The sequence below is a fragment of the Aquila chrysaetos genome, chromosome 4 (genome assembly GCF_900496995.4).
Source record: "Aquila chrysaetos chrysaetos chromosome 4, bAquChr1.4, whole genome shotgun sequence".
NCBI lineage: Eukaryota > Metazoa > Chordata > Aves > Accipitriformes > Accipitridae > Aquila > Aquila chrysaetos.
In genome coordinates, this window is record NC_044007.1 from 2716590 (window position 1) to 3870022 (window position 1153433).

General features: G+C 41.5%; 1 protein-coding gene and 1 long non-coding RNA gene across 22 annotated transcripts; one reads left to right on the forward strand and one right to left on the reverse strand.

The window, feature by feature from the left end:
* Positions 1-4249: 4249 nt before the first annotated feature.
* LOC121233274 lies at positions 4250-26495 on the reverse strand. Its single transcript, XR_005932298.1, has 3 exons — positions 26459-26495; positions 13042-13047; positions 4250-4368 (listed from the first exon to the last, which is right to left on the reverse strand). It is a non-coding gene; the product is annotated as an uncharacterized LOC121233274 (long non-coding RNA).
* Positions 26496-113629: 87134 nt separating this feature from the next.
* On the forward strand, positions 113630-602362 carry TSNARE1 (t-SNARE domain containing 1). 21 transcript variants are annotated; one of them, XM_041123100.1, is made up of 17 exons: positions 113638-113692; positions 115519-118107; positions 119089-119171; positions 119261-119418; positions 130878-130971; positions 160158-160208; positions 225805-225927; positions 282233-282310; positions 290553-290622; positions 333972-334062; positions 337934-338008; positions 339536-339592; positions 369713-369880; positions 408821-408893; positions 421807-421889; positions 535736-535851; positions 601448-602362. In XM_041123100.1, the coding sequence occupies exons 7-16, from the start codon at positions 225843-225845 to the stop codon at positions 535829-535831; spliced, it is 876 nt and encodes a 291-aa protein (XP_040979034.1). In that variant the 5' UTR covers positions 113638-113692; positions 115519-118107; positions 119089-119171; positions 119261-119418; positions 130878-130971; positions 160158-160208; positions 225805-225842; the 3' UTR covers positions 535832-535851; positions 601448-602362. The 21 variants fall into 21 exon arrangements, with proteins under 21 accessions (XP_029868039.1, XP_029868045.1, XP_029868044.1 ...); XM_041123105.1 differs by lacking the exon at positions 113638-113692 and adding an exon at positions 113797-113814; XM_030012178.2 differs by lacking the exon at positions 113638-113692 and adding an exon at positions 206302-206383 and having other exon boundaries at positions 114626-118107.
* The last annotated feature ends 551071 nt before the right edge of the window (positions 602363-1153433 follow it).

A 1153433-nucleotide genomic window follows, 5' to 3' on the forward strand; every position in this document is an offset into this window, starting at 1 on the left:
TCGTGAGGACCCACGTGGAGTCCTGCGATCAGCTCTGGGGTCCCCAGCATAAGAAAGACATGGAACTGTTAAAACGGGTCCTGATGAAGCCACAAAAATGATCAGAGGGCTGGAACGCTTCTTCTATGAAGAAAGGCTGAGAGAGTTGGCATTGTTGAGCCTGGAGAAGAGAAGGCTCTGGGGAGAACTTAATGCAGCCTTTCAATACTTAAAGGGGGCTTCTAAGAAAGACGGTGAAAGACTTTACCAAGGCCTGTAGTGACAGGACAAGGGGAAATGGTTTTAAACTGAAAGTGTGTAGATTTTAGATTGGACATAAGGCAGGCATTTTTTATGATGAGGGTGGTGAGACACTAGAACAGGTTGCCCAGAGAATTACCATCATGGGAACTGTTCGAGGTCAGGTTGGATCCAGTGATGTCCCTGCCCATGGCAGAGGGGTTGGACTAGATGATCTTTGAAGACCCCTTCCAACCCAAACCATTTGATGATTCTATGTGAGCAAGACACCCCAAGTTCCCTGTACAGGAAGTGGAATTTGGGGACAAATTTTCTGTTCCTAACACAGATGCCTATAATAGGTCAGGTCACAGACTAACTTCCATGGACTGCCAATTGACTTTGTCTGGAGCATTGATACCTCACTCATATAGAGACCTACATTCTGAATACATAATACCGGATTTAGTCACGTTAACATAGGCATGTAGTGCAGCTTCAAACACTGATAGCACCTGACGACAGTCCAGAAGAGTGCGTGTCTTCTGTAGGTCCTATGTCATCTCTGCCAGCCCTGTTCAGATGCCTTGGACACCCTGGGAACTCCCAAAGAGAGGAAAACTTCCATGTATTTGCAAGTGAACCCCACCTCTGAACCTAGGTGAGATGCACCACATACATGGCACCTAAAGTTCTAATGGGCACAAGATTTTTCAGGCAGTGATAAAATCTTCCTGTTCTTTGCACAGTGCAAAGGACAGTAGGCTATAAGTTAGGATGGCAGATCTGGTCACATTAATTTTAGCTGTGATAATAATAATAATTACAAGAACTCAGATGTTCAAGTTCAGCCCCTGAGAGACTGTGACCACAGAAGTCTAACAGCAAGAAACAGCCCCATCTGCTTTCCCATCTGAAATTAGCTGGAAATAGTCTTGTTATCCATTTGGCCCAAGTATGTCATCTGAAACCGCTTCTTAACATACGCTTTTCAAAATACATTAGCTTTGTTTTACAGGGTTTTGGGAAAACAATTTCCCATCACGATTTGCAAAGTCATCAAAATCTCAACCTTCTTGAAGAATGCGCTGATTTCAATTCAATGTTGCTTAGAAAAAGCTTTTACATAATGCATTTTAGCATTTAGTTGTTAGAGTTGTTCCATTTGAAATATATTTTAGGATACATTGTTTATTCTGATTTATTTTATGTTATAACCTTATTTATTATGTTCTCTTTTATTCCGCATTTATGTTCACGTTTAATTTTATATTCACTTTCTTATTTTAATTCCATACTCTACAGTTTTATCTAGTAAAAATGAAATACTAGAAGTCAAACAAAAATAAATGTTGAAATAGTTTCAGTGATATATTCTCGTTGACCAAAAACGTGATGCTTTTTTAAATGCACGAGAGGGAAAAATCAAAACATAGCATTATATTTCAGATTGCAATGAAAAAAAAATCAGACCTACTGAATTTCCTATAAAGCTGAGACTTGATAGTTCTACCAGCTCACTATACATGCTGATATATTTATTTAATCACACAAATATAAAAGTCTTTTTTTCTAATACTGACATTGGTTATGTCATTAAAAACTGATTTACAAATATTTTTGATTTTGTGAATAAACACTCCATTTTGTTGTGATTTTTTGAATTGTACCATTATTATGTCTGCATATTTGGTGTTGAATGTTTACACTCACTGGTTTTGAATCCTCTTCAATCTGATTCTACATACATCCTACCTCTTGTTAAAAGAACTAAAGAGCACACAGATACTGCATAAGCTTATGTGGCATTTGCTATTCCTTATCCTCAGGCTGAAAACATTGATTTCCTCAGTAAGGGAGAAGAAGCAGAACAATGCAAATTTTGCTAATTAGCTATACACAAATTCAGAAGAAGAAATAAAAGTCTGAGCACAACCACGCACCGACGATTGTGTGAGATCTTTCTGTTGCCTGTAACTATTCAGCAAGTATTTAGTTGACAAATGCATTTGGTGAGAGTCAGGACTCATGCATCACCAGTGTTTTAACCAAAATATGAGTAGTAAACCTATCTCCAGCTTATCCTTCCTTACACTGCTGGCTCGGACAAAACCCTTGAAGTACAGTAATCTGCCTTCCTATATCCCGATGAACAGAGCATTAGGTAGAGATCTGCTTTTGTTTATGATTGCTTTTTAATGTCTTTTCACTACAGCAGATAGACCTGACGTCATTAAGCCTGTTGTTATTATATTTTGAAAGGATTACTAAACACATAATTGATATCAGTTTTCCTTCCGTTATAGATTTGGAAAGTTTGGTGGTATTAATATAAGCATTTTTTTCAAAATATTCTGTGAGATAAGCGAACAAAACTGTCTTATTTCATTACTTTAGTCAATGCTGATATGTGCTTTGGTTTGCTTTTGCTTTCCTTTTCTGGACACAGCATTGTTTCATGAAACACTAAACTTTATGCAGATATTGAAAAGCCAATAAAGTTGAATGCTGAGAAGAATCAATGGAGAAAGACGTCAGGGAAAGCCACTTCCAGCTGACAGGCTACTGCAAGGGCTCTCCTGGTCTCACTCCTTTTTCATATGCACTAATGAATCCTCTTTTTCTTTTCTTTCTTCAGATCTCTCTTGAAATGCCCAGTTTTCCAAAAGCTGCTGCGTGAAGATAGCATCCAGTCATTCCTACATCACTAAGATGAGGAACTCAGACAGACATAGATGGACAGACAACCACCGCAGGCATTTTGTATGAACTCACACCGGAGTTGCACGGCTCTTTCCGTCCAACATGGGCAAGCAGGAGCAGGCAAAGCTGGTCCTGACTTATCTCAGAACCTGCGCCACGGTTCCCACACCCTGGGGAAAGGGACTTATCTGGTTTAGAGGACGGACATGTGAAATAGGTTGGGTGAGAGGGCAGAGAAGGAGGCTCTGATGCATCCACGGTACATCTAATGGTATATCTGGAGGTGCCTTTTCCAGTTCCCCAGCAAAGCCCAGCCCTCCACACAAGGTTTTGAATTATAATGCAAAGCTGGAGGCGAAGGAGGCAGCACGGCGTACGGCAAATCCCACTGCAAAAACCGCCGTGTTCTGCTAGATCTCTCCTTCGAGTCATTTGGAAAGGTGTGCCTCTTTATATTAGGCAAAGAGGAAATGGGGAAAGACAGCAAAAATCATAAAAACAAGTGCCAAACCCTCAAGGCAAGAGGGATATTGCACAGAAGCAGCTGTGCCCACTGCAGAAACACCTTTCCACAGCTCGGAGGCTCAGCAAAGACTCTCTAATGGAAGCAGCAGGGGCTTCCAGCAGCAGCGAGGACAGCTTAATGCAAAGGTTATTTGTGTTTCCTCTTTCAATCTCATTTTCCAGCCTGGGGAGTGAACTCCCAAACGTGTTTGACACGTTTCCGTTTCCATTTCTCAAAGCCAAGCTTTTCATGCCAGCTGCTCCTCGCTCCATCTGATCCACTGGCAATATTTCCCCAGGACAAACTGGAGTCACCTGCCCACGATGCCCCAGGAGGAGTCCTCACAAAAGGCACTCAACTGTGCATTAATTTGTGGGGACTGCTCACTTCGGTCCCAAGCTGGTGCAGGCTGGTGCCCTGAACTGTGAAAGACCCAGAACTATTAACACTGATTTACATCCTACCTCACCTAGCAGAGCTGCGTATTTGTATTCACCTCAGCACGGTGGAAATGTCTCATGTGTTCTGAATCATGCTCAACTATACAGGAATACTGAGCATGCATTTAAATTTACCACAGTGATAATTTCGCATTTACTTGGATTTGGTAGGTGGAGGCTGCTCATAAGTGTTCCCTTCGCACTGAGTATATACGTACTCTTTTGCTGTCTCCTACCTCCTCCTTTGCCTTGGTTTCCCTCATCTTTCAGAGTATTTGGATCATGGAGAAACCCAAGCAATCCTGGCCCCTTAGGTGCAATTTGGATGCAGTTTTCTCCAAAGGGGATGTTAGCATGGTAAAATCATAGAATTGTTTAGGTTGGAAAAGATCTTTAAGGTCATCAGGTCCAGCCATAAACCTAACACTGCCAAATCCACCACTAAACTGTGTCCCTAAGTGCCCCATCTACACGTCTTTTAAATACCTCCAGGGATGGTGACTCAGCCACTTTCCTGGGCCACGATGACCACACTGAGGCTCTAACCCAGCACCGAGCAAATGGCTAATGATGGGGACAGTCAAGAAAGTGAGAATTCACTTAAATGGTGTGCATATTGAGTTTTAAATCCTTCCACTGCCCACCACCTTCTAACAAAGACCCTCGTGTCATCCATTCAATGCACAAGACTTTCATTCCCTGAGAGGTGAAGCTACTGGTAAATCATCTATTTAACCAGAGGGAGGCTGACCATTAGAAAATGGTAATAAATCATCCTGTGATTTAAAATCTGAATTTAATTTCAGACACATGCAACAAAAAAGGGGAGGAGGGGAGATGGACCATTAAGAAACTGCTATTTTGTTTCCAAAGCAATTGAGCAGCATTTAATGAGGACTAGCAGGGACAGATATTCAAGAAAGCAGCACAGTTTGCTGCAAAACAAACTGATGGAAAGCAGCTCCTGTATGTTGCTGATGGCTCCATCCAGATGCCTTTGTGCTGCTTCACTGCTTACACTTCCACTTCCAAATTCACCTGTCCCAGGGAAAGACACAGCCTCATCCATCCTGTCACCTGGAAGCAGTCCTTGGAGGGAGGTGTTTCCTGAACTACTCCAAGTCTTGTTTTGGAAGGCAAGGGGTTGTCTCCCAAGAAGAAAAGTCCAGAGTGCAGCAAGATTTAGAGATATCAGGACTCGGGAGTAAACTGTGGAGCTCAGTTATTTGATAGGACAGAAAGTCTCCTATGATCCCAAGTAATTTACCCGCTCAGCCAGCATTAGCACAGACTGAGTCAGGAGTAGAACTCACAGTATTTGCTCAGAAAGAGGATCTGCAGGTAGCTGAATGTGGGGTGCCTGTACGAACCGGAGAGGTTCCCCTTGTTCTCACTATCTCACAGGAGAAAGGTTTTGCCTTGAGAACAAGAACACCATAAACCTCAAACATCTTTACCTTTTTTTTTTTTTTTTCCTGCAAGATGCAAAATGAAACTGCTCATATTACGTTTTCTCAGAAAATACTTTCTTGTTCCCTGCCAAGGTGGACTGGAGAAGGCCAAGGCTCGAGCAAATTGAAATCTCCAGGTATCTAACAGTCATTTCAGCTTCTCCACATGGTCCTTCACATTACTGGGGTTTCTGCAGTTGGGTTGTTGTTTCAGTTGGCATCTCCAATCATTTTTATTTCTTGAACAAAAACGCAGCAGAAATGTTCAGCCCTGTATCCTATGGATGCCGATCAGCAGTGAGAAGGGAGAAAGACCTGTCTGGGCAGCCTTTGGTGAGAAAGGCAAGACGACCATTATCAAAATATTCCTTGAGTGTCATTTCTTTTAACATATTCCAATTTTCTAGCCCCACTACTTTTGCATTAACTACTTCCATATGAGCAAACGAGAAAATGAACAGGAGCTTCTGGTTCACGCATTACCACCAACTAGCGGATAGCTTCTGTGTTCAGCAACTACCCACTCACATGATGTCTGAAGCTGTCTGTATATTATTCCCTCAAGTACCAGGAATGTTCCTATATATCTAAATTCAGCTTAGAATTTGCTGTGGTTTGTGCAGCGATTAATGGAAGGTCTGAGCTTATTTCGTGCCTTCAGCATCATAATCAGTTTACTTGGGGATTCTCTTCTAGGATTAACAACTTTGCAAAAATTGTTACGTCAGACACAGTTCCCAGGGGTACAAATGCCATTTTTGACATGATTAACTGAGGAAAGTTGCAATTATAAATAGACATACACGGGGCTGGCAGGAACTAAGAAACTGTGTTACAAAGGGATGCTCAAAGCTTGTTTTTACCCTAACTGACAGTTTCTGTCACCCTTATGAGCACTGTGTTTCTTGGGCATTGCCCATAATTTAGTTGAACTCCTGAGACCAGGTCTTTTGCTAGTGTAAATTAAAATCTGTGCTCAGTTTGCATTGGGAAAGGCCAGCTGATGTCTTCACACCAAAATATTGCATGTTGCATTGCAAATTGCCCGACACTTTAAGCAGAGATGAACTCCAACTTATTCCATTGCTGTTACACCCACTTTCATGTGGTGTGAAGTGCAGCAGATTTCAGGATATTTCATTTTAGAGGACTGAATTTTAATGAGACTATCTGTTAACCTCTACAGTCCCAGCTCTATCAGAGACACTGTAATTCAATACAAACTCACTCTGACAACTATCTGGTCTCCCCAGAGAAATTTCTGCCTATTGAGAGGTCCAAAAGGACTGTAATGACTCCTGTATTGTTCCTCAAGCACCATATAAAGGTGTCTTTGTATGCTGCTTGCAGGATAACGCCACCTTTGGGGATGGGCAATAGATGCTCTGAGCTTTCTAGAGTAGGTGGCCTTTCTCTCCCCTCAGTTAATTTGAAAGATCTGCATCTAGTTCAGATCCCTTGCTGGGAGTGCAAGTCAGCCCATGTATCTCAGCTGCCCATGAGCTGAATGAGCCTTTGGAGGTGCCCGTCTGTATCCATTTGCTATGGAGGAAACTTAGGTCACCAGTTCAAATAGATATATAGCTAAGTTTCAGTGGCACAAGTGGAATTAGATGTCACCCACAACACAGGGCAGGAATTGCACCCCAAGATCCGGGCAGTCCCTTTCCACCCCTCAGAGCTGGGCTCAGCATGTTCTTCAACTGCAGCTACTGATCCAGGGTTTGGATCAGCTGGGATCATGGACCAAAGGCTCACCGGTTCAGCACATATCCAGAACCATCTCCTACAGCCTCCCAAAAGGCTCCATGGGAAGGTTTTAGAGGGAAGATTTTCTGTCAAGCCATTTCTGGGAGCCCTTTCTGCAATAGAAAATGTCTGCTGTCATCCATTTATGAAAAACACATAGCATAATGGATCGGAGTGTCAAATGAGCCTCTGTACTCTTCTGCAAACAAAAATAATAGCACCTTACACACAGATAAAAGGAAAAGTAGGAGTAAAGCAAGCTGCCCAGCCCATGACTGAGATACAACAATTTCACAGAGCCTTCTTTCTTGCTTTTTTTCACTTCCAGGTCACTTCCTGGACCTTTACGCACATTTTCTTCAATCAGCTTTTGCTTCAGTCACAGAAAAAAAATGTACAAACAAAACTTGATGGCCAGGGTGATGCTGTTGAGCAGAGCTCGCCCTGCCAGCTTGCTATTTCTGGCTGGATCCTTTTAAACTTGTGGATGGCTCTGTAAGCCTTATTTACACTTATTTACTAAACTCCATCTGACAGAAAACACAGCAGCTTTTCTCCCCTCCTCTCCATCGCTCTGCAGAAGGACTCATGCAGGCAGAACCACAGTGCCCACTGAATGGCAGAAAATGTGATGGGAATGGGTGTGAATCCTTGCTGCTAGAAGAACAGAAGAGAAAAAGGAGCAATATATGTTCAGACGTTTTCAGAGAGACCTCTGTAAGAGACCCCTGCAAACTCAAATGAGGACAGCGATGCTTCACACTGGGTGAATACAGTACCCTCTTCTGATTCAGGCTTTTTTCCTAGAGTGGAGGGTGGCCCACTTAGAGGCAGAACAGACCAGCTGTTTAGCAACACAAAGCAACACCAAAAACCAGTGCCAGGCAGCAAAGAGAAATTCTGCATAGAAATGAAATGGCTGGGAAAACTGGATCAGGTAGGATGTAATTTCTCAGCAGAGTGCAATCACAGCACCTGCAGGAACACCATTAATCCAATAAAAACGACCACCTGCTTTGCTGAACTCAAGAGTACTCTGAGCACCGTGGTGTCTCCCAGGGACTTTGCAGTAAAAATAACATGAAGCTGGTGCACACCCAGACAGGTCCTAGAGCAGCCCCCCAAAACCTTTGGGTTTCTCTCTGCAGAGTTCATCACTCATGGCTTGGATAGGCTCCTACAATACGGTAGTCAACGAGTTCTTGTGTGAGATATGTTCTTCCAAACTACGGCAGAGACCTCATGGCTCTTTCAGTTTTGAAGCTCCAAGCGTGGCATGATCCAAACAAATCCACAGAGAAAAGGGAACATGTACCATCACTAAGCCATGAAGATTCTCAAGGGTTCATCATCAGTTGTCTTTATAAAAATTTCTTATGTCTTTTCCTTTACAGGACACCAATGTCTACATACATCTCCCACAAGGGCTTTCAGCCTCCTTGTTATTTCAGGTAGGTATAAATCCAAAGTAAATATGATTAGGGCAAAGAAAAGTCACAGGGAGATCATTAAAAGTCTTTTGAAGAGTTACCATATCACTAAGATTGCTTTAAAGTCAGGCCAAGGCTGGAGGAGATCTGCAGAACACAAAGGTATGGTTTTGATGGGTACCTTTCCAATGCGTGGCCTTACCCCAAGAGTGACATTTAAACTTAGTTAAAAGGCATATACATACGCTTGGCATATACATTTGGCATATTCAGACCCCTTCCACAAGTCACCTCCAATTAAACATTAATTAGCTGCAACATAGCAGGCCTTCTGCTGCTTAGTTAAAAGGACACAAATGTACTTAAAAATGGGTTTCTCACTGGTATCTAATTTTGCACAGAACAAAAGACGACTGATGTGCTGCTGATCAGGGTTCCAGTTCCTGAAAGAACACCTCCATCAATGATGTAATTACATAGTAATTTGGAGCTAACATACACTTGTTTTTCCCCAGACATGTTTTTTCCTTCTTCCTCCAAGTTTTGTCGAGGTAAAATTTAAAGCCTTATCTGGATGCATTACTCCCCAGTTAGAGGAATCTCTCCAGCCAAGTATGGAGCAAAATGAAGTTTTGGATGCATCAAAATTACCATTGTGGTTTCCCTCTTCTCTCCTCCCTCTTGCCCAGCAGTGTGCCAGATCATTGGAATTTCAGCCAGAGTTGGTACTTATCTGCATTTAAAAAACATGATTACTTTTGGCATAAGGGGCTTTGGGAGTTTCAGTGCAGCTTTTGAAATCAGAAAGATGCTCTTACCTTCGTAGTACAGTGACTTTCAAAGCAAAACAGTGGCTGGTGGGTTTTAAAACAACTCCACAGCACACAATGCAACTCCACAGCACTCGCACAACGATGGGACAGTTTTCTATACACCGATAGGTTAACCAATGCAGGGAATGCTGAAGGACATGGAAAATTATTCATCTATACCACTAGGTATAGATGGTCCCTGGCATGGCTTTTGCCCTCTAGCAACTACCACCACTCCTCGAAGGCCATTCTTTGCACAACTTGCTTCTTCTAGAGACCACGTGGCAGCAGGACTTGAAGAGTCAGGAGCTTCCTCTGCTCTCCTGGTCTGCATCCACTTGGGCAAGTCGTAGGAGTTCAAGCACACATCACAAGTCATCTTCCTGGTCAGATCCCTGAGGACAGCAGAAAATGGATTTAATTTGAAACCAACATTCTACAACTTTTTAATAGAATCATAGAAACATAGAATCATTTAGGTTGGAAAAGACCTTCAAGATCATCGAGTCCAACCATCAACGATGCCCACTAAACCATGTTCTGAATAATAACCAATAACTAATGAAAGGTGCACTGGCCAGGGCAATTGTGGAAATAGAGAAATCACTGGAATAAATGAACAAAAAGCCCTGTTTTACTGGAAGCATTTCTGTAGTGAAACCAACTGCAGAGACACGAAACAATCTTGCCAGTAATGGATAGCATTTATCACGTCCACAGATTCATGGAGCCATTATGGACACCTAAGGCTGCTAACAATATGGGGGACGGGGGGAGTTACACTAAAGGCCAACATATGGCAGTAAATCTGGAATAGCTGAACATTGTGATAAGTTCACAGTAATAATACAAGATGCTTCTAGAAAATTTTGGGGGCCATGCCTTTCCAGTTGCCCTGTAAAGAGGCATCAAGGTAGGGGATTAAAAACATCTTCTCGGCAATGATTTACATGCAAAAAATGTGAAATGCAGTTTTAAGAGCAGATTTCTTGCAACTATTTCTAAAAATTAGGCATCTACTCTAAAGCAGGCTTCTGTGACAGTCAGCAGAGACAGACAGTCACCTCTGGACATCACTTCTCAGAAGTAGGGTGACCAATCTCCGGAGGAGCCTTGTTCCTTCCAGTGATCACCCAGGGAAACTAAGCTGTGTGAACATCATGAAGCTTGAAAAGGACAGCGTATTTTGATTACAAGATCATGGAAGAGAAAATTGATGTTTTAATTTTTATTTTACTGATTATTTTTACTGGAACTCTGTTTGCCTTAGTCATGCAACCCTCAAAGGCATGCGAGGAAATAATTAAGGCATAATCTCTTTTGCTTGGTAAAATACGGAGCAATAAACGGCTGTTAAGATTGATGAGGGGCTGAAGCAAAGCACAAGCCTGGGGTAGATTTCACCTTGCTATTTCTCAGGATGATGCAAAGAAATTGAAGTCGGGCAGGCAAATCACATGCCAAATTGGGAAAAATAAGCCCCGTGCACAGCTCCTTTCCTTGGGGTGAGTCTGAATAGTTCTGTAGTGTTTCTGCTTCATGCTGTCCAGAAGAACTGGACCAAAATCAGTTTCTTTGAATAGATGAACACACTTAAAGGGAAAATATAACTGAAAACCCAAGGTGAAATATTCATGTACATTGAAATATATGTTTTTGGAGCCAGCTAACAGTCTGGAAAACCACTTCTGTCTGCCATAAAGCTGCATCAAAGAGTTGTGGGGCCAGGACTGATGCCAGAAATCAATCAAGAGTTTTGAGTGCCAGGCTGAAGTGCAAGCGGGGTCATGAATAACCCATGTAGGATGGAGAGGACACAAGGAAGGTTGCACAGGGCAGAAGTGGTTGTCAAACAATGCAGGTGAAACCACTGAAAATGGGAAATACCTTCTCCAGAAAGATTCTACATCTTGCAGATGAACAAGTAATCCTGCCCTATGCCAAAATGGCTTTCCCTCTCTTCTCTTTCCCTTTCCCTTTCCTTTTCCCCTTCCTTTCCCTTTTTAAGAGTTTACAAAGTTATTCCATTTTGGGAGAGGGTATGTTAGTTCATCAGCTGCCTGCCCACATGGCTGAATACCTGCTTACCTGCCTTCTCCTCCCACTCTTGGGGGGGCTCCTGCTGTCCAGCTACCTGCCTGAAGGCAAAAGTATAAATGACAAAGATCGTGGAGGCTGGCAGGCAAGGACCATCACTTCAGTTTTTCCTGACAGACAAACCATGCATTTGCTGCAAAAATAGGTGTGAGAAACAGTCACATGAAAATGTCAATGTCGAAAAAAACACCTTTTTTTTTTTTCCCCTTAGAAAAAAGGGCATCAGTATGGCTGTACATTCACAGTCCCGTCACTGATGGAGTCCACTGCGTGTCTCTACTTCTGGGCACACCTGTGTAAAATATTCTGACATAATGACTCCCATTCTGTGATCTTGATCCCGTGTGATCTACAAGCTCATACTAAGAAGTCTGCAGGTTATCTACGGAAACACAGTGAAGTGTATAGTGTTGCGAATGTAAACTCTGATGGCAAGCCAAGTTGTGCTGCTAGAGTAATATTAGTATGTGGCTGGTCTGAAAAGTGATCATTGTAGCAAACAGTGACAGTCTGTCTTTCCCCCTTCTTGATCCCACAACAAGCATAAAATATACTCCCTTGAAAGATTTCATATTTCACTTGTGGAAGGGATGACTTCTAAACCCAGCGAAAGCAGCTGCTGTGGAAGGTGAATATTCCTGCCACCTACGGCTTCACGTTTCCCTCCCTCATATTCTTGTCACGCTTCCCTTCTTATCTGTGGGTCAAGAATTAATATAAAACAATAAAGAGAAAGACAACTTCCTATTGATCTGGAAAATAAACTGGAAGCCACAAAGTGGAGGGAACAAAAAGTTGCAATGCTCCATTCAAAAAAAGATAGACAACACTGCTGTGGTGCCTTTGAAAGCTAACTCAGCAACTACGTGTAGCTGGACCTTCTTCTACAGGTTGTGGCAAAGGAGGAAGCTGAAAGGAGGAGGAAGGTGCATGAAATAAACTAACTTTGAAAAATAAGTGTGTCCCAGATCTGAAAGGATGAGGACACCTACGACAGGGACACTCAACTTGAAGCCTTCCTGGAGATTGATGGAAGCAATCTTTTTTAACACATGAGGAAAGCGCTTGGATTTGATCAGCGGCACTTAGAGATCTCCAAACTGAATCAAACTCTTGCTGTTTTCTTGATTCTTACCTCCTCCTCCCCTTTCTGATTCCCATGAGAAACCCAGCAGTAGCAAAGGGGAGAGCCCAACCTGCTGCTGGTGTAACTCAGCTTCACCCCGTGGGTCTGGGGGGAGCTGACCTGAGTTGTCCTCATGAGATTGAGCCACACAAACTACATGCAGAGGGGAAGGCTCAGGCAGTCTGAGCTGATGCAATTTACTCCCTGAGAGGACGGTATGGAGAGGTTATTACAACTTGCAGCTTTCTATACACTCCTGCCAGACACATCTATCGCTTCACCTCACTGAACTGCATCATTTAAAAACCCTTCAACTCAGTGGTCTTTTAGTCCATATGGGGTGTAATTTAGCATTGACTTCCATTAGCTTCAGGGGAGCTACACAAATTGTGCCAGCCGAGATCTGTCCTTCAATAGTCCATTAGATCCAATAACCCAGGTAGGAAACTGCTCTGTACATCAGACCCATCTTTACTACATTCCTTCTCCTCTACCCTTCTTTTATACACCACCACCTCCACAGTACTGGAGTTGTGCTGGGCTCACACTATAGTGGCAGAGAAAAAAAATCAAGTGCTCTGTTTGAAAAATAGGATTTGTTTTCCTTCCCGCTTTTGTTTCCCTTGAAGGCCCAACACTATCCTGGCATTCTGAATTGGGGATGAAACAAAACCAGTTAGGGAATGGGATACATGAGGAAAAGCCAGCCAATCTGCAGAGGATCAGAGAGATCATTTCTCACATAAGTGTCCACAGAAATGAGAAGTAATGAGCTAAGCCTCAACAGCTTTTCATAATACAAGGCATTGGGCAGCTGGTCAGGTGAAGAAAAAAAACCAACCAACAAACCAACCCTCCTTTTTTTCTTCTTTCCTTTTATTTTTAGCCAGAAAATGTGTTTAGTCCAGGGTGAGGAAATCTGTCATGTTGGTTAGATTCTCCTTACCACAGCAACACTCTGAAAAGGACAGCTACTCCAAATGGGTCACTTCTCCCATCAACCACAGAGTGAGCACAGCAGTGGCTGATTAACAGCATGGGGTAAAAGCCATGTAGGGTAAGGATGAGGAGAAATCTTGCTCAGAAATGAAGCTGTGGGAGAAATGAAATGGGTTGGGTGTAATTTTCCAGGATGAAAATGGGTTGGGTGTAATTTTTCCAGCCATGACAGCAGCAATGAGCCCATAAGTTCACAATTCTGTGCTGTTTCTGTTCTACTTGCAAACACTGGTCACATCTATGACCTAAGATAGTCCAGATATAGGCTCACAATTATGTTCAGTCAGTCTGTGAGGGTGTCAGGGAGTTAGGACAGAAACATATCACATAAAAAGAGAATCTACAGAGAGAAGGATGTCCATGAAGTGGTCACTCCACTGGAGATTGTTTTAGCCGTGTCACGATAGCCAAGGGAAGGGTATTCATATCCCCCAACTTTAGGTATTTACCTAGGTCATAGAATCATAGAATGGTTTGGGTTGGAAGGGACCTTAAAGATCATTCAGTTCCAACCCCTCTGCCATGGCCAGGGACACCTTCCACCAGACCAGGTTGCTCAAAGCCCCATCCAACCTGGTCTTGAACACTTCCAGGGATGGGGCATCCACAACTTCTCTGGGCAACCTAGTCCAGTGTGTCACCACCCTCTGTTGACCCGAGTCACCAGATCTCCACAGTCTCCCCTACAGCTGATGGTGAGAAACTATAGGTGGGATTCATCTTATCTGTCTTCAGGTGTCTACATCTGCACTGGTTTTCTGGCCTACTGTAATAGTGGAGATCTAGTCAAAAGAGTCAATAGAGGTAATGCCACAGGTCTGCCCATGCTAGGGTAGATGCCTACCTTTTGTCAGATAAATCATGCCTTGAACGTGGCTCAGTAAAGAGAGCCTGGGGTGCTCAGATGGAGACACCGATATTGCAGATATCCATCCTAGGTCAGATGGATTTTATGAATGGAAGGTTATTTGGAGAAGGTGTCTGGCCTGGGTGTGATCTTTCTGAAGAAGCCTTAGTTCACTCCAATGACTCCAAAGGAGACCTTGGGTGACCAGCTGGCTGATATGTGTTTCCTAATTTGAACACAGAACTGTACCCGCAAACATCAGTTTAAAATCAGGGCTCATCTCTCTGACATCTGATCCAACACAAGCCACCAAATACCACTCAGTAATGACTTTACTCGGAAAAATTATTACGGTTCCCTCCTTGCGCATGGAAATGACTGTAGTGCCTGAACTGTTAGGTGTCTGCCACAGCACCTCAAAAGCTTCCAGACTCACAGATCTAACAGGGAAGGGTTTTCTTCTTGAAATAAAGCTTTTTTTTTTTTCCCCCAAGACATACAATTAATTCCAGTATGACTCAACTACTCAACACCCAATTGAGTAAGAGAGGAGTAAGTATAATCATTAAAAGACAACATATGTAATATCAGTAAAAGAAAACCAGAGGAGAGATTCAATACAAAATTAAATCCTGAAATCTAAGTCACATCATATGAATCTTAAGGTATCCTGGGACTAGATCTGCCTAGCTTGAAAGGGTGATTTCAACTTGCAGCCTTTATTTACAAGAACTGCACTCTAATGTCCAGCAAGTGAGATGTGGATTCATGCTTATGAGCCGCCTGGCAAATACTTACGCACCTCCCACAAAACCCCTCTAATTAAATGTTAATTAAATGCAACACATTAGGCTTAGCAGACACTCTGTTGCTGAGTTATATACATACACTGCAGACACGCTAATGAAATACTTGACTTTGATTTACGAACATGAATGCAGCTAGAACTGGGTTTCGCGCTGGTATCTAATTCTGCGCAAAACAAAGGAGGCCGCTGGTGCCTCTGCTAATGGTTCCAGCTTTTTAATGAATACTTCCTGCGATGATGTAATTACACAGTAACTTACAGACAGGAAAGGGACACAAGCAGTGAAATGCCTTGCATGAAGGGAACCTCCTCTCCTGGCAATGCAAAAAGATTTTATCGGGTCTCCAGCAGCAAACGCCCTTCAGCCACCGCAGTGATCTCATTTCAGTCCTCATTGCTCTTGCTGCCATCGCAAAACCTATACTTGATCTAGAGGGAAAGAAACAGCAGGTATAGCTTGTATTGGGTCATGCCACTTACAGTCAAGATGATGAAGGGCTACAGGTGAAAATCAAGAGAAAATCAGAGGTGTCATACTTCAGGAGTGAACCCATTTATGCAGATGACTCCTGATAGAGCTTCTCAATGCCATATTCACTCATTACACATACAAAATCATTAACATATTATTAACCTTTATTCACCTTGAAAGTAAGGAAATATACCTAATCCTGGCTCAAGTGTAGAGTAATCTCAAAATTGCCTCCTTTTAATTTTTTTTTCCCACTTGACCCCTTACACTTCCAGTGCAGAGACTGGCTGGCAATTTCAGAAGAGAAACTCTAAGATACTTCTCCTTATTCCCATCAAGCAATGTGTAGCCTGGTATATGGAACAACTAAAACTCTACAGTTTTAGGATTTATAATATTACTGATTTTCTCCTGGGCTTTTCTGTGGAATTGTCCTTTAGTATCCAGAAGGGGATGTAGAACCTGTATTACAACTCCTCAGTGATAATCAACACCTAGCACAGAGTATGCATCCATGGGGTATCCACCCTCACCACAAAATACACTGGCAGAGGAACAGCTTTTTCACAGGTTTCACATAAAAAGCCCTCCAAAGCTCTGAGACTACTGGAGGGTATCCACCTGCCAGGGAAACCTCCAATTCTCCTTCCTGAGGGCTGTTCTTAGTTCTTGTGCAATGACCCACCCAGCAAAAATGCAGAGCGAATTGCTCCGTGCCAAATTTGTGAGGCTTTAGACACAGGGATAATAAACTCAGGCAGAGTTTGTGCTTCTGCACTGCTGTCAGTAACTGGATTGGTACTTTAAATCTTAGCTTAGGTATCTCCTTCCTCCACTGTGACTATTTTATTTTCAAGCCTATATCTCCTTCTCCTTAAAAATATATGGCTTATTCCTCAATGTGGAGAAGAGTATTGCTCTCCAAGCAAGCCTAGCAATACAGACAAGAGAAACTTGAAAATAACAACCCTTGCTGAAGTGGTAGGAGGCTGAAGTCACTCATGTTGCGTGGTACTTTGAGATTCCCAGAATGGAAGACATGGCTGAAATGCACATTAACATCTCAGGGACAAAGAGGAGAGATCAGATGAAATAATGATAAGAAAAGGCAAAATTAATGAGTTCCTTGCCTCCCTAAGGGTAGGCTGTGCTGATTTTATGAATGTGAGAACCTATTCTTGGCCTTACACAAGCATCTGTGAAAAATGTGTCACTGTTGCATCCGTGTATGTGTATCCTGTCAAAAAGAGTGAGAGTGGGGAAATTTAGTGCACCTGACACATTCTGCAGGAAGGCTTGTGGAACCGATCACATCTTTCTGGAGGGCTCTGTGTACACCGCAGCTAACTAAAGGACCAGCAAGGTCAGAGACTACCTTGGATGTAGTCCTAGAAAACCATCCAGGCGCACTAAATAAAACAGAAGCCAGTAAGCATCTGGGGAGAAGTGATCTTAATGCATTCGGATCAGAGATGTCGCCAGCAGAAGGCTCAAGCAGCAAAGCTCAGAACATAAAACCATGGGAAGCTTTACCTTAAACAGAGGTCCTTACCTGTGAGGAAACATAAACAGATATTGAAAACATCTAATTATTTCAGCCTTTCCATAATGATAAGTGGAAGAGAGGGAGTTTCCTTGGGAAGTGCCCCCCCAACAGCAAAAGGCGCTGTTGTATGAAGAAGGTGCAAAAATGCAAACTGGTAAATGCTGCATTAGCAATACTATAACAAAGCCTTTCTGGACATTCAGACACCTTACTAGTTAGCGTGGAGCTGTAAGCCCATAGCTCACAAGCTGTGCCTAGCCTGTGAGAGATCAGACCACTCTATACCAATGGACAGAAACTATTTTTAAAGTATTAGCTGAGCCATTGTAGACATCTCCTCCAGGATGAGAAGGTTCACACCAGGCAGTGTCTCTGCACTGTTCAGAGGGCAGACAAATGCTACCCTCGGTCCCTGTAAATCACCCACTTTCTTTTTGGCAAGACCAGATGCCATGTAAAAGATTTCAGTTCTTCAAGGGACACTATACACTAGTTTTGGCTCCAAAAGAAATACAGCACTTCATATTTGGGGCTAAAAAGGCAGCTTAATTAGGTATAGTCAGCCAGGAGTAGAATGTACCATTGAACTCAACTCATGAGCTTCACAGACCAGTTACCAAATTATGCTGGTTATTTAGGAAAGTGAGAGAGTTCTTGTCTCATCCACAAGTCATGCCTGTTTCAAAATATTCCTTGATTTTTGAGACGTATGGCCTGAATATTAAGCAATCCCATTAAGGTACCTTTTTTTCCCTTGAAATAGTTAGGTTTTTTCCTTCTCTACATGGAATTAGTTCTTTGATTTTATTTTTTTCCCCTCTGAAAGCATCATAATATATTGCTTGATCGCAAAGTACTTAGAAGACATGTGTATCAGATTTCCCTTAAGTAGATTTCTGGAGAGGAAAACAGTCAGTGGCTTTAAAAACTGACTGGTCCACCTACTGCTCAGACTCATTTACTACCAGGATGGGAAGAACTGAAAGAAGCAATAAAGGGTGATAGCATCTAAGTTAATTCCAGTGAAATCTAAATGTTAAACACAACAACGGAAGTAAATGCTGCTCGTCTATCTGGTGAGGGGCACAGTGAGAAATTAAATAAAAAACTATAAAACACATAAGAAAATGGACAAGTGAATTGCACAGTATGAATGAGGTATGCTAACAAATCAATGGCCACCCAGGACTTCAGACTGGTCACCATGAAGTTATTCTCAACTTTACAGCAGCAGCAAGGAGTCAAACCTAGAGGTGGTAGGTCCGAAGCCGATGAGCGTTGGAGTAGGCTGTCAATGGCATGAGAGTACAGGGCAATGCTTTGCCTCTGGTACTACACAGTCTGTGGTCTACAGGGCAAGAGTTATGATTCCCCATCAAAGACAGAAGTGGAATTCATAAATCAGCAAACTCAAAACATTGTATGAAGAGAAAGTCACTGGTTCCATGGACATGGGAAATGTTGAAACCTAGGTTCCTGTGAAACTGTATCTCACAATATCTTAGATGGTTACGCTAAAATTGCAGTTTGAATTCAACCCTATTGGATGTCATGCAGAAAGAGAAAGAGATTTTCTGAATGCCTGGTTTATGGATAAAGCTTGAACCAGAATTCATGCTCTGTTAGACACCAGAGGGGAACAGGACAGCAACCATACTTTGGTGTCTATGATAGCCAGGACCATTCTCCCAGTGGAACCACTAACTATGCCACTCTTCTCTACCTGGAATTCCATTAATTTTCACCCAAGCTTGTGAAAAATTTAATATTTTCCTTCTGTCAGATTTCACTTAAATTCGCAAATGGACTCAAAAGTCATGAGAAGGGAACAACTGACAGGCTTAAGTATGTAGTCTCAGCTGACCAAGTCTAGCTAAGCAGAATCCATCAGTGGTGAGTTATGACACCCAGAGCTGCAGAGGCTGCCAGGACAAGAAAGAAGCATTGAGACCGAGCTCATATTTGGGAGAGAAATATCAAAACAGAAGTATCTGTGTAAGCAGGCTGAGGTGCAGGGGAAGGACTTAAAAGGAGGTAAGTCTGAAGAAGACACAAAACTGGGAGGGATGGCTGAGACGCCAGAGAGTTGTGCTGCCATCCAGAGAGACCTTGACAGGCTGAAGAAATGGGCTGACAAGAACCTTATGACATTCAAGAAGGGGAGGTGCAAAGTCCTGCAGCTGGGGACGAACTGGTACCATGCACCAGTACATGCTGAGGAACACCCAGCTAAAAAGAAGCTTGGCAGAACACAACCTGGGCATCCTGGTGGACACCAAGTTGAATATGAGCCAGCAATGTGCCCTTGCAGCAAAGGTGGTAAGTGGTATCCTCGGCTCCATCAGAAAAAAAGCTCCATCAGGAAAATAGAGAAGTTGGTAATGCACGCTATTGCAGTAAACCAAACTGGAGATGACTGGAGCATTGACTGAAGTCTGGACTGTGGAGGATAGCGATTTCCTATGAAAAGGGTAGGGAACTAAAGGAAGAGAGAGAAAAAAGGCCTTCCAACAGGGATGAAAGGAGGTGGTCAGTGAGGAAGAAAATGGCCACATTGATTTTTAGAATTAGAAAGGGGGTAGAGAAGATGGTTCATAACAGTAAAGCCTGTGCGAGGCAGTTCTGTGATGTGTTTGGATAATGCTGGCCAAGGGACCAGAGTTCCCAGGAATCATGAGGGAGCAGAAGTTAATTTTGGGGATGGAAAGAATTTGGTACTTTGTCAGGATGCACAGCACAACTATTAAAAAAAATACCAACCGCAATACAACAAAATACCAAAGAAGGAGATGTATTGTCGGGGCAAGAGAGACATGGGAATTTTTGTGGGTGTTAAAATTGCTTTTTTCCATTTTAAGGGAGTAACCAGTGGTCGGCTCTAACAATAACACACTGAATCTTTCATGTTGTCCACAACCAATTATGCCCAGAAACTGGGTGCGGTGTGACCAATTTAATAACAGAGGTGTCAGCTGCCTGCAGACAACCTGCGATTAGGCTTGGCTTCATCACACCTACCTACGAAATGGGCACCCACTAAGCTAGCTGGTCTTGGCTCCTTCCCTGCTCAACAGAACAAGATCAGCACCTATAGAGGTGATTCATCTTCCTCTCTCCCCACATCTGATCTCCCTCCCAGTTTATGGTGGGATGAATCACCCTACGGAGATATCATTCAAGCTCTAACAGATATTGAGGAAACCTACCTGACTGTCTTAATAAATGGTATAACTCTTAGTTGGTTAAAAGTGTAAATCCAGCCTAGATGACGACTTAGTTGCCACGGTGGATTCTCTCCATCTGGAACATGAGTTTTCTGAGTTTATGAGATGGGGATTACCCCATCACAGCTCTATCCCAGGTGGCAGGAGGAGCCTTCAATCCAAACAGAACCCCATCCCCACAGGAAAAGCACTACTTTATCCAACTGCAGCTTATAGCTCAGATCTCTTGATATTGCTAAGATATCATTTAGAGCTACAGGAAAGAAAAGGCCATCAACTTTTTGGCAGTCAGAGCCAATGTGTTGCTTGTTTTTCCTGTGGACATCGGTGTGTGCTACATTGCTATCAAATTTTGGGGAAAGAGGGAAGACACAGAAAGCTTCAGAGACTCATCTTCAATGTAATTTGCAGATACTCTGCATTAGTAATTTCCATACAAATGACCTTGAGGAAAATATTAATAATACGATGATGAATCATTTGCATACACTGCTAAGTATGTTGTCAGTTCAAACAAGAGAGTTTGTCCAGAGCTCTTTGTCAGCAGAGAAGCATAACAAGCTCTGTGACTAACTCTTACATTGAAAATCCCAGCTGATATCTGAAAACATTGGCAAAAAGCTTGACTTTTTTGCAAGATTTTTTGAATGTCAGGTCGCAATGAGAGGGAATGGGATTTGGGCGCTGAAAAAATATTACTCAGTGTTCAGAGTTTAATTTCACTCTATTTTCACCTTTCTTCTCCTGATAATTTCTTGCATGCTGTAGCATTTCTAAGCATCAGAAAAAGCAGATTTCCTGATTTTGAGAATCTGAACTTCACAAATACATTCCAGTTGTGCTTTCCTTAAAATGCACTAAAATCTGAACTTAATTTTTAGCAATCAGTTATGCAGAACAGAACAAAACACCAAACAAGCCTTGACCACACAATTTCAGGTATTTTAACTGTTCTGTACCTCTCCCTGCAACAGATCTATGATAATTTATTCCAGGTGATTTAGAAACTTTTGAAAATTCCATCCAAAGTTGAAAAAAATCTATGCTGTAGACTTACAATTTTCTTCTCCCTTCTTGGTATAACTTTCCCTGTGGTAATTACACTTATTATGGGCATAGAAAGGACAGTCTCAAACATGAAATATGTGCTTTGTATGCTAAAAGGGCTAATTTCTTAAAGCTGAGAAAAATTTTGAGAGAAATTGACATAAGTGTAGACAGGAAATTGTGAATGAAAATTGAGAGTCTTTTAGGAATAATTTATTAGATGGCCAAAAGCCAAGCATCCGCAATCAAGGCAGAGGATAACTTTGACTAAAAAGCCATTATGATTTTCTGACAAAGTGAAAACATCAAGTAGAAATATCTATATATAGGCATCTTATCTTTGTGTCTGTGTGCCTTTATTATGTCTAATTGCTTCCTTACTTCTACTGTGTATACATGTATTTTTTTCATGCAAATGAAAAAATATGTATTTATTTTTCATAGAATCACAGAATGGTTTGGGTTGGAAGGCTCCTTCAAAGATCATCTAGTTCAACCACCCTGCCATGGGCAGGGACACCTTTCACTAGATCAGGTTGCTCAAAGCCCCATCCAACCTGGCCTTGAACACTTCCCATGATGGGGCATCCCAACTTCTCTGGGCAACCTGGTCTCATCACCCTCATCGTAACAAATTTCTTCCTTATGTCCAATCTAATTAAAACCATTGCCCCTTGTCCTGTCACTACAGGCCTTGGTAAAGTCTTTCACCGTCTTTCTTAGAAGCCCCCTTTAAGTATTGAAAGGCTGCATTAAGATCTCCCCAGAGCCTTCTCTTCTCCAGGCTCAACAATGCCAACTCTCTCAGCCCATCTTCATAGGAGAAGCGTTCCAGCTCTCTGATCATCTTCGTGGCCTCATCAGGACTCGTTCCAACAGGTCCATGTCCTTCTTATGCTGGGGACCCCAGAGCTGATCGCAGGACTCCACGTGGGTCCTCACAAGAGCAGAGTAGAGGGGGAGAATCACTTCCCTTGACCTGCTGGCCACACTGCTTTTTAGCAGCCCAGGAGACAATTGGCTTTCTGGGCTGCAAGTGCACATTGCCAGCTCATGTCCAAATTTTCATCCACCAGTGTCCCCAAGTCCTTCTTTGCAGGGCTGATCTCAATCAATTCATAACCTAGTCTGTATGGATATCAGGGATTGTTCTGACCCAGGTGCAGGACCTTGCATTTGACCTTTTTACGTACTGGGTTTTTTTAATTTACTTTACTTGGCCTTTATTTATTTACTTATAAATCCCAGATCACAGAGGGCAAACAGAAAAGGACAATTAAAGTTTTCAGAAAGAATAAGTAAGATGGGGAAATCCCAAAGTGGAAGGAAAGTTTTAAAATATACCAGAATAAGAATGATGCCAAGAATGCCAAAGGCCAACAATCTGACCACCTCCAACTAATGGCATTATAGAAGAAGGATAAGTCTTGAATAAACATTTCTGTTCTATATTAGGAGATCTCAACATTTGTTGAGATTTTCAGCCTTGGTAATGTAAAGTTTTCACACATCTTGGAATCCCAGAGACACTTCAGGAGGCTTGGTAAGAGTTATGGCTACTGTCACACCCTAAAAGGGCAAACCTGAAATTATAGACTGCTTAACCTGACATCAATTGCAAACACAACATTAAAATATAGCTGTTAGTTGGTAAAGAACAGAAGGATGGGCATATAACTAGTGTCAGTCAACACGGTTTTGTGGTAAAGAAGCACTGCAAAAAACTCATTCTGATTTCATTCTTTCAGGGCGTTTGCTAGAAGTGATTTCAGAGGAAGTACAGACATCTTTAAGGAATTTGGCTTAGTGATCACAGAATGAGAGTCACTGAAGTTGTAAAGGACCTCTTGAGATCATCTAGTCCAACCATCCACTCAAGCAGGGTCAGCTAGAGCAGGTTGCCCTGGACCACGTCCCATCAGGTTTTAAATATCTCTATCGATGAAGACTCAAGTGATGGATGACACTGACATTCAAAACCAGACCCAAACAGTATCATGTTTACCATGTTAAATGGATTGTAAGATAGCTGATTGACAGACAGTGGGAAATCATTGTTTGATAGATCTGCTTCTAACAAGATTCTACAGGAATCAGTCTTGGGCCTGCACTGATCCTCTATTTTCATCAGCAGTCTGAAAATAAATATAAAATTAATTATGTTCAAATTTGCAAACAACAGTAAGTTGAGAAACAGTGGTGGGTGATGGGGCTGGGGCAGTCCCATAGGGCAGCCTGGGCCCATTAGTCACCTGTGCCCATTCCAGTAAAATGCAGCTGCATCCAACCAAATGCCAAGAACAAGGAGCATGGGCTGAGCTTACAGGACAGAATCTGGTTTTCTAGCTCATGGGGGCTGTGAGCAGCGTTTTGGGAGCTGAATGGCATTCAGCCATGACTTCCCAACACCATGTTGTGGCAAGAGCAGCCTTTAGCTGGATGACCAAGGGAGAAGTGACTGGGAGACAAAAGCAATGCTATATTTATAGATAAAGTTGGTCAAGATGGTACTGCTGAATTTGCGTCAATTTGTTGCCCATCCTTTTCAAAAGGTCACTGGAGGTTCTGGAAAATACTGCACTGTAAGTTAAGATGTAGAGAAAGATTCCTTATTAAATGTGACATAAAGAGGTCATGCTGTTTATCAAAAAAAAAAAAAAATGCAGTGCCCAGGTTGTGGCATAGATGTACCTGCATCAGAGGAAATTGTGGGTGCTCAAGTTTCTTTAATCTAGCAAAGAAAGGCAAAACAAATACCAAAAGCAGAAAGCCGAAGAAGAAATCCAAATTAGAGGAAAGGCACACATTATTAATGGTGATTAATCACTGAAACAAACTATCTAGGGAAGAGGCAGAATCTCATCTCCTGATGTTTTCAGAGCAAATGTATTTGCTTTCTCAGGCAAGATGGTTTCAGTAAACATATGCTATTGGCTTTGAAACAGGAGGAACCAGCACAATTTAAGAAAGTGTTCAAAAAAAAGTGACCTAATGACCCCTATTCTCTTATCTTTTCTTCTAAGGCTTGTATAAGTCTATGAATCTTTACCTAATTAGCTATATTCAGTCATTAAAGAGGTAATGAGAACACCCTGGTTACATCAGAATCAAGATACATTTGCATAAGACACCTCCAAACAAGCACAAAAGTCTTCCAGACAAAAATTGAGTATTAACTGACAAGTGAAGGGGGAAAAAGATCCTTTTTCTATGTCCCATTGATTTTTATTCTCATTTTGTCTCACGGAGTTTCTCCTGACCTGGGCATCTTTGATCTGAGATGGTGTATGTTTCCACACCTGTCATTTTGCTTGAAAACCTTTTAAAAAATTGATATTCACTCAAATGTAAGATTTCCTCAGCTTGCTGTTTATTGCAGAAGTTGAATGCAATGCCTGATTTATTTCTTAGTCTGAGTGCTCAACACTGCTTAGAAACATCACTTTGAAGATGTCCCAGATGGTCACCCAAAGGTAGTGGATATGTTCAGATGACTAGGTGGAGAGAGTCATATATTGGTATTTTTGATAGCAGCACAAACATTAAGGGCTGTCATATAATATCTCTGCATGAGTTGGTTTATGTTAACATGATCTCAGAGAAAATTATATAAAGCCAAAAATTATATCATCATTGTTATTATGATATTATTAAATAATGCCAAAATTAGCATTTTAAGCCTCTTTCTTCCCTTAACTAGCTAATCTCCACCCAGAACATTGCCCTGTAACAATATATAATGCTAAGGCTGGCAGGCTGAGAACAGAATAATTCTGGGGGTTGGAGCATTAATTAAGAGCAACTGGATTCTGATTTATTCTATTCCCATTCATCAACACGGCTTAGGTGCTAGCTTTCTGATTTGGTTTCTGCTGTTTACCTCAATTTCTTTGGCTTGTTAGTAGACCATCCAGGATTCCTAAGCAGTCTCCCACCTAAATACTAGCCAGGCCTTGAACAGGTTCATTTCCAAGAACGGATGAAAGTAGCACAGTCGTTGCAAAATGGGCATAGGCCAAAACATTCAATGCTCACAGCCAACTGCTCATGAACCGTCTACAAACCAAGAGTTATTGGCAGGCAGCGTATGGCAAATATGTTGCTCTTCAGAAAACTGTGATCTCTTTGTAGGCCACTTTTAAGTAGAGAAACGGGCCAAATGGTTTGTTATGAATTATATACACCATTTCTATATGTCACCAGATGTGTTTCAGTGTAAAATCACCAGTCCATAATGATTAGTTAGCAAGCTGGATATGAGGAGAGCTTGGACAGGCATTTGCAGCTAGCTGGTTTTTAAACCCTTGCCAAGCTAAATCAAATTATGCCCAGATATCAAACTGTGCCTAATGAACACCAGTGCTGATAATGAGCACCTGTATTCTTCACTGATATATCTCAGTGTTGCAACAAAGTTTCATCGGGAAGAGTAATTATTGTGAGCGGCCATAACAGTGACTAGTGCAATTGCTCCAGTAATTGCCAGCCACCATAATGCCACTGATGGCAAGAGAGATGAGGAAGAGTGGCAAAAGGTTGCCACTGTGCTAAATACAGATCTGGATTCATACCACCCCTTGCCATGCTCAGAGGGTATCCTTACTCTTGTTTGTAGGCTTCAGCTTTATATCATCACAGGAAATTTTGGCAAATTTCCTCTAGCTTTGTGCACTATAGCTCACCGCAGACCAAATTTTAGCCCTTCACTCTTGAATTCAGTGAAGTATCTTCCAATTTAGAAATATGGACGGACAGTCACCACATAAGCTGTAAGCTCCTGCCAGCCTCTTCATACAGTTTTATCTCTATAACAAAACAAAAGTTCATAAAATCATAGAATCCTAGAATTGTTTATGTTGGAAAAGACCTTTAGGATCATTGAGTCCAAGCGTAAACCTAACACTGTCCAGTCCACCACTAAACCGTGTCCCTAAGTGCTGTGCCTACATGTCTTCTAAATACCTCCAGGGATGGTGACTCCACCACTTCCCTGGGCAGCCTGTTCCAGTGCTTGACAACCCTTGCGGGGAAGAAATTTTTTCTAATATCTAATCTAAACCTCCCCTGGTACAACTTGAGGTCCTTTCCTCTCGTCCTATCACTTGTTACTAGGGGAAAGAGACTGACATCCACCTCACTACAACCTCCTTTCAGGTAGTTGTAGAGAGCGATAAGGTCTCCCCTCAGCCTCCTTTTCTCCAGGCTAAACAACCCCAGTTCCCTCAGCCGCTCCTCATAAGTCTTGTTCTCCAGACCCTTCACCAGCTTCGTTGCCCTTCTCTGGACACGCTCCAGCACCTCCATGTCTTTCTCGTAGCGAGGGGCCCAAAACTGAACACAGTATTTGAGGTGTGGCCTCACCAGTGCCGAGTACAGGAGGACGATCACCTCCCTGCTCCTGCTGGCCACACTATTTCTGATACAAGCCAGGATGTTATTGGCCTTCTTGGCCACGCGGGCACACTGCTGGCTCATATTCAGCTGGCTGTCACCCAACACCCCCAGGTTCTCTTCCACCAGGCAGCTTTCCAGCCACTAAAGTCTTCAGAAAAGACTTAGCTTAGAGGGGTATAAGTTCAAGCAAAAGCTTGCATACTAGATTCGTACATAAGATAACTTCAATGAGAGCAATCTTCCTGAAAAGCACAGAGGCCATAAGAAACCTTGAAATAATTAGAAAACTGGAAAAGAGGGATGTGTCCATCCAATAGCCTGGAAAGTTGTGTTGATCTGTTAGGGCTCCCCAAAGCAGCAGCAACAGGTTGCCAAGAAGATGCCCCACCATTTCAGTCAGTATCTCAACAACAAACGCTTCTGGTCCGTACCTGGATGGAGATGCGCAGTGTTCTTTGAAAGGACTGTGCTACCACCAAGGGTGGGCGACCACCAGCCCCATGCGTATCGCGTACTGTCTTGGCAGTTCAATGGGGGGAGCACTGGGGAACTCAAAATCCCTGCAAAGCCAACTGTATAGAACACAAGGATATCAAAAAAACCCCCAGCATTCACTCTCGCTCATGCCATACTTTCTGCTGCAATAGCAGGTTGATTGATGCTGGGGTGTTCACCCAGGCTGGAAGGTGAACTTTGTCTTCAGGCTTATATAGCCTGATTTTAATTTAAGGTTTCTCTTTCTCCCTTGTGGGTTCCTCTCCCTGCCCTGCTCTGTGAGTTCACTGGATTTTATGAGTTATGCTAATCAGTCTGCTGCGTCTGTGCTAATTCATCATCTGGGCTCCAGCGGGTGGATGAAACTTGACGGCTGTGCTCCTTACTCTGTACCCCACAGCTTCCAGCAGTCTGAAAGAAGAGGGTGCTGGGTAGGGCTAGACCTGCTGAGCAAAGGTGAAGGGGGACTACTTGGCAGAATAGAAAGGGCAAAGGGACGCCCATTTCTCTCCATCATCTTGGAAGTGGATCTCCTCTCTCCGTGCAACTTTTCCTCAAGACACAACAATCCTCCTGAAGTCCGATTTGAGGATGGGGTGTTGGGGAGCTTCTGAGAGCAGCATCAGTGTCAACAAGCTGTCAGGAACTAGCCTTATTCATCATGGTTATTGGGTAACTGCCAAGGACCCTACAGTAATTCGGTTGAGTTTCTTCTCTGCTAAATGAGTTTACAGTGATGAATAGTGTTTTCTTGGTAATTTAATAATATTAATGGGATCTCATTAGGTTGGCATTCATTTACATTCTTGAAGGTGTATCCCCTGCTGGCAGTCTTTGGAAAGACTGGGGTGGACAGGAAAACCAATATCCTAATTCATTCACATCCCTAAATACTTCCAATGAGGTAAAGGTTTTAAAGCACTTTATTGGTTCGGTTTATTTAATTTACATTGCTCTTTGTGTACTGTGGTTTTATTTCCTACACAGGCAGTAAAACCAATATTGTTTAGTCGAAAGTGCCCTCAAGAAAGATGGTATTAGAGTTGGAAATAGATATCAAAATGGCCAGAATTATTATTATTATTATCATCCAAGAATCAAATGATGGAAATGCAATAATTCACTCAAAATAAATCCATCTTCTACCAGAGCACAAGTAACCTATCCGTATGATATAAGCGGCACTGATAGCACTGGTAGCTGTCATCTCAGTCAGTGCTCCAGCTATTGAACAGGGAACTGGCAGAAAGAAGGTATTCATACTGTTTGTTTTGATCTCTCTGAAAAAGATCCTCTTTTTTACTTTCATTAAATTACATATCTCTCTGCATGAAACCCTCTTCTCTTTTTTGCCTCACAGGACGCATGAAGGTACGAATCATCCTATGACATTATCAATAGGAATAACAGTATCAGGGCAAAGAATCGTTCAAGAAGTGAAGGTACTACCATGAGCCATGATGCTCCAGAAGTTTCACAGTGGCAAAGTGAAGGGGAAATTTAAGTTAAAACATATTTTTCAAAAAGAAATACCTCAAATTTCTGAGCTTCATGTTCTCACTGGCCTCTTAGGTGAAGGTAGCCAGATCATAACATTGAGTGCAACTTTATTTTCTGGGCAAATGAGGAGCTTCTGCAGAATATTCCTTTGGAGACTAGTACAGAAGGTATTAGCTTTCACCCGTGTGCTCTCGCCTCATTGAATTTCTTCCAAATTTTCCTATTCATATAATTTCTCAATACCTTTAAAAAATCCTTACTTCTGGAAGCTCATACTACAGTCAATTGGAAAATTCCTGATTTTAGAGTGAAGCTCTTCTTTTCAGTAAATATTTATTTCCATTTTGAAAAAAAAAACCTTAATAAAAATTGAAATTTCAACTTTTTCATCTTTTTAATTCTTTTTATGCTGCATGGTGCTGAATATAATTTTCGGTGGGGAAGACTTAAACAAGCTATTTCTGTGTTAGAATGTAAAAAAAAGTATAGACAAAAGAAGGGATATTTTTAATAAAACACATTATTAGATAAAAATACTCCCACATTTTTCATCACAAATTTCAGATAAAATTTTTTTTATGCCAGCTGTAGTTTACCTCTAATACCAGAATAAAAACCCTATCATGCTAAAAACCTCCACATCCTCAGAGCTCATATTTCATGCCATTTTTGCACCAGAAGAGTGAATAATTCAGCAGATTGGAGTAATGAATCATTTTCTCATCCCAAGGTGGCTGCTGCTCACGATGATTAATACTGATTTATTTATTACTCGTGACAGTCTCAACCAGGTCAGGGCCTCACTATGTGACATACTGTATGGGATATACTAAATAAACAGCTCCTGCCCCAAAGAGCTTGCAGTGTAAGTTTTTGGGTTTTAGGTCCTCACCAGTGGATAACTGGCCTTAGGGAGCAGCCAACCTTTACCCACACCAGCCATGGAGAATAGAATAGAATGGAATAGAATAGAATAGAATAGAATAGCATAGCATGGTGATGGGTGGAGGGGAAAAGATAAGCTCATTGCATAGAATCCTTGCCAGTTTATACTACCTTTGATAAACACCAGACACTTATTTTTTTCAGCAGCCTCACCTCATGTCACCTGGTAAAAAATGGATGACAAGATGTTTTTTGCAAAGAAGGATCCTGGAAAGAGGCTTCTGTAGGCTTCCTGACAGTGCTGTCAGGAGTTGCAGTTACATTATTCAGCTACCCATGCCTGGATGTCTTTAGGGTTTTTGACAGTCTGAAGTCCCTGGTCAACAAGGAACACAGAGCTGAAACACAGGCTATGTGCAATCCCATTTCTCCACATTTACTAATCCTTTTAAAGAAAGACCGATATGTTTTCAATATACTAGCCCACTGATCCATGTAAATGCCATCAATTATATTATGGTCTCTTTACAAAGATAACAGTTTGCACCCAGAAAGAGAAGCGAGCACTGGTCAACTGCAAGACAATCAGAACCACTGCACCTTCTCAAAATAGCATGATGGACGGTACTTTCCAACAACAGGCTGTCTAGTAATAGCAAAAAAAGGAAAAAAAAAAAATCGTTTATTTGCTTCTAAGTGGAAAGTATATCTTAGGAGCTCCCATTTTCACACAAACACTGAAGAAGCCTGTTATTACTATTACTATTATTATTATTTCATTATTATTGCTACTATTACTATGAATTAATATTATTAATTTTATTAAGTTAAGCATTACTATTCTTGTTTCCCAAGCAGAGATTACATAGGCTATTGTCAAACAAAAAGGATAAAGATATAAAGAAGAGGAAGCCTGTCTTTGTCTCCTGCTCTGTTTGGTCCATGACGCAGGACTGCACTGATCTCCCTGGCACCCCTCCAGCCCAGCCAGATGCTCTTTCCACACCAGAACAAGGGAAGGACGGGGTGGCTGGCATCTTTTAGAGAAGTGCTGCTTTACTTCTCATCCTGACATTGCACTCAGCTATAGCTCTGAATTCATCCAGCCTCATACGTGACACCTGCTACTGCTGTACTGAGTGGTGTGTGATACTTTTTTACCCAGAGTCTCATCATCCTGCCTTCTTTGACAGGTGCTTTTATCTAGTCATCTTTGGGGGAGGAAGGGGGAAGCTCACCTAAATTCAAGTTAGCAGAGTTTATTCACAATTCTCTTTCTCATCCTTGTCACTCCATAATGAGGAATGGGATTTCTCTTCAGGAATCCTTTGCAATTTTGTCCCTGGAGAAGAAGATGATCTCAAGGGAGTCTGACTCACACGTGCTCAGTTCACATGTAAGTGAAGCGATATCTGCAGACTGGGACCAAGTCTCATCTTTAAAATAGGATGGTTTAGCTGTGGAATGAAGTCCTCTTGTCTGTGGGTGATGACCCTGTAAAGGCATCACCCTGGAGGAGAAAGATAACTTTATAATTCAAGAGTATCTGTCCAAAAATATTCAGGAACTGTAACTACAGGGCTACACCAGTGATGCATCGATACAGGCAGAGTGTGCCTCCTCCACTCTTTCCTGCTCAAACAAGCATCATTCATCATGTTGTCCTACACTAGAGAGGGACAATTCAGCACTGCAAATGCCTCTAGTCAGTGATTACAATAACAGGGATATTATTTCTCAAATAAAGTAATTTCAGCCTGCAGTTTCTGCTAGAGAGCCCAAATAAGAGTTGTGTCAATTTATCCTGGTCAATAATTTCTCCCTAAAAAAGAAATGCTGTTCCAAGTTCATGTTTATACTCTAAACTTGGTGTGTCCTGTATCTTTAGGGAATGGCTAGAGCTGGGACTGCCTATTTGTTGTTCTTTATCTCACCTGTCTCCTTTCTGCACTATTTACTATTACAGTGTTAAGGTCTTTTGGGGTTTTAAGATTTTGTTTCTTCTCAGTTTCTAGACCTTTATTTTATTTTTTTTTTTTTGGTGGAGGGTCTCCAGACCCCTTCTCACCACTTTTCTCCAGAAAAATTTATCTTCAGACACACATTCAGCCACCAACTTTATGCAAGGGCACCATAAAAATACTCCTCTGTCAGCTACATTCCAAATGGATATCTCATCCTTTCTCTTTAACATCAACCCATAAATGTCCTATTGTCTACTCAAATTAAGCTAATTTTTATTTTTTCACAGGACTTCCTCCCTCTCCTGTATGCTTCAGCTGAAAACTCCAAACACCAGCAAACCAACACAGTATTTTCCATTGTCTCCTTCCTTAATGTCTGTGGCAAACACCATTTTCTCAGCTATCATACAGACCCTGAATGTCTATCAGCTTCAGAGTAGATCTGTTGCTGACCTGCCCATCCAAGGTATACCTCAGTTTTGTGGATTCGCCTTGAATAAGGGCCCAATAATTTTTGGCCCCTGCTGCTAAACGAGTGGCCCAAGGTCTCTCACATCTTCCCCAGGGCATTTATCTGTGCTTCCATCACATATAACATTGTGAAAGTCACTTTGTCAGGCTATTTTAACACATCTCTGTTGCCCCCACCAGTTCCCCTTCCCTGAACATAAAACGTACTGTGTAGTGTGTTAAACAGCGTCCTGCTCCTCACCTCCCTGATCTTCTGCTATCACCTCTTTGGCAAGGTGCAAACTTGCTTCCTCATGGACAAGATTCCTTCCTACCCAGGAGCCCTGTGCCCCTCTCTGGTGTGAGCATCAGCCTGAGAACCCAGGAGTAACCGAGTCCTGATATGTAAGACACAATTCATCTCACCCATCTTGTGAAGCCTATCATATAACCATCTATACCACAGCTCATTGCTGAGAGGTTCCCTGTATAGTCAGTGGGGAAAAAAAGAAAAAAAAAAAAAAAGATACTCCAGGGTCGAACTGACACTTTATTTTGAGACATCTATTCTTAACAAGAGGAATTGTACTCGGTTCTACAACACTCCACTGACTATATTGACTGTATCTCCCCCAATTATAGTGGAGCTGAGGGCAACTGTTTCCTGTGAAGACACCACATGTAGATGAAACCTGCTTATATTACCAAGTGTAAAAAGAATTTGTTGCTGTCAAGTGCACAATTTTTTTTTTTTTTTTTTCCACAGTGAGGTGAAAACATTTAACTTCCTTGCAGGAAGAAGCCACTGGCAAGGTGTAAGCTCTGAATACCAATCCAGAAATAACACTTGAAGAACTGACTGCTTCCTTGGGAATGAGAGTGCAGACAGAAAATTTATGTGCATTCAGCCTGGGCCTTTTATTCAGCATCCACAACAATTTCCACACAGGACATTTTGGGTTAATTAGGTCAGCTCGGATTAGTCACAGCTCTCTTAATGAATGTTTTTAAATAGGTTTCTCTTCTTAGGGCTGTATGGAATTAGTAAGAGTCTAGTCAAAATACATGCACATAACAGCCTTTTCTGGGCTAGGGCTTTAGAAAGTTTATTTAGAGAAAGCCATTAAAAAAGCCAACTTCTGGTTCAGCTCCCCCTGAGCACAAGGAAATAAATAGTGTCCCTGTAGTGCTACGATGTGTTTCTGGAAGTAAACAAAATAAAGGATACTTGCCCTCTCTGCCCTTTGACTTCAGACCTCTAGACCAGACTGATGGCTCGTTGCCCATACACTCAATAAAATGTGACCATTATTACAGTCTGTAAAATAGAGCACTAAGGTCATACTGCCCTACAGAAGATACTCAGAGGAGGAAAAAAAGGTCTTTTTTTATGGGTTTTTTTTTAAACCTGAATGCTGTTTGATGTCACCCATACCAGCCTAGACCCTTCATTGTCCCCAGCCATCACACTGACCACTGCAACTCAGAAACAGCCTGAACAGATGAAAAAGATTTTGAGGGATCTTATAGGCCCATATCTAGGTGTGCTCCTTGTGTGTGTCCCGGTGCTACATCCCAGAAATCTGGGGATCCAGCTAACACAAAACCCATTAGGAGCATCTTCTAGATATCTGCAGGAGACCCAGTGGCCACTGTGTTCATAGTGGGGTAATGACACAGTTGGGCGCCATGGAATATCCTTCAAACCTGGCTACTCTCAAGACAGTGCCATCAAAGACTCTCAATGACAATGGTCCTCCTACTCCTTTAGCTGATCTTGCAGGTGTTTCAGCACGGCCAGGAGTTTGTCACGTGTGCATTAGGGCTGGGTGAGGCTGTTGTCCCCATGGGCACACTCCCTCTGGATGGATATGATGGTAGTCCTGCCAGCTCTAGCTCTTGGGCTGTGGTGAATCTGCAGAGAAAGCTGGCCAGAGCACTGTCATGCCTTGTTGCATTTTGCCTCATCCCCACAAACAGGCAATAAGTAATAGTCAAGGCCATTTCTAATGAAATTGTTGTGTCTCTAAACCAAGAACATCTTCTGTATGTACTGGGGGACAAAGAGAGAAGGAATGGGGTTAAAAGTGCTAGTGTGAAGCCTGGGACACGATCTGACCCATTGCCCATTTCTGTTCCCTCTGACCCTTTGGGTAGCCCATGCCTCTTATTCTTCTTCTTGTCTTGCTTGGGATCCCCTCCAAAGTCCCTTCACATCTAGCTTTCATTGAGAAAGGTGACCCAGAAACTGTCCCACCAGTGCTTCGCCCCTGTCCCTCAGCATTGGCCTAAGAAGGTTGTGCCTATCTCATTCTCAGCGCCTTTGGGATGGAAACAGGACACGGTGGCTGTTAGCACTTTCTGAGGCAGTGGTTGAGGAGGTCTAGCTGTCCATCAAACCATCACCTCCCCTGGGGTCTGCCAGCCCACCAACAGTGGCACAACATCACTCTCTGGAAGAAGATCCCTCAACCTGAGAAGGAATCGCCAACCTTGGCCGCATTGTAGGTCTCTCTCAGTTTTTTAACTCCACCCACATGCTGTTTGCAATCTTGCCAAGGCATACCTTAATGTCAGTGGGTGTTTACAAGTTCTCTTTCAGTAACCATGATCCTGTGCATATTTTTCTTCCAAATGGAGAGGAGAAGATAAGTATCCTCCTCCCAGTTGCAGCCCGGGTTACAACCTCGTCTGGTGGGTATGCTATATGGTGGTAAACAAAAAAGAGAGATTTTTTTGCCTTTGCTGTGAAGATTTGAAGTGACTAACCATGAACAAAGTCAGGCTCAGTACTTCCCATGAACAAGAGGTTCCTGGGACAGAGAAGGGGCAACGCAAACAGGAGTGACCCTGAGTGCAGGTCTTCCCTGCTGCATGGGTGAGCTCAGTGGATGAACTCATGTGCACGATGGTGTAGGGAAATAAAGCCCCAAGCCTTATTTCTGCCGGGGTTCTCTCCCAGCATAGAGGAGAAGCACTCCTGAGATCAGCACTGGGAGTAATCACTTTAGAGGATGATATTCGGGGATTGCATAGCTGCAACCCTCAATAACCCCTACAATGAACACTACAGACCCCCATCCATCCTATGTTCATCTGAAGGCAACTTATCAAACCTCAAACACTTCTGAATCCTGGCAGACAGCTAGGTGTAGTCCTTCTCCCAAAGCTTTCAAACATGACACAGAGGAGTGGGTAGTCTACCAAGAATCACGCAGCCCTCCAAATGGGTGTGATGGAGCCAGTAGGAGAAGAGTGAATGTCCTTCCATCTGCACTCCTAAGATGTATAAAACAACCTAAAGGCAAAAAATTGCTTTTAAAATAGCCTTTCAGTCTCATTCATTGCAGCAGGGAGAGGAGCCATCTGTCTGCTACTGACAGTCCTCCTCAATCCATCACACACTTTGGGAGTCATTTTCACAGAACAGAGTCAAAGAGCTCAGATACCTTCATGCCAGCTTTATACAACTGTTACAGATGTGTTCAGCACAATAAAACAACATCAAATAAAATGAGAAAGCAAAATGCATAAATAAAATACACAGATATAACGTGACAAGAAATGATGTTCCAAAAACATGCAGCATGGTTTATGCAGTCCTAAAAATTATGGTCACTACTATTGTGAACTGAAGTGGTTCCCTGAGTTCAGTTTTACATCTACCTTGTTTAACAGTGGCAACTCCTATCTTATTCCTGGTAATGGGGCGCAGTCCACGATGCCACCATAAAACAGCTTGGGAGGGAGTCCAGGGGAGTGGGGGGTAAGAAAGAAAAGTATCATCTTCTGCATACACCAGTCACAGGGATGTACTGGGGTCTTCTGGCTCTTTCTGGCAAATAGAAACCTTTTAGCTTCTGGAATAAATTTCTTCCTGTCTCATTGGATCATGCACTGACATGAAATTTTACAGGTTTAGCACAAAGCTGAGTAAACATAGAGAAGTTACTATGGTTCAGCAGCTATGTGCTAATCCCTGGGTGACATGCACGCAAGTGTCCAGGAAAGGTCTTTAGAAGTGGACCCCCTCCTGAGTGCTGCAAAGACCACCCGAAGTTGCTAAAAGGGTCAGGTGCTGGATGAGGGCGAGTTGCGCGAGCATCCTTCGAGCTCCTGCTGCGAACCCGATGCCCCCCACCCCATTTTCAGACCTTGTGTTCTCAGACACGGCGGGGTGCGCTGCCACCGGGAAGTGACAGCTTCGGGGTGACCTCAAGAAACCAGCTGGAAACATCTCAGGTGTGTATTTTTAGCATGCTACGCCTGGAAAGTCAGGTCTGGGATTTACTATTAGAAAGGCAAAGGAGGAGTGGGAGTGGGGAGAGGGGAAAGCAGAGTACGTCTGGTAAGGAATGAACAGCCATCAAATGATCAACGTGTGGGTACCTGAGACATGAGCTTGTGCCCCAGCTTTAGCATCTTCCCCCTTTTTCACATCGACGAAAATGAAGGAAGGACTAAAGTAAATCTTCAGGGGTGTTTAATGAAGAAATGGAAGTTTTGGGAAGGGAGCTGCAGCCCCCTTAGATTTCCTCATAACCTCATCCTGATTTTTCCACCCAGACCTCCGCAAAGGGCATTAAGCTCTTGACCCACCAAGGGAGTGTTTCTGGCTCTCACTCCCTATGTTTGCCATTACTGTCATTTATAAAGGGAGTTTTCAGGATGGGGTAGGAATGCACCTCGCTATCCAAGACCCCCCAGACAGCAACAATAGGATGGTTTGTGGCCTGGGACTGATGTGATTTGAAGGTCCGGAGGGCCTTCATGCTATGGGGTGAGGTGTCCGTCGCCAAGAGAACAGCCAGAAGAGTTTAAGCATGGGAGAAATGGGAGGAGCAGGAGTGTAGAGAAGGGATGAATGTCATGCCCTGTCTGTAATTAGGGCACAGAATAAAATACAGTAATTCATTTGAATACAGAAACTGCCACGGAGCACAAGGCTGGTGAGCAGTCCTTGGGCACAACAGGGTTATAACTGGTGGATCAATGGGAGTCACAGACCAGCACGGAGGGGTCCCTAAGAGGTGACTCAGAAAAACTCATCTTCACCAGCAATGCCTACGTATAAACTTTCTGAATTTCTCCACTTTTTTAGAGGGCCATAAATTATCACTCCCCTGGAGATTCACGTTTCCCCCTGGGGTGAAACAGGCAGCAGCCCGTGGCCCCCCGTGGGATATGCATCAGGTACTCTGAAGTCTCAGCTGGGAGTTGAAATATAGGGAGAGACTTCTAAGAAAAGTCTTGATACCGAGCTGGTAAAACCTTCAAGCCTGTTGTAAACAGAAAGAATCTCTTGAAACAGTCACAGCCAGAAGGTTTTTGGTGGTGATTCACGGGTAGTGGTACAGTGAGAAAAACAGTTGTTTGTGGGTTTATTTCAAGTGGGTGGGATAAAGCCAGTGATGGAGACAAGGCATGAGGAGTGCTGGGGATAGCAGTGTCAGAGGCATAATGTCCATGGGAGACACTCGGGAAGTAAGTCTTCTACTAAGTGGCACTACTACAACCCCCCCTAAAAGCAGGCTGTTTCTTGACCTTGCGAAAACCGTCTGTCAGAGCCCCCCGTCTTCCACTCTGCCTCCACTTCTCCTTGGTTATTAACCACCCCCAGAGAGTTCAGGAAGTCCTCCGAATACCTGAACCTCAGGCAGAGAATTTCAGAGCTTTGCACGTAAAAAAAAAAGTGACAGGAGGGGTGTGAAACTGAGCAACACATGGTATTTTGCTGGCTGAGACTTGATGTGCCTTGGATTCAGAAGTGGTCCTGATTAATACTCATCCTGCATTTACAAAATTAAATTAGGTTGCTTAAAATTAAAAATACATATTTATTTTAACCAGCCTGGGTATTCTGAATGAACTGAAAAGGAAAGAGGATGGGATATTACAAATGAGACAATTAAGCAAAGCAAGCAGGAGAAATTGTATAAATTACAGTCCTGTGATGAAACGGTGCTTTGATGCAAGGGAGGGGAGCTGGCGAGGACTCCAGTCACCAGAGATGGAAAGTGTTGGGGAGGGGTGGTGGGAAAGGAGTTAAAGAAGAAAGAAAAAAAAATAACTATGAGAAAATCCATTAGTATTGATTTAAGGAGGTAATCAAGGGGAAACAGTCGCAAACGGACAGGATGGAGTGGTAATGGTAACACACGAACACTGTAATGCTCGGGGCCTCGCACAGCTCTTTCGACTGCAGAACTATACTTCTGGGAGAGCCTTGGTCCAACCCTGGTACCTCCTGGCCTGGCTGGATTCCCAGCACCTGCCAGGTGTGATGAAGCTCCTGGGTGTGAAACAGGATTAGATCAGACCTGAAAGCTCTTCCCTTGGACAATGCTCAGGTCGGAACCATAAGCAAATGAAAAGAGCAGGAGTGAAGGTGGTTGCTGCGGTTGGAAGCGAGCCAACGGGAGAAGAAACCCAGCAGCATTCAGACCAGCACCAGTGTGTTTTGCAAAAGATTGCCATTTTCGGAACAAGTAAAATTCCCAGCAAACCCAGCATATCGCTCTCCCTCCCCTGCACGGATCACAGACCCCCGTTACAGCAAAACACCTGTGAAGAAAATATTCCCAGGAAGGCTGCAGCTTTTCCAAGGAACAATAATGACCCATTGACTTTTCCATATGGCATTTGGGATTGTTTGCTTTTCCCCAGCAGGAGAAGACAAAGCTGGTCATGGACAGTATTCGCAGCTTGCTGGAGACTAGAGATGCCTGGCACGTTGCAGAATCTGGCCCCAGACACGCGAACTGTTCCTGAATACAAAGCAAACTAGCTTTCCTCTTGAATATACTGAAAATGTTTCCCTTGGTTTTCTACAAGGAAGAAAACGCCAGGGTGCTCTTGCAAGAATGCAGGCGTATACACAAAGCTTGACATATTCCCTTAAAAATATACTTTTGCTGCACAAAGAGCTCTTAAGTATGCAAGTTTTACTGCTGTGAAGTAGGTCCTAGACACTGGGGGGTGCAGGTCCCTCTGATGGGGGGGGACATGGCATGGAGGGAGCCTAGATCAGTCAGCCTAGCTCAACTAGAAGAGTCTCTGCACTTTGTTGCCCATGAAGGTGACTTTAAACTCAAATCTGCCCTCTTATCACTGCTATTTGACTGTATGGGTGCGGTTGGGCAATTTCTATGCATGCTTGAAATACATGGTTTACATTCACTTCTTGAACAATTCAGCATAGTTATATTTTGGTTACAACCAAATCAAATCTCTTTGGGATTATTTTTTCAAAGGGAAAAAATAATTACTGTGCAGATGCCTGGGCTGTCATTGGAGGAGAGTTAGAGACCTCTGAGTAAGGCATGAGCTGGATTAAAGGAGTATATGGGCCTTCTATACGGATTTGTATTTCACCTACCTGACCAGCAGACATTTTCACCTTCCACAAGTCCCATTGTAGGTGCTAGATCCTAAAGTCACATTTTCCACTGTACCCAACTTTCTCTTTTTAATGGTGGATCAGGAAAATAAAAGCCTCAGGACACCTGGCTTCTAGTTCTGTATCGCTCACAAACTGCACAACCTGCCGCATCTCAATTTTTCCAAAGTTCAAACTGGAATGGAAGAACTCAACTAACCAGTATACGAGCATTGTGGATCAGTTTCTATGAGGGTGACAATTCAACAAATGGATGTCAGTGTCTTCTTTGATAAAATCCTGACTTTTTCAAAGAGCATCCTATTTCCCAAATGTGGGAGAAGCAGTGAAAAGGTAGTTTCTTCACTCTTGAGAGCCAAAATTGGGTTCTCAGGGAGCTGTGTCCTCAGCACTGTCTGCCTGTTTCTGTCCTGGGACATATTTATTCTGCCACTCTTGCTTCCTCTCTGGGTTTTCCCTTTCCATTTTCCTCATCCCTCCAAATATGTAGTATCAGTTTTGCAAATAGCCCTTCAGAAACCCTTTTTAGTCCTTCTATACTTATTGGCATATGAGTGTTTTGGTTTGGGGTTTTGATTTTTTTTATCCTGTGGATCAGTGACTTGGGAAGTAGATTCTATTACCTCTAGCTGTGTTATAGATGAAGGGGCATTTAAGCGCTCCTTCTATTTCTCTTGAGAGATGGGTTCTTTGCAGACCTGTTAACTGTAGGTCTGAGAAGAGATCTACTTGATCACTGAATATCAGTACTGTTGAACACAACATTTACTTTCTTTCAGAGCTTCCTGCGAACCCCAGTTTAGCTATCTACTGCACAAATATATATAAATACATATATAACTACTATATAAATGCAAAGTGGTATTATGAAAGGGAGAAGAGAATTGCCATATCAATCTAAATAATATGCTGTTAACTGTCAGAGAGCAAGCACACTTTCTGCTAACAGGTTTTTCTAATTCTAGAGGAAGAATAACAAGGCTGGAGGCTGGAAGACATTTAGCAGCAAATACGAAAATGGGTTTGTTTGTTCTCATTCTTTGTTCCTTTAAACTCTCTGTGCTTTGCTGCATGCCTGTTTTACAAAGCCGCAAAGCACTTTCACCCTACAGCAAGCCCTAAAAGCAATTTCACATGGCCAGCAGAGCTGAAGGAGGGAGTGAAGGGGAAACAGATTGACTTTTCTATACAAGAAAATGGAACAAGGCATGGAGAGACCTGGGAGACAGGGAGGCATCATGAACCAAGAATGTAGCCGCAGGTCTGTATCTCCTAGGGCCTGGCTTTTGCTCCCTTTAACTGGTTTGTGCTGATATATATTAATTTGGATATCTGGATATCTTTTGGGGTCAAATACTTTGTGGTGAGGGAGTTATACTCTGTGCAACAAAAACCTGGTTGCTTAGATGGGTTTCTGCCTGCTCCTCCTGCCAACAGAACGTAGAGATCCTCCACGCTGCTCTGCCTTTATCAACCAAAAGCCACACAAGAAACCAGGTGAGGCTGAAAATCCAGCACAGTGCTGTGGTCAAGCAACTGGGTGACAGTTTTCTTCTGGCCTAAGCATGGGTCTGCATTGCAGCCTCCTATTTTAATATCAAATGTCCTCTCTTCAAAACCTGACATGGTGTCGATTGAAAGGTTAAAGGCACCTTGGTTTTATACTTTTTTTACTTTTTTACTTTACCTTTTTTTTTTTACTTACATAGGGTATTTAGAAAGGAAAGGGAAGCAATACTGCAGTGAACCGATGTGTTTAGAGATGTGAAGCAGACAAAAGGTGCCGTCAATCATTTTGCTTCACGAGCAACAGAAGGTAGAGAGATGCTCCATGAACAACAGTAGTAGCTGAATCAGCGCTTAAGACAATTTATGGGTGTTCTCTGTGATTAAATTGCCACATGTCTAGTGCCATATAAGAGTACTATAAAGAAACAACAATAATGGGAAGACACTATAGAGATGTCCAGCTCAGATCCAGAGATGGTCTAATGCAAGTAGTCAGTGTTGTACCTCAGCTAACAACCCCTGACACTTCTCAGGTTATTCTGGCCTCCTCAACAGCTCTTCTCCATGTTTCAGCATCTTCCTATTATTTCAAGCAGGGATATCCCATTTTTATATCCTGATAGGTGAAGAGCAAGAGGAGTAAGCCAAATGTCATGTCACGTTCTTTGTTACATGGTGGGACTTGCAGGGATGTGCAGCATAGTCTCTGTATATATGAAAAAGAGATGTTCCACAGGAGAACTTAGATACTGTGATGTGAGGATCTGAAAGGTCCAAGCTGATGATGATGGTCATGTTTCAGATCTGGAGGATATATAGGATGCTGATACCTATCATTAAAAAACAGTGAGTGAGGAGGATTGTGGCTGAGGGAGATTAAAAGCTTTGCTTTGGTCATATTAGACTGATTTGAGGTTAGCCAAAAGGAGATGTGAGAGGGAGACAGCACGTATGACTAGTTTGGACAGAAGTTTTAATATTCATCTCATTTAACTTAAGATATCTGTACTACAGACTGCCCCCCTCTCAGTTAAGCATTGAGTATCCTTACAGCTGATGGAGAGACACAAGTATTTTTCAGTGCTTTTCATCGCCTCCTCAGAGAGAGCTCTGAAGTATGTCTGAAGAACCGTGTCCCATAAGTACCTGTTTATTCCCATTGACTACAAAAAGCATTTTCATTAATAGCTCAGATGCAGAACTGTCTCTTGTATCTGTATAAAATCAGGCAAGATTAACCCCACCTTAGGAGACCATCTGATGAAAAAGAAATTCTTGAAGAAGCTACACAGGGATGACAATCAAAATGGCAGATGACAGTAGCAGGGCCACAAGCTGGTGGAAATCCCCAACCAGCTGGAGGATAAGGAGAATCCTTCACAAGAGCCATGAGAGGGGTAGAAGACAACAGTCATGGAAATTAAAAGAGGACAAGAAGACTCCATGAGGAACGAAGAGTAAGGTGCAGTGCTGAGCCTTAGCTTTGACTTGGGAAACGTCCTTGAAGACTTCTGAAGAAGTCATTTCAGCACTTAGGGCAGTCATTGGACTACAGAATCTTGGGTGGAATTGGCAGAGAGGAACTCCACACCTTGAAAACAAACATTCAGGGAGGTTGGAGATGAATAGTAACAAACGAAGCACCTATTCTTTTCAGAAAAACAAATAAAATAAAGCCTTCTATCTGTTATCATAAATACATACCTGAGGTAAGTAACTAAATAAATAAAAGTGTGGCCCGGTACAAGCATCATCTTTCTATACAGTAGCTCACCTTTTGAAAATCACTGATACCACAGAAGTGTACTAGACTGGAATAATGTCTGGACTTGGGCAAAGGACAAGGTAGAAACTTCCCCACAAATATAAACTGGATTTTTCAAATTTATCAGCATCCCTTTGTTCAAATGGTCCCTAATGTGGATGTAATTGGTTATATTTTAAGTAGTTTTGGGAACAGTCTTTAATAATGTTCATCATTGAAGGCCCTGATCAGGAGTAAAAAGTTGTGAATCCACTTACTGGCTGTGGCACCAACTCCTTCTGTAGTATCAGCTTAATATATTAAAAACTCTCTGCCTCAGTTTCCAATTGCTAAACAGGTGTTCTGTTTCTTTCTCCTGCTTGTTTGGTCTAGAAATGCTCTGGGTTACTTCAGTATGTAGAGCAGCACAATCCTGATCTCATCTGGGGTCCTGGAAGCACCATGTTATAAATAACAACCATAACCAATTTCCTGCAGTCTTACTAAAAAGTTTTTTTTTCCTTCTGCCTGTCTCCATATACATATGTATGAATATTAATCCTGCCAAAAGAAGAGGGAAAAAAAAAAAAAAGGCAGAGAGAGGGGTAATAAAAATTCAGTACATCAAGCTGACTTTTCTTGATTTACAATAGGTAATTATCATTCTTTACGCATGGCTGGTCTCCTGTTGTGAGAAAGCAGAGCAGGTGGAGCACTGCTTGTCCGATATCCTTCCTCCTGACAATTGCCTCCACCTGCAAACTCCCCATGCACCTGCCTGAGAGAGGCATTGTCAAGACCAGACGGAAGGATGGGTGAGAAAGATAGATGGAGGTATCTGAACAGAGGCAGCTGGAAAAGTTGGGTTTGCCCACACTTGGGTAGACTTGAAATCTTCCTTAGCATCCACTTTCTTACTTAACTTGCCATTGCGATGGCTCTATCTTTTAACTGTGGGGGTAAAAAAAAAAAAAGCAGTAAAATTAAAGGTCATAAAAGAAGTGTGGAATGATAATTGGAATTATTCAGGTAATGGATTAAAACTATTACAAGTACTATGATCTAAATCTGAATGGTGGGGGAGGGGGAAGAGGGGAGTAAACTAATAGAACTTGGAATTGATTTTCAAAGAATACTAAAAATTATTACCAGTAAAATTTACAAGCGCTGTAGATCACGCTCACTGCTGCCTTATTTGTAACAGAAATATCCAATTCCAAAATGAATTGGTCTGTGCTAAAACTAACTCTTGCTGATGGTGGCAAGTTGTTAATTAAATGACACTTTTGTGCTGTTCATTTTGAAAGTCTCTGGAAAGATAACCTGAAGTTCTCAGCTTCTGAAATGAGGGAGGAGAGGTGAGCAAGCACAGAGTTTTAAAGACTCCAGGGGAAGAAAAAAAAATTTCCCTTCAGGGATATGATCACCAGGATAGGATTTTCTCACATAGCCACACCATGCTAGGATTTTCTCACGCAGCCAACACGGAGCAGGGGTTAAATGCTTAGAAAGGAAATAAATGGATGTACAAGGGATGGTGTTCACAATCCAGAATTGCATGGTATTCTCGCAGAGAAAGTTACGTCAGCAGAAGAGCTATTTTGTGAGTAGTTCACAGTGGCTCCTGGGTGCCCACGGACCTAAAGGCTTGGTTTTCCAGTGAAATGTGGGATGCAGTATTGTCCCTAAATTCCATGGGGACTATATAGAATCATAGAATCCCAGAACCATAGAACAGTTTGGATTGGAAGGGACCTTTAAAGGTCATCTAGTCCAACACCCCTGCCATGAGCAGGGACATCTTCAACTAGATCAGGTTGCTCAGAGCCCCGTCCAACCTGACCTGGAATGTTTCCAGGGATGGGGCATCGACCACCAGGTCTCTGGGCAACCTGTTCCAGTGTTTCACCACCCTCATTGTAAAAAATTTCTTCCTTAGATCTAGTCTGAATCTACCCTCTTTTAGTTTAAAACCATTACGCCTTGTCCTATTGCTACAGGGCCTACTAAAAGGTCTGTCCCCGTCTTTCTTAGAAGCCCCCTTTAAGTATTGAAAGGCTGCAATGAGGTCTTCCCAGAGCCTTCCCTTCTCCAGGCTGAACAACCCCAACTTTCTCAGCCTTTCCTCATAGCAGAGGTGTTCCAGCCCTCTGATCATCCTCATGGCCCTCCTCTGGACCTGCTGCAATAGGTCCATGTCCTTCTTATGTTGGGGGCCCCAGAGCTGGATGCAGTACTCCAGGTGGGATCTCACCAGAACAGAGTAGATAGGGAAAAATCCCCTCCCTCGACCTGCTGGCCACGCTGCTTTGGATGCAGCCCAGGATACGGTTGGCTTTCTGGGCTGCAAGCGCACATTGTCGGCTCATGTCCAAATTTTCATCCACCAGTACCCCCAAGTCCTTCTCTGCAGGGCTGCATTACATATACATATGTAATGCTACACATGTGTGTAAAGCCTTGGTTGGAGGAAGGTCTAGGTGTCCTGGTGCCCAAACTAACTCCATATCAGTTAATTGCATTGTGCCTTGGGTAATTCCTTCTGTGCTTTCCACTGGATATCCCCATTTGACTTGATAAATCTGTGGCTACATGAGCATGAGTAGTCCCAATGATCTTTAATCATGCATGCTTATGGTGGGGCTGAGCAGTAAGTTTCACAGAGGGGACTCAGAAGACATAGAGGCAAGTCATGCATAAAACCTGTCTCAAAAAGGACTTGAGCCTGTCACCAAAGTGTTGGCTTAGTATCTTGAACCTCTTCACAGCATTTTAGTATACTTCCAGCCCCAACCATTGTAAACAATCTTCCTCTGTCCTTAGAAAGGACCTCTTATGGCCACGCCAACCTGAACTCTTACAAGAATCACTTATAGGGATGGCTATAGCCTTTGTTTCCACACCTGTAGATCTGCGATTCAAAGGATTCCCTCACATTTGGATAAAAATCAGATCAGGAGGTAAAAAAATTACCTTTGCCATAAAGCACCTTCCCCGTGAGGTCAGTGAAGCCATGTCCTTGTCTGCCAGAAGAGATACTAGCCCGAAGAATATTTTGGTTCCCTGTAAGCAGTTGAAATCCAGTCCCATGCATGTAGCAAGGGGAAGATATTGCCTTTCAGATATCCCTCCTCCCATTCAAATTCCCACACAGGGACACAGTAACTGGCCCTACCAGGTGATCCTACAACTATCACCCACTGAAACAGATCCAGCCGAGCATTTTCTTTTTTTTGGTTTTTTTTTTTTGTTTTCTTTTGTTTTCTTTATGCAGTTCTGCTCCTTAGGTCACACATGTCTGCCAAACTCTCCATTTACATGCTGATCTTGACAGCCTGCCCCAGCTCTGTTCTCTGCAGCATTCACAGGGAAAAATGAAATATAGCTCGAGTAGTTCAGCTTACTCATGGAGCAGCTCGTTCCTCACTTACAGGCAATATATATTTCACAGCGGGGATCTTATCTCTTTAATTTTACTACCTTTATTTATTTATTTCATACAATGTCACAGGTTTTTCACTTGTTTATTTTTTTTGTGTAGGGGGACAGTTTTAGTGATGGCAGCAAGGATGGGAGGAACTTTACTAGGAATAAGAGAGAAGCTACCGGCTGTCTCTCCATCTTCTATCCCATATACTAAGTGATAAAACCTCCGTAGTCAGTGCTTTCTTTGGCTTGGAATTTACTCAAAGTTTTACCATCAGACCTCCCAGTTTCCTGTACCCATGGGAGAGGAAGACAGAATTAGAAGCCACGTAAGCAAATAGGATATACCCAAGTCCATGGGACCATGCAACTGAAGGTGCTGAGCAAGTTCACCAATGTCATGGTGAGGCCACTCTCTAGCATATATGAAAGGTCAAGGCGATCAAAGGATTTTCTGATGTCTGGAAAAAGGCAAATGTCACAACCAGCTTAGAGAAAGGCAAAAAGGAGGATCTAGGTAGCTGCAGGGCAGTCATCTTACCCTCAGTCTCTGGAAAGGCTACAGAGCAAATCCTCCTGGAAACTATAGAAACACAAAAGACAAAAGTGTCTAAGAGCAGCCAGAATGAATTTATCACGGGCAAGTCATGCAGGACCAACATGATTGCCTTCTATCAAGATATGACTAGCTCCAAGGAAACAGAGAGCAGGTGTGGTTTACCTTGACTTTAACAAGGGTTTCAAGTGTCTCCCATAATACTCTTGGAGATGTATTGGAGAGATATGGACTAGGTAAGTGGGCTAAGAGGCGGGTAGAAAATTGACAGGGCCATTGGGTTCAAAGGGTAGTGGTCAGCTGTATGAAATCCACGTGCTGGCCAGTTGGATTCTTCTCCTCTAATTGAGTAAATCGCACCTGGATTGCCATGTCAAGTGTGGTTGGGAGTCAGGATCAATCCTAAGTGCAGGACAAGTTAGGTAACAGTCTATTTTTATCCCGCCAGTGACACAGGATTGTAAAAGTCAGTGCTATTACGCTAGGTGTTTGGTAAAACACAATACACCTCGCATTGTGAGCAACCAGAAAATGCTGATTAGAAACTCAAAAGCAGTGTAATAACTTGTGATGAAAAGGGAAAGTGATAACAACTGAGCTGAATAATGATATCTGAAGTGTGGAGAAGCCATACAGGATAAACTGAAGACATCAATTAAAAAGCCATGCACTTTGGGATAGAAAAAAAAAAAAAAAAAGCAATGATATGGGGCCCAGTGCTAGGTAAAGATGGCCTGCTTATAATGTCTAAGAAAAAGTGAACAGTAACTATTTCTTTTTATCCCTTTGGAATAACAATAACAGGGGAAAATTAATATCACCTTTGGGTGTCAAAGCTTTCTGCAGTCATTCAGAAACCAAGAGCATTGTAATGCATATCTACTGATAGAAATACATGGAATGTTTAGGCAGAGTGACTTACACCCTGAAATTCTGCAAGATAGGGCAAATAACTGCATTACCTTTTGGGGTCAGCTTTTGAGAAACCTTCAAATGTGAGAGAAAATGCAGAATGCGTGTGAGTGAGGATGTCACATGTCTGCTGAACTGGAATTAAATTGATCTGGTGTTGCAAATCTGCCATGTGCAGTCTTCTGCCTTCACTACAGAGGAGCAAACCTTCTCAAAGCATTTGATTTAGTAGTGATGACAAAATTAGCAGTTGGAGATATTGGTAAAGTACATGGTAAATAGATTAAATAGCTAAATTATTAACGACTAGCCATCAGTGGGGAAAAAGAGGTGTTTCTAGTGGGATACAGAGGGGTGATTTCTACACAGCATGTGCACCACCACCAACAGCATTACTGAAAATGTGTGGTCTGCTTCAGTGAACTGGTAAATCAAGAAGGGCATGTCCAGCCCTGGAGAGAGCTACCTTCATCGCTGGACGAGCCAATGACCATGACTCAATGCAATGCTGTGGCAAAAAGACTTAATTCAGTCCTTGGTTTTAGAGAGTGGAGAATATGAATAAAACTTTTATTGATGTCCGCTGTTCCTCTCTTGCTTCTCTCTTTTTTTTTTTTTTTTATTTTTTTGTCAGGAGGCAAAGAGGAATGCAGAAAAGCAGAAAGAAGGAAAGGACAGAAAAATTGCAAATTGAATGCTGATGCATTTTTCTAAAGGCTTCTCCAGATATCACTAAACCCAGGAAAATTTGAAAATTACAAACAATGGGTTTTTTTTGTTTGTTTGAGGAAAAAAAAGTCATTTTTATCTAAAAGAAAACTTTGGAAGAAAATATTGCAAATAGCTGTACTGAGGACTCTGGAAGCAAGACTGAACTTAATGCCAAGGAAGGCTCTGTAGAAAGTAAATGAGGCACCAAAAGACTTTATAATTGCCCCATTAGCCTTCTTCCATCTTTTACATCTATGACACAATCAACACGGGCACCCTGTGAGTCTGAAAGAAAGGGTTTTTACTTGCTTGCAGGTTGATGCTATCAACTAGCTATAGTACAAGCTATCCAATCTGCACTAAACTCTCCTGGCCCAGTTAATTTCTGCTGCAATGGGACAGACAGCAGCCTCAAAGGAATTTATCATTTCCTTCCATCCAGAAAAATACGGGAACGAAGGGCATAGAGTCACTGCCAAGGAGTTGCACGGTTGTCATTTAAACTGTAATTCACCCACAGCCAACGGAGGAGCATCAGCCTTGTTGGGCCTGGAGTTGCAGGATTAATGGAGCTGAAGCGGAGCAGAAGCTTTTTACATGCAATTCAGGAAATGTCTAGACTTTGTGAGAAACCTGTTAAATTAGAGTGGCAGGATGCTGGGAACAGGGAAGCTCTTCTTGCTCTTGGCAAGAGGATCAGTTGGTGGAGGGGGGGTGAAGCAGTAGGATTGATTGCTGGGGGGTGTCTGGTCGTTGCTATTTGGAGACTGATGGAGTAGTTGGCAAGGTGAAGCATTATCTGACTCAGGACTCTTGACTCTAAATAACGGTGGGGCGTGGCTAGAAGGGAAATCATTTGGGGACATCTCATATGAAATTGTAGCCCTATGGCAAAATTGTTGTTGACCCCAGCAGCAGCTGAGGAGGGAGGAAGAAGGACTGCTAAGGTTGATTGGATCAGAGAAATCATTTTAGGGTCTCCTTTCAACAGGCATCCATCCTGCTTTATCTTGACTTCTGTTCAAGCTTTCCCCAGCTGAGGCTTTATAACAAGCACAAGAAAAGCAAGTCACCAAAAGCCAGCTAGACCAAGGTACCGGCAAGTATGGTTGCCCCATGCAACCCGGTGGTCATCTATTACTCCATTTAAGACAGCATGCATAGTAACCTTCCAAGTGGCCAAGAATTTCCACTATTTCAACCTGTGCTTGCTACTTGAAAACCCTTGCTGTTTCCTCTCATCCCTGCTTAGTTCCCAGACTTGTGTTATTATCTTGGTTCCTGTGCTACCTCCAAATCTTCAGTTTATCAGAACCAATTATGTCAGACAATTACAGTTGTTTTCCCAAGACAGGGTGATGGGTCTTGTGAGCAGAAGAGAAGCAGCACAGGTTACACGCTGGCATTAGAAAGACTATGGTCAGTATTTCATATGATGTTTTCCTAAGGAAGATAAGGAAGTGTGATGAAGATGAATGTGAAAAAGTGGGTACTCGCAGAGTGATGATGGCTGTCATGCTGTCAAAATGAATGCAGGCATCTAATAGGAACCTGCAGGAGCCTGCTCAGATACACATTCAGGAGCATAGCTTACAAGACACACACTCATCTTTGCCCAAGGCTACCTATACACTTTTTTGAGCCCTGGCAAGGTCTCTTACCCAGCTGCGGTTCTGAGCATCACACTTCAAAAAATGCGCAGCATCAGCAAAAGCTGGTCAGGGGAGAGCTGGGAGTAAAGTGCCAGAAAGCTGCCTTCAAGGTTTCTTGGCCATGTGATGCTTGGCCTTTTAACAGTGTTACCCCAGCGTGAAAACACCAGTGCTCCCATACCCTCCATGAAGGGCTTAGCCCTGCTTTAAGAAGGAAGCTCTTATGTCAAAAAGAATTTAATCCGGACACATTTTGGGGCCCTTCAAAGGTGGTTCTCCATCTGTGGCTCACAGGACATCACCCAGGAAAGCTGCTAAAGAAATGTTTTCAGAACAAAGGAGATGAGGGAGATCCTGGGGAAAAGTTCTCAGAAACTCTACTCTTCAGATTTGGTCCTGCACACAAAAAAGGAGGAGAAAGACTAAACCAAAGAAAGACTATATAAAAAAAATAATAATCTTGCAGTCCCATTTTCTCAAACGTACTTAACTGAATGTTTAACCAGCATGCATTGTCCCTCAGGGCAACAGACCCAAAATTGCAAGTAAAGAGGCCAACTCGTTAGTTAGAAGCCTTCCAGGAAAAAAGTGACATTCCTCTGACACAAGGTAAACATTTTTGGGATGAACCAGGGATGACCCTGTAGTTGCCATACCTCCTTTCTCTGGGGGTGGAAAATGAAGTGAGAGAGAAGAAGATGGGAGTGGGGGTTTCCGTGGAGCTTAAAAAAAAGTGAAAGACGCTGTTCAACTCGTATGGGCTGCTTTGCATAATTAGTGCTTTGATTGGGGATGGAAGCCCAAGCGATGCAGAGATTCAAGCTGGAAATCATAGGGAGGGGAATGTTTGAGGGCCTGACAGACCCACATAGTCTGATCTACCAAAGCAAATCGGTCATTTCCTAAATCTTTTATAGAAGACACCAGGGAATGGGCCTCTTTCTTCACCACCTGCTCTCATTCTGTCACTGCTCTTTTAATTTTCTTTATCTATAACGTTAATAATCCTAAAGGTATTTTTAGTGGGTTCCCTAGGAGATATATCTCTTCCAGTCTATGTGTTTCCTTGAATACCAATAGTTGAATATCCTGATATCATGATTATCTGCTAAAAGTGATTTAACTTTTTTTTTATATAGTTTCCCACTAAAAATATCCAATAAAATTTGTTTTCTAAATTACCTCCATCCTGTGAAAGTGTCTGTGACAGAAAATAGTTTTTAAAATGTCATTTGTTGCTGTTAAATTTTCAAATTAACTGCAAGTTTAATGAGAATTATTGCTCCAGACAATCCCATATGAGATCTTCCAAACTTATATCTGTTGATATTTGCCAGCTACTATCGTCTTTCATAAATCAGAATGCAGAAATATTCAGTAGTTTTAAATGTGAAAGCTCATTTGTTTGTTCATTTACAAAAAAGAAAAAAAGTCAAGAAAAGCCTCTTTTTACTGAATAGGCATTTATTCAGCAAAATGTTCAAACCTCTGCTGTTCTTCACCATTTTCTCATCATGACTAACTTGAGCAACTGTGCATTAGGTGTATATTTTGTCATATTACTACTACCTATTTTTTTCCAGGCCACATACATCCATGTTCTTGAAACCTACCCCTCGTTAACACAGCGCTCACAACTGGGCACGTTCGTCTGACTTCAGTCTCTTAAACATCTTTGAGCCCGTGACAGCAGCACTTCGCCCACGGCCATGCACGCTTTGTGCATGACACTATCTCAAGGCTTTTCTGGTGACCCAAATAAATCCACCAGGACTTCACGTCACAGCCCATTGCAATGGATTCTCATTGATTATTGAGATATGATTTTCCCCTCCAGAGCACACTCTGCATTGCTTATTTTCTCTATTGCACTTCTGCAACCAATTTTCCTTCTATGGAAATCATACCTTCCCGGGTAGCCTGTCCCAGGCTCATTTGATACCTTTATAAAGCTACACCTTGGTATTGAAGGTGCATGTTTCTATGCCAGAATAACTATAATTAGTAATTCCATGAGCAAACTGGAATCTAGAAATATTCTTCCAGTATACTCTGCATGAAAAAAATTGTACTGCATCACATTGCTATTATATTAATTCACTGCATTCAGACTCTGGTAGCATCCAGACACTATATCAACATATTGCTAAAGGACAAACCCTTCCCCAAAGAGCTTAATTCTGTACCAGTTTTATCATATTGCTGAACATCAATTATGCTCCAGCTGCTCTCTCCACAAAGGTAATAACTATGTTCTTTCCAGACAGGGTCTCGGGCAGCTTTCTCATATCTAAAATAAAAAGTCTTTAGAAGACTGATTTGATTTCAGATTGTCGCGGGACTGGAGAAGCACTGACCTTGCACTTTTAGGATTTGGCATAGAGGAGTATGAAACAGCACCAAAACTTGTTCTCCAGGGACAACCTATCTGTTCCCTTCCCCCCAACACCCTTCATGAAAGCTTTCTCCACCTGATATTTCCTGGGAAGGCAAAGACTTTCAGGAGAAGAAAGAGGGGACAGGTAGAGCAGAGACGATAAGACAGCAGTGATATAAAATGAAGCTACAAGGTGCCCTCAGCCCTGCATAATCAATGTCCTAAATCAGCCAAAACATTCTGTCTGGGTTCAGAAAAAGCAGCACTTTCAGGAGGCGCTTTGTTTGCCTACTGCTTGGCCAGAGAGAAATTTGACAGTTCAGAGCAGTAGCTCAAACTAACAAGTGTCTGTGTCCTCAGTCTGCAGGAGAGGCAACAAGCAGGCAGTGAATTTATGTGCTAGTGAAAATCACCTTATTATTTTCAGCAGTAAATTAAACTCTGCAGACTAAGCACTCACACACTTTGGCTCACAAGCATCAAGGCACACTGAAATGTAAGAGTGCATGCATATCGATATTGAAATAATTGCATAAGAACACATATAAGCCCTGAGAAATGCATTCACAAGGTCATGTGCAGGTAAGGATAAATCCCTGGATAAAGATGCAAATCAGTAACGCGAAATCTCGGACAACTGCTATGCAGCTGCATGGCTGTGGGGAAACATCTTTTTCTAATAGTAATAACCAAGCCAATGACTTCCTCAAAATAAGGGATTCGTTCAAACATGGGGGACCTTGTTTCAAGAAAGTTGTTACTTATTTATTCTAATAACTGGTCAGACTCATTCCTTCAGATATCTACTAATAACAGACTTGCTAGGCTAGAAACAAGCTGATGCTCATCTATGGACAGCACCAGCTGAGATGATAACTCTTTCAACCCACATAATTAAAAGAACTGGGTTTTTTTTAAAGAAACTTAAGGCTCAGATCTGTGGTCCTTTCAGTATGTTCCCACCTGTCAGCTGGGCTGTGGTAACTATCAGTCTGTATGCTTTCCATCTTCACTGCGGCTCGAGCTAAATGAAAGTAAATCCCGGTGGTATTGGGCTAAGAGCACACTCAAACCCAGTTACTGCAGCTGAGCTCATAGGCTTACTGCTCCCCTCGGTCTCAATACCAGGTCTACTCAGGGACCTCTGCTATCTCTGTGGATACAGACTCATACAGAGTTGCAGGAGATGCTGAAATGTGGCTCAGTAAAGGAATTGGTAAGTCCTACATGTACAGGGTCTTTTATCTTCACCAGCACTCAACTCATTCAACAATGCCAAAACAGCTAAAATGAGTTGGTAGCTGCAGAAGGGCATATTAGCATCAATATGCTGGCTTTAACTGCATTTTTTTGTTTTGTTTTGTTTTGTTTTGCACCAAAATAGCTTGCCTACATATGGCAGAGATCATCCCAGTGATTTATCTCTCTCATTGACTTCCTACTTCCACAGCTGATGAAGATGTGGAGAGGAAGTTCATGTAAGCATCAGAAAGAGGCAAATTGGGTTTTCATGGCCCCATGCTACTTTATCCAATTACAGTTTCCCATGTGAGGGCATCCCACTGGGGTCTCACCCTTGGATTCACTCTTCTTAATGACATTCAATCATTTTGTGCTGAAGACAGTCATTTTCATAGCTGCTTGCATAATAAATTCAGAGTTACATGCTCACTGGTTCTCTAATTATACCCCATTCCTGCAAAACAAAATGATTAAACTGAGTTTCGACTGAAGAAATTGTGAGTCAGCAGTTTTATTTTACTGAGAAAGTTTGAATGTATTTGGTTTTGGTTTTGATATTTTCTTTTGCAGATTGGAAGCTCACTGTATTTAAAGGTTAAAACTTAGAAAATTATTGGGCCAGTCGATAATTGTCCATTGAGTTTGTGGGATATTCTGTATTCTACTCCTGGCCTAAAATGATCTCAGTGACCTTGGGAAAGTTAATCTGCATTGACTTTGACGTTTGTGATACAGTGCTACTCAGACATAGCAGGACCCATTTGAACTAAAAGAGTTTGAGACCTGGAGACAGCATAGCTCCTGCAGCAAAACAAAAAAATCATTCAATAGATGCCTGGTAGATAATAGAACATGAACTATTCATCTATATTTAGGTTAGTCCAATCACACACCTCAACATAATCTAAAACTGGTAAATTTTCATGTTTGTGAGATTACTAGAGAAGTAAATCTGGGAAGCTCTGGAGGAGGTGGTGGAAACCATCAGACCTGTGATCACAGTGATTAGGGTTCCTACTATTTTAGGGAACCTGTGCTGAATATTGCAACTGACTGTTGGCTCAGAGGTTTTCTGAGCATCTTTGATTGTCACACATTATTGAAATTGCCCTTACTTCATTGGTTCTGCAGTGGGTGATACAGGTTGAGGATGTAATTCTGGGTGTAAAGGCACTGGAATCAGTCATTCCAGGTGCTGGTTGTGCCAACTAATTGCAAGCCATAAGATAAACGTGGTTCAGAGCCTAAATCCAGTTGAAGTTGGGAAAAAATAATCCAAGGGATAGACACAAACAATAAAGCTTCATTAGGAGTGGTCGGCCAGCCTTCCTAATACATTCCCCAATGTCATACCACCCTTCTGTAAACGGTCCCAAAGCCCTCCAACACTGCTGACCACAGGAGCTTCAAGATCTAGGAAAGCATTGTCACATCCAGAATGAATGCAACAGGAAGGGAAAAACATAATCCTGTGGCCATGCTACGGTCACCCAACCAGCCCTTACCGCTGCCCATATGCCATGCAAGGGAACCTCTTCAGTTAATCATTTGCGTACACAAGCAAGAAACGAGGAACACAGAAGATGGATGCTTAACTTACAGGTCTTCCCTGCATAAACAAGTGATAGTCCTCCCTTTCAATGTGAAAATTTTGGTTAAAGCCCCCTGTACAATCAAAATTGGAGGATTTTGTAGACACAAGCTACACATGCTGACATGGTTTCTACTGCAGCTCAGGAAGACATTTCCAAAATATCCTTAAATTACCTCACTTGGATAGAGCCAGGAGTGTGTCTGTGGTAGCTGGGAGCTCAGTGTGGGTTTCATCACCTAAGATCAATTAAGTTTTCCCAGCAAGTGTCACTGCATCTATTGCAGTTTCTCTATCTGAGCAGGCCACTTTGATACACTCCTCTGCAGAGGTAGCAGAGCAGACTAGTCCTGAGGTGGGATTCATCTCACCCAACGTATGGGATGGGTTTTGCCTGATCAAATAAGGATGGAAATGAGATGACTAACGTCCTAAGAACCCCTGGTTCTACTGACTCACTCTTCCCTGACCATAAAGGGACCCAGCAGTGACAGCCTCTGATATTGGCACTTCCAGTCTAGACACCCATGGTTAGTCATGCAAATCCTGCCCTAATCAAGCCCAACTCACTTAACCCAACTTCTTTTCACACCCATACAGAATATATCAACCCTTACGCATCCATTTTCCTTCTCTCAACATTGGCAAAGACGTGCTTTCATGTAGTTATTATGGTAGACATTAATGGGGGAAAAGAATCCACCTCCTATTCCTGCTGCCAGGGTATTTCATACCTTAGTAGGGTCCTCATGAGTTGAGGTTGTGCTCTTTAACCTTGCTGCGATGCATGGCAGCTTAGACCACGTACTGTCTGGGGGAGCCTGGTTTGTATAACCAGCATTCACATCCATCTTGTGCGAACTCGGTGAGTATAGGACTAAGATCAATAAGCCTGATATAACCCAGGTAAACAGGTAAAGCAGTAGGAGTTTGTCTTCTGGGAGGGCAGTGGGTACGTCTGCTGTGGGTACATCACCCTGGGCTGAAGTTGCTGGTGGTTGCAATGGCAAAATGGTTTTGATGTCCCCTCCGTGTCTCATTGCAGATCTTCTCCTTAAATGTCACACTTCCAGCTCCTTTTTTTTAAGGCCCTACTGGAAAGCTCCTTAGTCCTTGTGGGCATGTCAATAAATGAACAAAGTTAATCGTGATCATTACTGTGTGGATAGAGGATCTACGCCATCACTGTTTGTTTCCTACCGCTGGCTTCTGTCACCACCCATCCCTCATCTTTGTTGCCTTTCGACGTTGTAAATTCTTCACAGCACAGAACTTGCTCTCTAATTTGTCTGTTAAATGTCTAGTCTACAAATTAGTCCCAGCCATCCTCATTAACAATAGCTTGTACTTATTCCTTCATAAACTGATGGATGAAAAGCTCTATAAAAGTGCAAAAAAATAGTATTTCCCCCAAGAGGAGGGTTTGCAATGTCATTGCTCAAAGAAAGCCAGCAGACTTTCCCATCTAACTGAAATCCACCAGAGCACAACTCTGTCGCCAGAAGCATATTTTGTTTTCCTCTCTCTTTTTTTAATTTTACTTTATCTTCTGATTGATTCGTTTATGAAATTAAAGCAGATTATGATTTTAACTCTTTGGTTTTAGAGCCATGAGCAACAAAAGCTACTAGCACTGCCATCTGCAAATTGCAAGAGACATAAAACAGTGTAAAAGAAAGGAAAAATAAGTGTTTTCCACTTAGCAGTATATTTCCGCAGAAGATTAATTTGCTGTCTGACACTCGATGCTTATTGTTTGCAAACTCCATATCTGCAACTGCACATCAAGCTGAAAAGTATCATCTAATCAAAGAGGGGATAAACTAACAAGAAACCGTTCACGTATGTCTTCCTTTCAGGTTATCCATGGACACGCATGCTAAAAGTGTCACAAGAACAGAGGGCCGCTAACCCGGCACACATCTGTGTCCATAACAGCCTCCTCGGACAAACTGTGATTCACTGACCTTTACCTCAGTCGAGACAAAGAAGTGCTGATGCCGTTGCACAAAGACTCGAGACAACACCCAGTCCTTGAGTACAGCTCTGCCAATTCGTATTCCAGAAAGAGGTGTTCAAGTGGGAATAGAAGAGAAAGTCTAAAAGGGGGAGCAAGTGAAAAGGAGATCCTTTGGGTCACAACATGCCTGATTTTTAAGATGTCGTGACTAAGGTGAGAAGTTGACATAGTGGTCCAGGAAATTCCTCTTCCCCGCCTTCCCATATATGTAAGACATTACGAAAAGGGTGAACCAGCAGTACAGCCTTGAGTACACTGCAGAAAAAGAGTACATTTTTTTTAAATCTAGACTTGTTTGAACTCTATTAAATCTTTGCTTCACTGGTTCTAAGCCTGTCCAAGCCAATCTGAATGATTATTGTTATTATTAACAGAGCGCAAAGTGAGAAAAGAGAAGGTTTTTTTATTTAAATAGGTTATTCTTCCTGCAGCTGGCTGTGCTGCAGAGGCCTGGCAATGGTTCATGTTACAGGCATTACCGATTCCTTAGAGCTTTTCATGGGAGAAGCTTACTTAGACATTCTCATCAACTCTTCTCTCCCCTATTTATTGTCCAAAGATTGGATGATGTCCTCTTATAGCACTAATTGCATTTTTAGATGCTATCTGTGCAGTTCTATCTTCATGTTAGGATTTTCCTGTGGTATTTCTGTTTCCTGCTGTTTACCAAATAAATAATTTTTGTGGTTTCAATGAGACTTTCCTCTCCTTTCCTACCTGGTAGAGAAAAGTCAGCTGTGACTGTATAAATCTGTAAGAATTCAGCATGAAAAACTTAAATAAAAATACATTAAAATGAAAATACTCGGTTTGATCAAAAAACAATTTCAGCCCATGTCCTGACTGAGAGTGGTTACAGAAGAATACAAAAACAAGGTAGGCAGATGCTGATACTCCCCAGTATATTAACCCTTAATAGATTTTTTTTTTCCCATGAATTTTTCCCTAGAAACAGCATCGTCCTGTGGCAAGGAGTGCCACAGCTTAACCACATGCTGCCTGTGAAGAATCTACTCCATTCCCCGTCACTGCCTCCACATCCATCATGATTTTAGCCTGACAAACCCCCTCCCCAAAATGTCTCTTTTCAAGACTCAAGTGTGCACATCTATTTAATCCTTTTCTATTGCAGCTGGTCCTTACCATCCTTCTGTCATCTTCTCTGAGCCTTTTCCACAGCTGCTAGAGCCTTTTGAGAAGGAAGGACAAGAACCACACACAGTTTTCAAGATGCAGGTCCAAAATGCATTTCTTCAGTGGCATTACGATGATTTCTGTTTGGTTTTCTATTCCCTCCTTAATAATCCTTAACATTCAATTTCCTTTTTTGATTGCTATAGTGCAATAAGCTCATAATTTCATTCCACTGTCCATTATAAGCCCCAAATGTCATTCCTCAGTAGCAATAATCAGCTCAGAGCCCATCACTGTGCACGCAGAATTAGAACTGCTGTTTTCCTTGTGTGCAATGCTCGTATTTAATGCCACTGAATTTCACGTGATGTTTTGTTGCCCAGCCATCCAGTACAGCAAGATAATGCCAAAACTCTTCACAGATGGTGAAGCCGCAAGTGTGGGGCTGATGCACAAGGGAAGGTGAGCTGAAACCCAAGGGTGACAGCAAGGCAGGGATAGACCACACCATCAAGGTGTAGTGATTTACCTATATGTGGGATTTTCTGGGTAAAATTCACTGCCCCTTCACTGCTCCCTTAGGGGGAGAGCTGGAGTTTGATCCTTTCTGGTTCAAACACACCACTCTTTTTTTTTTTTTTTTTTTTTTGATAGTACAGCCTTATTTCAAGATGAGTGTTTGAACTTTGCAGTCTAATCAAGCAGTTTACATGTGGCCAGCTGACAGCGATAACTCAGCATCCTGATTTTGCAGTTCATTTCAATGGGAAGTATCTGACATACCAGATCGCCTTGTGTGTTTCTACTAAAGTATCTTAGTAGCTGTGTTTGTCTCCATGTCAGAGAGTGTTACAGAGAAAATCTTAATGCTCTGAACTTATTGTCTCAGACAACTATAAAATCCTTCCTTGTAGCCAGATTAAGTTACCTACACATCTAGTTCCCTACAAATCTAGTCCTTTGAGATAGGTGATGTTAGGGCTTTTTCACGCTGGACCCCAGGAATCCTTGAGGGAAGAACTGTGCATCATGTCTTCTGGTTGATGATATCACCAGAAGTTTAGATAAAGGCTTCACGTGGTGGTAGACCTGTCGGCTAGTAGGTGAGAGAAATGTGGATGCCAAAAGCAAGGTACAGGCAAGCTTTCCCTCGTGATTAGCAGCTAGGACAGCAACTCCCGGATCCCCAGGACCTCATACATGGAGATGTCTGTGGCTGGGACAGTAAGTGCCACAATTTGGGGGCCGGTTTGCACATCGGTGTGGGCACAGCTGTTCAAGTGATGCACTGAGAAGCCACACAGGCTGCATGACACTGGGGAGACAGCTCAGTCCTGTCCGAGCGCTGCCACTCATTTTAATGAATGGGATCCTCTCCACCGATGACAGTCAGCGGATGCTGACAAGGCAGCGTGAGCTGAACTGACAAACCTTTTGTTCTCCCGACCTGACAAATGCTTCTTCTCAGATGTTTTTAGTCGATGTCAAAAATTCAGAACAGAGCTATGACTGCATAAATGGGAAGAGGTAGCCAAAAGGTGTTGGATTTACTATGCTTGCTGTGGAATGATTGCTGGAGGTGACTTAGTGATATGTCCCCCTCTTAAGGGAAGGTGAAACTCCAGGGTGGAACGCGGTGGCTATACACGACATCTGTTCCATAATAATTCCCTAAGCAAAATCACCTGCAACCTTAGATGTTAGCAACACCAGGGGAGCTTGGGATGCTGACTCTAAAAGAAGCAACATGGAGGGTGGAGCGGAGTGGAGATACCGCAGCCAGGCTCTGTGATATTGCTGCAGGGATGGGGAACTGGAACTACTGGAACAAGAATGGAAGGTCCCTGCATTGAATCCACTGAAGCAAGGAGGTGAAATAATGGGGGTTCTAACGCTATTGTCTTACTTCTCATTTATATCATAAGTGCCCAGTTCTGGAGTAGTGACACGTTAAATCATGTTCTCTGGGTGAATTTTGCTCATTATAATCTCATTATAATACCAAAACACACCTCCGTCCCAAAAGTTACCCACCTCCAGGGTGCGACCACCATTCACTGAGCATGCTCTCTGAATTTTTTCTAGCATTTACCTTTAAAAGCAAAGCGAGAGAACTTTATGCCAATCAAAATAAAGGTATGTATGACTAGAGACACTCAAGCTCCACCTAAAAAATAAGAAAATATAAAAGGGCTTAAGGGAGGAGGAATGTTAGGGAAGACACCATCATAGAGAACTTGGGAGGACATCGCTGACTTCTGGGATCAGTCGAAGGGCTCAACCTCTCTTCCACCCCCATACGGACACCTATTGCGTGACATTTGAACCCTCATTTATACTGAATGCTTCCCCGGGAAACTTAGAAATCTCTATAGAGTTTTTCCATAATTTAGTGTGCTTATATTATTATTTGCATGTGCTTTGCAGACAGTGTATTTATCACCGGCAATCCAAAAGAACCTGTACTGTTGCTTTAATAAACTGTGCTGCTCATTAATCTAGCCGTGATAGTTCATTAACACAACGAAACTCCCTAAGTCTGGTAATTCTAGTGCGTTGAACGTGGCTAAGCCGAGACTGCAGTAAGCTATTAGTGCATCTGTCATCGTGATAGTTCAACATATTGAACGCGACTGGACTTAAAGCATTGAATTGGACATCACTCAGAAATTAAATCTAGCTGCCCCCAGCCCCTCTGACATCTGAGGATAAGCTGGAATGCAAGGGGGTTTATTTTCTGCCAAACTTCATTACGCTTTAACGCAACACTTGTCCAACGTGAAGGCAAATTACTAGAGATACGCATCGGTCCACTCTTCCAGTCTTTGTGCTGATTGCTTTACTAGGTAAAGGTGTTAACAGGGCCCAGCTCCTCTTTGTCGAGGGATTACAGAATAGCTCTCCACACAGCAGGTCAGTGAAAAGCTTTGGTTCACAGAGCATGAGGCACACACACTGAAAGTGCAACGGTCAGAGCATCCTCCATGGGGAAAATGCGCCTGTGAGATCTGCTTCTATAAAAGACCGTATTATCTTCATATTGTTCCCCCTTTAGTAATAATGCAAGATTCACCCCAGGGGAAGTAGAAGAACATTGCCCCAGCACCATTTAAAGGGATTTGGTAGAACAGGTAGGAAAATTATTCTTGTGATAAGAAAGCGCATACAGAGTCGGGCATTTGGAAATGTGCTGAAAGCTGGGTTATTACAATGCTGGTACTAATGACTACAATACATCATTTCAACTTGTTTATTTTTCTTTCTTTAATTTCCAGATTATCCGGCTGTTGCTTATCCCCCACCCATTCTGGGAGTAAACAAAGACATCATGTGCCTAAGCTGCAAAAAAAGTTACTTTCAGCAGCAATTTAACTTGTGGGGTTTTTTTCTCTCTTTTTCAGAAAAGCCAATCTCTCAACTTTACCTTTTGGGTTTACCTTTTCAATTTTATCTTTCAATTTTGCTTTGCAATTTTACCTTTGTAACATCTCAATGATTTATGAAAGTATTATTTCTGTTCTAGAAATAGGGGAAATAGTGGCAAAGGGTAGTTGAAATCTCTTGCATAAAGTCCCAGGGGATGTCTCTGAGAGGGCTCAGAGGAGAAGCTGCTTCTCTGGAGTCCCAGCTCAGAGCACTCAACATGACCCAAACAACGGGCTCAGACTAGATTCCAGGAAGAGGGGATTTTTCCCACACCTTACCAAGATCCCAGGCATAGGAATCTTCTGGCATTGCTATGGTAGATTCGGCTTTCCTTGCCCTTCTCCCAGCTTCTTGGAGAAGTCCTGCAACGCACTGCCAACCCCAGCTACAAAAACTGTATGCAACTCTTTGTCAGCTGAATAGCTCAAGAGAATATAGGAAAATTTCCCGGAAAACCCCAGTAAGAGTCCAGCGGTCTTGGCAAGACTGCCCAAAGGCCCTCTGTAAAAAAATACAGAAGATCTGGATCTATCTGCCACTTTTTCATTCTGTGCTTTGGAAGTTACCTCCTTTTGTCACGCTCACAAAGGCTTTCGCATTTTTGTCAAGGAGCAGCTCTGTTTTGAAAGGGCCGTGAATCACATCCATCAATCTTCAAGAGAAAAATAATCAACAGATGGTCATTAAAGATCAGGAGGTGGAAGAGAAAATGAGCTCTCTTTTCCCCTTGGTTATGCTTCTTTAACGCAGTCATGCGTTCCGCTGCATCCAGCCTAGCAGGAAACACATGACAACACCAACGCTTTGCGTATGGTGCCAGAATCAGCACATGAAGCTCCAGCCTCAATCAGAGAAGAGTATATACCCCTACTAACCAGAAGGAGAAAGAAAGGAGTGGTTTCGGGCCACATAAAAGAAATACTGGATTGCTGAGAACCAGAGTACGGTCTCTGTACTTGGTGTGCAACCTGCAGCTGTCTCTCAACCTGCCATCTTCCATTCCCAACAACAAGCCACATCCATTTTTAATGCCAACAGGTGTGAGGGAGAAGCCTCAAAATGCAAATTAGACATCTCCTATGCAGATATTTTCATCTGAGCTTGCAGTGAGCCTTAGAGGTGTCACTTAATCAGTCATCACAATAAGGGATTAACTCAGATGATGAATGTGAATTCTGACAATTTTTGCTTGGGCAGCTTATTTTTTAAGCCCAGAACATTACGAAGGATGGACTTTATCTTTGAATATCTATTAACTCTCCTTTGCTTTATGTCTATACTATGCTGGCCCTAACCAAGATGGGAACTCAGAGCACACCAGAACTTGCTCCCTCATTGCCCTTGGAGACTGCCTGAAGTCAAGTTGCTAATGATCCTGGAGAAAGATGTTTTAGGGGCCCTTTTAAGTCAGATTATCCAAGTCTAGAGGAATAGGGTCATTGTCCATGCCAACTGGAAGCTGTTTGATGCTCTTATGACAGCTAAAAACTGATCAGAAAATGATGGCCCTTTCCTAAAAAAAACTCTTAGGCAGGTGAGGAGGGATTTGAGGTTAGCGTTTTTGTTTGGTTGGTGATTGGGCTTTATTTCTGGAAAAACTCACTGCAAATACTAAAACTTTCTCTCAAAAGTGTTTCTTCAAAGATCTCTTTTTGGTTGATGTCTAAAGAAGGGAGAAGTTCCTGGTGGGGGACCCACAGACAAGGTCCTGTAAAATCCTTTCACTGACAAAGTTCTTACTGTTGGTGGGGGAAAAAAAAAAAACACCCCCACCCCCCCCCCCAAAAAAAAAATGCAAAGCAAAAAAAATAGAAAACTTCAAGCAGGACAGAAGGCAACCTGTAAAATCACTTATTTATGGGAAGTAATGCATATTCAGGGGATATTTTTGAGCATCTTATTGGGAAAAATCATCTTTTAATTTCCAGCAGATCTTGGAAAATAATTTATGTCCTCCATTTCCATCTACACAGTCCTTCATTTACTCTGTCATCAGAGGAGGGGCATGCTATATTTCTGACGCAGGGAGGTATGTTGAGAGTTTCTGTCTTTTGATTCCTTTTTTTTAATACATGCCTGAAAACTAGCATGCCTTTTATTCTCTGTCTCACACCTACACAGCATGCTCTTGTCCAAAAGATAGATACCACAACATGAAGCAACATGCAAAGGATGAGGAGTGCTTCCTGGGTACATCGTTGTAGCTTGGACATTTGTTTCAGCCAGAGTTTTCCACCCGAGTATGGAAAGAATTCAGGTTGCAAGTATTTCATCCCAACCTGCAACCTGCTCTTCCCACAACAGTGGGGTGAGCACTCACATTGCAGAGTCCCTCGGGGGTCACTGTAAAAGCAAGCCCCCCAAGTAGTTTCCCCATCATTTTTGTCCTGCTCTTGAGAAGGATGCTTTTGTTTTCTTCATGTTTTACCTGCTCCCAGTGGTTCTCCACTTCAAAATGCATATTGGATCAGGAAAAAAATTTGTTTCAGATCATCACTCCCAGTTCCCGAAACCCACCTGAATCACCCCGACATCAGTGTCTGTCATGAGTTAAGCATGGGATGGAACCACACACAGTCTGTTCAAGACACTGAGACCATGGAAACGCTCCTGACGAGAGCTGCTACTTGGGCCGAAGGAAGCTTGTCCACCTCTGTTGCCCAAGATACATAACATGAGGGATTTCAGGTGTCAGACATCACCCCCCGTAAGGTTGCTGACAATTTTGGTTAACAGAAAAACTTAAAAAAGACCGGAAATGGGCAATTGTGGAGTTTTCTCAATGAGTTCTAAACACTCTGAATTGGGAGCATGGATCTCAGGTGGGATTCCATGGGACCAAACCACCTTCACAACCTTTCATTGCCTTTGGAAGCCAACCCAGCTGTGGAAGAAGGACAGTTCAGTTCAATTTCCTCCTCCAGTGTGGACAGTGAGATGACGAGGACCGAGGGCCATACAGTGCAGGGCTGCTGCTTCAGAGTTTAGACATAGTCTGGGTTTAAAAGGCCCTTTAAAGGGCTGAGGAAGACGACAGAGATTGTAATGAAAGCTGCATCCTATTGCTGTAATCAGCCACTTTAAGAAGGCATCCACAGCCCTCCAGAAGCAAACTGGGCACTAGTTTCTTGCTTCTAGGAAGATCATCTACCCTGCAATAAATCCTATGGTTAAACAGGCTCCAGGCCTTCAAGAGAATCATTAGGGGTTTTTGAATTGCTGTACCATCCTGCCCACCACCCCACCCTGGGAAAGACTGTCCAAATCTGGGCACTTAAAATTGCCAGCTGTTTTACAAATGATGGCTGGAGGGCCACAGGCCAGGGAAAGACTGCAATAATCTGTAGGCAATGTGTATCACAAGGAGAAGGGTACCTGACAGAGAGGACAGAGGGGGATGGTTTACTACCTCTGAGATGTGGGAAGAGCTAGAAGAGAATGAAAAACTAGGTAGCTTCCAGCCTGTCTCCTGTGCTCTGTAGCCTCCCTGTTCACAGATTTTAGTGATGGGAGAAACTAGAATGGATAGAGGAATTCTTTTCACTTTGCTTTCCCATCATGCTCATGACAGTTAGACCACTAACAAGAATGGTTTAGGTGTAATATCCCACTCCTCACTCCACACAGTCTCAAAACCAGTCTTTCCATTGTGCCTTCTCCTCCCCTTAGCATCAGCTTTTCCATGTTCAGAACAGAATACCCACTCCCATGCCACCTGATACTTCTTCCACCTATTTGGAAGTGTTTCCCCAGAGCCCCTCTACTTGTGGGGCGCATTTAAATGATACAGAGCAGCCACTGCATCGAAAATATGCATCCTTTGGCATGGAAGCAGCAGCTAAAATTAGGCTGTAGTTTGAAAGTGTAGAAGGGAGAGAATCTCAGGCTAGTTATCTAGTTCTTTTACAGCTTCTTGAGTCACCCATGTGGAAGCAAGCAGCTGCTGGGCGACACAGAGTGATACATACACTGCAGTGGAAAGACACCGGTGCTAACAATAGCTCATACGCACGGAGCGTCTTTCACGATCCAGCTTCAAAAATTATCAAGAAGATGTACAGCACATATTTGGAGTACTTCATCCACCCCTGCAGTGATGTGGAAGAAAGGTCGGATGAACAGACTCCCAAAACATCTGCAGGCTTTGAAGAAGGCCATTCCTGCTCAACAGTGCTCAAAAAACCCTGCAGCAACACCAAAGCTTGAGTCAGCGAACTCTTGAGTAACTTTTCTCACCTGAATAGGTCCAGAAAAAGTCAATAAAGAGCTTTAAATAAACATGCTTTTAAATTAGTGGCTTCCAAAAACTTCCTCATCTCTGCATGTCTGAGCATAGTTAGGAATAGCCCCCAAATCTGGATGTGAACCAGAGCTTAGTCAATATTCCTGAGTTATGTTTCATGTCTCACCTTTTTCTTCGCCTTCTGTCACTGGTGCTCATAAACAGCACAGCCTGATTTCTGATCTCAGTTTCACTCCAGCAAAGAAATTATGTCAATTTTCAATGTGTAAAACTTGATTCACAGGAGACAAAGCAAAGCAAGACACAACCCTACTGCATAATGGACATGTGTTGTACTCATCTGAAGTTCCTGCTCCTATGTAGTTACTTCCCCCCCCCTCCCCAAATTCATTATTCTTCATTCAGGAGAGGCAGCCAAACTGTGCTGCAAACTATTCCAACACAAAGATATTTGCTAGGTAATTACTGCTATTTAAATTATTCTACATATACCATACAGCATGAATGGCAGGTATTAAAATGCAGAGATGACTTAATAAGTTATAGTTACCCAGATGTGTCATTCTTCTAATAATGTGAAAAAGTGTTGTTATATTTCAGACTTACCAGGTGTACAGTAAATAAAATTAGTATATTATATTTCAAAATCCCTGTAAGCGATATTGTCCCTGTTGTTAGAATTAAGATAAATGACACCAATAAAATAAGCAGGTTAGCATATATTATTTTCTTTGGTGTTGAATCAAAAGCATATGTAACTTGTTGATATACATATTAAAATCAATGTGAATAAAAAAAAATTCCCATTAAAATGAATGATTAAAGAGGCAAAATCACAGTGAAGGAGAATTGGACAGCTCGGAGAGGAAGGGGCAAAGAATTTCTAGCACCTGAGTTTCTGTTGAGGCTGCACAGCAAATATTTGCACAACAGGGAATTTAGCTGCTACTCAGATACACCTTAACTGATCCACTGATGGACCTCAAGCAAAACAAACAAGACACCCGGAGTGTAATGGCATTTTAAGACTCTATTTTGCAGCTAGTGCTACGCAGTTATCTTTCTTGATCAGTTATGAACGCAAGGAAAATATGGGATTGCTTTGGCTCCTCGCAGCTGAGACTGAAGCTGGTGAATAACCGGGCAAGCTGGGTTTATCCCAGTACAATCTGTTTCAATTCGTCTCAATGCAAGGTCAGGTTTTAACAAAAAAATCAAAATTACAGGCAGGGAAGGGGATTGTGCCTTGCAAAACACATTCAGCCAGGCATGCAGAGTCCTGTTGAACAGTAGCAAGCTAAAATAGGAAATACAGCCTTGGATGTCTAACCAGGGAAACCCTGAGTGGAGGTTATTATAGAGTTATAATAATATAGAGTTATTAATGCAACCAGCTCTAAAATCCCATGTCTGCTCCTGCTATCCCCCACTGTAGAGGGGGCTGATAAACTGGAGTGGGTTCACAGCAGAGTGAGAAGAGTGAGGCAGGACCTGAAAAGCTGGAGGGATCACGGAGACTGAAAGAAAAGGGGAATTGGATCATCCACGTTCGTGTGTTGCAAGCAAACCATGCCGCGCTCCTCTGTTGGGTGAGATAAAGAAGCTGCTGCTCTCTTTAGGCAGCTCACTGTCAAACATTTTAAGTTAGACCTACTGCCGGGGGTGTCAATGTGCATCTCTGTTTTGAGGATGGTTTGGTAGAGGCATGGCAGGAGTCAGGTGAGCATCTCCCATTCAACACATGCACGGACATAAAAAGTGAGTTTTCTTCCCCCTTCTCTGTGTGTTTGGTACAGTCATGGATTTCAGGGCTGTGACTTTGTTATAGTTTCTTTTGGAAAGCTGGACTCTATCATGTTATGAGAAAGAGTGGGATTTCACAGCCTTTCATATATGGGAGAGCAACATCATTGCCCTTTAATGTGTACTGGTTTAGAAATAAAAAAAAAAAAAGGTATCTAACTTGGAGATTTCACTGGAATTATTTTCTCAGAGAAAATTCAGTTTCTGGAGTATCAATTATTTTTCTATGGGAAAAAAATTAAACTTTGCCCCAAATGTTCTATATTCTGCTGCTGCTGTATTTGGCTTTCATTCAGGATTTTCAGGACTGCTTAGGCTCCCATCTTTTCCAAAGCTGGCAGACTGGGTTTCAGGCTCCTCAGTGAGCTTCAGACATGCTTCAAAAAGATTTAAAGGGAGTCCCTTCACAACTTCTTCTAAACTGAGTGTGAGAGTTCCCATTCCACAGGAGATTTGAGTTTCATTCCATTTCAGAATAATTATCTCTAAAAAGAAAACGGAGGGGAATTTTCCGTGGAATTCCCAGGGAGTTCCGGTTTTTGAGCCAAATCTATAGATAGATGTAGTTTATTCCATGCTCAGAAATAAACTGTGAATCTTTCTAGCCAGTAAGGAGGATCCCTCAAGACTACAACTTCATAGAGGAGTCCAAACCGCACAGAAATAGATGGGCTGCTCCTCTCAGTTAAATCCTTGGCAGAGATCCCACCCCTAATTCAATGGTATTTGCAGCAAATCCACCCCTTTCTAGATTGCATCCTCCTCAGGATGGCAGAGCAGTCTAGTCTGAAAAAAAAGGTGCAAATATACACATACATTTCTACTGTTTTCAATATATTTCTTGGTTTAATAAAGGATATTGCCTCCACCTACAACTCATGTATTGCCTACAACATGGATAGGGGTACGCCAGTACTACTGGGATACCCCAGAAGTACTACCATTTGGGTATGGAAGATACTGAATTTTAGATGGGGACTACAAGACATGGAGAAGAAAGCAGCCAAACGGAACAGGGCCACCTACTTCCTAAACTTAGGTAAGAAACATCACACCCTCCACTGGTTATTTAGTTTCAAAATTTGCTGTTTCAACTCCAGACCTGAAGGAGAGCTGGTGGCTTTAGCCTGAAGTCCCAGGTGTGGCAAGCAGCATCGAAAATGTGAGCCTTCTCTATTCCGAAGCCAATGGTTTTAGGCTTCAAATCCAGTCAAGAAACTGCAGTGAAGAGAAGCCCTTAAGGCAGAAGTCAAGTTAAAGGAACCATATCTATGTTCTTATGCCCCTAAGCCTTTACAACTACAAAGCACCACTAATACATTAATGAACTATTAACTTTATTATTTACTTTAAATTCCTAACACCTCTACGTAGACAAGTTGCTAGATTGTTGGAGCTGGCTATGCCAGACTATATGGTTGAGGGAATACAGCATCTCTCTGTGCCTGTATTTGAAGGTGGTGAGGGATAAATTCAGCTCTGAAAACTGCCTAGCCCAGGACGTATGTGAATTTTGAGGCCCGGCTCAGGGGAAAGAGAGCCAAGGTGATGGAGAGCACCATGCTGAGGTGGCTCCATGCCTTCTCCGTGCTGGCTTGCATGATGCATGAGGCTGTGCAGGTCAGCTTCTGTGTGTAGGCATGTCCTGGGACAGTTCAATTCCTCTGTGTATCCTGGAGCCCTTGATACTAAAATCCAGCTCCTGGATGCCCTCTGTTGCTCAGCCCTTCTCTGAGGGCCTCCCAGCCCATTTGTTGCCTCTTAGCAAGCTCTTTTGGATCTCTGCCTCAGGCAACAGCAACTTCTGCTTTCAGTTAAGCCTTGGTTCAGCTCTTAGTTTTCTTCAAAGAGGGATTGTTACAGGAAAACCAAGCAAATCAACTGGGCCTCAGTTCACCTCCACAAGAACCCCACCTGGCTGCTTCTCCCTGCCTCGTGATCCACATTAAACGTTGGAATAAAAAATCATTCTTTATTCCACGCAGGCAGCAGGCTTGAGTCACGTGGACATGCCTGTTACCAGAGGCAGTGCCTGGATGGGATGCAGAAACACAAACAATCCCTCTGTACTGTATGATAATCAACAAAAATTAGCTGCCTAAGGGAACCAGGAAACTCTGCCATGAATGCAGCAGTTAGAGACTGAGCCTATTTATTTAACAGGTGTCCCCTGAGCTGGGATGCCAGACTCTGTTTGCCAAATTTGCAGAGAGAGGAAGACAGCTTGAATAAATACGGGCAAGAGGGGAACAGTCCTGAAGCCATTTTCGTTGTGTTTTTCTTTTTTCTTTTCAACAACTTTTTTATTGTAAGAAAGTATACGCTAGTTCTTGGCTGCACATATTCAGAAAGAAGAAGCCGTGTGAATATCCAGTTTCCTTCCTTATAGCGGTGCATGGTCCAGCTCAGCCATAGAGCAAAGTTAGCACTGCTGGATGGCTTCATGATTGGTTTGTTTGTTCAGTTTAATTAAAATACAGTATGGGGTATGTTTTGGATGTGAACCCATCCCAGGCTGTTAGGGACCCAAAGCCAACAACGGCAGGCTGCTGTGTCTAAATGATCTCCTTCCCCATTCCTGTGCAGTGGAAATTTGCCTCCAAACACAAGTTGCCGTGTCTGGTGCTGCAGCGTCGAGAAACCTTGGGATGGATCAGATGTCACGGCACCGCGCGTTGCACACACAGCATCTGGGCGGTCTTTGCTCTGGTTTTTTGGAGTGTTTTCGTTCAGTCTGGACACAAGGGGTGGGTAGTGACAGAGAGGAGCTGCAGCTGACATTTATGCCACCTCTCAAATGGAGGACAAAGCCAAGCAGCTCATAAAGGGTTTTTGGTGATGTCCAGAGAAAGGAAGCCCAAGTGAATGCTGAACTTCATTCTGGGCAGGTCTCCCCAGGCAACTCTTCTGCCATATATCCCCCGTTGCCTTGCAGTCATGTCAGAAAGCCAACAGAAGGCAGAAGAGTCAGCAGACACATCACAGAAAGGCGACTGCAGCAGCCCTGGCTAACAGCACAAGATGAAGACAGTGAGTAGAGGAAACGATCTGCTCATCTGGTGAAAAATTCTCAGATAACATCCCAACCAATCCCACAAAAAAAAAAGTAAGCGGCAGGGAAAAAAGCTTTCTCCAACCAGAGGTTTCTGCCTGAGAAAGAGTGAATTTCCAGAGACTGTCGAAACTTTTACTGACTGCTCCTTACAAGCTGTAGTAAATGTTTGCCGACTGCACTGGTGGGCTGAGAGATAATCTGATAAATAAACAAGACGACATCTAGTTTCCAATTTTTTTTTCACTTCGTTCTAGCGTACAAGGCACTGGCCCTGCAATATTAGTTACATAAAGTACGCAGATTTCCCGGCTGCTGCCAGCAGTCCCCAAGTCATTTCTTGCTGATTTCAGTCACGAACAGGGCTGACATTTACATGTCGTATAGCCAGAGCAGACATATGAGAGATGTTCATCTCCACGGCAAGACAGAGATGTGAAGGTCTTGCTCATGCCTCCTTCCTCCAGCAGCTGCAAGCTGAACGGACAACAGCGTGAGCCAAAAGCTGCCTGAGGTATCACTCAGTGGTGGCATCTGCGTGGGGCTTGAAGTAGTCTTAAATGCAGGATGGAGAGCAGCTCACCTAAGCCCTGCACCACAAATATTTTTGCCCCCGGGTCATGCACAGCAAAGGGGAATGCAAAGACATTTGCAACGATGCAGAATGAAGAGCGAGCAGCTTTTGCCTTTAGGCTTTGCTGGTGCAACAAGTGTGCAGCACAGGGCTGAATTCCCCTTCTGCTCAGCTGGAAAGCTTGGAAGAGCCCAGTCCTGCTCTTCGGTGGCTGAACTCATCCACAGATCCATTCGGGCTGCTCCCCACGTTGTGTTGCCCTGAGCCTCTGTGGCTCTAATCACCCACAACAGCTCCTCGTGGGTGACGATGAAATCTTGGCCTGCCCAAGGTCTGCTCAGCTAACTCACGCTGGAAAACCAGAAGCCAGGGCAGGGAAACCATACACCGTGCTCCTGCCAGCTGTGATTAAAGAAATAAGGATGAAATGATTCACGTCGCTCCCCAGTTTTTATCCTGAAAATCCCAGCAAAGCCTGCATACTTCTTGAACTATGCTGCAGGGAAGAGAAATGAAGATCTCTCTATACCAATAGAAAGCTAAAATAGCTGTGTGTTTCATGGACCTCGCTAAAATGACATTGCCAGTCCCAATCCACAGTCTAGTAAAAGGCTGTGTAATTAATTCAAGACACCCAAAGTGTTTTCACCCAAATTATCAAGCCTATGGGAGAGGTTTAAGACTGCATTACAAATTCATAGGTCTGGGAGAGATCTCAAGAGGTTGCATAGTTTATTTTCCTGTCCCAAAGCAAGATACAGTATTTCTAGGGCACTGTTGATGGATCTTTGTTTAAACCGTTTTTTGCAAGGCCTCCCATGATGGAAATGTTGCAGGCAATTCATTCCAGTGTTTTGCAGTCCTGACCATTGGAAAATCTCTCCTAATACCTAACAACCATCTTCCTCACAGCAGTTTAAACCCATTGTGCTTTTTCTTATGCACTGTGAACACGAAGAACTGATTTCTTCTCCTCTGACAAACAGTCCTTCATGGATTTGAACAGTGCTACCATATTCTGCTCAGCCCTCTTTCCTCTGAAGGAGATAATGATTTCAGTATTTCCCACTGGTAGTTTTTCCCCGTTGGCTACTCTTGTGGTTCCCGCTAGATATTCCTGAAGTAGGACAAATCTTTCTGGAAATGGAGTGTCCCACTTTATATACTCTTCTCCGACCAAGGTTTTACCAGGGATGAGCAGAGCATCGCTGGCAGGTTACACAGCGTAGTACAGCATTCGACTTTTTCACAACAGCATGATGTGTTGATTTGGGGGCAGGTTGTGATTCATTAGAAACTCCAGATATGGGTTTAGGTTTTTTGGGGGTTGTTTTTTTTTTTTTTTCTTCTGAGAACTGATCAATTGTTCCCAGCCTTGGATCCACATTAGTGAAATTAATTAGGAAATCACTGAGGTTAAACTTCCTCAAGGTACTCTGGGTAAGGCCATGCTGGAAGGAAACCAGGCTATAGGGTGAGTGGAGGAACATTTAATTCCTTGCTATAAATTTGCCATCATGGCCAGGACCTGAATCTACCTTACCCAGTCTCAGATTGACTGATAATGGGGCTTTAGGGGAAATTTTAAGAAAGAGAGTATAAAGTGAATCTCATCTGTTTTGCTCTCCTACATTCCAGTGCTCAGTGGTTTTGCTAGAGTATTCTGGATTAGGTACTTAGTTGCTAGTCCTGAGCCTCTTCTCTACTGATTTTTCTAAACAAGTTCCATGATTTGTTTAAAGGAACTTCTTTATGTTTGTTTTAAACCTGCTATCTGATCATTTCATTAGTGCCCCTGGGTTGTCATGGTATGAGACATAATGAATAACCATTGCTTACTCACCCTTGCTGTACTCATCATCGCTTCGTAAATGTACACAGAACGGCTCTCTGCTGCGATGAGAATTCCTGCTTAGCCACTCCTCATATTAAAACTGTTCCACATCTCCAATCATCCTTCTTTTTACCTTTTCTAAATCTACTACATCCTTTTTTATATGGCATGAATGGAAGTACACACAGTGTCCCAGATTTAGGTGCACTAGGGATTTATATACACACTTTTAAAGTGAAGCTCTGTTTTCTATCCATTTCCTAGTAAGTTCTAGGATTTTATTCACATTCTTTGCTTGTGCTGAGCAGTGAGATGGCATATGAAAGCACTATCTGCAACGACTCCAAGATCTCTTTCCTGAGGGGTTGGTGCTAATTTAGAGTAGATCATTGTGTATGCAGTTATCAGCTTTTCATTTCCCTCCTGGCTGTTACTCGGCGTTAGCTCAGGCTCAGAGGGTTTGTAGGTAATGTTCTGAGTCACCAAACAGCCTGGGTCCTCACCCAAAAAGATCCCATGCCCCACCTGGAGCTTCCTAGTTTATTATGTGGGCTCAGACTTTCACACAGTTGAAAGGGTAGACATACACTTGGTTACTTACATGGACCCTTTTCTCTGCTATTAATTGAAAGTAAACCCAGAGATGAGAGAAAGTGCATCTTTCCACAGCCCCTGCCACTTCAAGCCTAGTCAAAATCTGATCAATTGGGCTAATTTCACTGAGAGGTGGAACTTCTATTACCACCTCCTGTGTTATGAAAGAGATGAGAGAAATTGCACCATCTACTACATCTTCTAGACCAGAAGCCTTTTCATACAACTGGGGAACATGGCAGGAATAAGCACAGCAAAGATTTCCATGACACTGAATCATGCGCATGCTGGAGATCTGCTGTTCCTAGTTCAAATCAAAAGAGAAAAAAAAATCAAGATGTATTCCCTCAGTTCATTACAGTGTCAGTCATAGCCTGCAGAGGTGAGAAACTGGCTGTTAGATAATATTATGTCACCTCTGAAAATTTAGAAGCTAAGTGGAGGAAGGGGGAGCAAAGGAAAGGTCACATTTACCCAGCAGATGCTCAGCTACAGTCTGACAACTCAGAACCACCAAGTCCTAGCCAATTTTGTAATTCCTCTTTTTCCTCCAAATTTTCCCTCTCCCACAAGGAATTTGAGATCACACGGATACTTCTTTGTTTAGCATTCAAAGGGTATCAGCCTTGGAAACTTCACTGTGAGTTTCTTCTAAGCTCACAAGCCTAAGTCCTGGAGCACAAGGGCTGCTCATCCCTGGAAGTTCATTGATGATCCTCATAGAAAGGAGCCCAGTTAGTCCCACCAATGGGGATGTTTGTTCTTAGAGGCACCTTGACACTAATACCGAGACATGATCCCCCTCACCAGCATGGCCTGGCCGTGCCGTTAAGTGCTACCAAGGAGTAAGCAAGATGAGATGGACATACAGGACCTCAACCTACCCATGGATCCATAAACGCCAAGTCTATTCTGGATGCATTAAGGTGAGATGACTGCTAAATGAGTTGAGGTCCCCTTCCCAAGCTAGCAGAACTGGCATGTTATGGTATTTCTCAACCAAGTTTTAGTTTTACAGCCTCATGCTACTGCCTCTTACTATCTTAAAGACGGTTCAGCCTGTGTTATTCTTTCCTCCATAGCTACTGCTACCATGGCAGGAGTTCCTCTCTCCATCCACCTCTGATTGCTATTCTGGACCTCCTTGAAGTGGAGAAGAGGAGCTGAACTCTATCCAGGGATGTTCTCTGTAATTCTGGGCACTTCTGCATACCCGACATTGGGAAAACACACAGGAGAGTGTCTGACATTTCCAATACCCTTTGTTTAGCTGTTGAGAATCCCACTGTAAGGACAAATCTCAGACCTAGCACATGGGGCCATAATGTCATTGCGTTTTCATAGCCCTGTCTATACTTTTGCAATCAGCCTTTGGCTTCTAACTTGAAACAGATGGGAAAAAAAAAGGTGTCTCACATATGTGTTCATGTAGAAAAGCAATGAGTCCTGACACAGCCAAGGTCTCGCTCGTTCAACTGCATCCACATTTTTTGAGTGTGCTATGCCCATTTATGAGCATGCTATCCAGGCATGAGTTTCGAAACGCCAACACACAATGCGCTGCAGTTAAGAGGATGCTGAACGTCTTTCAATGCCCTGGCTTTTTGCATACTGAGAATCTCAGCTGGGATGTTAACGACCTCATTTGCTTTTAGAAAGTGGGTCTTTCTAGCCAGGATCCCTGCTACTACGCAGAGACAGAGAGAGGAGGTCTAGGGAAATAGCTGTATTGCTTAGGAACAGAAAGGCATGGTTCCAGCAAGAAGCCTAACAGGTGACCTGGGGCCAAAACAAAACCACAACCTATAGAGCTCCCTGGCTGGGAAAGAGTGCAGAGAGATTGCAGGATTATATTCTAGGAGCAGATCAGAGCTCAGTAGAGAGAGGGTGGCAGGAGTGTCCCAGAGAGACAGGAGGGGATAAAATATGCAGAAGTACTGTTGAGTACTTGAGACAGGAAACTGCTAATCGGGAGATTTAACATCTCTTCCTAAATCTGTCATGGCAAGAGCTAGTGAGCATTAATCAGTCAGGGCATTCATCCCTCCTGTGCCTCTGCTCCCCTGCCTGGCAAAGAGGGATGGCACCAGTTTCGCAGGGACCTTCACTTGCTCACAATTCCCCCAATGAAAGGGTCTGTCAACAGGTTCAATATTATTCCGAGTGCCAACACCTCTCACACCATGCTGGATGGGCTACCTTGAAATCTGTGGTGTGCATATTTGCAGCTACCCTGTTTCGGCTGATGTGGGGAGTAAGGACCATGTGATTTTTTTTTTCTTTTTTAAAAGGATAAGCATAACATTTACCCAGACTGCAACATCATCGTGATACAAGGCAGCAGCAGCAGCAGCACAGAAAATTAGCTTAATTTCCAGACTGAATCCAAAGAAAGAAACAGTTACAGGTGTGCAAGTTTGAAGACGAGCTCCAGCCTGTTAAGAGACATAGCTTTCTGGGGGTGAAAACTCCCCTGTAACTATAGCTGCACCGCAGAACTTGCAAACAGACTTCTTTTTCTCACCTCTGCTCTGTCAACAAACATGTAGAAACCTACATCCAGATCTCTCGAAAAGTCAATTTTCCAGGGCTCCATGTTACAGAAACCCAAGTGCACATGTATGTGGGTGTATGGATGTAGGTGGTAATTTAAGGGTCTCGCCATAATCAACTCTTCTGGGAAAATTTAAAATACCATCCTCCTGTGGGTGGGGATTTGAGGACCTTCTTCTAGCAAATTAGAAGCTTTTTTTTTCAGTGCATGCGTGGGTGGTGAAACTGGGCTCACCTTCGGCAGCTTCGATGTAAAAATAAAACTTGTAAGACATTTAAATCTTCAGAGAGGATTTCAGACCTTCCTGCAGACAAATTAGCAATGAATATCTTACGCACATGTAGAATACACAGAGCAGTAGAGATACGGCGCTGGTTATTATTAGCACAATATTAATATCTCTGGAGGTTCAAACTTAGACAGAGGTGTTGGTGTGCAGGACACTGCAGACACCGTAAGTGGGGCTAGCCAATTTTTCTTTTAATTTATTTTAGTTTTAGTTTTTTACTCACTGATTGACTTTTTGCTTATTCTTTATCCCCCCTACACATTACCCATTGCACTTTTGCTCACACTGAAAAGCTTCATGAATCTCGGTCAAAGTTCCAGGTTAATTTCAAGTAAAATAAATAAGTAAATTAGAAGATAATGGGACCTTTAGTCTTCTACTCAGCAACTCACTGGTAGGGAGAGGTCCTCAGTGTCTGATCATAGGGACATTTATCTCATCAGTACAGATACAGACCTTCTTTAGCTCTTGTGCTCGTTGTAGACATGGCCCAGCAAGAAACATAAAGCCCATATGATGACTGCATGGTGGTCAGTAAGAAAGAAAATAGAGCAAACATTGAATCTATAAGCTGCAACTGGTTTTAAATATTACCTCAATCTGGTCATCGTTTCATCACTGACACACCATGACAACTAAGGCTAGTCAAGAATCATGCTCCCACGTAACAGTGTTATTGGAAAGTATTTATCCATGAAAAAATTCCAAATTATTTGTATTTGAGTCAATGTGGAACAGGTGAATCACTTTTGCCTGGCTCTGGTACAGCTTCTTACTGACCAATTTTGCTATATACTGCTTTAGAATGAAAACTTTGAAATGTATCAGAGTTAATAAAGACAATGATAAAAGTCATGGCTGACTAAGAACAGTAAAAGCAGTGTTAATTAATAATAATTTCAATAATAGGAAGTTGGTGGGAAATCATTTAGAACCCAGAACTGAATTATAGACAATTTTAAAAAGGTTCCAGTCACAACTTCAGATCCAGCCCCCTTTCTCCTTTTGGGGGATTTTGAATGTTGGATTTAAACTTCACATTGAAGACCCATTTGCAAACCCAGAAACAAACATTCCTCAGTTACTGTTCAAAATTAAATATGGCTCTAGATCAGTTCCAAAGTGGGCAATGTCTTACCCAGTACTCTGGCCGAGACTTCCACACAGTTTTCTCATGCAGCAAACCCTGTGAGAACTAAAAGCAGTGTGATGCTGAAAACAAAATCCAAATCATATCTCCCTCCTAAGCATACTCCCTTTGCCCATAAAATGCAGAAATTGTTTTCTAGAAGAAAAGGCTTATCTAAGTAGATCGCTACTAAGGGGTGGCTGTGTGCGCAAAGAGGGGACTGGAGGCAGAGGAATGGGAAAACAAAGACCCTGGATTGTGGTTTTGGAAAGACTTAGGAACACCCTTGTATCTGGTGGCTGACTGCCTTTCCAAATCAGCAATATCACGAGGTTAATAAGCACAGAATTGGAAACTTGTCAGTGACACAAGATCCAGTAGCACAATCACCAGCAGTCTCCATTGACCAGAAATGAGTTGGGATGTTTGAACTCCACTCGTATTCTAGAGAGAATCCTGTTGAACCCAGATGAGATTCACCCTTGGATGGAAAGCTTTCAGTGCTTGTGTCTTATTTTGGGTCAGCCCTTGCTGGGATTTTTCTAAGCTGCCTTACATCTTTAACCAGCCACACTTTTTTTTTTTTTTTTTTTAAGTTAAAGGAAAGAGAGATGTTTTCCAGTGGGATTTGCAGTTTCTGATGAGTAGAAATGGATAGCTGCTGAGGCCATCATTCATATCTTTAGTCTGCTCAGCTCTTCTTCTGGAACACAAATGTGCTGTAGCTATACGATAAAGCTGAATGCCTGAGTTTAAGTACCCAAAGTGACTCCCACCTGCACGAGGTTAAGATCATTTCAGAGCAAAAGACTTACCTAACATTTCTGTGAACTCAAAAGTTTGAAGCGAGAAAAGAAAGGGAAGGCATTTCCTTGAATTTGAATGGACACACTGCTAGCTCAAGAGTTTCTCCTGGAGGATTGTCAAGATTCACTGTGTCTTTGAGATTCCGAAGAATGCCAGTGCATCAGCTTTGTCCCCATAATGTAGCTTCCAGTAAAATCAGTTTGAAAGTCAGGCGTGCACGGCATGATAAAGTCTATTTCTCACAGTGTATTTTTCTCACAGCGTATTTTTCTTCCAGATACATTTCTGGCAAATATAATAAAATAAATCAGCTACTCCTAACAAAGAGAAGTATCATTAATGAAGGCAGTTTTGACAACTGTAGAAAAAATGGGATTTCAGAGGCTTTTATTTCATTGTTACGAAAACAAACAAAACAAAACAGAAAACACTGACAGAAACAACGTGTCAGCATTTGGGAAGGGGAAGGTGAGGGAAGGTAGGGAAGGAGGAAGCCGAATATGATATTGACTCTAGGGGACAATAACATATCTCGGAGAACGAAAAGAGGGACACTATGATATTTACTGCAGATGACTTGGAAATTATGATTTTTATTAAGTTTGCTTAACTTTAGCCCTGATATATATGAGCACCACGTAACTACTCTAATCATTGTCATTGCCAAGTCACTGCTACCTTGCTCTCCCGGACTGTTTGACCTAGCTCTCTACAATCTGTCCTCCTGCATCTAGATGAGAAACTCCTGAAGACCAGGACCACCCTTCCATTTTCTGAGCATGTCACTGTTTGTTTATGGCATCCCTTATACACCTGGTTTCTAGAAAAATGTCTGGAAAACATTAAGCAGTAAAACCAAAAAAAGATGCTTAGGGGCTGTTACTCTCCATGAGCTATAACAGACACCTTAGCATCCAGCAAAACAGTCGAGTTTGTGTGCTACAAAAGGTATATGTCTGTAACTACTACGATTAGACAAGACTGGAAAAGATTGATCTAGTGAACAGCAGAATCAGAAGTATATTGCAAAGTAGCTAAATCACTTCTGAGGTCCCACCTTCTTACTACTGCATTAATTTAGGGTACTTCACATCAGTCACCTAAAAAAGGAAAGCATCCAAAAAACTAAGCATTTCTTAAATGGCTGAAAATTATTTGGACAACCCGGTGTAAGTCAAAGTTACAGGCAGGAGAGATAGCGGGGAGTTTGCTCAAGACAAGATATGAGCTATAGACAAAAGAAATGGGAAGCATGGTTGTACATTTCATTAATGCTTCCTAGGAGGCAGCGGAGTCTTAAGTTGACGTATAGCAAAAATATTTTCATTTCATATTTTGGCAGCTTTCTGGGTTAAAAATTGTTTCTTGTCATGTGTGTGTCCTGTCAGCACAACAATCCCTTGCCATGGGGTTGGCAATTCTGATGTCCACAAACTGCAGTGAATAATGACCACATGCTCAGTTCAGTGGCAGAGACTCAACCAAGTTTACTGTCCATAAGGAACAGCCCTAATGCCTGTGATTCAGCAGACAAGGTGCTAAAATGCACGGCAAGATACAGACACAACAGCACCGACCTGTACGATTTTACAGAACTGCTCATCGTGTACCATCCTCCCTTCTTCATTAACACATTTGTGTGTAGACAGCCCATCTATTGGTCACAGCTTCTACAGAGCCTGTTTTGACTTATGATTTCAGCAAAGTTTGTCTGTAATTATATGTACTAATCAATGCTTCAGGCGAAGCATACAGAATAAAGGACAATGTTACTAGAGGTATTTTAGGGAAATACATTTTCTATTAATATATCATGTCCCTTTCTCTGAAGTGAACCTGGTATTGCCCTCAAATATACCACTGAATTATTACAAGCTTCACGTAACAAAAGGTCTCTGTCTAAGATATTTCATAAAACATTCATTTTTAAATCCATTGAGAGGGTTTTTTTACAGATATGAGGGATTTAACCTTAATAGAATTAGTATTTATCAGCTTCTGGAACTTTTTTACACAAAGAAAAGATTATTTTCATAGCTGCCTTGAAAATAAAAATGGATATGACAAATTCCATGAGATTTTAAAAAATGAAAAAAAAAAGGGATTTTAAGAAAAAACATCCGATCATTTCTGAATGCATGATTCTTGAGGCATGTAAACACACTCTGCTTAATCTCTCACTTCTATCTCCTTGCTGATCCCACTTATTTCATAATGTTTATGACATCCTGAAAAATATAACTTTGTTTTTTAAGAATATATATAAATTAGATTAAGAACACTGCATTCCATGAAAACAAATGTCAGGTATTTCAGAAGTAGTTTATGTTGCTGAATAAAACTTTTTTTTTTTTTTCTGCTTTGCTATCACATTCTTTCTAGGTAAGAGATAAATTTATGACCAATTTTTCATAATATTTTATTATAATTTTTCTTTTTGTTACTATGTTATGCCTAATTTTCAGTGCAAGATCAGGTTATTCTAAGCTTTAACGTTAATTCATAAAACCCAGATAGACTTTTAACACATTTCAAAAGACACATTAACACTCCGTGATTGTAAGTGACTCTGCCCTCCTCAGTTTTGTCTTCTTTAAAGAACTTACTTAGAAAATTAAATTGAGCAACTCTCCCATAACATACAAAAGAAGGGGTTTATGCCAGGAAAACACATTAAAATGTATTGTCATTCACAGCATAAAGAAAACCACCTTTTGTGGATGTATGTAAGCATTTTCCTGGTTTCAAGAATCACATGATGAAATATCTCCTGTATATTTTAAACTCCTCTTGGAGGATTAAGAAAGGTCATTAAGAAATTCTGTACAGCATTCAAGGCCTGGTTGATGTGATTGTGAGGCTTCTGCTTATCATCCTTGAAAAATAACAGTGATCAGGGAAGATCCCTGATGACTGGAAAAAGGCTGATCTTAAAAAAAAAAAAAAAAGGTATATCTTAAAAAAAAACAAAACTAAAACCAAGTAAAACCCGACAAAATAAAACCAGCAGTAAGGAGAACATTAGGAAGTATAAGTCACTCCATGTCACCCCCATCTCTGGAAAAATCATGGAGTCCAACAGCAAGGACAAATGGTGACTGAGGGCCCTAATTGCCTTCTGCGACAAAATGGATGGCTGGGTGGGTGAAAGAAGATTGGTAGATGTCATACGTCTTGTACTTAATATGACTTTAAACATCACTTTTCACTGCATTCTCATGTGAAGGCTGAAGCAGTGGATGAACAGGCTGTCAAGTAGGTTGAAAATTGGCTGGACCGTCTTGCTCAAAGGACAGCGATCAATGGCTGAGTGTCTGGCTGGCAGCTCGTAGCAAGAAGAACAGCCGGGGCTGATACTGTCCTCCATCTTCCTCAGTGACCTGGATGAAGACACAGTGCACTCTCAGCAAATTTAAGGATGGCACTAAACTAAGAGGAAGGATTGACCTGCTGAGACTTGGCAGAGCCTTGACCCAAAGGAAACACAATAAACTTGCAGACTGGACCAATATCATGATGTTCGGCAAGGAAGAGTGTGAAGTTCTGCATCTGGGACAAAATCATCCCACACCTTAGTCCAGGCAGGGACCTGACTGGCTGGGTATAGCCCTGCTGAAAAAGGACCAGGGAATTATGACGGATGCCAGGTTGAACATCAGCTAACAGCGCACTCTGATGCAAGCAGTCAAACCATGTCCAGCACTAAATTGAAAAGAATCTGGCCAGCAGAATGAAGGGGAGTTCTTATCTCCCTCTTCCTGGCATTGGTAAGACTGCACCTGGAATACTGCATCCAGTTTTGGATTCTTCATTCAAAAGCATGTGGAGAAACTGAAGAGGGTCCAGAAGACATCTCCTATGATAGAGGCCTACAGCACAGATACTATGAAAACAGATTTAGAGCTGGGTTTTTTCAGCCTGATGAAGAGGTGGCTAAAGGGTGACCAAGTAGCTGTCCATAACTTATGAACTACAGTTATATGGACGATGAGGACAAACTATTCTTGGTAGTGCTAGATGAAACAATGGAAGACAATGTCATCGAACTGTAGCTTGGAGGGTTCATGTTGGACATCTGAAAAAAACCCAAACCAGAACTAAATCCAAAACCAAAACCAAAGCCCTCACTAGAAAAGTAGTGCAACCTCAGAACAGTTCACTAGAGAGGCCACAGAAGTCTCAAGACTTGACTAGGAGAAGTCATTGCTGACTTGATCGAGTGTTGGCAACTGTCCTGCTTCAGGCAGGAAGCTGCACTAGATGCCTTCCCCGAGTGTCTTCCAAGCAACATTTCTGTGAAATTCTCTCACAATCCAAGTCTGAAATGGAGGCAAGAACCTTGAAAACCAAAATTCTTTCAAAAAAGTAATCTTGGGATAAATTTCATAAACATAATAGATAATGATGTTGAATATTCAGTAGACATATCATACTACCTGTTGTCCATATCTTTAAAAGCTTAATTTTTCAGGAATTTTTCAGATCTCAGCCTTCAGTATTTTACATGAATAATTAACATCCTCTCTCTATGTCCAGGAGATGCTAACCACTTTATCACTTCTCGTGCTTCCCACATCACTGTGGCTCCACAAACACTTGCCAGCTTTTCTTTCATATTCTTCAATTGGTTAACGTAAGTGAGTTTAACTCTGAATGATTCCCCACTTCTATTTAGCTTGGAAGGCTGCTGATTCTACTCTACATTTAAAGAAAACTTTGTGTGCCTAAAAGCTCATGGGGTTTTTGTTTCTTTTTTTTTTCTCAGTTATGTCAGATTGTCTAAGAAAAGACATTATCTCTCACTGCAAACTTTGCTTGCTTCATATTTTCAGATGACCACAGATCAACAACATTACTCGTACCATGAAAGTTGGTATTAGCTTTGTCATCTGCAAATGACGACACATTGTGAAGTCAATTGACTTTAATACACTTCCTGCATTTTCAAGCATTTCTAATGAATTTTTACTCTTGTATTGAAAATTATTATGCAGACGATAGATCACTTCTCTTTCTACTGTATAGGAATGAACATCTGCCAGAAACATTTTAACATTTCCATGGTTTAAAGCACCAGTGGCCACAGAGAAAAATACACCCTCTTCAACCAAGCCTTTAATGATTCTTTTGATTGAAAATGGAGCTAGCATATTACCAGAAATATGTAATGCTTTTATTCTACAAAGATATATTATTTAACAATGGGTGAATTTTGCAGAACAACTCTATTTAATTTGTTCTTTCAATCTAATGACCCATATGAATGATTGTAGATACTATTGTGGCACATAAGTTGCTTCTGTCAAAGCCAGAATGTGTAATTTTCTTCACATCTTCATCAGGAAAAACATTTCAAGTGCTTAGAGACCCTGTACAAAAATTGTTTTATAAGTTACTTTGTTTGCATGCTGCCTTACATCTGATGGTCAAGTATGAACGATTAAGAAAAGTCTTCTGCATCAGCTACAGTAGTCATAGTAATAATCGCTACTGCTGATGATCCATGCAAATTTGTATCTCCAGTGAGTGTAAAGTCTCTTCTTTATAGATGCTAAATCTCATTTTGTTGGAGGAGTGTTACCATCTAAAGCATTGTCGAGTCATGGTCCGTGTAATTCATCAAAATCCACACATAAGTAATAATTAAACATAGCTGTTGACAAGGATCTCACTGCCAGCCTTGGACCAACTGTTGTCGAGGCCCTGCATACGCCAATTAGGTCTTAACGCCCTTCACCAGCTTTGCCCGGGGCCTCCACCCACGCATCTTCTTGCTCTTGCCCCAAGAGCTGCATTTAAATTCTGACGTGTCTGAGATTGTGAGTAACCCTGCGTTCAGCTGGGCACCTCACTGCTCCTGAACGATTGACCTTGGACCTGCCTCAGGACTATGGTCCTGCCTGGTGGTCTGGGCTTTCAGCTGAACCTGGTGACTGTCACTGGTAGCTCTGTTTGCTTTCCTTGGACCCTGTGGGCCTGGTCCCCCTGTTGAAGAGGTCTCTGCCTATCTTGCTGTCACCCTCAGCCTCCAATTTGCCTTTCCTTGTGGAGCAGCCCTAGTCTTGCTTCTACCCTGACAACTCTGGCCCTCTTCGGTCCTGCGCCAAGCATGGTGGAGCTTGGCCCTCAAGGTGTGCAGGATCTTACCCCTCAGGACACCCCTCTAGCTTCATACTGACCTTCACACCCTGCAGAAGATTATGGTCAGCATGCAAAGGCACGTCACACCCCTGTGGGCTTCTCTTACTCCAATTGTTCGACTCCGTTGTGCAGTCTGAGTGAGAATACTTTTCTCAGTCCTGCCTTTCTCAAATTGACCATCTCAGAGCTTCTATCCAGACCTTCTCCAACCATTTGAATCGAGACCACTTCTTTTTGTAGTTCAGACATGGTCCTGCTAATCCATGCTGGATCTGCATTGCATTCACACTAAAGCTATTGGGCTTGGAAGAATGTTTCCAGAGACTTGTGATAAGGCTCCTACCCAAAACTGTTTAGGACCCATCAGAAAGATCTCACTTGCCACCACCTCTTGAGGCTTTAACCGACAAATAACCTCATTGCATCTTTGCAAGGAAACATTCTGGTCTGCATCTCTGGTGAGCATCTGCTACCTACCAAGCTGTTAATGGGCCTCTCACAGATCTGTTTCCTTGCATGCAATTTCTTTACTTGAGAAAAAAGTGCCAAAGCAGATTTATGGGGTAATATCACATTTTGACAGGCAAAGTCCATGATTTTTATTCCCAGAGTGTAATTCAGTACTGCTGAGGACGACATGAATGGACTTTTCTTGAAGTAATTTGTAAAGGCTTGGGCTCACTTGTGTTAAAAGGTTTCTCAAGGCAGATTTTACACTGAAAAGTGTCATAAGCAGCTACTCTGCTTAAGTTCTGTTCTGCAAAAGTTTGGTTGATGATTAAGCTGATCTTTTACTTAGCTAGAAGAAATTAATTAAATAAATAGACTTATTATTTAAAGAAAGGGAGAGCTTGCCATCTTTAGGGAGGTCTTCCAGAAATAAGGGATAACCCTTTAAAAACAGGATGGTTAGTCAAGTTAACGTCTCTCTTCATCTTTCCCTAACTAAAGACTCCCTAAGCCTATAATAATGTCTTTTATTCTCAAATATAACCTGTCCTGGAGGACCTGCAGAAAGTTACCAGCCTGTGTGATGCTTTGTACCCACACGTTCCTCATCAGAGTCCCACCTCAGTGGGCATTCTCTCTCGCTGCTAACATCACAGTTCTCTGCTCCTTTGGGAGGGCACTGGGGGTGCTGTCCTCCGTAGGACATTCCTCTTCAGCAGTAGCTTCCCACGTATTTGTTGCAGTAGCAGGAAAGTGAGGTCAAGGAACCTCTCAGTATGAAACTAAATCACAGATGCAGCCCTGGTTGTGTTTATCTCAGCAGTTCCTGTTATGTTTGGGAGTCCCTGGCACCACTGGCAGTGGAATGGGTTCATCTGCGTCTACGTTGCCATATGCCATAGTACCTCGCAGACCACCTACAGACGTTGCGAAGTTCCTCCTATGATTGACCTTTAGAGGAAGGTGGGGAGGCAGACTAGAATGACTTGAAGCATTTGTGACTTCCATCCAACAGGCTTAAAATCCTGTGATCAAAATATCAACACAGATAAACGTTCTTCTTCAACTTCTGGTTTTTAGCTTTTAGATGAATTCACGTCCCACTTTCAAGACTCTTTCCCTCAAAATGAAAATTGTAAATTTTGTTCTTATTTTATTCAATAGAAGCTGAGACCTGTATGTAATAATTTTTTTCAAATCTCACAAGAGGCTTGATTTTGTCGTGACACTTGGCAACATTCTGATAAAAAGCCCCTATACTCAATGGGAATCTTTAGAGTGTTTTGGATCGGATCCACAAATAGTATGTGGAATGTGAAAACTTAAATTACAGGACATCTAAACTTTTAATACATTAATGGTATAACTGGCTCAAATGAGCTAAGAAGCAGTTCTTTGGTCCTTGTTTTTCTAATCCGTGTTTAAATATATTTTTGAAAAAAGGATAAAAGCTGAATGGCTTCTTCATATTGGAGTTAATTAATATTGTAGGTGGAATGGTTTGTCTTGGCTTCATGTTTTTTTCCTCCCTCTGTCAACAAACCAGCTCATATACCAACTATGATTCCCTTTAATAAACTAAAATAGAAGCAAATACACTGTTATCATACACTATTCTTGTTCTGAACATGTATAATATAGCCCTTCATCTGTGGGTTTTAATGTCTCTCATGTACAAAAGATCATTTAACTAACCTAAAAATTTTCATTTGAATGCCTCTTTATTGTAATTCCATTATAAAAATGTATAAAAAATAAAATTTATTAGATATATGCATGCACATAAACATGTCTCAATATGCAAATCTTTTTTTTTCTTGCATGCACCTTAACCTGTGCATTAAAAAAAATATGGATGCATACATTTATATTTCAACTTATCTGTTGGAGGTACAGAACGTACACAGGTCTCCTTAACAATATAGCTGCAGGTGTTCAAAACCATAGATAATGTATTCAGGTAGCAATAAGTAAGTATTAAAAAAAATATGTAAAACAGGATATGTTGGCCACAGTTGTCTTAGTTATAGTGTGAGAGAGGAAGATCTGACTTCTTGTGGTTCAGGATTGAATGACCCATTCTGTGTCTTTCTGGATCTCAAATTAGGATGGAAATTCCTCACTTTACAAAAAAGAGATCTCTCCACCAAATTGACGTTGTCGTGGTAGCACCTGGATTTGGACAGGTCTTTCCTGGGTCAAGATTTCCACAGCTAAGTGAAGTGACTGTGAGGGAATGTAAGCAAGGCAATGTAAGGTTTAATGTGTAAGACATCGAGTCTGGTGTAAATGTGTAATCGCACCCCGGATAAAGCTGATATCCATGTAACAAATAATTATGATGAGAAATAAAAAGATTGTCAGGTGCTGAAAAAGCTATACTTGTACTGGACTGAATCGATCTGATTATACAATTTAAGATCATCAAATACTGTACAGGCATAGTGACAATGTGAGTTATAAAGATGAAAATAGGTGATCCACAAGTTTTTTCTAACTGACATCATCTTGCCATTGCATATGTCATCATGATATATATCACCACCTATCTGTGCTCTCTAGAATGAAAATTTTCTAAAGAAACCCATAAGAGATTACCTTTTTCTAAAAAAGTATGGGAAAGGGGAATTTGGAGCATAAGTTCAGTTTCCTCTGGATTTCCAGCCAACTAGTTAACTCACATGGTAAATGACAACCTGGACTGGAGGGTCAAAAGTGACTGAATGGTGTGATAACACTTATTAACATGAGCCAAGGCTGGTAGCGCAATGGGATAACCTCGTACTAAAGAGATCTTTGCTTTTTATTAAGCTTGAACAATGCAACTTCCATATTCTTTTTTTCTTGATGTGAGTTTGCATGAGCAGTTTAAATATGAAATAAGTGACTGGCCTTTTCTTTGGTGACCTCAGATGGCAGGCAGACTGTTAAAAAAAAGCCCACCGAAATGAGGATGATGGCGATTTAATTGTCAGGAAATGGCACGTGCTGGAATGAAATCCTTTTCTCTTTGCTGGAGTTATAAAGATGAACATGAGATCGGGACAGCATTTTTGGATGCCTGTGTATCAGTACATTGAACTGTCTGGGAATGTCCTCAGGCACCAGAACATGATCCATCTATATTAGCAAAAGGTTGGAGAGGTCCTTGGCGTGCCTTTGGCATGTGCCAGCGAGGCTCTCCAAACACCTCCCAGGCACAGTTCAGGCATAAGTGTGTTCCAGGGTTCATGCCCATTTGGCAGTTTGCATACAGCCACCCTGCATCTAAACAGGTTCCTAGCACAGAGGTAGCTCGTGATGAGCCAGTTGCCCTTATTGCCCAGGAAATTTTCCAAGTACATTTAATTTTTGAGTGCAGACAGTATCTCCCAGGAAAAAAAAAGCATATTGCATCTGCAGCTTCTATCTCTGCAAGCTGATGGGAATTTCTGCTCTCGCTTTGCTGGTTGCAAAAGTCTGCAAGGGGCCCTAATTCAGAAAAGGATGTGTTTATGTGCATAGCTAAATCATAGCCCATACAGATAAAAGGCCTTAGGCTTTATCTAACTTTCCTTCAATATTAATGGCAACTTGAATTATTTTCCCCCTACAAAAGCTGACAGCAAAAGTCTGACGTTTCAGAAGGCAGGCTGAGGATGATGGGCACAAGGAGCACTTGCAGCCATACCCCTTATTTTACTTTCCCCAGTGTATGACAATTATAAAGGGTCAAATCCTAACCCTATACTGAGGTTGAGTGGGACTTAAATTATTTCAAAGAGATTGCTAGGGATAAAAAGCACTATTCAGTGGATTGCTGTACGCAGTAAAAATGAAGAGCAGGTTTTTCTGTCCCAGGGCAGAGATATTGAAGACTTCTTCAGAAGTAGGCACCTAGCACTATTAGAGTCCTAGCCTGTAGTTTTCTTCCTGGCAGAGCCTCGTAGTGACAGCTGTGACTCACACACACAATAGGTTACAAGACCTTCTCCGAAAATAGAAGCTGAAGCATAACAGACTGCAGTAGTAACCCGCTCGAGTTAATGAGGGAGATTTGTTCAGCGTGTGTAACATTTCTTGTTCTATGATTAAAGGAATGATTTGGCAGTAAATGTGCTATGAATGAGCTGACAAGACTGTATGCACCAACCAGCAAATGACTGCAATATGCCATTTTTATTAGAGCATGCGTCAGCAATGAATATTTATTTAGAAGTGGATTTCCAAGAGATGCAATGGACCTAAAGGTCATCGACTCCCAAAGCTTTTGGACTTTTTAATATAGAGCTATCTTTCTTTTCTAGAATAGATGAGTAACCCCTCTGCTTCACTATTCCTCCCAAATTCCCTTGAAAATTATTTTGTTCTCATCTTGCTGTCCACATTGGTTCAAAGAAAAGGGGGGAGGGGTGGTGTGTGGTGGGTTGACCCTGGCTGGACACCAGTGCCCATCAAAGCTGCTCTATCACTCCCCCTCCTCAACTGTGCAGGGGAGAAAAAATATAATGAAAAGCTCATGAGTCGAAATAAGGACAGGGAAAGATCACTCACCAACTACTGTCACAGGCAAAACAGACTCGACTTGGGAAAAATTAATTTAATTTATTACCAATCAAATCAGAGTAGAATAATGAGAAATAAAACCAAACCTTAGAATACCTTCCCCCCACCCCTTCCTCCTTCCTGGCTCAACTCCACTCTCAATTTTCTCTACCTCCTCCCCAGCAGCGCAGAGGGATGGGGAATGAGGGTTGGCGTCGGTTCGTCACATATTGTCTCTGCCGCTCCTTCCTCCTCAGGGGGAGGACTCCTCACTCGTCCCCTGCTCCGCCGTGGGGTCCCTCCCACAGGAGACAGTCCTTCATGAACTTCTCCAATGTGGGTCCTTCCCACAGGCTGCAGTTCTTCATGAACTGCTCCAGCGTGGGTCCCTTCCCACGGGCTGCAGTCCTTCAGGCACTGACTGCTCCAGCGTGGGTCCCCTGCAGGGTTGCGGAGGCACAGGACATCACACACAGACCAATGTGATCAGGTGAAGCCCACTTTACTAGAGCATCAGACATCATTTTATACCTTGGTTACATCCGTACATGCGTTTAGCTATTTTACTATTGGTTACACACATTATTCACGCACTGTCCACGCGTCCAGTTGCACTTAATGATTGGTTATATCAACACTGTACACGCGCATAAACATAAAACTTAATTGGTTATACTAACTAAAACATGCGAGACTTGTCTCAGTCTAATTGGTCAAGATAAACTGCTGAATTGAGGTTGTTTGTGCCAAGTTCTCTTTATCATGGAATGCGCACCTGTGTTTTTCTAATTGGTATCTTTCTTATTTTTGTCTTCTTGTTTATTCTGTTCAAGGGCTTCTAAAGGCGTCTGGAATGCTCTTGTGACCGTTAGCTAAATATGTTCCCACAACACAGGGCCACAAGTCCTGCCAGGATCCTGCTCCAGCGCGGGCTTCCCAGGGGGTCACAGCCTCCTTCGGGCATCCCCCTGCTCCGGCGTGGGGTCCTCCCCGGGCTGCAGGTGGAGATCTGCTCCCCCGTGGACCTCCCTGGGCTGCAGGGGGACAGCCTGCCTCACCGTGGTCTTCCCCACGGGCTGCAGGGGAATCTCTGCTCTGGTGCCTGGAGCACCTCCTCCCCTCCTTCTGCACTGACCTGGGGGTCTGCAGGGTTGTTTCTCTCACATGTTCTCACTCCTTTCTTCTGGCTGCAATTGCACAGTTTGTTTGGGGTTTTTCCCCCCCTTCTTAAATCTGTTATCCTAGAGGGGCTACCACTGTCACTGATGGGCTCAGCCTTGGCCAGTGGCAGGTCTGTCATGGAGCCGGCTGGCATTGGCTTTATCAGACATAGGGGAAGCTTCTAGCAGCTTCTCACAGAAGCCACCCCTGTAGCCCCCCCCGCTACCAAAACCTTGCCACGCAAACCCAGTACATGGTGTTTGTTTGTTTGTTTTTTATACAGCTTCAAAGAGATAGTCTTTGGGGATAGAAGCAGCAAAGAACAAGGGTAGAGGGAGACACCAAGGCTGAAAGTAATTTTCTGGGGCTTCTCACCTTCTCAGGTACATTCTTTGTCCCCAATTTGTGAACCTCTGCCCTAGTCCTTTCCTCTGCACCAAGGCAGAATCAAGGATAACTACACCACTCCAGAGCATGTTTGCCTCAGGTCTTCTAATAAACATCCAAGGAGTTTTCACAGCCTCTCTAGACAACATTCACTCTTCATTTTCTTTTATGGCATTTAATTTCTCTTCTTTGCTGGAAGTTGAACAGATTTCTTGTTGTTCTAGTCACCAAGGGCACAGAACTATTGATCTCCATACTCTCCCTCTCCTTTGTTGGAAGAGCATGTACCCGGCTTCCTTTAGGTTTCTCTTTTCTAGGCTAAACAAATGTAACTGCTTCACTTTTTCTTCACGTGTTGTTTTCACATCCTCTTCTCATTTTCACTGTTACTCTCCAGGGGTTTTTTAGTATGTGTGGACTCTCGATATTTCTACTGAGCCTTTTTTCAGGGAGCTGCCACTGCTGAAATTCATCAGATTACTCAAGCCTGTGGCTTTCCATTATCCAGTGAAAGAAGAAAAAATGTGATACTGACCTGCAGAGAATTCTGCAGCTTAACTCCTAGAAACCACCTCTAAGGAAAGAGAAGATAATTTCATCTCATTGGCCTAACTGCTCCTTTATCTCTTTGCTAAGACTGCTGAAAAGCCTGAAAAATGATCAGAGGGCTTTATAGTAGGGACAATGGACTGAGACTGTGGAGAAATGAACCCCCAAACTCACTAGAAATCAACTTGTCCCATCCTCTTAGCTCAATACTCTTGGATAAATGCTTTGCCCCTCTCCAGCAAGGAACCTGAGCAAAGCTGGGAGATGGGCAGACTTCCTCAGCCCAGGGATGGGCATTATCCAGTGCCCACCACAATGGTCTTGCTCTCCCAGTGCCCTCTGTGCTCAGCGAGTGGGATGGCAGTTCTGATCCTCCTTATGCTTATGTCCTTCAAGGCCTCTGTGTAGACACTTTTTAGCCCTGAGAAAGGTCTTCGTTGCTAAGGGAGTCGCAGGATTTACAAAGTCAATGACCTGTGGTCTTAGGATGCCCAGAGGTGGGTCTCATGTATAATGGAGCAGTCATCTATGCCATCAGGTCAATTAATGCAAGGAATTATTCTGCATTTTGATAATCAGGTCCATAGCTGCACTGAGATGTGGGTATTAGTCTTCATAACACCTGTCCGAAGCTTAAGTTCGCTGCTTGGCAGCAGCAAATTTCAGGTGGAAGGTAGAGTTACTTAGCACTCCAGTCCACATCCATTTCTGCTTCCAGACCAAGGAGGCAGCCTACAACCCATGGGAGAAAAAGTTTTTGCCTTGCCCATTTGAAGCACTTTAAAGGGGAAAAGCCAAATGCAACATCCTGCCACTGCCAAAACCAGAAACACCTGTATTCATTGCCACTGCGCGAACAGAAGCGTTGTCTCACAGTGAGTTCTGGCAAGCTGTATTGCAGGGAAATAAAGGTTTTTCTTAGCAATCCAGGTTTAGAAGAAATCCTTAGGGGAATAGAAGAAAATTTTGAAGACAAAATAGAAGGCAATTTTTTTTTTTCAAGACAGGCATCTTTTCTAGAGCATCCTGTTTAGTGCTGCCTTTGAGATATAACAGAGGATATGACCATTCAGCAGATGGTCAAAGCCCTGAACGCCTTTTGCATGTTGCTGGCTCAAGCCTACCCCTTATTCTCAGTGTCTTTTGTGAGTTATAACAGCTTATGTAAGAGGAGGCTAGCTTGAGAAGAGAGATTTTCAAATGCAGTCCCTACCCTCAGGGAAAAAAAAAAGAAAAAAGAAGCAATGAAAAACAAGTTGACAGAAAAATCTGACCACGGATGGTATGAAGCTTTTCTTCAGCCGTCTGGGGAAAAAAATAAAAAAAAAAAAAATCAGGTGTCCCAGGTGTTTTAAGGTATCAATCTCATATGATATTATTTAAAGCAATGAAGACAGTCTCCGAAAAGTTTGCTGAGATGCTCAGATGCTGACACTGAGCGACAGTAAGGAAATTCCATCCCCAGATAATTTTACTGTGATTTCCTCCAACCTGACATAATATTTCTTATTATGAAGTCCCTCAGAAGTGCGTACCATAAGCCAGGTAAAGCCAGTCAGCCTACAGGTATGCAGAGTAGGAATAGCTGTTCTGTGAAGCTGTCTGTAGAGGCAGTAAACCACAATGGTGATGTAGCGTGCCAAAGTCTGAGATATTATTATTCTTTTAATTAAATTCAAGTATGCTCTGCAGATACTATTTACTTTCTCTGATTACTGTACACAGACTTGTGTAAAAGGCATTAGGAAGTACTAAGTGGGGATGGTTACCAGCACAGCTATCTAAGCCAATAGGGAACATCTGGATCATGAAAGTTTTAGGGAGATAAAGATCATGAAAAGTGACAGAGTTGGAAGATAAGTCTACATCCTGAATTCAGGGATGACACTCCTAGTTTACTGCAGAGGACAGCAAGGCTGTGAGTCATGAAGATGTAGGGAGCTGATTTAACCCTTTAGAGGATGTGAGTAAGGCAGAACTGTGAATTAACCAGTCCTTCTTCCCTCTTTTCAAAAGATTGGACAGTAGGACATCCTTTGGGGCTATATAACTATAAAATCTAATCATCATAATCATGCTTAAGGACTTGTACACAAAGCAGGGACTGTGAGAAATTATGCACACTTTCTGGTGGAGGGAGCTCATAGAAGGGGAGTAGTTTACAACGGCAATGAAGTAAAACCAAAAGGAATGCATACAGAGATCCCAGGACAAGGTGAAGAGGAAAGGTTACATGTGAACATAAAAAAAAATCTACCAGGGAACATGAGACCTGATCCCGACCTTGTCCTGGGGATTGACTTCCCAGCTCCTGGGACCTGCCTCATCCCCATAAACTTGCCTGGCGATCTGGACTCTTGGTTGAACCTGGCCACGATCTGCTTGGCTCACTTTGCGTGGGGATGTAGCTGGTGAAGCTCCTGCCTGGCCAGCCGTGTTATGGAGCTCAGCTGCCAGCTCCCCATGGCTTAGGGAGAAGCTGACCCTTGCTGCTCTCTGACAGCCCCATTGAGTGAGTTGCTGAGGGATGGCAAGAAGGAAGCCATGGATGCAATGGGAAATTCCATTTAATCAGCCACTAAGAGACAGTTAAGAAGTTAAGCCAAGATACATGGCTAAAACAGCAGAGCTTGCACTCTCCCCAGAAGAAATACAGCTGTATCTTTTAACAGGTCTTCCGCATCTTGGTGATGGATGCCCAGAGAAAGATAGCAGGAGCTGCCACCTTCTTTACAGGAAGACCCATCACCCATGGCCTTGTGCACAGAGGAGCTTTCACAACCCTCTCCTTCTCCTGACCCCAGGGTAGGACCTCCTTCACTGGTTATTCTTTGCAGCCTTGCCAGAAGCCAGCGAAGTATCAGTGGGAAGTTGAGCTCAGGCCATTTTATCTTGGGCTCCTGCCATGCTGGGACAGCTGAAGGGAGCAGATGCTTGCAAGGCAGATGATCACCTTCAGGAAGGTCTGGGGAGACCTTGCAGAGGCCTTGGAGTAGCCCCCAGGGGCCTGTGAGAGGCAGGAGTTTCTTTCCATATCCAGTTTGTTATGGGGTAAGGACATCCCTGGACAGCAAGAAGGGCAAGGGTGGTGGGTTCAGGGCCCCCCCACCCCAAGAACACTGTGTGTCGCCTACAGCAGCATGGGTATGGAGAGGACCCAAAGCCAGTGATTCTGAGCCACCAGAGCTACACAAGATAGGGAAGGTTTGAAAGTGCTCCTCCAACTCACAGGGTGCATTGGAAGAGCTGGTCTTCTTGCCATCTCCTACCTCCTCTGTCACCCAAGGAGTGAAGGACATGACCAGGAGCTCATGCGGTGTCACTGCTGAGGCCACGGTGACATGGGAGCTCCAGCGCTGATGCCTAAGGAAGCAAAGGCTTCTGGGAAACTCTGGAATTTGGCTTGTACAGGCTGATTGTACAAACAGCTCTTTCTGTAACATGTCCAGATTTACACTTTTGGAGAGGAGATGCACCCAGGGAGGTGACATAGGAGCCTGGTGCTCTTCTAGCTATCTACAAAATGACTTTGCACACTTGTGGTAGAGCCTGAATGAGCTCCTAGTACTCTGAGAAAGGTGTAACTTACAGGAGTGGGTGGAATTGCACTGAAGTGGTTGGAGGGGAAGGTACAGGACAGCTACTGTATCAAATGACCCAGAGGATGAGCAGCCATGGAAAAGGAAGGGGATACACCTTGCACAGCTCCAGTAAACAGTACTTTCATATGCACGCATAGCAATCCCTCCTCTGTTGACCTTCTTTAACAGACAGCTAGTTAAGGGGAATATTTTTTCATGTACTACATGACTGAAATGTAGAAATCATCACCTCAAGCTGTTGCATAGAGGAAAGTAGATTCAAATGCAGTCAGATGCATTCATGTAAGGAAGGTCTTCTGAGGGTTACTCATGATGAAGACGTGATTATATCCTGGCTCAGGATGTCCCTAAGTCACAGACTGCCAGAGGACAGAAGATCTTCATTTTACACCTGTCCCATTCTTAATTTTTTTTCCTGTGCATCCACCTGCCACATCTTTCTTTTGTCGTTGAACGTAGGGAGCCAAACTTTGCCAGCTTCTGCCCTTCTTGACTTCTTGGGACTCTGCACATCTCAAAGAGAATCTTAGTAGCCACATGGTCTCCAAATGAAGAACTACAGATGAAGCCACCCTTCCACAGTGCATGCAGTCACTATCTCGAGAAGTTATCATGTGTTACATACACAAGAGTTGCTTAGGTGTTACAGCATAGAGCTCATTAGCACATACCAGTAGGGAAGCTTGACCCTCAATGGCACCCACTATCTGCCCCTCTATTCCTATTTCTTACTCTCCTTATTTCCTTATTTCTTACTCTCACTGGTATCTTCAAGCCCTGCTCAATCCAGCATGCTAGGACTTTGAGCAGTACTAAAAGGAAAAGCCTTCCTGCCCATAACATCCCCTTCTCTCCACACAGCACGCATGAGAGACAGTGGAGCTACCCAAATCTAGAGGTTATGGAGGTACTACAAGTGGGAAAAAAAAAAAAAAAAAGAGAAAACAAAGAACCCCACATTTTTAGGAGTAATCAAAAAGACGTCTTTCTAATAAACCAGGGTGTATCTGCATGTGGTGTAAAATTACTGTTGCTTCATTAACTCTTAATAAGAAGCAAAGCTTTTGTGATGTACATCAGTCACAATCTTAATGCAGAGCTCTCAAATGCTTATCTTGATTTTTATGGCATTTCCCACAAAATCCTTTCCCTGAAAGAAGAGCTATATTTCAAATTCAGGAGGTCAGTTTCTTTTTGGGGAACTTAGACTGAGCGATGAACTTTAAATGGGAGTCTAGAAACAGCCTAAATGTGGAGACAAAAAGATTGCTGTTCTGGGAACACTTCCTACTAACCTTATAATTGCCAGAACCAAGAAAAGCACAATTGGAGTCAAGTACTTCTACCCCCTTATGGGGCAGGGAGGACACCATCATTATAACTAAAGACTAAGTCTTAAGCTTCCCAAAAAACATATAATAAATCAATGTCCTTTCCCTTGTTTTAATTTCACACACAAGATTTATGAACCTGTATATTTAGACTGTTTATTTAGAGCTCTGGCATGCAGGCTACTCTTGGCACAATAAGAGAGCTTTCTCTGAATGTATGTTCTGATGCTGTTTTGATTTGGCTTCATTTTAATGATTTAAATTAAAGAATCCATCACTGCCTTCCAAAGATCATCTCAAAGTTAGCAAGGTCAAAGGCATGTTTTGTGTCAGTCTCAGTTCGGCTACAGCACCATGTTTGAACTACACCTGATTCCATGAATGGCAAAATCTGTTCTTTCTCTGTAACATCCCTTTGGTTCCTTCATTAAATCTCAGCCTTCTGTTGGTCTTCTGCATGTCCCCCTGCCTTGTGCTCTCATTTCTTCTCTTCTGCAAGGCACTCTTGGCGTGTAACCAGGTGCCACCTTGGAGCTGAACCAGGGGAGAACACAGTTGTGCTCTTCAACTCCTCCCACCAAAGACCATCCTTCTGCCTGACTCAACAAAATGAGAATAAATACAGGTGTGTGTACAGTTTTTGAATTCTTTTTGAATTGCTATCTTTCCTTTTAAACTACTAAACCTCTCTGATAGCAGCCCTCAGCCTTTTGCATATCAAGAATATTCCTTGCTTACACACACCATGGATACCACAAGGACTGTCCTCTCTCATCACTATGGGAATACAAGGGAGTTAGGACAGTTTTCTCCTCCGCATCCCTTTTTATCCGAACAAGGACTGATGTTCTGCAATTTTTTCAGCCTGACTGTTCAGTGGATCACTTCTTTTCACATGACATGGCCCAAGTCCTGGTAGAATTTAATATCATTGACTGTCACTTGAATGGGGGTTTCTGAAAAACATTAAACATATGTAAATACTAAGTTACATTTATTATTTTTGCTTTTAGTATTTTCCTTTTCGCAATCAATGTTAAAAATATATCTAGCTTTTTTGACGGCTCTGTGAACCCTTCTGAAATCTTCCCAGGAGGACTGTATTATCACTCCCCCACTGACTGTGACTGTTGGGTCACAGTGACCTGGTGGCACCCAGCTTGCAGCAACCGTAAGAGAGAGAATTTTCCTCAAGATGCTTCTGGAAACACCATAGAGTATTTGTCAAGATGGTTCAATAAATGACATTTTGATCTCTCTCATTGGGGAAAGCCTTTCTCCTTGCTTTTTCACAGTTGATCCCACATAAGGAGTACTCCTTGAGTGGGATGAACTGTTAAGAGCAAGGACAAACATGTTCCTCTTAGCTAACCTGTGGAATGTATCTTTGATGTGGATAACACACTGGAGTGTAAGGAGATGTAAGTTTAGATTGTCTAGAAGAAAGAAATACATTTCTCTTATAACATTGTCTATTGTTGTTCATTATTTGACTGTTGAGTAAAATATCTGTGCCTTGAAGAAATGCATTTTCCCCTTATCAGTGTAGGGTTTTTTTGTAATTTCAGGAGGGTGATAAGGAGGTTATATATGGTTCTAGGTGAGACATTTAACCTTATATTGTATTTCAATCATTCAGTAAACTGACAAAGGGGTTGAGTAAATTATCCTTTACAACAACAAGAGTGCAATGTCACTGCTGAGTAAGGTCTCCTGACTGGTTCTGAACATTTCCTTTGGCTACACCGTGTGAGCGAGCATGTAAATCGTTTTGTGCAAGTACACCAGGTTAGCCTTGCACTGAAAAACTTCTTGTTCTGCTGAAACATTTAGTCAGAGAAACTGGAAAAGGAAAGGACAGCTCAACAAGGACATGATGCCCTCCCCTCTTGTTTGACAAATTTCCTTTGATTGCAACTGAGGTTTCAGTCCAGCAGGTAGAAATACAAAACACAAACAAGAGATTTTTCTCCTCACTTATGTAGACTTAGCCTGGACATTAATGGCTTTGCTTAGATTCATCCTTGTTCGTTTTTGATGGCAGTGGTTCAACTAAAATTAGAATCACCCTGGGCTCCCAAGAGTCTCTGTGTAGAAAAAGAGTTGCCTTCAGAGCATGGCTCAGCTCATTTATCCTCACAGACATCTCCTCCACCTAAAGATGAGTAGAAACCTTCCTGCCTGGAACCAACATTAGACCTCAAAGTCCCACTCATGACTCATCTAAGATAGGTTTGTACCATGCAACAGAGAAGCTGTCAGAGACACAGATCAGTAAATGCAGCATCATGCAGACATCTCAGTTCAGGACTGAAGGTGACACAGCTGAGCTCAATATATCCAGAATCTTTCTGGGCAATCAAGACCCATTCTGTATTACAGCTGGTGTCATATCTGGTGGTATCTTTCAGTTTCTTAATAAATCTACCTGGAAGTAAGGTCTTTTTTTCCCATTATTGGGATTAGGACACTGTCCTAGACCCTTCCGCCTTAATTCTTAAGACTTTCCAGACTAAATACCTCCATGTCCAACGTAGACCAATTTATTCTTGCAACGGTGTTCTCTCTCTGCTTAAAGAGTCCTTCTCTGATCCTTGAGTTCACTCATATTTAAAGAATAATCATATTCCCTCTCAGCTTTCATTTTCCTAGGCTGTATAAAACACAAACACTTCTAGGCTTTTCCTATCTGGTAACCTCTCCATACCACTGATGGTCCCAGATGAACATCACGGCACCAACTTGAAGTCATATTTCTTGTTTGTGGGAGCCAAGGATTTTGCACACTGTTGTGTAAGAGGCCTGACTTCAGTCTCGTCAAAGACCTCTCCTGAGAACACCTCAGCTGAGGCATCCCTAGGATGTTTGCTTTTTCAGGGCTGTATCATTCTGTGATCAACAAACACAGCATGCCCTTTTTACTCCCTCATTTTCCACTGACAAGCTCCAGCTTTATAGCCGATTCTCTTGTTATCAATCCCCACATGCACGACCTTACTCTTTGTACAGTTATGTTTTTCAGTTCTCCATCCAATCCACCTCACTAATACACCAGTCCTCTTCTCAATTGCCTATACCTCCCAGCTTTGTGTTGTCCACAAAATTCATTACTAATTCTCTATTTTTTTAGCCAGGGTCACCAGTGGAAACATTAAATAAGATTAGTCTGAAGACAGAGCATTGTGAAACTCCACTAAAAACTGCCCTGCAAACTACAAGTTTTCTTCTCTACAGAATCCCAGGTCATTTCTCTTTAGTAGTTACTTGCCACATTAGTATTTTGGAAATGATCCACATTTTCTCCAGTTAATAATATCCCACGTGGCACAATATTGATATTGCTTCATTGAAGTCTAAGTGGATTATGTCTAAAGCATTTTTCCTATCCAGAAGAATTGGTTATCCTTTTTAAGGAAAGATATCTGACACAAACAGCCTTTGATAAATCTGTATTTCCTCTCATCTTGATTTATTTTCACCTCCTTATGGTTGTTTCTTTTCTTTAATTATTTATTCATTTTAGTTTTCTTGAAGGTTTATTCTAAAGCTTGCATATTTGTGGGCTTGGGTGGTTGCTTTTCTGCTCTCAGATATGGACGCTGTATTTATTATTTGACATACAGATGGAGCCACCCCCAACTTCATACATTTATTAAAGAGCTTTGAGATGGAGCACTGATACCCTGAGCAAGCTCTTTCAAATATCAAGAATGCTGATTACCCAGCTCCATATCTCTTCCCTTCTCCCTAGCTAAATGAAACTAGTTTAGAGAGTTTTGTTTCCACTTTGGTAATAGAAATTTCCATGTCCACAGTCCTCTTCCCATTAATCATCTTGTCTTTCCTTAGCAGGTTCTACATCAGAGTCCTTACAGAAAACTGAGCTGAAGTAGACCTTTAACTGCAGGGTCATATTTCCATTATCTTTCATATCTGCCCTATATTTCTTATTCCACACTTTCTTTCTGTTTTCATGTTAAAATACTGGAGAAATCCTCGCTCCCTATTTTAATTTTCTTTGCCAGGATTAATTTGAATTTACTTTTAGCAATGCCCATGCTATCCCTGCATTTTTGAGCTCTAAAATGCAGTTTCCTCTACTGATCTTTTTTTCTCTTTGTAAGGTCTCTGCTTGCTCCCACTTTTCTATTAAGGTGATTTCAGCTGGAGCAGTCTCCCTTCTGAGGAGCCTAATGAACTTCACCTTTGCAAAACACAGGTTGGTCAGCTATAGTTGGTTTTTTTTCACCTGCCAGAAGACAGAGATTTGCTGGCCCTTGTAATTGTTGGCCTAAAATGGGACACATCTCCTCCATCCTCTACTGTTATATTACCTCCTATATTTCACGAAAGTCTAATAGAAATGTTTAAAATAAATGAATTATTTCAGAAGTAGCGGATTGAAGACAAAAAGAAAGCAACCACTGTTCGTACTTATGAACGCATCACTTTTTATTGCTTCTGAAATAAATTACCACTGCACCATGTAAGATCTTCTAATTATTGAAGTTTCCACAATCACATGGGGCTACGATGCCATTCAGAGAAAATGGCCAGTGTTAGGGTACAGTTTCATGCCATGCCTAATTTGGTCCAGCTTCAGGCTGCTGCTAAAGAGGTGATCCCCATTCTTTCAGCTAACACCACCTACGTAACTGCTCAAACGCATGGGAAGGCATAGGAATATGCAGCCAGCGTCAGCTGAGAAGTGGAAGGAGCACGACCAGCTCTTCTTCTGGTGGCAGCCCACACTGAGATCAGATTATAATGCAGAGCAGCACACTAAATCAAGGGCATTTAAAATACTTTAAATAAATGGATCAGTTCACCCACATTTACTTCTGTTGTTTTTGAAATTATATCACTTTAAGGTCAAGAGGTCTGGCTCATTCAAGCAGCGGTTCATTAATATCTTAAGCTAGTGGACTATGAAAAACATTTTGTGAAGTTAATCATTCTCCCTTTTGGTATATATCATCCTGATGAATGCACGTATCCTTACTACCATTTCTCTTCCTGTACCTAGCCCAAGTACTGTATTATCTCAATGGCCTGCAGGTGTGTAGATTTGTATCTCATTTTATCAAATCCGTCTGATAAAAAGAAAATGGATACTCTAACTCATTAAAATGAGGGAGCCAGCCTCATTCTGATTTCACATCCTTTAATCAGGCTGATCAATAGACTTCAGCTCCAATCTCCAAACAGATAAATAACTAAGTAAAACAATTTCAAAAAAAAGTTTTATTCTTACAATATACAAGTAAATGAAAACACTAATTTCGATTTTATATAAAGCCTTCAGCATAAATTATTCAAAAGCACTTTGTGAACTGACATAGGAAATTGATCCAAAGCTTATTGACTCGACAGAAGTCCTTCCATTGACTTCACATTAACTTTGGACCAGAACTGAAATGTAGCTGACCCACTGCTGAAGTACAGCCACTTCTGATCAGTGGTAGAGGGGCTATTCAACCGCATATCAACGCCAATCATCACGTAAAACTTTGGGACATGTTAACTTAATGAGCTACATTGTTCATTTAAATTCCTGGTGAAATTTAAGCAGGCAGAATTTCCCCTTCAGCTCATTACTTGGCCTAAGCCTAAGACTAACATGCCCTTTCTTAACCATCCTCATCTGTCCTTCTTGACTGCCAGTGATAGGGAGTTTTAACTAATTCAGGATGGAGGGATTCTCCATAATGTAGTATCCCTCTGGCCAAACTGGAGCATCTGTTCAGTTCTGAAGCAGAGGAAAGTTTACCTTGTGGATGCCTTTTTTGCAGCATCCAGCCTCTTCCTTGGAGGTCTGCCATCAATGATAGCTTTGAAATGGCTGAATAACTAGTACATTTTAAGGAAGTAAATTTAGTAAAGGTAGGTATGAGGTACGAAAGATGCCCAGACACTGCGGCACAAATCCAGGTCTAATGTCCTAGGGTTGCAAGGCCAAGTCTCAGTGCTACTGTGTGTCCTCTCCACTTAGATGCACTGCACAGACCTGTACTCATCTCTCCCACTCACACAATAAAAAGTACAAAGCTGTTGTAATGAGAGGCAGGGTCTATTTGCATTTAGCATTTATTTAATTTATTTAAAAGGATGTTCAGTCTGAAAAGAATCAGTGATAAAACCTCTCCTATAAAACATACAGCTGTAGCTCACTACAATAGTTAGTAAAAACTCATTTTTAACAGGCAAGGCAAAGCAATTTTACAGTCCCTAGGCAATCTATTCAAGAGCAAGGATGAGGCACAGCAACATTACAAAGGGCATCCACTGTGGGAGGTAACCTCTATTATTTGGTAGGACACACCCTCTAGGAAAAAAGCTCTTCCCAATGAGGATTAGGGAAATTCAAGCAAATTCCACCCGTTAACTCCCTCTTCTTTATCATGTCAAACATGAGTGTTTTGTTTTAACTTTAAAGGTCCTCTGCAGTACATCCTTACACCCTCTCTACCCTTTCTTCCAAGAGGTTGCCTAGGATCCTCTCTTTAATGAGCTACAATGTCATGTTTCTTTTTGGCTGTTCCTTATTGGCTTTATGAAGTTTGAAGGCCTTTTTTCTGCACAAAGGCACAGCTTTGCCTAGCAGGATAGAAAGCAGATTTAACCCAGCTGCATGATTAGCACATTTTTCTAGGACATGGGAATAGTAGATTGGAAACCTCCCAACCTGAGAGACTTGAGACCAAGCCACCTACTTCCTAAGCAAGCAAGCTGATTTCTATTATATTACAAAAAGAACAGATTTTGAATTACTAGACAGTCAGGACAGTGTCATTTGTGATCATCACACGCACCCAGAACATGCTTTTGAGATGAGCTTCACTGGGCTGTTTGAGAAAAGAGTGCCGATGTCATGAATCTCATGAAGTGCTGGGAAGGAACTGCTCATCTCCACTGAGACAGCAGCCCCTCTGGATATGCACAGGAGAAAGTTTTAGATGTCTAACGTTTAATAGCAAAAGCATTAGTATTTATGGACACAGGTGCCTAAAAAAACCCAAAGAAACCTTTTTGCCAAAAAGGACTGTCATGGTTTAACCGCAGACGGCAACTGAGCACCACACAGCTGCTTGCTCACTCACCCCCGGTGGGATGGGGGAGAGAATCAGAAGAGTAACAGTGAGAAAACGCCATCACTCCAAACGTTCCCCTCTTCCTTCTTCTTCCCCCAGATTTATATGCTGAGCGTGATGTCATATGGTCTGGAATATCCCTTTGGTCAGTTGGGGTCAGCTGTCCCAGTTGTGTCCCCATCCCCTCCCAACTTCTTGTGCACCCCCAGCCTACTTGCTGGTGGGGTGGGGTGAGAAGCAGAAAAGGTCTTGACTCTGTGTAAGTACTGTTTAGCAGTAACTGAAACATCACTGTGTTATCAACACTCTTTTCATCACAAGTCCGAAATATAGCCCCGTACCAGCTATGATGAAGAAAATTAACTCTATCCCAGCCAAAACCAGCACATCGTAATAGTTTTGTAAAGTAACCATCTCAACCTTCCTTGTGAAATAGGACCTAATTGCCAAAATTTCTTAACGTGGATCTCATCTCCAGTGCTAGAAGCAACAAGAGATCCAGTCAGTATTGGCAACCTGTACTACAAGCACCTTGTTAGCCAAAGTGCTTCGTGTGGGTCTGTGTGATATCTTGTTGTCTTATTTCTTGCTCCCACTATTGCTATATGCAGTCACGACACTGAGAAATTTTAGGAGAGATTTAGTAACATAAATAAGGGCAATGGAAAGCATATTTCCATGATCACAGACTATCTGCCAGCCATTCAGATGGGAAGGGAGGAGCTGATTCAAGCTGCTAAATTTAATTAAAGCATATGCTCTTGGGCTTTGCAGTTGAATATCCTTAAATCTCCCTCACTTTGTCTCCTTTCCAGGTCATAATAAATTTTAAATCACACTGAAAGGTTCTTGTTTCATTATCACGCAATATTTTTTCTAAAATTTGTTTTTTGCCCCCCTCTCCACTTCCTCCAGAAAAATCATACAGAAACCCTCATTAATAAGGTATTAAGACCACTTTCAAGAGGACAGCAAAATTAAGATGCTTGGAGGATCAATCAGGAAAGAAGTTACCACTTATTAAAGGTATTAAAAAATATAAGACAATACCATTCATTTTTATAACATGCAAAGGTAGCTGGGAGATTAGAAGCAGCAAGTGATGAGGAGTCTGTGGTCATGGCCCAAATGGGTATCAATGACACAGGCAAGGGAGGTCCTGCCTGTGGAGGCAAAATTTAGGCTCCTGGAAAAGAAACCAAAGAGAAGGACCTCTACAGTAGTGTTCTCTGAAATGCTCCCGTATCTCTTGCAGGTCCAGGGAGAGTGGTGGAGAGGCAGAGTATGAATGTAAGATGGTTTCAGGCTCATCTGACACATGTAGAGCATCGAAAGCCAGTACAGGAAAGACAGAGTTCATCTGAGGCATTGTCACTTAAAATCAAGAAGGCTGTGAGTGAGCTTTAAAAGTGAGGAGTGAGGGAAGCCAAGCAGTGCACAAGAGCATATGGTTGGGGATGACATTTCTAAAGATGAAGACACAAACATAGGTACCCCTCAATGAAAAATAGGTCACAGGAAGTAAATTATGAAACAGAAAATGGAAAACAAATAGATTGACATTTGAAAAGGTTGTCAAGAGAGGAACTAAAGTGGCAGTACATGTGTTACTATGCAAATGCTGGAAACCTCAGAAACAAAGACAGTGGAACTGGCCTTTTTGAGCCTGAACGAAGAGATGGATATACATGTGTCAAAAACTTGGTAGAAGGAAAACAATCAAAGGGACACTATATCAGATGAGCTATATGGGGGAAAAAGAGAGCAAAACATGTCATCAAAAATCTCTATGAATTGAAACTCCAGGCCAAGAAGGAACAATACAGCCTTGGGTCAATAGACCTCACTGCTCACCAGTACAGCGGCACTGATGCCAACAGAGAAAAAAAAAAAAAAAAAAAAAAAAAAAGGAGGTAGGAAAGGCAGGAAATACAAAGTATTGGGTGACTTTAGTTACCACCATGGAGACAGAGCAAAGGTCACATCTGGGTCTGAAGCAGCAGCTGATTACTGATCCCAGAAGAAGATATGTAACCCCTGGGTTGATATAAAAATCTAGTTCAACATCTCATCATGAAGACAACATCCTGCAGCAGATTCCACAACATACGTTGCGCCAACATGCCTATGGGAGCAACAGGGGCCAAGCAGTCCACCAAAGTTTTGTCCAAATTCAGCAGCTGGATTGTGTAAAAATAAGCTCTTAAAAAAAGTTAAAAGGGGAAGTTAGAGGAATTAAATCCTTACAGGTGTTGACAGTACTGAAGGATGTTGAGTAGGCTGTTGAGTAGTTGCCACTGGTATACCACTGTTTTTCTCTTAGAAAAGCCTGGAGAAAAAAGTAAGCCAGCATAGTTGAACAGAAGGGTAAAGGCTGCTATTAGAAATAAGATGGCATCCTTCAAAAAGCTAACGCTGTATTCAAAAAAAGCAAACAGAATTGGGAACTGTAGCAGATTAAAAGTAAAAATATAATGAGGCAGGCCAAAGGTGATTGAGCAACCAATGAAAGCAACCACCACTAATATTAAATTTTTCTTTCAATGCATCAAGAGTGAAAAGCCTACCTGTAAGACCAATTGATAGCAACTGTATGCAAGAATCCCTTGCAGAGAAAAAGGTCACTGCAGAGTACCCAAGTGAATTCTTTGCACCGGTGTTTACTACAGAAGAAACAGGGGTAATAAACAACCCAGGTCCTCTTTGAGGAGAGGATTCAGCCAAAAGCCTGCCTGAAATTGAACCAAAGGTACAGATTGAAAAGACAGAATAAACCCAGACAAAACAGCAGGGCTAGATATATTTACCCAAGAGTCTTACAGAAAATAAAAAATTAAGTATCTGAATTATTAACACCAATGTGCAATGTTTCCCTTAAAACTTCCCTGGTACGTGAAGACTGGAGAGGATCCAGGAGAGATCCAGGGAACTACAAACTTATAAACCTGACATCTGAACCAAATTAGCTGAAACTTTGATGAAGGAAGGTAAAAAGATTTCACTTCGGGTTAATTGCACCTTACAGATCTCTTGATTTTTTTAATAGGTTAACAAAGCTTGTGGGTTTCAATAACCCAGTAAATAAAATGTTCGTGGATTTCCAAAAAAGTTTTAACAAAAGGTGTTTAAAGGACATAAGCAGCCATGGGAAAAGATTATCCTCTCATCTTGTCTTGACCAATATAAATAATCTTTCAAAGATAAGAAGCAGAGGGTAGGAGTAACAATTCACTTTCTTCTAGCACAAGGACTAATGTCTTCAAATGAAGCTAATGGGATTCAAAATGAGACAAAGAAGGTGGTCCTTCATGCAGCAAGTAGCAGACATGAAAAATATGAATGAACTTCTTCATGGGCTTAAATCTGGGTGGATAGCTGGAGGAAGGAATCAGCAAGGACCACAACAAGATCAGGAAATCTCTGAGCTGAGAATAGTTGGAGACTGGTAAAGTGGTCATAAACATCTCCTCTGTGCTTGCTTTTCTGGCATCCATTTACGGATGATGGTAGAAGGAGATGAGCTAAAAGCACCTGGGTCTGAAACAACACCGATTTTTAAAAAAATTCTTATGTTAAAACAGAATGGGTTTGAATTTCTTATAGGCTTGATCAATACAGCCCTTCCCCCTGACATTGTCCAAATCACAGAATATATAGGGCTGGGAGAGGTTTGAGGAGATAATTTGGTTTATCCCCCAAATCATCTGAATCATCACATAAAAAACTTCCACAGATGATTTGTGATTCAATCGGGTTTTGAAAACTTCCAGCAGCAGAATGTCCAGGCCTTCTCAGGTAGTTTGTACAATTGCTTTACTATCCTTAGTACTGGATAGCACTTTTTCATATCTAAATTAAATCTCCCAGCAATCCAAGCCAATCTAAGCCAATGGCTTCTTGACCTGTCCTCAGTGGGCATGGACAATAGTTTTTTCTGTTTCTTTTTGTAGTGAGCCTTCACATATCTGAGAAGTTACTCCCATTTCCCCAGATCTTCTATCTTCTAGATTCAACAAGCTCATCTCTTTCAATTTTGTTCATAATTACATTGTCTAGATCTTGGATCTTTCTTGCTGTTTTTTTGTGGACTTTCTTTCACTGTCTTATAGTGTGGACAGAAGCCTTGACAGAAGTTCAGCTGAGTCCTTATAAACACTGGAAAAAGTACATTTGCTTTTGTCAGTGAATCCCAAAAACCTAGTATTCATCTTTGGTCATTTTAAAAATTTTCTCTCTGAAATGGAAGATTTTATTACATTTCTCAGCACAGCATTATTATTTAAAAGTGATTGTGCAGTGGCACTTGCAGACCGAACAGAGTGGGAATCTGTTGTAAGAGATGTAGCACAAATGTGTAGAAAAGAATAATCTTTTTCCTTCCAAAATATATAATTTGTGAGACCAGAGGCAGAAAGGACAATTCTTGACTAATCAGTGGTAGTAACTGCAGCTCTAATAACAATAACCAAACAGAGACTTCATTCCGATAGTGGGAATTTAACCTTAAAATCAGGCAATGAAACAAACATTTATGTTTGTAGAATTATACCAGAAATAGACGTTTTAAATCCAGACCGTTTTCTTATTTTCTAGGTACCTATGTACCTACTTGTATTTCAGGGTTCCTTGTTCTGCATGATGTGCTTATTTGTTTCACAAGTGGTTCATAAAAAGGAAGTTTTCAGTTATGCTTTGGATACTGTGATGCCTTTAGATGTCACGGGGAAGAACTAGCTACTAAGACTGAGAGCTGCAATCTCCCTCAATTCACTCTCTGCGATGCTCTTCTTTCATCCTTCGTACCTATAACTTGTGTACCACGGCTCCTCTGCATCAGCCAATTTTCCCTCCTGATTACACAGGTGCAGCAGGAACCGCATTACCGAACCGAGCAAATTATCAGTGGTGCTTTGTCATGGAGTTAAGTGGAATGAGGGATTTGTTCTAACCTCCAAGTTTTCCTCCCCACCAGCTTGGTTTAGCCTTGTTCCTTCTCCGTTGTGTTACGTCTGTTGCACTCAGCATGTGCTCCTTTAGCTCTGTCAACATTAGTTTCAATTGCCACTTGTCATCCCTGCTCAGAGCGGTGAGGAGCTCAATTTACTATCTCTAGCTTTCCTAAGCAAAGCTGATCACTAGGATTACTGAGAGTATCGGACACGCTTTATTGATGAGGTGATTGACTTATCACTGCCTCGGATACAAAGTTTTTTATATTGGCTTGGGGCTTTTATTTGCCTAATTCAGACACAAAAATACATTTCTAGAAAAGGAAGGGTCAAATCTAGCGATGCTAAGATAAACCCAGGCGTAATGCCACTAAAATCCGCAGGTATTGCAGATATACCCAGGTGTAACTGATGCAGGAATGCTGTGCAAAGTATTGAAAATTGGCTCTTTACGGCTCGTGATTCCTCCTTGTGACGTACCGGACCTGCCAGATAGTCACCAGCTTGGGACACGTATTGCTGCCATTGCAGTACTTGATGAAAACATCTGTTTTATGTCAGAATCTGCTAGGTCCCGGAATTCAAGTCTCTCTTGGACTTTAAATACACTGAAATAAGGTTGTTCAGGGATTAGCTGGCATTCTGCAGCCTCTTTTTATTGTTGCTATAATATCTTTTTTATTAAATTGCTCACAGGTAACAACATACAGATATGCTGTGATAAGCTCTCTGAGCTATACTGTTTTCAGAGAATCTTAGGTCACTGTCATGGATCTCTGGAAATAGGAAATAAGAATCGGACTTGTTTTTGTGAAGCATTCAGACCAACTTCTATTTGTTCCTGTGCTCCTTGCAGTTGACTGGTTTGGTATATAAGGCACTTGGCTGGAAAACAGCATTTTTGTCAAAGAAAAAAGCACTCTTCCAACTGTGCGATTGTCCAATTAATCCAGGATTGAAAAGTTAAGTACTGCTAAAAAACCAGCTATATTTTGTCCAGCAGTCCTCAGAAAAGCTGTAACTGCAGCTGAAGTACTGAAAATAGCAGGAAAAAATAGCAAAAGGAGGTAGTAATCTGGTGTGTGTGTGTGTGTGTGTGAATAGTTTCTCACTGAGATCTGAAAAGAAGTTGGAGCAAATGGAGAAAGAAACTTCTGAAAAGAAGGGTTTTTTTTTTGCAGAAGTGGAGACTTCTTAAGCACAGGAGAAAATAAAAAACTACTCTAAATAAATAGTTCCTAGACTATTTTAAAATTGGGAGAAATTTATTTCTACATACTCCAGACAAGTATTCAGGCTTTCTTCTTCACGTTATTGTAATGGTAAGTTGCTCTTTATTCTTCCCTTACTGCTGCATTAGAAAAGCTTTGCTGCTGTGTTTACATGGATATTGGGAGTGACATAGCAACTGTGTGCTAATAGGATAAATTAAGCACTCATTGAAACTTTCTTGTGATATGTTATTTAATTACCTCTTTTCCTGAACCTATCAACATTTCCAGTCAATCCAAAATAGAAATTGGATAGCGGATAGAAATTAATAGCGGCTTTGATTTTATAAGAAGTGGTGTTAAGATCACAAAACAAATTATAACCTAAGAAATCCACATCATGGTCCTTTACTTTTCACGCAAGTTACTTTTTGTGTTCTCCTGTTTTGTGGAAAAGTCCTGCAGTATTTAATAGGAATGAAAGCCCACTGGGTTATATGTAAGTATGTAATAGGATGCAATACAAATTTATGTTTGTTTTTTTTTTTTCTCCTTAAACTGACATTCAGTAGGAGAGAGATTGTTCTTTTAATATTCTCTAAGATATTTGACTATCATAGTTTATCATTTTTCTATAAAATCCTTGATAATGTTTTCATAAGGACATGACTTGCTTTATATGTCAAACAAATAAACTCATTAGACAACATAAAGAAATGACAGTGGCAACAGAGGTTGTGAAAAGCCAGGAGGTATCATTATAGTGAAACTAAATCAACACAGCTTAGGAAAAAGTAACCGAGAAGACAACAGGATAACCTTTTTATAAATACTTTAATAGCATAGCTATTAAAAGGTTATGATTTATGATTCACAAAACAAACCAGTGAACCAAAAGGAAACTCCTTCCAAACACTGGAAGAAATCCCCTAAAGACACAGTCAGCCTAACTGGATAATCACCTCAGCAGGAAAGGGGTGAAAGCATCATTGCTGAGTTTATTTAAATTCAGGTAGAGATCCTCTGATGCATCCCATTTCATCTTTGTAGAGGAATCAGGGCAGTTTTCCAAAGCAGAAACAGGTTGACAACTTCACCCCTGAGTCACCTTCGCCAAACTCCTCCAGGAATCCAGGTCTGACCTCTGTGAGTTTCACTCACCCGGGAATGGAATTACTGCTTCTACCTTGGGAAATGCCACACAGCAGCTGGCAAATGGGAAATCTCCTCCCAGTAAAAGCCGACAAACATGGAGATAAAACTGTTTAAATAAAGTTTTGGCCCTTCGGGCTTTTGGTCCCCATACAGCTGACTGTATATTTTCCAGATTTATAGATGCTATTGCTATGGGATGGAACAAAGCTGTTAATTGGTTTTGGGTTTCTTTTTTTTTTTTCTCAATTCAGAGAAAGCATCATCTTAGATGATGCAAGATGCCTTGCCTGCTTATGTAAAAGGCCTGATTTCCACACCATGCCAAGAACCTACCCTTGCCCATTTTGAAAGCTATAACAGATCAATAAGCAGCTGGTAATAACAAGGACCAGTCCCAGTGCACACAATATGAAGGTTTGCAGAAGCCCAAATCCCTTAGAAAAATGTCCTAAGAGAACGCACGGTATTGTTATTGTATGAGTAACACGCTTATTGATTAAGCAGTATTTCGTCAGCTACAAAATGCAAAAACAGCAAGATGCAGACTGCAAACCAAAGCAATCATATGAGTTTTATCTCACTGTAATTTTTATGATTGCTGTCCCTTGGAATACTTTGTCTGTGTCTTATATTGGCACATGTTTATATATTTCTTATTTACTTTCATGAGGCTCACACTGAAAGTAAATATGATTTATACTGAAAATTACTGAAAATTTTGCACAGTGGTTTTGAACCGTAATCTATGCTTCTTGCAGGATTAACCTGCTCTTCCTTCCCCCCTAACCGCCCCCCAAAACCACCCGGCCAGACACAGTGTGTTGCACATGTAACTGTAGTCAGAGGATTTTGCAGACGGCAAGCAGACAGCTGTTATTTCGTTATCAATGCCTTTTTACAGCCATTTTCCTAAGGGATCTTCTTTAGAGTCCACAGAAATAAATGATTTACCAATGCAGCAAAAGATCGAGGAAACTGCTCTGACAGCGCTTTGGTGCTGTAAAACCCTAAAGTTTATGGTGGCTCAGGTGGCCCCTCAGCCCTTTTAAAACTTTTTTTGGCAGGGCTACTGCTGCAGAACTACATTTCTGAAAAGGCAGCTGGCTTGTCAACCCCTTGTTAAAATGAATTGTTGTTTAAAGGCCCTATCAAGAAAATCCTTGCTTTGTAACTCCCTTTGCAAAGCCAACCACCACGTAAAGCTGCCGTCACTTTGGAAATAAAAAGCAAACCCCTCCCAGGTACAGCGTGAGTTGGACCAAACGCCCTGTGCGCCGGACTGCCCTATCAAGGCACTTTTTTGGTAAACCTCCAGTCTCGGTCTGCAACTCGTGGTGTTTTGAACAGCGTTAGTAGCTTTAGTAGCAGCCAGCCGGCGATTTTTATTTATTTCTGTTCCTGCGTGCGCTGTGCTAGGCACTGTGTGACTACAAGAGGGCACAAACCTGTCCTCAAAGAGCTTATGCTGCTCTCCCTAATCTGTTAACGATTAAAGGAGAATCGGCTCATCCAGTGCTGGAGTCTGAAGGGCTCCTCAGCTGATGAAATCAAAGGGCTAAGCACATCTAAACTTTTAGAGTCCCACCCTCATCAAAGGCTAACCACATCACTCAGAGTCCCACCCTGGGGCTGGTCCCTGCGGCTGGACACCAGAGGGGAAGTAGCTGAGATGTTCAGACCACTGTTTTCAATAATGATATATAGGAGGGGAGTACCAGGGCTGGTGGGGTATGGCAGGAGAGAGGGAAGGGAAGGTGCAAGGGACCGGGCAGGGGAAGTACCTTGCTACCTTACAGGCCAGAGGAGACTGGACACGGGGATCCCAAAGGGAGGGGAAGAGCGGCAGGGAGCCCGTGCCGCCACAGCAGGCTGAGGGGATGGCGGGCGGCCCCCAGGGAGGGGAAGCCCGCCTTGGGAAGGAGGGGAGCGCGGCTGCAGGGGGAAGGTGGAGACCCGGCGAGCCTCAGGACGCCCGGCGGGTCCTCACAGACAGGAGAGCAGAGGCAGGAGGGGAGGGAGAAGCCGAACGATTCCTGTGAGGGCCGCGGGCGGTAGCGCCCTGAGGCGGGAAGCGCTGAGGGAGACGAGGGAGACGCCGGGGCTGAGGGACGGTGGGCGGGACTGTAGGGGGGGTGGAGCCCGCCACTCTCGTCTCCTTCCCTCCGGTGATTGGTCGTCGGGGAAAAGGGGGCGCGGCGCGGCGTCGCGTTGCCTGCTGGGAGTCGTAGTCCGGGGCGGGTGAGTACCTGCGGGTCTGGGACTCCAGCGGGAGGGGCGGGGTGAGGGGAGGCGGCCACGTGGTCGGGGCGGGCCCGCCTTGGGGGGGTGGTGGTGGTGGGGGGGGGGGGGTGTCACGTGATGTTTGGGTGCCGGCGGCACGGCGCAGCCTCGCGGCGGCAGGTGAGGGGCGCGCGCGGCGGCGCGTGCTGGGCCTTTCCCGCTTCCCCCCCCCCCCCTCCCTCCCCTCCCCTCCCCGAGCGTGACAGGGCCGTGACAGGATCGTGACAGGGGCTGTGACAGGGGTATGGCACGGCTAGGGGGGGTGTGGGGAGTGTGATTTAGGGACGTGCTGGCCTTGAACGGGGGGGGGCAGCGTGGGAACGGGGCTGGTTCTGCAAAGGGAGGGGGTGTGTGGGTGGGTGTGCAAGGTGGGGACAGGGCTGGCCTTGCACGGGGTGGGTGTGTGGGGGAGTGTGTGTGTGTGTGTGTGTGTTCGTCTTGGGGACGGGGCTGGTTGTTGTGCAGCGTGTGTGTGTGTTCATCCTGGGGACGGGGCTGGCCTGGTGTGGGTGTGTGTGCAGCCCGGGGATGGGGCTGGCCTTCCACAGGGTGTTTAATGTGCAGCTTGGGGGTAAGGTTGGCGTTGCACAGGGCGTGTGTGCAGCCTGGGGACAGGGCTGGCCTGGCACAGGCGGGGTGTGTGTGTTCACCTTGGGGACAGGGCTGGCCTTGCACAAGCGTGTGTGTGTGTAGCCTGGGGATACGGTTGGCCTTGCACAAGCATGTGTGTGTGTAGCCTGGGGATACGGTTGGCCTTGCACAAGCGTGTGTGTGTAGCCTGGGGATAAGGCTGGCCTTGCACAAGGGGGTGTGTGTGTAGCCTGGGGATACAGTTGGCCTTGCACAAGGGTGTGCGTGTGTAGCTCGGGGACAGGGCTGGCCTGGCTATAGAGTGTGTGTGCAGCTTGGGGACGGGGCTGGCCTTGCACAAGGGTGTGTGTGTTCATCTTGGGGACAGGGCTGGCCTGGTGTGGGTGTGTGTGCAGCCTGGGGACAGGGCTGGCCTGGCACAAGGGTGTGTGTGTGTGTTCATCTTGGGGACAGGGCTGGCCTGGTGTGGGTGTGTGTGCAGCCTGGGGACGGGGCTGGCCTGGCACAAGGGTGTGCATGCGCAATGTGGGGACAGGGCTGGCCCTGCACAAGGGTGTGTGTGCATCCTGGGGACAGGGTTGGAGTTGCACAGGGCGTGTGTGCAGCTTGGGGATGAGGCTGGCCTGGCACAGGGTGTGTGTGTGTGCAGCTCGGGGACAGGGCTGGCCTTCCACAGGGTGTTTATGTGCATCCTGGGGATACGGTTGGCATTGCACAGGGTGTGTGTGCAGCCTGGGGACAGGGCTGGCCTGGCACAGGGTGTGTGTGTTCATCTTGGGGACAGGGCTGGCCTGGTGTGGGTGTGTGTGCAGCCTGGGGACGGGGCTGGCCTTGCACAAGGGTGTGTGTGTAGCCTGGGGATACGGTTGGCATTGCACAGGGTGTGCGTGTGTAGCTCGGGGACAGGGCTGGCCTTGCACAGGGTGTGTGTGTGTGCAGCCTTGGGGTAAGGCTGGCCTTACATGGGGCTGTATGTGTTGCTTAGGGAGACGGCTTGCACACAGAGGTCTGTGTTTGCAACCTGGGAGCAGGGCTGGCCTTGCGCAGGGGTGCGACCAAGGCGGGACATGCGTGCCAAGGGTGCTGTGCTCTCCCAAGGACTGTGCTTGTGTCTCGTGTGGCCGGTGACTGGGCAAAGATGGGAGGTCCCCGCGCCTGCTTTGCCACCAGCAGTCGGCATGACACTGTCCCGTGGTTGCTTAACACAATGAAAGGTTGATGCGTCGACCTCCGGTGTGATGGCAACATTGGGAACTGCTCCGTGACCCATGTTATAGTTAAATAACAGGTTTTGGCTCAGTTTTAACCTCACATAGGGTATAATGGTATTTATTTATTTTTTTTTTTCCTTCCAGGCTAATTCAGGAAGCTTTAACCATAAATGAGTCAGTGAGATGGACTTGAAGTGGAAGGAGAGGAAATAAAACTACTTTTAAATGTATAAAGCACCACTTTCTGCAGTAGTCCTTGGCTGACTGCAGAAACTTTTTTTTGTTGCTTTTGTACTTCAACATGTTTGTGGTTCGATGCTTTTAGTAAAAGCTCGCCCTAGCTGCATGGTACAATTAACCTGCAGCATCTGGCGCTGGAGTGGACTTTGCTGGGGAAATCTTGTGTTTCCACTGAACTGCTTGGTGTCTTTGTGTGCGTATCAAAAAGCAGAGGGTTTGGAAACCTAAAAGCACGCTTTCATTCTTCCACCATCACACTGAATACAGGCTGCAAAACCTCTGCTTCTTTGCATTTGAAGTATTCCGTGACATTTGCAGCTCGAGATGCGTCCTCGTGTCTGGGAGTGCTGCAGAAACAAGTGGTCGTCTGTTTTGCAAAGCCGGGGATAACGTGCGTGGCGTGGTGGTCTGAAGTTTTGCTCTTTGTGCTTCATCCTGCTAAATCCTAAATTTTTACTAGCTGTGTGGTGTGTGGACTGGGAAGGCTGGACTAAACTACGAGGGTTTTTCCCCTTTTTTTTCTTCATCCAGTAGCAATAGCAATAAGGTTCGTATTTTATCCAGCTTTTACCCCTTTTTCCAGGCTGGTATTTCCCTTTGCAATGGGGCTGTGAATATGCAGTGCCCCATCTTGCCTTGTTGGTACCTGTATCGCCTTGGTCCAGGAGCTGATGCAGATAGTTCAGGTCTTTAGATCACCTGTGACTCAGGCTAGCTGCTGTCTGGCCCCTCCATGCCTTCCTGCTCTGCGACCTTCTCCAGCTGCAATGTCCTTTTCCATCTCATCTCACCTCCAGGTGGGTCTCTGGGCTTTTTCTGGGGTGCTAATGATGTGCTGATTCCTTCTCTCCAGCCATCAGCCAAGTGACAAATAACCCCTGTTGCTCTCTCTGAAGCCTCCCGCCCTGCTGGTTTGCTTGTGTCTATTAATGCAATTAAAAAAACAAAAAAACACAACCGCTGCTGATGTGGCTTTGACAGACATCGGAGAGGCTGAGCAGTGTGCAACCACATGTCCTGCTGCAATCCCGGCTCCTTGGTTAGTTCTTCATCTCTGTTACCTCCTCCCATCGTGTCTAAAATAAGACTGAGCTTTTGGATATGATGCCTCCCTCCTAGAGGGGTGTTGGCAAATGCTGGGTTCAGAGGAGTTTTGCAGCATAACGCTGTGCTGCTGCAGTTTTCCTGGCATCCAGGGTTGCCTCTTGTGCGATGGCTGCAAGTTATTTAGCTGAGGTTGGCTACAGAGACTGGTAGAACAGAGATTTTAATATTAAAGTCTTTTATTCCCATGCTCTCTTGTGCAAGAAACCTTATTCCTTTTCTCACAACTCTCTTGATCTATATATTTTTAAAAAAAATTTTTTTTTTTAAATTATTTTAAATCTCTCATCATTTGCTCCTCACCATGTGACTCTCCAGTGTGACCAGGTCTCCCAGCCAGCAAGATGCCTGCACTGGGGCTGGAGACTCTTTACTGAGAGTGGAGGAGAAATAATACTTCTGTGTCTTGATAAATTTGCAAATCGATATTACAGCACTTAAAATCTAATTTAAAAAAAAAAAAAGTAGGCAAGCTGAAAATGAATGAGTCTGTGCTTCCCCTTGCTTATAAATATATATCAAATGGTATTTTGAATTGCTGGTTCTTCTGGGAATTCAGGGATATTTAAAGAGCAAGTGTGAAAGGGTAAATAATATCAAGATAAAAATAATACTTTTGATTCCCTGCCTGTACCATAAACACATTCTGCTAGATGAAAATGGAAAGAACTTTTAAAAAAATTTAATTTATTTTTCCCGTCTTTGTTATCCTCTTTTCTACACTTCAGCTAGTTTGGGCAGCGGGGTGGGTAGGTGGCTCTTGCTTGGCTTTTTATGGGTCGTCTGAGGGTTGCTGGTGCTGCAGGGACCGCGGAAATCCGTGACACCTGAGGGCTTTGTGTGGGCAGGAGGAGCATCTTGCCTGTGTTTTATGTAGGGTTGGAGTCATCACCATCGGGGCAAAGGCTGCTTGCACTGGGAAGGACTTGAGCATCCAGGTCTGATCCCCATGAGGCATGATGGGTGGATGGAGGACTGGGTCCTTCCACCCAGGACATGGTTGGTGGTGTCTTTCTGACCATAAAAGCAGATGTGTTTGCCTACGGCATGATCTATTTGGTTTAATTGTAATGCAGATACTTAAGCATGAGCTTAACGCACAAAATGAAGCATTGGAGTGTGCCTATGTGCTGGCGCTTGCTGGGGAAATGTTGCAAAACTTGTCCTCCAGCAGCATCACCAACCCTTCAAATTGCATTTTATTCTTTTGCAGCATACTTTTTGACATGTGCAAATACAAAATCTGGCCACAAACTTGTGTTGGCGTTGCCAGCAGCAGCGTTAAGTGTTACAAGGATGAAGGAAAGCTCGTGCCCGTCGCTTGATGTTGGGTGCCCAGAAAGCTATGGCTAAAATTTGCACTGTCGCCCTACTGCAAAGGAACTGGAAGTATGTCTTTTGCTGTCAGAAAGGTTATTTGTGGTTTTTAATAATACACTGTGTTTCCAAAGGAATATGGTCAAGATAAGAATCCTACCCTCTTTTTTTTTCTGCTTGCCTTGCAAATGATGGTATGCAAGATTAAAATAATGCAAAAGAGTTAAATTAATCTGATTTAACACTTGCAGGGAGGCTTCTATTTAAAACTCTTCTTTTTTCTTCATAGTGTCACTAGTCAGGAAATTCAGTAGGCAGGTGCCATCTCTTTGTTGCAGTGCATGGGCACGTCTCTGCTCTTCAGTGTTTCTGATGATGGAAAAAATAGCATTTAACTTAAGAAAAAAAAAAAGGAGCAGGATGAATTATTTTTTTTCCCCATGTCCGCTTTGCTTGCAGTGCCATTAGAAGACAAAGATTGCATTGGTGATCAGTTGCTTTTTCAATTCTATACTGAAGATGGGTACAAAAAAAAAGAAGAAATTGTGTATCAGCAGGTGTTTTTTAATGCTGTATTGCTGGAATTCAGAGCTGTAGGAAAAAACTCTCCTAAGGGCAGTTTAGGTTTGTTTGGCTACTCATCTGCTGGGATGCTGAAAGCAAAATCTGCAAAACATTTTCCAGCCTCTCCTTGAATGAAGTTGAACTCAGCTGCAATACCTATACTTACTTTTTTTTGGTAAATTCACTTTTTTTTTCTTTTTTTTTAAAGTAAATGCTTGTGTTGGGTTAGGCTGTGATTTCTTTGCTATCTCTGTAATCTCTTCCCTAAATAAAAGCAGAAAATAACTGCAAAATGGTTTATGCTTTTCATTGTGTAGTGTTTGTTTTGTTCTTGTTCCGCTGTCACCCCCGCTGCAAAGCCACACGTTGCAAAAATGTGATTTTTTCGAGGTTATTGGGGACTTTATTTGTCCTACTTCCCCTGCTGCATACATTTATTATGATTGTAGTCGTGAATAACTTGGCCATGTATTTTTTTCCCCCCTATAGGACTCCTCCATCATCTGGTGCATGGAGTAAAGGCGTGCAGGAGAGAGCCGTGCTGTAGGATTTTATTCCAACCCTGTTGTGCTGTAGGTTGCCATAGTCCTTATTTCTGTAAAATAAAACATTTTCTTCTTCCATGAGGGATTTTGATCATGCTTGGTCCTTTTTTTTCCAGTTTATAATGAATCTTCTTGTGATGCTTCCGAGTGGAGGAGGGAGGTGGCTTCTTCATTTTTCTGCATGTGAAAACCAGGCAGATTTGGAGGTGTTGTGACCCAGATTTTTGGATTAACCCATTTCTTTGCTGTGTGAGATGCCAGAGACTCGAGTATGGTATGAGGGAACTCCCAAACTTGCTATTAATGGCTGCTTTGTAAAAAAAGTCATATGAGCAGATAGCTCCGGAGCTCTGTGCTGGAGGCATATACAACCATGAATGCTGTTTTTTCTTAATTTTTCTTTTTTCCCCTGAAATTCCCTTATTTATTTATTGCTGTGTGACGTCTCATGACTATGACCACAGTCCTCATGCAATGGAGCTCACTGTCCAGCTCATGTGCCCCAATCTGGGGGTGTCTTGCGGGGGAAAAATTCTCCCAGGCTGTTTGGAGAATATTTGGACGATGTCTCACTGGGTTTGCAAGCTGTGCAACGGTGGCTTTGAGTTTAGGTAAAACTAACTGTAGGGAAAGTCCAATCTGTGCTCTGCAAAGGCAGAAGTTTTCATGCAAAAAACGCCGCTTCTCGTTGAAATTTCCCCCTTGAATTTAGTCCTTGGTTAGGTAACCAGTATTGAAATTTTTAATGGAAATAGATTTGTTTGGAAAACATATTAGCATCTAAAAAAAAGGGCTTTTTATCAGAGGGAACAGTGGTTGCAACTAACTGTAGATAATTGCAATTACGTTTGAGCTGAATTATTAGCAAATACTTTGCAGCATTCCATGTCCCGGCCTGGAGATGTTAGTTATGCTCTGCGTTCTTCTAATTTTGGAGAGGGGAGAAAAAACGCTGTCGTGCATCTGTTTGGCGATGGGGAAGGTCGATGATGCTGCAGGAGCTGTGCTGACTCGCTGGGTAACACCTTGTTTAATATAATGCTGTACATGACATATTTTCTTTGTTTGCTATTTATTGACCTTCATCCACCCGGAAACGGGAGCTGCAGACAGCGATCCCTTGAGTTTGTGTAATGTTGCCATTGCTTCTGTCGAAGCATCCCTCTTCCAACATGTGGGCTTGATGTTTTTTGAAGGAGCATAATGCAGATTATTTACTTACAGTGCTGGTTGTGCACAGGCACTTGTTCAACATCCCGCCGGTGACTGAAAGTCCCTTCTATTTGCCATGGATCTTTATTAATGAGAAAGCAATTTTTTTTTTAATGGTAATTAAAACAGCCTGAAGTTAACTCTAATGACCTGCATTTTCTATTCCCAGCTGGCAAAAAAAAAAAAAAAATCATGTGGCTGTATAAGAGTACGTGCTTTGCATTAAGGCGTAGATCTATCTATGGCGTTTTTTACCATCTTCCATGTAGCTGCACCGTTCTGTTGGGAGCTGCAGATCTTGAGCTTTTCCTTCTTGCAGAATGAAGCAAGAGCTATACCTTAAAGCAGCCTTTGGCTCCCCCCCCCCCCCCCCCCCCCCAAAACAATTGATTTATGATCCCTTGTGACACTATTAGCTCTCTCACAAGAACCTCCTAATTTCTAAAATACCTAATTTATACAACTTTAAACATACTGCTAAATACCTTGAGATGTGATTTATTTTCCCAAATGTTTTGATGTCTTCTGTCATCTGCCTGATGTATCCCCAGCCACTCTCTTACCTGAGTGCCTGTTACTGCTGGAGAGACCCTAATGTCAGTCCCATCAAATATTCTGCTGCAGGTCGTGGCCAGGAGCAGATACTCAGCGCAAAAAGCATGAGAAATGAAAGTTGTATACGTGTGTGTATATATATATATATATAAAATAACAATTAATAATATAGCATATCAGAAAAAATATATATCATATATATTATAATAATAGTGCATGTGTTTTTGTTTGCTTTTATGCGCTGTTTGTTTTGCTTTTGTTTTAAAGAATTGAAAATTTCAGTCTTTTTTTCTGTTGAAGCTGCTGTGGACAGAGCAGCGGGATCAGTGTGGGCAGGATCAGGCCACGGTAAATAAGCATAGCTGTGATCAGGGAAGCGTGCCCGGCCTGCTAACGCTCACCATTCTCTTGCGTACCATCTTATACAGGTTGTAAAGTTATCCAGACTTGTAGTGACGGTGAAGAATCAAGTCATTTTACTAGGACTACTTTTACTAATGATAAATAATGAAGGAAAAAAAAAAAAAAAAAGGTCGTACTTGTGTTAAGGCCACTGCATGTTAGTGGCTCGATTTCTCAGTGTCAATGACCTTCAACTTCCATTAACTGCAAGTGCCCAAAGATGGAAGTAGGTGGTAAAATGTGGGCGTTGAAGCCCCAGAAATGCTGTCCTAAGCTTTTTGACACTTCTGTTTTAGAGAACAGCTGCATGCTTTCCAAAGCCCTTTTAAGTATTGATCATGCACCACAGGGAAGTTTCATAGGTATGGGTTGTTTTTCTAAAAATGTAATGGGTTGCTGTCCTAGCCGAGTGCCAAAACCGGTCCCTTGGACATGCATCTTAGCAAGTGGTGTAAACAGTGCTGCAATATTACAGTAAAACAGGATGCTCTGACTGACTGGCCTTTGAATTTGAAAAAGCAGACTGACAGTCGTACTACAGATACTTTCCTGATTATCATCTTTAGAGCTTCAAGCAGATGGGTTTCTTTTCTCCAAACATGGGGCAGTGGAAAATATTTCAGTCCTGTGTTGGTTTTTTTTTTAACTCCCCTCATGGAAATACCTGCAGTTTAATTGTAAAGATCCTCTTCTTTGTGCGTGGAACCCAAGATGTGCTTATTTTTTTCTCTCTGCACATTATTTGGACGTATCTTTGTTTCCTTTTGTATATAGAGCTATCCCATGGGGTCTGAGGTCTACAGGCTTGTTCTTCTCTCTTTGTCAAGTTCCTTTCCTAACACATTGTGTTTGTTATCCTTTTTTAAATTAATCACAATTTAGTATAATCCCATACTTAGAAACAGGGCTGTGGGTCCTAGTCCTGTTTACAAGTCATTTGAACATAGCATATAAAGAGAGTATATATATATATTTAAAGAGGGCCACTCGCCTCCTGCCTCCCTGCACCTTCTGGCTTTGGCTGTGCCTTTTCCTTTGGCTCCTGGTAAGACCAGAAAGAATTTTCATGTTTTCCTTGGTGGTTGGTTCGTGGGCTTGAGATGCTGCTGGCTTCTTCAGCCCCATTGGGGTGCAATATCCTTCTGCTGGGAGGGTTCACCTTTTGCTGCTTTTCTTTGCTGGCAGAGAGAAGAGCGAGAACATAAAGCTTTGCTTTTTGCAAGCAAATTGCGTTACAAAATCTGTGATTCTTCCTGGGTTGGAGCAATAATCTAACTCCTTGGAAGCAGGTGGTGGCCTTCAGGGTAAGGCGATGAGTGGTCTTCACCAGTCTTTTACATACAGATGGAGCCCCTTGGCTGCCTTCCTCTACAACAGCTTTGGTGGAGGAAGACTTGTGGACCTGATGTCCTCCTTGCACCTCTCCCATAGCGCAGACAGGCAGGTAGTTATCATGGTCAGATAAGGGCTGTGTGGATGCCATCTTGATGGACGTCATCTCAAAGCCTAACAGCCCTGTGATAAAGCCCTGGTAGTTGACTGAAGCAATGTTTTCTGGTGGTTCATTGTGCTCCATATGCATTACTTGTCTTCCTGGGCAGACTGAGGGTGGTTATTTTGCCTGGCTGGCTGCATGGCACTTTGCAAAGTTGCTCTCCTAAGCTGACGAGGGTGACCCTGCACTTGTTGATTTCATAGCCGGGCTCCAGTGCTGGCTCCCTGCGATGCATCTCAGAAGTAACTCTGGGTTTTGGTTTCATTTCCTGGACCTGTTGACACTTTGCCAAAAAATAATTACAACCTCCGAGACAGGAGTTTGCTGGGGAGGGGGGCACAGAAAAACCTGCAATCCATGTTTTTTTGTGTGCTTTCATCAACACGGCGCTGCTAGTGGGACCAGCATCTCCCTTCTGGGGCATGAATCAGGCTGTGCTCGCGTTCGCCTGGCATCTCTCCTGTTCTGTGCATGAGGTTTCTTTCCCTTCTTCTGTTCAGCATCATCTTAAATTCATGTCCCGGGCGATGCCTCCCTCGCCTGCTTTATTACCTCTTAATGTGTTTTCCCAAGTATATCTTGCACTCGGATAAACCTCTCCTGCTTTCCTTGACTGCAAAACTGGCTCTTTCTGCAGCCGTCCTCCTCCAGCTGCTGTGTGCATTCTTCCTCCATCCATGCAGAGGTACTTTTCTGCTTCTTGGCATGTTTTTCGAGCACTTAGGAGCCTGTGCATCTTCCTCGAGAGGCGGATGGATGCCGTCGCTCCTGGTTTTGCATCCGAGCCGGCATTAGCTGTGGTCATGTGTGGAGCCGGTGGGGAAGGCAAGAGTATTTTTAGCGTGCACTTCTGTGTGCCGCTCAGGGGGCCGCCCACAGTTGAGTATTAAAATAATAGTGGGGACATTGGGTAAGCTCTGCAGCAAAATGTTGATATGCAAATTGCCATCTTAAGAGCAAACCTCAAGGCGATTTTTGGCAATGCACGCAAGGCTCCAAAGCAGTGTGTTTTGAATAAAGATTACAACAAGGGATTTCACCCAGAGGGCACGCTCGTCTCATTTATTCTGAAGCTTAGCAGAGCTGGTAATTCAGTGTTGGAAGCCAACAGGGTGAAACGTATGCACCTTTAAAAAGGTATTAGATTAGCATTGGCAAAACAAAATGTAACGTCAACTCTGTAACTTGAATTTCCAGGGTTGCAGAAGCAATAAATCTGGTTGCGTTTCATTTGCAGGTAATTCCCGGGCACTGTCCAGGGAAGCAGTGGCTCTGATGGCTGCAGAGTTGGTTTGGGAGGTTTGGAGGTATTATCTGGTAATAAATGAGCTTGTGCCAGCTGACTCAATGCTGCTTTGACTTTTATCTTCAAGTTGGTGATAGGCAGCTTGGCTGTTTGAAACCTTGCAATAAGAAATCGGATAAAACATGAATCGCCTTTTTTTTGTTTTATTTTCCTGGTTACTGAGTTCATGGTGGCACTACTGGGAAGGAAACAGCAGTAAATTAGGAGAACCAAATCAGTGGTTTCACGGTTCTTGCTTTGAGACTGTCCAAGCTGGTCCTTTGTCCATCAGTACAAGTCAGAGGTACCATTTCTCCTTCTTTCTGCTCCCAAGCTCACTTGTATTCAACAGCTACAGCTGAGCAGCTATGTGGGTTTTTGCGTAGGTAAAGCAGTTATCCTGCTTCAGTAAGGACAAGGGGCACTGAGGGAGATCAAGAGAAGCTATTATATGCCATGGGACCATGGGCCAAAAGTCGCTTTATTTGATATTTGAGGACTGAAATGCAGGTGGCAGTTTTAACCTCTTGGCAGTACCTTTGGCACTGGCATATCTTCTTTTCTTATCCACTCTTGCCTAATATTCATGTTTTATCCTTGATCCTACTTTTGAACATTATTTGACTTGTGGTGTCTCTTTGTCTCATTAAATGATGCATTTAAAATGTTCTTGATGAATTGAACGCTAGCAAGAGCTCAGCTCCTTTCCTTCCTCTCACACACATCCCTCATAACTAGGTTACAACCACAGTTACTCAGTGGTACCTGTGTGCCGCTGATGGGTTTATTTCGGTAGATGTTTCCTGGACAGAGTTCACCAAGTTTTTTCACTGTGGACCTCAGCCATTAGATAGGAGGGCTTTTGTCTCTTGCATGTGATTTCTCAGGGACTTAAATTATCTGAGCTAAGGTGTGCATTGGACTTGTACACCCCATCAAATCATCATAGGCCGTGGTTAGACTTGAGTAAAGCCAATGTGCCCAACAGAACAGTGGAAGAACATGGCCTGGAGCTTGGTTTTCCTCATTGTACATTTCCTCATTTCAACATCACACTGACGTCAGCATTTTAGAAGTCTTGGTTGACTTCTTAAGAGGTCAGTTGAAATTTTTGGTTGAAATTGAGGAATCCGTGCCCAAATCTGCCATGTTTTCTATAATGACTTTTTAGGTACTGGTAGTAAGAGGTAACAGTGTGTGAGTGCTACTCTGCTTGTTTAGGGTATAACTGCTGAATGAATAAATTTCATACAGGTTGTCATGGTTTAACCCCAGCCAGCAACTAAGCCCCACACAACCACTCGCTCACTCCCAGCCAGTGGGATGGGGGAGAGAATCGGAAGAGTAACAGTGAGAAAACTCATCAGTTGAGATAAAGACAGTTTAATAGGTAAAGCAAAAGCCTCACGCACAAGTAAAGCAAACCAAGGAATTCATTCCCCACTCCCCATGGGCAGGCAGGTGTTCAGCCATTTCCAGGAAAACAGGGCTCCATCATGCGTAACAGTTACTTGGGAAGACAGACGCCATCACTCCGAATGTTCCGCTCTTCCTTCTTCTCCCCAGCTTTATATGCTGAGCATGACGTCCTATGGTCTGGAATATCCCTTGGGTCAGTTGGGGTCAGCTGTCCCAGCTGTGTCGCCTCCCAACTTCTTGTGCCCCCCCAGCCTGCTCGGTGGTGGGGTGGGGTGAGAAGCAGCAAAGCCGTTGACTCTGGGTAAGCACTGCTCAGTGGTAGCTCAGACATCGCTGTATTATCAACACTGTGTTCATCACAAGTCCGAAACATAGCCCTATACCAGCTACTGTGAAGAAAATTAACTCTACCCCAGCCAAAACCAGGACACAGGTTTAGTTTAATTGCTTGCAAATTGAGAGTTTTAAGAGACAGAGGCTGGTGGAGTTGCCCCAGTGAGGTGACCAGCTGGGAAGTGGATTTGAGTCCTTCCGTTTATTCCAATTCTTGATGAGCGAATACTGTGGTTCTTCAAGAAAAACTAATTTTGTAGGTGTTTTCGTTATTCTTATATTGTGAAGCCTGGGCATTGTTGGGGGAAAGAAGAGTTTGTATCACAATAAATACGTTGCTCTAGGTTGGAAACTGGCAGTAAATGAGGCAACTTCTTGTGGTTTTGGGGTTTTGTTTGTTTGGTGTGGGTTTTTTTTTTTTTTTTTTAGCTCCCTGAGACTGGTACAAATCTGTACCTTTTACAGGCTGGAGGGGGACGATCTTCAGTGGAAATAAAATAAAAGCAGTTGGTAGCTAATTTTTCTTTCTTTCAGTGTAGCATGGGAGAACCAGGTGGCTGAGACTTTGTGGGAACAAGTTCTCCTGACTTTGATACAAGTTTGTGTTGATCAGCTCTTAGTTCACTTGTGTCCTTTTACTTTAATTATATGTTCCAACACCATAAGACTTTTAAATATCAAATTTTGAGGGTGTTCTCTGCCAAAACTGCATGGTTTAAATGCAGATCCTGTTGGCAGGCATCTCGGGAGCTGTTGACTTCCCTCCTTTGTAACCCCGTCCTCTCTTGCCTGTTTTTTTCCTCCTTAAAAGTCAAACAGCATTTGATAAAATAGCAGAGCCTTTTAAAACATTAAAAGAAAGTATATAGAAACTCAGAAAGTGGTGGTCCTATGAGTGTGTAGCCCTGTGAAGATCACCGTGTCCTGCTTGCATCTTGACAGTGCTGAATGAGTAAAAGAAAAACATCTTCCTAGATTGGTTCAGGCACATCTTGAATCTTCTTTTTGTCTGTCCTTTGCTGCATCCTGTGTCTCTGTGACATTAAACACCAGCTTCTGGTTACGTCTTCCAGAGCCCTTCTTGTGCTGCCTTATGCCTCATTGAGATGTTGACTCTTCCCTCCAAGGTCATGAATCTCTGCTCCTGACTTTGAAATGTTCCAAGTCTCTGTCGCTCTGTTTTTCTTCCCTCTTGATGACGTTACCCATGAACATTTGTAGGATGCGCTTAATTTTCCCCACACCTTGGTTTTTTGATGGTGTATCTTCAGGGAACCTCACAGCCAACTGTCATGCTGGTGTTTCTGTCTCTGCATTTCCTGATGTTTCCCATCCAATCTATGTTCAACTCTGTCTGCATTCAATCTCCTATTTTAAGGTCTTTAATGCAGGAATCATCTTCTTACTCTGTATTTGTACAGCATTTAATGTGATGAAGATGTGATTCCAAAGTGATGCCATTGATAATGCCTTTCAAATTGCTTTTGTGGTGGTTAATGATCTTGGGAATGCTGTCCTTTTATACATATAAATATGTGTGTGTGTGTGTGTGTGTAAATATATATATGAAAATATATGTTGGCCAGGGACAAAAGTTAAGACATTGTAGCATGTTAACATTTGAAAATCTCACAAATAATGAAAACTATATATTTTTTTCTGTCCCTATCTTGGCTCCTTTGGTAGTTATGATATCAGCTGCTTTGTGTGGGAAAACTGACATGGTGAACTCTGATCTCATGGGGTAAGAAACATTTTTTGTAAAGCTCTGCATTTAGACTAATTCTGTCTGCCATACAATGTGCCGAGGATTTGTGATCCTCAGCAGGCATTTGACAGATCTTAACTAGTTATGCTATGTCTTGTCAATCAAAATTAAACGCCTACCTACTCCTTCCTACTTTCTCTATCTTCCAGCTTTTTTATTTAGGTTGGTCATTAAAATTGCTTATAACCATAGAAACGAGGAAAACCCGCCCCTTACATTCCAGATCTTTAGCGTGATATTCCTGTACTGACATCATGTGAGTTATATACACTATGGCTTAAAAAAAACCCCAAAAACCTGCAGGTAGGCAGAGTTGTCATTAATTCCTCCCTATAGTGGAGTTGTTCCTATGGATGCCAACCAAAGATCGTTTCCCTCTTGCATTCCTGTACAGTGTCCAGCATAAGGAGAGATCCCTGCTGCGGAGAAACCACCTGATGAGATGGAGTTGGAGAAGAAAAGAAATAGATCCATGGGGTGGGAAGGGTGGGAGGATGAAGGAGAAGATGGGTCGGCAAGAAGTCACGTGTGCGACGTATTGCGTGTTGATAATTTCAATATTGGTTTTCATCCTCGTAGGGCTGCCTGCACCATTGGGTGCTCTGAGAGACGGGCATAATATTGATACTTCTGTAAAACTGGGCCACCAGGTTTCTATGCTTAAGGACCTGAATCCCCACTTGGCAGGATGGGATATGTTATGGCTTAGCGCGTTCTGAAAAATTAAAATGATTGCTGATTTTTGCTTGTAGAGGCAGTTTAAAAATGCCTGACCCAAGGCTACAGGAAGGTGATAGAAATTTTTACCTTAGGAGCCATGCGCATCCTGAGATTTCAGTGCTGGACTCTGTGTTCTGGACAAATAATGCTGTCTTCATTTAGAGCAGGTTTACTCCATGTGGGATTGCTTGAGACAAGATTTCTGACTTTTTTTCCCCACCTTAAGTTGCACTAAATCACACGAATATTAGGTTTTGTTTCTTTTTTTAACAAATGAAAGGAGTAAACTCGCTCAGTTTTGCTCTTTTTATGAATTATGCGAACTTGGTAGTACGTGGAAAGCGATACAGGTGGTCAAGGAGTGACTTTCTTGGGTACATGATGGCAGGGCTGGAGGGATCCTCTGCTGCTTGCACTTTGCTGGGACCTCTGAACGCACTGAGATGTGGCATGCATCAGAGAAGGGGAAAGTACAGTCCTGGCGTTAGAGCAGGTCGATGCGTATTTTAGCTGCCCGCCAAGCAGTTAACTCTGCTTTTACGTTTTTCTACTTGATTTCAAAAAAACAAAACAAACCCACAAAACCCAGAAGAAACAATCCCAAGACTGTTGAATGTTGGTACATAGACTTTCCGTTTAGTTGCCAATGTGTAGATGTGAAGCAGTAGACAGTGGTACTTCGTATTGATGCTTCCTTAGATGTGTTACAGGAGGAATAGGATTTGTACAAGGAATCCTACATCTCTGTGGTGACAACGCACATGCTTTGCGTGTTGCTGTACAGTGATGACAAAGAGGGAAGGCTGTCTCCTTGAGAAATCGCAGCATGTCTTGGTGTTTGGAAGGTCTCCAGGATGGAGATGTGGATTGTTCCTGAAGTAGTTGGATGTGGGAGTTTCATCGTTCTCTCTATAGGAAGGCTTGTCTCTTGGGAAGATGAATTTTGACCTTTGGCCAGAGAAATAATAAGGAAGAAGTGTTGTGTGATGTAGCATGACAAGGTGTTGCTGAGCAACATCTTAAAATTTCAAGGTCTTACTTATTTACCCTGTCTTCGAAAGCTGGTGGCAGGTACTGTACTTTATCTAAAAGGCTTTTAATGATTTTTTTTTTTCATGTGTTGGAGCTTCTGCTGTTGGCTTTTGAGGATGTTGAAATAGATTGTGTTAATCAAAGAAGAGGAAAGGGTAATTGTGTGGTTTTTCTAAAGGTATGAAAACTCAGGGCAGGAGCTCCTTCAGCATCCTTTGCTCCTCTCTCCAGCTCCAGTGTCATCCCATGTGATTTGAGTTTCTCCACCATCCCATCACAAGGAGGGATAAGAAAGCTTTGATGATAAGTCTGGAAGACTGAGTCCTGCGTGATGATGCTCTTCCTGCTTAAAACAAACCAACCAGCCAAAATTTTCAGCAGTTTGATTAAAACACTTTATTTGAGAAATAATTACTGTAAAAAGAGCGTAATACTTCTACGTCCTTAACTTTACACAGTGTAAAAATGCCTCTACCTCAGTTGCCTAAGCCATTCTTTTTCTTTTTTTCTATTTTATTTTTTATTAAAGCATAATAAACCACATTAAAATCATGTTCAATTCCTTCTGAAGCATTAGTTTCCAAATTTGGGACAAAAAAATTCAGTTAAGTGCGTGCGTGGGAAATGGGTTTATTACATCATTAACTAGAGTCTCCAGAGTTATCTGAGCTATCAGATCTTTACGGACGCTCTTCTAAAATACGCAGTTGTATATCTGTCTATATAGATCTGTTATCTTTGCCTATTGCTCTATACACAAGCATGTGCGCGTGCACTCTTGTATGAATAATGTTCCCCAAAGTAGTAATTTATTTTTTCCTCTTTCTATGTATTTTTAGTTAAAAATCAATTATAAAGATACCATAATGATTTTTCAGTCTTCTGCTAACTTTGCTTTATAACAGATTGCCTGCCGTTACAAAGGCATGAGTCTTCTGTGCAGCTTTGTGTTACACCATCCTAGTGAAGGTTTTGCTCTTCTGTGGTCAGACCTCTTCCAGTGCTGGGTCCACTTGGTTGTCCCAGTTGCGTGCTTCTAGCTCAGCAATCCCTTTAGTCTCATGGGCTTTCTTTTTGTAGGAAAAATGCTGACAGATCCTGCTTAACTGGCTAAGACTGAATATAAAATACGAGATCGCTAAGCAGGGGGAAATGACAGTTATGTGAAATCAGAAATTGCAGAAAATGAAAATTAGTTGCTGTATCTCACTGGGCATCCCCTAATGTTTGCACTCTGAAATTAAAGGGAAGGAGTGGGGTTTTTTTAATGTGTGTGCTACATTGTTGAGAGATATTGTGTAGGCCAAAAGCAAAGCTTGCCTAATATATATATTTTTTTTCTTTAAGAAATTCACGGGGTGTGAAAACTCCCAAAGGCAGTCGAATCTAAAGATATGGCTAAAACCTCAGTCTTGGGAATGCCTGCGCTTCAGACTGAGGAAAACACAGCAGATAAAAACCTGTATGAACTTTTCACTCCTGATTTTCATTTTTTTCCTTTTCCCTGAACAGAGACAATACTGCTGAGACGGGCCTTGGGTCCTTTGAGCTATTGCTGCCTAGTGCCAAACAAGTGGCTCCACAAGACAAGGGAATAAAATTGTGGGTGAGATATTTTTTGCTCTTTTTCTTTGGTAATCCTTCCTGTTTCAGGTTCGTTCTTTTGTTTTGATTGTTTTTCTCCATATCCCTTCAACCCATTGGAGATGATGCTATGTTTTGTAGACCCAGCCTCTGGAGTGGGTGTGCAGGAACGTTGTGGGCTCAGCGCTTGCAGGTGTTCGCCTCTGGATGGCGTTTTCTGCGCTTGTGGTGGTTTCCTTGTTTTAAGTGGTTAATGTTGGGTGATCTCCATCCAAATTCTTCCCCTGACAGCTGATCTTGCCTGATTTGGCTGGTTTATTAAGCTCTGGAATGGCCCACACTCATGGTGCATTGGCTTTGAGTTGGGCTTTCTGGCCAAAGCAAGTATTAATGGGTGCTCTCTGCTAGGAACAGATGGTCAGTGAAAGTTTCATTTTTCAAGGCATAACAGACTGTATTTGTAAAACCTGTGGAGTTAGCAGCAGAAGTAGTTTTCTTAAACTACATCTGTTTTTCCCACCTGGAATACCATTAACAGTAATTTGTATCGTGGCTAGAGTAGTTGTTTCATGTACTCCAGCTTAATAGTAGGAAATAAGTCTTTTCTTGGGTTTTTTTCGTTTGGTGTCTGTACCTTCTTCATAGAATACTTTAGAAAGTATTCTAGAACTAGAAAAAAGGAAGGGTTTTATATTTTTATCTGAATCTATTGGTTATCTTGCACTTAATTCTTATTCCAGAAATCACGATCTTTGAAATAAGTCCTTAAAAAAGATTTTATTTCTCTACCTCCATTTTCAATACCATGGGGAGCATTGGCATATTCCAGCCCCGTTTCGTATACAGAGCTAAACAGATTTGTAACATTCAGTAAATAGTATGCAAAAAGTATGCCTATTAACATCCTGAGTAATCACCAACAACAGAGTAAATATGAGGTTAATGAGATTAACAGGAAAGAGGAACATAAGCATTTGAGTGCACCTCCCCATGGCCCGGTAGCCGGTAGCAGCTCCATTTCTGTTGACAAGCCCAGCACGGCTATAGACGCAGTAGTGATTTTGCTGCTGTTCCCCATACAATGCTTAATGAGTTCCTACTGCTGGCGTTTTTCTTTAGATACTGTATAATATTATTAAATCCCACTCCTTGCAAGAGGATTTGAGCTTTTATTTTTTTTTTAAATAAATCTTTATTTTTATTTTTTCCCTTTTTGTTTCTAGTGCTGAGGCTCGGTGATAAGGTGGCTGATTAGCCCTTGTCTTCTGAAGTCTTCTCCCAGGCATCTGGTACCCTCCTAGATGTCTCCTCAAGGCCACCAGAGAAATTGGCCCAAGTCTTTTCTGGGGAGCATGCTACCATCAGAATATTGTACTCAGAAGTGCATTGAGATGTAACCCTTATTTTCTTATCCCAAGCTCCATCTTGACTTGATTTCAGTTCTCCTTTGCCCTTCTCTTTCCAAGTGCTCCATCACAGGCTCTCCATTAAGTCTTGCAGGGAGATAAAGACCCATTTCCAAGCAAAACCATGACTTTTTTCTACTGTAGTATCTCTCAAGCCCTGTCTCTTTTCCAGGTTAGTGGGTTTTCTGCACATGGTGCTCTCTGTCCATCTTCCTCTAGCATCTTCTGGCAGTTGTCAATGTTTTCTTAATGTCACTACCTCAGAATTGTTTATCTGAGCTTTTTCCACCCAAAACTGCATATGCGTGGTTGAATCAAAGCTCTAGGCACCGACTCCCCTTACTGGTCAGTTGACAAACTGCAACCTATTTTTTTCTGTTTTAAATAAAAATGCCTTACCAAGAAATCTATTTTGTTTACTCAAGATAAGTCTTGTACTTATGAACCTAGCTTTTCTTTTTATGGTGGTTCTGATTAAACCATGAACCTTCAACTTAAACAATTCAGGTAGAGTATGGGCACTGCATATTGCCTAAATGAATTATTTGCCTCTTAGCTTTTGTTTTTATTTGTTGGGGGTTTTTTTTGTTGGTTTTTTTTGGTTGGTTTTGGGTTTTTCTTGTTGTTTGTTTTGGGTTTTTTTTGTGTTGCAAGTTATTTTCCTCCTCTTTCAATTGAGTAGGGCAGTGATTTCTCTCTCCTGTCAGCTCTTTTGCATTTGGGTGTGAGGATGACTATTGTCCCCTATCACAGCTTTGCCTGGGGCTGAGATTTTCTTTCCAGACTGTGTTGCTGGAAGTCAGCCCAACGTCTTGGCATTGGCTGGGCAAAGTAGAAGAGCGCTCCAGCGCTTCACCAATGCTATGGGAGGGAGGAGATATAATTCCACCAAATTGCTGTCCAACAACACAGCTTGGAAAGGTCCTCTGGGTTTGTCTTGACGTGATGGTGTAATGGTTTGCTGCTGTCTAGAGAACTAATAGTCGCAGAATCATAGAATAGTTTGGGTTGGAAGGCCCTTCAAAGGTCATCTTGTCCAACCCCGCTGCAGTGAGCAGGAACATCTTCAACTAGATCAGGTTGCTCAGGGCCCCGTCCAACCTGACCTGGAATGTTTCCAAGGATGGGGCATCTGCCACCTCTGGTCCAGTGTTTCACCACCATCATCGTAACAAATTTCTTCCTTAGAAAGTAAGAAGGTGGGATTTTGATGGGAACAGTTCTTCCCTTGCCGTGTGAAGACATGATATATATAGGGCAGTCTGAGGGAGAAGAAAGTAGGTCTTGAGTTTGCATGGTGGGATGACCTCTCTCCCCTTTCTCCCAGTTCCCATTACAGCCTCAGTGCTGAGGCTTTGGCCATGAGTCACATCACTGGTCAGCATGCAGAGAGCTTGCGCTGATGCTTCCAGATGTTGCAGTGTAGTTGGGACAGAGAGGTTGCTGATACGCAGGACAGCAAGACCTCCATAAGGGGAGGAAGGTGTTAAAAGCCACAGCACGATTGCTTGTATTTTCATTTTGATCTCTTTGCAAACAGAAAAGTGATAGAAACAGCAAATGTGTGTATGTGAGTGCAAGGGAGGGACTTGCACATATTTCTGTGTGAGGGCAGGGGAAACTATTCAGCTTGCTACAGCATGTTACTAATATTTGTGTATGAGCACTTAAAATTTTGCAAGAGGTGTTAAGACTTGAGAAATCTGTTTTGTTACCTCGTAAGTGCATGATTAAACCTTCTGCATTTTCTTCTTTATCGCTGTGGGAATCTTTAAGTCGTTATGCTTGTTTTCTTTAGAAATCATATTAAAAGCAAAGAGTAGCTTCATTATTTATTTATTTATTTTTGGAAAGCACTTCTCTGCCTGTTTTATGCAAAAGCACTTTAATTGATCTTTCATGCAGTTGAGAATAGGACAGAGAAGAAAATACTTAATTCAACGTGTAATTCTTTCTGGTTTTGCCTCAAAATAAGAAACCACTTTGCTAAGATTTATGTATTTAAACAGTTTATGCACACGGTGCAGCTATGTTTTATCTGCCTACTGCAGCAGGCTGATGCAAAGAAAAGCCTTGATCAATGGTATGAAGTGGTTCAGGATAACTTCCAAACTGTTCCAGTGATAAACACGGTGCCAGTTTCTTGCTACCTTGATTATAATTGTTGTATCATTTTACATTTGTGATTTATTTTTTTTTAATTTAATCTACTTGAAGGTTAAAAATTAAAATGATGCAAGTCCATTTCTTGCTGTGCTATACTGAAGCAGCATAACACCCCGTTAAACCAAGAGTATTTCCTATGCATTTTGCAGCACTAGGTTGCTTCGGAGGCAGGTGAGGTGACTGTGCCTTGTGTTTAATGCTCCTAGATAGACAATACGGCATTACGGAGTTTATGCAAGCCTGGCAATTGAACACAGATTGCCTGAATTGCAAAGCGTCACTTCAGAGTCAACCCTTCCCTCCTGTCTATTTAAGGTGAAACAACTGGGGGGATTCGATGCTGTTGTACACTTACCTTCAAGGTTTGAGGTCTGAGCTTCTTTAGTCTGCACATGCTTGCTGAGTCAGGAATATTTATAGGCTGGAATCACCTTGCTTTGGCTCCGTTGTAGTCAAAGGTCAAATAAAACGGCGCATATCAGGTCTTGTTCAGTGTTCATGATTTGTTGTGGCGGAGATGTGGATGACACACACGTGCTAATGCACACCTCCATGGTTTTCTCTTTCAGTACTAAAAATTTATGGGAGTATCTGGACATGGTCTGGAAGAGTCAGCTGAGAGACTGTGTGTGAAAGCTCTCCCTAAAATAATGCGCTGTATCCTGTCATGGTGTGCTGAAGCTGGAGCTTGATGGAGGTGTATGGCAGGATGCCATGGGAATCATGGAGAAGGGGCTGAGCCTGAACACCCCATCAGAAACCTTTTCCTTGCATGTAGACAGAGTAGAGCCGCACAAATAAGTGTCCTGCTGTTGAAGGTCCAGCTGGTAATCATTGAGTTTGGGCATTGCTGTAGGATATAGGTATTGTGAGCTGGAAGATGTGCAAGTGCAAGACAAGAAGGTTGGTTCCTGACTTGGGTAACTTCAAATTTATTGGAGAGTAAAAGGAAGCGAGGAGACGATGATCAGTATTGGAACCAGTTGGGAGGCTGGAAGGAAAGCCCAGCTCACAGCAAGGGTGTTTCAGGGCAGTAGGTCTTGAGGAAGTCTGATGTCCCACACAGACAGCTTTGGGAAGCCCTCTAGAGCCTGGGAAGACTGTGGAGATGTGGACCATGGGGTTGTTGGCACCTTCCTGTGCTGGTGAGTTTGTCCGTGCAATTGAGTTAAAATACTTGGAAGAGATTAAACTTTTCAGAATTTGTGTGAATGTGTCAAGTAAGTGAAACCCCTTATTGAAATAGCTTTTGATAGTTTGGAGGTTTTCAGCTGCATTTGTTTGAAATATGCTGTGTGCCATGCCTTAAGAGTGCATTTTCAATATATTTTTGGGTCCCTCTTATTTAATATTGAGGTTGAGAAAGAACAGCCCCTGTCTGCCTGCCCCCCCCCAAAAAAAAAAGGATGAGAAAAAGTGAGAAGTACGCAAAAAGAGCTTGTCATGAAACCTAAATTCACTTAGAAACATCTAGTTTAGAAAGGCATCTTTAGAAGCTCGTCCTGTACTTTTATTGCAAGGATGGTGTTATACTGCTGTACTATATCAGAGAACTGCGTAACAACAACTTCTCTGTCCTGAATGACTGCCTAGAGCTGTAGGTTTTTCTGTTTAACCCGACAAATATTTTAGCTTGGTGTCTCCAGGGGTAAAATGAAGGAGTAGCTGCTCTGAGGGATTAATACGGAGTGAATTAGATGTTTGTAAAAGGCATTAAAGGCTGCAATCGCTGTAGCAGGATTGCATCCCAGTGTTCGAAATGGGAGGTGAGATGCTGCAGTGCATCCTCCTGTTGCAGATCCTCCTGCTGATGGACCTGGCTGCTGTGGGTGAAGCACTGGTCTGGTGCAAACGTGGGGACATCCATCTGGATTGCAGGCTGAAGACAGCTGGTTATTTGTTTAATATGTGCTTAGATGAAAGGTGCTTAGACCAGATGAAAAGGGGGAAAAAACCAAAACCCAAGCCAGCCCCCATATCCCTCATGTTTCCCAGCATCCGTCATAAAAATAGTTGTAAAAAACTTCAGGGATGAAGGACCGCAAGCCAAATGCTTGTGCTCGCCACAAGGATGCTGTTTCTTGACCCCAGAAGCTGCATCCCAATGTCTTCCCCATGGCTCCCAGCCACAAGGCAGGAATAACGCAGCCCACTGGGCAAGAAGATGCCCCAGGGCTAGCTCGCCAAGTAGAGGATGGTGGTGTCCTCTGAATGTCCCGCTCCTACAGCATCACCACACAGGTCCAGGATGGGAGCCAGGCAACATCTTTGATCTAGGTAGCTACTAGCTGGGGTTATTGAGACCCATTTTCCCACTATCAGGGTTATTCTGGTGACCCAGCAATGCTTGGAGCAGCCCAGCCCTTGTTCTCCTGGCTGGGCTTGGTGCTGTTTTTTTGCCACCTTCTCAGAAATTGCTCTCAACTCAGCTTGCTTTTTTTAGACACGTGCTTTCATCATTTGTAATACTAAAGGCTTTCCTGCAATGGAGGAGTTTTTGGCTGTTATTTTTAACTGAATGTTTCATTGATCTGATTTACAGCATAAGCTGCTGGCCGCTGTATTAGCAAGAGAGCAGAGAGCCAGTCGTGGTGTGGGGCGGGGAAGGAGCAGTGTGGGGAGGTCTTGAGTTATCTCCCTTGTCAGAGCTAATGCATCACAGAGCTGCAGCCCAAAGATGCCTTTTTTTTGCATCATTTTAAGCCAGTAAATGTGAGGGCTCCACTCACTTTTAAGTGCATCCATGGACTTCAGCCCTATCCAACCTTTTGGCATTGGCGTGCTGGCGTCTGTGTGGTAAGCCAGTTCCAGAGCCTGATTCATTCAAAACAAAACCCTGCCAAAAATAAATAAAAAAATGACTTAAATTCTAAGTAGATGTGACGTAGTCTTAGCTCTGTGAGGCAGCTTGCTTCTCTCGCTTGGGTTGAATGAATCTCGCTTGCACCCCAGCTGAAGAGGTTGAGTGCCAGCCAGTGGGACATGGTGGGACCTTGGTTGGTGTGGTAGGGTGGAAAGTGGTTCCTTCTGGGCAGTGCCGTTGTCTGTGATGTGGAGTGCAAAGCCTTCATTGCTGATTCTTTGCTACGTGGTGAGTGGAAACCAGAGCTAGGAGCACCTGAAACCTTCAATGACAGGTTTGAGCGTTCAGCTCAGTCCTAACCAAGTGCGTAAATAAAGCTGGAGGCCTGAGGAATGGGTTATTTTTCTACTTGGTGAACCAGAAAATTGAATACAAATACAGTGTTTGGGGCACGGGTATGAAAGTGAGAACAGATGAGCACCATTAAGTTGTTTTCAGAAATGGAATTTTTTTTTCATAGTCTGAAGTCTCTCACTTCCTTTAAGGCTTTCTCCTGTCGCTGTCTTTCTGCCTCTTCCACTTTAGTAGGCTGGGTGAGTTAATCACATCAGAGAAAAGAGTACAGTTCACTGATTTTCTCCTCTACCCAGCCATCAATGAACATGTTCATGAAGCACGTAAGGACTTAATATCTCATGTCCTCAAGGGAAACACAGGAAAATTCACTGATTATCTATTTTTTTGGTATCATCCAGTCAACCAGTTAGTACGTGTCCAGGTCTAGGTTACCCATGTGCGCTGCTTGCTGCCTCTCTGGTACTTGGGAGGATGCTTGGGAGAAAGAATTGAGATATGGATGGGGCTTGAAGCAGCAGAGGGGAAGTGTCCATGGATACAGGGAGGATGTGGAGAGATTGTGATGGAAGCGTCATGGGGATAGAGAGTAGGGGAGCAGGGGTTATCATGGCAGGAGGCATTTTGTAGGTGACATGGGCAGGGATGCTCAGCTCCACTGTTGGCTTTGAGAACATATTGCTCTGCAGTACTCGGTGCTGTGCAGTGTAGGGATGTATAGTTCTGTCACTGCGAAGACATGTGTTGAGCAAACAAAATGGACTTGGAGACTCTTCAGTTGAAGGGAAGTGTTTCTTTTTTCAAGATACTATTCTGAAAGTTGGATGTTTAGGACATTGTCCTTAGTCTTCCTGATCCAAAATAGCTGAATTGCCTGACATTCAATATAGTTGGTAAATGCTCTCTCTTCCCCTGGAGGTGGAACTGAAGAAATGGTAATGTCAGGGAACCTAATTATGAAAAGTAGCACCTGTGTAAGGTCAGGGTGGCTATCTTTATTTTGGAGATCCTGAATTGTTTTGTGGTGAGTGTGTCTATGTGGATGGTCCAAAGTTAGAGAGGAAAGTGTGGTGAGATTCAGCCTGTCCTGTTAGATTGAGCTTCTTCATATTTTCCTGTTTTCTTCTTTGGCTCAGCATTAAACTCCCAACTGGAGTTTGGACCATGAAGGACCCACTGAAGTCAATGACACGGTGCTGTGTGTCAGTTGTCTGCTGATGGTATGCAATGCAGATCTCCATCGTGTTCTTCCAACAGAACCACGTAAAGAGTTTCTCCTTTATTTGAGAAACTGTATTTTCATTGGATGATAGTGTTCAGAAGGGAAGAAGTGAACTCTCTACATTGTTTATCTCCTGTAGCATTTGCAAAAAGGCTGAAAGCTGAAGTCTAGCCAGCTCAGGGCAGCAATCCTTTGCGCTTTGCTGGAGCGAGATCCTGCCTACCGAGACTTCTGCGCTAAAAAGAATGAGCCAGCTGGGAGATAGGAGATAACTCCAAATTGTGTTGGAGTATGGCTTCTGTGTTGGTGTGTATGGCTTTGCCAAGGAGGATGTTCCTGTCGCGCTGGGTGCTACTATTGATGGCACTAATGCAAATCTCATATGGTTCATCATAAGATGTTCTGGGCCTCTGAAGATGAGTATGCTCACTTGTCTGGGGTGAGGAAGGCTCTTGCATACCCAGACTTGCTCTCTGGTTGCTCTTTTCCCTGAATCCCTGATTTAGCCCCTTTTTCTGTTGAGATGTTGTTTGTAAACTTTTCTGTTACCATCCGCTAGCTTCAATTTACCTGTGACCTTTCTTGCAGCCTGAATGCAGTGTTCTTGGTACTGTGAGCAATATAAACTGTCTTAAATTATACCTCTTGCCCTCCATCCATCTCAGTTTAGTTTTGCAGGAGGATCGTGCATTATCACTTGGAGTTTGCTTTCAGAATTGAGGATGGTGATAAATAAATGCTGGTGGTAGAAACTGGAGAACATGGACTTCTTTAGCTAGCTCAGTGTGTAGAAAAGAAAGAAGAATGGGGTTTTAATTTTTTTTCTTCATGTATGCCTTGGATAGACCTCTATGTCTTCTTCAACCTATGTTTTCTGGGATTGTAGGCAAAGACGCTCATGTCAGCTGATTTTCCTATCTCACAACTGGAAATGCCAATTAGGGTCATTGCAATGAAGGCAGCTGTGACTTGGTTAGAAGCTGGACTAAGGCAAACTCTGCCATGTGTGCTTGCCTTTGCACGCTTCCTCTGCACCTGGAATTGTTTCCATCTCCATGAGATGACTTTTGATTGGAAACCCACAGGTGTGTTGCTGTATTTTTCTTAGTAATCTCTGGCACTCCTTAATTTTTACACTAGAGTTTAGTGGAAGGGCTGTTGAGATCCAGCTGTGTTGGCATTCATCAATTTTGTTCTGACTTGACTGCAAACAAGACTGTTAGATGGCAAAAATCTTTAAAATAGAAAAGCAAATTCATGCAATGAATGATGTAGATCTAGTTTTTTGGAGTAAAGTGACAAAAATCGTGTCATTGTTTTAACGGAAGTACACCTTTCTGTTAGTCCCCTTTTCTACTTAACTATGGTCCTAATTTCTTGATCAAATGGGAGAGTAATGTGAGTGGATGCATTTGTCAGAGCATGACAGGTTTATATTGGAAACACACTGTGTAATTTGCTGGTTGGGCACTGTATACTTGGGGAGCAAGAACACAGTCTTCAGGCCTCTGGTTCTGGGACGTCTGCTTCTCACAGGAGGTTTTTGGGCAGCTATATATTCCTACTCTGGTGCTTGTCAGACTACGTATATGTGAGGAAACCCAAGTGGCTGAAGTGACTTCAGGGCTGGAGCAATAGCGACTGGCTACACTACTGTTGACTACACCACCAAGACTGGCCTTGCTGTTGGTGGTGACACCAACTAGGATGTCACAAAAGAAATGGCTAAAATACAAGCCTCGGAAGGAGGATCTCCATCTGCTTTCCACAGTCCATCTGCTGAAGAGCAAGTAGAAGGCGCCTGGTTTCCTACAGATGTGCTTTTTACCTCCTGACACATCTTCTGCCACTTGCCATCTCTAGTTGCTACCCCCACTGCTAGAGAAATTATAACTTTGGCTAGTTGCCCATTTATTTACTCATTCGTAATCCACATGCTGGGTAGTTGCCTCAAGTGTTGTGTTTTGGTCTACTTCTCCACGCTGGTGTTCCCTTATCTTTCTTTCTTTGATTCAGCCTTTAATATTTCACTCAGCTTTTGGGGTGGTAGTTATGTTTTAGGATTCTTTTCTTTTTTCTCCAATTTGATTGAAGCTGGCCAACAGCTTCAGGTTACAGGAGCAGCTGAAAGGGCAGGAGAATGGGACCAATAAATGGGGAAGTCAGCGTAGACCACTGATGGTTCTTGTATCGCTGTAATTCTTTGTGGTGATCATCATCACGTTGCTGGGAAAGGCTGAGAAAGTGGCATCTGTCACTCCATGACCATGGGAGGCTGGCCATTTTGTTTGCAAATACGGGAAAACTATAGGATGACTGTCTGGAGGCAGTGCCATGGTAACAAGTAGTAAAGACTTCTCTGTCTGCTCCAGAAGTTCTCCTGGTGGGGAAAGTCAAGAAATGCATCTCCTGTGACTTCTGCATCCCTTGTGACACAGCATCTCTCTTTACTTTTGGTAGCCTATTTGTGGAAGTATTCAGGGAACATATTCTCCTGCATATTCTCCCATCTGTCTTTCTCCCAAATTCACTGGCCTTGGTGTATGCTTAAGAATAGACTTGCTTTTTGTGTTATGTTGAGAAGGCAGTTAAGAATTTATTTTTTGACCTTCCTGTGTTTAGATGATAATATTTTTAGTATCTTATATGATGGCTGTTTCTGAGTCGATTTGCAGTTTGGACTTCCTTTTCCCATTTAAATGCAGAGGGGAAAGCTTGATCAACATCTTAATCCGAAAGATATTTCGGGGTGTTCTGTCACCCGGACCAGGCTGTGCAAGAGCCCTTTTCGTGGCATGTAATTACCCTTTTACATTGTTTATAAAAGACTTTTTCAAGAATAGATGAACTGGGCTTGTGGCATTTACCAGTCCACAAGAATGTACAGTCGCTTGGCTGGACAGACCCTGAATAAGCATGCAAAAGGGAGCCCAAAATATCACCCTTACCCTACCCCCAAAAATGTGTGAAATGGGGAGGAAGAGATTGTTTCTCCATGTAAAGTTGTTATTAAAATTAATTTTTTAATTGGCTTCTCCACAGTATCAGTGATTAGATGGGCTTTTTCTTCTATTTGCCACTTATCCCATCTTAAGCTTGCTGGCAGTTAACTAGCTAGGGACGGTCTTTTCTAAAGAAGGGATAATATAGGCAAGAGCATCTCGAACGATCTTAAGATTGTAAGATATGGAAAAAGCTTCCTATAAAATTATATCTATTTGGGATGTGGTGTATCTCTTGAATGCAGTGTAATTGGACCACATTCAGCTGTGTAACTTTTGACATGGTTTGGCATCTGGTTCTCTGAAGGCTTAATGGTGCCTTTAATTATAAGTAGTCTAGGAATTGCCTAGTGAGACACAGGATTCATTTAGCTCAAGAATTGCTCTTTTGGATGGTGACCAGTAATAGCGTGCTCAAAAGAAGAGAAAGTAATTTCCTGATATGCAAATGTGGTGATAATTTCTCCCTGGGTTTCTCCTAATGGTTAATCATTAAGGCTGGCTTAAGCATTTGCTTTACAACTTAGTTGTGACAACTTTGGCTGGTCTTGTTATGCATTTCCCTGTGCCTTTGGATGCTTGAGTTATTGGCCTCCACAATCTGTGCTACAGTTCAATTACTCAAAAAATTTCACTTATCTTTTGAAAATTTCCTGACTTTTCATTTTTTTGTGGGAGATTCCCTGTTTTTTTCTGGTATGTGGTAGAAAGCACAGAGTAGCCAGATGTCTTCTCTAAACTATTCCTTATTGAGTTCATTTCTGCTGTGTTTGGTGTCAGTCTCCTTTCTAATCAAACTCATTCCTTCAGTGTGTCTCCCTCCTTCTCCCCTGTCACCATGGGGCAAGGAGCGTATTTACTGCTCAGCTTTCCTCTTTACTTTTGTGAGCTCCTTCTCTATGGAAAAGAACAGGATCCAAATGATACTGCACCACTAATTTTACCTTGTAATGTTATGTTATAATAACCTATAATAATTACATTTTACATTATAATTATATCTATATTATTCTGTCTTCTGTCCTAGGCATCCTATTGCTTACCTGAAAGTAGTAGCCTTGGGCAAAGTTACTTTTTGAGCTGCCAGTGGTGACATCCAGTTCTTTTTTGTTGGTTTGTGTTAGGACTGTGCATGTTGTAACACTTCCTCTCTATCGTCGCTTTGCATTTATTGAGCCTAGTGTGGCTAATTCTAAGACGTATCAAAATAAATTTCCTGAATGCTTTATGTAAGAGGAAAAATGAACTTGCATGTTCAAGGAGGCAGTGAATTGGCATTTGGGGTCCATGAGCTGCTGTGAGGGTCTTGATGTGTTGTCCCCTTCTTTGCTCCTCAGTTGATGTCCCCCGTGATCTTGGGTGGGTTGTGCTTGCTTCTGCGGCCAGGCTCAAGTAGTGATGAGACCAGTCCTAAGGGACTTGAAGAAGTTACTGGAGACCCATGACTCCCTCCATGGTCAGTGGATCTCCTTTGGGGATGCTTTGGTCTCCCTTCCTTCACTGTAGAGAAGCCAAACTGGATTCCTAGACACAACACTTCGGTTACATGGGTGAGCTTGACTGCAGAACGGCTTTTTTGCCCTTCCCTTTTCCCTAATGCATTCAGGGAATTTAAAATGAATTAATGTTAGCGTTTACTGCTTTCAGATGTGCTTACTCAGCACTCTGGCTGCTGTTCGTACCTCCGCAACCCTCTTCCTTGCACGTTCCAATCCTTTGAACGCTCAGAACATCTTTGACAAAGTGTTTAATTAGCTGTGTTACAGTCTCGCTGCCTAGACTTGGCAATATTCGTGATTCTGCTTATGTTTGCTTCCTCCTAAACTGAAGCCACGGCCAGAGAAATGACGGTCAGAATTCCTGGTTGAAGCTCACCGGTCGTTGAGTGTGGGCCCGGCAGAAAAGGACCTGGGGGTGTTGGTTGACAGCCGGCTGAATATGAGCCAGCAGTGTGCCCAGGTGGCCAAGAAGGCCAACGGCATCCTGGCCTGTATCAGAAATAGTGTGGCCAGCAGGAGCAGGGAGGTGATCGTCCTCCTGTACTTGTCACTGGTGAGGCCGCACCTTGAGTCCTGTGTTCAGTTTTGGGCCCCTTGCTACAGGAAAGATATTGAGGTGCTGGAGCATGTCCAGAGAAGGGCAAAGTAGGTGGTGAAGGGTCTAGAGAACAAGTCCTGTGAGGAGCGGCTGAGGGAACTGGGGTTGTTTAGCCTGGAGAAAAGGAGGCTGAGGGGAGACCTGATCGCTCTCTACAACTACCTGAAAGGAGGTTGTAGTGAGGTGGGTGTCGATCTCTTTTCTGAAGTAGCAATTGACAGGACAAGAGGAAATGGCCTCAAGTTGCGCCAGGGGAATTTAGATTGGATATTAGGAAAAATTTCTTTACTGAAAGGGTTGTCAGGCATTGGAACAGGCTGCCCAGGGAAGTGATTGAGTCACCATCCCTGGAGGTATTAAAAAAGTGTGTAGACAAGGCACTTCAGAACATGGTTTAGTGGGCATGGTTGACAGTTGGACTCAATGATCTTAAAGGTCTTTTCCAACCTAAATGATTCTATGATTTTATGACCTGGAGTCCCTCTGAGCTCGTGCATCACCCATGGAGCTGTTTTGAGCTTTCATCTGTGCTGCTCGTGATGGTTTGTCCACATTAGAGAAACTCAGTGGAAAATTTTCTGCCATTGGTAGCTCTAAAATCAAGACAGCAGCATTAACTGCATTCAAAGTTATGACTTGGAGCAGGCTACCTTCATTTTAAACCCCATGTGTTGAATTCCTTTGCAGAAAGCATCTTGTTGATACAGTAATTCCCAAGCTAGATCCTGGCTAGAAGTTGCGACACCAACCGTTAAGGTCATCTTTCCACTTTGGGACAAATGCGGTCATTTGAAGGATCCTCCACGTTTCTTCAGTGCCTTTCACTTTGATCTGGGAACACTTTTTTTTATCCAGCCTCCTGGCATCTTTGCGAGGAAGGGAGGTATTGAGAGAGAATAATTTATAGGACTTCGTGGCATAATGCCATTTTGTTACAGTGTAATCATGCTTGAAATATTCAATAGAGCATCGTTCTCAATTTAATGGGGAAGATTGGTGTTGGATTATGTCCCATGTGATTTTTTTTTTTCCAAAGTTTTCTTGCTGCATATGAGATAAATAAATGATTATATCTGCTTTCTTAATAGCTGGTATCAGAAGTGAAGTGCTTCAATTAAAATATTTTTTTGTTTCCCCAAAAAAGACTGTTTTATTAGCTTACGTCCTTACATTTTTTCCCCCTCTTTAAATAATCCTAAAATCTGGATACAAATTGTTTCCTTCTGCCCACACTCTGGATAAAACATCTATTTCCAAAAATAGCAGAATGATGTTACGTTTCATTTGCTGTAGGAAGAAAAATTGCAAGTTGGAGGTGAACAGCAGAGTGAAAGTTCCTTGAGAAGATAGGAATTGCTTTTTCTCTTTTCTTTTTCTTTTTTTTTTTTTTTTTTTTTTTTTTTTTTTGTTGTCAGATCTGTACCACCTGTGCCTGTGACCTGGTGATGTAGCTATTACTGGGCGGGTGGATGGACAACAGAGAAAGGGCTGTAAGAGCACGAGCAGAGTATTTCTGCATTTTGGGAGGCTACAGAGTTCACTTCCCCATCAAAACAGGGCTTAGAGAAATGAATGCTGTTAAGAGGACCATTTTTGATGATTTTCAAAATCAATCTGGATCAAAATTCAATCAATTTCTGGAAAAATTGGAATGCCCTTCCATCCAGCCTAGGTAAAATAAAGGTAATTCAAGGCAGCTTGAATATCTCTTTCTCAGAGATTTTCAGCAGATATTCTGTTTTAAAACCTGATGATCTTCCTGATTATTTGGAGATGTACATACAGTACCTGCTGCCCTGTTACTGAATGGAGAGGCTCAGATTTAGTATCGTCAGTGCTTTCTTGTTCAGTGTGGTGTTCCTCATCCTAATTTCTGGGGAAGAAAGTACTCTTCATAGTCAAAAAGGGACACTGGAATAGATAAAGTGTTCCCATATGGTAATTCTTGCGCTCCAAAGTTAGGAAGAACCTTTGATCAGTCCTCTGCATGATTATCTTAATATCACGAAGGCTGATAATGTAAATGGAGATTTCAAGCTTGACCTGATTCATAAATAGGATAAGTTAAAATGATGAACATGATTGAGTTATTTGCCGCAGCTGCTTCTAGGGCTGGATTGATTTGAATTTGTGCTGACAAGGCGTTGAGACCACTGGGAAGGACATCCCTGAGCTTATTAACAGAGTAAGCTGTTCTTCCTCCGGGGAAGGAGGAGCACTGGGAGCAGAGCGAGGTGCGAAGGGTGGGTAGATGGTGGTGGGCTGGCTGGGCTCCGAATCCTTCGTCTAATAGTAATGCTATTCTCCATCACTATCCTTTGACGTCAGTAGGAGCATTCCTATATCTGAAATAGACTGCTTTATTTCAAAATCAGGTGTTTAGACTAGTGGGTTTTTTTTGCACCTTGGGGTTTCTTTTGGAGGGCAGGCAGGAGGGGAAAGCCAGCAGTAAAACAACTACTTGCCTTACTCTCATTAATTATAACAGGAGCAAAGAAATTCCTCCTTGTACTGCAAGCCAACATAAACCCCAGAAAAACAAGAGTCCTCAACCTGTTGTGCTTAATGAATGTTCTTGGTGAACTTGGTGAACTGTATTCTCTGTAGTCTCCTCTGGTCCCGTGCTGCTGCCCAACCTGTTCTGCCTACAAAGGAAGGCCAGGGCAGGGCCTGGAAGGGTTTGGACCAATTTTTTCACCCAGTAGCAGCAGTACCGGGTGCTGATTCTGCCACTAAATCAATAGCTGATTTGCTATTGCTTCAACCTCAGCACCCTCAGAAGACCAAACCACAATAAGGCTTTTGCAGAGTCTCCTGCAATAATTTGGTCTGCTTTTAGTAAAATATTAAATTAATATAATAACTTTTCTTGAATGATGTGTTCCTTGTACTGCCACTATAGTTGGTGCATCTCAGTGTCTGTTTCTTTTTTTGCACGGTTCTGTGGGCTCAGGATTGTGGCTGGTGAAGTATTTTCAGGAAAACAATTGGAGTGTGGCCACTTAAATACTGATTTATTGGTAAAGACTTGGGTCTTTATTCGGGTTTGGGTTATTTGTATGTTCTGGCAAGATTTCTGTCGGCAAAAGATTCCCCGGTCCCTGTCAGGATTTTGTCTCAAACCCAGACATTGTGAAATGCTCATCTGCAATGTGCAGGACCCAAGTTGGATCCATGCTTTGGAAATCTCTCTTCTGCATCTCAGTTGCGTATCTGAACATCGGACTCAAATTGGTTTTCCTTCTCATGTCTTAAGATTGCACCTATGTCTAACTTTCATCATAGTTTAAATCAGGTCTGAAAGCTTTGACATCGCAGGAATTCATGGTTGTGAACCTGCCTGGAGAATCTCTTGCCTGCTGGCTCTTGCTGTTGGTGGAGAAGGAGCATCTCAGCGGGGATAGCTATACTGAGTAGGATAGAGGGTGCTGTCTTGTATCCTACAGGTACACATCTACTTTTCATGGTTGTACGCTCTTCCATTTCTTTTGACTCCAGACCCAGTTCTGTTTTCAGCCCATCTTGGTTACCCTATTTTCCATGGAAAGCAGATGCTCCACTGATCTATTGAACTGAAGACTCTTGCGTCATCTGCCAGATTTCCTTCAGCTGTATAGACAGCATGTCTGTAATGATCCTTTGAAAACAAGATGTATCATCATAGCTAGAGGTGAGAAGAGTCTTCCCATGATAGACACAAGGTCCTAACCTTTCTTCCTGGCTGGCATTGGTGCCGATGCCACTGGTGATCTGACAGCCTTTGAAAATCATCTCCCTAATCTGATGAGACCTCGTAGCTAACATTTAGGTCTGTCCTTCTGGGACATTGCAAGTGAAAAGGGTTATTTTTTCACAACTACAAGAGTGTAGAATATGAAAACATATATTTATAGTGTGTCTATATAAAAATATATATTATATGTGTGTGTATAAATCTATATTTTATATATATGTTATATATACATAAAAATATATAAACAATATATAATACTGGGGTTTTTTTGCATTGACAAGTTAAAGTAGCAACAGGGGAGAATTGCCTGAAATAGAGCACCACTAAGTCAAATTGATTTTTGCCATTTCCTATCCATTATAAGCCCAATTTAACCCCCTCATTTCCAGCCTTTGCTCTGAACCAACCACCTGAGTGCTGGACCCGCAATGAGCAAGTTCTGGGCGAGAGTTAATTATTGCAGCTCACTTAGGTACAAGTGTGAGAGGCTTTGGAGACAGAGGCAAACTTACCCTGAAAACCTTACAAACAGAAAGCCCCAAAGGATTTGACTTTCTGGTTTATTGGTTCTGCTGTAACTGGCTGTATTTTTGTAAAAATAGCATCTCCTGTTGTCAATTTGCAAAGGAAAAGATGGTCCATTTCTGGCCTGGAGTACAGGGTACACCAGCTTTTGGCTGTCTTCTCACATCTGAGTAGGGGCTCAAAATGTGTCATTTGCTACTCTCTATTTTTGTCATCATTAATATTCTTGCATTCTCAGTTTGTCCTTTAAATAACACAGTTGCGTATCTATCTTGACATTAACCTTGTATAGGCACGTGTCCACAGAATTGCAGTGTGTTTGCTCTGTAAGTATTCATCCCTATCCATATATCTCATCTACCAACTCCGCTTTACTTAACCTGCAAAGAATTAAAGCACTTAATGGCTGGAAGCTTTGGCAACATGAATTAAAAGCCTTTTATAAATCAGTGTTCAGTAGTCTTCAGCGCACTGTGTAAAGGTAAATAGCTACTGCGTCTCCCCCTCCTGCTGCTTCATGGCTATGTCCTTGTGTTAAGTTTTCGTTAAACCTCCTTCTTATTGTGTTTCCTCTGTAAATCCTGCAAGTTTTAACGGGCCCCTAAATCTTGCAATGTGGTATAGAAGATATCCTGTGTTTACTTGTTTGTTACTTTTAAGAGAGTCATTTGTATTTGATGGGCTTTGCACAGCTCTCTGTATATATATACATTTTTTTTTCTTTGCACAGCTCCCTATATATATATCTTGTATATCTTTTTTTTTTTTTTTTTTTTTTTAAATTCTAAAAAGCTTGTTCTGTGCCAGGTTAACTTCCTCAACCTGTTGTGAAATGATACCTTGTTATTATCAGAGAGTCGGGATTTAAATGCACATTCAACGTACCTTGCAGTTTAATGCACTGCTGCAGAGGCATTGCAATAGCTGTTCCCATTTCTGCTCCTCGCTTGTACAGCGCATGAGATCATCTGATTGTCTTTAACTTCTCCCACATCCGAGCAAACCTGGTGTTGGTGAATACAGCAACCCCAGCTTGGCTGATGTGCACTGATTTGCAAGATTGAGTTTTACCTGGTGCGCTTCAGCTTTGGGAGGGGGATGTTACTGCCTGCGCGCTTCTATAGGCATCTGAATTACAGCCCCATTTATTATTTTTTTCCTCCCCATCTCTTTCCAGGACTGCTGCTTTTTCTGGGACTTTTTAAAAAAGAAAAAGTGAATTTCTTCCTACACAAAAATCAGAGCAGTGTCTGGTGCTGGGAAGGCCTTTTACAAACGCTGTGCAGCACTGCTGCTGGGAACGGCCTCCCATAGCAACCTTCAGCTTGAAAGCTAAAATCACGTCACCCCATATGACAGCTTTATTACTAGATTGGCATGTGAACCCTCTGGAAGCAGTCTAGGTGGCAGTGAAAAAGTTCCCCTAGATTCTGTCTTTAGTTTGTTTATTTTATTTTATTTTATTTTATTTTATTTTATTTTATTTTATATTTTGTGGGTTTTTTTAATCACTCTGATTTTTGGGTTTTTTTGTTTTTTTTTTTTTAAACATTTTCTTTCTCAGGTAGAATAAATGTAGAAAAGTGAGATGCACCATTCTAGGTAAGATAGAAGATCTCTGCCATAAGGTATGACACGTGAGCGTGACCATCACCACAGCAATTTCAAGTCCTCCACTGCTACACAAGGACAAGATGAAGCCCTTGGTGGAAAGCCATGGCAATAATGGAACTGTGCTCAGGGTGTGCTTTTTTGGGGATTTGTGTTTACTGCAGTAGTGCTAGGGAGCTCCAAAGGGTTAGAGTCCTTCTCACCCAAGGACTGAACAAATGGGTGGCAAGAGCTTGAAGGCAACGCATTTGCCATCAGCACAGCATCCGTCTGGCAGTTAGCAGGTAGCTTTTGAAGACATGAAGATGGATGGTGCAACATCCTCTGTGTGGTACCTTGGGCTTTTGCCTGCCGTCCTTGGATAGCGGGTGCTGGGCAGGTGGTCAGTCAAGGGGTCTGGCACTGTAGGTCAAAGCCTGAACCAGTCGTCGGTGGGGCTGCGCAGTAGCCGTTCTGCTCTTACCATCCCTAAAGAGATTTGAGTTGGCAAACTGAGTGTTTCTTGTGTTAGGAAGTTCTAATTTCCTCAGTCTGAGCTTCATGGGGCTGATGAGCTTGGCCCCAGGTGGGTCTGGAGTACGCTTCTGGATTTTGCTCGAGTCTCATCTCCCTTTGCTTTCACGGTAGAGGTTATTCTGGTCCTGATCCATCAGCACTCAACATAAATCAAGAGCGTGCTGACACACATGCTGTTCCTGTTGTCCAGCATCTCAGCAGACTTGTGTCACACCTTTGTGCTGGTTATTGGCTTGCTTCCTCAAAGCTTCTGTTGATGAAGGGAGGCCTTGAGGGGTGGATGAAGGTTTTGGAGAGCTGGGGAGGACTCCTGAGAGCAGTTATGGTACCAAACCAGGACATTCCAGACCCAGTCTGAGATAAGGCTGGTGATGGGACCGTTTGTCACCTGGGCTTTTCATTGAGCTTGGCATTGCTGATCTGATGGACTCTTCCTCCCCACCAGAAAACCAATTACAAAAGAGCTGCTTGCAGTCTTCACCCACCCACGTGGACACATGTGGCTCTCTCCGAGCTGGTGGCTGCTGGGGCTTCTCTGGCTGCAAGGGTAAGAGAGACAAAATGCCTCAAGCTGTTGAAGATACCAACTTCTGTGACCTCCCTTGATTGTATTTTGGCAGTGCAGAGATAGTCCCATCGGTACTCGTGAACCACCAAGTCCACGGGAGGAGCAGCATCCCTCCTGCTCGCTACTGGAGCTCCGGATTTCTTTTCCCAAGCTCTTTTGGGGAGTAAGAAAGCTTGGAGAGTTATTTTTGGGTGGAGGAGAGGGGGTGGCTTTCTGTGCTGGCTGTAAGCAAGGAGACAGCCGGACTCAGACCCCAGGAAAGCTATCGTGATAGAGAAAAGGTTTTGGAGCCCATGTGAGGAGCTGCCTCGCTTTATCTGTGGCTCCCTCAAAAGCTTTTCAAGCTTTTCTAAGAGGCTTTGTGAGTGTCTCCATCCTCGCTTTAAATCCTGTTCCTCTCCATCCCTTTGCACTTTATAGAGAAGCAAGAAGTGACTCATTATACAGCCTACGAGGAAACTTTAATGAATAAATGCATTTAAGAAAAAGAAGAAAAGAAAAAAAGAAAACAGAGTGTTCCTGTCTGGGGCAGAGTGATGCTTTTGCTGTCTTGAACTCTGAAAGAATAAGTTAGGCTGCTGCTTTTTATTAGCTTTTAATTAATTGAGTTACTTCAGTGCTGTTGTTAAGACTGACTTTGTTGGGACTAGAGCTGCGGGTTTGTTTTTGGTTTTGTTTGTTTTTTTTTTTAATTTGGTTTTAATTTGCTTGAAACATCAAGAGCAAAATTTGCAAATCTCCCAGCTATTTCCCTTCTTCCCCCTTCAAACCTCCTTGGTGCTGGCAGCATCCCACAGGGAGGAGGACCAGTTCAGTGCCCTGCGGTGTTTCTGGGCATCCTTGGCGCTAATCGGAGCAAAGCAGTGTCTTTTGAAGCACCTGAGTGTCTTGGAGGTTGATGGGAGCCTCTCACCTTTCAGAGGAGCTATGCTTTTCTGCCAAGTCCCTGAAATAAATATGTTTATTTAGCTTTCTTCCTTTGCTGCTCTGATGGAGGGAACCTTTGTGACACTTTTCACTTTTTCTCCGGTAATAAAATAACCACATATACCTGCCGTTTTAAAAATAGACCTTGTGCATCCCCTTTCTTGCTTCTGCATCTTCTGTTCTGGTTGGGATCTCTCTGCTCGAGACTCCTGAACAGAGCAGGGTGACAGTGTATGTATATATTTATATAATTCATGCGTTGTGTGAATTACATAAATATATAGAATTTATTTATAAAATTAATAAAATTATATAATTCACACAATGCATGAATTTTGCAGTACATAGGAACAATAGGGTCAGTCAGCTGGGGCTGGTGGTAATAACTGGGAATTACACTTGGTTTTATTTAAAGGTGGTTCTTCGTTTTGAAGGTTTTCTTTGAATTCAAAAGCTCGTTAGTGCTCTGCTTCTTCTCCATAAGCTCCAAGTCTCTTCTCTTTGTTTAAATACAGGAAAGCAATGTTTTCAAAGGGAGGGAAGAGGGTGAGAAAGAAGTGTGGGTGCTCCTCTGAGATGGAGCTGATCCATTTTTATCTTGTTATATATCATTTTTACTTAATGCTGTTATATTATTTCAGCTGTGCCTGGTTTTCAGATTCGATGCAGATATGAAGTTGCTATAACAACATGATGATTCATATAATGCTAGCAACAATCTGCTGGGATTTATTTTTCTATCGTGACGACTTAGATGTTTTTGGTGGGGATTTCTGTCTATTTTCAGATAGACTGCGCCATTAGCTCTCTGCAATGATGCGCTTTCGATTACCTGGACTCAAGGTAGTAGCACCTTCAGCATGTCAGGTGTGCAACCACAGCATCTGGCACCTTGTACCTCTGGTTAGGTGGTTTTCCATCTCATTCCTTCTTGCAGAGGTAGAGCTGATAAACTGATTACTTCTGAGATCCTCCTGATCCACGTCCTTTAAAAAATAGAGAGGCACAAGTTAAGAGCGCTTGAATTTCTCCTGGAAAAATATTGGCAAGATCTTTATTACCACCTAAAGGTCCTCTGAAGTCACTGAGCAGTTAATGGGGTAGATCCAGAGGATTTGCTAATAAATTTGTGCCTTTTTTTATTATTTTATTCTTTAAATTTCAGTCTGCAATAACAAAAATGCTTTTGTGGGGTCTTTTAGTAGAAAAAAATGTCCAGAATTAAGGATGACTGATTTTTCTGTGGAAGACAGCAGATTTTACAGAAATACCCACTGAATGCTGGGTTTTAAACTGCTTCTCCCTTGCAAAGAGCAGTCGTGATGGGAAATGTTTCAAGGTACCTCCAAAGATTTTTGTCAGCTTCTCAGTTCAAATCTGAAACTTAAGCAATGGAAATAAATGCCTTCAGCATCCTGAAGCCTCACGCTAAGAACTCTCTCCTCTTCTCTCTCTCTTCTTCCCCAATGTTGAGAATTTCAGATAACACATCTGCAAATGGAGCCATGTGCCCTGGCACCTTTTTTAGAGTTTTGGGGTTTTCCTTTTTTTTTCTTTTCCCCTCTAAATGAAACCTTTTCTTTTCTGACTAACAAATCTAGGATTACTTGATGTTGGTTTTTTTGTTGGTTTGTTTTTTTATTTCTTTCTACATGTAGAACTGTAGCAGGGCTTGATGCCTTTTGGGAAAGTGCTGTTCCTCCTTGCAAATCCCCGTGCTGATCTGAAAACCATCCGGAGGTGGTAACGTGCTTTTGTCCAGCCTGCTTGTTGAACTGGTGTCTCTCTATCTTGCCCAGCAACTGGAATGCAGTTGATCCTGTAAAAAGGTCTGGGCTTTCTGTCCTGCCTAATTGTGTTAAATTGCATTTGCATCCTAAAGAGAGCGACTGGGAGAGGATGTTGAAGACTTATATGCATTTTTAAATTCACAAATGCCATCAGTGGAGTCAAAAGCATCAGATAACTGACTCTAAAGGCCTTGCTGAAATGCACTGATGCCTTTATGTCTTTGAGAGTTGTCTTCCCCTGTGCCGACTCTCCAGTTCCTACACGTGTTGCTGTCGGCTGTATTAGGGGTAAGGAGGAATCGTAACTGAGAAAACAGCCGGTGTTGGAAATGTGCCGGGGGGGCTGGAATATCTCTACACCATCAAGTGAATTTTGCAGTTTTGCAGGGGTCACATTCTGACACCTGGCTTTGCTGCTGTGGTAGGACTTTTGTTGCAGAGCAAGAAGCTGTTTACAGATCTGTCTTCCTGCATCAGAGGAAATAGCTTCTCCTGGTGCTTCTGTGCATGCGCATTACCAATCCCCACTCTACTTTTTCAACAATTGGGTATTTGGGCAATAAAAATGCAATAAAAATGGAGGCAGTGGAAAATATATACCAGTAAATTATAACTTTTTCTGGAGATGTGTTCGAAAAGTTTAAAGCTTGTGAAGCAGGCAAGCCAGCATAGTATATGAGATATTGCAGGCATCACTAAGGGATGTTGCCTTCACTTTGTTCCTAGGCATAGTTTTTTATCCCTTGACCATGTTGATGCTTCTGAACTGATGGCGTGCAGCCTCTTCCATGCAGCAAATTACAGATTTCTCCTCCCATGACCTCCTCTGCGCATGGGATGAGGACCTTCATGTTTGGCTTGGTGGCTCCTTGGATGCTGCGGCGGAACAGAGGAAACCTCCTTCTGTTCGTCACAGCTGGGACAGTCCTGCAATTTTAGCTTCTGGTTCTTGGTACTGTTGCTGCTTCTTGTCTGTGTTTTCTCATGGGCACGTTGCAGAGCTGTGCCGGTGGTGGTTAGTGTGAGACCGGTGGTCTGGAACAGAAGACAGTGTCTCACCCAGCTACTTGGGTGCGTGTGTGTGTTTCTGTGATGGGTAGAAGAGGACTCTCCCTCTGAGTCATGCAATTCCTATTTCCTTCTATAGGCTGCTAAAATCAGTCAAGGGACAGGGAGGGAAGAAATGGAAAGTGTCTCCGTATTTCAAGAGAAAAAGCAACCACTCCTCCGTGGCGGTTATTTTAGCAGCAGTTTGCATCTCAATTTCAACCCCAAAATATGCATCAAGTGCAGGCAGTTGTGTTTGCTGAGCCAGAAGGTGTCTGAGAGGGTGTCAGTTTTCTTGCTGTGGTCCTGATAGTGTGAGGAACCATGAAGGGATTGTCAACCATGTGCATGAGGGAGGTAATTTGAAAAAAAAAAATTCTCGTGGGGTTTGCAGCAAGACCTTGGAAATGACTTGACTTGCCATATTGGTGCCTGGCTGTTGAACAGGGTTTTCACAACGGGGCACTGACTGCCTTGAGGGCTGTGGGTTAGCATCTGTCCCGATGCTTCCTCTTACAGAGCTGCTCATCTCAGCTGGAGTTGCAGACTCCTAAGGCCAGGTGTAGCATGGTTATCAGGGTTTTTCTCTGGTCTGGTAGTGCAGCATTACAGCTTTGCCTGAAACCTCTCTGTAGGGTAAGCAGCTGATGTGCATGGTGGGTGGAGATGCATTCACAGATGGTTCGCAGAAGCTCCTTCTACTTAGGGATGCCCAACCTTGTGACATGTCACGGTGTTGCAGCCCTTGAACTCTGTATTTGCTTCCATCTGCTCCTTAGGTATTTTACTAAGGTCGTTTCAGTTTTCTCCTGGCTTCTAGTTTTACTTCTCTTGTGTCAGTGTCGTGGCAAAGCCAGAACATGCATAAGACCTTCAGCAATGGTTTCTGAGAGAACACTCGTTGCCTTTTGCTGCTCCAGAATACCAGAAAACCAGTCATCTTCTGGTCCTCCCATGTCCATTTGTATTGGAGGATGACTATTGTCCATGTGCAGGGAGGAAACAGTGGTCTAAAGGCAGCCTTCTTGTGTCTCAAGCAGCAGCTGGTCTGCTGGAACAGGCGTTGTGGTGGAGCTGGAACCCTGCTTTGAAGTCTTTTAGCAGCAGAGTGATGCTCTTGCTGCTGCAAATGCAGCTTCCCATTAGCTCTTTCAGCTGTCAGGAGTCTCTTGACGTGACGCAGGGAAGTTTCCGCATGATGAATTTCAGGGAGTGAGGCGAGGCCGGGTGTACATTTTAATTTTAGTTCTGCATGACGGAAGATGCTTGCGAGCCCATCATATTAATTTCAAAAGCTCTTCGGTATTGTGGTTATTTTGCTGGAATGATACAGTGGGTTGACTGGGGAATAAGCAAGCAAAGCAGGAATTTGGGGAACAGTAAAACCAACTATGCAGACATAAGTTAGCTTGCACAGCCTGTCAGTAACCACCTGCATATCTTCCTTGACCCGGTTCCTACCCCTAGGAAAGAGGTTCTGACCCTGAACGGTCTTTGCATCCTCAGTCTTTTGGACTGTAGTTACTGGATTGGAAAGACTCCAGTTGTCCAGCTCTCTAGCTCAGCCATCTTCCACTGGTCCCATCTGCTAATTCATCCTCCAGGAGAAACAAAGTCGATGTCATGCCAGCAGGAACTGTCGTAAGCTATTTTCATGTCTAGTGCCTGGGCATGGTATAGGGGAAGGCACGGAGAATTCCCAGAAAGGCAGTTGAGTAATGGAAGGTGATGGGTCCAGATGGAGCAGAGACTTCTTCAGAAAAGGGCTCCTCTTCCTCCCCTCCGGTTTCCATGCAACTGAGCTTTGACAGCGTTAAAACTTCAGGTAACCTCCTTTGCTTGCTCAAAATGGGGAGCTGGTTGCAATCCACTTACATCATATCAAGCTGGGAGGAACGTGGCATCGGTATGGGCAGTTGGTCCCTGTAGTGCATGTAGGACCGTGCACGAAGACACAAGGTGGCCCGGGAGCGAGGATGTGAACATTGGAGTGAGGAACCCTGGGTTGGTCTCTCTGCATCAAAAGTTTTGTTAGTAATACAGGTGTACAGGGCAGTGTCTTTGACTGTTGTTTGTCTTGGGACTGTCCTGGTTTCCACCCCCGAGGCTATTTAGGTTTTATGGGGATGGTGTATATCTGACAGGCATGGGTTGTGTTGCAGCTTGGGGACGTTCCTGGAGAACCCACCAGGCAAACTCCTCTAGATAGCAGCTGTATTGGACACTGTACAAGTGAGAGGAGATCTGTGCCTCCACCTCATGGTTTTGTTGTTGTTTTTTTTTTAATAAATACTGTGTTTGTGTGCTTGGATGGCATTTTCCATTCAAAAAGGGAGGGAAGGAATGAACGTGTTGCCCACACCCAAGGTGCTGGGCACATTACTCAGGAGAATTACTCATAAAACTGCAACCTCATTATCCAACTATGAAGGATTTCTTCCACCAATTTCCTTGGTCTGGCCACAATCCTGAAATGAATCTCACCTAAACAGTCAGTAGCATTTCCTCTGTCAGTGCAGGCACAAATCATTTTGTTTCGTGGCTGAATGCTTCAGACAAAGAATAAAAAAGTGTGTGTGTGGGGGAAGCCCAAAGTATAATACTTAAGTGGGTGCATTTGCTCTGGGTTTTAGAAAAGGATGTCTCCATCCCAATTCCAAGCAGATGATGGAGTACATCCCCTGGAAGCCCTGGATGTATTGCCATGATGTTGTCATCACAGTGTGTATCAGGATCTAGGGGTTGAATCCGTTGTGACTTTGGCCTCATTAGAGTTGCTCTTCCTCCTGCCATCTGAAGCTTTGGTGTGTGGTTCTTCCAGCCTCCCTGCCTTTCTTGTTGAATCTTAACATGTTTCCGTCTGTCATCTCCTGCACCAGGTTTCCTGTTCCCAATCTTTGGCCATCACCACGAACGGCTGACATTGCTCTTGGGCTCGCTCATCCTGCCTGAACAGCGGGATGCTTTTCACAACGTTTGCTTTCCATATGGATCTCCCCTCTCCAAGTCTGCTGTTTTGCTCTGCTGGGGAAAAACACAGCTGCCCTGGGGTTTGTTTTGTACATGCAAGTGTAGGTGGAGCAGATTGGAGAAGACTCAAAGCACCTGGGTGACTGGTGAGCTGTGTGGTTGAGGTGGTTTCCCCCCTGTAAACATCTCAGGAGGAGGGGATAGCTTACTGTTTTGGGTAGCAGATGGGATCTGGAATTATTGTGCCCTTGTGGGCACTGGTAGGATGAGCTGATTTTTGGATCTTGTTGCTTGGGAGAGCCAGTGTGAGGCTTCAGGCTCTCTTATGTGCATGCTCCTGTATTTATTTCTCCTGATGGAGAATCACCTGGGTTTTAGCTGCTCTTAGCAATTTCCTGCAGTAAATGGGGATGGTGAGCATGTGATGGTTGAAATCCAGACTTATGTGCATCTCTTGCTGATGTTAAGATTCAGAAGGCTGGGGGTCTCTTACGTGCTCTTCATCATACTCTTCCTAAATTTCTTTTCCTGTCAGCTGAAGTCACAAATTCCCAGCGCTCAGCCTCTGCTGCTTGTTTTCCTTCCTAAAGAAAGGGGGTGAAGGATGGGTGCTTTGGTATGCCCAGCAGAAAAAGCTTCCTTATAACCAGAGCAGTGATGATGTTGATCAACAAGAAGTTGGAACTAGGATGTCCTAGGCAATACAAGGCAAACTGCCAGGCTGCACATCACCTTGTCCTGCCTGTTAATATCTAAGAAGCTGATAACACTTCTTCTGTCAGCTGCTAGCTATGGTTGGAGGCTTTTTAAAAGTTTCCATTTGCCCCATGGGATAGTTTTACCTTGCCGAGAGGACATGAGAGTGCTGTTAGGGATGTCCCAGGTGTAGGATGCTGAAGGATGTGGATTACCACTCATCTGCTCATGAAGACTATGGTAAACAGGAGGGGATGGAGCGGGAGGATTGAGCTGAGTTGCCTGATGGTGATTTTGATAGGTTAAATGGGCAGGTAGTTGGGAATTACATCCTCGAGCTGTAACAACTCAATAAGATCAATGTTTACAAAACACCTCGCACAATTTGATCCAAATCTTGATTAAACCTCTAGGGTGGTTGTCCCTAGCCTGAAGCGCTTGGTAACACATACATTGGTTGAGCTACCTTTTGATGTTTCTTGCAGCCAGCAACAAGAAGCTGCTGATACAGGAGGGGAAAGTCTGCTGTCACAGTGTGTAATTGGCTTGGTATGTTTGCACAGAGGTCACCGAAGGCTGGGATTGCTGCTCCGGGCAGATACAAATCATTGCTGCAATTTTATCTCTGAATTTTTCTGCCTGGGGAAATTGCATCCATTTTTTTAGAGAGCTTTGTATATATAGAGCATGCATATAGGAAGTATATAGCATTTATATAGGAAGTGTTTATTAAAGCCTTAAAAATACTGTTGTATTCAGCATACAGTGACCAGAGCAGTATAGGAACTAAACGCAGTGTGTAAAGAAGAGCATCCTTGTTGGCATTAATTGAACAAAGCAAGTAGGTGCTTTAATTAAAAGGCCTTTTGTGATAACAGACTGATGAATGGACACTGCATTTCTTTGTAATGGAGAAAATTAGGAAATACTGCATACTTAATAGCCATTGCAAGGTAGATGGATACATTAAGGAATCTACAATTTATCTGTCTAATGCTCATCTTGCACCATCTGAGTGTCTGCGGGTAAAACGATACAGCTTGTGGGTACAGCTCTGGGTTGCATCCTGAAAGCTGCCTGATGCTGGGCAAATGTAGGACCTGCCTCTTGGGGTTGCACCAGCACTTTTTCCTTGCAGGATAATTGGGTGCTTTTATAGCCAAGGGATGTTGTTTCTAGAAGGAGAGTCCTTAGAATAAAAGCTGAAAATGGAAGTTCTTGCAAGGTAGGTGTGTATGTACGTGTGTGCAAGCAAGCATGAGAGAGAAACAACCTGCTGGTGAGAAATGCAAAGATCTTGATTCACCAAGGCTCTCCATGTTCTCTCAAATTTGACGTAAACTGAAATGCTTAACTGGATTGTGGCCAGAGTGTTCCTCCCACAGCAGGTTCAGGATCTTAAGGAAGACAGGACAGTTAAGTGACTCCCCTTTCCCACTGCATGTTTTAGTTAGTTATTTTTTGCAGGTATCTTGCAACTGATTATAACCCTCTACTTCTGCACCTTTGCTAACCTGGAAATCTTAAAACCTTTTAGCAGTTTTAGAGGTTCATATCCCCTTTCTTTTCAAAGGGAGGTGCTGTTCCCATACTCAGCAGTGGTATTTTGAGGATTCAATGCTTGCTTTTGTACCTGTTTGTACAGCCCAGCTCAGAGGCTGCAGGTTGTTGCTGGACCCCAGAGCTCATGGCACTGATGGTGTCCATGTCCTTAGCCATGACAGTGAAATAGTTTTCTTCCCAGTACTAATCAGTTGTCTTGCTTTTTCTTCCAGATTAAAAGAAAGTCTTGTGTGACCAAGGGATCAGGACTTAGGAAGCAATTGGTAAGAGCATCTCTGCAGGAGAGGGTCACCTGCATGTGGAAGGATGGGGCTCGGGGAGATGCAAATAAAATTTTGCCCTTGAGAAATGTTTTTTTCCTGGCTTTCATTTATAGAAGCTTCACCCTCTTTTGGACTCAGTTGCAAAAAGGGAGAGCTGGTTTATGAAAGTTTTGATGGTGAGGCTGGGGAGGGAGTCCCTGTCTCAGAGCTTTAGTGATATTTTCATGTTCTCCCCATGTTGTCATTGTGCTGGTCTTTTGATGGTTTCCTGTCTTTGATCTCCAGAGCTAGCTATGTACAGAAAAAAATGAAATATGGAGAATGGCAGCGTTTTGAAACACGGGTGCTTAAAAATGCGATGCAGAATTAGAATCATAGAACAGTTTGGGTTGGAAGGGACCTTTAAAGGTCATCTCGTCCAGCGCCCCTGCGATGAGCAGGGACATCTTCAACTAGATCATGTTGCTCAGAGCTCCGTCCAACCTGACCTTGAATGTTTCCAGGGATGGGGCATCGACCACAAGATCTCTGGGCAACCTGTTCCAGTGTTTCACCACCCTCATTGTAAAAAAACTTCTCCCTTATGTTTAGTCTGAATCTACCCTCTTTTAGTTTAAAACCATTACCCCTTGTCCTATCACTACATGCCCTGCTAAAAAGTCTGTCCCCAAATCCGCAAATTCGCTGAAGTGACCAAGAACCATATTGTTCTATAGGTCTTAGGGTTTAACTTCATGTTCCTCATCTTGGAAACTCTTGCCAGGGTGAGCAAAGCCTTGTTGGTCTCCTGTGCAGTGTGAAAGGCAAGCAGGGGAGTACTGGTTCCATGCCACGCTGGTGGGATGTGCATGAATCCCTTGGATGCTCACTGGTCTGCTGCCAGGGGACTTGCTGACTGCTCCAGCAGCATGTTCACATGCTGCAGCTCCATTCTTGGTCGGGACAGCTGAAGCCAAGCTCCCTTGGCTTTTCCTGGGACTATTCTTTTGTTTTCCCTCCCATCTGGTTTACCCCCACTTGCAGGTGTAGGGTGCTGCTGTGGATTTACAAGATTCCTCCATGGCGTCCCTTGAGACAGCAACTCTGATTCATCACCTGCAAGGCTCGTGTATGGGGATAGAGCAGAGCTTTGAGTAATTTTCATGTTACCTGCGGCAGCACTGGTGCTGAATCAGTGGGACGGGTGCCCCTTTTGATATGGGTGATGTTTCCCTAAATATCAGTGCTTATTGCCCCTGGATCTCCTTGCAGCAGTACTGAGTAAAGAGCATTAGTGCTCCTACTGCTGCCTGAATAGTCCCTCAGCATCACGTTTGGCTGGAGAGAGATAACATAAATTGTCCTCCTACAAGGATCCGGGCTGAAAACTAGAGGATTTGGCTTTCAGTACAAGTTAGTCGTGCCTTAAAACAAATTTTGCTGAAGGCGTCTTTTCTCAGCTTTATAGCTTTCCCTTTCCCTCTCTTGCTTTGATGTGCACTTTCTTCTGTGTGGCAGAAAGGACCAGCTGCATGGGAATATGGCCTGGACCAATGGGTTAGAAAGCTGTAGTCTACCCGGTGGTGGGGCAGATTGTTTTAGCAGTGAGGGGGGAAATAACTGTTGTGGCATCTCTGTATCTCTGACCCATCTTGCTCTCGCTGGACTGGGAGTCACAAGCCTGGTGCAGGGTGTTGTTTGGTGGTGTGAATTATGAAGAATGCCAAATGTGATGAATGTGAAAGGTCCTTCGTGCTTTGAGAGATGTGTTGATGGTGTCAGCCAAGCCAGGGTCAAGATATTTATCTCCCACCGGCTGTCGTGATGGTCCTTGGCTATGTTGACAGCGTGTTGGCCCCCGTTGATTTGTTGACCTGTCCAACTTCGTAACTGTTTCTGTGGTGTCTTTGTGCTCTTTGACACTTGTTGATCGCCCTCTCCCCACTGTGTGTGTACCGTGGGTGTGGTGCTCTGCCCATGTACATGCTGTATGATGAGGAAAGTGGGTGGGAACTGTTTGGGGAGGGTGACCCCAGCTGCAGGTTGGGTATGGGATACTCTTGAAAGCCTTGCTGTTTGGTAACTACACGTTGGTCCTTTGGGAGGGAAGCTACACATTGGTCCTTTGGGAGCGAAGCTACACAAGGACATCTCTTGCAGCAGAGAGGCCGTATCTCCTCCTGTTCGGATTTGCTGTTTTTCACCTCGTGCTACCCTTAAAGTCAAGGCAGCGGACTTGTTTTTAGCTCCTTGATCTGTCCCAAGCGAGCGCTGGTGAAGGCACATTTGCTGGAAGGGTTGTACAGGGTGCAAGCACAGCGTGCTCCTTGGCCCCAGCCTGCTTCATCCACGTGGCCAAGTGTTTGCCAGAGGCTGCTGAGGTCCGGAGAGGCCACTCTATGCTAAGTACACCAGCAGGTTCTCCCTGGGGATGTTGTTCAACTGGCCTGACCCATGCTTCAGCCATTCAGGCAATGCAAGTAAGAGGTTGACTGGGGCTAAGACTGTGCATGGATTCGTGTCCGGCTGGGAGCAGTAAGCATCAGCTTCAGTGCTCGAACTTTTCTTGTGTGACCAAGTGGTTTTCTTTCTTCTTGTCTCTGATTGGTCATTTGTGCTTTCAGGTAGAGGCATGGTGATTGGAAAAATTGTGTTTTTATCGGTGCATAAAAATACATAAGCGTGCACACAACTATATATAAGAGATACCTTTGCTAAAGCAAGTGGAGATGTAACATCCATGTGTTGATGCCCTTGTTGTGCCCAGGTCCTTGCCAGATCTTGTTGCATTTTCTCATTATCCCTGTCCTGATCTTTGCAAGTGTTGCTGTTGAGCCTCACAAATATTTTCCATGTGGATACCCTTTTTGTTTCTAGGGGTGCTAAGGAATTGGGGATGTTGTTTGTCCAAGGGCACATACAAGGGCTCAGAGCTAGTGACGTGGACTTGCTGGTGGACTTGGGTTGCTGTTGCTCCTCTCCTAGTGTGCTGCTCCGTATCCTCATTCCACATGTGGTTCCCGGCTGTGGCGTTGCTCCGTGGGATGCTGTCAAGTGTGTATGGAAGGCAAAAGGAGCCATTATGCAACACCCTTGTGTGGCTGTCCCAGCTGTCAGCATGTGATGTGAACGGTGCGGTGACCCAAAAAAGCTTCTCCCTGGGTGGTGGGTTAATCTGGTACCTACCCACGCCTGCCTTTGTCTGGATGTCCTGATGTTTAGCATTCCGTACACCACCCACCTTAGAGCAATGGGCAGCGTCGCCAGGCTGTTAGCATATTTTCTGTTTTTTTCAAACCAGTTTCTTGGCCAGCGTTTCAGCACTGGGGTGGTTTCTGGCCAGATTTCACCCATGTGGTGGTCCCTGCTCAGTGAGCAGGGCTGGCTTCGCCTCCGCAAAGCCTGCGGCTCCCGTCTTGCTGCTTTTTCCCTGCATCCCAGCGCTTGCATTCCTGCAAGCGAACGAGATAACTGCCGTGTCTTTTTTGTAGCAAACTCTCCTCAAAGTGACAACCGTGGGCAAAAGCATGTTGATGTGGTGCATTGGGCTTGCTGATTCACTGGGCCGTCACCCTAATCCCTTTAGCGTTGAAAGAGATTGAAGAGCGTTACCGCTCTGAGCTTCCTCGGTTGTCTTTCATGAGAAACGCTGCCTCCAAGAAACCCAGGATCTGCTCAAATTCCCCAGTCTTCCCCGAAGAAGTAGGGAGGTGTTCTCCCACGTTGGCAATGTGGTTTGGCTTTGGCAGAGCAGAACATGCAACTAGAGGGAAAGCTTTCCATGCTTGGACGCGAGTGTTGCTTTCTGGCTGCGGGAGGTGTCTCACGCACCGCATTGGAAAAAGTTTCTTGTGTTTTGGGAGTGCTCCTGAGATGGGGAAAACCTGGGTGTTAAGGAAGGATTTATCTTTTTTTTTTTGAGATGTGGGGGAATACAGGGAAGTGAAATTACAGTTATTGCAGTAGCTATTGCTAAGGACAGCTCCTGGATGTTTGTCAACTTTAAAAATGAGCTTAATCTCCACTGCCTTTTAAGGGATTGATGAGAGCTTTCCTGTGCTGTTCAGGTGTTTGGACCAAGCACTGGCACCTGAAAATGCATTAACTACGGAAAGCCAATGTTGTGCCCAATTCTTATCCTTCTGTGGCATCGTAAGTCTGCTGGTGGCTGCTGCCATCACCTGTTTTCCAGCCTGTCAATGTCCTCTTTTGCAGCTCAAGTGGGACGGGGGAAAGATGAGACTGTCCTTGACCTCCCTCTGTCAAATGGCTACCAACTTCAGGTTGGGATGCTATGACAGAGTTGTTGATTTAGCTTTATTTATTTCTGTATTTATTTATTTGAAGAAGTGGAGGGATTTTTTTTTTTTTTTATTCTCTTTTGACCTGGAATTTCTGGAAACTCAGGCTCCACAGTCAAGAGCGGGTGCCTCCTTGTCTTAAAAGCGAAGACATCTGTGCAACCACCTTAATTTCTAGAGTGAGCTGCCAGTGAATCTGTCCTGTGTCAGGGCAGACTTGGAGGCTGCAGCCAAAGTTTTTCAGTGCACATCAGTGTATTTTGAATTATCTGTATCCCTGGGCCTTACAACTTTTCTCTTCTCTCCCCATTGCCAGCTTTGGAATTTTTTTGTGTGTTTTAAAAACACCTCCTCCACACATGGGCAGGTTTCTGTGCTGGTTTGGGACAGCAGCCAGCATTTCTACAGCTGGTGCGTTGAGCGTTGTGCAAGGTTTCTGCAAAAGAGGCAGATCCAGATGTCCCTTTTTTTTCCTAAGCAGCGCAGAAGAAGCTGATGTGAGTTACTTCTGCATTTAGAGATCCAAAAAGCCGAATGTATTTATTTTTTAGCTGAATTGTGTGGCAGCTCTCCAGGCTACTTGCTGCAAATTCAAGGTTATTTTATGGAGCCATGGTGGGGATCTTTCCTCTTCTTTCTCTCCTCTCGCAGTATGTAAGGATGGAGATACTGTGTGAGGGGTGGTGTTAGAGCAGGTGCTCTGAGGGATGTGGATCGCAAGGAGCAATTGTGTGTAGTTTGGAAGAGGATTTTGTTGGCAGCTACAGAGCAAAGGGAGACAGGCAGTGATTGCACAGGAATGGCCTCCAGAACCCCCAAAATACTGACCCAGCATCAAACAGAAAGACAAGGAAACCCTGTGGCACTATCCAAATCTGTTGTTATACTAATTCCAAGGGAAAGGACATCACTCTCTTCTAAAATGACAATTTTTCTATGAAATTTGAAATGGTGGTGAAACCTTGAAATTCTTGGTGACTTGCCAACTCAACTCCTCTTCCCACCTTCATCTTCCAGCCAGGTACAACCTATAACAGGGAAGGAGAGTTCACAAAATCAAGCAGGGCCGTGCTAATGAAGAGGAGAGGCAATGGTATGGTACCTGTCATTGAGGGAGAGCATTTCTGCATTTGAAGATGGCTTGAATCAATGTTTGCTGTTCTGCAGGTTGGCTCATGTCATCAGTCCTTGTCTCGTCAACAGTATAATTGCCTGAGATGATCTGCTCTGGCTCAAGCTGACCAGCTGGGAAGGATCTTGTCTTAGAAACTTTTGAGTTAGTAGTATATTTTGAGTTAGAAGAAAAAATGTGCTCTGTCTGTTTTGAGAGAGCAGCTGGGAAGCAGAATAAATAAATCCTTCATTTTTTGAAAAGAAACAGAAAAAAAAAAAAAACCAAAACCAGAAAGAAATAAAGAAAACCTGCAAACAGAGAGCTGAAAAGGCTCAACTTCAGTGCTGTTGAGTGTGAATAATATTCTGAAGCCCTCATTGCGATCAAAGCATCTTTGCCAAATGCAAAATATTGTCTGTGCCCGCCAGCGTTGTTGCTTCTCAACAAGGTGCAGTTGTTCAGTAAGTAGTTACAATTTTGGGGGAAAATATCTAGAAGTGATTAAAAAGTAATTTAAAATGTCTGTGCTTTCCCATTAAGCTTTTGCCAGTGGCATTAAACAGTCTGTTTCTTCCTCTGCGCTTACAACAAGCCTATTGTCACGCTGTAGGCATTTTTATGATAAAAAAATAACATCATGTATCGACCAAAGCTCAGTTAACTAAAGCAAGTGGAAGACCTCCCTTGGCAAACAACAACCTGCGGCTGGGGATGTTGATTTCTCTAGGGATTAGCAAATTTGGCATATCAGTGTATTTTTTAAATAACTCCATAGCCTTACAGTGCTGGTTAGGGAAAGGGTATTATTTCCATTCTTTCCCTGCCCCTTAAATTGGACGAGGAAAACCATGTGTTAAATACTTTTTTTTTTCTTCCAATTGCAATAGAGCAACAAGGATAACAAAAAAAAATAAACCAAAAAAAAAAAAGGCAGTAAGCAGCTGGGGCAGACTGTGGAGTTGAGGGGATACAGGTGTGTTAATGCTTTCCTGGGTCTGAAAAATGCCTACTTTGCCCATTATAGGAAACATAAGGTTGCATCCCCAAAGGCATTTGCCATGTGTTGCACCCATGTAATAATATAAGTGGTATAAGTTATAATACAAGAGCTTGTGTGAGGAGCTTGAAAATGCTCAGAAGCCTTCTGGATGGGGTCCGGAGGTGCTGCTTTCATTGGGTATTTTGGGCAACTTTTGGGTCACATCTTTTCACATCCCTCTTGGCCTTTGCTAGATGTTGTAAGTGCTTTTCCAAACCACACGTTAACTCAATGGAGTTTCAGTGAAGTGAAGGGTTTCTTAGAGTCAGCTAGATCTTGTTGGTGGGGTTGGACTTTGTTAGACATGGGGGAGTGACCTGAATAAAACATTACTGGGCTTATGGGGGTTGTTCCTAGTGACTGCTGTCTTCAGTCTAGAGAGGACTCTGGACTTCAGCTCCATGGGATTCCTTGGACCTGCTCTCCTTGAACCTCTTCTGTTGTGAAAAGTTGGCTGAAGGCAACAAATGATGCATTATAAGCATTGACATCCCTACTGTCTGTTATGGTAAACGGGTATTTTCCATATGCTAATGGCTTGATGTCTGGTTTTCAGGTATCATCCCAAAACCTTTTTTTTACCTTCTGTGTTTGCTTCCCTAAATAATCACTGAAGGAAGAAAAAAGCTTGGAGGGTGCTGCCATAGCTGGCGTGCAAGGTACTATATAAAGCAAGGCTGTCTTGGACAGCATCCCTCATCCCATCGGTGCAGCGGTTGGTCGGTTTGTTGGCTCCCAGCCTGCGAGTGCTTTCTGGCAGTTCGGTTCTTTGGCCAGAGCTACTCTTTTCATTAATGAAATCTGAGGACTGTTATGCTGAAATGCTGTCCTTCTCCACCTGTGCTTCCCTCCCTTGCCTTTAGTTCTTCTTTGGATGTGTGCTTTCTTAGGACAGGGAGGCTACGAGTCTACAGTGAAGAGAAGTGAAAGCAGGTGAAACAAAGAAGCTCAACGCTGGAAAGCTCTACAAGACATGAAAACCTGTTCTTGCACAATGGTGGTTCCCAAATACTTCTGCTGAACCCCCAGCACATGCTGTTGAGCCATATTTCCATGATGGATGCCCATTGGGCTGTGCTGGATGTGGGAGTCAAGGCAGTGGGGAATTTTTAGAAGACGACAGTTGAAATGCTGTTCCTTGGCTGATCTGCATTTTGCCCAGACCTGCGCTGTAAAGGCTGGTGGCCTTGGCTGGGCTAAGTGGTCTAGTTGGCATACTTTCTCTTTTCTCTCACAACCACTCTCATGCATGGCATCTCTGGTAAAGAACTCAAATTGTCTTCTAAGAAGTGTATTTACAATAAACTATGTAATCTCTGCTGCTGCTATAGGGTAGCCATAATTAAAAGCAAACCATGGGAGTTTACTGTCTAAATTAGCAGGTAATTACATAAGGTGAAAGAGGAATGGGGGTGGGGGGAGGAGAATCTATAGGCTAATGGGTTATTTGTAATATACTCTAATAATTTTATTTTGTAATCTAATTATAAGAAAACAAGGGGAGGAAAAAAGTTGGGTAGTAATCAGAGGAGCTGACTCATAATATTGAAAAGATAAACAATTTTCTCCCCCCCCCCCCCCCAAAAGAGTGTGTTTTGAAATTGCTTTTGAAAGTTAATATTTACAGGACTGAAAGCTGATAGACTTTCTATTATGTTGTAACTAATCTTGATGGCAAGGAGCTTTCTGACTCTGTCACACCCAGTTAAATCAGATTTGGCAATGCTGTGATTGGGTTTGTAAGTATCTAACGTTAGCCAAGAAGTGCACTGGCAGAGACCCGTGCTATGAACTCACCTATAATTTTGCCATGTTTTCTGCAGTAGCATCTCCCTCTAATGAGCATAAAACAAACAAAATCCCAACTTTTGAAAAGTCATGACCTGGATAAAACTAACCTTAACTTTTCTGTCTTTTATGATTAAGTTCTTCTGTGGCTTTTTTGTCCTGTTTCTTACTGCAGATGTTCTGAGGAAACACTGAGCTTTGGTATAAAAAACAACCCTGTGTTTGTCTAAAAGCTCTAGATCTGTTGACTTAAAGTAATTACACCTTTATTTTAGTATATTAAATATAAATATATGTCCAGCAGACCTTTAGATAACGTAACAGCTTTAGTGGTGGCACTTAATTTCATTCCTGAGCAGAGGTGTAAGCTGTAGGGCTGCTTTGTCTCTAAGCACACATAGTTGTATGAGCTTTTCAATCCCACTGCTCAAATGGAAAACTGGGAGGGTTGTCCCCTATGGAAAGACATCAGTGAGCATGTGAGAGAGTTAGGAAAAGAGTCTCAGGAGGTTTAGAGAGTATCTGCTCCCTTATTTTTTAGTTGGCAAGAGTTTTGCACTGTTGTGGATCTTCTTGCTGTTAGTGGATTTTTAAACTTGTTGGCAGTCTCATTTGCCTGCATGTCCTCAGCCAGCATCTTGGATATCTTGTAATTGGGGTTATGATCAAGGCAGAGCTATTTCAGGTTATGCCTTTGTGGTTGCATCCACAGGTCCGGATCGTCGTGCTCTTCTTGTTGGATTAGCCCAGCTTATGGGAAATAACTGGCTGTTAATAGTGTGTTAATTCACCAGGTGTGTGTTCATCCTGGTGCTTAAATGTGTCTTCACTACTGCCAAGCTGAAAGCATCACTGTTGCAGCATTGAAAAAAATCTGTTGTTGAAAAGATATCCTGGTCTGCTTGATCTCTTCCATGTTTGTGATGGACATGTGTCCATTGCTTGTTGGCCGTGGGGAGCCTTGCTGGTTCTCAGCCTTCAAAGAAGCTCCTTTCCTGACCTAGAAATGCAGCCCTTACATTAGCCATTCACCACACATAGTCTGACGAGGCACATTAAAAACTACATAGAACTTTAATCAGTTTTTAAATACTATAGCTCCTTGCCAGCCCTGCACTCAGTGTGAGGGAAGCAGCTCTTGGCAGTGGTGGATAAGGGCAGCTGTTCTGCCTGGATGTCTGTGGCAAAGCGCTATTTTATGAACTCCTTTGCTTTTGGCTATCGGCAGTGCATGCTCCGCAAGTTTAATTTTGCTCAGCCTCCGTGATGTGTTGAAGGTGGTGTCACTTGGCTCCGTGACACAGGTGTTTTACCTTCTCCAGCTGAGGAAGAACGGGCTGAGTGTGGTGGTTGGAGGTGCTGAGGGAGATGCTCTGAGCTGGACATGCAGCTGAAGCCTCCACCCGCAGTTGAGCATTCAGGCATCTGCTCATTGCCTGCATGAGCCAGAAAGGACTGTCCACCCCTTTGCTTCCTTTCAGAGACTGCCACAACACACAACACCGTCGTCTTGTCTCTCTAACTTTCCGCCTACATATCACAACTTGGCCACTGCTGCCTCGCAGTTGGACACAACATAAATTTATACAGAGGAGGAAAGAACCCAACTCCTGTGGGAGGTCTAAGGCTGTGGACTTTTATCTTTCTGAACAAATTTCTAGTTTGCAGGCCTCTTAACCATTGTCCGGTCTTCCCTGTGTGCTCAGTAGAGATGTCTGGGCAATAGCCTTGTTTTTCTTGGCTCCTTGCCCAAAGTAATTCATGGGCCTCTAGGGTGTCTGGGAAGGAGAAGCTGGAAGCTGTAATCTTAAGTTTCAGTGCCCAAAAGCAGGAGAAATGCTGCTGTTTTGGGACTGCTGTAATTATGTGCAAGCATGTTTTGGTGCATCTATAGTACTGCTGTGGCTGTTGCCTGTGTGGTCCAACCTCATCACCTGGGCATGCTGGTGGAGGTGCCCATCCTTAATGTCCATCATCTCACATTGGTTTAATCTGCATTTTGCTCTTCCTGTTGAGATGGGATATGGTGGTTTTCTGACCCTTTACATGTGGGAGCGCCCACAGCAGGACTATTTCAGGATATCAGGTGTTTGTTCGTGGTTGGGTATTGCTCTGTCTGTTAGTAGAATGAGCTGCAGAGAGCTGTGTGAAGTGGCAGCCCACAGCTTTGGTGTTTTCTCCTACTGGAGCCCTCTTTGAGACCTTTCTGAAGGACTTTGGGTATTTGGGCTTGCTGCTATAGCTGTGCCATGCAGCTGTACTCGTAGCTGTAGGGAACAGCTGTTGTTAGGGCACCTTTTGAAATATTCACATTTAATAGCTATTCAAGGCATGGCTGAGCTCTGAAATACTGTGGAGAACTGCTGTGGTTTCAGCCCAGCCGGCAACAAAGCACCATGCAGCCACTTGCTCACTCCTCCCCTGCCGGCCATGGTGTGATGAGGAGAAAATATAAAGCAAGGCTTGTGGGTTGAGACAAGAACAGGGAGGGATCACTCCCCACTTATGGTCATGGGCAAAAGACAGGCTCAACTTGAGGAAGAAACAAAATCAATTTAATTTACTACCAATCAAGTCAAAACAAGGATATTAGGAAGTAAAACCCAACCTGAGAACACCTTCCCCCCACCCCTCCCTCCTTCCCGCCTCAACTCCACTCCCGGTTCTCTCCACCTCCTCCCACCCCGCGTCGGGGAATGGGGGTTGGGGTCAGTTCCTCACACCTTGTCTCTGCCGCTCCTTCCTCCTCAGGGGGAGGAGGACTCCTCACTCGTCCCCTGCTCCACCGTGGGGTCCCTCCCACGGGAGACAGTCCTTCATGAATTGCTCTGGCGTGGGTCCTTTCCGTGGGCTGCAGTCCTTCAGGCACAGCCTGCTCCAGCGCGGGCTTTCCCCTGGAGTCCTGGCCATCCTGGGGGGCATCCATCCCCCTGCTCCGGCGTGGGCTCCTCTCTCCCCGGGCTGCAGGTGGGCATCTGCTCCCCCGCTGCCCTCCATGGGCTGGGGGGGGGACAGCCTGCCCTCTGGTCTCACCACGGGCTGCGGGGGCATCCCCTCCTCCCCGCCTTCCTCACTGACCTCGGGATCTGCACAGGGGTTCCTCTCACATTCCAATCCCCTCACTCACTGCAGGTTCCCCTTCTTAAATCTGTTCTCCCAGAGGCGCTACCACCATCACTGATGGCCTCAGCCTGGGCCAGAGGCGGGTCCGACTTGGAGCCTGGGGAGCTTCTAGCAGCTTCTCACAGGAGCCACCCCTGCGGCCTCTCCCCTGCTACCAAAAACTGCACCACACAAACCCAAAACAAGAACCTAAATGGAAATGGAGTGACAACATAGCTAAAACTTTTTGGCTTTTGTTCTTATTGAGCCAGCTGGCTTTTGCGTGTTGGCTGGTCTGCTTGCTTAGACTGCTGACGTTCATCTTCTCTCTTGACTGTCACATTCAATGTAGTGGAAATGTTAATCCTGACTGCGGTCACAATGCAAAGAATGATCTTCCAGTAAAAGCACATATAGAAGCCATCTTATGAATCTGTTTAGGTCTGAAGAACAAATCTGTACCTGATGCTGTTCATGTTTTCTCATGTTATGCTATGAAGTCCCATCCCACCAGGCTGCGGAAGCTGGTTTGTGTTGTCTCCTACATCTACAGAATCCGCACAAGACAACTTCAGAGGGTCCTTCTCTTTCTTAGTTCATGGAAGAGGGCTCCTGTTGGGTTTGAGGGGTTTTTAGTGGTCATATGTGGTGTGTGGGAAGAATGACCTGATTTCCTGTCACATCTCCAGTCTGGGCTGGTCAACATCCCCTTGTTTGGACTTGGCAAAGTCTGTAGACTCTCTGAGTTATCCCTCAACAGTTTGGAACATGGAGATGTCCTTTATTGTCCTTTATTTCCAGGCCATAACTGTGTAGGCTCTAAGCCATAATCACAATTCCTTGAAGTTTTAAGCAGCTATCTCATTCTGCTTGATCTCCTATATGTGCTGTCACGTCTGCCTGTCAGGGTGTTCCCAGCTGAATTGGGGCTCCATGTTGCTACAAGATTTTCTGGTCACCTTCTCTCCTTCTCCCTTACCTTCCATTTGCTCGACCGTAAAGCTGTTTCTTTTTTTTGGTGGCTTTTCTGAGAGCTTGGACTCTTCTTTGTTTTTCTTTCAAGTCCAATTCACTCTGGGTAAGGCAGAGCTGGTGGCAAAGTTGCCCTCACTTTTTGAAGTTTGTCCTTCGTGTCCAGGACGCTTTTGTAAATGGTGACATTTTGCTGGCTTCAAGTTATATGGCGAGCAGCAGAGCTGTCGTTCCTGCAGGATTGTCCATGCAAACTCAGCAACATCTTGTTAGACCTGTGCTGGCGTCATTTACCTGTTAAAAGCAGTTTGGGAATCACTGCATGGTCTGTAGGGCAATACTTTGCCAGAGTATAAAAGTCTCAATGCAGACATGGATGGCAGAGATTCCTGTGCCGGTGGTGAATGTGGAGTGTCAAGGAGACACAAAACCCCAACCAGTGTTTTGCAGTTCTCCAGAGTGGTTTTTCTATTAGTGTATCTGATGAGGCTGAAGGAAATATTTTTGGTTATTTAACTGATGGTCTATTTTGGTGACATTTTCCATAGGAAGGGGAACAGGGGCCTGACTTGAAATATCTTCCGTGAGGGCTAACGTCTGGAGTGGAACATTTTTCAGTCCCACACATTATTATTATTTTTTTTTTACTGCTTTTTGGATGGATGGGCTGAAGGGCAAATGGGTTGATGGATACTGTGTGCTCCCAAGTCAACAGCAAACTTGGAATAGTACACTAAGTTTGGGTATCTAAATCTGGAATTCAATTCTTCCAGTCCCAGGACCCACACATGTCGCTCCAGTTGGGTGATGCTTTGACTCTTGGGTGGTGCTCCAAATCTGGTTCTTTCACAGAGAAGGACACAGCCTATAAAACTGACCCAGTTGCTCTACATGGAGCTTGAGCATGTGTGAATAGTGCTCTCCCACCCAGGGAAAGCGTGTCAGGTTCATGGTGGCACATTTGATGTGTACATGCACCGTTGAGCATCTGACCTCTACTGCTCTTCTGCAGAAATATTTTGTCAGGACTTTTTTTTTTTTTCTCCCCCTGTATTTGATGAACAATGTACAAACTTCAGAAGCATTTGATTGAATGATAAGATTTACCTCTGAAGCGGAGCTTTTGTGTATGAGCGAACCTGTATTGGGATAGTTGGAAGGAAAGTTCGTAATACCACCAAAGTCTTTAAAACTATGAACCTGCTGTCCTCCCTTCACCCCAATTTCTCAGGTGTGACAAGCTTGAAAGCTAGAAACCTCTCTTTGACTACACAGTAGACATGACATGGCGAATATATTTTTTGGAAAATGAGGAACAACTGGTATATTACTGAAGGGAAAATACTACTGATGCTACATTACTGAAGGAAGTCCCGCTGTTGCTTTTTTTTTTTCCCCAGAAGCTACAGAATTTACTGCACTGTTAATGTACTGAAAGAAAACGGTAATAAATTAGTCTCTGTAGCCAATCATACTTGTAGTACAGAAGTGCTCATATTTATGAGTGGTCAAACATGCAATAGTGTCCAGAGATGTATAGCAGTGTTTACAATAGACCATAGCACTATATGATTTATCACAGTGCACTACATAGCAGGCTATAATGTGCATTGTAATTAGTGTAATGTACCCTGTAATAGCTGTGAAATAAATTCTGCACTGAAGCTTTCAGCCCCAAAACACAGGATCTAATGCAGATTCCACAAAGATAAAGGGGAAAAAAAATCATCTAACGTCATAAAGGCCTTAAGGTGAACTCTGAAGTACCTATGTACATAATCTATAGGTCTCAAGTTTGTGGGCAAAATGTCTGTTACCCTTGCAGTGGGCACCCCTTTCCTTCCATGACACAGAGTTTTTCTCTGCCCCACAGGCTCATTCTTCCTGTGTCAATCAAGGTGGGACTGGGAGGTCCTCACTGATTAATTAATTAGCCACCCCCACATCTTTGCTTGCACCTTCTTGGTGTAGCTTTTTTTAGCACTTGGAAGTTTTAGAGAGAGGATGGCTGGAGATCACGTTTTGAAGCTCTGTGAGCATCTTCTAGTTCCTTATCTGTGGTGCAGCTGGTATTTAAATGTACCAAACCCCATCATTTTCAGGTGGGAGTGGGTCTCCACTTGGACTTCTAAAACATCTTCTGGTGCATTGCTGAATGATGCAGCCAAAATCAGCATTTTTGTTTTTTTTTTACTCTTGGAGGTCCTGTATGACTATGTCATGGTCAAATACTAATGTTACCTAACGTTACACTACTAAAGTACTGTCAAGTACTAATGTTACTAGTTTGTAGACAAGGGACCTGGTTCCTGAAGGGCTTTCGCTCTGAAGTGGTGTCAAGAAGGACTAAGCTGAGATGCCCTCTGAGTGCTTGCAGAAAAGGAGTTTTCTAGTTGATGTAGGATGGAGTTTATTTCATTACTTACTATCTCTCTATCTAGTATAAGGGCTTTATTTTTATTTTTATAAAGAACCTTTATTATTTAGATCCTTATTAGGACAGAATTTCATTTTTGGGGCTCGTGCTGTGGTTTTGTTTTTCTTTTTTTTTCTTTTTTTTCTTTTTTCCTTCTCTCACTATCTGGCTTTCGCTGCATAGATCATGAGTATTTGATTGGGGGTGGAAGAGTCAAACAAAAGCAAATTTATTTTGTCTGTCAGACTTCCTCTTCGTAATATTCTTCTCTATGTAAAAGATGACACAAAATCAATCTCCTGGTTACCTTCGCCATTCTGCTTGCAGCAGCTTTTGCTCAATGATCATTATTTTTTGTTTGGTTGCATTTTATTCTTTAATGTGTTTTCAAATACATCATCAAATAACAATACTTGCGAAGGAGGAGATCCTCCTTCCATTTGAAGGTCTGAGTGCAGATGTGAATTCATATGGCCTTTTTCTAACCTTTTGTGATCATGTTGTAGTGGTTTTTTTAGATAGGGATACAAGGGGAAGGAGTTGAGTGACAGTCAAGAATGAAGAACAAGGATATTTTATTGCAGAATGGGAGGTGACTTCTGTGTTCTTTTTCAAGCAATAAATTTGTGAAAGCTTCTTCCAAATATCCTTTAGTTTGTGCTCCCATTCTGTTAACTTTTCTTTTCCATCCTGCTCCTTCACCTTTTCAGGTTCTCCATCGTTTTTGTGAGGGACTATGAAAGCAGATGCATGGTTGTAAGTGAAGTGAACCGAAACATGAATTCTTAAAACTACTGTTCCACTGATGTAATTCACTTTTTCCTGCATGCTTTAATTCAATACAAGTTCTTTCATACTATAATTTTTAATTTTAATAGACTTTTTTGAGAGCCTTTATATTTGTAGAGTTCTGGATTCAGCAAAGAAAAAAAAAAAAGAAAAAAAATAGAGTGGATATCATTGAGCTTCTAACCAGAACTGAATGAACTAGTCAAAATATTTTGTAGTCAAAACTTTGCAGGACCTTCTCATTTCCCCCCACATAATAAAGACTAAATATTAACTCCATGATTTGAGGTAATTTGATCTGTAAAGACTGGGGAAAGTATTTTTGTTGAGAAAGTATTAGAGAACTGACTGATGGCAAAGGGTGATGAACAGGAGCACTTGGAGCCAAAGTGAGCCCCACCAGCAAGAAGATATGGAGGCTGGTGATTTAACCCCCAGTTGGTTTCCTAGAAAGTCATTCTTCACATAAAAGTCCAAATCAGTGAATTTTAAGCCCAAACTTGGTGAAGGACCTAAATATGAATCTGAACATGAGTCAGCAGAGTGTCATTGTGCCAGAGAAGGTCAACCATATCCCATGTTAATAAAAGTATAGCCAGCAGGTCAGAGGAGATGATCCTTCCCCTCTGTTTGACACTTGTGAGGCTGCATTTGGACACTGTCCAGTTTTAGGCTTCCCAGTACAATAGAGACATTGGTATGTTGAAGCATCTCCAGGGGAGGCCACCAAGGTGTCTAGGGGTTGGAGCCCAGGACGTACGAGAAGGGATGGTGAGAACTGGGTTTATTCAGCCTGAAGAGGAGATGTCAGAGGGGGAGCTTATTTTTGTCTGCATCTTACCATCACTGTTTTTGAGGACTGGAGCAGGGACCTGGAGAGGTTGTGAGATCTCCATTCTTGGAGATACCCAAAACTTTACTGCATAAGGCCTGAGCAACTGTAACTGGAGCTACTTGGAGGAGGAGGAGGACAGACATAGAGACTTCTAGAGGTCACTTCCAACCTAAATTATTCTGTGACTCTAAGTTTGCCTTATGTTAGGGGGCAATGTCAGGGTGTTCCTACTCCATGGAGTGAATCTGCAGAGATTTACCCAAAGTTTGGTAGGAAATTGCTGGTCTCTAGAACTCCTCTGATGGTAACTGTGAAATTATCCTTCTTTCAGTTCTTCCCTTAAGCTATTGAAGAGATTTTATTTCTTGAACAGGTATTCCCAGACTGGGAGTTTCAGTTCTCTAAGTAGGATTGGAAGCTGGGTGAAAGCGTGGCTGTTGGGGTGATGAGACAGCAGTCAGAAAATGGGTTATCAACACAAAAGAGACGTCTTCTGTAGAGTGATCCGGGAACTGATGATATGCAGTAGCATTCATCCTCTTGCTCCAAGATTTTTGTAATCAATTTATATTTAGCACTGTCTTCTGATGTGTCTTGTTGATCTTTTTGGTGAGTGCCGGTTGCATTTGCATTTGTAGATCTAAAAAGCTTCTCGTGGTGTTTTTTGGTTGTTTTTTTTTTTTCTTAACATGCAAGGTGATATCAGTTTCTGTAAAATGACAAGCTAAAATATTATAAGTTTCCAGCTTTTGAAGATATCTTAGTTCTTGTGGAGATGAACGGCTCTCCTAAAGGTGTTACAACTCACTTCTGAAATTGGAAACCACAAGATTTTCTTAAGATTTCTCCCTTCTCTAGCAATGATTAATTACTGCTGCTGTAACCAAATGGATTGAATGGCCTGATGTAAATCCAAACACGTGGAGACCTTTGCTCATCTTTAATCATCTGCTGTCCAGTGCCGTGGTGGAATAAATTATTATTGTTATTATAAGAGCTACAATTCATCTTCCTGCAACCAAGTCTCATAGCCAAATTTTTATATTTTTTTCTTCCTTGAGACATAGTAGTCTTTTTTTTTCCTTTTTTTCTTTTCTTCCCCTTTTTTTTTTTTCTTCTTTTTTTTTTTTTTCTTTTTCTCTACCAATATAAATGAAATTAAGAGTGTTTGCAGTGGTCCTGTAGCCATACAGTTACTGCTCATCACAATCTGATTGCAGTGGTTTCTATTCAAAATGACCCCAAATATAATAGCTCTGTGTATGCTTCCTTCTGCTCTTGAATATTTCATTTTTAAGCAAACACTCCTCCTTTCCCTTCTTCATATCACTTCCCTTGATGCATTGGCAAGAGCTGGTATGAACACACAGGTGTTTTGTCCTGATGAGATATTTGGCAGGTCTTTATTAGCCTTTTCAGTGTCATTCTCCTGATGTGAGCCGAGGATCAGAAGCTGGGTTATTTTAGGGGACTTCTAAGACAAAATGTAAGCTGCCTTAATTCCCTTTCTTCCTCTGTGTATGCAAGGGCTACATTGTGGAAGCCACTGGAATTATATCTCTTAACAATATAGCCTTTCATCTTTTTCAAGCTGTAATATATATATAATCCAACTGGTTGGTTTATTACATTTTTGTAGCTGTCAAATTTTTACAAAGATTAAACTGGGAGGAAAAATGCCTTCAGAGTGAGATCTCGGAAGGTGTGAAACAGCCTCTGAGGAGAGGCACTGGAAGCACTGCAGCTTGAGTTATTGCAAAGTCCAGAGGATGGCAAAATACCCCCTGGGGACATTGATGTCTGGGTGACCTGGCTGGGATGGATTAGCTCATGCTGGGCGTCATCTTCTCCAGATGCAGGTGCTCACAGGATGATGGGTCCTGCTGAGAGGAGAATTGGCTATTGCCAACGAGTCTGTTGGATTCACAATGTCTTTGAGATATGTTTCCTATAAAACAGCTTAAGCCTCTACGTGCTAGTAGGCTGCAGGGTGCGTTCCCATTTATCGATGGCTTCTAAATGGTTAATTACTGATATTCCCTTGCTTGTTTAAAGGATTTAATTGCCCTCTCTCCAGGGAGACCTTATGGAGCCTTCCAATCCTTAAAGTGGGCTTAAAAGAAAGATGGGGACAGACTTATTAATAGGGCCTGTTGCGATAGGATGGGAGGTAATAGTTTTAACCTAAAAGAGGGGAGATTCAGACTAGATAAAAGGAAGATATTTGTTATGATGAGGGTGGTGAAACACTGCACAGGTTGCCCACAGAGGTGGTCGATGCCCCATCCCTGGAGACACTCCAGGTCAGGTTGGACGGGGCTCTGAGCAACCTGGTCTAGTTGAAGATGTCCCTGCTCATTGCAGGGGGGTTGGACGAGATGGCCTTTAAAGGTCCCTTCCACCCCAAACCATTCTATGATTCTATTATTTACCATATTATTCCCTCGTGCTTCTGTGTGGTCTTAACCCATTTCCCGGGTAGGCAGCTGAGACAGACTTTGCTCAGTGTTCTGTAGCAGAGCTGGCAGGGGTAGCACATCCTCACCTCTTCCAGGCAAATGGGTTGGTTTGCAGGTGAGTTGGCCAATATTTATCCTCTTTCCTAATAGAACAGCCTAGATGAGTGTCAGTAGGTGCTCTGATAACCTGTTGCTAAAGGTTTGCTGATCGCTTAAGTATTTTTAAATGTGATTTTTCTTTATTCTGAAGGACAGTTCATTTTGAGGTAAGCTGAGCCCCTGAGGGTATCTCTGGGTACCCATTTTTTCATTTTTGTGTGTGAACAGGACTTCTGCAAGGATTTAAGGGGTTGTGCAGGTGGTCTTATGAGTACTGGCTCAGGGCTAAAATGGGTGGACGAAATGCTGATTGGTGCAATATAGCTCTTGGAAGCAAGAGCTGACAGTTGTTTTTCACACTTTCAAGGTTTTCCTGATGGAGATGCTACCTTTAACTCTGGTTTTGTGCAATCTGTGCAGGCATACTCAGGTTCTGCTTACCAAAGCCCCCTTCCTGCAAAGATTGACTTTCTTTTTCCATTTCGAGGAAAGAATGTCTTTTCATAGATGATGGGAATGTGGGGAATAAATGATGCAGCAGCAGATTTGAAGCTTGTTTCTGTAAATGGTAAGGGCAAATTCAGCACTGAAAAAAAAATAGTTTTAATATACATCTTTTTGGAGTCTTGAGCTTCATTTGAGTGGTTGTACAAATGTAAGCAAGAAGCATGTCATTTCTAAAGAACTCAACAGCCTAGCGTTGCTTTTCCCTAGCAAAGCTAAATATATTGTACGGTGTCTGAGACCTCTTTTTCTCTATGCCAGAGAATTTTCTCTTCTTTATACATTACTCCACTTTACCGCAGGGGCTTCCTTTGAATCACGCAAGACCTGATTAATCCCTTATTCCCATATAGATATGAATCCTGACTGGATCAACTCATCACCATATTTCAAGGTAATAAATTGACCTCTGTCCATGTTATCACATGAGGTTCTTCCAGAGACAATCCTTACCATGTAAAAAAGTTAATTTTGCTTTTTGTGATTATTGAAGAACTGGGGCACCATTTGCAAAAGTATGTCCTGAATGCTTTTTAAAACCATATCTTCCAAAAAAAATTGTCTAGCTCTCTGTATTATTTGATCTCTTATCTGTTACCTTCACTGTAGAAAGTGCATTGCTGCATTTCAGTGATAACCTTATTCCTGTATATCTGAAGCAGTATTGCTTTAGGTTTCTGTAGTGCCTTTCATCGTAGCATCTCCAGCAGCTTTGCAAGTGTGCTGGAAAGTAGGTCAGTGTTATTCTCGTTTATAATATAGAGGCTGAGTCTTTAGGTTTCTCTGTAACCAATATTTTGTTGTTTGCAAGTGGCTCTAGCTGGGGACAAGTTGCTGATTTCTTAGCTTCATTTTGCAGTTATGAACCTCCCCCTCCTTTCCCCTGTGCAATTGCAAACCACTTCTGAGATGTTTGAGGAGAGGCCCGCTGTCGTATCAGCTGGTACCCAACTTGCATGTTGGGCTTTTTTTGTGGTGTTGTTCTCTACAAAATCCCTTCACCTTTGTCTCCAGGAATGCTCAGCACTGCGTAGAGTGGGGAGTAGAATGTGAAAAATTATCTCAAATGCAGCAAATAACTTGACCTTTCCTTGTGTTTGTTATAGACGTGAATCCTGTCTGGATCAGCTCATCACCATATTTTAAGCTAATAAATTGAGCTCCGTGCAGATTATCGCATGGGGTTCTTCCAGAGACAATCCTTACTATGTAAAAAGGTTAATTTTGCTTTTTGTGATTATTAAAGGTCTGGGGCACAATTTGCAAATAAACTTGACCTTTCCTTGTGTTTGTTTTTCTTTGCATTTTATAATTATTTTTTAAGTTCTGTAGTTGCCCAGGAGAGGCCGATTCATCAGTTGGAGGTGAAGGAGCCGTCCTGCAGGAGGACCTGTATCAGTCCCTGTTATAACTCATGCTCTTGTCTAATTCATTGCCTTTACCAAAGTGTTGCAAAAATCATTTGAATGGTTTACCCAGAAGCTGTCTGCTTCCATCGTGTTCCCATCTTGAAGTGCCCTTATCTTTTATGAGTGGTCTGCTGCTAAATTCAGCTGGCCCCCCCCCATCTCCGTACACTCCCCTGCCCATTTTCCCTCCTTTCTTTTCAGCAGAAGTAAAGCAGTGGTTGCCTTTCCTTGGAGATCACAAGTAAAATATTGGAAAATAACCTGCTTATGGTATTATCATCCCAGAAGGATCAGCATTCTGGAATTTCTTTTGAAGCTGTGCAGATACTCTGATCCCTTACAGAGTACTGGGTGTTTTATAATGCTAATGGATGTGTGTAACGAGGCTTGGGTTTATTGAAAGATGAGGTCTGTGGTGCACTCTGCACCCATCTCTTGGAAGAAGAACTGGAAAACGACATTTTGGTGTGTTTAGCACCTGGTTAGGCAAAATACATGGTGTTTTGAGGAGCAGTTTTGAGTGGTCCTTGAATAGGCAGATAGAAAGACTTCTGTGAAATTTGTAGCAGTTCAGACATGGTAGAGTTAATTGGGGTCATTGTATCTCATTTTAAGCTACTTTTATGATGTTTTTGTAGACTGTTTAATGTAGATGGTGTCTACAAGAGCCATCCACAAGAGCATCTACTTCTCTGGCTCTACTCCGTTTCCACCCTTTTTCCACCTACTGTATGCTATTAACCACCCAGTTACCCTCGAAAGGAACGGGAAGAGTGTTTCTAAGGGTCCCATGTCTGTATGATAACAGAGATTTTGTTAGATGAAAATGTCCAGATGAATTTAGGATGTGGATTGCACAAGCAGCCCACCCGTTTCACGCTGTCTCTGAAATGCCTGACTCCAAAGCTGGCAACCAGAGAGGATTTACAAGATTGAATAAGACCGGTCTTCTCTGATTGGACTTTATATGTGATCTAGAGGAGCTACATGGAGGTCCTTTGGACTTCTAGATGCCTTTAGAATTTCACGTTTTAGATTGCTGGGCAGAAAGACTTGGTGTCATGGTGTCTTCAGTAAGAGACAAAGTAGTCCATAGGGCGCAGGCTGAAAAACACTGAGCTGAAGTAATTTGAAGTTAAGTGGAAAGCATCTAGTACTCTCAGTAAATTTTGGGATAGGCCCCTGTTGCCTGTGAATAACTATATGCCACTGCTTGCAGCTAGGTTGGAAAGTTGGACTCCAAACATGTTCCTGAGAAGCAATCTGCTTTATTTTCTGGCCAAAAGATATCAACGTCTATTCCATTTTTGGTCCATTTCTGTTGCTTCTAGAAGCAGTGATGATGTGTTGATTCCCAGAACATGCACTTACTGTGGATTGCAAAGGCGTGACATCTACTGATGCATCAAAATGTCCCTGTTATGCATTAAAATGTGCTTTGTTTGGCTGTGTGTATTAAAATCGGTCTTCTCCCCTTTTCCCCCAAGATCAAAAAGCTTCAGGGAATTACAAAGTTGTAAACAACTACAGTTCTGTTCATAAATTGAATAGTAAATAACTAAATCTAGAGAAGTTTGCTTTTCCCTGCCACAGAGTTGTAGTTGGTTTTGGGGTAGGACATAACAGCAGTGTAAATTAATAAGTTTGCTAGTTACATCTAACCTATTTGGAAAGTTAATGCATGAAAATAAAAAGTAGAAGCGTCAGACTCTTTTGAGATATGTACTACCCTGGTCCTGTCCCTTCTTTGTGTGGAGTTACCATCCTGGACATGAATTGTTGTCCAGAGTGGTACATCTCAACAACAAGTCTAATAAGGACATTTAATGAATATAATAATATATGTCTCAAGGTCACCAGTGCTACACCAGAAAGAATACAGATCATGCTGTTTAAAAGGGCTTCAAGATAGGTTGCAAACTACAAGTCAGATTTATTTCTTTGAAAATAATTATCATCCTTGCAGGCAAGAGAAGGTGCCTGCAGAGAGCTCCGTCCATGGCAGACTTGCTGTTTTAAAGACTCTGCGCTTGTTTTAAATAACATAATTCCATGCCAAAAAGCTATTGCTCTTAGGTAATTTAAAAGTTGATATTTTTTTGCCTTTTTTTTTTTTTTTTAAATCAATTAGCAGAATAAAAATGTCACTGCTATATATAGGCTGTAGAAACTCGATGTTAGTTTTCGACAGGATGTTCTTCTAAGTGAACACAGCTAAGGACGGAGCCGCCGAAGGAGGCGGATGGATGCTGAGCTGCCTGTTGGAAAAAGCCAAATTCAGCCTTTGATTATTATTTTTCACCATATTACATCATCGCTCCCCAAACTTCAGTTCCTCTGTCCTTTGTGCGCTGTAGATTGTCAGTCGATTTAAATAGCATCCTCTTTGTGCTTGGGGAGAGGGGGAGGTTGAGAGATTCCCATTTGAGTTGCCTCAGATTTGTAGGGTTTTTCAGAGCATGAATACTCAGCCCAGGGATGTCTGTCAGGAGGGAAGTAGTTTTGGTGGCTGAGTATATAATGCTTTTGTTATAATATCTTTTGCTTTTTAATTCCTGTTGCAAAGGGCTTGTTCCTCCTGTTAAACACGTGGCTTTTTGGCACCACAGCTACCTTCATGTGACAGCATGCAGATAAGCTGGAGGGCAGGTAGTGAAGGTTTACTGCAAGCAGATACTGCTCTCAGCCCCCCTAAATGTTCTCATCCTGCAAATAATCCACATTTTTCTCTCGCTACCCATGCAACATAAACCCCAGCTTTTCCTTGACCCTGGTATTTTCCTCCTAATTGCACAGCACTTTGCACAGTGTCAGACATCTGTGTGGCATGTAAAATCTTCCTTGCTTACCTTTAGAGAGGCTGTCTCTTGGTTTGTCTTGTTAGTTGCTGTCTTAAGAAGCAAACCTAGACAAACATGCTAGGGGATTTGGGCAAGGATGATGCTGGTAGTGATCAATTACGATTAGCCTGTCTGCAATTGCAAACTTGATACTGGGAGTGGGTTATTCTTGGAAGAGATGAATGGGGGAGGAATACTTATCTAGAGAATATAGAGAGACGATCTGGTGATTGCATGGCTGCTAGAAGCCCGTGGTAATGTGGATTGAGATGGCTGGTCCCAAACAAGCTGGGGGTTGAGAAGTGTTGGAGCAGCGAGAGGTAAGCACTGATTTGCTGGGCACACCAAGGTGGAGGCCAGTTACTGTGTTCACTTGAATAGGTGTTTTGTTTTCTTATTGTTTTGGTTTGGTTTTGGGCTTTTTTTTGAGAACTCTTCCTTGTATCCCAAGCACCATGTTTGCTGGGCAGTATTGCTGCTGTGGGAACCTGCAGATGTGAGTTCACGCCTGCAGATCCCTGTAGCTGTGTGTTTGCATGCTGGAACTTCATTTTTACTCAAAATGTGATTGTGGGTCTGCATGTGTTCATGTGGTTATGGGGAAGATTTTATTTGCTACTTGAAAAAGAGGTGATTTCTGCTGAGGAAATCGAACTGGTAATGGATAGGCTTTCTTGCCACTGGTGCACCTTGGAGATGCAGCTCTGGAACCCTTCACCTCCTACCCCACCATCCCTTTGCCCTAGTCTCTTTTTTGCTTCTTTTATATCTAAAAGTAGATAAGTACAAAAATCTTGGAAATAAGTAAAACAGTTTGCTGGGAAATAGCCAGCTGTTACCCACAGCAGGCAGGATTAAAGTGCATCTGGCTTTTAGTCCCTCTCTGGTCTGGAAAATGATTCATTTCATCCCAGAGCAGACACCTGAAATAAGGTGCTTGACTCCATCAAAGTTTGCAACCAACCAAACAAAGCAAGAAAGCCAAGATTTAAACTACTTGATATTATTCATCTTCCGCTCTTGTAGTCATAGGCTAATGTATTTACATATTTTGTGTTGTGTGGTGAGTGAAGGGTTATTCTGTGAAATAGTTCCTTGTTAGAAGGAGAAAAAATTATATGAAGGGAATGTGCTAATGCTGTTTCCATGTGGGATGCCTTTGTGGTTATCCCAGCCCCACCAGGACACACACACACATGCAGAGCCCCAGCCAAACAACAAAACCACTTATTTTTCAGCTTAAAAGTCAAAGCAGGGTTTATCCACTCTTTAGGGAATAAGGAATTTTCTATTCTGATCTTGGACGTTTCTATCACATCAGCATCCTTGTTACCCGAGAGATAAAATCCAAGTGGGATTCAACTTAAGGATTAAAAAAAAAAAAAAAAAGAAAAAAGAAAAAGACAACTTTTCAGTTTGTAAGATTAAGTGGTGGAACTGATGTCATGGTGGGAAGGTTATCACAAATGCAGGACACCTATTGCAAGTCAATATCTTTCTGGTGCATGCCGATGCCAGGGACTCTCCGGTTCCTTGTGATGAATGTGAATAAAAGTGGCTCTTGTTATAAATGGGCTTTTCCGTGAGACTTTTGTAAAAGGGGCACACCAGAAGGTTTGCTTATTTTGTGGTTTGACCATTGATGCTTCACGTCTGCATCCCCAACCGGTGTTTGGGGAGATGTTTGCTGTGTGAGTGCGGTGGGTTGTGTACACTGTGCTGTCCATCTCCCCTCCCACAAGGAGGACTCCCAGGTTGCTGCGCTGGAGCATTGCCTCCTTGTCCCGCCAGCCCCGTGTTGGTGGAAGGTTTCTTCATTAGCCCAGCCTGACAAAACGCTAAGATTACTCCTGGGTTTAAGGGATGCAATGCGCTTCCTCTGGCTGCAGGATGGTCTTTTAAAAGTGAAATAACCACATCAAAACTTCTCAAATCCTGCTGTGTCAAAGGTTTGATCTATCTTTTTCTTCCCTCTCTGGGTCCGTTGACTGTGGAATATTTCCTTAGGTTTTGGGTTTGGTTTTTTTTCCTCGCCCATCTCCCACAGAGCAATCCACTACAGCTGATCTGGGCTGTGCAAACTGCTTTTCGTCTGAAAGAGCACCAGATAAGACTCATGCTTTGCATCCAGGCCATTATCCTTAACCAGCTGAAGACGGTTCAACATTGACCCATGGGAAATAATTTATTTCAGCTTCCAGCCACACCTTTTTCATAACACCACTGACCCAAAAAGCCAAGAAATGTCACCGAGACTGAGCATGCCTCTCCTGCTTGCCATGGCTTTTCAGCTGGGTGGTGCTTCTGGATACCACCTTTTCTCTGGCGGAGCTTACAGCTTGGTTTCTGCTAGCTGTGGCCAGTTTTATAACCATTGGGTTGTGATGGTACCCCTGATGGTCTCACCTGGTGAAGCTGTGGAATGGCCCTTGGGGGAAACCATGTCCAGGGAGAAGTGTCTTGAGATGGAAATGAAGTTTGGAGGTGAGAAGGTCCATCTGGAGAAACAGGCCCTGGTAGACCTCATACTCCTGTTGAGATGCCTTCATGATGCTGATGTGTCTGGTTGTTCCCATATGCATTGCCATTTCCCAGGAGGCATCCGGTGTCTCATCTTTCTATGCCAACTTCTGACTCCGTTGGGAGGTGATGTCTCTATGACAGCTGGCACAGAGGGGCCTCAGCCCACCCTGCAGGACCTACTTGCAACTGTAATTTAGGCACCAGCAAGATGATGGTGATTACTGGAGAACTGTGTAAATTCATAGGATTTTATTGCTCAAGTCAAAATAGAGAGAGGTAGTGAGGGTGGTTGGCTGGGTGGAGTTTATTAATTCATAATTTATGGCTTGTTTGCTGTTTTCCCACGTGTGAATTAGTAGTTTTTTTCTTTAAACCCTATTTGAACTTGGTTATCCTCAATCGCTTCCTCTAAAAATTTCTCGAAGCTCATATCATGATAGATTATTCGCGAGCGGTTCACTGCCGGTAGCAGATATCTGAAAATGGAAACATTTTGCCTGAAAATGCAAGTGATGCTGTACACTCGTGTTGCCTGGCCGGACAGATATGAATTACAGTTCTAGATTGCTCTTGACCTTGTGGTAGGATGTGCCTCACTGTTTACTGAACCTGGATGCTGCTATGAATGATCCTGCTAGTAAATGAGTTTGGGAGGGTGTTGCAGAAGGCAGGGCAGCAGTGAGGCTTCCCAAGCAAGGCAACAGCCCCGTGGGTATTTGCGGTGGTTGCTCAGAAGTTTTGTCCTTGCCTTGCTCTTGTTGTTGGCTTGTTTGTGCGGGTATTTTTATTTTGCTCAAAGTTCATTGAAGGCTTTGCTGGAAGAGCCCCTTCAGCCATAACCTTTAAAACTGCCATCTGAAGTACGGCGGTAGTCAGAAAAGCAACTCTCTGGAAGTGACACAGTGGCATACGGTTGAGAATTTCATCCCTCTCCATTCTCCAAGTGTGCCTTGTTTGTGCAATGAAAATCTGAATTTAATTTGTATTTCCCCTCCGCCCCTTTCTAAAATGTCAGTGCTCTGCATCCACCCTGAGATTTTGGCACATCTGATGAAGTTCAAGGCAAAGGAGGCTCCTGTCTCTGTGGTGGCACTCACTTTTACTCCACCAATGGGAGAAAAAGTTAATGGCTCTGACTCAGAGGAAGCGAATGCATTTGGTAAATGGTGTTTTACACAACCTGGCTTTTGCTGCAGGAGCCCACCTGCTGCGGTGGCCGCAGATGTCCGGTGCCAGAGGCAGATGTAGCACCAGCATCCAGACAGCCCCGTGTCCTGCAAAACTCACCTTTACAGAACCCCCCCCACCGTCACCTTGACATGCTTATCAATTCTTCTTCTCTAATTAAGGCTCTGCTGTGCTTCATCTGCATCACGCTTGGCCAGGGGGACCAGAACGGCTTCTCTCCGTTGTCCGGTTGGTGTAAACCATGATGCTCAGGACAGGCAGCTCCTGCCCCTGATGCTGAAGGTGTTGAGGCTGGAGCTGTGCTGGCAAAGCACACGAGAGTAGCAGGATTTATTCAAGGCAGGCATGTGCTGCTGAGTACCTGATCTCTCTGTCCTTGTCCCCTGCAGCTCTGTAATAGAGTGGCTTAGGTGTTATAATTACATTATGCCTCCCTCCCCCTTCTGTTTCCCTCCCTGCTCCTTCCACCCATCTTCGATGTTTAATATATGCAAGTTCTGCTGCAAAGGAAACTCAGAATAAAAAAACCCTCCGAAGTGGTAGAGACAGGAGGGGAATCCCATTGCTCTTTGCATCATTCCCACCCATTTTTGGGGAAAGGATGGCAAATCTCCTTGCAGTTAACATGTCTTTAGCTGTGAAATAGGGCTTCATAAATGCAGCCAATGAATGGGGTAGGAAGAGAGCTGGGATGTTCCGTCACTTTGCTCAAGCATCCCAAGTGACCAAGGATGAAGGTGAGTGAGGAGCAGAGGGTCTCTCTGGTTAACCTGCTGCTGCTCAAGCCATTAAGCCAAACATGTTTGGTATGAAGTTACCCAAATATGTGTTTATATTTGCACACATTTTATTTATTATATTTTATATATAGGATATACATTTTATATAATATATATTTGCACACATTTATTTACTTACTCATTTTTATTCCCTTCCCTGTTGATTTGAATCTACTTGCATGTTGGTGCTGCTTGGTCCTTCTCTGCAGCGTGTTCTTCTGTACAGCTCTCCATGAGGTGATGCATGTTGAGCTTGGAAGTATAGCTGGGAGGGTAATTGGTGCCAAAAGAAATCACGGGTGATTGCTCAGTGCAGCCTGACTGGCTGGGAAATACAACCTTTCCTTATTTTTGGTGGCTTGTTTGTTGTCGTTAGTTCTTCTTTGTATTTTTTTGTTTGTTTTGTTTTGTTTTTCTTACATGCAGAGCAAAATAAGCACAGAGATGTGCAGCTCCTCTGAATGTGAGCAAATCCCAAGAAGTTTCCCAGGAGCAAGAAATATCGGCATTTGCCAGCACCTGCCGTCATTGGAGGATGCTCCATAGGCAATAACGTGACTTGCTTTGTTGCTTCTGTCTCATCAGCAGGTTTTTAATTAATATGTAAAAGGTCCTACATAAAGCTTTTTTTCTTTTTTTTTCTTTTTTTTTTTTTCCCCCACTCCCCATCTGTCAATATAGAACTGGTGAAAGCTTCAGGCCATGAAAAATGCCCTGAAGATTGGGATGGCAGCCAGGTCAAGGACAGGAGTTGCCTCCCTAATTACTTCTTTTCCATCTACAATTCTTTGCCTGTTAGTCCAGCACCTTTAAAAAACTGTCACTGCAGTGCGTTGATTTTTAACTCAGAATAATCTTTAACAATCCCTGTCATTTTATATTTATACGACATTTTTTATCTGGCAGTGTTCTGTAATTCACCCATCACATACAGAAGCAGCAATTCTGTCAGGAAGAAACAACATACCAAAAGCTGGATTTTCTTTTTAATTGAGGTTTCTAACCTTAATTACAGCAGGCTGTTGGTCCAGCAAACTTTTTGCTTGAGGAGGAAATCCATCGACAGCATTTTCACTTCATTGAAAGACATAAAAATGAAACCCTGGACATTATGTTCTTGTTTGCTAATGCAGAGAAATAGCAATTTGGAGTATGAATAATGTAAAAGGGATGCGGTGGTTTGTGGGTGAAGTGAGCCAGTTCTGCTTGCTGAAGCAGGCTGAAAGTTCACCGAGAAAGAAGCACCTCTTCTCATGAACGAACTAAGAAAAATGCATCTGGATGTTATTTTTAATAACAGACGTGACATTTTGGAGCTCCTGGATGGCCACGTGGGAATCCAAGGTGCATGCAGAGAGACTGTAAAATGGAGTTATTCACCAATAAAAAGTAGTATTAGAGGTGGTCTTCCATTCTGAAGTTCTGGAGAGGTTCTTATGGAAGTGAAATAGGGAGATTTGGGCTTTATTGGTTACTCTATATACCCACTACTGCATCTTCCCACCAAAATAACAGCTTTTTTTAGAGCAACTATGGAACGATACGTAGAAAGGCTGATAGTTTTATAAATCATGAATTTGTTGAGTATGGCTAAAACTTGGATTTTTACAGGGACAGAGAGGAAAGAGGAACAATACAGTGACAACCTGTGGAGGTTGGAAGGTTCTATTTCTTTTTTTAGTTTTTCTTTTTTTTTTTTTTTTTTTTCCCTAATTTCATTTTCACCTATCCTTGTCTTTTCTTTCTCAAAGATGTAGTTTGTGTGCAGTCTTTGGGTTCATTTCGCTGCTTGGGAAATTACTGGCACGTCTGAGCACCTTTAGTGAGCAGCGATGCGGGAGTGCAGCTTGCTCAGCATGCATTAAATACAGCGGCAAACAGAGTCTCTGACGAGTTAGGTACTGCTTGTCTGGAGCGTTGTGATCTGAGTCAGTATCTTTCTACAGATTTAAAATACTCAGTTCAGCTGAGCACTTAACTTCCACAATGGTCTCTTGGGGGTTTTTGAGCATTAAAGGATGGTAAAACTGCTATTTTTTATGCATTTGCTTAATTATTTGAATGCCTGCAAATGAATTTAGTTTTGCATGAAATGCTGTTGCACACAGGACGTTGATTGGCGGCATCTTCATGATATGGGTTTTCATTAAATCCCCTTTTCCCTCCTTTGCTCTGTAACCTGGTTAGCAGCTCATGGGTGGGCATTGCTGTTGCATGGACGAGGCTGTGCATGGTGGAGACATGGACAATGTCTGTAGGGCAAAGTGGGAGAGTAGATAAATGTCCTCAGGAAAATGTCATCCTGCTTTTATTTACTCTTTCTCTTTCTCTTCCTTTCTTCTTTTCCTCCATGGGAAGCCAAATGTAGATGGAGAGGGATGTGCACTTAGAGCACGGTGGTCTAAGGGACGTGGGATGGAGCCATGTATCGTATTTTTGCCCCCAGGTCTGCACTGTTTTGCTCTTCAGCATACTGGCACAGCAGGGAGCTAACGATGCAGCCCATGGGGATGCTTCACCACTGCCTGTGGTGTTTGCCACTTGCTTTGCTGTCCTCTTGCAGACTGGAAAACACAATCTTATACGGGGTAGCTCTCCGGCCAGCAGAAGTATTTGAACATCTGGAGCTTCATTCTTGCTGCTCCATCAGCAGCTCCCTGCATATTTTTTTTTTTTTTTTATGCCCTTCTTCCCCAATCCCCTACCTCCAATCATCTTCACTGCTGATAAAAATGAATTACTGCTTAAAATTTATAAATCTGTTTGTCACACTGTGGTGGTGTATGGGAGCTAAATGTGGTGAAGAAGAGGAATTGGGGAATTCTGCTTTTGAGAAGAAATTTGGTAGGACTGGTGTTAATGGATGTGTCACTTGATGGGGATGTTCAAACCACTGGCACTAACTTGCTTAGGAAAGAGTGAGCTGATAAAAGGTGAGTGGAAGGTACTGTATGTCAGAGAAGTCAGAACTTGCAGTGGAGTTTGAGCTGAAAATTGCAAGATCTTGATTGCTATGGGTTGGGTTTTTCAACCTTCCCCTAGTGCTCTTTCCCATCTGGAGGTTGCTGGGGACAGAGAAGTCAAAGCAGGTTATGCAAGTTTTTTGTAGTCTGCAAGAAATAAAACAAAACCAAGAAACAAACAAAAAACCAACAACCCCCCCCAAAAACTAACCCACACCCCACCCCTCCTCCCCCCAGTATCTTCTTGTAGTCAATAATAATTCTCACTGGTTTCTGCAGACCATAGACTACCACGTTTAATAGGGAAAATGTGTTACAACCCACGCAATGTAATTGTGTGCCTCCTCATTCTAGATACATAATCTAGCATAAAATTATCCAGAAATGTGGGTTCAGGGAAAGAATGCGATGGTGGAACAGGAAGACAGTAAATTCACAGGAGAGAGAAGGTGTTTGCGCACCTCCAGCCATGGACATTACAACCAGTAGGATAAACTGCAGAAGGAATTAGTGGATTCAGTAATTTTTGATACTCTTGCTTGGGGCTGGACTTTTACTTTGGAAGATACCTTATGTTCACACAAATGAGTTAAAAGGCAATAAATGGGAATTGGACAAGCTTTTAAAGTTCTAGAAGAGAGCAAACTAAACTGTCTATTTTAAATTTAAGTTTATGAAATCCTGGAGTAAAGCTGCCTGGACTAATTTCACTGGACCAAGGGAAGTTGTGCTGCATGTAGCTAGAATGGCACTTAAATAACTCATTATATATCCATGCTTTAAGAATCAAACATGGTGATTTTATGTGCATTTGTATCATGGCCCATATCATCACTTACAGGTAAACATAACGTAGATGAATAAGAAATTTTTCCTTATTACCTTGCTTTTAAGGTGGATGAATCTGAACTTGAGCAATTTGCAGCAGAGCAGATCTGAGTAGCTATCATTTTCACATTAATAGCCAAAATCAAAGCTGGGGTGAATGCAAATTTGTGGATTTTAATTTTTTTTTTTTTTATTGTATCTCTGCTGTTTTCTGCTATTAAGGCCTTTCAGTATTTTTTTTTTTGTGTGCAATTCATCGTAGCTCTGTTTTGCCTCTTTTTAAAAAGGCAACCTGGAGATCCCAGGTGCTATATAACCACAGGAGAAAAAAAGCAGCTTCCATGTGAAAGTGTTCATTTCAGATGGTGGAGAAATGTTTTAAAGGGTGCTCATATGTTGAATATCTTGATGTTGCAAGAGAGGAAGGGATAGGTTGCAAAGAGATTTGCAAGTGCGAAATGCTGTCTTGTATGGGAATGGGGAGCAAATGGAAGAATGGTAGGGTTAGATGTCAGGGTAAGGGAAAAATGATTTTTGCATGAACACTCTGGATTTTGTAAAGCTGGGTAAGTTGCATATATCAAAGCTGGAGAAACAGGGGTTGCAATAGTTGGAAGATGAGGTTGTGGGAGCAGCCCTCCTTCCCTGTGCCATGAGGCCACAAACCCAAATGGGCGCTGCAGGAGGTGACCAGGTTCCTGCCAGAACTGGAAACTGGCCCTTGAGGAGTACTCAAGAAAAGAAACTTCCTCTAATCTTGGTAACATTTGAGATGGTCATCACAACTGAGGTAGCTGTATACACCTAGGTGGGTCTGGAAGGTGCGTGCATGATTTGTGTCTTTGTGGATGGAAACAAGAGGGGAGGAGGAGAGGACAGAGCTGGGAAACTGGAGGAGCAGGTCACAACAAGAGAGTCAATGGATGTGTGAGGCAGGAGCTAGATCGGGAGAAGAGTCATAGGAACAGAGTTAAGCATTTGGACATTGTTGAACAGGAGCTTTCTAATTTTACCTTTCAGCTGCTGTTTTTTATACCTGTTGCTGCCTGTGGTGGATTAGCCTCTGCAAACAGCCAAGCACCCACCCAGCCGCTCACTTCCCCCCATCCCCAGCTGGATGAGAGGAGAAGATAGGATAAGAAAGCTCATGGGTCAAGATAAAGACAGGGAGATCACTTACCAATTACCATCATGGACAAAACAGACTCGACTTGGGAAAAAATAAATTTATTGCAAATTAAAATAGATCTGGGTAGTGAGAAACAAAGATAAAATTAAACCCACACCTTCCCTCCATACCCCAGATTTTTTCCCAGGCCCAATGTCACCCCTTCACTCCCGACCCCTCTCCCCCCGAGGGGCAGCACAGGGGCTGGGGACAGGGGTTGCGGTCCATCCCCCCCAGCCCCTCTCGGCCGCTCCTCCCTCCTCACACGTCTCCCTGCTCCAGCGCGGGCCCTTCCCCGGGCTGCAGTCCTTCAGGGACAACCTGCTCCCGCCCGGGCTCTCCACGGCCGCAGCTCCTGCAGGAAATATCCCCAACACCTGGACATGGACACCCAGTACATGTCCTTTGGTGTTAATCTCATCTAACGAAGCTTTGAAATAGCCCTGATGTGGGGAAAAAGGGCTTTTAAGGGAGTTTTGCTCTGTGGTTTCTCTCAGGAGGAGCAGAGAGGAAGCTGATATGCCTGTATAACATAGGAACTGCAACTCTTGGTGTGAAAGGACAGGCTTTATAGCCTTTCTATCCTATTCACTGTATGCCACATGAAGAACCTTTAAACTTCATGCCTCATGTCTTTATTTTGGAAATACTATCTTTCCATCGTTGTTCTTGTTCAGGTATGGCAGGACCTGCCTGCTAACATGTCGATGCAAATGAAAAATCTCACCTGGAAGGGGGAGAGATGGAACCACGAACTGGTTTTAAAAACTAAGGTAAAACCTTCTGCCTCCCCTGTGGATGGTTTGAACGAAGCAGAGGTTGCACAGAGTCCTGGCTCTGCCACGCAACACCCACTGCAGACCTAAGGTGCCAAGAACACCTCTACAGGGGCAGAAAGGCTGATTTTTATCTAAATTAGAAAATAGGCAAAATAAAAAGGGCATCAGCAAGAAGCCAAAACTTGTTCCTTTAAATCTTACCTAAAAGTTGCTCCGTGTGCTTTTGAGGTATCCCCTGAGTGACCAGGTCTCCTAGACGGTTGTTCCCACCTGGTCGGATGAAGCTTGCTTCAAGCATCTAGAGCCCTGACTTGCCTTCATTTGCTCTTTTGGATCTGCAAGGCTGAACTTTGTCTTTCCTTTTCCTCTTTTTGAGGACTTAAGGGCCCCCTCCCTTCCCTGGATGAGCTGTTGCTCATGTGCTTCCCAGCCTGGTGAAATCTCTTCTGGAGCCGTGGGTCCAGCTGTAAAATGAATAAAATGAGATGGTGGTTTTATATAGCATCTTTCAGGCTCTGAGTATCCCATGGCACTCCTCAGAGCAGTGAGCTCGAAGCTGTTGTGCTGAAAACCAAAACAGCAGCCCTTAACTTGGGCATGGGCATGGTGGATTTTGACAGATGGAAAGGACCTAGCAGTCTCCCAGGCTGGTGGCCAAGAGCACAGAGGTTTCCAGTGGCACGCTCTTCACCATCTGGCCATGTCCTGTGTCTCAGTGGGTTTTTTCTAATCATTCTTCTGCTGTCTGTCTCCATATCTTTCTTTGAGAATGCATAAATCAAGGTTTTTAGATGAGGGTCATCAGAGTGGTTTAGATGGTGGGCTAGAACTCATTTGGGTTTGGTTCCTGGTTTGTGGGTGGTTTTGGGGCCTCAGGAACCACTGGGAAATAAATAGGAGTGCCCTTAAAGTAGGGGAGAAGAGTGGGAAGATTTCCTTAGAAGGCACCCAAACCTCTGCTGGTGGAAGACAATAGGAAAAGGGCAGAAAGGAGTCGATTTGGCCCAGAAATGGGAAGTTTGGTGAGAAGACTACTTGAAAGCACATGCTGTGTGTGAAGCCAGACTGTACGAATTTAGGGAAGTGATCGTCCCCCTGTACTCGGCCCTGGTGAGGCCGCACCTTGAATACTGTGTTCAGTTTTGGGCCCCTCACTACAAGAAAGGCATGGAGGTGCTGGAGCGTGTCCAGAGAAGAGCAACAAAGCTGGTGAAAGGTCTGAAGAACAAGTCTTATGAGAAGCAGCTGAGGGAGCGGGGGTTGTTTAGCCTGGAGAAAAGGAGGCTGAGGGGAGACCTGATCGCTCTCTACAACTACCTGAAAGGAGGTTGTAGCCAGGTGGTTGTCGGTCTCTTCTTCCAAGTAACAAGCAATAGGACAAGAGGGAATGCCCTCAAGTTGTGCCAGGGGAGGTTTAGATTGGATATTAGGAAAAACTTCTTCCCCGCAAGGGTTGTCAAGCATTGGAACAGGCTGCCCAGGGAAGTGGTGGAGTCACCATCCCTGGAGGTATTTAAAAGATGTGTAGACGTGGTGCTTAGGGACATGGTTTAGTGGTGGAGTTGGCAGTGTTAGGTTTGCGGTTGGACTCGGTGGTTGTAAAGGTCTTTTCCAACCTAAATGGTTCCATGATTCTCTTCTATGTTTCTATGAATAGGAGTGAAGCCAAAGATGGGTTTGACAGTTGGGAGAGCCATGTTGATGGGACCCATCTAGTTGTGCTTCTGCGCAGTGGTTTGCAAGCTGGGACCGTGCTGCTCCCCTGGTGCCTGATGTGTCACGGAGAGCCAACTCGTCCACTCTTCTGCCTCTGCATCTGTCATTCCTCCTGGCCTTGAAGCACATTTGGGTCCTGCTGGTGATAGTTTCTACGTGGATCAGATTTTGCCCCTTGTCTGGTATAGCTGCATTTTGAGGAGTTTTGTCTGAGGGCAGTGTTGTCCCGATTCTTGCAAATACAGATGTTGGGATCCTTTGTGCATCTTTACACATCGACATATAGAAAAAGTGACAAGCCTGTACTTTTGTTTCCCTTTTACCTCCACTGTAAATTCAAACCCTGTGTAACAACATCCCAGCCTCCTTTCTAGGTCCCAGAGCTGCTGTAATGAAGAAAACCAGCAGTCGTTTCAAGCTGTGACCTAAAATAGGATCTGTCTGTCCAAATTTTCTAAGTTTCTCTACGTGTAAATCCCCCATTCTAATGAATCCATTCTTATTTTTCTTTTTTCTTTTTTTTTTTTTTAAATTTACTTTCTTTTTTTTCCCTTCCTGGTGCTGTATTTACTACACTAGATAATGTTAAGGGTTTTATGTATTCTTGCATAAGAGATTTTTGTTTATACTTGTGCTTTCCTGGAAAAAAACACTCTACTAGGTGAGATATCAAGAATATTGTAAACTCCCATTATCAAACAAATTTTGTGCAAAGATGAGAAAGATGTATGTTTGTAATACAATAATTTAGGTAGACCAGCACTAATGCAAAGTTGAACATTGTTGTTTCTTTGCATTCCGTTTCTAAATTTAAAAAAAATAAAGGAGCAAACAGCAAAAAACCCCGAATGAATGAACAAAAAACCCTTTTAATATTTAATGGAGAAGAGTAAGGATGCGATTTATTTGTATAATTTAAACATTTCCACAAAGACAGAAGCAAGTGTAGAATGTAAATAGCTCCTGGGGAAGAGGATGATTTCTTTTTTACGGACTTCAGACAGAAAAGCTGGTGTGTTGGTAGGCACTGCTGTTGACTCCAGCCACCGGTTCAAGACAAACCTCCAGAAGAGAGGTTACTGATCCAGAGAGCATAGCTTGGAAAACCTGACAAGCTTAGTGGCAAAGGAGACTTTTTTTGTTTTTTTAGCCTGGATTCCTGGGACATAAGCTCATGATTTTCTGCTGAACATCAGTTTTTCACTTAAATTGTCTTTGCTGCTGCAAGGACCAAAGGACAATATTCTGGATGTAAGTGAAGTCGGAAGGCTGTGCTAGAAGGCAGTGTGCTTGCCATGTGATTTGGCATTTTGGGGAGGATCTGGAGGAAGGTGATGCTTCTTTCTTTTAGGAGCTTCAGTTTTTGTGTGCCAAGGGAGCGAGTTCTTGAACTGGTCACAGTAACCTAGTCTGAATTAACCTCTTATCCCTTCTTGTCAACTGGAGATTTTACGGGGCTTTTCAGTGGTTTTAGTTTCTGTCCTGTGGTTCCTATTTCTCATTGGTAGGAGGAATGGAAATATGTTTGATATGGAGCAGGTCTATCCCACCTGTGCCCAGGGGAAGCAATGATTTTGCAAGAGAAAAGTGCTGGCAATTGCCTCCAAAATAATTTGTTTTGAAAAGAGCGTTACTTGGCAGCCTTTCCACGCTGGGACGTGCTTGGGACCCAAGGCTCATGGCCCTCCTGACTTGAATGACTGAACTCTGACATTGGGTTTAAAGAGCATCACAAAATGGAATTTGAAGATAATGCTATAAAAAAGAAGGGTGGAAGAAGTGGCATACTCTCAAAGGCTTTTGCTTTCATTTTCATAGACATTCATAATTTAGTTGAAAATGGGAACTGGGCAAGTTTCAAGATGCTGGAGTTGATGGGAAGTGATTTATTAAAAGATGAGGGTTAGTGGGCTTCCTGAGACAGGAGGTTGTTTCAGGGATTTTTGTAATTAATATTTTTCTATTTTTATTACTTGCTAAAATACTTCAGGTGTGTTCATGTGTAGTTTCTGTGCACCAAAAGAAGGTCTGTCGGTGCAAGCTCAGGGCTAGTGTGCTTTGCCCCCATAAGGTACCTCAAAGGAGACACCTGAATTAAGCAGTTAATTTGGTATCTATAACAAAGGAAAGGCAGGAGGAGGAGAAGCAAAGGCAGAGAAGTGAAATGAGTGGGCAGGACAGAGATGGGGAAAGATACTTGTCACAGCTGGAATCAGCCTACCGTACTGCAAAGAGAATGAAGGAAATGCTGGAGAAACATGATCCCAAAGAAAATTCATTTGTGCCCCAAATCCACTTGTTTCACTCAAAATAATGTTGGGCTACCAGAGAATAATCAAGTTAGCTCAGCTCTGATCAGGAACATCAGTGGCAGAATCACCATCCTAGAGAAAATGTTGTTGAAATAGCACCCAAATGCTAACGAAGATGTTGCTACGCACTTTGCAGCCATGGAAAGGCTGGGTGACGCTGCTTGAAGCCACCCCAGATCTTTTCTCTCTCTTCCAAAAAATCCACCAAGGCAGTTATGAGCTTTGCATCCATGTATGTGCTGAGCTTTGCCACTGAGTGTAGCTCCAGTTATTTCAGTGGCAGCGGAGAAGCAGATTATAAAGCCAGAAGGAATCACTCTCATTATCTCATCTGACCTTTTATATAGCGAATACCCTAAGTCTTTTTTTCCTTCAGTTATTTTCCCTCTGAACTAAATCATATCTTTTAAGTGGGGGAGGGAAATATAAACTTTGATTATATCTCATTGCTGTTTTATTTTTTTACATCTCCACAGCAGATTTTTTTCAATGGTAATGATCCCTCCTGATGGAAATTTTCACCTGGTTTCTGATTTGTGACCAAGTTTAAAGTTCAGTCTATGGTGAGTTGGCTTGTTTGGCTAATCAAAGAGTCAGTTAAAGATTATTTCCATACAATGATGATGAATACATAAACATTTAGATAAAGTTGCACCAAAATGTATCTTTAATTAAGCTAAACATATCACAGTCATGGAAAAACTCTGCATTTCCAATATTTGAATATTTCTCTGGCTTCTCTTTTGATGCTTGGTCAATGTTTCATAGAACTTGGCTGTAGTTGGACTCAGTGTGGCCATGACTGGGGGCAGCGCTGGGAAGCGTGGAAGTGACCTCCCCATGTCGGTGACCTGTTGGCACAACATTTTTAACCAATTCCACTGATCCTTGCACAACCTTAAACTGTTTCTGCAAAGTCATTGATAAAAACGACCTGGGGCCAGCAAAGAATCCATTCCCATTGGACTATTCTGGAAACATGTCCCATCTCTGGTAATTGCATGCATGTCATTATAGCCTGATATCTTGTGATTGATGAGGTTTTTTATTCTGAGATGCATTGGTTTTCTTTGGTCACTCAAGACAGTGCTCCGCCTCGTGGACTTCGGTGTTGACATCCTTATCAGTGTGACTTGTGATCTTGTGGATGAAAACACGTCACCGAGTTCAATAAACCATGGTTTCCATAAATCCATACTGATTTGAATATTTAATAAGTGTTTCTCATGGCTGAGCATTAGGTTACCAGTAGTTGGAGAACAAACACATTGAGCTATCCCTTGCTGGAGAGAAAGCAAGGGTTAAGTTTTCCATTGCATCAGGAAATTAAAATATTCTCCTTTAATAATTGAGTCCAGCATCAGCTGTTTCTTCTTATTTTTTCTTTTTTTTTTTTTTTTTTCCTCGCTTCTTTTCCTGGATTTGTTGTTAGGCTGGCAGGCCATTAATGAGCACTGTATTATCTGCTTTACCCTTAGCTTTGATTCAACGTTAGCTTTTCTTCTGGAATTCCCTTGATTTTTTCCAAATGGTGTCACAAATCAGCACTAATGAGCCAAATCGCTGCTTGCCCTGCTCTTTCACAGTGTTGGTGCTTATGTTACTGAGGCTTGCTGAATTTAATCACATATGAGCTGCTATTTTTGAATTTTCCTGAGCAACTGATGGGGTGTACAATAATTTCCACTGGCTTTCAGTGAAATTTTGTATTTGAATGTTTTCCAGATATTTTGCAAAGGTGTAGAAAAAAGTTACAAACATTCCTGATTTTCCTGTGTTATTTTTGAGTTCAGCCTCTCCTGTCCTGTCCTGCACCAGCTCCATTGTGAAAGTTAGCTTTCCCCTCCCCGCCCTTTATTTTTTTAACTTAATTGGGTTTTCTTGTCCGTAGATTTCTTGGGGTTTTTTTTTTGTTGGTGGGGAGGGGAGGTTGTGGGTTTTGTTTGGTTCATTGGTTGGTTTTCCTTCTTTTTTTCCCCCAAGTTCATATATGAGCATATGCTTTTAGAGTGTTTTGTACAATTCTTTACCCCATGTAAGAGGGGTTGCCGTCTTCCCTAACTGAGAATTGTGTACATCCAGGAAGGGATACCTGTGAAATTCCTGCATGTTGTTGATATTTTTATCACCTTTTACACATCCAGTTACCCTTTTCTTTTTCTACTTACAGGCCTTTGTAAAACAGGCCTTTTAAAACCAGCAAGGGTTTATATTACTGTTTTAGATTTTTTTTTTTTAATACATTTTTTTTAAGTGACCAAGTCACAATTACCCAAGCAGCCACTAATTTTCAGTTCTTTGATCAACTCCTCTATATCAAGATGAGGTCTAACACAAAATTCCCTTGAGCAGTGCACAATGCTTTCTGAGGTAGGAAACTTGTCAGCTGTAATATTAAATAATTCTAGGGATGTTTTAGTCCTGGCAGCAGGAGACTTCAAGCATATGCCAGTCAGACTGAAGTCCCTTAAGAGAACATTTTTCCTTACACTTCATAGGCAAGTGCTGGTCTTCGCTGGTGTGTCTTCTTATTCTGCATGCTGCTTGGTTTGTCAGTGGTGTGGAAATACTGTCACGTGGGGGTTTGAATGCTCTTGCTTTGTTGGTCCCTCCTGAAGAGGTTATAGCCTGGAAAAGTCATGTCCTGAGTATGCAAAGGCCTCTCCACGTTTTGATGGTATCCATCCATATGGGGCCATCAAAGCTTCCCTAATGGGAGAGCTGACCTTCAGTCTAGACTGCGAACAGAAATTGTGACCATCTGATTGCTCTTTTGAGGAGCTGATGGGTGAAATAACTCAGTCCTGTCTGAAAGGTTGATGCTGATCTACTGAATCAACCCTTTTTATGAAATTCTTTCCTTTTCTGATGGTTGTACTGAACTGTAATGAAGCTTTCATCCCCGTCTACAACGTTGGCTGAAAAGGTCTTGGTTGACTTAGTCATGTCATGCATCAAAAAATTATTCAAGTGCTTTTGAATTTTACTTCATTAAGTGAAAAAGTTTGACACATTTCTGCAAAGGACAGTGGATGTGGTTTCTGGTTTTCCCGGTGGGTAAAACAGCGGGAGAGGTTGTGATGGACTACGATAGTGGAGAATTCTGGCAGAATTAAGAAAGGGAGAAACTCTCTGGAGACCACAGCTTGAAATCGCAGGCTGGTGTTTACCCTCTCCAGATGATTTTGGGTTGTGGCCGATGGGGCTTCTCTTTATTTGGGATTCTTGTGCCTCTGTTTGGTTCATTATAGGCTTCTTTTAGAGAGGAACAAATCCATACTGCAGTTAGAATAACATATTGAGACTCATGTGAGAAATCAAAATGTTTTAAAGAGATGCTGAAAGGTGTCTCATTTTCCAGTTATTTTAGAAGTTATTTAGCTTATAAAATTGAAATTAATATAAGTTTGTATGTTGTAATTTTAAATACATAGATTTACATATATGCAAAACCAAAATGTTTTTCACTGAAGGAGAAACTTGTGTGTGCAGAACTGCTGGAGAAGAGCTAGAGAATGAAATGCCTGAAAGATAACCAAGTCTTTTCCCTTCAGAAAATGCAGTTTTCAGACCGTTCAGGTTTTGCAAAGTAAAGTCAGTCTTGAGTTTCCAGCTCCTGAGAGTCCTTCAACTTTAATTTATCTGTGTTGACTTCTGTGACAGAGAGAGTAGGTGTACGTGAGCATTTTGTTTTAACTAATGCCCCTTCAGAGCAGCATCTGGATGCTACACTGGTGTTGGGATAGGTTGTGAGGATTCTTAAAATAGTGAGTAGGTGCAAGGAGGAAGAAAAAACAGCATCTTCTCTGAGGGTCTGTTGTCTGCCTGCACCTCAGGACAGTGCAAGATGTCTGTATAGGGAAGATTTTTAACCCTGCAAATTGAAAAGCTAGATTTTGTTCCAGTGGGTTTGGGGGTTTTGTAGTTTTTAATAACTTGTCATGGTTTAACCCCAGCCAGCAATTAAGCACCACGCAGCTGCTCACTCACTTCCCCCCACCCAGTGGGATGGGAGAAAGAATCAGGGGGAAAAAAAGGAAAAATTGTGGGTTGAGATAAGAACAGTTTAATAGGACAGAAAGGAAGAAACTAATAATTATAATAATAACAATAATAAAATGACAATAATAATAATAATAATAATAATAATAATAATAAAAGGATTGGAATATACAAAACAAGTGATGCACAATGTAATTGCTCACCGCTCACCACTCACTGACCGATGCCCAGTTAGTTCCCCAGCAGCAATCCGCCCTCCCCAGCCCCACTCCCCCCAGTTTATATACTGGGCATGATGTCACATGGTACAGAATATCCTGTTGGCCAGTTTGGGTCAGCTGCCCTGGCTGTGTCCCCTCCCAACTTCTTGTGCCCCTCCAGCCTTCTTGCTGGCTGGGCATGAGAAGCTGAAAAATCCTTGACTTAGCATAAACACTATTTAGCAACAACTGAAAACTTCAGTGAGTTATCAACATTATTCTGGTACTAAATTCAAAATATAACAATACACCAACTGCTAGAAAGAAAATTAACTCTATCCCAGCCAAAACCAGGGCAAACTTTTGAACCCTGAATTCTCAGAACCGTCAGTTGAGCTTGAAGAGTTCCCTATGTATACATCAGGCACTGTTAGCTCTTGTACCTTTTTTTTTAATTAAATAGCCACTAAAGGAAGGCTGTGCACGCTCTTGCAAACTGCTGTATAACACTTAGAGTATCTTGTTCTTCTTGTGTTCTCGTTTGGACCAGCATGGAGAGAAATGCCTTGAGGGCTTATCTGTGTTCTCTTTATTCTTCTATATTTGTAAATATATACACAACTAGGAAGATGGAAAGAAAAAGGAGGTTTGCAGGAGAGTGAACTAAATCACTGAAAAATGATACCACAGAGGAACGCGAGCAGAAGCAGCAAGGGTCAGCCTGCCTTAATGAAATTACATCGTCTGACGTTGTTATTTTAGGAGCTATTCCACCTCACCGTGCCTGAGCGCCAGTTAAATCAGGGAGGCTGAATTGGTTTGATGTACTCCGAGACAATATCCTGATACAGGAGGGATACCTTAATGGTTAAGGTTAACTCATACCAGTGGCTGCTGTTATGTTTTGACAGCGAACATGCTGTTCGCTGTGCTCTTTCTACCCTTAGATAAGGGAACATCATGAACAGTGTGGCTGCGATGGGAATGTGCTGATTATTGCCATGTTTTTAATAGTGGCCGTTGCGTATGGGAGTTACGTCTTTCATAAAGTGCTTGGCTAAACTTGCTTCTTTTTTTGTTTTTTCTTTTTTTGTTTTGTTTTTTTTTTTTTAAATAAGTGATGTTTTTGAAGAAGCGCACTTGAATTTGGTTGCCATGGCATATGAGTGAGGTCTAATACAGCTCCTAGAAAGCACAGCCTTGACGGTAAGGATGGATATTACAGCTGAGAACCTGGAGAGCTGATTCCAGTCCTCATCTGTCTGAAGCATCTATGGGGAGCAGAATGGTCTCCTAAGGAGACGGTACACACCACGGTGGGATAAGGAATAGCTGTGTGCCTTTCTGAGTGCAGCCAACACATAGAGACATCTATATCGCTGTGTAATACCTTCTTTGAGATAAATGCCATGAAAAGCCTGCAATGCTGGACAAATTTGCTCTGCCATATGCTTGTGGAGGAGTATTTTTCTGAAGCTTTTATGTATGACTGGTAATCATAGATTGGTTTAGAGAGACATTTCTGAAAGTGTGAAGGGAAAGGAAGGGCAGCATGCTAATTTGACTTAATTGTAGTGCTTATCAAGTCAACATCCAGTGGAGACCAACTCATTATGTAGTCTCTTCTTTTGCTTGTATAAAGCATAATGCTGCATTGAACAACGAATCCAAGGTCAGCTTTAAAAAAACTGGGACACGCCCCTAACATCTCATGTGTTGTAGATTCTTATCTCATGCTGTAATATGTGAAATGGTTTTGGAAACAGACCACAGTGTGGGGTTTTTTTTGTTTTGGTTGGTTGTTTTTTTTCCCCCTTTAATCTGCAAATACATGAGAGGAGATAGTTCTTTAAGCTGCATAGAGCTGAGAACACCCAACAGAGATCAAAATTCAGGTTTAACACATGCATTGTTACGGAAGGAATTCGTCTTTTAAGATCTTTGACTCCCTTACTGAGGACAGGGAGAAGAACAAAGATGCCTAGCCTTGAGCAAGAGATCTGAGAGCCGTGACCTGGACCTTCATCCCCTCGTTTCAGCCCACTGCCTTCACCTTGTTACCTTTTACATCAAATCCACAAGTACCAAGCACTACCTGGATGCACACCCTGAAACAAAAGGGTTGAATTACTGATGTCGTTGCTGATGCTCAGTCACATCCTTCTCCAAAAGTCCTACCAGGACCAATGGGATTATTTGCAGTTTAAAGGGCTGCTCCATGTTCCTCTGCTGTATCATCTACAGGACCACAAAAAATATAAAGTCAATCTGCATGTCACGTATACATAAACTGCTCCCTCCTTCGGGGGGAGCTGAGGTCCGGCAGTCTGTGTGTAGGCAAATGGAACATATGTTTTTAGGAGCAGAAAATTGCAAACTTTTTGGCTGATCTTAAATGAAAAAGTGGATACTTTGCCCTTATGACACTTGATGAAGTATCTTTTGGTATCTAGAGACAGCACTGTCATGGGACTAGGCTGTTAATTTATTGTGTTGAATGATGGTGGTATCAGCCTGTGCTTATCTGAGCTAAGCCTATTTTAATGAACAAACTCTTGAAGCTGGAATTTAGGAAACAACTTTGGGCTAAATTAAGCAAAGGGACAATATCTCTTTTCACAGAATTTTAGAATCAACATTGATTAATTGGAGTTACTTGCAGTAATTACAGCCGAGATTAAAGTCTGTTGTGGGTTGGTTGTTTTTTTTTTTTTTTCCTACATAACATTATTATATCTTCTGTGAGGGTTTAACAAAAAAAAAAAAAAAAAAAAGACAGGTGGAGAGCCTTTGGTTTCCACCTCATCAAAAAGAAACGTAAGTTTTGGTGACAGAAGATCTGTAAATATTTTATAGAATTCAGCCGGGAATCCATCTGGACCAGATTTCTTTTTTTAGCCTTTCGTTCTTTTATAGTTTCCCTTAATTTTATCTGCAGAGAGCGGCTATGTCAACTTTTTGAATTGACTATTTGAAAATGGATTTCAAAACGTTTCCCCGCAAAATAACGACCTGGTAGAGGCATGTGTTTCCTTAGAGCAATTTAAAGTGGAACTATCCATCCCTGCTGGAGCTTGCAAATACTCTGTTTTGCAATGAAACAATTTATTCTGAATCATCTGCAATATGTACAGTGCCTGGCAAAATTTAATTGATGCAGTTGTTTATGATACTTAGTTGAAATAGCAACAATATCTTCTGATTTTTATGAGCATGTAATCATTAGGGGCCAGATTCTCATACCTTTCATGGATAACAATTTAATCCTTGGATTAAGGCAGCACAAAGAGGGAGGCACTGTTCAATTTGAATAAATATTTCTGATCTCATTGTGGAACAAAACCATTAGACACAACTCTGTGCACCCTCCCTGTGCTCCCATGAACTTAATTGCCTGAATTGTTTGGTTTTTATTTGACCTTAAACTATTTCAGTTATGCTCCAGTTGCAGTGTTTTCATTTCCTTCCTTATAACATAGTGAGACTGGGTTTTGATTTGAAAGGTACAACAGATAAGCTTTTCCATCTTTTTTAAATTTAAAGCCAGAGTTTTCATCTTTGCATAGCTGACTTGTCTTTTAAGGTTTTTTTTTTCTTGGTTGGTTGGTTGGTTGGGTTTTTTTTCCAAGTTGAATGTGATTTAGTCAGGTTATTTACCAAGGGGAGTATAAATGCGGGAGAAGAGGAGCCATGAGCTTGTGACTGGTTCTGGAAACTAAGAGGTGTCCTTGGACTTTCTGTGGTGGGTCTTCAGAAGAGCTTTATGTGCTTTGGGACTCACCAGCCACCGTGTTCCCGAAGAGGTCTCCAAAGAGGTGCAGCTCTTCAGGGGAGGTGGGAGGGGACACGGACCTTGTGTCCTTGGGAAGATCCGTGTTGGGGAGCCATGCCCTATGGCTGTGATCGGTTCAGCCAAGGATTTTATTCTGGTCTGAAGCCACGTAAGGCCCATAGGGTCTCCAGTTCTCTCTTCTTTCCCTTGCTTTCAGAAGTTTGGACTTTCCTGTGGTTTATTCACAGAAGGAGGAAAGTGGCCAAACCCGTTAGAGATCTCCCAGATCCTCCACTGAGGTAAGAGGGGAAACAAAAACAAAAACCTGTGGAAAGGGTGGAGACTCCTCCAACATTTGTCCAATTCGTTTTTGCACAGGGCTTCTTTCATTCCCTTTGTCTCTTTTTTTTGTGTGGGGACTGTGGTGTCAAATCTCCTCCGTTCACCATTTCTTTTTTGGACATTTCCTGCACAGGCTATTTCATGCTTTTCACCTCATTCTTGAGTTTTCAGTTTCATTTTCCAATCAAAACACTTTTCGCTGTCAGTGGCACCTTACAGCTGTAATTTCTGTAGATTATTTTGTGTCTGTGTAGATTTGTATGGCTTCCCAAACCTTTGAATGTAACACAAGCAAACGGTGCAATAGAACATTTGAAATACAAGTTCTTTTGGTCCATGTCCCAACTCCATTACAGAGTCTCCTTCATTTTATGTTTTATATATTTCATTTTCAGAACAATGCTTTCTTCAGGCTGAAAAAGTTTGTGAGACAAAAAATGTAAGTTAAAAACTGATTGCATACATACAAAGAGCAAGAGGAAACAATTCTCAAATATGGATCCTATCCTTTGCGTAGAATCAAGCCACTAAAACCAAAACCAAACAATAAAAAATGGGGCCAGCGAGATCAGGCAAGCTTGGATAGAGAATAAAAAAAATCTTGTGTGGGAGTATGTATTTCTACTCAATATTGCAGTTCTGTGTAACGATGTTGTAAAGGAAATGTCTGCGTGATGAACGTGCTGTGTGCACTACCATCACAGGCTCAGAGCAGATACAGCAGAACAGGGTCCATCTCTCGCCTCACCTTATTTGGGACCTAAATATTTTTATAGCTTATAACCACTTTGATTCACGTGCATCCTTTACAGGTATGCAGTTATACAACATAATTACAATATTTCTGTTAAGAGCCATGAAATGAAGCACAACACAGATGCATCTTTTGCACACTTTTCATCAGATGTGAACCTAGCATCTGTTAGTTCCTTGTGCCCGTTCCTGACTTTAGTCTCCAAAGACTGTTTACCTTCATAAATGCACAGATGGATTTAGATTTGAGCCTTCCTGAACACAGAAGGATGCTCAGCCACCAGACTTTGGTGGTTGATGGGACCCTGGCGATGCTCTTGCTTTCTCCGTTCTCCTAAGTATTTCTCTTTACTCCTAGGTGACACAGATCTGGTGATTCTCGATAATATGGTTATCTTGAAATATGGCTCTTAAGGTTGGGTCTAACCTATTTTATAAGGCGAAAATACTGGAGTTGAGTGGAGGGTGTACTCACCATGGCCATGGGAAGAGGCAAGACACAGCCGCTGATGAAAAGGGGCAAATTTCAAGTATCCTAGCAGCTCAAACTATCCAGTTCTGTGCTTACCTGAAGGATTTCCTTCTGGTATTGTCATACAAAGAGACAAACTAGGTCAGGACACAGATGTGTTTATGCAAAGTGGACCAAATCCAGTCCAGTTATGTGATTAGTTATGGCTGTTTTGTGAAGAGCATGAGAACAGGGCAAAGAGAGCAAGGCTTCTCCCAGTGTTTCCCCATGTTCCCTGAGTCAAAGGTGGTACATTTAATATGGCATGATGGATTTTTTTTTCTTTTTTTTTCTTCTTCTTCTCATAGTCCTATTACATTTTTAAGCCTGTGTAAGATTTTAGCATCCAGAGCAGCCTGTGGCATGGAGTTCTTGATTACCTAGACTTTACACGAAGGAGTATCTCCTTTTTTTCATTCCTGTCTTCTCCTGGATTTGCTTCATTACTCCCCAGTTCTTGCACTGGAAAAAGAGGGGGTGGTTTGCCTTTTCCAGGTGACTCAGGACTTCTTGGGGTGTTATTTTATGGGCTTTTCCCCCACCTCATCATTTTTTTCCCACCCTAAAGAGACCTCACCTGTTTAGTTCTTCTACTGTATTAGGAGGAAAGTGGTAGAATTAGATAAAGCACAGAAACGAGAGGTGAAGATGAGACATTTAAAGGTAAATTTTATTTTTTTTTTATCTCTTGTATGTTTATCCTTCCCAGGAGCTGCCATCCTCCTCCACTCCCTCTCTTTACTGAAAAGTAGGCACCTCCTGCGTATTTTGACTTGTTCTCCAGTCTTCACTGACTGGACTGACTTCTCTACCAGTAGCCATGGGTGCTCAGATACCTTTTGCACACACTGAGATTTAGGTGCCTTAATTTGGAGCCGGTTCCCACTCTTGGGCCAGCCCAGAAGGCTGTGTATCACCAGTCAGGTCTACCAGCCCCACACGTGCCTCACAGTGCATCTCAGATGGTAGTTGGCACCTATATTTAGACAATTGCATCCCACACTGTGTGTCCTGTCTCATCAGGCTCTTAGACATGGCTAACTGTGTAAAAAATACAAACTGCTTTTTTGGTGGAAAATGTTGCAGTCTGTATTTTTAAGGGCAACTTTGCGCTTACGTGCAGGGTTTGATAGTCAGCTGTTTTGCTTTGGCTTGTTCAGGGCTTGGAGTTCTTCTTGCATGAGTCACGCGCTGAAGCGAAGCTGCTTTTTCTCCTTGATATTTGCACTTGGTTCCCTTTGGTGCCATCATGTGCTACACGAGCTTATCAGCAGGAAGGAGTCCCAAAGTGTGCGGCGAATGATACCAACGCTGGGAAATGAGCTGAAACAGGGCTTTTTATGGTCTCTGGGTCATAACTGATTGGAGGCTGTGTCAGAGGAGACCTGACCGATACGGTTTTCTTAGCATGATGGTGGATGTACCCCAAAATGTATCTGTCATTAGGGTGAAAGAAAGCTGGGAAGGTGATGAGTTTAGCTCTCCGCAGGCTGCCTCATGCTGTTAGCTGTCTCTGCTGTCTCCCCAGAAAACGCTTTCTGAGTGGAGCTGGTCTGGAGAAGACAAGCTCCTTTGACAACACATATTTACACATCCAGACGCTTTGTGCGTGCTTTCTTGTCATCCTTGCCTGTAAGCCTTCAAACGCGGTGAAATCTCTTTTCTCCTGCTATGCTAATCCTGCGCTTGCTTACCGTGCTCTGCTGCAGGCAGGAGATGTGGCAGGAGGCTCCGTTCCATCGTGGAGAGCCTTCCCTCCCCGGCTGATGAGGGGTGGTTGTTAGTGTGTTTTCCTACGATCTAGGCAAATTTGTTGCTGTGTTTTTCTGCAGCATCCCTGTGGTGAATGTCTGTGGTCAAAAACATCTCTATTGCTTGCTCCTCTTCAGGCCACATTACTTAATTTTCATCCTGTTGCCTTGTTACAAGCAACCCCAGCAATTCCTTGCCTGCCTGTGACTTTGCACCTACTGAGGAGCATCCCTTGCTTTAAAAACTTATTATTTTTTGATGGCTTTTATTTGGGGAGGGGGAAGGTTGAAATAAAGCTAGTCAAGGTGCTCACCCTCCCTCCTGACTTATGGAGATTGTGTTGTGCTTTAAAAATACAGGCAGAAAGTCCTTCTGTAAACAGCAGATCGGTGTGATATTAAGGATCACTTGAAATAATTAAGGGATCAACCATGTTCTCCATCAGTGAGGGGTCTTGGCAAAGGTGAAAGAGTTGGAAAATTGGACACGCTTTTTTTTTTTTTCTCCAATGGGTACAGTGGCCCAATGCAGGTTCAATGGAGGTTTTTCAGCAAAATCACTTCAGTTTGGCAGGAAAATTGGCTCACGGCCATTGCTGCCTCCAGGCTGTGATTCACAGCGGGTGACCACAGGAACCAGTGCAATCCCGAGGATCTTTCTTGCATTTTCTCATTGTTGGAGCGCATGTATTTTTGCTACTTGGTTTTACTTTATCTCACAGCATGGCCATTGTTTGGAAGTCTTTTGTAGTCTTGTGTGAAGATACATAGTTGGAGTCACTGTAGAAGCACAATGAGCAGAGCAAGGAATAGAAACATCAAAAGGGCTCTTGTCAGCAGAGGCTGGTGGTGTGTACAAGCTGGCCCTCCTTGCCTCTTCACGAGCTAGATGATTTGTATAAAGAGGGGAAGGCGATGAGTATTTATTTGGATGCAGTATTCCTAAGGTGTTTTGCATGGGTGCATAAGTAAATGTGGCCGCTGTGGTTTTTTGACCTTTCTTTGAGGTTATTCATGGGGGAAGGCAAGGACTAATGATTTCATAGTTACATGATGGTTACAGAGTAGTTGGTTCCGTGCTCACGTTCCAGCTAGTCACTGCTTGGGGTTGTGTTGAACTATTTTCTCCTCTCTATATCCCTGAAATATTTGCAGATATCTCTATTTCTCACCTTGGTTGCGTGGGTTTGTGGGTCCCTCTTTCTACCTTTTCAAAGGTGGCCTTTGCTTCCAGGGCATTCTGGGGATTCCCCAAGCCACCCTTCAGCTCCTGCCAAGGCTCAGCATCTTGAGTTGGTGGTTGACCTGGGCTGCCCACTTTCACTGACATTTGATTTTTTAATGTGTTTCATTTTGCCTTCCTGAGTGCTGACCTCTCACTGGAAAGAAACTTGAAAACAGCTGCACAGCATCTCATTGGTTTTCTTTCAGTTCCCACTTAAAATAACCCAACACCAAAAACCCCAAGCAGAACACCCCCCCCCCCCCCCCCCCCAAACTTTTTCTCCCCAGACATTAGGCTTTGGAGACTGCTGTACATCATATGGCCAGTGTGATAGTTTTTCAATTCTCTCCTTTCCACAACCATCTCTTGACTTCATTTACACCGTGCTTAATTGACTTTGTCATCTCCCGTGGTCTTGGTAGGAAACCTGAAATGAAGATACCAAGTTGTTTATTGTTTCTTGACGAATCGCAACCAAAGGTAGTAGATTCTTGAATTTCCCACAGTGTACTGTGTCTTTTCAATAGACCATGCTGTTTCTCATTTAGCCTTCTGCAGGATTTATTTATGATATGACTACCAGTGAACGTTGGTGTAGATGAGAACTTAGGCTGATGTATATTCTGATCGTGTGTGTTGAATAGCAGTATTTCTACTTTGGGAAGTGGTACAAAGGAAACGAGTGGTGTTGGGTTATGGGGGAGCAGGGTCCTGGGATTTAGGAATCTATTACTTAATTCATGCATCCCATTTTACCCTGCATCTCCTTCCCCTAAAGCATTGCAGGTCTGTCAGTCAAGACGTTCCTGTGGACACAAAACTGGTTGCCATCGTCAGATGTGTTTTTCCTTATCCTGTTGAAATCCAATATAAATTTATAAATGCTATTTCTAATTTCATTAAGCTGACATAGCGTGTTGCAGGTGGTCTTTATCCATTCATGCATGTACATCTTTTATAATCAATAAGTTTACTCTAACTTCACAGTAGCAAACTAGACATCAGTTCCTTCTTCTTTGTGTTCCTCCTCCCAGTTTTTTTTACAGCAAATAGATATTAATATTCATCTTTTGTAACCAGTGAAAAAGCAGATGAAACCTGGATTCTGAACTGACTGGAAATTTAATTTTGCTGTTCACTGAAATATGTAATACTTCTGTGTTTGTCTAGCATATGGATAGATTAAGACTGTTCTACATGCAAGGTTCACAAAAAGTAGACAACGTGGCACAAAACAGCAAATAGAAGAAGGCAATACAGGAAAAAAAAGAAAGAAAACCCTTGGTGGATTAGAACAGGAACTGTTTCAGAGCATTTGTACTAGGGAAATTCAGGGCTGGAAGCTGTGTAGATCATCTTCTCCTGCAAGAGCCAGAAGAAATGTTGTTTAACCATTATATTAATGTCAGTTTAAAAAATAGGAAGGGTGACATCACATCTCGATCTAAGTGAGCTAATAGTGACCTGGCACTGGGTCATCTGAGCACTGCCATCTGTATAGCCTGGAGTTGAACAGTAGAAAGTGTTGCATACACCTCGGTGGCGGTAGGCTCCAAAACATCTTTGGTCTCCCAAAAACAGTCTTCCTTCTTTTCTCTTGATCTAAATACCTAGGTATCAAGGAAGCCTGATTGCTTCTCCAGGTGAAAAGATATTTGGGTCCTGAGGGTTGACCTTGCTAGTGCAGTCACTTTGTCATTTATCACACTCAGCTGCTGCTTTTGGGAACCCAACTGTTTCAGTATGTGCTGCCTTGTGCTTTGAAGATGGAAGGCATCCATCTTTCCATGGCATCTGTGATCCTTTTGACGGAAGACTTTTTCTAGCAGCCCTAAATAGCTACTTTTACTCTCAAGAAGTTTATACGGCTTAAATGGGGGGTCTATGAATCTGAGATTCCCAAGCTAAACAAAATATATCTAGTCCTTATTCTTGGCATCTGCCTAAGGCCAACCTGTCTCTGATGCCACTTAGCAGGATTTGAAGACTGTCTTCAGTTCTTTTGTGAGAAGACATGCGGTCAGGTCAATGGGGAAGAAATGTCTGTGTATTGAAGTGGCAACTGGGACTGACATGAAGGGAGCACAACAGGCTTCCAGACTGCTTGCCTTACCTCTGTTCTTCGTGTCTGATACGCGGACATTTGTGTAACGTGAAATGTATACAGATGATTTGCAGGCATTCATTCCTTCCCATCTCTGTTGTTTATGATTTCCTTCTCCTTTGCGTTGCACAACAGTCCATCAGATCTTAAGTCCTCTAACATCAATAGGAGGTCTTAGATGGAGCCTTTGCAAGCTTGGTGGGGCTGGAGGTGCCTTGTGATTGACAAGAAAGGGTCTGGTGTACCTGATGGGTGCTGTTAGCTGCAAACCTTGGGATTGACTGACTGATTAAAGAAGGGGTTAGGCAGAAACTGTTCATGTTTAGGTTTGTGTCGTGTTGCTGAGCTGGTGGAAAAACGAGATTAAGTGAAGGTTGCGATCAAGTGCACTGAGGCCAGCCAGAGCTCTTAGTGTCATCCCAATTAGAAGCACAGCCAACCATCTCTATTTGTGGCTCAGTATATATCTCCATAAAATGTCATGGATGTCTTATCTTGCTATCGGACTTCACAGCCTATCCTGATAGTATCTGTTCCTGAGACAAAGTGTTCTGCTCCTGGAGATGTCGACAATGGCAGCTGTACTGCAGGGGAGAAAAACTAAATCTGTTAGAAAGTGATCAGATGCTTTCCTGAAATAAGGCTTTGATGAGGAAGAATGCGAAAAGAGAATTTTTCTCATTGTTTCTTAGCAAATCTCCAGAATAGCAGAAGCAGCTCATTTCTGAGATAATCTGTGCTGTTTTTACTTTGCAACTACTCCACGATGCCTTAAGGCTGTGGGCGTTTGCTTCGCTCTGTAGTACACTTCAGCTGGAGGAGGATAGACAAGAGCGTGCTTCAGTGTGTTGAATCAGGTTGTTTACAGTCATAAGTGACGTTGTACCTGTCAAGTACTACATATGTGTCTCTAGAAGTTTCTGGAATTCAGAATTCAATTTGTACAAGGTCTGATTATAGATATAATGTCCTGGGCTTTTTTTGTTGTTGTTGTTGCCACCATATTTTGTGCCATGTCAACCTAGGCTAGACAGTGTGCTCCTCAGGCCATGGGGACAGAGATGACTTCACTCTCCAAGGACCTTCCATCAGCATTAAAACTTAATTGGGAAGCAAAGTGGGAAGAAGCATCTGTATTGCTGCATCCCCAGCCCTGCTGTGTGCAGGGCATCGCTCCTGGACCGCTCTCCTGCCAGTCATTTCTTCAGCTCCTGAGCACTGCTTCCTTGCCTTGCCTGCCCAAAGCCACCCGAGAACATGACGTTAATATTACAAACATCAGAAAAAGATCCAGAGGAGCATAAATTACCTCAAAGACACAGAATGAAAAGGAAGAAGGTTATCCCCTGCAGCTATTCTGATTGACCTCTGACAGTCATGTTATGAGGCTCAGCGAGCACTTGGGGATTTGTGAAATTACACCAACTCAATGTTAAAACCATTGATTTAAAAAAAAAAAAAGGTGCTTCAACAGCAGAGCTTGTTCATAAATTCAGGCTCTCTGAGAAAGAGGTATTTTTCCAGGTGAGCAGCATAAGGGTTTATTGAGTTTTGTTTTTAATAATTGAGAAGAACCCTGAGAAGGGAAGCTAAAAAGCGGCATGTCTGTGACACAAATGACAGCGTCTAGTCTGGGGAACAAACTGTTAGAGGGGATTTGGAAAAGCAGCACGCTTTGCAAATACGCCCTTTCATCTCACGGCTTCAAAATCTTCCATATTAACCAAGTTAATCCTGGTACTCTGCAAATAGGAGGGCTCTGTATCTGTCTGTCCATTTTACAGGCAGGGAAATGGAGGCAGCGCTGTGGCAAGCAAGAAAATGCTGAGTATTCTCACTTATTGTGATTTGTTTTCGTGGTTTAACCAGGACATTGGTGCGTGCTGGTAAACAAGTCTCCTAGTGAGAAATGAAAGGGGGGTCAATCTGTTTAGTTCATCTGAGGGAAGAGGCAACAGAGATCAAACAGCAAAGTTCAAGAGGGGAGAAGGCGCAGCTTTCCTAACGGAGTGGCTGGGGCTGATCTTTCATTAACTGGAGCCTCCGAGAGGCTCTTATGGAAAGAGGTGACCTGGTCTGACCAGAAACTGTAGGGGTTGATGCGTAAAGATGATTTGTGTGAAATGATCTGCTCTCTCTTTATGAAGGTCAGGCTGGTTGGTACAAGGATTTTATCTGGGTTAAAAACCTCAGAAAATTGTAACTCTAGTTGTTCATCCAGAAATGGAGGTGTCATGATCGCTAATCACTTCTGAAGCCCTCAGTGAAGGCACGTCTCCATCAGCAAAACAGTGGTAAAGCTGGGAATAGAATAGAAGAGTGCCATTGCTCTCACCACCCCCTGCATTCATTAATGGCAGGTAATTATTATCCAAATTGTCTGTGATTTTATTTTTCTAGAGCTGAACAGTAAACAGAAACAGTCTGCTTTGTGGTAGCAGTGCCATTCCCCAGGCAGGAGAAATCTGGTGAGGAGTCCAGCAGCACCAACAGCTCACTCTGAAATTCAGGGCAAGGAATTCACCTGGATGCCTGGTCTTGGCTTCAGCTGGCTGTTAGCCTGCCAGAAGGTCCCACTGAATCCATAGCCAAGTTCCTAATTCTCTTTCCTGAGGAATCTGGAGGTCCTCCCCACCATGTGATGGACCTGTCCCGAAAAGAGTGAATGCTCAGCCTGGGATGCATGCAAATGCAAGACTGGAAGTTGTTTGTGAGTCTGGAAGTTCTGTGTCTGCCACCACTTTTGCATTAGATCACATTGCCTATGTGACCTCTTCCTCCCATCCCATAAACAGCCACCACTGCACTTTGATAATACAGCTGGTTAGATACCAAGGAGGGACTCCAGTTTATGGATGTCAAATGCCAGAGGTTTCCCAGAGAGGTTGTGTAGTCTCCATCCTTGAAGATATTTAAAACCCAGCTGGACACAATCCTGGGCAACCTGCTCTAGCTGATCCTGCTTTGAGCTGGGGCAGTTGGCCTAGATGGTCTCCTCAACTGTTCTGTGATGTTGGCCCATTTCTCCAGCCTGTTCAGGTCCCATCGTTCTGGATGGCAGCACGACCCTCTGGTGTATCAGCCACTCCTCCGAGTTTGGTGTCATCAACAAACTTGCTGAGGATACACTCTGCCTCATCATCCAGATCATTAATGAAGATGTTAAACAGGACTGGATGCAGTATTGGCCCCTGACCAGCATTGGCTGCTCTTATCTCCAGGTGTAAGAAGACCCTCCCTACATTGCCTTTTCCCAGAGGTGCTTTGTCCTTGCATGTAGGCTCTCCCAGTGTCTCACTTCATCTTTCCTGCTTTGGTTTAGAGCTATTCCCTTGTCTTGTCCAACACAAATGAAGAGAATGTTTTCCTCTCTTTCTTTTTGCAGCAGCTTTGCACAGATTTGAAGTCTCAAGTTTTCCCATCAATCCTCCCTTCTATGGGCAAAGCAACCCCATTTACTCAGTCTTTCCTAGCAGGTCGTGTTGTCTTGACCTCTTGTCATTCTCTAAGTTCCCTCTAGACTCTCTTCAGTCTCTGGCAAAATCTTTGCTAGAGGTTGTTGCCTACAGCTGAGGACTCTGCAGTGTGGGGTCAAGCAAAAGGTTTACTTCACCTGTCTAGAAGATTGTAATCCTATTTATACATCCCATGATAATGTCTGCCACTTTTACAGGAAACGTCATTGTGGATTTATGTTCAGCTTGCAGTCTATAGCATCCCTCCATCCTTGGAGGCCATCTTGGGCGTAGCGATCATAAAATGATAGAGGTCAATTCTCAGAGAAGTAAGGAGGGGAGTTAGCAGAACTGCCACCTTGGACTTCTGGAGGGCAGACTTCAGCCTGTTTAGGAGCCTGGCTGACAGAGTCCCGTGGGAGGCAGTCCTGAAGGTCAAAGGAGTCCAGGAAGGCTGGACATTCTTCAAGAAGGAAATCTTAAAGGCGCAGGAGCAGGCCGTCCCCGTGTGCCAAAAGACAAGCTGGCAGGGAAGAAGACCGGCCTGGCTGAACAGAGAGCTTTGGCTGGAAGTCAGGGGAAAAAAAGAGAGCTGGAAGAAGGGGCAGACAACTCAGAAGCTGACACACTACAAAGGTGTTGTGAGGTTATGCATGGAGAAAATTAGAAGAGCCAAAGCCCAGCTAGAACTTAATCTGGCTACTGCTGTAAAAGGCAATAAAAACTGTTTCTATAAATAGATTAGCAACAAAAAGAGGGCTAAGGACAATCTCCATCCTTTATCGGGTGCGGGGGGGGAACATAATGACAAAGGGTGAGGAAAAGGCTGAGGTACTTAATGCCTTCTTTGCCTCAGTCTTTAATAGTAAGACCAATTGTTCTTGGGGTACCGAGCCCCCTGAGCTGGAAGACAGGGATGGAGATCAGAATGAAGCCCCCATAATGCAAGGGGAAGTGGTTAGTGACCTGCTACACCACTTAGACACACACAAGTCTATGGGGCCGGATGGGATCCACCCAAGGGTACTGAGGGAGCTGGCAGAAGTGCTCACCAAGCCACTTCCAATCATTTATCAGCAGTCCTGGCTAACTGGGGAGGACTCAGTTGTCTAGAGGTTAGCAAATGTGACACCATCTACAAGAAGGGCTGGAAGGAAGTTCCAGGGAACTACAGACCTGTCAGCCTGACCTCGGTGCTGGGAAGGTTATGGACCACATCATCTTGAGTGCTATCACGTGGCACGTACAGGACAACCAGGTGATCAGACCCAGTCAGCATGAGTTTATGAGAGGCAGGTCCTGCTTGACTGACCCGATCTCCTTCTATGACCAGGTGACCCGCTTAGTGGATGAGGGAAGGGCTGTGGATGTCGTCTACCTAGACTTCAGTAAAGGCTTTCACACCATTTCCCAGAGCATTCTCCTGGACAAACTGGCTGCTTATGGCTTGGACAGGCATACTCTTCACTGCGTAAAAAACTGGCTGGATGGCCGAGCCCAAAGAGTGGTGGTGAATGGAGTTAAATCCAGTTCGTTGCCGGTCACAAGTGGTGTTCCCCAGGGCTCAGTTCTGTTTGGTATCTTTATAAATGATCTGGGCGAGGGGATCGAGTGCACCCACAGTTAAGTTTGCAGAAGACACCAGGTTGGGTGGGAGTGTTGATCTGCTTGAGGGAAGGAAGGCTCTACAGAGGGATTTGGACAGGTTGGATCAATGGGCTGAGGCCAACTGTATGAGGTTCAACAAGGCCAAGAGCTGGGTCCTGCACATGGGTCACAGCAACCCCATGCAGCGCTACAGGCTTGGGGAAGAGCGGCTGGAAAGTTGCCTGGCAGAGAAAGACCTGGGGGTGCTGGTTGACAGCCGGCTGAGTATAAGGCAGCAGTGTGCCCAGGTGGCCAAGAAGGCCAACAGCATCCTGGCCTGTATCAGAAATAGTGTGGCCAGCAGGAGCAGGGAAGTGATCGTCCTCCTGTATGTGGCACTGGTGAGGCCGCACCTCAAATACTGTGTTCAGTTTTGGGCCTCTCACTACAAGAAAGACATTTGGGTGCTGCAGTGTGTCCAAAGAACAACGAAGCTGCTGAAGGGTTTAGAGCACAAGTCCTGTGAGGAGCGGCTGAGGGAACTGGGGTTGTTTAGTCTGGAGAAAAGGAGGCTGATGGGAGACCTTATCACTCTCTACAACGACCTGAAAGGGCTTTGTAGCAAGGTGGGTATCAGTGTCCTTTCTCAAGTAACAAGTGATAGGACATGAGGAAATGGCTTCAAGCTGCACCAGGGGAAGTTTAGATTGGATATTAGGAAAAATTTCTTCCCCAAAAGGGTTGTTAGGCATTGGAACAGGCTGCCCAGGAAAGTGGTTAAGTCACCATCCCTGGAGGTATTTAAACGCCATGTAGAGCTGGTGCTTAGGGACATGGTTTAGTGGTGGACTTGGCAGTGTTAGGTTAACGATTGGACTTGATGATCTTAAAGGTCTTTTCCAACCTAAATGATTCTGTGATTCTATTATTCTCTGCAGCACTGGCCAGTTGTTCCCCATCATCTGTTCATGCATGTTTGCTGCTTCTCAGTTCAGGTCCTTGCAGCTGACCCAAATTATGTAACATCTTATTTTCTTTGTCAGACATCAACATCACTTCTGGTTTGTTAGTATTGTTCTGAATGCTGAAGTTTTCATATAACCTCCCTGTTTGGTGTCGTGTGTGCGCTTAATAAGGCTAATCCCTGTTCCATCACCCAGCTCACTGCTCAAAATACAAATGGAGAGAGCAGAGCTTGGTGGACCCCACACAGTTTCTTCTTTGGTTATGACAATAGTCCACTGGGTGCATTTTTCTAATTAGAAAAAATTCACCTGCACCTCCAATCCATCTCACACCATGCAAGGAAACCCCCAATAGCGTAAAGCTGTAATATCTGCTGTATTTGTGCTAACTCCACTGCCTGCTAACTTGTTGCATAAAGAAGTTAACATTGGTTTGATATGACCTGTTGCCAGATGCATGCTGGTTGTTACTCTGTTTTTTACCATCAGATACTTGCAGTGAATTTATTCCAGTATTTTTGCAGGAGACAGAAATGAAGGTTATGCGTCACAATTTTCTTACTCCTCTTTTCTCCACCCATTTAGTAAATAGGCCCAGTAAGGGTCCTGCAGTCTGCCAAGGGGGCCATGAATGGCTCTGAAGCTGTTTCAGGCACTGCTTCATGTATCATAGTAGGAAAATTGCTGAATCCTAGAGCCACTGAGGTGGGAAGGAGCCTCTGGAGGTCATCTTGTCCGACCCCCCTCCTCAGAGCAGGATCACCTAGAGCCAGTTGCTCAGGCCCATGTTCAGTCAAGGCTTGAATATCTCCAAGGATAGCGGCTCCACAAGTTCTCTGCACAACCTGTGCCAGTGTTCGACCATCCTCACAATAAAAAAAAAAAAAACCAAAACAAAAAAAACCAAACCAAACAAACAGCTTTTTTTCTCTTCTAAGTGGAATTTCCGGTATTTCAGTTCATCCCCATCGCCTCTTGTCCTGTCAGTGAGCACCAATGAGAAGAGTCTGGGTCCATTATGTTTGCTTCCTCCCATTAGACATTTATACTCATTAATAAACCCCACCTGAGCCTTCCCTTCTCCAGGCTGAACAGACCCAGCTCCTTCAGCCTCTTCTCATGTATCACATGCTCCCATCCCTTAATCAACTTCATGACCCTTTGCTGGATTCGCTCCAATATATCCATCTGTCCTCCTTTTCCTTTTCTTTCCAGTATGCTCATGTCTTTCTCAGTCAAACTCAACTTTAAAAAAAATCTAACTTGTTTGAAGTACTCTCTAACCTATTTCTTCTATGCTGAAACCTTACCTTTCATTCCTACTACTAATTATGCTGGCTATCTGAATGTCCTTCTAAATGGAGACTGATGTGTATAGGGGAACTCTTTAAATAATTTTGCCTGCCAGTATCTTTCCCAATCCAAGAAACATGGACTAACCCTTTCCTTGAGATCCTACATCCTACTATTATATTCACTGCATGACTGACTTCTACAGGATATACAAAGCAAGAAGTAGTTGCATGTCATTAAAATACAAATTCATGCCTCTGGCAGGATGGATGTCCTTTTAGTCTGGCTTAGGCATGGTTGTTCCTTCATTTGTATTTTAGGTGATGAGGATAAAGCTGTGATAAAATATTTTTCTTTTTTTTTCTTTTTTTTTTTTTTATTTTTTTCTGTATCTAGCATGTCAGGCAGTGCTTGTTCCAATTTGTACAAACTGCTTTCACAGTAAATTGGACAAGTCTCCCTGAGGAGCAGTAGACAAAAGACTTGGGAGGTGCCATGGGGATGGGGAGGGAAATGCTTTTATTGCCAATCAAATTAAAGGTATTTAGATCTGCTGTTAAATTTTCCTGTAAATATATTTACTGTGCGGTAGGAGTGTGGTTCCGGAGCTGTGTGAATAAAGGATATTTCAATGGCTTAGTAGGATGGGGTGGGAGGTGGTTGTTTCTAAAAAGGTTGTTTAAACGAAACCAAAATATTTCATTTTCAGTTCTTTCTTTTTTTTTCCCTTACAGGGAGAAAAAGTTTTAAAATGGAAGCATGCTTTGAAAATTATAAATCAACATGAAACATTTGGAGCGCTCTAAAAGCCTTCCTTCTCTCCCCCTTTCACAGCACTCTGTTGGGGGAAAAAATAGATGCATTCACTCTTTGCCAAAGAAACACTTGCCCAGTTGTAATCAAGTCATTTTACAACATGGTGTAGACTTTTACTCCACGTTTGTTGTATGTGGCCTTGGGGAAGTTGTGGCAGCAAATGCTTCCACTTGCGTATCTCTAAAAGGACAGGATGGCTCAGGATCAACCTCTGTACAGAGGCAGTTCTTCAAGCTGTTTCATTGTCCCACTTCCCTGCTTACAGCAGTCTTAATCTGTAGCCACGCTGGGAGGTAAAGAAAATAAGATAAGGAGTTATCCGTGCCCACAGATTTTCCTGTAACTGTCTTTTATGGGCCCTTATTTTCCCAGGTAAGGGTCTTGCTCGATCTTGGGTTGCAATTTGCAATGGAGGTTGTGTTACTGTGGTAGTTGTGGGCTAAGCTGAGACCTGGGAGAGGCAAGATTTGTTCCCAAGTCCCTTGCAGACTCCCCAAGTCAATCTTCATCTGTTTCTTGTAGTGTTTAGTGGTTGCAAAGAACTTCCATCAAGACATCATAGATTACATTTTTGTGATGCTTATAGTTTTTTATGCTTGACAGGATCCATTGTTGTGGTGTTGTCTTGGAGATCCTTGGTTCGCAGATGGCTTCTTTTAACTTTCCCTCTCATTTACTTCATTTTCTGTCTTCTCAATGCACACACAAATAGAGGCACTCATCCTCGCTCTGGCTACTTGGGCTATCGCAGGTTGGCTACCATAGGTTTGGACTGAAGGCCTTAGGGTTTAACGTTGCAATGAAGTCCTCGCCTTGCCCGTGCTCCGCCTTGGACTTATCTACAGACTGCAGTCCCTTAGGGGTGTACCTGCTCCGAGTGGAGCCTTATCTATGCGCCAGTTTCTCCAGGGGCATACCTGCTGCCACAGAGACTTATCCACAGCTACAGTCGCTTTGAGGTGTACCTGTTCCAGCGTGGTTTTCTCCATGGGCCACAATGCCTTCAGAGCTGTACCTGCTCCAGCGTGGCCTTACCCACAGCCACAGTCCCTTCAGAAGTAAACCTGCTCCAACTTGACCTTACCCATGGCTGCAGTCCCTCCAGGGGTGTACCTGCTCTGTCGTGGGCTTACCCATGGCCACACACTTCGAGGGGCTCCAGCATAGCCTCATGCACAGCCACTGATGCTTCAAGGTGTACGTTCTCCAACATGGATTTATCCTTGTGCCACAATCCCTTCAGAGGTATACCTGCTGTGGCACAGACATAACCATGGCCAAAGATGCTTCGGGGTGTCCTGCTCCTGCGTGGGCTCATCCACAGGTCACAGTCCCTTCAACTCAAGTTCACACTGCAGTTTCAGCCTGTCCATTACAGCAGCACAGAAACAGCAGCGATGCCCTGGCCATCTGCCAGCCCAGGCGCATCACCATTGCTGTTATCAAAATGTTCCCAGGCACAGCAGAGTAAGATGATAAGCACTACAGCAGTACAGCGACAGCGAGAGAAAAAGCAGCTACTAACGAGCACTAGACTCCAGTATACAGTAAGGCAAGCAAGCCCCGTGGCAAGCACAGGAGCCTGCCAATTAATAGCTAAACAGCAATAACAGCTATAAATTTGATCTAGCACATTCCAAGCAAATCTGTCATTATCTTGAGCCCTTTAAGGCCCACATTGGGTGCCAAAAAGGACTGTCATGGTTTAACCCCAGCCGGCAGCTAAGCCCCACACACCCACTCGCTCACTGCCCCGGGTGGGATGGGGGAGAGAATTGGAAGGGTAAAAGTGAGAAAACTCATGGGTTGAGATAAAGACAGTTTAATAGGTAAAGCAAAAGCTGCACTGAAGCAAAGCAAAACAAGGAATTCATTCCCCTCTCCCCATGGGCAGGCAGGTGTTCAGCCATTTCCAGGAAAGCAGGGCTCCATCATGCGTAACAGTTACTTGGGAAGACAGACGCCATCACTCCGAATGTTCCCCTTTTCCTTCTTCTTCCCCCAGCTTTATATGCTGAGCATGACGTCCTATGGTCTGGAATATCCCTTGGGTCAGTTGGGGTCAGCTGTCCCAGTTGTGTCCCCTCCCAACTTCTTGTGCCCCTCCAGCCTACTTGGTGGTGGGATGAGAAGCAGCAAAGCCCTTGGCTCTGGGTAAGCACTGCTCAGCAATAACGAAAACATCCCTGTATTATCAACACTGTGTTCATCACAAGTCCGAACCATAGCCCCATACTAGCTGCTGTGAAGAAAATCAACTCTAACCCAGCCAAAACCAGCACAGTATCCAAGCCCAGGATGGAGCATCTCATGTCATCCAGCCTTACACCCCAACATCTTTCTCAGTACAGGAAAGACATGGACCTGTTGGAGTGAGTCCGGAGGAGGGCCACTAAAATGATCAGAGGGCTGGGATACTTATCCTATGAGGAAAGGCTGAGAGAGTTGGGTTTGTTCAGTCCGGAGAAAAGAAGGCTTTGGGGAGACCTTATTGCAGCCTTTCAGTACTTAAAGGGGGTGTTTTGGGTTTGTGTGGCGGGGGTTTTGGTGGCAGGGGAGGGGCCGCAGGGCCGGCTCCTGTGAGAAGCTGCTAGAAGCTTCCCTGGCTCCAAGTCAGACCCACCTGTGGCCCAGGCTGAGCCCATCAGTGACAGTGGTAACACCTGTGGGAGAACAGATTTAAGAAGGGGAAACCTGCAGTGAGTGAGGGGATCGGAATGGGAGAGGAACCCCTCTGCAGACCCCGAGGTCAGTGAGGAAGGTGGGGAGGAGGGGATGCCCCCACAGCCCCTGGTGAGACCAGAGGGCAGGCTGTCCCCCCCCCAGCCCATGGAGGGCAGCAGGGGAGCAGATGCCCACCTGCAGCCCGGGGAGAGAGGAGCCCAGGCCGGAGCAGGGGGATGGATGCCCCACAAGATGGCCGCCGCTCCCTGGGGAAGCCCGCGCTGGAGCAGGCTGGGACTGAAGGACTGCGGCCCGGGGAAAGGACTCATGTTGGAGAAGTTCGTGAAGGACTGTCTCCCGTGGGAGGGACCCCACGGTGGAGCAGGGGACAAGTGAGGAGTCCTCCTCCCCCTGAGGAGGAAGGAGCGGCAGAGACAAGGTGTGAGGAACTGACCCCAACCCCCATTCCCCGTAGAGAGAACCGGGAGTGGAGTTGAGGTGGGAAGGAGGGAGGGGTGGGGGGAAGCTGTTCTCAGGTTGGGTTTTACTTCTCATTATCCTTGTTCCTTGTTTTGATTTGATTGGTAGTATTTTAAACTGATTTTGTTTCCTCCCCAAGTTGAGTCTGGTTTTTGCCCATGACCATAAGTGGGGAGTGATCCCTCCCTGTCTTTGTCTCAACCCACGAGCTTTTCTTTATATTTTCTCCTCATCCCGCCAGAGCTGGAGAGGGAGGAGTGAGCGAGTGGCTGTGTGGTGCTTTGTTACCAGCTGGCTGAAATGATGACAGGATGCTTATAAGAAAGATGTGGATAAATCTTTTAGCAGGGCCTGTAGCAGTAGGACAACGAGTAATGGTTTTAAACTGAAAGAGGGTAGATTCTGACTAGATGTAAGGAAGACATTTTATAATGAGGGTGGTGAAACACTGCACAGGTTGCCCAGAGAGGTGGTCAATGCCCCATCCCTGGAGACATTCCAGGTCAGGTTGGACGGGGCTCTGAGCAACCTGATCCAGTTGAAGATGTCCCTGCTCATTGCAGGGGGGTTGGACTAGATGACCTTTGAAGGTCCCTTCCAACCCAAACCATTCGATGATTCTGTGGTACTGCCATCGCACTGAAGGGATTGCACGTGCTTGTTGGAGAGGGTGGTTTGTTGGCCCAATTTTTTTGTTTTTCCTTCAGTTTACAAATAACATTTATAAGACAGAGCAACTCCCTACATGGAGGGCAGGTGGTATTCCCAGTCATCTCACACCAGCGTGTCCTCTCCACTGGACTCTCCCATGCTGCTATACTGCAGCATCACTGCCTGGTGAAGGGCTACCCTGTAGGCAGTGTTGTCGTCTTTTTTTGGGGAATAAGTCTCTATCCTCAGCCTCCAGATTTTCCCTGTTTGGAGCATTTTTTCACAGTCTTGGTGTAAGGAAGCAGCAGCCAGGTTTGATCCTGTATCATGCCCCAACTGACACAGCACCTTTATCTCTTCTCTTCCTCTGTAGTCATCATCTCCATGCCTTAGGTTTGAACCAGTTTTAATATCAAAGTACTGGGACTCTGCTGATATGCTGGAGGGTATCTGGGGCCCATGGTGAGACACCGCCTGTGGATGGGGAGGTGGGAAGGGGGAATAAGTAGTCTTTCTCTGGCAGTGCTGCATTGATTTCATCCTGCTGCTGCTACCTTACTACCTTAGGCCTTGCAGGCCTTACAGCTTTTTTTTTTTTTTTTTTTTTTTTAAACCAGCAAGGAAAAATAACTCTGGCTCCAATATTTATACTAGAGGCCCAGGAGCTTATAATATAGCAGTAAACTGTCTCTTTTGAGAGCTCATCAAGACTGCAGTATGATGGATAGACTTCTAGCCAGCTGCGTAGTGGTAATGTTCCAGAAGACAACATTACCTTTTTTTTGATCGAGTGCCTAGTCTTTGCCTACCAGCTCAGGATCTCAAAGCACTTTGTGAACAGTGAGGAATTAAAAGTCTTGCCGTGGCTGAATCAGATAAATGGTTGCCCTTTATCACTGGAGAAAATAAGGCGCAGGGAAGTCAAATAACTTGTTTGCCCCCAAGATCAGCAGTAGTCCAGGAGACCTGGATTTTAGTGCTTTTATTTTTTGCAGGTGGGCATCCTGAAATTTGGAGATAGTCCTGTATTTTTTCATTTGCCTTCCCCCCCCCTTTTTTCTTAGAATACTGGGGTTTAACTGACTTTTAACAGTGTTGTATCTGTCTTTTTCTGTTTTCTTAGGTTTGAAGTATAATCCCACATCTGTTGCTATCTAGAAAATGTCTTATGGATCCATTGATGGGAGTGGATTTGGGAGCAGGAATCCATTTGGAGGCCCTTCGAGACAAGGCTATCAACCCCTCGGTAAGGTATTGATCCCTTGCTGTAATTTATTCTACTTGACTGTCTGGGGACTGAAGTTTTACCTGCTCATGTTCAGTGTGGCTGATGTATAAATATAACATTATCTCCAGAGGTCATTTCTGATAGTGATTTTCAAAGGTGAAACCCAAAGTTTTGTTGAGTTCAGTTTGGATGGTGAGGCACCACGTTTTACCATGCTCAGGACTTGAGGCTGCAATGTGGAAGAACAGCGCTGATGAGGATTTTGGAGGTTTTTGGGGGGGATTACAAGAAGAAACATAGTATATTCTCTAGACCTGCTCATGACTTTCCTTATCTACCCGTCACCTTTGCAAGAAGTTTGTCCAAATGGTTGCTCTCTGGCTGGCTGTAGGCACACAGATGATTGGAGTAGATAGGAAGATGCGCAAAGGGCAGCGGGCTGTGCTTCTACAGAGGGTAACTTAACTGCTGTGGAGGCTGCTTGAATCTGGGAAATGTGCTTGGATATGGCAGCAAGGTCAAAAACTTGCTCGGGAAATGCTGAAACCATAAACAGTATCTTGCAAATTACTATGGATTCTATTTTTGTGGCATGTTTTTAAGAAAAGACCAGATGTGCTTTACTTACGTGTTCCCCCTTGCCCCAGAGGACTCTAGAAATGCTAAAGTAGAGAGAGAAAAGCATCCAGCTGTCAACGTGTGTATGTGAAATGGTCCCAAATGTGCAAGTCAAAGCTGTGCTTCATAAAAGCAAATTCAAAATGTCCCTGTCATAACATGGAGCGCAGCTAATGATTATAACCTCCTGCTTTTGTGTGTTGAAGGCATTGGCTCTACTCTGTCCCCTTCTTGACACAGGCAAGTTGTAGGAGACATCCTTTGCCAGAAGAACACTGGGTAGTGCAACAGTTGTCCCTGTTGACATGGGGCTGGCTCATGCACAGAGGTGGAAGGTAGGTCTCATCCTGCCCACTTCTGAGCTGCTGTTCAAGAGGCCAGCCCACATGGGCATGGGCAGATAAGACCACATCTCTAGCTGCCCAGTTGTGCACCGGATCCCAATCCAGGTGGGCAATTGCTGTAGGGCTTGATCTGGGTTAATCTAGTCTGGGTTTCATCAAGGCTTGTTAGCTGGAGCATATTCTTGTATTTAATTTGGGTCCTGGGTCTGGCTTGCCCTGCAGGGTGAGGCTGCAGTGGCTACAGCGTAGACACGACTGAGAGTTCAGACCTCTGCAGAAGCATCAGGAAAGGAGATCTTGTAACATGGCAAAGGGCTGTGTTATCGCTTTGCACCAGGGAAGAACATCACTCCTCTCTTAAATTGCCTTTGATTTCGGCTGGGCTGTTCATTAATACAGCCTGACTTGGTTTTCAAGTTTTGAGGGCTGCAAATGTTCTTCAGGAAACATTTTGTTGTTTTGAAAATAGCAGTTCCCCCCAGATGGAAATATAAAAGCAGCATAGAGTTTTGTCTTGGTTTTCTGTTTTCTTATGAGTTTGGGTGTAATTATGATTATTTTTTTTTTGAACAGGGAAAAGGTATTGAAGTAAGGGCAAGTTGTCTGTTCAGTTCTAAATAGTGATTTTTAGGCTATTCTACAAGGCAAAATTAAAGGCATAAAAGCAAGGAAGAATGGGATACTTGGGCACAATGAAACAACCATAAGAAAAGAGAATTGAAATGAGGACTAGACAAATGATGAATCTCGGTGCATTGTAGTTTAGGTTAAAAAACTATGAATACTTATTGTGCTGTATGAAAGGACCACTATTTTTAATGCAAATGCACAGAACAATTCAAGACACTTGCAATCTCTAAATATTTGGAGATACCTCATTGTGCCCACCTTGCCCATCGTTTGGCGGTTACCGATGTGATGCTGAAGCCACCCTCAGTGGATTGCAAAAAGCAGCTGATGTAGAAACATCAGCTTTCTCAAGACAGCCACGGTCTGTCGGCTGCCTGGCCGGAGCCTGTTAACGTGTTGGCTTATGTCTTGGAGTTGAGTGCTGGGTTGCCCTTCATGCATGCACAGATCGTCTTGGGTGGCATTGCGATGGACCGAGGTCCACCAGGGTTGATTTTCCCAGCAGGCCAAAATTGGTTGCGGACTTGCTAAATACCGAGTTGGTCCCTTGGCTAGGCGTCCCTGTGGAAAGGATTGCAAGGGAGGGAACCTGATTGCGTTGGCAGAGGGCAACTTGGAGAAACTCTTCTCCATCCTGTGTGTCTCAAATCGGAGATGTTCATCTGAACCTGCGTAGCTCCCAATGCCCCTTCGCCGTGGGAGACCGAGCAACACATGCCGGATGTCTTTTGTTGTAGTATCCCCAAATATTGTCATTAATTAATTGTCAGGAGACGGTAATGCAACACTAATCATCTGCCTCCTGCTTCTGAAAGACGGATGACTGGCTTGCTAAGAAAAACTGCCCGCTGTATTAGATCATGATATGGCTGGAACAAAAGAGCGTGGCCTTCCTGCCGGCGTACGTATGTCTGCTCACAGAGGGGGGCAGACCTTGATGGACATGTTCTGTGTGTGCTCTAAACCTCTTTTTATGTCTGATAAATAAATAAAAACAGTGTCCCTGCATCCCTGCAGATAGTTACTGTCCAACAGTAGCGTGTGGTCCAGCAGTAATATTCAGGCATCCAACAGAAAACCCTGAGATCCTGCAACAATAAAGGTGATGGGGGTGGCACTGCTTTATAGCCTTTCGGTAATAAATTGGCATGGAAGTCACATACAAAGAAAAAACAGGTTTCGGCAGCCCCAGCTCACCCAAGGAGCTGGAGGCCTGTCACGGCAAGTGGTCGCAGGGTGGGATGTAGGAAAGAACAACTGCTGGGGACTTCGTATTTGAAATCTTTAATTTCCTGAAAGAGAGCAAAGAAAAGGGGGCTCAGATTTTGTATGTTGGGTTTTTTTGTTTGTTGGTGTTTTTTTTTTTTTTAATAAAGGGTGATACTACCAGGAGGGTGTCCTCTCTCCTAATACCCATCTGTCCATCTTGGCTGAGTTTCCTCCCTGCTCAATCCAAATGCACTGCCCAGGCTGGGAAGGATTAATTACTTGAAGGTGCTTCCCTTGGCCCTGGGTTGATGTGATGATGGATGGACTTACAGCCCATCATTGGGCCACGTGGCAGTTGCCCTTGCTGACCAGCCTAATTAGAGAGATCCACAGGCTCTGTTTGCAGCAGTTTTGGGAGGAATCCTGGAGGCAGTTTTGGGGGGAATTTGGTTTGCCTGGGACCCCTGGGTGTCAGAAAACTGGTTCAAACTCTGCTTTTGATGGTGTTGCTGGATATCCAGGATTTTTTTGTAAAAAAAGCAAGTACACTTTTTTTTTTTCCCCTATCAGAAATTGTTGGCAGGAAAGAGAGGTCACGCTTAGCAAAGCTCAAATGTTCTGTAGCCTTAACCAGGGAGCGCCCTAAGGTGTGTCACAAGGAAGACCACCATGATTACTTGGAGAGTAGCAGTTTCAGGGCTTGACAGTGTCATCCCACAGCCACTGAAGAACAGTGAAGAGGGGCAAGTGGAGGCGTAAGCCATGTCCCTGCTTTGCAGCTGTGAGTTATGACCTTCTCCAGCAGCATCTGCATTTCATGTCCTTGTTCTGCTCCCAAAAATTCATGTAAAACCAAGTGTTTCCCTGTTTCCTTGTAGGAGCTTCTCTGGGCTTCAGCTGTGCATTGGTGTTGCATGGAGAAGTTGGAAAGTAGGTAGTAGAAAGTTGTTGGGGTTTTTTGGTTTTGTTTTTATTTTTTAACCTGAGAAATGAAAAAATTGACGTGACTTCAAAAGATTTTTTTTTAAGTAATGTAACACATCTAAAATAAACAGAGACCAAACACTGTACAGCAGTAGGAGTTAAACCCTGAATTCTTACAATTTTGATGTGTGCAACATGCACTCTCTATCATGTTCAACCTATCTTCCCCAAACCATCTTTTTGTGGGGAAAGTGAACAAAACCCGCTATACAGAGGAAGGCATAGAGGTCAGGGAATTCAAATAGCTTGAATTAAAATGCCACAAGCCAGGAAATCTTTAACACTGCTTTTATTAACCTTACTGTGCCCTGGACATTAAAAGCCAGGTTTGAAAGGGTGAGGGTAATTTCATATTCCAGAGGTGCAGTGTTTCTAGGTACACTGAAGAGACTGTTGGGTCAGTGCTTAATTTTACTGTGACTTCATCTAGACCATTTTTCCTTCAGTTGCTCATGAAGATATCGTGTGGGACACTGGCCAAAGTTGTACTCAAGATATATCGCAAATGTGTCTTTCTCCTTGTCTGCTAGGTTGGTTATCTTGTCACAGAACAAAATTAGATTGGTCCGTGCAAGTTGTTCTTGGCAGTGGTTGCTGGGTATATATCACCTAATTATCATCTTGATACTTAGCAATTGTTAAATGATTTGTTCTAACATTTTTCCAGGAATCGGGTCTATAATTTTCTTTGCCCTCCCCTCTCTACCACCTACCTGCTTCTGTGGTGCACCAACCAACTCTTGGGTGGAAAGTCACATGTAAGTGCTGGCAATGCTGTCTCTGTCCCGTCTTAGCAGTTGGACCATCCTTCTGTCCTCTCCAATCCTATTTCACTCTTTTTCTAGCAGTTTTGGAAAGTGATTTGTCCTTAAAAAAACATTATGGGGTTCATTGTTGCGTCCAGGTTGGCAAAGCCAGAGGGCTCATGTGCTGCATGGGAGGGTGTTGTTCATACCAGTCACGACCCTTCTGGTGGGATAGGGATGGCAAGAGCTCTGCTGGAGACCCAGGACCAGTGGCTAAAGGTGAGGTAGATGTTCTGCAGACAAAACTCACTCAAAAGCTCGTGTATGAGCAAGCACTGTGGCTTGACCACCATGCGGTCTCATTGCAGCTCTGGGTCTGATGGCAAACCATGGGAAGGAATCCACTGCCAGCTTCACATCTTGATACTGCAAAGTACTGAAGCACATAACAAACTCTTAAGTACACAAGGAGTCCCCCTGAGGTTAATTAACATTAAGCAGGTGGTTAATCCTTTTGCTATATTGGGACCTGAATACTGCTTTGTTTTTGCATTAGATTCTCAAATGACTTCCAATACTTGCAATGTTTTGTTAAAGGGACACTGAAACCCTTGGTCATTGCAGCATACGGTGTGGTCCAAAGGGTCTGGAAGGTGGTCTAGGTCCGGTTGTGGCAACTATTCCTCACTGGAGCAATGAGGGACCCAACCGTGCACTTAAATGTCCTTAGTATAGAGTGTTAGAAAGAGTTAAAAGTAGTGGAAGAAAGCAAGAACAAAATCTTTGAGTCTTTTAGGGAGATTTAAAGCTACAGTGCAATATTAAGGGTGGTGTTTTATTTTAAAAAAATTAAAGCCTTTAGAACTGAAGGATTGCACCATGTCTTGGTCACGTTCAGTAATATAACGAAAGCGTGCTTTTGGGATGGAGTCCTGTCAAGTGTAGAATGGAAGGTGCTTTCTCTATCACCTTTTATCTGCTGTGCGTAGATGGGTTCACAAATATTACTCCAAGCTTACCACCTGGACTGTAAAGAAAGGGGTCTTGCCTCTATTTTATACAGCACTGAACAATAAAATGGCTTGTCAAATGTTCTGTAAAAAGTTTCTGAGAATCTTAATGATTGACTTCTGCTTCTAAGTCTTGGGTCCTGTCATATTTTCTTGAATTTATGGGGACACAGAAGTAGAGGACGCAGGCGTCATAATAAATAAGTCATTAATTGGCCTGAAATAAAGTGCAAGTCAAAGTCTAGATGTAAACAATACAAAAAAATCATAATAAGATGATCTCTCCCACTAGACAACCTCAAAAAGCTTTTTGTGGCATCTACAGAGGAATTATTTCATATTTTTTCTTTGCTATTGTGCAAGACTTCCAAACATTTTAAATCTATTTCCTTAGTCCAGTTTCATTAAATTTAGAGGATATTCTCTGTTTTACATCCAGATCTTAGAGATCTTAGCAGTTATTTAATGAATTAACAAGCCTAAGCATAACAAGACATATTAAAGAATAATGAACAACATGTCTTATAGCAAAAGGAATTGCCAGGAGAATTAACTTTCATACACAAATTAACTTTGAAACTGTTTGTTTTGAAAACCTTTGCCCTATCGCTTCTAGCACTTTTAACATTACAATAAATGTTTCACTATAATCTCAGTATTTCAGGGAAGTTAAGTGGTTATGCATTTATTCATATAACTAGCAAAACCAGAAGACACCATTGGAATAAAAAAGTGTTTTAATGAAATATGTGAGGGTGAGCTGACACCTTCATAGCACTTAAAAAAAACCCCAAACAAACCAAAATTCTCTTGGGTAAAGAAACTTTTTTTTTTCCTACCAATTTTATTTGTTAGTCTTGGTCATCCAAAGCCATTTTACTGTATACGTGCAAAGATCATGCTGGTGGTCCCAATCTTTAACAGAAAATCAGAAAGCAAAGACGCTGGCCTCTCCTTAGGCATCGTTCAGCTGGAAATGCATTTAAACATCTCATCCTCTCAGAATAGCTTGCTCCATTTTCCACTCAATTACGGTCAAATTAGAAGTAGTTTAAGATCCTTTCCCTGCAGTCTGCTCGTCATATGGGTAGAGGTACCTTGATAGGGAAAGCAGAGCAGAATGAACGTGCTGGTGGTTCCTTTAGCTTCCCAGTGGGTGCCTGGTCGTGAACCCTGGACCTGAGGCTGTCCTCCTGGGATGTCTTTCCAGGTGGATGTATTTCCCTAAAGGAGACTGTCCTGTGCTTTAGTTTCAGCTCCTGAAATTAATACAGCTCAATGCTTTTTGCTTCTGGCTGCTCTTGCAGCTGCTGATCTCTGGCAGAGCCAGTAAGCAAAGGCTTTTCCTCGTCTCAGATGCAGAGCGAAGAAAATTTAAGTTTTATTAAAAAATAAAGCTCAGCTATTGCCTCATGCAAAGTTTGTATCAGCTCTTGTTTAAGCTATTCAGACCTGGACGAGACACCAATGCTCCCGAGATTTCTTTAATACTGTCAGTTCAATCCAATTCTTCTTTGCCAATTTTCTCAGTTGCTCAAGAGCACTTCTCCAGTTAGGAGAGCAGAGAGGTCTTTGCTTTAGAGCCCTTGACCAACAAGCCATGAGTGAGTGCTTGACTGTATTCCTGCAAGTGCTGCAAGGCTTCCTTAACATTTTCTATACCCCTGGTCTTGCACCTTGTGCTTTGCATCCTCTTCTTTGCATCTTGGCAGCATCAGATGCTTGGATCAGGAGCCTTTTTTCTTAAACTGTGCCTACAAATAAGTCTACCTGAAGCGAGACACAGCCAAAATTGAGCAGTAGGGTTACTCCGTGACCTTGTATGAACATCTGTCCGTGCTTGCTGAATGGGGATCCATGGGAAATAGGCTGAGGTTGGAGCTCCTCTTCTGCAGCTGTTTGCTTTTCCATCAGAGCTGTCTCACCGTGCACATCCCAGCACTCGCCTGTGTCTTGCTGTGCCATGCAGATGTACTAGAAGGGAGGCTACGGTCTGAAATCAGTGGTAGATCGGGTCAGAGCTTATTCCCAGGTTTGTTCATGATTTGCTGTGCTCAGGGCTGCTGGGGCAGTGTCTGCATCCCAGTTCGGGTCATCCAGTCGTCTCCTCAGGGAGAAAGCAGAATCAGGCTCCAGACAGGCTAAATACTCCAGCCAGCATTTTTCCTGAGGTTCTGCAACTCCTTTGCTGCTACATGAAGGGGAGAGCCCCCAAATTTGACTGGAAAAGGTGGTGTCCAGGAGCAGGCTGTCATTGCTAGCACAGGTTTATCCAGTCCATGTTGGATACCTTCTTCAGAAGGTGCTGGCAGTTCTTACTGCCCTTATAGCTTGCTAGAAGGTCTCTCTTTTTTTTTTTTTTTTTCTTCTTTTTTTTTTTTTGTGCACATCAGGAAACCAAGTGAGGTTGAAATTAAATTTGGCTTGGTCTGTCCTAGTTTGGATTGCAAGGATGATAATGTGCAGTGAGTGATCAAGTGCATGCTCCGTCTCCTCTGCTAATGCTTTAGTAAACCCAGTAAATTTGGGAATGGACATTACTGGGCATTGGAAGGAGAGCTAGAATAATATCTGGCACGATTTTCCTTTGTCTCAAGTATTCCCCAGGTACAAATCAGACATTGGCACAGCTCAGGTTGTTAGCATGAGTGAGACTGTGCTGCAACACCCTGATCCTTGGCTGCTAAGCAAACTTTATATTAACAGGGATTATTTTTTTGTGTTGCAGAATTTCTGCTTGGGGTTTTGACTGTTAAGAGTGACCAAATCCAAAGAATCTGAAACCTGGGATAAAGTTTAGGAAGGGAAAACTTAACCTCTGCTTCCTGTGCTGTTGTAATATGGAAAGTGAGTGCTGCAGGGCACACTGGGTGAGTTGGAGCTCAGTGTATTTGTCAGGTTGGGGTGTATTTACATCCAGTGTTATGGGCAAAAAAGTAAATATATATAAACTAGCAAAACCTCTGTGCATGAATGCAGCTCGTAGCCCAGCAAGTCATTGACCTTTCGGAGAGCACATACGTGTCCAGGCCCTGCTCCATCCCTCCTGCTCCTGCCTGCAGATCTCTGAGCCTCCAAGGAGGGGGATTTTTCTCCTCATTTGCTTGCACAGCCCTGGAGAAGCCCACAGCATCGCTTGGGAATATGTGGCTGAGTCACCTACTCCTCTTAAAAGAAAAGAGGTTATGTACTCCTCTACCTATTTGTAAGACAGAGCTAAGGTATGCATTTTTAAATGGATAAACAGGAATTTGTTTTAAACCTAGGTGGTACCTAATAGCCAATCTATTGTAAAATTTCTATGCTGGGATTAATTCCTGTTTGACACATATATTGCTCTTTTTTTCTTGAAAGCATGTCCAAAATACTGAGGCTGGAAGCTGCGGTCCACTGGTTTTCAGTACGGAATGAAGAACACTTTTTTTTTTTGATGTGGGAGGAAAATCCTGTTAAACTTTAAGGTTCTGGACTTGAAAGTGTTGAACTTCTGAGTCTTGATCACCTCTGCCACTGCTCTGTAGTGTGGTGTTGTGCAAATCTCTTAACTTCCCTGTTTTCTTGTTTTCTTCCTCTCCTGCTGCCTAGTATTGTCTAATTAATTAAATTCTTAAGGATGGAGAATAAGTTTTTCTTAATCGATTAGAAGAATGGAATTTAGCATTATTTGTGTATGTGTGCTTTTTTCTTTTTCTCTTTGAAGGCACAAATGGAGTTTTATAATATTTGTTCCTAGCAGCAAAATGGGAATGGAGATTTATATAGATACTGAAATACTGTAGTGGTGGGTTGCTGTTCTGAAACCTAACTACAGTGTTGTATTTATTTGCACTATGCGAGGGTAGACATAGCCAACCCCAAAATGGGTTACACAAGCAGAATATGGGTTGAGTAGAAAAAAAAAGAATAAAGCTTTTATCCATGCTCTCAGTCCAGAAATATAATTTCTAATTCTCTTCCAGATTGATGTTTGCTTGGAGACAGACACTGGCAGCTAGAAGTGGGCAGGGATTAAAGATCAACAGTGAGGAAGGACACAACAGATGTAAGCAGGTAGATTGAGGATTAGGGTGAATTAGCGTGGATGGAAAGCACTTAGGAACAAGGGGGGATTTAAAATTGGAAGTTAAGATGTACGTGTTGCAGATCGTCCCTGAATTTCTCTGTTAGACTTGGATATTAATGGTTGGGATTCACGAGCACCTTTAGTGGCTGTTGGTGTGCCTGAAGGTAATGACAGTCCCCACAGATGGTTGTAGTGGGGTGGAACAAGCGGCTTGCATAGGTTTTGAGGTGTGCAAGTGATTGTATAGGTGTTTCTAAACCCAATTTCCCAATGGTTCCTGATCCCAAGCTGGAAAAGACAGGGTGAAGAAGGAGGAATAAATCAAAGCCCTGCTGATTTATACATAAATGCCCAAATGCAATGAGCTTAGCCAGGAAAATAGCACAAAGTTGGTTGCACTTGATAGCTCTCCACCTGCTCACCCCTTGTACTGCTGAACCATGGTATGGTGGTGGGAAAAGCAAGTGGAAAGCTCACGGTCTCTTGCCCCTGCGGCGGCTGGAGGATAGCTCTGCCCTCTCCCATCCCAGCGGTGTTTAATCCCCTGCAGAAAATTAGTTTTATCCTCATTTGATGGATGAGGGATTTGGGTCGTGGAAGGATTCCTGCTCACAAACTGAACCCATTGCCTGCTCTGTTTCCCTTGGGGATTATATCCTAAGGTTTGAAGCTGGCATGATTTCCATGGAAAAGGCTTTCTCCTCCCCATTCCTGAGCTGCGGAGTTTTCCTTAGCCAGAGTCCCTTGCTATTAAATCTTGGTTATTCCCTTAAAACTGGGACTGCTTTAGCCAATGCAGTTTCTTGGCTTGCGATTCACAGGGCTTGCTCTCATCTAGCACTGGCCATCCTTTGAGCTGAGCTGTTTCTGTCCTGGGCTCATGCTTCAGCAGAACTGCACATGAGCTTTGCTACTGGGATTTTTGAACATCTGCACAGTAGAAAACCAACAAGGTGTAAATTTGCTTTTACATTTTAAAGGAATTACTTGAAAAAAACCAAAACTTGCTAGTGGACAGTCATGTAGATGTAGGTTTTCTTTCTCTTCTTTTAGCAGAACTGGTTAACAGCTATCTTCCATGGATGCTCCTCTCTCTTCTCGCTGGATGGTTTCTTAGTCTGGAGAAGCACTTGAAGAAAGCATAATTTTTTCTGTCCTGTAACTGTGGGAGTTTGGTACGGGTTGTCATCACAGACACTCTGACTTGCCTGCAACTTCTTCCCTTGGCTGAGATGGAAATGAAGCATCTGGAGAGTGAAGTAGGGCAGGTTTTGCCCTTCAGGGTACTGCTTCTGCATACGTGGATGTCAGGGCTGGAGAAAACAGTGTCGAAGACTTGAAGACAGTCTTAAAGAACCATAGATCATGCTGTTAGTAATGCCTCTTCAAGCTATGAAGAGCAGGGCCTGTCTCTCACAACCTTTAGCTGTGACATCCCAAGCAGTACGTGCATTATATTCTCTGGTTTCCATGCCTTTCTGCAATGCACGTGCTTTCTTGCCCCAAATAACTAATTTTTTTTTTTGAGGCCAGGGTCAGAGACTGACACTTCTTGTTGTTTCAAAACTATTTGCCATTGTCATCCATGTCCCAGTCCACAGAGTCATGGGGGTTGGACAGAATGGCTCTTGTCTGGTAACACTGGGGAGTGTCCGCAGTTCTTCCAAATCGCAGAGCAGCTTCCTTGGGCTAACATACCATTTTTAGTTTTAACTGGGCTTAGTCTCTCTGAAAAACTTGAACCTTTTGTCCCTGGCAAAGACCCACACATCTAGCAGCCAGGCGTGCTGCCGTCTCACCAGATGGCCGGCAGGGCAGTGGCCAACACAACTGTGTCACATCTCCTCTGCTTGGCAGCACACGTTCCCAGGTGACCATCACCATCCGCTTTGAACTTAAAACACACCTAGGGACTGACCAAACTGATGTGCCGGCTTTAATCCAGCCCTGCATAGCAGTAACTTCATTGAACGTCCTGGAAATAATGCCCTCTACTGCTTTATAAGCAGGTGGGACTTGATGAGAAGGTCCTTGTCTTTGAAATGTGCTGGGTGAGCAGGAGGCTGGCTTTGGGGTGTCCTCCTATCCCGACCCCAGGGTGGTTTCATGCAACATCTTTAGATGAACCAAGTAGGAACAGGTTATTGGGATGTCTGTTTCTTACCTTTCTCTGGCTGCTGAGGGCCACAGTGGGATCATGATACTTTTTTTTTTTTTTTCTTTCTATATGAACACATCCTAAGTACATTAAAGATGCTTTAATTCCTTCTAAACCCAGTATTTTTAATGGGAGTTAAGCTTATACTCTGAAGTGGGAGACAGGTGATAATTCTTGGGAGGTACGGTACCAGGATTAAAATATTCAAAAGTGGCCTTTTTTACAGCCTATATCCCATTTTCAGAAACACTTTTAAGGTCAGATCTCACAGGTCTCCAGGTACTTGATGATGCAGGTGGGGATGTGGGAGTGGATAGTCCAAGGCTTCTTTCTGCTCTGGAAGGCTTTTAAGGGTATCTTGAAATACTACCTTTCAACCAAAGGCTCTTTTATAGCTAGTCAAACCTGAGAGGTCCTAAGTCCCTTGGTGCCCAGAAATGTGCTGAAACAAGATACTTCACAGAAATATTTCTGTGTGTTTGGCCATTCCTTGCTTTGAAAGCTTCACCCAGAGAGATTTGGGAGTGGGTTTGCAGAGAGACAAAGATCTTCCCCTAGATGTGGAAGTACATGCCCATTGTGCAGACACATGGAAGGACCTTGTTTGGTTAGGTAGGGAATTTTATTTTATTTTTTTCCCAAAATGCTTTGCTCAGGTCCTTAGTGGAGAGCAGAAGAAGACTGAAGAGCTGACCACAGCCATGCTGCATAAAATACTGTATATCCTCTATTCCTTCTCCTCTCCTAATAGAGATATAGAAATGGAAACAAAGATACAGCTGACAAAGCAGAGGGAGAAAGTTATGTAAAGAAGATTTTTAAAAGTCATAAATCTGTCTTTTGGGGCTGGGAATAGCACAGGCAATGAACTTGCATGTGAAACACATCTGTTGTGTATGAAGCTGTGTGGAGGCAAGACCACTGGGAATCCTGTTACCCCAAAAAAGAGGTTTTGAAGGGGAAAATCAGTCCTGGGTGCCTGAAAATTTCAGACCTACCAAAATTGTCCACGTGTATGGAGGCAACCAAAGTGATGGGCTGAGCAAAATGAGACTTCTGTATCACTTTCTCCCACTCATCCCCCACACCTCTTTTTTATTATTATTTTCACTTCTGTAAGATGGTATAAAACAGAGATTTATAAAGAGGGTTTGCTGTAAAGTACAGTTTCAAAGAACTTGGGTTTATGACAAAATACCACAAAAAAACCTTTATTGCAATCATGTAGTAGTCAGTATTTTAGATTTATTTCAAGTACTGCAAGAGTTAAGCAGGTTGGGAAAGAGGAGTTGTCTGCTGCTTTTCCTGAAGTGCTTTACCAGCCAGACAGTAGCCAGATGGCTGTGCTTTTGAACAATACATAGATAATACCAAGCCAGGATCTAATAACAATAAAATCACTAAAACTATATAGAATGTGCATATCTAGGGGGTATGGATATATAGTATATGTATACGTGTGTGTAAGTATGTTTTTGAAATGTGATTTGGAGTTTTCAGTCATACCATGATTTCATACCTCTCCTTTTATAGTCTTACTGCTAAAACAAAGTGCTACCTATTTTTTAATTGTGGATTTGGTAACAGAATTTCAGTATTTTTACAGAGATTTTTTTTTTACTTCTTCATGGGGTTTTCACACTTACTGCTCATCAGTGAAGAAGAAACCAGGCCCTGTTGACATCCTGATAGGGAGAAAAAATGCATGCTTATGTACAAGGTTAATAAGAAAACAGCCACTGTTGCAACCAAGAGTTCCCTTTTGGGTGATTTAACTTCCTGGAGATCAGAGAGTTTGGACTGCTTTGGATTTGGGGGATGCCTGACATCCCCCCACAACAAGATGAGGGCCGTTAATTGAGTTGTTAGTGTGTCTTATGTCAATGCTTTTTTTTCCCCTCCATACCCCCAGATTCGACCAGGTAAGAATCCAGCTTTATTTTATTTTATTTTATTTTATTATTTTATTTTATTTTATTTTAGTCTAATTGGTGGCAGAAGTGTTGCTTGGCTTGGTGCTGTTCTCCAACTCTTGTTTCTGGTTGAACATCCTATGCTCTTTGGTCCATCTCTTTTTTTTTATTGCTGTGTTTTACTTCTTCCAGGCATGTCTGAGACCTCTTCAAAGCTGAGCTGAGGGGGGACGAGGAGCGGGCCAGCATTTCAGCATCAAGCTAGACGGTGGCAGTGCCTGTCTGCAATAGAAAGCCTTGCAAGCGCTCCTTGTAGCATCTCTCCTCCTTGGCATTTGCATCAGGGTGGCTGTGAGTCAGGCAGAAGGGATTCCTTGCTGGCGGCGGGGGGCTTTCACTGCCATAGCACAATGTGAATTCCTCTTCTTGGCTAAAAAAAAAAGCCAGCCTGCTTTTGGGGAGAAATGCTGGGTGTTCTGCTTGATTTGCTGTCTCTTTCGTAACTATTTCTAAAAATCCCACCCCCTCCATATCCATTGATTTAGGCACAGCAGGGACTCAGCTATTCTTCCTCCCCCCAAAAAATCTTTTTTTTTTCCTTTTTTTTTTTCTTTTCCTCAGTTGTTTTCCTCCTCCTTATCTCAGTCCCTTTCTCCTCACTTGCCCATGCTGCTTTTCTTGGCCAGGTTTCCCAAGGCGAAGACAATGACATTGTTTTACAGTGCCGTATAAATACTTTTCCTAGTTTGGCACAAGCATATTTATGTCTGCGTCCCCGTCGGTGCAGACTGCAGAACGGCTTCGTGCACAAACCCAACAATTAATCTGAGATTGCCTGGAGCAGGCTCCAGCTCTGAGCCGCGTCTCCACGGGAAGCGTGGGTGGTGCAGTCCTCAACCACCAACACAAACCCTTCCCTGTGCTGAAACGGGCACTCGCGTTGGTCGGTTTTAGGAAGTCCATTCCATCTTCTCATCTAAGATGGGCACTATTACGTGTAGGCTTAGATGGATTGTCCCATGTTAAGCTGAGTGTGGCAATATGTTGTTGTCATCCCTTGAAGCCTTGTGAAAAGGAGACGCGTGTCGTTTGTATTCTTGTGAGTGAGCTGCATTTTTAGCACAGTAAATAGATTTTTCTCCTATGTCTACCTGCAGAAGGATATGGGAATTGCTGTCCTCCAGAGAGAGTTCTTTTGGCCAAGGTTGTCATGATTATTTCTCATGAAACTGTAGAAACCCTAAACATGGTGTTTAAAGGCTGGTTTGTTGACTTGTATTTTCAAGTCTATGACCATGGCTTACTGGATTACCTTCAATAAGTCAAGCATAGAATAATAGAACCGTTTAGGTTGGAAAAGACCTTTAAGATCATCGAGTCCAACCGTTAACACAACACCATCAAGTCCACCACTAAACCATGTCCCTAAACACCACATCTACATGTCTTTTAAATACCTCCAGGGATGGTCACTCAACCACTTCCCTGGGCAGCCTGTTCCAATGCTTGAGAACTCTTTCAGTGAAGAAGCTTTTCCTAATATCCAATCTAAACCTCCCCTGGAGCAGCTTGAGGCCATTTCCTCTCATTCAATCACTTGTTACTTGGGAAAAGACACTGATACCCACCTCGCTACAACCTCCTTTCATGTAGTTGTAGAGAGCGATAAGGTCTCCCCCGAGCTTCCTTTGCTCCAGACTTAACAACCCCAGTTTCCTCAGCCGCTCCTCATAAGACTTATTCTCTAGACCCTTCACCAGCTTCGTTGCCCTTTTTGGACAAGCTCCAGCACCTCAATGTCTTTCTTGTAGTGGGGGACCCAAAACTGAACACAGGACTCAAGGTGCAGCCTCACCAGTGCCACGTACAGGAGGACAATCACTTCCCTGCTCCTGCTGGCCACACTATTTCTGATACAGGCCAGGATGCCGTTGGCCTTCTTGGCCACCTGGGCACACTGCTGGCTCATACTCAGCCGGCTGTTGACCAGCACCCCCAGGTCATTTTCCACCAGGTAGCTTTCCAGCCACTCTTCCCCAAGCTTGTCGCGTTGCATGGGGTTGTTGTGACCCAAGTGCAGGACCCAGCTCTTGGCCTTGTTGAACCTCATACAATTGGCCTCGGCCCATCGATCCAAACTGCCCAGATCCCTCTGTAGAGCCTTCCTTCCCTCAAGCAGATCAACACTCCTGCCCAGCCTGGTGCCATCTGCAAACTTAACTGTGGGTGTGGTCGATCCCCTTGCCCAGATAGTTGATAAAGTTGTTAAAGAGAACTGGCATTAATACTGAGCCCTGGGGAACACCACTTGTGACTGGCAACGAACTGGATTTAACTCCATTCACCACCACTCTTTGGGCTCGGCCATCCAGCCAGCTTTTTACCCAGCAAAGAGTATGCCTGTCCAAGCCATGAGCAGCCAGTTCCTCCAGGAGAATTCTGTGGGAAATAGTGTCAAAGGCTTTACTAAAGCATCTTCATGTGTGTCTTGCTTCCTCGACGTGGAAGAGGGGAGGGAGGAGAAGGTTGTCACTGCTTCCCTGGAAGGTTTCCCTCCCTGCCCAGCCTGCAGGCAGGAGAGTGGCCAGGAGACCAGCTGCAGGGTTAGGAGACTTTGTATGTTGTTACATTTCTTCTGCTGCTCTTTTTAAAGGCATATTTATTTGCCTGGGATGGTTTTTGGGTGCTGATCTGCCTTTAAGCAGTGACTGTGTCAGATCTACTAAGTTAAGCAGGAAAGGAGGGGAAACTTCTACAGAGAGTCAGAAAATAAAGGTGATTTAGTGGCTGCTAGTCCTAATGGGTTATAACGCAGAGGTCCTGACAAATACTTAAAGGAGCAAAGATGTCAGATTCCAGCATGAGAAATAACTTAATTCCTGGGAGGAGGCTCTACCAGGCCTTTTAATGACCCCCAGTGGCCGAGATCAGTTTTATCTCATCTGCAGCTTTGCAGAAACACGTAGCCATGGAAGAAAGGCTTTGCAGCAAAAGTCACGTAGAGAACTTCACTATACAGGAGCCAAGCGCCGAGAAATAACATGGCGATTAGCACAATCTTGGGACCCAACCAGAGTTTCCTTGCTGCAGCCCTGTAACCATCACTGCAACATGCGAATGTTTCCCTGTCGGCCTGAGCTCAGCTTCCTCTGCCTGTGCCTGGATTTAGAAGATCAAAAAATAGATCAGGATATTGGCTGTGTCTTTTGGGAGGAGCGTCACCGGGTTTGAAGATGCAATCATTTAAAAATAAAGAAATGAAGGTTGGTGTGCTGGAATGCAGGAGCTGTTCCACAGCTTTTTTTCTTTTTATTTTCCTTTTTTAATATACATGATAAATAGTCTTCAAACTTCAGTGCTTCAGAGGAACCCTGAAACTAATTCTGCATGTGGATGTTCTGGCAGGCTAAATGCTTTGCTTTTTTTTAGAGAGGATGTTTCCAGTCCCAGGTTAAAAGTTAGGAAAGGTAAAATACCTACTGATACCTGCAGACACCATGAATTCACATTTTTGGCTGGTTTTCTGCAATTTTCATCAGCTCAGTGTGAGGATCAGCATAGGTGGCAGGATAGTAGCGGCGGTTTTGGTAAATTTTTGTTGTGAAACCATCCCGTGCACGGCCAACAAACCACCTTGGGTATGTCGACGGTGGCTGCGATTGGGAAGGTGGTGATATGGGGATAGGGAACACCAGGAAGCAAATTAAAGTAGCTTTCCTGGGACACCCTGGTTTCTGCCTTGGCCCAGAGCTCCATGCAGAGGTGGATCTGGCAGCAAACACATCAGCTTACCACGTTTTCCATTTATTTCACAACCTAAATATGGGGGAGATGGGAGATGATGCTTACTCACTGTAGGGGAAGAGCTTCTTGCACTGCTTCACCTTTTGCTTTGTCCAGCAGAAGATAGGGATTATTCACTAGTTGTTTGTGTTTCTTTCTCCTCCGCAGCTGCTGTTCCCTGCTAAAATAGATATCGAACTTGTGATTGCTCTGTTCACAGATAACTTTTAAAACTCGCTGCTTCAGGCATCGAGAAAGACAGACATTTGAGCAGGGAGGCTTGAGAAATAGATGGAAGTGCTTGAGTTTGTAGACATCTTGTTCTTCCCTGGTGACTTGCACACATGAGGCACTTTAAAACACAAGGCTCTATAATCACATAGTCTAATTTGAAACCATGTGGATAGCTTATTTTTTATGCTTTGGGATATAACTGTTAGGGAGTTGTTTTGGTTGGTTGGTCCAGAGTTGCTCACGGAAGACTCAAGCTACCCATCAATGTGTGAAACTTGCTATGGGAAGGTGTCACCATGGCCAAAAGTTCATCTGATCACAAACTATTTCTGTGGCCCCAAGGAATATACACAACTGTAATGGTGAATATTTAAGGATAAGGAGATTAGAAACTTCTGCTTCAAGGTATAAAAAAAAAAACAAACCTCCTAAAAAATGAAGGCTTTGAAGGATCATTCCCACATAGGTTATCTCTCCATTTCTATAGCTTCTCTGTAGGTCCCAGAAGCAGGTATTGAAACACATTAACTTCTGATCTGGTTGATTAGTTCAGATCTTATATAATACCTGTGCTTGTCTTGCGAAAAGTTTTGTTTGAGGAAAAGTTTTCTAAATTCTCCGCTGGAAGATGCTTTGGAAGGGCAAGGAGGATAAAGAGAATAAAGAATCAGTGGATGTCTGCAGAACAGCATTGTATAAATTTAGGGAGGTTAGGCAAAAAAGAAGAATCTTTTACACAAGTGGTTACAGTATCTGGTTGGAACTTTATCAATGAATAATGAAGGAGGCTGCAGAGGACTTCCTCTGTGCCTTCATCGGAGATTTATCTTATGGTAGTTTATGAGACTCACTGGTGCACTCATGAGGAGGTTTAGAAAAGATTTCACGTTAGTGCTGTGTGTGCAAAAGGAAAGAAATGGGGATGGAGGAGAAAGACGGAGAGAATGGGTATGGCAACCCCATACTGCAGAGCAGCCATAAAACTGTCGGGAAATGGGACTGTCATCCTCAAGGCAGAAGAAATGGAGAACAGCAGGTTGGCTTGTCTGCATATTTTAATTTCTTTGCAGTAATTAGGGACAGACCAAGGTAAAGTTGCAGCCCCACTTGGGTAAAAGTAACTTTCCTGGACAAGCTGTGCAAAACATTGCCCAGTGTTAGTGCAACTACCTGAAGATCAGAGGAGAAATATTTTGTGCACAGTGAGTTTCCCACCCCTGAGACTGGAGCGCTAAGACACCCTCACTTATTTTGCTAATAGGAAAACAAGACCATTGTGGGACAGAGCAGAGTGCTCATTTAGACATGATCTCCTGATATTCCTGATGATTACATTTTATGCAGGATCAAATACTGACCATCTTCTGAAGCTTTCATACTAATTCTTCAAGGTCAACTTCTTGTGTCCGGAAAGGACCCAGCTGAATGGTAAATTTTGCTTGACTGAAATCTGCAAAGCATAACCCATGTCCTTGCATCTGCAGTGACATAATTTTGCTCTGGGATTTTGGAGCAGGCACACACAAGTAGATTGTAATATAGCAGGCATGTTTGATATCCTGTCTTAAATCCCAGACTATTAACTTAATTAATATTGTAGGCTCTTAACACCTTTCCCTACTCGTGAGTTACCTTGCGTGAGACTGGAAAATGATGCTGCTTCACCTTTCCTGGCCTTGTAGAGGCAGAAATGTGTGCCATTTGGTCTGTATTAATTATTTCACTCTCAAGGTCCTAATCTGTCTTTGACAGAGCGCTCCACGTGGGCTTTTAGCTCTGGGGTTAAGCCGCTCCCTCACTTTATGCCAGGGGCAGTTGCGCTTTGCCAGTATATATAGTGGTAGATGTGCAGATGTACAAGACCAAACCCTACGTTCTAACTGTTGCAAGGGTATTTTAAAGGGTAAATGATTTTTTTTTCCCGCAGTGTAAAGCTGGATAATATAATTGTGCACTCTTTTTAGCTAGAGTAGTGCTGTCGTCTGGCATAACCAGCCTAGAGATTTGCAAGTGAGAGTGCAAGTGTTGATTTTCTTAGGGAGATGCTGGTGCAGAAAAAGATGCAAAATTACTCCAATTGATTTGCTGTTTGTGTGGACAAATGGGAGGGTAAGATGGTTAAACTGCCGTCTGACATGGAGATTAAATTCAGTTCAGGCAGTGCAGTGATGTGTCACTGAAGATAAACTATTTTGAATAGGTGATTCCTTAATCGGATGCTTTTAGGTATCTCCAAAGTGTTCAGTTTAGGTCTGCAGCTTGTCTGAAAATATTTAGGGCCTGGAAGAAGTCTCCCCATTTTTCAGTAAGAAGGTCTCCATCTCTTCATCCATAGGGAGAGGAGAGGAGGGGGTGGGAAATGCAGAAACTTGATTTGTCCTAGTGTTCAGGACAAGACTGAAGAGTTGGATAACCCGAGGTCTTGCTTCAGCCCTGACACTACCTCCCTCTCCATTTCTGGGCAAAAAACTGAAGCAGCGCTTCTTTCCATAATGGTGTTGATAACTCATGTTACATGTTGCTCTTTCGTTTGTAATTTTGAAGCATATTGAGGATCTTGCTGTGATTATGAAAATTGCAAAGAAATATTTATGTGTTTCCAAGCTGTCAGACTGGGGCAACAGGGAAGGAGGAAAAACCTGCCACCTTCTTCTTTGGGATCTCAAGGCTGGTAGAGGACAGGAGAACTGGGGTGTCCAGTCTCCTGCCGGACATTTTACCTCTTGTTAATTCCCTCACTCCCAAGTGCGTTTCATCATCATAAAGGTCTCGTCGCAGATTTTGCTTTGAGTGCTAAAAGCTTTGCTCCCCTCTGCCTTCCTCCGTGATTTAAAAGCCACAGATGCTGATACATCTCTGAGACAGAATCTATTACACTTTTCCTGCCAAGCAGAGCTATGGCGCTTGCTTTATTTCCCTCCTCCTAACACTCAATTTGTTCTTTGTCGGTGCTCAGCTGGCCACATTGCTGAGCGCCAGCAGGACTCCCTCCGTGCAGTGGTTCCTATTAGCTTTCCCCTTCTTAATTTCATTATCCATTTCTAATGGTATTTTAATGTCTGAGCTGAATTTACAGTACCGAGGACTTTGTGCACCTTCTCTTTCTCCAGAAGTGTTTCAGGGAGGGCTTGATTGACCATCCACCACTTTACTCATGCCATAGAGAAGAATGGGTCTCCAGGATTAGAAATGCATTTATTGGTCTTTTTTTTTTATTTCTTGGATGTGGATGGTGGAGCATTCATGTGTGTGTCCTGAGCTTCCTACCAGTTTGTAGCAATTGCCCATTTTCCTTCTTTGAATCTCAAATTACCGAACACTTGATTGCATGTATGTCGAGAAAGTCTTTGTCCACTTGTATCTGTTCAGGTGTAAGTAGCATCTTTCTCAGACTGCTCAACAAGCATTGCTTGCAAACATTGCATCATTTACCTTTTCCTTCATTTCTCTTTATAAATAAAGAATTCAGTAGTTCTAAAACTCAGTTCCTACTTTTTGTTTTGTTTTGGTTTTTTCCCTATTTATTCCCCTGGTCTTTCTCTGAGCATCCTTTGGCCTTCATCCCAGCCGTAGAGTGGGACAACAAGTTGCCCCTTGGCCTGGGGAGCCCACCGCACCTCTCTAAACAAATTAGTACATGATCTATTCTCTGGCAAGGTTTTTTACAGCTAATCTGCCTGTTTTTTGATGGAAGCAGCCAGTATGTTTATCTCCAACTCTTCCCTGGGGTCTTTGAGAGCCACAGACCTGCCAAGAGGGTAGGTGGCTCCCAAAGTTACCACGGCGCAGCACAAGGGCCGCAGTCATTGATATTGGTTTAATATTCATATGAACATATGCTTTTTTTATTAGTCACTAAATCTGTCAGTGGTGAAATTGAGGCGTTCCACATTTTAAAGGTAATTAAAGACTGAGTGCTTCATAAAACATGATGCAGCCTGTGGGGTCCTGGCAAGGTACTGAGCGTTGTGTGCAGTTGCCAAAAGGACACCAGATGTTGACAGGAAAACCAAGCTCTTTCCCTTCCCATGTTCTGCTAGACTTAAGGGGTCCTGAAATGAAGCCTGACAACATAGTGTGACAGCAGGTGATGAGATGAGTCTGGTGTTATTCAAGCTAGAGGCATCTTCATGGCCAAGAGCAGCCCTGTCGTCCATCCCCACCGAAGCTGTCCATCATGCTTCTACGTGTTCCTGGTCATCAGCCTTCAATTACTTTTCCAGGGAGATTAATTTAGATCTCAGCATTGAGAAATGCTCCCTGAAGTGTAACACAATCTTTCCTTTAAGTTTTGTTCTTTCATATTTACCGTTTCTTGCTCTGATCCTCCCCAGGTGACTTCTCCTCCATAATGTTGGCCTAACAAAGCGTGGCTGCAGGAAGGTCTTGAGACTCACCTTTTGCCTCTAATGGCATTAGCTTGAATTAGCCTTGTGTGCTGCAGAAAGTGAGACTGAACATCCCATGGCAAGATGAATAAATGTGATAGTTGTATGGCGTGACGCAGGGATGACTGTGCCTGGGGATCTTAATGGAAAACAGAGAAATGTTCCAATTTTTGCAGAAGAGACAAAGACAGCAAGCCCTCTTGCTGTTGGACTTCTGACATGGTGAGAGAGGTACCACTGCAGTGCATCATCTCTTCCCTTTATCATCTTTTGTCTCATATAAAGTGAGAGCAATGGCAAAAACATAATTTCTCAGGTATGAAACCTTGCGTGCCCATATTTTATAGGGTTAAAGCAAACAAGCAAAGAAATAAAAACCCCAACCAGAGCTATCTGCTTTCTGGGAACCTTCTTGCTTTTGCTTTACAGCTCCGGCTGGGAAATTTGGGTGTAGTTTTGAGAGGGGAAAAGTAGTTTACTCAAAGGGCCAACTGCCATAAAGTGGGAAATAAGAAAATGAAAACTGTTAATATTTATGTGAACACCAGTGACCAAAACTAACATGGGGGGATCAGTATTAATTCACTGGAAAATAGAGATTATAGCTGTTTCTATCATCTCTTTTGGCTGAGCTTCTGGTGCATTTATTCATTGCTTTATATTCTCAGCAAAGACTTACACTTACAAGTTGTGTTTTCCCACCACAGAGGGACAGGCAGTGAAAACAGAGTAGGATGGGTAGTGCTGTCTTTTGGAAAGGCAAATACAGAAAAGATCTTGCTGATGCTTAAGGTGTGCTGTTGTGATACTGAGGTTTGTTAAAGCAAAGTCTGGGAATGTAATATGTGTGATCAGTTTCATCAGGTATTTCCTGGACCACAGAGGGGATTTAGCTGAATTCTTTTAAAGGGAATTACTATTTTTTTCCCCAGTATAACTGATACCCGTGTGCTGCAAATAAGTCTTCTTTTCACAGATAGCTGCAGCACAGGAGCTTTGGGATGAATTTCCCCTTCCATCGCATGCAATGCTGCTCCATAGCAAGAGGAGAGGGAATGGGGTGGGGGATATTTTTTAAACACTATTTATGTTGGTTATAAATATGCTCAGCAGCGTTTGTTAACGCTTAAGAAAACCACGAGTGTTAAGCACTCGACCAAAGCAAGGCACTATGTTGCAAATGCATCTCTCCCCCTGGAGAGAAGAAAACAGAGGTGTAAGTGGCTTTATGAGAAGCAATATCAAGTCACTTTTTGTGCACTTTGCTGGAGGGCTGCTCTAAGAAACTGCAGACCGTACAGCTCTCAGCTCTCATTTTCACATGTCTTTAGCCATTGGGGAGGCTAATTTGGTATGTTCTCCTAATGGGGCACGAGACCCTGTGAACCACCAGCTCACCTGCCTGTTTAGGATGGTTGCATTTAGTTTAGTGCTGCTCCTAAGCTAATACAGGCAGGGTTGTTAAGCTTGGACGTGCTTTCCTAATGTGGCTACAAATCTTCAGTGTGCATCTGGCAGGTTTGTGTCTCTTTGGTGGAGAAGAGACCACGTGTAGGTCTCGTCTGCCCACCAGCATTTTTAATGGTTATCATAAAGTGGTCCATTCAGAGCAGTGAGACATGCAGCCGGGTCTGAAAATAGTGAAAAGTTGATGGATCAGAGCCATTTATCATGTACTGTAAGGAAAGAAAGGGGGGAGGTAAGAAAAGTGGCACCAGCACAGTACAGGTGCTTCCTCTCAGTCTCCATCAGTGCTGCCAAATATGCCAATAAAATTAAGTCCTTGCCTTTGGAGCCTCTGGAGGAGTCATTGAAGGTGGCCAGTCTTCTTCCCCATGCTTTATCAATGCAAAAAATGACTAGACACTAATTAGAGCAACCTGCAAAAAAACCCCAAAAATGAGAGGTCAAAAGAATAGCCGTGTTTTGGGGGCAAAATTTGTTTCCAGCACTAGGGGAGGAAAAATTGCCATTACTTGTGCTTTGCCCACAGCCAAGAGGCATGCAAAGAAATATATGTAATGCATGTATTTGGGTATATCAGATATTAGGCTTTGTTCTTTGCATAGAAGAACTGGTAGGACTTAAATGTGCTCAAAATAGACAAGGTCGCTCATTTCTTCAAAAGTGTAGTTTCCAGGAGAGGGTTGTATATGTCCCCCTCTCAAGGACACCAGTGTGGTGTGAGTGTAATTTCCATTTTGAGAAAATAGATTTCATAGACTGGATAGAGAAAGATAGGCCTGGCTGCCTAAAAAGAATAAATACCATATTATTGAATGCCTGCTTTTAATCCTGTCTTTTTGTACTGGGGCTCCAGTCTTGCTTCACACATGAGTAAGCTTGTTATTCTTGGAGGAACTGTTAATAGACATATGTCTGCGGGATTGGGCCCCCCTGAAAGAGCAGATTTAATTATACGCATGGCAAGTTCATGTACTTGCTTGAACAAAGAAACATCCAGTGTAAGCTCTTCTGGGGAGGAAGCATTTAATCATGCGTTTTTTGTACAGTGCTCGGCGTGATGGAACGTCAGGGAGCAATTCATTCCCAGCACCGGTGCAAAAATGGTGATTAATAAAATTATAACCATTTATACTTCTAATACTAGGTTTTAACTACTCTGGTTGTGTCTTTCCTTGATTCAGGAGATAGTACAATTATTTTCATATATGTGAAGCTCAGATAATATGATAGCTCAAATGCTTACTCTCTAGTTGCTGATTTAATTATACGAAATGTCAAGTTAGTTTAAGAAATACTTGGGGAAACCCCTACCTCTGTCAACCAGGAATATGCCAACTTGTACCTTACTATTAAAAAAAAAATCAGACCAGAGAGCAACACATGCACAACGTCTGTGTGCGGTGTAAGGCATCTTGAATATTATAGCAAAATTGAGACAATAGATATGACTTTCTTTTATATTTTGAAAGGTGAATAAAACAGCTTTGTGTTGCTCACAGTGTGTATCATAGATGCCTTTTTATTGCTGATGAGTTTCAAACATGGTGAACAAAAGTAGAATTTGGGACTTTGGTTGGGGGGAAAAAGCATTCACTAGGTGGTTAGTTAACTTCTCAGCAGTGCGAAGCCTCGTATGTTTGTGATCTCTTCCTCAAGAAAATGGACTTCTGATCTAGAAGAAAGGCCTGGGTGAATAAAAGGAATGGATATGCTCTTTGCTGAGATTAAAGAATGTGGTAGGTTTTTTTTTCCCTCTTGCGCTCCAAAGGCTTTGAAGCGCAGGAAAGCCACATCAGTTTAACAAGTTGCCGTTTATTAGCAGAACTGTGGTTTGTCTGCTGAACCCGATGCAAATGTGAGATAAAACACACTCACCTAAATCTTTCACATGGTTGTAAGCAAGTCTAATTTATCTTGGTTTGTTTTTGGCTAAGAGCACAGATGCTGTTAGTTACATCAGCTCAATGATACAACTTGGTTGTGCGTTGAAGTCGTGGTCCTAAATACTGACAGCAATTGCTCTCTTTTCTCACAAAGAACTCAGTTTGAAACTGCACAAGCTATTCTGCAAATATCCCCACTGAATCTGATTTTGTGAGAGTGATTATTAAGTTTTAGATGTGTCTTTATGGTTGGACATACCTTTGTGCAAGAAGTGAATGGTGCCTGGATCACATCCTTCGGCAAAAGCCAGGTGATTCCATCAGTCTTCAGGAGTTTACTTTGATGTAAACTACTTTTGAGATGCAAAATATTTGGAAATCTCTTCTGAACGCAAGGCTGAATTTAGTAACATCCCTGTGGTATTATTGGATAAACAAGCACTTTATGCACCAGTATCATAAAAGTGTTTGAAGGAATAATTGCTTACTATTTTGGGGTACAGCTTAAGTACAAAAATATTAATACAAAGTGAGGAACTTTGTCAATGTTTAAGAAATACCTCACTAGACTTGGGAAGATAAGTGTCTTGTTAAGAAGAACAGACAATAGCTTCTTTTACTAATCAAGGACAAAGACTTCCTGAATTTTAAGAAAGCTATCTAGAAAACTGAAAGACTTCTACATAGACATTAAGAGTAATTTTGGTACTCTTTGAATAACAGTTTTGTCTTCTCTGTAGTTTCTTGCAAGATCAGTGATCTCTGGATGGGGGCTAAATACAAGGAATAGTTACAACATCATTAACAGTGGAAATTTGCATATGTCCTGATATGAGACAAAAGTGGTTACAAGGCTCTTCAGCATGCATTGCTGTTCTCTGCATGGTATTAAAGGTACTAACACCAGCTCTGGATGGGTATTTTAGTCCAGCCAAACCTCTGGAAAAGATGTCTATCATCAGTACTAATAAGGGAAGAGATGTATTTTTTATAATAAGCCAATGCTACCATTTCTGCTCCTCTGAAGGCACAGATTTATTTTGGGGAGCTGAGGAGCCCTAGTTTCTGTTTCTCAGATCTTTGGTAGTCATCATTTTAGCAAGTTCTGAAAATGTAATATAAAGGATCAACAGTCTCTTCTAGTTTAAATTACTGGGTCGTTTGACATAACAGTGAAATTTCTGGTGAGTTGTTTAAGGTTGTCTAATAAGAATGAATTCATGTTCCTGGACTTCTGAATGAGTTCGAGTTGGAAATACGGTTCCTTAAATCAGGGTTAATTTGACCCATTTATGAGAAAATAAGTTATTTGTAGAGGCACAGTGTACTTCAGCCTTGCTTTCGCTAGCAGAAAGCATTCCCAGCAGAGGAGGTGCCTTTCACAGGTCTGGTCTCAAAGGCAGGAGAAGGTGCCAAGAGCCATCACATGGTGCAAAAGTCAACGTAATTGTCATTGGGAATGCTGTAGGTCATCTGTGCTGTTGTGTGTCTGTGTGTATCCGTATGATGTTAGCTGTTCTCCCTCGCCTTACAGTTCTTTAATCATGTCCTTGGTTGTTACCTCCTTTAATATATGTAAGATGTTGAGAATCAATTCCCAAATTTGACATTACAGGACATTTCTGTGTGTATATAATCATATAATTAATATATATTATGGGTTTTTTTTTCTTTGTTTGTCATACGTTTTCTTTTTTTGTGAATTTGTTTAGGGTGCAATAACCTAGAATACTGTATTAAAGCTCCTGTTTCTAGTCCTGCAGACCCTGGTGAGACTTCTGACTGATCATTTGGCTGGTGCACGGGCTGAGTCATCCTCCCAGCCCATGCTTATGACCAGCATCGCAGAAGCCAGCCTATTTGTACAAGCAGCTTCAGAGAGATAAAAGCAATGGAAGAACTCTGTAGCAGGAAAAGAAAAAAAAAAAAAAGGAAAAAAAAGTCATTTTTTTCAAGTCTTAAGTGATGGGAAAACCAAACCTATCAAAAAGATGTATTTTTCAAGTCTGAAGTGATGTGAAATCCTGTAAAAAAAAATAATATGGGTTTATACCTAGGTTGTAGATAGATAGTTATTTCATAGGTAATCACCTGAGTTCAATCAAGAAAGCACAAAAAACCCCTAAAATATCTATTATCTCCTTGCCCTCAGACCTCTTTCACTCCTTTTCCCATCAAGCCAGTTTTTAGGGTAGCTGAGAACCAGGTTAATAACTTCAGATATTTCAAGCCAAATTTGGGGATTTGGGTGTGTCAAACATCTCTGCTCCTACAGCCATGGAGACTTGCAAGTTTGCTTTTGTTCTGGCAGTTGGAGAATTCACGGTGAGTGCTTTCATAGTCCTGAAGTGCATTTTGGACAGACTTGCAAACCCTTGGAGGAGCCTGGAAACTTTTTGTGCTCATCACTGCCACACTCCATATTTAATTGCATGACTTCACGCACATCATTTTGGGCTCAGACTGACCCCTGAGAAATTTTATCATGTTTTTGTACGTGGTTGGCTGCAGGTGTCCAGCTCGGCTCTGGAGGTTATTCTCTCCCAAGTGAGCACTATAGCATGTGGCTTGCACCTGAGTGTTATCTTAAAGCACCAACAAAAGAGAGTTTCTATGAATATTTTGGGCTGTTACTGGCACCACCCATCTGCCCAGGGAGTAAGCCACACCAGTGGCCAACCGCTGGGGTAAAACAGTGTATGCTCCTGCCGCTGTTTGCTTTAGTGCGTGTGAGTCAGAGCCTTTAATTCTCTTTGCTACAGTTCCCTCAGTAAATTAGGGATAATTATTGCCTTCCTCACAACTCTGAGGTATATTGGAAAGTAAGGTTTGGAAATACATTTTTATTTTCAGACCCGGTTGTTATAAGATTAGAACTTCCTCCTATTTTTTCTCATCGTTCCTGCAGTTATTGTTGCAAAGTATTGCGTTATCTGGTAGCCACCCTGGCAGTCTCCGGTGCTTGCTCATCTCCTGTTTTTTGTTGTTCATGGAAGGGTATCTTCTTTTAAGGGAGGAATTTCTGGAAGGCCTTTGGGCAGAATCTGATGCAGAAAGGCTGCACTCACTTTCCGTGGATGGTGGTAGCACAGGCTGGAAGTTGAAGCTGAAGCTTTTTTGTTTGCTGTGCACTTTAAGTGGAGCTCATGGCTGCTAACAGCAAACCAGAAGGCTTTCCTTTTAAATGGTTAAAAACTCAATTAGGTGTTTCTCTTTAGTAAAATAGTCTGTAATGAAATGAGTGTTGCAAGCTCTTGGAGGGGAGTGTGCCCCAAAGAGAGAAGTGGAAGACAGAAATAGAGCTTCAGCAAACGTGCTGAACTTGTTCATCTTTAGGTGAGGTTTATGGCTAAACACACACACACACACACACACTGATAAAGATGAGGCGGTGATGCTGTCTGCCTCAGTGACTGAAAACATTTAATTAATAGATTTTAAATGCTTTAATATTGATAGAGAAAAATAAACCTTTCCTTGATGTTACTGTGTCTCTTCTCATGTGGCAGCACAATCCTCAACTTGTCTATTTTTTTTCAGATATGTAAGTATTGAAGTATTGATTTCAATATTTCTTCTTTGGATCCAGTGCATTAGCAGCAAAGCTCACCTTCATATGTCAGATGCAGGCGTCCCTGAGGGACCTAGTTAGGAAGAAGATAGCCCGAGTGTGTCTGAGGAATTCAGCAAGGATAAGCTGGCTCCAGCACATCCCTTTCAGCAGGCAGCAGCAACAGCTTCGGTCCTGCAGGGCTGTCCATCCTCGAGTTGGAAATTTAACATTCTATACCACATTCCATAGCATTAAGCACAATCTGTAAAGGTACTGGAGTGGATTCTGACCGTGGTGGGTTGACCCTGGCTGGACACCAGTGCCCACCAAAGCTGCTCTATCACTCCCCCTCCTCAGTTGGGCAGGGGAGAGAAAATACAATGAAAGGCTCATGAGTCTTGAGTGATTGGTGAGTGATTCAGTGTTGGCTATTGCAAAGCTGTCTTGTTCCTTTTAGCGGAGAAGGGGATATATCCCATGTTTACCTCTGCAAACTGATGCATTGATAATCCGGTTTTATTTTATGTGCCTTACTCTTAATAAAATATGGATAAACATCTGAGAGATGCTCAAAAGAGAGAAGTAAAGCTGGGCACTTGCTGGTCTGCATTTGGTGAGCCTGGGGAGTGGCAGTGTGGCATGATGATATGATTTGTCAGGAAGAGGCCTCCAGACAACAGCAGGAACAGCACTGCGTGCCAGAAGACCAGCTCCAAATAATGCCCTGCTGCAGAGTCTGATTTTTTCCCTTTGCTTTGAAGTTTTCTCTGCCGCCCACTCAATATCCTTCAGAAGCTGACTGCCGGGAGCTGACTAATGCAATGGTGTTTGTCCTTCACTATGTCATAATGAAAAGTAGCTTTGGTTCATTGAATCTGGAAGTTAAGTTCTCATCGGAGACCTGAGTGGGCTCAACCTTCCTCAACGATCTTCTCATTTGCTACATCTCATGTTCACGTATTGGTTTTAATAAATAGATAGCTGCAGAGTTTGTAGTCCTGCTGCCCAGGCCGATGTTTTGCCCAAGGCAGAGTGTGGTCCAACCCTGCGTGCGGCAGAAGACATGAAGACGGTCTACACAGTGGGCTCACATGGCAGGGGATGGTGGAAACAGTGCGTGGGGAGGGAAGGACACGCCGTCTTGCATAAGGCCAGCGGTCCGTGTAGTCTAAGAGTGACTGAGCACTGGCACAGGTTGCCCAAAGAGTTTGGGGAGTCTCCATCGGGAGAGTTATTCAAAAGCTGTCTGAATATGGTCCAGGACAACTGGATCTAGGTGGCCTTGCTTGAGCAAGGGGGTTGGACCAGATGGCCTCTAGAAGTCCCTTCCAACCTCAACCGTTCTGTGAGTCTGTGATTCTGCTCTTGACATCATTCACACGGCATCTTGGCAGAAGGTACAAAAGCTGGCTGTATGCCCTGTGGAGAGATGTTTTGCTGGTGAATGGTGGCCAGGCTGAGAATTATAGTTCTGTTGCCAGTCTTTTATCTGCTCCCTCTTGCACTTCGTGGAGGTCTTCTCTTGTCCATGGAAACACACGAAAGCAAACTGAAAACAAATATGAAGGCCATGCAATAAATCAGTGGCTGAGCAGGAACTGGTGTGGGAGTGCCCAGCTCTGCCTGTTGATGATAGTAGGGCAGTTTCCACTCTTTCATGCTTCTTACATTCTTTTCAACAGCATGATGACAGATTTCTCTTTCCACCTGGTTATGTCTCTTGAGTACCCCTCCCTAAAGAGCTGAAATACATCTGTAGATCAAATGCAGTCTTGCCATTCTGCATTAGACCATGCTCCTTCTGCTGGGACAGCAGGCTGATCCTAACTGAGGGCAGCATGTATTTTCTGCCTGGTTTCTGTTTCAGTGTTGCAGATTCTGTGCTGAGCACATAAAGGATGTGGGCATTGCAGGATTTAGGTTTGCCTACACTTACTGTAGAACAGGTCTTCAAGTAGAGTTAATGAAGCTGTGATCTGCCCCTGTGGAAATAAATAATAATTTTCCCATGGTTAGTGCCTTTCATCCAAACATCTCAGCCACTCTACAAACATTAATGAATTTAACCTTCATGCCACCCCAGGGCAATAGTCCAGTATTTATCATCACTATTTTATGGATGCAGTAGCCAACTCACAGAGAAGTGAATCAATTTTCCTGACGTGCTATCAGACAGGAATAAAATATGGGAGTTTTTGGCTTCTAGGTCTATAGACTAAGACATTTTCCTTCTTTCTTTGTAAGACATCCAGAAGGGGATTTACTGCTTTGTAGATAAGGAGATGTCTCTTTTCAGGTCTTGACTGGGAAAGAAAGAGGTGCCTGTGAAATCTTTCAGAGAGGACACATCTGAACTACCAAGAGGTCCATGGCAGACCTGTACGCAATAGCTTGTAAGGAGTTGTCAATTCTAGCACTTAATGTGTGAGGGACAATCTGGGTTTTTTGGATAGCACCACAATAAAAATGTTAAGGCCAATTAATAAGAAAGGCCCTCAAGCAAAGTTAGAGTTCTATGGAGAGATCAGTGTCAATCTCTATTCTGCACTGATAATAAATCACCGCTGGGATCTGTTACACTGGAATAGTCTTTTAAGAAATTACGAACAAGCTTTGTTGTTTTAATAGCATTAAAATGAGAGTAGGCAATGAAGGTAGGTGTGTGCAGGGGCATTTCTGTGCTGCCTCCCTCCTTGGGAGGGGACTAGCTGACCTGGAGAGTCTTTTTCCCTTTTATGATTCATCGAGTAGGTTGTTCAGTTGGCATTTGCACTGTTGACCTGTTGGCTCGGAAAGATATTGAATTATCTTCCTTCAGGTTATTGTATGGCTCACCCTACAAGCACGTGCAGAGCAAGCAGCAGTATGGTAGAAGTAGTAGAAATCTCTCAAAAGCTATTTAGAGCCCTTCATGTTGCAAACCTTTTTCTTTCATTTTTTCCTTCATTCCCTTTTTTCTCCCCTGAAGAGTTGCTAAGGATTTAGAGCTACAAGGTTTGTGGCAATGGTATTTCACTAACAAAGTGGTTCTCTGCACAGTTTTTGGGTAGCAACTTCATCTTTATTCTGATATTGAGCCCATTTCCTGGCTGTGAAGACTGAGTCGTGTTTGGTCTCCACACATCATATGAAGGTAGCAGCTGTCATGTTCAGAACAAACAGAAGGAGAGGAGCCTCAGTCAGCTCCAATTATGTCATTGAACCCCTTGTTGCAGTTTGTTACAGGTCCTGAAAGTGTATGTGGCTTTGAGGGGAGACTAAACATGGTGGAGTACTCTGCAGAAAGCAGTTTTTGCTCAAGAAGTCCCTGAGATGCAAGTGGTTGGTAGCTGGGAAGGTGCTTGTGCAGTAGCATGTGTGCTTTCCACCTTCTTACTCTTTCCAGGAATCTGCTGTTCACCACTACTGTAGACCTTTGATCTTCCCCAACATGCCAGTTCTTCTTTTGTAGGTCAGTTGAGTCAGTTCCTGGCCACCCATCCTCAGAGGCAACCAGTTGTGTTGAGAACTTCACTAGTGTGGATGCACAACCCATGCCCGCTTGATGCAGTAGCTTGGCCACAGCACTGTCTACAAGGGCATGTAGCATCAGGAGGAAAAGGTGGTGCTAGGGGAGGTCTGAGTCAGCCAAATGAACCTTTTTATACAGCAGTTTCTCTTTTACTGCCCATCCACTTGCTCTTTGACCATGAGAAAAGGCAGAGTAAACCCAGCCTTTCTCAGTAAGGGGATGGAGAGGAAAATACTTAATTAGCAAGACAATATGCCCTGCAGGTCGCTGCAGTAAAACGTTAATTGAGCAAGCCTTCTTCAGAAATCGTACATATTTAGTTAAATGTTTAGTACTCTGTGTTTTTGCACTAATTAACAATGTTCAGTGTTGTGCTGACAGTAATAAAACTTCTTAGCATGATTTTTTCAAAAAAGCCAAGTGGAGAGATGATGGTCTTGTCTGCAAGCACAACTTGTTACCATGCATACGTGCGTGCCTCTATAGTGAGGAGGTGCTGAACAATACCTAGGTTTAGTCCATGGTATTGGTTTCAGCAGCAGAGATTTGGGCAACAGAAAGTGGGAATACGCTCCATAGGTCATTTTGTTGCTGCCTGCTTGGGGTAGATTAACTTCCCTCTCAGCATCCCTACTTTAATTTTGCACAAAGCTCCAATCAGGCTTAGAGAGTTAATATTTGCATGGGACAGGGATGGAGGGGTAGCCTTTTGTAAGATGTACAATTGCCAAATAGAGGTAAGAAGGTCTAAATTTTTATTTCTCTCTTGGCAGGTTCCAACATGGTAGAGACCTCCCCTCCATTTGGTTTTTGTTGTCATTTTTACAAAGGCACTATTGTTTTGCAATACAATGGCATGGGTGGCAAGGGACAAAGTGGCTCAGACAGCTCAGAACAGGAAGATTAGCTTTGCAGGATGGTTATTATTTTATTATTTAGCCAGGCAAGCATTGTCATTTGGAAGGTGGGGGGAGAGAGAGAAGAGAGAGAAGAGAGAGATGTTATCAACAAAACTGATTTTTTTTTTTTTCTTTTATCCTTTTGTCTGTCAGAATAAAATAAATGTCTTTTCTTGAAGAAATATATATTTTTCTTGATTTCTAGAGGATAAACTTGAAGTTTAATTAGATTTAGTGGTGCAGTATTACTTCTCATCTGCTGATCACTTTAATTAAATTATTGCAAGGATTGGAAAGTATTAATCTAGTGGTTGGAGAACCGAGCAAGCGCTTGGGAAGTTTTATGCAGTGATTCTTACCTTGAAACAAATTCTCTGTAACCATACCTGGCTCTATGATTCTGTTTTCCTTCCTACGTGTGCTAATAATGTGTTTTCCTGGGATATCAAGAAGATGGTATAATACCTAGAAGTGCGTGAAACATGTAAGACATTATGGAAATTATGTCCTACATTCATCAGAATGACACGCACATTAAAAACCCAACAATTTCATTAACAACACACTTTGGATTTTCATGAGAAATTTGGAGGTTTTAGCAAAGATTTAATAGCAGGTGCTTTTAATGTGCTCTCATTCTAGGACATCTCAGGAAAATATGTGCAATGAAAAAGTAATATGCTATAAAACATGTTTTACGTGTATCGGGATGTATACATAGCCACATGACGTGCATATAACTACTGTAAGATGAAGAATTATTACTAATATTCTAACACTAACAAATGAACGGAGGAATTTAGATAATTTCTTTAATTTACTGCCTTGCTTTGAAATTCGTAAAATAAAGTGTTGGGTTTTGGGGGATTCTTTGGGTTGTTTTTTTTAAGGCAGTGGGGGATGAACAGATCCTTACTTCATAGTGGTGGAGTTTCAGTCTATATTGGTAAATACTGTTATGATGCATCCTGCTGTTGAATGCAAGAGCCTGTGCCCTATGTATGTTAAATCCGCTGAAACTAATGGCAATATCTCCAGGCTCTTCCAGGTTTATCAGAATATAGAGCCTGAGAGACTGTACAATGCCTAGTTGTATTCTCACCAAAACCAATTTGTCACAGTTTTCTGTTCTGCTTTTCATAGTTTCTTGCGGCTATTGGATAGGGAAGATGTCTTGCAAGTCCCTAGAGCGACTGTATATAATGCATAATTCTATCGTATACAATGCAGTGTAATACAAAATAATGCACATCTCTATTTTGGTTGCATTGCTGTCTTGGTATGTATTCTGCTGAACTCCAGCTCCTGTGGTTTCACCTGGTTCCCCTTTACTCTTATGAGCCACTCTGTGTTGTGGTAGAGGAAGAGTTTGTCCATCCCAAAGGAGACTGTAGCTTGCCAAAAAAGCAAGGGCTTCAGATGTCACAAGGAAAGGGAGCTGCACCTATAAACCAGATGAATTATTTTATATCTATTGATGTGAGGTGCCAGGAAATATGTTTATTAGTATTGATTCGGACTACAAACATCTGCAATGGTTGTTCCTTCACTGCCTTTTGCCATTGCCTGCTGTCAGTGGCAGGTTGCATGGGCATCTTTTCCAGCGGGACTTCTTACCGATGGGCAGCCAGGTTGGAGTGACAAGCTGTGAGACAGTAAGCACGGGGAAGTTTTCGTCGCTCTGCTGCAGCTTTAATTAGCTCGCTCTCTTGAGCCGATTGCCTGACAGCGAATCTCCTACGTAGGCTTGCCTCCTAAATTGTGTTCATATGGACATGATGGGCAGACATGCTTGGCACAGCAACACCTTTCCAGCAAGGTGGCCGGTTGTTGCTGTAGAGCATAAATGAGCCGTAGGAATAAGGGGCTGCAGTTGTCCGTGAACGAGGCTGCCTAATCTAGGAAAAGCATCAATGGGATCTTTACTTAATACTCATTTTGGCACATAAAGGACCATTTCCCTCAGCACGTGACAGATGGGCAGTGGCCTTTCCTCTGCCCCCACCCAGAGGTCTCCCTGGCAGGGCTGGGAACCTGCATCTCAGACAGATTGATTGGTCTGTCCCGTCGTCAAATCAAGCTCGAGTCAAAGTTGCTTGATTGACTTAACTGTAATGCAAGTATTGCCAAATCTAATACGTGGGAATTAAATGGCAATTATCCATTTATTTGAGCTGGCTTCTTCCTCCCTCTGTGTTTCAGCTGTCTTTCGGCTTGCAGGCTGCTTTCCTAATTTGAATGTTACTTAGAGCGGTGCTGCCAGCTCTGGCTGAGTAGAGGGCTGGGGGCAGCTCTTGATGCCCAGCGGTCGGGGGAAGGCTGCACATACCAAGCTGAAGACACGTTTACTTGGAGGACTTCCAAACCCACCTCTGTGGCGTGGACATCCCGACTCAGGGAGGTTTGCCTTGCGTATGCATGGTGCTGCTCTCTGCACCTCGGGTGTGTCTTCCATCCCCTACCTGAGGTGGGCTGGTTTCGTCAAGAAAATTGCTCGCCATGAGATGGCATGAAGATGGGTGAAGAGGAGGTGCAGTCAGATGGTAGCTAAGCAAGGGACAGGAAACCTTTGCAGGCTTTTTCAGGGATCTTTACGGGTTTTCTCTAAAAAGACCAGCATTTGATACAGATGTTTGTGTGCTGGAGCCTGGGCTGGACCACATTGCTGTACATTAGGTTGTCCAACCTTGATGTAGCTAACATCTGACCTGGGTTCAGATGCCAGCCAGGGCTTAGAAAGCTCTTCTATCTCATCCTGTGTCTTGAAGCTCACCAGCTGCCGGGATTTGTTTTCTAGCGATACCAAAATGCACCCAGGGAAGGTAGGACTGTGGATCCTTCATGCATGCAGCAAACATATTTCTTCTTTGGTATTGCTTTTTTTTTAATAAGCTGTTTTCCAGGCAGTGCCTCACCAGCATATAATTATTTTGACTGCAGGTGATTTTTCCTGTAGCCTCTGTTTGAGTTTTTCACCGTTTAGAATAGAGGCGCTCGCTGTTTCAGGAATAGTCTGTTCTCCACATCCCACCGCCCCTGTCCACATCCTAGGCTTTAGCATCAGTGCAAGAAAAAAGGAGTTTTGTTATAGCTGTAAAAATCAATGCTGTGGTGTGTAATCAAGTGCCAGCACAGGAGCATCCCTTGGGGTCTTCTGGAGCATCTTCAACACAGATGCCACATCCCAAGGGCTTGATTTGAAGAGAACCAGGGTAATCTGTTCCTCCGCTGGTGTGATGCTATGGGCTGCTGGCGTACATGGGGTCTATGAACCTGTTTCCCATGGGAAGAGGGATTTTTGGTGATTCCTCACATTGCTGTTTAATGGGGGAGTACACAAAACTTAGGGAGAATTTCATCATTGCTGTGCAAAGTATCATTCGTAATGGCATGACAGGAGCTCAACGTTCAAAAAGAAATAGGATTGTGCCTTTCCTCATGCCGTGGCTTATAGTGCAACACTAAATATCCGTGCTGTAATTATCGTGTGCAAAATACTACCCTGTAGCGGTCAGATGAATCTTGCTTATGGCCATCGAGCTTGAGCATGAAGCAGCCAATTCCTGTGTGAGGACAGAGTGACTGTAATAGAGCTCTGATTGAATTAACAAGCTTAAAAATTGTACGAGGGCAGGGTATTCAGATGCCAGTGCATGGAGACACTTTGTTTTTCAAAGAAACCAACGTTGTTCGAGCAATGTTACCCTCCGACTTTTTAATGGAGGCACAAGAATTTTATCTTTCCTTGTGTGTGAAGTTTGATTTTTTTTTTTTTTTTTTTTTTTTTTACTATGTTTTAAGACAATGGCATGGAAGTCCCCAGACATAATCCCAGCTCATTTAGACAAAGCATGCTTTTAATGGTGCATGCCTGCTGGAAGATTCTCCTTTTTAAAGTGTTGTTTTCCACATACTCAGCCAGTTTATAGGTGCAAAACTATACTGGAAGTTTTGAAATTCTGTTATTTAGCTGTGATCTTGGGTGGAAATTTGTCTAGTCTTGGCATTAACAGTAAGCAGCATTATATTTTTTTCTGGCATGTCATTCAGCTCTCGCAATCATGGATTTTAAAACTAGAAGGGATCATGAGATTATGATGCCGGGAAGCTGCCTGGCGGAAAAGGACCTGGGGGTGCTGGTTGACAGCCGGCTGGATACGAGCCGTCAGTGTGCCCAGGTGGCCAAGAAGGCCAACGGCATCCTGGCCTGTATCAGAAATAGTGTGGCCAGCAGGAGCAGGAAGGTGATCGTCCTCCTGTACTCGACGCTGGTGAGGCCACACCTCAAATACTGTGTTTGGTTTTGGGCCCCTCGCTACAAGAAAGGCATTGAGGTGCTGGAGCGTGTCCAAAGAGCAATGAAGCTGGTGAAGGGTCTAGAGAACAAGTCCTGTGAGGAGCGGCTGAGGGAACTGGGGTTGTTTAGCCTGGAGAAAAGAGGCTGAAGGGAGACCTTATTGCTCTCTACTACTACCTGAAAGGAGGTTGTAGCCAGGTGGGTTTCGGTCTCTTCTCCCAAGAAACGAGCAATAGGACAAGAGAAAACGCCCTCAAGTTGTGCCAAGGGAGGTTTAGATTGGATATTAGGAAAAATTTCTTCACGGAAAGGGTTGTCAAGCACTGGAACAGGCTGCCCAGGGAAGTGGTGGAGTCACCATCCCTGGAGGTATTTAAAAGACACGTAGACGTGCTTAGGGACATGGTTTAGTGGTGGACTTGGCAGAGTTAGGTTAACGGTTGGACTCGATGATCTTAAAGGTCTTTTCCAACCTAAATGATTCTATGAATCTGTGATTCTTTTTTGTCACTCTTTTTGGATCATCTGTACGCTAAGAATTTACTGCAGTATTATTCAGTGTGTATTCAGGTCCTTGCATCAGGAGGTCATCCGGATTTACTTGCAGCATGGGTGGGAGGTGCTCCATCCCATTTTCAGCCAGGGGAACTGGAAGCCAAAGCTGTTACCCCCTTACTCTTGCAGGCAGGATCAGAGGGATTATCCCCCTCCAACCTCCATAGAAACAGGAAACGGGATTCACCAGAGCAGGGAGAGAACTTCAGATGTTGCATGTCATCTGTGCAGTGCTGGGACCGGGACTGGGACCGGGACTGGGACCATTACCCTGCTCTTGCTTACAGCTTGAGCATACCATGGCCTGCAGTCTGGGGAAGCCTTGTGTTCCTTCTGCTTGCAAAAATAACTCCAAAACCGGTATGTGGCAGCCCAGAGACCAGAGCGGTTCTGCTTCATGTTACCATGGGTGCCTGGCATGGGTTTGTGGGGAGAGAGGTGGATACAAAAGAAGCCCTCACAACTCAAGTGAGATCCCAGTCAGGGTCATGCATGCGCGTTTTAGCTGCACCAAACCCAGGAATCAAGCAGCCTTGTATGAGTTGGAGCATTTCGGTGGATGCCAATCCCCAGCAAGCACATCTTGCCTCATTTAAATGTTTGGGAACAGAAGAGGTTTGGGATTTGGTAGGCCAAAATGCTCTTGCTCTGGAGCAACATCGGTACCAGCATGGACCAGAGCACTACTCGCTATGCTGTTAGCAAATCTCAACCTACATAAATTTACCCCAGGCTTGTTCCCATAGGTCTCATGCCTTTGCACTGTAAACTGATCCACAGTGTCTAAAGAGACTATGCTTAGCATGTTGGCTAATATTTTGGTTATTTTATACATATCTTGTCTTTGATTAAGCGCAGGTGGCTGAGGGGTGTGTGCATGTGTGCACCTGTGTGTGCGTATGTGGGTTTTTTTTCTCTTTTTATGACTTCAGAATGTTAGACACTAAGACAAAACCAATTAGGTTTCTAGTTAATTCCTAGCGGCATCGTTACAGAGGTTTTCCTCCTGAATATGCAAGCTTTTCCTCCCAGATGTGCACACAACACCTTTCCAAGAAAGATGTGTTTTAGAGATGTCATTCTCCTTATAAATTGCTTCTCTCTTGGTGCGCTCTAATTATAGAAGCTGCAATGATGTGTGTGCACGCATGAAGGTGGCAGCAGGTATTTCAGATAAAATCAATTCACTTAAACTAACTGATGTTAACTGCTTGGGCTGCTCGTTACAATGAACTGGAAGAGAAGTGCTGATTGACCTCCTCTTCAGATCTCAGGGGGGCTGTTAAACCATCTCAAGTGTGGAATTAGCACAGTGCAGGGAGTGGGACAGGAGTTCGAGTGAGTGAGACTGCCAAACTGTTTTCCACCTGTTTTGGGGGCAGTTACCAGATGATGAACTTTCCAACCAGACCGTGAACTCACTGGAACTGAATGGGTGCTTAGGGGTTGATCCTTACCTTCTAGACAAGCCTTCAAGACCTTCAAGATTTCTTTTCTGTGTATCCAACAGGAGATATTTTCTGTTTTCAGGGAGAATTGGTTACTGTGACTTTTGCATGCCGAGTGTGGTCTTGTCCATGCTCTCCTGGACTTCATTCATCCAATGCTGACCAGCAGTGGAGAAGTCGGTCTGCAAAGCATCTCCTTTCACAGCAGATCCATGTGCCCCACTAGTCTACATGATCTGTCTTGTGGTCACCCAGTGGGGCTGGTGCCAGGATAATACCTGGGAGCTGCAAGATGATGAAAAGTCTGTGGGAGGCAACTTTTCACCACTTAAGGATTGCTGGTTGCCCCTGAGCAGCATGATTTTACTCATATGAGCAGCAATGTAGCCCAATTCCTGCAGAGGTTCTGCTGCCTGGTGCTGGTCCCCTCTGCACAGCGCAGTGCGGTGGAAGGGAGTCAGGATATGAATCCAAAAGAATACTATAGTACTCCTGATCCTTGGGTCTTCATCAATGTTTCTTTTAGGGAAGAAGATGAATGACTTGTTGAGGAGTCATAGAATGGTTGAGGTTGGAAAGGACCTCTGGAGGTCATCTAGTGCGACCTCCCTGCTCAAGCAGGGCCAGGTTGCTCAAGACCATGTCCAGATGGCAAGTGGAAGGATGGGCTGAAGCTTGCTACAGGTGAGCAGCGGCACTGGGGATGCACGATCCCGGCAACAGAGATGGAGAGAGTTTTGGGGGCCCTTCAGTTTCAACCTGCTCTTCCGGAGGAGCAGAGAGGAGGGGATTTTGCCCAAGGAGGTATGTGGCATGTCTCAGTCTCCCTGAGCTGCTTCATGAGATCTGCATGGCAGTGGCTGCTGCTGACTTTAGAAGTGGTGGGTGGAAAACCATTCAGTAAGAGGCTGAGGGAGTGAAGGAAAGGAGAAGGAGGCAAAAGGAGATGAAAAGAAGGAGAAGGCAGTCCAGCATCCCCAGACAGACACCAAGATAGGTCCCCATCGAGCGGCCACTATTGGCTTGTGGATGGATAAACTCCCTGCCCCAACCACGCTAGGCACAGACTCTAGCTGCTCGCACCCAACCATTTAACACTGGTTGATGCAACAGCAGCATGAGGGAACGTGAGGGAACAGGGATTTGGCAGCAGTCCTGTTTCTTCTGCTAGAACATTGTATTTTATTATTGTAACCCTGGTGTCGATGAAAATCCAGAGAGCCATTGCTGGCAACACACTGCTGACGTGTTCAGGTTTACCATTAATAATAGTATACACAAAAGGCAAAGGTTTTATACATGCAGAAAGTCAGGGTGTTAACCCTTTTATAGCATTTGCTAGGGAGTGTGCGTGGGGAAGGGTTTCTTTGACCTCAGCTGTAGCAACATGTTGTAGAAAGAGTGTCAGAAAATGATTGCGGCACTTTGCAAGGATGTTTGAAGAGAAGCTACAAGAGGAAGAGGGACATGGAAGAGTTCAAAATGCTATTTCTTAGGTTTGCTGACAAAATGCCCTAAAATGAATGTCCACTTTGGGATTCCTTGAGATTTTCCAGAGGGACTACAGGATTAGCTCCTGTGGAGGTTGCGCATCTCCAGGAGTTTTGCCCTTGGTGCCAAAACCTTTCAGATATGTTTTGTTCTTCACCACTTCGCTATGTCTTGTATGTGCATTTCTCTCTGCATGAGCAGTGGTACTGGTACTCAGTGAGGTGATGTAAATAATTGATTTTTATTTACTTTTTAAGTTTTTCCTCCTTATGGCTGGTAAATATGTTTAGAATTTATCTGAAAATGAAAAAAGGAAAGAAGAGTTGCACTGTCTGAAATATTTTGGGAAAAAACCCTCTTTTTTTCTAGTTTTCTTGTTCTTTGGGGGTTTAAATGTGGGAAAATTTCGAGAATACACAGTATTTTGGTTCAAAATGTCAAAACATTCCCCTTTGAAAGCTTGCAGTGGGCTGCTTCAACTACGGTAAAAGGAGGAAGAAAAAAAACTTGCAGCTGAAACCAGCTTACTGATTCTGTCATTTGTATCTGTTGACCTAAACCAGAATGCTTTAGCTAATAAACCAGTTGTCTAAAAAATTTAATTCAGCCTTTTCTTCATCAGTTTCCTGTCACTTCCACTTTCTCATACTCATCAGTATCGCAGTGCTGTGGATTTTTTTTTTTAGGCAAATACTTCAACCCATGTCTCAGTTTTATTTTGGAATAAAGGGAGAAAGTCTGTGTTCAAGTACATAATAGAGTCTTTTCGATTAAGATGAAGAGCAAAATCTGGTCTGTAGATATTTAATGAGTCATGCTGAGAATGAGAAAGAGAGCAAAGTTCTGCTGAATTAAACAGCAAAAGGCCAGTTTTTGTCTCACAACTGAATGCACAGATGTGCCTGAGGATGGATCAGTCCTCCTGCGCGTTAGGGCTGTGCCCCAGTGCATTAAAAATGCTGCTGTTTTACCCATAGGGAAGGGATATTCTTGCTTTTACAGAGGTGCAGAGGGCATTATAATAATCTCTAATAAACATTAACACCCATGCAGTCTTTCTTTTTTTTTTTTTTTTTTTTTGGTGTGTGTGTGCAAGCATGGGTATAAAGTTCATTGTCCAAGTCACGTTAGACATGGAGTAACTACATATCTTCTGTAGCTTTACATTAACTTCTAATAAACTTCTCTTTTATTTTTTATTTTATTTTTTAGCACTTTCATGGGCTGTATTGTTCTGCATGGATTAGAGGTTGCCTTGTACATTAACAGGTCCATGAGGATATGCCTGAAATCGTCGTTGAAACAGCAAAGTATTTTTTTTCTAATTAACAAATAGCAGTAAGATGAAGTTGCCCTCTACTTCTGTCTTGGGAGATGAGGAAGGACTGTTGCTGAGGGAGTGTGCCTCTGTATATGAAAAATAAAAGACTAATTCTGTAACGTTTGCCCACATTGACCATCTCACTAGCGACAAATAATATGAAGACTTGCCAGTAACTTGCTCAGGGTCAGAGAACTCAAAATCTGGTCCATGTGAAACCCAGGGAGAGGGAGCTGAGCCTGTGCCTTTTGTACTAGTCTTTCCTTCCCAGTGGACAACTACAGCAGTAGTTGTGTAACAAGAAACAGGACATTTTATGGCCATTGCTACAACCTCTGCTGACCACTTGCAGATCCCACAAGCTGTGGAGGAGCATATCTGCATACAATGTTCCACAGAAAAAAAACCAGGAGACTTCCAAAAGTTATGCGAGATAGTACTTCATCTTCATCCCTGAATGGCCTATGGGGTTTTGTACGTATGAATTATAAAAGTCTGTATGGGTTTTATGATTTCTTCCAAAAGAGTTAGTTCCTTGAGCCAGATGGATTCTATTATGGTTAATCTTAGGCAAACAAAAGTAATTTTCCATCCTCCATTCAGTAAATGTTGGGAAGGTGCATAAATTATCATGCATAAATTATCAGTATATTTTTCTTATTTAAACATATAGATAAAGGCTACCAATAAATGGCAAAGGGTGTATTGCACTTTTTCGTTTCTCTTTAGGACATCTACTAAGTTACCTTCTCCTTTTTTGCTGGAGAATTGAAGCTCTCCAGAAGAGGAAGGTGCATCAGTTGGTACTTTTGTTCTGAACTTGGAAATCTGCTCCAGCACTTGCAATACAATCCATCTGCAAAACACTCTTTTTCCCCCTAGATAGATGCCAGCTGTCGCATTGCTCGGTTGCTGTTTCCCATTGCATCCACTTTGTCTCTGTTTCAGTAACTTCTGCTATCCTGTCATCCCAGATCTCACTTAATCTCCCTGGAGCTTCTGGTTTGTAAAAACTCTTCATGCAGATCTCAATGCTGCAAGGGCTCTCCAAGAATGTTGCATTTACTTACTGCAGGTGCCATTTTTCTTCTGTATCCTTGAGATATAGTCTGAAATTTTAGTCCTGACCAACAAAGGAAGTGATGAAGAGGAAGGAAATGGGGAAAAGAAGGCATTTCCTACACTAGAGCTTCTACAACCTTGTGCTGGAACAAGCATGGTTGACTCTGAAGCGAGCTTGGGGGTCCAGCATCACATCATTTTCCTGCAGAGCTCTCATGCATGTGTTTTCCCGTTGTCCTACGCCTTCTGTATGGACTTGGAAATGCCAAGGGGCTGGGGAGAGACCAATTGACTTTGTTGGGTACCAGTGGCCAGAGCAGTGAGGAGAGCACTCCCTTCTCCCACCGCACTGTTCATCTCCATCTATGTGTCACCACTGTTGATGCACTGAGTCTCATCTCTGTCGTTGTTCCTGGTAGATTAGTGACTCATCCCAACCCTGGAACCTCGCCGGTACGGTGGTAGTAAGGATAATCTCATGAATTATACATATTAACTGCTGGGATCACACATTCTTAGTCATTTTTATTACAATATGCTTTTTATCCAATATGCTTTGGGGGTCTTTCTGTTAATTGAGTACATTTCAGGATTTTGTATATAGAATCCGTAATTTACAAGGAGTGAAAAAAATATTTACCTGGATGTTTTCAACTGGAAAGCTGTGGTAAGCTAATATTTTTAAAGGTTGATGTCTTTCATTCATATGGCTAATTTTTCTGATACCACTTCCTTGCATCACATGGACTTAATCAGAAAAAAAAAAAAAAAATCATCTCCATTTTGTAATTAATAGCCTGGATATTTTAAAAGATACTTTGCAAGGCAATTAGTGCTGAGTGCATCAATAAGACCAGAATAGAGACTGATTAAGAGCTAGTTTAAAAATAAAAACAGTGTTTTGTAATTTATATCACCGATAAATCTTTAAATAACGACATTTCAAAAATATTTGGATTCTTCATCTTTTTTTTGGCTGTTTTCACATTACATTTCCAACAGCTCGGGCAGTGAGTGTAAGATTAATCCTTTCCACTTTGTTTTTCAGTCAATTCCTTTGCATTTTCACATACTGTTGGTGCTGGTGTCTGTGTTTGCATTAGCATAGGACTGCAGACTATCCTAGGAATATAGCAGCGCAAACAAAAACCTGCCTTCACTCAGGTTTTATTTATATGCTCATACCACATCGTCGTTAAAAAAAAAAAACAAACAAAACAAAACTGTCAAACATCTTAAATTGCCTTTTTTTTTTAATGACTCCGGCATCCTTTTAAAAATACAGGCAGGCACCACCTTAATGCTTGCTTCTGCTACTGCTTTGGAGCATGAAGAAGGGAACATGATTAGACTTTCCATCATGGAAAGCAGGAAGCAATAGGATTAGATAGGGAAATTTTGCAAATGAATTGGTATTTTCCAGTACATTGATTTATTTCAATCAAAAATGAATTGTCTTTTTAACTATCTCCTAATCCACTACCAGAAAAAAGAAAAAAAAAAAAGAATCAAAGTGCTTTGTTTTATTTAAAAGCTACTTAACTGAGTCTTGGTAATACGTCAGAATTATGCAAAACCTTTTAAAGTTTGCCTCCCCTTTGCTTAAAAATTGAGAAAAACTCTTAATTGTAAAACTGTCCAACCAAAGCCAAAATTCCACACTGCCAGAATTAGCAGCAGCTTAATCCATTGCACAGTTCCGCTCTGCACTTATTCTTCATAAAATTTTGCTTAAAATTTTAAGTCTATTTTGCAGTTAACCATCACAGAAAATCAACATTCTCCCTAATTCTCCTGTCTGAACAAGAGCACCTCAGCCAATGTGGATGTCAGTGGTGAAAGTAATTCTCTGAATTCTCTGAATTACTTCATTAATTTTATAGAGATTTGAGCAGGTGAAACAGGACTGAGAATCCCACTAACTCATTTCCCATGGGCTGCCAAGCTCGCCTGACCTTCAAATCACTCTTAACCGTCATATTGCCGCCATGAAGTGATAGGCTTTTTATTCTAGTAACAGTCTTGTGAGTCTTTGACATTTCCTTCTACTAAATCAACAGAAGCTGCTGGTTTTCATGTTGTAGAAATTAGAAGGCGGTGTGGTGGTTTTTTTTGTTTGTTTGTTTGGTTTTTTTGTTTGTTTAGTTGGTTGGTTTTTATTTTTATTTTTTTCACTGCTGCCTAAAAAGGAGTATAGGATGAGAACAGTTTTTTCTAGCAGCAATATGGTTTAATGCAGATGTAAAGAATATCTGGTTTTGTACTGCAGGCCACTACTTACTTTCTAGCATCTTTAATAAGTTTGAGAAGAAAAGACTGAAAACCACAAACTGTAACTTGCTGCTGGAAAAGATCTGATATATTTCTAGTGTCCTTGCAAAAGCAGGGAACTTGTTAATAATAAATTAAAATAAACCGTAAGGGTAGTAAAGTACCAAGTTTGTTGGTTGGGTGGGACTTTTTTGTTGAGTTTTGTTGGGTAGCTCCCCACCACCGTGAGCTGGAAGCAGCCTCTGTCCAGCATCTCTGCTTCATCTCACCCCTTTTCTTTTACTGTGTGGTGTATCCCATTTTCTGGGACACTATATCCCAGCAACTTTCTCTAATGCTATTTCTGATGCTGTCTGGGATTTCTCTGCTCCTTGTCAAGATTGTATGTGCAGTCGCTCCAGGCTTTCGGTCATAGCTTTGCCGTTCAGTCGCAAAGTCTACCTTCAGAGCTGGAGCAAATTTGGTCAGGGCTGCTATGGCTCACATCTGGCCGCACGGAACGACATGCTCACCAAAGTGGACACATTTCCACTTGGCCAAGAGTGAGTACCTGGTGGGGGCAGAATGAATTTTTGTGTCTCAGGGTTGGCTCTAGAGACAACTTCTTGTCTCGGTGGACTACTTGGATATTTCTCTTGCTTGCCTTAATACTGTGTGAGTGGGTTTGGGGGGCTGTTTTTGTTGATTACTACTATGAGAATGGTGGAGATGTACCCTCTGGGACATGGATCCAAAGCGGTTCAGCAAAGCTGAACAATGCGTTGTCAAGACAGCTGCAGATCTCCTTGGCCAGGCTCCCTATACGTGAGCTGATATGCTGGCACTGCCTGCAGTCATACTCTCCTGGACACCCAGGGTGAGCTGCAGGGCTGAGAAAATACCAACACTAGCTGTGCACCTAGAGTGTCTCATTGCTTTCTTCTTCAGCAGTTTCTTATTAGCATATATGCTAAAGAACAAAACAAAAGAGAATAAAAACATCTTAACTAGAAGTAACGCAAAGCAAATCTGATTAAATCTTGATTGCACTGTAAAAAGATAACTAATGGTTCCTTTTCTTTGTGAACCGCTTCTTAGGTGTACACAGATTTGCATTTTTGTGGCTGAGGACTTGGTACTGTGTTTGGAGTTGCAGGGGAAGGTTTCCCTCATGGCTGGGCAGGGAGGACGGGAATATGGCAAAGCACCCTGGGTATAATGCTGCATCCAAGTGGCTTAGGAACAAACTTCTTTTGGCTGATTTAAAATGAAAGTGCACAGATTGCATGCAGCCCCTTTCCTCAGCGAGGTCATGGAGAAGATGATGTCTTAATTCTGTATCTTCTTCAATTTCTGAGATTGACTTTCACTGCAAGTTAATGCTCACCCTTTACCTTCTCCTGATTTCTGTAAGGGATGCTTCTCCATGCCTGGACTGTCCATTGCAATGCCTCCTGTGCCACCAGAGCACAGACACTTGCCAAGCTGCAAAGTTTTGGTCCCACTGCCCTAGACCTCACTTACGTGGGAAGCTTTTGTATGAATAGCCTTTTTCCTTGGCTTCTTAGGCTTTCCTTGGGATAGGCTCTACATTTATTATTCCTCTCAGAGATATGTATTGTATATATATTTATAGCTTCATTTTTTTTCCTAGGATCTTCCAAGAAAGAGCCATGCCGAGCTCCAGTTAAGACTTACTAGCTCTACCAGCAACACTTGTGCTGGGGACACCGGGCACTGCAGTTACTTCTCTGGGGACGTGTTAACTAAAGCACAAATCTCAGAGGCTTTAAAAAGCTTAATGTGTTGAAACTCTACTTCAGACAGCCCAAGAAAAAAAAATGCATGCCTATGTGGGATCCTTACAAACCTGAAATGATTCTCCCTGCCTGCTTTACCTCCTTGGTCTTGTCCACTCATTGGATTTGGGCCCTGCACTTAACTCGGCTTAGAAATTATAAAATCTCCGTCTCCTCTGGTGAACTTGCTATTACTGTGGTAGGTCTTTCAAAGAAAAAAAAATCTGTTCTGTTAAAGAGATGTGTTTTTTTCTCTCATTTTCACTATATTTTTTCTGCTAGTGTAGCTGGTGGGGAATTAAGTTGGGAGTAAGGTACTTCTTCAGGGCAAGGCTGTGGGGTGAGAAATGTACTGGCTTCTTGGTTTTCCCATAGGGAGAGGAGGAGGAGGCAGGTACTTCACTACCTAAACACATCTCCCTTTCAGATGGGTAGGCCGAAATGGGTTCTTCCAGCTGAGATGCCTTCAGGTAAAGCTTCCTTTCTAAAACTAGGAAAATTTTATTGTGTATGTTCAGGAGAACTTGGTCAAACCAGCAAGGCAATTTCAAAAAAATGAATAGGAGTTTATAAGTGTTAATGCAAGCAGAGACCCCGAGTTAACCCGTAGGTAATTGAATTCTTGAATACACTGACCCCACTGTGTGAGAATGGGGGTTGGAAGAGGATTGATGCTAACACCGGCCTCGTCCCATTTGTAAAATGTATAATCCCCTCGGTGCCCCCCTCTTTGTGCTGTGGCCATGCCGAGGAGACCCAGGTCTTTTGTACAAGTCGCTGCACAAATCTGTAGCAAAGAGCTTCAGAGCGTTGCCATGTGAAACAGCATCACGTTTTCCAATGCTGATGAAAAGCATGTTGCCTGATGAGTGTGATTTTTGCTTACATTTCCCTTTATCACTTATTTCACTCAAACTTCAACAGGAGGAAATAAAAACCTCCTAAGCTTGCATGCCAGAAGCAACTTTGCAACATTAGACACGATGCTGCTTCTTTCATTCCCTTCCATTTCCCTTTCTATTTTAAGCTCTTTTCCTTGAGGAAAGGAGCCTTGTCCAAACACGCTCTTGGCTGATCCTTTCTATGCTGGTATTTGTTGAAGATTTTTGACCAGTTTCAACAGAAGAGCAGAGGTCATGAGGATAAATGAGGTTCCTCTGTGTTTTATACGACATGGAAAGGCAGTTGAAGACCCAAACGGTGTTCTCGCTGGGGAAGGGACCGAGGTTCTGGTATGAGATATGGGATCAGACAGTGGGAGAGTCCACAGGGAGGAGCACCCTGGGAAGCTGTTGAGTACTGGTGCTAGAGGACTTGTCTGGGCTGGGTGTAGGTGGCTGTGCATCCACCAGTTCTTGCTTGTCGGTGTTCTGTAGCATTTTCTTTTTCCCGTGACAATCCGCTTCTTTGTCTTTACTCTTTCTTTTTTTCCTTTGTATCCTTCATCTTCTACCTCTTCATTTTTTCATCAGTTGTTGCGGAAAAGCTAAAATAAAGACAGGAATTTAGCATTTTGCTCCAGAACAAATCTTTTACTTTTGGGCCAGCAGCCAGAAATCAATCTTTTTCTCTCCCTTGAGTTCATTTCCTAGTGCTAGAGGCACATGGCTCTCGTTGTGGATCATAGTCTTCAATAAAAAGTTACCCTCTTGGATAACAAAGGTCAATGCTATGAAAACTCTTCAAGGGGGGAACTGAAGCCTCGCAACGGCTCCCCTGGTCCTGGGGAAGAAACAAGGTGCTTGATGGGTGAGACTTATCCATTCAGCTGGGTTGTGAAGGGGTTAAGCCACAGGGCTGAGTGCAGTTATACTTAATCCTTGTTGCTAGAGGTAAACTGGGGATTTGGGGTGAATGGTTTGAAATCATAGTGAGCAGGTTGCTCCCTACCTGCATGTACTCCTTGTAGGAGTTTCATGGTACAAAAGAGGAGTTTGGATACCAAGTAACTTCCTTCTGGAAATTTATTCAGGAAAGGATGATATAACTTCAGTTAAAGCTTTCAAAGGAGCAAAGATGCAGGTGCAGGAAATCTGTCACTGTCTTTTACAGAACAGAGACATAGCTCTTGGTGGTGCATTGGGGATAAATGCATTACAATTCTGAGGCGTTGAGCTGCTTTGCTACAGCCACGTTAAGTATTTTAAGTAGAAAGATTGAATGCTTGTCCTGTTTTTCCTCTTTTCCCTTTTTATTGGAGTTACTGTAATTATTGCCTGCTTTTTTCTGCAACTTTTGAGTTATTTTGGGTTTGCTACAAAATTGAGTTCAGGGAGGCAATTGACTTCACCTGGCTGCAGAAAAGCCATTAGGAGCTTCAAATTAGTGTGAAATAATTAATAGGCAAGGAAGATTAACATGAGGAACACAGGCAGTTTTCATTAACATTAAGCGAAAGGATGTTCCTGTAGGTACCTTTACTATGCGTGTTGTCCTGGAACTCTAGCTATTCCCTTTGGATATTAATTATATCCAGATCACTAGAGATAAGACCCTGTACGCCTGCTCAGGCTTCTCATTTGGCTTGTCTTGAAGAGGAACCAAAAGACATTTTCGCTTGCCAGCTTGCTCAGATTTCTCCTTCCCCTGCCACAACTGCTGTCGGTGGCGGTTGGAGCTGACGACTGTCACAGCACCTGAGAGCCGCAGGGATGCCCGTGTGCATCAGCAGCATTTTCTCCCTCCTGAGTAGGATGGAGGGGAAGCAAACCACGAGCTCCCATGTTCTATTTTGCTCCAAGCACTGACATCGCATCCTTCCACTGGCCAGTCCTCATCCCAGGTGTCTCCAGTAGACAGAGGTGTGATGAATTAGAGATTATAATTGCACTGAAATGTGGAAAGCAATGCACTCTGAGTCTCCACTGGAATAGTGGTTACAAAAATCATGTGTAAGGCTTGCATGGATTTTTAAGGTTCTCAACCACTCTCTACAACTACTTGAAAGGAGGTTGTAACAAGGTAAGTGTTGGTCTCTTCTCCCAGGTAGCAAGTGATAGGACAAGAGGAAATGGCCTCAAGTTGTGCCAGGGGAGGTTTAGATTGGATATTAGGAAAAATTTCTTCACTGAAAGGGTTGTCAAGCATTGGAACAGGCTGCCCAGGGAAGTGGTTGAATCACCATCCCTGAAGGTATTTAACAGATGTGTAGATGTGGTGCTTAGGGACATGGTTGAGTGGTGGATTGGTGGATTTAGCAGTGTTAGGTTTATGTTTAGACTTGATGATTTTAAAGGTCTTTTCCAACCCAAATGATTCTATGGTTCTATGATTCAGTTTCTTCTTCTTATTTCTTTTTTTTTTTTTTTTTTTTTTTTTTTTTGCATTGGTCCAAAGTCCTAGGGGTAGCACAGAGGTCGAGATACCACCTCTGCATAGTAGGTAGGTGTGAGATGGTGTTGCGTGTCTGGATTTAAACCTGGTGTGGTCTCACTGATTTTTGCCTAGAGGAAGCAATTTCTGGGATAAACTATCCCTGGAACAGCTCCTGAGTTTGTCTTGGCAATACAGAGCTGGACAGCCAGCTAACAATAAAACATGGTTTGTTCCCTTGCTCTGTTTTATTTACCAATGGACATATTCCCTTCAAGTTTTATTTTGAGGCAGTTTGCTGGGATGACAAGATGGGAAGGGTTAACAGCACAGGGAAGGCAGCAAAGCTTGGCTGTGATGATGTCCCCTCCTCCTCCTCCCTCTCCATCCTTTCTCAGTGCACTGTCATCATCGGACAAGGAATATCGCTTACTGCACACATGCAGTTATCTTATGATGAGACACCATTTTCAGCAGTGATGGTTGCAACTATTTTTCATGTGAAGGAAAGGGATTTTTAGTGCAATAAATAAAATAAGCACATGGACAACAACAACAGAAAACAGAACCCAAAGAAAAGCCAATACATGGAATTCAAGGACTGCAGCAAGGTAGATTATGAGGCAGTGGCTCTTTCTCAATGTATTGGGTTTACATGTCAAGGTTTTGGTAGCGGGGGAAGCTGCAGGGGTATTTTCTGTGAGAAGGTGCCAGAAGCTGCCTCCATGCAACCAAGAGAGAGGAGTGGGAACATGTGAGAGAAACAGCCCTGCAGACCCCCAGGTCAGTGCAGAAGGAGAGGAGGAGGTCCTCCAGGCGCCGGAGCAGAGATTCCCCTGCAGCCCGTGGGGAAGACCCCGGTGAGGCAGGCTGTCCCCCTGCAGCCCAGGGAGGTCCACGGGGGAGCAGATCTCCACCTGCAGCCCGGGGAGGACCCCACGCTGGAGCAGGTGTATGCCTGAAGGATGCTGTGACCCCATGGGAAGCCCGCGCTGGAGCAGGCTCCTGGCAGGACCTGTGGATCCATGAAGAGAGGAGCCCACACTGGAGCAGTCCATTCCTGAAGGACTGCAGCCCATGGAAAGGAGACATGTAAGGGACCCACACTGAAGCAGTTCATAAAGAACTGCAGCCTGTGGGAAGGACCCACGTTGCAGAAGTTCATGGAGGACTGTCTCCCGTGGGAGGGACCCCACGGTGGAGCAGGGGAAGAGTGTGAGGTGGAAGGAACGGCAGAGACAGCGTGTGAACTGACCACAACCTCTATTCTCTGTCCCTCTGTGCCGCTCAGGGGGAGGATATGTGGAAAATTGGGAGTGGAGTTGAGCCCAGGAAGAAGTGAGGGGTGGAGGAAGGTGTTTTAAGATTTGGTTTTATTTCTCATTATCCTACTCTGACTTGATTGGTAGTAAATTAAACCAATTTTCCCCAAGTTGAGTCTGTTTTGCCCGTGGTGGTAATTGGTGAGTGATCTCTCCCTGTCCTTATCTTGACCCGCGAGCCTTTCATCATATTTTCTCTCCCCTGTCCAGCTGAGGAGGGGAATGATAGACCGGCTTTGGTGGGCACCTGGTGTCCAGCCAAGATTAACCCACCACACTCAAGCTGTTTCTTAAGTTCACATTCACATCTGAGGTCTCCCATTGCAGTTGACCAGAGCATATGTGAACACACCTTGCTTTGGTAGAGCATGTACTTAAAAGCTCATGCTTTCCATTTGTTGTACCTACCTGGGCATCTGTGTAGCTTTTCAGGAAAAAGAAAGAAGAATTCAGTAAGAAAATACCAGAAATGCCAGTATTAACTGCTGCTGCTTTAGCAATTGCAATAAATATAACAGGGCATCATTGTTTGCTAGGTGGGGAGAAGGTTGAGCTGGTATCAGAAGAAGTTGGGTTGTCCTGTCTCCTGCCAAGGGGATTCTGCTGGAAAGCAAATGAGGAAAATAACTGGAAACTGTAAAAATGTTTTTGGCAATATCCAGTTACGGAAGCATAGGAGAAACAATTTGCACACAGGATTCTGTAACATATGCACCGCAAACTCTTCACAGCTTTCAGGACCCACAGTGTAAGTAAAAGCCACATTTTCCCAGTTGTGGCCCTGAATTCTGTTAGTGTTGGGGCATACAAAGTATTTACTGGGTATCGGCAACCTCATACTCCTTCTTGGGGAATCGTAATATTTTAGCACTCGCTTTATGTGGTCAAAGACATTTAGTTTTTTATTAGACACAAATGTACTTCACATTCACTTTCTTTCGCAGCCTTGGTATGTCTTCACTTAGCTTGGCAGTACAGATGCATTTTTGCTTTGCTTTCTGCTGCTGTTTTTAAATTGTTTTGCTTGTCTGCTTGAACTGCTGAATCCTCCATGAATAGTTACAACATCTCTGCTTGATGTGTGGAAGCTTGAAATTGGAGCTGTTAAAACAACCTCCTTGTTACTACTTTCTTTTATTTTCTAAAACAAAAACAAAATAAAACCAGAACTGGCAACATGCTGTAACATGAAATAAAAGTCCAGGGGCAGGAAACTGCAAGCCAGATTCAATGCAGTTTTCCAAGATAAGCCATTCTCCAAGCATTGCATTTTCAAAGTAATTGTTTGGAAAGTCTGACCAAAGGTTGTATCTGCCTTTGTTTTTTCATTTAATTTGCACTTGTTTGAGTTGTGGGGGGTGATATGGTGTGCTCTGTTAGATATTTATGGATTGAGATTTCAGGCCTTCGAGGGCAAGTTCATCATCTCACAGTCCTCTTGCATTTGGCTAAAATAAATATACTGAGGCTTAAAATGTTAACTATTTCCATGTCTTCAGAGTATAATCCTCACACATTGTCCTGTTGCGTTTTGCCTCTTTTCCGTTAGGCATATGTGGTACAAGGTGAGCAAATTGGTCTTCCCTTGGCCACCCAGGGGAGGTTGGATAAATCCCACCCTCCCAAATTAGCACCTGAATTTCTGGGTAGTTTTTAACTATGGACCAGCTCTGGACACACAGTGTTGCTTGGTGTTTCTTTCTTACGGTGTTGCAGGAACTCCAAAATGCAGGCGTGCGCAGTCTGTGCGAGGAAATTGGTGCTTCTCCTGCCTTTTGCAACATTTGGGATATTTCATCTTCACTTTTGGAATGGTTTTGGCATTTTAAATGACTCCCCAGAGGTACCCGCTGGATGCTGTGAATCTGCAGGAGTGTCCCCATGTGGGAACTCATTGAAATCTGCAGTCCATATTATTTTGGGGGGTTAATGCAATACTGTTTCTAGCTGGGTGCTTATAATTGAGGACTTGAAGGAGTTTCCATCCCTTGGTTTGGTTGCGTCATGGTTCATCTGAGGCTTCATTCAGTAAAGTACCTAAGTGCATATGGATCAGGATCACTGGGCCAGGCTAGAAATCTGTTGGGCAAATTCAGTGTTTCTAAGGAAAGAATGGAAATAAATAGGTCGATAAACCCTCCTCTCCCCCACAGAACCCCCCACCCATCCAAATACCTCTATCAAAAAAATGATCAGACCAGTCTTCTCAGCACATGCAATTGGAAATTTATCCAAGCTGAAGCCATATCCTGACCACCCATTGTCACTTATTACTAACCTGGAACGTGTCAGAACACTGAAAAACCTTCTGAAACTGGGGTCAGCGCAGTCTGTAAAGATCTGAAAGTCTTATCCTGTGCTGCTCTTTTGTCAGTGATTTAACAAAATCTGGATCTTGTTAGTAACAAGTGAAATTCCTGCGGGACAAGTAAGCCCAGGCTAATTTCTGGTGTTATATAGCCTCATATATAAAGCAAAGGAAAGAAGTGTCTGGGACAGCTGATTTAGGAGGAACTGCAGGAAGAGAAGAGTGGGAAAATCTCTAGCAACGAGCCCCTGTGCATTTGGATTAAACACCATTTAATGCCCTGGATTTGTGTCAACCTGACAGACTGATCCAAGACTTTATTTACGGCTGGTACAGGGCTGAATCATCTCACGTGAGTGCTGCACGGGTGAGATGTGTGAGACGCAGTGGAAAATCCCCAGATTGTGCTTTTTGGATGTGGAGCTTTTCCTCAAGCACCGTGAGATGCATCCTCAGGACTAACCTGAGCAGTGCATCAAGCTGGTTCTCGTTTTGTTTAATATTCATGGTTTTCGCCTTGCTCCATCACTGACCTTCTGCTCTGCCAAATGCAGGTTGGGTGCATGGTGTTTTAACAGCTTAGTGAAATCTGATTAATGGGTGCAAAATATGTCGCAGTTACAGTCTGCTGATTTGAAAATATGAATCGTAGCTCCTGTTTGAGTTCCTGTAATGCTTCGGCTCAGAGGAGCGGCTTGCTGGTAGCAGTGGCTGTTTGAATGCACTGTAGTGTGTCAGATGGACGAGCCCTGCGGTGCTTTTGGACTCGACCAAAGTTTCAGGTAGAGCAGCTTCTGGGAAACCTACAAAAGCTGACCCAGGTGGGAGGCAGAATGGGGCTAAACCATGGGAAAATCTGCTGTAAAGCTGTTGCCATAAAGCTGGTGCCAAAGACATGAGTGTTTTGCTGGTGACTATTACCAATCAAAACCCAAATGCATCTTTAAAGCTTATTTAAGTGATGTATCCTTTCTCTGTAATATAGCCCAGTCCAACCTCGCATCACTCCCTCTCTGGGGATGATGAAGCTGTGGAGGAGCTCAGGATAGTTTCAGGGGGTTTAAAGTTGGGAAATGAAGCTAACAAAAAAAGTCCCTAACCCCAAACATTCAAACCCTGACTTCAGGGTTCTCCTTGTAGGGCAGATTTGGGTGACTTTGCCAAAGTGGGACCTTGGGAGTGAAGCTGAAAGAAATCACCTGGGCAGCAGCAATAGCAATTTATGGCACTGACTCATTGGCCCTTGCCATTGGGCTTTCAGGAAGAAATAGGGAGAAGGGGAGCCTCTCTTGGGGGCTGGAAGATGAATGTGTGGAGGACCCATCTGGGCTTCCATCTCCTTCCTACCCCAAAAGCTTTGAGCCTACGGAGCAGTTGCACTCTCCTCACTGCTTCCTCCGCTTTTCTGAAGGCAGGACCTGCTCGGATGGCCTCCTGCTCTGGAAAGCAATGGTTAACCGTGCTGTTGTGTCTGCTGTTTCTCGTTCGTTTGTGGCTCTAATATTCCCACTTAAATGAGCAGAAATCATTTACGATCATCAATTGCTAATAATTCCTACAAATGCTGTCTTAATTCACATGGGCTTTATCTGCCCCGTGGTCAGACACTGTGTAACGCTACATCAGACCACCTACTTGGGCTAAATTTCTGCAGCGAGGAAGAACCTTGCATCCCCCTTCAAAGGATCAGCTGGGAGGTGAGCCCCTTTCCAAGTGATCTGTGGTCTCCAGTATTAATATATCTTCTCCCTTTTTGTCTCCACAGCCACCCAGATTGATCCCAGTGAACTACAGGAACTTTTTCAGGAGACTTCAGCCAATGTCTTCCGAATTAACTCCAACGGTGCGTATAATGAAAGGTTTCCTAGTCAATTGTGTGCTGTCCTGCTGATGACTCGTGTGCGTGTACACAGTGTATGGCAGCCCCTGTTGTCAGAGAGCAAATATTAATGCAGTTTTTCTGCTGCTGCATCTCACAAGCACCACCACACGTCCAATACACAGTTCTTTATAAGATGTAAAAATATTCCACCATATGTTCCATTAAACAGGCACGGATATATTCCAATACTTGCTGAGACCACATCCTTTTCTATTTTTAATTGTGTCATCTGTTACAATAGGGAGTTAGAGCGCAGAAAGGTGGAACAAGCCAGACTAGTTTTCTAATATGTTGCAGCACTACTATGTTCAGACCCTGTCATATGAGCTTGCAAAACATCTATCTCCCTTATAAAAACACCAACACCAAAATTCTTCTGTTATTTTTCACTCTGTGGTTTGAGCGGGGATGCTATTCCTGCTCATGTCTCCCCAGACCCTAGAGATGCAGAGTGCTTCCCTCCTTTACAGACATGCTTTGGCTCAGCAGTTTTGTTGGGTTGGGCTGGAGGGATGTATTTTGCAGATAGATAGATATAAACTAACATTGCTGAATGGTAGTTAATGTCATGGTATCCCAGTTCTAAAATACACTGGTGTCAGACAAGGATCTAAAACTATCGGGTGCTGATTTTACGGTGGACCTTGAAATTGCTTCTGAATCACTGGGACAGCTTCTCTGTCTGGTCTGTTCTGTGTCTATGGGGATTAGGTAACAGAGAGGGCTGGCCTACGTGTAAAGAAAGGATCTTGGTGCCTCCTTATTTCTCTAATTATTCCCCTACGTGTCTCGGGTAAGGCCCCAGTCCTTGTAGCAAGGAATCCTTGCTAGAAGAAGGATGGGAAGTAAAACTTCTAAAGCATTGTCATCTCTTCTTTAGAGGAATTGTGTATGCTCCATCTGCCAGGAAAAATCAAGCACCAATTTTTCTATGATTACGAGGGATTGGTAAGTTTGAGTTTACTTTTGACAATCAACACCTTGAGTTCAGGACCTCCTGCAACATGGATGTAGCTCGCCCCAAGCGCCCCAATGTGAGACTTATTGCTGCTCTCCCCTGTTCCAGAAGGTGAAGACCTGAAACCAATGTAGGCTCTGTGAAGTTATTCAAGTGCCTGGCTTGCTGTAAAATCAGGAGAAAAATAATTATTCACACTTTCCCTTGTGCCTTGGGATGGAATAACCCTGTGTGACAGGACAGGATGGTTGCTGGCTGGCTATAAAGCTATTTTGAAGAAAAGATCTTGGGGTACTGGTCAACCGCAAGTTGAACATGAATTAACAGAAATCATGTTCTTGTCTGTAATTACCAAATGGGAGACTGTAGAGTAGGTGGTGCCATATCGTCTTAGATGTGCACGGTGGAAAGATGAGAGGCAAAGGGCATCTGAAACATAGGACATTCCAACTCAATATGAGGAAAAAGATTCTGACCATCAGGGTGCTCGACCAGTGCAACAGGAGCCCAGAGAGGCTGAGAGATCTCCGTCCTTCAAGATATTCAGAGCTGGATGAGACCCTGAACAACTTGCTCTTAAGTGGACATTCTCTGAGCAGGAGGTTGGACTAGAAACCTCCAGAGATGCCCTCCAACTTGCAGGAGGCAAGTCTATGATTCTTCAGTAGTTTGTCAAAATCTCTATTACTGCACATACAAGATGATTCTGAATGGGTCAAAAGCAAAGTGGGAAATGCACACTTCATGTTTGTTTATTTTTTGTTATTTTTCAGAGGAGTAACTGATAGATGCATTCTACAAGCAGTTGGTTAAAACACTTGTTATTCCTAGTTTTTTGGCAAACTGCTTGGATACCGCAACTTCAACAGCTTTCTTCACAGAGCAGAATCCAAGAAATTCAGCTGTTGAAAGTCCCCTTTGGGTTGCCAGTGATATTTGTCGACTGGGATACTGGAGAGCAGTGGTGGGATTGATGGTGCTTAGGGTGAAGGACAACCATGCGCTGCAGAAGGTGGAGAAATTCGTAGAATCAGAGAATGGTTGTAGTGGGAAGGGACCTCCTGAGGTCATCTTGTCCAACCCCTTTGCTCATGCAGGGCCGCTTGGAGCTGGTTGTCCAGGACCATGTCCAGTTGGTGTTTGAATGTCTCCAAGGATGGAGACTCCACAACCTCTCAGGACAACCTGTGCCAGTGCTCAGTCACCCTCACAGGAAAAAAGTGTTTCCTGATGTACAGAGCGAATTTCCTGCATTTCATTTTATGCCCATTGCCTCTGGTCCTGTCATTGGGCACCACTGAAAAGATCCTGGCTCCATCTTCTTTGCTCCCTCCCTTCAGGTATTTATATACATTAATAAGATCCCCCCCTCAGCCATCTCTTCTCCAGGCTGAACAGTTCCAGCTCTTTCAGCCTTTCCTCACAGGAGAGATGCTTCAGACCTTTAATCAACTTTGTGGCCCTTTGCTGGACTCTCTCCAGTATGTCCCTGTCTCTCTTGTACTGAGGAGCCCAGAACTGGACACGGGACTCCAGGTGTGACCTCACCAGTGCTGAGTAGATGGGAAGGATCACCTCCCTTGACCTGCTGGCAATGTTTTGCCTAATGCAGCCCACGATACCATTCACCGTCTTTGTGGCAAGGTCCCATTGCTGGCTCACGTTCAGCTTGGTGTCCACCAGGAGCCCCAGGCCCTTTTTCCTGAGCTTTTCCTTGAGAAAACTCCAATGGTGTGACCGGGGCTTGTGGCCACTGTGGCAGCTTGAACCTCCCAGCTGTGATCGCTGATACTTTGCTTACAGATGGGTGTATAACCGTATTATAACTCACAAAAATACCTGTATTAGCATCAATCTTGGTTGCTCCAGCACTAATAGTTTTACCTTGACAACAGTAGTGATGAATGGTAGTAGGATGTCTGCTACCAAACCAAGGGCTCAGTCTGAAGTTTTCCAACCTGCTCACAAGTCTGTGTGCTATTAATACCCAAACTAGCCAGGTTAGGGTTGACTTGACATGTCTGTGCTGTATTCACAACTCTGGCTGTAGTGGAGTTTATCCTGAGAAACCTTTAAGATGAGTGGTGCATCTTTTTTGAAATGCCCCAATCCAATTTCTCTTTTTATTCTGTGTTAGAATTGCTTTAATCCCTTCAATTAGGTTTTGAGCAATTTCTGGTGGTCTTTGTTTCTCCTCTGGAGATGGTGTAGAGTGTGTGATGGTGTGCTTGCTGTTAAGAGTTGCCTGTATTGAGGGCTCTGAGAAGCAGGTAACGACAGTGCCTGTACTTAAAACTATTTTGCAGAATTGGAGAGGGTACAAAGAAGAGCTATGACAACTGTTTGAAGTCTGCAAATCAGACTTTAAAATGCATGCTATGCGAACTTCTGTTTGAGACATCTAAGAGGACTTGATCATGGTGTGTAAGTACCTCTCTGGGAAGAAAGACATCAAATAGATAGCATAGGGCTCATTAATCTAACATTCTTGCACATAACGAGATCAGGAGATAGGAGTCAAAGCTAGACAAATTCAATCTTTCTGTATGAGGATAACTAGCCATTAGAACTGCTTATTGAGGGGACATGATGGATCTGGCATTGCTTCGAACCTTTAAATCAAGATTCGAATGTCTTTTTATAAGATATACTTCAGTCCAGCTACAGTCTACGGTCTTGATGTAGGAGTGATGGGACAAAATTTTATGGTAGGAAATCAGATTGGATAATCAGAAGTGCTCTCTCTGGCCTTTAAAATCTATGAATCTATGAATTTATAATGCTTTTTAAAGTGCTTTTAGGTTGAAGAAATGCCCATAAGATACTCTACTGTTGTTGCTCTGTTCACCACCCATATTGTTTTTTGTCTGCTAAAGTCAGTTTCATTCAGTTTGTGTGTGGTTTCTTCACGGCTTTTCCCCCAAAAGTGAGTACAGCTTTTCAGGAAAGGAATGCTGAGTGTACTGCTAAGGTTTGGCAGAGCTAATCCACATTAGGTAAAGAACTTTGTAGGGTTATAAAATGGGAAAAGATGCCCATGATCCTTTCTGCCCTGTACAGCTGTACCATATGGTCTCTTGAGGAAACTCAGCAAGCTCTGCCTCCGAGCGTGTAGCAAAAGTCAGTGCTGTTGTTTGTGTACGACCACGCAAGCGGCTGAGCAAGGAACGAGCAGCTGCATTGCAGATGCTCACCAGATGATGGTTTGCACTCCGCTTGTGCTGAGCGTGGTGTGTTGAACGTCCTATAGGGTTGCATAAATCCAATCACAGCTCCTCTTTTCCTTCTTTTCTTGCCTTACCCCAGACTCTTTCAGGTTTTCCAGGTTCCCATTGTGTCTGGAGACCAAACCGTGCACCTGTAATGCTCTTCTCCCTCTTGGGATGCTAAAGATGTCACGAGCTCCCCATGCTATGCTTCTGTTGTTTAGATTCTCAAAATGCCAGGTTGTGGGCAGTCTCGGCTATGTTTTTTTCTGTCTTTGGGGAATGACTTTTTAATGAAACAAGAAGTCACCTTTTTACTGGGATTTTAAAGCAGTGTTGATTTTTATTGAGTAACGCTACAGAAGTAATAAACACTGCATGCTTTGTCCCTCTTTGCTCTCCTTAGTCTTTTTGCAGAACTCTGAGCCTTTGGGATGATTTAAATTCTTCTTGGGCAGTTCAGGACTTGTCTCCTGACCAAGGGGGATCTTTACAATTCTGAGCTGATCTTGGCTGATCTCACATATAAATGCCTCCTGGTCCCTTTTTCTGATATGAAAATGGAAATCTTCCTCATGTGTTGAATAAAAATCTTAGCCAGGACAGTTGGTTCTGTTTATGTGCTATTGAATCACTCTCCTGCCAGGTTGTGAGCTTACAAACTTTTTTTTAGCCCATCTCTAACTGAAGTGTCAAGGGGCAGAAGGAGTTTTTTTTCCTATTCTTTGCATCTGCTTTCTTTCTCTAATTCTTTGGCGGCTGTCCCTGTTGAGCATAGGGAAGGTTGTCTGATAGTGCTTTGACTTATGCAAGTTTTATGGGGTTCTTTGTTCAGTTGATTTTTCCTTTCAGGGGAAAAAAAAACCCACAAAAAGAAGCTCAAATACTGGCTGAATTTGTCTTATTGATGGCTTTTTTTCTACTTACTTTTATTAACGTTTTGCATTTCTTTCAGTGTACAGCTTTTAGCTGCCTCTCAGTAAATGCCTTATAAATAAGTAAAATAAACAACAGTTGTAAAAGGGGTTGGTTTGGTGCATCTTGTCTAGAGGGCTGATCAGTGGAGGATATACTGGAGGACTCAGACTTGTTCTGGCCAGATGGAGAACCTGAGTGCTCTAATGGGTCTCTTCCCTCTCTAATTCCTGTTACTTGCTCATTAATGACTCCCCGTGACAGGTTGGTGCCATGCGCAGTCCCATTACCTTGATCTGAGAGGCTGAGCAAAGGATTTTTCAGCATCTCCCAGGTGTGATAAAGTCTCTATTGCCATCTCAGGATGGTTTCTTATCCCCCATTGATTTTAAGGATTGCAACGGCATAGACAACTGGTGCCAAACTCTCGGTTTATGTAAATCGGTGCAGCTCCAACAGCAGTGATCTCTTCTGAATGTGCCTCATCCTAGAGGACTAGCGTATGCCTTTTAAAAACTAAGTGTACATGGCTTTTAAAGTAAGATATCTGTTTTAACACTGGCTTCCCAGCATCTCTCCAGCGCATGTTGACGCCTTGCTCCTTTGGTAGAGTTACTGCTCGCGTGTCCAGAACTGGTAAATTGAGAGGGATTTTCCACATCCAGCACAGGAACTACACAGATTTTGATAGAGCAATTCTTGGTCAAAGCAAGTTAGATTTACCCCAAAATAGCTCAGTCTCCCTGAGATCTAGGAGACTCAAGTTGGAGTCTCAGTCCTCCTATTTCCCAGGTAAGAGGCATATCAAATGCCAAACTTCGGCTATTCCAAAGTCCATATCTTGTCCTTTTAGGATAACTAACCTTTATGTAAGTGTGTAAATATTATGCTCAAATTAGAATATTAGATAAAATTTTAGGATGGGGACTTAAACCTGACTCATTTTCTTACCTGACTGACAAGTGCTTTCCTCCTCTTTTGCATTCCTGTCTCAGATTCTTTTGCGTGTATGTTTATTTTCCAAAATATTTAACAAATGTGAAAGGTCTTGGGTTTGCCTCAGTGTAAAATGACGTGTGCGAAGCCTTGAACAGTCTTTTGCAATAGGAAAACTGCTTCCTACTCCAGTCTTCTCCACAGGAGGCAGTAGCAAAGGTCTGAACTGGTTTTGAAGAGAACTGCCTGCATATTAGATCTGTCTTCCATCAACTTCATCTTCATTTGTAGGAAGACACTGGCAGAATAGCTTTCACTTTGAAATGTCCCGATTTTGCAGCTCAGGTTAGAAAGGTGCCTGGATGCTGTAGCCGCTGTTTTCCTTTCTGGACTTACACACATGACATTAACACGTTCTTAGAAATTCAGTGTCCTCACAAGTGCTTTTTCTACCTTGACTTGCTGTCCGTTCTCCAAGGACCACGCTCTGCTTTGTTCTGAAGGGTTGATGGGCCCAGAAGTATTTTTAGATGATGCCAAATTTTGTCTTTGAAACAGACAGTATATAGATTGCATGGGAGATTGATTTGTTAGCATTGTGGAGGAGGGAAGAGAGGGAATTATAATGTCTGTGAGATCTCTGCAGGATCAATGCTGTTCTAGAGAAGCAAATGGTTATTAGTGAAAACTTTCAATTTATTCTTTAAAACATTGTGCATCCGGCAAAGGATAATAATTATTAGCTCAGTTATAGACAATACCTTGAGGCTTTATCTTACTGAATTGCCAAACTCTACACCAAAATCTGTTATTGAGATCTAGCAAGTGGGGTGAAAATACATGGTGGTATTCAAGCTTGTTTTGAACACTCATGTTGTCCAGGCACATTAGTTACTTTTTATGCTGTTTAGTGACTCTTGCTGTCAACCCAGAGAAGCCCAAAAGAGAAGAGGGGATTTTGTCTGTCAGTAGAAAAATAATTGACTTGTTCAAAGTTACAAGCCAAGTCCAAGTCTGCAGAGTCATTAAAATAGTGGATTTCTTCAATTTCTATGGAAATAATTGAGCCATGTTTCTAATCTGTTCTTTTTTCCTTCCTTAAATATTGAAGCGTGACTGATAACGGGTTATGAGTTTTTACAACTGGAAGCGTCCTGAGAAAATCCCACATGTAAATATCAAGAATGTAATTTATTTAGCATCTTTCATTGTGGAAGATCTTGAAGTTCTTTGCAAACTTGATACACTAAGTCCAAAAGTAGTGACCTGCTGTTAATTTGAGGGTGAATTTGAGACAGTGAACATTCAAGGGTGTAAAAAGGAAACAGTACTCCTAGATTTCTGCTACTTTTTTATACACACACACACACACACACACACACACACATTGCTTAAATCTGAAGTCACTGCGTATTGCAAAACAAACCATGTTTCCAGCTTCCAGCTGCTCTTAGGGTAGAGTATTCTCCTCTCCTGACGGAAAAGCCCAAGAAACTCTCTGGCTCAAACACAGGAGATGATTACAGCGAAGCACTCCATTTTATCTGAGCCAAAACGTAGAAAAGATTTTGAGTGTTAAAGTCTTGAACAATGAGATAGAAGATATCAGAATGGACAACAGTGTTCTGCCTCTTATTCAGAGCAATGAATAGTTATTATGCAATTTCTTGCCTCTTCCTTGAGGGCACGTTTCCAGCTGGAGATGCTCCGTGCCCAGTTCTGTGGGGCCCCAAGGCATGGACCTCCTGAGGAGGATAAGCAGTGGTTTCCCACTCCCAAGAGCGCTGCCCCGATCTCCTGGCAGAAAGCACAACTGCCTCCAGCCCCGGGAATTTCATGCAGTTGCTGTAATATGAAGAGTTAGAAAGTTTGGGGCTGGAAGAGTCAGAGAACTGTGCAAGGTCCATGGGATGGAGGTTTTCTTGCTGTTATAAGGAGTCATACCTCGTCATGTCATGGCGCGATATGTGGATTCACCATTTATGCATCCAAGGGACCCAATTTATCCATTTTGGGGTAATGGCTCTTGCTAGATGTTGTCCCCTTTGTCTCATGAGTTAATTGTCCAAACACTACTTCATTGTATTGTTTAAAAAATAAAAGATAAAAAAATGAATGAAAATCTAACTTTTTTTTCTCTGAAAAAAGTGTACTGCTGCTTTATCTTTTCTTTCTCTGCTGTTGACAGTGACCTCTCTGGAAAGAAGCCTTCGATCTCTGGGGACCTCAAATGATACTCAAGAACTGCAGGATGGACTGTGAGTTTGTTTTGAATTGCTGCAGATCTCTCTTTGTCCTAGCCTTTTCATTTTATTCCTCATCTATCCTCACCCTTTCTTCTGTCCTTTTTTATATCTGGACACTTTTTTGTCAGGTTTACTTCGTTTTTTTCCTTTCTGTCGGTGATTAATGATTGTAGGACGTGTATTGATCGTATAAAGCTTTGCTTGTGCTGGTTTCAGGTGGCAGAGAATGGTAGGCAGATAACAGAAAATTATGGCCCACAGTGAAAGAGGGTTTTCTGTGCTTGTGTATGTGTTGTTATTTTTTGTTGTTCATTGTTTTTTGTTGTTGGGGTTTTTTTATTTATTTTTAATGTGAAGCCAGAGTAGGATGCTTGTGTAGCTTTCTCCTTTTTTTTTTCTCCCCCCGCCTCACACTTTGCCAAAGACCATGAACCCAAGAGGAGAAAAATTGAGAAGGAGCAAGAAGATATTTTATAGGCGGAAAAGTGTGTTGCGGTGTTGAAACCTGCATCACACAGCACAACACTGAGAAAATGAAACTTCAGTTTCACTTGCAAAAGATACAGTTCATTAAATTCTCTCTTCTAGATATGTGTATACACAAACACGCACAGTTAGTTTTCATTGTACGCATGCTAATTAGAGAATTAAAATGGCTTTTCCAAATGTAGCACAATTTATTAAAGCTGCTTCCCTTAATGCAGCTTGCATGCAAAAATCAAGTACTTGGGATGTGGCTCTGATTTCGTGTATATGACTGCAGTTCCTGCTGAGATTCGGCTGTGAACAAAGGGGAGAATTTGGTTTCTATTTCTTTATATTGGCTTTATACACTGTAATTTGCCTGATGGACTTGACTGACCTTCTCAATGCAATATAAACTCTCAGACAGTTTTGCAGTGTCTCCTTCTCTCTCCAATCCATTGCTTTCACCAGTGCATCAGATCTGCCCTAATTCACATATACTCTGTTTTGCAAACTTGAGGATTAAAAATAGTAATAGTAATAATAGTCGGAAGATTTGGAACTAAATTTAGGAGATTGGAGAGGAAGTAAGAGTAAAAAGTCAGTCTGTGGTGATAGATGTAATCAGGAAAGATGTTTACATGTACAGAATTCTTTGTAGCATAAACCACCTTAGTAACTGCTGGAGATCCTTAACCCAGGAAAGCCTTTCGATCACGCAGAGCAGCTATTGTGCTTGCACACCTAAACTATTCTTTTTTTTTTATTTAAGAATCAATTCCTTGACTCTTCAGAGCATTTCAAAAACATGCGTACATAATTTTCTTCTTTCCTGAGCAGTTACATAAATAGATGCATAATGCACTAATTGCAATAATTATTTTTGATCTCGGAATTATCATTAATTGTCCAGATAGCTAAATGCAGCTTATTTTTATTTTAACTGTTTTTCCCTGCCCCTGCCGTCAGCCCCAGAATTCCTCCAGCTGTCTCCTTCCGCTCTCCTGGTTCATCCCCTCTCCCCATGCTCTAGCAGAAGGCCTCTCCTGATTTCTCCCATTTGGCTCATTGCATCTCCGGACCGAACAGTTCCAGGGTGCCAAGCCGAGGAGGACAAGCAGCTCTTTTCCCCTCAGTTCTCCCATTCTTTTGTCCTGTCCTAACACTGATGTGTCCTTCCCATTGCCCCTTATTTCATCGCCAGATGCATGCAAGCAGCCTTGAATGCTCTACAAGTATCTCTGCCTGTCTCTCATGAGAGCTGCACCAGCAAAAAGCAGTGTGCCATGAATCATGAGAGCTGGCAGTGCTGCATATATCTCCATGTTCAGGAACAAGCAGAGGGTCAGCTCTTCAGGTGAGAACTTTGGGGCAGCGTTTTCTGCTTCCCCGGCTGCAAATCATGGCTTAATCTTCCTCCTTTGCCACTTGACCCCTTTCCTTCAAAGGCTGATGCATGTTTCTCCTTGAACATCCTCTAACTTGGAAGCTGGTTGAGGAGCAACGAGTGAACATTTGGTAGGCTTATAGCCTTGGCTATTAGAAAAACAATAGTGTTTGTGGGTATCTAAATAGTAAAAGTGCCACACTTTCAACTTTCGTACTAATTAGGTGACTGTCACTCTGCCTAAAATAAGACTGTTAGGCAAATGGGGGGAGGCAGAATATTTGGGAATAGGGCTTCATGGTGCATAGTGGTCCTGCCACATAGGATATTTAGCTACCATAGACTGTATACTGCAAAAGTATTTGCTTACCTAGCTGCAGGGTCCTGCTAAAACAGAAAAAACCAAAGTTGCCTGACTCCTTTTAAAATTCATGCAGGCTTTCTGCCTCAGGCACAGGACTTACAAGGGCATGAGATGAGGGCAGGCTTCTTACTGTCAAATTGGGCTACTCCCTTTTCTGAAATGGTTTCTCTCCCTTTGATAGCTGAGTCATACAGAGTAAGGACTTTATCTGTGGCCAGTGAATTTGGGAGAGTTCATCCCAAATGGAGTGCCAGCTCTAGTCAGCGAGACAAACTTGGCTGCTGATGTGTGATTAGGGTATATATGAGACCTAACAGTGAATAATCTTGGTCAAAGCTCTTCCCCGAGCCAGCACAAATACTTGTGTGCTGCGTTCTTGGAGCTAGAAGTCTTGGCCGGTGAAACATAAAAAAAAAACCATAAGAAGTTTTAGATGGAGTTGGCTGAATGCAACTGACCCTGGATTAATCGGGAAGGGAATGGGAGCAAAAGGAAAAAAGGTCCATGGAGCTGGGGTGAGGAGCTAGGGCCAGTAGGCAATGCTGACGGCTTTCTCCAGTGATGCTTGGCTGCAAACAGCTTGTTAAGTACTGATATGTTGCAGGAAAAATCAACTGATTTTTTTGTTTTTTTCCCTCTGATCTTTGGTTTAATAATCCAAGCTCCCAAGGCATTTATCTGCCTCCTTAGCCAGAGGGTGTGGGATGAGGGGGTTCTCCAACATTAGGCACTGAAGATATCTAGATTGTAATTTAAGCAAATAAAATTAAATGCCCAGATAAAGCACTGCCTCCAAGAGACAGTGAAAACCAGTCTCTATTCTTGTGAGTGGGCATGTCTGGTTAGTCTCCCAGCACCCTCAAAAAAAGAGGCTGGAAATGAAAACAACCCTGTAACCTGGGCAATGCTTTCTGAGAAGTACGATAAGCTCCTCTGTATCAGTCTTGCCCACATTTGTTCATTCCTGACCCAACACATCAGGGGTGAAGGATGCCTTTGCCCAGCTGAACACAGAGGCTTGGGTCCAGAGGCATCCCCTTTTAAATGTTACTGTAAGGATAAGGCTTGCCTGTGTACCACCAGATATTTTTTTTCCTGAGAACAAAATTTAATAATAAAAAAAGTAAAGCTAGCATTGTTTTTAAGAAAAAAAAAAATTAAAAAAAAAAATAGTCCTGCATTTTTTCACAACCTGACCCAGTCTTATTGTGACCCCAAGAAAAGAAAGGTGGTCATGCAGGTTGCAAGTAGCATTTGATGGCTACCTCGAAGCCATGAGACTGAGCTTTTAGTGCTGTGAAGGGTCCTTGATGCCCTTTCTGTGGAGGCTGGTTGACCACAGCAGTGATCCGTGCTCTCCAAACCAAGTTTCCTGCATTTCTTATTTCAGTGAGGAGCATATCTCCTTGTTGGACATTTGACCTTAGCTCATTGCATGTGCAAGGTCAAGAACAATATTGCATTGAGTTATAGTTAGAGCTTACTACTCTTTTTTAAGTGTGTCTGGGATGTAGCCCATGAGTCTTCACTCTGTGGCATTTTTGGATCCTTTACCAGTCACTAGCAGAAGAATGTGCTTGTTTAGGGAGGAGTTATAAGAAGGATATTGTGGGGGATTTTAGCACTAATGAGGTTTTCGAGTGTGTCCATACTGCAAAATGTGTTGATTTCTCCTCAAGCGAGGAAAATCCCAAATTTTATCTTCTGCCTCCCTTCTCCCATTGCCATTAATTTAAAAGAAAAAAAAGTGCACATTATTGAAATACGTAGGGTTTTTTCCTGCAACTGAGAGAGGGCTCAGCTCTATATCTGTACAGTGTGAGAAAATAAACCTGCTTTTCTGATTGAATTGATATAGCAATCCTGGTTAAGATGGTGCACAGCAGAGAATTCCTATGGCCACAGCCTGAATGTCCCATCTGAGCAGTATTAGTGAATATATACCCAGGAAGGGCTCACTGTGGAACACTGACGAAGCGCATGCTTTTTGATGTATAGTACTTTAATGATTTTATTAGGGCTATGCTGCAGAACTGATTACAGTGCAGGACTGCAAAGGAGTTTCAAAGTATTTTCCAAATGGAAAGCTCAATTTGAGGTCTGAGCTGCTTCGGGGTGAGAAAGGCAATGGTCATGGAAGAGGCCAAAAGTGCAGCTTTTGGATTGCTGCTCATATCTGCCTTTTGGCCAAACATTAACTTCACAGGGCACCTGTTTTCCCTGGGCATGCAAGTTGTGCCAGAATACATACGTAGTTTGCCATATTCTTTGCTGGGACTAGAGGGAACTCCATCTTCCTCACCCTTCTGCAGGCAATTTGCCACATCACCAGCAAAAATTTGGGGGGGGTGAGTAAAATCACTTCTTCAGCTTATTTTGCCACCACACAACCCTGAAATCAAGTGATACCTATGGTGAAGCACTGCCAATGCGACATGTGCAGCGTGCCCCATTTGGGATGCTCTTGGGAAGAGAAGCATCCCTATCCAACCTTGAAGTGTCTGTGAACAGCGAGAGTCAACTAAAGAATGACAATGAGCTCTTAGCGCACGCTGGCTCAGTCCGAGGTGGTTTACTGGATTTGTAGAAGTACTTTTGAAACACGTTGACATTCAGGACATAATCGTTAAGTGTGTGATGGATTGGACCCAGCCATGGCGCTTGCGTGGCACAGGTTGTTTGTATCACCTACGTTGTGGATAAGACACCTAAAGGTAGGTGTCTACGTGAGCCTACGTGAGCTTTATCTATGGTGTCTGTCAAGCTTCAAGTTCATCCTGATAAGATAGATGACTCTTGAGGCTACTGAAATGTCCCAGGGTGTCTGAGACATATATGTGGGGCTGGCAGTTTTGGCACAGGACCTGCTGTTCATTCACTTCTGAAATAACAGCGTTAGGCGAGGTGCCACGCTAGGACATCTCAAGTGACACTAGGTGTCCCTCCGAACCAAATGAGAGAATTCCCACTGGTAGTTTACCTTCAGGGTGAATGATTAAGACAACTCAGTTTCTTCCCACCTAACTGACGTTGCACTAAGCAGCATAGTAACCCTTGGCTATTTTGTGAGTTGTGGGGTCAGTGGTACCTTAGCTGGACTGAAACGATCTTTGGACGTACCCAGCTTTCTCTGTGTGTGCTCCAGGGAGGTTGAATGGTTGTCCTCATGGCTAGGAGCCTCACCAACCTGCTGGGGAGGCTGATGAATCCATGCTCCTCAGCTTTTCCGAACTGACATAAAACAATAAAGGCTTTTTTCTCAGTTCATTTTCTCATTTATGTGTATTGTTTCCTTTTCCCTTTCCTATCTTACCCTTATGTTTGATAAGTTGGAGGTATAGCTTAAAGCTTTTTAAAAAAGCTTCTGTTAAAAAGGTTTTAATTCCTCTGGAATGCAGTTTCATTTAGAGCAGAAAGATATTTTAAAGTTGTAATTTACTGAAAGAAGATTTTTTTTAAAGTAAATCAGACAGAAGCTTTTAAGTGTCAGCATGTTTAATTAAGGGTAGGATTTAACAATATTTTATATGGTTTTGTTATACTGCTTGTATAAGCTTAAAAAAAAAAAAAAAAGATTTCCATAAATATTTTGAAATGTCGTTTTGATTCTGTTAATATGTTAAACCCTTCAAAGTAATACCTTCCCTGTTCAACTCAAGCGGTCGGATTAACTTTATCTATCCCCCATTTATCGCTCCTGGCATCAATTTCTGACATGAAAAACCTTCTAGGTTTGGCAGTAAAAATGGGTTGCCAGATTGCAACATTTGCATTTAACTGTATAATACACTTGCCGCATTAATAACTGTATTTATGTGACAGCCCTTAAGAATCCCAGAGCTCCAGATATATGACATGTCTGTGACAAATTACAAAAGCTGGTGATGAACTGCAGAACTCTTCAATGATGATAAATTCATCTGCTTTTGACCACCTTCCCTGCTTAGAGAGGACCTTGGAGTATCCATTCACATGCCTGAAGAGTTTCTAATGGTCACTACAAATCAATCTGTCAGAGAAGTTTTTCTTATCTGTGTTTTCCTCCCAGATTGCCCTTGCCAGAGGTCTGAAGTGGCCAGAAACCTTGGCCAAAGCAGTAGCGTCTTCCCGCGTCAAGATAGCCTTTGGAAGTAGGCTGTGAATTTTAAGCCATGCTGTGATGGAGCAATGATTAGTTATTTGTGGCAAGTGATGGATGCTTCAGGAGATGCAAGCATGGGGACAAGGAAAGATGGCATCTGGGGAATAAGCGACTGTCTCCTCTTGAAGGTCTTTTACTGCCGCTGCATCTTAAGTCATTTTTTTCATGCTTTCATGTCTCAGCTTGAGGTTTCTGATCTCTCCTCGGTGTCGTGATGAGTCAAGGAAACAAGACCATGGAAGCCCACTTGCTGCTGGTGTCTCTGCAAGTGAAAACTGGGTTGCATGGGAGCCCCAGCCTTCCCACATATCCTTGTTCCCATCTCCAGTTTGCAGATTTGCCCACCAGCTTTAGGTCCAGCTGGTTAAACACCACAGCTGTAACATCTTGATAGGACAAGAGGAAATGGCCTCAAGTTGCGCCAGGGGAGGTTTAGATTGGATATGAGGAAAAATATCTTCACCAAAAGGGTTATCAAGCATTGGAACAGGCTGTCCAGGGAAGTGATTGAATCACCATCCCTGGAGGTGTTCAAAAAACGTGTAGACGTGGCACATCAGGACATGGTTTAGTGGGCATGGTGGTGTTAGGTTGACGGTTGGACTCGATGATCTTAAAGGTCTTTTCCAACCTAAACGATTCTATGATTCTGTAGCCTTCAGCGGAGGTGAGGAACAGGAAAAGTTGGTTACCACGGTGTGAGCACAGGTCCTTGTATCTTGACTCCAAGGAAACAGGGTCCGCAGTAATGTCCCACAGTCTTTATGCCATTCAGAGCACAGATCTGGGTAAACAGAGAGATGACTTGTCTTCTACCAGTGACTAGCTCTTGTAAAAATAAGCCTTCTCCCCACCCCATGCACTCCTTTTGATTTGGTGCCTCAGGTGAAAAGTGTACGCTCCCATTTTGGAAGCCAACTGCATCCTCCAGCAAGCACTCTATTTGTAGCAAGAAAATTTTATGCTACCAGAAGTGTAGCTGGATATTGCTCTGTGTAAAAAATACTGTCATGCTTGGTCTTTTCATAAATTTATTCTAAGATGTTTATCTGGGAAATGCTGAACTCACACTGATGTTATTTTATTTTTTGTTTTATGGGTGACAGTAGAAGGAATAAATAAATAGAATAAACTGCTGCCTCCCTTTTCATCCCTTGGACCACCATGATAACAGCAATACTTTTTCTAATTTTTCAGAAGCCTTTCTGAGCTTAATCATTGAAAAATATACAGATCTCACCTCCTATTATTACCCCAAATACTAGCTTCTTAATTATGGGTTTACTTCTTTTTGCCATTCTCATGAGTTAGAAATGAAATGTAGTATTTGACTAGGTTAAAGATCGGCATTCTGAGTCAACAGAGAAAATTCATCCTGCCTCACCTCCGAAAACAAACCAACTTCAAATATTCTGCCTCTTTCCCCCTGCAGAGTTAGAGATAGTGAAAGGCGAGTTCACATTCTGTTAGCATAGCCTGCAGAGGGCAAATAATTTTTTATTTGGGTTGAAATATCCACGGGCAGGAAGTTTATCTAATGACTTGAGATCCTGATTGGAGTGACTTGCCTCTGGATTTATAAGTACAAGTTTTGTAAACTTTTTTAGACAAAAAAAAAATATTCCTGGAGGTGGGACAGGATGGCTGCATGTTTACGGTAAATTTTCATGCCCATAGTTACACGTTCAGTGATGCAGTTCATACTGATTGACTAGAGGGACCTGTGGGATGAAGTTTGTTTAATAATTCATATATGCAGGCATGGAGTATGTGGTTGTCAGGGCTGAGCATCCATTCTGCCATGGAGTCCTTCAGGGGTCTGACACACTAATCCAAACATGCTAATGTTTATTGGAACACTTCTATTGGCTTTGTGTAAGGTCTCGTTTATTCCCTGAGCCTTGTGCTGGCCATAAAGCCAGGAGCAGCGGTCCCGTCAACAAGAATGAAGTTTGTTGGGATCTGTGGCTTCAGAAGATCTGTTCAGTCGCATTTCTGCAGGCTATCTGTGGAAGCAATTAGCATCCTCTGGAAGGATCGCTGGGTTTGAGGGGGGAAAAAAAGAAAGAAAAAAATGAGAGTCCAATTTCAGAGAACAGTACGAGGATCTGCCAAGCCATTGCTTGCTGCAAAAGTCACCCTGGCTTGCTAATATCACTGCGTTTTTTCACTGCAGTGCTCTAATGGATGATTCCTTTCACACCATGCTCAATCAGGACCATAATAAACCCTCTGCGCAGAGACGCCCATCCATCTTCCCATTGCAGCAGGCACCACCAGGGGTTAATCAAATCTTTGGGCAATTTGTGTGGACATCAGATGTTTTAACGGAGTAGGGAGATGGTTTTTGGCAAGTAACACTTCCACAGAGCAGTAATGGGAGATCAGAAGGAGATCTTATAGGGGATTTGGTTTAAACCTCATTCCCTACCTTGTTTGAAGTGGAACTAAGTAAGCCAGATGAGGATGCTCTTTGGGAAAATGTCTTGGAGGAAGTGAATAATGCCAGATGAAAACTACAAAGAAAAGAAAAGAGAAGCCAAGGCTGCTTTAAAGAAAGTATAGTTTTAATACAGCATTGGCTGGTTGTTAGTAATGTCACAGCTTTTGGAATTTAGCGTGTGACTTAATAGATTTATTCCAGAAAATGCTTGTGATCAGCCATGGGTCCACGACCTCCTCTTGAATAACAAAGCTGAAGGTCAAGTGTTCGACAAACATGTGTGTTTTATTTTGAAGAAAGTTAAACCTCAAGGGGATTATATGTGTTTGCCAGGGCATTTTATATTGCTGTCTCCTTATATTCTCTCTCTGTTCACAAAACACAGATGCAATTTGTACATGGAGAGCTTGCCTGTTCGCATCCTGTGATCTTCATGCATTCAGTCTTGCAGAATAATGAACAAGTAATGTCATGCTTCTTTCCTAGATTGCAATGTCACAAAATGGGAATTTTCTTTCTAGATTTAAGATAATGAGGGGAAGAAAAATCTTGGTTCCCCAGTACACGTCCTTAGGGGTTAAACTAGCTGACAAGGAATTTTCATCCTCCTTTAAAAGTATTTTATTAATATTAACACAGTAAATAAGTGCAGAAGGTTAAGACAGTACACGTGACCTCCTGCACTTTGCAACAGTAAACAGTTCAATAAAGTTTGAGTGTTTGAGTACCACGAGTGTTGTGCCACTTGGTCCCATGGCAACAACCACATTACGAAAGGTGCAAACAAAGAAAGCAAACTTTTGCTTTTTTACTCTTTTTTTTTGCTCTTTAACAAAAATGTTAAAGCATTCAAAAGGTAGAGCACTGAATAAGTGTTTTGTTTCAACTGTATTTCTCCTTTTCTTTCTCTGAAGCTGCAGGAAACAGTAACCCTGTGCGCCAAAGTCTTGCCTGACACCCTTTTAGATGGTGTTAAAAATGGTAGTATCCTCCCTTTTGGGTGAAAAATGGAGAAATCTGTTGCCGTGAGAGGAGGAGATTGTGGCTGGAGTCCAGTCTTGCTTCTTGGAGGTGAAACCTGGAGTGAAAGAGAAATACAAACATAGCAGGAGAAGAAGGAGCAGCAGCTTTTGTTTCTGGTGCTGACTCCCAAGAGGTGCAAACTGAAAATCCTGGGTATTGCCAAAAATAGTATGTAGCTGATCTGTGCTGTCTAGTAAGTTTGTACCACCCTTGAGCCAAAATGCTACTTCTAGATGCCTTTTTGAGCATGGCTTTATGCAGGACGTCAGAGGAAGCTGATGGAGATGACTAAGCAAAGATGCAACAGGAAAGGGATGATACAGGTTGCCGTAAGTTTGATCAACACAAACGATGCTGCCTGCAGGATGGGGGGAGGTAAATTAGGGTCACTCATTCAGGTGAATCTGTCCTTGGTGGAGGGAAGGAGATGAGAGCAGAAAGTCAGCCTTGCATTGCGGACACGGGTGCAGATGCAGATCCCGCACCTCGAATACTGTGTTCAGTTTTGGGCCTCTCACCACAAGAAAGACATGGAGGTGCTGGAGCGTGTCCAGAGAAGGGCTACAAAGCAGGTGAAGGGTCTGGAGAACAAGTCTTATGAGGAGCACCTGAGGGAACTGGGGTTGTTTAGTCTGGAGAAAAGGAAACTGAGAGGAGACCTTATCGCTCTCTACAACTACCCGAAAGGGGGTTGTAGCGAGGTGGGCATCACTGTCTTTTCCCAAGTAACAAGTGATTGGATATGAGGAAATGGCTTCAAGCTGCTCCAGGGGAGGTTTAGATTGGATATTAGGAAAAATTTCTTCCCCGAAAGGGTTGTCAAGCACTGGAACACGCTGCCCAGGGAAGTGGTTGAGTGACCATCCCTGGAGGTATTTAAACGACATGTAGATGTGGTGCTTAGGGACATGGTTTAGTGGTGGATTTGGCAGTGTTAGGTTAGTGGTTGGACTTGATGATCTTAAAGGTCTTTTCCAACCTAAATGATTCTGTGATTCTATGGTTCTATGACAGTGCAAATTCAGCTGAACCAGCAGAAGTTGGGGTTGTATTGGCAGAGAGCGGTGCTGACGTGGGTTGGGCACTATTAAAACTGTTGTCTGTGGGTGGACTCCCAAGAACTGAACGAGGTTCGTGAAATGGATACTTTGAGGGCTTCCTGGTTATGTGCGGGATTGCAGTGTCTTTCCCTTGTGAAGATCTAAGTGCACTTGTTCCCTTCCAGTATAACAACCCAGTAACAAACTCTGATGCCTGCCATTTTTGTTGTGTTTTTATGGTACTGCACATGATAGCAGTTGTGGTATTATACAGCAAGGTTAGAGATAAAACCATCTCAACTGGTTCAACTGGTGCTGATGGATCATTTCTGTACATAGACCATTTAACCGTCTGAGCTAGCAGATTGCAAATGGGATTTAACATGGGTTAGTATTAGCTGCTGAGATGTTTGAGAGGATGGGCAAAACAGCTGAGTTATTTGCCAAAAAGCAGGTTACAGCAGCAAGTTGAGAGGAGATTTAGATTATAGTGTTGATAAAGCTCCTCAACCTCTCCTGCTTGATTTGCGTCTGGAGTAGAGGGAATATCCAGCTATGTCACATTGTCTGAGAACATAAATGAAAGAAAGTAAGATTATTGAATTTCTGAGCATGGCAAATTCCCCCAAGCCCTGTAGAATAATGTATTTTAGCGATGCTGTACAGTTTATAAAGGTCAGTTTGCACTTCAATTACAAATCTAGGTTTAAAGGTTATAAAGGACACAGGAAAAAATAGTGATTTATTTTTTTTTCCTTTGTAATTACCTCTTGGAATGCTGATAATATTTCAGACTCATTTGTAAAAAGATTTCACAGTACTATAGCAACAGGCATTTTAAAAGACTCAGTAGAAATGCTGAAAATGTAGGTCCTAGTTTTATTTCTCCATTTTGCAGATGGATAAAATAAGCCTCCTGAATTTTTAAGGTTTTACAGTAAATTAATCACAAAGTTGGGAAGCAATCTTGTATGAAAGGTTCAGTCAAATAGCAAACCGAGTTTAATTAAAAAGAAGCCACATTTTTTTTCTTTTTTTAAAAATTTTTTTTCTTATCCTTTTTTACCAGCATTCTTGTTGTTAATCTTTTTTATTGAATATGATTCCACAAAGAGCTGGGTGTTTACATCCTGGCTAAATCTAGAGTTGACCGGGATGGCAAGAGAAAAGATTTCTGGCAATGAGGAAATGACCAGAGAAAGGAATAACCTTTTTTTCCTGTATAGATATGACTGGAGTACGACAAGAAATGTTAGTTTTAAGTAGGTGAGTAGATGCCTGTGCATTTTACCCAGGTGCTCCCGTACCACGGATAGCAGCTGTCCCATAGCTCCGTATATGGCTCTTCTTTTTCTTGGCTATGCCTGAGTGAGCACGCTGTTAACAAGCCATAAAAAGAGAAAGCTGGGGCACAGGGTAAAGGTTACTACATTACAGGACCAGACCATGCAAATTATCACACTGAAGAGTGAATTTGAGTAGATCCAGCTAAATTATTGCATTTCTCAGGCTGGTAGAGGGAGATTTTTTTTCCTCTTGTACCAGCCGAGGAAAGCTCCCTCCCTTGACACGTGTGCTGCAGTCTATTTTATGTGCGTCTTCGTTCAACCAATTATGCCTGAGAGATGGACAATTAAAAAAGCATCTGTTTTTACGGCAAGAGCACTGCTGCCTCTGGCATTTTGCGTGCCATAGCAGTTTTCTACATAGGGGAGGAAGATGAGGGAGGGAAAATGGGGTCATAAGGAAATAAAAAAGAAAAAAGAAAAAGGAGAAAACTTGGAAGATGCTCTTCTAAAAGCTGTCGGCTGTGCATGTACCTCCTGAGCTGCCTGGCTTTGTTTAAGCAGCAAAACGTTTGACAAATGGATTGACAATGGGATTAATGGGAAGCTGGTCTCTGCAGTTTGCTGCTGATGCTCTTGGGATGAGCAGTTGGGTTGCAGCACTTGAAACACGTTTGGACATCAGACTGGGCACGTGTCACCCAACACAACAGGAGCACAGCCTCTGAGAAGAGTCAGGATGCTTCTGCCCATTCTACCTCTGGCAAAACAAGGGATGGATGCATGCTTTGGGTGGAGGTGTTGGACTTCAGGACTGTGGCTTTTCCTTATCCTGCCTTGTAGGAGACGTCACGTGGCTCATTGCTGTGGGAGGAGAGCCAAGCCAAAAGATGTAGAGCAATATTTGTCTTGTGTTTTCACATATCCAAGGTGCTTTGGTTGGGGGGCTGGCACATGAGGCAGCTTAATGCCAGGAAATGATCTCAGCTTTGCCAACTGACTTTAAGCAGAAGTCATGGCCAAACCCACCTGTTTCCTATAATACAGCTCTTCCCACTGTGGTTTCTTCTGTATAGGCAGCTGTGGGCTTTTGGATCAGATCCCTTCCCAGATCTAAGATCACTTGCACACTGAGCCAGGAGAATTTGGGAGATGGGGTATAATGTTGCCACCCAGTAATCCCAGTCACACCCATAGAGCCATAGCCATTGCCTTAGAGAGCAGTGCTCCAAGTACACGTCATATATGCTGTTTAGTGCGTATTAGTCACAGCCAAGGAAATGTCTGCTATATTTCATCCTAATTTTTATGAAGCCACTGGGGCTCAGTTTCTTTCTGCTCAAGCAGTGTAACCAACAAGCATTATTTTAGCGTTTAACTGTTTTTTTCCAAGTACATAACTATAGATAAACTGTGTATGTAAGTGTATATATGTATGTGCCTATGTACACTGTGTAGACACCCTTACATAAATATGTAAAACACTTTATTAGCTATATATAATAATAATTTGGTGTTGCACTTCCAAATGTCTTGTGTGTTGGCGTGAGAAGTATCTGTCTGCCAGACAGACACAGGAATTGAGGCATGGAAGGAGATGAAATGCAAAAATATTGGAATTTTGGTTTTTTATTTATCTAAACCCCTATTCAGCAGCTGTCATTTAAGGGACACAGTTTTGCGGCCAATGGAGCTATTACAGTGCCTGATCCTGCTGCAATAGTTTCTGCTGCCACTGAGAAGGTTTCCTCCTGCTCCGCGTTGCAACATACATGTAACATAGATAAGAATAAGAGCAGAGATCGCTCTATGTGGATAAGCAGGATACACAGTCATAGAGTTATACACCTCCTCTTCCTTTTCAAATGTGTAAAATTCATTAAATATTGAATATTTTAGTGTTGGGATCTTCCCTCATTCAAGACTGCTGACCCTCTCTTTTTAATCTGTTGTTTAGAAATGAAATGAGTATGTACAGTACTCTTCTCACACTTGTCAACTGGCAAGATGATGGATAAAGAGGAGAAAAGAGATGCTCATGCTTGTCAGTGATGCTTATATCCTGCTAAAAGCAAACCACGTTATATTTGCTTGTGAAGATATTCGTTAATCCAGATGCTAGATCACAGAGTGATTGTGCATCTCTTAGAAAGCCAGAGCATCTCTTATTGCAGTTGTCCAGATTTCCTTTTCAGACAAAGTACATTTTCCCTAGACTGGTCCGAGCAATTTTCCCAATCTACCCATCCAAATAATATACTTAAAACCATATATGCACCTGCTTCCCTCGCTGCATTCAGCGGGGGCTGCAAGATAGAGAGTGCTGGGAAGATCTGGTTTATGCATGAGCTGCTGTGCCTGCTCAGCAAAAGGAGATTATTCCCGTGCAGATGGGTAGCGTTACCGAAAAGTGCACCTTGGTGGCCTGCCTCTCTAGTCTCCTCCCTTGGTATTTTGCAGGACTTGAGGCGAACGACAAGTACTCCTGAGTGAAGTAATTTATTGCTGTGTAATTGCATGGAGTAGTGAGTGTACTCCTATTGTTTAGAGGTTTGCTGCTTCTGGGGAATTTTCTCTTAGACTGTCTTCAAATTGATCTTTTTCCTAGATTTTTTGGGGGAATGGTCAAGTTCAAGACGTAAGTCTTTGTTGACTCAGCCCTAACTTACTTTTTCTAAAGCATTAAGAAATCATTCAGTGCTGATTAGGATTAAAAAAAAAAGTGATGAGAATAAAGATGTGGCCCAAAGAGCTGGTTCTTCTGTTGTGTAATGCAGGATGCTCTGAATTGGTCACCAGAAGTGGTCCTTGGGGGGTCGTGGCCAAATCTGCTGCTTTTGCGTGTTGATTGACACCTGAGTAGGAGTACTTATGGAGTCGGATGGAGCTCAAGGGGAGCCAGAATATACCCAAATACCATTAGGGTATGGCAACTTGCTCTCCCCACCCCTTGCAAAAAGAAAATGGGAAGAGAAAGAGTATAAGCAGGCAAACTTACCACCTCTGTGGTGCCTTATATGTGAATATTGCCCTGGAAAGGAGACTTCACTTGAGTGTCCCATGAGAGGCTCAGCAGTTTTTGATGTGACATTCCTCTCTGAGGTTTCTCTGTACAGACAGTGTCTTATTAACATTAGTATGAGCTGTTGAACCTATCAGGAAAATGTGGTAGCTTAATAAATGATGATACAGGCAGCATTTTATTCATAAATGATGGTGCGTATGAAGGCACAAAGAGGGGAGTAGGAGCTGAAGGAGGCATTAAATCTGGCATTTCTAGAGTGGGAAAATCATCAGCATGAGGGGGAGCTGGAACATGATGGACTGTTTATTGTGAGAGAGGAGAGATTTATGACGAGCGTGTGAACGGCTCACTGTTTTCCCCATCGCCTCCTGTTCTCATGGAGGAATAGAGTTTCTAGCTGAAATCAAAGTTTGCCTAAGCAAGAACAAAACACTGTTCAGAGCAACCAGGAAAAATAAATAATGTAAGTAAAGAACCTCATATTACATTTTAAACTACCCTTGGCACAGTGTAAGATGATTGTAAAATTGCAAAGATGCCTAGAAAACACAAACTCTGAATAATTCTTGGGTGAACTGAAGAACAGGATTGACTTCAAAAGAATGCTATACATAATAAAGCTGAATAAAATACAGAAAGCTGACTCTATCCTTTCATACGTACCCATAAGCATTCATGTTTGCTTTTTTCATGCCCTTCTTCCCTCTCCCTCAGTTGGCTTAATGAAAATTGCTGCCTTTCTTCATGAACTTTCTTGCCTTACGCAAATATGACTGCATAGCTTTTATAGCTCAATACTTTCCACCTTGGTGGATGCAGTAGCACATCTGCGCTCTGATCTACCTGCCTTATCATTTGCATCGTTATTTATTATAGTTGTGAATTTGCTTTATTTTCTTGCGCACTTTTTTTGGATGGTTTTCTGACCCAAAGATTTAATATAGTCACGTCTTACGGATTTCTTAATTAAATGCCGATTTCATAGGTACATTAGTTCCCTGTCACCACTGATGACTAGTTTTATAAATGGTTCACTTAAATAAAGCTTTAAGATCTGATCAAAGCATATGCATAGAAGTAGGTGTCTGTTCACCTGAGGTTTGTCAGGGGTTTGTATGTGGCTGTCTGTATAGATTAGTAAGGTGGTTCTGTATTTAAAGGGGTGCTGCGCAGTCTATAAATGTCAGAGGGCTTGGGAAAAGTGTACACTATTTGTAATGAGTTGCATTTTTCTTCAGTTATGGGTTAGGGTTTTTTTTTGTGGGTTTGTTTGGTGGGTTTATTTTAGGAGTGGAGTAATTTTTAATCCAATTTACTTGTCACAGCTGTGATTACTCAATATGGGAAACAACAACGAACAGATTATTTTTAATCCTTTTTTTAATCATTTTCCCTTCAGTTTTGTGCTGTTAACACATGGCTGCAGAGTCTGAGCTGTGTATATTGTAGAACATTTAACTCTGACTTCTGAAATCTAGATTGGTGAGAATAAGGACAAACAAACAAAAAACCATGCAATCCTTTCTGATTACCTGTGAAGCCTGCAGACTGGCCTCAAGGCCATTCCAACACCCATTTTATTCAGGGGAGAGGTGTTAAGAAAAAAAATGTTCTGTACGTCTATGGTACTTGAGGGTAGTAAAGCAATTCCTCTCTGAAAGCTTTTAACCTTATTCTTTACTGCATTTTTGTGTATATTCCAAAATTATTTTATTATTAAACAATTTTTAACAATGTCTTAAAAATGCTGCGGTGCAAAATGACTAATTTGGTGTGTCACCACCTTCCTTTTTGCTCTTGAATTTTCAGGGAGAGAAACGGAGGAGCCCTGACCACCCCATGCCCCTAACAAAGCAAGTGACACCAACACCGATTCGGGCTTTAAGCTTTTACATGATGTTGAAACCTCCCTTTTTAAAGATGCAGGTTCAGTGGTCCACGTTATTTTAGCCATTCTCTCTCCAAGCACCTTTCTAAGGGGAAAACAGGAATGCATGGGTAAAGGAGGATATGTGAAACCCAGTGTCCCTCCCTCTGCTCCTTCCCAACCTCCGGATTTGAGCTCTTTGCCTTCTGACTAGGAAGCATTACCGTTCTTTCAGCAACATTATTGTAAGTTAGCTAAAAGCCTGTTTTGCCCCGTTCTGCCAGATTTTGCACGGGCAGGGATGCTGCAGGAGGGAGTTCAGTGTGTGTAGCTATACACCACAGCAGCGATGTGCATGGTGGGTGTGCAGCACTCCTTAATGTCGTAATTAGGCGATGCCTGATTTAAACACCCTAAAAAAGGCCTGCTGTCATTTATTTGCTTGTTTATTTTCAGACTTTATTTATTTGTTTGCTTTGATAAATAACCTGACTAGTTTGAAAATGTGCATAGTAAAAAGCCTGTATTGCTGCAGTCCCTCTGGGATGTCCCTGCCCCGTCACGGGTCTCTGCTATTCCTTAGATAAAAAACTCTGTTATTGACAAATAGTTTCTTGTGTAAATGTATCTTTTAAAAAAAACAACCAAAGAACATTAAAATTGAGATAAATTATATAACAACACGGCAACAAATGTTCTATAAAAAAAGGATTGGGTCTACCCTTCAGCCTGGTGAAGTAGCTGGGCTTAAATTTGGTGTTTGACTTGAGTCCTTGGCTAAGGCCAGTGTTTCTGGGTGAAATATTGCAAGCGAAGTTCCAAGCCTAAAATAATTCATCGCGGCCTGAGCATTTGTTTTTGGCACATACCTAAATTTCTCTCTATCCTGCCTTCATTGCGGTGATGTCCAAGATCCTGGTATTTATTACGGTTTTAGTCAGCAGTCCTTTGAATATCAAAATAAGGTATGTAAAACTCCTACAATGTTTACTTCATTGGGACAGCAGCTGTGCTAGAAGCAGTTGTAATTGTAATAAGAATGAGAAAGATTGCTGGGAGGTATTTTAGTCACTGTCAGAATCAGTATTTCACTTTCAAAACAGGGCTGTGTCTCTCAGGTCAGCACTATAGCAGTAGTCTGGGGACTGAAGGATGCAGCAGAATATATCGAGCCCATCAATTTGTATGGCAATGTGTCCCTGGCATCTTCCAGAGACCCCAACCTTGCAACACCATCACGTTGTGCGTTTTGTTATTCCCCCAAAACCTTGTTGGGGCAAAAGGGAGCACACCATTTATATGGTTTTATTGTTAGTCCAGTTAATGTTTTAACAGCCTGATTGTCCAAGTTACCTAATTACTACAGAAAGGTTCATTAATAATAATTATAATTGTTATTACCGGTACTTTTGTCTTGTTGGTTCCCAGTTATTCAGGTTTTCTGTTCTCTTTTGTCTGTCTAAAGTTGTGTTTATGTGGTTCACAAGGTAGCACTGCTGTCAGGACCATTGACGAACCATGATGAGTTGTGTTTACAGACTAGGATGTTGGGTACCATCTCATGTTTGCACTCATCCACACCTCGTTCTACTCTAGAGTCATAGACAGAATAGCTACTTGTTAGTACTATAAACTGATGCTAAACTAGAACAAATTTGGGCAGCGGCAATTGTGCAGACAATTGTTATTGCAGCTAAAATAAGCTCAGATGAGCTCAGGTCAAGAGAAGCTCAGACAAGTCCTTGAGACCCTGCACTGCCAGGTCAGGCCAAAGCCTGGGGCTTTTTACTAAATAATGGCAAAATCATATTTACTGACTACCCTTCTAGTCAGAGCGGCAAGCAGAAACAACAAATATTGGCGTGACTAATAAAAAAATGTGACCTGTTTGTTCATAGCTAGTAGGCAAATTACCATAACCAAGATTATCCCAGAAAACAGGATTGAGGCTAATTTTGAGACTCTGTTAAGAGTTAGGGTCAGTACAATAAATGAGACTGTGTTATGTCCAGTCCTTCCAGATTTGGGAGCTGATTTTCAAATGAATGAATGACTCTGAGTGACCAATATGTCCCTAATTAGAAATGTCTTCTGAGAACCAGGCATTATAGTTCTGCGAAGGTGTAAACCTGTTGACACCTCTGGAGTGTATCCCCTTTTTCCAGAGTTATTCATTAAATCTGAGGGCAAGAAGCAAATGGTACTTGCTATTCAACATGTGGCATAAGTAACGAAAAAGTCTTCTATAGATTCCTTTATTGTCAAAACCTCTTCCTCTTCAAGTGGGTGTAAGTAATATTGGCACATGTATGTATCCCTGAACAAAAAGAAGGGTGTGCACTAGAAAAAAACGTTGAGGTCTTGCTTTGTTTAATTAAGGCTGGAAATGTGATGAAGTAAAGATGAGATATAAACCTCGGTGTATACTTGTGGTTACAAAGCCTAGCTTGGACTTGACTTACCTGTGTTATGTTTATATTTTGGTCGTTTAAACTATGCGACTAGAAGGTGGTGTGAAGGCAGAGGTGGGGAAGAAAGTGGGGAGGGAGAAGAGAGGGCAGGAGATGGATGCCGTGTGCTGATTTTCCTGCATGAGAGCCAGGTCTTCACGAATGTGTTGCACCAGGATAATCGATAGCTGCTTGTAGTTTAGCAGCCAGCCCCATCTGCTCTTGTGAATGATGCATAGAGATGGTTGCAAAGCCCTGAAGAACTTTGTGCGTCTTTGAAGCTGGCCTTACATCAAGCTGAGAGCTTGACCAAATGACCCCCGGTGGTCCCATCCAACCTAAATTATTCCATGATTCTAAGATAAAGTATCAAATACTGCTATTTTCCTATGAGGTCTCATCTCTGTTGCCCATGCACATGGACGACTATGTTGCAGAGAAGCTCTGTCACATGGAATTTGATGAGGCCACCTTAATAAAAGATTTTCTTGACCAAAGGGTTATACTGATCAGTCATGTCTCAGGTATGCAAGTGAAGTTGCAGCCAGAATTTTGTGGGTGAATAGAGATTATTTGGCACTTTTAACTTTAATCTTTGCAAATCTATCCAGTCCTCCTGAATAAGTTTATGTGCCTCATCACTGTGCTATCTAACCCTTGTTAAAATTCTCAGAACGTGTGAATGAGGATTGGGACGGTTGTTGAAGCACCCTGAAGAGGTACACGGGTTGCATTGGTTTCGATGACAAATTTTGCTCCAGATTTACCTAGATGATGGGGGTAGGGTGGTTTTTAAAATGGTCTGGCTGTTTTTTCTTAGGCATAGATGGGGACAATGGTGACATTTAGAGGACTTTTGTAAAGTTTTAATGATGCATATGATGAGCCTTGGGTACAAGCTGCTTGAAGGTGGAATAATTAAAGCATACTTGGAAAGGTTGTCATGTGCAACTCACAGTAATACAGATTTATTCTGGTTTATCCCCACCCTTTTGTTGTCGATTCAGCTTTGTGCTTTTGTGTGTTTTGTCCCACCTTCCCCCGCTGGGTTTTGCTTTTGCTTTCAGAAATGGCAAGTAGACAAAAGATGATGGAGATGATTGATGGCGATATTTGAGATTTGGGCAATAAACTGTTTCTTCCTCTCACACACAGCTTCTCATTCATCCCTGTTTTAATTCAACATCTGACTCCTTTGCGTCTCCAAAATGGCCCCCCCCCCCCCAGAAGAAAAAGAAGAGGCTATCCTTGGCCTCTCTGCTGTCACCACAAGCTGATGCTTGTTTGGAGAGGTTTTTGTTGTGTTGTTTTTTTTTTTTTTCTTTCTGGGAGTCTTCTGGAGTTTTCTTCATTTTTTTGATGCTTCTTCCAATTCCTCCTATATTTCTTGATTTACTCCAAAGGATCTTTCAGTGTCTTCCCCTGGGACTTTTGATTGCCCTGGCACTGAATTAAACTATTAGGAAGTTATTAAACTAATGGGAGTTAAAACATTTTGTCTTTCTCTGCCTAGCAGCGTGGTATTCAAACTCTGTATAATCATCTGCACACACTGAATTTTAAATTTCATATAAAAATATAATTTGTTAATTAAACTTTATCTGTCACGTACATTAGACTAATGCTTGCGGCTCATTACTCGTCTGAGGACAGTCTGGGTGGCGATCAATCACTTTGGGTTGCAAACGGGTTTGTGACGACTAACCTCCATAATCCAGTCTTTGAGGGATATGGGAGGAGAAGGCTTTTCTTCTCCAGGGGCTACTTGAAAGCAAAGTGTGAGCTAATGCAATGCTGGACTGAAAGCCCTGGTGTGTATTCACAAAAGACAAATAGGATGGCATTGATCTCTGAAGAGGAGGGAAGAGGAACACTTCTGCCACCCAATTAGTCACTGTGGCGTTTTCCGCGAAGAAATGTCTCTTACTGAAATCACGGATTCATAAAAGCCAGCTCCAGTCATGTGAATGTTGAGTTGCACCTGAAACAAACCCTGTCGGCTGAATGCAGCTCTTCATGGAATACAGCTTGTTTGATGTGAGAGGTGGTGCTGAGGATTTAATGTGTTCAGAGTGGTGAATACAGCAAAGAAAAATCAACAGGGCCGAAGCAACCAACGATGCCTGCCTGAGGAACTAGACATTTCCATGCTCCCTCATCCAACGTCTCCCACCATCTTTCACTTCCTCGAAGGTTGTGACATGCCAGCGTGGGCGGACATAAATTTCGTGGCTTATCTGAAACGCCAAGTTTTTGTGACCTTGGCTGCCTTTCAGAGACCAAATTGGAGGTCCTTAGCACACCATGCCCCTTCTTCCCCTTCATGCACGGCTGAGTTGTGTCGATGTCCACGCTCCTTGCCTTGCCACCTCCTGCGCAGATTGAACAGGGGAGAAGGCAGTGAGGGGAACCTGCCAGTTTTGCAAATGAGCTTCCTCTGCAGAGCCTCAAATTAGAGGTGGCTTTTCTTTTTACATTCATTTTCTTGTATTAACGGAAAGGAAAAAAATAGTTGTGAAGCTGTATGTGTTAGCAGCCTTAATGCTGGATTTGCAGAGCAAGTCAGAAAAGTAGTACTTTGTGCTGAGTGTGTGGGGGTATAAAATGAGGAGGAGGAGGACTGTGGTAGCAGACCAAGCTTAGGCTTTGCCTTGTAAAGGCAGGTATTTGAGTACTGTGCGGTTCAGCAGGACCTGGTCTAGCACAGACTGGGTATTAAAGAGCTCATGTTGCTTTCATTGGGCTTGTATGTAGAATTGGCATCTTTTATTAGACCAAGTGTTAGAGCTGGAAAAATAAATGAGCTTTCTTCAGATGTACAAGAACTCTCTTGTAGACCTAAAGCTTCTTCCAGCTCTACCACTCATTTTGATAAAAAATATTACCTCTGCCTAAAAATGTTGTCTTACATATGTTCTCAGACCATCAAAACTACAGCAAATTACTACTTGTTACCTTGGGAAAGGAGGGAGATTGTCCTGGGTATTCTAGGAGAAAAACCTCCTTTTTCTGCAAGTGGTTGGGGCTGTTGTGTTTCCTGGGTGGGACTGTATTGCAGTGCTGCTGGGGCTGCAGAAGATCCCTTTGGGAAACCTTTGCTTGCAAAGTCCTCTGCAAATACATCCTTCATATGAAATGTAACTTATATGGTGGAAAATCTAAGGCAAGTTTCAGATTTTAAGTCTGTCAACTGAACTATCGCATGCCTCTCTTCTCTTGGACTGGGTGGTTGAAGCCAAGAGGAGGAGTAGGACAATAAATTACTTGGGGGGGCATAGATTACCTGAGGGAGGAAAGGAGATTGTCTCATGTTAAATGGCAGAGGGAAAAAATAACAGCTAATCCTTGCTCTATTGAGCAGAGGCAGCTAAGGTGTGTTTACAGGGAGTGGTGACAAGTATAATAACCAGTTACAGCGCACTCCCAGGTATGAGTCGCTCAGTCTAACGTCACCGGGATATTAACTGGTAGAAGAAATAATAGTAACCATAGGATATCATCATGTGAATCTCATGCAGCACTTTGCATTCCTCCTTCCCTTTGCCCTTCCCTTCCCTTGTGGAGCTGAAAACAAACCCAAAGCTTCTGGTATAGGACTTGTCCTGATGCTTTCCATCTCATTTAAAAGTTAGCAGGAATGTCTAAAAGCTGTCCTAACTCTCCTTAAGCACCATCTGATGGGAGAAGCAAATTAGTAACCTTAACATTGTCCTCGAATTGAACAGCAAATTGCTGGCTAAAGGCTCTCTCTCTGGATTAACAGGTCACTAACATTAGCACTAATGTGCATCCGCACACCCGGCCCCAGCAGTGAGCAGAGGTGGCACTTACGTGGGTGGTGATTGCCAGCATAAAAAGAAGAGTAGATGACACAAGAGCTCATTTTGCAGCTAGCAAAGCTTGGAGGTTTAGGGAGGCGGTAAAAGAAGGAAAACAACCTTGGAGTTGTATTTGGAAATGTGGAGGAACTGCAAGATTTCAGGTTTGGTAGTTTATATTTTCTTGTGTTCTTGAAAGAACTTCTTCAAACAAAGGTGTTGAGTGGTTGATTGGGGACAGTTCAGAAGAGGCTCAGGGCTCTGTTTTACATTCAATTCCAAGCAGTGGCTGCTGGAGACATCATTGCCCTGTGTCTCCTTTGTCCCATGCTGGGGTCAAAGCTGGCAGAGGAAAATATTTTTGCCGTTGTTGCAGTTCATCACACGGCTTTTTAGCATGAACACAATTAGTTTAATTCTGTCTTTTAACTGAATCCTGGAGATACTTTTCTCTCTCCCACCACCGGTGACCTTCCACAGGAGTGTGCAAGGGACAGGTAGGGCCATGAACGAGATGAACTTGTGGAGTTGGTCAGTCGAGTTTGTTCATCAGGCTCCTCCTGTTTTCTTCCATTATCCTATATCATATTCTGTTTACCTGCTGCCATTTTAACTTTTTGGGAAATTCCACGGGTAGTAGTTGCTTGGTTTGTGTAAGGACATCAAAACATGAAGACTCTCTAAAATACTGTATTTGCTTAAAAAAAGCAACCTGCAAAAAAAATCCAACAGAGATGTTCTTTATCTTCATTCTGTGGGGGATTGAGAAACCCTACTGATGTTGCCAAAGCTATTTTAAGCTATGAGAACACAATACATTTGAAAGTTTAATTGCTTGCTGAATAATGTAAGCTGTCAAAATAAATACTCAAGGTCTTGCATAAGGGAGAACATTAAAAAAAAAAAAGACAACGCAGAAATGTGAAGTCAATGAGAAGTGGAATCACACTTTACCCCAGCATTAGCAGCACCTTTATTTCTGCAGTCAGTAATTGCAGCAACAAAGAGCCAGCAAAGGTTTCAGGGGTAATACTCTTTATTTTCTAAAGTATTTAGAAATCTGCTGGCTGGCTCCCATAAGTGTAACTGCTCAGTGATAACCTCCCTTTCCCAAAGCTGACGGGTATGCCGGCTGCCTTTTCTTCTGGCTAACCAGAAGGAACGGTTAAGCTCCATTATGCAGATGATAAAAGCTCTCACCCTGCAGAATGCAAAAGAAAAGCAACTGGAGGGGTGGCCGTGAAAGCACTCAGATGGACAGGAGGCTTTAGGGCACAGAGCTTGCCAGAGAGGCAGCTTGAAAAGAAACCGATGGCTGGTTTAGTGTGGTTGGTTGTGGGGTTTTTTTTCCTCATTTTATTGCACTTGACGAACAGGTCTTTGTGCATGTTCTTTCTAAAGAGACAGGATTGCATCAGCAGTATACCAACTCTTAAAACAATTTCTTTTCAATAGGCAGAATGAGGAAAACCTCTCCCTTTCCCTGCAGAATCCAGGGAAACACGCACATTGAAGGGGGTTTTTTTTTTGGCAGGTCACTCCAATTTAGGCTAAGGTTGGTGAAGAAGCATAGCAAAGCTAGCAAGGATTGATGCTCTCAGCTGATAGGAAGCTGAGCTTAGAAACATTTAGCAAGAAACACGGAATAAATGAAGAATTTTCACTGCTTGTTGTTCTGCAAATGGATTTTAATACCTAAGGTTTTGAGTGACGTTAATTAAGACTCTTAAATTCCTTTAATTAAGCTGTATCTGTGGGTTGGGCTGGTGGTCCATAATAATAGCGCTTTTTACCAGTGTGTTGTGCACAAAGAGATGTGTTGTTTCCTCATGTCCTGTTGCTGCCAATAGCAGACATTTCCACTTATCTCATTAGTCCCAGGAACGATACTCATGTGTGGAGGGGACAAAGTGCCATATGTTCCTGTCTGCCTGCTGCAGGTAAAGATGTGCTACCGAGGTGTCGAGTCCCTGACACCGTTGGAGGCAGAAGATGACTTCTGTGAAGCTGAGCACCCGCGGAGGATGTTCAGCCACTCACACACCTGGGAAGAGTCATTTAGGGGCTGTGAGGGCATTTGTCCCTTGTGGTGCATTATATATCAGCAGTCCGGTATGGCTTGTCCAACAAGCATAGTGTTCTGGTGTATTCCTCTCATATTCAGGGAGAAATATCTCTTAACTGAATTTCGTGGTACTCGTTCATAAATGTAATTATAAGTAAGTAATTTGTAAGTAATTGTATTGTTCAGGGCTGAAATTCAGGAAAGTTGTTGGGTTTGGTTTTTTGTTTGTTTTGTTTTTTTTTTTTTTTAATCCAAATGAATTGAAGGTTTTCTCTTTCAAAGAGCAGCTAGGAAAGGTTTGCACTGAGTATTTCTTTCAGTACTGGCAGGTACGTGACTGCTTATATGTGCTGAAGCCTGCCAGCAAAAGGGCTTCCTCTGCATTTCTCTTCTCTTAACATCACGTCTTTCCCTTCTTAAGTCCCGCTGGGAAACCCAGATGAACTTCATTGATGGAGAGCACTGTGAGGCTGGGTGAGGGTCTTATCAAGAGTCCATCTGGTTATATATAGACCACACGGGAGGCATTGCTGCCATACATTGCCTAGTTGTCCGGGTTTGGATCTGCCTGGCATATACCGTGTCTCCTCTGGGTTATACAGCCTGCTGCCCTTTTCATGGAAGAGGGGACTCAAGGGAGAATGATAAATGCCCAGGTCTCACTCTGTTGAAGAACTAAATGCTCCCTTGTCACCTAAAAACATCATCTGTATTTCCCAAATCCCTCTGCCTCTCCTCCCCCAGTACACACACAGACACATACACCCAAGAGGAATTTTCCTCCACGGTCTACTGAGTTTGAAAGGCAGGATAAGGACTGTGACAGCTCTCTGCAAAGTTAACGGGAATCAAAACTGAGCATTTCTAATGGATTTTCTCTGTGTTTGCTATCAGGCCTGATCCTAATAAGGGATTCCACTAGTCAGCACTAACTGCCTGTAAAAATATTTCTACTAAAATTCAGAGCTGGCACAAAGATCAGTGAAGCTACTGAGGAGGCTGGAGGAGCTGTACACGGTGTTAGGCTGAGCCCTTCCTAGCAACACGTTTCTGCGTAGCCAAACACAAAGTTATTGCTAAGAGAAAGTGAGATTAACCATGCTTATAAAACAGGGAAGCATGTTGCAAAGGAGTGACGTGATGTGGGTCAAGGAACTCGGCGGGAATTCCCAAGGACGGCATTCACAGGTGTATAAACATTTAACTAGTGAGTTTGGAGCGGGAAGATGATTTTTTTGTCTCTCTGTAACTAAGGAATTGTGCACAAGGGCAGAGTGGAATATTTTCAGTGTTCACAATTTTAAAGGATTTTGGTGAAACTATAAAAAAGGATCCAAAGGAAACACAAGAAATAACTGAGATCTAGAAAAAAAAAAAAGGTGTTTCTCAGTGAGCCTTGTAGCACAGTCTGTTTTGTTTATCAGAAATGAGGCTGAGAAGTGACTTGATTACAGAGTACAAGCACCTTCGAGGGGAAAAGTAGTAGCATCTAAAGAGCTCTTAAATCTAGCAGGAAGAGGAGTGATAAGAAGAGACACCAAAAAAATTAAAGCAAAAAAATGCAATTAAAAAAATAGTCTTGAGTGTGCTTAACCAGGGAAACTAGCCACTGAGGCTTTGGTTAGCTACACTTGACTCCACTTGTGAAATGAAAGAGAGGTTGAGCAAGTATCTGAAAGGCTTTTGAACTGTTTTTTCCAAGGAGATGGTCACAGAATAGACGGAAATGTTCCAACCCTGTGAAGGTGGGCAGATGCTGGAGGTGAGCAGATCTCCTTTCCCACCGGGAGGGATTAACATGTTTCAGCAGAGATGTTTTCACTGAGCTGGTCACACGTATTTACGTCAAGCTCTTTAGTCAACCAAGAGAAATAGACACTTCCATGACATATAGTTGCCTGTGTTTGATTGGATTATTCCCATTTGGTGGCTGTATCCAGGCATGATCAGTTCTTTATTTTATCCTTCCCCTTTCTTTTTAATTTACAAAATTAATCTGCCACTATATCGCCAGGAAGTAAATAATTTAGTATTATTTACAGAGTGTGGGTTAGATAATGGTTTGCACTAGTGGACTGAACTAGAAGCCCATCTCCCACCTCTTGTTTTGTGATGACCCATCAGATCACCAGTTATGGTTTCCCACATGAACTGAACTAAACTGGATGATGTAAAATGGCTCTTTATGTTTCTGCTAAGCCACAAATTTTCTGTGGTGCCTCTTTGAATCTTCCTTTTAATAGCCACGAGGTGGGTCGTGGGAAGCTGTAATTAAAATATAGAACACAAATTTCAGGAGGTTAAAGGAGAGGCTGTATGCAGAGAGCACCTGGAAACGAGTAAGAAAAATTGTAACAAGGCCAGAAGGGCATATAGTGGAGAACCCTGTCCCCTTTTGTTCTCAGACATCTTGGATTATAAATAGAAGATAATGGAATGCAGCATCCTGCAGGAACCGTGAATAATTAGATGACTGATGTACAAAAGCAAGTGGAGGTCACGCAGATAAACTAAAATAATGCTTGAATTTATTGGGGAAAAAAATGACTTGGAAGGGACTTTGGCTCACTTCTTGTTTTAATGGTAGGAAAACAAAATATATAAATCCTGAAAAGCAAAAGCTCAATTCAAGACACCAGTGCAAATCGAGAGTAATTCCATTAAAGCTAATGGAATTACGTCAGTGTAAGACCGGAGGTAAGTTCAGCCCCAATTACATCTTGGTCCTGAAATGAGATTTCGATATTGTTTGCTAGTATTTGTATTGCAGCGAGAGCCCAAATGAGAGCATCATTTTGCTGTACTGTGTGATGTTCCAGTCCCAATAGACAAGGTACACAAAACAAGAGAAAAGAAGCAGAAATTAGTTCTGTGTATAACAGAACGGGGAACTGAGGCAGAGAAGAAGCCAAAATGGTAACACAGAAGCAACCTGGCTCATTAATGCATTTTTAAAAATAGTATTTTAAAAGGAAAAACAAATGCCTTGCTGTCTGTGGGATCAGTGTACACCTGGCCAGTGATATCACTGCAGAGGAAAGCTTGTCCTTGGGGTCCATTATGAAACAGAAAACAAAAAAAGAGTGTAGAAAAGGACATCTGATGTGAAACAGTTGGATGTGTGGCTGGAAGGTAGCAGGTTTTGGTGACCTGAGTTTTTTGATCTTTGTATAAAGAAGAGACCAGCAGAAAATGCAGGGTACAAAACCATCTCCTTTTTAAGGCTATTTCCTCATGCTTTTAAAAAATCTTTCTGTTCCTCTAATCAACATCTGAAGGAATACTTATATCAGCTAGTACCATCACAGTGTTAAATTTCATCTTGTTCTGCAGGTAAGGAACAGTTATTTTTTTTAACACAAGAAATTGATTTTGTTGAATAGGGAACATGGAAAAAGCCAACGTCTATGAAAGAGGTTTTGTTATGGTCAGTGCTTTCTCCTGAACCCACAGTTTTATTACTTTTTTATTATTATTACTTAACATCTGTGTGGTTTCAGAGGGACACTAAGATGCTCTGGGTTTTTAACAATGACCTGAAATACCTTGAATTTCCCCCAACCATCCCATCTGCAAACACATTTTCTAAAGAGTCCCTGACAGCTGTTACTGTGCTGTTGGGCTCTCCTTAACAAAGACCGTTGTCTAAACTCTGGTAAACTTTTTATAATCTCTAATTTACTGTGCTGGACAGTACCAGGCTGGTTGGGGAATAGTAAAGGAGTTGTTTTGACTTAAATGACTACCAGGGCTCTCAGTGTGACACAGGAAACATAACATGATATTTCAGTCTGATTTAACAATAAAATTATGGACTTCTCTTAGCACTGTATCACTGTTTCGTGATGGCTAATTCCCAACTACATAGAGGTAGTGACTCTTACAGCTTGGACTAAAGCCTAATAGTGAGGACGGGTAGGTGTAGCTGAACAGATGAAATTTTGGACACGCCTCAGCTTGGAAATGTGAGCCAAGGGGAATTGAAGACGTGCTGTCTTTGATATTAAAAGGGAAGTTCATAAATTACTGGAATGTCTGTTTTAAAGATTGATTCTATTTTGGTCCATGAGGGAGAGAGTAGGTGATTTGACTGGTAGATTAATTGATCTTTTTCTTTTCAAGTAATTTCGCTTACTGTTTTTCAACCACTTTGCATTTGGAGAGCTACCACGCCAACACTGAGAGTTTTACAAAGGCAGCTAACCAGGCAGGGGAGGCAGAAGGGAAGAGGAATATTTCTGCAATATTTTTCTCTCCATTAAGAAAAAAGTCCCTAAAATGATATAATGACTGCTTGAGAAGTTGGGAGTGAAATCTCTTTCCCCATCAGTTTCCCTGCTACACATCCAGACATTTGACAAGTTGATTTTGTAACATTGCTCAAAAGCTGCTGCTGTGGATTGCTGCTTTTCTATTCTCAGGGATACAGTCCCAAAGACCTTCCTTTGTAGTTCTCTCTGACATCTTTCAACCTCCAAAATAATAAAAATAAAGCATACTTCCAAAGTGACATTAATTTAATACGTTAATGTAAGAGATTGATATGGAGTAATCAAATGAATGCATCTGATTCAGGAAGTTCCTTTTATGGAAGTTTTTAGGGCAGATAAGATCCCTTGGTGATAGAAATTCTGTATTTTCTGCAAGAGATAGTAAAAGAGCCCCTTTCTTTAAGTCCGTTTGTTAGGCAATGCATTTTAGAACTAAAAATGAGATCCTGCCAGCGTGATAGAGGAGATGCATCAGAGAGGCACATCCAACCATCATACTGTGAATGAGCCGACACTGGTTGCATGAGGCTCCTTTGAGCTGTTGGCTAAGTGCTCTCTTCCACAGCCACCAAAGAAAAAGTGTCCTCGTTGCTGGAGAGAAGAGGAAGAGGAGATATGGCATCATGCCGCACTGTGTCTGCAGATGGATGAGAAGCAGGTGATAAGGACCCATCTGGGTGACAAGTAGGAGCACAGATTATGAGGCACCTCTACAGCAGAAAATTATGTCTCATGGAGGGTGTAAAGTTTGCCAAAATTTTGCTGAATTGAAATGGAGATTGCCTGTGACAGCGAAGTCAAAGTAACGTGCCGAGTTGGGAATGGCTGCAGCTGTGTTCAGGACCACCATGGGCTACCTTTAGCATGGGACTGTAAGGTGGGCATAAAGACTCAGGTCTGGCAATGCATTTGGTCTAGCAAAGCATAGACCCACAGTCTGATGCAGTTGCTTAGAGGAGCATACAACCACAAAATATCCAGCTAATGTTAGGCTAATGGGATGAAATGTATGAGCAGAATATTTGTATTTGGCAAGCGCAGCTAAAAATATCCAGTTCTCTTAACTGTTCCATGTAGCAGTGACTTAATTTATTTTTCTTTTTTGTCATTAATACAGGAAAGTAGATAATCAGGAAGCAATGATTTTATTTTTTTTTTAATTTATTTTTTTAGATTGCATGATTGCTTCAGGGCTTTCCAAACATCTTGATAAACTCTGCTGACTGACCAGAGACAGCCCTCAGAGGCTGGAAATTCCCCTTGGACTGAAGCAGTTGAGAAAAGAGTGATAACTTCGGGGAAAAACATCAGTCCAGTGAACTGAGCAGAGCTCATCAAATCGCAAGATAGTGTTGGTTGGAATGGTCTTCTGGATGTCATCTGGTCCAAGCCCCTGCTCAAGAGCAAGGCCAACTCTGAGCAGATTGCTGGGAGCCTTGTTGTGTGATAGAGATCTTAGTCAAGGAAACCAGGGTTCATTAATGTCTTATAATTGACTCATGCTTACTTCATGCCTTCATTTGGCTCTACCTTCACATCTTCTCAACAAATTTGGGACAGGAGGAAGAGACCCAGGTGAATGCTTCAATCAGAAGACATGATATAACTTGTGGGTTGGCAGCAACAGAACTGTTTTGGGAGGTTCTCTGTGCAGGAACCCATCAGCCTGGATAGGAAGAGAGCTTTCAGAGCAGGAGATCTGCCTGTCTCCATTGAACAGGTATTTCTAAACCTGTGGAAGGAACAGACAGTAAGTTCCTACAAGCCTTTAAGTAAATAGAGAACCACACTCTGTATTTTGGTACCTACAGGGTGATGCAGTCCTGGATGATAGGTGATTAAATGGCTGGCTTGGATGTCATGTAAGTTAGTAGTTACGAATCTGGATCTCATCTAACATTTATATATTGTACAATTGGACAGAATCCTGAAAATAGACCCAAGAACTGGTTTGTGATATCTGGCTGATTTGATGTCAGTGAAAGAATTAACACCAGATGGTAATGGGTCCCATTTGGAATAACATCAAAATGACCTAGAATCCAGTATAAGAGAGGTGCTTAGTCCCCAAAAAGCCAAGGGATTTAATGAATGTGGCAGTACCATCTCCTAACCAGTCCAGGATTAAAGGTGAAAGGACAGGAGACATGTTTCCTTTCAGCATGGGAAAGTCTGTTTCCTAATCTAATGGATTATCCTCACCCTTTAATTTTTATGGTTTTATTTAGACAACTATGAGATTATTAATTCAGATCACTCAAAAGCGGTCCAGGAGTTTGGAGTTGGCATGTGACTCCTGGTGCTACCACAGTGCACACCACTTGAAAGATTTAAGTTAGCTGGCAAACAAATAGGAGGGAAAAATGTCTGTCTTCTGCTTATGAACCAAGCCAGCATCATTTACCCAAGATCTCATGTCCCTGAAGTTCTCCAAATTTTCATTGTACTCCAGAAGTCAGTTTTCAGCTGAACAAACTTTTCTGTACATTTGGGAAAGAAAGAAAAAAAACCCTATATTTAGGATCTCTCCCCTTAGCTTCTTGCATTTCAGTCTGACCCTGTTTTGATGTAAGATCCCTTTATTTTAAAAGGAAAGGTCAGTCACATGCTTCAGTAACACCAGTCCTGTGGTGCATTGGATCTTTAATGGATATTGCTGCTTTATTCATTTCAGTAACTTTTCAGCTGGACCCATGCGCACAACCCTTTTGCAGCTCTTGCATAAACCTAGCATGCTTACCATTTTGTATGAAAGTCTGTTTTTAAGCACTAAGACTGCAAGAAAACATGTTTGGGCTGATTCGTCTGCTTCTACAGTGTGCTGAGTGTGGCTTTCTCTGTTTTCTTTTCTTTTTGTGTCCCCACCTGCACAAATGCAATGTGATTTTCACAACATGATCATAAATATATGATTTCCTAGCTTAGTTACATTTCCAATAGCTTGTGTTGAAGCAAGGCGACAGAGAATCAGTCCCTGGAATATTTTATTCTGCAGATAAGCGTCAGTTCAGGGAGAGGAGAAATATTATTGATCTTTCATCAGGTAATTTTCTTCTTTCAAGTACCTGAACTGGACTCTTAACAGCGGTTCTTAAGCTGAATCCATTTTCCCCCTAGAGAACAAATTTGCTATCAGCAGCAGACGTTTCTGATAACGGGACTTACAGTTTTCACATTTGAATGGATAGGAACAATTGGATATTTCCATTGTCCCTCACTGTAAACAGAGAGTTGCTGTATCTGAGTTCATTATATGCTTGGTCCATTGCCTTCTGCCAGCAGAAAAAGATAGTCTTGCCTTACCTGAAACAAACTCAGAGCCTGTTGATTTATAATGAACTTCCTCAGGCCTTTTATTGTGTTTGTTTATCCTATTATATATTTGTGCCCCATTCTTACTAGGGAAGTATCTCTTTGATGTTTAATTTTTTGGACCACTGGCAGTGCATTTTAATTGTTGCTCTCCCTCTGGAGGTACACGTCCTTCTGGCCACAGCCTAAGATGCTTTGTCATGGACCATGGATGGTGATTTGCACGATTCCTGTAATAGCAATGCCTTTTGGGTGCTAGTGCAAAATTTATTGCCCCACAAAATAGGGTCTTCATTCACATGGCCGCTCTTGCGGGTGTTTTATTGGCCAATAAAGTGCCTTGTGTTTTTGTAATCTAACTGCTAGGCTGTTTTATGATCTGATGTCAGCTGGAGGGTGGTGGGGAGGAGCGACTTGTGGTACATTGGGAATTACACATTATTGTCACCTGAGAATCTGAAGGATCTTTAAGCTGATGAAATGTGGGGCTGATGAGCAGAGAAGCCTCACCAGTAGCATTTCTTTTAAGATTTTGTCTCTTTTTTGGAAACTTAATCATTCCTAAAAAGAGACAGAGACATCTTACCGCCTGCTAAATTCAAGTGTTGCTAGAAAGGCGATGCAAGGCATAGTGAAACATGAGTTGAATGGAAAGGACAATGAAGGAGATAGGAAGAAAAGTATTCAGAGATCAAGAACTCTATATTTTGAGTGTATTGCACTCTGTGCGGGATAAATATATTAATTTCCCTTGCACTTCACAGCTTGCCCTTATGTTCAGAATGTTGCAGAGATGTCAGATTTAAAGAGGCATATGAAGTATATGGGATAGAGCAATAGGTGGTAAGTAGGCTGCTGAGATCCATTTCTCTTCCCAGCACAATTCCTTTTAGTCATCTCCGTGCTTTTTGAGAACGAAGTGCAATATGAAAACAAATAAAGCTGCAACAAAAAATCCTTCTCTCAAGCAAACATATTTTCAAGCTGTTTTCTGCCATATATTATTTTCACTTTTTTCTTTTCTCCTCTCTCTTGCTAAAAAAAAATCAGAAAAAAATAGATCATGGCATAAGTGCCTCAAGGGAATGTGTTCAGAAAGCGCCAACACTGTTACCAACTTCAACTTTTACGCTTCACTTTGTACTTTAAAACATCTCTTTCCTCCGGCTGGCTTCCCTATCTGCTTACCACTGTACTTGTACTCCCAAATCCCTTCTAGGACAGGAACAGGAGGAAAGAGAGAAAATAAGACCAAGATGTGCAGCAGTTAAGGCCACTCTGTTTGCTCTTCCTGGGGTTGATGGAGCTGGTCACAAAGGTAAAACATACCCAGTATCAGCAGAAAAAATGCCGTTAGTTAGAGCAGAGGTTCCCAACCCATGGTACGTGAAGCAGCCAGATGTCATACTCAGGAGCAATGGGAGCGACCGCCTTGGAAAGGAGCTGGGAAGGTAACGTTTGAGGCTTCCCAGTCTGATCCCAGTATCATTGTATAAGGGAGGCTGAGAGCTACACCTCTGGCTCAGGACATGGGCGTGGGTGTACAAACGGGGTGAATTTTAGGTGGGTGAGGAGGTGGTTTGGGCATATCAGAGGAGATGAGATCAGAGGAGCAGAGTGAGAAGTGCTGGTATCTTGGTCTCGGATGCTGGAGTTGTGCAGGTGAAGGGTGTGAGGGGCCATGCTTTACAAGTGCATGGCGATGGGATGGGGCAGGAGATCATGTCCTGGCTCAGGGGATGGGGTTGGGGTTATGTTTTGAGAATACGTGGATTTGTGATAAGGCATAGGAGTTTAGAGGGATGGATATATAGTAGAAATATAGCAGTAAACTGTTGGCGTGAGTTTATTTTTTGTTTTAGGAATTGGAGAACATGGGGGTGGTGTTTGGTTTTGGTGAAGTGGGTATTGTTGGGTGTGTGGAAATGGTAGGGACAGAAAATCTAGTTCCTTCTTTGTACGACACGTAGGAGTGATGGTTAAGACCAGGAAGGTGAGATGTGGGGGAGCGGGGCAGGTATTATAGGGTCCAATTTGGGAACATGAGCATGTTTGAACACATAAAAGAACTATACTAAGATCATGGGTTTTGCGGACAGAAAGGTGCAGTTGTGTAGCGTGTGGTACATCTGGGAAGATGTATGGAAATCCCAGGTGACTAAATCCAAAATCGTCATGTCTCATCTGAATTGAGTTTCCAGGTGGAAAAGAAAGAGATGTCAAGAGAAACACAGGCTGTGGGATCTGTACGCACCTGTCTTGGAAGCCAAAAGCTATGCCACTGCCTCTGCCAGTGATGGTACTGAAGTAAATTAAATAGATCAGCAGTTTGCTAAATGCTCAGTTCCTTTGTGTGATACTTCACTGTTAGTGGATTATGCATCTGTCTTCAACATCTGTTGTAAATGCCGGTCCATTTTCATTGTCCAGACAGCTTAACTAATTGATATTTACAGTGCAACATTTATTAACTTCAATATGAAGGTTTAGGAAGGCTTTCTTCAGTGCCTAAAAGGTGGATTTCTAACAAACCTGACGTCCCACTGGCTTTTGGTGCTGTTCTTTTGAAATAGTGTCTTCACATTACCCGTTAAGGAAATCAGCGTGTAGCAAACCATCCTCCAAGCTGGTCCATGAGCTTTATGGTGACATTTCCTTCATTTGTCATCTGGGATGGGGTGGGGAGGTCAGTGTAACTTCATCAGTTGTGTTTCCTTTGCTGACCTGCTTCCTTCTGAAACCCATAGCACTTGATTCCTGCCGTGGTTCAACACGAAGCCTTCGTGTTTGTGCACTGCCGCAAGGCTTCTTGGATGTTTGTCTGTTGATTCTTAAAGCTGAGCTTCTTGGAGATGATAAAGCACCTGGTTTTGCACTTTAGACTGCAAAAAATATTGGTTGGTCATTGCCTTTTTTAGATTTCTTGCTAGTCAAAGGGTGCACATTTTTCATAGGTTTATAAGACAGCCTGTTTGCTACACATTGACAATTTCAGTGGTACAATCACTGCTAATGCCTTTTCTTTCTCACTTAAATCCTGATCGAGGAACTGGGTTTAGGCACATCGCTTAATTTAAGTATACACATAGGAGCATTTGTGCTTTAATACCCCTAACTAGAAATACACAAATAACAACAGCAAGCTGAAAGGTGTCTCGAGCTGTTTGTTTGCCTTTGATTTCTTGCTCACTTCACAAAATAACAAAACACCTTGCAGTCGTTTGAATGAAATGGATTCATTTTTCAATTAAAATTGGCTGTTTTTAAGCAAAGTTGGCTTTTTTTTTAAATAAAACCTGTATTTTCTGGGGTAAAAATGCCTACATCTCAGAAATCTGTGTGATTTATTCCCTTTTTGCAGATGTTTGCTCTGGATGTTCTTGCCACCGAAAAATTTTGGGGCAAGAAAACACATGAAATAGCAAAGGCAACTTTTAAAATCAGAATAAAGCTTCAAAATATCTACATCTCTGTTCACCAAAACTTTTCATACTCCAAGGTACAGAGTGCTGGCTCTTTTATTAATGATGGTTTCAGTGTAGTTTCTCAAGGAGAGCTAAAGCAATCGATCACTCATTCTCATCAGTAAAGTGCCCTTCATCTTTACTTTTCACAGTGCCATACCGAGTATTAAATGCATGTTAAATGCTAAAACCAAGAGAGCGAGTGCGGGAAGGATAATAGGCTAAATTAATCTGCACCGCAATTTATCTCATGTCCATTTGTCCCTGTCTTTCCTACATACATGTGTGCGTGTAGGACACGTTCTTGCACACTGGTGCACGCACACTCACTCATCAAGTCTATTCAGATTGCTTCGTGGGTTAGAATCTGTGCATACAGTGAGAGGGATGTATTGCCCTATCACTGATAACACGGCAGCATGTCATATTATTGAAAAAAACCATCCAGCAATGACAGAAAACCTGACGTAGTGAGAAGCAGTGCTCTTAACATCACCTGTGACCCTAAAACTCTATAGGACTGCTAGCTAGACACGGGGATGTAGCCGCTGGGATTAACGTTAAAATAAAATACATAGGACTGCCAGCTCCTGCCGTGACATGCAGAGCCTGCGCGTGTCCCTGGCTCAGCCCCACACTCAGTAAGCTCTTGCCATCGAGGGTTTTAAGGCTGGGAAATTCCTAAATAGGGAGACACGGGCTTCTTTTGTTTCTGATTCTACTCTGAAATGCAGGAGCTAATTTCTACAGGAGTATAAATTATGAGAAAATGTATTTAAGCAGCTACATCAGTCCTCTTTTTCATCTGCATGAAGTCCTTGGGATTCAATATATTGTTTATTGCATTTTGTGTCTGTAGCTTCCAGCCTGTGTTCTGCAACAGGCAAGTGATGAGAGGAAGTTTGCATACACTAGAGTCCACATACATAGGGTTTCCAAAAAGATTTAGAGGTTAAAAACATAAGACAACATCCATGTCTCTGCAAATTTCAGGGAAGGGGGACAGTTTCTAACACTCTTTTATGGTATATAAAATGTTTTCTTTGTCTGTGGACTACATGCAGGACTCAGAAAGTGTGTAGTTCTCCCTGTCTCTCCCTGCAAGTTGACTGGCTCCATTAACTCCTGCCACAGAGCCCTAAATGCAGCAACCCTGAGCCTTAGGTGGGCAAAATGCTTCTGAAAAACCTGGAAGGATGGCTCTGATCCAAGCTTCAGCAAAAAGCTGCAATAAATTACTGGAAGAAAGGCACGGTGACAACTATATGTAGGTTGTATGTCGCTTAGTTGCTTTCTGGTATTGTTATAGGCACCTTTGGCTATGCCGCTGAGAATTGCTGCAGGGATACATCCCGGTAACCTTTCCGTGATAGATTTTAAGCCGTGGTCCACTTGTTAATGCAGAAATGCGAAAGGCACGACAGAATTAGAAAGCACAGGCAAAGCAATCAGAATAGTCACGGTTTGATGCCATTTATCTTAGGGCGCTAAAAGGATTGTTGGGGCAATACTGGAAACACTGGAAAATATTAAGAGCTCATGGAGGGCAGTTGAGGTCCTCGGGCTGGAAAGGGAGGGACTTGCTTGCTTTTTGCAGAAATCTGGTGCAGGAAAATGGTCTGCTTCTGTACAACCTAAGTTGCAAGAATAGTTGAAAAGAAATAAGCAGTTTATCAGCACCTGGAGGAAAAAAAAATGACTATCATGATCAGTAGGCACCAGGGTTCATCAAAATGAAATTGTGGTGAATTAAATTAATTTCTGTCTCTGATAAGCTAAGAGGCTTACTGGATAATGAGAGAGAGGGAGGTGTAATATAGCTCCGTGTTAGCAAGGCGTTTACAAAGGATCCAAGGGGCTCTTTTATTAGGAAAGAAAGTGGAACTTGTCAAATTAAAACTTACTTGGGAATAGTATGGGTGGGAGAAGGAAAAATAACTTGAGAGGTGACTAATGGCAGTGACATTGTTAAGCTGCTTCCCGTGGGGTCCTGTTTTGAGTGCTCTCTGAGCTGTCAGTAATGACTTGACAGATGGAGTCTGAGGCGACGCTGAACCAATCTGTAGGTGTTGTGGGCTTAAGAGCGGGTCTTATATACTGTCCTGGAGATAATTTAGTTGAAAAACACAAACCTGAATTTCTGGTAGCAAGTCAGTGAGTAACTAGCTGCTTGCAAAGACGGATCAAATTCTGTAGGGGAGCAAGCATTCTCCTTATTATACTAAAAAACTGCTTCTTCATTTTTTATTATTTTTTTTTAAGAAGCAATGCAAAAAAAAGGTGCCTGATAGGTATTGAAAATACCATGGAAAGTTTTGCTAAGGTTTGCATTTCTGTGAGGAAATTTGTGAGGACTGCTATCTGACTACAATTCATATGTTTTAATCCAGAACTGCTGAACAAAGTAGCTGCTAGCCTATCGCCACGTTCATCTCTAGAGATGACACAACACCCATGCTGGGTGGATTTGAAATAACTCCCCTTTTCTTCCCACACAACCACAGACCATCCCCTAAGCTCCCTAAAGAAAAATAGCACCACATCTCCTAATACTTTCAAGTGACAGGCAAATTGGAAATCTATGATGCTTTTATTATAGAATATTGTGCAGCTTGAAACTTGGAAGTAGCAGTCTGTTTTTCTCCTGACTTTTACTCTGCTGGATGATTTACACCTATGCAAAGGGGTTTGCTGACAGATCAGAATTAGAGCTCTTATTTTGCTCTGTTGTAAACGATTCCTCAACATGCACAATCAGGTCCTAAAGAAGAAAGGGAAAAAAAAGAGTTGTGAGTTGCAGTTTGGAGCCAGAACAAGTAGATTTTGCCTTTCTTCCTTTGGTGACTGTAACGGTAAAGATACTTCAGGGCTTGGTGGAACAACCTTTCCTCCTAGCTCATCTTTCTGCTTTGTTTACACCTGCAATAAATAGTTATGGATGAGAGGTGCCCACTGCGTTCATCGTGCAGAAGCAGAGCAGCCCTAGAGGATGAGGTGTGGGCCTGTCTATGGGCAGTAAGTTATAGCAGTCTAATGCACCATAAGTTTCCATCCTATAGATAAGTGTTTGCTAATACAACTGTTGAACGCATCAACCTGGATCATCCATTTCTGGAAATATCCTTAGCTCTGCTGTAAGATCATCCTGGCTGTGTAGGAGCCACCCAAAAGTGGTGGGTTACCGCTGATCAGCTCCCACAGATATCAGTCCTTCACAAAATCCAGCTCTAAGACAGGGAAGAGGTTGGCTAAAGTCTTATGGTGTGGACAATTTCCTTATGCATACTTGATGCACCTTTACGTATTTATGTCTCCAACAGCAATGGAATATATGTGTAAACGCAGATACTCAACCTATTTCTGCTGAAGCCACAGATCATGCAGCTCAGTGCTCTGCTCCACATACTATAATTTTTACCCCTTTTTGTACAAGAAAACTGCAGTAAGGATTACAGCGGCTGTGCAAAAGACAAGTATATGGTTTAACTTATGCTGAGCTACGTGGCTCAACTGTAGCCAAACCTACCTGACCACCCAGCTCTTAAATGCATAAAACTACTCCATTGCTAGGCAGCTGCACTGTGCCAAAGGGGATAGTAAATCTAATGATGTTTAAGCCACTACAGTAAAGGTATCTTTGATCTGTACCTGGAAAAGCTTACTATTGCTCTTATATTAGGGATCAGATGAAAGTGAAATAAACCATATCCTGTATTATAAATGGAAATGCTTTTCTTCTGCTGGAACTAGAAAACAAAGCTCTTTGGGATTATTATGAGTGGCAGCAGGCATGGTGAGGCAGAGGGAAGTCTTTTTCCCTTGTCGATCTTTGCGGTTGCATTTGGGGTCTGATTATTTTTTGTTGACTTGGTCATTCATCAAGTGTCTCAAAGAAATGGTACAAACAGTAGTTAAGCTCCTTCATTCTGTCCCTGCGGAGAAGGGAAGCAGCCGTCATCGCATCTGCCTCTTTGCTATGCTCATTGTAAAACTGGATAAATAAATTAGAGATATGATCGTTCAAAGAACAAACTGTAAGCAGCTGCGCGCTGGTGATTATGGATTCGGTGGACCATACTTCTCGGGTAAAGAAAACAGCAGCCATAGGAAACTCTTAGGCAGCAGTGTGGCACCTCTTGTATTATTTAGTGCATTGTCTTTACAATCTTTGTGCATACAGAAATGCACAGCAAGAGATGTTATTCTTCCTAAGAGATGCCCTTTTTTTTTTTTTTTTACTCTTAGAGTGCTTATTTTCAGAGTAGCGCTGTAGACAGATAAGTCTTTTACATCATTTATATTTTAGATTCTCCGTATCTCCATAGACTGAGTATTTAACTTACTGTTGTGTGGAGGACTTTTTCAGAAGCAAATTTTATTCATCAGAGACACCCCTTTAATTAACTTCCACACTTCCATGGGGAGAGGAATATAAAGAAAGATAATAATAATAATAATAATAATAATAATAATAATAATAATAATAATAGTGACATATCTTGTTACCATTACATATTATAATAAAATGCTGCAGGGAGTGGAGTTTCAAGGCCTCTTTTTTAATGAAGATCTTAATAGCATTTAATGTAAATTAAATATAATCACTATCTGATTCCTAAGCTGAAGAATAAGAAGTTAATTGTGTCGACAGCATAGTGGGAAGTGCCAAAATCAAGCACCAGCATGTTGGTTAAAGTGTGTTTTGAATTAAGAGGTGGAAGGCAGAACTTTTATTTTTCATACTCATGCTCCCAGTTATTTTGCAGCAGTTCAGTGCAAAGTTTGTGCGCAGCGTGGATTTATTACATAAGATTTCTAACATGAAATTTACATTAGAATGCAAATGAAGGAGACTTTATTTAACTTTAGAGATTGGGAAGGATCAGACGCATGAGCCTAACAAGCCACTTTACTTTGGGGATGGGGAGTTGCTGGTATGTAAATCCCTGACTCGTTCTGTGGGCAGATAATTTAATGAGGTCTGCAAAATGATTGGACGTCAACTCCAGCATCTTGCATTGCATTAAGAGGAATTAGTTGTCTAAGTCTCAGTTTTGAAACTGCTGCTTATGGAATTCATGCACTTGGTGGCAAGATTTACTTGATTAAAAGATTGGGGATCAGGCTAACTGTGTACTCCTCAAGGTAGGTGATGTGACAGGATTCAATTCCCAGCTCCCTATCTTGCGATGACAGTGTGGAATACCTGTCTGTGGTAGATATGACCTCTTCCATCTCAAATTAAAAGTGATGTAATTAGTCAGCCGGTGCAGTGGGTCCTGGGATCATAAATAAATGAAATGCATTTTGATGAATGAATGCAGAAATGGTATCTTAATTTAACTAAGGAGAGCTGAGAATAACTAGTTATTGGATCCAGCCTTGTCTTCATATGAGATTATTTCTCTTTCCTGCATGGTACCAAAGGAGTCCATGCCTCCTGTGTGCTTGTTCAACCCTTAACATACATCTGAATTACTGTTCTGCAGCTAAGAGTTGTTATCCTCGTGGTACGCTTCAGGTACACTTGCATACCTGGTAGGTACAATGCATAAAATTAAGCGTCCTTTTATCCTTAGACAGCTTTCCCACCTGAGCTGTCTGCACAGAGATCTTAATTCAGTGGAAAAAACCTGCCAAACTTTGCTATGGGGGTGAATATCGCAGTTCGTGATGCCTATGTCCATCTTCCCTGACTAGATGGAAATGACAGTCAGTGGAGTGCTTGTGGAGAGGTCTCAATTTATTTGTAGTTAAGGTTGCATTTGGTAAAGACTGTTTGGGGGCTGGCCTTCTTCCTCAAAGGAGGTGCTGAAGGAGTTGATATAAGTCTTGAAAGAGCTGGTCTCCATCAGTAGACAGAGAAGCAAGAAGGAGCTAAAGAGCCAGGATGGGCCATGGGTATTCAGGACAGAAAGGCCATAAATAGTCATCTTAATATTTTTTAATCAGAGCACTTCTATTCACTCCACAGCCCACCCACCCTGAAAAAAAAGCACTGACAAATGAGTCTTTTCAATACAACCGTGGCTCAAATGTGTCCTCTAAGGGAGAAAAAAGATTATTTTCTCCAGGTGTCTCTCAAGACTTTCTAGATTTTTTTGACTGAGGCATTATGGAAAACCACCCCTTTCTGACTAAAAAGATGTGAAGTGTTCCCTGGGGAAGCTTAGAGGCTGAAAATGCCCCATTGACCTTATAAAGCTTGAGAGCTGGATTGAGCTAATAAATACATTTAGGCAGCATTTATGTCTCTTCCCTCTACTTTGTGTGGTCCCAAACAGCAAAGCCAGCAACCAGTGCTTACAAGAAATAATGGTACTGGAATTTGGGTTGTAAAGGAGAGGGACAACCATGACTGGAGAGGGGACTGGTTTGGCTCCCTGCCTGCCTGTTTCAGTGCTTGTAAAGCAACACTGCACCTTCGCGTTAATAGTGCTTTCCTGGAGATACTATGTCATGAGCAGGTAGATGATCGTGGTAAGTAAATTTGTCCTGCTCAATTTCTATCTCTTCAAATTTCTCTTCTGAGTACAAAATTTTCCTGGGCAAGCTATCAGGTAACTCCCCAGTCCCATCTCTTTTTGCTATAAAACCCTTCTTTCGACAATTTTAGCGGCAGTACCAACAATCTGTGACGGCCTCGTTACCTGTCCACCCCCTATTTTCACCTTGTCTTCCCCCATTGACTTTGCAGGTCCACAGCCATTGTCTTTGTGCTGATCACAAAGGAAGATTTTGGGCAGCTCCTCGCTAGTATTTTCTACAGCCTTCTGGCTGCCATTGCTGGTCAAGACCCTGGACTCGCGTAGTCCTACTGTGGTTCCATGTGCTGTGTGTTGCGTTGTCTCAGTTGCTCTGCAGCTTGATAAATTTCTGTAAGTGTCTCTTTATGCAATTAATTTCAATTGCAATCCCCATCATCTCTTCTCTTCTGCAGGCATGCAACCCAGCAGGAGACTAATAAAACCATCACGACTAGCACCAAAGCCATCAAGCAGCTGTCTGAGGTTGTCAGAGGCTCATCCAGGGTACGTGTCATTCAAGATGCTGTTGGGGGAGAGTGCTGGGTCTTATGGAGGGAGGAATAGTGGAAAAAGAAGTGGTAGTGGGTGCTTTAAAGCTGTTGAGCAACATGTCTTGGTTTTAACTTCCTTTCCTGTTACACAATAAGCATAGCTTGCATTTATAAATGACCAATGGGAAAACAGCTGCAGAAACCAGTTCTTCTCCCAGAACTGGATCATGTGGAATTGGAAATGAAGAACTCAGCATCAAAGCCTTGACTAGCTCCCACCCATCTCAGGGTCTCACTCAGTTTGGGTGAAAGTCCTACAGAAATCATCTGGCTCCACGTGGGTTTGGCACTGGTTAAAGACTCAGTTGTGCAGTGGGTGCACTGGGTGCAGATGAGTTTGGAAGTGCGTTGAAGTGTCCGGAAAGGGGAAAGCAGTGGAATATCTCTGGATATGACATTCGTTCAGTGCTGTATGCTAGTGCGTAGGCAGCGGTGGGGATAGATAATTACAGGCGGTGGCCAGATCAGAGCAGGACTTTGAATTACAATTTACCCCACAGCAACCCCATGTGTTGTACAACTCACATGAACATCATTGTCACAGGGGTAGAGGGATCCCCATCCCCTGGTCCCCAGTCCAGCAAATGGAGAAACAGAACATTTCTGACCTTTCCACAAAGACCTTTATACCCCATATGTTCCTGCTGACTTTGGCCTGTGGTATGCATCGTGGGGAAGAACAGAAACATACTGGGGGTGGGCAAACTCCAGCTGGTGTGAGAGTTGAGGAGAAGTTTCACCCACATAACAGGTGATTCAGCAACTGAGATGAGAATACGGACAATTCTTTTCTACTTCATTCTGCCTAGCGGTTTCCTGTCACGTTCTTGCCTCCAGCATCCATATAGTTTCCGAGTCAGGAATTTACCTGAGTTGGTGTTTTATCCTCACTCACTCCCTGCCATTTTCCAAGGTCCTGTATCACTTCAACTCTGTTCTCACTGTCCTTCCACCTAGAAAAAACACTGCTTTAAATACACCACACATCTCTGTCCAAGTGTTTTTTACAGCCTGGATTTGTGTCACTTACCAACAGGCATATGAGATAAGGACTGAAGAGCTGAATCACCCCAGGCTACCTTTGTAACCTGTGGAGGACCAAGGACAATTCAGCCCACCTAAAAAAATGAATGGGTGATGGTCTGCTCCAGAGAACGGGGAGAAAAGCCTGGAATGACTGTTCTCCATACGTAGACACTGACCTTATGCAAGCATCAATCTTAATACTTTGATCTTTTTTAACATGTTGCTTTGATTAGTGATGGACTACAAGGACTGCTTTTTCCTTTTTCTTGCATACTCTGAGAATAATTACATCAGAGCTTGATGAAACAGAAGGTGCTTTCTTGGAGGTATGGGGATCTGGACGTTTTTGTGCTGATCTCCTGGCTCCGTTTTGTGACATAAATTGGGTCCCCAAGGGAATCAGGCAAGGTCACCTTAATCCCAATTATCGTGCCACACGTGAATGTCATTCTTTGCCCTTGAAGCCCATGTAGTGTCCACTGGGGACTGTCAGGAGTATAGCTTTTACTGTCATGGGGAGAAAAATTGCTAAGTTAAAGGGAGAATATTTAAGAGCTGAAGGAAATAGACATACAAACAATTATAGTAATATGAGGAATAAACTTGCCTCTCTCTATTGGCATCACATAATAACTTTTTCTGCTCCCTGGTCAATTAATTTAACAGATTTTATTTTTTTAACTCTTCTTTTCTAACAGTGTGCAGTTTAAATAATTAAACCTCCAAGTTTTGATATAAAGCCTGTAGCCCTCATCCCTTATATAGAATAAATAGATCTGGCAGGTATTGGCTGCTGGTGGTAATTCCCTCTTGGGGATCTGGGTAGCACTGCAAACTTTTCTCCCATAAAATTTCTCACAGCCTGAAAAGCCTTTCATTAATTTAGAGCTTTATAGTCAGTCCTTTCTGATCCATTATTCTGTGTATTGCTTTGCATGCACACATGGACAAAAAATATTTTTTTTTTCTTTCTTCCTTATTTTCTACCAGTAATGCACTGCCAACAAGGTGCACTGTGGGTTTCTCCTGCTTCCCTTGAAGCTCCAAGTGCTGCTGAAGCTATTTGAGTCAGGATGCCCAACTGAGCAAATTGGTAGTATTTCAGGAGCAAAGATACTCATGTAAGCGGATCAGTGTAGTACAAGACAGGACACTGATGTAAAATAGCACATGGCTATTTTAGGGCTTCCTTTCAAACTAGTCTCGAAGGACTGGGGAAGTTTAGATTGGATATCAGGAAAAATTTCTTCACTGAAAGGGTTGTCAAGCACCAGAACAGGCTGCCCAGGGAAGTGGCTGAGTCACCACCCCTGGCGGTATTTAAAAGACGTGTAGATGTGGTGCTTAGGGACATGGTTTAGTGGTGGATTTGGCAGTGCTAGGTTAGTGGTTGGACTCGATGATCTTAAAGGTCTTTTCCAACCTATATGGTTCTATGATTCTATGATTCTATGACTTAAATAGAGACACATATCTGGAATTCCAGGTTTTTGTAGGATGAGTGCTGGACAATTAGATCAGCTCTCCAGGGTGGCAATCTTATCTTCTTTTGCATATGTAACAAATATAAGGTTTATAGACCTTTATCTGTAGAATGGGAATAATACTTGCCCTGTTTTAAAAAACGTTTTAAATCTTTGGATGAAGAACTGTAAGACTGGGATATTCTTCTGTGTACGAAAATACTACCATTAAAAATTAAAGATATTTATCCTATCCTTTATAAAATTTACTTTTGTATTCTTAAGCAGTTGCCTGAAACAGCTGAAATTGCTGTAAAGAATATTTCTGCTTAGGAGCTTCAGTGTAGATTGGGTTTTGTTTGCTACTTGTTTTTTAAGGTGATGCCTCACTTCCTTGCAGTTCATTCCCCTCTGTAAAACCTGGACATGTGAGTTCCTGCACACCTGACATCTGAGATCCAGGAGGTAGAATAGTTCCAGAAGAATTTTCATTGCCTGACACAGTTTGGGTTTGGTCACTCCATCTAAGAGCTGCGATTTTGCAGCATGTTGGATAGTTACGTCACTTTTTTTTAAAACATAGATCGGTATCTTGCTGGGGGAAGCTCCAAAGAGAAAGGCAGTGACATTTGGGTACATGTTTTGAAAAAACATGGAGATAAGTTGGTTTCTTACAATCAGGTCCTAAGCCAGGCAGAAGGAAGGTTGTTGTGGCTGATGGACCTCTCAAGTCCAGTAAATCACCCATTACCATCAAATGAGGTGATGAACTCCATCATTGGGTATCATCCAAATAATGGACTTTTTGATAGCAGGATCCCGTGGGTTATCATCTCCAGCAGATAATCCGAGGCTGGATTTTAGGAAGTAGAAGCAGGATACCATCTTACAACCATTCTGTTCTGTTGATGGCAGTAAGGTATTCACTTGCTTGCGTTTCACAGTCTTTAAGAACTGGTATTGAAGTGAGACCCCCTTCATGCAGTAAGCAGGACAGCAAAACGTCCCACTATATATCCCTGCCACAGAAGGTGTCCGGCTCAGATAGCAGACCACACAGCAGTCATGACTTGAGTGCTATCTTGAATATCCAAGGTGCCATTTTTTTTAATTTCTTTGGCCTGAAAGATCAAAGCATCTTGTGCTCCCTTCCTAAAATAAAACCTTGTAGTGTCCTGGCAGCCCCAGTGAAATTGAGATTTTAGAATACTGTTTGTGCCCGCTTTGTTTACTTGGTGTCTCCCACCAGGACTGTTTCCCGTGGTCACAGGTAGAGTCTACTACTGGATTTATATTTACAGATCTGCTAACCAGGCCTCTGTTTTTCCAAAACAGCAAGAACGGCTTCAGCTGGACAGGCTGAAGAACCAGCTGTCTGATGCCATCCAGAGATACGGAGCTGTACAGAAGGTGAGGGTCTCTCTTGCTTCCACTCTTCTGCACGTGAGTTTGGGAATGCGAGCGTGGCTCCCAGGAACGTGGAGCATCTCCACAGAACTGCTCACGTGTAGTTTCCTCCCTCTTTTCTTACTTTATCAGTCAAGCAGTGTATCGTTACATTGGAATATGCGCACGCATGCGACTGCAGAACAATTCAGCAGCAATGGAAAAGAAAAAAAAGTGCTTTTGCCAGCTGTGTAGCTGGTAGGACCTTCAGTGGTACCCCTGGATTAGGCATGATTTATTTTGGTGTGTCTTCACTGTCAGGGGAGAAGGAGAAGCGATAGCACAGTGCCCCTTTCACCTTTTCTGCTTACAGAAAATGTGCGGGCAACGTTGCTAATTGAAAGGTTAACCCACGTTACAGCTCTGCTGTGTTATATGGCTTTGTCAGAAGATTTCCAAACACATCTTGTGGGTTGGACCTGTCACCAAGATCAAGCTGTTTAATAAAACAAACAAAACTTGAACTCCAGCTCCTTAATTTGCTTCTTGCTTTCCCGCTTTACCCTGGAGAGGCTCTACTGATGAGCAGATTTGCTTTGCTTTTAAACACTGTAGTAATGATTTAAATTTACCATCCTCAGACTGCTTCTCTCCCCTGCAGTAACAAGCTTGAACATATACCTGGCTTAATTGAAACACAACCTGGACAAACTCTGGCTGCTTTCTTATGCTAGTTCAGTGAACTTGACCCATGCCTGCAACACATGGGAAGAATATATTGTAATTATATAGGTGTAATGAAATTTACATGCACTTAACAATGTATCGCTATTAGAAAGACTCTGTACTGATTGTTTTCCCAACACTTGCTGCCTATGGTTTATAAATAAATAAATAAATAAATAAATAAAAGCGCGCACATAAAAATGCACTTCAACAGCATGGATTTTATGTAATAGCATTGCATTATCTCTAGTGCAATCTCGTATTTTTAATTATTTTCTGTTCTATTCAGAAACTTAGGTGTGGGGTCTTTAAATGAAATTTTTATCTCTTAAATGAAAAGTTGGAAGGATTCAGGTAAAGGGCTCCACCCCCATATACACACACATTTTTTTATGTTTTTTTTTTTATATTCACAAGTACAATCCATCTGAACTATACATGTAGGTTTGTTTTTTTTTTTTTAAAAAAAAACCCGTCATCAATTCAGAAGTGCCAAAATTAGCCACTGCAGTTTGTGAATGCCCGGTTGCGTCAGGAAACCAATCTGAGTGGTAAATTGCTACTTATCCACGTCCTAGCTGTCATTTCTTAAATGTGTGTTTCAGTTGATAACCTTGTCATTCTGGAAGCTTTGAAGACTTTTAATTCTTGCAAGACCAAACTTTTCAATGTGGTTATACTCCCTTTCTTTTTCTAAGTAATAAGAGCTTTCTCTATGTCTTTTTTCTTTAAAAAGCAGAAGAAATAGCTTCATATGATTCCTTCCCTAAATATTTGGACTGTCTTTTCTCAGCCATTTTCCCTCTTTTTTTTCCATTTTTACAGAAAATAGCAGAGAAATCCAAAGCTTTGCTTCCTACTGGGCAGAGAAGTACCAAACAGGTAAGTTCATGTGTGTCTCTGTGTTTGACAGTAAGAACATTGCTAAAAAAAGGGCTGTTTTCTAACCCCACTAATGATGCTGAAGAGCATGGTGCTCCCCCACTGCCTACACTGAAGCCAGTGAGGTGGTTTTCAAATAGAGATGTACGACCTCTTTGGAGGTGGAAGATACGGGAACCAGGAAAAAAAGACGTATGTAAGACCTGTTTAACTATTCTCTGCTTTTCTGTTCTCATGGGGCTGTTTTTCCATTCTTAATGGGAGTTTTGTCTACTCTGAAATATATCCAAGAGCAGTCCTGTACCCCCTTCCCTGGGAACTGGGCTCATAGGCAAGTGAAATCACTCCAAGTACAATTTCGTAGAAGGAAGCGAGAGGAGTTTTTATCAAACCTCTGTCCTCAGTTTTAAGAGGGATCATGCAGTCTACATTAACTATTATAGACATATGCAAATAGAGCCTTTTTTTCTCTTTTGAATCATATTAAGGACTTTGAATAAATACTATATGTAATCAGTGTATATACATTATAGTTTTGTGCTTATATTTAGTTTCATATGTACATGCATGTGTATGTATATATAAAATATAATTAAATGTATGTGTGCCTGTGCACATATGTACATGATTAAGAGTGTAAAGATATATATGTGTATATACATATATATATGCATATGTGAGTAGTCTTTCACAAATAGTAATGCAAAATACTATATATGTAAATAGCAATGCAAAATACTATGTATGTAATATGTGTGTATGTGTGTATAAGAAATCTCCACAGATTTCAATGAAAGGTTTGAAGCCAGGAGATCAGTTAGCTGCAGAGATCAGGTTGGCCTTTCAAGTCCCCCACACTAAAAAGCTTTAAGGTATTTGCAATTGATATCATGCCACCAAAAAACGAAACTCTATGCCTAGTTTCAGTGATTATTTCTGACATTCTTGATACTCTTGTCTTTTCTTTTAAGGGGCAGTCAGCAGATTTTCTGCTTTCCTAATGAATCTTCATTCCCTACCTTGTGCCGCCTGGTTTTTATATCCTCCTTAACATGTATATAAGAAGTAATTGTTCTTTGTAACATTAATGCTTCTCTGTAAAGAAAGGTGGAATGATGCCACCAAAGACCCTACCATTAGGGCAAGTCAATGGCCCAAAGCTTTAATATTAGCTAGGTTTCAAGCAATTACAATTCTGCATCAGACCTTCTTGTTACTTAGTTGGGTTTAGGTGGTAGTGCCATGAAACTAAAAGGGCTTTGTGTTCCAAAGGGCTAATCTGTTCCTTTACCCTTCTTGAGAGTTCCCACTGCCACCTTTGGAGAGCTTGTGCACAGATGTTGCTTTTCAGCTATGCGTTTATAAAAATGTTACAGCTTATTTTTGTCCACCAGCTGGTGATCTGTATTGAACATGGGGATGGTGCATGGTCACAAATAGCATATTCTTGAATGGTGGTCAAATGCACCAGGCGTCATTTATTGGTTTTGATGGTTGAGCTCAGAGATAAGGGAGGTTATTTTGTGCAAATTAGCTGTGATTTCTTTTCATGCCATCTATATTACATCACTTCTTGTGCTTGTAACCAACTTTGCTAGACTGCTGTTAGTGGAGTGGATTGCAGAGGTGGGAACAGCTCTGGTCTTGCCTGGACTACCACATGTTTGCATGGCCGTGGCTGTTCCATATAATGTGGGACACTGCTGGCCATTAACCAGTGCAAATAGGATGAAGAGGGCTAATTATTGCATAGCTGTTGTGCATCCCTGCACCTGGAGTAAGTCTGGATGCAGTCAACTTTTTTGGTATATTGAAAATGGTTGATGACTCCAAAACCAACCTTCTCTGGAAATAAGCGGAGTTTTAATGGGGGAAAAAACCAAGATGTCGGACAAAAGTACTCAAATCTTGGAGGCAAGTGATGGTGGGGTTGGAAGTAAATGGAAGCTGGAGGAAGAACAGGACGGAGACAAACCCCTTTGCCTTAAAACAGGTAAGAATCCAAGCATTAGGAGGCTGTAGCAGTAACAATTTGGTGTGGGTCAGGCAGCATCAGCAGAAATTGTGTTAAACTGGATCAGCCGCAGATTGTTTCTCCTTGTAGCTGTCACTTGCAAGTGAATGCTGGTGGTTGGCTTCAGTGCATTATGAAAAAGAAGGGGGTTGTAGTATGTCCTTGGGGAGAGGCTTCTGGCTCAGAAATAGGCTTGATCATGCCCAAGAGCACATACTTTTCATGCAGTGACATTTGCTTGGGCTGGGGACACGTGAGGTTTCATGCAAACTGCTTGAAAAGGATGAAAGTTAATTCACATCTGTTTCAGCTTTCCTATACGTTTGCAGCTTCACACGTCTTCTTTTCTTCCTCCTTCAAGTACAGAAAGAGAGAAATTGAATGTAGAAAACCTGCTGAAGGGAATGCAGTGGTGTGCTTGTTTTGTACTTATTATTATTTTACCAGCTGCAGATTGGTCAGGACATGCAAAATTATAATTCCCACAGCAACTGTAACCTGACCACTATGTGCATATATTAAGGCATTAAAGTTAACACCCTATACAGTAATGCAAAATACTACATATGTTCAGAGGACCTGATTTATGGGTCTTGTGAGACTGCATAGTGAACTTCTTGACTTGGTGCAGATCCAGTCTTGATTCAAATACCGCTTGCCTGCAGGGCTTTGTTTTATTTTATTTATACTTTAATTTATTACAGCAAATTGTAAGAGGTTTGAAGAATGCTAGTTTTTCTGTATGCATGTCCCTATATTCCTTCTCTGCTATTGGTGGGTGGGAAAGGTAAGATGTTTGGTAACACAAACTCTAATAATTTCCCTTTAGGGAGTAATTGATTCCCTAGACCCACATAACAGGTAAAAATTGGAAAGTAAAGCTTTGGGAAAATTATTCTCCTGCCCATTGTGGTTTGCTGTAAGTACTGTTTAATTGAGTTTATTTGTTTATAAAAGCAAAATAAAGGCATTGATCCAAAATTCCTTGAAGCCTGAAGTTATATAAATTCTTAATCAAATATGTGTTTGTAGGAATGTATTTGTGTGTAGCCAAATCGATGTAGTTCTATAGGTGCGTTACTGCATATATTGAAAGACACAAATTTTTACTACACTAAATGATCATTGTTGAACGTGAGTTGCGGCAACTATTTAAAAAAAAAGCCCTTTCCCTTGAACCTGTGAAAGCAATTTTAAATATTCACCCAGTGGCCAAAATGAGACCTCCGAAGTCTCATTAAGGGAGTGCACAGGGGAATCCTGGAAAGCAGCTTTCCATTTATGAGAACTGCTGTTGCAGCACACAGCAGAGACAGTGATGTATTTGGGGATACGGTCGCCTCTGGTTCCTGCTTACGTATGGGGCAGACGTACCTCAAATCCCACCTTCTCGCCCTGCACAGACGTACCTTGGTGTGAAGCAGTTCTTCCTTCCAGGTAGAGAGTCTGCTGTAGGAGAGGGAGTATTTCAGGTGTCCCCCGTAGCAGTGGGACAGTGGTCAAGTGGTAGGAGATGTTGGACAGCTGAGTAGACCCGTCCTCTTGGGCTAAGTCCATCCCACAGCGCAACAGTTGGGTATAATAAAATATGATAATGTTCTAACAGCACAGAATAGATTATCCATAATATGAAAATAATAAATGATAGCCTGCAGAAAATCCACAAAATAGCCAATAATCCCTCTGAACATAGAAGAGGAAAAGAATCCTTCTTTTTAATTCTTTTTAATTATTGTGCATCTAACTTCATCTGCTTCCCATAAAAAGAAGAATATGTTATTGTGCCCATGACTGAATAAGTTCAAGCGATATTAAACCGAGCAGCAGACTAGGCTGACAAGCTGAGGGCTCCTAAGGGTCCGTTCCTGGCGGTGCCTAGCAGGGACAGCCCAGTTTCGGCATCCTTATGGCATCTGCAACATGTCTTTGGGCCACCTCCATCTTTCCTGGATCCTCGCTGACCACACTTAGCCATCTATCTTCCCAACTAATGAGGAGGAGAGTGGGCTTTCTCACCATGTAGACTTTGTGGGTGGTTCCCCAAAGGGAGTGGGAGAAGGGGAAGCACAGTTCTGTTTTAGCTGAGAATTGAGTTTTAAACTAAAACCACACCAAAAATCTGAACAGACTTTTTTTTTTTTTTAGAGGAAACTTTCCTGACAATTTTTAGAAATTAAAATTACAGTAATTGTCATAGTGTAATGGCACCCCTCTTCATTTCCTGCTGCTCACGGGGAGAGGGAAGGATAATTACTGCTCTGGAACATGGCAGTTGCCAAAAGAGATGCCTTTGTTTCTTATTCCGTAAGCCTACTTGACCCGTCTCTCAAAGGTCAGTAAATTATGTTTCTTAGGAGTACAAGAATGGGTAATAAACCTCTATTTGCATATACAAGCTTTTTTCTCCTGACTGCATCAGTTTATTCGTGCTTTAAATGGACTTCCTTCTCACATCATTTCTCTCTTTCTTCCTGTGTTTATGAAGTTGTTCTTTTTATGTGATTAGAGTAAAATTCTCATTTTGGGGCAGCAAGATCCAATTCTTGTCTTTATGGGAGAATAATTTTTTGGCAATAATATCTGCATAAACTGCATATATGTATGTGTGTGTGTAATGACTCTAGTTATTTGGGCTTCTATTTTTACAGGGTCCTTATCATGGTAGATGCTGTATAAGCACAGCTATTAGATTGTGCCACCCTGAGGATCTCGCAGGCTAAGCAAACACCAACAGGCTATTTTGAATGATAATTAACGAGGAGTTTTTAATGCAGTAGGTGCTCTTCGTGCTGGAAGTCCAAAACTCAGTTTGAAACTGGCTTCAACATTCGGGAGAGGTTGATGTGTGTATTTTTCTGAAATGCAAAATTGAATTTCTCACAATCAAAATACAGCTTTTGCCCCGACAAATGGAGCTTTTTTATTTACGCATTTATCTTATTGACTCTAACATCTTATCTTCGAACTCATCCCAGTTCCTAATGTTCCAGTCTGGCCGGTATATCTTAGGAAATCAAGCCTTAGCTTTGGTGATAATGTATCTTGCATGTGTGGTAGTAATTGCTATGTCTTTTCAAGGTCATTTTGTATGCAGCTACTTCTGTAAAAAGTGTTATTTCAATAATGTCAACTTTGGTTTAAATGACTGTGCATCCATTAAAAGCCATATTCTAATCAACCCACTCCTCTGTTCCTAGGGCTGTCAATATGGAGCATTTAAATCACACGGCTATTTTTTCTTGACTTTATTTAAGTGTGGGCTTTTGTTTGTTTTGTGGGTTTTTTTTAAGGCGATCATTAAAGCAATTTTTTTTTTTTTTTCTTTTTCTGCCTGTTTGAGAGTAGGGAAATAGATTCTCATACAGGTATTTAATAAGTGGCTGGAAATACATTCATACTTGATTTGCTTTATTTGCTCCCTATATTCCTGAGGGAGATGGAATCTATTCTAATGGCCCAAAGCACTGTCCTTGCACTGCTTCCAGTGGGTCTGAGAGGGGAAGGTCTTTTCTGCTCAGCATGCCCGTGATCTTGTAAAAAAATGCCAGTGGGCTTTATAGACACAGTACTTCACTAACTAACCATTAAACTCCCTTTCCGCTGTGTCAGGGCTGCAGCACTTTGCAACTGTAAGGGTTAAAATGAAGAATCCTCCGTTCTTAAGGGCAATAAAACCTGCACCACAGCCCTTAGGAAAACACCCGTATTCCTCGTGCTGCTTGTGCCTGCACGCAGGTTTTATGGGGCAACGGGAGTGCTCAGGACTTCAGTGTTGCATGTAAAAACGTGTAAGAAAACCCCCAGATCCTGCTATATCTTTAAAGGAGGTAATTTGCAAAGGCTAGAGGCGTGAGCTTCCAATAACGTATAGCCCCTTATTCTACAAAAGGAGAAAAATAATGAAAAACCAAATCTATATAAAGACCAAATCTGTATAACCACATCTGGGGGGAACTTGCCGTTTCCTAAATCGCCCAAACAATTTGAGCACTGTGGATTTTCCTTAACAATCCCCTATCGAGTGCCTGTCATGGGATAAGCCTGCTTTGCTTGCCTGTGTCTGCTGATGTAGCTAGAAACTGCAGCTGCCTATATCAGCACCTGAGCAAAGGATTTTGTATTCATTAGCTGGGTTTTCTGGTTGGTTGAGGTTTTTTTTTTTTGTTTGGTTGTTTGTTTCTTTGTGGGTGTTTCTTTGTTTTTTTTTTTTTTTCTTCTTCCTTTTGTTTGAGTGAGAAAGGACAGAGGTTTTGATGTGGGCAGAGGATGAAGGCAGGGGAAGGGTTTCTTTTGTATGAAGCCTCCTCCACAGCAGCTCGCTGGCTTCACACGCCATGCTGATGCCGCTCTCCTCTACCCCAGCTCTGAGTCACTACCTGAGCCGTCTCGCAAACCGAAGGGTTGTTTTGTCTGGAATGAGCCAGCCTCACCGCCCAGCTCTGCAAGCGCTTGCTTATTATGCTCCCAAATCCTGGGGCCACTTTCCATCACCCCACGCCACCGAGGACCCTGCCAGGAGGACTACGCGTGGCAAACGGTTGACGCTGGGGTTGCGTGGAGGCGTTTGAGGTCACGGGATGAAACGCTGGCGTGAACGTGCCTTGTTAATGGGAGAGAGCGCTTTGACGGAGAGCCAATCTATATTGTGCCCAGAGGCTCGGACAGATAACATAACTCAACCGGTACCCACATTATTATTCTTCCATAGCCAGTGACAGCTCTGCAAATATTTTTCACCATTGCTTGTGATAGCTGCCGAGGTAGTTGCAGTTCTCCTTTCTCCTCCCAGCTCTTAAAGGATGTTGCAAGTACCCATGTCTTCCTGCCAAATCAGGGTCATCCGTGGAAGGGATCTCTGCGCCTGTAAAGATGGGAAAAACCTTTCTCGCCTGTTGCGTTGGGTCTGGCCGTGTTTTCAAGGAGTGCTGGCTCCTGTTTTCTCATGAGTACTGCTTTTTGCACAGTGCGTGTGGGCAGCGCATTGCTGCGTGGTCCCGGTCAGCACTGCTGACATGGATGTGTGTATCTATAGATATATCTATATGGCTGTATATCCATAGCTATCTACATCTTCCTATATATAAATAAAATTAAAAATAAAAAAAGTATAAAAATAAATGTATATAGTGACAGGTGTGGCCAGTTGAGTAGATACTCACCTTGGTTGGAGAGCTTTGTCCTTGCATGCAGCTTTTCTGGGCAGTAAGGGTCACCTTTGGCAGCACTGTCAGATCTGGGCTGACAGCAGTGTAAGAGGAGAGCAAACGCAGGGCAAGATCCCAGAGCTGGTGAAATGGAGGCTGGGTCTGCAGGACATGTGTGGCCATGATGGCAGTAGTATAATTATAAAAAATGAACCTCTGCATCAGTCTGCAAGCTTGAGTTTTGTTCACTCTATAGCCTTTTCTCCCCTATATATTCCTATTTTTTTTTTCCCGTGCAGGTGCTTGATGATATAAGTGAGTGGTTTTGCACACTGCAAGTGGAAGTGGTTTCTGCTGGTGTGATGGGGATGCTCGTTCGACCTCATCCACCTCCCCTCCTTCAACCCCACCTTGCAGAAGTTGCACTGCAAGAGTCTAAATTGACTTTTGCCCTGGCAAAGATCACGCAGTAACTGGAGAAACAAATGTGAAACCTTACCGAGTGTGTCACCTTGCTCCAAAGTGAATGCAGTGTTATTTAATACATTTAAACCCCCCTGTGGAGATGGATTATTGAGAGGAAGGAAATTGTATTCTTCTAAACCCACTTTGATGGCTGCATTTATCACATGATTAAATGTGAACGGCAATGGTATTTTCCCATGAAAAAAATGTATTTGGAAATAGGTTAACCCTTGCTTCACCAGGGTGAAGACAAAAGTAATATTTAGTGACTTTTCTAGGGCTCCATCTGATTTGTTTTCAGGGTCTCGATAACCAACGTTATATCCACCATATAATTCAAAGATATTTAACCCCTTTCACTCTTATGTAGAGGGCAGTGCTGTTACCTCCCCTATACTGTATATCATCTGTGAAATGGCATGCGATGCTCCAGCTATTGCACATAGCAGCCCCCAAATTGACCTGGCATAGTAAGACAGACTTGCTATCTCAGACAATTTCAATTGATCACAATTATTTCTGATTTACTGCAAACACAAGGAAACACAGGACCAGGCTTATAATTTGGATTCTTTATTCTGTTACTTAGTCCTGGTGCCCAGCTGAAAACTGTAATCCAAGTTTGTGTTATTTTGCCAAATTAAACTTCCACTGATGTTTCAGTTTGTTACGGAGTTTCCTCTTCACTTTTAATGATAACCCAGGATGCTCAAATGCCTTTGGAGTGAAATCATAGAGCTGGATATATCAGAGAGGTAATTTATATACAGTTTCTTTATAAAGTACACCAGGATCTGTAAGATGTAGCATGTGCTGCAGATGATGTTTCAAGTAGTTATTTTTGAGCTGAGAGCAATAGCCTGTGTGAGAAGTAAAATAAATGTGTTCACCTAAACACAGATGGTGGTTCTCCCTCAAAACTCTCACAAGCTTCTCAATTTGAGAAGGCACCTGTGTAGCAAATAATTCCCTTAAGTTTAAGAGACGTCGTCAGCTATGTCCGACTGTCCCAAATCTGAAATGAGGTGGTGGTTCACAACACGTGCCATGGGCAAACCCTGCCGAAAATTCCCAGGATATGCTCCCCATAGATGGGAATGAAATGGGAGTTGGACTCAATGATCCTATGGGTCCCCTCCAACTTGAGATATTCTACAATTTCTATAAATGAAAAGACTGAGCCGTGAGTGTTGCTCATCACTGCTACTGTCAGGAGCAAATCAACTTTGCATGGCTGGTACCTGCTTAGCATCGCCCGTGTGCCCCTTCATGCCTGTAGACTGTGGGTGAATCCTGGGGGAAGTGATGGAGCCGAGCTATCACAGGTGTTCTCCTCTTGCGGGTGTTCAAACCGGCAATTTGTCATTTCAGCAGCAAGACGACAAGAATGCATCATACTGTTTCCCCTGCAGTAAAGCACAGTAGTGCTTTGCAGTGTCCCTTTCCTTATTCCCTCTTTAATTAAAGCTGTGTTACTATGCGGTACACTGGGATGAGCATTAGGCATTCGGTCAGTCTGACAAGCCTTGCATCAAATGAGTTTGGTGCAAGAGGACTTTTTCCCTGCTCCCTAAATCAGCTAAGGCCTCAATCTCTTGTCTCTCTGTGCTCAACTTGAGTACTCATCTTCTCCAGCTACTGGAAGGGAGCTGGGAATGGTAGAGCAAGGAAGGTTTTTCCTCATGGGTCCTTTTCCCACATGGATCATTCAGATATCTTACACAAATGCAGTATTTCCCATGATGAAAGAGAAATAGGTCATTGCACCTATTTATTTATTTATTTATTTCCACATGATGGGTCAGAGCCTTGTGAAAAGAGACAGTTGTGCTGCGGTCAGAGAAGCACTGCCCAGAGGTACCGAGCTAAGGAAAGCTGACCTTCTGCCCCTGTTTGTGCGACTTCCCAAAGTAAAACTCAGACCACAGACAGGAGATTCCCAAGGTCCTCCTTGGCATAGAGGCCAAGACGTGGAGAAACCTATAGAGGCTATACTTCTGCATGGAGAAACTGGCTGGAAATAGGACAAAAAAGGCTTATTTCCGTGAACCCAGTTTTTCATGGGACAAAGCTGAAGATCCAGCTTCCAATTTGTGCAAACCCTGGATCTGTTGTGAGTAGTGGTTAGCATATCTCACTTGGATAAAACGAAAATCTTCAGTATTTTATTTTCTACCTTTGCTCAGCCTGTAAGCTCCTGAATGAAATAAAACTATTGAAGTAGTTCCTAGAACATTAACTCAATATTACATTTGATACAACTGAATCTCTTGATCTGCAGAGTCCCTTGCTTTAAGAAGGAATTTCCCTTCCCTTCCCTTCCCTTCCCTTCCCTTCCCTTCCCTTCCCTTCCCTTCCCTTCCCTTCCCTTCCCTTCCTTTCCTCTTCCCCTTCCCTTTTTTTTCTGTATGGGAGTACGTTCGCGTGAAGAACTTAGTAGTGGTATCCTGAGAAACAGAGATGATTGCTCTAAAAAAACCCCAGCAAACAAAAATAAGCAATCGAAGCATCTGCTTGCAAGCACAGCTGATTTCTGGTGAGTGAGGAAGGTGTTTTCTCCCTTTCTGTGCCCAGCAGTTTGTAATTGGTTAGGTGATTTAAGGAAAGAGAGTGGGAACATGGCTTTTGTGTGCAGCAGGACATACTGACCTCTTCTGGAAGCTGAGGACTGGGAAGTTTGATGGCCCTATTGTGTGAGCTACTTCATTGAACCCTATATTCAAACATGATTAAAAACACCACTGAAGAGCCGGGCACAGAAAAAAAAAAAAAAAAAGCCTTTTCCAGCAGTTGCTGGGGATGGGGCGAGGGAAGCTGTGGATGCTGCACACTTCGGAGTGCCATCTGCTGGCATAGGACTCACTTAATCGGATACAGGAGCCTTGTTTTAATAGCACTTAGGTGAGAACGGCAGCAGAGAAGGCTTGATGACCCATCGATGGTTGTTGTCAATTAACACCCTTGAGATGAGGATAAAATCTGTACAGAGTTGGGGTGGGTTAGGATGTTTTACGTTACTTATGAAGACAGAGTCCCTGCTTACTAGATAGTGGAAAAATGCAGTAAGTAACCACGTGCTACATGTCCCCTCTCTGTACTAGGTAGAACATATGTATTAAATAGAGTTGAAATAGGTATGATATTAATGCATTTGTGTGTATACATGCATAATTTTGTCAGGTTCCTAAGGAGGAGAAATTTTAGCTTTAGGTCACATCTGCTGGGAAGCATCAGGGAGTTTGCCAGTTTTTAGTCTCAGCTAGTCTGGTGGTCATCTGTGGTGGAGTCCACAGGGCTGTGCAGGTTCTCCCTCTCCCCAGTTCACATCATTTTGGCACCCCAGTCTCAGACTGGGAAAAAGTGGGGCATGAGGGAGGGTTTTGCAGAAAAGTAGAGGGGGGGAAAGGACTTTTTATTTACAGAGCACCACATTTTTTGTTTAAAAATGCTGAGTTTAGGATCTGCATTTTTTTCTTTTGTTTTTATATGTTTTGTCCCTCATACCTCTCATTTTACAAAGGTGCATCTTTTGCCTGCGGGATGTCATTTGTGTTCTTGTCCTATACCAGTCGTGCTTATTTTGAGATGCATTTTATTTTGAGCTTGATGATACCCAACATTATAAAACTTTTATGCCTCCTAGCACTGCTTGCTGCTTCCAAACCTACAGGCATTGTCCTCCCGTAGAGACCTGAGTTCACACAAAATCCCTTTAATCACCCTTTTGTCATCTTGACTCTCTGCTTCTGCGCTCTTGAATCTCACAGCTCTTCCCCTTCCCAGCTGTAAGAAGCTGGAAAACATTACAGAATAGAAACTGGCCACCAAAAGAAAAGGACAGGTTGAAAGAAGTGTGGTATGGAGGTTTGTGTGGGGTTTTTGTAAATTTATTAGGCTTCTTTATTTGCAAACAGGTGATTGTATATAAGACTTCATATGAAACAGGGGGAGATGAGTTAGGAAACTCGCCAATGCTGAATTTTAGTAGCTGGCCCTGCAGATCTCAAACACTTTGCAAATTAAGTTATTTCAACTTTACGGGGGAAAGAACCCATCCCCATTTTACAGAAAAAGCAGAGGTAGGATGGAGATTGTAGGTTGAACAGCAAGATATACTAAGCTCAACAGATTTGCCTTTGTCACTGTTTTAAACACAAAGCTTTTGTTCCCAGAGTAACCCATGCCATGGGTTGTCTGCTTTGTTGTGTCTTGGGCATTTTTTGTTTGGTTGGTTTGGTTTTCATGACACTCAGAAGGAAGTGGAGATTGGTGGGTCTGGAGGTGTGTACAAAGAATAGGTTGAGTAGCTATCAAATGCAAGGACTTTTTGACATGCAAGGAGTCTGCAGCATTTATGTGTTTTGTGGGTTTGTTTATCCACTGCTTAACATTGGGGTATGAAGTATGGGATTAGGAGTAGACCTTACAAGTTAAGTCAGATACTTTTGGGTAGCCCCTCAGTGAGTTTGAAAGCTCCTGTCTGTGAGAGTAGAGGAACTGGGCCATGGTGTCCTCATGGTGTGGGGATTTGAGGAACATACCCTGTTGCTTTCAGTAGGGTTGTGTTCTCATTAGCCTTGCTTAGAGCAGGAAAGATGGAAGGGAGAATGCAAGTATTTCAGTGAGACTCATATGACTTCTTCATGGAAGTCACATAGCCACTGTAGACATTGACAGGAAGGCATTTTGCAAAAGGAGTGATGTGCTGCATTGCTCTATTCATTTCCCTGACTTTCTACTGAAGAGCCAAGGAATGAGTGAGGTATTTCATGTTTATCCAACATCATTACATTTAACATATCTGAGCTTTCTTTTGATATCCTCTGTTAATTCCCAGCATCACAGCAGGAAACAAATTAATCTCCTTGTTCCCTGGTGCAAATATTTGGTGATAAGGTTACTGATAAGCTCTAAATTTTCTTTCATAGTTTCTGAATGCAAAGTTATACATGAACTTCCTTACATACCATGGCAACTGGTTCCTCTTGGCAGGTTGCTTCACTGACTATGATAAAGATGACTTTGGCTTCATTTCAGGACAAGTGATGTGACAAGACCGCTTGTCTGCAAAATCTTTACCATCAGGAAAATTCCTTGCACTATGATTCACTCATGCCATATGTGGGGGAATTAAATTCTGGGTGAGATGCATGAAGGAAACCCCACAGGAGAAGAAATGATTTGGCAGCTGATCCATAGAGCTCTTTCAGCCACCTCTAAAGAAAATGCTGTGATGCCAGTATCAGCTTCATTACACATCTGGGCTTGACTCATCTGAATAAAGAATAAAGAAACCCAAAGAAATAATTAAAGTTCATTATTGCATGTATATGAAATAGCATTATTAAAGTATCTACCTCACATTTATTTATATCCCTTCTTCCTGACAGAGCCTGACATGTTTCGCAAACACCACTGAATGATTATATATTCTTTGCCCAAAATCTGAGGATGTTGCTCTGCATTTTATTCATCACTTTTCAGTCAAAATTTATGTTCCTGCACAATCCGTACATTTTCTGAGATCTCTTTGTGTAGGTACATTACTCATGAGACCTACCAGGCATATTTAGAATAAATCGGGGTGGAAGGGCTCAAATTTCTTTCTGAGAAAGTCAACATTTTCTGAGGAGTGCCGGACTGGGCACTGCCACTGCATGACAGGGTGAGACTGGAGGCGAAGAATACCACCATCATCACTAAAATCCAGTAGACATGTTTTGGTTAGCAGGATGGAGTTATCAATGATGACACTTAGCCAGGACAACTGAACTAACATGACTCCTCTTGGAAAAATTCCTGGGACTTTAGGTGGTACCCAATGCTCAGAGCCTTTTGTAAAACTCAGCCAAATCTAGTTTCCTACAGAATTAAAGCATGTGTCAACATCCTTAGGAGACTGGCCCAGGACATACCTCAAGGGGTTGTCTCTTAGTTACGATCAGACTGGTCTCATCCCCTTCTGTTTGCCAAATGAGACCCGAAAATAAGTGAAAAAGGTATGGATTAGATATGTGGCTTTGGCATATTAGCACAGCTGTGTTTGAGCTAAGCAGCAGCAGGGGTAAAAGCATGGGTGGTGGAAGCAAATAGAAAGTCTCCAGCAGAAAGGTAATGTAAACCCATCAGGGACTTTAAAACGCTGAGCCAGATCGATGCTCCTTTACTGTTGGAAAGTGTCACCTCCCTCAGCAGGCAGTGTCAGTGGTTCAGAGAGTGCTTTCCATGGAGAAAGTCAGTGTGCAGCCTAACGATTATGATAAAATATGCAGTGATATTATGGACTCAGTCAGCTTCCACAATTTGGTATGGAAAATATATGTCCAACTTTAACTGTGCCAATAATTTCCTCACTCGATCCAATCTCAGATCACTAGAGAGTTTAGTATTTCTCTGGAAAGAGAGTTTTTTCCAATGCTTTTCTTTTACCCATTTTTTAATCTCTATTACTAGAATCCCCTGTGGTAAGAAAGCTTCCTTTCCAGAAGGTAGGCAGGATGTTGGTTTATCTTCAGAAATTAGTGGCAAATACTTCTTCAGGAGAAAACAGAGAATTCTGTCTGTAAATGGGATTTGCTGCTCAACCACTGTGGACTTTACTCCCCAATAGTTGGCTTGTGTATGGTAACTTAAGGAGCAACAACAGTAATGCATAGGCTTCCCTAATGGCTACACTGGTTTTGGAAAGATTCCCTGCCTTCCTTCTCCCACCCTTGCTTCTGAAATATGTCAGCACTACTGAGGGTTTAATTCCTATGAGGAAGATCTGCAGATGGTCCTATCTCAGACCCTGTCTTACCTGAGTGGGAGATCTGTGCATTATAGAAGCATCCTGGGTCTGCCTTTGGCTTCCTTTCAATTCACGTCCGTGCCTTCTTTCCTCTTTGTCCCACGCTCCCCCTTTCTGAGCATCTTCTGTGTTCTTCATTCACTCTTGCTGGTCCTTGCTCTCTTTTTGATAAGTTGTCCCTCTTTCGCTGTCACTCTCTCTCCTTCTCCCCAATCTTGTGCTCATGCCATTCCCCTTTGTAGAAGTTTTGGCAAAGAATTGAGAGCGAAGAACATTGAAGCCATTTCCTTGACATGTATACTCCTTTTATAGCATGTGATATGATCAGTTGCATTTCTGCCCATAACCATACTATTAATGTTTAATTTGTGCTTATTGACATAATGATACCTATTGTGAGACTAACAATATAAATATGCTCCAGGAACAGCTAGGAAAACAAGATAAGAGTGTCTCAATGCCCAGGGGACATACACAGGATGGAGAGTAATAGTGAATGTTATGTATTTTGCTCATCAACAATTTTTCAGTGAAAGAGGATTTAAAAACCGCAGCACTTTTCAGCATATTAAGTAAGTGGTGCTGAAGCGAATTGGGATTAGCTTGTGTAGTGACTCCTTTCTATGTTGTAGCAAACTACCTCTGATTCAAGCTTAGTTTATGAAGTTCCTCTCCTCAGTGGAGCCTGTGGAGGTCCAAAGTCTTCTTTGCAAATATTGCTCTCTTCATATTTGAAAATTTGAAGGGATATGAAACAGGGTTGATCCGGGATCGGGAGTTGGAATGGCAGAACAGTCTGTTTCTGCCTGGTTTCTACACTGTCCTTTAGGAGAACAGGGTAGCCTATTTGGAGAGAAGAGTAGCAACCTTCGTAACTCAAAAGTACAGTTGTATGTCATGCTAAAATGTAACCAGCCAAAATGAAACAAATAGGTTTGGTACAAGTGTTTTGAATAAACAGTTAAATATCATAAAGCTGAATAGAGGTGGTAAATAACTTTTGAGGAGTCACCATAAGCTTCACTAGGATCAAAATTCAACCCTCAGCAACTAAATCCCAGGACCTATAACTCTGTTTTCTTGCTGATATTCTTTTTCCTGGTCAGAGTCCCTCCTTGTTGTAACATGAAAGCTCAGCCTGGAGCTTGGGAGAGAGGAAGGTGGAATTTGTGAGGAAGCCAACTTTAACACAGCGGCTTCCCCACTGCGGTACATCCCTCTTGGTCCATATTGGGCCTCCCTTGATTGATTTAAATTGACCTTCAGGCTTCTTCTTGCCTCTTGCTTTGTTCTGAGCACTAAATCCTGGAGAAGCAAAGACCTCTTGTCTGACCTCAGCACATTTCATGGATAATCTCCGTGTCTGTTCCGTAACGTCTTCAAAAGACACAGCACTGAGCATCCGCTTTCTCCTCTCTCCCCACCACTGGTTTGTTTCTAATGAAATATTTATTAAGAGAATGATATTTGCAGGCAGAGAAGGAGATAATTCATGCGAGCAATCAGCTCTGGGTTAACTGGAGAATGAAAATGTCTTGGACCATAGCAAAAACTCATAATCAAAGGGCTCCCCAGCTATCCATCAAACAATCAATTACTGTATCCATTAGTCCCCTTTCACCACACATTAGAACAATTTACTAGACGTGCTAATGTTCGGGTCATTGCTCCTTAAGGATGAGCAAATAGCGGAGGGACCTATCAAAGTTTTGATGCAGTGTGATCTTATGCAGTGTGAATATATAGCTTAGATCACTTCATATCCTCATGGTATTATTAAGTCTATTAAGGACCTGGTCTATGAGGGAGGTGCTGGTTGCCTCCAGATCTCACCAGCTGGAGGAAACTTGTCAAAAGTAATTCAGCATTTCATACGGTTCAGCCTTCTGTGTGGTGAGATAGAAGGTCATTCTGTGTGAAACATGAATAAACAAACCACACATCAGTAAAACAGTGGTGGTTTTGTCAATTCTTGGTTGTGCTGACCAGATATTTGCAAACATGTTTTCTACTCTTAAATGTGCCGTGTGTGGGAAAACAGGATTTCTCCATGAAGAGGGAATCCAGGCCGTTCTATGGCACCACCCCAGATCTGTCTTGCCTCCCTGTCCTCATCCAGTACTGGATAAATCTAGTGGGATCAAAAACCATGCATGCCGAAGGAATGTCTGGTAATTATTTCACAGTGCAGATTTCTACCTCTGAAGGCAACATGACTCTTTCTACAATCAGTTGAGAGAAATAGACATATCTTAGTGTACTCATGGGAGCTGAGTAGGATGAATTGTTCTCTAGGAAAAAAAAAAAAAAAAGCCTGTGAGGGTTTTGGTGGGGTTTTTGTATTGTTTTCTTTTCTTTGTTCTTTTTTTCGATACTGTCCCTTGGCCACACCTGAGCATGTGACGTGTAGGTCTCTACTTCTGAGCCTGACATTCAAGGCTCCCTTTATAGTCCACGACAGAATCTCATGTTAAGTAGCTGTCAATCTTTTTAATCTGGAGGATACAGCTCTTATCTCCATTGACTTTATTGACCATGTCTCCACTGAATATAATGGGAGTCTTAATAAGGAGCTTAGAGGTCAGTGCTTCCAGTATGGGTACGTAAAGCTTGGTGAGGTGGATTTCTGGCAGTTCAATTTGGCTGATGAATTCAAATGAAGATATCTACTGTGTAAACCTCTCAAATTAGTGTTAAGAGGGATCCCACTTACATGTCTATACCTCTAGTCATGAACCATCATCTGCCTAATTTATCCCTCTTTCCCTGAATGGGACTCTTGATATCTGATGAGGCAAACCGGCATCTAACTTTAGAAACTCTGTTAACAGCATATAGCTCCTTGGCTTTATTAGCAGTTTATAGCTCCTTAAAAAGTCAGTGGAGAAAAGGCAAAAAAAATGAAGCAAGGACATAACTTTATTGAGTTGAACTACCTGCTGGAGAACTCCTCTTCACTGTTTTGAGTAGACAGGGAGCAGAATGAAATAAATTCCCTGCAAACACCCTTCCTGTGGTTCACTGTGCTCCCTTTCTCCCCCAACCATTCGTGGCTCCTTGGACAGAGAGAAGGGACAGTGCCAATGGGGGTATGCCTGCACCCATGCGCGCACCCATAGGTGTTAGTGAGGAGCGTCTTGGGCAGTGCAAAGTCTTAGGTTATGTGATGAAAAGCTCATCTCCACACACACACAAAGGAGCACCGAGGAACAATATGTTACATACTAGAAACTAGTGTGCGCCACTGCCTGCACACGTGCTGTGTGACCTGGAGGAGCTCATTGCTGAGGCTGTAGGTCCCGATTTCCAAAAGGAGTAAGTAAAAAAAAGAGAGCATTTTGCGTAATAAGTAGTTATTTCATAAGGCATTATGAAGCTTGAGGTGTAATCTAGTCTTCAAAGGAATAGCAGAAAGCTGTCATCTTTCTGCTGAAAGGATCCTATTCCAGCGTGGGTTTGGAGCCAGAGGTCTATTTTGGGGAGTAAAATATGATTTTAATTCAGTGAGTATGTACTAGCGTTTCAGAATCAGTTCATTTTTCCTTTATTACTGTAGGAATAGAAAAAGTCCATATTTGAGTCCTCTGAGACTAGGTCGAATAGTTTGGAAAATTACCAGGAGGCAACCAATCAACCAACCAACCAAAGCCCCATACATCAGTTTTCAGAGTAGACTTTAACATGTGACAAAATTCCCCCTGTGTTTGGGTGAAAGTTTCCAACAGAAATGTATTTTTATGGCACAAGCAATGAAGTCCTGGAGTTTATGGCTTGGGAAGGGTATTGGTATATACAGAGAGAATAAAAAAGAATACGAACAGGGCAAGTAAAATAACATGAGGTATATAGTCTATAAACATCAGATGAGAAAATGAGGGAGCTAAATTAAGTAGTCTAGAAGAAAGTATCAATAGAGACATGATTACAGTCTATAAATACTTTCAAGGTGAAAATACAAATGAAGACCAGGTGAATTATTCACCATGTTAAATGATAGAAGTCAGAATGGCCTGATGTTAGGAAAGAAACATGTAGGTTAAGTGCTAAAGCTAATAAAAAACAGTTGTGTGGATGGTTAATGCCCCATCAGTTTGGAAAGTCAATAGCACAGTTAAAACATAAGTAAAATAAATAATAATAATAGTCCAATAAAAATGTGTAGTGGAAATTATCTGCATATTTATCTGTGGCCTCTCCTGCCTCTGACACAGTTAAGACATTGTCCTGATGTTAACTGGAATAATGCACAGATTTTTGGACAATTTTGTTACATGTCACGTTCTGGAAGCGCTGAGCTGAAAACCTTTCAGCATTTTTTATCTTAATCCTTTCCCTGAATGTTTTATTTTGCAAACATTTTAGGTAGCTTTTCAATCCTCATGAAAGCCTTCATCAAGCCTGTATGCTAACCGTGCGGTATGGGACTGAACGCTTGAGCTAAAGAAAGGTTAGCATCTCTGTAAACGTATATCACAGAGACAGCATGGAGCACATGAGGATAATAAAGCTGGTCTGCATTGCTTTCCTTTGCTGGCACTTCCTATTTCTTGTCGCTGTTTGGAAGGTTAAATTCACTTCGTCTTGCCCTATAAAGAACTCATACAGGATAAATTAGCAAACTGCCGAATTCTTCCTATTTCATTCTCCCTGGACAAAACCAATTCAGAAACAAGATTTTGTTCCCTTTAACAATGTTTACACTTCTCCTTTTCATTATTTCACTTCGCAGGCATTTTGGTCACAAATATGCATTTGTGACTAAATTTACCTAATATCTTTAGTTTCTCTTTCTTGAGACATTGTCTAGATCCGTATACCTGTATCATTAGTCTTGAGGAAGAATATAATTTTTTTTGCTGCTGTTCTTGTGGTTTTCTTTAAACCACTAAATATCCTGACTTCACTTGACTTGAAATTCGAGTTGTCACTCTTCCTTTTTCTTGAGATTGAAGGTCATATCCTCCAGATAAAGTTTACTAGTTGTTAAATACTTCCAGTAAAACAGTGTCCTCTGATCCTTGTCACTCCTTGCTGTCACAGCACACAGAAACCAGGGCAAGCATTAATTCCCTTCAATTAAACATATTTTTTTAAGGTTATTTACAGATTGGGAGATTAGACTATGTTAGACAGGCACTATCGCTGGTCAGGAGAAAGAACCAGACTCATTCCCTCCTGCATGGATGTCTGGGACAGGTAGGAGGAATGGGCACTGGGAAAGTCCCCATTGATGTTTCTGGACTTTAGAGGGAGCACTCTTAGAGGGACAGCAGCCATTTCACCAATTTAGTTGAAAATATGATCTTTATTTCACTGAATGTATCACTTTATGAACAAATGCTACAGACCTTTTGATTGCAGAAGTCCCTGTCTAACTAGGCTCTGCTGTGCAGTACTCTGCCATAATTATACACTTAAGAATGCACTACTAGAATCAAATGCTAATTTCCAAGTATCTTCCTTTTCTCCCAGCACTGCCAATTGGATGATTGTGTCCCGTGAGCTGGAACACATCATGTTTGGAGGGAAAGCAAAAAAAAAAAAAAAGAAAAAGTTTGGTAGGAAGCATGGGGAGCTAATAAAAAGAATTTCTGTTTGTTAGTTTATACACTTGCAGCACACGCCTTATTAGCTCGAGAAGATATGCCACTAAGAGAGACCAAAGAACTTGCTCCCTAAGCAATTCTTGATTGCAGCACACAGAAACAGCAAGTAACGTTGAAAAAAGCTGGTTGGTCTTGCTAAAGACCTATTTTGTTATCTAAGTTTAAGCCCAAAAAGACTGTGCTTTCCTGGCATTGGTTATTTTCTTGACCCAAGAGGAACAGCAGAACCTCTATAATAAGATGCGCTCTTCCAGATCCAGCTGAGCTGGCTGAAAACACAACCCACTCAAGCTGTGTTGGGATTGTCTTCATGGCTTTCCTAGCAGGATGGGCTTTGTGATTGCTCCCAAGTCCATCTCTAGCAAAACCAGTGGAGAAACATCCATCCACCTGTTTTTCAGGTCACCTGCTTGTATAACTGATGTGGGATAAGGGGCTTTCACAAAAACTACGTGCCAGGATCACTAGCCTGGATTTATCCTTCGTTAAATAATCTAAAAAGGGACCGTAGAAAAAAGGCAGGCAAATCTTCAATCCTACCTGTTTTGGGAAGTAACCCAACATAATTACCCAGTCTGTGTTAATGATTACTTCCTCCATCATCTTCACGGTGGTTTTGCTTTCCTAAATCTCATTTTAATTGAGGTGCTTATGACAGCTTCAGTTCTGGTCAGTTTTGATCAAAAAGCTCAGTCTAACTAGATCTCCCTAGAGATAGAAAGTTTTCATCGAATATGTTGAAAAGAGAAGCTAGGGCGAGCCCTTTACATGCTGTCTGGCCATGGTGAACGGGTTCGCCAGAGGTTGACCACAGATCATGTCACTGATCCCTCACAGCTTGTTGTATAGCAGTGCTGCTAGATAGTCCCAAATTGGATTTTCAATATTTTCATTTCGATTCAGTTGGTGTCTCTTGTTTCACTGCAGATGTCTGTCATTTTGTATCTTTTTAACGTTTTTATTACCTTTGTTTGTATTTTAATTAAAACCAAAAATGTCCTGAAGAAAAACAATTAAGGGTTTGTGTATAGTATTAGTGTAATACTTAACAAGCAGCTGCCTGCAATCAGGCTTGGATCAATAGGCTTCACTGTAGCAAATTTACAGGTAAATTAAAAAAAAAAAAAAAAAAGAGGTTTACATGGCATCAAGGAAGCGTGAACTTTTGTTCCCTCTTCTCCCATCACTGCTGGGCACATGTGAAGGGTCTGTCAAAGGCACTTGCATGTCGAACTTCCCAACTTCTGGTTTTGATCCATTTGGTTTCACTGCTGACGCCATGCCATGCAGTGTGCGCTGCTGACTTCACACTTGCTTGGAGTGCCTTCTTCAGATGGGACAAATCCTGACCTAGACTCCACAGACTTGATTTTCTTTCTATTGAGAGGTTGTTTGCTCAGGTGGAGACACCACATGGGAGTCACCAGTTAATTACTCAGATGGACTCAGCCTGGCTCTGACTCTTTTGCTTAATCATTTTGAGTAAATCACTTTGACTTTATGTTTTCAGGTTACCAGCCCGTGACAACCCCCGTGTTTTGTTCTGAGTTAGTGCTGAAAAAAATTTGCTGTGAAGTGGACCACAGGTCTGAGGATCCTTTGAGATAGAAGACAGACCATTTATGTCTTGATGCCTCATGTTGAAATCTGATGGATAATAGAAAGCTGCTGAGAAAAGCCTGTAAGTGAAAATAGGTTATGTTTTCCTGCAGAGGCACTGCTCTTGTCCCAGTGCATAGCTCGTCATTTCTGTGCTGCAGCTTCTTGCTGTTTTCTCAGTACAATGTTGGTATTATTCGAGATGGGGCTCTTCTGTGGATGGTGCCAGAAGTGGTGGTGGGGTGAATGGGTGTTGCCCCATCCTGCCGCTCAAAGCTCAACCCCCACTTTGCTCCTCCTCTCCCACAAAGGTGGACCCCACTCTCACAAAGAGGCAGGAGCCTTGTCTTGTCTCCCCATCCCCATCCTCGTCAGCTGACCACCTACCCTGACAAGGCTCAGCAAAGCTCCTCCAGATGAGTGGCAAAAAGCTGCCTCTGATTTTTGTCCTGATTTGGGATCAAGCTTTTGGGCAGTAGCTGAGGTTTTGTGAAAGCAGACGGTGCAGGGGCTGTAAAATGGGCAGATATTTTGTAGAGCAGTCACTAAATGAGAGTGTTCCTCAGTCCCAGGCTGTGAACATTTGCTTGGTCACTGAGCAGTCCGCTGAAACCCTGCCAAAGGCCAGTAACCAAAAGAGATTAAAAGATTGATGCCAAAGAGGTTTTGTGGAAGTCAACCATGTTTCTGAAAAAAAGTGGCTGAGCACTCCAAAAGCAAAATACAAAATACAAAAGCAGTCAATTTCTTGAAAGAAAAACACATACTTTTTATTTCCAGCATCTTCCTACTTTTCCGCTGCTCCACATTACAGAGTGGCACTGTGCCCTGACTAGGGGTTGTCTCTGCTGCAGGAAATCGAGCTGAATTTGGCTCTTGCCTCCACATGAACCCAGGAGAAAGACTTCTCGCTTTTTTTTTTTTTTGCACTAGATGGGTGTTAACGAGTGACTCATTCTCCTTCTTGTTTGCCTTTCCAGCAGGAACGTGCTCACCAGCTGTGCGGCACGTACGTTGGGAGGCAGAGACAACGCGGTCCTTTCTAGACAGTCTTGATGTGTCTGTGAGCTCTTGCAAGTGTGGTCCATTTACACAAATGCTGGGTGCTTCAGATGTTCAGCGAGGGAGCTGTGAGCAGGGGAATTTTCTGCTTAGCATCAGGATCTAGTGACGACGTACAATACAGCTCTCAGACAGCAGTGCCAGCCAAAACATTGTGCCAGCAGCAGAGTTGTGCAGAGACAGAGAATTATGAGAATATAATTCAGACAGCTAGGAAAGGGCAGGAACAGCTTTAGGAATGCGATGCGTTGCTGTAAAAATACCAGTGAATGCTCTCTCCTTCATGACAATCTTAAAGGAATGTTTATCCACTTGCTTTGCATGTATAGAGATGCCACCTAAAGCTGGTGATAGCACAGGCAGTTGGCTTTGAGAAGGGTGGGTGTAGACATGTGCAATCAGACTTAAGTCATTCAATGAAATGGGTTTGAAAAGAAAAGGATGTTAGATTACAGAGAGGGGAAATTTATACCTCTTTTCACTGTTGCTGTTTCATTTCGCTCACATCGCCACGGGACCATATATTTGCATGGTAGATAAAGTTGCCAAATGAAGAGGAAAAAAAGGAGAAGAGCTGGAAATAGGAACAGGACAAACTGCCCCTTCCTTTCCTTATGGGGCATCTGTAAAAATTATGCAAGGTAAAAATACATGACAAAATGTAGCCCTCACGATCAACTGAAGTTTGCCCTAGAAGCTGATGATCTCCATGAGCAAAATATCAGTTTCAACCCCACCATCTAAGCCTGGTAGGAAGGGCATTCCTCCTAAATTTGGTCTTCACCTTGGGGTGAAAATATGCTGTGCTTCTTAAAAGCACATTGGTTATCAGAGAGCTAAACCTCAGGCCCCTGGCTTATTTTCTTTTTTTTCATCTACCACAGACATGTCATTTAATTCTCTCACCCTGAGTTCAGTAAGATCGACTCTGAACTAGAGCAGCCTTAGGTGATGAGGTCAGGATTGCTCAGAATGAATTTGGTGAAGTAATAAAGTCTTAAAGGAAAAATAAAGACGAAAAAACCAGTAGGAGGTGTGAACTAGGTACTCTGTTACTAAGTCTCTTCTAGTTCCAGGAAACTAAATGGATTTTCTTAGTCTTCATGACTGCAGAGACTTGAACGATTAAATTTATAAATGCTGAAAAGCGAAGTAGCGAAATAGTTTCTGCTATTACATTTTCCCTAAAATTACTAATTTCTTGCAGATTCTGTAGCAGGAAGCTGGTAGAAATGGTGATTTTCTTGCTCAATTTCAGGTTTACATCATTCAAAAGTAAACAACTTGATCAAGAATGAAGACAGAAACACATGAGAGATTCTAGTTAATTTAAATAAAAATGCACTTCAACCCTTCCCTTTATGCTAATTTCCCCATACTGTTTTTTCTCATGCTACATTGGTGCAGGGTAATCAAATTTACATAACTTGAAGAAAATGCTGAACGGATTTCTGTATTTGCCCATGTTAGTGGTGCATGCAGGAAAGATTGAAAATATTCTACTTAAAAGTTGTCCTTGTTACGGTAGTTTTAAAGGCACCCATGTTTGAGTGAAAAGGAAGAGCAACCAATGGTTAATTTGTGATTGCCGTAAGATAACAGAGCTCAGATTACCAATCACTGCTGCGATCTTCTGTGTGAAAGGTAATGCAAAGTTGTAATATCACTATTTCACTCCTCTAAAAGATTTAGAAGTCCCAGGCTGCTTGTTCTGTGCCTGCCTGAGGCCTTTCTACCTGTAATTGCTTTGGGCTTTTGCTTGGCGAGATACAGCTCTAAATCTCATTGAGTCTGCAAGGTTAGTTGTTTTGGAAGCATGGTTTGAGAAAGATCATCTAATCTGATTTATCTGTCTTCTTAACCTAGCTGTACATTGTAGATAGGCAGGCCAAACTGGCTGCTCCGTGCCATTTTTGTCCTGGACAGCTTGCAGTGCCAACGTGCTATTAAAAATGTGTCAGGCACAGGCAGGCAGCATAACTACAGCAGTATTCTGCACAGTGGCCCTCCATGTAAAGTATTTTATTGATCTTTAATGCAGGCACTCCGGCCTCATTATTCTACATGCAATAAAACGTGAATCTCTAAGCTTGGATGCTAGTGAGAATAGGATATCCTCATAAAGCGTAGCCTGGTTGTTTATATGTCTATACATACTATAAAGCAAGAGATAAACATCTCTGCATTTGCATTTTGTTTGAAAGCCAGAGCCAAAATGTTACCCAAGGAGATGTGATAGTTTGCAGGAGGGGTGGGAGGTGTGTTGATTACTGCTTGAGCTGGCCGTATCCCTGCTAGAGGTGGAGAAGGCTTCTGGAGATTGGAGGAGACGGAGCAGCCTTCCTTGCTTTACTACCTGAGTCATGTAAGACCTCTAAAATACTCTATTTTCATGGTTGCAGAAGATTTCCTTGGAACAAGCTGCAGTATGTAGTACAAAATTAGCTTATGTGAGTGAGACTTCTTTTACCTGTGCTCATATAAATCGGGAGGTAACAATGAATTTGTGAACCGTGCTGTGCATATCAAAGGCAGTCTTAAGTGTCTTACAGCCAAGTGATGACGAGGACAGCTCTAACGGCTTGAAATGAGCATGCGAGTGCAGAAGTAGTCAGAAAAGAAGGAACTTGTGCTCCTTCTTACTCTCCAGAATTAGGTTTTCAGTCCAGTTAGGAGACCCACCTTCCCCACTTTGACGGTACCAACGGCTCTGTCACATCCATCCTAAGATACTCTGTTTGTATCCTCTTCCCGTGTTTTCACACACGGTCAGAAATGAAACCCTCCTCTCCAGGACAAGCCTCCTGGCTGAAGTTGGAGTGGATGGAGATGGTGTAGAAAGGGGTTCACATTGTCTAATTTCAGGCACTGAGCTCACGTAAGTCTCCTTTTCAACTGCCCTCACACCAAAGTTAAAGGTAGAAGTGTGTGAATGCCTTCCTCAGCCCTTCATCCTCCTGTCCCAGTAGTATGTCATTCATCTGGTGGAGAGAGTCTGTAAATCCAGCTCTACTAAATCTTAATTATTTACATCGACTTTTACAGTTCTTTTTGGAGAGACTGTGAGAGGCCCATCTTATTGCAGCTGACATTGGGCACCTTAATTATCTGACTTGTAACTAACCTGAGCTGGAGGGAGCGTATGTGTGTGTCTCCCTCTTTCTCTTTGTCGTATAATTTTTCTCTATATCTTCAGGTTTTGATGAGGTGTGGAAAAGAAATTTTCCTTTGAAATCACTAAACATTTCACGGGCAGTAAGAGCCATTTCTCATCCATCTCCAGTCAACAGTTTGTGTCCTTAATTTCTGATAAGGGAACAACCTTGTAATGAGCAATCAGAAATGGCATCGTTAAAGTTAGAGATGTAAAAGGGAGCTACAGGACTGAGACGGTACCAGCACACATCTTGCTGCTACAGGAGATTCCCTAACTCTCTGAAGATAAACCGTGAAGGCTGGTTGATGTTATATTATATTTCTGCTTCTGGGTGGAATAAAGAACTTATGGGAACTAGAAGAGAGGTCATTTCAATCCCTTGCTCGGTGATTTTTCTGTGACATGGGTTGTAAGACTTGTGATATTGCTGTGTACAAGGAGAAGAACTTGTGTGTGTTAATGCTCCTTTTCTGTCCCTTCTAATGTACAAATGGGGAGTGAGGCAGGCACAGGGCTGCGAGGGGGTCATCTCTGGAGGGGTCTCAGACATGCAACTTCTGATGCAAAGATTTTACTGCTGGTAAAGTACAGATACTGGCAGAAGTTGCCACCATCCAGATAAAACCTTTTTTTAATTTTTTTTTTTTTTCTCCTTTTCTCTACCGGCAGCTGCATATAGCATCTCCCCATTGGTAGAATAAATCTGATAAAAAAGTGTAGTTGTAAGCAGCAACGATTTTATCCTAGTGAAAAGATCTTATCCAACAGAAAAAATGTTCTGCCTGGGCATAATTTTTCAGATGTGATGAATAACAGCATAGTATGACCCTCAGTCCTAAGAATTTAATTTTAAAACAACTACTGAGCATATCAGATATAGTCAACTTTTTCTCTCCTATCTTTTTTTTCACAGGCAGAGTTTGGTTTATAGATACATCTTGACAAAAATCTGCCATAGGCAAATTTCAACAAAAGAACAACTTCAAACACATCCAATTAACAATTTATGAAAGGGAATCCAACAGAAAATTACACAGAGATTCACAGGGCATAAAATTTGGCACTAAATCAAATTTAGTGTGGAAATGCCTGTATAGGGAGTTATGGCCCCTTCCAGTGCATTGTCAAAAGGAACTTTATCTGTGGAGGCTCAGAGAGTGCCCTCCATCGTATCTTTTCTTGCTATAAATAAAGTATTTTGTCAGACATGGCAATGAGCACAACTCAAAAGGGAACAGAGACAACTGATAAACCAAGCTATATGCAGTTTTCAGTCAGAAGTATTAAAAGTCATTAGATTTCTTCACACTTCTGAATCTAGGATTTGTTCGCTTTATCACAGAAATGAGGGGCTCTGTACCATCAACAAACACAAAATCACTTTTAATTTGTTAGCACAGCCAGCCACCATACGTACCCTGATAGCAGGTCATGGTGACTATATTTAATGTTACTATGGAGCCATTTTTGTGTCTGGAAGGCAATTTCAGCCCCCCCTGCATCCTGTTGTTTCCTGATTTACTCACTCATTCAGCAGCCGTGGTTTGGTTTTCTCAAAAGATGTTAAGGATAAAAACTCATGTAATTGCCTTCAGCAGCTCTGAAATTAACTTAAGCCACTACTTTGTTTAGAGAAAAACATCTGTGTCTAGACCATTATCTATTTAAACACAGGAATAGCCGGCTTTTGTAAGAGATGACTGAGCAGCATCACCTGCATTGCACTATTTGGATTATTTGGGGGGGGCAAGTTACTTACAGATACCAGGACCAACAAGTGGGGATGACTAATAGAGTTGATGCAGGCCAAGATCAAGCATATTTGTGATACAACTGTGGTATTACATGGACTAATATAATTTGGAAAGTTGGTTGCTGTACTGCTAGCTCTCCTGTTAATCCTGTGCTTCCACATCAGAACAGAAAACATCTGAAAACTTGTGAATTTATTATCTTCCACTGAAATGCATATCTGCGTAGGAAAGCATGGTTTTAAGTGTCCATTCATGTGCCAGGTCCGTGGCACAGTGTCCTTGCTGTGACCGTAGTGCAAGAATTTCATTAGGTCGCTGTTTTCCTGTGTCTTCAGAGGGCAGACGCTTGGGCTCTTCCAGCCTACTTGGCGTTGTGCAGTATAACTGCCTCTGCATGTCATAGTTAGGCCACTGGTGAAGATGAGAGGACACCTTTGTCACTACAAATGAGGCATTAGAATACCCCAAGGGTTTTTTTCTTGAGTCCATTAATACATGCTTTTGGCACTGAAACACTCTACCAGGTAAGTTAGTGTCCAAGGCACGTAATAATTAGTGAATAAAACACCCCCAGAGTATCTTAATCCTATTAAAATGTGTCTTTTAAAGTGTAAATGAATTTTTAACCTAATTTTAAATGATGATTTTCTTCCCGTAACACACCCTTTCTCTGTAGATAACAGATCCCAGGGAAGCAGAAGGTGAAACAAAGTATGACATTAATGTCAAAGTTTTTAATAATTCTGTTTATATTTTTTAAAGATGCTTCATTCTTTGCTGCTGATTTTTCTGTATGCCTCTGCTTCTTCCATCACCCCACTCCCTTCATCACATTGTATAATTTTCCTTGTCTGCAGCTAGATGATGGTGATAATAATAATGAATTAATTTTGTAAGGCAAAGTCTAGGTTTATGCAACTGCAAAAATTCTTTAGTTTCTAAATGCAGAAATTATACACTTTTTAAAGAATTAAAGAAGAGTTAAAGCGTTAAATAAGCATTTCCAGATGCTTGATATTCTTCAAAATCTAGCCAGCTAGATTGTCTAAATGTGATTGCAAGAGTTAAATATTACCCATTTTCTCTACACCTCCTTCACAGTTCCTCCAAGGCAGATCTCTAAGCAAAAAAGGAAGAAGTAAAACACATTATAAGTGACTTTTTTTTTCTCATTCCCGTGCATCCCTCATGCATACTTGGTTAGGCTTCTCATTCTTGCCGTTGTGATTTGGCATTGTTTCCACTGCAACTTCCAGTTCAGTCCTCCTAGTCCTCCCAGTTCTCCCGTCCTTCTGGGCCCTTCTGGCCAGTGCCGATGGCCTTGCTTCTTAGTCACCCTGTGGGAATTCAGGGCATTACAGATCTCTGAAAACAGCCACAGCAAGACAGCAAAGGCCTTTATTTCTCAGGCAGAAATCATTGAAAAGCCCCAGGGTTTGTGCTTCAGATAAGCCCAGATTCAGAGAACTGAACATCCCCCTGAATTCTTGCGCTTGTTTTCTCCTGTAGCTTTCAGAGACTTTGGGGACATTTAGGTCAAGAATGTGCTGTAGTGACTGCCATTTCTTCTTTCAGAAGCACTTGGATTGCTTTTTTATTGTAAGTTTTGATTAGGAGTCAAAGCTCAGCTCAAGGCCAGTTTAAAGGACCATGTGCATTGTTTGAAGTGAAATACTCATGCAGTTGTAGGATTGGAGTCTTCAGCAGTGCCTATTAGTTTAGAACGTCAGCTTAGCCTCCTGATTCTCCAAACCAACCTTGTATCACTTCATTCGCTGAGCCCAGTCTAGACTGAACCTAACATCTCTATAGGCACAGAAGCTAAAGGCTGGAAGGAGAAGACCCCGTTAAACCTCTGCCCCTGCCTCCAGTGTAGATGCAGCTGGATCATGAACAGGCTCTTAAAATCTGGATCTGAATACAAGCACAGCTCCCAAAGGCAGTGTGAATATCTAGCTACCTAGAAAATGGTATCTCATGTGTCAGCAAGATCAGGTCCACTCTATAGAATAAATACCGTGTAACTGTGAGTAGCACAAACTGATGACTCTGAAGTCACATTACTATAATAATTTTCCCTTTTTTTAGCTGTATTTAGTTTATCTCTTAAGTAGACAAGGTAGGATCCTTTGTTATGTTGAACGTTGCAAGTTGGATCATAAAGTCTTCAAGACAAATGCATAGGCTTTATGTCTGCCTGAGAAAGTATCTAATTCCAGAAGAATTTGCAGGAAAATCAACAAGGTAAATGTGTCATTTTTCAGATGCATGTAAATGTTTTGTTCTGTCAGAACTGTTGGAAAATTGAATTTGGTTGCTGCGGCTCAAATGTAGCTCAGGAGATCTGGCTTCGGGTCCTAACACTTCTTTCGAGACTCGATATGTTTCCTTTCATGTAACTTACTCTTCACCTTTTCACCACTGTTTACGTGATCTATTATATTAATATTTTCTTTTCCCATAAGAAGGCTGTGTAAAACCGGACAACATTTACACTTCCTTTGCTTTCTTTCCGTTCTCCCATCTCAGCAGAGCCCGAGGGCCCCCTTCTCTGACCTACCTGATGATGAGAAGATCTTTAACGGAGGAGATGGCATGTGGCAGAACCAGAGCCAGGATCAAGCCTTGCTCTCAGAAATCACAGAAGAGGATCTGGAGGCCATCCGTCAGCGGGAAGAGGCCATTCAGCAGATTGAGGTCAGTAACTTTCTCCCTTCGTGGGCTTGTGAGCTGGAAGTGCAGATTCCTTGTGTTGCGCATTGCTCAACATGATGAAAGAAATGCTGATTTACATTCCTGCCAGTACAGTATCACTAAAAGTGGGAGAGATTATCAAGTGTTTCTAAAAATGGAAATCAGTGGCAGAAGGAAGAATTAGAAATCCATATGACCTGTAATGAAATAACAAGAATCAATTAATTCTCATGGGCTAATGTTTGGGTTTTTTTTTTTCAGTGAGTCTTCCATAACAGAGTCGGTAGTGAGATAGTTTAATTGAGCTTGGTTCTGCAGCAAAACAACTTTCTTGGTGCACGCAAACTTGAAACTGGAATTTGTCACAGACAGAAAATATTCAGCTTTGCCATTAGAGAGAATAATAGGTAGATGAAAGGAAATAACTTGTTAACTTTTTCAAATAATTCAATATTTTTGCTTTATCAAAGTATTTGAATGTTCTTAGTGTAGTTAAAAGAAGACATACTATTTTTATTCCCTTTTTTTTAGAAGTGCTATAAATAAAATATGAAAAAAAGGAACAAAAAGAGGTCTGAATAAGTTAAACATCCCACATTTTTCTTTTTATACTTCTCTTTTTATGCTTTTGGGAAACTCTTGTTACTCAAATTTAAGCAATAAATGAGTAAAACCAAAACATTTTAAATCTTTCTAATTTGTATGCTTTACAGGCCTAAACTCAAGACGAACCAAAAAAAGAGGGCTTCAGAATAATCAGAACATTTAATTAAGGGCTATACTTTGTCCTTTAATTGGATTCAGCTAATTTTATCAGAATAGATTTTCGTTGTGGTATAGCAGGAATTGTGATTAAGTTAACAGTGCAAAAAGGGGACAAATGTTCCCGCTGTAGACTGGTGCTTTGAGGCTTTGACCTCTGTTTGCAAACAGTGATAGCTACATATGATTCAACGCTGTAAGTAAGAAATTTTGATAGTTTTACAGGAGTCGGTCGAGGTTACTGTATGTCTAATTTCTGTTACGGTTTGCTGAATAGAGATGATGGAGCTTTGTGGGCTCGCGTGCATTACTAGGGATGAAATTGTTAAAGTATATTCTCACACTGGATATCCTTGGGTGTGAATTGTCCTTTCATGCTTGAGGAATGTCTTTGCATCCACCAGGACAAACTCTAGGAAACTTTGTTACAAGAAAATGCGTATTTTGGGATGTTCCTGCAGTTTGATGTTCAAGAAGGATGGTAGCAAAGGTATTTCTGAAATGGTGTTGTGGACACAAAGGATATTGTTGCGATCCTTTTGTTTGAAATATAGTCACTGCCTTTTTCTTTCCTTCTTTATGTTGTCCCCTGTCCTCCCCAGAAAAAGAACACATTTAGTGTTTTCCCCTTCGGCAGTGGAGAATGATAAACCCCAAGCCAGCCTCAAGCACGCCAACTTTGGAAAATCAAGAGATTTAGTCATGTCTCCTTAGAGAGATCTTTATTTTGCTGGTTAAATCCCATTTCTGTGCCACAATCTGATATCTCTGCATCACGCCACACTGGAGCACATGGCCATGGTGGGGTAATTCAGGCAAGTTAAGTGAATCCAGTCCCAGCCCTACATAACTTCTAAATAAATACAGCACTCACGTATCATGCAGGTTGCGTATCTATTGATTTGGTAGATCCTGTATACCTTTCTGCCTAATATGAATTTACCTCTGAATATCTTATTTAACTTCTGCAGTTAATAACTTATTCAACTTAAGCAGTTAATGTTGTTCAGCCTTCTGCTTCCCAAGTATGTGTGCACTTTCTTTTTACCTGTTTGCTCCCCATCTCCTGCATCCATTTTGCTTTGCTATCCGAGATCCATGTTCAGCCTGTAAGGAGGACTGCATTCCACAAGCATTATTTCAAATGTAGCTTAAACATTTCTCCTCAGGAGAAAAACATTTAGGACCAATAGTATTTTATTTAACATCTCTTTTGAAAGAAATATAATGAAAATGAAATAGATTTTTGGACTGCATCATAATTCTCCCCAGCTGTATTTGAATAAGCAGATGGTGCTTTTAAATCATCATTTTCACTGGGTTTTGTTTTTCTGTTTGTTGACCCACATGAACATATTTCTTGTGAAAGGACTCGTCTTCCACATTAAAACTTCCCTGATTTCATTAGAAGTTGTGGGTATACAGAGAAGGGACTCACTGAGCTCATAGTTACCCTTACAACTTTTTTCCAGTATGTTTTCAAAACCAAGAAGTAACCAAGAAGGTTAAAAATGAAATATTATTCCTAAATGTCAAACACAACTAATAAACTAAATTTATTGCCAAATTGATGTACAGCATTTGTTCTCCTTTGCTCTTTGGGGACCAGAATGAAGAATAGAGCTGTGCAAAACTTATCTTATGCAAGTAGATTGGTCTTGCTGGGATTTTTACGTTTCTGCATACCTGGGACCAGAAACATGTAGATCTTAAGCAGCACAGAACATCGTATCTTCTGGGCCACACTGATTAGTACACAACTTTGGAGAAGCTCATGGTGCTGGTACCAGTAATGGGCCCTTTTTTTTAAGAGACATTGAATTTTCCCTTTTTGCAAGAACAGATATAAAACCTTTTTATTGCTAAAGAAATGAGGAAATAAATTCTCCTCCTGTCTTGTGTCCTGAAAAACAGATATAAAATTGTGCCCATAATAGACATCTTCTTAATGTTCCAATGACTCTTTCCCACTTGTGTGTTTTCCACATCTCCAGAATCTCTTCAGAGGTTCAGGTTAATGGGACATTGTTCTCTGTCATGAACGTCCCTTGAGGCACTTTTCAGCGTTCACAGTTTCCACCTAGAAAGATAACAGCCATGTCAAAAGTTCAGCTGGCTGTTCATTTTATTTAAATGTGCTTCTTTTGCTATTGCTTGCAGATTAAAAATAGAGAAGTCTGCAAGGGAGATGTCTCGCCAAAACCTTACATTTTGGATAAAGATCTTTATTACTTGGAAATGTCAAAATCTGGTAGGACACAGGAGCCTTGACACAAGTGTTATTTCTTAAAATATTGCTTTGAACTGTTATATAAAACCTATTTTAACTTGAACTGTATTGGCAGTGAATAATAGATGCCATAACAACTTTATATATAGCACTGTAAAATGTGCCATCAGAAATACATGAGCTGAACTGTAATGTGCATTGTCAGTGCTCAGTGCTGGCACAAGCTCTGTCATAGCAAATATATATAATTTAGCATCCCGTGCCTTTCATTGGCACCTGTGGTCATGTGAAAAATGGAAGGAGGTAAAACTTTGAGAAGAAATGGATAACCATTGAATGGAGAACTTCAGAATTTCATCTGGTGACTGGAAAGACCTAAAAAAAAAGATGCTAAATGCCATATTGATTCAGAAAGCCTCCAGCGATCCTCCCCATGCAGACAGCTTCTCCAGAGGTGACGAGAAAGGAAGATGAGACAAACCCCTCCCAGACCCTACCACCACTTCCTTGGAGTCACCACCAGGCCATCCCACCTCCTCCACAATCCTCCTTCCTTTCTTATAGCAGTCTTCCATCCCACTCCTGTGCCTCGCGGGCTGCTAACACAGCAGTGGGCGTTCTCCTACCATGAAGAGTGGGGAATAACTGAGACAGAAGTAGACCAGGGAAAGGGCAGATTTGGAGAGCAGGGCTTATACTCCTGGTATTGGGAACGGTTGTCCCTGAAACAGCAAGGCTCACTTCATCTATCCTGACTTCCCTACACGCCTTTTTGTCTCTGCCCCCACAGGAGGAGCAGCAGCAATAAGAGCTCAGTCCATAGAGGTAGGCAGCTGCCCATTTTGACCAAACCTGACACTACCAGGACTAACCACATCACCTCTCAACCCTGAAAACCAGCAGATGCCATTCAGTTTATACAGATAATTGCAGTTACCAAACTACTTAGCAGTCAGGAAGGCAGTCATTCGGATCGAATGAATACAAGGTAAGTCTAGCTGAAACACAGTTTAATGATTAATCGCCAGGGGATGGACAGGCGTTGGAAACTGGAGACCATCAGTTACAGATGCCTGTGCAGCCATGGAGAGTCCCTCAGTGGAAGGGTGCTAGGAAAGCATTTGGAGAAACTAGTTCAAGTGTCTACTCTGCCATCAATTCCTTATGTGCCCTGGGCACTGATTGTACTGATCTTAAGTCACTTACCTATAAAACGAGACTGAAAGCTTCATCCTACATCTCAGAGGGAATTGGGGGAATAAGTTGTTTAGCATGTTCCTTCCTAATTTCGGTCAGAAGACACAGTAAATAGCAAGAAGGATCCACCCTGTTCCCTGGGGTTATTTCCACAGATTTCTATTTCTTTCTTTTTGTATTTATGCAGAACTCAGGCATTATTGGCTGATGTGAGAAGGTGGACAGTTTTCTCCAGTAATATATGGTCATCAGAGCATGACAGCCAATGCTGCCTGGTGATGCTTTGCTAAATTTTGGCAAGTGAATATATGGCGAGAATACCTCCGTCCAGTTTCTAATCATCAGTTGAGTATATCCTGAAGAAAGCAAAACACATCAACAGAGCTTCATTTTAGCTGATGCTTCTCTTGGCAAAAAAAGAAGAGTTGGACAGGGTGTGGCAACAAGTGTCAGGGAATTGCTTTTATTTTTAGGAAAGGTAGTTCTCTTTGGGTCGGTGTTGAGAAATGTTGATGTTCATTCCCTATCTGTTTTGAAGTGATAATGCCAGCCTCCATGCCTGTCAGTCAAGCATTTATAAGCAGACAGAAAATGAAATACAATAAAAATAAAACAAAAAAAGCCCCACAGAGCCTGTCAGAGTGTGTTTGTTAGTTCAAACATGTTCCTAGTTCACTCATTACTGCGTATCATTTCTTGCTGAGGGGTATTTTCAGTAAAATGTCTCACTGATGCTAGCAGTTTAGAAGGTTTAATGCAAGCTATTTTATATTTTTCATCAGCTTCAATAGTCCAGAGTTTTGACTTATGAGGGCTCTGCCTGCCTCTTCACAGCAACTTTTCAACTCAGAGTAATGTATAAATAACACGATATCATGACAAGCACCGTAAGTGAGAGATCCGGTTCTGCGTGAGTGTCAAACAGCACTCTTTTCATGGCAGCATGGTGGAGCCTAATTATCACGAGTGGCAGAGCTGCCTGCGAGGTTGACATGGCCATCCCTGGGACTCAATATTGAGTTGTTCCCTAAAGAATCCCCTCAAGTATTTTGGCCAGTCTAATTTAAAATGACCCAAGCTGTAGGACTGCCACCATTTATTTCAGGAGACTATTTCACGGTCCAGCAGGCTTCAGTGTTGATGAAATGCTTCCCTCTGTTCTTGCTAAAGATCCCTTTCTCATTCTCAGCTCTTTACACCTAGCGAAACTCTGCTGGACCCTGCAAATAATTCTTCTTCCCCTTTGGCCTTTAAACTCCTCAAATGCTAACAGTTATCCTCCTCTTCACAAGTCAGTCTCCCTTGCTTTTCAGTCACTTCAGTGCTTTGTTCTCAATAATTTCCCATTTGTTAGTTCCTTTCTCCTACAGCAGCAGACTGTATACAGAATCTTGGTGTTGTACCAAAGCTGAACAGAAGAAATGTGTAAAAAGCCCCATGGATTCAATTCAGAGGTTACAAGTGCTGATCGAAAATTTCTAGATAATTTCTACACTAGTAAATTACCGAGGACACTAGAACTGACTCATTAAACTTCTAAATTGTTAGAGCTCAGCCTGGCACACTTTTGACCCAGATTAGCCAGTGCTTGCCTAAATATTGACACAGTTTGAGAGTTAACATGTTCTCCATAAGCAGTTTCAATGCAGCCACCCTGTTCAGAGGGTAAGGGGACTTAATGATGTGGATGCAATGAAGTGCCTACCTGCACTTTCAGTGCCTGAGAACAGGCATCTTCCATGTCCGTGTACAGCTGCAGCCCTATTGATTTGATGATTTGATCACAAAAATTTCCTTTAGTCTTCACTGACATTTAGGGAAGAGGAGGAGTAAGGTGAATTAAGGGTAAATTCTGGGGAAACTGTGGAAGCCGGAGGGCAAAATAAGTGATATGTGAAAATAACAGCTGGCTTCTTTGAAAATGTGGAGAAGCCTTAGCAAGTACTGAGAACAGAAAGCAGTCTGTCCCAGCAGACTCATGCAGTGACTGTTTTCGTTGCATATTGATTTGCCCGTGCCTCCCCTCTTTGTCCCCTTGTGGCCTCCACAACTTACGCATTGCTCTGAACCGCAATTATCTGCCTTCACGTCAAAACCCTTCATAGGCAATCCACACAACCTTAACACGTTGCCTTCACACTGCCAGTGTCGTGCCAGTCACCGCTGAAAAAGGAGTTTCAGAGGCTCTGCCCTGAAGGGGCCAGTGCCGTTTTGGTGTTTTCAGGGTCATTTTGACTCACTCCCTGTTTCACTCCAGGTGATGCTCTCTCAAGCATCATCATTAAACATGTGCTAGTTAACTTCCAGGCTTCCTTGTGGAGCAAGTCTGCTTGCTGAAAAACATTCAAATGTTCTGGCTTCTATGATAAAGACAGTTTTAGAATCATAGAATAGAATCATAGAATCATTTAGCTAGGAAAAGACCCTTAAGGTCATTGTGTCCAACCATTAACCTAACACTACCAAGTCCACCACTAAACCATGTCCCTAAGCGTCTTTGAAATACCTCCTGGGGTCGTGACTCAACCACTTCCCTGGGCAGCCTGTTCCAGTGCTTGACAACCCTTTTGGTGAGGAAATTTTTCCTAATATCCAATCTGAACTTCCTCTGGCGCAACTTGAGGCCGTTTCCTCTCGTCCTATCACTTGTTCCTTGGGAAAACAGACTGACACCTCCTTTCAAGCAGTTGTAGAGAGCGATCAGCTCTCCCCTCAGCCTCCTTTTCTCTAGGCTAAACAACCCCAGTTCCCTCAGCCGCTCCTCATAAGACTTGTGCTCCAGGCCCCTCACCAGCTTGGTTGCCCTTCTCTGGACACGCTCCAGCACCTCAATGTCTTTCTCGTAGCGAGGGGCCCAAAACTGAACACAGTATTTGAGGTGCGGCCTCACCAGTGCCGAGTACAGGGGGACAATCACCTCCCTGCTCCTGCTGGCCACACTATTTTTGATACAAGCCAGGATGCTATTAGCCTTCTTGGCCACCTGAGCACACTCCCTGGCTCTTATTTTGGTGGGAATCATGTAGTTGCACTCACATATTGTGTTTTAGTTCACTTCTCAGAGCACTCTTGGAGCTCACAAATTAAATTCATGTGGGATGAAACTCTGTTAAAAGATGTATTGCAAGCATCCACCTCATGGACTCTGACCAATAATAGACAATCAGTCTACAGGAACAGGCTGGAGCTAGTGTGAATTAAAATTTCATGGATACTTTGGATATTGGGTCCCCAGCACCAGCTGTTTTTCTCTGTACGTCTGTGCCTGCTGCTCTGCAATACTTGCCAGTGCAGGTACAGACTTAGTTCTTTCCAGAGCAACTGAGAGATAATCTGCTTCTTGGTCTTCTCCAAAAAGCCAGTGTAATTACATATTACCTTAAGTTTGGCTTTTTCCATCCAGAACAGTTCCCAGTGCTGCCTGAGAGTGCCATATACTTTTTTTATCATGTCCTAGAGCCCAGAACATCATCATACTAGAGGATTTTCAGTGTCATGCTAGAAGAAAATTGCTCCAACAAGCTGTGACCCAAGTCTCTTATGATACCTACCACCTTGCACAGAGAAAACAAATATAAGATAACATTTCTGGGCTAAAGGGGCATTTCATGGGACCCAGAGGAGATCCAAGTGAAGTGTTCTGCAATGTGAACATAGCTAGTCAGTTCTGCTAGCCTCGCACAGTGTGGCGTTCCACCAACGCATACGAAATGGCTGAGGAGTCAGGATCCTTTCCCTGCTGCAGCCCACGGAGTATGACAACTCAGTAACAACCTGGAGAATCGTATAGGTGGCAGTTACATGCTAAAATAGCAAACACAAAAGTCACATCCACCGACAGAGTTCTTGCTGTATTTCCTTCTCTTTCCGTTTCCACTGTTTATTAAATGCTACTGTTATAAGTATATCGGTATACATCCATCTTGCCCATAAACCCAATACATCCAGACACAGAGGCAAGAGATGAAATACCACTGGGTAATACATTGCAAAAATTCTCTCATCATCTCCTTTCTGCTCACACATCATTTTTGCTAGGACTACTTGCAAAAGTCCAAACTTTTTCTTATTGGATGGCTAAAACTGTATTTCTTCCTTTCCTCACAGAAATGATTAGAACTTGCGTATTTTTGCAATCAGTATTTCATCAGGGATATGTGGACAACCTAGGATCTCACTTTGCAAGACAGAGAGGATTCAGGGATACATAACATTTATTTTTAGCCCTAGACATTTCTTATGTCTCAGGTGTAACCTTATGACAATACTGTGGGTAACGAAGTAATTTAACTAAATTGGAGAGGCTTCCACTGTGTGCTAAAGATAATTTTCCTTTTCTGACTTAGATTCCCAGCACCTTATCCAAAGACTGTTAGTGTCAGAGAGTCTTGCCCTAAACCCTTTTCTTCATGCACTCTTCCTTTCAGTGAGTTTGCATGAAGCAGCTAGTAATGAAAGCCTTGATTCAGCAGATCACTTATGTATGTCTTAAGAGCTTTGCTGAATAGGGATGGACTTTAGCACCTAGTAAAAGTGAAGTATTTCCTCTGCAGAAGGAGAAAATAGTGCTGACACACGTTATTTGCTAATAATCTGAATTTTAGGCAGACACATCTGCATATATATCTCCACAGAAATTGAGCTGAGTTAAAGACTTGTATATTGACTGTCAACGTACATGGATAAGGTAGAGAGCCGGAGAGAGATCTCTAGTGCTTGCGATGAAATAGTGTTTCTTCTGCAAATCCTCTCGCTTAAGTGTTAATATTTCCTTTGTTAAAAGGATGTGTTGCTTTCCTTCTCCATTTACTGCAGTTTTGCTTATTTTTTTTGTTGCCAGATGATGACTCTCTCAATAAAGGTAATATCTTGCTCCTATTTCTGTTAGCACAGACAGTACAAACATCATATGCCTCATCGATACAGCTTTTCTTGTGGATGTGATTTGCTGCCCGAAAGGGGAATTACCACTCTCACCTATTACTTAGGTTAGAGCAGTTCACTCTCTAGTTCTCTGGTGCTAATTAATAATAATGTAGATCAATCAGCCAGGTTCCCCTAGCAGTGCTCTCCAGAGCTGTTACTGCAGATTTGACTTCTTGCCTTCCTGGATTGAGTGCTGTGTTTTCTTTTTTATTTCTTTTTGGTAAGGAAATCATAATTTTCCCCAGTCTAGATGGAGAGAATAACAACAGGTTAGTCTTACGTTATGAATAGATAAAAGCTCATGTGGCAAAGCCCTGGAGCATCCCATCAAGACCCCGCTGGTTGGAGAGGGAGTCAGCCCTCCCTGAACAACTCAGGAGAGAGGAAAGTGAACAAAATGTATTGAAAAGACCCTACAGAGATAACAAGGGAAGAGATCACTGAGAAGGTGATTGAAATCTACATTTCACAGCAAGACCAGTTCATGTTCCCTCCTATTTACCAAAAGGTGCCTGGTTCTTTATAAATTAGCTTTGACAATAATATTCTCCCATATCCTCACAGAAATTAGACTGAAAATCACAGACAATTTTAACAGTATTAACAATGAATATCAAATTTTAGAGGCTGTTGCCAAAGACAGTGTTAGTTTATGCCCTCTGCACTATGCACGCTCATATTCTTCATGTATTCTTTAATACTTTTAATTGCTTCTTTATAAAAGAGGATGTTACAGAACTGTATTTCCCCACCACCCTGTTCACCATCTATCTACCCAGTGCATCTCCTCTGGTTGTCATTTCCTTCCCTGCATTGAAGTCTCCTGTTCCCCTTTGTATTGAGGCTACCAGACATCACACTTGAGGCAGAAACACTGTTAAGACCCACCCAGGTGCTATGGAGAAATGCAAATTTTAATGTAAATATTTTAATGTATTTTTTTTCAATGCAAATTTTTAGCTAGACCCCTGAGCAACATGGTCTGACCTGATAGTTGGCCATGCTGTGAGTGAGAGGCTGAACTAGGGCTCTCCTGTGGTCCCTTCAAACCTGAATTATCCTGTGATCCTGTGATCCCATTATCTCTCCATCTCCTCTGACTGCACCACTGAGGGCTACCAAAAGTTCATGTGTTAACCTTGCTTCAATCTAAAGACAAGACTTCTCTATTTCCTGGCCTGTGTGAGGTCACAAGTCATTCTCATTCTCCCTCCTCTTCCATTTATTGCCACCTCAGGCAGGGGTTCATGCTTTTCTTCCCCTTTCACACCACATTTGTCATTTATTTGGGAGAATAGTTAGGATATTAGGATGTCAGCATCCTTTTCTCCACCAGGTGGATGGGTAGAAGTCAGCAAAGGCTGATGTGCAGGGCAGTGTCCGTGCCTATGTCTGCACCTCCCTGGAAGAGTAGTCCTCTGAGGTGGCCCTGTCCCCAGTGGGTCCGTGTCACATCAACGGCGTTACTCTGTGGACATCCCATGGACAATGTGTCCATATGCTCTGGCTGGTCCTGAGTCTGCACTGACATGTTTGCAATGACTGTGGATAATGATGCTGATCTTACGAGTAACCATTGGAGCTGCCCTTCGCTGGTCATGCAAACAGATCTGTCTGCTCTATAGACCGTTAAAGAAATAATCTGAAAGTGTAGCTATGGAGAGAAAATGGTGGATGCCTCATGGTGGCATTCACCTGACCAGATGCAGATATCTTAAGAGTAGGCATTTCTGCATAAACTGTTGCTTAGAGTCTGTTTATATAAGGGAGGGAAATAGGGATTAGAGGTGAATAGAAATAGGGTTAGATTAGGCTCTGGGAATGTTCTGAATGCAAGACCAGAAGTTGGGTATTTCTAAGCTGATGTTTGTTGATTGTGGGTCTCTGTGTACTTTTAAAGGACACTGAAACACTGCCACATTCTCCTTCCTTCCTAAGGTATTATGTGTATTGTTTCCATTTTTGTCCCTTTTGCCAAATCTTAGTTGTAATGGACTGTGCCTCTTGTGCGACTTTCTCCCCCATGCTCCTGCGAGCATCTCTTGTGAGTCCTTCACAAACCAGAATGAACGTGCTCTATCTGTGCCCCCAGCTGACACAAAAATCACACTCCCATGCATCAAGCTCACCAGAAGTCCTTACTTACTAAGGGGAGAGATATATTAACCAAGATTCAGCAGACTGCTAGCGTGGTGCTATCACCATTGAACGTGCTGGATTAGCTCAAATAGATGCATCCTTGCTGAGCACTTCTTTAAGCACTTTTTTTCCTGAGCAGTATTCCTTTTTGAGGAATAGATCCCAACAGAGTATGTTGGAATCATTGCTTTCCTACCATGTTTATTAATTCATTAGTCAAGTAGAGAAAAGAAGCAAAGAATGGATAGCATAAAAGTTGCCTAAGAAGTCTGAATAAGTCAAGGGCTGACAAAAACATTCCTAGTGCTCAGTAGGGTGTTGCTAGTCTCATAAAACTTGTAGAAGCGCGTGGTTTAGCCTGAGATGTTAAACCTCAGACGCAAAACAATAGCTTTTGAATATTCCTTCCCTTTCTGGAAATGTTATAAACATACGAGCACCTGGGTTGATGGTGTGTTCTCCCCTGTGCATTTCCAATACATATTGGAAGTCCATTACGAGCAAAAGAGGGGACTATTCTGATGCAGAAGGTTTAAGCACTTTCAACAGGGTCACGTTTTCAGAAGAATTGAAATCTGTCTTCTCCAGCGGCAAGTGGAATGTAGATGTGGTGGGGTCAGCCACGTACTGGAAGTTTAGTTGCTTTATTTAGGAAGGGAACTGGAAACTAATGCTTTAAAACATCCGTTTGCTCATGTAGGGATCAAAATCCACATTTTTTTGACAATGTGGCTTCTTGTTGATATAAAGAACAAAGTTGAATTATCTTCCAATTTAGAGGTGAGGGATCGCTGTTGAAGGATGGGAGATGGATGGGCTTTGGGTCAAAGATCAAAACATATCCAGCCAGTTTTTTGTAATGTTACTCTCAACATCTTCTACTGAGCCATCAGGGACTAAATGGACTTTTCTGGATCACTATAAGCATTCTCTTGAATGTCTAAGGCTTCCTTCTCTCCATGTATCTGCAGCTGGCAGCGCTGCTACAGCAATAAACACGTACTTAGCTTTAACTTTGCCTTTGGTGCTGGTGATTTTTTTGAGCAAAAGTTCCTGAGTCCCATCTTTCCTTGTCAGTTCTTGCCCATGCAGCCCACGAGGGATCAAAGCTGCTGCAGATTTCTTACTGTGCTCCTATCCCCATTTCACAGCTGGGGAAACTGAGACATTATGGATTGTTTCTCTGCCAGTGGAGCTCCATAGAAATGTAAATGCCTTGTCTAAGACCCGGGAAAGAGTCAGCATCACTGCCAGGATTAAAAAGCTGCTTGTTCTGTACTTCCGCGCCGAATTCCCTTCAGAGTGTGCTGTGATGAGAGATCCAAATACAAGATCTGGTGTATTTGGCTTTTAATTTTTCTCCCCTTATTTGAATTACTAGGCAGATGGAACGTGCTCCTGTTCACAAAACACACTGTCATCTATCCAGCTTGGATGAAGCTCAAGGAAAATGCTAATCATCATTTGTAACTGAAGGCAGATCTCCCCTACAGAGGGAGCTTGCTGTGCTCTGAAGTTTCGCCCATGATATCATGACTTTATCAAGAGAAGCTAAATAGCCGCCCGTCTCTCCGAGAGCGCATAGCAGATTGCACTGTCAAAGAGAAAGATAACTTCTTGCCCTCTGAAAAATCTTGAGATCTGAAGATGAGGCTATAGGAGGGAGGGCAGGGAGGAAAAGAGCTGCTCCGATACTTGTACACATAAAACACACCTGGGGGAAAACTTGGAGGAGTGTCGGCTCTGTCAGACAATGTCCTGTTAAGCTCTTAAAAGATGAATGATCTCCTGAGTGCCCTGGGACTGACAGATAGATGTCCACGGGGGATTCAGGTACAGCCTCAGAGCTGAGTGCTGGAGACTTCGATTAGAGTATGCTGATTTTATGAATGATGGTCTGCTGCTGGCTGCATTCACAAAAGGGGTCTGTGTTCAAAGCCCGTGTACATACAGGGGCATTTTGCTCCTGTCGAGCTTCTTGGCGGACACCTTTCTCCCCTGGAAATGATGGGAGCCCAGATATCTGGCAATGATGAGGAGGAACAACTTTAAATCTCATCCGGTGCTGAGAGCTCTTGCACTCTCTTTAAGAAGACGACTGCTATTTTCTCATGTAAGAAAAATCTCGTCTTAATGTGCGAGACGAATTTTTGAGGAAAGCAGTTACTGTCTCTTTGCCTGGCTGGTTTTAGGGATTGGCCATAAATTCAGAGGTTTTGAGGAATTTTGAATCTTTTCAGCTTCTCTGTCCACTGTGCTGACCGGGTTTCTGGTGAACCAAAGTGCTGTTGGAAAGCTTCAATTTGCCAGGCATGAAATTAATTTGGTGGCTTGGTCTCAGCCAAGAAATTGGCTGGAGCTGATCATTGCAGCAGAGTGCAATGTAACCTATGCGCTCTCCCCATTGCCCAAAACATACATAACAAATGCTCCTGGAGCGTCTCCGTCCCTGTGTTTTTCAGGAATTTGGGTCTTTGTTGACAAAACTCAGATGAGAGCAGAAGTGCCTTTTTATTCTTGGGATTTTTTGCATGGGCGGTGGAGAGTGATATTGAAGGGAGGGTGGGAGACTAGTAAGGAGGCAAAGTGAAGGATGTCTAGATCTGCAATCATTTAGCAGAATATCATATTTAGTCTCATTTCTAGAGTCCCTATAAACACTGCCATGCAAATTTCTGCTCTTCAACCTGATTTGATTAGCAGGTGCTGCCAGCAGCCAGGGCCAAAAGGCACTCAGTTAGCATCAGTCCCTGTATTTGGCTTTATCCTTTAAAATAGCCCTAAAGATGAAAAAGATGCTCTCTGGAGCATTTTGGTTGTCATAGGAGGCATTTCTCTCCTTCCTCTTTGTTCCTTGCTAACTGCAGCTGAACAATAAAAAGAGGCAAAATAATTAAGAGCAAACCCCATGACTTCTCTGTCTCCCTGATTTCAGCTCATGCTTATAAATATAAGTCTCAGCGCTGGGGTGCAAGGACTTTTGGGATTAGGTCCTCCCACCCGGAGTGTACCTGGAGGAAATAAAAGGAAACCTTGCACCTTTGCACATTGGTGCCGATTGCTTAAGAGGGAGTAATCTCCTACTGATGTCTGACAGGGATAAGCCGTGTTCCTTCAGTTGTTTCCTCTGTTGTTCTTTCCAGTTTATATCACTGTGAAGGGTTAAGGAAGGTGACTTCAGGTGTTGCCATTAGAAAGTCAAATTGCAAAAATAAAGCATTAAAAATAAATGCCACAGAGGAATTGCTGAGCCAGTGAATAAAGAGCTTTAAATGCAAACAGGGAACTAGCTGTGCGTTTCTCTACCAGTCATCTGTCTCCCTATCTAAGGATTAAGGACTCTGCGTCTTTTAGTCCTGAGTCTTCCCATTTAACTCCAGGTGCTGCTGAATGTCACAACTTTTTACAACTCACCTATTAAGATTTAGAGGAACTTCCTTCCTTTTATTTGGACCACAGTAGAAAGATTATTACTTCTTCTGAGATGTCACCTCGTAGGAAAGAGACCCAAGGACAGTCTCTCATAAATCAGTGGGTGTTAAATACAGGTCATCTTCCCCCAAACACACTTTAGGAATTTGGTGAGCGAGCTAATTTGCTTATAGGATAGATCCCAGCTACTGGAAAGTGATATAGATCAACTGACTTCAATGCTGATTTCTACAAGCTGTAAATGAACTGGTGTCTCATTTTGAATGACTTTCAAACACCTCCAAAGAAAAGCGTGAACAGCATTTCTTTCATGCACAGCTCTCCTCTCCCCTGAGTGTTTTTGCAGAAGCACAAGGTATTTTACAACCACACTCAAACAGATCCTGCCACACTAGATCGTCTTTCAACATTTTTCTCTCCTTGTCCCTTCCTCAAGGTACCATGTTATTCCCCCTATATCTCAGGGCGCAGCGGTCCTTCCCCGTTGTCCCAGTCCCATGTCTGTGACACTGGTACTTTACCCTGGATATTTGTTGGGGAGGGGGAAAGCAGTCAGATGGAGCATTTTTCTGGTTCCTTCCTGCTGTGTGCTGCTGGGGCTGGGAAGACCTCATGGGATCGCAGTCCTTGCTGTGGGCACAGGGCAGCCAAGAAGGACTTGGGGGCTGGAAGCTGTGCAACACAGAGGAGGTCTGGGCCAGGCTGAGGGGCACGATGGATATCTCCAATACCACAGTAGCATCATCACCTCCTAATTGGGGAGAGTGCCATTTCATGCATTTTTACAGTTCTGATGTCCCCAGGGCACCAGTGCATCCCCACGAGACGCATGCAGTTGTTACACCATGGTGAACAGTCTTGGCTTCAAATCTATCTCTCTCTGAGCTTTCTTTTCTTTTCCCCATCCCTCCATTTCCCCTGAAACAGCAGTATTAATTTTGCAGCACTCTGCGTGGGAGTGGTGAGGTTTGGGTTAAACACTATTATATTAATACCTCTTGCTAATCTTTTTTTCCCCAATGCCTGTGGAGTTAGAGCATCTATTGTTGTGTGCCATCAAAAAGACTGCCACAATAGCTTTGGAAGAGCTGTGAGAAGCCAGCGCTTTGTTTCACAGGTGGGTTTTCTCCGTGGGCGTCAGGACGGCACCGCGTTGTGGCGGGTTGAGCCGAGGGGGTGGCTGAGCAGATGGCTTTGTACTGCAGGCTCTCTGATGTTTGGTGACCTTCAAACAAGGTTAGGCAGGACCCCGTCCTCCGAGATCCGAGGGCAGGAATGCCACCGAAGTGCCACCTGCCTCTGCCACATTGTTCCCGTCTACAACAAAGGCGCTGGCACTCACTGACCATATTGCATTAGCACAGAGATAAATTAGTCCTTTCCTTCTAAGTGAGGCTGGAGCTGGTAAGTGGTGCCAGACTGGCAACCTTGTGTTATTTATTGCCTGGTTCATTGTGCTTCCTAATATCTTGTTTGCTATTTTGGAAGGCATCATTGCATTAAGCAGCAGTTTTCCTCGGGCTGCTCAAGTCTGTCTGTTGAACTCGCGTGCCAAATGTAGAGTCACGTGAGCTGTACGAGCCATTTTAATTTTCCCCTCTTACACTTGCATTCATCAGTGTCGAGCATCATTCACTGTCATATTATTGAAAGTGCATAAGTCTTTCTGATGTTTGTAACAGCCCTTTCCAGTCTTGGCAAGCCTGACTGCAGAAGTACAGTCTGTTTCTGCCCTGCGCATTGCCCCCGGTGGTTGACTTCTACATCTTTTGTGTACCAGGTCTACGTTATTCGTTATTCCATCTTTTCTAGACAACTGTTCCCTCGCTGCCCTACACACTGGGCATTGCACTCTGGGTGCAATCTGGCTTTACCATCCAGCTGGCCTGTCCCACAAGGTCCGTGCTGAGCTGCCCAAATTCAGTCTTGTTGGACCTGGCCACCTCTTAGGGTATTTTGAGACCTGGTTATGGTTAGCCAGGTCCACCCCAGGTTCTGGAGACAGCCTGCTTCTCACTGGACAGCCAGTTACTGGCTCAGCTCCATGTTTCATTTTTCTTTGCAGGTTTTTCCATCCTCCAGTCTCAAAGCTTGCCTGATGATTTTGGAAGAGGGCTCAGGGTAGTCAGTGGCTTGACCTGTAACCCACGTAGTGTCATGTGTGCTTGCATAGCTATGCCTATTCCACCTATGCACCCTCCTGATGAGGCTGTGCAAGTGGTCCTGGGTTTGTTGATCGTTTTATATCAGAATTTTGCCCCAAGGGGGCTGACCAAAGGTTACAGTCTTCTGCACCTGAATAGAGGTTTCATGTTAACATGGAATTTGCAGGATCATCATGATGACAGATTAAGATTTTTTGGTCTTGTTTTTTAGGATTTCTTGGGTTTTTTGCCCTCCACCACTGATTCCCCTTGCTGGAGTACTTATAAATATATTTAACAACATGGCATCCAACAAAATGCCTGGAGGCAGCTGACTGTTAACCTTTTGTCATGATGAAAACTGGCCTACTTTTAGGTTTGGGTTGTTTTTTTGGTTTTTGTTTTGTTTTTTTTTTTTTTCCTTCTTCTTTCTCCTGACCTGCTTTTGCACTTGACATTGTTTTGTACCTCATTCCATAGTAGTTACGTTCTGTAGTCACCTCAGGAGTGACAACATCACAGACCTTTACAATCTGAAAAAGAATTAAACTAACTGGTTTACAGTTTCTTTTTCATTTCCACTGAGCTATTGACTCATTTAAAGAATTGCAAGGGATAAGTGAGCTGTGATTTTCCTTACAAGGACCAGGCTATCAAAACCTTGCATGTGTTTTGTTGTTTTATTCTGTTTTAGCCATTTTACGACGATGTGTAAGGTTTTATTACTCTATTCATCATTCAAACGGCCAAGACTTTTTGTAAAGCTCAGTTATTTGTAACCGGCAATCTGCAACAGGCGTTGTTCTTAAATAGAGATTAGATGTTCCTGTTAGCAAGTCAGCTGTTGGATACTGCAGGTCATTAGGACTTCTTGTCACCCAGAGCAAGTGTCATTTTTTAACCCCAGCCAGCAATGAAGCGCCACGCAGCCGCTCACTCGCTTCCCCCCCACCCAGTGGGATGGGGAAAGAATCAGAAAAAAAAGTAAAACTCGTGGGTTGAGATAAGAACAGTTTAACAGAACGGAAAGGAAGAAACTAATAATAATAATAATAATAACAATAATAGAATGACAATAACAATAATATAATGACAATAATAATAATAAAAGGATTGGAATATACAAAACAAGTGATGCACAATTGCTCTCCACTCACCGACCGATGTCCAGGTAATTCCTGAGCAGCAATGACCCCCAAGCCAGCTCCCCCAGTTTATATACTGGGCATGACGTCCCATGGTATGGAATACCCCGTTGGCCAGTTTGGGTCAGCTGTCCTGGCTGTGTCCCCTCCCAACTTCTTGTGCCCCTCCAGCCTTCTTGCTGGCTGGGCATGAGAAGCTGAAAAATCCTTGACTTAGTCTAAACATTATTTAGCAACAACTGAAAACATCAGGGTGTTATCAACATTCTTCTCATGCTGAACCCAAAACAGAACACTATACCAGCTACTAGGAAGAAAATTAACTCTATCCCAGCTGAAACCAGGACAGCAAGGTACCTCTTCCCTAGCTGTAGGTTTCCAGGATGTAGATGTCCCTGCCTGACCTTAAGGTCTCAAAATAATCTTGAGAGGACACTTTTAGAACATAGTTTATCCAATGTGATTTTAGACATCTGTTCTACCATGAGCTGACCCATGATCAGCCTGTTTCTCTTCATTTACTAGAAGTGCTGTTTATCTCACAAGCTCTGACATACATCCATAATAACTGATACCTATGGTTTTCTTCTTGACCAGACTGTTTGGACAAAACTCTATTTTTGTGGATTTGTTTCTTTTTCTTTGAATGGTGGTGCTGTGTCCCTGCTTCTGTCACCCCCATCTCATAAATCACCTTCTCACTTTGGGTCTAAGTTAAGAAGCTTTTGACACCTGAAGCTTTTGTAATTTGATCTTGCATCTTTAGGTAGTTGTTTTTCAGAGACCAATCTTAACCTTTTCATTTTCTGCTTACTCTTAGGAGTGTGGCATAGTATTTTAATATCAGCATTGTTTGATTTACCCTGTCAGTTTCATTGTGATGGGTCTTCTGTAGTTAGAGAGAAGAGGAATAGTATTCTCTTGATAATCATGGACTGATGACTGCATGAGTAAATGCATTTATAAGCCATCAGTCTGGATAATGAAGTTAAAGAAAAACAATGTCCTGATTTTGATGCTTACTTTTAATTGAACAAATGAAAAGCTTTCCGTTTAGGCAGGCCAGGGTCATCTAAGTAATATTTTGGCAAGTTGCCCTTTCTCCAACGTGACAGTATGTTCCAGCAATAAAATGGGAAAAAATCAATTCTATTGAAAAAAACAATAATTGAATCTAATGTTAATTGCAGACCAGAAGAAATTTATTTTCACAATTTAGGAAAACTGAGTGAAAATGTGAGTAACAGAATGGTTGGCCCACCTCAGGATTAAATTCATATCTTGTTCTTTGTTGGAGAATGACGCAACACATCCTTTGATATGACCTTGCAAACTAGCGACAGTATCTCGAATCAGGCTAAGATTTCTAGAGCTGACAAAACCTATTTTCCTACTGTGGCTTTGATGTCTAAAAGACTTGCAACCTAAAGGACTTGCAGAGTTCACTTCAGCAAATAAAAGATCAATCTCTCCACTTGCACATCTGAAGAATGTATGTATATCCAAAGTCTGGGAGATATACAGGAGAGACCTAGATATATTTTCCAAGTGGAGTGTCAAAGAGGGAAACACGTATACAAAAGTGGCACCCCTGGTCCTGCCCTTGCACCTGGAGTTGGCAGAGCTGTTGTAGGACAGTGTCAGCAAACCAGCCTATAGGAATAATATCTACTACCTGGTGCAAAGTGCAGCCTCTGTGTATCGTTCACTTGCATAGTGTGCAGCACATTTACACCAACCCTGGATGCGTGCTGTGGTCCCACCTTCCCAAAGGATTAAATTTTTATAATGTTCTAAGTCTTACAAAGGCTCCTGGTGGTGATGCTGTCTTGCTATTTACAAGTCTCTTTGTTGGGCCATTGAGCAAACCAGGAGTTACCATTAAGGCACGAGCAAAGCTCAGTCTGAGACGACAACAAAAAATATTTAGCCCCAGTGAAGGGTTTAACCTTGTGGCTTCTTTCATCCTGTAGCTCTTGCTTGCTGCTCAGAGGGCTGCAAAACATTACTGCTGTAACAGTGAAATACCTCTTTGTGGCCTCTGGAAAACAAGCTTGTGTCTGGACATTTCTGCTTTGGGGAGAGAGGTAGTGTGGGGAGAAGCTTTCTGAAATTAATTGAAATGTGGCTGTCAGCTTCAATAGGATCAGGTTGGGGTCCTGTTCTTTTGGTGAAAACAAACTATTCAGTTCTTCCTCCCTCATGTTGGTGGTGGTTTCTTTGGATGGAAATATAAATGTTGTGGCAAGAAGGGGACTGTCTCAAGACAGGCTAATATGTGTGTATAATTCCTCGGGTAAAATTCCTGTTCTCCTGTGGCATGAGCTGGATTGTAGCCTATTCTGGTTTGATTTAGGTAATTCTGGATGGCAGGAGGATCACAGCAAGCAAAAATGCAAAGTACCTTCCCTGGGAGATGAACAATCCAATTTTTGCACAGCAAGGGAGCAGGGAAATGTAAACCCAGTAACATTAACGGAGAATTTATCAGGAGAAAGTGAAACGTCTAATAGCCAACTGAAATGCAGCTACACTTCCCTGAAGTTTAACTTTTCCTCGGTAAAGCAACTTCACATTATGGGATTATAATGTCTCTGTGTTAAAAGGGAGAGGAAATCATCATCGTTCGTTGCACTCACCTAACTCCCCTTTCTTCCCACAGCCTCACAGACCTTGGAAATAAAGGAAAAGATGGGGGGAGGGGCAAAAAAATAAAAGGAAAAGAAGAAAATTAAGATTGGAATGAAGCCTTGAAATTGGCAGCTGTCAGCAGCCCTCAGGACAAGTGATAAAATGCTACATTAAAGTAGCTACAGTGTGAAATGCCATTGACAGAATAATGAGGATGGGAAATCACTTTATAAATGCGCTTACCAGGATAAACAGATGTGACTGAGGGCAACTCCATTCTGTCACTAAACACTTTAAAGGGCAAAATTTATGGCAATCTATTTTCTGTTTAAAAAAAAAAAAAAATTACAATAAAAAGATACAAAACTAAACCCAAAGAGGCTTCAGACTGAAGTGAGGGTTCAGTGCACATGTAAGGGTGGGAATCAGGGCAGCAACATTCTCCTGTGATAAACCATTTTGAGAATCCAATAAATTGAAATGTGGCAGTGCGTGATGATGCTGAGAAAAGGGGGGCGGTTCCTGACGGCGTACGCTTTGCAAAGGCAGGAGCCACACTACAGGCATCGCATGGGGACTTTGAGAGGCAACATATGCAAAGGGATATTAGTTTGATTTTCTGCTGAGCTGAGGCTGGCTGGACAGTAGCTGCTCTTGGAGGCAGCCCAAATTTAAAGGATCTTTTAGGCTCTGGTGAGGAGCTGAAGGACTGTATGTGCCATGGGGGATGTGCACTCACTCATAAAAGGTTTCTGAGAGCTTTCATGGCCTCTGGCACTTGGGGAGGATGTGCTGCGATGGGAGAGGTGTCTCCACCACCTTCGCATCACCACGGCACAGGGGAGACCTGCTATGGGTGCAAGTAAGCAAAGCTCAGCCCGATTCAGGTGGGGAATGTATCAGGGCTGGAGGACAAAAGCAGTGAAGCAGAGCACAGAGGTCAGCTCAGGTGCGGAATGGTGGAGAAGCACACCTCTGGTGTGGGGGACAGGAAAAAAAAAAAAAAAAGCCAAGGACTTATCCAGCTTCCTGGTGGAAAGCAATGATGAGCCAGTATGCCTTGAGGAAGGCATGGGTTGAGTCTTGCAGGACAAGGGTCTCTGTAAGAGATTTCATCAGATAAATAAGTCTGCTGTCAGTATCTATAACTGTCCAGGCAATAGCAAACAAATGCAATTTATGTTTTTCGGTTTTGCTTAAGGAAAATAAAACTTCGTTCTGTTTTTGTTCTAAATTGCCTCCTGTTAGCAACTAAGGAAATGCTGCAGTTGTGTTTGAGTGTTAGTATACCCCACCAGTCTTGCTGGCAGGAGATGAGCAGTGGCTGGTAAGGACTGGACAGAGAGGTCAATCCATCAGTTTATGCCAAATAGTCATCAAACAGTGAGAACTTATTGTCACCAGCCAAAAAACAAACCAATGATTCTGTTTCCTCCCTCCTTTAGTTTGAACTACTTCAGTGGCTCTTCAACGTTGTTCACCAAAGCCTGATATAAGTATGCTGAAATTACTTAGTATTAATAAAAAGTCAAATGTATATGTATCTATATCATACTCTATGGCATATCATAATATGGGCTATGATAGGTATAGTGCTTAAAGTCTTCTGTGCTGCATAATTATTTATTTTGCCAATCATCTGCCTTGAATAGGAAAAAAAAAATTAACTGCAGTCTTAACAGTAGCCTTTTCAAGGTACATTCAGTCTGAAAGCAACACACCAGTTCCTCCACTTCTCATCCCACACCCCTAGATCCATCCAGCTTTCCCAGTGCTTCACTCTGAGCCAGAGGCACCTGTGTGTTGCTGGGAACGAGCTGAGCCATCCCCCATTCAAGTCTAGACTCTCACCTGCCTCATTTGCAAATTAAAACAAATTTAAAAGAGTACATTGAAAGACGATCTGAATTCAGGGCGTACAAGATGAGCGTGATTGAATATAAATGCTTAAAACTTCCTAATAAACTGGAGAGATTAATCCAAATTCTTCTAAAGTAGCAGTTCCTTGGGGGGCCAACGCAGGTGGGAACGAAGGCAAGATAACTTCTCTGCAAAGTGACTAGTGGGTTTATAAGCACAGGAGTATCTGCTCTGTCACTGTAGACGTGTTTGATGGTTTCTAAACGCAGCCTTTGGGACTGGGGTTGGTTGTGGTTTGTTTTTACACACAGCTGATAGATGGCACACTGTTGTAAGGGTTCCCCGCCTGCAAATGCTATTGTTCCATGCTAAAGAGGAGACGCTGCTGTCTGATTGTTATCTGTTGCTATTTAATGACAGAAAATGTCTTAGTTGCTATTGGTAAATTGGTTAAAGCTTATTGAGTTTTGCTTTTTGTTTTTGTGGACAGGGGTGTTTAGCAGAGCAGAGATTTGCTGAATTTGTCTTAACGCATAAGAGCTGAGGGAGAGGTGCGTGCTTTAATCAGTTTAGTGACTCGAGTTGATAGGAAGTTTGTGGCTGCTGTCTGAAATAGTCCGTTTCTCTCTGATTTTGAGGGTTTGTATTGATCGCATTGAATATTAGACAAGCGGAGTTAAGAGCAATCTTTAAACATCATCAAAACCATCTCTCAGCTCTAAGACAGAATCAACTACCCAAATCATTAGCTTCTTGTATGAATGTCTTCTGTTGCAGTTTAAGCCCATGAATTTCTGTCATAATGATGGTGGATATGGAGAACAGGTTATTCCCTTCCTATTTGCAAGTTGCACTTGTTTGAAAAGCATTATCCTATGTGTGTCCCCACCACCACCCTTTTCTACACTGGAAAATATACTATTTTCTGTTTTTTCCTATCAGGCTCTGTCTCTGACACCTTTGATCATTCCCATGGCTTTTCTATGCTATGAACCTTCTCCAGGTGGTTCACCTGAGATTTATTGCTCAAAATTGGTCACAATACTTAATCTCGCAAGTGCCAGCTTTGTCCCCGGCAGCCCTCAACACCTTTTTTTTTGAGGACTTCTGCCTTGAAAGTTGTTTCCTATTCTTTATGTCTAACTGTAAAACTTTGTATTTTCATTATTTGACTTCACCGTTTTTTCTTATAGTGTTTCCCCAATATAACAAGATCACTTTGATTTCTAGCTGTATCTTCCGTCCAGCTCAAAATATTTCTGAGCTTCATTGCACCTTCATATTTAGTAACTGTCCTTTCTACTCCATCCCCTAAACCATTAATGAAAAATATTGGTTAGTCCTGGATCCAAGAAAAACCTAAGAACTCAGGGAATCATAAAATCATAGAATGGTTTGAGTTGGAAGGGACCTTAAAGGACCATCTAGTTCCTCATCCCAACCCAGGTGAAGGATCTTGCATTTGGCCTTGTTGAACTTCATGAGGTTGAACTCCTTTCAATGCATCCTTCCAGTCTAGTACCTAAGAGAATTACTGATGGAGAATTAGTTATTAAATATGATTTTCCAGCCAATTTTACGATTCTTTAATCTAGACTGTGTTTGCCCTACTTGTGTATTTGTCATCTGCTGCTTTTCCCCTTCCTCAGGTGTGTTGCCCTGCCCTAGAAAAACACTAGGTAGCTTTTGGCAGATGCATACTTGTTGCTGCTCATTCTCCTGCTGAGTTTTGTGCAACTTCAAATCATACATTTGATTATTTGTCCCATCATCTGTACCACTGGGGGCTGCACAGGGCTGACATTAAGCTGGCTGGCCTCTAATTCCCAGACTTTTGGATTTTGCTCTGTTCAGACTGTGCACTCTCTTTTCTGGTCTTCTGGAAATTCACCTGGTTCCCCATGAATTTTCAGAGTTAACAGCTCTAAGGTTGTTTCACCTATTTCTCTAAAAATTTCAGGTTAGTATTTATGAGTCCCAGACAGTTTGAAAATATCTAAGCCTTAATCTAAACTCCTCAAGCCCACCATTGGCTTTCCTTTGACTCTGAAGGGAGCCCAGGGCAATTCGCTGAGCAGCAATGTACGTGTAGCAGACATCAACATGTAATCCACCAGCTCTGCTCTATAAATAGTAGCTCTTTCCTTTAGAGACTTAAATGACCTAGACTTTTTTTCTGTGAGAGCATCTCCCCCATCTGCCAATGACACATAAGCAAAACTGAGAAAGTAAAATGAACGATTAATTGCTTGAATGATAGCTGCTTTGGTCAGAGAGTGAGCTGCTTGTTGTTTGCAACTGTCATTTTAATTACTGGATAGTATTGTAATTCACAGTGCTGATCTGAGATGAACATAAGATTTCTGGAGTTGGGATGTCAGACACCATCTAATATTGTACTGGTAATCTGCATACATAAGAGCTCCAATACATACAGCATAGGCAACAAACAGGAGGAGCTGGAAGCCATTGTGCAGCTGGAAAACTGATATAGCTGCAATCACAGAAATATGGTGGGATGACTCACACAACTGGAGTGCTGCAATGGATGGCTATAAACTCTTCAGAAGGGATAAGCAAGGAAGAAGAGGCGGTGGGGTAGCCCTGTATGTTAAGGAGTGGTTTGACTCTCTAGAGCTTGGTGATGGTGACGATAGGGTTGAGTGTTTATGGGTAAGAATCAGGTGGAAGGCCAACAAGGCAGCCATCATGGTGGGAGTCTGTTATAGACCACCCAAACAGGATGAAGAGATGGATGAAATATTCTATAAGCAGCTGGGGGAAGTCTCACAATCACTAGCCCTTGTTCTTGGGGGGGACTTCAACCTACCAGATATCTGCTGAAAATACAATACTGGGGAGAGGGAACAGTCTAGGAGGTTCCTGGAGTGCGTGCAGGATAACTTCCTGACATAGTTGGTGAGTGAGACAGCTAAGGCAGGCGCCCCGCTGGACCTGGTGTTTGCGAACAGAAAAGGACTTGTGGGTGATGTGATGGCTGGAGGCTGTCTTGGGCGTAGTGATCATGCAATGATAAGAGTTTTTGATTCTCAGAGAAGTAAGGAGGAGAGTTAGCAGAACTGCCACCTTGGACTTCTGGAGGGCAGCCTGTTTAGGAGCCTGGCTGACAGAGTCCCGTGGGAGGCAGTCCTGAAGGTCAAAGGAGTCCAGGAAGGCTGGACATTCTTCAAGAAGGAAATCTTAAAGGCGCAGGAGCAGGCCGTCCCCATGTGCCAAAAGACAAGCTGGCAGGGAAGAAGACCGGCCTGGCTGAACAGAGAGCTTTGGCTGGAAGTCAGGGGAAAAAAAGAGAGCTGGAAGAAGGGGCAGACAACTCAGAAGCTGACACACTACAAAGGTGTTGTGAGGTTATGCATGGAGAAAATTAGAAGAGCCAAAGCCCAGCTAGAACTTAATCTGGCTACTGCTGTAAAAGGCAATTAAAAAATGTTTCTATAAACAGATTAGCAACAAAAGGTGGGCTAAGAAGAATCTCCATCCTTTATCGGGTGCAGGGGGTAAACATAGTGGCAAAGGATGAGGAAAAGGCTGAGGTACTTAATGCCTTCTTTGCCTCAGTCTTTAATAGTAAGACCAATTGTTCTTGGGGTACCGAGCCCCCTGAGCTGGAAGACAGGGATGGAGATCAGAATGAAGCCCCCATAATGCAAGGGGAAGTGGTTAGTGACCTGCTACACCACTTAGACACACACAAGTCTATGGGGCTGGATGGGATCCACCCAAGGGTACTGAGGGAGCTGGCAGAAGTGCTCACCAAGCCACTTCCAATCATTTATCAGCAGTCCTGGCTAACTGGGGAGGACTCAGTTGTCTAGAGGTTAGCAAATGTGACACCATCTACAAGAAGGGCTGGAAGGAGGTTCCAGGGAACTACAGACCTGTCAGCCTGACCTCGGTGCTGGGAAGGTTATGGACCACATCATCTTGAGTGCTATCACATGGCACGTACAGGACAACCAGGTGATCAGGCCCAGTCAGCATGAGTTTATGAGAGACAGGTCCTGCTTGACTGACCCGATCTCCTTCTATGACCAGGTGACCCGCTTAGTGGATGAGGGAAGGGCTGTGGATGTCGTCTACCTGGACTTTAGTCTGCATGTCACAATTCTGAAAAATAGGACAGGTTATTAAAATGAGGTTCTTCAGTGTGACTGGAATGGATATTTTCCTCTCTACTTTGAGGAGGAGTCAATGTCATGACACCTTCAAGCAAAAAAGACCCGTTAATATTAAGTAATAACTCAAGCTATTTTGGAGGGGAAATCCATTGGACCCCTATTCCTGTGTTTGGACACCCTCATGGGAATTTTTTTTTTTCCTTATATGTAGTTGGAATTTCTTGTGTTCCATCTTGTACCCGTGGCTGCTTATCTTTCCACCGTACACCACTGAGAGGAGACTGGCTCCATCCATGCCCTTCTGTTAAGTGTTATACACAACAGTAAGGTCTCCCCTGAGCCTTCTTTTCTCCAGACTCAAGAAACCCAGCTTTTCTCATCCTCTTGAAATATGTCATGTGCTCCAGACCCCTGAATATGATGATGGTGCTCTGGCTGACTCCATCCAGTAAAGTCAATGTCTTTCTTGTACTGGGGAGACCCAAAGTGGACAGTACTCCAGATTTGGTCTCACAAATGCCAAATAGAGGGGAGGGACTACCCCACTGGACCTGTTGGCTACACTCCAATGCATCCCAGGAGGCTGTTAGACTTCTTTACCACACTTCTGGCTCATGTGCAACTGGTTGGCTACCAGGACCCCCAGGTCCTTCTCTGCTAAACTTCTTTCTAGCCAGTCAGTCCCCTACCTGTACATGAGGTGATTCCTCCCCTTGTGCAGGACTTGCCCTTTGCCTTCATTGAACTTCATGAGATTCCTGTCTGTCCATTACTCCAGACTCTTCAGGTCCCTCTGAAAAGCTTATTTAGGGAAGATCAATAAAGATGTTCAGGAACTGGTTGAGATACAGAAAGTAAAGGCATCTTGGACAGCGCAGGACATTATGACTACTAAAGCATACCTTAATCAGAAACTATGGAATCAATTGCATGTCATTTTAGATTGGCACAGCATCATAATCCGGCTCCTGATATCCAGCCCAGTGCAGTTATGCTCATGTGTGCAAACACGGCTATGTTTTCTCTAGGGTTGGGTGACCAAACTGCATTTTCTGAACCACATTTTTCACTCTGGGAAAAAGGACTCAGAGGACTCTTTCTTCCCTTTGCAGTGCTACCTACAATATCTCAAACTCATCCCACTTCTGTTTAAATACCGAAGTTGTGAACTACTCTCTGAAGGTGCCTGCCTCCATCTTGTGCTAATTGAGAAACTTTTCTTCCAGGTGACTCTGAGATTGTGGGACCTAAGGGTTTGGATTTTCTAATCCCCTTATAGAGACCCACACCAAAGTCTTGCCATGAGAATCTCAAAACCTATTGCAAAAGTTGACCTAGAACAACTTTTCTAGACCATTTAGACTGTGCCACTCGCCAAAGAATTGTTTCTACTTCTGAGATAGAGGAAGACCAAATCTCAGTGTGAGACAATAGTGTAGTTTTCACCAGAAATTGGAAATATTCAACTGGACAGTAAATTTTCCAGAGTTGGAAAGTAAAGCGAACTGTCATACAGTCTTTAGTGCCTGTCTTAGTCATTGGTACCTTTTATCTGATAGGAAGGTGTGTAAGAAATGAGAACTTTTTGGCCTGCTTTTTGTATTAGAAATTTGGAGGTGATCCAGAAGGAAAGAAATGAGGAAGAAGTATTAAGTATAATTTATGAAGAGAGATTACAGGAATTTACCAACTGCAGGCTCAGAAAGTGCAGCAGTGATTAGTTGAGCCATGATGACTACGTAGAAATAGTTGATGTATAATAGCATTGAAAAAAGGGTAGAATAATTTAAAATATTAAGGTTGAAGGTAGTAACAAATTACCAAGTAGTAACTAAGGACAGATAGGTATAAATTAAACATTAAGAAAAAATCCTTGAACAATGAGATTAATCATCTTGGATATAATGGCTACTTTTAAAAAAGAAGCGCTCTCGTGCACAGAATGGAGAATAAAACCATGTGAGGGTTGTTTTGGAGAATCAGCTCCAGCAAGTCTGATCTTTGCAGGAGGTGATAGCCATCAAGCCTTTCTTTTATAAACCTTTTAGCTCTAGTTGTAATTAATTGTCCCTCAGATACCTTTACTCAGCATTTGTGCCTTTTAGGTAACGTGCATTATTGACTGAAAATACACGAGATAAGTGTCAACAGCATAGTCTGCAGTCCACAGAGCCAAAATCTGGAATAGTCTACAAAGAACATATCATTTGGTTTTGAAACACATAGGGAAATATAGGGCAGAGCCTTTTTTTTTTTTTTTTACTTGTATGGAGCATATATCTTCTCTTTGCCCAATTTGTACCACTGAGGAACACGTGAGCCTTGGGTAGACCTGGATATGTAGTGACTGATGGAGCTGGTGCTATCTGCAGCCCTTGGAGACCTGGACAGCCATACCCCATCTTTTGGCTGTGTCCCTGCAGCCTTCTGAAGACAGAGGAAAAGACCTTCCAGCCTTAAGTGACCTTTTTAAGAGATTACAACTTCTTTTCTGCACTAAAAGCATAGACTCCACTTGGAATGAGGACTGACTTGCCTCCAGACTCTCTACAGAGTACAGTAGTTTCAGCTATTTCTAAACTGAGAATTGGCAACATAGCAGAGAATCATGACAAGATGCTACATATTTCCAGTCTTCTCCTCTCCCTTGTCCCTTTGTCTTTCCCCTTTCAGTTAAAGTTAGATATTCTTTTTTAATTTCTCAAGAATAAATAGTGCACCTAAATGAATCACTCAGTTGATAGCTGCAGATCAGACTCTGCGATCAGTATTTTATTTAAGTAAAATAATTGAGTGGCAATTGATAATACATGACAACTTAAGATTGCTCTAATTGCTTGGTTTCCCAGAACACTCCTAAAAAGAAAATTAATTCCTCCATTGTATTTTTCTGGTTACATGACCCTCATGGAAATAAATCCAGAGTGAAGAATTAATAGTGCTGCAAACAAAGTGTAGAAAGTGTTGAAGTTTTTGTCATAATCTTCGCACAGTTTCTATTTTTGAAGATAACATACCACCTGCAATAAACTACCTTTCCTGGGGCTGGTATCAGTCAGTGTGATAGATTACAGCTACTTCCCTCACTACTCCTATTAGTTTGTACATTGCAGCCTGGGGCAGAAAGCAGGAGATGCTAAAGGAAAAGTCAGTGTGTAAGACACCGAGTTTGGAGTTTGCTTATGGATTTCCATATCTTTGGTGACTTAGTACTCAGGAGACCTTCTTCTGAACAGCTACAAAAAAAGTGTAGCTGTAGATATTAAATACACTTTATTTTCTTTTTTAAAAAAGACTAAGTGGCCCCAACAAGCATTCCTTTGTATATAAAAAGAAAATAAAAAAAAATTAAAAAACTTTTTCGTGGGTTGCTGTGAGAACTCCTATCTCTTACTTTTTGCAATTTGTTGCTCAAGAGACCCATGGTTCATTGGAGTGGTTTGGAAGCTGATACAAAATAAATATGTAATATAGACTAATAGTTCCTGGTGGAGAGGTACCCACATCATGAACGAGTCCATGGCAATTGCATCTAATCAGTGTGTTTATTGTCCAACTCTTGCAGAAAGAACCGAGTGATCTGTTGCTCATAAAAGCCTTTTCTTAGACAAGGATATGGATAATTATGGGTGGACATTTCTTCTCTGGTTGGTGTGGCTTTCAGTTTTACATTTTGCGTTATATTTCATTTTTGCTTTCAGGGTGTCAGGCCAGCAAATTTCACAAACCCTAAGCTGCAACGTGTGTTCTAAATACTGGTGGATATTCTCTGTTGGGAGAACCTTTCTTCTTCACTGAACATTTTTATTTCTAGAATATGAAGGCTACAATGTCAGGCATTTCATTATCTCTATTTGTATTTATTCTTTTGGGGCCTTTCATGCATTTATTGTTGTGCCATTTGATTATCCCCTAAACATAAGTAAATTTACCTCAAAATGGACTCCTTAATTCAACTCCAGGAAGCTGGGACGGGTGAGTTAGTTGTCCAAAAATCCCACAAAAACCTTTCTAGCATAGCAGAAAACAGAAGCAACATTTCTAGCCTGCGAGTCTCTTTCACAGACAGCCCAAGGGTTTGTTGGAAACACAAGGATATTGATCTTTCTTTAGTGGTAGAGTAGCTAGAAACTTGGCTGCAGGAGGGCAAAAGGTTGGTTTTGTAGCATGGGTGCTGATACTTTCTTCTATAACATTGACAAAATAAATGCATAACCTAAGAAGTGTAAAGAATAAGTATTAGGTGTGACCAGTCTAATGCATTTTTGGTGGTATTGCTTCCAAATATGCATTATGACGTCCCAGAGACTTGCACCAGCTGTGTTAACAAGGTGCAGTAACATCAGATACCGAGTAAAGGGAAATAAAATTGTGGCATGCCCCCTTTTGGAGAGCAGAGCTGATGTTCTCCCTCACACTCAGGAGAGTAATGAAATCACTTGCTTCTTCATTTACTTGGTTTGTGGATCTCCCTTCAGCTTTCCCTCTTCGTGGGCAACTCGCTATCAGGGGCTTTATGAGTATCTAGGGGAAGAGGAGAGCGGTGGGGATGAAGGAAGGGTGCTGCACTGCAGAATATATAAATGCTGTCCTCCATCATGGATGATTTTTGAAACATTTCTCTGTTTGCTCTGCACCTTGACTTTGTCGCATAATTCCTTTGTTCGTCATACAAGTGTTGCCTTTCAGTTTTCTGATGAGAGCCAGTCTTGCCTTTGCTCTGCCTGATATCAAACTATCACGGCTTTAACTTGAAGGCAAAATGGAATCAATACAGCTTTTTTTTTGTCAAAACTAACCAAGCTGTACCAATTTTTATTTTTTGTTTGCTTGCCTGTTATCAGAACATATCAGTGTTCCTGCTTATCTGGCACCAGTGTGTTTAGCCAGGAAAAAAAAGCCTGAGATTTAAGGTGTGTTTTGTGCTACTGTAGACAGAAATAGGCTGAGTTTGTATCTTTGCAATCTGCTAAGCTTCAAATGCTCATTTAAAACCTGGTGTGTGTCGGGGGCAAGTTAGGTCTTAAAATTATTAGTGTATCTACATATACAGTTACTATTTATACAGGTGGGTGTGTTTGTGGTACACAAGAATACATGTGTATATGTGCCTGTATAAATACTCACATGTACACACATATGTGAAGTCACATACCTTTACAAACTGCTGAATTTAAATGAAAGTCTGGATGTAAATTAATGTGAAGTTCAAAATTGAGGTTAGTAACAAGAACTTTTTACATGACCTTTGATACTTTATTGTATGCCACATTTTCAAAAGTATTAAGTGAGGATACCTACATAAAAACAGAACTATTGATGACCTTCTCCATTAACACGTCTCCTGTTTCCAGATCTAAAGGATTTTAAAAGGGCAACGTATCTCTTCCTATCATTTGTATTATTATATTTCCCTTAGACTACAGCCCAGTTCTGACCTTCAGAAGAGACTTGGAACTGATAAAGTTCCCATGAAAGAAAATACCTGCCTTGAACAGTCTTCAATCTCTATAACGGCAAACACTGAAGGATATAGAGTACATGGGAGATAGTGATAGCAATGCCTGTTTGCAGGCAATCTGATCCAGATGTACGGTTGTGAAGCTTCAGAGAAAGAGCGTAGTGCAAAAGGTGGCTAAACAGTTTTAGCACAGCTCACAGTAATGTGCTGTTGCCCCCACATGCCTCTCACACATTTTAGATAGTATCAGAGATAATGACGCCTATCATTAACATAGGCTGTCAAGACATGTCTTCAAATGCAGTTCCATGGCTAAGAGGAGAGGAGTTTTCCAAGGGAACTGCCTGTCATGCCCACTCATGCTCAGATTGCTGCTGGTGGGAAGACACACACTGAGAATGATAGAGAAGGTGAGTTGGAGGTCTTATGTCCAATTCATTCAAGTAGATCACTAAAATAAATAGTAACCACCTGTGTATCTGGTCTGAGATGTCCATTAGAGTGAACAAGGGCAAGTGAGCTGCAGTAAATATATTGACACCTTTTCCACTCTTGCCAATCCTGCAGCAGAAGTGGTTTCTGCCTCTTCTTCAAATACGCAGAGCAATTTGATCTTCCCACCCACCAGCCTTGCTTCTTTCACTACACAGAAATTTGCACTGAAGATGTCATGGTAGATTGAACATGTCATTGGGTCATTTCTGACTTGTATTGGGTTTGTGCGGCAAGGTTTTGGTAGCGGGGAGGGCTACAGGGGTGGCTTCTGTGAGAAGCTGCTAGAAGCTTCCCCTATGTTCAATACAGCCAACGCCAGCCGGCTCCAAGACGGACCCACCGCTGGCCAAAGCTGAGACAATCAACAATAGTGGTAGTGCCTCTGGGATAACATATATGAGAGAGGGAAAAAACTGCTGTACAATGGCAGCTGTAAGAGAGGAGTGAGAACATATGAAAGAACCAGCCTTGCAGACCCCCAGGTCAGTGCAGAACGAGGGGAGGAGGTGCTCCAGGCGCCGGAGCAGAGATTCCCCTGCAGCCGGTGGGGAAGACCACGGTGAGGCAGGCTGTCCCCCTGCAGCCCAGGGAGGTCCACGGGGGAGCAGATCTCCACCTGCAGCCCGGGGAGGACCCCACGCCGGAGCAGGGGGATGCCCGAAGGAGGCTGTGACCCCGTGGGAAGCCCGCGCTGGAGCAGGCTCCTGGCAGGACTTGTGACTCCACAGAGGACCCACGCTGGAGCAGTGTGCTCCTCAAGGACTGCAGCCCATGGAAGGGACCCAGGCTGGAGCAGTTCATGAAGAACTGCAGCCCGTGGGAAGGACTCATGTTGGAGAAGTTCGTCGAGGACTGTCTCCCTTCAGAGGGACCCCACAGTGGAGCAGGGGAAGAGTGTGAGGAGGAAGGAGTGGGAGAGACATGTGATGAACTGACCACAGCCCCCATTCCCCATCCCCATGTGCTGCTTGGGGGAGGAGGTAGAGAAAATTGGGAGTGGAGTTGAGCCGAGGAAGAAGGGAGGGGTAGAGGAAGGTGTTTTATTTCTCATTATCCTACTCTGACTTGATTGGTAGTAAATTAAACTAATTTTCCCCAAGTTGAGTCTGTTTTGCCCGTAATAGTAATTGGTGAGTGATCTCTCCCTGTCCTTATCTCAACCCACGAGCCTTTCGTTATATTTTCTCTCCCCTGTCCAGCTGAGGAGGGGAGTGATAGAGCAGCTTTGGTGGGCACCTGGGCTCCAGCCAGGGTCAACCCACCACAGGCACAACGAAAGATTTTACTCGCTGGCTGGTTCCAGGATCTCTTTATTCATTGCTGTTGAGGTACCCTCTGCAATGGTCTCACCTCCGCCTGATGAGCTTGTGGCATCTCACCTTCCACAGCCTCTTCATTTGTCTTTTGGTGGACAGGAACACTCTTCATGTTGTGTTTCTGTGAGCCCACTGTCCCCAGGTAGATGTTGGATTAGCATGCTGAAACTCGGCACAACTATTTTAATTATGCAGTGCAGTGCTACACTTTCTGAGATGGCACTGACCGCTAAGACAGCAAAATAGAGAGGAAGAGCGCACAAGCGAGCAAGAGGGAGAGAGAAACTCCCCACACTGGCTGTTGTTCAGTCCCAGAGGAGATCTAACTCAGTCTGTAATTGCTGTTCTGGATAGCTTCTGCCCTCAAAACAATTTTCTGCTGGTCTGTTGTTGCTTAGGCTGAATCAGTTTGATTTATAGAATGTCATTTTTTTCTCCCCAGCCATAGACAAGAGAAAAATATTTGTTGAAAGGCTGTTGCAGCAAGATTTAGTTTTTGCCCATCTAGCATCAGAGAAGCTTGCTCACTTTTTATATTGTTTTTTCCCTTTCCCTTCCTTCCCCTATCTCGTAGAACAGAATAGGGACAGATGAACACCATGCTCTGATTAGTCTTTCTGTGTGCTCTGGATCTGTGGTTCACACATGGTGGACCACAGGGTAGGAGATGGCCCAAGGATGTTGCAGATGGGACAATACGCAAGGAGCATCTCAGCATCTCTTTGGTAAAACATGCCATACACTACAAAGGGTTTTTTTTCATTTTGGGTTTTTGTTGTTTTCCCCAAAGATAACAAGGACTAGGGTTTTGTTTTACTTTATTTTGTTGTGGAGTGCTTCCATATACAGAAATACACACATGGACAGTATGTTACATCTTTCAGAGTCTCCTTCGGGTTTAGTTTGTAGCTCTCCTGGTTGCTTGTTGCAGGGTGGATGGTGGGGCAGACTGGGACCTCACTTGTAGAATTCAGCATCTCCTGAACATTGAGTCAGCAATTAATTTCGATGCTAATTTGTAGTCCTTTAAAAAAATGGGTGGATGGTTTGTGAGTACACACAAAAGCACATGTGCTGAATGGGATAGACCGCTGATATTTCTGATCCCATTTTTTATACAAACCTAAGGCAAACATTCTTAGAAATAAGTGTGACTCTTCCCTTGAGGACCTGAGCTGACATTGATAAAGGATGCTGGGATCTGGCTAAATGTGAGAGAGAAATTATTGACAGCACATGCTTGTTCTGTGTCCTATTGAGGAGAGCGTGTTTCCCCTCTCTGGTTTATTTAAGTCCGTTCTCATGGCTGGAATACAGAAGTGTCCTTATGATAACATTAAGGTCAGGGCTGTGTTAGAAGTTTTCATTGTGGCTGTGTTAGAAGTTTTCAGTGTGGATAAATCTTAACCCCACTGAGCATGAGAGTGGAAGTGAGAGGAGGTTTACTTATTTGCTGTCTTGGCAAATACCTCAGTAATGTTCATTCTGTGGGGAAATGGGCTGCTGGGATTTATGGTTAGGTTGTTCCCATCTTGGTAACAATGTCTGGGTTTTACAACCCGACTTGCTCCCAGATTAATTTTAAAAATGTTTAAATTGTGGTCTTGTTCAAGTAAAAAATGGGAAAAGGAAATTTCTAGTTTATCTGCAAAATCGTATTTCCAACCGTTTCTGTGCCAGAGTGGGAATTTCAGATTTTTTTCCAAAATCTCAGTAGTTTGCAGTGACATTATTCACTTACTGAGTCAGGTTAAATGACTCAGATAGTCCTGCCATTTTAACCTAGTACTTTCTGTTAAGAAGTTTCCAAACTTAACTTTCCCTAGTGAGAGTTAATCCTCCAGATCATCAGGGTCCCAAACTCTTCCATAGCTCTGATTTTCTCATCTGCATGACTTGTTTATTGGTACTTCTCTGGTTTTTGGTTATCTTTAGCTACTGCCATTTCTTTTTGCTGTCTCTAATTTTACTGTTGACTAGTTTAATTCTTTTTGTTCCAGCATTGATGACATTAAATCCTGTCTACTAATCTGAACAATGGATTTCTCCTTTGGGGAAAAGAATCAAAACAAAACAAAACAAAACAGAGGATTTAGATGAAACAATTTAAATCTGTCTCCCTCTTGCTGTGGAATGTAGTGAGTGAATTGTTGCCAGACAGGAAAGGCTGGTGTTGATTAAAACCCAAAAAACCCCAGCCTAGTTACCTGGCAGGGAGGCAGCATTTTTGGAACGGTGGCTTACTGTTGTACTCTTGGTTTCTGTGGAGTCAAAGAGATTTATGAGGAGCTGTATTTCACCGTGAATTCCGCATAGTATGTGTAAATGTGGGAAACCAAAGGCAATCTGATTTTGCTAACAAACTCCGATGCCTGGCAAGTTCAGAGGTACGTCATGACAGAGCTAACCTGGCAAGAAGGAACAGGAACATAGCTCCTAGGTATATTCCATTATGGAAGGTCTTTATTTCTGGCTATTTTTCTTTCTTCTATTTTTTCTTTTGTTTTGCTTACATATATCAGGGACTTTGAAACTTCACATTGCCAGGTTAAATTATTCAACAGATTCCTTGCTTCAGGTCAGATTGCTTTGTGCTCTGTGCTTTACAACTCACCCCTGTTTGTTTTTCCTTAAATACAGTAGTCGCATTTTTTTCTTCCTAGCAACTCAGCGGCTGGCTTTAACTAATGCATGTTTACTAAACATTAATTTTAAGTGTTGTTACAATGTTATGAAAAGGATCTATACTCCGCAGCAGCAGATGGCTGTTTTGTCCCAAGTACCTGGATATAAATGGCAAATCTGAAACAGCGCTGTTCATATACAGCATTGAATTTCCTTTCTCATTCTTCCCTTCTCGTCATAATATCCGGGGATTGGTAAGCAGACAGCCCAACTCCTTGCAGTTAAATTAGCTGAGAAGGACCCTAGGAGGAGTCAATATATCATCTGATCTTTCTTAGGCCAAATTGCCTGCTTGTTTTATTCCAACGGAAAATACTTTGCGGGCGTGCCATGTATAATTTACTATATTGCAATAACCTCTATCTAACCAAGTGTACATGCAAAAACATGTTCATGAGTTTTAAGCTGCATTCACTTAAAGTGCTGTAAAAGAAGCAGAATAAAATAAAACAGACTGACTGAAGGGTAGAGAGAATTTTGTTTATGTTGCAAGTAAGAGAAACCAAAGACTGATGTCAGTGGCAATTTAGCCAAGAGAGACAAATGAGCATTCTGGGCTTTTTTAGTATTATTATTTGTTTGTTTAATTTTTTCCTTAATCATCTTTTACCAAGCAGTTAAATGAGAGCAGAACAACATATTAAAGTTAATTCTCAGTTCTTCACATTTTGCTAAACTTTAGCTTTCTCCTTTCAAAGATTTTCACAAAAAAAACCCCCAAAACTCCCCCATCCAAAAAAATCACAACTAATTTCTCCTCATTTCCTGGCAATGATTTACTACCACAGTGCTCAAGTGCAATCTCAAGTTACTTAAACTTCATTGCTTTTACAAAATATTCTGCAGTATTTACAAGTTATGAATAATACCATACATAATTAAAGCTTCATTATGCTTGACGAGTGAATGAATGAAGTCCATTTTGTGATGCATTACCCAGTCTTTGGTTGGGGTTTTGTTTTTGTTTTATTATGATTTCTCGCAGCTTTTTAAACCTTTTGTTTCTCCTACTTCTTCAGTTATTCAACAATTTGGTGTATTCTAGAATTCACAATGGGACTCCCAGGCTTCATTGCAAATTAATGCAAGCCTATTGCATTATATGATTAAATGTTATGCCACTTATATTCTCATGACAAACTTCAGTAGAAAGGTGTGGATTCATTTTGCACCATTTTCTAAATTTGCCAGTAGGGAAGCTGAGTTCTTTGAAAGTGAGGTGGAAGCAATCGGACCTTTTGGCATGAGGGACTAGAGTTGCAACAGGACCCAAGCAGATAAATGAATTACTGTGCAAATAGCCTCGGGAGAAGCAGATTCTTAGGAAATGTTTTCAACGCTTTAGAAAGCATCCAGTGCTGAGCTCCCCAGTACAAGGGATACATGGACATACTGGTGGCCAGCCAGGCTGTGGAGTCCCTGTCCTTGGAGATACACAAAACCAGGTGGACATGGCCCTGAGCAACCTGCTTTAACTGAATGCTCTCAGAAGGGGTGTTGGACTAAATGATTTCCAGAAGTTCCTGCCAACCTCAATGTTTCTGTGATTCTGTGATTTGTACAGCTTAACAAAGTGCATCTTGTTTGAGTGGTGTTTTTTTTTTTCTGCTCTGCTAATGTTGCCTTACTGGTAGTGCATTTAGCAGTATCTATATTATTATGTCTATTATTGCTAGATTAATTCTTTTTGTAAGAGGCAGTGTCATATGAAGGTAACATATGCTCACATTTGCTCTTATATATGGTAAGTCTTCAGAAATGAGGGAAACAAACTACTGGCAATTTGCTGTGTTTTAACTAAGAAAATTTCAGTGCTGAATCTAGTTACTTTTTTTTTTTTAATGCTTGGAAACATATAAATGAATCCATTCATCAAACAGGTCTTTCCTTATTGCCTTACCAATAAGGAGATTTCAAATTCAGTGAGTTTTTGATCATATCTCAATCAGTTTACGAATAGTATTTTATCAGATGGATGCTATGCTGAAAGATAGCCATTTCTACATAAGAATCCACAGTCTGGGATGAATGGCCTGCATCAACAATAACTTTTCTAGAAAGAGAAGGGTTTGCTGCTGCTGTTTTTATTGTTGGTTTTTCTCTCTTAGTCCTCTGCAATTCTGAAAAGCAAATATATAATCTGATCATTCTACTTGTTTCTTGTAGAAAGCTTGAGTCAACTTGCTGACATAGATCCAGCAAACCATGGCTTTTAGGAGATTTTTTATTTACTGTGGGAGCATTATAACTTTTTCTTTTAATTTTACACAGATGAAGTTTTCCAGGTTTGTTTTTTCTTTGCAAAGCTTGACAGTTGAACATGCCTTTTATGCTTGGGTATTACCCATTCATCATTAATGTTAGACTTTATGTCTTTTCAGAGTGACATGTTGGATGTGAACCAGATCATTAAAGACCTGGCCTCCATGGTGCATGAGCAAGGAGACACAATAGGTAGGTATCACATTTAAAATATGGGCTTTATTACCCTCCTGCACCATTCCAATGTGATGTTGTGTGGTCCCTCATGAGCAGCTCTTTGTTGATGCTGCGATTATTTTTCCTGTGTTTTGGGCATTTTGTACATCAGTGATGTTTTGATCTGACAAGCTGCCCTGTGCAGTAGGGTTCTCATATTAAGGATAGTTAGCTGGTATATTTAGCATCAAATAGACTTCACAGGGAGATTAATCCATTCCCTTTTGACTGTAAAAAGGAAGCTGAGGAATACAAAACATTAACTGGAAAGGGATCCAATTCTTCCTTTTTACCTGGACCTGTAATTAAAAAACAATAGTCATAGCAATTATTGTTATGATTATTGATGGCGGTGGAGAAAATTAAGCAGCTTGCTTCTCCTAAGTGGATTTTTCTTTCCACATTGCAGGGTGTGTCTGATTAAATTTACAGTAGCCTAACATCATGATGAGCTCACATGCATAGTCTGAAGTTTTTGCCCATTAGTTGACCTTGTCTTGCTCTCCAGCTACCAGTGGCTAGAAGCATGGTAGAGAAAACTTGGGAAAAGAGATGAGAGTAACCCCTAGTATTATCTTTAAGAGCAGCCCATCACTGACAGCCACTACCTTTTGTGAGTAGAGAGATAAGACACAGTAGATCAGCTCCTTTTAAATTCCCTCGGACCCTTGTCTTTGTCACTGCTGTCCTCTGATGCAGCTAAGAACAATCGGACTTTTTTTCTGTATCTCTTATTTTGTGTATATATGATAATACTGTGAAGTGCTTCAGAAGCAACTGTCTACTTCCAAATTTGAGAGCTGATAGTCCCAAAGCCACACTGAGGGACCTAAACTCCAGAGAAGCAAGATTTCTGGAGATATTTCTAACCTGCTGGAGTTCTCACTGGAGCTCCTGGGAGCTGGATCAAGTCCTAAGACAGCCATATGTAGATCATAAAAGAAGAAACTCTTCTCTGCTGTTTATTAATCATTTTGGATTTCTTTGCCAAGCTCATACCTTTGCAAGTTTCTATTACCATAAGATACCTCCTTTCACACTGAAATGAGGTAGCTGCATCCCACCGAGAAACACCACTCAAGATCACAAGGGCAGAAAAAAAATCAAGATGATATCTAAAACCAACTTTTTAGTATTTTTTTTTTTTTTTTTTACACTTATGCTTGTTTGGAAGCTCATTTTTGTACATGGATAACTTTGGAGCCTGATTCATCTCCTAAAAGCACATCAGATGCTAATGCCTTGAGGGACATGACAACATACATCAGCTAGCTTCAAGATCCTTGCAACTCCTTTTCTTAAGGCAATATTTATTATTTTAAGATGCTGCCCATGCACAGAAGCGACCCCAGTATTAACTTGCCTGTGAGAAACAGTTAGACTAAGTAGGATGTTTTGTCTTTGAGCCAGCATAAGTTTTTTGTTGCTTTTATATCTGACACATTCTTTCTTCTTCCTGTTTCACTGCAGCAGATTTTTAATAGTTTCTTTAGGAGTATCTTTTCAGCCTGGCAGCCAGTCAAGGTATCTTCCCAACCAATCGCTGAAAGGTCCCACCGTTTATCTTTTGACATTCATATTACACAGAAGTAAGTGAGATTAAGAATCAGGAGGTAAAGGGAGTCGAAACTCCCACAGTGAAATTTCCAAAGCAACGATGATAAAAGACAATTCTCTTGGCACTTGTATTTTTTTTTTTTTAATACTTTTCACTTACATGCATGAAATAAAAGCTCTGTGTGTTCTTGTTTAGGAAACACAGGGAAAATACATATCCAGGGAATGTGAGGTGCACCACTCAGCAAAATGCTCCCAGGGTTGTAGAGCAAACCACACTCTGGCTCACCTGAGCTGGCCAGAATTAATGGGAAGAGCTTGTCTGGTCTACGTGTGGCACAGGCAGAGTAACCCATAATTCTTACAAAAACCTAAAAGTAGTTTTGCTAGCGTGTGGGCCAGTTCCTTAATGAATACATCCATAACACTCCCTAGGGTAGAGAGCAATTTCTGTCATGCAAGGAGGAAATAGATGAGGGGAAATGCAAGCTCGGGGCAGCATATCTCTGTTATTTTTTGTCTTCTGCAAATAAACTCCATGCCTGTGTTCCTAGTCATGGCATCTCTTTGATATGAATATTTAACTAAGCATTACCATATCAGTGAGTCCAGGCCCTTGAAGCCAAAACAAGACAGTGGCCTAGGTTACTTTTAAATCAACAGAAAGAGCCTTTTCAACAGAAATTTACAGGAGCTCTTGGCAAAAACATCCCTATGCAGCTTTATCACACAGGGTGCTGGTGAGGGGAAAAGGTGCAAGGAGGAGGGTATTAATAGGGGAAATTAATAATTGGCTGTGGAACTGGTGTTGGCAACATGGTTTGGGGTTCTATAACCACGGGACCCTGTTTGCAGATCAGCATCTGCTTGGGAGAGATGGGATCCACCTCACTAGGCAGGGCAGAACTATTTTCGCCAATAGCATAGCTGACCTCCTAAGGAGGGCTTTAAATTAGGAATGATGGGGCAGGCACAGGGCGACCAGCAGTCCTGTGAGGGAGCAATGGACAGGATTGCTGAATAAAGGGCATGGGACAGTGTGGCAGGAAGGGTTCACAAAGTCATCAAAATGGGGCCTGGGCTGGGTGACCTCTAGCAAGCTGCCTACAAGGCATCACTGTGGACAAATACCCCAAACCCTCTCCAGGGACTCAACATGCTGGGGTGCATCTTAAAAGTGCCTGTACGCTAATGCACACAGTATGGGGAATAAACATGAAGAGTTAGAGATCTGCGCGCAGTTGCAGGGCTATGATTTTGTTGGGATCGTAGAGACATGGTATGGCTCCCATGACTGGAGTGTTGCATTAGAAGGATACGGGCTCTTTAGGAAGGACAGGGTAGGAAGATGAGGAGGAGGAGTTGTCCTTTATGTAAGAGAGCAGTTGGAGTGCTTGAAGCTCTGCCTGGGGATGGATGAGCTTATGTGTTAGGATTAAAAAGAGGACAGGCAAAGGGGACGTTGTACTGAGTGTCTGCTATAGGCCATCTGATCAGGAAGAGCAAGTGGATGAGGCCCTCTACAGACAGATAGGGACAGCCTCACGTTCACAGGCTCTGGTCTTCATGTGGGACTTCAACCATGCCGCCTTCTGTTGCAGGGACAACACAGCAGGGCATAAACAATCCAGGAGGTTCTGGAGTGCATTGATAATAACTTTGGGGATCTGATGCACAAATGGCAATATCTCCAGATGAGGAGGGCCATCTCCAATGCTAAACTTTACTCTCATGGTAGCAGAAGGGTTCTTCGTTCTTCAGCCAAAAGCATCCAAGGCAAGGATTAAGGACTTGGCACTGTGAGAAATAAATTACATTGGTGCCGATTGCTAGAGGAACAGTCACTTATTTCTATGCTCATAAATGGCCACTCAACTGAACTACAAGTGCCTCAACGGCTTGAAACATTCCCAGTGTTTCATACTGCACGTCATTATTTTACATGTTCAAGCTTGTTCTTCCATTTGCCATGCTGGGATAAATAGACATAGTTCCATGAAACTAATTTTGTAACTGGTGTTGGGGAGAAGAGAATCCTTAAATCCCCAGTTCCTCTGAAGAAAGCATCCACATCACAGCTGCCAGTATTTGCATTAGTACCTCATGAAGGCAAGTGCATATTTGTCCATTGTTTGTGTTGTAACAGAGAATAAAGATGACCTGAATATTACAGTTATTGCATTCTTTTTGCCTAAGGCAAAATAAAATGCTGTTGTTTTTGTTTTAGAAGAGCTGTTTTTCCATCCTACCTGGGTATGTAACCTTACTAGTTATGCCAAAATAACACGCAAGATCTACATCCCTTATCTAAACTGCTCTAATTCAGCTTTCATCACTTATATCACTGTTTGCGATCCATCACATTTCTCAAAGCCACAAGGAAAAACCCACGTTGTTCTGAAAACATTTTACACTTTTAAAAGAGTCACATTTCTTCCTCTGTTGGACAATTTTAGAACCAGCCTTCTGCCAGTGTATCTGTAACCTCCCCAACTCCCTAAAATGGGAAGAGATCCAAGGTCACCCAAGATCCCAAGAGATATCGAGCACCTCTGATAAGATTACAGCAGCAGAGACACAGCAACTAATTTACCAGTCCTCTACCTCTTTGTCCACACTAAATGTAAACAAATCTGTTTGCACAGCAATTCCCACTTGCTGGAAGAAGACAAGACTTCCTCAGACTTTCTTTTTCTTCTGTTACTTATCCAGGCTTAGATCTTGGTGCTACTAACCTTTCACTTCACTCTTGAAGCCTGGGCATTTTGTATTTGAAAATAATAGGGTGAAGAAACTTCATAACGTGATGTAAAGTGGATGCTCCCTCGCTTTACAAACATCACTACGTGGTATCTGTCAGGCTAGAGCCCACAGACCTGCCAAGATAAATATAAACACGGCAGCTGGTGCTTTCCTTCAGTCTCGGAAGAGCTTCCTGAAGGTGTCAATATATTCAGTCCTCAAGTAATGCTGGTGTTCACTGACATGCCACATTGTCACTTATTGCCTAATGATAATAATAATAAACCACCTTCAAAGTAAAATATATTTGCATGAATGCAAATGTATTGCTTAATTTAGAATCTTTTGAATGTAGAGAGGTTTTTTTAGGTTTGGAGTTTTTTTGTTGGTTTTTTTCGCATGTGAAATTAGCTCAGTTTTCTTGCCTGTTTTATCACTGTTGCCTTTCTGACCTGAAGTCGGGTTTAACACGTAGATACTGTCAAGAGTCAAGGGGGTCCATTAGCACCCTTCCACACGTGTCCTCCTCCAGTCTGCCTGCCTGAATGGCACAGCCAAGAGTCTGTTGTCAGATGCTCTAATGCAAACGAAGCTGGGAAATCGTTCAGCTCGATCCTTAACTAAACTCTCCCGAGTTATGTGTCTCGGTTGGGACATCTGCAGAAAATGAACACATCTTGAGAATGGTCCCTGAATACCTGAATGTAACAGCTTTAATATCTACGTTCGGTTGACTGTGGTCTGCAAAGTCTCTCATTTGGTTAAGTTTCCTAAGAGATCTCAGAGGAGGCTATTATGTGAATGGGTACATTTACGTTCTTATTGGTTCCTGATGAATTGGGAAAGCTGCTCTTGGCTTCTCTTGCTTTCAGCTACTTGTTGAGACATGGAGTTACATGTCAGTACAGAGCACAACCCATGCTGGAAGGGTACACTGATTTCTGAATCAATGATAATCCATTCTACTTCCCACTCGCTTCCCAAGAAATCTCCACTCTTTGTTCATCTTAGGTATATACCCTGTCATCAGTTTGTTGTTCTGTTATCTAAGTCAAACAAAGCTTTATTTTAAACCACCCCAGCTGCTGAAATTGCATAGTATTACTACCCTTAATTACCTTGTAGGCAACAATTTTAAGGTCGTGGTGTTTTGTATTCCACTGGCCTTGCTCTCCCTGTTTATCTGGACTGCAGCGGTGGTGACCTCCGTTATCACTTTTCCCACATCCTTGGCTTCGAGCAGCACTGAAGAGTCTGTAAGGAGCTCGGTTTCATGTTAGGCATAGGTTGATGACCACTGCTACAACTGAATTGCTGGAGTCAGGTGTGGGCTACCACGATCTCTGACCAACTCATTTTACTTGAGATAATAGGCAGCACGAAAAATGAATGAGCTTTTGTGCCTCTTTCCTGTTTCTGCTCTCGGTGAGTGTGTTTTTGTGTCTTCCCTTGTTGTATGTGGCCTTCTACATTTAGCTCTAGTGCTGACAGTGCTGGTAAGACAGCACATGCTGGTTTATAAGGGAAAGAATAATGGGTGACACTACGCTTGCAAATTTACTAATGCCTAAAGATTTGTCTGCTGTTCTGTGTTTGACCCTCATAATGTGATTGGGCTGGTATACTTGCAGTTAATGAGCCAGCTAATTTTGTACAAGAATCAAGGCTCTTCCTTTTATGAGGTTTATTGCCACCAGTAGGATTCTTCTCACACCAATTTATCCAAAGTCATTTTGGGGAAGTTGGAACTGCTGTGCTCTCAATTTCTAGTAATGCTGCAATTGAGCAGTAAATGTCATAAAGGCAGAAGCTGCCCAGGTGGTTGGTTTATTCCTGCTGGGAGGTGTTATACTCTGCCACAGACTGGCTGTCTTTGGGAGGCCATGGCTTCAGTGGGTTAAGTAAATCAAACGAACCATGTAAAGCAAAAGGGGTCAAGCAAGTTGTAAATATCAATGACTTTGTAGGTATAATATATGATCTTTCCAAGTCAGCAAGCAGAAATAAAGTATATTTATTTCGATGAATCAACACCCCCATCATCCTCATTTATTCCCGTGACAAACTCAGATTGACACTTTATGAGACTGAGCTATAGGACTCGATAGCTTATGCACTCAGCTGCAGGATGGAAGGCGAGCATTGTGTTAATTGTAGACAAAAGTGGACTTCTGCAAAATCCTGCATGCAAATGAAATGAAGGCATTTTTTCCAAACTGTGTCAATTCATGAGCTGGATTTGGAAAAAACAAATATAATTATTTTGATCTTTTCTTTCTTTTTTGTCATTTTAAAGAAACATATTTTATTGCACTTTGAATAATATTTTCTTTAACTTGGATGTCTTACAGAATTAAAAAAAAAAAAAGTGTTGAATTTACATCACAAGGAAAGCAAAAGAGTGTGCTACGGACAAGTAGTTGGAATTTCCCAATCAAAGCTAGACTGAGTGCTGTTTTGCTCTTTAAATTGTTTTCAGAGATTATTTTAAGAAAAAAAAGAAAAACTGGCATGCCCATAAATGTCTGCACATAAAATGCCTTGTTGAAATACCTTTTTTCATCAGATAAAGGAGGAAATTGAAAAAAATAAAAGCAAATGAGGTCTATTGCCATGATATAATATCCTCCCATGTGCAAATTTCGTGGGATTAAAACTAGAGCCTTAGATTACCCAAAGCCATATGAGAGCATCGTATGGGAACTGTGGATACCTCAGATGATAGTTAGCTGAAATTGTACGCCAGGCAATGAGGGCAGAGGCCATACCATGCACCCTCAGGAAACTCTTCATATGCTGACTCTTCTCCTGTGGTAAATATCAGTAATTTGAGACCACTTGTCTCTGTAAAAAAAGAACGGTAAATTGCTTTGCATCTGCTAAAGTGGTAATATTTCTGCACTCTGCCATTTAGCACAGAGCAAACGATATGAGTTACCTTATTCTCTGGTAGGATGTGCTATTTTCCAATAGATATACGTAGGACAACATTTGAATTTTAAATCGCTGGAAGATGTATCCTGGCAGGCATGGCAAACCTCTGGCAGGGCAATACCATTTTTCAGCACATACATATGTAGCAGATACTTGACATTTCCAAGATGCATTTCAAGGACAGTATAAATCACTCAGGAGCTGAAGTGTTGTAAATTTATGCTGGTGTTCGGCCATTGCCTTATAGCCGCTTTTATTCGTACAGACTAGGGCTTTGGGCTGTTGGCCGAAGCAAGCCAGCAGGAAGAGCTGGTTATGACATTTCAGGGTAGTTTAAATAGTGGTCTGCCTGGAAAACGAGAGTGAGTGGTTGTTCGGTGCCTCAATCCTTACATCTGAGGGCCGTGGTGTGTTACGCTGTGGAAGAATTAGAGCTCTGCTAAAATCAAATAGAAAGCTAGGTTCTCTCTGCCTTTTGTTGGAAGCAATAACCACAGCTCCTGATGATTCATGGAGCTGCAAATTGTATTTCATTGCACCAATCTAAGCCAGTGTGACCCATTTAGCCTTAGTTTAGCGTATGGGCGAGATTATTTTATAAATCCTTTCGTGTGCGGAATTTATAACATGATGTTTATATTGAAGTTTGCAAATGACTAACCCTAAGCCATTTTAAACTTCACTCCAGAAGAGCTGTCATAGTTTTCCTTCCCCTTAACATCCACAGTTGTGCCTCTAGAGAGCCTGAGGGTCTTTTGTTTGTGGAATGACACTCACTTAAAACTCTCCAAGTACATGGCAATTAGAATGGGCAAAATTCATTTTCACACTGAAAGCAATTTCTCTCCGAACTTGCATCTCTCCGAACTTCCTTTTAATTAGGAAAGAAACCTTTATACATTACCAAAATACTCCTTTTTTTTTTTTTTATTGTGCTTCTCAGTATGTTATATTTATTATTTTTAGCCGGAAGTTGTAGTGATAAAAGAGGGTTGAGCTTATTAAAGCGCTAAAAATAAAAACATACTATGAAACCTGAAGGGGGCCATTTTGGTTACTGCCAAGTGGGAGCATTTTAAAATTCTCATTCACAGGCTCGCTTTCCTGTCTTTCAAGCGGTTTTACTTAAAATGTTGCCTTGTGAAACCAGTCCATTCTTGCCACTTTAAAGGTGCAGGTCATACGGGGGATTCCTTGATATGTTAGGACAAAAACCCCACTCCAGCCACTGTCACTCCAGTAATTTCACATATAAGACTCCTCTTGGTCATTAGCAGGGCTTGATCTCAGAAGACAGGTAAATAGGATTGAAAGACACCTCTTGGGGTCATCATGATTTCCATCTCTGAGTGACAAGCGTGTCATAGAAACATATAAAATTATATCTAAAAACTGGTTGCCTCTGTCACTTTCACTGCTCCTATTGAAAGGATGTATTTTAGCTGGAAAATTAGAAATCTTTTTTCTAATTCCTTGGTGCATTTGTTTGCAACCACCATCTGCTTTTGGTGCAGCCCTGTCCCTCAGTTTAATAAAATGGCGATCACGTTGCCTTAAGGTTTTTGTTTGTTTTCAAACTGCACCATAAATTTGTCATCACAGACTGAGGACAGGAAATTGTTGTGGGATTCAGGCTCTTTGGAAAATCCCAGACCGAGGGCTGGGTTATTTCACCTATTTGGGAACAGAGTCACTGTCCCTTCATACCAAAGCCAAAGAGAAGGGAAAAGGCAGACCCCTCCAGCAGGTTTTTTTACTCTACCTAGGATCCTACCTCCCGTCTGGAAATACTTGCTTCTCCATCCCCAAGCAATGCACCTTGGCAAGGAGCCTGAAAGTGAGCAAGGTGAAGCTGTGAACCATCACTAGCATTCAGCAAAGATGCACTGAAGTCGCTGAGGAACACATTCATCATTGACTTATTACTTACTTCCTTGTGATTTGACCCAAGTTCTCTTTCCTTCCCTTGCTTTCCTGTGTTAATCAGCAGAAATATCTAGTTAAATTGTTTTGCATATTTATGTCTCATTTTGCTAGAGTTTTAGAGCTGTTTTGGTGGTTTATTGTTTGTTTTAGTTTTTCCCTGTGTCTCAGGATTACAAGTTGCTTCAAAAAATTTTTTAACTGGGAGGTTTGCTTATTCTAAGGTTGTTATTCCCCTGTTAGGAGAAAAAGTGAGCAGAAACAGTGCCACCAGGGTCCAGCCTCCTCCAACTCATATAGGACATCTAACACACACGTCCATCCTACTTGTGAAAGCCTGTGCTGGGAAAAATGTAGATGATGTTTGCAAAACACAGTGCATAACATGATTAGCCAATTCCATGCAGCGCTAAGGGGGCGTTCACAGTGTTTAATTTTATCTAATGAAGGCAAATTTCCTTAGGCCCCTCTGCAGGCAACAGAGAGGGCTGGGTTCCACTGGAGGGCCATTTAAGGAAGATAAATTAAACTCATTTTGTGATTTTCCCCTGCCCCAAGAGGAGCACAGACAGATTACTCTTGTTTCAGTAGGATATCTTTTGTAAAGTTCTCCTCTGTAGCTTTTCTATGCCTAAATGATTAATTTTCTGAGGACAATCAGCCTTTAAGAGGTGTTTAGTAGTGAAGGATGTCTGCACTAAGGTCCTGGGAAACACCAGATACATGAGCAAGTTCTGTTACTTTGATTAGGTAGTTGTCAAGGCTTTGAGCACACTCCCCCCATCCCTTCCAAATCCCATCGCAAAGTAGCTTAAAACATGGAGGTGCTTTCCTGTGTAAAGTTGTATTTTGTAACCCAAAACCATGGCCAGACTTCATGCTTCTAAAATTAGCAGGTTTCCCAGCAGGATATATTCCTAGTTTTGGTTCAATTTTTTTTACCCGATTTTTTTCTTCTTTTCTCCCTAACATGTGTAACAGCTTGGCTGTAGGAAAGCTATGGCATGTTGGAGCTTTGAGTGGTCAGGATCTGAACTTCAATTGGTGTAAACTGGTGTTGTCCCAGTGGCTAGTTCTTATGGACTTCCACAGAACGTATAGAAATTTTTTTAGGTGAAACCAATCTGCTTAACTATGTATCATGTAGTCATGCTTAAACGTACAAGTAAATACTTGTCAACAACTAGGCAACTAAGAATTTGTCACCTTGGGTGAGTGACAAGTTATTCTGGCTGATGAATCCCGTCTGTGTTAATGACGTATTAACTCTTTTGGGTTCTCTGCCTTATGCCCTTTGTTTCCATATGCAGAGAGGCTTATATACACAGTGCTGGAAATTGGACTGGGGCTTGTAGTTGCCAATTACACAGCACTGTCTTAACATGCAAACACAGAAAGAAAGCGCTCCCCTGTCCTACAAAGCCAATCCAGCCCACTTTTCAGCTGTTTCTCAATTCTAACCAGAAAACATCAAGTGTGCCTCTACTGCTACTCGTATAAAATAATGTGTAGAATGACCAATTACTGATTTGTGGGTCAGCCTCAATGTCTGGATGGAAAGACATCAGGGCCAGCCTTGGAGTCGGGACATCTATTCTTTTTAAACAGAAGTGCGATACCAATTGACAGTGATAGCACTTGTGGAGATGTGGTAGTAGGGTTTTCCTTGTAAACTTGCCTATGACATCATTATTATCAAGTGACAGGTTGAAATCTGTCTACCGTTTTGCTCAGAAGAAACATCTTGTTTCTCAGGCACACCTGTTTGAGGTAGACCCCGGGTAGATCCACTCACATGGCAAAAATGCTGCTCGCTGCAGTGTGCTGTTGTGCCAATCATTTTTCTGTTCATCATTTCTGGTAATTCAGCACCTTTTTTTTCTCCTCGTATTGAAAAGAAAAATCTGACACGTTCCCAGAAATGCCTTCAGCTCAATGCAATACTGGAAGTAAATTCTTCAAGGCTGTCACACTGGTGTGTGCATGTGTGTGGATGCAGCTCTTCTAACGCTCTGTAGAAGAAAATTTGGTATTTCTTCATAGGCAGAGGTTGCGTTCCTTAGAAGCCTTTTGGTCTCTTCCTGCTGAGTCCTGAATGCAAGAAAAACATTTGGGCAGAGGTCAGTGATGCCAACCGAGGTCCACGGTGTTAAAGTCTTAATAAAAATGGTTTGAGAAGCATAAGATATAGCCAATAAAATGGTGCTATATCAATCTATAAAAGTGCTGGCCATGTGGTTTTTTTCTTGTGTTCTACAGCATGCATAATCGAAAACAAAAGAAACGGAAAACCATCTCTCCCAGGTGTAATACAAGACTTTTAACAGGTTTCTAAGTGTTAAGATGAAGTTTGTTTATTCCACAGTTCTGTTGGTTTGTGGTTTCTTTGCTCTTTTGTTTTTAAGTTGTGTTATCAGAAATGCATAATTACATTAGCAGACTTGCAACACTGTTTCACTTAAAAATGGCAAAACCCGAACACAACCACTTTCCACAGTTTATCTGCAAACCCTCATTTCTTTATCCATCACAAAAGTGGCCAGACTAATTAGCGTTCTTTCCTTCAAAAGCAAAAGAATAAATTACTTAAATCTTCTGTGGCATGTCCTAATCCGACTCCTAATACCATCAGTTGAAGAATTTCCATTAATTTTGTTAAGGATTAGAGGAATCCCTGGAACCTTATTCTCAAATTTCTACCTGTGGTTGAATTCCTCCTGATCCCTTCCATATACTCCATGGTGTAATATCTGCTTGAAAACACACAGAAGCAGACCAAGTGCACATGATCTTCCATTGTGGACAGGAATTATTGGCTGCACATCTCTTAGGGGACAAGCTGGTCAAGATTTCTAAGATTTCTGCTGGAAACACAAACCCTTATTTGCAGGTTTTATACCATAGGTGTCTTGCTTTCTAAGCACCGCTCTGGAGTCAAAGTGAATACTTGTCTTTGGTGAAAGCGGGGAGCTGCCAGCTGCAACATGTAGCTGATAATCTTTCTTTTCTAGTTGCATTTTGATTCCTCATGGTTCCTCCAGCTTCCCCCAACATCATACCTAGCAATCTAGGGTGAGATTCTTCTCCCTTAATTTTAGGTACAGGCAATGTGTCTCAATCTGAGCCATCTGTACAGACCTCCCTTGCAGCTTGGAAATGTCATCCAGGAGTTTAGGTTGTGATTCGTCTAATATAAGCAGCAGCAGGCAGCTACTGTAGAGTGGGATAAATTGCACACTACAGACTTGCTCTCTGTTGACGGTGATAGTGCCCGAGGAGACTTGCTTAAGTACAGACACCTGGGGATGGTCAATAACCCACAAGTACTCAGATGAATCTTATCCCTGAGCTCTAATAATGAGATAATTTTAGATACAGTCTGCTGTGCCCCTTCCGTAATTTAACTCTCATCTAGTCAATTTACCAGTCTGGAGCTTCTTTCTTTTGAATTCTCTATCGGTCTTCCCATTGGTTTCAGTGGGAATGGGATGAGCTGCTGACCTCCATCCTGTCTGGGGACACATGGAGAGCTGTCAGTCATACTGCCTCTGACTGATGGGTTAGGTATTCATCAAGATGGGCGGTGTTCCTATTTCCCTGTAGTACTACAGCTTGCAAACAAGAGGCTGCTGATGTCTTTATGCCCATAAGTAAATTGCTGAATTGCTGTTGGTATAAAGTCTTTGTTTTAGGTTTGTACCCTGTAATTATCTTCTATTATCTTAATTTGCAGATAGTATTGAAGCCAACATTGAGACTGCATCTTCTAATGTAGAATCAGCCAATGAGCAGTTGGCAAAAGCCAGTCAACACCAAGTAAGTGGGTCTAAAAAACCCTACGGATACATTCAGTAATAGTATTTAAAATAAAGAGAACACTTGGCGGCTGTGAACCACATGGCACATGGGCTGCATTGGATTTGTGCTACCTGGAAAGATGATAAAGCATACTCTAAGTAAGAGCTAAACTTTTTTCTTATATATATGATTAAATTACTGTAGCATTGACAATTTGCATTACAGTAGTCATTAAGAGATCTGCATATTAAAGACACATTTCCCAGTAGGAAACTCAACAATTCACTACTGTTGTTCTTGGAAAGACTTCATAAAAAGTGCATCATTTAAGTGTATATGTGCTTCTTATTGGAGTGTTTCCCTATAATCAGGCAACAGTGCTTTTTAAGAACAACTGAGTTGTTGAAAGACATGATGTGGTTGGTGAATAACAGCTATGGGAATGGCATTCAGCACTTTTTAAAGGCAATTTGAAGGTCGTTTTTTTGGTTGTTTTTTTTCTTTTTCTTCATTGGTGCAAGAATAAAACACACACACACACAAAACATTAATCTTTTTGAAAATAGCTTGACCAGAAAGAACTCTTTGATGCTTACAGCTAGTATTTCCTAGGGAGGAAGGGGGTGGGGGAGAGCGAACAAAGAAAAAAATTGTTATTGCTTGCATTGTATTAACAGAACAAAAGCTGTTAGTTTCCTTTTTTCCTCAATCATAAATCAGTTTGTTGAAGTCCAAATTGAGTTTCATGTATCTGGAGTCTTGTTATGACAAACTGTAGCTGAGGTCCATGTGAGTATATAGTGCCTCCTTGTTGGTCCTTGGACACAATGAATTCTGAAGGTCTGGGGCAAACTTCCAGACCAAAGGAGTAAGAGCCACAGGCATTTTACTCCACTGAAAAGGAGTTACGTGATTTTAAAATTATCTACGGTTCATTTTCTGGTGAAACGTACTTTGCCAATTGTGGGTAATAAGAACAACTTTTGTAGAACTTTGATGTTGCAGAAACTAAGTGTGGTCTTCAGCTACATTTTGATTTTAAAGGCACATATATTCAAGATAATGTGTGTCACCTTGCACGTAATCCTGCATTTGCTTTGAAAATAGCCTGTTGCGGTTTTCCTGCATGAAGTCTAAAATGAGACTAGAATAAATTTAATACTTGACAGTAGAGCCGATTGCAAACCTGCAAATGAGTTAATGACAATTTTGGCTAAGAAGGTCAAAGAGTAGTCAGGCAGAAAATGAACGCAGCACAGTGTAAAGGATCTGCTTTCTTCAGCCAGCAGGAGCTGCTGAAATAGCCTGCCCAGTTAGGAGGCCCTTTATTCCTCAGATATGTTGATCAAGATGAAGATATAGCCAGTTTTAGCAATTCAACTGCTGCTAAGGGCATAAATGTGTGCTGACCGGTATTTATGGGAAAACACAGTCTCCCTTGCCCTTGAAACAAGCCTGTATAGACAAATACCACTTCGGAAACTTTTGCTGCCAAAGAAAAAGTGCAATCCAGATCTCCTGTAGAGGACAGGTAGCTATCCTGTACACTACTGGATGAGAACGACTAGACAAGTGCATGCAACCCCAGCTTGCTCTTTGTCACCTCTTTCATGAGGTTCCCTGAGATACGGACAGAAAATGAGGTGAAGTTTTTGTGACTTCGGTTGCTGGCCTGCTGTCTGGGGTTTGTCAAAAGGCATTTGATGCCTTCTCTGTTATGTGCCATGATTATCTGCTCATCTGACATCCGAAAGGACGTTGTCTCTATAATGTGACAAGAAGGGTCTTGGTCACACATCCCTCAAGGGCTTTTGTAGGAAGCGATGTTGGTGCCACTTGCATACGTACACCTAATGCAGCGCGAGTATAGGCCATCCTTCCAGGTTGTATGTGTGGTTTTGGCTGCTTTAGAAATATCTAGGATGGATTTGGGAGAATGATCAGCCAGATGGCTTTGTGGGTGAACTGCTTTCAAGGGAGCTGCCATAGTTTTATACACTTTGAATTCCCTCTGTACTCTTCTGTGCTGCTCAGAGATCAAAAGCACAGACTGTTTTATAAATCTTACTGAGTCATTTTCCTTCTTTTGTTAAACTGCCAATTCATTAATGTGTTTGGCTGTTACCTATGACCTCTAGTACAGTGTGATTGTCCTGTAAATGCAGACTGGCTTACATATATTTGTTATTTAGTCCTATTTATATGTATATGTGCGTGTGTGTGTGTAGTATTTATATGAGTATATCAACAAATATATACATAAATTGAGAAATCAGAAATGTCATCTTTGCTGAAACACTCAAGCTTAAGACCTACTGTAGACCTTAATGAACAGATTTCTGTCAGAAATAAAGATTAAGTCACTGGAGATTTAACATAATGTTTGCATATAATGCAATGCAGTCACTTCACCAATACAACTTGGCACACCAGTTCCAACCTGTACATTAACATAACAAAGCATCAGTAAATAGCTTTTCTTTAACTAGTACAAAATAAGGCATTTAGGTTCCCTGAAATGATGGAAATGTTTAAACAAATGTAAATATCTTCCTGCTGAGCTCCTTTGCCTGCATTTTAAATTTTGTTAGGTACTCCTTCATCTTGAGGTGTGCATGCTAACAGTAGTGTTTTATTACTTTTTGTGAATTCTCATGCCCCCCATCTAAACTCTTCCTCCGCCCACAATAAAACCTCAACAACCACTCCCCCCTCAAAAACTGTAAAACAATAATAAAGAGTGTATGAAGGAAATAGATGGTAAGTGATGTAGCGGTGGCCAACTTTGAGGTTGGACAAGGCTGTGGGGCTCAGTGCAGCCCGCAGCCAGCCCCTGCTCTCAGCCCAGGGAAGGGAGCAGTAGGTGGTTGTGCAAATGATTCTGCTTCCCTCCTCTCTGTTCTGTCCCGTCTCCTACCCTATGGGCCTGCACATCTTCCCTCTTTTCAGTGGACATGTACATACGGGTAGGTATAACTCTTGCTGGTCCCCATACAGAGGTGAGATACCAAGTTGCGACCCTTGTGTGTCTCCATCTGACATGAGGCAGCTTGTCTCAGAAGAAGGGTTGGGCACTGTTCTTCTAAGAGGAAGGATCAGACAGCTCAGGAAAGTAAATGTTTTCAATTTATCATTACGGTCTTGATCTTAGATGCCACAGGAAGTCCCTGAGTCCATGCTGGGTACCATAATTGGCAGCCACATTATTGCCAGTAGTCCCTCTTCTCAGCTATAGATTTCACCCCCTGACAGTAACACTTCCCTGCTTTGCCAAGTAAATTCACTAAGGACTCTGTGGCGGTCAGATATTACAGAGACTCTACGGACCATATAGAAAAACAGCAATACCCATTATGCCTATCCATGATGTAGAAAAAATTTATCTTATGTCATATTCACTTTATTTCCATAAATTTTTCCTTGCCATTGTAAATCATTGTGTATGTTCTGATTTCAGCACTGCTTGATTTATACTGGGTGAGAGGTACTTGCTATATCTGTGCTGCAGTAGAGGATGTGGTAGATGAATTTGTAATTAATCATGAGCAAAAAAGGTATTACATGCCAGAGGCATAAAAGGTTTAGTGGGAGCTGTCAGAGCTTTGGAAAAAATACTTTTTTTTTTTTTTTTTTATTATTAGCAGGTTTTTTCCCCCTCATTTTAAATTATTATCATTACAGAATAATTGTTTGCGCTTAAACTTATTTTTACTACAGGTAACAGTTAAGCTTGGCCACTGCATTATCTGTAGGAACATGCAGGGTCAAAATGCAAATGAAAGCATAAATATTGGATATTGATACCAGGAGAAGAGGAGCAGAGGCTTGCTCCCATACAAAACCCCTCTTGGTCACAGAAACTTGACAATTTTACTTTCCTGTCCTACTTTTCACTAGAAAATTCAAGTTTAAAAGATGACTGAGAGGCAAACAAGTCTGGCAGAGAGAAGCCAGAAGAAGTAATCTCTTGCAGTAGTCTTGCTTCGGTGCCTTTGTTTTCTGTGAGGCTCTCAACTCTTGGACGTAAAGCAGAAATGACGACCCTTGCCATTTAATACCAATGGCCCAGATTTGTCTCCTGAAATGTCACTGTCCATGTCCCTAGAGAAAATGATTCAACCCACCTATCTTAAAACACCTATTTTAACATGGGTCAAATTGCTCTGTGGAAAGTAGGGATTTATTGGACCAAATATGAGTGTGTTTGGTGGACACATGTATGTCTGAGTTAAGTGTCTGGACTCCCTTTACATCAACCAGAAGGAAGAATTTCTTCCAGCCCACGCCTTGTCTCATCTCACAGGAGATGTGTGACATAGGTCTGATGGCTGCCTCTCTGGAGATGTCTGTTCTCTCCTTTGTCTATAAAGTCCAGACGATAGCAATTACATTGCAAACATTTCAAGGGAAAATGAATCCCATGCCTATCACCTACCCCTTTATCGAAAAAAAGGGGAGATCTAGTCACCCGATGGTCTCAGTGCCTGCCTTTGAGATTAACTTAAGTGGGCTGAACATCACACAGAGGGGCTGGCTGCAACAAGATGAGCAGTTTTACTTTGCTCAGTTTGTTCATAGCTTCCTGCAGATGGATTGAGAGGAAGAAAAAGAAACAAACGCAGACTCCACGGATACATATTAAACCAGTTACTCTTTTTGACGCAAAGTTTGGCCTAAGTTCAGCTTGGCCACACTGACTGAAGGACTCTGTGTGCTGACTGTTGAAGCTAATTTGTTTTGGAAGAGCTGCTTGTGTTGCTCTGATTAATGCTGGTTGCTTTCCTTCCCTATATCCTCTGTGGAAGTCAAGCTAATTTGGATTCACTGGCATCGCAAAGGCAAGCAACAGTTCAGTGACCCACTTGTGTAGTCTAAGAACAATGAGTTTTTTTCCTGTAAAGAAGCAATTCCTGGATCTGGCTTTCAGGGATACACAGAGAGGCACTTTGAAGGCTGGAGCGTTAAGGAAAAAAGCCTCATAAATCTGTGACATTTGCAGAGAGATCTTACTGCCTGGGGACCACCAATAAAGGACTGGCTTCAATTTTTGCACAAATAACTTATTGGTATTTTAAAAACAAAAGAAAATTTGAGTTTCAAAAATCACCTTCTCGGAGTCTTTGAAATTTCCTGGCGTGCTAGCCTCTTAAAGCACTTGCTACTTAAAAATACTCTGATAATGCAGATTGTCTTCTCCTCTTTCCTATGGGTATGCCCTAAGATCCTGATTTACACTGCCATCAAACCTTTTTAAAGCTAATCATTTTAAAACTACGGTGTACAGCCAGTTAGCACCACAATACAATGGGATTGCACCCTAATGTCTCCAGCAGCAGCCACCCAACATGCTGCAAAGCCGTGGTGGACTGGCATGGTTGGAGTATCTTGATGCAAACGCAGCTTTGTAGCTACTTAATCTCTTAGGACAAGAAGAGGCTAAATGCTCATAAGGCAGATTCGTGACTTAGATGTAATGACAATCTACTGCTAACAATAAGATGCAACATATACAATCAACCTCATGTTGCTGTTGCTTAGCTGTGTCTGTTGCCAGTGTGAACGTGGCTGAGTTTGCTTCTTCTTTGGGTAATTAGCACTTGGAAGTTTTATTCGAGGGATTATGAAGCTATTCTTTCTTCTGGCGGTTTCTGCCTGTGAAAGTGATGGGAGCTGAATTAAAGCTGCAATAGGAACTCAGAGCTCTGTAAGGACTCCAAGCAAAAGCCATTACTGGAGTGACTGTGTAATTACACGACTGAGCCTTAATCCCCCTCTTCAGTAGCAGAAGGAAACTTTGCCGCCATCCAGAGTCCTCACGATTCCGTGCCGTGATCTTCAGTTAGTAAAAGAAGTCCCCTCCAAATTGTCTGAATCTCTCAAAAAACACCCAATTTGCAGTCCCTTTCTACTTACTGTTTCTCAGTCCACAGCAACACAGTCACCCCAGCTCAGTTGAGAAACCTCTGCCTGGGCTTCCCACTCAGAACTGATTTCTTCAATTTCAAAGCAATTTCTCGTCCATAGCACTTGCTTTTCTTCCACCCCTTCCCTCTCCCATTAAGCCATATCTTTTCATTTTCGCTCTCAATTCCAATCTCTCAATCCTCCTCCATTGACACATGGCTGCCAGCAACACTGCAGCCGCAAACAGTCCATTCCCTTATAATGATCACGCTAATTTGTTTGCCCAGATTGCTCAAAACCTACCATATAAGGATGTTTGCTTGTATTGCCTTTCAGATGTGCCCCCACGTGGTCTGTATTGCTACAGAGCCTTGAAGCAACCCTTGCTGCATGCCTGCCTCTACTATCAGGCTCGTTTTTTCTTGGCAGTGTGTTGTGGCCAGCGAGCGAGGCTGTCCGGGGCAGTGTTTTGAACAATTAAATTGTTTCGCCCTTTACTTTCCCTCGACAAACAGTCAGCAGCAGCAGCAGCAGGTGGTTGGGATAAAACTTATGCTTGCTTTTTTCCTTGCTCCACTGGCTCCCTATGAAAGACAGACTGAGTTTTCAGATTTAAGAGTGTTTTATTTTGAAGCAACTTCTGTTTGTGTGTGTTTTTTTACTGTATTTTAATGCAGCCCATTTACAAAACAGCTGCTTACCATAGGAAATGGTGTTCAAGTCAGCAGCAGTCCAAGTGATAAATGAGCTGCGTGAATGCAGCAACTTAACCTCGGTGAGGTCTGAGCCATAACATTTATTTAAACCTATCTTTGTTTTCTGTAAATAATGGATCTGTATAATCAAATATTTATTGGGAAAGAGTTTGTTTAGAGCTTTTGGATGTCATGCACTTGGGTGCTCTTGCATGTGAAAGTAAAATCTTTCAGGCTATTTGTAATCACAAGTGAACATTTCTTCATTTGTACCATCAAAAAGAGAGAGTTGACTCAGCCAGGTGGTAGCTTAATCTTTCTTTCTTTTATTATAAAGCATGCCTAGTAGGATTTTTGGAAGGAAAAAAAAAAATCTAAAATTGTCTATTGTGAGCTCACTTTTTATTTAAGCACGAATCACTCGAGGAAATGGAAAGGGCAAGAGTGAAGGAGAAGGGAAGGATATGACGGAATGGTTGGGAGCAAATTTCGTGGTGAGGCGTTGTTGATGAAGCTGTTTTGGCTGGTGAGAAGATGAGTGGGTAGGCTGTAGTCTTTACTGATTGTTCACCTTGGTGGTATGCAGCACTGGGACTGTATCGAGATTTAGGAATATCAGTAACATTATGCATGGTGGTCTGGATTCAGTATTTCAAAGGCAAGGATTTTGTACGGGAAAGCTGAACAAGTCTGATCTGTGACAATTCAGAGATGGCAGAAGGAAATCACATACTGTCTTTTGTTTTTCTATTTAATATGTTTAACAAAATCTCTTTCCAGGGTACAATTTCATTTTGAGGGGTCAGAGATTAAAAAGCAATTTTCCCTCGCTGACAGCGGCATAAACTAGTGAGTTACATTTCTCTTAATGGCCTCATTTAACAGAGGAGTGAATGGAAATCCTTGATTACTGAGTGGAAAACCACACTTAGAGTCATCCTTGTGCTGAGTGGCAGCACATGTAATCAATTGCATTGCCCAAAGGTCAAATCTTTGAGAAATGGTATTAAGCTTGCCTCTTAATGGCTAGGAATACCAGGAAGTTAGGAATATTAGCAATGGATGTGTATACCTAACCTGGATCCGATGAAAACCAGGAGCAGAAACTAAGTATCCCGGTTTTAGTGCCAGCTGTATAGCCTGAAGCAGTATTATACTGGGCTGTGAGCTTGTCAGATCTCATCAACTAGCAAAATGGTCAAGCCTGGTCAGTGATCATACTGGAAACCTCCTCTGAAAATCTTCACATGCAGGCAGCAGTGTTTTTCTGTTCACTTTCTGAGTGACTCCTTTCTAGCACAGGGACACTGTCCAAACAGTGCCACCATTCCTGAGGTATTTCATCAAGTTCTGATAATTAGTGTCAGTAAAGGTGCCACATTGGTTTTCAAAGCCACAGTGAAACTAATAGTTGAACTCCAGTATGGAGATTTATATTCTGATTTCTGTGCCTTGATGTTGTACTTAATTCTCATATGCATTGGTTTATAAGCTCATCTTTTCCATAGGGACAGTGTAGGGACCTATAGTCAGTATAGTGTCATCTCATCTGACTTGGTACTTAAAATTTAGGCAGCTAGTCCAAGACAATCTAAGCTTCCTTTGCACATATGTTGTGCTTTAATCCCAGCTGGCAACAAAGCACCATGAAGCTGCTCACTCACTCCTCACCATGAGGAGGAGAAAATATAAAGAAAGGCTCGTGGGTCAGGATAAGGACTGGGGGGGATCACTCACCACTTATGGTCACAGGCAAAAACCAGACTCAACTTGGGGAAAAAAACCAAAATCAATTCTATTTACTACCAATCAAATCAAAATAAGGATATTAGGAAGTAAAACCCAACCTGAGAACACCTTCCCCCCACTCCTCCCTCCTTCCCGCCTCAACTCCACTCCCAGTTCTCTCCACCTCCTCCCTCCGGCATCGGGGAATGGGGGTTGGGGTCGGTTCCTCACACCTTGTCTCTGCCGCTCCTTCCTCCTCAGGGGGAGGAGGACTCCTCACTCGTCCCCTGCTCCACCGTGGGGTCCCTCCCACGGGAGGCAGTTCTTCATGAATTGCTCTGGCCTGGGTCCTTTCCGTGGGCTGCAGTCCTTCAGGCACAGCCTGCTCCAGTGCAGGCTTCCCCAGGGAGCGGCGGCCATCTTGTGGGGCATCCATCCCCCTGCTCCGGCGTGGGCTCCTCTCTCCCCAGGCTGCAGGTGGGCATCTGCTCCCCCGCTGCCCTCCATGGGCTGGGGGGGGACAGCCTGCCCTCTGGTCTCACCACGGGCTGCGGGGGCATCCCCTCCTCCCCGCCTTCCTCACTGACCTCGGGGTCTGCACAGGGGTTCCTCTCACATTCCGATCCCCTCACTCACTGCAGGTTCCCCTTCTTAAATCTGTTCCCCCACAGGTGTTACCACTGTCACTGATGGGCTCAGCCTGGGCCAGAGGTGGGTCCAACTTGGAGCCAGGGAACCTTCTAGCAGCTTCTCACAGGAGCCGGCCCTGCGGCCCCTCCCCTGCCACCAAAAACCCCGCCACACAAACCCAAACCAACATACCTCTGGAAGACAGTTCATTCCGCTTCTCTTAGTTATTGTACCTTAGTCTGTGATGAATAGTGCCCTGGAGGTGAACATCTTGCCTTCATGCTGATAGACAAGTACCTTCAAAAAAGCATTTACCTACTAGGCAGCTAGGGTTTGGTTTTCTTTGCCTAAAAAGAAATATTTAGTATTCTTTTGTGCTGAGTAAAGAATCCTGCTGTGTTTCTGGTTTCCACTATGGAATTTTGTTGTTCTCCCCAAAATCACAAGTAACAGCTATGTTTAAATGTTACAGAGAACCTGGGGCTTCTCAGATGGTCAGAAGTAGCTGAGAACATAAGTGCTTATTCCCCTACTGTGTTTTAATAATGATATAGATCATGAAGGGAAAATTATATGTAAGGAGAAAGAAGTTAGAGAAAATGAAATTGCTTTTATTTCCATTTTGACAAAACCTGGAAGCACTTTAATCAAACATGTTTTCCACATTCCTGAAAGAAATCACAGGCCTGGTAGGATGCATTTGCAGTACAGCTATCAGGTCATGGTCTGGCACTGTCAGAATTGGAGAACAGGAATTGTTAAGTACAACTAATATTCAAGAGGAGAAAAGAGAGTGAATTACAGTCTCGCTAAATCTGACTTCAGCAATGTGGAAAGCTCTTGAAGACATTTTGAAATGAGGAATTAAAAGCATGGAGTTCAGTGGAGAGTGGGACAAAATGGGATTTCATTTTACTTTGAAAAAATAATTGCATATCTTTCTTTGTAAGGATAAAGGATTTCCTTAGACAAAGGTGATAAGAAAGACTTGGCTTCCTGGTCTTCACAGAAACATTTTCTACAATTACATCACATAAGGATTGTCCTTATTTAGAAGATTCATAGGAAAAGAGGTGCTGCTACTAGTCCATAGCTTGTTCTTGTATGGTCAGCTCTGATGTCTCTTCAGTTTGTTCTATATCACACTCTATTATGAGTTCAGGCTGGGCAGCTCAACCCTGTCTTTGAGAGTACTCGGTCATTCCTATATTCCCTACTGGGCTGATGTATATGTGCATACCTGCAATAGTTTGGGGATGATAGGCTTCCTCCTAATTTCCTCACATGGAATATGGTGATTAAGCACAGCTCTCACTGGCTTTTCAGATCAGGTGGCACAATGTGAATGGATGTGGGCCTCAGAAAATGTGTTTTCAATGTCTACACCTGGTCCACAATAACCTGACATGTATTGGTGCTTCCCTAAACAGCTGAAGGAGTAAGCTTGCTTGGGGTTTAGTTTGAACTGAAGACACCTGACTTTGTCTGCTCTCTAGGGACCTACATCTGATTTGAGTGTCTAAATTCCCGTTGTGTTTGATGGAGATGGAGGGTACAATTCAGTTGCCCAACACAGACATCTAGTGCCATTTAAGATGCACTTGGGAATCCCAAACAGTCACGTAAGGCTGACAGATATGAGACAGGAACTACAGGAAACCCACAGCCTCCTGGGCTGCCAGCTGGAGGTCACCTCAAATGATACTGGATGCTTGTGTGTGGGCAACTGAATTGCCAACTCAATGCAGTCAGAGTCTGGAAAAAGATTCAGCTGACCTCCCAGTAAATGTGTACTTCAGAGCTGATTCACTTCCTAGTCTTTATGGGGGGAGTTGAGTGGTTCTGCCATGACTATAATAAGAGCTTAGACATCAAAGTATGTGTGTCGATGTGTAGCACATCAGGTGTGGATACATACAGCCAAACTGGTGAGTTATGGATGTGATAAGTGGGAAAAAGCTTGGGTGGAAAATTGACTGAACTGTCAGGCTTAAAGGGATGGAACTGGGCATGTCTGGCACAGGGCAACCCACAGCCTCTTCCCACAGAGGCCACTCCCACCAACACCTGGACATGGACATGCAATACATAGTTATATGCTAATAGTTGTGCAGAAGTTTGGAAAAAAAAAAAAAAAAAAAAAGAAAGAAAAAGATTTGTGCTAAATATTATATATCACATTTTTATTGGACTCTAATATCAAGCAAGCCAATTTTTTTCATTATGCTTGATAGTTAGAAAGCATCAGGAGAACTGATTTTACCTCTTGGCTATTGATCATAATGCAACAAACATGACTTGCTGGTGAGATAATCTTAAAGCGAAAATCTTATAATTGCCTTTTTTTCTTTTTACGTCAAAGCTGGAGCATAACAAGTTAAAAATCAGTGACTTAGATGTATTTGCAATCTTCTCAAGCGTAAACCAGGTATTTTGGACACAGATTGTCTGACAGAGACAGCTTGCTGTAGATTTTTGTCATCTAACAGAAGACCAAAGTTTGGGTTACAGACTCCCTATGGACCCTCTGGTCAACAAGAGACTGGCAACTACAGAGAGAGATCCAAATCTTTGTAGGCTGTTAAAACAACATAAATTGGAAAACATTAAACTGGGCCTTGCACTTGTAGTTTTGTAGGAAATTAATTATTTCATTAGGTTTGGTGCAGTTGCTTCCTTTTTTGCACTATGTTCAGGCTAAGAGGGGAATGTACATCAAGTCCATTGGTTCACCCTATGAAACCTATGAAGAACCAGAAACATAAATGGCCAGATGAGACATAGATCCTATGTATTCATTAGGTCCTAGTGCTTTTGTGAGAGTTGTACCTGTTTGCTACAGGATAAAATTACTTCATGGACAAAATACTTTTTTTTTTTGGAAGCAGCCCTGTCCAATATATCACTCAAATACTGTTAGGCAGCCATAAATCCAGGCAGTCCTGCCAAGTAAGCTAGATATCAGTTCTGTCTTAGTAGGCACTCCAACAGTTTCTTTATCATTAAAGTTGTTTGTATTTCTTGATAGACAAATCACTAGCCAACAAGTTCTGCAGGCTTAGTTCCTACATTACAGTTAACACTGATGTAATGAAAAATTACATCAGTGATCTCAGTGCAATTAAACTAATCTAAAAATGTAGGAGATTGAGGTTGCACTTGAAAAGTCTCATTATCATTATAGGTAAATGGGAAGAAGCTTCTTTCAGACACTCACCCAAATGAAAATCTTCTGCCAGTAAGTTTTGTTTTCCTTGGGAGCATATGAAAAGTTGAATCTGGAAAATACACTTTGCCTGGTTCTGCTCAGACTTCCTGCAGCATGAGTGAGTCTTTTGATTTCTATTTGAATTGTTTCAGCGCGAGTAGAAAATCTAACCCTGGGCTTGTTTTAACCTCTAAAGTTGCTCCTCAGGTAGTATAAATGTGTGCAGTGGTCTGGAATTAAGATTTGCACACCACGTAAGAAATGTCCCTTTTTCTACTACAGTTACAACCTAGTAGTATCAGTTGTCATGGCTTATCTTCTTATTCATGGTCTATGGAGGCCATCAACAGTTAACATCAGCATTCGCATATGTATTTCTATATTCCTGTGTACTGTTTCTAAGTAATCTTTTGTCAACATCAGGAAACCACATCTATTTCATTACATTATTTCTAGGTTCTGGTGAGAATCCATCATCAAACTGTCTTCTCCTATTTCATCTGTTCACAAAAGGAACTGATTTAAATTGGTGGATGGCTTCTCCCTTGCCAGGGAGAAGAGCAACCTTAGCTCTGGCATAATTTAAAATTGTATTGTCAGAAGTGAATAAAACCCATGCAAGTTTCTACAGAATAAGTAAGCTTGTGGAGGGACTCTGCAACATTCTCTAGAAGATGTAGTGCTTGGGGAGCACTGTCCAGGAACTCAGAAGTTTCTCTTTCCATAAGGAGAGGCAGACAAAGAAAAACTGATGGAGAAATTTGCTTGCCAGGAAGATCAATAGATGATACTGTGCAGATGGAGATTGAGAACTCATTTGGCTGGACAGGTGGAGGCTACTAAAGAGGCTGAGGTCCTGCTGACAGTAGTGGAAGACAAGTGGTGGTGGTAAGGATGCGGATGCTTAGAATGATGCCTTAACTACAGCTTTGGAGCTTGGCTCAGGTAAAGACCCGGAACAGTCCCAATCATCCCTTCTACACATCAGCAGTCAAGCAAGGGCTATAAAGAAGGGGAGGTGATGACTCATTCTTGGTAAAGTCATCTCTAAAGGAGGTAGAAAACTGTCCAATGCAATGTTAGACTACTAATGACAGCCTTATGGCTGACAGTTTACCATCCAACCGTTACATACAATATCAATTCCTGGTCTGTTACAGGACGTCATATAAGGCAAAGATGTCTTTTACATGTATTCTCTAAGTTATTTGAAAAGCATTAGTTCTGCAAAGAAAAAGAGAATCATACACAGATGGAAGGAGTTTTTAAGCTCCAGAATTTTATCACCACAGCATGTCAAATGAAGTAGGTGCTCCAAAGGCAAAGAAAGCCCTCTAGTGCATAGTATAAAACATTAACAGGCATTTGTATCCACAAAAAGCCCGAGGAGAAACAAAGCTCCCAAATGCTTTTCCTACATTCACAAGTACGGTGGCAAAGAAAGCACTGCTGCTTGAGTGCTGTACTGGCAGAGACTTCTCGTTGTGTTGCTAAAACATAGAGAGCTCATGTTCTGATACTGGGATCGCTGCCACGGGCAAGGAGAAGAAAGTGCCTTGTTGCACACGAATGCCTTTGAAGACAACTCTGATGTCTGTGCCAGCTGAGATGGATGTGTTAGGAGCCAGGGGTGCCACAGACTAGTTTTGTTTTCCAACTCTCTTCCTCCTCACATACTCAATCTTTAAGAGGTGGTCATGCCAAACTACCCAGCAACTCAAGCGTGATGCCTCCAAGTTTGAGAAGCAAGCGCTCGATGCCCATGTCCAGTCGAGCACTTTCATATCCTCTTTGTACCAACATCAGAGCTCTCCTTGGTCCAACAGAAGCTCATCCTGGAGGACTCAGTGGAACAGAAAAGGCCATCAAATGATGTGGAGTCCCTTGAGTAGACATTGAGGAGGCTGGTGAGTTCCTGGCCCTCGTGCGGGGAGACAATTTCAGTGCAAGACTGCACTACTGCTGTCCAAATGCCTTCCTAGATAGGTACTGGGGAGACTGTGGAGCAGACTGGGATTAAAGTCTTCTGTGCAATGATCTTAGAAGACTAGGAAACACCTAAAGGAACTATGCCCTCTTCATAAACCACAACTTCATTATTACATTTTTTTAAGATGACTTTTCAGAAAAAAAAAAATATACAGTGGGTCAAAAATTCATTGGTTTTTTTTTATGTCAGAATAAATACTGCAATAGCTCCATTTTTAGTGGGTCCATCTTGTGTATATTCTCCATAGCTTGCTTTTTTTGCCTAGTGAGTGACAATGTATCATTCTTTTTTTATAGACAACAGTGCTGTCCATTTATGAGAAACAATTCTTGCATCAGTACTTTTTACTGTAGAAGACATTTTTCTTACATAGATCTGAAACATATAAAAAAGTATAATAAACTTTGTTCGTATTTATCTTTACTCTTTAGAGTCTGTCCCAGTGGATATTACTCTTTTCCTGAAACATTTTTTTTTAAAGAGTTTAAAGAAAAGGAAATCATCTGTAACTTCAGGCTTTCACTGATGTCAAAGGCACACTTCTCATTGCCATTAATGGAAGTAGAATAGAGCTTTATCCACTATGCAGGTCATATTTGCTGATTTAATAGTACTGGGGAGAATTCATGAACATGCAGGTAAGTTTATTTTTTCCTAAGCAGAGAAATCTTAAATTCTACTCATAGTCTCCAAGCTTTCCCAGACTGTCTCCCCAGTTGTGCCTTTAAAAGATAAAGAGTATATTATTGAATATTTAGGAGTATAAGGATGTAATAACAACTGATTTCAGCTATCACCAATATAATAAAAAATGCCATGATCACATTTTTCTTTATGTTCCAGTTTCTTTGACCTAAAAGGAATATGAATGCCATGTATTCATATAACTGAATATACCTTGCTGTCTTCCTTCTTCCTTATTACTGGGAAAGTATGCAATGCGTATATCCTGAAGACTCGGAAACCACAGACCAAATGGTACCCTCCTGCCTTTATTTTTAAGTCCCATGTTTCCAAGGCATTCTGTCATCTTGATGTTATGTGGGCTGAACCATTGTCTGGAGGTGCCTGTTGCTCTCTGTTGCTTTTGGAGGGAGTATAGGACAGCCGGCTTCCTATTGTGAGCTCTTGAATTAGACGTCTGAAGTTCAGTAGGATAAGTTTGAACACAAATGCTTCAGAGAAAGGTGTAAGAAACCTTCAAGAAGACAGAAGTGTAGTACCATGAAATTCCTTCTAGTTACTTTCCTTTCAGGTTCAAAGACTTAGGTTTCTCTTTTCTTCCAGCTCTTCCTCAGTGATATTGATGGACATGTAACCATGCAGCCACCGACATAAAGCAAAAACTATGCTCACTTCTTGTTCCAAATCAACCCAACAATATCCTGCACAATAATATGATGCATAACAAGTATTTTTTGACATTTTTTTTCTCTTAATACATTAACTTTCTGCTTCAGCATACCCTTTTATTTTGTGTTAAACTTTTTTTTCCTATTTTATTTTATTGTGTTATCTGCACAATCTAATCTGAGGGATTGAGAGCCTGCTGATACTGAGCAATGTTTCTCCCTGTCCATGCCAGATGTAGACAGATCTAAAACTAGTGAAGAAACGATTGAAGTTAATTTTTTTGGTGACTATTAACATAGCTCAATTACCCGTGTTATATTTGTGTAACATGAAGGGTCAAGACTGAAAATCAAATTCGGTCTATTGCTGCTTGGCAAATGACTGCATGTTAGCTCTGAGCAGAATCACCAAGCGTGCGCTCAGCTTTCAGCAATGCAGGGTCACACATCTTAACCATGTTTTCTTACATCTTAAGCAAAAGAAAATCCAAGTACTGTGTATCTTTGCCACAAGCAGAGAACGTGAAGAGAGACTTCATTGTAGCTTAGCTGATGCATGGAATAGGAGTCATCTCGGCCAACTTTGGGTGTATCCGAATTAGGAATCCATCACTGAGTGTGTTGTCTAGGTGCTCTACATATTCACTAGAGATCTAGGAAGTATTATGGTTCATGTATATGTCTACTCAAAGATGGGATCAATGATGCCATAGACTCCCACGGACTGTGAGGCCTGTTACAGTCTCAAACATGGCCTGTGCCGTATCGCTCGCGTCCATGTGAATGTGTCAGATACCGCAGAGCATCTCATATGCAGATGCTTGTGTTTAGGTAGCTGAATTACGAGCCACACTTAGGTGGACAGATCTCATTGCAGGGCAGTTTATTATGCCTCGTCATTGTTTGAGTCTGAGTTCTTACTTCAGTGATAGGTGGTGCCTGGGTTGACACCATATGCTTTAGATTCCTTAAAAATCATTCTTTAATGAGGCTTTAGTGTGAGTCTTCATCACATTAGACTAGGACAATTTAATCTGCTGTCTGGTGTTGGGTACTCATTTTGAGACATGGGCCAGTTACTGAGAGTTTACGGGAAAGCAGCAGGAGCGATCTGAGAGCTTGCAAGCCTGACTGCAGAGGAGAGATTACAAAAAGAGTTGGTTAAGCTAAAAAAGAGAAGATGGAGGTGAAGATAACGGTCTCTTGGTACATAAAAGTCTGCTGCAAAGAGGAAAAGAATAGTCATTGCTTTTTTGTTTATTACAGATGGGAAGAACAAGAAGTAATGGACTTAAACTGCAGCAAGAAAGAATCAGGGTAGATATTAAGAAAAGCTGTCTAATGATAAGGAAATTGAAATACTTTCTGGGGAGATTTTAGAGTCTCCTGCACTGGATATCTGTTACAGTATCTAGTGAAACATATTTCAGGAATGATGTTTGTATAATTGCTTTTACTGTTGCCTGTCAGATCACACTGCGAGGTGCAATGTAAACAGGACATGTTCATATTGCATCACAAACCATCATTATTTAATCAGAAAATGTTGCAGCCATGAATCATTCTTTGATTTTCATTCTCATCCTCTCCTCCTCCCCTGCCTCCTCCCCTCAAAAAAAGCGTGTTCCTCTTAGGCACCTGCTCTAGGGACCAAAATCACTGATTTAATTTGGCAGAGGTGATGAGACTCAGCATTTTCTGTCAACTGTGGTTAGAACGGCTGCTGGGTACAAATCCCATAAATCACTTTGCTTTATCCAAATATTTTCTACCTGGCTTTCAAGTGTCCTGCACTTGGTTTGCAATCACCATTTGTTCTCCAAATTATTTCTACAAAAGAGGAGTCAATAAAATTATAGTGTGTGTCCTCAATTGTGCTTTGAATGAGGTAGTTGAACCATACAGGCAGTGAAGGTGAGGTATGTGGGAGCTGGGTTGGCATTGCACTCTCCTTGAACAGTAATAGATGATCATCACACTTCACTTTAACAAGCTGCTGGATTTCTGAGTCCTGGTTATGTCTGATTAGCATCAGGACTGGAAATAAGGAGGATTTGTAGGAAGAGGGAAAATTAGTGTGCTGGTAGAATTCAGAAGGGAATGAGGAAGAATTCAAGAAGGAATTTTGTTCATCATACTGATTAATAAAATAAGGCCGGGGCTGTCCTGTGGATCCAAGGTCTGGTCATGTCCCCATGGTTAAATTATAGAATCATAGAATAGTATGGATTGGAAGAGCCCTTTAAAGGTCATCTAGTCCAACCGACCTGCAATGAGCAGGGACATCTTCCATGCAGAAAGAAGGTGACAGCATCCGAACAGTCCAGTAGGAATGGTCGCTGGCATGTGCTACGCTGAACCTGGGTCATTCTTTGGGAGAACAGGACAAGGCTGCATCAAAAAGCATGCATGGGTGATGGAGGGCCAACACTTGTGCCTACGCCTCAGCCCTCTTTGAGTTATGAGTATAGAGGTAGCTGCTTTGTGCCAAAGTTTGTACAGGAGCCTGGGTGCACCGACACTATGTGCCTATCTTCCCCTTGCCCCAGGGGTTTGGCTGACCGTGATTTAGGCCAGCTCTGATACACACCACCCTCTATCCTTGGATTACACTGCTGTGAGAAAGACCTGTGAGATGCCTCCATGGGAGCAGCACCCATTTGCTTGGGAGATACAATGAAGCTCAGTCCTTTGCTCTTGGTCCCTGCCTGAGCTATGCCGTAGGTCTGCCCTGCCTGGCCACGTACCGCGCTGAACCTGACCCAACTCACCGGCTTGACTTTCTGGTTTGGCCTTGGATCTGCCTTATTTCTGCTGATGTATCTGGAGGTCACTGCCCCTTTGGCTGACCTGATTACTGTCACTAGACCTGCTGTGCTCTTGCATGGGTGCTGTGGGACTGAGCCCTTGTTGGTGAGGGTGCTGCCCCAGCTCACCTTGCTGTCACCCTCTCTCCTGGCGTGCCCTCCCCAGGACAGCAGCTTGCTCTTGCAGCTCCCTGACAACTTAAGGGTCTCTAATAAAATAAAAATTCTCCTAGGGATGCATAAACTTCATTTGGGCTTGGAATTATTTTTAAGAAAACTGAGCCCAGTGTTCACAGGGATGGAAATGTATCAGTGCAGTTCACCAGCTATGGCAGTTGTGCTGTAAGTCACAAGATACCTAGATTTTATTCTTGATGGTCCAGTCAGAGATTAACTTTATGTGCTCCTTGGGGTCTTGTTTGATTCAGTGCATTTACTTTTTTTTCTGGTTTGCTTTTTTGGGGTGTATTTATAAACAGAAAGAACATTTTTTTGACCCATAGGTTTTGAAATAGTTGCAGTGCGGTCAGTAAGGATATGGCATAGTTATTTTAATACTGATGTTACTTTTGTATGGCCTTAAAGGAATTCTTGATTTGATAAGACAGGGGTTTTTTTTCAGTGCTAAAAGAGATTATAGAGTCAGCATGAAGAGGTAACTGAGGCACTACTTGGACGCTTAGGCTCTGATAGAGACTAATCCCAAATAACACATGGAAACAAATCTTTTCCACCATGATCATAAAGGTGATTGTCATTAATTGGCTGTAAACCCCTATAAATGGCAACTAGAATTCACAGGTTTTAGGAACAGATACAGTGGAGGACAGAGAAGGGGAGGAATGACATACTTCTGTATCTGCCTGGAAAGTCATTTTAGAGAGAAAAAGAATGCTGAACATAGGTACTGGTTACACAAAGCCAAATTGTGTTGGCAGGGAGGACGTTAAATTCTGGGTATCGTACTTAGAGAGGGTTTAAACATAGCAGAGGATCAGCAGCACGCAATAAACTAAGACCTGAAAGTCCAAGGATTTAGAAATGAGAGCAGCATGCCCAAGACCAGACAGCACATTGATCTGTGCAGTAGGAAATGAGACCACAGAGCAATACAAAGCAGCAGAAGGAGGTGAGAGGCAAAGTCTAGCAGATCAGGGCCTACATTTTTTTTAAATTTCCATTTCTCTTTAATTACTTGGAGTACTTTCCAGCATGCGGCAAAAGAGCCACAAAGTCAGATTCTGCTCTTGGTGTCATTGTCATGAACCTGAAGAATCATCATGGAATTCGGCCAGAAAAAAATCTGGAATAAAGAGAGCAGGATATGTCCCACACTCTGACAATGCTGCTTCTGGACCAGGTGAGGGATGCTTTCTGCTTTCTCACCCCCCAAACTATTGCCTTGCTGAACAAAGCTGTAGCGAAATGCCTGCAGTGTCTGCTAGCTATGGCACGCTGTGTTGCACAGCATCCTGCTGCATCAATAACCATTACCATATACACCCAGTGGCTACCAGGAATTAGATTACTTCTGCAACATGTATCTCCAGTCTTCTTCAGCAGCGTTGCTTTCAGTGACAGGCACTGTGGGTATTGTTTCAGTGCTTTACTCCGGCCTCCCTTGCATTTTAGCATCCAAAGATAATTGGGATTGAACAATAGAAAGAGATTGTTGAATGACTGTTCTCAAACAGATGGCTCTTCAGTGAGAAACAAGCATAAATTTGTAAGGCAAGACTTTGCCTCATGACTGGGGTTTTTCTGGTCCATCTTCTAAATACAGTTCCAATGCCTAAAGACCTGGTAAGGAGTCAGCAGCCATTTCTCATAATAATTCCAGAAGGCAACAAAATGGATCATTTCAGATCTAGCAGTGGAGAGCAGTAAAAGAAGGACTCATCTCCAGAAGGTGGAAAGGAAGACATATTTTTGACTCGGTGCTCTGTCTTCCCACCTCTTCTTCTTCTTCTTCTATTATTACTGTTTTAATAATGTAGCCAATCTTCTTTCCCTTTGGGTTGGTCATTTCCCCGTAATGGACTGATTGCCATCGGGACATGTAGATAGGGATTTTTCAAATACATGCTGCAGTCATGTCACCTCCTCTCTTATGTCTACATAGAAGGAGAGGAGGAGCAATAAAACCCTTGAAGGGTTCTGACTGAGCCTGGATTCATCCCACTGAGAGCCAAGATAGCCACAGATACCTTGATATCACCAACCTCTTATATGGTTGAACCTACCAGCAGCAAGGTGAAAGATGGGGAGGGATATGTCAGGGGTAGAGTAGCATCAGGAAACAACCTGAGTAGCTGTACAGCCTGCAAAATCTCGGTAGCTTTGACTGTAACTACACAACAGACAACAATACGATGTAGAAGTGCTTCAGCACAACTACCCAAAGCACCCTACCCCCTGCGGCAGAGTTCTCGTTGGAGGTTCATTAAGTCTGCCAACACAATGAGTAAATTTGCTTGCAGTTAAGTTGCACCCTGCTGCAGCTGAGCTGGCTCTGGCTTGACACCTAGCTATCAAAATGTACCAGGATACTAGTACTGGAAAGCACCATCAGATGTCAACCTGGTAAAAGCTGCAGATCAATTAAGCTCTGCTGAATCTAGCTGTGGCAGCGTAATACATTACTGTTCCCAGCATAGATGTCCCCGCTGGCAGTGACTGCTGGCAGAGCAGAGTCTGCAGGAGGAAATGGATAAATGGATGTCTACACCCCAAAGGTGGCAGGTGGTGGGAAGTTCATACCACTCCTGTGTTGCCACGGATTGTCCATGCTGGATGTGACTGGCAGTCAAGACAGAGCACTTTTAACCCAAACCAAAGTTTACTTTAATTTCATTTCTCTCAGTTTCCTTTCAATCACTGAGAACATTTAATTTCAAACTTCCTGAGAGAGTTTGTGAAAAGAAAAAAAAAAATTTAAAAAGGAAGTCTTAATCAGTCATTGTTGTATTGGATTTGTTGTCTAGATGCATTCAGAAGGCATCCAGACAATATACAGTTTTCTTAATATATCTGTCACTTAGCTCTAAATCTCAGAAGAAGCATTGGGCCACCTTATACACTTCAGATTTGAGAAAGGTAGAAGCTTTAGTCACATCTCATAAATATGCATGTATGCTCTGTTTGTTCTGCAGCCAATTGAGGAGGACTGTGTTGCAAAGCCCATCACCCATCCCACCAACATCTGGGAAAGCCCTAGGTCACCTCAAGCTGGGAATGGTTCAGCAGTACCCAAGTATATTAGTTGGTATCACTCTCTTTTCATTTTAGCTAGTTCGATTTGATTTTCTCCGTGTTTCAAAGAAAAAGATGAGAATTTTATATACTCCCTGTGAAAATTTTTCTTCATTCCTCTCTGGCAGCCTGATCAATTGCTTGAATGGCTTTTTGAGAGTGTTTTTTGTGAAGCATTAAATATTCCCTGCCATGATGTTAGTCTAATACTACTTGGTTTGACTTCACTAACTAATAAAACAAATGTCTCTTTTTTACGGACTTTTTTTTGTGTATATAAGCAATTAACCTGTCTCCCTGGACCATATTTTCCTGCAGTCTTTTCCTAAGCCTTCCATCTGCAGTAGATTTTGTTTACCAAACCTTTTTATAAGTGTGGGTGGTCCCTTCCAAACTCATTTGTTTACATACAAAGCAAGTCAATCTGTGACCCTTTGATGCTGAAAAAGAAAGCAGAAGAAAGAAGCAAGTCCATCATGCCAGTTTTGTATGAAGGCAGCAGACGCAGAAAGAACAACATCGTGGCATGGGACACTGTCCCGCCACATACACTGTGTGAAACAGGGTTGGTTGTTGATGCACAGACGTGGGCAGATTAAAGCAGTGTGGTAGATAATCTTACCCAAATCCAAAATCACTATACCACACAAATGTTGAATTATGTTGTATTTCTTGCATTGCTATTATTGTTGTAAGTCAAGAGCTGTTTCCTAAAAGGTTTAGCCATCCCTATCATCTCCAGGATAGGGGAGGAGAGGATGACTAAGACTAGTAGCTCTTCCTTTATTTGAGCAGACTTTTGCCTCTGCTAAGCTGTCAACACTTTTAGGTTGCCTAAAATGAACAAATACATTCAATTCCTTTATGGAATTCTCTTTTCTGGACAAATGCATGAAAATCCAGTGAGATTCATGTGTACACATCCATGACTAGAGTATGCCATGTGGGGAAGATGTCTTCATGACCTCAGCTGGTGAGTATCCAGTACCAAGAAGCACTGAGTATGAGGTAGCCCTTGTAATTCTTCTTCTGTTTTCACAGCAGCAAATGCTGCTCTTGACAACAAGCCAGTCTTCCATTGAAGCTCACTCCTGTTTGTTTGTTTTATTTTTTTTTTCCTCCTTCATAGCATTCTTCATCAGAGCGCATCAGTGATTAATTTAAAATTTTTCATTCCCAGGTCTGTGAGGTCTCTTGGGCTGAAATTGTACGTAGCTTTATTTCTCACTCTTTTCTTTCTTTTTTGGTTGTTTTTTTTTTTTTTTTTTCCTCAACCAAACAGAAAATTGCTTTTCAGGGTGAAAAGCTGCCTACCCCTTGTGCTTTTACTCTCAAATCTACCTCAAACTGAGGAATGAACGTGATGAATCAATGGCAAAATGTGTCTTTTTGAAACACTTAGGAAGAAGGAAGTTCCTTGATACCATTTCATCACTTAAGCTGTTTTTCTCACATTCACAATCAACATTTCCTGTTCTTTCTTTACTGAAGTTCCATAAATGTTTACCTCATATTCAGGGAGAGTTCAGGGGTGGTAATGTGAAAGTCAACATGTCTCACCTTTGAAATCCCATTCTTAATTTGACAGGAAAGTGCAATTCAGGACCTTCCAGTCCTCCATACAGTCATGAAAAATTAAGGACATCCTTTACCAAACAATGTCCAGAGTGCCAAACTGAATTAGAAATGGAAGAAGTGTTTTCTGTGGACGTGGGGTGTTTTCTGGGTCTTAGCGAACAAAGGATTAATCCGGGCTGAATTATTTCCTCTCCTTGCACAGTTGCCTCATTTTTTTGTAGTCCAAAATTCAGCAATGAGCTTTGCAAATAAAGCAACAAAATAATCTACATTTTCCCCTGACATCATCCCGAGTGTTTCACTGAGCAAAACAGGCAGCTGCCTCCTCTTCTTCAAGCCAGGTGCCCGCTGCCCCTTCAGCCCGCCAACACCAATCCTTGTCACAGCCATGATTCACTGCCATGATTTTGGCTTATCAAGGCTGGGTTTTGAGCGTCAGTAAATCTTACTACTTCTTTCTGGGGAGAGGGACACACAACCCCTCTCTTCACAAGCAGGAAAACATAAAAATTTCACAGGGCTTTTTGGCAGACCAAACACAAGCCTGTTTTGACATTTCCTGAAAATTATTCCTCTGCTTGCTTTGCAGCCTCCAAACAGAAGAACATTGATTGTTTGGTGGGTTTTTTCCCCTAAACGAAGAAATCTGGCCTCGTGACCTATCCTACCTATACCCTTATTCTGCATTTCTAAATCCTTTAGGCCAAAATGGTGAAAATTATGAAAGAACCTAATTCCTGATGGATTAAGTGGGACAGAAAAATTGTACTACCAGTGCAAAACTCGATGTCATATCTAGTATGCTAAAGGGTGGTACCGCAGGGAGAATTTCCTTTGAGTAAAGCAGCTTGAAACATAGCCTAATTGAAATACAAGTTTCTTTAATTGCATTAATCAGGCACTTAATAGGATTAAAACAATTGCTCCTTTCTCTTTTATCCTGCAGCTCAGTTCTTTCCTCACATAAATTGCATATTTGTATCTGCTTATTTGCATTTACAATCATATCTAAAAACCAAACTCTGACTATTTCCAGCTGAGCTCACCTCCCAACGAAGAAAGGTCCAGAAAAGGCAAGCTTTGGAAAGATTTCCTTCTCTTTATTTGAAGAGGTGTTTGCTGTTGTGTGCCCAGATGTAGTGACCAAGCCAGACTACAGATGGTTTCTATAATTATATTTACAGCTGAACAAAGGTAAAGTTTGGTCTCAGGTTTCCCAGTTTCAATCTGGAATAAATCCAAGTACCAAGGATACTTTGTTCATTTGCTTTGTATTGCTCCTTTTTTTCCTGTTGATAGTGGATTTTTGGAAGAAAAGGTGACTGAAGAAAGAGGAGGAGGTTTAAGTTACTGTTTCACTGTAACAAATTCAGCTTCAACTTCCTCCGCTGTAAAGCTGGACTAAGTGCTGAAATCAGTACTTACTCCAACTGTATCTTCAGGGCAGTGAAAGCAGAACTTCACCTATTGTGACTAGCAACAGCCACCCTCCAAAAGTGCTTACACTTTTAATTTTCAGGTGCAACAGATTAAATTATAAGGAACTGTATTTCATTAAAGGCTACAACAGGCCTTTAACAACTCAGAACTCCCCTGAAGGTAGCATTCTTGCAAATGTCATTGAGTTGATCAGATTTTTATAAATTTGTACTTTTGTGGCATTATGTACCATCCCTGCTGTGCTTCTGAGAACTGTAAATTCAATTGTTGATTTTTTCCTCCTTTAAAAGCAGAGTGCTGGTTTTCTGTCAAGTGTCTTTAGATCTATGTGCCTTTGTCCTCCTGGTCTCACATACAGTAGTTGGATGTTTCTATTATATGCTAACATTAATGCAAAAAAGGAAAATGACCTTGAACAAAAAATTAAACCAGTATGTTCCTTCACAATAATTATAAGGGTAGGGTGGAAAGGAAATGTTTGAGCTATTGCAAAATGTTTAAAGGAAAAAGAGATCATTCCAGGTAAAATGTAAATGTATTGTACGTCATTTTTCAACTTTATATCACACCAGCCTGACAATTACATATATAGGTATAGATATATTTCCTTAAACACTCCTTATAACTGCATAAGTATGAAATAATCTGAATGAAGTCACTGTCTCTTTGAAAGTTTTGTTTCTCATTCATCCTGTACTTGGGTATCAATAACCCCTCTATCCAGAATGGGTGACACCTTCTAAGGCCATGAATAGCTGTAAGGAGAGAGGTTTATTCTCTTATTCCAGGCACTGTGGTGGGCCACCTAACAAAGTGCCAGAGTACATCAACATACTGGTGGCTTTCATTCTGAGAACAAGAAAAAAGAAAATACTATTTCTCCCATCACAGAGTCAGAAAACTGGCATACAAAGGTGGGGTTCACCTAAGCTTATTTTTTTGTAGAGGAAGAATGGGGTTAACCTGGCTAAAACCAGACATACTCAGGTAAGTGTCTCGATCTGAAATGGTTTCCTATTCTTGTTTTTTAATCAGGGGACAGAAACAGGCATATTCACAGCAAAATTTGTGGGACATCAGTGCAACAAAACATGGGAGTGATATTTATTTTAAACAAAATTGATCTCAGTGATGCATTCTCACTGATACTCACTGTCTCATAGATTTTGCTCACACTCACACACCCACATATCATAATCCATATAACCATAATACCATACTCACCGAGGTGTGTGCGTCAAGTAGTATGACCAGAATGACTTGCATGGGGCAGGACAAACAGTACTACCCCAATTCCTTGCTGTGTCTCATATTCCTCTACCAAACTTTCAGACAGTCTTTTTTTGGTATAAAGACACATTCACTGGTCTTTATCACTTTACCTGTTTTCCATTGTGTCCTTGGTAATCAGTGTATGCCATTTCTGTAATCCTTCCTCTAATGTTTTCTCTGGTATTTTCAACTACAGAAATTTCCATTCATACATCTTTCAAACCACTCTTAATATTTGTGTTACAAAGCTCTACAAATTCATCTCATCCTACAGCAGACACCTAAAATTTATCAGGTGTATGGCTGTCTTTTAGAAAACCTATTTCCTCTTCCTGAGAGATGAGGATGTCTAAGCTGGCTACATGTATCTCACTCTGAATTTACGCTAAACCAATTGTCAAGCTTTGCTTCATAAACACTTGAGAAAGATCAGTGCCTTTAGAAGGTGAGTCATCCTCCCCCATTTTAAAGATCTACTTCAGGATTCAATGACTTGCCCTCTTGAGGACAATTACTTTGGTTAATCACCTGGTTTTTAGACTTCTAAAGTCAAGTGAGTTCAGTCTTACACAATGAACCTTTTGACTTGCCATACCCCAAATTGCACTCTGTTACACAAATCAATGAGCAGATGCCCACACTCGTCATTGTACTGGAGGCAGGATAGCAAGATCAGTGCAACTAGTTGTGCCCAAGCTACCAGGCTTTTCTGAAATGCCTGACAAGACACCTTGTTATGTCTCTGAGCTGTACTGCCTCCTGAATCTAACTGGTATCTCTGCATAGTGCTGAACTATTGGGATATGCTAGCTCCGATGACTGCTACCTTGGATTTTCCAAGATGACTTTCCAGGGATCTCACAAGAGACCTGCAAGCTGACAATTACCTCTTGCTTTTCCAAGGAAACTTCCTAGTGATAAGAATTGTTCTTCTCCTCCTTTACTGGCCAGATATCACCTCAATATCTCTCACCATGCTATGACCAAACAAATCAGGCTTAATCTTAGAGATTTTTGTCCCGAAGGTCTGAAATAGGAGATGGAGGGAAGTGAAGGAGTGTTGTAAATATACACCTTTCCTTATAGCCAAATAGGACTAGGTGCAAAAGTTTTTAAAAATTTCCTATTTCAGGACAGGGTCATGACTATGGTCAAGACTGAGAATTACTGAATTTATTTTTCATGGCTTTACTGGTAAAATGACTGACAAACTTCAGGAAAATGCAGATTTTAGTAGTGACCACCAGAGTACCTTTTGGGTTCCAGTCTTTCATGGGTCTTATGTCAGATGAATAGCCCTGCCTTCTGTCCTAAGATTTCCACAGAAATTGATTGGACCTTTAATTTTCAAGAGCTTTGAGCTGATGAATATTGAGTTGTTCTGATGACCACTGAGTTTTAGTAATTAGGAGTCTCAGTTGCCAAACTCCCACCAAGCAATTAGGACATTGACAAGAGACTATGTCCTCTGACCACTTAAAATTCTTGCCACATGGACCATGTTCTTAAATACTGGCACTACAAATGTCTATTTTTTAGACATTGTCACTCATGTCCTGAGTGAAAAAAAGTAAAAATGTTCTTTTGTTCATAGGTACCTTCACTTGTAACAGTTGCCACTATCCTATTTCCATTTTTTGCCTCACTTTATAATATAAGCTACAGAGGCCAAAGAGGTTTTCTCTGAGATAGAAAACAAGGGAAAACAGATAAATAATTCCATGGTAAGTTTTGAGGATTTCATTCAAGTGATTTCTGTGCTACAGACTTTTTGACCTTAGTGACATGAGGCAGATCTTCATTGGGAAAGATTTGTCAATAAAGCTGCTAGTGTATGTTTATACTTGTTTGAAGATAGACAAACAAATATGTGGAGAAATAGGTGTTTATACTCATGTTTCTTTGATGAAATGTATCTCATAGCTACAGAATATACACTTTCTGTACCTAGTGGTCTCCCAAGTGAAGTAATTAGTGCTATTATTTATTTTGTTTATTTATTTGTTTGTTTTTAATACAGGGGTATCTGCAGTAAGGCATTCACCGGTATCTACATAGCCCCAGGAATAATGACTATAAGTGGCATTACTTTACTGAAAAACTATTTCAACACAGATCAGGTCTACCTTCCTAATGACAAATATACTACCCAGTCCCCAAAAAACGTTGTGAGGAGAATTACATTCAGAAAATAATAAGCTTGTGAACAGTTCGGGTGTTATAGGAGTAGGATGCATATGTTAGATAGACTGTCATGTTCTTCTCCTCTTGGGATGTGTTTGTGCATCACCTTCAGGAGGTATATGGCGTGTTGTATAGATATGCTTTTGCAAAATCCGTGTCCTTTTGATGTATGTGAAATCATAGTATCATAGGGGTCTATTCTGTCAAGCTGAAACTATACAGCTGCTCCCTGTGACGTTTAGTTCTTTTTATGTAGCTGGCTTGCAGAAGGAAATGTATGTATCTATTCCACTACGAATGGATGTTTCAGCAGGTGTCAGGTCATAAAATCACTTTACACCACTTCTTCGAGGCAGTTTATGATCACTGGATATTGTGCCTTTGGTCCATGATATGGGGCATTGCCATATTGATTAAATGCCTTAGGCTGTTACAGGGGAAAAAAAATAAGGATATTTAATCAATAGACCTGCACTTTAGTTACTGTTCCTGTCAGGCTGGAACAGAAATAGCTCAAGAAAGGGGCAGCTTCTCATACAATTTGAGGGAGTTAAAGTTTGAAGAAAGCTAAATAATGCCTTTCTAGACCTGTGAGGGAAGATAATCAACTTAGCAATTGCAAGTGCGGAGATTGAGTTGCCAGATCAGTCTGGCTTAAGCATTCAGAAGGGTTGAGAAGGGACTTCGGGCCTTAGAAGGGAGTCCCAAAGAAACCATGGCTTAAACATGAGCGGAATAAATGCTGTTGGTTGCCAGTGATGTCCTGATCCTGAATGTTATATCTATGAGGATTAACTACCTCTCAGCTAAAGCATCGCATTTAGTGAGATAGTTCAGGGGATGAGTCTCTCCACATCTGTGCTCTAGTAAAAGGGAAGAAGCAGTTTTCCCAAGAGTGCCTAACTTTGTTATTGACTCTTATGACTGTGGTGTTTTCTCGCCATTGTTTACCAGTTATTACATCAAGACCTACACCATTGGATATACTCCCTTGACTACTGTCAAGTGGGTGCCTTTAGATGCCGTCTTTGTAAATAACTACTTTCACATTTATAGTCAACGCACAGAAACACACACTTTTAGGACACAGTTTGTTCCATCTATTTTCAATGTTTATCCTTGGCTGAGAGGGGCCACAACAATCTTATTCTACTATTGCCTGTCTCCTCCCACTGGCCAAAATATGAGCCTAGGTTGACTGGTTCTGAAGAAGATTTCCACCCAGTAGAAATCTAGGACAGGTGAGTCCTCCTTAGGATGCAGGAGGAGGTTTTAATTCTGCATTGGAATGGTCAAGAATAGACATCTCTTTCTGCTACATTTTAAAATAGGTACGGAAAAATTCCAAGTTGGAAACAATACCATATATGAAAAAACTAGAAGTGTATATAGATTATCAGAATGAAGACTTAGAGGAAACTTTATTACAGTGTACTTGTACTGTCCTTGCAGGAAAATACTGAGCATTCAGGGTTCTCAAATGTAGCAGAGAGAAAACTTAACAAGAATCAATGCCTGGAAGCTGGAGCCAGACACTTTCTCGGTGGAGGGAAGGCATTTACTTCATTATTTCTGCCAGTAAGTGTAATGAAAAACTGGTGGAAATTACTAAAGCAGCAGAAGGTTTTTCATCTTCTGATGTGTTCCAATCCAGCGTGGTTGCCTTACTGAATTTTAGCTTTCTCTAAGGAAGTGATTTATACCTGATGCATAGGAAACATGTGATGCAAAGGCAGACAGCCTAGATTAATTAAGATGACCTAATTGTCCCTTCTCATCCCCAGTCTGTGGGAATTCAGAACAAAAAAATTTATTTTTTTTCTTTTTAGAAAAGTAACACAAAACAGTGTGTCTAATTCTCTTTGTGCAAACACAGAACTTACATGGCGATTGAGGTGTACCTGGTATTTGCTGTCTGCCTTTACTTATGTATTTTACTAGAGCATAAGAAAGGAGTTGTCTCTTAAGTAGGGTTCTTTGAGCTTGGTACGCTTCAGTCTTTACTGCTTGGGGTGGAAAGGACTGATGTATGTATTCATGAACAAATACAGCTTGACAGCATACAAGCTGTTAAGACAACCTGACCTTTGTGTGTCTACTCTATGAACAGTAAGCTCAATTAGCTGTAATGCTTCCAGGTCCTGTACCACCATTAGGAAATGCCTTATTCAGCTAAAGCTGTGATTTTTTTTTTTTTTTTTTTTTTTTTTTGGTCAGTGTAAAAAGCATTAAAAGATCCATTGTAAATACTGCCAGCAATAAGGGGAAGATTCTCATATTCAGCAAGGTCTGAAAATTAATTAGCTTTATTCCTTAAATACAAAATAAATACATTCTGCCATAGCCAAAAGCTTCAGGGCTGAGTTTTAGCCAGTTGGGTTAAAGCCGAGATGAGAGCTCTGGCTGCTGTTGGAAACATTTTGTTGTAGAGTTTGGCTGGTACATGTCAGTTTAGAGATCAGCTGAAATCACCCAACTCTTTCTACAAAGGCAAGGGGAGTGTTAAAAAGAAAAAGGCTAATATATAGGAGAGCGGACAGTGAGTCTAGAGTATGCATGGTCTGTCAGTAGCTTACACGTCCTTATATATCATTTAAATGCCTCAGTTTACCCCTCTCTGAAGGGATCTTGTGATCCCTTGTGTTGTATGTAAGTGATTTAGCAAGGTCCTCGACATCATCATAGCATTTCCAGAGACTTTTAGTATCTGAGGGACAAGAAGCAAAGATAAAGTGTTGATTTTTGTTGGAGCGGAATGGAGGAACACTACAGTGAAAATGAAATTGTTTTCTATGAGTGGTTTCACAGATTTTGAGGGAGTGCAAGACGAATTTGCTTAGATATTGGAGCTCTGAGGCTTGCTGGGGTGACAATCCATGGAAAGCTTCCTGTGATTTTGATGCAGAATGTTTTTGCGATTCATAGGAGCTATGTACCTTTGAGGAGCTGGAGAAACAACAGGGTTTGTGTGCTGTCCACATCGTACAGAATTCAAGAAATGCTTGTTTTCTCTCAATTTCTTACATAACATTATACTTTAGTGCCTCTGAAACAAAGATAGACCTCCATCATGGTAGATATATTACAAAAGAAAATCTCCTCCTGAGGGAATTCACGGTTTAAATAGACTAGACACTCAAAGGAGAAGGAAAGAGTATATACAGCTCTGATTTACAGACAGCTAATGTGTAAGGAACCTGTAACACATCAGGAGATAGACACCAGACTTCTGGGGTATGCCTTTATTGATAAATAACGTAGGGCAGGGACCGTTCTCTAGCCCCAAAGCTAGTTGAGCGTGTGTCCTTTTAGGATGGCTGCAAGCAAACAGAGCGGCTGCAACATGAATGCCCATTTGCAGTGGTTGCTGACCTATATTAACCTTTTGACATTGCTCAGGAGATGTCTGGAAAAGTGTTATTTTGCCCAATCCAAAGCTTCTCCAACTACTGTAACAATTTAACTCTCTGAAAAAATTCAGAGCAGTGCTGCGGCCCTGTGTTGTTTATTGGTACTGATGTGGTCACTGGATCATTGTTCTGTGCTTCCACTAGATATTCAGCCTTCATCTTTCTTTCCTGTACTTCCGTTGGGCTTTTTTTTTGGTTTGTTTTGGGTGTGGGTTTTTTTTTCTTTTCCTAGTTTATTTGGAAAACTGGAGGTATCAAGAGAGATAATGGCATTTAATGCTAATTGCTATGTCTCATCAGTATTAGAGCAGTCCAGGACATAGATCGCTGAAGATCAATTCAGTTCCTAAACAAAAGTTTCAGTACTGCTTGAGACATTTCAGTGGTTTCAAGATATCCCAAATTATATCCATCTGTGTCAGATGAGGTACAGGACCTAGGGCAGACTCATGCCTTTCTGGATAAGCAGTTGGAGGCCAGGTGGGATGTCCTAAAATCTTTCAAATGCCACTAGGCTCCTAGACATCTGAACTGAGCCCCAAAATTCAAAACCTGCTCCTTTTCGTCTTGCTCTTACCCGAGGGGCTGACTACCCAGGTACGTGCTGTTCCCCACCACTTCTTAACCAATACCTTGCTAAAAAGACGTTATGGATACCTTGTCCTGATGCTCTGGTGTCACAGTTTTCAACAGCATAGATAGTTACTTTTTTGTGTACTATGTTCCTGAGGTTTTGGATTGTCTTCCCTGTATACATCATACATTTCTCAATGCTTAATTTTTCTTCACTTGGCACACAAATACCTTTTGAAGTTTTGTCTTAAATTGGCATCATAGCTTCTCAGTAGGAGAAAGAGAAGAGAGATTAATCCAGTTTTAAGAGCTGTTCCTCAGTCACTCTGCATTGATTTGTGCAGAACTGTCCTTTTAATTCTGTTTTCCATCTGACTTCTCATAGCCTTCTGATGAAAGCCAGTCTTCAAGCGCAGGGTTGGATTTGCATTGATTATTCCCTTTGTTGTCTTTCTGTGACCCCTTTTGAACTCTGAACTCAGAGTTGTGGTTGGGAAGGGCTTTTATTCCTATCGCACTGACTATAACTATGGATAAAACAGTTGAATGTGACAGGCATCTGATCTTGCTTCTGTGCAAATGAAGAAAAAAACTTCCCACCCTATATTAAACTACAGTTTGTTTCTAAACAAGAAATATATTAACAACTGACATCAAACTGTTTGCATTTAGAGGCTGTGGGATGAGAGAGACGAGCAAAAAATGTGCATGCCTCATTTGACACAGTTTGGGTAATTGTGTAGGCAATGGCAAAGATCTACAGATCTCATATTCTAGATATATTAGCGCTTCCATAAAGAAGCATTTGCTGCTGTATGTGTTGTAAAACTGTCGTGTTTCATTTCAAGGTGAGAATGTGTGGTAAACACTTTTTTATTCCACTTCGGCAATGGATGCTTTGTGGGTGATTGGTAACAGTTAGCATGGATTTACCAAGGGTAAATCATGCCCAACCAACTTGATTGCCTGCTATGATAAGATAACTGGATTTGGGGGTGAGAGGAGACCAGTGGATATAATTTGCCTCAACTCTAGCAAGGCTTTCTTGGATACAGTATTTCTGTATCCAAGTTAGGATGTTATGGTCTGGATAGGTAGGCAACTTGATGGGTAAAAACTGGCTGGATGATTGGACTCAGAGGGTAGTGGTTAATGGGTCAAAGTATACCTGGAGACCTGTAATGAGCAGAGTGCTGCAGGGGGCTGTCCTGACAATTGTCCTGGTTAACATCTTCGTCAATAACATCGAAGAGGTGATAGAGTGCGCTCCCAATGACTCTAAACTGGGGGAGGACCAGTTGGTACACTGAAGGACAGGGCTGCCATCCAGAAAGACCTGGACAGGACTAAGGAATGGGCTGGCCAGAATCTGCGAAAATTCAAGAAGGACAAATGCAGTCCTGCACCTGGGAAGGATTAATCCTTTGCAACAGAACATGCTGTCACTGACTGGCTGAGGAGCAGCTTTAGGTAAAAGGCCCTGGAGTGCTGGTGGAAAGTGAGCTGAGGATGAACGAGCGATATGCCCTGGCAGCAAGGAAGGTATCCTGAGCTGTGTGAGCAGAAGCACAGCCAGGAGATTGAGGGAAGTGATTATCTCCCTCGCCTCAACACTTGTTAGCCTATATCTAGATTGTCCATCCAGGTTTGAGACCCTCAGTACAAGACATTGATCAAATAGATCAGGTTCAGGAGAGGCCATCGAGAAGGTCAGGGCTGGAGCAGTTGTCTGGTGCCTGGTGTGGGATGGGGCTCGTCCAGCCTGGAGAAAGGATGGCTTTGGAGGGACCTCAGAGCAGCTCCGTATACCTATGGGGAAGATCATCAGGAAGACCAAGCCACGTTCTTCACAGTGGTGCATGTGAAAGACAACAGATATTAACTGAAACGAAACATGTTCAGACTGCATCTAAGGAAAATCTTTTCTCCCTAACAACGGTCAAATGTTGGAAGAGGCTGCCCAGAGAGGTTGTGCAGTGTCCATTCTTGGAGGGTTTCAAAACCCAAATGGAGAAAGCCCTGAGCAACTTCATCTGACCTCATAGATGACCCTACTTTCAGCAAGAGGTTGGACTACAAATTAGAAACCTCCTGAGGTCTTTTCCAGCCTGAATTATTCTGTGATCCTATGGATGGCTCCTGCATGCATGAAACTTTGCAGGGTGCTCGGCAGTGATACAAGTATGAAGCACCATGCAAAAGAAAAATGATACCAGTAGACTTTGTAAAGTTAATCTGGAGAACAATTTTGATTATCTTTGTTGCCTTAGTAAGTACCTTGTTCATCTGTTTAATACATTTTTGGAAGATACACAAAGTGTTAATTTGTCTATTAGTGTTTTCTTTGGAACACAAACAGTAAGTACTAATAATGTGTGCCTAAATGCAATTACAGCTAATAAATCAAGGACTAGTTTTCCCAGATTTTATATACTTGTTATTTTCTCTGGGCCTTTTTGCTTTTTCTTTGTCTGTCTCAAATATATGTGTTCTCTTTGGCTAACCCAAAAATTTTTGGAAATTTCTGCTTTGAATAAAATGCATCTTTCCATATAACAGCAATGAATCCAGATACAGCACGTAATACCAGTTTTCAGCAGGAGCAAGATCAAGTTATCAGGCTATAAAAAAACAATCCTTATCTACTCTTCTTAGTAGTAGAATAATTCATATATGTAATTTACTGAATCTTTGGAAGACCAGCAGGACACAGTCAGGACTGTGTTATGTGACCTTCATCAGTAAAGAAAAATGGTATATTTCTTTGGTATTAACTGTTTCTGAACCCAGACTGCCAGTGCATTTGAACTTGAACAGATGGCTTCTAAATAGTGAATATGGCTGACATTTTCATAGCAATGTAACATTTATGTTATTTTGTGGGGAAAATGGAGATAAGTATTATTTTCTGTCCTAATTGAGTACCCAATCCAGCCCTGACCACCTTTGAGCTTTGGAATGATACATCATCACATAAGGGTCTGATCCAGGATCTTGGATCCATGGGACCATCACACTTTGGGGAGTTTTGGATGTGAAAGTGTTCCCTGTTCTGTAATCCACCAAAGTCATATTCTTGATTCAAACTTAGTCAGGCTCCAGGAAAATGAAAAATAAATGCAAGTATAAACATAGTGGATTGAAAACATCTCTATGTCATTATGGGCTTTTACATCATATGAAATGTATGATCCGATCAGCTGGTCCATCTGCACATAACCACAGGCTGTTTAGAGAGGTATGCCAAGAAAATCCCAGTCATTTCCACCAACTCCTCTTCACTTGGACTTCACTACTGTGAACAATGATTTTGTATGGCCATCAATATGGCTGTTGGACTGGTGCCACGATATCCAACTCGCTCTTGCCAGTGAGGACAGACTGTGGAGCTGTGGTGTGGTTGTTGCAACTGCTGGAGCTCCTCCTTCCTGCTGAAAATCCTGCCCATCCACAGATCCTACCTGTTACAAGGTCCTCTGCCTGTCTTGCCCTCTGGATTGCATCATATTGATGACAGAAAAATAGGAGAGAGAACTGAAGACCTGAAAAGTATCAAAGCAGTCAGGGTCATGGATACTGACTTCTGCTTTTGAAAACTGATGATCATAGAATCATTTAGGTTGGAAAAGACCCTTAAGATAATCGAGTCCAACCATTAACCTAGCACTGCCAAGTCCACCACTAAACCATGTCCCTAAGTGCCATGTGTATCTCTTAAATACCTCCAGGGATGGTGACTCAATCACTCCCCTGGGAAGCCTGTTCCAATGCTTGACAACGCTTTTGGTGAAGAAATTTTTCCTGATACCCAATCTAAACCTCCCCTGGTGCACCTTGAGGCTGGTTCCTCCCACTCTGTCACTTCTTACTTGGGAAAAGAGACTGATACCCACCTGTTGTGGTTCAAGCCCAGCCAGCAACAAAGCACCATGAAGCTGCTCACTCACTCCTCCCTCCCATGGGTGAGGACAAGAAAATATAAAGAAAAGCTCATGGGTCAAGACAAGGACAGGGAGGGATCAATTATAGTCATGGGCAAAAAGACAGGCTCAACTTGGGGAAAAAAAAAACAAAATCAATTTAATTTACTACCAATTGAATCAAAACAAGGATAATGGGAAGTAAACCCAAACCTTAGAACACATTCCTCCCACTCCTCCCTCCTTCCCGGCTCAACCCCACTCCCAGTTCTCTCTCCACCTCCTCCCCCCGGCGGCACAGGGGGACGGGGAATGGGGGTTGGGGTCGGTTCCTCACACCTTGTCTCTGCCGCTCCTTCCTCCTCAGGGGGAGGAGGACTCCTCACTCGTCCCCTGCTCCACCGTGGGGTCCCTCCCACAGGAGACAGTCCTTCACGAACTTCTCCAATGTGGGTCCTTCCCACAGGCTGCAGTTCTTCACAAACTGCTCCAGCCTGGGTCCCTTCCACGGGCTGCAGTCCTTCAGTCCCAGCCTGCTCCAGCGCGGGCTTCCCCAGGGAGCGGCGGCCATCTTGTGGGGCATCCATCCCCCTGCTCCGGCGTGGGCTCCTCTCTCCCCGGGCTGCAGGTGGGCATCTGCTCCCCTGCTGCCCTCCCTGGGCTGGGGGGGGACAGCCTGCCCTCTGGTCTCACCAGGGGCTGCAGGGGCATCCCCTCCTCCCCGCCTTCCTCACTGACCTCAGGATCTGCAGAGGGGTTCCTCTCACATTCCAATCCCCTCACTCACTGCAGGTTTCCCCTCTTAAATCTGTTCTCCCACAGGTGTTTCCACTGTCACTGATGGGCTCAGCCTGGGCCACAGGTGGGTCTGACTTGGAGCCAGGGAACCTTCTAGCAGCTTCTCACAGAGCCACCCCTGCGGCCCCTCCCCTGCTACCAAAACCCTGTCAGACAAACCCAAAATACCACCTCACTACAACCTCCTTTCAGGTAGTTGCAGAGAGTGATAAGGTCTCCCCTCAGCCTCCTTTTCTCCAGGCTAAACCACCCCAGTTCCCTCAGCCGCTCCTCACAGGACTTGTTCTCTAGACCCTTCACCAACTCGGTTGCCCTTCTCTGGACACGCTCCAGCACCTCCATGTCTTTCCTGTAGTGAGGGGCCCAAAACTGAACAGAGTATTTGAGGTGCAGCCTCACCAGTGTCGAGTACAGGAGGACGATCACTTCCCTGTTCCTGCTGGCCACACTATTTCTGATACAGGCCAGGATGCCGTTGGCCTTCTTGGCCACCTGGGCACACTGCTGGCTCTTATTCAGGCGGCTGTCAACCAACACCCCCAGGTCCTTTTCCGCCAGGCAGCTTTTAGCCACCCAAGCCTGTGGTGTTACATGGGGTTGTTGTGACCCAAGTGCAGGACCCAGCACTTGGCCTTGTTGAATCTTGTACAGTTGCCCTTGGCTTATCGATCCAGCCTGTCCAGATCCCTCCGAAGAGCCTTCCTACCCCCAAGTAGATCAACACTCCCGCCCAACTTGGTGTCCTCTGCAAACTTAACTGCGGGTGCACTCGATCCCCTCATCCAGATCATTGATAAAGATATTACAGAACTGTCCCTAATACTGAGCCCTGGGGATAATAAACCTATACAGATTGTTTTCTGAAAGAGACCCAGGTCGACAGGAGCTAGGGCTGTTTGCCAGGATTCAAAGGAATTAAATTCAAAGGAATTGTTTTCTTTCACTTAGAAAGTTGGGGAGTTTTGTCCTTGTCATCCTTCCCCTCTCCCAGCTGCCATTCACCTGAGCCCTTCTGAAACTTGAAGCTACAGCAATTGCAACACAGATACTGCAAAGCTGAGAATCCACAAATGGATATAACTGTGAAGAGGATGTAGAAATGACTTCACTGATTCCTTCTGGTCCATGCTGAGAGAAGTGAAAATTTAAGTGTACCATAAATAGTATATGTACACTATACAATATAGACATATAAAATGCCCACTTGTATTTTGATCAGTTGGTAACAGTTATGCTTTAAATATACATAAGTAACATATGGTGATTATGGCAATGTTGTTTTAATGAAGCTTTAATTGAAGTGAGTTGCTGTACTGTAAGGAGAAAGGCTAACGAGCAAGATCAAATGAGCAGGAGGGAGACCAACCTGGGGTTTCTGAAGCTGAGGTCTGTATTTTACCAGTAAAGCTAGACCCACTGGAAGAGTTTCAAAAGAGAGTTTTAATTTTCAAAGAAAAGTAAGCCTAAGATTGTTAACTTTCCAAATAGATTTAAGCACATGAAGAAGCATGTCACATTTGATATCCTCGCCATTGTCCCTTCAGATTTAATCAAGTATCACTAAAGCCTATAAGATAAAGCAATATTTAATCCCATATCTGTAGCTTCCTCCCCTTGGACTGCATTTTCAAATGCAAAAATTAGCAAAGACTCAGCCTATGGCACTACATCAACTTCCACCACTTGACAGTCCTGTCCTTTGTGACGTTGACTCTGATTGATTTTATTGAAATGCATTTGTTTCCCTCTCACTCCTTTTATCTCAACACACTGTGATGGAGCTACGCTACAGCAAGGTGGATGTCATAGTATTCTGCCTTGTGCATCAACAACAACACTGTCATTTAATACTTTTTTATAATCTCTGTGACTGATGAGGATGTGCGAAGGAGAAAGGACGGACATCTAGATAATCATATCCCTCTTGAAGTTTATAACATTGGCTCATAGAAAAAAAGCTTTTGCCATATACAATGATAGAATTTGGCCTAGATGAAGAAAGAAATGTGGAAAGTAAAATGATTATATTCATGGTCACTTTTCTGATTGCAACAGCAATGAGAGAGAACTACTAAAAATAACTTTCTGCATAAGAAATCAGTCTAGCCAGAGCCAAATATGCTATGCATTGTCTTTCCAAACACACTGAACAGGCACTTGGATCCATCAGGTATGGAATGAATCTCTTAACACTTTGACACGACCACGGTTCAGTCTGTATAGCAGTAACCTTAAGTTGCCCACAACAGCGTTCCCATTTTGTAGAACGGAAATGAGGATAATCATCACACTTTTTGTCTCAGTGTAAAAAAAATACGGTGTGAAAGAATCCTCTATTCTAATATCAAGTTCAATCTCAAATAGATAGTTCCAGACTAGAGAATATTAACTTTGGACTGACCGAAAAAAGAAAAAAATCTGCAAGGAAAGCATTGTTCATTCACATATTTAATGCTCCCAGGTGTTGGGAAAATCAAGCTTTTCCCAAAACTTTTTATTTGTGGGACACTGCAGTCAAGATATTATACCTTAACAGTTTACTGTGTTCCAAACTAATTCTCTAGGGAATATGGGCAAGGTGAACATTCCCAGGGAGGTGGAAGGAACTTCAGCCTTTCATGACCTCCTTGAGAAAAGACCACAGGACTTTGTTTGCCTGTTTTCCACTGACTATGAAATGAAACACCCTCCAGAGATCCACAGAAGTGATTGGATAGAGATCCCTTAACCCCTGTGGCCAAAACAGAGTTTCAAATGGGTGAGGACAAACGTAAAGACTTCTCTCCCATTACCTTTTCCAGCCAGTTTGCCTTTTGGATTTGAATTTCTAGAAATCAGGGTGGTTCTTTTTCTGTTAAACCTCCCCTCTTCTCCTTTCCACCTTGTCTACAGACATGTTGGTTTTATGCCCATGTCATTTGCGGGTCTGCCATCTGTGTGTCCTGTCTGCATTGTATAAATTTATAACCATTTGGCTGGTTTCTATCAAAATGACCAAAATGGAAATCTTCAGTTTTACATTCCTACAAAGTTTTGCAAAAATCTGTATCCAGGTAGAGGAGAAATACTATTAATACCTCCAACAAGGGAATGGCTACAGGGCAAGTTCATTCCCTGCTAGATGTGAAATAACCCACACAACAGAAGGCTTGTGAAAAAGAGCTTTGATAGTGTTGGTGCTCTCTGAGTTACTAAATTCTGAAGTAAGCTTCAAAATGAGCCACCATTACTACAGTGGAGAGCATGAAACAAATGGACTGACTATGCACACCTGATTCTGCACTAGATGTGTTGTTGTGGTTGTGGTGCTCTGAGATACAAGCCAGACAGACTTTGTAGTGAAGGTCATATCTTTTATTAGGCTGACACATATACCTAGGAAAAAACCAAAACCAAAAACAAAAACAAAAAACAGAGACTCTTTTAGGAGCACAAACCCTTGGAATGGCCTGAAGAATGGCTCATGTGCCTGAAAGGTTTCTGCCTCTTCCCTCAGCTATTTCCATCACTCTAATAAAAGATACGTGCTATTCCTACAAAGCTTGTTTGGCTGACATCATACTGATCTAAATTAGGTGAAAGATGAATTGAGGAAACAGTGTCCAGACAGGGAAAAAGAAAAAAAAAGAAGAAAAAAATATTATTTAGTTATTTCAGCATCAGGCCCTAAAGGTCTGCGTTTTTTTGTTTTTTTTTTAAATATTTAAATCTCACATTATGATGATGCATGCAGCATTGACAGAGAGACAGCCAGCGTTTAGTTACAAGAATAGTCAGTTTTATGGCTATAATTTTTTCCCCTCACTTGCAAAAAGTCCTCAGCTCTCTGATTGAGCACACATGCAAATAAAAACTGTACAAATGAGGAGGTGGCTGTAGCGGTGATGTGTAGGTACCAAGAGATTATCCATTTAATAGAGCTAAACACCTGGCTATTTAATAGAGGTCACCAGCTAAATCAGTTAGAAATGGCTTAGGCAGGCATGTGGAAGCAGGGCTGAATTAGAAATAAGTGAATCCTAGCTTTGGCCACAAATGTGTGGAAAATGAAACTAAATTAAGTTGCTTCAGCCCTTTCACTGGCACAAACTGATATAAATTGGTTTCATTAAAAAACCCTAACATATTTTAAGGCTGCAGTCCTAACCTATTATGTTTTGTGTGGTTGCCGAGAGCTAGTAGCTTAGTGGCATTTTATGTAGAAAATGAACAGGGGACAAATAGAATTTTATTGCTTTCTAAATGAAAAGGCTGGGAAGTTTTAGAATAAAATTGATTTTCACATCTGGAAAAGTTCGCCTTATCATTAGCTCTGTGCTTGCTCTCTCTCTCTTTCTCTACTTATTTTTCACTCCATTGTTTTCCACTTATTTTGCAAGGCAGCCCTGTAATTTCCATTCTCATTCATTCATGTTCCCAAATTGTGTTTTTCTTTTCCAAGTGCAACATTTGAAAATGTTTGCACAGGGGCTGCTCAGCTGAACTGTAACTTGGATGAGGTGGTACAGGCAGTGGTCTCTGCCTTTTATCGTCTCATACCTATGGATATCATATTTACAAAAGTTGTTTTGGAGCATTTTCAGAAACTCTGACTGCATTTAAAGGAGTCTTTATAAGCTCCATGATCCACTGGTCTTCCCAATATACCAGTACGTCCTAAGGAAAATGCAGTACAATACAGCATTATACAGAAATAGAAGAACTTATATGGCACCTGAACTTGGATAGAAACAGCATGCTCATATGGAAGGGTTTATTAGCTTAGGTTATGCACCTTCTTGCAGCTTTTGTGAGAGCTGGGTGGCTTGGCATCTTTTCAAGAAACTTGCACAACACACTGACTTTTGCTGCTTGCATGAGACACTCTTCATGCGCTCATCCAAAGATCACTGCTTTTCCCACATTTAATCCCTGTTTAGAAACCACGTGTGCTCTATTTTGCAGCGGTAATTTGGCTCAAAGTGTATAGAATAGCATATCATTATGCCAAACTTCATTTCTTGTAAATTGGCAAGTGCCAGTTTAGTAAGGAAAGGGCTAAGGGAGCGGGTGCTCCCTTCCACTTACCCCATAACGTGCAAGGAGTTGTGCTCTGTGCCGCGTGGTGAAGGAAAAGGTACGCCGTTTTCTGTTGCACATCACAGAAACATTGTGCCCTGAACTGGGTGCTCCTTAGAGAAGGGCCACCTCACTGGTGAGGCTCTGGAAAGTGTCAAGCACTTGTGGTTACTACAATACCTGCACCGTAAAGAGAAGAGCGGCTTTTGCACCAACTGCTGCTTCAGCTTCTGTGCAGGGTCCAGGATGGCAGCGCCTGTGGATGTCTTCTCACCTAGAGGCAACCCAAGGTTGCTTGATGTGTCTCACACCTCTTTGAGCAACAAATGGGGCAATATGTCCAGCTGATATTACTGGCACAAGATTTTCAGATCTAAGGATGTCCCTCAGGCATATTCTGGGATGGAATCCCTCTCCCAGGGAGGTGCACATTGTGATGCCTCTATGAGGCAGGACGTTTGGAAAGCAAGTGATGGTCCATGGAGAGTTAGAAGAGCATGGACTGAAGTTGCATTACATGGTTCAGCTTGCTGAAAAAACTGAGGCATACCTGCGTTTAATCTGGAGATGGTGAGGAGGCCACCCCCCATCAACGTAGACTATTAATTGGGGTGCTTTATGCACCTTGCTGAGCCATGTTGAGCCAGCTAGAGCTTGAGTTCTCATCAGTTCCAATGTCTTTTGGAAACTGGGAGAGAAAAGCCTGTGTCTGAAAGCAGAGGTCCGTGATGATAAAAAATATCACTCTTAATGGCTTTCCTTGGCAATGACAAAGATCAAACTGTTATTTTATCCTTGGACATCATCCCTCTGTGTGGCACTGGAGGTGTGTTATGGAAATGTGTGTTTGTGAGCACTTGTAGTGCCCCTGCCCACTCCACTGGTTCTGGACCTACTTTCATTAATTCCTTTTTATTAAAAGGAGCAAATTCTTCACTCAACCACAAAAAAGTGCCTTATCTCAATGGTCAGCTGTGAGTTTGGGCTAGTGATTACAGAGTAATCTTGGGTTTATTACGGCCTTCTAGATAGTCTAAAAGCTGTAAACTTCCACACCTTCCCTTTTGCTTTAGATTGCTAAGTCACATTAGGTACACACCATTTTTCTAGCGAAGATAGGCCTCTCAGAAGTTTTGTCTCCAGTGCTGTCAGCTGGTCACCTTTTACTAGCACTGAATGCAATTTAAAGTGAATAAATTCAGTAAGATGTTTTGCCAAGAATTACTGGGTTGGTTCTTCATGCCGAAATATTAATCGATAATGCCTCTTTAAAATTTCTCTTCACTCCAGTCATTTTTATGGTCTTGCAATTTACCGCATGGAAACAGGGTAGTCAAAGATAAAAAACATCTGTTAAGTCGAATTATTATTAATATTTATCTGTCACTTACAGAGCTCCAAAAGGTGTGCACAGCACTTTCCTGTTGGTCAGCATGCCAGACAACACAGCCGCTTTCCTAAGGACTGCAGTTGTGAAGAGGTACAGGACAAAGAGATACTGTAGTCAGAGAAATGTTTTCAAACAATCCCATGAAACTTTCTGCCCAGGATGTCCTGATTAGCCTTCGGGGGCTTTTAAAATGGAAAACGAAGGAGTGTGCCTGAATTCATAGGAAGACAATACTAGATCTCAGGCCCTGAGCAAAGGAAGATTAATTTAGAAATAAAAAATAAAATAAAGTGATGTAGAGGTATATGCAGGACAGAGAGCTCTGAATTAGAGCTAGGCAATATTTTTTGCCATTTTGTTTTCTTTTGTTTTGGTTTGGTTTTCCCTCAGAAACTTTCCAAGATTTAATTTATTATTCCCAATTTGCTCTGGAGCATATCTAAAATATTTATGGTTTTGTTTTCTGTTTTCCTGTAATGAATATAGCTATTTTGCAAAAATATGTTTCTCAACACCAAAATGCTCAAGAGGCTCATGCCCAGGACGCTCTTAGATGTGTGCAGGTGATCCAGGGTCTAGTCATTACTTCTCATTCCTGTGTATCCCAAGGGAAGAGCCTAATCAACAGAGCTGATGGTTACCCTGGTGGGAGAGGTTTTGGTAAAGAATTAAATATTCATTGGTGATGGACTTGGACCTGAATCTCCCATAGCCTGAGTGCTACACTGATGCAAAGCGTCAAAGAGGAAGACAAAATAGCTCTCCTGGAATAGCTGCAAGCCTGCTGGTGAGAAACTCATGGGGCTGGACTGAGGATGGGGATATTCTTAGGGCCCATTTGGTTACAGCATATTCTTCCAGGGTCTCCGTTAGCCTGTGCTGCAGGACATCAGCCACATGCTTGAGCTGTGGAGCCAATTCACCAGAGGTTGAATCAGTTACAGCTACTTCAAGAGGATATTAAGTCTGACGTTGAGTATGCACTGACGAAGGATGAGGAGGAGAGAGAGAAGCTGGATTTGTAAAGGAAAATGTCTAGAGAATGGTGGTATATTTTGGTAGGTCACCCTGAGGAAGGTCCTCTTCATTGGTCCATATGTAGAGTCAATGTATGACTGTGCTCCTCAACACCATTCCCTAGTGAACTTGAACACAGTAAATAAGGAAACTGCACACAGTATTTTCTCCCATATCCTGCTGTGTAATTGAGATAATTGTACTCAGTCATGAAAGAAGTATGTGATTCAGCATGTACCAATTCCAATAAGGGAGTGAGTTTGGAGAAAGAGCAGTGTTCAGGCTTCAGTGGTTTCAGACATTGAAAATAGGACAAATATGTTTTTATAACTGAGGTTCCAAATACTGGTAATTATACTGGTTATGCAGTGGATGTCTTGTTTTCATCTTTTATAAATCCTTTATTCCCTTACCATTGCAAGTGGACTAGAGGTTTTGCTTTTCTCTGATAAAAATATAGGAAAAGAATCTCATTAGTTACTATCTATGAGCAGCAGGAGGAAAGCAATGTCAGTGCAGTTGTGCTTGACTGGGGAAATCATGGTATCGTATGCTGAAAGAAGGCACAGTAGTATCCGGTGTCCAGGCATTGGAAATGAAGGCATGATAGACAGGTACCACCTTGGAAATGCCAGTCAGTCTTGGTCTTTGCAGGCTGCGTTTTATGAGCTTGTCAATGATCTAGTGACAACCCCTCTTCCTCAAACACACAAATCGTATTGTGAGCCTTGGCAGATATTTCAGTCACAGGGAGATTTTAGACAAGATAATTTCTTTCTTTCCCTCTCTGTATTATCTATCTAGCCTTTATAACTTGTTTAAGAGAAGATTCTCTTTTGTTTTTTAATCCAAAGATGTGGTACTTATGTTTGAGAAATATTTGGGGGAACTCTGTTTACATCCATGGTTTTTTTGAATTTATGCATTTGCAAACCATGTTACATTACAAAAAAAACCCCTGAAAGCTGCAAGGAAAGAATCTGATGGTCATCTTCTGTCACACTGGATCAGTTACTTTCCCACAGAGGGCAATACAAGGAGCATTTGCAGGACACTGTTTAGTCACAGTTGCAGCTGACTTTAAAATAAGAAGGAGCAATATTGTACTTGAACCCTTCTCTAGTTTGGCAGATCTCACGGCTGCTGCTTGCACAGCTCGTTTATTTGCACTAATGCTGGAATAAAATTTGATTTCTGCTGGGATGAGACGAATACATCAACAGCAGGTCCTTATCTCTTGGGAAAAGCACTGGAGGGACGAAGACTTGAATGTCAGAGTAGGAAGGAAAATTATTTAAATCTTAAATTGTGTTCCTGGGACATTCGGCACCATCTGAGCATAGTGAGATTTACTGTGGCCGTACTGGACTCAAAGGACATTTCTGGTGCAAGCTGAAAACATCAGGACCATCTCAGACAAGGAGGACATGAGATAAGGACAAGTGGATAAATAAAAATGGTGAATGCACACTCCTGCAAAAAAAAACACAAAGAAGAGGATGCAGGCAGACCTGGGGACCCCTGAATAGAAGCAGCTCATGTTTATTTCTTTCTGCCTATGTGAATTCAGGGTATGAACCTCTCCCTTCAGGCACAAGTGGGACATCATCTCTTGGCCTCACCTGTCGCCCACTTCTTCGAGAGTGGCCAGTGAAGCAGCTGCCATTTGCCTTTGCAATTTGGAGGGCCTTAAATTACTTTGTAAGGAGCCTTAAAGTGCAGTGTGCTTCTGTGACTCTGAAATCCTGAAGAGAGTGTAAGAAAGTGGATTTTTGTGAGTAAATTGTGAATGAGTAGTTTTCTCTGAACGGTTGTTTAATTGAGCTGCAGCTGGAGCTGATTATGTTTGTTTTTCCTTCAGTGTCTCTCATTTCCTTTCGTTTCCGTTAATTCCTGCTTTCATTGGGTAACTGTTGCTGTACAAAATTTAAAGAGCGGTAAAAAAAAAAAAAAAAAGAAAACAAGAAAAAAAAGTGCATATTTTGGGAGCTTTTTATGACAGTTGTTCCTGAAGACACCTGTAGACTATTGAGCTGAATTGGGCTGCAGCTGCTGCTGACTGTATGGGGTGTGAAGGAGAAGGGGTGTGACTCATTCTTCTGGTTGTTCCATCACCCTCTTCTTTGGTTGGACCTGCTGAGGTGGCTGTCAGGCCACGCGTGCTGTGATATCTTTTCAGTTGAGTCTGTGGATCAAGAAAATCCTAGATTGCCTGAGGATGAAACCAGGGGGTGATTGAAGGGAAGCATCGCTCCCACCTCTGCTTGGGCAGGGACAGGGCACGGATGTAGATGGGTGGTACATGTTATGGCATCTAAGGAGGCATCTATAACATCGCTACTGTATATGAGAAGTCAAACTGCTGTGTGTCCTGGGCAGACAATGAACTGGGTGGATAGAATTCATTATCTATCTTATTTCCTAATCTACTTGAACAGAAAGTGAAGTTGGTCAAGATGGGCTGACAGCTACCTCACGAACTTCAACAAGGAGAAAAGCCAAATCCCGCATCTGGGAAGGAACAACCTCATGCACCAATGTATGCTGGGGGCCACCAAGTTGGAAATCAACTTGGCAGAAAAGGACCTGGGAGTCCTGGTGGACACTAAGTTGAACACGAGCCAGCAATGGGACCTTGCTGCAAAGGCAACGAGTTGTATCCTCAGCTACATTAGACAAAGTATTGCCAGGAGGTCGAGGAAGGTGATCGTTCCTCTCTACTTAGCACTGGTGAGTCCACACCTGGAATACTCTTTCCAGTTCTGGGCTCCTCAGTACAAGAGAGACATGGACATACTGGAAAGAGTCCAGCAAAGGGCCACAAAGATGATTAAGGGTCTGGAGCATCTTCCCTGTGAGGAAAGGCTGAGAGACCTGGAGCTTTTCAGCTTGGAGAAGAGAAGGCTGAGGGGGAGACTTATTAATGTATATCAATACCTGAAGGGAGGGTGCAAAGAGGACAGAGCCAGGCTCTTTTCGGTGATGCCCAGTGACAGGACCAGAGGCAATGGGCATAAACTGAAACACAGGAAGTTCCCTGTGAACATCAGAAAACACTCTTTTACTGTAAGGGTGGTCTCACACTGGCACAGGTTGCCCAGGGAGGTGATGGAGTCTCACTCCTTGGAGATATTTAAAAGCCATCTGGATGTGGTCCTGTGTAAGTGGCTCTAAGTGGCCCTGCTTGGGCTGGGGGGGTTGGACCAGATGACCTCCAGAGGTCCTTTCTGACCTCAACCGTCCTGTGATTTTGTGAGATATGTTTGTCAATGAGGAGGATCTTAGTATTTTCTTTTTTGTCCTATGGACTGTCTCTTCCGCTTTGCTTATGTTACAGAACAGATGCTGTGGAAAGAAATGATGTTACACTGGAACTGCTGGGGCTGCTAGGTCAAATTTGTTGTACAGTGCTCTTCCAGGAAAGCTTAATATGAGAAAACAGAGGGCATGTTGTGGTTTTCTGCAGGGCAACATGTCTTATTTTTGAAGGTTAAGTTAATTTGCTTTTTCAACCCTTTTTTGATTCCATGTCATACCCAAGGGAATAGTCTTTAACTATCTATGACATTCAAGGCTACATGACCAGTCAAAACCTCCATCTTCTGTAAGTATAGCTGGTTTTGTAAAGAAAGAGAGAGAAAAATTCTCCAGAGAACTTTGGAAGCATGACAGGATCAAGATCCTGGCTGATCCGAAATAAATAAATAAAAAAAAATTGATATCACATGCTTCCAGTCATTGATTTCCTATTCTGACTGTGCAAGAGTTTTGACTGGAGAAGAAACTCCATTGTTCATTCATTCTGCATCACATCACTTCTCCACCAAAACCGTTTCTTCTTGGCATCGGCCAACTTTGGAGGGCCACGGCCAGCTGGCAGTCTGCTTCTTGTGCTGTTTAACTATTATTATGCAAAGAGACAAACATGGGGGTCTCTGCTACTTCCTTCTGTGTAGGGTGGTTCATTTCCCATTCTAAAAGTGCTTTTTTGTCTCCGCTGGTTGAAATATCCTAGGTGTCTTCACCTGTTCTGAATCCCCTGCCTCTGGGCATCGTTTTGTCAGCCTGTGGCATTCCCCTTAACATTGCAAAAATACCCTGTAGCTGACTTCCCAAGATCACCTCTATGCAAGACAGTCATGCAGCCATTCTTCAAGTTATTTTCTCTATCAACAGCTGTTTCTTAACAACTCCAGGGTCACTGAACATACCTGAACACATAAAACCAAAATGAGCTCAGTTTTCCCCCAGGATTTTGTCAATCCTGCTTTTCTCAGTCATGCAATGCTAAACGGATAAGCAGGGTTTATGGTATATCACCATGCTACACTACCACATGGTAGCACAACAGCCTTTTGAAAAGATGTCCTATTTTAGCATTGCAAATGTGACTATATGTCATGTCTTTTAATCAATCTTTGATAGCATATGCATTCACTAAAAGGTGTCTGTGCAACTAGGTGATAGCCTCTAAAAGCTTTTGGTCACATTTCTAGGCAGAAACTTGAGGAGAAGCAATATAGGAACAAGTTGTCATAAATTGCCCTTGATCAAATTTCTTGTCTTTGGGACTATATATCCAGATTTCCTGCATAGCTCTTCTGAAGCTCTTACAAACTGAGCTTGCCCTCAGTGGCTGATGTTTTTAAAAAACAAAGTTCCTTGGGACAGGGTCCCTTTCTTTCCCCCAATTTGTAGTTGCACAAATTGTGCTGTCTTTTAATAGCTGTGAGTTCATGATTGTGGATCCGTATAAAAATATTTTTCCCCAGTAATTTTACCTGAGCATTTGTATGTGGAATAGGATAATGTTTCCTTACTTCTGGTTTTAAGAAAAATTGCCACCTTAAGGACAGATTTCCTGCCACTCTGCAGTTGTTTCCCTGTAGAATATCACTGACTCTTTGCCTGGAATTAAAAAGTCAAGGCAAAATTAGCCCTCAAATTTGAAGCAACCAGAATTGAAGCAAATGGACTCACCAACCTATCCTTTCAGTTGCCGTTACCTCATTCACATGGGGAAGTCACGTTCCCTGGGAGTGTAATAGGGACCATGTTTTGGAGAAACCCCTTGTTTAAACATCACCTACCAGCTGTCACACCAGTGCAAAGTCTCAACTATTCGGCAACTCAAAGGAAAAAAGCCTGCTTTATAATGCTCCTTGGGGACTCAGAAATGGACAGGGTTAATTTGTGTCTTCTGTCTGGGCTAGAGCAAAATCTTGTTTAGCTTTCTTTATGAGAAAGAAGCCAGTGCATCAATCCATAGCACCTCCTAGTCTGCTTGACATCCTGCTTTTGTAATGAATACATTTCCTGCATTGCTGCATGCTTCTCCAAGTGTAGATATCTATGATTAATATGCCTTGTCTTTTATAAACAAACCTAATGCAAAGCCAATAATGTGAGTCTCATTTCTTTACTGCCAGCCCACAGCTCAGCTTTGTTTGGGTATATATGTAAAGGAAGAAAGATGAATGTTCACTCAGGCTTGGGAGCTGGAGCCATAACAAATTTATGGGATGAAAAACACACATCAGTGTGAGGCAAATATGGCCTGGGAAGGTCTGTTTTGCTCCCTCCCTTAATTTTACTTTTTAATAGCAAGAATACTGTGTTGTGCACCCAGCCAACAGATGTCATGCTACGCAAGCACATTGCAAGGGGAGAAAACATACTGAAGTACCTAGGAAGCTTTTATCAGTGACTAGATTCAATCACAGTACCATAAATGATGAAAGCAGAAGGAACAGCTGTTATCACATAAAGTGACCATTAGGCAGTGAATTTCTCCCAAATCAAGTTTTGCTTGAACTAGTTTACCTCAGAGACAAAAGAAGAAGTAGAGGGAGGAATTACAGTTTTAAATTTTGAATGAAGAGAGGGCCGACCACAACCTACATCCTGCTTCTCCGATGGTAATTTCCTTCAGTGCTCAAAATCCACACGGGATTTCCAAAGAGAATTTGTCCATCTTACGGATCCTACTATGGGATTTTACTTTTCCCTTACATGCGAGATCAAAGGCTCCATTAACAAAGTCATATTCCCCAAGCAACCATGTCCTGGGGCCATGACAGACCTCAATTTCTCTTTGATAAGGACAGATGGTGCAACTTCCAGAGCCCCAGTGTCTTCCCCAAAGAGACTGGATGTGTGGCTTTGGGTTTTTTTTGTTTGTTTGTTTTATTTTTTTTTACCTCAGTCTTTCAGTTACTGAATTTTTCTGGGCTCTTTTCTATTTGTCAAAATCTTTCATGGCTTGTGGGTCCCAGACTTGGATCTCAGCACTTCAGTAATGAATGCTGAAAACCAACTCTCATTCCTACTTGGGAGTCCCACATTCCTTCTGGGAGCTCCTGTTGACCTGATCATCCATGCTACTCCCCAAGCCTTTTTAGAGTCACCCAGGCAAGAATCCCCATCATGACCCAACCTATCAGTACGGCATGAATTCTTTGTTCATCTGTGTCTGGATTTACATTTGGCCCCATTGACTGCTTTCATCTTATGGAGGACTCTTGATACTTCTGTAACAAGGATCCCACAAGGACTCAACTTCAACACGACAGATTTGTCATGTTACTAATAGAAATACTCAGTGGGGCAGTTTGTAGGAAAACCATATAAACACTCTCTCGTGGGGTATTTTGCCACTTACTGGAACAGCCAGAGACCAGAGTGCTTGGCCACCCTTTGATTCATATCATATGTGTCACGGGGATGCATTGCACCAGTCCAGATACTAATTTTACATAATTAGCTTCATCACACAAACTAGAACTGTATCCTCACTAAAAGGGACATAACATTCAGTTCATAAGATCTGTTCTTCAGAAGCCAGTAATGATTGACACTGATTTATATTAATTTTCTTTAATTCTTTATTAGTAGAGTCTTATATCAGTTGCTCCATTATTTTGACTAAGATCAATGCTAGATTGGCAGGCCTGTAATTACCTGGGTCATCCCTTTTATGATCTGAGAACATCATTTGGCTTCTTCTCAAATAGTGGACAAATATTTCATTGAATGCATTCACCTTCCCCCCCTCCCCCAGCTTTATTATTGATACTCTTTCATTTTACCTGCAATAATGGATTCTATTTTAGGATGCACTTTTCTTTTGTCATACCTGGAAAATTCTTCTTTATTGTCCTTACTATTGCCAGTCACAGGTTTTTGCTATGTGCCCTATAGCTCACCTGATGAATTTTCTTCAATTCCTGTTCACTGATTTATATCACATTCTTCTTTTTTTTTTCCTGTTTTCAAAATACCTGAGGATTTTTACTGATCAAACCCTACAGAAAAGGCAGGTATGGAAAATCAGTCCTTTTGAAGCAAGAGGTCCAAATAACAATTTGGTGTAAAAATGCAATTTAGTTACAATTTATGTTCATACATTCAAGCATAAAGTTTCAGAAAATCTAGGTTACATGCTTAGGTATTGATGTCTGTTTTCTTTTCAGGACTTTTCTGTTTCTTGTATTGCCACAATTTCATTTCAGAATCTGATTTTTACATTCTGGTGCCGAATTTACTGATTTAAAGCTCAGGGAAGAATTATCATTAATTCTACTGGCTTTTGGACAGACATCTAATTCAGATCCAGATGATAATAGTTCACACACAAAACTGGATGGGAGTAGTGCCAGTGTGGAAATAATAATTCCTTTAGCATGGAGAACTTTCCACCCCCGCTGAGATTTTTAAGTTCATATCCCTTCTGATTTACACAGCAGGAAATAAGCAGACTAACTGAATTAACCAAGTGACTGGACAGTAAATCATTTGCAGAGTTGGGGTGGAAACCTGACTTCTCCATGTCCAGAAGGCTACATTTCTTGCTGAGGATGGAAAGACTGCAGATGAAGATGTGTTTACGCACAGTTAATGTCTTTCTACTGCACTTAGCAAAAATTTGGGGTAGGAATTATATTTTTTTAAATATAAATGTGTGATGCTTTTGGAGAGTCATTTCTGAATTAGAGAAGCTTATGATCAGTGAGCAAGGGATGATCTTAAAGGGTTGGGTAAATACTTCACATTTACAGTAACTCAGAGTGGTTATTCTGAAATTGTTAGACTTCTTGTCCTATCGCTGCATACCCTTGTAAAAAGTCCCTCTCCAGCTTTCTTGTAGGCCCCCTACAAGAAGAATCTTGTAGGCTTCCCTACAAGATTCAACATATACAAATATATGTTGAATCACCTACATTCTGGGTTTGTAAAGGAAAATAAGCTTTTATGGGGAGAAATAATGGAAACAGAAGACAGTATGCATATAATGTGGACAAGAATGCTGAAGATAAGGGACAAACTGGAATTTCTGAAATTTATTGCTTATTATATGTTTCTATAATACTTCTGAGGTGCCAGTTTTGGAAAGCTCCCTGTCCTGAGGAGCTCTTATTATTTAAATGAAAAGGCTGTTGCACGGATGCTAGGGCAGGAAAGTATTATATATTAATCATTTTTGCTAAAGGAGTTGGGAACATGCTGATTTGTGTGATGACATTCTAGACTTCTTGCAAACTTCCTTGCAAAAAAATGAACTTTTCTGAAGGTTTTGCTGAAGGAGGAAGGCCATTGTGGATGACTTTAGGAAGGACATTTTTGTGTGAAGTTACAGCACTTGACTTTATGCATTTAGTTGAGGTGCCCATATTAGGGCTCAGACCTTTGCAGTATCAAATCATCTACTGGAGTAATTATTCTCTTTCTTTTGACTGAGGGAGTCTCGGGAAATGTAGGTCTAAGCCGTCTGAGTTTGATTCCTGAAGTTAAGTGGTGCAATTCACTCTTCACTCCAGTCAGGCCTAATAAGAAGCATGGAAGAGTGCCCAGAGGAGATTAGCTTAGCAGCTGGCAGAAGTGACTTTCATCCTATAAAGAGCAAAGCAGAGGGGATCCAAAATTAAATGAGACACTGGCAGGTGAGTGCAGAGAAGCAGTGAGTGCAGAGAAGCAGTGAATGCAGACCTTCTTAGAAAACAACAAGAAGGAATTTTGCCCAGGTATTCTGAGGAAGATCTTTAAGGAAGAAGTCAGGATCATCAAAACATCAAGTATGGTATCTGAGCATCGCTTTGTGTCTGGGAATCAGAGAATTGTCTGAGAGGTGGAGAAGTGGTTGCAGTCGTCAAGACCGAAGAGGGTTATTTATCCAACCTCTCCTGATATATCAAGTGTTCAAACCCTTTTGTCATTCTTGTTGCTCTACCAGGACTATTACCAGTTTATATCTACAATTTATAAGGTGCAGTGTCCAAAATCAGCTATAGCACTTTACCTTGCTGGCACTGAGTTAGCTTGAAAAGTCTGCTCTGCCTTACTGATAATAGTCCCATCAAGACATTCTAAAATTAGATTTATTTTTCTTGTACATTACATCATTGGTTTGCATGGAGCTTGAGGTCCCCTTTCAGCACCAGAATTTTGTCTATGATCCTGCCAAGCAGCCAAATATTTTTGTATTTGTGCATTTAACTTCTTCATCCCTGGCATAGCATACTGCATGGCAGTACATTAAATTTCACATGTCTCTCTGGTGCTGTTTAGCATCTTTGTCGGCAGCATGGACAGTGGGATCGAGTGCACCCTCAGCAAGTTTGCTGACGACAACAGGCTGTGTGGTGACGTCAACAGATTGGAGGGAAGGGATGCCGTCCAGAGGGACCTTGACAGGCTAGAGAGGTGGGCTTGTGCGAACGTCATGAAGTTCAACAAGGCCAAGTGCAAGGTCCTGCACAGGGGTCGGGGCAATCCCAAGCACAGATACAGGCTGGGCGATGAGTGGGTTGGAAGCAGCCCCGCGGAGAAGGGTTCAGGGGTATTAGTGGATGAAAAACTGAATATGAGCCAGCAATGTGCACTCGCAGCCTAGAAAGCCAATCGCATCCTGAGCTGCATCAAAAGAAGTGTGTCTGGCAGGTGGAGGGAGGTGATTCTCCCCCTCTACTCCACTCTGGTGAGACCCCACCTGGAACACTGCGTCCAGCTCTGGGGCCCCCAACAAGAAAGACATGGACCTGTTGGAGCGGGTCCAGAGGAGGGCCACGAAGATGATCAGGGGGCTGGAGAACCTCTCCTATGAGGACAGGCTGAAAGATTTGGGGTTGTTTAGCCTGGAGAAGAGAAGGCTCCAGGGACACCTTATAATGGCCTTCCAGTACTTAAACATGGCCTACAGGAAAGATGGGGGGGACTCTTTATCAGGGATTGTAGTGACAGGGTGAGGGGTAATGGTTTTAAACTGAAAGAGGGTAGATTTAGGTTAGATATTAGGAAGAAATTCTTTACTGTGAGGGTGGTGAGACACTGGAACAGGTTGCCCAGAGAGGCTGTGGCTGCCCCATCCCTGGCAGTGTTCAAGGCCAGGTTGGATGGGGCTTTGAGCAACCTGGTCTAGTGGAAGGTGTCCCTGCCCATGGCAGGGGGGTTGGACACAGATGATCTTTAAGGTCCCTTCCAACCCAAACCATTCTGTGATTCTGTGATTCTATAATTCTACAATTCTATGATTTTTTTCAAGATCATTTTAGATTCCACCTTTGTTCTCTGAAGTGCTTGTACATTTATTCAAGCCTGCTGTCGTTCCCAAGCATTTAGTTATACTTTTTATTAAAACAAGTCAGTGCTTGTATTCTGAATAGAACCAGACCTGAGAAGCATCACTGAGATAGATATCTCATTTAAGATCCCTTTCTAGTCTGATGCTAAGAAGCCTCTGACAATTACACTTCAAAATTGATTTACCGATCAGTCCTATCTTACTGCAATTAGATCTTCGTAACCTTAGTGTTAAAAAACTTTTTCTAGCATCATATAGCATCTTCTTTTACCTTCTTTCTCACCTGGCTTTGTACTAAGTCAGAAATTAAATTAGGTTATTTGGAATCATTTCCTATATTACATTTTCATTTTATTTATTTCTCTTTAATAAGTTGATTATCTTCTGGGTATTTGCAAATGGTTGCTTAATAATTTCTTCTAGCATCTGCCCACAAGCTGAAGTTAGGCCTACCAGTCTGTAATTTCTCAGCCGTTAACTCTGTTTTTCATAGGCAGGTTCTATATTTGTCCCTTTTCAGTCCTTTGGTACTTCTGAATCCTCCACAAACTCTTGAATATAATCACTAATGACTCAGTTTGCTTCAGCTAGTTTCCTGCAAAATCTTCAAGACCCAACTGACTCAAACATCTCTGCCATCACAAAATACTTTAAAACCATTCTTCCTGTGATGCAACCTCCATCCAGTGCCCTGTGTTAAGATTAACTCTGTCAGCATCTAGTCACAGGTTACCTTCTTTGCCAAGACAAGCAAAACAACCGTGGGATACTTCAGCCCGCTCTGCATCTTTATTAATTGTCCTTCCTCAGTATTTTACTTCTGATTTATAAAACTATTATTATCCCTCTGATGGTAAAACTGAAGCACAGGAGTCACTGCCTCTCCACTCTCTGGAGTACAGCGGGCTTCCCTGGGGGTCCTGTGTAGTGCTTGCTCCGTAACTCATTGCAGTAAGCAATGCAGTGGCAAAGTGGCCTCGTCCCTGTTGTTGTGCTGCTGCAATTGCTCTTTGATCACATAGAAGACCATGCTGGTGAAATAATTCAGGTGGTTTTAAAGAAAGAAAGAAAGAAAACAGAAAAAAATATTGTTTCCCCCACCACCCTTGTATAATTTCAGAGATTCTTTCAGAGCACATGTGTAGGCACAGCAGGGTGAAGCTACATGTGATGAAGTGCCCCAGGGTGACCACGTTATCATCTCTAAAAGGGAAAGGACACACTACCTTTTTCCCCAAGTCTCATACTTCATCTTGCTTTGCACCGGCTCTGGTGTTTGCCCAGCACTGTAGCGAGCCAGTTCAGCTTACTAACCTACCAGAGAAATAACTCAAAAAGCAAGAAAGAAGTTGCAATTCTTCAGCACTAGTAAATTCAGATAGCTCCAGGAAGAGTCAATCTTCTGGCTGGCACATTGAGAGGGTAAGGTGGGACCAAGGTTAAAGAGCAAGACACCTCTGTCTTGAGTGATGTGTTTTTACACCAGCTCAACCAAGTTACACAGCTTCATGCTGAGGGGACAGTGAACTACAGTGCACTGGCAGAGGTGGAACACTGGGAACCTCTTTCTTACAGTGGCTTTGCAGCCAGATAAAACCTATCTTCTGACTGTCACTTCAGTAGGTGTCTTCTCTTAGACTTTACTAGTCTTTGGATCAGCCCTTAGGAACACAGCAGTCAGAGTTTACCTAACCTTCTGCAATCTTCATTTCCACGTAATGCTCCAGCTGTAGTTTTCTGTAGCATCTGAGGAGGAAGCTCATTCACTCATCTGCACGCCCGTCCCCCAGCCCCTTTTATTCCTTTAAATATTAAAGATTACATTCAATGCTAAGAAGCAAGTGTCTGATTTTCGGAAGTGCTGAGCTCCCATTGTCTTCAGTGGGCGTCGCGGCTGCTCAGCATTTCTGAAAACCAGACTCATAATGATCAGCATATTGCAAAAATATTTAACAGCTAAATCTTTCCTGTCCCCTCCTTTCCATCCTCAAGCCAACAGAAAGTTTCTCCCTATCCCACATCCTGCTCCCTGTAGAAGGACCACCTTTGTCCCTCTGTCCCACCACTCTCCTATCCCTGTCACCTACATCTGGCAGGTCACACTCTTCACCTGGAGCACATTTGGTGGGATTCATCCGATTAACCACGGATATCTGCAATGTGGGTGTCTGCATCTGGGCAAGTTGCCCTAGACTCTGTTCATAGTCAATGGAGAGTGAGTCAGCAGAGTCAATGGAGCTTAGGGTGTGATTTCACATCCTAAAATAGGCATCCACTTTTGGTCAGATGACTCACACTCTGAACTTCATTGACTATATTTACTATACCTCCAGTGTCTTCAGTGGGAAACTAGACAAAAAACTCAGGTGGGACGCCTGTATCAAATCCTTAAAGTGAGATGAAATTAATCCCACCCCTCCTGTGAACTAATACATCAGCTTGCTGCATATATCACATTCACCTCCTTCTTTAAGAACCGTTTCTGTCTTGGTGTCTACAGAGAATGAATCAAGTAATAAAGGGTAGTGAAGTGGAAAGATAATGATAGGTCATAGCAGAAAGTCAGACTGAACCTTAGGGTGGATAAATTGGAGCAGTTTTATTGAATCCCGTGGAGTGTCCCTGCTTCATATAAGAATTTTGCTTAATAGAATAAAAAAAAAAAAAAAAGGAAAAAGAAACAAAAGCTAAGTATGCCTGTGAACTGTCAAGGCGTATTCTAGCCATTATCTTTCCATGTGAATTTATGGTTCATCGTATTTTCATTCCAACTTCACTATTACTGTCTAGATTAGGAGACTTTTGCCAGTGGTAGGCAGTTCCTGCTCCTGACCCTCGCTGTGTGCTGTGTAATGTTCCGGCACCTCACTGATTTCTGCTTGGAAGGACTGGTGGAGAACTGCTGGGATCTCTGTGGGACTGCAAGCAGACGGCAATCTCTAGCGATGTGAGATCGCATGTCAAATATCCTCCACCTCCTTTGCAATATAAACTCACCTTTATCCTCAGTTGTGTGCCCCACCTAGAGATTTTAAACTTTGATTACTTTTGGTTTCTGTGATAATTTAGGAATTGGTCAGATCCCTGTGGACTAACTCTAAAACTTCTGTTTGCAGAAATTAGCATCGACTTACTTACAATCTGAATATTCACCCCAAACAAAGTGACTTTACCTGGCGCATCCTGGAAACTCTAAATGTAGGCAAAAATCCATGTCAATACAGCTTAGCCAAGTAGGGAGCAGCACAGCAGGAAGAGCATAGTTATGAAATAGATATGTAAGAATCAGTGTGGAACATGGCAAAATAGAGAATAATAATAAATTGAATTTAATTAGTTCTCCTCTGGTCTTCATTACTGCTATTGCCATCTTTTGCTATTCCAGTTCATCAGGCATAAGCACAGATGCTATTGCTACTTTCTACATATTTAAAAGACAAAGCCCACCCTCTCCTCAGCCTTAGACATTTCCTCTTAACTTCCTCATTCATTACACCAGGCAGTTTAAAATTACCCTTCTGTGTTATGAAACCCACCATAAAGGGAGACCAGCCTCTGCCACAGTTTTCCTCTCTTTCTTTCATTATTAGCAAGCATTTCTTGGAGTATTTCTGCTGTCAGTAAGTCTTCCCTACAGCTCTGACTTTATCCTTGTGCCCCATTTGTTCTGACTCATTTCAAACATAAGCTGAAAACAGTTCATCTCTCCCTAGCTTCTGCCTGTTAATTTCTCCTACCCTCTGTTACTATGTAGCTATAACCATATTATTTAACTCTAGGCCATTTCATGGGTGCAATTGGTATGAAAGGTTCTGCATAAAGTGAAGTATTGTAGTAGGTAGACAATTTGTCATGTAGTACAACAGCTAACGAGCATTTTAGATCTGGTTGGTCTGAGTTGCTGAAAACAGACTGTGTTACCAAACCTCTCCTTTTATGAAGATTAAACAACACGTTTGTTTACTCCACTGGAGAAAATGCTAAGAAACCAAACGGTCTCGTCATCTTTCTTTCTCTTGTCTGTGCATGTAGATTTGTGAGCGTATAGCACCTACAAACACACACAAATCATGGAACAATATAAAAATCTTCCATAATGAAGCCCTGAGATCAGTCGCTGGTGAAGGTTGTAGTGTCACTCAGGGACTCGTTGACAACCTTTAAGGCAAGAGATGGATTCTCGAGAATGAAAGAGCTAACATCTATCAGCCATAATTGAGCAAATTAATAGCTTTGTGAAGTCTCTTCTTTGGTTAGCATCCCATGAAATAACATAAATGTGGCAGAGTTTCACTTACAGCCTCTGCTTGCTTGTTTTCTTTCTCTTCTCGCTGTTGTCTTGTGTACAATGTGCAACGACAGTGAAACAAAGGGGCTTCCTCTACAAAATCAGCAGCAAATTTAGGACTGAAACAAAGATGTAAAAGGTGAAGACTGAAGAGTGTTCATTTTCCCCTCTGAAGGAGGGAGGCAAGGAGGAACTTTGAAGGAAGATTTCTTTGCATTTAGACACCAGTTTTGCCCCAGGTGTTGGCTCAGTCACAGGAGGAATCAGTAAGAATCCAACGATGGGATCTGGAAGCCCTGACTTCTACTCCTTCACCTTTGAGTAGGCACTTTATGGCACTTTTCTTCCCACTTCTCCACTATTTCTGGACATCAATGGCTATACTGCTGCACTTGCTGCAGAAAGAAACACTGGCAAGTTTTCCTTGAAACAGGGACTTTGCTCTGTGCTTGCTACCAGAGGAAGAAAATGTTAGGGAGAGAATGTAATAGCCTCCCCTGGAAGAACTAGTAAGAAGGTGCTCTCTACTCCCGTTACCAGAGGAGGAGAAAAGCCAGTTTAGGCCACCGTAATTATGGGTAGTTCTCTATATTTCAGACAACTCAATACTCTTGTTTTGTTTATGCTCTGAAGTGTAAATATGGTAGTAAATTGTTGGCATCGATGTCTTTCTAAAGGACATAGAACTGTTCAAGACACAGCCAGCATGAAGGTGCTGCTGCAGGCAGGATCAGGTCGTTGCTATTTAGAGTAAAGCAGTACATCACAGTACTCATCAAACTGAGTAAACAGAGATGATAAAGTGGGGCTGAATACAGATCCAGAGGCACTAATCCCTAGTGTGGCACAGTATTCTGTTGTATTCCCAGGCACATACCTTAACCTGTTCTGCTTTTTTCTGGAACTGAAAGCTAACATAAGAAATCAACTTAGTCTTTGAATCTGTCTCCTTAAAGCTTTTCCTTCAGCTTTAAAATAATATTTGTTTATCTTTCCCACCCACAATCTAGTTTTTCTTTTCTTTTCTTTTCTTTTTTTTTTCCCAAAAGGACAGCAGTATTCCAGTATTCATCTCATTACACTATTTACAGAGTAAACCGAGGTTGTGTTATTTGCTTTTATTTCTCTAGTCTCTGAAATTTCCCAGGTCATCCAGATCTATTAAAAATAAACCTAAATGGCTCAGTCTTCTTCTAAGAACATTCCTTTTTGTGGAACCTGCCTGGTTTGTTTTTAAGACCTTCCTTCTGAAGAAAAAACAAAAACAGGAAAAGAAATCTTGCTTTCTTACTGTTTTCCCAACTGAACCAAATATTTCTCGTATGTCTGTCACATGTCAGTGGGTTTCATCTGTGTATGCTATCTAGTTAAATGTTCGTAGTTTCTAGTTGGACGGACAGATGAAACATTCACAGTCAGGGAATCTTCAGGGACATGCAGTCCTTGTGCATGGTGGGCTTTCTTTGCAGTTCTCAGTTCTTCTGGGGTTAGAGGATGGTTCATTCTCTAATTTTTCTAGATGCTTTCATTTTTGTTTTGTTTTCTCCACCTCGAATTTATTATTTATGGAGGCATTTATTTATTGATTCTCTGGAGGAGAAAAAACTGTTGAAAATAAGCCAGTTTAAAAAATGAAACCACGCTTGTGTCCCCAAAGTTTGTGTGCTAACAGCCAGAGGAGAGCTGGTTGATACTTAGTGCATACAGCCAGCATTATTTATTCATTATTTAGGAACATAAATGCACCAGTTTCTATCTTCACACCCATCAGTTTGTTCCTTCCCACACCACTTCCCACTCTGGCTGTTCCAGAGCTTCACAACTCTGATGTTGACAGTCTTCTTCTTATTTCCAGTCTGTACGTCTTTATGGCTAGTTTACAAGCATTTGTCCTTGTGACAACATTTCCAGTTAGTTTAACTAGCTTGTCTCCCTCCCTGCTGTTTACTCCCCTGCTTTATTTATGGAGATTGGTCATACTCTTTCTCAGCCTTCATTCTGGTAGTCTAAACCAGCCACGGGTAGTATACACACGCACACAAAATGAAACATGCCATCTTCAAAACATCTCTCATGGGATTTGAACTGAGTTTTGGTGGAACAAACACCATAGTCAAAATCTCCCAAGCCATAGACCAGCTTTAAGACTTCACAGTTCTGCTTTGTGACAGTGATATTGCTCTTTCCAGGCCTTCAGAAGCAGTAGTGACTTTTAAAGATTTAATTGGAATATTTTCTTGTGACACCAGTGCAAACTTGTCCAGTTCCTCCGTGGAAAATATCATTAATCTGCAGAAAAATGAGCTGCAGGGTTGGTTTCATAAGGTTAAACCCTAGAGCAGGATGTCGTGCAGGATCTGGCTCCTTCCTCCTTGCTTATGGGGTATGTTAGGAGAAATTAGGACTTGGCACAGGCGATAAAAGAATGTGATGGTGCAGAAGTTTATCCATTGGTGTCCTGTCCTCACTGTCACAGCTCCTATGTTGGGGAATTGCATTAGGAAAGCTACAGGACTAATTGTTAAATTGTCTGGGCTAGGGCTAGGTCATATTGGCCCTGCTTGACATCTTCATTTCATGCATTCTCCTTTACTTAGGACTGCTCAGCAGCAGGTGAAGTCATCCCTTCCAGAGAAGAGCCGTTGCTCATTCTCCCATGGGTCTCGGATTTGCACACCCATGGTTCGAAAACAAGATGGTATTCACATCTCATTCATTACAGCAGCCCTAAGGAAGGTAATTTTCTGGACCAGTCTGGCCTTCCTAATATGACTAACATTACACTTATGTACTAGCTGTAAGCCAGGGCTAAGCTGCAGGCCATCATTTTCTCTGAAACCTGAGAAGTTTTCTCTGTTCTCTCAGCTTCCCTGTCAGCTTGCTTTTGGCAAAGTTAGAGTGCATGAAGAAGAAAAAGATCTGCCAATTATATCCTTACTGTCTGCTGCTCAGAGGGCAAACACATGTCTTATGCATTATGATTCAGAAACCTGCTTGCACATTTTTTTACCACCTTCTGAATTCTCTGTATTGATCTGTCGGTTAAAGGAAAAACACAAAGATCTGAATGAGGATTATGGTCCAATGCAAAATGTGTTTGGCAGTACTTCAAGGTAAAAGCTTCCTCCCACCAAAGAGCCAGAAAACTTACTAGCAGCCCCAGTCTTGTCCTCATGAAGAAAAATCAGTCACTGATTTGATGGCAAGAATATTGGTGACTAAAAGGGGTCTGTAGTCCAAAATTAGGTTTTATTTAGACGTAGTTTATCCTTGAATCAGAATCATCAAAAGAAAAATCCAGTTTCATTGGATTTAAGTTCATTGTTTGCTTTTGACCTCCAAAAATAGTATACTGAATCTATAATGTTCTCAGTATTGAAGGAAGGTGACATCCAGGAATCTGCGAGGATTTTCTGAGCCAACATGACCTTTCTTTGATATCAGAGCCTCCTAAAAACTTTTGTATGATGTCCCTTTTTCTGACCTGCTTTAGGAAGTGTCCCCCGGTGTGATCCACATCCCTACTGTCTACAGAGCAGACAAGTTCAAATGATCACCTTGAAGCTCTCCAGTGTCTCTGCGGGAAGAGACTAGTTGCTTCTGATCTGGGAGTGAACCCAGCAGTATGGACAACGGGAGGACTGAAACACGGGGATGAACCCTCAAGTGATGGTTGCTGCACTTATAGTGAGATGCTGACACTGCTGAACCAACATTAAAGAACCGTATTTTGTCACACCTCTATTCGTCCTTTCCTTAGCAGATTTCCTACTTCAAGCTAGAAGCAGTCATCTGGCATGAGAGCTGTATAAATGGCAGAGAAATTCCCCATCAGCTGTTTTTGGGAAAAATCAATTCTCTCTGTATTCGAGAAGCTCTGAGCTTGCTAAGCTCCCTACCTTTTAACTGCAAATTGCTCTAAATATTTTTCCCTTATCATCAATACAGCACAGGGAAGCAAATCCACTTTGAGGCTGAGCTGGTATATTTTCAGGCCAGTTTAAGCCAGCTGTTTTATTCATTTATTTTTACCTATATGTGCAAAACCTTGCCTTTCTTGAAAGCCATGGAAGTCCTGCTGTGATGCCATGGAGAACAGTCCAGCCCAGAAAGTCCAAAACCAACCAACTGGTGAGCATTTATGTCATCTGCTGTATTCACAAGAAGGGATGGATGCTGGCACTCCTGCCAGATGCTCTGTTGCTGGTAACCTAAAAACACGCAGCCGTGAAGTAGCTTGCCATAAAGTGAATACAGGGAGGCAGGGTCAGGAGCAAGAGGTTTGGGGTCCAAACCTGAGCAAGTCGGGAGGAAGGAGGGCAAAAAGTGACCCAAAGATTCTTTGTAATTTTGATTTTGACATCCACTTTGTTCAAACTGGGCCAAATTTCTTCCAGCAGGAGAGCGTCTCCTGGGGAATGGTTGTGGGAGAGTAAAACACCAGTAATTGCTGTTGCCAAGTCCATCAAGCAGGCCTTGTATGAACTGTTTGGCATTGTACAAGACACAAAATGGCTCGCCTTCAAAATGCTATTGTAATTTTCATCAAAACTGTGCTCCTGACTCAACACACTGTACTTAACACAATTTATGACAATATTTCTTCCTCAATAGCTTTTTGTAGAGTGTGCGCAACCTATTCTGCAGACTGCTGGCTTTCTTACTTAGCATCTATTTTATGGGCTGCATTTTAAATTCCTTTAAGTGCAGGCAGTTGAGGAACAAGTTTCTGAGAGAGAGAGAGAGAGAGATCACTACTCAATCCCAATTCCCTCATGCAGTGTCTGTATATTCTTTATAGGCCAGTACCTTGTCCCCCAGAGACTGCAGCATTTCAGGAGTAGACAGAAGAATCCCAGTCTATGTAAATAACTTAAAATAATAATATTCTGTGAGATTCTTCCACATATGAGATGGAGTGTTGATATTGATATGCCAGTAACTTTTAGCTGAGATCACAGACCTCTCATACTAGGCATTACCCAAATCTATAGGGAGAATTTGTTCCTGCTTCAGAAAGCTTGCATTGTAAATAGCTGTATGAGATAAAGGATGGAGGAATAAACAAAGGCAACCACAGAAGATACGTCTACATTGTCAAATAACTCCCACATCTTGGGCCCCTGATCATCCACATTGCATAAGTATTAACTCTCTGCCTTTTTTTTTTTTTTTTTTTTTTTTTTTGAGTGAACCAAGTAGTCCACTCCAAAATGAAACCTGGATGTTTGTGGGATGAATCACCTCTGTCTGAATGGAAACACACCAGGTTTAGCTCCTTGCACCATCCAGAGCCCTCCAACACTCCACTAGACTTGCACTGTCAGCCTCCGATGTCAAAGCATATAATCCATCCTCATACAATCATGCCATAAAACCCCACTCTAGTGGACAGCAGCAAAGTTTTCATGTGTTTCAGGCTGCTTTGATGTGAAAAAAAAAAACCCAACAAAACCAAAAAACTCCCAAAACCACACAAAACTTGGTTATTATATCTTAGAGCTACAGAGGCACCTTGATAAGTCCAGAGCCACACGCTATGACCCATGGACCCTGCTGGGCCATTTCAGAAGAGCCAGTCCAGGACAGGTTAGATACAGCTACCCTGTACCATGTAGTCAAAATCCCAAAATAGACATTTTTTAGCAGTGTGAATATAACCATAATGTAGTCCCATGGCAGAAAAGTTTATTAAACTCCCAGCATCCTCCTCCCAGCTCCAGCTTTCTCGTCACTGAGCCCAGCTTGGGGAAAGGGGGATGAAAGGAAGATATAAGTCTAATGTCTTCCTAAGGGGTGATCACAACATGAAAAGCCTGAACTGCCACCAACGAGCAGGATTAGCACTGTAGGAGGAAATCAGCCACGCTGATGATGTCTGACAATATAACATACAGCAAAAGTCAAATATGTCAAAACACACCTTCAGACATTTGAAGTGCTTTAACTTGTGCATAATTGATTACTTCCAGGGCTGAAAAATTGAATTTTGATTATGACCTTAGCACAGGTTCAGGTTCATAAGTCAATGGATGACTGTTGTGCAGGTGAACTCCGGAGGTCATACAACAGAAACAAGCCTGAATCCTTTGGCTGAAGAATCAGCCATTTCCTCAGCATGACCCAAACAATCAAAGCACGTTGATTAGCAGAGGTGACAGGAGCAGTGGGAACGTGAAAACACAGGATTAAAAAAGAGTCTGTCACAAAGACTGAGTTATGCTTTCCCACATCACATATATGCTCCCAGTCCCAAGGCTTTATTATTCTGTGTGCATTAATGGTGAAACATTCACTTTTGATCAGATGGTCTTCTGCAAAGCCGAGGAATCACTTAAATCCCCCCAAACTCCTCTTTTGGGAAGCATAAGTGATGCATTGTCTTTTCCCAGCCCTCTTTACCCAGCAGCTTGATGTAGATCTTGGTTGAAGACATTAAAAGCTTTAAAGGGCGTTCTGTGATGTGGTGATGTGTACTGTGTGAGGTCTCTCCTTAAACTCTTGAAATACTGTAACAGGCTGCACCAGCAAAAGATAAAACATAGTTGGATGGCCTAGGAAGACAGCTTTTTACTGATACTTACAAAAGCCTCGCAGGAAATCTGGGAGATCTTGTGGCCAGAATTCTTCCGGTTAACTGTGTCTCATGATGCTATATTATTATTTGTAATAAAACTTTATTTCAGCCATTGATGTATGTGAACAAAGTAGCCATGTACATTATATAGATGCTTCTCTTCCTTACCATTAATTTCATTTCATTAATTTCATTTGGCTTTTCCATCTCTCTCACCTGCTTATTTAAGATGCAGAGAGACAAGAGGTTTTCGAACCTTCATGAAACAAAAGCATAAGCTATAATTTAGGATATCTACTCAGTAGTCTGTGACACAAGTTGCTCACCTCTCTTTTTCTGTCCCTTTTCTTCGTCTCACAGTGCTGTGCTGTGCTGTCTTAGCTCTCCCAGCTTCCCCTTCGTCCTTCCACTGACTCTCTCTTACTTGCCTGGCTTTCCCTATTCCAGTCACAATTCTGTCGTGCCCTTGCTTAGTGTGAAATAGCTGTTCTTCTCTTGTCTTTTGCTTTGTTCGCAAGTCCTCCCAGGTTTCTGATCATTTTCTTTCCCTATTCCTGCCTCCTCCTTCCCTTCTACCTACTTTATTTTATTTCATTGCACTTCATTTTGTTTCATTTCATTTTTGAGGCAATACATCCAAACTTGAACACAATATTCAAGGTGAGAGCATCTCATTAAATGATATAATGGCATTGTGCTACTTTCAGCGTTATTCTCAGTTCTGTGCTCTCTGTATAATATGATTTTCTTTTCTTTTGCAACTGCCATTGTGGATGTGGTAGATATATTCATGGAAATGTCCACATTTGGACTCTGAACAGAAGAATTTGAGAGTATCAAAGAGGTTACTGCAGGCAGCTGTCCTACAAGCTCAGAGATGTAGTTCAGCAGGCAAACTCTTCGCTCTTATTTTCCATGGTAACATTGGTAGAATGGCTGTCTAGCTGTATAGAAATCTTAGGCTGAATAGTTTTGTTTTGTTTTGGTTTGGTTTTCATTGTAGGGGAATTGAAGGTCTAGGGAAGAAAGATTCCTCATTGCTACCAAAATAATCTCGATCTGAGTTCAGGTCACTTCCTGGCATAGAAAGATATTGAATAACATGCTTTGCCTCACTGTGCTTTTATTCTCCATCAACAAAACAACATTTCCTAACCTAACTTCTTTTTCACTGGTATGGAAGCTCTCTTGAGCTTGGAGGAGGTGTTCCTTGAATATTAAACAGCTTGCTTGAGCCCCTCTTCCCTCTAGGGTCTTAGCCCATGAGACTCTTCCCAGCAGATCTTTGGCCTTTCCAATGTTCAGAGCCGTGGGATTTCTGTCCTGCGTGGTAGGATGCTGGGGGATGTACAGTGTAGACGTGACGTGAGCGCATGAGCAAACAGCTTGGGGGCCAGCAGCGTGCACACGGACGGGACATGACCGAGGGGAGCTTCTCAAGGGCTGGCCTCAGAAGCGACTGCTCTGTGAGCAAAGATATATTAATCTATTCTCCTGGGTTAGGGAAGTAAGAGGCAGGAACTGGTTAACACAGTTAAGTCTAAATTAATCTTAATGAATTTCTAATGACAGCCAGTGGGTAAAGGATATTGTTTGGGAAGATCAGCAGGAGCATGTTGAGGAAGGCAGCAGAAGGCAGCATGGCTTGGGCTGCTTCAGAGAAAGCCAAGGTTTCCAGGAAATTGTAATGCTGTGGTCCAGTGGAAGCAGAGATGAAAATCTGGACATACTGGGGCAGAAAGGTCTAGAATTACTGAATGCATAAGCCTTGTTTGCTTTTTGCGGCTTTTTTTTTTTTTTTTTTTTTTTTAGAAACTAGATCCTACAGCACTGTATTCAGGTTGACTTTATCAACATGTAAAGCAAATTTCTGCCAACTGCGCATCTGGCAGGGAAATCAAGTCTCCTCAGAGGAGCTTTGGTTTATATTTACTCCTTGAAATTCACATACGGTGACACTGTGGCACCATGTCAACATGGACATTTTTCATACATTAAACTCATTTCCCTTGTCAAGCCTGCTCTATACCTTCCCTCTTAACTGTGTGTTAAACCTGTTCCCAGAGGAAGCAGTTTTCCAGTTCTAGCATCAGTTTTATCCTGGCTGGTATGTGCACTTAAAGCCTAAGCGCAGCCAATCAGTTCTGTCTTCACAGAGCTTTCCTGGCTACTTCAAACAAAGTGAGAACAAAGCTTATATGAAAAGATTCCCTTCATGCCTCCTATTCCTTGCTACATACGTTAGGCTAATATTTTGTATTGGGCTCCTGAAAAACACCAGTGATACAAAAATATGGTAGGTTTGTGCTTCCTCAAGACAGTTAGAGCAGTGAGTTTCTTGTTTTCCCATATTAGTAGATCTAAGAATGCTGATATGAAAATATCCATCAGCAGTGCTCTTTACCCCAGAGCTCCCCCTTCCCCAGCAGTCCTTGGCTTCTGCTCCCTCCTCATCAGCTCCTGTTATTCCAATTCTTCCCTATCTATGATTCCTCCCTACCTTTGCACCTCCTTTTGTCCCAGTTGTGTAAAATTGGAGGTTATCTGAATATATTTGCCAAGTAACCCTATTTTTAGAGTAGTGTGGGCTATCGGGTACAAGCTAAGCATGTGAAAATACAGTAAATGGAGTGTATAAGGCAGAATAAAAATGATACAACATCACCCAGTTTATCCAGTTGCTGCTGAAATAGGTAATTGCCATCTTTAGCTGCCATTGGAAGTTCCCAGTTAATATAGGAAACGGAATACTGGAAAGAAATAGGTTGTTAAACCACAGGTTGCTTCACTCACTGATTTCTTGTCTTAATCTTCATTTAGCTCTGGAAAACATGCAATTTTTCTAGCTTCTTAGAGATCTTGTTTTAATACTCAAATACCTCAGCCCAGACCCTTAATTTTTACAAGATATAAAAGTTGTTTTATACCCAACTGCTTACACATTTAAGCCTCTGAATCCCTCAGCTGGTTTTAGTGCCACTCTGACAATGAAAAGGGCTAATTCAAGATCTATTCTTACATTTATAGCATCATAAAGAATGTTCAGAGTAAAGACTTCATTTGCATACATCATAAAAATAAACAAAATAATTTGCATAAAAGACTGTGCATGTAGCAGTGCTTTGACTGAATGAGGAATCTTGGGAAATATGTTTGTAAGAAGAGAAAGAGAGTGGGGGAGAAGAAGATGCCTTACCAAACGTAGGAAGGCTTTCAAGGGGTGGGATGCTCTGCTTTTTACATCACTAAATCCTTTGATTTTTTGCAGTTTTGAGGCAGTACAATCCTTGATTTGACTGAGAAAAGCACTGATCACCACTTTCAACCCAAAGAATCCCCAAAGCTGCCACAGGTCACCTAGCACCTCTTGAGGTGGTGCCCATTTAGGATTTTCTAGAATTTTACATCAAGAACATGGAAAATAACCCTGACAGCCTACACTGATGGTGTTCGTCTTAACCATGTTTGCATCACTTTTTACTGCTGTATCTACCTTCTTTTAGAAAATAATTTTGCTTTATGTTTTGATTACTTCTGTTTGCAAGTATCGTCCTCCATGGTGCTCTACTTGAAGCAGATTTGAAGCCGGAGGAGCACGAATTTAAAAGATGCTAACAAGAACCAGCTTCCTACAGGTTTTAAAAGTGCTTGGCCACTTTCCTGCTTTGGGGCTTTGATTATACCACTCCAGATCTTCCCAGTTCCCTGAGTCTTTCAGATAGGGTTTAAGTTTACGTGACTCAGTTCTTTCACCTGTAAAATGAGGATTGTCAGAGACTATGCTGCACTCAAAACCAGTATAAAAGGTACTATGTAAATAGTACAGAAATACAGGTCTTGAGAGCTAAGCGAAGCAACCTAAAGAGTTATGTGACAGGTTGTGGCTGTCCTGTGGTCTCCCCTCATCCAGCTAATGAGTGTAAAGCCAAATTGCTATTGGGATGGAAGAGCCTCAGGAAATATTTGAGTCCTATGCCTGAGTAGTTACATCTAAAGCTGGGGTGACTGGCTGGTGCTATGGGGAAAATCACTCAATACACATCAGGATTTCGCAGCCCTCTCTGATCCTGTCCTCGTGTAAAGGTTAATGGATCCATGAATTGCTGGAGCACACAGACCTTCCCACGAACCCTGCTGAGAAGGCAGCCCATGAGGACTGCAGGTCTAGTACCTGTCTGTCCACCAGACCACTGCCACTACAGGGAGGGTCTCCCTCTGGATTCAAGGGAAGGAATTCTGCTGCCTGCATCATCGTTAGCTGAAAATTTTCACCTGTATTTCATAGGTTTCATTCATAATAAAGGCTGTGATTATGTCATCAAATTTCAGTAGTTTCAGAAGACTGTGTGTTATTAGGCATTAGAAATCCCACGGAAAGCAATTTGCAAGATTTGGAGTTTCTACTCGTCTTGGCCCAAATCTTCACGTAGAGACCCCTCCTTCCCACCCTTTGCCTTGCAATTGAAATGACAAGAAATGTGCCGTGCTTCACGCGCTGGGGCCGTGCAGCGTTAGCCACACACACACACACACACACAGACACAGGGACAGCTGCATTTCGACAGAGAAGCAGAACATGTACAGCTTGACACTCAGTTTTAACCCGTTGGTATAAACCAGCTCATTGTGTATTGTAGCGTGATTGCAGCGCAGTTACAACCGGCATCTTTTGAAGCTGAGCAGCTGAGATTAGAGGAGCGTAGAGAAACGATGGGATGTTGTCACCTGCCTCTGCTCCCCATCACCGAACAGATCTAGGTCCTCATAACAGCACAGATCCGAGCTCTGCGTCTCAGACTTTTGCAAACTTAAGAGCATCTTGCCTGACCTGTTGTTTCTCCCCGCTCACAGCACTTGAGATCTTGGTGCTGTCAAGAGGAATCTCCACGAAGAGAATGGACAAAAACAAAAGGGATGAAGGGAGGGGGGACTGCGAAGGGCAGTTGTGTTCTGTGAGCTCTGCTGATTCCTAAGGCTTGTGAAATATTTCATGCTGTGCGTAGCAAGTTTAGTTTGCTCTCCAGTACATACCACTCTCTTTTATATAGGCCAGCAATTTTGTGCCTGGAAATTGAAATGTTGAACCCTTTTAGGGCTTTTTTTTTTTGCCAGGTGTGGTATCTTTTCAGCTTTGAAAGAGAATCCCCTTTAGCTGATCGCCAGCAGTGTGGTACAATGAACAAGACAGCCAGTTTGGGTGTGATGCTGGCGACACCAGCTAGTAATTTATACCATATTACACAGCAGGGCAGGAGCAGCTAATGAAGTGCTACCTAAGTAAATAGTCATTTGTGCAGCTCCGATTAAACCTTTGGAAGTATTTCCAGCAGAGCATGTAACGCTAATGAATCTCATTATTACAAATTGCCAAGCAGTGCCAAGTGTATGGGGAGACCTTGCCAGTCAGCCCTCTGCGGCCACAAAACTTGCAGCCATAACTTAGCACGGACATAGCTTGCACCACGAAGAGGAAGGATTCCTCGAGATGAGCTCTGCGAAATCGGTCCACTCAGATGCACCATCCCTCTCTCCTCCTCTGCTATGTGCCTGTCATCCTGAATTTCTCCAGCCTCCAGCCTTCCTCTCTTTCTCCTCGACCTCACTTTTACCGTCTGTTCTCACTTTCTTCTTTCGCCAGGATTAGCTCTTCTTTGATTTTTTTTTTAAATTATTTTTCTTCCCCCCCTGCTCTGTCTCTGCTGAATCATACCAGAGAAAGAGAAAATAAGAGTATCCAAAACAATAGAGTTCATCCCTTGTCCAGTTCTCCTGGCTTCTTTGCTAGAGAGAATGCAGAAATGATCAAGCCAAATAAGATCAGTCTGTGAGGTTTCTATCACTTTTTTCCTCTTCTTCACCTTATTAATATTGCAGCTGTCGCACTCTATAATCGCATGCGTTAGCTTTACCCAGGCACGCAGCTCTGTGTTGATTCGTTTATTTTAATCAAAGTTTCGCTTCCTGATATTTTTTTCTGTCCAGGCTGGAACAGAGAAAATGAAATTTCAACAGAAAACACACACACAAATCGTTAATATTTGACCTCTGGAAAGAACTCATTTATTAAACATTTTTTCATCCCTTCAGGGTATTCAGAGACATAGTTTCTTTGTGTGTTACTTTGGCAGTAATACTACAGCATTTCCCCATGGGCTTTTTTAAGTGATCTCAAGTGTACACTAATAGCCCTTTGCCTTTGGCTTTCATGAGTATAACACACGCTTAGTCACAGGATCCCCTTTGGGTGATGTGGGCTTTTTAGGTGCAGGGTTTTTTTTTTCATTTTGGGGTTTTTCTGAGTTTTTGGTTTTTTTTTTTTTTTTTTGTACAGCTTACAAGAAGCCGGTTTGTTACTGTTTCAGCATGAAGTATAGGAGCCTTCTGCTGCAGCTCTGGAGTTTTAACAGATGGAGAATATTAAACCTTCATACATATATATATATATTTCAGAGTGTAAAAGGATTGATTGCCACAGAACAAGACACTAAAAGCTGGTTGTTGTTTTTTCTCATGCTTCCCTCCGATGGTAAACAGCTCCAGAAAGACGTTGACATACTGATCGTCAACTCATATCATTCTGGGTGGCGGACGCCCTTATAGACAATTTAGAGATTGAAGGGCCTGGAAGTACATATTAAAGAAAATTAAAAATCCAATCAAAACAACATAATAAAAACAGGAACCAGAATTGCAATTGCTACGCTAAGCACTAAATCTTGAATAGCGGTGTTTCAACAAGCTGTTTGTCAAAGTTTAACAGAAGAAACCTTTTCCACTCCTGGATGGAAAAGGGGATATTTCTGATGAAGGAGGACAAGGGATCGTGTCGTGAAGTGGTGTTGATGGGCTCACATGGCCAAATTCAAGTCTTCCTGGACCAGTGGGAATTTAAAAATGTTAGAATTGGTAGTAAGAATAGTTTCCACAGCTTGAAGGTGGAGCATTAACTGTGGACCAGTCTCTGGTCTTCACAGCAGCATGAGTTGTGGGACATTTCTAGTCCCCAGGTGTCAGATGGTGCCAGAAGACCTTTCACATTGGAGAGGGGAAAGACTTGGGCCTGTGGGGAAGGGCTGGCTAGTTTGGTCACACTGGTATGGATTTATATCTTCTTCTCTGTTCCTCTCAAAAGCTGTATGCTTTCACTATATGGAGTATCTAGACAACCTGTAGATAGGATCAGACCCAAGGGATCTGCATATACTAATTCATGCCAGAGGAAAAATGACAATGCAAGTAGCCACCTTCCTACCTTTCCCTACATCCCAGATACAACCCCAACCTCAACCCAGTTGTCGTGCAAGACCAGCACTTTGCTTGCACTGCCTGGGTTACGAGGCCCTTGCCGGGGCTTGGAGTCAGTGTCTTCTCCGTTTCAGAGCTGCTCAGCCATTCACATGCCACGTCTTTAAGGGGCACAGGGGCAGGGGTTCTGTATGCAGCACTGAGCCCATGAGGCAGCAATTAGCAATTATTTCTAAATTTTCTTGGTTAAGCTTTCATTGTATCTCAGCAGCCCACTCTTTCCCTCCACCCCATCCCTCAACAGCCAGTTCTTTCTCAAGATCTATTAATATCCTGTGATTTACCTACATATAAAGTATGTTACTTTCTGATTCCTACTGGACATATGGAACAGATGTCCTTTTTCAAGGGATTTATCAGCAATTATAAATAATACAGTGTAAATAAGTTTTCCAAGACCTTCAATTATGCTCATTAGCTTGAAGCTAATGAGATGTGGGATCAAATTTAAATCCACCAGCCTATAAATTTGGGGACGAAGAGGCTTGCTTAGGTCCACAGCTTTAACAAATGAATGTAAAGCCAGTACAACAAGGCACTCTAGATATTTGAGGCAAAGCTCCTCAGGATTTTTCTAGGAGCTTTGCATGAACTAGGATCATGACTGAAGCTCTCATATTTTTACCCCAGGCATGACTCAGCTTAGTCTTGTTTGTTCCTTTAAACGGTCTGCTATTTTAGACCCATAGGGGAGTAAAGTCTTCAAGGAACACCCTCTTCAAGGGAAATCACAAGGCAACACAAATGTTAAGGTTCTGCTTCTGGGGAGAGAGGATGTTTTCATCTGTGGGCTACCCAGGTATTTTTAGATGCATATTTATCAGGTGCTTTACCTAAGAGTATATCTGGAGGCTGCAAGTCCCGTGTGTCCTTAGAGCCCTCCTGGTTGGATTTGGAGAAAAAAAAACAAACCAACAAAAAAACCCGCAAACACAACCCCCCCCAACAAAACAGAAGATGGCAGCTGTGTCTATTTTAGTAGCTCCATTTTGGTTCATCAAGACCATTTCTGCAAGTTGATCTCTGTAATGCTGTTTCTTCCTTTTACTCTCCACAGGAAAATCTCAAAATCCTGTCAAACATTTATACCCACATACATGTGTATCTTCTGCCACAGATTGTTTTGTCTTAAAGATTAGAAATAGCTCAACAGAGCAGCTTCATCCGTGGCTGGCTATTAGTAAGAACAAGGGAGAAGAAGGGCCTGATGGGCAGAGAAATACTTTGTTAGCCTTCTCAATTTCTTATCTTCAAGGAGGACTTGTCTATTGGTCTACGCCAAACAAATCTCAGGGATACTCAGCATAACTGACATGTATTTAATATGCTGATTTTTTGTTGTTGGATCTTGGCTGAAGCTACAGAGGAGATGAGACAGGATTAAATACATACCGGAGAGATAAAAAAGGTATGTCTAGTGCAGGAACGTGAAGCAGCCTTTGAAGTCTGTGGGAGGTAAGACTGTTTCCTCCAGCTCCGAATTTGTATCATCAGATTATTTAATTCTTTTTAGGACTGCACATTAGCAGACTTTTTTTAATAGTGCAGCTTTAAGCAAGTAAGTCAGTGAGCAGTCTGTAGCAGAACTACTGTGTTATACTTCTGCTCTCTGTGTCATGATCAATAATAGATCACCAACTCCACTGCTCAGTGTAAAGTGAAAGTACATTTCTCCCAAAAGACAATCTGTCTAACACAGGAAATTTTTTTTTTCTTGATATATATTTAGAATAGATAGATAGGTGGATTCTATTTTGGTAGAATTAAGTCTCTCCATACATCTATAATAGATATAAAAGTGAACAAAGGGATGTTAATTCAGGAGGATGTTCTGTGGCCACATCCAAGAATGAGAGGCATCCTGGAAAATTCCAAAATGTGTTTTTAAATATCATCATCCAGTGCAAGGTGCCCAAATTGACTTTAGAAGTACATTGTTGTTATTAGGAGTTGCTATAATAAGCAAAATCAACCAGCAGCTATTTCCTAATGAAAACTCTGTGGGTTTTATAATTGCTTGTTGGATATTTCCGGGTTTTGGCTCAGAGCCTTTTATTCTTGTTGCTAACAGAAAAAGTGTAATAACCAGTAGCTGCAGCCTACTGTGGAGGACACCATCCAAGTTAGGAGAATATGTAATGAGCAGATTTGATTCACATTCTCTTACTCTTTAGAAAATAATTCTAGTCTTTAAAAGGCTCCATGCACCACTTAACTCAGTAATTGGCAAGAGGGGATGGAAGTACAACATTCTGCAAGCAAAGTTGCACATTTCAGATTACTCTGTGAGGAGAGCAGGCACTCTTTGTCACTTATTCATAACTTCTTTCCAGTACTCTATAACCATTTGATATCAGGCAGTCGGCAGAATCTTGCTTTGCCTTGCATGGAAGGGTGTTGCCTTCATGGTTTCTGGAGTATGTTGCAGGCACAGTTACTTGGGGCTCTTCCACACCACATTTTAAAAGTTAGGCTAGGCAGGAATTTAAGAAAGAAGGAAGGAAAGAAGGAAAGAAAGAAAGAGACAAAGAAAAAAAGAAAAGAAAAGAAAAGAAAAGAAAAGAAAAGAAAAGAACAGAAAAGAAAAGAAAAGACAAGACATCATGCAGAGTAGCGTTAGCTGTCGTCATTTTTTATCCCAGACATAGGATTTCATGCCAAAATGCAAAGCACAGCAGATGGTCATTTGTGGAGCTTCTGACTGCTTTCTGTTTTTTGAGAGAGGCTAAAATTCAAAGGAAATCACCCGACCTTAAATGTGTTGTTGTGGTCTGCTAATCTCAATCCTGTGTTTTCAGTAAAACTCCCAGGTATGGAAAGCAAAGCCCCTGTAGAACTGACAGTCTCTCTCAATTTGCTTAACCTTCTGTAGTCATCTAGGAGTTTATGCTCCAAGTAAAGTATTTTTAAGGTACGAAATCTTGCTTTCTAGTTCACTGAACACATGGAGAGCCTTTTGTTGACGTTATCTGCACTGTATCTTCAGGGAAGACAGCGAGTTCATAAGTGAAGAGTTTTGTGAAATTCACATCCAAAAGTCAGGGAAGCAAATAAGCAGAGAGATAAAACATTCCTGACAGGACTAAGTTCAATATTACAAAATGGAGAGGAAAAAAATTCAGAGGCAGTGAATGCATCGGGGAGTTTAAAACTAGAATTAAATAAGTTAGTTTCTCCATACTTGCAAATTCTTTATGGATAGTTAAATTATGGTGAGATTATTAATTTATTAAGTGATTAATATAAGATTATATTACAACAGACAGATTTCTCATTACAAATATCTTGTTTTGTCTCATCTCTGCCAACTACAGTGTCAAATCTCGGGATGTTTAAATTCTGTTTTTCCTGGAGGAAAGGGAAACTTTCTATTCTTCTAGACAGACATGTAATATTTGTTTGGAGGCACACTTGGATATTTGGACTATAATTTGGACACTGGAAATTCATTTTCAGTTGCTGAATGATGCCACGTATGTTCAGTGTACCCTGGGAAAAATTCTTTACTTCTGTCTATCTGAATATTTTCTGTGCAAATTGAAGATACAACTTCTCTGGTTCATCATATTTGTTCTTTAATTATGCCGTAATCTGTTTTGGGGAGGTATGACAAGATGACACTTTGTTTAGAATAAAAATGGTGAATTCAGGTTAGATGTAGTTAACATACACAAAATCTGAGTGGTTTTCCTCTTTTTTTTTTTTTTTTTTTTTTTTGGAAGCAGAATAACATTAGTAATGAAATTTTAATTGATTTTTGTTTTAGTCTAATCAGGCCTCAGGAATCTTACGGTAAACTATGATCTGATCTAAGTCAGACAAAATGAGGTCCTGCACTTATACAGGGAGAAATTTTAGCCAACCAAACTTCAGCCTAGCTCCTTTGAGGAGCAGTGGTCCACTGATTGATTGCCTCCTGACTGAAATCCATGGCTAAGCTTTCCAAGAAAACTCTGTGAATTTCAACTCCCCAAGTTGTAATAGTGTCATCTAAATGTCAGAATTTGCCTTTGTCAGGAAATGCTCGCTCCCTTGATGTCTTGAGACCTGGCATATACTGGGGAAGCAAAAGGTAAAGGCGGTGTTATAAACTGAAAGTAAGACGTGAAATACTGTCTGGGTAATGCCGAAGCTTTCTCTTTAAGGGGCATATGTTTTCCTGAGTTTTGTCTGGGATTCAGGAACCACAGGTTTTTGATATTGGAAGGCTAAAGTGACTTTAGTAATCCTTCTAAGGAAACATTTGGATCCTACAGCGTGCTGCTGCGCAGAGGTGCTTGAGAAAATCTGGGTAAGAGAAGCAGCACAGCATTTTCTCTGGTGCAGGAGAGCTCACTCACCTTTGTATCCCTGCATCGCACCACTCTTCTCTGAAGAAATACCCCAGAGGTTCAGGAATACAAACATCATTCAAGGTCAATGGGGTTCAGTCAGTACGGTTTGGTTGAGTCAAAGGAGAAAATCAGAGACAGAGAAAGAGGAACATCCAGAAGATAGCACAACCAATCTTAACCTAAGTACTGGAGGCAGTGGAGAAAACCTTCTGGTTCTGTTCATTTCTCACTTGTCCATGGCCCATACTGGTATGAATTCACATTTTCATAGCCTGATTTAGTTCCGACCTGAGCAATACTCTCCCTGAAGCCATCAATATTTTCTTTGTTCTTAAAGTGAAGAATTTAGCCCAGGCTGTTATAATTAAAGAAAAGATTTTGCAGCATATTTCCCAAAGATGTTTGTCCTTTTCTGAGATAAAGATCAGAGGTTGTTTTTCTAGTATTTCTTTTCCTCACAAATCGACCTAGACTATTTTGGTTTTTAATTGTTGCTTTTTTTTAACAAGAGGGCTTCTGATGTTAATTTTCCATCACATCCATTTGCAGTGTTACTCCACTTTCCATGCACTTTAATGTCTTAAAAACTGGCCAAATTCCTCACTGATCTATGTATTTAAGCTGACTGCATAAAAAAAAGAGAAAGAATAAATGTAATAACTATTGAGTGGAATATTTTCAGCCTTTAATCTGGCATTGATTTAAGCCTCACAATGAAACTCTAAGTGAAGAAACACAAATGAATTTGCTTACATAAAACTCACTTCTTATTAAAAGTGATAAGCAAGGTCTGGGAGAAACATTTATGCAATTCCTGTTCTTTGATTATTTCTTGCCTGCGTAAGCAGGACATCTTGTAATCGACTGCCAGAGCCTTAGCAGCCTGGCAGTGAGAGATCTCAGAAAAAAGGTGGGCATGTTATGAGAGGTAGGTCCACATGTCCCACCTCAGGTCTAAGACCTGCCTGGCACCATGCAGAGTGGCAAAGGGATTCCCAGTGCTTGGCTTATTCTCCGACGTGGCGTTACGACTTCCACCAGTACTGGGGAAGGAAGACATAGTCCACTTTGTCATCCCATACACCAGGCTGACCTTTCCCACTCTGCTGATTTCACCTATTCCATCGTAAGCACTTCAGCAACTACTCTTTAGTAAAGGACTGACAGTATTTGTACAGTGCCTGCTATTCCAGAGCCCTTTTTCCTGGCCTGTAAGTACTACCATAAGCATGATTAACAATATTTATTATAAGCGCCCATTATATTATGCATTTTATGAGGCTTCTACAAATCCATGGTCTTTAAAACATGCATTTCAACTAAAATTCCACCTAAGCCAAAACAACATGAGAATTATTACACTGCAACACAAAAAAAAAAAAAAAAAAAGATTTTATTTTTCAATAACACTTTATTTTCTGCAGATGGAGTCACAAGGGATCTTTTTATTTGGCTACAACTGCTTTCACTAAAATTTTCCACTCATCTGTCTTCCCAGGGATCATATTCAGATTGTATGTGCAAGGATTGCACCCTTTCCTAGTGTTATGGAGACACTTCTGGGGTGGATACCAGAAGCTTTTAATTCACATACCATTCCATATTGGAATTGCCCACTGGAAACTATAGGTCAAAATCATGTGGCGGTGTCGTGGTTTAACTCCAGCTGGTAACTAAGCCCCACACAACCGCTCACTCACTCCCCCAGTGGGATGGGGAGAGAATAGGAAAAGTAAAAGTGAGAAAACTCGTGGATTGAGATAAAGACAGTTTAACAGGTAAAGCAAAAGCTGCGCACACAAGTAAAGCAAACCAAGGAATTAATTCCCCACTCTCCATGGGCAGGCGTTCAGCCATATCCAGGAAAGCAGGGCTCCATCACGCGTAACGGTGACTTGGAAGACAGAAGCCATCGCTTTGAACACCCCCCCTTCCTTCTTCTTCCCCCAGCTTTATATGCTGAGCATGACGTCCTATGGTCTGGAATATCCCTCGGGTCAGTTGGGGTCAGCTGTCCCAGTTGTGTCCCCTCCCAACTCCTTGTGCCCCCCCAGCCTACTCACTGGTGGGGTGGGATGAGAAGCAGCAAAGCCCTTGGCTCTGGGTAAGCACTGCTCAGCAATAACTGAAACATCCCTGAATTATCAGCACTGTTTCCAGCACAAATCCAAAAGATAGCCCCATACCAGCTACTATGAAGAAAATTAACACTACCCCAGCCAAAACCAGCACAGGCGGTATGTTATCTGTCTTTTTATATGTAATCTATTTTTAGAGACCAACATCCAATTGCTAAGTCAGCTATGAAAATATTTATTTTTATGATAACATTAAAGTTTTTAGATAAGGAAATTAAGCTGATGGGATGCATGTAAAAATCAGTAAGCTCTTTGATATATTATCACATGGAAAGTGAATACTTAATTTGAAAAAGCTAGAGATTATACAAGACACTTAAAAGTGGGTAAGACACTGAATTAAGGGGAGATGTTGAGATATGATCAGTAGCTGCTGGATTTGAATTGGCAGTACAAACTGGGACTAATCTTATTTTGTATTTTCATAATATGTTATTTTACCTTGGTGCACAGTCAGGAGGTATTGGGAGTTCAGAGGAAAAAAAGGATATTGCTGAGGAAGGATAGTTTTACCCATGTTAGTGAAGCAGCAAATACATTTCCTACAGAAAGTACCAGGTTATTCACTTAGGGACTAATAATTTCCACTGTAAAATGATACCACATCAGCTGAAAGTGAGAAAGAAAAAAGCTTGTGCATTCCAGGGTGAGAATAAATTATTAATGTACAGGATCATGAAGAGATGCATGTGGCCATAGGATATGGTAGGCAAGATATTTCTAGTGCTAAGAAGGGACTACTGCCATTGTACCAGATACTATGGGGAACTCAGTTCGAGTATTGTATGTCATTCTGAGCAACAGAAGTGAGTTCAAGTAAGAGCAGAGCTTAACAGAGCTACTGACATGATGGGGAGAGGGGAGATGTTACCCGAAGAGAGGCATTTATACCTGCTGTGGTCTGCAGCTTAGCACTGAAACGTGCTAGCTGGCTTCTTATGGGCAAGCTCAGATAATGGAAGTACTGGCAGTGCACAGATGAAGTTCCAGCATGGAAATTCACCTCTTTGCTTTCCAGAGTAAAATGCCAAAACCAGAGGTCCTTTGCCTGGCGCTTCAGCAGAGTCACTAATAGCTAAGATTGTCTCTATATGGCGTGATAGGATAGCAAAAAAAAAGGCTGAGAGGAACTGTTTATCCCTGAGATCAATAGTACTGTAAGAACAAACATGCTCATGAATAAATTCATGCTAAACTTGGATTAGGAGTATCCAGGGGAGACCATCTGACTGGGGTTTAGGTGGAGCCTGATCAGCTGGCAATAGCAGGGGACAGGGCACCAATGCAGATGTCCCTTTCAGTATGTGCTCCTAAATAAATCATAGTAACAAACACATTTCAAGAAAAGTATCTCAGCGTCCCCTCTCCTGTTCTTAAATCTGTTGGACTCCACGTTGTTCCTGTGACAGTGCTCCCCATATAGTTTAGTAGTGCCTGGGACCTGTTGTGGAATTATTTCTTATCACTTTCATTCCTTTATGCGTTTGAAGTAACAATGTCTCATTATGTTAAGGACAGTAAAATAGCCAAGAAGTATGATTACATGACACAGTTCTCTTCAAGAAGAGGTGATTGTACCCCAAAATTCAGGAAGGTGCCTTCTTCCTAATATTGTAGTTTGAACTTTTCACAGCTACTGAAAATTGTGAATCTGTTCTGCCACCAGCTGTTCTCAAAACAGCCTAGAGAAAACATGGCTTGTATACATGAGCTTCAGATTATGTGTGCTTTGTTTCTTTGTGTGATACAAAAGCAGTACTTTTAGTAAAAGAATCTGACACCTTTTGCTTCTTTGCATAATTTGTTACTTTTAAATTCCATCTTACTTTCAAGACTGTCATATCTGAGTGGGTTTGGTTTAGAACAGTTATCTCTGTGTTCTCCCAAGCTCCCATGTACTTTGATTTGTTGGGATTTCAGTGCATCTTACCTGTGCATTAGTTTTCATGGGTAATACTTAGAAGGAGGACATTTATTTTATTTAATGATGCAGTTACAAAGGTATCTTGTTTATTACATTAGTGCCCACATCCACGTCAGACTTGTCTTCAGGAGAATTAGTATCATTTGTCTCATTCGGGACCTGTAACTTTATGCCTCAATTATTCTGTACTATTGCATAAGTAACATTGCCAGGATCTCTATTAGATGGGGACACCAGGTAACTTAAGGAAATTTAATACCCTGGCATTTTCAGCCGCAGAGCACTTTGTCCTATTATTAATCAAGGCTCCAGAGCCTTATTCATCTCCTGATTAAAGATTTCAGCAGAAGGGAATCATGCAAGCTTTAAATACAGTATTTTTAATTAGGGACAAATTCAGGATATCACTATGCATTACCTCTTTAGTAGGTGTAATTAAAGAGCTGATGTGTAACGAGCCCACTTGGAAAAATACTCATCTTTAAATCCTAGCAGCCTACTCTTAAAAAACAGACCAAAAGAAATGGGGCATAAAATCTATCCCTCAGAAGTCTGGATGGGAAATGTCCTGTGGTCATTGTTGCCACCTGAAGGCTGAACACCTTTAAGGAAGACAGGTTCGGATTCGGTCACACTACATAGTATGCAAAGGCACACTCACACAGTCTTCTTGCAAGCTAGAAGTATGTGGAGAATCACTTCGGTTTAAGAAACAGTTTATGAATTATCTGTAAAAAGCAGTAGGATTTGCTGTAGTTAACTTTAATCATCTAAATATGATATATCTAGTTCACACTAAGTCATTCTAGGCTCCTAGTGGGAAGAGAAAGACTCCTCCAATTAGGGATTCATCCCATTCTGTGATAAATGTTTGAGACTGGCTATCGATGCAGACTGTGTGATACACCACACATGGAAACTAGGCTACCCTAAGACATTTGATGAGGCAAAGAAAGAAGGGTCTATATAAGCAAAAAGGTTAAGTGACTGAATGCTTTAGAAACTCAGTAAATAAATTTGCCCCATCTGCAATCTGAAGCCCCTCTGGCTTGCATATATTATTAATTTCTGCAGTGGCTACTACAGCTTTCTCTGGGATGATGCCTCCCTCAGCTTTCCCTCCTCTCATCACGGGCTTTTTCCACTGAAAAAAAACCTCTTCAAAGATGAACCACGTTGGTTTTGTTAAGCTTCCATGGTGGTATGAACATCACCATGGAGCACAACTGTGAATGAAGGGTGCATGATACAGAACTGAGAAGGAAAGATTCTCCAGAGTGGTATGGATTTTAGTTGAGATAATGTATTTAAATATTACAAGCCCATTATTATAGGAAGCATGTGCACCAAAACCAAAACCAACATTATTTTGCTAATTTGCCTACTGTTCCTCACCACAAATTCATTTTCTGTAATCTCCTTGGAGCTGACTGGTATGACCTTGAGTTTTAGGAACCATCACAGGAGTTTTGAGTCCTGCCTAATGCATAGTTCAAGGGTTCTCCATTGCTAGAGGGAATACTAGTTTAATGTAGTCTTGCAACTGGGTTAGAGCAGCTGAAAAAGCTACTACAGCTCAGCTTCCAATTAACACTTTTCAGATGAGATGCTATAAATGAACACGTTAGTGTTCCCAGCTCATTCCAGCATGAAGAGTAACAAGGACTGCATCTTAGCTGAGGAGGCACCAAGTAGGACCAAAGGAACAATAAACCCGCTGGTTTCTGTGAAAAGAAGGTATCTAACCACAAATATAACTGTTCCTTAATGGATGCTTACAGGATAGCTGAGATGTCTGAAGGCACTGGTTCATAGAGAGTTGATGGAGAATACCAGACTAGCTCTGTTGGATATAGCCTGGATGGAAATCCACACCATGTAAATACGGTAACTAAACTGGGGAAAGCTTACCTGTGAATCAGCCACTACTGTCATTATTTGCAGTGAGTCACTGGAAGTAAAATAAATACAAACATGAGCATTAAAGACAGACATATGGTAAATTACAGAAAAGCTCAGGCTGTATTTCTGAAATTTGTGGTTTTAACTATTAATACCAAATTTAAAAAGCCATGTCAATGCAATGCAGTGTACTGATTGTCTAAAGACATTCATCTGGTTAAAATTTGTTGAAAAATTGGCTGGACAAACTATATGTCAGCCAGGAGTTGTCCAGCCCTCTTATTTTAAGTTTCCGTTAAAGCAGATACCACATGAAGAGAGTATGAACTCTGTTTCATTGAATAATTCAACAGAAACATGATGGCACATTCAAACTTGATCCCTGGCTGGTGATCCAGTAGTTCAGATCTAGTCTTGAGGACTGCAGGATCATAGTCTGATCTTTCTTTCTTCATCAATGGCAAAAGGGGGCTGTACTGGAAGGTTAAAGAGCACGTTGAATGTTAAAGTTACTGCAGATATGGGTGGAAGAGAGACCAGTCACAGGCACAAACCAACTTCATTATACCAAACACTCGCATGCTGCTGGCAGTTGCTGAGCATCACATCCTAAATTTCTTTGGGAGAATTGTCCCAACAGGTGTGGAAAATAATGGTTTAATTTATTACACTTTTTTTTTTCCAATTTAAGAAGGTAAATAATTAAAATGAACTAAATGCTTTTAACAAAATCCAATGGCACATTAAGGTGAAGGGAAAAACATTATTTACCTCACTAGGAAAAGTACCTTCAAAGGCAATCATTCCTTTTCAATTAACCAAAATGACTTTAGGGAATTAGGATGACAGCTGCAAGAAATAAAATGAGGGTGAGAATGTACTGACAGAGTACAGTAGTAGATCAGGACCTATCTCAAATTTGGTTGATTTCTGTAGGGTTTCTGTATAGGGGTTTACTATGTATGGGTTTGAAGACTTTCTTCATATAATTTTAATATTGCTGGAGCAGAACAACAGGGACAGGCATGTAATGATATGTCCCTAACACCACTTCTGCAGTGTTCAGTGCTCCCTAGCTCAGGCACTTTCTTAACCAAAGATGTTATCCATGTGCTTAATACTCTTTGATGGATATATATATATCTATATATCTATATTTCTTCCATGATTTATTTATTCACATTTTGCATGCATGTAGACAGTTAGCATCCACTCTCTTCTATGGTAATGATTTCCACAGTCTGGATTCATGTGACAGAAAATAAAAATCCTTCCTTGTGTTTCAGACTTACCATGTCATACTTTCATGTGATGGTCTGTTGTTCTTGTATCAGTGATCTGGGTGGGGAAAAAAAAACACCAAAAAAACCAACAAAAACCCCCCCAACAACGCACCCCCTCCCCCAGTTTATCTAAAAAGAACATGGAAGGGAGCTGATCCGTCCGCTAATTTGGAGGTATAAACAGTATTGGGGTAAGTCAAGGTGTGTGTCTGAATTTTGCACTGTGTACTCATTGGATAACATGGCCCAGCCGATTATCGCAGTGCTGTTGCATAAATGGGAGCTAGACCCTAGGTGCTACTAATGTTTGCTCATGATATAAAGGCAGGAGGTAATATCAGTGCAGAGGGGGAGGGAGAAAGAACTAAGTGGTCCTGAGGACAACAAAGAGATGAAATATAATATTCAATGTCATGCATTTGGGGATGAATATTAAAGAAAATGATCTTACTATCGTACAATTTAGCCCATATTATCGGAGACAGCAAGAGGGATATAAGCCAAGGATTAGGATGCTGAAGAGCTGAGTTCCAGTCTTGTCTCTGCAAATGGCTTGATGTATGCCCTTAGGTAAATTCTCTACCTTCTCTCTTACAGCTTCTCTTTCTGCATTAACAGGATAATAATATTTAGATGAGCTTTGCAAGGACTAATTAGTTAATGATTATAAAGTGCTTGAATATGTAAAGTGCAATGCAAGTGCTAAGGATTATAATCATCTTCAAAATAATGAAGAATGTTTATTAGTTTGTTATTGTGATTATTTCTTTTAAACCTCTTTATTGCTAAGTGTATAAGAGGCTGTCATTCATAAAGTGGGTTTTACAAAGGGATTTAAAAGGGAGGGAGTTGAGGAATGGTTAGGACGCACAGATAGAGTTTTAACAGGGAGTTTTAACACTGTAAGCATGCCAGTTCCCACCTTAATATGGAAGCTGGTAGGCCAGACTTGAGAACAGTGAACAGCAGCAGTCGTAGCCTCCAGTCGGTGTTTTGCCACTTCTGCTCTGTGACCTTGCACTGCCTGCTTGTTGGGTACAACTCTTCTTTAACTGTGCCGTGCTCTACATACTGCTCCTCTGCAATCAGTTAAGGGTTCTCTCTGGGCCACTGTAATAAGAGGACAGAGGGATGACAAAGATAAATACGTTGTTTGGTCTAGACTATGAAGTCCATGTCTGTCTGGGAGCTGGGTAGAGATGCACATCGGGAGGTTCTACTGACAAAATCACAGAATAATTGTGGTTGTGGCATCTCTGGAGATCGCGTAGTCCAACAACAATAAAAATGTTATTTCTTGTGGTTAAATGGAATTTCCTGTATTTCAATTTGTGCCCATTGCCTCTTGTTCTGTCACTAGGCAACACTGCAAAAGGCCCAGCTCCATTTTCTTAAGTTCTTCCCTTCAGGTATTTATACACATGGATAAGATACCCCTGAGCCTTCCCTTCTCCAGCCTGAAAAATCCCAGCGCTCTCAGCCTATCCTTGTATAAGACAGTCCACTCCCTTAATGAACTTAGTCGCCCTATGCTGAACCTGTTCCAGTATGTCCATGCCCATCTTTTCCTGGGGAGCCCAGCACTAATCACAGCATTTCAGATATGTCTCACCAGGGCTGAGTAGAGGGGAAGGATCACGTCCCTTGACCTGCTGCCAATGCTTATGTAGCCCAGGAGGTTGCTGGTCGTCTTTGTTGCAAATGAACGTTGCTGGCTCATGTGCTGTTAGGTGTCCACCCTGGATCCCAAAGTCTTCTGCAAAGCTGCTTTGCAGTTGGTCAGCCTCCAGTCATACTGGTGTATGGGGTTGTTCCTCCCCAGATGCAGGACTACAGACCAGGGTCACGTAAATCCTGAAATGTAAATGAAAAGGTGCCTTCATTTTCAGGTTTGTTCAGCTCTTAATTTGGGCTTGGTAGGTAAAATGCAGAGTGATAATTGACTGCCAGGGGAATGACATAAGATCATATGATAATTCAGGCTGGAAGGGACCTCAACAGGTCTGTAGTTCAACTTCTTGCTCAAAGCCTGCTGCTTTTACCTCCTGAGCACTGCCTTTTTGCATTGGAGCCCTTTCATGAGTTTTCTGCATAGCCAAGCTTGTCTCCTGATATGCCTAATTGTTTTGCTGAGTATTGGGATGCACCATTCCCACCATTCTTGTGTTTGAAGGATGCTGTCCTTAAAACTCTGCTAGCTTTTCTGAACTCCATTGCTCTTCAGAGCGGCCTCGCATGGGATCCACTGACTGGTTCCTTTAGCAAGTCAAAACCTGCTCTCCTGAAGTCCGGGGTCCGTGCTGGGATCCTCTTCCTCTTTATCCCCTCAGGATCTTGAACTATACTAGTTAATGCTCACTATAGTGAAGACTACTACTGATTATCACCTCTCTGCTTCACGCAGTTAAGTCCACCTGCACCACACCTGGAGCTAAAACTGTGCTAAAAGTTGGCCATCAAGCTTGCTGGACAGGTGAGACTTTGAATGTGAAAACCTGCTTCCAGGATGTTTAGGCAAAATTCATTCATTGTAGTTGTCTTTGCTTGGCCCTTTAGCTGGAGGATCGCACTCTGCAGGAGTGACAGTATAACTCCCGGAGTGAGCTGACACAGCACCGCATTGAGCACGTTTATTCTCACCAGTCCAGGATCTCTGCAGCGCTTTCCACGGCACGGTGTAGACGTGTTCTACATTTTCTCTAACATCGTAATCCTTCTAGAGCACTTTGCTATCAAAGCCCCTAAAAGTATGTTAATACTTAACCTGTAAAAGCTCTGCTTATCTTCCTCCTGCCCTCCCACTGTCCCAAATAGAAAATTGCTGACAATTCTCAGGATGAGATAAACTGGCTCATGAGGGTGAGGAGAAGGAAAGAGACTTAAGCTGACAGCCTTGATCTCCTCCTGCTTTCCTTTTCCTCCAGACAGCCCTTCAGAGCTCCGGTACAAGCTGCACGTGGAACAAGTTTTACATGACGGTGTTTGCACTGCTGTATCCCTCCCATGAGCTTCTTAGGGAGGAATCTGGATTTACTTCCATTTCTCTGAACTTCTCTTCTGGCAGTGCAGCCCAGCCCTCTGCTCTCCTGCACACCCTGTCAGATGGTGACAGCGTGATCTACAGGCGGCTTCTGAGAGGGAGACTAAGCTTATAAGTGCCTTAAAATTTCACATGGAGATGGGTTTTCCATTGTAATAAGAGCTGACGGTACCTTTTTATAATCAAAATGCAAACTCCCTTCCACTGCTCACTGCTCAGGAGCACAATTGAGAGTGACAGAATTCATTACACAACGGAGACAGATGGAGTACTTTAAAAAGAACCATACATCAAGAGCGGAGGTCTGTGAGTGTGTAGATAGTGGGCAAAAAAGCTTAAAAACTTCAATCCCCTCCATGCTGCTGAAAATTACCAATCTTCTTATCTTGGCAAAACCTTATTATGCAAATAGTTGTCAAGTGGAACACTCAAATTGGCAAAATTACTTTATTGTAGCACTTTTTACACTCCCTCCAAGAAAAGTCTGTTTTGCTCCTGTGATAAGTAAATGATTGATTACTCTTGCTGTTTCAGAATAGCAGAGTGGAAAATGATGTAGTAACACCGTCAGTGGCACAGGCTCCATTTAAACAGAGGGCTGCTACCATTTTTGGAAAGGAAAGGAGCACACCACTTTAAAATGGCCCAGTCAGTACCTCTTCCTTCCCCTGCTTAACGATTCTGGAGGCATGAAGGCAGGTGAGTAGACAGATTTTTCAGACACCAAATGATTCCTCCCTTTTCCTTGCAGCATGATGGACTTTGGTTGTTTTCAAAGAAAATATGGAACTTGCCAGCACTTCCTCCCTGCCCAAAGTAGTAGAGACTTTAGGTTTTTCCCTCCTCCCAACAGCTTTTTCTGTGTTGCAGCATGGAATACTTAAGTCTCTCCATTGTGGACTCAGTGATGAAATGTGCCCATTACCTCCACAAGAAGAGTATTATTGCCTTGAATTTTTTCTTGAGAAGGCAAGAGCTGGAAATGGCTAATGGAGCAGAACTGCATACTCGCTCTCTTCAGAAGTGTTCAGCCCTCCTCTCCAGAGCCATCTGAAACTGGCTGTTGAGTCATGGGCACAATATTGCCAGGTATACTGCAGTCAGACTTCTTGGCAGTGGCTTAGTACTGCATAATAAATGGCACCAAAGAGGAACCAGATGTAGCATAAAATGACCTGAAATGGTCATTGCATTATTAAAGTATCATAGAATCATAGAATAATTTGGGTTGGAAGGGACCTTTGAAGATCATCTAGTCCAAACTCCTTGCCATGGGCAGGGACATCCTTCACTAGATCAGGTTGCTCAAAGTCCTATCCAACCTGGCCTTGAACACTTCCACAACTTCTCTGAGCAACCTGTTCCAGTGTCTTACCACCCCCATTGCAAAAAAAAAATTCTTCTTTATGTCCATCTAAATCTACCCTCTTTTAGTTTAAAACCATTGCCCCTTGTCCTGCAACTACAGGCCTTGGTAAAAAGTCTTTCTCCATCTTTCTTATAAGCCCCTTTTAAGTATTGAAGGCTGCTATAAGGTCGCCCTGGAGCCTTCTCTTCTCCAGGCTGAACAACCCCAACTCTCTCAGCCTGTCTTCATAGGAGAGGTGTTCCATCCCTCTGATCATTTTTGTTGCCCTCCTCTGGACCCACTCTAACAGGTCCTTGTCTGTCTTCTACTGGGGACCCCAGAGCTGGATGTGGTAGTCCAGGTGGGAGGGTCTCACAAGACCAGAGTAGAGGGGCTCCCTCGACCTGCTGGTCACACTTCTTTTGATGCAGCCCAGGATATGGTTGCCTTTCTGGGCTGCAAGGGCACATTGCTGGCTCGTGTCATGCTTTTCATTCACCAGTATCCCCAAGTCCTTCTCTGCAGGACTGCTCTCAATCGTCGATCCCCCAGTGTGTATTGATATTGGGCATTGGCTGGACCCAGGTGCAGAACTTTGCCCTTGGTCTTGTTGAACTTCATGAGGTTTGCATGGGTCCCTTTCTCAATTATTTATGATAGGAGGCAGTGCTTGCAAAAAGCCATGCTTTCACACAGGTAGTATTGCCGTCATACAAAGCTGTCTATGTCAATAGATGGAATATGCTGGTGATGCAGATGTGGGCAGATTCCAGCTGCCTTCCAGGTTAATAAGGATTACCGGTGGTGGTGTTGGGAGCAATCGGGAGTGCAGATCACTGCTGAGAGTTTGCCGCCAGCTCTGGAGCAAACAGATGCCTCCTTGGCTCCAAGTGACTACTGAACAGCGTGGGGTGGGGGTGGGGGAATGGAAAAAGGGGCCTTTTTTCTGCTTACATCCCATTTGAGTTGCTGTCGGTGACACTAAAATGAGTGAAAAAGAAATCGCGTTATTCTTTCTCAGAGAAGGGAATGGAATAGCAACTGAAAAACATGCCCATGGGCTAACATTACAACAGCTTTTTGGAGGGCAAGCAATGACCATTCATCTCCTGACATGCCTTCACAGGAAGATAAATTCAGATTTGTTCGTCAAGTTGTTTGCAAGTTGCTATTGCTGATTTTCCCATCCATCTTTTATTCTTCTCTCACAATATGATAAAAGCAGAAGAGTATCCACTGACATTTTCTAGGCTGGACCAGCCTGGCCACTAGCTGTAGCAACAGGGGTAGTAGAGTTCTTTGTGGGATGTTTTGTGGCTTGTGTTACACTGCTATGTATCCTCATTGAAATGAGCTGATTTCCACTTGTTTTGCTGTCTGCTTAGTCAGTCTTAGAGCAGCAAACCTTATCAGAAAGCTTTCTAATTCAGAGAGCATGTCTGTCCTTTTTGTAGCTAATTCTCATTTTGGTAGATCTTTCCTTACTGGTGTTGTATGTGCATTCTCTTCTCCATCTTTTATGAACGTCACTTTCCATCATTTTTGTGGTCATGGAAGGGCTTTGGAAGCCCCAAATGTTATGTCTACACTTCATTGTCAGAGCAGTCTCAAATACTTTTAAGTATGGTGTGCTCTGCATTTCCACCATCTTCAGATGCTTTTTTAACTGTGAGTGGTGGAGGACTGTAGTGAGTTGACCTTGGCCAGCTGACAGATACGCATCCAGCTGCTCTCTCACTCCCTCTCCTCAACAGGACAGGGGGACAAAAAAAGATGAAAAAGCTTGTGGGTTGAGATCAAGACGGGGAGATCACTTACCAGTTACAGTCACAGGGAAAACAGAATTGACTTGGGGAAAATTAATTTGATTTACTGACAATTAAAATACAGTTGGATGGTGAGAAACAATACCTTCCCCCCCTCTGTTTATCCCAAGCCCAATGTCACCCCTTCCCTCCCGACTCGTGTCCCCCCGAGGGTCGGCGCAGGGGCTGGGGACGGGGGTTGCGGTCCGTCCCCCCCAGCCCCTCTCGGCCGCTCCTCCCTCCTCACACGTCTCCCTGCTCCAGTGTGGGCCCTTCCCCGGGCTGCAGTCCTTCAGGGACAACCTGCTCCCGCCCGGGCTCTCCACGGCCGCAGCTCCGAGCTGGCTGGGACCGGCTGGAACTGGCTGTGTCCGGCTGGAACCGGCTGGGACCGGCTGGAACCGGCTGTGTCCGGCACGGGGCAGCCCCGGCCTCTCCTCACAGAGGCCGCCCGGCAGTCATGTTCTGCCAACACGTGGGCATGGACACTCAGCACACTGTGGGATGACACATCCTCCAGCACTTCCAGTGTCTATTGGCAGTCTACTTTATTTACTATGGGGCGACCTAGATGTCCAAATCACACGTAGTACTTCTAGATAGCTGAAGTTAAATGAATCCAGGCTGAAACTGAGGCCTTTGCTTTCTAGGAACTGCCTCTGTACAGAGCATGCCTTACCGTACCAGGAGGTCCTGGTCCCTGAACCGGACCAAGCATTTTCTGAAACAACCTATAACTTCCATGTGGACCCACATCTCCTTGCTGGAAATATATAGAGCAGTGAATATACAGACAGTTCTGGCCTGGGGTGTTGGGATGTACTGGAGTACTTCCCTTTCCTGGGACTGTGGAAGCTCTCTGGGATTTAATAGACATAATTTAGACATAGCCACAGAGTTTTTCGTAACGACATATATCATAAAGTACATTTAAGCCTCGTGAACAGACCTTGCTGCACACACAAAGCACCACTGAAGGTAGTACAAAGCCTTACCTCCTAGATATGTTACAAGGGAGCGTGGATCTGGGTCCTTACAGAAGTCAGTGGGGCTTTGTGTGGATGAAACACCCCGCCTATGCACAGTTGTTCATGAGATCAGTATTTTGCCTGTGAAGAAAGTAGTGCGGCGTTAGCTACCTTTACTGGAGAAGTAATAAATGTTTTCTGTAATTCTAATTCCTCAGTAAATGAGTTCTGCTGTTTACACATCTACATGATTTTGTCATCTCTCCCCAGTGCAATGCATCCTTTTTTTAAATGTAGCATTGAGGACCACACCACTTAAGAAATAAATACACTTCACATGGATCTATCTAAATTGCATGTTTCTAGAGTACTTGATCTGAAATGTAGTCTAAATATAAATAGTTTTATCTCAAATGACATGCTTTATGAATATATTTACATAGAATGAATTTACACAGTTTTGATATGTCTATCTGGAAATAATGCAGCTTATGTTCAGGACAAGTGCAACATCTATGCACTACAGATTCCTTCCACTTTGCACAAACACACAACCCTGCTATTCAAATGCTCTCTTTTCCCCTTTGAGTTAAAGTGATGAAATCTACGCTTCTGAAACTTCACAGAATTTTGTATATGACATTGATAATGTGTCAATTTTCATGAGTAATTAGATGATCTGTCTGATTGCTTATATATCAGCTCACTTACTCCTCCACTGAGTCTCATAACTGTGTTTTTTACATGCATCTACTACACTAAAGTGTCTAGGCTAAACTAGCAGACCAGACACAGATATTATACCATTTGTTCCAGTGGTTAACCAACCTCACAAGCGCTGTACCTTGTTTCCAATTAGAATGTAACTGATGTCTGCTTCCAACTACACACTCTTTTGAAGTCTTTTCCATCAGGTTAAAGAGCCTTTTAAGAGATGGCTTTTTTTTTTTTTTTTTTTTGCTGTCCTTGCACATATATACAGTTTATAATATTCTGTCTTTCACTGAGAGACAGTTTTCCAAACCTTAAATCATTTTTCTTTTCTGATCCATGTTGTGTCACTTAGCATCCATTTTAAGCAATGAGTACTGGAAATGTATTCAACATTTTAGTACCAATCTCCTCAGTGCCATACACAGTAATGAAATCTCCTCCGACTCCTAGTTGCCACAGTGCATGGCCAAGGTTTGCCTCAGACCTGTGGACGTATGATTGCACCAATAGCTCGTCTTGAACTGCTTATCTGCTTTGACTCTTAAGTCCTGTGCACTCTCTACTTATTAAAATACAGTTTCCCATTTCCAGCGTGTATATTTGCCATTCTCAGATGTTTGGGTTTACTTTTATCTACACTGAAATGCATTCATTTGTTTGGATGGATCTCTTCTGTCGTGTTGATTGCCTTGTGTTCATTGGCACTCTTCAGATCACTGGTACAAAGATCAGAAATGTAAGATCTAGTGGCTGTTCCTGAGAACTAGATTAGAACTTGTTCCATTCAATGTGTTTCTCAACAACAGCATGAAGAATTGGAAAGCTTTGTGAATATGACCGTGTCCCAGGAAATGGATCATGAGGGATTATTGATGGACTCAGACTTTCCTTGCCTTTCTTGAACTCGATTCCTTAGTGATGTCTATACTGGAAATAGGCAAGATTTTTCATTTGAAATGGAAATTGTGTTTCATGGAAATTACTCAGTGGTATATTTTCCATCAGAGTGTTATGGGCTGTGGAAGTCAAACGCTTTGTACTTGACAAGTGGTTTTCGCAGTCACCTTCAGCAATCAGTTATCTAGCTTTTCAGAATGCGATCCAATTAATTCAAGTATTTAATGTTAAAAATAAATAAATAAATGAATAAATTGGCTGGTTCTGGGTCCAGCCTCATACTTTAATTCATTCTCAGTTGAGTCCTGTGTTGTTGTATTCCTTTGAGGTCAAACAGCATGTTGTAGTTATCTGTCTTGCCACTCTTGCATTTCTTTGAGGAGAGGTATAACATAAGCAATCATTCAGCATTTTGGAATTTCCCCTGTATCCTAGGATTTATTAACATTTGGCACACCAGTGGGATGGGTGTACTTGGCTGTCTCTTTAGGAGCCCTTGGGAACAGGCTGTCCAGACTTGCTGATGAAAGATTGCAGAAGATGTTTAAAATCCTTTTGTGTTCCTAATATAATCCATCAAGAGATATAAGCAGAGCATCCTTCATTACCCAAATATGCAACAGAAGTGTTTATTGAACATTTTTGTATTTTTCTGTCCTTAATAGCAGTGTTCTCTCTCCACCCTAGTTGGTCTGTGAATTGCTAGGATTTCTTTTATTTCTTTCTCCCCCAAATCCCCCAAACTTGTTTCCTGGCCAGGAATTGTTTCTACTGGTGCCTTTAGCTTCTCTTTGTAATGTGTATCTGACAATACATTCTGTCTGTTTATATTACATTTATATTTTTAAGATTCATCTCTTAAGTAAATGAGACATATTTAATCAATCTGTCTGTCAGCATCTGTCATCACTGAGACTTGGGGATATTGCAGATTAAGGTAGGTTTTGGGTGGCCCTCATGGGGATTCAGGCCTACGGATATGCCATTGGCAATATCGTTGTAAGAGCCACGGTTACCAATGCAGGAACATATACAGTCTGCTGGATATAAAATGAGAAGGTTGCAGAGGGCATTCATCCCCCATTCACACTACAAATCCTTCAATTTCTAATTGCTGCCTAAAATTTATCACTGAATCAGGATGAAGGTTTAACTAAAACCCTCCATTTTTTGATTGTGAGATCACGGCATGCTGGCCAGTTAAGAGGCTGTTCTTTCGAGTTCTCTCAATTTTGTCATTTTTCTATTTACATGCTTTCTGCTGTGAAATTTTCTCAGAACTTTCTCAGTTTTGGGAGCTGTGCCCTTTTGAGGCACCAATTATACACAAGCAATTCATCTATATCCATCATAATCAGGTGCAACCAAGTAATTTTATCTTGGCTACACTAGACTGACATAAATAGTAGCAGCTGCAGTTTTTATGCATTATTAGTGGCTCCTTGCAACCTTAATCATATTCCTCACAAACTGAAATTTCCCGTCACAACATAGATTCTGTTTTTAATTTTTTAATCTTCTCTCATAAACAGGCAGGTGCTTAAGGAGTAACTTCATTTTCTGTTTTCTTTTGATAGTTATAACAAATCCCCACCACTGTGTCTGCTCCTGAGCTTTACTTAATAGCACTGCATATTCAAGATTATGAATTATTCTGCAATAATGGCTCAGATATAGAATCATAGAATAGTTTGGGTTGGAAGAGACCTCAAAGATCATCTGTTTCCAACCCCGCTGCCATGGGCAGGGACACCTTCCACTAGACCAGGTTGCTCAAAGCCCCGTCCAACCTGGCCTTGAACACTGCCAGGGATGGGGCATCCACAACCTCTCTGGGCAACCTGTTCCAGTGCCTCACCACCCTCACAGTAAAGAATTTCTTCCTTATAACTAATCTAAATCTACCCTCTTTCAATTTAAAACCATTACCCCTCCTCCTATCACTACACTCCCTGACGAATAATTCTGCAATTCTGAATTATTAATAATTCTTTAATGAGAAACAGTGTCTTCGACAAAGAGTTCTTATTGTCCCTCTCTCCACCCTTCTCACCTTCTTGAGCCTTGTTAAATATAAAAATACTTAGCATCAGAAGTGGTTTGTTTCTGTTCTTCCAGAAAGAATTTCATAATTTCCCTCAGGTACATGTTTTCATCTGTAAGAATTTCCAGTTTCTTTTGCTTGTTTTCTGGACTTCCAGCAGAAGCATACAAGCAAGTTGAAAGCATTCTTTGTCATGTCAGGTCGATCAGTTCAGCACTGTAGAGTTAAACTTTGCAGCACATCTGCCTTTTACACATTCTCTCCTTGCATTTCGAGCATGGTTGGCCAGACAGCATTCAACTAGAAAAGATTAGTTTTCCTCTGCATGTGTCGGGTCCACTTTTACAAGTGAAAACACAAAGCTGCAATGAAACAGAGGGATGTCTGCAAGGCCAACTACTGACTTTCTGGGAAAGCTGAGGGCTAAAAATCCCCAAATGTGGTTCCAGGTCACCAACTGCCAGATAGAGATTAAATTAATTGCCCTCCTCTCCTCACAGGCTACCCCCTTACCTTCCGAAGAAAGGGCTCAGCATCTGCCAAACTGCAGCACTGTAAATCTCTATAGCAGAAATGTCTGTACATGCGTAACGAACATACAACAGCATGTGTTTGTTCTGGTATTAGACCTCTGACACATCTCTGGCCTTTTATTGACATGACTCTGTCACCTGTTGAGATGCATTTCAAAATTCAATACTGCCTTATAGCTATTAAGTCTTGAATCATCTTACCTGAGCTGCTGAGGAAAAGCTAGACACAAAGAAGAGGTCAAGCCAGTTCCTTAACCAGAAAAATCTGGTTAAGAACAGTATCAGCATCTTCATTGACTGTCCTGGTGAAGGTTGAGAACTGAATAGACCACAGGCTCAGAACAGCTCTCCTCTGATGTGTAATTCTCTTGCAATGCCACCCCAAGCTGAGGTAGGAGACGACAGATAAGTGGAAATGCTGTTGCCTATATTGTGGGTTTTTTCCCTCTGGAAGCCTTGGATTTTTGGAGCCTGCTTACCTAGAACTTCTATGCTCTTGGAATAAATGTCTGAAGACTTGAATCATCCACTGCAAGGAGAAGTAAAGGAAACAATTAAGAGCTCTAAGAAAAAAAGAAACTTTCTTTAAAACCATGTAATTTCTCACTTCTCTTTTACCACCCACACACTCATTTATTGATTCATGGCAGTTACAAGACGACAATCAACAGATCAACACCTGAGCTCAGCTAATGAGATCAACAGAACTAATTACAGAAAGACAGTAATTATTTCAGTTCCATTGGTTAGAACATCATAGCCGGATGTATCCAGAAAGGCTCCAGTTGCAGGGATTTAACAGGCTAAGCATGCAGGCTGTGAATTTGAGTGAAGTTTGGGACATTCCTGCTCACCTCAGGAAACGTTAGGTACTAGATCCCTACCCACCTCTCCTTCTTGTAAGCTGCTGTTCCAACAGGAGGTTAAAAGGTTGAGCCTGATTCTGTCTTTTCAGTATACAGCAGCACCAAGGTACTAGGTACCTGTATATTTGAGAGATACATTCACATTTTTTTAAAAGAATAAGCTACATCAGCTACTATTTCTACATAACCATCCAAGGAGGAACACTTTGGTTTTTTTCTGCTATTGTCTACCTCAAACCTCTGAGGTCTTTGTGATCTGTTATTAATGGTAATGTGCTCTGAGGGATTCAGCTACAAGTGCAGACAATTATTAAAAAATTAAATATTCCACTCTCATGGTGTTTAGCTGCGTGAAACAAACAAATAATGAAAAATTTCCCTCCCAGTCTGTTAATATAATTTCTATTCCATTGAACAGGTGGAGCAAAAGGTATGGGTATTTTTTCCTTCTTGGAAATATTACCCATGTGTCTTTCCAAGATGAAAAAATAACAACACTGCGTTCACCTGCCTGCCATCTGGAACATCTTCTCAGCGTTATTTAAACAAAAGATAAAAAACAGTTCCAAGATCTTTGCAGGAAAACAATGAGAAAGAAGAAAATAAAATTCGGCAGGGAACAGGGTGTATGGATTAATGCCTAGAACGACATTGGAATTACACCTCCAACTTCACTGGATATTCCTTTTTCCCACCTCTTGGCGCCAATGCCAATGACAGTTTTTAAAGATGGCAGCCCTTTGTAATATTGGCATGGCCTACAAGTTCCTTGAAGCATGAGAGCTCAGATGTTAGCGGACAGTTGAAAGGCAACAACATTCCAAAAGTTTACAACTCCACTGAGCATGCTTTATGTCCACTCACCGTTAGCTTTGCTCTGGCATCGCTGGAACAGATTCCTACGGTTCGCATGATAAGTGCAATTTCGCTCACTTATTTGCTGAGTCTTTTCCTCCTATTTTTCAAATGCATTTACTAACTTAAGAGCTTCTGAAGGATGGTGGCCTGGGACTATGGAGAAGAAAATCCTCCGTTCAAGACCAAAACCTCCAGTGCAGAGATAGTGTCCTGTGAAGCCAACCTTTGCTTCCACTGTCTTTCATTTTTTTATTATGTCTGGAGATGGGAGGATAGTCTAATATTCATCATCAGTTCAGTCTTTGGCCTCCTTACTGCTGAGAGGCTGGTAGCAGTGTTCATTGTCAAACCAATGCCTCATAGAGTGTTTTGTCTGCTCGGTTGAGAGGCATGGCTAATGTTTTCTGCTTTGTCACATATTTCCTGGTTAGGGAAGTTATCTGAGACCAGATCCAAAGGTCTATAATGCCTTTGCATTATAAAGAGAATAGGAGAGTGAAAAATGAGTTATTATTCTCTCATATCTCTGCCTGCTACAGGCTGTTCCTCAGATACTGCCATTGCAACCTACCAAGTCTTTTGACCAGGCAGTAGTTTTCATGGGTAATAGGTAATTACATTTCACTGCATCACAGAAGGAATTTCTGAAATTCTTGGACTGAAAACCAAGTTTTTCTGCAAGCAGCAGAATTAATAATGTCTAATTTGCTGTCAACTGTGGCCATTGTCACCTTAAATTTCTCTTTTTCTCACATCTCTCCCCTTTGCTTAAACCCCGCTATACATAAATTGAAAAAATATGGTGTTTCCAGAAACTGCGCTATTTGCTGTTTGACCAGTTAACTGCTGCTAAACCAGAGAAGCGGGTGTCTTCTCTACAAGGCACCAAGTATTGTGAGAACATAAGTATTTTAGAAGCTTCTGTTCCTCTCTCAGATGTGATTGAATTTGGCAAAGAAGTTCAGAGCTCTTGGGAGCAAGGAAAGGGACTGACAAACACAATACCTGCTTTCTTGCAATTTATAGGGCTAATGACAGGGCACATCAATCCTACTTTAAGAGGATATGTTTAGAAGGAAAAAAAGATTTAAAAAACATGTAGTTTCAGGTTTAATTTTTATCTGTCAGCAATGATCACAGAGATAATCTGATAAGCATAAACTGTTTGTAAAGTACATTGGTAGAGCAGCATTTTGGCTATTTATCTGGGGACTCCCTGGTTATAGAACTAATTTACACCCACAATTTAATAAAGCATATGATAAGATTTAGCAGGATTGTGGATTAAAAAAAACCCAGCAAACAAAACAAAGCAGTTCACTGACATTCTCTATCAGTCCTCTTTTAAATAGCAACCACTTACTGCATTGTTGGACTCAGTCTGAATCAGAAACATTAAACATAATAAATCCATGTATTTAGATGGCTTTGCCTATCGCTCAGATTAGGTTCGATTTCAGCGAGGATTCTTCTAGTTTCAAACAGACTGCTCTATTTGCATCCTAACGGAGAAGCATGTTCTAAAAACAAGAATATCCCAAAAAAATAAGACAAAGGAGGGAACCAGGTCTCGGCTATAATTGAAGGTAAAAAGCTGGAGAAGTTCACTGAATTGAAACGCCCACAGGGTACAAACTTCACCTGTGTTGCTCACGTGTGTTTACAGCACTGTCAGACCTACGCTGAAGAGAGGTGATAATAAATGGCTTCCTCTCTCCCACTTTGGTTAATGGATACTTCTGCCTAATCAGGCTTCTCTGACTGCCAGTAAGAAAATATCTTCAAGGTGGGAATTTGTGCCCTGTTGTTTGAGTAGTGCACATGCTAGTCTTCTGTCCAGTATTTTGCTAAAAAAGAGGGAGCCAAGTTCATCAGCCATGGTGTCTGATTTTCCTTTAGAAATTTGATTCTGTGTATTCCATCCATCTAGACCAGGTTTCTGGTAGTTACACAATAAATTCATCATATTCCTGATAGAAAATCTTTTCCGTCCAGCTATCAAAGTAGTGTTGCCACTTCTGATATGATTTTTTAGCACTTTGTCATGAATAATCTAAAATTGTACTTTAATTTTAAATATGTATGTATATTTTCCCCCTTGGGGAATAATTACATAGTCTAATAGAACTTGGTGTTAAGGCTTTTTCTTTCCTGAAGTTTAAATTGCATTTTCATTCTTTTTTCAGAAACATAACGTATTCCTAGTACTCCTTATGGAACACTCTAAATTATTTTCATCTCATACTTTAATTTTTAGCTTTTTTCCCCCACGTCCCCACAACAGTTTCATCACCTTTTTTTCAAGTTATTAATAAATAAAGACTTGGCTTCATAAGTTCCTTGACATTTTTTTGCAGACATTCTGGCAATAGATTGAATAAATTATTTTATCAGATGTTAACCAAAGTAATGGCCTATTATGAATGGAGAAAAGCAAATAACACTAGATCAAGCTTGGCATTTCAGCTCTTACAGCATGTGAACTGTTGTATTATTGAATCCTTTGTTGCTGTAGCAATAGCCAAACAATAACTGTGTGCCTGAAGGCTGCGGTGGAACATGCACATCCCTCTGACCTTTTGCAGCGCTATTTCAATGGGAATGGCTGTTTCTTTCTCCAGCCCACTCTTTTTCTCTCTGCGTGTGTGCAAGGGTCATCAAATATCACTGTCTCAACACTTTCTGTAGCGCGTTTTGGGTCTCAACATGCGGTGGTGGTAGAATAATCTCCACAAAGGAAACCAGCTTTCCTATTCAGTAGGCCTACAGCAATCACCAACTTTTTCAAGCGTCACCACACCATCAGCTGTCAACCCGTGCCATCCAATAAAGTCATCCATGATTAATTATTCTTAAATGACAGCAGCATATTGAAACAAGCTGATAGCTGCTGACAGTGGAAATCCAATTAACCTGAATTACTATCTTGATTGTGGCCCAATTAATGTCAGTTGTGCCATGTCAGAAGTGAAGGCTTGGCTAATATAATTGTTTAATTAATTTGCTGCAGAGATTAGTTGATGTGGGACTGCCCTTATGCTGACTTCTTTTATTTTATTTTTTCCCCCCTTCCCCCACTGAACGTTAGATTTGAGAAAGAAGGGTAAGCAGCTTGCTGTCTACAGCTTTTTGCTTTAAGTGGATAAATGAAGTTCTATCTTTAAATAGGGTTTGAAAGATCACAGAGGGAATAGTAGAGCTGTTAAACTTCTGTTAAGAGTCTGTTGTTGCCCGTTGCTTCAGTGAGTTTTACTCTGCCCCATAGATGAGATGCAAAGGGATTATGAGGACTTTTCTTTGATGCATTCAAACTGAGATATGATGTTGCTATGCATTAATGATTTCTCTGCCTTTTAAAGTACATATAGTGAACAGCGGGAAGGCTGGTAATGGTGAGGGGTGGATTTATTTATCTTTAGAAATAGAAACTTGAGTCAGAGGTGACTGGAAGTTTGTTGCTCATGGTGTAATATCTGCCTGGCGTCTTGAGATTAGTTCATGTTCTCAGATCTCTTGTGCAAAGACAGTCTTGCATGTCAAATAATTAAGACTATTCAAAAATGCATTCTGACCAAGTTTAGGAATGACTTACTAAAGAAAAGAGTGTGTTGGTGGTTCTTCCAATTGAAGCGCTGTTACAATCTTTGCTATATCCATTTTAATTCCTCTAGCTCTCTGCTGGTCAACTTTCAACAGCCATAATGCATTTAAAAGAAAAGTAATATTTCCATTCGTAAAGGGCAATACAAGAAATAGAGAAGTGCAACAAAATGACTGTAGCCTAAGTGTCACACCAAACCACTGACTAATAATAAGTTGGAGTTTGTGAAGTAGAGCAAGAGAAAACTTTCCTTGATCTCCACCAGAAACTTTAAAATATTCTTAAAAAATACAGGCAGACTCAGACTGATTACAAAATAAGAGGATTATAATGAAAAAAGGAGCTCTAATGACTTAAAGGAGTTAGCATTAAAAAGTTAAACTCAGTAAATTAATATGTTAAGTACAGAGGCTTTGACAAGCAGAAAGGGAAAAATATACAAACACCCATACAGATATCTGTATGGGTTTTTTCCCATGTGGAGCTCAACTATTTAAGCTCTTGTCATAGATGCCAGGAGAAAAGGAATGGAGAGTTAAAAGCTTTGATCAGCTGCATGTAAGAAAAGCTGAGACACTTAGCAAGTTCAGAGGTTCCCTTCGCTTCTCCAGTTTTCAAAAATATCTGGTTTCTTGAATGTCAACTTCAAAAATTTCCACAAGCGGGCCCTCTCTGGAGACGTCTGCCTTTGAATTGTTCTCCAAATAGCACCAGTGCGTCATCTCCCATGGCGGTTTCAGTTTAGGTGGAAGTGCTCAGAACTACTTTAGAAACTTTCTCAGACCTTCAAACCAGTCGTTCAGTTCAGTTTTCAGGAGTTTGGGAGGATTTGCAGACAAGCCTTATCCTGGAAACTGATTAATAACCTCAGCTTCCCAGCAGCCTAGGGAACCACCCAGCATGTTTTTAAGAAAACCATGTCATAACAAACTGAACTACGTAAAAACTTTTAAACTTAACCTAGTTGACCGTTTATTTATTTGTTGGCTGTGCATCTTTACAAAGATTTCTTTAGATGGTATGTAACTGAAATTTCTTTTTCTTGGCTAAAAGTTAGTTATAGTTGAGTGACATGTTGTCTTTTGGCTAAATGCTCCTGTTTCTACCTCTCAGCTGTCTTGTTCATTGGAGGAAATGTTTACAGATTGTTTTTCCTTACACAGCATAAATGGATGGAGTAGACGTGCTCTCTAATGTGAATCTTGCAAACTGGCTACAAATTGGCACCATGACAGAAATCGTACACATGTATACAAAGATATGGTGGATTTAATACATTTAGTTGCTTTCTGCCCCCTTCCATCCTTGCAATAAGCTAAAACTCAAACATGAAAGCTATTTTCGCTTTTGCCCTTAAAGACTCATAATTTCATTTAATTCTTTCTTCTGCAGATTGTCCTCTCGTTGCTGCCAGTAATGGATATGCTCTGTAGGATAGACTGTTGACACTATTTTGTGACATTCACAGAGCTCTATTATGTTGTGTAGTCATAATTTAACTGTGATAGACATTTTACATAAAAAGTCCTCTGTGTTGGCAGTGCTGACTAGACTGCGCCTAGACCTGGGGGTTACGATTTTGACCAACAAGGTCAGGCTCCAAGGCCATTTGTGAAGCAATGCTGATATTCCATTGTTTGTAACAACGATCTCTTTTGTTCAGAATCCATTACCATTTGTAAATACACAAGAATTTTGACATGGATGCAGGAAACTCGCAGCTTTGATGGCGGTGAATAATGCAGCACGCTTCTGAATATTGTCTTGTTGCCAGGAACTGATAAACAGTAAAGCACATAGACCCGTGATCGTTTTCAACTTTCATATCAGACATTGCTCACCTCAGCTTAGTTCACAGTAAAATACAGTTTAAGACATGTATTTAAGGATAAGGCTGCAGAGAGCTCCAAATGGTTGTTTGAGAGATGAAGGAAGGGACTGCACTTTATTCCTTTGCAATGTGAGCTCCAGTGCCATACCCGTAACCCTAATGTGTGACTCCATAATTAAAGAGAAGTGTTATCATCCAGGAAGATGTTAAAGCTTCCAATCTTAGAAATAGCTGAGCTGGTTTACCTTAAAAAACAACAACAAAAAACCAAAAACCAAAACAAAACAAAAAAAAAAACCCAAAGAAAAAACCCATCCACATACAAACTGGATATTAAAAATAAAACAGTGTTTGTATGTTGATCTTGGCAAATTATGAGATCCATCATCACGGGTGTCCCTACTTTTGCTGTATTTCCTTAACAAAGTGACATCCCTAATCTGATGAAAGGAGAAATTAAGGAATTAAGAAATTAAATTACTTATGAAGGATTGCATAACAATTTAATGAGAAAAGGAGGCATAGGTGCTATATCTGCCTGTACAGTTCTCCACATTGCCTGCTTTTTTTGAGATTTTTTTTTTTTTGTCTTTATATTTGAATGCTGTTCTTACAAGTCCTGAACTCTGTTCTTTGTTTGACTTTCCCTGGATCTCCATCTGCAAAACTGAGCAGAAAACCTCAGGAGAATACTATCTTACACAAAATTTTCCAATACTTTGTGCTTTCTCATAGAGGCAGAAATGCAGTATCAACTCAGGCTACCTCCTGGCATTTGTGCATTTAATCCATCAAAGAACTGAAAGCTCATAAGCCAATGTGAAAATGAAAAAATAAGAGAGAGTAAAAATACTATCCTTTTGTCCTTTAATGATGCTCATTTGGCAATTATTTAAGACACTCAGTTTGTCTCTGTGAGATCTACTTTGAATAGGTGAAGACCCACATATAGGTCTATATGTGGTTAAGAATCTGTAAAATACTTTTAGTCTGCCTGTATATCTATGCTTTGTTAGGCAAAGTGTGGAGGTGTGCGTTCCTTGAGTTCCTAGCACACAATTTGTCACTTTTCACAAGTAAGATTTTCATGCCTGGTCTCAATTTAATTTACTCACTGTTACTTAGCACTTTGCTCCCAAGTAGTCTGCATACTGCAAAGGAGCAGCAATGATATGGTGGATGCTTGTAAACTGGTGAAAAATAGCACGCCTGGGAGGAAAAATCAGTCTTGAGCTTTAATAGTATTCTTGGTTGCAAAACCTGGTGGTTCTCTTGGGGTTTCTTTTTTAAGGAACATTCTCTTAGTCTTGTTATTGGAACATTTTTTTCTCTACACTCTTTGGACTTCAGTACCAGAAAACCCCTATATACCATGTTTAGAGATCTATTTAAAGTTCAATGCAGCAGAAGTCAGCTCTGTTCTACAACATGATGGAGTAATGCATGATAGTTTGTGCCTGTCAACCATTCTTGACATGCTAATGATGGCAGTGTTTTAGCAGTAGTACAGATACTCCTACAATAGGAGTGATGTTAATGATGGTCTAGGGATAGTGGTGAGCAAAGTTTGTAAGAAGTAATGTCCTATATTAAATCAATGGACACAGTAAACAAAAACGGACTTTGAAACAAGTAACATAAGTCTTTTCTGCTTTTTGGGTGGGTGGGTGTTTTTTTTTTTTTCAATCATACCTATTGGTCTAATGAAAATACAAACACAGAATATTGCCTATTATGATTCTGTGACATTTTCACTCTGGAGATTCATCAGCTCCTAACATTGAATTTCAGAGGTGTTGATGGTACAGTACTTCCTGCAACCCCTTTCAAAAATTGGTTTTACTTATGCTTCATAGGGCTGGGAGGGGCTTTTTTGTGGATCAGTTACAGTAATGTACTGACTGATGTTTATATGCACAGCTGCCTTCTGGTGAGAGAATCAGAGCAGCTTAAACCTTCAGTTTGTTCTTTGGTGCCTGAAGACTTACACTGAGGGTAATTTGTCTTAATTACTGCTGAGATTTGAAGGCAAGTCTTAGTTTAAGAACACTGCGCTTTGAAGACAGAAAATCCTTTCTTTCAGTCCCGATGTGAAAAATATCGTTACATGATTTTTTTCCCTCTACCCCCAGATCTGCCTTTGTTTTCTTTACCTGACTCTTGCATTTGTTTGAGAATGGTCTGAAGATCATTCGTGGCTGGTGCTCCACCCTTTACCAAGCACTTTATTTTTATCAGAATTTTCGAATAAAAATGTTGCATTTAGCTATTACACATGGTATTAGGGAGAAATTATTAACTTCTTTGGACCGGAATCTCATAAAGGTATACTGAAGTAGTTCCATTAACACCAAAGGAGTTGAGCCAGACCATATACTTTCTTTGGCTCTGGTCCTTATAAGCTTCTGCAAAGTTTGATCTAGTTGTTGTTGGCATAAGGAGCCAACCTGGGGAGCCCAAGCATTTTTCAAGACAGAATGAGCCAAATCTTTCCTCAGTTGGTTCTGCAATTAAGGCATTCTGCACTGGCTCCCATAATTCCCTCACAGAAAAATGGATGATGTACAGACTAGATAAGTGAGGTGGGTTGAAAGCTGGCTGAACTGCTGGGCTCAAAGGGTTGAGATCAGCAGCACAGTGACCCAAAGATTGTCATTTCCAACGCAGCCAAGTAGTTTTATTCATACGATAATATAATCTAACTAATAAACACAGCTCAGCAGGAAGGCTTTCTCTGAGCACGGCACTGCTTTAATATGGTCGAATCATTCTTCCTCCGCTCTGCTCCCTTGCAACTCTCTTTCTGGGTTTGAATTGTTGGGGGAATTAAGGTCTCTGCGAGTCTGCCTGTGTGGGGCTGTTAAGCATCTCAGGGTGGTTTCTGCAAAAGTACGAGGGCATTTGCTTTGCTACCTTGGACAACTTCTTTTTTTGGGGAAAATGCAGGCTCTCTGGTGTTTCAGGTACACAGAATAGTTATTACCTGCTTTAAACTGCTGGCTAGATTTGCTATGTAGAATTTAAACAGCTGCCAGAGGTAGGTGGCTTCACTCCAGTGCTGGGAAAAAAATAATCCTCTTTATAGTGAATTCGTAAATCACATTGGAGGCCTGCTGCCTTGAAAGACATGATAGAAATGTAAGCCATTATCATGTGTTATTACAAATGATGTCTCAGCCATTAAAAAAACAAGTATATTAAGGGAATATTAAGATTGCTAATTCAAGCATTCAGGAGTTAGAAAATGCAGCAATTAAATCTGTGTGTAGAGGCTTAGCATCAGCCCCTGTCTGCTTTTAGGCAAACCAACACAGAAAACATTGTGCTCCTATCCTCATCCTGATAGGAGACTGCTGCGGAGGGTAAAAATTATCTCAGATTTTAAACATGAATGTACATCATGTAGAGTTTGAGAGAAGTCGTACCTTTCCCAAGCTGAGCCAAATTTCCTAGAAACTTTAAAAAGTGCAACCTTACCGATGGGAAAAACTCCTTTCCCCCTATTCCTCCTCACATTCCCCATCCTTCTCCAAAGCGTGGACGCAAAGCGTGGAGAAAATGCATTACCTTTTTCAGGGTGGGACACTTGGATGTTTTTCAACAGTTTTCTTCCTTGATTTGGCTGCAATGTTTTAATTTAAATGAAATAGCCTGAGATAGATTGCAGGCGTGGAAAACGTAAAAAGCTTAGGGGGAATGGGAAGACTGCGCAGAATTATTGGAAAGCGGCAAATCTGTAGACACAGTGCCATAAAGGAAAGTTTGAAATCGGTCCAAATGATGTGGAAGTAAAGGCACAAAAACAATGTGTAAAAGCAAAGTGATATTCACTTGCTGGTGTGGGCTGGCCTTTTCCTGTTGCTCTCATATCTTGTGGGTTTACTCATATGCAACTTGTCTGCTTCATTCTTATTTAAAAATACTGAAAGTGCTTAATAATATTACTGGCCTTTTCTAGCCCATCTGCAGAAGCAGTGATATTTAATAGCAAATTCATTGTTGCTCTATAAGGAAGCTTTACCATAAAGGTCACCAAATTTGGTCAGTGCATTTTAATTTGTACACACGTTAAAGGTCACTTCTATTGCAGTAACACAGTGTGTTTACTCTCTTATCAGAGATGATTGTGTATGACTTAGCTAAGGGATCTTATCAATGTAAATGGAATATAAACCAAAAATAATAACGATGAAAACACTGGTGCAAGCGTAAGGGGATTTTTTCCCTCTGTATGTTTACGTAATGCTTGGAGGTAAACACACATCTACAAGGCCTGATTTTCTGCTGTGTTACTCCAATATTTCTTTTTTCCCCCATGAGAACTCCACAGCCTTCAGCAGAGTTTCTGCTGGTGTATATTGGAACGACAGTAGTTTCAGATTCATAATATCATCTCTGTATAAACACGTCCAAACGTAATTAAGGACTTGGGCTCTCAATCCAGCAGACCTCAAATTAGCTTTCAAAATGCATATTAAGGGCATAGACAAATGCTTTCATGCAATTCCAAATGACCTCTGAGGGCAGGGTGAACAAAATTGTATGAACCTCTTTAATGTCACAAAACTCTCTCTACAGAGATTTGCATATAAAGTGTACCATTTTATGTCAAACAGATTTGTTAATCTTACAATGAAGGAAACAGTACTTGAAAATTAATCAAGGTGGGTTTTCATTGCCCAACAGAGGCCCTTAAAAGGACCTGACCTGATAACTAGAGGCTGTTACTGTACGGTTTCTAAATTCAATCATTTTTCGGTTTTATTTGCTGGATGGTTTTGCAGGAAATAGATCTCCATAGCAGATAAATCTTCAATGGTTTCTTTCCTTGAGTAGTGGAATTGTACTTTCAGAGGTTCTTGTAATCCTGGCTCTGTTGGAAAATCCTTCGTTATTTGTTCGTTATTTAAAAATTATGTTTAAAATATGCATAAGCATTTCTGTAGGTAAAAATGGGTAGTCTTACTGAGTCTTTCAGTATTGAGTACAGGGTAGCTTTTTGCTTGCTTGCCATAATAACCCGTTTAAGAAACGATGACTGAAAAATGGAACTCCTCCTCCAGGAAACAGGTTCTTGCCCATACCCTAGGCTTTTCAGTTAGGTTGTATGTCAAGTGCTTATATATATTTGGCATGGCAGGAGGGAGGGGTAGGGACACATGGGCTTGTGTTAATCTTCTTGGGAGATACTTTTTCTCTGCTATCATCATCCTTATCTTGGTCCAAGGGCTAAGAACAGGGAGAGATGGAACAAGAAGGTGGGATATTGGTGAGATCAATTTAGCTAATAATATCAACCTGCCCAATGCTTTTGTGCTGCAGGAGACCTAGAAAATGCCACAACCATGGAGTCGTAGGGTATGTCTCTACTCTGAAGCAGCGTCATATGCTCTGAGCTTCCCAGAATAGAGCAGTTGTTCTAGTACAGATCCCTGCCTGAACTAAAATGCCTGTTTCTAGGGCTTTTCACCTCCTTAGGAGAGCAGGTTGTGAAATCTTGACCTTCCTGCCTTTCAGTGTATGGTGTAACCAATCCATAGAGGGTAGAGAAGCACAATGCTGCCTTTCCATATGTGGACCAAACGCTTACTGGTTTGACTAATTTTTTTTTTCTATTCTATACAAATACAGGAAAAACAGTTTCTTCTGGCCTCTCCTATTATTTATGCTTTGTCCGAGCTAGCTTTTGAAACCTTAGCAAGAAAATATTTCTTTCCTCCTTGTAACTGCACTCGCTTAGGAATTTCCAAGATGAAACTTGCTTTTCTGGGCCTGGGGCTGTAATGGGCTTTAATAGTTTTTAATTACTTAAGTATCTGTTGTGACATAATTAAAATGTCTTTCAACATTTCACATTTCACCCCCAAGAAATAAATATCTTCTAGACTGCAAAATATGACTTGCAGCTTATTTTTATGAAACAATGAGGGAAAGGCTTCTTGCAGGCTCTGTCACTTCCAGTTTGCCTGTCAATATAAAATGCTTCTCAGCTGTGTCCCTAAATAGCCTTGCTCATTCCTTCCCTGCTTTTCACTCCTATTTCACATATGTGTTTAAAGAGCCTCTGTCAGGACTAAAATATATCTTTACCTATACCATTTTACTAAAAACCCCTGAGAGCCTAGCAAAAATAACTATAAAAAGCCATTATGTCTTACTACAGGATTAGGGTTTTTTTGTCCCACACTGCATTCTTTTCATCTTGGGAAAATGTGTACAATGAAAATAGATTAGCTCCAATTTAATCAACAAATTCTAGGTGTTATGGGAAATGGGCTTACAACAGGTTGGGACAGAGCTATAAAACCAGAGCAGTGCAACAACATACCATTCAAGGTTCAGAATAAGCTAATATAATTAAAATGAAATCAGATAATACTGCTTATAATTAATTCCCATACATTTTCTAGCAGAAAATAATACTTTCTGGTAGTTTTAAACTTTTCCCAAATTCAGCCTGAAGTTTTATTTGTTGCATTGGTTTCTATATCTCTATTTAGATACTCATTTTAAGTGATAGTTAAAGGGAGTCAGTGTTTTCCAAAATGGAGTATTGGGAAACGTGTTTGCCTGGGAGGAATGCGGTTTTTAGGAGGTTTTGTTAAATGCTAGTGCCTCTTATATGTGGACAGAGCTTTGCAATTTAGCAGGAGAAAACAAAAAAAAAAAATTGGAGAAAACAGCCATACCTTTTTGTCACCTCTAGGAGTGTTTGGTGAAACCTTCAAGTCTCTGGAAAAAAAGCTGTTCCCTCAATTTTTCTTGATAATTCCCAGAAGTTGGGGGGAACACCCTCAAGATTCAGTTTGTACCAAGAGTATACTTCAGCTATTCATACCTCTGCCGTGCCAATAGTCCTGGGTATGTCTTTTCTTTGGTGAGCAGCTAAGTATGCTTCAACTGAAAATGGAAGATGCTGGGCAGAATTATCTTACAATTGCTCCTGCAAGCAATTGTGGGTGCAGGTTGCAGGAACTGAAAGGAGGTCACGTTGCCCATGCCCTCAGAGAGCAGGAAAGTCAAGGAGAAATAGGGAATAGCATTAATGCACAGTGTGACAGAAAGGTCTTCAGCAGCTGAGGGGAGAAAGATCTGGAAAAAGATGAGTGAATCAACTGCAGATTAGTTGGATGCGTGGGAAATGTTATAAAAATGCAAAGCTCCCTGAAGAATTATGTCATAAAATAAATGATTCATTTTACAGGTGGTTTGGTTTTTTGTTGTTTTTTTTTTCTTTTTTTTTCCACCTTAAACTTTCTGTGGCTGTGGCTCTGCTGTTCTGAGACTACTAATTTTAAGGCAGAAATGTCGTAATATCTGTCTCAGGGCAGGAAGGAACTTGCCCTGGTGAGAAATGATCCTGTTACAGGTTTGGAAATGGTTTAACGTTTCCATGTAAGTGTAGATTAACCTTGATTCAAGGGATGGCATTATGAATCATATTTTTTTCTTCTTTTTTTTCCTTTGGAGAATTGGAATTCTCTTGAGATCAGCTATACTTCTGCCCATGTCTCCACTTCTTTGGCTTAAAATGGACATAACCATCACTGCATTGATGCTTGGGATGGAAAACATTAATTATATGATTCTGCTGTCATGGAACTCCCATAGGAATATTAGGATCTTAGTGTTGTGGTCTCATGTGAACGTGGCTTTGAATGGACATCCAAGAAAACATAAGTTGATAAGTAAAATTTGTGAGCTTATATGATGTACATAGCGTAATAATTTGCTGAATAAGGCTGAGATCCTACTTGGGAGGGGGAAAAAGTACTACCTGTATATGCATATCTGGGAAACCTAAACTCTAGGATTTCCTACCTGTCGAGGGCTTAAATTTCTGATGTTGGTGTGCTTCCAATGTGCATTGGTGCCTTGAGTTATTAAAGGGATGTGTTTCTTTCTTTTCTCCCAACTTTCCTCAAGAATGACAGTGGTGACATTAAGACACTGTTGACAATCTCAGTTTGGCAATCAGGTTCTGCTAACCTAAACCAGAGATAATAACCAGAGTTTATTATATGCAGTATTATTATGTACGTTGTTTATTATTGTATATTTATGTAATACTTAGGTGAGGGTGCCCATGCCATGGTCTGCAGATCCTATCTGGTGAACAGAACAATCTGTCCAACCTGCTCTGTGCTAACAACTTTCTCCTCTGGTAAGGGCAGGGAACGGGTCGCCCACCAAAATTCAGTCTTGTCCTCTTCACAGAACAGAGTTGGTGAACTCCATGGGGTGTCAAGTCATATGTGAAGGGATGCTTGCATTGCCCTTCCTGAAGCAGCGTGTGCATCTGTACCTTGAGGGGAACTGCTGCCTTTTGCTCATATATCGGTATTTTTCCACTTAAGTGACAAAAAGAAGCTGGGGAGTGTGGCCACTCTTCCTCAGTGTGCATAGAAAAGGTTGTGTGCTCAGGCAGGGCTCAGAAGCTGTTTCTCTATTACTCCTCCAGCATGTACAGATTTATGACAGGAGACTAAAGGGACTTGAAGAACTGAACATTTTCCTTATTGAAATATAAAGTAAAGAAAGAACTAGGAATTAACAGGAGAATCCTGCAACAGATTATACGGCTGTGACAGACAGTAATATTAAATCCACTAAAAGACGTTGTAAACAGAGCAGGAATCATTATTCTGACTTACCAGCCTGGTAAGTCTCTCCTACCTTCTGATTAGTCTGTTAGTCTGTTTATGGTTGAGTTTTATGCTTGCTTTATGTTGGTTAAAAACAAGGAAAAAAAAAAAAAAAAAGGCAGAGGGGGACAGACTACATAAAGTGCAAAATAAGAGTGAATAGGACTTTGCAATGCTAGAAAGAGCAGAACAAGGGAAACTCTTTGCAAAGGGACTGATGGAAAAGCTGTCTGAAGCGATAACTGTACAGCCTTTGCAACTCTCATTTGGAGTATTTGAGAACACTGCTTGAAGCTAAATGACCCATTAGCATCCTCTGCTGACCAAACAAAGGCTCTGGCATTTTGGAAGTGGACAAGGACATCTAGGTGTTTTAAGATAGTCTGCAGTTTTAAGCAGAGGTTTCCTGGTTTGACTTGGAATTAATCAAGGTTAAGAGAAAAAAGGACTGTTCTCATGCACTCAGCTTTCAGAATGCATTTTAGTTACCCCTCTAGAAATGAAGGCTGCAAGTGCAGAGCCACTATGAAGAAACATCACTTTGTGGGTGAAAAAATTTGTTAGAGAGATATAGCCCTGGTGCACCCCTGTTCTCCCCCAAGAGTCATAGTAAACTGATTGAAAAGTGTGAGCAAATGGGTGCCTCCAAGTAGGGTTTTGAGAAGGGGGAGATAGTGTCCCCCTGCACGCTCCTTCCTAGCATACCTGACAAAAAATCCTTCTTAACACATGCACATGGAATGATATATTTAGAGCACCTATTTTTTTCCAACCCCAAAGAAAACATTTCTGTGTGAGTAATTGAAAAGCAAATGGAGAGCCAAGATGAATCACTGATTATCTGCTGTGGAGGTAGGACAACACAGCATTTTAATTTGTTAAAAAATAATAATCAGGAAATCCACACTTTAATAAAAAACACCAGTTTGGTTGGTGATTGATTCTGGAGGAGAGGACAGGTCATGCATCACAGTTCCCTGCTGGAAGCACTTCTCCAGCTCTGCACAGCAAAATGGATGGGCCCTGGGAGGGTTGTGGGGGGAATGAAGCACTGGGCTTTGGAGCACCGATGGAAGAGATAAGTCTCCTGTCACTTGCAGTGTAAGAAGCCAAAACATCTGTAGAACAAAATAGCTTGGGAACTATGGCTCTATGGGAAATGCAATGCGGAGCAGAAAGGTGTAAACCAGTTAGCGAAGGATCTGAGGCAGGCTGGGAGGGCTGATTACGCCAGTTAGGGGAAGAATGGAAGGAAAAGTGGGTAACAGCAGTAATATTAACATAATCTCTCCTGTGAGAGTGCTGCTTCAGTGGTAAGAAAGACAAAGAACTCTGGACAAATGCAATTGGTTTATCAGGTCAAGATGATATCATCAAGTCTGGTGGCTGGAGGAGTGGTTGACCTGGTCTCAAGGAAAGTGTCTGAGTTAACTCTGTTTCATTGAAGTTAGTTTTTGTGTGTGTGTATGTTGGATAAAAGGATTACTGACACTGCGGGATCATGGAAACACCCTTCTTCTAATCTATCCAAAAGGGAGAAAAAGAAATTGAACTATCTGCAATAGATTTTAAATGGGAAAAAAACCCAACATTATGTCCATGGAGGTCACTGGGAAGGCTGATGGGTTTAAGTAGAAACAAACATCAAAATTAAAACCCTGTAGAATCTCTTTTCACGTATATTAACTTGAATGAAATCAGGGTAGTTAATGCTGGAGGTACATTTTCCTATCCTGTAAACAGCCTGCCTTATTGCTTGGCTACATTTCATTGCACAGCAGTGTGGAGAGAGACTTCTTTATCTTAGAGGACACAGTCTTCTCCTGGCAGCTGGAAAGCAGATTTGACACCCCCAGACCAAAACCACACTGAATAGCCTTACCCAAGTCCAGCCCTCCAAGCAGAGTCTGGAAATTTAGTGTGACACAAACAATGATTTAAGCAGGAAGAAAATAGCGTAAAGGAGGTGATTGTATTTAAGGGGAATTTTCACTGAAAAGGAAGAATCTGGATTGTCCAAAAGGATGAGTCAGACTGAAAAGAGACAAATTTTCCATCTCATATTGACTTGTTTCAAACAGCCCTACCAATGGAAAAATAGCAAAATTTCTTCATGGATTTACCCTCCGTCTTCCCGTTAAACATCCATGCATTTATTTCTTTGTCTTTATCCTCCTTTAGCTACGAGCCAGGAAGATGAAGTGCTGCCTTCTCGCTGTCGCGTTGGCCGTTCTCCTGTTCATTGTCGTTATCATCGCGGTCTCTGTCAAGCACTGATCTGGCTATGGTTTCCACAGGTAAAAGACTTTAACTAAGTGTTTTAACATACTCTGTAAGATGGTTGGGAGACAATTTAGGAAGCTGATAATGGTAAGAAAAATTTATCTTAGCTTGCACGTTCAGGTGTGGCCTATGAAAATAATTTCCTTTAAAGGGTATTTGAGCTCAGAAATAGCATCTGTAGTGGATCCTTAACTGTAAGCCAAGGTGGTATTCAAACAAAACATCTTGTTACCTTTTTCTCTGCTGTTTGTGTTGTTTGATTTTATATGGATCTCATAGGAATGCTAGTTAATGAATACTAAATCCATATGAATTAAAGATGCAGAAGTGGTGCTAAAGACCCAAGCCTGAAGCAGGGTCGGGGGCAACCCAACATCCCACAAATATGTTGAGATGTTCCAAAGTGCACCTACCTGCTGAGATGTTCCAAAGACACCCTGGAGCCGAGCCCTCCTGAGGAGCAGGAAGACAAACAACTGTAGACTGTAGTATGGACAAAAATAAAAATGGGTTTCTGGTGATCTTTGCTCTGGATCCACCCCTAAAAGGAGTATTGGTCTGTAGTAGGGAGACTGGGCTGTAACCTCTACCAAGATAGGGGAGACATCAATGCAACTTCGTCCCACTAGTGAAGTTTAAGCTATAGTATGTTTTCTTTGTAAAGAATGTGCTTTAAGTGTAAAGCATAAGACACAAAAAAAGTTTTTCTTTTCTTTTTTTCTCCCTCATTACCCTAGGAGAATGACTCATAAGTTCTTTCTGATAATCTCTGTCTCATACAAAGCATTTCTGGGTGTCTGCTTCTTTAGAAGGTCGCTAGGCCGTTATTCAAGGAGAGATTATTAGATTTACAGAATTTCTACCACCCCAAGGGTTCTGGCATTCCAGCTCTGCGTGCCTGCTGCCATGGCAGGGTTTCTGACTGGTAAAGCCAGAACCCAAGAGTATCAATGGGATTTTTCCTGCAGACAGTAAGTAGGAGCCCTGAGGCAGAAAGCAATGAAGGGTGGGGAGAACTTTTGGGTTAGAGATCTCTGCAAGTCTCTGTGGGACATGATAAAGCATGTGTGATATCACTCCTGTACTTAGATACTGCATTATACTGAGGCTTACTGGGACCTTTTACAATAATTTAAGCAGAGATTTCTTAGCCTGAACTATCCTCTGGAACCACCCTAGAGAAAGCACGAAGGATTGATAGATTTTGTTTATTGCTTTATTTTACAAGAGTTCAGTGTTATTTGACAATGCTATCTTTCCCCCTGAAGATGAAGTCATTGCCCTCTAATGTGCCTTCTTTCCACATCATGCTCTCAACTGAAACTAGCAGGGGTTGGTTCAAAAAAATCACAGAAAGACGATCCTTCACACAAGGTGTACTTAAGCTTTGGAACTCCCTCAGGCATGACGTTGTCGATGCCAAAATTTGGGTACAAGAAGGAATTGTACAAATCCATGAAAGAAAAAATCTGTTGAAGGGTGTCAAGTACCATCTCACTTTTTTTGGATGAGAATGACCATGAGCCCTACATTATTGCTAGGAGAAATAGCTGTAAATGCTTCTCCACACTTGCGTGCTTACTTAGGTGTTTGGCCAGCACTGAAGCAAGGACAATATCAGTGAGATAGGCATTTAGATTGATCAAATATGGATGTTCTTATGGCACATATATAGATCTAAAAATATATATAAATTCTACATGTAATTTTATCCCTTTCTTACATAAGAAACACTGCTTACGGGTACAGATAGTAGTCCGTCCTGCTGATTTAAATGTAGAGAAACTACAATAATTTTAGTTGTATTACTCTGGTTTTACTCTGCATTAGTGTGATTTGAGAATGTAATCTATCATGGTAATCTATAATATAATATAATTTCTTTTATATTTAGTTAAATACTCCTATCTACTAGAAATCACAAATCTTATCAACAGTTGACTCAATCTAGACACATTTTAATCTAAATCCCTTAAGTAGAGAAAGTCAGAGAACCAAAATATTCTTACAATAAAACTCCATTGGAAAACTAGAGTTAATCTTCAGTTAAGAGATCCATGTCTAGAGGGAAGTGAACCTAGAGATACTAATGAAAGCCCTAGGAAAAATGTAATGCTCTACTTTTCATCATCACTTGTGAAACTAATTATTAAGCTTCTAAAACATGAGTTACTCTGCAGTAATACAAATGTAGGCAAAACCTGCATTGAGTTATATTGGAACAAGTATGCTTTCTGATCATTATAAACTGTTCTTAATCGAGATTGACCCGAAATGGTGTGCAGCAGATTTCACACTTATATTTTGAAGATTTCCAAAACAGAACATTTTCAGAATTTCCATGTCCATAGTGAACATTTTTTCTATTCTGAATTGCAACACAAATGGATTTTAAAACATCAGTGGATCTAAAGTTTCAACTACCTCAACAAACTGTTGCACATAAAACTGTCTTACATGCTTTAGGGAGATAGAGAACAGCTGGGTTTTAACGTATAACAGCTCTACATGACCATTCAGGGAAAATAAAGGGAAGAAAGCAAGCTAGGGAACTAGTTACAAAACACTCTGATTGGCACAGGACACATAACTGAATAAAATCCCAAGTTTAGTAATGACTGGCCAGAACTTCCATGTAACATGTCATCAAAGAGTTTGCTCAGTGCTGGATCAGTAAGGAGCCAAAAGAAACAGCACCAGCCACCCCATTCAAGTGGTTTAAGTCCCATTTGCATGATATTCAAGGTAGGCTTCTTTAGCTTTCATAAGTACAGCCACAATGAGAAATCTGAAGATCACTATTCAGTGCGTTAAAGAAAGGATGCCATTACTATCTATGATCACTAATGATCGTTATGATCATTAACATATAAAGTCTTCTTCCTTTTTTTTTTTTTGTTTCTGTTTGTACTTTTGCAGTAATGATACTAAATCAACGGTTCTTCTCAAAAGGACAAAAAAAGCACTCTTTTTCCCCACCACAAATCAGACGTGACTTTGGCAGACAAGCCTATTCCTTCCATAGGAAAGGTCTCTTTATGAACCTTGAAAAGTAAAAAGCACTTTTTCCCATGAGCTTCTGAAGCAGTGGTGGCATCATCAGCTGCTGGCTCAGTGTGTGCAGAGAGACCAGCTGTTCAGGAGAGCTCTAAGCCCTGACTTCTGCCTGTCAAGGTCCCTGCCATAAGTATGTCACTTCTCCCTTGGGGCAGTTTTTTCTGGCAGAGGGAGAGACGTGCATCTACGGAGGATGCAGAGAAACTCCTGGAGACTTATGTTTGTACATTTGTTTGCTGGCACCTCAGGAAAATAGCCCAGGAACTTTTGGGTCACATTGCTCATATGGTAGCAACATTGCAGCTGCTCTTTTTGCTCTTATGGTACAACATCAGTAAACATCTTAAAAGGACAGTATCACAGTAGCAGTCTGAAAAATGTCCCTCCTTTAACAATGTCTTTGTCTAGTGTCAGCCTAGATAGAATAGAATATTTGCAGTTGGAAGGAACCTACAATGATCATCTAGTCTAACTTCCTGACCAATTCAGGGCTGACCAAAAGTTAAAGCATGTTAAGGACATTGTTCAAATGCCTCTTAAACACTGACAGGCTCGGGGGCATTGACCACCTCTCTAGGAAGCCTGCTCCAGTGTTTGACCACCCTCTCGGTAAAGAAATGTTTCCTGATGTCCAGTCTAAACCTCCCCTGGTGCAGCTTTAAACCATTCCCACACATCCTACCACTGGATCCCAGGGAGAAGAGCTCAGCACTTCCCTCTCCCCCTCCTCAGGAAGCTGTAGAGAGCAATGAGGTCACCCCTCAGCCTCCTCTTCTCCAAACAACACAAACCCAAAGTCCTTAGCTGCTGCTCATAGGACATGCCTTCCAGCCCTGTCACCATCTGTGTTGTCCTCCTCTGGATGCATTCAAGGCCTTAACATCCTTCTTAAATGGTGGGGCCCAGAACTGCACACAGTATTCAAGGTGAGGCCACAGCAATGTTTAATACAGCAGGATAATCACCTCTTTTGACTGGCTGGTTCTACTGGGTTTGATGGACCCCAAGTTGTGGTTTGCCCTCTTGGCTGCCAGGGCACGCTGCTGACTCCTGTTGAGCCTGCTGTCAACCAGCACCCCCAGATCCCTTTCTGCAGGTCTGGTCTCGAGCCGCTCCTCTCCCAGTTTATATTTGTGTCCAGAGTTACTCTGCCCCAGGTGGAGAACCTGGCATTTGCTCTTGTTAAATTACATGTCATGAATGATTGCCCAATGTTCCAGTCTATCTAGATTCCTCTGCAAGGCCTTCTGTCCCTCAAGAAAGTCAACATCACCTCCCAGTTTGGTATCATCAGCAAACTTGCTAATGGTGCATTCAACTCCTGCATCCAGATCTTTGATAAATACATTGAACAGGACTGGCCCTAGAATTGAACCCTGAGAAACACCGCTGGTGACAGGACACCAGTCAGATGTAGCCCCATTCACTACAACCCTTTGAGCTCTGTCCTTCAGCCAGTTCTTCACCCAACACACTGTAAACTCATTCATCCCACAGTTGGACAACTTGTCCACAAGGGTGCTGTGAGGAACAGTACCAAAAGCCTTACTAAAATCCAGAAAAACTACATCCACTGCCTATCTTTCAGCCACTAGGCGGGTGACCCTATCTTAGAAGGTGTCCTGGTTTCGGTGGGGATAGAGTTAATTTTCTTTATAGTACCTGGTATAGTGTTATGTTTTGGGTTCCGTATGAGAAGAATGTTGATAACACACTGATGTTTTCAGTTGTTGCTAAGTAGTGTTTAGTCTTAAGTCTAGGATTTTTCAGCTTCTCATGCCCAGCCAGCAAGAAGGCTGGAGGGGCACAAGAAGTTGGCACAGGACACAGCCAGGACAGCTGACTCAAAGTGGCCAACGGGGTATTCCATACCATGTGTTGTCAAGTCTAGTAAATAAACTGGAGGGAGCTGGCCTGGGGGGGGATCGCTGCTCAGGAACTAACTGGGCATCAGTCGGTGAGTGGTGAGCAATTGCACTGTGCATCGCTTGTTTTGTATATTCCATTTCTTTTATTATTATTATTGTCATTCTATTATTGTTATCATTATTATTTTCTTCTTTCTGTCCTATTAAACTGTGCTTATCTCAACCCACAAGTTTTACCTTTTTTTTCTTCTGATTCTCTCCTCCATCCCACTGGGTGGGTGGGATTGAGTGAGCAGCTGCATGGTGCTTAGTTGCTGGTGGGGTTAATCCATGACAGAAGGATATCAAATTAAACAGGAATTTCCTTTTGTGAACCCATGTTAACTGTGCCTGATAGCATTATTCTTTAAATGCCTTTCAATAGTACCTAGTATAACCTTCTCCATAGTTTTTCCAGCAACTGAGGTTAGACTAACAAGCCTAACCTTGCTTCCAGAGATCATACAGTTTCTTTCTCCTCTTGAGCTCCACAAAGAGCTCCCAGTTCATGGACACAGAAGATAGATCTTCTGTATCCTCCTTTTGACTCATTTGGATGAGTGCACAGCTACACAAAGTGACAATCAAGACTGCTGGAATCCTAACGCTTAAGCATTCTTTATAGGAAAAAAGAGGTGACAAATTTTGAGAAAGATGCTGCATGTATTTGGCAGCTGGAAAATATGCTTTCCAACGACAATTTAATCATCTCAATCTAGTTAGAAAGAATAAAAGATGACTTGACTACTCTGCGCCCTTTCCTTGGAAGAAGTCATTGCAACAGAGGGTGCAAGAAGATGCAAGAAGTTTCCCTGTTACAAGATACACTTCAGCCAGACAAAGGTTACTGGACAGAGCACATGGACTTTGTTATATAAATTCCTTAAACCCTGTAGACTTACTGTTCTTCCCAGCTTTAGAATCTGCCTGTGAATAAAGAGGCAGGAGTCCAGAGGAGGAAAACAGTGTTTTCCTTCTTGGTAGCTGATGCAATGGTTGACAGTGATGCACAGCTTTGGAAGAGCAGAACAACAGGCAAGTGTACAAGTGATCATTCAGCAGAATATTCTCCCAGCCTTCAGTGACTTGAACCTCAAAGGCTTTCTGATCCAGGAAGTAGTTATTTAATCTTTAACAGCCATGTTAACTTGACCAGTTGCATTTTGAACCATCATAAACTTTTAAAATGTGAAGTACCCTGAGCAAGGAATTCCACTCTAATTACAATCAACATGTCATCTTTAATGTACAGCTAAAAAATCCATCTTAGCCAGCATCTCTAGAGCAGGGCTGTGGTCCATACGTAAAAGCACTAATCAGGTATCTGTTTCCTGAATATGCAACTGTCTTGTTTTGAGTTTAAATTGAATTAATTATCATATAAAACCAGAAATTATTGTTTTAATTTGGATTATTTTTTTCCCTTCTTTGCAATCACAATTTTCCTTGCCTAATTTATTTACGGGCTTATTAGGTGGTCAAATGTTTTCTGTAACCTAACCGATGAGGATGAGGTTCAGACAGCTGATTTTATACAGTCCATCTTTGGTGTTTGTTTTTTCCTCACTTTCAGACCTTAAGTTTTTTGGATTGGGGTTGGTTTTTTTCAGTACCTCATGCACTACAGTGTCCTTGTGTGCTGTACCCCTGGCAATGCAGTAAGAATCATAAAACCTACACTTGTAGTCACTGCATGTGCTTGGAGGAGCAGAGGAATGCCCCTTCATGCAATCTGGCCTAGGGAAGTAAAGAGCATCTTCATCTCAGAGTTTTAAATCTCGGAGTTTGAAACCAGGACAGCAGGCGAGCTTTCTGCAAAATTGGATTTTGCTAGGTGAGCCTCAGCCCCTTCTGATGTCATTAGTGCTGCACCTTTTCCTCATAGCAGCAGACATCCAGGTAGGGCATAAAGTACCACGTGGAGCCAAGAAAAAGTTCTTCCAAAGCAGGGCACATCAATAACCCACCAACAAATGCAATCAGAGCCCGTATCTGTCGGGGTCACAAAGGCTGTAGGTGGCAGAGAAGGAAAGATTGACAAGTGGCTTTGTCGTCCTTGGCATTTATAGTTCTGTCATTCCTTCCCAGCAGGAGACAAGTCTGGGCAACGTCTTCTGACACTCGCAATGGAAATTTTGACATTTGCATCTCTTGCCTGGCAATGTCAGGTTGTAAGACCAGAGCAGTTCCTACTCAGTGTTGAACAGAGCAATAATTCAACCTAATGAACGTTGTAAATAAGGGCAAAACATAGACAGGTTTGTTTCATGGTATTGCTTTTGCCTTTTAAATGGATATCATGGGGCTGGCTTTACTTAGTGTCTCTGTTTTTACCACACATCCATATATGGCTTAATAGCTATGGGAGTGGCTCAGTTTTCAAGCTTTTTTCAGTTTCTCAAGCCCTGAAAGGATCGTAATATTTTTGACAGCTGTCATTCAAATTCTAAAATAATTCACCCCTCTGCCCTGGCTGTGGCATTGCTGCCAAGTTTGCTCTGTAGCACAATCAGGAAGCAATAACACTGCAATATCTGATTTGATTTTTTTCCTGTTTCCTATTATTTTGAAAAGATTCCTACATTTATAGTCAGGTGTCAATTCTTGTCAATTAGATTCTTGTCTTTTAGTCTATAATTAATTCCTTGGATCCTGGCATCCTTGCTCAATTTTTGCTTAGGTAGGAAGACAGGTACATCCTGATTCTGCAGTAACTTTTATGCTTCAAATTTAAATGAGTCAAAAATGATACCTGAATTTTCAATGATTAATATATAAGGGGTCTGGTTTTAAGATTTCACCCAGTTTCTTAAATTAGGCTAGCTTGTACATTCTTGAAGACTCTCCTGATTCCAATGGCCATGTCTGTGCTTCTCTTAGCTAAATTATTTCCCTGACAGCCAGTTAAAATCTGAGATACAGACAGGTAGAAGAGGGAAATGATTACCAGTAGAAAATGAAATTTTAAGAGAGAAGAGTCTGCTTTATGCAAAAAATGCTTCAAAGTAACAGGGCAAGAAAGGCAAAAGTGCCGGTAAAAAGGTAGATTTATTTCTAAGAAGTTCTCTGAGTTTTCACCAATTATACACACCTCTTCCAAACCTTCAAACAGATGAATGTCTTGATGGGACATCACATGATCAGGTTGCTGTGGTTGAATGCATTTCAGGTTGACCTTGATTGTTGTCCATCTGCATGCTTTTTGGTCTTTACAAGTGTCACATAATGCCAGGTCATTAATTCTACTGTGAAAGAGAGCTAAGGGAGGATGTATTATGTTGCCTTTGCCTTTAACTTGAGAGTCCACATGTAGACAGTTCCTGCAGCTCAATTAACGAGTAGTAACTTGAATTCATTGATTTGAATCCAAAGTCAGTAAGACTTTCGAGCAGTCAGCAGCTTGCTTCATCACGTCTCAGGTTTCTACGCTGTTTTTTGCAATGGGTAGGAAAATGGAGTACTCCCACTGAGTGGCTGTGCACAGCGCTGACTCTTCAGATGGATGACAAGTCTTTGATCTGAGCTTCGCGAAGCAATCTGCAAACGTTAATTATTTATGCTTTCTAATGCCTTTAAACTTTAGCTGTGATGACACACCTCTAAGGACCTGACAGAAGAAGCGAATCTTCAGTGCATTCAATTTGAACTGCTAGAAACAACACAAAACTGGCCATACTGATTCAGGCCAATGGTCTCTCTGGCTTCATATACTGTGTCATTCACAGGTACTTAAGGAAAGACCATGTGAAAAGAAGAAAGAATATCAGCTGGAATTGTGGACAGCACCAGTCATTCCTTTAACTGCCTAAATAAGGCTTCAGATGCCTAAAATTTAGGTTCCAACTTGGAAAAGATTGTCATAAGTGTATGTGTAAAATCTTTGAATGAGTCAGTGGCAAATGTCCTCTTCCCTATAGATAGTCTCATTTCCTCAGGAGCAGTGATGTCTGGTGGAGGGAGCAGTTGGTGTTTACAGTACGATTAATGGCTCAGGAGGGTTTTCTGAGGCATAAATTAGTAGTCCCCCAGGAGAAAGGAGGATTAGGCTCTTTATAAGAGCGACACAGAGTTATAAACTGCTCCCACGTCACTCCACCACTGGTAGCTGACATTTTCAGTTGGCAATGCTTGAATTATCTGTCTCATCAAGCCCCAAACTACAGTGAGATTTTGGTGTTGTGAGAGGGACAAGAGCAGAAAAGAGCAGCCCAAGAGAGTCCATCATTCATCCTGGTGCCCCTTGGCTCTGGGGTAAGTGGACTTTCAATGAAGGTGTTTCGTTCTTTTTGATAAGGTTAAAACAGCTTATTCTTCTCTGGAGAGCAATTCCTCTTGACCTGGGGATGATGGGAAGATGGGTAAGTTTGGTGTCGTTGAGTGCAGAGCTTGGAGGGGGAGGGACCAGGAGACCCTGAGTGGCCAGTTCTGTGCTAGCATGTATTGACCCGACAAAAGCCACAAATTCTGTATGTTTCATCACAATTTCAGTCTCAACTGGTTCTGTGATATTTTAAAGCCTTTATATGTGAAAGAGAAAGTTTGAAAAAGAGGTCTCTGATGCTGGCAAACAATACACAGATCTTCACTTTCCCTACTCATAATATTGAAGTACTGTTATTGTTCTTTGTCTTTTCTCCCTAAGTAACTTAGAAATCCATTCTTAACAAACTTTGTTTTTCTATTGGAACAACACGGACACTGGAATTATGGCAACGTTCTGTCTCCAAAATCAGTAGCAAAGACAGAATCTGTATGTTGCTTTTCCCCTTCTGTGGACATGCACACAGTAGTATTATATAGAAGCTCTGAGGACATCAGGTTTTGATAAACTTAAATACTCTACCTATCTGTGTTCTTGAGATGTAAATGTAAAAAAAAAAAAAAATTGTCTCCTAAGACAGGGAGGCTGTATGGGGTCTGGCTGAGATGGAGTTAATTTTCCCCGTAGCAGCCCTCATAGTGCTGTGCTCTGTATTGGTAGTTAGAAAGGTGTTGGTAACACACCAGTGTTTTGGCTACTGCTGAGCAGTACTCGCACAGCACCAAGGCTGTCTCTCCAACATTCCCCCCGCCTCACCCCAAAAGGCCAGTAGGCCAGGGGTGGGCAAGATCTTGGGAGAGGACACAGCCAGGACAGCTGACCCAAACTGACCGAAGGGATATTCCATACCATATGATGTCTGCTCAGCAATAAAAGCCAAGAGAAAGGAGGAAGAGGGGGGGCTTTCGTTATTACAACGTTTGTCTTCCAGAGCAACCACTATGCGTACTGATGCCCTACTTCCCAAGAAGTGGCTGGACATTGCCTGCTGATGGGAAGTAGAGAATAACTCTTTTCTTTTCCTTTGCTTCTGTGCAGAGCCTTTGCTTTTGCCTTATTAAACTGCTTTTATCTTGACCCATAAGTTTTTTTCCACCTTATTTTCTCTCCCCGCCATCCTGCTGAGAAGGGGAGTGATAGAGCAGCTTGGTGAGCACCTGGAGTCCAGCCAAGGTCAACCCACCACAGAGACTCCTAGGTTTTCTTGGGAATAGGGCAGCACAGTTTAGCAGTGCCATTCACTAAATGACAGGATACGATTCTCATTGGTATACAAGCTGCTTGAGAGTGTTACATGACTATTATCCTTGGTGGTGGTGGTGTTAAAGCAAAGTAATTTTGGATCAGTGTTCTCTGGAAGAAAACCTGAAAACCAGCACAGGAGTTTTTCTTCGGTAACGGTGTGTTAAAGAAGAAATATTTTGTCAGTTTAGCTAGAGAAACTAGTGTCCCAGCAGGAAAGACTCTTAAGAGAGCAGTACATCTGTGATTATCTCTTCATGAAGAAAGATGCATTTAGAGAGGGAAGTGTGTTTGGTGTTAGTCGTGCCTCTCAGAGGGGTCACGTGCAGTGATGTAGATGGGAAGATTGTTCTGCCTCTTCAGTGCCACAACCTCAAGCTCTATCTTGGGGAACTGCAGCCTGAACAACGTGATGTTCAACAGATTGGTTAGCATTTCAGTGTCATAGGAAAAATATTACAAGTGATAAAATATACTCACTGAAGTGCTGTGCTTTATCCCAGCAATCTCCACTGAAGCCCTGGTGGTGGTCAACCTAGTTGGAAGATGGCCTCATCCCACGATGTGCTGTAACTTGTTAGGTTCTCCTTTGCAACCAAGTTACTCTCTCCAAGAAACTGTAACGATCTGGGAGATATTCCTTAAACCTGAGAGTGAAATCCAAGGGTAGAGGGCTTATTCAATGCTGTTTTTGTGGCCCCCTTTTCTTCCCAGGACTTCATTAACATGAAAATAAAAAAATAAAAAATCTAAAAATCCCACATAACTTCAGACCTGACTGAGTTATAACATAATGGTTACCATGTCTTTATTAGCTATCTACACCCTTGGGTAGATCTTAGAAATACCCACATTTTGATAATATATAGTCTGTTCAATATATAAATAATAAACTCCTAATTGCCTTTATCTCTCTGATGTGAGATTCTCAAACCATCTTTAAAAAGAGAATTATAACTCCACCATACTCAGTGAATTTTCTGAAATATCCCTTGTAGTTTCATTAGGCTTTAATAGGAGTTGGAATCTGCTTCACAACAACCTTACATTTACAGAATATATTTCAGCTCTCAAAATAGGCTTTTTAGATGTATCTGGAAAAGGAACCTTTTGACTTTAGTAGTCATTAAAGAAATAACTGTCTTTATTTCCTAAAAAACTGCTGGAGAGATGTCTTTTTTACTTCTGAGTTTGGTAAGGAAGTTGCTTAAGCTTTGACAGACTATTAATTCCCCAATTAATGGCCATATTTTAACACCGAAATGGGCTTTTTACATTACAGTGTTGAATGACTTTGCTATATAGTGCATAAACCATTTCATTTCTCTCACAAGTAGGTCATCAGGAATTACTATGTTGAGGGCTTGAACAAAAAGACACCATATTTACAACTGTGCATCTCAAATGAATCTTATCATCCCAACTCGGAAGGCGGGCAAAGTTTCTTGTCACTGAAACGATGAACAAGGTGGAGTGGAGGTAGATCATTTCAATTTTCACATTACTGTGGTTGATTGAATTACCTCTTGTTAGCTGAACCGCTATAGTTGTACAGCCTGCTGAGAGTGCAGAGTAAAATGCATTAGTTTTGAATGTCATGTCATCAAAACATGCTAAGAATAACATCCCATCCATTGCTGCCTCTCAGCTGACAAGCAGTAACTCATTAAAGAGCGGTAATCTGATCCCTTTTGATTGTCTGCCTAGTCTTTAGATAAAAAAAGCAACATTTTCTGTGGAATATTTTCAAGGCCTCTGCTTTTTCTTCTTAAAGTTTGAGAGTTCTAGAGTGCTTAGGGAAGAAGAGCCACGCAACAGCAATATCTTGAGCACCCTCTGCACAGTTTAGGATTGGAGGGATTTTTGAAATGAGGGTAGAAGAAAGCCTGCCCAATTTTAGGCTAGGGTGATAACTGTCTGCAGATGCTCACGGCTGTGTCTGGTCAGGTCTCGAGCACCTCTAAGGATGGAGACGCCACAAATTCTCTAAGCAACCTATTCCAGTGTTTGTCTGCCCTCACAGTAAAAAAGAGTTTCTTTCTTATGCAAAAGTGGAATTTCCTCTATTTCAACTCCTGCAAGGATTGGTTTTTTGATGTTTAGTACTGTGCCTCGTAAGAGTTTGCTATGTGAAGAGGCATTCTTGTCGATTATTTTGAAGAAAATTGTTCTTAGTTTTGTAACTACCATTTGTATTATGTTTACAACATGCAATTAAGGATTCCTATTAAATGTTCTGTACAAGGCAGATCCCAATGACCAATATTTATTTACGTTTTTTCCAGAACACAGCATTAAAAAGACTATAGACAAAAAATTTAATGCAAGAGAGAAGCTATAAAACCTGCATTTCAGCTTCTATGAACAAATTTGGGCATTTATTGGCCTAGGAAGTTTTCTCTTTTGACACACAAATATTGCTGCGGGGTGATAGACACACAAATTTCCTGGAATCTCTTTAATTTGTAGCAACCTCTCCTTTATTAAATTATATATTCCAAAGGATATCTTGTTAACGACCAGTATATGGCAAATATATTCTCCAAGCTTATTAGTACAGAAATAATTGTAAGTGGCTGCTATAGTTCATTAAGGCTTATTTATTTTATAGTTCATTAAGGCTAATTTTATAAGTATAAAATATATTTTAATAGCCATTTTTGCCTGTTTTTTATGTTTCTCTGCCATCTACTGCTAGCAATAGGTTCTGATTCTATTCTTTGGTCCTAGATAATTTGCCACTGTGTTTACGGTGAACTGCTTAGTGATAGCTTTTAATCAACAGTTTTGCTGGGCAGCAGCAGATGCTAATCTTCAGTCAGGCACGTATTCAGTTATATATGTTTTTCCTGGGTCAAAAGGGCCAGTTAGTATGATCTCTGATCTCTTGATCCAGCACACTGGAAGTTCACCTTGCTTTATGGACAGAAATTTCTCTTAGAGTATACATGTGATCAAAAATTTCAGTAACTTGATTCCGTGAGTGCCTTGAAGCCCAGAATAGGTTTGATTTACACATAAAAAGTTGTACCATGGGAGTAAAAAGGAATGTGGGTAGTTTTATTTTTGGTTTGGGTTTTTTATTTTATTTTTATTTTTATTGATAGCGTAATCATATTAGTGAAATTCTTTAAAATAAGTTCTAGAACTGTTGATGTATAAGTATATTGTTTAATATAAACAAAGCTTATCACAATGGTTTAACATACGGTTAAACTCACGAGTCTGGAGAGCCAATTTTCCAGGCTGCATTTGAGCTATATATTCTTTTGTTGCTGTTTGTAATGAGCTGTTATAATACTGAGTGTTCTTCTGCCCTTTGCCCAGTATCTCACTGAGCCAGAGGGTATCTGGTTTCTCCATGGCAGATATGGGCTCGATAGGTACTTCATTGCCACAGATAGATTTTTTTTTTTTTCATGGCTCAGGTTTTCCAACAGATCGCAAGGGAACATTCTGCATCTCCAATGCAGTCCTGATTTTGATGTGAAGGCAAACTAAAGAGCAACTTTACCTTAAATCTAATCAAATTATCTCAGAGACAGACTGATACACAACTTGGTAAAGGGAACACCCACATCAGCTCAGACATGAGGGAGAGGGAGGAATCTGTCTGTTATTTTTTTTTCTTATGCCTTTTCCACTTTCAATGAATACTTCAGTATTTATTGATGAAAAGACCAGAATTGGAGCATACTGCCTCTCATTTCTGTGTCTTTGCTATCAAGCGATGGAACTGTCCCCGTTTAATGTCTGTCTCAGCAGTCATTTACACATTTGAAACAGTGAAGCAACTACAAAACAGATTAAACGGTGGCCCCTTCTGCATGTCTCATACCCTCCTGACTTATGGTAGAAATCCATAGTTCAAATCCTTGTTCTGGGTTTAGGGCAAGATCTGGGTTTGAATTCCCATCTAACCATGTAAGACTAAAGCCAGAAAGAATACTATGAGGAGTACTAAGCTGTTTTCCTCCCTTCTTGTGGGATCTGAGGAACCAATGTGACAGTATTCAGGAGTACTCAAAGGCACAGTCATTTCTGTCATTCATTTGCACAGGGATACAGCAAAATTTGAGTCTCATTCAACTGCTGGCAAATGTAGGAGAGGAGAGGTAGTCATCTTAGGACACCTTTTTTTTTCTAAATTTGTGGATATACTGAATTTTATAATCTGCTGACATCTTTGGTTTATCATGCTGTGTTCAAGTGGTAATTTCAATACAAGTTTTTGTTGTGAGAATTTTATTTTGGTAAAATCAACACGTTCATCCCTTCCTAAACCATACATAGACACGTATGTGCACACACATGCACCCAAAACCTTACCAACAGAAAAAAACCCCTGAAGGTGGGTGGGTGGAACAAGCTGACAGGAATGATTACAGTAAGGGATAAAAGTAATATAATTATTGTTTCAGTTATGAGAAGGAATAAAAGAGCATGAGGTTAATCAGCAACCAGCCTTCTCTTCCATTTCCTTGGAGATGAGGGACAAAGTACTGACAGTCCTTACCATTATGTGCATGCTTTTGTGTGTGTATTTGGTGTATGTGTTTTTCTGCTCATATGTGCATCAGTTCCTCTGTTGAAAACGGTCTAGTTTCACTATGAAATATCTTGCAAATTGGATACTGTTGGTTTCAGTTGCTTAATACAAAACAAAGGACTTTAAGATTACTTTCTGTTGTTGTGATTAAGCCCTGAATGCTTTCCCTTTTCATTGAAAACATTTTTATAAATCAAAGAGATGGCCACTCTTGTTGTTTGTATTGTTGGTAATGAGTGGTCATGAGGGCTGCTTTTGTCTAAACACCCAGGAAGTTAATGAGCTTACTTCTATGGGAACAGAAAATCTCACTGTGAGTCCATATAATCCTTTTTTCTGGTAAGATCGTGGTGCCTACAGATACAGTAGAGAAAAGCTCCTCAGTAGCCAGGAAAGCAGATTTCCATCTCCCAGGTCACTCCACTTTCCTTCTTTCATCCGTTATGAGATTGAAATTCAAGATTAAGACAGGTATTTTGGATGTCAGTGCACCTCCATGAAAGCCAGGTATTCTGAACTCCCCTTAGAGCCAGTGGAGATCTGGAAAATGAAGCCTGGACAGCAGTTCATCTGCCCAATTCGAAGGGATCAGTGCGCTTGTCCACACATATATATCTATTGTCATTTAAATTTCCCCAGGCTATGTCACCTGGATCCCAGCTATCATTCCAGAAGGGCATGGGTATCACTTGTCATAGCTCCTAGTCCCACGCAGATGTCTTGTATACCCTAGTAAGTCTCAATTGGCATGAGATGGTTGTCTGCAGGCAACTGAATTGAGCCCTAGAATTCTACTATGGAGAAATTGGCTATGATGTGGGCTTCACAGACTGTATTTTCTGGCTGTCCAGGGACTGTAAGTGGAGCTTGCACACCCACTGCACATGGAGACAGAGCCATGCTGATGCCTGAAATGGGTGTCTCAATTCTGAGCTGGATTGTCAGTCACAAGTGGAAGTGCCATTTGGATTTAGCAAAATGAAAACGATCTGAAACATGATCTGAAGGTTGAGGTCCCTTGAAATGTCAGTATGGGTGTTTTCCGTGACTGTGCATGGGCTGGACTGAATGTGGGCTGGACTGATAAGGGTTATACATGCCAACTGCAAGTTTTCTGCAGAAAACGCGCTGCTTCCAGGCTCCAGAGCTTTATACTGAGGAAGGGTTTGGAAACATTTCAGCTGCTCTTAGCCAAGTGGAAGATAAAAGGACTTGCAGGCTGGTGCTGCACGTAATATGACATTAACTCATCTGGCAGCCCTGATACACGTTTTTCCCTTGCAGCAGAGATCCAGAGTATGCGGGTCTGTTGTTTCAGCAGGAGGTGACCAATCTTTTTTTTGTCCTGTAAGCAAGATGTTTCAGTATGGTCAAAAACCACACCATACATACCCCATGGCTTGCAGGCAGTAGCCGACACTGCCTTCCCAGGTGTTCCTGGGACTCGGGCTGGGCTGGTCGTTCATCCCAGGGCTGACTATTTGGCTTGCTTCCTCCCAGCGCTGAAAATTAAGCTTATACAAAAGCCCATGTGCTAGCAGAGTTCTGTGTGAGAATTGCTTGCGCATCATATACGTCTCCAGATCCCTAGCTGGATTCCCCCTTTCTCGCGTCTTGCGTCCGTGTAGCCAGAATTTCATTTGCCTTTGCTTCCTACAAAGCAGCAGTCATGGGAAGGAAGATGTGAAGATGATGAGGCCAGCAACAGCCACAAGTAGTGGAGAAAAGTCGTGCTGACAGATTATTCTACATACCTTCCCTTGCTCTGGTTCCTGCAGCTTCTTCTCACGTCCATCCCAGGAAAGCCTCTGGATGCTTTCTCCCCTGGGATGCTCAGTCTTTTCCAGAATCCCTGACACCTCCTGAGTTTCTGAGTAATTGAATTTGCCACTCTTTTTTCTGTCAGTAAACCTCCTGACTTTCTTAGGAAAGATAGGAAAGTAGCCTACTTTCCAGTAGGTAAGTAACATTTGCATAGCCAAATGAGCTCATACAAACTGCCTGAAATGGCCGAGGAGCAGCTCCAAACTGACGAGCCATAGGGAATTCCTGTAATAATGCAGGGCATTTTACTTGCCTAGATAGGATAGTAAGTAAATGTTAGCTTCTTATGATGAGTTTAATTTAACTACTGAGTTTCAACATTCCACGTGGCTGAACTTGTTTTCAGTGTTTCCTTGCTGTTGAGTTATCCCATTGGATTAAATTGCTCAGACCTTGCTGATTCAGCAGGTGGTCTGGCTCCTATCCGAGGCACATCAGGCATCCAAGGAAAAGGCTAATGATAGCCTTCCCAAAAGAACAAAGAAGCCATTGTGGTTTCTCACGGTTTCTCACTGCAGAGAATCTGAACAACGAACCGAAATTTAGTGTACAGTTACTACAAAACGTGGCAAAATATATTGTTACCTCACTTCAGCCATTCTAAAAGCTAGGCATTTAGGTCAAGCAGGTCTTGGCCATCCTCTCTCTCATCAGTGGTGAAAATTAACCAGAGGCACAAGTTAACTCACCTCTTTCTGTCTTTAACACTCACATTAGTTTTTAAGAACTTGTGTTCTTAAGATATTTCTCTCTGTATAGAGACACAGTAGCTGAGGTCAGTGAGGGTGATGCTGGCTTTAACATTGATGGTGAGAGAGCTTTTTATGTGTTGTTGGGCAATACATACAGAAATGGGTATAATGTCCCACCAGAATTCACAGACAGGGGAAAAAAACATTTTGGGGAGGAAGAGCACAAGCAGAGCCTTGAGCACACGCTTAATGCTTAGCAGGTGTAACCTTCCCGTCTTGTAGGAGCTGGTGAAGCTGCTCCTGAGTTTCGGGTCCGTGCTTCACTGCAGGGACTTTGGTGAATCAGAAACACTGAGTGAGTCCCTGAGTGAACTGGGAATAAAACCCATGTTCTTACCCTCTTCCATCTGCACTTCCACGTAGGGACATACTTTGTTTTTGTCAGGCTATCCTGTTCATGAGAGTTCTCCTTACCCCCCAGCCTACTGACAAGTACTTCACCCCCCCCCCCCCGCTCCCCCCCCAAAAAAAAAGAACCCCAGCCAAAGTATTAGGCTTGATGCTGCAACTCAGATAACCAAATCTCCTGCTGTAACGTGTTGGAAAAGTTTAGGCCTGCCAGAAATATTTTGTCAGCCTGTCTCTGGCTTTCTAGGGAAAGGCAGGGTTTTGCTCTCTGTCAGGTTTGGGTTTGTTTTTTTTTTTTTTTAATCTCCTTTTGATGAGCTTCCTATTGGGTTTTTAGCTACTTATAGAGGAAAGTTAATTTTTTTAATTGCAGTTTCCAACCAAAAAAAACCCCATCACTTCAGAGATCTTCTTGCTTTCTTTTTTTTTCCTGCTGTTGCTTTTACTCTTGACATTCAGCCTACTCAACAAGTCCTGATATGACACTCCATAAAATCTTTATCCTGTCAAAGCCCTGCTGTGAGCATAGCCCAGTGCTTCCAGAATTTGCATTTACCATCCATTCATATGACTATATCGGTGGGGTTTTCTTATCATTGAGTAGCCCTCCAGCTTTATATGAAAGGGCACAAAGTTAATGAAAACAGCATTAAAACTCTATTAGCATTTAGTGAGATTACTAAACCTTGTTCTGAACTTAATATTGGTTTCAGCGTTTTTTTTTTTTTTAACTCAGAATACCCAGAACCTGAGACAGCAGAAACAGTCCTATCATTGAGCCCATTTTTCAGGTGAGGATGTTATTTCAGAAGGAACTGAAGGCTTTGGTTTTGAAGGGGATTGTTTGGGGATGTTTTATATTTTTTTTTTTTTCTTTTTTTTCTTTTGAAGGAAGACCCACTTATTGGAGTTTATGTTTCTTTCTGTATGTTTTGACTTGAATTCCTGGAGAAATGAATCCCGGAAGGAGAAAGATCTCCTGGAAATGTCACATTACACCCTACTTCTTTCAGAATGTTAATGAGGATTTTCCTTCAGACACAAATTTCCTGTTGCTTTTCTTGGGGAAAAAAGAGATGAAAACACAATGTGATAGGGATACAGAAAGGAAAATTGCCTTCCATGCAAGTGAAAAGCAGACTGAAGTATGCTTGAATCTAAGTAGCCTTGTGCTTTCCATCCATAGCCCTGGCTCTAGCTCAGGCAAGACGTTCAGGTGCTGCAGGTGTATTGCTTATTTTAAAAGTACCAAGAGATTATCTCTAGCCTCAAGGCCAAGTTACAAGTCTGTGTTGCTTAAGAACACCCTACAATCCCGTAGTGCAGAGTAGCATCTCATATCACTTGACTCTGGGTCTCTCCTCGGTCCTGTGTAGTTCCCTTTTGGTCCTAAGACATTATTATACATTTTTTTTGCTGTGTTTTTGGCTCTGGAAGTACCCACACTATTACACTCTGCTAAGGAAGGCTGGAGCTTGAGCTAGGATGTGTCATACAACTTGCTACAAAAGATGTAGAGTTTTTTTAGCTTTGGTCACTAAGCCTTTTGGCATGTGCCTAAACCTGTGTTTGAGACAGAGACAGCAAGTAGATGTAGATTTGTGGTAAAGTTTCTCAAAGGCATGTCGGTGGCGGTGTTCAGCAAAGGGGTGGAAGGACAGTGGTGGGTTCTGCCTGAGAATGTCTGTTCCGTCCCAGGGAAACCTTCGGGTAACACAGATTGGATATATCTGACTACTCTGATGTTATGGAGGACAGCCAGCATTGCTGGCTATTCCAGGGTGAGACACAGACATTGACAAAAGTGAGAATACTTCTTAAAGGAGAATGGCCCCCAATCTTTCCCTTTCTATAGAAAGAAGAGCCCAAGAAACAATCAAGCTACTATGTTCCAGAATGCACCAAAATTATTTTTATTTTCAGTGTTTATACTGAAGGACTGATCTGATGGCTGGTAAGGAACTGGATGGATAAGTGGTGATCCCAACTTAATTCTTGATTTTGACACATGTCTTTTCCCATGGGAAAACCTTCAGTCCATTTTTGTGTTAGTTCCCCTTCCCCAAATTTGGATAATGGTGTTTGAACTAATTGTCTGTTTCAGTTATATGTTATTTGGGTCAATTCTTCTGCTAAAAATGGATGGAAATCTTCTCTAACCCAAAGGTGTGTTTTGAGGGTAAATTCACTAAGTGCGTGCTTCCATCCCTGAAGATACTATGGTAACATTAAGAGAGGGCATATAAGGACTTTGGCTGATAAAAGTACCTTAGGAGAAGAACTGGACAGAATAATCTTCTGTCATGTGTTGAGTCAGCTAATAAAAAAGGTAGTTACTTAAAATGTCCACAGGCATCAAAGCGTAACGGAAGTCTTAGACAAAGGAAAATAATTGAAATTACTATGGACATAATGAGAAATAGGCTATCAGGTTTTACAAAGGCTTAGACCAAGGGCTTGATTCTCAAGCTATAGGCAGTAGAATTGCTTGTAGCCAAGTGTAAAAAAAAAAAAAAAAATTATAATAGATTTATAAAAGGATATTACAGAGGGTGGTATTAAGTGAACCCAACTTGTCAGTTCTGGATCTCAGTGTGAACCGAGGTACCATTCTCATTAGAATGAACAGAGATTGAAGCATTTAATGCTAAACACTTATATGCCTCACATTCCTTTCATAATGGACTATAAGACAGTTTGCCAAACTGAAGATATTATGGTACAGATATTAATAAAAGCCCTGCATGCCTTTCATCTAGCTGGTCTTAACTTACCACTCCAAGTACGCCTCTGACGTGCAGAGCTATCAATATCCATGTTCTAAAGGCAGCAAAACTGAGATATAATGTCTAAGGTATTTCAGGTGAAAACATCCCCCCACCAACAACCTCCGCTAATACTTTCACTGTTCTGTCTCGGTCAAATATTTATTGTGACTCACCCCTAAGTGAGGAAAGTGCTCATGTTTAACATCAACACATTTTCTTTCTTACACATTTCATGCAAAAAAAAATCCCATGCAAAAAATCCCAGCTGTAAGGATTCCCAAAGAAGAGGCAGACTGAAGTCAAATGAAGAAAGGCAGATTCATCTGTAACTCATCCATCTAAAAGTTAGATTTTCAGTCTAAGTGAGCTCTCTGAACTCCCCTCTACGCAGTCAAAAATTGTAGGTATCACCAGAGGCTGAGCGGTCCTGCCTCTCTTTTGATACTGTCTTAGAGGATGAAACACCTTTGGGAGCTGCTGGGTCCATTCTACTGGCTGTACACAAGCCTGGATAACTGTCCTTCAGAAAACAGAGAAGAGAAGAGAAGAGAAGAGAAGAGAAGAGAAGAGAAGAGAAGAGAAGAGAAGAGAAGAGAGAAGGGACAAAGGCAGAAACCCATACAGTTCACTACCCTAAATTTTAATGGGAGCCATTTAGGGATGTTGAAGAAAATGGATGAGAAAAAAAGCACATGAAGCATTTAGAGAAGCAAATTAGAGTGTTGCAAGGTCTAAAAAAAGATCCACCTGGACTGTGGGGATTAACTCAGCTTTTTGTGTTTACTGCCACTAACTGACCTAACTAGACAGTGAGGATGGTGAAGTGCGTAAAGCTGTTGTAGCTCCTTCCAGGCTTTTGTGAAAAGCCCACTGCTAAAACTGAAGACAAAATAGAGAGCAGGACAAACTGGTGATGGGTGTAGGCTGGAGAACAGTTAGATATTGAATAACAAAAAGGACTACCTAGTTTATTGATATTTGCAAACTAACGGTCATTTTCCTTAGCCCTAGTGTTATAGTCATGATAGCAGGTAAACAAAAAAATACTTTAAAATAGCCCTTAAATACCTGTAATATGCCAGTGTGAAGTTAAGACTTGTGGTATGCTTTGTTCCAACGGTTCCAGTGCTTTGCGTTCATTTCTTTTTGGCTTTGCTAAAACACCAGAGAGTAGGGACAATATTCCAGTTCCTACTAAACTGGCTTCAAGATATTTTAATTAAATGCTTACATGTTCTACAGAATCCAGCTCCGTATTCAGGGAGTCTGTACTTGAAACCAGGACTGCTGCCTTTTTCACTGTGATGTGATTCACAGCTACAGACAATCTACTCAAGATAATGAACAGAAGTCCAGCCTCACAAGAATCAAATGGTACTTCTGCAGAAAAGTGTTTTTATTTTCTCTGTTATATTGGAAAGATAAAAATAAGGCGAGTTTTAGAATAAGGTGTCTAAAAATAAATTCTTATTTATGCTTCAGACCTCTTTCCTTGAACTTTACCTTGAAAATGCAGCTCAAATAACATCATATATAACTTCTTTCAAGCTTTGGAAGCAGACTATTGTGTGTTCCGATAATTCTTTCTTTTTTTAATCATCTAAATTTCAAACTAATTCTGATATTCATGTGAAATACTAGTTATGCTATTTTTTTTTTATGCCTTGTATGATTCCAGAAATAGATTTCTATTTTCCTTTCTAAACGATACTGGAACCTACAGAGAACAAAACAATCCTAGTTCTGTCCTTTTTTTCCTATAATAATAATAATAATCAACAGGAGTAGCATTCTGTCTACCTCTGTAGCACAATTTATCATCTGGAAATCTCCAAATGCTTTTGAAAGCACATGATATTATCTGTGCTGTAGTGACTGAAGAAACAGCAGGACATAGTTAAGTGATTTTTCCCAGTATCACAGTGAAACATCACACCAGAGCTAAGCACAGGACCACATCTCCTCCTGTTTTATTCCCAGGTGGTTAGCTCTTCCATAACCTCTCCACCATTTCCATCCTGTGTTAGCTGAATTTCCTGCACCCAGTTGCACTTGGTTAGATGTGATTTAATGATGAATCCATCTTTTACTGTTACCATGATGACAGGAGAGAACGAATGTTTTGTCTCTCAAATTGAACATAGTTTTAGGATGCAGTTTGGCCACTGAGGGGAAGAGATGCCCGAGACTCAGGGATGAGACTCAACTGAACAAGTCTTTCTTATTTCTGGTGGTGGACCTGTGCTGTGCTCATCACTGCGGTATCCCAGCACATGCGGTGTCACAGGAAAACTGCTTGCTGGAAGGCCAGTGAGTATTTGAGGGGCTGCAAATGGTTTATGGCAAGCGGTCCTCGCACAACTCCATAGCGAATGCACTACTCTATTCTCTTATGTCTCACAGCAGCATAGGGCCCAAGCACAGAGGAAACCCTGCTGAGATAATCCTACTGAGTTACTCCTTACTGAGTATCCTAACCTGCTACACATTGAGTATTGAAACTTTAGAGAAGAGGGGAAAAAAAGAAAAAAAAAAACCCACCAACCCCCCCACACCCTCCCCAACAATTCAATTTTAAAGGGATATTGTGAAAACTGCATCATGTTCATTGAGATAGCCCAATTTTCATGATATTCGCACATACAGTCCATTCTTAAGAAAGCCTGAATACCTCACGTGGAAGTTCAGCCACCCACTCTGGCAGCTTTCAAGTGTCATAAGATTAAGTTCCTGGCTCCATCTTCCCTAGAGTAGCTTGTTATTTAACTGATGTACCTCCTTAATCGTTTTGGTTGCACAAAAGCTCTGCGGGAAGAAACTGTGTGTTAATATCACTGGAAAACAGGCCTGAAGAATTAGCTGCAGCACCAAAGAAGAGGGCTTTTTTCTTCTAATTCTTGGTGGCCAGCCTTACAAATCCCTTATTATTCATTCATGGAAGAGTCACATTTAAAATGCAAATTCCTTCCCATCCTCTTCCCCCATCTCAATGCATTTCCTTTGAAGTATCCCTGGAGCTCTTGAGGGACCATCCACAATGGGTTCACTGTGATCAGCCAGCTTGCAAAACGAGTGCCCTGCACCAGCTCAGGTGAATTCAGCCGAGTCCTACTTAGCAGTCCCAGCTTGCAAAAGGCATCTGGACTTTATGGCAGTGGAAGGAAAAGGCAAAATAAAGGATAGCAGGTATACTACTCTCAATGCAAACATACACATTTTTTTTCTTTATTTAGCTTCAGTACTACTATTAGCACTGATGTTTTTACTAAGTCAGGGTTGTCCCTCCTGAGGCACATCACAGACCCGTATGTGGCATCAGCAGATGTGGCAGTGAAGTCAATAATATAAATAGATCTCTGTTTTTGTCTCCTAGACTGGAAAGAGCAAAGCTCTCCCATGGCATCCATTCTAGCAAACAATGTCAAGGCTCAACTGGCATGGAGTTTCTATATCCACATAGGAAACGATCCAACGTTTTTGGTCCTTGATACCATCCAGCCATAGTTACGAGTTCTAGGCAGTGCTAGCTGGCCCAGGATAAAATCGTGCTGGGAATAGTTCTAGAAATTGAGAAAGCCTGCTGTGTTCCACTGCAGTACCCGTGGTCCCAGGGTGGTTGGGGAACATACTGGAGGAAAAGGTTGTGTTTTCAAATAGAGCGCAGCTTAGTGAATGCATTGTCCATGATTCAAACTTCCAGGAGCAACATAAATACTGATAATAATGACCATAATAGCATGTTAAATAATATTATCGGTAATGGCTAAATAGTTTAACAGTCTTCATCAAATGACTGAGTACCTTATCCAGCAGCTAGACTTGCTGTCTCCTGTTTACTAATGTAGACAGTACTTAAAACTGGATGCAATGTAATTTTGAGTATAGACCACACTACTTGAGTTACAAACAAATTTTTATCAGTTTAATGTGGTTTGTGGGGAGAGCTCATGCACAGTAATGAACTCCTGAAACCTGTGGCCGCAAAGCGATAGTTTAAAATTTATCAAAGTTTACATAATATTAATGGGGTCCCAATGTTATTTCCCACTTTGAGTGCAAGGAGATATGGCATTCTTAGTCAAATGCATTTTCCTAAACTGTTAAATCAAAACTGTGCATACACTGCTCGTGATTCACAAATCATGAATACATGTTGATTTTATGGGTTGGTAATGATCTGTGTCCATAAACCAACCATCCTGTTGACTGTCACACAATTCTCTTCCACCTTGGTTTAAGACCCATCAGATGCATTCCACACAGCTTGACGTCCTTACATGGTTGTACACTTCGGCTGTCTTACTGCCCTTTTCCAATCTGGAACTCAAATACTGCATCTTTCCTACTTTTTAACCAAGGTCTGAATGCCCTTAAGGAAAACGTTGGCCCTTTCAGGAAAACCCAGTCCTTCTACTTATGAAATGAAAAAGCTATCTGGAAAATAGCTTGGCGGAAAAGGGCCTGAGGGTCCTGGTGGACACCAAGATAAACATGAGCCAGCAATGGGACCTTGCTGCAAAGGCAGCAAGTGGTATCGTCAGGTGCATTAGACAATGTGTTGCCAGCAGGTCGAGGGAGGTGATCCTTCGCCTCTGCTCAGCACTGTTAAGACCACAACTGTGTCCAGTTCTGGGCTCCTCAGTACAAGAGAGACATGGACATACTGGACAGAGTCCAGCAAAGGGCCACAAAGATGATTAAGGGTCTGGAGCATCTCTCCTATGAGGAAAGGCTGAGAGACCTGGAACTGTTCAGCCTGGAGAAGAGATGGCTGAGCGGGGGATCTTATTAAAGTATATAAATACCTGAAGGGAGGGAGCAAAGAAGATGTAGCCAGGCTCTTTCCAGTGGTGCCCAGTGACAGGACCAGAGGCAATGGGCACAAACTTAAACACAAGAAGCTCCCTCTGAACATCAGGAAACACTTTTTTACTGTGAGGGTGACTGAGCACTGGCACAGGTTGCCCAGGGAGGTGGTGGAGCCTCCATCCTTGGAGACATTCAAGAGCCATCTGGACATGGTCCTGGGCAGCCAGCTGTAGGTGGCCTTGCTTGAGTAGAGGGTTGGACCAGATGACCTCACAGAATCATAGAATGGTTTGGGTTGGAAAGGACCTTTAAAGGTCATCTAGTCCAACCTACCTGCCACGGGCAGGGACATTCTTCACTGGATGATGTTGCTCAAAGCCCCATCCAACCTGACCTGTAGAGGTCCCTTTCAACCTCAACCATTCCATGACTCTGTGATTCCAAATACCAGTAATTAGAGAGAGAAAACTGGACACATGGTTGCCTAGAAAAGCCAAACATCCTCAAACAGCAGTGTGATCAAGTTTGCAGCTTCTCACAAATTTCATTAGCAAGTAGGTAGTGAGTGACATGAACTTCCTTTACCAAATTCCTTTAGCTGTGTTTGGCTTTTGTGCTTTATGTTTGGCTCCATGGGTATCTGGGAGACCTACTTCTGCTTTTAAACGTGATTTGTGATTTTATTAAATGGATTTTGGAGTTAATTGTGTTGGGATGGTTCTGCCTGCCAACAGGAAACCAGGACAGCATTTTTAATGCCCCTCAGCCTGCATAATTTAAATAAATTCATGAATGCACAAAAATGGTTCTACCTCATTCCTCTTGCCCGGCAACATGTGTTGGCTCAAAGAGCTCAGATTTGCTGTAATCGCCTTTTCCTCTCCAGTAACTCCTTAGAAGTCAGCCATCTCCTTCAGATAACTCTACAACTTCCGCTGATTCTAATTATCTCAGATTTTGTTTCTTTTTATAAACTTTTGGATTTGGGATATTTTGTGTAGCTTGAAAGAGTAATCAGTAATTTGGGAGTGAAGGTGTCACACCAGCACAAATATTAGGAGGTTATACTCCTCAATTATATATCTGTTGAAATCAGGAATGCTTTCAAATTCTGTCATTAATTTTTAGTACTCCAAACAATGAATCTCTTAAACAGGGTTATCAAAGAAATAGGAATTTAGGGGTCAAAAATAAAACTCTAAAGGGATAAAATTTTGGTTTGGTAAGGGATGAGGACAGAGTCTTTCGTGTATTTCCAAAATGTCCCAAATTCTTTTCAGAGAAAGAGTGATAACTAGGTAAACTTAAATACCTTTATAATCCTACTATACACTGTGTTATTCTTAAAAATTAGTTTCCATTTAAGATATTTGTACTGTACTAGATGTTCCATTACTTACAAGCTATCTTTACACAACCCTGTTTTGAAAAGGCATCAGAGGTTAAAAAAGAATATCTGGTCCGTTACGCTCTAAAATATAAGGTTGTTTTTACTGTCTATTTAGTCCAGCTTTATAGAAATAAAGCAAAGAGTGTTGCACTGTTTCTGTTAAGACATAATTCTTTGGTCCTACATGGCTAAGCATTTAACATTTGTCCACATATATTATCTGGTCTTTTCTTTTGATCCTTACCATTCTGTCAGAGTGGTCAGCACAGGACTGCCTTCTCCTGCAGAAGAAGCTAGGGATTTTGGTCTTGGAACATTGAAGATCAGTTTTGATTACATTTGCACCAGGATTTTTTTTTTTTTTCTTTATGTTTGGCCAGGAAAACTCAGTAGTACTTTTAAATTAAGAGCTTCATAAATACTCTAGTATTATTGTGAAAAATGACATCAGTGTCTGACTTGCTTCAGATTTAGTTAGATCTTACTGCTGTTTCTTGGAATGTAAGAGAATGGATTTGCACTTTATGATATCTTCCCTCTTACTTTTGGGATCTCAAACAACCATTTGTTTGCATGGTGGTCATCTGCATATTCTAAAATAGTTGCAACTGTGCAACATATACATTCTGTAGTGCCTTTTATCTCCCCTACCTTTAAAAAATACATATCAATCCCTCCCTCTTCACATAAAGTCAGAGGGTGCTACTGGAACAGAGCGACAACAGGTTTATACTCTCTCAATCCCACCTTACTATTTAAGTGTTAAAGAGGATTATTTAGAATAGAGAAAATAAAAATATTCGTCTTCACTAGAATTTGATCAGAACATCAAGATTAATAGTCATTTAGCATTTTTACTTGCCATTCCTACTCACAAGAGCAGTTGCTTCTTCAGTATTACAATGAGTTTAACATAACGTTGCAGTGAAATCCAAAGATAGCAAATCTTCATTGGAAAGAGAAAGGAAAATCACTGCTACAAAATTAACTGACATTTCTGCCTGTCAGTTGAAAGTTTTGTTATTCGGTACAGACCACATCATGCCTGATATATGACAATCCACCTATTCTTTCTGAATCACATATCATTACTAATAGTACATCCTGTAATAGGTACAAAATATATAGTACATTATATAGGAGGCTGAGTAGAATCCATCTTATTTTCTTTACAGTGATACTTAAGAGAAATGAGGCTTATTTTTGTCAGTAAAATGCAAAGCCACTCAGAGATATGATACCGCTTCTTCTGCCATTATCCAGTGACTCGACTGATCGGAAGGTAGCTGTGAGGCACTGATGTGGTGTGGTCATGAGGAGTTTATCAACTAATCCATTTCCAGTTGAGATACACAAACAATAATGACATTGCACAAGTGATGACAGTATTTCCCTCTGGAACACAGCATGTACTTATGGTTAAAACAAATCAACTCAAGCTGGGAAGGTGGAGCAAAGGTAGAAACAGATTACTAGCAGGGTTAAGATAGTGGAGACCTTGTCTTACAAAAGGAGACTAATGAGGTTCTACCAAGCAGCTGGAGCTCTAGCAGAACCTAAGTTAGCTCAGCTTGACTATGAACAATGATATATTTCTTTCCTGGGCTGGGGCACTTGATCTGACTTGGAGATAATGTAGGTCACTCTTACAATGGTTTTCCCAAATGACTGCATCCTCTCTTTCAGTGCTTCCACGTTCCTCTGTGCAAAGAAACGTGAGAAAAACCACAAAGTGCTTGTGTTGTTTCATTTTGCAAAAGGGAGTCTGAGAGTGGATACAACTACTCTGTAAGTCCATCAAGAAGATGGATTCCTTTCCAAGGGAGGTGCCAGCTGATAAGGATTTGCAGATTCAGTTCCATAACTGTGAATAAATTAATGCATTGGCCCAAATGCAGGTTCTCCTTTGTATATAATTTCTCCTCCTTTCCTTTTCATGTGCTTGTTACAGACCATTGAACAGTCCATGAACTGGGCTCTGTGTTCAAACAGACTCTGTAACTTTTTTTTTTTTTTTTTTTTTTTTTTGCTGCTGCTTTTCCGTCTGTTTCAAAAAAGCTGAATAAGACTAGCAAAGGGTTAAACCAGCTTGTAGTGGACAGTGAGACACACGCAGATTGCAAAGGATTAAATCTCTAAATGTCAAAAGGAGAGAAAGGAAGAGTCTACCTTGCAATCTTGACTGAGCATCCCATCGTTCCTCGATGTTAATGCTGGTGAAACAGAGATTAGAAAATCTGCTATTGAGCTAAGTGGAGACTGCAGTGGGGAGATAAGTGAAACAGAATATCTGTTCAGGGCTCATTTGTTCAACTTCGCTCATTCAGAACCTTTCAGATTGAGAAACGTAGGTCTGAATACAAAATTCACAGCTTGTTCAGCTCTGCCATCACTTCCCAAACCATTCTCACAAGTGAAGATCTATTCACTGTCATGTAGAAGGCTTCAGAGGATGGTTTCTTAGGTTCAAGCACGCATCTGGGTTTACACCGTGGAGTTACTCAATGCTGCCTCAGGTTAGATCTTATTTTTTTTTTCCTTGCTGTTGTTGGCCATAAAGCCTTGAGGAGAATGGATGGAAGAGTACGGGTTTTGATTCAAAATATGGGCTTCTTCCTTCTGAAGTAGTATTAACTGAACGTTCTCAGGAAATACGGGTGTTGCAGATTGAGTTGTCAAACTGTTAGCATTAAGAGATCCCAGTGCATTTTCCCAGGCATCAAATTTGAGGACAGATAATTATATTCTGCTTATCTTTTTTTTTTTTTTTTTTTCATTCAGAGCTTTTTAAAATCTTCTTTTAACTTCTGTGATATGATCCAAGCCCCTGAGTAACAGAAAATCTACAGACAATTCAAATCTGGCCTGATAAATTGAAGACTAAGCAGTGCATGTGCATAAAAAAGTATAAAAAATATCTGAGACAACTTCTTACATGGGAAGAAGACTGAAGATTAAGTTAAAGGAGAACAAATACGTTATCACACAGATAGTAAAATATTCTCCTCTATTCCTCTAAATGTGTTCTCTATGCCACAGGGAAGGGGCTTGCATTTTAAGAGCAAGCATAATGACATTCTGTACAGTGTGTCACTTGGATGACAATAATGATTAATTGATAGCACTGGGTTTTAAAACACTGAGAAAAAAACTCGAGGGCATGAAGTACCAGTTTCTCTCCCATCTAGATCTGGCTGAGAAGTTGCTTTGCAAATGCTTTGCAGTCGAGATGCTGTCTGCACAGAATAAAATAATTCAATTCGAAAGAGTAAGATAAGGAGCAATTTGATTTAATTTTCGTATTTTTCAGTGCCATACTAGGTTCTAGGGCCCAGTATTTTTGTGTTTTCCAGCATAAGAAGGTGGGCATTTCTGGGTTAGTACCTTCAGCATACTGTTTTCAAGGGTGATAGCAGGCTGGGAAAAACCATTTAGGGGTTGGTGTAAAAGTGAAACAGCAATCAACCATTAAGAAACCAAAACCCTTGGATTTCAAGGATGATTTAAAAAAAAAACCAAAATATTTCTAGGCCTTAGGAAATGCAGTTTGCTAATAGACTGTAGTATAACGATTAAGGGGAAGCGACTGTAATTGTAAATTACCATGTGCCACATGGAAGGCACTAATACACTTATAATACAATAGCGCATACATCTATGACTAGTAATGAAGGTGATAATCACCTTATATTCACAAAGGAAATGATGTAATAAATCCTATATAATGCAGTTTACAGGTTACCTTGGCAAGGGCACTTGAATCGAAGAATAGGCAGTCCAATAGCTGCAGTATATATTATAATTAGGAGCATAAAATTCTAATGAAATGTTGTCCTAAGTAATATTGATTCCAATTTGGTGGGGTAAGAGCATGGTGATGTAATGGCATTCAGCTAGGTTGGTTCACTAAGGAATTAGAGAAACACCCATGCTACTGTTGATGAGGCCCTTTCAGCAAGACTTCCACCTCTCCCTTTAATAAAACTTACACTTTTCTGACTCAAAAAAAAAAAGGAAACAGTAGGCAAAGGATCCTGCAAACACTCAATTTTAGCAGAAGCAATTTTTCAGCTTTAATTAGCATAAATTTAACATCCCATGCAAAAAGATGGGTTTGCAGAGCATACAAGCTGAACAAACCCTCCCCAAAGTGTTCTTAATTTCACATCTCACTTAGTGTGGGGGGCTGGAAATGTTTGAAAGGAGAGTTCCATTGTAAGCTAGCCCTGTAAGGTGAGGAAGAAATACACGTGGTGTGTGAAATTGTGGGAGTGAATTAACAGCAGCTTTTCAGGATCGGGATGGAACTCTGGCTAAAAAAGAGGAAGAGACTTCATTTATAACTCTACAATGGTGATGGGAGATTTACAGAGGTGCCAATAGGAGCAGCATAATATCAAATATAGGCTTACTTTTATTAGTACCCTAATAAAAGTGGAAAAAATAATAATAAGGAAAATAACAAGGAAAGACTGAAGGAGTTAAGTCTTCTCTTCCCAGAGAAGAGAAGGCTCTTCGCAGTATTCCAGTACTTAAAGGACAGCTACAAAGAGGACAGAGGCTTTCTCTTCACAGGCAGCCACATGGAGAAGACAAGGGGCAATGGGTACAATTTGTACCAGGCGAAGTTTCATCTTGATATAAGAAATTTTTTACAGTGAGAACAATCAATCACTTGAACAACCTTCCCAGGGATGTGGTAGAGTCTCCATAGCTGGGAGTTTTCAAGCTGCAATTGGAAAGGGTGCTAGATGATCTCATCTAGGCTCCCTTTCCCAGAAAAGGTTGGACCAGATGATCTTCCGAGGTTCCTTCCAACCTGGGCTATTCTATGATTCCGTGATCCTCATGACACATGAAGATGATTTCTAGGTCTTGATTTAGACCTATACCAAATATATTCATTTTGAGGCATTATAATTACTCAACTTCAGACTTCCAAATAATTTCGTATAAATTACTTTCATACCAGCTTTGTCTGAGTATTGTTGATCCCAAAGTAAAAAGCAGACAATTTTCATGTTTTCAAATAGTAACTGAACACAACTGTAAACATGACAAATTTGGAAGATTGATCATGTACTTTTCCATTTCCACAACAGTCCCATGGATCTGGTAAAAATATTAAAAAAGCAAAGAGCTGAAGGTGCAGGTAATTATCATGTGTTTGTTGTCAAATAAAGTTCAGAATTCCTGTTCAAGTTTATAGTTATCCTTACACAAATAACTTGTTCATGCTGGGGCAAGAATAAAGAGCCTCTTCAGAAACCCTGAGACCAATTCCTCTGAAGTTGATGTTTTTCTCTGAAAATGATGATTACCTTTATTTTTAGTCAGACAAAATTTCATATACTAGGAAACATCAAGACACATTCGTGTCTTTTTAGCTAGGCACACAAAACAGACACCCAAATTTTGAATAACCAGGGAGATAATGATATACATTTTTTGTACCCTTTATTTATAGTACTATACCTTCAGCAGTAAATAGCAGCCCTGTACTCATGAAAATTCAAATTAAAATGTTTTGGAAATGAAAGCATATGTTAGGAATGGAGGAGTGCACATCTTTTCACTCTCAGTGACTTCCCTTTTAAAGGATGAGTCCTATATTGATTACCATGTTGCCCTAATGAAATTCTTGTTATTTTATCATTTATAGCACTGAGACAATGGGAATATCTCACTGACCCAGTCAGTCCCCATAACTCGGTTTGTTAGACTTTAGAAGACGCTCCTTCCCAGCAAACAAATAAACTCAGCTTGATGTTATAAAAACCGTCAGATGTTTTAAGGCAAGATTTGGATGAACAAAACAACGTATTTTTCAGATAGCTCTGACTGGATGCAAGTGTAAGCAGAATGGCCTCCAGAACTGGAGATCATATCCTTGGGGCTTTACTGAAAATGCATCCTTGCCTATTTATCTGGTTTTATTCCAACACAAGTTTGCAATTCCATATGCTATTCGTTATCTCGGGTTTTGTCATAGCCTCTGCATTGCTCTTATTCTGTCTCTGTCTGTTCTCCTTTTGTGAGTCTTTCTCAGCCTCACTGGCATAATTTCGGTGTTACAAACTTTAAATGACAATCCAGCAGGATAATGTCTCAAAGGGATCCTCAGCAGTGCTGGATAAGTGAGGCATAGCAAAAAGGGGCTTTTAAGAAACTGAACAGAGGGTCAGATCCAGAGAATCAGAGCCCAAAATACACAGGCAAGAACAAGCGGTCAGCGCAGGGTATTTTGATTCCCATACTGCCCTGCCCCAAAGGAATGCTTTCACACCCATGTTAAAGAAGTTGTCACAGTGTAAGAGAGAAGGTTGATAACTAATAATGAGAAAAAGATCAGAAACAAAAGAGATCAGAAACAAGGTGATTAATTTTCATGATGAAGGAAGTTATGAGCAGGAGCCTTAGCTGTGTTGTGCATAATACTCTAGCGGGGGGGGCAGGTAATGATCTGGTAAAATTATTGCTGACAGAGAATTATTCAGATTATTTAGAACTAAAGAATCTTCAAAGGATCTCAATGACTGCACAAAAGAATAAAATTCTCTCTTGACAAAAATAAATCCAGGTGCATAGGAAAAAAACTATCGAAACCATGTGTACTCATTGTCAGAATTAGGATTAGCTATTCCTGTTTAGGAAAGGGATTGTACAGTCACCACCTGAAAACGCCAGCTCAGTGCTCAGTGGCAGCCAAAAGGGCAAATATAATGATAGGAATTATTAGAAAATGACTTGAGAACAAACCAGAAAACATCGTTAAGCTAGCCTGTAAATTCACAATATGCGTTCATGCAGAAAGCTGCATGCCAGTCTAATTGCTCTGCCTCTGAAAGTTATAGCAACATGAAACAAAATATAAAGAAAGGCAACGATGCTGATCACAGATATGGAATGATTCCCATGCAAAACCTTTTGATAATGAAGCTTCTTACTCAGATTCAGGCCTGGGCACAGCTGCTGTCCATACTCACCACTTGGTCTACAGCATACACGTGTGTTATGCAGAGACAGCCCGAAAATGAGACAGTGGCTTGAATGCTATAGCATGTGTTTGAGTCAAATAGCAGGACTCTGAAGTAGACATAACTGCAGGATTAGTTGGTTTCTTGATTCCTTTTATTGCTGCACATTTTTTATTCTTCTTCAAGTGAAGCAGAAAGGGACAAAATAGAAATGTCCCTCTTAGTTCAGGAAAACTGCCAGTACTCAGATCCTTGCTGGGAAAAATGCCAGCACTCCACTCATGCAATATCTTTCTCACTTTAAGCACACTCTTTAGGAATTGGGGGAAGAGTGCAAACCAATGAATGCCCAATACAGGATAGCACACTGTGCATCTTCTTTATGCATTGGAAGAAAAAAAAAAAAAAAAAAAAATCATAAATTCCTTGAGTTTGCTAAGTGGTATAGGGGTACTCTTATTTCTCCAGGATTATGGTTTTTGCAAGTGCTCTCTTCATATAACTTTGTAGCTCTCCATCATTAGTTATTACTACTGTGCTACCTGCAAAGCTAGCTTAAATTCAGAAATACCTCAGGTAAGAGCAGAGGGAATGGAAATCTGAAAGGGTATTGCAGCCCAAAAGGCTTTGGAGTTCAGGAGGGATCACACAGTCTTTTTTCTTCTCAGTCTGCAATTGATGCATTTGCCTAGATGCCATTTGACATATGCTGGTGGTCTCAAGATAACACCTGGAGTCCCAGTTTTTTTGGCAGATGCATAAACATGAACTTGTCTACCCATGTGGATTTCTGCTGAGGTTTAGGGCTTATTTGGGTCAGAGATCTGCACAGAGTGAGCCAGCAGAAAGACAATTGTTTTAATGGAGAAAGAAGAGCCCTTCGAAAGTCCACAGCAGATATAAAATGCTACATCCCATTGGCTTTCAGTAAGAAGGAGGCTGTGCTTTTGTACCTTTGAAAATCTTCCTCCAAATACCTAATGGCACCATCAAGGTTGCCATGAGCTGATCAGCATTATGCTAGCCTCTTGGGAACAATTAGAGTTTGGAGCATCTATGGGGACAAGATGAGCGTCTCGCCTCTGGCCGATGTCATTCATGTCAAAGCTGAGAGCTACCCCTGAAGCAGTTAAAAGATGGTTTCATTGCTATTACCTATCCTAGATTATCTCATATGTAAAGAAGGAAAAAAAGAAAACACCCAAAAAAACCCACTGGTGTCTGGAAATTAAAAACAAAATGCCTAACAGTTTGGATTTATCTCAGAGAGGACAACATGCAGTGTATAACCTGCCATGAAATGTCCAGGGCATAGTGAAGCTTTAAAGCACTTAGGAATCATGTTGCTTTCCAGCCCCACCTCTTGATCTGGAACTGTTGCTGCTGTGTATTTAATGGAGCCAGCTGTGACAGATGCTGTGTTCAAGGACCTAAGGTTTAGAGGAGGGACACATTGGAAAAGACCTTAATGAGGACTTCCCAGAAATGCCTTAATTTTAGGGCGCCGTAGCTTTTTGCAGTGTTAGACCATGGATCAGATGTCACCCAGAATGAGATCTGCATGGTCAGGCCTCCAGGCCAGGTCCTATGACCATGGAAATAAATGACAAAACTGACAGTGATTTCACTGGGGAAGGGAAGGCAGAGTTACGAAAATAGTACACTAGTGTCTGAAGCAGGACGGTGTAGAGAAAAGGTGTCAGCTCTTTTAATTATGTAGTGAAGATAGTTTGTAGGACATCTGGAGTAGCTTGGGAGGTGTCAAGAGGAGTTCTGTAGCAAATACTTATTTAAAGGATTCCCGATAACATTGGAGCTGACACATCAAACTACAGAATTACACTCATGCACAGGAAAAAATACATCTATCTGCAGCAATTCCAGTGAGCGCAGAAAAAAGAAATAGAGATTATAGCTAAAAAAATGTTGTGGTCCAGCAATTTAAAACTGGGGATCATTCACAGGTCAATTTGGAGGACTGATCCCAAGAAAATGCCCACTACTATCACTAGAATTGTATCATGTTTTTGAACTTCAGTATATAGAACAGGTAATCATGTTTGTATCTGGTCTGGTTTTAAATGGCTGAAATTACAGTGGGTTTAGTTTACCCCAGCTCACTAGAAAAGTTTTCTTCTGGTATGGGATCCTACTGATCCCATTGTTTAATAGTCTTTTATTTTTATCAATTGTTATTCCAACATTTATACAAATCCAAGGCATTTTTAGTGTCAAATAGATCTAAACAAACAAAAAAACCAAAAAAATAAGATCAAGCCAAAACAAAGTTTAAAAAAAAAGTTATTAGAAGACTAAAAAATAAATATAAGAACTGAAGTCAAGCTAAGTTCTTCAGTTTAATTTTTATTTCTTTCATTTCTTAACTTTGAAATTTTAAAAGGAAATAAAGTTGGTTAACTTTCCAATTCCCTCTATTTGCTTTTGAAAACACCAAAGCATAGATATTTATCCTCCTGCTTCTTTTAAGTTATTTTTTTATTTTTGGCAAAACCCCGGTGCCTCGTTTTGCTGTTGTTAACAGAACTTGGGTTTTTTTTCATCCACAAATTCAGAAAAAAAATACCTTTCAAGCCCAATGGTAACCTCTAGGTATGCCTTCTTGTTTATATACATCCTTCAAATACTATGACATAAGCATTTTCTCTTGAAACATTTTATATTTGTCCAGCCAGGTAATACAAGGGAAAGGACAAGAAAAAATAAAACTATGATGTAACCTGTAAAATTTAATATAATATAATTTCATGTTTAATGACTGAAAATTCAGGTAGATTAATGTGAGAGCTTGAGGGAAGAACTGCAGAGAAAAAGCATTGCTGTCTAGAAAAACCAAAGCCATGGCTATGTAGATGATATATAGTGAAGTCCACCAGCCAAACAACTTAGAAACATCCTGCAATGTGTTTTTCTTCTCACTCCTGTCTGCAGACACCAAGATGAAATTTTGACTTCTTAACTCTCATCGTATATCTGCTTATTTAAAAGTGCATTCATTTACCGGAATCAAAAGATTGTAGGTATTGAGAGGAGCCCTGAGGAGAAGGACTTGGGGGTTTTGATTGACAAGAAGCTCAACGTGACCCGGCAATGTGCGCTTGCAGCCCAGAAAGCCAACCGTATCCTGGGCTGCATCAAAAGAAACGTGACCAGCAGGTCGAGGGAGGGGATTCTCCCCCTCTACTCTGCTCTCATGAGACCCTACCTGGAGGATGATGCGTCCAGCTCTGGGGTCCCCAGCATGGGAAGGACATGGACCTGTTGGAGCGAGTCCAGAGGGGGGCCACGGAGATGATCAGAGGGCTGGAGAACCTCTCCTATGAGGACAGGCTGAGAGATTTGGGGTTGTTCAGCCTGGAGAAGAGAAGGCTCCAGGGACACCTTCTAGTAGCCTTCCAGCACCTAAAGGGGGCCTACAAGAAAGCCAGAGAATGACTTCTTACAAGGACATATAGTGATAGGACAAAGGGTAATGTCTTTAAGTGGAAGAGGTTAGACTCAGATTAGATATTAGGAAGAAGTTCTTCACTGTGAGGGTGGTGAGACACTGGCACAGGTTGCCCAGAGAGGTTGTGGCTGCCCCATCCCTGGCAGTGTTCAAGGCCAGGTTGGATGGGGCTTTGAGCAACCTGGTCTAGTGGAAGGTGTCCCTGCCCATGTCAGGGGGGTTGGACACAGATGATCTTTAAGGTCCCTTCCAACCCAAATTCTATGATTCTATGAATAAATCATTCAGCTCTTCCCTCTTCTTCAGTGTCTCAGAAGAAGACAAAGCATGAGGGGATCTAAGCTGGGACATCAGAAAGACAGCTGTAATGAGAGGCATAACTACAAGGTTTGTTAAGACAGTAAGTTCCCATGCTAAATAAATTTAAGCATTGCTTTCTAAGAGACATCTAGGACTTTTTCTAGGCTTAATCAGAAGGGAAGATAGAACAAGAAGAATCAAAAGTTGTTTTTGTCTTTATTTTTGGCAAACCCACCTTTAAGTTTGTGCCCACAAAAAGTCCCATGCTTTGGTGTGTAGGTGCAGAATTGATTTTAATGGGGAAGCTGTGGTAAGTTCCTACACCCAGCACGTGGGAGGATGCCTTTCCCTGCAGCACCATGTCCCAAGGGATCAGCTGTGCTGCACCCGCAGTTGTGCAGCCCCCATGACTGTTGCTATCCACAGTCTGCAAAAAGGGGTACCCTGAAACTGTCCCTGTGACCGTGGGATCACCTAAGGTCACCCAATCTCCTTGCCACTGGCACAGAGCAGGGAGAAGTAATAGGTTAGGAGAAATGCTACATGGAGAGGAGGAAAAAGTGAAGAACGGGGACGAAGTACATTTTCCAAGGTTGAGAGAAAAATATTGCTCAGATCCCGGTTCAATGTATGAACGGTGTGCCTTTCAAGAGGACTTACTTCACATCCTCATTCACATCCTCCCCATTTCACATCCTGAATTTGAACTGCTAATTTATATAAGACAGATAAAAATGCCTATATATATATATATATATATATATTTCCTCTGTGAGGAAGAAAGTGTTATCAAAGGTCAAGAAACTCATGAGGTGATTAAGTGTCTCACCTAAGGTCATACAAGGCTCCATGCTGTCTCTCAAAGAAGTCAGGTACTAAAACCTTTGAGACACAGAAAGGATTTAGCACTTGGCATCTCTCCAGATGATATTATCAGCACAGCCAGAGTCATTGGTAGCTTTAACCATCAAGGTTTCCCAGGAATGGTGATGAGACCCTTGACGTGCTTTGGAGAGGCTGCAAAGTCACTGCCACCAAACTGGAATTTCCAGTGTTGAGAAGGCGGTGCTGCTTTCATCTAAATCTCTGCAGCGAGGCTTCTGTTGAGCATCTTTAGAAGAAGTGCCGCTAAATTTCTGCTCACTTGCCTACCTGGCAGGAGGCAGATAAAAGAGCCTTCACTTTATATGAAGACACATTTGAAGGCTATTGTTATCCAGTGGGCCCTCCTGTCTGTGGCAGGATCTCAGCTTCTGTGCTCCTAAACTCTGCTATAATGGATTAACTTTGACTTGTAATTTCTCACACAGTTCATCCTGGCATGGGTTGTTCTTTTTGCTAGAGCTGTAATGGATGAGAGAGAGAGGCTGAGAACAGGGCATGTGTGGTCCTGTCCCCGTGGGCTTGCTACTTAGCAGCCCTCCCTGGTAGGTCCATATCCTAAAAAAGTGAGGGAGGCATATGGGCATGTCAGTCTGTCCTGTTATTTTGTTCAAAAAGGTCTGTATGCATATTAAAAAAAAAAAAAAAAAAAAAAAATCCACAACCTTTGTGATATTTGTTGCAATGATGAAATATCTTAGATACTGGTTGAGCGTACCCTGGGAAGTGACTTCATTAAGTGGCATTGTGCAGTTCCCCATCTCTGGCATCGCAAAGATACTTTTTCAGAAGGTCACAAAACACTGTGTTTGGGTTTTTTTGTTTTGTTTTGGTTTTTTCCCCCCTGATCCTAGCCAAGACACACAACTGGTACACCTAACATGGGGTTGGCCCTAATCTAAGCTTTGCAATTAGAGCCTGCGTTGTGGAGGCATCCTCCCAGTGCTGGCCCTGTGTGGCAATGGTGGTACCACCAGCAGCTGTGGTACTTCTGTGGGCTCTGTTATTGCCTTGTACAGTGAAGAAAAAGTGTATTCTGAGACAGACAGCCAAATGGCATAGAAAATATGCATTATAGATCCCTTACACCTTATAAATTATTTTCTGCAATTTCTTCTTAGGCTCTTGTCATAAGAGGAAATATACCTGGCCAGGAAATACCCTTGGACCTTCAAGATATGTGGCACAGCATGGCTTGTGTCCCTGCAGCTAAACGCATTTTCTCTCCCCAAAAGAAGGTGGCCTCACCCATGCTGCCTGTTTGTAACAGTCCTGAACCTTGCAAATGGCTTGAGGCAGTGCTGTGAGTGCAACTGAGCTGAGAATCAACTCTGTCATTTCAGCGTGAGTCCAAATTCCCACCTGAGGAGTTATTGTGACTGATTGGAAAGCTTAGACCAGAAAGACTCAGCCCAAGAAAACGCGAGAGCCATGCCATACTCCCAACCAACCTTCTGCCCTGATTTATGACGTAGATCCTCCTGTTTTCTGTGTGGGTGGTGCACCACATTTTTCCTATTCTTTTCTTTTTCTCCTGCACTATGGAAATTGCAAAACTTGTCAAGCTCCATAACCATCTCCTGTATGACTCCATCTCTGCCACAGCTTCTCTGTCTGCACCTAAGGACTTGTCCTGCCTATAGGTACTCTGCGGCATACAACAAAAAAAAAGGGTGTCTGTTAAGAACAGCCTTGTCAGTATGAGCATAGATGCAAAAATCCCCTCCGGATCTCGATCAGTGATGCTGTGAGCAGCTACTCCTTACAACACTCCTGTTGTCCCTGCTCAGCAGCACCGGGGAGGCAGAGGTCAAAGCAGTGACGGGGAAGTATCAGGGCAATGAGTCCTACATTAAGCAGTTAGATTAAATGAAATATGAATGGTGATATTAAAACCACAGAGAACCTTCTGCATAAGTCAAAAGAAAGTTGCCACTAACGTGAAGGGTATCTCAGCTTCTCCACGGAAGTAGACAGATTGGTTTATTTTTAAAGCAGCCTTGACAAAACTAATATATTATAATTGCTAACCTCCAATGGCAACTGATTCCACCAACATGAAACGTAAGAACCCCCTAAAGGCACATCCTATCATGTTATCTCTAACCCACTGGGAGAAGCAATGAGCCTTCAGCAGCAGGCTGCAAAACCAGATGAGCCTCGTATAGGAAGAACAGCCAGCTGTGTAGTTAGGTCTAATCCTTTCCCAAATTGGAATCTAACCAGAGAGGAGCTCTTTGGCCTTTGGGTTTAAATAGGCTGTTGCCAAAAATTTGTGGCATGGTGTAAAGCACCTAAAAAAATAGCAAAAGAGAGCTGTCATGTCTGAATGAAGCATTTTGCATTCACAGTTGGACTTTCAATGTGGTCTGGTGGTACTTTAAAATGAAACAATACTTGACATGTGAAAGTTACCACTTTTCCACATACATGTAACTTAAATTTTATCTGTTAAGAAAAAATAATCATGTGATTCAGTAACAGTGCAGGGTTGTGTTTTATGTGAAGTGAGTAATCTATATATGCAAAGATATAGAACTTTAAAAGAACTATAAGGTTAAAAAAATAAACTAATGATTAGAAAACATCAAAATTAATATTGCTTATGTAACTTATTTCAGTTCTCTTGTGTATATATTTTGGTATGATATAAACTTCAGTGATCTAATCCACACGACATTATGCACAGGATGGTGAGTGGTCAGTGAACAATCGTTTGTCCTTCTCATCTTCACCAACATGTGGTCACAGGTCTTATTTACTGCACACCAGTTGAATCCTGTTCTGAATGTAAAGTTAACCACTTCATTGTGAGCTCACGTCTCACTTAACGATAGCATATCTGAATTTATCTCCCAAATGTCCCTTTTATGTGGGAAGACATTTTGCTCAGATTTTATGAATGAGGACCTGAAGTGCAGAGATGTTATTATCAAAAGTGATTGCTGGCATTTGAACGCCAAATTATGCATGCTTATAGCCCATTTTTTTCAGAAAGGTGAGCAAGATGATAGTCTGTATGTTCAGAACAGATTTTAGTAGCAGATGTACATGCCCAGAAGCTTTGGAGAAACCCAAAGGTTTGGGCAGTTGCTTGCCCTGTGAGTGGAAGGCAAGGGAAGCATGGAAGCGGCATTCCCTTTGCCTACATTTCCTGTAAGCTTGTGGGATGAAGACAGGAGCAACTGGAGGGATCATGCTTCATGCAGGTGACATTTCTAAAGAATTTTAAATTCCTGAAGAATTTAGAAGTGTACATCCTTGTGCTTACACTGAGCATAGGCAAATATAGCCTTGCAAGTTGGCCAAATGTATTTTTCTGATGAATGACAAAAGCCATATCCTTGATGCCATTGCCAGTATCAGTTCCTTATTTGAAAAACGGTTACATTAGAATTTCTCAGCAAAGCATGTAGAGAATATTTTAATATTAGGAAAAAAAAAGTAAAGTTTCATCAGTTTACTGAGTTTGCATCTCAAGAAGGTGATCTATGGTAATCAACAAGCAAAGAATTACATTCATTGAAAGGGAGGTAAAGATGCACATGATGTTTCAAGCATTTCTGGCAGCTAGTAATTCTGGGTAAGCTCATTTAAATGGTTATGTGCCCCCTTACGGCATCATCAATGAGGCTATTAAAGCTAAGGTTATTTAGAGCAACAGATACGCTAGCACATTAGAAACTTGGGAGAAGAAGAAGAGGAAAAAAAAAATGTCAGCAAAATAGAGAAAAAGAAGGCAAAAAATGCCTAGATTTTGACAAAGCCAATTCATTCCTCCCGCTGTTCAGAGATAGCCAGTGATCGAACATCTATGATAAACTGTGTGACAATGGAGATAAATCCTTGGGGAGCAGAAACTCAAGCTTGAAAATGTAGGCAACTTCAGCATAAAAGGTGGGAACACTGTCCTGTCTATAGAATGAATACGTGCAAAACAAATGGTACTAAAATACATGAGTCACTGTCTTCAACAGCTGTTGTCACAGAATTTTGACCTTAGTATTATCCACTTCTGTGATAAAAATCTAATTCTATCAACTGCTTGTTGTGCAGCTCTTCATGAGCCATTTGAACTTCTCATGGCTTAATTCACTGTCTTCAAAATGCCTATAAGGACTCTTAAACTATTTTTTACATTAGCCACCTGAAACCCAAAATACAGCAAAATTCCTCTGGGATGAAATCCTGAGTATGTCATTCCCTAACTCAAGCAAAGTTTTTATTAACAACTCATTGTACCTTGAATCATACATTGATTATGGGAACGGGAGTGTGGAGGAGACCTTTTGGCCTCTATTGAAACAGAGGCTGTCGTTTCTGGGTTTAAGAAATTCGCCTCTTTGCAAACTCCTTCGGCTGTGAGAATAAATGAATTTGTAGCTTTTCCTTACACTGTGACTCCCTTTCTGAGTTGAGCAGCATTTCAGAGTAGAAAAGGTTGTGTAATGTCTGACTCGCTCAGGCCTGCATAAAATCTTATGAGAGCAACATGTAAGGGTAAATGATAGAAAAAAAAAATCCTTTTAAATAAGAACATATACAAACTTCACAAGACATGAAGGTGGAAAATGATCTATAAGGCCATCATGCTGCCACAGTACAGTCATTCCATATGATGCTGCAGAGAGAGGCTCCTGTCTGACTGAGGTGCTATTGTGAAGCGATTTGTCTAGTTTTGTTATAAATGTATCTTGCTGCAGGATTTTTCACCTCTCCCCTCTTCTAGAACATTATCGATTTACATGTCAACTTGTATTCTTACTCTTCAGCCTATAACCTTCTCGGCTTGAGTTAGACTGGAAACACAGGAGAAGAGCGTCACTGAGCTGTGATGCAGATATTCAGAATAAAATGCAGGCTACTCTAAATATAAGATGAAAATACTTCCTCCCCCACCCTGACCAAATTATCATTTCATACTAATCTTTAATTCACAAAGTTGGGTTTTAAAACTATTAACACTGAAGGAGTGATATCCTTTCAAATTTCTTTTGAATGTTTTTGCATTAAGGTGGATAACATTATTATCTACACTTTTAGCCAATTGCTCTCCTAAGACCTGAATGGCATTACGGGGCAGTGGGTTTCACGGTCCAGGTATAGGCATACAGTGTGGGATTCATCAGTCATTTTGAATACAGCTTTTCAACATAAAAATTATTCTTACTGTGTATTTCTATACAATTCTGAATTAATTCTCAGTTATAAATTAACTTTGGTAAAATGTGATTATTTTACATGCTTTTAAGTACATTACTGTGCCATTGAATTTGCCTAATAAACTTTTTCTCTTGTTTGGGAGACTATTTTCCTCTTACCAGTCATTCCATCATCACACGTCTCTTGACCTCATTCTGTTTTGTGCTCTAAATGATCAACCTGCCACCTCTAATTTTACATTTGCCTATTGTTGCAAATTCTTACCACATTCCAAAATCACTTGGGAAAATTAAAGACATTAATTACATTTTTCATTTTTTCCCATGAGTCAGTCCCTTAGGCTTGCTTTGGTATTTGTTGTCCTTGTTTTGACATTTGTGCACCTGCTTTTGTGTAAAGAGGAAAAGTGATCTGAACTTTAAGAGGACACATATCAGTTGGGCTAGATGATCACTGTAGGTCCCTTCCTGCTGACCTATTCTTCTCCTCTTCTCTTCTCTTTTCTCTTCTCTTCTTTTCCCTTCTCTTCTCTTTTCCCTTCTCTTCTCTTCTCTTCTCTTCTCTTCTCTTCTCTTCTCTTCTCTTCTTTCAGTATATCATATCTTACTAAGTAAAATTACTCTCTCAGTCTTGGACTGGCCTCACAAGTAAATGTTGTTGTGAGGTCTTTACTGATGTAGATTTGTCAAGCAGTCAAGGAATGGTTGATTATCTTTCTTAATTCTAAACAAATGATAGGCATTTCTCCTACTTATACTTACCTGTGTAGTTTAGCTTCAACAGCAGTAACCAATGGCACAGTTGCTTCCTTTCCTCTTAAGCTTTTGTTATGCTCCAATGCCTCAAGTGGTTAGGACCACAACTTCAGCTGATTTGTAATGCTCCAGAGTAATTTGTGGCCATTTGTCATTTCTGAACAGCTTTTCAACTGTGTAAAATAAAGTATTCAAAAGCAATTCTGCAGCCTTCATATCTTTGCATAGGTCTGTACTTACTCCTTTAGGTGCCAAAGTACCTTCAAAAACTTTACCCTAGCAGGATTTCTACTGAAATTGATGTGTTTGCTGGTACATAGCTTCATGGCTGAATGGTCATAGCATATCAAGACAACTTCAAGAGCCTTAGCACTGAAAAAAAATCTGAAAGCAATTAGATGAAGGGAATTTCATAGCTTTGCCATTAACACAACCTCTGCTATTCTTAGTACATTTTTATTTTGCGCAGTGAGTCACACAAATGCAGTGAGAAACAACAAAGAGGACGTCAAGTTCCATTACTGTAGTATGATGGTGGATGACAAGGGCATCTGGTTGATAGAACAGAACAGAAAATTGCACTTTGTCTGGCAATTAAGGGAACAAAACGGAAAAAAATGTCACTGTCCTATTTCTGTTTAACTTCAAAAAATACATATGATTTCTGCCTGGGGAAGTTCTGTAGGTGGCTGGCTGCCTTCTAGTCCTGCTTAAGCAACATTTTGTGTTCAAAGCGGAGGAGTAAACCAGGTGATGAAATATTCATCTGACTAAATTCCTGTCTGGTTTTGGTTTTGCTGTAAAAAAAAAAAAAAAAAAAAAACAAACCCCAAACTAGTCCCATTGCTGACTAGTTTCAGCTTGGGTGTTGATGTAACCACTCATGATAGGATATTGTTTTTTAATGAACTTTGCAGCTAGTTGGTGTTTGGCATCAAAAGGACAGAATGATGCCACAGACACAATAAACCCAAGTCCTTTTTTTCAGAGCTGGAATTAAAAGCCGAACTTCTGTGCTTCTTTTACAACAAAACACACCACAGATCCCTGTCCTGTACTCCACTAAGGCTGATCACTGTACCTTCAGCTACCAGAACAGGAATAAAAAAGATATCAGTTTTGTAACACAACATTTTCCAGATTTTTAGAAGTTCACTGATTCAATGGTCAAAAGGGAATTTCAACAAATTATTCCAAACTATTTTAATTTCATTTCAAGCTATAATTAATGTTTGGGGTTTTTTTCCTTTTTCTTATTTGTCATTTTGAAAAACATGGCTTCTTTCTCTGAATACAAACCAAATCCAAATCCAACCTATTATCAGAGGGATTTAATATTAAAATCCAATGTGTTTTCATTTATTCTCACAAATGGAGTGGAATTCAAAGTTAGTCTTGACCACTCTGTGCCAAGGTGTAGGTCACACAGACCATACAGTCTGCTATGATGAAGCTACACAAAGCAATAACAGCAGCAGAACTGGATGAATTGGGACCCAAATTATATAGATTATACATTTCCCATACTTCCTCAGGTTTCCAATTACATTATTAAAATGTGTAACGTTATCACTTAATCGGTCTTAATGACTTTGTATGTAACAAGACACTGCTAGAAGAGAAAATAAAACACACACTCTGTTCTCTCCTCCTTCCAAATGTTTTATGAAGAGGAAAGCATCCCACAATTTGCACTTATTTTAAAAGCAGAAACACCCTCAAGGAGACCCTGAGAGTCACATCACATCCTCATCCAGCAGGATTTTGGAGGTTTTCCAGTAGGATGATAGAGGTTTTCAGGCACTTACATCCTTGGAATAAGGCATTGAGGAATGTGGACTTGACATCTATTTCAAAAAGTTTAAGAGTTAGTTCCTCCAGCTTTTCATCCTCACTTTTCACCCGGGAATTTCTGCCCCCATTTGACATTACTGTCCTCAGCTCTATTTTCTCATGCATAGCTTAAATTATTAGCTGGAAATGACTGTGATGGTATGCACGGTTTGCCTGTTGCCCGATGGCAAGTTGAATATGAGTCAAGAGTGTGCCCTGGTGGCAAAAAGGGTCAACCATGTCCTGGAGTGCATCAAGCACAGCATCGCTAGCTGGTCCAGGGAGCTGATTGTCCCACTCTACATGGCACTGGTGTGGCCACACCTCGAGTACTGTGTGCAGTTTTCATAGAAACATAGAATTATAGAATGGTTTGCGTCAGAAGGGACCTTTAAAGAACATCTAGTTCCAAGTCCGCTGGCATGGATAGGGAAATCTTCCAGTAGATGAGGTTGCTCAAAGCCCCATCCAACCTGGCCTCAAACACTTCCAAGGAGGGGGCATCCACAACTTCCCTGGGTAACCTGTTCCAGTGTCTCACCACCCTCATAGTAAAGTGCCTCAGTGTAAGAAAGTGTATTGGATGCTTCAATATAAGAAGGACATCAAACTATCAGAGTGTGTCCAGAGGAGGGCGACCAAGATGGTGAAAGGTCCTGAGGGCAAGACTTAGGAGGAGTGGCTGAGGTCACTTGATTTGTTCAGCTTGGAGAAGAGAAGGCTGAGGGGTGACCTCATTGCAGTCTACAACTTCCTCAAGGGGGGCAGTGGAGGAGGAGGTGCTGATCTCTCTCTGGTGACCATAAAGAGGACATGTGGAATTGTTATGAAGCAGTGTCAGGGGAAGTTCAGACTGGACATTAGGAAAAGGTTCTTCACTGAGAGGGTGGTCGGACACTGGAACAGTCTCCCCAGGGAAGTGGTCACAGCACCAAGCCTGTCAGAGTTCAAGGAATGTCTGGATGATGCTCTAAGTCATATGGTTTAGTCTTAGGTAGTCTTGTGAGAAGCAGGGAGCTGGACTCAATGACCATTATGGGTCCCTTCCAACTTGAGATATTCTATGATTCTATGATTCTAGATCAATTTTGCGGACAGTAACTCTTGGCAGAATGTCACTAAAGCTTTTCTATCACTGTAAGTGTTCCCTATTGTAAAACACTTAAGTGAGACCCGGACTCTCCAGTTTCAAGTTTGTCACTCCAGATTCCATGAGGTCCTTCTGCATTTGGTAGCCCATCTGTCCTGGTTTTGGCTGGGATAGAGTTAATTTTCTTCCTAGTAGCTGGTATAGTGTTATGACTTGGATTCAGTATGAGAAGAATGTTGATAACACGCTGATGTTTTCTGTTGTTGCCAAGTAATGTTTAGACTAAGTCAAAGATTTTTCAGCTTCTCATGCCCAGCCAGGAGAAGGCTGGAGGGGCACAAGAAGTTGGGAGGGGACACAGCCAGGACAGCTGACCCAAACTGGCCAATGGGGTATTCCATACCATGTGACGTCATGTTTAGTGTAAAAACACCGGGGGAGTTGGCCTGGGGGGGTCGCTGCTTCGGAACTAACTGGGCATCAGTCGGCGAGTGGTGAGCAATTGCATTGTGCATCACTTGTTTTGTATCTTCCAATACTTTTATTATTAGTATTGTCATTTTATTATTATTATCGTTATTAGTTTCTTCCTTTCTGTTCTGTTAAACTGTTCTTATCTCAACCCATGGGTTTTACCTTTTTCCTTCCGATTCTCTCCCCCATCCCACTGGGTGGGGGGAAGTGAGTGAGCAGCTGCGTGGTGCTTAGCTGCTGGCTGGGGTTAAACCATGACCCCATCCCATCCCTAAAATAAGAGTAGTAGATAGGGAGTTATATTCCTCAGAGATAAGGCAATAGCCAGACTTCCCTCCAACCATTAAGACCCGTGATTTTTCATTTATGTTCAGACATAACTGGTATAAATGGTAGAACATAGTACATATTTAGTGTCCATGGGCTAAAAAAAAAATGGGGTATCGAGGCTTCATGGAGCAGTGCAGGAAAGTGAGTGAAAGTAGCAAAAACATGCCTTTCAACTCCAAATGAACTGTCAACTCCACAAAGCCACTTCTAGCATGTTACACCAGAGACCCTGACAGATGTTTCTCTTCAAGCTGTCTCTTCTGAGGTCTCTTACTCAAATATGATATGAAGGCAACACAGTAGAAGGCTTTAAAATGCAAATATGAGGAGGGAAATAACATATGGCAGAAGGAGATGGATGTGCTGGTGAAGGAATATTTAACTTTTCTTTTGTATAACATTTCATGAATATGTTGAAGTGTGATGCTCTGATGATGTTGGTGAGAGTAGCCCATGTGGTTGTGAATCCTTCAAGGGATAATTTGCTTTAGCAAACCGTCTTTTTTTTTTTTTTTTTTTTTTTTTAAGAAGTGTGGTTTTACAGGGTTTGGAAATCCCTCTATTTGGTTTAGAAACAGGTTCTGCAAAGGAAATTTAGATCTTCCACTGGCAGTGCTTTAAAAAAAGAGAAAAGTATCAGGCAAAAGTATGGCATTACTAGGAAATCTGTCCTCCTGATTGTGAGGTTTGAAAGATGAGAAGCTACCAAGTTACACAAACTTGTTATGCATTTCCAGAGTTGATTATACTGGAGGGAAGCAAATTACACCAGCTTCTAAATAGAAATTGTAATTGTCAACCTTTGTGTTTCAAGGCATGAAGTGCACATTAGCATCAGGAAAGAATTTCTGCTGGTTTGATCCCCAGATGTGGAAAGAAAGGGAAGTCGATTTCCTCTTTCTTCTTCAAGTTCTTTCTTAAACATTCTCTGTAATGCCTATCCAAAAAATTAGCCAAGTTTAAATAATTATATTTAGGTGTATTTTGAATGTTTCAAACTGTATGAGTAATGAGTCAGAATTTCTTGGGTTTCCAAAAGGTCTATTCCATTCTTATGTAAGAGCTTATATTACAGACTTTGTATGGTTTTCTGGACTATATTTTGGAGGTCAGCCTATATTTTGAATATGGTCTTTTCTTTCCTGTTGGGATTGCTATGTGTCTTTTTTCCACTATATTGAAGATGCCTCAAGCCTGGAGCATATAATTTTGTCACTGAGCTGTGCAGAGATTTCCATGTGACATATATTCTAACACTTACAGTAATACCAAATTAATAGTCCATGTTACAAAATTTTGCTTCAACAGGATTTTTATACCATATAGTCACTGACCTTAAATATCTATGAAATTTACAAAAAGTAAGAATATATAGGTATATGTAAAGATTAGTACATCTCCTTCACAATGTCATTTGAACGTTACTCTGTTGTCTTATATGGTTTTCAGGGCAGGTAACACTAAACTTTGCACAGATTTTTCAAGAAATATTCCAAATGCCTTGATTAATTGACAGTTTATTTGCTGCCCTTTGCCTTCAAAACATGTATGGTAGTAAATATACTTGAAGTAGTTTTGTTTTGGTCTATGTAAAAATGTTCATTTTTAGTAAGAAAATGCAATGATAGATGCAAAGAGTATCTGCATGCGTTGCAACTACTCTTTTGTAATCACACAGACTTTCACTCCTACAAAGAGCAGGATGGTCTCAATGCATTTGTATTATTAGATTTCTGTTATTTTTCTCTCCAGCCTTATAGAAGTATAATACTTCTGTGAAATACAGCTCTGAGAGTACCTGAGAGATCTGGATATTTGTTACAATGTAACTGTTGAAATGATGAAATAACAGAAATTTGGGATTTCTTTTTTAATACTTTCCTTTGGGTTCCAACCAATTTTGGAGACAGAAAGCCAGATACTACCATAATAATAAATAAAGTCCTTACATAAGCAGAAACAGGGAGTTTTCATTACAAACAATCAGATGGTTCACAAGTCATTAAAAAGGTTATTACAGCTGAAGGTAAAGGAAATCTCTGTTTCTGTTTTCACCAAGCATTTCTTCCATGCAAGGGCAAATATTTTCTGTCAGCATTTTGAAACATATTCATGTTACATTATTTAGGTTTATCATTGTTATCCTTGATTGATTTTTTTACTCACAGAAGAAATGTAAAATGAGGCTCATGAAAACTTTTGCCTTTGAATAAAGTGTTGGTGATTCAAAATGATTGAAAGACATGAATTTAGAGAAAGTACTGTATCAACATCTAAATTTAAAAGGCCAAATTAATCCTACTTGTAATTCAGTCAAGGCTTAGACTCTGTAACAACTGCTGCATTGCATATCTCTTGGATGGATGGATGGATGGATGGATGGATGGATATGACCCAGGAATTTTTATTTATAATGTCTCTGTACTGACTTTTAAACATTGCTATAAAACAACAGAAGTAATTTCAAGCACAGTAGAAAGCAAATATTAGAATCCCTAGGCCTGATTCTCATTAACTGTAATGCCATTTTACACCATTCTTGCAGTGCATTGGGGCAATAAACTGAATTACATTAAGTGTAAAATGTTTCTAGTGTGAGAACCAGACCCTTTGTATTTACAGCACTATTACAATCAACCTCACAAAGCTGGTACAACGCTTCCCGCAATAAAGCTTGCTTTCCCCTTTCTAACAGAGGGCTCATCACAGCTGCTTTCTGTCTCTCAGGTTGGAAATGCTTCTTCCTTTCGGTGTGCGTAATGTTGGACAAGCTAAAAAAGATCCATGAAAAGAATCTTACAAAAAACCCCAAATGCATTGCTGAAACTGTGTTATTGGCTGCATCATCCCCGTGCTGGACTTAGGGATATCCTACCCTGTGTATGGTTGATCCATGATAATTTCTTCTCAATTATTGAGTGCAACCTAATCAAAACAGCATTGGCAAGGTAGGGCAATTGGGGACATACCTCTCTGCCGTTGCTTTCCATGTGGGAGCATAGGAACTAAATCCCACGTGTGGAAATGACTGAAAGAAGAGTGCAGCTTGTGTCACTGGGCAAATTCGCAACGTAATCTCTGCCTTTATGGCATCAATTATTTGGAAAATTCTGGAAGCGTTGAAGAGCATGTTATATTTCAGTATTTTCTTTTATCTGGAGAACGCAGTAATTTTTCCAGCTATTAGCAAAGTCTGATCTCAGGTGAAGTAATGAATCCAGAGTGAGGTGAAGGAAGGCAGAAAATAGTAGTCAGATGTGTTATTACATACTAATGCTACCCCTTTCAGAAGCTAGTGTTGTAAATAAGTCTGACAGAAAATCATGAATGTTTGGGAAAGAAACTCTAGATTAGTCACCGACACAAATAAATAAAATAAAACAAAACAAAAAAAAGTAAACCAGGTAGCTCCAGTCAAAAGTCCTCAAAGTGTTAGGTAAAAGGCAATTTTAATATAAGAATTGATAATGATCTAAGGATATAATTTGATAACATATCTAGCATGACCTACTGGGCCCATTAAAAGACTTGCAAGGTAACAGCCATGAGTAGATCTAATGTGCCCACACAGGCATTCACGTCTGACTTAGATCTACAGATAGTTTGGGAAATAAAATTTGAAATAAACAGAATCATATGAATACATTTCCGTTTATTATTTCTTGGAGTTAAAATTCAGTAGAATCCAATATCAAAGTTGTGTTTTGTTGGAAACATCCAGCTTTGCCTTTTGAAAATACTGAACTATTGCACAGAGTAATGAACAATAATGAAAAAAAAAGTACATTAATTATAATCTTCTTCCTAAGGAATTCAGATGAAGGATTAAAATAACAAGAGAGTTTCTCAATAAAGGAATTAATGCTCTGAGAATACGTCCACAGGACGTTGTTTTTTATGGTACGCAGTTGGAACAAATAGTAAAAAATCACTGATTATGTAAATATTTAATACATCTTTTGGGTTCACAGTTTCTACAGAACAAGGTGACACACACTGTATTTTATCAAGAGCACATACAGCATACTTTGCATGTTGTGTATCCTTGCAGCAAGAATATCTGAGCTGCTGTAGATACATAACCCTGGGTGATACAGTCCCAGAATTGGTACAGTAATGTTAGCAGAGCAAATTATCTGGAGTGCCACGTTGACCGGTGCAGCCACACTGCTTCTAATTCCAAATCTCCTCTGTTCAGTGGAAAACCCAGTGGCTCTGCATGCTGTGCTTTCACATTGCACTGGAACGAGGTCCCTATCAATCCCTGGAAGAGAAAAGATTGCTACCAAGTTCCCACAGGCCTTTTGAGACAAATTAAACTTACCCTGTGAAGTGGGAAACAAATTTATGGGTGCACTGTAAGGCAAAGATAGGAAGGCGTGACAGGTATCACGTCCCATTTTGGCTCAGGCACCAAAGCCATGATTAGCTGAGATCCTTGACAGTTGCTCCAGAAGAGGAAACAGCAGCCATCCAAACAAATTTGGAAAACATGAAACCATGTAGCAATCATAATGTAAACGGAACCATATTACTTTAGCCCTACGGTGCCTCCGACTGTTAGTCTTATTTTGGGAATGCAATACCTGCAATTAAAACTGCAATCTTACCAGATCAGGACCTATCTGAAAGCTAGATATTCCAAGAAATGGCTTATTTTCAAGTAAGCCTCTCTTTTCTGACTCTTTACTTGCAATTTATATTTACCATGTTTCCCCTGCAACATGCTCTGGAACTGACTTTCTCTTCTGAGGTCTTCTAGCCATTTTTTGATACAGCCCAAACTTGCTGAGGTTGTAATATACACTGTGAGCATGACCCTGGAGGGGGAAGATGCAGCAGAAGGAACAGTATAAAAAAGTGAATCCTGCTCCTAAACTCATGCAACTATTGGGTGGGCCAGCAAACTCTGAAATCAGTAGTGGTATTTCTGCTGTAAGGACAACCCTTCACATAATAACTCTGGTGTGAAAAGGTTGAGATCGGTGAGTCTGAGTCCAAGGGTTTGGAAACAACAGAAGTTCTTTCTAGGAACGAAACATGACCTTCAGCTGTTTTGAGCAGAAATGGAAGAGTTCAATAAGAATTCATCCTTTGAACTTCGTCTTTCTTTCTTGATTCTCTTTCCTTCAGTTTTCTTCCATTCTCCCCTCTGCTCCAACCCCAGTATCTAGCAGGCACCCATCTGTTAAAATACAGAAAGGGCTCCCTCCGCTAGTATCTTTAATAGATGCCATATGGCTGAGGTACTGCCTTAGGTGGTGAGCATCATAGAGTGCATCTCTGAGTGAACAGAGATTTCTGCATTTGAGGTTTAATTAGGTAAGTGCTTTTTAAGTAGCATCACAGTTTTCCCCTTAAATATTTACTGTTCCTCACCAAAGAAAAAGAGAAGATGAAGCTGGTCTAAAATACAGCCTGACATGTATCCCTGAGTGTTCCCATCCTTCTCATAATGATTCGCATCTCCTTCATCTTCGCTGTTGGGAATAACAGGCAAAGTGGTGTCCTGAGTGTGCATGATCCCTCCCATCCCAGTCTGCCCAGCTTTCCTACTTCATTACTGCTGCTACAGATATGCTTGTACTCTGGGTTACACAGCACCATCTGTTACAGAGGAGGAAGGAGTTGTTTATTTCAAGATGCAGCTGCAATATAGCATTATTAAGTGGGGAGAAAGCCAGAGGAATTGTGAGCTTTTAGATGTCACTTAAACTGACGGACTGGGGTGTCATGCTGCAGAAACCTACTGCCTCCAAACAAGTAGGAATCTGGTGCGTCGAAGGCAAAAGACCTCTGAAAAGAGACTAAGCAAAGTGTAATTTGAGATTATTCTGATTCTCCCAACTGCAGGTCAAGAACAAAGCAGAGAAGTGACTATAACTATTACGGATTTATTATTTCTTTGCTCGCTTGCTTGTTTTTTCAATGCCGCTGTCATTCTTGTCAAGGGTAAATTTCAGTATCTGAGGAGAGAGGATCTCCTGCTTGGTGTGTATGAGGATGTGTAGGCTTCTGCTCAGTCACACTAAATATGATGTCCAGTAACATCATTCTGAAAAAAGCAGTGGGCAGTGCCAAAATTAATTGCTAATTGTTATTGACTGGGAGATCTCAGCTGTGCCAGATGGAGAAGACTGTGCAGTAACTACCACAATTATTCTACTTTTCAAATAATTTGAGAGACATAAAAATAACTCAAAAATCTCTTTCCATTCAATGGATTCATAGTAATTCCCTACAATTTACTCTCTTGTATTTTGTCTAGACTGATTTTTCACTTTTATGTTTAGCGTGTCAAAGGCCTCAGTCACTGTGATATCCAAGACCTGTTAAAAACACATAAATGGATATCCCTTTTTTCTTCCTCTGGCTTTTGTTTAACAGATTTTAACCTTAAAAAGGCTCTTTTGATACCCAAAAGTTCTCTCTGTCTCTCCTGGAGCCCTTAAATACTTCATCTCCCGTCTTTTGTCCGTTAATCCATTATAACACTACGTACTAAAGAGTAAGTAAAATCTTAATAATTTCCATTCACATAAATGGAAACAGATGCACAATGCAGAATATGTAATGTATAACTGGCTCTTCAGTGACTACCCATGATTATCTTCCCTCCCCAACAAACTTCTGTTTCTTTTCAAAAGAAAATGAAGACACTTCTGGAAGTCTACATAATCCCTTTAGTGATGCTGTTCACGATAGATAGTGATAATAAACAGAGAGGAGTCGAATAGATGCAGCACCCTGATAAATCAGACCGAGCTGATTTTGAGGGTATAAGGACAGCCACACTTGCTGGAACAAAAGAAATGTTTCACCCATTTACTGCCTCCAGGAGCACCCATAAACAGACACCTAGGGAAAAGGAGTAACAGATGATGTACATAGGATATTCCCTCAGGCACTCTCCAAGTCTCTGATTATTTCCTGCTCAGGGACTTCTGATACCATCGTTTGCTTAGTAACTCAGAGATCTTTCTTTGAAATATTTTTCTATTCTTCCCTTCAATCTGTGGATTTTATTTTATTTTTTCTTTTTTGGTGAGGATTGTAGGAGAACATACTTATTAGGGGAGAGGGTTGCTTTCCTGTGTATGAAGAACATTATGGGGAAAACACAATGGAAGTCGTATCCATGCAGTAACTAAAGAGATTATGAGGCTTTCATTAGATGGCTGTCAGTAGGATCTAGCATGAGAGTTAATACTTATGCATATTTCCAATAATACTGCCCAAGGAAATTAATAATTAGGATAATCTGGTCTTCATATGAAAATGGGAACACTTTGTAATCTGGTCTTCATATGAAAATGGGAACACTTTGTGTGTACATTAAAAAAAAAAAAAAAAGAAAAAAGAAAAAAGAAAAAGCAGACGTTATCACTTCCAGGGCACATTTTTATGAAGATAGATGAAGATAGGCTTTTTTCTTATACTAGTGGTTGCAACACTATTCTATATCTGGTCACTGAAGATCTATTTATAGAGAAAATATACAAGCCAAACCATTAAAACTTGTGAACGGAGTAAGATAATACAAAAATATTTATTTCAGAAGTAAAATATGAAACAAGCAGGGTGGGATTAATTTCAATGAAATAGACAGCTAAACCTGAACTAGTCACCCAATGCTCCCTTTCAGGCTAATGTATAGACATGTTAAATGGCAATTTTTCTGAGCTGTTTAATAGATTAGTTAAAGGTGAGCTGGACTGTCCTCCAGAATTGCTTGTATCTCTCTACTCTCTAAAGGGAAATGAAGGTGACTTGTGTTATCTGGAGCATTTGTATTTGGATGAAAACAATTTCATCATCTGTACTGCTCCCTATTTACTTGTCTGGGGCAGTAAAAAAAGGGACAAACCTGCACTAGACAGAATATTTCACTCACCTACACTAGAAGGATGGTGGGAGAGATCAAAGGGAAAGTCAGCTCAGGTATTCTTACCCTCGTTTATGAACAGCCAGCTAAGAACCAAATGAGGAGGTATCCAAAAGACCTATCAATCAAGGTTATCTGCAAATATCAGAGTGAATTCCCTGACATATCTGCCTTTTCTTGCCACAAGCCTTTACTCTAATGCAGGGACCAACTGGTTTAGTCTCCCTGGTGTCTGCTAAAATATCTCCTTTCTGATGGGATTAGGTTTTGCATTAATCTAGTACTTATTGCTGGAGAGTAAGTGAAGCAACCATGTTAAGCAAACTTCCATTCAGTGCTTCAGCCCTGGCACCATTTGTATGGATAACTTGAACATATATATATGTAAAAACAGCATCACCCAGAGTTAATAACAGCTAGTGCTCAGATGGATACAAAAAATGCATTATATTTACACCTATAGAATTTATTAGTTCTTTTTTAATTAGTTCTCTGTGCAGCAATTTATTTCACATGCTGTTCTTAATGAAAACATTATAAGTTGCAGTTCTAATTCTAGTACTAGGAGTTTTATCCATTCCATCTCTGTCCTCATTCAGGACAGTTCTGTTCCCTTCATAGTTAAATAGTCTTTTTAAAAGAAAAAAAAAAAAAAGAAAAAAAAAATCTGAGGTAGGTACTTACTGCATTTAAATATGCAGGGCTGCTGCACTGAAATATCCATCAGTGTATAAGACAGTAACACTGCTATGCAATGTACACAGTCTCCTGTTGTGTTTTTCCGTCCTGACAGGTGAGCTTTTCAACTCTCATTTTCTCTAGTTCTGCACAAACCATGTTATCCTTCCACCAGTTACCTTTAAACAAAACAAGGACCGTACAGTTCCGGCTCCCTTAGCTGAAATAGTGGGAGTTTAATGCTAATCGTGTTGTGTGTCTTCTGTGGGCTTTTTTAGGGTTTATCAGCTCTATTTCCACTAACACATGAATGAGAATTTAAGGGTTTCTGTCACCTTTTATAGCTCTGATTTGCTTGCTCTGTAGTTAAATGCTGCTGCAAGGTGAAAGTCTGGTATTTCCCCGTGGCTTTTGGCAGATTCTCAGGGACGGTGAAATAGTAATGAGATGCTGAATGGATACTGAGTGATTTGCACACTAGGCAGCCTTGGCCACATACGCTAGCGTTTAAGCATCCATTTCCTCGAAATTGTCTTTTCCTGCAACCAGATATATTTTAATCCGAGTCAGCATTTTCCTTCCTGATAGTTAATCCAAGCTGAAAGTCAAATGCCAGTAATTCTGCCTGTTCCCAAGGGAACGTATGATTTGCCACGTTGGTGCAAACTGATGACTCGTCAGGTCTGCTATGTAATCTCTATTAGTCTCCAGCACATGATGTCTTATCTGGCCAGTGTTTTTTGTCTCTCATTTTGGTGTTATCCTGAGTGCTTCCCAGAATAATTCAGCATATTCATAAAGTGGATTTTCTCTCTCCTTCCTCCCTCCACACAACACGAGTTGCCAAATGTGAGTCTGGGAGCCCTGTCTTTCTAGGGAAAGATAGGCACTGACTGCACAGACCAAAAGAGATGTGGCCTGTTTCAAGGCAAGTGAGACTCTAGTCACTTGCCCATGAAGTTTGGGGACTGGAGATGTGTACTGTCTGCCTCAAATGTTAACTTGCACCTGAGGACACAGGGGTTAAAGCATTAAAAAGAAAAAAATAAAGGTGAATGTTCAGATTGCCTTGAAGCACTCTGAAGGTGAGGTAGGAGGGAGGAAAACAGGCCCTGTAAATGGTGGTGCCTCTATCTTTTAAGATAACATCTTCAAATTGCCTCCATTACTGTAGAAGTCTGATTAAAGAGGTGCAGTGGGAGCACTGTCCCTGCTGTTCTCTGCTAGCAGCTTTTACCTGACAACCATACCACTTGCAAAAGGATGAACAAAATCATTCACCTTTTTGTTCCAAGTGGCAACAGCAAGAAAAATCCTGTCCTGAAACGCCAGCAAATCTGGCACCTCTGTGCTATGCTCTCCTCTTCATCCTCCTCATGAGAAACAGGATTTCTCACTATTAACCTAACAATGTCTCCACTTCCAAAGCTCTCCAAATTGTTTTTTAAAAATAAAGAGATAGATGCAAGAAAAAGGCTGCATCTTGTAGCTGAGCAAAGTTAATGCGGCTTAAAGTGCAAAGTGACCTCATGGATGAAGAAAGACCAATGCTATTTTCTTGGTCATTCAGTGCCATCTGTTTAATGTCACTTAGATTTAGATCACGCATTGCTGGCAATTTTAACCTTTTTTTCCAAGGCAACAAAATGAAGTCATAACCCTTCTGCACCTTGAGCCTCACTCTTCCGCATTTCATTCTTCTGAAGAAGATGGTTCCAGATAAGTTTCTTTAGTTTGTTACTGGAATGTTATGACAGAAATCCCAAATGACAGGGATGTTTTTTTGAGAAGTAGGAAGACAACGCTTCTACAAGAAAGATAACATGAAGAGAAAATGAGTATGCATTTTTTGGAGGAAACATCTTCTGTGAGTTGTGACCTTGAGAAGAAGCAAGGCCTTATTTTTAAGTGGTTTTGGTTCCTTCTCTTTCCTGACTTGCTTTAGTATAAGCATGAAGGACTTCTTCCTTTACGCTCACCTTGTTCAGAGAATGGAATTGCTTGTTTACTTATTTCCATATGTCAGCTTTGGACACATCTTCATTTTTCCTACCTTTTCACCATTTTCACCAGTGCATTGCCATAGCACTGTGTGGGTGTCTTGGTGGACCCTGGGCTTGGGCAACACTCATGGGGACAACCCATATATAAGGTGGTGAAGCATCTGCAGTGGGGTCAGCGTTAATGGTCAAAAGCAGGAGGTATAGAAAAACGGTTGGAGGTGTTGAAGCTCTATGGACCAAAACAACTGGCCAGAGAGAATGCTAGCAAAATGTCATTGAGTCTTTGGTGAATTACATTAGCTCGTAAGTTTGTGCTTCAGGTTGCTCCTGGGGACTTCTGACAGTACTTCCTGAAAGAACTTGTCAGAACCCAATTTTTACACCTCACACAACCTCAGAATATGCATTCAGGGCTTATGTCAACTGTATGACTCAAATAATAAGAAGTTAGTGAAGGCTGAAAAGGAACTGTGTCTTGGATTAAACATTGTCATGTTAAAGAACTATGTAATGTCTTTTCAATCATACCCAACTCTGCCATACACATTGTCCCATAAGGGGAAAAATGAGGTCAGTTCATTCATAAATAGGAGATTTTCCCCTTGTTTTAATGTGATAAGACAATGCTGCTGAGATTTGCTATTCACTTGCCATTTAATCAGAGTTGAGCTTGCAATGTTATTATCTGGTATTGCACATATTCAACATCAGATAATTTTAAAATCCTTATACACATAGTCCTTCTACTTCTATAGCAGCATTTCGTGTTAAGAGGTTGGGCAAAATTACTGCTTCCGCTCTTCGCATCTTATTCATTAGGTGTCACCTCCCAAGCCCTGGACGTTCCACCTTTGTGAAATGGGTTTTCTCATGGTCCCCAAGTTCAGCTAGAAATATTCAGTTCTGGAATTTGATATCACCTGTTATATTTCTTGCCATAATTATGTCATACTTTACAGTTTTGGCTCCTAGGTGCTGATTCTGATACTGCTACAGACCTTTTTTATAGGTCCACTTGACCTTATCAGTTGCACGCTTCTTAAAAACTTTGCATGTACTGTGACACTGATAGGGAATGCATTGCCAAGACAAATCTTTAGAACAGACACAGAAATGCATGGGGGTAAATTCCTACTAGGCACATGCCAATCTTGTAGCATGAGATGGAAAACGGTTGGGATGTCTTTTAGTGTAGTGAATCCCAAGGAGCTGGCTTACAGAGACGACATCTTTCTCAAACCACCAAACAGTGCCTGTAATACGGGCTTGGGATTTGTTGTTGTTTTGGGTATTTTGTTGTTGTTGGTGGTTTTGTTTTGTTCCCAATATCATCTCATTTCTTAATTTAGTTTTGCTTTAGGATCAACCCATACTATCCGTCAGATACACCTATGTACTCGCAGTGGTCCCTGAAAGATGCCCATGCACTTGCATTAACATTTGCCTCTGAAACTCCTCTATTACCAATGATCTCCAGCTGCTAAATTAGAAGCCATTGATGTCAGGACCAGAGGTCCTCTATAATTCCAAAGTATCAGGATTACTACCAGGGCATATTTCTAAACTGAAAAAGAAATTATTTCAGTGAAGTTGAATCAAAGGTGGTTGCTGGGCCCCATTGATGCAGTTAAGAGAATGTACAGGAGAAATAAATGACTAAGTGAACATGAAGCAATATTGCATGGGGAATAACATCACCCTGCTATCTCATTTTTTCTGACAGAAGACTCTTGGGTTATTAGGTCTGTCCTATTTTAAGAAGCTGATGTTAAAATTCCAGTATAAGCAGAAATGGCCAGTGTGACTGAATAAGAACAGCAGCTTTTCTGCTGTGGGAAGCTGTGCACTAGAGAAATGTCTAACATTTCTATAATGAAATGTGGATATCATTTACTTCCCTAGAAAGTTAGTGGGAATGACTATTTAAAAAGGAATAACTTTGATGAAAAAACAGGCTTTACTGAACACAAAACCTCATCATCATATAGTACCTTTGAACAAAGGTCCAGATAAAGACTTAGGTCTGGAAGGTTTACAATGTCAGTAATGCAATTCTCAGACTAATCTGGTATCTTACTAGCTTCAGCTTCAAAGAAGCAGGAAACACCACAGATTTTCTTAGTATTGTATCTAATAAAGTAATTATATCAGGCCCAGGTTGAAATCATCATCAAGGTGATCAGAAAGGGAAGACATGGGTCCTCAGACACCATTCCCCACCACCACAGGTGTCACGACCCGGGCTGGACAGACCAGGGAGGGGTCCTGTTGAGTTCGGAATTCCCTCGGGCTAAATTAGGGTGAAACGACACCAAATGATCAGTTAAACATTTTATTCATGGCAGAAGCAAACTGAACTTGGGAGGCGTAACAGCAGGTGGCGGGGTTTCTCACAACAGGAATTGCCATGAAACTACCTCAGCAACCCGTGTAACCCATGATAACCGTATACATCAGTTCAGGGAAGAAGGAGATCCCTCCCGTTGGGTCAGGAGGTTCAGAGCAGACCCCCTTGCTTTCTGGACTCCTTCTCAGAGAGGAGCCCGGGTTGGCTGGATCCACTCCTAGTCCCAGAATTGGTCAACGGTTTTGTGTCTTAAAGGGATGAGATGTAGGGATTGTGGAAGAGGAAAGATTTCACCGGTCCTGGGTCCAGCGTTGGTTCAGTCAGCCGAGGGGTCCAGTTCCAGTGGCCGCACACATGGGGCTTCAGTTTGTGTCCTTTCATCCTCTTCTTGCCCCTCCTTTGGGCGGGCACTGGAACTCATCAGGCTAATTAGGTGTCACGGGTGGTTTGTGCTTTCAGAACCTTAGGGAAATAGGTCGGTGGGCTTGGGGGTCATTTGAGGAGTAACTTCTCCTTCCCTTCAGACATGACCATTGGTTGATCTTTGGCCATACATGAGCTGCCCTGCTCAGACTATCAGAACAGCACATCAGAACAAGGAGCTGTGCCCTGTTGCTGGTGTCCCGTGCTGATCGGCTTCTTTTCACCTGTGGTTCCTTGCTAGGCAGAGTTCATCTTTAAGCAGAACTTGCCCTACCACAATGTTTGAATCATTAACCCTTTCTGTCTCTCACAACAGGTAGAAGAGATTCAGTTCAAATGAGTTAAGTAAGTCATGAATTGCACCCCAACTGCAGAGGAAGGTTACCTGATGCAGGGGTAAATTTGATGTTGATGCTCAATGCTGGTGGTCTGTTCAATCCTGAACACATAAGCAAAGTATATCTACCACATTGTATTGGGTTTGCATGGCAAGGTTTTGGTAGTGGGGGCCTACAGGGGTTGCTTCTGTAGCCAGAAACCCCTGAATTAAACAAAATTGGCAAAATTGAGATGAGGACCTAACATTTGAGGCTTTGTCCGTCCATTTTTCTGCAGTTCACGGTAAAGAGGTCTGTTAACCTGCACAGGAGAGTAATTTTAGCAGCTGATAGCAGCAGGGTCTTTTTTCATTTGCCCTTTCCTTTCTTGCCCTCTCTATGCATGAAAAAAACAAGATAAATATGCCTGTTTCCTTTCATTGACTATGAAGGTGATAGAAATGACTCACTGAAAATTGGACAAAGCCTCAAGTCACCCAGGTTTCTACTGGTAAAGTTCCCCAGATATAAAAACCCCACAGATCTACCCCAAGATAGTTTTTTCTTTTTTTTCCTAGGGATTGTAGTTTAGTTCTCTATTTATATAGTAGCTGACACAAGACTGTATAGTCGATGACTAGAACTGCTAAACTCAGCATAACTATTACTACAGCAAATAGTAAAAAACCCTCTTTAATCAAAACCTAAGAGTATGACAGAACTCAAACTCTTTTTCAGTAACTCAAAATAACTCATTTCTATCCCCAGCTAAACCAGAAACATATATTAAGTCTGTTGGTTTGTTGGCCCAATATATCTCTTAGTTAGACTGTGTCTGGAGAATCTCTCTTGTTACACTCAAGAGACAAGTCTGTAGATTATCTATTTCTAATTTAAATCGCTTTTGCAATGTTGAATATTTTCCCTGCCTGCAAATCAAGATTCATAATCCCCAGTAGCTGCAGAGCCTGCCAAGAGTAATGGCCTGTGCTAGTAGTAGGGTTTGCTTTCATGTCAAACATATGGTGCCCTTCATCCCAGTCCTCAGAGAAGAAGCCTGCCTAAGGTCCACAGGATCTGGTTAGACTGCATTCTTTTCTCTCCTGTACACAGGCACCTGCGTGCCTACACAAAAGCTCTCTCACTCACTCCACACACACACACACACACACGCGTATATATGTGCATACACACGCATACATGCACACATCCACACACTAATCATAAAGGAGCACGGCCAGCTTAGTTAAAGGCAGGCATCTGTTAGCGATTGATTTGAATTTGTCATTTACTGATTGACTGCATTTGCGTCATGCGATCCTTTGCTTGGCATGAATGAGACTGCACTGAGGATAGTGCTAAGAAATCCAGACAACCAGTTGGCAGTTCTGTGATGCTAAACACACACACACAGAGTTTAGGCAAAGCGTTGCAAGCAGATCGAGGGATGTGATCCTTCCCCTCTACTCAGCACTGGTGTGCTGTGTCCGGTGCTGGGCTCCCCAGGACAAAAGAGAGACATGGAGATACTGGAGTGAGTCCAGCAAAGTGCCACAAAGATGATTAAGGGATGGGAGCATTTGACGTGAGGAGAGGCTGAGAGAGCTGGGACTGCAGTCCTGGGGAAGCGAAGGCTCAGGAGGATCTTATCCATCAGTATAAATACCTGATGGAGGGTACAAAGAAGATGGAACTAGGCTTTTCTCCATGGTTTCCACTGACAGGACAAGAGGCAAAGGACACAACCTAAAATATATGAAAATTTGTTTAAACATAAGAAAATGCTTTTTTTACTGTAAGAGTGGTCAAACAGGGAAACAGGTTGTCCAGAGAAGCTGTGGAGGCTCCAGCCTTGGAGCTATTCAAATCCAACTGGACACAGCCCTGACCACCCTGTTTCAGCTGACCCTGACCTGAGCTGGTGGTTGGACTAGATGATCTCCAGGCAGTGGACATATTGTTGACTGGCACCTCTAGAAATATTCCTTCCTTTTCAAGTGGATTTCTTTTCACTCCACTTGCAGCCTTTCCTTTTTGAAAAAGATTGTGAAATATTAAGTGAACAGGAAAGTGAGAATAGTTCCAAAGTGGATGGAAAGGTTATATGATTAGTGAAGTCCATCCCCTTTCCAGAGCCTTTCCACTTGTCTGAGTAACTCTAGCAAATCCTTTTGTGATATTAGAAGGACTTCTACTACTGAATTGGTGCAGCTAAATTTAGGTGTCCACAGTGTACGTTTCTGCATCTGAGACAGTTATCCTGAAGATCCCTTTGTAGTTAATGCTAGTCAATAACACTCAGTGAAATTTAGGTCATTCTGAAGTTGATGACTTTATTCAAATGACCCCCACCCTAAAAATCTGTTGGCTGTATTGATTAGATCTGTAATTACTGTAATAGGAGCCTGGAGCTTGGGACTCATTACACTCAGATGGAGATACTTACACCTTAAATTAGCTGAGATGAATGTCATCTTCAGAAGGATACCATTTCTCATTAAAGCAGAGTGTTTCTATTAGCTCTTTGTGGTGTTTATGTGCATGCAAGGCAGGAACTGTCTTCTATGCTTTGTATACGCAGCACAGCACACAATGAACATTTGATGTCAAAAGATTATCTAAATAATATCTTATTAGAAACAATTTTAATAATTGGCATAAATAACAATATGTACGTGGTTTTATATTTTATAGCTTTGGGGGAGGAGGGTGTCTGATCTCTGGTCTATTTTGATACCTTGTTGGTTTACAATAAAGCATAATTAAAACAAAGAGTGTTTCTAAGGCTTTCACAGGTACTAAAAAAAAAAAAATATTTTCTCAGTTAGGGGTTCAATAATAATAACAGACTATTTTTCCATCCCTTTCCTTTCCCCTGATAACAAATTTAACCAGATATTTTTACATAGCATATATACAAACAATATTCACTAAGGAAGTAGAGGTAGGATAAACAAAAACGCTACAAAAGCCTACTTATAGTTTTCATAGTGGTGTTTACTACAAACACACAGGCCTGCTTCGTGGGGTGGCGAGTGCAAAAATACAATTTGCCTAACCTCCAGTATCTATACTGCTGATGTCTATCTTGGAGGTGCTATCTTGGTGCTGATGTCTGTCCTAACAGGCTTCTCTTATAGTAATTGGAGAGGAACATGCACTTTCATCAAAAAATTGCCTCTTTATTTCCATTAACATTAAGTAGTGTAAACATTTTATGTTGTAGAGATCTACACATGATATGCTGAGTCCTTCCTATCAAGAGAAAGTGTCTACTGGCTTAATTGTACGGAAAAAAAGAAAACAGACCAATATTTCTTAGATATATTCTCTCCTGCAAAGTACATCAATGTCACACTCTGGCTTCAACACCTAGTCCACTTTTCAGGAAAGTGTATTTTTAAAACTAGGTGCACCATCCTCCTGGTATGGGAATTGCTGGCATTGAAGAGAACACAAAAACTACTCTTTTGCTTTCTACAGTAGGCTATACACCTTATTTTCTTTATAAATTTGTTTTGTCTCCCCACTATGTCCACTTCCACAATTACCTTACACTGGAATCAGTGAAAATACACTTTTCTGAGATGATGTCTACTTCATTGCTGACTATGCATTTTGGGACCACCTTGAACAGCCACCCTTCCATCAGTAACAACTTTACATCAGCCAGTCTGTGGGAATCCTGTGAATACTTATCAGTTATTCTTGCTTTTGCAGAACCTGTGATCACCCTGTGAAGTGGAATGGATTCTCAAGGCATTTCACATTCAGGCCCTACATCAATGTCTGCTTTACTGATCACGTTGTATTAAAACTGCTATAGTCAACAAACACTAACTGTATGAAAGAAAAGCTAAGTTTTATACTGTGTGTTAGTATAATTGTGAATAATTTTTCCTTTTTTTTTCCCCCCCCCCCCCCCTCCTTCATTGCCTTATGTTACAGATTTTAATTATGTCCCCTGTGTATCTGGGAAATGCTATTTCCTTACCTCCAGGTTTGGTATACAGTGTGTTCTAAGATACATAGCCATTAATTCATCTTTATTGCTTGTGTTTTTAATGTGCTCCTAATCTCCAGTTCTGCTCATTTAAAACCATGAAAGTCAACATGTTTTGTCTGATTCTTTTGTGTTGTTGTTTTTGTACATTTTAAAAATAATCTAGCTCAGATTCTCATACTGTGCACTGCTGCTTTAGAATTTGCTCTGCCAGATCTGAGCTAAGCAATTTCACAGTTATATGTGCCACTTACAAACACATCAATTAAATGCTTATTTGATCCCATTGTATGCATAGAACACCACTTTTTTTTTTTATGAGAAACACTAGTGAAAGAGCAGGACAAATAAACACTAAGACATATTGTTACCAGTTTTTTTTAAAAAGAAAAGGCTTTTAATCTGTTAAAAAAATCAAGCAAGGCATCTCATGAAAAATGTCAAATTCTGCATTAGATTTCATTTCATAGGTTTCAATGCAAGCAGCATTTGGGATTTTGTCCCATTTTCACCCCCAATATTTTCTGCTGAAAACATGATTGAAAATGCCATTTAAGTTCTTCTTTAAATGTGTTGTGTACTATAAATGCAGTTTTCCTCCAGTAAATAAAGCATTTCAAAAATGGTTTTAATTAAAATGTCATAGGAATTATTGAAGAGAATTTCACAAAATGATATAGTTTTTATTCTTCATGAAAAGTTGCATCTTTTGACAAAAATGTTTCTCACCAGAAAAAAAAAAAAAATCAACTACCTCCATCTGTTATGGATTTTTGGTTACTGTGAAGGTTTTAGAAGACAATAACAAACATTAAACTAGATTCTCACCTGCACTGATTTCAATTACATGCTTCCTTTCCAAAAAGCTGACACAGTCTTCCGTCAGTAAAGGTTGAGCACAGAAAATGCTCAGAGAAAACTTGCAGCTGCTTAAGCTCATTCAGGGTCAAAACTGTAAAAGTTCTTAAATCAATGCAGTTAGGTTTAGCAAAGAAACAAAAGTCAGAGTTTCTGGTGGTTTTTCTCTAGATCTATCCTACAAAATCTACATAACTAGATCATTATATGTAATATTAAATATTCATTAGTTGCTATTAAGAAAAGCTAATTAATAGACTGATACTCTTTTTTCCAACCAAGATTAGTACTGGCATGAAATTACAAATTATGATACCTACTGCTTTACCTTGCTACAGAGAGTTTACTTCTGAAATAGGGCTCCCTACTTATATCCACTACAAACTGCAGACTGCCTCTATCAGCACATTTGGCAAATCCTATAGTGATGAAAATTATTTGCATGTAGTTAGTGAGAGCTGAAACAAACCCAGCTCATAGCTGATTGCAAGCAAATATTTTGAGAGCTTCGAGTTGCATTTGAACAAGGGATCCAGAACAAACAATCCTTGCCCTTTTGCTAATCCCATTCATTAGAAGCTCACTGATTACCTCATTAGTATGATGCAGTGCAGAGACAGCCTGATGGAGCTTCCAATGAGCCAGCTTACATGGCAGATGCATTTGGCACCGATGACCCAGGTGAAGTACTTCTCTACTGAAACTATAGAGGCTGCCTGGCTTAGAGCAAGCACGAAATCTCTACGTGGCAACATAGACACACTCCGCCTGTTGGGTATTATACACTTGGTTATAATAGCAAATGTTATTTCAAAAAAACACCATTCCATGAGGTTGCTATAAAACAATATATTTATACTAAATCATAGAATCAGAGAAGGGTTTGGGTTGGAATGAACCTTCGAGGATCATCTAGTCCAACCCCCTTGCTATGGGCAGGGACACCTTCCACTAGACCAGGTTGTTCAAAGCTCCATCCAACCTGGCCTTGAACACTTCCAGGGATGGGACATCCACAACCTCTCTGGACAACCTGTTTCACTGTCTCACCACCCTCACTGTAAATAATTTATTCCTTATGTCCAATCTAAATCCTACCCTCTTTCATTCTGAACTGCTGCCTCTTGTCCTGTCACTACAAGCCCTGGTAAAAAGCCTCTCCCTGTCTTATAAGGTCCCTTTCTATATTGAAAAGCCAAAATAAGGTCTCCCTGGAGCCTTCTCTTCTCCAGGCTGAACAACCCCAACTCCCTCAGCCTTTCTTCACAGCAGAGGTGTTCCAGCCCTCTGATTATTTTTGTGGCCCTCCTCTGGACCTGCTCTAACAGGTCCATGTCTTTCTTGTGCTGGGGACCCCAGAAATATGTATTGGGTTTGTATGGCAAGGTTTTGGTGGCGGAGGGGGCTACAGGGGTGGCTTCTGTGAGAAGCTGCTAGAAGCTTCCCCTGTGTCCGATAGAGCCAATGCCAGCCGGCTCCATGACAGACCTGCCACTGGGCAAGACCTGAGCCAATCAACTTCAGTGGTAGCACCTCTGGGATAACATATTTAAGAAGGGGGGAAAAAACCCCAAACTTCCTTATGGCAGCCAGAAAAGAGGAGTGAGAATATGTGAGAGAAACAGCCCTGCAGACCCCCAGGTCAGTGCAGAAGGAGAGGAGGAGGTGCTCCAGGCACCAGAGCAGAGATTCCCCTGCAGCCCATGGGGAAGACCACGGTGAGGCAGGCTGTCCCCCTGCAGCCCAGGGAGGTCCATGGGGGAGCAGATCTCCACCTGCAGCCCGGGGAGGACCCCACGCCGGAGCAGGGGGATGCCCGAAGGAGGCTGTGACCGTGTGGGAAGCCCACGCTGGAGCAGGATCCTGGCAGGACTTGTGATCCCACAGGGGACCCACACAGGAGCAGTCTGTGCCTGAGGGACTGCAGCCCGTGGAAGGGACCCACGCTGGAGCAGTTCGTGAAGAACTGCAGCCTGTGGGAAGGACTCACGCTGAAGAAGTTCATGTAGGACTGTCTCCCGTGGGAGGGACCCCACTCTGGAGCAGGGGAAGAGTGTGAAGAGTCCTGCCCCTGAGGAGTAAGGAACAGCAGAGATAACATGTGTTGAACTGACCATAACCCTCATTCCCTGTCCCCCTGCGCTGCTGGGGGGAGGACAGAGAGAAAATTAGGAGTCAAGTTAAGCCCAGGAAGAAGGGATGGGTGGGGGGAAGGTGTTTTAAGGTTTAGTTTTTATTTTCTCATTATCCTACTCTGATTTTGATTGGTAATAAATTAAACTAATTTCTGCAAGTCAAGTCTGTTTTGCTTGTGATGGTAACTGCTGAGTGATCTCTCCCTGAGTGAGCTGAGGACCCACGAGCCTTTCACTGTATTTTCTCTCCCCTGTCCAGCTGAGAAGGGAAGTGATAGAGCGGCTTTGGTGGGCACCTGGCGTCCAGCCAGGGTCAACCCCCCACAAGCTGGATGTGGTATTCCAAGGTGGGTCCCATGAAAGCAGAACATGAGAATCACCTCCCTTGACCTGCTGGCCACACTTCTTTGGATGCAGCCCAGGAGATGATTGGCTTTCTGGGCTGCAAGTGCACATTGCCAGCTCATGACTGATTTTTCATCCACCAGTATTCCCAAGTCCTTGTCCACAAGGCTGCTCTCAATCCATTCATCACCCAGCCTACACTGATACTGGTGATTGCCCTGACCCAGGTGGAGGACCTTGCCCTTGGCCTTGTTTAACTTCACAAGATTCACACTGGCCCACTCCTCAAGCCTGTCAAGGTCCCTCTGGTTGGCATCCTTGCCCTCTAGTGTATCAACCACACCACTCAGCTTTGTGTCATCCACAAACTTGCTGCAGGGTGCACTCCATCCTGCTATGTCATTGATACAGATATTAAACAGTACTGGGCCCAATACAGACCCCTGAGGGACACCAGTTGTTACTAATCTCCATTTGGACAATGAGCCATTGACCACAACATTAACTGCAACTGAAGATGTGTTTTCTATTGCTTTACTCACTTCATGGACATATTTGCCCTCCCCTTCCTCATGGCAAATATATCTAACAATGCCATTAAACAGCTGTTTATGCTACTGATGCTTTGGATGAAAATACTGGCATAGTTTTTTCTTCTTTACAACATCACAGGCAGAGACACAGAGCTCAAAGTTTTCCAACAGCAGGCAATTTCATTTGGGCAGATCCTGCAAGCCACCATGGGGTAGGGGGTTAATAAGAGAACAGGATATGACAGAGGAAAATTCTAAAACCTATTTTCATGGGCATTATGAGGAGCTAGAGCATGCTGGGAACAGTGGAAGAAAAGTTAAAAAGATTCTGAGAAAATAAATTAAAAAGAGGTACATCAGAAACATAGTGAGCTAAGTACCCTGTTCAATTATTAAGTTGTCAGGTCCTCTTACTCAGGAGTGGAATTGTGCCTTAAGGACAAGTGCGAACATGAGAAAACAAACCTATTTGGCATGTCTCCTGCTGTCACAGACAAGCCATTCAGGACCCAGTGAAATTTCTCAGATCTGAGGTTTTTGCAAATGGGGACTGTTCCCCAAAGCTAGGTCTATAAAAGGATATAGGTGTCAAAACTGATAGTGTTGTACGTACCATCTACTGTTCAACAAGTTTTTGACCTTTTAGCCCATTTTACAATAGATGTGAAAACTTTTACAGAGTATATAAATCTACAGTGCTGGGAAGATGGCTGCTTGAGCTAACCAGGAGGAAGTCCTGAGGATCATTCTATGTCTTAATCACCACAAAGTAGGACATAAAAACAGTTCTACTGACTCATCTCAATCCTCCGTATCACTTGGTATTCTGGCTCCAGCACTGACCATCAACAAGTGTCTAGGGGACAGAAAAAGTACCTATGATCCTTTCTCCCTAATAACCTCTCAGTTTCCATTCTTAATTTTTCCATTAAGAGGATTGTCTGATGATGGCGTGACTTGCAAAGGAGTTTCAAAGGTCTACTACCAACTGAGAAACAAAACAAAACAGAACAAAACAGAACAAAACCCCCAGCTTTTTTTGCATTGAATTTGGCTCCTTTTTTTCCTTCCATCAAAAGAGGTGGTTAACAATCTGTCTCAGTACACCCTTGCCATCTGATCATGATTTTGCAGCCTCTGTTATATATCCCCTAAGTTGTCTCTTTTCTGGTGTGAATAGTCTCAGATGACGTGTCCTTTTCTTTTATACTTAGATAACCTGCCTAGTCTGCATGACTTACTCTTTCAGCTGGCTAAAGGGGCATCCTAAACAATAGCTTTAGATTATACGCCTGACTTCTAGACAGCCACAGCTAGCAGAAAGGAGTTAAGTCTTTTATCTAAGCTGTTTTGTGCTGGCAAGGCACTTCTTATCTCCTGTGCATGGTGCGTTTTGATCCAAAGTCAGCTGAAGTTATTAGACATATCATTGTATTTTGCTGTTCACCAATTCTAATCATTTCTTAGGCAAATGCCAGAGAAAGCACCAAAATTGAAACGGCAGTGATTGGCACATTTCTCCACTTTAGCATTTCATGCCTCTAAGAGCATATGGAGTGAAAGTGAAGAATGATGGGGCAGGTCAACAGATCACTCTCTAACAACTTATTAATCTACAGTTCTGTCGGTCTAAGGGGCCTTGAAATCCTGAAAATGGCTGCAATTCATCCATTTAGTTTAAGTGCATTAACCCACATAATTAGGTGCAGCCTCTTTCAAAGCAGCAGCCCAGAGCATATTAATGATCCCTCACATGGAGTCTGAACCGTGTCTCTCATGTTCACTCATTATAGGCTTTCACACTGTGGAACTGAGTTGAACCTAATTAGACCACAAAGAAATATGCTTATAATTGGTCTGGAGCAGCTTAGTAAAATGTAATAAGGTAGTTTAATTGGCTTCTTCTTTGTATTACTGATTCTAGAATTTATCCTTTGCTTCGGACAGTGGACCAACTCCATCTCACCTTGCCATGGAAAGCAGATGAATAAAACATATGAGTGGTAATTTGGTTGATGATTATACACAGTAATGGCAGAAATGGATGAGTTTCACAATAAAAGTCAGGAATTCCTGATCCTTGGATGCTGTCAGTAACTGAAATGTCAGTTTTAAGAGTATCAGATGCCATTTAGGAAAGAAGATGGGTCATTGCTGCTTTGTAACCTTTGTTCCAGTGAAACAGAGTTATCACTGAAGCCAAAATCCCTAACAAGCATAGCTAGGAACTATAGGCACATGTATAAATTAAAGGAAGACCTATCACCAAGATGAACATGTTAGGCTTTTTGGTTGATATAAACAGGGTAAGGAAGTCCCTGTGGAGACATTTTAGGAAAATGTGTAGGAAAATTAATATTTAAAAGACTTACTCTACTAATTTCATTAGAGATTCTTTTTTCCACCCTTCCTTCCTTTTTGCCTTCCTTTTTTATTCTCTCTCTGCCTCTCTTTGTCTTTTCTCTTCTCTTCTTTCCTTTCTTTCCTTCTGTCTTTTCTGAGACCATTGTAAAAGTGAAAAGGGACATTCTTTTGCCCCTGAAGTGGAATAGTTGAAGAGCCAGAACTAGACACTATTGAAAACGAATGCTTTTGACTACAGAGTATGAGGGTATAACTACTTTAGTTAGAAGGTGGATGCTGGACTAAAATGACATCCATTGAGGTTTAGATGTCAGAGCACCATAAGGATCAGGGAAAAAGAACATCAAAGAAGTCTTTTGGGTTTCCACACTTCATGCATGAATTGTTCTTGTTTCTGGGCTTCTCAAGGTATAGAAAGTAACACATAAAAATAATTGGTGTTTCCAGAAGTGTAGGGAATGTGACTTCTTAAAATGTTAGGAACATCCATTGATTTAAGACACAGATGAGGGAAAGAAAGTGACAAAGAGAAGAAAAGAGAGAGAGAAATTCATATATTATTGAACAGGTTATAGACATGACCTCAGCTAATTGGTAGCTTTTACAAGGCTATAGTTGCTCAGGGTTACAGAAGCTCAATGAACCACAAGATCGGGATGACAAATTAGGGAAGGGGTTGACAAATAAAGACATGAGTTGACATTAAAAGCAGATTGATGCATATATACATTTGAACATTTCTAATACACCTGATTGTTTCTATAAGTGCTTAAATCCAGTATTTAGCCATACTGAGATACTCAGATTCATTGCTCCTAGTCCCACAGTCAGCTACTGGTGCTGCACTTTCTCCTATTATCTCTGATGGTCAGGATCTCTAATTTCTTATAGTTTTAAGAAAATGCATCAGTCAAGTTACTATGGGTGGCACCCATCTGTTTCAGAACTGATTTGCCAATGCACATGTGAGGAAACAGAGAACAACATCAAACAAAACTGGAAGCAAGAAAGCAAGGTAGATGTTCCCAGAGATGCCATCCATCCTCACTATCTTCTTACAAAAAAGAAGCTTCCAAGCTGAATATGAAATCAGAGGACTGCTGGAGTACATGGTTGATGATCTGATGTTCCAGGTGCCAATCCTGCCTCCATCTCCTGTCTGGACTTACAAAGGTCTCTTCACCTCACTGTACCCCAGTATACCAGCCTTCCAGCTGGTGCAGCCTTTAGGCAGCAATGAGGGGCTCTTTGGACAGGCTATGAAACACAAATGATGTGATTAAGACTTCCATTACTTATATGGGGATGCACAATACAGGGTCAACACATCAATTTGAGTCACCCTTTCCCTTTCAGCTGAGCTGCTACTTAAAATCAGATGAAACTGGTCAATTGGCTAGTCTTAACGGCAGGCTCTAAGCCTTGAGAACATGCATCTCCAGCTTTTTGGCTAAGTCAATGGCATGGTTTAAGCCCAGCCGGCAACGAAACAACATGAAGCCACTTGCTCACTCCTCCCCACCCTGGCCCTGGTGGAACGAGGAGAAAATATAAAGAAACACTCATGGGTTGAGACAAGGACAGGGAGGGATCACTCACCACTTATGGCCATGGACAAAAACCAGACTCAACTTGGGGGGGGTGGGGGGGGAAACAAACTTAATTTACTACTAATCAAATTGAAACAAGTATAACAAGAAGTAAATCCAAATCTTAAAACACCTTCCTCCCACCCCTCCCTCATTCCCACCTCAACTCCACTCCCAGTTTTCTCTCCCTCCTCCCCTCCAGTGGCACAGGGGGACAGGGAATGGGGGTTGGGGTCCGCTCATCCCACCTTGTCTCTGCCGCTCCTTCCTCCTCAGGGGGAGGAGGACTCCTCACGCGTCCCCTGCTCCACCATGGGGTCCCTCCCACGGGAGACAGTCCTTCACAAACTTCTCCAACATCAGTCCTTCCTATGGGCTGCAGTTCTTCACAAACTGCTCCAGCGTGGGTCCTTTCCGTGGGCTGCAGTCCTTCAGTCACAGCCTGCTCCAGCGCGGGGTTCCCCAAGGAGCGGCAGCCATCTTGTGGGGCATCCATCCATTCTCCTGCTCCGGCGTGGGCTCCTCTCTCCCCGAGCTGCAGGTGGGCATCTGCTCCCCCGCTGCCCTCCACGGGCTGGGGGGGGACAGCCTGCCCTCTGGTCTCACCACGGGCTGCGGGGGCATCCCCTCCTCCCCGCCTTCCTCACTGACCTCAGGATCTGCAGAGGGGTTCCTCTCACATTCCGATCCCCTCACTCACTGCAGGTTTCCCCTCTTAAATCTGTTCTCCCACAGGTGTTTCCACTGTCACTGATGGGCTCAGCCTGGGCCAGAGGTGGGTCCGACTTGGAGCCAGGGAACCTTCTAGCAGCTTCTCACAGGAGCCACCCCTGCGGCCCCTCCTCTGCTACCAAAACCCCGCCACACAAACCCAAAACAGTCGATCATCATTAAAATCTGCATTTGAAGTTCTTGCAATCCTAGAGGGAAAAAACAACTTTTTCTAGTGAAGGTTTTTATAGTATTAAAATAGCTTGATGGAGCTTAAGCATGTGGGAGATTGCTACCATCACCTTAATGCCAACCAAATGGTGAAGTACTTCACACATAGCTTTTCTATGTATTAAAAAGAGTTTTCGCCCCAAGCACCTCCAGTGAGGGTGTCTCACCAAATCCCTGAGGAAATACCTCAATATCCCAGCTGAAATAACTTCTCAAAATATTTTGCTTGAATATTCAATTTCTTATTGCAACTTCTGGCTGGTCGCTTTGCTCCCTTTGACAACCTCACGTAATCTCTTCCTGCTCAGGAATAACACCAGTACAGTAGGCTACAGTGAATAATCCCTGTGCTGAGTCTTTTTTTTCCAGGGGAAAAAGCCAAAAAGCCCATGACAGGCAAAGTTGAAGCATTCGTTTCTCTCCTTTCTTCACAGAGCTCGTAGACGTGAATGAAAGACTCTTAGCAGACAACCACTGAATAAAACTTGGGCATTATATGAGATACTACTACCATAGGAAGAAGAGATGTGTATTGAGCATAGCAAAATGGGCAAGACAATGTGCAGAGCTGTCAGAGAGAAGGCATGAGAAATTTCTTTGAAGAGAAAGGTGCAGGCATGAGAACGCAAAGACAAATTTTGCCCAAGAAGGACCTCAGAGAAACCTGTTGGGACAGTGCATACATAAGGTTATTGTACATTAACCCCAGAGCAACTGCTCGGGCACTGTGTGTCTCAGGGAATAGATGGGAGTTGTGTTTGAGAACATGGCTTACAGACTCTACGAGTGTCAATGTGGTTGTGTAGCTGCGTAGGCTGCTTTCATCCTGTGTGAAGTAACATCAGTGCAGGACATTAACCCTGGAGAGGGAGGGAAGCACACGTAGAGACAAGTTGGAGAGCATAGGGGATTCTGTATGGTCTGGCTGATGCTGGCTGAAGATAACGCATGAACATTTGATCATGAAAGGTGTTTGCTGAGAAAAGGGCCCCAGGAGTGACTACTGCAATCGTCTGTCTAGCTGTGGTACTAACTTCCTAGTAGCCAGCTTGCTGTCACACTAGATAAAGAAAGAAACAAACAAAAAGAACCCCATGGAGTATGTTGACATACTGGAACAGCTTTTGTAATGCATGGCAAACAGGCAGTTAGCAAAATGCAGAAGCATGCAGTGATGACCGACACTTCTGACAGCAGCAGGTAGGAAAACATCAGACAAGTGTGTGATTGCATCGTGCTTTGCCTTTTCTTTCCTTGCTTTATGTCTCCACTGGGGTGTTTCTGACATGCTCAGCAGCAATGCTAAGTGCTGGAAAGCCTGTGCCAGGATTCTCTAGTCCTGCACATTCAGAGCACAGACTCAGCAATTCTTCAATCTACAAGATGGTTTTAGAGCTCATTTTCTTTACAGGTAAGTTGGATTCACTTCTGAGCCCAGATTTGCCTCATCTTACTTTAAGCACCTAAAAAAGGAGCACAGCCACTTTCAGCTCCTTTTACAGTCAGTGGAAGAGATCTTGGGATAGGCTGTACTACCCTCTAGAGATGCTTATGTTTCCCAAGAGTTGCTGTGTTCAAAATTTAGAGCCTCAGTTAGGTGGGGTGAGCCTAGGCTGAACTTCCCTTCACAATGCTCCAATACAAAACCGCTCTCTGGTGGGCTATAAAGTTTCATCAGGGCTGTTTCTTCCCACTTTTCCAAATCCCATATTGATCTTTCCTATGCTTTTAAGTGTTACTAACCTTCTGAAGCCTGCATCTTCATTTGACGTAAGACCAAATAAAATACTCCGCAGAGGTAGTCAGGCAAGGCAGAAGGCGGCAACCTTTGTAAATGCTTTCAGGTTCTTGCAATATTTACAGTCCCCAAAGGAGAAAATGCAAACACAGTGCAAAGACTGAAGAAAAGTGACTATCCACTCCTTAAAGCAATTAGAGAATTCGTAAATGACTTTATGTATTACTCAAAATCATAAAACTTTGTTATGAAGAACGTTGCTGTAGACAATGTCAGAGAAATTATATCCCTGCACTATGGTCACAAAACTCTAGTACTGGGTGGTATGAAAGGTCTTACTGGGATAACTCTGAGATGACACATACACCTATGGGGAGAAAATTGAACATTGGCTGAAGAGAATTCAGATGATAGGAATATATAGTAAAGATAAAACAACTTTATTTTTTTTTCTACGTTTGGAGCCAGATAGACAGGAGTGGAAACTGCTGATAATACTTCAGTTAATGTGTCTGGTTCTTCCAAGCCAGTTGGATCCCAAGTATGAACAGGGCCAAGCTTGGCCCCATATGAATAGAAGTCAGTTTCTGATCCCTGATCTTCCTAAGAAGTGACAGCAAATATCACCAAATAGTCTGTGCTTTAAAACATGAATGGGGTGTATCGCATTCTCTTGCCAGTCAGTCACCACTTTTCCATGATCAACAACATCTATGCAGTGTCCCTGGGCTAAAAATCTTCAAGATTTCTCTTGTACAAGAAGCTGAAGAAAGGAAGGGTCGCTTCACATGTGATGGCTTCTTATTTGAGGTAAACAATTCTGCCCTTATCCTAACGACACAATTCATTGAGGTTTGGAGTTTGCCCTCTTCTAGAGGGCAAGGGCAGTTTCCAAAGACTGAAGGACAACATCCAAGCAGCAAAAAGCCAAACTGTACTGCTCAACACCATAGTAAGTTGTTATTCTCCACAAATGGTGAATTATTGGCTATAACCTAGTTTGATTTTGCCTGCTTCACTGCTGAGCAATGTGTAGGGGTTTTTTTCTTTCCTTTTCCTCACATTTACTAGTGTGGGGAAATGGAAGTTTGTAATTGAATCAGAAAGTGCATTGTTGTGTCAGCTGCAGCAAAAAAAACCAGCTGTGAGGTGGCCCCAAAAGGCAGAATACCTGCCTGACACTTCCTGGGATCCTCATTCTCATTTCCAGCTCTTAAAGGCATTGTACGTGTGTGTATGAGCTGGTGCAATACCAGAGAAAGGACGTGGAGATGGTGCCAGGCCTCCAAGAAATACAGATAAAACTGCAGAGGGGAGACAGAGGAAGGAGATAAGAATTTGGAATATGTGAACCAGTGAGGTTTGGAGTGGGGAGAAGGTTTGGAAAGGTTTGAAAAGTCATCTCTCTGGAAAAAGGTATTATTCAACAGTCACTTTTTCTCCCTTCCACCACTCTGTCCACAGCACTGAAACTTTTTCCCTCTTCACATTCTCCCATGGATTGCCCCCAAGCTCATGATAGTATAATTAGTGGTTTGATCTGCCCAACCAAGAACACCAATGCTCATTTTGGGAGCAGAGCTTTCTCCTTGCATGTGGCCAAGAGAGGCAATTCTGGCTTCTGATGTCATTAATTCCTGACTTGTTCAGGAGTAAAGGCTTGCCACTGATTTATGGATTGTTTGGTTTGGACTCAGACTGTGTTGATACTAAAGGACTTAGGGATTGTATTCAATCTCCCAGTAAACCCCTTTATAACTAGAAGGCCAAAACATGTTAGAGAAGAACTGAGAAATACGCTGCTCTCCTGCTCTCACCAGTCCCTCCTACATATTATTAAACATAGTTCTCTGCAAACAACTGTGATATTTTTACATTTTTGCCCCCTACACTAAGCAGTGGCATTATAAGATATAGTCTGTCTCCCAGGACCCAAACCCCCTGCAGTTAATAATAATGCTCCTCTTGGTTTTAGCAGTCTTTGATTCATACCCTGATTTGTTATTCACTTGACCATGCTCCCTTCTCATACTTTGTACCACACTGAAACTTTCACATTCTTCTCCAGAAAATTACTTCTGTCTCTGTAAAACCTCTTGAGATATGGCAGGCACTAAAATAAAAAACTGGAGCTAAGAATAGAAAAGCAAGATGGTAATCATGACAATAAAATCTCCCAGATCACCAGTCAGAGAAAACATTTCCATACACCTTTGGAGAGTTAATGTTCCCCAACCACAACCCAATTATAAGTTACATGGAGGCAGGATGTTGGGAGTGGGAGAATGGTCTCTTACCGGTCTCTATCACAGCCAATAAGTATAATATAAAAACATATAAAACAGGGGAACTGGCCGGGCCATGTCAGCGAGTCTGAAATGATGATTGCAGGTGAGGTAAACTCCTGGAATGGGTCATGAGATCAGGAGAAAGAGATGTAATTTAGTTGGTAAGCCACAAAAGTCTCAGTAGTGTTGGTGAAAGTCCTTTAGCGTTCCTTCCTTGACCACACAGCTATTGCCTGTGTATAATGAAGACCTAACTCACACTATAAACTCCATTACTGTCTTAACCTCACTCTTTCTGCATTATATGTAACCAATGCTGTGCTACAGTAGTTTCATAAAATAAAGTTTTGTAAAGAACACTTCTCTTTCTCTAAGTATTTTTTTTTTCCCTTTGATTTTAACGGACATTTATAAAATCCCTAAGATGAGACCTACCACAAAACTGAGCACAACTGTTAAAGTCCCTGTCAATTTTGCTGCTTAACAAGCCTTGACATCTGAGCTTCACAGAGGGAAAATCTGGAAAGAAAGATGTTATAAAGTTCAGATGTTGGAGGCAGAACTCTACAGGATAAATTGACCCCAAGTGAGAAAGGATCAGATATTTGGGGAGGGAGAGATGTGAGTGAGAAGTGAAACGGGATAGGAGGGTACTAAAAATACAGTTCACAAGAAAAATGTGATGTGTGCCTCTGTGAAAATATGATGTCTCCTCTCCTTTGCTTTGCCCCTTTAAATCTGTTTGCTGGGGTATGCAATGCACTCAGTGAAAAGCCAGTTGCAGGATCCCAAAATGGCACACCTCCTCCGTTGTGCTGGGTTTGTTGTGGCTTCCAGTTTCTGAGAATTTTGGAACTGTAACACAGAGACTGTACTTGTTTTCTCAATGCTGTAGGCTTTCCCAGGGCCTGACAAGAGCTGTGCTTCTTCTTAGCAGGCTGTGTCCTGGTGTGCTCTCACTGATACTAATCCGGATTTTAAGTTCTCTGAAAGTGGCTAATCCAATATGGTAAATTATTTCAGAGGCTAAATTCCTTCACTTAAAAAAAAAAACAACCTACTGAAAGTTGGCCTGCTTCAACTCACCAGTATTGTACCTAGTCTGGTGGTAGTTTTGTTGTCATGCTTCTGTTCCCCAAAGATGGAAAACAAGTCATCAACTCTTCCATAAGGTGGGTAAAGCAAATCTTTTGCATTCTTCTTCATAAGTGCCACTTTCCATCACTGAAGCCCTTTGACCTGTTTCTTATGTCAAAAAGATATATCAAGGGTATGTGTGATAACCAGAAAGCACAAAAGGATGTGGAGTGGTAAGAAGGTGTTTGAAAACTCATATGTTGTAATCCAGACACTGCAATGCACTGCAGACTTTACCTTGTTCCCAGTATCCACATACTTTTGGTATTTTTTTGACGGCAAGAAGACCTATCAACTGTGTTTGCAGTGGGATGTGACGTTTACACAGGGAACATCATGATGCTTTTCCCTTTTTTTGTCACAGAAACTACCTGTAGATTTTCTTGAGGCGAGATGCACTGTTTGCACAGTGTTGGCATTGCCTAATACCACACTTGAATGTATTTCTACAGGTCCCAGCTGAGGGAAGCACCTAGGCTCAGTGTTGCCACGTCTGTGTTGGGTACCTGGCTTAGTGGTTTAGTTGTCATGGGAAAGCCTTTTAGTCAAAGTCAGCAGCTCCAAAGGGCAGATAGGAAAGGAGGAATTGTCCGCTGTAGAAGATATGTTCTCTCTTTCCATCAATCACATTAGGTACCTACGATGAACTAAGTTCTCAATTAAATTTTTGCTTAAACAATTTGGCATTTATGGTACTGTCGTGGTTTAACCCCAGCCAGCAACTAAGCACCACGCAGCCCCTCACTCACTCCCCCCACCCAGTGGGATGGAGGAGAGAATCAGAAAAAAAAAAGTAAAACTCCTGGGTTGAGATAAGAACAGTTTAATAGAACAGAAAAGAAGAAACTAATAATGATAATGGTAACAATAATAAAATGACAATAATAATAATAAAAGGATTGGCATATACAAGTGATGCACAATGCAATTGCTCACCGACCGATGCCCAGTTATACCCTGAGCAGCGATTCCCCCAGCCCCACTCCTCCCAGTTTATATACTAGACATGATGTCACACGGTATGGAATACCCCATTGGCCAGTTTGGGTCAGCTGTCCTGGCTGTGTCCCCTCCCAACTTCTTGTGCCCCTCTAGCCTTCTCGCTGGCTGGACCTGAGAAGCTGAAAAATCCTTGACTTAGTCTAAACATTATTTAGCAACAACTGAAAACATCAGGGTGTTGCCAACATTCTTCTCATACCAAACTCAAAACATAACACTATACTAGCTACTAGAAAGAAAAATAACTCTATCCCAGCCAAAACCAGGACAGGTACTCAGAAACTTTTTTAAAAATTCTGCTTGTCTTTGGGATGGGAATGACAAAAGACATAGAGGAAGTCCCATATAAATGTAAAGACAAGAATATAAGAACAATCATGTCAGGACACAGCAATCTCTACCTAATATCATGTGTCCAACAGTGCCCACCGGTGTCTGCCCATGGAGGATTATAAAAAAGGGGCAAGCAGAGGTAGTACTCCCCAGACTACTATATTTGGCTTCCTGGTCCAGAGGGTCTGTTTTTGTGTACGGTTAGCTGGATTTTTCTGTCATAAATTTTGTCTAATGTCTACCTCCTTGCCGAAGGCATCCTAATGATTTTCCTGGTTATCCTTGATTGCATATGTTTAGATGGTGCCAGACAGGGTCTGCGTGTTGTGAAAAAGCATGACTTAGCATACCTTTTTGGAGGGACTAAACTTCTAAATAAGCTAGATTTTGAAGTTGTGCTGCTTTTGACTGGCATAGAGTTATTTTCTTCCATAGGATCTTGTATGGGGCTATCTTTTGGATTTGTGCTGAAAACAGTGTTGATAACACAGAAATTTTTTAGTTCCTGCTGAGCAGTGCTTACACAGTCAAGGGCTTTTATGCTTCTCACCCCACCCCACCAGTGAGGAGGCTGGGGGGGGCACAAGAAGTTGGGAGGGGACACAGCCAGGACTGCTGACCCCAACTGACCCAAGGGATATTCCAGACCATAGGACGTCATGCTCAGCATATAAAGCTGGGGGAAGAAGAAGGAAATTCGAAGTGATGGCTTTTGTCTTCCCAAGTAACTTTTATGTGTGATGGAGCCCTGCTTTCCTGGAGATGGCTGAACACCTGCCTGCCCATGGGGAGTGGGGAATGAATTCCTTGGTTTGCTTTGCTTGTGCATGGCTTTTGCTTTACCTGTTAAACTGTCTTTATCTCAACCCACAAGTTTTCTCACTTTTATCCTTCTGATTCTCTCCCCCATCCCACTGGGGGAGTGAGCGAGCGGCTGTGTGGGGCTTAGTTGCCAGCTAGGGTTAAACCACAACAGAAGTGTATCAGTAATATCATGATGCTCTGTTCAAGACAAGAACCTTCTTTTTCTTGAAGCTATCCTAGCCACCAGGAAACTTGTCATCAGACAGAAATGAGTTGTCTGGGTTAATTAAAGTAAGTATGATGTACAGTCTTTATTTGATATAATGATATTACATCACAGAGTATGACAATACAGTCTGAAAGCTAACGGAAAAAATGGCAATATTACTGGAAATACTGGGAAATATTACTGTAATTCTATCTCTGAGATCCATTAGAATCTGTCTCTTTACATGTGTCTTTTTTTTTTTTTTCCTGTTAAAATATTTTGTTGACCTTAAAGAACATCTTTGGCCTTCAGAGCCTTTGTATGTGGCTGTCAAAAGGTTAGTTTAAGAGAAAGCTGTGAATTTTGTAACATGACTTTCCAGGTATTGTTCCACCCATTAGGTGGTCCTTTATTTAAAGAAAATAGAAAAGGAAAAAAAAAAAGAAAGAAAGAAAGAAGGAAAAAAAAAGATCCTTTCTGAGCCTGGGGAAAGTGGTGATTTAAAAACGTATTTCTGCTTTCCTCTACTACTGAAAATAAGTGGATTTACCTGCAAAGAACACAGCCTATGGGTTTCAGCTGTCTTTATATAAAGATTTTCAATAGAAACACCATATTTGTCCTATAGATCAAAATATCAACAATAGACAGTCATTTATCTTCAGCCCTCTCAGGACTAGAATGGTTATTGTTTCTCTCATTAAGAAAGTTGGTACATCCCAGGGGAAGCTGGGGGTTACAGTTTCAACTGATTCTCATTTGTCATATTTCTATTGCTGCTTAGAGGCATATATATTTAGGTGAAGAATAATCATTGCTGCCTGAGGTCAGTGTCATGCCTCCCTTAAGAGAACTAGAGGTTTATGAGGAAAAAAAGGCACCCTTTAGGGAGACAAAAGATGAAGACCAAGATTGTTTTTAAAACCTCAAGACTCCTAAGGTGTTTAGATTATTGTTTGAATCAGAAAAGGAATCGTAGGGTGAACTGGTCACTCTGGACTTCTTATCTTCTTCATCATCTAGGCCAAGATTCCCAAAACAAGGGGAGAACACCTGAGTCTGCAGAGTCATGGAAAACTGCCTCAGAAGAACACAAACTGTCCCATTCCCTTTAAGGAGACATCGAATGACTATTGATGTATTTACATCAATATGTTGATGTACTGTTGACATTTTGAACTATTTCACTGCTGATAAGAAAAGAAAGAAGGGAAATGAAGCTGTATATCCTCAAGAGCTGCACTTAGCATGAAGCATGATCGGCTGACACAGAAAGGACAGGGTAAGGTGGAAACCGTCACCAAGACCATTGCAGAATGTGACAACAGATGCAAAAGCTCCAAAATGAGAGACCCCAGCATGATTCCTCAATGATGCAGTGCAGTATTTCACTGCGACAGGCGCAGCAGATAACCCCAGCAAGGTAACCTGAATGGGTGTGAGGTTAAAGATTCTAGTGGGTTTGGTCACAGCGTTCATTGGTATTTTGAAAATATGCCTTTTAAGCAAAGGGATGAATGTCAATCTTCAAAACTCATCCTTAACCACCGGAACCCACCTTTAAAAAACTTTAAGTTTTTTTTTTTTTTTTTTTTAAATTCTGTGCAGATCTCTGCACCAGTAATGGGCAACTTCAGTGACTTCCTGGATCACCACCAAGAGTATATGGAGCAGAGTCTGAACAATTGATAAGCCATAACTCACAGCACCTTCTGGCATCTTGAAGGTATTTCCATAAATTCTTACTGCTTTCTAGTATTCTGCTACCACTCTTCATTGCCTCCATTCTTCAACATACAGCAATGTTTTTACTCTGCTAAAGTAAATTTGTAGTGAGGGCAACTGGTAGATGATGGCAGTAGATGGTACCAAGGGACTATTGATGAGCTATATAACTTTCCAGGTCTAAGTCATCTGTTCTCATTTGTCTTGGTTTAGTCGTATCCAAAATTCATTACTTATCTGCTGGCTCCTCTAAATAAAATGCATTTGGTGGGTTTAATCCAAATATGAGTGGTCATTCATCAAAATAGCTTGCTGGCACTAGGGTTGGATTTTTTTTCTTCAAGGAGACAGAAAACTACAAACAACGTAGGCTGAGCTAGTCTCTCCTCACTAGAGAAGAGCCCTGCAGGACACAACTAAAGCATGTTGGTTTGTCCTGTGCAATGGAGGTGCTTTCCCAGCTGTGTAGGTAAACAGAGCCATCAGTCTCCGGGGCTGTCAATCTTCTGTGTTTCATCACTATGGAATTAGACTGTAAGAAACAACCAAAGAAGCTTTAATAAAACCACAAACATTGTAGGATTCTTTACAGCACTTTTTCATTTTTTTCTAGAGAAGGGAGAACAAAAAACCTGTTGCTTAGCAAAGGTCACTTTTTCAAGTATCACATATGTTCCCTGGTTAAGTATTTCATTACAGTGCAGATAAATGCTCCAGCTGGCTCCAGTGGTTAGTGATGCCATCTTTTATTTATTACCTTTTGTAACTTTATTCATCATAAAGGACACCTGGGTGTCCTTCTCTTAACCTCCAGTTGAGTTTAATTCTAAATGGTAGTTCAATCCAGTGCAAAAAACCCCCACACCAAAACAATCAGCCAACCAAACCAAACCAAACAAAACACATGTATCCTTAAAAGATTTGAAAATTTTCCATTACATGATTTATTTAGGTTCATTTCTATCAAGAAAATTGTGAGTATGTAGTTTTCTTATAGGAAAAGTTCTGACTGGTCTGATACATATCACCGTATAAAAGTGGATCACTAAGTGCACTGGTATTCCTAGGTTCCAGCATTAAGAGAAAAAATTAAGAGATAATATTTGTCTTTTGCTGCACAGACACTTTTGGCCTACATTAAAAAAAACCAAAAAAAAACCCCAAAAAACCCCAAACCCAGACTGTTTTTTTTCTTAGAAAAAATTAGGATCCAAGGTTGGGCAGACTGAAAGTTTCAAGTATTCTAAGGATAAAAAAACTAAGCTTCAAAGGGACAAAGTAAAAAGATACCTCTATCAAAGATTATTTAAAAAAGCATGACAAAAACCACTCAGGCCTGTACACAGTTTGATATTTCACTCTATTCCCAAAACTAACAAGCAGAAAGTATCCAAGCATCCATCTCCTCCCATGCTCTCCACTTTCTTTGGACAAGGAGGAGGTGGCTTCAACAACCCTTAGGGCAGAGGGGCTGCAAATATCTTCCTGAAGGCACAGATTGCACCGGGATGGAGATGTTCTCTGTATCTTCAACCTATGTGATACAGCAGTGTAAAAAAGAGATTAAGTCTTGACTTACTTCCAGTGTCTCTCACTGGGCAGACCCAGAGACTGTCTCCAAACTCGTGTCTCCGTTGGATGAAGTCAGGATTCACATCTGAGTCCAAACAAGGACCTTGCAAAAGGATCAGTAATTTTTGCTGAGTACAGAAGCATCGTTGGGCAGGGATGTGTTTGAAGCTCAACTCTTAAAGCAAATCATAAGAGGGACAAGCCAAGCATTATCACGTAATTTGGAAAGCATTCACAGATCTCCCACTGTGTTCTGCTGTGGCAAATTAAGGTGTGACAAATGGTTGTAAGAAAGCAGAAGAGGCTATGTCAGGAAGGATGAACGTACCCACAAAGGGCTTATAGAGTATCACAAACTAGCTCTCTGTGTGCTTAGCAGGGTAAAAATCAAAGGTCTTTTTAGAAGTAAAAATTCAGTAATAATCTGGGCTGTGTAATTAGTCAAAGATAATTAAACAGACTTCAAATTTGCAAAGATACCATGGAGAGAAAGAGAATAAACTGTTCTGTTTCCACTGTAGGTAGAAAGCAATGCCCACACTTTCCAGGACGGAACTTTTACACCTGATTTTACATTAGAGAAACTTTATGATAAGATACAGTGAGGCTTTGTAAGATACGGTCTACCCTCAGACATGTAAAGGCAGGCCCTATCCTTGGGTGATTTCAAGAGTAGCAAGAATTGATAAACATCTATCAGAAAGACATGTGTCTGGCTGACCCTGTAAGGGACTGACCAAACGACCCTCCGGATCCTTGCAAATTTCGTTCTATGGTTCTGCAGTCCTCTGACACCTGTCAAAACCAACCACATCGCCTTGAGTTTCACAATATCCTACAGTAAGCGAGAAAAGACATTTCCCTCCCCTCCCTCCTGCTGTTGCACTCGATATGGCTCCAGGACTGATCACTCTGAGAACACTGAGGCTGACAGATTTGTCAGGAAGATTTTAACCGTGAGATGGAGAAGCAGAAAACAGTACTGAAAACTGTGTGTAATGGAAACACATATGTATAGGGATTTCCAGTGATGCTTTTGCAGTTTAATGTCATATGAGGGGAACTTCACAATTTAAGAAATAGACCTGAGCAATGTTTTCTTCCTGGGAGCCTGAGGGAGATTTCAGCAAGCCAATGGCATTGTCCAAGAGACACAGGTGGGAAGGTTATTTTGCTTCAACACAATCCTACTTCAACTCAACCTGAATTTAAAATCGGTGGTGTCAGCTGGGAGAGTTCACTGAAGATATCGGTGACCAAGGCCACATAAGCACTCAAACCCATGTCTTTACACCCAGCTGGTGGAAATTATTAATTTTTGGTGGAACAGTTTGAGACACCTCCATGACGTGGTCTACTCCCACACCTCTCTATGCACCTCCAGATTGCTGAAAGCTTTTGAGAGGATGTGCATACGGTTGCACCTCAGCAGTCTTCTGAAATCGAAGGGCAAAGGAAAGTAATAGGTCCCAATTCTTACTGCATTTATATGCTTAGTCCTGTCCCTGGATCTCCAAATTATTCAAAACATAAGATGATTATTAGGCAAAAAAGATTAAATCTTAAAAGACCCACTTATCCACTACGTATTTCCCTTCCCCCTCTAAAAGGAAACGACTTAATCTAGTCACTGGCTAAATAAATGTTGTATGTGAGCACGGGTCAAGAAATCCATGCACAGCTCAGGGAAAAAGACTTTTTCAACACAAGTAATCCCCTTCGTTCCCAAAACACCCCTACCATTATAAATGAAATTCTATTAACCTGCCTTGGTCCCTCCTCTTCTACAGAAACTTCTGTAGTTACCTCTCCATCACATAGACAGGAAACTCTGATAAATTGTGCAGACTCATTTGTACATCACTTGAGGCAGATGAGATAAATCTTTTTAAAAGGATCTAGTGTCCTACAACAGAAGCTCATCAAACTTGTGAAGGGGATATATGCAATAGCAGAACTGATTTCAGTGCCGTGCCAGGTACTGTGTCCCCCCACACACTCCCATGTGTACCTCATGTCACTTGCTGAGGCGATCGGCTCCGGTGCGGGCACGTTCCGCAGCGGAGCAGGGGATCACGATGTGCAAGGGGGGGTTCCTGAGCCGGGGAAACCCCTCACTCCCACAAAGGGCAGCCCACGGGAGCACGGCGACCAGAAGCGCGGCGACCAGGACGGACAAACAGGGCATGACGCGTGGGAGGGCACCTCTTGGAAGGAGGGACGTTCCACCGGCCGAGCGGAGAGGCTTGAAGTCCACACGAGCCAGCAACCGGGCACCGTTCTGTGACCAAGGGCACTCGTCCTACCTGACCCTCAAGGCGGAGCGGTGGGCATTCGTCTGAGGGCAAAGGCTGCAGCTCCGGCTGGGGGGTCTGCACCATCCACCCCAGCGGTGGCCGATGCCTCCACCCAGATGGAGCTGCCGAAGGACCTGGACCTTTCTCCTGGGGCAGGGACAGGCAGCAGAGCTGTCTGCAAAAGCTGTGCCCAGGTGGAGGACCTCCTGCAGCGGGTGGCTGGGCTGCGGGAGACGGTGAGAAGGCTGCGTAACATCAGGGAGGCTGAGAAGGAGTTAGATAGCTGGTTCAAAGCTCAGGCTGCAGTGGTCCCACAGCCCACAGCCAAACAGCCAAAAACTCCCCCACCGACACACATGGAAGTGAGGGGGGCCAATAATGCAGAAGAATGGAAGCTTGCAACGGCAAGGACCAGCAACAGCACCTCCGAAGCCTGAAGTGTCCTTGCAGAACCACTTCACCGCTCTGCAGACTGAAAAGGAAAGACCCGTCACGTCAGGAGAGATGCTGGAGCTGAGTAAGGCACCCAGATCTGCTCCCCGTACAACAACCAGCGCAACTAAGAAGAGGTGATGGGTGATAGTAGTAGGTGACTGTCTTCTGAGAGGTACGGAGGCACCCATCTGCTGACCCAACGCACTCTCTAGAGAGGCGTGCTGCTTACCAGGGCTTGTATCAGGGATGTCACCAAGAGACTACCAAGCCTCGTACAGTCTACTGACTATTATCCGCTGCTGTTGTTTCACGTGGGCACCAGTGATACTGCCAGGAGCAGTCTGAGGAGTCTCAAGAAGGATTACAGAGCCCTGGGAGCGGTGGTAAGGGACTCTACAGCGCAGGTAGTTTTTTCGTCAGTCCTCCCAGTCAAAGGAAACGGGTTTGAAAGGGCCAGTTGAATCTGGCAAATCAACAAATGGTTGCGGAACTGGTGCCACAGCCAGGGGTTCAGCTACTTAGACCATGGGACTTGCTTTGAGAAACCTGGTCTACTGGGTGCTGACAAGGTCCATCTGTCAGAGAAGGGGAAGAGCATCTTCGGTCATGGTCTTGCCAAGCTGGTAAAGAGAGCTTTATACTAAAGTTGCAGAGGGAGGGGAACCTCAATCCATCCCACTCCTACCAGTTTGATATCAGTGTCAGCAATAGATGCCCAGAGCCTGGAGAGGGATCACAGGTGAGCAGGAGAGCACCTGAAGAGCAGCACAAAGGAATTCCAGGCAGTAAGTCAGCTTCATCGAGGGCCCGACTTAACTGCCTACACAAATGCAAGCAGCATGGGGAATAAACAAGAGGAGTTACAGACGTGCTCACGCCTGCAGGGCTATGATCTTATTGGCATCACAGAGACATGGTGGGATGCCTTCTATGACTGGAGAGTTGGAGTGGAAGGGTACAGGATCTTTAGGAAAGACAGGCAGGGGAGACAAGGAGGGGGTGTCGCCCTCTATGTCAATGACCAGTTGGAGCATATGGAGCTCTGCCTGGGGATGGATGAGGAGGCGACCAAGAGCTTATGGGTCAGGATTAAAGGGAGGGCAAGGACAGGTGACATTGTAGTGGGGGTCTGCTACAGGCCACCCGACCAGGAAGACTGAACAGATGAGGCCCTCTACAGACAGATAGGAGCAGCCTCATGTTCACAGGACCTTGTCCTCATGGGGGACTTCAACCACCCCGATATCTGTTGGATGGACAACACAGTGGGGTATATGCAATCCAGAATGTTCCTGGAAGGTGTTGATGATAACTTCCTTCTCCAAGTGATGGAGGAGCTGACGAGGAGAGGTTCTATGCTAGACCTTGTTCTCACCAACAAGGAGGGGCTGGTGGGAGATGTGAAGCTCAAGGGCAGCCTTGGCTGCAGTGACCATGAAATGGTGGAGTGCAAGATCCTTAGAGCAGCGAGGAGGGCACACAGCAAGCTTGCTACCCTGGACTTCAGGAGAGCAGACTTTAGCCTTTTCAGGGAACTGCTTGGTAGAGTACCATCAGATAAAAGCCCTGCAGGGAAGACAGGCCCAAGAAAACTGCTTAAAATTCAAGGATCACCTCCTCTGAGCTCAGGAGCGATGCAAACCAAACAAAGAGGAAGTCAGGCAAAAACACCAGGAGGCCTCCGTAGATGAACAAGGAGCTCCTGGACAAACTCAAACACAAAAAGGAAGCCTACAGAGGGTGGAAGCAAGGACAGGTAGCCTGGGAGGAATACAGAGGAACTGTCTGAGCAGCCAGGGATCAGGTTAGGAAAGCCAAAGCCCTGATAGAATTAAATCTGGCCAGGGACACCAAGGGAAACAAGAAAAGCTTCTATAGGTACGTTGGTGATAAAAGTAAGAGTAGGGAAAATGTGAGCCCTCTGTAAAAGGAAATGGGAAATCTGGTTGCCCAGGATATGGAGAATGCTGAGGTACTTGATGACTTTTTTGCCTCAGTCTTCACCAGTGCCCCAGCTGATCTTTAAGGTCCCTTCCAAGCCAAACCATTCTATTCTATTCTATTCTATTCTATTCTATTCTATTCTATGATTCACACCTTACAGCCCACAGTCCTGGGCCAGGGCAACCACACAGTAAAACACAATTGCTAGCCTAAAGGATTTGCCAGACAAGGACAGAAGATGACACCTGAGTCCATGCTATTTTCTCTGGATGGCAAGATTCAGTGAATTCCCCAAGCTCACACAGAAACCTTTGGCAAAGCTGGCCCTCTATTCCATGTTTCTTGCATTCCTCCTCCTATTGCTAACCAACTGTTGTAGCACCCAGCGCTATTGCTAGGCTGTAAGACATTTACCATGTGGGCCACAGTCCTGGCCCTATGATTTTGCTGATTGTAAAATATTTTCTTGTATGCTGTGGTTTTCCTATGGTCTACATTCTCTGGCTTTCTTTGCATGAAAATCAGAGCAAGGTGGAGATTGCTGCTGACTCACAAACCATCCTGGCACAAGCATGAAACATGGCCATGGTAAGCCCCGGAACAACAGCCTCACACTGCAAACATACCCTTAGACAACCAGTCTAGCAGCCCTGGAAATTCTGACAGATGGCTCTTTGAATCAGACTGGCTTCCCAGTTCTATTCCCATCTAATCAAATGCAAAGCTGATAAAATTTCTAGTGGGTGAAGGAGCCTACAATCATACAGCCTAAAGAGTATCTGTAACTCGAAGTGCTTGTGAGTTCCAACAGCCCTCTTAGGTATCCACCAACTCAGACTGTGTAGCTATCTGTGGCTATCATCAATGAATGGAAAAAATAGGATCTGCAACACTCCCTCAAGGACCAGTTCATTTGCTTTCTCACTTTTTGGCTCGACATTATGTATGAGCGCTTAACACGGATTCGAAGGGTACAATTCCCTGAATGCACCAAACAAAGAAGCAGCCTCTAATTTTGAATTTCCCTGGAGCTGGGGAGAAAAAGGGTTTGTCAGAGCTAATAACATTGGGTGAATCCCAAAATGGGCTGTGAAGAGAAATTGTCTAATCCTAGTCATTTCCCTTGACAGCCAGCTCCACTTTTACTGGGAGATTCTGCCTGGAAATATTTTATTCAATAACATGTTTTGTCTATATGGACCTATTTCAATACAGTTCCACTCTTGGAGACCCATCTGAAGAATTGCAGCTCCACATGTCAACCATTAGATAGTCAAATATGGAAATGTTTATTTTAGCTTTGATGTATTCCCTGGTTTTACTTTAATTTGAGGAAATCCCCAAGTCAATCAGTTAGAAAGCACTTACCCACAGTGGAGTCTGGAGGTTTTTAACAGAAAGGGCTTTAGTAACAAGCAATAAATCATCACAGTAATAAAGAATGGAATACCAACGTCAGGGAACAAGAAAGTATGCAGCGAGAGTCTTCCCAAAGCAGATCACTTCTCATCATTGTGCAAGATGCATTAGCATGTTTAGTATAATGTTAGGAAACAGAGTTTATTTCTTTTAGGAAGCAGACCTAATTCATCAGAGAAAGCATATGTCTTCCCATATGATTTAGCATCTGGGTCTCTGCGGTGTAACACACCGTTGGAGGTAACAATTAATGTCTTAGTTCCACCCCGCTAAGAGCTATTACTTATTACGCTGTATTCCCATGGTGCCTTCTCTTTCCTGAAAGGTATATACATCCACTGCTGTTCAAGAAGTGCCTACGCAGAATCCTTAGGTTTTAGATGGAAACTCTCTTTGGGCCAAGGGAAATAGCTCCTTAATTGAGTAGCTGGGACTGCCTAGCTGTTTCAGTAATTAAGTCTCAGGCCACATGGTTGGCTGGACCTTTCCGAAACTGTGTTTATGTTGTAAAACAACTCATGTGAGGCAAAGTCTTCTAAATTTGAGCATTTTGCCTTCAGGCTAATGCCGTAATTATGTGAAAACCACACTGTATCCCTAAGGATGGATCTTTTTATTCACAGAGCAAACAATTTTATTTATTTATTTATTTCACTTGAACAAAAAAAACCCCATTGGTCTTTATTTATTGTATATTCAGTAATATGCTTAAGGCACATTGTTTGGATGAAGTAGGAGTAAGGATACTTCCCTGTGAAATGTAAAGTAATACTTATATTATAAAAACAGAAGCAGTTTTCTTATGATATTTACTGAATTTCAGATGTGCTGAATGTGGTGATAATCTATTTCATAGTTTCTTAAATATACGCATTAGCTTTGTGCCCATTAAAAGTACATTAACTGTAGATGTGGTGGTTCAACTAAACAGTCAAATCCAGCTCCAACCTGAAGGTTGGACTTGAAGTTTAAAGAGAGGGTGAGAATCACAGAGAGTTGAAGTAATTCCTTAATGTCACGAAAGACACTTGCATTTGCTTTGCCTTAATTCCCCTTTCTTTAAGACTAAGACCATTCCTTTAGCTCACTGCAGACTGCAGAGGATGAATGTATTGATGGTGGCAAGGTCATGAAGCAGTCAAATAATTGGAAACAAATAATTATTGTGAAGTGATAAATATTTGGTAGAGGTAAAGACAGGCCAGGTACATAATTGCTTTTAAAGTAATTTCATCTTTTTAAACAGTCACATGGAATATTAAAAGCTGTTTTAGGAAATATTGTATTTTCATACATTAAAACAAGAGAAATGGTAGATCATGAAATTAATAAGCGTTATTTAAGTTCCTTAAGGAAGACAAGACTTTAGTTGTTCTTACCTCAACCTCTCTCAAGCATAGTAGAAACAAGACCAAGGACAAATGTCAGAATGTTTTTCCAGGAAAAAACACTTTTTTCTCTGCTTTATCTATAGTTTTATTTATAAGACTTTTAACTGCATAATTCATTTCCATTAACTGTTCCTGTTTGTTGAGTACTTCATTTAGCATTAAACAGTAATATTTTGTATTCATGGATGTCATACTGTGAAACATTATTTGAAAATACCTGAGAAGGTATCTTGATTTCTCACATTAAAAGATACTTGATATGAAAACATCTTCACGGTCTTAAAAAAAAATATCAAAGAAACACAGGAATTTACTACAAGGTTACCTGCTCTTGTTAGTCCATTTATAGGAATCATGTAGCCTTTCCCCAACGAAAGCAAACTGCTATATGCTCATTTCACTCCTATGTCCAAGGCAATACATTATCCCATCTGTTATAAAAACTAACAGTTTCTGCAGTGAATAGCCGGTTTCTGTTTGCATTAATGTTTGTTGTAAAAAGTCTTGATGTAAACAGTTAGTCTTTTAATATATCTGCCATTGCTTGGATGGTTTCTGGGGTTTATATAATGACTGATACTTTCCAGAGGTATCTGCAAGGGAAGGCATCTCAGGGCAGATAGGAAGTTTTAAGCTTGCAAGGAAAAACACAAACCTGAAACTGCATTCAGTTAACCTACTCTGCCTGTTAGGATTCAAGGCATGTTGCATATTAACATCATCATCAGATACCTTTTAACAGAGGATATGAATTAAGGACAAAAATAGGGGAACCCTAAAGCAGATAGCTTTGTGGTGTAGCTAAGTTATCATTTTTTTGGGTTTTTTTCCCCTCTTTTGATGTGTGCTGTTTTATCTGTAAGGGCTCTACGATGTACAGCAACAAGCAGTCATGTTGTTTCGTTCCTACTGAAAACCACTCTGGTTTATCCTCTTTCATCCAGATTTCCTTTATGAACTCTTTCTGATCTCTTTGTCAAAGAGAGAGACTTCAAACAATGATGGTGTGAGAGAGACTTTATGTGTTTCAAGAGCACGATCTGATCCATAAACTTATTTCCCTACCAAGCACCCTGGCTTTGCCACTCACCAAACACTACGATGCTGAGCACTTGACTTGTTTAGATATTGGTAATTGTTTCTCCCTTTATGTGCCAAGACTGGATGCCTAAAGTGCGATAATTGGAAATACAAAGACAATGAGCAGCTGTGCATATTTTCTTTTCCCAATTTTTTGCTCCATCTCTGCTGCTGGGTCTGTGGAAACAAAGTATTGCAAACAGGTCACTCTGCAGAAGGCAGTTGTAATATTTCAGGAGCTATAGATGGTAAAAAACCTGAACACTTTCATTTTCTGATTTGGGGTCTCTGCAAAATATGGGACAAAACAACCTCCTTTTCTTACATATATTCTCTCCTTCTCCCCACTCCCCACCTGCCACTCCCCCAGAAAAAGTAAAAGGGCATAAAACTGTCAGCTATCAAGTGACCTGAGAACCTGGGGTGGGAGGGAAATTTCTAAATGAGGAGGGTGAAATCATTGAGTTTCTCCATAAAATCAAACAAAGCAGCTGAACACATACAATTAAGTCACTGAAGCTCATATGGGTGAAAATACTAAGGTCCTCTCTAGAGTACAGCTTGGTCCTACATAAAAGAACTAAAAATGGGTTCTTCTGCTCTATTTTGGAATTGCACAGTTCAGCCATCTCCCTGTGAGCTAAGGGTTTAGGTTGTCATTATAGTTAACGGCAATAGACTCTATAGTCAGTAGAGTGAATGGAAATAAGGATGTGATTCATCCCACCAAACCTGAGCATCTTCTTTTAAGATGAGATGAATTTCACGCACTGTTTATGTGGAATCCCTCTCCATGGGGGTCAGGGAGCCCAGGCCGACATGCACACTTGCGGTGGGACAAACCTACACTGCAGACACCTAGGTTTAAACACAGCATTGAGGATTTACCTGCTTTGATGGGTGTGGATTTTATCTGCCTGGGGCCTAACGAATTGCCTATTGTCTCTCACTGTGGTTTTGCATTTATCTGCATCGCTATTGGCACTCTTTCAAAATAACACTAAAACTAGGAAATGCAGAGGTGTGAAGGTTTATTGGGTTGCATGTAGGGTTTGACAGAAAGAAACTCGAGTTTGATCCTCAATGCAGATGGGCTGACGATTATGTCAAATTCACCTGTCCTCCCTTGCTCACTTTTCATCCATCCTTCCTTGCTGTATTTGCACAGGACAGTCCTTAGGGCTGAAGTTGCTTTTTAGAAAGTGCATCTGCAACCCATAGCACGACGGGGCTCTGATCTCAGTGGAGAGTGCCAGCTGCTATCATCGTAATAGCAAAAAGCTGTAGAGGGAAACAGGGCAGCTCTTATGTGTCTGCTACCAGGAATATAAAAATAGAGGGAAACAAACAGAGAGACAGGTGGTGGAAAAAACAGACAGGATAAGTAGCATTTATCTAATACACTCTAGTAGTACAAAAGTTGGGTTTCTAACCTAAACGAGTTCTTCAGTAGGCAACGGAAACAGACTGGAGCCTCCAGAATGTGAATCTTTTCACTGTAATACAGATAACTAAAACAAGGTACGGTTCGCGTGTACTCCAGTAATAACTTCTCTAAAATTCAGCCTGTAATCTTAGCCCCCTCCAATGCATCTTGGTCCCTTTTCCAATTGGAAGGGCTAAAACCTGTGTGGTTTTAGAATGTTCCACAGGACAGTTGTGAACCTCAAAAGTTTGAGTTGAAATTAAGAATGCTTTTGAAATCAGGAATTTTCTAACATAATATGCTGGCATGTTAGCCAACATGACTATTTTGTTAGATACAAACCAGTTTATAATCTATGTTTTCTTCTTTAATAAATATATGGTATTTCCCCACTATGCATTTAAAAAAAAAGCTTTTAAAATTTTCATTATGAAAAAACTCAAAAGTTGCTACTGATTTTCCCCCTCTCTATCTTTATACTGCCTGTAAATCAGATGCAATAATAACTTCTGAGAAGCTGGAAAAAGCATATTTATCTCCTTGGGAAAGTTATGAGGATGACAGCTCAGTGCTTGAGCAGCGTCAGAGCTGTTACATTTCCATTCATTAACTTTCCCTTTTTCTATATAAAACCACATAATTGGGACTTCCCTTAGTGGAAACATTTAGTGCATCTTTAATGGGCAACTCAGGATCACAGCACTTTAAGCCTGAATCTAAGAGTTATTGAGAGCTTCCTGAGAGCTGCCAAATGCTGCATGTTCCCATAGACTCAGCATCTTGCAGGATTAGATTCTCATAATATTTTTAGTGTTAATAATGTCAAATCCTCTGTGGTACTTTTGTAATCTATTTACAAAAATGTCACATGGAGAGCTTCTCTAAAATTATCTGACTATTTGTTTTTTCAAGTACATTTTCTCCAAGCCTAAATTTTTTATAATAATGTCATTTTTTTCCCATTCTTCCCAGTGAAGTTACTGGTTAAAATGAATGAGAAAAATAAGTGCTAATTCCAATTGCTTCTGGTGAGGTCGAGAGTAAAAATTGTAATCTGAAACAGACAAAGAAAGGTTTCATCATGGTGGTCTTGATCCACCAGTACCCACTTAGTAATTTGGTAAGGAGGTCTGGATTTGTCAGATTTTCAGTTTCATAGCTATGAGATAATTTGTTAATTCGATTCAGATTCACCTGACCATGCAGCCTTCAGAAGAGAAGAATGGGTCAGAGTTAGAGCACAACTCAACGGAACTCTGAGATTTTTGTGTCATTCTGCCATGGGATTCATGCACAGCTCAGGGTCTCAAAGTTCAGCACCCATAAAACAAAGAACACGTAAGGAATAAAATGAAGAACATATAAGGAATAGGTATCACAGAAGAAGCAACTTGCCGTGACCACAAGAGAACCAGAACCTGCCCAGAAAAAACAATCAAACACAATTTGGTTTAGGGAGGACGCCACTCTCTGATTTCCCATAGTTCCCCTCCTGATAAACTTTACTTCCCTCAAAGGCTGCAGTGAATCCCAAGACAGAGCCTCTTCCTTCCATGATCCTGCTACTTCCCCAGAGCAAGCTGGGAATTTTTCACATAATAAAATGTGATATCATGATGCTTGAGAAATGTTGCTCTGTGTGCTTGACACTGCAGCCCTAAAAATAATATTTAAATTTGCTCCTTCTAAAATAAAACACATAGAACTGAAACAGATCCCTCAACATGCCTGTTACTAAAAACTGCTATTCCAGTGTAATTTTTCCTTAACTTGAGAAAATCGTTTCTTTGCAATTATATTCTCAACCACTGCATGAGCACTGAGCCAAGCAAGACTGAAAATATGTCTGTTTTCTGTTTCTAAAAGCAAACAATCAAATTCAAAACACAGTCACTTTAATATGACATTTTATTTTATTTGCATTTTCTATAGCTCCTGGTATTCAGACCCATCCCACATCCCCAGCTACCGCTTGCTGTGATAAACCACCACGTACAACAGGCCAACACAAGGGTATTAAACAAAGGACTATCACTATAGACAGCTCCAGTTCCTTTTACCTAACTGAGGAAGACCTCTTAATTAGGGCACGTGCTACATCTTTAACCATTTAAATCCCATAGAAAGGAGTGGAGACAAAGGAAGCCCCTTGCTGTGCTTGTGGGAAGTACGAATACATTATTTTCCTTTTGTATTTAGTTCTTTTATTCTCTTAGCTTCTTGGCTTCAAGTATCCCTACTCTTCTTCTCTATTACTACCTGCAGCTCCAGAGGCAGGTAGGAGAGGGCAGCAAAAAGTCCTGGAGAGGACACAGCTTGACATGAAAGAAGATGCTTTTCTTTTAACTCCTTCTCTTTCCCTATAGGGAACAGCGACCAAAAGTGGTTGTCTTTGTGAAAGTCTGGACCATGTTTTCTTTAAGGTTTTCTGATGCACTATTCAGCATGTCCCAGAGGCTGACACACTGAACTTGGTGTTTGCTATTGTTCATGGGGTGCTTGAAAATTACGGTGGAAAGGGGATTAGAAACATCTGGACACATATTCCCCAGGATCTTCGAAGGATCAGGGATCTGCTCCTGCAAAGAAAGACAAGTGAGGGAATAGTAAATCCGGAAGCAAAGATTCATGTCAGAATTGTGTGTCAGAAGGGACCTTGCTGTGCTCAGCTCGTGTGACATTTAGTGTAACAGTCCATATTAATTCAACTCCAGTTATTCTGATCCTTAGCTGACTACCCCATCTAATTCACAGTGGAGGGGAACACCGTCCTCTAGTTATAGCACAGTGCAGGCCTAGGAACATCAGCCTGAGAATAAATGTAAGCTGGAAATTCAGAAAAAGTTTCTGAGCTCTGGAGCAGTAAAATTCTAGGATAGCCTCTGATCGGAGGCATGGCAGAAAAACATCTGACTGCCTTGAGATAAAAAGTTAAGAGTTGTCAACAGGGTCATATGAGGTAGCTGTCTGCAATAATTGGGTCTGGATTTGATGACACTGGCAATTTCTCCAGCCTTATGCTTCTAATTAACGCTGAGTTCCATGAAGGGCACATGATGAAGACGACTGGAAATGTTTTATATGAGAAATTAATCATTATTTGATCAGGCTGAATTCCACATTTTGACGTGGCTGGAGAGGAACATTTCTCAGTCCTGATGACATTTGAAATGGTTCAGGAAAAAAAACAAAGGTGGTTATTAATAACTGTTTCTTAAATCTACATACACCAAGAAGCAATGCTATTTTTGAAATTATGTGTGCTTCAAAGACCAGATGTCTTCTGTTGTATTAATGCAGTAAATTTAAGTTTGTTTGTTTTTAAAGATCAATCTATCTTTAGACACATAATGGAGAAACCTCAAATGGGAGCTTAATCATCCTATGCTGCCTTTCTAGGTTTCTGGAAAGAGGAAGGCACAACAAAAGGATGAGTCTGTTCACTCTAATATAGGGATTATCCTCCAGAGATACCTCTCCCTCTCCTCCAAAACTCAAGAGAAAATACTGACTGAAACATAGTCAACCCAAACTCCCTAAAAGAACCGTGTCCAAAACATTACTTTTTTTCTTTTCTAATTAAATAAGACTTGTGTCAATTAATAATTTTAATATTGGGACTATTCTATTTTATGTGTTAATTTTCAAATTAGTCAAATTCTGTGCTCTAATAAGCATTGCACTGGCCTTACAGGTTCAGACTTCTGAGGACCCAGAAAGGTGCAACTCCTGGGATTAGTTTTTAACATTGTGCCAAGAGATTAAAAACAGTAGTGCATCGCTGTTGGACTTTGCAGAGACACTGCTTAGAGCATGGAAAGCTCAAATTAGAAATAATTTCTAATTTCTTGGTTTGGAATCTGTGATAAGGGTATTTTGTTACTTGAAATCAGAAAACAACTGCCAAACTCACTTTGGTTAGCCAGTGCCTTTTATCATTGTTCAAGAGAAAAGGGACCAAGAAAAGACAATTAAATTACATGATGTTTTCAGGAATAACGTAGGAGAACCCATGCTTCTTGCTTCTCTAAGAGGACCCACAGTGCTGGCTGACAACTCTTTATGGGGCTAAAAAATAAAATACATTGAAACTTTGGTGCAGTAAGTCACATATTTATTCATACTCCCTCTTACCTTGCCCATGCCACATACCAGTCTTAATACAGTACAGTGGCTCTTACAGATTGTCACCTTGTTACCACACTCATTTGCACTTTTACTGCACTCTGACTTTGATTAAATTCCTGCTGGGTAAAATATTTTGTGCAGTTCTTAGCCTCATCCAGCTATATACTACTCCTGAAAATTTTCTGTCTTATTTTGCCTTTTATGGTTCAAGGCAAGGTGAAAGATGAGCTTATTTCCTCAGGTTTATTAGTAATATTAATAATAATTTGCTGAGTTTTGATTTGAGATTTTTAAAGGCAATTTGGAGTTATTCATTACACTCTCTACAAACCTTGCAAGTAAGATTAGCTTTATTTTGGAGATGGCAAGATGGAAAGGTAGAGAAGTTAAGTGTTTGACCAAGGGTCTTTCTGACAGAAAGAGATTAGCATATCTAATTCCAAAATTGCTACTGTGGACACAGAGATGTTTGTCTGGTGATTTGTTTACATGGTAGTATGGACAACTTGGATCACCAGGAGCTGGGCTGAACTTTTAGTCAGAAGATATTAGAAATTTCTTGCCTTGTTTTCTACAAGAAAGGTAAAATATGGAGAATGTGAGATGTCAGGTTTCTGACCCCATCCACAGTTTTTTTAAAGCTGAGCTATATGAATCTGGTAAAAGATTTTCTGAGAAGCTTTGCATTTGGATTTTTATTTCCATTTGATGCTACTCTTTGCTTCTTAAGCTGACTATTTTTGGCATCAAAAGCACGCACTGTACTCCATTCTCCAGAGCAAGTTTAGGGCTGCCTGACATTCCTATTTTTGTGATATATATCGGCAAAGTAAAGACAACAGTTTGGAAAAAATTGAAACGCTTAAAACACTTACCAATACATGCCGTAAGAGAAAAATAATGATCACAACATGGTGGCTCTTCTAGTCAATTTATTTAAACACTGTGTGTCATTCTACATTGTCAACAAATGTTCACAAAAGAAGGTGACATAAAACATATAAAAATGTTTAAGGCATATATGAATAACGTCATTTTAATAACCACCTATATGCTTTAAATGAAACAAAACTCATTACAAAAGTAGATTATTTAGTACAAGGACCAGGACACTAAATTTTCCTTCTGTAGGTGTCTGAGCTATGGTTACCTACTGTATCCTAAACTATGCAGTTATTTTCCACTTTTGGGTTGATTTAGGTTTTTTTTCTGCATCTCAGAGATTTTCTTTGGGCTGTGGAGGGAATTCTGCCAACTGTCAGATAGCTGAGCTAATCATGAGGCTACTATATTAAAGGCAGGCAGCCCAAAGATTACAGCTCCAGTTCTACTGCCCAGATATGAGTTTTCACCTGTGACCTTAGCTTGTGGATTCTCCTGGCTCTTTGTTGGTGTACTGCAATATTTCTTAATAGCCCAACACTGAAGAATATAATATCCATTTGACATTTCAAAGCGAATTTAAGCAAGGTAAACTGCAAATACCTGTGTTTGGCCAGGAGACCAAATTCAGTGATGCTATATTTGCCAGGACTGCAGGAAATCTTTCTTTGCCTGGGGGAAAAAAAAAATAAAAAAAAATCCTAATGTCTCATTTATGTCTCCTGACCAGAATAATCTTAGTGGTGCAATTCTACGTTGCTCTCAGTCAGACACCTGACTTGATTAACTTCCTAATCTGTAAAACTCCCACTTACCTCTGGATCTGCCTAAGAAGTTTCTCATCCAAACACAGTCCCACTGCAAGCCCTCCTAGGTCTGCCAAGGTCACAAATGCATGAAAAAAACCCTCCTGAATCCTAAGAAACACTTCATCCTGTTCTGATTCACTTAGTCAACTTTACTGCACTAAAACTCCCTGTGCTCTCCGTTGCTTGCTGTGGTGAGCAAAGGGGTTAAGAAGCTAAGCAGAATGAATATGTAGTTGTTTCACAGGGTTATAATGGAAACTTCAAAGTAATGTGATCAGATATGTTCCAATATACCCTAAAACCACTACTGCCATAACCAGGATGAGTGAACACATTGAAATTTGAGGCTAAATTGTGTGACTAATTCTGAGTTTATTGAAATGAACAAGGACAAATGAGGTGCTACTTTCTCTCCCAGATACACAATCAATTTTAGAAGGGCTGCAGCACCTTTATTGTCAGTTTCTAAGCTGTAAATTACATCAGAGATTAGACTTTTCACTTTGGCTATGGCTACTGTTAGGCACCCTGACTCCTTGTGTAGATAGTAAAAAAAAAAGAAAGTATTTGCATTTTAACACAGTCTGCTACTGTATAAAAACCAGAAACAGTCTGAGGTTTTGGCACCAGGACACTCTTTGGCACATTTCCAGGTACGTTTCCTATCTTTTTTATCATTAATCACATTCATAATTTAGTTTTTATTTGCTTGTTTCTAACTTCACATAACTAGCTCAGCCACACAACCTGGCTAAAATGTTGGGAAACGCTTTTGACAAGAATATTGTTTAGCCTGAAGGGCAAGCCATCCTCTTAGGATGTTAGAGAGATGGTTTTAAACACCTGAAGCCAAGGAGGTCCTAAAATTCATGCCTCCCACTTCCTAAGTATGCAACACAACAGTGCTGGGTTATTACAGTAAAGGTTTGCATTGCTATTTACTTCTCAAGAGAACCAGTCTTGCACCAGTAGGTTCTGATTTAACAAGGAGATCAAGGTGGGCTCAACCCTAAGTGAATTTAAGTCATCAGTAGGTCCCTTTACTCTCACTGGCAAAGTACAAGCTTAAAAAGACTGAGCCTACAGATGGAGGTGTTTGATCTATTTATTGAAATTATGGGGAGCTTACTTTAAAATAATTCCCCTTCCTCCAACTTTATTTGGGGGATTTTCATCTAAAATACATGCAAAATTATGTTTAAATAAGGAGGGCTAGAAATTCTCAGATATTCCTGACTTTTGTATTTAAAGGCTGGTGACCTAAATGATCTTTTAGTTTACCGGCTCCCTTTTCTGCGTGCAAATCCAACAACTATCAAAATTAAGCCCACTTAGTTTCACTAAGATTCCTGGTGTTGCTGTACCTCCACTAATAACAGCAAAAGTCAATAATACTGAGAGGGACAAATTTGCATCTCCAGACTCAGAAGGAGTCTTTTTTAAATCTGCCTTATGCAGTGAGTATAGCAGTAAAAAGAAGTATTACTAATGTGAAAATTAAGGGTGAGTCTTTCAAATGACTCACTTGTAAATATCTACTGCAGGCTTAGTGGAAATGCACCCTAGGCTCATTTAATGCTATTCTAGAGCTCTGTTGGCTGTAATAGGAGCTCAGACCCATAGGTCACATGTGGACATCTCCATAGAGGCAGGTACCTTTATCTGTCTCAATCAAAAGTAGAATCTCTGTATCACATATCCCCCATTGCAATGAGACTCCACAGTGTTTCTTATCAACCGGGTGTTGTTAGCAAAAATAAATATCCTGGTTGGTTACTTAAAGATTTCAGCTTTGATGCTCTTTCCCTGATATCTCAACAAGTCATTCTCTGAATTACATCAGGTTACATATCTCACTGAAAATTGAAATTCCTTAAAGACTAATTTATTTAAAATATATAGGACCAGGACTGTGCAAGAATCAGATTCAGGAACTGTTCAGAGCAGCTTTTCAGGTTCTAGTTCATTAAGATGAGTTTTGTCCGGAAAAGCCTAAGGTAACAGACCCTGAAGCAGCAAGTATCTTTTGGCACAAACACCTTTTGGTACATCAACATCCGAAAAAAACCAGAAGTCATGCACTTTTGAAGGCCCCATTAAAAAAAACCTAGCAGCAGACGCTAACCATGAGAACCCTCATTAGACATTGGTTTGGAGGAAACATTGAAAGGAACAGCTTTTTCTCCCTTTTCTGAAGCTGAAATGTTTTGAATATGTTTGTTCTAGAAAAGTATGTCATAACTTTCATTTGATAATCATTCTCAGAAAAGAAATAATTTTGAAGTTCCATTTAGAACTTACAAGAAAACCCCACAGTCTTGTTGGCCTAATAAATTTTATGGAAAATTAATAATTTCAAAAATTAATATCATTCTTTGAGTTGGCTCCATATTTTTTTTTTCCTTCTGAACTTTTCTTCACAGAATACAGGGATGGAATTGATTTTAAGAGATCATCTGCTTCATCTGGAGTAAGTTCATTTAATTATCCTGATAAAATGGAGTTCTTTTCAAAAGCAAAGATTTGAAAATACTAACACTTATTTGATTCATTTTAGAATCAAAATTTTGATTAAACTTTTACTGAACATAGTGGTATTGTTACATTCCTGTTACTATATTGCTATGAATTACTGAATTTAGAAAAAGCAGCATAAATTTTGGATAACAAAACTGCAATTTTGAATTGAGGAATAAAAAGGGGTTGGCCATGAGTTTTTTGTTGACTTTTTAATTTATTTTTGTTGTATCAGCCTTAAATGAATATTCTGGCACATTCATAAGTAGGCCTGCTCTCATCAACTTTATCTAAAAGTAATATTGAATAATATTCTCAGGAAAGGACTTTTTGCATTGTCGTCTATATTTATCAACCTTGTTACATCCCAGCAACTTGGAAGTATTCATGGACTCAGTTTAACGCTCCCCTACTGAGGTACTATTTTCATTTTATAGGTGAGTAATTGAGATTAAGAGATAAACTGACTTGCTTAAAGTCACGAGGGAAGTCTCCAGCTAAGAATTTGTCCCAGACTTTTGTGTTTTCATCCAATAGAACAGTGACCTAGATTGTGATGGTAACTTTTTTTAAATCGGTGGTAAAAAGTTATACATTCTCCATATAATCCTTATAATCTGTAAATATGAGTTTTTATGTTGTAAACTTGCTTCGGAGTTTTACAGCATCCAAAGTGTTCAACGTATGTACAATATGAAGAAGAGGAGTGATTAATAATGAACACAACTAACACCTCATGCATGTGTAATTTACAAAGAAAGAAATATTTATAAAGTAGGAAATGAGGCTAGATTTAGTTTATCAAATATTTAATTCTTTAGTATGTCACCCATGGCGCTGAATGGGATGTTCTCAAAAGAGCTGGAAGAGCTGGCTGATACGATTACAAGGTCACTCAGAGTTATCTATAAACAGTCATTGAGATGTGTCCCTCGTGTTTGGACAAAGATTAATATTATGCCCATTTTGATGACAGTGATGGTGGAGAACCCAGGGAACTGAAGACATCACCAGAAATTCAGGAACTGGAAGAATCACGGAGAAAATCCTCCTGCAATCCATTTCCAAACATGCAAATGAGAGGGTAATCGGGAACACTGAATATGGATATATCAAGGGTTATTTTAGCCTAGTGAAGAGGAAGCTAGGATGGGATTTGGTTGCAGTCTTTGTCTTCTTAAGTGAGTGTCATGGTTTAACCCCAGCCAGCAACTAAGCACGACGCAGCTGCTCACTCACTTCCCCCCCCACCCAGTGGGATGGGGGAGAGAATCAGGGGGAAAAAAAAAGTAAAACTTGTGGGTTGAGATAAAGACAGTTTAATAGGACAGAAAGGAATAAAATAATGATAATGATAATAATAATAACAACGACAACAATAACAAAATTACAAAAATAATAATAAAAGAATTGGAATATACAAAACAAAAGTGATGCACAATGCAATTGCTCACTGCCTGCCAACCGATGCCCTGCTAGTTCCCCAGCAGCAATCCCCCCACCAGGCCAACTCCCCCCAGTTTATATACTAGACATGATATCACATGGTATAGAATACCCCATTGGCCAGTTTGGGTCAGCTGTCCTGGCTGTGTCCCCTCCCAACTTCTTGTGCCCCTCCAGCCTTCTTGCTGGCTGGGCATGAGAAGCTGAAAAATCCTTGACTTAGTCTAAACATTATTTAGCAACAACTGAAAACATCAGGGTGTTATCAACATTCTTCTCATACTGAATCCAAGACATAACACTATACCAGCTACTAGGAAGAAAATTAACTCTATCCCAGCCAAAACCAGGACAGTGAGTTATAAATACAGTGGTGCCAAATACTTCTCAGCAGAGTCTGCTGCTAAAACAAGAGGCAATGGCCACAAATTCAGGCTCAACAGATTCTGGTTGTACATTAGGAAAAAAAGAGAAAACCCTTCACTAGGAGGATAGTGCAGTACTGGAACAGATCATCCAGAGAGGTAGTGGTATCTCACCCATGGAGGATTTTAGGATTTGGTGATGCAAAACAATAGTTAATCTGTTCCACTGCTGCACACATTACTGTGACGTGCAGGAGGTTGGACCGGAGACCACTAGAGGTCCATCCCAAGCAATATTTCTATCATCATAGGATTCATTTGGCTTGGGCTTTGTGCAAGTAAAACAGACAACATCCAGACACAAATGAATGGGAGAGAAAATCAACACAAAAGTTCTAAGAACATGCTTAGAGGACATAATAATTCTTGATGTTGATAGAAATATTTTTTTATCAGAGATAGCTGCCTTTACAAAATTATTAATTTACAGGAGTGGTTCCCAGATCTCCCAACCTGTTTGATAGAAGAAGATCAGTTGATCTTTTCCATTTTATTCCAATACAGTGCCTGCTGATCTGAAGACCCTTTTAGACATACTCAGTTTAGATGGCTGCAGGAAACAACTTAGAAGTTTTCCTCTAAATGCTGGTAAATCTGCCAAAATATCTTAGAATACTACCAGTAAAGGATGCTACAGCAAAGATGTGAATGACTAAAATAACTACAGCAAATAAAGTTTTCATCTCTTCACTTTACTGTGCCATTGCTAGTAAGTAGTATTACTGGATCATTAGGGAAATGCACTTAGGGACATTTTCTGGATTTTGTTTTCTTCCTGAATGGTCATCATGACAGATTAAACAAAAATAAAATCTGAAGGCAAATAAGGAAGCTACTTTGGACAGGCTTTCCTGGATCCCTCCCCCAAGATACTGGACAACTCTGGCAATCACATGTAATATCCAAGTCTGCTAAGAGAGGCTGAAATTGCATCCTAGGATAGCAAAAATGTTGGGAATAGCCTCTGGGAGGCTTTGAAAGTAGCAGATATGAAGCTACTGCCTTTTACTCTCGGAGAAGACAGAACAGGGAGCCAGAATAAGCTTGATATATGATAGTCAAAATGACAGGCTGGGGCAATGACAGTCACAGGGATGAGGCAAGATTTTATTCCTTAAGCCCACCACCACAGCACTTGCAAGGAAAAAGTAAAGAGAATAAATTAAATTGGGGTGAATAGGTCTGATCTTTTTTGCTATCCCCTGCTACGGAGTAGGAGAAGCTGCAAAACCAGAGAAGGTATGTACCCAAAAATGACCTGGAAGAAGTGCAAGGACTGGGGACAAAATGTATGCTGAGATCAAAAATGTCACGTTACAGCCCCAGACACCTTCATATGGGTAACACATAGACTGAGCATTGTGAAAGAAGCCTACACTGTTGCTGCTTGCTCTGTATCTGGTTTTAGATAGAGAAATTCAATTTCCACACTTGTCAATCCAGTGCTGTTCACCAGCTTCTAACCACATACAAATAAATGCAGTGTAATCATTTTTTGAAAGATGTTACATGTAAACCTGTCAGAAAGAGCTTTGATATCTCTGATTTTTAAGCACAGTTTGCATTTTTTAATGGAATAAATAAATACAACAGAACTGACTGCAAAAACTGTAATTAAGAGAAAAGCTTCAATAAGACTTGATAAAAAGAATGAATATACATCCAGACGCTTGGAAATGTCTGTCATGTATATAGTAGCTAGGTTCTTCCAGAAATACAACAGAAGATAACAACAGTTTAATTCGCAATTGCTAGCACATACATTACACTTCTGAGATGAGATGTCCTTCTTAGTTGGTATGTCTGATTGCACAATACATCTTCAAAGAGGACAGGAGTTTCTTTCAATTATCCCAAACCTGTCCTGTGTGTATGAAAGAAGGTGGAAAAAAATGCACAGTAAAATCTATCCCCATTAACTTGCAGCAAAAAAGGTATCAGATTTTAGAGAGTGAGGCAGAGGCATACTTTACTCAGGGAGTATCTTGAATTGACAATACTGACCACGGTTGCAGCAACAGTTGTCGGAAAAGACTCACGAAAAGCTCGTCTCACTTTGGGGCTGCTGGCTGAACTTCATGCCTTTTGAGCCCTGGTTTCTGCAATTCTGTGGTTTTCTTCAGTGAGCTAATTTTTGAAACAAAAAGAAAAGTTGTTACACTATGACTGCTTTTTTTTTTTTTTTTTTGTTACAATTCCAATCAAAGCCCAATCATAATTAAGCAAATTCATTCAAATGGGAATTACTGTTAATGAGAACTGAATACTTTCCACTCTCTATAAATCCATATGCATACCTAAAATCCCACTTTGATATATAGCTTCAGTTAACAATTACAGGACCATCAAACTTTATACTGGGGAGTTGCTCTGAATTCTTTCCATCTGGCCCAAATGCCAGACTTCTTGATAGATGTACTCCCAACCTCTGACAGAGACAGTTTGATTTAGGAACATCTACTTCCTTCCCAACTGAGATCTACACAGATAACCTGATAGGAGTAATATTATCGATTTACATATAATATGCGCTAAAAGATACTGATCGTATTCACATGGACCTGATACAGTCAGGTGTGGCTCAAGGTGACATCAAGTGCAATCCTGCAAGTCTCTACATTCTTCTAGACCTTAAGGACTGGAGGTTGTTTCAATCTAAATCATCTATGTTTGCTCATTTTCTCCATGCATAATTGTGAGAGACTGAAAGAATTAATGTCTCAAACATTGTGGTGGGGCAAGTTCTGTTTAAGGATGAATTCTGCATAACAACAAACCCTGCCCAGCAAGGAACCACAGGTGAAAAGCAGCACAGGACATCAGCAACAGGAGGAGAGGCCATGCCGGAGGGTGCACAGCTCCCTGTTCTGATAAACTGTTCTGATAACTGAGCAGGGCAGCTCACCGTCTATGACTAAAGATCAACCAATGGTCATGTCTGCAGGGAAGGAAGAAGTTACTGCCCAAAGGACCCCCAAGCCCACCGACCCATTGCCCTAAGGTTCTGAAAGAACAAACCACCCATGACACCTAATTAGCCTAATGAGTTCGAGTGCCCGCCCGAAGGAGGGGCAAGGAGATGATAAAAGGGTGCGAATTGAAGCCCCATTTGTGTGGCCACCAGAACTGGCCTCCTCGCCTGACTGGACCAAGGCTGGACCCAGGTGAAATCTTTCCCTTTTTTCTCTCTCTCTTTCTCTTTTTTCCACAATCCCTACACTTCATCCCTTTAAACACAAAACTGTTGACCAAGTCTGGGACTAGGAGTGGATCCAGCTGCCCCTCGGGTCCTCTCTGAGGAGGAGTCTAGAAAGCAAGGGGGTCTGCTCTGAACCCTCTGACCCAACGGGAGGGCTCTCCTTATTCCCTGAATGGATGTGTCTGGTTACCACGGGTTACACGGGTTACTGAGGTAGTTTCATGGCAATTCCTGTTGTGAGAAACCCCACCATCTGCTGTTATGCCTCCCAAGTTCAGTTTGCTTCTGTCATGAATAAAATGGTTAACTGATAGTTTGGTGTCATTTCACCTTAATTTAGCCGGAGGGAATTCTGAACTCAACACGACTCCCTGGTCTGTCCAGGCCGGGTCGTGACAATAATGAATGATATGCCAGGATACATGGAGAAATCCCTTATACAGTTTGCAAATTGCAGTTAGTTTTTCCAGGTTTCATGGTCTTTCTGAAAGTTGATCCTGGACTATATATGTGCTTGAAAGTTGTGTAGTGCTGGCCTGGTGTCCCTGACGGTGTTTGTACCTTGAAAGTAATAAGAGGTATTTATTTCAAGCAGTTTGTGGCAGGGTAATGAGAGGCTAGGGAGCACAAAATTCAATTATGTGAAGTGTGTTATGTATGTGTGTTTTCATGATTTGTATTGATTCACGTGCATGACAGATTGGTTATAAATTGGGTAATATATTGGCTTGTAAATGAAATATATTGGATTGCAGGAGCTTATTAGGTGGTGTATTGAATTCTCAGGGCCACTATGACATTTTATTTGTGGGTGTAAAAAATCTCTCTTATTGTGTGTGTGTGTCTGGTATAATTGCTTTACAGGGGTGATACCTGGGTCATTTATGGAAATATATTGGCACCACAGTATGTCAGGTCACTGAGTGCCCTTGCCATTATTGAAGTGAAAGGATGAGTCTGTCCCTCAGAGAGCAAAGACTCTCCTCCCAAGCCCATGGTCACATCTAGCACAGCCTTGTCAACCTCACAAGGAAGACGTCTGCTGGTGCGTAGGTTGACATATCAAGTTCCCTTCAGGTCTAAATCTGGATCACGTTCTTTTTGGATAGCGTCAAAGACACCACCACAAAACCAAGCAAACAAACCCCCCAAAACTTCCTTGTGTAGTCACTGCGTGCAGTACTGCTCATGCATGAACACCCCTCTGAAGAGAAAATGCAAAGGAACAAATTCTAGTAAGGAATGAGTAGGAAGTGGGGAAATTGGCGCAAATGTAGCAAAAATGTTACTTTCCTTTTACAAAAATCACTCTTGTAATCTGCAGATAGATTAAGACAACAATTTGTCTCTTTGCACTGATGTTTTTGGCTGGCAAAAATGCGGAGGCAAATACTAAAAAGTTTGTTTCTTCTAGAGTGGGAAGTGGAAAAAAGATTTATTTCACCTTATTTATACTACTTCTTATAGTTGCAAAAGTATTTCAATAATCTTTATAGAGCTCAATTATACCATAGCCAATTGATATGAGTGATTTCAGTACTTTTTAATATGCTGTTTAAAATCTCCAGTGTAAAATATTCTTAATGTATGGCATAAAATACATGGCAATCTCTTTTAATGTAACTAAGTCCTGGCTTTATTTTGTAGCTAAAATGCAGAAAGTATAAAGATTGAGTTTGTATTAGTCTATAGAGATGTTTACCTCGCTTCAGCTGAAGTTCCGTTAGTATTTCCATTTCTAATTTGGCAACGAGGTCTTGCGCTGATCTTGTTTACTTATATTTCAGGGAACAATTATTTCTTCTGTTCTTGGTTTTTGGCTATTCTAGGCTGTGTGAAATTCTGTGCTTTGTGCTGTACCGGAGGTTAGGTATGTTCATCAAAGTACCTCCTCTTAGCTTTAGCTTCTGAGGATCAGGTGGTCAGTTAACTGACAACACAGCTACAGTAATGTGCAAGTGGTAATTTTGAATCTACTTTCCTTATGGGACGTACTTGAGCTGGAGATTTACCGCCTCTAAAATATTCTGTGGGACTCAAATCTTGGCATCAGTATTTACCTACCTGGTATGTCCTTTGGCATCTCATCTTTTAGACAAGCTTCTGTGGAAGAACATGAGTGGAAGCAACATTTGTATAAGAGATGTTTCTTGTTCTAACCAGATGTATTTGCGAGTTTCCAAATATGTGGTGATGAACAATTTGCAATACTTGTTTTCATATAACGGTTGGGAAACAGTCATAGTGTAAGGTGATGGAGTATAATTTTTCCTCTGTGAGGAAATACTGAATCTGGGTCTCAAGAGATGAAGCTTCTAAAAATGAAGGGCAAGTCTCCAAAAAATTACAAGGTAGTTACGAGGTAGGGTGTAAAGATGTCTAGGTAAAATAATATGTCCATACAGAACTGAATAGTGCTTTGTAGAGGTGTTAGTTTCCAAAATGAGTCCAAAACTGCAAGGCTGCTTGAACACTTGGAGTCCCACTACCCAAGTCCTCTGTGTACCACAGTGAGGTGCTGTGCGCTCTTTGTATTGATTTCCTCTGCTGTGTAGATCTCCACCAGACACTGTGCATACCAAGCCTCTAAAGATGAAAGAAGCTTTGACTTTTGTGACAATTCATTCCTCCTCTCTTCAGGACTGTCACTCTTTTGAACTTTCATCCGCATGAACCTGCAGCACACAACCCCTGAGAGAGACAACCTGTCAACACAGGATTTTTGTGGCTGCACCACAAGCTGATGCCAGACCCTGAGGTTGCGTGCGTCTTTCCTGAGTCGTCTGTACAAGGGCAAGTAATAGTCATAACTGAATAGCAATCCGTAGCAGTGGTGTGCAACTTGACTAGCAGGCTTAAGTATGCTTAGCAGTCTAATGTTTTCTGAAATAAGATTTCTTCAGACTAACGATATTTTCACAGACAAGCAGGAGGAAGATGGACAGCCTGATGTTTTGCAGCAAATTAAAAGCCAAGTAGTCTTTTGGGTGGGAACATTCACCTACACAAACGTGGTGAAATGAAATGTTCTTACGACTATTATTTTGTCCGAGACTACTAGCTAAGGTACTACACATTTTATATGAGTAATAAGATATTCCCAAAGATTTTCCTGCCAGGCTGCCAGGACCAGGTATGAAAATAATAGGAAAAGCCTCAAGGCAGGAGGATGAAGGTAGCATTGACAAGATAAATATTCTTTCTTCAGTGAGTGTGAATCATCTACACAACATCCATGTTGAATTTTTGACATTTTTTTTTTTTTTCTGAACAGGGAACAAATGTCACTGTATCTTCCCTTTACATGTTCCTTGCCTCTCTGATCTGCCTGCTTTGCATCTGGTCAAGGTGCACTATAGTGTGATATCTTCTAGCTGACAACTCTTCTCTTTTCACTCATGTTTTTCAGGCTTCATTAAAGCACTGTTTGACATTTTTCCACTCTAAAAGTACCTGTCCCATCATAAAGTCCTAGCTGCACTGAGCCACACTGTGAGCTATAGGATGTTGAATGCTTTTGTGGGTGGAGATGGATAATTTGCTTGCACTGCTAAATATATACTTTACAATTTCCTATTTTATTAAATTCTTCTCCCAGAAGTTAAATAACAACTGCACTTCCAAAAAGGCTAAAAGAATTAAAAATTGATCATTTTTCTAATGTACTCCCAAAGGCAAACTTGCCAATTTCTGGGGGTTTTTTTAACTCTTTATTTTTATGATAAGTAATTTCTGATTTCCTGCTTACCTGCAATATTCAATTCCCTGCATTCCCTGCGAAAACATATTCTTTAAAATTGGAAACTAGACTTCATACCCTAAATACAAATGAATCTGGTAGATGTAAGATATTAGGAAATTTTGACATGTTGTGGTCATTGAGCATTAGTGTGAAAGGGTTGCTGTATTCTTGTAATATATTTCTAAATGTTTCAGGCTAGGAACTGAGAAATATCGTAAGTTAAAAGCAGCATCATAGCTTATGACACACACTACAAAATATAAGTCAGTATCAGTGTATTTTCCTCAAGTGATTTCCTAAAAGAGTTTGTGAAGGGGGTGGATAATTCTGAGCATAAAAAGCTGTTTTATCTCTCCATCACCATTTGCCAGAGTGAGGTGAATTGCGTGTTTGAGAGTTACTTTGGTACTGGGTGGAGAGGCAGCTTTTCAATTTAGCTCTAACCCTGCAGCAGCGACTTTCATTGAACTTCTCTCCAGCATCTCTTATACCTGGTAGGAACGAAAAAGATTGTTATTATGGAGGTGACCACTCTGCTGGGCGGATGTCCTGTGAAAGCACAGCTGAAGAGTCATCTGTTGCAAATAGCTATAATCTGAACCTGCATCTTTCTGGACCTTTTTTCTGGGCATCTGCTGTCCATGGGCTTTCATTGGAATATGTTTTCTATACCTGAGTGATAGAAGAGAACTGCAGTGAGTGAAGTAATCTCAATACCTTTGTCCAGTTTCCTAGTCCTATCTTGTTTTTTTTCTACTTCTTAATCCTGGCAGATATGGTGCCCTGCAGCCCAAACATTTAATGAAAATTAAAAAATAGTGATATTCTTCTTAAAGTAACAGTGTCAAGGACAGCTGGGATTCCTGTTGTCTAATTTTGCTGAGAAGTAGATATCTATCTCTCAAGACTGCCCTTATAGATGATGGGGAGAACTGGACTTCCCTATGAAGTGATGCATCCCCTAATTTAGACTCTTTTTTTAGGTCTGGAGATGGTGTCCTCCAGAGGTGCATTTTTCTCTCACCATTAACAAGACAGGAAGACAAAATAATTAACACAAAATAGCTACCTGAGTTTTATACTGGTAAAGTTAGGTAAAAATCTCATGACCAACCACGCACTCATTCACTAACATCCTGAAAGTCTAACCATGAAATAAATAAGGCTAAGAGGAAATTGGCAGGTTTTCTGTCATCTTCTGATCCATCAAGGGTTAACCTGCTTAAAAAAAAAAACAAAAAAAAAACCAAAAAATACAACATAAAGGCAGTTGGATTTTTTAAAATAGTTTAACTACATTTTAGGTCAAAGTTTTGTTCTGGTGTCTTTTTCTTTCTACATTTTCTGGTGAAGCACAAAACAAACATTAATAATGACAGTGAAAATGGCTGCACAGGGATGTATAGTCTTTCCTTTCTGTCTTATACTTTCCTTTCTGTCTTATTCTTTCCATTCTGTCTTTTTCTGCAGAATTCTTCTGTAAAACTACAGGCAAACTTTTTTCTCACTTCCCTGTGATTTTAAGTCTCTTATGTTTGGGGTCATTCCTGAGACAAAGAATGGATCCAATTTTTCAAAGGAACTAGTTTGACTCTGGGCAACCCAAAGCAAATCAGAGATCATCTTTGAAAAGATCTGAAGATATCACTTAGTGCAGTTGACATACTGAGAAGTGTACTGTCATTGTAACTTTTCCTGGAGGCTCAGAGTTGACCTGCGGAACCTCATATGCTCTAACTCAGTGGAGAGGTATTCATTAATACTGGCCACCTAGATTGCTTGTGAAGAACAGCAAGACTGAAAGGAATGCTCTTTCAGACAGAAATCGCAAATATGAGCAAATCTACAGTGAGGTGTAACAGAAAAAGCACCATTGCTGCACGTAATAGCTGATACTGTAGAGTTTTGCATGGCTTTACTACCGTCTGGAACTTTCAAAGAAACTGAAAGAAACACTGCTTTGTAAGAGGAATGAAAACTTACCAATTTTCACTCAGCTGATTCACACTGAGTCAGGATTATGCATTTTGCCTCCCTTTCCACAGTAGATTAGTGCTCTTCTGATTCTTTCACTGCTCATGGTGAGATGCACTTTTGGAAGTTAATATCGGCTTGTATTGCATGTTGTTTTGTGTAAAGCATACTCTTAGCAATTACTTTAGACTCTAATTGAGCTGAACTAAATAATGATGTGTTAACTAGGTTTCTTTGCTATGACTCAAGGATTTACGAAAGATAACCTATTTAGGGGTTAAGGTGCCTGTGCTAATTGTTTTCCTGACCAATACATCTTTCAATCACCTTTTCCATTATCCACGTAGATTAACTCCATTGTCTTTGAAAGTAATTGACACTACTCTTCATTATTCTATCATCTCATAATAATGTCAGCATAAATACAAGAGGTAATTAAATCAGCAAAGGGGATAAATTCTGCACGCTGTGCAAACAAAAATGAAAAATCCAGGGAGATTTAGTCAATAGTACTATAAGCTTAACCATATCATAAGATACAATAATAGGGATATTATCCAGCTTTGATTGTAATTTATTTTCCCTGAGTTTTCAAGTGTGGTTGCCCATAAGTACCAAACTACGGTAACTGATAAACCAAAGCAGTTGTTTATACCTAAACCTTGGCTTATTGTAGGTAATGGTTCATAAATGTTAATATTGTGACAGCAACCAATCCACTGGACCACATTACCAGATAAAGAAGCCAAACTATTTCTGTTCAAATCAATTCTACTTTTTCTGCATCATTAGCTACAAAACTTGTTCGAAGAAAAAAGCAGGAAAACCTTTCAAGTTTTTCTTTGTTAGGCTCTGTCTAAAATGGGTTTGTAGACAGTAATTAAGGCTTAAACTACTTTGTCCATTATCTGCTTATCATCTTGCTTGGAAAACACACAGAAAGAATATATTGTTTAATCAATCTGCCTCCTTTTTCAGGTATAATTTCTCTTAGACTCTGAGCTATGAGTGCAGAAATTTTGTGTTAGTCTTTGTACGGTGTTTGGTACAAAAGGACTCAAAGTGCAGACCAGACTCTTTGGACTGTATTACAATACACATAACTGATCGTTAAGAACATTGATTAAAAATAACAGCTAAAAATAGAGTAGATAGGAATATTCCCAGGTTTTACTTGCTATAATCTGTTAATCATGTGCAAAGCCCTGTTATTCTAGCCAGTTACTGAAAGTTTTGTCACCTTTTTGGGGAGATAGAGTTGCTCAGAACTTCTGAGAGATAGAATGCTACCTTTAGATGGTTGAAACTGAAATTCAAGTTCACAAAAAGATCCTCAGGTTTTACATTTTTGGCCTAAGCATCTTTTCTAACATCAGAAAATAAGTCAGGAAGTCAGCTAAATATTTAGGACAGTGAATGAAGAAACACAGTTCCTAGTCAATAGCACAGATTCCTGAGGGAATTAGTCTAATAAGGTCCTTACAAATATTTTACAGAATTAAAACATTAACAGTATAATGGCTCTACACAAATATTTTGAGTTCCAAATATCATCTACAAGAGGCTGTAGAGTAAGTTCGTGTGTCACTGATGAAGGAGTTCCTGGGTTTTATTTGGTAGAAAAATAAAACATTAAGCAATAACAAACTATTAGACCATAAACTAATTACTAGAACTGAACAGTATTACCACAGATTATTTTATCTAATCTTACGGATTCTCTTTTTGAAAGCAAAGAAATTCCACACGGATAAATGTTTTTATAAAAAGCAGAAGACACTTGTCTGTTAGATTCTTTTTTAAAGATAGTCTGTGAGTGGGCAAAACTATAGTTCAAGCAACTGAGACTAGTCAGAGCTGCATATTGTCCTTTTACTCCTACAGAGACAGCAGAGAGTGCCAGGTCTTTAGTCCTATTGAGCTTTCATGAACTGTCCCAGTCCAATAATATTTTGTTGATCCTGCTGACCTAGGTTGCTGCGAAGGAAGAGTTGTACTGCTACTGAATGCTCCTTTGTTTCTGCAGTGATTCATTTTCTCAGCTTTGTCACATATGTCCTGAGACAGAAATTAACCTTTAAGAATGTTCATTTTTTGCTCTTCTGTCTTTGATGACACAACAAAATTGTCATTATGGGAAAACTGGTTCACCTAACCCAGGAAAAATAAAAATACCTTTTTAAAATTATAGTTAGTTTGGCTTTAAGGAGGACTTTTCCCATGTTTCATTCTCATTATATGTAATTTCAAACAATTAAAATAATTACAAGACGTTCTGCATGATACTTTGCTTTCTCTTTAGTTTAGAGACATGGCTGAAAATGAACATACTGATTTTGCCATTTTCTTTGAAATACCTAAATATTTTTTTTAATATAAAAAATCCTGTTCTGCAAGAAACATGTAGTACAATGTCTTCTGAATCTATCATAGCACAAAACATTGCGAAGCAACAGTTTCGTGTTCATTTCTTTGGCTGATGCCAGTTTAAGCACCTTCCAAATCTGATCACGTGTTCCTATATGTGTTTTATCACCAGTTTGTGCAGCCAGGTCGCATAGCATATCATAAACTAATCCAGAATAAAACAACTCACCAAAACTATATTTATTCTTCAGTTTAAATATTGCATTAATCTAGTTCACCAAATGGCTGCCCATAGAGCCGCTCCAGCACAATGCTTGCAGTTGTTGGAACAACCAGCTGAAAACTTGTGGGACAGGGAAGAGGGACTGAAAGGGAATTGCTTAAGTTAGCTTCAGCAGCAGTACCACTGAATGTGCAAGCATGGAAATAGTTCCATTTTGCTCTGAATATGAACTTCTTTATATGGAAAATATATGCAAATCGACCAGATGTACTGAGAGGGGAAAACATAGAAGCCCTGATTTAGCGAAGTACTTAAGCACACTCTTAAAGTTAATCATGTGCTTAAGTCTATTCAGTGAAGCACTTGACACATGTGTATGCTTTTGCTGAGTTAATGTAATAAAGCAGAGACCATAATGATAGTCCTAGGATAAACAGACAGGCTGAGTTGTTAAAAGCAAAGTGTATGTGAGCTCCTGTTTCCTATATCCCATCCTAAAATAGGTCTCTAACGCAGAGATGAATCTCATGCTGCAGGCACTTCTCCGTTTCCATTGTGTAGTGAGGGAACTCAACGATTAGTTTAGACTAGACAGCAAATATTCACATGGCCCAGATTCGGTGGCATGAGTTGTGCATCACAGGCTGAAAGCTGTCTTGCTTTCAAGCAGTAACCTACCCTCCTGGCCAGGGGGTCTGGAATTTTTCTGGGAGAAGCATGCAAAAAGAGGGATGCCTGATAATAAACTATGATCTAACACCCCTAAGCAGATGCCTAACCCTATGGAGTGTTCCTCCCAGCACTGGGTCCTTATTAAAAAGTAATAAGCAACTGCTTTCTGCTTACTACCTGCTAACCAAAAACACGTACAGAAGGTTATTTCCAGACTACAGCTGTTGTTCCTAGGATGAGCCTAGACCTCCGAACTCAAGGAAGCAGTGGGGATTCAGAGAGGCATGAGCATCACCAGAGTTAAACTTTCATAACAGAAGAACATGAACCCTATTTCTCATTAATGACCATATAGCTAGACAGGGTCCACAGGCATTAACTACTAAAGATGGGAGTTGTAGGTGAAGACACCTACGTTTAGACCTTTGCTTATAAGTAAGTGCCTACATGTTCATGAGGTGTCAAAGCTCCTGTGATACTCAGAAGAGAACTGGTCCATGTACTCACAGGAGTCTAGAAAGCAAAACAGCTCATCCTAAACCAGATGGCATCTGGCTGTTCCAGCTAAATTCTTTCTACTCTTTGTTTATTGTAGTGAGTATATCTTTCCTGATGGTCATGGAGAACCTGCTCACATATAGGTACTTACACATCAGCATCTAAATCTTGAACTGAATTCTACCCTGAGTGAGCTAAATTGTTCAAGACACTCCTGTGAAATGGCACACGGAAAGTTCATTTGGTAAATACCTTGTTTTACCCTCTTTCTCTAGGAAGCTGGTACTGTTGAAGTCAGGACACTGAGCAAGGTGGATCCTTGTTCTGACCAACTCTGCCTTTTCTTACATCCTCACGCTATGTTGTTCTGATAGGCAGACATTGTTTACTTAGTCAATGACCAATGGTGGGGCTTGAATCTTTTGTATTTCATGCTTCCATCAGAATTTCAATTTTTTTCTAACTATCCACAGCAACCCATCATTTCCTTCCCTCATTCATTGCTTCATGCAGGAGTTTACTCGCTTGGTAGTTTCAATTTTTACCTGTTTTTCACAGCTCTTAACAACTGAAGCCTATTGTAGACTTGAAAACTCATGCAAAGACATTCACAGAGATTCTGGGATGTGAGCCAACTATCATTTCTAGCTTAGATGCCACTTAATGTTCTTTCAATTTATTAATCTTTTTTTTTTTCCTTTTTTTTTCTTCTTTTCAACTACAGCTCTGTCTTTTCCAGGACTTAATATCCCACCTGCTGTGTAATGAAGGTATTGTACTCACTCGTACCTCATTGCACAATACAATTCATATACCCATTAAATCCTCACATTCATTTTACTAGAGTGAGTAAAGTCACATGTGCTTATCATCAATTACTGTCAGAACAAAAAGAATATATCTACTTTAGTTCAAAGAAAAGCCAATAGGAGGGTTCAATGTTTTTGTCAGAAGACCACTGGATAAAAATGGGCAAAACGAACATAAAAGCATGTTAATATTTCTTATTTGGAGAGGAGGCGAGCGGGGAGGGGCAACTTTTGGAGAACAGTTCATGGACTGAAAGGGAACAAGTAGCCTTTATTACTCCCATTTAACACGTTACATTCCTCAGAAGCATATTATAGTATCATATGTACAAGCTACATATTAATGATTGTAGGCATTCAGTTGGCAAATTAATATGTAAGTTAATTTCAAATGGAGGTGAAGAACACAAAAACAGATTTTATGTTTATAAATAATACCTAAATCACCATGAGGTGTTGCCTGGAAAAAGCTGTGTTATAACCAGTTTAAATTTGCACTATGCAGCAAATGTGTGGGGGTTTGATTTGCTACTTGTGCTCAAGTTACACAATACCCCCAAAATATTTTATGTAATTACAATTGCATTCAGTTTTAACTGGACTTGATAAACTGCAGGGCAACATAAAATCAGATTCCTTCTATTCACAACCTTACTCATCGGTCTATTTATACTCCTTTTTTCACAAGAATAGAAGGGACCTTCAACTTACAAAACACGAAAAAAGTTTACTCTTGCAACTTCCATCCCCCTATAAATTTTACACTGTTGTGACTTTATTGACTGAAAGGCTGTTAGTACTGACTTAATGAGTGATCAGAAACAGGTCTTTTTTAACACGGCTGCTTTACAAGGCAATCTTGTAGGACTGATGTCTGCACTGGCCACAAGATGCGTATACTGAATAATAATGTTGGACACTGAGATAATTTGCTTGATACAGGCATAAATGGGTGCAACTACACTGACTTCTCCAACATGTATTTTACAGACCAAACTCTACTATGTATACTGAATGAAAATTACCCATTAATGTCATGTGCATGGAGTAGGTGCAAGCTAGTGTATGAAACCTGGATAGGTCTTGTAGCTGCTTAGAGTGAAGAGCGAGCTTTAATGAGAAAATCAGTACGACTGTAAAATATACTAAATTAGGATTTTCAGGAGGTAGTGTCTACAGTGTACATCTGAGAAAATTGCCCTGCGTTCCTGTCATAGATAATAGAGAGCTCATTTGTGTAGTCAATGACTTCAGGATGTGATTCATCTCCTTAAAGAGGCACCTACATTTGGTTCAATATAAATTCTGTTGACCAGCTCTTCATTGACTATAATAAGAGCCTGGAAAGCAAGCTCTGATGCAGGCACTCCGTTGTAGATATCTGGAGTTAGGTGAGGTGAATTCATCATTGTTATAAGTCTTTCATTTGAGCACACAAACCTGACACTACTGCTGTGTGCATGTTTGGCTCAAATTTGGAGGTGCATAAGTGACTAAAGAGCCCTAAGAAAAATCATTACCTTTTATTACAGAAAATAAGTGTTGTTCAACATGTGAACTGTGGCATTTCAGCTTTTACTTCTTTTGTATTCAGCCCATCCAGGGTATACTGCTTCTGTTTGAAGACTTCTGTGTCTTTCTTCACCTCAAACTCTACTGTAGCCTATATGAAGCTAAGAGGGCAAAATTTGTTTATGCAGTTATGTTCAGTCAGTTGTGCTTTTGGTGGGTCTTTAGTGTGATTTCTTGAGCAACCATGCCTCCTTTTCTCACACTCCGTCAGAGTGAGGATCCACTTGGCCATTTGCATGCCCTACATTCAAATAGTTTTACCTCCAGTTGTCATGGTTAAAGCCCAGCTGGCAATTAAGCACGACGCGGCCGCTCGCTCACTCCTCCCCCTGCCCTGGTGGGATGGGGAGGAGAATCGGAAGAAAAAGGCAAAACCTCCTGGGTTGATATAAGGACAGTTTAATAGAACAACACAAGGAGAGAAGTAATAATAATAATACTAATAAAAGAATGTATAAAGCCAGTGATGCACAATGTAATTGCTTACCACCCAGAACGGATCCTCAGCCTGTTCCTGAGCTGCGATCCCTCCTTCCCCTGGCCAGCTTCCTCAGTTATACACCAATCATGATGTCATATGGTATCGAATATCCCCTTGGCTAGTTGAGGTCAGCTGTCCTGGCTGTGGTCCCTCCCAGCTTCTCGTGAAAATTAACTCTATCCAAGCCGAACTCAGGACACCGGTCTGTTACAACCAGATCTTCAGCAATAACGCCTCTCTAAAAATGCAGCAAAATTGCTTTATGACTTTTTCACTGCTTAGCTTGTCATACCACGGATTAGCATGTGAAAGTGTCCCTGGTGAAAATCCACCATACAAATGTTTCTTTTAAAAATATCTAAGTCTCACATTGCTAAATCGATGGAATACAAATAACAGCTTTATATACCTTTAGTATGTTGGAGATCTTGGATCATACTCATTCAATAAACTTTCCACAGTTCATGGTATTTTTTTAGATGAGAATCAATATCTCTTCATCAATGCTGGCTTGCTACTGCAGAAGAGCAGGGAAGGTAAGTGAGCTTATGGATGACTAAAAGTTAAGTGGTATTAAAGAAGAATATGATACAGAATCTGCTTGACGTTTAATGTCAGATTTTTCTTAAAGTTACTCTAAAGTAAGTTATAGAAAGAGAAAGTTTTTTGATCAACAGCTGAATATTTTGTTTGGAATGGCAAACCAATGGGCAATTATTGACATAGAAAAATTCCCTTGTAAATTTTATGGTAAAGGACCATGGTAGTGTGGGAAAGTGAATTCCTTTACTCTAAGCTGCAGGTCGGCCTGTGTAGAATTGCTGCATAAGACAGCAAAAACTGATGAAGTCCCAAAACATAGCTTAGTCTGTCATTGACTGCACAGGAAAGAAGACATCAGGCAGAACTTTGATAATGTTTATTCTGCCAGGCATTCCAGTATGAAAACAAGCAACTATGGTTTGGGACACACCTCTCATATTTTTTGGCTTGAAAATTCATATCATTTTTTCCAAGTCCTATCAGTAAGTAGACATTAAGTGCCAGGAAAGATTCCTTATTTATTTACCCCTGTGACTCCAGATGCCTCCTCTATCTATATGTTAGAGGAGGACAGTTTTCTCCTGTCCTTTTCCTTCTCTAGCTTGCTTGCAGATTATTTCTTGTATTCATTCATTCATCCATTCATGCAGCTCCTAGCACAGCTTGCTGGCTGGGGACTCTAAATTGTCAGTATTGCAGAAGCACCAATAATCTCAATTTACTTGAACGACCGCTGAATCAAACTCTGTAGTTGCAATTACACCTGTGTGTATATGCCTGTGCCATGAAAGAGGACTTTATTTCCTTGTAGATGAAAGGCCCCTCTATATGTGAAATATTATTATTACTTCAAACCACAATCCTTAATTTAGAGATCTGAGGTTATTACAACAACAAGACACATTTGTCATCCGCTGTGGATATTACTTTAAAAATTTATGCATTGCTGTTTTAAATATGCATTCAAAACACTAAACGCTCTTTGTTCAAACATTAAGATTGGAGTATTACACTGAAATTCCTAAGTAATAATTAATTTTATGATTCCAGCAGTTAAGCTTCTTGGGCCAAGTGCTGAGGGAGGCATAGGAGATGCAGAATTTGGCTCACAGTTGATTAATATTTTGTGGGTTTCTGTCTTTTTTTTGCCAGTTCATTCAGGCACATGTCAGACTTACAGTTTCAATGGGACCTGATCTGCTTCCAAATGATCTGGATTGTCACGTTAAGGGGACAGAGGAGGTCAGTACCAAATCTATTGGATCTTTAAAGGGGAAGGTTTGATCCCGTCTTGCTTTGTGTAGTTATTACTACTTGCATGATGTGGATCTTGGCTTGTTTTCTGGTAGGGTTCTTCTTACCACTGTAGTCATGACTTCTCTCCTTAGTGAAGAAAGTGAGTTGGGCTGGCAGACCGGAGGACACTGTGGAAAAGGAGGGACAACACTTACTCTACTACTACCTCTGTATTTCCTGAGAAAAAAAGAAACCGCTCGGATTTCAATATGCATAAATTTTTCATGAGCAATGCATTTAACACACAGAAAGCAAAGACACCAGAGAGGGCTTTTTGAGCTAAAATTGTCTGTTCTCCCTTATTGGTGAAATATGATGGTGTAACAAGGGAATTAGACTTAGCCAATAGCACAGCACCTCAACTAGAGAGAGATACCCCTCTCCACTCATAGCTCACGTAATTCTTTTTTACATTTTTTTACATTCAGAGGATTAAGAAATGAGTCATTGTTGAGAAATTAACTTTTAAATCTTTCATGCTATTGGCTAATGCACCAACAGCACTGTCTTAGCCCATTAGATAGAAAAGCAGCCACAACTTTCTAAAACACCGATGTTTTGACCTATGAAATCAGGAATCCAGGGACTTCATTGTAACCTGCCTTCAGCAACCTTCGCTTTGTCTGATGCGATTACCTGAAGGTTTAGCCAAGGTTTCAGAGACATAATATCATCTGGGGTACAGTCAAGAGGCAAATGACAGCAGAAAAAACAATGATTCATCTATAACTCCCAGGACCTTTGCCTTCCAAATTTAGCTTCTATACCTGTTCATCACTGCTCACCCAACTAAGGCAAATCTTGCTCACAGACCTGCCCTGAACTTTTTGCTATATGTACAAATATGATTAAATGTATGAACCAGCTCATATGGCACACCTTAGAGGAATGGGATGAACGTTGCTTGGGTGCAGAAACTTCAAGCAGATTGCAGGATCAAAACCTTCACCAACCTATCCACGCTTCTTGGGAGGAGCCCTGGTATTTGTAGATGGAGCTGCTGAGCCCAGTGGTCATATCAAGAGGAATTTTAATATATGGGCTGTTATTCAGGATATCTGATGAAGATACTTGGTAGTTGGGCCTGATAGCGAAGGAGCCTGCTGCGTCTTTCATGAAAAATCTAATAGATAAACCCCTCTAAGCCCACCTCTGCTCCTGCAGTTGTGTGTATGGCTTCCCCTGATCCATTCGTACTCCACATCATACTGATTAATAAAGAACTGTAGCTCAGTCCAGCTGCTTACGTCCAGGAGCTCAGTGTAAGGAGGAAAGTCAATAAAAACCAAAACTGGAAGAGCAGATATTGAGTGGTTGTAACTCCAGTATGGCTGGTGTAAACCAGCACCAACAGCCATTGCATTGAAACACAGATGTACGGCAGTCGCAGATCGAGCATCCAGCTGTCACATTACTCTAGTGAGATGAGAATAATGTAGCTGATGGCTATTGCTGCTACACAGCTTCGGCAAAAAAAAAGGAAAAGAAGGGGGGGAGCAGTTCGTTGGGGAAAAACAAAACAAAAAAACCCCAAAATAGCTTCAAAGACAGCATTAGGAATGACTTTTTTGCTCCACATTGCATACTGAACCAAATGATAAAAAAGATTGCCCATGAGAGAAGGTTGTGGTCTTTTTATTATTGGCATAATGTCTTAAGATAGAGGGATTATGGTTTTAGTTCTTCAGTACACACTGGTATAGATACAGAAAAAAGAGAAGATACTGTGATCACAGGAAATATTGCAAGGTGAAGCCATGCTTCGGTTTGGTCTTTCAGCAAAAGTAGGAAGATGTTATTTCTGCATTTGCTTCCTATATGCAGCAATAATGAGAAAAGTACTACCAAATGGCTTTGAACTGTAGACAATTTTTTAAAACATTTATTTTCTAGTAAATTTCAAAATTTGAGAGAAAACCATTTCTAGTTTGAAATTAACTTTTTTTAAAAAAATACCAGTAAGTGGAAGTTATTGATTCCTTTGCTTTGGTATATGAAAAGGGGGTTTTCCAACCAAGTCACTTCACTTTGGTGTAAGGCTTGATTCAGAAAATGAATAATTTCAAATTTTTCAGCATGTCTCAAATTCACTTTAAAAATTAAATGGCAGAAACTCTGTGTATTAAAAAAATGTTTCAGGGCTACAAAATGTGTATAACAGTAAAATAAATTAAACCAAATTAAAATAATATAAAATAAAATAATATAAAATAAAACCAATACTTTCTAGTATGTTATATATATTCCTTTGACATGGGTTTCAGAAAAAGTTTTGATGAACCAGTAGTCATTTCACTGATTTAATTGAAGCACTGGTACAGTACCTGCAAAACATTTATCTCATATTTTTAGTTTGTTTGGATTTTTTAATTTGTTTATGTTTCCTTTTTTTAATACAGTATCAGTGTCTTAAAAATGTCAGATAAGAATTTAAATGAGAAAGAGGTTTTTAAAAGATTGTATTTTTTGGCATGCTTTCAACCTGCTTTATAATTAGAGCTCTAGCAAAAAGTTGCTATAACATTTTTTGAACCCAGAAATCTCCAGAACTCTTCAGTCGCAGCAAAAAACCTGCCTCATTAGACATGTGTAAATTGTAACTATTGTACAAACCAAAGGTTTCTCATTGTTTATAGGAGTAACTGTCATGTTTCCATGTGACTGGAGTCATTTATAGATCATGTCAGCGGTTGTGAGAGATGAGACTATAAAGAAATATAGAAGACAGGTTGGGTTTTCAAAGCATCCCTAATATTCAAAGTATGTCAAAGGAGAGTATAAAGCAGCAGAGGGGTGAAAAAGATACGTGTAACGGGGAAACAGAGCAGGTGAGCATGTCTTGCTTAGCCTTGGGCATTGAGAATTTATTTTTAGTGAAAGGGGGGGTGCCACAATGGTGAAGATTTTAGGAAAAATTTTGATAGATGGGAAGAGCAAAGGGTGATCACTGTAGGAAATAATAAATAGATTAAGTTAGGTGGGCCGAGAAGGTGAGAGAGCTGTGGACAGGCCTGTAGACAGACAGAATAGGAGCCACAGAGCTGTCAGATACGCAGGGAAGTATGCAGATGACAAAGTGTATGTACTTTCTCTCAACAATTCATTGCTTTTTTTTTTTTAATAAGAGTTCACACATACTCACACAACCCAAATAGACTAGCACAATGAGGCTACTGAGGAGAAAATAAAAAAGAACAAGTATGAAAGGAAGCGCACAGATTTTGCAATCAGTCAGCTTACGCTACATTTGAGCTGGTAAGTGAGCAATCAGATGTTCTGTAGCTCATTTCTAAAACAACAGAGGGATCATAGAATCATAGAATGGTTTGGGTTGGAAGGGACCTTAAAGATCAGCTAGTTCCAACCCCCCTGCCATGGGCAGGGACACCTTCCACTAGACCAGGTTGCTCAAAGCCCCATCCAACCTGGCCTTGAACACTGCCAGGGATGGGGCATCCACAACCTCTCTGGGCAGCCTGGTCCCGTGCCTCACCATCCTCACAGTGAAGAACTTCTCCTAATATCTAATCTGAGTCTACCCTCTTTCAGTTTAAAGCCATTACCCCTTGTCCTATCACTACACGCCCTTGTAAAAAGTCCCTCTCCAGCTTGCTTGTAGGCCCCTTTAGGTACTGGAAGGATGTTATAAGATGTCCCCAGAGCCTTCTCTTCTCCAGGCTGAACAACCCCAACTCTCTCAGCCTGTCTTCATAGAAGAGGTGCTCCAGCCCCCTGATCATCTTAGCAGCCCCCCTCTGGACTCACTCCAACAAGTCCATGTCCTCCTGATGTTGGGGGTCCCAAAGCTGGATGCAGTACTCCGGGGGCGTCTCACCAGAGTGGAAAGATGGCGAGAATCACCTCCCTTGACCTGCTGGTCACGCTTATTTCAATGCAGCCCAGGGTATGGATGGCTTTCTGGGCTGCAAACACACATTGCCGGGTCATGTCGAGCTTCTTACCAACCAACATACAACTTCAGTATTATATGCCACAGCACAGAAGAAACCTCAAGTGTCGACTAGCCCTTCTGTCTGCCACAAGGCAGCATAAGCCCTGCTGCATCTTTTTATAACTAAATGTCTACCTAACCACTTCTCTAGGAACATGAAATCCATATGTCATCTCTGAAATCTTCTTCCATACACCTTCACCTTCCCCATGAGACTTTATTTTTTCCGTAGGGCTTGCTAAAACTTAACCGTCTGGGGATGTCAACTCAGTTACTGAAGTACAGGCATTTAGCGCTGTTTGAGATACCCTGAGGTGTCCAAGATATCCACACGGGCTGACAGATATGACACAGGAGCCACAGAAGACTCAAACCCTTCTGTAAAGGGGTGGAGGCCAAGCAAAACACCATAGGAAATCTCAAATGGTATGAGGGGTGCCAAATGCCTTACAGGTGTCACTGAGCTGTAACTCTAAGGTCTAACCTAAATCTCCCTCGCCACTGTTTGAGCTGCCTTGTCCTATTCATGGGTGATGTGAATGCAGCTCTTGGCCGTTCTGAAGACTGGAAGCACTACTCCAGATGAACAATACCCATGGCTTCCATTACAGTCATTGGAGATCTACCTTATATGGCTGAGGGAGCCTAGACCATCCTTCAGCTGATCAGAGAGTAAGGACCTACTTTAGGCTGCCATGACAAGGTCTTCATGCTCCCTCAACTGTGTAGTCTAGCTGTCTTTTGAATTGAATAGAAACAGAAATTAAGTGAACATGAAGACACCTATGCATAGCATCTGAATGGCTTAATATCAGACAAAGTGTCCCCTATATGAAACCTATTTCTTTCTGCCTCATGTGGCCAAAACTGAAGGATCGTTTCACATGTCTAACAAAGCATGTCATGCTCCTTGAAATATTTCAGCATAGTGTTTGTCTTTTTTTTTACCTGTGTGACTCTAAACTGATATTCAGTTTGTGAACCAATAAAAGTCTAGATCCTTGGCTACAGAATGACTGTCTAGTTTACCATTTCTCATCTGTACTTAAAAAAAAAAATGGTTATTCACACTTAAGGATAAAAATATGCATTTGCCTTTACTGAATCACAATGTAATTTTTTTTGAGACTGTCATTCCAGTTTGTCAAGATAATTTTGTCAAGTTCATGCTAATCATGTCTTCCACCATGTCCTCCTGGTAACCCCATCCAGCACAGTGACATCTACGAATCAGATAAGCATATTTTCTACTTTATATTCTAACTCACCATACTCTGAAGACTGATAAGTCACTGACAGTTCAGTGGGGAATTCCTGTGACAGTGATCTGTTGATAATTACACTACAAACACAGTATTTCATCCAGTTATACACCTACATCACAGTAGTTCTGTTTACATCATATTCCCCCAAAAGGATACCATGAGAAATAGCATCAAATGCCTTCCTAAATCTAATACAGATGACGTCTATTGCTTTTCCATATCTGCAAGGCTTTTATACTGTCATAGTATGATTTTAGAGGGCTTGGCACAATTTTGTCTTGACAAATCTATTTTGGCTGCAACTCATCCTTTTGTTATCTTCTAAGTGCTTACAGATAGTTTGATTGATTATTTGTTCCTGTATTGTTCCAGGAACTGAAGTTAAGCTGACTGGTCTAGAGTTCCTTGGGATTTCTCTTCTCTCTGACTTTTAAAGAGAAATATTCAGATTTTCTTCTGCCAGTTGTCTAGGAATTCATTTGCATTTCATAAGTTCTCAAAAATACCCACTAAGAAATCTGCAGTTACTTCAGCTTTCAGCCTAAGTATCCTGTCATGAAATTCATGAGACCCAAAAGATTTGAACACTATGTTTTCTAACTATGATAACTTCTGGGTTTTTTTCCATTGCTTGCTCAAATTTCATTTGCAAAGATGTCTATGGTGGTTTTTTTTTATTTCCTCAAACAAAAGGCATGGTATAATTTCTTTTCAATTCTGTTTACCTTCAGAACTAAAAAAATGCCCTATTCCAAACTTGACTTGACCTTGTGTTTCACAAGATATAGCCTATTCATGAATTCCAGAGTATTGTGCTCATGTCTTTGCTGATGTTTATGTTCTTACCAGGAACTCAGAAAAGTTTCTGCTGAGTTAATTTAAGAAACGGTTGGCTGTGCAGAGTTTAGCAGATGTATAGTACATGAAAGTCTTAAGTATTTCTTTAACATTTCCCCCTTCTCCAGAAATTACTTACAAAGTAATTCTCTTTTTTGAACTCTCTAATCCCTTACATAATAGATATTTTATCTGGGGAAATTATCAGAAGTATCTCAAGTGTTTCAATGTCCATAGGCCTATTATTTATAATTTCATCTTTTTTTATAAACAAATAGGGATTTCTCTGAGTCACAGAACTCACTTTGAGCTGCACCCAACCTCCAGTAGCTAATAGTAAAAAGTCTTGAAAAGCAACACTTAATAGGTAATTTTTGTGGGGTTATTAAAAAATCAGATTTGTAGTGCTTTGCTTCTCAAGGTAAATTATAGAACTGCCACCACCATGGGTAAAAAGAACATTTAAGGCATCAGTGTGTTACATATACATCCTTTCCTGATATCCACCTTACATTTACAACAAGATTAATCTCATTATATTACCCCATTATGCATTGTCCTACTTCTATCCTCCATGTTTGCAGTCTAAAGATATTTGCAAGCAGTTCCTAAGTGCATATTTTCTAGGTAACTGGAAATTGGAAAGGCAGTGTGGGTCTGAACATTTCCCGTTAACCCTTACAGCACTCCTACTACTGCCCAGATCAGTGATGTGAAAATAAAAGCTGAAGGATTGAAACAGTCTTCCACTTGAGTGCTGAGACATCATAGATCACAGATCATAGAATCATAAAACGGTTTGGATTGGAAGAGACCTTAAAGATCGTCTAGTTCCAACCCCGCTGCCATGGGCAGGGACACCTTCCACTAGACCAGGTTGCTCAAAGCCCCATCCAACCTGGCCTTGAACACTGCCAGGGATGGGGCATCCACAACCTCTCTGGACAACCTGTTCCAGTGTCTCACCACCCTCACAGTAAAGAATTTCTTCCTTACATCTAATCTAAGTCTACCCTTTTTCAGTTTAAAACCGTTTTCCCTCATCTTATCACTACACTCCCTGATAAGAGTCCCTCCCCATCTTTCCTACAGGCCCCCCTTAAGTACTGGAAGGCTGCTCTTCTCCAGGCTGAACAACCCCAATTGTCTCAGCCTTTCCTCATAGTGGAGTCTGTAGTATCTGACTTCTTATTCATGCTAAAAAAAAACACCTCCAAACATCCTAACAATCTTCTGCACCAGGGAAATGTGAATTCCTTATCTGTAAAACAGAGGCAAGGCACCAAATAGATCAAGTGAATTGGCCAAAGTCACATACAGGAAAGATGTTGCCAGGGATGGACTTGATCTCAAGTATCACTAAGAGAACGTGTCTGATATACCGTTTCCCCGACTTCTACTATCTTCTACCACTTCTACTACCTTCTACCACTTCTACTATCTCTACAGGTTCAAATCACTGTAGTTAGGATACAGCGAAGGAAGAAATAATAATATAATTTTGTGGTGCCCATCATACATTTGGGCTAGCTGGATTTCAGGTGGAAGAACCTCTCCAGCCAAACCACAGCCTGCAAACTTGCTCAGAAGTGGCTGATGACCAGGCTGAAATTTGCTTACAAAAGATTCAGTGATATTGTAGAAACTACAGCTGTAATCTTCCACTGCCATGGGCACAGGGTATGTAATTAGTTGCTAAAAATAATTGCAATCTTGCAAGTGGAAGCCAGGCATGTAAAATGTGCAAATATCCAGCCTTGTCTGACACAACATCATTAATAAGATGCATAATCCCTTCCTCAGGAATGTAGACAGAGCACATGTGAGTTGTAGTGTGAACAGTGGATTATTAAATCAAGAGGGTTTGGCAGAGAAGATAAGTATAGGAATATAGATTTGTGCACACAGGCATATTCTGATATTAATAAAACTTTAATTTTTAATTGAATTCTCTCTGCCAATTCAATTTCCTTTTTCCTTTCCTCTCACTTGATTCCTGCCTTTTCAAAAAAATTCCATCCTATTTCAAAGCATCACAAATGATGATGACCAATGGAAAAAGTATTTTTCCTTTCCAGATTTACAACCTTTTGGAGGAAAGCTAGGAATAATACATGGCAAAACAAAGTGCAAGTGAGGAGCTGTGAGCATTTGCTAGGAGAACTCACAGAGACTGTCTAGTGGTGGACTCCAGGAAGAACTTTAAACAAAAGAACAAGGGGGAAAATGAACACTAGAAAGCAATTATAATGCCAAAGGATGAATTTTCAAAGATCCTTCTGGGAATTTGTTGCCGAATTTCCATTAAAGTTAAATATTGTACTGGTGCAAACCCTGCCTGAGGATCACTTAGTTTAAGGAGAAAGAATCAGTGCGCTGTACAGAAAGGCAGCAAAGGGCAATATTTCCCCATAAAACACAGGGACAAGAGCCATTTGAAGAAACGAGTATGTATGAAGTACAGGGATGTATGGGAATAGCTTCTCAGGTGAGAAGAATTGTGTATTACATTCGTGGCACTTTTACGCATGAAGTGAAACAGTAAAGCAAGCAATAAAATCATTTTAACATTTATAAAAACAAGGATATATTACAATAATAAAATCATCAGCTAGTATAAATCAGCATACAACCATTCAAGTTAAACTGGTAACTATCGGCAGGAGTATCTGCCTTACCTTAACAAAATTGTTAGTTTTCACATTTACTCTGATCATCCTTTTCAGGAGGCAATGACACTGTCTTACCATGGAGTGCACTATTCCAAAAATTACAATATTTACAAATTTTGTGGGTGGTGGCATGTTTTATAACCAGTTTGGGATGAAGCAAAATCGTTACTAGCTTTATCAATCGACTTCTTGGTAAAACACAGCAGAAAAAACTCTGACTGCGCCCAAAAAACAAGAACAGCATAAAATTATACATATATACAAGCCTACACAAAGTGTTTGTTATTGTTTAGGGTGACAAGCTAAAGCAGGAATTAGCATATGTGGTTTGGGTACTTCCCTTAACAACTCTGCAAATACTGAAATAATTGACACTGTTGTGACATTTTCCGATTTCTAGACCTGGTGATTTCCCAGCTGCCTTGGAGCACTGAATACAATTTCAAAGGCCCTCTCCATCTTTGTATAACTATTGTAAGCCCATCAAAATGGATCAGTGCTTTGGATGAAGCCTTGGCCCAACTAAAATCAGTCGGAAAATTTCCATTGACTTCAGCAGGGTCAAAATTTCATCTTAAGCATTCATCTTCCCTTCTCTTAGAGGAAAGCTATTTTTAAAGCCTCCCTGCCATGCTTTGTGCCTATTTATAAAGCAAAGATGTCAAAGTGTACCTCTTCACTCCTTTCAGACATGTAGCCATTGGGTTATTTTGCCTGGCAAAGGTCTTCTCAGTCAGGACACTCAAGGCAGTGGTTTCATTAGTAAGGGTGAACCAGCAATCAAGAGGTCAGCACCCAGTGAGTTTTGAAAACCCTCAGTCCTCCGAAGCAGAACATATCCCAGTAGGATAGGAGGGAGTACTGCCTTCAACTCCCCCATATGTTTTACAGCTCTTTTGTACAGAGTGACTTTCATTTTAAGAGTTTGGGGAATGAGAGTAGATATCAGCAGGTCTCCAGCTGGTTTATCCAAGGTCTCAGGCCCGTTCTGATGATCACTGGTTATAAAAAGGGATGTTGGTGGGCATCGTTAGAATTGCCCCCCGCATATCAATAGCCAATTAGGAAACATAACTCAGTTTGATCCACTGCATACAGGGAAAGAGTAAATGGCTTTATATGAATAAATCAGTTAAAGAGAATTATTTCTCCCTCTTAAGAAATTATAAATGGTTCTATCAAGTACCATTATCAGCTGTAGCGGAAATAAAATCTGACATTTGTCTCTAGAGCCTTTTACATTAAAGAATGATTTTTACTATTACATTCTCTAAACATTTAGTTCACTAATGGTAGAAAAGGAGGCAAAAGGGCAGCAGTCAGCAAAGAAATGAGGCTCATTCTCATGCATGAGAAAATTAAAGGGATACTTAGGAAAATTCAGGAACTAGGAAAGGTTATATCCCAATTTTCAAGACTGTGGATGTAGACAACATTTTTAAATTAAATGCTCACTTTCCTGTAGTTAATAAGAGTGTCTGATTACATCTGTAAAGAAGAGAAGAAAACTTCTGGCAATGGTTGGATTTACAAGTCATAGGAACTTAAAAAGGCTTTGCTGTAGGCAAGATATCATAATTAGTCCACTTTTAGATGTCTTTTTACACCTTCATGTGAACTATGTGAAACTGGCCATGGTTCAAAAAAGGGTCCTGCACCAAATGAGTGATCGCTCTGATTCACTCTGATGGTTCTGATGCTTTTTATTAATGTATATTTGCAGCAAAATCAAGGTTACTGTCTGGTTTATTTCTATTCATAAGATGAAATGGGTTTTAAAAGTCAGCCTTTTTATTCCATCTGAATCAATCTGACCTACCTTTGGGATGAGTACAGGAGTTGATCAAAATATTGTAATCCTCCACCAGGTTGTAAAGGTATCAATAACAAGCATTGTAGCACATCACCCTTCCTTCAGGCCTGCAGGACAGAAAAACAACCTTCCCAGAAAGGGTCTGGGAAGAACTGGGAATTTCTGCTGTAGCTTGACCTGCAGTCTCTGCAGCACTGGTTGGGCTCTCTTGAGCAAATGGAGAAAGAATGGTCAGGGACTCCACAGACTGGAGATCCAGCACCAGAACGGCTGCTGGCATCCGTGACCTTCAATGCCACTGTGAGCTTCTCTGACAATAGAGGTTGTTCAAGGAGGGTTCATTTGAATATGTTCAAATTATCCTGCCTGCTTCCAGGCTCATGGATGCACTGTCAAAACATATTAAAACCTTGGTCAGTGTCTTTGTTTGTTTCACTTCTCAGGCTTTTCAATAAATGCTTAGGTTTTTCTGTATTTACCTAAAATATGGACGTTACTATTTCAGAAGTATTTTTTTTCTGTGCTGCAACTAAACACCTACAGACACTCTTACTGGAACAAGAAGCTTCTGGAGGCGTCAACCTTACTGTTAACCTGGGACAAACCCAAAACATCGGTATCTTAAATGCATTTGCTAATACCAGGGGCTCTACCGGTGCAGCTCCAGGAATAAGCACAAGGGGTCAGCAGACCTTGTAATGAATGCTCCTCATTGGCTAACACTTCGTATTCTCTTCTCTCTAATTAACACTAAAATAGTACTCAGAACAGATCAGTTTTACATAAAAAAGAATTCCTGATAGAGATTGGCATTTATAATTAATAGCTAGCTAGCTCAAGTGCTAGCTCTTTACTTTTAAGTGCTCCATTATTATCATTTCTCCTGAAATTCATTGTAATAACACTGATCACAAAGACACCATTCATCTTTGATTTAAAGAGATGTTGTCAATGATGGCAAAGCAAAGATTTGACCTACATAAGAACATAAGGGCAAGGGCATGCTTTAGGACTTGGACATATGGAGTTACAGGAGACTTGTTCATCGTGATGACAGCACCCAGGTACACAGCTGACATAAAGGAGATGATCAAACTTCCCCTCCTAGGGAAGCCTCTCCTGACTTAATAGTGTTGCATTGGAACCATCTCAAGGCCTGTGTATCTTGTTTGCACCTAGGCATTTCAGTTTAAAGAAACACTATAGCATTTTGTAAAAACAAAAGCCCAGAAGCATTGAGCCTGTCTTTGATCTCCAAATCATTTGACAGCAACTGGGAAATTAGTTAGTCCCCCACCCTGCTAATAACCATCCACCCAATTCTGCAGATTACTTACAGTTGGTGTGAGAGTTGTTTTCGGTCTCCTCAAATCATGAGATGGTGCATTTGGATCACCCATTTCCACCCATTTTTTTGGCGCTGTGGCCACACAACCTCAGACTACTGATGGAGGCAGTCAGCAGTTGTCCCTGAAGTGTGTCTTCTACCCTCTTCAAGACAAATAGACGTGGCAGCTTTCAGTACTGAAAGGTGTCTCCATCGTATTTTGCAACCCAAATGCATGCTCTCTACACTGCTAATGTGAGCCATCTCTCAATATATGCCACTGTTTACAGGATAGTGAGATAGAGCTAATAAAGACTTCTAGGAGAAACTGTTGCTGATACGTGGAACAGCAGAAGACATTTAGGTTTCTGTCTTGCACCCATGATTCACTAGAGTTAGGAAAACATAACATGTAAAATGTATAAACTATTAAATGTACAAAGCAGTTAAACATTGGCTAAGATGTTCTTTCATCCTATAATCTTTGGTTAGGAGCTATGGACAATAAAGTTAAAGGTTAATTAAAGAGCAAAACAGGTTCACATTTGTAAAATAAAATTGCCTGTTTAAAAATCCTATCATTAAGAAAATCATCTAATAGTGGTTCCTGGCCAGAGGCAGAAGGAGATTTCTGAGCTAAACTCAATTTTCAAGCTAAGGGAAATATCTGACCTAACTTACATACCTAAGTGGTGAAAGGTTTCAAATAATACTGTGCTCCCAAGGTGAAAAGAAATTCCAATCTCTTTTAGTGCTGCTACAGACCCCTCAGAGATGTCTGCTACCAAAATAAAACCAACCTCATAAAACCAACGTCCAATTTACTTAAGACTTCCTGAGGGAACTCCCTCAGAGTTTCAGTATCTGTATGTTACAGGTTTCTCCATCACTCCAGTTTAGGTGGATTAGAAATTGTAGGCAGTCAAGGGTTGAAATGCCCTCAGATTTATCTTTTTTTCCCCCTAAAGCTCCCATTCAAAATAAAAACCAGTAGAAAGGGGAACAAAAATGTCAGTCTGGAGTAAGTTTCTTGCTGCTAGTTTCCTTAGAGCTGAAGAGAAAAGATTAACCCAAGCAATATATGTTATCCATGTAATCTACTTACAAACCAATCCATGGGCTTATATACGCTCCGATAGACTGTTCTACCACAAATAATTGTCATTTTGTGCCCAGTAAAATTGGACTGAATCTTGCTATATAATATACACAATCCTAAAAGGTTTCCAAATTCCACTGCCTTAGAAATAATTCAAAATCCTTAGCACAAACTACCTTGCATTTGTGTAGCAGCTTCCACCTGAAGATCTCGAAGTATATTCCTAAATAAGATTCAAAATTCGTGTGAATGAATAGTTCACCTTTATTTTTGCAAGGGCAAACAGAGAAATCGAGTAATTTATTTAGCTGACATTGTAAGGGCATTGACTTAGCTGAAAATAGAATCCAGATCTCCTGATTCGTAGCCCTGTGCTGGAGAGACCATACTACTATTCGTAAGCAACCTCCCAAGAAGCCCATAAAATTCATAAGTGGCAGCTCTATATATAATGCTGATACAACATTTGCCGTGCGTAATGTTTTACAGTATATCTGTTGCAAATCATTTCTTTTAAAGCATTCCTCTGTCTGTACCTAATGATTTATTCAGTCTTTGTTGCCTGATGTGAATCTTCCTCCAAAAAAACAATATGCAAATCTATAAAAGTGCAACTTCAGGGTTTTTCCCTTTTTTTTTTATTTTATTTTATTTTATTTAAATCATAAATCTTTACATTGGGGGAATGAACATTAAGAAACCTGAAGCAAACACTTTCTGTGCTAATTTATTTTAGCCTACAAATGCTGTATTTTTCATCCCCTTCAGATTTTTCCATCGCCCTGGAAATGATGAAGGGAAAAGATGCCAATAACTTTTTTAAGGCAATGGTTGGAAATGGGAGGCTGGAGAGGAAAATGGCTTCCATCTGGTTAGCGTTTTAAGGACATTTACTGATCTTTGATGGTTAGTGCACCTGCCTACTGGCCATGATAAGACACAGGATTTCCAAGTGGAACCACACTGATGTTCTCAAGAAAAGTTCTTTTGAATGACCAAAAAGGAAACAGACATTGCTTCAGTGAGCTTGGAAGCTAAATAGAAAAGGCAAAAATATCCCTGTCCTAAAGCAGAGGATCTGAAAGAATAAGCAGGTTTATTGGGAAATGATAGAATATGTGACAAAGGCTAGAACTGAATCCCAACCCACCCATAGGTATAATCGATTTAATTAAATTAATGTTAGTCATCCAAAAGCCAAAAGTCAAGTTTGAAACTAAGCACCATAGCCTGTATATCAAAGGGGAAGGGGTGATTCATCAGTCCTAAAATAGTTGTCTGAGATAAGTAGCATGGTGTAAAGTTCTTTGCAGATGCTTATTCCTTTTGATTGCAGAGGATGTAATCTAGACAATGACTTTGTACTGGAGCAGATGTCTATCTTTAAAACAGCTGATGTTCATCTCAAGGATGGTCAATGCTCATTAGGTAGCACTTATGTTTACTCTTTGAAAATGCATCCATATCAGTCCTGCTTGGACTGATAATGACCAAAGCCAACTTCTCAGGAGTCCTCACTAACTTTTATGTGCTGGCTTGACCTTCAGACAGTGACCAGGACATACACAATATTCTTAAGCCGTGGTTGGATTTGACCTAGAGCTTGAGAGATCTAGCAGAGAGGCAATAGTTTCATCCAGAAAATAGGTATTTTAGGGGGGACCATACCTACCCATCTGCTGATAGAGTGCTTAATTACAGTGTAATTATTGTTCATTGTTGTACCTTAAAGCTTTTATTCCTATCCCATTTCTGAGTTACAGTGGTAATGGCACCTCCTACCTTTGATGCCTAACTTCTGAAACCAGACTGTTTGTACTTTTTCTCTGTGCTAACTTTCACAGTTGGGAGGATTTTCTGGTAAATAGCCAGAAACTGCTCACTCTTCCCTCCCAAAATTACCACAAATTCTCATTTGCTATGATCTTATCACAAAAGTTAAGTGAGAGTTAGGTGTCTGGTGGCTCAAAACCTGTCACCTTCATGCAAAACACTATCTACCAGTTCCTTTGAATTTTAACAACCACCCACCCAGAAGCAAACTTTTCTGATGAAAGCTGAATAGAAGAGCTGCAAAAGGACATGTGCCCTTAGCACATCCGATGGAGTTCTGCAGCTGTGGAGTTTTCCCTTCATCCCTTTTTCCTGCAGTCCAGATTCTGGATAAGTCCAGTGCTACATACCCATGCTTTGTATCTTGTCTCATTTTGAAGACTGGATGCTTTGGGGGGCAACCCCTTTTTCTTCTATTTTAAGCTGATCCATCACTAAGGCATCTAAACTTTATACTTATGCAAATGAGCTGTAATTTCAAGTAGTAGGAAAGCATTGTCCTTCCCCAATCCAGCAATTACTGTTAGTTGCTCAGGCTCCCATTTTCCCAGGGTGACAGCAGTTTTCATCAGTCTGGGATACTTGCTTTTTGCATTGCAATAGTGGAGATGATGTAATTACTTAGGTATTCAGTAATATACCCTTGCCTTTGAAGTAACTTTAAGTAACTTTGTGGGTTTAACTTTTCTTTTAGGGGAAATGGAGGTTGCCTTAGCAAAGTGTGCAATAAAGAGTTACAGTTTTCCATTTGTATCTCAGTGATTTATCTATGATTTATCTCTGGCCAATTGCTCCTTTTCTATAAAATGTAAATTATATCGTGTCATATGACTTATAAAGATAAAATGATCCTTGATTATGAGGGATCAGACACCTCAGCAATGGAGACCATGGCATTAGATTAAAAGGAGCTGCAACAACAGCTCTGCAAGGCAACTCTGTGAAGCAGTTCACACTGGACTGTCGGAATGTGTTTGAAGACCAAAACCGGGAAAATCTCTTTCCTTTTTCTCAGTTGACCATTAAAATGGACTTTGTGACAAGACTAGCAAATACAGAAACATAACTCACCCTAAGCCTACACATCTCCGGCAGACAATAACAGTGTTGGAAAAGGCGGGTTTGCTGGATTAAGACTCACAGTAAAGGTCACATGCCTGACACTTTTCTATTTCTTGATCTTACCATATTTTGATGTCTTGCTTTCTACATGTTTATGCTCTGTTGGTCTTTTACTTATTGATGACTGTTCTTTAAAAAGAATTCCTCTCACTTGCCTGCATCTTTCAGAAAAAGTAAAAAGGAAAAGAGGAAGAAAAGGCTGACTAGTAAGAAGGTAGCTGAGTATCTCAAAGCACCTCAGCCTTTAAATATAACTGGTCAAAGGCAATGCACAGATCCCTACTAAACATCAGAACTGGGTTAGTAGAGCTTCCAAGCTCCCATGTCTGTGTTTTGGCTGTGTTTTGCCCAATTCTGTGTGGTTTAGAAACAGGCACACCAGTTCCATGTCACGTAAACCTTCATTTAGGTGGTCTAGAAACCCCCATACCTGAATAAGACATAAGCTGATTTATGTCTTGGCATGGATAATCAGGATAAAAGGCTCTCTGGACATGCCATAATATAAAATCCCAGGTCACAGCATTTAGATTCAGCCATTGTGATTAAGACAAACATCACTTTCAGAAAATTACTTTTATCCTTCACTCCAGCACTCCCAAGGTAGTGCTGCTCTTGAAGATGACACCAGTGCAGAAATAACAATTTAATTACTGCTATAGATTACTATTATCTTAATTTTTAAATGAGAAGTTGTGAGCTCCAGGAATTCCTTTGTGCTCAGGAGAAGATTACAGATACCTGCGATCTGCTCCCAGCTTTTCACATTTTCTTCTCAAGTTACCATGATCTCCCCTTTTCAGTTTTGATCACAGTTTCTCTAGAGATTGATTTTTTACAGTGCCTGGGACAATTGACTCCTCATATTCTCCTTCTAAGAATAAACAATCAAAAGGCCTTTCCAAATTATTTGTCATATCCTTTTCACACAAACGCTAACCATGATATATGTGATGTGGGCCCCATCTCATTCTGCATAGGGTCTGAAATGTTCAGTTATTTGGTCAAATTTGCCTGCAATCGTTAATTTTACCTCTTTCCTTTGAAGAGATAGTGGCCTAGGAGTTAGTTGTTTAATCTCGACCTTGCTAAGCAGTTGACTTGATGTCGCTATGCCTCAGTTTACGCATTTTTAATTCAGGGATAATAATAATCTATGACCTGTTTCTCTCCTGGGATACCCAGGAAATTAATTCATTAGTGTGGCTTGAAACTGCCATCTGAGAAGGAGTGGGAGGTGTGCTGGTCTTGGTTGTATAGTTTGAGAGGCCCGAGGAAACGAGAGCTTAATTTTTTAGGTGGGAGCCAACTATTAATATTTGAGGATTTCGTGGAGCTTGGTTTTAAAATATGTATTTTGGACACCTGTCTCCTCAGAAGAGCCTGCCAAAGCATTTGATGCAGAAGAACGATGAGAGATGACTGTCAAATAAACCTGTATGTCATTGAACAGGAGAGGAAATTTAATGCTATGACTCAGACATGGTACTGAAATAGTCCATCACAGCAGCCCAGGGCAAGTGCCTCTTCTTCCTGGCAGCACAAAACCAAGCTGATTGATCCCAAGGCCTTCTGAATTCAGCAGAAAGGCTCCCAAGCTACCCCAGACTAATTATGCTCTTCCGTCAGTCTGAATATTGTCAACCGCAAGAGACTTTTAATAATAGGACTTAGAGTCCCTGACAGGGATAGCAATATATTGAACCTTCCCAGTCTACCCAAAACATCCTAGGGTCCTACAGCAATAGTTGGTCCTACAGCAAGGTGTTGCATAAATTATAACTTTATCAAAGTGGAGAGCTGCATATGGTGTGACTCTTTGTGTTAAAGTCAGGGAAGGGAAGGCTGGCATAATATATGTGAATTATGCTAATATATGTAAAAAATTCAGGATATTCCTTTCTGTAAAAGTTGCTCAGTGCCTGAAGGGAGCCTGAAAACTCCTTCTGAAAAGCCTGCCAGAAGACCCACTCGCAGTGAGTTGGTTTGGGTCATTGATGCCTCCAGTGCAGTCTGCGGCTTTCTCTGTCTACCGCTACAATCACGCAGCTATGGCCAAGGTTTGGGCAGAAGGCTGCAAAAACCCACAGGCAATCTTGTGCATGAAACACTGAACTGCAGTTCAACATCATGGTCTGTCTGTTGCAAGCAAGGCAATTTAGTCACCCTATGCCTCAGCCCAAGCAAGGCAATTTAGTCACCCTATGCCTCAGCCTCCTCATGTCCTGGTATATCTTTTCACCCATTTTTCTTTTGCCTTCTCTGTTCTGGTCATTGGCATGTTGAGACCATGACCATTTCTTACTCTTGTCTGGTATGACAGTTTCTACTACATTTCCTCTTCCCCCCAGGGTATTTACATGAAGTCAATGGAGCCACAAACTGACTTTTTTAAAATTTTTCTAGTGCAAGAAAATATACGGGTGAGTAAGTGTTTGAAGTAGGGACCCTTTTATGTACCACTAGGTCGAAGATTCTCACCACTGCTTTTAAAGGCAGTAGGATTCCCTTTTGCAAAAGGTGCTCCCTATCTTGCATCTTTGCCTTTGCTATTGTTTGATTAGAATGTTACCTTGCACTTCTACCACTACCCATTTTATAGAATCTGTGGGCCATATTCCTAGCAGTGTAAAATGCTGCACCTCCACTGAAGTTAACAGAATAATGGCAATGAACATTAGATAAACATCTACCTTATTAGGTGTTATTTATTATTATCATTATTTGTTATTAGTTTGTAATTTACTATTATTACTATTATTTATTATCAGGCTTATTTCCTCAGATATTATGAATCCTCCTTGCATAAATGGCTTTGGAGACTCACATTATACCCCCGAGGCGGCAAAATGGAAATATGAAGCAGCTTAGACGACATTTTCAAGACACATCATTAGTTCACATCCTAAAAGCCATAATATAATGAATCTGTCGTGTATCTTTGACTGATAGTGAGGCAGTGCCACACTGGGGATAATGACTGGGACCCATCTGGTGCATAGGGAGGTGGTAGTAAGCTGGAGCTGTCTTGTGATGGAGCAGCTGTCAGAGAGGTTATAGTGATGCAAAAGCTCATGTTGTATCGGTGGTTGATGTGGGGTTCAGGTGCACAAATCTTTCACTGAAAGCATGAGATTTAACCTGTCAAATCTCACCAGTCAAAAGCTTATTTTCAGGAGTTTTCTCTGACCCTAACTTAAGGCATGAGAATGAGTTATGGCACCTTCTTTTGTCTCTGACTTGTATATAATGGCCTGGGGCGGGGGGGGGAGGGCGAGGAGGGAGGTGTTTGCAAATAATGACTTGCTGCACACTTCTCAACAAGCGCTAAGAAAGGGCTGGAAGGAGTCTATCAGCAGGTGCTGCTCTAACCGCTATATCATGCTGCCTTCTGGAGGCAAGGAGACCATCACTTTTAAGTTGCTGGGATCATTTTCCGTGGGTTGGAAGGGGGGAGTTGTTTCTCTGTGCCTACAGCCAAAAGCCGATGACTACCTACTGAGGTATGGCCTAATTTTCCATGCTGCTACCTGTCCCAGTCACTCCGTCATTATGGATACATGGAAATACTGGCGTGTTATCAGAGCATGATGGCTTGCCATGGCTAGCAAGTCTCCATTTTCATGGGTAGTGAGCAGAAGAGGCCTCTACATAATGCCGACGTTCTAGAACAATAGCAAGGAACTGAGACGTGCCTAAATAATGTTCTTTCATAATGTTGTTATTTAGCAGGAATCGATGTTCACACCTGTTTATTTCTCTTTCAGACACAAATGAAAACTGTGTGCACGATTAATATAGTTAAATTGAAAAACAGCGCTGTATTGATTAGCTAGCTTTCCATTATGCTGTACAACATCAGTCAATCTCTCCTAGACACCATGAGAAACCTAATGGGCTTTTATTTATCACAGCCTAAGAAATCCCATGGCAAACTTCTTCAACTCGAAACAGTAAATCTCAGGAATTTTGTTTCATCCCACGACTGAATATCTTTGCGGCTTGGACTATAAGGGAAGTCACATCCCAAATCTTAGTGCCCTTTTTTGGAAGTGTTTGGCTCCCAGAGACCTGACAGTCTTGTTAGATCATTGGCCTCAGCTGCCGTGTTTTGAGGTATGTTGTGTATAAAACCCAGGTCTAATTCCTGTCACATTTTCTGTTCAAGCTGTTAGAGCCCTAGCTCTATGCAACCATCTCATCTGTCTATGATATAAATCCCCAGATGGAGATGCTAAGGTCAGAGACAGGGCTGATTCAACTTCAAATGGAAAGTGAGACAAATTACAGCACAGATGTATTTAAAAAGCTGTTCTCAGTTATCTCTCAGCTCTGATCTGCTGCTGGCTTTGCTTATTTTGACACCAGCATTGGGCAGAATTACAGCTGTGATCCTCCAGCATTTTCTTGAGTGAATAGAAGGCTTTAGTAAGAAATTATTGTGCAGGCCTACTAATATCCCAATTTGCAGGAGAGCTCAGTCCAACTGATAACTTGAGCGACAAAATGCCAAAGGTTTCAAAGAACATACTAGAATTGCAGTGTCACAACAGAAACATATACAGCCACTTAGGATGAAGACCTCATACAATTTTTTGGAGAATATCCTCAATTGGAAGGGACTCACAAGGATCATCGAGTCCAACTCCTGACACCATACAGGGCAACCTAAAAGTTAAACCATACATCTAAGAGTGTTGCCCAAACGCTTCTTGAACACTGATGGGCTTGAGGCCATGACCACTTTCCTGTGGAGCCTGTTCCAGTGCTTGACCAAGCTCTCAGTGAAGACCTTTTTCCTAATATCCAATCTGAACTTGCCCTGATGCAACTTCAAGCCATCCCCTCACGTCCTATCACTGAAGAGATCAGCACCTCCCTCTCCGCTGCCGCTCATGAGAAAGTTGTAGACAGCAACGAGTTCACCCCTCAGCCTCCTCTTCTCTAAGTTGAACAAGCCTAGTATCCTCAGCTGGTCTTCATAAGTCATGCCACCTAGTCCTTTCACTATCTTTGTTGCCTATCCTTCTTGTATTGTGGAGCCGAAAACTGCACCCAGTACTTGAGGTGAGGCTCCACCAATGTTGACTATAGTAGGACAATCCCTTCTGCAACACAGTCTGTAGCTTGGCGAGTCTCATAAACTACAGGGATCTTGAGCTATCTCAGTCCACATACAAATTGGTTTGAAAGGTTATTTGTTTAACTTTCTGATGTTACTATAAGAATAATCAGTCTTTAGTAGGTGAGTAATAATATGTTATTATTTTTTTAGTCACATATAGAAACAAGAATAAAAACAAGAATAAAAACATGAATATCCAGTAGTTTTCAATGAAAAATTACTCAGTTAATTAGCAGCTGTTTGCAGGCATTTTTTGCAGACTAGCTGATGGCTTCTAAAAGTCCATGTCTAAAGATGACTACTGGGGATAACATTAAAAAAGCACACAGTATTTTCAGTTTTAATTTGTATTTTGCCATGTGACAATCTATATTTAAGTCATCCTTAAAGGGAGATGAACTCTAGTGGAAAATATTCAGGAATCTGCAAAAAAAATGTGTTGAAAAACAGTGGCAAAAGATAGTAGGAAATATGCCTTGAAGTTTTACAGCAATTCCATTACTACATACAAGGCCTTTGTGGATTTAAGAAGTCCCATAAATGTACTTTACCATATTACAAAGAAACTAAAACATAAAGACCCAGTCCAAACTCCCTGTGCTCATGCTGGAATTTACTAGCTAAGTGAGTGGTTTAGTGAAGATTTACAATCTCAATCTTATTTAGAATTCATGGGTTTCCAATAGGTTTTGTTACCGTATGTTCCTCAGATGCTAACCTTTCATTTCTAGAATAATGAAAGGCCTTTATTTTTGATTTCTCAAATAGCCTTCTGAAGAACAGACAGAGAGAGAAAGCTGCTGGGCTTTGTAAAGAAAGAATTATGTTGGGCAAAATTTGATTACTCCTGCTAAATTTTCAGATGAAAAGGATGAAGCGAGCACATGCCACAGGGGCTCATGAAACTTCACCTCAAGAAGCAGCCAAGTTCCTTTGATCAGTGTCCCACGTCATATGGGCTGCAAACATTTTGGTGGGGATAATGCTGAGGAGGAGATACAGGTAAACTTAATCCCTCAGCATCTGCCTCAATATTCATGCATATAAGTGCCAGAAGTCAGCATAGATTTCTGAGACCACCAACACTGGACACAGCACTCACTTTTGCATCTCAGATCAGCCAGGTTTTACGCATTGGCAGCATAGTGCCATATTCCTTCTCTTGCCCCATGAACGTAGGGTCAAGGTTACAGGTCAGCCGATGCTTTAATTTGCCCATCCAACACATCTTTGCATGGGGTTTGCATGGCATATGGTGGGAAGGAGGTAGCAACACCTTGCTCTTCCTCTGGGATCATGCCTTCTCACCACGTCTTGACATCCAAGACAGAAGGCCTCTTCTGTGATGTGACCAGTACAGCACACTCCCTTGTGTCACAGTCAAGGGAATTGGAGAGGTTGATGAAGGTCAAGTGCTCTCAAAAAAGGCCAGACAAAAAGATGCTGCTTTACTTTATGAGAGTTCATATGGCAAAGAAGTACAAGCTGGAGATAATACAAGGCACATATCTCGCCAACAGACAATGGTAACTCATCAGTCCTACTTCTGCCACTCACTCAAAAGAATGGGAACCATTATTCCTAATTACACAGGAGCTGAAACACAGTTTATCAATTTACTTTGAGATAGAGGGCTTGTTCCCGGGTGCAGAGAATTAATTTTCTTACAGTAATGCCTGGGAAAGCAGAAGATTGGTTCTGGTTGATTTACAGCGTCAGCGTTTTTTTATTATTATTTCATGAACAACCTCCATTTAATCACAAGGCATCTAGAAATTGAATACAAAAGGAGACCTTTCATTATTCATAGATAGTATCTTCCCCAATCGCAGACTTGTTTGGTTAATAATAGCTATGGTAAAAAAAAAATCTTTGTTCAGGTTAGACTCATAGGGCATCTTATTTATTTCTTATTTACTTTTAATACCTAAAGGTATGCTGAAGATGAGCAAAATTCTCCCCTGCTGCTCTGAGCTGGAGGATAGAAGTAGGAATTCATTTTTTTCAGATTATCTTTGCTTCAACATGTGAAAGTTTGATTCTGCATTTAAAAATACAGTATTACAAGTGTGAAGAAGTTGTCTCTGGCCTCTCCAGTGTAACTACTACACAAGGTCTCATTGCTGCTCAGTGAAGTCGTGTACAACCCATACCTGTGCCAAGACTGACCTATGTCCTCGACAGAGCTAGTTAAGTATTTTATGTCTGAACTTTGGCAGAAAATTGAAATTTCAATAAAATAGAAGTTTTCACTGCTGTATGTCAATTTGTTTTTTGTAAGTTTTCAGTGTCTTCTTGGAAAAGCCTGAAATTTTTCAAGGAAAAAAATATTTATTTATTCTGCAATTTCTGGCAACAGTGGCTGATAGCTCTAGATGATTTTATATACACATGTACAGTAAGTCAAAATCAAAATTTTCCAGAAAAATTAAGAAAAAAAAGAACTCCCACATATAAATTCTACTTCTAAGGAAGTAAAATAAGAATTCAAAGATGTTTCTAGCTCTCATGACTTAGAGAATGATCTTCAAATCTGAGTGATGAACAGTTGAATCTTCAGACAAATGGAAACAAAGGTTTAAAAAGCCTCATCTGCTTCAGTTCTCTTTACTTTATCACTCTTACTTACTATTGCCAAAACTATCTTCCCAGTAGTAGGAGATTACAAAACAAGTCTTATGGCACCTTGATTAGTAACAAAGATAACTATATTTCAACTCAACCATATCAGAAATAGTGTGGCCAGCAGGAGCAGGGAGGTGATTGTTCCCCCGTACTCGGCACTGGTGAGGCTGCACCTCGAGTCCTGTGTTCAGTTTTGGGCCCCTCACTACAGGAAAGACATGGAGGTGCTGGAGCGTGTCCAGAGAAGGGCAACCAAGCTGCTGAAGGGTCTGGAGCACAAGTCTTATGAGGAGCGGCTGAGGGAGCTGGGGTTGTTTAGTCTGGAGAAAAGGAGGCTGAGGGGAGACCTTATCGCTCTCTGCAACTACCTGAAAGGAGGTTGTAGTGAGGTGGGTTTCGGTCTCTTCTCCCAAGTAACAAGCGATAGGACAAGAGGAAATGGCCTCAAGCTGCACCAGGGGAGGTTTAGATTGGTTATTAGGAAAAATTTCTTCACTGAAAAGGTTGTCAAGCACTGGAACAGGCTGCCCAGGGAAGTGGTTGAGTCACCATCTCTGCAGGTATTTAACAGATGTGTAGATGTGGTGCTTAAGGACCCGGTTTAGTGGTGGACTTGGCAGTGCTAGGTTAGTGGTTGGACTTGATGATCTTAAGGGTCTTTTCCAACCTAAATGATTCTATCATTCTATGATTCTCTATATAATGATTTCCATGGTTATATATGGGGCTCTTTGTTCAAATAAGAGTTCCAAGAAAGAGTCTACAGTCTCTTTCTCCATGCACATAGTGCAGATAATAAGCCTTAACTTTCTGCCTGGGATGCTGGGAAAATTAATTTGCTAATGCTTGTGAAGTGCTTTAAAATCTTCAGCTATAAGAAGACTAAAGTGTAACAATTACTTTTTAATGAACTAGAAATAACGAGCACTCAGTCTCAGTGCTTTTTTTCTCCAAGAATGTTTTCTCTTAAATTATGTATTTAATTCCCTCTATATATCTACCTAGATTTCTTTTTTCTTAACATGCACGTCACCTTTTTGTCTTGGCACTGATACAGAAACACAGAGTTTGCTTGTTTCTTTCCCTGACAACTTCTTAAGCTCATTACTATCGATTTAGGAAGTATTGAAGACAAATTAAGAAGTGGAGTTTGCAAGCAGTAAGGTGCCTCTGAGAGGTTCATACCATGGGATAAATATCTGCAAAGCAGCATGTAGGAGCAGAGATATTTCATGAGCTCCTTTTGCAGGAACTCCTATGTTCTCCCAGAAGTCTTCTGTGAGACCACAAATTACAAAGGCAGAATTTATCCATCGCAAGCAGAAATAGTGCTGTGAGCTTGTCCATTTGAGGTGTGCCCCATCTGAACACTGATTTCACAGATCATTACTCCTCATACAGATTCAGCATGACTAGAGGCTTGTGAACTTTATCGTTTGAACATTATAGGTCGGCATTTTCCCTAAAAGACTTTAATGTTTTTCTCTGTGCTGGTTTTGAGTGGGATAGAGTTATTTTTTTTCCATAGTAGCTTGTATGGCACTATGTTTTGTATTTGTGCTGAAAACAGTGTTGATAATATAGGGATGTTTTCATTATGGCTGAGCAGAGCTTACACAGAGTCAAAGCCTTTTCTGCTTGTCACCCCATCCCACCAGTGAGGAGGCTGGGGGGGCACAAGAAGCTGGGAGGGGAGACAACTGGGACAGCTGACCCCAACTGACCCGAGGGATATTCCAGACCATAGGACGTCATGCTCAGCATATAGATCTGGGGGAAGAAGAAGGATGGGGGGGAACGTTTGGAGTTATGGGATTTGTCTCCCCAAGTAACTGTTACGCGTGATGGAGCCCTGCTTTCCTGGAGATGGCTGAACACCTGCCTGCCAATGGGGAATGGTGAATGAATTCCTTGTTTTGCTTTTCTTGTTTGCGCAGCTTTTGCTTTACTTATTAAACTGTCTTTATCTCAAACCACAAGTTTTCTCATTTTTACTCTTCTGATTCTCTCCTCCATCTCACTGGAGGGGAGTGAGTGAGCAGCTGTGTGGCGCTTAGTTGCTGGCTGGGGTTAAACCACAACATTCTCCAAATGGCTGTTTAAAAACAGAGACATATTTTGACAGTAAGCAATTAATCTCATTTGTATCAGAAATAGCTTGGCCAGCAATACTAGGAAGGTGATCATCCCTCTGTGTTAGGCACTAGTGAGGCCGCACCTAGGAGTACTGTGTTTGGTTTTGGGCCCCTCACTACAAGAAAGACATGGAGGTGCTGGAGCATGTCCAGAGAAGGTCAATGAAGTTGATGAAGGGTCTAGAGAACAAGTCCTGTGAGGAGCAGCTGAGGGAACTGGGGTTGTTTAGCCTGGAGAAAAGGAGGCTGAGGGGAGACCTTATTGCACTCTACAACTACCTGAAAGGAGGTTGTAGTGAGGTGGGTGCTGGTCTCTTCTCCCATGTAACAAGTGATAGGACGAGAGGAAACAGCCTCAAGTTGCACCAAGGGAGGTTTAGATTGGATATTAGGAAAAATTCCTTCACTGAAAGGGTTATCAAGCACTGGAACAGGCTGCCCAGGGAAGTGGTTGAGTGACCATCCCTGGAGACATGTAGATGTGGTGCTTAGGGACATGGTTTAGTGGTGGACTTGGCAGTGTTAGGTTAGTGGTTGGACTTGATGATCTTAAAGGTCTGTTCCAACCTAAATGATTCTATCACTCTATGATTCTATAAGTCTATGAAACAAACCTTTTCCACCTCTTTTATTCTTCCTCTTCCTTTTGCATGTCTTTTTCTTTGTGTGTGTGTATGTGTGTGCATGCCCGCATGCTCTATTTAAATGAGTTTAGTGGGCTTTCCCATATCTCACGGACTACACTTCTGTTATTACTGTAGCCAAATTTTGCACACTTAGCATGAGATGGGCACCTCCCAGATAAGTCTTGTGGTGTGCTACACAAAAAGTGGACCCAGGTCTTTTTAATTCGATATAGAGTTGAGTACCTTCTCCTGTGAAGGAAACGTATGATGTAGCACAGAACACCATAGCTTACACTGGTCCGATCCAGCCATAGAACAAATTCAGCATGACCTTTACAAATGGATGGTGTTTTTTCCTTTGTCTCCATTAAAGTGTGTCTGAATCAGAACCGAAACCTCAGCATGATTTGTTTCCACACTGTGAACTGAAACGCTTGCTCAAGGAGACATTTAGGGAAGGCTAGAAGAAAATTTGGGACCACCCTTGCACTTAAGTGTTCATGGAAAAGCTGTGCTGCTTGGGGTACTGTTGTCTCTGTGTAGGCCACATGTCTTGGAAGCAATGTCAAATAAGCAGGAAGTCTGTCTGAGCAAAGTCATGCGGTCTTTTAATACAGAGAAAGGAGATTTGTAGTTGATCTGATATAGCAATGTCCCAGCTGATCTGCAGTCACCCCACAAATAGGAGTGAAGGAATTGTGTGCAACCTCTGCCTGAACCTTCTTCCTCACCTGCCTCCTAAAACCAGTATAGAAAATGCAATCATACCCAGCTTGGGTGAGAGAGACAGAAAATAACATTTTTCCTTCCCTTTGCAGGGGATTTTGGAGACTGACTACTTAAAAGAGGGAAAGGGAACACAGAAGCTGCCAAAGGGATCTAATGATAAATGTCTTGATGGATTGAAGGAGTTGCTAAGATAGAGCATGTTAGATGCATTTTAGTTTTGTACAGCAAAACCAGCAAGGTTTAAAAGGCAATATTTGGTGTCATTTCCTTTCCACAGCATTTCTTCTTTGACTTTCTTTTTTTCCTTCACCTTGTTGCTTTTTTTTTTATGCTTCCTAATCTACCTAATCTGAAACATCGGCAAGAAATTCCAAGTGTATTAAATGAGATATATTGCCATAATAAATGGGATTCTCCTTTCTCCTTGGTAATAGATATAAGCATTATGAGATTTTTCCTCTCTGGATTTGGCAACGGTTTTTGGAAAAAGTAAAGGGAAAAACAAGGCAAGTGTACTCACAGCCTTCAATTTAACCCCAGGCAGAGCTCTGCTGTCTCTGGGCATATTAAATAGGATTGTCTGTTTAAAAAAGGGCATGAGATCAATTTTTTTTTTGCTTCCTTGAGAAAGCTCCATAGATGTTGACACTGTAACCGTGAAGCTGCTACAATGGTGATTTCTGCATTAATTGCAATATGCAGGTAAAGCAGCTTCACAGAGCCACAACAGAAACCACCGAAGAATCAGTATGTACCACCTGTTATCATGCACATACTATAAATATCTATAGCTTTCTCTTAAATACTTAGAACAGATGTAAATAATAATTAAGAGAGTTGCTCCACAAGAGTCTTCAACACCCTGTAGGATACGAACCTATGCTTTCATGGTAAGACATCTCTTCCAGGAATAGCACAATCATTTGAACCACAGGAGAGCAGGAAGGAGGTGACATTGAGTGGATGCTGACTTGCTGCAAGGGGGAATTCAGAGTCTCCTTGCAAAAGAGCAGTTATTTTAAGGAACCATTCCATGTGCTAATTCAATTTCCTTCTAAAGGTTGTAGGAAGGCTGGCTCAGAGGTTAAAGTGACACATACGTGCTTCAGAGAATGGGATTTTCCTCCACCACAAAATTCTGTGTCCTTGGGCATGTTGTTCAGGAGAAAATTTGCCAAGCTGTCTTCACTCCTGGTTGCAGTGGGACTTGGAGCAAGAGCCAAAGAGATAAGCTTATCTTAGATGCTTTTATTCCACCAAACTTCAAAGTTCCTAAGCCCAGAAATTTCTCTTGGCAACTTCATTCTGCAGAGATGAGAGTTTGAGTACTAATCTTCCCAGATACTTCTCTTCTCTGAATGGCCAGATGTACAGCAGAGGATCCATTTTCTTATCCCATGCCTAATTTTGTCTAAGACTAGAGACTGGAGAGCCCTCCACCCACCAAGTCAGTAGCTCAGTTCAGGAAAAATCCCAATCGGACTGAGTTCTCCCCAGAATATGGTGATGTCCACCATATTTTGTTTTGTTTAAGTGTGGGTGAAGAAACTGGACCTTTTGTATGGGAAGAGGACATTCACACAAGATGTGAGAGAACCAGATGCCTTTAATTTCCTTTACCAAGGTTAGTCAAATGTCTTAAGGTTTGGATTATCTGCTCCAAAAATCAGGTGCTAGGTATTCTGAGGGATAAGAGGGAGAAATTCTTTGTCCTTCCAGCTGAACACATATAGGAAATAACGGAAGTTTCACTGGAAGAGAGATGGCTTTCCAGCTTTGTGGGAAGAAAGTTTATCTTTTGAAATTGATCAATGAAGGACTTTTTGGAATTTAAGTCCATTTTATTGAATGATTGGGACATTTCTACCCATCTGATCCAGCCTAGCTCAGGTGAAAGTCTTCATCCAAACAGTTCTTCTCCTGTTTTATTCCTTTTCCTTTTTCTCCATCTGCCCTGATTAATTTTTCCTTCTTTTTCCTGGGAAGGTAATTTTTTTTCTTTTTTTCTAAAAAGGCTAGAAGCACTCCTGCTTCAGGTTGCCAAAAGGGAACTGGGAGGTGAGACATGTGAACTTGCTCAATAGCAGAATTAACTGTGTGTTTCAAAGTGAGTTTATGTATTCAAATCATATCGACCGTGTGAATAAATCATATGCCACCATAGAATTTTTGGAGACAGAAGTGTATGTAGGTATGTATTTATTTGTTTAAAGAAAGGGTAGGACTGCCTTTTAAGAGAGAAATTTGGGCTATGGTTTACAGATTTTGGAGCAAAGTGGTCCAGAGGAGAGCAGGGTTTAAAGTGTACTTCTGCCTGTTTTCAGTGTTTCCTACTGGCAGCTCCAGTCTCAGAATGTCAAATCTGAGAATCTGGTTTGGGGCACTCATCTTTTCCTATGCTTTGTATATGCTTTTAACACAAAGGTTTGATTTCACTCTGGAGCATCAGCAACCTCATGGCTCCATGTGTGTCCTGTTATGTTATGCACGTCTCCTTCTTATTACAGTTTCTGTCTTGCCTTTACATGCATGAAAGTGTAAACTTAAGTGCCACATAGGGATAAAAATGCTGTTCTACTTCAGATGGCTGCTGTGAGAATAAAAACATTAAAAATTTTGAAGTGATCAGATGCTGTGATGATAGGGCCCTGCGATATCTCTTGGTCAAGATAACCCAAGTTCCAGTAAAAATTCACTATTCACTTTAATTACAGTTCAGCAGGCCTGCACCAACTGGAAGCAGATGTTTCCCTTCAGGTTTTAATTAAAAAAATAAATAAATAAAAGAGCTTTAATTTAAACATTGCTTTTCTAAGGTTGAAATAGCCTTTGAAAAGCATGAGAAAACTGTTGGACCAAAAATGTTCAAATGTCCTAAAACACCTGCGTGTCTTTTTAAGCTTATAGTAGCTCAAGCCATCCTGTGGATTAATAGCACAGACTTACAGGAATTAAGGGCATGGAAAAGAGCTTGGCCCACTCATTGCCAAGGGAACCTTGCTATTTGCAGCCTGTTCCATAAATCCACCAGAGTACCGAGGTATTGACACTACCATCAGGATAAAACAGTAAGCAACACATCTCGGCAACAAAATTCATGACAGTGTATTAAACTGGGAAGTAGCTGGCTACGTGAAATGTGAAAAGTAAGAGAGGGTAGAAGAGCTCCTGCAAACTCTTGAGGATGGGAGTGTGTGAAGCCAATCACAGAGGAAAGACAAAAGGACAAAAAGCTTAGGCTGTTTATTTTATTTCTTGATGAAAGATTCTATTAAGATAAGACAATGTAACATGAGTGTGAACTTGGGATTTTTCATTGCATTTTTTAAGGTGTTGCTTGTAGTAATATCACAGAAGCAATTTCAGTTGATTTCCTAGGATTTTCTCAGATGTACGTACCCCAGTTTGAACTTCTGGGCAAAACTGCATCCCAGGAAGGAGGTTTTCTTCCACTTAAGTTTTGCATTTGTGCATTCTCAAAACAGGTTTAACAGGTAACAACAGGATGAGACATTTTGTAAAGTACATTTATGGTTCTCATCCATTTAATCCATACAGAGAGAAAAAACTGCTGCTTATAAGGTGGTATAAAAGTTGGAGGACTCAGGGAGAGGTAAGGGTTTGATCCAAGAGAGTTTACTAATCTCCACTTGAAAAAAAATAATTTCTTCACTGTGCGGCAAATAAATAAAAAATTGTCTGTGTGAGAGAGACAGGGAGAAAAACTCCAAACAGAAGTGTGACTTTGCTCTGTAAATGGTCACATCTCTTCTGGAGGGGAATGCTGCATCCTAGGCCCAGTTCAAGGAGTCTTCCTTTCTTTTTTTTTTTCACTAGCCACTGAATGTAATATAAAGAAACTGTCCCTAGCAAAGGTATAAGATGTAGCATCACAATGTGCTGTCCTTAAAAAGGAGCTCAGTTTCTGAGAGTCTCTTGACATCTCCCTGCTCTGCAAGAGTGTTTTTGGAGAACTTTGTCATGTACCAAAGGGGGGAGTTTGGCTCCTGTATTGAGAAGGTCCTTAAAGCTTCAGGGGAAGCAAGTTCTCTCTGCTGTTCTATATTTGGAAGGCTTTGCTATCCTCTTATTTAAGGGAGGATTTTTGCCAAGTGAAATGGGGGTTTGCCTACATGAGAAATACACAGAATCCCAGAAGTTCATGCAATCATGTTTTGCTCTGTAATTCCAGCATTACCTCCTGAACCCTGCCATGGGCCACCACCTATGACTACTATGGAGCAATGACCATTCAGTATTTTCTAACAATCTCCTGCTACCTCAAGCCCTGCTGCAGGGACGATGCCTCAATTATTGTTGTAGCTGATTAACTCTTGCTCCACTCTGAGTGCTATTTTTGCAAGGCCATGGTAATCTCTAAATCACAGCCCTCAGTGTGCACTCAACAATGGAAGAGCATTACCTGCAATTTCCCAAGCATTTCATTTCCTTGGAAGATTTATTTGTAAACAAACATGAGCTTTATTGTTGCTTGTTGCAGACACGCAGTAAATTAGTTTTTCCACGCTGAAATGTAGCAGCATAAAATTCTCACTTGAGGAAAGTACTAACTGGCATTATGGCATTACTTTGTTAATTATATTGGCACATACACTGCTGCTCTTTAAATTAATCCTGTACACCAGAAACACTTCGTATCTAATGATTTCCTGGACTTCTTGTATATTAATTCATGCTTAATCCAATTTAAATCGTTGTCAAAGTGACAAATGCAAGGAAGACACAGACAGCATTTAAAGCAACATGACTCCTGAGTCAGTGAGTCATGGTCATAGAAGCTCTCATGCAGTGATCACTGGTAAAGTTTAATTTGAATATGTTGAGTTTGGCTTTGGTAAGTTTGACAGGTTTCTGACTCTTTCTTATCAGTCTGACCTGTCATTTTTTAACAGATTAGATTTTCCATGTGGTCCGCTTCTCTAGCCAATTCTCAGTCATTTCATTTGTGGTTGTTGACTGTCAATGGTGTCTAATATTATGAGCTTGGAATACTATGATGATGAAGTTTATTTAGGTTATTGTTTATGACAAGGAAGGCCATCACTAATCCATGACATAAATTATATTCTCTAGTCCTTAGCATTCTTTGACCCTGAAGCATTCTTGGTGGAAAACTGCTCGATTAACATAGCCATCTTCCCAGATTTCTTCCATACTGTTTACAGCAACAGCTCTGTTATTGCATGTCAAATATCTTACAAAATCAATTTATGTCATTTTATCATCTCACTTCGAATGGAGCTTTCCAAAAGTGCAATAAATGTGAAGGAATCTGCCATGGTAGTTACCACCTAAGTTTTACCTGCTCCTGAACTCAGAAAGGTGTATGAAAGTACCTTGACAATACACAGGAGAGTCTCTGGCTCTCTTGAAATTTGAATTCAGCACTTGAGTTCCTGCCGTCCAGAGATATTGGACCAGTGCTTCAATCAGGAGTCTTACATTTGTAAGAACTAAGTACTTAGTATTTAGTACTTAGTCTTTACAAGTACTAAGTGGACAGAAAAAGCTTCCAGATTTCTCTCTTGAGAAGCATCATCTTGCCAAAGTAGTTTCCATCCAGCTGGAAGGAGTGTTTCTCAGCTCTGCAAAGAGCAAATCCAGTGAGAGATATCTGAGCTCTCCTGGATAAACATGCCTGTGGTTACTTGCAAACATGGGACACAAAAAGGAACGTCTGCAGCAAGGAAGATAGAAAGAGGAAAAGCAAAACGTAGATGTGTTTTCAATTCTTCACCTCTCTGCTGTTCGGGTCTGTTACTTAGCGCTACCAGGAGAACTGTCACGGCACTGGCAATGTCTCTGTCAGAACTGGAGCACAGGCTGTTTTGACTTTTAAAATTTGACCAGAGGAAGAATTAATGACAATAATGCTGGAGGTAAAGTGCACGATAATTAACACAATGACCATTTACATGTAAATGTACGACTGATTGTTTCAGACTAGATGCTAGGTATCCCTCATCCCAGATGAGTGCTGCATCCCCTAGGTTACTCAAACTTGCTTTTACCTACTTTTTTCTACCAAGCCCAACCAATCATTACTAAACACTGAAAATTCTGCTAGGCACCATGCAGTGGGATAGGCAATGAGGTCTAGGACACCTTCATAGGAGGTGGAAGGAGATTTAAACCATGCCTTGCACCTTCATTATTCCACTTACAATTACATGCAGAATGCAGTTTTCAGTCCATGACCTCAGCAGAGATACTATGGGGAAAATTCTCTAAGTATGTGTTATCACTTGTGAAATGGGCCCTCTTTCTATGTAGAGTATAAGGATATAATTACTTTTAATACATTAATTTTATGCCCACAGCTTCTACTTTGTGTTATCACTTTTTTTTTTTTCCTACCATCATTATGTTTTTCTCCCACAACTTTCTAGGAGCTTTAAACTACTTTTAAATTGCTGTCTATTTTATTTTAACTGTGATCTCCCATCCCTGTTATAGTTCCTTGCTATATTCCCCTCTGGTTTTCCTTTCGCTTCTAATTTCATTTTCCCTGGGTTCATTATTTTTATGCTAGCACTTTGAAAATTGTTTTCCTGCACGTAGCTCTTTTGTTTCTTGTAGCTCTGAATTGTTATTTACGCTTTGAAATGGAGGCTTGGATGCCTTCATCTAGATGGTGGCTCCATCTCGTAGATATTGTGTTATCATGTAGTGCAAAATAGTCCATCTCAGTGGTGAATTTTTTTAACTGTGAATCCCTCCGGGAAGATGCTGAGTGTGCACAAAGAATAGGAGCTGATTTCCCATCAAAGCTGATAACAGAGCTTGCTGCACTCTGTTGCAAAACCTTTGTGCTTTAGCTGGAGCATTGATAGCGATCATTTCCAGCATAAGGATTTTCTCTGGGATTATGACTAGATGGGGACTCAACCCACCCTTGAACTTTAAAAAGTGCTTAACACTTGGGTCTCCAGATTGCTTAAAATCTGAACCCAACGTGTGAGATCTCACCCTCCAGGAACGTGGGGGCAGCGGTTAAGACCAGCGATGTGCCACTTGAAGTAGTGCTAAGAACACTAGTGTAGAAGTGCCTGGTATATAAACTGGGAAGAGTTGGCCTGGGGGGCAGATCGCTGCTCGGGAACTAACTGGGCATCGATCGGCAAGCGGTGAGCAATTGCACTGTGCATCATTTGTTTTGTATATTCCAATTCTTTTATTATTAGTATTGTCATTTTATTATTGTTGCTATTATCATTATTAGTTTCTTCCTTTCTGTCCTATTAAACTGTTCTTGTCTCAACCCATGAGGTTTTTTTCCCTGATTGTCTCCCCCATCCCACTGGGTGGGGGGGGGAGTGAGTGAGCGGCTGAGTGGTGCTTAGTTGCTGGTGGGGTTAAACTACAACACTTGGGTACCCCCCCCCCCCCCTTTTATGCAGTTAAGGGCTTTGCCATAGAGCTGGCAATAAATCAGTGACAGAGAATGGATAGAACTAGAATCCTACATTTAATTCTCCACATAATTCCTTAACACAGTACGAGAGATTTTAGCTGGAGAAAGCTATCCTTGCTGAGAATTGGACTCTCTAATGAGACCATAGCTAGAATTGAAGATTTTTTATTATTTGGGGTTTTTTTTTTATGTATTGCTTTCAGTTTCATTTCTGAAGTGACATCCTGAAGCTAGCACGGATGAGGATGAAATTTAGTTATCAGTGATAAAAATCTAAAATTACTTTTATTATAGCCAGTTATCCATGTGTAATGAAGGGTGAAGTCTTCTCCTACCATAAGCAATCCCCCACCCCAGTCATAGAAAATCCCCAGCCACCTTCATTTTACACTGTTTTCTTGAGGTTACAAGGTATATCATTAAAACTCAATTTCACACAAAGCAGATGTTAAAATCACCTTTATGACTGCTTCTCATTTCCAGCGTGTCTAGAAATCTGGTGTGGTTACTGTGAAAACAAAATAGTATTTGTATTCTTATTCATATCACAGGTTATCTTCTACCTTCTGTACCCTTTTGGAATTCATTAATATGACTGTGTCACAACTATAATGGAGTTCTGGCTTGCTTTATTCCACATATTACAGTGCAAACACATTTCTAAATATTCTCAGCTATGCAAGAGTATATCCTATAGAAGGGAAAAATAAACGTAATTTGATGCTAAACTGCTAACTTAACACAGCTCTAGAGATTCCCTAACCAATATCTAGTAATTTGTATGCCTCCTGCCAATATTTATTTTTTTATGTAGAAAAGCCTCTTGCTAAATGTTCTTTGTCAATTTTGAAAACCAATGTTGAAAGCAGCACACACTCAGGCTCTGAGTGCTGCTTTTAAAACTGTGTTTTCAACAGGCTTGTGTTGCAATGCACAGCTTTCAGGAGTTTCATCAGTATCCATATTTGACATTTTCTATTCTGAGTTGTCAGATACGGAGAGGTAAAGCTTGGTGTCTCAGAAAGTGTAGAAATTCAGGGGGGCTGAAAAAGAAAAGAAGAAATAAGAAAAGGTATTTAAAATAAAAGGGTAGATATATGTGTTTCTATCTAAGTATTTGTTACAACACTGCAAATCTACAGGATATTCAGTGAATAGGTCTCTCCTAGACTTGTATGACAGTAGCATACTCTCCTGGACAAGAGAGCAGAAATAAATGAGAAAAGTGACCAGTGCTGCCAAGATACATCAGACTTAAGGCACAGTTGCTATTATCACGAACACAACAGCTTTACTGCGTGTGTTCAGATGGGCTGTGTGGTGTACATGTAGGTCAGATGTATTCTTGCATATCCAGACTAAGGAAATTGATAGCTTTGGGAAACTGAACAGAAGAAACACTCCCTACAAGCACTGTTCAGTCTCTCTTCTCTGGACTTTTCTTCCTTTTTCCTGGTCTCTGTCTTCTCCTGACATCCCAGTCCCCCATGAGCAGGACTTATGATCCAGAGTGAAAGGGTGGAGTGAAAATACCTGCAGTCACACATAGCTTTTTACAGCCGGTGATGTTTAGTTGGGAAAATTTTCAAATGTTTAAGTGATTTAGGAACAGATTTACCTTGATATATTGACTGATATGCAAACTGGGTTGTTTTTTTTTAAGTCCCCTGCATCAGAAATGTTGCATTGCAGCAACATTTCAAAGAACCACACAAAAGAAAACATTTTGTCTAATTCTCCCAAAATGTTTGCCAGAACCACTCACATAAAAATTGTCAGACAATCAAGATGGCAGGTTGCCCTTTGTGATCTGTTTGTCTTTTTCTTATAAAGTACTCAAGCAATTTTGCTGTGATTTTTTTTCTTCACCAGAGGACGAAATAATAAAGGTAACTTACAGATGACACCGCTTTTTGCCTTTAAACTTGGGTTTAAAAAGTCTTGAACATGCAGGCAGGAATCCCCCTGTTACTAGACCATGGCTTAATTATCTGACTTTAAAATACATTTGGCTGCTCCTTTTGATTTACTGGTGCTGCCTGATAATTAGCTCTCTTTCTTTCCCCTCACTGACTTTGTTTGATAAGGCTTTTATAGAGTCTTGGCGTGCGTAATTTAGTAAGTCCCATTTGTAATGCAGCTCATCTCTCTCTCTCTCTCTCTGCGCTGTCCCAGGCTTGGAGCAGAACAGAAGTCTAATTGGCACTGTTTACAAACCATTGCACTTGGGAAGAGCTGTGCCTCCATTTGATAAGTAAAGATGTGAGAGATGAGAAGATTATAACTAATTCATGCTTTGAGCCATCTATGAGTTAAAAAAAAAAAAAAAGAAGTAAGACAGGAAAAGAGAAAAAAGTAAAAGAGAAGCAGGTACATTTGGAAAGCAAATAGATTACAGTGCAAATAAAGCATTGGGAGTTTTTATAAGAGATGGGTTGTGAGCAGCTGATGATTTACAAGGTGCTTTGGATCAATCAAAAATTGCCATGCTGAGGAATGGAAAGGTTAAAAAGAAGAAAAAAAAAAAAAAAAGTGTTTGCAGAAAGCAGAGGCCCATTTTTAATTACCAAAAATAATTTTTATGACAAATCAGAATTTGGCCCACATGGGCTGAATGAAAACTGGATCCCTTCCCCAGGAAGCTTGTGTTATTTTTAACACAAATTTTTTTCATTTAACTTAGATGTGCTATAGATCAGACAGTCCTTAAGTCAGGTAGCCAGATCCTGGGAGGAGGACACTGTGGGGACATTCTCATTCTCTGCTTTCCCTCTTCCACAATATTTCCTGAAGTATTTTCTTTCGGCTACCATCAAGATACATAGAGCTTCATTCAGACTGATCATGCCTCTGCTTAAATCTTCATGTACCTTCTGCATGCTCATGAAATGAAAGGAGAGAGCAGATCTGGGCAAGGATCACAGAAGGAATAAAGTTTGCTTTGAGTGAAGTCCCAAAGACAGGGACATTCTTTGAGTATTAGCATGGCTGAATGCTTCTTCACTTAGAATTGCCTGAGCGTGCAATTGCTACCACTTAAGCATAGCATTGGAGAGATAGGGATGCTTAGAGTCAGACATATGAAAATATGAGGGAGGAAGGAGTGTTATGAAGTTTTCTTTATATCCTACCTGTCTGCCACATCCTCAGAGTCAATTAACTGCACCTTCTCTCTTGTCAGCAGGATGACAACGGGGAATCTTTCAGAATCTGGGTGACTTCACTTATGTCTCCCATTTGCACTGGTAATGAGCTATGCCAGTATTTCTGTGGTAAAGCCTTTTAGGACTTGGTTCTTCAGGTACATTAGTCAGAAAAGGAACATTAAAGAAAATGTACCCTCAAAATAAATGAGACAAGGAATCTGGTGATAACTGACATGAAGAAGGCTGAGGTACTCAACAACATTCTTGCCTCAGTTTTCACTGGCAATTGCTTTTCCCCCATCTCTCGAGTCCCTGAATCTCAAGGCAAAGACTGGAGGAATGGAGTCCCACCCATCGTCAGAACGAATTATCATGGGTTTGAGAGCATCTGAGGAACCTGAACATACACAAGCCCATGGGACTCGATGAGATGCATCCCAGGGTCCTGAAGGAACTGGGAGATGTAGTCACTAAGATGGGTGATGCAGTCACTAAGACACTCTCCATCATAGTTGAAAAGTCATGGCAGTAATGAGAAGTCCCCAGTAACTAGAAAAAGGGAAACATTGCATCCATTTTTGAGAAGGTAAAAAGGAGGACCCTGGGAACTACTGACCAGTCAGTCTCATCTCTGTGCCTGGCAAGATCATGGAACAGATTTTCCTGGAAGATATGTCAAGGCATATAGATGACAGAGATGTGAATAGAGACAGTCAACATGGCTTCACAAAGGGCAAAATGTGCCTGACTAATCTGATGACATTTTGCAATGGAGTGACTGTGTTGGTAGTTAAGGGAAGAACAACTGATGTCATCTACGTGGATTTCTGTAAGGCCTTTGACACAGTCCCACACAACACCCTTGTCACTAAATTGGAGAGATATGGGTTTGATGGATGGACTATTTGATGGGTAAGGAATTGGCTGGAAGGCCATATCCACAGAGTTGCAGTCAACAGCTTAATGTCCAAATGGAGATCAGTAACAATCATTGTCCCTCAGGGTCGTTATTGGGACCATTACTGTTCAATATCTTTACTAATGACATAGTGAGATTGAGTGCAGCCTCAGCAAGTTTGCACATGTCACCGAGCTGAGTGGTGCTATTGATACGCTTGGGGGAAAGGATGCCAACCAGAGGGACCTTGACAGGCTTGAGAAGTGGGCTCATGCAGATCTCATGAAGTTCAACAGGGCTAAGTGCAGGGTCCTGCAGCTGGGTCAGAGCAATTCTCAGCATCAGTACAGATTGGGTGATGAATGGATTGAGAGCAGCCCTTGAGAGAAGGACTTGGGGATTCTGGTGGATGAAATATTGGACATGAGCTGGCAATGTGCACTTGCAGCCCAGAAAGGCAATCATCTCCTGGGCTGCATCCAAAGAAGCGTGGCCAGCAGGTCTAGGGAGGTGATTCTCCCCCTCTATTCTGCCCTCATGAGACTCCACCTTGAGTACTGCATCCACCTCTGGGGTTCCCAGCACGAGAAAGACAAGGACCTGTTGGAGTGGGTACAGAGGAAGGTCATGAAAATGATGAGAGGGCTGGAACACCTCTCCTATGAAGACAGGCTGAGAAAATTGGGGTTGTTCAGCCTGCAGAAGAGAAGGCTCCAGGGAGATCTTATTGTGTCCTTTCAATATAGAAAGGGGGTTTATAAGAAAGACAGAGAGAGGCTTTTTTTTACCAGAGCATGTAGTGACAGGACAAGGGGTAATGGTATTAAAATGAAAGAGGGTAGATTTAGATTGGACATAAGGAAGACATTTTTTTATGATGAGGGTCATGAGACACTGGAACAAGTTGCCCAGAGAAGTTGTGGATGCCCCATCATTGTAAGCGTTCAAGACCAGGTTGGATGGGGCTTTGAGCAACCTGATGTAATGGAAGATGTCCCTGCCTATTGTAGGGGGGTTAGGACTAGATGATTTTTAAAGGTCCCTTCTAACCCAAACCGTTTTATGATTCTATGATTCTATGAGCCATTTGTCTGTGCCATGGTTTCTCTGCTTAATGCATTTGGGAAGAGCAGTCGTCCTGCTGTCTGGATATAATTTGTGGATTATTAAGAATTTGTAACATATTGTATTGTGTCAATTCCAGAAATCTTTTTTTTTTAATTAATTCCCAACATGGCCTGAAAATTTAATACAGAATTATCATCAGGTTTATCCAGGGAGGAGGTAGCCAGATCCTGAGGGATGAAAGGATTCTAGTTCAGTGGAGCCATCAACAACAGTAAGACCTGTACATGTTTACTAGTCTGTAAATATTACTGCTTCTGCCCTTCTGGTATGTTTTATTATATCTTCTCTTTCCTGAAATAAATCAAGCTCTCAGCTTTCTGAAGCAGAACAAAAATTGTCAGTAGAATCAGAGCTCCCTTTGGAAAAATGGAAACCCAATTCTGAGAAACAGGCCAAGTTTGCCAGAACAGAAATTGTGAGATGAAAAAAATCAAAGTTTGGCATAATACCTGAGAATTGATTCCATTATGTTCCCATGAGCTAAATCATGATTTTTGAATGAGAGGTGAATAACATTGGCTTTGGTTATTCAACTGTTTACCATATGTGGAAAATGCTCATCATTGGTATATGTGAGGCACACAGGAAAGGTTTTCAAATTATGGGATTTCTGGGTAGTAGGAGGGCTGCATGGGGGAACATCTTGTGGACTATGAAAAATCCTTAAAAAGCCACAAAAGAAGTACACCAGGTGACAGCAAACTTACATTTACTCTTCAGAGCACTGTATTGCCAGTGGAAATTTATATGGGGTCAGCCGTTTTTGAAAAATTAGGAAATCGTTGGTCTACAGAGAAGACAGCAATCATTTTGAATTATTAGCTCCTATATGAGATACAATAAAAAAAAATTCTTGAAACTAAAAGAGAGAAGAGACTGTACTGGACTTTGTTACATAAGCAGAGAGGGCCAAAATACGCTTCTTAATTTTTTCTTCAACTTTTTTCACTTCAGGCATCAGTTTAAGATATTATACAGGTCAGGTCTCTGTTGATTCTTAATTTTATTTCTGAAGAGTTCTTCAGATTAAGAAAAAAGTCTTGCAAGAAGCACCTGCCTCATTCATAGCGGAAGCCTTGAAATTATCTACTGAAGCTAAATGTGAAATGCACAACATGTCCTGCAGCCAACAGCCCCTGACCTGGAGTACTGCTGGATGGAAAACATCTGGCGAATTTGGAAGTGCAGTACAGATTTAGAAAGGTAACAGCTTGAAAAGGCTGGAGGTGAAGGAGAGAGCAAGGTTGAGAAGAGGGAAGGTGTAGAGTCTGGCTGGGGTAAGGAGGTGGAGGACAGATGTAGAAAAATGTTTGTGAAATGCAAGTTCATGAAGGGGTTCCATAAAGGGAAAGAGGAACAGTGCTCTCAGATGGTGATGGCAAGACATGAAATGTCAAGCTTAAACTGAAGCAAACAATGTTCTTCCAGGGCATTTATGAATAAAGGCAGCACAAATAACAATTAGGCAAACCCTAATGAATCTGAAAGTGAACTGCAGGTCCCCACTCACACATTTGCTATGCCAGCGTGTGAAGGCAAACACAAACTGCTTTCTCAAAGGCTTCCCTGACAAAATCTAGGGTGAATTAGTACAACCAGAGAGAGAAATGTCAACCCACCATGCATTTGTCAGCAGTAACAGTTGCAATCGATGTTGATTCAAGGCTGGAAATTTCCAAGGACCTGCTGCTTAGAAAATGGCAAGCGGCATTATTCACTGAGTACTAACCATTTGCTCAGAGTTATCCCTATAAGTGGTTATTGTGGCTCCTGACTGACATCCCAACCATCAGACAGGTCTTGTCGCAAAAGTTTATAGTCTCATTGACAACTGGTTGGGAATTGATGGGAGCTGACTTTGCCCATGGCCACACAACACAATAGTGCCAGCAGCACAATAAGACAGATTTCTTGAGCCTCATGCTCTATTATCCGAGGTGATTTGAAAAAAACCTAGTTTGCTGGGTGAAAGCAACCAGTTAAAATGGGGTTTGGAAATTATCATTATCACAAATTACTTAATTAAGGGACATAAGGAGCCAGATAAAGAGATGAATAGGTGATTGGGAGGAAATCTGTTAAAAAGAGGAATCTCCCTGCTACAGCTTAACTTGCCACAATTATATAATAGTCACAGTAAATACGGAGATCAGTGGATTATTTGCTTAACATTGAATGACTTATGTGGCATGTCAGCAAAACACCCAGGAGAATAAAACACACCAGAAACTGCTCTCTAATTACTCTTTTCAAATGGAGTAATGATCTTTAATGTGCAGTGGATCTCATTAATTAACTCTCAGATTTTAATTAACTCTTTGCCTAATTCACCTGCCATAATACATTATCACAAATGTCAGCTTAACAGTTTTTTCCTCATTTGGGGAGGAGAAAGAGGAAACTGTGTGTTCTGTGTGTTTTCTGTTTCCTCTTTTCTAGTGCCTCTTCTGGCAACGAGTAACTTTCCTAACACAGCTATACAGAGTAGGAACCTCTGGAAACATCCAATGTGTTTGGTTGCCTAAATCTAATGAACTCAAGGGGAGATAGATGTCTCCTTATCTTCAAATGTGCCTCACACATTTCTTAGGGCACTTTTTAGGCGCATTAAAAAATTCCAAAACAAAGCTGAACTGCTATCTTAATGTGAAATAGCAAAACTGTGGGAGTGTCGTGGTTTAACCATTTTGTGTTGTCCCAGGTCTGCTATACTAGCCAGTAAAAGAAATGTACTTTAAGTCTTATTTATTGTTAACAACTGCTTCCTTAAATACTGGATATTCTTCCTGTCCCATAAAAACAAATATCCAAATCCTCCCTACAGACTTTTACATTTATTTTTAATCCAGGTAGTGTAACTAAAAATAAATAAATCCTACCAGTGTAGTCTGTGGCAGTAGTCCCACTGAATGATATATGCTCATAGTACGAGGTTCTTCCTTGGATATGCTCTGTCAGTGCTACCACTATCAGGGAGCCAAGAGCAAACCTCATTACAGAAACTAATGTATTTGCATGGTGTTTCATTACCTTTAACATGAGTTTCTCCCATGCTGAAGTAGATTTATCCTCGCTACTGCTTCATAGGGAAGACTGGTGGAGCCAGTATCTCCTCACGGTAGAGGACATAGACAGTGCAAGTTCTTCCATTAGGAAGTCGCAATGACAGTTCCCTCAGATTTCTTCCTCCCTCGCAGCTCTCCTGTAAGATTGGAGACTAAATTATCCTGTCCTTTAATGGTTTGTAGGTGAACACCTGATTTTCATTCCTGTCTTCACCACTAAGTTCCTATGGAATTCTTGTTTCTCCCATTCCCTCCCCAGTCTTTACACATCATCCATGATTAACCCCACTTTGTACCCTTGCCTCTCCAAAAAGCAGCTTCTTTGGGACAAAACCGTTTCTCACTCTGCTTGTACAAGACCTAGGATCGCAGAGTTTCTATTTCATGTAGGTACTTAAGTAGTAGAGGAAAATGAATGTCTTACACCGACATTTTGGTTTTCAGTTTTGTAGAAGATCTATTGCTTTTTCTCCCCCTAGTATTTCCCAGCATTTCTAAGGCATACCGATGGATATTTTTAAGCAGACCTCAATGGAAAGATTCTGTTTATAGTCAAGTGTTTATGAAGATGAATATGTTGTAAACAATGACTACGCTTGATAGTGATCGCACCCAGATCTAACATTTATTGATGTATGAAATTAGAGACCTGTGCTAGGCTGAACTAATTGCTATAACTACTGCTGCAGACAACTGAGACCCATTAATTACCTAAAAAATAACAACCAAAAAAAAAAGTTCTGATTTGTTTCAGGGAGATTAGATTTTGTCAGATTCCCCGTGCTTCATAACCCCAACATACTTGCACCCACAATATTTTTTCTTGATGTTTCCTAAGTAGGAAAACAAGATTTTCACCAAACATGATAAATTTCCAGAAAGTAGAGCATGGAAGGAGTCCTGTCAAGCATAAAGCCATGAGAAGCCATGCACAGTGTCACTTATTTTGGGTTTGGCTGAGGTGTACAAGTCAGAGAGGTAGAACCTGCTTTCTGTATGGAGCACTAGAAACCATCCATTTTCTGGGATTTTAAACTGTTTTGTTGCTTCTGTTTTCAGGTAAGTTATTTCACCTCAAATAAAAGCATTGGTGAGATTAGAAGTGATGTTGACTTTAGATTAGGCTCTTTCTGGTTCTTCTGAAAATGCTTCCTAAACAATATGATTTTGCAATAACAAAAGCAAAAAAGATTATTAATAATAATAATATTTTCCCTTTCCTCTTCTCTTATAAATTTGATGTAGATGCAAGATTTGAAAAGGAAGCAGCAGGAGGTGAAGAACTAGTGAATGTTTTTCAGTCACGGGGATAAAGAAAGCAGAAATGCTCAGGTAGTCTTTAAAACAACATCCAGCCAAGCCTGCTGTGGCTATCTCCTTCAGAGTGTGAAGTGTGGCTGAAGAGGATTGACCAGATATAGACAGAGATGGTAAATTAATGGTGAATTCAGTTCTGACACAGAAAACAGATAGCTATAGAGATCTTTATCTGTTCATCTTGCTCTCGGGTCTTTGAAAATGACAAATGGTGTTGGAAAGGACCTACTGTTATGCAAGAACATGATATTTTAAGCAAGCCTTATACCTTCTTTGTTCTTTCCTATATTCTTGACAAATTTTTTGTTGTTTTATTTTGTTGTTGTTTTATTTTCGTACATTTCTTCTATGCAATATTTCACCTGTGTAAAACAGAGTCCAAGAGTGCCCCAGAGAGCCTCATTTTTGGCAAATGTTGAGCACCTTCCCTTCTGGGAATCAGTCCCTTCTTGGATGTCCCATGCATTTCTCTCTGAATTGGCTGAGATGTCTGTGTCATAATATTAAAAGCAACTATTTGCCTAGCAGCACATGATATTCTTCATCTTCTGTTAAAAGGGGAAAAAAAAGATGAGCAAAATCCCCTATATTTCCCTATTAAAGTACCATGGGTGACTTAGATTTGCAGTTCTACCCCCCCCAAGCAGGCTCCAGGGAACAGTTCAGACCCCACCAGCTTGACTACCACTTTGTGGTTTCGTATAGGTGTTCCACTCATTCCCATGTGAGACCTCACTCACATCAGCTGAGCACATCTGAAGACACAGGGCACCTTTTGTGATTTGTGTCTCACTCTGCTGGGGTTTACTGCTCCTGTGTCAAAATCCGTAAGATCAAACACAGCCCCCCTAAAGCATCTCCAGTTCACCTTGCAGCATCTTACCCTCCTTCACTGGTGTTTTAAATTCACATGTAAAATGCATTCAGTGGTGAAGTGATTACTTCCTGATCATTCCTGTCTGTCTTCCTCTTCTTCCTGAGGGAAGAAAAAAAAAATCACACTCAGGACTTCTTGCTGGTTTTTTTCATATCTCATGTAATTCTTGTTTGTAGCAGCCTTACAGTGGGTTCTAATGGCCTGGAAAAAAAAATGTAGATACAACTCTGCACTCTACAATTAAAACCACAGCAATTTATTTAGGTGTACTACAATCAACTGAGTTGAACCTTTGAGTTGATTCATATATATTAAAGAAAATATTCCTCTCTAAATTGCAGGATCCCCTGGCTGTAAAAAAAAAAATAAGTTGCTTCATTCTTGGTAACTGAGACATTCATAGCCAGATAAATATTTGACCCTAGGTTGTCCAAATATGAATTTCTCCACTTAAAAGAAAACAGTCTCCATCCTTGCAGTGCCTTGTTTTGATCCAAGAGTGTGATAGAAGACCCATCATGTCCATTACCTAATTTAGTGCTGAAGCCTGCACTGCAGGATACCGTTATTCTGTGATTCCCTGCTGAAAGGCATAGGTGTCATGAGAAATACACATTTTATTTTTTTTTAAACTCCTTTCAGAAGTGTCCACAGCTTGAATGGACACATGGATTTCCCATTTTCTGAAGCCAATCTCAACTAGATTAGAATCTTAAATGGATTAAAGCAGCATGATGTTGGAAGACACATCCTTAGCCATTGCTGCAAGAACATCCAGCATTCATTTCCTGCATCCTATAATTTCTTTCCTTCTGGATTTCACTTGTACTTATTGCTCACTGTATATCCTTGCTGAACAATGACCACAGGTGGCTTCAGTTTTGTAAAACCTTAATCAGACATTCAGGAAGGCATGTCCCATTTTAAATGACTAGATAAATGGCTCTGGTTTTGTATTTCTACCGTTTTTTTATTGGTTGTGATTTGTTCGGAGTTATCAGCATTGTAATCACAAATGGTAAGAGACTGAACAAAGCCTTGATTCAAAGGAAAGACAATTACCATTTAATCCTTTAACATAATCTTAAAGGATAAAAAAGAAAGAAATGTTATTAAACAACGCACACAGAAATGTAGAGTCTCTGGCAATCTAGAATTTCACATCCTTAGCTTAATCTCAACTGTCAATGCTCTTCCAGTCTTAATACCCACAGGTGGCCCATTACATTTCTGTCTCAACTGTCCCTCCCTTCCCCTGTTGGGGTATCCTGCACAGGATACCTGCTGGATCACAAATCAGGTTGGCCAGCTACATGTGCAAAGTGGAGAGAAACTAAGTGATAAGTCTTTGAGTTAGTGACCTAGTTGATAAGGATTGGAAGGCGGGTGGCAGCCTTGAGAATCTGATCCTCAGAGCAAGAGGTGCATTTCCTCTGTTCACGGCGAAGCAGGATTTCCAACCAGCAACATCCCCTTACCTATCATTCATGGCTAGCCCCTTGTTTTATAGCATCGCAGATCTAGAATTCCCCTGCTGATCTCCGCTGGTTGTTTGATTTCTACTGATTTACTACTAACAGTGGTGCAATGCCCAATAGTAAGGCAGTTGTTGATCTGGCACTACTGTGACGCTGTCACATGTGTTTTCTGATTCAACCTAATATGCCCAGTTTGCAATGGGAAGATGGGACTACAGTTTCCCCCAAATATAATTGTCCAAGTTTGATGCTGATTTGCTGGGTTTTAATTAAAAAAAAAAAACAAACCAAAAAACAAACAAAAAAAACCCCCCAAAAACAAAAAACAAACAAGAAAAAAGTTCTTTCAGATCATTGGGAACACTGAGTTTTAATGTGGCTTACTGACACTCATTAGATGTTACAACATCATCACTCTACTTATATCCAAATGAAGGAAGCTTGCTCGATGTCGGCTAAAATAGCTAAGCATGGATTTCTGGCTTCAAAAGGGACCTTATGTGTTTTCCAATCATTCCCTGTAGTTTTCTAACACACTGTATTATCTTGAAAGCTCATAATAAGGCTGGAATAAGTTCTTTGATAACAATTCCACAACCTTTGTTGACAATTACTTCTAATCCCAGAATGACTGTTTAGTTATGATATTTCTTTTAATGTTACATACAAGCCATCGTTGGTGAAGTCTCCCTAGTTCTGCACAGCATGTTTTGTTCTGTTTACGGTGACTACTTGGCTATAAACGATGCTTGGGCCTTTCTATACCAACTCTTTAAGCAATGACTACATCCTTTTCTCTGAACAGGGACTGTTCAACCTCTCTTTAATTATCAGAAATCTATATCCAAAATTTTCATCTTTATTTCATATCTCTCCCCTCAGCTATCTTCTAAAGAACAACCCATATTGGGTTATCTTTGTATTTGGAGTCTAACTAGTTACTGTTGTATAGATTATTATATTTTCTTATAACTACTCCCTTTTGAGTAGCCATGTATTTTTTCCTGGATGTTTGAGGAGGAGAGAGGAAGATTTTTATGCTTTTCAGTTGTTAGTTTTTTTGTGTGCTGAAAGAGTTATTTAATCACACATAAAGAACTCAAGCTGTTTATCTCAAAAAAGGACAATCAGGAGGTGACTCTGTTACGGTCTAAATATCTCCACAGGGAGAAATATCAGGTAGTAAAGGGATCTTTAATTTAGTGGAGAAAGACATAACAAGAAACAGAGCCCAGAAGCAAAAAACATATAAATTCAAATTAGAAGCAAGACACGAATTCTTAAATATATGTAAAAAATTCACATAGACTAAAACTACCAATGGTCTTGGCGAATGCTCTATCCTCCTAAGCTTTACAGGCCATATACAGGTGTTTCTTCTGGAAGACATGTTTCACATACATTTCGGATTCATCACAGGAGAAACAGGACAAATTTCTTGGGCTTGTATTTTTCACAGAGCCAGAGAAGATGTTTTAATAATTCTTTCAGGCCTCAAAACTTGTGAAATATTTGATTGACAAGACAATACTGTTGCTATGGATATTAGGAGAAAAACTGACAACAGCAGGATGGGAACTTAGTTGTGAGACAGACAGCTTGATGTATAAAGGGTCATAGCAAATTTAATTTATATGTGACACATACACACACAACCTGTCTTCTCTAACAGAAATATATAGAAACAGGCACACTGAGGAGGAAAAAAAAAATCTCACAAAAGCATATGGGCCATCCTGCTCCCAGATCTCACTCTGGATATGGAGTGGGTGAAAGAAAAAATAGTGTAGGACAGATATTAATTCATATACTCATAGAACAGCCTAGGTTGGAAGGGACCTTGAAAGACCATCTGGTCCAACTTTTCATGGGAAGGGGGGCCTAGATGAGATCATCTAACACCCTGTCCAATTGCATCTTGAAAATGTCCAATGATGGGGACTCTGTCACATTGCTGGGGAGTTTGTTTCATTGATTGATTGTTCTCACTATAAAAAATTCTCCCTTCTTTCTAGATGAAACCAATCCTGGTGCAATTTGTACTCATTGCCCCTTGTCTTCTTCATGTGACTCCTTGGGAAGAGAAAGCCTCTGTTTTCTTTGTAGCCATGCTTTAAGTACTGGAATATTGTGATGAGGTCTCCCTGAGACTTCTTCAGGAAGACACCTAACTTCTTCAGTCTTTCCTCACAGGGCAGGTTCTCCAGCCCTTTGACCATCTTTGTGGCCCTCCTTTGGACCCTTTCCAGTCTGTCCATGTATTTCTTGAATTACGGGCACCAGAACCACACACATTGCTCTAGGTGTGACGAGGGCTGAGTGGGATGATCACATCTCTGTCTCTGTTAGCAACACCCCTGCAGATGCAGCCCAGGATTTGATTTGCCTTTGCTGCTGCAGCAGCGCACTGCTGACTCCTGTTCAGCTGGTTGTCCACCAGGACTTGGAGCCTGGGGAGCTTCTAGCAGCTTCTCACAGGAGCCACCCCTGCGGCCCCCTCCCCACCTACCAAAAAAAATGTGCCACACAAACCCATAACATCATCCCAGGTGCAGGGCTTCACACTTGTCTTTGTTAAACTTCATACAGTTTTTGTTAGCCCACTCTTCCAGCCTGTCCAGGTCTGTCTATAAGATGGCTCTCCCTTCTGACATGTCCACCTCACTGCCCAGTTTAGTGTCATCAGCAGACTTGGTGAGGGTGCTTTCAATCCCGTCATTCAGAGCAGTACGCAGATGTTGAACAGCATGGGGCCCAGGATCGATCCCTGGGAGATCCCACTAGTGACAGGCTGCCAGCCTGAGTAAAAACCATCGATCCCCACCCTCTGAAGTGAGGCCTGTTAGCCAATTTCCTACCCACCTCACAGACCACCCATCCAGCCTCTATCTTGTCACTTTGTCCAGGAGAAAGCTGTGGGAAACTCTGCTGAAATCCAGGTAGCCACCACCACTGCTCTCCCCATGTGAATGGATGATGTTCTTTTGTTGTAGAGGGTGATCGGGTTAGTCTGGCATGATTGGCCCTTGGTAAAACTATGTTGGTTTTTCCCAATCACCAGCTTCATTTGATTTGTAATAGTTTCTAGGAGGACTTTTACCATTACTTTCCCAGGGACTGAAGTAAGACTAATGGGTCTGTAGTTTCCTGGTTCCTCTTTTGGTTCCTCCTTGTAGATGGGTATGATTTTTGCCCTCTTCTAGACATGAGGGCTGTGCCCTGATCTCCATGACTTTTCAAAGATTATAGACTGTGACCTTGCAACAGTGATGTCAGCCATTGCTCTCAACACCTTGGGGTGTAGTCCATCCAGATTCATAGATTTATGTGGGTTGAGCCCTTACAAGAGGCCACAGACTAGTCCTTCTTCTACTACTGGTGGGTCGACACATGCATTGTCACAGCTACTTGATCCTGTGATCAAGAATACGGGTATGCCCACCTTCTCCACCTGATCTCTACTTATATTGCTTAAATGCTGGATGAAAGCTCTCAGATGCTGTAGATTAGAGAGAGCATAATAAATCAGTCAGAAGCCTTATCAGAGTACTTGAGGCCATGTCAGTGTTGAAGAACAAACCATATAGTAGACATATCTGAGTAGGCACATCTGAGATGATAGTAGGCACATCTGAGATGATAGATAGATTCTTTCAGCTTTCTATTCCTCAGGTTGTGGGAAAAAATGGTAAAAAGGGAAAAAATAACTGCAAAGAGATTTTACATGGGCTGAGGACAGGTTTACAGGAAGGGAAGAAAGACAGTTTCATGTCCCAAAAGCCAAGAACACCTTCATCCTTCTGACACTGGTGGAAATACATAGCACAAATTGAGAAAACCTGCACCTCAATAATCCCTTTTTTGGTAAAGAGACCACATCTCCCATTCAGCTTCACACTGCCAGTCATTTCTTTGTTGTGTTTCACGTGTGATGTTTGACTGAGGCAACCAACTTTTTCTGTATTTTCTTACAAAGATAAATGACACTAATACCTCATGCTCCATCATATGCCAGCTCTTTCCCTCCTGTTGCACTGTCTTTCCAGTTTTCTTCAATGCCAAAGTTCTGTGTTGGATTGCCTTTTCTATAGAAGAATGGCTCTTCATTTTGCTTTAAGAGACTCACTCTATCAATCTCAGCCCCACATGTTAATTTTCCAAGATCATTTTGAATTTTAATCCTATCTTTTTAAATCTTTTAATTACCTCTTTCTTTCTAATGCCTGAAGTGCTTTTCCTATACCGTCTTCTGCATTCCTAGTGAAAATACTGAATATGTAAAATCCAGCAACAGTTGCTACTTAATTTTTCCACTAAATTCCTCAAGATCATTATAGCCAGCTGCACACCCATTTTGTAGTAGTTACAAAGAAAGTGCATATTCCCCGTTTTTAAAACTTCATTAGGATTCTGGGAAAGAAGGGACGTGTTCCTGGCTCCCTACCTAGTCAGTTAGACATATTTTGCTAAAAATTACAGGCAGTAAGGGAAGATCAAAGTTTTGCATGGAAAATGCTTAACAGTGCAGTGTACATTGAGATCTCAATGATAGCAAGTTCTTGAATGAAGTTGCAGTTTTGTGTGCCGAACCTATAATATGCACCTGTCATTCAAGGTTAGAGAAGAATCTGGGTAAATCAAGAGCCTCCCCACATTTAAGATGCAGTGCTTTGCCATAAAATGCAAAGAGGTTACATGTCCTTGCTTATGAGTTTAGCCTTTGAACTGGTACAAAGGACAGGTATAGGAGAAATGACTCAATAAAGGTCTCGGTCTGTCTTGGCTTCCTTTTCTTTCCTTTGACAAATGTCACATACACAGAAAGAAATGCAAATTGACCCTATTGGAGTTGCTCCCTAAATTGGTCACATGCAATTTTATATATTCTGTTTCCCCTCACTCTGCTTTGGTCACCCTGTAGCTCCTTTCCACCCTACAAAGGAAAAAGAAAATTGAACTCCTTAATACACAGGCCACAAGCTCAGAACAAAACCCCATGGCTCTAAGCCTTTCTTTTCCTACTTTTTACATTTTGTTCTTTCTGCTAGCTCTTGTGACACCGAACGTTCCCTGGGACACCATTGCTACCTCAAGAAACTCTTTTTACAGATTCACTTCCATTTCCCAGGATATTTTACTGCTGTTGTCAGTCATTTGTTATATCACATGGTCCTTTAGGACAAAAACCTCCAGAGTATATGATCCAAAAGTAGAAGGAGCAGCAATGTGGTGATCCATGCTTAGCCTGATGGATCAAAATACTCCAGAACAATAAGGTTTTATTCCATATGTCATTATGAGGACTCAGGGTGTTGCACATGCAACGTAAGTATAACGATGCCTCTGAGTTACACATGCAATTATTATTGTGTAAGCACAGGAAAACATGGTTTACAGAAATGGCGAGCTGCAGTTCTAACTTGCTTTGCACAGGTATTTACTTAATTTGAAAAGAGAATGGCAGTCATTATGCATTAAACTCTCCCAGGACATAGTGAACACATTCTTCCTGAATAACTATATGTAGATAGCTCTGAAAAATTGGTCTTGGAGTGCCTGTAGCAATAGATACATTCATCACAAGAGCACTACCAAAATGCTATATTTAAACTTATCTAAGACTCTGAGAAAGTGGGAGTCTTATTAATGCAATTGTATTTGCAAACACAATCTAGTTACAGAAGAACGGAAGGAGTATAGATTACTCATCCCCAGGGAGAGAATAATTTTCTCCAGAGGCTAATGAAGAAATGATCTACATGCAGGAGATTATTTTTCTAAGTTAGCTACACTCTAAAAAAAAATAAGATTAGTATTTAATACAGTAATAATTGAGAGGAAAAACACTTTTTAACATATCAGACATGTGTAATATGTTTTTCTGCAGACCCATATTGTAATAAAGATTTAATTAATGTCTATTTGTTTGCAGAAGTGTTCCTATCATTTATTTTAATGACATCCATCATAGTAAAACTATCTGCTATTCACAGGGACATTATTTATATATCTATTATGACTCCTTTTAAGTGTAGAATTATCAAATAATTTGTTATCAGATGTTAAAAATGATTTATTTCCTCTTAATTTATTTGAAATGGAACCTGTTCAAGGTCTGATAATCTCTACCTGTTTCAGACTCTGGATACAATTGATTTAAGGGCTAAAAGGCAAAGAAATTAATTATTTCCATTTCTCCTACCTTATATACAGATTATACCTCCATCAACACAGGTACAACTGCAATATGAATTTGGAATTGCAGCAAAAATCTCTATACACCTTCCTGCCTAGAGATGTTCATCGTTTTGGACTGGCTACTGAGGGTCCCTCATGCCGCAGAGGTGTATTTAGACTACTAAAGTCATATCAGAAGAAGGCAGCGTGTAAAACTGGAAGTAGTCTAAGATACACCTTTAAAAATACGTCAGGACTATAGGAATTGAATAACTCGATCTCCTATAGCCCTTGTACATATTTTCAAGACTATGACACATCATTTTCTTCTACCAGGTAAATAATATATCTATGCAGACATTTCTATGGTGATGACATCAATGATTTTCAGAATAAAATGTGTCACAGAAAGCATTTCTAACCACAGGATCTATTTGACTGCCTGTTCAGCATGAGACTTGGCTCAGCATTGAAGCAACACAAATTCAAGGTGAGTATTAACAACAGAGACCATATGACACAAGAAACTAGCTTGTACTATGAGGAGGAAGACACGATATCCAGGATCTTATTTCTACTTCTACTGTTGTAACTTTTTATTCACTTTTCACTGGAGCAGATTCTTGCGTGATGCAGGGTGTATAGCTAACCGAGTGCAGGTATTAGCATGAACAGTTCAACATATCCATCTGCCTAAATATATACGCCTAGCTGTGTGTGTGTGCAGTAGTCCTTTCTTCTGAATAAACTGGAGAGGCACAGCAGTTTTGTGAGACGGAAAACTTCCTTGCGTTGTACAAAAACAGTCCTGGAAATCTTGAACGCAAACATTGAAATTTAATCACGTGCAATTATCACCTCTCAAATAGCAAGCTTAGAATAACTCACGGGTTATTTTTTCTTTTTCAAAAAACACATAGCAAAAGAGCAAGGGAGAAGAAAATATGAACTGTGCCAGACAGAGCATTGCATGCATCATTGTGAAAATGCTAGACTGTGTGGAATAATGACAACCAAGAAGTCCTTAGTGGCTCCGGATTTGTTACAATCTCACTCATCTGGAGAATCTGCTTGAAATTTCCTCCTGGTTTAGTTTGTCTTTTACAGCTCGGATTGTGCTCATTTCATCCAAAACAAAGACTATCCCCCCAGGCAAAGACTTTGCTCCGAGGCACGAATGTAAACTGTGGCTGTTTGTTCTTCTGTAACTGCCCTAGATAGAGGCAAACATTTCTTCCTCCTTGTAGTTTAATCCTACACTGACAAGGAGTAGCATTTCTGATTTCTATTTTATTCATTTGCAAGTGAGGGTTAAGAAATGAGGTTTAAAGACAGTGAGACCAGCAAAAAATTCCTAATGCTTTTTTTTTTTTTCTGTGCAATTTCTACATAAATCAGTATGATTTTTTTCTTCTCTGTGTTACAGGATCTTTACAAGATTTCTTTCAGAAAAGCCTGAACTTCAAGATTCCTGTGACTGTAGCTGACTGGACTGCACTCAGATACTGATCCTATATTCTCATTAATGAAACAATGGACCAGAGGTTATAAATCCTATTGAAAGTCTGGGTTTACCTGTTTGAGGACAGCCCCATGATAATCTTTTTTTAACAGCTTTGAGCTTGGTTATATCTTAGTGGCCTAGAGGATAGAAAAAGCTAGCTCAGACCTTTTTGCATTTCTTGCAAATGTCTGTATGAATTTTTCTTGCATCATCTACTTTTCTATTTGAATGACATTTTTCAATATCGTCATTTTAGATTATAACTAAATGTTCTCTTCTGCTTTTTTTTGTTTCCAGTCCAAAATATTTCAAGTTTTTAAAAGAAAAGCTGCAAGAAAAATAATATTAATAGTCAATTATTAGCGTTGCCCAACTCTCAATGGAGATAGATTTCCTTAGGAAGTGGGAAGTTACCCCTTTGATAAAAATCTGTATGACTTGGGAGTAAATAGACATGCAGGAGCTGGGACTGACAGGTTAAAAGTCAGGGGAAGAAAGAAACAGCAAGCTGCTGTAAAGGAGATCAGAGTCTGTTCCAGCAAATCTCTGTGACTGATGCCCAGGGAGGGAGAAGATCTGGGGAGAGATGAACTCTTCCCAAAGACTTAAAACCCCACAAGGACTAGGGCAGTCGTGTCAACTGTGAATTAAATCCAGACACAGAGAGGTTTGCTCCAGCCCGCTCATTTCCATGCAGGTTTTCTCCATCTGAACAGAGTACCCAAGTTAGTGGGAAAATTAACTTTGCAGAAAGGGCAGAACATGGCAGAGGAGGAGGAAGCCAAGGAGGGAGCAGCAGCAGAGGGACCCTGAGGGTGGAGGAGGAAGAGGAGGAGGAAGAGGAGAAGGAATTGTTGTTTTAGTGGTTGTCTTTGTTTCTCACTATCCAAAACTATTTGAACAAGCAATAATTAAAAGTATAGTCTATTTTGCCTGTGATGACAATCGGCAATTGAACTCCCTGTCTTTTCCCATGAGCTTTCTCCCCTTATTTTCTTTCATGATCCATTGAGGAGCGGGAGTGAGTGAGCAGCTGGGTGGGCAGCTGGCCAAGGTTAACCCACCACACCAGCACAGCACCTCAGCCTTAATTTTATTCACCATTCCCAAACTGCAGATTCTAGCCCCAAGGTAGTTTGTTTGCTGTCAGTGATAAGAACTGTAAGGTATTGTGAGAAATTGAAGCAAAAGGAATTGAAGCCCAAGGAAAGTCAAAGGACAACTGCCAGCTGACCTAAGAATAAATCCTGAATTGGTCTTTCTACCTACACTTTAAATAAATGCTCTGTATATTACTCCTGGGGTTCTGAGAATGATTAATCAGGACTTAATGCTTTGATGGTGTGGCTGATGTATTTAATCACTAAAGCAGAATAACAAAGTGCAATCAATATTGTAATGGAGGGTTTTTTTAGCCCTCTAGATATGAGCTGCAAGCCACTTTAGAGGGGTAAAGGAGGGGATGTTCTGCTTCAGTACCTCATTTGCTGTGTTTCTGAACAACATTATTTTTTTCCTATATAATGTATATGTCAAAATCAAACTCACAGATCCTCTCAAATTAATGCTGTGAAGAAAAATATTTTCATCAATAATTACTTTTTGGTTTATTGGTTGTTCATGGGATACTACTACTTCTCCAATATATCTCTTTTCCTTCACAAATACATTTCTCCATGGTCTCTGGAGGAGCTGAGATGAGGAATTCAATGTTTAAAAGAAGATACAGCAGCCTTTAAATCACTGATTTTATTATTAGGAAAATTAAATGAAATCTCTTCTTTCTCTTCACAGAGTTGTACTGTCGCACTGTAAATTTCATATGTATGATAATACTACTCCTCAAATAAAAATAAAAAAAAAATAAAAGAGTGTTGAAGAACTCCTCGTTCTGAACCTCTTTCTGTAACCATTTTCAGTGATGCAGCTCTGTATAAGGTGGTGTGGTTTAACCCAGCAGGCAGCTAAGCACCACACAGCCGATGATGCCATCAATGTATTTCAGGTGTTCCGGAGCTTCACCCTGTTCCAGTGCAGTCTGGATCAGTCCATGGGAAATGGTAGGACTGTGTTTCCACCCTGGGGCAGTTGATTCCAGGGGTATTGGACACCCCTGCAAGTGAAAGCAAACTGTGGCCTGCGCTCTGCTGCCAAAGGGATTGAGAAAAACGCATTAGCGATATCAATTGTGGCATACCTTGGCTGCCTTCGACTCCAGTTCGTAGCGAAGTTCTAGCATGTCCATCACGGCAGCACGAAGCGACGGCGTGACTTCATTCAGGCCACGATAGTCTACTCTTAATCTCCACTCTCCATTAGAGTTTTGCACTGGCCGTATGGGACTGTTAACAGGTGAGCAAGTCTTGCTGAACACTCCTTGGCTCTCCAATTGATGAATCAGCTTATGGATGGGAATTAGGGAGTCTCGGTTGGTGCAAGATTGCCGCTGGTGCACCATTGTGGTAGCAATTGGCACCCGTTGTTCTTCAACCCTCAGTAACCCCACAAGAGAAGGGTCCTCTGAGAGACTGGGCAAAACAGATAGCTGTTTAATTTCCTCCATCTCCAAGACAGCTCTACCAAAAGCCCACCAGTACCCTTTTGGGTCCTTTGAAATACTCTCTCCTGAGGTAGTCTATGCCATGGATGCATGGAGCCTCTGGGCCAGTCACCATGGGGTGCTTTTACCACTCATTCCCAGTTAGGCTCACTTTAGCCTCCAACACAGTTAGCTGTTGGGATCCCCCTGTCATTCCAAAAATACAGATGGCTTCTGCCCCCTTATAGCTTGATGGCATGGGGGTACAATGTGCACTGGAGTCCACTAGAGCCTTATACTCCTGTGGGTCTGATGTGCCAGGCCATCAAATCCTCATGGTCCAATAAACCCAGTTGTGCCCATCCTCCACGTGGCTGGAGACAGGGCCCTTCTAGTCCTGGTCATAGTATTTGTTACTCACTTTGTAAATACAAATCAGAAGTCCCTTCATTAAAATTGGAGGATCAGCCCTTCTACTCTGTCTGGGGAACTGCCCACTGGTAACTGGAGCAGCAATTTTCCCAGAAGAGCCCCTTTTGTAAATTTTTTTCCTTGCAATTCATGTACCCATGCCCCTAGGGTCAAGGTAGATTTTTCATCCCACTTCCTCATGTCCTCTCCATGCTAATGCAGGTAAAACCACAGGGTGGCCCGTGGTGTGTACCCACTATATCCTCTCTCTTGAGCAGAGGAACGTTTACTCCTAATAGCTGAGATACTGTTCCATACAGGTGGGGAGTAGAACATATCCTCTTTGAATTGCTGGAACTCCTGGGACAGTTTCTCCACAGCCGAGATGCAGGCCCGCAGGGAGGGAGAGAGACCTTCTTCATATTGACAGAGTTGGCCAGCCAGTTCATCCACTGTTTGTCCCTCTCCATCTTTCCAGATCGTTACTGCCGATGAGCTGGCATACGACAATGATGCTCTCGGTACAAACTTCTGCCACATGGGTCATGGACACTTGACTTCATCTGGATCTTTGGATAACTGCTCGTTGTCCAGGTCATCATAAATCATCTCCAGCGTGGTTAATTCTCTCAGGTACTGGATACATTTCTCCATGGTGGTCCACTTGCCTGGGTGACATATAACATCTACCTTGAAGGGATACATTTCCTTCACACCTGAAAGGAGTCGCCTCCGGAGGCTGAGGGCTTGTGCCCCTTTTCCAAACGCTTTATCAATGCCCCCTTCCTTAGAAAGGGATCGCAGCTGCTTGGCTCCCCTACCTTCTAATTCCAGGTTATCCCAGCATCGGAGCAACCAGGTGACAGCGTGCTTACCTGGGAGATGGCCGAAATCTTTTTGCGTATCTCGCAGCTCACTCAGGGATAGGGATCCGGTGGTTACCACCTCGTTTACGAGTTCTGCCTCTTCCTCCTTTTCGTGATGGCCTTGCTTCAGAGTAGCCTGCCTCATCCACTTCTTCCTCCTTCCCCTTCTTAGTACGAGCTTCTTCCCTTACTAAACGAGCTGAGTTGCACCCAGTATTTCTTCTTGTGTACACGGGCGACTGATACTGGCACGGGTTGGTTCTTTGATTCAGCTGCAGTGCCTGTCATGGGGGTTGGAGTAACCGCAGTGCCTGTCATTTTGTCGTCAGATCCAGACCTTCTCTTCCCCTTGAGGGTACTGAATAGTGTTGGACAGGGCTTGGTAGACGTGGGCCAGGCCCCTCTACATTACAGTGATTTATGTCTCTCTGGAATTGCCAGGGTGACAGCATATTTTTTCCAAACATTTTACTAGTTTTTCAGGATTCTGCACTTGTTCAGGGGTGAAGTTCCAAAACATTGGAGGTGGTCACTGTCCTAAGTACTTGCCCATACTGTCCCACACACCCTGCCACTCATAATTATCCAGCCTCGGGGCAGATCTTTGGGCCATATTCTTAAATAGTTGTTTAATCTTAAACAAGACCTGAAACACATTCAGGAGACGTAGCAATAGGAACATGCTGGTTTGAACATCTCAAGGATAATCAAAATTCTCAATAGCTATTGTAACTAGCCTGGAGAAGAAAGGGAAAGTGAACAAGTGGGGGAAAGTGTTCCCCCTTGTCTACCCCATAAATTGGCACTCTCAAGAGAAAAGGTAAAGTGTAATTATTAATAGTTTCCAGAGATGGTTCCCAAAATATGGAGATGAAGGCAATGCTGAGTACAAATACCAGATTAGTCTCACAACCAGTAATTTTATCATATCATAAGCCAGTGTTACACAGTACAGCAAAATCAAAACCTTAATCCAGCCCCCAGAGAGGATAAACAGCACAACAGGGAACACGTACAGCAAGTAAGGTGTCACAACACAATGCTGAGAACAAACAAAACAACTCCGAGAGCAAATAAATCAACATTGTGACCAGCAATTATTAAACTAATATAATGAATGATTATAACAAATTTGTTTTAATGCGGTCTGGTCGGACCTGTTGTTATCTCAACCTTTTGAGCCCCGTGTTGGGTGCCAAAAAGGACTGTTGTGGTTTAACCCGGCAGGCAGCTAAACGCCACACAGGCATTTACTCACTTCCCCCGCAGTGGGATGGGGAGAGAATCGGAAAAAAGTTAAAACTTGTGAGTTGAGATAAAGATAGTTTAATACAACAGAAAAGGAAGGGGAAATTACAATAGTGATAAAAGAATATACAAAACAAGTGATGCACAATGCAATTGCTCACCACCCACTGAACAGCACCAGCTTGTCCCCAAGCAGCGGGCTGCCACCCCCTGGCTAACCCCCCCCCATTTTTATTGTTCAGCATGACATCATATGGTATGGAATATCCCTTTGGCCAATTTGGGTCACTTGTCCTGGCTGTGTCCCCTCCCAACTTCTTGGGCACCCCCGGACTTCTCGCTGGCAGGGCAGTATGAGAAGCTGAAAAAGTCCTTGACGTAGTGTAAGCACTGCTTAGCAACAACTAAAACATCAATGTGTTATCAACATTCTTCTCATCCTATATCCAAAACACAGAACTATACCAGCTACTAGGAAGAAAATTAATTATCCCAGCCGAAACCAGGACAATAAGTTTATAGCTATGGTTTTGTCCTCTTAAGCACTTGGTCTCTGTGTGCGTGGTTTAAATAATCTGCACCAGAGATGACCCTTTCTTTATGTTATTAGAGATTTGGTTTTATAGGTATTTGGTGGCCAAATCTGTGCAGATCACAGTGACACCATCGTTGCGTGGTGCTGCATCTGACCTAATAAACCACTGCAGATTTACACCCACATGCAGCCTCCTATGTAGCACAAAAGAGCATGTGCAACATGCCCAGTTTGCTGCCCAGCCTGCATCCTCAAAGGTCAGATCTAGCAATCCTGAAGACTAGGTTTGTTTTCTGGACCATAGTTTGACCATCCCTCACATGAGACAAAAGCGATGAATTCACTGTACTACATACATATAGATAAAAACAAAGAGCCCATCAAGACATATATATTTCCATGCAGATAAATATTTTTAAAATATTTTGTAAAGGTAGCCAAGGATGTCATAGGATTAATGATACTTCCTGTGCAGAAGTATTGAAGAAAGCATGGGAGAAATTTATTGAGATCCTTAAGTACCCACCATCCCAAACTGGAATATTAGGTGCAATTCATTTCTGTCTGAGAACAAGATCCCAGCAGCACAGTGGTGACTGAGAAGATAAAAAGAGTTACCAGTGCAAATAACTTCCCAATCAATATCAGAATAAAAATTGTTGTTAAGTCTGTCTGCTCAGTGAAGAACCACTTTATCACATCAGGGAATAAAGCACTTTAATAAGACTGAAATAAGTAAAATGTTAGCCTAAACAAACTAGGCTCTCATCTTAAAGGAATGCACTCTAAAGAAATTTAAGATATGGTTATATGTTTAGTGGAACTATGAGGTCTGATTGCTTCTAGCTCTGCCATGTGGATTCTCCAGTGTCTATTGAGAAGATTGATCTCACAGTACATCAAGGATGTTAATTTGGGTCTCTCACTGAGTTCAATAATCCATTTTCATTAACATTTTTGATATTTGTTGCCTTCATGAGCTGTACTTTTCTGCTGAATGTAGTTGAAATTGCAGAGCACATCAAAACATCATTAGCATGGACTGACAGACAACATAGCTGTGTGTATATATATGTATATATATATATATATATATACTGTGTATAGATTTATATATATCTATACTGTCTTTAGAAAGAAGGTGGAAAAATATTTCCTTGCAGATATACTTGGCTCAGCCTCCCTACCCGGGGGGTGAAGTCACTAAGTTGAGGAAAGGTTTAAGGAAACCAGCCTCTTTTATATGGAAAATTGTTAGCCGTTAGCAGTTTTCTGTTAACTGGGAACAAATAAGGCAGGAAGCTCCCAGGGCTGTAGAGAACGGAGACAGAAAGGCTGAAGAAGTTTTTCAGGAGAAAATGGAAAACGACCTGATGTGCAAAGTGAGGAGGAGAGCACAGTTTCAAAATCATTTCTGAGGAGTCTCTCATCTCTCAGAGATTGAACTGAGCTTGTGTTGTGCTAAGTCTAGACCTGTGGGAGGTAAGAACTAGCATATTTGCCTGCAATTCTTTATAATATCTGCCTAGTTGTGGAAAATTGAACTGGGTATTTTTTTAAATGCCGAAGCGCTTCAGATACAGGGAATGATCTTGGGAGGTGCCCAGAGGGAGAGACCAAAGAGAGTAGTAGGTTGCTGCAAACTGGTGCATTGCTGGTGGCTACTTCAAAAATATTCAGCAAAGAGACAGCCCTGAGGTTTCATGATAGAAGGGAGTCCAAAGCAGAGGTTTATGTTCGGGATCTCTGCCTGTAACTCTCTATCTGTTTCTGAGTTCATCCTAAACATTTTGGTCCATTCAGGAGCCAATAGAGCAACGCTTCAATTTTAGGAGCAGGGACAATTGTTGCAAGCCTGATTTCATCCACAGCACAGGCCAAAAGCCATATCCTAGTGAATTAGGAACTAAGGCATATGGAACAGCTGGTGTTTGTAACATCATGGGAGACAGAAATTGAAATATTCAAAATTCTATGGTCCTGATGATACCAATTCTGGAAAGCTGTGCTGTCACTCCTGGGAATTTGGAAGAATGTTATCTGCATACAGAGTTATTTCAGTATTATAATTGTAATAATTTCTTAAATTTTCTTCTTAGGGGTTAAGAGCATTTCATTCAATGGGAAAATGGATATGCTTGAGCTTTAATGACTAACTGTCTCTGTACATTCAATAGGGAACATTACGCTGACTGATGGGCTCTGCGTCCCATGCCCATCAGATGGGGGCTTCACCAAAAGCTGAAGAGCTCTCTACAGTAAAAGAAGTGCCTGTAACAAAATTTGGGAGCAACAGGACGGGGCCTTAAACAACTAATGATTGTCATTGTTTTTATAATAAAGACACAATAGTAGACATACGGACTAGGTGATGCTTTTGTGGTGCTTTCAAAGGATCTGAGAAGCCTTTTCTGAAATTCCTTTAATTCATGTGTCACCAAATGGAAGTAACCACTGGTTCTTGTGATGGGCAACGATTATAATGCTATGTTAAATGGCAAGTCTAGCAAAATTTCTTTCATAGTTTTATTGCATTAAATGCAAAGTGAGCTCGCTTGGGGGGGGGCACTATATGTCCTTTTGAAACAATAAATAAAATGAACAACCTTACTTTTTTGTTCTTTTTCATATTATTAGCTGATACTGCCATATCAAGGGATAGAAAGAAGTCAAAACCTGAAGGAAAGAGGAAGTTATGTCTGTCTCCTGCATTTATGAGCTCTTGCATCACAGGCACGAATAATGCTGTTGATAAAAGTGAACTGAAAATATAGCTTGTTCCACTGAACACCTGCAAGAGCTAATATTGGGAGCTATAAAAAGAAGTTTGCTTACAAAGTCGCTAGGATATTGAGTTCACTATTTACTCTCTTGGAAGGTGAAGCAGTGTCCAATTTTATTTTGTGTGCCAGGAACAGCTCCATGTGTAGGTGTGAACTGAAGTATTTCAGAAATATTTTAACCACAGACAGAGACAGCTGGTTGTCACAAAACTATTTCAATATATAAAAGAAAGAAGAATGTTTTATTGGAGGTCAGTGTGTCTGCATTTATTCTAGATAGATATATCTAGACCTATGATATGACCTATTGGACAGAAGGAGGCAATCACTGTCTCCTTTCCTTCAATCTGCTTTAGAAATATAAAAAGCAATACACACATAAAATGAAAAATTAAAAACTACAAGTGCATATTACTAGATGCTCAGGAAACGACAGTTCAAGAAAGGCCACACATTATTAGTCAGCCTGGGCTGACAGGAAAATGAAAGTAAGCCATACAAGGATGAAAATTTGTAGATAGACATAGAAATATGTATCTATAAACAAATGGAAGGAAGAAAGAGTTATAGCAATTAATATAATTCAGAAGCTAGAAAATGGAAAAATGGTAAGGGAAACAAAATACATGTGGAAACATTTGATTAGAAGAAATATAGATTAGGTATGAGCCATTCTTCTAACATATACTAGAAACAAAAATAAATTTAAGCAGCGTTGATGGATTCTTTATGAATGAAAGTGGTAGAATTGACTGTAAAAATAAAGAAAAATGGGAATATGTGGAAAATAACTAAATAATGTAGATAGCAGTTAAGAATGACAAAGGACTCCCCATTCTACTCCAGCTGTGTGCTTTAATACAAGGTTAATGCTGTTGTGGTTTAACCCCAGTAGGCAGCTAAGCACCGCACAGCCACTTGCTCAGCCTCTCACGCAGTGACAGAACCGAATTCTTCTCAGAGGTGCACAGTGAAAAGACAAGAAGCAACACGCATGCTGTACAGCAAGTAATATTCCTATTGGGTATAAGGATAAAAAAGTTGGAGTAAAGCACTAGAAGTTTCCCAGGGATGCTGTGCAACCTCCATTCTTGGATGGAAAACCTGATGTAGCTTGGAAGTCGGGCCTCCTTTGTGTAGGATTTTGGACCAGAGACTTTAAGAGGTCCCGTCCAAACTGAATTATTCTAATACTGTATAATATGCTTGCTGCCTTCTTCCTCTGCCCTGCTTGTCCACCTCTCTCCAAACCTGAAGACAGATTACTCTCGGAGGTGGAGTGCTGGCCTGAACTAGTGCAGATGTCTTTAGGTGTAGCAAACTTGAATCGATAAATATTGGTTTAAAAATCGAGAGTTGTTCAGTAATGTAAATGAGCATGATAATATTATTTGATCTAGAATGTTTATTAAATGCTTTGTTAGACTTTGGGAAAAAAAATTCCCCATTCTTTGAAGGAATAATTTAATAAATAAGAGTTAGCTTCAATCCCAGATATATTTCTTGTTGTGTTCTCTTGTGCAAGCTGTTTCTTCCATGCCTTGGTTTGCCTCTGGTAAAGCGTTCACCAGTTCTTCTGCAAAACCTATTCTTTTGTGAGGATGAATTTATAAAAGCATGTGAGATAATGGTAAGAGAGTTCTGATATATACACTACAGAAATCACAGTAAGCAACACGTGATCACTGTCAGACACACTAGATATCATCCTCTGTCACAGTCTTTCTCTTAAAGCATAGATATAATTATTTTTCTCTCCTCCCTACTGTGCTTTGAAATCTACAGATGCCTGGAAATATGCAGATATTTCAGGGCTAGATAGCATTTGTACTTGAAAAGGAGACAGTTTAGGAATAACTTATAGGACTACAGCTCAACTGCTACTGTTTTAATGAAAAAGAGCCAGAGAAACAATGAAGACAGCATTTGATTAATGTATGAACTTCAGTCCAGAACTGTCAGAGCTTCATATGTTGTCATCATAATGAAAATATAATGGATATGATCTGGAATACCATCCATCTTACAGTTGTTGCATACAGAATTTGAAGCAAAGGTTTCTGTGGATTTTTTTTATTTATTTATTTTTAATTTTGCTCTTATTTGTTTTTCAGAATTAATTTCCTTAGCTAGAATTCAATGGAAAGGAAGGTACAGAAAAAGCCTTTGAGACCAGGAATTAGGACTAATCCCTGAGAAAAAAAGAGCAGATTGAAAATGTTAGGAAGCAAAGTTATCTTTGATTAATCAAGAAAGCTCAGAAGAGGAGAAAGGTCCAGGAAGGGTGAGGTGATCTTCGAAAGAAAGAGGCAGGAAGATACACTTCTTTTAAAGACTTACTGATAAGAAATAATCAGGTGAAAAAATTATTCTGTAAACACTGGAGCTAATGAAACCTGCTGTCCTATGGGTTTGTGTGTCAAGAGTGACTCATTTTGGTCTCAGAGAAAAAGTGAGTCCTAGGACAAGCTTTTAGCAAACGTGAACGTCAAGCGTGTGTAAATCCATCTTTATCTTTCCTTCTCTTTACCTATGTTTATATACAAATAATAAGTACTTATATTCAAAATAATAATATATCCATATTTAGAAATCCTTATATGAGTTCTCTGATGTCTTAGAAGGCATGTGCTCACATTAAGATTTTTCCCTCTGTGGGGCAGTTCTCAGTTCTCTTAGCTACATATTTTTTACAACTTTTTAATGACAATAATTAAGTTATTCTGAGTGTCTCCCAATTTTTTTTTTTTTTTTTTTAGATTGACTAATGATTAAACAGTTATTGGGAGAGACATGCAAATACTTATGATAGTCCAAGTCTTCTTTCCAAAAGATAAATGAAAGAGAAAAAAAAAGGTAAAGATATTTCTAATACTATGTTCATAACTCCTTTATTCATGCCAGCGACACTGCCAGCATTTGCATCCGTGTCATATTATCACACATCCAGCTTCAAATCCTGCTTCTTTATTTGTTGTTATGAGATCACAAGTTCCCATAGAGACTAGTATCCATCGCCATTGCTTTATTGATATTCAATTATATTCATTCTCTGATTCTATGCTATGGTCCCTTTCACTTTTTTAATTTCAGAGAAGAGTCTATGCATTATGAGGCTTTTTTTTTCTTTAACTGATAGAGCAACAGATGAATATTATTTATTTCTTGATAAATTATATGCTGTTCAGGATATACACTAGGTTAAACTTCTGGTAAAGAAAATAAACCTTCCTGAATCACACTCTTGTTTGACTAATATGACAGAAATCTCATGTGAGGAATAAACTCATTCCACCTGTTACCCAGTTATTGGCTTTGCATCTCAGATAAAGGGGATGGGGGGACACCTAATTTTGTAGGTCATTTGAGGAGCTCATCAACAGCCAGCTCAAGCTTCACGTTCTTGTATTTACTGTCTCTGTAAGAAGTTAATTCCTTCTAAGGGAGATGAAAATACTGGTAAGGGGTAGAGGCATTCAATCCCTCGGTTGTAATTTATTGACTCTCAGGTGTTAGCGGTGACTTCCTGCAGCTGCGATGGGAACATCTCACAGATGCAATAATTTCACATGCATTTCTTTAGTCCTTTCAAGTCTAAAATAGACCACTGGAGTGTTCGGGAAAGCGAACATTTTATTCCGTGATGGCAGTCACTGGAGCACACACTTGGTGAGTTATCACGTGCAGCTGATGGGTATTGTCCGGCTGTGGAGTGGTAATTTTACAAATAGTTCGGCCTTATGACCATGTTCATAGAATATAGAATCATAGAATAGTTTGAGTTGGAAGGGACATTTAAAGGTCGTCTAGTCCAACCCCCCTACAATGAGCAGGGACACCTTCAACTAGATCAGGTTGCTCAGAGCCCCGTCCAACCTGACCTGGAATGTTTCCAGGGATGGGGTATCGACCACCTCTCAAGGCAACATAACACATTTGCTCTGCTCTTCTTTGCCACAGAGATATCTACATGGGCTTGGCAATGTAATGCTTTTTTGCTGGACATTTTCACTCTTATTCCTAGATCAAGTGTCATCTCTTTGAATTCCTACTAAGTTACTTCCTCTCAGGCATCTTTATTTTCAGCAATGGAGAAGATGCCATTTGTCATTGTTTGTGACAGGCATGATATTGATATCACAAAGCCTGAGGGGAATAAAAGAATAAACACTTGATAAAAGTATGATTTAAGATTAATAGTTACCTGGTGAAGATTCATGATAAAACATCCCATAAAGACATTACTTGCCCACAGTGCAGAATTGCTTTAGGAGTCACGACTGAGTGAAATAGAGCAGACAGTGGAAGTGTCATCTCGGAGGATGCTTATCTCATTTGCAGCCTTACCTCTGCTCCAGACAGCTGGTGAAAAGTTGGAAACTCTAATGATGCATTCTTTGGGTGAGATGAACACAAATCTTTTGTGAGCAGTAGCTAGTCTTCTCATGGTACTATAGGTCCAATTCATATTCATATGACTATATATATGTATAAGAAATATTCTTATGTATATATATGACTGTATTCTGTGATAAACACATTTTTTACTGACTTTCTGGGCTTATGTTTGTAAACAGAAACACCAAGATATCACAAATATCTGACTGTTTCTGCTGTCAGTTGTGGTTCTTGGTGGCAGCTGCATCAGATATTTCTGCTGAAAAAAATCAAACCTTAGTACTCTAGGCAAAGGAAAATGTCTTTAGCAATCAAGAAGTGATTGCACTCAGATGATTGTTTCTGCTAGCAAATGACAGTGATTAACACTATGCCAGCGCTTCTTAAAATTTTGGAAGTACAAACCTCTTTTGGTTCATCTGTGTCTGTGCAGCATTCTTCTCAGCAGCAGCTTGGTTTCTTCAAGACTCAGGAAGAGAAGCAATTATAAGTGATTTCTGCAAGTATTGACACTCATTCCCTCCCACAAGGAACTGAGCTGCTGCCAGAAAGTAAAAGTGGCATAAAATTTTGCAGATAATAATCACAGCCTACACTTGCCCTGCTCTTACATCTGGTCTTTGGAGAAACTGAGGACTTGTTGACTACTGTATCTGATGCTTTAGACTCCCTTTGAACTCTTTAGTCATGACCTAAGATGTTGGATGAAGAGGGAGAGGCAGTGCTGCTGCCATATTTTCATCTTGATCTGAAAAACACCAAGCCTGGAGTGTTGTTGGTTTTATTTCTGAAAAAGGTTCAGCTGAATTTCGACAAGAGGACCTAGAGCACCATAAAAATTCTGAACCCATTTGTCTCTTTCCTCTGATGACACTTTGAAAAAGCCTTTACAGATCAATTATGAACTAAGCAAGAAGCTGACAAAGGGTTTCACTGCCTTTAAATCGTTCAGCTATCTTTGAATTACAGTAACAGATGTTTTTTGAGCCGGCATGTCAAGCTTTTATCCTACTTGTTTCCCTGCACTGAGTCTGTCTGGTCTCCTTGGGCCAGGTTCTCATTAGATTTAGACTCCAATGTTCTAAAGGAAAGATGTGATCACGTTTTAGCCCGCACCAAGCCACATCAATGCATTTGAAGTTAAGGAAGAGCTTATGTGGTAACAGTTCATCAAGCACTTAGATCCACTGACATCCATAAGGTTAAGGAAGCGCTTAATCAGTGTTTTAAAACAGAGTGGATATGAGCAAAATATCCCTTCTAGTTCTCGAAAAAAGAAACTTCCCATAACTCGAATATACACTGAGCTTTAGAGTTTTGACCATTTATTTCTAATATGTCTTAAGACAGCTTGGTTCTGATTTTGTTTCTGCTCCAAGAAGAACACAAACTGGATACAGTCATCATTTCCATAAACACCAAGTTGGAAAAAAGTGATGGTGCTATCACCTTCTTTAATTTGGCTATTATCACAGAGAATTATGTGCAAATGATACATTTATATGCAGTTCACAAATGGCTCTGCTAATTCCAGCCACTCAATGTGTCCTACATATGCCCCGTATGGTGTCTGTGGGCGAAGCAGATAAACAGTCGAGCTTCTGCAAATATAGCATTAGGATCAGCATTTTGCTAAAAAATTGCTTTTTCAAGGGGTATGAATTAGCCTGTTTATTCCAGCACAGTAGCAAAAGAACTGAAGATTTCACTTTATTTGGAAGGGATCATAAATACTGTTTTACATCTAATTTAAATGCTACTGGCAAACACATATTTTTAAATAAAATTATTTTTTACGAGACAAGAAAATGCTGTATGGTTAGATACCAGTGAAAGATATTATATCTTTTTAAAATATTCTTATAAAATTATATTTAAAACACTGAAATTAATACTACTGAGATTTTAATCATACTCTTAATAGCATTAAAAATAAAATAATTTTGTTAGTCTCCATACTAAACAAGTTTCAACAAAATTACTTCCTGAAAGAGATTTTATTTATTTATTTATTTATTTATTTATCTATCTTTTAGCCACTGAAGCAGTGAATGGGCATTCAAGACATCTTAGTTCAGTCCCATCTTAGATTTTCTGTGTTGTTATGTATAAATGACTCGGTCTCTCCTAACTTCAGTTTTATTACCTGTAAAATGGGGGTGAAGTTATTTCTTTCATCCAATCCCTGTTCTTGGCAACTTTTACTGGAAGTACTGCAGTCAGGCTCCAGCAAATGGGACTTTTATTTGGATAGGAAAAGCCTGTTTATGACAAAAATTGAATCACTTAACTCGTTGGATTTTGGCATTACAAGTGCCAAGCAAATGTTATGATTGTGGCAAAATTAAGAGTAAAATTAATATATTTTTTTCAATTTTGAAGCATAGCAATAAGTGATGCTTGTCTCTTCTCCATGTACTGGTTCTTGAATGTAGAATTCATTTAGGTCCCAGAGGACTGGAAGTATTTTCCCTATTTTACTATAAAACTGGTATGTCATATTGTACAGTTAATTCAAGAATGCTATAAGCCATTGTGTAGTCACAGCATGTCTCACTTTTTTACTTCTCTGTTTAGACTATAATCATATTAGGATAAAAGTAGTTATGTTTGCTAAATGTTTTCTTCACATGGTGACACATGCTAACATCCAAGTTTTTTGGTTACCTTATCTTCTCAAAAAATGTTACACATTAAATATGCCCATAAGAAACTTGCCTAAACTGTTTTTCTTATGCTCCAGCTGTCTCAGAAGCATACCACATTCTTGCTTGATTGTGATATTACCAAAACTCAACATCCCTCTATTTTAACTCACAGATTACGGACAAGAAACATGGATACCATTTATATATATATGTATAATGGATATAGTACTCAGAAATGTGTTCTGGAGATACTCATATTTCTATGATACAGAGCTTTCTTGTATGCATTACAATCCTTTAATTGTATATAGACAGATTCCCTAAATTGCCACAAATACACATACCTAAATATTTATAATTCAGTTACGAACTGAAGTCTGATGGAACTGTGCAGTGAAACTATGACAGCTTGCCTGTAAAAGCAGTGCTTTCACAACGTAACTTAACTTTGCTTTCCCAGAACAACCTGTAACGAGGTTCCTAACACTCAAATTTCTGTAGCTTATAGTCTCTCTACTGGGCTTGCCAATAAGGACAGCAATAAGGAGAACTACTGCAATTTTGAATGGAGTGATATTCAGTGCCACAATAAGACACCAGATTCTAGGTTTTCTACCTGGTTCCTCATTCTTGTTTCAGAATTGTCCAGGTATCTTTAAGTCCTGTTTTATTGAATGTCTTGTGCTGATGTTTGTGATGCCTTAATGCATCTCAGACAGCACAAGGTACTTGTATGTGGGCAATTATACCGTGTCCTCTTTGGAAGGAGATTAATTTAGGTGTTGTACATATTTGGTAGGAACAAAGTCAACCTCAAAATATATAATATAAAGATACACCAAGGCCATACCTACCTTGACATTTACAATTCAACTTGGAGGTTTTCTTTCAAGAGCTTATGGCACAGGAGCTGCTCCTATAGATTGTGTTCTGCATCTTATAAGACAGAGCATGGCGAACAAGACCAGCTAAGAAGAACTTCAGCAGGTAACACTGTTTGCTTCTGCAGATAAAAAGTTAGACTCCAACATATAGAGTTGCTTATAGAGTCCAATGTTCCTAACAGATCATACTAGTTGTTTCCTGCTTGGCTGTTTTCTGATTAAGGAGGGCTCACCCTTTTTAACTTGAGATAATTCCTCATTAGAACGTATCAATTCCTCGTTAGAGAGTATCAGGGCTCTTATCCAGGTGCTACTGGGAAGCACATATATAAGTGCTAAGGAGAACCACAGTTCTCAGGACTGGTTAGCAGGGACTTTAGCAGTCAGTGCTGTGGTGGGCCTTAAATTGCTTATTAAGACAGTGTGGGATTGAGGGAGTCTACACAGACATGGTCTCTGGCACTAGATGAAAGAACTGCTTCAGCCTCCTCCTCCTGGAAAGCTCTTCCCTGGCTTCTGGAGAAGCTCTGGAAGGAGCTTGCAGGGCCCCAAGTCTCACACTGCAGGGAGTAAGTGCCTGGTGTCTTGATCTGGTGTTGGAGGTGGTGGTGGCTTCATGTATGAGAGATGCACCCCAGCGTAGATGTTGAGTTGCCAAGTGAAGGAGCTACAGGAGGAGATGGGCAGACTGTGTAATTTAGCCATGCTTTCAGTAGTTTGGATCAGAAAACGTACAGAGGTCTCTTCCAATATATATTATTCTTTATTATCCCATATGTTGTGCTTCTTGGTCTTCCTAGTGAACCTTTCCAAGGATGTCTTTCCTTCTGGAGTCTGATTTAATTACAAGCAACAGGTGGGAAGTCAGAAACAAAATGCTGGACTAATAAATTTCCTGTGTGGGAATTGTTGCATATTAGGAAAGCTCTAAGGATACTGAGGAGAGGCATAGGTTAAGAGACAGGAAACATTTCACACTTTTATCTTCTGCAAAGTTATTATGCTCCTGGACAGCTACAAACTACAGGCTGAAATATTTGCAAGATACGTGGTCAATGTTTGGATATTCATTTACACATATCTGAAGTACCCACTGGGACAGATGCTCTTAAATTGAAGGTAGGCAGGTATTTATTTATATTTATTTGAGATGTATTTTTTCTATTTTTTTCTTCAATTTTAAGACATTTCTTTTACTTAGCTGCTTATCAGCACACAAACAAATATGCACACACAGAGTCATATACCACTGAAAGCTGTCTTTTAAGTTGAATTTTGAAGCCATTGAGCTGATCCTCACAGCTTGGTCCTTAAGGACCAGTTCCTCATACAAATTCACCAGCTGTAATTCAAAGAAACACAAAAGGTTAAAGAGGAAAGACTATCTTTGCTGTTACAGAGAGAGGAAAATACCTCTCACTCATTTCACTGACTAAAAGGCATTTGTTCCCTAATGCTATTTTCATATCTGGTAAAACATATATTTATCAGAGTTTAAACCAACAAAACTACAAGAAATCAGCAGGAATCCTATTTAACCTCATTTACTGGTACTCTCAATAGAGGTATTAGGCATATTGAGCACTAATGAATTATTTAAGATAGTGCTAGACATTAAATGCTTTGAATTGTGGGCAAACAGCCAAATAAATGTCTTTCAGAATTTTTATCTTCTAATAGGAGCTCCAGGACATTTTACCTAATAAATGACTGTGTCCTCGCAGCTCAACTGTTTATACAACAGAATCCATCTCTGAAGCTAAAAATGGGCAACCCAGGAAAGAAATGGGCATCCTGTAACAAGGAAACAGTGCTGGAAGATATCTGGAGACACAGATCTGCCCAAAACTGCTATATATTTTTGTCAGTGATTGAACCCCTCTGCTCCTGGAGCTGATAAGAGTAGTGACAGAATGGAGGTTTGCATGAGCTGGAAGATAGCAAGGTTTTAACAATCCAGCAAGGACAAAAGAAACATGAGTTAGAACTATTGCCTGTAATCCACAACTGTACCGTTTTTGAGCCCTATGTAGCTAGCTCCAGTTCAACAAGACCACCATTTAGCTGAAATGTGTATTCTACATCTAGCTGTACTGAAGCCGTGGGGCTGAAACTACTCTGTGGGTACTGGCAGACATCGGAGGTTTATAGTTGGTCATGAAGTATTGCTGTCTAACCTCAGAAATAATATGGCTCAAACCCTGTCTAGAAGAACGTATCCAATAAGTAGGGAAGATTAAATCACCTCCATCTGTATAGTTTTGCAAGAATAAATGGTCTCTTCAGTTCTTATTTCTGCCCTCAAAAACTTTGCACAGTCCTGAAGAAAACAGATCAGAAATAGACTCAAGTGCCAGTAAAAATAAGTGAAGAGAAGATGAAATCAGCTTAGACAAAAAAAAATCCCAACCTCTAGCAGAAGCCAAACCCACAAAGGGAAGTCATGAAACAATGGAAAACACTTTGAAGGGTTAAGCTTTGTCTTGTATATAACCACCACTGGTTATTTCAGTTTGTCATTTAAGAGGTATCCTGATTCTTTAACAAATCTTTCTAAAGAAAAGTGATTTAGCAGTTCTTCTTTGCCCTTACAATTTTTATTCCAGTGTCTGAATGCTTAGTATTGGCGTGACCTTACAAGGCAAAAGAATCTTCACATCAGAGGCAAATCAAAGAAAGTTATTTTGATTTAAGCTGTTTGATGGGTTTGTGCAACAGTTCGGTTTACTGATGACTTCAGGGTCTGGGGATTATGATATGAGTACCTGAAGGATATAAATACCAATCTAGAAAAGAAGTTAATGGGATAGAAAGTAAGTAAAACCATAACTAATGAATGGTTCTGATTATTAGATGCATTGTGATGGAAATAATGAGAAAAGACAAATATGTCCCAATGCTGATATCCATTAGGGAAGGGATTACTTTCCTCTGGGTTTGACAGGAAGGTCCAGAAGTCATTATTAGGTCTATTAAATCCAAAATAGTTTAAGTTTCCAAGAGTGTACTGTAGAAGAGTGTTCTTAGCAGAGTTTGGATCCTGGGGTTCAGTTCTACTTCTGAAGAACTCACAATAAAAACTTCCATTGATTTGAGAAAACCATGATTGGTCAGAGATTTTTTTTTTTTTCCCCGTATTTGATGTCGCTTAGAAATTTTGATTGTTTTTCAGTCAGTTAAAAGCATACTGTGAGAATGAATGCTTGTGCATGTAGTGCTTGTTCTCCCAATTGTGCTTGTGCTGGAGTCTCATAGAAGCAATAGCTGTCAGACAGGCACTTATGTTAAGTACCATGTTGACATTAAAGAAATTGGGAAAAGTGCCCTAAAGAGTATTCCACTCCCAGCACTCCTCCCAGCAGAAGGTAACATTTACTCCTCAGCCTGGGATAAATTACCATATTAATTATTCAAAATACTTAATGCCATCAAACAGGAATGAATTTACCAGATGCAATCAAGAGCCAGACACAAGAAATCAATGGAGTTTAAAGGCCTCAGTTCTCCCTGAATAATTAACTGGGGGTTCTCATGAAGTGCAGGTAGTGGAGAGGGTATGAATTGCCTGAGAAGGGAGGAGAGAGGTCAGCCCAAATTGCAGCTCCAACTAAGAGTGAATTCTCCCTTCTTCAAAAGCCCATACCTATGATAATGTCAACACTTAAGGGAATACTTTAAGAGTGTGATGGACTGACAAAGAGCTCTGAGAATAGGATGCGGCTATGCAAATCGACGGTGCTTTGAACCAGTGGAGTAAACGTACCATGCTCTGGTAATTGCACGACGACACCAGTAGAGACGACACCAGTAGAGGTAAGCCTTTTTTTTTTTTTTTTTTTTTTTTGGAAGCTGCTGCCACCACACAACTCTGTTGGCCAAGGAATGTACCTCTTAACACCTGGACAAATATGTGACAATGGAAATCCAGCCTAATTCTTAAGATCTGTATTACAGTCAATGGTGATCCACAGGACAGAGTTCAGCCTCTGTTATTCCTCTTTCTCTGGCTGCCACTCCCATACTTGTTATGGTATAGAAATCCACTGTTTCTTCATGTCCTTTTTCTTGACTTTTCCTAGTTTTGACCTGACAGCATGTGGCAGTTACCATTTGCTGGCTTAGAGGTAGGAAGGTGGGTAGCTTAGAGTCTGCTTGCATACAAAAGCTATACTGGTTTAACTCTGTCATGGCTTATTCCCACAGAAGCAATGTGGTGAAACAAGTTTTAGAAATGCAAAATAAAATTTGCAATATGAATCAATATGAAGCATATCTAGACCAGAATATGTTTTGCTTCCAGTAGTCTGGGGATAGATGACTCTGCAGCTGGGTGGTTAATGCATTTTGCTTAATAAAGCCTTCTGTTTGACTTCAGCTTGCCTTGACAGTTAATGTAGTTAATGCTGGGTAGACACTAGAAACAGGTCAGGTGTAGGGAGTGAAATTCGGGTTCCGGCCTTTCCTAGCTCAGTGCTCTCCCAGTGAAATGTCCGTCAGAGGCCGCTGTGGCTGCTCTCATGGCAAGACCTGTAAATTGTACGTTTTGACGACTTGCACTGGTGGTCTGTGCCCAGGTGCTGGCAGCGAGGGCTGCAGGGTGGCCTCTGTGAGGAGAAGCCGGGGTTGCCCCATGCCAGACACAGCTGATTCCAGCCTTTATCTCGACCCTTTCTCATTTCCCCCCCTCAACCTGTTGAGGAGGGAGAATGAGTGAACATCTAGGTGCCCGGCTGGCAACTGGCCATGGCTAAGGTGGGTTTAACCTGCCCTTCCACTCCAGCAGCTCCTTCTCTGGCCTCTGGTGTTCACAGGATCCTTTCTCACACTTTTTTCTCTCGCTCCTCATACTATGATGGAGTGATTTTGCTCTTTCTTAAAATACTTTTTCCCAGAGATGCCCCCAGCTTGGCTGATGGGCTCAGCAGTGCCCTGCAGTGGGTCTGTTGGAGCCAGCTGGGATCAACTGGAACCAGCTGTGTCCGGCATGGAGCAGCCTGTGGCCTCTTCCTACAGAGGGGACACGGACAGCCCATAAAGGCTCTTAGCCACCCACCACACGACTTCACTTTGGCAGTGAGCTCTCCCCCAGACCACATCACCTGAGGACTGTGGGAGGATGAGCAATGCCTCCGGACCCGTCTGGCCGAGCAGGTCTCGGGGAAGTGCTCTGCCCATTGAGCTGGGCAAAGGATGAGCAATGCCTGTCACAGAAGCACTCAGTCCGAGCCCTAAATCAGGCACCTTTGTCCAGATAGACAGAATTCCTTCACTTCCCAGCCTAACAACATCAGAGCAAAGCAGGAGCACCATACAAGAAAGAGGACTTTCCCAAGGAAATGAATGGTGCTAAGCTGGTGGGATGGTGGAAGTAAATGCACACTCCTCCCATCTTCCAGTTCCTTTTCATACTGATTTTAAGGCTCAGAAGCATATTGTGTGGTGGGCACCTTCAACTTTTTCTATAAACGAGGAATGACATCCCCTTCTCTAAGGAGACAAGATACAATCTCAGAAAATGAGTGCTCCCTCTCGGTTGACTCCCATCTGATGCTCACTTACTGCTTGTCACCGAGTCCTATTTAATTCCTTCCCTTTCTGCTTTTCTTTGGTTTTCTGCATCCAGTCCTCTTTCACTCTTGCTTGCCTGCTCACTGCTGAGAATGCCAAAAAATCATTTTGCCATGAGCTGAGGAAAAGGGGAAAAATTAAGCAAGAGAAACAAAAGTCTGTGAGACAGTAAAGCATGAATGCCATGCTCTCAGCCTGACTTGCTGTGAAGTGTTACAGCTGTTCAAAACTGCATCAGGAATATATTCCTTTGGGATCAGCTACTAGAGCACAGTGTCTCCAAAACATTTTAAAAACAGAAAACATCCAGAGATCAGAACCAGAGCAAAACATCAGACTAAAAACCGGTCTTTCTTTCTTATAAATGAGTGCATAAGAAATGAAAAAAAGCCTAACCCAGGAAGGTGAATATGACCAGATGAGCTGGAATTGTGTGACAGCATTGGAGATAAATCAGCTATGGTATTTTCTATGTTCACAACTATTAGTGGGGTTCAGGAGAGCTTTACTTGGGCTCTGAGACCTATTTGATAGTGGGTAGTTTTGTTAAAATCAAATTAATTCTTTTGCTGTGCTCATTGCACGTACTGTTCACACTGCACCTGTGTGATATATTGTATGTTTGGGGATATTTCATCCCTTCCAATCTTGCAGTGTGTTCTGGGGAAGGACCTGAAGGTGTAGGTTCTCCAGGCCCTGTGCAATGGCAAGAAAGAAGGTGAAAATCCTTTCCCTTCCCAGATAAGCTGAGGCATTTATGGCAGAGCTGAAAATAATCAACACTTTTTGCATGAACAACGATTGACTTTTCATTTTTCTTAGGGAGAGAATCAATTTTATGTGAAAATGCATTGGGTTCTGCTCAGACAAAATACTGTTTCTAAGAACAATTTTGAATCAATCCGAAATGTTCTCTTTTGTCAAATGATTACAGGGGGAAAAAAATAAAGATGGCTTTCTGATCGACTTTTGTGATTGGTTTTTGCAAGAGACTCTGATGGAGTGAAAGGGATGTGGGCCATGATTTATTAGCACAATAGTATCACAAAATCTGAATTGGATGTTGCTGTGCTGAGTGCCACAGGAAAACGCTAAAAAGATCAGTTGGAAGCATATCATTCTCTCTTTCTAAACGCCATTCTCTATACAATGGTGGACTTAATCCAAGTCCTGCTAAGAAACAAAATAAGATGTAAAAGATTATATGGACATTATTTTTCATAATACATAGTCATTTGTATAGTTTTACAGAACCTCTTTTGCTGGGTCAGGAAGAATGAACATTCATTATTAATAATGGTAAAAGAATGTAGAACAATAATAATAACTTAAATTATTGTAATAATCATAATTCACCAAAGACTAAAAAAGACAAAGATATGTCCTCTGGCTCAGGCAGTCCATGAGCTGCAAATTGCTGGAGTTTGGGAGGGGCTTTTAGGAAATATAATGGCATACTTTCCACATTTGATGATTATTTGGTCTGACCCGATCTGGCTGGTTTTATGTTCTGTACACTTTTAAATCTCATTACTAGTTGTATCTTATCAAGCCTAGCTTACAGATTGTCTGACAGCTGGCTTCACTGTTTTTATTTTATCATTATAACACCTCAAATTTCTGGCCATGGCCTAGGATTTTACAGTTCTATTTGCTGTACCAATTATGAATACTAAAAGGAACAACATCCCAAGTACTGTACTATCCTGGGAAGATCTTTCCAAAATATAAGCCCTCAGGTATCAGTTGCCTTCCCTGTAACTGAAGGCAAAGGTAGACACAGGTAGTACTTGGAGGGTCATATCATGATTCAAGATTGGAGTTTTGAGCATCAAGTCTCTCAGATAATAAAAGCATCTATATTCTGCTGCTGATGCTTGATAATGAATTCACTCCTCAGTGAAATTCATTCTTCAGGGAGGTGATTAGACAAATCACATCCCATCTTCCTATCAGCTCAGCCCTGAAGAGACTTTCTTTTCCATCAAGCCAATCCATGAATTTAATTAATTCCAGCGCAAACACAGGCAAAAGAGAAATTTGCATGTTCCTGCCTGGTGATGGGCTCATACCTCTTATGTGGTCCATGAGGATGATAGCATCGCTGAGCAAATTTAATACTCTTGAAATGTGTCACTCTTTGCAAGGAGCTCTAACTGTTTTTCAGGCAACGTATCATAACCAAAAAAATGTTATCACTCTGTGTATCTTGATATTCAATTTCTAGTATAGGAATAGAAAGTGCCAGTGAAAGAAGATTTCCACAACTAATTCTGCTGCTCTGTTCCTGGATGAATAACCTAATAATTGTAAGTAATATAATGCCCCTAAGGGAGGCCCAGCCAAGAGCTTATGGAGACACGAGGCACTGCAGAAAGAACAGCAAAGACACAATCTAGCTTTATGAGAAGATTCATAAAACGCAACTATTAGAGAAAAAGTATTGTGAGACCACTCTGGCAATCTGACTCCTTCTAAAACTTGAATATAGAGTGAGTAAAATGTGAAAGGCCCAGAGATAAAATGAACTCATTTACCAAAAGACATCATGGGGGAAACGGAAACCTTCTGTGAGTGCACCATTAGCAAGAACAAGAATAAGGGAAGTGCTCAGTCTGTTTAAATCACTCTGTGGCATGGCAAAATTGTCAGCAGATAATGTCAGAAAAGTTAGAGTGTTGCCTTTTTATGTGTTATCAGTCTTCTTAAAAAAAGTCAACTGCAAGCAGTGACTGGTCTAATAAGTACCAATACAATACACCAAACTTTCAGATTCTAATAGGAAAAGAACATTAAAGACTAGTCAAGTAAGTTAAACTTTTTTCCAAATCAGTTGGATGTGTTGAACTTCATCCTACATAATTTATTTCATTGGCTGATGTTATCTCAGATCTTCAAGACCTTGTGGAAGAAAAGGAGACTAGAAAAGAAAAAAACACAAAGCCTGTCTTTATAAAGGAAAAAAAAAAAAAGGTTCAGTCCCTAGCAAAAATCCAAGAGAACAACATTGAGCAGACAATGTCACAGGATGACAAGGAGATGGATTTGTCAAGAACAAACCAATGTAGTTTCCTTGTATGACAAGATAAGAAACATTGTGGAGCATTGTGAAGGGGGCAAAAGCCTTCAATACTTGTCTTCAGTGGAGCTTTGTAACTGTATGACATGACAATCCCATCAGGAAGATAGAAAATGCGAGCCAAACAAAATTCCTCTAAGGGAAGGCAAACCTGACTAAAACTTCTGTCCAGAGTACGTGACAAAGTTGTGCTGATAAGTGGATGGTTGTATCAAATAAGGTTCTTGAGACATCTGTGCTGGGTAGAGCTCAGTGCTGCCGTTAATGTCGTGGGTGGTGGAACTGAGATCAGGTTCATTAATTACGACTGTGGGAAGGACTATTAATATGTTGTGGGACATAGTGGTAAGTCTTGACAAATGTGAGAAATGGTCTGAAAAATTGTTGCTGAATATCACTCTAGATCAGCATATATCCTCAATTTTGGTAAAAGTAATTGTCAAAATGCAAGCTGGGGAACACTTGGCGAAGTAGATTTTTTTCTGTAAAGGATCTGGGGATTATAGTAGATCTAAGGCCAAATACAAGTCACAAATTTCATACTCTGACAAAAAATGACAAGCGTTTTTACTGGTGTATGTGAAAAGAACCAGAACTTGCAAAAGAATGACTTCCTAGTTTGTTGAGCACTATTAAAACTTATCTTAAATACTGAGTCAGTTTGGGCTTTCTCTTTTAAGACAGATAGTAATAGACTGAAGATGCGACAAGCAAAATGCACTGAATAATTTGAGACAGATCACTAGTGTGGACTAAGTAATCTTTTAGACAGAAATTTGGGAAGCCCCCTAAGTACTTTTTAGGAGGTTGCCAAATCCAGTTGCCCAAAAGAAGTGAGGCATGACCCCCAAGTCGAGCCAGTAGTGAAGTCGAGTCTGCATTCCCAGTAGGCACATACACTGAGCACAAGTACACACCTCATAAATCTGCATATATCTGGCTGGCCACACAGATCCAAACAGACAGACATATTCTCACTCGCAGTCTTGTCCTGTTGCCGTCTTTTGGCAGCTCAGGATGAAGGTCTGTTAGTAGGAGGTATATTTATTTATTTATTTAAATGTATATGCACCTATATCTATATTTAAATAGAGATGCATCTGTAGAGTGTGGATCCAAGTCCCCTGGATCTCAGTCTCCCCAGTTGCTGTCACCTCGACAGATGAGCCCTCGAGGCCACAGTCTCACACCGGGTACTGGTGCAGAATCCTGTGCACACAACAAAAACACACACAGAATGTGAATCATGTAGTAACATAGACACATCTTTCAATCCCCTTATCCCTCTATTTTCCAATTCTCGTTCCTTCCCAAATCACGTAGACCTATTCCTGTCACTGTCACTGCTTTCTCCCCTAAACATCCCATAAGAAGCCTTGCGGAATCCCAAAATTCTCTTTTTCTGCATCCCATAATGTTTCCCATACCCCCACGGTGGTGACCCCTCTCAGTCCGTGAGATGACCCTCTCCCATTGACCCGCTGGCTGGGTGCCCGCCGAGCCCATGGGGCTGAGGCTGTCCTGGGACAGCCCTGGGGGTCCCCACGCAGGGGCTCGTGTCTCTGACCCGGTCACTGGGGCCTCCCCCACTGCCCTTTTTTCCTCTTGGCTCCTCTGGTTGTCCTTTGATAAACTGATGGCTCCTGTGATGAGCCTGGGAGCAGCCAGAGCAGGGTCTTGTTTGGGGTCATCTATCTTCAGTTGTTCCTCTGTGGTCTTTTGTGGGTGTGAAGATGAACCTCTTCAAGTGTGTTACTTAGCAGTACACACTGAATATACTTATGCACTTACAGGCTGTCCTGAATGGAGCCCAAAATTAGCTCTTTTATAGAAAAAAGAACGTTAGCTTTTCCACTTATTTTTGGAAATACTCAGTTTAAAAAAAAAAAAAAGTTTTTGAATTGCCAGCTGTTAAAGAATGTGCAGATGTTGGAAACATCTGGCAAGCTACTACTCTAGTGTGTACAGGAAACTCAACTGTTAATTTTGCATCTTGAACAACTTACACTTTTGCTGCTCTAAGATACAGACACAAAATAATTCTTTATAATTGCCATGTTCCCTTAAATACCCCCCGTGTAAGCTACTTCGCCCCTCCTCTGTCCTGCCTGGCCAGTCTCTCCCTGGTACCACTTCCAGCTGTAGCTCTAGCACGTCTGTGTTCAGTATTTCCAAGAGAACTTGTGTGTCTCATGAACCACAGAAATAAGCATGTAAAAACCCGAAAAACTCCATCCAGCATCACTCTTTAGCCTTCCAGGAGTATCAAGCCAACAATTAAGAGCAGTGTCCTGGAAGTCCATATAGTAGCCTTGTAAGTTTAAAAAAACATGGACCGTTGAATACATACCCCATGCCATTTAGGTTCTCCCAGGTAGTGAAACACTTTGCAAACAGTGTCCTCCATAGTTCCCTTCCACCTAGAGCTTGGGGCAAGTAGAAGCACTCAGCTCAGGAGTACTCTTTACAGAATGGAGTGCATAGCTAGGTTTATTTGGATATATTTCTGGTTACAAGGGAAGAAGCATTGCAAGGTTAGGACTTCATTATATAGCCTAGGACATATAATGTCAGCAATTTGTATCATAGCGTCGGGTCTCCTCCATCCTTTCTCAGGAAGGCGATGTTGCCTCTGGTTGCACGCAACGTCAGAGCACAGTGTAAGCTATCTTGTGATTTACTTCTCAAGGGCAGGAGGGCTTGCCTAACAGAACAATCCTCCCAGAACTAATTCAGCAGATGTTTAATGCACTTAAATATACATGAATTTACCAGGAGCTGACAGTGCAGTCACACCAGGCTCAACCCTCACAAAGGGACTCAGTGTCCTTTAGCAGCAGAGAAGCCAAGTCAGGAGAAATTCCTGGGCCAGATTGTCCCACTGAACATCATCTCAAAGTGCTTTGACTTAAAACCAGCTAATTGCTCAGCATAGAAAAGTGGCTTGGCATTGTACCTCTGTTAAAAAATATGTATGATCATGTGGAGAGAAATGGTAAGGGAAATGATTCTTTCTGAATCTCTGAAAAGTAACACCTAGAGCAGAGAGAGAAGCCAGAAACCCAAAGCTCCTGGAAAAAAGCTTCAGCAATAGGAGTTGTGCTGGAAAGAGCAATAAAATCCACCTAAGTTACATTTGGCATCTCCTTGGCTTGAGTTAATTTACGGAGAACCTATTCTCTGACCCTCAGGTCGTCTGGTTTTAATTTGCCATAGCTGCCATTGGCCTTCATGCTGCGCTTCTGTTGTGTCTTGCTTCCATAGGAACTAGGTTCAGCCTTCAGGAGTTCAAGTGCCATGAATTGGAAAAGAATCACATTAATTACTGTCACTGAAAGTGTCAATGCTTCATTCTTTTTTTCCTCTTTGTCTCTGCAATCCTTTGGCCTTTTTTGTGTGGCAAGTTTATGACATGTACAAAACTATCTCAAAGTACTCAAACCCTTATTTGTCAGATACTGAAGTCCCCAGATACCTTTCCCGCTCCAACCAGATTAACATTTGGTTGCACTAATTACACCCAATTATTAAAATTTAACCTGGTTTTGCAGGGAAATCACCATCCTGGGAAATTCATCTGCTTTTGCCATCAATGTTTTATACAGACAAATAACCTTCTCTAATGTGTTTATTAGGAAGTGACTACTGGACAAATCTGGACATTAATCAAGCATGATGATGGGATGTATTGTTTTTGGCTGGGATACAGTTAAATTTATTCACAGTAGCTAGTATGGGGCTATGGTTTGGATTTGTGCTGAACACAGTGTTGATAATTCAGGGATGTTCCTGTTATTGCTGAGCAGTGTTTACACAGCATCAAGGTCTTTTCTGCTTCTCACCCCACCCCACCAGTGAGTAGGCTGGGGGGGGCACAAGAAGTTGGGAGGGGACACAACTGGGACAGCTGACCCCAACTGACCCGAGGGATATTCCAGACCATAGGACGTCATGCTCAGCATATAGAGCTGGGGGAAGAAGAAGGAAGGGAGGGACGTTTGGAGTGATGGCGTCTGTCTTCCCAAGTCACCGTTATGTGTGATGGAGCCCTGTTTTCCTGGAGGTGGCTGAACACCTGCCTGCCCATGGGAAGTAGTGAATGAATTTCTTGGTTTGCTTTACTTGCGTGTGCACCTTTTGTTTTGCCTATTAAAATGTCTTTATCTCAAGCCATGGGTTTTTGCACTTCTACCCTCCTGATTCTCTCCCCCACCCCACTGGAGGGGAGTGAGTGACCAGATGTGTGGTGTTTAGTTGCCAGCTGGGGTTAAACCATGACATGAGAGAAGAAAATGTACTAGAAGAAAAGAGAAAGAATATGATGTATTTTAGCGCAAGGATCCAGAGAAGTGTCTCTTAAGTTCAGATAACCTCATGCAGCATCATGTGTTCAGTGTCCCAGGAAGAAAATTTTTGCTCTCTCCAGAGTACTACAGATGGGATTCCAGCATAGTGTATATATTTGTGGAAAAAAAGATCACCTATTTGAGTATCAGATATAAGTAGAGATGTGCATGTGACAAAAGAAAAGAAAAAATACCCATCAGTAAGCCTGACTGAAATATTGAGCTCTTTGGATACATGGAGGTCAACCTTGATATTGAGTTATGAAGCTTTTGTGTATACAGAGATTCTGCTACTGATCAAAACAAAATAAAAGACTTGAGGATATAACTGAATAGTCATCGGGATTCAAACATTTCTTCTGATGTGTCTTTGGGTGAGGGAGAGAAAGAAGAATCAACTGTGACTATCTAATCAATCAGATGTGTTTATGTCTAATTGCTAATGACAGTTTTTCCAACAAAAGTTGTAGCTTGCATCCAATTGATGCAAAGGACACAAAGAACAGCACAGGAATGATGCAGAGAATTGAGGGAGGTTGTTTTGAGCATCTTCCTCTCCAAACTGTGGTATTTGAACTGCCTTCAAAGAATGGGCACAAAGCTGGTCAGAGGACAGTGGTCTCACTTTCCAGCATCATTTGTAGATGCTAAAGCTCTTCCTGTTTCTTTTTACTGAAAAACAAAATCACAGTTGCATCTGGGAAAAAAATGCTGCTTGGTGCAACAAGTAGATTCAAGTCTCTGGTCTTTTTCTTGCAGAAGAAATCACTCCATCTCAGAAAGTCAAGTGAGACCTTGAATTTCAGGTTTTGGACTTCCTCTAGTAGACTTCCAGTATCCTGACCTGAGACAGCCCTAACGTGACGGGATGCCCAAACATCTCACTCTGTCAAAGTTACAACTTCATTTGGAATCAATATCTTTGATTATTTTGGAAAGTGTATACCTTCAATCACAGACTATGGTGGCAAGTCCCAGCATCAGATCTGGGAAATCTGGCAAGCCATAACCTGGAGAATGAAACCTTTGGCTGCTGCACAGTCTTTCCAGCACCATTTACTCCAGTACCCAGCACAACCTGCTTCCTCGGTTCACAAATTAGCCGGCATCCTAGTGGCAAAACACCGTGTAGCTCCCATGTTAATTGCAGACTCAATCAGTTTCAAGTAGCAAGAGGCATTCTTCAGCCTACAGAGAGCTCTGAATGACAAGAATAATGGAGCAGCACAGGGCAAGATGACTCTTGATTTGCTAACAAGAGGAGAAGAAATTACCAAACAGCAAGAGCCTTGAACTGCAAAACAGATATTAAACCAGTGTAAACGTACAAGAACAGACACCGAGATCTGGCACTGCTGTCGCATCGGGTTCTCCTATCACAGATGGTACTTTATGTCCTTCCTACACAGACAAGCCTCATCAGGAGAAATACCTGAGCCAAAAAGCCCTGCTGATAAATCCCATGGACTCATTCTCCTCTTTTGCTTTTGAGGCAACTGATGGGCTGAGCAGGGGAAAATGCAATTCACCCTGCTGCCTGTAAGAATGGCTTAAAAGGCAGCTAAAATACAAGATAATGGAACTTATCTGTTGGGGAGTGCCATGAATAAAACATGTTTTGCTGTCTGCATGCATTTCTCCTAGCTGCCCTTCAGAGAAAGATCCCTCTTACACATCACTATTTGGAGAGCAGAAAAAGCACCCGAATGACCTTGTTCTGCTGGGGGCAGTAGCAGATAACCCTTCCTCAAAATAAGACAAGACTATTTCTGACCCATGGGCCAAAGTTCAAAGGCAGAGATTTCCAAACACATTTAAGCTGATAATTCCTATCTGAATGCATAAGCCATGAAAATTAATAGGAGTTAATAACAGTCAGATTTATAATTATAAATTAGTAACTGAATACTTCTATAGAGCTGGACCTTGTTTTAAAGATATTATTTCTGTGTTCCCCACCCCTGTTCATTTAATTCCTGATCACATTATTTCACTGGAACAGAAAAGAAAAGAATTAAAGACATTGGAAATTTGGAGAAGCTGAAACATTTTGTTTCATTATTGCTAGAGAAAAAATTTTCAAATTTCTATTTCCCAATGAGTTTTCTTCCCAAAATTTGCCTAAATGTAATAATAATAAGAAACAGAAAGAATGAGAAACTTGCACTTGAAAATGAAATATTTAATTTGGTTGAAAAGACTCTTTGTTTGAGGGTTATGCTATTGGGGAAAAAAATATTGCATGTTGGCCTTGAAACAATGAAAAAAATGACTTTGTCAGTGAACTAAAATATCAATTACTGACATACCTTTACTGCTAACAGATAGAATAAAGCACAGGGATGAACCAGGGAGTTACAAGTCTAGACAAAGCATAGCCACGTCCTCCTGATGACTAAAAGGACAAGCACAGCAAATGATGTCTCATCTTCAAATTGGGGAGTTTCCTCAGAGGCTTTGGTAAAACCTTGAGAACGAGCCCTCGACAAAAGACTGAGAAAAGCAACCATGCAATGACATTTTTCACTGGGCACTGTGATAAACAATGCAGCCTCTCACTTTCAATATAATTTATTCCTTTAGTTATAAGTCTTTTTGCTTGCATAGAAGGGTTAGATTTTCCCACCTGTCCTGATTTTTTCATGAGATGCTGTAAGACTTAAAGGTCTCTTCAAATATCTGTTGTAGCTACTCATAGCACAGAAAAAAAAAGGCAAGGAACATGCACGGAAATAGCATAAATTTCCCTAGCCCCATATCTTGTGTTTTTTACCCCAGTTGGCACCCAGATACTTAGGGACCGGTGGCAAACAGCCAGTTTAAAGCAACACCCAGGCTCCTCTGTCATAGTGTAAGGACCAGAAAATGACGGATGGTTCAGAGTACAACTGTGGAGGAAGCTGTAACGTCCTAAGCCCTGGTTCATCCTCAACCAGACTGAATTGGCTCTTGTTCTGGATATTTGATGAGTTACTGAAGGGAGGGCTAAAGCCCCCTAAAATTTCTACAGGCAGTCAGTGCTCCATGACTGCCTCTTTGCAGGTTTTACTACCTACCTACCTAAGCCTTGGCTACCCCTTTCTCAGGGAACAGACCCAAAAAATTCAAAAGGTACTTACGTATGTGGGGAGCTCCTACATACCAGGCATTTTAAACAGAATCTCACTACCTCTTCCAGTGTCTCAGCCTGTAAATGACTGCTGCACTCAGAGAGGGGATCTTCCCCTGCTTTTTCCCTTGTTAAGTAAGTACAATGTAGCAGCTTGTTGTTCCTTCTTCCCCTTTGTTTTCTGGAAAGCTGCAGCTTTTTCAAAGCCTTTTTTTGGGGGGGGGGGGGGGGGGGGGTGGTGGTTAGGGAATGGTTTTGGTTTTGTTTATTTGTCTGTTTCTTTTTTCAAGGAAAATAATCAAAAAAAGAAGAAACCTCAGTTTTGCAGTGAGAATAAATGCATTTTTGTCCATTATTACACTAGTTTGAGGTTTGACCCTCTCTTGTGCAGGCGCCAGAAATTATACGCTGGGAAGGTAGAAAGTTTGTTTGTTTATTTATTCCGTCATTTACTGTGGCTTTTTGCACTGCCATGGACAAAAGGGGTCATCAAACCTACAGCATGAGAAAGATGCAGGGAGAGAAAAAATATATACCATCAGATTTCCAAAAAAGAAAGAAAAAAAACCCAGCCTGGTAGACCCTCCCTACCTCCACCACTTCCTCCGTGGGTGGCCTCCATACTCTGCCCATGCTAGCAAACCACCTTTAAAACCAGCCACAGTGTAAGCAGCTATGAGAAAGTATTCAATATTTAATATAACCCAGGAGCATCTGTTGATGTCAGGACAAGAAACCAGTTAATTTAATAGCTCAGAGCGTCTTCAAATGAAGAACAGTGCTTTACAATGTTTCTAATGTATTTAGAGACTACAAGTCTGAGCCAGCTCAACCCTCTTCTATCTATTTGTACATTTATGATCATCATAAAACTCAAACACAGTCTGATTTTGCTTTCCTGAAGCAATGGCAGATTTCTTTCTTTGTTATTTTTTTCTGCGGAAGTTTTACAAAGGCAAGGCTCTGTTTGGGACTTCTTAGGTGTGAGATAAATATGTCGAGCATAAAAAAGGTTTTCTATGGCAATTTTCATCAAAGGCCATCAGAGTTCCAAAGATGTCACAAGGTACTAAAAAAATATTTGGAAGCATATGAGACATGTGGTTTGTAACATGTGGAAATTATGGGGGTCACATTAGACAGAGTGCTTGAAAAAAACCTGAAAAAATAAATGAAGTGAGTTTTTCAGAAAAATCAGAATGTTTCATTATGAAAGGATGCTTCTACTTTGAAGTGGACACAAACTTAGTTTTGAAAAAAAAAAAAAAAAAAAGCCTAACCAATACAATGGCATGCTTTGTTTTTCTACAAACACTTTCGTTATTTTTCATTGTGTTAGTTTGCTTCATCATGAACTATGTAAGTTCAATATGAACAATTGGACTCAAAGTAATTTATTTAGGTTTGTTTGCATGGCGGGAATGTGGAGGGTTGGTGGGTTTGGGTGTTTTTTTTTCCATTTTGTCCACCAAACCAGAAATCCCATTAGCTGCACGGTTCTTATCTTGGAGTCATGCAGTGGCTTGGGAGATATCACTTCACCTTCTCTGCTTCTGCTTCTTCCTTAATCTCCTTAGATTGTAAGTTCTTGGGATCAGAGCTGATTTGCTAAGAATTTGTACCATCCCCAGAAAAAAATGTGTCCCTAATCTCAAGTAGAACCTTTAACTACTTCTGTAACAAAAATAGTAAAATAGTAAGAGTAACAATAACAACCAGTGCCTGGGAATCAAACTTGATTAGGACACATCACTCAATGTCACCTGCCAGCTGACCTTCATCTCAAATGGACACAATTTTTTATTTTTTTATTTTTTTTTCCCTCACTGTCTTTTATTGCTGTGAGGCACAACTGATATGTGAAACCTGCTGCTGGAAAGCTAACCATTAAAACTGTAATTTCAATGTGCTGACATTTCAATGGGAGGCTTGCTCCCTGTGTGGCTCAACAATTTAGATTTTCAAAATATTTGGGGTTTTATAAGCTTGGCTGTGTCAACTATTGGTGGACTGCAGCATGAGAAAATACAGGGTAAACTGAAAGACTAAGGTTGCTGTAAGGCCCTATATTTTATTAGTCTTCAAGTGAATAGCATTAAATCATAATATATGCCTCTGATCAGAACAAATTTGCCTTGTTTTCCAGGATGGGAAATCTTTATGGTGCTTCCTTCATGTGTCCTATTCATTTTGTGAGGATGACGATGTAGACCTACTGACAGAGAGAGAAATGGCTTCTCACATAACTGGTAAATGTACCCTAAATAATGGGATAATTTTGATTGATTTTCCTGGTTAGAAACTACTTCACCTCAGTTCTTGTCCTGAAGGAGGGCAAGTAATAAGGACAAAGACAGAATTGAGCTTGGACTCCAGCCTTGGGGCAACTTCTTCTTGACTCCATAGAGGGTGAAAGAGATAGTCTACTTTGGGAGGGTATAACGGAGAGGTTACATTTCCAGTGAATGACAGAGCCAAGAGCATAGCCTTCATCCTTGCCAGTGTGGTAAATACTAAGCCAAGCTGTACTCCAGTCTGTGCGATTACAAATAAAGAGTCTTTCATTCAAGTTAAAATTCATAATGATCCAACATGGTAAATGCCCCAACATTACTGAATAGGGGAGAGGAGACTTTTGACATTTGCCCATTTCTTGTTACACGGTCTCTATTGATCTTTTTCTGAACAGCAAGTTACAGAGCATCTTGCTGTTTTCTGCACAGTGCTGAGAAACAGATTGTTTCACAGAGACTATCTCTAACCTTGATGGTAGCAGCTCCAGGGCACACAAGCAAAACTCTTTTGAATTAAAGTTGCAAGCAGCCGTTTTAACAAGCACATGATTACAGTAGAAATTGCCCTGAATAATTAAAAAAGAGTCCTATCCAAAGTTTGATGGTAATCACATCCTGGGAGGATATTATTAAAAATGAAACCTGCTGTCTGGGGCAAGGATTTCTTTTCCTCTATTTTTTCCCTTCCCTTCCCTTCCCTTCCCTTCCCTTCCCTTCCCTTCCCTTCCCTTCCCTTCCCTTCCCTTCCCTTCCCTTCCCTTCCCTTCCCTTCCTTCCCTTCCTTCCCTTCCCTTCCCTTCCCTTCCCTTCCCTTCCCTTCCCTTCCCTTCCCTTCCCTTCCCTTCCCTTCCCTTCCCTTCCCTTCCCTTCCCTTCCCTTCCCTTCCCTTCCCTTCCCTTCCCTTCCTTCCCTTCCCTTCCCTTCCTCTTCCCTTCCCTCCCTTCCCTTCCCTTCCCTTCCCTTCCCTTCCCTTCCTTCCCTTCCCTTCCCTTCCCTTCCCTTCCCTTCCCTTCCCTTCCCTTCCCTTCCCTTCCCTTCTCTTCTCTTCTCTTCTCTTCTCTTCCCTTCCCTTTCCTTCCCTTCCCTTCCCTTCCCTTCCCTTCCCTTCCCTTCCCTTCCCTTCCCTTCCCTTCCCTTCCCTTCTCTTCCCTTCCCTTCCCTTCCCTTCCCTTCCCTTCCCTTCCCTTCCCTTCCCTTCCCTTCCCTTCCCTTCCCTTCCTTTCCTTTCTCTGATTCAGCCAGGAGGGAATTAGAAATCAGAGAAATCTCCACTCAGTTCACTATGTGATTCTTATCGGTGTTGCTTGCTAAACCCAAAATAACTGAAACAAATTCTGGCAGTCACCGAAGCAATTGCTTCTCTTATAAAAGGAATGTTGATTTGTGCCCGCGGATATAGGCAAAGGGCTGCTAAAGCAAACCTCATCCGAATATCAGATCTGATGCTGAAAATGCAGCAAGTCTCTCAGGTATTTGCTACGTGTCCTCCTTTTCTTTCTTTCTTTCTTTTTTTTTTTTTTTGAAATTGATTTAGAGCTACAGAAAAAGCACTGTATTGTCATCCCCAGAGAGAGGAGTCTTTATTTACCCACAGCACAAACATGGCACCTCAGCACCAGCTCTGCCTTGATGCCATGGGACCGCTGCTGGCACCCACGGTTGAGATGTAGCAAAGCAGCACAGTCACCACTGACTCTCCCACAAATAAAAACGACAATTAGCGCTAACCAGTTGGAGAACAGGCACTGGTGTGTTAGGAGTTGGGCTGAGGCCACCAGCAGCAGGAGAGCTGAGGTATCGGTGGACCGGGCTGGCTGGAGGTGCAGGAAAAGCCCTGGTGTGCCAAGGGTGGGACAGAGAAACGGTGATTTGGAAACCGTGGGTCTGTTTTCGACTCTGCTGCTGCCCAGCCATGTGTGAGCTGGGGTGAGTCCCGGTGTCACCGGTCCCTCGTCCGCCATCTGTGCCTGTCTATTTGCATTGAACACTCTTGGAGGACAGAGCTGCCTTTTTTCTTTTTTTTCTTTTCTCCTTTCTGCTGCAGTTATCAGTAGAAAGCCCAGAGGCTCGAAGAGGATTCTGGGGGAGCGTCTGCGTTGTAAGAATAAGTGTATTCCTTGTAAAAGGCAAGCAAGCCACAGAAATGCTATCTGACAACCTGCACAGACCTGTCACTGAATCTCTTCAGACCTCTTGGGCAGCATCAATATTATCTTAGGAGAGTCTCCTCTCAGAGTCGCCTACAGGCATCTGCTAGGTCTCCAGATACCTCCCTCACAGGGAGACAGTGCTCCAGGCAGCTTGGACGCTCTCTGCAAAACTCAGGTGATGTCCAAATTGTTTCTGGTGAAACGTTGATGTTACCTCAGCGGCTCCTCTGACAACTTTTTGTCCTCTCTACCCAGCAACTCACTGCAAGTATGAGAACAAGCTGTTTTTTCAGAATAATGACTGACAGCTCCAATGACAGATTTTTGAGTTCTTGGCATAATTGTGGAATAGGAAGGAATAAAGGGAGGGAAATAGAAAGCAGCTGAATGGGTATCTTGGCAAAGAAAGTGCCAAGCACCACAGCATGAAAGAAAGTTTTGACAACCTGAACTGATGGTAGGAAAACAGAGACAAACGTGTCTGTATTTGTGAAGGGTGATAGCTGCCATAAACAGACAAGCAAACCTAAGCAGGCTTCATTCAATGATTCGAACAGGATTTCCTTTCTGCTCTGCATCTACATGTACAGCTGTATGTTTTCATTGCCAACAAGGAAATGCACTAAATACTGGAGCTGTTAGAAAATAAATAATTTGATAATTCCAATTACTTTTCTTCTATTCGAGTTTCTTATTTCCATATTGCATTTGCCTCGGCTTGGAGTGTGAAATAAGACACAGTTTGGTTGGTTTTGGTTTTGCTTTGTGGCCAGTTTCACTTCCTGGTCCTCAAAACTAGATGCAGCAGTAGTGAGCTGTCAAGGCTGAGAAGACTATCTAAATAACCCTTATTCCTTGATCCACGTTGAGTAGAAACATTCAGATTGATCTAATTCACTGAATTTTCCAATTAAAATTTAATTTTACAGAAACCACTTTTCTAGCCATTAGTTTCCATTGGAGTTAATGTCAAAGGCTCAGTTTAGGCTGGCTTAGCTCCCTGCATTAAGAGCACCTTGTCAGAACCACTTTGGGACCCATAACATTCATCAGAAATGCAGACTCTCTCCCACTCAGCCAAAATTTACCAACTTTTAAGTACAAAACATAGCTCATTTCCCTAGTCAAAGGGAAAAATCCAGCAGGGGAAAAACAAAAATCTGCATGACCAATTTTAAATGAAGCGTCTTGAATAAGTGTTTCATTTAAAGTTGAGAAATCACTGCTTGAGTTCTAAATCACATTTTTAAGAAAAGATTAAAAAAACTATGCAAGACCGACAGCAGATTACACCTGCATTAAAAGTCAATAAATTTGTTTCAATAATCTTTACCATTTCTATAATGTAAAACAACTATTCTGGACATAAGGACCTAGTAGCTGCCCCAGTGGATCCAAAGACAGATTAAGCCCAGCATCTACCTCAACTGCTGCCCAGTGTTAGATGCCTTATTGGGAGGGACAGGAGCTCTTCAGTTAGCAGTTACGTAGAAGGCTGCCCTGGAAAGACATTTATAGCTAATATTTCAGGCCAGTTTTGGTGCTGATAAACTGATAAAATTTCTGCTCTTGTGATTCATCCACCCACTATGACAAAGCATCCCTATTTTCCATTTTCAGTTTACAAGTCCATTGTATGTTCGTGATGTATTTTATTTAGGACGATCTTTTTTTAAAAGAAGGCGATCAGAAGTTTGAATACAATCCCAGATCAAGTCCCAGGAAACAAACAAACAAACAAACAAAACAAAACAAACAACCAAATAACCTTGTCCAATTTCACTAAATAAGTGCCATCTCTTTGCCCTTGATCATTTCCCCTTCTGTATCATAATAAAATTGTATTGAGCAACATTAACTGTGCTGTGTGCTTGTCATAAAAAAAAAGAAAAAGTCATTTTGCAGAGTCCTAAGCTTTTTATTTCTTCTCTCTTGGCCCCTTCCATATCCCACCATATGGCATTAATGAGGTGAGCAAGGATTTTCCTGTGTTAAGCAAACGGTCTGAGGTCCCTCGCTTTTCCTGGATGATGTTTACCTTTGTGCCAAAATTCATGGGAGTATCTATCACATACGATAATGCCTGTTTTGAACGGCTGAAGAAGAGTACAGGTGAGACATCTGTTGTTCTCCTGATCTCTTGTACCAGTGATCTTCAGAATTAATAAAATCCCCTCCTCAGTCACCTTACCTGTCCCTTCTCACCTGTTTTAGGATTCAAGACATAGTTTCTCAGAGATGGGGAAAGGAGAAATTTAAACAGACTGAAACTTTTTTTCCTTAGCAGGTTATTGTGAGCAGGTCTGTTCAAGTTTTGATGAGAACCCTGATAAGTCAGAAACAACCAAACCTGATGTGGAAAAAAGCTTATGGAAAAGGCGTGAATTCCTCCTTGGTAAATGAATGCTAGGGGTCCTGATACCCACATGGTGCGATGCAGTGCCAAATACATGAGATGGATGGACTACTTTAAGCTTTAACATCTTGTAGTTGAAATAAGGTGTCTGGTACAATGGATGATGAGAAGAACCTGACTGACCTGTCATGGAATCATAGAACAGTTTGAGTTGGAAGGGACCTTGAAAGGTCATCCAGTCCAAACCCCTGCCATGAGCGGGGACATCTGCAATTAGGTCAGGTTGCTCAGAGCCCTGTCCAACCTGACCTTGAATGTTTCCAGGGATGGGGCATCTACCACCTCTCTGGGCAACGTTCCAGTGTTTCACAACACTCATTGTAAAAAATTTCTTCGTTGTATCTAGTCTAAATCTACCCTCTTTTAGTTTAAAACCGTTACCCATTGTCCTATCACAACAGACCCTGCTAAAAAGTTTATCCCTATCTTTCTTATAGGTGCCCTTTAGGTATTGAAAGGCCGCAATAAGGTCTCCCTGGAGCCTTCTCTTCTCCAGGCTGAACAACCCCAACTCTCTCAGCCCTTCTTCACAGCAGAGGTGCTCCAGCCCTCTGATCATTTTTGTGACCTCCTCTGGACCTGCTCCAACAGGTCCATGTCTTTCCTGTGCTGAGGACTCGAGAGCTGAATGCAGTACTGCAGGTGGGGTCTTACCTGCGTGGAGTAGGGGGGGGAATCACCTCTTAATCCTTCCTGAACAAGCATTTTTATATATGGAGGGAAGGGAAGGAAAGGGAAGGGAAGGGAAGAGAAGAGAAGAGAAGAGAAGAGAAGAGAAGAGAGAAGAGAAGAGAAGAGAAGAGAAGAGAGGAGAATGGAGGAGAAGAGAGGAGAAGGGAGGGGAAGGTAAGGTAAGGGAAGGTAAGGGAAGGGAAGAGAAGAGAAGAGAAGAGAAGAGAAGAGAAGAGAAGAGAAGAGAAGAGAAGAGACGAGAAGAGACGAGACGTTAGGTTTTTTGCACAAAGGTCTCTCTCAGCCTGCAAAGAAGGAGGACCATAGCCACCTGCCCCCCTCTTTTAACTAAGGAAAAGTGTTTTTTGACCAGGATATATCCTCTGCCTTTAAGTCACAGCAAAGAGAGGGAGACTGAATTGTGCACCCAGACTTGTTATAAATAGTGGTTCGTAATTATTTGCAAAGTCCTTGCTGAAGACGGGAAGGGCAGGGCTTACTTTGAACAAAGGAGATGTGCTCACTCAGACTTCCCATTTCTTTTAATAATCAATTTATGTAAATTTAAAAACATTACATATTCATGTTTAATTTTGCTGCTCATAATGATGACAATTGCAATTAAGCTCTTTGCTCTCTTAGCAGCAGCAATAAGACAGGATAAAAATAAATAAATAATAATAATTTATGTTTCCTGTGACCTTTTTAAAAACTTGTGGATGAACTGGAAAATTGATCTTTTAAAAATCTGATTTTGGTAACACTTTAATAAACACATACATTTATTAAAGTGTTTATGTGTTGCCTTGGGGAAAAGAGAGGGGTTAAAAACCCGAGAAACCTATCCACAAAGAGAAAGATTAACTATGAAAACAAATCATCTTCCATTGTTTTAATTATAATGACTCCTAAAGGTTAAATCTTCTTTAGTCAATGAAAGCAAACTTCTGTGTTTAAAGCAGTGATACGGGAAGAGAAGATCTTTTCTCTTTCTGTTAGCTAGTAAAGTTCATCCTTCAAATGGACTTGTATGCACAAAAGGGAGTAAAACCTACTCAAATTTAGTTGAGTACCTACTCAACGTTTCCAATCATAGTTTTATGGTTGGAAGCACAAAGTGCTTGGATTTGTATACATTAAAGTGCCTATGTAAAAGTGTGTGTCAAGAAAGGAAAAGGATTGGGAAGGGAAGGAGAAGGAAGAGAGGAAGGGACAAACCAGTCACAAATGGTAGAAGTTCTCCTGCAGGCCATGACCAGGCCAGGCTGAGCAGAAAAAAAGAGAAGAGCATCCCTGTGTACCGAGTAAATGCCACATTGTCGAGTTTCCCCATGCCTCACTTGTAGGCACTGAATCCTTGTTCATCCCGCGCTGGGATCTCCAGCTCTTTTATTCCTACCTCTCCCTGTCACGGATGCAGATCATCAGCTGGCCACATATGTTTATTGAGTTAAAGTTTCTCAGAGTTGTTGATAAGTTTCCGCCACAGTCCAGCCAAATCATTTGTTTCTCCATCCCGTGACCATTCCGTTTCAGTTTTCCAGGGAAGAGGACTAATGAATATTCATCTTTTTGGAAAATAAACGAGGGGATTCTTCTCTTAGATACCTTGTTGTGAATTCAGAACGAGTCTTTTGTGGATCCAGTCTGGACTCAGATCCTGCTGAATAAATAAGGACATCGCCCAATTTGTACAGTCTGTATTGTATCCAGTTTCAAGATAGCTGGATGTGCCTTGGAGTAGTGCATCTTGGGTCAGATCCTTGGTTTGGTATAAATGGGAAAATGGACATTTATACCCAGGAATCTGTCCTATTGGTTCCAGACATTTTATACTGTGTGGTTTTGCCTAGGAGAGAGACGCAAGCATCCCAAACAAACAAACACTTTTTGCATTAGGCAGGCTGAGTTACATCCTCTAATGGAAACAAATCTGTTGAAATGAGAGGAACGAGACTACCCCATTGATTCCGCATCTACCTGCTGACATGGAAAATTACCCATTTCCAGCAGATCTTTCATCTGCTAATTATCCTCATTGATTTTGGATGAAGAAATGTAGTGGCTGAATTCAGCTCCCTTCTACAGCACGTTCTGCCAGCCGGGACCTGTTTGCACTCTGACATGCAGAACAAAGGGAAAAAAGAGCCAGGAATTCAATTTCTCTCCCCCTTCATGCCCTTCTCCTAGGATATCTGGGATACCTTTCCATTTGACTCATAGCAAGTAGTGGTTCCTTTTAATTGCAAGGCGGATTATTTTTTATTGCTTTGCATGAATTGCGTATGGCACTGACACACAGAGCTAGAAAAATCCAACGGCCAACCTGCAGTAAAATGAGAGGAGAGACAGCTAAAGAAGGCAGAAAACAGCAAGATGAAGTGGAGGTAATGAAGAGATACTTTAAAGAATATTGAGTAGTTTCACCAGGCTGCTCCAGCTATTGTTGAAAAGAGAAAATAATAAACCACCAAACTTATCATGATGTTATTTTATTTCGTACTGCATGTTTTTGGACAAAAGTGGCCCAAACTCTTTCTGAGCTACAGTAATAAAGCTCAGAGTGAGATAACCACTCAAGCTGGTGCAGAAAGCAGCACTATGGAAAGCATAGTGAAAGAACGCTGGAATATTTCTTATTAGTTCCTATTAAATTTATTGGTAAGGGAATTTCATTAACAAAAAAACAAACCCTGTCTCTTCAGCAACACAACAGTGCCAAACAAAGTGAAACTAGTATAGTAAAATACCAGCCCATTAGGAAAAATATCATCTCCTGAGCTTTATGGCTATGGCAATTGAGAATTAGTACCATTAATTAGCTCAAGCTATTTGTTTTACAAATTACAATTGCATGTCTAATCCCAGTAACTTCTGTCCCTAAGGAGTTACTGTAGCAAAAAGCTCTGCGGTAGCAGCATAGATTGAATGGACTTAACTTCCAGGAACATCTGAGAAAAAAAGCACAAACTGTTATTTTTATTTCACTCCACTGCCTTTTTTCAGTCTGAGATGAAGAGAACAGAACTGCACATCTGCCTTCTCTGAGCCATTAATTCTTTTCCGGTATTTCTACTGCATTCAGTCTTTTTTTTATTGTGACATTTTATTTTTTCCCTCACTTGTAGTATGCAAGTGCTTTTGCAATCTTTTAATCATTCCCACTGGTTCAATCCAGTCCCCTCTCTTTTTACAGTTTCTGTCTTCAACTTGATTTTAACCAGTTGAAAGGTGTGTCTCAAGGAAGCTGCACTACTGATTTGCATTAGGGCATCACTCAGTATTCCACTCCTTGTGCCTATTAATGTCCTGTTTGACTTCTTGACTTCCAAAATGGTTTTTTTTTATTGCCTTTAGATCGCCTTTAGTAATCTCCATCTAAGATAATTCTCCTAGCTCCTGTTACAAGCAAGGGAGATCTAGTCAACAGAATCCTAAACTACTTCTGCTGACCAACTTTGGGAAGTGCTGAATTTTACAGAGAGGCCATGCAGTCTCCATCCTTAGAGATATTCAAAACCCAACTGAACACGGTCCTGGGCAACCTGCTCTAGCTGACCCTGCTTTGAGCAGAGGGATTGGACTAGATGATCTCCAGAGCTACCTGCCAACCTCAATATTTCTATGATAGCGACTACTTAGGAGATTTTTCTAATAGTCCTTTCTGTGTGACCTTGCCAAAGGCCCTTTGCAAACCAAAATGCCTGATACTATAGAGCTTCTTTTGACATTTTCCTGATATGTTCAAAGAATTTTAAAGGCTCTGATGGATGCTGAGGGAGCCACTCATTACTTGCTGGCACTTTTGCGGTGTTTGGCTGTCTGTGATCTCTTAACCTAGGTCAAATGTAAAATAATTCTTCCCCAGTGAATAAGTGCTCAACTTGCTTGAATTAGCTATCTTTTGGAATAGCATATGAGCACCCAGGAGCAGGTATTATGGCTCAGCTGATGTGTCACTGATAGTTTGTGTAAAGACTGAAAGACTAATAAGTTACCATTGCTCTTAGAGAATGAAACTGATTGCACATTATGTTATTCTTTTTAATGTATTTGTTTTTCTCTTTTCAATTATTATTTCAACCAATATGCTAGGTAGAGCCCTGGGGATTGCTGGCTTTTTAGTTCCCAGAACCTCTATTCAGTGTAGAAGCTAAAAAAAGTATAAATGCATTCAAAAGTATAATAGAGATTTATATTCATGTTGGAATATTTGTAGTGACAAAATACCAGAAATAAATTCTAATGGAAAAGATATGGTATCAAGACCCAGAAAATTTGGGTCTTATTTTCACTTGGTCACTGACTTGTTGTCTGACCTTTAAGTTTCACATAATCACAGAGTTTGCTTTCCCTTAGGGTTCTTTCTATGTCTGTTAAGACTATACGTTTTATTCCATAGTCATCCGAAGTATGAATTCTACCACTCTTCCTGAAACCTTTAGCATTACTGGATAGATTGTTGGGTTGGAGGAATATCTTGTGTGGTCAAAATATGTTTAATCAGAAACAAATCACCATCCTGGCTTCAAGTCTCTCCCATGAAACTTGTTCCAATAAAGCCTCTCACTTTGACAAAGGAGTGTGTAATATTTCTTTTGCAAGTCTGCATAAAGAAGTCAACAAGTTGCCTGGATACATCAGGAAAAGAAATTATTTAACAGAAGAATAGTAATATTTTAAAGCTGATTTATGAGCTGCTTTTTGTTAGTGAATGCCTAGCCTTGAATTCCACTTGAAAGTGATTTTTTTGTTGCTGTTGATAAATGCTTTACTATCATAATAAAGTCCACAGAACATGAGTGAACATCTGAAATCTTGGACAACTATTGAACAGAGATAACACTCCACATCCATTTCAGTAATGATATATGACTTAGCAGCATACTGATGTATGTGAACTGTATGTTCTTAAGCAACAATTTTAATGTTGTCATACACTTAGGGAAAGCTGCTGTTTGTTAGCTATAGTTTTTTAATTGAGAGTACATGGTGCTTTCATGTCTGATGACAATACCCAGGTGTAAAAAGAGTAGAGAATACATTTAATTTTAATTTGAAAGAGTTAGTGCTTTTCTTTCACCTTAGGTACACAATGACAAGTGGATCACTGAGTATGGGCATGTGATATATGAATGCAAAGACAGGAGTCTTCTCTGTGATATTAACATATTAATTACATCTATGTTGAAAGTAGAGGATATGTCTGAAGAGGCTTCAAGACATTTCAGCTGAAATGCGGGAACATGAGTTTAAGCTTTGCATCAAAAACCAGCCACGGTGTTTGCATCTCTGTGTGGCACCCTGGAAATCAAAACCAGATGGCCACACCACTTCCTTTGTCTTGAAAATGACACACTTTATTGTTTTAGGCCACCTAGACCCTGATGAAATTTTGACCTTGATTCAGAAAGAAGACCTATCTCCATAGACATATTCCATTAACTTATTTTGCATTTCTTTAAATATCTTTAAAATATATATATATCTTTTAATAATGCTTATTATTCTTTTCATTATACAGAATAACTTGAGTTTTTTATCTGTTCCTTGGACAGGTTTGACATTATAGTGGCAACTGAGATGTGAATAAAGAAGAAACAGTTCTTCATGGCTTGGATTTCTAAATATTTTTTAAATGTTATAACTTCAAAACACAGTTAACACTGTTTCCTTGGCACTTATTGGTCTTAAAAATACTGGTTTTATCGAAAATTCCAATACTTTTTAAATGTTTTTTGTTAAAAATGCATTGAAAACAGAAAGTATCAGTGTATTTTTTTTTCTACTTTAAACCCAAGGCTATTTCTATAAACAAAATATTTTGTTTATTCTGGAAGGTTTGTGGAAAATACCATTTTATGACAAATGTATTTGACAAAAGGCATATACAGTCAAATTGCTGAAATATGCCTGCAGACGTAAACTCAGCTAAGATTAATTTCATGTTTCGATCTGAAATGTATCAGAGAAGAACTTTGTGCTATCACATGCAGGGGACTTGCAGCAGAAAGATGCCATTTAGGATTAAAGATGTTACTCAAAAGGTATGTTACTTGGTGGCAGGATGGTGCTTGCCTAGCAGAAAGGGACCCCAATTCTGAAAAGGGTTTCTGCATAGGTCTGTGTTACAGGTCATAATAAATGGTCATGCTGGTGAAATTAAGCCACAGCTGGTTCATGATGTTGCTAAATATAGAGTGAGAATACTTCAAGTTGTAGATTGATAGGTAATACATATTTATGTTTTTGAGTCAGACAGGATCATTTTGATCTAAGTTGTTTTCTTGTATAACACAAGCCATAATACTTACATTCAGTCATTTCTGTTCCCGAGGGTGTGCATTACTGATCTCTTGTCTTAATGTAAAGGTGAGTGAGTCAATTGCATCTCTGCATGTGGTTAATTATTTTCGGTTGAGTATTTGTTTTTTATTTATAATCTGAATTTGTCTTGTTTCATATAACAGCTCCTGCATTTGACTATTTCATTGCACCTTGTGTTCTGCAGGATACAGAGTCGTCATCTATCAGCAATCTTTTCTCCTACCAGTGAAGAAATCTTAACACATACTTATAGACCTTAATCAAGTTACTTGCTAATCTCCTTTTCAAGATGTTCAATGAGTTTCACAGTCTAAGGAAGCTGAATTACTGTTTTCTAAGCCCTTTCTAGTAATCTAATTTATTTTTTTGCAGGGTGGATTTTAGAAGTGTTTTCACTGATGCCACACATTCTCTTTGTATTACTAATAGCTGTTTGCTGTCTGACATCTTCAGTGATTATATTTATCACCATATTGCAGTCTGACTTGAGGAACTGTGGTAAATAGCCTACTGAAGATCAGGGCACAGCAGATGTGCTCTGCACTTCAGGTTCATTTCCCCAATCCTGTATTAGCACGTGCTCTGAGCACATTTATGATAGATTAAATATGTCCTCTCACACTTCAACTTAGTAATCTTCATGACAGCCCTGCGAGGTAGGGCAATACTGTCACCCATTTTCACTAAGACAGAACAGATACAAGCAAACTAAAAAGGACGCTAATCATTTAAAGGCATTTAAGTAGGTAACAGACATCATACTGGAAAATTTAATGTACGAGACTCAGGCTAGTCTGTAGCGGAGAACTGGCACGTGTCTCAGACTGAACTGACAGTCCTATATAATCATGAAAGGGAAAGAGCATGGGTGATCAGAGCAGTAACGGATGGTACTGTCCATCACACAAAAACATTCCTGAGCTGTGGGATTCAGGAGCCCTCTTTGTTTTCTGTGGGTGCATATCTTAGCCATGCTGTGACTTCAGGTTAGGGCTGGACCTGGGCACACCATTGCCCCACTTTTCTGCACCCCCTTTGCTCTCTTGGGTACCTTCAGTCCCTGGGAACCAAATGTTGCACCATGGAGTAGGAAAGAATCATGGTATAATTGGGGTAAATAAGAACAGGGAACTTGGGATGTCTCCATACAACAGTTTAGACTTAGCTAAATCCTCCACAAAGAGGTGGTCTGAAACCCCACGTGGAGGAGAAATAGAATTTGAAGGGACCATACCATTTCCCACCTCCCATCTCTTACCAGGAAGTTGCTGCATTGCAAATTCTTTTTCCCTGTAGGTGTTTCCAGTCTCCAAGCCACCCATATCACTCAAACTTTTAATGCTTCTGATCATTGAGCCCTTACATAATGCTTCCAGACACCCCTCTGACAGAACGGCCTGGGGACATCTTCTCGATATGAGACCTCTGAGGAGCCTGTTCCTCTATTACTTTTGGATGTACTGTCCTGATACTTTCTTTGAACTCCGTTCCCTTCCCTGAAGTGATCCTACTCAGTTTTCATGTTTACACTAACAAAATCAAATATTTGCAACAATGTGATTAAAACAGCCAAATGTTATTTCAATTTTTGATGAGGACATTTGAACTGATACGGGGTATGTAGCTGTGCTGGGTTTGGCTGGGAAAGAGTTAATTTACTTCATAGTAGCTGGTATGGGGCTGTGGTTTGGATTTGTGCTGAATACAGAGTTGATAATTCAGGGATGTTTCAGTTATTGCTGAGCAGTGCTTACCCAGAGCCAAGGGCTTTTCTGCTTCTCATCCCACCCCACCAGTGAGTAGGCTGGGGGCGCACAAGAAGCTGGGAGGGGACACAGCCGGGACAGCTGACCCCAACTGACCCAAGGGATATTCCAGACCATAGGACGTCATGCTCAGCGTATAAAGCTGGGGGAAGAAGAAGGAAGGGGGGGATGTTTGGAGTGATGGCGTCTGTCTTCCCAAGTCACCGTTACATGTGATGGAGCCCTGCTTTCCTGGAGGTGGCTGAACACCTGCCTGCCCATGGGGAGTGGTTAACAAATTCCTTGGTTTGTTTTGCTTGCATGCGTGGCTTTTGCTTTACCTATTAAACTGTCTTTATCTCAACCCACAAGTTTTCTCACTTTTACCCTCCTGATTCTCTCCCCCATCCCACCAGGGGGGAGTGAGCGAGCGAGCGAGTGGCTGTGTGGTGTTTTGTTGCCGGCTGGGGTTAAACCGTGACAGTAGCTAAGATTCTTAGATGGTATGATTCAGGTTTCACTCTTTGAAGGTTTAGTTCAATGAGTTATATTCGTTCTAGACAGAAGTGATTTAAAACAGGTACAGTAACATCACAGATGCTTTGGTCATATTGAACTCTACTGTTACATTCAGAAATTCATTGGAAGATGTAAAAAAAAAATGCATTCTCAAACCAACATGTGTTCTTTTTAAGCCTGAAACTATGATTCAAGCTTGAAAAAATATCACATAGATTACTTATTTAATTCAGCCTTTTCATTCAGCTATTGTTTCTACTTCTGTTGGAACAATCATGAATCACTGATGAGCTTCTCAGAGGATTGTTTAGACTAGTTCAAGGTCATAAAGACTCAGGTAGGGAAGTCATAGTGGGGGAATGCAGAATGAATATCAAGGTTAATATCGTATTAGGCAAATTAAGATGGAAAATTGCATCCAAGAAGAAAAGATGAAAATTTTCACATTGCCTTCAGTTAAAATAGACTGATTCTGGAATAAATCTCACTTCTAGAGAGGAATGAGCATGAATCTACTCAGTGCCCATAGGTTTTCTTCTTTTCTAACCAGTAGAGAAAATTACATACAAACCTACACACACACACACACAGACATATCCATGATCCAACAATAGCTTTACCCCCCTCAGTAAATTCCTTTATTTTATTTACAGCCCCAAAGAATATGTTCAAACATTTTTTTTTTTCTTTGTTACAGAGAATGTCAAAGCAACCTCTAGAACGTATATGTATGAAATGTCACATATCTCTGAGACCACGATGAGGAAGGAAGGACTGAAAAATATGCATGTCCTTGAGTGCAAAGGCAATAAGGAACTAGATCAGTCTCCAGTATGACTGTAAGACCTAAAGAAATCAGAAATAGAATTCTTCAGGAATGGCCTCTCACTATTCTAAAAGCATCATTTCCAGATCTGGGAAAATAACTGAATCTATTGGGATGTTTTGGAAAGATTTAGCAAGAGAGAAGTGATTTGAATGTTTGAGTTTAATGTTCTAAACAGCTGCAGTTGCAAATGCAGTATTTTTTTGGTTGCTTTTTCCTACCCATTCTGTTTGGAAAAGAAAAAAATAGTTTCTTTTGAAGAGTTGTGAAGTATCATCTAAAATATCATTTCCACTTGATTATTTTTTTAAATATTACATAGCAAGATAATAAAATATTTCGATTTGTTTTGTAGAAAATATTTTAGGTGAATGTGAAATACATTATTAATTCAGGCAAGAAAGTAAAAATCCACAAAAATCTTTCAAATCTTTTCCTGATTTTTTTTATTTGCAATCCCAGTTTATTTTTCATTTGCAAAATTTAAATATAACTACAGTTTGTTACTATGGCTCAAACATAAGGTCTTCTGACAATTAAAGCACTGATGATGTTATGAACATATTTGCAAATAATTAACTCTATTTCTTGAGGAGCCTGAAAGCCCTTGTTCCTTGGGTTTTCTGTTGCCAGCAACCTGCAGTATATATTGAAATTTAGTGTCTTTTTGAAAATTATATCTGAACTCCAATATGATTTCTGTATATTCTCCTCTTAGACCAATTTTCTTCTTTACCTAAACGTGTAGCTCATTGGTGTCAGTGACTGATCTTTTTTTCTCCAAAAAAAGTGTTTCAAAAAGAGGTTTCAAAAAAAAGAGCAAAATCTTTAATGTCCCAAATGACTTACTTATTTTCCATTTGCTTCTAAAAATTTCAGCCCAAGCATGTGTTCCCCAGGGCTCAGTGTTGGGCCCTGTTCTGTTTAATATCTTTATCGATGATTTGGACGAGGGGATCGAGTGCACCCTCAGCAAGTTTGCAGATGACACCTAGTTGGGAGGGAGGGTTGATCTGCTTGAGGGAAGGAAGGCTCTACAGAGGGATCTGGACAGGCTGGTTCGATGGGCTGAGGCTGGTTGTATGAGGTTCAACAAGGCCAAGTGCTGGGTCCTGCACTTGGGTCACAACAACCCCATGCAATGCGACAGGCTTGGGGAAGAGTGGCTGGAAAGCTGCCCGGCAGAGAAAGACCTGGGGGTGTTGGTTGACAGCCGGCTGAATATGAGCCAGCAGTGTGCCCAGGTGGCCAAGAAGGCCAACGGCATCCTGGCCTGTATCAGAAATAGTGTGGCCAGCAGGAGCAGGGAGGTGGTTGTTCCCCCGTGCTTGGCACTGGTGAGGCTGCACCTCGAGTCCTGTGTTCAGTTTTGGGCCCCTCACTACAGGAAAGACATGGAGGTGCTGGAGCGTGTCCAGAGAAGGGCAACCGAGTTGGTGAGGGGCCTGGAGCACAAGTCTTATGAGGAGCGGCTGAGGGAACGGGGGTTGTTTAGTCTGGAGAAGAGGAGGCTGAGGGGAGACCTTATCGCTCTCTACAACTACCTGAAGGGGGGTTGTAGTGAGGTGGGTGCTGGTCTCTTCTGTCAGGTGGCTGGAGGTAGGACAAGAGGAAATGGCCTCAAGTTGAGGCAAGGGAGATTTAGGTTAGGTATTAGGAAAAAATTTTTTTACTGAGAGGGTTGTCAAACATTGGAATGGGCTGCCCAGGGAAGTGGTTGAGTCACCATCCCTGGAGATATTCAAAAAAAGAGTGGACAGGGTACTTCAGGACATGGTTTAGTGGGCATGGTTAATGGTTGGACTCGATGATCTTGAAGGTCTTTTCCAACCTAAATGATTCTATGATTCTATGTAATTTTTGTTAATATTGATAAGTGCATAAAATTCGCATTCCCTCACTGGATAATGTCTTTACACAGATTTTGTTCTTATGTTATATGCATTTAATTTTGCTTTTGCTTAAGTCATCCCAAAGGACATGGGATGCGTTTAAGTTCCGTATATGATCTAAAAAGCAAAAGGCTAATTTTCTTCTGAACTGTGACCTTAACAAACATGCCTTTTGGATACTGTGCAACAGTTAGACTTCTGTGGGTGAGCATGCATTTTCTGCAACATAAATTAATTTAACATAATGATTACAACTTTTCATAATAATTAATACATGATCATATTCCAGAGAAGAGCACTAACATTAACTCATTCTGATTTTTAAACAAGGAGTCTATATTTAGATGGTAAAAAGATATTACAGTGCTTTTGTCAGTAGTGATAAACTCATCTTAGCTGGGCAGTAAGCAGACTGTTAAATGGTTTACAAATAGCAGAAAAGCTACAAGTCCTGGCTGGTAAAAAGAGAAGAAAAGGATGATGAAAGCTTTAGCGTTCAATTCTCCATGGGCTCTGAGATATGATGCTAATTCAATATAGTACAAATTACTATTCAAATTCATTAGCATCAAACTAAGCAATATGCAATCACAGCCAAGTTCACAATTAGCATTAATGACATTCTCAAAGTGGGGAGAAAAAATTGAGGATTGAGTTTTACACTACAGACAAGATAATACAAGGAAATAATACCAGGGATTAGTGTCTAAGATGGGAATTTATTTCCGGCGTGTTTACAAGTCCCAGAGCATGAGGAACCTGAAGTTAACGCACAGCTGGGACATTTCTATCTGCAGATATTCACATCCAGCTTCTTCCAGTTTCACCTGGTCCTCAGTAGATACAGTCTAAGTGGAACTGAGGGCAAAGCTGAGGTTCCTCTAAATTAACTTTGCCTTGTTTTATAGTCCAGCTCCTCACCACACCTTTGTTAGGAGCTTTTTGAAGAATGAAATATTCAGGTTCTGGATATACCTGTATGTCTGCTCTGACTACAGGGAGAGTCTGACACAATTTCTCATAGACTAAACAGTGAAATTTAGATAGCTGCAGCTGGTGAAAAAATATTCCTCTTTCGGAGTCAGCATTCATTAAAAATGTATTCATAGATTTTTGAGATGCAACAGATTATTGCAACCATGTAGTTTAGCTTCCTCCATTACAGGAAAAATGTTACTGTTCAAAATGGTAACACTGGGGCTGGAGCACCTCCTCTGTAAGGATAGGCTGAGAGAATTGGAGTTGTTCAGCCAGGAGAAGAGAAGGCTCTAGGGAGAGCTTATAGCAGCCAATACTTAAAGCACACCTACGGGAAAGATGGGGAGACACACTTGATCAGGGAGTGTAGTGATAGGACGGGGGGTAACGATTTTAAACTGAAAGAGGCTAGATTTAGGTTAGGTATTGGGAAGATGTTCTCTACTGTGAGGGTGGTGAGTCACTGGACCAGGTTGCCCAGGGAGGTTGTAGATGCCCCATCCCTGGCAGTGTTCAAGGCCAGGTTGGATGGGGCTTTGAGCAACCTGGTCTAGTGGAAGGTGTCCCTGCCCATGGCAGGGGGGTTGGAACCAGATGATCTTTAAGGTCCCTTCCAACCCAAACCATTCTATGATCCTGTGATTCTATTAAAATCAGCTTCATTAATATCAGGATTGATGAGTTTTGGAATAACAGGCTATGCGGTTCAGTCCTCACCTGAAGACATTTAAGAGTAAAGGTCTTATTATATCCCATGACAGATTTTTTCAATGACTGATTGCCCTCCCTCTTACAGCTGGGGGTTTCCATTCAATTTTATTTGGTTTTCACCTTCAGTTTCAAAGTGTTTATTCTTTTATTCCTTTTGAGGGCCATTCTTTTTCTCTGGTCTGATTTTATCATCTTATGTCCTTTGGTGGCTCAGATCCTTTACTGGACTGTATAGACCAGAAATTGGCTTTGTCATGCCATATACTCAGATGGCATAAACTTCCCTTTCCCTGTTCCAAATTGCTGTGGTATTGGCTGGTGAGGTAATAGCTTAGGGAGTGAAGGTGGGCGGTTGGGAGTTCTGTGTGGGTAGAGATATATTGAAGAAGCACGGTCCTTTCTGTCAAAGCATTACATGGGAGATCAATTTTATATAATTACACACTTTGACCACAACGATTTGTATTTTAGAGACGTTAATTGCTCAGAACCTCTGCTTTTCAGTCTGCCAGCAACTATGCATAATTTACATACTTTTCGTTACGTAAAGCCATTCATCTTTTCTGACCACTCCTAGCTAATTGGCTGGCAAACTTATGATTGCACAGAAAATGCAAAGAGCACATATTTGCTGATGATGCGTCGATCCAACTGGACACAAACCCCGCATGATCAGATGGTTAGTGTGGTGCTGGGATTGATCTAACATTCTTTAGACTTCCAGAGAGGTTTATTATCTTGGGCACAGCACCACATAATGCACCTGTATGACACCTGGGTAGGCAGTAGCTGTATTTGCAGGCGAAGATTCTTACAAGACTTTTGCAAGGTGTCACAGGTTGCAATTCTTTTTACACGATCAGTGAGAGACATTGCTATGCAGATTAGTGTTGTGCACCCCAAACAACCTGCCCTGAGAGTTGCAAAGCTCAAAACCAAGGAGGTTTCATCTTGTAACATGGACTGTTACTTGTATCTAGCCCAATTTAGTGATGAGGCGGTTTGGAGACCCCAGCAGGTAGGTGGAAATACAAAATCAGGGTTGACTATCTGTGGCAGATGTGATAAAGCCTCTTATCAGGTGGAAGACATTAGTTCCCAGTAAAACCCAGAAGTGTACAAAAAGTAACTGATGGAGATAGAGGACTGGGGAAGAAAGGAAGAAAAGGTGCTGAGATAACAACTTCAAAGTACAGCACAAAGTCACAAGAAACAGTACGAAAACCTGGATTCCTCTACTGCAATGCACAAATTCTGATCGAATGTCACTTAACCAAAGATTTTCATAGCTTCGGTAGATGTTCAATTAATTCAGTACTGTTGTTGGTGTATTAAATTACTAATAGTGTGGTATTGTATTTATGCTTTGCAGTATCATGACAAACCCAAATACTTTACTACTAACACAGTAAGTATTTCTTTGCCCTTCTCTTTGACAGACCACTGTTGAGCTCACTGCAGATATTCCCCTTATTGACTGGTATTACTGGTGAATTACAGCTGCCCTCAATTGCTGTGCAGGAGATGGCAAAACCTAAGCATGTCACCATGGGCTGGCTTATTGGAAAATTACTTTTACATGAATTAATGTAAGACTTTAGTCTGGAATGAGAATCTTCTGAGAATATTATGCTTTTTAAAGAAATGCAAATCTTCCACTTCCATTGCTGAAAAGAGTAGAAATCTTTATAAAAATTTTAATAACGTTTGATGTAAGTCCCAGATGCGATCAAGACACTAGCTGTACATTTCCAACTCTGGCATATAACCTCTCTTTTATGGTGTCAAAATGTGACTTGCCTTTTCATTGTAAAAAAAAAAAAATAAATCAAAACCAAAAAACACTGTGGCATGCAACTGTATGTGTGTGTGTGTCACACACCATTTTTTTTCCTTTTAATCATTATTAGATGGCTTAAATGATTTAAGAGATTAAAAGAAGAGTAAAAAGAAGAATTCCTGGGTGAACAGCTATCTCAAAAGTAGAATTACTATGGACATCTACAATCAACTACTAGGAAAATTATTAAGACTCATGTTATAGAACATTTGTTTCTGACAAATCTAAGCTAATATGTAATTTTAATTTCATAAACCTACTATTTCATAATTTTGAAAATGCCAAACACCAATTTTTCTTTGCAGTGCTCCCACCTTCCCTGCTGTCTGAGAATTCATTGTTTTGGGAAAAGTTTCTTAGTTACAAGGCAGCTTTTTTATCTCCAGTACATCAAAACACTTGTGATGGCAAAACAAATAACTTATCCCAATGATTCAATCCATCTTCATGGCTTCTTGCTAAGAAGATGAACTGAGAAATCAATTTTTCAGATATATTCACCCTCACCCACTTCCTTTAGTAAAATGCTCACCTCTGTTTAGGCTGGACTGAATCACCCTCCAGGAATGTAATTTTTTATCTCAATATGCCTTGGACCTAGACAGCAGTTAAATATTCATAGAAAATCATAGAAATCCAATAGTAGAAATTTAGATTCATAGATGCAGCTCTCTGGAGGAGAACTCAAAAGACCATCTCTTCCATATTTCTGACCTAAGGCAGGGTCAAACTTTATCTAAATCACTCTTGACATATGATTGACTATCCCATTCTTAAAACCTGCAGTGATGGCAGAAGATTTCATGCTCACAAAAGCGTGCACAGTGCAGTGGGTAACTACCCTTGATGGTTGAAAGTTTTTTTCCTGATGTCTAACCTAACAAGCATTCATTGAACCAAATAATTGCCTGCTGAAATGGCAACCAGAATTCCAGGTGCAATGACAATCTTTGTTATGCAGATAGAAGAGAAACTTGACTGAACCCACTGAGATGTGCCCTGGATTTTCAGGTTTACACTCTATTTCCACTACAGGACAATTTACTGAGGAGGAAGCAGGTAAAAGATGCATATATACTTTGTTTGAAATGTTTGCATATCTATTTTTCTTAGCTATTAAGCCACACAACTATCAATCTAGTGTTCCTATAGAAGCATGACAATCTAGACTATATTCTCTGGATATCTTCCTGCTTTGCCATATTGAATTGGTGCTGTCACTAACACCAGCAGCACTTGAAAAGCAAAAAGTATCTCTCATTTGTACTTGGCACTGGTGAGACCTACCTCGAATATTGTGTTCAGTTTTGGGCCCCTCACTACAAGGGACATGGCTTAGTGGTGGACTTGGCAGTGTTAGGTTTACAGTTAGACTCAATGATCTTAAGGGTCTTTTCCAACCTAAATGATTCTATGATTCTATTTCTTTAGAAATTTCTAGCTGTGGACCTGTGGAGGTTGCAATTCTAACAGCTTGCTTGAAGTGGGAATATTGCCAGCACCAGGTAGAGACAGAAGTGATTTTGCCTAGCCAAGCCCTGAAAACCTTCAAGGATGGATATTCCATGACCTCTTCAGATGCCCTGCTCCAGGACCACTATCCTTCCTGGCAAAGAAGTTTCTTTCTAATATCTATTCTGAACCTCCCAAATTGTAATTTGGAGTTATTGTCCCTTGTTTTATCTTCTGTGACTAAAAGAGAGTTTGTCTGCATTGCCTCCTTAACTGTCCCCCCGGTAGCTGAAGGCTGCAATTAAGTCCCCCCTTTATGGCTTTCTTTCCACTTCTCCTCATAAGACCTAAGCCCCAGGCCTTTAACCATCCTAGTAGCCTTCTTTCTTGCCCTCTTCAGTTTTTTAACATCCATCTTGACAGGGGAGTAAAGACTCAGAGATTTATTCCATCTGTGACATCCCCAGTGCTAAGCAGAGGGGAATAAGGCTTTCCATCAATCCGCTGGTCCCATTCTTCTTCCGTAGACAAATATGCGATTTGTGTTACTTAGAATGAAAACAGAGTGTTGGCTTATAGTCAGCCTCATGCTTACCAGGTCATTTTCAGCAGAGCTGCTACTCAGCCAGTCAGGTCCCAGACTGTGCTGGTGTCTGGGTTACTATACAACTTTTCACTCTTTCCTGAACTCCATGAGGTTTCTGTTGGCCTTCTCACAAGGTATCTCTGGATTAAAGCTCTGCATTACAGCAAGGCAGGCACTTATCCTAATTTATTTAGCATTATCTGTGAATTATCTGTGGGTTACATTCTGCATCATTACCCATAAAATTGATGCAGATATTGAACAATAACCATAACCATCCCTTGGTTACTCTGCTTGCTACCTGCCAACACTGGCTATATTAGGCTATTATTTATTTCCTCTCATGCCCATTGGTCCAGCCAACTTGCAACATGTCTTACAGTCTTCCTTTCCATGCCATGCTTCCCAGTGAGAATACTGGTGGAGTTGACATTAGAAGCCTTAGGAAATCAAAGTATGTATAACCTCCATTCAAAGACTTACTTGCACATTTGCAGAAGGAAATTGGGATCTTCAAGAATGATCTGTCTTTGGTAAATCCATTTTTAATGCTCCGGGTTACCATTTTCTCCTTCCTGTGCTTGGACATGGATTCAAAGAGTATCTGCTCTACCATATTTCCAGTGATGGAATAAGACAGACCAGCTTCCAGTTCCATGATCCTTCCAACTTCACTTCCTTAAAGATCGGTGTAATGTTAGCTTTTTTCCAGTGGCCAAGAACGTCTTCCAATTATAGCAGTTTTCCACAAATTATAGACAATAATCTCACAATCACATTGACAACATTTCCAGCACTCTTGGGTCTATCCCAAACAGTCCCAAGGATCTGGATGCATCCAGTTTCTGTGTGTAGTTTCTAAACTGTTGCTTGCCAATGGTAGCTCCTTCCCAGACTTCATCTAGCCTTTGGCCTTCTTATATTGTACTTAAAACCTGAACTCTGCTCTGATATTTCTTCTTTACCACCTGTCCTTGTTTTCACTTCCATACTGTCTCTCTGTTTAGGGTCATCGAGAAGTGTCTTGCTTAGCCACAAGGTTCTTCTGCTGTAATTCCCAAATTCCCCACATAATGCTAGGAATTCCCTTAAGCAAATCGTAATCTGCTCTCCTAAATCCACTCCTGGCTCTTCTGCTTGCCTTCCCAGCCTTCCACTACAACTCAATCATCTCATGTTCACTGTTGCAGCCACATTTGTCATCAGTTCTTCCCTGTTTGTGAGCAGCAGCTCAAAGACAGCATCATCCCTGATTGGCCCCTCCGACATTTGTATTAATAAACCGACCAACACCATCCAGAAACTCCCTGCACTGTTCTCGCAATGCTACGCTGCCTTTCTGTCAGATGGCTGGGTGGGTGAAAAAACCCTCGTTGAAGGCAGGGAGTAGCGTGCCAGTTTTTGAAACAAGGCAGTTCCAGTTCAGACAGCTGCCTGTGTTTCACAGCTGTTTTCTATAGAAATGAAAGTCTTTGTGCTTAAAGTATTCCAGTCTATGCTCACTTCAAGTGTCTCATCAAATTTGAGATAGACAAAATAACTAGAATATCAGTAGAATGATTCTTTCCTTCTGACTTTACCTCATTCGGCTTCTTATACTTTTCTTAATGGAAAATATATAGCATTTTGGCTTTACTCTTTACCCATAGGTAGAGAGACTGAATCAATGGGTGTGAGGAGGCCTACTCACACACATACAATTCAATTTTTTCTCCTCTCCCTTTCTTGATTTTTCTTTTTAAGACTATGAATTTGCTTTCCTTAAATCTAAGGTACTTGTCTCACTGTATTTTATTTACCTTTCAAGAACCTATATCCATCTGGTATTTAAACTAAGACAGACAGCAAAATGAGGAAAGTATTTAGAAACTTCACATATAGATGCAAACTTATATATGATATATATGCAAACTGCGCTGCATATATACCATGTTGTAACACTGGCGTGTCTCTGTTGACTTCACTGAAGATCTGATTTATTCTACAAAAGATGGAAGAGGTTCCAAATCTTTGACTACTGCATTAAGTCCACGAGAACTCTTGTCTCACTACTGGAGGTATCACAATCTGAAGAACAGTCAACAGTAAAATTATTTCATTACCATCTCAAGGAGCCATCTACCGAGGAGAAGAATCTTCCATCTTTATACACCTGAGGTCAGAAACTATGAAATCATTCCTTTTTGATTTCCAAAATGAAAGATAAGTAGCAATAAAAAACCATTTGTTATCACAAAAATGATTAAAAAAAATAATCACGATATGCTCTAATTACTACCCTTTTATCTGTCCTTACTTGCACTTTTGCTTGAGGCTTTTGGCAGATGAAATCAAGTGAATGGAGAAGTATATTTTAGCTAACAAGCTTCCTCATCTAAAAATTCCTCTTGAGTGCATGATTCAAGCAAATTAGAAAACAGAGAGAGAGAAGGAGAAAAAGCAAATGGAAGATGATTGCCTTGCTAATTTAATACTTTTGGTACACAATTAGCACACATCAGACTAGTCGATAGGAGGCTGCCCTGCAGGTCAGGCTTTTGCAGAGCGATGTGCTTGGAACTCCTCGTTGAACTGTCGGTAGGGTCTGCTCACATGCTGGGGAAGCACTCCACACAGTTTGCACCTGACAGCTTGCCAGAGATTAGCTGTCAGGGAAGTGCCACTCGGAATTTCCTCTTTCTGTGATGGCTTCTATTATCTGGTAAACAACAGCCAAAGTGTGTTATTCTATAACCCTCTCTCACCCTCAAAATGATGTTCCAGGTTAGCGGGTTGGCAGACTGGATGCTGAACAAAGCATATTCATTCTCTCTATTTTGGGTAGGTATGGAATAAAAAAAAAAAATTGCACACCTCCAGCATTTTGTGCATCTTTGCAGTAGAGTAGAAAAATTGATGAACGGCTGCTGGAAGCACATCCTCACATCTTTCAGGCTAGAGACAGTAGTCTGGACAGTGAAATCCTGTGTGGAATTGAAAACAGCTGGTTGATGTGACTTGCCGCTGTGCTCAAAGTTCAACTGCTACTTAGATTTGGGGTCAGAAGAGAATGCGAGTGTTTCCTCCAGGCTAAATTGTAGGCATGATTGTTTGTTTACTTTTTTGTCTTCCTCTGCAGGCAAGGCGTTGTCAGCTTTCAGTAATCACCTTGTTCTCTTGAATTGTCTAATTGATTAACAGAATTAACTTGTCACAGCAATTTATTCTTTAGCCCGAAGTTTGCTGCTTCTGCTTCGAGCCTAAAAAAGGGAACATGCAGAACGTCTTGTCTTTTCCCTATCTGATGTTCTAATAAAAGATTTTCCCTTACCCTACACGTTCAACTTTACTGTGATATGGTACTGTAGACCCCTAATATACTCATATAGATGTCTTCATCTCAAAATGGATTACACTGCTAAAATTAGTTTAAATAAATTCTGCAGTGCAGAATTCTACATCTGAACAGTCAGCTTCAGTTCCTTTTACGGAGCCAGTGGATAGGAACAGACGCGGCACATCTGATCTATTTTAGACGTCTACTTTAGTCAGATACATCACATCCCAGAAATGCCTGTTTCTTTCTCTTGATTCCTTGAATTCTGGGGGGGGGGGAAATAAATCTGGTTTTGTAGCTCAGAAGCACACAATTGTATTTAAGCAGGAAAAAAAACCCCATTCCTAATGACTTGACAAGTAGTTTTGCCATACTGACAACTTACTCTGTTGATTTATTTTACATATATGGCAATAATAGCTTCAGACTTTCAGCAGCTGCTGGGTTGAAAGACTCTATAAAGCAGATCATTCTGGAAAAAGTTAGAAGCTCCATGTTTTTCTTTCCAGGCTTTTGAACTGTATTGAATCCCTTGTTTCCCCCAAACATATTGGTGTTTCATTAAATACAGTATCAGGGTGAGAGGGCTGATGTAGGAAAAGTAGATGGAAAGGCTTCTGATAATTTCTTTCTAATATCTTGGAAACATCTGGACTTTGGGCACTAAAAGAAATATCATCAGTAGCCAGACATCTTGGAAGTAATGTTTCTGGTGCTTGAAGGTGGATTTGGGAGATCAAAGTTTTTAAACACATGGTATTAAAAGAAGTGGTTGCGATGAGAGCTTAAATAATAATAATTAAAAAAAAAAAAAGAAAGAAAACTCACTTTATTGCAACAGCAAATATGCAGAGTGCAAAAATAATTGGGTAACACCTCTGTTTTAGAAGAAAACATTGAAAGTAATATGAAACTAATTACTTTGGGGATTCAGTTATCAGAAAATATTGATAGATTCATTTTCCTTAAACCACTTTAGTAAACAGAAGACATCTTCAAAATGTAAACTGGGATTAATCTCATGATAAGAAAATCACCTAATTTAAGCACAAGTGTAGTGAAGAGCAGAATAACCATGACAGAGATCTGCCTGAGTTTTACATTTAGAATGAAAAGTATTCCAGAATTAAAAGTATTCTCCTCTCTTGCTTTTTGTACGTGTCAGATAGTTAGGATGTGTGATGTCATGGAACACTAACAATTACTTCTAGAAGCACCTGGGAGCTAACATGCCACCTACCCTATCACTATCTCAGTCTGCAAAAGGAAAATAAAGAAATAAGTTACTGCTCTAGAAGTTGATCCTTATATATTGTATTTCTCACAACTTCAGAGGAAAAAAAACTACAACAGCAAAAAGAGCCCTTACAGTTTATCATCATAGGAACATTTTTTCCAGGTTCAAGGCATACTACCCACTTTTTGATCTCCAACTGGAAGCACAGAAAAAAGCAAGGTATGTAACATAACCTTATGTAACTGAACAAACCTAACTGGTTCCCAAATATCAGAGTGTAGAAGAAGTTACTTGCCTGGATGATGGATACAGCTGCAGAAAACTCATCTTTTTTTTTTAAGTACATTATTCTCATTATTATTTCCTGGTCTGAAACAGTAATCCTGAAGGCATTTTCTTGGATAAGAAATTATCTTCAGTTGGAGATATTATCTGAAATTCTAGGCAAAAGATCTTAAATCAGAACAGAAACACTCTTCAGAATGACTGAATGCTGTACTTCCACAGTCAATGGGAAACATGAGAAACTCTTTCAGGGCCTTTTTGCTATGCTATCAAAGACACCAGCAAGATAATAATGCTGGTACCCAAATTGAAAAGATGGATGGATTTCACACTCTTTCTGAAAATCAGACCTCTCTAAATTGTTTTACATCATACATTTAAAAAAAAAAAAAAATCAGAAGCACAACAAATCAGCAGTCCTTTGAAAATCCTCAATATGACCTTCAGACACCCCATTGATAGGTTGCTATTTTTGGCAAAGAGGCATTCTGTCACTACAATAAGCTTTGTTTAAACACTTTAAAAATTGCTCGGTATATTTTTGGGGTATCATAATTACCCCAAAGTTATACTAGACAGTGCAACTGAAATGATAGGTTTAAACTTGCCCATTTCCAAAGTGAGATTTGAGACATACACTTAAATGAGTACAGTAATGGTTTGGAAAAACAAATGAAAAAAAGCAATTAGATAAAAATAATATAAGAAATCCATGAAAGTGTTCCAGAAATTACCACAAAAAAATTTATTGACATCAAAAACTTGCATGGAACCAAAGCACTTCTGATAAACTCATTAAATACAAACCCACCCGTTCTGAATCATCAACAGCTAATGCCCTAAGTTGTAGGCCATTGGGAGATTGTTCTGGGAATTATCACCACACATCTCTGCTGTCCTCACAGTTTTTATGGGTACGTATTTATTGACCACTGGCAGCAACAGAAAAAGTGTCTAGACAGACCTCTGCTCTAACTTACTAGAGATGTTATGTTCAAGAATGAAGTTTCATGGTTCACACGTACGTGTCTAAAACTATTATAGACTACCTGAGACTTCAACATGGGTCTGGCAGATATGGCAAAGGAACTGCAGTGAATGAATGTCCAGCTTGAGCAGGGCTGGAGGCCAGGTAAGATATCCCAAAGGATATCATGTTGCTAGGTACTCATGTGTTGGAATTAAGGCATTAGTAAAAAGAGTCAATGAAGACTAGAGAAAATTGCATTTACCGTTAAATAAATACCTAGTGGTTTGTCAGCTGAATTAGTCTTTAGATTACATTGACTGTACTGACCAGACCTCCATCTGCTGTAACGAGAGGTTGGACACCTCACGTCGATGGAGGTAACTTCACATATACGCCTACATTCAGATGTCTTAAAGTGGAATTGCATCCTACCATAGGCCCTCAATTCCTCTTCCTAATCATAGGTGTCTAGTGCTATTCTAGACAGCAGGCTAGCCATAGGGCTAGTAAACACAACAGTGGACCCACAAGAGAGCCAGTTCTGTCTGGAGCAGTGGCTGGAGGTCGGGTGGGACACCTTAGCATGCTTCAAAGAGCACCAGGTTAGCTGTGAGTCTTCCATGGTCCCCGGCTCTTGGAAATGCTTGTCCTGTCCTTTTTCAAACTCTGTCTTTTTAGATTATTGGCCTTTATGAGAAAGGATTTTCTGTTATTATGTGTTAGATCACAGTATCGAACACAATGAAGCTTCCTTTCTTGGGTGGATCTGTGGGTCCTAATGTAATAGAAATTTTAAATAACATTGAGTGAATCAGACAATGCAAGGGATCTGAAACAGAAGGTGACTGCAATTCTTAGTCAATGTGTAATAAAAATATATTTTATAATATGTTATTATCATAATTGTTAAATGATTATAAATCATTATAATAGATGAGTAATTGCTATAGAAGGAAGAAGGTGAGCTCTCTAAATTCTGATCAATAAGAACAGACTTAGAAAGAAGGTGAGAAAGGAAACCTTCAATATTACTGATTTTCACCACTGCCTAGGGAAATGTGCATGACTTAAAATGGGGACCTTCGAGGTGTGGGTATTTCCAAGCCTGCAGAGTCTCTGAAAGGAGGATGCTATGAGGACATCTTCTTGCTGTAACAAAACTTTAACCTCAGAGGATCTTTTTGATCTTTAGCTTGGGAGGAAAGACTTCCAACTAATTTATGATGACATTAGAGGATAACAACAGGCACTGTAATGAATTCTCTTTAGCCTTTGGGCTGTAGCTATGTTTTACTGTCTCCAGGAAAATAAAAGTGGATGCATGGAAATATTCAACATTTGTATTTTAATTGCCTCTGAGGATGCTAACTGTTTTGTAAAGAATGCAACATCTAATGCTATGAGAAAAGAAAAAAAAAAAAGAGTGATGTTTCTAAGCTAAGTTCTTATAAGCGGTGAAGTCCAAGGGCAGCAATGAAGTTCCTATACACTGAAGACAATGGCACTAATTTGATTTATTCCCATTTAGGGTAAGCATTCAGGAGAAACACATGGGAAATGTTAGTGAGTCCTGGACAGGACAAGTGGGAATGAAGGTTGGCATGTAAGGGATGGGACAGAGCCTCTTTTCATGTGGAAGAATCTTATGGCTTGCAGGAATTTTACAGGGTTTCTTGGCTAAATTAAATAACTCTACACAAATGAAAGGGTTTGAAAGGGAATCTGACATGACAAGACTCTTTTTGGACTGGAAAGATGACCTGTATCCTTCATGTCCTCTATAATGCAAATAATAGGTGTTAACAAAGGAACAGGGCTGCACTGTCTTTAAACCTATTTTCTAGTTGGGTTTAGAAGGTTTGCCTTTGACCTTTCTTCAAGGAATCATATATCCTAAAGGACGATTATGTGTTAAAAGATAGCCATTTGTTTAAACAGAACTTTTATGAATTAAAGCACTAGTGGTATAATGCCCCATATTCTTCCCTGCCATTAAGTATATGATGATATAGTTAAAGTATTTACATACAGTAATAAGCACTGGGAAGAAGATAAAAAGGGTGTGGAAGAGAACAGATTCCACTTTTCAGTTTGCTTCCTCTGGCCCCAATAGAAAGCTTGTCTAAGAACTTCACTTCAGACAGAGAAAAAAATCTTCCTGTTTAACCAGTTTCTATTTCTTTTAATAGAGATGAAATGTATTAGTGGAGATGGAATGGATTTTCCCTTTCCTTTAATAGAGTGGAACGGATTATCCTAGTCTGTAGGCCAGACCAGGCTCCAAATCACAACAAAGTAGAGATTGACATTTTCCTTACCCTTCCTGTAATTTAGGAAAAGTTTGAAGTGCAATTGGGGTCTTGGCTAGTCAAGCTGCCTTGCTGATATGTTAGGAGTTCATAAGGAGAGAGTTTAGGGTCCAAGGTAATCTCATTGAGCCATACAAACCAGCCTGTGGCATTTCACAAAATTCTCTCCAACTTGCCAATTTCATTAGTATGTGTCTCCAGCTAAACGAGTTACTGTTGTGGGAAATCCTTCCATAGCCATAATATATTTCCCCTGGTTCCCAAGCCACAGCAAAGTGGTCTTTGGTGTTGAGAGTGTGCAATAAAAATCACTCTGTGTTTTTAAAGATTCTGAGACTAGATCATGTTATTTCAACATAACATGTATTTCTTGCTGTCTCTGAGTCACAAAGCTCCAAAGCCCTTAAACTAGATTTTGATCTGAATCTCACTAAACCTCCATCTTCCAATACATTGCCCAAACAACTGGACTACCAGGCAGTTTATTTCCACTGCAGAGCAAAAACGACTATGGGTTAATATAATCATGCAAAGACGAGAGCTATATAGAATTAAAGGGGAGGGAAAGAAAAAACTAAGTGCTGCAAACTTGAAAAAAAACTGTTTAAATAATTGGCCCCAAAATCGTAATATCACAAAAATAGTTTGATAAATATTTCTGTAGTGAAATGTGGACAGTTATGTGGAATAGTTATAAAGGAGTATTAATGTACCTGAATGAATGCATTGGTGCACATGTGTATGGTTTTATGCTTGAATAAGTATATATTCAATTTGGGACCACTAAGGTGCACTCACTCCGAATGTAAAACAGGACAAGTTGTCCACCTCCCTGCAGGTCCACAGGAACACCTCAGGAAAAACAACTTCCCATCCCAAACGCTATATTTTGAGTGAGTCTGTGATCCTTTGAAGACTCATTTTTGATATTGCTCATGAGAAATATGAGCTGACCCACTAGAACATGGTAACTTGCTGTATATATGGGTTAATGGCATTATTTCAAAGGCTGAAGAGACACAACTGGATGTCACAGTGATCCATGGCGCAAGGGGAAAGTTCCCTGTCAGGGCTAACCAGTATGGAAAATTTCTCCCCCTTACAGAAACTGCTGACATTTGGTTATTATTTGGCAGACAAGGCAGGGAATGGAAGATAACTCAAAGGGCAAGTGAGAAGAAAAAATAAAGTACAGAAAAAGATCTGAAAGAAATGTCATGTTCTCTTTGCTAGGTTATGTGATTAAGGGCTAATCTCTCTGAACACAAAGACCCGGGGAGGCCGAGGAATCCCTGTAACCTAATCAGTGAATCTGCTCCTGGTGGATGAGTCAACCAAAGAAACGCTTTCTCAGGAATGCCCTGCAGACTGGAGGGGTTATTGCCTGAAGGGGGTTAGGACTTATTATGGGATGCAGAGGCAGAAAGAATTTGGAGGTTATTTAAATGTTATTACAGGAATGTGTAAGACTGCTGATGGGATGTTTAGCAGAAGGCCCAAAGGCAGGGGAAGGGAGGGATCAAGATGGATCAGGAAGGAAAAAGGAGTGGGCAAAGAGAGGGAGAAGGGCTGTGGGTAAACAGGCTGCTGGTCAGTACGTTTGTCTGGCTGAACCCTTCACTTGGTCACCATAATCTATCCTACCTTCTTCCTAAATCGTATTGCTACCTTCTGTGCTAGTGAGCTCGCTATTCTAAGCTGGTATATAAACGTGATGAGCTGCAAGCCAGGCTGGATGTGAGCAAGATAGGAGGTCTGGTGCCAGCTGCTAGACTGGGGCCACCAGCCTCAGGAGCTTGAGAGTCCTTGTACAAGCCTCAGGGAAGGACTGGGACCTAGGGACCAGCTCCTGGATAAGCTAAGTCTGGCTGCTGGAGAAATCTATATTGTGCGTGGATATTTCTGTAGCAGCTTCAGTCCTGGTCAGCTGGGGTTGTCTGTGCTGTTAATGTTTATGTGAGTGCTGTGTGTGTTTATGGGGTGCTGGTAAAGGTACTGCGCTCAGCCCGTGTTCATCTTTGTGCTGGTCGTGTGTGGTTTTCGTATGTATGTTTGTGTGTGCGCTTATTGGGAACATTTGTTCAACTTTAGACCTGGGGGTAAAGAGCCACAGCAGCTTCACAGCTGGCAGAGAAGGAACCTACTGGGTCCTGAATCCCACTTAATTTGGCTACCTTTAACATGTACAGCTTCACAAAGTACAGGAGACAAGATGGATACCCAGATGATTGACCCAAGGTACACAATTATTTCATGTGTATGACAACCTCGTGATTTACTTGCTTACTGACTGCTGTGACGTGACCTTACCTGGTCACAGGCTGAAGATGCTCATTGCTTTTTGTTGGAGAACAGAACTCAGCAACATCAAAGGCTAAATCTTCCACGGGGGGACTATGCTGCAGGAATCGTGGCACTTACCCCATGGATAAAAGGCACTACCCCAATAACTTGGCACTGCATTCGTGGTCGCAATGGCGTAGTATAAACTTTCCCCATCTTCCCAAGTACAAAAGCAGCCTGCTTTTTTTCAGGCCAGCATTTATAGGTGCTTTACATCATCCTTTGTCTATTATCCACTTTTTGGTTTATTGTCCCCCCTGTTTTATTACTGTATCTTTGATGTTGTATGAAATCAATTTTGCAAGGCTTCAAAAGGCAGTTAAAAGGTGAAACATAATTGATATTTCCCCCCCTCTATAAAGGCAAGTAACTGGACAATACACTTCCATAGCCATGATCATTACATCCTGGGAGTGTTAATGCCATTCCTTTGCCTACATTTAATATGATTATCTAATTGGTTTTCAGTCACATTTGGTAATAAAAGTCAGTCTAAATATTTTTAATAAAATTTCCATCCTGCTGGTCGACCTTTTTGTTGACTTTCAGAAGCTCTTGCCCCACAATAAAGGAACCTGGCAGAAATATAGACGGCTTGTTTTGCCTTTGACATTGTTTTTTATTTGGCCATGGAAAAGAGCCTTGTCCCCTCTACCTTCCCCTGTAAAGGACTACACCTTGTAGTTTTTTTTCTGCAGCAACACTTCCAGAATAAAGTCTTTTTTGCTAAAGTTGCATGTTTTTATTTTAACATGCCTAATCTTGGTTGTCAACAATTTTGCAGGCTCATATTGAGGCTGAATTTGCTTTCACCTAACTCTACTATCTAAAAGCTGAATATTTAATCTGAGCCAGTTGTCTAAACTTCCTGTATATTTATCAGAGACATCTCAGCTCTGCCTCAGAATGGGATGAAGCACCTTCTGGTGCTGAATCTGTCAGTCCAGGAGCTACAGAGGGAGCCTAGCTCACTAACTTAGACTAGGCACATTACTCTTAGTCAGATACAATAAATGAAAAAAAAAAAAAATCCATTTCCTGACACACAGCCCTAACAGCAACAGCTGCAGCTTACCCAAGTTCATTCAAAGCAATTTCAGTGCCCTGCAAGGAGGTGGGGGTGCAGACATTTTGCAGTTGGGAATCCGTAATGTGAACAGAAGCATTAGAGCACATGAAAGGCAGGGTCTGTGTGATGTGGTGCCTACAGGGAGAGACAGACTGGGCTTGGCTCATCCCTTCCAATTCTACAGCCCCAAGTAACAATTAAGTTGTGTAAGCGTTTGATGGGGCATACAAATGGAGTTCGTGGCCTCAGTTCGGATTTGAGTGTCTGACCGGCCAACATCCTAAGATGGAAGCCGACAGACTCAGTGAAAGCTGACTTGCTGTCTCTTTCTTGTGCCAAAAATACATTTCCAGAGGAATAATTATAGAAATCTGACTTTGTTCTTTCTCTTATGCAGATAAAGGGAAGACTTAATCACTTAAGAGTCTAACACAAGCCTGTGTTCCAGTCCCCATTAAAAATCTCTCTACAAACTCTCTGTGTTTTAAAGTAATAACACTTTTAAAGTTCACCTGACTAAATAACATGCTGGGTAGCTATTCAGTGTCTGTTTAGAGCTGATTGCAACAGCAGGATGTGCACCAGATTATAAGACAGCAGTTTTACAGTACTCCAAGTTGCTGTCATTTTAACCAGGACATCAGGTTCTAGATGGTGTTTGCAGAAGTAAGTTAAAGTATGATCTAGCTGACTTTTTCACGTGACCAATGGACACCTTCTGTTAGCTTCATGTGAGCATGTAGCATTCAGAAGAAGTTATTTTTATGCTAATAGAAAGTTACTTTTTCTTTCTTTAAGGGCACTGCTTGCAGAGCAACAGGTGTGCAAGATGATGAATTTTTTTCTTCTGGGTAGAATATCCAAAAGTTTCAATCAATCTCTAATGGAAGGGACTTTTTTCCTTCAGGAAGTTGAAGAGGCAAAACATGCAGCTGCATTGCAATATCTCTGTTTGGAGGGGATATGTAGGTCATTCAGTTGGCTGAAGCTTTTGAAGCCACATCAGTTTCAGCAGTGACGGGGCACTGCACTTTGTAGACTCTAAATATACCCTTGTACCTCAACATCCTTTGAAGACAATGGAGAGGAAAAGGCATGTGAGAATGTGATTCCTTTGACCCATTTAGACATCTGCATGAAGATAAAATGACCCATTTAGACATCTGCATGAAGATAAAATGAATCTGTCCTCAAAGGACCTAATTCTTTCCACCAACTATAACAGCAGCCTAAACAAAGTTTAGCTTCTTTGTATCACCAGATGAACCACAAATAACAACTAGAGAAATGCATCTTCCCATTGTGTCTTCACGTACACAGGCTTCTACCGGACCTTTCAGTGAATACAGTATTGGAGATGGGCTGAGCCACAAGCCTTGGATGCAAACTTCCACGTATTTAGGTTGCACTAGGGCTTTGGGGGCTAGAATAATCCCTGCTCACTTCATATTAATCAGGAAGAAAATGATTGAGTTTCAGGCTCTAAACAGCCACAGACATACCATAGGGCAGGGGATACAAAAGCTGAAGGCCTGAATGACTGCTCATTCTCACAGCTTATTGGCCTTAACTAAATGCCAAGCAGATTTGCTTTAAGATTTTGAAATCTTGCATCTTTGTCTTGAGTAGGATGCTTTCTAGTAATGTACGCTTTGGGGCCAGGCGATTCACAGTGTTATTGCTGTTTGCTGAAAACATGCATTTTTACTCAGATCTCATAATTGAAATTCAAGCTGCACATGATGCAATTTGACATTAATTTCAGTTATTTGTGTCTGAGGTTTGCCCCATCCAACAAGAGCCGACAGTAAAGAAGAGCACTGGAAATGGAAATACACAGTGCTATTAGATGCAAGGCTTGATTTGTAAATCACTTAGATAGCAATAAAACTAGGGATGAAAATAAAAGTGGCAAAGCTCAGCTTTCTAAATGCTAAATAATTCAAGGGGGAAAGAGTGAGGGGAAAAAAAGTACAGAGCAAGAGCATCGTGTATGAAAACAATGGCATCTGAGCAAATCAGAAATTTCAAGCTCTGACTAAATGTAATTTCAGTTCAATTAAAGCATAACATCAAGATTGTGGGCTGCTAAAATCCAGGATGAAGCATGTCATTGGTGTGTGCAGTTCTGAATGATTTGCAGCAAACCCTGAATCTAGGAAAGATATTCTCTGAAATGGTGCCACAGGGCTCTTCGCGAAGCAGACAGCTATTTTACAAAACTGGGCTGTAGGGAGTAAGAGCCAGCAAAAATCAAGATGAAAATGATTTTTTTTAATTTTTTTTTTTATTATTTTTATGTTTGGGAAGTTAACAGTGAATGTAAGTTAGCCAGAGGAACAGATTCTTGATGAAAGAGGGAATCTTTTTTGTCACCTGAACTTTGCAAATTTGGAGTTGAGGGATTTGGTGGTGTTACTTTCTTTTTGTTCTAAAGATAGACTGTAGTCCAATTACAGGCTCCTGATTTTAGCACAAGAACTGCTGAATGAAATTTTGTGGGTTTTCTCTAGCAGGATGCTATTTCAATGCAAGGTAGGGAGGAGAAAGGAGGGTGGGCAACAAACAAAATGTAGACAAGATGCAACCAAGTAGATGTTATCATCTGCTCCCCTGCCCTTTCCCCAGGAGACATTGAAACAAGTGTTTAAGCATCAAATGCTGCCCTAATAGCAAAACATTTCCTCCAGTGCTCACAAACAGTCTGATACAAAGCTGAGGAGTATCATTACCACAAGATCTTAATGAAATAAAGGCTCGGGAACAGAGGTAAAAGATATACAAGTTCCCCAACAGTGATCTTGCCCCTGCTATTATGGCCCATCCTGGAGGGCTCTGAAACTTGGCCTGATTTTTAACCACTGTTAATAATACTTTCATTTGAATTGCAAATTTAATAACCTGTGCTGCGTTGGAGCCCATCTAACCTCTGAATGCCACAGAATTATGCTATGGCATACAAGGGACAAGTGAGGCACTGGTGATGGAGCAACACCTATGATATGAGAAGGACACAGAAAGGAAATACATTTGGATGGCATCTTGATGACTCTTTCAGCTACGTGACGGTTCTTGTTGCCAGTAGGGTATAGATGATCCACACAACATTGCTGAGATTACACAGGAAAGTAGCTCCAAAGACTACTAGTCCCACAGATGAAGCTGAACACATTATGGCATGTTTTGAATGGGGTGTCTCTTGTACCTGCCATTAGCAAGCCTTCTGGGCACTTCTATTTTAAGTAGACAGTGAAATAATATTTTTCATTTGTTCTACAGTAACAAATAAAATCTGCAAAAGAAAACAAAATCTTATTGTTCTCCCAACTCCTGAAAGTGAAGCATGAGCACAGTGACTTCTTGAGTCCTCTAGTGTGATCACTGAACAAATACGGTACACACAAATATGAAGGGATGGGTAGTCTTCTAAGTAGCTTAGTATGGTAGTCATCATTTTTTTCCATCTCGACACCTACATCTGATGTAGTCCTCTGAACTCCTCTACAATAAATGGAGAAAAATAAGACCTATCGAGTGTGACTCATCTCATCCTAAAACAGACATATAACTCACAAGACTTGTACCCTAAAGTCCCATTCTTTCTGCTTTGTCTGTGAGATGATTCAGCTCCGATGGAAACATCAATGCACTAGAAATAGAAAGTGAAGAAAGATGTGTTTTCAAAATTGTAGTAAACAGAGAAAACTAAAGATAGGAGAAAGAGAAAGATCCAACCACTGAAACATCAAGCATTTGCCCTGGGTCTCAAAAGAGAAATATATCTTCACCCCAGTTTTTGCAATGGAAAGACTCGAGTACCATGTCCCTCTCCAGGTATGTTGTGCAATTATACAGGAAAGCCTCGGAAACCCTGAGAAATGAAAGACCAAGTGAAATTCAGAACTACTGTTTTCAAGCTGGATTTTACCTCGAAGGCTGCTGCTTCTATCTGAGATCTGAAGAAAGGGGCTCAAAAGCACCTGTGGTTTTTTTCAATGATATCATAAAAGATACTTCCTATTTCTACTGACCTTGCCTCACCTCTCTTCACAGTTACAAAAAGACCAGTATTGCACCTGAGGTAGGAAGTGTCAGAACAGTCATTTTTCCTTGCAATATCTTTGCCACCTTTCCTCTTCAGAAATAATGACAGCTGAAGGTGAATATTCTGATAAAAAATTTGTGGAAGGTGACAATTCTGCTCTGACCGATTCTATGTTGTGAAACATGAAAATGTTTGCTTCGGACTGTTTTGAATAAGCTTATTATATTTAAGGGCACAGCCAAACCTGAAATCATACTTGTACTGGGAAAAAAAAATTGCTTTAAATGCTTGTGTTTGTTTCCTCATTTAATGGCTCACACCTGAGCACCCCAAACATTTCTCTGGGAAAAACCCAGAAGAAACAAGAGGAAAGGTTCGCTTCCTCTTTATGCATTTCCCGATTGTTTTCTTTGTCCATTTCATAGTCTGTAAACAGCTTGGGAGGTTATAATTTCCAGACAGCTCTAGGGAAATTAGCCACATAAGCCCTTCTTCATTCAGAAAGGTTAATTCACTCACGTTCCTGTTCCAGCCAAAAACTGCTTTCCCAAAGTCATTACAGATCTGCTGTGTTCAGTATTTGGTCGTGCACTGATCTGACACCTAAGAACACAACAGATTTTGTAGAAACATATCCAAGATCTGTGGATAACTGTCTTATGTTTTTCTCAGACTAGGAAATTTCTTTCCAGAGATGATAACCAGACATTGCAGCTACTTTTCATTTATTTACTTAGGTAATTACTTATTTTTTATGCATGTTCATCTCTGTTTATGTTCAGATTCTTAAAGTTACTGTATTGGTACAGGCTGATGCCAGATAGTGCTTATTGGCTGAATCTTACAGGAATTTTCTTTGAGGTGGCTGTACTATTTACCAAGTTGTTTCTGGCATTCAGTAGTTTGTCATTGTAGGGATGCTCTTCCATACAAGATTATTGACAAGCACTACTTTTCCTGTATTTATTTTTTATTTTACCTAATCCTTGAAAAAAGAAAGTATTTATGGGTTAGATATTTAGTTTTATAAACCTCTGCTACTTAAATAAATTTCAGAATATTAACTCTAAGCATCACTCATCTACTTGTGCATTGAGTAAACATAGTATTACCTGGGCACAAAGCAGGGCTTTCAAAGCATCAACAAAATGATAAAGTCTTTTTTATTAAAAAAAAAAAAAAAAGTTGAAATAATATGCATTTCCAATTTCTCCTAGCAACACACATCTGCCAAATAGTACAACCAGCATATAATATCTTCAACTGTTTCACTATAAAATGTAGTAGCCTTCAGAGCAGGGAAGGATATATCTCACTGACTGATAGAATCAGAATGCCTGAAGTCATTTATTGTCTGAAACACACACACATCTTCCGAGCCAGTTAAAATATGTAAACTTCAGTGAAGAAAACAGCAACACTAAATAAAACTTCTCAGCTCTGCCAAGGTCAATAGCACCAAAAAAAAGGCCCCTGGAGCTCAGGAAACAGAGCAGACAGAGCTATATTATATCATATTCTCCCACACTGACAACTACCTTACACTGTGAATGATAGACATAAATTGGAGCTATTTGTTGAGCAAGTCTGCTTCTCAGTCTGAATAAAGGAAGGGACAAGTTGATTTCTGGAAGTAGTAGTTTTGGTCTGCCTATTTTTGAGGGAACAAATAAAACAAAGTGAATCCATTTCTTATATTAGTTTAGAAAACATTCAGATGACCTTGGAAAAAATGGAGAAAATGAAGAAATGACTCAAGGGCAGAAATGGACAACTAAAGAACCAATACATGTAGAAAAATGAAAAATCTAACTGGCTCCGCAAGGAGTTTATTATCTTGAGACACTATGAATAACAAATTCTGGAGCATCCAGCAGATTGTTTCAGATGTTGTTTATGAATGAGGAAGGACAGTTTTGTGCTTTGGTTTTGACCTTCCAAAACCTCATTAAGATATAGGAGCAATACCTTTCCAGGCAACTGTGAGCAGCCAAAATTTCCTAAATTGCTTTGACTAAATTGTGCCACAGAACCGTAAGTCTCCATCAACACTATTTATATATTAATACCAAGGTAACTAGGCAGTGATGACTCACCAACTTTTTTGGCTATCCATGTGCAGTCATTTTCATTCACTAGTGAGAACATTATGTTGAATAAGTTCTAAAAATCGTGGATGAAGCATTCAACCAGAAATTAAGAGTCATTTAATCTTTTTTTTTTTTTTCTTTGAGAGAGAGAGAAGGGTAGTTTAAAGGGTTCAGAGTTCCTAAAACAGGTGAAAAAAATAGAGCTAATGAATTTGTTTGTTAACTGAAAGGAAAATAAATGATTGACAGCATCAAATATCTGGAACAGCTAGAATAGGAATTAATGAAATCACTCACACCAGGACTGATTAGACATCGCTTCTCTGTTTCTCTGTCTAATTACTGCATGGGCATTAAATTTCTCCTTTATAAAGTTAATTTGTTGTCTTGACAAGGGAGAAAAATTGCTTAAAATGTGTAAAAGCCACCAGCAGACTGATGGTTATTACTTTGCTCCAATATGATTTGAAAACATTAATCTAATGGGAGATAAGTGTAGATGTTTCAAGACTAAAAGGGATACATGTCCATCGTCTACTGCTACAGTCTGCAGAGTTGAGGGAGTAGCAAATAGCTAACAAAAAGTTAAAAGAGAGAAAAGAAATTAACACAGTGCTAATGACCAACAGAAACTCACGAAAAAGCATGTGACCTCTCTCACATTCTCTCCTTTACCAGTGAAAAGCCCTTTTAATTTATTTTCATTTGCATTATTGCAAAATCAACCACATGCAGTATGAATGTTTTTCTTTTTCTTTCCTCTCTTTTCCCCCAAATCTTCCCCCAAATTTCTCTCTTTATTTCCTGTAAGACATAGCACATTCAAAGCAGAAGGCATGGCTAGGTGGCCTGATTCAATATAGTATTTCCACTGGGCAATCCCAGTTTGCATAAAATAATTAAGGAAGTTGGGATGAGAAATGGACTGGCACCATGATGGAACTGGCAGGCTGGAATAAATTAGTTCACTGATCAGCAGCAAACAAGCAGAGAACATGTGGTCTTTAAAAAAGACTGAGAGCCAGGGGGAAAAAAGCAATGTCACATTTTAGATGTCTTTAAGGATTTTCCAGGACATCATATAAATTTTTTTTGATGAACGGATTATTTACTGATGATCTAAAGCATGTAAGACATGATTCCATTTACGTAGCATTGTATCTCCTTGCAATTTTTAACATAATTATCTTCACAGCATCTTTCTGGTCCTGGATAATACTATTATTTTTATTCTATTAATGAAGACTTAAGCTCTGAAAGACTAATAGCTAGGTACATGAAGGGACCTGGGAGATTACCTGCTGCCAAACTGCCATTTTCCATACCTGAAAGTGGAATTAAGAGTCTCATCAGTTATGAATTGCCACTGAGTAACCCTGAAAGCTTTTAAAGCTTTCAAAACCATGAGGAGCAGGACACACCTTTTCTCAGTTAAGAGGTGTACTGAGCAGGAAGTCTGCATCTGAGCTGGTTGCCCAAATTGTTTTTGTAATGAATGGAGAAGCACATCTAGACAGTGATTTATTTGATTTACTTCAAACTTTTTATGATGAAGAGTCTTGTCTAGAATTGCTTAGTGACAGTAGTCCTTTTGTTACCCAGAGACTCAATACAACAGGCTCACCTGAGATGTCTGAAGTTAGGCAAAATGAACAGGTTTCACCCAGGTTTCAGGTTTCTCCAGGGACATCCTGGGGGTCTGCAATGTCTGTGCAGGTCCAGAATTACCTGAATGCTGTGAGCATTTAATTTCCATTAGTCCTCTCAAGACTAATCGTTCCTTTCCATCTGTAGTTTTTAGATCCCAGCATCTGAGCACTCTTCAGATTAAACAGTTTAGGGCACATTACGCAAAATAACACTGAAAGAGGAGCTGGTATTGTTTCTCTGCCTTTAGTTAATATTTCAGCAATTATTGTCTCAAATCAGGAGGGACCTGGGCTCCAGTCCTTCTGCCATGCATAGTCATCAGGCAAGTTAACAGTTTCAAGGATTTTGTTCCACCTCTGCTGAGATTAGATCTAGTCCTTTAATAGTCCTTTAATAAGCTGCTCATGCTAGCTCCACCATGATGGATTTTTTGCCTAACAAATGGACAAATGGCATTGGGATGTTAGGTTGGAAGACAGGCTCTCACTGGAAAAGCCCAATCACTAATTTTGAAAAAGGAAATTGATCCTGGTAATGGAAATTGATCCTGGTGATTTGTCTCGGAGGCAAAGTCTTGCTGATTTCCTCTCTTCTCTCTTTTTGCATATTAGCCCTTCTTTGGAAGTGGAAGTAACTTTTTCTTTTTTTATATTAATAGAGGTCACATAATGAACCCTTTGCAGGAACCCACCAGGTGTAAAAAAAAAAACAAAAAAAACCCCAAACTAACTGTGTAGCAGATATGAACACACATGAGAACGTCCTGAAACATTTGAGTCCAGTCTTACGCTGTGGGAAACAACATGTTTTGAGACTCTTTTCAATTGTGATTTTCAACTACTATTTATAATATTTGCAATAATTGTATTTTATGACCCAGAAACAGGGTATACAGAAGCACCTGTCAGTTATAGAAATAATTAGGAAAGTGTATACTGTATAGGTATACTGTACAGTGGAAAGGCCCTAGTTCTCAAAAAAAAAATGCAGAAATCCAGACTGCATGGGAACAAATTGGAAGAACATAAGCTACTTAAACTCAGAAGGCAGGTAAGAGAACTGCTAGGAAGCACTTAGTGGTCCTAATGTTCTTACTTAACCCAGGGAAGGTTGTTTCCTTTGGAGACTCATTTTGCTTCTGGTGAATCCTCATTGGAAAGCCAAAATAAGCAGCAGGAATTGCAATGTAGACTCTCTGCTTTCACAGTAATTTAACTGCAATATCCGAGATTTCCACATCAAGATCAGTGGAGGTTTTGCCAACAACTTCCATGAAACTAGACACAGGCTCTGTCACAAGATGAAACCCTGTTTTGGCACTACATTTAGGTACTTCTTGAATATAACTCCCAATAAGGAAATAATGAATTGGAAGACTGTTGTATAATTACGTGGGCAATGTGAAACCCAGGCGAATAACAGTGTATGTGTTCTTGGACAACTTGTACATGGCTTAAAGAAGATGTAAAGATCTGACGTGCTGTAAGACACATGCTATGAATCATACAGAAAAGTTGTCTGCTGTACAGGAGTGGGTGGATTTGCTAGTGTGTTTCCACCCATTCATACCCAAATGCTTCCTCCCCATCGAAAGCTGTAGAACATCACAGGAGAAACTGTAATTTAAAATCCCCTCTCCTGCATCATCCCTATGATGCTGGATGACTCCCACAGCTGCCTTTAGGATCCACACTGCCAACACGCTTCAGCTAATACCCAGTTGGTGGGTGGTTTTCAGGAGAAATGTCAGTCTTATCCAACACGTTTCATTTTCTAAAAAGGCTTCATCTCCCTATTTTCAAAATAATACAAATTCTTAACTGAAAGGAATTCTCCTCATTACCTTGCATTACCTTGCAGAAAGAAAAAAAACAACAACTCTTCTCTTACTGTGCCCAATATTTCCATGAAAATAATGGAACAAAAGGTTTGTCTCCCTGAGTAAGACAGGTAGTATCCCAAAGTTGAACGACAATCAGGAAATCTCCTAGAATGCTGAGGCCAAGGAATTTCCAAATCCAGAAAGTCCTTAGGACCAAGAAAAACCCTCTGTGAGACCTGAGAGCTTGATCTAAAGCTGGTGTTTCTTGAATTGCTTGTTTCTATGTTCCCTGGTGGGATGCATGGCAGCCCCAAGTGCTCCTTCTGAAAAGTAAGTCTTCCCTAAGACTCTGACAAGATCTGTTCTCTTTCTGGTAGAAACTGGTTGAAATGGATCCATTTACACAAACCTTTGGGGTTTTTTGTTTTATGTGACTTTTTGTGGGGAAAAAGATGAAAACTTCTCTAGTTGTATGGAACCCTTCATGGAAAATCTCAGACATGTGGGAAGACACACTCTCTCTAAAATGTACAAAAAGTGACACAAATGCACACACACACACACGCGCGCCTGTTTTTGTATTAGCAGACACTAAAATACGAGTTTAGGGTTCCATTTATTCTGGCAGCTTTGGTTCTGCCTCTGTCTTTAATTCATTTTGGAAAAAAATTCTGCTTTCTTTGGCCTGATTGCATCCTTTCTTGGGAAAGGGATAATCATCCAGTGAGCTTGCTCTTTCATGAGTGCATTTTGCTTCACATTCAGACCAACTGCCTAGTTGCTGCAGAAACTCTGGGGTTTTTTGCACTGTCAGGGAGCAATTGAGTGGAAAGAAAGAGTGGAGCATGTTGTCACTCCTACCTATAGAATCCAGATGTTGTGGCATTAATTTTGTCTTCTGGAGTTTTAGGGGATGTGAAGGCTTTCATTAAGAGTAGAAGGGATGAGGTGAGGCAGTTACATGCTCACAGTTTAAAGGAAAATAATCCTGTATGCAACATTGACAAGTACACAAATGAGAATAATTAATCTTAGATGGATAGAGACAAACCTGATTTGATAGCTTGATGCATACAGCTTTTTCTCTTTTTTCTGAAAAAATTTATACGATCCTTTCCTTATTATGTGCATTGCAGCAGCATTTTGTAGTTCTCAGCGTTATGCTGATCAGGCTAGAGCTAGCAGGGAAAAGAGATGCAGAGCTCAGTTCGATTGCCTAACTAGATTCATCCAGTGTGCTTTGAGGGGCCCCAAGGTAATTGAAACATTCACATGGGTTTGGCAGACATGACAAAGGTCCTGTAAGATGTGCGCATATTTTTGGAACTGGAACTAGAACTGGAAGCCACTACCCTAAAGCACTTCAGATGTCTCTAGATACCTGTGCTTAGGTACTAATATGAAACAAGGTATTAGAATATTTTATTATTTTATAATTATACAGTCCAAAATCAAATTATAAATGAAATGTAATGTAAAATTGCATATGTAATATAAAAGAATTTTTACTGTACTCCAATTGGTTTGTTCACGAGTACCCCAGAGACCAGTTGCAGAGCCAAGAGCAATGCCCAGTTTCTCCTGAGTGCAGCGTGAAAAGTATTCCATCCCCACCTCATCCTAGAATGATAGAATGGTTTGGGTTGGAATGGACCTTAAAGATCAGCTAGTTCCAACCCCCCTGCCATGGGCAGGGACACCTTCCACCAGACCAGGTTGCTCAAAGCCCCATCCTATGCTGATCCGCAGATGTCCAGAGATAGGTAACACCAGTGTAAAATGGTGCTGCCCCTGTTCAAAACCAAGTCAAGCAGAAGTGGCTACTGAATTCACCGTGATATTTTTCAGTGTTGCCATGGAAATTTCTAGGGAATTTATAATAAATCATGTGCAGAGGAACTAAGCCTGGGAGCTGCTAGGTAAGGCATGTAAAATAGATAATTCCTCAGTGAACCTGATATGGCCAAAGTTACAGCGGATGGCTCCTCTGCTTTCCTGCCGTGCGCAGTTCTGAGTGTGCCAGAATTACAGTCTAGCACAGCTCTGTGTTTCCAAACGCTTCTGTCTAGACTCAGGTCTGAACAAAAGCTAATTGATGGTTTGAGCAGTGAGAGGGTTTATAGTAACTTTCACTTAAAACTTCTAAGTCTTTAAATTACAGAGGTGGGGAGGAGGGAGTGTGAAGGGAAGCATGTATGTGTATGTAGGGGGGGAGGATGCAGAGGAATCTGGATCTAGAATTGCAGAGCCGTGTCCTCTAAGTGAAAGCTGTGTATCTTGCTGTCAACTCTTCCAGCTGGAAAACCTTAGGGGTGAATTCACAGTTCTTTAATTGTGATATAGCATTCATTATGACAGTCTTGACAGGGGACAAATAAATAAAAAAAATAAACCTTCCCCAGCTGCAGTGTTCTTATTTTAAGGGTCACTTGACATCAGTTGTTCAGTAGCAGAAACATTTCAGCAATTAGGTACAAAAGTACTGCTGGCACTGGGAAAGCAAGCTGAACATTGCTGTTGAGCTGGAAATGCAGTGGATTTATCTAAGCCTCAGCATTTATGCCTTTCTTGCACATAGTTAACCTAGCAGGTAGAACAGTGTTTTGGAGAGTGTCTCTGCACATCTCACGCCATTCAGTAATCAGAATATGCAGGTGGCTCGAGGGTGTCACATATCCCCTGTTTTGAGAAAACAAAGAGTTTTCTCAGAAAACTCAGAAAAGATCCCTGCCCCACTACTGGGTGAAAAATGATGCTTGCTTTTTCCAGTTGAAATAGCAATAGGACTTTTTGAACAGCAACATAATATGGAAGATAAAGCTTATTCTTTCATATAACAGAATTGCATATTTATTATTTACGGTTCACAACAGACAGGCAATTCCATGAAAGACCTTAATCTTCTTTTTAGACATTGTGGAGCAGAATCATAAAAGATCTTGCTGTTCTGTGGAGGGAAAGAAGACAAACAGTGAGGAAATGAAGTTTCAATATTCCCATTTTCAGCTGCAGCAGTAAGACATGTAGAATACATAGTGACTTGCCCAAGGTCCCATGGATTGTCTGCAGCAAGGCCAGGAGCTGCAGCCACAGCTCAGAATCCCGAACTCTTTTCTCACATAATTTCAAGTATTGGTTCAATGCCTGTCTGTTGGCTTTTCTGTCCTCCTGCAGTGCTTAGCATAGGATGAAAAACCAAGGCGTATCTTTCTGGATGCTCTAAGAAACTTCATCTGGGGTCATTTACTTACTGTGCTCCAAATGCTAGGTTCTTCCTTGCACTTGCGTTTGTGTGCTGGTGTATGCCCACAGCTGCCAGCACAGGGATGTCCCAGACTTGAGCTGGAAAGGGAATATCAGGCTGTACCCACTGTGGCGTGGCCACTTCAACCGGGTGTCTAAAGCTTTCCTGCACCACTCATCTCCTTCTCCAAGCCAGCCAGTCTAACAGAAGCATAACCCAACAGACCATATGGCCCCACTTATCCAATCCTGCCTCTGACAACTTCTCAGCTTTTATTTGAAAACCAAATTCAGTTCTAGTCGTTGTGACCATAAAGTATGTTTTGAAAACCTGATCAATGGGTCTTTTCAGAGAGGCTGAAATACTATCCAGAAAATAAAACTACTGTATATCTCCTCACTGGTACTGAATTGATGACTGAGACGTTCAATATCAAATTATCAAGTATTTCATTGTCCAGTCAAGTGATTAAGGGAGACCAAAAATCTCATACAATAAAGCAAGGCCCACCTCAGGTCACTCTGATTGCTGTCCAGGAGTGGGGTCTTAAACAGGGTATGATCAGCTGGGGAATGGAGGTGGGATTCAGTTTTCAATTCCAGAACTACAGATTAGCTTTCAAAACTTTCTGAAGTTCTGGTTGAATCCAAGTTTTATATGTCAAGCCATTGGACCAATGTGTTGTGAAGTTGTGTGCAGAAATATTTGCTCCAGTTCTAACCTCCAGTGTAAAAGGTAGACAGCAAGAAATGTCAAGTTCTCTTACTGCCCTAGTTTGGATGAAGCATTACAAACAGCTGGGGTTTTCTACCCCTTGTTTAGCTAGCAGTGGAGGAAGAGAATATTTCTCCACTGTCTGATCCTGGCAAAGCAGAATTTATTTTGGATGACATTATACTCAGATCTGTTCCAAGGAAATATTATGTATATGTACTCACCTTATTGGTCAGCAAAATGGAATGCATAGTGAAATACCGCTGAAAAGTTATATAACCTATTTACTGAGTGAAGAATAGGCACAGATCTATTTTGCATAATCCTCTATGCAAGAAATCTTTGAACAGAACATTTGAATACAAATTATTCTGAGGCCTACCCATTGCTATTGTTTAGAGCAGCACTTTCACCTGCTTGCAATGAGAAAGAGCATTAATACCCACAAATCCATGGCTGATAATTTTTTCTCTGTCCTTTGGACATTTCATTTTCCCTTTCAGTCCTTGTTTTCACAAGAAAGCAGGATAATTATGCTGGCAGCTGCTTTTATTCTGGTATGAAAATGTCTTTTTTCAGCTTGGTTTGTGTCATTTAGGAAAGAGTTTAAAGAGAAATGAAAAATAAAGAACGACTCTGACTTCAGAATAGGAGTGTTTACACAAGTCTGGTTTAGAATTACTGATTCTGATGTTTTCATAATAGAGTATCCTATCTAGTTTTATGTGCCCAATTTAGGTGTGTTGAATAGGAGTCTCATGTCCCTAAATAGCTAATAGAGAAAGATTAGTTCCTCAACTGCCTGCTATTTAATAAAATTGATCCTGGATACCTATAGCAGTACTTGAAACAGTAAGGAAGACCTTATCAAATACCTTCATTGGAATCTAACCTATGAAATGTTCACCCACATGTAGTAACTCAAACTTTCTTAGTCTAATTAAGTGACAATACTGACTTTTTTCTTGGTATTATCAAAGTCTGCCATGCTCAGGACTGGTATGGCTCTTCTTCATATTGAGGATCTATTTTTCGTATTCTTTTTGCAGATATCCAACTTTGTGGGAACTCAATAATCATGGTTTGTTTCTTCAGGCTTGCATAGTGGTGGTAGCAAACGCCCATGAAACTCATCATATTCTGCTCCAAATAAAACATGATCCTCTTTGTCCCCTCCCTCTCACACATAAATGAACAAAAATCAGTGCAAAGAAAGCCTATACAAAAAATATTCTCCTTGCATTACCTGCTGCTGTAAGAAGAGGTCCGGAGAAGATACAGCACCCGAGCCATGATAATTATCTGACTTCATCATCTTTGAAGAGAGGTGCAGATGTCAGATTTGTGAAACTTCAGAAATGTAGCTGCATAAGTACTAGATTAGACAAAATATTAATCCAGCCCGGGGTTCCTGTCTCCAGCAGTGGGCAGTAATGTATATTTATGGGAAAATGACAGTACTAAGAGAAAGTGAGTTGTCTGAACATGCACATACTCATTGAATAATAATAACTAGTAAAAGAAAAAAGATCAAACCTGGTAGAACTGACAAGGTCTCAACACAGGTGCTTGGACAACCATGGAAATTGGCATCCTGCTGGAAGCTACTTAAAACATGCCAACAAAACTCTTGCTGGGTGCAGAGCAGCTATTGGATTCCCACACAATACTGCAGGAAGAAACTTTAAAATATTACAGAAAGTGCAGTCTGGCTGGGTCAGTACACAGGGGAGAAGGAGAACATTGGGCAGCTGTATCACAATTCCCAAAAGATCGTGTATCACTGCTTTAAAGCCAAGACGTTAAAACATCAGCCAAAGGGAATTTTTGTGCATTTTCCATAGAGAGATCAAAATGTCATCCATCTGGGTCTATGTAGCAGATCAGACTACTAATTCATTATTTTGCTTCTCAAACAAATGGATACTTGCTGCCACAGGGTTTGAACGATGTTGTGTTATGCAAAGTATTTGAGCCTTGAACATGCTCAGGCTGTATGGGGTCTCAGAAGGACTGAATTCATCTTGAGTGCTGAAGAAGTGAGCTCACTTAGTGAAAATGTGGGGTCCTAATCTCCCAAGCTGTCTATCAGTACTGCTAGTGGGACCAGGAGAAATCTGAAGGCCCAATGTCATTTCAGGTATGTTGGACTATGGTCAGTTTTTTAGAAGCCTCTTTCATCATCATGCTCACACACAGGGGCTTCTTCCAGAAACGAGACTGAAGCTGGACACTTCTAGCCTAAGACCTCCCTGATAACTCTTCCAAAGAGCTATGCAGCTAAGCACAATTTTTCAATATATTTTTCAGAAATAATTGCATGTCAGATTACTTATGGGGTGAGCCTGCTAGTTTGTTCAATGAGGGAAGTGTTACCAAAGTCCTTCTGCCAGTGCATTAAATATTTAGTGTCTTCTCCTGCTTTGCTCCACTGTATCAACAATTTAATCTCCCATTCCCTATTCATACAACAATTTAGCTGGATTAAGAGAATTTGAGTGACATCTAATGTAAACACAACTGTATCAAATAGTAGCCACTTCGGCCCATGTACTCAAAAGCTTCTAGAATATAAAGCCTGAAAATATTTATAAGCAAATGTTTTTATCTATGGAAGAAAAAAACTAGCATTAATATTTCTCATTACAAAATGAATATAGCAAATATAAACAATTATTACTTAACCATTTCTTCTGAGTGGAGAGATTATGACATGTTTATAAAACAACTTTGATAAAGGAAGTTTCAAGGTATTTTGCAAGCAAATTTATACAAAATAACCACATGTCTTAACGCTGTTTGGCATTCAACATGTATAAGCACTGCCATCCCTCAGCTCGGGAAATGAAGACATTGTGCACTTTTTGCTGGGGACCAAATCTGTGGGACCTGATTATTACCACTGAATTTGATGGAATTAACATAATTTTGCCTGTTCGTTGTTACTTTTTTTTTTCTTTGCAATGTTGAAAATTGAATTAAGCTTTGTGGCATTTTCTTTTCATTTCTCTTTCTTTTCATTTCAAAGAAATGTCTTCTTTTTTTAAGCATTTGGTGAAAATGACTGAGTATTGCTGGCAAAGCAACGATGTTTGTATCCTACTGCTTTTGCCTCTTTAGAAATAGTTCCTCTTTTCTTTATCCCCATGGCAAAACAGTAATTTAGATAACTAAAGTCCTAACAGTGGTATTTTCCCCTTCCAAATAATTCCATCTTAAAAATGCTTTCAGATAAAACTGAGGTCAAAGAGAAAGTATTTTGTAGAATATTTTCATGAAAAAGTTTGCATGGGGAATATGCTACTCAACTTCAAAGTGCCACAGTAGAGAGGTTGTTTTGGAAATACTTAAAAGATTCTCAGAAACCTGGTTATTTTGTGTTTTTAAAGCTCAAGTTTCATGACTGGTATACTGTCATACTTACTTTGAAAATGTCCAGCTCTCTGGGAACAAGGAAAGGCTTATATGAACCCCTGGCATGGATGAAGTTTTGAAAGAGGTACCACTTCCTCCAGTGGTCCCAGTACCAGCACAACCTCAAAGTGCTGGTGAAAGTTGCCCCGTATGTCACTTTGCAGCTTGGCTTACTGGGAAATCTTCCTTGTCCCTACTCAGAGCACTAATTTCTGATTCCCAGCTCACCAGCTTTCCTCAGAAATACAGGCTGTTTCTACTTTAAGAAATAATTCAGACCAGCAGCAGTGGATCTGCACTGAAGAACAGTTGTTTTTAAAGACCTTGTATTCTTACTATACACATCTCAGGTTTTTTCCTTAATTCTAGATCTAACCCAGAGGTGTGGTCTGCATGCCCATTTACAGCCTGATTGCTTTGGGTGAACTCCAAACTTCTAGTTTCTTCTAGTTTGGTGTCTGCCAAGCTCTGCGATAGAAACCAAAGTACGACACATGGGAATTATTGCAAGATCCTTCTCAAAACTTCTCTCCTGATTCAAACTAAAACACTGATGTAAGAACACAGACTACTGTGATAACATCAAACCCCTCCTCTACTCTGTACATAAATATTTTTATAAATACCTAGTGGTGCAAGAGGTCTATGGCATTGTCTCCAAGGTGCCTTATAGCCCAAATCAAAGCTGACCACGTATCTATATGTGTCACGTAGACAGTTATGACATGATATGCAAGTCTGAAGGAGCAGCCACGGTTAGGCAGGCTGAATGTTGTATCCAAAATTTTGTTTGTGGGCAGAGAGGAAGCACATCTTACATATACATTAAGTAAAACCAAGAACTTATTGTTAGTATAACTTAAAGTCTAATTCAAGTATCATCATTAGTCTAGATCTAGTCATTACAGAAAAACAAAGATAATAATGTGGGTAAAGTACTTATGTACAGAGAAGGTCACAATAATACACTCAGAATTCTAGAACATCTCAAGTTGGAAGGGACCCATAAGGATCACCGAGTCCAACTCCCTGCTCCTCACAGGACTACCTAAAACTAAACCATGTGACTAAGAGCGTCATCCAGATGCTCCTTGAACTCTGACAGGCTTGGTGTTGTGACCACTTCCCTGGGGAGCCTGTTCCAGTGACCGACCACCCTCTCAGTGAAGAACCTTTTCCTAATGTCCAGTCTGAACTTCCCCTGACACTGCTTCATAACAATTCCACATGTCCTCTTTATGGTCACCAGAGAGAGATCAGCACCTCCTCCTCCACTGCCCCCCTTGAGGAAGTTGTAGAACATGATGAGGTCACCCCTCAGCCTTCTCCTCTCCAAGCTGAACAAACCAAGTGACCTCAGCCACTCCTCCTAAGTCTTGCCCTCGAGGCCTTTCACCATCTTGGTCGCCCTCCTCTGGACACACTCTAATAGTTTCATGTCCTTCTTATATTGAGGCACCCAGAACCGCACACAGTTCTCGAGGGGGAGCCGCACCAGTGCCGTGTAGAGTGGGACAGTCACCTCCCTCGGCTAGCGATGCTGTGCTTGATGCACCCCCGGTTGGCCTTTTTGGCTGCCAGGGCACACTGTTGACTTCTATTCAATTTGCCATCAACCCAGACCCCCAGATCTCTTTCTGTGGGGCTGCTTTCCAGCTTCTCATCCTCCAATTTGTACGTATAACCAGGATTACCTCATCCCAGGTGCAGAATGCTGCACTTGCTCTTGTTAAATGTCCTACAGTCGGTGATTGCCCAGCTCTCTGGTCTACCCAGATCTCTCTGTAAGGCATCTCTACCCTTGAGGGAGCCCACAGCTCCTCCTAGTTTAATATCATTGGCAAACTTACTCAATGTAGATTTGATTCCTGTGTCCAGATCATTTATAAATACATTAAAGAGCACCAGCCCTAAAATTGACCCTTGGGGAACCTCACTGATGACTGGCCACCAGCCTCATGTCAACTCATTTACTCTTAACTCTGAGCCTGACCCGTCAGCCAGTCGTTCACCCATCGTATTATGGACTTGTCTAGCTCTGTGCTGGACACTTTATCCAGAAGGATACTGTGAGAGACAGTATCAAAAGCTTTGCTAAAATCCAGAAAAACCCACATCTACTGGCTTACCTTGGTCAAAAGGAAATTAAGTTAGTAAAACTACCAGTAATATAATTAAAATTGTTAATCCACACACTTCTTAGCTTCTAACTCTTTTCCTGGCAGTGTGCTAACCCTTCCACTGCTCCTCTGGAGCAGTGTCAATAACTCTGGAGTCAATAACTCTCAACCTGTAACAGTAGACATCTCTATTTCAAGAGTTAATCTCATAAGAGAAAAGGCAGCCCTTTCTAGACAAACCGGTAAGACAGAGCAATTACATTTCCCAGAACTAAAGTCCATCACAATTCCTCACCATACGTTGCGATGAGGTGGACAGGTTTACAAAAGAACTGTAACGGTAGAAAAATGGGATCAGTCAACAAATAGGTTGTAGCATGTCTTTTCTTCAGCATGCTTTTTTGAAACAAACTCAGAGTAGTGCATACAAGTAAAGCTAGAATAAGATCATAATAAAGTAAAACACTGCAATAGATGGTTGTTTTCTTGAGGAGACCTTCAGAAAGAGACCAACCGTCACATGACAAATGTGAATGGCAGCATGTAATGCATGGCTGGATAACTAAGTGTCTATTTGAAATAGGTCTGAATTATTCAAAAAAGCGGGATTGTCCGGATGTATGTTCATGCATGAGAGAAGCATGATAAGCAGTCATATTTCATGCTTAATAAAGTTTCTCACTATCACCTTATATTCAAAAATGTATTCACACTGGCAAGTATCCAGTGTATCAGATTATGAGGAGGCATTTATTGAATAGTGCACAAATTTCTGTTATTTCTTTTCTATTTATTTTTTATTTTGCTTTGTGAGGAAGAGATAGAAGAGCAAACAGTACAATTTTGTTGATCAATGGATATACAAGGGGTGAACACACAGTTTTCATCGGGACAGATGAACCGTCAAGGAATTCAAAAGGTTAAGAAGGGAAAGCAAACGGCACGTGGGAGTTTATAGGGCCCCGAGGCAGCGACAAAAATAAGAGTCATTCAACAATCAGATAGTGTCAGTAGATCTTACGTCCATCATTAGTATGAGATCACATGATATTTTCATTTTATTTTTTAGATTTTAATTTTGGTCTGACACAGGAAAGGACCACTTTATGAAATTTTGAACAGATTGCAAAAAAAGGAAACAGTTTCTTGGTTAGAGGTAAGGATCTCTGCCTGCAAAAAAACACATCCAAAAAAAGGCACTTTAGAGAAAAGTAAAAGAAAGAAAAAGTGATCAGAAAACAACAAAGGTTGTCTTTTGGGGAAAAGATGAAATGAACAGTCCTTACCTCGGAATATACTTTAATGTAGGCTTGAAAGAAACTGTATCCACGTTTCCAGATCTGGCAACTATTCATGTTCTCATATGTAAGCAATAGTTTAACTGTTTAGGAAGATCATGACCTGAATATAAGTAATGGATTAATCATTCAAAAGGACTCAATTGAAAGGGGCATATACCAAAGACAGACACAAATTATTTTAGCTATATTATTAAAAAAATCATGCATTAGAAATAGGGATCTGGAACAACTGAATGAATTTATAAGAGAGAAAATGTCATCTAAATTTTGGGAATTGTTCCCAGCAGGTAAGATCTGAGAGACTATAAAGCATCTTCACTGGGGAAGCAGTGGCAATGTTACCACTTGGGAAACTTAAATAGAAGAGGACCTGCTCTGGGGAGCAACAGGGAGGTGGTAGGAAAGCAGCAGCCTGACATAAAAGGTCTTTTCTATCTAGTGCAACCATGGCTCTATGTAACAGACTTGCCAGCTTCTCAAAAGCAAAGCATGAGCTGAATCAATCTCAAAATGCACTAATAATATGGATGGAAAAATGCTGAAACCACATTTCAAGGTGATACGAGTAAGAATGACAAAACGGGATGAATGCTGGGAGCCAGCTTCATGAACTGAAATAAAGACCATAAAATGAGTAGTTGGTCTGCACAGCAGTGTTACAGCCGTCTTCTTCTGTGCTGCCGTGGGTACAGAGAGCAATATTAGCAACATCAGCATGACAGTATGCTTAGCCTAATATACCTTCCTCCATGGTAATAATAATAATAACAATAATAATAACTGTAAAGCTTAACAGGGTGTTTCACCCAATTATGCCACTTCCATTCCTCAAGGCAGCCTGAGCTATCTTTGCACTGAACGGCACACTGTGTCAGCAGGACCGGGCAGTATGTAGTGGCAGTCCACAGAGCTAAATTTTTGTTTCGATCATAGCCATCTTTCTGCTTTACAGGCAAATTTGACAATGAATTTTTGACTTTAGAAATTGAGTCCAAACTGCTAGAAGCTAACACTAGCAGCAGTAGTTGCATGCTGAGAGGAGTGCAAGGCTTGCCAGGTACCTGGGAAGTGTCTTCAGTGGGGTTTGGGGTGCTCTAAGGTTGTCAGAAGCATGATGGTAGAGACCAGCCAAAGACTGTGCTCTGCAGCAGACAGGAATGGGCAACCTTGCCTGGGGTGAGTGGAGGCAGCCACCCAGGCAGAGTTTGCTATCAGGGCAGCTGCTGTCCAGGTAGAGAGCTGCAAATTCTGCACCCCTGCCTCCTGGGTGGAGGAGAGTAGAAGTTCCACCTGTGCAAGGTGCGCTCTGGTGGGCTCACTCAGGCAGTGGCTAGATAGAGTATTATTCGAGCCTTTGCAAGAAAAAGTACTAGGGCCCCGTGCCGCTGAACTCCAAGGACTACCAGGCAAGGAGCTTTGACAGCGAACTGACAGCACTTTGGAGAAGGAGGTGCCGTGGTCTCAGGTGACCTGTGGGAATGGGACATAACCTCACTCCCCTTCCTCTTATGTACTAACCAGCAACAGATATGAAGCCTTGGCAGCAGACAAAGCCAATGAGCAAGATTTACAGGGAGAAGCTGCACCAGTAGCACAATAGAGCAAGATCAAGCAGGACTTCGGAGCCCTGGGGGTGCAAGTAAAGGGCACAGGTGTCCATGTGTAAAAGACTGTGTTGGACTGTGTTTGTCTCAACATTGCTGCTGCACCACTACTGTTTCCTGGCCTCAACATCCCGTTGCCGTGGAGGAGTACGCTCTGAAGGAGATGAAATGTCCCCAAAGAAACCACCATATCCACCCGAAGCTAGAACGCAGAGCCTACCAAGCTGTGCTTGCGCACGAGCCAGGTGCGGAGGACCACTGTGAACACCTGGGCATGCGTGCATGGAGGAATACAGGGCAGCATGTATGATAATGAGCTCCATGGAAATGGGCGGGCTCTTCGGGGAAATCGTGGGGACCGGGACAATAAAAGAACTGTATACTCCTCTCTCGAAAGGGATGAAGAAGTGATGAGAAGAAAAATAAATCAGTGCTCAGCATCATCTCTCTACTGGAACTTGGAACTTGGAGCTTACCCCATCACCTGCACCGAGACCAAGCCAATGGGACATCTCTGGCTTCGTGGTGGTGGTAACTAGTCTTGCTGCATCTCTTCAGTTCTCTTGCTTAGGTCTGCCGTTTCCTTTCTTCTTCCCTCTGTCCTGTTGCTATTATCAGTTGTTATAGGAAATAAAACTTACAAGGTTGTACAGCATCTGAACTCGTTTGTGTCTTAATCTCGCCCTTGGGATCGGTTAAGAACCCTCCCTGATATTGGATTGGGACACCACGCAATCTTCTCCTCTGTCTTGCCAGTCAGAGATAGGGATGCAGGCAGAAGTTGATGCATCATGCAGACCAATACATGGCTTCATGGCTGGTATCATCACCATGGCTTTGGTTTCTACAGTCACGGGATGTTCTTTGATGAATACAGCCTGCTGGGGAGAGATGGGATCCACCGATCTCAGGACAGACTTTATTGTGGCCTTTCAATATAAAAAGGGGTCTTACAAGAAAGACAGAGAGAGAGTTTTTACTAAGACCTGTAGTGACAGGACAAGGGGCAACAGTTTTAAACTGAAAGAGGGACACGGGGAAGAAATTTTTTATTATAAGGGTGGTAAGACACATTGCCCAGATGTGGATTCCCCATCCTTGGAAATGATCAAGGTTAGGGCAGATCGGGCTTTGAGCAACCTGAGCTACTAAAAGATGTTCCTGCCAAAGGCAGGGAGGTTGGACTAGATGATCTTCAAAGGCCCCTTCCAACCCAAACCATGCTATGATTCTATGACATAGAAGAACCTTTGCTAGCAGATTGGCTGACTTCATGAATCATGTTTTAAGGAAACAAACTTGGGGGGTTAGTGTCCAAAGATGTGTCACGTGTATATTTACAAGCAACAGAGTGGATGAGTGCACCTACCAGAGTAGTGAGGAATACTCCCCAGCCGTCTCCAAAGACAAGAACCCTAAGGCAAGCCACGTCAAGTGCATGAACACCAATGCACATAGTCTGGGCAACAAAGAGGAGGAAAAGGAGCTCCATGCCCAGTCAGAGAGTTATGTTGTCATAGGAACCACAGAAATGTGGTGGGAAAACTTACATGACTGGAAGACCACAATGGATGGCTACAAATTCTTTCAGAAAGATAGGAAGGGAAGAAGAGGAGTTGGAATTTTACTTTATGTAAATTAGAAATTTGAGTTTATGGAGGTAAGCTATGGAGACCTGAAAGCTCTATCAAATGCCTTTGGATCAAGATCAGGCAGATTGTCATCAAGGGGCATCTTATTTTAGATATCTGTTACCGACCTCCTAATCAAGATGACAAGGCTGACGAAACCTTACTTCGGCTGCTCAAGAAAGACTCGGAACAACAGAACCTGCTCCTCATGAGTGACTTCAATTACCCAGACATTTGTTGGGAAAGTGCACAAGTCACCTTCATGTTCTGGGAATACATTGAGGACTGCTACCTGCTACAGATGTTGGACCTACCAATTGGGAACAGCACAGTGCTAGGTTTACTGCTCACAAACCGAGAACGCTTACTTGACAACATAAGTACCAATGATAGCCTTGGATACAGAGATCATAACATTGTGGATTTTAAGATCCTGCTGAGCACACTGAAGACCAGTAGCAGGACAAACACCCTGGATGCTGGAAAAGCCAACTTCAATATGCTTAGAGCCCAGCTGTGAGGGATTCCATGGGAAGCATTCATGGAAGGCAATGAAACTTGTGAGTCCTGGGAGTTATTCAAGAACAGCCTGCTGGAAGCAAAATAACAGTCCATCCCTTACCTAGGGAAAGGAAGAAGGCAGAACAAGAGACCACTCTGGCTTAATGAGCTTCCTGGTGTACTTAAAAGCAAAAAAGAATCATACAGGCTACGGAAAGGCAATAGATCAGCATGTTCTTGCACCTGGTGAATGCTGTCTCCTATTAAGCCTGGAACCATATTCCCAGTGTGAGAACCAGAGGTAACCTGACAGAAAGGGAAGCAATTAAGAACAAAAGAATTGTTGGACCAGCTTGGACATGGTGCCATCCAGCACTGGGTGCCATCTCCAATCATGTCTAGAGTAAATATTGAGGACAAAACATGAAAGCAGGAGAAGCATGCCAAGAATACCTTCCCACCCTCCAATAAGTTGCAGATCCTGGACTTCCTAAGACAGTTGTTGTAGCTTCTGATCTAATAGACATGATTAATTTTCTTCCATTGATCTGTCCACTGCTTTTTGAATCTACAAAAGGTTTTAACATTTACAGTATCCTGTAGTGAGGAATTCCATAGCTTATATTTACACTGTATGAAAAAAAAAAAAGGTGTTTTACTCGCTATCTCCTCATTTTATTTTATTCCATTGTGTTCTACAGAGAACATGTACTTTGCAATTACCTTCTACATGTTGCTAGTATCTGTACAGACTTCTTTCACTTCCTCCTTCAGTCATCTCTTCCTGATTGAAAAGCACCAGTCTACTTAGTTGTTCCTCCTATGAGAGCTTTTGCAGACCTTCCCTCATTCCTGCTCACCCTACTCTATACCTTTGGAAGTTAGACAGAGCTTTCACTGAACATAAGGGAAACCAGGATGGATGCTGGAGTGTAAAGGCTATTGGTGTTTGCGCGGGCTCATGGAAGTTATTGTAGTCCTCATTCTCCATGTTCATACACACTAAATCACCCACTAAATCAACACTGACATAAAATGAGAATAAGTGGGAAGTGCAGAAAGACTCGGTGTGGAAGAGAAATACATATATTTGACTTCCTTCTTGCCACTGTCTCACAAGTGTTGCAGAGCAGGTTGGTTCCTCCTGCACCACTGCAATGAGTCTGTTTACACTCCCCAGAGGTCTTTCTAATGGAAAAAAACCCAAGAACTTTTTACTACTGAGAGAAGTTGGAGACCTGCCTTTGCTGTTTCCCCAAGACTCTATGGCCCCTTTCTATTTGTGCAGTGTACCACCTCCTGGACCTGGGGTATGCCAGTTTCTCTCTCAGGGTATATGATGCTTAGTATATTCTTGGAAGACTTTTGATAGGAGTTTTTCTTTTTATCCAACAACAAAAGTTGTTCCCAGTTTCGTAATCTGTTCTGAGAACAGCTGGTCCATCACCTTAAAAGTCTTTGGACGCAGTTAAGACACGAGCTACACAGAGGAATTCAATCTTCTGCATGCTGTAAGAATTCCGAATAGACACATTTGATCATGTTCAATGTAAAAAGAAATGCATTGTTCAGTGTTTCTCAAAAACTATCATTTTATTTGTTCAGATATGGAGGTGTACTAAAGAGGAGAAAAAAACCAGCTATATTTCAAGTTCAACTGTAAAATTTGTGTTGCCTTTGCTGACAAAAGGGAGAAATATGGTTTCTGTTCATTCTGTAATTCCTGTTGTTATCTGAATAGACACCAAAGGCTAGGAGTAAAATGCCCATCCTGTTAAATGCTCCTATCTTCTCAGTATAGATTGAACTTGTCTCTCTAAATATTTTACAAGACATAACTTTTTCTTTAATTTCTCTTCATCTTTCTCTTTACTTCATTATTTTTCTACTGGGAACAAATGCCAGATTTGTTAAAAGTTATTACTTCCCTATGGGTCACCTCTAAGCTTTTTTATCGTGTACTTTTTCCTTATTCTGACAGAATATGAGGTATTATCAGGTATGTCCTCTGCTTATTGAGTTCTGCCTGATACTATAATTGTGATATACATGAGCTAGTACTTCATGCTTACATTGTGCCTTACATTCAAAGATCTAATAGTAATTCAGAAAGTGGTATAAAGTATTAATGACCTGTATAAAAGAAGGGGAAATATAAAATGAAGAGAAGAGAGGAAAAGGAAGTAAATTTTCAGCCTTATTTTATTTTGGTTCTTCAGAAAGAAGAGACTATTTCAGTTCAGTGGAAAAGAAAATAAAAAATATAATTTCATTTCTAATGAAAAAAGCAATTTTAAACTTGAAGGACTTTTATGAAAATTTTAATTTTGAGACATTACCTGGTTAAAAGCCTGCAACTGTCTGTATTTATACATATCATCCAATTCATTCTCAGAGCAACATTGCCAGACAGACAGTGTTATTCCTCAGGTTTCAGAGATTTTGAAAACTGAGTATGTCAGAGAATGCACTAAGTCACACATTAAATTTGAGGAAAAAGCTGAACAAAGAATGTAGGACTCCTGAATACAAAAATCAATCTTCTATCTGTGTTACATGCAAGCTGACACATACATTGTTTACTGCAGCCCCAAGAGATAATTCTAGTTATAGAGCATAACCGGGAAGCTGACTCTTAGATTTTGCTACTTACAGTCCATTACTTGGTATCTCCTTTGAAAAAAAAGGCACTTAAACATTTATTTGGGATGAAAAATAAACAAGAAAAAAATCTGAGATATTAATATCAACTCTTAAAATCTCCCTGGAAGTCCTTAGGTAAACAGAAGACTACTTTACAAAGTATTGTAATTGTTTCATTACAGACTGTAGATATTATTCTGGAGAGAAAAAAAAAATATTAATAATGGTCCACCAATCTGTCATCATGTAGGATTTTTCCTTGATTTGAACTCAAAATCTAAGGCATGGTTGACAATGCAAATATCTTCACTGCAAAAGCATGTTGATTTTTAAAGCCATCAATTGATAAGCTGCAGCTTTTTCTACAGACTCCTACCGCAGAGATGAAAATGTTTAGTACCACACAAGGTATTATTGAGGTGCTTTTGACAGCGTTTCACACCTCATTTGCTGCCAAAGTTATTAGATTTTAGTCAATGGTCAAAGAGTAAATTGACTCTAAAGGGCTCCTTTAAAGCACTCAGGCATGAGATTAGAACAATTTAGAAATTATCTTGATCTTTACTTCATCTTGTGCTCAAAAAAGAGGTGCCCACCTCTTCTAGCTGCCTTCCTGCTTATTTAAAAGGAAACACTTAAGGTTAATATAAACCTTGAAATGGTGCCATTTGTATGTGGTGTCTGGCAGTTGAATTCTTTGGAAGGGTACCTTTGATAAAGCAACTGTTTGAATGTAGATTGGCTATAACTACTTCCAATGACAAAAAACCTTGGCCAATCTGGAATGAAGGCTGATGAGTGATGCCAGGTGCCTTTCCCAAGTATGAAATCAGCAAAACTCAAACACCTTGCAATAATGGTGAAAACTGAGTTCAGGGAGACACATCCTGAAGACTATCATGTTAGCACCATGATCTGATGTACACATAACATATTCTCTCACCTTTTTCTACCTATGTAAAAGTAGTATTGTGCTCTCATAGCTCACTTCACAGGAAGAACGCACTGTTTCTTAATTGTTCTGCTCTTCGGCAATAATGTTTCTCAATAACGAGCACTACGCATCATCATTCCTTCACTGCATCATCACTAAACCACTTCATTACTTTCAATTCCCACTGATGACTTATCCATTGTGAAGAGACCACCAGGCTTTGCTATCCAAGGCAGTGCTGGAATGGAGCACTTAGTATCCCTCAAAGTACATGGGTGCTTCTTCCCTTCAATAGTAAACATGCACAACTCTCCCAGGTCACTTAATCTCAGAAGCTCAGTACTGAGTTGTTTCAATTAATGCTACAAGTATTCAAAATTGCTGCTTCTAGCTGAAGTACTTTCAGATCATTTACACCAGCTACTTCCAGGTCTAGGGGTAAAAATAAAAGTTACTTAAATGGATTGCTTAGTGTTCTGAAGTTTGAATGCATCTAGACTGAAGATTGCAAAGCGCATCATTTATCTTTAGGCATCCACAATACATATCCTGTGTATTCAGGTTCTATGGGATGGAGATGAGAATCTCACATCTCTCTGCTACCTGATCCCTTTCTGAAAGACTCACTGTTTTCTTCACAGTGAGGACATGCAGCAGCATCAGCCTAGCTCCTACAAATTGAGGAAGGCGTGTTAGCTTAAACTATATACACAAGGGGACAATTAGGCCTCCAGTCTTCTTGCCTGTCTCTCTGCAGATATTTTGTATTTCCTGGAGGAATTCCTACAACTCAGGGCACTTTGTGTCAGTAATGACAAACTTCCCCCTCAAATCACTTAGCCTCTGGGAAGTTGTCACAACACCTAACTTGGTTTCCTGAATCTGTGTTACCTAAAAAAAGAGCTCTGAAGTGGCTAAAACCAGGCAGGGTACCCCATTTATCTTCTTTGTAACACTGATTTGGCATTTGAGGACATACTTGTTCATATATAATCCCAAGCCACTTTCTAGGAAACACATTTCTGTGCCTGATGGTTTACTGATGGCAAAATGTCTTTGATTCATTCCTTAAAAGCTTCCCAGTTGAACTATTAGTTCTTTTCCTTGGCACCAAGAAACCATTGGAAAAGCATGGCTGTAATTGTAAAAAAAATAATTTAAAATCCCTTTTTTCACTCTGTAGCAGAGTTGCAGGAAACTCTTTAGTTAAATCAATTGCCGGTAATTAGAGTACTACTTCTAACTGTGCCTAAATCATATTTGATTGGGGCTATTGTGTTAGCACTTGCCATGAACTGTATTTCATTGCATCTGAATTATTCTGAGTGATCCTCTAATCCTCTTGCTTTCCTTCAATTCAAAGACGAATGTCTGAGCTTTACATTACTGTATTATCAAAACCTCTTCTCTAGACTACCGTGTTAGCAAGTCATTTTTCATCAAATGTTAGGCCTGACAAAGAATTATTATTCTAATGTGTTGGGGAGATTAGCTCATTTTCACTCAAATTCTGCCTTCCCATTCATCACTCTCCTGCTGTTGGGACTTCCAAAATGATTTATTCAGGCAGAGAACTTAAGCATGGTGGAGGAGAGCTGAAAATACACAAATGGCATGGGAAATGCCATTCCTTTCCACTCTGTTCCACTAAACATGACTCATGAGTTGAATGTGTCTCTTCCTTTGAATTGCTATGAACTGTGACCTTAGGGATGTCTCTCTTCTTAGTCCTTCTCATCTTTACTGGTAGCATCTTCCTAATACATATAAAACAGATTCTTTCTTCTCTATCAGGTCAATCAAAACCATCTTTTTATTGCCTCATGTTGCTAGCATCAGACCATATTGCTGATAACTCACTGTCTTCTAATTAGATTTCAGTTTCTTAGAGCTATCACATTGCTCAAAATGTGACCCTGTTTATCCCATGAATCATCTGGACAGCAATGCCATGAAAATGTTAAAACTGTAAGTAAAAGTAATATATTCATGATGACTTAGAATAGCTAACAGAAATCCCTATGTCGCATTTAGTTGCCCTGGTCAGTGGTACTATATGCAAATGGATACAGTGAAAATCTAGTAGATGGGACTCTTGAATGAAAAGGAGCTCAGGACTACAAACTTTGACATGAAGTCGTAGAATAATAGAATCATAGAATCATAGAATGGTTTGGGTTGGAAGGGACCTTAAAGATCATCTAGTTCCAACCCCCCTGCCATGGGCAGGGACACCTTCCACCAGACCAGGTTGCTCAAAGCCCCATCCAACCTGGCCTTGAACACTTCCAAGTATGGGGCATCCACAACCTCTCTAGGCAACTTGTTCCAGTGCCTCACCACCCTCACAGTGAAGAACTTCTTCCTTACATCTAATATAAATCTACCCTTTTCCAGTTCAAAGCCATTACCCCTTGTCCTATCACTACATGTCCTCATAAAAAGTCCCTCTCCAGCTTTCTTGTAGGCCCCTTTAGGTACTGGAATGCTACTAGAAGGTCTCTCTGGAGCCTTCTTTTCTCCAGGCTGAACAACCCCAACTCTCTCAGCCTGTCTTCATAGGAGAGGTGCTCCAGCCCTCTGATCATCTTGGTGGCCCTCCCCTGGACTCGCCTCAACAGGTTCATGTCCTTTTATGTTGGGAGCCCCAGAGCTGAACACATCTTCCAGGTAGAGTCTCACGAGAGTGGATTAGAGGGGGAGAATCACCTCCCTTGACCTGTTGGTCACACTAATTTCGATGCAGTCAAGGCTACGGTTGGTTTTCTGGGCTGCAAGCGCACATTGCTGGGTCATGTTGAGCTTCTTATCAAGCAACACCCCCTAAGTCCTTCTCCACAGGGCTGGTCTCAGTCCACTCATTGCCCAGCCGGTATTCATGCTTGGGATTACCCTGACCCATGTGCAGGACCTTGCATTTGGCCTTGTTGAACTTCACGAGGTTCGCACAGACCCACTTCTCAAGCCTGTCAAGGTTCCTCTGGATGGCATCCCTTCCCTCCAGAGTGTCAACCACACCACACAGCTTCATGCCATCGGCAAACTTGCTGAGGGTGCACTCGATCCCACTGTCCGTGTTGCTGACAAAGATGTTAAACAGCACCAGTCCCAATACCGACCCCTGAGGAATGCCCCTCGTCACTGGTCTCTACTCGGACATCGAGCCCTTGACTGCAACTCTTTGAGTGCGACCATCCAGCCAGTTCCTTATCCACCAAGTGGTCCATCCATCAAATCCATGTCCCTCCAATTTAGAGACAAGGATGTCATGTGGGACAGTGTCAAATGCTTTGCACAATTCCAGGTAGGTGATGTCAGATAGTCAAATAGAAAAGAAGTCATTTAGGTTGATGGAGGAGCATAAGAAAAAAGAGGGGAGGTTGACACAGAGTGATCTAAACTGACAAAACAGACAATGGGAAGAGGACATGAGTCAAACTGAGAGAAGAATGAGGTAGGCTAAACTGCAGAGTTTGGGAGGTTAAGATGAAACTAGTGAAGGAGTCCAAAAAATGTCTTAAGATTCAGTGAATTTTGGTCAATGAACAAGGTGGAAGTTTTCAGCAGTTGTTCAAGAAGGGATTATATAAGGAAGGAAGAATGGCAAAGGACTAGCAAATCTTTCTTACAGTGCATGGACCTTGAAGTTTTATCCTGTGCAGAAAGGGAGAACAGCTTATATACAGAACAAGAAATATTTGATACTCTATCCATTGATAGTCTAAATGAAATATTATTAATCTAATACAAATATTTTGTAAGTTCACAGTATAAGTGTCTGTCTCTGAGGTGTCAGGCTGTCCAGTACTGATCTTGGTGGTAGAATCTCTGTCATTTAGGCTTCATTTCAACTGACGAAGCATAGATGTCTCTATAAGGTGACACAAAACATGTCCTGAACTCCATTTACGCTATTGATTAGACTCTTATTGACTATAAAGGGAGCCCAAGGCGACCTGTTGAAGTCTGTGCTATCGGTGTCTTCATTAAACCAGATGAATCTCACCCCTGAAGCAAGAGACAAATCCCATTCCTGCTTGTACTAGAGTTCTTTCATCGTCATCTTGACTGTTTCTGATATTCTTTACCTCACACAGTACGTGAGCCACCTTTTCCCTCACCAAACTTTCTCACATTCTTATACATTGGAATAGGCTGTAAAGCCCACCTTTCTGCTGCTCAATTGCTTCTTACTTGCTTCCAAACTTGCCGTCTGCCCTGCCTCTTGCTCCAGTGGTTTAGGTGCAACGTTGTTGCCTTTCATTAAGTTGTTTGTCTATGAGAGGACAAGGTATTCATAAATTAATTGTGAGAAAGACACTCCTTTAGAAAACTCTGTATTATTACTTCACAACTTTGCTTTCCATGACTAACTCTGGTGACCTCCTCCTCATAACCTGCTGGCTTCCCTGCACTAGGTGGAAAGCCCTGCCAACAAGAACCCATAATCAGGATGCTAGTATCTGCATATATTTCTTCTTGAGGCACAGAGTGACTTGGAGGTATTTCTAAAAGATTGACTAGATAAACCTAGATCAGTGTACTGTAACTTCAAAGGTGCTTGTACTTTAAGAATTTGTTAGCCTAGTTCAGCTCCAGAGGTCCTTTCCAACCTAAATAGAGTAACCAATAATTTTATATCTCTAAGGTAAGGACAAAAAGGACAAAATCCCACAGATTCACATTTCTTGGGAAATTACAGAATCTGGTCGTCTAAGAATTACAGAGGAATTCTTCATGAGCAGAAAGGTACTTTTCTTTCAGAAAGCACTAGTTTGAGATTTATACATCAGCTCCTGCATTCACTATTAGACTGTCATCAGTTTTCTTCCAACAGCTCTCCTTTTACCTTTGGACCTCATTGCCAACAGCTATCATCAGTGTAGACAACGTTCCCAAATATTTTCTATAGAGCAAGAAGAGACGATTTCTTTAAGATGTGCCAATATCCAGAAGAATGATCATGAAGACAATCTCTTCTTCTTGAATATTTACAACTTGCAAAAATTTAGCATTTACCATACTGCCTGTAAGAAAGGGTTCCTAGAGCTGCCTATTCCCACAAGCAGCATAGGCTCTTCTTTGGGGGGAAACTAGCTTGTTTACTGCAAAAAAATAACACAGGAGTGAATTCACATACAGGTAGTGTGTATGTTGAGGGGACCAAGACCCAAGTGGGAACAAAGAAAGTATGGATGTATCCCCAATATTGTGAAGCTTGTTAATCAAAAAATTGGGTTCCGCCCCAACACAAAAAAAAGGTGCTAGTGATGGGGTATTAATGATGGGGTACCCCAGAAACATGATGAGGTATTAAAGGATGTGAGCTGATGCAATCAATGCTTGCCTGAAGGAAGAGGAATACGTCTGAGACTTCATCTCCTATTTACTTATGTACTATATACAAATGAACTCTTGTTAAATGTTGTAAATGACATGTTCAACCCAGAATATATTTATTTTATTCCAGTTATGACTAAACCAAGACAGTAAGTATCAGGTCAGGAGTTTGTCATGGTCTTCTCAGGAAAACAGTGCAACCCCACTTCTCAATGTGGAATGGAAATACATCAATTCCACTACACATCACTGAGACAAAAATTTCTATGAACCAGGCCTTGAAACAAGATGAATCTAGGCTACTTAGTAATGGCTAGGCCTGAGACTTTTCTGAGAACTCTGCTTTACAGGGGTGAAAATAGGAGCAAGATTTGTTTTACCATGACCTGAACTGAAACCTCAATATCTTCTGACTCTCGGTAAACAAAATTGTAGTCAGACACTGAGGGCTCCCACAGGGTGTTCCTTATCTGCAACGTATTTTGATTCATTCTGCCCCATTCTCCTCTATCCCACCCTGACATGGGGCCAAAGAAAACTAAGGCCTCTGAATGACAACATGCATCCTGGCATCTGGAAAAGTCCCTATCAGTTCAGATAGCATTCCCCATCAGCTGAGAGAAAATGGAGGTATTTACAGATTGAGTGTTTGTGGCAGGGATGTTTTCCTTCCCCTTGCCTAGATTCAGCTGATTAGATCAGAGCACAAACAGAAGAAAGGGAACACATATAGCATGACCTTGTCATCCTAAGTGGTTGTGGCATTCCCAACAATGCTCACCCCGCTCCAGCTCTTCATTTCTAGCTGCTTTCGCTTTGTCTTGCAAAAGGTTTCTGCAACAGTAAACAAACAAACAGAAAAAGAAATCCTATGGGAGAACCCCCTCCAGTAATCACACTGATCCCCAACAACCCTGTTTTAATTGATAGCTTCTCTTAACACAATAGATAAGTATTTCACTGCCCAGTAGAAATGTTCCTACTTGATGAAAAAAAAGGCCATGATCATGTCGTGGCTGCAGCTTATGACCCTGCACCCAAACCCCCAGCAAGTTAGAGAGCAGAGCTGAGATCACAGATCACAAAAAGGCAGCATGCCAGGCTCTGAAGGCAGTATCTGTGTCAAGATAGCTTTAATGAAATCAAATACTGGATATTTCATTGCACCAAGATGAGAAGACTTGATCACGTGGAGAAAGAAAAACAGAGCAACAAGCTCTGGTCACCCTTCCAAGGGTTGTTACTTGGTTTTCAGGGAATTAAGCCTTTCCCCAGCATCTCACTTTAGCCACCTTTCAAATGAGTATTTTAAGTAGCAAAGTTGTGGGAGTCATTAAATGTATGTCCTCTGTGACTCTCACAGATCACACAGAGCAGTACACTGCCACAGAAATAATTCCCATGTTTTACTGGAAATACTAGTTTAATTTCTACTTTTGCTCTAGGTAGCTAGAAATTTATATTCTGTGGCTCTGTTCCTCCAGGGAAGAAACTTGAGTGCCTCAACATTGGTTTCTGGTGCCATTTGAAATGTCTCAGTGTATCTTACCTGACATCTAGTTGCTAACTGAACACAGCACAGGTCTCCTGCAGTTACCATACTATATCTACCAGCAGATACCGAGGACTTTTAAATTGTCTCTAATATTTCTGTGTAAGCACCTGAATCCCACCCCAGATATGGATGAAGTTTATTAGATACCTAAGCTAACTCCAAAACATTCTCTTCAGGTTAATACAGAACAAAAAATACATTAAACTTTGCTGTGATAAGAGAGCAAGACATGGATAGACTGGAGACCATCTTTGCAGCCATTCAGAAAATGCAAACTTTAGTTAAATTAGAACATGTAGAGTGTGTGAAAACAGTCAGCAAGTCACGACTTCATTCACAACTTTTGATTTATCCACTGTGCCCTCATCTACACACAAGAAGAAACTAAAATGAGGAGTTGGTCCAAACTGCAGAGAGAGGGAGCGAGAGAGCAAATACACTCAGCACCTTAGTCCAGAGATAACTTCTTGTTCAAATAGTTTGGCTAGACAGGGAACAAGCTGAACAGAGTGCCCTACTCATAGCCTTATTTTGTCCTAAACACAGGGTTCACTGATGTTGAGCTACAGCCAGCAGCATGGACCAGAGCTCTTTAGTGCAGCAGAAGCAGCAGGTGCAATCCCATGTTTGGTCCCACTCTCTCCCTCGTGCTGTAGATGGCTTGGATTCATTTGTGTAAATTCCGTCACGGTAGTTGTTTGACCATCTGGTTATTGGACTCAGGTGTCTTATTGTGGCAACAACCAGTGCACAGTGTTGTTCTTTACTCCAAAGTGTGTGCCATTCTGTCCTTCTATTTTAATAGTTAGACAATAGTCACAGAGTGTGTCCTAAACTGGTTAACTCAATTTTGTCTGTTTTGTTGACAGGTGTTCCTAAGAAAAGCAGTGCTCATTGAACCACAACTGTTAGGCATTTGGTGCTCTCCATGTCAACATCATGACAAAGTCTCACTGCCTCACTGTCTCGTCTACACTACAGGGCAAGCTGGTCCTTTGTGTCTGATGGCCTTTGAGGTCATTAAGACAGTCTCTAAAGATGCATCAGTTTACATCAGATGAGGCTGTGGATCGATGTCTTGGGTGAGAAGGTTTCTTTCAGTATGGTCATCCTCAAGGTGGAAATGCGAATACAAAATGAAAAGGAATAGAAAGCAGAATAGCGTTGCCCTTCTCAGTTTAGGAGAGAGATGGAAGGATTACTCATGAAGTTGGGGTGGAAGGAAAAGGGTCAGATCCAAAGTAGGACTTGCACGCCTCAGAAATTTCTCAGAGCACAGGCAAGACACAGTAAGGACCAGGTCCCTTGCTAAATTTAGTGATGGCTGCTTTATTTTTAAAACACACTCAAATGAAAAATCCTTGCTGCTAGACCGGCTGTGAGCTAGAGCAGTCCTCCAGGCTCCCGTCTTAGCTCTCCTGTTACTTCATGGACTTAAAACTCATACCACCCACCCCAGAAGGGCCGTTAACAGCCAGGGTGGGAAATGTTGTGTTTTCTTCCCTTTGAATCGCTGTCTCTCTGGAGGAGTTTGCACAGTACTTAGTAGTCAGTGTACTGTAGACTCAGTGTTGTAGTTTAGTGGGAAGACCGCTCCCCAGGCCCTGCAAACTAGTCTCCACTCTCACGATATCATGTATTTGCTCTTTTAGCCCAGTCCTGATTGTTTAAATGCTCCCCCACCGAGCATACAATACATAAAATCATAACTCAGATCTTAATTAAGCTCAAGGACATCAATGGAAATAATTGGACTGACTTAAGTATCTTGTTCTTGTGATTGATGTACTGAGCGCAGGGCTGGGAGACCTGGGCTGAATTCTTGAAATTACTCATAGATTTGACTCCCTGCTCTCCGGTAATGCTAAAAGGAGAAATTTTTTTATTTCTCAGGGAGTCTTCAGCGAATCTCCCTTTGGGGTTGTCACCTAAGCGCATCCCTGGAAATGTTGTTGTCCTCTCTGTTGTACTTGACCTCCCCTACCTGTGCAACAGGTTACCTACACCAATCAAATCAAGAAGTCCCAGTTCAAATGGTTTATTTGATGCTTAGATATTTTTTTTTTTCTTTCTTCTCATTACAAATGGTGATTTAATTGTCTCAAAAGTATTGTACATTTGGAACAATGCGCTTTAGTAAGATTTGTAATATGGGACTTGGCTCATTGGGGAGTAATACTGCAAGGGTTTCACATTCAACATCTTGATGGCTGAATTTCTGATGAGACAAGGGTCACTTGTGGCATTTCTGCTCCCTAATTATGTGTGCAAATTGCAAATGCACACCCAGTCAAAGTAATGCAAGTGCCACTTAAAATTTCTTGTTCTTGTATTTTTTACCAGTTAAGCTGGAATATGAGCTGAAAGTGGCATCAACTCATAGTGAACAGGTTCAACACTTTGAGATAATACTTATACAACATTTACCACATTATTTTCTCTGAGGCACTCTCAAATGATCCATGACTTTATAATGTATGTAAAGTGGTTTGAACACATACACAGAGCAAGCTACTATTGCTGCCTTGTTATTAAATTTGGGTTATTATTACTGTAAGTGCTTGTATTAGTATTATTAGTAGCAGATGATAGGCCTTATTATGAAAAAATTGTTACAAGTTTTAGTAATTGTTAAAACTGCTCCCATAAGATATTTTGTTCATCTGCCCATTCATCCTAGGTCACATAATGTTCCAAGTCATCAGCAGGTTTGGGGCTTTGTTTTCTGCCAAGAAAAAAAAAAAAAAGAAGAAAAAAAAAAAGATATCGCTTATTCACAGTTTGGTGAATAATAAAGATGCTGAGGTGTTATAGAAGACTTTAGGCAAACATAGATGTTAAACTTTCTCCTGCACACACATACCTTTGCATTTTTATGCTCCCATAGAGTTGGAAAATAGCACTCTCAAACATTTTCAGAGGAAGCGGGGTATCAGGTAAGAAGTGATTTAGGTCCAAACACCTCTTACAGTGAATAAGTCTGTATTTAAAGTTTCATTTCAATTGTGTCAGTTCCCATTTCTCACCACCATTTAATTCCTAATGCTGTTCAATTTGCCACCAATATGCATCCAATATATATTATTTTTTTCATCATTGTGTTTTTATACCAAGCATAGAAATATGTTTGGTTCAGAGATTGCTTGTCATTTGTTTTACACAGAACAATCTCTCCATTGCTGTGCTTGATGACTTCTGATGAGACTTGGTCTGGAGTGAAGCAACACCACTAACATCCATTGCAGGATACTAGATTTATAGTTGTCCAGGATCATGAGTTAAGTTAAGAGTGATTTTGGTAACCAGTATCAAACTGCTAAGAGCTTCTTGGCCTTGGAGGGGTAGCCTTGGCCTTTCATAGAGGTCATGTGGGAGTTAGATCAGTTTATACCAGTAGTCATATCTATCTTTACCTTAGTAAAGAGACTTACATTACTATATTAATTAATAACTCAGTTATAAGAAAAACAAAATCATCCTCTTATTTGTCATGGCATTCATTCAAGAAATTACCAGTTAGGCATTTTCCTGATTCTCCTAGCTTTAAAGAGTGTGCTTAAGCGTGGACTGGAAGAGGGATGCTTTCCTGAATCAATTTCTATCATCTCCACTGTTCAAAGAAATCAGAGTTGGTTGTACTTCTAAAACTATCTCCAGGGCCAAGAATGCAAGGGACAGAAACATGCAAACTCAGATCCACACGCTTTATGGATGCTGCATTTCTGTTAATAAGCCCTGTAAAGCCATTACATCTGGGGAAAAAAAAACCAACCCCTCCTCCCATATCTCACTTCATGTTACCTGAATTTTCAAACTCCTACTAGGGAAGGTGTCTACATAATGCTGCATTTTGCAGCACAGGTATTCATGGATGCTTCATCACAGGATCACGGGAAGGCAGTGGTCATATAGCAGACCACTACAAGGGTATTTGTGGAAATTCTCTGGCAACTTTGTGGGGTGGCACTCTGATGACTTCTTAGGCACAAATGACTCCCCAAAAGTGTTGTAGTAAAGAATTATAGAAGCACTTTCCATGTAGAAGTGTCTAACATCTATCACTTCTTGTGCAGTATTAGGGAGTTTAGCTCAACAGACATGTAAAGACTGATTTCCAAAATTACACCCCAGTTCACTGGTCTCAGTGCTGTTATTGTGTAATGTAAAAAGGGTGAAAAGAAAAGCAGGAAAATATGAATCTGGAACTGGGAAGAACTGAGCCTCCCTGCTTTTTAATGTGTGAATTTTACCAACTCTTTTTTTGTTTTTGCATGTGAGTTTGTACATTATTCTCCACATAATACCACAGAGTATTTTTCAGTTGCATATTAGTTTGGACGTAAAGTTCTGTGCTGATCTTACAAATTTATAGTAATTAAGAGAAAGAGCAAAGGAAAGAGAAAGTGGAAGAGAAATTAAGAAGAATAATAAAAGGAAGGGGAGGAGGGGGAGGAGAAGGAAGAGAAGAAGACAGGAAGGCAGGAAGGAAAGGACTTTCATAATTAAGTTCTTCAGTAATTTACTTCTGAAATTATTTTTCCTTCCAAAATTTATTTAAACTCTAAAACAACACTAAACCCAGATGCTTCTATTAGAGTTAAACAAAAAGGTTTTGTGAAACCAGAAAGCTCATTTTGTGGGACTATTTAACAGTAAAGCCTTTTCATTTCATGGGTCTATTTCAATATAGTCCCCCCTTTTCCTATATTTTCAGCTTGACTGGGGAATTAAAAACAGCTGTACTCACTGAACTATATGAAATTTTTGAGGTGCCCAGACTTAATAATAAGGGTCTATAAGTCAGCCGCCTTCTTATGTCTTACCTCTCAATATAGAGTCTGTAAATTAAAATGTCAGAGGTATCTCAAAATATTCACAGCTAGGGCCTGGGAAAGTGTTCATTTTTACTCCAGGTGCAAAAGGACTCCATTTTGCATTAATACAACTGGAGTGTGTATTACTGTCCAGGTGCCTGGCTTTGTTTCAGCAAATCTCAGCCATCTAGAAGAAATATTTCACAGTACCTCCATCACTGCATGATAAATTGTAGGAAGGCTTTAAGCTTCTATAGAATTTTTTTTGCAGAGAGTAAAACAATACTCTCTGGCCTGTTTTAATTTCCCTTCCCCGTTTGTATGGCTAATACATGCCTACCATGTCACTTTAGAAAGTACTGTATTTTCTGCCCCAGTGCCATTTTAACACTCTTAATCCTGGCAAAATCAATGACTGTCCAACAGACTCTCCATCAGGGAGAACTTGAAACCTGTATTTGTTTATAATAAACAAATAGTCTGGAAATCATGAGAGCTACATATAAGGATTGATGTGCTGTGAAGTCTGGCAGAAAAAGAAAAATGGCCTTGTATCAGTAAGGCGAAAACATGGAATGAAACAGAGCAGCAGAGGAGGCACTTTTCAGAGAACTGGGACTGGAAACATAATATTGTATCCCTACCACCCTGTTGCATTGGCTTGGAGCTCTGGCCATTCAAAATTTTGCCAATGAGATTTTATGAAAAAAATATCTTTTTCTAGTTATCAGCAAATACAAAAGAGACATGGCAGGAAAGTTTCTTTTTTAGTAAAATATGGTTACTTTAAAAAAAAAAATAGTTCAACATCTAGCTCTTTCAGGAAGAGGTTCCTAAGCTTTAGCTGTTTCTCCTTTTCTTACCTGATTGATCATAGGAAAACAGGCTTTCATGTGAGATTTCTAGGAACAGGACTGTCACCTAACAATATACTAGGTAAGTTTTGTGCTATTGGGTTAGCATACCAAAGAACCCTACTTTTCCAGAAAAGCACTGTGTTGTGTTTACGGACTACGTATTTTAGATATCAGTTCTCCTTCAAAAATACAGAAGGTTTTGATAATGCAATGAGTGCTTGTGTCAGCAGTCCAGGTTGAACTCCAGGCCAGATAATCCCTCCCATATGCACCTGCAGCATTTGGATTTTGTAGATCCTCACAGCAAGGTTGGAGCTCCAGAAGCAACAAGTTTCCATGAAATTTTTCCTTGTATCTCATGTTTTGTCCATTCTTGAGGTATCAGTGGAAGTGCTAGTCTTTGGTATTTCACCTCTTTTTTGCCATACTGTGTTTGTCAGAAATATTTGCAGGAAAATGAAAATGAAAAAAAGAAAATACTGCCTGTTATCCTGATTCAACTGAAGATGAAGAAAGAGATCTTAATATGGGAAAACTAGGGATTTATCCCAATGATTCCTTTCAGATGAAATCAGGGTTTAGGAAGTGTTGTAACTATCAAGCATGGAAGTGTAAACTGCCCTGGTGCTCTGGGTTGCTCAAGAACTCAGCTATGAAGGCTGCAGAGGTGAAGAGAGGCAGAGCTGGTCATGGGGATCTCATTTCTGTGCTGGAGACGATGGGAAGGATATTTAGTATTTAATGTTTTAATATTAAGGGGAAGCACCCACAAAAGGGAAAAGTCAAGACTTTGTGGGAAAACATAAAGTCTCTGCATCTTCTACCGTGGCAGCTAAAAGAAAAAAAAAAAGACCTCTAGTACATAGAAATCTAACAGTAGAATTATACATACAACAGGTATTGCATTTTCATAGATTTATCCTCCATATATACTTCACCAGTAGAGCTCGCTGTCTTCAGGACCTCACAGGATCAGACCTGGGGCTGGAGAGCCGGCTGGAAAACCTCTTTATGCAGCAAAGACAAAATATAGTGAGGGATTTCCAATCAACTTGAAAATGTCCTGCATGGACAATGCCTGTCGTCCACAGCCATGTTTTGTAAGATTATAGCAAGCAACTGGAAATAAAGCCATGCCAGTTTTGACTTTTAAACACATTCTTATGTTTAAAACACACACTCATACACATATACCATTGGGCGTGAGGCCATGAATCTTGTTTAGTGGGTGGTTATAGTTGTATGTAAAGAGTGGAGATTAAATTAAGCATTGCAGGAAGGTAGTGCATCTTTTCTGGGCAATTACACATACCTTGTATAATCTAATGAGCTGTTACTGGGCCCTAATGGAACATTTAAAGAGAGTTATTGTATTTTTTCACAGTTTGCTGGATTGGAGAAGTTAATTGATTTACCAGGGAAAATGCCTCTCCCTTTCCCTAGACCCCCACCTTCTTTTAAAAAATGTACAGAAATAGAAACGCAGCAAGACGAAAGACTAGAATAGATAATAACTGAGTACAACATCATTAAAAAAAGACCAGTTCCACAATATCTTCTCTGGTAGCAATCCACAGTGATAATACTAATACTCAGCTCTGCAATAGCTCTGTAAATCCATAGATTCCAAAGTGCTTTGCAAGAAGGAAGGTACAGAGCATTTCCTTCTTTCATCCTGCCATTAAAAAATATTAAAAAGGTGATTGTAATAGTCAACTACAATGATCCTTAAGTTTTTTTTATTATACTACCACTGGAGGACTTATTTAAAAACCAGAATACTTTCAAGCAGTATTTAAAGTAAGATGTTATGGAAGTGTATTTTCCCAATTATTTTGTGCATCATGTGTACAAAATATGGAGATTCAGGGGTTTTTGTAAGCAAGATCTGGCCTCAAATAAATAAAGATCACCACTGGCTTTCAGTAACCCTTCAGACCGCAGATTAATCACATACTGTTTAGCTAGGTATAAGCAACAACTTCTCTTGAGTTTAGTGGAGAAAACAAGAGCGGGACCCTTATTGTGAAAGCAGGCAAACATCATTTCCCCAGATTGTGCTCAACCACAGCTACAGTCAAAACTGCTCTGTTTCTAGGAAACTTCATCAGGATGATAATTTCAGTCTAGTGTTTTCTGTGGTGGCTTCTGAACGTGCTATCCAGATGGGATTCATGGTCTCCCAGGAGTCCACTAAGCCTGAAGGCATCCTCTCTTAGTAAAGATAATGCAAACCTGTGTGGTGTCACTGTGGTTCTGCTCCTGTGTTGTCGACAAATACAGGCATTCACATTCAAAGTTATCAGCTAAGTCCTTTTTTCTTGTCTTTTCTTTCTTTTTCCTGATAATGATTTCATTAAATCAGTCAGACAAAGGCCAACAGCAGAGACGTGTGACAGCTTTCAAACTGCTACAAAGGTGATCTCTCAGCTGCAGAAATGCAAAGAACAGTTGGGCTCACTCCAGACTAGTGTCAGTGGCTCTACAGAGAAACACCTCCTGGAGGGGCTGCCAGCACCTTAAAACAAGTCTAGAAAATAGAAAGTGGATGCCAATGATAGACATATTCTTTGGAAAAATGTTGTCCCTGAGAAGCACTGAATGTCAGTGGTGGAAACCAGCAGGTGAAGTGACTCATTTCTTTCCCATTTCTTTTCACTGTGCACGTTAAAGCACAGAGGCATTTCCAATGAGACACCTTAGAGGTTGAAAAGTTGAGTTTGAAGTAACTTTGCTCCTTACAGGAGGCAGAATGAGAACTGTTTCTGGGAAGGACAGGAGAGCATACTCCTATCTGTCCTCACAGCATCCCTGATTTTGCTACTTCCCTTTTCACGTGAAATTCTCATAAGAAATTGTGAAGATTGTTAAAGTACAGGAAATTACCATTTCCCATAGAAAATGATAATTTTGCCTACTATAATAAGTCAGCCTGTCTTGCTGTATTTTAAAGTTGTATTTTAGGTTGCTGGTAACTTTGTCTAACTTTCTCATTTGGCAAACATTTCTCTTACAACACATTTACCTTCAATATTCCTAGAAAATTTTTAAATAACTGTTCATGTATTTCTGAGACACTTGTTCATGTCAAAAAAAGCCTCTGTTTCTCTGAAACAGTAGAGCACTATCACACTATGCTATTTGGCCTATGTGAACAGAAAAGAACATTGAAAATGCTCTAAAGAACATCTTCTCAGTCAGTTTAGCTCTACAGTCCTTATATATTCTGTCCTGGTTTTGGTTTGATGGTTCATCTAGGATCATTACGGAGTGGCTGGACTTATTTGAACGTGACACTGAAAGGTTTCCGTTCAACTTCCCACCTATTGCAGGCTGGCTGGTATCAAGGGATACCAATGACTGACATTGCTTCTCATGTTCTCTTGACATCCATCCTTCCAAACTCCTATGAAATAACAGGGAAAAGACACAGAAAGGAGGAAGTTCTGTGATGTAAGTGTAAAAAAAACAAGGACGGAAGACCGGGAAGAACAAAACTGAATACACCTAACAGTAGATTAAAACAGAGAATTTGCTGATACACAACAAAGAGGACTGGAGAATATCAGACTGGGGTTGATGATGAAGGGGTTTGTTAGCTGGGTGGGTAGATGAAGCTGGGGCAGACTGGAAGTGGAACCAGTTTTGGAAAGGATGAGTTGCAAATAGCAGGTCCAACAGGAGCTACAGTATTAGGGTGAAATAACTTCTGGTAGGACAGAAGGGATTAAGATAGCTAAATAAAAGGGTGAGGGATGCTAGGGAAGTAGGGGAATGAAGAACTGAGAAAAGTGAACAGGAAAGAAAAAAAAACAGAATGAGCAGAGGGAGACATTAAGCATTGATGAGGAAATGGGGGATTAGATTTAGCTGGGAAATGTGAGAAAGACAAGGAACTGGGCCGGGAAGTAGGGTCAGGGCTAGTTAAGAAAAAAGACAAGGATTCAGTTAAGAAACCTGTCCAAGCAATGCTGAAACTAAAGAGTGAAGAGTTGGGGAGTGAAAAATTAGGTGAGGGCAGAAGCAAATGAGACTTAAGGGATTAAGTGGGAGACACTGCAACCATTGAGTCTTGTTCCTCTTCATGGATAAAAATGGACCCCAAGAGTCCAGTGCCCTGCTTTCCTCTCTGGCAAGATCTGTGAAAGTATCTCAGCTCAGTTGTGTGCTGCTTCCCCATGGCTGGAAATTAACTCTGTCCATCTGCTAATACAAGTGGCAGAGGCTGGTGCATTATCCCTGCAGTCAATGGATGATGGACCAGGGAGGTGAATGACAGGTGTTCCATGTGTTTGATTGATTTTATTTCTGAATTTGCTTAAAAAACAAACTGGGAAATCATATTTTAAAAACACATTAAATGACTATAAAGTAACTCTATCAGCCATACCATAGATATCTTAATGAGATGGATCTTGTCAGGTGTCACTGTTAAGGACAGCCATGCAATCAAGACATGCTCCTTGAATATATCTTCATTATTGTACTGTGCAGAAATGCAGGGCATTTCAGGAGTTCGGTTACTTGGATATTTCCAGGTGTGTGTCAGTGTGGCTAGATAACCAGGTGAATAGCTACTGCGTGAACAGATTACATCTAGCTCAACCTGGATGCAACAAGTTCAGTCTTCATGTGCAACTCAGTGAACATCCACAGACTCCTTTCTTGGACAGAAATGCAGTGCCTCTATCCATTCCTCAATATACAGGACCAAGGAAGCCTGGAATTCCATAAAAAATATTCTTCTTTATCCCATACAGTTGTCTTATCCTCAAATCAACTCTATTACTTGCATTAACTGTGGCAGCAGTCCTTTGGAAACGCAAAACATGAGCATATGAGTGAAGAATCTAAGGTTGCTCGTCATACTGCACACAGACTGCAAGGGTAAGATCAAGTATGATGAGCAACCTTAGATTAATTCAGGCATTTTCAAACTTTCGGGTACTAATTTTATAACTTCAGAAATGTTATTTTACTATTGATTTTTTTTGTTTGGGGGCGTGTTTTGTTTTGGTTTTTTTGTTTGTTTTGTTTTGTTTTGTTTTCTCCCTGTGTAGACTATATGAAGGAGGTACAGCTGCATTTCTGCGTGTGTATGTCAGTAGTCCATAGAAACAGTGCCATCTACTGACGTAAGAACAAGTCATCTTTTCCCTCAATTACTTAGGACCAATAAAGCCACGGTTGATGGATCCCTCCGAGGACTTTTTGACTATACAGTTCTCAGGAACAGACTACATGATTCAGGGAGTGGGAGTCTGCTGGGACAAGATGACTATTCCACCTGAATGTTCTCTTGGCCATGGAGATCCCTGACTCAGCTTCCCAAACATCTGTCCTGCTTCATGTTAAACTTTCATTCTCTCTCCCTTCTGGCTCTATGCCCAAGCTTTTGATTTGTTTCAGAAGTCTCTGGGGACAAATCTCAGCCTCCACAGGCTACTGACTTAAAAAAGGGGATTGCTTTTGCAATTATGGCCAAACCTGTACTCTGTAGAGTTGTTTGTTTTGGTTTTGTCCTTGCTAGTGAGATTTTTATTTGCAAGAAAGCAGGGAAAGAGGAGAGAGAAATAGACAATAAGCTAATAGTGTCAACTCCTTCAGCTCTGAGGACAGAAGTATATAGTCTCAATGGCAATTTCCGCCTCTGCCTGGCCAACATTTTTTCACCTGCCAGCGATAGTGAGGTCAGTTCATAAACACAAGCTGGTAACTCAAGGTGATGCCAGCCTTACTTTATGGCTGCTGCCTGCAAACAGAACAATTTTTACTGTGATAATTCAATCAAAGCTTGCATCACCATCTACCAGGCAGGATGTCTGCATTGCTGAGATGAACTCTTCTGCTATTTGGGTACTTTCTGCAAGGAGCTGGAGAAGGGGCCGATTCTTCCACATCGAGAAAAAATGAACAGAAAGAAGCTACAACAGTGTGGAGTGCAGGCACTGAACAGAAAAACGTGCTAGAACTGTCCTTGTTACTGACCCCTGGCTTGCCACACAAATGAGCATGCATTTGCATAAGCAATAAAAATGTAATTAAAAATCAGCAACATATTAAACTCACATTGAAATCCTCAGGAATGTTGCTGCCATTGGGCAAAGAGGAAAAAACTATAACAAGATACCAGTAGTTAAAAGCCAATTAAGCATACCTATTAGCTGTCCATTATCAGCACTGAGTTCTGTAAATAAAAAGTATTAATTGCTATAGGCCATGTTGTTAACTGCCAAATAAATCCATAAATATTTTTTACAACATTCAATAATAGTTAAGTATGCAGTTCATGTATTTACTTTGTTAAAAAAAAAAAAAAAAGGTCTTCTGATTCCCTTAAGCTCGAAAAGCATTATAGAAAACCAAATTCCATTGTGGTGTTGTCATTCACTTTGGGTCTGATTTCAAATAATTATATTTCCTGGACCTGAACTAGTATTTGTCTATTACTGAAATCTAGTTTGATTTCCCTCCTCGCTCCCACCCTGCATCTCTTTTTCTTTTTTTAACTCACTCTCTATGGAATGATTCATTCTCTGCTAATTAAAACTGGAGAATCCTGTATGCGATAATTGCCTGTGGGTATCTTTGGTGATTTTCAAATGTGACCTTTCATTTTGCATGTCTAACTTGGAACACCTTAAAAAGATCTTATTTTCTTAGGGCTACTGCATGGTACCTTTTGGAAACCAAAATCCTTTTTCATGTCTCTGTCTGAATCCCTCACCTTACAAACGGAGGCACACAAAATCATTAATGTTTTTCAGAGATCCTGGTTTCATTGATACTTAACAGCCAATGTAAATCCTTCCAAACAAATGCTTTCATTTCCCATGGCAGTGAGGATTCAGCAGTTCATTTAAACAGCAGCGGTGAATGCCTAGCCCTTTGAAAATCAGGCCACGTATTTTAGGTGACTACATATAGATTTCAGAAACATTGAAGGAAATTTGGGCAAAATACTGTCCCCATTGAAAAAGCAGTCTTTAGGACTGGTAGTACAGTGCTAATGAGCTAGATCTGGAAAGGCTTTAATTGTCTCTACCAGGACTTTGGGCTTTAAAAAAACAAACCATTAAAAACAGCAGCAATGACAGTCATAGCAAAGCCTCTTTTCACAACGCTTTTAGCCCAGACATTTGCAAAGTCTGCCAGATATTATCCCTTTTCTTTAACTGGGGAAAATGAACAACACAAATGCTAAAGTATTTATGCAAGATGACCCAAGGAATCTGTCACGTCCCAATTTCTCAGGACGACAACTCAGGTTCACCAATTCCCAGGTCAGGATTAAGGTGAAATGACACCAGGGATCCTTTAATTCACAAAACTCAACTTTTATTTGCTCACAACAAGAATTAGCATGAAACTACATCAGTAAACTGTGTAATGTGCTAACCATACGTCACCAAACATATACTACAAGCCTTGCTTACTTGGGGATCAGTTCAGGGAAGAAAATAAGGAGACCCCTCTTGTTGAGTCACGAGGTTCAGAGCAGACCCCCTTGCTTTCTGGACTCCTTCTCAGAGGAGGGCCCAGGGGTGGCTGGATCCACTCCTAGTCTCAGACTTGGTCAATGGTTTATGTCTAAAGGGATGAGGTGTAGGCATTACAGAAGAGAGAGAGAGAGAGAGTTCACCAGTCCTGGGTCCAGTGTTGGTCTAGCCAACCTAAGGGTCCAGTTCTGGAGGGCACATGCCCATGGGGCTTCAGTTTGTGTCCTTTTATCATTTCCTTGGCCCTCCTTCTGGCCAGCACTCAAACTCATTAGGCTAATTAGGTGTCATGGGTGATTTGTGCTTTCAGAACCTTTGGGAAACAGGTCAGTGGGCTTGGAGGTCATTTGGGGCGTAACTTCTCCTTCCTTGCAGACATGACCATTGGTTGATCTTTGGTCATACATGGTGAGCTGCCCTGCTCAGCGTATCAGAACACGGAGCTGCGCACCCTCCAACACCCTCCAGAACACCCTCCGTACCCTGTTGCTGACCTGTGGGTTCGTTGCAGGGTTCATTGTTATGCAGGTTCACCATTATGCTGAACTTGCCCCACCAAAATGTTTGAGACATTAATTCTTTCATTCTCTCACAGAATCCTAAACAAGGTATTAATTGCCTCCTTTACACTGAGCCTTGAAGATATCTGGCAAGCGTAAGCAAACCACCTAGGCTCCCTCTATTATCAGCTGACAGTGCCAAGCACCCCTCAAAGGAGAGGATCCCCATCTAAGGCAAGTGTCCAAGGTAGATAAAATGAGATGTTTGTCATCCCCTTAGTCGCATCTCAGCTAAGGACTTTCCAAGGCCTGTCCTCCAGCCCTGATATCCACTCAAATACTCTTACTATATGCACACTAATAAACTCTCCAAACCTTCAACATGGTGGCCACATCCAAACTACCCATTAGTCCTGGACTGGGCTAACTCTTGAGCTCTGCCTTGCTGTTATTTAGGAGACTTTAAGGTAGATGAGACCCAAAGATTGCCAAGAACCATTCAAATAGTTTAACAGTGTCAATGGTATACTTCACCTGCTTGGGTCTGTGCCCAAACACTCTTAAATTTACACAGCTTTTGTGTCCAGACCAGTGCTATACCTAAGACTTTCTAAATCCTAAATCCTTTCAAACTACAGTGACAACAGAAAGATAAGAACTGTGTTACTGGCCATAAATTTATATGTCTTGACTGTTCCAAACATTAGAAAGTTTTTGAGCACTGCCTAGGTAACTGGACTGCCTTTAGCTAAAAAGTAGAATCAAGATCAGTTCTAAGGTTTAACTCCATTTCAGAAGGATTAGGGTACTATCCATAGTCCTAAGTACATGGTTATTTTACACAGAAGACGCCATTTGATTACTCAAAGCTATGACAGGTTTCATAACTATGTCTATTGCATCTGCTTTAGCCTATTTAAGTTTTAAGCAGATTACCAGCCCAATGCTGCAATATGCTGAAATGACAGTATGTATGATTTTCATTTACACTTCGAGTTTGCAAATCTAAAGCTAGGGTGGATTTCATAGTCTCAGAAGATCTCTGGCCTAACAAAAATAGAACAAAAAAAAAGCAAAAACAGGGAAATCTGTCTGTGGGACCGATGGGATATGCTCAGTGTTGATAATTTGAGATTACTTCATTTTAGAGAGATGGCTCTATTAAAGTTGGTATTATCTTCTTTACATAATTTGTAAGGAAGAAAACATATTTAATGGCATGGGTATATCTGCAATTCCCAAAAAACAGGTTAAATTAATCCGTAGCATAATCAGATTGTTTCCTTTATGCTGTAGTTTATTTAGCTCTAAATGATTCTGACAGCTTTGGTGTAGACATCCATTTCTACATTAGTCAGAGCAGAGAACAAATTACAGGTTTGAAGGGCTTTGTATGAGACGCAGTATAAGAGAACGACAAGAAGACATGGCAAAGGCATTGTCATTCCTGAAAAACAAATAATTCAGAGAAGTCACTGTATGACTTGCCAGACTGCCATGATGTGGCACTTACCAGCTCTTCATAACCCAATGGTGAGAAAAGTGACTGTACAGCTGACGTCTTGGTGATTTAGGGAGCTGTGTCTTAAAAAAAGTGTGTTAGATACCCACCCAGCTCATTCACATCTTTAGTATTGGTCATGAGCAGTGAGTTATTATGGACTTTGCCTGTGGTCTTTCCCAGTATATTTATTCTCTACTCATTGGCATTTATCATCCCATTGACTTTTCCTTCCCTTTAGAAAGATCTTTTATGAGCAATTCATACGTATTCATATACATATTTTGCTCATAAAATTAGGAAGATGGACCACCAGTATGTGTTAAACCTGACTTTGAACTCACTGAAATCGGTATTTTCTTCACTGGAGGGTATGTATACCAAATGCCAGATTACCCCAGTAAAATCCACTAGTGAAATTAGACTATGTCTAACTGGAAATGATCCTGCTAAAGGAAGTCAGAAATGCTGCAATCATTCACAGGTCTTGTTGAAGATTTAGGCCTTTATTTCTTCCTCCTATAATTGAATTTTTTTCAATTCAAGACATACCCAAGAGATTCCTAAGAAGTGCAGACAGGTTTGCTGATAGCATCTCATGATATATATGTTTTCTGTCAGGATAATAAAAGAAAAATTACTATGTTAGTTAATTTCTCTTCAAACATCCTATCTCACCTTTAATTGAAAATGAAGATGTGTTCACACATATCTTGAGTAATTAAAACCCTATGGCTTTTTCCTTATCTAATTAATGAAGAAAGTGAAAATCAGAAATTGTAAATTGGGCATAAAAACAAACAAAATTTAATTAGGGGGGGTTGTGTGTGTGTGAAGATCATAAAATATAAGGGAATCTGGTTAAAGTGAAATTTTAATAACGGCTTGCAGGTGTTTGAACTGTAATTTAATTTGTGATTTAAAATGTTGCAAAGAAATTTTTAAAAGTCGTGTTACAAAAAGGAAAGTCAATTGAAGAAACAACCAAAAAAAACCAAATACCAATGCTTGGCAGCATTTGACCTTTGAGGGGAGTCCGATCAATTATAGTCATCGTTTCACTTTTCCCGATTTAGATAGATGCATTATTTTACTGTGATGACATTTACTTAACTTTTGCATGTTTCTCAATCCTCTTGAAAGCAATAAGACTAAAATATATGCTTAAAATAATCCCCCATTAAATACTTTCCTGATCAAGGATTGTAGCTTGTATTGAAGACTTTTTCTCTCATTTTGGAAAACATTTCCCAGGCAAGCAGCAGAAACAGGCACATATTTATGTATTAAGGAATTCGTACACTTTTTTGTTTCTGCTACTTAAGATGCAGAAGTTTTGTTTGTCCTCCTTTCAGCACTGCAATGCTAGACTAGTGTGTATGTTGCAGTATCACTGTATTGTTATAATTAGTGATTATAACATGTATATTTATTTATGTGTGTATATATACAAACATGTGTGTGTGTGTGTATACATAAGGAAATATACTATGTAAAACTGTGCCTTCAAGCCCTGTGAAATTTGTATCTTTTTTGGGGCTTCACATACAGTAGGAGAAAGTGCAGTGCAGAAGACAAAATCCATGCCCTAATGCACTACAGTCCAACTTCACAAAGGTAGCGAAGTCCTTGCATTCATTCAGTCTAAATTGGTTATTTAGGTTCCATTTCTTGCCAAGGAATTGTAATCGTGGTCAGTTGTCCCACCCATCACACACCCTTCTTGATATGAGGTAGGTCATTCTTTCTGGTGGTTTCAGTTTCTTCCTATTGACTATAGATGGAGCCAGGATGACTATCTTGGACTAGAAGCTTACATTTTAGATACTAAATTTAGGTAAGAAGAGTCCCCAGAATGAACATTTTTCTGAGTCTTGAGCATCCAACCAGAGAAGACACACCGGAGTAAAACAAAAGCCTTGTTATCTTTTCTTGTTGAGGAGCCTTGAGGTGCAAGGAGTCAATCAATTGCTCAAATGCAAACACTGAACTTCTCATTTAAGCTCTAATACTTTTCCCAATCAAAGAGCTTTCCTTTCTATAAATTACCCCACTGTCTCTCATTGAGGAAAATAGATCCTTTCAAAAAGTAAGTAAAAGAGTGTTCATTATAAATAGTCTCTATGTGTGAAATATTGCAGCAGAGTTATACACTACCATTTTTAGATCAATTACATTATTATATCATCCCAGAGGTGTTCTGATACCATGGTGATGAGTGTGGGACTGATTTTTTCAGTGTATTTTGAGATAGTTAATAACATATTTGTATTGCAATTTTCATACTAAAGGAGTCCCATAAGCTTCATGTAATAATATGTCCCATCTCCTACCTAGATACTGGCATTTTTGGTGCAGATGGGAGAATGTAAACGAATCAATCCATTAGTACTGCTTTTTGAGGAACTGCTGGAATTTCTCAACCAGTCTGACATTCTCAAACAACCACTCACCAGAATAAGGCTTTCTAGTTTTTGGAGATCTTGGGAAGACACTGTGCTCAAGGACCTTCGTATCACCTAAAGATGTGAAACAGATTCTCTTTGGAAAGTGAGACTTTATTAATTAAGCATGACCCCAGCTATTGCATAACACTATCCACACTATCATGGAGCAGGAGAAAGTCTAGAGTCTGTCTGTAAGAGGTGCACAGGGGAGCAAATCTCATGTTCAGTGCAGAATACTTGATGGGCTTGGAAAAATGAAAGCTGAAGAGGATTCAGGGAGTGGATCAAATGTAAACATCATACTTGACACTACCTGGAGAAACAGAGTTTGCAGAAAAGATGTTACATCTCCAAGCAGCTGGGAGAAGTAACAGTAGAACCAAAAAACTTTAAGGAGTTGTGGATCAAAGAAATAATAAAGGCGTGGAGATCTTCAGTGTACCTTAATGTAATATTCATAAGAAAGAATTCAATTGTTTGAGAGAAAATCATCAGCAATGGAACTTGATCATTCTGGACCAATCTAAGCTGTTCCCAGTATGCAGCTTGTATACAGATACTTTATTTTAAAGCGTCAGACCGAGGGTACTTAATGCCAGTTGATTACAGTGCCATAACATTGTCCCATATTACCTTAGAACTTATCCCAAAAGGGATAAGAAAGCAATAAATGAGAGAGAGAGAGAAAGAGAGAAGGCTATTGGAGAGCTTTGCATGGAAGCTGACAGTCGATCAGACTTAGCCAAGAGTGTCAATATGCATTTGACAATAAGAATTTGGGCAGGATTTAATTGTAAAGTCAACATGGATATAGAGAAAGCAGAACAGCGGAAGCCACCATTCAGCTTTTGAGCATAGGAGGCACTGACTTTTTAATTGTCGATTCAAAATCAGGACAGTTTTTAAGGAAAGAAGAACTGTGTATGCCTCTTTCAGAAGCGGAGATGAGGGCTGGATTCAAACCCACCAGAGAAATCTCCAACTGATTTTGGGGGGGATTTGGAGCAGAACCTGGCAAAATACAGGCAAATTAGCAATTCTATCACATTTGTACAGCAAGATGCTTTACAGTGCTTCACCATCATGTATCATTAATGCCAACCTCTGGCTATTGGTGTTCTAAACAGTCAAGAATTATTTCATGTGATTTAAACAAAATTGCAGCAAAGGTCAGATACATCAGGGAAGAAATTTCTGAAATAGATCTAGCCGCTTCTTTTCAGTTGCAGCTTTAGCTGACAGCAATATTTGACAGAATACATATCCTGTGCGTTACAATTTTCTTGTTGAGAAAGAGAGTTAAAAACTTCAATTTTTTAATTCTCTTTTCTAAATTGAGTCAATTAAAAAGAAAGAGAGAAGAAAGACAGTAGCTTTAACTATCAATAAGCTTTTCAAAGACTGGTATTGACAGAAGCTGAATATTGCATTTTAATGTAAACACATCAGGCCTATTTTGTTTTCCAAAAGAGAATTAAAAATATAGCAACACAATATGTATACAGAAAACATCATAATTACATATGAAAATAATATTAAAGGGCAAGAGTTTCTGTTCATGCAAATTGATTTACCTCTACTGACTTTAGTGCAACTTTTCAGATTCATACCATTTCTACTAGTACCTTTCTCAGTGCATCACAGAGATTAAACCCAACAACAATAACAACAAAAAAATCTCTGTCAGCAAACGGGGAAAAAAATTCCAAGAACATGACAATACCATTTCTTGAATCAGTGCTATATTCTCATCTGGAACACAAAGTTCAACTTATACATCCAGTCTCAGCATACGATCTACCATAAATAGAGGAGAGCTAACTATAAAAGATTAGAGCCCTGAGAAGTTTTCATGGGAGGAAAGGCTGAGTAGCAGCAAGAAGAGCAACTGCAAAGAGAACACATGGAAGTCAACAAAAAAAAGTGGGGTGAAGGGAAATCACTCCATTGCTTTTTATTGTGTGACAGTAAGAATAGGTAAGACAGAGCTGCTTGAAATTAAAGATGAAATATTTAAAATTTTAAGCCAAAACTGTAGAATCACAGAATCATAGAATATCCTGATTTGGAAGAGACCAACAAGGATCATCAAGTTCAACTCCTGACACCACACAGGGCAACCTAGAATTTAAACCATATATCTAAGAGCGTTGTCCAAATTGCTTCTTGAACACCAACGGGCTTGGGGCCAAGATCACTTCCCTGGGGAGCTTGTTCCACTGCTTCGCCATCCTCTCAGTGAAGAAATTTTTCCTAATATCCAATCTGAACTTCCCCTGATGCAGCTTTAAGCCATTCCCTTGTGTTCCATCACTGGAGACTCTTGTGGTTTAACCCCAGCCAGCAACTAAGCACCATGAAGACACTCACTCACTCCTCCTCCCCTCCCCCATGGGATGGGGAGGAGAACTGAAAACAAGTAAAACTCTTGGGTTGAGATAAGAACAGCTTAATAATTGAAATAAAAAAATATAACATCATCATAATAATTGTAATGAAAAGGAAGATAACAAAAAGAGAGTGAAATATAACCCGAGAAAGACAAGTGATGCACAATGCAGCTGCTTACTACCCGCTGACTGATGCCAGTCCCCAAGCAGTGATCTGCCCCTCCCAGCCAACTCCCCCCAGTTTATATACTGGGCATGACACCACATGGTATGGAATATTTCTTTGGCCAGTTTGGGTCAGCTGCCCTGGCTGTGTCCCCTCCCAACTCTCCGTGCCCCTCCAGCCTACTTGCTGACTGGGCATGAGAAGCTGAAAAATCCTTGACTTAATATAAACACTACTTAGCAACAACTAAAAACATCAGTGTGTTAACATTATTTCATACTAAATCCAAACCACAACACTATACCAGCTACTAGGAAGAAAATTAACTCTATCCCAGCCAAAAGCAGGGCAGACACCAGAGCAAAGAGATCAGCACCTCCCTTTCTGCTGCCCCTCATGAGGAAGCTGTAGACAGCAATGAGATCACTCCTCAGTGTCCTCTTCTCTAAGCTGAACAAACCTAGTATCATCAGCTGGTCCTCATAAGTCATGCCCTCTAGACCTTTCACCATCTTTATTGCTTTTCTTTGGACACATTCTAATATTTTGATATTGTTCTGATATTATGGAGCCCAAAATTGCATTCAGTACTCAAGGTGAGACTGCACCAATGCTGAGTATAGTGGGACAATCACCCCTTTTGACCAGTTAGCTATACTGTTCTTAATGCACCCCAGGATACGGTTGGTCCTTTTGGCTGCCAGGGCACATTGTTGACTCATACTGAACTTACCATCAACCAAAACTCCCAGGTCCCTTTCTGTGGGGCTGCATTCCAGTCTTTTGACTACCGATCTGTACGTACATCCAGGATTACACCATCCTAGGTGCAGAATCCAGCATTTGTCCTTGTTGAATTTCATAAGGTTGGTGATTGCCCAGCACTCTAGTCTATCAAGATCTCTCTGTAAGGCCTCTCTATCCTCGAGGAAATCAACAGCCCTTCCTAATTTAGTGTTGTTTGCAAATTTAGTGTGCACTCAACTCCTCACTGCTCATTGATAAAATATTAAAGAGAAATGGGACAACTCACTGCTACGTGAAATACCATGAAATTAGAAGGCTTTTGATGGTAGCCTGTGCAAATATATGTCTTCACACCAAAATTGGACTTGATGGAATTGCTCATGGTGGAAGATGCTGATGGCTATCCAGATAAAACCTGTTTTCCAATGTTTATAACTTTTCAGACTTTCAGCTGTTTTAATTGGGGATGTATTCCTCTTGAATTCAGGCATCAAGAAACTAGGCACTTATACTTGTCAGGTAAGCCTCTTCTATATTGCATAAAGAGAGAATAGCACTCCCAGATGGTGATTCATCTTAAACAGCATAGCCACAGAAGTTAGAAAGTGCCCTTGCCCCTCTACCAAGGCTACAGGGAATTTAGGGGAATAATTTAGATGATCTATTGAAATTTTACCTACTAGAGAAAGTGGGCTTAATTCTATCCCGGCAACAAGGTGTTCTGTATCACACATCCGATTTATGCTGGATGATTCTGAGAATTTGAGATAAACTGGTTCAGATTCATCACAGCTGTGGTGGGTTGACCCTGGCTGGATGCCCACCAAAGCTGTTCTATCACTCCCAAGCTCAGCTGGACAGGGAAGAGAAAATATAATGAAAGGTTCATGGGTTGAGATAAGGACAGGGAGAGGTCACTCACCAATTATCATCATGGGCAAAACAGACTGGACTTGAGGAAAATTAACTTAAATTATTGCCAATCAAACCAGAGTAGGGTAATGAGAAATAAAAACAAATCTTAAAACACCTTCCCCCCACCCCTCCCTTCTTCCTGGGCACAGCTTCACTCCTGGATTCTCTATCTCCTCCCCACCAGTGGCACAGGAGGATGGGGAATGGGGGTTCGGGTCAGTTCATCACACGTTGTCTCTGCTGCTCCTTCCTCCTCAGGAGGAGGACTCCTCACTCTTCCCCTGCTCCAGCACGGGTCACAGCCTCCTTCGGGCACCTACCTGCTCCGGCGTGGGGTCCTCCCCGGGCTGCAGGTGGAGATCTGCTCCCCCGTGGACCTCCCTGGGCTGCAGGGGGACAGCCTGCCTCACCGTGGTCTTCCCCACGGGCTGCAGGGGAATCTCTGCTCCGGCGCCTGGAGCACCTCCTCCCCTCCTTCTGCACTGACCTGGGGGTCTGCAGGGCTGTTTCTCTCACATATTCTCACTATGGCTGCAGTTTCTGTGCCCCAGAAACTTTTTTCCCTTCTTAAATCTGTTCTCCCAGAGGCACTACCACTGTCACTGATGGGCTTGGCCTTGGCCAGCGGCGGGTCCGTCCTGGAGCCGGCTGGCATTGGCTCTATCAGACACAGGGGAAGCTTCTAGCAGTTTCTCACAGAAGCCACCCCTGTTCCCCCCCCCAAAAAAAACCCTTGCCACACAAACCCAATACAACAGCATAAGACCATGGAAATGTATTTTTCTCACAGTTGCACAATAGCAGTGATCTCTTCTTCAAGAAGCTCGGTTCATTCTATGTATTGGAGCTGAGATTTGAAATCTGGCAATGACAGTGCTGGACTTTGTTTCAGAGAAGTGCCCTATTTCTATAATATTATCATTCTATTATATTATCTACCTGAAAATGTACCGTACTTTTTTAGACACTAACAGAGTCAGGAAATATCTTTTTAAGCCCTTACAGAGCACTTCAACCCATTTTACTGCCTCATTGGAAGAAGATCACAATCTGCTACTTCTCTCACTCACCTGCTTAAATGAAGGGTCAAAGAATTTTCTATAGGGTTAAATTTATTGTCTGTACATTTCCCAAAGTCAGAGTGAGATTATGAAGGTGACCTTCATTCTTCAGTTTCATAGGTTCATCATAGGATCAATAGGATAATGGCTGAAAGGGGTCATAGAGGATCTCCAGTCCAAGGTCCTACTCAAATCATGGTCAGCTATGAGATCAGACCAGGTTGCTCAGGGCTTTGAGCAGTCGCATCTTGAAAACCTCCAAAGGAGACTGCACAACCTCTTTGAGCAGCTTTTTCCTCTGCTTGACTGTCCTCATTCTGAAAAAAGATTTCTTCTTATATCCACACTGTGTTTTTTAAATGTTGGAGGACTTGGATTTGAGCTGTAAAAATGTTTCAAATAAGTAATCACAGTTTAACAACTTTCTGAATGTTAGTTGAGCTTGGATAACTGATTAAGCACACTCCTTGTTCCTTGTAAAAACTGTGGTGACTCAGTGTATCTTGATTGTCTCTCACTGAGATTCAAACTAATGTGCTTTATCTCATATTTGCTGGATGCTAAGAACGTGCATGTGGTCAGTTACTGGAGCTAAGCTGACAACTGCTGACTTTTTAACCCCCCCCTTAACTGTGTTGTATCTGGGTCAAACAAAATTGTACATGAATGACTTGTACATTGAGGGTTTATGTAGAGAAGAAAGTTTCCTCGATCATATTTGCAATGGCACTTGTACCTAGTTCACAGTGTCTACTCCCAGTACTTGCTCTCCATGCTGTGTGAATGGTTACCACAGGCAAAGGGATGTGGGTTTTTTTCTTGATTTGCTGATCAAGTCTTTTGAAATAGAGAAAAGGATTATGGCAAATACCTAGCAACTAATAAACACTGTACTGCCTTAATCTCATATGAGTTCATTATTTTTCTTGTTAAGCCTACTTACATTTGAGACATCAAATCAGTATCCCAACTTACTTCACAAAGCATTTAAATGCATGCTTATCTTTTTGCTCAAACCCCACAGCTTGTAAGCAAATGCTTACATCCTTCAAAGACCATGGCTGGAGGAGCAAAGGCTCTTGCGTTATTTCTTTGCAAAGAGATATGTTTTATCTAGAATACTCCATACTGGCTTTACAACTGGGAAACGCAACATGAGTTTTTATGGTGAGAATCTACACACCTATACACATACACACATTCATACCTTACTATGCATTATTATCTATTTATGGCAATTTAAAATGTTTAGAGCCCCAAGGCCAACATATAAACTATTCAAAGAAATAGGAGGTTGCTGAAACATCAATACGAGAGTTGTCTGAGATATATAGATATAGATATAGATATATACACACCACTCAGCATAATAAGCTCTTAATTTTGCACTCTGAAGTGTAAAACTTTTACCCAAGAAGATTGGTTATAAGAGAAATTCAAAAGCAGTGGCAAGTAAAATATCAATGGATATTTTCAACTTTCGGAGCCCAGAGGAAAGTCCCTGCTATTTTCAGGTCAGGAGGGAATTCAGCATTTAGATTGTCTGCCTGGTTACTGCCTCCTCTGCACTACGAGATAATGGCTGTGCCATCAGGCAGGCTATGGACTAGTGTGACTTCATGGCCTGATCTGGTATGGAAAATCCTATGTTCCAGACATTTGAACATTACATTTGATACTACAATACATATTCCTTAAAGCTCAGGAATTAGGAACTGCATCGGAAGCTGAAAGACATTAAAAGAAAATTAAGCCCGTGGGAAATTTTAACAATTTAATCAATATCTTTGAAAGTGAAATTTTGTCCTTACAAGTCTGATAGGGTAGAAAAGTTGACAGAGGTCCTAGATCCTCTCTGTTCTTATCTACAGATAACTTTTTTACTGTAGGGGAAGAAGACAGCATTTCCACCCCTCTCTCCCTCTCTAAAAGCCTGTTTCTAAGGCAGGAACACAGATGTAGAGTTAAATTGACCTTTCCCTTTCTCTCATCCTCTCCAATCCCAACAAGTGGGGCCTCAAGCTGCCTGTTAGACACAGGTCTCTGTCTTTGCTTCCCCGCTAAATTCGGTTTTCTCTGCTGCTGCAGGATATGCTGGTCCAGTGGTTACCTAATCACATGATGGTACATCCAAACACTTGCAGTTTCTGCAGAAATCAAGAAAAGCTTATTTTAGCATTGCATGGCTGTAATTTTTTCCTTAGAGAAGGTTAAGGCTACATTATCACTCTTAAGTTTCTGACTCTCTGGATTTCACTGGAGTTATGCAGATTTCAGTCAGTTTAAGAACTACCCCCTTTTCCACACAAACCCTGGCTTAGCATGGGTACTGCAATGGATAACTTGCTCCTGGAGCTTTGCATTCATTGAACTCTAACATTTGCAGTTAGTAAATATGGTGATCTTTGTCTGTCCATAGACTTCTGTCTCACAACACCATCATATAAGACATTTCAGCTTGGGTATCCATTTACCTAATTTTTAATTTCTCCTGTCTCCCCATTGTGTGTGTATGTCTGGGACTTCTGGGAATGGCAAGCAGCAGTCCTCACTAGCTTACCTCCACATAGAAAAAAACCCTCTTATTTCCTTGCCAGGCACTAAGGAGACTTTGAAAGAGGCAGGACTTGGTCACAGACACAGTCTTGCACATCTTCATGGCCACTCCTATATCCCTCAAATCCTCTTCCACCACTGCAACAATCCAGGATGTGCTCTGTGAGGTGGTAAGTTTTGAAGGTTAAAAAGAGACAAAAGACTGAAAAGACAGAAGCAGAAATCCTGCCTCAATGCCATCCTGAGACTTAGGCCAGCAAGAAAAGCAGAAAAGGAGATGTTACATTGCTGCAGACTTTGTTCTACTTTTCTAGAAAATAAACATGAAATAGAAGTCATAGAATCACAGAATCATAGAATCATAGAATGGTTTACGTTGGAAGAGACTTTAAAAGATAGAATCACAGAATTATAGAATCATTTATGTTGGAAAAGACCCTTAAGATCATCAAGTCCAGCTGTAAACCTAACACTGCCAAGTCCACCACTAAACCATGTCCCTAAGCACCACATTTACACGTCTTTTAAATACCTGCAGAGATGGTGACTCAACCACTTCCTTGGGCAGCCTGTTCCAGTGCTTGACAACCCTTTCAGTGAAGGAATTTTTCCTAATATCCAATCTAAACCTCCCCTGGCGCAACTTGAGGCTGTTTCCTCTTGTCCTATCACTTGCTACCTGGGAAAAGAGACTGACACCCACCTCACTACAACCTCCTTTCAGGTAGTTGTAGAGAGCAATAAGGTCTCCCCTCAGCCTCCTTTTCTCCAGGCTAAACAGCCCCAGTTCCCTCAGTGGCTCCTCATAAGTCTTGCTCTCCAAACCCTTCACCAGCTTTGTTGCTCTTCTTTGGACATGAAGATCATCTAGTCCAACCCCACTGCCATGGTTAGGGACATCTCCCATTAGATCAGGTTGCTCAAAGCCACTTCCAACCTGACCTTGAACTCTTCCAGAGATGACCATCCACAGCTTCTCTGGGCAACATATTCCAGTGTCTTACCAACCTTCATCATAAAAAATTTCTTCCTTATGTCCAATCTAAACCTACCTTCTTTCTGTTTAAAACCTTTGCCTCTTGTCCTGTCACTACAAGCTTTGGTAAAAAGTCCTCCAAGCGGAGATAAAATTTACTGTATTGTTAGCACTTAACTAGAATAACTCATTATTACCAACAGTAGCAGTGTAGTGGCAACACAGAAGAACCCCACTGCTGCTTCCCAGAGAAACTGCTGTCCAGTTGTGCTGTATGCTATTGAACATTTAATAGACACCCAAACAAACATGGCCAGGTGAAATAAAAAATTTTGCTGTTATTAACTCAGCTTCTGATTCAGGAAATTGAGTCATACAACAAAGATACTTCTCTGAAGTCATACATACATTCCTTGAATGGCCTAGAGACAAACACTCCCTTGAGGACCTGTCTGATATCTTAATAGCCAGACCGACTTTCCCATCAACTGAGAGCTCCAGGTTGAACATTTTCCACTTTTCTGATTTTCCTAATAATCTTATTTTCCCTGCTTCCCAGGTCTGCACAGATCCGTCTGACACTCCTGGCTTTTGTTCAGTTTGCCTTTCCCTTACTCTGATATAAGCTCTGGCTTTGAATCACTGATTATTTGTGAACACCTTTAAGAAATATGCATCTGGGGTTTGTGTTCCTGTCAAGAACTAGCCTGAGGGCTTGGACAGTGAAAGAAAATAGTCAAAGAAAATACATGAAAGTAGCCGTCACATACAGGAAAAAAGCCTGCTGCTAAAACCAGAACTTTCGTTTGGGAGATGTAATCTATTTAAACCCTTATTTTCTGATGGCTAAAAGAATGAAGAAGAAACCACTTTGATGAAAGTTTTCTGTCCTTGTCATTTTCAGTCAAACTTCACATTGCTTTCTGAAGAGATCATAAATGACAAAAAGGTTTGGATTGGGCCTTGGATTTAAAATTATATGTAATGTTACATGTATAATGTATGTAATGAAATTCTGTGCACACCAAGAGCATACAAAAATGACGTTGTATTCTATGCAACAATTTCTGGACAAATATTATCCCAAAGTTGCTTACAAGGCTAATGAATGCAATCTCAAGGTTAAAAAAAAAAAGAGAGATTGAAAAGAAAAGAAATAAACAGGACAAGTGCTGATGAAAAGAATTTGAAAGGAATTACAGAAAAGCAGATCCAGCACCCCCCATTTCTATAGCTACATGGTTTGTTTTAAGGTTGTTTAGAGATGCAGCGAAGAGAGTGAGGATACATACTTTTTTGTATTTTCTAAAAGTTATTGGTTAACATTTTTATTTCCTGGAACTGTGTACAGTTTTCAAGGCTGTAAGGGGAACTGATATTACAGACAGAGAGATAAGAAAAATATTTGTAATAACACTTCATAAACCCTCTGTAAAATGTTTCAAAAAGCAAGGCAGGCATCTAAAGAGCAACTACAGACAGAAACTTTGTCATATGACTTTATACCACCTCTTCATCCCCCGCGGAGGAGAGAGGAGGCTGTTCACCTCAAGGGTGGATGGTAAACTCCAGGGAGCTTTTCAATCCCCCTCCTCCCACACACAGTATTCTTCATTTCCCATTAGAAGAAAAGTCAAAGGTGCAGGCTAAAAAGGAGCCATAGCAGTGCTGTACCAGACCCCCAATCTTAAATAACTGGGGAACCATCTCTAAAGACCGCCTCAGACTTTCTCTTGGGCTCAGCAGTTTTGAACACTTTTCATATGCACATCTGAGACGAGATTAAAGAGCGATCCCCTTTCCACGTGGGTATGGCAGGCTGGAGAGTCTGTTCTCTGCTCAAGCCTCTACACTTGACATACTCCCAGGATAGTCAAGGGACACAAACTGTCCTAATGCTTGAGTAATACCAGGATTCTGGAGAAGACTGAGGATGCACCCAATCTAAACTCCAGGTACAGTTAGCTGCTGATTTTTAGAAAGTAACTATAAGCATAGGGTGTATGTAGAGAGATCCTTCTCCAGCAAACTTTCCCAGTTCTTTGCAATCATTTTAACAAGTTTCAATTTTTTACTTTGAGCAGTTAATTTAATAAATACCGATTTTCTTGCTTTTTTCCTTCATACACAAGTGTAGCTAGAACTGGAGAAGCCAGAGAATCTGTGCCTTACTTTGTTTTGTGAAAATATCCACAGGAAAGGAGAAGTTTGATGTGTGGCATCTGGTACAGCACAGAGTGGCCATTCTTTCCCTTGCCATCACAACCAGCCATTAATTACTTCCTTGCTCCTAGGCAACTCAGAGATCACTTAGGGGCAACATAATCTAGGCATTTCCTTGGCGTATTAGAGAAGGTTAAATATCTCCCTTTCAAATTATTTTTTTTAAGTATTATTCCATAGAGATTTAGTCATGCATTCATATTTCAATTAATTATGTTAACAAAGTCAAAGATTAATGCTAATAAAGGTTAACAGGTTTTAGTTAAATAACATGAATTAAGCTAGTATCAAGGGCTCCCAGATTAGTCTTTCTCTTCAGTATCAGAATTTAAGCTAGAACAATTCTCAGGTGTTAAGTACTTTTGTATAAGAGGCAAATTAATTGTGTGCTTTTTGCAGGTTGGGGGGGGTGTTAGAATTGTTATCATCAATTATGTTCTCTGACCTATTTAATTAGCTCAAGTTGTAATAAAATATATTTCTGTCCTACAATAAAAAATGAACTCAGATCTAGTGGTAAGCCTAAGGAGAAAGAAATGAGAGCAAGGGATAGAAGATGGGAAGGAAAGAAGAGGACAAAAAAAGGAAGAAAAAAGATGGTGTTTACCTTGTTTTTGCACAATCTGATCTTTTCCCTCTTCCTTGTGGATCATGGCTAATTCTCTCTCTCAACTTGCATGGTATATGCATTCCATTGCCCACTGCTTGTCTGCCATTAAAGTCTGATTTTCCCTTAGTATCATTATTTGGAAGTATCAATCATTAGCTCCTTCAAGTGCTCAGAACATAGAATCCTGCATTTGTTTGGCACTGGAATTAAAACAACAACTGAAAATTCAAATAATCTTGATTTTCAAAACATTTTGGTCATTTTCTATGATACTTTTTATTGTGTTTGGGATAGACTTATGAAAGTACTGAGCCTTCGTGATGCTTTTTTTTTAAGCACATATGACCTCCTTATGACTATGACCTCCTGTCCCTGGTACAGATCTAATCTCCCTGCTTTGTGAACACCTTCAAGACTAGATGTACGTAAGGAAAGGTTGGTTTCTGTGGATTCAAATGAGATCTGGTATATGTCTGTTGATGAATGTGGTGTGTTAACCTTGGCTGGTTGCCAGGTATCCACCAAGTTGCTCTCTCACCCCAACTCCTCAACAGGACAGGGGGAGAAAATAAGATGAAAAAGCTTGTTGGTCAAGATAAAGACAGGGAGATGACTCACCAATTACTGTCATGGGCAAACCAGACTTGACTTGGGAAAGATTAAATTATTGCCAATTAAAAATAGAGTAGGATAGTGAGTAGAAAAAAACTAAAAACACCTTCTTCCCACTTCCCCTGCTTCATCCTCTTCATGCTCTTCCCCTGCTCCAATGTGGGGTCCCTCCCATGGGCTATAGTCCTTCATGAACTTCTTCAACGTGGGTGCTCTCCATAGGGTACAGTCCTTCAGGAACAACCTGCTCCAGCATGGGTCCACCATGGGGTCACAGGTCCTGCCAGAAATCCTGCTCCTGTGTGGGCTTTCCGTGGGCTGCAACTTCCATCAGGGCACATCCACCTGCTCCTGCATGGTGTCCTCATGGTGTGCAGGGAGGATATTTGCTCCACCGTGGCTCTTCATGGGCTGCAGGAGGATAACATGCATTGTAGCGTTGCTACATATCAAGGTGCCGCGATTAGATCACTGGTCAGCCCGGACCAGGGAAGAGACAGATAACACACACGGTGTGAGGGTCAACTTCCTCTTTTATTGCACAGTTAATTCCTTTTATACTAACAACAATAGGTGGGAACACTGATACGTCATAGGGAGGCGACGACTAGCCTTCTACCTTTCCGTGACATCGCGAGATCTTCCGAACACCGTACCCTACATCTCCCCCTCCTCATGTCCAGCTAGCTTCTATTGGTTACACACACTATTCACACATTATTCATGCACTGTCCACGCGTCCAGTTGCACTTAATGATTGGTTGTATCAACACTGTACACGCGCATAAACATAAAATATAATTGGTTATACTAACTAAAACATACGAGACTTGTCTCAGCCTAATTGGTCAAGATAAACTGCCGAATTGAGGTTGTTTGTGCCAAGTTCTCTTTATCGTGGAATATGCACCCGTGTTTTTCTAATTGGTATCTTTCTTATTTTTCTCGTCTTGTTTATTCTGTTCAGGGCCTTCTAAAGGCGTCTGGAATGCTCTTGTGACCATTAGCTAAATATGTTCCCACAACATGCATCATGATGGTCTTCACCATGGGCTACAGGGGAATGTCTGATCCGGTGCCTGGAGCAACTCACACCTCTCTTTCTTCACTGACCTTAGTGTCTGCAAGAGTGTTTCTCTCACATTTTTCTCACTCCTTTCTCTCCCAGGTGCTGTGCAGCTTTGTTTACCTTTTCTTAAGTATGTTTTCACTAGGTGTCACCAGAGTCAGTGATGGGCTCCGTTTTGGCCAGTGGCAGGTCCTTTTTGGAGCCATCTGGAACTGGCTCTGTCCGACACATGGGCAGCTTCTGGTCTCTTCTCAGAGAGGCCACCCCTGCAGACCCGCCACTACCAAAGTCTTGTGACATAAACCCAATAGAATGAAGATAAATGTATCTAGGAAAGAAAATAATCTAAGCCATGTTTACAAAATGCTGAATTCAAGAGCTGGGTGTTATGGCCAAGGAAAAAGACCTTAAAGTTAACAGTTAACCAGCTCTGAAATCATGAGCTTATGCTGCAGTACAGTTAAAAATCCCCAGAAATTTAGACTTCAGACAAGGCAAAGGATGTCCTTTTGTCACTCTATAAAAACCTGGTGTGCCTTTGTCTTGAGTACTATGTGGTTCTTGCCTGAGCATATCAGTGGAGTTAGGGAAAGTATAGAGAATGGTAGATGAAATGATAAAGGGAATGGAGCCTTATAGAGACAGATGCCTTAAAAAGAGAAACTATAAAGCCTAGGGTCCTTCAGTTTAGAATGGACAAGGCAGAGAAGGGAAATGATTCAACTTACAAAATCATAAAGATGGCGGATAAGCTGCACGTAACAAATCCCACAATGCCAGAACTGGGAACGCTCAATAAAACAAGGTAAACTAGGTAAAACAAAGTACTTTTTTATACAATGGATAGTGAAATTCTGCAGTTTGTTGCCACAGAATAGAGGCAGACAGGATCAGAAGTTCAAAATGAAATTAAATAAATTGATGGACAGAACGTCCATAAATGGATACTAAAAAGATTAGGCAGAGGCAGACCCTCTAGCATCTCCAATACATTATGCTCAGAGAATACAAGGGGAATGAATGACGAAAAGTAGCCAGACGTATGTGCTTTTCCTAGATATCATCTTCTATTGCCCCTGTCACAGAAACACGGGGCTAGACAGACTATTGATGTGAGCCAGAAGATGCCCTTGGGTGCCTTTGCATTAGCATTGTATCACTCGGGCACCTGCAGCTGTACCTCTCAGCCAAAAAATCTGGGTTGAACTTCATCCTTCTAGGCAAACCCTGAGTGCCAAAGGGCCAGACACTCAAAAGACTGGGAATTTAGCCTGAGTCAGGAAGGTACAATCACAGGAGGAGACCATGAATATTTTAAGTTGTGATAGGAAAAGGGAAAGATTAGTTGCTGATGTGGGTCTCTTTGAGCACACATAAGAAGAAATTGATCTAGCCAGAAACATAGGCAAAGGGAGCAACAGAAACATCATCACATTTTTTCTAGATGAGGAACTAATGCTTTATCTCCACTAGACAGTGGAGGACAGTGTTGATCCCCAAGCCAGCTCCAGTCTGCAATGTCCACGCAGAGCAGGGAAGTATGCATAGAAATCCATATGGCTGCATGAGCACAGAGAAGCATTTCTGCTATTAAGTTGTTCCTCTCTAGCAGACTAATGAATGCATTAATTAAAGTCAGTCACAGAGCTTAAGCAGACCCTGCCAGTTTAAGGGCTTCTACACTACACTTTTTCAACCAATGAAGAGATAGTCCTAAAAACCAAAAAGAAATCCAAGTCAATGTAGAGCAGAGCTATGAAAAGAAGCCATGCCACTGACACATGACTCCACTGCCAGAAATACATGTCCATGTTCACTTTCCCCATAGCTGGCCTGGTTTGTACTCTGTCTAGTTCTGGTAGCAGTAAGAGAATGGAAATCACCTTTCTTTTGCAATCCCAAGCTTTTCTTTCCTCACTTCCATCTAAGATTTTTTAATCTAAAATAAAATAAGCTTTCTGGCACCAGTAATTTCTCATTTTCACATGGACTATGTATTTCAGCATTATAGGCAAATACATAACGTATCTGGCAACTGTACCTAAAAGTGTGGATATATGACAGCTGCAGAACTTTATACCTTTGTGTGTAAAACCCAAAATGTTGATTTTTCTCTCTGCCTAACTTAGACATTATGTGCTTGTCAGAACTCTTGATGTCATGAGCTATGAAATTCCAATTTCAGAATGAGTTCTTAGAAAAAACTCTTTTAACACAGTGTTTTAAACAATATTGCTCCCATAAATTTTACTTAGAAGAAAAAGAGTTTTGGAATATGATTTTGATGAATTCTGAAATATGATTACAGTAAATGAGTAAAAGCAAAGTCTACATAAAACCTATAGCTATGAGTGACCAGCCCATGAGTATATCACATGTCGAAGGAAATTCAAGAAACAGACAAGAAACCCAGAAGAATCCAGAGTGCTGTATGAAGTGTTGCTGGTTTATCAGTCCTTACCTAGATGCTCATGAGCACCTCTGTGAAACCAGGGCAACTCTATTCACTGACTGAAGTTGTCTGTGAAATGCAATGGGGAGAGAAATATTTCCTTGAATGGTCATTTTAGCTTCAAGTATTTATGAGATTACTACCTCTGGCTGATCAAGAAGTCCACTTTGCCCAGTAGCCAGTGCTTTTCAGTAAAGGTATTGATTTCTCCTAAAATACAGAATTATAAAATAATTTTAGTTGCACTGACTTCTGGACATTACTGGACCAGTCCTTTATTGAAAGCATGGTTAAGTTCATACATCAGACCACTCAGGGCCTCATCAGCTCAGATTCGAAAATCTCTAAGGAAGGTGGCATCACAGCCTTCTGGGCCCCTGTTCCAATATTTGACTATGTCCTTGGTAGGAAATTTTTCCCTTATATCAAACAGAAATTTCTCCTGTGACCACTTGTGTCCGTTACCTCCAGTCTTTTCATAGTACATCCCTGAGAAGTCTGGCTCCATCCTCTCTATAACCACCCATGAGACAACAGAAGACAGCAATTAGATATGCCCACCATCTTCTTGTCCCTGGAAAGACTAAACCCAGCTGTCTAAGCTCCCCTCATGCATCCCATTCCCTGACTATCTTGATTACTTGCTGCTGGAGTCATTACAATTTGCTGATCATTCTTTTTAATTGTGGGGCCCCAAACCAGACATACTACTCCATATGTGGCCTCACAAGTGGTGAATAAAAGTGACGAATCACTTCACTGGATCTACAGGTTAATTTTGAGCTAATGCTGCCCCAGATGCTATTTGCCCCCATCACCACAAGAGCACCAGTGACTCACGTTCAGCTCTTTACCCCCATTACTTCGCAGCTTGGGAGTCCTTAGACTGATCCAAAGCGGCATGGAGAGAAAAGTCTAATTCAGATAACCATCAGCCCAAGCTTGCCATCAAGACCTTTCTTTTGTCAACCCTGAAAATCCTTAGGCACTTGCTAAAAGGTTGCTTTAGCCCAAGCTTAATCATCCTCTGGAGAAGGAGCTCATTTGGTACCTTGGTATGGACCAAATTTCCTAATAGTGTATTACAAATATGTCCAAGGGGATGGCTGGACATAAAGCTAAAACACTGGTGGGCTTGCTTTCAGTCCGGTGATGTAACTGCTCAGTCCAGTGCCCCTTCATTTACCAGTTCACTGAAATAACTTCAATTAGGAGCAAATCCATCTACGTTCTCCTCCTCCAAGTGCGGCATAGCTCAGCTCATCCTCTGAGTCCAAGCAGAACAGATGTTTCCAAGCAAGTGTGATTGAACAGAAACTGTTGCATGTCAGTAGCATGAACTCCCTGAACTTTAACCTCAAAGGGAGGTGAGGAAAAGTGTGTGTCAAAGTGAGAATGATTCTGGACATATACTGCATACTGTAGCACCTTTTTTTTCCTTTTTCTTTTTTTTTTCCTTAGCATTTGCAGGAACATGAAAGTGAATTGCTGTGTTTGTTCAAATGGCACAGAATCTAAAAGCAATTTGTGGTGACAAGGTCACAAGGGGCAAGTGGAGGCTTTTCATAACTCTGCAGAGAGCTGGTGAGCATATCTATATTGTATATACACAGGGAGAAATACGAAATATTTTACTGTTAATGATACAGACGCAGAAAAAAAAAATAGATTCAGCTCTACAGAGGGTAATGTGTGAAACGATACTGAATTTTCTAGGCAACCTAACTATTTCCAGGCTTGTTAAATGGAGGCAAGAGCAGCAGAGGAAGAACACAGAATTTATAAGAGCAGAACAAAAACAAGACACATGAGAAAAGATTCATGCCTGATTGAATCATAGATTCTAAAGCAAACAGAAGACAGCCAGCAGAAGGACTACCCACAAACACTTTAGTGATTTTTAATACTTATTAAAAGATGCTAGATTTGTTTTAAATGTTAGTAATAACAATTTGCATACACATTTATTCACTGTTAAAATAGAGTGGCCCAAAGTCCATTAAGATCTACAGAGTGTTTCATAATTATTTCTCAGGGTTTTTGGTCAGACATCTGTTTAGTTAAAAATACATTGCACAACCAGAATAGACTGTTACAGCTGAGCTAGGACAGAGGTGAAATCAGGAGGAATGACACTAAAATGGTATCTTCATTTCTGAAAAGTCCCTTTCATGCCCCTCACACAGCAGAAACCAGACTCGACTTTGTGTTTTCTTTAGCAATGCACTCCATAGATTCCAGGCCAAAAATGGTATCACTCTACTTCAGGAAGACAAAGCTTTTAATGAACGTAACAGCTTTTGGACACATTGTTCCAATACATATGGATATCACAAGCCTGAATTTTCCAATATTCCCCTTTCCTCAGGAGAACAGCTCCCTGTATAGTGACCATTAGGCCAGCTATAGTTAACAATCAACAATTAAATGGCTGTATTTCTTGGAAGATGCTAATTAGTAGTTGCAGTTTGACTCTTTCAGATATTTATAAAGATAATCTTAGTCATAAATCAGACTCTTTGGAGCCATGCTCACTGTGTTGATAATATGTAACATATTGTAAACATATGTGTTTCATATGTAAATTGTATAGAAAATTGGGTTATACCTCAGTTTTTATTTTAAGTCTGCACACCATGCAGCACAGTTGTATGCTGGGTTGTGTCTATTTCTTCAATTTTATGGCAACATATGGTCTTAAACTATTCTCATCGACTGTTGTCACCTTCTTCTAGGAATTTTTGCAGAGTCCAAATATATGAAAATTTATGCTTAAACCCGACACAATCCAGCTCACATCTTGTGATAAGAGATTAAATTCTTGTCTCCGGATGGGGAAAGCCCCACAGTGGAGGAAGGTGGCTCAGAGGAAAGAAAACTAAAGACACAGAAAAATCCCCAAAAACAACAAACAATTCAATGATTATGACACACTGCCATATCACTTGCTGAGAATGAAGATCCCAAAAGACCAGAGATGCTGTTCCTTACATATTCTTTGGAGACTGTCAGGAACAAGCAAATACCACAGTCATCTACCACCATCTATTAGGGGCAATAAAGCACAGAGATCCACTCTGAGGTTCAGACACCCACTTTGTGGTGTGGGAAGGTGTTAATAGTAATGAAGAGAAACCAGACATGTTCAGAAAAGTTTGTAACCCATCTGTGGTATGGAGAAGAGAACTTCAGTAGGTGTAAATCAGCTAAGCATGACTGAAACCTCCACCAGCTACAAATCTGGTCCAGTGATTCCACTTCTGATTCATTAACACAAATTGGCAAGTTTGAAGGTTTTGTTTTGAAGCTGTGTCAGTAAGAAAGGTAGTGATTTTATCTGATGCTCTGCAATTATTGACTAATTTTAGGTGAGAAAAGGCTTTTAGAGTAGAGATGAGTGCCATTATTTTGCACACAGTTTTACTAATTTCAAAGTTTGGAAAGGCTCTAAGTCTTTAGCATATTGGAAGTTTATTTTTAAAAGTGCCTCAGAGTATGTGAATCCTCCTCCTCAGAACAGGATGAATTAAATGAAGAACCTGTTGGGATCCATCATTAGAATCCCTTTAGGAAACAGCCAGTGCAATACATCATTGATTCCTAATGTTGCAATATTTGCATCCTCAAAATATTCTAATACAGGGTGGGGGAGCTTTCAGGTATTATAGAACCTGAATACTTCATTCACTGAAATTAAGAAATAGTGATGTCCATTAAATGAATGAAAAGTTAGATGCTTACTATCTATTTTTTTCCTCTGGTCATAGCCTAACATAACAAGAAAAGGTAAGAAATTGTTAACAGGTAAATTCACTAAAAATAGATCATCCCTTCTCTGGAACAAAAAGGTTGAGATTTTGCTCGTTCCTATTCATCAAGTTCCTGACCTGGTCAGGAGCTGAGTCAACTCAACCCCATTTGGAAAACCCTGAAAACAGCCAGAAAACATTTCTCAGAACTGGGTCCTGATGTAACGCTAAGGTGTCCTGATATTAGACGCAGCAACCCTGCTGACACTTCACAGTTATTACTCAATATCTTAGATATCCTCTTTTCAGCAAATTTCCTGTCTCTTTGGGAGAATCATAGCACCATAGAATGGTTTGGGTTAGAAAGGACCTTCAATGCCCTGCCATGGGCAGGGACATCTTTCATTAGATCAGGTTGCTTAAAGACCTGTCCAACTTCACCTTGACCACTTCCAGTGATGGGGCATCCACAACTTCTCTGGGCAACTTGTTCTAGTGCCTCACCACCCTCATCATAAAAAATTTCTTCCTTACGTCCAATCTAAATCTACCCTCTGTTAGTTTAAAACCATTGCCCCTTTTCCTGCAACTACAGGCCCTGGTAAAAAGTCTCTCTCTGTCTTTCTTATAAGCCCCCTTTATATATTGAAAGGCCACAATAAGGTCTTTCTGGAAAGAAAAGTGGTTCAGAGAAGCCCTCTGTTATTGATAAGACTGTAATCTTAACACTGGGTTTTTCCTAATTTCTTATACTCGTATTCAAGCTTTTGTGGATCCTGCTCTGACTCCTCATGTTAATTAGAAAATGATACTCACATTTCCTTCCTATTACTTTGATTAATGCCTTTTTCTTCTGCAACATTTGAATTTTGGCACTTGGGTTGCAAGTCACTCATGAAAGCAAGGGAAACTACACATTATTTCATCTGCATGCAACAGATGTTGATTTTAAAAGGGGAACGAGTAGGTTTTGATAGAATGGGTCTTTGGTGGTAGGGATGAACCATGATTTAGCTGCTGCCTGAAATTCCTGTTCTGTAGCAGGCTGCAGATCCAAGAGAAGTTAAGAAATTATTCCTTAGTGCAAATTATAGCACTATTTTCTTACAAGATATGATCATTTGGTGCCTAACTTCATCTTTCCCATCCTGGTAAGTATGGTCCAGGCTATGAAGTTGATACTTGATTTGGAGGGGAAAACCAATTTAAACAGTGTTGCAGTGGATGGCAGCTGCAATTCATGGGCACCTTTTAAGTGTTTGGAGTATTTGGAAGAGCAAAGTTATAAAGGTCTCATTGTGCATGAGAAAATCCATGAACATATACTGCTGTAGCTTTTTGAGTTTGGCTGTCTACAACATCACTCTGAACTAATATGCAGCTGATTGTTTTGTCTCTATGTTCAATTATATACGTGTCAGGTTTTTGAAACATTCATTTATCATCTGAGTAATACAGTACATTTCTTACCTGCCAGGAATATGTACTCAAAAACATTTGGTTTCTGTGGTTTTTAGGTTGTCCAGCACACACGAAAAAGGAAAAGCAGTTTCTATAATGTTTGTTAAGACAGATTTCTCTCTAAAGACAGCAGATGGTCGCTTCCCTCTGGTGCCGATATTGCTTTCGACTTTTTCATCTATGCTCACACATACATTAAAAAGACAGACAATACAGATAAGTTACTCAAAGATCAGAGACGCTGCCACGCTCCAACTGAAGTTGGCTAAGTGGTAATCAACTTCACTCCAGCTAACTGTGCCTCAATGATTTTAATTGCTAGGTTTTCTGCTGAGCCTCTTTGACAGAACTGGTCAGCGAGTGACACTGCGGGAAGATACGCAGGCAGACCTGAAGGTGCAATAGTTTCTAGCAGAGGAGCAGCGTGTTAAGAAAGTGGTATGGAAAGAGGGATACAACCTCTTAACCAGGCTCAGCCAGGACAATATGACTGATTATAGTGTACCTTCTAGCTGAGACACACCATCCAGCTAGCAGCACTCACTATCCCTCTTCTCAACTTGGAGCTGGCCATCTCAAAGTGAAGGGGACATTTAAAGTTTTGGTGTCTTCACAACTCCTATTCTATGTGCCCAATTGCTAGGACAGTTGAAGTCAAGCAGCCAGTGAAAGCCACAGAAATCCATCTCCAGGGCTGTCAGACACAACAGAAAGGTTGATCTCACTGCTTTTAATTACAGTGTGGATTTCTATACCTAAACCTTGGTCTCTCTTCTACAGCCCATGGAATGAAACAGGCCTGTTGAGGGTGCAGTCAGTCTGATCTGTTTTGTACATCTATTTTAGGATGAGGTGAATCATGTCTTAGACTTTATTAAGCCGATTGACTCACTCTCCATTCACCATAAAGAAAGCTTTGGGGGGACATAGTTCAGATGTAGACACCTACACTGTAAATATCTACATTTCAGTAAATGACTCCTCCATCTGCTTATGAAATCAATAAGTCGTCGGTACCTAAGGAAACCTCTCTCACAGCTATTATGACCTCTTTTTAATTCTGCCTATCACAAACCTGGATCGGGCAAACTAAGGGTAATAAGTGCTCCAGAGGACTCACTTTTCCTCCGACCTAAAGAAACAGAGCAATCTTCAGTCTGCACTCACATCCTTTACACAACTTCTGTGTGCCATTCATATGTCTGCAGACTTACGCCATCTTTCCTTTCAGTCACTTCTTTTCCAGGTTGAAGATGCCCAGTCCGCTCAATCGTTCCTCAGATCCAAGTTGTTCCTGAGATTTTGTCACCTTGTTGCTCTACTCTGAATCTTTCCTAGTTTTAATACAAATGGAATTACATACAATTCTTTCGCAAATCATTTGCCTTTTCTCCCTATCTTCCTTTAGTCTATTCTATTGAAGATTCTTTTGAAATATCTACTTGCACATAGCCCATGGGGTAATTTTACAGAGAGTAGAAAGTGGCAAAAAGCCAATATACACCATGGATGCTGTCACACAAACAGGAATGTGGTTAGAAAAGCATAATACATATGTCCATGTAACTGTACTTGCATTATTTCTGTAGCATTGCTACCTTGTTGGAATATACACAGTCAATACAGGCTCCCAGTCAGAGACCTGGCATGATAAATTGGAAAGCCATTTCAGGAACAGCTTGTTTGTGTGTGTTTGTTTGTCCCTGAATATTCCCTTCCTGATCATCAGGTTAATGGCTTTGGAATGGAGGGTTTTGCTACAATAATGGGAGGATTAAAGGGAGATATTTCATAAAAATGGATCCATGGCATCGAGCTTTTAAACCACCAATTCTTCACCGGGCACAGGTTCTGGGATGACAGGCTCCAAAGCTGTCGAACTGTCTACATAAGAATAAAAAAGAGCAAGCTAAGGAATAAAAAATCAGGGAACAAGCTCATCTAAACATCCCTGACATTTATATGTGGAGAACCAGTGAAAGTGGGGGGGGTTTGTTGTGACTGAAGATAGGATCAGCATGTACCCCGTAGAGAAGTTTCTCATGGGAAATGGCAGAAAGCATGCAGAGGGAGTTAGTCTATCTACTGCCATCTTTCAATGGGAGTCAGAGCCAAGTTCCAGCTGACAGCTGAAATTACAAGTTCAGTTCATTACTCTGTGTGAGACAGGAGCTCCCAAACCAGCCTTCTTCATAGAGACATCATGAAATGAAAAAGAGAAGACGCTGCAACTTCTCTGAAAGTAGTGAGCTGGTTATATTTTAAAAGTTTCGATACCTTCCTGCAGATTTCGTGAACACAAACATTGGGGGGGGGGGGGGGGGGGGGGAGAAATGGTGGGTGGTGTTTATTATGAAAACACAGTGATGTGGCTTGCCACTGCATCCTCTCTTCCCTTTCAGGATTGTGCTCACCATTCCCAGCACTGCCATCTCAGCACCAAACCTGTCCCACACACCCTGCTAGAAGACAGAAAGCACCCCTGAAAGGTAGTTGACTCTGTTGGAAGATGTACAGACCCCCAGGAAACATAGTTCATTCTGCTGGAAGACATATAACACTCCAGAGAAGGTAGTTACTGAGAAAAGATTGCAACACACATGAATCTGTGGCCTAAGGGTGTTTTCTGGAAGACTGAAATGGGGAGGAACTTTATCCTGAGCTGGATTGGATGATGTGGACATTGTTTTCAGGTCAAAAAGGCAGAACAATAAACAAGGCTTTGGAGTGGGAGTTTTAGGACAAATCAAACAGTGCAGAGCCAAAGAAGAGATAGACAGGGTGGCATATGGGATGTGGATTTGGGGGACATTTGGGAGCTTTTTTTATATCCTCTTCTGTGCTGGCAGACCCAAATGTTTCTGTAACTGAATGTTTGATTGGTCACACACTCTAAAGGGTTGCTCTGGCAAGCAAGGGATAGGCAGAGACTAACCCTACCGGGTTCCTCCTCACTGAATAGACCTTGCATTGATTACAACCCCATTCATTTTCCCAAGGCCATTTCTACAGTGCACTCAGCAGCTTCTCAGAGCTATTCCTGACTTAACCTTCCTAGATCATTTATGGGCATGGGGTGGGAGAGGGTATTATTAATGTCATACTTAGAAAAACAGAACACTGTTCTGTAGTACTGGACCTGAAAGGCTGACACATTGGTTTTCCAGAGTATTTAGCAATCTGGTATACTCAAAGGCAAATTCCAATGAGTTTCTGTTGTAGTTGGGAGAGCTCAATCAAAAAGAAATCTGTCCTTGAGTGTCTTATGCTCTCCATTCAGAAAATGAAGATGTAGTCAGCAGTGACTATGCAATTCAAGTGACGTGCTCAGTGGCAGAGCAGGAAAACAACCCTGTCCTTCAGGATAGCTTCCAGTTTCCCATACATGGAAGCCAGTGCCTTTCTTTCGGCACACTTTCTTCTTTCCACCACCTCACTTAAATTCCACATTCTGTAAATAATACCATGAGGATCCCACAGACAACAGACCCTTTACTACATGCCCCTGAGCTTGATCCATCTATTTCCCATTGAAGAGACCAGGGATCTTGTGGAAGAAATTGTGAAGCCATCTGATTACAGAGAATATCATAAAGCATAATTAGGCTCCCAGCACAAGTAGAGACCTATATCTACATGTCCGTGGTTTGGAGATGACACCCATCCCTGCTGATGGCAAAGGAATGCAAATTGAGGGTATCTGCATTCAGTGCCGGGTGGGTGCTGTACCAAAAACTTCTCATGTGATAAGGGACTCTCCTGCCCCAGAACCTAAATTATTTCTATCCCCCTTAGACACATCTGACCTATTCTCTCCTTTTTCCCAGCCTTTGATCTGCCTTCTCTTGCTTTTTATAACCAATCCCTCTGTGATTCTGTTTTTCTCCAATCCATTCATGCCTCTTCCTCCTTCTTCTAAGAGCTGAGCACTACCAAAGTATTGGACAAGCCACTGAAAAAATAGTTTTTTCTGGTTTTCGAGTAGGAATTGTATGGAAAGGGCACCTGCAACCTCATTGGTGTTCATGTAGGGATTGTGGGGACTTACTGACTACTCGATGGAAATGGAGTGCCTGGCAGCCCTCTTCTGCTCATGGGGAGCTAAGAAATTGTCTTAATGTAATTAATTTTCAGTGGACTTTCAGGTAAAAGTCACACATCTGAAAGAGCAGCAAGATCTCTGCCAAATTCCAAGCCCCTATACAGATTGCAAAAAACCTGTTAACAGTGAAGCAAACCTTGTTTTTGTTTAATGTTGAAAAAATAATGCTTTTTTCCCTAAGCCTCCTTGCTGAAAATTGTTCTCATATTCCTAGGTGAAAATCTGAAAAATCAACCTCATCTTAAGGCAGAGTCCTGGGGAAGAAAAAGAAAAACCAATCTCCCCCAAAAAAGCTTCACAGTAAATACAGAAACCTTAGAAAGATACTAAGAAACTCAAATGCAGTACATGTTGTAATGTGTTGAATGACCTTAAGAATGTGTTTCCTATAAATTGATCCATGAAGCTTCTCTCAAATGTGCCTAGTATAGACCCCTTGATTGCTCTAATTAGCCCCCCCCAATAAATATTTAAAATGCATGAAATTTTCAGTTACCCAAATTTATAAAGCAAAAAGCAAACCCTTGTTTTCCAAAACATAGACAAAAACACCCCGAGTGGAATATATAATAGCTCTGACTGAATTATGGAGAAACCTGGAAGCAGCACAGAGCTATTTGAAACAAGCTGGCACTTTGTTCAAGACATAAGTCAAATTACTGGAGGAAAATGTATTTATGGGAAAGGGAATCAGAAAATTTCCATTAGGAATTAAGACCATGGAATTAATTGCGGGAATAAGTAATGTCTCTTTGGTTTCATTTGCTTAGCAAGGAGCAGCAGCTTCTATTTTATTCCATCACAGCAGGGTCATTAATAGCGACTTTTTAACTCTACTTAGATTTCTTTTAGCCTGTTGAGACATCCCCACGATTCTTAGCTATTTTCAAAATTATTTTGACTAAATGCATTAGGCCCCATGTTGGAGTCTTAACTATATTGTAAATAACTGGGATTTCCATTTAAGGGTATAACATGCTGCTGTTTCCAGCCCTTATCTGATGACACTTGGTTGTTGGTGTTTTATTAATAACAGCAGCTGCAGCAGTAATTCACTGATTCATAATGATTTCAAGGGTGATACTGGATGCATACTATCTGAGAGTTCTGCCTTCATCACTTGGATGATGCCAACATTGTGAGTTATCATATGCCCATTCTCATACCTTGATCCACCCCCTCTCTTGTGTTGCCAACGCCCAGGCGTAGAGGACAGCTCTATGTAGAGAGATTCAAAGCCTTCTCACTAACCTATTTCAACCTCTCATTGATGCATTCTTGATGGGTCATCACAAGGTAGGTCTGCTCTCACAGAAGAAACTGGCTTCTCTTTGTCCCAGAGTGAATCCATTGGACTGGAGATCCAGCAAGGCTGCCAGCTAGCGATGAGATCAGCAGACACATGAGCTCAGGATGCCCAAATCTGCTCTGATATTTACTCTTCTTTCAGAAGGGATAAGTTTTCTCAATTCTCTGCAGAATGGCAGAGAGGATAACAATCACTTTTTTTCTCCATCTCCCCCACATTATTTATAATGCTTTTGGCATAGGTGCCCTGATAGGCACAGCATCCTGAAATAGGACATGGTTGCACAGCGCAATGTGCAAGGTGGGTTTTCATCACAGCTAAGTCACCCATGCTTTTCTGAAATGCATTGAAGAACAGCAATGGTCACCTTCATGAGCTATATGTTGGAAAGGAAGTTCTTAGCCTGTGACTGGCTCACAGGGATGTTTTCTGTATTAATACAAGCACACATGAAAAAAAAAAAGTACATTGTAATAGAGTCTGTTAAACAATGGAGTACACAACAGCTCTGCATATGCATGATACACTTGCATATGACCCTGTCCTGAATCTTTCTTTCTCTTGAACTTTTATGAATGGGGAAAACTGCCAATGCAATTAAAACTTTGGCTCCTGTGTCATTCTTGTTCCTTTTCCAAGGGGCAAACCGCTAGCCTAATCAGAATTCTGCCTGCTACTGCTATTGAAAACATAATTTCATAAACAAGTCTCCTTCCCAGGAGAAAGGAGAAAAGGCTGATGGGCTGCAGATATGTAAGGTCATCTCAATCAGCATTCCAGTGTATATGGGAAGCAGTGATCTTTTCAGTAAGTCAAGGACTTTGAAAACTGCTTTACCATGCACCACGAAGAGAATAGCATTTGAAGTGCAGATGCCTTGGCTATTCAGAATAAAATGAAAATCCTTCTGTAAATGCATTCCAGCTAAGCTTAAAAGCTCATTTCAGAAAGTCCTGCTGGTTAAACAAAAGCAGAAATTCCTGACTTTCTGATCCTCTGAGTTGGTACCATTTAAGACAATTGGAGAACATGGCTTTTATTTCACACAGTGATCAGTGATTTCAGTGGTGCTCAGGTTGGGAGAAAGGCTCATATTTATGATGGAAGAACATGCAAGGTTTTTTGAGCTTTGTTTAGCTACAAAATCTCCTTATTCATCATGTATCTTGTTATAATGATCTTCTGAGTGGCTTTTTCATCAGTCACAGATTCCAATTCTGCACATGGTAAGGATTTTCATCTTACATTGTTTCCAGTGACTCACAGGTTCAGACCCGAAAGGCAGAGTTGTAATGCTTTAAGAGGCACAGGAATGCCTAACCGAATCTGCAAAACCTGGGTGATTTACCACGGGATTTCAGCAAGTCCTGCACCTAATTCCGCTGCTGTGCCCATGAAAGGTGGAGTTTCTCAGCTCAGGTATGAACCAGAAAAAAATTAAACTTTGCAAGGAAATGAGTCTGGCTGCTCCTCATTAACCATGCTTCAGCTCAGCCAGAACGTCTTTTACTTGCAGCAAACAGGCTAGTTGGGAAATTCCCTCCTACCTGTGACTACAATAAAATAAATTAAATCACTTCCAGCAGCACCTTTGCGATTGGATACCCTCCATAACAGCTTCACGAGAGAAGCCAGTAAAAGACCATTTTGATACACCTGAAAAGAGTCTATGATTACCTCCCAGAGCAGCTGCCAAACTCCAGGGTTGCTTCGCTGCTGCCTTGCCTGTTATCTGGCCTAGGAATCTGCATTAATAATTTTTACTCATCTCTGCAGATCCAAAGACTAATGTAGTGCGTGTCCATGCCCAGGCGCCGTCAGCGGGGCAGCCCCAGCCTCTCCTCACAGAGAGAGGCTCGGAGTCTCTTTCTCCCAGCCGGCTCGGAGCAGCGGCCGTGGAGAGCCCGGGCGGGAGCAGGTTGTCCCTGAAGGACTGCAGCCCGGGGAATGGCCCGCGCTGGAGCAGGGAGACGTGTGAGGAGGGAGGAGCGGCCGAGAGGGGCTGGGGGGGACGGACCGCAACCCCCGTCCCCGGCCCCTGCGCCAGCCCTCGGGGGGACACGAGTCGGGAGGGAAGGGGTGAAGCTGGGAGTGGGAAAAAGGGGGTAAGGGGAAGGTGTTTTAGTTTTTGTCTTTCTTTTGCACTAACTCTCCTGTTGAGGAGGTAGAGCAGCTCAGTAGGGGTCTTGCAGCCCACCAAGGTTAACCCACTGCAACTCATTTTGAGAAATAATTGCTCTAGTATCACTAGGGTTGCATTCATTACAAAGAGATTCACACCTTTATTCTAGTGGCAAATAGCTGGAGTATTATTGCAGTTAGAGGAGATTGAGGAAGATCCAACTTTATAACATAATATTTTTCTCTCATTAAGGACTCGAAGGTCATCTTGTTGCTACTTTCACAGACATTCCAATTGTCAGTCCTTGGGCTCGGCGGCCAAAAGGGTCTGAAGTGGTCACAGAGATGACCTAAAACTCAGAGGGGATTGTTGTCATTCCACTGCCTTCAATTGGCTTTGGATCAAATTCTCCTTCACATACTCACATCTCCCCAGAGATGCCCATTGTCTTCCCAGGTTATGTGCTATATCTAGTAAAATGTTGTCTTGCTTGAGGCCCCACAACATAAATAACAATACTAATTTCATGGAGCCTTAAGGAAGTGAAGAATTATGCCAAAATGTATCATGGTTTGTAGGGAAAGAAAGACTCTCAATTTTCATGATATAATTAAAAAACAACATCTCAAATTTATGTTCAGGTATATTAAAAGTAATAAATGCATTTCATTGCATAATTAATGTTGGCCTTGAGCAATAAAGATTGGGCAAATTCTAAATTTTCCTGCTATATAAAAGGCACTGAAATTGCAGCTGGTAGAGCTTTTGAACTCCTACTTTCTAAGGCTGGAGAGGAATCACAGACGTGAACCTGTTGACATATTTCTAGCAGTTGTAATTGATGACTGTGGCTCCCTCTTCTACACTGCTCCTTCAAAGCAATCTGCTGTAATAGATGTGCTGCTGAAAGCACAGACCTCTGATGATGTATTACTTACCCGCTAAAGGTTGTCACGAGAGGGCACTAGAAAAAGAAATACTTTTGTAGTTCTCTAAAATAGCCATATTCAGTTTGGGTTCAGAAAGTCATCTGATAGCATTCTTTCCCCTTCTTTAGATATTTTTTTGTTTAAGAGACAGCATCAGCAGTTGCCTTTTAAAAAAACCAAAAAAACACAAAACTTTCCTGTGAAATGGATTGTAGGACATGTTTTGCCATTTAACTATATGCTCAATGTGCTGGTTTTGCCTCCTTCCAGAACTTGGAGACTACACAGTAATATTCTAGTCCCAATGAGTGGGCTAGTTTAAATGTTAAGACAGAAGCTTCTGCTAATAGACTTCAAATCCCTGTCTTTGTCAAAGCAGTCCCTGGTTGCATAGCATCATGAAAAAAACCCCAACAAAATAAAACAAAACAAAACAAAACAAAACCCCCCAAAACAAAAAGAAACAACAAAAATCCAGAAAAAACAACCCCAAACCAGAGACATCGTGAATATCACCTTTCAGTGAAACACCTAGTTTTTTTAGATATGGGAATTCAGACATGTATGTCAATATTCTGTTTCAACATTTTAGGATTTTTACAGTGACAAGGGAAGGCAAATCTCAGGCCTCTTTTAAGCCTAGTTTTTTCTCCCTCTCCCACACTGTAAGTCTACATCCAGCAATTACTTCAACCCAGCTTCCAGAACTGGTTGTAGGAAGTGAACCTCATCTTTTAACTTAGGTCCAACTTTCATGCATGTGGTTAAGAAAAACAGTATGAGGGTTCAACATATCCACACAGCTACACTGTGAGATATACCAAGTTCATCTCTTCCTAAAACCAGCGTGGATACTTTTGTCCTGTGATACGGGCAGAATGAGAAACAGCACTAAGGACAGCAAAGCAGAGAGCATGGGGGGGACAACACAATATTGTCAAGCCTATCCTCAAAGCTCTGCACCTCACCACATGGATGTGTTCTTAGAGGCCCCAAGGATGGTTTGGTGTTTGGTCAAAGATAAAGCTTAAATTGGATAATGATGTGCCCATGTGTGTGTGCGTGTCCTCACATGGTGGGCAGCAGGTCACGGATTTTGTCACTTGAATAGCAACTTTCTTGGCAAACTAGTCCACGAACCTACAGCATCTTCTCAGAAAAGTGCCATGAATCTCAGGAACTGTAGAGCAAAGTGTATGTCTCCTCTTCTTTGTGAAGAGCAGCTCTCACTGATTTTGTCAACTACCTAGCTATCACAGTGGTGAGTAGATACAGAGATGATATGCTCCATTACTGAAGCAGAGCTGAGAAGCGTATTCCCAAAGGATTTCTCACATAGTCTGAAACACTCTAAGCAATGGAAATTCCTCTGGGTATAAAGGAGTAATAGTCTAACAGTTTTCCCTTCTCAGAAATAAGTTCCTACTCAGCCCTCAGTATTTTGTTTTCAGGTGTCTTTCTTTCAATGTGGAGTAAGGACTATACTCTTCAATAAATGTTTACATAATGTTACAAAAAATATCAGGGTTGGTTTTTTTTGTTTTTTTTTTTAAACAAGTGTGAAGTCACTAACAAGTTCATCTGTTATTAGAAGTTAGCCAGCCAGCCTGATTTTTTTTTTTTTTTTTTTTTTTTTTTTCCCAAATAATAGCATACCAGCTCTGGAACTTTTACAAATTAGATCTTATAATTAAATTTCAAGATAATTACTAGAAAAATTATTAAGAAGTTATTCTGGGACAACTGCTGGAAAGCAATGAGGTATACAGATGTCGCTTATTTTCAATGCACATAGCTGGTTAACTCTTTGAAGGTGAATTTCTAATGTGCATAAAACCACTTTAGTCTAAACTGATAAAAAACCAAATAGCTATAGCACACTGAGGATCAATATTACATAAACTTAATGCATTAGTATTATTGCATTGTTGTAATAATCATCTTATTAAAACCTTCATTGAACTTTTTTACTAAGTAGTCCTAAAGGAGTTCATGCTGAAGAGAGAAAATGATGATTTTCTTGGGGGAAATAAAAAAGGTCATTTCACTATGCAGGTATTTAGGAAAATCTACAAAAAACCCCAGTGGTTTATATCAGCTGATGAGGTAAAAAAAACCAGGAGGCTCACAGTGTGGCAATTATTAATCTCAAATTCAGTGTCCCTGAAATATGTTGATTCATGGACTCAGTATCCTGTGGCACAGAAGGAACCTCTGTCTGTGATAAATTTGAATCAAGAATGGGAGAGCTTGTTAAATGAACGATATCAAGTGGCTACTGCTGAAAATGTAGTCTGAAAACTGTCTTTAGAAGGACAGTAATTTGGAAAGGTGAATCTGTGCTACGCAGTCAAAGTAGCCATGCATGTTGTAGCCATTCTTGGAAGAACTTAATGCTCCATTCTACTCAGACTTTATTTTTACCTCTGGGGATTTTTTGATCTAGATATTGGGTGGTGGAGTACTACAATGGAGAATACAAATCACAGTCACTTCAAAAGCAATGAAGTATTTTTTGCTATGCAATAGTCAAAGTTATCCAAATACAAATTATTTCACACCTTCTTGAACTGTAGCTGTGTCTTGTGTGTACCTTGGCTGTATCTCAAATACTTTGCTTAAGAGGAGAGTGAAAGAATGAAGCTGCAGACAAGAGCTGGTGCAATACATGTGGACATATGACTCTTCTTTTTTCTGAGAATGTGTTGTGTGACAAGATACAAATGAGTTCTGTACCTCTTACAGATTTTCACTGTATCAGACACATTGTTCCCTTTTTATCCTGTACAATAGGAACAGCAAAGACATAAAAGGAGTAAATTAATACTTATAAATCTTCTATTTAGCAACGAGGAAATTAAGAAGCTATAAGCTAATGTTTGGTCTCTGCGCCTGCTGAGCTGAGAATATTGTTTCCTAACCAATGAAGGAGCTCTGCTAGCTAGAGAAAAAAACAGAAGCTTCAGAATTTTTCGCAATCCCGTATTTCATAAACACAAGGTTTGGACATCTGTGACCACAAATCAAGCAGTAACTCACAACAGCAACAACAGGTCCTCTCTTTAGATATCAGAGGTTATAAAGTATGAAGATTGCAAGAAATTAGGTAATTTATCCTCCTCTGTTCATTTAGATTGAGGATAATTCAGTGCCTTTCAGCTTGAGAAAGGTGAGTTGGACTACACTTTTTTCTTTCTTCTCCTACCAAACCAAAACCAGAAAGGAGTAGAAGTTGGTATGTAATAGTAGTCATCCAGTACCTGCAAAGGAGGTTGCAGAAAATAGAAGATATGGATTAAATCTACCTGTTACTGAAAGGACGTGTGATGAGATCTCTGTGAAATTGCAAGGAAACTAATGTGTGATCTCTATCATGTTCTGCACAGAAAAATGTTTCCCAAATGTAGATTGGACAAATAATTCAACCCTTCCCTTCTGTCAATGCATAGTAAATGTCAATACCCTACAAGCATCTTATGGTACAACATTACTTCTCCAGCTTTTAGATTACAAGTTTAGCTGCTCTGAATCACATTGGCTAAGATGGATTGTGATTATGCCTTCCTTTTGCCTTTGGCTTTTGACATCAGCATTCTTTAACTGTATGAATGCAGATCACCACAACCCAAAAAATCACTCTTTGACTAATAACACGCAGCCTAAGTCTCTGGGACCAGCGCTGAATATTGGGAAAATAAGTGAAAGTACTTGAGAAAGACAGGAGGGTGTTTGGATAATGAAGTGATGCAAAGAGATCTTGATATAGTGACCATCAAGGAGGAGATGGGACTTCCTTTGATATTTCCCTCCTTTTCATTCAAGTGAGGGGAAAAGACATAATTCCCATGAAAATACAAGAGAGCAGTGCAGTCAGCATCTCCACTCTGGAACAGACACTTATTTACAATACAGAAGTCAACGGACAGAGAAATGCAAGGACAGATTGAATTCAGGTGGAAGAAGACTGAAAAACTTGTTCTATACCTGATTTTACTCAGAAGGATGACAAATAAGAGAGTACAGAGTGACAGAATGTGCTTGTGAATGTTATACAGAAGGCAGACAATGGAAGTTTATTGTTCCTACTTCAGCATACGTAACAGGAAAATTTCCAGGAAACTGAAAGCTGAAAAATTTAGAACTGACCAAATAACAGTTTTTATCCAATGCACAACTGAGTTGTGAATTTCATTGTATGAGATACTGTCCATGTAATCTGCTTATCAAGACTCAGGAAGCATCTGGTACCCATGTATATATTTTATCTTGTAAAATAGCATGTTAACAGAATGTAAAAAAAATTTTTGTTAGAGATATAAAGGGTGAAGTTGAATTGTAGCTAGTGTGTCGAACGCACACAAATATGCAGGAAAAGTTTCTATCATTCCCTTGGTTTGGACCAAAATTTGAGGCAAGACATTTGAACAGCTAGACTAATCTAATCCTGGACAGCAATTCCTATGTTTCACATAGCTTTGTATATACCACAAGTGAATTTTGCAAGGTATTGTTCTCCTGCTTTGCATAATGTGATAGTGATTCTAAAACTTCCAGAGACTATTTCCTTGTAAGCTTTGACAAATCTATATTCTAGCATGTCTTCTTCAGCTTTGGGGAATACCACAATAAGATCAAATTTAGACTAGATAATACCATGAAGCTAATAAGAATAATATTACTTTACCTTTACCAGTGAAGGCACTTGTAATAAAGGCAACATAAAATACTAGAAGAAAGGAGCGGTGTAAGTTTTCTGCAAAACAGGTGTTGTCATTTTATTTTGGTTTCTTTTTCATTCCTGCTTCACAACCCTGTGCTTAGGGATAAATACTTGTCAGTGCAACATATCAGATGTGCCCAGTTTAAACCATTCAGCGTGTTCCTAAATTAATATTACCACTTTTCTATAAATTTTCCTTCTCTTTGGACAAGATAGTTCAGCTGTATACAAAGACCTCTGAAGTCACCCAAGGACCTAACAACTATGTAATAACAACATTCATAATTTGCCACAAAATTTTCAACATTTTTTGAGTTGTTAGGAAAATCCCGCTGTCTCAATTGATATCCCTTTAACCAGAACTGTGTTTTGACACTTTTATTACGTAACATGTCTGGATGCTTAATACTCTTTTCAATTTAAATGATGCAAGGAAACATAAGTAAGTTTTAAGAACATTTATTTAAGGAAGAAAAAGATGAAATATCTTCTTAAATTACCTATACATCTAGAATGTTAAAAGTCAGTTGTTTGAACAATTGCATTACTGTTTTTACTATGATTTGATCTAGCCCAAGGATATGGACCCTTCTAATAGGCTAGGAATGGAAAAGCTGATATAAAAAAATGTATTTTTGCTGATAAAGTCTAAGTTCTATCCATTTAGAGTTATATGTGCAGTCTAAGAAAGTTTCTAGGCTCTATCTGCAGTCAATGCAGATAAAGATGAACACTTCCAGATGGCAGCTCATTCCAGTCCCTGGCAAGGTGTCTGTCTCTCCTCACTGACTGTAAAGAGAGCTTGAAGGTAGAGTTTAATGTGGGTGTTTTCTGTGTGGGCATCACCTTTTAAACAAGTTACTCTGTGTTCCTTTTTATAGTTGAGGAAAGATAGTCATAAAGTCATTAAAGTGTAGATGCAATGTATCTTATCCCACAGGGTATGCCTACATTTGGTCAGAGGAATCACAGTCTCACCCTGTAGACTACATCGGTGTCCTGTGCCGCCCTGCCTAGCTTCACATTTTGTTGTCCACAGGGATGTGGATTCCCAAAAGTCCTGGTCATGTCTCCTTGCTCTGTGCAGATGCCTTGGATACAGTGGCACTAGATACCCATGTGTTCAATGAAGCTGATCTCTTCTAGTAGGATTCAGGTGGAGATTAAGGAACTTAAATTTAAGGGTCTACTTGTGGACTATGGGTTTAAGGTCCCTTTGTAATAAATGATAATGTAGCCAATAGAGTCCAGGGGGCACTTCAGCTCTGCTCGAAGTAGACAGTCACTGCCTGGTCACCTGGACTGCTCTCTGGGCTTGCTTGATGGATTGACACAGCTTCCGAAGGGGTGGAATGATTCTTTAAGATGTATTTGCATTTCCCTCTACCTTACCTCTAAGGCAGGCCTCACCAGTTGAGAAGCACTCCCTAAATCACCCAAGACATGCCAGCCTTTCTGAAGTTACTCCAACCCATTTCTACCAAGCAGCCCTGGGGAAAATCATTTGCAAAATCAGAAGGTTGAAAGCATCATCAGAGTCTCTGGTAATTTTGACTGCAGGGGCTGCCCGAGAATTTATATAAATAGGCAGCCGGCCTGTTAGTTTGAGGACGGTACTCGGGATAAAAGTCATAGGTCTTCCTAAGTGTAGACACAATCTGTGCAGAGCATACATAAATTAGAAGTATCAGATGAGCACAGAGAATTATGAGTTTTAGACAAGTTCAATTCAGCTCTTTAGCCCAAACCTCAGGCACCAACAGGACGAGCAGCTAATCAGGTTAGCCCGAAGGCCACCAAGGAGCATTGTGAGATCAATTGGCACATCATTTTAATGCTTACTGGAGGGAAAGGGAGTCAGTAAATTACGGATTCTTGTGCTGCCTGGGACATTGCACATTGCTGCTAATAAACATGTTATGGTGTGAAATACGGTATGGCATGCGAATAATAATAACTTGGAGCAGAAGAAAGGCTATAAAAAGAGGGAAGTTGTTGTGGGAGAAATGGCTTAAAACCCTAAGTTTTCTTCTTTTTGCAAAAACTTTTTTTCAGGTAGATAAATGGATGCCATGCATTTGAACAAGTAGATATTTATATCTCAAAGAGAGAGCACTTTGTTGAGGCTAACAGAGACCATTATCTTAAATAGCCACACTCTGGTATATCATACAGCATAAAGCCTTATACTGTGGTTCTTGAATACAACCTACCAATATGGGTTTAAGGTGGAAGATATATTTTTAAAAAGAAAGACACACAATCTGTGTGTAAGGGCACAGAATGATACTGAAATCCACAGTCTTTGGAAATTATACTTAACAATACTATTGAAAACTAGCAATGTGCATACTGCTTCAATTTTCTTGTTGTTGATGTCCATTCAGTGCACTGGCTTTTGCTGCATTCTATTAGATTAAAGTGTGCTCTAACATTAAGTATTTTCTCTCTGTGAATATACTCAAAGACCATGATTAAACCATATCCCAGATCCTTTAAAGCTAAATGGCATCTGTCTATTTATGCCAGGGATAATACTTAGGAAGAATAAAAGAGTACCAGGTTTGTTTATTAAACCTATTCAGTATGGATTTTGAGCACTACAAGGATTATGGGCATTTTCAAATTTATTTTCATGCAAGTAGTCTGTTGAAAAATCAAAATCCTATGACTCCAAAGAAAACTATTCCAACAATATTTGATCTGCTTTATTCTTGTAGTAGCATAAATCATAGACACATATACTAACTTAGGTTACAGAAGACCTCATGAGGTCATCTGTTCCAACCCACAAGGCAAAGCAGGGTTGGCTAATATTAGGTCAGGGTGCTTGGCACCTGTATTATAGTCAAAGTAACAATCCTGTTGCAAAGTCTGTAGGTAATAACCTATAACAAATAACTAAAATGGGTACATTTCCATATATGTTTTGTTGTATCGGCATTTTCAAATGGAAGATTGTTCCATCAGAAAATTTTGAACCTCTTTTATTCACTTTCTCTTTTTTAACTAATAGATGGTGAAAGCTAAAAAGAAGATAGAAAATGAAGAAAAGGAAACAAAAAAACCAACTTTGAGAACAGAGTGGTTTGAATGCCTAAGTTTTCTTGGGAGTCAATCAAAGTATCTACACAGAAAATTTCTCTTTTCTGGGACGCTTATCTGATTATATACATCTAGCTTAGGTGTTCAAAGGAAGGCAAACTCCTGCTACTACAGCTCAAACTTACTCAAAAGAAATCACGTTCAATATGAAATTAGAAAGAGCAAATGCCAGGTTATGACCCCTTCTTACAGCACTGTTCTTCTACACTATTAGTAAGCATAGATTAGTGATCTTATTTTGTATCTGTAATTCTCTGAATGACGCAATGCCACTGACAGTTGCAGTAGAAACAGAATTCGTAATTGTTGCCTAAATGCGGCATAGATTTCTGTAAGAAAAAAAAATTGTGACTTTCACTTCTATGCCCAAGAGAACACAGAAATTGACAGAAGGAGTCAGACGGAAAAGTCAATTATAAGAATGATGAATTCTTTCTGTAAGCATCACATGTTCCAAGCACTCAATTAAGCTATTAGCTAGCAAATGTGGAACAACTAACTGTAATTACCCTTACTAAAGACTTAGAATCTGTTTGCAGAATTCAGTGCCATGGGCTTCACTGCACTGATGATTGTATTTAGCCTGTTGAGAAGAAAAATGCATGCTGGAATTTAAGATCAATATTAATATTACTTATTTTTGTATGTGCCTAAATAAAAAAAAAAAAACAAACATAAAATGCCCCAAGGAAAACTGTTCAGAATCTAATAGGCAAGAAACCAATAAAAATATACCAAGATTCTTTAACCAAATATATATATATAAAATATATACACACATATAAAATATGTGTATATCTAATAAAGTATTATATAATTATATAACATTTAAATTTATACTATAAAATTATATAAAATGTGTATGTATACTTACATACATAATTATATAATATATGAAAAATATACACATATATATAACTCACCAAAAAAATCCTATTTTTTTTTAACCCCCTGCTATAATATTTCAGAAACTGTACTGTGGATGTATCATGTGAGACAGATACCTGATCTAGATTTGATTAATTGTGGCAAAGGTTCTGAACAAGCTACTTCATGTTTGTGAAGAAGGAATGTCTTGTCTGTTTATCCAGCTTAAAGGGTGACGTGATTGCAATGCTTCAGAAACCAGACTGGATTTTCCAGAGGTTGTCTGGGCATACTGTATCCTAACAGTTTAATCTCCAGGATGTTCCAAACTACGAGAGGAAAATCACCACTTGCTATCCAGCTGTCTAAGACTTTCTATTGCAGTGGCCAAGAAAGAATCACAGTCCTTACTGCAGAATAGTGCATTAAGACTGCTTTGTTTAGTTATTCACCAAAACAGGAACAAAAGTAACAGGAAACTTTTCAAATTGTGCAAGTTACATATTTGAACTGATATTTGCACTGAGCATAATGAGGAAGACCTATGCAGCAGGATGCACTTGAACCTGTTCTCATTTCCCATTTGAGTTCCCTTCCACTCTTCCAGCATCATGAAGGGACCATAAAAACAGTAAATTAAGGGAATATTGAATTTATTCAAGCAATTTCCTGTTCTGATTTATGGATCAGGATGGAGGAAGAACAGAGGGAAGGGAAAGGAATTACTGACTGACTGTAATTATTGCACTTTCAGTCAATGCAAAAGTCTTAATGCTGATACCATGCCCCATCAGAAGTATTCACTAAAAAAAAAAAAAAAAAAAAAAAAAAATTAAATGTGATGGCTTTGGAAAGTGTCTTTAAAGCAATACTTTCTGCAGATAAAAAATCTATGCATATTTGAGCATCTAAGACATTTTGAGGTGAACTGGGAACTGAAAAGAATGTTTAATTCAGTGGTCAAATGGGTATCTGAATATAAAATATATCCAAGCAGAAATCTCTGAACATTTTGACAAAAGAAGTACCAGGTACCAGCTTGCTAAAATTTATCCTAAATCTGCAAGTTTCAAGCACTAAAGTAGGGGTTGTTCTTCCATCATCCACAGTCTTTCTCAGCCAGGTGTTACTGTCATCTGCAGCAAAATTGATTAACCATGTTTTCTACAAGTTTATTATCACTCTGTGCAGGTGTGTGTTTGGACTTTGGGGCAAATTTTATATTCCTCTCCACAATAGAAAGTTTAACCAGAAGAGAATAACTGGAATTATGCCACTTGCAAAGAGATTTGAGGAAATCTGAAGAAAAGTTGCAGACCGCTTATGTGCCACTGAAAGCGATACAACAACTTGCACTTCCAGAGCAGAAATAGCTTACAGCAAAGTCAAATAAAATTAAGTCCTTAAGCCACATGTCCCAGTAAGTGCCTGACCAGTCACTTCATGAGACTTCCCATGTCTTTCAGGGCTGTTGGATCAAGCACCCTTAGAAGAAGAACTATTAAAGGAAACTTGAATATTTAAGATTGTTCCACTACCTTAGGAAGAAGAAATGGGGGATGGACTTCTCTCATACGACAACTTTCCCTACTCAAACAGATTCTTGCTAATTTGCTTTGGCGCAATGGAGAGGTTCTGAAGTGGGTTGCATTAATCACAGTTTTGAATTATCTGGCAATATCCATAAAATATTATAAATAATAGCCGAACAACTGGGCCTTGATATATTGCCTGAAATCCAGACAAAGTGACTTGTTCCCTGCTAAAATCCAGGCTGTTATTGCCTCATAAAATGGGGCATTCATCTCTTCTGTGTAATTTACTGACTACCTAAAAATGAATAATAGAACAACACCAACCTGTGACTGCCGTCTATGGGCCCAGTTCTGCAGCCCTTCTGATGGCAAAGCTGCCATGGAAGCCATGATTAAGTATTACAGGAGAAGACCCCAGTACTACTAAAATGAGATTTATTTTTATATGGCTGGTTTAAAATACATACATTTGACAGTGCCGAGGCTATTATTTTCCCCATTAAAGGAATATCATTGTTTATGGAGTGCTTAAATCCAGGGCATTATGTTTATGATATCCACCCTCCCCTTCACAAGAGTCAGCTGCAATGAGACTGAGAGAAGAGAGAGCAAAGGCATTTCTAGGGTATACCCTGGGCAGTCAACCTTTGTTTCTTGTGTGATCAGTTCAAAGAGATGTCCCCCTCTCTTCAGAACCTTTGATGAAACTGCTGCAGAGTGGAAAGAGCTATCGACGATTCTTTGTCAAAATGAAAGGGTGTATGCTGTAGTCCTCTGCTGAGTCTGTCAGTTAACATTGTGTATTTTCTTCTGTTGGTGTATTGGGTTTGTGTGGCGGGGTTTTGGTAGCAGAGGAGAAGTTGCAGGGGTGGCTCCTGTGAGAAGCTGCTAGAAGGTTCCCTGGCTCCAAGTCGGACCCGCCTCTGGCCCAGGCCGAGCCCGTCAGTGACAGTGGAAACACCTGTGGGGGAACAGATTTAAGAAGGGGAACCTGCAGTGAGTGAGGGGATCGGAATGTGAGAGGAACCCCTCTGCAGACCCCGAGGTCAGTGAGGAAGGCGGGGAGGAGGGGATGCCCCCGCAGCCCCTGGTGAGACCAGAGGGCAGGCTGTCCCCCCCCAGCCCAGGGAGGGCAGCGGGGGAGCAGATGCCCACCTGCAGCCCGGGGAGAGAGGAGCCCATGCCGGAGCAGGGGGATGGATGCCCCACAAGATGGCCGCCGCTCCCTGGGGAAGCCCGTGCTGGAGCAGGCTGGGACTGAAGGACTGCAGCCCAGGGAAAGGACCCACGCCAGGGAAGTTTGTGAGGAACTGCAGCCCGTGGGAAGGACTGTCTCCTGTGGGAGGGACCCCATGCCGGAGCAGGGGAGGAGGAAGGAGCGGCAGAGACAATGTGTGTGAGGAACCGACCCGGACCCCCGTTCCCTGTTCCCCTGTGCCGCTGGCGGGGAGGAGGTAGAGAAATCAGGAGTGGAGTTGAGCTGGGAAGGAGGGAAGGGTGGGGGGAAGGTGTTTTAGGATTTGGATTTACTTCTCATTATCCTTGTTTTGATTTGATTGGTAGAAAATTAAATTGATTTTGTTTTTTCCTTGAGCCTGTCTTTTGCCCATGAGCATAAGTGGTGAGTGATCCCTCCCTGTCCTTGTCTCGACCCACGAGCCTTTCATTATATTTTCTCCTTCCTATCCCAACGGGGGGAGGAATGAGCGAGCGTCTTCGTGGTGCTTAGTTGCTGGCTGGGCCCAAACTGTGACCATTGGCTAGTTAAAAATGGAGCATACTTACTACGCTCATGGACAATGCCAGGCTAGAAATACTTTGGAGACCAACATTAGAATTCCAAATCATCTTGGTGAACTGGTGCAAGAAAGAAAGAGATTCAGTAAGGACAAGAACAAAACAATACAGTTGAGTTTGGACTTAGCCTGACCTTATCTGAACCACCAAAGCATTAAGTCTCTAGTCCAATTTAGTCAGCTGGATCCCTTATAATTAAAGAATACTGACTCCTCAAGAAAGTGAATCAACCTTCCCATTTAAGATACCTGTCATAGGAAGGAATAGTATTACCCTTTGAGATAGTTAAGTCTTTCCAGGATGACCACTGAGACAAACAAGCATGTTACACTGGACTAGATGCTGGATTCTAGCTGCTTTAAAGCTGATGATGATAGAGTGAATCTCTTCCATTGTTTTGTAACTTAGGGGATATAAGTAAAGAAGCGACGCGCTGGGCAGCAGTTTGTCAGCAAAGGATTTGGGGATTAGAGTGGATCAAGAGCTTAACAGGAATCAGAGTGTCATGCTGTCACAAGGAAGGGAGGACATCAGAGCTAGTTCTTCCATTCTGCTTAGCACTGGAAAGCTGTCAGTTGAACATCTGCATTGATTTCTGGGCACTGAATTTCAATAAAAATGTAAATCAACTGGAGAGGTTCCAGGAGACAGCACTAGGAGTGATCAGAGGTCTATAACACATGGCCTTTAAGGGAACATTGAAAGAGCTGGAATTGGTTTTGCTAAAAATGGGTAGAATCGAGAGAAAAGACATGATAACAAAAATTTAGTTAGACCTAAATAAAATCTTTCAATTAGCGAGGACGGTTAAGTACCAGGGATGCTTGCCTATATGGTGGTTGAATCTTGATCACTGGTGATTTTGATAAGTTGGGCATCTACATATTGTTTAGCTATGGATTATATCATTTCAAGAGGTGGAACAGTTCAGTGATGGTATTGAAGAATTATCTTTTTGGGGGAGTGAAAAAAGTTTGTCTTATGCTGTGTTGCTGAAGTGGTCGATTAATCCGTCAAATAAAGATGTGTTTATAACTCAAAGTTCATTAATTACTTTTAAACCCTTTGTCTTCATTCTCTTTGCTTCTTTCCTTGCATACAAGAGTGTGTGCACCAGTGTTTAAACCACTTGTGTTTGTTTTTTAGATCACCTTCCAATTACAAAATTCACAGAAGCTGCAGTCCACAGGCTGACCAATGCTGGACTACATGACCTCTTGAACTGCCTTTTAGACCTGCCTTACTGCAAGGTCACATTCAGTAAAAAAGCACAAGAGTTTTGTTCAATCAGTGGCATTACACAGGTTCTTAAGTTCACCACATGCTTAAGGACTTTGTTTAACAGGAGACTAAAACCACAGTAATTGAGTGGTGAATCAGGCTTCACATTTGATCTGTATATATAAAAAAGGTGAATGTAAAATTCCCTTCTCATGCCAAAAAAATGGCTATTTCTGGGCCTTTATTGCATTTTTAATCCCTCTAAATATTTCATCTTTATAGATTGTATTATTTATATATTACAATCCTTGTCATCCCCTCAAGCTGTGTCAGGACACTACTTCTCCCTGTACAAAATAAATTGCTTATAAAATTTTTCTTCAGGGGAACTCAGACACAAATAGTAATGTGCACTCCTTCTAAGTCACAGATAACAGGCTGATAAATTGTTGTTCTTAGCACCTGTTTTGAATTTCTTGCCTTCAGGGATATGCATTCCTGTGTATAATACAAGGTGGCTCGTTATAAAACATAGACTACTTTAGGAGAGAGTTGTCTCACCTAACTTTGAACAACTAATTTTGGTGTGCCTAGCCTTAATTAGTTAGCTAGGTTTCCCAGATACTTAGAGGAAGACAAGCACTTCCAGCAGGTGTTTTAGCCCAGCTGATCTGAATTATCCTCTGGAGATGCTTGACAGAGATCACAACCAACGTAGACATCTTACTTTATTTCCTAAAGTGTGGTGGGAATGCATCCAAATCTTAAAGAAAGATTGTTCCCTAGCTTTGTCAGATGGTTAGGCATGTGGGAGTTAGTGGTTATATTAAGGTTTCACAGATAGCTGCTCCCAGACCATTGATTTTAATGGAACAATGTGAACTGATCACCCAAGGAATCCGCTCTATTAGCTTTCTTCTTCCACGTCTTACTCTTGCTGGATGTCATGCATCAGCTCATGTATCTACTCCACGAAGAAACAATTTTTCAAAGATAGACGTCCACAAATCAGGAAATCCCAACAATAAAGCTAGGAAAGCACCCTTAATTCTGCTGTTTCAGTCCTCCTAACTTAATTTCTTCCACAATCATCAACTTTGGCCAGACATATTTGAGAGGGGCCAAAATCACAAAGTTAGGTCCCTCAAAAACCATGGGAAAAGGTAACAAGAGAGAAGAGAGTTCCTATCAATGCTCCTATTCAGAGAAAGATGCAATAGCTGATCATCCTTAATTAGACAATCCATACAGGGAAGGGGCTTTATAAACAGCCCAAACATCAGAAAAAGACTTAATCAGCCCTTATGCTTTATTAGGTAACCAAGAATCTAGGACTCAAATCAAGTAGAAAATAGCCTTCAACAGCTTCACTGTTCTAGGCATAGCCTGTTTATGCATGTTTTCCATGTTTGTCCATGTATATAAATAACATTAATTCATCGTTGAGTGAAGCTGGCATTGTGCATAGAGGTCCAGTTTCAGGTTTCAGCATGCTTTGAGATGTGAAAATTGCCTCTCTTTGAAAAATATTTTCAAGGAATTGGGATGTTGAGGCATGTTAAATCATGAAGGACAGATTAAAACTGAATATCAATGTAGAAAGGATGATAGAGCGAGGACCAGAAAGAGAGACCATAAGATAAAAGAATAAAAAATTATTTCCTGCTGTTCTCATTGCAGAATTACTTTGATCATGAGTGTGTAAAGCATGAAAAAACTTAGGATACTGGTTACCAAGCTGGGGTGGCTAGATGCTCCTGACTGATATGGCCTCTGAGAACTCTGTTATTCTACTTCATCCAGAGTCATTCTAGCTTTGAATACCCTTTGCCACACAATACTGTATCTCTTAATCTTACCCATCTCATGTTCACTGTAAAACTCCATCTCAGCACAGCCATACTTCTTGTGCTTCTTTGCTTATACAACATTAAGTACAAACTCCTGGATAAAGTCCCAAATCATGAGATTCACTAAGTATTGAAATGGACGCCTTTGGCATTTGAGTCTGAATAGCTACTAGGACAGCTTCTTTGGACTGCTGGCTTTTGAGAAGTTTAAAAGAGTTTAGAATGTAAGAAGCTGTTAAAAATTTATTCTCTCTTAACAGCTGTTTTCTTCCAGCCACCTAGAAAATAAATTCCTCGCAGTCTTTCTTTTAAGGTTACTGGTATTTGCAATTAAGACGTCTACTTCCTTCTCTGCACCCCAGATAATATCAATTCCTTTTTGCTGGAGAAATTCTATAATACTACTTAAAGTAAATACACAAAACCCCAAAAGTAGCTGAGGTGATCAGTGGCTCTTTTGCAGGATCAGTAGAAGAAGAATGTTTGGTCTGAATATCCTTCATTTATTTAACTCCACTTGGGAGCCAAATAAGAACCCTGAGATATCCCAAAGACCACTGAAAATAAAGACTTGCCAAAAAGAATATTCTAGTGTAATGAGGGCCATCTCCTGGAGTCCTCTGGAGAAGCCAAATGGTATAGAACTGATTTGTAAAGAAAATGTGGATTAACACACCAGAGTCCCTTGGGAGGAGGGGTATGTTGGAAGGGAATTATGCAATACTCAAGGCTGGGAGAATCTTCTCCTGGATGCATACAGATAAGGGAGTGGATGGTTGGGTGTTGTCACAGGAGCATGTTGAGCTGTCAGTGGAAAAAAGAGGCACCCTTCAAAAGCTATACTGCTGCCAACAGCTTCAAGCGGTCCACCAAACAGCAAAAGCATGCATATAATGCATGAAGTATAGACAATATGTATCAGCAGCCAGTGTGGGGATTGCACAGGACACTGTGCAGGAACTGATAGTTCACTGGATGGCCTTTAGGTGTTCCTGATGTCCCGCTTCCCCTGACAGAGCAAAACCAGCAGAGCCCTGATCCAACCCCTCACCCTGTGGAGATGGAGGGGAACCTGGCAGTGGAGGCAATGCAAAAGACTGAGAGGCAGCCCTTGGAGGTCTCACAACCAAACACATGAACTCTACAATTTGTACTGTTGCAATCATGCTGTAGTGACTGCATCTCATCATCCTGAATCTCATGCTTTGGAATCCTTTCCCATTACTGTCAACTGCCAGAATAGTTTCCCTACTTAGAGCATTTGAAAGGGATTTTTCCCAGGTAGAGCCAATGACCACCATCATTACTCTCTTCTCTGACTGCCAAAAGTGGAAACTGGTTTGTTCAATCACTGAAATTGCACACATCTCTCTGTGCAATACAGTAGATTTTTTTATTTGTTTTTTTTTTAACCCCCTTCCACATATGTGTTAGAATCACACAATCATAGAATGGCTGGGTTGGAAAGGAACTTCAAAGATCGTATAGTTCCAGATTAGTCAGGCACGATTTGTCCTTTGTGAAGCCATGTTGGTTGTCTCTAATCTCCTCCCTGTTTTCTGCAAATAGTGATTATTTCATTTTCGTATATTTTCTCAACAGTCATTTAGAGAGGGGGGTGAAGTGTAAATTTGTTATAACTTCAGGTATTTACAGGAAAAAATGTATATGGTAGTTCCTTTGGGTTGGCTTGGCTTATTTTATGCAAGAAAAAACTATTTATTTTGGAAAACAACTGTTTCACCAGTTCATTTGATTGAATTTTTTTATCTTTAATTAGCTTCCAACTGAAATAGGAACATTTAGTTGCTAGAAAGCAAACAACAGAGCTCTTAATTTTCGGCTTTTTAGTGGAAAACATTTCACAATTAGTTGTAGTGCTGTCATGCTGCCTCTGTTCATAAAATTGTTTCTTTCTCTTAATTCCAAGGATTGCATTTGCAAATAAAACTGTGTGAGAACTGCTCAACTGGATCAGTCAGCGGTCCCTTCTGCCCAACATTCAGTGTCTGAAAGGAGAATGTAACAGATATTGATGGAAATAGTATCAGAAACAAGGCAAGTATAGACTAATATTACCCTATGTATAAGTCAGATTTAGACCTGCCCAAGAAGTTGATTCATCTGAATCATCATACTTCACAACTGCCAATATACCTGTGAATTTGTCCTAATCCTTTTTGAGTCTATGTCTACAATTGCCTTCCAAAACAGCCTCTGATAATGAATTCCATGACTGAATCATGCATTTTGTGTAAAACTATGTAAATTATTCATTTTAGGTAAAACTGTGTAAAATTCTTTTATTTATTTCAAGTCTACTACCTGATCATTTTGGAATTTATGCCAAAGTTAGGTACAAACTTGCACAGAAAAGAAAGGGAACTATGTTCAACTGCATGCAGAAAAGTCTGTTGATTTTTGCCATTGCAAATCTGCAGCAGGATTTCCTGTGAGTATGCATGCAGCTGCTGTGCACAAAATGTGTTTAAAATTAGTCTTTTATGTCATGGTTTCTCACCCACTCTTGTGTCTTAGTGTCATTCCTCATCATTGTCAGAGTATTCCAGGAAACCTAGAAATGATCTGTTAAGCTCTATAACCTGCCTTTTGGGGACAAACTACATTAGCTCCAATAGCCAAATATTTCTCACCTTCAGCAGTCTTTTGCCCATCAGCCTTCATTTTCCTGTTGTTCAAGTCATATACCTCCATTGCTTGGGTTTGGGCTAGATGAACTTTAAAGTTCTATTCCTACCCAAACCATCCTGTGATTCTATGTTATTCTTGGAATGTGATAGTCTTATCCTGGCATATAAATGGTCTCAATATTCACTATCCTTCTTTACCCTTCAAGTTGCTATTGGTGTGATTTTTTAGTCAGGATTGCTCACCCTGTTTGCCTGGACAGACAAAGTAACATTGATCTGCTTATGCACCTTTAAGTTATCATGGTGAGGATGTGTCATGCACATAGAGTGGTGCTGGACACGGCAAGATTTCATTAGGTGAATTGGCATCCTGGTGATTCTGGAAGCATTGTAAATATTGGAAATGTCCTGGCGATTATTTGACACCCCTGAGGCTTGCTTAGCCCTCCCTTGTGAATGTTGTTTGCAATACCTAAACTTTCTGGGCAATTTTAGGCATATATTATTGTTTAACTTTATAGTTCAATTTTAATTGTACTCTTATGCAACTATGGAAAAACAAATATGACATTCCTAACTCTGAGGATTAGCCAGTCTGTCTGCTGTATAAATAGAAGCAGCTGGGGAACTGTTTCTTCTTACACTTTTTGGTAAATGGTTCATAAACCAACAAAGTGCCAAAGGTTTCTTCTGGACTTATGGGTCCTGAAGGGATCCCTTGATGTCTGCTAAGAGTTCAGTTTATGGAGCAATTTCTCTCTAAGCAGGGACATTAACACATCTCTCTCTTCAATTAGGCTGTCTATTTTCACAAAGTATTTAAGAATATGATGTTTCTGACTTCTGCCTCTCTGTTAAATTTGTCTGAAATTGGCCCATATTCCAGATATGGCTGAAGTGGGTATAAACAACAATGTTACTTACAGATTACTTTGAGACTGAGCTCCTGGTCCATGTGTGGACAGTATAAATTAGGAATCTGAGTTGGTATAGCTGACCTGGGTTAAAATTTAATGGGAATGAGCACTGTGCAAATCTTTTCTCACATTGTGCAATTGAAGCTGTGTTACTATATGAGTAACAGCACCAAAACCTATTCTTCTTCCCCACCATACCCCAAAGCTGGATAGCTTTATGTGGAAAGGATGGCTTGGGAACCTTACACACATAGGTCAGAAAGATGAAAAGCAGCAGGAAGATCAGCCACAAATAAAACTGACAAGATAATTTTTCAGCAGAAAGTGCAATTTAATCTAAACATTTCAAAGTAATGTGCCCTATTTCAGTGGCTTTTTTAACACAAAAATTGTAAAATGAACCATCATCACTTCATCTTTTAGTTTTGACAAAGTCAAAACATTTTCTTTTCAATAAAGCAAAACCACTCCTTTTAATTTTCCTTTAAATGAATATCTTAATATTACTATTGTATGTACTCCTTTCTGTTGTGCAGAAAGTATTGAATAAAATATACTGTACACTAATGAAACATAGCTGATGATATTAAACTGCATTTTTTATCTCATGGGGAAAAATATGATTTTTTTTCACTTTTTAAGAAATCAAGCATTGCCATGTTGAAATTCTGGAGAAAAAGGCATGGGTTTTGATCTACTCTTGGTGCTAGACAGGCGTGAACCAGCATGCTTCTGGACAATACTAAGCAGCAGAAGCAGGACTCAGCATAATGACTATGCAAGGTATCATGGCTAGCATTTGGCTGTTCTTTGTGAGCCTTCATGAATTCATGGATCTAGTGGCTCTGTTTCTACCACATCTTACATGTGGTCCTTGAGAAAGTCTTCTCTCTTGTAGAAAACAAGCCTGAAATCACAGGCACCAATGGAGCATCTCCTTGGAGTGTGTTAGGCTGCACATTGTCAATGTGACACCTGAGCACCTGCCTCATTAGTAGGATGTGGCAAGCAATGTGGCACATTAAGGGTATTTAAAACTTCCTCCGAGATTATTCTTTCAAGGGATATAGATACAGCCAGTGCAACAGGAAAACACTTTCTCTTCATCCAAGGTCCTTTGAAATCAGCAATGCCTTTTCATTAACTTGGCTGACTTCAGCTCAGGCTCAGTCACACAAAAGGTGTTTCTCCTTCCGTGGAAGGAACAGAAGGCTCAACTGTTAGCACTAGAAGGTTAAGTCAACATGGGCTGTTCTCCTTTGCTTCTCTACAGAAAGTGAGAGACCAAAGACATTTCACCTAAGTCTTTTCAACGTGCACCCAGACTGCTCTCCAGCCCTCTCCTTTCCTTTTGCCCCTGTTAATCCAAGCTAATAGTCAATGTAATCAAAATATGACCCCTACTAAAATGTTGCCAGCAGGTTAAGAAGGAAAATTAAGCAGAAAAGATTTGTTTTGCTGGCTGTGTTTGAACAGCAAGCCGTGTCTTTAAAAATAAACTAATGCAGCCTCAGGCTGTTTATCCGAACATGATTGGAGCCAGGGGATTTGTATGGGTACCCACAGTTATAAATAAATGCACCGAGTTTTCAACACATGTCAGATTTTGTAGTCATATAACTGATCCCAGAGCTCTTAGATAAGAGGGATGTTCTGATAACCAGGGCTCTCACTGTATTTTCAATTTTGCCCTCATTATTTTTAGACAAAATCCAAAGGAGACAATTGCAATAAATATGATGAAAAGCCCATTGAGATATAACGGTGAAACCAACCTCTGAGTAGGCTGGGCATTTAACTAATGCTGCAGGAGATAATTGCCAAGAGTCCACTGGGCGAGAATTTGGGTATAATTGTTGGGAATTATGAGTATTTTAAGAGGATTGACAGTGCTAGTGTGCATAGTTCTGCTTTTGTGGTATGCAGACCTTGCCTTGCAGTCTCAGAGATTCTTGGCCAGCTGCCAAAAATAAGTGTTATCATGGAAGATACTTTTCAACCTATTTTCACTTAAGAAAAAAAAGTGAATAGTTGACTCTGCTTTTTTAAACCTAACAGTACATGTTGGACATAAAAGCATATTGGAAGCAGGGATGCAAGGCTGAGCTCATAGGACTGATGACTGTTTTGGAAATGATCCTTTCAGGATGGTGGAGACACAGCTATGAAATCTCCTACTAAAGTATCTAAAGCTCTTGTGACTAAGGCAGTGAGATGGAAGGTGAATATACTGCAGAGCCACAGATAGCATTGGGTGTCCTTGATCATGTTGCTTAGCTGCTCTGGGGTTCTCTTCTCCAGCCATCAAAAACAGTGAATGCATCCCAGTACAGAAGAGCAATGCCTTCTAAAGTTGTGAGGACGCTTCCACACTTTATTTTTCAGGTAACGCTGTCTGAAGGCAACAGTTGTGTGAGGGAGAAAATAAGTACTGCAAGGTCCTCTTCTGAGGCACTTCAGACACTTAGTTTTCAATTTGTTTATAGACTGTGAAAAGATACTTATTTGGAAGAGAAAAACAGATGAGAAAATATCATATCTATCACCCCACCATAAGTAGAAATATTGTAATGTAGAATCAAAGCCAAAGAAGTCTTCTATGTAGTCTTCTCTGATTAAACTACTGGGAGGGCCAGGGTCACACACATGTTGCTTTAAAGGGTAAAGAAGTTTGGCAGGCAATAAAGCCCCTTGCATTCCAGCTTATCCTCAGATATCAGAAGGGCTGGGGGTGGCTAGGCTTAGATTTTGAGTGATGCCCAATTGAACGCTGTAAGTCCAGTCATGTTCAATATATATTGAACTACCACGATTACAGATGCACAAATAGCGCAATGTACTTTCAATCTAGTCGCGTTCAGCGAACTATCACAGCCAGACATAAGAAATTTGATTGCATTCAATGAGCTATCATGGCTAGATTTTAATGAACAGTACAGTTTATTAAAGAAACAGAAGCACAGTTTCTTTTGGATTGCCAGTGATAAATACACTGTCTGCAAAGCACCTGCAAGTACCAAGAATATGAATAATGCAGATGACTACAAGCATGCTAAGTTATGGGAAAACTCTATAGAGATTTCTAAGTTTCAAGGGAAGCACTCAGTATAACTGAGGGTTCAAATCTTACCCAATAGGCATCCCTATGGGGGAAAGAGAGGTTCAGCCCGTCGACTGATCCCAGAAGTCAGCAATGTCCTCCTGACTTGTCTACAATGGTGTCTTCCCTGACATTCCTCCTCTCTTAAGCCCTTTTATACTCTTTTCTTATTTTTAGGTGGAGCTTGAGTGACTCTAGTCATATATATCTTTATTATGATTGGTGTAAAAATCTCCTCACTTTACTTTTAAAGGTATATGCTAGAGAATATTCAGAGCGCATGCTCAGTGATGGGTTGTCGCACCTTGAAGGTGGGTAACTTTTGGGATGGAGATGTGTTTTGTTATCATAATGACGTTATAATGAGCAAAGTTCACCCAGAGGACATGATTTTGCATGTCACTACTCCAGACACTGGGCACTTATAAATCAGAAGTAAGGCAACAGCATCGACAGAACCCCCATTATTTCACCTCCTTGCTTCAGTGGATTCAATGCAGGGACCTTGCATTCTTGTTCCAGTGGTTCCAGTTCCCCATCCTTTTCGTGATATCACAGAACCTGGCCATGGTGTTTCCACTCCACTCCACCCTCTGTGTTGTTTCTCAGAGTCAGCAAAACAAGCTCCCCTGGTTTTGCTAACATCTAAGGTTGCAGGTTATGTTGTTTAGGGAATTATTATGGAACAGATTTTGTGTATATCCACCGCATTCCACCCTGGAGGTTTACCTTCCCTTAAAAGGGGGACATATCACTAAGTCACCTCCAGCAATCATTCCACAACATATCCCATCTGCTTCAGTATGTGAGATCCTTTATGACATTGTTTTGGCTAATACACAGTCTGCCTTTTCATCCAAGTCAAAGAAGTATGGAAGAGGAAGTTTAACAGTAGTAGACCCTATTAAAGAGGCAGGAATATGGATAAATAGCTGTTGAGAAGCATTTAGTCCTGAATAAGCAGGAAACTGGTGTGGCTAGAGTGATGGGACAGAGAAAGAGGAAAGTCCTCATGTTCTCCCTGAGCAGGGAGACTGAAAGCCTGTCTGCATTACCTTATGGGAGGCTGCCCTGAAGGATGAAGGAGTCCAGGTGAGCTGACTGATTTCTTAGGACAACCTCTTAAAAGTGCAGAAGCTCTCCAAACCAATGTGAGGGAAAACAGACTGGCATAGCAGAAAGCTAGGCAAGTAACTCTTGACAGAATACAAAACACAGAAACAAGGTCTTCAACAAGGTGGAAGAGGGGCCATGCTACTAGGGAGGAACATACTAACATCATCTAAGACTGGGCTGGATTAAGGAAAGCCAAAACTTCGTGACAGCTGAGAAATCCTTGATGATTTTGAAACCTCATTGGACAAGCAGATGCAGAGTTCAAGAGAGTCCTGCTTTGAGCAGAGGGTCAGGTTAGAAACCTCCAGAGATCCCTTTCAACTGAAATTTCTCTGTGATGGTTCTGTGATGTTATGACTACATTGCCATGTCCTGCTTGTGAATGTAAAAGCTGAAAATGGATGTTCAGAGTTTAACATTTCCTTTTGTAAGACCAAATTAGGTCTTAAAAAGATTTTACTCCTTATAGGAAGCACCCAAAAAATGAAACTTGCCTTAAAATCTCAGTCAGTAGTAAGCATTGTAAGGAAAGAAGGGACATATACTAGTAGGATACCTATGGTTTGCAAGTAGATAAGGTTTTGGCAGGAAGAAAGAACATACCAGAACCTGACCAGAGGGACAAGTCATCTGTGCTAAGCATGGAGCCAAGCCTACTTCTGACATGAGTGCTACTTATATGCCCTCCAACCTGTGCTAAATGAGCACCTCAGTTCTCTGAGCAGCCAGTGCCTTGGTGGTGTCCTCTGTGCATGACTACCAGTCCTCCAGCACTTTCTTTGACTTCAGTTCTTCCAAAGAACAGTCTATGTGCTTGACCATAGGTGCACCCATAGGGATGGAGGGTGCATGCAAGCTATGGAACTCCTATTGTTTGCATCCCCTTCCAGATGTCACGACCCGGGCTGGACAGACCAGGGAGTCGTGTTGAGTTTGGAATTCCCTCGAGCTAAATTAGGGTGAAACGACACCAAACGATCAGTTAAACATTTTATTCATGGCAGAAGCAGCCTGAACTTGGGAGGCGTTAACAGCAGGTGGTGGGGTTTCTCACAACAGGAATTGGCATGAAACTACATCAGTAAACCGTGTAACCCATGGTAACCATATACATAAATTCAGGGAAGAAAATAAGGAAAGCCCTCCTGTTGAGTCACGAGGTTCAGAGTGGACCCCTTTGCTTTCTAGACTTCTTCTCAGAGAAGAGCCTAGGGGTGACTGGATCCGCTCCTGGTCCCAGACTTGGTCAATGGTTTTATGTCTTAAAGGGGTGTGGTGTAGGGATTATAGAAAATGGGGGAGAGGGAGAGAGAGAGAGAGACAGAGGAAAAGAAAAGAGAAAGATTTCACCTGGGTCCTGGGTCCAGCATTGGTCCAGTGAGTCTAAAGGTCCAGTTCCAGTGGCCATGCACATGTGGACCTTCAATTCGTGCCCTTTTATCATCTCCTTGCCCCTCCTTTGGGTGAGCACTCAAACTCATTAGGCTAATTAGGTGTCATGGGCGGTTTGTGAGCCTTTGGGAAATGGGTTGGTGTGCTTGGGGGTCATTTGGGGAGTAATTTCTCCTTCGTTGCAGACATGACCATTGGTTGATCTTTGTCCATGCATGATGCGCTGCCCTGCTCAGCGTATCAGAACAGCACATCAGAACATGGAGCTGCGCACCCTCCAGCACGCTCTCGCAGTCTTGTTGCTGATGCCCTGTGCTGATCAGCTGCTTTTCACCTGTGGTTCTTTACTATGCAGGTTTGTTATATAGAGTTTGTTAAGCAGAACTTGCCCCATCACAATGTTTGAGACATTAACTCTTTCAGTCTCTCACACCAACCTGCTCTTCAACACGATTTAACATAACTCCATGTTAGTGTTTGCTCTTGTAAGCATCTGGGAACACCACAAAATGACTTGAAAAATGCATTCAAATGATGTAAGGGACTGTGGGTGTTTTATATGTCCTCTCAGGGGAATAGAAGAGGGACTCTGACACTCTCAATCATTTCTCTCTTCTTCCACAAAATAATCAGAAGGTTTTTCCCTTCAGTATTGCATTCATCTTGTATTAGGTATCCATCTTTCAGTTCATTGGTGAACTGTGCTATTATGAGGAGGAAAAAGGTTTTTTTCAGTAATCAGTTGGAAGAAGGAAGACTCAAACACACAGAGACACAAACATGTAAAGCTCCGGGAGGGAGAATCAATTCACGCTGAAGACCATTTGCTCATCTATCTATGTTTGCTAGGTAATTTAGGCCTCGAAAGCAGTACAGTTAGCACACTGAAACAGCATTACTTGTTACTGTTCAAGGTGAATAATGTGGCCTTCTAAGGCCAGGGTCATTATCTCTCTGAGCCTGCTTGTGGCAAGGTAGAGGAAAGAAATATAGTGTCTATCTAAGAAGACCAATATTTTCAATTCAGATGTGCTTTGTATGAAAGAGAAGCTCAGTATTTTATGGGGTACAGCATCATTTCCAGTACATCTTTCATAATATTTGCTTGGGGCTGGCAGAAAAACTGATCCTGTTGAGCCAAACCCCAGAATTGGACAAGTTAACCACAAAAAGCAGTTACACTTTTCCATATTAATCATAGGATATCTGCCAAGGATAAGAGGCAATAGCAAAAACAAAGGAGTCCAATATAAGCAAGTCAGAGCCAGGATGATGGTGTTAGAGCTGAGCTTTCCATTTGACCATCGTTCACAAGGACATATTCAAACTGCCTGAATTCAGTCTAAGCAGGATTCATCCACACTAAATTCACATGCCTACAGTGTAGGTGTCAATGCTAAACCAAGTTATCTGAGATTCTATTGTAGCTGGAGGACATTGAGTCAACAGAATGGCAGGAGTAAAATTCCTCTGATTCAGTGTGTAGGTACCTACGTTAGGAAGACTTGAATTACACACTAAAATCTATCAATTCTATTGACTACAGACTCAGTTAAGGTAGCTAAACAAAAGCAACCAGTGCTATTGGAGATGCCTTAGCATATCACTTTTGGAGGCCATTTGGTAGTCCAGAAGAGCTTGAGTCTCCCAAAGGTCTGGTGTCCTATCTGTCTGATGTCGCAGGTACCTTAAAGCATTTGAGCTATTACTAGATGCAGGTGCTTACCCAACTGATTTAAGCTGCAGCTCTTCACTGGCAATAAATGTAGCTTAGGGCGATTTGTTCAGATGTAGACAGGCTTCAGTAACTTTTCAGATGGATTTCACCTTGTTATTCACCAGAGGTTTTACCACATCTAATGGCAGGGCATGACTGAAGTATTTGTATCTCCCACTTCCCACAGTGATGGCACTTTCACTCCAAGCTATCAAAGAAGGAAAAACATTTGAAACATGTAAGTTAAATGGGTCATTTAATAAGAATGATGGTAATTTTTATATTATTTAGTATGGGGCAAAGTTGACAAAATTAGTATTCTTCTTAAATGGTTTTAATACAATGTCTACTATTCTCTCCCATTCCCTCCCCTCTACAGGGAGCCAAAGCTTGCCTGCCTTAAGTAGCAGACTGATTTACTCATCACTTTCCTATTATGTCATTGTTGTAACCATCACTAAGTTAAATGCTAATTCAAATGGGTCCCAAAGTAGTTCTGACCAATGAGAATTTGACTTTTCCCTTGGTGGGTTATAAATAGGAACTGTTTCCTTCTTTGATGAACTGTAAAACAGTCAGGTCATCTGGAGGAGAAAAGATCCTAACAGCAGAATTATCATTCTTGCATGTGAATAAGGATAAAAGATCTGGAAGAAGTCAGAGGTCCCTCTGTTCCCCACTTTCTTTTTGTACTAGAAAACAATGGAGAGACTGAACCAGGATCATGACTGTGTCATTGAAGAAATCATGATACACATTCAGAAGAGAAACAATTTCTTACTGTAGAAGCAATACTATTTCAGGTACTTCATAACTACTGAGTGCTTGACTATTGTCCTTGACATTCCTTTCAATAGGGCTACTATAAAATTTATTTTCATAAAAAATGACTAATTAAAAAAATAAACTAATATGATAAAAGTTTTGCAGCTATTCTAAACATTGCAGGAGTCATCAGCAATCTTTAGGTACTTCACTCCCCAGAAAAATCATCTTTCCCTGGAGCCAATGGAATATTTCCATTCTATCTTCACTGATGGCATGATACTATAAGCCCATTTTACTCTAAACTACATCAAGCCCACCTTACTCTCTCAGACTCTTTCCCTTCATCAGCCCTCTTCTGCCTTTAAGTCTGTCCCCGCCTCAAGGCTCTCTCCTCTTCTTATGTCCTAATATCTAAAGACTTATAATTTAACTATGTTTGACAATTCATCATCTGGGAAATACAGGCAAATCTCTGACAGAGGTGACACACTAGATTTCAAGTCCTTCCTCAAAAACGTGGAGGAACTAAAATGTCTAAATCAAATCAGATCTATGCAAATCAGATCTTGGCATCATTTATTTCTTAACAGAGATGCATTAGGAGTATTATTCCATAATCCTGTTCTTAGGAAAATATTATTTAATTGACTATGGCAAAATTTCTATAGAAAGCTAAATAGACGTTCCCAAATTGAGAAATCATCATTCTATGTGACATTACTTGTGCCTTGACTGGAATTAAATATATTAGCACTTGAGCTGTTCAAGTTCAGCTCCTGAGGCTGTCTCGTGCTGGCAAGGTGCTGATTCTTAATCCCAGTTCCCAGCTGTCAGAAAAACTAAGCCAACAAGAATCTGCTACTGTGGACATGGTTGATTTTCTTGAGATTTAGCTGCATACTCAAATCTTGCATAATCCTACAGAGGACCGCTGGTTTTACAGTAAATCACTGTCGCAGCCCATCTTAAAACCATTCCTGTAGCTGTCTCAGCCCTGAATTCTCCTTCATTTGTGATACCTGCCATGTGGTTTTCAGTCATCTGACAATTTTCATGTGTGGTTTGTAATGTCAATAATATAAACTACTTTACCTTCAACTATGTCTCCATAAAAAAGTAATTATTATTGCAATAGAGTTGGATTCAGCTTTAAAACTGGGTAATTTTGGATTTTGGAGCAAGCTAAACTATCATCCTAGCTTCACAACTGCCATTTCAATGCTCTATTGAGGTGGAAAAGGGCTGAAAAAAGCCTGTGTCATTTTGCCCCCCTTCCATAGAGCGTGCACTGCATACAAAAATTTACTTTGCATTCAGCACAAACATGTCATTCTGAAAGGACTGTGTCAGCAGCCTTAATTGCTTGGCTGGTGCCACAAGACTGATGGATTGTAGGCTCCTGCATTTCTAGAGGAAGGATGAGAACAGATGGGATTTTGCCAATTTAAACTTCTGTACATGTTTAATGTCCTATTTAGCTCTTCCAGTGAGCCTGAAATGGTAATAAATGAACTAGATTTTTACTGGAATCTGTTAATGTCATGAGAAGTGTTTGTGAAGAACAAAAAGCTCTATTAGCCTACATTGACCTGCAAATAAACAACAGGCTGTGAGGAGTGGTTACCACTTTCTAATTTGCTTAATGGCCTTTTAATGAGTGGGCTTATGGTTGTACAGTAAATACACTGGTCTAGCACCCTAGAGGCCTCTATTCATGCTATTTACTGCAACTTTGAGACACCTCCTATTGTTTCTATTCCTCTATTTTTCATTCAGATGAGCCTAACAGTTCATCCAACCAATCCTTAAACTATGTTAGGGGCCAGAATACAAATAACAGTACTAAGACATCCTTGTTTCAAGTCTAAGAATCTCAGTGCCCCATTCATCTACCTACCAGGTGAAGTTTCCGTATCTAAATCCAAATCTAAATCTAAATCTCTGCCTAATGAGTTTCTGTACCTAAAGTGTATTTCACACTTCATATAGAAATGCAGCCTATTTTTGCTGCTGCAGAGATTATGATTTACTAGGGCACAGAGCTGTAAAACCCATAACATAATGGAATCATTGTTGTCTGGGAAAACAAGAAGAGGAGGCTGAACACACCAGGAAGACAAGGAGGGAAACAGTTTGGGTTACCTTTAAATTTGCCAGCTGAATCTGCAACACATTTTAAGTTTAGTACAGATACCTTCTGGTTGTAAGATGTTTGTTTATTCTAGCTTAAATCCCTTGGGCATGGAAATCACAACAGAATTATCTTTCTGGTACTGCTGGTTAGATATTCACGGGAAACCACCCTCCTGTTTGGTCTATAGGAACACCTTCAAGAATCATAAACTCAATTACTTCTGAGAAGGAAAAATAACAGGGGAGAAGAGCTTTACATCAGTTTTTAAAACTGAAAAAGTTTGGATGAATTCCAGACTGAATTTTAAGTGATGGAAATATTTTCAACATTGGACATGTTTATAAGCAAAGTGTAGCACATCTATCTCGTGGGTTTTAGGGCTTTATGAAAGAATTACTTCTCATAGTGCACAGTCTTTATACACTATAGGCACACACAGAGGCACACGAATTACACCATTAGCCTCTTCTACTGAAAGTCACATTTTTTTTCCAGGATTACTTACTTTTTAACTAAAGTAAGGGCAGCAGCTTTTGAACCCCTGAAAAACACATCCCTTTTTAGATGCCCTGATTTAATCATGCAAATTAGAAAATGTTGGCTCAAATAATTTAAGACCATACCATTAACTTTCAGGAGTGGGTAAATCTCCTGAATCCCCCAGTTTAGTCCCCCCTCCTCCAATGAAGAGTATTAAAAAATAGCATGCAAATTACCTTAAGAGGTCGTTTGTTCCCCCCGGCCTTACTGAGCACCTTTGTTAATGATTTAGTGCCTGAACACTAAACCAAAAACACTTAGCAAGAGCAAAAAGTCTGCAAATAAATTAAAAAATAGCAAGTTCCAGTTAGTCTCCAAATATAGTTTATGATTGAATGGTTTCTATTTAAGCAGCAGCAATACTAAATTCTTTTATGCAAAATTGTTAAGGCTAACTTAACTAAAGAGAGAAAGGAAGGAAGGAAGTGTTTTCTCAGCTTAGAAAAAATGACTTGTATTTCAAACATCAGTGTACAAATACACTTACCGTTTTTGCTTTGCTTTCAGAACAAGGTAAGCAGTAAAGCATTAGCACTTATATGCTAATGGATAAGGACCAAAAAAAAGCATAAAAAGAGGTAAAAATATTACTAAATGATAGAGATGTTGATCTAGAGGTCACTGATTTAATCTACTTGAATGATTTTTATAAACAGAATGCCAGTTTATAGGTAGGTACAATCTTTCTGGGAGAGATAGTGCTGGAAGGAGAGGTAGAAGGATCACAGGATATGACAGTGGTATTTAAAATATCACAAAATGACATCTTCACAATGAAGACTGTTGACAAAAAAACCTGGAAGGAGGAACATAAAAGACAGCTTTGACCTACTCTCTTTCTTTGAAGAGCTTAGAGAAAAGGAGGCTGCATTATATCTACACCAACATTTGCAAGGTCTAGAGTGGATGGTGGGCTTTCAAATGAATCTGGAGTCACTGGAATCTCAGTGGCTGCTGAGATTTTTTTTTTTTTAGTTGGTGTTATTTTTTATAAGTTCAAAGGTAAGGTAAATTGATAACTGTCACACTACACCTGTTGACAAGGTGGCATGAAGTTAAAGTCATAATCTAGAAATGCAGATTTTGTAGGAATTGTTATTCTTATATGTTAGACATAGGGCAATTTGGACTGTGCTAGCCCAAGCACAACTCAGAACTGATGTAGTTCACTGACATTGTACAACCAAGTTACACAATGAGTTAGACACTGGTTCTTCAGGTGTCAAAATTTACCAAAATGTTTTTTAAAATCAAAATAGACCTAAGAGTCAGAGTTCACATACTTAGAGTACTTATGTAACGTGGGTCTCCATCCAACAACCTGTGCTTGGAATACTATTAGCACACAGAATATTATTCAGACATAGATTAATCCCATTTAACTTTCTGTACCTAACCAAATCACCTTGTGAGCAAGGATAGTGATCTATGCTCCATCTAAATTCAAAGGAGACGAATCTACACTTCAGAGTGATTCATATCTTGGATAGCTTCAGTTGCCCATGGGAATTATGCAAGTCTATCTCTACTGACTGGAAAGGAAACAAAAAAGAAGGAAACCTAAGGCTAGGCAAGATAAACCATAAAATTACACAGAAATAAAGGCTTCAACATTTCCTTAGTAGTTTGTTGTATCATCTGAAGCTCATGATTAATTTCTGTTTACTGTTTGTCTTCAAATTCCAAATTTTGAACCTTGTGAGATCAAGCATAATGCATTGAGTGTAAACTGGGAGCTTGGAATATGCAAGAGGTCTCAAAGGTCAGGTTAGCACCTTATGGTCAGTAATATCTTAGCCAGCAAAGTGCATAGGTTTCTAAGATGAAGCCATTCGGCAGCAAAAATAACCAGTGAAATTAGAGGCACAGCAGTGCAGAAAAGTCCATTTATGCATGTATAAATTCAGTGATACTGACTGCTAAAAGTGAAGAGATTTTAAAGATAAATCAGGAAATCCTGTCATCTGAAGAACGTCTTCACAGCCAGTGGAACAGGGTTTCTAGTCTTAAGATATCGAGAATTAAAATAGTGAAAAGTATGTATAATATTGCCATTAATGGAAAGTGTCCACTAAAATATATTTTACTTAGTTAAATGAAAATATATTGCTACTAACTTCAAAAGAAAGGATAAAGCCTGAGGGTGAAATTCACCCCATATAACTTTATTTGCACTAATTATTTTCACACTCAGATAGAATACCTGAGGAGTTGGGCTGTCATCTATTTGGATGACTGATAACATGTGATGACACAGACCAATCACTTCATCTAGATAGTGACTATCAAAATCAGTGCAAGCTCAGGTACTTTGTGAACATAAATCATTAATGACTGAGTGCATGTGAATAATACAAGAACAGAAGAGGCACTAACACCCTTGAATTAATTGCTGGCTTGGGATAATCCTTTACTCTGTAGCGAATAATGAAGAATGAAAATAAATAAAAGGGAATTTTATGACCAACAGCAAGATAACTTTCCAATGGCTTGTTTCATTAGTTGGCAGGAAAGTCTTTGCAGCAAAAAGGCTCATTTTTTAATTTGAAATTAAATTTGAATACAAAGAAACATGTAAGTAACTGGAAGTGATAGAAAAATAGATTAGATGTCAAACCTTGGATTTCACAAATAGTCCTTAGAGTGGGGAACAAGTTTTCCTGATGTCCAAGACTTCTGGGGTCAAATTAAAAGACTTTTTTTTCTTTCCCCCCAAGTTAATTGTATATTCTAACAACTTCTAGGTAAATATATGGAATTCACCCTATAAAAAAGCTCTGTTAGGGCATAGAAGAGAAAAGACGGCTGTGCATTTGTTGATGTTGCCTGCACAGAGTGGAAAGATACTGGGGGTCTCACTGACATTGTTGTTCATTGGAAATTTGTTGCTCAGTTCTTCAACTGGAGAAAACTATTTTCTGAAATTGCATATGCTTTTGCAAGCATTGCACACTTTTTTTGTGGGTAATTAAGCATTGGCTGCTGAATAATAGAGTGAGGTTTGATGTAGTAAGGTGCCTCTTGTTCCCTTACATATCTTTTATCTTGAAAATGAAAATTTGAAATAGTGTGTGCTATCTTCCTTTTAACAAAGTTAAGGATTGGATGGTAATGAGAAAGACTAGGCAAACCTACAGTTCTTCTACCAAACCTTCTTAGTCAGTCAGTTCAAGAAACCGTTACTCCTGAGCTCCTAAATATATGTTAGGACGCAGATTTGTTTCAAGTAACTTCAGCAGTCTGACTTAGATGTCTAAACTGTCTACCTATTTTGGTCCCTTTGTAGCACTGGGGAGACATAACATGTCTGCCGAGTGATTCATCCCACTTATATTAGACATCTATCTTAGATTGGGATGAATCACCCTCTGGAACTACCAGTCCCTCCTGTGTGATTGCTGGGGAACTTTAAATAACTAGTTAAGAATTGTTGTCTACTTAGTGGGGAACTTTTACGGACTGCAGCCATATGTGTGTTATCCTACTATTGACTGCGGACCTTCCAGGATGGTATAGATTACAGCAACTGCGAAGATGGTTTTTTTCCCCTATCTTCTCTCATCCTCTCCTTAGAAATAAACTGACTGACCATGTGTGATAGCACCTGACAGCTCACCAGAAAGGAAATCAGCAGACCTTGTTTGCATGCTTACTTAAAGAGGTAAGAATTACCAGATACCTTAAGTAAAGCAAGGTCTACCAGGTCTTACAGTTGATCCCAAATAATTTTCCCTTTCTGTCTCTTGGAAGAAAATTATGATTGGAAATCCTGGAGAAGAAAGTCTCACATTAACTCCCCTTGTGCAACAGTAATCAAACCTCCCATTTATGCCCTACCAAAGTGCTTGATCCTATTCTGGAGAAAGGTAACAAAAATTCGGTACAATTTCCACAGTTAGAATTAGGATTTCACCTATTTGCTGAGACTACCAACAAGAGGATGATTTGGTGCCACTTACAGTCTCAGCTTTTATGCCATGAATACATTTCTCCTGCAGTTCCCAGTTCTGTTTCAGTTAAAGAGTTGATGTGTGATAAAAATTCTGAGTCTGTACAAGTCGAGGCTGGGTTGGAATCAGATACCTGCAAGTGAGATTTCCTACCTCTCAACTAAGCTTCAGTAAATGTTGCCCCCAGCATCAATATGATTGCAATAAATTACTTATTTAAGTGTCCTCAAGCACCACCAATACAAAAACCAGCTGCTCCTAAAAACATTCTAAAAATATTTAAGTTAATTTTAATGACAAATAAAATTTTAAAGGACCAATATTTAAATACCTTAATTTAAATTGTAACTCACAGTAGAAAATTACTAGCTGGTCACCCTTCACTTAGAGTTAGGAGGTACTCCACTTAACACTAAGTTTATTAGATTGTTTTCCACCTCCTCTGATTTTAGTCATTTAGCCTAAAACTGTGTAGGGAAAGCATTTCTCAGGCGTTTGTTTAATCAAGGCAACTTGAGATTGACCAAATGTTTTTACAGGGTTGCACCAATTTGTCCTTTAGAGATAATGGCAATGACACTCTCATATCTGTCCTTTAATATGCTTCTATTTCACTTCTAATATGAAGCTCAATTAAGAAATAAGTAAGACTAAAACAGGTATAAGAAAATATCCTGAGCCTCCATCTAGCCCCCAGATTTAAGTAGGAGAGAACACTAATTTAAAACTAGAAATTATTTATACATTTTACATGGTTTCCTATTAATCAGCATCAGAACGAGAGCAATTTGCAAAATTCATGTGGCTTCTATTAAACATTTTCTTCTAAGTAAGTAATTCCGGTAGACGCTTCATGGATTGGTAATGGGTGAGAGATACTAAACACAGAGGGACATATTAAATCTGTACAAAATGCAAAATACTCCTCAGATCTCCACTAAATTCATTTAATCCGTTTTTGCATGGTTTAAGGCCCGTCAGATTTTATAAATATTGATACAATGTAGTGAAAGGTGACTACAAAGAAAGGACAAGCATCACAGGGAAGTATCGTTCAGCATGACTACAGTGTCTGCACTGGAGTTAGACTTTGGGATATTCTTCATTTTCACTGTGACTCTAAATCTGGCTGAAAAGGCCAGTTTCACTGAATACTCTGTTCCGGGGTGGGAGGGGGATGTCTATTTTAGAAATACCTGGGATTTGAATAGCTTTTTTCTCTCATTAGAAGCTATATGAGTTTATGGATATCCAAATGAAATCCATTTAGACAAGATTTAGAAAATGTTTCTGAGGTGACAAGCAGCACTGAGTAATGGTTTAAAAGACAGCTTTTTGGACCAGCACCATCAATGCTCAAAATTCCTGCTGGATCAATATGAACTTTTGACATAAAAGGTTCAGTTAACGAACTTGCTAATGTTTCTACTCTATCATATCCAGTGAAGCACCCGCAGAACACACATCACGGCCTCATCTACCATGAGTGTTCTGTGAATCATGGTGCTTGAACGATGCTCTGTCCTGTCTGTGGCTTTGATGTACCCTGGGGAAGTCAACTTCTTTTCACTTGCTTTTGGAAATCCCTGGTCTTTTAGAAGTCCCTGGTCTTACTTTGCTGACCTCTCTTTGCTCACTGGTCAAGCTCTCATCTTGTCAGGAAGAAAAGCTCATCCACTCTTATGATGTTACCAGTTGTATTGCTGTAGCGTTCAAAACAGCAGTCAGACAGAAACTGGTAGTAAGAAACATGGTCATGGGTAGGTCAATAGCACTGACTCTGGGTGGGTCTGTGGGTGCCACTGTAATACAGATGATAAACAAGCTGTGCTTTAATTGTAAAGACCCAATGGCAGTGAGGAGAAGAGGAACCCGTAGATGGGTTTGTGACTGAAGAAGGCACTATGCCATGCACAAAGGCAATCCCTGGCTGTACGATGGGACAGCAATGTTCACAGCGTGTTCTTCAGAGAGACAGATGAAACCCAAATATTGGGAAGTGTTCACTTGAGCAGCTTTGCAAACTGGCCTTCAAATGCATAAACCCAACCAAACCTGGGTTTGACCCAAGCCTATAAAAAAATTCCCACAGATTTTGATCCAGTTCCAAATTAATTAGAAAACATGGCACAGTTTTCAGTTTTCCCGACTAGAAAAACTGCTTTGTAATTAAACTCTATGTCCATTTGGGCCAATTGGTGACTTCAACACAGATGGAGATGAAAAGTCAATTCTTGCGAAGATAGTGGGAGTTTATTCCTGCACAAAACAAATGTAATAAAAGAAACATTGACTTGCATCTTTACTAGAGGAAGGTGAGGATGTTATTGCTTCCAGCTGTCTCCCCACCTTTTCCTCCATCCCAGTGGATGGATAGCTGAGCTATTGGTTAAGCCTGAACTGCCACAAGCTATAGCACAGTATTTCAATATAATCCAAAATCAGATGAGGTTTTCCTGGAATTCCTGATGGCATCTGAAGCCACTTAGAAATGACTGAGTTGCATTGCACAAAGGGAGGGAAGGGTGGATGACTGGAGGATTGCTTCCTATTAGCCATACCATGATATGCCTCCCTCCTTGTCTGATAGGACAGGAGCCTCACATTGCTTTGTGGGAATGACCATGCAATGATTTAGGGAAATGCTAGCTTTGCAGAAACAAACAAACAAACAAAATCCTGTTTCCCCTTTGCTTATAGTCTCCCAAACTTATTTAGCTTTAGCTGGCAAGAAATGGAATGAGTGTAAAATTCAGTTTTACTTCATGGTTCTCTTTCTTATTTGTTTTATTCAGCTATGCAGTGCTGTGGTGCCAAAACATTATCCCAACTTATGCATTATTTACTAGTTAATATCTCAAAACAGATGTCTCTAAATAAAATAATTTTTTTCCTCTTGCTTCTCTGCCTGAGGGCCAAACCTGAGGAACAGAACACCTCCTTGATAATGTGCAGTAGAATCAAATCATGACACTGGGATCACGAAACCCCTGTCAGATTTGGACCCTGGGACACTGAGAAATCTGTAGCAACATGTGTCTCTCCAAGTCAGTGTCAGTATTTCCCAGTTCAGATCTCTCTTATACCTCTGGCTTTTAACCAGCCATTTTAACCCTGCACACCTACTGATTTCAAGGATTATATATTTCTTGTAGATCTCTGTGTCATAAAGTCCATGTATCAAGGGATGGTCTGGCTGGGTCAGAAAAAAAATATTCCCTGGAAGCAGGCAAGTGCCCATAAGAGCAGGCACAACTCTGTAATTAGCCAAGTGGAACATGCATTTAACCAATGTATTTGACTATGTATTTAGCACATATTGCCTTATCTCTGTGTTTTTCAAGCTGGTGCAGAACATTTCATAAAATATGGGGACAGGGTCTTTATGTTTCTTTTTTCCCTCCATGGGTAATTATTTTGTATCATGTTATTGATCTTTCCTTTAGGTACTGGTGAGATTTGTGGAGTAGCAGAAGGTTTCATAGCAAGAAATTTCATGAAGTTGAAATGCCCCTGAGAACCCTGTTCGCAGTCTTCTCCCTACCACACAAATGATGTGTCTATTAAGTCTCTGGAAAACATATGGGCTGCAGGGAAACAACTCCTCAGCTGGCACGGGCTAATCCTTTGGAGGACTTTGACGTTCAGGACCAAAGACATGAATGGGGTTGGCATTTCACTGGAGCCCAAAACACATCTGAGCTGTGCCTTCATCTTGTTGATGAAAGGATGAAGGATTGATCAATGAATTCTGGTAATTGGACTTTCTCCGCAGGTGGAGGCTTTACCCTCAGCTTTAATGAACTGTAAGAAGCACATATGTAAGTCAGGCCTCTGTAGTTGCCTATGACTACATCTGGACTTTCTGTCCAGATAGGAATTAAAATGGACAGTTTTAGGGAGTCTCTAAAAGGGTGCCAGAGAGAATCTAAAACTGGTCATTGGTAACTTGATTGCAGATATCGATTTTTCCTGTATTTGTTCAAATCTGAAAGTCAATCTGAAGGGCAAGAAACCCAGAAGGTTTTTAAGTTGTATATTTTTTCATTTATCTGGTTTTTGGGGGCATCACTTACCCTATATTCTCATACTTTTCACAGAGAAAGTGGTTTTTTTTATAGTCTTAAATGAGTGTACTAGGAGAAAGGTAAGTTTCTTCAGCACAGGATCAAGCTCCCAAACTCTCTAATTTTATCTAAACAAAGCTTGAGATAAGTTATTTTATGAGATAGTTTGACCTATGCAAAGCTTTGTCACTATATATAGTAAAGAGATCTCCTGACCTGAGAAGGTTGCAATTTATGGAAAAAAGAAGGCCATGAGTGGGACAAAACAATTAGTCCTGTCCTTATTTTAAAGAATGGGACCCAAGAGACTAGGCACAAGAAGGCCACAGCCACTCTTGTGGCCTTCACGGGATCTCATGGTGTGCCTGGGAGAAGGAGGATGTATTGAGTGCCTGTAGGAAGTGTAGAAAAGACTACACTGTGATTTGGGTGTTAGTAGGAGGGCAGGGCTTATATTCTGGGTGCTAGAAAGAGGAAAAGGCAAGCATCTACTGAATAAAAGAAGAGGATGAAAATACGATGAAGGCAGTGAAGACAGCCTAGAAAAATATATACTTTATGATCTACTGCTTTGGGTACAGAAGAAAGCCTGAAGTGATTAATTCATGTGCCAATAATCACAAAGCCGATAGGAAGCAAGGCTAGGAGTAATACCCTGCTGAGTCCATGGCCAGAGCTGTAACCACAAAGCCATTCTGCTCACAGCTGTGCTCTGCATCTTACAATTTGCATACCTTCCCTATAGATTTACTTGCCCCTGCAACACTTGGCAAAGCTCATGTTCTGAATTTCAGGGAAATTTGCAGAAGCAGCAAAACACAGCCATTTCAGAGCTTAATAGCTAGCTGGAAAGAGTGGAAAAGGTAAAAAAAAAAGAAAACAACAGTCAGGGTACCTCGTCACTAATAGCAAATTATCTAATTATAAAGGAGTCAAGACCAAAGTTAACTAATTGTTCACAGATTTCTCATCCTTACCCCTGCCAACCTCTAATATACATGTACCCCTAGCAATTACCTGGCAGTTATCCACAACATTTACAAAATTAAGCAAATTACAAATGGGCCTACTATGGGCAGCGCATGCCAGGCTTGGCTCTCCAGTGAACCACATAATGCTCTGCAGCATTTGGCTTCTCTCAGCAGGTACATTAGTTAGGGTGTATGAACCTAATCAGCTGGAGTGAATGCACACCAGTAAGCAAGCTTGGAAGAGTGGAGACATTTGACTTTCATGAGAGATGAGGAGAAAGAGAAACTCTGACTGCTCTGCTTTGGCTTTTCTCCCCTCCAGCGACATCTATGCAAAATGGAATCCTGTCTTCAGTCCCATAGAGAGTGAGGTAGTCTCCCTAGGCTGCTAGCTTTGTCTCTGTCGTGCATGTCCAGAGTAGGCAAAGATACCTAGAAGGGACCTGAAATAGAGTAAGGCAGTTACCAAGCATTTTCTGAAAGAACTGCTGAAACTTTAGAGGATGTTGTTGTCAGTTCCCAGTCAGCAACTGGGGATTTGTTACGGAGGCTCACACAATCAAATCCAAGAGGTGTTAAAAATCAGATTTATTTTTCAGTAAAAAAGTTAGTTAAAACTCCAATAACATCAGTGAACCACAGGCTCAATGATGTAAGGGGAATTAGTACTACACGGCTGACTTAAGCATTCTTAAGGTTTAAAAATGATGACTCAAAATGCGCATATCACTCACCTAAAAGATGAGGGTTCTCAGCCTCAAGGAGTTGCCTAGGCTGGCATCCCGATCCACTGGGAGAGTCCCTGACTGCAGACCCACTGCTCCAAGGAGGACTGACTCAAAACGTCCTCCAGAGGGGCCCCATTTATACCCTTGCCGAATCTGATCTGTGGTCATTTTTAATCCCCTTTGGCCAAAAGGTCAACACTTCCATGTACCTGACGCATGTTGGATTGGTCAGTTCAACTTTCAACCCGCGGCCTCTAGGGTTTTGGGTTTTTTTACCTCTCCTCCCTGTCCAGAGAAGTTTTGTTTCTTGTTGGGGCGGGTGTACCTGCCACAGGATTGAACCAACTAGAGTGAGAAAAGGTCATAAGTGTTAGAAAATAAAAACAAGCCAATTGAGACAAGACAGAGATGCCTATGTTTCATGGGCTGGATTTCAATATCCAGTCTCTGCTGAGTCAGTTCAGGCTGGTCTGCCTCTAAAAACCACATCTGGTTTGTTCCTGAGCTAGCTATTAAAGATGGCTCTGGGAAACTTGAGTGTCTAATGTTTCTGGTCTCTTTTGAGAGTTGTCTTGTTCTTACTTGGCCTTGCTAGTGGGTCCTCTTGTCCTTCCTCTTGTTTTTCTTCTTTGCAGAAAGCCCAACACCACCAGGACGAAAAAGGATCAATCTCTGCCTGTAGCCCAGCTAAATGAACAACTGATACTATTTCTGACAATACCTCTGCCCTTATCACTTGGTCTTGGGTGACCATACTTCCAACTTCACATACTAGGGAAGTCTTCAGTTAGGGTGGCGTTTCATCCACAGTGATGTATTTATTTACTGTGCACGAACACTCGTCCTTCTCTGCTAAAATTATTTAGGATTAGTCTCCAGCAAGTACTAGCTTTTGCAACTGGTACAGCAAGAGAAGAAAAAGAAAAGGTATTTGTATCCTTATGTCATCTGGAAAACATGGGATAATATATTGAGAACCTCAGAGAGATCAAGATAACATATTCAGCATATGCTGAATGTTTTTACTTTATCATTCTGTAGCAATAGCTATATTGTCATTTTACCGTCAAATAAACCAGATACTAACATGAGGTGTTGTAATCTCTGAAGCTCACTAGATCTGTTTCCCAGGAGAGCTCTGAACTGTTTGGAGAACAAAAAGGCTGATATTCTTCTCTGGGGATAGATAATTCAGTCACTTTGAACACCAAGATATCTCTGACTGAAGTTCAGAGGGGAATGTATGGATTGTCAGTATCTAAAGAAATGAATCATAAATATTACACTCAGAACTTGCACCTGAATTGATGCAAAAAAATGGAAGGAAGAAAGTTCATATGAGAAACCCTTATAACTGTGAGATAGAGTCCATGTCATCTATCTATTTTTTTCTATCTTAAAGTTAAGTGTTTACTGTTAGCTTGTCAACCAGAATCCTTCTATGGTCAATAGAGATGAATAGGCACCTACAGAGAGTGAGTCATCCCATCTATCTTAGGAAGGGATGAATCATCCACTAGAAGTGCATTTCTTTCTCCATCTTTGGTTTCAGATCTGAAAGGAAGTGTGAGCAACTGAAAGATGTGTTCAGGTTTTTCCAACTGCATAAAATGCCATAATAAAAATATTACCTCTCCTTACAAACTCTGTCTTGCTTATATCTTCAAACCATTATAACGGCAACAATAATGTTCTTCTCTGTAGAGAGAGTTCAGTTTAGCCTAGAGGCTTATCTTCCTGGTAGATGAAGTTAGGTGACATGAATCCCATGCAAACTGTTTACAAACTTTTGTCTAAAAGTTACACATACTTTTCCAAAGGCTATGAAGGAAGCTTTGAACACAAAAAAGTGTTTTTCAGATATGTTTATCTGATTAGGAGATATGTAGTTCTCTTTCTTTGAAAGAAAGTTGTCTCGGGTACATTAACACTTCTTATCAAGCTTTGCATACAATTGCCATGAGATTCAATGTGATTAAAAATAAAATGTTTTTAGATGACTTTGCTTTGTTGTTTTTTCCTTCCCCATGGAATGGAAATTGTTTTCTGGCCAGTTCTGAGTAAACAGTGTAAGAAATTCAGCTTTATTGAAATGTTATGAAGGGAAAAAAGTTGTCAAAGAACTGATATTATGTCCAGACATATCCTTTAATTCATTATCAACTCTCCCAAACAAACTTAGGAGAAAACTGAAAGGATATGTTTCTAGTTGAATTAATATGAAAGTTATCCTCAGCATGTTTAGCATACGTGGTCTAACTCAGTCAAATATTCTAAAGGGAAAATATTTTTTTCTGTTCCAGAAATATAAGACAACATTTCTAAAATCTGTTCTACACCAGAGCTCAAATCAGATGATTGTTGTTCCTGGCCATAAAACACATGAATCATGAAAATAGTCTCATGACATTTCTAGCCCAAGACTCTAAATCCTAAAGGCCTTGACATGTAAATAAGGCTTGATTAAGGAAAAACAAGTCTACAAATCCTTAATCTGCCTAAATGGGAATGTATGTGGAATTTGGGGGAAACATCTAATTTAGCCAGAGTGAAATAATCCAAAATTTCAGATCGCGAATTAATTTTTTAATTGTTTTTGTAGTTTATTGAAATTGTCTCTAAGTAATGTTTGCATGCATAGCCACAACAGAAACTAGCATATACCTGCTTTTTCTTCTGTGTGACCACGTTTTCCAGTGTGGATTGAAGTTTTTATCCATTTGCCTATGGTTATCAGTTGACCAGAAATCGCAGGTCAGCTATTACTGTGAATGGCCAGGAAACACACATTAGATCAGAATGAATCCAGAAATCCCAGCACATGCATGAGAGCATAAGTCTAATGATCAAAGTTTCAGATCTCTTACACCTGTCCAGAAGAACTGCACAACACAAGTGCAAGGAAATTTACTATAAAGTTATGAACGTGTTTCTTTTGTTCATTTTTCTATCATTAGACAAAAATGAAGACAGTGTGATCTAGTAGTATAGCTAAGTTCTTTTAGACCTATTAATGAAAAGCACAACAAGGTTCAGCTGGTGAAAAGTGACATATTTCAACTGGCTCTGTGGGTGTCACGTCAACATGTACCAGCTGAAATTCTGGCATAACAAACAGAGATATTAAGATATGGCCTGTTCTTTCATGACTAAAGCCAGGATGCCAACCCAATGAAAAACTGTGGAACAGCCATTAAAAAGCATTTTAGCACTTTGGAAACCAAGAGACCACATTAAAAAGTTTAAGTGGACTAATTACTTGAATTACATTACATTACAAACCTAAGCTGGGTTTTTACAGCCCTGTATTTCAGTCCTTGCTGTTTCCTGCTAATGAAGTTAGCTATAAAATAAACAGGATGATGCTCTGGTTTTTACTGACCTGCCAAACATAAAGACTTTTTACGGCTCAGAGCAGGGGCAGAATGCAGGGGATGAGGACTGAGTTAACAAGCTCTGTGAAAACTTGTGTTCTCCAAGCTGTAGGGAGAAGCAATATTTGTACATATCACAGAAATTTGGCTCGGCTCACAGTCAAACATGTCTGTCCCCCAATCCAGCAAATATGCAAGTCATGTTTTGGCACTTGTCCCGATGCCAGATGGTTACATATGTGACAACTCTAAAAGCAGGATCGATGTGATCTCTTAACAGTTAGCATAAGGAAGGCTTTGTATGACTAAGTGGTGGGGCATTAAAATTCACTATATTTGATAGTACAGACTATAGGCAGTTCTCTTTATCTCTGATACCGTGATAATACATTTCTCATGCAGCATTATTGATCATTGTGCCTCCCCTCTCATTTTGATGGTCACAGGGTCATGTAAATAGAGCCACGGTACTAAAATCTGTTCCCCAAAACATAACTCCATTTCTATCCAGCAACATCTTTCCAAATTCCAGGGAGAAAAATTTTCTTGAGCACAATAAAGAGCAAAACAGTGTTTCAGAGAGTCCAGAGTCCTTTTGCTTGGGGGCTGCAGGATGAACCTCATTCCTCAGGTTTTGAGTACTTTAAAAAATACAACTGCAGTAACAAGGTCTTATCTATTAAACTATTAGATTCAAGTAGTATTAAAATTCATGCCATCCATTACCACAGAAAAGGTAAGCCTGTTAATTGCTGTGTAGCATATTTGTTTTACTCTGCTAAACAGACTTCAATTTTGTGAGTAGAGTGATTTGAAAGAAACAAACATCACCTGATGGAATCTGTTTAAATGGTGGAGAATCCACTGGCATCAATACGCGCATGCTGAGACACAGCCAGATCGTTTTACCGTCATGGCATTCATTAGCAGACTTGGATCATTGCTAGATTTGCATGGACGGTGTATCATTTATCACACATTGTGCATAGTAACAAGAGTGCTTTTCTCTTCAGGAAATGGCAAGCTTTTCCTCTGGGCACAGTGTAACTGAGAGCAGTCTGCAGCCCGTAGTTTTTGGATGATGCTTCTGACAACCTTAGAGAAAATGCTGCGAAACCTCTCCTTGACTTTTGCTGAGTTACAATCATTAGAAGTGCTGATGTTCCACAAAAGAAAAGCGTATAGTAAAATATGACCAGATTGGCCTTCAAAGAATCCCTAAGAGAAATTCAAAGGTAATTTTCTTTTTATGACTTACCTGATTGTATCATAATTACATTTTATTTATCTATTGTTTTTAAAATGAACTCAGGGCACCAATTCAAGACTTTTGGTTAAACTTTTGGATGGATACTGCAATACTGCAATCAGCACCTTGAAATCAAGTTCTTATTATATGATTTCTATTGCAGTTTCTCCATGATGTATTTTATGTTGTACTGCCAAGTTCCTGACCATTCACTAGTGGTTTAGCATAGATTCAAAGTTTATCCACTTGGCTTAGGAACAAATAAATCCTCTGGTGTTGTATTAAAAACTTCATATTCTACTCTGATGAGGAAAGGAAATGTTACTAGTCCTTTCATAGAGCAGCAAAACTGAGGTTCAGACAGGCCAGGCACTCTTTAGAAGTTGCTTTCAGTGTTTTGAATTCAATGGGAAAAGCTCTTGATGCAGTCACCCATGTGCTTAGGAGAAGGAAATTGCTGACCCCACATTCTTTGTGTTCACCATGCTTGGAGGTTGCTGGACTGTGTTCAGAGAGGTTTGTTTTCAACGACACAGCGTTAAATTAGATGTAGCACTGGGGTTCAGAGCATTTGGTTTTGTTCTCTTATTGATGCCCTAGTATTTAATTAAGCCAATACCAGATCAATGATATAGGAGAAATAGAGGGGATGTCACAAGAGAAATAGCAGCCAAAAGAGCTTGTCCTGGAGAAAGAAATGAACTTAGAAAGCAGTGATAATTGTTCATCTTCCAGTAAGTTTTGGGAATCAAGACCATGACATTCACTCTTGAATTTATAGGCAGCTCAGATGAAAGATCTAAATTGTTTATTAAAAATAGAGAAAGAAAGAGAAATTTTATTTCACAGTCTCTCTGAATAGATTATTTAAGTTTGGGAAGATATCCAAGACTTTATGTATCTTGCAGTCTTTGTGAAAGGAAATTTGCTCAAGACAGACTGCTTGTAGGATGAGAAGAAAAAGAATAGAATGGCTCTTGTAGTAAATTACAGGAATGGCGTGCAGAAATTATCGGAGAGATTAATACATGGATGGCTGTAAAAATGCATACAAATGCTATTTTTCTTCCTTGGACTGCAATGCATAGCATACACCAAGCCAGTCATGTTCTGGTGTTCATTATCTGTGGATGGTTAATTTAGTTCAAATGGAGAAAGTAAAAGTAACTCCAAAACTCCCCAGGAAATAAATTAAAAAAAAAAAAAAAAAAGTGTTATGTGTTGCATATTCACCAATGAAACAGATACTACCTAGATCAATAAAGTCGAGAAACAGGGGGCTGAGTGATGTTAGACCTTCCTATGTGTTCACCACCTCCAGTGAGAGAGTTGGTGTCTTTATTTTGATTGTTATATATTCTATCATGTTACTTCACAGCTGTCTCGTTGAACAGACAGCAACATGACTAAATGCCTCTTTGTCTAATGATCCTGTTGGAGTTGGATTAGAAGGAGGTATCTTTGGAAACATGTTTGCCAATTATATAGATGGGATATGCGTAAAGACATATGCATGATGCTATTGATCACTGTAAATATAATAATGGAGAAAAGCAAGATGGTAAGGACTGTCGTCTTGGATAAAATGCCAATGAATATCCTACAGTGAATTCACAGTCCACCGGCATTTAACTGGGATGTGAGGGTGCTATTCACACTTTGAGGTCTCTCTTCTGAATTCCTGTAAACACAAACCTCCCAGACTGTGTGTTTTGGCTTCATGGCTGAACAAGCTTATCCAGCCATACCAGACCTGTGTATTGCCCTGGCTTTCAGCTGAGAGAAATTGATGCTCTTGTCTTACCTTCAAAATTGCTGAGATCCTAGAAGCAATGACATCCAAGAAAAATTTCCTAGCAATAATTTACCAGAAAGGATGGTCCTTGGGATGCCATCCCTGAAAGTACCATGTTCATGAGTAGGTCATTTCAGGATTGGCAAGATGCAGCTTGTTTGAAGAGAGAGTTGATCTAAACACATAGAGGTTTAGAAGCTTAAGTTCAATTTCTAATTTTTGCAATTTTTTTTTTTTAAAGGAAAACAGCTGCCACTTAAACTCAGATAAGCAGCCCAACAACTCTGATAATGTGTCTGAATAGGCATTTCAGAGGAATGTGAAAAAGAAATAACCACCTCACAGTGAAAACATTTGCCCTGCAGGAAAAAAAAAATGTTGGATGAAACATAAGCTTCAAAGTTTTGAGGCTGATGAGTTTTTTCTGAATATTTCCTATTTAAGCACTGATTATTCTATTCAACCATTTCAATGTTAATCCATTATTAAATGGGTTAAAGAGGCTCTGAAAAATTCATGACAGACTTTGTAACTGCCAAAATAAGACTCTCAGAAAGTGCTTTTGGAAGGAAGGAATCTAATTAGTTCATTGGTTAATGAAGTAAATCGAAGGAGATTGGCTATGGAACCAATCTCATTCATTGCCTTCACTAACTCCTAAAACAGGGTGGGATGTTTCTCTTCATGGCCTGGTTATTGTCCCTGTGCAAAGCAAGAAGAAAAACGTAATTAGCATCTGGGCTAATCGGTGACACATTTTGTGACATGCTGCCCTGGCAGATACATGAAGATGGTGTGTCATTCTGTACTGTCAGAAAAGAGGTATGACACAGCCATTTATGTTATAAAGGGGAAAAGGGGGAAATGCTTTAGTTTCCATTGAATTTCAGTTATAAAAGGTTGCTGGAAGCACCATCCCATGATTACATTTGAAACTGTTTTTCTGTATCTGTGCTAAAGCCATTTCTCAGTATGGATACTGTATGTCGACTACTGTTCTACATTTCTGATAATTAAGAATTTGAACCAATCTGCAGGCTAAATGTTTTTCTCATCTGAGCAGGTTTAATGATACAATAATTCAACTGAGTCCAAATGAGGACTGGGTTCAACTTAATTTGCGTAAACAGTCCCTATTCAGCCAGTGATCTTCCATCCCAGGAACTTTAACAAGCCACCAACATCCCAAGCACAAGTGACACATACAGTATTATAAACATCTCATACATAAGCATGTGGAAAAGCTGTATAAGCTGATATCATTAATTTTATCTTTCATCTGAACCGGTCTATGGAAAAAGGGCATAAGGATTTGGCCAGAACCAGCTGCTAACTGGCACTGCACATATTTCAGTACGGAAGGCAGGTGAAGCCCAAGACTATTGATATGGTAGCAAACCACTTCACTGCCTTGTGGGCTGTTGTATACAGAAACAATAGTCAACTGTTGCATAGCCCAGTGTAAACACAACACTTAAGAAGGACCTTTGATCCTTTTTTAACAAGAGATGCTTCCCAACCACTTGAAACAAAATCCCATCAAACATGAACTAATGTTTGCTGCTTGGGAGTGACCCTTTCTATCACAAGTTTGGGTAATTTTTTACATGAATGACATGCATACTGGAAATTTTGCAGGCTGGCCTCCAGAGGATTCATCAGACTTAAATATTACTGCAGCACTGCATTTGAGTGAAAGGCCAAAGAAAGGGAGCATTTTTCTTATCAGGATATTGACTTTCTTGCAATACTGTTGTGCTACTTTCTGGGGATGTAATAACACAATGTAGTGTTTGCATAGCAACAAGGTAAAGGTTTCTTTTTTAAATTCATGGTTCTGCCCTGAAAAAGAAAACCTAACACCATGGCAACACATAGTGATTCCTCCATCAAATACGCTGACAAAAAGTGCTCTGCTAGATTTAGGCATAATTATTATTAAAAAGAAGAGAGATATTAACAAGCTTGCTTCCAGGTTTTTTTTACATTCACAAGCATTATTACCTCCACCTTATTTATTAGCTAAGTATTTATATCTGCACAGACTCCTACAATATTCTTCCTGCTAACCCTCCTGCTCTTTTACCATCTGTCACTTCAGTTGCAACAGTAAAACTGATTTTTTTTTTTTTTTTAAGCCTGCTAAAAGCAGTCAAGTTCCACCCATCTGAGCTCTTAGTTAAAAAGCATGTGCAAGCCTTTATGAGCATATCTAAGAATAAGGTAGACAATATGTGCACATCTGCACCAGGAAGAGCAGTTCCTCCACTGGTTCAGTAAGTTCTTCGCCTTCCCACGCAATCTGTATGACTGCAGAGTCTGTGCATCAGTCTGTGAAATGGAGTTAAGAACTGCTGAGGAAAACCAGCTCTTTCAAAAGCTTGGATCTCCCTCCAAGTGACTGACTTCAGAAGCTAGCAAGACCAGTGTTTGTCAGACACTTCCAATCAAAAAGCACCCCAAAAAACTCCAAACAAACAAACAAAAAACCCCAAGCCCCCAAACAAGCAACAAAAAAACCCCTAGCTGATTTATTTGTTTAGATAAATGAAAAGAGAAAGTCTGAAAATCAACTTACTTAGATAAACTTTAATGGCAAATTACTTTCACATTCAACCAAAAAAGGATTTTATTTTTTTTTCTCTTATTGAGCATGCATTTCTCTCCTCTATTTGCATGTGTGGGGAGGTGCTTGAACCTCTTCATTTATTGTTTGGCTGATCTTGGCTCCTGTGGACTCCCTTTGAATGTCATGGGTTGGATATCACTGATTTTACATTCTGGTCAGCTGTGATGGGGAATCATACAGACAAGTGCAAAGCAGGACTGACGAAGAGAGGTTTCAATGGTGACCTCTCTAACTAACTCTTCAAAAATGTGATCTCCCTCCAAGTAATTTCCACAGTCTGCAGGTCAGAACCTTCATGACAGTGGCAGGTCAATCTCCATCCAGGCTTTCATGATGATCTTGCAATCAGTTCCAGCTTCACAATTGATGCTGCAATCAGATCCATGGTGCCTGTTGATTTTTGATTATTTTTGCCGACAAGTGATTAGGGACCAAAACCCAAAGAGAGCAAATAAGAGGTCATTGAAAAATGCCCCTACTTATGACAGCATTTCAAAGCCTTTCAAGAGATAGTATCATGGTACTTAAGCTTTCCTTTGCATTCTTCCCCCTCCTCTGCTAGTCTCAGCTTTGAATCGCTGACAAGGCAGAGAGGGGAAAACAGAAAAAAGAAAATAGGGCACTTAAATCCACCACCAAACTGTCATTGTTTAGCAGATGATACTCTCCAAATGTTAACTGTAAGCTAATGTGAACTCGTTTAGCCCATGGTGGAAGGGGTTTAAGCTAAAATGGATCTTCCTGCCTTTGCCTGGTATTGCAACTGCCTGCACAGCCAGTTACTGAGATTAGCAGAGGTGTGAGAATTTAACACACCATTAAAAATGTTGGTTGTGAGTTTGAGCCCTTGTTCTATTTCTATCCCATTCTGCCACCTCCCAGCTAATCCCACATGCTTAGTGAACAACACCTCATGCACTAGTAAACACTGATGGAAAATGCTAGCATTTGCATTACTGCAAGTGGCGGTTCATACATCGAACTTCACATGTCAGGCTGCCAGAAAACTGCACAGTTATTCTCTGATCAGGTTTTGATAATTTTCTTCTAACATCAGAGACTGACTTTTGGAGGGGACTTAGTCCTCGGACTCCCAGCACGTATGCACACACTGCCCCATTCATGCATTTTTGTGACAGTGAACGGTCTGGTACTGAATAGGTTTTTTTAACACATCCATTGGAAGAAATTTCCCTAAAACTAGTAAAGGAAAATCTCTTCCCATTCTGAACATATTCGAAAAATATTTTTTAAATATAATCCTTCCCCCAAGAAAATTGAATTTCTGTGGAGCTAAGCAAGCCATGCCGGCAACATGGCATAAGAAGTGATCATAAATAAGTCTGCTTTTTAATATAATCCATTTAGAAAGATCTTTTATGGAGCATTCATATCGCTGCTTAAGGCAATCGTTCTTCTGGTAGGTAAAGCTATAAAATATATACATGGTGAAAACGAAAGGACAGAATTATCTCTAATAATGAGTAGATTAATTGGCAGTTTCAGCCCTCATATATGTATATGATGAATGCTTCCAGCCAAGACTGAGCAGACATCACCTCTAATAAAATATCATTGGTCAAGCCCTACCAGCGATGAAGTTTGGAGTCTTGTACCCAGCTATTGTAAGGAACTCTGAAAGGTCAGAAGAAAATTGGTCTCCATATAAACTTGTCAAGCAGGAGGCAATTCCACAGCTTTAACCCAAGCTCTATTAGCATTTGAATGCCATTGTTGCAAACATGTAATTCCCCAGAATTCACAAATTTCTGTAAAATGAAAGATTTGCCAGATTTCTAGAAGGAGTATTTCCATGGGGATCAGATTAAAACACTGTTTAGTATAACACCTGGCCTTTTACCACAAAAATGTTTGCATCAAAGTACTGCATATTCAGTACACTTGTAATTTTTATTCATTGAGTTTTTCCTGTACTGAAGTTTTTACTCATCTAAAAGAAAAAATGAGTGTGGGAGTTATAAAGAGGATTTAGCCAGTATTCTGAGTCTCGGCTGGAAAATATCATTCAGAGATTTTTAAGAGAAACTGCTATTCCAGAAAGATTTTGTTCTGTGATGCATTGCTTCATTTCCCTCCCTCTATTTTTAGGTATGAGCCATCTTCCTCTCCTTCACTTAAGTAAAACAGGACAGTTCTGCTTTCTCCAAATGGTGCCTGTCATCTTGGAGTACCTTCACCAACCTCTTGACCTTGCCAACTGATAACTCTTGTGAGACAGCAAATGCCGCCAGCTGCCACTGACCCAAGTCATCTGGAGAGAAGTGGACGTAAGGAGAGGACACCTTGGATGGGAAAAGCTTGACATTACAAGTTAAACTGTAACATAACCTCACATGAATGTAATACAGATATTTACACTAGACCTAGTCATCCCAGGTTCATTTTGTAAAGCAACGGAGAGAAATATACCCTTTCAGGGTTCAATTCAGCTGAACTGTTTTGCACATCAGCTTTAAAACAGGATGCATTGCATCTCATTCTATCTCAGGTGTAGCATTTAGACCTCTCTGACGAAAAAGGGAATCGGTTTCCAGCTCACGCGTTGAATTCCACGTTCCACATCTACAATAGGATGAATGTGACCAGAGAGAGGAAAGGACTGATGGGCAGAAAGCAATCTGCAGCAGTGCAGGGTGGAATTATGGCCTGTATAGGCCTGCTCCATAAAGGACTCCTGTTGCTCTACAGTAAATGAAATGGGAGATTTAAAAAAAGGGAGGAGAAAGAGTGAAATTGTGTGAGTTGGTTTACCTCTGTGCTTTAACCCGTGCCACTTCTAGGGACTGGTGATTGCAGGCCAGCTTCTGGGACAGGGATGGACCAAGAAGGTCCCTGTGCAGTAGTCCAGAAGAGTAGGGCTGGCCTACACCAAAAAAAAAAAGATCCTTAATACTCTTTCCCTCATTCCAGTTCCATGGAAATAACCCTGACTTACTTGAATAGCAAGAGAAGAATCAGGACCCTGATTATTCAGCGAGTGCTGAAACTGTGAGTGCATCAGTACCTGGCGTCGGCACAAGCCCTAAGAGATGACGACTATCTTCAACATACGTCCATGTGCCATACCCAAAGGGAAATCACATGAGACAAGGTGAACAAAGTGTTAACAAATACTGGGCAGAATGGATACATTCCTACCCAAAACTAATACCCAGTCCACCACAGCATTTGGATTTCCATTCGAGGGAAGCTGTGGATTCTCTGATGTAAATCAATTTAACTTCCTCCTCTTTCTTTCCCACACAATACAGAAGGTAATTTCTTACTTCATGGTTAATTTATTGGAGCTCTTTACTATTCTGCTTTGCTATGATAAATTGCCTCCTTAAATCTTTTCTTCTTTTTGCATCATCAGTTGCCCATTCTCAAAACACAGTATTGTATCTTTCTGGGTGCCAGTGTTTAACAGAGATGTGTGCAGTACTCTGTGGCTCTCCTGATAATGTAAGTGTGGTACTGGCTTTAACTATTGCCATCTAGCAGCTGAATGTGTATATATATCTATAAATATGCTAGTGGGTGCTAATAAAGCCCAACATAAACTCAGCTTCACGAGTCCTTTGGAAAAAAGGAAAACAAAACAAAACTGTGATCTTCTTTCAAAGCACATGCAAATATACAATTTCTACATTTCTCTCCCAATTTCAAGTGCTACTCCCATCCAAAACCGGTGCCTAAGTGGGGTGTAATCTGCCTGATGCTCTGTAAATAAGCACAGCACCTCTATCCTGTCTGTCTCCCTGTGCTACCAGGTTATTCAGTTCAGATCTGCCATGGCCTGCCTTTTAATTTCCAAACAAATAAGGTCAACAAAGCTGGCAGCTGGTAGTTAACTCAGTATAATAAGATTTTGATTGCTTTCCTAGAGCAAGGAGTATACAGGGAGACAAGTACATTATACTTTTAAGTGAAAGCACAAGACCTATTTCAAGGTCTTCTTTAAATGTATTTACCTTTAAAGATAAGAATACCAAGTAATGATGAAGTAAATAATGAGACCTTAACTTCACACAGTGAGCTGTAATAAAAAAGGAGCCAGCAAGAGGGATTACTGAGAAGTAAAGATCTTTCTTTTTTTAATAGGGACATTGACTAGTATATTTATTCTGGAACAAAATATTGCAGAATAATGCCTTGCTTTGTCACTGTAATTAAAAGTAAAGGTACCTTATTCTGCAGGAGGGACAGGGAAGGCATCCTCCCTACCTACATCTGACTCCACGTAAGATCTTCTCTAGTAACAATCATCGTATCCCAATAATTGTTACTGGAGGAAATATTGTTCAGTAGCTTTATCACTGATCAGGATGAAAGCACCGGATGCACCCTCAACAAATTTATAGATGATATTAAATTAGGGGGAATGACTGACTTACCAAATAGCGTTTCAATCACTGAAAATTTTGATAATTGGGCCAACAGAAAATTCTTGAGATTCGGAAGGGAGAAATACACATCTCTACACCTGGGTGTGACAACTACACTGTGGTTTGACCACGGCAGGCAGCTAAGCCCCACACGGCTGCTTGCTCACTCACTCCCTTCCAGCGGGATGGGGATGAGAACTGGGAGGGTAAAAGTGTGAAAACTTGTGGGTTGAGATAAAGGCAGTTTAACAGTTATCCCAGCCAAAGTCAGTATACCCATGCACCAGAACAGACTGGGAATCAGCTGCTGGAATAGCAGCCCTGCAGAGAAGTACCTGGTGGTTACAGCGCACGTGAGGTTGACTGCGAGCCAACACTGTCCTTTCATTGTGAGCGTGTGAAAACACATACTGGGGCATGTTGGGAGGCTTTCTGGGCCTGTAAGGTTGGCACTGGACATAAGGAAAGCAAACTTTCTTCACTAGGAAGAAAGGCAATGCTGAAACAAGTTGCCAGAGGGACAGTGGGATCTGTACCCTTGGAGGTTTTCAGCACTCATCTGGACCAGGCCACTGCTGACCACAATTAGTATTTGCTACAATCCTATTTTAAACACGACTAGGGATAGCCAGAGGTTCCTTCCAAGCAAAGGATTACTTCTGTAATCTGAATTTCTGAGTCCCAGTGATTGCCTCCAATGCTGTGATCTGTAGCAGAATCATGTCCATTTTGACAGGAGGTGCCTTTATTTGACTATCCCACTGTTTCATCTCATTCAACGCAAACCGTCTGCTATTAAACCACTGTTTTTGCAAGGATTGTTTGGCTCCCAGTTTAGTTTCCAGGACAGACCAAATCCTTCCTTTGGAGGATGGGATACAATAAGACTGCTTGGAGGCAGTTAATATAGATTTATCTACATGTTGCAAGGATAGTCATTCAGCATTTCCTTAAGTCTTAGTGTACACATTTTGATAGGTGCTCCATTGTTACTGTTAGGTTTTTCTGCTCCTACGTGTGCAGCTTAGAAGTCCCAGGAGTGGAGGGATATTTACTGCTACCCATCCATTTCCAAGGAAAAGAATACGGTTTCTCTGGACATAGTGTATGATACCGGGAATTTGTTGGGCTGAGATGGGAGCCTAACTGAACTGGCATTTCCAGAGAGGTCGTGCAATTTAACAAAGACAAGATCCTTCCACACAGCAGGCTTTCCTCCTGTTGAGCCAATACTTTATGAATTTCCAAGTAAGAAGCCAGATTCCCAAGTAGGGCACATTAGAAAGCAGCTATGGACTTAACCCACCACACTGAAGAGCTTGATGTTTTATTGTTTCTTTTCCTTTGGTGGCAGCAATTTTCTTTTGTAAAAGACTTGAGATTGTAGACACTTTCCAAGCACTAATGACTCACAATAGCTCTATGTATCAAATGAAGATAAGTTTGCTAATTTAAAAACAGGGAAACTGAGGCATGCGTAGGTAAAGAGACAGAGAGAAGTGTTCCTCACGGGTACTGTCCTATAGTAGGTCTGAGGTAGAACTATTACATTTTAAGGTAATTAAACATTTTTTTCTTTATCACAATGGACATTTTGGGGGTTTCATGTCAGCTGACATGAAAAAGACCCCAGCGAAAGCAAATTAAGATTGCAACATATACTGCTGCCAGTCACATAGTACTTGTTACAGAAAATCAGCAGTTTACACCTCAAAAGGGAATTGGTGTATTTTACAGTTAAAATTTAAAACAGTTCTACAATTTGGTTCTAACAGCAAGCAGGATATCATGATATCAAGGCACAACATCTGAGGAAAGCATCAGAGACCATTCTTTTTCTACCTTATTTGATCTATTTAACACACTCATTTTCTAAGCATCACTTAGCCACTGGTTGATACACCTGGGTGTATTTCTTATTGGTTACAGAAATCAAATGTACATCAGCACTTAGCATCATATTACCATGGCTTTAGTGTTATTACAGCTTTGCACTTTGCTACTATCAAGATCAACTACAGGAAACTACTCAGACCATCTAAATAACAGGATTTCGTAATATTTTAGCAAACAAACAGAGTCTCTATGATCTTTGCTAATAAAGTACATATAATGCAATCCACTCCTGAATCTTTCCTGCTTGCATTGCTGCAAAATTTGAAGGCAACTGCTCCATGAAAATCTGTGTTCTTGCCAGTTCTCTTCCTGCCACTGTAACATGCACTGCAGAAACACCAGACAGGGTTTGTTTGTAGAGGTGTATTATTATTATTTCATGGTTTCCAGAGCCTATTTCACCTGATATTTTCATTCTGTGGACAACTGTGGAAAAAAAAAATGGACTTTTTTGAGCTGATTTGAACTGAAGGAAGCCAGAGAGACAAGGAGACCTTTCAACAGGACATCCTGTTTTTCAGATCAGTCTGCCAATGGGTACAATATCCCTCTTAGCCTTCTTTGGAATAGCCTGCACCATTACAGTTCCTAAGGAAAGCAAGGGAGAAATAAACAAAATATGATTAAAACAAATAAGAGTGATGTAGGGTCTCCTAACTTCTTTTTTTCAGAATTACTTTTTGTCATCTGAAGTTGACCTTAGGCTTTGTTTCTATATTTTGCAAGACAGGAGCCAAATTAGACTATCAGAAACATCAAAAATCTTACTTGATTAGTATCTATTGGACTTCACTTGTAACTCCCTGGGAAGTTGCAAGATGACAAAGAAATACTTAGGACCAGGCTCTGTTTTATTTTACACCATTCAAAATCCAAACTCACCCATTAGTCTTCTTTTAACTGAATTGCTGATTAATACAGAGAGGTGGATAGGTTAGAGGGCAGGGAAAGGCAGATGCAACAATTTCTGCTTTAGCTGCTGCTCCTTACTTGCTGCATAACCTTGAGCAAAAGACTTCAGTCCCTGTGACTCAGTTTCTGCTCTTTGTAGTGCAAGCTCTGCAAGTTAGGAACTATCTTTTCTGTATTTCTAGAGCAGATAGAGCAGTAATATCCCATTCCCACATCAAGCCTCCAGATATTATACCATGGTGAATAATAGAGAGTGTGAGAGAAATCAGCCCTGAACCATTTTTTTGTAAAAAGTTCCAATACCTCATTCTCATTTGTTTCTGCAATTTAGGAAACATACGTTCCACAGTGCACTGAGCTATTTCTAATATGCCCAGCTGTGCAGGTTGATAGGCTAGAGATAAAATGATGCTGCTAATGAAAAACAGCTGCTCATTAGTCAGGAGAAAACTGGGTAGGATGTTTAGAGATACAATTATTTTTACTGTTCTTGTCCCTTTTACGGTTATACAGAAATTATATTATTATCAAATCATGTTAGACGGCGTCTCAGGTTGAACATTTTAAAAATGAATGTGGTTCATTAACAACATGATGAATATTTAAGCAGGATTACAGAGCATAATGAACTTCCTTTAATTTTTTTTAAATAGAAAAAGCCCAATAAATTTGCTAATATTTCACTGGTTAATGTTGCAATTAGGTGTGCAGCATCTTTTCCCAGCTTTCTGAACATCTCTCTTTTACTGCTGACTCTGAATTTAAGTCTGATGCAAAGGGCTGAAAAGCTGCATTTTTTTTTTTCCTTGAACATCAATCAGAAACAGGTTGATACCTTAAGTCTAATCTAAGAGCTAAGCAGTTACCTCACCTACAAGAAACCCCTGGTAAAGGAAAGGAAATAAAGCCAAACAGTCTTCTCTAATGCTCTGGATCTCAAAAGTAAAACAAAATTGAAACCTCATCCTCTAAATAACCCTTTTTGTGATCTTATGTTTCTCACAAAATTGACTAGAATTTCACTTCCATCTTTAAGATTCTTCCACTTTGTTTGAGAAAAAAAGCCAAGAAAAACAAGAAGTAGAAAGAAACATTTGAATATCATTATTGTTAAAAATTCCCTTAAAAATCTAATGATTTTTTTGCCAGAGCCACATTTACTTAGGGTCTAGACCCTTAAGCTAGCAGGTTGGTTGTGGAAATTTGAATCTTTCTGCCATGAGCAGAGTGGGCTTAGTGCTTTTGTGTCCGCTCTGATCAGACAATCTTCACCTCAATTTACTCAGCAGCAAAAGCACCAAAATAAAAGAAAAAGATTGATTGAAGATCTGCCTAAGTCTCTGGGGTCAAATCTTTCTCTCATGCTCCCTCCTCCTCCAGACTTACAGTTTGAAGGCAGGAATATCCCAAGACAGAATTTTAGGCAGACTCAGAAATCCACATTGGATAGCTTGGCAGAAAGCTTTTAAAAGAGATAAACCTGGCAGAAAATATCCGTATGGAAAATGAGGTTTGGGTAGAAAGTTGAGCAAGGCTGATGCCTCGCAGAAGTTTTTTGACCGTGGGGGAACTCTCCACTAAGCTGCAGCTACCCAGAGGTATTGCAGTGCTCTTTGGTGAGCCCCTCTTCTTATGAAAGACAGTGGAGGGCTGATAAGAGGGCACTTTTGGGGGGTATGTCATGGGAGATGCATGGGGGAAAAAGTATCATGCCTAAATGTACATGAAAAGAGAAAATGTGTGGCTTCAAGTGGCTGAAAAAACATAACATGCTTTGAAAACAATATTTAGCACTTTACCCCAAATTTTATTATATGATGCCACAAACCCCCATTTTTTTTTTTCCATAAACCTAAACTGGTGAAATTAGAGATTTATTTCACTGGAACTTGCTGAAGGGGGAAAAAGGTTATTTCCCAATTATCTCCAATAGCAAAATCTACACATCAGGAAATGTACACAGCTCCTCTATCTGCTGGCAAGAGCAGAACGGGAAACAGCAACTCCATTGTAATGCTAATTCATTTATCTGGAACATTTGGAGTTTACCAGTACATGTCTGTTGTGGAGAAACAGTGAAAAACTGTATCATAAGAAAATTTCAATCAATAAATGCCTTGAAGCAAATTCTTTTTTATCTCTTGTATTACAGGTAAAATAAACAAGAGAAATTATCTGCACTAACTCAGAATCCCAATCTTGGGACAAAGTCTTTGTGCAAGATGCTGTACAAACATCAAATAAAAAGAAAGTTACAGTCCTGGAAATCTAATAGACTGAGTAGTTAATAAAAGACAGACAGGTAGAGATGGAGACCAGGTAAGGATGAGAATTTATCATTTATCTGGAGATGAAAGACTTGTAATGTGCTGACAAGCTACCTGTTGTCAAGTTTTTTGAGTTGCAGAACGATGGAGAATTTTGAAAGATAAGGAAACTGCTTTGCAGGCGCAGAGAAAGAATTATTCTCCCCAAATAAGGGCCAAAACAGTAGCAGGCACAAATCTGAGATGGAAAGTAACACCTGTGTGGCATTATTGAATTTTGCCATGACTGTGGCTCAGACTAGCTCTGTGTCATCACACTTGACAACGCATTTCTGCTATCTTGTTATGCGGCCGAAGTTCTGGTCTTTGGGACCATTTCAGGTGTCTTTCTGTAAGGTCCTGGTGTTCTTCCACAAACATCACCAGTTTGCCATTACATGATGGCTCATGAGACAATCCGGCTGCCATGAGAATGAAAATGCAGGTTCAAGGCTGGATTACACAATCCTGCCCAAATGATGTCCAGGTTGAAACACATGTACTAAATTTCCAGGTGTCATCCAGCATGAATACACATCCACATCTACATGTACATATGCATGTGTTACAAATTTGATCTTCCAGCACACAGTAAAGCATGGAAAAAAAAAAAAAATCCATTGAATTCACTCTTGGCAGTGCGCACCTCACCTGCACATATCATTTGAGAAGCTGAGACATCGCACTGAGGAAACCACGCTGTTGTTGCTGTTAGTTTCCCTTCTGATCATTGCCTCTGTGTTTTTCTCTGCTCCCAGATTCAGAGGACTCCGGGGAGCTATCGCAGTCTTTCATTACATGTGTACAGCAGGTCCCTAGCCCAGAGCTGTCAGCCCTGTCATGCAAACTGAGAAAGAAATCCCACTGGCCAACAGCACTAGTAGACTATTACAATCATGCTGAATCAGATACCAGAGGATGCTCTGGCATGTGGTACCCTGTCACATGATAGCCAAAACAAAAAAACCCCACAAATATAAAAGCATAGTTTTGCATGATGTCAGCTTGAGCCACAATAGCTCAGAACAGGGAGCTACTTATTGCTGTGTTACTTACTAAAAACCTTCAGTTTATGTATGGTGCTGAGTAAATAGCAAATAATAATAATAATCTACTCCAAGCCCATTTAGTCTTTCCTTTCCAGGTGGCCTCATCGCTGTGCTGTAGCCTAGAGGAGCGGTCAGTCACCAAGCTGGAAACTTAGCATGGCAATGGCCAATTAGAAAAACAAAACAAAAATGTTGCTAACTTCTGGTCTCTGTGGGGTAGAAGACTCCAGCCTGGCTTTGCAGAATTATACTACCTAGTTGGGACAGGTTCCTTTCACCTTCTAAATGAGGGTGATAATCCTTACAACATTGACGGTAATAAGCAGCAGCTTGCTCTGATTAAACACCTTCGCATCAACTGCAGAAAAAAAAATAAATTATAAAAAAATAAATTATAAATTATGAAAATAAATTACATTTATTTTTCCAAATCTGTAATTTGGTGAAGTAGGGAGCTAAGTTTCCCTGTACAATTTCACTACTGGTTTAGTCCTGGGATCTTCAGGAGTTTTGCAACTCTTCTGCATTCCTCATTATCTGGTACGCTGTTATTCTGTCCCAGGTTTTACATCAGGGGTCTATCTTGGTACCTTGAGTCCATCCTGTAATAATTTATTGACTCATTTAGTCCTAGACCTTAGCCAGCTTTCAAATGACTCATGTCACATTTTGTCAGTGCTCTGAGGGTTGGAGTCAGTCCATCTCAAGCTGTAGCAAGCCCTTGGGGGTGCAGGGGATTCAGACTGAGGATGGGAGACAGGTTACCAGGCTCTGCAATATTTCAGGGAAACCAGCAGTGAAAGGTGGGACAAAAATCCTGGGAAAGAAATAAATATACCAATAGTAGAAGATGATTGTAGGAAAAATGATTAGGCCCTGGAGAGGAGCTGGCAAAGCTCTGTTATTTGCTCTTTTCTGTTTTGCCATACCAGAGATGAATTTTCATAGGTCATGAATGCTATCGGGAGGGAAAAAAATCTTAACTTAGGCTAAAATAACCATAGAGAGCAGGTAACTTGGATTTTCATTCTGTCAAGAAGCTAAAATTCAACCTGATGCTTCCCACAGGCAATAGCTAGAACTGTTAAATTGAATTCAGATTTACTAGATTGGTGCCAGGATCATAGCCCTTTTTTTTTGTTTCGCAAAGACTTATATCATATTACTTTTCCCTATTTGTCCCTCCTCACAAATCACTGTCGAGGGGGAAGGAAGGACGGTAACTTCTTTGCTCTGAACACGACATTATGTGGAAATTTCCTCTTAAGAAATAACCTTACCATTGTGAGGAAAATAACGCACTTTAATAAGGCTCTTTCAGTAATCACATTTGTAAGCAAGAAAAGGTCAGAGGTGGAAAAGGAAAATATGCAGGGCATGGGGAGATGAAGATTCCTGAATTGTTTATTTACACATCTAAAATTTTGAGCATATGAACTGAAGACTTCATGAAAGAACATAACCTGACTTGTAAAAGAAGTGGATTTTTGCAAAAGGACTGCTAAATGAAGCTATCAATAGAAATCTTTTTCCCAGGTGGATTAGATTCTCTATTTGTGCTCCCAGAAAGGGAACAGAATAAACCAATCTCAACAAGCACACTTCAAATACATGGTTTTCAATCTGGTTTTAAATACTCGCTCCTGGAGTAAAGTAAAACTGTCAAATCACAAAATGGGGACATTTCCAAAAGAAATATAGGCTTTACTCTTTACTGTAGTAGTGGTTTTGATATAGTAATGTAAATGAAAGGCCAAGAAAGAGAAATTTGAATATAGATACCTGGTTTGTATTTAGTGTAAGAGTCTGAAGTGCCCATTGTGTAAACATGAGGGCTATTCATTATATCTTCAGTCTGCAATGCAAGGACCATGTAGCTGAAATGGCTAAATTTTACTTTCAAAAGTGACTTAGGACTAAACCTTCAAGGGAACAGAATAGGTTTTGGCATGGTAATCTAGGCAGTTTTGATGAAAATATGATTTTTTTAGGCACTGAGGCATGAAATTCTCATTGGAATATTTTTGACTATTGACATGCACATAATAAGGATTCAGTGACAAGACAGACAGGACTAGAAGAAACGGCTGCTGATCTGAATTAATTTTTTATTATTATTATTTTCCCCAGGGGATGCCCAGGTTGTCTTGCTAACACACAAAGGAAGAGTGTTGCTTCTGCCAACTGCTTTAGCAAAGTGGCAGCTTTTCACCCCTAAAGCTCTCCCTGTGGCGTAACTCTTCGAGGAGCAGGGTCTTGCTGCTTTGCTCTCTCTCTCTTCTCTTCTCCACAACTATTTCCTATGCAATTAATTCACAGTGGTCTCCAAAGAAAATGCATTTGGGTTCTGATCCCTGTCCCACTTTAGCTGAAAACTGAGAAGAGGAGCTTAGTATGTCTTACATTTACCATCAAAGCTCCAAAAGTGCTCCAAGAAAGCAGATGTCTCCTACTAGTTTCTTCCTTCAAGATCTGCTCCACTTCACCATGCAAGCTTCATGCAGCAATAATACAGCTCCAGGATAGCTGCTTTGCCCTTACAAGACCAGAAAAGGAAATCTTGTTAGCCTTCTCTGGATTGTACTTAAGTTGCCCACAAACAAGCATTTCGGTTACTTCAAGTCTCATTCAATCCAGCTGAAGATGTTGCTGCAAGGACCTTTGCAACCAAGACACCTGTCCTCATCCATGCAGCAACTGACCATCCTCTTGGGGAGAATAGATTTCCAACATGAGCATTATCTTATGCTGAGATCCCCCAAATTTAGGGTTTTTTTTAACAAACACTTTATATGTGTCTGTGCAACAAACCTCTGGGTAGCAACACTCCCTATACTAGCACCGCCAAAACCTTGGCTGATGGAATAATGACAGATAATAAAGGATTAAAAAGTTCCTTAAGAAAGAAGCCCATACCAGTGCCAGTGACATTTCCCTGTTGGATAGTTCAGGAAGAAGCCTTCCTTTTGAAACTAAACCTAATTGGAGTTTGTTTGGGATTCAGCTCTCCTACTGACTTAACAAGCTGCTGGAAAGTCTAATAAATATTGACATGATCCTTTTCCCTTTGGCAGGGCCTTGTAAGAACTCTGCAGCTCAATGATGCCTCCCTGTGCTGCCTGTGTTACAACATACAGTACAGGAGAAAAACACGGTCAGCACCCACTTCCACATGGAAATTTAATGAGTGTGTTTCCAAATTTTCTCCAAACAGTTCAGCTGAAGCAATCATGAACTTGCTTCCAAGCAAAGAGAGATTCAAGCCCCATTTCACAGTGGGCATCTGGTATCTGCATGGGTTTCACCGTCCCAAAAAGGGAGGACGTGGTGTAAATTAGTTATGAATTCCAATGGTTGCACTTTGGTCTGTGCCTACTTACTCGATATGCTTCTTATTTTGTCAGAGCCCACCGGAATTAAAAGTTAAATTAACCCTAGTTACAGCAGGTGAGAATACTACTTGCCTCTGTCACAACCCGGGCTGGACAGACTATGGAGGGGTCCTGTTGAGTTCGGAATTCCCTCGGGCTAAATTAAGGTGAAACGACACCAAACAATCAGTTAAACATTTTATTCATGACAGAAGCAAACTGAACTTGGGAGGCATAACAGCAGATGGTGGGGTTTCTCACAACAGGAATTGCCATGGAACTACCTCAGTAAACCGTGTAACCTGTGGTAACCGTATACATCAATTCAGGGAATAAGGCGATCCCTCCTGTTGGGTCACGAGGTTCAGAGCAGACCCCCTTGCTTTCTAGACTCCTCAGAGAAAGGCCCAGGGGCAGCTGGATCCACTCTTAGTCCCAGACTTGGTCAACGGTTTATGTCTAAAGAGATGAGGTGTAGGGGTTATGAAAAAGGAGAGACAAAGAGAGAGAGAGAGCAAGAGGAAAAGAAAAGAGAAAGATTTCACCAGTTCTGAGTCCAGCATTGGTTGAGTCAGCCAAGGGGTCCAGTTCCAGTGGGCGCGCGCACGTGGGGCTTCAATTCGTGCCCTTTTGTCATCTCCATGTCCCTCCTTTGGGTGGTCACTCAAACTCATCAGTCTAATGAGGTGTCACACCCGGTTTGTGCTTTCAGAACCTTTGGGAAACGGGTCGGTGGGCTTGGGGGTCGTTTGGGGAGTAACTTCTCCCTCCTTACAGACGTGATCTTTGGCCATACATGGTGAGTTGCCCTGTTCAGCACATCAGAACAGTTTATCAGAACAGGGAGCTGCGCACCCTCCAGCACGGCCTCCCCGTCCTGTTGCTGATGTTCTGTGCTGGTCTGTGCCCATCAGCTGTTTTTCACCTGTGGTTCCTTGCTGGGCAGTGTTCCTTGTTATGCAGAATTCTTCTTTAAGCAGAACTTGCCCCACCACAGTGGTTGAGACATTAACTCTTTCAGTCTCTCACAGCCTCTGGGTGGGTCACAGGGAGTAGAAAAAGAGAGCAGAGCAAAGGGGGGAGGCATGGGAGGGAGACAGCAGAGTTTGTTTTGAAGCTTAATTGAGTATTATTTGCTGCTGTTTTGGAAGGTATAAAATACAGCAACAAATAAATCCATAGATAAGAGTAAGTTTATACTTTCAGATAAAGACTATTCAGTGTCAGTTTAAAGGGGTGATAAAAATTCACAGTATAGTAAGAAAAAATAAGTAGAATGAAATTGGGGTGAGGGGCAGCTTGGAAGAAAAACAGATGCTGTATAATCTTAGGTGATGATTTAGGAGGAACAAAAAGAATAATCATACACCATTTTACAAGGTCTTGGTAATTCCCCTCTTCTGTTTTCGTATGTATCCTGAGCTACACTCTCATGTTGCTTATTTCTTCACTTCTGTAGCTGCCAATGTCTTGCTCAGCCCCATGCCACTGGGCTATGTAGTAGCATCTTTGGGGTTGCAGCTGTGGGGCAAATAAGTAACTGATTCCTTGGATACAACTGGAAGAGGATGGGGATATAATCTGCATTTAAAAAATAACAGTTTTGGCCTCACGTATTGCTTTTCAGCTGATTACCTTTCAGCTGATTGCAAATCAGATTTTGAGGGAGTCAGTGGTTTTGTACTTAGTTCACAGATGGGAGGAACTGCATCAGTGGGATGGAGGATGCCTGGCCCAACACACCTGGGCAGAAAAGGAGTTTAGACCTCAAGACTTACAGTCTGTAGTTGTGAGATGACTTCCCTGCTCTTTCACGTGCCAAAGAGCCCAGCTTTGCAGCATAAAGTCAGTAGCATATGTCTAAGTTTCCAGCTACCAGAGTAGGACCAAGCAACACTGAATGATGCGATGCTGCTGAACTTTTTCACAGTTTTGAGGTGAAATGGGAGCCCATGACACGATTAAGCATTGCTTCTTCTCCACAGCATGTGTGAGGCTGGTACAAACTCTGACATATAACTTCCCCATACCATGCCTTGCCCCACCCCAAAAAAAGCAGCCCAGTTCCCATGTGAGCCTTGCTCACAATGTGACCAGACCAGCGTGAAGCTCCTTGGGGAGAGCAGACCAGCAATGGAAAAAAGTCTTATACATGTTTATCTCTAGGCTCGTGCAGCTATGCTGCTCGTAGCACAGCACAGAGCCTTTCTGAGGAGTTCTGGAGTTACCTGAGGAACATCTGCAGCTCAGGCAGAGCCTTAGCCAGACGGTGCTTTGCTGCTGATTCAGCCGTGGTGTTGTTCTGCAGTGGCTTGATCTACAGAGAAATAACTGCTACAGCGATTATCAGTGGCACTTTGCCCCCTTGGTAGGTAGATGGTTTCAATGAATGTGCTTTGGCTTGGGTAAGAGTGCCTATAACAAACGACAGATGCAAATAACAGTACCTAAAATTATATATATAAATTATATATATATATAAAATAAAAAATACATACATAAAAATTATGTACAATGTAAATGTTTTGGGTTTGTGTAGTGGGGGTTTTCGTAGCAGAGGAGGGGATGCAGGGGTGGCTCCTGTGAGAAGCTGCTAGAAGCTTCCCTGGCTCCAAGTCAGACCCGCCTCTGGCCCAGGCTGAGCCCATCAGTGACAGTGGTAACACCTGTGGGAGAGCAGATTTAAGAAGGGAAACCTGCAGTGAGTGAGGGGATCGGAATGTGAGAGGAACCCCTCTGCAGACCCCGAGGTCAGTGAGGAAGGCGGGGAGGAGGGGATGCCCCCGCAGCCCGTGGTGAGACCAGACGGCAGGCTGTCCCCCCCCAGCCCAGGGAGGGCAGCGGGGGAGCAGATGCCCACCTGCAGCCCGGGGAGAGAGGAGCCCATGCCGGAGCAGGGGGATGGATGCCCCACAAGATGGCCGCCGCTCTGTGGGGAAGCCCGTGCTGGAGCAGGCTGGAACTGAAGGACTGCAGCCCACGGAAAGGACCCACGCTGGAGCAGTTCATGAAGAACTGCAGCCTGTGGGAAGGACCCACGCTGGAGAAGTTCATGGAGGACTGTCTCCCGTGGGAGGGACCCCACGGCGGAGCAGGGGACGAGTGCAGAGTCCTCCTCCCCCTGAGGAGGAAGGAGCGGCAGAGACAAGGTGTGAGGAACTGACCCCAGCCCCCATTCTCCACCGCTGGGGGGAGAAGGTAGAGAAAATCGAGAGTGGAGTTGAGGCGGGAAGGAGGGAGGGGTGAGGGGAAGGTGTTCTAAGGTTTGGTTTTACTTCCCATTATCCTTGTTTTGATTTGATTGGTAGTAAATTCAATCGATTTTGTTTCTTTCCCAAGTTGAGCCTGTCTTTTGCCCGTGACCATAATTGGTGAGTGATCCCTCCCTGCCCTTGTCTCGATCCACCAGCTTTTTGTGATATTTTCTCCTCATCCCACCGTGGCCGCGGGGGGGAGGAGTGAGCGAGCAGCCTCATGATGCTTTGCTGTCAGCTGGCTTAAACTAGCCTAGCTATAGCTAGCAGGACTCACCACTCTTCTTCTCACTATAATAATAATCAGTCCAGCAAGTCTCTCTGTTCGCTGGTGATGAGTGTTCAGAAAACTTAGTGAAAGCTGGAGTCAGAGGGTTCTTTCTGCTCTGCCCTCTATGCCAGAAAAAACTGAGAACCCTGTGATGGACCACTTGGTTTAATGTGAGCGTGAGGCATTTTGTTTTTCAAGTCCATGAAGTTAAAAGCTATTAAAAGGCAGCTGCTTATTGACAAGCTATCAAATAAATTTGGAATGCATCCTGCTGTGTAGCCATCTGATGAAGCCGAATGGGAAAGCTAATGACCCTAGCGATATACTTGCTATAAAATATGGCCTTTATTTCAGCACTTGAAGTTTATTCTGTAGTGGGGTAAGGAGGGCAAATGTAATGCATCCCATTTTCCTCCAGCGCAGAACTGCACATGTACATATTGGTTACAAACCACCCAGACAACTTGGTCTTTAGAGCCTGCCATGCACCCCTCCTGCAAGCTTGGTAGCGAAACAGAGCTAGTAGTCTGCAGCAAGCAAAGCAGCTTATGATTTCCTTGATTTTCTGTTATTTGGAGTTATTCCTTAAGTATGGAGAGGAACATCAGTTGGGGTATATCAGTTAATTAGCTCTGCCAGTTTTCTCCCGCTGAGAAGCTGACCCAGTTGTTATAAATAATTCAGAGCATTTTCATGCTCCATGTGCTGCAGTCGTGCAAATGTCTGTAGAGTTTTGCTGATAGTGACATCTCTTATAGTCATGTGACCACCTGGGATAAAATCAGAGATTTATTTTGATTAGCATCTCAGTTTACATGGCATCGCTCGTGTCCTCTAATTGGATGAAAATAACTGAGAACATGATTTCCAATAGCGAAAATGCAGTTGCAAATAATCTTTGTGGCAGAGACTATTTTTTTCTCCTTCTTTGTCTGTGTAGCACCCAAAAAAATAGCAGCCTAGTCCCTGACCATGCCTTTAGTGTTAGCAAAATTCAAATAATAATTTTGAACTAAAATACACCCAAGTGCAAAGGGTAATCTGCTGTTTAAACTCTCAAAGTGAAGGATGTAACCCATTTGTTCTTGCAATGGGATACATTACACATACTGCAAACCTCCACTATTTGCTGAAGTATTGACTGTTTTCTTTAACACTGCTGCACAAGGTAAGAAGCAAATACAATGAAGGCATTAGGCACACTTTACTCATAGACACCGAACTTAAGCTGACAGCAAGAACAAACACTCTTGTATGTGTAACCATACATCTGTCTCCAATCCCATACGCAGTCAATAAAACTGGCACTTAAGGCCATACGTTTCTGATTTCAGAAGTCAGCTCAACGAAAGACCAACACATCCCACTGTCCATGTAAAATGACACAACAAATGAACTTATTTTTATTTTTCATCAATAACTGAGCAGCTGATGAGAGGGCCCAGTGGCAGTGGAAGAGATGTCAAACACAGAAGTGAGATTATGGAGGAAGGTCATTTCTAGGGAGCAGAAAGAAAGACAGGGGAGAGAGAAAATCCAAAATCTTTATCTGTCCAAAATTCCACTCATCCTTCTTAGCCACCAGTCCTCAAATGGCTTCAAATCCACCCCAGTTTCCCTCATTCACATGAACTCCTTAAACCTACTTGTTGCTGTGCCAGAATTCAGTGTTATTACCCCCTGAATGAAGATGCAACATACGTTACTGTGAATCTTCGGATGACAATAATCAGTTTATATCCATGTCTGGATACAAAAGAGCAAGCATGGTGAAGGGCAAGCTCATTAGACTCTATTAAACACCATGGTCTGAAGGAAATCACTATCTCAACAAATCTCCAAACCATTTGCATGCAGGAGCAGGAAGGCTTTATACCAGGGAAGGAATATTATACTCAAAATACGCCTCGCTTCCTATGCATTTTTCCCTAAGTATCCATTACCAGCCACAGTCAGGGATAGGCTAACTGAGTTTTGCACCCCATATGGCCATCCTGATGTCTTATATTCTCAGATTATGCAAAGTCAAGTTGGTGCTGAATTAAGTGGTGTTTCAGCCTCTGTAAAATTCATCTCAGCTAGCTATGGCCATCTAAGCAGACTGTTAGGACCTTGCCTGTTTCTCACATGACCACATCTGATGTCTACAGTGTAGGCATCAACATCCACAAGCCACCTGAGGACTGTCCTACAGCCAGCTGGAGACTATTCCCTATCTCAGTAGAGACTAGGGAGAGATTCCTGATTTCCCTAAGTAGTTCTGCATGTTTTAATCAAACACAAAAGCACACTGACTATGACTAAATCTCTTATAACTATAAAGGGAGCTTAGATTTAGACACCTAAAAACAGGTGACGTGTTACCCTTAAACTAATATAAGCAACAGAGTGAAAAAGATATTTCCAGAGATCAAGACATCCCACCTTTGATGCCTCGTGAAGGATGGAATGTAGATTACACCTTTCTTTGGTATCCTACAAATCTAGACTGATTTTTAATGATTAACTTATTCTTTTTAATGATTAGTTGTATTCCCTATGTTTAAAATAAAGAACATTATGAGTCTTCTGGCCAGATATTTCACTGTAGAAGTGGAAAACAAAGGAGGTTAAGAATGGAAGTCCCCATTAAAACCTGGTCTTTTGGGTAATAGGATGAACTGATGGGATCTTTCCCTACCTATTGAACATTCTGTGTCGCATCTAAAATGAAATGCATAAGCTTTTCTGTAAATGTCCTGCTTTGGGCTAATTTAGGATTCCACTTCTTGGGAACTGAGCTTCTATTTTGACTTCACTGCAGGCCGGTCAAACACAAGTCAGCTCTTTTCTGGGTTCCCTCCATGTTACCATTGCTAAGCCCAAGTTAATTAGCGTGGCTGAGAGGCTCATTTCTCTTGGGTAACACCTAAGGGCTACGAGGGCGAGTGCAGGTTCCAACCGGTGTCTGCACTGCGTCGCTGGCCATCTCATCCCTGGAGGCAACACAGAATGAAAAAGGCTTTGTCATTCTCTATTTGAATGCTTGGCTCCAGTTTGCACCGCTCGGTGTCCCAGCAGTAAATCCGAGTGCTGTAAATACGTACACCCCCACACTTGGCTTTTATCTCCCAGCAGGCAGCTGCAGAACAGCAGCCCCCGAAGGAAGAGCATTTTCGAACATTCATCGCTGGAGATTGACTTTTGCCACAGAGCAGGCACTTTACAGCCCCTCCTGGTCACTGGGGGAGTGTTTTGTGTCTCTGTTTTGTGCCAGTTCCAGCTGTAACGACTTTGCGTACCCTAGTGCCAAGGGCTGTAGCTAAAACTGTGTATTGCATGCATCTAAATTAGTAACCACATTTTTTTTCTGATGAGGCAACATCTCAGCAAGTAAATTAAGGAACCCTGAGAGCATTTTCCAGCACTGAGGCCAGCAATGACCTGTGTTTATACAATTAAACTCTTTTAGTCTGTAAAGCAAAGTTGCTGCATCCAGACTGCCTATTGGGATTGGTTTGCAGGCTATGCCAGCAGCTATCAACCGGTGTTCAGGAATTGTAAGGACAGTGCCCAGGCTAAAACCACAACAGGGATCATTGTAAAAATGTTTATCAGCAAATTCCAGTGCCCAGCAACGTGTCCTGACACTGTTTTATTTCCTAGTATAGCAGTAGTCCACTTATAGCTTCACTATATGATGACCTGGGTTCTGGACATCCTAGCAGGTGACCTGTAACACTCAACATTTGTTTGAAAATAGATGTTACAGTAGTTGCAACAACAAGCTGAGTTGGTGTGCACAAGGGCTGGTGGCTGCCTGTGAATCTTGCGAAACGCTTCAGGAGCACCTGGTGACTGTAAATTCTGCTGGGCAAATGGAGAATTTCTGAGGAGTGAGCGAGATGATTTTCTTTCATAGATGTTTCATATACTGGGTGTTGCCTTCATAAAACACTCCTCTTTCCATGTAGAATATTAAGTAAGTGATCAAAACATCTCAAAGCAAATGGACTTGCAAGTATACCCAGTATGTTGTTATGCTATTAACATGCTGAAAGCCCTTTCTGTCATCAGTTTTGTTATAACTGATTGGAATTAAAGCTCTACAGAGCCAAACTTTGAAAGAAAGTGACTGTTTATCTTATTTCAATTTTTTTCCACAAACTTTTGTTCTAGAAACTCTCACAGTGATAATTGTTAAATAATGAAAATATATAATAATAATTCTGCTCTCTCCTGTGTCTTGAGCTTTATATAGCACAATATTATGAATATTCTATGGGATTTTTTTTTCAATGTGATGGAAATGTGAAGTTATCTTAAGAAAGCACAAAGAGCCACGCATTGTTATTTTTAACCTTTATGGGGAGATGGAGCAAATAGCCCACCCGCTCAGAAGGAAATAACAATACTTCTTATTAAACATAATTGTTTCCATGGGATTGTAGGGCTGAGAGTATAGAGACAATAAAGTTCCTAGCCAAAACGTCACTTCATCTTCTTGCTTTATAATCGCCCATTGTACAGCTGTTTAGCTCACAATGCGGGTGGCAGATCTCTATAATAGGGCTTTAGAATCTCTAAATTTGCTAATGAAAAGTATTTAATCCCTGCTCGCCAAGACAAGTCTTTAATTGGTAAGTCTGGTGGTGCTGCTGTGCTGCAAGCATTATGTAAGAAGCCAGGCTCCGTTCGCACGCAGTCGGACACCATGGTTACCAGCAATGCTATGCATGAAGGTGGGGAGCACAAATCCTGAGCTACCATCACCACCAGCGCTGGCAGGAAAATCAATGATTTGTATCCTTGCTCCAGAAGTAGGCTTCCATCTCCTCAGTGAGGCAATTACTAAAATACCAACGCAGCCCTTAGAAATGGAGCCGGTTCACTCCTAATTTAGGGGCTCGTCGTTACACATGCCGTCTCCTGACTCCTCTTCTGCTGCCTTAGTCACACCACCAAAAGCAGACAGGATGTTTAGAACATGCTGGAAGTTAGAAATCCTGCCAGTAAAATGGCAATTATGATATGTAAGATTAGAAGGATCCTGAATTTCCTGCAGCAGGATGAATTGGAAGGCACAAGTTTTCCACTGAACATTTTACGGAGGAAAACTGAGGAAATAGAGGCTCTGTAGACTTGGACCTAGAGTGTTCCTGAGAGGTGGTGTGCATCTTACACCATCCATCCAGGGCTTTCATTGGTTCATGAAATGACCCAAGACATCCAGAGGAGGGGGAAGAAACCTTTAGTTTATACCTCTGTGCGTTGTTGTTTCCTTCTGACTGCTCAAAGATGTTAACTGACTGGTGGTAACTGGATGCTGCCAGGACTTCCAGTTGAAAGTCAACAGATCCTTGTGGACTCTGGATAGGAGGCTGCTGCTAACCAGCCAACCCTGCTGCTCCCAGAGACAACAACTTGCTGCCAGAACTGGTAGCGTAACCAAGCATACGCTGAACTCAGATCTCAATGGGCTTGTGGGCTACTTCTCGCCAAATTTGGTATCTCACCTCAGAATTCTGTGAGAAGCAGTCTCTTTAAGCTGCCTTCTCTACTGAATTCAGTAATTGCGTAACACCCAAGCCCAGAGAAACATCTCTAGTTTTAATTTTTCTTCATTTCAATCACCACATATAACATATAAATATCTCTTTGCATTGTGTTTCAGATCAAAAGCATCAGTGAGGAGTAGGAGCTCAAAATGAGACATAGAGAATGGAAGAGATGTGTCTCTTTTCTCTAAATGCAGGAGGCTACTTTAGCATGAGATGAATTGCCGTCCCTCAAGTCTATGGACTAGATTTCTATTCATTATAATGGGAACCTGAACAACTTAATGAAGATGGAGACATTTACTTTATAGACACATAAAAACAGGGGAGGTGAATCCCACTCCCTGTGTCTTCACTGCTATTGTGGTTTAACCCCAACCACCAACTAAGCACCATGCAGCCGCTCACTCACTCCCCCATCCAGTGGGATGGGGAAGAGATTCAGAAAAAAAAAAGTAAAACTCGTGAGTTAAGAATAGTTTAATAATTTAAATATAAAATATAATAATAAGAAGAAGAAGAGGAAGGAGAAGTAATGATAAGGAAGAGAACAAAATGAGAGAAATAACATCCAACAAAGACAAGTGATGCACAATGCAATTGCTCACCACCTGTTGACTGATGCCCAACCAGTCCCTGAGCAGCGATCGGCCCCTCCCAGCCAACTCCCCCTGGTTTATATACTGAGCATGACATCCTGTGGTATGGAATATCCCTTCGGCTAATTCAAGTCAGATGTCCTGGCTATGCTCCTTCCCAGGTTCTTGTGCACCTCCTCGCTGGCAAAGCATGGGAAACTGAAAAATCCTTGACTTAGGATAAGCGCTACTTAGCAACAACTAAAACATCAACATGTTATCATCATTGTTATCATACTAGATCCAAAACACAGCACTGTACCAGCTACTAGGAAGAAAATTAACTCTACCCCAGCCAAAACCAGGACAACTGCCAAAGAAATGTATTAAATCTTTACAAGTGACTCCCTCTCACTCATTTTCTTTTAGACTTGGTACCTATTTAAATATCCTGAACAATGCGAAGCAGCTCTGCCAGGAAAGACTATGAGAGCAGTAGCATAGACTGTTCAACAGCTTTGTGAGGACAAGTCTCTCTTCAGAGCCAGATGTGAATTCAAGTTCCCACAGGTAGAAAACAGTCTGAACTGACACCTACTGCACCCTCCGTGAACATCCAAATTAGTAAATTAGTAGACACAGGAATCTCCAGATTTTACTGTTATCAAATAAAGTCTGCCACTATTGCAATAATTGATTCATTTAACATTTATTTGTTTAACATTTATTTATTTACACCTTTTATTTAACATTTACAGGTATTTACCCAGCTATAGATGACCAGGCAGTTAAACCCAGCTTTATATAATCTTGATGAAATATAAAAAGAAGGTGATAAAAATACAATACATTCAGAAAAGTTATGCTGGATTGACTAGCTAGAAATAATCAGTGTGCTATGTATAGAGATGCATAGATATAGATGCTGCTACATTCATTCCCTTACCAGAAATGATCCAGTGGAAAATAAGGCATGCTTACTCCTCTATCACACATAATATTTTCTTTTTTTTCCTTCAGAGCTCAAGAGAGTATTTCTGTGAATAAACTGGGAATGATAAAAAGTCCCTTTCACTGTCTGATTACTCTTTACTGACACTGCATCCAATATAAAAATAGCCCATAGCCTTTATAAAATTCAACAAAGTGCAGATTTTTGACAGCAATCATTTCTGAATTTAGTAATATTTTCTTTTATTTACAGTCAGGAGTGAAACAAGGCAGAAAAAACCCCCACCCGTCCCTTTTATAAAATCCACAAGTTTCACTGCAACAAAATTAAATGATACAGATGTGACACAGGAGCAAAAGACGTGATAACAATATATGTGCATTTTTTGGGATGGGGGAAATGAAAGAATGAACTAATTGCATTTTTATCTTAAAAAGAAGTTAATAAATTACCATTTCAAAGTGGGATTTACATATTCCATCACTTTGCAAAGATTAGCTTTTTCTTTGATAGTTTTTTATTTCTCATTTTATTATTCCGCCTTTTGGATGAGATACTCAAACAAAAAAAAAAAAAAAAAAAAAAATTCCAAAGCCCATTCCTTTGCAGTCATTAAAAGATCCTGTGGCACTTTCCACAAGAGCCGAAAGTGTTTTAAACGTCAGTGTCCTGGCAAAAGTCCAAGTTGGGTAATTACATTCCATCCTGCCTCAAAGAAACCCTTTCCTCATGCTGTAATTTCTTCTGGAGACATTGTTCCACACTTCTCTGCTTGGAAACGATTGCTCCGTGATCTCAGCTACCACATTTCAGAGAGGAAATAGTTGCATTTTAGGGCAAGTAAGTGTTTTCTATAGACTCACTGTCATTCAGACTTCCACAGTGTGTACCTCAGTCCAATACACACTGTGCAAGCTGCCTGCTCACAGTATGCACCTGGGTGAAGCCCTCAATATGCTATATACACTTGATAGGAAATATACAGAATATTGCTCTATAGCTCACGGAAGAGCAACTGCAGCCATTTGTCATTTGCTGTATGTGGGCATCTTACGGTTGCCACAGTTTGTAGTAAGAAAGTTAGAGGTAAATAGATTTGACAGATTATATCACTAATTTTCTTTCTGATAAAACATTATAATGAATGATTCAGAAATGCAAAATGGCAATAGAGACTTCAGAGAAAAATGTTTTCCTATAAACACAGGGTGCGTCATGATACTATCGCAGATTCCTATGACAAGATCTGAGTCCTTTTCACACTGAGCATGATGAGAGGAGATCTCCCAGTGCCTTTTCAGATTGTTTCCATGGAATTCAAGATGCAGGTTATGATCCTCATCTGCATAATTTAGTCTCTCATGGAGTGGGAGCATCTTGTCTAATTGCAGACAATTAAAGGATCTACATCTAATCTAAAGTAGGTTTCAAGATCCACTCTGCCATCAATGGAGAGCAAGAGTCTCACAGGTAAACCATCCCTTCTTATGATGGGTGTCTAAGAATATGAACATACTGTCCAATCCTTGACGTTACTATAGATAAATTATGCAAGATGCTGGATTCCTCATTGCTGATGTTGGGTGAGATCAGTCATACCCAGAATGGAGAAAATTTGAATGTGAATCAAAACACGGGGTGTTAAAATGAAAAAAGAGCCTGCTGTAGCACAGCATGAGTAAATGGTGAAAGCTGTTTCCCACCCTGAAGACAGAAAACTACACAGGAGTACAGTCCTGCCCTCTCCAGGTGGCTGAATCACAGAGCATTTTTATGAGTCTACTTAAGGGAAATGGTCTAGTGATTCAGCAACAAAGTTTGTGCCCTCTGATGCCCAGGTCCTGCAGACATCTCGGCAGAACACCTCTGGCTATGTCAATCCTCAGCTCCCAGAGGTTTCAACAGGGGACTGATGTACTCACGGGCAAAGAGATTCAGCATCTAAAGCAACATATACAAATAGAAAGAAAGATTTTCACAGTCTTCATCAGGTGCTACATCAGGACCTAACTCTTAGCTTCATATCTTAAGAGGGAATTTTCCTTTTTTTTGGATGGGATTATGCCAGGAGGATTAAACTCTGACTTTGCCAGTTTGGAAAGATTATGTCCTTGACTTGATGTCACTATTTTCTTTCCCCCTAATTAAACAGAAAACTCAGTACAGGGGTAAGAATGAGAATGAGAGCAAGAGGGAGAGAGAAAAGAATTAAGGAGAAGCTGACCGGAAAAGCCAAGCAGTTCAAGTCTTTTAATTTAGTATTTAAAAGCTTTTCTGTGAGTCTGCTTCTCAGAGATATGACTGTTAAAGAAAATGGATTTTCCTACTTCCAGCCAACCACAATATATGTACATATTTATACACACCCACAAGTGCACACATACAAATGTACAGAGAGGAGGAGGAGAAAAATTTATACTGAAAAAGATGTTGAAGTTGTATCAAAAGAATAAGACGCAGAAAGAATCTTTTTTGAGAAAATCCATTTTGCGAATCCATGACTAATCCCTGCAGAACATGCATACACACACACACACACAGAAAGGTAAAGAATGAAACACCATAGCTATACTTAAAAACATATTCAGTTCTTGGCATATATAATCAGGATTGCAGCTAACCCCTTCAGTTTGTAAGTTGCCCATCCTTTTTTAAGCACATTTTAAAATAATGTATTTTACCACTCTGTTAGGAAAATAGATAAATGTATATCCAAATCCCACCAAAAAAACAACACAGGCATCTTGTGGAGGGGGGTGTGAGCTAAAAGACCAGACCAAGCTGGAGTGGGGAAAGAGAGCTCACCATAGAGCTTTATTAGACATTCATGGTGCCATTTGCAGCTTGAATCTAAATACAGCCTTAGGACCTTCCTCTCACTCTCTATAGAAGAAATCATTGAAGGAAGGAGAGATCTGCTCAAGGGGCAAAGACTGGGGATGTGTCAGAAGAAAACAAATTTGGGGGTAATTAGTTGGCTGAGATTTAGATGCTCAGGCCATGAACGTGGCTGTTCTCCAAGGAAGCCCAGAGTTATCTGGCAGTCCCTCCAGCCCATGCAGTCTCATGAAGGTCCCCCTTGTCATTAATACAAATTTCATTGATCAAAAAACTGCCAGAGAATCAAATAGCTTGGGTTGTGAGGGATTTCTGGAGGTTTCTGATGCAACCTGTCACGTGAAGTAGGCCCAGCCTCAAAGTTGTATATAGCCCACATCCCTCCTCGGTTCATCTCAGTTCCATAAGAAGACCTAAATACAGGCAGGAGGGAATAATCTCTCCCTCTGCCCTAAAGCATTGAGCTAGTTAATGCAACTGGTTGACTGTGACTTCCCCAGCAGAGGTTTTAAACAAACACATACTTTCACAAATCAATGTATATACACACAAACATAACTTCATATGTCTTCTGAGAATAGAGATGGACATGTATGCACAAACGAATGGATAAAGAAATGTGATGCATGCTCACTTGTCCTTATACACATCAACAGAAGAATTAACTTTTCCACAGTTTGGTTTTCTGTACAAAAGAAGCCCAGTGCCCACATCAAAAAGAAACTGTGGGACCGGCTGCAGTCCAGGTTCACCAACAGATGAAAACCCCGTGGACTGATCAGGCTCACATTGGTATGTTGGGGAAGGCAGCACTGAGCATAACGGGGCCATTCGGTGCAGTCACTGTGATTGCTCACTCGTATGGCAAAAGATCTCTGACCAGTTCTTTCAGCATTTGCAAAACTCGCTCAGCTGTGGCCATGTTGCTCCTTCTCTGGGAGGAATTGGTCCCTAAATCCATATTTTGTCACCTCATCTAAAACAGCATGTTTTCCAGAAGAACTGAAAAGCGGAGAGTAAAAAAAATACAGCACCTTCGGGAAAGAGGGACACCAAGATCTGGAAAATCTGGCTTTTTCAAACAGGTCTGAAAATGTAGGTCACCTATTGCTGGGCTTGGATGGCTTCCATCCCAGCCCTTTTTCTGCTAACTTTTTAGCTAGCCCCTTTCTTTCTCCTTTTAGATCTTGCTTTTTCAAGCTCCAGCCCGCCTCTTCCCAGCCAGCTGTGTATATGAAATTACTTTGGGACATGCTGGCAGGGAATAGGTTTAAAAATAAACATGGTGATATTCACCAGGAAGACACTGCAGGCTGCAGACTCCTTTCTGGGTGATAAAGATTTAATTATTGCATGCTGGCCCTCCTTACCGTCTTCCCAGCTGTAACAGGTGCCTGAGTTTCATCTTTCTTCCAGCTTTTTCTCAAGGTAATTAAATCTTTATCCTGGAGATAGGTATATGCAAGTATGTGAGACTCTTCCTGCTTTAAAGGGAGACATTTTTATTTTTTATTAACTCTACTAATCAGCAGAGGAATTATACATAAACTAAGCTAGGGAGGCTACAGGGAATTCTAGGTTTTATCTAGTAGTGTGTTTGCCTGTAAAATAATCCCATTCTGGGGAAACATGCTATGATTTTGATTTTAAGCATAGGTTGTGTTCATTTTGTGATCCTGATAGCTTTATTCCACCCAACCCTGGGATTTATTTCTAATCCTGAACAAAAGGATTTTTCATGGGAGAGAAAAAGGCTGCAGCGACGAGGACAAAGAACCGGCCTTCAGCGGGATTTTTCCTCAGGCTCATTAAGTGACTTGAGGCATGACCCTCCATAGTACATTTTATAATGGATCTCAAGTCACTTTGATCACAGTGTGATCAGATGCTCCTAAAGTCTCTCTGTGCTTCCTATCACCAGACGTTGCACTGCACGGTTTGTGAAGAAATACAGAATGTAAAACAGTGCCATTAAGACATCTGGACTCCAGAAATGTGAATTTCACTTGTAACACTTTGAAGATAACAGTAGTGAATCTTTCTGGACTCTCTTATGGTGAATGGCTGGAAAAAAAATGGTTGGGAGATTCACACTGAGAAACTCAGGGCAAAGACTGAGGTTGGAATTTGGGTACTGTGTTACGTTAACCACTGCCTTCTTTACAAACGTACGTCGTTCATCCAAGGAATGGCTTGATATAGGGTGTCCTTGCAAAAGATATATGAGCTTAAGGGGAGACAGAATATATGTATGAAAGAAAAATCAATTTTGAAGTAGTAAATACATAACAGAAATCATACTCAATCCAGAAAGTCCATGAGACATGAATGACTATTCCCTCAGAGGAAACAGCATATGAGATTGTGCTCTTCTGATGCTGTCAGAGACAAAAGAACGAGCTCAACTGATTTAGTCAATATGCCCATTCTTGTGTAGCTATGCAAACTCTACTATTAATGGAAATAAGTCAACCATCCTTACATTATTTCCCCTGCATGAGAAAACAGAAGTGGGCTGATTTCTGACAGGTCATTAGGCATACCTCCAACCCCAGTATTTTATCTTTATGCTTTGAAAATCCATGTTCAGATCTTTAAGGCATACGACAAATGAAGGTAAATGACACTTACTTCTCCCCTACTGTCCCATGCTTGGGAAAAGAAGTCACTGGTAAAAAAAATCATTGTCTGCAGAGGCAACTAGCTTGGGTAGGTAAATTATGGGATTCAAAGGTTTCGCACATAGAGCTGAGAAAGTTAATTTCTTTTCTGTACTAAGCCACCTTCAGTTTCTTTCTTGCCTGTCAGTAAGGTGCCATTTGTACTGGCTACTGAATTAAGACAACACTGCAGATCAATAAAGCTTCAAGGAAATATGTTCCATATTTTTCTTCTTCAATGTAGTTGTTACTGGGTCTGTAAACTCCCAAGTTATAGAATTGAATCTTCAGCTGTTGTAAACTGGCTTATGTGGATTGTTACAGCTTACAGCTTCACTGAAATGTAGTTCAGCTGATGCACATTCAGTATCGAGGTACCATATTGTACCACCTTGATTTGCTTCAAGAGATGTTTCTGTGTGAAGTTTCTGGCAATTTCCTGAGACCCTTGGGGTAACAGAATCTAGTTCTGTTATTGCAAGCCTGTATCACCTGACTCCTTGCAGACTTTTATCAAGCTCCATGAAGCCCCATTTTGGCTTCTTTTTGCCCCATTGTTCCTACCAAAAATCTGTTTCTGGAACATGAGCGTCTTAATGATTAGGACCGTTCTTCTAATCGCCAGTCTAAATTTATTCATGGGCAGTTTATTCCTCATTTGCTCTTCTACAAACATTGTCTCTGCATTTATTTTCTTACTATTACCCCTTCTTGACTTTGTGCGTAGTTCAGACCTTGTAATGAACACTCCCTCTGTTATGCGCATCAATTACAGCAACTTCTCTGAGCAGAAGCTCCACTTTGAGCATGCAACTGGGACTTCAGTAGGTGCTTAGGCATTTTCTGAATTGGAGCTTTAAATGGTGGGATTGTACCAATAAAGGTAAGAAATGTTCTCCGCTAACTGTTTCGCCCTGAAAGAGGGAAGAAAGTGAAATAAAGCAATTGGAGCTTGGGGAAAGGAAGGAGATACTGAATTTCTTGCTGCTCTTTCTTTCCACTTTCTCTTAGTTTAACTGTGGTGCAAGTCACGGATTGCAGGAAGGTTAAATACCTTGAGATCTTCTGTCCTTATCCTGTCTTCTGAAGCTGCTACTACTGGCCCACATCAGAGAAAAGATACCAGACTAGATGAACCTTTGATCTGACCTAAGCATGGCCATTTTTGTGTTATTCACTTATATCAGCTCACACAGTTAAACCAAACATAGAGAAATTATAATTGAATTCACAGCAGAGAAGGGATTTTCTTTAAAAAAAGAAATACTAATAAAAAAATCAGTTGGAAGTAAGTTGTCCACTTTTAAGGAAAAAAGAGATTTTTTTTTTTTGTTTGATGCTATTTATGCTTCCCAAAAGAATCGTAGTTTGTAGACTTGGTCATAAATAGCACTCAGTTGAGACAATGTTTTATTACAGTGCAGGGAAAGTTGTCATTTTCACATGAGTTTTCCTCTAGAGGTGGCTGGGAAATAGAATTTCTGTCCTCTGGGAAATTTCAGCCTCTCAGAAAGCAGTTTTCATTTGTCAAGGAAAATTTCAGAATTTACCGCATAGTGTAAATTGCCCATCAAAACTGATTCAACCATCAAACATTTTTAGTTTGTGAAGTAGAATATTGCAGCTAATCCAAAAAAAGAAATTATGTTAAACATAATTTTGAGACAAAATTAGAATGATTAAAATAGAATCACAGAATCATAGAATCATAGAATCATAGAATGGTTTGTGTTGGAAGGGACCTTAAAGATCAGCTAGTTCCAAGCCCCCTGCCATGGGCAGGGACACCTTCCACTAGACCAGGTTGCTCAAAGCTCCATCCAACCTGGCTTTGAACACTTCCAGGGATGGGGCATCCACAACTTTTCTAGGCAATCTGTTCCAGTGCTTCACCAGCCTCACAGTAAAGAATTTCTTCCTTATATCTAATCTAAATCTACCCTCTTTCAGTTTAAATCATTTACCAAAATGACACAGCCTTTATGAAAATAAATAGTATTTGGATTTTGATCCATTTTTACAGTTCAGAATTGCAGTATTTCAACAAAAGTGCTTTTTTATGTAAGAAAAAGTGCTTGATCAAAAACTTTTCAGCAAGCTCTGTCTATACGCGTAGGGACCAAGAGACATATATATATATGCCAAAATGGGATAGCACTATGGGTAGTCATTTACAGACAGCTGCAGAATATTGTTGGCTTTGGCTGGGTCTTCATCTACAGTTTAACTTCATCCACACCAGGGATGGTTGATGACCCTGAGATCTGGCAGTGGCGTGTGTTCATGTCCTTATGATGCAGGGCCAGCTTTTTGCAGGGCACGCTCGCTACTCCACACTAGATGATGCTTGACTTCAGGTCTCCTCTAAGTCCTTTGACGGACCTCTTTGGTCTTAGGATCTATTAGCATATTTGATGTGGTTTTACTTTCAGTCCAGAGTGTGTAAAATAATTTAAGAGTTGTGTTATAGCACACCACAGTCACATACTTCTAGCGTGAAACTGAAAGCATGCGCCAGGCATGAACTGGTCTCAGAACGGTGCTGGGTGACTATATCTGACTGTCTCCTACATCATCCTAGATCATCCTCTCCCTGAAATAAGCCCCAGATGTTGCCTGCATCCCCACAGGTCTTTGCTCAGCCTCCATCAGGCTCTCCCAGGTAGCACCCTCAAGCAAATGTGTTTTATCTTCCAGCTGCACCATTGTGTAAGAAATCATTATGTGATGAATCCTTCCCAGATAAACCTTGGTAATCTTTCTTCTGCCTTTCTTTTTCTTTCACAAAGCCTAGGGTGTATTTCTTTGCACTTGAATCCAGCAAATTCCTGTGAGATGTTAGTTAGCCCTGACTGCTTTTTTTTTAACTTTTGGAGAGTTCACCTTTCTCCATGGTCTGCTGCTTAAACAGAGGCTGGGCTGCTCAAGGCAAAAATGATTACTGGCCTGAGGAGTAATATTGCTGAATGGCAGAATAACAGAATGATAGCACCAGCCCTCCAGTACCAGCAGATGCTGATGGAAGAAGAGAGGCATGTACACAGTCTTCTCACAAATTAACACCTCCCTGACACATACCTGTAATGCCCCATTGTAAATAATAAAATCTACCTTAATAAAACCTGGCAGACGTTTAAGAAAGACATCAGCATTGTGATGTTAAATCTGATCTCTAAATCAAACCCGGAGCAAGCATTTTACATCCAGCAAATGTCACATGGAAAAACTTCAGGGAAGGTGACTTCTAGGCAATATTTCTGTAATTTTTATCCTCTTCTTTGAAAGATCTTCTTAAAGCTATGGACAAAAGCATGAGCTCCTGAGTTCACAGAAACTTGAGTTTTTGAGAGAGGGAAAAAAAAAGGTGTCTTAATTGCTCTTTCTTAACTCACTCTGCAACATGACTGTTAGTTCTGACATAAGGAACAGCAGGAATGTCATCATTTTTGCCAATGTCCGCAGAAAACATGCAGTCAAACAGCTGGCAGGACTTCCTCAAGGTCTTTGAATATGACCATCTCTTGCTTTTCCAGTTGCTGCTCATCTCCTCTGAGCCTCTCTCTTGCCTGTGTGTCCTCTTGTGGCTACACTCAACTCTTCACTTACTTAGAGCAATGGCTCCAGGCCTCAGTGCACATCTTTTCTTCCCCTGGTTTGATTTTAGATGTTCCTGATCCTACTGGTGGCAATCACTGACTCTGAGCCAGTCCAACACTTCCTCTTTCTGAAGTGTCTACTTTCATCATTGCTCCTGTCATTTCAGGAGATAACTTGGTTTTTTGCCCTGCTCTCTCATCTACTGTGACTGCTGCCTAGGCTGGCACAGAGGATGCCAACAAGGAAAAGGGCATTTTTTTTCTCTCTCTTTTCCATTTCGGTCTTCCGAATATTGGGGTTGGTTAGCTTACTCTCTTTGGGCCACCAATGAAAGCCATCAGTTGGATCTGGGTTATTCACCCACACAACAATCTCTTCCCCTCATAAACTGTCAGCACAAAAAATCAGCCTCGGTACTGAATTTGTCCAGAATCCTATCTGAAATTCACAAAACCTACTGAAAACCTGCTCCAAACACCACCCATTAGGGAACAAGCCTATTGTCAGGTGCTTATCAGGAGCTGACCTAGATATTTTGCCCAGAGCTTTACGTTATAATTACTTTAATATCCCTTATGTCTGGGAAAGTGACTAAGAGCTAAAAAGCAGTCTTTAAATCTCAGAAGAAAAAAAAACCAGTCCTTTTAAGTCTCAGCAGAGGCCAGTCTGTGGTAGAGTGACAGTGATGCTGCAAGGTAATGATCCCTGCCTCCGAAACCAGAGCAGATATCAGTGGCATTTCCTCAGGTGGCATCAAGCATGGAGATTTCATTAGACCGCTTTCGCACCTGCCTCCTTCAAGGAGAAGGTCTTTAGCTGTCACTTTGATGCCTCTGTCACAGCGTTTTTTCTTTTACAAGCCCTTTCATAGAGACATCCCGTTCGTACAGGTGGTTCGGGCTTCCTCAGCAGAAAGCGGAGGGGATGCGGCTCATTTCCCTTTGGTGCAAATGCTGGAAGCAGCTGGAAGTTGTTCGGTGAGAGTCAGCGTAGGATTGCCGCACACCACGTCCAAATGTATCTTGGGGTAGCAGCTCCAGGTGATGAGGGCTTCTTACAGCACAGTCTGTGGAAGGATTGCTCGTAGTTCCTGGCATTTCTGCCTGTTTTCCAGCTCTTTCATTATGCTCTTCCCAACTACAGTGTAGACACGGTTCCCAAAAGCGAAGCTGTTGTTGCATTGGGGTTGTTGCAGTGCCTGAGAGGGAGGCTGGTCTCTGTTATGCACTATGAATATATGCATAGTGAAAGTACCTAATAAGAAACAGTAACCCTATTTAGGACATAACAATTTAAGACCTTTTAAAAAAGAGAAGAAGAAAATAACCTTGTTGGTACTCATACAAAGTGAGGTATGACTCAAGTGACTTGAAGTGACTTGGGCAAGGTTACACAGGCTTCTACAGCAGAACAAATCACACTCAGATCTCCTTGGTTTCCAACAGAACCATTCAATCACCAGACCACCACTTTCCACCTCCATTACCAAGGTGACCTGCCAAGTCTTTGAAAAGTTCAAATAATTTGATGAAAATTAAAAAGGATCTGTCTTCTATGCATTTCCAACTAATGAGAGGCTGGCCTAAAATATATTAGCATTGTTTTAAGGAGTTTGGGGGATGATACAGTAATTACCTCAGCCACACCTGCACTGCAGGCTACAAAGACACTTTCTACACTGTGCCTTGCAACAGCAAGACATGAGTGTGGAGCGTGAGTCCAGGGAAAGAGGCAACCTTGTCCAGCATTGGACAGAGGGATGGAACACCTCTCCTATGAGGAAAGGCTGAGAGAGTTGGGGTTGTTCAACCTGGAGAAGAGAAGGCTCCGGGGAGACCTTATAGCAGCCTTCCAGTACCTAAAGGGAGCCTACAAGAAAGCTGGAGAGGGACATTTTAGCAGGGCCTGTAGCTATAGGAGAAGGGGTAACAGTTTTAAACTAAAAGAGGGTAGATTCAGACTAGATATAAGGAAGACATTTTTTACAATGAAGGTGGTGAAACACTGGAAAATGTTGCCCAGAGAGGTGGTGGATGCCCCATCCCTGGGACTCTAAGCAACCTGATCTAGTTGAAGATGTCCCTGCTCATTGCAGGGGGGCTGGACTAAATGACCTTTAAATGTCCCTTCCAACCCAAACTATTCTATGATTCCGTGAAAAATGAGGACGAGATGCCGCAGCTGGCCTGAGCCACCAATCCTGGGAGGACTTACAGATGAGTGGGGGTAGCTCAGCTCCCTCTTACTCTCCTGGTAGATTCACATGCAATGTCAGCATCATGGTTACAATCAAGCTGGTTAGAGTTAAAATTACAGTTTAAAAATGCAATTCAGCAAGTGGAAGAGGCAGATGAAATAACTTGAACCTTAGCCATGCTACACTGTAAAGACTGATTCTGCAGACTCCTGCTTTCCCAGGGGACTTGAGATGCTACATGTAATTTCATGCACATTTTAATATTGACAGGGAGGCTTTCCTTCAAAAAAACGTGTATCAGAAACTTCAGCGATTTTGCCTTTGTGGAGTGTATTGAAAGTGCTCATTGGACTCACTCCTCAGTCAAAACCATTTCTGGTGAACTTTCTGGGGAGAAAGATTTTTTCTGGCTCTAATTAACTTTCTGTCAACCACTGGCAAGGCAAAAGGATAAGTACATTTTTTTCCACCAGAGATAAGGCTCAGAAACTGAGAACAGAGCTTATGCTGACAGGCATTAGGCACTATTAGACTGATCTATCAGCCTGAGTGATGATTGCCCCCTGGAAGCAGTGAACACATCACCACTTAAAGCATTTAAAACTGATCTGGACACAGCACCAGGGAATATTCTGGCAGAAACTATCCCAGACTCGACGGAGGAATAAAGTAGATGGTCTAGTGATGTTGGTGTGGGGGTGTTTTGCTTTGGGGCGGGTTTTGTTTCACTTTTAGGGGTGCTCTTTTGTGTGTCTCTAAATGGCAGGAGCCACATCAAGAGAAGGACTGAGCTCCTGCACCTTTCACAGAAAGCGAGCACCATGAATTTGTAACAGGTCCATGAGCTCAGGAAAACCTCCAACATGGGGTTAACTTCAAGCATATCAAACATCCCAGTGGAGGATATTTTACTGCCAGATTTAACTGAGTATGTCACAGAGCATTTACTAAAGAAACTGAGAAGAACAGACAGATTAATCACTCTGATGATACTTGGGGCCAGTTTTCAAAACATACTTTAACACGTAAAAGTCCTGCATACACACTTTCTGAGCATTAATATCTTCACATGATGTCATTCCCAGGCACAAAAACCATCACCTGAAATGCAACTGGGATGCAAACTTTTGATTTAGCCTAGATAAAAAAGACATAGATACACAGGAATAATCGACACTGGTGCCTGAAAACACTATAGGCAAGAAGAGCTACCAGAAGCACCATATTTCTCAAGAATATTATGATTATTTTAAAGGGAGTCCTAGAAGAACAATTGCTGCAAATTTAGCTGTAACAGGATCAACTTCCCAATCTCATTTTGTTGAGCTCTATACTATTGCCTGAAAGAAAGCGAAAATGAAGCAGGCAAAAAGGTTTATCTGGTGAGGAGTTTTGCTTATGAAGGCAGGCTGAGTTAGCCTGAGGGCACCTCAATACAACCCTGTATAACATGATAGATTCTATTAGAGGCAAGAAGATTTTTCCCTCTAATATTCACAGGTTTCTTTTGCTCATCAGGGCAGTGATAAGACTGGATAAATAGTTCATGCATTTTATATCCTCTGACTTTATGGTGGAAGTGGTGGAAGAGGCCTCCTAAACAGAAGATGACGATCCCTTTATCAAAGCCTTGGCTGCCTTTCAGTCAGGTGAGAAGAAAAATCAAGTCATATACTGACGTTTAATTCATGTGCTCTCCAGGGCCAGAGGAGATACAACCTCTCTTTGTATTATTTATTTAGAAATACCTGAGGAACCTAAGGGGAGCGTGTATCTTCCACCATCAGGGAATGAACGCTCTGAGAAAAGTGGCGTTGCTCTGCTGGGAGACATGGAAAAGTTTAATTACACCTCTCAGTCAGGAAAAGAATCTGACCAATCTGCTGTCTGCAGGAGAAGCCCAAGTCACATAAAGCTTCTGACAGTAAAGAAGATAGTTTACATAACTGTTCGATGCTGATCAGGTTTTTCCAATTTTTAGTTTAATTTAATAGGCCCTAATTCAGATCTTCCTTCAGTAGCTTTACACCTCTAGGCATTTTGGCATGGCTGTTGTCACACAACTATATAAATGCTTTCCTAAATCAGGATTATAATTTAATTTAGTATTGATGTATTGTACTCCCATGCTTTTCTTCCTTTCTCTTTTTTTAAAGCCTGTGGTCACTACCAGTTGGAATAGTTTCAATGCCAGCCATGTAAAGTCTAAAACCCGAGTTAGGTTTCCGCTGTTGTAAATGAAGAGGGAGTCATGAACCACAGCCTTAGGTACTTTGTCTGCATAGGGCTGAACAAGATCATTTTGCTATTCCTAAGGTTGCAAACTTTTATGCTATTTCCAGTAAAGGCAGCACATTGTGTCCATCAGCCAGGTGATGGTACTGGATTTTGGATGTCAACAGCAGGTTCTGGGTCAAGCGCACAAGATGTTTTAGTTATTTTAAAGAAGCTTGTGGAAAGAACAATCTTCTAGTACCATTATTTTGAAATGCACCATAGGTGTACAACATGGCACAAAATTACTTCCGTGCTGATTTCAGCCCCTTCTGGGTATGATTCATATACCTAGACACAGCTCTCTGGAGCCATCGGAAGTGCTCAAGGTTATCTTTCTTGAATCTTGAAAGATTTTTCTCCTTTACATCCTCTGTTCTACCTGCCAGCCCTGCAGAGATGTCTCAAACACCCTAAAGTGCTTCAAACTAAATGCTGATTTTCAGATAGATGATTAAAGCTCCCTAAGGAAGGGTTGGTAGGTCCTGACTTTATGAGGGTCTTGTGAGTAGGAGGTGCTGAGATTCCTATATGGAGAACCATAAAAACATCCATCAGAGTCAAATTCCCACCTTTTTCTCAGGGCTGTGTGCCAATAGCAACAGTTGGAAAGATCACAACTCAGATACTATGTACAGCAGCAAGGGTGAATGCTTGCCTACATCTTTTACCCAGCTCACTAAGAGACAGTGTGCTTTTTGCATGCTCAGCAATTAAAGAAAATCGATCTTTCCACCTCCTCTGTTAAGACTAAGATATTAAAAGCAAAGGAAAAACTCCTCTTACATGACACGGGGGGAAAATCCATTCACTTCAGCAGTGCTTCTGGCAGTGGTTCCTGGTCCTGAGCTCACAGACTGAGGCGGCTCCATCTGTCAGAGCGGGGAGGCCATATATCCATAGCTTCCATTTATCCACTTTCTGCCCATTCTTTGCCAGAGCTACAGCAATAAAGGATTACTAAGCATGGTGTCAGCTAAAAGCAGATTTGTTGGCAAAGAAGAAACACTTTTGGAACAGCCACAGACAAAAAAAACCCAAACAAAAGCAAACAAACAAAAAACCCCCCAAAGGTAGAACTTCTTGATGTATTTGGAGGGTGCAGGGTACAATTACATGGTAATTTAACCTTGTAACGGCAACAGGCTCTCCTCCAAACTGGAAGGCAGCAGCTTTCCTCTAAGCTTTTCCACAATGGTGCTGCCTAGGAGGTGATCTTTGCCATTCTCCCCTTTTGGCTGTGCTCCTCCATATATTGACTTGAAAGCATAGATAGCATTTAGGGAGTATCCATAAATACTCACGAGGAACTTAGAGCACCTTTTCATAAAAATGGCTTAGGCTCTTTCATGCCCTCAAAGGGGTCTAAATTTTTTGTCCTGTCCTTTGCCATCTCCTGAGAGCAACATATCATATCAGCTTGAAGGAAATTAAAGGGGGTTGGAAAGGAACATCTGAAGTACTCTTTCCTTTTACTTGCGCTGATGTTGTGAGAGAGTGTCTGGGTCTCCTTAGTTAGCATATATGCTACCTTTATCACTGAAAGAAGCTCTGAGTGTAGATCCACACCTGACTAACTCTCATATTAAAAGACCTGTGTCAGCTCCAGTCAAAGTCATGCAGCATCTATAGTTAAAGACAGATAATAACAAGATTATAAATCTATGGAAAAGAAATACCATCAATTTAATGTGAGTTTATAATGCGAGAAAACTAATAGAGCTTAATCTACAACACGTGTCTAAATAGCGCCTGCCACTGCCTCTGTTAAAGACAGACTCCTGGGCCAAATGGACCGCTGGTATCACCCCATAGGATTTTTTTCATATCTCATACCTAACTCCTATAGGACATTTCATTGTAATGTTTGATTAAAAGAGTGGAAAATTCAGAAAGCAACATGGCACAGATCAGACAGAGCAATTTTTGGTCAGCAGATAGTTCATATATTGCAATTATAATGCAAAACTATTTTTAGTATGGTATGCTTCTAGTGGAGTCTTAAAGACTGTCTTTCATGCTCATTGTGCAGTGACCTGGAAGAAATCCTTACTGATAAGGCTGTCAGAGGACCCATGAAGAGGAAAGGATGAATAATGTGGACTCTCCCCAGGGAAGATGTGACTCTGAAAAAGATTTGTCCCTACCTCAGCCAGGCTGAATGGGGTCGAACCCTTGCCTGGATTTTCCTTCAGAGAGGGATATTTCAGACCACAGTTTATTCCACCAAACAGATAGGACATGTTCAGAGTTTCCACCCCCTCTCAAAACACAAGTATGATGGCTAAAAGGACAAAGGGATCCTTCAGGGCTCAAAGGGTTTTTTAAGGGTTAGAAAAGGTCTATAACATATGAATTTTTGCCTACTGTGGCTGCAACTGGACTATCTTTTCCATTTACTAATATTTATGCTTCAAGGACATTGCCCAGTTGGAGCAACCTAAAATATTCTATGATTCTGCATTTGAAACAAACAAGATTTCAAGGAGGAGCTTGATATCTTTATTTTGTTAAGACAAGGTCAAGGAATGACATAACAGGGCTGTGCAAAAATTCAAATGGGGACAAAAGTTATAATAGTAATATTGTCTGCTACAGAAAGAAAATCCAGTGCCTGAAAATGTGGACAAGGCCAATATGACCTTAAAATAATTGGCCACTGGAACAATGTACCAAATGCTTTCATTGTTAGATATTTTCATCTCTAAATCTGTTTATTTGTGTGTTGTGGGTGGTTTTTTTGTTTTTTTACCGTCTAAAGAATGTATCCTGCTACAGGCAAAATTAATATACTTGAACCAGGCTTAAGTCCAGGGAAGTCATGTTTATGGAGGTGGTCGGAAAAGTTAGGCATTTCTCCTGGCTTCTAAATAAAGTTGTTTTCTAATTCTCTTCTCAGCAGCTGCACCTCAAAGCACTCTGTGAAGGAGACTGGTAGCATTAGAAATGGGGACACACAGAAGAAAGGAGTTTGTTCCACAGGACTCAGGAGTCCAGCAGCAAAATTGGGCATGTGGTGCCCTCATCTCGTGCACCCTGTATGGAGTCTTACTCCATTCTGTCTCCAGACCCCAGGTGGCTTATAGGAAGCCCTAATTATGATATCTCATGCACGCGCTAGTCTTGTATATTATTAACAAAGGAAAAAGTCTCTGCTCCAGATGCTGACAGCTGAACTGTAAGGGGGAAGCAGGAGGTGGGGGAATTACACCAGAAATATCAACACTGTTTTGATAGAACCTTGTACCCCTAGGGAAACCACATCTTCATATGCATTTCTGGCTTGCAACAGCTTTGCGTTTATTTTCTTTAAAGCCAAAATTACCATCAAACAGGTTCAGGAGTTCAGTTTGGATGCCTAGAAAGCTGGATCTCATTCCAGAGGAAAAATGAGAGGGTGGTCGTGTAGCCCCACAGGAGATGCAGTTGCACAAGACTAGCACAACTTCATAACACAAAAAGCTAAAATTTTGCAGAACAGAGTAAAACATAGAAACAAAAAACCTCAAATTCTTAAGAAGTGGTCAAATCAGGAGATGCAGATTTTTTTTTTTTTTTTCTCCTGGGACTGGAAATAGACATTACTATTACGCAGTGCTCAGACCAAAAATAAGATGTGACATTTTGAAGTGCATACAATCTGGTAAAATATAAAATATTTAATAAATATGTAAATTGGTCAAGCTGCTTCCCCAAGGAGGAAAGCTTCAGTCGTGCTTTACAGCCCTCATTCACTTACGCAAATACTTTAAGAGGATCAAGGATGGATTTTAAATGAAGTTAAAGTTTAACGAGAAATATATAATCCTTCAAGGAAGAGATTTTGTCATCTTCATTTATAATTTCTTGCAAGTTTCAAAAGTAAGAAGTTGAGGGAGTAGCTTTCTGAAGCTTTGTGTGTGCAAACTAAGTGAACTGAAGCAGTCCACCTGAATTCTGCAGTCAGGGATGTAACAAAATACAGAAATTTATGATTTCTGGGTTTTCCCAAGGATATATGTAAGTTCACTGTTCAACTCATTTCTATAGGATCCAGAGACGGTCTTCTCACATTTCTTCTTTGGATAGACTGACAACTTGAAGGGACATCCTAAGTCACCAAGACCTAAGTCACATGTCATATATCCCCTTTTGAAATCATTTCACGTTCCATCTTATAGTATTTAAGTGTTCTGTTTTGCAAAGAGGCTGAATCTTGCTCCTCTAAAACCTCCTTTCTTTAGCAGTTAGGAATCGTATTTAAATTTCCAGATCAAACTTATTCATACCTAAAATACACCCATACATTCATGCAGCCTCTTTAAAAATAAAAAGTTCTATGATAGACAGAACATAGGAGAGTTTAGAGAAAGTTTTCCACACTCTTAAACCAGCCCTGACATCAGTCCTACTTTTATGGTACGTTCAGTTTCTGGAAACTGCTTATGAGTTAAAGATAGTTTTGTAGGACATGTACAGTGGCATGTTCTCACGACACCAGGTTTTTAAAAGCCAGTAACAGTCCTGAAAAAGCTGTGAATACTAAGGAAGCTATTGAAGAAAAAAGAAGCGGCTAGGTAAAGAAAATAAGAAAAAAATAACCCAGAAAGTGCCTTTGTACTGGGGAAGACCCAAGCAAAGGGCCATCCTACATTTATATTTTGTAACCTAGTTCTGGGTTACAAGGCAAGGTGAAAAAAAGAAATACAGATTGAGAATTGTTGAAGCTGGAGAGTGTTTATAACTAATGAAAAGGTTGTTTGGGGGCTGGTATCAGAAGGCAGAAATTTCCCTTGACACATGCTTTGCTCTGCATGCTTGGGCATTGCTCTGTTAATTTTCACCCTGTTTCTCTGAGTAATTTCACACTAGAAATAATTGTTCTTCCTGCTTCATGTGCTCAGACTTTGCATGCTGGAAAGTTTGAAGCAAGTTGATAAGGCACTCAAAAGCCTGTGGAGTTCAAAATTTTCTTTTCTCCCTACCAGGAAAACCATTAACTTGTGCTTCAGTGATATCTGCTGAGAGACCAGCATTGGTTGAGACCATACAGGTTGCCCATCAACTTGATAAAGGTCCAAAGAGGTGTTGTGGTGATGAGGAAAGTGGAATGGAGTAAGAATAGTTTCTTTTATTCAAAAAACAGACTAAATCTGCCTAAACATCACATCATCCACACAGCACAGTAGTCAGACTTTATCTCCTTTTTCACCTTTGCTGCCCATGTGGGGAGAAGGATGAAGAGAAGGACTGTGAGAGGGAAAGATCTGAGAGGTCACAAGCCCAGTTATTTTGCTCCTCAAAAGCAATCATTTCAGAGAATCCATTTCATTCTTGTCTTGATCAGGTTACTGTAATATTGTGTAAGGTTTTCTGGAGTGTGGCATATGCCCCATGGCAATACACTGAATACCAGTTTCTTGACATATCCACCACAGCCAGAATCACTGCTTCACCACCATGTAGACATGTTGCTCATCTCTCACTCTGAAGTCTGTGGGCAGACACAATTTCTACAGCCCAACAATGAAGATGAAGCTTGGTGCTCCTCAAGGTGTAGACTAGGCTATTACTGCCAAATTCACTCTCCCTATGCAGGTGCAAAAGATTGACATAGATACCTATGGAAAGTTTCATCTCCCTTCACCTTAGGAGTTCAAAAATAATTTATACAATGTGTTTGGGCAACTAAACTGCCACAAGTGTCAGTGGAGAGAGACAGTCACTTCTGGAGCAGAGTGTCAGCCGTAAGCAAATCATTTACCTTGTGGACGACCTTCTCAACCTTCAGTGAGCCGCTGAGGAGGACTAAATTAACGTCTAGGTTAGACCACCTGCCTATCTTCTACCTGGACAAAGTTCAGTGCAATGAACTTAAATTCAAGAGATTTGCATGAAATTCGAAACACTTGCTGTTTGGAAGTGGTATTCCCTTTCCCCCAGCTCCCTCAGTCAACAGGGATGTGTGAGCATTAAGATGACGTACTAGAGATTCCTGTTTTGTTTTGGGTTTTTATTATCATTATTTTGTTCAAATTCCTATCTTTTCACACTTTTTTTTTCTCATGGGGAGTGCAGGAACCTTAATCTCTGCAGTCACTCACCATCTCCCTGTGTCTCATCTGTGCCTGTGCAGAGCAGTACGCAAGACTTTTTCTTTGTTGTAGTTGTAGCCTAATAGCAAGGTGACAGTAGAGAGAGCTGTATATGTAAGTAAATGCCTACTGAAAATTAGTTACACAGTCTGGCAGTCAAGCAGTTAAACCAGGCATGGAAACGGTTTGCAATCTGTTCCACCAGTCTCTTAAGTTTCCATTGTGAAAGTGGGATTATTTTTCAGCAAAACGGTCGCCCTCCAGTACCAACCTCGGGAATCAGTGTAATTAAAAACAACAACAACAAAGTTTTATTGTTTTTAAATATATCTCTAAGCTACAGGGGAAAGGGAAGGAGAAATCTGTTGCAAATTAGAATATTTCTCCTTAGTATTCACGCTTACCAGTCTGTATCCAGTTACAAGCCAAAGAAGCTGGGTTTGATCTCTTGCACTTGAGACAGTCTTTGCTGTTTAAGAAGGAATACAACCTCAGTGTTCGTTCATGGTGACAACAAAATGTTCCTCACTGCTGGGAAGAGCAGAAAGGGTGCAGCTCTCCTCAGCTGCAGGAGCAGCCTGTGCTCGGTGCTGCTTGAGCACAAATGTCACAGCTTTTCACGAGTATCTCCCATGACCTTCCTCAAGGACACCTCTTTGCAGAAGGGAGCAGGGATGCTGTTTTCCCAGTTTGCTGTGTGTAGGGTGCCTCTTAATGCGATTTCATGTCAGACCTAGAAGTCTGGGGGAGGTTTAATAAGCATAAAAGGCTAACCTTCCCCCCAACTTTACCCTGAAATCCACTGTGCTCTAGGTTAGCCTGAACACTCAGAACAAGCAGGATGATGCCTTGTGACTGTTAAGCCCTGTCTTTGAAAAGGAATTGGCCGTTTCCTAAGCAAGCAATGGACATGTAATGAAGATAGAGAAAAACTCAGCAAAAAAATTTTCAAACTTCAATTTTACTTCAGTCACTTTCCATTATATGAAAGCTGCTGCTGTGTACACAGTTGAATGTCCTTTTTACCATCTTTAATGTCCGGCCTCAGAAAACAGGACAAATTAAGAAAAAGAAAAAGCCAAGATCCACAGGAGACCTCTGCTCAGACAGTCTAAGAGCGATAAGTCACTAAAGACTGGAAGGCTGTTACAGGGAAATAGCACTTGACTGACCTCTCCTTATATTCCTGCCTAACCATCTGCAACTGGTCAACATCAGGGACAGGATGCTGAAGGACAAGATCCAACGGTCTCACTCAATCTTTCTTATGTTACTTTTCAACACCAATAGCTTCAGTGTGACGTTGATTTTTCTATTAGTTCTGCAGAAATGGAGCTACTTCCAGGAGGATGTTTTAGGGCAGTCAGTAATGCCACAGCACAGCTTGAATAGGAACTGAGGAATATTTTTATGCTGTTGCAACAAGAGATGGGAAATCAGATAGAGATAATCAAATCAAACAAAGTGGATTTAGTGAGGATATGAAGGCTGCAGCTTGTGATTCCAACAAGAACAGACCATCACTATTGAATTTGAATGGTCAAGGTTATTGGGGTAGATGTTCCTGCTGCTGGGACTAAACTGTGACTTTGATCCAAAAGGAAAAGCAAAGAGCAGAAAGGAGATGTGAACAATGTCTGAAAAAACCCACCCATGTCTCTACACAAGAGGGCAGGGCAAGATAATTCAGCTGGTGGGGCCAGAAACATCCTGTAACAGGAGCTGGCAGTTACTAGGCATGCCTTAAAGGTTATTGTCATCAGTCCATATCCAGTTAGCCATCCTTCCCTGACTGCTGACCAATGTCTGCGTGTGCGCATGGAGCGGTAAGTCTCCCAACCACGGAGTCATGGGCGAGCAGATGTTTCCAGTTCCCCATCCCTGCAGGGCTGAGAGCGGTGGCCGCATTAGCACGTTTGGCAGCACAGTGTCAAAAACTCCTATCTCCCTTCAGACAGCAGGCAGCAGTTTCATTCCCATCTCTTCATGGAGCCATGTTGCAAATTGAATTAACTAAACATCTGAAAGGGAGGAAAAACAAACACACACCCACAAATCTCCTAAAATGCATCAATCTCTTATTTTTAGAGCCAGCTTATTTCATTGACCTGTTCTATAGTTTTATAGCTTTGTTGATATAGATGAGGAGTTAGTAAAATATAGTCCTGGACAGGAACGAATGACTGGGAGTGGGGAAAGATGGAAGCCACTTAAATCCACTTTGCCACAGAGAACGTGCAGGTGTGGAAGAAAACCTAACAAAACATGCATGCCTTGAGAATTAAGTAAGTCCTTACATTTGTATGATATTACCTATAGCAAAGTGCTATTCTGGCTTTACTTATGACAAAACAAATTTTTGAGACAAGTATTTTCAAAGAAACTGAGGGGGCAACAGCCACACACACCCCCCAACTTCTTCATATAGGCTTGTTTTGGTCATGTGTGTACAACCCCACTGCCACGTAATTTAAAGATTTATGAATTACAACACTGTCTTCCAACCTTCTAGCCTGCATCATCCGGCCCAATTTAGCCATGCTCGTGGAAGGAAAATAACAGTGTGTAGATCCTTCTGGATAATCCCCCTGCACACTGCAGTCCCCATTTGGATACTGGCTCCAGTTTCACCAACAGCTGTGGATCTGTTACCTTTAGTCCAAGAGCAGGAATTGGTAGCTGAGACTATTCCTGAAGTCACCTGCTAATGTTGGTGGTATAGAATGGTTGGGGAACAGATATTCCTATTCTTGTCAAGACCTGAGCAGCCTAGGCAATAAATATTGAGATACGCATCTCCCATAATATATATAACAAACACAATTATATATAATATTACATTATATATAACATATTTATATATTGTCCCTGTGTATTTATGTACATTTATGTACTGTAGGTCAATACATAAAACTCTAAGAAAATAGGAAGTTCTCTGGGAGAATCACCAGTATTTATTCATTGTAGTGGCTTTTGATCAATAGCATTTTATAATCCCTTCTTCTGACCTGTTTTAATGTTTCTTTCTTGGAGAAACTGAGAAACACTCCCAGTCTGAAAGCTGAGTAATGCATTAGTGATAACCTACGTATCAGGAATTTACTTACGGTTGCCCTAAGGTTTAATTCTGAAAAATTGGGAATCCACAAATATCACTTACAATTCTTACAGTATTTCTCAACAATTCTGGTTTCTGCTAATTGACCTGGGTCTTTGGTTCAACACAAAAGCAGAAGGAGTCACGCTGTCAGCGTGGCTTATGTCAGAGGACTACGGCCCAAGTCCCGTGGTCTAAAAAGAGGTGACATGGCTGTAAGAGTTTTTTAGCAAGGCAATGCCCAAGCCCAGTCATCCAGCAGGTGTAAATCACCAGCTGGGAATTTGACCCTGCATATGCAAGTTAATATGTAATGCCAATATATAAAAGTATTTCACAGCAGCCTCAACTAATTGCTAAATGAAATTCAAGTGAAAAATTGAAAGCAAAAGGAAACACCATGACAAAGCTTTATTATTTTTTTCCTTTTGTTTTTTTTTTCTTCTTTTTTTCTGAGCTGCTGTGCAGGTGTTCCACTCTCCAGAGGAGAGAAATGTTTGACAGCAAAGGATATTTGTGTTGGCAGTATCGCTTGATCCATGTTTCAGGAGCCAAATTGAAAACATATTTTCACAAGTTACAGCCATAGATCATTAGGAGCCAACTTCTGTGGGTTGCAACTACCTCTGAGAGAAAGCAGATGTGTAAATTAAAATATACCCCAAAACCTATCAGAAATATATTTGGGGATGGGAAAATTCAGTAAGGGCAGGAGATTTTTGTGTTGCCATCTCTGCTAAGGGTCCAGGATTGGTTCTATCTGCTGCAGTACGTTATTATATGGTTGGGCTTTGCTGTTCCTTCTGCAATGAAAGCTCTACCTCACCTTTCTTCCCGCTGCTTGGTCTCCTGCTGTTAGTAAAGGATAATCTCATCTCTCAGTGGCTGCTCTCGCGAGCACGTCGCATAGTCCTCCCTGGGGATTGACATCAGCATAGACACAAAATGACATAACCCTCAGAGAAAATGCAGCTATTTGAGTCACCCATGAGTTTCCCCAGAGAATGCAAAAAACAGGACTACAAATTTCTGTTCTGAGTTGTCGTGGTGTAAGCCCAACCAGTAACAAAGCACTGTGAAGCCACTCACTCACTCCTCCCCCCTAGCCCCGGTGAGATGAGGAGAAAATATAAAGAAAAGCTCATGGGTTGAGACAAGGACAGGGAGGGATCACTCACCGCTTATGGTCATGGGCAAAAGACAGGCTCAACTTGGAGAAGAAACAAAGTCAATTTAATTTACTACCAATCAAATCAAAACAAAAATATTAAGAAGTAAAACCCAAATCTTAAAACACCTTCCCCCCACCCCTCCCTCCTTCCCGGCTCAACTCCACTCCTGATTTCTCTACCTCCTCCCTGCCAGTGGCACAGGGGGACGGGGAACGGGGGTTGGGGTCGGTTCCTCACACCTTGTCTCTGCCGCTCCTTCCTCCTCAGGGGGAGGAGGACTCCGCACTCGTCCCCTGCTCCACCATGGGGTCCCTCCCACGGGAGACAGTCCTCCACAAACTTTTCCAACATGAGCCGTTTCCACAGGCTGCAGTTCCTCACAAACTTCCCTGGCGTGGGTCCTTCCCGTGGGCTGCAGTCCTTCAGTTCCAGCCTGCTCCAGCGCGGGCTTCCCCAGGGAGTGGCGGCCATCTTGTGGGGCATCCATCCCCCTGCTCCGGCGTGGGCTCCTCTCTCCCCGGGCTGCAGGTGGGCATCTGCTCCCCCGCTGCCCTCCATGGGCTGGGGGGGGACAGCCTGCCCTCTGGTCTCACCACGGGCTGCGGGGGCATCCCCTCCTCCCCGCCTTCCTCACTGACCTCAGGGTCTGCAGAGGGGTTCCTCTCACATTCCAATCCCCTCACTCACTGCAGGTTTCCTCTCTTAAATCTGTTCTCCCACAGGTGTTTCCACTGTCACTGATGGGCTCAGCCTGGGCCAGAGGTGGGTCTGACTTGGAGCCAGGGAAGCTTCTAGCAGCTTCTCACAGGAGCCATCCCTGCGGCCCCCTCCCCCACTACAAAAAAAATCCTGCCACATAAACCCAAAATATGAGTAAACCCAAGATGCTACGGCATTATAAACACCAAACTGAATAGTGCAGTTGATTCACTTGAGGGAAGGGATGCCATCCAGAGGGAACTTGACAGGCCTGAAAGGTTGGCCCATGCAAACCTCATGAAGTTCAGCAAGGCCAAGTGCAAGGTCCTGCACATGGGTTGGGGCAATCCCCAGTGTCAATACAGATTGGGGGATGAATGGATTGAGAGCAGCCCTTTTGGAGAAGGATCTGGGGATACTGGTAGGTGAAAAATCATCCATGAGGCGGAATAAGCTTGCAGGCCAGAAAGCCAACTGTATCCTGTACCTGCATCAAAAGAAGTGTGGCCAGCAGGTCGAGGGAGGTGATTCTCCCTCTCTACTCCACTCTCATAAGACCCCACTGGGAGTTCCGCATCCAGCTCTGGGGTCCCCAGCACAAGAAAGACATGGACTTGTTAAAGGTCCTCCCAGAGGAGAGTCACGAAAATTATCACAGAGCTGAAACACCTCTCCTATGTAGAAAGGCTGAGAGAGTTGGGGTTGTTCAGTGTGGAGAAGAGAATGCTCCAAGGACAACTTATTACAACTGTTCAATGTATAAAACATAAGAAAGACAGAAAGAGACTTTTTACAAGGGTTCGTAGTGACAGTGTAAGGGGCAATGGTTTTAAACTGAAAGCGGGTAGGTTTAGTCTGGACATAAGGACGAAATTTTTTATGATGAGGGTGGTGATGCACTGGAACAGGTTGCCCAGAGAAGTTGTGGACACCCCATCCCTGGAAGTGTTCAAGGTCAGGTTGGACAGGGCTCTGAGAAACCTGATCTAGTTGAAGACGTCCCTGCCCATGGGAGGAGGTTTGGACTACATGATCTTTAAAACTCCCTTCCAACACAAATCATTCTGTGATTCCATGATTGCCAGGTGGCTGGAGAACTGAACAGGCTCCTAGCCTTGTACCCTGGGACTCAACTAGCATTTCCTGGGCAGTGGAGAAAAGAGGCTTCATTGTCTCCTCCATGTGGATGTGGTCAGGGGTTCTTCCTCTTCAGGTCTTCCTCCTTGCAATAAGATCAATCAAGCAAGATGTTAACCAGTGAGAGCTGAGGACTTTGCCAAAACAGGTCAGACTTCCATAAAAGCATGATTCATTCTCAGTCAGTGATGGGAAAGGCAAAACATCACACCATTATAGATGTGAGAAATCATTAGGGGTCTCTACCACAGGCTGTCCCCCTTACAGAGACACCTCCTCCATTTTCTTTTTTCTCCAGAGATGTGATATGAGGTACCACTAACAATGTTGTCTATGGGCAGGACACATGTTTAAAGCCAAGAATTTATTGTAAGTATAATTGAAATCATAACAGTCTAATTCAAGAATCATTACTTGTCTAGATATAATGATTGCAGGGAAAAAAAAAAAAGGAGGAAAGAATACTTCAGAAAAAGTCTCAATAATAGTAACATTGCAATTAAAAATTTAAAACATCCATTTCTTAGTTTCTATGCCTTTTTCTTGGTGTTATGCTCATCCTTCCATTGCTCCTCTGGGTCTTAAAATTGTTAGCTTCAGACTGCTGAGGGGCTGTTGTTGTTAAGTCAAGTCTGGAGGGCTTCTGGGGTCTTTCGCTGCAAGGAGTAGGATATTGGTGGTTTCTTCTCCCTCACTTTAGGATTCACCGAGGGTCATTTTTACACATGTGCTATTCTTTTTCTTCATTGCTCTGTATCTCCATATTACAGCCAAATTTACTATATATGGTGCCTCTAACGTAGGTTAGCTACTACTCTCTGTGCTCTTCGTTACCCCCAAACACAGTTTCATATAGCTCTAGGTCTTTATTTCTTTAAGTGACTATTTGGGTCTCCAGTGCCAAGCCCATGTGCCATCTTTCATCATCCCATACTTGTACTCTGTGTCACATCCTGTGTATTCACTTTCAAGGCCTCTCTGCTGCCATGGTAAGCCTGTATTTCTCTATACTACATCACTGTGTTAGAGTCATAAATATCTCATTCTACGGGGAATAATTCCTTGTTACTGCCATCTATGCAAAACTGTGGTTGCACCATACAAAGACAAACACCAGCAGAACAGAATAGCCATAGACACCTGGTCAGTTAGAAAAATTGCTGTTATAGCTAAACCATGTAAAAAAAATCTGCAGGCAGGTCAAGAAAATTTCAGACAGATCAAACCTGACAAGACCCTGCAATCTCAGTACAAACCTTACGGCCCATGACTACCACTGACAATACCTTATTGCAGGGCTACATACTCACACACATGCTTTCTTCTGTCCCATGTGACCTACGGCGAGTATCACAGTGACATCTGGTAGCCCAGAAGGTGCTTCGGGTACCATCATTTTTCTCCCGTGACATGGTGATGACGTCAGAGCCACACCTGGCAGCAGGCACCGATTTTGTTGCACAAAACGAACATTCTCATTAAGGGGAATCAGACACTCATTTTCTAGCACTGTGTAGAGAGATACCTTGTTTCACATTTTAACCCTGTTATCCATTAGAGTAATTCTCAAGGATTCCTTTATATATGTCAGGAACAAATCTCTGAAGAGAAAGATATTAAAATATGGCAAATGAAAGATTCTTGTAATATCAAGAAACTAGAAAAGTAACTCAAGCATTACTAACATTGTAGAGTTCAAGCCATTCTTGACATGAGAACATGAACCTCCCTGGAATTACTTCCATTTGATTTGGAGGCTGGCAATTTACTTTTTACTTTGAAAAAACATTTTTTTTTTTTTCCCCCTTCAAAGCAACCAGTAGTCTGTACTTCTTTAAAAAGTTTCTCTACCTCTCTTTTGCTTACAGTAGCATTTTCTTGATTATATTTCTTAATATATTTATTTATTGACCTATCACATATCTAATATAATATCCAGAATCCAGTCCACCTTTCCACAACTTTTGAAGTGCTTATCATAAGCCTTTAATACTATCAAGTGTTTTAAAGAGTCTGATCAGGACAAAAATCCAAAATACTCTGATTAAACATATGCTTGACAGTATTTTGCATTTCAGATGTCCCTTGTTTGCTTTTAAAAACTAAACTGATTTTTCACAGTATTTCCAAATGCAGCAAAAATCTATTAGATATATGAGAAACTTGCTTGTTAAGTATCATTGTTAGCAATAATGACGGTAGAGTTATTAGATGCTGGAACTAGCTAGAAAAGAAACATCAGTCCATCCAAATCATAACTTCTGAATCAGAGAACTGCATTGATGAAAAGTGCCATTTATTTTTCATTCTCTATGAAAATATTTCACTGTGTCTTAATAAAATATGTAATGCTAAAAACCAAATACTAAGGGAGTTTTAACAATACTTTTTCAGCTAAGTTTTTTCTTCATAGCAATTTACCTCTCTGGAACTTCCCACATTTCTCAGTTGCTTTCTAGGGCTCTTGCTAACAGTGGTCCCATAAGTGGTGGAGATCCCCAGCAGTGCAGGTGAGCTGATAAATCTGCACGGTGTCACATTGAGCCTTTTCAACTCATGATGGTGCTGCCTCAGAAAGATTCCTTCCTCAACAAACTAATGAGGCCCAAATTTAAAGGAAATTTGGACATCTGAATTTCACCAAAATAAACAATGCCATCACAGTTCAAGCAGCCCTAGTTGCAGCTGTCAAGAAACTGCATGAGTATGGAGGAAAATGTAACTTTATGATTGCTGTATTTATATATTTCTCCATAAGCATCTACTATTAGACATGACTAGAAACTAAATAGTGGACTCAGTAGTGCCTTAGTCTGACTCAGAGACACGTTTTCACAGAATGAAAGAATGGTTGACCTTGGAAGGAACCTCTGGTGGTCATCGTGCCCCACACCCCTGCTCAAGCAGGGCCACCTATAGCCACTTGCCAAGGACCTTGTCTAGATGTTTTTTTTAATATCTCCAAGGATCTCCACCACCTCCCTGGACAATCTGTGCCAGTGCTCAGTCACCCTGACAGTAAAAAAAAATGTTTCCTGATGTTCAGAGGTAACCTCCTGTGCTTCAGTTTGTGCCCATTGCCTCTGGTCCTGGCACTGGGCACCACTGAAAAGAACCTGGCTCCATCCTTTTTGCACCGTCCCTTCAGGAGGAGGTGCAAAATATATTTTTATACATTAATAAGATCCTCCCTGAGCCTTCTCTTCTCCAGGCTGAACAGTCCCAGCTCTCTCAGTTTTTCGTCACATGTGAGGTGCTCCAGTCCCTTAATCATCCTTGTGGCCCTTCATTGAATTCTTTCCAGTATGTCCATGTCTCTCTTATATAGAGGAGCCTGGAACTGGACACAGGACTCCAGATGTGGCCTCACCAGAGCTGAATAGAGGGGAACAATCACCTCCCTCGACCTGCTGGAATTACTTTGCCTAATGTGGCTGAGGATACCATTTGCCTTCTTTGCAGCACAGGAATGTTGCTGGCTCATGTTCAACCTGGTGTCCACCAGGACTCCCAGATCCTTTTCTGTCAAGCTGCTTTCCAGCTGGGTGGCCCCCAGCATATATAGGTGCATGGGGTTCTTCTCCAAGTGCTTTGCACTTGCCCTTATTGAACTTCGTGATGTTTCTGTCAGCCCATTTCTCCTGCCTATTGAGGTCCCTCTGGATGGCAGCACGACCCTCAGCCACTCCTCCCAGTTTGGTGTCATCTGCAAACTTGCTGAAGGTATGCTCTTCCCCATCATCCAGATCATTAACGAAGATGTTAAACAGGACTGGACCCAGTATTGACCCTGGGGTCCACCACTAGTCATTGGCCTCCAACAAGACTTTGCACCACTGAGCACAACCCTATGGGCCATGTCCATTCAGCCAGTTTTCAATCCACCTCCCTGTCTACTCATCCAGCCCATACATCAACGGCTTTATTATGAGGATCTTGTGTGAGCCAATGTCAATGGCCTTCCTGAAGTCCAGGTAGACCATATCCACTCCTCTCCCCTCATCTATCCACTGTTCTCCCTTCATCTACCAGGCCAGTCACCTCATCATAGAAGTTTATCAAGTTGGTCAAGCATGACTTCGCCTTGGTGAAGCCATACTGACTACTGCTGCTGATTTTTTGTCCTTAATGTGCCTAAAAATGGTTTCCAGGATTAGCTGCTCCACCACCTTCCCAGGAACAGAGGTGAGGCTGACCAGCCTGTAGTTCCCTGGGTCCTCCTTCTTGCCCTTCTTGAAGATGTATATGATATTTGCTTTCTTCCAGTCTTCAGGCAATTCTCCCAGTCACCATGATCAAAGATGTCCCCTTCTTTGTATCCTTCTGCACAAACTCCTGCACAGACTGCTGCATCTGTTGGCTGCCTCTTTTAAATAGCCTAGTGGATCAAATCCTTAAATTCTCTATCTCACTTTCTTTTTTGACTGTTGTTTTTCTTTGTTGCAGAGTTGTCTGTTCTTTAGGAATTAGCCCGTGTCTTGCTATACCTGCTATACCTATATCATGACCGTAATTTGACATAGATAATGTGCACCTCAAATAACCTGCATCCAAATTAGCTCAAAGACAAGCCAGGAATCATCATGAGAGAGACTACAGGAGCTCATGGGAAGTAGGACCTTTGGCAGAGAAGAAGGAGTTTAGTAGGAACAATGATTCTAAGACACATTTCTATGGTTTCCAACCATGTCTGTAAGCCATGTTGCTGTTTGTATCAGGCATCTGGGTTTTTTTCTACATGCAAATGTAATACTATTAATCAGTACAGTAAAAGCAGTGCAAAGTTTGCAAAGTGGTGATTGCTCAGAAACTCATGTCTGGGTTAAGAAGTTGTCTCTTCTAACACAGAACAAAGGGCTCTGCCACCCAATTACTTTCACACAAGAGACAGCAGATGACAGGAAAGCAAAGAAACAATGGCACAAGACAAAGATTCACAGTGCATAGCCTGGAGTCCTGAGTGGCTATTGTAATTTAAAGAACTAATTAACTTAAACTGCTGTCCTTCCTTTCGGTTTTCAAAAATGTCAAAGTCCAAAGCAGCCCAAAGTTAAAACTGTCCATCATTTTGCAATACTCTGTTTTCAATTCTTTAGCTATATAGCACTGGTTTTCAAACCTCTGTTCTCTGTCTTGCTTTCCTTCTCTGCTGGAACACCAGTGTGAATGTGCATTTATTTCCATTTTTGGAACCTAATCTCCCTGCCTGGCTGTGATTTATCACTACAGCTGGTCCAACAATAATTGTTCTATTTCTTTTAAGCATACTTTTATCTCCACTAGCATTCACTTAATGAAAGCAGAGACTTTGGGTTTTAAATATGTATGGGGGATGGATACATAATGAATATTTATAGATATTTAAAATATTTAGAATGTTCAGAAATATGTTTATATTTTTTTCTCCTCAGCACAATTGCATTTTTATAATGTTTTCAATACTAAAGCATTTTTGCTCTACTTTGGCATTCATCTTGCTCTGTTGTCCTTTTTCATGTATCTGTTTGACTAGACCTTTTAATAGTTCAAGTCTAAGACTCCTAAACAAAGCAGAAATGCTTCTCAGCTCACAGGCACTCCGGGAGGTAATAAGGTCACATGGATATTGAAGTTCCTTTTTTCTTTTTCTTACAAAAGCATTTATTTATTCCTAAGAAAAATCACATATTTCAATAAATGGCCAAGGAAACTTGTAGTTCCTTAAACTGTAGCACATACATAGTGAGTATAGACTAAGTTCAGTACCAAGAAAACTGAACTCCAGATACCTAAAGTCAACCAGCTTATTGACAGTAAATTGTGATTATTTTAAATAAATTGTTCCTTTAGATAGAAGTTAAAACATGTGGGGTTTGGCATTTGGGTTTTTTTCCTGATTTGTGGGCAGGATTCTTCTGACCTCAATTTAGCTCTCTGAAAATTAAATACCTCATTTAATGTAGCCCTGCAAGCTATCTTTTACATTTTCAGCACAAAAGGATACAGCAGAATGTGGTCTGGAGGTTTCCATGTCTCTGTGCCAAAGGTGTGTGGACAAGTAGCTGCAAGCAGACACCTAACTTTTCAATAGCCAAAGTGAGGTAAGATGAGTCCTGGTGAGAGCTCTGATCCATATTTTCAGGGATTTTAAACATTCTACCGATTTTTAATGAAGAGTCTAATTTCTAAACTTATCCTGACTTGGTTTTAACTAACTTTTTTTTTCTTTTTTGTGAGCCACAATACCACAGATGTAATAAACAGCTATAGCTATACTGACTACTTTATGATAAACAGTCCCTGATTCAATGTTAGTAGAACTGCTTTTTAGATTGAAGAATGCATCACACTCTAGCTAAACTAAAGTGAAATGCATTGTGGGTGCAGCATCTCAAGAATAAGGAATTTCTTTATATATTAAGATATTTATTAATATTAATTTTGACAACTCCATTAGGGAGACATAGCTTGTACCCTCTACATTATATAGTGTACTACACATAGTCATATCACTTATAAATATCTAACGTAGTTATGAATATAAACATTAACATGCATATATCTGACACCGGCAGAGATACATGACTGGTTTCTGTAAATTAGGCACTGAGCTATTACTTTAATGGCACTGTGTGGCCCTCAGTCCTCAAACGACAAGTACATCCTGTCACTCTTTCCATGCTCTTTATAAAATTTTGTAGTCTCAGCTTTGAAAAAATGTGACTTTTGCGGACTAAAAATCCAGTTTTAAACCATTCTAACCATCAACCAGTGAAATGTTTGACGTGGTTTAAACACATCGCTTGAGCGTGGACTTACAGGTATTGTTGGACTGGGGTCTTCATGGCTTCAATTTGTCCTCTCAAGGGTCAAGTTTTGTGTCTCATCTGTAGGCTGCCCAGCACTGTTTAGGAGACGTTTCTTTCAAGAGTAATTGTTTTTCCTTGGATGACAAAGGAAGTAAAGTACATTGCTATTCAGCCACCAGTTTCTCCATGAATATCATCAAGAAAAGCATATTGAAGAAAAGTGTAAACAGATTAGTATCAGAGTGTAGAGCTGGATTGCACATGGCTCTAATCATCCTCAACAACAGTTCCCTGCCCATCCAACAAAACAGACATTCACCAAAATGAGTTTTCACTTCCACATATCCACGGAAAAGTGCACATGAGGACTTAGTGTGCCTGAGCTGAGGAGACATACTGCAGAGGTAAACAGCAGAGTTTCACAGCCCTACATGCAACTGTCATGCTCATCGAGGCAGAAGAATTCACGTTAGGGAAGGAGTGGAAGAAACTCACCCTTCTAGCCAGAGCAGACTCTGCAAGGCAAGGAACCAAAGACCTTTCCACCTTGCAGCTGGCTCAGACGCTGAAGAGACCTCCAGCTGCTACAACCTTTTGTCTGGAGAATCTTTTTCTTTTTCTGGTCATGCCACTGCATCCTAATGAAGAAAATAAGTCAAAATCACAATGCAGCAGAAAGGGATTTGGACTAGAGGGACCCTTCAAGCTCCTATATGATCTTTCATATCTATGACTTTGTTTACCCTCTTCCACCACTCCTTTGGATGTGGTGGTGGTTGTGCTGGTGGAAGGAAAGAGATCACCCACTAGAGGTGTTGCTGAACGAATGCTGCCATCTCATGTCTGCCCACAACTGCTCATCACTTCAGCTGAAAAAGGAGGCAAACAGCCACCAGGCAGTGCAGTGACATCCCTGCACTGTGCAGCAGAGGAACAGTGAAAGGCACAGAGGAGAGCATTTAGCCTGTAAGCTGTTTGTCTCTGTTGTCATTGCCATTAATCAATCCGTGCTTAATGCCATTTCCTTCGATTCACTAACTCTCTGCTGCCAAGTCAGTATAACCCTGTTCTGCTCACTGTCTGTCTGTCTCCTGACCTCACCTCCTTCCTGCCGACTATTCTTCCCCTGCCCCCCACCTGCCTCCAAAAAGCCATGTGGCATGAGTTAATGGAAAGCCGAATATTTTATGTGAGAATTTAAGGCATTGGTCTGGACATCAGACTGGAGGCTCCTTCGGGCATGGAGCATGTCTTCTTTTGTGATCATCATTACAAAATCACCTTTGACCTTATACTGTCCTGAACCTGAGGCACTGGCCATTACTGCAGTAGTCACTACAGCCTGTTGGAAAATGCCAGAAATTTCCCATTGAAAAAACTGTTTTATTGAAATAGAAATGCTTTAGAAGGAAAAAGTGATTTTTGCCAAAGTTTTCCATTGAGAAAGTGGAAATGTCTCCTCAAATGTACCACAAAGGTTTTGGGGGAGCCCATTGAAGAGAATGATTCATGGAGTTCTAGTCTGGCCAGGATATAAAGCTTGAAAGCACAACGACCGCCCAGGACTACAGCTTCTATGAATCTCATAGCAGAAAGCAAATGGCTTTGAGAGGGAAAGTGTTGTTCTCAATCAATTTTGTCAGAGCTTTTCATTCCATTGCAACCTTCAATATGTTGACTTCTTATTCTAGCTTGTGGTAAACATAATACATAGCAATACAATGTTTTTCCTTAAAGATAGAGATTACATTTTTTTAAATCAGTTCTAATTCAAAACCAGAAAACACAGCCTCCCAATTTTCCATCATATGCAGATTACTTAATCTATATACTGTAGAGCATGACTTCTCTATCCATTGAACATATTCATAAATACTTGCTTTGTATTGTTATGTTCCACTTATCACAAAGCTGAGCTGCGCTCAAGCTGCAGAGCCGTAATAACATTATCTGGGGATGTACCAGGATGTGCTATCTCTGTTTGTAATGGCACTTCAATAATTGCTTGTCATATTTAATCAAGGAGTCTGAACTGGTGATGTGACTTACTGTGGGAAGAGAGAAGGAACATTTGTTTACAGAAGAGTAGAGAACAACTGACCATGATAGACCAGTGTCATGGTTTAATCCCAGCTAGCAAATACACACCACACAGCCACTCACTCACTCCTCCCTGGTGGCATGGGGGAGAGAATCAGAAGGGTAGAAGTGACACAACTCGTAGGTTGAGATAAGGACAGTTTAATAGGTAAAGCAAAAGCCATGCACAAGCAAAGCAAAACAAGGAATTCATTCCCCACTCCCCATGGGCAGGCAGGTGTTCAGCCATCTCCAGGAAAGCAGGGCTCCATCACATGTAACGGTGACTTGGGAAGACAGACGCCATCACTCCAAACATCCCCCCCTTCCTTCTTCTTCCCCTAGCTTTATATGCTGAGCATGACGTCCTATGGTCTGGAATATCCCTCGGGTCAGTTGGGGTCAGCTGTCCCAGCTGTGTCCCCTCCCAACTTCTTGTGCACCCCCAGCCTCCTCACTGGTGGGGTGAGAAGCAGAAAAGCCCTTGGCTCTGGGTAAGCACTGCTCAGCAATAACGAAAACATCCCTGTGTTATCAACTCTGTGTTCAGCACAAATCCAAAACTTAGCCCCGTACATGCTACTATGAAGTAATTTAACTCTATCCCAGACGAAACCAGCACAACCAGACAGATATATGTGCAGTCCTTGGAAGCGTGCTGTGTGCTGCTGTAAAGAAAGCTTTAAAATTGCTTAGTTTGTACTCACTGAAGACCAAAATGTTTCTGAGTGAGCAAGTACTGATGAAAGTGAATAGTTTATTATACAGAAAAGATACGTATGTCTGATCTTAAGCATTCCCCTTATATTTATTTTTCTCACATATTATTATTCTTTTTCCCTAAAGCTGTCCAAAATATTGAAGTTTTTCTTTTGAGGTTGTCCTGGTTTTGGCTGGGATAGAGTTAATTTTCTTCATAGTAGCTGGTATAGTGTTATGACTTGGATTCAGTACGAGAAAAATGTGGATAACACACTGATGTTTTCAGTTGTTGCCAAGTAGTGTTTATACCAAGTCAAGGATTTTTCAGCTTCTCATGCCCAGCCAGCAAGAAGGCTGGAGGGGCACGAAGAGTTGGGAGGGGACACAGCCAGGGCAGCTGACCCAAACTGGCCAACGGGGTATTCCAGACCATGTGATGTCATACCTAGTATATAAACTGGGGGGGAGTGGGAATGGGAGGGATCTCCACTGGGGAAGTAACTGGGCATTGCTCAGCAAGTGGTGAGCAACTGCATTGTGCATCACTTGTTTTGTATATTCCAATCCTTTTATTATTATTATTGTCATTTGTATTGGGTTTGTGTGGCAAAGTTTTGGTAGCGGGGGGGGGTTACATGGGTGGCTTCTGTGAGAAGCTGCTAGAAGCTTCCCCTGTGTCTGACAAAGCCAATACCAGCCGGCTCTAAGACGGACCTGCCACTGGCCAAGGCTGAGCCAATCAGTGATAGTGGTAGCGCCTCTGGGAGAACATATTTAAGAAGGAAAAAAAGTTGCGGGATGCACAGAAACAACAGTGGGAGAGAGGAGTGAGAACATGTGAGAGAACCAGCCCTGCAGACCCCCAGGTCAGTGCAGAAGGAGGGGGAGGAGGTGCTCCAGGCGCCGGAGCAGAGATTCCCCTGCAGCCCGTGGGGAAGACCACGGTGAGGCAGGCTGTCCCCCTGCAGCCCAGGGAGGTCCACGGGGGAGCAGATCTCCACCTGCAGCCCGGGGAGGACCCCACGCCGGAGCAGGGGGATGCCCGAAGGAGGCTGTGACCCCGTGGGAAGCCCGCGCTGGAGCAGGCTCCTGGCAGAGCCTGTGGCCCCATGAAGAGAGGAGCCCACGCTGGAGCAGGTTTGCTGGCAGGACTTGTGACCCCGTGGGGGACCCACACTGGAGCAGTCTGTGCCTGAAGGACTGCAGTCTGTGGAAGGGACCCCCGCTGGAGCAGTTCGTGAAGAACTGCAACCTGTGGGAAGGACCCACGTTGGAGAAGTTTGTAGAGAACTGTCTCCCATGGGAGGAACCCCATGCTGGAGCAGGGGAAGAGTGTGATGAGTCTTGCCCTGAATAGGATGAAGCAGCAGAGATAACATGTGATGAACTGACCGTAAACCCCATTCCCTGTCCCCCTGTACCACTGGGGGAGGTACGTAGAGAATCTAGGAGTGAAGTTGTGCCCAGGAAGAAGGGAGGGGTGGGGGGAAGGTGTTTTGAGATTTGGTTCTTATTTCTCATTATCCTACTCTGTTTTGATTGGTAATAAATTGAATTAATTTTCCCCAAGTTGAGTCTGTTTTGCCCATGATGGTAATTGGCGAGTGATCTCTCTCTGTCCTTATCTCAACCCACGAGTCCTTTGTTAATATTTTCTCTCTCCTGTCCACCTGAGGAGGGGGGAGTGATAGAACGGCTTTGGTGGGACCTGGCGTCCAGCCAGGGTCAACCCACCACATCATTTTATTATTGTTATTATTATCATTCTTAGTTTCTTCCTTTCTGTTCTATTAAACTGTTCTTATCTCAGCCCAGGAGTTTTACTTTTTTTCAATTCTCTCCCCCATCCCACTGGGTGGGGGGAGTGAGTGAGTGGCTGCGTGGTGCTTAGTTGCTGGCTGGGGTTAAACCATGACAGAGGTTTTGCTTTTGACAAAGAATTAAAAAAAAATTGGTGATAATTTCCTACTAGCTTGTAGAAAATGTCATCTTTGTTTTCAAACCTCATTTACCAGTTCTGATCCTTTTCTTTCCTTAGAGAAGAGTCCAATATTCTACATATTGGAAATTAATTTACAGCTAATGATGGATCTAAAAAGAACTGAAGAAAATCGGTCGGTCATTGTAGAGGGTTTTTCTTCTTTCAAGTAAAGATGGCCGTTGATTTAAATTACACAAGTATCTTCCCTGAAAAAAGTAAATGGAATTAAATTTCCTGTGTATCATTACAGGATGTCATAAGGACACAAAACACTAACAATGCTAAAGTAACTAAACAAAAAGCACAAATAAAGAAAAAGCAAGACTTCTCTGCACCTACACATTTACTAGAAAAAGAAAATGATAGTACAGTAGTGAGATACAATGAATAAATAAATTTAAGGTTAATCAGTGTTCCTCTGTTCACTTATCTGCTAAGACATGGACAAAGAATGGAAGAATTTAGAAGTATAATAGAAATAGATTTTAAAAGAACACTGAAGGTCATAGAAATTTTTATGCCTTTGAAGGTGCAGTGTCAAAAACTATACTGTGAAGATAAGAAAAATATAGAAACCTCCTAAGTAGAAGATTTATTCTAAAATAGAGGAAAGCTAATCTTTACAAATAACTAATGGCAGTGCCTGGAAGAAAATTCCTTTAGAAGTTTACATGGAGGTGAGATGACAGGTGACGTTCACACAGTTAAATCATCTTGGTCTGAAATTATAGCATCAGCAAATTTTGCAAAAATATATGAAGTGCAGCAGATCTTCAGATCACCTTCCAGTTTTCCCATTAGGTATCTATAACAATATAAATTTTTGACAAACAAGATGCTTTTATGACATTTCTGAAGACTGTATTGGGGACCTACTACTTGTTTGTCACCATGATGTTAACTCTTCCAAAACTTCACACATAGGAGATTATGGCTTTCATGCCCTATCCAGCTTAGTGTGTTGGTTTTACACCACCTAGTTCACGATGTCCTGTGGCCAGGCCACGAGTAGCTGTCCCTGTACAGTTCACTGCTCAGTAGAAGGAGAGAGGTCTTTTCTCCAAAGCAGTGTCACCCCATCAGGATGGGGATGAGACGAACACCCAGCAGGAAGGAGGGGAACATAAACAATCATTCCCTGGTTTAGTTTTGGTTGGTTGGTTGGTTGTTTTTTCATCTCTGACTGTCAGTCGCAGGCTTACAACCCCCAGTCTGGAGATTGCTCAGAGGAAAAGAAGTTGCCTTCTGCAGCAAGAAAAGTTCTGCGGAAGCACATGTCTACAGAGGAGGGAGTTGAGGGCAAACACCTCAATTCCCCCAATGAGGCATGTGGTGACACTGACTTGTGTCTTACTTTCTCCACCTGTAAACTGGAAATGAGAATTTGGTTGTGTGGGGTTAATGATACGTGTTCAATTAATCCTGTTCATTAATCCCTTGTCAAAGGGTGTTATGTCTAATTACTGGCTTTTCTTTTTCTTTTTTCTTTTTTGCCTTTCTTGTTTGCATGTGTTTATTGACTGTTGACAGCATCCAACTTGCCTGCTTTTAGGAACATGTCGCTTCAAGTCAGCATCTGCTCAGTGTTTCATTTTTAGCTCAAGAACATACCATTCTTCGGACACAAACAAGTGATACCCCAACATCTGAATCTATTTGTGGAAAAGCGTGCTGAGGAATGAAGCTCCAAGAACATCTTTCACAGGGCTTATTAAAAAAACAAACTGTTGGGTTTTTTTTCTCTCTTTCCCTTAAAATCAGTCCAGGTTAGAGAGTATTGCTGTTCTTCCAGGCCAGCAGGATGCTTGGTATGTATCTCTGCTCAATTCCACCCTGATTAAACAATATCCACTTCCATGCACACATGCATTAATAACCCTTCCTCACGTGCTGTTTTGATTTTATATCTTTGTCAGTTATCCCTTGACCAATGCCTAAATGAATTACAGCCTGATAACAGGTGTCAAGCTCGACTAAGCACGCTGTGTATGAGCAGGAGAGAGTGAAGCTGCTTCTCATGGACTCATTAGAGTTCACCGTGTCAGCTTTGAAAGGTTTCTTTGCTGACCTTAGCACCCACACTTCTGGCACACGTGGCTGCTTAAAATAGATGGAAGCAAAGTTCATGTGCAGTTTTTTAAAAAAGTAAAAATGAGAATGGAAGAAAGAGAGGTATCGGGATAAAGCCAATAAAAATGTTACTGCAATTCAAATTTCTCTATTTCAGTCACTCATTAGTCTTTTCTGGCCTGGTATTTTAAGGTTAAGACCAGTGTCTTGACTTAACAGGATTTAAAAGATTCAGTTTCAACTACACAGGTTGTGTTCCAGCTTCTTAGGTAACTTCAGTCAAGTTGTGTAACTGCTGAGTCTAGGAACTTCCACATGCAAAATGAGGACAACAGCTATGTCCCCAAGTAGGAGAATACAAACATATCAATGAGCAAGTGATACCCAGATACTGAGGAACATGCAGGGACCATGGCAATATTGCCTTTCCACTGATCAAGACCTGTACTTATTCATGTCAGCGGGCGATGACAATGTGCCTCTATTACATTGATTTGGCAAAAGACACAGAAAAACATGCCTCAATTCAAGACGGGGACTTCCCAAATGCAGGAGCAGAGTCCAGCCTGTGTCTTGTTATGTTGACCAAGAAAAGACCTCACAACATCTACTCTATGTTGCTGTGCTTTACTGGCCATCAATCACTCTTTCTGTCCCCAACCCCACTAATCAAATGAGTCACAGGTAATGTGAGATAAAGAGTCTCCAACCCTCAGCACCGCAGAGGACAGTCAGCGTCACGTAATTCATGGGCTCAGCTCTCATGTCTGCTTTTTCATGTTCTCCAGATTCCTGGTTGTGCCTGGAAATTGGACAAAGTCACTCAGGCTTTAAGGAAACATATGAGGGGAAGGACACAATGGTGGTAAAGAAATCTTACATTTTTTACGTAGAACTTCCCACACAGGATTATATAATTGCTTCTGATAGAAAAGGGAAGGATACAATGACCTTTCCGCTGCTTTGTTCCTGAAATGTTTGACAAGGGAACTGACTAAGTTCTAGCAACAGGAGTTTAAGATAAAAATAGAAAGTAGTCTTCTCTCTAGCTTAGCTATGAGGTGCTGAGACATTTTCCCAGCATTGAAAATAGGATTTCTGTCAATGACATGTGACTTGTGTCTACCTTTCTCCTTTTCCCTTTAGAGCTGATTTAGAAAAAATGCTCAGACAGGTGAAATTTCCAGAAGAGATTCAAGCCCCAAAATACTTAATGGTGAAATTGGTATATTCTGCTTATGCATCCGTCTTCCTGTCAATTGGGAGTCAGTCATCTGTAGATCCACTGATCTTTCTGCTTCCCACCATGAATCCCCTGCTGTGAGCTTCCTAACCCGACTACCCTATTGTGGAAGGAAAGAAGAAGAGATCTTCTGTCTGAATGAAACAGAGAACATGTGAAATGTATCTGTTATGGCAGATATCAGCCATGTAGAAAGATGGGAAAGAAAATCCCTACTCAAAATGTATAGCCCATTAAAAGTTTGGAAAACAAGGCAACCTATTTTGCTATCCAGGGTTGATGTTAATTAAGTGAAGACACAGACAAATGCTTTTTCTTTCCTGGATATTTATCTTCATGCAGGTGGATAGGTAGATATTACAGTCAGCTCCTTGGGGATACTGCATAGAAGGAATCAACCCAATTCTTGCACAATTTGTCCATGTTTCTCTATATATCCTATTAAAACAAGTGAAAAAAATGTCTTCCTGGCTATTAATTGTCTTGGATGTTTTCATGTATATGTAGATGTGGATCACTTCATGTATATGTAGATGCATGTTTTGTTCCCTAACATCAGGAGAAGACTATGAGTGCATGAATCCATCATATCTCTTAAAAATTTCTTCCAGCTTTTGTTCTCCTCACTATGCAGCTGATTAATTTCAATTAACTTAATCCAAGATGGTGAAACATTTAGCAGATACAGGTGGCACATCATTGTTATTAATGCTGTCGAGGCTAATTGAAGTGTTGTTGCATTCTAATATTGCATTGAATTTGTCAGCTTCTTTCAAATCCAGATAAATAAGTACATGGATTGGATTGCAGTGCAGGTAATGAAATACCTTTTCAAACCATGTCTCCAAGCACTTTTTCATCCTACCAACATTAATAATCTAAAAGGAGATCTTTATTTTCCTTTTTACTTTTTTTTTTTGTTATGTTGTTTTTAAAGTAAGCTTTTACCTGTTTTGATTCTTAGAAACATAGAAGCTGGAAATGCCTTAGAGTCCAATGTTTTAAAGCAATGATATTTCTTATATACTGAGAATTTATAACAGATCCACTCTCCTACCCTTACCCTTCTCCCAATTGTTAATCATTTTGCACTCTGTAAAAAATGACATTTTTACTTTACACTTCTGTACAGATAGTCAAAGATCCAATTCAACAAAGCATATGAGCACAAGCTTATTTCACCTCCTTTGAGCACAATTACATTTAAGACACACTTAACTTTAAGAATATACTTAAGTCTCACAAAGTACTTTGTTGCACGGGGGACAGAGTACACAAAAAATTAAAAAACAGACTTACCAACAGAAAGGTTTATGAAAATGTTGATCTGGATGTATATACACCTCAGTTTCCTTTTAATAAAAGAAAGGTGAAAAACAAGGGGAAAATTTTTCTTGTTAGAAATTATGCAGCTAAGGCTCAGGCTATTTGAATGCTTATCTTTTTTTTTTCCAATGGGCATGCTGCGCAGTTGTCAGATGGGAAGATTTCATTTTCTTTGTTTACTTACTATTATCGTAGCAGTTATGTATTTTGCTTCTGTTAAGTTTTCTCAAAGAACACAAAAGCATGAGGGGTTTTTGCTACTTACATAGACAATGCTGGAAGGGAAAAACTGGAATCCAATTACCACCCCTGAGCGACAACAATCATATGTTACAAACATCGATGTCTGTCTTTAAATCACCTAATCATTGATTCATAATTTTTAAGCTGAGTGCATCTTTTACAGTTTGTGTAGAACTGTAGAGAGAGAGAACAAAAAAGAGAAATCAAGGAATACCAGCTTTGCCAAAGAGGAAACCAAGTAGGTTCAAGACGTGGATCTCAGACAAGAACCCAACTGGCCTGGACTCCAAATAAGCACTCAACCCAAAAGTCCTTTTGTTGCAACCCATTGCATATCCATTTCCCATTCAGTTACCTATTTTGGTGGGATAAAAAAAATACAGTGAGAACATATTAATTTATTTTTGAACTGTAAGAATTAACTCCTCATTAAATGTGTTTCAGTTGAGGTAGGAAATGGAGTGCTATGTTTCCTTTTGTAGAAAGGCTGCAAGCTCTTGAAGATTTTATCAAAATTTGTCCCAAGTATATTATGTCTGCCCCAATGAACCCATTTGCAATGGCTGATATTTTACAGTAGTATGCCATAGGAATGGAAATAATTGCTTTTCTCCTCTTTGCTTATCTTTCTTTCTGTTAAGGAGCCTGAGAAACCAAGGCACTTGAATGTCCTTTGTCAGGTGGATGCACTTCTTGCATCATTAGTTCAATTACAGACTTCCAAAGAAATCATCCTTCTCCTGAAGGCAGCAGGAGAAACACATTACCAGGGAATAACTCACAAGTCCAAAGAAGAAGGTTTGTTTCTATCATTTACATCTATCACAGCAATACTGGGAACAGGAAAAGATTCCCCAGTACCCCAGATTAATCCAAATAGCTATGTCTCCAGTGACTAACAATGTTAGTTACTATTTATTTTTGCGCTTCCTCTTTCCTTCAGGTTGTAGCTTGCATCCACCCCCGACTCCAAGTTACAAAAGCTAGGGCCAGCATCCTGCTGTACATGGGGAGATTTTAAATGAAAAAAAAAGCAGGCTTAGATCTGTAATATCTTCTCAAAGCATCAAAGAAAGGCAGCAGCTCATAACTCCTGTTCTTGAATGAGTTTTTAACTCAAGAGAAGTTTTTGCCCACTCAGGGACAAGATGTCATCGATTAGCTGTTTAGAAAAGTCCTGCATTTTAGAGAGTCACTGTCTCCTTTTTCCCACCAAGCACCTAATTTATGAAAGAGAAACACTCTGTGACGAAGAAACCTTGAAAGTTTTCCAGAATTTAATTAAAAGTCCTACATACGGCTTTCTGAGGGGTGTCACAAAGCCATAAATTCTTGATTGATAAAAATATGGGAGTTTATACTGTGACAGTTTATATAACAATTTTTTTCATTTGGTCTTTTTCAAGCGGGAATCACAAACTCTAATTAAACATGGTTCACAAAGATGGGTTGCCTTCTTTGACAAACAAGGCCATGCGACACAAGAGCTGGGCCCATGTTTGATTTCAGCAACAAAGAACATGACCATCAGCAGGTTTGGCTTATTTGGCACGCTAACAGAAATCACAAGGATGAATCAATTAAGGTGTTGCCATTAGCACCTCTGCAAGTTGCTCGCTTTCTTACTGCCACTGCCTCAGTACTGTTCTGCCAGCCCACCTAAATCCTTCTAAAGAAATGTCATTTGCAGCATATGCAGAAGGTAGTTAAATTTGAACCTGTATTGCTGTTTTAATTTCCACATACCATTAATTTATTTAATTTCCAAATTGCTTATTTTTGCAATTGAGGGGGTTATGCTCTTTGACCAGTTTCTCTAACAAAACTAATTTTCCCCTCTTCGGGTCTTTGAGTTTTGCTCCTGCTAACGGTTTTGAAGGGAAAAGGCTTGTTAAAGACATTAGTTGATCTCAAATGCATGAAATCCCAAAGGACTTTCACCTAATATATTTATTTTAAAGGCATAAGGGAGCAAATGAGTCTGAGATAATTGAAACATAAAATCAATGATAATTGCTTTGCACTTAAGAGCATATCCCAGACATTTTGCTTGTGCCTTCAGTGATATTCTAGGCAATGTTCATTCTACTGCATCTTTTCTTCTAGCTCTTTGGAATGTGCTTGTAAAAATTATTTGATTTAGGGTGTTGACTTTGGTTTTTTTGTGGCACCAGATCCCTCTCCTTAACCATCTTCCTTATCTGTTAAAAAAACAGTAATTATATCCAGAAGGAAACATTTATCCTCCTCCAACAACCAGAAAAATTAAAAATTCTTTATAACTCCAGGCACTTACTCTTTTTTTTGTTTGTGGTGGAGTTAATCCCTCCACTTGCTTCTTAGTTCTGAAATTGCTGTGATTTTTTTTGACCCCTAATTTGGCTTAAGGTCTCTTTATACCAGCTGTTCTTCAGCATAACATGCAGTGGTATCAGCACTTATGGGAACATGAGTTTTGGCAGCTGGGGTAGTTACAATGCAGCATAATACAGGGCTTGAAGAGGTGGTTATTCAGCACTAGCCAAGGGTCCCTTCTACCACTCATCTACAACAGAAATCAGCTCCTGTGCCATCACACTTTACTTAATAAGACAAATCATTACCAATCATGGTTTATGATAAATCCACCTGGCTGCTAAACCAGAGTAGTGCCAAGCAGCTTCCCAACAGTTCAGCTTTTCTTGTTGTAGGAGTAGTAAGTACTTGAAGCAACCAAATGCAGTCTGCTCTGGCAGTCAATTTCCAGCACCCATTTTTGCTCCCCATCATTCTGGCCTATGAGCAGCATGCTTATTTGCTGCTGACCTCAAACAAGAATCAGAAGTCATCTTCTTCCTCCTCAAATCTTTCTTCTTGTGTTTCTTCAGTTTTGTTTCAGTAGTACTGATAGTTTAAAGACAGCTTTTTAGCGATGTTGGAATATTGAGCAACCGTGGCTGTGAAAGGAAATTTGCCTAGCCTGGATGAAATATGCACCAAAAATTACTCACTACAAGCCTAACTCTACTCATAGTGACACAGCCGGTTGACAACAATAAATTGAAGCCTAGCCCTTCAAACCCAGGGATGCCCTCATGGGACACCAGCCCAGGTAAAGAGAACAGATTTTTTTTGCTGCTTGGCTACATCTCTGCCTCTTCGGATCCTACAGCACTCGTAACCCAGGGAAGAGTGGGAAATCAGTGTCTACTGGGGGAAACAAAAAAGCAATGGAAATGACTATATGATGGTGAGGATGCTAGCTTTGCTCTCCTGGGGTAATAAAGCTGTGCAGCATCTTTTGTATGAGGTAGGATGACAGTGTACGGCGCATTAATGGAGTTTACTGTAAACTATGTAATTTTGAAACTACGCTTGGGTTCATTGGCTTCTGCAGACTGGCAGGCTGAATAATTCCTTGTCCCAGGCACTCTGCTCCTTCTGGGTAAGGACTACAATATTGCAAACACGGTCTTCCTTGCATGGAAACAGGCAATTATCGTCATATTCCCCAGATGGGCTTGTCATCACTGCTGAACCAATTCCTAAAGGAGAATCTACTTTTCAGAAAAATGATAGAGATTGGAGTTGTTGGAAACTTGTCCATCATCTCTGTTTTATCAACTATAATGTTTCAGAAGGCAAGAGGATTTTGTGATTTTGTCTTGTAAAGCATTCATGCTCAATAAAGCATTTATGTGGCTTCACTTTCTACAAATGGGGATGGACACAGTAACAATAAGGGTGAGTTCTCAAGTTGATTGAGGATATCTGTATAAATCCACACAGTACTCTTGAGTATACATGCTAGGAGTCTTACCTAAAACTGATATTTAACACACCATCTAAATCCATTGCTCTATCTTAATTTATTTGTTTGGTATTTCAGTAGTTCCCTTGGAAAATTGCATGTTTAATGTTCTCGGCTTGATTCTACTTATATAGGAGAGAAAAATCTGACACAGACACCAGCTTCAGTTCATCAGCTCACACTAAGAAGACATGAGTTTTCCACCCTGGAGGTTGTTTCTGCCACAGCTGCTCCATCTGTTCTCATTTCTCACCCTAAAACCAGCTGTGGAGGAACTGTCATACACAGCATTTCACTGGCACTGCCTTCCAGCTACTGAAAGATTTTGGGGACAGAGACAGCTTCTGCTGGAAACCTTTCTAAACTGAAATCTTTGTAAAGTCAGGGCTGAGAGCTACTGCCCTGGAGTAAATCCCCTGGTAGTGTCTTGATTTATAGAAAAAATGTCATCAGATTTTGCATTTAGGAGAGAATTAATCTGCTGCCTGGGTTGAGTGATAAAGGGATCCTCAAGGGGGAAGCTGCAGCAAACAATAACAACAATCAACCTTTTATAAAGAATCTAGGCCTCCTCTTAGTTAGCTTTTGAGACACAGATGCACAAAACTGTTATTTTGGAGGTTGATACTGTAGCCTGCCATAGTGAGGCACAGTGAGCTAAGGACCTCATATCACTGTATATAGTACTTTTTCTACCACAAAACGCATTTGAGATACCTGATGGCTTTATCTATTCACCCCATTCACCAAACAGTAGAGCCTCTTCAGCTGATATGTGAAGCAACTTGTTTAAACGAATAGGCTGTTGTGTTTTAACCCCAGCCTGCAACTAAGCACCACGCAGCTGCTCACTCACTCTCCCCCACCCAGTGGGATGGGGGAGAGAATTGAAAAAAAGTAAAACTCCTGGGTTGAGATAAGAACAGTTTAATAGAACAGAAAGGAAGAAACTAATAATGATAATAATAACAATAATAAAATGACAATAATAATAATAATAATAAAAGTATTGGAATGTACAAAACAAGTGATTCACAATGCAATTGCTCACCACTTGCCAACCGATGTCCAGTTAGTTCCCGAGCAGCAATCCCTCCCCAGCCCCAGTCCCCCCATTTTATATACTAGACATGACGTCACATGGTATGGAATACCCCATTGGCCAGTTTGGGTCAGCTGCCCTGGCTGTGTCCCCTCCCAACTCTTTGTGCCCCTCCAGCCTTCTTGCTGGCTGGGCATGAGAAGCTGAAAAATCCTTGACTTAGTCTAAACACTACTTAGCAACAACTGAAAACATCAGTGTGTTATCAACATTTTTCTCGTACTGAATCCAAGTCATAACACTATACCAGCTACTAGGAAGAAAATTAACTCTATCCCAGCCAAAACCAGGACATAGGCATAGCAAGAAACTCCTCTCCTCCTTGTGCTCTACTTGTGGGGGGTAAATGGTTGTTTTCATGTAGTGCAAGAGAGTGATTTGAACAAAAGAAAAACACTGTTATGAAATCAAAGGAGAAAATAATTTCTGAGATGGTAAATGTCTCAAAAAAAAGAAACAAAAAAACCCCAAAACCAAATAAATGGATCTATAAATAGACAAATAAGATTATAAGAAAATGGAGATAGATAAAAATAGAGAGGTAGCCTGACGACACTGCACAGGACACGTTTTTTGATTATTAAAACAAGGTTTCCCCATAGATCTCCAGCCCCAAACTCCCAGTTTTCTGCTGGTGCTTGCTCAGTTTTTGATGGGTTTCTGTGTTGTAAGTGTCTGCCACAGAAAGGACTGACCACGGTGACCCAGAATTCACACCCTCTTTTTATCTTGTGGACCCTAAGTTTAAAAACCTCTTGGAGCTACCTCTGCAAGGTTCAACTCCATTGGCACCATGGAGTTTTCCCTCCCAGCCATTGCTTCCAGAGCCTCCGTCTTCCTTTGTACCCGACGATCCCCAAACCAGAAGCTGCGCACTCAGATTGCAGGGTGCCAAGTGCTTTAGAAACACGATAGAGAGAGACATATGTATCAGTAAGAAGGCAAATAAGAAGATAAATTTGAGCAGGTAAATAACGACAGGGATATAGCTCTGCCTAAGTGCATAGATTGAGATGGATTGAATTGTTTATCCTGTTAACCATTGCCTCCACAGTAATGGATATTCAGGTCTCTGAAAAGGCTATTTTATTAAATATTGTCTGCCTGTATTTTCCATATGGTTTTCTGTATTTATCTTTCAACAACAGTGAAAGAGTATTTCGTAAATCTAGCCAAAGTTCTGCATTCAGTTTCCATCAAACATCTGCAGCAATAAGCCCAGGTAATTAACCAGCTCCACTATTGACACCATGTTGAAGTCAAAGTGCTATCAAAAGTTGTAGAACAAACTAAAAAGCTTTCACCAGTATTACTTTGATTAGCCTTTAATTAGATGGCTTTTGGGACTGGTCGGAATGCAATCTTTCCCCATATTATGCAAGGTTAGACACTGGACCTTGGCATGATCTCAAATAGAGAAATGACTTAATTGCTTAATGGATTAAAGTTCTCCAAAACTGTCAGTGTGTGGTTATTGGCATCTGATTTGAAGCTTATTTGCAGTTAGTACTAGCTGTAGGTGACCCCATGGCTGGGTTTTATTTGCATTCTTCCTCAGAGGAACTGGGAAAAAAAAAAAAGATGATGAGGATTTCTCTCAGCACACTTGATTTCATGTTCAGAATATGAGAATTCCTATTTTTATAGGATTTTGGTTTTTACATTGCCTGTTCCAGATGAAACCTGAAAGCCAACACCTAGGGTCCCAGCTGAATCCCCTTGAACAGCCCCACAAAACACACACTCTCAGACCCCTGGTACCCAGCTCCTAGACCTATGGTGTCTCCATTGACTGGCTCCCACATATGCCCATATTTGTTTTGGGTTTGTGTGGTGGGGTTTTTGGTAGCAGGGGAGGGGGCCACAGGGCCGGCTCCTGTGAGAAGCTGCTAGAAGCTTCCCCGGCTCCAAGTCGGACCCACCGCTGGCCCAGACCGAGCCCATCAGTGTCAGTGGTAGCTCCTCTGCGATAACATATTTAAGAAGGCGAACCTGCAGTGGAGGGGGGAGTGGAATGTGAGAGGAACCCCCCTGCAGATCCCGAGGTCAGTGAAGAAATGGGGGGAGGAGTGAGCGAGCGGCCTCATGGGGCTTTGTTGCCGGCTGGGCTTGAACCATGACAACGTTCACACAGGAAAATAATCAGGAATAGACTTTGATAGGCAATAGGACAGATGACATTGGTCAGGTGGTGGACTTGGCCAGACAGGAGTATTGAGCCACTTCCATGCAACCAGCCCTTTGCCCTCATCTCCTCTCCATTCTCCCATGTTTTCTCTTCCCCATCAATCCTTACCCCTCCTCCTCTCTGCCCTTGTGCCCTCCCAGATAAACAACTCACCCCTAATTAGTTTTTCTCCATTTGTTCCCATTTTGCTATAGCCGTACCCAAATTTGTTATTTCTGATACCATTACCTACGTAATCCCAGCCTTATTTACTATTACTGATATGGTTATCTACCTTGGCTTTGTAAAACCCCAAAGGTCCCTAGTGTTCCCCTCCAATTAGTGGTGAAGTTTGGTTGTCGTTCACATAACTCCACCTGTGGAATCTGGCCATTTCTTATGGTGCTACCTGTAACTTTTATCAGCTTCTCACTCTGTTATATGCTATGTTCTCCAATTTCTCATGTCATGTCCACATTTTTGCACAACCTGTTCAGTTAGCTTAACCTCAGAGCAGAGCCTAGCCATCTGCTTACACACCTTAATGTCTACCATCCTTATGGCTATATCCAACAGAGAAATAAATTAAAAAATAATTAAAAAAAAAAAAGTTAAAAGAAAAAAAATTTAGAAAGGAAGGAATAAAGGAAAAAGTGAGTAAACCCTGGATAATAAAACAGTATGATCTCCTGCCAAGGTGATAACATGCGGGAGGATAGGTATTGCTTTACACAAGATTAGCTTCTGGGGATGTTTCCTTCTGCTGCACCACTCTCCATGGGATGTAGAGTCTGTAGCCCTGGATCAGACAGTGATTTTTAGATGCAGAAATTTTAATGCCAGAAGGAGTACACTGGCAACATAATCTGACCTCATGTATTATACAGTACACAGCTTTTTACCAAGTTTCTCCTACAGAAAAGCAACAGTGGGTGTTTGGCTACAGCACTGCCTCATAGGAAAGCCGTACACTTTTTGAAAAGATATCAAGAAATGGAAATTTCATTACTTTTTGTGGTGGTTTAACCACTGGAGCACATCCTCCTCACATTTTAAAAAGAAATGTATCCCTCTGTTGAACTTGTCTGACATGAAGATTGTTGTGGATTTTCCCACTGACTTAAATAAGCTTGTAGAGCTGGCTGTTTTCTTCCCAGTACCATCAAGTCAGTTCTCACCATCTTTGCAATAAGCTAACTGGTACTTCAAGACCTTCACTTTAAGAGAAATACCTTGTGACTCTTCCTTGCACCTTCTCCATGATTTGCACATCCTTTATAAATGGCTGGCACTCCAGAACCGTTGTGGCATCCCAGTGTCTGCAGTTTCATAGAATACAAGTAAAGTCCTCTGTATACCCCAGCTCAGCAAACCTTTTTGAATAAACCCATGGGCGATGTTAGCTTTTGAACACAACATCTGATTGGCAACTCAATTTTGTTCCAGGTTTTTGCTTATAGCAGATTGTCTTTTTTTCAGAAATACAGCTTCAGCCTTTCTAGGGAAATGGTACTGTCTCCTGTCCAGTCAGTAAGGGTTGCATTTGTTCTGCCCACACATAGGATTTTGCATTTGATGGCCTTAAAGCACATGTTTATATGTATTCCACTTACCAATGGATCCAGACTACATAGCATGTGTCCTATCCTAATCTTCACTTTCCTCTTACAATTCTTTTGGTTAACCACACCCTTCATCAGCAATAGGTTTATAAGATCTTGTTGAAGTCAGCCTTGCTGACACCAACGCTAAAATAATCTATACAAAGACAGTAAATAAATCCAAGCATTGGATTAAATGTTCAGCTGAAATACCATGCTGTGAGCTTTTCTTCTTTTTGACCTTGAGCGGCCCATAAATCTCTCTTGAGACATGGCTTTGCTTTCTTGTTAAGATGGCCAACCATTTCATGTCCTGGAAATGCATATCCCTTTGCATTTGGCAATAAAAATCCTGTCCTTGTCTAATGGTATCCACATTAAGAGATCCCATATTCTGTGAACAAATGACCTAGTATTTTGCACCCCATCAATCCATGCATCATATCTAAACTATTATCAGGAACAAGGTTGTAGTTTATTAGCAACACAAAAATTGGATGACATTGGTTCAATAGCACTGGGACCCCATTAGAAACACACTGCTAGTTGTAGGGCCAGATCCTGGCTTCTCAGCCAGGAGACAAAATGGAAGTCCGTTCCCCAAAGCAGAAAATGTCAGTTAAGTGTTCCCATTTCTTCACTAAGCAGTCTTTATGCCCTTATCAAGACCAAAAATAAAAAATACTCTTTGCCGCTATTCCCTTTCTCTCAAAAAAAAAGTTTTCTGCTGTTTTCTCACAGCCAGAAAGTTAAACAGCTTACCAACAATACATTTATCTCTCGCAATATTGCGCTGCACAGGCATAGAGTCAAAGTGGGTGGAAATAGCATGATTTCACACTGATGGTATATATGCACTGGAAAAGCTTCTCCAGCTTTTCCGTAAACAATTCTTAAATTGTGTGTGTCTGTTTTATCTGTTTTAAGTGATCACTAGGCTGGGCTTGTCAGCAATACGCTGCAGAATTAGAGGGGGGAATACAGGCAATTCATTAACAGCAGAGTATAGGGTGAGGTTGGCACAGCTTTATTGCATGAAGAAAAAGAGAGTTTAGATTCCAGGTGTGGTACTTCCTCTCAGAGCTTGAGTTCAGGCAGATAAAATCACGTAAGAGTATGTATCAATCAGAATGATTTTGTGTGAAGCAGAATAATGAGATGGGTGTGCTGTTCCACAGGCATTGCTAGAGGAGCTGTGGGCTCTGGCACATGGACCAGACCTGGCTCTTAGGAACAGTCACCGAGAGGTTTCCAGAGCAAACATTGGCTAGCATAGTGAGGTCAGAGACTATTATATTGGAGGGTGGAAGCAAATTTAAAAATTCCTTTTCTGCAGAATTTTGTTCCAGTTCTTCCTTTTCTGAAGGTCATTTGCTCACTGCATCCCCATGCCCACATGGAGAAGGGGTAGAAGATTTGCATGGCTACATTTTGAGGAGAGAACAATGTCACATAATGCAGAGAAAAGGGGAAAAGAGATGCAAGTCAGCTGCTAACTGTCACAGGAGGGAAAGGTCCTATCCTATCCTCACCATGGTGGTTTCTCCAACTTGGTGGCAGCAGAAGTGAGCTGTCATGTAGGAATTTTCTTCTGCTGCTGCTCCTACATTTGCCTTGCAGCACCTCTCAGGAGATAAAACACCACAACTTGCCCTCACATTTCAGCAGGACACTTAATGCACTAGTCTAAATTCACCCTAATGAGGCTAAAAGATGGAAGGCAGCTGGAAATAGGCAGGAGTGTAGAAATCCCTGTCTCAGAGAGCTGCAGGCAGACAAATCTGAGCAACACCAGACCTTCATATTCTTGGAAAATATTTACTCCAGCCAAACCACTTCCTCGTCACTCCTTTCCCCCACCCCAGAAACAGATTTGCGGCATGATACATTGAAATCAATGCTGCGTTGGTATGCATCACTCATTGCCCTGCTTCTACTCAGAAAACTGTCATTTCTGGGCCATAAATATTTCTAGTGAAGAGATAATGCTCTGGGTTTCTTCCCTTCTCAGCCAGTAAGGTCACTAAAAGCTACCCTATTTATAATCAATATTTCATCTGCCATCCTTTTTGTTTACTGACCTTAAAACTATTTCACATGAATTCATCAGGAAGGCGTGTCCTTTGCTACTTCGGCATTTACTTACTGCTAATAGGGTAAACGTGTGATAAGTATTTTTAAAGAATCCATCCCCTTTCATACATTCTTGGATAATAATTTTATTACAGGGCTCCCTCTTTCATCCGTGTTATCTGTTTTCCATGGACAGAGACCCTTCATCAAACCAGATAATTTTATTTGCTGAGAGATGCTTTTGTGTAAAACCTGATGCCTAATTTATGAGATAAGCTGGACTGACAACAAAATGACCTTCTCCCTCTATCTGGTTATTAAATTGTTTGTGATCTAATAAAATGCTGGTAATACACTCCATTTCAGCAGGGCTTTAATTTCCTACCTGACATTTAGATTAAAAAGAGTATGGATTCAGGGAACAAATTTGTCACGGTCTGAAACAGGCTTGAGCTCAAAAGCTGAGCTCTGCTACCCCTCGACCACCTCAGAGGGAAGGGCTGTTTGCAGTCCATGCATTTGACTCTGAGAAGGTAACTGTTCCTGGCGTAGAGTCAGCAAGGCAGGATTTCCCTCCTCCTTCACTGGAGTGTTGCTCATATTTGGTTAGCTGCTGGATGTCTAAGCACAGTAAGGATGCACATGGACACGTGCCATACAGAGATCAGCCTTGGTCCTGGCTGTAATCTTCACCACAGCTATTCATGAGCCTGCATAAAAGCAACTATTTCTTTCTGCCATCCCCACTAAAAACAAATATTGCCAAATCATTCTGGAGTAGGGCTCGATTCACCAATGAGAGGACAGTGAAGCACAAGTCCTCGCTCTTCTGCCGTTCTCTGGGCATTCTCAGAGATAGCATCATCACATTATCCAGCCTCTTTGGTTACGTCAATACAGTCACACAGGCAGATGCTCGAGCCTGTTCTCAAAGCCAGACTCAACTACATTCCTTGCTCGCTGCTCTCCAGACAAACATGGGCTCAGGAAGGGAATTAGCCTACTATTATCTCAGAGCAATACACATTTTCATGCAATAAAAGGAAAATGGGACATGTCTTCACACTACAATATTTTTCTGTATAATACCAAGTCTTGCAGTATTTCAGTAAATGCAAAAAATCTGTTCAGTGCTCTTCCCAATGTACTGAATAAGCATTCCCTCTAGAAGATCCAGATTTTTCCTATGAAACAAAAGTACAGAATGAACATAACTGATTTTCAAAGATTGTAATGTCATGAAATATTATTTGTAGCAAGCAGAGCTCTCCACCAGGAAACACTGTACCCTGGATCTATAATGTACATTGAATCGAAATATTTAAGACTTTCTAATAGTCTTAGCTTCTTAAGAAAGACTGAAAATACAGCCTTTTAGTAAATGCAGAGGAAAATTGAGTGGGAAAAACTGAGAGGGAAGAAACCTCACTAACACAAAAATACCATAATGTGTCTCAGTAACTGTGGAAACTTATCTCAGTGAAACTTTAAATTTCTCTGACTTCTTCAGTTTTCACTCAACAACTTATTTTATGTCACTCAGTTTGGTCTGCAGTGTTTTCTGGCAGAAAAAAAAAGGAAAAAAAAAAGTTTAGGAGCATGTAAGAAAGGTACCGTATAGTAGAAAAGGAAAAATGAAAGGGCACCTCGGTCCTAATTTGGAAAGTTTATACCATCCTACTTATTGTGGGAACACACAATGGCATAAATCAGCTGACAGCTGTTTGAGCTTCATAGAAACATAGAATGGTTTCAGTTGGAAGAGACTTTAATGATCATCTAGTCCAACCCCCCTGCCATGGGCAGGGACACCTTCCACCAGACCAGGTTGCTCAAAGCCGCATCCAACCTGTGTGATGGATGCACTCGACCCCCTTAACCAAACTCACAGTAGTTTGGTACAGGCTCCAAAGGAGGTAAAGACCTGAGCCATAGCTGGGCCAAGAACTCCTCTAGAAAACCCACAAAGGAGCAGAGTCACCCCGTGGGCACGGATGCACGTGAGCTTGGATCACCAGTCATGCGATTAACACATGAATAGTCAGTGGCTTTTCCAAGACTCATTTATCAAGGAACAAAGAAAGTTGTGGTACAAGGAGTCTCATGCATACCTTTCCCGTTGTATGCAATTTGACTAAGAGCCAACCACTTTATTCCATAAATATGACAGCCTAAGTGAACCTTCTTTGAGCTCTCCCTGCTAGGCAGCGTGGCTGCATGGCGGTGATCTCCCCTTGAGCTGCAATGCTTCTAAGTTTGCTCCTTAAGGAAGAGAGACCTTTTACCAACAACAGATCTTTGGATAAACCCAATTTGAGATTGCAAAATTGCAAATGGATGGTATGCCAGGTGAGTCTCCCCTTGAGCAGGGACACCTCTCAAAATTTGAGATTCTTTACCTGAGACTGAGATCCTTCCTTAGCCAAGGTGGAGAGACCCCTTACTCGCAACAGATCCGCAGTAAGTGACTGAGAGCATGCTGAATGAAACTTTACTAATCCATGTAGCTACTCAATACTAATTATTACAAACTTTGCATATATAATCCTTTAGACATAAACTGTTGGTTTGAGTTTGTGTGGGGGGGGTTTTGGTAGCGGGGAAGGGGCTGCAGGGCCAGCTCCTGTGAGAAGCTGCTAGAAGCTTCCCCGGCTCCAAGTCGGACCCACCTCTGGCCCAGGCTGAGCCCATCAGTGACAGTGGAAACACCTGTGGGAGAACAGATTTAAGAAGGGGAACCTGCAGTAGAGAGGGGAGTGGAATGTGAGAGGAACCCCTCTGCAGACACCGAGGTCAGTGAAGAAGGCGCAGCAGTTGGATGCCCCCAAAGAAGGCAGTGACTCTATAGGAAAGCCCATGCTGGAGCAGTCTGTGACTGAAGTACTGCAGCCCACGGAAAGGACCCACGCTGGAGAAGTTCGTGGAGGACTGTCTCCTGTAGGAGGGACCCCACGGTGGAGCAGGGGATGAGTGCGGAGTCCTCCTCCTGAGGAGGAAGGAGCGGCAGAGACAAGGTGTGAGGAACCGACCCCAACCCCCGTTCCCCATCCCCCTGTGCCGCCGGGGGGAGGAGGTGGAGAGAACTGGGAGTGGAGTTGAGCTGGGAAGGAGGGAAGGGTGGGGGGAAGGTGTTCTAAGGTTGGTTTTCCTTCTTAATATCCTTGTTTTGATTTGATTGGTAGTCAATTAAATGGATTTTGTTTTTTCCCCAAGTTAAGTCTGTTTTTTGCCCATAACTATAAGTGGTGAGTGATGCCTCCCTGTCCTTGTCTCGACCCATGAGCTTTTCCTTATATTTTCTCCTCCTCATGCCACCAGGGCTGGGGGGGAGGAGTGAGCGAGCAGCTTCATGGTGCTTTGTTACCAGCTGGGCTTAAACCACAACTCTTGACCGAGTCTGGGACTACGTCTGGATCCAGCCGCACCTAGACTCCTTCTGAGAAGAAGTTTAGAAAGCAAGGGAGTCCATTCTGAACCTTGTAACTCAACAAGAGATTTTCCTTATCCTTTGTATTAATTCCATTAGTTATAAACCATTGTCCAAGTCTAAGACTAAGTTTGGACCTAGCTGCACCTAAGCTCCATCAGGAGTTTAGAAAGCAAGGGGGTCCACTCTGAACCTCGTGACTCAATGTGAGGGTCTCCCTCATGGTTTTGCATCTCCGGTCTCTCTGTAAATGATTCTAAATAGATTCTGAATCAATTTTCTTATGTGTGTCTCTTCCATGTAGTAAGTAATAGAGTGAACCTTGCCATCAAAACTTCTTAAGTCGAACTTTCACAAATTCATGCTAAAACCACTCCTGCTGACACCTTTGATAGTGATTCTTTAAGCAATCTAAATCACTCACCCGCAACAACCTGGCCTTGAACACTGCCAGGGATGGGGCATCCACAACTTCTCTGGGCAACTGTTCCAGTGCCTCACCACCCTCACAATGAAGAACTTTGTCCTTATATCTAATCTAAATCTGCCCTCTTTCAGTTTAAAGACATTACCCCTTGTCCTATCACTACATGCCCTTGTAAAAAGTCCCTCTCCAGCTTGCTTGTAGGCCCCTTTAGGTACTGGAAGGATGCTATAAAGGTCTCCCCGGAGCCTTCTCTTCTCCAGGCTGAACAACCCCAACTCTCTCAGCCTGTCTTCGTAGGAGAGGTGCTCCAGCCTGCTGATCATCTTAGTGGCCCTCCTCTGGAATCACTCCAACTTTTGATTGTAAGATTCTTCCACTGGGAGATCAGGGAAAGAGAGGGAAAACCTTTCTAAGGTACATGTTAGTGTTGGCTTTTATAAAGCTTTGATCAGGGATCTTCTCCCTTCTAAGACTCTGGCTCCCTTTTTTAGGTCTGTTTTCAGTGATTGCTGTACCAGTGTATTCTGGTTTTGTTTTACATCAGGCCTGCTTTCACTCCGGATTGCCGCCAGAATATCTACTTTGTGCAATCTTATTTATCAGCTAGGTTCTCTTATAACATTTTGTTCCCCTGACCTAATTTGTGTGCGTGAATTTTCTTCTTTCAAAAGCAAAAAAATTAGAAAGTTCCGTATGTAACAGAGAACAGCAGGATTGTTCTTTATCTTGAAAGGAGAGGCAACACCATTCAGATCTAATTTCCAAGTGTAAACACAGAATTACAATACTGATGAAAATAGGGAGGAATCATATGTGACAGATAAGGGTCCATCGACGATAAAAAGTAAAAAGGGTTTCAGAAAGGCCTTATTTCTGGTAGGCATGAGGGGCAGAAATCCTTTGGATTTCTCGGTTTCTTTTATGGCCACTCAGATGCACCCTACATATGTGACCTTATAACACAGAACCACCTTGATGAAGCAAACACTGCATATTCTCTCTTTTTGTAGACACCCAAAAGGAGAGTTATTTTATAGACATCATAGATCAGCAGAGCTAGCATTAGACTTATGAGTTATATCTACACTTTTAAATAAAATGGTCTTGGAGCCATTCTCTGGTTCAATGACTATTTTCTGGTCCCAAGGTCAGTAGTGCTGTTGTGTCCAAAGATCTAAGAAACATTTGTCTTATTTCAAACTCATCCCTGGTAGGAGTATATCTGACCAGTGTCAACCTCTGCGTTCTGCTCAGAAATTCTTGGAGACTGTCCTAGTCAGCTAGAGTCCCTGGTACAGTTTTGGGTTCACAATGGGGTTCACTGCGACTTGGTGTCTGACCAGGTGTTCTGCCTGGCTCTTTCTGGTTTATCACTATATTCCAGTTGTGCTATTTGATCATGGTATGAATCCTCGTGGTGCACAGCCAGAGCCAATCTTCTTTATTTCTATGGAGCTTCCAAAACTACTAAAAGAGTTATGGACAAAAAGCTCTCAGAAACTGCAGATTAAGCTGCCTCACAGTGAATAAGAAGTATTCACTTATCTTCATTTGTTTCCAGTATGTACTTTTTTTTGCCTCCCTCACCTAACGTCTGAAATTTTAAAGGCAAGGCAGTTGAGGTATATAAAGTGACAATGTAACTCACACAACAGTTTTACCAAGTTTTGATTCGATTCATCTTCCAAAAGACATTCCTTTCAGCTGTCTATAAAACCTGAGGCATCGCCTGTAGGCAACCTATGAGAAGTTATGGGAGGAAACATGGAGATTTCCTTTGCGCTTTGCACAGGTGGGAGCTGAGGATCAGTCAAACTAGCACAATAGAGTGAAATCGAGTGGATGGAACAGGAGATTCAAAATTGGAGCTCTAGGAGAGCTACTGTTCCTTCTCTCATTGCTCTTTTGCTTTGAACATGACACCCAGGTGGCATGTGATGAAGCCTAGAGCAGAGCTTCCCCAGACCAACCCTGTCTGAGCTGGTACCAGAATGGGAACCCATGGATGGGCCATGCTAGATCCTTTGAGTACCACCCCAAAGCAGTCATCAGAGCTGCTTTAAGGGCCAATCAAGCAGTTTTCTCCAGCAATCGCCTTGGAGAGCATCATCAAAGAGAAACTAAAATGCCTGTATCCCTCTATTCACTTTTTTCATTGGGAAAAAAGTCTGAAAGTTATAGAGAGCACAACGAGCAAGCAACAGGGACGGGAAGAAAGGATCGGATCAGCAGGATACTCCAGAGCTGCATGGGAGGACAGTGAAATTTGTTAACTCAGTTCTGAGCTTACCCATACAGCCTCTGGGCCTGATGACCTCCACTAGACTCAACATTGCATAGTTTGCAGGTACTCATATGTTTGGAGCAAGGTTAGGGTCAGCACTACACTTCATGGTATGGCCTCAGGTGTCCCCATCCCAAGAAAGATGAAAACATTTTCTTTGTAGAAGTCAGATTTCAAAATTTGTGTGAGGTCCTAGGACCCTTGCAGTCTTCAAGATGTCTTCACCAGTACGTTCCTCACACTAATTAGTTGATCAGGTAGTCTCAGTTCCCCTGCATCACATAATTGTCCAGATAACACAAGGCCCATTACCCAACTCTGAAACATGACATGCATCGTAGTAGGAGTGTGAGCGTGAGGCTAGCAGCTCCAGCAGCACTGACATAGCTTTTGACAACATCAGAGCACTTCTGAAATAATTTTCTTTGGTAAAATAGGGAAGCTGAGGCATGGTTTAGACTGTCGCTTGACATCTGTCGGATGCAGAAATAGAAGACTGGTCTCCTGACTTATGCTCAGAAACAAACCTTATGCCACCAACTCACAGTATCAGTACAGTCATTCTACAGAAATACATGAGTTTGCATAGTACATGAGCATCCTGACTCTGGCAGGAATAGACAGATGAATGAAGGGGTAATACCTGCAGCTAGAAAAACAAGGGGGGGGGGAAAGGCTGATGAAAGAAGCTTTGATTAATTGCTTGAAGGCTGCTTTATGCCTTTAGTTTGATCTTTTGGCAATGCTCTTAATCTCAATGAAACTGGAGGATAAATAGCACTGCAGGTGGAGAGCCCCGGAGCCATGCAGGTGCTGACGTGCTGGCTCTGCATCTTTTATCCAGCAAAGGGACTAAGATATGCATTTCTGGTGAAAACACTTCCACCTCCTGCTTTGTTACTACTTCCCTCTGTCTGCAGCTCTGCTACCCGTGTCAGGGAATGTGAGAATCAAAGGAACACAAGATTTTAAAGCCTGATAATTCATGCAAGATTGCTTAGGAAGGCTGCACTCACATATAGCAGGATGTCACAGTAAGCCCCACTCAGATCTTCAGAGTGCTAGAAAGGTTCAAGGACTCCTCATGATAATGAAGGAAGCATTGCAAGTATAAGCATGACTTTATGTGTTTTTACTGCTGCTTCACCGAAGTGTGAAGTGACACTGTATTATACCATTTATTCAGGCTTTGTCAGGATTGGGTCAGTTGAGGGAGTTAACACAAGAATGATGGAAATATGAAGAATGTGTGTAAGGCTCATATAATGCCAACATACTGTCTCACCTGCTTTGATAATGTAATAAAAATCAGAGATCAAGGAAACCTAATAGATGGTGCAATAGATGTCTGTAACTTTATTGCCTGTAGGATATTGTATCCATTCTTGCTTAAAGGTATCAAGCAATGGGCAGGTTTCTCCCCCTTTCCATGGTCAATTATTCCATGTAAGAGTAATGAGCGTCCTCACTGTTAGAGCATTTACTGTATGATTCATCTCACTTAAGTTTAGATGCCTGTAATATAAAATCTACTGCTGAGCTTGTCACCCTTGACTTCTTCTATAGTAAATGGACAGAAATAGGTGTTTTAAGGGCTTCATTCATCTGCCCTATGACCTATGGTAGACCTTAGGAAGACATGACTCTTATCCTTAGCTCTAGGGATTATATTAATTATCCCTCCGCTGACTGTCAGGCAAGCTTAGGTTAATGGGGATGTCAACGTTTAATGATTTGAAGAATATTCTTTTCTAACTAAAGATGTCCTTTATTCCTCTCATATTATTATGACCTCAAATCCGTATCATGCACCAAAGAACACTGAATTTTGAGGAACAGATGGAAAGGAGGGGTCAACTTCTTCCTTAGGGCAAGAGCCACATCCTAGGAGCATCTGGCCATTTTCCACCTTACAAACCTCCAGTTATTGAAAACAAAAGTCCAAAAGCAACATCTTCAGTCTCTCCTGCTTGCTTCCTTAGGCACCTTGTTATTTATGTAGGTTTTGGTGGTTTAAAATATTTAAATGTATCAAGTTTAGCTTGTGACAGTGTGCTGGGGAGGCTGCTTTATGGCTTATGGCATTTGGGGGTGCACACAGTGAATTTTCTGGCATCCAGCATCCATGGCATGACTTCCATTGAGTGAAGGAGACTGAACTCAATAAGCAGCACGGTCCCTTCCATTACTAAGGTGTGAATAAACTGCCATTCCAGCTCCTAAATGTGTAGATTTTACCCCAGGCACCTGCCAACCACAATTCTCCAGACAAGGTATCTCACTTGTTCCATGAGTGGTGACAACATTTTCTTGCTCACTTCTTATCCTCGGCTGCTAAGCTTTCACTGGAAAATGCTCTCCAGCCTTCTCCAAGCCAAGATGTACTGCCCTACCAAACCAAGCACAGGTACCTTTAAAGCCACCGTATTCGGTGGCCTTTTTGAAGTCAGTGAGGAAAACAGCACTATTTCCATAGGAAATTTATTCTGATGTCAGAGTGCACAGGGAATTTATTCTTTTGTCAGTTTTATTCCTTTCAGCCATTAAAGCGTAAGTGGTTTTCACAGGATTATGGCATGTTTGGCAGTTTGGTGTACTATAAAATATCATTTCTTTACACTCTAATTCCTTAAACAATTTAAATTTATTTGTGTGTGTATATGTGTGTGTAAGCATTTTCCATTTGTGGCTACACATACACAAAGTCTCTTCTTTCCTGACTTAATCAGCTCAACCCCAAACACTGATTTCCTCTGTGTTGTTTTTTATGATTTAGTTTGTAGAATTTTTTTTTTTTTAATTTAAATTTAATGTAATGCTACTTAAAAGAGCTGGGATAGACGGCCCTGAAGGGCTAATGCTGCTGTTTATCCACAGCAAAGGTACACTGCCAGAAGATGCGGGCCAGTCTAATCTGGAAGGAACAACTGCAGAACAGGTGGAGATGCTCAGTTTTAAGATCTGTTGTCATTCAGCCATTCAGCCCACTAAAGCTACTGACAAGATGATTCATTACTAAGACTCTTAAGTATTGCTAATTAATGATAATGATTATGATTTAGCTTCCAGTGACTGAGGAACTAGGGTTTTGTTTTCCTCAGACTCATTTCTTTCCCACTCTTATGCACTGGAATATTTTTCTTGTGTTTTGCAGTCATAGAAATGAAAGTTTGGCCTCCTCACTCCTATCCCTTGCAGCGTAACAGTTTAGCGGTTCAGCTTCTTATCAGTGGCTGTTGAAGACCTCTGTCAGAAACCGAGAGTGCTTTGCCTCTGTCAGGGTGAGACCTTCACATGGGGCAAAATGCATTACGTTAGAAAATACAAGTATTTCATGGACCAATGATCTAGCTAGGCATCATACTTTCTCCAACAAAAGACAGGAATGGCTGTTTTGATAAAGCATATAGTAAACAGGCAAATAACACGGTAATTTTTTCTCTCGCCTTCTGGGAGGTGACTCCTGTATGCACAAGTCACATGGAGATTTCAGTGTTTAACAGCCAGTCACAGATTTATCCATTCTGAGTCTATCCATTCCATTACAGGGGTTTTTTTGTACTTTGCTATATTCTGAGGGAAAGAGATGCATATGTCGCTTGAGTGCTGCCTGAGAAATTCTCTTTGCTTGCTCTGATTGTTTCACTAGTCAACCCTTAATTCTTGCAATGAGCAAGACAGTGAATAATTATTTCCTGATCACACTCTTTCCATCATTCCTAAGTTTATAAACCTCTGTCACATCCCCTGTTAATCATAAACTTTCCAGTCATCTCTTTTCGAGTAGGAAAAGACAAGAGTCTAAACTCATTCATACTTTTCCATAGAAGAAAATGTAAGCTAAGGAGCTTCATTTGGGACAGATTTTCTGGGACAGAACCATCTCCAGACATCCTGAGTAGATCTGATGTTGTTTGGCGACATGCACACTATGTGCAATGACAGTTGTGATGGTGTTACCTGGCATCCTGAAAAAGGAGGAATAAAAAAATAGTTCTGTGGAGCACGTTAGATATGCATCCTTCCTGGGCTGAAATTCATCCCATCACCCAGTTAAGCCTCTACTTGAGTCCCCATCAGACACACATAGAGCTGAGGAGAGGTAAGGAGATTCATCAAGCCTTACAAAGTGAGAGAAGTGATCGGTTTTGGGCTCCTCACTACAAGAAAGACATCGGGGTGCTGGAGCATGTCTAGAGAAGGGCAACAAAGCTGGTGAAGGGTCTAGAGAACAAGTCTTATGAGGAGCGGCTGAGGGAACTGGGGTTGTTTAGTCTGGAGAAAAGGAGGTTCAGGGGAGACCTTATCGCTCTCTACAACTACCTGAAAGGAGGTTGTAGTGAGGTGGGTGTTGTTCTCTTCTTCCAAGTAACAAGCAATAGGACAAGAGGGAATGGCCTCAAGTGGCACCAAGGGAGGTTTAGATTGGATATTAGGAAAAATTTCTTCACTGAAAGGGTTGTCAAGCATTGGAACAGGCTGCCCAGGGAAGTGGTTGAGTCACCATCCCAGGAGGTATTTAAAAGACGTGTAGATGTGGTGCTTAGGGACCTGGTTTAGTGGTGGATTTGGCAGTGTTAGGCTAACGGTTGGACTCAGTGAACTTAGAGGTATTTTCCAACCTAAATGATTCTGTGATTCTATGTTTTTCATGCTACTAGTGGTGCTAGAGTAAAACACTCCAAATTAGGCATTGCTGCATCAAAAGCCTGTATGCTTAAAGTGTTCCCATAACTGCTAGGAGCCACTGGGCAGGAAAAAAACCAGCACCACCAAATTCACATTTCTCTGTGTTATGGTATTTCAAATACTCAGTCACTCATTTTTTTCTAAATGCAGGAAGACACATTGAAATTGCAATTTTTTTTTTTTGGAAGGTGGGATTTTTTATAGTGAAAATCATCTTCTCTTAGATGTTGAATTAAAACTTGAAATCTAGCTCTGCTTTTCTGTTATAAAGCTTGCTAACTCGGATCTTAATGTTGCCATTGCTAAATTCAAAGGTAAGCACTCACAGATTTAACAGGATGGATGTATTTAGAGTGCAGATGATCGGAGTGAATAGCATGTTTAGTTCTAATGATCAATCTGTTACAGGATAACAGCCTATTAGCTACATGAGCAAAGTAGCTCTCTTTGTTGTATGGCAGTGATTCAGGAGAGAAGCATCCGGGTTCATAATCCTGATAAAGATGCAAATCTGAGATCAGACATTCCTGAAAGCAATTGTTGCTGCCTGAAAAATTGGAGGTCAGTCGGGATATTTCTTGAAAACAGTCTCACAAATTTAAAGTAGTAGGAAATTAGTTTTCTCTCTTGTGAAATGAATGACTTCCCATGACTTTTCCCTCCTGGCTGAAATGTCAATCCAAGTCTCTGAGATGAGAGAATACATACCCAAGGTCTATAAAGAGGGGGGGGCGGGGAAATCATATACAAGATATCCTAGTATATTAAAAACCTAGAAGGAAATATTTGCAATATCCTGTAGAGAATATCAGAACGTAAGATCATTATGTGTAACCCAAGCTGCAAAGCCACATGCAGTAGGCTGGCATAGTATCTTCTTGCAGATACTACTCCTTTATATCTCAGGGCTAGAGAACAAATGAAAGGCATGCAGAGATGGAGACCATGCTTTTAAATGTTTACCTCTTTGAACTCTTAATTCATGTTATTATGACTTCAAAACCACCTGCCACACAAAAAAAAGAGCATGGAACAATACCATGCACAGAGGGTTTGTTCATTTCCTTGCTTTTTAACCATGATGAGTTTTGATTCAGGCTTGAAAACATTTTAAGAATTCTGTCTGCATTAAGCAATCCCAGAGAGGACCTTGTGTTTCTATATCCCTATATCTCTCTGGTCCAGAGAATGACCCGATCACTCCAATTTAACATAATGATGCACACCTTCTTAGTGATTTATTTGCAACTCACAATATGGATTGCAATATGGAAGTGCTTATGAACAGATAAGAGAATAAGATTGAAAGGGAGTTTCTCATTGAAGCTCTAACTTGGCCAGCAACCGTACCACATACTCAGAGGAGTTGCTTTGTTCATAAATTGTAAAAGAGGCTGTGATCAAGTGTGTAATCCCCGCATTGGCCAGGAAAGGATTAGAGAGCTGCCAGGGGCTTTGCTTTGCCTGTGTCCACTATACGTCCATAAGCACATTTCTTTACCACAGTGAAGACCCGTTTCACCCATCAGCCAGGCTGTAAACCCTCACCCTGTCCTCTGTCTGGCCAGTGCCTTTGTGTAGTCCCATGTTCCCTTTTCTGCAGTCAGGTGGATATGAATGGCTTCAACACCTTAAAGACTAGTCTGACAATAAATTTCCTGAGTCTTGTTCCTTTTTTGGCACCCTGTGTGCTCCTGAGGCTCTCCAGCAGCTCTGAGGATAGAAAGCAAAGGGCTGCAGGGTTCGGCTGGCCAAAAATTGACCTTGAGCCAGATCTTTTTGTCCCAGAGCAGATAAATGAAAGGCTATTGTGTGTAAAACCCTTGGCGAATGAAATTAAGCCTAGAGAGGTCTGTTGCGTTGGTTTCTACCAGTGCAGATGTTGTTAAGACATTATGTTGTTGTGCTGGTTGTTGAAAGATTTTCTGAGGGTGGTGCTCAGCCTTAAGAGAGTGGCAGCTACGTAAAAGCCTCAGGGCTTTTGTGTCAAACAGGGAATGGTGCAACGGCCTGTTGTGAACACTGGAAGAAAAATGTCTCATGGTCCTGAAAGCATGTGATCTTTTCACCAGGATTTACAAAGGAAGACTGTATCTGTCATCATTCTCCCAGATTCTAGCAGGCTCTATAAAATCTTTCTCCTAGCCCAACCCAGGCTGCTTTCTGACATGTGATGTTTCCCAACCTCCTGGTATAGCCTCCATCTCAAGAATCTGAAATGCCTCTTGTTCGTTAGCCTGCAAATGGGCAAATGGCCCACTTGGTGAAACACTCTGCAGATGTGGGGAAAATTTAGCCAACAGATCATCACAGTAATGATTTCCCCACATCACAGAAACAAAGGCACAATTAAGGGATGGGAAACATCCGAATTATTTGCTGATGATGAAAGGAAGAAAATTGGATTTGTGTTGTCCAACTTTGAATATGGGAAAATGATGTCGCCCTCCTTTCCCTGGGCCACAAAACTTGGCTGTTGTTATTAGTCTTTTCACTCCTTCTATTGTTCTCTCAAGAAGCTGCAAATTGTCTATTTTCATCAGTTACTGCAATTAACCACAGCAGAGCCGTTACACTCATGCTAACAAAGGACCGGAACAGTACAAACTCATTCAGCTTTCTTGAGGGGTTGCAGAATGACAGTGAAGTTTAGGAAAATTTCCTCTGGAGTTACCAGCTGGGGAGAGAAGGTAGTGGAGGCCTCCTCCATAGAAAACCAAATGAAAGGTATAAAAAAAAGAAAACTTTTCTCTGGGACTTCCTCCTGAGAGTATTCTTCAAATTGTGATTTGAAAGACGAAAATGTGGAGCTCTAGATCTGTGAATGGATGAAGAAATGATGTGCTTGGGTCCAAATTTTTTGTATAAACCATTAGGATCTATTGAAACAGGAGAATGCAAATCCACAAATAGCATCTGAGCTTTTTTTCCCGGGAATATAACCTTGGCAGCTGCTTCTAGCTTTCCATGAAAAAAAGCTAATTCCAAAAATACAATGATGCTGTTTGTTTGGGGACTGTTGAGGAAAGAGGATTTCCATCGCACTTTCTGAACACTGGCACCAACATACTGATACGGTGGCTAAAGAAAGAAAAAAATCTAATCTCAAATCTATACTAAACTGGGTAGGGGGATGAAAATACATCTGAGGGAAGTCACAACAGTTGGTTTAGCCTTGGCTACTTCTATAGCCAATGAAGAGAAAAAGTTTCTTACAAGGCTGGCTCCAAGTATAAGGCAAACTTCTATGTTCTGACTGTCTGCAGAAATGTGTGTTTACCCACAAATTATGAAGAATTAAAATGGGTAGCCTAACACCCTGTTCAAAGCAGGATCAGCTATGAGGTCAGACCCATTTGCTCACAGCTTTATCCAATCCAGCCTTGAAACCTTCTGACAACGTAGGGACTGCACAGCTTCTCCACTCATGGCACTTGGATCCTAAATCACTTCTAAGCTGTTAAAAATCCTGTCCAGTGGGACTTGCTTGTGGATCACTTTACTTGTTGGATTGGAAGCCTCAGGGATGTTAGAAAACATGCCTCAGAAGATGTATTCATGACCCGTCTGGGACTAATAAACTGACTAGAACAAAAGGACTCCTGCAGAGGGCAGAAAGGAGTATTTCTTCCAAATGCTACTCAGTTGCTCAGTAAACGATGAGTAAAGTTCACCTTCCCCTAAATTTCAGAGTCTTGACCGGAGTTTGACATGGCAAACAGCAAGTGCCAAAGTACTGGTGATTCTTCACTTCCATTATAGCAAATCCTTCCCATTTTATGTGAGATTCATGGGTATAACCTCATATGTTCTACATATCAGAGATCTTCCAGCATCTGGAAGACATCTTCATGGGAAGAGACACGTTCCTGTCCTTAACCTCTGGTTCTGGTGCCAGCTCTCTACATGGCTCCTACAAATCAGAGAGGAACCAACTCTTTTATTATTGGAGCACAGTAAGACTGTGCTGGGAATCTTATTAGTTTGGGTTCCCAGCTGCAGTTATTGTCACAACAGGGCAACTGGAATTCAGCATCCAAAAATTGGAGGAAATATTTGGCTTTAATTTTGTGCATCAGATATCTCTCTCTCATATTAACATGATCCCCAAAATAGTAACATTTTGAAAATTAACTCCTAAGAATTTGCAAAAGTCTCAGAAGACACAGTATTGAAAATAAAAGCCCAAGACAGTATTTTTAGTTTTATCTTTAGAACAGGGTTGAGTGAAGTTCAAGGATAAACTTGCTGCCAGTCCCTGAACAGCAAAACAAAAACAACATATTGTCTGTCTTCTTTCCAAATTATCACTGTGTTCTGTGCACAAAATAAAGTATGAATCTGAGGATTAATGTCATCATATAATTAAAGACTACCTCAAAATGTGATCCCAGTCATGTGATTTTATTTGCTTGGTGTATTTGAGATTTTTATTATTTATCCATGCCCTAGTTAATGCCTGAAGGCAAAAGTCTGAGACTTAAGAGATCTCAGAAGTAGTCTGGAGATTTTTGCCAGCGTTGGAGTGAGCATCTTATGCATAATAGCTGGAGAAAAAGAAAAAGTGAAGGTGAAATAGAGACAGAGATGGTGGGAAGACCATCAGGAGACATGTTGCATCTCCTGTCATAATAAGTTAACAAAATAGCTAAGTTAAAAAAAGACCTAAGCTCTAATCTCCTTAGAGATAATGAGGAAAACTGAATCTTTGACGGGCTGCAGAAGGAGCCAACGTAGGGGTCCTTCATAACCCCCATTAGAGGGGTTAGAAAATCAGAGCAATGAGCCATAAAGATATTGTAGGCAGAGAGTCTAAGGAAAGCTGAGAGGACAAAGTATCAGAAAGTTAGGTCAAAGAGAAGACTGTAATTTAATGTGGTCATAAAACTGAATCTTCATACCGTAAGGAACTCCAAGACCTTGCCATCTGTCCTGGCTGGGCATCAGAATGTGGAGGCAAAGTACTGACAATATGGACAAAATCATAAGGGCGGGAGGACAGTGACTTGGAAATATGAAAACGTATCCAGAGATAATGGCAGATCATTTTTCCTTTCATCTGGACAAGAAAGAAGTGTACCCTTTTGATACTGTCATAATACAGTAATGTACATTCCTGTCATTACAATATATATATATAGCATTACAATTATATCAAACATAATACAGAAATCATAAATAAGTGATAGCTCAGATTAATTCCTTCAACTTAGCAAAATGAAAAGAAACAATGAAATGATCCACTTGATCCCTTCTACACTGAAATTTTAATTTCCTGCAAAAAGTTCAGAAAATGTGTGTTTTCTAAATAACAGTTTTTTTTCCCACTGAGATCTGTTTATAATGGGCAAGATGTTGCTGGGTGAAAAAAAAGTAAGATAGGCACATAAGAAAGACTGATCGTAAAAGTACAACAAAGGAAATAATCGTGAGATTTTCCTATTGTTTGTTTTCCTAGAAAATCTGAACCCAGATAATGGATTTGTTGGCTTGGATAATTATTATGTTGGTTTTGTCAGTAGTAGAAGGGATTCTCAACACCTCAGTGGAAAAAAAAAAAAAATAAATCAAGAGCTGAGATTGGCAATGTTAATGTCCTTGCTGGAAATTGAAAGGGAAATGTCAAGGATGGGCTGAGCTATGGATGAGCTGAGCTGTGTGGCAGTGTAGTATTGAGACTGACCCAGAATAATGGGGATGATTTTTTGAGTCATCAGTGTTAACTAATAAAAAAAAAATAGGGATCCCGTGACTGGGTGTGGGGATGCCCAGGGAAAGAGGAGCAGAAGGATGAATCCTGTGAACCCACTTGGAGACTTGGGAGAACCCCTGAAGGACAGATGATGAGCCCATCAAAGGTGAACTGGAAAATTATTAAGAGAGTTGTGAGAAGACAGAATTACAAGAACTGAAAGGGGTCAGGATTTCAAGGAAGAGATGAAGGCATACAACCTGTGCAGTACATGAATCAAACAGTCTTTGTGCAAAATTTAGCCTTCATTCTTTGTACATTCCTCTTTTTTGTTGTTGTTGTTTTAAAGAAAATGATCTTCCAGGAAGTTATTATATTGATTCCCTGTCACATTAGCCCATGCTGAAAACTAAGTTCCTGCCAAGTGAAACAATAGAGATGAAAGATTTTATTTTCCTCTCTTTCAATTTTTGATGTAAGCTATTCCACCTCAGGTGTCTTTGCTAACAATGAAATTTCTCTCTAGGTGCTAGCATTATTAATTCTCCCTCATGTATCTGGTTCGGTGTTCTCCACCAAGCTTGTTGTTGGTATTTTCTAGAGCACGGACACATGAACAAACCATCACAGCACCAACAAAGGTGTGGTGTCTAAGTAGCGTCCATCGGGTGCTCTGGAGTGAGGGAAGATTTTCAGACTCTTGCCCTGTAATAAGAAGGGTCATTGCAACAGGGAATCTGACATGGGGCTTACCCTAACTTGTGATGGCACACATCTACATCTGACGTCTGAAGATCAAATCCCTCCAGCAGAGAAGCAGTCATTGTAAATACAGACCTACAAAAGAAGATCTGTTTCCTGGATTAAGAAGACAATGTCAGTTGTTATTTTTCTCTGTTGATGCATATCAGTAATGTCCCCTCTAAAAGGGTTTCCTTTGTGGATCCATTTATTGTGCTGGATGTCACTTCTCAAGTAACCCCTATGCACCTGGACCCAAGTCCATATGTTTGAACAGCCTGCCCTGTTTTCTATAGCTATGTGTCTCCCACTTTTTCTCTGGTGGTTGCACATTACCTGAGGCTCTACTAGTTGCACTCTTTAGCAGGAGTTTTCTGTCTGTTCTTTGGTATCAAGGGAACAGGCAATTTAGCAGTACAGCTGTTTGAAAATGCTGTGCTGGGAGATTTTTGGCTTTAACAGCTCATTGCAAGATTTGTTTGTTTTTGTTTTGTAATTACTTTTCATTTTGAAATGTGTGCTGCTCATTATAATACATCACACGTAAGGATATAATTTATCATGTTGCAAAGTTGAAATTGAAAAAAAATGCCATACATTTTCAAAACTTTCTTTTTCCCTTTTGGATTTTTATACCTTCATTGTAAACATTCATTCCAGTCTGGAATGATGATTTCATTCAAAACAGATCAGCATTTATCGTAGAAAGGATATTCTGAATTTCTCTCAGCTCTAATAAGTAGATTGAGAAATCAGTGATGGCTCTTTAGTTTAAGGGGAAGCAGGATGTTTTAATCAAGGGGCGGTACTCCTTTTTCAAACATCATCCTCAGCTGTAGTGAGGTGCTGTTCTGAGGGAAAGGACATTTTTTAAGTTACATTCACATTCTGTTGTCACTGATTATCCTGTAATTGAGCAGATACCACTGACTTTCTGTAGAGAAGCTGCAACAGGTGAGAATTAGTGCTTCCACCTTGTGTTTCACCTTTGAAAGAGTATAAATCAATCTCAGTTGATTGGGCCTGTGTGATCTTCATGAAGTTCAACAAGGCCAAGTGCAAGGTCCTGCACATCGGTCAGGGCAATCCCAGGCACAAATACAGGCTGGGGGATGAAGGGGTTGAGAGCAGCCCTGATGAGAAGGACTTGGGGGTATTGGTTGACAAGAAGATCGATATGACCCAGCAACGTGTCTTTGCAGCCCAGAAAACCAACGGTATCCTGGGCTGCATCCAAAGAAGCATTGCCAGCAGGTTGAGGGAGGTGATTCTCCCCCTCTACTCCACCTTGGTGAGATCTCACTTGGAGTACTGCAGCCAGCTCTGGGGCCCCCAACATAAGAAGGACATGAACCTGTTGGAGCAAGTCCGGAGGAGGGTCACAAAGATGATCAGAGGGTTGGAGCACCTCTCCTATGAAGACAGGCTGAGAGAGCTGGGATTGTTCAGCCTGGAGAAGAGAAGGCTCCAGGAAGACCTTATAGCATCCTTCCAGTACCTAAAGGGGCCTACAAGCAAGCTGGAGAGGGACTTTTTAAAATGTGTAGTGATAGGACAAGGTGTAATGTCTTTAAACTGAAAGAGGGCAGATTTAGATTAGATGTAAGGAAGAAGTTCTTCACTGTGAGGGTGGTGAGGCACTGGAACAGGTTGTCCAGAGAGGTTGTGGCTGCCCCATCCCTGGAAGTGTTCAAGGTCAGGTTGGATGGGGCTTTGAGCAACCTGGTCTAGTGGAAGGTGTCCCTGCCCATGGCAGGGGGGTTGGAACTAGCTGATCTTTAAGGTCCCTTCCAACCCAAACCATTCTATGATCCTATGATTCTACGATTTTCCTGCTTGGTTCTTTCTTCCTCCCAGGTCAGTGTCCTGGGTGTATTCTATTGTAGTGTCTACCCTGATTTATTCTTCATTACCACCCATTCCTCCCTTTGCTTATCGGTGGTTTGGCCTGGATGTAAGCATAGCAAATGGACAGAGTGCTTTCCCTGGGAAGGAACATGAGTTTGCAGCACAACCCTTCTGTCCAAAGTTCATCCTCCAAGCTGCAGCCACTCATGAGCAGACAGCAAAGCAAAAATGCCAGATTTCACACTGACGCAGGCATCCATCCTCCTGACTGCCACTGAAGTGATAGATTTGATCACAGGCTGATGATTGACAGAGGTGACTTCCTAAAAGACTGTGGCGACTTCCTAAAGACGGTGGCAAGATTAGCCAGGGCTCTTTTGTCAGTTCTCTCCAACTGCAAGCAGAGAACATTTTGGCAGGCAGCTGCCCTGACTGCTCACGCTCTGTCTCTCGTACCCACAAACACGTGTGTGTGTGTGTACACAACCAAACGCACTGAAGGAATCACTAGTCAGATCTACATGCAACAGCTCCTAAACTGTGTTTTTATTTTGCAATCACAACAGTCAGCACCAAGGAAATTACATATTGATCAAAATTATTGCACAATTAAGGCATGATAACGAGCATCCAATATTGCTGCTAATGTAATTACAGTGTAATATCACTTAAAGCTATGCTGCCGGGTGATTAGGCAGGGTGCTGGAACATAAGTGTATCTCTCTTTCCTGTGCTCATTCAACGTTTTCCAAAACTGCAGCTAAGTAAACCTGGGGAGGAACGAAAGAGAAGATTGGAAATAGAAATGTCACTTGCGGTCCCATCAATTGTGGATAAAAGTGGCTTTCCAAGGGATAGGCAGCAAAACCCAGGTGCGTGATCCGTTCCCATCCAGCCCTAGCTGGGAGGACGTTGACAGGAACTATCTGATGACATGTGGGTGATGATTATATGTTGTTGATCAGCATAGTTCCTCATACAGCCGAGACCGCATGTTGTGCGACACCAAATAACTCATTGTGACAATAATCTCAGCCAGAGCATTAATACTAATTTCCTAAAATATATGTAGGCCTGAATCCAAGTGCAGTTAGTGACAGTTACATGCCATCGTAAGTCAGAGAGAATCAGGTGTTGACATGCTCCAGCCTGGCTGTAGGGAAAAATTTGTTTTATGTGTGAATACTCAACTAGTTTAAGGCAGATGCTCCGATTTGGGTCAAGCACATAGTTCTCATAGGGAACAAGAACTATGACAAGAAAGAAGAAAAGCATATTCTTTATGACAAAACAATATATGAGCTTAAGTTATCATATATTAATCGTCATCCACCCAAGGCAATCAGATTTTTATTTCAAAATGTTACAGACTAAAATGGCAAGAGCAATACCATATACAGGAATTCTGAGGGGCCTACTGACTTTTTGTGCCCTAGGTTGTTCTGAAACATTATATTTTAAGAAGGGATGGACAAAGGGGCGGAGTTTGGATCCAGCCAAATCAATTCAAAGGTGCTGGAACAAAAAGAAGAGGAAACTGAAGATATTCACCATGAATCATTCATGAATAATCATGAAACAGTCAGAATTCATCATGCTGGTGGAGCATGGGAAACAATTTTATTCTTTCCACTGGCCATGATCCCTTGGCTGTGGATAAGGCTTGTAGGATAGTGACAATCAGCTTGTCTTACAAGCATAAATACTGCATCAGGGAATATTTAGAGTTCAAGTGGCAGTCTCAGGTTTGTGTGCATAGCATAAGGAAGGCAGATTGGTTCTGCTAGTCATGCTTGTGCAAAAGTTAGGCACATATGTAGGAAAACGTGGATGTTCAAAGCTGTCTGCACTTCATTTATAAATGAAAAGTGTATCTTCATTCCATATGTAGCGTGCCAAATTGAGAGGATCCAAACAAAAACTGTGCCTGTCTTGCACTTCCAGTGTTGCAAATGCTAAAAAAAGTGTTGGACCTTCTTTCAAAATGTGGATCTAACTACCTTCAGCAACATCATTTCATGGAGCAATAACGATCCAATGGAGGGTGACTCAAGATCCGAGCACCATTTAAGATGTCGACTTATTTCTTTAAAATTACATTTCCATCTCCTCAGGGGGGAATCTCAGAGTTAAGACGTGTAAATAACCAGATTTATAAAGGGACTGTTTTCCTAAGTTGAATGTGTCTAAAAACCTAGTCCTGAAACTTTCAAGTGTTTCACTATTCTTTAGCTATATAAAGTGTAGGCAACTGTGCTGATCCAGTCATCTATGTTGTGGTTCATGTCAACTAATTTTCAGGGGTTAGATCCAGCTCTGTATCATATAACTTAAACTTAGGTGTGTACGTGTAGGTATGCATATATGTATCAGTGCATAAACTTGCATTGTAGTGAGTGGAGAACTAATGAGTCAGTACAGTCCACTGCGTCTAGACAACTAATAATCTGAAAAATCACTAGGGACATAATTAATGTGTCTAAACATAGGCTTTTAGTGTGACTTGAGATGCCCCAGGTTATGCTTCCCAGCCTAAGGTTTCTCCTGTGGATGTCTGGGGTATAAAAAACATCCACAGGGAACATCCCAGGTCCTGAGATTTAGTCCTTGTAGTGCCAGGCTGGATAGCTAAAAAAATATATATATGCAAGGCAGTTTCCCAGGTTTCTATAGTAGTCAATGGTGATCTTGTGCATGTTTCAATTGCATAAACATAGATTTTTAGTGCCATTTTTGATGCATTAAGGTATCCCTCCTGGATCCAGTTATTAGTGCAGAAGAGATCCTGCGTCACATCTGCCAGTTTCCTATGAAAGATCTTAGGGTATCTCAGATGGTACCATATATCTGTGTTGATTGACACATTCAATGCATTTAGGGGAAAATTCACCTGGCCAAATACAGCAGTGTTTGTTTTAGGATGAGGTGGATTAACCTTGAAATCCACTAACACTGTTAACTGTTTGCCCATTAACTCTAAAGGCAACCCATGGTGACTTGTTCACCTATAGCCACCTAGCCTAACTTGTTAACATCCACACTTAATTAAATGAGTCATACCATTACTAACAGGCCTTTTTGTAGACAAATTACATTTTTTTTCTGTTTTGTTTTGGTAATTGCCTTGGTTTAGGCAAATACAAAATCTATAACTGGCATCCTTACAGATATCTCCTTGGCTGTAGGAGCCACAGAGCACACAAAAAGTAAATTACTTCCTTGGAAGAATACAGATCTTTTTTTGACAACTCTTTTCTCACCTCATTATTTCTCCATCACAATAACTAAAGCTGTCAGATTTCTGACGGAAAGCTGCAAGAAAAGCATGTTGCAAGCAGGTGGTCTTCACAGGGCTGTTGATTTCGCCCCTCCCCGCCACAGTCCCAAATGTAGAATCCACAAACAAAGCAAAACAAAGCAGAAAAGACACTTTTTTTCCACCTGTGCAGGTTTGCCAAAGAAACAGGGAATTTCACTGACAAGTTCACAAATGCGAGACTAGATAATGAACTAATAAATAACTGGATGATGCAATGTGTGAGTGGGCATCCTGAGCTGGGCTCTAAGGAAGGAATCATGTCATGGATGGATTATCCTTCGTCCCTCCCTTGGCTTCTGGGCTTAGGCATTTTCTGGCTGTGCTTTGAGATCCACAAGCGGAAAGCAATGTACAGGAGCTAGGAATTATGGCTGATGTTGGATCTAGAAAAAAAGTAAAAAGTTACGTGACGAAAAGCTCGTCTCTGCTCGCATAAAGGAGAGCAGAGGAATAATTGCAGATGGGGAAAATCGAGCAGTACCCTGATCCAGCTACTCCCAGGCCCATCACAGGAACCATCACCCCATTTAAATTCCCATCGCCCCATACACAGAGAGGAACAAATAGGGGGGGCAGTCCCAATATGGGGGGACACCCACCTGATGGGTCAATGGGAGAAGCTCTCCGGAACACCTTACAGACCCAGGAGAGTCACTGCTTAGGGGTATGGGACACATTATGGGATGCAAGGGAAGAGCATTTTTGGGTTGCACAAGGCTTGTTGTAGTGTGTTTAGGAGACAAACACCCTAAAGTAAGGAAAGGTGGTTTGGGGAGGAATAACTGTGGGAAAATAGAGGTCTAAGGGAATAGAAAGGGCAGGTCCCATACAAAGAGTTTGCTTGTCAGGCCCTATCCTGCAGCTGATCAGCACAGTCTGGTCTGTCCTCTCATTAATCTCATTTTCTAACTATTTTCCTAGGTGAAGGACTCTATTCTGTGTGCGTGTGTGTACAGGGCTTTCAGTGCACCAACTGGAGCAGTCCATGTGTCCACCATGCCAGCAACTGGAATGAACATGAGTGCACAAGGGAGGGTGTAAGCACTAGCAAATCATCTGCCATGGGGGCTTGGGATTTACTGGGAGGGCCACTTGTGTGTGTGTGTGTGAGGGACACAGCTGGAGAGACCAGGATCCATGAGCAGCTACTGGGTAGACTGTGTCCAAGTCCAGCTGTAAGAGGGATCCATGTTGTACGTTTGTATACATGTTTCCCACTAACAGACCTTCATCTTCATCAGCCAGAGGGGAACAGGATAAGGGATTTGCCTGTTTTCTACCCACATCTTTCCCAGCACCTTACACCAAAGGATCCACAATTACATGGGTCATACTGCCCTCACCTTGTACCCTCGCTGATCATGAAGGCAGGTTAAGAAGGAAAGGCAACAGCTGGTCTCACTACCATGAACCCTCAACCAAAATGTCACATATAACCTGTCCAGAGTACAAAATGTTCCCTGGTGGCAGAGGCTTTCACCTGTTTTCTACAAAAACTCTTCTTCCCTATGAATCTTGTCGCTTCCCTCTAAAAGGTTTAGAGAGTTGGATTAATTGCATTAACTATTGGGCATTTATTTCAAGAAGCGGTTATTGCTAGTGAACCAACAGCTTTTAGACCAAACTTTTCCCTTGGAAGAGGGAAAAAAATCAAGATTTGGTGTTGATATAGGAAAACCATGTAGCTATACAGCTGCTCCTGCCATATAAATTGGGTCACTTTCCACACCACTCACTCTTAAGATAAATGACCATTTCTTGCTAAGCCTTTCCAGTCCCCCTGCTTTCTCCACAACCAAATAATAAACTCACCCCTGAAATATTTCCAAAGGAATTGCAAGTTTAAAAAAAATAATCACCGAGGTTGTTGACAGTAATTTATATATGTTTAGGCTACCAATAAATCTTGGAGTTAAAGGAAGCCCACAGCAAGGAGAACCCCCATGGCCCAGCAAGCAAATCATTTAGGGAAAGAGTTTGCATTATCAACATATTAAGCTATCAGGACATCACTGCTCGTTGGTCTTGGTATTCCTCTGATATCATTATCAAGGTAGACATGACAAATAGTATTTTATGTCTATGAATGATAATCAGCACACTGCACAGCAGCTATCCTTATTGATTTGATTAAGGGCTTTGATCTGGGAAATTACCAATTAATGCTATCTAAATTAGTCTCTGTGGGTTTGGACAGAGCAGCAGGAAAATAATTCTCTAGTAAAGCTAGTGATTGGACACAAAAGCGATTTGTTTAATCATGCTAAATCTGAAGAGAAAATATTCAATTTGGAGGTCTCCTGCAGGTCAGTCCTCAGTTCCTCATTAGTCATTAATGACTGTACTTCAGCCCCACTCTGTGAAATTACATATGCATTTTACAGAGGTTTAATTAAAAAAAAAAAAAAAGACAGAAAAAAAGTCTTCCCTAAACAACCGAGGGTCTGTGACAACTGGATCCGCTTCAAAGAGCGAGGACAGACAAGAGCATTTTTGTGAAGAGACTTGCTAACCTAGCAAGGAGGGTTTTGAACTAGGTTTGCTGAGGTATGGAGAGCAACACCCTGGGGTAAGCAGAAGAGCATAAATGAGAGGAAGCAAGCAAAGCACAGGGCAGCAGAGGATGATCTCTGCCTCTCCCCTGATGAAGTGCATCTCGAGTACCTATACCTGAATGCACCCAGCATGAGAAGCAAACAGGAGGAACGAGAAACCTATGTGCAGGCGCAGAGCTACGACATTGGAATTACAGAGATTTGGAGGAAATTCGCACTGCTGGAGCACTGCGATGGACAGACCTTTTTGTAAGGAGAGGTAGGGAGGATGGCAGTAGGGTTTTCTTCTCTCCTGTGGGGTTCTGGTGGGGAACAAATTGCAGATGGGTCAGCAGTGTACCCTTGCAGCGATGAAAACTAACTGCGTACTGGACCGCACTAGCAATAGCACAGCCAGAAGGCTGAGCGCAGTGGTGATTCCCCTCCATTCAACAGCGGTGAGGCTGTATCTGCAGTACTATCCCACTAGAAGGAAGATAGTGAAAAGCTCAAGAAGGTCTAACAGAGGTCTACTAAAACAGTGAGAAGACTGGAGATTATGAGTTATGTGGAGAGGCTAAAAGACAGAGACTTGTTTAGCCAGAAGAGAAGGCTAAGGGGTAACTAATTGCAGTCTCCCAAAACATATAGAGGGGTTACAGTGAAGACAGATACAGGCTCCTTTCAGAGGTGCACCGTGAAAGGACAAGAGGCAGTGGTCACAAATGTCAGCGCCGTTTGGAAATCAGAAAAAAAATTATTCATCACAAGAATGGTTAAGGACAAATACAGGGGCTGGACAGCCTGTGACATCTCAAATATTTTCAAATTTCATTGCATCAGACCATGAGGAAGGAGGTTTAACTTGGAAATCAGCCCTGTTTTCAGCAGAAGGTTGGACCAGAGAACTCCAGATGTCCTTTCCAACCTAAATGATTCTCTGATCCCCCACTGGCCTGCAGAGTAACTCAGCAAATAAACATTGCTAAGAATTTTGCTCTCTGTTCATAGCAGTGGCACCACTTGTCTGCAAGTTCCCACAAGATATTTTTCTGCTTGGAATCTTATGACTTGTAGCAGTGAGTAAAACACAGACTTCCCAGGAGCTAGAGAACAAAACGTCCAAGTACAGTTTTACTACAGATCCCAGTTTCACCTGTACAAGCCACCTGAAGTTACCTGAGGGACAAGCATTAGCTTATATGATTGGAGTCTCTTCATTTTCCAGGGTCATAATGATGGTATTGAAAGTAAGACCAAAACAAGACCGTGGAAGTTTTTATTGGAAGAAATCAAAATACACATAAATTTCAATGTTGCATGTTCTAAATGCAATTCCATGCCTTCAAGGGCTTATAATCTAATAGTAGTACAGCACTGCATGGTAAGTTGAATCGTTAGCCAGATGTTCCTCCAAAGTACGAAATAGGTTGTTTGATGCTTTTCTCTTTTCAGCTACATCCTGGAAGTCACCCTAAAAAGTGTAATTCATTGCAGAGCTTCTGCCAGTAAGGACTCTACATGAACCCAGTATTGGAAAAGATTTTCTCTGCTGCATCACTTAACCAATTAACTCAGAGTATTGGCATGGCTCAGTACCCTGCAAGAGCTCTTCCCTTAACCTCAGTGAGAGACTAGTGAAGATCTGAGGGTTTGATCTCTTGATTCTGATGTTTACTGCTACTATTATCAGTTTGGAAGATGGAATATCAAATCCACGGCTTTTAATGCCTGGCTTTAATTTCTACAAAAGTCTGTGCATCCCCTTGGCTGTTTGTGCTGAGAATATACTGAATTGGTTGTAGGGGTATTTTTTGGAGCAACTTGAAAGTAAGCCCAATAGGAGCACATTATTACAATATAGCCATTTGTTAGCACAAATTACCTCTTGTTCTGACCACCTCCCCTCTTCAAAGCACCTACCGAGACAGGGAAGTGAAGATATGAGCTTTGCCATGGCAACCTAACACTTCCTAGCGAAATTAAAGCCCAAATGGAAAAAGATAGCAGGCTCAGTTGCAAACAAAAAACTCGCTTTTCCTTTTAAATGAAGCTGATGAAAGTTTTAGCTGTATCTTGAGATATTAATAACTAGTCAGAATTTTTCTAGAGACAGTAGATGAACAAAATAATTACAATACTAACAGTAATAGTGGTAATAAAAAGAACAGCTCTCCTTGAACTAGAAGCTATCATTAGCTTGACTAAGGAGATAAGCATTTGGGCTTCACAGGCAGTTACTCTCTAAAGCAGTGTCTCTGGCTCATACAAAGGTACTGTTTCAGTATTTAAATCTTTTAAATAACAGAAGAGTTTCCCACTGGAGCACAGTTTGTAGAGGAAGGAAGCTTGTCATTATTTTGTTTTAGAGGGTGCCATTCCAGACCCAGAGCCAGGGAAGATTATACCTCTGCAGAGGAAAAAAAAAAAAAAAAAAAAGTTGTGGCTGCATCAAGGAAAGTAAAAATTGGACTGGAAAACAAGATCAGCTCACTTACTCCATATCTGTCAATCTACTGTTTGGGACATGAGATATGAGAAAATGCAACTGTCTTACTCCAGAGAATTTATCATGAAATAAACCAGATTGTGGGAGGTTTGATTTCAAATCCTCATTTGGACAGCCTTTGAACTGGGTTTGAGAGGAAAAGCAGCATAGCTACCATGCTATGGATTTTTTTCTGGTTGTTCCCTGTCTCACACATTCTGTTTTATACAAATACAGGGAAAAAAAGGAACTTGCTTAGGACCCAGAGCCAAACATACTGTACTCACAGAATCTGTGGTTGGCTGGTTTTTTTCCCGGGACGGTTTTCTCTCCCTCTCTTAGTTTAGTTTAATTCTACCACGGACTATTTAGCTTAATTCTACCCTGGACTAGAGATTTTTTTTTCTGATAATTTTTATATGTCTCCATGAGGAGTCTCCATTCTGATGAATTGCTATTTTCAAATAAATTTTTCATATGATTTAAAAATTCCTTCCTAGTTCTGATAGCTCCTGTTTTGAAGACTGCTATGATCTATACTGTTTTCATCAACTGAAGCAACAACAATTTCGAACAAAATAAGTTTATATTTGGGCTTTGTCTTCACTGACTGTCGAGGAGCTGAATTTCCTGTGACATGCTTCCTCTACTTAATGGATGGTCAACAAATCCAATATATTATAGCAAGATCTTACTGAAGATCAACTTCTTAAACTGCATGCTGAACCCAGATTTTGCCTACTGTGAGACCTTCTCTACTGCATGAAGGCGACTTTATAGGAAAACACTCCTCATTACACTCACCATCTTATGTCAGTGATGCTTGAGCATCACATTGCTTGCACAGGTTTCCAGATATGCAAGATTTCATAAACTTCATTCCACCCCTACCAGCAAGATGCAGCAGACTGCTCCCAAGAGCTCACCTATGCATGTGAAACAACATTATCCCTTACCTCATTTCAGCCTTTACATTTCATAGGCTGTATTGGGTTTGCATGGCAAGGTTTTGGTGGCAGGGGAGCTACAGGGGTGGCTTCTGTGAGAAGCTGCTAGAAGCTTCCCCTGTGTCTGATAAAGCCAATGCCAGCCGGCTCCAAGATGGAACCACTGCTGGCCAAGGCTGAGCCCATCAGCGACAGTGGTAGCCCCTCTAGGATAACAGATTTAAGAAGGGGAAAAAGCTGCTGCAGAACAGAAACTGCAGCAGGAGAGACGAGTGAGAACATGTGAGAGAACCAGCCCTGCAGACCCCCAGGTCAGTGCAGAAGGAGGGGAGGAGGTGCTCCAGGCGCCGGAGCAGAGATTCCCCTGCAGCCCGTGGGGAAGCCCACGGTGAGGCAGGCTGTCCCCCTGCAGCCCAGGGAGGTCCACGGGGGAGCAGATCTCCACCTGCAGCCCGGGGAGGACCCCACGCCGGAGCAGGTGGGTGCCCGAAGGAGGCTGTGACCCCGTGGGAAGCCCGCGCTGGAGCAGGCTCCTGGCAGAGCCTGTGGCCCCATGGAGAGAGGAGCCCACGCTGGAGCAGGTTTGCTGGCAGGACTTGTGACCCCGTGGGGGACCCACGCTGGAGCAGTCTGTGCCTGAAGGACTGCAGCCCATGGAAGGGACCCACGCTGGAGCAGTTCATGAAGAACTGCAGCCCATGAGATAGACTTACAATGGAGAAGTTAATGGAGAACTGTCTCCTGTGGGAGGGGCCCCACGCTGGAGCAGGGGAGGAGTGTGAAGAGTCCTGCCCCTGAGGAGGAAGGAGCAGCAGAGACGTGTGATGAACTGACCTCAACCCCCATTCCCCATACCCCTGTGCCACTCAGGGGGAGGAGGTAGAGAAAATCAGGAGTAAAGCTAAGCCTCGGAAGAAGGGAGGGGTGGGGGGAAGGTGTTTTTAAGATTTGGTTTGATTTCTCATTATCCTACTCTGATTTTGATTGGTAATAAATTAAATTAATTTTCCCCAAGTGGAATCTGTTTTGCCCATGACGGTAATTGGTGAATGATCTCTCTCTGTCCTTATCTCAACCCACGAGCCTTTCATTGTATTTTCTCTCCCCTGTCCAGCTGAGGAGGGGGAGTGATAGAGTGGCTTTGGTGGGCACCTGGCATCCAGGCAGGGTCAACCCACCACATAGGCTAATAAAAAGTAACGCTTATCTTTTAAGCACACTCTCATCTCACCTGTAAGATTACGTCTCTCCTTTTAGCATGTTGAAATCATGCTGCTGCTGTGGCCGAGTTTTGCCCAGTCTAACTGGGAAGCACTGAAAAGCATCTTCTTACAGTCACCAGGATAAGTCTGTATTTTCTGTCCTGCCACCTGCTTCATAACTCCCATGAGATGCAATAGTGTATCCTTTAAAAGGGGAATAATTCTAGGGTTTTGGCACATGTGAGTTTCTATGAAAAAAAAACCCAAACAACCCCACCACACAAAAAAAAACCAAACTAACTTTTTTTTTTTACAAAGGTATCGAATAATATTTTGTGAAAAACATCCTTGGACTGAAAAAACTAATTCTCCTACAAACTACTTTGATGGAACAATTCTGATCAGCCTCAGCTGAATGTGTCACCTGTTACAGCTATGCAAGCTTACAGCAACTGGAAAAGAGCAGGCTTGCTTATTCCTGGGCACTGAGACCTTGGCAAGAAGTTTTTCTCCTGCTCAGTGCAGTACCTCTTTCTGGTTTGTCTCAGAAAGTTGGAAGTCATTCAAGTCCACATGTGCAACCCTCTGAGATACTAAGGCTGTGGCTCAGACCCGAACAAGGCATTTCTAAGTGCAGAAACGACATTTGCACTTACAGTCCTCCAGTTTTTCTGATATGGTATCCTGCCTTGCATTTCATCCAATATTTTAATTGTTTCTTTCCAAAGAGCTTCACTATCTGGCTAATTCGAAGGTGAAGTTCTCTAGTTCTCATTTTGCAATGACAGAGGTCTGACTAAAAGGAACAGGTTCTGAAAGAAATATCTGCAACCTACTGGGAAAGATGATAACGTGGGTTTAGAAGTACAATTTATTGTTATTCACCCAAGCTCTTCAGTCCACCCTTTAAAAGGAGTTCTCACAAAGCTCCTCCAATGTGTGGGCTGGAATGAAGCCTTCAAAAGCCTTACCAAGGTTCTCTGAAAAAGTTGGTTAGACTGTTTAGTCATAAGTTGTTTTCATCATACACTTCCATTTTCATTTAAATGAAAACATTTTGAAATAAGAAAAGGAAATTAAAATCCTGTTTAGAAAGAGAAAATTAATTTCAATATATTGTACCAACTTTTTTTTCCTCTAAAATTTCATGTCCTTGGAAATTGTATTGACATAGAATATATTTTCTCCATTTCCAAATAGCAAAATTGTTCAGAATTATAAATTTCCTTTCAGTGGAATTATTTTTCCCTGCCTAGTTCTGCTTTGAGGGAGAAGGAAAAATGCCATTTTCTTTGAAATACAACTTGAATGACTCCTGGGTAGGAACCCATTCTTGTAGGTCCTGCAATCATTATATTGGTGTCTACATAAAACAATTTTTTTCTCACCACTTGAATCCTCCTTTTATTTCTTCCTCCTATTATAATCCTAAACACTGTTTTTTCCTGTGTCTGTGTACTGCCTGTCAGCAGGCTGAATATGAAGCCATTAAACTCCACTCTATTGCACAGCAGAATTTTTCAAACTCTGAAAAAGGATTGTACTCAAACATACACAAAAAATCCCACTAGGCTGGCTGTAGTACCTATAGTTGGGCATGTGTAAAGTACTTCACTGAGCTGGGACCTCATTTCTAGAATCTTGATCAAAAAAAACCTGCCTCTAAAAAGATAAAATAGACTAAACTATACAGCGTGTCAATAAATGGTGTCATATATGTCACAAAAACTGGTATGTGATTACAAAGTACATTTCTTCCTGGTATCCTATCGTGGTATCTACTTGTCATGGCATCTGTAGTCACTTTCTCCAGCTGTAGCGTCTTCTCTCTGCAAAGATCTTGAAAGCATCATAGTAGTCCTATTTTTTTCCACAGATTCAGGTGTGTCTGGAGCAAAACTCTACAGCACCGAATACCTTTTGGGAATACATTTCATAATAAATCTTATATGCCCCTCCTTCACCCTTGCCAAAAAATATCTTGGGAAAGGTTGCCAAACTGTTGCAATTTGAAGAATATGGCTTCCATTTAAGGGAAAGTATGGTTATATTCAAGCACATAATCATGTGGAAAATGTATTACATTTCTGCTTTGGAAGTGCAGTCTCAAAACACAAATCAAAAAAGAGAGAAAAAGAAAAAAACAAGAGACAAAGCATTTTGCTTCTCTTCAATCTCCACTTCCATCAGACAAATAGGGTCACCTTGTATTCTGCTAAAGATCAACGCTCCTGCCCTCGATTAAAGTGCCCATACATTTAGACTTCCATTTCTCCTGTTAAAGAGCTTTCATGAGACGCTATCTGCATGAGAAATGTCTGGCATTTATTATTGTGACACAAGTCACAGTCCGCAATCTGTCTGGCAAAACACCACACAGAAAATGATTCAAGAGCTGAGGACCAGTCTTGAAGATCTTTTACAGCACCCAAACCAGGGGCTATACCCACAGAAAGCAAGAATTTTTTTGTCCTAAAGTCTGCAGTACTTGATTCTCACACTGACCTATTTTGAGGAATTAAAAAACCCCAGTGCTTTCTTGGGGGAAAAAAGGGGGAAAAAAAAAAAAAAAAAAAGAAAAAGAAAGAAAAGGGAATAACCTGTAATATAGTCAGACTTTGAACTGCTCGTGATTTCCCCACTGGTTATCTGTCTTAATGGGCACTCATAATTACCCATAAAAGCATCTCATGTTGTTCCCTGCATGCTCTTCAAGTATGTCCTATGCATTTACTATTCATTAAAAGCTGATGCTAACAGAAAATCTACAGCCTATCACTAGGATAAACTTAATATTTGAGGGAGTTTTCTAGCCTATGTGACACTAATGCCAATAGAAACATTAGAAATCATCAAATATGTTTAAAGCAAAACAAATGGGTAACTGGGGCTGTAAGAGAAGTCCTGACTCTACAAAAATTCTGATCTAGACTGTTACAGCATCCCAACTCTAAGGATTTGGGTTCTTGAATATCATTAAGAATATGAAGGTCTTGGAAAAACTAAACTGTTGTAACACCTTCTTGCTCCTGCTCTAGTGTTTACCACCATCCCATGCAAAACTGGCAAAACTTATTTTGCCTGAAATATCATGGAGATTGAAAATCTAACCACAAATGCTCACTAGATCCAGGTGTTGGCTTTCAGGGAACTGTTCACAAGTATATATATATGTATATTAAAAAATGGAAAAACAGGGATTGTGTTTTGCTTCCTTAGTTCTCTATTTGTCTTCCTCAATATACAAGCTTCTAAACAAAGATCTGTATGCAAGCTGTTGAAAATATTGAATATAAGTTTTGTAAAAACTTATGTTAAGGCAAGGGATGAATCCAAGCCAGTAGGATCACACGAGTTTTCTAAAATCACAGATTCACCACAGGTAATGGAGTTGTTAGTTGGGATCCCAGGATACCTGCATGAAACTTCTCCTCCTTGTCCTTGTGTCCCTCAGAACATGCAATGAGCCATTGCTTTCCTTCATTGCTCTCCTCAAAGAGCAATTGCAGTGAAGTTTGACAGGGAAGTACCAAATTTCAAGAGCTTCCTACATTTCGTTTCATCCTCTGAGGTTAGTTGAAGGGGGTGGTAGAAACTTAAGGCTTTATGCCCAAAAGCATTAAGGGAGTGCCCATTTATATCCATTACTCTCTCCCGCTCCACTATAGAGCTGCCTTTTTAGTGGCACTGTTTAAATAACAAGTTCAGACTTCGTTAGTCCCAGCCCCAGAATTTTAGTCAATTTTAATGCCTAAATGCCACTTGAAAGTTGTAAAGGAAGACCAGCATCCCCTTTTCAGTTAGCATGTCCCAAAATATGTCATTTCCCTTTACCTCCAGGACTAAAAGATCTATTCCTTCCTCCTCCAGATTTTTAAAGCTAATGACTTAAAAATATATGCTGGACATGAGCTGTTTAATTGTGATGAGAACCCTTAATTGACTTGAGTGCTCTTTATGACAGGGATGTATTTGTTTTATACAATTCCCTACCTTCAGTCAATGTCTTTTTCCAGCAGTAGGATCACTCAGTATTTATAGTGGATCGCCTTGAGGTTTGGCACAATTACAGTCACTACAGGGAAGTGATACCATGGGGCACACGTTTCCCCTGCTGTTCTCCTCAGAAATCTCTGTGGTTAAGTAGGCAGCTGTCACCAAACAGACAAAATTTGCACTGCATCAAGCTGCATTTGGGGATATTTGGAGACTAATTTTCTGTTGGCAAATGTCTTTGGCAGAAAACCTCTACATTGACAAAAGGTGAGGGAAGGATTTACCTAGCAGTGGTTGAACTGAGCAGTTCCAAGGTATGGGATGAGGTGAAAAAATTCCCTCCTCTTTAGAGAAAGGTTCTATAGTCTGCTTTTATTGACCGAATGATCTAAAACTGTGGTAGATTGAGCTCTCTGCAAGACATCCAGAAGTAATTCCTCAGTTCTGAGGAAATAGCATTAAGCATCAAACTTCTGGAAGGTTGATGCTGACATCTCACATTTTCTTTCGGCTGCCTAAATGTAATAGAAAGATTTGACTGGCATTCAGTGGTACCTCATCTTCACATGCATGGGTGCAATACAGTGTGGAAGGAAAGCAGACTGCGGGAGAAGCTCGGAAAGAACAAGAGGAATACACCTGTGTGGTCCTGCTACTGAGCCACGTCTTTGGTATCTACCCTGAAAGGATATCTCCAAGGATGGAAGCAGGCGCTATCTCCAGGGATAGCCTAGAGTACCCAATATCACCGATGTTTTTTGTGATATTGAGACCCACAATCTTAGGAAAGAGCTCCATTGATTCACAGAAGTCACCAGGTCATCCAGCAATTGTGAAACTCTTTCAGGCTGGTTTCAGAGTTTGGGGGTTCAGGAAATCAATAAGCCTGTCACTAACACTTCTCCACTAGTTTTCTGCATTTGATACCAGATTCTCATCAAACAGGACTTGCTGCACATATGCTTTTTTACCCTTTCTGATAATAGGGTCCTGTGCAACGGCATTGAGACATCAGTCAAGGCTGCCAGAGGAATTTCTAAAAGGCAGCAGAAAGGCTGCTGCTTCTAAATTGTTTTCTCAAAAAGAGAAAGTCAGAGTTCAGGCTAGTCTAGTTTCAATAATATTAAACATACCTTAGGGTGGGGGAATATCCATAAATATGACCTCTGTAGAGATCTCTATATTGTATTTCTAGGTTATGCTGTTTGGCAACAGGGGGAATTACTTTTTATAAGTTTATCTGTTGTTTTTTTAAGTTCTTGTTCTGTTAAAAAATATTAAAATTTCTTTATAAAGTCCAATATAGCATCTACTAACAGTCTGTCTTTCTGAGAGAATAATTTCCGGCATCAAAACCCCTTAGTTTCATTAATGGGGGGGAAAAATAGCTCTCCATGGAGTATTAACACCTCCAATTCCTCTTCCTGCAAAACTAAAATAAATGCAAGGAAGAACGGCAGATGTTTGCAAAAATTTGAGCTCTCAACCATTTAGACTTACACTGTACTGAGATTGAAGAATATTACAGAACACTTGGGCTACATAAAGATAAATTTTATCACATAGAGTTCAATCTAGCTTCAAATTTACAGTATTCCCTGAAAAAGAATTAAGATATTTTCTCTTAGTTTGTGTGTGCAAATGGCAAATGAGAACCCATCTCATTAAGAAATGGGTTTCTTGCATTAAGCATCGCCACACATCTGATGATAAATAATGAAAAAGACAAGTATTCAAGGTGACTGGTTGCAAGTGTCTGTAAATGAAAGCAGAATGAAAAAAAAGAGTTAAATTATTTCTCTAAACAACAACAACAACAAAGAACAAAAAAAAAAAAAAGAAAAAAAGAAAACAATTTAACAAAACTTGCTGGCTGTCAGATCCTGTGAATTCTATTGTAGGTTCATGAGAGTATTTAGCATAGAGAAAAAAGTGAATGATAGAAAGAGAGCAGGTATGCATGCATAAAAGTGACAGATGAAAAAATTTATTGTGCTTGGTAAATCACTTTTATAATTGATATAGCTTTTTATTAATCTTTAAAGCCGTGTATTTATGCCAAAATGCATTGTCTAGGTGTTAAAATTTGTGTTTCATACTTCATTGTTATGAAAGGGGAATGGGAAGAGCCAATTCAATAAAGTGCTGTTTCTACTGCTATCCCTCCCAGGCTTCATTTCCCCAGGATGGCAGGGAATGGGACACCTTGCAATAAAAACAAATGTTCTCAAGGTGTTTTTTATCTTTCCTGTTATACTCCTAATGTTGCTTGATTGCTCCAGAAAAGGTACATTTAGTCAAAGGTCACTCAGAAAGCACAAAAGAATAAAACCTCCACATTTGTGAAAATCCCCACTGTGTAAAAGCCTGCTCTGAGACTTACCCATCAGTGAAATGTAATTTTCTGGAGGGATTTAAAGTGATGCTAAGCCTTCAGCTGGCTTTTGGCCTTGTGCTGAGCTTTACCCTCTTGGGAAAATGCTTCTGGCATCAATGTGAGTCAGCTGACAGATTTTAGTCCTTTTTTTTTACTATTACTTTTTGGACAGTGTGTCAAAAAATGGAAATCTTCAGAGATGTAAAGTCTGATGTACCTGTACTACTTGCACCAATTTAACTAATTAGATTAGAATTGTAATTTTTATATGCATATATAAAAATGAAAAATAATCATTGTGTTTGCTTGTTTTATAGCTACGCCTTTCTCCCTTCAGTCTTTACCTCCCCAAATTATCATAGATTCATGACACACTTCAGATCTGAAATGATAGTTACCTGTAGCTCAAAATGGGTCAAAAGGGACAAAGTGTGACCACTGTGCAGGTATGGCCAGTAGGTGAGCAACTGTGTAAGTTGATATAAACCTCTGCAGAGATGCAATATACTATGCAAAGGTGCCTTTTATTGACATCATTAAATATCTTAAATGCATTACAACAATCATTTTACACCAAAAGAGCTCAGACTATGTTGACGTGATTATCCTGCTTTTCCCAAGCTAGTAATAACAGCTTTCATCTGCAGCTTGAACCATAGCTTCGCAATCCAAAGCATTCAGCTGTGAAACTCACTTAAATTATTCTTGACCCCACTTTTTACCTCTTCTTCCATCCCACTTACACACAATGGCACACCAGCTTTGCCAGACCAACTGTTTATGGGTCTGAACAGTGAATTGGATTAAGAGATAATATATGGCAGCCTCAGTAGAAAAGTAAATTCTTTTTTCATAAATATTACTCGCTCTAGCAGCACTTCTCTATGCTACCGAGTGTAGTATCTCCAGTAGCAAAATGAACTTTCTAAGTCAGGACAGCTTTTTAAATCAGAAAGTCAGTCCCCTTCTGTGCTCAGAAGACATAGAGAAAACTTTCAATATTCAGTTATAATGAACAGCAACAGAATTATCATCATCCCCCTGCCAGTCCCTGGCGTTGCAACATGCAGGCAAAATGTTTGGTTCAAGAAAGCATCATGGGTTTATTTTTATTTTTAAATTTGCAATTAAGAATGAGGGTGTCGCCATTCAGTTTCCAGTGCAACACGTGAATGACATGGTAAATGCAATGCTATGAGTTTCCCCTTGCGGGGGGACTTACACTGTCTGATCAGCTTTTCCCTATAGAATAGCACATCATTAAACACTGTTCCTCCTACAAAGTATATCCTGAATTCATTCTACCTGACAGAGGCAGGGTCAGCTTATGCTCTGCCTGTCATTAAGGTAGTAGATGGACTGTATTGTCCACTGGAAATACTTACTTTCACTGACTCCCAAGGAATCCTTGGATGACCATGTTCCTTAGGTACCCAGGTTAGATTGGATGAACCAAGGAGCTCAATCTGATCTCATCTTCACCATTTTTGTATATGATATTGTATATGATATTGTATATGATATATATATTGATAATAAATCAAATTGCAATAGAGTTTTGTACAATATTGGAAAGAGATCCAAGGCAGACACTTACAATTCCTATTCAAGCTATGAAATGCTTAGAAGTTGAAGGGGTAAAATAAATTTATATTAAATATAATTAGATATAAGTTTCATAATTAATAGATTTCAAGCACATTACTAACCAATGGGCAAAATGTGTTCTTAGTTCTTTATCCTCACAGTGAAGATGAGGAAAATCAATTATAGAAAGATTTGGGGCAATCTGCACTGACTTACATTGTCTCAGATAAGAAACCTCAATCTAATTACTATGTTAGACACCAAATTTGTCATCTTGATTTTTCAGATGTGCTCTGTCCCTGCAACTTTTGTTTTCTGCTCTGTTGGAGTTGAAGGCAAAGTTTCTTGAAAGTTTTTGGCCAAATAAAAAATCCAGAGATGGAATGAAAAACTTTATACGGAGAGAAAGTTTCCTGATGGAACTAAAATAAATTTCTACTGGGAAACTTCCTTTTTTTCTCTGTATAGACCCCAGGACTCAATTAGCTTTTACATGTGCATTGTAATCATTTTCCTTACAGATTATCCTTTCAACTGAAACTCCCAGCAAAGATACTGCTCAATGGATTTAGTCTCAGAGACAACTTTGCACACTATTCTCTAGTTCATTTCACACAGATAGAGACTCGGTGTCTGTATCAGACCATTATGGATGGTCCCTCAGCCTGGTGGCATGACATCAGGGACTTTATAATTTGCACGTGACTGCTACATCAGAAAATGCTCTGCAAACTCACTAGCCCTATCATAACACTATTTTCCCTTTGATTTACTCATTTCCTCTAACCCTCGTTTCATCCCATGAAGTGATCTCTCAGGTAGAAGAGTCTTTAGAACCCCTTTTCTTCTCACTTTCATTCATAAACCAGTAATTCCACTCTGTGAAGATATCAGTCAGCAGTAACCTCCCCAACCCAGTGTACTCCAACTAAAAAGTGAGAAGCTGATTGTCAATAAGTAAGACAAATACAGTCTTTCAAAAATGGTACTTTTTTTTTTTTTAAAGTAGATAGAATAAGTAGAAGTTGACAGATGTAGTTGCCCCATAATCACTCTTTTTTTCTTTTTTTTCTTTTTTTCTTTTTTTTTTTTCAGAATCTGTGCTTTCATTTGGAAACCTCAGTACTGATAAAAGTCACCTGGACAAACAATGCTTGGGAAAATTAGCCTTGTGGAAACTTGGATAAGAGCAGAATATATTCGTAAATACTGAAAGCCCGAAGTGACATTTTAGTCATCTCAGTAAAACCTATGGATTCAAAGGTGACCTGGGACCATTTATTTTTCACTTTAATTGGTTTCAGTGCACATGTGTTACCTGAGCCCTTTACCTACTCAGTAAAAATACCATCCCAATTCTTTGGAAAGCTACATCTCAATGCCCCAGAAGAAGTCTTTTTCTATATCTCAAGAACAGCTGTGATAGAGGTCAACTCCCTATGCTGCAGACCCTGAAAGAAAAGACTTTTTGATGGAGAAAAACTTTTTACCGAGGTCTGTGGTGACAGGACAAGGGGCAACAGTTTTAAACTGAAAGAGGACAGGTTTAGATTGGACATAAGGAAGAAATTTTTTACAATGAGGCTGGTGAGACACTGGAAGAGGTTTCCCAGAGAAGTTGTGGATGCTCCATCCCGGGAAGTGTTCAAGGTCAGGTTGGATGGGACTTTAAGCAACCCCCAAAGATGGTTGGAAGATGTGGAAGATGCCCCTGCTCATGTCAGGGAGATTGGACTAGATGATCTTTGAAGGTGCCTTCTAACCCAAATCAATCTATGGTTCTATGATTCTAGGAAAAGAGTCCTTGGTCCTTGGTTAATCCATGTATCTGATTTGCCTCAGAGCTGTGTACCTCAGCAGCACAGGGATGAAAACCAGCAAAGTTTCTATAGAAACACTGTCTTGAATTCAGCAAAGTTCATCAAGCCTAACAAGATTCAGAGGGGCTGAAGAATTGGTATTTCCCCTGAAACTTCTTAATAGAAGCACTGGAAATGTACATAGACGTGTCCTTGTAGTATACGTAGGCCTCTTTTTGCAAACCAGAAAGATGTAGTGAATCACTCACAGAAATATTCACTTTTAACTCCATTCGCACCTGCCAAAGCTCCTGCTGCCTTTGCAGCTCATTGAAGATCTGGCCTGTTATCTGGCCTGGATGGTAATGTCGAGTACCTCTCTATTTAGCTTTTCCAGCAATATTCTGTTACACTGAAATTTGCTTGTCTATTCTGAAATATCACCACCACCTTGCTGTGATCACTGGAGATGAAAGTTTATCCTGCAGGTTTATTATGCCTTGAGAAAACAAATTACTTCCTGACACTCACCCGTCTCTCATTTTCAATATCCTTAAATGATTCTCTCACCGACTTCCTGATGTTCATCTTCTCGATGTCTACCTGAAGCTGACAGCCGTCAGAAATTCAAAGAAGTGCCACTTTTCCTAAAGATTGAGAGCTGGAAACTGATATGGTAGCTCATTGTGAGAGAGCATGAACGAGAGGAAATAATTTGCCTGAAAAAACTTTGCCAGCTGCAGTCAGACACACACATCTGGAAAGGACCATCAAATGCAGCCTTTTCACTTACCAGTTCAGAGCAAAGCGTGACATCCGGATGATAAACACAGAGAGATGCTCAGGACGTGAAATACTGAGATAGAAACAGAGATTAAAAATAAACTTTCAGTAAAAGAACTAAATAATTTCAAGATTTTTTTTTTTCAGGTGATAATTGCATTCCTCCTTGCATGAAGAGCTGAATCTATTCCAACATCTCCATGTGGCAGGTGGTAGGTTTTGGAGAGATGAAACAAATGTGTTAGCAGGGAGATTTAGTAACTTGTTGAAGGTCATATGCAAAGCTTCAGATGTGAAACACCTAGTCCTAATGCATTACCCATAAGACCTCCCTCTCTCTCTCCTTGCAGCTTCTTACACCTTCCTGAGTTAAATTGGTTCAAATACACTGAGAAGGGTGTAATGCCGTATGAGAAGGAATGAAAAAAATTTTCCTGGAAGATTGAATTAGTAAAGAAATTCTGGTAAATGGGGATGAGACTAAGTCATATGTGAGAAAGGCTTACTACAAACTGTCTGTTGTTGGTCAAAGCAGACGAAATGAAATGTTAATTCAAAATCATATGAAGCCTTCCGGACTTCTCCAATTAGTCAGGACTTGCTGGCAACACAGAAAGAGAATGATATTGCCAAGCCCATAAGGCAGCCCAAGTGAGAAATTCAAATGCTAATAATGAACTTGACCAATGCTACAAATCAGAGAAAAATAGAAAATCAAGCTGGAAATAACCTTGACAAGTCATCTACCCTTCTAACCTGTTCCATGACCCACTCAGTATCTAAAATGATTCATCTAACATGATTGAATCACTGCAATAATTTGCTTTCCTGTCTAGCAAATTTATTTGCTCTGAATCTACAAGGTGTTAACACTGAGAGAAATGTCAAAAATAACTTCCTCTGGGCGATCAAGGGAGTGGAAACTGGTAAATATTCATTTTTGTATGGTTCATTTTCACAGTATTTGATCTAGTCCTGGTACTTGGCCAAGCAAAGAGGTTTTTTAGGAGTGCCCATTTTTTGGACTGTGATTATTTTCCCTGTTGTAGCACTTGCATCACTAATCCTATGACTCTGACTGGATTGATCCCTCTTGTCCCTCAGATTTTTGGTGAAGGTGCTGAAATATCACTCCCAGAAATGCAGTCCTCAGTGCGTTCAAAGCCTCTGAAGATGGTTAAGGATAGTTCAGCATAGGGGAGTGAGCTGCTCTGTTGCATTTGTTCAGACACTCCCAGGAACCTGAAAATCTCCCCTTCCTACCCCACAGCAGGTTTTTATGGTGTTCAGAAGCTCCCGGTCTTTCTCTGAAGCAGAAGAAAGGAATTGCAGGTGCAGCAAAATGAACTGGGACCAGAGGAACCCTGATGTACCCCAAAGTGTTTGAGCTGCTAGACTGGAGATAATTTTCCTGACATAACTAATGAGATTAGCAGGGGAGTTCTGCATCACGAGAAGAACAACTGAGTGACCCCTTGGCTAGTGAAGGCCTCACCTGGCAAGTCTACACAATATTTGGATATTGCCATTCAAAATCTAGCAGCAAAATATCTGTGCAGGCGTAACGCTGTGCCACAGGTAATAAACGCTTCTCCTCAAGCACACCACCAGATGGACATGTAAGGTGGAAGCATGAGCCTTGTGCCCATCAGCTTCAGTTTTTTTCTGTGCCCTAACCCCCACATTTCCAGTTCCCTGGTTAACACAGATGAAGACAGTTCAGACCTGTTGTCCCCATAATATACAGATAGTTGAGTCAGGAAAAGCCTTCTCCAGTCTTCATTTGGCATAGGCAGTGTGTGCTGGGACAGGCCTGGCTGGGAATCTTGTGATGGCATTTAGTTGTTAGAAAATTTTAAATAATTTTGAAGTTTATTTCCCAGAGAATTCTCTTCAGCAGGGGAAGAGATGCTCTGTCTCACCTGCTGGGAGGTGACCTGCTGTGGGCTCCACCTCTATCTCCTCCACCCGTCACCTCATCCAGGGAGACTTTTGTATACTAAGCTGGCAGCAACATTCATATTAGTCTTCCTATCCTCCCTTATCCTGTAGTCCACCTGAATGCATAACACAAACCAGGGAATATTAGTTATTCATAATTTGGACTCTTTGCAAGTGGTGGCTTTTAGATATACCACCTTTAAAAATCCATTGCTATGTGCTTAACCACTGAATTCTTCCTGATATCAGTAATGTGCATAGACAACTCTGCTTTGTAGCACTTTTACTTGACTTTCCAGGGCAATGTACCTACTTTTCAGGTATTTCTGAACGGTGGCTCTTTATTTCCAAGCATGGGTAACAGCAGGTTACAGATTTTTTTCTTTCCTTTGTTTCCTTTCTGCTAGGGATGAATGAACTTAACGTTGTCTCTCTCTTGCTTCTTCTTTACAATGGGGACAGCTGCTGCCCCATGGTAAACAAGCATTCAGATGGCATGGAGAACAACTCTTCATGCGGGCAATGCCGTACAGTAATAAAAGATATACAGCAACATGCAAGACACTCTCAGCCTCCAACCACTTCTCCCTGTTAGCCACTTCAGAACATATTAAACCATTAAAGAAGAACTTTAAGCTTCAGAGTAGATGGGAAGTTTTAATCCCTTGTCATTCTCTTCAGCCTCCACAGCAGGCAAGCAAGAATGGAATGATGAAAAACAAAAAACGCAAAGAAAAAAGCCCCAAGTTGTCAGGATTCTTTATGTGTAAATCTCAGGGGAAATAGGCAAATGAATGCTTTGTCTTTTTTAGGTAACTTGTAGCTGAGAATGAGTGATGAGAGGGGCATTATACTTTACCTGGCAATCCAGTACATATACTAAATATGGAAGAAAGCAGCCAGCAAATAAGCATCATTATAATGTATATATACTCATATATATGTGTTTGTACTTTAAATCCCACAGCTTGAGTTCCATATGCCTTGAATGGCTGGAGATTTTAAATAGTGTTTTGATAGAAATTCTTGTCTCAGCTATCAACGGATGCAGACAGTCAAATCCCCAAGCAAGCATGAATGGTAAGCTTCATTTCTGAAGATGAGGACATGAGGAAAACATGAAGGGAAAAGTTCTTGGATCCTTGAGTTAACTAACCGAGGCACCATGCAGCCTCTATTATTGCTGTTCCTGGAAGAAAAGTAGTCGTGCCCTTTGTTTCTGAGTTTCACTCACTTCTACCTGCCTTCAAAGGAATTGTGTTTTGGGGGAATATTCATTCAGAGAGTTGGAAGGAGTTAGTTGTTATATCAAAGCAACCATGGGAAGTTGTATGACCTGCAGGTTAGCACATGCGATCCAGATAGCTTACAAGAAATCTCAATTTATTTTAACAGTTGCCTTGAAAGATAAGGAGGAATTGTCACTGATTTACAGTCAGGGTACTGAGAGGTATATTTATGTTGCACAGAGTTGCACCCTGAGCTAACAAAGACAAAGAGTCAGTAAGTTCATCTGCCATGGCAAGTTTGGAGGTAGAAGCTCTGCTCTCAGATGCACATTAGGTGCCATTCAACCATGGTAAGGTGCACCACCTTTGCCTATGGACCCACTGTGGCTGCGTCCCTAAGCATAAAACCCCCTGTGGCAGAGAAAACAAAAATTGCTTTGGAATATAATAGCTATGTCTGGAAATTAAATTTGAATACGACTCCTGGACCTTAGTGAGGAACCCATCTTTTTCCAGGGAGCTGCTGAGATAGTAACACAGAATCACCAAGTCGTTGAGGTAAGGAGGCACCTCTGGAGATCATCTAGTCCAACCCACTGGTCAGAGCATGGCCAGCCAAAGCAGGTTGCTCAGGGCTGTGTCCAGTTGGGTTTTAATGTCTCCAACAATGGAGACTCCACAATGTCTCTGATCAACCTGTTCCAGTGTTCAACCATCCTCACAGTAAAAATGCTTTTTTTGTGTGTGTTTAAATGGAACTTCCTATTTTTCTCTTTGTGCCCATTGTGTAGTGTGCTGTCACTGTGAACCACTGAGGAGAGCCTGGTTCCACCTTCTTTACTCCTCCACATCAAGTATTTATACACATGCATAAAAGCCCCTCTGAGCCTTCTTTTCTCCAGGCCAAACAGTCCCAGCTCTTTCAGCCTCTCCTCCTATGTCATATGCTCCAGTCCCTTCATCATCTTTATGAACTTTTGCTGGACTTGCTTCAGTATGCCCATATCTCTTGTCCTGGCGAGTCCAGCACTGGACGTACTACTCCAGATGTGACTCACCAGCGCTGAGCAGAGTGGGAGGCTCACCTCCCTTGACCTGCTGACAATGCTTTACTTGACGCAGCCCAGGAGACCGGTGGCTTTCTTCGCTGCACAGGCCATTTTTGGTTCATGTCAGCTTATTTTCCACCAGGAACTCCTGCTGAGCTGCTTTCCAGTTGGTTGGTCCCCAGTGTGCACTGGTGCGTGGGATTATTCCTCGCCGCATGCAGGAAATTGTATTTTCTTTACTAAACTTCTTGATATTCCTGTCAGTCCATTTCTCTAGCTTGTTGAGGTGCCTCTGAATGGCAGTGCAACCATGTGGTGTATGAACCACTTCTACTAACTTTTGTTATCTGAAAAGTCCTCAGAAAACTCCCGACAGCCAGGATCTTTCAAAGATGTTTGAGAGTGGCCTTGCGATAACATTTGCCAGCTCCCTCAGCACTTTTGGATGTGCCCTGCCAGATCCTATGGAGTTGGGTACATTCACTTTGTTTCAATGTTCCCTGACATGATCCTCTGTATTGGGTTTGCATGGCAAGGTTTTGGTAGTGGGGGAGCTACAGGGGTGGCTTCTGTGAGAAGCTGCTAGAAGCTTCCCCTGTGTCTGACAGAGCCAATGCCAGCCGGCTCCAAGATGGACCTGCCACTGGCCAAGGCTGAGCCCATCAGCGACAGTGGTAGCCCCTCTGGGATAACAGATTTAAGAAGGGGGGGAAAAAAAAAAATCCTGCAGTGGAACACCAGCAGCAGTCAGAAGAGTGGAGTGAGATTGTGTGAGAGAAACAGCCCTGCAGACCCCCAGGTCAGTGCAGAAGGAGGGGAGGAGGTGCTCCAGGCGCCAGAGCAGAGATTCCCCTGCAGCCCGTGGGGAAGACCACGGTGAGGCAGGCTGTCCCCCTGCAGCCCAGGGAGGTCCACGGGGGAGCAGATCTCCACCTGCAGCCCGGGGAGGACCCCACGCCAGAGCAGGGGGATGCCCGAAGGAGGCTGTGACCCCATGGGAGAGCCTGTGCTGGAGGCTCCTGGCAGAGCCTGCGGATCTCTGGAGAGAGGAGCCCACGCTGGAGCAGGTTTTCTGGCAGGACTTGTGACCCCGTGGTGGACCCACACTGGAGCAGTCTGTGCTTGAAGGACTGCAGCCCGGGGAAGGGACCCACACTGGAACAGTTCATGAAGAACTGCATCCCATGGGAAGGACCCATGTTGAGGAATTTTGTGGAGAACTGTCTCCTGTGGGAGGGACCCCACAGTGGAGCAGGGGAAGAGTGAGGAGTCCTGCCCTGAGGAAGAAGGAGCAGCAGAGACGACGTGTGATGAACTGACTGCAATCCCAATCCCTGTTCCCCTGCGCTACTTGGGGGAGGAGGTAGAGAAAATCAGGAGTGAAGTTAAGCCTGGGAAGAAGGAAGGGGTGGGGGCAATGTATTTTAAGATTTGGTTTTTATTTCTCATTATCCTACTCTGTTTTGATTGGTAATAAATTAAATTAATTTTCCCCAAGTCGAGTCTGTTTTGCCCGTGACAGTAATTGGTATATGATCTCTCCCTGTCCTTATCTCAACCCACAAAAGCCTTTCATTATAATTTCTCTCCCTTGTCCAGTTGAGAATGGGGAGTGATAGAGCAGCTTTAGTGGGCATCTGGCGTCCAGCCAGGGTCAACCCACCACATCCTCCTCTGAGTGTCTTCCTTGCTCCAGACTTGTCCTCTTGTCTCAGGGACCAGGGATTCCTGAAGGCCAGTTTTACCAGTAAGGGTGAAGGAGGCATTGAGTACCTTGATGTTTTCCATATCCTTTGTCACCAGAGGCCTTGCCCAGTTCAACAGCAGCATTTTCCCTGGTCTTCCTTTTGCTGCAGATGTACCTGCAGAAACCTTTCTTGCTGCTCTTCACATCCCTCACCAGATTCAACTCCAACAATGTGATACAAAATGGAAAACACTCTTCAGATGGAACTGCTCTTTTGAACCCTGTGCAGTGAACAAAGAGAGAGAAAACTAAACAGAGCAAGAGAATAGCATTGCCTCAAGGTCCTGAGGAAGATCAGAGCCCCTTGCATACTGGCTACACTGTAAACATAAGATGAGAATAAAAATATGCTTCAGTCTGTCATCTAAATGGACAAGGTGGGCAACTGCAGAAAGACAAACAAGGCACATTTGTTTCCCTAGAACCATCTGCTGAGTTTGGGAGCAGGAGGGTAGAGTGAAACATTGATGTCTAATCACAACTCTGCACTGAAGCCCTTTCTTGACCATTAAATGACATCATTTCTGCTTTTCATCTGTGCAGATTCATCGCTCTTCTTTGTTTCCCAGGCCCAGCAGGGAGCGCAGAACAGTGGGGAAAAAAAGCAGATTTGAAATTACTGTACTGAGTTTGCAAGACAGCCACCTCTATGAGAAGTCTCAGACCCATCTTTAGCTAGGGCACACACCAACTTCTTGCAGTGCAAGTGGCAGGAGACAGAAATGGTGGCCATTTTTTGCATAATCAAACACTTCACCAGTCAAGCTTCTGCCCACAAGGCCCTTAGGTTCACCCAAGACATACTGAGGGACGAACTGAACTTAAAAGATAAAAATGAGAAATCCAAAAAATTGTTCTTGACCCCTTTGGCCAGGCCACTACCTTTATAATTATTATTTTAAGATTATAATAACGGCTATTAAAGGGCTTTATAAATATCATCCAAGTGTATAATTTCTGTTTGTACTTTAAATGCCCATGTAGAAAGCACTCCAGATGCTCAATTTACATTTAAAGTTCAGGAGTCGGGCTAGCAATGCCTATTTCCATATAAAACTCAGCTATTTCTAAAAGCATTAGGGAGGACGCTTTATTTTCCATCTAGCAATTAGTGTATTATCATCTTTCTTTGATTAACCTCCACACTGAGTCTCTTCCCAAGGTTTCTGGGTAAAACTGGACTGACAGTCATTTCTTGCAGGCAGGTATGTAGCTTAGCCAGGAGTAGGGCATTTTGGAATGTCCTGTGTCTGGTATTACAGAAGTTGAATATGAACATCAGAGCAGCTTCTGTTAAAAACTGGTATAGCAATGAACACTCCAAGAATTTGTTTAAAAATAAAATGTTTGTAATTTTTGCAGGGCCCATAAAAACAAAATAAACAGCTCTCCACTTTTATTATGCTGTTGATTATTTGACACTGTTTACCTGTAGAGCTTTTATGCTTTCCCAGAGTAAATATTCTCTCAAAAGAGAACGTAAATATTAGGGGTATGCAAAAACCTAATTCTATTTCCATTTCCTTCTCAGCACCAGCTTCAGAGCTGCCCTCCTTTCAGGCAGCTAACACTGCATGGAATGAATCATTTCCAATCCAGCTTTATTGTCAGGAGCCCAGCCTGTTTGAATGACTGGGAAATCAGTGTAACATTTAAGAAGTGATCCAGTCTTTACCTATAAGTATTTTCAGGGTTTGTTAATTTTTTCTCTGAATTTTTACTTTCTTCTTTTGTGACTAGGACACATTTACTCAAGGCACATTGCTACTCCAGATAAAACATCCTCTATGTCCACTGATGATCTAGTGGACAGATTCAGTGTGATAAATGGCAGCTTAGGGAGCAGGGAAAGCTGGATGATACCAATACTCTAAAGTTTTTCTTTTTTCCAGAATGAATGTGGATGGTACCTCATTAGCAGCAAGGTCATGCGTGACAAAAAAACCTGAATTTAAGTACTCCTCACCCATCCTCACTTCAGTTCAAGTTATGACTGTCTCTTTGCAAGCTGTGGTAATAACACATCTCCTTCTAGAAGAAGGAAAGATCTTCCCTAAAAAAAATGTCTGCAGATCACTGGTAAGGACGCATGAACCTTCCTCTTCCCTTGTTCCTTCAAAATCTTTTGTTGGAACATAATGTCACAAAAGAACTTATTCTCATGAAATGGTTCAGTGAACGGTTGGAAAACTTTCTTTGTTGCAGGACGCAATTAAGTGAAACACTCCTTCGTATTTCTAATGGCCCCAAGATGGTACTTCTCCTTTGGTACAATCAAGTAAATGTACCTGCCCAGAATTAGATAGACTTGAGCTGAACTTGAACCTGAATTAATCTCCTTCTGGGTGGGAACCTGAAATAGCAGATGAGTTGCTGATCTGGAACTAAGCACATTCTCATATGGCATGAAAAGCTTTCAGACATTCATCTGACGTTCTCGTTTTCCCCAAGGTCACAGTCTCCTGCAGTGGAGCTCTTTTGCTCTATATCTAGAAGTATGAATGAAAGCTTCTCCTTGAACATGTGCCAAAGGCATCCATCCTTTTCTGACCACCACCAGAGAGGCGCCTGGTTTCCTACTGTTTTCCTACACCCAGGGAGTGTTGGCCAAGTGACACCATGTAGCTTGGAGAAGGACACATAGACTGGTACAGGGGATAGCTATGCCTTTCCTTTGTGTGCTGCTGGATCTACAGGCTTTGACAGCAGTCACTGTCTTCACAGATTTCAGGGACTGCTCTGAGCGAACAACCTGGTGCTTCTGTACACCCCAACACCACTGCTTCCAGCTATCTTCCACTACAGCAGATTTGCCTTTAAGAAGTTATTCGGCACTGGGGAGTCAACTAACAGTTGTGCTGTATGGACAAACAAGGACGTAGTGCCTAGCGTGGCAACATCTTATCTAGTAGTAGTATAGCTATACTTGAAAAGTGTCATCCAGGTGGCATAACCTCCTTCCATGTAGCATGGCAACTATAGAAAGCTGAGATGTTGGATTAACCTAGCTATATCTCATTAAAGCCTAGGAAAGCCACCATAGATAAAAGTAATGGATGAGGACACTGACATAACTAAGTATCCACCTTACTAAGTGTAACCCTAAAATTAGATTCTAGACAAGATGAGTCCTGTAGATTCTCTCTGTTACATTCTGTGTACAGTAATATGAGTATATTGCATGAAAAAGATCATCCAGTAGATGCGACTAAGAAGTTAGCCACCTGAGCAGTGACATGTCCACATCATCCTTTGAAAATGCCTTAGATGAACCACCAAGAATAATAAAAAAGAGATCTGTTATGCAATTCCCTCCAGAGAATCACAATATACTAGTCCACAGATATTGTGGTCCTGTTTCTACAGGTTAATCAACAGGACACCTCCATCAGCTTAACCTGTAACCCAGTATTTCCTGGAAATGAAAGTATGGTTTCAAATTCTTCAGGTAGAGAAAGTCAAGTACCAAGGTCTCCCATTTCCTCGGTGAATGCCCTAACCACCAATATATTGTGTTTGAAAGGGTGCAAATCCTCCATTTACTGTGGCTGGGAAGGAAAGTGTTGATGTCAGGGCAAATGGTACACACCATGTCCAGTGACCTGAGCCCTCCTAGGAACTTGTAGGAACCCAGAAGGGTTCCTTACAGGGGCGTAGGGGCATGTCTACTTCAGTCTAGCTTAATTAAAGCAAACTCTGATCACTTAAAACAGTTTTAGGCAAGATGGAGAAAACAAGCTTCTCAGCTCAGCAAAGGTGATGACATACCTGGATATGGCAAGAGGCAGAAGTCAAGGGACTGAGTAAATTTTCCAGGAGAAGCAGCAAAACAAGACATACATACCTCCACACTCCCAGATGACTCTTCAGGCTAGACAGGTTATTTTGGATCACCCTTTTAAATCTGTACATAAAAATCCCATGTAAGTTGCCATAAATGTTACTATAGATCTGTCCTCAGATCTCCACAAAGCCTTCGTGCTGTAATGACACAGGAAACAATTGTTTCTTTCAGTAATTCTCCTGAGCCGTCAGTCAGACACAGCTCTCTCCTGCAAGACTCTCAGCTTTTCTCTGGGGCACAAGGAACTTTTGCTCATACTGATCAGAGGCTGATGTGTCTCTGTAGCAGCCTGCAGAACCAACCGTGGAGGTTAGAGTGCAGGAGAGACGCCCAGTGGCTCCCTTCTTATTCACTAGGGTGAAAACTGAGAGGCATTAGTCTCTGGACAACTGCAGGCCTGTGAGCTAGGATGACTGTCTCCACAGTGAGCGCACGTACAGTGAACGGCAACTTCGTTTAAGGGAGAGAGGTGAGATCCTTGTGTTCTGTTTTCACGGAACGACACCACAACCCATGTGGCAAGCCTCCTGCAGCTCAATGTGCCATCTCCTAATAGGATGCAAAACACCTGCCTGGCGAGATCAGGATTATTTGAGATGAGCTCATGCATTGCATGGCTTTTTCTAATGAATCCCTCTTTAGCATACATTTATGCCAGTTGACAAAGTGAAAGAAGCAATTTCCTTAAATATTGAGCATTCATACGTAAATTGCAGCCTAGTGGAATCTTCTCCTATCCAAATGGAATCCTTTATCTATTTCTGTTATATAAGAAAAGCAAATAATTTCTTATCGGTCGACTTTGAAATACAGGCAAGTGTTCACTTGGAGTGTTATGAAGTGTCAGCTTTTCTACAGCATCTACTTTTCATGCTCTTAATTTCTCATTTCATTATCTCGCCTTATTCTCTTGCCATGTCAGTGTTTTGATTCGATGACTTCCATGTGACAAGAGCTCTTGCTGTGTGAGCGATACAAATGCAGCCTTAAAAGCGGTACAACTTGCTATTAAGGCAACTCCCTTCCTCAGGAATTTCTTAAAGCTGCAATGAGACAAGGCAGACAAGAGAAAATTCAATATGCACAGCACGCTAAGCCCTCCTGCAGCCCCTGCCATGTATTGCTCTGCAAAATCCATCTGTCTTTGTTCCCGATCTGCAGAGGTTTGATCTGTTATTGCCCTGGCAAAGGAGAAGTGGCAGCTCACACTTTTATCTCTGAATGTTCCCACTTCAGTCAGTGGGATGTTTTGCCAAGTTCTTAACCAAAAAATATTATTGCTTTAATGCCCAAAGAAATGGCTATAATTTTTGCTTGGCTTTTCCTGGAGTAGGTGCCTACCCCAAACACAGAATGAAAAATACAGCTGGGGCAGAGTCTGTTTCTGCCAATGATGACCAAGTTGAGATCCCAGTCCTCAAAAGTAATCCAAAGAAGACACCAAGCTTGGTAGTGGCCATCGGGAGTCTCAAGCCCATGTCTGCTGCTGTCAGGGGCAGTGTGCAAAAAAGCAGCCACCAGTAGATCTTGAAATACACAATAGAATATACAGCCTTCATACAGCATGGATGAGTCTGATACCTCTATGTTAGAAAGGAGAGAGGAATAAGTAAAAAGAGTTGGCCTGATCCTATGCATATCATGATAAACAGACCTGGAAGAAGAAAGTCATTTTCCATGAGGAACTCCACTTGGTACAATAACAGGAATCAAGGAATGTCTTGCTAGACAAGTATTTGCTTTTTTCCTGCTATGTAGCAAAGATGTATCAGCATATCTAGTTGGAATCTCTGCCTTTTCCAGCTTTATTCCTTCCCCACTTCATATCTTGGAAAGGAAAGGCTGCAAATCTTTACTCACTTGGGGAATCCCACTGCACACAAGTGAAGTGAGAAAGGACTGTTCACATAAACGAAGCAAGATCCTGGAAAGGGATCAGTCTGTAGTGCAAGGGAAGTGCCTGACCAAATGTATTGTGTGGGAACAGGGCAGCCGTTGTCTCCACTACGACTCCTTTTGTAGGAATAGGAACACAAGCTTACATCTCTTCAGATGAAATTTTAATTGGCATAATGGGAAATTGCACCACTGGAATGAGCAGAATCGTTTGTGTATATTCCAGCTGTATTTATGCTGTGAGCTGACTCACAACTCAGAGCAATTCAACTTGAAGATCGCCTCTCTCATTTACCAGCCTAAAGGAGGAAAAGACCAAATTCTGTATGCAGATGAGAAGGCTGGAAGTTTTCTTCCTATTCTGGAGACCCATTCTCATTGACAAAGGTTTGGAGCAATAAAAGGCTGAAGAGGGTACCAAGGCTCAGCGGTGGGTTTGAGAAAGATTGCATCTTTTAATCATTCCAGAACTTCTTTCCAAAATCATTGCAGTGTTTGACTGGGCTCTGTGGTCTAAGTCAAAGGAGAAGGCTGCCAGAGAAGATGCCTAGGACTCACCAGTGAAACTTCTTAATTCATCCTTATGCTTTGCCCCCTGTCAAATAAAGAATTTCCCATTTACAGATCTCATTTGTATGACAAGTGAAGCAGAATAGTTAGCAACTCTTGAATGTCCAGTAGTTCTGATGTTTGTGCCTCACCAATTGCTCTGGGATGACTTCTAACATCAGCAGCAGTCCTGGACTTCAAAACTACAAAAGAGCAAAGGCTGTGATTAGCCTCATGTAAGAGCACCTTGCACACGCAGACAAGGAACAGCTGAGATGTAGTTTGCAAATGTCCAGCTGGATACCTCATACTACTGTGTACAAACTGTCTCCTTAACATATTCCCAAGCTATCCATTGACTATTCCTGAAAAAGTGCTCTGATAAAGATTTCACTAAGCATTCCTTGGCATGGATGGGGTACTAACGTGGTGGATTGACCCTGTCTGGATGCCAGGTCCCACCAAAGCCACTCTATCAGTCCCCCTTCTCAGCTGGACAAGGGAGAGAAAATATAATGAAAGCCTCATGGGTTGAGATAAGGACAGGAAGAGATCACTCACCAATTACCGTCACAGGCACAACAGACTCGAGTTGGGGAAAAATAAGTTAATTTATTACAAATCAAACCAGAGTAGGTTAATGAGAAATAAAACCAAATCTTAAAAACTCGTTCCCCACCTCCTCCCTTCTTCCCAGCTTTAGCTTTACTCCTGATTTCTCTACCTCCTCCCCCTGAGTGGCACAGGAGGATGGGGAATGGGGGTTGGGGTCATTTCATCACATGTTGTCTCTGCCGCTCCTTCCTCCTCAGGGGGAGGACTCCTCACTCTTCCCCTGCTCCACTGTGGGGTCCCTCCCATGGGAGACAGTCCTCCATGAACTTCTCCAACATGGGTCCTTCCCACGCAGTTCTTCACGAACTGCTCCAGCGTGGGTCCCTTCCATGGGCTGCAGTCCTTCAGGCACAGACTGCTCCAGCGTGGGTCCCCCACGGGGTCCCAAGTCCTGCCAGAAAACCTGCTCCAGCGTGGGCTCCTCTCTCCACGGGGCCACAGGCTCTGCCAGGAGCCTGCTCCAGCGTGGGCTTCCCACGGGGTCACAGCCTCCTTCGGGCATCCCCCTGCTCCGGCGTGGGGTCCTTCCTGGGCTGCAGGTGGAGATCTGCTCCCCCGTGGACCTCCCTGGGCTGCAGGGGGACAGCCTGCCTCACCATGGTCTTCCCCACGGGCTGCAGGGGAATCTCTGCTCCGGCGCCTGGAGCACCTCCTCCCCCTCCTTCTGCACTGACCTGGGGGTCTGCAGGGCTGGTTCTCTCACATGTTCTCACTCCTCTCCTGGCTGCAGTTTCTGTCCTGCAGCAAGTTTTTTTTCCCTTCTTAAATCTGTTATCCCAGAGGCACTACATACTATCGCTGACGGGCTCAGCCTTAGCCGGCAGCGGGTCCACCTTGGAGCCGGCTGGCATTGGCTCTGTCAGACACAGGGGAAGCTTCTAGCAGCTTCTCACAGAAGCCACCCCTGTAGCCCCCCCCACTACAAAAACCTTGCCATGCAAACCCAATACAACTACGAACTAAAATTTCTTCGGTGATGTATTTTTAAAAAATTGTAGTTACACATTTATGAGTTGAATTTTTTCTCTGTTCACAAACTTGTTCTTCAAGACTCTTTGGCATGGCAGAATTGAGATGATGTGTCATATCCACCTTGAAAGGAAATTTTCTTCTTTAACCATGGAAAGAAAGAGATGGAAATGGGAGAGTGAGTTTAAGCCATATCTTCTGTGTAGTTCTCTGGAAGTTAACCACATGGATTGGAAATAGAAGTACCTTGTACTTTTTTTATAATTAGTCTGTTTTCATTTTTCCAACACTGAAATTTGTTTTAATTAAAACAACATGCTCTTTAATTAAAAAAAAAAAAAAACTGATTAGGTTAATCAACAGCTGTTCAATTCAAGTGACATTTTGGAAATTAACTTTGTAACTCTTCTGACTGAGTTCAAATACCAGCTTGGTATCTTTAGTTTTCTAAATCTAAATATTTGGGAATGGATTGAGTAGATCTCTAAAGTCAGACTACTTGTGATTCTGGGTTAAATTCTTCAGGACTATTGGCTAAAGCAATTATGTGCATGGCTCAGTTCATATATGCAGAAGGAAAATGGTCTCCTTCAAAATAAAAGGTGAGAGGTTGTGAAATTTGTTGATTGGAAACAGGGATTAAAATCCATTGTCTGATCCAGGGAATTTATCCTGTATGTTGATCTTGCCTTGACTTTGTCCTGATTATAAGGATACATAGCAATTCCCACGGGGGTGAAAAATTGTTCATTTCTGGTCAATTTGAACTGAAATTGTTTATTTGTTTGTAGGTCAGTCACTGAACTGAAATATTTCTTTTCTTGTGCAATCCTTGCTCTGCATAAAACAAAACTAGGGCAGAGATTGTTTTGATATCACAGAAAAAGCTGCATCATAATGAAGCATTGACCAGAATCTGAAGTAATAGGGCAATAAGTGGATTAGGATGTTACAGGAAAGATGCTGGGGACAAAAATAAAGGGCTAATACATCACATAAGAACTTTGGCACTCAACACAGGCAATTAATTGAAGAACAACAGCAAAACAAGATTTGAAAGACACTTTCATATTTTCGCAGACATCTTGATCCTACAGGAAAATGGCTGAAAAAATGGGAAAAGAAAAAAATTTTAAAAAAAAGAGAGCTACAAATTCTGTCCCTTTCTCCCTAAAAAATGCTTGTCTGGAATATCTGGTGCCCTGTTAGCATCTGGAAACTAATTTCTGAATAATCTCTGCTTATTTGCTTCCCTTATATCATTTCAACACTTTGTTTCTCATACATAGTCCGACTGCTGCGAACTCATGTTTGCCTGAAGGCTTGCTGGTCACGGATTGGAAATCTCCAGTAATACAGGGTGTTTAATCAGGGATCTTCATACCCCTGAGAAATTCTTCTGGTCTACACATTTTTAAGGAGCTCAAGGCTCTTGGAGTTATTTTCAGAAGCAGACACATAGGCAGGGTGTCCTTTGTACACACCAGGAAGCTGCTTCTTTGTGAAATATTAAATCTGAACAAGGACTATTTTAAGAAGGGGAGAATTAAAAGCAAATCTGTTAAACGGGTTATATTGCAGTGCTTACATGAATCAATGTACTCAGTACAGAATTTCAAAATACCAATATTAGTTATGTCTTTTGTTGGTAAGGCCTAGAGGTTAGATAATGAGTGTGGTGTTCAGCAGTGTCAGACTTTGGTGCCTGTTAATGGCTTGTTGCTTGATTTTTGGCTTTTTTTTTCCAGATGAAAATATTTTTTTTTTCCAACTTTAAAACAGGGAGGTGTTCTGCAATCTGTTGTGAGCTATGTGGAGGCTGCATTTGCTTGTGGGGCTTCTGTTTTCTTCTCTTCTTGTACTCTCTCCTGCTAGATCTCCAGGGTTCTTTCTGGAGATGAAGTTGGGATAGTAATAATAAGAATGACAACGAAGTCACCATAGAAAATTAATGTGAAACCCACAAAAAGAAATTGTGGACTGGAGTGTTAGTTATTTTCATTATAATGTGTTATTAAGTCACAGAATGGCTGCTTTCAAATGAAGGTATGCAACACTGAACATCAAGGGAATATTGTGATAAGAATATATACAAGATGAAACCAAACTAAACTACGGTGATGAAGGCCAGGGTTCACTTCCTCTAACTTTAGCTCTCTGCAGTTGTGGTTTAACTCCAGCCAGCAACTAAGCACCCCACAGCCACTTGCTCACTCCCCCCTCAGTGGGACGGAGGAGAGAATGGGAAGGGTAAAAGTGTGAAAACTTGTAGGTTGAGATAAAGACAGTTTAAAGAAAAAGCTGTGTGCGCAAGCAAAGCAAAATAAGGAATTCATTCACTACTTCCCATCGGCAAGCAGGTGTTCAGCCATCTCCAGGAAAGCAGGGCTCCATCACATGTAACGGTTACTCGGGAAGACAAATGTCATAACTCTGAACTTAGAATAGACAAAAGAGAATAGACTATTTCAGTTGGAAGGGACCTACAATGATCATCTAGTTCAACTGCCTGACCAATTTAGGGCTGACCAAAAGTTAAAGCATGTTATTAAGGGCATTGTTCAAATGCCTCTTAAATGCTGACAGCTTTGGGGCATAGACCACCTCTCTAGGAAGCCTGCTCCAGTGTTTGACCACCCTCTCGGTAAAGAAATGCTTCCTAATGTCCTAAACCTCCCCTGGTGCAGCTTTAAACCATTCCCACACATCCTACCACTGGATCACAGGGAGAAGAGCTCAGCACTTCCCTCTCCCCCTCCTCAGGAAGCTGTAGAGAGCAATGAGGTCACCCCTCAGCCTCCTCTTCTCCAAACAACACAAACCCAAAGTCCTTAGCTGCTGCTCATAGGACATGCCTTCCAGCCCTGTCACCAGCTGTGTTGTCCTCCTCTGGATGCATTCAAGGCCTTAACATCCTTCTTAAATGGTGGGGCCCAGAACTGCACACAGTATTCAAGGTGAGGCCACAGCAATGTTGAATACAGCAGGATAATCACCTCTTTTGACTGGCTGGTTCTACTGGGTTTGATGGACTCCAAGTTGTGGTTTGCCCTCTTGGCTGCCAGGGCACGCTGCTGACTCCTGTTGAGCCTGCTGTCAACCAGCACCCCCAGATCCCTTTCTGCAGGTCTGGTCTCGAGCCGCTCCTCTCCCAGTTTATATTTGTGTCCAGAGTTACTCTGCCCCAGGTGGAGAACCTGGCATTTGCTCTTGTTAAATTACACGTGATGAATGATTGCCCAATGTTCCAGTCTATCTAGATTCCTCTGCAAGGCCTCTTGTCCCTCAAAAGAGTCAACAGCACCTCCCAGTTTGGTATCATCAGCAAACTTGCTAATGGTGCATTCAACTCCTGCATCCAGATCTTTCATAAATACATTGAACAGGACTGGCCCTAGAACTGAACCTTGAGGAACACCGCTGGTGACAGGACACCAGTCAGATGTAGCCCCATTCACTACAACCCTTTGAGCTCTGTCCTTCAGCCAGTTCTTCACCCAACACACCGTGAACCGCTCATCATCCCACAGTTGGACAACTTGTCCAAAAGGATGCTGTGAGGAACAGTACCAAAAGCCTTACTAAAATCTGGAAAAACTACATCCACTGCCTTCCTTTCAGCCACTAGGCAGGTGACTTTATCATAGAAGGATATCAAATTAGTTAAACAGGACTTTCCTTTTGTGAACCCATGTTGACTGTGCCTGATGATTACATTATTCTTTAAATGCCTTTCAATAGTACCTAGTATAATCTTCTCCATAGTTTTTCCAGCAACTGAGGTTAGACTAACAGGTCTGTAGTTCCCTGGGTCTTCCCTCACACGCTTTTTGTAGATTGGAATAACATTGGCTGGCTTCCAGTCAGCAGGTGCCTCCCCAGACTCCCAAGACCTTTGGTAGATGATCAAGAGCGGTCCTGCCATAACATCCGCTAGCTCTTTCGGAACTCTGGGATGAACCCCATCAGGCCCCATGGACTTGTGGACATTCAGCTGATACAGCTCATCCCTTACAATTTCACTGTCAACAAATGGAAGGTCACTGTTCCCACACTCATGGTCCTCTGACTCAGGGGACTGGTCAGCCCAACGTCTACCAGAATTATTAAAGACTGAGGCAAAAAATGCATTGAATGCCTCTGCTTTTTCTTCATCCCTATTAGTCAGATAACCATCTTCAACAAATATCAGTCCAAAGTTTTCTTTAAACCTCCTCTTGCTATTAACATACTTTAAAAAAACCTTCTTGTTATCCCAAACAACACTGGCCAGTTTCAACTCTTAACTGAGCTTTGGCCTTTCATGTCTTCTACCTGCATAAATGAACCATGGCTCTGTACTCTTCCTGTGAAGCCTGACATCACTTCCAGAGATCATACAGTTTCTTTTTCCCCTGAGCTTCACGAGGAGTTCCCTGTTCAGCCAAGGTGGTCTTCTGTCCTGCTTGCTTGACTTACAACACAGTGGAATTTTCTGCTCCTGTGCTTTTAAAAGGTGGTTCTCAAAGACTAACCAGCACTCGTGAACTCCTAAGCCCTCAAAAGCAGATTCCCAGGGTACTCTGCTAGATAGCTCCCCGAATAGCTTAAAGTTTGCTCTCCTGAAGTCCAGGGTACCAACTCTGCTGTCCTTTTTTCTCATTACACTGAAAATTTTAAACTCAACCATTTCACTATCACTGTGGCCACGTCAGCCACCTACCATCATAACCCCTATGAGTCCTTCACAAATAGCAAGTCTAGGAAGGCATCTTTCCTAGTTGGTTCACTGTGTACCTGTGACAAGAAGTTATCTTCTACAAAATTCAAGAATTTCCAAGACCTGCTCATCACAGCAGTATGATATTCCCAGCTGATGTCTGGGAAGTTGAAATCTCCCATAAGGACAAGGACTACCGATCCAGAAATTTATCCTAATTGCCTATAGAACAATTCATCAGTGCTTACATCCTGGCTGGGCAATCTGTAGTAAACACCCATTACAAGATCTCCTTTGTTTTCCATCCCCCTAATCCCTACTTAGAGGCTCTCAACCACATCATCACTAACTGTAAGGACTGTGCAATCAAACCCCTCCCTTACGTATAGTGCAACACCTCTACCTTTCTTGCCCTGCCTATCCCTCCTGAACAGCCTGTAGCCCTCCCTCCCAGTACTCCAACTGTGGGACTCATTCCATCAGGTCTCACTAAGAGACTGGGAGCTAACCAACACTTCCAGTCCATCCTGGTTTTCTTTTCTCATGTTGTGTGCATTGGTGTACAAGAATTTCAGATATGCTTCTGAGCCCTCTGTGCTCCCAGGAGCAGTGTAAATGTTCCCACTAGCATTGACACCCTCAGGAGATGCTATGCCAACCCTTGGCTTACCTACTGCAATCCTGTTGATATTCCTTTCCCCCATCAATTCTAGTTTAAATGTTTCTCAATCAGCCCTGCCAGCTTATGCCCAAAAACCTGTTTTCCCCATTGGGACACATGGATCCCAAACTTGCCCCTCTTTCTCTTTCTTCCCTCTCTTTTATTGCTGAGCGCAACGTCATATGGTCTGGAATATCCCTTGGGTCAGTTGGGGTCAGCTGTCCCAGCTGTGTCCCCTCCCAACTTCTTGTCCTCCCCCAGCCTCCTCGCTGGTGGGGTGGGGTGAGAAGCAGAAAAGACCTTGACACTGTGTAAGTACTATTCAGCAATAACTAAAACATCCCTGTGTTACCAACAACGTTTTCATCACATCCGAAACATAGCCCCATACAAGCTGTAAAGAAAATTAACTCTGTCCCAACGAAACCCAATACAGCAGTTTAGAAGCCTACAGTCAAAGCAGTTATCTGGGTACAGTTATAAAAAGCAGAAATCTAACCAATGGTCAGAGTACATACAGGATGAGACACATCAATACTTTAAATGAGGCAAATCACTCTCTAAACTCCAGCAAGTCTATTGACTTGCTCTACTCTGACCATAGAAGGAACTTGGTACGGTTGGGTCAGACTGAGTCGTCTCCATTGTGTATAACAACGTTTAGTGAAATGAATCCCCAGAAAGGTGCCAACACTATTGCAGTCCCATGAACACTAGATTTGCATCCCACTCTGTGCCAATTTGCAAGGCTCAGCCCTGTTCCTGTTTGAATTAATGAGCATCTCCCCTCATCTCTCCTCTTCCAAAAAATGGCTGCTCCTCCAACAGTCCTTCATCCTCCTCTCTCCCCTCCTTCCTTGACAGAGTGAACCAGAGTGGCATTGCTTCACACACAGGGTTCACGAGGGGCTCTTGAGTCCTGGAAAATGACTGATCTTCTTGGCTGAGGGAAAAGATTGTGCTGGGATATGGTTGTGTGCCTCCCCGTGGGACCAGCGTCCCTAACGCCATCCTCTTCTAGAGCCTCAGGCATCATATGAAGTCCCCAGGGACAAGCCCCAACTGCATAAAGGTGGACACAAGCTCTGCGATGAGTGTAGGAGGGGATGTAGAAAGAGAAATAAAGACCCTTCCTTTACCCCAGATTCCTGAAATCTCACTGACTCCCTTCCCCACCTCATCTCTTGAGTGGCTTAATATTATTAGTGTAGCTGGTGGTTTCATGACATTGTTTTTTGGGACTGTGAAAGACTCAGCTGGAATTGCCCAAACTCGTTGTTGCAAAGTTACCCATGTTCCCACATGTGTAGACGCATGCTCTTTTATTGAAAATACATGTTGAAAGAAGTCATTGATGTGATTTTCTTAACAGCATGACCTGGATTCAGAGGACAATCCTTTCCCTTCTTCTGTCTTTCTTTTCCATTCCCAGTGCCTCTGGGAATACAGGGCGCAGAATCACATCTTTGCTGTTATCTCTGACAGCCAATATTATTCACACTTTAAAGCTTAAAACTGGAATTGTGTTTCAAGTAAAAGGCAGTATTGATCCCTGGACGTTGCTGCTCTGGGTGTCAGGGCCATGGTATTGTAGTCTCGGTTGTGCTTGAGAAACACAAATAGTTTCCTGGTTTTCCTTTTCCTAAACTAAAAAATATTTCCTCACTATAATGCTTCAGACTCTGGACATCCTTCTTTGGTTTGAGATGTGGCTACTTGGAAATGAGAGCTGTCCTGCCTGTCTGTAAAAGCCATTGGTTTATGCTCAACAGTGAACATTTCTCCCCTTGATTTGTCAGTTCTCAAACATATCCTATCAGAAAGGTTTGAAGGAGGTCTCTTTTGAGTGTTTGTTTTGTTGGTTGTTTTTTTCTATTTTCTGGGGAAAAAAGGGGCATTGAGTTTGTCAGATTCACCTAAGATTGCTTCTGACAGCAGACAAATGTAAGGAAGATAAGAGATTTATCTTTGCCAAAAAAAGCTTTAGGAACATGATAGCAAAATTGGAAACAAACAGAGAAACATAAAAACCAATAAAAGGTGAAGTGAGATTATACTGTCTCCTTTTCTAGCTTCCACTTTGGATTTCTCTGTGGGACACCGTTGTGTTGGGACCCAAGGTCATGATCCAATAATGCTTTTCCCATCTGAATGTTACTATTCAGAATTGGTAAGCTTCCTAAACATCTTCCCTCACTGACACACAAGGCTTTTCTGGCTATGCATAAGTTTCACTGAAGCTTCTCAGCAGATTTTAAGGATTCCCCAAGCTCTCTTGTAATTTAGGAAACCTTATCCTTCTGCAAAATTTTCTAGTTGCCTCCTGTCTGCCACAAATGCAGATGGAGCACCTCTGGCTAAAGCAATGATTTGCACTTTGATATGCAGAGAGCACCTTTGGAGGGCTGCTTCATCCTCCCTCAAGGACTTTTATCTCTTCAGAAGTCAACAGTTTCACCCTCCTCCTCTCACATTACAAATGAACATATCATCAAAGCTTAGTTTGTCATTGCCACCCTGGACACAAGGAAGAAAAAGATGTGGGGCTGAAGAACAGGCTGTTCAGACTAAACACCCTCCCTCAGCCTCACTGTTGGGTTTAGGATTGAGAGCAGTACTTGAGCAGGGTTATTTCAGGGTTAGTAAAATCCTTGCTACGTGTGTAACACTCAGTGTCACTGGTGCCACAAGGATACCCAAGAAGGGTTCTTCCCTCCTCAGCCTGCCAGGGAACCAGCCTGCATCCCATGAAGGAGCTTTCACCCATGATCACATTCATTTATTAAGTTTCCCAGGCAAAAGGACAGCTGATGATGATGAGCACTGTGAGAGTGATGAGGTGCTTTAACGGTCCAAACCTGCTTCGTTTGTGACTCATTCCAGGAAATAAAGGCTTTCAACTTCACTAGAAACCAAAGGAGTATCCTGCCAGCCTCCTCCCAAGTATGATGTTAAGCAGAAGGTGTGAGCTGAGGGGGAAATAGTTCAAGTCTCACTGCAAAAACAGTTAGATGTAATTTTTCTCTGCTCAAAAGCAGCACGTCCTTCCACCATTCAGGGGTGGAGGAAACCCTTGAAGACAAACTTTCAGAGTCCCATCATATGTGCTGTAGTGATGGGCACACATGTTAGGCTGGTTGGCAGGACACCTGGGTTCTCCTCCCAGTCTGCCACTGCTTTGCAAAACCCAACCGTGGGAATATCTCATCACCTCTCTGTGTCTTTATCTACATTCCCAACACACGTGTGTGGAAAGTGAAAACTCTTTATTAATGTCTGACATGCTTAAAATGGCAGATTCCTGTCCTGATCAGGTGTTTTCTAAATGCAAATAATAAGAACAATCTTTACTGATCTACAGCGTTGTTATTCATTTGACTTGAACATATACCGGCCACAGAGCTGGCTCTTTGTCAGCCCTTTGGTCCCTCCTTATTGAAGTACAATGCGACGTGATTCCTCGTTTGGGAGCTTGAGCATGGGGGACTGTAGAAGATGTATTACAACGAGGAACATTATTTATTTACTAGACAAGATTTTAAAGTAGGAGAATAAAAATCTTGTTTTTCTCTGCTCACTGTGGAGCAAAGGAGTTAGGTCAACAGGAACGAGCATCATCCAACAACTCTCATTCCTTCCTGTTTTCCCATCTACTTACACTATAATTACACGCCAAAAAATAACGATGAAAATACATTGCTATGGTCACTAAGTCACGTACTCTTAACTTTGGAAATGCTACAACGAATCTTAACTGTTAGTGCACTATTAATCCAATGTGGCACCATAATTTAGATCCCATGTGCATTTATGTTATTATTCATACAGTCTTTAATCATGTAAATATCTTTTTACTTTTATCTTTGAGAAACTCCACCAGGAAATTTCATTGTTATTTGGTGCTGGCAGGAGAACAGTGAGCTTTAGAATATTTTTTTTCACATATCAGGATTTAAAGCTGTGCAAGCCCTTGCGAGTGCAAAACATGATCCCTTATTCCCCAGGCCTACAGATAGCCCTACCTCATGAACCATAATTAAAACTCTTCATCTTGAATATCTAGCTTGCTATGGTGCAGAACTATTAGTCCAAAGAAAGTCTTGCTCAGCTTTTGGCTGGAAGATGTCCAGAACAGCTAGCATATTTGGGAATTTCGCTGCTAGTGTTGATCAAATCTCCAAGGACTAGCACTTTGTTGAGATTTAGGTTGTTTTTTCAGGGATGGAAAAGCTCTTTCAAAATGCTCACTGGAAGCAAAAGGAATAGAAAAGTCCCCAGGATTTTTCAGAAATGCTGAAACAACTGAAATATTTTACTAACCTCATTCCTCAAAATGGCCAAACCCGCTTTGGTTACATTTTCTAAAAATAAAAAACCAAATAAGATATGATCTGCTAAGGCAGATGCTAGGGGAAAAAATGTAAACCTAAGAAAGAGTAAAAGGTTGTTGTAGAGAATCGAAAATCTCTGCCAGCCTTCCCCTTTGATACCAATGCTCTGCTGCCATGCTCGTGCTTGGTGCAGGTCAAGTAATTAAAACAAAGGGGAAGGTCTTGATGGGTGGTGATTCTACTCTAACTTTCCTCGCTTACCAGCAGCTACTTGCTCAATCCCAAGAGTGATGTTATGAAGTCCTGGAGAAAAAAGGAGAGAAATGAAAATGGACTTGGAGGATCAGTCACAGTGGCATTTGTTCTGTATATCACGTATTACTATTATTGCAGTATTATTATTCTCATAATATTGAATGAGATTAAAAGCTGTCATCTTTCTGGGTCTTTATCTTCATATCTAGAATTCCAGGCAGGAGATCAGCAAATCCAGTACATGATAAAAGGGAACATAATACTTGATGCTTAAGATTTCACCATGTAGGAACTAGAAGGGTATTTCTACCTAGGGGGAAGAGCATACAGGCAGAAATGGGCTCAATCTACCCTGGTACTGAGCTACTAACATTAGATCTTTATTATCTGTCATATAATACCAAAGTTATTTGTCTTCCTTTTCAAGATTATTGATCCTCAGCAGGAACCAGGCACCAGGAGTCCAGACCGCTGGCTTGGCATGGCATGAGGTGGAGAAAGGGTGACGCTATCTTCACTTTCTCATGTAAATGTAATCAGAGGTTTCAGAAGAGCTTGTCAAAGACTGCGGAATGATCTCCACCAAGACATAAGGATCCTTATATGTCTTACTTCTCCAAGTACAGGCCTCTTTCTACATAAATACAGAAGAAAATCAATCTAGGCCAAAAGGAAATTCTGTGTTGCCCATACAATTCTTCTTGGAAAAGGACAGTAGAAAGAAGGAAACTAACACCACAGATGTTATTCATACTTAACCATATTGCTTAATACAGGACTTAACAACAGGAGTTGTTCTGATGTAACAGCATGAACATTAAAACAGCAGAATGGATTTCCAAAGGTTTAACTACAAGAGTCAAACCCTTTACTAACTTCAACCTTTTCCTGGCAATTTTCTTGCTGCAGACATTGTAATCAGAGTTGCACTGGCATTTCCATTTCAGTCTCATTTGCAGTTGCTGGTGAGTTTTTTGATGGTTGCTGACATAATTTAGAGCAACTCTAAAATTACAATCAAAGCTGTTCTCACTCTCAATTGGCCTGTAAGCTGTACAGGAGTAAGATTATGGGGAATTAGCTTCTCATAACCCAGAACTTCCCACGACTTCCCCCAGCCCCTGGAAAGGTAAAATAATGACCAGTAGTTTTATCACCGTCTGAGTCAAAGTCCCTGTTTCAAGTTAATTTATTCCTCATGGCACAGAGAGAAAGCTGAGCGATGCTGCACATTTTTTTCCTCTGGCTTGTCTTATCTCCAGTGTCTCCAATGCAAATAAACTGTGATTTCAAGGGGAAAGTCAGAGCAGAAATGTTGCTGAGTTGATGGATATTTACTTTGACTTTGTGACTGGAGGCAGAACACAAAGCAGGGAATATCTGAACAACCTAGAAATGAATACACGGTTGTCATTTCTCCAATCACTGGCCCAGGTGATCTCATTAACAGAAGCACACTTTATCAGTGGAAATTGCTGCCATAATGTCTTGATCAAAGTAAATGCATCGCTGGGTATACTCACACAATCACAGCCAAATAGTCCAAACAGCCTGGATATGTTACGGTAGAGCTGAAAGAATTTTACCTTTCTCTGCATTATTAATATCTTTTCATCAGCTAATGCATTTTTCCGTCTGTGCTCAAACATAGATGTCTCAGTAGGGAGCAGAGACTTGCTGGAGCCCCTTAGGATATTAAAGCTACGCAGTCAGTAGGGGAGCTTCTTAAAGACACAGATGACTCGTAGTTGTCTATCCCTCAATGAGCAATATATCTGACTAGCCATGATCACCTACAGGAAAGGAGTCTACGTAGAATCAAGGCATCCTGCGCTCCACCTGTACTCAATAAAGAGCAAGTCAGGTGCTTTAGTAATCATTGCTGAGTAAATGTCTAAATTTGGCTGGGAGAAGTGCCATGACTCACAAAGCCAGCCCAGTTCTCAAATTCTCTTCCACAAAACTAAAGTCGTACCTGCTGCAAGATAAAGATGATTTAATTTAGATGAAGTTAAGGTGACTTAACTAAGATGAAGGTAACTATAGAAAAGCAGTGCAGGATACAGGGCAACACAGTCCTTTGCCTTCCCTAGGTTCCACCTGCAGCACTATTCAATCCTGCTTTGATAGAAACACCAATTTCTTTAAGGTTTGTTTGTTTTTCTTTCAGATAGTTATGTTTTAATGAAATATGGAAAGGGAAAGGTTTATCTGTTTCCTAGATTTCTTTTCTGGAAAATAAGCCTAGATACACACCCAAATTAGTCAGTGGCTTAGCTGTTTGAGCTCTGGCTGAAAAGAAAGCCTCTCCTGCCCTATCTTTATGTCTTGAAAGGAGGCAAAAACTAGCATTTTCTTGACAAACTGTCCTTTCCCTCCAAGATTTCAAATGGTGTTCCTTTACTTTTAATACAGAACAGAACCAAACCTTGATGTCTCCACCTTTTGATAGAAGAGAATTCTGCATTTCTGGGAAATATCTGGGCTTGCAGTCACCGGGAGAGAGAGAGTTCATGTGACTTCCGTGAAATGTCCTTGCACAGCCATTTTCACGGGCAGCCTTGACCATGCTAGAAGTCCTGCTCTTCTTCAAGCAGGGTCAAAGCTTAACATCTTCATTCTGTGCCTTGAGAAATGGCTGGCTGTAACAGAGGAGTAACTTGCAGTGCCCTAAAGTCTGGACCAAAGGATCTCAGTGAAGAATTGGGAACTAACAGCAGAAAAGCTCCTGCCTGGACGTCTCCCTTACACTATGTGGTTATGGCTACATCATTTGATTGAGCAGTGGCTGAAGAGCAGACAGAAGCCTGTCATGCTCCCATCTTTCTGCAGCAGCATGGATTTAATGCAATTATACTACTACTCTGTTCAGGATCTCCATGTCTCCCATTATTTTTACATGACGAGAACCTTCTAGGAAGGTCTGTAAGGCAATTTTTTTCAAGAATTGGCATAGGGCATTGGTGCAAGGGGTGCTGGGACATCCTCTCCTTCCATGACCACAAAATCCATACTTACATGTGGGCTTATGTCCAGTGACCTCCAACATGAACTTGAGCATTGGGCTGTACTGAAAAGACAGTTAGGTCTGCACTGCTTGCAGCATGAGCTTGTGACAGCTTTTCCTTCCGACATCCACAGGTCTTGCTTGCATCCCTCCACTACAAAGTCCCCCTCAGTCCCGCCGTGATTGCTCTCTGACTCCAGGCAATCTCTCCCTCCCTCTACAAATAAACTTGTGGGATCTTTTTACTCATGGAAACAGCTGAAGTCAAGATGTCAGTGCTCTCATTACCACTCCAGACAGGAAACTACCTCTTGTGATGCTGCCTATGATAAAATGCCATTTCTCTTATTCAGTGCTTTGTATTTGGTTTACCATTCTCCCTTCTTTATCCCTCCATTTAATTCTGTGGCCAACATTTAGTGAAATCTGGCACAGAGGCAGATGGATTTTCTTTCTGCCTGTATCACTTATTCAGCACCTGAAAGCAAAATCTTGAATGTAAGAGCACGGGGCAGAGAGAAAAAACAGAGCTCATTTTGGTTTATTTCTCACCTCTTAGAAATCTCTTCACTGTTTCCTTGTTTCCAGTACTCTCATCCCCAAAGGCTCTCTATTTGTCATCACTCAAATGTTAATTTTATTAGACTATGCTGCACATGGAATTACTCTCGTATAATCCATTTGCTACTTGTTTACCTCATGTATGATTAGTCTTTCCCTCCAGATTCTTATATAATACTCAATAGGGAAATATCAGGGTATTCTGGGTGTTAGGGTGAATAATCCTCAAACTCCCCAAGGGACTAGGATATCATGACCATTTCATTGTACAAATAGAGAAATGAGACCTGCAGGTTTCATTGCCCTTCTGCCAGTGAATTTGATTCCAGATAGATCAAGAGGCTTGTGATGGGTTTGCTGCGTATGTGACCAAGATGGGAATTGAACCAACATTTCCTAGGGCTAAGTCCTGTGCTAATCCACAAGAACATTCTTTTTTCGTCTCAGTGATTTAATGTGAAGCAAAATGTGACATGATGGCTCTGTGGTAGACAAAAGAAAACAATCCCAACCACATGTATTAGTGCTGGTACAACATCAGTTAATCTTGGACTTGATGGACTTCGAAGATAAACTAAAATGGTTTGGATGCTTATGAGAGAGTGGTTAGGAAACAGAGCTTGAAATTTGTCAGACGAAACAGAGAAAAAGACCTGCAGGAATAATAGTCCTTTGGCAGGGATATGGACATCTAGAAGAGCACCCTTTCCTTCCCTAGTTAATATGATGATAGAAGTGTGTTTCTAGAATGGTCTTGTGGGTTTTTTCTTTTTTTTTTTTTTTTTTTAAGGAAAAGAGAAATGTAATTGGAATGCCTTAACTCTTCCCTACCGTATCTGACACCAACATACTACAAAGCTCTCCATTCCTCAATTCTATGGACACTAAAATCAGAAGAAATCCTTAATCATCCACATGAGGATATAGCTTTCATATGCTAGCAAGGAGTCAGGAGGCTGCCCTGACTGACATGAGGGCAAAAAGCTGCTTCTCAGCATGAGGTATTAGCAAGACGTTTTGGTAACTAGAGCAAGAGGATGGTCCCTCATAGAGCTTTGGACTGCCTCTCGCCCCTCCTTCTGCTTCTTATATTCCCCTGAATTCCTCATCGTGGAGTAGTCTCCTCCAAGATGAGTCCCTCCCTTTGGCTCAGTCAACCCACAACACTTCGGAAGATGAGAGAGATGCGCAGGAGGAAAGCATCTGAGGATGGAGCCCACTGTGCTCTGTTGCTGACACAAGATGCCTCTAGAAGAACTACATCATGGAGTAGGGACCATGAGCAGAACTGTCTCTCCCAAATCAAGCCATCAAGTAGGACATTAGAACTCGCACTTCTGGTCTGAACGGACACAGTCTGCCCCAGTATTGACATAATTTCTCCCAGCACAAAACCCAAAGGCACAACCTGAGAAGGCAGGTAGGCTGCTTCAGTCTCACTCTGCTGAACTGGCCAACAGCCAGCACTTCAAGAGACCTGACACCAGCTGACCGCATAGAGAAACAGGTCAGGTCCCCACTTATTACCTTGTGCTGTAGTTAAGAACATAAGAATATGTGAACATAAAACATATCCTACAGGGTTGGGTCTGGCTAGACCAATAACCTGCATCAAGAGGAGATGCTATTGAAGGAGGACACACAAACCTGGCCACTGTCTGCAGTCCTTTCCTCTTGTAGTCTCACAACTTCAACGGTTTTTGCATTAGAGATTGTAAAGAATATAACCCCTGCCTAATCACTGCATTTCCAGGTATTCCCTTACATTATTTTGGCCATGATATTTTTATATTTTCAGTCTTCACAGTTCCTGTGGCAGCAAAACTCCAGAGGTTCATTGCTACTATGTTTAAAAATAAATATATATGTACTTTCATTTTTTTCTGTTTTAAGTCAGTCTCCTATAATTTCAGGGAATTTTCCCTAGTCAGTGGATTAAATTAATCTCATCCACCACCACTGTTATTTCAATAACCTTGAGCATATCCCCTTCAGCCTTCTCCTTTCCAAACTAAAGAGTGCCCAACTTTATATTCTCTCTCCATAAAGCAGCTTCTTTCCATCAGCAGTGTGAATTGTCCGTCTCCGCACCTTTTTTTAGCTCTGGGTTTGTTTTGGTTTTTTTCATAACTTGAGCTCGTTTGTGTTTCTGTGTGACAAAAGCATGTTTTCCACAAAAATGTTCTGACTTGATTTGACAATACAAAAAGATAGGGAACATGCAGCTTCCCTTGCTTGTTTGTTGCAGTGACTAATAGCCTCCACTGTTAAAAACATGCCAGTTATTAGTGTTTGCCTCGGTGTCACTGCCTGCTGCTCCTTCTTTCAATGTGCTTCCCTGCTAGCTTAAAGAACTCTTTACTACCCAGTATTTACTCATTGCAGAAGCATTGTATACATTGCTATCAAACCACTTTATAGTCTATTTTTTTACCTCTTTTATAAACTGAAAAGATTGAGTTCTTCAAGTTGGTCACTGGTCGGTGTTGTATCCAGAGCGCAAATCCTGTCTGTGGGCCACTTCCAGAGCTGGTGTCCTCATTGCCTCAAATGAGAAATAGCTCATGACCCATAGCTATGGGTTGGGAAATAACACCAGCCTCTAGTCACAGGACTCTCGTTTGTGCATCCAAGATCTCATTAGCACTGTTTTCCCGTTAGCGCTGCAGCCCTGCGAATGATAATCAAGTAGCTTATCTACTGTGCCATGTAGGTGCTTTCCGGTGCTTTTCCCTGCCTTGTAGGTCAGGTTGTGCTCTTTGTTCCTAGACCTGTAAGTGTGCCTTTAGCAATCATATGTTAGTCTTCTGAAAGGGATGCATACAAGAAGTTCTAGGCAACTTGGGAATTTTAGTCTAAACGATCTAGTATCTTCCTAATCAGCTGTGTCTAAGAGGCAAGTAATTAAATTCTAACATTGGGAAGGTACTCCCTTGGGAGGTGGAGAGAGGATGGAAGCTGCTTTTGTACTTCATGGGTGAGCACTTTAAAAGCAGGTGTTTAGGAGTGCTTTCCAGACAAGCCTCGTTCTTTTTCATAGTTTATTCAGTGACTCCCAAGAGCAGGACAAGCCCCCCACACGTTGAAAGTGCAAAACACTCGTTCTTGAGAAGCCACGTGTCATGAGTATGAGCAGATGGATGAGGAAAGCAGTAAAGTCAATACCGCAGTGTTTCAGTGCATGTCTGTACATTAAAATTTCAGGTGCTTATGTAGCTTTAGACATTGTCACACGATGACAGGAAACTCTGCAATGATGCTGTAGCTTAGTGAAAGTATTTAATGTCCAAATTTTGGATTGAAATTCTACTTGTCTTCTTCTGGGATCCAGATTTTTCACCTCTGCCTTTCTTTTAACTTGAGCTTTGAAAGTATATGCCCTGAATTGCTGAGAAGTTACATCCCTTCTTGTCCCTCTCTCTGTGTGATACAGAAACAAGATTGATGGTAAATTGCCAGCACTGCTGAACAGAGATGAAGCTTTAGTCTTCATTTGTGTGCATGTTTTTGTACAGGCCCACGCACTACTAGCATCACAGAAGATGAAAGTGTTCTTAATCAGAGCAGAAAACATGGAGAAAAATATCACACAGTGTAGCCAAGAAGAAAGAAAAACTCTCAGTGGCACTCAGTTTAGGAGATATTTGTTCTGGCCTCCTTTGTAGTTTGTTTCGTTTTGACTCTTTTTGTTGCTGTTGCTGTTGTTCAATTTTCTGCAAGAAAGAGATTAAATTAATAGAAATTGGTTGGTGTATCTACAGTTATATACAGGGAGGTCTGGCTACAGTGGGCACATATATCACAAAACAAACTTTCCTACTGTGGTTTTTACTGAAATAATTTATTAAAGTTCACTTCTGCTTCACTTTGATCTGATTTTTCTCCCCACCTCCCCAAGCGTACTCTTCAGCCTATTCTTCAGCTTTTCCTTTCACTGGAAAAAGTGTCAAGACAAAATGGATGTAAGCTATAATAAATACTATATAAAGAGACATTGTCTATTCCATCCCACAGCTTCAAGGAATTTTATAATCAGTGATTTCCACCTCACAATAACCTTGAGGGTAGGGAACACTGTTGTCCTCGGGGAAATATCTCCCTGAAGACATGCACAAAGGGCTATACCACTCTTGGTGTAAACCAACATTGCAATGGGACTACACTAACTTTTATCTGCTGGGGTTCTGCTGTAGAATTGAACTCAGGAGGGCAAACCAAGTCAAACAAAAATTATTTCCTTGTAACAATCTCATAGAGAGAAGCACACCATCCTTGTTATGCATGGTGGTTTGAAGCCTATATCTGAAATGTCTGCCAGTTATAGCAACCAGAGCCATACTTATGGTGTTGTCTTGTTGCTCAGCTTCATCAATCTTTTTATGTAGCCTAATCCTAGACAGAGAGACAGGCTATCTTCTTATATGCACCCTATAGCTTTAGATGTGGTTTTAAAGGGGATGTTTGACAGAGCAGAGTAACTTCTCAATCAACTACCTCCCACTTTTTCAGTAGATTGCCTAAGTCCCATTAAAAACATGGTGTCTTTGTCAGCTCTGCGCAAAGGCTTTTCTGAGGAATTGTAGGCAAAATGTCCTTTCCTGGCAAGGCCTGGTTAAATCTAAGGCAACAGTAAGGCTGGCCTGAGATATCCATGGGGAACATGAGTTGAGTAGAAGAAAGCAGAAGACAGAAGACATCGTAAATGTGAACGTGTCAAACTCCACCTAGCCAGTGTCCTCCTAGCCACATTGACCAAAGGAGATCTGTAGTGCTGCCATGAAAAACTGATAGGGAGTATCTTGTGCTACCAAGACCTAGCAAGAAAGTCAGTTAAATCCCCAACCCAGGGCTGTGGATCGCACCAATGGCAGGTGTGTGACAGCTAAGCCTACCATTTCCTTACCCTGCACTTCACTGCTCTGCTGCCTCTGGAAATGGGTTCCCAAAAAACTGCAGTCATATATATGTCACAAATGTGGGATGAGGACTAGTAAATTGATCTTTGTACAACACCATAAGCATGAGAAGCATCCAATAATCAGTGACTGGTGTTAAAGTGTTCCTGAGCTTGGCACAGATTGAATCTAAAGCTCAGGTCCACTGTGATACTCTATCCAGTTTTCACAAGGATTTGAGGCAATCCTTTCCCCGACAAACAATTAGAGAAGGCACATGAGTGAATCCATGCACAGCTTGTTCCCCGCCAAGGCATTAAGTCAATTGCTAGTGCCACAAATCTTAGAAATGGCAGGCTTCCTAATCCCATAGTTTAATTCTTGGCATTTTTTGATAGGTTTCTAAGCGAGAGGCAAATAAGCTTGATCATTTTTTCAAGCTGACTGTGCCAGCATCCAACATACAGTCTTTATTTCTACGTCCAAAGTCTAAGGTAGCATCGTAAGCATGAAAAGCAGGCCACGTCCTGAAGGGCTTGAAAAGGAGGTAAGTACATTATAAATATTTATTTTTTCACCATTTTAATGCTTGGGAAAATTTCTTCCTGGAGATTTAAATTAGGAAAAACACACCTAGTGCTTTCCAGCGAGGGATCTCAGAGGGCCAATGTACAAAATAGTTATCACAGCTACAGAAGCTTCATCTGGCCCAATTTTCTTGTTGCTGGTGCTCTAAGGACAACATAGGGTAGGAGCCTGGATTTGGTAAGAGATGCAGACCTTAGTTGTCTCTCCTGCACCCCACCTTTTCCTCGTTTCCAGCCCGAACTGTCACTGCCCAAACCCTCCATTTTTTAATGTAGTTGGCTGCAATAGTGAATGGGCAAGAAATGGGATTCAGCAGTGATATTGAGCACAATATCAGAACACATTCAGTCATAACCCCTCAATGAGCTCAGCCTAAATCACAAACTAGTTATATTGAAATGTATTTCATGCTTTTGTCTCTTATTTGCTTTGTGGTATCATGAAGACAGTAGGACACTATGTCCCAACCACCCCTTGCTGACTGTTAGTGCACTTGACTGTTCCTCCACAAATTTCAGTCACAAGAAAAGCTAGACTGGTTTAAAGCATGTAACTATCAGATCTTTCCTAACATGGCTCGCACTGACAGAAAAGGATTAGAAATCACACTCAAACAGCATGTCTGGCAGAAAAGAGGAGATGGCAGACTCTGGGAAGAGGCAGCTGAAGACTTTAGCTTATTCAGCTGGTGCAGCTGGAGCCAGAGAACAACGTTCCTATGGTCTAAGTAAAAGACTTTGCAACACCGATACTCCTACATTGTTCAAGAGCAAGCAGTATTGGGGTGGGTGGGGGAAGAAACAAAACCTTAGATATGTAATGAAACCAGAAGCTTCGTTAGAAGGGATTCACAAAGAAATGTTTGTCCTGTGGTTACATTTTTCTCATGTCCCACAAAATGAGCGTATGTGTTAGGAGCGTCTCTTGTGTTGATTCTGTGCTGGTTTATGCATATTGAATTCACTTTGCAGTTTTCTTTGGGAAACAGTAGCAGGGTTCCTCTTTTTTATACTTAGCCATCTGTATTCATAAAGTTAGCAAGCAAGTAATGTGAGAATTATGACACTTTATGCTAAATACATGATACTTGATGATTCTGCACATGGCACATGGCACCTCATAGGTCTGCATAGGGAGACTGAAAGAAGAAAGGCCCAGGAGGAAAGATGAGGCATCTGACACAAGGTGAGTGAAAGAGTGAAAGTGAAAAATCTTTTCTAGAGATCAGGGAAATTCTTCTTTTTTTTTTTTTTTTAAAGAGAGGTAACTTTTTTATTTCAGTTTCATTTAAACTCAGAACTTGGCCACATACACATAGCAGTGAAAAAGTTGAGTACATAAAAGAGTTCACATGCTTTATCAGTAACAGGGTATGCAGGGTAAAGTCTTGGCCCCAAAGAGATCAAAGACACCTTTAATGCAGTCAGGAGTTCCTCAAGGATGATGTAGCATGCTTGTAGAAACAGATCAGATGTGGGACTGGACCTGAAAAGATCCAAATTAAAGACTAAACACAAATAATGAAGAAGAAGGGAACAAGGAGGGAACTTCAGCTATGGGTTCACTTTGGAGAAGACCAATGTGAAAAAAAAAATGTATTAAAAAGAGAGGAAATAGACTCTTTAACACCAAGAAACATCTTCGCTTTCACTGTGTAAAGCTATTGGTGTGAGAAATGATCTGAGATCTCCAATTATCAGTGTCAAAGAACTGTCATGATAAATTCCAGTGAATTATTGGTACATCTCTCCCATTTTGACCATTTCCACAGATATTACCAGAGGAAAAAATAAATACTGCAATTCAATGGTACATTATTTTATATTCACTATTGCTTCCTCATAGACCAAGATATAAAATCACAGAAAACCAAGAGCTCATTTATAACAGAGATTATAACTCTTTCACTAGAAGTGTGTAAAGATGAATAAAGGAAGTTAGTTAGGGATGGATTTATTGACCATATTAAAGATGACCCCAGACTTCAGTTCTTCAATTCTTCACATTTATTTTCAAAATGAAATATTATTCTGTCAGTGGGGGCAGTAGATTTGTGGTTGAAAGGTGTAGTCTGGCAAGCAGGGACTGGCTTCACACATGTATCAGGATGCCGAGAAGAAGAAGGATTCCCAAAAGAGTGGAACTCAAGCTGCCATCAGCATTTCCAGGTCATATTTCTTGGAGTAGGCAGGTCTGTGCAGAGTCTAGAGGTTGAAAGAACATGCAACAGGTGTTCTGGCAAAAGGAGGAGAGAGAAGTGGGTCCATACAGTGTCCCTGTCATTCCTCCAGTTTTGAGGTAGTCCTATATTGAATGAAACTCTTTGGCAAGTGAATTTCTCTAATCTCTAAAGACATTCCAAAAAGCCATTGCATGGGCAGAATTAGGTGTGCAAGGCAGGAGAGACTGAGAAGCAGTAAAGGCACAAGAAGAAGTAACGACCTTGCTACCTATGGTGTGGTGACTGTCAAAGATCTTTAAATAGCACTTTCTGTTGCATTCAACTCTTTTCCCTCATTCTCTTGTGCTGTTTGAGGTCATCTTTTTGGTACCTTGCCTACTGGTCTGCCTTCTTCACAAAGTTTCTGCATATCGAAGACACATTCTCATCCAAAATTTCCTTCCTCCTGGAGTACAAGAATATAGATTATTTCCACAAGAACAGGAAAGGAGGAATAAAGGCTGCTTCACCTTGAGGTGAGGCAGTTTCCACATATAGGGAAATTGCATCTAAGTGAAGGAGATTTCATCAAAGTATAGGAACCAGGGGTGAAAAAATTCCTTTGTTCATCTTTGAACAGAGCAGAACCTCCCATGCTTACCTGCAGAATGCACAGCTCTTCCTTCCTTCTTTATTTTCGAGTAAAACCATATGAAAACCATTGAACCAACACTGCAGAAGCAGTAAAAACTTTTGAAAAGCCGCTTAGAAAGCCAGAACCACTGAAGTTGCCAAAAATATATTGCAATTTACCCAATTGTGTTCCCATTCACAGATAAGACCCTATGCTCAGCCCTGTTTTATGTGCCTATGTCAACAGATTCCAAAAATAAACAAGTCAGTAAATGGCAATTTATTCAAGGTGTTGAAAATATCAGACAGTTGGGACATCAGAAAGCAAACTGTTTCCTCCAGAGTCTCCTGAAAGACTCTCAGGAAATGGGATACCGTTGGAGATGGCCTGGGGCAGAGACTCTGCTTTACTCAACTTCTAAGCAATTGTACATCAATGAGGGGCTAATTCAAAGCTTTCTCAGTCAAAGAAAAATCTGACTTCAGTATGTGTCAGACCAGGCCCCTGTGTTTAGGAAACATGAATCAAGATTTAAATGCAAGTTTCAAGAAGGAAAGTTTGTATCTTATTTCCCTGCCCTTTCCTGGCAGGACCATCTTCCTTGTGTTATCAGAAAAAAAAAAAAAAAAAGCGCAGACCTTAGGGACTAATTTTGCCAGTGGCCTTTTTAATGGGACTTCCTCAATAAGTCAGGTTTTTAGACAATTTACATAAAAAGCATTAGGGAGACAACAAGTTGTTCCTCTTGGAAAGGTGACATCTTGAGCATATCAGGGAATTCCTTGTAGTTAAGAGAAGATTCATGCAGCTTTATCAGGGAATCTCAACTCAGGAGAGAGGCTTACTATTGTTCCTGATTTTTTTATTTGGCTTTGGCTTTATTATTTCCATAAATCTCGAGTTCCCATGAACCAAATTACCATATAAGAACCTCAGTTTTCTTTTAAAAATAAGAAAAAACTATTTCTAGTTCTCACAATTAGAAATAAAGTAGAAATTGAATTCATAATTGCTTAAATAGACATCAGATAGAAAAAGGAAATTATTTTAATAGTTCCCTGGTATATTAGGAAGTAAAAGCTGAGGTAAATTTCTGCTATTGAGCTGCAAAAGCATTACTACATGCACACACCTACCCAATAATAACTGCAAATTTTGTAGTTACTGAGGAAGGACTAGAAAAAAAGTAGATGGATATTGGAATAACGTCAGCAGGACAGACAATATTTGAGGTAATATCAGACATAAGAATTCCTGTAATGCTAAATCTTAAATATCAGATATTTCATTTGATAAAAACAAAATGGCAGTAGAGAAACTGCAAGTGAAATGAAAAAGTCATACATGTAGATTTTCCTGCTTATGCTCTTTCTATTTCCCTTTTGTTTCAGCTCCTGAATTAGTGGGTTTAGTGAGTTTTAGACCTTGGTTTAGAAACTGGACCAAATCACACATTGGAACTTACTTCTTGTCCAGAAATCCTCCTAGATAATTCTCATGTTTAAATTCATTTTTACTGAAGGCAGTAATTTTGTGGGCATTGGGAAAAGAAAAGGGGGATAGAGTTGGCCAGGTTTATGCTCTTCTTTTTTTTTATTAAACAGAGGGAGAAGACTACATGATCACGCTAATTCAACAAAACAGAATTCTCCAATCAGAAAAAGCCAATATTGAAATTTTAGATTGTATATGATAACATTCAGTTAAACTTCCCTCAAGAAAGGTTTCTCGCATACAGGACAGAATTTAAATAGAGATGGATGCTGGCTCAGAGACAAAAAATCAATGGCATTTTAAAAAATGATAGCTTAGAGGTTAGCACACAAAGAGACACAGGTTCAAGAACCTGCCTTATTTGATTCAAAGCAGGAATTTGAACTTAAGTTTTCCCCATAAGGAGTAAATGCCCTAACAACTAGAGAATCAATCAGTCTTTTGTGATGAAAAATTATAACAGCAAAAGTTGCCATCTGTTCAAATGCAAAATGAAAACAAACTGTGAAGATTCAACTATTAAAAAAAAAAAAAAGGAATTGCTGTTTTCTAGCCCTGACTTTGTAGTTTCCATTATTATACAGTATGATGAAGTCAAAATGAAATATATCTATGTTATTGTAATATTTTACTAATATCCTGTCAAATTTAATACAGTTAATACATTCCCATGAAGTATTCTTAGTTTTCTAGAAACTGAAGGGAAACTGCTCCTTTGTGGGATTTTTTTTTTTTTCTTACTGAATTCATCAGGAGTATGACCAAGGTTGATTATCTTTTAGTTCTCCCCTGTATAAAGGCATGAAGGGTGATCGGTATTGGCCTCACACTTGCCAAGAGGTATTAGCCACTGTGGGCCACCCCCTGTGTTGACTTGAATAGGCTTTACCAGGGATTTGCCCACTGACTGTTGGAGTCCTTTTGATTTAACTGTATTTTAGACTCATCTCTCTTGACACTCTGTGAAAATAAAGAATGGTTTCACCTTTACCGAGAGACATCAGATACAATGGCAAAAGAAAAGAAGCAGTATTTAGGCCTCTGAGTCTATTTTTGGCTGTTGTTGGTTTACAAGTTGTACTTGGCAAGGTGCTTAAAGTCTCCAGAAGAGGGAACATGAGTCCAGCTGGAAGCACGGGAAGGTTTGTCTTTGATTTTCATTAGACTGAAGTTTCACTCTCCATGAAACGGGAACCTTCTGGTTCTGATACATGATATCTTGATGTTGTTGTGCCTTTTGCATTTATACTATATGTGAATAAACTGGTTTAAACTTACAGAGAAGTTTGAGGCTTCTCATTAGTAGGTGTATATTAATTAACTTCTTCAGGCTATCATCTTCCTTGCATAGCTAGAGAACACACACAAGTGTCTCATCTTCAGTAGCACACGTTTGTGGAACTGCGACCTGTGGACATAACCCAGATTTATATGCACAGAACTGAGATCAGAATCTAATTTTGTCTTTTTGGAATATTGCTAGCTTAACATTTTAATTAATAAAATTTGCACTAGGACCATTTTAAAAAGAGAGATCTGTGATGGGAAAATTAACGACAATTTCCCAGAAACACCCTGAACAGCTTCTTCTGTGGTGGCGAGAGCAATGGGGACCTTTGAAAAGGCCAGCTACTTCACACTTGCTTGCAATTTCTTGCTCTCCTTTCCTCTCAAGCAGTTCTCATCCCTAACTGCTGGCACATCAACGCACGACCGCAGGCGTGGGTGGCTTCGGGCAAATAGGGGAGGCGTTCATGGAAAGAGAGACGAGGTTGTTTATTAAGGAGAGTCTATCCGCTGAGAAAGGTGTTCACAAAAGACTAAGCTTGGGCTCAGCAGATTTTTCTTAGGTTCACCCAATAATAAATGGAAGTCCCTTCAGAAAATTGCCCTTGCACTGCCTTGCCCTCTGCAGGAGGCTCTTTCTCCATCGGCTAATGAGGGAACATTGTGTGTCTGTCCTCCTTTGACTAAAACGAGCCTCTGTTACTATCCTTCATCATCTTGCAAATCCTTGCATAGGTCCCCACTTAGCAAAGGGCTTAAGCACATCTGTACTGCTATAAACACATTGTATTCAGCAGGATTCAGGCTGAGCTGAAGATATATCGCCTCAGAAAGAATTGCTGTAGCATGTTCAGTTATAGAGAACTACTGTATTAACCATTGAAGGATAATTGTAAATAAAACCCAGAAGGATCGATCCAGCTCAGCTCAATCAGCTTATTGATTCAAGCTATAAAAAGAAAATAGCACATAAACAGCACTCTTACATGTGACCCCACCACCAGTCCCTGGTGACTGACAATTCCCTGGCGCAAATAGCACGTGAACTTTTAGCAGATGATTATTGCATCTGTTTGAGTTTACAGGTAACTTCAGACTTTCCTTTAAATTACACAATCCTTCCCTGCCTGTCCTGAAAGGCAGGCCAGTTTATCTGCATATGGGTCATGTGGACAACTTATTGTAACCATTTTTCATGACTGTCTGGTATTCTGCAAAGTGGAAAACAGGAAACACATGCGTCACAGAAATCACTGATATCTACTATAAAAAGAGAGTTTCATCAATGGTTGAAGAAATGCTTCCAAAAAAAAAAAAAAAAAAAGGCAGAAGACAATAACATAAGCTAATGAGCAGGTTGGTAATGCCTCAAGCCCAAGCACCAAAAAATTGTAGACGTTTTGCTCATTGCTGACAGTATAAACCTTTATCATAATCAGCATGACACCTAAAAGCAGTATCTCAAGAATAGCCAAGAACAGCCACTCAGCTAAAGCAGCACACATGAGAAGCAGCTGGACTCAGGCCTGAATTATTTAGCAGGGATCTAATCCTGTCCTTGCAGGTTTTGCAGTTTTGCCACGAGTAAGGATTTTGCTATGGGGTTTTTTTTTTATTTCCCTCTAACATGACTGGCTCCGCTCTGCGACCATGAGCAATGTAGAGACACTGCCCCAGCTCCTCTTAGTAGGAAACTTTTCTTGACCCAAGAGAAAATCTAAACAGGCAGAGGGAACAAAACAGTGCTATCTAAACCCTGAAGAAGGGAGCTGAGGGACTAGAGATTATCTCCAGAGGACAGCATCTAAACATCACCCTAAGTACCAGCCCCCAACAGTTAGGGGCCATTAGCCTTTAAAAACTGGGTTTTTAGCACATATCTAACCCTGTCATTCAGGGGTGGGTTCACCTGACAACAGACTCTTTGAAAAGTTACCCTCAGCTCCTGCCATGGTCAGTGAGACAAATAGATATTTCCAGAGGGAATTTGATTCCATTCTAAAATCTCTATCAATCTTTGGGTGAAGACATCCTTTTTTTTTTTTTTTTTTTTTTTTTTTTTTCCTCTCCTTGTTAACTGCAGAAAGGATTAAATAGGCTGTAGAGGTAGCCTTATTGTCTACTGGATTTTAAGTGGGAAAGATGTTAACAAGTGTCTGATTCTCCACCAGTGACCACAGACCTTCTGTGTCCAACACCACCGAGCTGGCTGGTGGCAATGCAGTCCTGTGCCCAAGCAGCCTTCTTAAGTGAAGAATTTCTCTTCCTTTTCCATGTTCTGGCCCAAGCACAGGAGATCCTTTACACTGGATCACACTTTACACTGGATCACAGAGATCCTTTGTACTGTAAGAAAGACAGAAATACACCTTGTCACTACGTCACTGCTAAATCTGTGGGTAAATTGAGGGATGGTTGTATAGATGGATATCTGGAACTGAGGTCCCAGCACCCCTTATCACGTAAAACAGACAGTGTCCATCATGTAAGCAGGACGAGGGATGAGCATAAAGCTCAGCATCTACCTGGAGTCCTGACCCATCCTAAGAAACAATTCACAAAGTTTTCTGGCCCAAGTTGCATTCAATCTTCCATGCTGGAGTTGGGCCACTTTATAATCTTCTTTACCATCAGTCTAGAAAGGTTGTCTCTGTTTCTTAGGGTTAGCAGTGTCATACAGGTTGTGGGACATTTGAATTGAATGCCAATTGCTTCCTGCCATGAATTTTCCGCTACCTATGCAGACAGGAGATATTGTGTTGTTGATGATATTTCTCCAGTACGTTAGTCATCAACCCTGCAAGGAAACTCTTATCCTGGTTCACCTACACATGCCTTTAGCATCATGCAAGTACACAGAGAAAGAGCTGAGGCAGAAGAAATCACAAGGCTCAGACCCCCTTCGTTGTGCTGTGAGCCAGCAGCACCTGACAATGCCGGTAATGAAAAGTAAAATGGTTCTCTGGCTCATCCAGGAGCCCTCCATCTAAGAGAAGAAGTCTTGACTGCAGTCAAAGTCAAGATGATCAGAAATGTCACAGAGTGTACCAGGAACTGTTGAGACACATCTTGTGTTGGGTAGGTTTGGGCATCAGAGGCTGTCTACAAGAGCAAAAGGTATTAATGTCACCAGAACGTGCATGGGAAAAGAAAGGTTGGCTGCTTCCCACCCTGGGTAAAACATTATAAACCTGAACGACATTCAAAGTTGTTACTCTTGAAATGCCACCCAAGCAAAGAACGTTGCTTTTGCCTCCGGCCCTTAGCTGATGTCAGCCAGCAGGGCTTTGCCGAAAGCACTGCTGCTGGAGCTGGGTTTGTGGACACCAGCCGAGCAGCTGACCTGGGCTCCTTTCGCCTGAAAAGCATAAACCTTATGTGCAATCTCTCATCTGATATCTTTCTTCCCAGGAGTTTGGAAGGACTCATCCTCTTCCTTCTGGAGACACAACAGTGGGGGAATTAACGTGTTAACGAAGCCAGTGAGTCCCAGAAGTGTGACAATCTTTCCATCTTTCAAGACAGGGAATGTCTTCCATGCAAACGATGATTGGTATTCTCAACAGTTATCACTTGCAGATTAACTGGTTTGCTTCCCTGAATGGGAAATATCAGAGAAAGCAATTTAGTTGATATGATGGATTATAATTAGAAGGTAATAGGTATATATGTATATAAAATGAGTGCAGTAGACCAAATGTAAAAGGAAGATTTATCCTCACTAACATTTCTTTGCTGATCACTAAACAGCAATAATGTTGAATGTTTTGGTTTGGTTTGTTCTGTTTAATTTTGTTTATTTATTTTATTTTATTATTAATAAAGATAAGAACATTTCTCTTGCTTTTCTAATGGGCAGCCCATAACCAAGGTCATGAAATGCGAATTTAAGAAGGTGCTGAGATTATTTAATGCATGCTCACACACATACACAATGTGTACAAGTGTGTACAATGTGTACAAGCACACAGAAGTGTGTACCACTGATCTAGCTAGTATTTGGTTAATTATTTATTCATATACACTTTCAATAGGAACTGCAATACAGCTTGCGGTGCACATATGCATGCTTCCTTACATACTTCCAGGATAGAAAAAAAATAGTTTAATAGAGGCATTTAATAGAAAATTATAACAATTCTATGAATGTTTTCTGTAAAGGATCTTGATCTTGATATGTGATAATATCCCTTTTGAAACCTTACTTCTTTTAAAAAAAAAGAAAACCCTAAGGAAAGCAGGGATTATCCTTGAAATAATGGATGAGTCTAGAATTACGCAAAGTTCAGTTAGTTCCACCCCTATGAGGTATTACGAGAGTTTTGTCTGAGAGCCCTGTTTGATTTGGTAGAGTTTGGAAAAGGAACATTTAATTGTGAAAATGTGGATAACGGTACGTGTGGAAATCCATTTGTGCAAATATAAAAGAACTGTGAAAGCAAGCAGGGCTGGGGATTAACCAAGGGCTCCAAAGATCAACATTCAGTCCCCAAATCTTCTTGTTTGACATAGGGTCATTCATCTGGTCATCATCAGCCTCATTTCTTTCCATAACTCTCCCTTGTCTGCCCATGAATGGACACTTCAAGGAACAGACGTTGTCTGACTTTGTGGTTCCAGAGAACAGCGCAGCAGAGCCTTGGTTGCACACTGGCTCCACTGCTCTGATACATTCATTCATACTCAGGAGTTTCATTTACACTGCTCTGCTCCCGAATGGCTTTCGTGCAAGTTTCAGAACATCAGGTTTTGCAGAAGCTACAGATGTCCACATCTATGCCTTTATTAACTTTATCAAACTGCTTACAAAGGGCATTTTATTATTAGAGGCAAAACAGAGGAAAAGTTCATAACTGGATTACACCTTTCTTATCAAGTTGCTCCATAGTAAGTAGTAGAAGAAAATTAATGATGGAGAGAGTCGTAGCTGAATCTGAGTAACACCTTTGTCTGCAATGATTGTATTTTATCAGCAATCATTATTAAGTATTTTATTGAGGAAAGAAGACCAACAAATTAGGACTTATCGTTACCAAGGAAGGACTCTGATCATAAGATCACCAGGAGTATTGGTGGACCAGTTACACAATCAGATATGGACATAGACTGAACATCCAACCATAGCATACCATGGCCTGCCATAGGGTATGATCGGGTGATATTTGTCTTATCACTTCAGCTATGGTAGTATGAAATATTCACCGAGAAATGGTACTACAAGCAAAAGAAACCAAACAAACTTGTTTCCTTATCAAACCAAACAAGCTTCATAAATTTCCAGGAGCTCTGTTAAGCATGTTCAGAAAACAAACAACTGTGTTAGGTTTGTTACTGTAAAAGCAATGCTATGAGCCGAAACCATACCCTCAGTCACAGTAGCTGTATCACCAAACATTTCCCCACCAGCTGTTTTAGTGGTGCCTTATCAAATTATCCTAAGTCTCCCTTCTTTAAGGTTTGGAGATACATTGTATTAAGCCAACATTTAACTGAGCTGTTTACCCAATTGCAGATGGAAGTCCGACTGAAATAGCAAATATAATGCACTCATCTCAGTATCCTTCTAAGAACATTTCTAGGGAGAGATCTCTGTCCTTGCTGGACAAGGTTAGGTAGAAAAACTTAAAAAGCAGATGTCTGGGAACTTCTCAGTGCCACTGAGATGCCCACATGGCCACAGGAGTTGATAAGTCAACTTCATTTTAAGCCTTCCTGTTTTGTTCTACTTGGCTGCCTCTCCAGCAAACAGCACAGATTCCTCCCGCTCAGACAGCACAACAGCTATTTCAGGAAGCATGGCTTTGTGAATTGGGACAACGCTTTGGCTCCATTTTCCTAGACAGCTGTGCTGCAGACCAAATTTCTTTCCCTAAAAAAGGACATTTCCCTTTCCTCCTTCCTTTTTAAGAGGAGGATTTCTTTCCCTTTGTATACATCAGGATTTGAACACGTGAGCCCTCCACCTCTGTGCATACATATGTCTTACTTTTTTTTTAATCTGGTGATGAATCCAAACCAAGTTTGGCACAGGGAAGGAGCCTTCAAAGAAATTGTCTTACAAGTTTCATGAAAATAAGCAGCCATATAGAGGAAAAATTCCTTATTAACTCCTGCATTGTAGGAAAAGGTAAACTGTGAGCTCAATTCTTACTATATATTAGAGAGTCCACAAAAGCTAGTCCTCAAGACAAAAATCTATAGAAAGCCAAGCTCACATGAAAAATGGAGCAACAGGAATAATAAAATAAAACAGTGTTGCAATGTTTATGTGCCCTACCTTGCTGGCAGAGCTGTACCTAGCTTCAGCAAGCTTTTCATTCATCCAAATGGCCAATACTTGAAGAGTGTCCAGTGCAGACAGACCCTTCCAAGACTACCTTTCCCAGCCAAGATGAGTTAAATCAGAGATAATACTTTTCTCAAAATGAGGTTTCATGTGAAATTCCTACTGTTGCAGCCAAAAATTAATACAGAACAAACAAACAAATGAAAAATCCTTAACCACAGAGAGTCCTGATAATAATATACAGTCACATCTCACAAGCTGAAAGCATTTTCAAAGCATTCCAGCGAAGTATGGGTGATGCTATTACCTCTTTTTTTGCAGGAGAGAAACTGAGGTACAGTTTCTGTGGCACAGAAGAGAAACTGAGGCACTTGTCTTTACCAAGTTCACACGAGGATTTTTGTAGGAGAGCCAAGAACTGCATGTGGACAGCTCATCCCACTTGCAGACAGCAAAGTAGCCATGCACCGATTAAAAAAAACCTCTTCACTGCCATTAGCATTGGCCAGATGCAATGTGGCAACTGTCAGCAGCATCGCAAAGGAGCCCAGGACCTGCCTGCCAGCTCCCCTGTGCCACAACTTCTGCAACCCATGGAGAAGGAAGGCTGTCTGACGTGATAGTCTGCAGGGACTCACATTGCCGCTGCCACGAAGTGAGGGATAGCCCGTACCTGAGTAAGATAATATTTTGATTCTGTTATTCTAGCTATTGTAACCCTTAATGGGCAGTTTGCTTCATTTTTACCACTGTAAATCACCTGGAGCACGTAATAGCACCCATTTGCTTGAGCTCCAAGGTTCCAGCAGAGGAAAGTGAAGAGGGAGAGAGCAAGAAAAAAAGTGTTATCAACTTTTCATTTCTACAAACAGCTCAGCTGGGCACACACAAAGTCGCTGGATTTCATCCTGTCCACACACTGCTCACAATCGAATTCGGAAAAAGACCTTTCTCCACTCCTGGTGAGGGCCTAGAGAGCTGTTGCCCTGTTCCTTTGGAAGGGTAAAGCCAAGAGTGTTGAGGGGCAGCATGGAGGTTTTGCTTTCAAGCTCTGCTCAAAGCAAAAATTATTCCTTTGCTCCAACAGGGTCTTGCTGACATTGTTCATATTTGGGCCGGCCGAGGTGTGCCAAAGCGGCAGAGGCAGACTGCAAGCAGCAGATAAGGAAAGGTCCTTGGGGGATATTGAGCTAAACCTGGTGGCTTTGTTCCTGCCTTCACCATGGTTCTTCGTGTCTCCAAGGGGAGATACATGCAGCCAGCAAAAGGGGAGGAGAAAGAAAAGAGGATCCTGAGGGAGGAGGTGATGTTTGGGATTATGTTGTGTCCAAGGAGGTCACTGCAACACAGACTTGGGACGCAGTGCCTGAGCCTCCTTGGAGTCAGCACAGTTACTCTGTGGGCAGGTGTCAAGCCAAAATGCTGCAGGCTTAAAGATTGAGCTCAGAAGGGGTGAAGAATTAAAGGAAAAATAGGATACCAGCAAAACTATTGATTTTTTTTTTTTTTTTTTTTAGATTATGATGAATAATGGAGGAGAGACCTCAAAGAGAGCAGTTTTAATATGTCCTATTCAAGGCATATAGAGTAAGCAAAACTAAGTCTTATGGGTTTGTGTGACAGAGTTTTTAGTAGCAGGGGAGGGGGCCGGAGGGATGGCTCCTGTGAGAAGCTGCTAGAAGCTTCCCCGGCTCCAACTCGGACCCACCTCTGGCCCAGGCCGAGCCCGTCAGTGACAGTGGAAACACCTGTGGGAGAACAGATTTCAGAAGGGGAACCTGCAGGGAGTGAGGGGATTGGAATGTGGGAGGAACCCCTGTGCAGACCCCGAGGTCAGTGAGGAAGGCGGGGAGGAGGGGATGCCCCCGCAGCCCCTGGTGAGACCAGAGGGCAGGCTGTCCCCCCCCCAGCCCATGGAGGGCAGCGGGGGAGCAGATGCCCACCTGCAGCCCGGGGAGAGAGGAGCCCACGCCGGAGCAGGGGGATGGATGCCCCACAAGATGGCCGCCGCTCCGTGGGGAAGCCCGCGCTGGAGCAGGCTGGGACTGAAGGACTGCAGCCCACGGGAAGGACCCACGCTGGAGCAGTTCATGAAGAACTGCAGCCTGTGGGAAGGACTCACATTGAAGAATTTCATGAAGGACTGTCTCCCGTGGGAGGGACCCCACGGTGGAGCAGGGGACGAGTGAGGAGTCCTCCTCCCCCTGAGGAGGAAGGAGCGGCAGAGACAACGTGTGAGGAACCGACCCCAACCCCCGTTCCCCGTCCCCCGGTGCCGCTGGCGGGGAGGAGGTGGAGAAATCAGGAGTGGAGCTGAGCTGGGAAGGAGGGAGGGGTGGGGGGAAGGTGTTTTAAGATTTGGTTTTACTTCCCATTATCCTTGTTTTGATTTAATTGGTAGTAAATTAAATTGATTTTGTTTCTTCCCCAAGTTGAGCCTGCCTTTTGCCCGTGACCATAATTGGTGAGTGAACCCTCCCTGCCCTTGTCTCGACCCACGAGCCTTTCTTTATATTTTCTCCTCATCCCACTGGGGCCATTGGGGGGAAGGAGTGAGCAAGCGGCTGCGTGATGCTTTGTTACCAATTGAGTTTAAACCAAAACACTGAGGCACAGGCATGGAATGATAGCTAGCCAATCTGACCCAGTCAGTAAAAAAATGAGGACAGGAACCAGGTCTCCTGGCTCCCATATGTGATGCTTGGGCCACTAAGGTGGCCTATCCTGCAATGCGTAATGAAGAAGGGGTCTTTACAGCCCCTTTGCATGCCTCATTGCTCTACTAGTGATAGGGGTAGTGTTTTCGCACACAGCCCTCCATGCTTCCCTAGAGTCAGCAAAATTACCATGTCCTAATCATTACCCTGCCAGCAATTATGATCTCTAAAGGAACCTCCTAGGGCAGATATTTAGGGCCTGTTTCCTTCCTGCAGCATTCTTCTTTCTTATTAATTGAGAATGGCTGAAGGGGAGAGTTAACTCTGAGGATTTGTAGGCATTAATTTTTCATCTTATTATTAATACGCTTGCAGCAGGTGTTGGACACTTTCTATTTTAGTGGTCTCAGAGAATGGCAAAGGATATAAGAACCACTTATCTTCGTTTAAACCATTGCCTGACGGGGCTATTAGGAGAAGAGAAGGAGTTGGACATAACTCTAGTATATTTGTAATGCCGTTTGCTTCTAATTCTGTAATTGTGAAGTCTGTATCTCATGAAAAACTTTATTCCTTTCTCTTATCTCCACTTTGTCTTTCTTCTTATTATTCTTCGCAGGTTAAATGGGAAAAGCTACCTTGTGTGAAATTATACCCCAAGACCTCAAAATGGGAAAACTGAGTTGTATCTCTGGGAAATCTTGGGGAATCTGACAGTTCAGGATACCTGACACCAGTATAAAACTGTTGAGCCTCACCTGCTGTTACCTGTAAAAAGCAACTTGCTGGAATATGGGGAAAGACTGAAGATCTCCCGAAAGAGCTGCAAGTGCAGGAACATATCAATTGCCAGAGTAACCCTGCATTGAGGGCTATCAAGCTTCATTCCTGCTCAGCCTGATTTGATAGGGGCAGCAATTCCTCAACCTAAATGCAGCCACAACAAATGTCTTCCGTGTAAAATATGCATTTAGCAAATATCTTTTTATATATTGGTTATGTATTATCTTCTTAGTAACTATTTTCAGCTTTAGAAAAGCCTTCATTCAGCTCATTGCAGAGCAGAAGCTGCGTGTAGGGTCAGTGACCAAGGCAGCCACTAAAGAGAACTGTGAGCAGATCCATGGTATGAACTGGGCTCTAAACCTATCAATGAATGTTTAGCAAAAAAAAAAAAAAATTATTTGCAGGTTATGGCTGGTCCACAGTGGGAAGATTGTCAGTTTGAGTAACTTAACTTGCAATGCATAATGCTACTTATTCCAATCAAATGTCCCAAACTTCAAAGTTAGTTTTATCTGCTAATGGCTTCTTGGTGAACAAGAGCTGAGCTTGGGGCAGTTGTTTTAAGTTGCTCTTACCACAAGATTAGATCCCATGCTTAGTCATCGACTCTGACCACTAGTTGAAACCATCCTTATTTTCACCCTGATCTATATGCTTCTCGGGGTTTCTAAATACGTACATAGGTCTTAACCCTGTTTTGACACACAGGATTGATGTTTGCAGGAAGGCTCTAACAAATCTCATGCAGCTTGAATTCCTCAGACTCCACACCGTGTTTCCTTCTGTTAGGCTGTTCCTTGGCCATTTGGGTCTCCATTAGAAAGGAGACACTGAATTAAACCTGCCACGTTCCTGACAGCAGTGACTCTTTTTTTCTTTTCCCTGGCACTAAACAAACTGCTAAGCATGCACACGACAACCTCCCTATTCATTTTGCCTTCGTTGCCTCACTGTACACACTGGATCCAAACATCTGTGCTTCAGGCTTATCTGACAGATCTCAGCACCGGGCTCTGTGTAAGAGATGAAGCCCTCAAGTAGGTCAACGTGGATCAGCAATGCAGAGCTTCTGTATCTCTGGCAAATCCTTTAGAAGTCTTGCTTTGTGTCCATAAACTTTGTATATATTTAGTATCTACTTAAAAAAGGTTACTTCTCCTAGAGTAGGGTGGAGATTGATGCCTTTAGTTGAAGGTAGCCAGACCAGCTAGTGAATATGCTGTGTTAAGACTACCACCAAGAGGCCAGTAAGGAGATGACTAAGGAGATTTAATTGCATCATTTCACCAAGAGCAGAGAGGCCCCCTTAGCGGGAAAGGTGAAGGCTGGGAAAGCAAAGCTGGGAAGTAGATTCTTAATAACCAGCTGAGTCCCTCTCTGGCATCATTTCATGGCAGCAGGATCGAAGAATGGCAAGGAGATGGGGACATGCCTGCTATATAAATAGTAATGCAGCAAGCACTGAGAAATGCTTCAGTATGCACCCTGCATGCCAGTGCTTGGCTGTTGCTGCAGCAGCACAAGGGATACAGCCTGGACATCTCCATCCCTAAAGAGCCCAGGTCTCCTGTCACATCAGCAGCAGACAGTATTCCCTTGCAATGCAATCAGCTTGGACCCTGCATTGCATCACTGTACAGGGCAGAGGCAGCCACATCTGTCCCAAGAAATAACACCCTTTTTAACCACAGAATTTCCTTTCAAGCAGTGCTCTGTAGTAAACTTTGTTCCACAGCAAAATCAGATCAGTGAAAGGTGATCAGAACTGAAAAGAAAACTAACATTTTGCAACTTAAATTAGCTGAGAAGTCACCAAACCTGAGTAATTCCTAGCCACACACTGACTTAACATGGGTCTACTTAGCACTGCTTATAGCATGATGATGTGCGGAGCAAGATCAAACTGCTTAGCATGTGGTGAAGGAAAACTCCAAAGCTGGTCCTATAATAGCAATAAATAGTGGCAGAGACACTGTTAAACACTCAAATGTAAATTATCTATTCTGCTAAACCGCTACAACAGTCCCTGGCACTGTTGTAGCCTGGACTAGCTAATTCTCTCCTGCACAATTTCTACACAAAGTTGAAGGACTAGCACAAGACAGGGACTGTTCCCAAGAGGTAGTTTGGATGGATCCATCCTGTTTCGGGCAGCAAGACAGTTCAGTGATGAGGATAAAAGCCATCCTCTGCCTGGTGAGCTCAGTGCGAGAGAAGGGTTCTGGGTACGTGTGATCTGAGTGCTGATGTAGCCTGGAGCATCTACAACGAGTTAAGGAGGAAGAAGGTTTTCACAATGAAAATCTCAGTGGAATGTCTTCTAGAGTGTGTGCTTGGCACTATTGGCCCCATGTGATGAAACTCTCTGAGAAATTTACATAAAAGAATAGTTAAACAGTCCATAAAGGTTGTCTACCCTGCCCTAGGGCAGGCTGCTGCAGTAGGTAACCTTGCCAGGAGCCTTTCAACCCTCTTTCCTCTCACTGCTTGTAAGACAAGACTTTGTGAGAGTATAAGTCCATAGAAAATAAAGGAGAAGAACAGTCCCCAAATGAGCCTTTTTTGAGAATCTTTCCTGTGCTCAACAGAGTGGAAATTTTCCAGTTAAATGGGAGACAGCAGTACAAAATGATCCTTGGGAAGGACTATGGTGCCAGATGTTCGGAATATACATAATCGCTGTTACAATGAAATGCAATAATTGGGAAACAGACTGAGGAAGCAAAGGCATTTGAATTCTGCTTTAAGTGGACATTGCGATGCAGGCCTAAGTTCACTGGCTATGATGCCTGCATTATATTTTATTGTGCATGTCGCGCACAGAAAGGATCTGATTCATCACGGTATGACTCCAGTGTTACATTGGGGTAACTCCAGGAGAAAAATCAGATCCCAGAATATTAATCCAGAAATGCAGAATTCAAAAATGGGCAAGCACATGTATAGACGTGTATACATCCATGCACTTGAGCCATATGGGTACTCCTAATTGTATTAGTCTCCAAAGTAATAGATATTTTTTCTGATGGCAGTAGCTCTCATAGTTCACCTATTCAGAATCATAGAATGATAGAATCATTTAGCTTGGAAAAGATCATTGAGTCCAACTGTTAACACTGCCAAGTCTACCACTAAACCATGTCCCTAAGCACCACATCTACATGTCTTTTAAATACCTCCAGGGATGGTGACTCCACCACTTCCCTGGCAAGCCTATTCCAATGCTTGACAACCCTTTCAGTGAAGACATTTTTCATAATATCCAATCTAAACCTCCCCTGGTGCAACTTCAGGCCATTTCCTCTCGTCCTATCACTTATTACTTGGGAAAAGAGACTGACATCCACCTCACTACAACCTCCTTTCAGGTAGTTGTAGAGCACAATAAGGTCTCCCCTCAACCTCCTTTTCTCCAGACTAAACAACCCCAGTTCCCTCAACCGCTCCTCATAAGACTTGCTCTCTAGACCCTTCACCAGGATCATCAGTGAATGAATCAGCAATGGGTTATCTCTCCCTCCCTTTCCTGTACGCAACATTAAAGGAATTAGGGGTATCTAACAGAGAACTGGTGGCTGCTTTTTTGCTAGCAATTCTGGTCCCAGAAACTATGGCCAATTACATTCAGCGTCACTCTGGATTTGGCCTGCCATCCACTGCTTGAGAATTCACCCACATGCTTCCCTCACAACTTTCTAAGCTTATCATCCACGTGTATAATTTGACACACATAAAATGTGAGTGTCTCAGGGAACCCACCTGGAGGGACAGGTGACTGGAGCACAGATTTCCTGTTTACTGCATGACACCTTAGCATCACGGAGGAACAGGTCTGGCAGGATCAACCACGCAGCTCTGAAATGGGGTTAAGACAAGAAACCTCATCTGAAACCAGTCTGTGAAGGATAAGAGTCTCTGCTCTTACCAATTCTCCTCATCCCAATAAAGCCAACAGCAAAGTTCCTAGTAACTTCAACAGACGCTGAACTCTTCTCTGGTGGCACAGTCAGAATTAAGGAAATCCCATGGCCCCTGTCCTACCTTAAGGATCGGATATTGCCTCCTGGTGTTTGGAATACAGCGGACGTAGTGTATTTGCTAGTCCAACAGCTTTAAGAAGTACATGATGCACTTCCCCAGCCTACACTGAACAAAAATTCCTGTGATGCTGAATAATAAAGAGTCAAAGAAGCCCTGGGGACAAGAGCTCTGTTTTCCCTGCCCAGCATGCCATTTCAGAGCCCTTGGAATTCCTTAAGACCTAAAGAAATTAAAGCAGGAGAATTGAAATCTGTAGGGCTCTGAGACACAGAGCATTTTTTCTGGCTTGTATTTTTCATCCTCTGTGGCTGTTTCAAAAATCTCTTTAAATATTAAAGGCAACAATATTTATTTTAGTGAAATAATGTGTGTAGTGCAGTGAGATTTCCATTTGTGTGTTTAGCACAAAAAGCGGTTTGAAGTCTCTTATATAAAAGTATTTTTAGACCTGAAAAACAAAGAATGTGGGAGCTTTTGAATAACTCAGCTTTCTCCTTTCTTCAGGGAGTCTGCCATGTGGACCTTTTCCAGGCATAAACTTAGTGGGCCACATTTCCAGATTTTGCGTGGGTGAAGAATGAGACTAATAGTTTGGTTCCATTGTCCTGCTAGCCCAATAGCTTGTCTCTAGGAGTGGTCTGAACTAAAACATTGGAAAAACAGTGGTGTAAGACATCCATGGTTTACAGACTAGAAATCAACTGATATTCTCAAAAGCCTCACTCTTATCTCTACTAAGTCTGGCTTTAAATTCAATACTTAGCTGAAGATGTCCTTACATTTCAGAGAGGCCAAGAACCTTCTTCCACCAAGCTGCTAAGGTGTTAAACTCGTGTTTTTATTTTAGGTTCCAGCTGATGTTATTCAATTATCCAAGTCTGATATATTTGATTCCAGACCAGGTCCCAATCATAAATTGTGTTGATATCCCAATTAGTTCAATATGTTTCACGCCCCTGCAGTTCGGGTTTGTCCAAAGAATCAGGTCCTTACAAGCCTTATGCAAATAGCTAAGCAACAGTTCTAGGCTATGATGCTGGATCAATGCAAGAAGAAAATCTGTGGAATAAATTATTTGCTAGGTTTTTTTCCTTAAAAATTGGTAGTGTTGGTAGTGATCCCTTTTAAAGATGAATTCAGTATGATGTATTCAGAATTTCCCACTGGAAGGGAAATCAAGTGATTATTGATCAAGCGATGGTCTGTCGCTTGATCTGCTGAGGCACTTCCTCATGCATTAGAAAGAACATGCCTAAAAGATCTGCATTATAATTAATACTTTTCCTTTTTCTCCAGAAGCCATTTGCTTCTTTGCCTCTCTTTGGCTATGAAAGTACTCACTGATACAGCAAATAAATTATAAAAAGCTTTGGGTCTAGAATACTTCTCCCCATCCCATACTTTCTCTTTTAGAACTGCGTCACCATCTGCTCCCAAGGAACATCTCTTTTGGCAGAAGAGACATACGGGGATCGGCAGCCAAAAAGAATCAGGCTGCATGGGATCCCATGTCCCTCATCCTTCTTTGCCCTTGCAGTAGGCCAACAAAAATAGGTGGACAGGTTTTACTAGTATGTCAAAATGGCAGGTCCACTAGTCCACCCATTTGTCATCTGTAAATGTCAAATTCTTTGGCTATTTTCTGTCTCCTTCCACACTTTCAAATTAAACAAATCTACTTCATTGAGTCTTCATATACCCAGCATGCTTTGAGCCTAGGACTCCAGTGACATGTTCTACCCCAGCAAACCCACGGTCAGTATGAGTTTATTTCTAGGGGAGACCTCAGTTCCCAGAGAAGCAAAGAGATGATGAAGCAGCAGCAAGTTCCTCCGGCTGTTTATTCTGCCTCTCACCCAGCCTGGGGATTGTCTGCTCATTCATTACAGCTGCTGAAGAACTCAGGCAGGAATCTGTTCTCCCCTCTCAGGACTATAAAGATGAAGATCTGATGCAGACTCCTATCCTAGTGTAAAATGGGCATGGTTGCTGTTGGCAGAAAATGGCTAGAGAGAGAAAAAGTAAATGTAGTGAAAATACATATATTTCTGAGATAAAAGCTCCTATGGTAGCTTGGAGGATTCAAACACACCAGTGAGTTAATGCAGGGTAAAAAGTTCCTGTGCATCAGCAGACCTGAGGTAACTGCCCCTGTGTATACTTTCGTCTTGCAGTAAATCTGAGTTAATTTGAGTTACACCAGTCCTCTTTCTTTAAAAGAATTTAAATGATTCAAATAACTTCACATTTGCTACAGGCGAGAAGCTTGTGCATGGACTGTTGCCACGGAAACCTGCTCACAGATCTTAGCACAAAGGAAATATCGTTACTGTTTCATTAATTACTGTATTAAAGCAAGACGCCATCTCAGATCAATGCTTATTGTGCTAGGTACACAGTGAGAAATACTCTGCCTCAAAAAACTTCTGATAGAAACAGGTAGCTTCTTTTCAGCTTTGCAGACAAAATGTTTATTTTACAAAGTTAAGAACTGAACCAGAGTCACATAAATCAAAGTCAACCCACTGCCTCCAGATCAGCCAAGTTATTGCCAAGGAAGTCCAAGGCTGGAGGTCCACAGGGATGCCACTGACAATTACATAGATACGAAGGGCTGCCAGCACGCATCTGAAAATTGAGCCACGAACTCTGTTTCTGTTTTTTGTGTTTTTTGGTTTTATACAGGGCTGAGCTCTGTAGCTGCACTAGCAAACAGAGGCTAATAATCAACAAATTTCCTATAATGGCACTTCATATTTCAGCCTCTATTCATTTTCTTCTCATTGTTACCCAGGAGGTAATGGCACTGTTTGCTCTTCAAAACAGAGATGCACACTGGTACTTCGTGCCTCTGAGAACAAGGCATAAAATTGAAGTTGGTAGAGTGTAATGAGTGGCATTTTCATGGTGTAAGGGGTTTTAGCCATCACCTCCATAATCACAGAGCTGTCGTGTCAGTAGTTGGAGAGGAATAGGGTTTGGGGCTGAAAAATCTGCTCTCCTCCACTTCTCAGGCTGGGTTCAAATGACTGCTTGCACCCCATCAGTGCTGCTGGGAGGCAAGCTGGTGCTTTCCCAAATATGGCTTTTAGGTAAAGTTAGTATTTCGTATGAATCCACAGGCATGGCATGACTTTGCCACAAAACCAGCTTTCCTTCCATAAGAGATTGATGAAGAGACTTTTTCTTGAGTGAGGATCTTAATCTAACACCGCCCAAGAATGGTCTGCAAAGACACATGGTGTAAAAGGAGATCTCATTGAGAAGTTGCTAAAACTGAGACATCCAGAGCTAAACCCAGTCTAGCTTTATAGCCTTCAATTCTTCTCCTGCTTACGCAGGGCATCCACTTGTAAGTGCACATGAAAGGATTTCCCTAACCATATCTTAGAGATAGTTTTTTTTAATCTCCAGCTACCAAATTTTATTTCTTTAGCTCATGTGTTAAAGTTTTAGATATGGCAACATCCATTTCTATCCCTGGACTGACACTCATACCCTTCTCCAGGGCCTCTCTTTCCTTAACCAGTTTAGGTACTGGATCTGAGGCCAACAGAGAAGACATGAGCTTCACCCTGTCGCTGTTCCTCAGGTGGGAAATAAGCATGACCCAGAGGGGGAAAGAGCAGCCTCAGCCACCTAAGGGGCCTCAAAGAATGATGTCCAACTGAGAACAAGGCGCCCATGCACTGAAGATGGAGTGCTGAGCAGCTAAATCCCAGCTGCTTCTCTCTGTAGCATCATAGAATCAGAGAACCCTTTAGGTTGGAAAAGACCCTTAAGATCATTGAGCCCAATCCTAAACCTAACACTACAAAGTCCACTACCAAACCATGTCCCTAAGTGCCATGTCTACATGTCTTTTAAGCTTCTTTCAGGCTCTGAATATGCTCTTGCTTCCTTTGCTCCTCTCTGCTGCCTTCTCCCAGCCATTTACAACCCCATCCTCACATTGTGTTAAGGGCTGCTCCCCTCATCCCTCCTCCATCTTTTAGACCTTCTGGGGGTAGCCAGAGTTATTGAGTGGGGAATCACAGAGTGACGCTTTTCAGTCAGGAAGAAGAGTGCCAGAAGGTCCTTCCACTCCTCTTGCAGTGTGCAGATTCTCCAAGCATTATGAGTAGACATCACAAGTTCCTCTACACTGATTTACAAACAATAGGTATAAGTTTCTTTGTTGTCTTTGCAGCATTCTGGGAGGTACTCCAGGAGTCTGTCAATTAATGAGTGGAAAACATCATCCTTAAAGTCCATGAATCAAGAGCATACATGAGGCCAGTCCATAGTTTAGAGACTAGGAGGAAATCTGTATCTCTGATTCTTATCCTTTCCTCTGAAATGTCCAGTTCTCACTAATATGAAAGATAGGACATAGTGTAAAACCAGCATTGCCTTAAGTCCAGTCTGATATTTCTTACACTCTGATGTTTCCTACCAAAAAAAAAGATAGAAGAGATCTTTACCGTCCAATAGTTTTCAATGCAAAGATGTCTAAGCTTGGGGATCCAAAGGACACGGAGAAAGGTCTGGCCAATTAACACCAGACTGGAAGTAGCAAAACTGTGTCAGCACAAAGTGTGTCAGCACCTGAGCTATTAAACCTGGCTATCAGCTAATTACCCCTGCAAGTAAGTCTCGCCAAGTTCCTGGAGGTGGTACTGTGCTCACAATGTCTCTGCACCTACTGCGAAGACATGAAGTATGTGAAAGTCCCATTCTTACCTCTATAAATATTCATCCCAAAGACTGGATGGAACTAAGTTTTGCAGGATGTCTTGAAGGCCAAGGGATTCAAACTGTTGGGGAGCAACCGAGTGGGAAGGAAATCCTAAAAGAGAAGCTCTGGGGTGGGGAAGCTTTGATGTGCATTGGAAGGAGGGAGAGAAAGTCCCTCGGATGGTTCAGAGAAGCAGCATTTCCCTAGAAAAATTAGGGACTTTTTTTTTAAAACGATTGCTACACATGCTCAGGTTTAAGCCAACCGCTTCAAATTCCTTTTCTACAGTTTCTGCAAACTTCCATACACTTGCTTTACTTCTCCTGTGTCACACTGTTGTGTCTTGGGTTTTCCCTCCCCGCTTTTACATTGTCGTCTCTAGACCCCATTAATATTTCTGATTATCTTATTCACAACATCACTTTTTAATACTTAAAATTTATGTGAATTATTATAGCAGCCTTGAATGAAAATAATCTATTAGCACAAAAGCATTTCCTCTGGACAATTAAAACAAAAGTAAATTAAACTAATAACTCCGATCTTCTCACTGTTATGCAGTTGTATTCCAGAGGACAACAAAGATTGCACTGCAGTTCTAGTTTTTTCTCCTCCTCCTTTCTTTGGGGCTTTCTCTAGGTACTTTTCTGAGTACCTCACAGGTCCTAATACACCTATTTTCATGGTTCTTCCATGCACTCTGGCTGTTTTCTAAGATCCGTATTATCCTGTTCCTTGTAAGTCTGTGGAGCATCATTTCAGTGGTGAGAGGAACAGAGCAAAATATTATCTGTTATGTCTATCCTTGGAACACCATTTAGGTAACAATATCAAGGCAAAATGTTTAGTTCTCAATACTGATTATTTATAAGTGAGTGAATCTGGTGCCTGCAGCATTCCCTATCTCTGTATTACAGACAACAAGAAACCTCAAAGTCTAGTGGCAATTTAGGCATTCCTTTACCAGCTGCTGCATCTAGAGGATGAAGAAAAAAAGACAGCCCATAAAGGGTTGGCAAAATTGTAGAAAGGTACTTTTTCTCAGAGCATTAAAAGGATTTCTTCTTCCACCAGGGACTGCACAGCAGGAGCAGAGCTTCTTGGCCTTCCAGCACAAGTTGGCAATAAAGGGAAGAAAAGCCCTTCCATGACAGTTTAGTCAGGTATCAGGAAAATGAATTTGGATATTCCAGGTGAATTCATGTCTTCATTGCCTTCTAAAGCAAACCCCAAGTGTATTTGTTATGGGAGCTATGACTCAGCTGATTAAATGCAGTAGTCTGCAATGTTGGCATCTGCACCTGAGGAAGTCAGACATCAAATCAACAGATTCAACAGTGAGTGACATCACACCTCGTCCTAACTTTGACACATTTTTTGGTAGACTGAACTGAACCTAACTCCACTCAGTATATTAACTGGTTCTCCATTGACTAGAACAGGAGCCTAGGTAACTTACGTCAGATGTAATGTACACATTGTAAACACCTAAAGTTCTTTCCCTGTGATGCAGTGTGGTCACAGGAGGTGGAAACACAAAGCTAGTGATCTGTGGAAAAAAAACCAGCTTTAAAGACAGCTTAGAATTTCAGCAAGATGCCAAATAGTTGCACAACACAGAACTAGTGCAGAAGTCTTGCATCCATCCATCCACTGTAGGGCTGGAACACTGTGTTCATTGCATCCGTGAGCAACAGTCATGCAGAAGAACTGAGGAGGAAACACCTGAACTTCACAGATGTCTTTTGAAACACATTTGCAAGAAGCCTGGTTTGGACCCAGAGGCAGCAGCTCAATTAAATGTTGCTTCCATCCATACAACAGTACTCAGCTATCGGACCTGCAATGAATGGCAAGTTGGCCCAAAGGGAAAGGTTCCTGCAGAGTCACAGTGTCTTTCTTCTGGTTATTACAGCTCCAATCCCATAGCATCTCTTCTCATACCTTGTCCTCTACAATTCCACAGTTAAGTCCTCTGCAAGTCCTTAGAGTTGGTTTCTCTCCGTAGCTTGCTGGATGAGGCCCTCAGGGCTGAGGGGAATTTTTTTTTTTTATTATTTTTGTTCATCCAGCAAAGGAGAAAAGGTAAAACTAATTCCCTGTGAAAATCTACTTTTATTCAACAGCACCTTGTTTGCGTGGCAAGGTTTTGGTAGCGAAGGGGGCTACAGGGGTGGCTTCTGTGAGAAGATGCCAAAAGCTTCCCCCATGTCCGACAGAGCCAATGCCAGCCGGCTCCAAGATGCACCCACCACTCGCCAAGGCCGAGCCCATCAGTGACAGTGGTAGCCCCTCTGGGATAACAGATTTAAGAAGCAGGGGGGAAATACTGTGCAACAGCAACTGCAGCCAGAGAGAGGAGTGAGAATATGTGATAGAAACAGCCCTGTAGACCCCCAGGTCAGTGCAGAAGGAGGGGAGGAGATGCTCCAGGCGCCGGAGCAGAGATTCCCCTGCAGCCCGTGGGGAAGACCACGGTGAGGCAGGCTGTCCCCCTGCAGCCCAGGGAGGTCCACGGGGGAGCAGATCTCCACCTGCAGCCCGGGGAGGACCCCACGCCAGAGCAGGGGGATGCCCGAAGGAGGCTGTGACCCCGTGGGAAGCCCACGCTGGAGCAGGTTCCTGGCAGGACTTGTGACCCCACGGGAGACCCACACTGGAGCAGTCTGTGCCTGAAGGACTGCAGCCCATGGAAGTGACCCACGGTGGAGCAGTTCATGAAGAACTGCAGCCTGTGGGAAGGACCCATGTTGGTGAAGTTGTAGAGAAGTGTCTCCTGTGGGAGGGACCCCATGTTGGAGCAGGGGAAGAGTGTGAGGAGTCCTGCCCCTGAGGAGGAAGGAGCAGCAGAGACAACATGTGATGAACCAACTGCAACCCCAATTCCCCATCCCCCTGCACAGCTTGGGGTGAGGAGGTAGAGTATTCAGGAGTAAAGTTGTGCCTGGGAAGAAGGGAGGGGTGGGAGGAAGGTGTTTTAAGATTGGGTTTTATTTCTCATTACCCTACTCTGGCTAGATTGGTAATAAATTCGTTTCCCCAAGTCAAGTCTGTTTTGCTCATGACAGTAATTGGTGAGTGATCTCTCCCTGTCCTTATCTCGACCCACGAGCCTTTCATTATATTTCCTCTCTGCTGTCCAGATTTGGTGGGCACCTGGCGTCCAGCCAGGGTCAACTCACTACATGTCCCCAAGGTAAACAAGTCAAGTCTTGTTTCATAAGCTCATTATTGTAAATGGAGGAGCTTGCGCTAAAACAGAGAAGACAAAGGGTAGAACAAAGACTCTATTGGGAAGAAACATCTGTTACAGCAATGCCAGCTAAAGTCAAGGCTCTGTTGTGCCATAGCTATATAGGGACTGTTCAGAAGAGAGAGTAGAACTTACTAATCTGAAATGTTTGTCTTGTAGAGGCAAGACAGATATAGCAACAGGGAAAAGGGATAGCACAGGAATTGGAGGAACAGTATTTTTTTTGCTGCTAAATATCTAAGTGGGATACACATTCAGTCTTATACTAATAAAACAGTTGTCTAAATACAAGAGTCTGCAAGTGTGTCAGGTGTCTAAACGTTATAGGAGTGGAGACATGGGGCCTGCTTCAGCCAACCATGCAGAGGTGTCCATTGTCACATGAGACACCTTAAATTATCTAAGGTCTGGCATAGAGCTGATGGACAGGACAAAGTACCTGCAGGAGGCCTCAGAGCTGGGGGAGCGCAACAATACTCTCCAATGAACATAATTGCCGTTGTTCAGGCAATAGACTTGAGACCCAATCAGTGAGTGTTTACTTCACCTTAAGCAGACACCTGCATTTGCTCAGGTGAAAGGATGGATCAGGACATACTGCACAGTTCTACTCCAGAAAGTGAGCACCAAGACTGCCAACCTAAAGGGATATTTGAAGCTTTCAACAAAAAAAAAGTAATGTTTCAAAAAGCCCTTATATGCCATTAGTAAGGAAGGTAACAGTGGTATTGACTTTTTCTGCTGCTGCTTTAAAAATGATGAAAAATAGAAACAGAGTTTTTTGATTGGGAAAGTCACAAAGAAGAACATAAATAGTGGGGAAAATTTATTTTATATTATTGAAATGTCATTAGGGAAATGAAGTTACAGGAAGGAAAATCCTGATAAAAACATGTATTTATGTGCACATACACACATTCACACACAGACACAAATGCATATGCCTTTGCTTACCTTTTTGACAAAAAATCAACAGGCAGCAATTGCTAAGAGGCAGTATGAATAGGGTTGGTTATAATAGGGATATAAATTCTGTCTTATGATAATACTAGGTTTATCCAAGGGTGCTAATTAGAACAGCATACACCAGGTCTACATATTCCCAGCTTTCATGCTGGCTTGTCAAACAAAACAGAGGCAGGACACATCATTTCACTAATTTGAGGGATAAAATAACAAAGGCTAAATAGGGAGGGAGGAATGAATAAGGAAAGAGACACAGAGGAGATGGATGCCTCACAAAAACCTAATATGTGGGTAGCTACCTGCAGCTGTGCTGTCTCTGAACCTGGAGACAGTTTCATAGTCATTGCAAACTTATTTTCCTGCTGCTGTGATTTGATGGATCCAAAGAGCCAAGACAAGATGCTATCAACCCTGCTGATGCCTGGAGAAAGGAAGTAATATGTCCCTCTTCAAAACAGGCAAGAAAGAAGATGCAGGGAACTACAAGATGGTCAGCCACACCTTATTTTCTGGGGTGATTACAGAGCAAAGCCCCATATAATCTATTTCCAGGCACTTGAAGGACAAGAAGGTGATCACATGCTGTGTGAGGAGAGGGTAAGAGAACTGGGTTTGTTTACCCTGGAGAAATTAAGATTTTGAAGGGACATAATAGCAGCATGTCAGTACCTATGGGGAGGTCATCAAGAAGACACAGACAGGCTCTTCACAGTGGTGCATAGTGGGAAAGTGGGAGACAATAGTCAACAATTAAAACAGAGGAGGTTCTGTCTGGTTATCAGGAAAAAAATATTTACTCCAAGGTTAATTAAGCACTGAAGTGGGAGCTCCAAGAGGTTGAGGTATTTCCATAGGTTTTGAGACCCCACTGGACAAAGTCCTAAGCAACTTGATCTGAATTCTGTGTTGGCCCCCCTTTGAGTAGGACGTTGGACTAGAGACCTCCTGAGGTCCCTTCTGACCTTAATGTGTCTGTAAAGCTATGACTAGGAACAACCAGCACAGGTTTACCAGAGGCAAATTCTGCCTGATCAACATGAACACCTTCAGTGATGTGGTGACCAGATGTGTGGATGAGGGGCAAACCAGGGATGCCATTTTATAGAATCATAGAATCATTTAGGTTGGAAAAGACCTTCAAGATCATCGAGTCGAACCATTAACCATGCCCACTAACCCTGTCCACTCGCTTTTTGAATATCTCCAGGGATGGTGACTCAACCACTTCCCTGGGTAGCCCATTCCAACGTTTAACAACCCTCTCAGTAAAGAAATTTACCCTAAGACTTTCACTGGGGTCCCATAATATCCTGCTAGCCTGGATATTAAGAAGGTCTGCAAGATGGGTATAAGATAGACAACAAGATGTGTGAAAAATTGACTGAACCACAGGGTAGCAGTCAGCACTTCAAAGCCTATCTGGCTGCCTGTTAGGAATGTCATTCCTCTGGGGTCAGTGGTGAGGGTTAAACCATTTAACATCTCCATCACCAAAACAGTCAATGGGATGGATTCTCAGCAAGACTGTGCCTGACACCAGACCACAGGGAGTGAGTGATACGCTAGAGATCAGGGCTGTGATTCAGAGGGAACCAGATAGGCTGGGGAAATGTGCTGATGGCAACCTTGTACAGTTGAAAAAGTCTTGCCCCAATATAGCACAACCTCAGGCCAACCACTTATTGGGTTGTATTAGCAAGTGTGTAGCCAGCAGGTTGAGAAAATTATTTGTCCCCTTTGTAAAAAAAAGACCAGCTGAAAAACTGGAGGGAGTTCAGAGGGGGGCCACTACAACATTTGCGTGCTAGAGCACAAGACACACAAGCTGAGGCTGAGTGAGCTGGGTTTCTCCAGTCTGGAGGTGAGAAGGCTAAGGGGACTTGATAGCTGTCTTCAACTCTGTAAAGAGTGGCTATGGAGAGAACAGAGCCAGACTTTTCTTGGAGGTGCACAGTGGAAGGACAAGACACAGCAGCCAGCAGGCAGAGTCAATCCTGAACTGACTGAGAGCTTTTCCCTTATGGTCTCACAACATTCCCTTCTCACTGTCTTCCCTCATCCTTTCTGCCCTAGAAAAAAAGATGTACTGATAGCAAATTTATGGAGGTGGAAGGCAATGGCAGCAAAACTTTTAGGCTCAGAGATGCAGTATTGCATGTTTCATCTGATCTGGAGATGTTCAGATGTTCCTGTTTAAACAGTGTTCCTGTGTGGCACCCCAGCAAAAGCAAACTCAGCCAAACAACAGCTCACTTGTATAACACCGAAGCTGTGACTCCGATCGAGAGAGTCAGTCTGAATTTCTAGCAATTTTGCAGCCTTCTGTAAGGCTTCTAGCACAGACCCACAGAAGAACTTTGTAAAGCTCAAGACTAGACCCCATTTTACCAGCAATGGGGTCCCATGTCCCCATCTCAGAGGAATGAGTCAAGGGTAAATACACATAAGACAGTGAGAGCACTTAGTAGTCTAAGACACTATGTCCTAAGGTCTCTCTTGCCTCAGAACCCCTTGGCATTCATTCCAACAAGACTTATTGAAAGAAGCAAATCTAGTTTTAGGATAAATAGAAACACGTTCTGTTTGCCCCTGTTGCCTGGATGTCTTCCCAAGGGTTTTGCTCAGTTTTGAGTAGCTGGCCTTGCCTTCTACCTCTATAGCAAGGGGATAAGTTGTCAACAGACCTTGGCAGATTCATACACATTGCATGATTCCGGGAGAACAGAACTGCTAAAGAATAATTGCTCCTGATAGACTATTGACTTTGATTAGGAAACACACATTAACATCTTTATTCATTTAAGCCTCACTTGTAGAAGGTAGCCTCCTTAAGTGTTCTGTTGTCTGGAATATTAGACCAGGAATTAAAAATGACAGGATGGACAATTTGGCAGCAAGTGTTTAATTAGGCAATAAATTAGAGTCCCTGAGAGCACAAGGATCTGTGGCATTTCTCTCCTTTTGTATATAAATCATATTGTTTGTCCAATGTACAACACCCCCTTATTATACACTACAGATGGAGATCCACGCCCCTTGCTGTTGGTTTTAGCAAAGCCGCATTGACAAGGAGAAAACAGAAGTGTATTAACATTTTAAGTGCTTTTCTGCTGATGGATCTGGGGGATCTTCCAAAATGCTATATGCATCCTGTCTTCAGGATTAAGCTATGACCCCTCCTCCAGACTTCCAGACCCAAAATCAGCCATTTCATGGTCTATTTCCCCTGACCTTGCAATATCCTTGCTAGGATTTTAGCACCTCTTTTTGAGAATGATGAAGAGCTGGAAATGCCTCTCAGCTTCCTGAAGTCCCAGTGGGTGGGATGCCAAATGTCAGATCATATGCTGATACTGGATATCAGATGCTTTAGTGGCTCACTCGGTTACAATGGGGGGAAAGGTTGGTGCTGGGCTGAAGCCAGAAGTTTGTAGCTCAAAGTCGTGCATAGGGTCTTGCTCGGCAGCAGACTGCCTTCTCTGTCCTGCTCTGGGTCTTCACACTACGATGCTAGAATGGGAACAATGTCATGGTCCTTGGCCAAGAACATAGGATAATGCAGACACGGCAGCAAGACAGCTGAAATAGGAAAGGAGAAAGGGCAATTCACTGAGTCTCATGGAGAATAAGTGATATGGACAGATTAACTACCTGATTTGTCTTTCTTTAATTTTTGATTCATCCACAGCCAAACTTTCCTTTTCAGGTCATTCAATTCTTTTTAAAACTTTTCTCCTTCTCATATAACCTTTTTTTTCTTTCTTTCTTTCTTTCTTTCTCTCTTTCTTCCTTTCTTCTCTTTCTTTCTCTCTTTCTTCCCTTTCTTTTTCTTTCTTTCTTCTTTCTTTCTCTCTTTTTCTTTCTTCCTTTCTTTTTCTTTCTTCTTTCTTTATATCTTTTTCTTTCTTCCTTTCTTTTTCTTTCTTTCTTTTCTTTCTTTCTTTGTTCCTTTCTTTTTCCTTCTTCCTTTCCTTTTCCTTTTTTTCTCTCTTTCTTTCTTCTTTCTTTCTTTTTCCTCTCTCTCTTTTTTCTTTCTTTCAGTCAGTTTGCACATGAAAAAAATGCTGTTTCAAAATGAAACACCACAAAGGCTTATTTGCACAACATGGAAATGAAGCTTCTAATTGTTTTGGAAAATGTTACCTAACCCCAACAAAACTATATGCTGAATTTCTCCCATTTTGGAAAGACTTTTGGTGTTCTTCTGAAAGGCTGCATAGCAAGTTGTAATGCAATAATGCCTCCCTCAGACCTATGTATAATCAAGATGAAGGCTCCACATTGGCCATTCTCCCACCACTCAGTCTATAACAAGCATTGCCTTATCCCATGGACCTTATTTAATCTCCCAGTGGAAACTGCAGGCAAGGGGTATATAAAACCAGAGTGGTACTGAAGCTGTTTTGATTAACACTTCTGACAAATAAGAAGAGTCTATAAGGAAGAGAAAAGTGATCCCCAAATGCAAGAAAGGAGTAAATGACAACTAGAGTCCATCTTTCATATGGTAAGACTGAGCAAATGCTCAAAGGTCTCCTGTCCACCAGTAATCTGTAGCATTGTCATGAGTTTTTTTATAATGGTTTACCTTTGTGAATGAGCTCTGTTCTGCTTAGCTGCTGAAAGGTTGTTATAACTGCTGATCACACAAAGCCACTGCTCATCTGTGGACCATTTTTCTCATCCTGCAACTTCTTGTGCGTGGCTTGAGTGTATGGACTCACAGTACTGCATCTGGGCTCCCTGAGCAGAGCAGTTTTTAATTGACGGGTTTGTAGTATGAGTTCAGAAAAATAGTGGCTGAGAATAAGCCTGTCAAAATGCACAACTCTCACTCCATTGCTCCAGCATCCATCAGTCTATGGGATTAGTTCTACATCTATTGTTTTGGAGAATGGACAAAAAGAATCTGAAAACAAACACAATAAAAATCGTCACGTCCCCAAAATCATTGCAGATTAATAAGGTTGGCAGAGAATCAACACAGCTCCCTGACACAGCCACAGAGGTCTGGTAATTCCCAGATAAAAACTTACTGTCAAGAATAATATCAGTAAAATAGCTCAGTAATTAATGTATTTACAGTGTCTCTTGTGCTATTCCTTTAGCATGCTGCAGTTTCTGTGGCTTTTGATTATGCATGCTAATAGTTAAAAGGACGCTTTGCTGTGCAAGATGCACACCCACGGGATGGAGTGTCTATTACATGCCACTTGTTTGTGCAAAAACACAGACTTAATACTATTTTCTTAATCAGTCAGTTTGCATACAGTCCGATAGGTAGAAATTAAAGGCGGGGAACTTTAAAAGGTAGAGTTCTTCTGGTAAGGAGCCACTGAGTGGACTAGGATTCTCCAGCTTGCAAGGCATAGATTGTACATACATACTTAAATGCATAGAGACCACAAAGCTGAGGCCCATACAATCAGAAATGACATGGGGAGAGGGAGTAAGGATCAGATGTTCACTTTTTTCCTGTACAAGCACTAGGAAGCATCCAACTGAGATAGTACAAGGCAGATTTAAAACAAAAATGCATAGTTCTTCACACAGTGTCTGATTAATCAGTGAAACTTCTAGTCATAGGCAAGAAATATATGTTGGAAATACAATACTTCTCTGCTAACCTTCTACAGAAAAGATCCCCCATGCAGTCACTTTCTTGCACAACCAAGGATGCGAGGGAAGAAAGGGTGAAAATCAGATGCAGCAATGTTTTTTTTAGGTCAATACCCAAGAGCTGATCTGAGCCACACAGAGAAAAGAGAAGAACATAAAATCCGGGCAGGTGCACCCAATGCTATTAAGGCATCTGGTCATGCAAATAATACGAGTCCTTACTGCTTTGTGAACCAGAAGAAAGAGGACTAGATAGGTAATTTACGTAGCATCTATAAAAATAAAGTGTCAAGTTGGTGGACCAGCCAGGTCCAGCTGCATGCTTGGTCAGTGCCAAGATGAATAGCTGTCCGGTGGCTCCTTCACAGATATTAACTTTCAGCTGAACACCTTTATCTACAAATTACAAACCTTGCTGCGTACTAGGGCAGGAGTGGGGTTGGTGAGGGCATCACGCTGAAAATACATGACTTGCAATTAACGGGTCAGGAAGCAAAGAGGAAGGACTTGAAATTATCCAACTCTATGAACTGCTACGTGGACAGGACAGAGTTGGAAATAATTTACACACATCTGAATTTCAGAATGGGAAAAGTCAGGAAAGCATCGGTCTGATGCAAGAAGAACATCCCAACAGAAAGAAAACTGCCTGTTGTTTCAACTGTGAGAAGCAAACATTGAACCTGTCATTCAGCAATCCTTTTGATGGAACAGTTGTTAAAAGCAGAAAAATAATGAAATCTTGTATTAAGGGCCAACTGGTGTTTAGGGATGAGAAAGGTTTCATTTTGTTCTGTTTTGTTTCTTAACAAAATCTAAATGAAGTGACAAGTTCTTGTCCCAGAATGAACAAAATGTTCTTTTTGATGAAAATTGGGATATAGCATTTTCTTTTCAGATTATTTTTAACTATTTTCCTTTATTCCTAAAAGGAAATAATCAATTCCTAAATGAAAACATCATTTTGGCTTAAAAGTAAAAAAAAAAAAAAAAAAAAAAAGTTTCTTTTAGGAGCTGCAGAAATTACGTGTATTTTTCCATTTTGCTCCTTGCACATTTTTAAAGTGGCAATCTTTCCTGAAGTCAGTCCATTCACTGATAATTATGGTCACTGTGAAAGTTAATTTTTTTGATAATTTACCTTTTAGCAAGAAAAATAACATGCTGCTTCTCTCCTGCTTAATCGGTACACAGCTTTAAGGTCCTTGCTTTACCTTCTAAGCCTTCAATTCTCTCATCTGTAAAACAGCTCGCGGTCATGATATTTACCCATTTGTTCTGGGGGGCTTTGGAGATGATTAATTGTGCATGACAGTTACTTAAATGTCTAAAGTGCCTTATAAATAACTACTTATACATTCTGAGGATTCTTAAGGAATGTTTCTGAATGAAGAGTAGGTGAACAAAGCCAGACCACCTTCTCCTGACAAAAGGCAATTGTGAGTGTCAGTAGTTACATCACATAATTTGTTATATGCAGTTGTTCAATAAATTAAACCTAACCCTCTAGCCAACCAATTACCTCCATTCACATAACCAAATAGGATTCAGAAATTCCTTTAGTCAGGTTCAGTGTCTGGAAACTGAAGTTACTGGGATTTGAAGAAAGCAAGTTGTATTCTGCTGCAATATTTCTCAACAAATCTACTACAAAAATCATTTCACCTCCACACATGCTGAGGAAAACAATTATATCATTTCAGTGATTTATTAACCCAACAACCAGAGGTAACACAGCAAGCCTGAGTATCTATCACCGCGTATCTGGGAATTATGTTTTAATTAACCAATTTCTCTAATATGTTGTCTAAGCTTCCTATAGGGGAATTGAAAAAAACCCAAACAGCTGCAAGGCTGAAAGACTCTCTAGACAGTTAGTGTCCTCATTGTGTTTTGGTCTGGCTTAGTGAATGCCTCTGGTGACAAATGCATATTGATGAAGCAAAGAATTGACTAATTGACACATTTAATGAAAACTTAATATTCTGCTGGTGGCAGAGGGAAATATTAAACTTGCTCTCAGTCAATTGTTATAAAATATTAAATGCACATGTGGAAGCAGAAGGAGGAGAGAAGAAAGATGATCTTCAAGTGAATCAGATCTCTGGAATGGGCCCAAATAACAATCCAGAGCCTGGGAGTTAGGAAAGACATAAACCTGGTGTATCTAAGAACTTTTCACATGTGATTGCCAGTATATATCATGTAAACTTTACTCCTTTCATACAAATGATGACATCTTTGATAAAATAAATCTGCCTGTCCTATCCATTTACCTGCTGCAGCTCTGTGATACATAATTTATTCTATGCACCATGTTCTACTTTTGATTTACTTTGTCTACCAATTAAGTTTTATCATTTCGATTCCAAACTCCTTTGAGAAGGTCTAAAGCTGCATACTATGCTTGTATAGCTGTCTCTGCAATAGGTCCCAAATGGGTCATCGTCTTTGTTTAATACTGCAGTAGAACTACTCAATAATATTAAGAACAGCCAGATGTCTTTGCTAGTTTCTAAATATTTAAATGGTATTGAGAAGCATATATTACATCTCTCCTTCCTTCTTTAGGCACGTTTTCTTCTGCAACTTAGAAGGGATCTTCAAAATGCCTTTTTAAAACTCGCTTAAGTATGGGCTGTCCAAAGCTCCTGAAATTTTGACCCAAAGAATGGGAAACATTGGTGTCTCTGAAAATTAGAGTAGAATCAATCATAGAGACTGAAACAGTCTCCGCCATGGTTAGGAGGCATTTTCCACATTAATTTAGAGCATTGAGCTATTAGCATTTCTCCTTTTTCATGGCACATTTTATGCAAACTGGAATATTATTCTTGTCTTTGCCTGATGTCCTAGGCAAAGACTTTAATTATATGTTTATTTGCAGTATGTAGTCCAGACACCAGATGTCACTGCATGATGCAGAGTATTGCAGAGATGGCCTAGCATATGGTAAACAAATTGAAAGAAGGTGGAGCATGAGCTGTGTGGACCCATGTTTTCTGCTCTTTACTGACAGTTCTCTTCCTTTAGAAACATATTTTGTTCAAGAAGAAACATGATTCTGTACATCAGTTAGCAACAATGATCCAAAGTATGACCAATAAATTGTTCTTAAAACAGCTCACTTAACTATTTCTCCAGATTTTATAACAGTAAGGGGAGGTTTGAGCTTGGCAAAACGCTGGAATATAAGTTCTATATTTTAATTTGAAGTATTGCTTTCTGAATTCATTGCAAAGATGTCCATAAAAATTATAGAAATTGATGAATCTGGTATTTTCAGGTTAATAATTTTCCATTGGGAAATTGCATTTACCTCTAATCACAATCATCATGCTCAAACAACAATATAGTTATTAATAATTAGAAAACAACACAATATCAATTTAAAATATTAGCCAGGAAGCAAGTACAGATCACCAAATAAAAATGAAAATTGATTAACAATTATAGCACTCGTAGCCAGGAGAAGAATAATTACAAATGATTTTTCAAGCAAGTTATTTATGGACAAGCAGAGATATGAAAGTAGGGATAATTGTGAAAGTCTTATTGTAGGCATCGCCGCCAGTGACAACTGCCCTTTCTACTCTGGGACTAGACTGAGCACAGCTTTCTCCCAGCTGTGTCCGCAGAGGGACCAGGGACAGGGTGAGTTATGGAGCCTGAAAAGACATCTGCTGCGGAAATGGCCCTTTCAGACATCCACAAGGGAGAAAAAAGACTTGATTTTCACTGCAATTCTGGCAGTGTTTTATCAAGGCAATTGGAGTATTTTGTGTATTCGCACACGTGGTCCTGACTCTGAGCTTTAGCCATCTGAATTTGAGTTTCTGACTTTTCCTGACTGTCTTGGTATGTCAGAGAGATGCTTTTCCTTTTTTCTGTCTTTCCTTTTTCCAGTTCTATGTTGACTCTGTGGGAAGTTACAACAGTCCCTGGGGTTAGCCACCTCGGAGAACACAGATAAATTCAAGGGGTTAGTAAGCTTATATAGAGAAACACTGAAGTGAGAAAGTATGAGGGGGCCCACGTACTTCACTAGACCTGAGTTTATTTGGGTAAAGACATCCAGACACACTGGTTAGCATTACCTACCTAGCCAGTAAGAACTGATTAAGCTACCTTCTGTAAGTGTGAATGGGCGACCTCTTCTTGCTAATAATGTGAAAGATAAAAAAAGATAAAATTCCACCCATCTTCAAAACAAACAGAGCAGCATCTCTCCAAAAGATGCTCTGAACAGCAACGGTGACCTTCTCTCCTGCTCAGAAAGGGTCTGCACAGGTTTTCTTACAAACTGGTGAAGGTCTTGGTCTCTGCAAAACTGGAAAACAAGGGTATTTCCATGATTTTTCCTGCTGAGGTAAGAATGGAGGGAGGTACAGTGTGCCAGCTGGGGAGCTCTGTGTGCACAATGAGTTCTGAGAGAGGCAAAGCTCCTACTCTTACTGACAGAAGTAAACCCTTGATGCATAAGCATGAAAAGTGACTTTCTTCTCTGTACAGTTAGAGGATGTAATTCTTCCCTAACTAGAGCCTAGCACAGCAAATTACCTCCTGCCTCACCACAGGGCTTCAACATTTCACAAGTGTCAGAAAAAAATTTGCTTTAACCCATATTTCCTCCCGTCCTCAACTCTCAGTACACTGAGATACCACATGTTTTTTCCCTGATGATCTCCTGCTGTCCAAGCACCTTGTCTCCTTTTGACCATCACATTTTTAACTGAAGGAGTAAGTTAAAATGTGGAGTTTCAGTGTGCTCAGTGCCAAGTCTGGAGTGGCATTTTGGTCCTACAGAGTCAAAAGAGTTGAGCCAGCCTTCAGTGGGCATCATATAGCCGTGAGGGTTACAGGACTTTGTGATATTTCGTGCCTGGAGCCATGTACATATCTTGGTGATGGTAGAAGAAAGCCCATCGCATCCCATCCCAGGTGAGATGAGCATTTGCAGGGCAGGTGTCCCATGGAAATGGTGTGTGTAATTTGACGGGGGAAAGCACAGCTTCCAGTTCATGTTTTACGCCAAGTAGCTGCTCTTTGTAGGTGGTGGCCAGCTACAAGAGGAACAGCGTGCTCTTACAGTAAGAATTTATATTTTTTTATCCATCTCCTTTGCTCATTTTCTTTAAACTCTATGTCATTCAGTGCTAGGACGATGTTCTGTTATGGCAATGCCCTCCTAGAAATTACTCGATTTGAAAATGCTCTGAATTTTTAAGGCTGATTCTTAAGCAATGGCAAACAAGAACTCTACTAGGCAGTTATCTTTGCAGAACAGCCACACGCTAAATTGGTTGATTTTGAAATAACTTTACAATCTTGATGCTCAGATGTATTGATTCAGGTTTTGTCTTTCTTTGAAAGAAGAAAGAAAAAAGTCTGTAAAAATGTGTACAGATGTAGCATAGACTCAAATGTTTAACATTCAATGGACTTTGCAGAAGTTTTGGTACTTCTGACAGCCAGGTCCCTCCTCACTATCACTCTGTGTGTCTAGATACCTACCTGTCTCTCACTGCGAGCACACCTGAGAAATTAGTACCAAGGTAAGGCACCTCGATACTCTAAAACACTTTACAAAACATGATTTGAGTGATTCCCCGAGTAATTCAAGAAGGATTCAGAGACCTATATCCATGACTATGCCATTGCAATGAACTTCAGAGCTACATCAGTCAAAAATCTGGTATTCTAACTAATTCTAATTGATTATTTTAACAAAAGTTTGTGAACAGGGTAGAGAAACCTAACAGCAAAGACACTTTTCATATGCACTTGTAGGGGCCAGGAGAGTGACTCTGAGTGTGTTGACAGATGAATGCTCACTTTAAGATGCAGGCAAAATCATTTTAGACTACATTGCATTATAAACAAGCTGCCACCAAGCTACTGTATAAATCACCTCAGAAACTGGGTGTCAACCTAGGCTGTGGAAGCAATTCAAAATCACCCTGTCAGAGGGATTCCTCCCTGCTCCATCCAGAGATGGATGTGAAACGAACCAGGACTGATGAGTGCAAATCCCTGCATAAGTCACTGTGTGGCAAGAGGCAAATGGTGTGTCAGCAGGAAACCGTGGTGCTCAGAACCTCTTGTTGTGAAACATGCTGCATCCCCATCGTCTCTAGAAGATACTGGGTCCCATCAGCACCGAAGCCCTATGGAGAAACATTCCTTTGTGATTAGAAAAAAATTTGTTGTGGTCACAAAATGCAATCTGGCCTTGATTTTCCAGATGGATATGATATGTGCCTCTCTGTCACTCCGGATTGCTGCTAGAGCAGCTTAACTTTGTAATTCATTGAAAAGCAGATGAAATCTTAAAATCAGTCCAGAGTATAACCAGGCTGCTCCATATTAATTCCACATTTATTGCTGGATCACTCTGTCTGTTTTTCATCTTCAAAATATTACGCCCGTTTCATGCCTGCCATCTTGGACTGGGAGAAAGTTGGTGCTACCAGATTGGCACAGACTGTTATATATATCCACAAATGTTAGCTACAAGCTGGTTCATCCATCACAGACTTTTCCTCCCATTGACTTACATTTTATTTATATAACCAAATGTAATATAAATGAACTAAAGTAAATCTCTTGGCTATAAATGTCAGTTTAGGAGTTCAACTCCACCCTTTTCCTACTTACAGAACGTATCTGCAGGAAGAAAAGGAAGTTGCCCAGAGGAGCTTACAGATAAATATATCAAGGAGGAAAAGGTTGGGGTTTTTTTTTATTTCATACATGGGGAAATGATAGCTAGAAGTGATAAGACGTAAGTCAAAAGATGCACAAAGCTGAGAACTGAGCTCAATTTTGCTGAGTTGGGTTTCTATACCACTCCACTGAAGAAAGAGCAAGATTTCTCCATTTCTTATCTTCAGGCTGATATATAAATTTAAGCACTGATTTTAAAAAATATTTTTTTTTTTTAATGAAGAAATAAGTGCACTATTCCTTACTTCTTTGTTTTAGGATAGGACTCCCATACAAGGGCTTTTTTTCTCCTGAAATTTCAGCCGACTTTCTAAATTTAGTAAGGTACATGAAAAATGAGACAGTAGTGAATATCTACCTTTCACAACATATTTTTTAAAAATTTTGAGAGTTGTCTCTTAATTCTCCTTTAAGAATGGAGGAACTGGGTGCCAATAGCTAAGTACTGCTTTTGATTATTCAGCAAATCACTGAAACAGAAGGAAGCACACACAGAAACAGGAACCAATCTAAATGGAACAGTTCTCCTTGCCCACTGTATCCACCACCAGGTCATTTCATCCTGCTCATAAGTGTATCAGTCTCTACTTTGCAGACAGGAAGATATTTGTCCATAATATTCCTACAGTCTGGGCCAAAAAGAAATACTTTGTACACTTGAATTCTGAAATTACAAAGCTAGGTCCATGATAAGGACATGCTTTTCTGAGTTTTTATGAAATAACTACCTATATTTGCAAAGAATCTGAGCACCTGAAGTTTGTATTACCTCCACATCTTCTGCCCTGTGTGTCTTGATGTAAAAGAAATTTTATCTATGTTTTTGTTTTGTGTGGCAGGATTTTGGTAGCAGGGGAGGGGACTGCAGGGCCAGCTCCTGTGAGAAGCTGCTAGAAGCTTCCTTGGCTCCAAGTCGGACCCACCTCTGGCCCAGGCTGAGCCCGTCAGCGATGGCGGGTAGCGCCTCTGGGAGAACAGATTTAAGAAGGGGAACCTGCAGTGAGTGAGGGGATTGGAATGTGAGAGGAACCCCTCTGCAGATCCCGAGGTCAGTGAGGAAGGCGGGGAGGAGGGGATGCCCCCGCAGCCCCTGGTGAGACCAGAGGGCAGGCTGTCCCCCCCCAGCCCATGGAGGGCAGCGGGGGAGCAGATGCCCACCTGCAGCCCGGGGAGAGAGGAGCCCATGCCGGAGCAGGGGGATGGATGCCCCACAAGATGGCCGCCGCTCCCTGGGGAAGCCCGCGCTGGAGCAGGCTGGGACTGAAGGACTGCAGCCCACGGGAAGGACCCACGCTGGAGCAGTTCATGAAGAACTGCAGCCTGTGGGTAGGACTCATGTTGGAGAAGTTCGTGAAGGACTGTTTCCCATGGGAGGGACCCCACGGTGGAGCAGGGGACGAGTGAGGAGTCCTCCTCCCCCTGAGGAGGAAGGAGCGGCAGAGACAACGTGTGAGGAACTGACCCCAATCCCCATTCCCCGTCCCCCGGTGCCACTGAGGGGGAGGAGGTAGAGAGAACCGGGAGTGGAGTTGAGCTGGGAAGGAAGGAGGGAGCGGGGGGGAAGGTGTTTTGAGATTTGGTTTTACTTCTCATTATCCTTGTTTTGATTTAATTTGTAGTAAATTAAATTGATTTTGTTTTTTCCCCAAGTCAATTCTGGTTTTTGCCTGTGACCATAATTGGTGAGTGATCCCTCCCAGTCCTTGTCATGACCCGTGAGCTTTTCTTTATATTTTCTCCTCCTCATCCCAGCCTCGGGGGGGAAGAGTTAGTGAGCAGCTTCATGGTGCTTTGTTGACAGCTGGGCTTAAACCATGACAACCTATTAGCCACAATTCCCTTCTTTAAGGAACATTTCAGCGCAACGTTTATGTTTAAGCCTTACAACCTTGAGAACTGATGCTACAGGGGGTAGGTGTAAGGAACAATTTCAAAGGGATGCAAAAATGTCAAGTTCTATCTCTGGGTTTGGCTTCAATGGATTTCGTGACCTCAGGTAAATCTCTCCATCACAAATGCCTCTCTTGATGCAACTGCTAAATAGGGATACCAGCATACACCACAACCTTCGCTGGAAGCTTGTGAGGACAAATCCATGAATCTCTTTGAAGTGAAAGTGATGAGAGCAACTAAAAGACATTGTAAAATCACAAGCCTGTAAGTCAGCATATTCCTAAAGATTTGTTAGTCCTGCAGTGTTGACCTACTCACAGCCACTGCTAAACAACCTTTCCTCCGCTATCCTGCTCTTGTGAGATTTAGTCACTACCTGCCACTATGGCTGACTGGTACCATAGCCAAGCTTAGTTTGTCTCCAAAATGTACTGTTCACAGTAGTCAGCAGGCACAGTTCAAAGTTTCTCAGCAGTACAAGCAAAACTGAATCTGGTTACTGCCAAGGTTTGGGCCATGCCCCAGGAGAGAAGTAAAAAGGGTCAAAACTGGTGGCATGTCCTAAAAAGTCAAGCATGTGGTACCCACCAACTGAAATCCTAACAGGGCAACTTCCACTCTGGGACTTCTACATTCCCCTTGTAGCCTTTGTCTCCATTGGCAATCATGACGTGTTGTTGCAAAGCTCCAGAAGCCTGCAAAGTGGAAACCTCCCAGTGCAGCCTCCTAAGCAGTGACATATTATTCAAAGTCCCTCTCTCAATGGCTTGTGTTGTATTTGTGTCTAATTGTGCTTCCAGAGATCACTGAGGAGCAGATATGATGTATTCTGGTTTCTGACCCTTGACTGGATTTTTTGGTTTCAGATTTTTTGATGTGCCATTCACCAGACCTCTAATAAGGAAGACAAGATACTCTTGGCTTCCAGATCTGCCAGGAGGATATCCAAGGGCAGAAATAGCAAGCTGCTTTACAAAGAGACAAAAATCATTATAGACAGGGAAAGATCTCACTTTGATGCTCTGCTTTCAAAGAAGAAGTCACTCTGCCCCCTTTGAGTGGAAAACAATTTCCTCATCAGTGACAGCTCCAAGTGTCAACAGCGACAACTTTAAACCATTGTCATTCACTTTTCAGACCTGTAGCAGAGTAATATGTGTGTAGTACGTTATCTGCTTTCTCATATTCACTTTGTATTTCCCTCCACAGTGAAGGGTACCTCCAGCTCTATTCAGTCAGAAAAGTGGGTCATGGACAATTCTCTGTCTCTCTGTGTGAACTAAGATTAAAATGAAAGCCTCAGAGAGTGCCTTTTGGATAACTTTATGGCAAATCCCACTGAAGGATGTCAAGTAGAGAAGCTGTCTAACAAAGTGAAGAGAGTCATACAGTATCCAGTATCTTCAGGAGCCAGATGGTAAATTGAAACAAATGGGATCTCAGCTAGCTATGTAACAGTGGTGTTTGTCATACTCCAAGAAGCTCACTGGTACTGTCTGAAGACTACCTATGAAGGACCAGACCATAACATCTTGGCTTAGAGTGAAGCATTCTTGATTATGGTTTCTGTGATGATAATACTGAGATGCTTCAGCTGAGATCAAGGCCTGGGAGGCAAACAGACAAGCTGTGTGGAAGTAATTTTAAGGAGAAGTTGCTTAAAGCATCAGTTAGATTTGGGAGCTTAATCCTCCTCTCCAAAAAACATTCGAGGTTATGTCTGGGGGACCATAATGCCTAAAACATTGGGTCTTCATTGCTCATATTGAGCTCCAAGTTGGGTTTCTGGACTTTGTACATGCAAATTGCTTTAGTATCTGAGATTATCACATGTGCATTCCCAGTGGCCCAAGCAGTGCTGGTTTTCGGGATGCAACATTCCCCGTGGTTTTCTCCCATGCCAGGAAGTAGATGTGGCAGTAATCTGCTACCTGTATCTGGCCTTGAGGCTCCCAGATGTTGGGTGCAGTTCTGCCATCTCCCTGCCCCAGTGCATGGGGTACCCCCCAAAAAAAAGGTGCTGGCAGCTGAGAGATGCACTGCAGCAGGAATAAAAGAGCAATTCTCCCATGTGAAGCACTTGGCTGATGGGCTAATGAACGTTGCACAGAGAAAGCATTTGCCTTCATCCTTGCTATGTTTGAGGTGTGGCTGCTCTCCACCTCTCAGCCACCTGAGTGAAGATTTCCTGAACTCTACTTTGACTGGAAAGAGGGGTCGAATGGGACAGGGGAAGGGGGAATTTTGCAGGTGTGGGTTGGGACCCATAAATTTCATGTCTCTCTCAGTCTTTTATCTGCTGTCAGTGGAAATGTGACCTTCCTGGTGTGTGATGCTGCCTCTTCATATGTCCCAGGAAAAATTGTCTTTCTCTTGATCAGCTACAAAACTGAGTTCCATATTGCTGAGTTCCCTTTTAACTAACTGCATACCATTCACATATGTTGGAAAATATGGTCACAGCTGAGAGAAACTAATGATTTCTGTTAATTGTGCTAACTGAGAAGCAAGGACAGCTTGTTAATGAGTGACTAATTGAGATGTGAGTTAATAATTCCTCAGCTGAACTTGCTTGGATTGCCAGCCATTTCTCAATTTTCTTTAGGGACAGCAGTCCTCAGAATGCATGTGGCAAGTTTTCTGCAGCCATTAAAGCAACTGAGTTCAAACACTTGAAAAATTAAAATACAAACACACAAGAGAGAAGAGCCCTAAATTATAAATAATTGGCTGAGAATAACCACTTCAGCATCTGAGTACTTGAATTTCCATCCACCACAAAAATCACAGGTTCTATCCCTCACTCCTGGTGACAGCATGTGAAAGTCTGAGCAATGATAGTTTTGGAAAAGTGTAGTTAAAGATCATATCATTGACCTTGTGCGAGAGCAGAGAGGGAAGAGTTAAGGCCATCTGTGACAGCTTAACTGGAAATGCCAGTATTATTCACATATTCAATATGTCTTTTAATTACTGGCATGGGAAGAATATATAAATCAGTAATTTTTGTGCCTCCCCAGCACTAATGGTTTCAGTTCCTGACTCTGTTACAGACTTATGGGCACACTTGGTTACATCATTTAGACTAGGATATATCTGACTAAATACAGAAGTCTGCACCTGACTTACCTGCACAGGCTATCTTTGCAGACAAGGAAGAGGTAGCCAGCTCCCACAGGGCAGCACAGTGTGAAAGGTTTTTTATCAGAAGTGGGTGTCTAAAATAGGCCAGGTAAATAATACCTTACAGAGTCCTTCCCTCACCAGCGACTGGGAAGGGAGTCTGAGAAGATATGCATTTTTATACTGTATGCATGTTAAAGTAGATGAGCCAAATCCCTTGCTCCTACCTTTACACACTTGAAGGGGAGGGACAGTTGGTTGTACAGTGTGACAAGCACAACGTGGTTTTCCCATGAGACACAACCCTCCCACGTACCACGTGGCTGTGGTGAAACACATCGTCCTCCTCCCAACTTATCAAGACCTTGAGCAATCTTCCTCCCAGTGTAGAATCAATGTTCACAAGTAAAACTCTTCAACCATGGCAAAGGGAAAATAAAGGAGGGGACTAGCCACCACAGAAGTCCCTACTCTTGCCGCAATAGCATTGCTTTATAAGCTGTGGCGTGCAAATCCGATAAACTAACATCATTTGTGCATTTCAAGAGCATGTTGTCCTGGGACTCGTAATGCAAAAAAGTGGAAGTAACAAATTTAGGTGACAGGTCTGTTCTCCAAGGAGAAGACGGAATGCCTCATCAATCATCCCATATTTCTTTATTTCTTTCAGGTCACAGCATCACCAGCCATTTTAAAAGTATTCATAAATGTCACTAATGGATTATCACTGCATCCTGAAAAAAAGCTACATTTATTTATGCATGGAATGTCGACTAAATTGAGATAGATATTGAAATTAATAAGTACCCAGTAAAATGTAAAGTGCACAATTGATTTTAGATCCTCTGTTATATGCACAGCATGTAATTACTAGTAGTAAATCTAAAATGAAAATATAGAAGCTTATGAGATGCTTCAGTGCAGTTGTTCATTTAGATCCACATAAATCCAGGGGACACACATTAGAAGTGCCGGCACTAGCATAAAAGGACTAAGCTATAACTACAACCTTTATGGAAGGAAAACAAGAAAAACCCTTCTACAGCAGAAAAAGAGAAAAATTATACATAACTCTTATCTGAGAAGCTAATGGCCGTGCTTTGATGTTTCTGTGTTGGGGGGTAAAAAATGAATAAAATAAGTATTTGTTAACACATATGGCAGGGTACAAAATAAAAATGCCAGGAGATTTGAAGATCAACATTTCTTTAGTTTCAACAAATAAGAGAAATTGGTACCCGGTAGTGCATCTAGGACAACTAACAGCCAAATTCATCAGGCATTTCTTACTGCAAATGATAGTTTTGTAATGCAGTTTAATATGTGTTTTGCTTGCAAGTGTAATAGGAGCCTTCAGTGATTCATGCAAAGCTACACTTTGTTCTGTCCTGGTTCCATTTTTATGCCATGCTTACCACCTCAGTATCTGAATTCCTAAGACATTAACATTTCATTTGCATTCTAATCCATTTTTTGTAGGCAAATCCTTTAGCCTCATAATCTGTTGTTCTAAATGCAATATGGGCTTCTATTTGTGCTCTTTGATTTCAGTTACTGTTGACCAGTACTCTTGCCAGCTACCAAAAGTGCCACAGTATATTGTTATGGCCTGTGTTGCATAAGATCAGGCCTGTCCTTATTATTGTCATTATATCACCCATTAGGGATCAGTCTATAAAGAAAACAAAAATCTTCACAATCCTGGAAGTTAATAAAGGTCATCTTTAGAGAGCTTAGGGAATTAAAAATTTATGCCACAATCAGGTGGGACTTTTCTGGCTGTGAGTGGTGGTGATATATGCATCCCTACCCACAGAAGGCAGGGAGACACATTTCACCTACAGAGGTCTTCAAACCACAGGCTGGTGAAAAGTTTTAGCAAAGTTGAGCTAAAAACAACTGCCACACATTAGAAAAGTTTGGCTTTGGATCCAGATCCAGAGCCAGTGACCTGCCCAGACTTAATGGATGGAATTCAGTGACCTAAACACATATGTGTACTGTCATTGTAGATGCTGTAAGGGATTTATTCCTCTTTCCACCTGCCATTCCAGAACAGCACGTCTCTCACATGTCCTGTGGCATATCTGGCAGGCCTATGAAAGTGTCTTAAATAGCTGAGTGTATCTAATGCATAGAGTTGAAGACTAGGATGGATCCTCAAAAGGGCCTCAAATTATAACAGAATCCTACATCTAGGCTCTTAATTGCTGTCCTGTCTGTACATCCAGACCATCTATTTGTATAGCCTAGTGACCAAGGTATCACTACATTCCTCTGCAAGGCTAAGAAAAAAAATCTGTGTCCAAGAGCTCTTGAGCACAGAGTCACTTGGATGTAAATATTGGTCCGATACTAGGTCTTAGCCATTAGATGAGGAGATAATTCCCATTCTGTTGGCTGTGATTAATGGGAGAGAGTATACAGAGCACATCTAATGGCATTTGGCTGCCACACTACACAGCTGGGGATGTCTCACAGAAAGACACTTTCTCCCTTTGGTTTCAGGTTTAGAGCAAACACATTGATTTAGAGTGGATTATTCATCTGGGAGCATAAAAGGAAATAATATCTTCAAGAACCATAGTTGTTCCAGTGTTTGAATAGGAACAAAAGAAACTTAGACTCTATCTAAATTTCATGGGAAGATCATTCAGAAACTTCAAAATATGAATAATAGGCTTGGTGTCTGTGAATGCAGACTTCTGAATTTTTTTAATAAGCTCTGGCCACAGACATTTTATGATCAATAGAACTATAAAGCAAACAACAAGAATCAACTATTCTTTATAAAGTAAAAATATTCTCAGTCACTCCAAAATTATCTTTGCGGATGGCTGGTCTCTGAGTGGTGATAAGCAGATGTGTCAGAAGATGGTTCAAGTTATATATATAATTTTCTTTAAACCTCCTAAACAAACCATGGTCACTCAACCATTATATTTGCAAAAGGGTTTAGTTACACAATCTTAGAAGGAAGTTATATGTTAAGAGGGGCACCCATCAGCTTTGAAGCATATGGGCAGAGCCACTGAGTTCAAGAGGAGTCTTGGTTAGATTTTGTCTCTGCTTTGCGTGTTGAAATATTGCCCAGAATAGTTGGGTCCCAAACTGAAGTAGATTAATAAAAAACAACACTATAAATAGTAGTAATGGTGGTGATAAGAAGGTCGTCTGAATTCCATGAAGGTATTTTTTTCAAGAAGTAAATCACCGTAATTACCGAAATGAATTACACCTTCCTGATTGCTCCACAACGTGTGCAAAATGGTCACTATGGACCACCACTACCATCAGCATGAGCGACCTGTTAATGTGAGAAGTAAAAATAATGAAGCCTGTCTTTTTGATGTGTCCTCTTTTCCCTTGATCACCTCCCCTGTAATCCTCCCCTGCCACGATGCCCACCCTAGAAGGAAACAGTGTGGTTACAGCTACATGTGTGCTGGCAGGCTTGTGAGTCAACACATGCCGATCATTTATCCTGGCTGGACAGGATGCACAACTGAGTCCTGCCAGACTTCCAGGGAAAACATCAGTTTGGATATCTCTGCCAGGCTTTTAAGAACCTTGCAGGAATTTAATTACCTCTGAACCCTCTACACCTAACTCAAATTTGGTTGAAATCCACCAACATTTTTAAAAGGTATTCAGAGGGACAGGATAGTGGACCTGGGTGAAAAAGGACAATAGAAAACTAATCTCATGAGACACCTCCATTGTTCAGCTATCTCAGTAAAACTCTACTCCCATTTATTCCCACTGGATATGGGTCCTCCCAGGTATTACAAAAAATTAAGGACACTAGGGCAGGTGAGGCAGCAAATCTCCCTTAGTACTTACAGAGAACAGGGAAATTTGGGATTTGATTTCCACACAATTTTTAGCCAGCATTTTCCATAGATCCTCTGTACAGCAAAGTATAAATTCAGCCCTGAAATAGATGTTCTCAGAAGATGGACAGCTGACTGAATCCTTGTGTGGATGAAAGACACATTATCATCATCCCCTTAATGGTAAGAGAGTCCCCACCCTCCAAATCCCACCCCTACTACTGCCTAATTTCATACTCTGGCCTTACATAAAAATACACTTCTGTGCATATTCATCTATTCCCTATATGTCTCTTCGTGTGTCTCTGTCTTAGTCTTCTCTCTGTTTTTTCTGAGCAGTGGGGTCAGATAACTTGGACTTGAAGAATTAATTCATAACAATCTATTTTATTCTGTTGATGCACTGCGAACCTATGGCTCTCGAGTTACATTCTGCCAAGCAGACCTGTGCTCTACGGGCTGGATAAGAAAAGCATCCAGGAGTATGTCACCAGCATCCCCACTGATTTGCAAATTGGTCCCCAAGAGACATCCTGGCAAATATTCCCACAGCACCTGAGAACTTTACCTAATAGAAGCCAAAATAATCTAAAAAGGAAGTGCTATTTTCTATGTACTGCATTTGCTTTATTTGAAGTCTGCTTGATCTAAAGCCAGAGGCATGGCAACAGCTAATGTATTCTTCACCTGAAAGGCAAGGCACCTTCTTCTACACATCTAAAAGACTGGAATTATGATCCTGAGAGGATTATAAATTATATCAACTTCTTTTGCCCAGGGTAGTGGATTTTTCCAGTCCTCTTCAGTGCACCGTCACAAGAATATGCTGGTTTAAACCAGAAAAAGTACAAAAGAGAAAAGGACTGAGATGGATACTGGCCAAGAATACAATGTCTCTGAAAAGGACTGACAGTTTTTGCACAGTTTCTTGAGGAAGCAAAGCTTACATTATCACGTTCTGTGAGTGTATGTCTCTGCTGGTCCTTCCCCTGCTTGGACAGCATCAATCCAATTTGATACAGAGGGAGAGGTCTCAAAGATATCACGTTCTCGAAAGTTTAATGGCAACTGGGATCTGTGATCTGAGCTCATTACCTATCAAACAATTGGGAATCTATACAAGAAAGAGATGTTATAAATGTCTCTAAATCTTCAGAGCTTGTAGCTTAATGTTAAACATCTGAGAATGCAAACAGGAGCTCCCACCCCTGTTCTCTGAGCAGTTCATAGAAATCAGTGCTCCCTTATTTCCCCTGCTCAGGGCAAGATTTGCTTTAAGGGCAACACAGCGAGTCATAAGGAGCATGAAGCTCTTTACCTGCAGAGCAATGCACCAGTATGAAGCCATAAGGAAGTATGCAATAAGCTTGTTGTTATAGTATCAGATACTGAGTGAGGCTTCTGCTCCACAAAATGTTCTTAGCTTGACAGATTTACAGTCCAAGTAGTGAAAAGATGATGGAGAGAGGAGACTAAGGCATAAAGATGAAAAGCAACCGACACCAGACCATATTCTCAAGCAGTGGGATAGCCAGAACCACAAACCATGTTCCTTGGGGAAAAAAAAAAAAAAAAAACAAAAAACAACAAAACCAACAACAACAGTGCCTTAGTAACTGTATCTAACTCTCTCCCATTCCAGTTCTCCTGCAACTCAAGTTTTGTACTTTTAGTCACCAGCCAGTGAGTTACCAGGGCTAATAAATGTGCTGAAACACTAAAGGCATTTGAAGCCTATGGCAGGAGTCACCTTATCTTAACTTCAGATGACTTCAGGGTAGACTTATTGGCAAGTAACCCTGGGCTTCCTCGGAATTAATTAAGATCAAGTTAATAAGGTCAAGGAGTTTTAGAGTGCAAAAATGTACCCATCTATTTTAGAGTGAGATGAAACACATCTGAAAAACCACTGTGTTGTAGAAACCAATGTAACCGAATGAATCCCACTCCTGCATCCTACCCACCAACGGATAAACAAACAGGCCCAAGAGCAGGCTTACCTGGGATGCAGGTGGGGTATGTGAACAAAGGCAGGGGTATCCAGGCTAGAGCTTTCTCTTCTGTTCATATAGACCGGAGTCTTAGCACCACCTAACAGCAAGAGTGTCCAGGTGAGGGGTAAAAGTGCCTTGTGCACCCAACATCCAAATATTACGGCAGGTCTCTCCTTGGTCCCAGCATGTCAAGAATCAACTGTTTCTTCCAGAAGGACATGTGAGGCTGCAGACACCTACAAGATGAAGAAACAGCTCCTTTTGTTTGTCTGTCAGCTCTTCTTGAAAAGACCTGGCAATTTCAGAAGTGCTTTATGTGTCAGCTCTGAAGGCACAAATTCTGTTCTCTGTTGCCACATCCCTCAGCTGCCTCCCTGGATGTTTTATAGCACCCTGAAGAGTGTTCTTAGGTTTTTCTCTCCTTCTCTGCGTGGATCAATATCAGAAAGGTATTTAGTCACATCAGCAAAGTGATCCATTATGTGAAGCACCCTCCTGGCAGGAAAAGCCATTACATTTATTTTTCTAATGCAGCTAAGTAGACATTAATATCTGTAATTAACTATTTAAATGCAGACTGACTGATTCCTCTGTGTTCATATCATCTGCAGATTACTCTGAAAATGGCAGTCTTGAAATAACACCAACTTTATCTTGCTCTTTTCTATCAAAACATGGTTCTGGGCATGGACAGTGCCTGCCTTGATCCTAATCTTACATGAGGCTGATTAAGGACATGTATTTGTGGAGGTGAGGAAATTTTTGTCATAGTCATCATTGTGCCTGGATAATATATGTATGTCAAGCATTGCCCTCTCCTGGTGAGAATCAGGAGTTTAGATCTTAATTTATAAGTTTATTTATACTTGAGTGGCTAAGATTCTCACGTACAAAGGTTAGATGAGTTTGGAGGAGTGTCCATGTCTTCATATATGCTTCTGAATGTCTGAATTGATGACAATTGTTTAGAGCAGTGAAAAGGTAGGGGAAAAGCTGCTTCTGTACATTACGTCCTCCAAAACTTTGGAACTGAAGGTGATAAACAGATGGTTCTTTGTTTCTTCTACAACAGATTCGAAAAGAGAAGAAAAAAGCAAGCATTATTGATTTGTGACTTTTGTGGGAAAACCCAAAATCTCACACTGTTATGGGTTTGTGTGGCATGTTTTTTTGGTAGCAGGGGAGGGGGCCTCAGAGGTGGCTCCTGTGAGAAGCTGCTAGAAGCTTCCCCAGCTCCAAGTCGGACCCAGCTCTGGCCCAGGCTGAGCCCATCAGTGACAGTGGAAACACCTGTGGGAGAACAGATTTAAGAGGGGAAACCTGCAGTGAGTGAGGGGATCGGAATGTGAGAGGAACCCCTGTGCAGACCCCGAGGTCAGTGAGGAAGGCGGGGAGGAGGGGATGCCCCCGCAGCCCGTGGGGAGACCAGAGGGCAGGCTGTCCCCCCCCAGCCCAGGGAGGGCAGCGGGGGAGCAGATGCCCACCTGCAGCCTGGGGAGAGAGGAGCCCACGCCGGAGAAGTTCGTGAAGGACTGTCTCCCGTGAGATGGACCCCACGGCAGAGCAGGGGCCAAGCGTGGAGTCCTCCTCCCCCTGAGGAGGAAGGAGCGGCAGAGACAAGGTGTGAGGAACCGACCCCAACCCCCATTCCCCGTCCCCCTGTGCTGCCGGGGGGAGGAGGTGGAGAGAGAACTGGGAGTGGGGTTGAGGTGGGAAGGAGGGAGGGGTGGGGGGAAGGTGTTCTAAGGTTTGGTTTTGCTTCCTAATACCCTTGGTCTGATTTCATTTGTAGTAAATTAAATTGATTTTGTTTCTTCCCCAAGTTGAGCCTGTCTTTCGCCCATGACCATAAGTGGTGAGTGATCCCTCCCTGCCCTTGTCTCAACCCATGAGCCTTTCTTTGTATTTTCTCCTCATTCCACCGTGGCTGGGGGGGGAGGAGTGAGCGAGCAGCTGCATGGTGGTTTGTTACCAGTTGGGTTTAAACCATGACACACACCAAAAAGAATTAGTCCTGAGTGCTGTCTATTTTATTCCTCCACATAAAATGCTGTTGAAGTAGCAGTGAGCTCTACTATTTAGGGATGGATAATGGGATGGGTCCCTCCCTGTGCTTTCTGCTCACTCACCTGCTGATCCAAAGCCCCTGCCATCGTACTGTGAAGGGGGGACAGCCCACTTGCAGCGCAGCTCATGATGCACGTATTACATTGAAGAGAAAATGTCCCCACAGCCGGTGTGTCTCCTGGGGCAGGTGAATGCTCCGTGGTTCTTCAGTTGTCCCCATAAGCCTCGCACATCCTGTCCCTTGCCTCCATTTTCACTTTATGTTTCATATATCATCCCATGCTTCATGTTGACAGCAGAGTAGGAAATATCTTGCCTCAAACTCTGCCCTCAAGTGCTCTCTTTCTCTTGGAAAATATCCTTTTAAACCAGCCTCTTCAAACTGACCTTCTTGCTTTTCTCACAGTAAATGATCCATCTATCTGTTTTCTGGTTAACTGTTCTGTTTTTACACTGGCTGCCCATGGAAATGAAGCCTAGGTGGTCTTAGTTACCTTGTGATGTCTGTATGTGCACCGCCAATAACTTCTGAGCTCATTAACCAAAATGACAGAAGAGCCTGAAGCCTCATAGATAATTACATTTCATGCAAATACTAGGCTGAATGCAGAAGACAGATCTTACAGACACTGCCACTATAGGAAAATAAACAAGCATAAATCTTGGCATACATGGGAAAATCCACGTGGGAGAGAGCCTTTTACAGGTGCCCCAAGCACAAGAAAAGCTTCAGTCATAGTTTAAGCCTTGCTTAAAGCCAAAGCCAATCTACCACAAGACACATATCCATAGGCAAAGAAATGTAATTTATTCCAAAAGTCCTGAAGTAAACTTTGGTTTTATTCAGTGTCATATCTTAATTAGGTTTGCATGTGAGCTAAAAGACGGTAGAAGAGCTTAGGCCAACAGACGCTGTACTAAGTTTTTTTAGGTGCTTCAATTCAGAATCTTAGAAGTATTTTTATTTTCTTTCTAGTTGTTTGCTTGTTTGTGTGAATCCAAATTCAGTGATTCTTTTCCTGAGGAGTTTGTCCCAGACGTTTATTTTTCTGAGAACAGTGCACTGGACGTTGCTGACTAGTTTGCAACCTCCTGTCACATTTTGCTCTTTCCTTTAACTTATTCACAGTTTTCTGGGGTGCACCTTCCTACTCTTTCTATCTTCTGTAAGACCTGTTATAGGATTGTCAGTGCAAGCTGAAACTGGAACCAGGTGCCCAAGGGGGCTGTGGAATCTCCATCATCGGAGATTTTAAAGAAAATATTAGATAACTGAGAAGATGATACTCATGGAGTTGATCATGTTTGGGGTCAGACCATTAAGACAAATTAATTGCCAGTCTTATTTTGCACTATTCTGACATGGTGTCTGCTGTTTGTCTCCACTGCACTTCATTCTGACAACACTTCTGTCTAGATCACGCTGCAAATTTCTTGCATTTACAGGTCTTCCTAGCCCAACTATTTAGCTCCAAGCACGCTCCTATTTTTTTACCGGGCATACTAACAGACAATTTTTGTGGCTTAACCCCAGCTGGTAACTAAGCACCACGCAGCCGCTCACTCACTCCCCCCACACCCAGTGGGATGGGGGAGAGAATAGAGGGGGAAAAAAAAAAAGTAAAACTCCTGGGTTGAGATAAGAACAGTTTAATAGAACAGAAAGGAAGAAACTAATAATGATAATAATAACAATAATAAAATGACAATAATAATAATAAAAGGATTGGAATATATAAAACAAGTGATGCACAATGTAATTGCTCACCACTTGCTGAGCAATGCCCAGTAAGTTCCCGAGCAGCAATACCTCCCAGGCCAACTCCCCCCAGTTTATATACTAGGTATGACATCACATGGTACGGAATACCCCATTGGCCAGTTTGGGTCAGCTGTCCTGGCTGTGTCCCCTCCCAACTTCTTGTGCCCCTCCAGCCTTCTTGCTGGCTGGGCACGAGAAGCTGAAAAATCCTTGACTTAGTCTAAACATTACTTAGCAACAACTGAAAACATCAGTGTGTTATCAATATTCTTCTCATACTGAACCCAAAACATAACACTATACCAGCTACTAGGAAAAAAAAAAACTTTATCCCAGCCAAAACCAGGACAACAGTGTTGGTTAATCAGTGGGATGTCAAATGATATTTCCTGTCTGCCTTTTTGCTCTTGCTACCATCCAAGCTCAGTTGGCTTATTTTTAATCAACAACAAGAAAATATCAGTCAGCTTAATTCTGCTGGATGAAACCCACTTCTTTACAGAAACCAAGTCAAATAATGAAAGCAAGAAGGAGGTGTCACAATCCCAGCCTGGACAGACCAGGGAGGGGTCCTGTTGAGTTCGGAATTCCGTTGGGCTAAATCAAGGTGAAATGACACCAAACAATCAGTTAAAGATTTTATTCATGGCAGAAGCAAACTGAACTTGGAAGGCATTAACAATAGGTGGTGTGGTTTCTCTCAAAAGCAATTGCCATGAAACTACCTCAGTAACCCATGATAACCGTATACATCAGTTCAGGGAAGAAGGAGATCCCTCCCGTTGGGTCAGGAGGTTCAGAGCAGACCCCCTTGCTTTCTGGACTCCTTCTCAGAGAAGGGCCCGGGGGCAGCTGGATCCACTCCTAGTCCCAGACTTGGTCAACGGTTTATGTCTGAAGAGATGAGGTGTAGGGGTTATGAAAAGGTAGAGACAAAGAGAGGGCGAGACAGAGGGAGGAAGAGGAAAAGAAAAGAGAAAGATTTCACCAGTCCTGGGTCTAGTGTTGGTCCAGTGAGCCGAGGGGTCCAGTTCCAGTGGCCGCACACGTGGGGCTTCAGTTTGTGTCCTTTTATCATCCTTGCCTGTCCTTTGGGTGGGCACTCAAACTCATCAGGCTAATTAGGTGTCATGAGCAGTTTGTGAGCCTTTGGGAAATGGGTCGGTGGGCTTGGGGGTTGTTTGGGGAGTAACTTTTTTCCCTGCAGACATGATGCTTGTTTGATCTTTGGCCTTGCATGGTGAGCTGCCCTGCTCAGCGTATCAGAACACGGAGCTGTGCACCCTCTGGCATGGCCTCGCTGTCCTTTTGCTAGTGTCCTGTGCTGATCTGTGCTGACTGGCTGCTTTTACCTGTGGTTCATTGTTATGCAGAGTTCGTCGTTATGCAGAACTTGCCCCACCACAATGTTTGAGATGTTAACTCTTTCAGTCTTTTACACAAGGTCCCAACTAAGTTTTGTTATCAGCATATTGTACTATCTGCTGTATAAAGTGAATTTCATCCTACTGTTGAGCATTTCCAAATAACCTCAAAGCTATTGTTATTCACTTACCTTTAAAACTAACAAGATTCACGTGCTCGGGTCTTAGCCAGAGGTTTATAGATTTCTACCAGTCACTCCTCTTAGCCTTCATAAAGACATCTGTTAAATCTCTCTTCAGTCATACCCTCCTTCTAACTCAATTTTAGCCAGGACTCTCTTTCCACTTGGCAGTAGGATGGCAGGAAAGAAAATTGCACTAAATTCTCATTGAATCCTCCATATGAGATTACCTCTTGCCTAGGAAGTTGCAAATTACTGGAAAGTGAGTGTTCTCAGGAAGTCTTACTGCACGTTTTTCTGGTCATTTATCTTTTCTGGTTACTGTCCCATCAAAGGCAGAACAAGGGACTGGGCAGACCCGTGGTGGGTGGATGATACTCACATATTTAATTTCTGTACCAGCAACTCTGAGAATGCTTAAGGCTTTCTGTGATGTGTTCTACCAGAGATCTCCATGAAACAAATTCTTGGTCTCAGACCTTACCCAAGTGTTTTCATCCCATTCCCTATTGCAGCTAGGTAATCTCTGAAGTGAGCAATGGAAAAGCGCGGCTTGCTGTGACATTACCTATGGCAAAGAGACAGGAATTGCTGGAGAACATTTTTCTTCCACTTTCCTACCCATGCAATAGTTTCCATCATCATTTGTTGGATTGTACTGCTGTCACCTATAAATGATTGGCCAGTCTCTTTGACACAGTGCAAATTGCTGAATTTTTTTTCCATTCAACTTAACTTCTTTGATTTGGTTTTTGTTGCTCACTTTAGGAATCAGCTATTTTTTCTCCTGTTAGGATTTGCTTTTCTCATCTCTGAACTACTGGCTTTATTTATGTGGTGGTGTCAAAAGGTTCACAAGCACAATGGTTGTTAAGTATTTGTGTGTGTATATGTCCCTTATTTTCTTTTGGTTATGATGATAATGATGATTATTAATGGTAGCCCCCTAGTGCAGGTCTCCAATCTGGTACTGGCTAGTTCAAAGAGAATAGCAGGCTGCAGAGAACAAGATAAGCTATATACAACCCTAACTTGCAGTGACCTTTCTTTCTTCTGCAAAAACTACTAGCTTAAGAAAAATCTCCACAGTCATAAATCACCATCACTCACTGCTGTTTGGAAAGAGCTGGATGATTTTGGTACATTTATCATGGTTTAAGGAATTTTGACATGTTGTTCTCCTCTGAATGTAGAAGTTCTTTTCTTTGTGGTTGTTTCCTTCCACCACACGCACACATTTCAGTAGGTTGCTCAGAAAAGTGACAATATCAATTGTCTTTGCACATTCAGGGGGGAGAGGAGGCACATTGTCCATGCTCCTTGAAGATGAAAACATTGGAGGAATTTGACCTTGACTGAAGGAGCTTCTGTGGAAGATTAGAAAAATAACAGTTCACTAAACAGATGCCAGATTATAATCACCACTGATGACTACCTCATGCATCATTCTAGGCACCTCACAATAAAAAATATTATCTTTTGACAAAGCTGTTGGCAACCACGTGTGGAAAAAGAATGAAGGTTTTACCCATTTTTTTTTAAGCTTTTTTTACAGACTCATAGTCACTTAACTTGACCATAAGTAAATAACCCACTGAAGATAGGCAAGTAATCCAAGAGTAAGAAAAATGTTTACATACTCTGAAACTGTCTGTGGATAGTAGGATTTATAGCTAGAAGAGATCAAAAATGAGATTTCTGCGGTATTGACCATTTTGAAATATTTTTCTGCCTCAGTGTGGGACTTAGAACAGAAGGAATATTTGCTTAAAAATGGAAATTGTGAAAATTGCTATTCATAATTGCTCATTTGAATTTTTTTGATAAAATCTCCACTCTCAGATATAAACATTTGCTTAGATTTTCATTCATTAAATTGAAACTAAATACTTCTAACCTGTTTGATTTGACCTGAACCTATTTGCAACCTTCTTCTGTTAGACTGAATTGTAGATTATGAGTCCCTGTCACCAAAAACCTTTACGGAATATTAAGTTTCAGCAATTGCAGCAGCAGCCATTTAAAAATTTCTCTTGGAGCAGAGAGAAAAATATTGTCCTTGTCTTTTACAGAGTTATCCTGCAGACAGTGCTTTGGATGTGGATCTCACATCTCTTGCAGTCAGGCTGATTTTAGACTAATTCAGCTGGTGCAAAGAGAGTAGTGTCAGAGAGGGTGGTGTTGAGTGTTCTCCAACATACTTATTCCAGGATTCGTTTAAGAAATGAAAGGATTTCCTCTCATCTGACTTGTGTTATAAAACAATTTGCTGCAGACATACACATATAAATTGACAAATCTGAATTTATGCATCCACATGTAGGTGTCTGTATGTATGCAAGATGCTCAGTTTAATAGCCCGCCTGCAGGTGTATGAAGACATAGAGCTATTCTTGACTATCCTTTCCAGATTCCAGATGTTTCTGCAGAAGGGCATGGTACTCTTTACAAATCAAGCAGGTCTATATGGGTGCTTTGGACACCCTATGAGAACTTGTATGATGCTAGATGCCTCTGTGTGTGCAACAGGATTGAGCCTTAAGTGTCTGAGCTCCCGATATAATCAACAGAGATCTCACCAACAGGGTCAGTGAGATGGGTTTCAGCTGCCTGAAAAATAGATGGACTATCTCACAGCTCCTAAATTTAAACTAGATTTCTCTGTGTTGGCAACTGAGTCCCTCTTAAGAAAGCACAAAGGGATATTCAGCCCCTCGGTGCCTACTATGTGAACTAAGTTTCACCCTCATACCTCTCGTATTTACTGGGAGCTCAGTTTGAGACATCTGCATACAGCTGGTGGGTACAATGCAGGACCTAAAAGACACCAGTGCTGGTCTGGAGCACCAGCTGCAGTATAGGCAGGATACCTTACAGCATCTCAACCTTTGCTGGATGCTGCTTTTTAGGCAGCTCAAGCAAGCTTTATCTTCACTGGCTGTTATGGGAGCTAAGATGCTTAGCACACAGAGGCACTTAATTAGGTTGTCTCAATTTCAGAATAAACCCCTAACTTTGGTTGCATTAGCATGTGTTCTAGTGCCATGCCCTAGACTATCCAAAGTGGGGAAATGGCAGAACACCTCTATGTGGAGCTTTTGTAACTTAAGGAGATCTACTCAGTATAGTCAAAGGTGTTTAAGGCAAGCCTACATTTGGCCAGATGAACTGAGATATAAATGCCTTTGACCCCACTGCCAAGATTCTGTTGTCCACAGTAGCAGCCTAGACACCTAAGACACTCCGGACACCTCAAGCTGGGGAAGATCAGTCACATCCCTAATATATGTCTCAAGACATCAAAAATTAGTGACACGACCCCTGGTGCCTCTAGGAGAAACAGCTTCATTTATTTCTAAAACATCTGGGAATTAAGAAAGGTGTAAATTCCAGTAGAGCTTATTATTATGGGGACAAGTGGTTAAAATAAAATATGAACACCTTTCCTACTATTGCTTGTTGTCTGTACTCTGCTGCCACTATAGCATAGGAAAAGGCAAGCCAAATTCATTTCATTGGAAAAAAAATCCTCTATTTTAAAAGGGAATACTTGTTTTCAAGGAGTAACTATATTCTTGTCCATTCACAGCATCCACTGAGTTAGCTATATTCGTGTCCATTCGTAGCATCCACTGAGTTCAGTTCCTGTGTTGAAATAGTTTATTATGTCCTCCTAGACCTGCTCCCTTTGCAAAAGCAAATTGTGATTCTAGGGAAAACAGACAGTGAGGGAGCATCAGTTTTTCAGCCTTGCTTGGAATTGCTCTCTGATTTCTTCTCACATCACACGTACTTTGGTGCAAAGGTGTGGGTGAAGCTTGACAAATAACTGATACTTTGCTGAAATATAAACAGTGGAGACATGTGACTCCTTTGAGCAAAATTTGACACAGGAACTTTTTCTGCTGAATGCATGAGCAGTTATTACTGCTTGAATTGGATGACTAAATCCTTTAGCTGTCTGAGTTATCCCTTATGTATACTGCTGACTTGGATGGTCAATAGAAGACGGCGTGGGTAGCAAAAGCTACATCTTTATTAAAGACGACAGAGCCAGGGACTGTTCTTCAGTCTTCCCCTCTTTGCTGGCTAAGCACAGGGTCTTCAGGTGAAAGCCTTAAGTTGAAATATAGATGAAGTGAGTTCATTAAGGTCTAAAGTAAATCTATGAGAGAGATCAGAAGTGGAGAAGAAGGCTTAGTTCTCTCATACAGTGCAGCACTGCACAGTTGGCAGTGGCTGAGCTAGCTCAGGAGGACCAGGACCTAGAGGTGGATGCTGAGATCTGTGCTCAAACTAGCTCATTTTCCTCAGCCCTCTTTTTCTGTGTTCTCTCTTTCATTCTGCTCTAGAAAAACTTCAAATGGAGTGAGATAACAAAATAAAAGCATTTTGCATTACGAAAACCACTTTTTCTCTAAAGATAACATAGGACAGACAGATGAAGCCCAAAATTAGATCAGCAGTGCAGATAAAGCCTCAGAGTGACTACTTGCACTGAGCAGGAAAAAACAAGGAGTGCAGCCAAACCGCTCACAGTTACTGACTCCAAGAAAGAGCTTGAGACTGGTGCGTGAACAAGGTATTCACATTAGGGTGAAGGCTTATGGGGGCAGAGTCCACAAAGACGCCTTATTGTGCACGACACTCAAAAGCCACCTTCAGTCAACGCCAGCTCTTCAGACTGAAACATTTCTAAGGGCAGATGAAGAAATTTATATGGGTATGAATATATTGACTCATCAAGGTTTGGACAAAAGCGATGCATAAGTCTGGAAATTAGTAACACGTTGAAAGAAAAATGATATTAAAACATCATCAGCCAAAAGCAATATCACCATTGTAACAACAAACACTAGATGAAATAGATAATGGAACTGAGAAATCATTAGGCAGTGTGAAAACAGATCCTCTGGATAAAAATGGACTCTTAGCATTACAGATAATAGTTATGTCTCTTCTCTAATGCCCTGATGCCCTGACTTGACCTGCTTGCTGTTGTCAGGCTCAGAGAAAGTCCAGGACCAAAATCTGAATTTTGATTGAGTTGCCCTAATGAACAGAAAACATTCGTATAAATGAAATAAGGTGACATCAACAGCACACTGAAAAGCAAAGACAATAGAAGCTATCAAAATCCAAGCAGTAATTTGTTTTTGGAAAGAAAAATAATTTTGGATTTGCATAATCTTGAACTAGAATGACTATAGCTTAGAGAAATTGATTAAATTTGCCTGCAAATTTTCCTGTTACCATTGTTATGATCATGGTAAAAGGCTGGGCAAACTATTTCTTGAGTAATTTATTAGAAAGCTTTAACTTGTTCATGTGTGCAAACCATGCATTTAACAGCTTTTGATTTTTTCACATTTCTTCATGGCTTGAAATTATTTGACACAAACATGGACTAACAGTTTCTGGCAGACTTCTCAGAAACTAGTAATGGCCTTAAAGTTTGTAAATTTACTTATTTCCTTGTGTATTTGGTCAACATACATTATGTGACAATGCTCATGATGCCATGAAGCTTTCAGGTTTGCTTTGCAAATATTTCCTGTCTAAATTGATATTCATAACATGTGAGATGCACCAGGGTAGGCACAGCAGGTATTGATACTTCTAGGTAATCTTAATTACTGTGATTGATTTATTATGTCAAAAAGTACGTATGAAAACTTCACTCCGCTTGGTATGCTGTACATGAAACAGAATAACAATGACCTGCCTTAGTGCCTACTCCAAATACAGGAAGAGCGAAAATACAGTCACAAACATGATAAGAAGTTATCCCAATAAGCTGTCTGACTGCTGGACATTTTCTGTAGGTCTAGGTGAAAAACAAAATATTAAGGAGGACATAAAGAACAGTGCATGGGCGTTTTTTTGTTGCTTGCTGCTAGCACCTTCATATGAGCAAAGAAATAGCACAGAAACTGTTGAAAATTGAGCAAGGAGGGTAGGAAAGCTGTTATCAGAGGACAGCAGATTATGAACTTGACATCTCATCAGCACAAAGGAGGTGACAGGCACTGAAAATAAGAGCAAGCAGTTTCGCTGTGGCTTCCCGATTAATGTATCCCAAAATCTTTACTGTTTTCCCCTCATTACTCCAATGCAAGGCAGTGCGAGTATCCCAACAGAGTGTGCAGGGAGGCAAGGTGTGGAGAGGCCAAGGAATGCTCAAGAAGTCTGTTAGTGAACTGAGTCCAGGTCTGTCAAGGCACGGGGCAATGACCAAACCCCTAGACTCGTTTTATTCTCCTCCTGTTGGAAAATAGTGGATATCACCTCCACCCAAGTGTGAGAGTGTAAGGGTACCAATGCTCTGCAAAGGATAACAGAACTAGGGGGTAATGATGGGGTCACAGCATTGGAAATTCATGATGACTAGTCCTTTTATTATTATTGTGTGTCAAAACCCCATCACTTCCTTATGCCTGCTGTGTCATGAGCTGTATAAACCCAGACCAAGAAACTGTGTAAGCTCCATAAGCCCTTCCCCAAGCAACTTAACATACAAACCACAGCAGGCGGGTGCAGAAGGATGGAGATGAGGAAGTAATATCCATGACTTGGCCAAATTCATGCATCACTAGCCTAACTGTCATCACCCAGTCATGAATTAGGAGGGATTAGAAAAGAACGGCAAGGTAGCTCCATGGTTATTTTACAAACATCTCCTAAGGGCGTGACATTTGGGAGAAGATATAAAGCTGCCTTCAAGGAACCTAAAAACAGGCAGCAGGAGCAGCATTGACCTCATGGACAGAAGGAAAACAGAAGCCTTCTGCTAGCACTGAGACCTGATAGGTTGGGAACAGCCCTTACAGATTTTGAAAGCAAAACAAAGGCTCATTCACAGGCATAATAAAATAATACTAGGTAGCATAGAGCTAATGAGTTAATCGCTCCAGTATCTCATTGGTCCCATCAGGATAATGATATTTTCCTTAGAGGGATGTTGTGAGTGGGAAGCCCAGACAGTAACAAGTGAGTAATCAGAAGAAGGTGGGGTGGCCAGAGAAACCAGTGTTGGGCTCTTCACTCACTGGATCCCAGGAGAAAAGAGCTCTGCTTAGGAAACCTCCACATTTTGCAGCATTTTACTTGGAGAACTGGTCTCCCATGCATATTAAATCAGGTAGGCTCTTTGGGGGTGTACGCTTCACAAGTGGTGGCCTTACAGCTCACAAAAGTGAACCTCAGCTGGAGAAACACAACACCACTTGGAAGGAAAAATGCAAATGTTGGAGGAGGGAAAGTGGGGAAGACTTCAGAGCTGACGGTAGGAGTGAGAATGGCTGGAAGGTTACAGTGCAGCTGTAAATGGCTAACTACAGAGCACTTTAGTTTTACAAGCACAGAGTCCTCTTCTGTTATTACCCAGCATAGAGTATGTGATAGAGTAAATGTTCACTAAATATTTGACAGCCTGGCCTCTCGCAAGAAATATAACAGGGTCATAGGTTGCTTTGCTTTGTTTCATTAATTGGATTTTCTGGGCTCAGGGTGCTCCTTTCTGAGGTGTTAGGAACAGGCGCACCTGTAAAGGAAGTGGACTAACAATTTAAAAACAAAGAGATCATTACTGCACCCATGGAAATCTGGATCTGTGTCTCATAAGGAAAGTTAAACAGCATTTCACAAGTTGCAAGATTCCACTCCTAACAGAAGCAGATCTCAGGAGCACCACGAAACTTTGCGTTTCAAGGGTTATTTTTATTTTAATTTGTCTCCTGAGGCAACCTCATTTGATCAGAGTTTTTAAGGACAAAGCGAAGGACTTTAAAAGCATCTTTAAGCCTGCAACTGCAATACCTGCTACTACCTAAATCTCAAGTATTTAATGGTTCCTAAAAAATATATTGCCTTGTTAATGCCTGCAGCAAAGCATACAGTTTATGGTGAGAGAACAGTAATGCCCCTTTAGCCATCTGGCCAGCAAGAATACAATGGGGTGTTCGATAACAGCCATTTACGTGTCTGCAGGAGATGGCTGCAATAAAAAGAACAAACAAGCACATTTACAGGGGGCTGCAGTTGGGTAGCGAGCCAGACTAGGCACCATAAGAAATTTAATGCAAATCTCTACGGCCCAATCACACACAACTCCATTGCTTCCCAAGTCAAATGGAGCTTGATGCTTTCTGTTATGAGATGCAAATGGTTATTCCAACCCAAAATGAAAGTGTCTGAAGAACCTTGAGGGTCCCTGCCACCATCATTTTCATTTACTAATGCAATTCTTGGAAGATTTTAACTTGGAAAAAACCCCATCAAACCCCATGGAAATAGCACCAAAACAGCATGTACAGTGGAACTGAGCACCCTGCACTTACTCCATAGTCCTACGTATTTGATGGAAAGATTCTTACTGACGTCAGTGAATTTTGAATTATGGACATAATCACCAAATCAAAGCTACTGCAGGGCATAGCTGTCTTGAAGCAACCAGCAGATCTAGAAAGGATCTGAGCCTTCAGCATGAATTCAGAGAAAGTCTTCAGCACACCGCTGGGGTTGGAGTGGAAATTTCAGGAGGATCAGCTCTAAACTTTACTGCTTTGTGTATTATGAATGAGTGTCACAATTCTTACCCAAGTCACATTTGAAATACGGTTTCATGAAACCACTTTGTTTCAAGAGATACTGAACTGTTATCTTTCTTCATCCAAGAACATGAAAATTGTGTAATATTATTTCATTCATCTGCCTGTTTTTGCACCGGTCACACAAAAAGTTGTGAAAGTACAGCCAGGCTTTTCAGGCTTTTAAACATGTAAGTATAAACTGCTATTAAGGGTACATCACATTTCCTCGCTTAGTGCCTGGCTCATAAAATGTAATAGCGCTACAGTATTTCCAACATTGAAAGTAAAGTTTTTCCCTTAAGCCCTAAAGGGAAGGAGAAATTTATGTCACCTAATTTCAACCATCTAAAAATTAGGCATATAATCTAAGATAGTCATCTATGTCTTAGCTGGTGCAAGGAATGAAACACCTTCAGAGCACAATTCATGCAATCGTAAACCAGGATAAGAATCAGCTCCAGGGGAAAATGCCTAAATGGAGATGTCTTCATGTGCACTGGGTTACAAAACTCTGATTTCACTCCAGAGAGATCTGTGGTACATTTAGTTCCCCAACCATGGGATCTTACTGGTGTTCTAGGCATTATAGGGCATCCCACACAGTCTTCTGAAGGGCGTAGATCTCCTCTGATTGTGTCATGTTTGCCAGCCCACGCGTCTCCCTAGGGCACCTGAATGGCACTAGATGTCTGTGTTTAGGGAATTGAATAATACTCCTATTTCTTGGTCAGTAGGATAGCTCCTTCTATTTCATTAACTGCATTAACATGATGCCCATTGTTTATAATGAGAATTTAGACTCTTAGTCCATTTGTCATCACCTACATATGGAAACCTACATTGCAGTTATTTAATCTGCAGAATGAATCCTTCCCTATTGTGCCTGATGCATGTGAGATGGGTCAGTCTGTGGAAGTGCCTATCTCTTTTTATTGAGCATAATGAGATCCCAGACATAGACTAAGCTCCTGATTTCTTAAGGGATAAATTGTAGTAGATATGAATTCCAGTATAGGTGTTCATGGTTTTGATGTTCATGTTTAAGCCTCTCAAGATAATGACTTCTTCAAATAACAGAACAAAATACTAATGAGGACAGCGATTTGATGAATGATTCTGCTTTTCCAAATGCAGTGTTTTCTTTCTTATAGCTATTTAGTTTTGCATCAACACCTGTCTGGTGAGCTCACAGCACTTCATTCGTGGACTTTGATGAAAATCTCCTAAAATTTTTTCACACACACAAAAAAAAAAACCCAGAAGCTTCACCATGAGCAGAATCTACCACAGGATAGATAAGGAAGAGTCTAACATTTACCTCTTCAGATGCCAACATTGTAAATTGTAGAAGCAACATTAAGAATGGAATTGGATATGCAACTGAGTGTAACACTATGGCACCAGCATAAATCAGAACATAAACACTATGAAACAAAATATTGCTGCTTTGCTGCTTGAAAAAAGTTGTTTTTTTCACTCAGCTTATGCTTTAAATAGTAAATGCAGCAGAAATGACAAGTATAGAAAACAGAATAAAAAGGTGAATTTAAGCTCTAACTTGTTTTCATTCTTTTTTTTTAATACAATTTTCCTGGGACAGAATCTGGCTGCCTGTAAAGCAACTGGACCACCTGACCTCAGAATGAATTACATTTAGTTCGAGTTATGAGCATGCGGGAAGAATATTTGTGACTCAATATGCTTGTCGTGGAACTAATCTTCAGTTAACCAAAAGAAATGACTGATTTTAAGGTCATCACAATCTTTCACTCATGGATAGAGTAATCCACTACTGAATTTCAATTTTCTCATACTGGGTTTACTAGTTTGATTTAGCTCTTGCTAACAAGAGAAACAGATAATATTTGGCCACTGACCTCTCATGTATCTGTCCCAGGGATTCATTCGACATCATTACAATATCTCCAGACCATTTGAAAACTCAACCTACAATTGGAGCTTGTTTTTTTTCAATTTCAGGCTGCTGGTTACCTGCATGATAGTTTGCAGCTGCAGTAAATAATAAATTTTGTCACCTCTTCCAAATAAAAGTGCCTCTACAAATATGCTTTTGCAACCTCTACAGCAAGGTGCAGCTTAGAAACAACAAGCTACCTTGGGTCCCTAACAGTTATGTTAGATTTGAGCTCCTGGGGGATAACTTTCCTGTATTGGGAACTATGTTTTTTATCTCTGCTGCACAGAAATGTTCAGTTTGGATGTACTCTGAGACATAAAATCCAGTGTCTCCTTCAGGATGCTATTTGGAAAGGACATCAGCCTCTGAAAGTTTATGTTTTTAGGTAGTCTTCCAACCTGTTCTATTCTAGTTCTTATATCACCCCCATTATTATATCTCAGGTTATTGCCTGCATCACTGTAATATGTCTATATTTCATAGAACACAAATTTTGATTTCTGGGAGTGATGGATACCACGATTTATTGTCCATTCGTGAGATGACTCTTCTCCTTGAGTTTTAGTACTGTAATCAGAATGAGGGAATACTTCTCGTAGAAAATATTATCTGTCAATAAATGCACTTTTTGGATGGCCAAAAAGAATCATAAATTCATGTGAAAAGTTTAGCAGTAGGGTAATTTACAGAAGCGGTAATAAATGGAAAGTGACAAAAAATAAAACATTTCAATTTTTGTCTGGAAACACAACTTATTCAACTATCCCAGGACTTAAGACAGAATTAAATGGGGTAAGGAAAAAAAAAAAAGGCCGATAGACCCAGATGTTCCAGTTAACACCAGTGTTTTTATCCTTCTCACTAAACAAAAGGAGAAATAATTGTCTAAACAATTGTCACCTGCTTTACCCTTCGCCCTGTTCCCGTGGCCACCAGAAGAAATCTCAGGATGAGGAGGACCTAAATCCACTACTGGTACACCTGGATGGACACGATCTCTTGTTGACAACAATTTTTTTTTAATGGAGTATTTTTTTATTCTCTAGAACATAGAATCATAGAACCATAGAATAGTTTGAGTTGGAAGGGAGCTTTAAAGGTCATCTAGTCCAACCCTCCTGCCATGAGCAAGGACATCTTCAACTAGATCAGGTTGCACAGGTCCAACCTGACCTTGTCAGGTCCAACATGTCCTTGAATGTTTCCAGGGATGATGCATCTGTCACCTCTTTGGGCAACCTGTTCCAGTGTTTCACCACCCTCATCATAAAAAATTTCTTCCTTGTATCTAGTCTAAATCTACCCTTTTTTAGTTTAAAACCATTACCCCTTATCCTATTGCTACAGGCCCTACTAAAATGTCTGTCCCCATCTTTCTTATAAACACCCTTTAAGTACTGAAAGGTCACAATAAGGTCTCCCTGGAGCCTTCTCTTCTAGAGGTTAAACAACCCCAACTCTCTCAGCCCTTCTTCACAGCAGTTGTGTTCCAGTCCTCTGATCATTTTTGTGGCCCTCTTCTGGACCTGCTCCAACAGGTCCATGTCATTCCTGTGCTGAGGACTCCAGAGCTGGACACAGTACTGCAGGTGGGGTGTCACGAGAATGGAGTAGAGGGGGAGAATCACCTCCCTTGACCTGCTGGCCACACTACTTTGGATGCGGCCACTGTTGGCTTCTGGGATACCGTTGGCTTCCCGGGCTGCTAGCGCACATTGCCGGCTCATGTCCAGCTTTTCATCCACCAGCAACCCCAAGCCGTTCTCCACAGGGCTGCTCTCAATCCCTTCATCCCCTGGCCTGTCTTGATACTGGGGGTTGTCCTGACCCAGGTGCAGGACCTTGCACTTGGCTTTTTTGAACCTCATGAGGTTCATATGGGCCCACTTCTCGAGCTCGTCCAGGTCCCTCTGGATAGCGTGTTGACCGCACCGCTCATCTTGGTGTCATCTGCAAACTTGCTGAGGGTGCAATTGATCCCGCTGCCTATGTCACTGATGAAGATATTAAACAGTACTGGTCCCAGTATGGTCCCGTGAGGGACACCACTTGTCACTGATCTCCATCTGGACATTAAGCCATTGACCACTACCCTCTCGATGTGACCATCCAAACAATTCCTCATCTACTGAATAGTCCATTCATCAAATCTATATCTCTCCAATTTAGAGAGAAGGATGTTGTGGGGGACCATGTCAAAGGCCTTACAGAAGTCCAGATAGATGACATCCATAGCTCTTCCCTTGTCTGCTGATGTAGTCACTCCATTGTAGAAGGCCACTAGGTTGGTCAGGCAGGACTTGCCCTTGGTGAAGCCATGCTGGCTGTCTCAAATCACCTCCCTGTCCCACCAAGTTTCAGTGATGGCAGCTAGGTCATAGCTTTCTAGCAGCACGGTGGCTTCCAACTCCTCCTGTTTGTTGCCCATGCTGCATGCATTGGTGTAAAGGCACTTTGGCCGGGCTTTTGGCCATGTCACCATCTTAGAGGAACACCCCTTAGTACCTTTGAGGTATTTCACTGGTGTTTCCCTGTTGGCTCCTACAACCTCAGGAGCTCTTGGCTCATCTTCGTAAGCCTTCCAGTGTGTTGCACGGTATCCAGCACGTCTCAGAACAACAGGCTGAGGGCCCTTGCTAGCACCCCGTCCCTCTAACCTTGGGATGACATCCCATAGCTTCTCACAGGCCAGCCTGCTGTTATCCCCCTCCCCCTTCAAGTCTAAAGCTCTGGCAATAAGCCCCTGTCCTGGTTCCAGCTGGGTTCTGGTTGCTGTAATTTCCAGTGGGCAGTCCCCCAGGCAGTGTAGAAAGGCAAACCCATCCATGGGATCACTTTTGCTCAAGGACCTGAGTGCACTTGGTGGGTAACGTGGAAGAATGGGGAAGTCCGATGTGTACCTCAAGGGCATTTGATTCTGGGTGAAAATAGCCAATGATTTGAACTGTATGATATTAGTTTCTATATAATACTGTATGTCATCACTACTATGGTTGTCATATGCCATATCAATAGATTTACAGTAAAAATTACACAGAGTAATAAAGAATGAATTTTGATGAAACCGGGCAAAGTTCAGCAATGATAAAACCAGGCAAGCGCAGCAGGGATGGAACCAGAACTGGCTTCAGCATGCAACAATCCAATACCACACACCATCTCTCCTGTCATGAGGGACTACTATGACAGATGGAGCCCAAAGTCATGGACTAAATGAACTCAATGGACATTTTAGAGGGATGGCTTATAGACTAAGGGAATGATATCTGTGCATATATATCAAAAGACAGGAAAGGTGGTGGTGATTAATTGGGAGGTATTAGACGGTATGGGACCTGGGCATGACGTAAATAGTATAGAATAAGGGGTGGTTATTGTCCTGGTTTTGGCTGGCATAGAGATAGTTTTCTTTCTAGTAGCTGGTATAGTGCTGCAGTTTGTATTTAGGATGAGAATAATGTCGATAACACACTGATGTTTCAGTTGTTGTTAAGCAGTGATCAAGGACTCTTCAGCTTCTTATACTGCCCAGCCAGCAAGTAGGTTGAGGGACACAAGAAGTTGGGAGGAGACACAGCCGGGACAGCTGACCCAAACTGGCCAAGGGGATATTCCACACCATATGATGTCATGCACAGTACATAAACTAGGGGGAAAGCTGGCCAGAGGCTGCTGCTCAGGAACTGTCTGGGCATCGTTTAGCACGTGGTGAGCAATTGCATTGTGCATCACTTGTTTTGTATATTCTAATTCTTTTATTATTATTACTACTATCACTATTATTATTTTCCCTTCCTTTTCTGTCCTATTAAACTATCTTTATCTCAACCCATGAATTTTACTTCCCCCCCCCGCCCCGATTGTCACCCCATGCCACTTCGGGGCAGGAAGTGAACGAATGGCTGTGTGTTTAGCTGTCTGCCAGGTTAAACCATGACAGTCCTGCAAGCTCATGAGCAAAGACCCTCCTCCCCCTTTGAGAAAGGTGAATCCCATCTGACACCAGCAAGCCTGCTGCTGTGTTGGCCATCCCATTATCAAAAAAACCCAAAATTCTGGTAGTGACATCAGCCACAAAGCCATGTATTAATAGACTGGACCCCTTTGTTTATCCCAATGTTGCTGCCTGCAGCTGGAAGAATAGAGGAAAAAATTACCTGTGCTCCAGATTCCCTTACCAACCATCCCAAGGCCCTGAACTCTCTTTTGATCACCCTTGGACTACACGTTGCAGCTTCATCACCGCCCACATGGAAGAGCAATGATCGGTTATAGTCCAAGGGGCATACCAGGCTAGGAAGTTTCCTAGTGATGTCCTTAACCTGGGCCCCAGGGAGGCAGTAGACTTCCCTAAGAGGAGGGTCTGCCTGGCATATTATACCCTCTGTTCCCCTCAGAGGGGAGTCACCTACAACTATAACCTGTCTTTTCTTCCTCGTGGAGGTGGTCGTGATATAGAGGGTAGGCCTTTCTGACCTTGGCAACATGTCTGGTGCAGATGGACCATCATCCACATCATCCATTGACTGGCCTTCCACATCCACAGCCTCATACTTGTTGTACAGAGGCACCTGGGAAGGTGAGGTGGGCAAGGAGGGGGTTCACCTGCTCCCCCACGCATGGACTTGCCTCCATTCACTCCTTTCCTTTAAGCTACTGCCTTCAGCCAATACTACTCCTTCAGCATATACTATATTTTCGTATACCCCATGTCTTTCACCAAATAAAAGAGCTCCTTCACTCACTTGCATGCCTTGACTGAACACCAGATTTGTCAGGCAGAGGTTTCTTTCAAGGCAGTTGGGTAGATAAGAGCAGTACCAGTGTGCAGACATGCCTGACCAGCAATTTGAGATCCAAATGTCTGACAGCTTGAATCTGAGAAAAATAAATCCTTCGGACACCATTTGCTCATCCTTCGGTTATTGTCTTACATCATGTCTCCATTAAGTACTTCTTAACTGATTAATTATTTCTTCAATATACTCAGCTCCAGTCATTAGCAATACATGTGGTCAGTTCATGGGACAGATCTTTAAATAACATAGTTAGACATTCCTTAGTCTGTAAGTCCCTTCAAACATAAGTTTCTCACCAGTGTTTCAAAAGACTCAGAACATCTAGCTCACTAGTCTAATAATTAGTATCTTATAAGTGATGTTCTGCAGCTCCCCATTATTCTAGAAGTATAGCTAATACAATTAAATTTTGTATTGCCCAGGCATTCATAGCAGTTCTTTGACCTATGTCGAATAGAGTGAGTGCAACTGGATGTTACTGAGCACACACAAATTCGCTGCAGGTAACAGTCATGCTCTTTTATCTTAAATGAGAGTAACCTTGTGTGCAGATCACAGCATCTTAATTTGCTGCCCAAAAATACTGTGAAGCCAGGCTGTTCAAAACAGGCAGAACAGCAGGAACTGCTCCCCAACAGGTAGAAAATATCCATCTTTGAAGAAATCAACAGCTCTGCATTGCAGGTATTTCCATGAAATGGCAAATCAAACGCTTCGTCAAGTAACAGAGTATTAGAGCCAGGAACAAACTCCACGGGAGGAAAGGAGATGCCTAAGTTCAGGTATCTAAATGAAGATACCTGTATGGTTGTGATTCAGTTGCCTAAATGCAGAAATCCAGTGTCATTTGAGATGTAATAAAGTAGTCAAAATATCTATATCATGCAGGCAGACATCTCACAGGACACACAAGAAATACAAGCCCTCCTGGAGCATCCAGAGGCCAGAAAGGAGATAGTAAGGCAACCCAAAAGGCACTAGATGCCCACAGGAGTAACTGACTCCTACACTTGCCATCTTAACTCTCTCTATAGTCAGCAGACATCTGAAGCTGACCCAGTTGCCCATGCACAAAGGGCAAGATGTCCATTTTGGGCTGGCAGTTAAAACACTGGACAATAGGAAAGTCATACTTTTCTGGAGAATACCTTGCAGTAGCCCAAACCACACTGAGCACTTATGTTTAAGCAATTTAATCCTGCTCCTGACTTTGATTTTTCATCGCACAGAAGATATAAACAGTTTTCCAATTCCTCAAAGTAAATTGCTGCTAGAAACACGATAAACATGTCTTAAGCAAATGTTGAAAAGCACCAGGCTCAGAAGTTAGGAGTGGATCCAGACAAAGGACACATTTGAAACATGGTTGAAAAAAGAGCATTTGCCAAACTGGCATTTGTACACACAAACAAACACCACTTTGATCCATTCCCACGTATGTCAGCTACACCAAGACACAGGAAAAAAAACAGGGACTCCTTTTCAAAAGATATCCACAGTAAGTCACAGATGGCTGTGACCTCAAAGAACCTGCTAAGCACCTGAGGCAGCAGTCTCTGCATCCGAAGCATTTTGTAATGAGGTTTTTAGAGAGATACGATTTTAGATGCTCAAGCTGAAATCAACATAGGCATGTCCCAACAAAAAAAGCCACTGTGCTGGACCACTGCCAAGAGCTGCTCTAAAAATGACTATAACTGTTTCATTTACTCTCATGATAAATAGGATGGTTTTATGGAAACACTGTACACAAAACTGTACTGCTCAGGTAATTACCTTGATTGAAACAAGTGTTTTACACTGAAAGCAAAATTCCCCTGGAGTTAAACCAAACCACAACAAGAATGAGACCTCTGTGGCAACATAGGCATATAAACAAGTATATGTGCTAATTATTTTCCAGTGGTTCTCTTAATGAGTCACTTGCTAGAGTCCACTGGTCAGAAAGATGATTACTTTAATGATGATTCATAGAAATTGTGTGTGCATTGCAAATACCAAGTGCTGCACCAGTTGCTATGGCAGGAAAATGCGTGTGGTTTGTTCCATAAATAGCAGAGTAAATAATTGCATGACAGCTTGTTCCTCCTTCAGAGGGTCTCCCAGTGTTGGAAACGGTCTGTAGGGAGCTCACCACACTCAACATTTCCCCCTCTCCCTTTTTCCTGGATTTGTGGATGAAACCCTTAAGCACCTGTTTCCACACACTAAGCTAATTTTTTAGGGTTGGGTTCCCCCCCCCCCCCGCCCCTGCACTGGAGACTTGGAGCTTGATTCTGGTCTCTGTTACCTTGGTGCAAATCAGCAAATCTGGAGTAAATCTATTTATTTCAGGATAACAATATTACTATAATCTCCAGATAAAGAATACAGCAGAGAGAAGAGCAAACACTTCTCTCTCCACATAGGGCAGTGAGAAACAAGTTGGTATTTATGACAGGTAAAAAAATGTTCACTTTTAGCATCGTATAGGGCTGCAGTCTGGTTAACACTAAAATGAGATTCTTACTGAAATGCCTTCTTCCACTTACCAGCAGCACTCTCTATCCCATCCTAGGATTTTCTCAGAGAAATGGGTTTGGTTGGGTTTAGTCTTGCCCCTCTTGAAAAGCATCTGCATATTCTAGAAAACTCTGAGTGTGTTTTTGGCCCTGGCATTTTCTAAAGTCTAAATTTTAGAATGAATTTTTAAACTGTAAAATACTGAAATATGACCATCATCCCTACAGCACCGGGAAGGAAACAGCACACAGTGAAAAAGGATTTAAAGAAATATATGAGAAGTTTGGTTCCTGGTAGTCACCCCTCCTGAGCACCCTGAGACTAGCAGTGAGCAAGGAAATAAAAAGGTCCCATATAGAGCTGAACAGCTATTTTCAAGTGGAGGATGCAAACACAAAAAGAAAAAAGCAAATCTGTAGGGTAGTCTGATGGAGGTGGGCTTTCCCACCACCAGGGATTGACAAGCCTGCCAGGGAAGGTAGCTTTGCATACAGTCTGCTTCACTAAGGCTTTTAAGCATCTGTTTTCTCTGAAGAGTCTTTATTCTAAATAAATGACGCTTCTCCATACGGCAGCTATTTATTCACAGATTACAATGCTCATTGCCCCAAAAAGGAGCAGAACAGCAAGGCAGAAAGCTAAATCAGACCTGCTGCAGGTATCATGGGTATTAGGGAACTGCAGAGGGGAAGACCTTCCCAGAGGGGAAGATACAGGTGATGCTATCCCCCTCTGTGTGATGGTTTGGAGCCCAGAACCAGAAATAAAGGACCACTGAATAGGACAAGGAAGAGTGAAAACCCCTCCCCAGGAAAGAAAGGTTAGGGCAGCTAAGACCCTTGAGGTTGCTCCCCTGAGCTATACAACCTTCAACAGCTTGTTAAATCTTTCTATCACCCATGTTCACAGGCCTCTAATCATCCTACAGTAAGTAGAGTGCAACTGAGATTGCCTCATGCCTGCCCAATGCCTAGCTCCTCAGGAAGGACAGTCCTACCGTGAGAAGTTCACATCCTGAACAGGCAGGGCAGAAAGCAAAGACAGATAGGAAAAAACACGTATTGGTATCCCTGTGTTACAGGATGATGATGAAATAAAGAAAATACAATAGGATTCTGCATTGGTTTCCCAAACAGTGATGATTAAAAGGTTGGACCTCACATGTTCTTGCGTTATTACTGGAGCATACATGAAATTTCAGCAGAAGTCCTCAACCAGGGTTTGCACTGAGCTTGGCAGTGAACTCTGCACTTTTGCATGAGTAGGACATAAGCAGTTCTCAGGCCTGCCACTGGTTTTGCATCCTAACAAAAGTCAAGGACAAGATGCCAGAAATTGGTTGTTCCAAAATTTGGGAAAGGGACCACACTGAAACAATGATGGTGAAAGTAAAGAACCATCTGCTGCTATGGCTTGAAGTGCAAAAATGTTTTCACAGATCTAAAGGGGTGGAGGGGGAGGCAGAGCCCTGGTAGGAAACAAAAACACCACTCTGTGAAGGTAAACAGATGAGGAGAGAGGCAGAAAAGGCTGCAGATATGGCAACGCTCCGGATGGCATCACCTGCGACATCACTATGAGGAATCAAAAAATGTCTGAAGCTGATGTCTGCAATCCCAGAAAAGAAACAACAGCAGGTTACCAGCCTGATCCAACACGTGGGGTCCCCACCAGCTAAGCCAACAAGAGCCAATACAGAGATAAACAGCGTTCAGATGATGGTTGTTACTGCATAACACATGGTTGAGATGCACAGCCTCCTGCTGGGCAGAAGGAGCCAAAATGAAGCTCCAACTGGTAATTGAGATAGACAGGGAAGCTCAAAACCCTGCTCTCCACAGCTTCTCTCTGAGCTCTCGAGCAGCCTGTCAGAGCCCAACAGACCCAAAGAAAAGCAGAGAGAGAGCAGCAGCCACAAGAAGGTGAAGACAGTTAAAGCAAAACAGCTGTTGAGTTCAGCATCTCCACAGGTTTTTAGACAGCAGCAGCTGCTCATAAATGTGAAAGCTGGTTCTTTTCCAACACCAGGCCACAGAAGACATTCCCTGAGAAAGAAGAGTGAAGAAGAGGTATTTGGCCAGGGAAGAAGTTAGCTTTGTAGCAAACACAGAGGTAGCTACAGCAAGTTTGTATTTTTCTTAGTCTGCTGCTGGTCAGAGTGGTACAAGGTATGCGATCGCTGGAAATAATAACAGGACACTAATACATCCCTACTAGTCTGAGCATTTTCAGTTTATCCATGTATGTAAAGTTCTCACAGACCTCTAGGACCCCTGGATTTCGAATACAGAGAGGAGACAAGTTCAGTATTGCAATGTTTTATCTCTGCTGGGCCCTTTCACCTTGTCATGGTTCAATCCCAGCCAGCAACAAAGCACCATGAAGCCACTCGTTCATTCCTGCCCCAGAGGGATGAGGAGGAGAAAATACAAAGAAAAGGTCATGGGTCAAGACAAGGCCAGTGTCCTGGTTTCACCTGGGATAGAGTTAATTTTCTTTCTAGTAGCTGGTATGGTCTTGTGTTTTCAGTTCAGTATGAGAAGAATGTTGATAACACACTGATGTTTTCAGTTGTTGCTAAATAATGTTTAGACTAAGTCAAGGATTTTTCAGCTTCTCATGCCCAGCCAGCAAGAAGGCTGGAGGGGCACAAGAAGTTGGGAGGGGACACAGCCAGGACAGCTGACTCAAACTGGCCAAAGGGGTATTCTATACCATGTGATGTCATACCTAGTATATAAAATGGGGGCAGTTGGCCTGGTGGGATCACTACTCAGGAATTAACTCGCATCAGTTGGCAAGTGGTGAGCAATTACATTGTGCATCACTTGTTTTATATATTCCAATCCTTTTATTATTATTATTGTCATTTTATTATTGTTATTATTATCATTATTAGTTTCTTCTTTTCTGTTCCATTAAACTGTTGTTATCTCAATGCACAAGTTTTACCTGTTTGGGGTTTGTTTTTCAATTCTCTCCCCCACACCCACTGGGATGGGGGAGAGAATGAGTGAGCAGCTGTGTGGTGTTTAGTTACCAGCTGGGGTTAAACCAAAACAGACTGGGAGGGATCACTCACCAATTATGGTCACAGGCAAAAACCAGACTCAATGTGGGGGAAAAACAAAATCAGTTTAAAATACTACCAATCAAATCAAAACAAGGATAATGGGAAGTAAAACCAAACCTGAAAACACCTTACCCCTACCCCTCCCTCGTTCTCAGCTCAACTCCACTCCCGGTTCTCTCCACCTCCTCCCCCCAGCAGCGCAGGGGGACGGGGAATGGGGGTTGGGGTCAGTTCCTCACACCTTGTCTCTGCCGCTCCTTCCTCCTCAGGGGGAGGAGGACTCCTCACTCATCCCCTGCTCCGCTGTGGGGTCCCTCCCACGGGAGACAGTCCTCCACGAACTTCTCCAGCGTGGGTCCTTCCCACAGGCTGCAGTTCCTCACAAACTTTCCTGGTGTGGGTCCTTTCCATGGGCTGATCTTCAATCACAGACTTCTCCAGCGCAGGCTTTCCCATGGAGTCATGGCCATCTTGAGGGGGGGGGGGGGGCATCTGCTCCACCACTCACCTCCATCAGCTTGGTATCTGCAGAGGGGTTCCTCTCACATTCCAATCCCCTCACTCACTGCAGGTTCCCCTTCTTAAATCTGCTCTCCCACAGGTGTTTCCACTGTCACTGATGGGCTCAGCCTGGGCCAGAGGCGGGTCCGACTTGGAGCCGGGGAACCTTCTAGCAGCTTCTCACAGGAGCTGCCCCTGCAGCCCCTCCCCTGCTACCAAAACCCCGCCACACAAACCCAAAACACACCTTCAAGTCAGACCTCCTCTGCAGTATGGAGGATGAGTTACACTCAGGGTAGCCTCAGACAGCCTCAGGGTAGGCTCAGACATAAGACATTACAGCAAACTTGACGTTTGATTGTTCTCAAACAGGTTTCATAACTTGCCTTCATTTCTCTTCCTATGTAAGGTTGCTTACGCCAGGCCAATCTTTTTGCACCTCAAATATAGTAGCGTGAAAACACCTCTGAGGCGCCCACAAAAGTTTTGTCTCACTTACAAAGTTCTGACCTGTCACAGAAGGCAGAAAACGTGGGTTTAAAGACAGTAAGAAAGCATTTGAATCTGTCTCTGACATCTCATGCAAATACTCTAAACATTGCTCTAAGTCACTGTTTTGGGTTTGTGTGGCGGGGTTTTGGTAGCAGCGGAGGGGGCTGGAGGGATGGCTCCTGTGAGAAGCTGCTAAAAGTGGAATGTGAGAGGAACCCCTCTGCAGACCCCGAGGTCAGTGAGGAAGGCGGGGAGGAGGGGATGCCCCCGCAGCCAGTGGTGAGACCAGAGGGCAGGCTGTCCCCCCCCAGCCCATGGAGGGCAGCGGGGGAGCAGATGCCCACCTGCAGCCCGGGGAGAGAGGAGCCCACGCCGGAGCAGGGGGATGGATGCCCCACAAGATGGCCGCCGCTCCATGGGGAAGGCTGCGCTGGAGCAGGCTGGGACTGAAGGACTGCAGCCCAGGGAAAGGACCCACACCAGGGGAGTTTGGGAGGAACTGCAGGCTGTGGGAAGGACTCATGTTGGAGAAGTTCATGGAGGACTGTCTCCCGTGGGAGGGACCCCACGGTGGAGCAGGGGACGAGTGAGGAGTCCTCCTCCCCCTGAGGAGGAAGGAGCGGCAGAGACAACGTGTGAGGAACCGACCCCAACCCCCATTCCCTGTCCCTATGGGCTGCTGGCGGGGAGGAGGTGGAGAGAACCAGGAGCGGAGTTGAGGCGGGAAGGAGGGAGGGGTGGGGGGAAGGTGTTTTCAGGTTTGGTTTTACTTCCCATTATCCTTGTTTTCATTTGATTGGTAGTAAATTAAATTGATTTTGTTTCTTCCCCACATTGAGCCTGTCTTTTGCCCGTGACCATAATTGGTGAGTGATCCCTCCCTGCCCTTGTCTCGACCCACGAGCCTTTCTTTATATTTTCTCCTCATCCCACTGTGGCCGGGGCGGGAGGAGTGAGCATGCGGTCTCGTGGTGCTTTGTTGCCAGCTGGGCTTAAACCACGACGGTCAGAAAATAATTATTAAAACTGTGTGGTCATCTGTGTCTTACTTAGGTATGTTCTGAGATAAATGACCACAGATAGGATAGCTGGAAGAAACCCTAGTTTCTTACCCTAATGAACACGATTAGATGTGCAGTAGAAGTTGTCCATGTGCCCGCTGGCAGAAATGAGATGGACACAGCACAATATTGGCAAAAACTGGGATGGCTTGAGAATTTAAAGTCCCCATAGTTAAGCAGAAATTCTGTAGGCTTTTCAGGACCACATACTTTGAGCTGGGTGCTAAGAGTACATGAAATTAGTTGTCTTCTTGAAGTGTCTTTATTTTCACCAAATCTACAGGGACACTAGACAGCTGACTTAGACAAGGCTCTTAGCTTTTAGGCAGCTAAAATTAGATGGCATAATCCCCTAACGCACTCCCCAGCCATTTTATATATCTAGTCCTACTGACAGCTGGTTCTGTTCTAAAGCACCACAGAAAAATGATACTACAGATCCTTGAAGAAAATAATATCCCAGATAGTGATGGAAAGGAATGCCATCTGTAACTCTGAATCTCAATTTTGTTCTCATTAGATCTTCATTATATCAGTCATCATTGTTGTGCAAAGACCTGAATCTATCCCCTCTATATTCACCTGCAAGCTATTTCCTTTAATTGCTGTGCACACAGAAAATCAAATGTATTCTAACAACAGTGATTCATTGGCTCAGCTGTTAAATGCAATTTGTGCATCTCTCTATACAGTTTATTTATGTATTTCTCATCCCTGCACCATCTGAATGCTTCCAAATCTTTATTGAAGTTATCCTCACAAATATTTCCCTAGCTCCAAAGGGCAGATGTGGAAGAATAGCCAAAACCTAATCCCTGTAGCATTCTCTCCAAATGTTTTACTTCCACTGAAAACACAAGTTTACAGACCAAAATTCTAGGGATATAAAAACCAGCATGGACTAGCATCTGTCATACCAAGAGGTGAACTCTTGGCATGGAAATGTCTCATGGGGGAGCTCTGAAGTCAAGTAAATGAACTGGGAAGTTAGTCTGAATTGGACTTCATCTAACTTAACTACTTACGTGACCGCCCTTTTCTAACAAGATCAAACTGTTTGGTTGCTTCATTAGAGGAGTGAAAAGAATGTAATGAATCTATAATTGTGCTGCTGGGGAAGAAAACATATATAAAAAATCCAAAGCAAACAGTGTTATGTCAGTCACTGCTGAATACATGTTGATTTCCTGGCATGTAGGAGAGAAAACAGACCTTTTGCTAGGACCAGGCAGTGAATTGAGTGAACTGGATACACTTGAAATAAAAGTGGTGTGTTCATTATCCCCATTCACCCCAAATGGACTCAGAGTGTTGGTGGGGAAGCCATGATAATTAGCATTTCAACTTATACACTTATGTAGTTACGCACATCGCCACTTGCTCTCATTGCTAATTAACATTTCCTTCTTTCTCTTTTGCTTTCCGCAGTTCAGTGGGTTGTATTCATCCTCCCTTCTTCTTCCTAAGAGGACTCCCCAGGGGGAAGCATCTTGTACACATACTCCCTCTCTGATCCATGATGTGGTTACTACAACAGCTGTTGTATGGCAGAAAACAGCCATATTTGCCTTTCCACAAGCAAAAGAAAGACAAGACAGCATAGCTGTGCACATCTAGCAAGAGACCTTATGTTTCACAGTACAGCAATAATATCTTGTCCTTATGTAGGGCTATTTGTCACCTGAATTTGAAGAGCCCATGGGTAGCTCTGGGAGTATTACATTATTTTTTTCTGCCTTCAGAGATCAAATGATGTGACTTTCCATGAAAGACAACTTCCATGTTTGTCACATTCCCTGTTCTTCTCAACACATCCTATTTTTAGGTTGCCTTAGCCATCAACTGCAGTAATGCAGCATTGCATTTCTGTGTTAAATTTGAGAGGTTCAGTGTCACAGACTCCCAGAATTCAACAACCAGTTCCCTTCTCCCCACAAAATCACCAGCTTGGCTAAATATCATGAGACTTAAAATGAATCGGGCAGGGGGGTCGTTCTTATTTACCATCCAAAGTCTGAAGTTTTTACATCTTTAGGGTTTGGGCTGCTTGGGAGCAATTCTCTAAAACAGAAATTTCACAGTGTGTTATATGAGCAGAGGAACAAGCAAAGCATCATATACGCAGGTCCTGTTATATGCTGCAAGGGCTGAGTTCCCCTTACAAATTCCACTTTAGGAATGATAGTCATTGAATCTCTCTTCTCACTCCAGCAGCTGAATAACCTCTCTAGCCTTCCACCTACTTTAATAAAACTTATAGGAGATTAATATCTTTGAGACCTCTGTCATTCTGTCAGCTGTGGTGAACCTAACAGACACAGAAGTTACCTGGGTGAACAGAGAGCTACACAAGCACACAGAGGAAACATGATCACAAAGTCTTTTATTTCTGGGCTTTGACATCTAAAATGAATCTCTCACAACTGCAGAACTTAATGATTCTGGGAGTTTTGGATCAAGTGACATCAAGTTTTGTTGCTAGTTTCGATTCCACAGTCTTCATGAAGCCCTGGGGTTAAAATGTGGAAGTGCATCTCTGGGAACTTCAGAACTAGCTGTAAGTATATAGCTATACAATTTTGTCGTGGCTTAACCCCAGCCAGCAAGTAAGCACCACACAGCCGCTCTATCACTTGCCCTCCTCAACTGGACAGGGGAGAAAAAATATAACAAAAGGCTTATGGGTCAAGATGAGGACAGGGAGAGATCACTCACCAATTACCATCACAGGCAAAGCAGATTCAACTTGGGGAAAATTAACTTAATTTATTGCCAATCAATCAAAACAGAGTAGGATAATGAGAAATAAAGCCAAATCTTAAAACACCTTCCCCCCACCCCTCCCTTCTTCCCAGGCACATCTTCACTCCTGAATTCTCTACCTACCCTCCCCAGCAGCGCAGGGGGATGGGGAACGGGGGTTGGGGTCAGTTAATCACACGTTGTCTCTGCTGCTCCTTCCTCCTCAGGGGCAGGACTCCTCACACTCTTCCCCTGCTCCAACATAGGGTCCTTCAATGGGAGACAGTCCTCCATGAACTTCTCCAATGTGAGTCCTTTCCACAGGCTGCAGTTCTTCATGAACTGCTCCAGCGTGGGTCCCTTCCACAGGCTGCAGTCCTTCAGGCACAGACTGCTCCAGTGTGGCTCTGCTGTGGGGTCCCAAGTCCTGCCAGAAAACCTGCTCCAGCGTGGGCTCCTCTCTCCACGGGGCCACAGGCTCTGCCAGGAGCCTGCTCCAGCACGGGCTTCCCACGGGGTCACAGCCTCCTTTGGGCATCCCCCTGCTCTGGCGTGGGGTCCTCCCCGGGCTGCAGGTGGAGATCTGCTCCCCCGTGGACCTCCCTGGGCTGCAGGGGGACAGCCTGCCTCACCGTGGTCTTCCCCACGGGCTGCAGGGGAATCTCTGCTCCGGCGCCTGGAGCACCTCCTCCCCTCCTTCTGCACTGACCTGGGGGTCTACAGAGTTGTTTCTCTCACATGTTCTCGCCCTTCTGTCTGGCTGCAGTTTCTGTGCCTCAGCAACTTTTTTTTTTCCCTTCTTAAATCTGTTATCCCAGAGGCACTACCACCGTTTCTGATGGGCTCAGCCTTGGCCAGCGGCAGGTCCGTCCTGGAGCCGGCTGGCATTGGCTCTGTCAGACACAGGGGAAGCTTCTAGCAGCTTCTCACAGAAGCCACCACTGCTACCCCCTGCTACCAAAACCTTGCCACACACACCCAACACAAATTTGTAAAAGATATATCCCATATGAGTTAAAGATCTGCCAATAGTTTAAAACAATGCAGCTCTTTGCTTTGATGTGCAGAGCATTCAGGCTGACAAGGAGAGGAAGCTGCAGGTACCTGTATACATACTAGACATGGCTTAAAAGTAACTTATTCAAAGCAGGAAAGGTGCAAGGCAAAACAATTTCCCAAAGTTCCTCCCATCAGACCAAGAAATGCATGGTACAAATGCACCAGATGGTGGAGTAGCTCTGTAGAAAACAAAATTATTGAACTTACATCCCAGCTGGAGGGAACCAGACATGATTAGCGTAAAGCAGGACTATTTTAAAGAAGCTGAAGATGTAGTTTAGCTTGAAAGAGTGATCAGGTTTGGCTGTAGAAGGTGATGAGTTGTCTATTCTTCCACATTTGAGCACAGAAATATTCTTAGTCAAAATAAACTGGGTTTTGCTAGCTATGGGATGGGTAGGTGACTGGGCACTCTTCTGTTTACCTTTGCTCACAACAAAATTAAGAAAGTAAAAGGAAATCTAGTATAAGCAAAGGAAAAAAAAAAAAAGTAATATGAAATAAAAGTTCTCTCAGACAATGAACAATTTGCCATGGTGGAACAGACTGTCACAAGGTACCACTAAAGTAAGAGCTAGCCAGATGCAACCCCCAGTGAAATGAATTTTTTATGGATAAATAAAATAGCCAAAGTTTTGAGATTAAAAGCAAAAAGCTAAACAAGAAGTTTAATCAGAATAAAAGCCCGCAGGCTTCAATTCTTAAACTAGCCCCTAACTACTCAAAAAAACCCAGTTTTGTACACTTGCTCTGCAGTCAGGTTGACTTAAACCTGCTTGAGACACAATAGTGCTCTAGGTAGATTCTCGGTCTGATCCAGACTGACAACTGCAAAATCATCCTCATCATCAGAGAAATCTATTCTCTGCTAACTCACTTACAATCCCAAATCAGAGGCCTGTGAAACAAAGGCATATACCATGCACTTTCTTTCTGAAATATCTGAAGAGAAGTTTTTAACATTAATTAAAGCCTTTTTTCTTTTTTTCTGCTGCAAAGCATAATCAGTTCCAAATAATTTGCCTTGCCACAACACTATCAGCAAAAAGCAAAAAGAAAAGGATTTCTTTATAGGAAATGTCATCAGTACTTCTATATCCCTCAGGGGAATAAGACAAATACAGAGACAGGTCTTGGCAGGAACAGGGGACAGCCACCTCTGCTGTCCGTGACGTCCATGCAACCTGCAAGTGCCACTCTCTCTGTTAGTGACAGATGAAGTCAAACACACTCAAAAGGCACAGTCATGTGGGATGAATTCTACCATGAACAGTTCACTTACTTTGGGTGGTAAATTGTTCTTTTCCATAGAGCAAAAAGAAAGCGGAACACCATAGAAATGAATGAGCTGCACTCCAGCCTGCAAAACTCTCTAAAAAATTAGCTCCTTATTAAATCAAGCACATCCCCCTAAACACTGTAAGCCATTTATCGGACTATTTACAGTCTCTGCCTATAGTGTAAATACCTGCAGATAACATCATTCTCACCACTTGTTAAACAATGACATCCTATCGCAGATATCTCATTCCCAGGTAACTTGATTTGTGGCTGAACAAGTATGTAGTGAAATAAAGCCTCTTTTTAACCCTTTCACCACTGCCTCATCTCTTTCGTTTGTGACTAGGTTTGTTCAACAGGAGCTCTCACCAAGTTTTTAGCGCTATTTGTGCCTCCACATTTGGTTTCAACGATTTCTAAAATTAACCTTTTTTTTTCAAATTGCTTTCCCTGCTTAGTAAGCAAAGCAGTGCTTTCACCTTCCTCACTCTTTATCTTTCTGGATTTTGCTAATGGTATTTTTTTCAGTGAAGGTCCTGCCTCCCAGCTGGTCTTTATTTACTGGCAGCAAAAGCAGCTTTGCTTCTGCTGGCCATTCACGCCACTAAAATTGTCCCTATGCAAGGGCCAGATCCTGTCCTTAGGCAAGCTGCTTTCTTGAGATTTCACACCAAGCCTAGATAGTTAAATCTGAAAATACCCTTGCCTCCAAACAGTGGCTGAACCTAAAATTTTGTTCAACGTGAAAGCAGCAAGTAGCGTATCTGGTTGTGGGGAAACATAACAACATCAGTAGGGGGGATTCCTTCCAGTTAAGACCTTGCTGTTGTTTCTTGCTGTAATAGTCAGGGTGGTGGCACAGGTGGTGGTCTGGAAGAGCGTGGTGGTGGTCAGGGAGCACCGTGGCATGATGCCTGACAGCTCTGCAGGGGCCACACTCGCTGGGCATGGCAGGCAGACTCCTGGGCCCCAAGTACCAGCAGATCACCCTTGTTCCTGCAAAGCTGAAAAAAAACCCATCAGTGGCTACTTCTGGTTGGATGATGAGCTAGTTTTCAGACAGAAGCCACAACCAGAAATTGCCTTTTCAAACAAGAGTTGGGTTTTTTTTAGGAATGCCTTCATTCAACACTAGAGGATGAACTCTATGGCCAAATGTGTGCATCTACAGTGTACAGTTTCTGTCTCAGGAACCCACTGCAGGCTCCCGTTAGAGTCAGCACAGTTTCCATGCTGTTTGCCTTATCCTGAATTAGCTGCCTTCATTTGGTCAGGTGAATCATTCTGTAAACCCCAGTGATGGCATGGACCAGATCTTCACTGACTGTGAACGAGTCTGGACAGCCCAGAGTCCAGACTACAGTAGATGCTTGAGGTACAGTCTTGTTGCCTAAACATTGGCCCCTGGTACCATCTGAAACAGCCTAAGGTACCCAGTGTCTACATAAGGATCAGGCAGATATGACACAGAACCTGTGGAAGACCTACATCTTGATGGATTAGCTGATAGAGGCCTGCTGGGTTACTACACAGCATCTCCAAGAGCAATGACACCTATATTTAGGCAACAGAATTATACCCCAGAAGCCAAGAACATGAAAACATCCTTGCTAACTAGCACATGCAAATACACCCACTTGCTGTGGTTAATTATCTGATCACAGAACACAACTAGACGTGGCTTCAACACAATATGTTTGGGCAGTGGTAGGAGCACAGTTTCTTGTGGTCCTACAGCCTTTTAATATCACCTCTGCTATCCCATCGTTTTCTGGGATACAGTCCTGGCATTAGATGCTGAGCAGAGGCAGAACAGAAAGAAACCCCCGTGCACTGTAAAGGCTTAAATTCTCACTAGATGCATGATGTTTTTACAAGAAAGCCACTTGTAGAGCCAAACCATGAGTTGGTTCTATGTTTATCAGCTTTCATCCCCTCTTTCTTTTTAAACAGCTTCAGGCTGATTTATCAGCACCTCTATCAGCCTTTTGTTCTGAATAGCCTTTTCCTCCTCCACTGGCTATAGAGGAAACTCACCTCCTAAGGCTAAAGCTAACCTTTGCCAATTAAAACCGGTTATAAAGCAAGAAAGCCACTAGACAGATAAGCTAATATATTTTCAATTCATCTCTGGCCGCTTCAATTAATTACTCTAAGTATAGCACAGTACTGCCTATATGCACAGAGAGAAGTATGAAATCACTGGGAGTTGCATCACTGGCAGCGTTCTTGTCACTTTATGGAGATAACAGATACCAGTTATTACTTGATTCTTTGCACTGTTCTTTCTGATTAACTTCAATATAACAAATTCAGAAACACTGAAAGCAAGTAACAGCATCCACAAAGGCCTTGGGTTCAAACTGTCTTTAGGCTGATTAGATATTCATGAAAGTGGTGCCAGACTGGTTTATACTCCTCCAAATAATTTGAACTCAATTTACAGAGCATGGATGTGTGAGAGAGAAAAGATTAGTCCAATCTTACAACACTTAGTAGCAGAAAAGATCTGAGAGAGCAAAGTGTTGGCAGATAATTTGTCTTAGTTTTGAAATACCTATGTCTAAGATCTTCTCCAAGGAGGTGCCAGGAGGTGAGTAAAAGGATAGGGAAGAACACAGAAGAAGTCAGCAGGGAACGGGGGATGCCCCTTGCAGGAGGCAGCAGTCCTTCTCCCGTGATACAGAATATGCATCCTATGGAAATCCGTTTAACAAAAACTGGCTTACTCTTGACCTCTGATGCAAAGTGGAAATTTCAATAGAAACTACCAATTCTTCACAGGCCTTAAACTTGCAGCCAGAAGCACTGAAATGCAAAGAAAATTTAGGAGACTTTTCCTTGGCACAGGAATTTCATTTTCAACCTTTCATGATCTCAGGAGACGTATCAGGGCGTTATTAACAGCCAGCATCAAATACCTTTCCTAGTACTGATTAAGAGTGTGATTCCCACGCTATGTGTATGTAAGATAAAAATTCATAAGATGAGTCTTCATGTACTATAGCAGCTAAATGGCTTAACAAGAAATACTCAGGATTGGAAAGAAACTTTCCTCCTAGGAATGGCATGGAAAATGGTCAGTGAGATAACCAGCCACCATCACAAACATGGCAGCAATCAGGACAGGTCATTGATTTGATGGACTAGGACAGTCATACTCAGAACTATGCAAAAAATCAGCTTGGATGCACCTTTTTCTGCAGGAAATTCCACCCCTCGCAACATGCTACCCTTGATTTATATGAAATGCACTGCTTTTCAAACTCTCCTTCTTCAAGAGCTATTTATAGCATGCAATTTAAGGAGGCAGAGAGAGAAAGAGTGCAAAAGAAAGAGTGAAGGGTGAAGAGAAAGGTAGGAAAGCCATTTGCAAATTAGTCATTCCCCAGGAATGCTTTGACAGGCTGTCAGCAGAGATATGATAAAGACATCCAGTTAAAATACTCCACTATGGTTCCAGGTGAAGGAAGATTGACGTTCTGATGGTGCGCACGTGGAAAACTCCACGCAGGAGATGTTTAATCTCTGTGGGAAGCTTTCAGATAGCCCAAACAGTTTGAAAGTCATTCTGCATTTTAGCAAATAACGAACATACAAAAGAAGTATGTAAAAAAAGAAGAAAGAAGAACCTACTGGTAAGAATAATGTCCCCACCAGCATGTTATGCATGGTTAATAATGAAGTCTTTCTTCCAGTACTCTTTGGTTTGCATTCCTAGGTGGCATCCCCACGTCCTGCACTCCAGAGCTGGAGCTGCTCACTGTGCATCGCTGCTGCCAGGATTTCTCTTACCCAACCAAGAGCAGTAGGAAGATGTCAGACCCGGGGAACATGTCTCCTAATACCTCTCCTCTGGGCCTTTTGTATCATCTGAGGCAGCATGTTAGTCCCAGGCTGCTGAAGCTATTTGTAGGATGCTGAGTGGTCTGTGGGTATGCACAAGTTAAAGCAAGCTGTAGTAGCTGCTGTGAGGCCCACTTTAAATGCTAAAATTCATTGAGACTTCATGTTTCTCGGGCTAATAGCAGTTGTCTTACTTTGGCAATCACTGAAGTGTAACCTGTCATACCTCCAGCCGGCAAAAAGTGGAGGTGTACAGATATACCACTCTCGTATTAAACAACAGTATCTTCTACATCAACCAGGTGATGGGAAAAGAAATACAATGACAAAATAACCATCCTAAACCCAAAGTTTACTGTAAATAAGGAAAAGCTTTAGAGAAGGAATAAAGATTTTTAAGCAGTGTTTATACCTGTCCATCTTACCTAAACATTAACCAGCCCTGGGTAAACACTGAAGGACATTAGACCAGATAATCTTATAGCTTCTTTAAGCCATGTATATCTATAAATCAGTCTCCCAGCCAAAGCCATTTTCAACACCATAATCTGTCTAATCATTAAATCTTCCCATTAGAAGAAGTCCAGCACTTCCCATGAAAATCTCCTGATATAAAGCCTACATTGTCCTCCGCTTTACTCCTAATTGCTTATTCGTGATGGTCCCTTGGCTTGTTTCTTCCTTGCCTTAACCGTTTACACTTTACAGGTATTTGCACAATGTTATTGCATTCTTCCTTAGCTGGCATTTAAACTGCATAACGTTGCAGGATACCAAATCAACCTCTTCCATCTTTGCCTCCTTGTAAATACCAGTAGCAAAAGACCCTAACAAAGATAATTTTGTCATCTGCCCAGGACTGTTGATTTTGTGCCTCAGTTTCCCTAACCTTCAGCAATGTGATGAAGGCAGAGCTATTATAGACCAAGCTAGATTCCGGTACACCTGTAAACTCAGCAGGAACAGGCTGGAGCACTATTTTCTGATTGTCCAGCCTGCTTCATTGTAGACAGCTACAGATGTAGCTTTGCCCTGTAAAGTATTTGCATTCTGGATTGGCAAATGTGTCCTGGCAGTGTTTAGCTTACTGGTACAGGCATAATTCCTGTCCCATTCTGGTGCCCTGTGTGGCTCATGGGACCAACTCTACCATAGGTATGTGCTATTCAGGGACATGTCTACATGTTATTCCAGGGTGTGCTTTGACCTCTGGAACAGGTGATTTATCTACTAAGTCCTCTGAGAAGAGATTGAAGCATTAAAGCACAACTTCTGGTCAAGCTCAGAGTAGCCAATTTTCTTCCTAAAACTCTGTTTGTTCTAACCAAACTTATGAGGAACAGATTCAACTAGTTTCCTTTTTTTTTTTTCTTTTCTTTTTCAGTGAAAACATATTAAAAGCGACAAGGACAAGCTTTCTGAATGGAAGCAGGTGTTAAACTTGGGGGCTAGATGTTTCTGTGCAAAATCAGTTTGTATAATCCTATTAGGAAGAGAGAGAGGAGCATACCTTTCTACCAGAATTGCAGGAGTTGAATTCAGAAAAAACTTGTACAAAGCCTGCACTCCTCAGCATTTCCATATAGGTTATCTGAAGTTTTTCTATTCCAATTTCTGGTACTTTAAACCAATTGTTTTAAGGAAATGCCAGACTGTCATGGACAATAAAGATCTATCACTCCATAACAATATGAAAGAACCTCCAGTTGCCACGTCAATGGCATTGATCTATTACAAGCCTAACGCACGTCTAACCGCCACATGTGGCTGTCTCAGATACCCTACGGCATCTCAAGAAGTCCTGGACACCTATATTCACACACTACAATTGCTGAAGCTGAAGCTTATTGTCAGCATCACAAACATATGGCCAGGATTTGTCTTACCTCAAGGATACTAGATTATGCACAACAGCATTTAAGCAACTCACAGGAGGTGCAGAGATTTTCCGTATAAACAGAGGTACAATGATTGATCGTACCGCAACTGCAACAAACTTCAGACTATCACTCACATTGTTAACGACTGTATAATACACGCTTATGCAGGATGCGTAAAAGAAATTCATCACGCCTCCCTTGACTCTACTGAATGGTTCAGCAACCTTGGGTTGAATTTACAATCTGTCATTACCTTTCAAAATGCCACACAGAAGAGGAGGACAGAGCCTGGGGAATTGAAGTACCTAGAGAGGAGAAAAACAAACAAACAAACAAAATAGCCAAACTTGATCACGTTTCAGCCTTTGTTTTCATTGAATAATTAATTTTAATTCTCCACACTTGACTTGGCCTAACTTAAAGGAAAATGGTCATAATGCGAAATGATTTTCAGGCTACTTGAAATGGCTTGATGGATACAGAAATGCCAAGTGAAAAGGTACACTAATGCATGCTTTAATCTGCTTTCCTTGATGGGCCCAGCAAAAGGAATTAAAGGTAGCGCCAGACTGCAGTTACACATAACAGCACACAGTTTAGGATTCACATTATATCTGGATGCATTACCCTCCTTACAGATTTCCTGTATCATTCTTTACCATTGGCCTCATTCCTGTATTTTCTTCTACTAACCCTACTAAAAAAATACCTTCAGAAAGAAAAAAGGAAGAGACTAAATCCTGTAGAAAATTTTGAGCTCATGCTCAATGTTTCCTGAGCTCTGTTGAAGTTGTATTTAGAAAGAAGTGTTCATAAAGTCTTCGAGGTATTAGGCAGTGAACATGAGGAAAGGTGGGACCCTTATGAACTAAAACTGAGCCACAAGGATTTGTGGGACCTGCTGTGAGCCAGGTGATAGGTCCTATCTCACTTCCCAGATGAGATTCTGGAAATCTGTGATATGGACTAAAAATCCCCAGGCATAACTGAACAGAATGACTCTTTGGGGTTTGTAGGAGCTCATGCTGCTCTGTGTCCCCAACCACATACACACACTGGCTTCCATCTGCAGGAAATCAGTGTGCATAGGCCAAGGGGGGATGAACTACGCTCCGGCCCAATCTGGCCCCCAATCCGTACCTGTATCCCGCAGGCACTCAA

Excerpts from the sequence above, each read along its gene's own strand:
- TSNARE1 (XM_030012179.1), top strand. The coding sequence starts at position 225,843 with ATGTCTTATGGATCCATTGATGGGAGTGGATTTGGGAGCAGGAATCCA. Across the intron at positions 290,623-333,971 it reads CAAGAACTGCAGGATGGACT|GCATGCAACCCAGCAGGAGA; the intron begins GTGAGTTTGTTT and ends TCTCTTCTGCAG. Across the intron at positions 334,063-337,933 it reads TTGTCAGAGGCTCATCCAGG|CAAGAACGGCTTCAGCTGGA; the intron begins GTACGTGTCATT and ends TTTCCAAAACAG.